The following is a 1,040,345-nucleotide window of genomic DNA, read 5'->3' on the forward strand; positions in this document are numbered from 1 at the left end:
TGGTCTAGTTTCTCCCTCTACATCCTTGCCAACATTTGGTGTTGCCACTATATTTCATTTTAGCCTCCTGATAAGGTGCGTAGGGATATCTCATTGTGGTTTTAATTTGTGTTTTCTTAATGGTTAATGATGCTGCATATCTTTTCATGTGCTTATCTGCTATCTGTATATCCCCTTTAGTGAAATATCTGTTCATGTCATTTGTACATTTTCTAATTGGATTTTTTAAATGTTGAGTTCTGAGAATTCTTTATTTATTATAAATACTAGTCCTTTGTTGGATATGTGGTTTGCAAGTAGTTTTGCCCAGTCTGTAGCCTGTCTTTTCATCCTCTTAACAGGGTCTTTCACAGACCAAAAGTACTTAATTTTGATAAGGTAATTTATCAATTTTTCCTCTTATGGATCATGCTTTTAGCAACATGTCTAAGAATTCTTTGCATAGCTGTAGATCCTAGAGGACTTTATCCTATTTTTTTCTAACTTTTATAGTTTTACATTTTATATTTAAGTCTGTAATCTTTTTGACTTGATTTTTGTATAAAGTGTGAGGTTTAGGTTGAGGTTCATTTTTTTTGGCCAATGGATGTCCAATTGTTCTAGCATCACTTGTTGAAAGAGCTATCTTTCCTCCATTGGATTGCTTTTACACCATTGTCAAAAATCACTTGGGCACATTTATTTGGGTCTATTTCTGGGTTCTTTATTCTGTTTCATTGACCTATATGTCTAACCCTCTGTCACCACACAGTTTTGATAACTATAGAGGGAAATCAGGTAGAGTGATTCTTGCCACTTTTTTCTTTTTCTATGGAACTTAGAACTTATGTTTTTTTACCATTTTACTTGGGAATAAATTTCAAACTTACAGAAAAGTTGCAAAAATAACAATAGTATGAAACATACCCATGTACTCTTTATCCAGATTCACCAATTATTTACATTTTGCTGCATTTGCTTTATCACTTGCCCCCCCAAATATATATGATACTTTTTTTTTCTAAATCATTTAAAGCTAAGTTGAATTCATCATGGCCCTTTATTCCTAAATACCTTAATGTGTATTTCCTAAAAATATGGATATTTTATTACATAACCACAACCTACTAAACAACTCCAATAAATTTATCATTGGTGAACACTTTTACCTAATCTACTATCCATATTTCAATTTTTTTTGAAAGTTGGCCTAGTAATGTCCTTTAGAGTTCTAAGAAAGCCTCCAACACTGGGTCCGGTCTAGGGTCAGGTATTAGATTTATAGATTTAGTTGCCATGTCTCTTTAGCCTCCTTTAGATTTTTTTTTTTTTTAATTTACAGAGAGAGAGCACACAAGCAGGGGGAGCAGCAAGCAGAGGGAGAGGGAGCCCAAAGATGGGGAGGGGGGGCTTGATCCCAGGACCCTGGAATCATGACCTAAGCCTAACTGACTGAGCCACCTAGGTGCCCTTCTTTAGCCTTCTTTAATCTAGAACATCTCCACAGCCTTTCTTCAACTTTTATTACATTGACACTTTCAAAGAATACTGAACCACCCCCACCCTCACTTTTAAAGTACAGTCCTCATTTCGGGTTTATCTTAAGATTTCCCTATGATTAGATTCAGGCTGTGCATTTGTGGCCAAAATATTACAAAGCTGATGTGTTTTTCTCTAGTGTAACACATCTGGAGGCACTCACATTTCATCTGCCTCCATTTTAATTTTGATCACCAGGTGAAGCAATTGTATGATATTTGTTTGGGCCTTAAAAAATGGCAATTTCATGATCCCACCCAACATACAAACTTTATTAAGGTTTATATGTGTAACCTGACCTTTCTGATGCTATTTTTTTTCACCTATTAAGTGTGGATTAATAATTTCTCTCCCATGAGTATCATTGGGAGGGTTAAATAAGGTAATGTATGTAAAATCTGACACATAAAAAGCACCCCATAAATATTGGCTACACTTATTGCAGCCAGCAAGTGTTAAGGGATCTTGGTTTGGATCTTCCTCTCAGACATTCCAAATTACAAGCTAAATCACGACAGAGACAAAGTGGTGGGGGCAGGGGCAGCCTCAGCTCTGTCATTTCGGGTTCTTCAAAGGGAAGATGGGAAAATGCCTCCCACCCCACGGGGTGCTGTGAGGTTTAATGGCATGTATGTAAAAGTGCCTGGACCTAGACTGGGTTCTCAAAAAATCATTAGTGATTCATAAGCTGTTGTATGAGGAGAGTAGGAATATCTGTCAGACTTAACAATTAAAAAAATATATATAATGTGGGATCATTCTGAGACAATAGCGAGGTATGAAAAAATATGGTTAGAGCCCAGAACTTGGGAACTGTCACCATTTAGCAGCTATGAGCAGATGACTTCACCTCTCGGAGCTTCAATTTTACCATTTGGAATTTGGGGATAAAAATCAGCGCACTTCCCCGGGGATTCCGGTGTTTATTAATGACGCCTAGCAGTACCTGGCACTCCATCGCCGTCTTCTGAATGAAGGACGGGGGACTAAAGTGTTCACCTGCACAGCTGCCTGGTGCTCCGGGGCTTCGTGAGGGGGCGCCTCGCGGCAGTGTCCACGCCTCGGCCCGCCGCACCCCGCGGGCTGGGCGCGAGCAGCCGGCCCCCCACCCCCATCCCCACCCCCACCCCACCCCTGGCCGCAAGCTCCTCCCCCGGCGGCCGCGTCCACCCCGGCGACCGCCCGGCACCTGCAGACGCGCGGCGGCGGGGGAAGCGCGAGGCCACCCTCGAGCGGCGGCGGCGGCGGCGGCGGCGGCGGCGGCGGGGGAGGGGCGCGGGCGCACAGATGGGAGCAACTGAGAAGGGCGGCAAGAAGAGCCGGAGGCTGTTTTCTTCTCTGCGGCCGTGGAAGGCGACCCGGCGTCTGTGGAGGACGCGCTCGGCTCCCAAGGCGGCGCAGGGTGAGTGTGGTCGCGGCCGGGGGACCTGTTACCGCGCGCGGCCGGCTAGCACTGGACAGCAGGGGGGGCCGCGGTGGCTCCCGCAGCCGGGGGCGGCCTCTCAGGCCCACCTCTCGGCCCCGGGGACCTGAGGTTGGGGGCGGCGCGGCCTGGATGTCCGGCCTGGCCCGGGCGACCCTCCACCCTGACGCTCGGCCAGTGTGACAAGCCCAATCCCCCAAGCTCTCGGGGGGCTGCTCACCGAAGTGCGGGGGCAGGTCTCGGCACTGTCTCCTTTCTCCTTCCACCCCTTGACCCCTTAAGCATCTCTCTTTGGGCCAGGTGGTTGCAGCTTATTTCCTGCAAAAGCCCCTTCTGTGCTTTTGACTCTGGACAGAAGGAATTCAGGCTGCCTCCGGGACCCAGTCTACTCAGGCTTGCGTCCCGCCCAACACCTGGCCGGTTGCCTGCAATGCAGTAGTCATTGGGGCGAATGAATCTGGACCCAAGGCTACCTTCAGGGTCTTCCCCTTCTGGACCCACCCCCTTTCCAACCTGTCTGCGGTGATTCCCTGCTATCTCCTAAGCTCTAGTCACAGTAAACTACTTACCAGACACAGTACACCCTGTCCCCACCATGGCCTTAACTCACATTTATTTAATCACTGATTCACTCCATTCATTCCTTCCACAGTTTGTATTGAGCTCTTCCAGTGTGCCAGGGCCTGGAGTGAACAAGGTAGGCAAGGCCCAGCTCATGGCACTTCTTCTAGAGGGGGAAACAGACACAAATAAGATAGGTAAACATCCCCATTACAGATTGCTATGTGTGCTGGGAAGGAATCACGTAGTGTCCTGGGAGAGGGGGGAAAAAGGCAGAGGCGCTCTGGCTTGCACAGCAGATGGACAGGGAAGACCTCTCTGAGGCAATGTGATTTAAACCAAGACTAGGAGACTGAGTAGGAGTTACTCCAGCATGGAGCCTGGGGAGAGCGTTCCTGCCAGAGACAGTAACAAGTGGAAAAGATTCCCCGTGTGCCTGAGCTTAGCAAGGGGAAAGTGAGGGAGGCAGGGCCTGGATCCAGGTCTAGGTAGGACATGACGAGGAGGAGTTTGGATTTTATTTCTAAAGTGAGCTGGAAAGCTACTGAAGTGTTCTCAGCAAGGACAACACATGATCTGCTAGCTCACTGCCTTGTGTGTATTTGCAGTGGCCATGCCCTTGTCTCTCAGCCTACCCATCCATCAGGGATGCACAAATGCCATTTCCTCTGTGAAGCCTTTCCTGGGGTTTCTGCCACCTGTAACCTCTTTTTGAGTAGGGTATCTGTCACTATTCATCTGGTATTATAGATTCCACGTGGGCGGGTTCTCATCTATTTCATCTTTGCATCCCCTACCAGACTATGTCCAGGCTTGGTACTTTCTAGATACCTGTTGGCTAGTTTGTGTGTGTGTCCTGTCTTGTCCTTTCCATCTGTTTCTGTCATCAGAGGATTCTTTTTCTGAGAGGCTGACATGCCTTGATTTCTAAAATGGCCGTCCTGATCCAGGGCAGAAGCTACACTGCACCAGGGCCCTGTCATTGATACAGTCCTCAGCCCCCCGCCCTCCACCTCCACCGCAGGATTGTTTTGAAGATTAAATGAATTGATGAGTTAAATGAGTTAATAATTGTAAAGTGCTGGCGCAGAGTAAACATTCTAAAACTAAATTTGACCCAATGCAAGAATTATCTTTTAAATATTTATTTATTGAGTTAGAAACAAGCTTTTCTATTGTTGATAGTTAGACTAAGGGCTTGGTATTGTCATCTCCCTGGCTTTCAAAGAATGTGTTATTACTTTTAGTCAATATACAATTAAATTCCTTCCCCACTGCCATTGAACTGTGGCTGAACCTTAGTAGGCCTGAAGGCTAACCACCCTTTTACTTTAGCTTGCCTGAGGAGTTGAATAGAAGGGTCACTGCAACAAGTATTCCTTGAGTGATAATTACATGCAGAATGTAATTCCTGGTGTTGTGTGAATGTTTACAAAAGAGGACTAACTAGATATTTCTACCGTAGTAAAATGGGTTAGAATAAGTCTCCTAGTTCAATAGTTTTTTTTTTTTAAGTTTTTTTTTTAAGATTTTATTTATTTATTTGAGAGAGAGAATGAGAGATAGAGAGCACGAGAGGGAAGAGGGTCAGAGGGAGAAGCAGACTCCCTGCTGAGCAGGGAGCCCGATGTGGGACTCGATCCCAGGACTCCAGGATCATGACCTGAGCCGAAGGCAGTCGCTTAACCAACTGAGCCACCCAGGCACCCCAGTTCAATAGTTTTTAAAGCCAGGTCTATACCGTGTATATGGTTGTCCTCTCCTCTCTTCTGTTTCTGTCCTAGAGGTCACCCATGGCTTCTTGGCCCCCATTGCCACACCACATCCCTTCCTTTCTTCTTTTCTTTCTTTCTTTTCTTTCTTTCTTTCTTTCTTTCTTTCTTTCTTTCTTTCTTTCTTTCTTTCTTTCTTTCTTTCTTTCTTTCTTTCTTTCTTTTTTTCTTTCTTTCTTTTTAAAGATTTTATTTATTTGTTAGAGAGAGAGAGACTGCACAAGCAGTGGGAACGGCAGGCAGAGGGAGAAGAAGGCTCTCTGCTGAGCAAGGAGCTGGATGTGGGGCTTGATCCCAGGACTCTGGGATCATGACCTGAGTCAAAGGCAGATGCTTAACTGACTGAGCCACCCAGGTGTCCCCATACCTCTTTTTTCTTACATAGAATCATGATTGATCACTATTTCTCTACTTCTCCTACTCCCATACAACCTGGGGTAAGGCCATTATAATGTTTTATGTTATATGGTACATTACAGTTTATAGAATAGGTCAACTACAAGGTCTTGTTTAAATCTTAACAGCACCCTTGAAGCAGGGAGGGCAGATGGTGTTTATTTCTCCCATTTTATAGACGAGGAAGGTGAAGCAAGAGACAGAGTGACTTGCAGGAGGTCATTATGACTGGTGAGTGGCAGACTCAGGCCTGATTGCCCATACAGCATTCTTTCTGCCACATCTCCCTGCACAAAATAAACATGTCCCAAAATCTATGCTTATGGAGAGAAGTAAAATTAATAAATATGATGCAATGAAAGAAATCCATATCCCCATTTTTTTTTTAAAGGTGGCCTGAATTTCTCATAATGGTGGGACAGCATCTCATAAGTGATAGACACCAATCTGGGCATCTAGAATTATGTGGTTTGGTGCCAGACTCTGATTTGAATCTGTCATTAGTAAGTGGCACAGTAATAAGCTGTGATCTTGGGCAAGGTGCTAAATCTTTCTAAAACTCAGTTATATGTCATATATAAAATAGAGATGATAATTCCTATGTCACAATGTTACTGTGATGATTAAATGAGTTAATGTATATAAAGTGCCTGGTACACAGTAGCATACAAGGTGGTAGTTATTATTTTTATTAATATTAGTCCAGATAGTGTACCATATGATCACATCCCAACAATGGTTAGTCACAGGGCTGGAAACCTCAGTAACCTATGGGAATAAAACATGGTTGGGAAGCTCTTTAGGGGCAGCTGTTCCTTCTGTACTAACCAGAAGGTCTTTCACACCATCCTTTTTGTTCCCACCTTTTTTTTTTTTTCCTAGCAGGAGGCTGCAAGTGAGAAGTAGTTTAGCTTTTGGGGACTCTTGGCATCTTTTCAGCCTAACACCCTGTCCTGAATATAGCAGACATTCAATAAATATGTTTGTAATGAAAAGATCCTTTAGGAGATCCTATCTATCTATCTATCTATCTATCTATCTATCTATCTATCTATCTATCTATCTAGACAAAGCCTATATATATAGCCAAAGAGAATGCATCTGAAATTTACTATATGATCACTTGTGACTGTAAGTAGGATAAATACTTAGAAGCACAATTACTGGGTTAAAAGGTATATGCTTTTTTAATTTGGAAAAATAGCTGACCTCCATTCATTTGTGGTAATCTAGTTCCTACCAGGAGTGTGTGCGATTCTTGATTCCTTACATCCTTGCCAATATTGAGTACTGTCAGACTTTTTAATGCTTGTCAATTTCATGGGTGTGAAATGGTACTGCATGGTTGTTTTATATTGAATTTCCTTAACGAATAATGAAGTGAAGATCTTTTCACATGAATATTGGCCATGTGTGAATAAGGCCTCTTCATGTCTTTCCCCATTTTTTGTTTTAACTTGGTGCTTTGTCTTTTTCTTATCCACTTACAGTTCTTTAAGTACTCTGGATACTAATAATTTGTTGACTTATATGTCTGAACAATTTTAAAAAATATACCTAAGCATGCAAGCTATTCCAAATGGGAATATGAACAAACTGTGCCCAATAGAAATTAACACCCCAAATGCTTCCAACCTTTCTAGAGAACTGTATTTTAGACAAATATCAAAGCTTTTAGGTTATAGAGAAGGGAGTGAACAGTTGGTGGAAGTATTTTGTAAGAAGTAGGTCTTGAAACAATGGTAGAAAACTGGCACCGAGTTTCTCCCACCAGAAATTACCTGCCCAAAATCCTGCTGGGGCAAAGAACCCTTTCCTGAGCAGCAATATTCCCTGGAAAGACAGAGACTGGAACTTGAGCCAGTCTCCATCAGCAGATGGTGCTTTCCAGGACAAGTTACTTGGAGAGGAGGACAGGTGATCTGCAGTTTAATCCTTCACTGCCATTTCTAACCATATACCCCTAAAAACAAATCACATTGAGTGGAAATAATGATTACTACTGAGGGATATTGGAAAGATCAAATGAGATCATAAATATGAAAGACCTCTGTAAATACAAGGATATTTGCTAGGCTTTGTGAAGTAACCAACCCTGTGTCAGAGTGGGAAAAGCTCATTGACCTATGATCTTTAGGCCCTATTCCCTACCATCTCTTCTGCATACAGGTGCATAATTGTCCAACAGTAGTTCTCCAGGTGTGGTCTCTAGACTAGCAGTATCAACCTCTCCTGGAACTTGTTAGAAATGCAGTGTTGGCCCCCACCTCACAGCTACCAAATCAGAAACTCTGGAGATAGGGTCCAGCAATCTGTCTTAACAAGCCTTGTTGTAATTCTGATGTATGCTAATGTTTGAGAATCACTGGCCTAGCTGGATGTGCAAAGGCTTTAAAGTCAGCAAATGTGTGTTCTAAAATGTTAACTCTCTCATTTGCCAGCTGACGGCATGAGCAAGTTACTAGGTCCCTCTTCTATAAAAGGAAGATGGTATCACCTCCCTCACAACGTTGTTTTGAGAACAAAGTATTCTAGCTATGCTACTTTTTAGCTGTGTATCCTTTGGCAAGTCACTTCTCCTGCTTTCTGCCTCATTTTTCTCATCTAAAAAAGATGGAACGGCAAGAGTTATCATGTATGCACTGTTTACTCTGTACCAGCCACTGGCCAAACCTGTGCATATTTTTATTTCATTTCATTCTAACAATAACCTTGTTTTGCCATCTGTTTTACCAATGAGAAAATTGAAGCACAGAGAGGTTAAGTAACATTTCCAAAGTTACACAACTGGTAAGCTGGGATTCAATCCCAGGCAGGGTGCTGTGAAAGCCTTTGCTTTCAACACAATGCTTAGCAAATAAGTTCTCAATAAACATCTGAAGATGATGAAAAGAAGAGTGCCTGGTACAGAGTAGATACTCCATATATCAGTTCCCTTCCCTTTGCCTTGTAGCATGGCTTCATGGGAGCCTCTGCAGCTTTTCTTATAGTCATGCTGTCCTCCTGTGTGGTGACCCTCTTCACTAACCTTCCTCCACCCCCAGGCAGCAATTTTTCTCTATTCACTTCGGTTATGGCCACTCAGATGCTCTGAGCAAACCATACAGAGGCTTGGTGGGATGGAGGAAGACCCAAATAAAGCCACCCTGCTGTCACCACCTCAGCATGTTTTGGGAATGAACGACTCAGCTAGAAGAGGGTTAGGGCTAGTCACTGAAATTGGGACATAGCCTTCAAGCCTCTTCTGCTCTCAAATTTCCAAAAGAATGTACAAGTTCTTTTTTGCTCAGTTTTTCTTCAGTGTAAAATTTACAGCTGGGAAGTTGAACCCACAACATTAACAACAGCATTTTTTCTTTCATTTTTGTTTTACAAGGACAATAAAAAGCCTTATTCTTTTTCAGTTCAGGGTTTCACTCATTGTTCTTGAAAATTCTATTTGGTTTTGGTCTCAAGATGGCCTCCCTTACTGGGCATGACTCACTGGTCTAGTGACTCAGAAGTGGCATCAAACAAGACAAGGACTGTGCAGAGCTATGAAAGGACTTGGTGGCCAGTGGAGCCTGTTTGAGCTTTCGCTAAACCCAGCTATTGACATAGGGCATCATTTCACTTAATGGGTATTTACAGAGGTTCTTGATACCAGTTCTTTGAAGTGTGGGTTTTGTCAGAGACACTGCTTTGTTTTGGAAAGCTCCAAGGCTTGAGCCCATTCTGGTCTCTCAACTGGATGGGGCCGTGAGGTTTACTGTGGGGCAAGACAAGACTTCTGAGAATTCACCTGACCCTGCTTGGAATAGCCCCAGAAGCAGAGATCTAAGGCTTTTATAAATATTGTAGCAGGAGGGAAAGTAAAGGCTCTTTTTATTTGAAGAGGACTTCAAACCTCTTTCCACTTAATTAAAAAACAGCAACCAGTCAATTAAGGATGGATAGAGATGAACAGATATGTGATAAGGCAAATAGCAAAATGTAGTCAAAGATGTTCGCCATGCAACACTTCCAACTTTCCATATGTGTGAAACTTTTCAAAGTACAATGTTGGGTAAAATGTAGGTTCCCCTAGAAATGACCACACTCTCGAAAACAACTGGCTTCCTTTTTAATATAAATGGCAGCCCATTTCCTACTTCCTCACTCCTCCCAGACTTAGTCTTTTTTTCCTGGGAAGCCTCCTTGATTAAAGCTCCCCTCCTGGAGCGAGGCTGGCAAGGGGGAGCTACTCCTTTATGCGAAGGCCCATATGTTCTTTCTGATGTGTAACTCTCAGAGCAGCCCTACCAGCTAGTTATTATTTTCTGTAGAAGGTGCAGAGGGGTAAACTTGACCCAGGTCACAAGGTAGTAATATTAGTCTTACAGCATTTATGGAACCCTCACTTTATGTGTCAGGCTTTGTGCCGTGTACTTTACATGTATTAACTCGTTTGAGCCTCACCCATCCCGAGGAGGTAGGTTCCATTATTGTCTTCATCTTATGGAGCAGGAAATACAGACAGAGAGAGGTGCAGGAGAGGGTCCCAGGTTACTTTAGGGGCCAGGACATAGCAGAGCCCATGTTCGAACCATCTCTCCTGCTTTATGGCCCCTGCCCTACTATTCAAACCCAGGCCTTGGCATTCCTCTACCTAATGAGTAAATCAGCATACCTCGTAGGAACCTCTTGCCCTGAAGCCACAGGCTTCTTGAGGACAGAATGCTTTCTTTAGCACTGTGTCATTCCCAGTGTTCAGAGCAGTGCCTGGCACAATGAATATTTATTGAATGAAAGAGTGCACAAACAGTGGCTTCTTACCACCTACTTCTTCTCTCCCCTCTCTGCCCCCAAAGGCGCTCCTAACTGGGCACATTTTGACTGTCCTGGACTTGGTCCTTGGAGATGGAGATGCCTGTTTCTTTGATGTGGTCTATGCACCAACATGGCTCATTTGGTGGCCAGCAAGGAGTTCCAGTGAAGGCAGATTTTCCTCACCGGTCTTAAGTTATCAAAGAAAAGCATAAAGGTATTACCCCCCTGCCAAGGAAAGATGGGAACAAAAACCAATACTTAATACTTCCCAAAACTTTCAGGGAGTCTTTCGATTGTGGCAGCTAGAAATCAACTCCAGGACCCCTAGTGGCCACGGCAAGCTTTCCCTCTACAGCTATATTTGACTCTTGGGCTACAGTAATGACCAGGTGAACACTAGCAATTAGTTCTCTTCAATGTGCCCAAGTATGTTGATAATTATACCTTGCATTTATATAGGGCTTACTTTGCCAAGTACCACATCTATTCTCCCTTTTGATCTTCTGAAAGGCCAGGCACATACACAAGGAAGATATGATTAGCCCCACTTTATGGATGAGGAAACTGGTGCCAGAGAGGTTGTCACCTACCCTGCACCACTCAGTTAATAGTGGTAGAGAGAAGTCTTCGACCCTTTTATCTCAACTCCTACTCCAGCAGATTTTCCATGTCAGTATTGCATTTAACCCCACAATTTCTGGGGATGAGAGCAACAGGTAGGTGTATTTCTTGTTGTTGCTCTTCTTACAACTTAGTGAGGTCCTGGATTGGGTCAGTTAATCTTTCTGGATATCAGTTTACCCATATATAATGGGGAATAAACACCCCTTATCACCTAGAGCGCACCTAGAGCAGAGGAGGTTGTGAGGAGTCAGCACTTAAAGAACAACGTCTGAGTGAAGATATTTGGAAGGGACTATGAGGCCCCAACCCATTTTTCATAAAATAAATTAAAGGTCACTTCCTCTGGCCATGCTGTCTAAGATGGCATGTCTGTTACTTCATTACCATGCTTCATTTTTCCTCATGGCATTTATTGCCATTTACTATATGTTTATGTTTTGTTTGTTTATTATCTGTCTGGATACACTCACTGAAATGTAATAGCCACAAGAGCAGGATTTGGTCTGTTTTCTGCACTCTTGAATCCCTAACAGATGGAATTCTACCTGGTACAAATAAACATTTGTTCAATGAAGGGATGAAGGAGTGAATCTGAGCTATGTAATGATTGAAAGTAAGCCGGAATTGGATGATTGAAAGATTTGCTTGAATTTTCCTTGACCTCTAAGAGAGGGCTGTCATGGTCTGGCTTCCTCATGCCCACTTCTGGCTCAGCCTTAAGAATCAACTTATGCCTGGATGAAATGGGTTCAGTAATCCATGTCCATGCAGCAGACACAGGTCACTGTATACCTCTGTACTGTAACAGCCTGGGAGCAGCTTGAGGACTGGGACTGGTCCCCTTCACTGTTGTATCCCCACTACTTAGCATGGAGCCTGGGCCACAGAGAGGTAAAAGAAATATTTGTTGAATGAATGAATATGAAAAAGAAAACAAAGCACGGGTCTCTTAATTCCCTCCAAAATTAAGGTATCCATTTGAGAATAAGCTTGGCACATGGCACAGACATTCCCCTTTCTACCTGAACCTAATCTCTACAGAACTGAGGAGGCACTAAACAGTTGGTTCCCTAATCCAAGAGAAGGAAAGGCAAGCCTAGACTCCAGATCCAGTTCCATGCCATGTTTTGGAATTTGTGTTTACGTCCGCCTTCATCCCCATCCTTTCTGCTCCAGCATAAGCAAAATTATCACCCTGCACACTGACTTGCACGCAATTATCAGAGCTTGGGTGCTCCTACGTTGAGGGACTTCGCCCCTGAGACTGCTGACTCTCTGTGAATGACAAACCAAAAGTAAGGTTTGCAGAATCAGCTGGACTTTCCTGCTCATTTGCAGCACAGGGAGGAAAGAGAGAATGAAAGATTCTGAAAATAAAGGTAAGGGGCCAGCTGCAGAGGGGAGGCTAAAAGATGCTAGGGATGAAATGTCACTCTACAGATATGGTTAGTTTGTATTAATGGCTGACTTTAGATAACTGTGTATATATATATATTTAAAATTCTAGTTACATAATAAACATGACTTTTTTTTTTAAATGACTGGCTTCTGGTTTCCAAATATTGTGTCATTCAATTTTCCATATCCGTGCTACCAAATAGAACAATATTTTTGCATTCTTCATTTAATCTTGGCTGAATAACACACATTTACATTTCACAGATATTCTTATAAGAGCTCCCAGGATTTTGATAATTTTATTTTAGGAGAGTTCACAGTAGTTAATTAATATGTAGGTTTTCGATGCATTATTGCAATTGGAATATCTGAAATACTTAGGACTTTTACAGTTTGGGTTCACAAGAAAAATGTTGAGGGAGAATTCTTTAATGAATGTTCACCCTTTCAGGAGGACCCAATGGAGAGCCCTCACTGACCTTCAGAACTGTTTATCTTGCCGAGATGTTCGCATGCAAACTACCCCCACCCCTCTAGCCTCCAGACCCTAGATCCCTGGTACATTATCACCACCCCCCACACCATTACTCGAATTCCGAATTCCGTTTGAGGCAAGGGGGAAGAGAAAAATGGATTTAAATGAAAACTCAGGAAAGGACAGCGCTCACTAAAATGAGCCAACCAAATTTTTAGTTCAACAACAGGGATTCTGAAGGATTCTGGTGTTTTAAATTCCGAGGCTCCTTAAATTTTCTGCCGCAGTTGGGGGAGGAGCGATAGACCTCCAGGTCTCCGGAGGCTACACGTGTTCCCCGACCCTGTTACCGGAAGGAGCCCTTCCTGCTGCGTCGGCTCCTGGTCCTTGTCCTAGTGGCAGTGGAAGACGCAGAGGGGCCTGGCTCCCGGGGAATCCCCCCGCCCCCCAGGAAAGCTCCAGGGCAGCCGCCGCAGCAGAAGACGCCATCTCCGCGCCATCATGCCCAGCCCCTGCTTCCCGGGCGCTGATTTTAGGGTTTGCCCGTCCCCCCTTTTCCCCTAGGGCTTTCGCTGTTCTCTCACCCGAGCCGCTGCTCAGCAATTTGCACCCCACCCTCTCCTTGCTGTGAGCTCTGCGTTAAGGAGGCCCCAGCACTTTGTCCTTGGATACCCGGGCTGGGGTGCGCGGGTGGAGGCTGGCACGCAGGAACCCCGGGCGTGTTACTTGCGCCCACCGAGCCTGTCCCACACCGAGTTAAGTTGTTTGGGTGACCAGGGAGACGACACAGGCCCCAAGCCTTTTCCTCCTCCCTTTACACCAGGGCCCCCAGGCTTGGCCTTCACCAGACCAGTACCCAGCCACTCTCTGGCTTGTAAGAGTCTCACCTTGTGATGGTCAGTGATGTTTATTCCACATTAAAAAAGAAAAACCACCCTCCCCTGACCAACCGCCCCCCCTGACAAAAAACCAAACCAAACCAAAAAAACAAAACACAAAAAACAAAACCCCAAAGCCACAAACAGCATGATGCCAGTGAGGAGACTGGTATTTTAATCTGCTAAACTGTAATGAAGTCTCCCAAGCAATGCCACTTTCTGTAAGTGAGGCTTTAAAAGGGGCAGGGGTAGGTAGTTGGTAGTATTAACATCTAATAGGCTCTGGATCATTCACATCCACGTATTGATCTGTGTGGTTTTGATGTTTAAATATTAATTAAGCAGCCTTAGGTGGGGGAAAAGAACTATGTAAGCATGGGCCTGGCAAGTGGAAACAGGGCCTCTCCACTGCTAAGCCAGCCTCTGGTGAACAAATAAAAGCTGTGCCGGTGTAATCCAAAGTATTTAAATGAACTCAGTAGTGTTGGCTTTCCCTGTGTTGTTTTCAGTGGCCAGAGAAAGGATTTTTGGAAAGAAAAAAAAATTGCTTATATGCCATGTCATGCTAGGCCATGCTCATGTTCTAGAAGAAGTTAAGACTGCCTCAACTGGAGGCTCAGGATGAGGGTAATATTCACTACTGTTTGGAATTTTAACACTCAGTTTCTCAGTGTGTCAGCATGTTTTAAGCTTCAAATCCCTAGCTGCTTTTTGAGGGGAGTTGGTATTTAGAATATTTGTTTCACTTTGTTTTGGAAGGAGCCTTTGGTTGGGAATCAGGATAGTTAGGTTCTGGCTTGTGGAACAATTTATTAGTGACTAAGGACAAGACCCCCTTATTCCTTTGGATCTTAGTTTACTTAAAATGGAGAAATGTTAGACTGGATCACTGCCCTTCAGATTGTGGGTAGTAAGATAGTAATGTAGTGAGTCTCGAGCAACATTTTAGAAAGATGACATAGAACAGAAAATGTCAGACACTATTACACCTGGTAAGGGTAAACATTGTTTACTGAAACTTCTGTTTTGGGTACTTATGCTTGTTTATGCATGTAGGTGTAGGCTGTCTTGATGTCAGATTTGTTTCTTACTGTGAATCCCAGTCAGGAGTTTGAGAAACACTGAAATACATTACAGTTTACTAATTTGGTTTTCAAGGAGTCTGTGAAATACAGTTTTATATGCATGTCCATTTTGTTTATGTATGAAGAGAACATCAATAGTTTTTCTCAGATTTTCAAAAAGGTCTAAGATCCCCAACAGGTTCCGAATGATTGTTTCCTAAGGTCTCCCAAGGCCCTCCCAAGCCGATTTTTAGGGATCAAAGAATCTTTTCAGGTCCAGGAGATGCATATGTGTTGACAGAGAGCAGCTGAGTATACAATGTGAGGGGTGTGTGTGTGTGTGTGTGTGTGTGTGTGTGTGTGTGTGTGTGGTGCCTGTGCCCAGTGGTGAGGAAAAGGTGTGAGGTGTGACCATGGTAACCAGACCATGAGAGCTATTTGCAGGTCCCACAGTACCAGTTGGTGACCTGAATATGAAACATAAATATCTAAAAATTTGATTCTTTATGCTGAAAACTATCAACAGAAAAACTTAAAATGTTGTGAATTGTTCGGAAGTCAACTCTCCTTGCAGAGACTGAAAATGAGAATCAGATAAAATCTGAGGAGGTTGACAGAGGCAAATAAATCATCAGGATATTGGTAGGCAGAAACTGAATTTTTATAAGCTACCATCACATGACTAATGTTCAGTAAATGTTGAGTTGTGGTTTAACAAATGCCTTTCTTTTTCCTTCTTTTGGTACCTCTTGTACCAAAGCCAGTTCAGTATAAAATAATTTTTTTTTTTTTTTGAGAGAGAGAGAGAGAGAGCATGAGCAGGGGGAGGGGCAGAGGGAGAACCAGACTCCCTGCTGAGCAGGAAGCCCCTGTGGGGCTCTACTCCGGGGCTCGATCCCAGGACCCTGAGATCATGACCTGAGCCCAAGGCAGTCGCTTAACTGACTGAGCCACCAGGCGCCCCTCAGTGAGGCTTTTAAATACAAAAGCTGTTGTATAACATTTACCCTGCATATCTCAAAATGCTTTGCAAGCCAGAAAAAAAAAATATGTATGAGACAACTAAGAAGAAAATTGTTGAATGCATTAATAAGTAGATATTGGCAAACATGACAGCTAATTATAATAATAACAACCGTAACTCCTATTTAATGAACAACTAGTATGTGAAAAGCTCTCTGTGAGGTGCTTTACATATTGTCACAACACTGTAAGGTGGGGGGTATTGTGCATGTAAAGAAATGGATTAAGAATTTCGTATAGGTACACATGGCTAGTAAGTAGCAGAGTCAGGATTCAAACCCAGGTCATTTTACCTCCCAAACCATTTACCTGGTACGCAAGGGCTTGAGAATAAGTAGCATGGTGAAATTGCAGTTATTAATAAAATTTTCAACATCATCTATTATTAGGAATAATAGATTATTATAAAAAGGGAAATGAGAACCATATTACTAATTTTCTGGATTGTGTTTATTTGGAAAATAGGCGTTCCAACTCAGCTTGAAATTTTTCTTTTATTTAGAAAGTTTCTGAGTATTTTGTGCAACAATGTTTTAAAAGCGGGGATCTGAAAGAATAGGAGTGGAGAATTTGAAAATTTGGTTGGAAAATTTTTTTCTGCGAGAGCGTAGGGCAAAAAGTTCTCTTTTAAACTTTGTTATTTTTCTATATTTTATCTCAGAAAAATAAGCATGGTATTTTTTTGAACACATGGGAGTTATGTATAATGTTTTAATATGGTAAAACTAGGTGTGGAGCATTGTCCATGCCAGCAGTTCTTGAAAGAATTTGATTTTTCACTGAAAATCATTACAAAATCTGATTGGGAGTTTGAATATGGACAGATCCAGGCTTTTAGGTGCTAAATATTAAAAAGACTATGGTGAACATCCCCCAATCTATAATCCAAATACAGGAAGTGGAAGGAAATTTAAAAAATACTGTGATTTTTCTTAACCACTATGACTGTGTTGATACTTTTAGAGAAAACTCAAATTCTTTCAAGGATTTTTGTCATTTGCTGCTTGTGACTGGGTAGGTTGGAGAAATGATATGTTGGCTGGGGTGATCTGTAAATAGCTGACTGATTTCTTAGTTTTCAGGGCTAGCATGGGATAAAACTAGGTTTTCAGCCTGGCCTATTCCAGTGGTTCTCAAATGGGCAAGGTACTGCTTCCGGGCGGGACACATTGGAAATATGTTAGGGGCTCTAGAAGCATTCACTGGGCAAGCACCAGAAATGCTGTAGATGTCCTACAATGTTCTGGACTGTTACATTCAGTGACAAATTATCTCGTGTCCGGTGCAGCTTTCAAATGTTTTGCTGAAGAGGTAAGTGAAAACCCTCTATAGTTTTCCGAGCCTAGAACATACATTGGTTTTACACTGAAATATATATATATATATATGCAGAGAAATTTCCAGGATTAAAAATGCTGTGTAAATTGAGGAGAGATCATACTTAATTTTGTTCAGAAAAACCACTTACCCAAAGCAACACTGCTTGTATTTGAGAAACCAATAAAACACACCTGTCTCATTCAATCTATATAGAGGTACATGTACTTGACTACTTTACTATGTTCTCTAATATAGTATTGCTTGAGCATTTGCATATTGAAATCCATATTTTTATTATAACTTTTTTTTACTTCTTACATTATAGTTGGTATAGTATATATATTTTTGTTTAATTTTTTGTGAAGTAGGCTATTTTACCTTTCAGTTTCATTTTGAGATACTAAACAGGGAAATACAAAATATTTTTATATTTATATATATTTGTGTTACTCAGAGTATACAAAATGAACTCCTTGATGATTTTAAAGAATTTGAGTCAACATTACAACTTTTGGAGATTATATACACAATTCTATATTTCAGGTTCATTTAAAAAATTAGAACAATCTACAACAATGAAATTAAGCTGAGCATAAACTGCACTCTTTGAGACAGAAATACTGGGATATAGGTGTTACAAATCTTCTAAAAAATGATGTCACTGTTAATTGATTTTTATTTATTCTACTGTAACTGGAATTTTAAAATTTCACTCTCTAATTGCTTGTTGTTAGAATATAGAAATATAACTGATTTTTATTTGTTGATCTTATTTCAGGGGCCTTGCCTAATTCACTTATTAATTTTAATAGTTTTAGATTTTTATAGGTGGTTAGATTTCTATGAATAATGACAGCTTTATTTCTTCCTTTCCAATCCTTAGACTTTTTATCCTTTGCATTATTGCACTAGCTAGGATCTCTCTCACAATGTTGACTAGAAGTCGTGATGGTGAGTATCCTTATTTTGTTCCTCATCTCAGAGGAAAAGCTATTAATCTTTGACCATTAAGTACAATATTGATGTAGGATTTACATAGGTGCTTTTTTAAAAATCAGATTAGGAAAATTATCTTCTTAGTGTGCTAAGTTTTTATCATGAATTTTATCAAAAGTTTTTTTGTATCATGATATCATGATTGTACTATTTTATTTTGTTAATATGAATTACATTGATTTTTTTTGAGTGTTAACTTTGCTCAACTTAGTTGTGATATGTTATTCTTTGTATATGTTGCTAGATTTGACTTGCTAATATTTTGTTGAGGAATATTTTTGTTCACAAGAGGATTAACCTATAATTTTCTATTGTTGTGGTCCCTTTGCCAGGTTTGGTAATCAAGGTTTTGCTGGCCTTATAAAACAAATTAGGAGATATTTCTCCTCTTTATTCTGTTCTTTGGAATGGTTTTGTAAGATTGGAATTGTTCTTTAAATGTCTGGAAGAATTTCCTGGTGAAACCATTTGGGCCTGGAAGTTTTGTTGTAGGAAGATTTTAAAAGGTGGATTCATTTATTTTAATAGGTATAGATTCACTCAGATTTTCTATTTCTTTTTGTGTTAGTTAAGTTGTGTTTTTCTAGGAATTTATCCATTTTATCTGAATTTTCAAATTTATTAGTAAAAGGTTTTCTTTTTATCCTTTTAAGATCTTTTTTTTAAAAAAACATTTTATTTTCTTATTTGACAGAGAGAGACACAGTGATAGAGGGAACACAAGCAGGGGGAGTGGGAGAGGGAGAAGCAGGCTTCCCATGGAGCAGGGAGCCCGATGAGGGGCTCGATCTCAGGACCCTGAGATCATGACCTGAGCCGAAGGCAAACGCTTAACGACTGAGCCACCCAGGCGCCCCCCTTTTAAGATCTTAATATTTGTAGGTTGTATGGTCTTGTCTCTATTTTTATTGTTAATATTGATATTTCTCTCTGTTTTTTATACTGATAATTCTCATTTTTTTTTAAGATTTTATTTATTTATTTGACAGAGAGAGACACAGCGAGAGAGGGAACACAAGCAGGGGGAGTGGGAGAGGGAGAAGCAGGCTTCTTGCTGAGCAGGGAGCCCGATGCGGGGCTCGATCCCAGGCTCCTGGGATCATGACCTGAGCCGAAGGCAGACGCTCAAAGATTGAGCCCCAAAGATTTTTATTTTTTATTTTTTTTTAAGATTTTATTTTTTGACAGAGAGAGACAGCGAGAGAGGGAACACAAGCAGGGGGAGTGGGAGAGGGAGAAGCAGGCTTCCTGCTGAACAGGGAGCCTGATGTGGGGCTCGATCCTACGTCCCTGGGATCATGACCTGAGTCAAAGGCAGACGCTTGAAGACTGAGCCACCCAGGTGCCCCTCTCATTTTTTTGATGCATATTGCCAAAGTTTTATGAATTTTATTAATCTTTGCAAAGAGCTATTATTTTTGATTTGTTTGTTTTTTATATTATAAATTTGTTTTCGATCTCATGAGTTCTTTTATCATTATTATTTACTTTAACACTCGATTCCAATTTTCTGAAATTTTTTCTAGTTTCTTAACATAGAAGCTTATATCTCTGATTGTCAGTGTTCTTCCAAAAAATATTTTCATTTAAGGGTATCAGTTTCCTCTAAGCATAGCTTTAGCTGCATCCTGTTAGTTTTATTATGTCATATTTTTGTTGTCATTTAGTTCAAAATATTTTATAATTTCCATTGTGATTTTTTTTTTTGGACTCACAGTGTCATGTAGAAATGTACTTCTTTTTTAAAAAATTGTATTTTTTAAAATTCCAGTTAGTTAACATACAGTGTTATATTAGTTTCAGGGGTGTAATATAGTGCTTCAGCAATTCCATACCTGGTTCTCATCACAAGTACACTCCTTAATCCCCATCACCTATTTCACCCATCCCCCCTAGAAATGTACTTCTTCATTACTAAGCAATTGGGGAGTTTCTAGGTTTTTGGGGTTTTTTTCCCTTGCTGTTTGTTTCTAGTTTACTTTTCCTGTGGTCAGAGAACATACTTTGGATGATTTTAGTTCTTTGAAATTTGTTGCAGTTGCTTTGGGCCCTGCATATTGTCAATTTTTATATATGTATGTTACATGTCTTTTTTTTTTTTTTTTGAGGCTGATTTGGCCTTTATTTTTATTTATTTATTTTTTTAAGTAGGCTCCACACCCAGTGTGGGGCTTGAACTCACAACCCTGAGATCAAGAGTTGCATGCTCTACCAACTGAGCCAGCCGGGTAACTGCCCCTTACATGTCTACTTTAAAAGAATGTGCATACTGAAGTTATTTGGTTCCATGTTCTATATATGTCAATTATATCACTTTTTAAAATCTTGTAGCACAGATGTTATATATCCTTACTTTCCCATTATGAATTTGGATTTGCCTGTTTCTCTTTTTATATTTGCTAACTTTTGCTTTATTTAACTTTGAGGCTATGATTTTAGGTGCATACCATATACACTTAAAATTGTTATATCTTTATTGTGAAATGTCTCTCATATCTAGTAATGCCTCCTATCTTAAAGTCTACCTTTCTAATATTAATGGAGCCATACCAGCTTTCTTTGGGCTAATACATACATGGTATATCTTTTTTCATCTTTATACTTCAATTTAATTTTGCTTTTATATTTAATCTGTATCCTCTGTAAATAGCATATACAAGAATTTAAAAAAATCCAGTCTGACAGTTTAGTCTTTAGTTCAAGTATTTAAAGTATTTAATGTAATTATTGATATATTAAGGTCTACAGCTACCATGTTACTATTTGTTTCCTGTTTGTGTTCCACCTGTTTTATGTACCATTTTTCTTCTTTGCTTTTTTTTGATTAATCAAGCATTACTTTTAACTTTCCCCTTTTCCTCTCTACTAGCATGTTACACATTTGTTTCCATTTTACTTTTTGTGTGTATATGATTGATCCAATGCTACTTTTACTTAATCACATTCCAGATGAAGTTAAGCTCTGAGAATACTTTAATTCTATTTTCCCTGCCTTCCCTTCACAGTTCCCCCTCCCCTTCTGCCTCTTTTGTCATTATTATAATTCATTTTATTTACATATTTAATTCCCCATGAGACACTGATATTACTGGTTTCACAGTCAACCTCTGCTTAGGTTTACTCACATGTTTACCCTAGCCGTGGCTTTTCATTATTTCCATCTGTTCCCTCTGGGATCTTTTCCTTCTGCATGAAAAACAAAACAAAACAAAACAACAACAACAATAAAAGAACTTCTTTTAGTATTTCTTGTAATGCGTATCTGGTATAAAAGAATATTCTTAGCTTTCAGTCTGGAAATGATTAGTTTTTGCCTTTGTTTTTGAAGGTAATTTCATTGGATTTATAGAATTCTGGGGAGGAAGATCCCCCCCTTCACCCCCAACACTTTAAGGCTTTCTTCCTTTCTTGGAAAGTTAGCTGTTAGTTTTATTGTTGCTGTTTGATGCTGCATCTTTTTCTTTGGCAATTTTTAAAGACTTTTCTTGGGGCACCTAGGTGGCTCAGTCAGTTAAGCATCTGCCATCCACTCAGGTTATGATCCCAGGGTGCTGGGATCAAGCCCCATGTCGGGTTCCCAGCTCAGTGGGGAGTCTGCCTACCCCCCACCATGCTCACTGGCTCACTCTCTCTCAAACAAATAAATAAAATCTTAAAAAAAAGACTTTATATATTTGGTTTCAGCAGTTTTTCCTAGGTGTGATTTTCCTTGTGTTTATCCTGCTTGGGGCTTTCAGATCTTCTTAAATCTGTGTAGCTTAATGTTTTTTGTAATTCTCATAATTCTCTGCCATTATCTTTTCAAATACTGTTTTTGCTTTGTTCTCTTCTCTCTTTTTGGGATTCTAATTACTTTTATGTTAGAACTTTTTACTCTGTTACATACATGTCTGATTTTATTATCTGTATTCTTAGTCTTCATTTCTCTTTTCCATTTTGATTATATTTTGTTATCTTAGAGCTCACTAGCTCTTTGCTATGTCTACTTTATTATTACACCATCTGTTAACTTAATATCATTTTGTATTTTTCAGCTTTCAAATTTTTATTAGATTATTTTAAATAATAGATTCTCCAAAAAGAAAAAAGAAAAAAAAAAAACCCCAAACCTATGGGTGCCTGGGTGGCTCAGTCAGTTGAGTGACCAACTCTTGGTTTTGGCTCAGGTTGTGATCTCAGGGTCATGGGATCGAGTCCTGTGTTTGGCTCCATGGAGTCTGGTTGGGACTCTCTCTTCCTCTCCCTCTGCCCCTCCCCCCTGCTCCTCTCTTTCTCAAATAAATCTTTAAAAAAATAGATTTTCCATTTTACCTATTTCTTCAAATATATTAATCACAGTCATTTATTTTATTTTATTTTTTAAGACTTTATTTATTTGTCAGAGAGAGAGAGCGCGCGCACAAAAGCAGGGGGAGCAGCAGAGGCAGAGGGAGAAGCAGACTCCTTGCCGAACAAGGAGCCTGATGTGGGACTCGATCCCAGGACCCTGGGATCATGACCTGAGCTGAAGGCAGATGCTTAACTGACTGAGCCACCCAGGTGTCCCAATCATAGTCATTTAAAAAAAACATACTTATTAACTCCTATGTGTGGGTCGTTTGTGAATCTTTATATTTTCTGTTTTTCTTCTTGGTTCTCTTCATATGCCTGGCAGTTTTTTTTTTTTTTATTAAATGTCCAGTATCGTGTATGAAGATGCTGTGGATGATGTCATCTCCTTTATGAGAGTATTTACCCTATTCCTTGCCCACAGTAGAAAGATCACCTCAATCTAATCAGGCTCTCAGTCTAATTAAGTGTGTTTTGCAGACTTTTAAGATTTGTCTATTTCTGGGTTTTCCCAATCCTAGGCCCCCAGAAGTACTGATTGAGAGCCTTAGATGTTTCTCTCAGCAGGTCCTAAACTCCAATTTTTGTCTTCCTAATACTGTGAGTCCACTGAATACTCGGAAAAAATGCTCGTTCTGCCTTTCATCTCCTTGACTTCTGAGCCTCTTACCCTGTGCAGCTCAGTTAACCATACTTCAAGGAGAACGCACATGTTAGGTTCACTTCTTTGAGCCTCTCGGGGACATGACTTTTCAGACCTGAACTTCATTTTTGTCACTGTAGCCCCAGAAGTTCTAAAGTTCTGCAGGCTTCTCTGCCTCTTAGTAGCTGCCCTTTGCCTGACTGCTCAACTTCTTGCCCCATGTCAAGAACTGGCAAATACCCTACTGAGAAAAATGGGCTTTCAGAAAGTTGGGCTTACCTCTGTGAGCCTCATATCTCCCCAAGATCTGGATCCTCAAATCTTGACTGATCAGTAGCTTTCCTGTTGCTTCAAACACAGGTGTTTTTGGATTTTACCTGGCTTTCTGATTGCCCTCAGCAGAACTGTTGGCCTGCTACATTCCACTCTGTTACAGCTGAAAGTTGAAGCAGATCATGTTTGTTTTGTTTCAATTTAATGTAGGTTCTGTTAAAAAAATGAAAACAACAGAGCAAAAACCTCCAAAATATCAATGACATTATAAACATCTTATATAAAAAATGAAGGGTGTGTGCAGTTGATTTCTAGTTACTGTTTCTTGCTTTTTTTTTTAAGATTTTATTTATTTTTTGAAAGAGAGACAGTGAGAGAGGGAACACAACAAGCAGGGGGAGTGGGAGAGGAAGAAGCAGGCTCCCCACTGAGCAGGGAGCCTGATGTGGGGCTCGATCCCAGGACCTTGGGATCATGACCTGAGCCGAAGGCAGACGCTTAACGACTGAGCTACCCAGGTGCCCCTGTTTCTTGCTTTTTAAAAGCATGTCAGTATGGGCGCCTGGGTGGCTCAGTTGGTTAAGCGACTGCCTTCGGCTCAGGTCATGATCCTGGAGTCCTGGGATCGAGTCCCACATCGGGCTTCCTGCTCAGCAGGGAGTCTGCTTCTCCCTCTGACCCTCTTCCCTCTCGTGCTTTCTATCTCTCATTCTCTCTCTCTCTCAAATAAATAAATAAAATCTTTAAAAAAAAAAGCATGTCAGTATCTTCTTTCCCCATATGTTCTCTGAAATATGTACACATTTGTGTTGCCTTGTTCCAGAGAATATGTATATTAAAAGACTTTTTCATTTTCCTGAGTCTGGTCTTCCATCCAGATGTTTAGTACTTTTTTATGATTTTATGATTTGGAATTTTCAACTCTCACCTCCCAAGTTCCCTGTGATTCTAAAATTCACAAAATAATTTGAGTGATTGCATTATAAGTTTTAGAAAACTTGATTCAAACGTTTTACTGTAGCTGAGTAGGTGTTTTTTTTCAGTGTCCTTGTCAGGTTGCAGGGTTATGTGTGGTGCTGGTCTCACCCATGAGCTTCATCTCACTATCTGTGCCCTTGGTTTCTCAAATTCAAGTTCAGTTCAAGTGTTCATCTCGTATTTTTTGCACAGTTGTGCAGTAGACTCTCCTTCCTTCTCAAATACACGTTTTTATAGTTGTAGGAATTAGGTCAGGGGAATAAATAGCTCTCCTCAAATGTGGCATAAAACTGAAGGGTCACCAAGTGATTGGTGCATTACCCATTTGTGGAAATGTTTTTCATGTTTCCCCAAATTTCCTATCAAAATCAAACTAGCTAGGGGCACCTGGGTGGCTCAGTTAGTTAAGCATCTGACTCTTGATTTTTGGCTCAGGTCATGATCTCAGGGTTGTGAGATCAAGCCGGGTTGGGCTCTGTCCTGGGTGTGGAGCCTGTTTGAGATTCTCTCTCTCCCTCTGCCCCTCCCTCCCCCCTTAAAAAAAATCAAACAAGCTAGCATTTATTTTTCAGTCTTCAGATGCATTTTCCTACTCCAGTGCTGGTAATGTTCTATTACTTGATTTGGCTGCTGTTTTTTTAGGTCCATTCAGTTTGTGAAAATTCATAAAGTTGAACACATGATTGGATCACTTTTAAGTATATCTGCTGCACTTACATAAAATTTTTCATAGAACTAACATTTTCATGTTAAATTTAAAAAAAGAAGTGTCAAGGACAAAAGAGCTTAAGAATCACTGATCAAAGGATGCCTGGGTGGCTCAGTTGGTTGAGCGTCTGCCTTCGACTCAGGTCATGATCCCAGGGTCCTGGGATGGAGCCCCGCATTGGGCTCCCTGCTCAGTGGGGGAGTCTGCTTCTCCCTCTGCCTGCCACTCCCCCTGCTTGTGTTCTCTCTCTCTAGCAAATAAATAAATAAAATCTTAAAAAAAAAATCACTGATCAAAGTCAGGCTCCAATCTCTAAAATGATGAGGAATGAGGAGGCTGAAGCTTGGAAAGGATAAATTGCTTGGGGGTGGGCACGGACTGGTAGCCAGGCTTCTCACTCCTGGTCTGTCTTGCTTTTCTAAACTGATTCATATATATATGAATATATATGCTTAAGTATATATATATTTAAAAAATATATTTTAAGTAACCTCTGCACCCAACGTGGGGCTTGAACTCACAATCCAGAGATCAAGAGTCGCATGCTCTATCAAGAGTTGCATGAGCCAGTCAGGCGCCCCTCTAACCGGTTGACTCAGACGGGATGGGGAAGATCCAGCATGCACTAACACTGGAGCTGGATGACATTCTCAGAACCCCAAATGTGTCTTACACGAGTCAGCACTTAACTCCCCACTCTGTTTCTGCCCTCTTCAACCTCTTCCCTGGTTATTAAAAAACGGACACTTTTATCTCTTGTGAACTTGGAGATGGCTATATTATTACCTAAGAATCATTTGACTACATCTGCTTAGAAAAAAGGGTAATTTGTGCTTGTGAAATTAACAAGAGCCCAGCAAAAGGTACTTTGTTCCCCTTTTAAGCCATTTTTAGTTTGGTGCTGTGTGGTTTAAATTTAGAATACTTCCTCCAAACTGGGGATGGGGGTGGGGGATGCAGAGATTGAACCCAGCTGTGACTTCTGCTGCTGTGAAATAAATGGGAAAATCTGGGAACCAGTGTTAGAAGGAGAGGATCCCAAGAGAGGGGCCTGCAGGAGAGGGGACTTGCCTTCACTGGGGTAGGGGAGCAGTAAGGAGAAAGAAACAGTGGTTGGTATCTCCTCTTTTTCTCCTGCTCTTGAAAGATTTGGCCTACTGAGAATGTGGTGAGGCGTTTTATTTATGCACACACGAGTACACAGACACATACACCCTGGAATTGGTAGTGAGTATTATGTCATCTTGGATTCATTTTACTTTCTCAAAGGCTAGATTTTGAGTTCCCAGCATGCTGCTCCTTCTACCTAGAATGTATTTACCCTCCTCTTTCCTGGCTTAGTTCGATTCCTCTTTCAGATAGTAGCTTCCTCTGGGAGGCTTTCTCTGACTCCAGGTCCCCTCCCCATGCCCTGCCTTATAACATATTCCCAGAGCATCCTGTGTTTTCCCTTTCATGTCACTTCTCATACTTTTAGTTACTAGATTAAATTCTGACACACCATAGGACCTCAATACATACTGTAAAATGGCGGGGGCGGGGGAGGAAAGAAGAGAAAGAGGGAGGGAGAGAGGAAAAAGAAAAGAAAAAAGAAAGCCATGTTTTGATCCCTACTCTTAGACTAACAAGATGGACAAGTTCCTTAACTTTCTAGCCTCAGTTTCTTCATTTTCAAAACTGGAATAGTAATACCCAACTTATAGGGTTGTCGTGAGATTAGAAAGAGTATGTAAAAATCACCTAGGACTGCACCTGGCATGTAGTCTTACACAGGCCTGACTCAATTTGGTGTCATTAAGAAGTACATATGGTGGGGCGCCTGGGTGGCTCAGTTGTTAAGCGTCTGCCTTCGGCTCAGGTTGTGGTCCCAGGGTTCTGGGATCGAGCCCCACATCGGGCTCCCTGCTTGGCGGGGGGCCTGCTTCTCCCTCTCCCACTCCCCCTGCTTGTGTTCTCTCTCTCGCTGTCTCTGTCAAATAAATAATAATAAAAAAAGAAGTACATATGGTTTCAAAGGAAAGTATGAAAATTCAGAAAAGCACAGAGAAAAGCTGTAAAACCATGTATTAATCCACACCTCTGGGATCACTGTTAAAATTTGAATGTGTCCCCTTTTGTGTATATCTTTATATTTTCATATAAAATAGGAAAATTATGAAAAATTTTCATATATTTTCATTTACAGCATGCCTGTGTGGCTTAGTTGGTTAAGTGTCCAACTTGGTTTCAGCTCAGGTCATGATCTCAGGGTGGGGAGATCGAGCCCCATGTCAGGCTCCACACTCAGTGTAGAGTCTGCTTGAGATTATCTCTCCCTCTGCCCCTCCCCTGCTCACATGTGTGCACTCGAGCATGGTGCTCTCTCTCAAATAAATAAATCTTTACAAAAAAATATATGTGCTTTACCTTGTTGAGATCATATTTTCTTTTTTTTCCACATGATGGCCCAAATACCTCATACTTTTTAGTATTGCAAAATACTGCTATATTCAAAATATTGCATAATAATACATAGGCCTTCAGCTGTTAAAAGAAGATTTAGAAACTGGCACTTTAACCGTTCAAACTGTCCTTTGAACAGAACCATGTTTTATGATTTAGGAGAATAATCCAAATTGCAGGGTAAACAAATAATATAGGGGATAAGGTACAAATTGACGTTTTGTTTTTGTGTTTTGTTTAGATAACCTTTCTTATTTATTTTGGTAAATTGGAGGATTATTTGAGATGTTTAAAGAAATGCGGAGGCCAGGGGGGAATGAAACTCCATTGGCCTGGAGGTTCAGAGGCCTGAAGTTTTCCTACTTACATTCTAGTCCCCAACGCAGCTTGACTCAGTGACTTCACATTTGGGTCTCATTTTCCCCACCCATGTAAATGAGAGAGTGGGTTTCATTATAGAGATTTTCAAACTGGGCTTTCCCGAGTGCTAGAGTTCTGTGGAGAGGTTTTCTTTTTTCATATTGGGTAGGATTTCCTCTGAGGAAAGAATTACATGGCTTAAAACAAACCAACAAACACCAAAAAAAAATTAAGTGGAACATTTCTAATAAAATTCCAATGTGCTTTTTCTTTTTTTTTCCTGAGACAGAATTCACATACCATAAAACTAGTCCTTTTAAAGTAGTATACAATAAAGAGATTTTTGATGTATTCACAAGATTGTGCAACCAATTGCTGCTCTCTAATTCCATAACATTTCCATTGCCCAGAAAGAAACCTGGTACCCATTAATGCTCTCTCCTCTTTCCCCCCTTTCCCCAGCCCCTGGCCACTACCAGTCCACCTTCTGTCTCAATGGATTTGCCTTTTTTTTGGCTTCTCATATAAATGGAATAATACAATATGTGGTCTTTTGTGTCTGGCTTCTTTCACTTAACAGTATTTTCAAGGTTTCTCCATATGGTAGCATGGGTAAGTGCTTCATTCCTTTCTGTTTAAGCTTTTCAGGAATTTTTTTTTTTTCAGGCTTGGAAAAAAAGTTGATCAGACTATATTAGAGGAAGTCCCATAGTAGTAGAATGCTTTATCAGCACTGTTCATTGAGAGGTAAAACAATTTCAGTACTTCAGGCTTTTAAATAAAAGGCTGTATTTAGTGCATGTGAAAAACCATTTAAACTCCTGCCCCCCCAACCCTCCTTAAAGCCAGGAGATGGGTGTACTGATTGGCCAGTTTTGTTTTTCTCCTTTGTGTCTGGAGGAGTCTTTCATTGCTTTCATTGCTGGGAGTATATGAAGTGTCTCTTCCCAATTCAGTTGGTCTATTAAGAATACTCTTTTTGAAAACCCTTTTCAAAGAATATATTCCCTGCAGCCTTTCCTGTGTTATCACCTGAATGAGAGGCTCCATTCTAACCATATGAAGTGCACACTATTCCAAGAACTGTTGTGAGTCACAGCGATAGGAGGTGATCAGGAGATAACCCTTGCCTCCCCCTGGTGTTCCCAACAATTTCCCTTCTATAAATCCCCATAGCTTCCCCACTCCCTCCTTTTTTGGTGTCTACCTTATTCTGTGCTGTGTTTTAGGTCTGGGGAGGTATCTAATCCAGGGCGCAGCACTATGCCTATCACAAAGTTGATGCTCATGATACATTTATGGAGTAATTTAATGTATCCCCTACCCCCAGCAACTTGGGAGATCAATGAACATGTGCTGAATGAAACTGACTCTTACTCTGTGTATATTCTTCTCTCATACAATCAGAGCCTAATTTTCATTTTGTTAATTAGTACTCTGCACTAGCCATTTGAATAGCAGAATTCCAAGTGGTCATCTGTTTTTGTTTTTTTTTTGATCACCTAGAGATCACTTCTTAAGATTGAAAGGTCATGGACAGTCTCTTTCATCTTGTTTGATAAATGTAGAAAATCATAACAGCAGTGATGAGAACAATGTGTTGGTCTTGATATAACTTAGATGAGGTAATGCATATAATTTAAAATCTTAGATATAGAAAGTAGGTTATACTTTATTTATAACTTATACTTATTTATTTATTACTCAAAAATAATAAAATTGCTGCTTACTTACCTTTTACTATGTGCTGGTATTATGCTAAATGCTGAGCATATATTATCTCATTTAAAAAACTAGCAATATTGGGCAACCCTCTTGAGTCCCCTCCCTCTTTGGGAGCTTTGTACTATCACTTTGCTATTGCTCAATAAAGCTTGTTTGCTGCCCCCCCAAAATAAAAAAAATAAAACTAGCAATATTAATGTTATTAATATGTCCATTTTATTGATGAAGTCATTGAGAATCAGAATCATGAAATAATCTAAGGGTTGAACAACTAGTAAACAGTAGATCTAGAATTCCAACATAGATTTCTTTGACCCCCAATTTATGTTCTCTATGCTGTTTTGTCTCTTTAGGTAAAAACAGAAACTGTCACATTGTGAGAGTTAATGCCCACCTGAAAATTATGTTCTGAAAGCTAAATTATTATTATTATATTATTATTATTAACATTGTTTCTGGCCCATATAAAAATGAATAAATCAGTGAGTGAATGACTGAGTCAAAGAAAGTGAATGAAAGGTTGAGGTGAGTAGGTTGGAGATACCATATGTATTACTTTGACAGATAAACTAGTGCACTTAAAATATTTATAAAAATATATTAAAATATTTATGATGGTAGATTTGCTGGAAAATAATCTTAAAAGAAATTAAAAGCCCATTCAAAAATGGCAGGCAAATGAGGGAATGCAATGTAAAAACATGGAGAGGGTGATGAGTTTATAAGTGAATATTAAAAAGTTTATATTAGAGGTCCATGAATCAGTGGAATAATGAGATTCTGTTGTAGATCATTTTGGCCTCCCTCTCCTGTCTCCTTCTTTAAAGGTACTTCCTTAATGACTCTTGAGTAGTAGTTATTTACTCCTGATTGCTGTGTATTTCCTTTCATTCATCTTCTCTTTTTTAGTCTTCGGGGAACAGACTCATTCTAAAGCTTCATAGATTGAATGAAGAAAAAGCACTTCCCCATTTACCTGCCTCCTTTTGCTGTGCCATTTAATTTAAGAGGTTGCCGGTATATCTGCTGAGATGCCGGGAAGAATGGTAGAGATTTTAGCATTCAGAATGTCAAAATGTATGCCCGGTGTTCCCCTGTCCAGTGAACCTCCTGATGCTCTCTCCAGAGAAAACCTCTTGTCTTCTGCTGGGGTTGGGGAATGGCACCTGCCCAGCTGCATTAGCCACGGGAAGGGGTCTACTGGGGATCTCACTGCCTCTACCCCTCACTACAATTGCTCAGAGGTACGTGTGCTATTACATCCTGAGTCCTTAGGGGATTCGATATTATAATTCAGATGAATATCTTAGTTTCAGCTTTCTTGATTCTGTTTTTTCTAAAATTTGTTGCTAGTTTCCTGTGAGTTCATAAGAAAGGGTTAAAAGGTTGAAGGAAAAGCAAGATCAAGAAGCTTAATCTAACATGAGAAATTTATAGCGAACAAAGGCACTGGGAAAGGCCAAGTTGGCGGTAAGCAAAAGTAAATAAGAGCATTACACAAATAGGCATATTCAGAATCTTCTCAGGAGATAAAATGGTAAACTTTGGGCTCAGAATGCTTCATATTGATTTGTGGGTGTGCTAATGCCCTGAAAATATTGAATTTTTAAGCAAACTTAAGTAGATGGAAAAGTGCACACAACTTCTAAGGGTTCCGGTTGATGGATTTTTATAAAGTTAATACACTTGTGAAACTAGCATCCACATCCAGTAACAAGAGATTACTAGCAACCCAGAGCCCTCTTCTGGTCACCACCCAGCCTCCTACCACTGCTGAGTAACTACGAATCTGAGGTCTACCAGTATAGGTTAGTTTTACTTGTTTTTTAATTTTATGTGAATGGAATAATTCAGTATATAATCTTTTGTTCTAGCTTCTTTTGCCCCAATGCTGTATTTGTGAGGTCCATCCATGCAGTGTGGTAACTGTAGTGCATTTTCATTGCTATAGAGTATTCCAGAGAGTAAATATACCACTTTTTCATTTTAATTTTGACAGGCAGAAATGTATGTAATTTCTGGTTTTGGTGTAGTACAAACAGTATTACTATGAACACTCTCAGTGTGTCTTTTGGTGCACTTATTTCTGTTGGCTGTACACTAAGAGGGAAATTACTAGGTCAAAGCTTTGGTAGATACTGCTCTCATGTGTGGGATAACTGGGCCAGTGTCTCCATGAAGTCTCTAACCTATGGCGGACTTGCTTGGGATCATTCTCCCAGGGAAGGAGAGGAGAATCCGGGAGAGCAAGCAGGAGTCCACCAGGCCTGTTGAGGCTAGGCTTGGAACTGGTATAATGCTACATCTCCTCTTAGTCCATTCCAATAGACTGGGTGGCCTAAACAACAGACATTTATTTCTCACAGGTCTAGAAGCTGTGAGAAGATAGGATTGGTGGTGAGAGCCCTCTTCCTGGCTTGCAGAAGGCTACCTTCTTGCTGGGTCCTCACATGATGGAGAGAGAAAGCTCTGGTCATCACTGGGGCCCTATTCTCATGACTCACCTATCCCTAATTACCTCTTAAAACCCTCACCTCCACATACCATCACATTAGGATTTGGGGCTACAACACATGAATTTGTGGGGATACAAACATTTAGTCCATAACACCCTCTGTTGTTCAGATTGAAGGAGTGAGGAAGTAAACTACTTCTTGGTGAAAGGAAATGTGAAGTACTGTTGTTGTAAAGTGGTGTGGATGGCAAGGAGTGGGGGAGGGGGGTGAGGGCTGATTGCAGCCATTTTTGCAAACAATTGTCCAGAACATACAAAAATAAGCATCCTTTAAATCATTCTTAATACTATTATCAAAAGATAATTATTGTTAATATATTGGTATATTTCCTTCCATTGTTTTGTCTATGCACATATAGATACAGACTTTCATTTTTAAAAAAGGCTGTGATTCATATCTAGAATCTGATTTGTGTTCTGGTAATTTCCCTTAATGTTATATTGTAGGTATTTCCCAGGCATTAAATATTTCTTGACAATGTGGTTTAATCTATGATGCATAGGAAACCAACAATAAATTGCTGTGTTCCAGGCACTATGCTAAATACTTTCACAGTTATCTTGATTAGAAAGCAAGTTTCTTGTTAATTTGCAGGATTTATAGTCTGCTGCTGCAAAGAAAAAACAATGCATTTTATGTGATGAAAATATCCAGAGAAAATTGTAGTGGTTAAGATATATCAGCAATGCCCATTTTTCTCTTGAAAGTTTGACCTGTCAACTATAACTGCTTAGGAAAGGGCAGTCTCTCTCTTGTAAATGGTGGGACACTGACAACAGATGAGACTATTTGCTCTCCATTTCTGCCTGTTGTTTCAAAGAAACCATTTTGCTGGACTAGTTCAGGTGTTAAAGTTGCATTGTTGGCAGTTGCAGACTGTTTCAAGGAACAGTTTTATTTGCAAAGATTTTGATTTTGATTCTGTGAACAGAGTAATAGCTAGTTAGAAAAGAAGGTCTAGTGGAGGGAACACTTTCATTTGTGATAGTAAGAGTCACTACGCTCGTGAATCAATAGATCTAGAGAAGTTGGGATTGTTCCCATTTGATCTCCTCTATCCCATTGGCAGGCTCTATGTCTTGAGTGATCAATCAATAAATACAGCACCTGTGCCTAAAAGCCACCTGTCCAACCTTTCATTATATGGGTGAAGCCACATCATTATTAATTTATTTGATCTGGCTATATTTCAGGATCATGCTGAACATCGGTTCTTACTGTACAGTTAGCATAATGTGATAATGAACATAAAATTTGGAGACCAGGGTTTAAGCCTGGGTTATTGTCTAGTTGTTGAGTAGGAACAAATTAATTTTTTTGAGTTTCAGTTTATCGTCTATAATTACGGAAGCTTCATTCAGTCTTCTTATTGTGGAGATTAATGAGACAATTTATATCTGTACTAATATGGTAGCCACTAGTGCTCAGTGGCCTTTGAGCACTTGAAATGTGACTCGTCTAAATTGAGATGTGTGGTAAGTGTAAAATACACACTGGATTTTGAAGACTTACTATGAAAAAAATAAAAGTAACTTGCTGATTACTTTTTTCTGTAGACTGTATGTTGAAATGGAAATATTTTGTGCTCATTGAAGTAAATAAAATACATTAAAATTAATTCACTTGTTTCTTGTTTTTTAAAAATGTGACTACTAGAGATTTAAAAGTTACATATATGACTCACATTTGTGGTTTGGATCATGTTTCTACTGGGCAATGCTACACTACATGGAAGTTCTCTGTAGAAGGTAGCGTACAGAATAAATGTTAGCTATCGGTGCAAAAGTGTAGAAGGTTTGAATGGGTAGGGGTTCTAAGTGACAGTATGAAGTTTATTATTTTACTAAATTTCTAATGTGAGCTTTATTTAGGCATCTTAACTTTTCCTCTTTAAGTGTAGCAGGGAAATAGAGGAGTGATGATCCAATCTGTGCAAACAGTAACTTCAACTCATTGAGCTAAAATGATGCAGGCACTGTGCTAAGTACTGTCTTAGGGGGGATTCCTTTGGTGCATTTGGACCTCCTGAATTCTTAGGCTATAACCACTGTGTTCTCTCTCTTGTCTGTCTGTTTCTCTCCTCCTCTCTCAAATTTACTTCTGTCTCCTTGACAACATTGTTCTCGCAGATCACTTATCTCCCTCCACATTCCAGAAAGTGTGGCTCCCACTGACTCCTGCCTGTCATCCTTGCTCTAAGGGAAGACTTGGACCTATTCCCTCTAGTTTTAAATTGAAAAGTCCCGTGGAAAGGCCATGTTGACTTTGCTTGGCTTCAGATAGCCACCTCGGGGCCATGGCTCTAATTCCAACGCCAGAGAAGGAAGATTTCCCAGAAAAAGGGAGTGTTACTCTTGTTCGTAAGAGAGTAAGTGTACACTGTACCTATCCTAGTTAATTTAATAAGTACAGCCATTCTTTGGGGTAATACCTCAATTTAGAAATGAGGAAACTAAGGCTCCAAGAAGGTACATATTTTATCTAAGTTTAAACATCCAGGCTGAGAGCCCAGATCTGTCTGTCACCAAAGCCCATGTTCTTAACCACTACACTGACAGAATTTGAGAAAATTAGGTTGTGTTGACTGAAGTTTTACTAAATTCACTGTTTGCTACTTTCTCCCCTACCAAATTGCTTTCCACTGAAATTTGTGAAGGAATAGGGTAAGGAAACTGGCCCCACAGTAACATGTAAATCTTTCTTGGATTGAAAACCCATACTACTATGCTGTCCAATCTTGTATCCAAAGCTTTAAAGGTCGTAAAAAAGCTCTACCATAATTATCATTGTGGTGATGAGTTTAAAACATATTTACCACCACTTGGGCATTTTGCTTTTGTAATTTCTTTTTTAAGATTTTATTTATTTATTTATTTATTTATTTGAGAGAGCGAGAGAGCGAGCATGAGAGAGCAACAGAGGGAGAAGGAGAAATAGACTTCCACTGAGCAGGGAGCCCAATGTGAGGCTCGATCCCAGGACTGTAGAATCATGACCTGAGCTGAAGACAGACGCTTAACCAACTGAGCCACCCAGGGACCCCATGGTTTTGTAATTTCTGATTATATACTTTATTTTTGGGTACCTAGCGCATAGTTGGTACTCAATAAATATTAGCTACTGTATTTACCATACCAACAAATGTTAGCTATTATATTTAATATATATTATATTTAATAGAGGGAAGTAGCTTCTCTTAGAATTCTCTTAGAATGGGAAGGGTTCGTTATGTTAAATACCTTAGACTGAGGGCAATGGAAAGCCCTCAAACGGCTTTGAGTAGCTGAGTCACATAACTGGATTTGCATTTTAGAAAGCTCAGAAGTGAATCAATTTGCTCACTTCCCTGTCTCAATATTCTTATCTTTAAATTGAAAGGGATAGCCTACCCTTTATAGCTCCTTCCAACTTTAATAGTCCGTAAATTTCTGCTATCCTGATAAACTTAATTCCATGCTGATTTCCAGATCTCTCAGGTAGCAAGGCCTAGCTAAGATTATGACCAGTACTTGAAGAGGTGGGTTTTGTGGGGCTGGGGGTGAGTGAGAGTGGGGACAGGAAGCTGAATGGATGATCTGTTATTTCCACTGTGAAATAAAGGAAACAGAAAGGTTATGCAGGTTCCTCTGACAGTCTCTTGAGAGGGAACTGGTGGATGACTTTAATTTCTCAGCATACAGTGGAATGGCACCTTGCCCCCCTCCAATATGAAATCTGATGTTATGTTCCAAAAATTAAAATGCTGCATTCTGAGATATTTGTTGATGAAATGATACAAAGTCTGGAATTTGCTAAAAAGGTAGGGATTTATACAGATAAAATATGGCTGGCCATGACTTGGTAATTGTTGATGCTGAGTGATGAGTACAAAGGGATCCATTATATAATTTTCATAATTTGTATATGTTTGAAATTTTCTGTAATAGAAAGTAGAAAGATAGAATAATAAAATAAAGATTCTCTGACTTATTACCCAAGTTCCTTATTACTTTTAGCACAAATGGAGAAAGAATCAGACTCTCTTACTTGGTCACACTGAAATAAATAGACTCAAACCTACTGTGTCATAAACACTGACACTTTGCTTTAAGTTCTTTTTAAAAAAATTATTTATTTTTATTTATTTTTTTTTAGAGAAAGAGAGTTATTAGAGAGAGAGTGTGTGAGCTGGGGAGGGGGGAGGGGGAAGAGTGAGAATCTCAAACAGGCTCCACACTCAACACAGAGCCCGACGCAGGGCTCGATCCCAATACCCTGAGATCATGAACTGAGCTGAAATCAAGAGTTGGATGCTCAACTGATTGCAGCCATCCAGGGGCCCCTGCTCTGAATTCTGTATCAACTTTAAGGGCTTAAAATGTTCCAGACTGCATTGAGATTATGTTGGCAGATCAAAGAAAGAGAATTACACTCCAAGGAAGGGGCAGTTCTTCTAGAGATTTCATTGATGACATAGGCAGAGCCCTGCAGCTCTGGCCTGGGTCAGCCCAAGAAGGCAGTCTCTGGATAGCAGAGTGAGGTGGAGAGATCACTGGCTTTGGAGTCATAATAGGCACAATAGACTGAGCTATGTGTCAGGTGAAAGATAGTGACAAGAAATAACAAAATAGGTAAAATTAATTGAATTCTCACTATATGCCAGGTACTGTGCTAAGCTCTTTATGAACTTCATGTCATTTGATTCTAATGACTGCTCTATTAGTTTGATGCTCGTATTTTATAGATGAGGAAACTGAGGCATAGAGAATTTATATAATTTGTCCATGATTGCATAGACTTTATATAATTGCCAGTAAATGTTGGGATAAATCCAGTGGTTAGGTTGCAGTTGGATTCTAGTGAAGATTAGGTTTGGATGCACATAACAGAAAAAAGTAAAATAACAGTAACTTAAAACAAAATAGTTTCTTCATGAAGTGTAGAGATAATCAGTCCAGGGTTGCCATGATTCTCTGGGAATCAGGTCCTTCTGTTGCTTCATTGTGAAAATCTTCCATCCTCAAGTTCACTTCATGGTCCAAGATACCCCCTGGAGCTTCATATTCCAACCAGAAGAAAGGGAAGAAGAAAAGAATACCACCCATCCTCCCTTTCAAGGATGCATACTAAAAATTGCACATATCATTTATACTTATATTACAAAATCACTGTTATTATACCACAACTTACTCTCATGCACATACCTAGCAGATTATAGAAAACTTGCTTGTGGCAGGTCCAAGACATGAAAAATGACTGAGAAATAGATTTGTTATGCTATATGGCCATGTGCCCAGCCAAAGATCAAGGATTTTGTTAGCAATAGCAGCTGGAAAGGAATATTAGGGATCACTGACAGTCAGCTGCATTCAGAGCTCTGGTCTCCATAGCTATGAAATGGGTATGGTAATCCTTCTCAGAAGGCCTTTCAGGTTTAAATGGGTAACTAGATAAAAAGACAAAAAAACAAAAACCAAAAAACCCAGGCACTTAATTTAGTGCTCAGGAAATGCTCGTTCTTTCCCTTCAGTGAGATGTGGGCAAGTGGGTGACAGTGGTTTCGTGCCCTGGAGACTCACACCCCAAGAATTGACTCTACCTGCATCTGAGGTGATCATTGTCTTCCTCATCACCATCATATAGGATCTGCCACATCTTCTAGGGCTCAACCTTTAGGCACAAGGGGGTTACAGAGAATAAGCACTTACATTTTGAGGATCTTTAACATAAAACCATATATAATGAGCTCAGGGCCAAACATGGGAATATCTAAGATTTAGGGAAACTCACTTCTGTGTAGATTTGTACCTGACTTTGGGGAACTGATTACCACGTGAATATTTTCAGTTCATTATTTCCAAGATTGAGAGCAATTGAGCACAGGGCCAGTTTATGGTAGTTTGTCAGAGTCTGTCCACTTGAGAAGCTGCTTTCCTTGCTTGTAAAGTGACAAATGAAAGGGACAGGTGATTCAATGAGTTACTCTTGAAATGGTAATGTAGGCGTAACATTGTTAAACCATGAGCATGACCTTGAAGAGTCAAGGGTAAGTTGAATGTTAGCAAATGACACAGCATTTTAAGTGAGCTTACTAAAGAAACCCATGGTGAATTTTTCTGTAAGCTAAAGATGGCCTCTGAAACATTTTTTTTTTTTGAATTTTCATTAATTAGCTGATAACCTTTTACTTGGCAGGCACTATGCTAGGCCTGGTAAAATATGAGGAATGTTGTCTTTACCTACCAGAGTTGCTCAAAATACCTGAATTATAAATAGACAAATAATATTCTCAGGTTAACAGATAGTCAAATAATAATAAAATTTGTTTCATCATTTCTAAAACAATTTTTAATATATTAACATTTATGCAGTCTTTAAGCATCTTAAAATTGAGAATATGTCATGTGTAGGTCATCAGTGGTATATTTTTCTTAATGCTGTGACTCAAAATGGGTGATTTCTTAGATTTGATGAAATGAAGCATTTGGGTAGGGCTTTAGTGTTTATTATATGCTTTCAAGGACCTTATTTCATTTGATTCTTTCTGTGAGAGAGAACAAGTACCTCTTCAACTTTATGGAAAGGGAATGTGACTCTGAGTGGAAAACAAATTATAGAAAACTTGCATCTGGCAGGTCCAAAACTCAAACATAGTTGTATTTTTTTCCCCAAAGCTAGTGGTTTTTCCACCACACCTAAAGTCTTTTTAATCCGCATACACACATATTTATACACATATACATGCACAAACTCAACAGGGGCCAAGCTTATTTGAAAGCTAGGGCTTGCTTTTAATGAATATAAAGATTATTTTTCCTTCTAGTGATTAAAACTAGGCCAAAGAGTAGCCAAGTATCCATTTTCAGGAGCACAACATAAAAAGTCCTCTAGGCCAGATAATTACAAAACAAGATTGCCTATTGGGAACCCACATAAATTGAAAACTTTCAGGTTCCACTGAGGAGAACCTGCCATGTGGGGAGTAAAGCAAGGGTAATTCCCATAAGATGCCCAAACTATTTTTCACTGGCCACACTTAGGTCAGATCCAAGAAATGACCCAAATGTCATCCAGTGTTCACTTTGACCACTGGAATTGCCCTTTCAGGCTGGTGCAGTGGCTAAAGCATAATCAGAAAGATGGGATTTTTTAAAAAAGAATTTTTATTTATTCATTAGAGAGAGATGCATGAGCCTGAGAGAGAGAGAGAGTGCGAGCGCAGGGGGCAGGAATGGGGGGAGGGGCAGAGGGAGAAGCAGACTCCCTGCAGAGCAGGGAGCCCACCGCTGCTCTCCATCCTGGGACCCTGAGATCCTGACCTGAGCCTAAGGCAGATGCTTAACCAACTGACCCACCTATGCGCCCCATAAAAACGGGATTTTGAATACTGAGAGCTAGCTGTATGAACTTGGACAAGTCTTAACCTCTCCAAGTGTGCCTCAAAAAAGGGTCACACCTTTGCAGGGTTGTTGGGAAGATGACAGTTAAGGTAGGTAAGGTACCAGGCAAATGGAAAGTAACTAATGGCAGTTGTTCTTATTACTGTTAGAAGTTCAAGGAGGCACAGGTTTTGGGGTATTGAGTTACCTTAAAAAATATACCCTGCCTGGAAAATTTGTCCTGTCTTGTAGGAGACCCAACACTCCATTAGGCACCAGGAACAGACAAGCTCATTTCTTAAGAAATATTGTAGGAATAGTTGAGGTTTTCTTCTGCTAAACATTATCAGTTCACTCAGTTTTTCCAGCACATTCCCTCATGTCTCTTATGTATTGCTCTACGTGCAACTCTTGATAGCTGCCACCATTTAAGCATCTGTTCTGTAGTAAAACCTTGATTAACTGGGACTTAGAACTAGAATACTTAAAAATGGTCATCGTTTTTCCCTCTGGGCTTCCTTTGGAGAAGGAGGGAAGTGACAACTAAAGTTTTGAGAAGGATAGGAAAATTTGAGAACTAGAGAGAATGCTGTAATTCAACACCTTCAATTTTACTGCTAAGAGGAGAATGATTATCAGGGCTACTCTGCTGATTAATAATAGAGCCAGGAGAGGATTTCAACCTTCTTCTGGACTGTGGCCTAAAGATGCAGCTTTTGGCATCTGTCTTGGTGGTGTTACTCCTCCAGTTTTGACCACTACACTAGAGGTCTCAAATTTAAATGCCTGCAAGGGCTGACTGACAAGGAACAAGTGGGGCAGCCTGGGTATTTCATATGGGGAAGTGGTGGTGAACTTGGCACTCAGGCTGGGGCCTGTGTACCTTCTGTGGAGGCATTTAAGCTGACAATTAAAAAAAAAGTACAGGACAGACAAAACATGTTTGGGGGCCAGATATGGCTTGTTGGTCCCCTGTTTGAGCACTTTGCATTGTCTATATCTACAGACTTTTATTCAATAAGGACATAATCTGAATTATGTACCTGAGGCATGTTGCCAAAGAAAGTTTCAGTGCTATTCATTGATTTATATTAAAGCATAAAATCGAAGAAGTGTATTTTAGAAACCTGATCATACATAATAATTTTTGCATTTTCCAACAGAGAGAACAGAGCAATTCTGTTCTCATTTACTGTCTGGTTAGCCAGAACTCTTTGTTGTCCAGTTATGTATCCAAGTGAGTTCAGATGTCACAGTGTATAGGACATTCACAATTGGGAACCTCTTAGTACTGGAGGTTCTGTTATATATAGACATTCAAACATTTATAACTGGTACCCAGTAGTGAGAAATACATTTATGTCATGATTGAGGAGAAACATACATACTTTCATACTTTCACAAACTCAAAATACTAGTTCAGGAAACAATATCTTACCATATGCCCTATTTCATTTTTATTAAAATAATGGTCATGAATTGCGAAGTTTATTTTATAGTCTAATAGTAGACCACAACATACAGTTTTTAAAAAATCACTAGACTAGGTGATACTAATACATTTTATTTATTTATTCAGTAGATATTTATTCAATCTCTGATGAGTGTAAGGTGCTCTTTTGGGTACCATGAGGGATACAGACATGAGCAAAACATGGAATTTTGTTCTCAAGGAGTCTAAAATGTAAGAGGTGCATGAAAATATCTAAAACCTCAAGGCAGAATAATTACTCTACATTATACATAATGCTTTTATATTATTATATATCATCATAATAAACAGGCAGGGCAGATTTTAACCTAATTTACAGATAGGAAATTACATTTTTAGAAAAAGTTACTTATCCACATAAAAATAGAACAACAGTGATAATGGATAATATTTGTTAAGCACTTACTATATGTTAGGTACTGATTTAATTCTCACTACAGCTTTATTCTAGTCGTACTATTTTTATGCTCATTTTACAAAGGAGAAAAGTGAGGCAGAGAAGTTAAGTAACTTGCCTAAGGTCATAGAGCTAGCAGAGTCTGTGGAAATAGGGTTCAATCCTAGGAAATATGGTTCCAGAACCTCAGTCTTAACCAGTATGTTTTAGTTCCTGGAAATTAAAAAGCACAGATCATAATACCAGATGGGTTGTGGCATATATTCATCTTCTCCAATCCCCCCACCACAAAATAGTGTGACATCTGTTGTGATGGTAGAGTATTTTGGGGGTGGAGGGAATGAGTAGGAATAGAGCCTGAACATTCCTCTGTGAATAACCTTCACCAAGTTAATAAAAGTGACTAAAGTTAGCAATAGAAAAGGCAAAGGGAAAGAATACTCTCTCCCAAAGAGAGCATCTAATCCTTTGGCTCTGCTGTTTGTGATTGTGGTATTCTTTTTTGTTTTGTTTTGTTTAGAAAAGCATTGTGTTTATTATGGAAAATTAGAACTATATATATATACACAAAGGAAAAGAATAAAAATCACTCTTAAGGCCATCATTGTTAACATCTTTATACTAACCTCTCAGAGTTTTCTATACATATTTTTTTATTTCTCAATAAAAAAAATGGGATCATACTGTATATTTTAGCTTGCTTTTTTACCTAGGGCATTGTAAACATATTTTCATGTCATTAAATGCTCTTCCATGCATGAGTATTAATGGTTGCATAATATCCCATTGTCTGCCTATTTTATACCAGAATTTATTTAACCAATCATTTATTGCTAGCATTTAGTTGACTCTAGTTTTTTTACTTTTCCCCCCCATTTATTTATTTATTTATTTGATGTAGTGTTCCCTGATTCATTGTGTATAACACCCAGTGCTCCATTCAATACGTGCCCTCTTTAATACCCATCAACAGACTAACCCATCCCCCCACCCCACTCCCCTCTAGAACCCTCAGTTTGTTTCTCAGAGTCCATAGTCTCTCATGGTTCGTCTCCCCCTCTGATTTCCCCCCCTTCATTTTTCCCTTCCTACTATCTTCTTCTTCTTTTTTTTAACATATAATGTATTATTTGTTTCAGAGGTACAGGTCCGTGATTCAGCAGTCTTACACAATTCACCGCGCTCACCATAGCACATAACCTCCCCAGTGTATATCACCCAGCCACCCCATCCCTCCCACCCTTCACCCCTCCAGCAACCCTCAGTTTGTTTCCTGAGATTAAGAATTCCTCTTATCAGTGAGATCATACGATACATGTCTTTCTCTGATTGACTTATTTCACTTAGCATAATACCCTCTAGTTCCATCCACGTCATTGCGGATAGCAAGATTTCATTTTTTTGATGGCTGCATAATATTCCATTTTGTGTATATATACCACATCTTCTTTATCCATTCATCTGTTGATGGACATCTTGGCTCTTTCCATAGTTTGGCTATTGTGGACATTGCTGCTATAAACATTGGGGTGCATGTACCCCTTCAGATGTGATGTAGTATTCTTGAGATAAAGTAAATTATTCCAGTCTTGCTCTTGGAAATGCAGGAGAGTTTAGCTCTAAATATTCGCCTTGGATTTTACCAGTGCCCTTCCTTAAGCACAGGTGTTCATTCAGAATCACACAGAAAAATTTCCATTAGTATAGTGTTGGAAAAAATAATACTTATCCTTTATTGAGCAACTCCCATGGGAAGAACTAGGACTGTTGGGCACTGAGGATAGAGCTGTGCCCAAGCCTGCCCAATAATAGTAATAATAGTGAATATTTGTTAAGTACTTACTCTATATGTGTTAGGTACTAATTTAATTCTTTACATAATGGTATTTTTATTATGCTCTATTTTATAGAATAGAAAAGATCTCATGGATAAGTGAACTTTTTATGAATTTGATCTTTAGGATAATAAAAACAATTTGAGTGTCAAAATTGGTGTATATTCCAATTTAAGCCCCAAACTAGTTTTTAGACTGTTGTATATTAATCTAGCTATTGCATTTTCCTGCCTTTTTGTATTCTTCATATCCTTAACTTTGTAGGGTCATTAATAGTTATTCTGAGTAACTTTATATTAAATTAAGTATAAATAAAAAAATTAAAGGGTCCCTGTAGCCCATTCATGTTTTTCTTTACATTTGCAAACTGGGGAGATAGATATCCAAAAATACAAAGGCACATGTTTCATCTTAATTTCTTCACGCAGTATGCCTGCAACTCCGAGAACAATTGAACAAAAATAAATGAAAGAGCTCTTTTTGAAAATAATTTTCACTTTTGAAAAATGGTCATCTCTAAATTATCTTAATCCAGTGATTAGAAATCCAGAATTTGTACGTGATGGACACTAAGTATTTACTCTCCCTGTGCCTCAGTAATGAATTAAAAGAGAAGGAAAAGTGAAAAGGATTATTTAAAATATTATTGGAAAATATTTATTTACTAGACTTTACAGAGTATTACTTCAGTCATGTATATAAAATCGCTCAGTCTGACAGATTTGAAAAATTGAAAGTATAAAATTTGTGTTTAAAATTTTATTACAATTTTAACTGCTATCAAGTTGTTTGATCTTGTTGTAAATGAGCATTAACTTCAATTTGTGATTTGCATCAGACAACACCTTCTTCAGTTAATGCAGTTGGGAAAGCAACTGGTCAGGGAATTGAGGTCTTCCCAGAGGGACTGGAGGGATCCACGGCATTCTTGGCCTCTACTGATTCATCCTTTTCCTATAAGAATTTGTGTTTGAGTGATCCTTGAAAGGCATATGTCTCTCAATACAATTAATTTATTTTACGTAGACGTATGCAGAGCTAGAGCTTCCTGAAAACTCTTTGGGTCTCAAATGATTGGGACCCAATGCTTGTAGATGCTGTTGTTTGATTTTTGTGTCCTTAAGTGATCAAAATAACATCAAGAGAAAGCCTTGAAAGGTGAGAAGAAGGCGAAGCTGGCTTTGTGTATGGGCTTAAGCAAATTTTACATATTTTCTTGCTGATGGGTGATAAAACTCTGCCAAATGACTTATGAAAAGCTCCTCACTTAATCATTCCAAATCCTAATAGGGAAAAGGATCCTTTCAAAACCAGAATTTCACTCGAAATGTAAATAGAAGGATACTTCTGTAGTCTTATTATTTCAAGTGAAAAAGAACATTTGGTAATTACATTTTGAGACTTAGAGTTATGTTCAGGTTTTGCAAGTCTTGAAATATATAATGTTGGGTTTCTCTTTAAGAATAAGAATGCAAATTCATGAATATGAAATTAGGTACACAGCCTTGAAAGGGGCATCTGCAAGAAAGGGGCTCTGACCCTTCAGCTTGATTAACTTCGTGATGAATTCTCTGATAATGAGTGACTGTTTTCTTTGTTTTCTCAAAATTGTCAAAGAAAAAAGGGGGAGGGGCTAGAGAATGGAAGGAAAATCCTTGTCTTCCTAACCATCCCCTCAAGCCAAGTGAGTGGTATAGTCCTTTCTCCAGGTCCCAAGGTAAATGATGTCAGAACTGAAATTGCACCTGATTCGACCTCTTCCCCGCTCCCCCCCGCCCCCTAGTTATTCGTTCAACAAATAGTTACTGGAACAGTCACATCTACTCGCTGGGTGGAATGGACCCTGTCTCCTACTTAGAATAGCCAGCTCTTTGATATCTCACTTAGGGATCATTCCTATTCTGGTTTGAAAGAAACTGCTGTTCTTTTCTGTCCTAGCGTACATATAGCCTGGCATTTAACATGCGTTCTTTTTCTGTTCAATTAAGTTACAAGTCAGTCCTCCAGGACGGTAACCGTCGGAGTGGCTTTGACTTGCCGAATCTTCCAGCAAATATAGGCTAAGTTATACAAAATGGGCGTGTCGATTTTACCAAGAGACCCCCTCGTCCCCAAAGCTTACCAAGCAGAGACACCCAGCCTCTTTCTTCTTTACCTCACGCGCGAAAACACCCTCTACCCGGGACGTAGTAGTCCCCTCCCCCTCCCACCACGCCCCGTTTACCGCCCTCAGCCCCCCTCCTTGAGAATCTCCCCTCCCTCACTCCTTCTCTTTTCTTCCCTCCCCGTGGGCCAGCCGCGCTTGGAGCTGCCCTGCTGCGCGGCGGGGCGACGCGGCGACACCTATAGGATTGCTTCCGGGCACTCCCCAGCCAGAGGGCGGCTGGCCCGGGGCCCGAAGCTCCGCAGGGCCGGCGGCTCAGCGGCGGCGGCACCGAGGACGCGCGCACCCGCTCGCCCTCCCTCCCGTGCCCTCTTTTTCTCCCTCGGTCGCGCGGGGCGCCCAGAGTCGCTCTCTGCCCAGGGCGGTGGCTTTGCCGCCCGCCCCGCAAAGCTCCTCTCTGGTGGCCGTTCCCTCTTTCCCTCCTCTTTGCGTCATGTCGGACACTTGATGGTCTTTTTCCTTTCTTTTCTTTTTTTTTAATTTCCTCCTTTAGCCCTTTCCACATTCCACCTCCCCCTTCGTTTCCCAGGTTGATATTTTCCCCCTCTTCTCTGGGCTTGCCCATGAGTCTCCTCGGGAGCTACCGGAAAAAGACCAGCAACGATGGTTATGAATCCTTGCAGCTGGTGGACAGTAACCGGGACTTAAGTGCGGGGAGCGGCGCGGGTGGCGGCAAGCAGAGAGTGAACGCCGGGGCGGCGGTAGCCGCGCTGAGTCCCGCCCAGCAGTCTCAGGACCGCGCCAGCACCATGGACAGCTCAGGTAGCGCTGGAGGCGGGGTGCGCCCAGCGGAACTCCGCCGTGTCCTCCAGTGGCTGCCCACTCCACTAGCCCGAGGCTCCCACCCAACCTTGGCCTGGGAGGGGCCGGGATGGAGCGAAGGCATCTAATACCACGAGGGTGTCGTGTCTCTAATTTCTCTAGTTCAAGGAGCTAGGAAACGTTAGATCAGTCCTGAGGCCCAGTGACTGTAGAGCGCCTCTTAATCTGGCTAGGCTGCTGAATACACCAGCTGGGGGCGGGGAGAGGAGGGGAAAGGGGAGGGAAGGGGTGGAAGCGAGAAGGGAGCGGGTGGCTCGTGGAGCCACTGGGAAGGAGGGCAGGGAGAGGCAGCTGCTTTCACTACCCAGCTGGATGAGGGGGAGACGTGAAGGAGCAAGTGCGTTGTTTTCGCAGCCTGCGGACGAACGGTATTTATTCCAATTATTATTCTCGTAATGCTGTTGTTATTTGCAATTCTGTAAAGCTGTGCCTCTTCTCAACTTGGCTGTTTGCTAGGGTCAATGCTGTTACCTTTCTTCAGCAATTTTACCTTGAGCAAATTTTTATCTAGAACCCTTTTACTCAGCTTTTATGATTTGTACAATGACGTTTATTTCATCAGCTATTGCCTTTGATCTTGTTTATCTTTATCTTTTTGCATTGAGTGTACCAATATTTCATAAACGTTACGTATAAGGAAAATGAAAATGCCTCTAAACTTTGTATCTGGGCTTGCAACCTTTTTTTTTTTTTTTTTATAAAGCATTTCAACAAGGTGGCTTTCTCTCTATTGGAAATGCTCTTTTAGCAATTTCTATAGCAAAACAGTCATTTAATATATGTTTGTTGGACCAGGGGTATTATTATAGCTGTTTCCTCACCTTTTCAAGGAACCAGGATCAGAGGATTATTTACATAAAGATAATTTGTAATCGAAGTGCTCCATGGTTTGTTCTACATTGGCAACTTTAATATACTGGATAACTGAGGACTCCAAAAGGAAGATTCACTTTGGGTTGTTTGGGAAGTAATGAAAACAAACTGAATTTAATTCTTGCACTTTGCAAATAAATGCTTGTTTCTTTTAGTTGTGTAATGGCTCTCCCTGGACTACCATTTTCTATTTTCCTTATCCCATAAGTGGGGTAAAATATCATCTACAGATGTTCAAGTGTCCTGACCTGAAAACATAATTTACCCATACAAGCTCTTATTGTAGTTAAATAAGGTCTTGGTAGAATGTTTTCTCAGGACCATTTTATTTTTATTTTATTTTTTAAAAAGATTTTATTTATTTATTTCACAGAGAGAGATAGCGAGGGCAGGAACACAAGCAGGGGGAGTGGGAGAGGGAAAATCAGGCTTCCCGCTGAGCAGGGAGCCTGATGTGGGGCTCAATCCCAGGACCCCAATGTGGGGCTTGATCCCAGGACCTTGGGATCATGACCTGAGCCAAAGGCAGACACTTAACAACTGAGCCACCCAGGTGCCCCTCTCAGGGCCATTTTAAATTAGAGCTAAAACTATCTGAAGGACTGATGGTTCTAACAGCTTTGGTATTGATGTTGTACATGGGTATATGATTTATTTTCTAAACCTGTGAGAAAGTCCAAAGCATCTTTTGACTGGATGTGATCTCCTTTAAGTCTTAAAGAAAAAGATTCATGCGTTCCAAATGATGCCACCATAATCCTTTCTGGAACATCGTGGACATGTACATATGGAATGAACAATTTCCAATGAGTGAGGAGGAGCCCCACTTTCAGGAAATGAAATTTTGTATATTTTCACTTCTCATAGGGATTCTTATTTTAAGAATCGGAATTTGTTTTTGAAGTATGTTACATCCTAGAATATTTTTAACACCTATTTCCTGAGTCCATTATATGCCAGGCACTGTGCTAAGCACTGTGGGAGAATATAATAGTGAATGAGACACTATTAGATGACAGGAGCAGTAACTCAAAAACACAGCAGCCTATAATGAGTCCTGGATTTTTGAGGATTGTCTTTTTCACCAAATCAGACTTTTTCAATAGGTTTAGAGAAGAAAAATGAAGTGAATTAATAAACCGTTGTAATGGGAAAACATTTTAATTAAGAATATGGTTATCTGTAAAGCACTATTGCTAGGAGTTGATTCTTCAACTTGATCAAACTAGCCCTGTATGAAGAGGTTCCAAGGATTCTTCCCGTCCCCATTCTTCTTTCTGTTTAGGGGAATGTCGTGGCTTTGTTATGGCAGTACTGTGTATCTTATGACTATTTTGATGCATATTTACAATTGAGAACAGTCTGGGAAGATGCTGTTTGTTTGGTCTGGATGAGCAATTGGGCCTTGAGAGTGGGATTTCTCTTAGTGGGTAGCAAGTTTCATTGACTAGTGCAACTATATCTATCTTGTCTAATTATAGTTCTTTCTTCTTAGATCCTCAAAGAGTGGCCTTGTGCAGTGTAAATGTATCCATTTGTTTAAGATATTTAATTAAGCTCATGGATCATTTCTAAAAACAACAGTGATCTGCCCATTTATTCAACTCATTATACTGTGACATGCTGGATAGGAGAGGTGGTTCATGGGGCTTTTGGTCTAACAGAAATGTTTATGAATGGAAAAAATATGTCTAGGGGATTTAAAAATAAATCTAGAGGATTTAAAGCTTAGTTCTAACAATACCTTACACTTGTATAGCTATTTATAATAGGTGGTACACTTGGGCACTTACCTTATTTCATTTCCCCAGAAGTCTATTAGGCAGAATAAGTGGCATGTCTGTGCCTAGAGACTTGATATCAAACATCTGCACTATTGTTACTAGCTGTAAAACGTAGAAAAATTTTAAGCCTGTTCCCCATTTATAAAAGGAGAATCATAATAGTGGTTCTTACAATAGAGCTTTTAGTTTGAGATTTAAAACAACTTGAGAATACATTTGAAGTTTTCCTTTATTTTGCTGTCTGTGTCCTTAGAATTAGATGAGGAAACTTACTCTTAGAGATGGTAGGAGACTTGTTCAAGGTAAAATATCTACTTAGTAGACTGATGAATCACAGACCTGTACCCCTGAAACAAATAATTACATTATATGTTAATAAAAAAAAATAGCTACTTAGTGACAGCCAGATTCAGGTTTTCTGACTCTAAGGTCTAAGTTTTTCTCCACTGAACTGAACTGTCTTTCTGTGTAGGTATAATATCAACTGATTATTGAGATGGAAACAATATTATCTCCTTGGATTTCCCCTCTGTTTTTAGATGAAAGAGTGACAGATGTTCAGAGAAGTTTAATGACTTTCTAAGTCAACAGACTCTCAAGTGGTACATTCCAGAGTAGCCTCCAAGCCAGATGTGTGTCTTCCAGAGCTCTCAGCCTGCCCTGGTTCACTTTCTCTTCTTGAATTATTCTCTAGAACAGATTGTCATTCAGAGGTCATTCTCTCATCTCCCAGATGGCACTGTAGCTGTCCCAATTCATTAGCTCTGGAACCCCATATTTACCTTGTGTTCATTTCACCTACCATGAAAGTAGAATCCACAAATGAACTCTTAGTCTTGAGTCACTAAAATCTTCCAACATAAGGCTTTACTTACCAAATTCATAATGATAAGCCATAAAACAGTAGTCCAATTAAAATGTTCCCAGATTTTAATGGGATTTGAAAGTGTAAGGATAATGAAGAATGCTAATATATATTCCTATTTAGTATAAATCTGATTGAAAGCAAAAATTACCCTTAACAAATGCTATTCTAGGTGGTGTTTACACAGCATCTACATTTTGAATCAGACTTTATTGTTATGAAGTACTTATTTGGATAACTTCATACCTCATTGAAATATTATAAGCATATATACGCTAATATGCCTTTCTTAGGAATACCTGCCCATTTAAGGGTTTTATAGGTTGAAGGCAAAGTTGATTTACTAACTTAATGTGTGCCTAAAGTTTGAATGTTTCTAGATAGCCACTTAAGGATACGTCTCTGTTAAAGTTCAAATGCTTGGAGACTGCCAGGTTTCATAGACTTAGAAGGGGAATCTTTTTTTTTAAGATTTATTATTTTAGACAGAGAAGAGAGAGTGTAAGAATACGGGATGGAGAGGGGCAGAGGCAGAAGGAGAGAAAGTCTCAAGCAGACTCCACGCTGAGCGCAACGTGGAGCCTGTTGTGGGGCTCCATCTACCGATCCTCAGATCAGGACCCTGAGATCAAGACTGGAGCTAAAACAGAGTCCGAGGCTTAACCAACTATGCCACCCAAGCACCCCAGAAGGGGAATCTTTTGAACCAAGTCTCAGAAAGATGACCATGTAGCCTATGACATACACCTTCTGTGTTGGAGCTGTCACTGCCTTCTGAGGCTGTACCCTTGGACTGTTCTCGTCAGCACCAAGTTCTTTCTTTTTATTTAGGCCTTTTGGCTCTCCAGGTACAAAATAAATCTAATCCTTTGTCCACATGGCCACCCTTTGAAAATTAGAGAACAGGTCCTATTTCTCCTCTGAGCTCAGTTGTCTTCTTTTCTAGGTTAATCATCTATCTATCTAAATATATATCATATATATAAATCATATATAAAAATCTATATAAATATATTTATTTAGATATATATCTAGATATGTTTAGATATATAGCTATATTAGATACATAGATTTATTATAATATAAATATATAGATATCTATAATAATATATATATTTAGATATATATTACTTTATTTAACAAGGTTTTTAAATTAATTTTTTCTTTTCTTTTTTATTATTATGTTAATCTTAAATTAATTTTTATTATAAAAGTTTTTATCATAAAAGTTTTCCATGCTCTTGTTAAAAAAGAATTAAATATTACAGAAAAGAATATAATGGAAAATATAATATACCCTCCCCCTTCCCTGATTCTTTGTCTTAGAGATAAACCCTATTGAAAGTGTGTGTAAGCATATATATATATAAAATATATGTGTATATGCATGATTAAAATTATAATAAAATATAAAGTTGTAACCATGTATCTTTATATACATTGTTCAGTAATGCTTAAACATAAAAACTGTTACAATTTTTTGATTGTAGCAATGATTACAATCCAGGCCATTTTGCTAAACACTGTACCTATGGTATCTTATTTAATCCTCATAAGAGTTCTTTAAGGTAGGTGAAAGTTAATTTTTTTAAAGATTTTATTTATTTATTTGACAGACAGAGAGAGAACACAGGCAGGGGGAGCAGCAGAGGGAGAGGGAGAAGCACACTGCCCCCTGAGCAGGGAGCCTGATGTGGGGCTCCAACCCCAGACCCTGGGATCATGACCTGAGCCGAAGGTAGATGCTTAACCGACTGAGCCACCCAGGTGCCCCAGTTAATTTTTCCTTATAGTTGAATAAACCAGGCACAGAGAGGTTAAGCAAACTGTCTGAGGTTACACATGCTCTACTTATTCTACATTGAGTAAAATGTTGTGGAGAAGTGTCCATAAAGTTTCAAGGAAAGAATTTCACGGTGAATGTTTCTATTTGCTGCTTTCCCTGTGGTAAGGAGAAATAGGAGTGTCTGAGGTAACTGAAAGGAATGTAGTTGTTTTTCATTTTGAATCTTGTAAATAAGATCTCTCTCTCTCTCTCTCTCTCTTTCTTTTTCTTTTTAAGATTTTATTTATTTATTTGACATAGAGAGAGAGAGAGAAAACCCAAGCAGGGAGAATGGCAGGCAGAGAGAGAGGGAGAAACAGGCTCCCCGCTAAGAAGGGAATCCAGTATGGGACTCCATCCTGGGACCCCGGGATCATGACCTGAGCTGAAGGAAGATGCTTAACTAACTGAGCCACCCCAAGATAGCTCTCTTGATTTAAATAGAACCTAAAGAATTTTAAAATGCTAGAAATGAAGAAGGCAGAGAAAAAGCAGTATTGAATAAGACTGATTAAATCCTTATTGACACTGAGAGAACAATATAATTGGTACCGCTTTATAACTTTATGGAGCAATATCTTGCCAATGAAAGTGAGTCCCCACTGTTCTCAGGATAAAGTCACTTTACCTTAACTGGACTTCAGAAGCCCATCATGCTACCTCTGTAAGCCAGCCCAGGAGACTTCTTATCCTGTCTCCACTGGTAGGTCCCCTGCCCCCCACCTCCATCTCTATGCTTTTGCACACATTGTTCTCTCAGGTTAGGCCAACTTCTCCCAGAGCCCTCTAGATGCCCACTTTTCCAGGTTATCTCCTGCTCATTCTTGAGCTCCTTAACCCCTGTAGACTGCATGAGATGGCCATTCTCCGTGCTCCTCCCCCAGCCTGTATATCCCTCCCTTAGCCCTTACCACATTAGGTTGTGATATGTTGCCTGGCCTATCTCTCCCTCTAGACTCTAAGTAAAGTTCAGAGCAGGGCTGTGTGTTCCTCACCTTGTATTCTTGTCACTGCTTGGCATTTATTAGGGGCCTGATAAATACTCGTTGAATGAATAAAAGCATGCACTGATTTTGAAGTTTTAAAAAGGGAATTTATAATGAAATGTACCCATCCAAACCATAAAATAAACATGCAACTGGATTTTAATAGAAATGAGACCAGACTTGATAGAAATGAAACTGTTGGCAGAAAGCTAGACCAACTCAAAAATGAGCATTTTTCATATGCAAGGGACACTAGAGGAGAGAGAAAGATAATTAATACATAGTCCCAGACCCCCAAGAGTTTTCTAATATGGAAATGTAAAGAAATAATAAGCTTACCAAGAGACTGCTTTCTTGACCAAAAAAAAAAAAAAATGCAACCTACTATACGATTCATCATCATGATAATTTTTTTTAGCAGAAAAAAAAAGAAGCACTGAATGTAGACTTTTTTTTTTAACAAACTAACAATAGATGACTTTTATCTGTAGATTTGTGTGTTTCTTCATCAGTATTGGGAGGTTGGAATCTTAGCTACTTTCAAGTTTAATATTAAAAATTATTTGTATCACCTTTGGCCATCTGCAATTTATGTAAGCATTATGGTGTCCTTTTATAACCTGTACTCACCATTTTGAACTCCTTTTGGAAAGAGTCTATAATTTCAAGGTGGATTAAAGCATCCTGGAGTTTAAATTGTACACTTCCTCATTGGCAAAACTTGTAACTCAGGAAAAAGCTATATTATAGTTATTGTCTACTTAAACAACATCTCTCGAAATTTACTTAGGAGCATTTGACAGAGCAGCTCAATGTCTGAGTTAATAAGCCCTTCACGGTCTAAGGAATTAGGAAATTTTCATGACAGGTGCCAAGAGATCTGGCAATTTCTAGTTCTTAAAATTGCTTTACCTGACATGTCACAGGTCATAGCCTGGATCCAAAATTTTTTTTCTTTCAGTAATGCATCAAAGCGTAATTTAAAAAGGCACTAGGGATGAAAATTAAAATTCACCTGTGTGTGATGTTAACAATGCAAATGACCGCACCAAGGAAGGATTCAGATGGTCCAGTGCTTGCTATGCACATTGGGTTTGCACATGCAGAAAATGATTGTTGGCATGTTGAAGTGTCATACTGTACCTGGTCGCTGGTGAATTTGGCATGTGTTATAAGCCACTTCCTGATTTTAGAAATGTTATGCTGTGAAAGAAGTGCACCTCAGAATTGGGTATATTTGGCACATGGCAGGGTGAATAAGTTGTATAACGATAGACACATGCAGTGCCATGGAGTGCAGAAGCAGGAGGGATACTTTCAACCAGGGGGATGAGGGAAGGCCACAGTGGAAAGTACTGTTTGAGCAGGAAGTCGGTAGGTGGAGAAGGAAAGGAAAATTGTTTTGGGCTGAGAGGTAAGGCCCAGTGGCATCGTCATACATGTATGGTGTGTTGAGAGATTTGCATTTAGGCCTGGAAGCCAGAGCCCATATGGGTTGAAAGTGCTATAGTGGGTGGCACTGGCAAGACAGATTGAACCCAGATCGGGGTAAGTCTGTTGAGAAGGTTGGACTTTATTCTGTATGCAGTGGGAGGGTCCTGAAGATTTGGGAGAGGGGCCGAGGCAGGGTGCCTAGGGATCACAACAATTTTAAGGCTGACAAAAGTGTTTTAATTTTAATTTCTTTTAAAAAACCAGAATAAAATAAATGAGTATAACAGTAAGGAATTAAGGAATTCGTCTTCATTACCAATGCAGTAAAAAATAATTTTTGTAAAGGGGGGGAATGAGCACACGAAGGCAAAACTACCTAGGGCCCCCAAACGTTCTACTGCAGTTCCAGAGAGAAGAATGTAATGTGCGAATACTGGAGATATTTGACAGCTGCATAAAAAGGTGGGTCCCGTCTGTGGTTCCCAACTGTGTCCTGGCTGTATCAGATTGACCTGAGACCCTGGTTGAAAACACAGGTTCCTGGGCTCCAGGGATTCATGAGTTAGTGAGGGAGGGGGCGTTCTGACAGGGAGAGAGCATGTGCCTGGTGGACAGGGAGGACAAGTAAGTGCCCATTAATCTGAGAATAATGACAGCCCAAACCAGAGTAGTGCCAGTGAATTGTGGAAGAAAGAGCAAAGCATTGCTCAAAAGAATGGACAGACTGACAGCAGCCTGGATGTGGGGTGGGAGGTATAGGGCAAGCTAGACAGCCTGGTGGCAGAAGAAGAGGTAGTATTTTCATTCTTGGCCAGAAGTGGAAAATGTGACCAGTTGGTTTTCGATGCTACAGGTACACTAGGAGCATACCAGCCCAAGGGCTGAATATGCTGTCAGGTTGGCCTGAGGTGTCACCAGGCTTTCAGCTTTTTGGTGGGCTGCTCATTAGGCTGTGCAGATCTCCAGAGGAGTGCTGTGGAGGAGGTGGGAGGCAGGAGCAGGGTCTGTGTTTGCCTAGGGGAGGAGTAAGGTAATCAGTGGAAAGGCTAGAACTGAAATTCTACGGCGCTGGGCTGAGTCCAGGGCTGTGGCCGGAGGCCAGGATGGTGTAAAGTAGCCAGCCTGCCCTTAGGCCTGTTCTCACAGGGCAAGCCCTAGGCTCTGGGTCCTTCCTTGCCTGCTGATGGGGAAACAGGAAGAAAGCTCACACACCAGAGAAACCTGGAAGGTGACTGTTGAAGCAGGAATTCTAGGTCTCTATGGAAACAGCCAAGGGCCTGAAGAAACACCCTGACCCCAGAAATTCTCAAGGGCTGCCTTGTGCCAGCATTTGGCCCCTTGAGCATCACAGCAGAAATCAGTAGGGTGACATTTCTCTTCGCTGTTTATTCTTCCTTCACTTTCTCCCTCTTCTGCAGTCCTTCTTTCCAATATTCTCCTCTTCTGCCTTCCTCTCTGTCTTCGGCTTCCTTGTCCCTGTCTCTCCTCTTTGCCTGTGCTGCTCTTCTTTCTCTTCTTCCCCTGTCCTACCTGCGTCTTCTCCCCTTTCCTCTAGTGAGTCGGCATATTTGGTAGACTTGGAACCCCATGCCATAGGAAGCTATGTGGATGATTGTAGTTTGGGGGTATGCATGTGGGGGTGTGTGTGTGTGACTTAGATCCCAGGCTGCTGTGTGTGGCCCAATGGCTGTGAACACTGGTGTCACTTTCCAGTTTGGGTAATTGCATCTGACCTACCTAAAATTTCACTTGCTGTTTCAATTAGCCAAGTGTTCCGCACTGTGACTTGGTGATGAGAGGTTTCATAAGCCTCCATCCCAGAGGTAGCTGCCTTTCATTCAGATGAAGGAAAGAATTTCACTTACTAATTTGCAGCTAGGGAGTGCAAGATAATAGCACACCATTTCCCCTTCCCTGTCTTTCCTACCCCCTCCCTGCAAGAAAACAGACCTTTCTCTTCCCTTCAGCTATTGCTAAAGCCTAGAAAAATGGCTCTATTTGCAATCCTTCCGAGTCCAAATTTGTGGATGCTGTTGAGCAGTGGGGATATCAGGGAGTCATGAGTCAGAAACCTCAGATATAAGCTTTGGCTTTGTCATTTACAAGCTTTGACCTTGGGCAGGTAATTCAAATGAGAAAAATCATACTGACCCTGCCTGTTTCCCAGGCAAGGAGAAATATGGGAATGTAGATGAAAGCACTTTGCAATGGGTAAATTCAGCATTCATTCATTTTATGAATGTCTCCTGACTGCCTATATTATGTGCCAGTACGGTTCTAGCCACGGTGATACAGTGGAGGATGAGACAGATAAGACTTGGGTGCTTATGGGTTTACATTGTAGTGCACAAGATATACCATAAACCACTAAACAAAGATAAAGGATTATATGGTATGCTAAATGCCATGGAGGGACTAGAGTGAAGGAGAGAATAGCTCAAGGTGGGGGTGGGGAGGAGGGAAGCCTACCTTATAGAGCGCAATCAGGAAGGGCCTTTCTGAGAAGGTAACATTTGAGTTGACACCTGAAGAAACAGAAGCAAACAGGAAGAAAAAAAAAAGAAAGAGAGAGAGCACTGTATGTAGTGCATTTCAAGGACTAGGTTCAGCAAATGCAAAGACCTGGAAGAGGGGCCAAGCTCTGTGAAAGGATAGGTCATTGTTACAACCAGCACTTAGTGAGTCAGAAGGGAAGGGGGACAAATGAAGTCTGAGTTGTGTTTTTAAGAGACCATTTTGGCTGTTTACATCAAATAAGAATCTGAGGTGGCTTCATAGCTTCATAGGTATTCGAGACTGTAGACAGGATTTATATACCAGAGATGACATCAGTAAATATACTGTTCAACATTAAGGGTCAGCCTTTTTAAGTTCAAATGATAATATTCTCATAGCATCTTAGTGTTGGCAACATGCTTTCTTTTTTTTTTAAGATTTTATTTATTTATTTGACAGAGATAGAGACAGCGAGAGCAGGAACACAAGCAGGGGGAGTGGGAGAGGGAGAAGCAGGCTTCCTGCTGAGCAGGGAGCCCGATGTGGGACTCGATCCCAGGACTCCGGGATCATGACCTGAGCCAAAGGCAGCCGCTTAACAACTGAGCCACCCAGGCGCCCCGGCAACATGCTTTCTATACCCTATCATACTCAATTTTTAGAATGTCCCAGTGAAATCGGTGACTCCAGGTCTTCTAACATACCGGAAAATGACACATTTGCAGAGGAGGAGAGTTGAGGTCTTGGGCACCCAGAGGCCATGATGTATCAACTACTCTAAAAGGAGACAAGCTGGAGGGATAGAACAGTAACAATTGGGTTTTAACTGCTAAGGAAATTGGCTTAGGTTGCCTTGAAATGTATAGCAGCATTTCACTTTAATTATTGGTCTTAAAATCCAGCCACTAAATCGCCTAACGTGGTAGGAGCCCGGCTTTGTCTTTCAGTGTACCAGGAGAGAACTGTCTCCATTATGCCTCACTGGCACAATGAAACCTGGGAGGCTTTCACACACTGTCTTGTTTTGTGAGCATTTGCAGTTATAACAGAAGACAGTTCTATTTCATATGTTGCTTTGTTTTCAAGCCATTGCATAAGAGCTCGGCTTCTTGTCTCTTAAAAAGCAAAACCAAACCAAAACAAGAACGCTGTTTTTGTTTATAGCAGGATGCATATTTATGAAGAGAAAATATAAAACAATTTAGTAAGTGGCATGAAAATGAAAATAAAAGTTCATTTCCTTCCTCCCCAACTTTTAGTTTTACCTTCCAGATATAATTAATATTAATTGTTTCTTGTATGTACTTATAGAATTTTCTATGCATTTACAAGCTTATACACAGCCACATAGACACATGCAGATTCCTGCCCGTCGACACATGTGTGCATACACAGTCATATATAATAAATGCCTGTATATCCTGGAATCCTTCTATATGTGCTATTATAGAACTTGATTTTTACTTAACACTATGTCTTGGATAACTTTATACATTTTTACCTAGCGAAGTACCTCATTTTCTCTAATGACTACTTTAAATTCCACTGTCCCAATTCTTCTATTGATAAGCAGCAAAATCTTTGAGTATATATTTATGTATTGTATATGTGGTACACCCATGGGATAAATTCTTAGAAGTGGAGTTACTAGGAGAAAGAGCGAAGAGCACACTCATATCACATTCTGATAGATCTTGCCAGATTGCTGTCTAAAGAGCCTTGTTCCAACTTAAATTTCTACTAACAGTAGAAATGGTTGTTTGCCCATGGAGGGAGGGAGGGTATAAAGTAGGGAACCTAGAACATAACACAACAACTAGATTGTTTCTCCCTCTCCCTCTACCCCTTCCCCCCACTCATGCTCTCTCCCTCTCTATCGCAAATAAATAAAATCTTAAAAAAAAAAAAAACAAGGAATGCACTAGGTACTTTTCTACTAACAGTATATGTGACTACTTGTTTTCCCAGACCCTTGTTAAAGCTGAGTGTTGTTATCAAACTTCTTAATTTTTGGCAGCCTCATAAGTGAGAAATAGTGGTAATGGTACTTGAAACGGGCATTACATTTTGATACTTCCATCAGTTATTTTTGTTGTTGGAAATGTTATTTATAGTGCATTCCCTGCCCTATATTAGATACTTGATAAGTGTTGGCTGTATCAAGAGGTTGACATGAAGTAAGACCATGTTGGCAATATTTTATTATCCAGAGGTTTCTTTAAGTTAGATCATGTTTCTCTCTTCATTTTACAAGGTTTTGAGCATTTTCTTCATTATATTCATACTGGGATTATTCGTAAGCTTTAAGGCAATTTGTGGTCACCCTATAGACCTCATAAATGTGTGGGATATCTATTACTACAACTCTTGGTTGAGGCAGTCAGCAGGCTTGATACCTGATGGGGTGCTCAGAACATCCCTGTTTAAAGAGAATTTTGAAGGTGGAGGATAAAATTGGGAGCTTCCTAAGGATGAAAGGAAATTACCATTTATATTTTAAGTATAACTAGAACCTAGAACAATCTTTTCTTTCTTTCTCTTTTCTTCCTTTTTCCTTCCTTCCTTCCTTCCTTCCTTCCTTCCTTCCTTCCTTCCTTCCTTCCTTCCTTCCTTCCTTCCTTCCTTCCTTCCTTCCTTCCTTCCTTCCTTCCTTCCTTCCTTCCTTCCTTTCTTTCTTTCTTTCTTTCTTTCTTTCTTTCTTTCTTTCTTTCTTTCTTTCTTTCTTTCTTTCTTTCTTTTTCTTTCTTTCTTTCTTCTTTTCTTTCTTTCTCTCTCTCTTTCTTTCTTTTCTTTCTTTTCTTCCTTTCCTTCCTTCTCTCATCCCCCAGTGTTTCCACAAAAGCTAATTCATGTGAAGCAGTGGTTCCCTACTTTATACCCTCCCTCCCTCCATGGGCAAACAACCATTTCACAACTTACACCATCTCTCTGAAAAGTAAAGGACCCTCCTGTAGTCAGGAAGAATTCCTTTTATTTATTTATTTTTAATATTTTATTTATTTATTTGAGAGAGAGCACGAGCGAGCGAGCACAAGCAGGGGGAGCAGCAGGAGAGAAAGAAGCAGACTCCCAGCCCGATATGGGACTCAATCCCAGGATCCTGAGATCATGACCTGAGCCGAAGGCAGTCATTTCACCGACTGAGCTACCCAGGTGCCCCAGGAAGAATTCCTTTTCACTATAGTTTAATTTGTAGTACTGACCAGGACCTCATTGGTCCATGACACATACTTCACCAAGTTCACCATCTTCAACTCATAATCAATATATTCATTCCTTTTGTATAAGGGTTTCTCAACCTTTGCACTATTGACATTTTGAGCCAGACAATTCTTTGTTGTGGGGAGCTGTCCTGTGCATTATAGGATGTTTAGTAGCACCCTGGCCTCTACCCACTCACCTCTCTGTCATAATTGCTAAACATGGGGCTGTGGGGAATCCACTTTGACAACCACCAGTCTCAAACAGTTCACTCATTTTAAAAGCAGGGAAACTGAAGCCTGGAGAGAGGGAATGACTTAAATGGGGCATGGGGCAAGTACGAATAACTCTAATGTATATGTGTCAAGCACAGAATGAATGTTCTAAGAGGCAATTAAGAGAGGGCAGAGACAGTCTCCTTGATTAAGTTGTATTTAGGATCAGTCTGAAGAATGGATAGGATTTTAAAGTTTTAGATAAAGTGGGAAAGAATATTTCAGAGGAAGAAATAGAATGCTAAAGGGATGGAAGAAAAAGCATTGGGGTTCTTACCCATATCTTAGTAAATTATCTTTGGTTGCAAGTAATAAAAACTTATTTCAGAACATTTTAATTGAAAACCAAAAGAAGGGAGTTGTAAAATCACAGGGTACCTTCTGGGTCCCAGGGCTCGGCTTCATTTGGGCCTGGAACTCCAGAGCTGAGCTCCTTTTGGCAGCCTCTCTCTTTCTTGTGCTTCATGGTTCTTGTTTTATGCTCTGCTGAGCATTTGCTGCATCCTTCATTTTCTCTCTGTAGACCAGCTTTTCTGTCTTCTTTGTGTGCATGGCTTCCCCAAATGTTACAAATTTACATGCCACTCATTCAAGCAACCAGTCTCCATGGATCATCTGTCTCTATATCACAAACTCTAAATTCAAGAGGAGAGAATCCAATTGGCTTAAGAGGTATTACTTGTGTACCTCTCATCCAATAGTTGTAGCCAAAGTGGAGGATGTGAGAAACTTGTTTTGTCATGTCAACATAGTTGGTGAAGCCTTACTCAAGGATGAAACAGGAACAGAACTGACCCTCAAGTTGTTCCTTTAATGTAAGTACAGACATCTATGTAGCTATACCTAAGGAGGAGGTAGTTAATATGGGCAAGAAGTGAGTGGATTGACAAAGGCTTCTCTATAGAAGGACAACAGTGCTGTAGGGAGGATGTCCTCAGGTGGAGAAGGATAAGGGAGGACATTCTAAGGAGGAGCTGACTAGGAGCAAGGAGGACCATTGGATGTTTGAGCAGCAGTGAGCAGCTGAGTACCTAATGTGCCAGTAACTTCAGTCACTCATTCAGACAACAAATATTTATTGAGGGCTTGCTAGGAGGAAGGTATGTTTGTGGATGAAGAAATAAAAATTAAAATAGTTAAACTGCTTCCCCAATGTCATAGAGAATGGGAATGTGAACCATATCTAGCATGTACCAAAGTCTTAAAAACATTTTTCCTCTATAATTTTTTCATTTATGCTGCTTCTACTTGATTCTACAAGGTCAGAAATGACTTAGAGCAAGGTTAGTGGCTCATGTTTTTTTTTGAACGGCTTTTGAAATTGTACCTTGTCCTTACTTCCTAAAGTGAGAATAGGCAAATAGTTTTCATAAGTATAGAATGATTTATGTGTGTTTGTTTTCGAGGGATTGGGCAGATGATTTCTAAAATGTTTGATAATTCTAACATTTTAGTATTTAGGGACTTGTTCTCTTTCATCTCAGTAAAGTCAGCAACCAGTTAGATTTAATTTATTCTAGAATTACTTATAATAGGAGAAATTTTGAAACAGCCTAGAATGTTCCAAATAAGGTGATTGGTTCAGATAATTATGATATGCCTATATGGTATTACTAAGTAGCCATCAAAAAATAATTGTTGTGGGCGCCTGGGTGGCTCAGTTGGTTAAGCGACTGCCTTCGGCTCAGGTCATGATCTGGAGTCCCGGGATCGAGTCCCACATAGGGCTTCCTGCTCAGCAGGGAGTCTGCTTCTCCCTCTGACCCTCTTCCTTCTCGTGCTCTCTGTCTCTCATTCTCTCTCTCTCTCAAATAAATAAATAAATAAAATCTTTAAAAAATTGTTGAAGGAAATTTTACTATAATGGGAAGATCTTTGAAATAGAAAATTTGTGGAATAAACAAAGAATAAACTATGCTAAATTAAACTATATAACATGTATATATTTATATATACATAGAGGAAAATCATTATAAGAGCATATACTAGTATAAAAATGAAGGAACTAGATCACAATATTACAAAAGGATATTTGGGTCATAGGGTACCAGTAATTCTGACATTTTATTTTTTAGGTGTTTTGCTAAAGTTTCAATAATAAATTCATATTTCATAACTACAATTTATATAACTATATTCTTTTTTGTTGCTACTTTTATAACTGCAATTTGTATGGAAATAATTATAAATTCATATGCAGTTGTAAGAAACAATACAAAGATATCCTTGCAAATGTTGCCCCTTTCTCCCAATGGCAATATTTTATAAAACTATAGTGTAATATCACAGCTGAGATACTGACATGGATACATCCCACCTCATATTTCTCATATGTGTGTGTGCACATTCTGTGCTATTTATCAACTGTGTGGATTCATGAATTCAACATCACAGGTCCTACAGTAGCACAGGGAGCCCTTGTGCTGCCCTTTTATAAACACGTCACGCCCACCCACCACTATTCTCTTAGATATGTAATGAAATCACATGTGTAGGACATTTATTTTATTTTGCTTTTTCATCTGGAGCCATAAATGTAGAACCTTAAAGTAGAACAATTAGCAGAATATGGGAATTTTAGAGGGGAACTGGGAAAGGTTTTATGATTCTCCACCCTCCTTCGAACATACCATCGGCTTGACTTCTCTTTCTACCTTTTGCCCCAAACACCTTTTTTTCGGTAACGTCTGTCTTGAGTTAGCTATCATTTTCTATGGAAACCCTTATCTGGCCCTCTAAATCTGGGTCAGATGGTTCTCCTCTGTGCCTTGGTTATAATTTGTGTTTAACTCCTTGTGACACTTTTACCATGTTGTAATTGCTTATAGATAACCAATAAATATTGGATAGGTAGATGAGGTCTGGATAAGAGTCCTTTCTCAGTTTCTGATGAGTCTCCAACCGCCAGCTTCCCTTCCACCCCTACTCTTTGAGTTGCTGTTGATCCTGCTTGCGTGTCACAGCATTTATGTAGCAAGCCCTGGTAAATTTTAGCTGTGCAACTGTGCACTCAGTCTACAACTTCCAGCCCTCTACCTACTGGTGCTTCCACCAGCAGGATGACTAACTCCCATCTTCTCAGCTCCTCCCATTTTTCTCTTTTCCTCCTCCATTTCTAAAGCTAATGCGATGTTGATGATGACTGCTATCAACAGCTAAGGGCCTAATACTGTGCCATGTGCTTGCCATGCATTATCTCTTTTAATACAATATACTTTAAGTTACATCTTGCATACCCATTTTTAAAATGAGGAAACTGAGACTCAAAAAAAAAGGTGAATAACTTGTCCAGGATCATGTATCCAAGCAAGTGGCTGAGGTGGATTGAAATCCAGGACTATCTATTATAAAGCCCGCTTTCCTGACCAGTCTGTAAGAAGGAGCTGAGTCTGTTTGAACTCCATGATCCTCCCCAAACTCAGCACTTCCTCTAGAAACCTGTTTAGTCTCTGATTGAACCCTTTTAGTCACGTGACTTTGGACTCTAGATGGCAGCCATTCTGTTGCTGGACAAGAAACATTGCTAGGAAGTTGTCTGTTGATGTTCAGTGGAAATCTGTCCTTCACTATCACAGTGCTATATCTAGGTGGGTTGTAGTTCTGTCCTGTGGTACAATATAAATTCCTCTGAATCTGTAGACCCCTTGTGGTATAGATAGAAGGGATTTTAATGATTTTCTGGGTCTTATCTGTTACAGATGAGGAAACTAGAGTGCAAAGAGAGGAGCCCTGTTCAACTTACTACACTTGAGTTACTTGAAACCTAATTCTGTTGCTCTGGCTTACCTTTCTCCTTCTCGATCTTACAGTCTTTCCTCCTGAGATGGGTTTTTCTGACCTTTCATTGCCCTAGTCATTGTCCTGTGGACACTCCAGCTGACCACTGTCTTCTTGTTTCTGGAGCTGACCTCGATATTCCAAATTTGGGTTGATTGCCTAGAACCCTGAAGATTAATTCTGCAAGTCATTATGAGAACCTACTATGTGGGCTACTTTTGCATTAAACATCTTTGCCACTGAGGTCTCTGTGGCAAACATTTTTGCCACATAACTAAGTGGCCATAAGGCAATTTTGCTGTAAAAGATAACAAAACTAACTGGTTGACACTTTGGTTTGACAATTTGGTTTTATCATCAAACTGGTTGACAGTTTGGATTCATTTCTCCATTGACACAGCACTCCCATTTTTATGTAAGTCTTAGCTCTGATGATGATCTATACAGTGGCATAGAATATTAATCCTACATTTCCCATAGAGCTTTGGAATGTCTATAAACAGACTTGTGACAGTATGCCAAGAATGAAGAACAGCATAGAAGACTTTCAGAATGCAATAGAAAGCTTGGTTACAAATATGCATCCTAATATTTGGAAACTGATACATCTCTTAGGGAAGGAAGAAATTTTAGCAAAAAAAGAAGAAAAGTGTGATGCCAAATGAGGAGATAAATGAATCAACAAGCAAAAAATGTATAATATGATAAATGAAAGACTTCAAAGACAAGTGTTTAGGTACAATCCACAAAATAAAATCAGTTATTTGGCAATATTGCCATGAACCTACATGCATCTTAAATGCATTCAAGTATTTTGTATTTTGTAATAAAATCTTTTTATTTGTTTTTCCCATTTCATTACATCTTTTTAAATGAATGTCTTTTTTATTTTTCATGATTTTATCTTTTACAGAAGAATTGCCTTATGACTAATCAGTTACACGATGAAAATGTTTGCAGCAAAAATGCTCAGGGCAAAGAAATCTATGGCAAAAATGCTTATGGTGAAAATATCATGCAGGTACTTTGTGCCAGGGACATGTTGTAACTGTCCACCACATTCTGCCTTTCTTGTAACTCTACAGTATTTGTGAAGCTACAGTTTGGCTGCATGTAATAAAGGCCATCATAACTATGGCTTAAACTGATGGAAGCTTATTTCTTGCTCTTATAAAAGCCTGATCTGGAATGGTAGCTCTACTCTATGAAATAATGAGGGTCCCAGGCTCTTCTCTCTTGTTGCTTTACGTTCCTTAGAATTACTCTCTTTCTGCTTATCCAAGATGACAACCAACATATTTGTTTTCCAGCATATTTCTTCCCTCTAAGAAACACCCTGGAAGTTGTATTCTCACTTCCACTCACTTCCTGTTGGTTGAAACTTAATCACATGGTCACACCTTGCTGAAGGGAAGCATGGGGATTGTAGTTTTATTTGGGAGGCCCCATGATCAGCTAAAACATATTACTAAGGAAGGAGAAGGGGGAAATGGATATTGGTTTAACAAATAGCAATCTCTGCCACAGCCTTCCTCATGTTTCAGTGCCAGGAAAACAAGCTCCAGGTTGATGCTCTATAGTTACTAGCCTCCCAGGCTTATGACGTTCCATTTCTAGGAAAGGTGGCAAAGCAGGATTCCCCTCCCCCACTCCCAGGGGAGTTAAGAGAAATTCTCAGGATTTCATGAAAGACTGAAATTCAGAATCTTTGGTGAGGAGGTCACAATGGTAGAAATAGCTGTCATTATTTGAGCTTAACATGCTTAACATGCATTATCTTACTTAGTTCTTAGAGGAATTTTGGGAGGCAGGTAATTTTATTAATCCCTAATTTACAGATCACATTATTAGAGAGATGAAGTAACTTCCCCAAGGTCACATGGCAAATATGCAGTAAAACTGCTACCTATCACGGTGTGCTGGTGGCCTGAGGTCATTGCCCTCTCCATTTTGATGCCAGGCAAAGCAGAGTTGCTCATTAACACTTCATAAAGCCCTCTCATGTTCTTCATAATCATCAGATACTTCTAATTATAAACTGAGCAGGAAGTGTTTTTTTAAGTAGGTTATGAGCCCCAAGTTAAAGGGATGGGTCTTACATCCTGTTTGCTGAGTCTGAACTCAGGAAAGAAAAAAAAAAAAAAAACTGGTGACCAAATTGGCAAAGACTGTTGTTCCTGTGCTCCATCTTGCTGTCAGCAGTGCTCCTTGGGATATTTTCTTTTGTGTGAGGTAACTGAGGTGCAGACATTATAGGATTTTTTACCTATGGTAGAGCTGGGATTTGACTCCACGTTGGTCTGAGAGGACTAAGGAGAAGGAATCAATTATGCAAAGAGCCAGGAAGAGGCTCCTAACAAAGGAAAAGCAAAGACGAATGCCCTGGGTGGGGAAAATGGAAAAGACGCAAGAAATAAACTAAGATCATGTTTGAGCCTTATGTATTTTAGAGCTTACTTGTTACAGAAGGGGAGATAGAAGCTCATTGTCAGTGGTACCCCCACCCCCAGTGGAGAATCAGTGGCTGTTTTGGGGCAAACCTCAGTGATGTCGGGGTAAATGCCATCATGCTTGTCAAATTCTACTTTGCTTAGTTATCTTCGGAAGAGTGATCAACAACTTGATGAAGTGTTGTTCTCTTTTGTGTCATTAAACTCACCTTTGGAAGTGGTTATATGGGCAGTGTTCCTTTCTGAATTCTTTAGAGATCTTCCAGGGGCTTTAAACATAGAAAACAGTGATGTTTTGATATTAGCAGTGGTGCCTAAAAATATTTAGATCTCCCTTTTCTCTTAAAATCCATTTAAACACATAAAAGGTTGAAAATCAGATGCTTACTCCAGTGTCTCAAACCTGGGATTTATAGAAAAGTGAAGGGTACTCAAAGGGTGTTCTGTTGGTAGAGGTGCTGAGCTGCTCTGAAAACAATGGCAGATTCTTTTTATTTACAGTGACTAGAGCCTCACAGATGTGCATCAACTGGCAACAGTCCATCCATTGCTAGCAGATTTGCACATGGTTCTAGTTTGGGCACTTAGTTTCTTAACCTAATGTTAATTCAGCTATTCATATTAAGGTTTGTAAAATACCAAAAGTTCTTTAAAAAAAAAAAAAGCACAAAGAATGCAAGCCCAGTAATTAATTGTGGGAATTTGATAGTACATACTAGACTTATTATTTGCCTAGGCTCAGCAGAAATCCTTTTGATGTACTTCCAATAACAATAAAAATAACAGCTTCATGAAATAAATGGACTCTTAGGTGGAGAGCTGAAGTTCTGGGGAGAGCTCTATCTTCTAATCACATTGCTCTTTGTCATTGGCCAAGAGTACAAACCATCCAATGCCTTATTTTTAGTTTATGAAGGGCTTCCTTGGACATCATTTTACTTTATTTTTACAACTGCCTTGTGAGCTGAGTATAATTATCTTCATTTTGTGGCTGAGGAGAATGAGGCTCAAAGGGGTGACTTGCCCAAAGTCACAACATAGCTAACAGGTGACAGAATCAGGACTACAACCCAAATGTTGTACTTAGAGGCACAACTTCTGAAAACATAGTAGCTTTAAAATCTTAAAAAAAAAAAATCAGTGCCATCTTTAGGACAGTGGCTCAGGGATTTTTTTTCCTCCATGAATATTGTTTCAAATGTTTTAAGGAAATAACTGCAAATTCTGTTCTGTACTAACCTTAATAACACTTTCTATAATGTCCCTGAGTCCATAATTCCTTAGGACTATCTGATTTTTCCCAAACTTCAATCTTTAATATTGCCTTGTGTTTGATGATATCACATTAAAGGCAAGAGCCTGGAGAATCACTTATTAAGGATTTGTCAGTTGTTTGCATGATCTTTTTTATTGTGTTATTTTATTTTTATTTTTTGGGTAGTTTTTTTTTTAAAGATTTTATTTATTTATTTGAGAGAGAGAGAATGAGAGAGAGAGAGCACATGAGAGGGGGGAGGGTCAGAGGGTGAAGCAGACTCCCTGCTGAGCAGGGAGCCCAATGAGGGACTCGATCCAGGGACTCCAGGATCATGACCTGAGCCGAAGGCAGTCACTTAACCAACTGAGCCACCCAGGCGCCCTATTTTTTTAGTAATTTTATGGTTTTATTAACACAAATACAATGTGCATATAAGCTGTCTATTCATTTTCTTCGCTGTGCAGCCTGGCATTAGGATTGGTGACTCTGATGGCCAGCTGGCTCCTCTTTCCACAACGGCTTTGTGGTTCTTGGAGGAGACATTGTGAGCAATCTCTGCACAGTGAGATTTGTTGCACATCAGCAGCATTTCAAGCTCCTCAGTGTTGTGGACTAGGAACTTCCAGAAGCCACTGGGCAGCACGTGCTTTGTTATCTTGTTGCTCCTGTAACCAATGTTGGGCATCAAGATCTGGTCCTTGAATCTTCTGAGCACCCTACTGTCAGTGTCTCTGGGTTTCCCCCAGTGGCGGTTAATATTGGTCTGAATGGTGTCTGGTGAACTTCTTGCTCCTTTTTTGAAAGATCTTGGGCTTCACCAGATGTCTGAGGGTGGCCATCATGCTGAGTAGGAGATGGCTGTGAGGAAGAGAAGGGAACTACGTGACCTTTTTTAGAAGAAGCATAAATATGAATGGAAATAAATAAAACTATTTCACAAAGTAACCAAGGCTTTAGCCATGTCCATATCTGATTCACTCATTATAAGAAATCCTTTTGAAGATATATTTTGAATTTCTTAAACTAGATCATTAAGAAAAAGATGGCAGTTTTGTTGTTAGGGTAATTTATCCCTGCTTTGAGAGAGGGCCATAATAAAACTGTATCAAAAGAAAAAGAAGACTCCCAGATATGATTATACTTGCAGAATTTTCTAGGCAGACATGAAGATTCCAAATGTGGGATGTAATTGTGTTTGACAAAGAACTAGGAGAACATAGCCTACAAACCCCCTTAAGCCTGACAGCCTCTGGCAAGGTGGTAAATCACTTGGGGTCTCGTAGAATGGCTTTTCTTGGGGTAAAACACAAAATGTAACATGTGCAGAATTGTTGCTGGAGAGAAGACAGCAAAAATACTCTTGAGCAGCGAAAATACTCTTAAGCAATACTCTTGAAGCCTACAAAAGCATGTACACAGTTCAGAGGAAAGCCAGAGCGTGGGTTCGGGAGAACCACCATGGTTTCCTGGGACTGGAGCAGGGAGCTGGAAAATTGGGGAGGAACACAGGAAGTGAGACTGTTGAGGTAAGCAGCTCCCAGGTCATTCGAGGCTTTGTAGACCCTGTTACCTAGAGCACCTAAAAGTTTCTACGAAGGGCTTGGTAAGATTAAATTTGTATTTTAATGACATCTTTCTGGAGAGGACTGGAAGGATTCCAGGCTGGCCGTTGGGAGACCACTTAGCAGGACACTTAGGCTGCAGATGGAAGTGGCCTGAACTAAGGCACTAGCTAGCTGTGGGTTTGTAGAAGGTGTGATGGATTTGGTGTTTGCCTGTAGGAACAGGTGGGAGGAGACAAGGTGCCTCTCATATCTCTTTGTATTCACACATTTTTGCCGTACAACCTTTGGGCTTTTGTGGTCAATCAACAAAAGAGATTTGTTGATTCTTGAACAGATCCTTTCCAAATAACCGCTCCCACCCCAAGCTTCTAATGCCTTTGGTTGGGGCGTTTTTTATCCAAAGAACCTTATGGGCAAATGATTGCCTTATTTGTGTATGTCCATATCTCTTTATGCAGGGACATTTTATTCTAATCCAGGAGGAAACATATGTCTTAAGTGGCTAACCAGAAGTATTGTGGTTCAGCTCTTAGAAGGTGATAGACCTAATGTATATATCATATAAACACCAAAACACATGTGTTTCCTTTAAGATAGTAACAAAGGTGGTAAGAATGACTATGACTAAAATTTGAAGGCCTGTTATATATAATTTGAGGCTCCCAATCACCTGCAAGACAAAATTCAAGTGTCTTAAAGGGGCATACAAGCATTCCATAATGTGTTTCCTGCCTACCCCACCACACTTTGCTCAACACTCCATGAAGTATTGCTGACTAATTTATAGTTCAAAATTTAAAAACAAAATTAACAATGTTTATGGAGCCAGACACTTTGGGAAATAACAGTGCCCAAAACAAACTATGCCTATCCTTTTATGCAGCTCCTTTTCTAGTAGGTGGAGACAGAAAAAAAAAAAGATAAAAATATACCATGAAGAAAAATAAACTAGAATAGAGAGCCTGGGGTGCTGCTTTATATAGGGTGATCTGGAAAGCCTCTCTGAAAAAGGAACATTTAAGTAGAGGCCTGTAGGAAGTGAGGAAGCAAGCCATGTGCATATCTGGAGGAAGAGTGGGAAAGTAAATGCCAAGGTCCTGAGACAGCTAGCTATATGTTGAATAGAGGCACAGTGTGGTTGCAGCAAAGAGACAGGGAAGGAGAGGTTGGAGAGAAAAAGCCAGAGAAGTATGCAGAGCTCAACTCCTACAGAGCCTTGAAGGCCATTGCAAGAGCTTTGATTTTTACTCTAAGTGGGGCGGGAAACCAATGGAAGATTTTAAGCAGAAGAGTAACATAATTTGCCCTATTTCTTAGAACACTTTTGTTGCTCTTAGTTTAACAGATGGCAGGGAGGCAAGGGTGGAGGCAGAGACACCAATTAAGAGTCCGCTACAATAATTCAGGTGAGAAATGATGGTGATTACATCTCAGGGTGGTGGCACCACAGGTAATTAGTGAGGAGAAGGGGATTATATCTATATGTATGTGCATATGTAAAATATTGCATTATAATTATGGCATATAATGTGTATAATATGTAAATACATAAACCTTCTTAATTTCAAATATATATGAAAGTAGGAAGGGGAAACAACACAAGTAGAAAGCAGAAACACGTGTCCCTATCACTTAGCCTCAACAATTTTCAACTGGTGACCCATCTCATTTCTTCTGTACCTCTACCTGCCCTTTGGATCATTGTGATGCAAATCCCAGCTGTAATATTATTTCATCTTTAAATATTTCAACATGTCTCCAAAATATAAGGTCTTCCTTTAAAAACATTATCACAATATCCTCCTTCCATCTAGAATATTAATAGTAATTCCTTAATATCATCAACTCTCCATTGTGTTCAAAATTTCCCAATTCTTTTAAGTTAGGAGTTTTATGTTTTCCTTTTTATATGTTGGAACAAGGATCCAAATAATGTTCATGCGTTGAAGTTGGTTGGTCTCTCAATTTTCTTTATCTTGTGAAACTTCCTCTTCATCTCTTTTTTGTCTCCTTGTAATACCTTTGTTGAAAAAAATCGGGTTATCTGCCCTGTAGATTTTTCCAATACCTGGATTTTGCTGGCTGACGGCATCCCTGTGGTACACACCCTATTCCTTTGTCTGCTGTGTTCCCTGGTAGTTAGATCTAAAGGCTTGATCAGATTGAGATTCAGATTAGATCCCTGCAAGACTGTCTCATATATTGTCTTTTGTATTTCCACTGGGGGTACGTAATGCATGGTTGTTTCTGTTTTTCTGATCACTGCCTAGTTCCATTATTTTATTAGGAGTTGTGAAGGGTAAATTTTATCATTTTTTCTCTGTTAGCTGGAATACTTCTATGAAATAGTTACTCCCCCTCATCAGATATTTGGTTACCCTGAAATACAGTTCATACAGCAAAAGCAGGAAAGGCTCATTTCTTTCCTTTTATTTATTTTTCAAAAATGAAGAACTGGTTCCCTAGCCTTCTCCAGGAGTGACTAATGAAGTTTCTCTCTCTCTTTGCCCTCTTTATCATATTGTTATGAACTCATGTCTGTAAACCTATATTTGTTTCAATCCAGTGCAGTTATTATTCTTACTCAAATGGACCCATCTTTGGCCAGAGCCAGCCTCTTCCACTGGTGTCTGAGTCTTTTTGACACATTGTAGTAGTCATTGACTCTTACCTTGCTTTCTGTTATCACCTGTCAGGCTCATTTTGTACATTTTCTGCTCCAGTCTTTAATCAGACATTTTTCAAAGGTTCCTAGTTCTTTTTAGAGGGAAATTATGTTTCAGGACTACACTCTTGGGATAGATGCTTACTGCTGCTGGGTTGGTCTTTATGTCTAGCTCTCCCTGTTCAGTGGGCAGATTTAGAAACACATTTTTTAAAAGATAAAACACATCATGGATTCATTATGATACTTCCAACTCAAATTCAGGAATATGGGATTTTTACTTAATTCCATCCATCTTTCACATTGGTATTTCTTACATCTCTCTTTTCTCCCATTCCAAAAATCCTGGTTCTCAGTTATACCAATATAATTACTTATTTGCCTTTTGCCATAATACACAGTCACAGAATAACAATACCAAAACTACCACAGAACCAGTTTAAGATTGTAATGATTCTTGGTTGCTTGGTTGTTTTATTTTGTTTTGTATTTTGGTCTGGATATATTTCACTTTAAGACAGTTACTTTGTGTCTTAAAGTCACTTGAGATAGTTTCTCTCTTTGTGGTTGTATCATCAATTTGAAACCTAGTTGGGTTCATTTACTTCCTTTTGCTCTCACTTTTTAGGGGTTGCTTTTAAAGGGATGTTTGTAATTATAGATTTACATAGTTCCACATTCAAATCTATCAAACAAGTTGTATGCAAAGAACTCCAGCTTCTATCCCTGCTCCCTAGACCATGTCCCCTGCTGCATAGGTAGTTTTGAGTTTATCTTTTCACTTTGCAAATATGAGTGTGTATGTGTATTCATTATATATAGATGTTTTTCCCCCCATGTCCCTCTACTCTGTCCTAGATAAGTAAGAGTTCTGCACACATTTGGGATTCTGGATAAAATCTGAAGGTAGTACAGACAGTATTTTCTGAAAGATGGAATGTGAAATATGAGAATAGGGTCAAGGCCGATACCCTGGAGGTATTGCCTAATCCATGGATAGAATGGAATAACCCAGACCCCTCCTACCATCTGTCCAGGTGGGTCTGGTTAACCTCACTCATCCTTGCAGACTCTGTTCAGCTTTCCTTGCCCCCAGGTACACTTCTCTGTGTTCTGCTGATATCCTGTGTGTAACACTGTCCTTCCCATGTGGTATATTCTCTTTTTGTTTATGTTTACCTGATCAGTAGACTGGGAGCAGCTTGAGGGCAGGGATCATACTTTCTTCTGTTTTCCTACCACCCAGTACAAAGCCTTTTACTAAGTAGAAACTCAATAAATATATGAGTAGATGAGTAGGCCAGGCACAACACTTTTACAGGTATTTCTCTCTGATTTTCAGAATAACTCCACAAGGTAGGTGTTATCCCATTTTACAGATGAAGGAACTGGGGCACAGAAAGGTTCGAGTGCTTATCTAAAGGAATAGGTAGTAAATTGCTGAACTGGAGTTTGGACCCAGGTCTGTCTGATGCCAAAGGCACAGTGCCTCACCTGTTGTTTCAGTCTGGATCTAGAAGTATTCACTCAAGAAATGGTTGTGAGAGATGCCAGCACTTTGCCTTTATTAACTGTGGGACCTCAGCAAGTAACACAGCCTCTCTATCTGTTTCCACATCTACAAAACACAAGATGATAATATTATATACCTTCTAGGGTTATAAAGCATTTAGAATAATCCCTGGCACACAGTAGGCACTCAAATGTTGGCTGATGTTGTTCCTGTTTATTTTTACTGGGAGAATGCTAGAATACTCTTACTACCACTGTGTCCATGGTTCCCTGCTCTGCGCTGTGTATGCGGTCTCGTCTGACCCGCTGGGCTGGACTTCTAGGAGTTCACAGTCTGTTAAAAAGGCAAGATGCAGATGTTTAAAGGTTACAAAAAAGGGCACCAAGGGAGTGGTCCGTCAGTCGGAGATCAGTGCCAAGTGCAGGAGAAGAGGACAGAAGGAGCTCGCAGCGGCCGACCTGTTATGTAACAGCCCACACCAGGGCCTCGCAGACAGAAATAGAAACAGGAGCCGGGATGGAGATCCGAATGTCGTTGTTTGACCGGTGCCGCCTGGGGTTGTGGTTAAACTTCAACTCCATGTCCAATTTGGTAGGGCCCTACCTGTCCCTCGCCCTGTGGCAAAGTACATACATTACAATAGCACACTCACATTCTGTAGCGTCTGTGAATTTCTGAGTCACCAGTGCTACAGCACTTTAGGGAGCACCTAGTTCCACCTCCTCATTTTGCAGAGGAAGAGACTTTGCCCAGAGAGAGTATGCTGTCTCCTTCAGGGCACACTGGTATTTGGAACTTGAACTCCTTGGGTTCTCTTCCAGAGCCAGATAATACAGATTCCCAAATGCCAGTGATAGAGTGGCCCCCAGGATGCAGGGCGTGAGGAGGAGAGTGCTGGCTTCACCCCTGGGTGCAGGGCATGGGGGTGCAGTGCTGGCTTCACCCCTGTGCTGCTCCCATGGTCCTTGGCCAGTCCAGGCTCCCAGCCCTGGGAAGGGTCCAGTGACAGTGGCTGCTATAGGAACAGCCGGGAGGCCCCCAGACATAGCCATCTCTGCTGCCTGATTTACGTTGGGCAAGGTCTTCTCGGGGGCCCTTTCAGATGTACCTCACCCAAGCACTGTTGGTGATTGCACTGAGACCTCTATTCTTCCGTCAAACATGGTAAATGAAGAATGTGGCTGGAAAGGACATGGGATTGAGAGCCAGGTGGACCTGATGCATGTTCTTACGCTGCTGTTGGTTAGATGTGTGACTTTTATCCAGTTATTTAACTTTATTTTTTAAAGATTTTTTTAAATATTTGAGAGAGAGAAAGTGAATGCGGCGGGGGGGAGAGAGAGAGCGCATGAGCATGAGTGGGGGGAGGGGCAGAGGGAGAAGCAGACTCCCCGCTGAGCAGGGAGCCCAATGTGGGGCTTGATCCCAGGACCCCGAGATCATGACCTGAGCCGAAGACAGACGCTTAACTGACTGAGCCACCCAGGCACCTCCCCTCCCATTATTTAACCTGAATGAGCCTCAGTTACCTCCTCTGTGAAATGGGTTTTATAATAATATCCCCTTCAGCAGGTTGTGTAAGGTTTCACATATAGTAGCATATGTGAAGTACCTGGCAGATAAAAAATGCTCGGTAAATGATAGCTCCATCATCTCTCCCCCTCTCCTTCTCCCTTTCTCCCTCCCTTCCTTCATCCTTCCCTCACCCTTTCTGTCCTTCTTCCCCCACTCTCTCCCCCTCCCTGCCTGTCTCCCTTCCTCCCTCCCTCTCCCCCCACCCCACCTTCATTTAAAGCTGCTTATCTTCAGTGAGGAAGTTTGGCATGGGGCTGAGGCTGTGTTCTTAGACTTGCTTGTTTATCAGAATCTCCTGGGGGGGGGGGTTGAAAGATGCAGACTTTGGGCCGCACCCTCAGAGATTCCGATTCAGAAAAAATATGGAGATCCGTATTTTCAACAGGCACCCCAGGCTGTTTTAGTGCAGTAGGCTGCACCTACGATTTCTCGAGTCAGACCTGACGTTTAATCCTGGGAGCCCTTTGTACACTGCTTTACTAGGCTTACAGTTATGCTATACACAGACGGGCTTTTTTGAGGGGTCAGGTGGGGACCGACATTAGATAACAAAAAGCTGTATCACCCTTTTCCAACATGTATAACGGTTCTGTGTAAGCTGGCTGTAATCCCCTTGCCTCCTTTTAGAGAAGGGCACCAAACCTTTAAAATGCATCCACTGACCCACACTTAGACTATTCTTTGGGTTTTGTAGAGGACACATTATTCATGTTGGGAGGCCACCTGCTTTCAGCCTCTCATGTTGTCCCTCCTTTACCAAGACTCTTTTTTGTGGTTGTCGGTGCGTATCTTTGAAATCTCAGAGCCTGTGAGCTCTGATCATGTTATCTGGGATCTAAAAGGCACTGAGGGAGACCAGGCACCGCTAATGATTTGTCATCTCTCTCAGCCATAGCCTTCTCAAAGAAGGCTGTGACCCTGGGTTTATTAGTGCTAATGTGCTTTTATACCTCAAAAGGCCTTGACAATGGGCAGGTCTGCATTCTGTAGAATGGTTCTCTGGGGAAGATGGAGAGCGTGTCTGCAGATTGGCTCTTTGAGCTCTTGCTCTTTCCCCCGTCTTGGGTGCTCTGGCTGCCATTCCTGGAATACTTGTACGTGTGGCTGGTAAACACGAGAATCAGAGTCTGAGCAGCTGCTGACCCTGAAGACGGTGTGTGCCTGTAGGGTGAGTGCCATTAGGCAGCAAGAAGAGGCTAATTTAGGAAAGTGCATCTTTTTTTAATTGAAATATATTTGACATATAACATTATGTAAATTTAAGGTATACAACGCATTGATTTGATACATTTATATATTGTAGCATGATTGCCATTATCGTGATGCACTTCCATCATGTCACATAATTATCGTTTCTTTTTTTGTGGTTAAAATAATTAAGTTCTAGGGGCACCTGGGTGGCTCAGGTGGTTAAGCGTCTGCCTTCGGCTCAAGTCATGATCCCAGGGTCCTGGGGTCGAGCCCCACATCAGGCTCCTGGCTCAGCGGGGAGCCTCCTTCTCCCTCTCCCTCTGCCTCTCTCCCTGTTCATGCTCTCTCTCTCTCTCTCTCTCTGTATCTCTGTGTCTCAAATGAATAATAAAAAAAAAACTTTAAAATAATTAAGTTCTAGTCTCTTAGCAAGTTGGATGATTATAATAAAATATTGTTGTCTGTATTTACTATACCATGCATTAGATCTCTAGGACTTATTTTACTACTTGTTGCAAGTTTGTACCCTGTAAACAACATCTCTTCTATCTCCCCACCTTCCAGCCCCTGGTAATACCATTTTATTTTCTGTTTTTTTTATGAGTATGGCTTTTTTCTTATTTATTTATTTTTAAAGGTTTATTTATTTGAGAGAGAGAGAGAGCAGGGGGGAGGGGCAAAGGGAGAGGGAGAGAGAGTCTTAAGCAGACTCTGCCTCTGACTCGGGGCTCAATCTCATGATCCTGGGATCACGACCTGAGCCAAAACCAAGAGTCAGATGCTTAACTAACTGCACCACCCAGGCACCCCTGGCTTTTTTAGATTCCACATATGAGAAAAGAACATCTTAAGTCACTTCCGACATCCCTTTATATAACCACCAAGGCCTTATGAGGGACCATAAGCACAACTAGGCTTTGGCCTCCCTCGCCTGTCAAAGTCTCAGAAGGCAGTTTTCCTTTATTTGTGCCTTCCCAGTGCCTGATCTTTCTCAGTTTTTCCCTTCTGAATGTCTGGTCTTAAAACATATCCTTAGGTCATACCAGAGCAGACATCAGGCCAGGATCTGGCTTTTCTATTCTCCAGCAGTGCTTTCTGGTTTGACCATTTTCCTTTGTGTCTTAAGCTTTGAACAAATACATAGGAGGCCCCACTTCTCCTATGTGCTGAGGACATGGGCTTTCAAGGAAGGCAGACCTAGGGAAGAGCCTTGGCTGTGTGACCGTATTTGTGTGTTGGGTCCTCAGTTTGCTCATGCATAAAAGGGGCTAGCAAAGCTTATCTGGAAACATAATTGTGAGGATTAAATGAGATAATGGGTATAATGCTTGGAGTACCAGTTCCCAGCAGTCAGAGGTGATTAATAAATGATAGCTGTAGCCATTACGTTGCAGCACTTCAAAGCAGGTGCAGTAAGTTTAAGAGTGAAGTGGGGCTCTTGATTTCTTGACAGATTTAATTCAGCTCAATTCAGTGTCCTGTTTTGCACTGTTTATCCTGGTAGGTGTCCCGCTGGGTGCGTGGTACAGATACAAATTCAGCACCGTCTGTTCTCACTAAGCTCTTCTTGCTGATTCTCAATTAATTTGTCTTGTTGCAGCTTCAACAAAAGCATTCCCCCACCCCTCCCAGTAATTCTAAATGAATGTCCACGCCTTTGAAGGCGTGGTTAGTTTGACCTTCAAGCCTTTGGGGACTTGTGAATCATTCACCTTCCTAGTCTCACCTCCCACTTTCTTAACACACCCTCTACATCCTCCCAATTCCCTGAGGAAACAGTATGTGTTGGTTCCAGCACATACCACAGTTGGTACCTTAGACACATTAGTCACTATCTCAGAGTCCCCTCCTTCTCTTCTATAGAGGAGACTACTCCCCATCTCTCAGGGTTGGTTGAGGATTCATGCCTGTCAGTCTTTGTCCCAAGGGCAGATGGACTGACACAGACCAGACTGCAGGAAATAGAAGAGACATACAAGAATCTGCATCTGCCAAATGCCAAGCAGAGACAGAAGCTACCTGGAACTCAGGAAGGCCCTGGGCGTACAGTGACTTGTCTGTGCTGTTTGTGGTGCCATTTCTGCAGCCTACAGAAGTGACATGGCTCTTTCCGGTCCCCTTTCCCCCTCCAGGCTCCTTATAGTAGTGGATGATAGTAAAGATGGCATGATGATAATGGTGCTTCTTATTGACCCTTCTTATATATATATGTTTGTGTGTGTGTGTGTGTGTGTGTGTGTGTGTGTAGCAGCTAAAATTTTTATCTCAAAATTGAGGTCCAAAGAGGTTGCATAGCACTCTTGAGCATATAGAAGATAAGGTGGTAGAAATGATGGTGATGGCTCTTCCAAAGCTGACTTCAGACTTCTGATGGTTGGATAACTAGCATGCCAGGGAAATAATCAATTATCTATCTGTCTTCTAAGCAACACCCAATGTTTGGTTTAGTTGTCACTGGTGTATTTCAGTTACCTTCCTGTGGGTGAAGAAACAGTTCTCAGAAAATTTAATCCAGCTGCCAGTGCTATGCTCAGAATTCAATTAAGTCCATAATTTCCAATTAATAGGCCTTCATGCCAAGATGGAGGTCATATCATTAATCTTGCATTTATTTTAGGATTTCCACTGTCATGATTTATAGCGAAGCTCAGCCAGTCTTGTCAGGATTATTGGAGCATAATTAAGCCAGGAAGACTGCCAGAACAGTTATTTAATGGTTAACATGGGAGCCAGGGAGGGACCCCCTTCCTTGGCTTGGTAAGCCTGCCTCAGGCAGCATGGGGCCACATGTAAGGATTTCCAACTGAGGACCATTTCCTGGATCTCTGATCTCTGTTTAGTTCAAATTCCTGTATGATAAAATCTCCAGACAAGGAGAAGATTTCACTGTCCTGGTTGGTGATCCATTGTGAGCAGTGTTACAGTTAATTCAGTGCTGCCCCATATACCTCCGCCTTAAGTTACCTTTCGCTAAGTTCTAAGTGTCCTGGACAGTAGGCTTTTGCAGATGGTGGATTTAATCTCTGTGATAATTCTATAAGGAAGGTATCAGAGGCTTTTCCTTTGCCTAAAGTTTATATAGATAGCAAGTAGCCTTTCCACTGAGTTGATGGAAGAACTTGGCGGTTCTAGATGCACACCATTCCTAAGTGCCTGTTTCTTTCTCTTTCTCAAGGTCATTTGCCCAATAGGTTCTCCTGCACTTTCCCCTAGGGGAGTAAGAAGATAGGCATGGCTGGGCAGATACTACCTATGATGACCTTCCAGGTGACAGATGCCTTTCTATCATCATCTCATTTAAACCTCATAACATATATTGAAGGAAGATATTATCTGCCCCCATTTTACAGTTCAGGAAACTGGGGCTTAGAGAGATTCATTAACCTGCCCATTGTTGCACAGGAAATAAGGAAGGTCAGTGTCATGAATCCAGATCTGCTTATTTGCAAAGCTTAGGTCCTTTCCATCGCATCATTTATACCAAATGCCTCTTCCCTTTTCCTGGCACTCCAGGAGTGCTTATTGTTGAGTTGATACTCTTTGCGATAAGTAGCACATAGAGGGACATTTATTTATTTATTTTTTTAAAGCAGGGGATCCACAGAGAGGTTAGGAACCAACCTACTATCCAACAGGTAGGGGTGTGCTTGGAGAGTTGGCCCATGTCTGCTTTGTGCCAAGCCCAGACCCACGTTGTCTCTTAAGTCTGGCCGAGCACAGAAGCCAACCCCTGTCACAGCCTTTGATTGAATTGGCACAGTGTTGGGTTTTCCCACATAAAAGGGTAGTGGTCAGACCTTTATGAGAATGTCTCCACAAGCCAACTCGATGCCAGAAGCTTTGTCCTTGAGACCAAGCAGAGGAGTTGCAGGTTTTCTTTGCACTTAGGTAGCAGATGTTCTTCCCAATGCTTGCTATGGTTTGGTTTGGTTGCCTTTTTTTTTTTTAAGATTTTATTTATTTATTTGACAGAGAGAGAGTGAGAGAGAGCACAAGCAGGGGGAGTGGCAGTGGGAGAGGGAGAAGCAGACTCCTCGCTGAGCAGGGAGCCTGATGTGGGGCTCGATCCCAGGACCCCGGGATCATGACCTGAGCTGAAAGCAGACGCTTTACCGACTGAGCCACCCAGGCGCCCCTCCCCGCCTTTTTTTTTTTTGCTTTGTTTTGTTTTGGTCTTTTGTTTGTCCCAGGTTCACCTTCAGAATGTGTCTGCATTCCCTGTTGAGTTAGCATTTAGATGTGTCCTCACTCAGAGGTCACTTAGCGTCGTTGAGCCTCTTTATGCTTGGCACGACCTAACTACAGAGGTTCCTGCTAACACATTTATTTAAGAATTAAGTGCCAAAGGTACCGCTTTGAAATTTTCCTCAGGTGCCCTCAGATGGAATACTGGCTTTTGAAATATGTCCTAAAGGATGTGCAATCCCTGGGGAATTCCATTTGTCTGAGGCAATATTAATCTGCTCTGGGAACAGCTTCTTGGCAATCTGCTGATAACCATTTTTTATCATTTGTTATGTAAGTGTGAGGACCAGTTTCCACAAGCAGTTGTACAGAGTGCAAGTGAAAGTTCTTGCTCTTTAGCTTGACCTTCAAGCCTTCTGGCATCTGAGGACCCACCACATTCCAGTCTCGCCTCCCTCCCCCGCTCTACACCTTCCACATGCTCCCAGTTTCCCTGCAGGTTCTTCTTGTTCCCAGACTTGCCTCACACACATTATTCACCATCTCACAGTGCCCCTTGCTTCCTCATCTGTTTAGTGGAGACTGGAACACCCGTGTCTCAGTGCTCTTAGCAAGGTCCCCAGGACTGTTATAACTGGTCCCCAGTTTTGATCCGTTTCTTTTTTTTCCCTTAAGATTTATTTATTTGAGAGAGAGAGAGCATGAGTTGGGGGGGGGGTGAGGGAAAGGAAGAGAGAATCCTCAAGCAGACTCCCACTGAGTGTGGAGCCTGATGCAGGGCTAGATTCCAGGACCCTGACCTGAGTCAAAATCCAGAGTCAGCTGCTTAACTGACTGAGCCGCCCAGGTGCCCGATCCTTTTCCTTTTTATCTATGCCCCTTCAGCCCATTTCCACCCAAACTGCAAATCAAATACCACCTCTTCCTTAAAGCCTTCCCCCTTCCTCCTTCCAGTGACCTGTATCCCTCTCTTCACACTCGACATAAACGCTTCTGAACTGTCCACTTTATATGTATGTATGTAAATAGTATTTGGTAAGTGTGAACAAGAGAAAAGTAGTTAACGATCATGGTGAGACTCTGTGAGAGATACTAGAGAAGAACACATTAATGACTTGGAAGACTACTTTTCAGTGTTAAGTGGGAGAAATGGCAGGTCCCAAACTGCATACGGTGTGATCTTACTTCTGTGTACATGTACACAGAACACACAATACGTACGTGTGTATGTACGTAAAAATGCAGAACTAAAAAGACAAGGATACACAGTTCTCCAAACCATTAACAGCGGTTCCTCCTGTTTATTTGTTTATTTTTTAAAGATTTTATTTATTTATTTATTTGAGAGAGAGAGAGAGCGAGAGAGCAAGCGAGCGCGAGCAGGGGAGGAGTGGAGGGAGGAGGGATAAGCAGACTCCAAGCTGAGCATGGAACCCGACATGGGGCTCAATCCCACGACCCTGAGATCATGACCTAAAACCAAGAGTCGAATGCTTAACCAACTGGGCCACCCAGGCATCCCTGTCACTTGTTTGTTTCCTTACTTTCTTCTCTGGTTTAATTCTGTTTTCTTTGGTTTTAGTGGACTTCAGGTGCAGAGAAGTAAATTAATCGCACTGCTTTGTGCTCTTTAAACTGCACAGACCCCTCTCTGGTTTGATTCTAGATTTCTTTTTTTTCCTCCCTTTCTCCCCAATCCCATCCTCATTTCTCAGCCATTTGTTCTCTTTCTAATGCTCTGGATCTTTATGTACCCAAATTTTCCATATTGAATATGACTGAATATGGACTTTCCATATTGAGTATGACCTCTGTGTTACATACATCTTATATTTTATGTAATTCTATGCATTTTATATGTTATACAACAAGGATATAATATAACAAAAAGTTATATATATAACATGTATGATATATATACGTAAATCTGAATGAAAACCTTAGAAACTGGAATTACATCTCTGTCTCATACTCTTCCCCCTTCCCTCCCTTCCTTTCAGCCCCACCATCACATATATACACGCAAATGAAAATTACTTGTGCAGTTGTCCTTCCAGCTCTAAAATCCCAGGATTCTTTATTGCACATATTAGTTGATCCCTCCCTTGAGCTCTGTGATTCATGGTTATGCGTAGAGTTCTCATTCTCACTTGTCCTGAGTGATTGAGCATGGTCCCTGCTTCTTAGCACAGCACTGCACTATAAGCAGAGAATGGCCGTGGCAAGGGAGACAGTCCCATGGGACCAAGGGTTGTATTTTATAGTGATTCCTATGTTTGTCTTATCTTTTCCCAAATAGTCTGGGCTCTATACAAGTGTATGACAATAAGGATATAAGCTTTGGAGTTAAAGGTGCATGCATGTACGTGTGTACGTGCGCACGCATGCGTACACATCCACACACATATACATCAAGATTTATCCAGTGTTTGCATTTTAAATATGTGAAGTTTATGGTGTTTCAATTTTATAAATGTCAATAAAGCGGGTTTTTTTGTTTTTTTAAAGTTACTTATAACCGTGTTTGGAGAAAATCATTTTATCTTTCTCGCGCATCTATCTGAGGCATGGGAGTATGTTAATAATACCCCCTTGAGTGTTGAAATGTTATGAGTCTGAGTTGCTTCCTCTCATGGCCCAAGCAGGACTTCCACCTCTGTGACTGTGTGTACCTATCTGTGCCTGATGAAATGAAAAAAGCATGGGTCCTCTCATCAGGTAGACATTTGTATGTCCTAGCTAAGTAACTCTGTGTGGATGAGTCTACCTCTTTGAGACACAATTTCCTTATCTGAAAAATAAGAGCAAAAATATCATTCCATACAGTGTGGGATAGTGTATGTTTGGAGTGTAGAGCTTAGCATGTAGGAAGGCTCCCTTGGCTCTGTGTGGCATCCATGTGTGTTTGTGTGGTATGTAGTATATACACATCGACCCTGATTTTATAAACAACACACAATATCCATCCACGATAGTTGCTGCTCCTGAGAGCAATGATTGGATCTTTCTCTAAAAAGTCTGCTTGCGGTAGCAGCTCCAGAATCTCTGTCTAGGAAGAGCTAAGAGGATACAGTCTCATGGGAAGGAAAGGGGTTGAGAAGCTCCTCTTAGGGCTGCATTTGAACAACAAACATCGTGCTTTTATAAGATTCTGCTTGTATCTGGGGTTTATTTGGGAGGACAGTTAGAGTTCTCTCGGCCACCTTTTGAGGCTTCTATTGTCTTCCCTCTCCAATGAAAAGAACTGAAATGTTGTAAAGAAGACTTTTGCTTGATTTTTTCTTTGCATTATTTTTAAGCAGGTCTTTTGCTATTTCTGTCCTCCATCACAGACAGGGTCAGATAACAGTGAGGATGTTTTCTCTGTTTCAGGCAAGAAGACTAGTCATTAAGAGAAATGTCATAGTCCGTTTAATGCAATTTAAGCCCTGACCTTTTGGTTAGAGAAGGGAGAAAAAAAATTGATAACCCCTTGCTTCCTGGAGTTGAGAGGCCATGTGGTGGGCAGAACCCTTTCTATTTCTTCAGAGTTCTCTTGGGTGTTCTGATCTGCTTGCTAAATAGATTCGATCATTGCTATTTCATAATGGTGAAGCTCTTTATTTGGCCCAAGTGTTGGGAGAGTAAAGATCTTTCACATAAAAAAAAAAAGATCTTTCACATAGATCTGTTTTTCTGGTACACTGTAATTACTTGAAATATTTGTTGAAACAAAGTAAGCCATATCCATGTATCCATTGTTTTATATGAGAGTTTACAGAATAGAAATGGGACTGACAACTGTAGCCTGATTCCAATGACCCATGAAGGAACAAAATGTGTTACATCCATTCAGCTGGAATTTCCCTAGCACCGACCCCACGCCTTGCTTTAATTCTGCACAGAGTCAGTTTTGATCTCACTGCAGTCTTCTCTTGGATTGCATTTCTCATTCTTTCTCCTCTCATCATCCTTTTCTATATATCTTGGATTTTTTTCAGGAAAGAGTAACTAGTGATGGTTACTTCTTTAACTCCTCTTATCTAACTGAATATAAAAATTTCTCCTTGGCCTTTTTGTCAAGTATTAGTCTTCCATACAATAACGCTCTTGTTGAGTTTCATGAAATCCCCATCTCTCAAACAAGCATGCTCAATGGGTGCAATTAGAAAATCAGAGAGGTGTGGGGAGATGGGAAAAGCATCTGGTTATATTTGCTGCCTACATTTAGGCAAAGACCAAGTCTCTGCCAAGGTGATCTGCTTGGTCTTCCCTGCCATCCCTTCCCTCTTCTCCCTAATTCCTGTATCCTATAGCAGCCCAGTTTCACATACATTTATTGAGTGCTTACTGTATAAAGGTATTTTGGTAAGATTTTAGGGCCTACGGAGAAGTGAAATGTTATCCCTGTTTTTGAAGACCCAGAATCACTGGGATTGAATGTGGTGGGTCAGACCCACTCATAAATAATTCTGATATAAGTCAGACTGCTCCAAATCCTAGGATGGGGGTGCAAAGTGAGATAGGAGAATGGGACCATGAGAGACAAAGTTCTTATAAAAGAAGGCAGGATAAGAGGTGGGTGAGGGCAGAGCCTTTGGATCCAGCGAAACTGGGATCCCATCTCATTCTGCTACGACTGTTATTAAACTTCACCAAAGCTTCCATTTCCTTAGTGGGACTCCCACCTGCTACTGTGCTTAATGTGAGGGTCTAACTCAGTAGCTTATGGAAACTGCTCAGTAGAGTGCCTAGAGTATGTGTTTAATAGATAGCCTTAAAAAATTCCATTATAGGTAACATACAGTGTTATATTAGTTTCAGGTGTACATTATAGTGATTTAGTAATTCTATACATTACTCAGTGCTCATCACGGTAAGTGTACTCTTAATCCCCTTCACCCAATTCACCCATCCCCCAACCCACCTCCCCTCTGGTAACCATCAGCTTGCTCTCTATAGTTAAGAGTCTGTTTTTTGGTTTGTCTCTTTTGTTCTTTGTTCATTTGTTTTATTTCTCAAATATGAGTGACATCATATGGTATTTGTCTTTCTCTGGCATGTTTCATTTAACATTATACTCTCTAGATCCATGCATGTCATTGCAAGTGACAAGATTTCATTCTTTTTTATGGCTGAGTAAGATTCCATTGTGTGTATACACCACATCTTCTTTATCTATTCATCTGTCGATGGACACTTGGGCTGCTTCTATAATTTGGCTGTTATAAATAATGCTGCAATAAACATAGGGGTACATATATATTTTTGAATTAATGTTTTCATATCCTTTGGGCAAACATTAGTAAATTACTGGATCATATGGTATTTCTGTTTTTAATTTTTTTGAGGAACCTCCATACTGTTTTCCATAGTGGCTGCACCAGTTTACATTCCCACCAACAGTGCACGAGGGTTCCTTTTTCCAATAGATGGCCTTTTAAAAATGATGATAGTGGGGTGCCTGGGTGGCTCAGTTAAAGCATCTGCCTTTGGCTCAGATCATGATCCCATGGTTCTGGGCTAGAGCCCCATGTTGGGCTCTCTGCTCAGTGGAGATCCTGCATCTCCCGCCATCTGCCCTTCCCCTCTGGCTTGTACTCTCTCTCTCTCTTGCTCTCTCTTTCTCTCAAATAAATAAATAAAATCTTAAAACAAAATAATAATAAAAATGATGATAGTGTCAAAGAGTTTTAGAACGGGGGGGGAACTTAGGGAATCATCTAATTCGTTCCCCAGGTTTTATATCCTCTGAGACCGTAAGTCTGTGATTCTCCCATGGCCACATGGCTCAAGAGGTTGAGGGGGCTGCTTGTTGCATTAAAATCCTGAAGAGTGGGTACAGAAATACTGAACATGGTGACTTTATGGTATCTGGAGGGATAATAAAATACTTAATAACTGGTATGATAATATAAATTAATATATAAGCATACATGTCAAATGTAAAGTATAGCCCCCTTTTATTCTCTAAACAAACAAATACACACATGCACATATAACTGCTTAGCAGGTGATAATATTCATAGCATAAATTATCATTCTAATGTTTATTTACTTTTCTGTTGTTGATTTTAGACATTCTCTAGAGTGTTCTTGTCACTAGCTAAATTGTCACCATTTCTGAGCCATCATTTGACATGGGGAATGGCACCAGATCCTTCCAGCAACTTCCCAGTTAAGTTGATTGTAATGCGCTCTAGCACCTTATTTCAGCCGAAGAAGGGCTGAACGTGATATTGATTTGTCATTGCTGTGTTGCCGGCAGATACCAGTGCTTCCTACATGGTTTGGGTCCTCAAGGCCTGAATCATTGGCATCACCTGCTCTGTGGCCTGTGCCTTCCAGTGCTGAACTCCTCTGGAACTGCTGGTGGGAGCTGCACACACCCAGGCCTCTACCCACGAGGTCTGTTGAGCGGCTAGCAGATCTGTCCGTGTCTAGGAAGGCTGCGGTGCGATGGCTTGTAGTTTTACAAGTGACTGGTAGTTTTAATAGCTCATACTATGTGCCAAGCAGTACAAAGGATTTCAATATTTCAAAAACCAGGACTACTGAATCTGTGTGAACCTGGTTATTAGTCATGCAAGTAACACATAATGGTTTCCCATACTTGGCACCAGATCACTTCAAGATGAGAAGAGGAAATCCCAGAACTAGGAAGAAGTTCACCTCTGTTCAACATTCAGGATTCTGAACTACTGAAGGGGAAGAGTTTATAGGGGCTGCAGCTGAAGCTCCGAAAAGAGGTTCTGTCCTTGTCCCATCTTCAACAACCCTGAAACAGAGCAGCATGGCCTGTTTTTGCTGAGGATGCATAACTTTGCTGGAGACAGCCTTTTTCCTAGCTTCATTCTTTCCATTCCCCAGAGCCACCTGGTAGCTGTCATTTATTAAGTCATGCAACACACCAGGTGTTATGCTAAGACAGAGTATTCTTGCATGATCCTCACCATTATCCCATGTGATATTCTATTAATGCTTCCATTTTACAGATAAGGAAGTCAAGACTTGGATTAGTTACTTAACTTCTGGCTGCTCATCCAGCTGTAGCAGAAGCTGGATCCAAACCAGTTCTAGCTGCTTAAGGCCTATATATGACTGTGGTGGCTATGTCCCATTCCTAGCCTCTTGTTGGCATAGGGAATGTTGTATTTGTTTGTTTGTTTTGTTTTTAATGTTATTTATTTATTTCTTCTGTGAAATTGTTATTTCTACTTGGATTCTTGGGTATATTGTGGCAGGCAATCCAATGACTCATTTACACAAGAGCTGAATTTCTAAGAAAATAAAAATTCCTGATTGTTTTAGAAGATCTCACTACTTAAGAATCACATTAGGGGTGCCTTGCTGGCTCATTTGATAGAACGCATATGGCTTTTGATCTCAAGGTCATGAGTTCGAGCCCCGTCGTGGGTGTACAGATTACTTAAATAAATAAATTTTTAAAAATCACATTAGGTGCCTGGGTGACTCAGTTGGTTAAGCATCTGCCTTCGGCTCAGGTCATGATCTCAGGGTCCTGGGATCGAGCCCTGCATCAGGCTCTCTGCTCAGCGAGGAGCCTGCTTCCTCCTCTCCCTTTGACCCCCCGCCCCCCATGTGTACGCTGGCACTCTCTCTCTTTCAAATAAATAAAATCTTAAAAAAAAAATCACATTGACAGGAATGGTCTCACTTGGTCCTTTTGACACCAAGAGGCATGTAGGAAAGTTTTTGTTCTCAATTTGTTCCCATTTACAGAGAGAGAAGAGGTCTGAGAAGAGTACAATATCATGCTTAAGGCCACAGAGTTTTTAGGTAGAAAAATGAAGTCTCCAGTCAAGACCTCTCTCCCCAGTGTCCTGCTTTTTTCTAAGCTGCCCTGAACTAGGGTGTATGAGGAATGAGGTGTAAGCAGCTTTTGATTCTGGAAGCCAAGGCAGTGGGCTTTTTCATGGTAGATCTAGTTATTATCCCCATGTGATCCATTTCTCTAATTGTGGGAAGCCAAGAGCTGAAAAGTCTGCTATAAACGAGGAGGAAGCTTTCTGTGGTGATGACACTGATTCTCTGCTTCTTGCTGAGTGTTGTGGAGAAGGAATAGCATTTTCCTAGGATAAGAGCTAATAGTGCATCTCTGCAAGGTCCCAACTTTGTAGAAGCCAGAAAAGGACATTTATAGCATTATGACACTTAAATAACTACAGAAAAATCTGCCCCATTGGTGAAAAGGAGCACGAATATGAACAGATCATCATGCCAGCGTTCAGGTTATCAGTCACTCTTCAAACAGGCTGATTCGGAACACTATGAAATAATACGTCACAGTGACTACTGTGAGACCTGGATGACAGAGATGTTCCAGAAATGGGAAAGGGGATGCTCCTAGAACAGTCTTTGTGGAGGCTTAGAGGACCCACTGAAGAAAGCTCATATCCCAAGAACTTCAATTTTGCCAAGAGTCCTTTGCCATCCTTTTCTTGTCCTAATGTACTGGATTAGCTTGAGTATTCACAGCAGAGCTGAGACAGTCACTACCATGATGAAGCAGGGTCTCAGGTCTTAGAAAAAGAGTCAGGTACTGAAGGACGGTCCCGGCAAGTTCCCATCCCACTTGGAGTTAAGACTCCACATAGGGCTTGTGGACAGCATTTGCCTCCATCTCACAGGCTGAGCCAAGAAACTGTTCTGAGGCAGTGAACTCCAATGAATTGTGCACAGAGGAAGGAGATCTCTCCAGCCTCTGAGAACCGACATATTGAACCTTACCAGCATAGCATTTGGCTGTTGTCTTTATTTTATATAACTTGTTTTTTGTTGTAAAACTTATTAATGTAAATTATAGAAAATTTAGAAATTATAGTTCAACAACAAAAAAATCACTTACCATTCCCTCACTTAGATATAATTGCTGTAGCTATTTTTGAAAATGTAGCAGTAAGAGCTTAGACTGTGGAGCAGCCTGCCTGGGTACAAATTCTGCCTCCCTAACTTTGGGACCTGGGGTGGGCACTGATGTGTCTTTGCTTCAATTTCCTTAGGTGGAAAACGGGGACAGCAATGGTGTCTCCTTCACAGGGTGGTTGTGAAGATTAAATACTACATATAAAGAATTTAGAATAGTGCCTGGTACCTAGTTGGCATTTAGTAAGTTTGACTTGTTATTTTAATTTTATTTTTATTTTATTAAACCATCTGAGTTTTTTCTCTAAACTCAAATAATTTTCTCTTGCAAAAATGGGATTGTAGTATGTGTGTGTTTTATATCCTGCTTATTTTCCACTTAGTTCTTTGTCATGAACATCTGTACTCTTCTACAAACTGTTTTTTTATTCTTTTTTTTTTAAAGATTTTATTTATTTATTTGAGAGAGAGAAAGACAGGGCATGAGCAGAGTGAAGGGCAGAGGGAGAAGCAGACTCCTCGCTGAGCAGGGAGCCCGATGTGGGACTCGATCCCAGGACTCCGGGGTCATGATCTGAGCTGAAGGCAGATGCTTAACTGACTGAGCCACCCAGGTGCCCCACAAACTGGTTTTAAATAGCTAATTATGTAGCATTGTTAGAGGTACTCAACCACTTCTCTTACTGTGGAGAAATACATTTATAGTCTCTTGCCATTATAAACAATACCTCAGTGAACATGTGGTTTGCTGAATCTTTACATACTGTTCTTTTCTTTTGATGACAGTACTTTATGGGGGAGCATCCTTTTTTAGGGGTCACCAAGTGAAATTATCTGCAGCCTAGGGTGTCATGGACACATATATTGTATGAGCAGTAGGGGCATACATGGAGAATGACTGCAGTGCATCATGGTCAGGCCTTTGTCCACATTTTCCTTCCTCTCTCATAGTACTTCTCATAACATTTTGCTTATGGCTGACAAATCAGTAAGATGTTAATGAAAAGTAGCCACACCTACTTTTCCTATTACATTAAGGCAGATAAGACCAGCCTTAACATTTGTGCTAATCTTCTTAAAAACATATTCTATTCCAAATAACTATCAAATCACGTCAAATCTTTTTTGGAATGAAGCATGATATAAATACAGAGCAAATAGCTAACTCGCAGTCCAGTGGGAAGCAGAGATTCTCTCCCCGGAGATACAAACTTTGTGTCGCTCTGTAAGTGAGAACTAGTCAGGTTCTATATGTGATGAGTTCCCATGACTTGGGAGGGATGGGAGGCTGTCTTGTCTCCTAAATTAGGAATCCCAGGGAAAAGTTGGATATTACATCCTTAGAAATGACATGGGGCAGGGTGCAGTTCTCTAGTGCTTGTCTTTGGTGGGCTTAGATTTTAAAATGACAAGACAGGGGCACCTGGGTGGCTCAGTTGGTTAAGCATCTGCCTTTGGCTCAGGCCATGATCCTGGGGTCCTGGGATCAAGCCCTGCAATGGGCTCCCTGCTCAGTGGGGAGTCTGCTTCTCTCCACAACTTGTGCTCTCTCTCCCTCAAGTAAATAAATAAAATCTTAAAAAAAAAATGACAAGACATCATAGAACAAGAATCTACCTCCTTGGAGCCTTCAAGGCACAGAGGTGGATCTTTCTGTTTGGATGGCACTCTCATGTTCCATCAAATCTGACCTCCCCATTGCCACCTTCTAAGACCCACAAATCCCTGAAAACCCTTTAGTAAACTCAGGGTGTGTTCCCACTAGTTGCCATGTAGTCAAAGCATTTAGAAATATGTCTGAGGTGGCAAGATTTGGATTCTTAAGAATGCTGGTCTTTTCAACCAGCTAGTACAGAGATTAGAAAGCTTCTTCTGTAAAGGGCCAGATACTAAATACTTTAGACTTTGTGGGTCATCAGGTCTTTGTCACAACTACTCAACTCTGCTGTCATAGCATGAAAACACCCATAGGCAATGTGTAAAGGAATGAGTGTAGTTGTATTCTAATAAAACTTTACTTATAGACGTTGAAATTTGACCTTCGAATCATATTCACCTTATTAAACATTTTCTTCTTTTGACTTTTTTCAATCATTTAAAAATGTAGAAGCCACCCTCATTTCACAAACTGTACAAAAATAGACATCAGACTGGATTTGGCCCATGAGCTGTCGTTTGTCAGCCCTTGACCTACAACAGCCATTATTTTTCTCCTACATATTACTTTCTGACTACACCATTTCCCCCTGTGCTGTGTCATGGTTTTGAAGCCTCTCTGCCCCTTCTCTCAGCTGAGACTCGCGTATCCTTTGGCGAATCTATGCTTCCTGCCCTCATGTAGCTCATCAGGGAAAACCAGAATACATTCTACCTAAAAGAACCGTTAGGGCAAATTCAGATAACGTCCCTCCTCTCCTTTTTGTGCCTGGCTAGTTTGACATATAATAGGGGCATATGAAGGGGACAAACAGACTCTGACAAAAGGTTCTGGTTTCTGCAGGGCTCCAAGTTTCTAATAAACAGTAAATGCAACCTTAGAGATGGCGAGAGTCTGATTTTTAGATAATCATGGATATTTATATCCTTTTAATAGGCTGGTACCATGGAGTTCTGTTCCAGCACAAAATTGAGAGTCACAGAGAGGCCTGAATAATCAGTTTGATGTTATCTCTTAGAAAAGTGGTATATAACAAGGGTATTCAGGCTGAAGTGGAAACTTGGGATAGAAATGGGAGAAGTATAACCATTTTATACCACCCTGTCCTCGATATATTGAAAATGAAAACACGATACAGATTTTTATATGAGGATGTGTTTAAAGGGAAATAATATGCCCTATGTCCTAGGGAAACAGAGCCCGAGAGGACGTTCTCAGATCTGTGGTTCTAGCCCTAATCTGTGGGGCTGCCCTTCAGACCAACTCCTGGCATTTTATTTAGGGCTGTGAAGCAGTGGGGGTGACCCAGGTTGTCTGCCTATATAATGAGATTGGTTTGGTTGGTCTGACAGATGCAGTGATTTATGGGAATGTTTTTGTGGGGACATCTGCTGCTGAGAGCAGCCAGATGAAAGGTGGGAGATGGAAGACAGCAAGGAATAGGAGAGGGGTGGTTGTGCATCAGGCAGGTAAAGACTGTCCCAAGGACAACTGTTAGAACAGAGCTGATACGGAGCCATAGAATAGTAGGAAATGGTACAAGTAGCCAAGGCTTCGGATTGTACAGATCTGGGCTTGAATCTCCAGCTCTGCCACTAGTTAGCCGAGATTTTAGGAGAGTTCTTCCCTTCCTTGAGCCTCCATTTCTTCGTGTATAAAATGGAGATAATAAACACCCTCCTTTCCAGCTGTGTGAAATTGTACTAACATAAAAGTCCAAATGGGGTTCCTGATACATAGGGGAACTCAGTCAGTGGTAGACATTGTTCATGTTTGTCCATGCGTCCATTCATTTGTTTATTCACCAGCATTGATTGTGCTTTGCAATTTCTAAGAGCTGTCTTTTTAAATAGATGCCTAATGGTGATTTAGGCAATGCATCTTCTGATCAGGATGAAAGTACATAGTAGTCAACATGTATTTGTAGGCATATGTGTGAACATCCAGATGCTACATAGGAATTTAGTGGGAACCTGAAGTGTGATTAAAAGAACAGCTGCCTGGCCAATAAACACAATAAAAGATACACAACTCACTAATCAGGGAAAGCACAAAACAAGACCAAAATGAGATATTGCTTCACACTCACCAGATTGGTAAAAATTTTAAAGTCTGACGATACCAAATGTTGTATTGCACTGCTAGTAGGGGTTTAGACTGATATGACTGCTTTGGGAAATGATTTGTCAGTATCTAGAGACCTGAAAATGTGCATATCCTTCTTACTAACAAATTTTACTCTTAAATATAACCTAGAGAGAATTTCCCACATATAATCAAGGCAATGTGTTCATAACCACATTGTTATAGTAAACGACCTTAGTGTCCATCAGTGGGGTAATGGATCATACTCTAAGTGAGCTAAAGTTACAGGTAGCACTGTAATAGATGAATTTTAAACCATGGTGAATGAAAAAAATAAAATTGCAGACAGAAAACCATTTATATACAGCTTTAAAACATGGAAAACAATATTAATGTATTGCTTATGGATACGTACATATGTAATAAATGTTTAAAAATTATTTAGAATGGTACATATGAAAATCAGAACAGTATTAGGGAAAGGTAGGGGGATGTGATTGGAAGGGTTGCCTAAGGTTCAAATCCCAACCCTGCCATTTACTTACTAGCTGTGTACCCTTAGACAAGTTCCTTAAGCTCTGTGCCTCAGTTTTCAGATCTATGAAAGAAAATAATAATAGTATCTGCTTCACAGGTATGCTTTGAGGATTAAATGAGTAAATATAGGCAAAATGCTTAGAATAATACCCAGCAGATAGTAAGTGCTATATAAGTGTTAGTAATTTTAGTTCCTATTACACAAATCTTTTATCTTTTGTTTTTAAAATCTTAAATATTGCAATTTTTCATTTATAAGTGTTTCAGTATTTATTCCGATAAGGTAAGGACTGTTGTTGAACGTAACTACAATATCGTTATTACTCCTAAAAAAGTAACAATAAATCCTTAATGTCAAATACTCAGTAAGTGCTCAAATTCCAGTTGTCCCATAAATGTGATTAATTTTTTATAGTTTGTTTGGATTAAGTTCCAAACAAGATCCACACATTCTGCTTGGTTGACTTGTCTTTTAAGACATTTTGATCTATAGATTCCTCCTCCAACTTTCCTTTTTCTTACAATTTATTTTTTTAGCTTTATTGAGGTATAATTGATATGCAAAAATTACACACATTTAATTATACATTCTGATGACTTCAAACATATGCATATACTTATGATGCTATTACCACAACCTCTAAAAATCTTCTTGTGCTCCTTTGTAGTTTCTTTTTTTGAGAAGAACACTTAACATGAGATCTATCTTAACATATTTTAAAGTGCATTATAAATATTGTAATTTTTAAAAAAGAAGAGATGTCATCATATAGTTGAAAAGTGAACAAAGATTGAAAATATCAACATAGGAATTTCAGGATGTGGCATAATAATAGTTAGCTACAATCTATTGACCCCTAGATATATTAGGTACTCTACTAATCGTTTTATATGCACTCATTTTATCTTTCCCTATGAAGAAGGCACTATTTTTATCCCAATTTTAGAGTTAGGAAGAGGCTTATGAAGACAGTTACTTCCCAAGGTCACACAGTTAGGAGTAGCAAGGCTGGCCAGAACCCAGGTGAGAATGACTCATGCTCTTGACTGCTAGGCTGAATAGACTACCCAGCCATTGTTCACACTAGCCTCCTCTACACAGGTTCCTACTTTCTTACTGTATCGACTTTTATAAGCAGAGTTGTGCTGTGGTAAGGAACATTCCCACAGTGGGAATGGGGGCATTTCTAATAATAAAGAGTTATTGGTCACTCGTGTTATATATTCATCTGAAGTCAGCTGGGAGCTGTGCTACACAGCTTCTTACTCCAGGGCCCCAGAGTACAGCCATGATCTCAAACCCTGCCAGTTGCTAGCGCAAAGAGAGAGAGAGAGAGACAGAGACACAGAGAGCGAATAAGAACTAAGGAGAGTTTCATACTCACAGTTAAATGCTCTATCCTGAAAGTGACACACAATACCTCCACACACATATCATCACATATCATAGACTAGAGCAGTGGTTTTCAACTGGGGGTAATTTTGCCCCTCCCCCCCCCCAGGGATACGTACCAATCTCTGGAGACAATTTGGATTGTCACAGCTGGTGGAAGTGGGGTGCTAGTGGCGCTATCTAGTAACTAGGGGCCAGGGATGCTGCTTTAATACCCTACAGTGCAGAGGGCAGCGCCCCCCCCAACCCCGCCACAGCAAAGAAGTAGTTGGCCTTAAATGTCAATAGTGCCAAGATGGAGAAACTTGGCTAGAGCTAACCACAAGGGGCCAGAAAGTACCATTTTGTGAATCTGTGAGGAAGGAAACCAGAATACTTGACAATTAACACTGATGATCACCATGCATCCTAAAAACCATTATAAAGGCCCTGGAGAAACTATTTTCTATGATGGAAGTGAAGAATGACTTGGAGGGATCGCCATGGGATGAGTCTTCTAACACAGTCAGCTCCATCTAAGGGCAGAGAAGGCCCCGGGACCCACTTCTAAGCTGCTCTTCCTCTGATGTGGCACTGTCCGAAAGAAGTATAATGCGGGCCACATGTACAATTTAAATTGTTCTAGTAGTCACATTAAAAAATAAAAAGGGGCAGGTGAAATTAATAGTATCGTCTATTCAATTCAGTATATCCAAAATACTGTCATTTCAACATGTAATCAATGTAAAAAGTATTAACGAGATCTTTTACATTTCTGTGTGTGTGTGTGTGTGTGTGCCATCTTTGGAATTTGTTGTGTATTTCATACTCACAACACATCTCTATTTGGACTAGCCACATTTTAAGGGCTCAGTGGGCGCCTGTGGGTCATGGCTATAGCCCTGCGAGCTTTCTGTGCCTGAGACAGTGAGGCACTTCCCTGGGTCTCTGAGGCCCTGCAGCACTGCCAGAACCCAGAGTCAGTAAGTTTTGAGAGTGGGCATCACTTCCAGGAGTGTCTGGTCTGGTCTGCATGTTTTAGGGATGAGGAGAGACTGTGTCGTCTGTAGATCACCTCCACTTCTGTTTTGCATTGGCAGGTGCCTCATCTCCAGACATGGAGCCCAGCTACGGGGGAGGTCTCTTTGACATGGTGAAAGGGGGTGCAGGGCGGCTCTTCAGTAACCTGAAGGACAACCTGAAAGATACCCTCAAAGACACATCTTCCAGGGTCATACAGTCTGTTACGAGGTATGCTCATTCTTCCCAGCTGAGTTAATGGACCTCCATGCCCCCCAAGGATCTGGTTACCTGCCAGCTGCTTTTCTGGCTCAAGGACTGACAATTGTGTGATATAATTGCCTGGAATCTGATCAACCAAGCAATGTCATTGAAGCCTTCAGAAGCGACCAGCACAGGCTCAGAGGCCTTATAGAGTGTTATGTTAAAATATAGTGGTTGCCATCCCTGCCTTGTGAATCCAGCATCCTGGGTTCTCATGCCTTGTCTGCCCTTGTTAACCATGTGACCTAGGCAACTTAGCCTCTCTGAGCTTGATTTTTATACTCTGATAGGATTCACATCCCTGGTTGGTTTGAGAATTAAATGAGATAGTAATGCACATGCAAGCTGAAAAAGTGATACTCATGGATTATAATTGAAACAATTGTTTTTTGTATCTTAATAATCCTTCAGACCTTGTTTAGTGGAGGAAATTTTCTACCCTTCTAATGTATGAAAATTCTTACAAGCAGGCCATGCCAATTCTTTTTTATTTGTAGGTATTAGAAAATTCTAGGGTCACTTTAAAAGTAGTTAGAGTATACAGTCTTGAATCATAAATTCACATGTCAAGTCCAAAATATTAATCAACATTTTAATCTTTGTCCAAAGATTTATCCCTTAACCTGCAATCCCCAGCTAGGACCTGGCAGGCAGAGAAAGGATGTTCCTTATTTCTCCATCACTTCCTTCCTTACCCCCTAGCTGCTCACACTTAACAGGAGATAATTCACACGTAGGCAAAGAGGCTGGAATAATCCATGTTAATGAATGAGCAGTGTTTCCTGTTCTGAGATTGATTCTGTTCATGAAGTGTCATCTACAAAAGGTATTGGGGTATATCAGAGTGGTAGAGTCATGCTCCTGAGGGTGTGGGTTGCTTTTCTCAATGATTGTTCTTTGTTAGAGAGAAGGCCTTGAGGGAAGTTTAAATGTCTACTGGATGGAAGTGTCCAAGTCATAATGGGCAAGTGATTGAGAGAGGGGAATCCTGGCATATTTGGATCATTTTAATGAGCACCCTTTTCTGTCTTGCTTTTAGCTACACGAAGGGAGATTTAGACTTCACTTATGTTACCTCCAGAATTATTGGTAAGTTTCTCATATTTAATAGCTGCTCAATAGCTCAGCTTGCAGTGTCTGCCCATGGCAATAGCAAGCCTGTTTAACCTATCTCTCTCTCTCTCTGTGATCCCTCCTAGTGATGTCCTTTCCTTTGGACAATGTTGACATAGGATTCAGGAATCAGGTTGATGACATCCGAAGCTTTTTGGATTCCAGACATCTTGACCACTACACGGTGTACAATCTGTCACCCAAGTCTTATCGAACTGCCAAGTTTCACAGCAGGGTAAGGAATTTTAACACTGGTATCACATGATTTGAAGACATAACAGGGTATTTTTCCCTTTAAGAGCTGTCCTCAAAGCCCTGGTCCTCAGACACACAAAGCTAATTAACTATATACTCTGGATGCTTCTAGCCACAGAGTATTTATTAAGCTGTTATGAAAATATCTTGAAGATTTTCCTTGGGTGAGGACATTTGCAGGAAAGTTTATTTGTCAATGAGATACCATATAATTTGTGGTCTCAAATCACTTATGGCTGGTTGCTCAGTTGTTAAGGCACGTTGCTTTGAGGCTCAGCTGGAGATTGAACTGCCATGTAGGGCGGTTGGTGACCCTTATCTGTAGCACTAATTATGCCTTTAACCCTTGCTTGTTGCTACTTGGGCATCATGATGAAACAGCGCCGCTAGACCAGTACAGACACCAGTGTTCTTGGAAATAGCTCTCTGACATTCAGTAAAGGTGCTTCTTTCATGGGTAGAGGACAGCACACAGACAGTCCATACTGTGGGTGTGGTAATACTGTTACTAATATTTGGAGCTTTTACACTGTCTTCTGAGGTAGCTGGAGACCTGGGACACAGAGAAGTAAGGTGACTTGCCCAAGACTGTACCACTAGTAGGTGGTCTCAGGCTTGTGTTCTTAACTATTACTCTGGGCTGACAATATTACTGGGAAAAGCTGGCTTATTCTCCTAAGGATCTTTTTGAACGAGACAGAGAAATATTCATAGTTTCTGGCTGGTGAAGCCACAAGTGATGGCTTAGGTTTGAATCTGATGTGGAGTTTGGTATTTTGGCCACAGAATTCTTGATTGACTCACTAAATGAAGCCTTTTTCTCTCTCAAGAACATCTTCAAATATTTTGATTTAGCCTTAGATATGATTGGTTTTCTAACTACATCTGAGTCTATTAATAAATAGAAAGGATTTTCTATACAATGGACACTTTATAAGTGAGAATTGACTTCAAATAAGCAAAATGATAGCTGGTTGTCCATGCTGTGTATCCAGGATCTCAGCTTTGATGCTGGTACACGTTTTGCTTCAAATTTCCATTGCCATTGATAATCTTTGGATTTTGGCTTCTGGATCTGTGAAAAACACAAAAAGTTTGGTTTCTGTGTTCTCTAAGACCTCTACCTGCCTTAATGTTCAATAAGATAAGGGAGAGTTTTGCTAAGGACTTTCTTTTCTCTGAGTGTTCCTGGAATAGGCCAGAGGAAACCCAGTGGTTCTCAAATTTCGTGAGCAACAAAACCACCTGGAGTGCTAGTCAAACACCCAGGCCCTGAATTTCTGATTCAGCAGGACAGGAGAGTGGGTGCTAACAGCTATCTGGATGCTATTCCTGCGGTTGCCCTGGGGACCACTCTTGAGAAGCATGATAAAACCATTCTGAAGCAGTGGGGTCTAAATTGCCATTCTGTAATGGAGATTTTAAATGCAGCTCTTTTAAATTCCCTATAATTAACTGCCTTTCCAACTCTTTTTCCATCTATTACCTAATTCAGAACAAGTGAATTAACATCAAACAAAAATGTGGGTAGATATTCTGTTTCTAACTTGGATGCCAGTCTTTTGATTTTTTTTCTTGTTTGAAGACTCAGCCATCATTTTCATACTAAAGGACTATGGAACATCCTCCACAGTATTTCATAGAAATTTTATTTGATCTTGAAATATCTGTAATAGTCTGGAAAAATTTCACTCTGAAAGTAAATAAAGATATATCATTATAGAAGTATTCATACAGATGAAGATGTCTCTTTGTGTAATATTTGTAAAAACAAAGATATTTAAAGAAAGGCACCTATTAGTATAACTACATGTTTTGTGACCAGTCTTAACAGTCTTACCACAAGACCAGGACTTACATACTGAACATCTGTCCTGGGCTGCTCTCGTTTGCCCTAGAAGAGCAGGAGGTATGTTTATTTTATTTGCCCCCTAGAACAGTGCCTGGCATGGCTAATACATGTTTCTCAGAAGAATGAATGTGCGAAGAATTGTTAAACACATAGATATAAAATAAATGTTTGGTTCTTTTTCTCAAGACACTTAAGCCTGCCTGGAAAGAGAAGCCAAAACATGCTAGAGACAAATGCAAATAATATTTTCAATCCCTACTGAGGGAGTTTAGGGAAAGGAGACAGCAGTGAGAGCTGGACCTTGAAGCATGAGTAAATCTTGATTACTTATGAATGTAAGTGAAAGGAATGGGGTTATTCGTCTCTGTGCAAATTGTAGAATGTATCTTACAGAACTCCTCATGATCTGGCCTCTTCCTGCCTCTCCAGCTTCATTTTTCACTGTTCTCCACTGCCTAAAAAACCCCATGCTCCAACCAGGAGAGACAGACACTGTCTCTTTGCATGAGCTGCTCCCTCTCCCTAAGAGTCCCTCATGCCACACCTCTGTAACCCTTCTAACAGCCTTAACTTTGCTAAAGGGGGGGATTTCAATATGCTACCCACAAGGCTTTTCCAGTTCTTTTCTCTAAAATACAGGCTTGCACTACATCTTCAGCCCCTCCCAGACAGTTCCAGACGTGGCAGAATTCAGCTGGACCCTCTGACCTAACTAGCTGTCTGTCCTCGGTTGCATTTCAGGAAGACAGTCCCCAAACCTTAGTATTTTCATCTTAAGCTCTGTTTTGGATTTGGCTACATCTCTTGTCAAGCCTCCAGTCCTTTCTTTCCCCAGCACTAATGCTGCAAATTGATTTGCATCTCATTGTTGCATTACTTAGGGAAGTTTTTTTGGTTCTCATCTTCCAGTGCACGAGGGCTAGAACTATTTCTTCCTCCTTCCAGGACCGTAGAGTGCTAGGTCTGCAATTAAATCTTATTTTAATAAATATAAATGGCATGGGGTGCCTGGCTGGCTCAGTCGGTAGAGCATGTGACTCTTGATCTCAGGGTTTTAAGTTCAAGCCCCACATTGGGTGTAGAGATTACTTAAAAATAAAATCTTTTTAAAAACTTTTTAAAAATTAATGTAGATGGCAGAGTCTTCCATAAATTCCAGGATTGGAAAAGACCAAACATGAGACTGGTTTTATTTATAGACTCCCAGTCACTTTACATTTTTATTATGTGTTGTGTTTGGGGATATGGGTGGTGGTGGCAGAGACAGGCTGTTTGCAGGAAGATTTCACTTTGCTGAGGGGAGTCCTTTTGTATCGTGAATAGCTTTTAATGCTTAGAAGCCACATGGTTTGATAGGAATCATATGAAATAATCAACTAGCAGTTTTCTTAGTATTTGCACGTATAACAGAATGTTAGAATAGGACTTATATTTGGTCTCCATTTTAACAGAGGCCCCAACTCAAAACAGTACTTGGCAGATTGCGCCGCTTTCAAGGTGAGGTGCTAGAATACCTACTCAGAACTGCCCAAGAGGTATTGAACAGCAGTTTTCTTACTCTTCGTAGCCAGTTTCCACCTTGAGGAAATAAAAATGACCAGTGTTGACAGTAAAGTCCTGGAGACCAATAAGATGCATTATCTAAACCAGGTGTTCCTAATCTGAGTTAAAGAAATGCAGGTCTACTGTGTATTTAGATCCATGGATGGGCTTCAGAGAGTTTAACCGTCTCTTCCATTCCTTTCTCCCTTCCCTTCCCTCCCTCCCTCCTTCCCTTCTTTCCTTCCTTCCTTTCTTTTTTGGCAGTAAGCTATACATGATGTAAACATATAGCATTTCAACCACTGGTAAGAATACAGTTTGGTGACATTGAACACATTCACAGTGCTGTGTAACCATCACCACTGTCTATCCCATACCTTTTCTGGCATCTCCCAAATAAACACCGTACCCATCCACTCTGTGGGGGCGTGTACACTGGTTCACCTTCTGCACACATTTACAGCTCTCCTCAGAATATCAGGGACCACCGCTTTACACATTACTGTTGGCAAGAAATGGAAAACTGGATGAATGTCCCCTAAGTTGAGCCTGGCCCTAAAGTTCTTACATGCTGATAGCTCTCCACTGCCACTCTGAGTGTCTTTCTTCCCCTGTTCAGCCAGGAAGAAAAGTATGCTGAAGGAGCCCTGAGAGGAGTATAGATGATAATAATAATAATAATAATAATAAACAATCCAGGTTCCTTTAGAAACTTTCTTCATTTTGACTGTTTCTAAACTACACGATCTTGTAGGATTTTTTCCCTTTTGAGAACAAATTGATTTGAGGGAAATATTCTATCAACTTGAACTTCTTAAGGGTCGATCTTTTTTTTTCCTTTATTCATTTTCCTTTTCCTTCCAGAGCTCACCAAAGAGATCACCATAGCTCCCAGGTATTTTGGCTTTGGTTCATTGGTTGGTGAGGAGGATTGGCCTTAGAGGAGTGACTTTGAAGCTTCTACTTCATCTTTCCCTCTGCCACCAGGCTTCAGTATAAGGATAGGAAATAATGGGGTAGGAAAAAAAACCAAAACAACCCTGTCCTAGAAACCAGAGGGCCAGGGATCCCCACACTAGAGTTCTATAGGCTTCAGTGAATTGAATATCTTCACCTTAGAAAATATAGCCATCACTTGAAGCCATAACCACCCCACAAATGTAAGATGGAATTGCAGTTAATAATCAACCATCAGACAGTGTGATAGAATAGAAAGTACACAACTCTTATTATTATTACTTTTTATTTTATTTATTTATTTATTTATCTGAAAGATTTTATTTATTTAATTGACACAGAGAGAGAGAGACAGAGAGAGAGGGAACACAAGCAGGGGGAGTGGGAGAGGGAGAAGCAGGCTTCCCGCTGAGCAGGGAGCCCGATGAGGGGCTCGATCCCAGGACCCTGGGATCATGACCTGAGCCGAAGGCAGTCGCTTAACCAACTGAGCCACCCAGGCGCCCCTATTATTTTTTTATTGAGATGAAATTTATAGCATATACACAAATTTTAAACTTTAAAAATTACTCTAGGTTCACATCTTAGCTGTTCCTCTTCCTGGTTAAATCACCATTTTTTCCTATATAAATTAGAGATAACAATACCAATATCTACCTTGCAAATACTTAGAAACTTTTTCTGTAGGTTTGCTCTAAGGAATAAACCTGATAGCAGTATCTGCCCTATAGTAAGCATTTGGGAAGGGGTAGTTACGATTAATGTTAGTAATAATAAAATGCCACAAGAAATGATTGACTGAAATTCCCCTGTTTTCCAAAAATGGTGTAGTAGATTCTTAAAACACTGGATATGGCTCTTGAGTCTGACTCTCTGTAGTACCTTTTGCTCTTATGCTTAGCAGGTGGGAGGCTTCAGCCATCTTATCTCATGCTTGGGGCGATGGAGAGATGAAAATGGAGTGGCATCCAGCCCTGGTGCTGTTTTGGCTTCTGTCCCCACTGGGTGGTATCATGGCAGCCTGTAATCCATATGGCGTTTTCTGATGCTTATGGCTCTGGGAGGTGTTTAGAGAGACTGGAGATCGCATCGCAAAGTGTCACATGCCCAAGGATTGTGCTTATTGCATGAACCTATGAACTCCAGGGAGCTACAAAAATAGCTTTCAGTAATTGAATTCCTTAAAACATTTTTGTTTTGTTTTGTTTATGCCTTAATGTTTTTTTTCCCTTTTAGACAGAGTACAGGCTTTAAAAAAATTCTAATTGTATGTTTGCTTAATGGTGTATAATTATATATCAAGTAAATATATAATTATGGAGTACTTTAAATTAATATTATTTACTTGATTGATTTAATGATTCTGGAGCTTGTAGCCTATTGTGCTAGGAACAATTTAGCCAACTTTTAGCTGAGACTCATTACAGATATTGACATTTAAAGTGTTTGTATGGTTGACAGACAGCTTCTAAGAGGTTTAAAAATACTGCCTGGAAAATCAGTTTTTTTTTCATAATTTTACATGATCGCAACCTAAAACAACAACAAAATTGATTCACCTGTTCCCTCCCTGTGAGATCGTACATGTAGACAAATCTTAGTACAAGAAGTGATTGCCAGGGGCGCCTGGGTGGCTCAGTTGGTTAAGCGACTGCCTTCGGCTCAGGTCATGATCCCGGAGTCCCGGGATCGAGTCCCACATCGGGCTCCCTGCTCAGTAAGGGAGCCTGCTTCTCCCTCTGACCCTCCCCCCTCTCATGTACTCTCTCTTTCTCATTCTCTCTCTCTCAAATAAATAAATACATCTTTAAAAAAAAAAAAAAAAAAAAAAAAAAAAAAAAAAAAAAAGAAGTGATTGCCAAATGGGGTTCACTCCTTTGATCTTCCACTCATTCATTCACTCAGCAAATACCTACAGAGCACCTGCCATTCAACTAACACAGGGACACGACTCTGGGGTTACCAAATGAATAAGTTATGGTGTCCCTTCTCATGGGGCTTAGTGTCTAGAGGGGGAGACAGATGTAAACAGTTAATTTGAGTACAATTGGACAATAAGCTGGCACTCACTGTGCTTATGCTGTGCTACTTAATTCTCCTAACAGTCTTGTAATGTCCATTTTCACTTTACACACGAGAGATTCTAGGGTCTGAGAGATCGGTAACTTGATAAATGTCCATCAGGTCGTAAGTGTAAAGCAAAGGTGAAAACCCAGCCCATGGGTTCAACCATGTTGCTCTACTGATAAAAGCTTTCATAGATGAAAATGGACAAGGGCATGGGTACGAAGACCTAAGTTAGCTAAGATTTCTGCCTGTGGGTGTTCGACAAACTGTCAGAGACAAAAGAGCACTTGAACTTGGGTTTTAAAGGATGAATACAGATTTGCCAAGGGAAGAAAAACGTTGCAGACAAGAACCGGCTTGTATAGATGTACACTTTGCAATTTCTCTGATGGCAAAATTTATCTTCCCAACTATTCTTTTTTTTTTTTTAATCAATATATCATTTCCACTCCTTGAGAACACATCAGTGGGGAATCCATTTGAGTGTAAAGAATGGGCCAGAAACAGCCCTGATTTATGTTGGGTAGGAAGGGGCAAGTTGATATGGATCTGACAGAAGCCCAGTAGTGGGTCGCCCTGGATTGTTTGGTAGCTATGTCAAGCATTTCAACTACCTTGTTTAATAAACCACATCTGTCATTGCCAAAAGGTATAGGGAAGTGAGTACCTGAAAGGTCCCCTGCCATTACCCTATAATCATCTTACAGAAAAATGTTACAAATTAAGCTAAAAGAATAGGCTTTCTTGGCAACCCCAGAATGAGAAACTCCAGGTGTTTGCTTTTGGATGTCACCTCTAAAGAGACCACACATCACTTCCCATTTATATTTTGACAGTGATTATCTGATTACCAGAAAAGGGCAACCAAATAGATTGTTCCTGCCTCCCTCTCCCCACTGTTAAATATTAGGAATTTGAGACATTTGGGTTTTCTTAGGCCAGTGGTGGTAGTGTTTCTGAGTATTTTCTGGTGACACCGTCCATATAAAACCTAGTTTTTCTCCAGAATTCCCTACCTCAGCCAATGGCACCTGTCATCCTTTTATCTAGCCATTCAGACTGGAAATCTGGGAGTCATCCTTGACTCTTTCTCCCTCATGGCTTAAGTATACCCCTTCACACTCGTTCACTGCCCCCATATGATCAATCTCCAAGTCGTATATGCACAGGTGTTCTACTTCATCTCTAATTCTTGAATCCCTCGAGTCTTTTTGTACTCCACTGCCACTCACCTGGCCTAAGCCACCATCATCCCTGACTTTGATTCCTCAGCGGCCTCCTGACTGCTCTCCCTAGCTACTCACATGGCATCCACATCCATTCTCCACACTGGATCTTAAGAGATCTTTGGAAAATGCAGATGAGAGTCATTCTCCTTCTTAAATATTCTCTCAGCTCCTAACAAGGCCTTGTATGATCTGGTGGCCCTTCAGTCTACCTTCTTGCCAAACAGGGTTTCATTCATTTTGTTCAAACATAGCTGGCTTTATCTGAACTCAGGGCTTTGCATTGGCAGTTATCTGATACAATAATGATCACAATAGCTAACATTTCTTAATCACTTTGTGTGTGTCAGATACTGAGCTGAGCCCTTAAAATACATCCTCATGTAGTAACCACACCCTGTGAGGTAGGTAGGTAGGTACCACTCACCACATTTTATGAAGGAAGAAAGGCTAAAAGAGGTCACAAAGTTTGCCCAAGTCTAAAATTCTTCTTATTTTGATTACCTAAATCAGTAAGTATCTAATCAGTTGGGGTTCATGCCTAATATTTTGAGCAAATGATAATCTCTATCAGTATACTATTGTTGCCCAGTGATTTATATTCAGAAGACCTGGGTTGTACTGCTGGTACTGACCGGCAGTATTACTTTATTTATTTATTTATTTTTATTTATTTATTTATTTATTTTTCAGATTTTGTTTATTTATTTGACAGAGAAACACAGTGAGAGAGGGAACACAGGCAGAGGAAGTGGGAGAGGGAGAAGCAGGCTTCCCACTGAGCAGGGAGCCCGATGTGGGGGCTTGATCCCAGGACCCTGGGATCATGACCTGAGCCGAAGGCAGACGCTTAACAACTGAGCCACCCAGGTGCCCCTGGCCGTATGACTTTAGACAAGGCAACCTCTGTGAGTCAGTTTTCTCATCTGTAGAATGGGGATCACATTAATACCTGACTTGTATGATTGTGGTACAGCTCAGAGCCAGATAGAATTCCAGGAACATAGTCAATGCTCTGTAATGGGTTAGATGAACACGTGTGTTAGATGAATGAAAATATCAAGGATTGCCCTCATGGAGTTGTGAGTTCTCTCATTAAGACAGAAAGAAATAAGAGCTCTGAACAAGGGTACCTTTGACTCACTCTGCAGCTCTTTTCATGTTCTCATGAGAACTGGGGTAAAATTAGGGATAATGCAGAATTTATAAGGTAATATTATAATTAAGTATCTAATAGGCAGGTCAAAACATTTTATACTTAGTAGAAATTAAATGCAACCTCACAGAATAAAAAAATCCAAATATATAGTTTAAATGGTCTATTTTATTTTTTTAGAGAGAGATTGTGCATGCATGTGCATGTACACATGGGGGTAAGAGACTGGGATGGGGGAGAGGGCAGAGGGAGAGGGAAAGAGAGACTCTCAAGCAGACTCCATACTGAGCGCAGAGCCCGGTGCAGGGCTTGATCTCATGACCCTGAGATCATGACCTGAGCTGAGATCAAGAATTGGTCGCTTGACTGACTGAGCCACCCAGGTACCCCTAAATGGTCCATTTTTATTTAAAACGTACTTCAAGGGGCACCTGGGTGGCTCAGTCGTTGAGCGTCTGCCTTTGGCTCAGGTCATGATCCCAGGGTCCTGGGATCGAGCCCCACATCAGGCACCCTGCTCCGCGGGAAGCCTGCTTCTCCCTCTCCCGCTCTGCCTGCTTGTGTTCCCTCTCTCGCTATGTCCCTCTCTCTCTGTCAAATAAATAAAAATAAAATCTTAAAAAAAAAAAAATAAATAAATAAAACGTACTTCAAAATGTGTGTTTTGATACCTTTACTGGAATGGAATTTTTTAATTAAGAAATTGTTATATTAAACAACTCTTCTGTGTTTGGACCCTGTTCCCATCTCTTCCTGTCTATATTAAAAGAGAATGTGGTATCATATTCCAGAAGTTGTTGGTGTGATAGCTCCTTATGGAGAGGGGTCGCTTGGGGAATTCATTTCCTTCATGCTCTGTTCCGTTAGGTCTCAGAGTGCAGTTGGCCCATCAGGCAGGCCCCCAGTCTGCACAACCTTTTTGCTGTGTGTCGGAATATGTATAATTGGCTACTACAGAATCCCAAAAACGTCTGTGTTGTCCACTGCTTGGTGAGTAACCTTTATTGTTGTTGTTGCTGTCATTTGTGGTAGGTGGGTTTGGTTTGGCCAAATACACCTGGCTCTATACAGACTGGTGGACAGGTAACATTTAAACAGATTAAGCATTTATTGAATCCCTACTTAGGAACTAGTTAATGTGAGGGATATAAAAACGAGGGAGGAATTTATTATTCTTGCCTTAAAGCTTGAGTACTCTTGAGAGAGGCAGATACATACACATAACACAGGACCTCTAGAATGTGCTGAGTATTATAAAAGAGGTAGAAACAAGGACTGTGGGTATGTAGGCAAAAATACCATTGATTTCTGTGTGAATAAAGTTGATAAACACATTGGAATACTTATCATTTCTTTTTGTGCTTGAATAAAAATGAAATAAGAAGACCCATCTGCCCTTGTAAGTATAGATTGATTGTATGTGACAGCAATTCCTTTGGGACTGATGACTCTTTTGATCCCTGACTCCTTAGAGTCCCTTTCCCCAGCTCTTCTCTGGTGGTTTCTTACCTATCATTTAAAACTCAGCTCTGGCAAAATCTTTCTGACTCGTGAGTATTTTCACAGTATGGACATTCCCATTGTATATCTAAATGTCCTCTGTGGCATCCTCATAATCTGGTGACCTGCCTGTTTTCCTACTAGACTGTAAGCATGTTGCAGGCAAGAACTGTGTCTTCTTTACCTTTGTACCCAGGTATGAAGGTTTGGAATCAGTGATTGCATACATGAACAAATGGACACACAAGTGGAATCTGAGCATAAATCTATACATAGCTTATTCCAAAAGCAGTATTTACCTAATCTGTCAACTCTACCTCTGGCCTGCAATCAAGAGACCTCAACTACTAGTTCTGATCCTACAAGTCCAAAGTTACTTTGAAGATTAGATTATTTTTCAGTAAATACATGCAAATCAAATTTATGTTGCTTGGTTTTTTAGGTTAGAAGAGAGTTAATTTTGCCCTAAGAATAAGTCTTCCTTGCTGCTTTGTGATTTGAAGAGCTGGGACAGAGTTTGGTTTTCAGGCGCACAGTTTTGAACTGAAAATCATTCTGTTAAGAGGAATTCTCCCTCTGTCTCCCCTCTTTTAACTGCAAGTATAGCCATTCTCGGTGGTGAGTGGCTGATTGGACCATGTTTGTGACAGGTTTATGTATCTTCCTTGGCAGGATGGACGGGCAGCGTCGTCAATTCTGGTTGGTGCTATGTTCATTTTCTGTAATCTCTACTCCACTCCTGGCCCGGCCGTGCGATTGTTATATGCAAAGCGACCCGGAATCGGACTGTCACCATCCCACAGGAGGTAAAGTAAGCTAGATGCAAGGTAGGCCCAGATGTTTTTAAAAAAAGGAAAACCCTTTTTAGGTAATTGACTTATTATATTCCCATTAGTCACAGTTTCTTCTTTTCTCTTATTTAAATTGCCTCTCCTTTTTTGATAAACCCTAAAATTTTTCTAGAGCCAGCCTTTAGCTGATAAATTGAATCTGATAGATCAAATAGGAATAGATGTGCAAATATCGAGCTAGTATAAGGTTCCCATAAGCTTTTTCACTTAATAAATACCCTTTTATCAGTTCTTTCGGGGAAATATAGTAATGTCACTAGATGAAAGCTTTCCTAAATGGCAACTTCCTTTTTTGGTAGTTAATGTTTAAGAAATTATCACATTAAATGGTTATTATAAATTAGTTATTTACAAGAACAGACTTCATAGCAAAGATTGATTGCTTCTTTCTTCTGGTGTGCTAGGCACCGACAGAATGTCAATCTTCTGTTTCAGATACCTGGGCTATATGTGTGACCTCCTAGCAGACAAACCCTACCGCCCTCACTTCAAGCCTCTCACCATTAAGTCCATCACTGTCAGTCCAGTTCCTTTTTTTAACAAACAGAGAAATGGATGTCGTCCTTACTGTGATGTATTGATTGGAGAAACCAAAATATATACAACCTGTGCAGATTTTGAACGAATGAAGTAAGTTATGATGCTTTTCTTTTTTTTTTGATACTTTTCTTTTTTTTTAAGATTTTATTTATTTGAGAGAGAGAGAGCACACAAGAGAGCGAGTACAAGTGGGGCGGGGAAGGGTAGAGGGAGAAGGAGAAGCAGGCTCCCCGCTGAGCAGGGAGCCTGATGTGGGACTCAATCCCAGGACCCTGAGATCGTGACCTGAGCCAAAGACAGACTCTTAACCGACTGAGCCACTCAGGCACCCCAGTCATGATACTTTTTTTCACTTCTTCTTGTGAATTGCTCAATTCTTGTATAAGCTGGATCATATTCTTCCTGTGAGGACTACATTATTGTGACATGACTGATACTAAAAAACAAAGTTCTATGTAGGTTAGAAAAGCACAAGTAAGTCAAGAGATGCTATAACTCCTTCTCAAATGGAGACACAAGTAAGGGACTAACGTGAGCTATAATGAGGGTTAAGACAGTGATGGGGACTGAGGACCTGCACATTTAAGAAAGAAATGACCTTGATGAGATTTGGTGAGGATGAGGGAAGAATCAGGGATGAACGAAGTTTCTGGGTGAGCAATGAGGTAGATGGTGATGTGATTAAAGAAGTTATAGAATCCACAATAAAGAGCAGGTGCCAGTGGGAGGTGTTAGGAAGTGTGGAGAGCAGGGAGTGGATGGTAACATAAAATGAAGTTAGTTTGGGACACCTGGGCGGCTCAGTCTGTTAAGCACCTGCCTTTGGCTCAGGTCATGATCTCAGGGTCCAGGAGTCGAGTCCCACATCGGGCTCCTTGCTCAGCAGGAGCTCCTTGCTCAGCCTGGCGCTCCCCCCTGCTCATGCGCTCACTCTCTCTCTCTCACTCTCTCTCGCTCTGACAAATAAATAAAATCTTTAAAAAAAGATGAAGTTAATTTGGAATAGGTTGAATTTGGGGATTGGTATCCAAGACCCTCATAGAGCATGGCATTATGATCTTGGTTGGATATTTTTGTTCCCTCTGTCCCTGCTTTAACTATTCATTTAAAGTTAGGAAATGACAAATACATCAGAGCTAGGTGTACTTGAGGTTTATGAGATCTGCAAAGTAGGGATGGGCAGTCAATTTATCTGGAAGTCCAGATGGGATGGAGGGAGAGAGAGGGCCTAGCATCAGACCAACAGCATCCCATGGTAGAACCAGTTTGCATCCACAGCTGTGCTCCTGACTCTGCTCAAGGTAGGAAATGGTTCTTGGGTCTAGGCTTGGGCAACAGGTCCCTTGGCCAGAGCCACAGAGGACTCTACCTTTGTGATTATACAAGATTGGACTCTTGCAGTGTATATTTTTGTTTCTGTTTAAAGAGAATACCGGGTCCAAGATGGAAAAATCTTCATTCCCTTGAGCATCACTGTACAAGGAGATGTGGTTGTTTCCATGTATCATTTGAGGTCAACCATTGGGAGCCGGCTACAGGCTAAGGTATGGTTTCATGAAGAATCATGGCATAAACTCTTCTGAGCTTTTACTAGGAGTATTTTATTGTATCTTATTCTTTAAAGTAAGCTCTATGCCCAGTGTGGAGCTTGAATTCATGACTCTGTGCTCTGCCGGCTGAGCCAGCCAGGCATCCCTTAATATAAGGAGTTTTTGGAGGCTTTTCTCTGCATCACTTTGGGTTTGAATGGCTTGTAGTTTTAGAATTAGAAAGAGCCTTTAAAGATTACTTATACCGATTTCCCTATTTTATAGGGAATGAGACTCAGAAAGGTGGTGATTTGCCCCGTCCTTGGCATGATGCCTTTGCCAGAAGCTGACAGCCCTAGAGCTTCTAGCAAACCTTGCTCTTTAGAAGCTTGTGCCCTTTTTTATAGTGTCCCATTTGAATCAATGTGAGAGGAGATATTTCTATGAAGGGTGTGGGATTAAGTAATTATATTTTTTCAATTTTTTTATTACCATGAAATTCACATATTAACATAAAATTCACTCTTTTAATGTGTACAGTACAATTATGTTTAGTATTTTCAAAAGGTTATGCAGCACCACTATATAATTCCAGAACATCTTTGTCATGCCCAGAAGAAACCCTATACTTGTTAGCGGCCACTGCCCATTCCCCTTTTCCATCTCCTGGGCAACCACTAATCTACTTTCTGTTTCTATAGACTTGCCTATTTGGGACATTTCATATAAACGGAATCATACAATATGTGGTCCTTTGAGACTGGCTTCTTTCACTTAGCGTGTTTCTGAAATTCACCCATGTTGTATCATGTATCAGTACTTCATTCCTTTGTATGACCAAATAATATTCCATTGTGGCTCTATCACTTTTCATTAATCTCTTCATCAGTTGATGGACATTTGGGTCTTGCCTCTTCTTGGATATTATGAATAATGTAATAAGTACTTGTATTTTAATTCATCAAATATTTGCTAAGTGCATACTCTGTGCCAGTCATCACCTTAGGGGTTTAGGACAGACAAGAATAAGACTGTGTCCCTGCCCTTCAGGAGCTTAGCCTAGCAGGAGAAAGTCACCACATATCTGAATATCCACTATCACAGTAGAGGTGGGATGGGATGCCATAATGGGAGTGGTTTGTTTTAGCCAGTGGTGGCTACAGAAAGGCTACAGAGAGGATATGACCTTGTAAGGTGGCCCTTGAAGGACGAGTTCCTCAGGTTGGAGCACGGGCATTCTGGGTAGAAGGAATGGAAAGAGCCAAGGTATGGTAGTGTGCAAGAACGTGAGATATTAGTGGAGGAAGAAATGGTTTGTCCAAGCAGAGTTCATGGGGGAAGAGAGGCTGGAAATAACACCGGGCCATTACCAAATGGCAAGGTCACTTAGTATTCATAGTAAACAAAGGCTCAGATGTTGAAACAGTTGAAGGTGTATGGCTCCCCAAAATATAATCTTTTGATCCGATTCCCTCTTCATGGGTTGATTGTAATGTGCTTCTCTCCTATATTTTTAGGTGACCAACACCCAGATATTCCAGCTTCAGTTTCATACTGGATTCATACCACTGGAAACCACAGTTTTAAAGTTCACCAAGTGAGTACTGCTTGCCGAACACCCCTTTCAATACAAGCAGCTGTGAAATGCTGGAAGCCAAGTGCCCAAAGCTCATTTGCTCCGTGCAGCAGCGTCCCCTGGCAGCTTCCCCTGGAATCCTGCGCTGCAGGACTGTTAGGGTGTAGCTTAGCAACACAGAGAGCCTGGTTGCCTTTTACAACTTGCAATTGGGTATAATTTGTCTTGAACACAATAGGATCAAAGACTTCAAACAGAAAGGTCTAAAATTCCCTGTGAGGGAACAAGACTGAACAAAGTGGAAACAAAGTATCAATACTGTGACCCTTTGCATCTGTGTATCCCTTCGTGTTTTTCAACAGGGAGCGCAGTTTAATCTGTGGTAAGATATGAGGGATGACCCTTCAGACAGGATGCCAGGCCATAGCCCTGAAGAAGGGTACCCCTCTGTACGAACCTTAGTTGCTTTAATATGGTGTGGTCTTGGGAACTCAGAAGGGTGGCTGAAGCCAGGGGGATAGGGTCAGGGTAGGGGTGGACATTCAAGAGCTCAGGGTGGCGGTTGGGGGCTGTTTCATTATGTTAACAACAGATTTGGCCTGACCCAGGCATACTGGCTGGATCTATCAGCCGTCCTTCTAGAATGCTTTCACAAGTGGTAGTATCCGAATTCTTTGAGTAGCCATTATTCTCCTCTTTCCTCTAGATGAGGAAAACAGGCTCAGAACAGTAAAGTAACTTAACTGGTTAATGACTGCTTTTTGTCGAGGAATGAGTCTCAGGGTTAATCTGAGTCAACCTACAATGGTTTCTGTGCTGAACATCATTCTGATCCCATTGTTTTTCACCGATCTTCTTCTTTTAAATTCCTATGTAGACCTGAGTTGGATGCATGTGATGTACCAGAAAAATATCCTCAGCTATTTCAGGTGACTCTGGATGTAGAACTACAGCCCCACGACAAAGTGATAGACTTAACCCCACCATGGGAACATTACTGCACAAAAGATGTCAATCCTAGCATCCTCTTCTCGTCTCACCAGGAGCATCAGGATACTCTGGTCTTAGGAGGTATGAGTCCCCTGGTTTTGTTTTCAGGGCAAAGCCTCTGTGTTATGTATCACTTTGACTTCTTTACTGTTTTTCACTGATGTTGCATGGCCTTCTGTCTTGCAGGACAGGCTCCAATAGACATCCCTCCAGACAACCCCAGGCATTTTGGGCAAGGTGGCTTCTTTTCCTCTCTCTGTTGGCAAGGTACTTCCAGGCATTTCTCTGAGTTACGTGGTTAGATACTTAAGTTACATGGTTCTTCTGTAAACATGGTTTGTCCTCGAAGCAGCCTCAAAGACAGCAACACTTGAAGTCATCCTTGTTCCTCCTTATTTCACACCCTCCCTGCTCATTCCTTTTTTCAAATCAGGCGATTTGAAATTACTTCCCTACTTTCAACTCCATGAGTAGGTACTCTTAGACTGATGTAGAAAACCATTTTCAGCCGGATTCTACCTTTTCTCTCTATGCTGTGTTTTGGATCACATCTTTCCTGGATTTACAAATAAGCGTGATATTTTCTAGGATTTCCCTTTATGCTGCCGACACACGAATGCCCTCGAGTACATGTTCTGAAAATATAAAGTCTGGCATTTCCCCCAGAGGGCTCTCACCACCAACAGGGTGGATCTAAGCTTCCTCCGGTGCAGAAAAGGCACACGCTTCGCCCATATGTCTCTGCTACGTGCTTTAACAGCCATGGCAGAAATTGGGCTCAGTCACAGTATCCTTTTCTGCCAAACCTGGAGATGTTTTTAGAATCTTTCCAACATAACACTTCAGACCGCTGCCATTGGTAGACTGGCATTGGCATTCTGTCCATACACATTTGCCTCCTTGCTGTAGCGTTTGCTGAGGTTAACTGCAAGATTCAATGCAGAATTGAATCGCAAGAACTTTCTCTAAGAAAGGGGTAGGAAAATAGCTTTGGAAATGCTCTGGATAAAATTCTCTTGATTGACCTTTCTTCACTAGGTGAACATAAGATGGTATTCCCATTGCCTATGGAGTTTTCCATGTTTGGTGACAAAAAAAGCTCACAGAATTCCTTTGAATTAAAAGCCTTACTTTCAGAATTTCCTACTGAGAAGTGGAACCAATAACATTAAAAAAAATTGGAAAAGCCCAGCGAAATCTAGCAGCAGGTAGACTTCCCAGTTCCCACAGTAACAAGTCCCCTACCATCTTACCTTCCTCACATAAGGGCTTTTAATGAAACTTCACTTTTCCTTCTCCATTGACATTATAGTAAGTAATTTAGAAATCATTCCTGTTAGGGTCTGAAATAGGTTTTAGCACAAATGCACATTTCTTATCTGAACCTTGCAGAACCAGAAGCATTTAGGAATTGCAAAAGTTTTTGACTTTCAGAAAGGTGATATGGTACATAAATTGTATATTACTTAGCATCCCCAATGGCATCTCAGACAACTTGTAATGGAACATATTCATGTTTCTGCATTGAAACATAAAAAGAATCACACTGGGTGATATAAATGAAGATTATAAATACTTTCACGTCAGTTCTGGTCAGATTTTTCCACCAGCTGAATTTGTTCCAAACTTAGGGAAACGTTTCCCATTTCATAGTTTTTTCCATTTCAGAATTGGGGATTAGGGATGTCAATCTGTACTTGATTTGGAATGTGGGTCTAGCTGACATTAAATAACGAAGTTTCCTTGGAGGATCTGTCTCAAGGAGGGCCTGGAAAGTCACTCACCAGCCTCTCCATCCCTTCTCCAGAACAGGCCTCTTCCTTGCTGCCCATCTGATGCTGAAAGGGTCTAAGGACCATCCTGAGTGGAGCCTCTCCGTCCATTCACTTGTTAGGTGTGTGTGGCTTGCTTCCACTCCAGACTGTGGGAGGAAGGACTTGCTTTTGGCCGCAGGCCTGGAAAAGAAAAGACAGTGAGAGGAATCAGCAAAGGATTAGGAAATAACAGGTTTTTTTCCCAAAGCACCTAGCAATAGCACCTGGAAGATAATAATCATAATCATACTCGTAAACGCTTAAGTACTACATAATATTGGTCTGAACACTTTCTCTCTGTCATCTTATGTAATCCTTACAGTAGCCAGCAGAGTTAGGTACTCTTTGTTACCCCCATTTTGCTGAGGAGGAAACCAAGGCACAGAGGAGAAGTAAAGTAACTTTCTCAATGTCACAGAACCAGTAAGTAGTAGAGGTGGGATTCAGACCCAGCCTGTCTGGTTCCGAAGTTTCTGCTCGTCCCCATGATGCTATCCTGCCTCTCAGATGCTCAACAAAGGGTGATTGAATGATTTGAGAAATACATCAGGTTTTCCATCGGTAAGGGTCTGAAAGCATTGTTTGCTCAGGGCTGCTCCTTTCTCTTTCTGGAGTAATGGACTGACTTCACTCACAAAAATCAGTAATGCTGTGGCCAGTAACTAACTAATTATGGGCACCTCTGCCTTCCTTAGATCAGAAATCAGAAAAATCATTCTGTGAGGAGGACCATGCTGCCCTAGTGAATCCAGAAAGTGAGCAGTCGGACGATGAACTTCTGACCCTTTCCAGTCCACACGGCAACGTGAGTGGTGACAAACATCATGGAGCTAAAAAGCCCAGCAAAAAGCAGCAGGGGTCCGCTGCTCCTCCACCCCCCGAGGATGTGGACCTTCTGGGCCTAGAAGGGTCTGCAGTGAGTAAGAACTTCTCTCCGCCAGTGGCACCTCCCACCAATTCTGAACTGCTGAGTGACCTGTTTGGGGGTGGAGGTGCAGCTGGGCCTGCCCAGCCTGGCCAGTCAGGGGTAGAAGACATGTTTCATCCGAGTGGACCTGCGTCCGCCCAGTCGACACCACGCCGATCTGCCACCTCCACGTCTGCGTCTCCAACCCTAAGAGTAGGAGAAGGTAATGTTTTCCATGTTGCACTGTACCTCTCAGTTTTGAATTGTAACCTTGGGGCCAAGCAGGCAAAATTGAGCTTTCCTTGTAAGCAGACTTTTCTGGTCTCCCTGAAAGGCTCTCAGAGGTCTCTATCTTCTGTTAAATGGAGAACACAAGAGGAAATGGAAATGTTGTCCATTTTGGTAGGACAGTGTAAGAGTGAATGCTTGAGCTCTTCATCCTTTCTTTGTTTTTGTGTTGTTTTTTTTTTTTTTTTCCCCCAAAGCTTCAGTCCCGGAGCTGCTTTAGTGACTTTTCCTTGGAGATGTAGACTGATGAATTATTACTAATAATAACAGCTAATAATCTTGGGGTACTCACTCTTTGCCTAACATGAAATTTCACACTAAACATGGATTCAATTATTATAAAAACCTGGTAATTAGGTGCTATTATTGTCCCTATTTTTAGAGTTAAGGAAATGGAGGCTTAGGGTCAAATTAGTAGTGTACATTTATACAGCTTGTTATTGGCGGGGCCAGGGTCCAAAACTGAGCCAGTGGACTTGAGAGCTCTCTCTTAGTTTTCCTGTAATGTCTTCCTGGAATTGTGATTTTTCTGAATGCACTTTGGTTATGCAGAGAAGTACTTCATTGGCTCAGGATGCATTTAAGGGACTTAGGCCAGCACCACCATGGACTGTAACTGAGCAGTTGTTGCCCATGTGGTCTGGCTTCCCTTTGCTCACTGCTACAGACCCGACCTATGACCGGTCATCCACAATGCTTTGAAATTTGCAAGATGCTGTAGCTGGGTCAGCGTTTTAGCTGCCCCTTCTTACCCTCACCATCAACCAAGATGACATCACGTTAGGAAGAGTAAAGAGAAATGTTTCAACTCTCCACTCCCATGGTAACCTATGGAAACTTGCTTTCCCATGCTAATCCTTCAGTTCTCAGAGGGCTCTGGGGGTGGTCTTGATTTAGAGTTGTTCAACTGGAGGCGTTTGGTGTAAGAGTGAGTCTTAAAATCATGGAATGGGGGTGTTGAGGCTTAAGCTCCTACATTAGTTATTGATGGAGCCATGGTGGTACCCAGGTGCCCTGAGTCCCAGGCTGTTTCCTATCTATTTGACTTCCTCTTATCTAGTTCTTACTCACCAAAGTGAATAAAAGATCTGTCAGGAAAAAAAATCTGCAGGGTCCAAAATACCATAGTACTCAGTCAGGTTTCAAGGCCACACACCTTGCATGACTTTCAGTGATTTAATTCATCACAGTCTAATGCAGATAGTTACATTCTAGGGTCAGAGCTACAAGGGATGTTTGAGACATGAGTTAAATCTGTGCCCCAGGTTATAGATAATGAAATTGAGCCTAAATATATTGATTGACTTGGCTCTCTGAAACCTCCATTTTGTTGTCTGTGGAGTGAAGGTAATACTACTATCTGGCAGGGAGAGACTGAGAAGCAGCTGACATACTTTTTATGAAAGGCAATGTAAGCCCTGAGAAACGATACAATATTGGTTTTACTGTATTGTTGCTGGAGGCCTCAGCTGCTTGCTTTGTTCTAGTCTTTTTAGTACATTCACAAACTTTTCCTCACTTATCTGCATCTGGTTTCTAGCAAGTTATTTGAGAAAGCATTTGAGTGACATAGCAACACTCATTTTCTCCTCTTTCTAACTTTCAAGTGAGCCAGAGACCATGAAAAACACGAAACTAAATTAAATAAAACCTGATCAGTGGGGTTTTCTACTGCTTACCTGGATAGCAGAGCTCCCCTACCTGGTATTTGTCCACTAGTATATTCAATATGAGCCCAGGTTGTTCATGGAGCATTTTCTTTGGTCCCAGCATGGTTTTGCGGGTCATTTCTAGAGGGCCCATGAGGCCCTCATTGATGGTGTTTATGTATCATCCAGCAGATAAATCTACAGTCCTCCTTTGTCCATAAAGATGGGATTGTTCCTGTGCAGTCAGGAATCCTCAGGTTCCATTGTTGGCCCTGGGGGAAGTTTTAAGGATAGGATGGGCGTGTGGAGCAGCCCGGGAGGCAGGCTTCATCCCAGTGTTTCAAATATTTGGCCTAAGACCTGGCCATAGTGACAACTCTTCAATATTAATTTAATGAATGAACTCACAGGACAAAGAAACACATTTTTCCTTCTGTTGTCTAGGTGCCGCCTTTGACCCGTTTGGAGCACCTTCTAAACCGTCAGGTCAGGATTTGCTGGGTTCTTTTCTGACCACGTCCAGTGCTTCCAGTGACCCCTTTCTTCAGCCTACAAGAAGTCCTTCACCTACAGTGCATGGTAAGAACGTATTTTAATTAATTAATTTATTTATAAAAGATTTTATGTATGTATGTATGTATGTATGTATGTATGTATTTTAGAGAGGGAGTATGTGTGTGTGAGTGGGGATTGGGGCAGGGAGGAGGGAGAGGGAGAGAGTCATCGAAATGGCCTACATGGCCCTATGTGCTCTCGTCCCCCAGTGCTGTGACCTCATGTCCTCCCCCTCCTGCTCTCTCCGTTCTAGCCATACTGACTTCTTACTGTTGTGCTGGCTGTCCCCTCTTCCCAAGGCATTGGCTTGACTAACTCCTTCAGCTCCTTTGATCTCTGCTCGACTGGTACCTTCTCAGTGGGGTCTACTCCAACTGCTCCATTTCATATCACAACTCATCTCCGTGCCCCTACTGTAGATTTTTGTTTCATCGTATTTATCAACTTCCAATATACTCAATAATTTATTCATGTGTTATGTTTCTTTTTCTTTGTCCATCTCTCCCCACAAGAATATGAGCTCACAAAAGCAGGGAGTTTTGTTTGTTTTGTTCATTAATGCTTCCCTAGTGTCTAGAAGAATTATGGGCACATAGTAGGTATTATCCATCTGTCTTCCCATACAGTATGTAAATATAAAATGAATTAAATCATTTTTTCCTAAGTCTCTTTGGTGAATAGTGATAGTGTTAATAAGGTTATATATTTTCCCCAACTTTAATACTTTGAACTTATAGTTTTCATAAGAGTACTATCTTTTGTGTCCCATGGGTATGTATGTTAATAGTTCAGCATGGCAATTCTGGACTCAGTTCTCTGGTGCTTGTGAATTAGTTAGAAGATGCTTATCACCCACTCTCAGCCAGTTAGCACCCCTTTGTTTTGTCGCTATTTTGACCTCTGTCATGCCAGTGACTGAAAAGAATTTTCCACTATCCTTGCTGGAAAAACAATAATTCCACTGTTAGTGGGTCAGTTACATCATCTTCATACAGGATAATATATAGGTCAGACTGACATGTCAGATTGGGAGCTCAGATTGCCCATCTCTGACTTCTACAAGGCATCACCAATCTCTTCTGGAAATCAAGAAATAGTGCCTTTGAGTTCTACAGATATTTATTGAACATCTACTCTGAAGACAACAATCACTTGGGGCATAGTGTTGGAAGAAAAACTAAATAACCATAATAAAAGGCAAAATAGAGATTGAAAATACTAGATGATTACCTTTTCATCTGTATATTCCTATATCTTCAACAGATTTTACCTTTCTTGAGGCTAGACAATGTCTTTTAGTTCTCTGTTCCGTAGTACGGTGCCTTACATACGGTGGGTGGTCATAAGGATTTGTGGGTTGATTAGTAATAAAATTGAAGTTCTAACACCTATTTCTACATCCTAGTTGGATATAAGACTAAGATCAGAGTTTAAAGGAAATCAAACAGCAAATGTTAGCAAAATTGTCTAATTTCCACCACAGTTTTCATGGGTTACTGTGGTAGAAGAGAAATAGGAAAGAACTATTATGACTGATAAGGGCATGTTCTTTTTAACTTAATGATGGGAAAGCACAAGATGTCTCGGTTGGTACTAAGCAAACAAAACAGGCAAACGCAAACCTTGGTAATGCTAATTTTGGTGCTTTGATGTTTCCTTTGGTGGTGGTGGTGTGTGTGTGTGTGTGTGTGTGTGTGTGTGTGTGTGTGCACATGTGTGTGTTTAATGCTATTTACCATGTAAGTTTAATGTTTGCATTTTACTCACAGATTTTAGGGACAGAACCTACAGGTGCCTTAAAAAGAAGTTCTTTCTTATGGTCTCTTGTTTCTTATTTAGATTTTATAGATTCAGAAAAAGCTTACTCTACCAAGGTATATTCCTCTAATATACCTGATTCTCTGTAGCTGAACATTTCTTTTAAATTCTACATTTGGAATTTTGAGAGGGGTCAGAATGGTCTCTCTTGAAACTGCAGTAAGTTAGTTTTGAGTGATAATGAACTGTGACATTGGCATGGTAGATGATATATATAGTTAGTGCTCAATACATGCTCTGATTGACTCATCATTCTCCATTCAGTCACAGCAGAAGAGAAAACAAAATTTCAGTTCTAAGCCAATCATGGTTCTCATACACTTATAATACCAACTTAAGGCAAATGGAGTTTAAGTTTCTTTTTACCTTTTCTTATTGGCCACTGACTTTGTGTTAAAGGTAGAGGTAGGACACACAAAGATGAATAAGATAGTTCTTGCCTTCAAGGAACTAACAATTTAATGGAGACAGACATATGCACAGTTATAACTCAAAGTGTGGATGGAAGTAAAATATAGGTAAGCCAAAGAAGGAAGAGAAACAAACATTATATGGGTTCTACCAACTCTCATGTAAGTAACCATAGATGAAGGCACAAAAATATCAGTGTGCAGAATATTGGGAGAGCTCAGAGGCAGAGATGAATCACTTGGGACCTTGGCAGGTCCTGCAGGCTTCATGGAAGGGACAGCATTTTTCTGTGTGAACTCAGGAAAGTAGGTTCTCAGCTATTTTGTTGTGATTCTTTTTCATCTTCCTATTTGCAGCTTCTAGTACACCTGCTGTGAACATTCAGCCAGATGTTTCAGGAGGTTGGGATTGGCATACCAAACCAGGTAAAAGTCAACAGGTTATTTTTGTGCACATTTAGCTAATTGCTAAAGCATAATCCTTCCCCTGAGCTGTCATGAGTACTTGCAGAGTATTATAGCTCACCTATGTAATTTCCTAAACACTCACCTTCTGGTGGAGCTTTTTACCTTTGATGACAAGATAGTAGTGTGTTTTATACACTATTTAACTATTCTCAGTTTCATTTGCTGAATGTCTGTCGTGACAATAGAATTAGACGAATCTGGGTATATAGCTAACTCAACCACTTAGAAGCACTTGGATTTTTTTATAAGCCTGAACCTCCATTTTATAATCTGTAAAATAGGGTTCATAATTCTTGTCCCACACAGTTGTACAAGTTCAAGTGAAATAGCTTATATGAAATTTTCTGGCATAGAGTAGGTACTGAATAATCTAAATAGTCTTCTTTCTTAACAAAGGATTTTAGTGTTGAATTTGTCTGTAATAAATAAATTCTCTTTCTCATGGCTAATATGGTATTTCTTGAGAGCCATCTTGTATGATTGCATTTCCAGTGCTGTGCAAGTTAACACACACACTCATACACACACACACACACACACACACACACTATATGCTTATCTCACAGCAACTTTTTGAAGCAGTTGCTATTTCCTTATTTAACCAATGAGAAAATTTTGAAGTTCAGAGAAGTTAAGCAATATGCCAAATTACTCAGCTAGGAAGTAGCAGAGCCAGAATTCAGATCCAGGCCTGACTACAAACCCCATAGGAAAGAATGAAGTCAGGTGATATGAGAGGTGAACACTGGACATAATAGTTTCCAGTGATGGCCAGAAATGACATATGCCTTCTCTGTTCCCTGTTCCTGCTCCAGGCCACTCTTCACTTAAGTCAGAGAAATAAGGTCTAACAACTTCTAACATATTTGCAAACCCTGTCCTAATTTGCCTTCAGAGCAAGATGAACGGTAGCTCTGGATTTCTGAATTTCAGAATTCAGCCTTGGACAACTAACTCATTTTCAATGATTTTATTTCCTTTTCAGGAAGTTTTGGAGTGGGAAGCAAGTCAGCTGCCACCAGCCCAACGGGATCCTCGCATGGCACACCCACCCATCAAAACAAACCACAGACTCTGGATCCTTTTGCTGACCTTGGGACACTAGGTATGAACTCAGCAGGTTAAGATATAAGTAGCATTTACTTTGGCTACAAAGCCTTACATCTAAATCTCTGGTGTTACCTGGGACCTAAAATAGTATGGGTTCTTAAGCAATACTCTAAAATCTGAGATGGGCTTTTAAAAAAAGAAAACAAGCTTCAAATACTGGGTTGGAATTAACCCCTAGTAAACCATTTCTCCAGTGCCTAATTTTGGATTAGTAATATGAGTACAGTCAGAACCTTCAGGAGCACCTGATAACAGAGTTTGGCTGCAGCAAAGGTAATGAACATGTAGGACAATGCTGAAAAATGAGGCTGGCTAGATAGATTTGTGCCATATGGGGCCCACCATGCACAGGGCTTCCTGTGATGGTACCCCTGAGATCCTCATGTTGGCATCCTGTGTCTTCTCTCCACTGACTACAGTGCTCTCTGGTCAGTTTGTAAGATTCCATACAGAAAATAGACTCTGTATAGTATTTTCAAAATGTTTTCCATCATATGTTAATCATTGTTGCAAGATAAGTGTTTCATGGGGAAGTAATTTTGGAAGCACTAAGTTTAGTGGACTTTGATTATTGTAAAAACTTCTGAGCATAACTGTTCATGGTGATGTTCCCCAAAAGGATACAGGTTGCAGGGTTCTCAAACAATTTCACCAAGGAAACGTTTTTTCAAGGAACAGTTCGTTCGACTAGTATGTCATGAAACCTTTTCTTTCTCCTTTTTCCTTCTTCCTCTGGGCAGTGCGGAGTTAAATAAGGATAGGGTATCCCTGACACAGAGCTTTGAATTGGCCATGCTGATAGTTTATGTTCTCTTCAGAGCCCTTCTGAAGCTTGAGAGCTAAATTGTCTGTAGGGAATGAGAGCATGACTCCATTTTTGCCAGTAATTGCATCAGAATCTACCTTCCATCATACACCTGTTAGAATTTTTTTTCTTTTAAGAACTCTCAAAGTCATTTTCCTTTCTTTCTTTTTTCCTTCTTAATATACATTTCAAATTTTAAAACAATAACATCAGATGAAATTCTACTTCAAATAAAATCTTATTCACTGGGCGCCTGGGTGGCTCAGGTGGTTAAGCATCTGCCTTTGGCTCAGGTCATGATCCCAGGGTCCTGGGATCGAGTCCTACATCGGGCTCCTTGCTCAGCAGGGAGTCTGCTTCTTCTTCTCCCTCTGCCTCTCCCCCTGCTGTTCTCTGTCTCTCTCGCAAATGAATAAATAAAAAAAAATCTTTAAAAAATTAAAAAAATGTTTAAAATCTTATTCACTGTTCATTTTTTATCCATTCCCCAACTATTTACTAAGTGCCCTCTGTGTGCTAACATTGTCTTAATAAAAACCAACTAAACAAACAAAACCAAAACAAAATTCCTGCCTTCCTAAAGCCTGTATTCTAGAAGGGGAAAGAAACAGTAAATGAATAAATATATAATATGGTGTCAAATAATAAAAAATAACAATGGTATTTTAAGAGTTTTACGTGTATCATTTCATTTAATCTCAATATTTTGAAGTATTGGGACTGGTATCCTCATTTTGCAGATGAGGAAACTGGGGCACAAACGATTAAGTAACACACCCAAGTCCCATGGTTTCAACACCCTGAAGCTCTGGAGCCCACACTCATAAGCCCCATCTTAAGCACTAAAAAAAAAAAAAAAAAAAAGCAGAGAGCGTGTGAGTGATGGATGGCCTGGGGTGTTATTTTAGGTATCAAGTGGTTAGGAAAGGCCTCTTTGAAGAGGTGATCTTTATAGAAAGTTCTTTTTAAAAACCCAGCATCACATTCTGCATTTAGTTGTCATGTCCTTTTAGAAACCTTTAATCTGGAATCATTCCTTTGTCTTTTTTTTTGCTTTTCATGACATTGATCCTTGAAGGATAGAGGCCCAGTTGAGAAAGTCTCAATTTGGGTTTGATGTTAACTTTGATCACTTGCTTTAGAGGGTGTCTGCCAGGTTTCTTCATTACAAAATTACCATTTTTTCCCTTTGTAATTGATGAGTAATCTGGAGATAATTTGAGACTACCCTATGTGAGAATATCCTGTTCTCCATCTGATTTAGCTACTGGCTTTAGCAGTCATTAATGATTCTTGCCTGAAGCAGTTATTACTATGATGGTTGCAAAATTGTGATTTTCTGATTCTGCCCTTCTTTTTGTGTATATTAATTGGCATTCAAGTGTAAAAAGAATCTCTTTTTCTTTCTCTCTCTCTCTCTGTCTCTCATCAGAATGGACTAATAGATTCCTTTTTGATTCATTACTGTCATTACTTTCTGTAATAGTCACATCTCAGATTTGGTTTGGTTTGTGAAAACCCCTTTTTTCTGGCTCCTATGTCCTTATCACTTGTGTCCATCAGTTTTTGAAAACCTTCTTTCTTTATGGCCCAACAAGATGCTCCAGGCTTGTCTTGAAATATTTGTTCCCCAGTCCTAAAATCAGTCATTCTCCAAGGAATCCTTATTCCTTTTTGTAGAAATGGCATTTGGAAACCAAGTTCTGTGTTCCAAGTGTGTTCATTGGTACTGGAGTGGGTGTCATTGCTGTCTTTCAGGAGCTAGAGAGAGGAGATGAGTGGGTATAACTATATATAAAATCCCATCCAGTACCACAGGGATCTTCCATGCCTTGCCCTATTCTACATATGTGTCTTCCATTGCCCTGGATCTCAACAACACTAACTGTCCTACAACAAAAATAATTTCAGAATAGCTACATCCATATCACTACAAACAACAAACCTGCTGGGAGGAGTTCAGGAGTTCTTTGTCAGTTTTGAAAGATAGTAATTCTTACAACTGCTGGGAAAACTGGTTTCCTAAATTTCTTCATTTTTCAAGTCACATAATTTAGGAAATTTAAATGACTTTCCTGAAGCCACACAGTGAACAGGTGTATAAGCAAGGGCTACAAGCTAGAATTTTTGACACCATGGCAAATGCTTTAAGGATTAAAATGAAACTTCTAAATTACATAGCTGCATTTCAGAAAAGACAAAAGACAGTGTCCTTCTCCAAAAAGTATTTTCACATTCAACAATTCTGATGTGAACACTAATGCCTTAGTTCCTCCCATAGACATTCTGATCTAATTGGTCTGGCTGTGGCCTGAGTATAGGGAGTTTTAAAAGCTCCCCAGGTGATTATAATGCACAACCAAGGCTGATAACCACTGCTTTAGCTTTTAATGAGGATAGCAGTGGCCTCTGGGTTTAGCTGCTGCTTTGCATTTTTGCCAGTTCCCAGCTTCAATAGCATTAAAAATTAAATTTCTGAACATGGGTAGGAATATTCTGGAAGAGTAAGCATCAGAAAATCCTGCAATGTTGATGAGCCTCTTGAGAGCAGTATCAGCATTCGCCTTTTCACCACTGTGTCAGCAGCCTAGCATGTGAAAGATGCTGGATGGTGTTTTATAAATGAATGAATAAATGGCAGTGTAATGGGACTATGGAAGCTTTTTTTTTTTAGTTTTTAGGCTTTTCCATGTTTATTGAATTTTAAAATTATATACATATGTGTGTATACATACACACACACTCACGCACACATATATATATTCAGAAGGAAGATAGTAAACATCCTTAAACTGTAAAATGAAATCCCAGTGCAGAATGAATACCCAGCCTAAGGTGTATGTTGATGTGCTGTTGGCAGGTGGGCCCAGGGGCTCATGAAAGAGGCTTCATGCTCTGAGTTACACACTGACAGGGGGCGATGCCATGAGTCCTTATGATGTACCAATGTATACTGGGCATATGAACCTGCATCATATTATAATATATAATGCCTCCTAATTTGCTTAATTCAGGGTTTGTGAAATATTTTCATAAAGTCTTTGTGTCTTTATGGTATACCTATGATATAGATGTAGTTCTGGTTTTACAAATGAGGAAACTGAGGCTCCATGAGGGGAAGGTTTTCACTGAGCTTCAGGAGAGCAAGGATTTTCTGTAGATCATATTCCCAATGCTGTGTTCCCAGTGCCCAGCACAGTAGATGGCACACAGATGCCCTATAAATACTGATGAATGAATGGATGGATGGATGGATGAATGAGTATATGCGTGTGTGAATGGGTGATAAAGCTGAGACTCAAACTCAGATTGACTCCAAGTCACAGTGTCCATAATGCAGCATTCCCAGTGGAGAAGGAAGGAGTCCTAGATGAGAATAAAGGGAAAGATCTATAGAGAGAAGAGACAGTAAGGGATAAATTGTAGTAACAGGTTCAGAGATTTGGGAAGGAATTAGGGATTATGGGTGCAGCAAATAAGCATGACATTTGGAGGTAGGATGCCTGTAGTCAAGTCCCAGCACCGTTAACTAGCTGTGTGATCATAAGCATGTCAGGAAACTTCTCTGATATTTGGATTTAAATCCAAATTTTTAAAGTGGGGTCAACATGAAAAAATGCTCAACATCACTTGGCATCAGGGAAATACAAATCAAAACCACAATGAGATACAGGTCAGAATGGCTAAAATTAACAATTCATGAAGCAACAGATGTTGGCAAGGATGTGGAGAAAGGGGAACCCTTTTACACTGTTGGTGGGAATACAAACTGGTGCAGCCACTCTAGAAGACAGTATGGAGGGGTGCCTGGGTGACTCAATCGTTAAGCGTCTCCCTTCGGCTCAGGTCATGATCCCAGGGTCCTGGGATCGAGCCCCACATCAGGCTCTCTGCTCTACCGGAAGCCTGCTTCTCCCTCTCTTACTCCCTTTGCCTATGTTCCCTCTCTCTGTGTGTCTGTCTCTGTCAAATAAATAAATAAAATCTTAAAAAAAAGACAGTATGGAGGTTCCTCAAAAAGTTAAAAATAGAACTACCCCATGATCCAGAAATTGCACTATTAGGTATTAATCCAAAGGATACAAACAGTGATTTGAAGGGGCACATGCATCCCAATGTTTATAGCAGCAAAATGTCCACAATAGCCAAACTATGGGAAGAGTCCAGATGTCCATCAACAGATGAATGGATAAAGAAGATGTGGTATATATATATATATATATGTATATATATATATATATATATATACACACACACACACACATACACAATGGAGTATTACTCAACCATCAAAAAGAATGAAATCTTGCCATTTGCAATGATGTGGATGGAACTAAAGGGTATTATGCTAAGCGAAATGAGTCAGTCAGAGAAAGACAAATATCATATGATTTCACTCATATATGCAATTTAAGAAACAAATCAGATGAACATAGGGGAAGGGAAGGAAAAATAAGACAAAATCAGAGCGGGCAACAAATCATAAGAGACTCTTAAATATAGGAAACAAACTGAAGGTTGCTGGAGAGGAGCTGGGTAGGGGATGGGGTACCTGGGGGATGGGCATTAGGAAGACACTTGATGGAATGAGCACTGGTTATATGCAACTGAAGAATCACTAAATTCTACCTATGAAATTAATAATACACTATATATTAATTAAATTTAAAATAAAAATAAATTTAAAAATAAATATTTATGGATTAAAAATATAAAAAAAATAAAGTGGGATCAATAGTACTGCCTACCTCCTTAAGAGTGTTGTATAGATTGAAAGCAGTAATATACACAAATGTATTTTGTGCATAAATTTTAGTTATTTTATTATCACTGTTACTTTGGGTTTGGTGCATGAAAGCGTTCCTAGAGATCACCACATTTCAGTTTCTCATTTTACCTCTTTAAACACAAGCCATGGCTGGTCTTTGTATTTTGGAAACAGCCCAACATGTATGCAGCAAGTTCTTAAAAGTTAGGAGATTGTGGAATCAGAATTCTACTTAAATTTCCGGCACAAACTAATAATCATTTTTGTAAAGCTTGAGTAAGATCCTTTGCCTGGTTCAAAGTTGTCATAGTGTTGGCTGTGTTTACTCTCCTGCAATGAAATGCAAGAAGTGTGAAATTGAAACCTACTTGTGAAATTTCAAAAACATCTTTGTTTACTCCTGGGCACTAACCACGTTTGTACTTATAATAAACAATTATTAACCTTAATCATTGACATGTAAGTAGTACCTTAGTGAGTGAACGTATTTTGCTTTATTCTCTGTTCTTGTCATTTGGTAGTTTTTCTTCCAGTGAAAAAACCGAATGTGCTTAGAAGGTGGGAAGGAGAGAAGAGATGGCACAGTGGGAAAAGCCAGGGCTCTTCAGGCTTGGAGTCAAAGACTTGGATTCATGTCCCAGTTCTGCCACTTGTTGGTTGTGTGACTTAAAAAAAAATCACTTAACTGCTCTGAACTGCCGTTTGTTTATCTGAAGAAAATGATGGGGCTATTAATACATACCTAAAAATGTCACTGTGGAGATTAAAGGAAATATATACCTGCAGTTTCTTTAACTATTAGGAAGGTTAATGGTGCTATCAGTCAAGGCCATTTCCACTAAAGTCACTGAAAACAGTAACTCGGGACACAGGAATTAGAGGCTACTCAAAATAGCATTCCTCTCTGTCTCTCTTTTTGTTTCCCTAGGTAGTTCTTCATTTGCCAGCAAACCCACCACGCCAACTGGATTGGGTGGAGGATTTCCACCTCTCAGCTCGCCGCAGAAATCATCTCCCCAGCCCATGGGGGGAGGGTGGCAGCAGGGAGGTGGCTATAGCTGGCAGCAGACACAGTCTAAGCCACAGACCGGCATCCCCCACTCGTCTCCCCAGAACCGACCCAACTACAACGTGAGCTTCTCAGCCATGCCTGGGGGGCAGAGCGATCGTGGGAAAGGATCAGCTAATTTGGGTAAGGATGATGGTGTGTAGCCTGACCAGAGGGTAGCCTGTATTGTCATACTACATGTATGTATGTATGTCCGAAGAAGGAGACAGAAAACGATTCCAGGGCTTTCTGAGTGAATCTTATAGTTGTAGAGGCACACCATGATCCCTACCTCCCATTCTGTGCCTGAAGCACCTGGGTTTACCATGCTCTTAACACTTCCGTTATTTTGTGACTGTTAGTTCACTTGTCTGTCTCCTTCCACATGGAGACCGAAGGGAGAGCAGGGACTGTGTCATGTTATCATTAGCACCTAGCTTAGTAGCACTAAATGAATACGGAGTGGATATGCATGGAGGGGTGGCTGGTTCTTGAAGCTGTTATTCCTTTGGAAGAGGGGGTAGAAGAGAAAGGTTGGGAACCTTGCAAGCACTGTTCATATTTGCCCTTGGATCCTGATTAGAGGAGTGTGTACATCTTGGACATTTGGTCTTGCTTATGCTCTGGTTGGTGGATGTTTCTGAGATCGTTCGGTTTTCTGTGATGGTTTTTTTTTCCCTCTCTTCTAAGAAGAAAGTTAAAAGAACACAAAATGGGCCAACAGCTAAGGATAGAGGATGCTTTGGATAGGACTCTTTCTCCCCCCGCCCCTTTTTTTTGAATGGGATTCTTGATAACAAGGAAAAAATAATGTATTTTGCCTAGCTGGGATGGTTAATTTTGAGTTTCTTTTTTTTTTTTTAAAGATTTAATTTATTTATTTGACAGAGACAGACACAGCGAGAGAAGGAACACAAGCAGGGGGAGTGGGAGAGGGAGAAGCAGGCTCCCCGCTGAGCAGGGAGCCCGATGTGGGGCTCGATCCCAGGATCCTGGGATCATGACCTGAACCAAAGACAGACGCTTAACGACTGAGCCACCCAGGCGCCCCTAATTTTGAGTTTTTTAAACAGCCTATTATAATGTATTTTACATCTCAATTGATCTGATCATACTCAAGAACTAAATGTATAGATGTTTAGGGACATGGTGAGGAAACGGGCCTTTCTCTCTATGGAATATGGAAAAGGAAATCCTACTTTCTCTAGTAACTGTAGCTAACATTGAGGGCTTACTATGTGTCAGGTACTATTCCAAACAGTTTCATGTATTATTTCATATAATCTTCAAAACCAACCCCATGTCGTAGATTTAAAAAATCTATGACAGAGATAAATTATTTCTTAAGTCTGTACAGCTTGTAAGTGACAAAGGCAAGATTGGAACCCAGGCAATGTTGCTCCAGAACCCCTTCTCTTAACTGTCACACTCTACTGGATATGACACAAGTGACTTCTCAAAATAATAACATGACAGGGATTTTTTTCTTGGGAATATGTAACATCATGTTTGTTCTTTGGTTAGCAGTGGATATTGCTTAGACAATTCCATAGAGTCTTGGGACTTCCCCTCCATTTTTATTTTGAGTAGATGTAGGGTGACTGGCTTCAGTCAGGAGATATTTATGGACCATCTTCAGTGTAGAAAACATTGGGGATTATGGCAGTGAACAAGACAGACAAATTCCATCATCTCAGACCACTTACGTTTTAGCATGTGCATGTGCGGGTATGTGTTCAGAATGTCTTACAGTATAGAGATGGCAAATGGGTTTCATTTCACATGCCAACTTTGGTTGATGGGCATTGACAGCATGGATTTCCGTGTTTTGGTTCTGTTGTAATATAATAAACATTTAAAAAGGCACTATTCTAAACCCTTTAAGATGTTAACTATCAATTCTCACAACAACCCTATGAGGTAAGTAGTATTGTTAACACCATCCCTGTTTTACAGATGAGGAAACTGAGGCATGTCGATAAGTGACTTGCTCCAAGGTTACATTGGCCAGTAAGTGGCAGAGGTATAATTCAAGCCTGGGGAGTCCAGCTCCAGAGACTTTGCTCTTTGCCACCATGCCTCTCCAAACATTAAGAAAGATTGTGAAGCCACAAGCAGACTTGGTGAAAAAGAGCACTGTTGGGAGGGACTCGAACTGTCAGCTGGGTGTGGGCAGGAAAGCAGTGGCATCTGTGGACTGCAAGTACCCAAACTCAGGTGTTCGTCCCATTGCTGATACTAACTAGTTGTATGACTAGAGCGGGTGGGGTCGGGGGGGCATCACGAGTATCCTCAGCTATGAAAAGATGATACAGTGGGAAAAGTGTTACGGAGTTGGATTTAGTCTAACAATCTAGCCTGGAGTCCTAGCTTTGCCACGGACGTGGTATATGATTCTGGGCAAATCTCTTAGGTTCTCCAGACCTCATTTTCCTCATCTGTCAAATGGGCATGACAGTCTCATACCCTACTCATTGGGTAAGTATAAGGAGTAAGAGGACTAATGCATGTGAAAGCACCTTGGAGACCCTAAGTGTTATGAGGTGATAGGATTTTATGTTTAAGAGTAAAAATTATAGGGGGAGGAGCAAGATCGCGGAGGAGTTTCATCTGGTCCCAGGAATTCAGCTAGATAGTTATCAAATCACTCTGAACACCTACAAACTCAACAGGGGATCAAAGAAAAGAATAGCAACAACTCTCTGAAAGAAAAGTGACCACTTTCTGGAAGGTAGGACGTGCGGAGAAGTGAATCCGAGGCGATATTCAGGAGGATAGACGGCAGGGGAGGGGGGCCTCTGCTGGCCGCTTCTGGCAAGTGATAGAGCCTCGGAGCACAAAATCGGGACTTTTAGAAGTCGGCTCCGCTGAGGGACGTTGCTCCAGTGGCTAAGGGTGGGGGGGGGAGCCCTCGCTGGGACAGTGTGGTCTCAGGACCCTTGGGGCCACAGGAAGCCCAGGGGTGCCTGAGTGCGGCAGAGCTCCCAGGTATCGGAGCGGGGAAGCCAGCTGCAGAGACGGAGCCGAGGCACAGGCTCTCAGCTCGGGGTTGCTATAAACCGTCATCCGTGGCCCAGTCAGGCCACTGCTCTTCCAGCAGGGACCCAACAAGCGGCAGATCCGGGGAGACTCCCCTTCCTCCCCCAGGAGGAGTGGCGCAGGAGCGCACCGCAGGAATCTGCTGGGTTTGGAGACTCCAAACAGGGTCGTGTGCCAGAGACAGAAATGCTCGGTCACAGGCCGGGTGAGCATGGAGTGCAGCCGGAGACTGGGGAGACGGGAGTGATTGACTGCTTTTCTCTGGGGCCTCACTGAGGAGTAGGGCCCCGAGTTCTCAGCTCCTCCAGGGCCATTTTCATTCTTGTCCTCCAAAGCTGCACGGAAAGCTTGCAGGAAACAAAAGCTCCCGAGAGCAAACCCAAGCAGATTACCTAGCTTGGCCCGGCAAGGGCAGGGCAATTCCACCTCCAGCAAAGACATTTGAGAACCATGGCAACAGGCCCCTCTCCCAGAAGATCAGAAAGAACATCCAGCCAAGAGCAAGTTTACCGATCAATGAGAACGGCACAACTCCAGCACGAGGGGAATACAGCACAGAGAATTCATGGCTTTTCCCCCATGATTCTTTATTCTTTCAAAGTTAATTTTTTTAATTTTCTTTATTTTTTTCTTTTTCTATTTTTTTTACATTTTTCTTCTTTCCTTTTTCAACTAACATATTTTATCAATTCCTTTTTTCAAAATCTTTTTTAATTTTCACTTTTACAGTCATATTCTATCCCTTCATTGTACTTAACCTTATTTTGTGTGTGTATATATATATATATATAAGTTTTTCTTTCTTTAAAATTTTGGGATACAGTTTCTTCTAACAGACCAAAATATACCCTAAATCTAGTGTATGGCTTGGTTCTAGTCTCCTGCCTGATCACATTCTCTACTTATTTTTTTAAACCAACTTCTTATCTTATCAATTCCTTTTTTAAAATCTTTTTTAATTTTCATCTTTATAGTCATATTCCATCCCTTCATCGTATTTACCCTTATTTTTGTATATATATAAGTTTTTCTTTCTTTAAAATTTTGGGAGGCAGTTTCTTCTAACAGACCAAAATATACCCAAAATCTAGTGTGTGGCTCTATTCTATTCACCAGCCTGATCATATTTTTTTCCTCTTTTCTTTCCCCCCTGGTTTTGGGTCTCTTCTGATTTGTTTAGTGTATATTTTTCTGGGGTCGTTGTTACCATTTTAGTATTTTGTTCTCTTATTCATCTATTCTTCTCTGGACAAAATGACAAAATGGAAAAACTCACCTCAAAAAAAAAAAAAAAGAACAAGAGGCAGTAACCACTGCCAGGGACCTAATCAATATGGACATTAGTAAGATGTCAGAACCAGAGTTCAAAATGACGATTATAAAGATACTAGCTGGGCTTGAAAAAAGCATAGAAGATACTAGAGAATCCCTTTCTGGAGATATAAAAGAATTAAAATCTAACCAAGTCAAAATCAAAAAGGCTATTAATGAGGTGCAATCACAAATGGAGGCTCTAACTGCTAGGATAAATGAGGCAGAAGAGAGAATTAGTGATACAGAAGACCAAATGATGGAGAATAAAGAAGCTGAGAAAAAGAGAGATAAACAACTACTGGATCACGAGGGGAGAATTCAAGAGATCAGTGATACCATAAGACAAAACAATATTAGAATAATTGGGATCCCAGAAGAAGAAGAAAGAGAGAGAGGGGCAGAAGGTATATTGGAGCAAATTAAAGTGGAGAATTTCCCTAATTTGGGGAAGGAAACAGGCATCAAAATCCAGAAGGCACAGAGAACACCCCTCAAAATCAGTAGAAATAAGTCACAGCCTGACATCTAATAATAAAATTTACAAGTCTCAGAGACAAAGAGAAAATCCTGAAAGCAGCTTGGGACGAGAGGCCTGTAACCTACAACAGTAGAAACATTAGATTGGCAGCAGACCTATCCACAGAGACCTGGCAGGCCAGAAAGGACTGGCATGATATATTCAGGGCACTAAATGAGAAAAATATGCAGCCAAGAATACTATATCCAGCTTGGCTGTCATTGAAAATAGAAGGAGAGATAAAAAAGCTTCCAAGACAAACAAAAACTAAAAGAATTTGTGAACACCAAACCAGCCCTGTAAGAAATATTGAAAGGGGTCCTCTAAGCAAAGAGAGAGCCTAAAAGTAACATAGAACAGAAAGGAACAGAGGCAATACAATGGCACTAAATTCATATCTTTCAATAGTTATCTTGAACGTAAATGGGCTAAATATCCCAATCAAAAGACACAGGGTATCAGATTGGATAAAAAAACAAGACCCATCGATATGCTTTCTGCGAGAGACTCATTTTAGACCGAAAGACACTTCCAGATTGAAAGCGAGAGGGTGGAAAAACCATTTACCATGCTAATGGACATCAAAAGAAAGCTGGGGTGACAATCCTTGTATCAGACAAATTAGATTTTAAACCAAAGACTATAATAAGAGATAAGGAAGGACACTATATCATACTTAAAGGGTCTATCCAACAAGAAGATCTAACAACTGTAAATATCTATGCCCCTAACATGGGAGCAGCCAATTATATAAGCCAATTAATAACAAAATCAAAGAAACACATCGACAATAATACAATAATAGTAGGGGACTTTAACACCCCCCTCACTGAAATGGACAGATCATCTAAGCAAAAGATCAACAAGGAAATAAAGACTTTAAATGACACAGTGGACCAGATGGACTTCACAGATATATTCAGAACATTCTATCCCAAAGCAACAGAATACACATTCTTCTCTAGTTCCCATGGAACATTCTCCAGAATAGATCACATCCTAGGTCACAAATCAGGTCTCAACTGGTACCAAAAGATTGGGATCATTCCCTGCATATTTTCGGACCACAATGCTTTGAAACTAGAACTCAATCACAAGAGGAATGTTGGAAAGAACTCAAATTCATGGAGGTTAAAGAGCATCCTACTAAAGAATGAATGGGTCAACCAAGAAATTAAAGAAGAATTTAAAAAATTTCATGGAAACCAATGAAAATGAAAACACAACTGTTCAAAATCTTTGGGATGCAGCAAAGGCGGTCCTAATAGGAAAGTATATAGCCATACAAGCCTTTCTCAAGAAACAAGAAAGGTCTCAAATACATAACCTAACCCTACACCTAAAGGAGCTGGAGAAAGAATAGCAAATAAAGCCTAAACCCAGCAGGAGAAGAGAAATAATAAAGATCGGAGCAGAAATCAATGAAATAGAAACCAAAAGGACAGTAGAACTGAACAACGAAACTAGGAGCTGGTTCCTTGAAAGAATTAAGAAGACTGATAAACTCCTGGCCAGACTTATCAAAAAGAAAAGAGTAAGGACCCAAATAAATAAAATCATAAATGAAAGAGCAGCGATTACAACCAACACCAAAGAAATACAAACAATTATAGGAACATATTATGAGCAACTATATGCCAGCAAATTAGACAATCTGGAAGAAATGGATACATTCCGAGAGATGTATAAACTACCCAAACTGAACCAGGATGAAATAGAAAACCTGAATAGAAGGGAAATTGAAGCAGTCCTCAAAAATCTCCCAACAAACAAGAGCCCAGGGCCAGATGGCTTCCCAGGAGAATTCTACCAAACATTTAAAGAAGAATTAATACCTATTCTTCTGAAACTGTTCCAAAAAATAGAAATGGAAGGAAAACTTCCAAACTCATTTTATGAGGCCAGCATTACCTTGAACCCAAAACCAGACAAAGACCCCATCAAAAAGGAGAATTACAAACCGATATCTCTGATGAACATGGATGCAAAAATTCTCACCAAAATACTAGCCAATAGGATCCAACAGTACATTAAAAGGATTATTAACCACGACCAGGTGGGATTTATTCCTGGGCTGCAAGGTTGGTTCAACATCTGCAAATCAATCAATGTGAAACAATACATTAATAAAAGAAAGAACAAGAACCATATGATCCTCTCAATAGATGCAGAAAAAGCATTTGACAAAGTACAGTGTCCTTTCTTGATTAAAACTCTTCACAGTGTAGGGATAGAGGGTACATACCTCAATATCATAAAAGCCATCTATGAAATACCCACAGCGAGTATCATTCTCAATGTGGAAAAACTGAGAGCTTTTCCCCTAAGGTCAGGAACATGGCAGGGATGTCCACTATCACCACTGCTCTTCAACATAGTACTAGAAGTCCTAGCCTCAGCAATCAGACAACAAAAAGAAATAAAAGACATCCAAATCAGTGAAGAAGAAGTCAAACTCTCTTTGCAGATGATATGATACTTTATGTGAAAAACCCAAAAGACTCCACCCCAAAACTGCTAGAACTCATACAGGAATTCAGTAAAGTGGTAGGATATAAAATCAATGCACAGAAATCAGTGGCATTTCTATACACCAACAACGAGACAGAAGAAAGAGAAATTAAGGAGTCTATCCCATTTACAATTGCACCCAAAACCATAAGATACCTAAGAATAAATGTAACCAAAGAGGCAAAGAATCTGTACTCAGAAAACTATAGAATACTCATGAAAGAAATTGAGGAAGACACAAAGAAATGGGAAAATGTTCCATGCTTATGGATTGGAAGAACAAATATTGTGGAAATGTCTATGCTACCTAGAGCAATCTACACATTTAATGCAATCCCTATCAAAATACCATCCACTTTTTTCAAAGAAATGGAAATGGAACAAATAATCCTAAAATTTGTATGGAACCAGAAAAGACCCCGAATAGCCAGAGGAATGTTGAAAAAGAAAAGCAAAGCTGGTGGCATCACAATTCTGGACTTCAAGCTCTATTTCAAAGCTGTCATCATCAAGACAGTATGGTACTGGCACAGAAACAGACACATAGATCAATGGAACAGAATAGAGAGCCCAGAAATGGACTCTCAACTCTATGGTCAACTAATCTTCGACAAAGCAGGAAAGAATGTCCAGTGGAATAAAAGACAGTCTCTCCAACAAATGGTGTTGGGAAAATTGGACAGCTACATGCAGAAGAATGAAACTGGACCATTTCCTTATACCACACACAAAAATAGAGCAAAATGGATGAAAGACCTCAATGTGAGACAGGAATCCATCAACATCCTTGAGGAGAACACAGGCAGCAACTTCTTTGACCTCAGCCTCAGCGACTTCTTCTAGAAACATCGCCAAAGGCAAGGGAAGCAAGGCAAAAATGAACTATCGGGACTTCATTAAGATAAAAAGCTTTTGCACAGCAGAGGAAACAGTCCACAAAACCAAAAGACAACGGACAGAATGGGAGAAGATATTTTCAAATGACATATCAGATAAAGGGCTAGTATCCAAAATCTATAAAGAACTTATGAAACTCAACACCCAAAGAACAAATAATCCAATCCAGAAATGGGCAGAAGACATGAACAGACATTTCTGCAAAGAAAACATCCAAATGGCCAACAGACACATGAAAAAGTGCTCAACATCACTCAGCATCAGGGAAATCCAAATCAAAACCTCAATGAGATAGCACCTCACACCCGTCAGAATGGCTAAAATTAACAAGGCAGGAAATGACAGATGTTGGCGAAGATGCGGAGAAAGGGGAACCCTCCTACACTGTTGGTGGGAATGCAAGCTGGTGCAGCCACTCTGGGAAACAGTATGGAGGTTCCTCAAAAAGTTGAAGATAGAGTTACCCTACGACCCAGCAATTGCACTACTGGGTATTTACCCCCAAGAGACAAATGTAGTGATCCGAAGGGGCACATGCACCCCAATGTTTATAGCAGCAATGTCCATAATAGCCAAGCTATGGGAAGAGCCTAGATGTCCATCAACAGATGAATGGATAAAGAAGATGTGGTACACACACACACACACACACACACACACACACACACACACACACACACAGGAATATTATGCAGTCATCAAAAAGACCCCAAAATCTTGCCTTTTGCAATGACATGGATGGAACTAGAGGGTATTATGCTAAGTGAAATAAGTCAGAGAAAGACAATTATCATATGATCTCACTGATATGAGGAATTTGAGAAACAAGACAGAGGATCGTCTTGGAAGGGAGGGAAAAATGAAACAAGACGAAACCAGAGAGGGAGACAAACCATAAGACACTCTTAATCTCAGGAAACAAACTGAGGGTTGCTGGAGTGGAGGGGGTGGGAGGGATGAGGTGGCTGGGTGATGGACATTGGGGAGGGTATGTACTATGGTTAGCTTTGTGAATTGTGTAAGACTGAGGAATCACAGACCTGTACCCCTGAAACAAATAATACATTCTTTGTTAATAAAAAAAAATCTTTGGTGGATTAAAAATAAAAAGAGTAAAAATTATAATGATTTTTCAAAAATTCTGTTACAGAAGGGAAACAAAAAGCAGCTGACTTTGAAGACCTACTTTCTGGTCAAGGTTTCAATGCACACAAAGACAAAAAGGGGCCTCGAACAATAGCTGAGATGAGAAAGGAGGAAATGGCTAAGGAAATGGATCCTGAGAAATTAAAGGTGAGTGAGACCCTGGCCCAGTGTGATTATTTGGTGTGACTGTCATGTGACAAGGTCACAGGTGTGGAGCCATCAATGTTCCTGGTTCCTGGCTTTCTCACTGCTTCCCCCCAACTTTCAACCAGACTAGTTCTTTTTTTTTTTTTTTAAGATTTTATTTATTTGACAGAGAGAGACAGTGAGAGCAGGAACACAAGCAGGGGGAGTGGGAGAGGGAGAAGCAGGCTTCCCGCTGAGCAGGGAGCCCGATGTGGGACTCGATCCCAGGACCCTGGGATCATGACCTGAGCTGAAGGCAGACGCTTAATGACTGAGCCACCCAGGCGCCCTCAACCAGACTAGTTCTACTTCTATCTGTTTTGATTCTAGGAGTCTAGGTAGCATTGGATTTGGGGAAAAAGAGTAGTTCCCCATTAAAAAAAATTGTAAACCAGGTACTCCTGGTTTATCCTGGAAACAAAAGGGTAGTTATGGGGATGAATTGTGTGAGGTAGTGGAGAATGGGTTTGTAAAAGATCAAGAGAACTGGAATGTTCTCACAGATGGAAAGATTGAATTCCTACCTGACGAAGTACTACATATGCTGACACTAGAACTAACTGGGAGATGGCGCTCTAATCTGTTAGTGCATTAAATGATCTCCAGAACCAAGATTAGCACAGCTAGTCCATCTTACACATTTTGAAAAAATGTAACATAATTCCAGATTTGTTAAAGATATATAGATTCTTGGATACTCTTTTGAGGGCAATATGGGATCCTTTGTTTGCATGTGCCTTTACTTCATGTAACACCAGAGAGATTTCATATTTCTTCCAAAATTCTATGCGCCATCTCAATAACATGTGTTCATTAGGCAAACTCTGACAGTTTTCTTTGAAAGAAAGTGGTTCATGTCTTTTAAACAATGCTTGGTTATTTAGCTGGTACAGGGTATTTAGTTGCTTGGGAGAGTAGCCATCATTCACCTTGGCTAAACCATCGTTCACCAAAAAATACCCACTGAGCTTCTATTATGTGCTAAATGCTGGTGCATTCTTACAAACCCTTCAACTTAATCACCTCATTTGCTCAAACTGAGAAGATTCAAATTATGAGCATTCATATAACTACTTGGATTCATTCATTTAAACAATTTTTGAGCTGTGTTTTGAACCAGACATGTTATTTGGCTCCTGAGTTATACTGATGTATAAGAAACAGTACCTTTTCTCAAACAACTCTGCCTAATGGCAAAGAAAGACAAACACATGGGTGATTTCGATAAAGTATCACACATATGATAGAAACATGTTCAAGGGATTAGCTCAAAGAAATTTGTTCTTTTTTTCAAGGGGTACTTACTTAGTGTCTGTCTGCCAGACACTCGACAGAGGCAGGTAACCCAGACCAAAGTAGACGTGGGTGTGCACCCATGGAGTTCATACTTTAAGAGTGAGATTAACTCTGGGGTGGGGCCGAGAGGGAATTCAAGCTGTCAAAGGTGAACAGTACAAAATTCCTGAGCAGGCTTTAAAAGGATAATGAAGGGTTAACCAGAAAGACAAGGAGATGGAGGTGGAAAAGGATCCCAGGTTGAGGAAACAACTTGGAGTATTCACAGAGCCCCAAGTAGTTGATGTTGCTGGGGCAGGAGGGGTTTCCAGAGTCTTGGTGGAGACCTTTGGGATTTGAAAACATTTGAATTTCCTAATTCCCTCTGCGTTGACAGATTCTGGAATGGATTGAAGGCAAAGAGAGGAATATCAGAGCACTTCTGTCCACGATGCACACTGTGCTGTGGGCTGGGGAGACCAAGTGGAAACCAGTTGGCATGGCAGACCTGGTAACACCTGAGCAGGTGAAAAAGGTGTACAGGAAGGCTGTGCTGGTGGTGCACCCAGATAAAGTGAGTATAACTTGCCCTTTACGATACAAGAGAAATTAAACTATGTAATACAATAATGGAGTGAGGGGGCTTTACTCAGGTGTATGATTTACCACTGACTAACTTTTAGGGATCAGACATAAATTGTGTCCTGGCCTATAACAAATAGTAAGGGCGGGCTAAGAGCTGGACAGAGGAAAATTTTTCTCTTGTGGAGATATAGCAGTATGTTTAGCCACAACTATAGGGAAGGAGCTTTAGAATGTAGTTGGCAAAATTGGTGGGAATCAACAAAATATTCAAAATGGACCTAAATTCATCATTCTATTGATGATGCCGGTTTATGTTTTCATGGAAGTATATCCACATATAGGTGCTCTACAATGTCAGAAACTACCACATGGCCCCAGTTGAAATCATCGTAATACATAGAAACCTCTTAGACAGAAGTGAGTCACCTTGCTGTCATATAGATGAAGTCAGTGTTATTTATACCAGTCCTGTTATGTGAGGCTATGGTTGAAATGCCACTTGGGAACACATGCTTGAATTTGATATATTTGATTTTCATTTCTCCGTGCTTTTGGTGATTAGTCTGAAGAGAAGAGTTAATGAGAAACAACGTGTTTCAGTGAGTCAAATGAGAATGAGAAACAAGAGCCTAGAAAAACACACAAACTCTATGCCCGTGTCACCGGTCGCCAAGAACTTAATTTTATTTAGAAATGGGAAAATAGGAATTTACACTTGATCTTAGCCAAAAGGCCGAGAAATGATGGGAAAATAGGAATATAGAAATACAATCAATTATAGATAGGCTGTCATGAGCCTTTGTCATTGGTAGGTACTTCTGGAGAATGGGTGCGTCTTTCATTACTCAGTAAGTGCTCTGTTTCTACTCATTCACGGACTACTGTTACCATATGTGAATTCCTAAGGGGAAGGAGTTCTGGGGAGGTCATAGTAATTAGGGTCACATAGATTGAGCTATAAAAAGAGAAATGGCCTATTAGAAAAACATTTCAATTACTTGGAGCCCCCATATTAGCAGTGAAAATTGTAATACAAGTAAAATTTTGGTCTGTAGTATCTAATGTGTTGTTTTGTTTTTGTTTTTTCTACAGGCTACCGGGCAACCTTATGAACAATATGCAAAGATGATTTTCATGGAGCTCAGTGATGCCTGGTCTGAATTTGAAAATCAAGGTCAAAAGCCCTTGTATTAATTTATGAGCTTTTCCATCTCTGCTGCAGACCTGTGCTAATGCTTAGTGTGCGTCACAATTCCGAAGTTTTCACAGGTGAACCAAAAACTCCAGTAACGTGTATCTAGTACTAAACTGTTAAATTACTCATTAATTAATTCCTCATTGATAAAGAATGTGGATGTTTGTTTCCTCAAGTCCCCACCATAAAAAGTCCAAAGCAGGGGAGGAACTTTTAGTCAGAGGACCTTGTGGAGTTAAAACATTCCAGCCTGCCCTCTGGGGAGCTGACTCAGCATTTTGTGGGGAGATGGAAACAGGTCACCGAAGGCGTAACACCCATCTCATTGTCTGAGAACAGGATTAATGAGCAAAAGCTATGATAATTGGATTACATGATGGATTTTGACTAATGGTTTTTAGATTTTCTGGGAAAGATGTAATTTGAGCCATGGCTTTACATAGATTCTAGGAACACAACCACGGAATACTTTATTTTTATGGAAATTTACAATGGTCTTTAGCATAATACTGTATACTTCTTTTGGTCAAGAGGACTGACTGATGTAAAAGAACTTGAACTGTGGGAAGTGATTGTATTACAATCCAGTGATTGCCAACTCTTCCTGGATAAGCTAAAACTTAGTGGAAATGCTGACTAAAGAAAACAGGGAACTCTGTGGAGATAGACATCTTTGTTCCTGGTCAGAAAGGTGGGCTGCTACCTTCCTCTCCCTGTAGAAAACTGTGGTTGCTTAAAGAAAATGTCTTCATGATGTAATTTCAACTCTAAACCTGATTTGAAAGAAACAATTTTGCCATAAGGCTTCATGCTCTTTCTTTTGCTTAGTCAAGAAAATGTTCTTAGCTGGAAACAGGTTGCAAGGCAGTTTGGCACAGTCACATTGTATCAGGACCGACATCTAGGAAGGAGTCCCTGTCCTCTAGGTTTGTGAGCGGTTGTGGTGAGAGAGTAGAAACCCCACACTGAACACGAGTAATGTGGTAGGCGCAGCTGTGGGGGGAGAGCTGTGCTCACCTTCCCACTGAGTCAGGTGGCTTGTCAGGATCCAGGCAAATGGTTCCCCTCCCACCTGTTGAAACTGGATCCCTTGGATTATTACAGTGGGGTTTATTGTTTTCAAAGTAGCTGGAGGTCCACAGGAACAGCATTCACACAAGGGCATCTGTGAAAGCCAAGCAAGAAGGAGACCTTTGCAGACTTCACACTGGTTGGATTTCAGTCCAGTGTTTTAGCTGCTTCTCATTTTGAGGGCTCAGCAGTTGCTATTCCATGACTTCAGGAAGTCTCTCTGGGTGTGCACATACACGATGTGCATAGTATATATATGCAAAGCAGATGGGCAAAAAGATTTACATGCTAATCTTAAAAGTTCATGCTCAATATTGTGAAAAGCTTTCAAAAATTGTTTTTAAAAGACAATCATTTTTTGTTTCTATTTTAATTTTCTTGTGGCAAACTGTACCAGAAAAGCAGCATGTCAAAAATACTTTATGTTCTATATAGAACTCTCTGTCTTTTTTTCTTGCTTGCTTACTTTCTTGCTTTCTTTCTCTTCCTTCCTTTTTTGGTTATGTTTGTTATTTATTTTACCCTTTACTGAAAATGTGAAACTCACAGAAGATGTTCTCTTTTTAATTATACAGCTGTAAACTGTTCAAGGTAACCATAACAAAATAGGTGTTATTTATTAACGTATTATGAAATAATGTTTGATCCAGTATGTGCTTGTCTTATTTAAAATTGGAATGTGAGACATGTTGCTGTGACCTGGTTTTTTTTTTTTTTTTCTCATTCACGTTTGTAGATATTGTGTGAACTACAGTATATAATGATAATAATTAAAAGAATATTATGTGAATGTCACATACATTTTGAAATGATAGAACTATATTAGCTTTGTATCATGTTTGGGTAATTCATCAATGTTCACAATATAAAACATCATTAAACATTATGTAATTAGCAATGAGAAAGAATCTTACCTAACTTATTGAATTTGGGATTTCCTTCATCTCTTTTCCAGATACATTATAATTCTGGACCCCTATTTATCTCAAAACTCTTAACATATGCAGACCAACAGGTTTTTGCATTCCTTTTAAATATCTGGTTGTGACAAACCTTGTTGTTGATCAGATTCACTATTTCATTCATGTTTATTGTAATATATTTTTTGTTTTGTAAATATGTTACACACAACAAAATGTGATTGGTCTAAAATATTTGTAATGTATATTAAAAGGCTCAAAAATATTTGTAGAAACAAGTTATTTTTGCACTTATAGGAATTTAATGACAAGTTTGAGTTATATCTTCTGACATGGTTCACTTTTAAGAAAAGTTATGGGAAAAGAATATGAAAAGCATTTAATACAATTGCATCATAATGTAATCTGAGAGGATTTCTGGATTTATACTTTAACCACCCCCATACCGCCCTTTCCCCTACACACACACACACACACACACACACACACACACTTACTTTGGATCATGCTACAAAAACACTATGTTTCAAAAAGAATCAGCATAGAAATTCTGGTTTACTAGATAGAATATTAATGGATATTCAAAGCTGTGTTTGTATGCTGAAGCAAAGGGATTGATCCTGGGAGTCTGGGACTTTGTCAAAACAGATACAGCTGACCCCTGAAAAGTGCGAGGATTAGGGTTTCTGACCCCCCCACACCCTCAAAAATCCACGTATAACTTTTGATTCCCCAAAAACTTAACTACTAATAGCCTTTGACCAGGAGCCTTACTGATAACAAAGTCGATTGACAGATATTTTGTATGTATATGTATATAATACAGTGTAATGTATAATGTTCTGTATTACAGAATACTGTCTTCGCACAATAAAATAAGCTAGAAAAAAGAAAATGTAAAGAAAATCACAAGGAAGAGAAAACACATTTACAGTACTGTGCTGTATTTATTGAAAAAAATCCACGTATAAATGGACCTGTACAGGTCAGACCTGTATTGTTCAAGGGTCAACTGTATTTTAGTTCTTTAAGGATAGAAGCAGCATGTTCATTTGGAAGCACATGCTGCAAATCAAAAGCATTTGAATCATCCCTGTACTGTCTCTGTCTGGAATAATGTTCAAGTTGGATCCTAATACCGCTGATGAAACACCATTGTGTAAGGAGTGAACACAAGTGTTGAATTCCAGAAACAGTTATCACAGCAACAGGACACTTTCCCTGCTGGAAACATCTATAAGGGAGTTTAAGTCAAGTAAATAGGTTTTGGTTGTTCTTTTTAAAGATAAATCATGGTGTTTGTCTTAATGGTACAGTATTGGTTTGAGATCAGAAGACTGCCTTTAAATCCTGGTTTTTCTACTTAAGGACTGTCATATTCGACAAGTTTCTTAAACTAAGGCTTAATTTTATCACCTGTACAATAGAGATAATTGGAGCAACCCTGCAATGCAGGAATTAGGAACCGTATATAAACTGCTATCAAGAGAGTACTCACGAAATAGGAGCTATTGTCATTGTTACTGATTGTAGGACAAAGTAGATCACTGCAGGTCAGTATTGGGGCTGGAATTACATTGAAACCTTGGGTTGTAGGGAGTGAACAACACAAATAGAAAAAAAAGCTTCAAAAGAAATTTGTGCCTTTGGCCCTTATTTCCATATCCTTGGAATGACAGAGATCTGCCTGCATAAAATGGCAGAGATTTGAATTGTAGGTTCTGTAAAGGGAATGGCTGTGTGAAAAGAAGGAGTGGTTGAGAGTTAGGGAGGGAAACTAACATTGACTGATTTCAATGGTTGCATCACCCTTGGATTTAACTTAAGAATTGATTCGAGAGCCTACCCCAGTGCAGATGGATGCCACTGCATCTATCTTGCATGCACGACCCTAGGTGCTATGATATACATTTGTTTTCTCATTTAATTCTCAAAAAGTTCTGAGAGGCAGTTTTTGTAAATCCTACCTCCTGGAGACATTTACCCAGAGCTGGGGTTTGAAGCTAGATCTTTTCTGTAGGATAGGGAGAGATGGTACTGTGGATGACAAACTTACTAACTTTTGTTAATTCAACCAATATTTTGTGTAAACTGTATGCCAGGTACTAATAGATATGTAAGGGAAAATCAAAATGAACAAATGGATTTGATTGCCCTGTAAAACACAGGAGGTTGCTGTTCTTCTAATTCCTACAACAGATTTAGAGGGAGTAGTACGAGTGCTGACTGTCTGACTGTAGAGTTGGACAGTTTTGGGTTGTATCTCAGCTTCTCTACTCCCTAGTTACTATTTGAGCCTCAGTTTTCCCATCTGCAAGATGGAGATAATATAACCTAGTTCATAGTGTGAGGGAATTCAATGCCAGGAGAGAATATGACAGTTTATCTAAAGTGGTTCACTGAAGTCCTAGGCAGCATGATGGAAGACATGGATCTTACACATCCAAGTTGGGGGTAGGTTCCAGCTTCTGAGGTTTTACTTTGTTTTTTGGTGACTCTTATTCTTGAGGAAACATGGAATGGGTAAGTGGAAGAACAATTTTTCAGTGCAGCATCTGGCAAAAGGAAAGCAGATTTTCTCAGGGGATGGTTAAGGCCTTTAGAAAGAGGCTTTCTCTTTTAGAGTATTTAGTAAACTGGAAAGGACAGATGGCGTGGGCAGGAACCTTGTTGGGAACTGTGATATTGTGATTTATAAGAAGTATATATCTAATCACTTAGATGACCAAAATATTTTTCTTACATATATTTGGTCTTCATCCACAGTTCCTGGCTCACTGCTCCCAAAACCCTTGGAATTCCCTTAAGTGTAGAGAGTGATAAAGATGTCTTTTTTAATGAGGTGACTTTTGGAAAGCGTCTAAGGATCCAGCTGGTTGCCAATGGAGCCAACCACGTTTTTAAGAGGGTTGGTACTTGCAGTCCTATCCCATGACCTCCGGGGAGGGGAGAGGGGCTGGAGGTTGAATCAGTTGCCAATGGCCAGTGATTTAATTGATTGTGTCTATGTAATGAAGCCTCCATAAAAACCCAGAAGAGGGGCACCTGGGTAGCTCAGTTGGTTAGGCGACTGCCTTCGGCTCGGGTCATGATCCTGGAGTCCCGCATCGGGCTCCCTGCTCAGTGGAGTCTGCTCCTCCCTCTGACCCTACCCCCTCTCATGCTCGCTCTCTGTCTCAAATAAATAAAATCTTAAAACAACAACAACAACCCAGAAGCATTGGGTTCAGAGGGCTTCCAGTTGGTGAATGCCTAGAGATGTGGACAGAGGGGTACACCTGGAGCGGGCAAATAAGCTCAGTGTCCTTTCCCCACACCTTGCCCTATCCATCTCTTCCATCTGGCTGTTCCTGAGTGGATAGCCTTTTAAAATAAACCAGTGATCTAGTAAGCAAAATGTTTCTTTGAATTCTGTAAGCTGCTCTAGCAAATTAATCAAACAGGAGGAGGTCCTGGGAACCTCTGATTTATAGCCAGTCCATCAGAAGTACAGGTAACAACCTCGACTCAAAACTGGTGTCTCAAGTCCAAGGTAGGTCAGAAGCATAGGTAACAACCAGGCTTGTGACTGGCGTTGGAGGGTGAGAGGTGCGGAGTCTTATAGGACTAAACCCTTAACCTGTGGAATTTGATGCTATCTTCAGGTAGATAGTGTCAAAATTGAACTGAATTGTAGGACACCCTGTTGGTGTCCAAGAATTGCTTGGTGTTGTGTGGGAAGCTTTCCTACCCCACTCCCAACCCCCTCCCACACACACTTAGAAATAAGGTCCAGGAACCTAATTTAGAGACGAATACTGACTCTGCATTTTTCTGATTCCAGACATTACCCCTGAGCAAACACCTCATCTTTTTGCTTCTCACCGTCTTTCAGTTTCTTACTGCTAAGCCTAAGGCACTCAAACCAAGCTGCACCTCTGAGGTAATGTCACTTTTCTCCAAAATCACTTCCCTTCTATGGGACTGGCCTCAGGCTGACTTGGAAGGCTCCAGCAAACCTTTATATATGGCTTTTCAAACACTTGCTGGATGTCTGGGAATAGAAAGGGAAATGGGGAGATCTGACCCCACAGAAAATCCTAATCAATTAAGGGGGAAAAAGTCTGCTTTCTCATGAGAGCAGCTTGGCACTATGGTAAAGGAGTTAAAAAGGACAGGCTTCCAGCCTATGGCTGGCTGATAGGCAGTTTCCCCTGAATGCTTTAACAGGTATTAGAAAGCATACGATACTCAGAAGAGGGAAAAAGACATTCTCAACAATTTTGAGTAGATTGCAGGCTACAAAGTAGAGCACAGTGTAATTCTGGACCTACAGGGGTCTACAGTGAGCCAGGTATTAGCAACACAATGTTTTTAATAAGTGTACCTTACATCTACGAGGAGAAATGGGACAGGCTAGAAAAACAAATTCAGTTTTCAAAAGGTAAACTGAATGGGAATCCTGAAAGGTGGTGGTGGTGAGAATTTGTACTTCTCAGGCAGCCAGGGGAACCCCTTTATCTTTCAGTCTCTGAAAATTAGAAAAAAGCAATAGAAAAGGGGCAGCAGCAGTTCTCAGCTATAATGAGGCATAAGTGGCCTGTAATTCAACCTCCAAAGAACTGGAAGTCCTACCTTTTCTGAGCCTCTTTTCATAAAGGTAAAATAAAGCACTGGATCAAATGGCTTTTAAGATCTCTTCCAGATTGGCCCCACCAAGACAAAACTCCCCATTCCTGCGAGGAAAAGTAAGTACAAAATGGCCCCAGGAAGTTTAAATTGGCCTTGGTTACCTGCAGACTTTGAGGTCCTAAGGTGTAAGAATAATATTTATTTAAAGGTTCATGAACGTGGGCGCCTGGGTGGCTCAGATGGTTAAGCGTCTGCCTTCGGCTCAGGTCATGATCCCAGCGTCCTGGGATCGAGTCCCGCATCAGGCTCCTTGCTCAGCAGGGAGTCTGCTTCTCTCTCTCCCTCTGCCTGCCACTCCCCCTGCTTGTTCTCTCTCTGTCTCTCTCACAAAGGAACAAATAAAATCTTTAAAAAAAAAAAAAGGTTCATGAACGTTTCAGACGGAAAAGAGGTTATTGGTCTTTGTCTCTCTAAATAAACCAGGGTGTAAGGGAGAAAACGAGCGCTTGAAAAGTGTTAAGTTAGTATTAAGCAAGGCAGGTCCATGCAAATGCCAAGATCTTCAGGAGGGATGTCTCCTCGGGGCCTTTTCTCTGGTGCTCCCATCTCCAGCTCGGAAGCAGTCACAGTCAGGTAAACGCAGACCCGCACACACACAGAAGCACAGAAGCACGTTGGGGCTCAGAGAATAATGCTGCTCAGTAAGTGGGTGTCCCTTCCTTCCCTACCGATTGTAATTTCCCTCCTTCCTTCTCCCCACTTTCTCGTTCTCCACCCTCAGGCAGAGATTCCTTGTAGCCAGGAACCGCAATTCTGGGTCTTGGTTGCGCTGGACCTGCACTGGGTTGGCTGCGCTGGAGTGTCTTGGCCCGGGGACCCAGCGGTGCGGGAGGAGCCGAGGCCCCAGCCGACGTCTTACTGTTGTCAGCGACAGTTGCCAGCCGACGGATTGAAGGAGTGAACGTGGGGCAGGTTCGGGGATTACCCGTAGGACTCAGGATCTAGGAGGAGGGCTCCAGCGGCAAGGTCGGGTTTACACGCTGAGACTTCGTTTCCAGGACAAGTTCAGGACCTGGATCACTGGGTGGGACGGAACTCTGCGGGCTAGAGGCGGGATTATGGACGAACTGGGCGGGGCTTTGCGCGGCGCGGGGGGGGCCCTGCGTGGCGGGAGTGAGCTTGGGACCCGCTGGGATCCGGCTCTGAGAGGAGGGGCAGAGGCGATAGGGAACGGCGGGCGCAGGGCTCTGAGTGGCGAGGCCGGGAGAGATCAAGACCCCAGCGGCCGGGCTGTATGCATCTGGAGTGAACTTGAAACCCACAAGGGACTGGCATGGGTGGGACTCCGCGTGGCGGATCCTGGACAAACAGGGCGGGGCTGTGCGTGTCCGGGAGGGGCGGATCGGGACCGGGAGGGGCGGATCGGGACCGGCAGGGGCGGATCGGGACCGGCAGGGGCGGGGCTCGGCGTAGCGGATCTTGGACGAGCAGGGGCGGGGCTGTGCGTGGCGGGGCGGGGAGGATCGGGATCGCCAGGGGCGGGGCTCTGCGAGGTGAGTCTTGGACCAACAGGGGCGGGGCTCCGGGTGGAGGGGCGGGGAAGATCGGGACCGGCAGGGGCGGGGCTCTGCGAGACGGGTTTCGGACCCCAGGGGCGGGGCTCTGGGGAGCGGGGCGGGGCGGATCTGGACCGGCAGGGGCGGGGCTCCGTGTGAAGGGGCGGGCCCGGGACCCGCGGTGCGGTGCGGGGCCGGGTCTGGGCTGCAGCCGGGCCGTGGCAGGAAGCCGGAAGCAGCCGCGGCCCCAGCTCGGGAGATATGGCGGGTGTTAAAGGTATATGCGTGGCCCCCCGCTCGCTCCCTGGTCCTGCGGTGGGGTGTCGCCTCCGTCCCGGGCTAAGCCTGGAACTGAGCCTTCACCGCGTGGGCGGGGAACGGCATCCCCTAGGCCCGCCGCCCTCCTTGCCTCTCGGGGCGGGGGGAGGCGTTCGCCCTCTCCCTTTGCCCCGCGGGGTGCGGGTGGAATCTCACTGGTCTTCACGCTCTTGCCAGGCTCTCCGGGGCCCTCCAGGCGGAGCCAGGAGCGGTGCCTTCCCGGGACACCCGGCCTGGCCCTTGGCATTACCTCCCGGCTCCTCAGTTCCTCGGAGCGCCCCCCCGCCCCCACCTCTGCCGAGTTTTAAACAGACTGGGTTTCCACTTCCTGACATGTCCACCCTAACGCCTCTCCTCCCTCTTCCTGCAGCTCCGCAGTTTCCCATTTCCTCCAGAGCAGCCATTGTCTCTAGTCTTCTCGGTACCGGGGCTCTTAATCTTCTCCGTACTGAATTTTTCCAGTTGAGCAGAGTTGACTGCAGGCAACGGAAAGCCCCCAGAAATTCTGTATTTCTCGTAGTTGTGGATTAGGTGGAATGTTATCGCTACTTTCTTTAGTGTTTATGGACGGACAAGAAAGTAGTGTTTGCACAGTACGTTTTTGAATGGGGTAGTTAAAAAAGGGGGTACCGAGAATACCCCTTCCCTTATCTGTATGCCTTTAGAGAAATGGGAGATGGCAGCGGTGGGAGAGGCTATTGGAAGGCTTCCTGTTATTTTCGTGGGAAACCATTCGATTTCTAATGTTTGATTGAGTAGTGTAACTTGTTTCTATGTTGGAATTACTGTCCTCTTTGGAATTTGTACCCAAGGATTTTCCTGGTTAATCAGTATCTGCTATAAACATGTATAGAGAGATTTGCGTGCATGTGTGTGCACTCTGAAATTTGAGTATGTGAGCTCTTAGCGGCAGACACATTTTATCATTATTTCTGGCTGACTTTTATATCAGTTTAGTAAATACGATATACTTGGACGGTGTCCAGTGTGTGACATGTCTGTTTGAAGCCAGTGCAGAACAGGTGATAATTAGTATCTCAGTACTGCACTGTGCTGTTTAGTCATGCCCCCAAACTATCAAATAATAAAAATGGTTATGTGTAAATGTGGTAGAAATTGTGTTGTAGTGAAAAAGAAGATAGACTCTGAAATGGAAAAGGACTAAAGGAAAAAAGCATTTTACAGATAGTTCACCTTTTATTGAGGGACTATACAGTATGCCTATGACTTGGGATAAAAAGATAAAAGTAATTTTGGGGTGACAGAACTGGAAATAATTATATTACTGTTGAAGTGGCCAAGGTGTGCTTAGATAACAGGAGGAGCACAGTGATGGTGTTGTGGATTGAATTGTATCCCTCAAAAGAAGTGGTCATGTTCTAACTCCCCAGTACCTGTGAATGTGACCTTATTTGGGAATAGGATCTTGGCAGATGTTTCAAGTTAAGATGATATTGGATTAGAGTGTGCCCTAATCCAATGAGTGGTGTCCTTGTAAAAAAGGAAATTTGCATGTAGAGACATAGGGAGAACACCACATGGAAACAGAGGCAAAAACTGGAACGATGCAGGTAGACACCAAGAAGCACCAAAGATTGCCAGTGACCACCAGGAGTTAGGAAAAAGCAAGGAAAGTTTCTTGCCTTAGAACCTTCAGAGGAAGCATGGCCCTGCCAACACCTTGATTAGAGACATCAAGGCTCCAGAACTGTGAGAAAATAAAATCCTCTGGTTCTAAAGGGTCCACTTTGTAGTACATTTATAGCAGCCCCAGGAAACTCACACAAATGGGATTATTTAACCCTGCTCCTGGGAGAAAGAGGACTGCTTTCACTAAAGAGGCAATTTTGCATTGAATCTAAAAAGGTCAGTAAGGTAAATGGAGCAAGGACGGAGTTTTTTCCAAGTGGAGAGAACATGTGCCAAACAACTCCGCAGGCTGTGAGAGCAGCTGTAAAGGGGCGATACCATCGCTGTTTATTTGAGAGATCAGTGCCTGCCACGTGGAGGATGGATTGCAAGAGTCACAGTTGGAGGCAGGTGTGAGATGGTGAGGGCGGGTTCAAGAGAAGAGGGTGGACATCTCATTCCTTTAGGGCTACTCTAACAAAAATGCCAGAAACTGGGTGGCATAAACAGCAAACGTTTATTTCTCAGTCCTGGGTCCCGAAAAGTCCAAGATCAAGGTGTCAACAGATTCAGGGTCTGGTGAATGTCTGCTTAGTGATTTATAGACTGCGGTATTCTCGCTGTGTCCTCCTCACGTGGTAGAGCAGGCAAGGGAGCTCCGGAGTCCCATCCATGAGGGCCCCTCCTTCATGACCTAATCGCCTCCCGGAAGCTTCAAATACCATGACATTGGCACTAGGATTTAACATGAGTCTGGGGAGGGGATACACTCATTCAGTCTATAGCAGTAGGTGTGAGTGACAACTGGGAGATTGAGTCACCTTGACTTGCTAATTTTCTCTAAGACAGAGTGTGATGATAGTGTTGGTTGTTCTTTCAAGATAGAACTTAAAGGGGCGCCTGGGTGGCTCAAGTCGGTTAAGCATCTGCCTTCGGCTCAGGTCATGATCCCAGGGTCCTGGGATGCAGCCTCACATCCGGCTCCCTGCTCAGTGGGGAGCCTGCTTCTCCCTCTCCCTCTGCCTGTCGCTCCCCCTGCTTGTGCTTGTTCTCTCTGTCAAATAAATAAATAAAACCTTAAAAAAAAAAAAAGATAGAACTTAAAGGGAAGAAGTGTGTTTGGAAGGAGAGGGTGGGATGTTTCAGTTTAACACATGTTGAATTTGAGGTCCTTGTTGGCTACCCAGGCAGAGAAGTCCCGAGTGGAGTAGGAGGTGCAGGCCTAGTTCTTAGGACCTGTTCTGGGCTGCAACATCAGATGTGGCTTGGCCCTTGTGGTACCAGGGAGCTTTGGGTTGAATGCAGTGTCTCAGTAGAAATGTACAGTGGAAAGAAATGAAATTGGATTCCTGGTTAGATCCAACTTTAAAAGATGGCAGAGGATGTGATTCCTGAAAAAAGAAAAAAAAGAATCAGCTGGAGGTACATTTGTGACCCTTGAGAGATCAGTGTCACAGAACAGAGAGAAGACATCTATGGTTCCTAGCTTTGAAAGGTCTGCAGGAGGGAGTGATGCAGATGGTCAGGCACAGTGCCAATCAGGAAAAGACCATCTGTCATGAAAAATGTGAAAAGTTAGTTTTGTAAGCTTTTCTTTAAAGAGTGACATGTACTACATGGAAAAATATAAAAATTAAAAAAATTGACAGCCCTTCCTTGTCCCCTAATGTCTGTATACTTGCAGATGTTTTTAAAAAGCACCTTGGCATCTTCCTATAAGACAGTCTTCCCAAATCTCTTAAAGTAAAAGGAAGCAATCAAAATGTTAATTAAGTTACTGAATAATTTTGAGCATTATGGATTTTTTTCAGAAGGAAATTTGGCTAAATTGTGTCCTGTGCTTTGGGTTTATACCTTTGGGAAAGAACGTTGCTAAAAAGAGCAGATCCTTCATCAGGCAACCTTTCTTTATGGAGCACCTCCTTTTGCCAGACACTTCCCATAGATTATCTCCTTTATTTCCCATCAGCTCCATGATAAGGTGGTACCGTTTATTCCCATTTCACAGGTGAGAAATCAGATGGAGAGAGGTTCAGTTTCTCTCTGAGGTCACACAACCAGTTGGTGGCAGTGTTAAGATTTGAACCCCTGTTGGTGGTGACTCAGAGCTCAAGATTCTTTAACGGCCCTAATGCTCTGTCTCCCACTCAGCAGAGTTACAAGGACAAATACGTTCCTGCCCCCTCAGAGATTAGTGTTGAACAAATGCAGGGAATAAATATTTTATTTGGTGGATACTAGTTGGGAATAACTTTCTATGAAGAAAGCAGTCTTCAAATATTGAAGTACTGTGGTTGGGGGAGGCAAAATGATCAAAGGGTATGTATATTACTGTGAGGTAGTTTGGGATATAATTTAAAGAGAGGATTTTCAGCATTTGGATACTGTCAGAAGAAGATGATCTGCCTCAGGTGGTCGTGAGTTCCCTTCACTGGAGTTGTGCAGACAGGCTGGCTGGCCTCTTATGATGAAAAGAGGGAATTTATGTATTAGATAGGGGTTGGGAAATGCTTGAGACCTTTCTCACCTAATGATTTTAAAGTGGTGGGCATAGGCAGTCATTTGCCAGTCAAATGTGACATCAGCTAATGAAATAGGTAAATCACTATCTTTGCTTAAATTGGGAACCTTTTAATTCTTTCTTTAATTGAATGTTTTTATTGAGGTATAAATCACATACCATAAAATTAACCCTTTTAAAGTGTAAAATTGGGGGTGCCTGGGTAGTTCAGTTGGTTAAGCGTCTGCCTTCTGCTCAGGTCATGACCCCGGGGTCCTGGGCTTGAGCCCCACGTTGGGCTCCCTGCTCAGCGGGGAGCCTGTTTCTCCCTCTCCCTCTGCTGCTCCCCCTGTTTGTGCTCTCTCTGTCAAATAAATAAATAAAATCTTAAAAAAAAAAGTGTAAAATTCTGGGGTTTTTAGTATATTCACAAGGTTGTGCAACCATCACTACTAGTTAATTCCAGAACATTTCATCACCCGCAGAAGAAACTCCATACCCATTAGTAAGCACTCCCCCACTCCTCCCCTCCTCCCCTAGCCCCTGGCAACCACTGATCTGGGATCTTTAACTCTTGGTTTTATTTTTCACAGCTCTCGTGGCATTATCCTTCAGTGGAGCTATTGGGCTGACTTTTCTCATGCTGGGATGTGCCTTAGAAGATTATGGGTAAGTTATCATCTCCAAAAGAACTATTCCTGTTTTTGTACCTTCATCACCATTAGTATGAGTGTTAGCAAGTTTGGTCAGTGTAGCACCAGGTGAAGTCCAGGTCCCTTCACGGGTCAGTTGTATCTGTACAGAGAGAAAAGTTCTTTTTAAACTTGATCTATTCATTTAGTAAGCACTGACTGAGCACCTACTCTGGACCAGCTGGGGATACAAGAATGAAGAGACACAGTCCTGTCCTTAAGGATCTCACAGTTGTTGTGCCTGAGAGGCAGGCAGGCAGCAATCCAGTTGATCTGTAGTGGAGTTGAGTGCAAAGGACACTGAGCGCTTTGAGAAGGCGTATTTGAGTCTCCCTGGGAGAGTCAGGGAGAGCTGCAGAGAAGCAGTGCTCCTTAAGCCGAGACGTGGTGCCTGCATAAGAGTTTGTGGGGCTGATGAGTTAGAGGAGGGCATTCCAGGCAGAGGGAACATTCAACAAAATTTCTTTATTCAGTTGGTCGAGTGCTTACCATGTAGCAGCCACCGTTACGGGAACGGAGGATTAAGGGCTGAGAGACCCAAGGCCCTGCTCTCTTAGAGGGTGTATTTCAGTGGGGGAGACAGACAATAAACGGATTCAAAAATGTCCATTCTATCAGTGGCAGAAATGTTATGAAGAATAAAGGATAAAGGGCACAGAGGCCTGGGAGAGAGTGGTCAGGGCAGGCCTCTTGGAGAGGGTACCATGTGAGCAGAAATGTAAAGGAAATAAGGAAGCAGGCCATGCGGATAACTGGGGAAGGAGGACTTTGGGCAGTAGGGAAGTCCTATGCTGAGGCTCACAGACATGAAAGCATATAGACTGTTGAGGAAACCACATGTGGTTCATTATGGTAGAGCATAGAGTGTAGCTGGGGTGGGCAGAAGAAGGGTTGGTCAAGGATGTGGAATCAGTCAGCCTTTAGGGCGCTGTATGCCATGTGAAGGAGGTGAGATTTTATACTTCAGGCAGTAGGAGCTGGAGAAGTATCTCGAGAATAGGTTTAGAGGGTGAGGGGGTTTACGTTTTAAGAAGGTCAATCTGACCCAAGTGTGAGTGTGGGTAGCAAGGTGCTGAGAGTGCAGCCAGGGTGAGTTAGCAGGGCACTGCTGTCATAAGTCAGGCAGAATGTAGGGCCATGGCAGTAGCAGTGGGAAGAAAGGAAGGAGAGAAATCCAGGTTGGCAGAACTAACAGGTTTTGTTAACTGACGTCAGGGTTCAGCAAGGGGAAAGGGTTTGGGGTTGCCTCCCAGGTGATTGGCGTGAGCAACTAACTGCACAGAAGATGATGGAACTAACTTAAACCAACTGGAGCAAGTCAGTAGGATATTGATGAGTTCAAATCTCTCACCCCAGGGGTGCCTGGGTGGCTCAGTCGGTTGAGAAATTAGTTTTGTATCTTAACGATGATAACCCGGGATTATCGTCTACATTAGGAGTCAGCAAACTGGCACACAGGCCAAACATGGCCTGATGCCTATTTTTGTAATTAACATTTTATCAGAACTCAGCGACGCTCATTTAGGTACTATTTTTGGCTACTTTTCTACTACAGGGACAGAGTAGTTGAGAGAGAGAGCTTGCAGCTTGTAAAGTCTAAAATATTTACTGTTTGATCTTTGCAGAAGAAGTTTGCCAATCTCTGGCCTACATGTTTTCTGAAGAGTTAACATTTAATATTTAAATTTTGTGTATAAACAAGGTTGCTTCTATATTAACAGTTCTTGTAGGTGAATATTGATGGCTTACTGTGAATGGGAATTTAGTCTCCTACGTTGTTCTACAGAAAACTCTCACTGTGTTCTAGGAAGAATTAAGAGCTCCTGGCTGTGGGCATGTCAGGTCCCAGCTGGCTCTATTCCAGACTTCTTCTCCTCTCTGTATCTCCATTTCCTCACTGGTAAAATAAGGACTTTGAACTAGAGAATCTCTAAAGGCCCTTCACCGATACTGTTTGGTGATTCTTGAAACACACAAAAATCCCTGTAATTTGAAGTCAGGAGTTAAAATTCAATGTTTACATCCTGAGTCCTCTTGATGAAGGTTCCTTTCCCTTCTTGCTTTCTGGTTACTATCCTGCACTCCTAATCTGTGGCTGAAAGAAGCTTTCATCACAGTGTAGCTTTACCACAACCTCCGCTTAGAGGTGCCGGCTCTCAGGGTGGGTCTCCATCGTGGTGCTATGTATTTCTGGGATGTGGCTATCTAAACGTGAGTAGAGACTGTGCTTTTTTTCACTTAAGGAATGAAGCACAATAAACATCTACCTGATGGAGAAACATATTTTTGAAGTAGTTATAGAGAAAATGTAATTGAAAAGCAGATGGCAATTTTTAAAATAATGCAAAACATTACAGTATTATAGTTGCCTCTTACAGTAAAAGCTATCTAAAATTTTTGCTAGTAAGCATATTTATTTTTATAACTTTCATATGTAAAAGTCATTTTGTTTATTCAGTAAGTATTAATGGAATACCTCATTCTAGGCCATGGAGATAAATGGTGATTGATTAAGACAAATTAGATTCTTGTTCACATAACAAGGAAATATCAAATAGGGATAAGTGTGTGCAAAAAGTTAAGAGAGCAGTGTACTTAGGGTAACTTGAAGTATTTAAAATGGATAGTCAGTTTTATTTCACATAACATGATATCCTCTGTGTTCATCCATGTCATCACAAATGCAAGATCTCATTCTTTTTTATGGCTGAGTAATATTCGTGTGTGTGTGTGTGTGTGTGTGTGTGTGTGTGTGTGTGTGTGTGTGTGTATGTATCTCCCATATCTTCTTTATCTCTTCGTCTATTGATGGACTTTTGGGTTACTTCTGTATCCTGGCTATTATAAATAATGCTGCAGTGAACATAGATATGCATATGTCTTTTTCAAATTAGTGTTTTTTTGTTTTCTTTGGGTAGATACCCAGTAGTGGAATTACTGGATCATATGGTAACTCTGATTTTTTTTTTTTTTTTTTTGAGGAACCTCCATACTGTTTTTCACAGTGGTCGCACCAATTTGCATTCCTATCAGCAGTGCACAAGGGTTCCCTTTTTTCCACATTCTTGCCAATACTTGTTTTATTTTGTCTTTTTGATACTAGCCATTCCGACTGGTGTAAGATAATATCTCATTGTGGTTTTGATTTGCATTTCCCTGTTGTTGAGTGATGGTTGAGCATCTTTTCATGTGTCTGTTGGCCATCTGTATTTCTTCTTTGGAAAAATATCTGTTCAGGTCCTCTGCCCTTCTTAAATTGGATTACTTGGGGTTTTTTTTGGTGTTGAATTGTATAAGTTCTTTATATATTTAGGATATTAACATCTTACTGGATATATCATTTGCAAATATCTTCTCCCATTCAGTAGGTTACCTTTTCGTTTTATTAATGGTTTCCTTCACTGTGCAAAAGTTTTTTATTTTAATGTAGTCCCAGTAGTTTAATTTTGCTTTTGTTTCCCTTGCCTGTGGAGACATATCTAGGAAAATGTTACTAAGGCTGATGTCAGAGATTATTGCCTGTGTTTTCTTCTAGGAGTTTTATGGTTTCAGATGTCACTTTTAGGTCTTTAGTCCATTTTGAGTCTGTTTTTATATATGTTGTGAGAAAGTGGTCCAGTTTCATTCATTTGCATGTAGCTATTCAGGTTTCCTACCACCACTTATTGAGGAGAACAAACTGATGGTTGGTTTGGGAGGTGGAGGGATGGGCAGAATGGGCGAAGGGCAGTGAGAGATGCAGGCTTCCAGTTATGGAATGAATAAGTCACGGGGTTAAAAGGCACATAAAAGGCACAGCATAGGAAATAGAGTCAGTGGCATCATAATAGTGATCTATGGAGACAGGTGGTAGCTACACTTGTGAACATAGCATAATGTATAGACTTGTTGAATCACTGTGTTGTACACCTGAAAACTATTGTAACATTGTGTGTCAACTATACTTCAATAAAAAATGATAATAATAATAAATAAATAAAATTAAATGGTTAGGGAGAGCCACTTGTAGAAGGAGACCTCTCAGTTTAGATTACATAAGAAGGAGCCAGACAATGCGAAGAGCAGGAGGGGAGCATTCCAAGCAGAGGGCATGGCTAGTGCAGAAGCCTTAAGACAGGGATGAGCTCAGATGTTCAAGGAACAGAAAAAAGGCTGGTGTGGCTATTGAGTGGATGAAGAGAAGATGGCACAAAATGAATGGATCATACAAAGCTTTCTAGGCCAGGGCAAGGAATCTGGGTTTTTCTAAGCCACTGAAGGGTTTCCAACATGCATATACTCAAAAGACCTCTACTGAATTAGCATGTTCAAAGCACTGTACTGTGTTCTGTAGGGAAAGCAAAGATAACTAGATGAAGTCATCTTCACTAAGTGAAGATTCTGTCTTTAAGAAATTACAGCTCAGGGGGCACCTGGGTGGCTCAGTCCTGGAATCCTGCTCAGCGGGGAGCCTGCTTCTCCCTCTGCCTGCAGCTCCTCCTGCTTGTGCTCTCTCTCTGTCAAATAAATAAATAAAATCTTAAAAAAAAAATTTACAGCTCACTAATAACGGAAAACAATAAAGATTCTAGATTACACATTGTGTAGTTGTTTTTTTTTTTTAAACACCATGTAAACTATATACGTATTAACGGACTAGTAATTTTTAATCATTACATCTTATCTGTTCCTGGTATAAATCATCTCATGTACGAGTATTGACAACTAAATGAATGATTGTTTGACCTAGACATTGAAGATGCTTCTGACTTTGAAATGGCAGCGTGTCTTTAAAATGTAACCATAACTTCTCTTTCTGCGTTTCTTCTGGGTCCACCCGACAGCGTTTACTGGCCCTTGTTTGTCCTGATATTTCATGTCATCTCTCCCATCCCCTATTTCATTGCCAAAAGAGCAACTTATGACTCCGACGCCACAAGTAGTGCCTGCCGGGAGCTGGCGTATTTTTTCACTACTGGAATTGTTGTCTCTGCCTTTGGATTTCCTGTTATTCTTGCCCGTGTGTCTGTGGTAAGTTTTGTCTTCTATTGTTTTGCCCAGTTGTTGCTGAGTTTACTTCAGAGGCCTGTGTCCAGAACATCGATTTCATTTCCAGTGCTTAGGCTTAATACTCAAATCCAGACGTGTTTTTAGTTTCTCTCTTCCATTGTAGATCTCCCTCTCAGTGTCTTGGCCATGTTTTCCGAATGCTCTCTTTGTTTCTCTCACAACTTTTAGCCAGACCATGTGATTTCTTGCTTTTTCGACTTTAAGCTATTTTCTGGAATTGTACTTAAGTCCTTGCCTCTTAGGGCAATCCACGGAGACTATGATAGCAGTGCTCTTCTGGTTCCAAAGTGAGCATCACATCACATTCTTCTGCAAATAGGATCATGGACACAATTTTCAACCCAATACATTTGGCATATTTTGAGGGACTACTACATGGCCTCTAGAAGATACAGTGAATAAGATGCCATCTTCACAGCTAATATAAAATTTTTCTTTTTGTCTCCAAAACACACATTGTGGGTATAATTTATTCACTTCTTTGACATTCACTGTCTTTCATCCTACTTGCTTTTATTTCCCCTCACTACATACTGTTTCAATTTCATGAAACTCTTATTTGGGGCATTGGGTGTCTTACTTGGGGCATTGAATCTTTGGAACATCTGCTATTTGTAAGATACCAGGAATAAGAGCTAGATACTGTCTCTGTTCCAGAGAACACAGAAACTAGCCTGATGGGTAAGTACACTATAAATGTATTATGTGTGGTAATTGAAACATGATCACAATAGGAGCACCAGGAAGAGAGAAATTCCAACTGGCATTTGATGTAGACCTCTAAGGATAAATAAGGTTTTGATTAAAGTAGGGAAGGCTGTTCTATGGAATGGCACCCAAGTGTGAAAAGGCAATATGTAGTATAAAGAACAGTTCAGTATGATGGAGCCAAAAGGATGTGGTTGAGATCGAGGCTAGAAAGGCTAGTGAAGCCCAGTTGGGCAGGCTCTTGAATGCCATGCCAGTCTGAACTCTATCTAGATAATGGAGAAGCACTGAAGGTATTTGAATGCAAAATCGTCACGACCTTGTTCTTCTTGTGCCTTAGAATAGTGCTTCTTATGTTTGGCTGTAAGGATTTCTGTTTTATGCATCATGTTTTTTGAAGAACCCCTTTCATTGAGGTTTTCTTTCTACTGGTTAAATTAAAACAAAAAATGCCCACTAGAGGGTACTCTCATCCCCTCCTGTGCCTCTGTGGAACCATCTGCCAAGCTGGAAAGCTGTTTTCATTGGTATGCAGATTATTATTTAAAGCTTAAAAAAGAAACAGACTAATCCATAACTCTCCAATTCCTATTTTTCTGAAAGAAGGCAATGGGTATAGAACTTTCAGTACCCAATATTATAATTGGACCCTTTATATTCTGGCTGCTTGTATTTTACTTAAGGCAATCATCGTCTACTAAAAACAAGTTGAGAAATATGTCTAATGGGGAAAATGATAAGGATGATACAGACTTAATTATCAAGCCTCACGAGGTAATTAGGCTAATTACTGAATAGTTCACTCTCTCCCGCCTATTACATCATTAAGCCTTTTTAGCAGTTTTATGTAATATTTCATTGGATGATTCTAATGCAGAAAATAACAGAGACTTTCAAAGAGTGCAATATGAAGAAAGTAAAGATTTAATCCTCTTTTCTTGTGTTTCAGATCAAATGGGGAGCCTGTGGCCTTGTGCTGGCAGGCAATGCAGTCATTTTCCTTACAATTCAAGGTTTTTTCCTTGTATTTGGAAGAGGAGATGATTTTAGCTGGGAGCAGTGGTAGCACATTATTCTGATAAAATGCATTTTATTTCTTAGAAGTCATACTATATGTATTTGTGTGCACATGTGGCTTTTTATTATAAAATTTCATATGCTATTTTTTTATACCTTTATATCCTATTCATTGTAAGAAGGACTACATGAGAAAAAGATTAGTTTTATTTCCAGCCAGCAGACCTCTCCATTTTCTCAAGTTGAATTATGTTACTTGTTTGGCTGTTCATATACTAATGGTGCTCTCAGAAAACACATGAACACAGTCTTGTAGATAGCTGCTCACTCGTGCAATGCACCTTTTGCCCGGGGATGTGCCTGGGTAGGCAGATAACACTGGAGCAAGTCTCCGTTCTGCCCAGGACTTCCAAGATGTACTTGTGGCCCAGAGAGACGGAGGTGGCTCCCTCTTTGTGTTGTAGATAGATCCTTGCTTCTCAGAGTGTGGTCCGAACAGCAATGGCCTCTCCCAGGAGCCAGTACGTCCGGAATCAGAGGCCCCACCAGGGACCCAGCGCATTTTGGATGAGATCCCAAATGAATTATATGTACATGCAAGTGTGATAAGTGCCGTCATAGAGGAATACTTAATCACATCTAGCATCCTTGTCTTCCCTTTGGCTGAACCACTTAACCTCTCTGGGCATTAAGTGGCTCATTTGTAAAAATTGTTTTCCGAGTCTCTTTGGTATTTGTGAAATGTCCAAACCGAAAATCTTGTTCCTCACGTTTGTGGAACTATTCTCACACTGTCTGAAAGGCAGTGGCTGTTTGCACGGTGCTGGGGGAACAGAATCACCCCAGAGCCCCACTTACATGCACCGAGGGAGGCCAGGCTGGAGCCAGTCCCTGCTTTAGCAGGGTGGGCAAGAGCAAACAGGTGATACTGTTTCATTTCCCTTTATAATCACACACTTCTCCCCAGCTGCTTCTCTGTGACGCTGTCCACCTCCACCCTCCCAAACACACATACCCCAAGGTTCCGACTTACCCTTACTTCCTCACGGCTCTGCCTCTTGCTCTCTATAGAGCCATGGAGCCAAGTAAGCAGGCAGAGGGTGAGCTGCTTAATTTTCTTCCCATGTTGATGTACTTACTGTCTTTCATGCCTTGTAGGTCTATAAAACATCTAATGCCACTTTTAAATGAATCATTGGGAATACCTGTCACGCTGGCTCCTCTAAGCAGTTTTTCTAGTTCAACTTTTTGTCTAAAGTCTGTTGAGAAAGGGAAATATGGGAACTAGAACCACTTGGTGAGAGTATAATGACTTCAAAGCATTGTCAATGTGTGATAACTGATATACATTGAAAACACTGAAATTTTGAAGTTCGGAATCTGAGGAATTAGTATACATTTTCACATTCTGGAGTGATCTGGGACCAGGAGAAGAGAATGGTGATACCTAAAAGGACAGTGTGCAGTTATATTTTGGCCTTGTGCATGATCTTATGTTTTCAAAATTCTATGTACGTACAGAATTGTTGATGTTACTTCCAAGTATTTATACTAGAAAAATTATATAGACACTTTATAATTTTAATCAGCATTTTTAATAACACTTGCACTTATTTTATTGTAATAAATTTCTCTTTTAACACAAAAGAAAGTTTAATTTCAAAAGTCTTTATTCTGATGTAGCCTTGCTTAAAAGATAAAGTGAGAATCTCTTGGTGTTCGGAAATGGGCAGTTTGAGCAATAGATTATTGTTCAGTTATAGCAATAAATTTTAAGATACCATTTTGAGTGTCTTGTTGGCTTGTGATAATATTTCTTTTCCTAAAATGGAAATAGTGTTTAATTTATATTCCCCTTTTGCAAAAGTGTCTTTGTTACTTATACATATTTCAAATAACCAAGGTAGCCTTAATATGTAGCCTTAAAGCATTGCCTCTTGATTGTATTTCCAGAATGATATAAAGTACTTGAATAGAGAATATTTGTAACTCTTCCCTAATAATGGAATGGGTTTATTGAAGTGATAGATTGTAGAATTTGCTCTGTGTTTAAAAACGAACATTATTCTTAGTGCTTAAGTGTCAATTAAGTAATAAATGTCGATAGGAAGTATTACCATGTATGAATGTACAATACAAAAGTTTCCTTTTGATGACACAAATGTTGGGCATTTTTTTTCCTTATAAAAGGTTCGTTTTTTTTCTGTATACCTTAGAAAATATTTTGGAGATTCAGAGCACATTGATTACATTCTAAAACTGAGACTACACATAGAGAATTGCTCACAAGTAAGTAATCTTGTAAAGGGATTCTCTGTCATGTGAAGGGATTCTCTGTCATGTTCCAGACAACTGGCTTACAGGTGGACTTTGAAACATTTTGCCACAGAAAGTGGGAGATTGGTGATTGAGTTCCCAGACCAAGCCTTCTGAGGCAGGCTAACCCCTCCTGTCTTTGACTTCTAATGCTCAGGGAACCTGCCTGAGTTTTGGGGCTCGGAAGCAGGGTAGCATGAACAGGGTGGAGAAAGCAAAGTGTAAATTTTCACCTCTTTTCCTAAGAACAAAGGTCTTTCTTTCATTTTTGCAGCACTTCCCATCCCCTAATGCCCTTGGGGTCCAGGTACTTTCCTCTGAGTTTTGCTGGCCTCCTCTTCTGGTGCGGGGCCTTCCTCCCAGCCTGCCCCACCTGCTGGCTTCCTCCTATGTCCAGATCACCCACCTCTCTGCTCCTACCAGTCAGTTGTCTTAATATGGCTGATACGGTGCGGTGCTGGTCAGACTCCTTCCCAGAAAGAAACTTGTGATCATCTCCTCCCTCCCCTGGAACTTACCAGTGCTGTGGGCACTTCCCAAGCCCTGCTGCAGCTGCATTTTACAAGGGAGTGCCTTGGAACCCAGTGGCTCACTCACAGCAAATGGCAGAGTTTCAAAGTAAAGTGGAAAAAGCATTCCAGCAGTTTATAGAAGGAAAATAATATTTGGGTTAGGGGCAACCCTCTCATCTCTCTCACCCCTTCCTCCGGGTGAGTTCTCAGCTGGTTGTACTTTTCATGGTTGTTTCTTTTCCTCCACTTAGAAACCCACAGATTTTTCTTACAGTCCTCAAGAAATCTTTGCCTCTGAGGTATTCCCTTGATGAAGACCCTTCTAGAAGCTGAAGCGTTTCATTAAGTTAATAACATTCCTTATGCTCTCAGGGAAATGCTTAGGAGACATCACAAAAATGTGCCCTTTTCCAAGTTGGCAAAAAATTCAGATTTTGCACCATAATTTAACAAGATTTTTATGAGGATGCTAGCATTTTCCAAGCATAGTAATTAGTTCACAACTGGGAACTGTTATTTCTGTAAATGGATGTAAGTTGTGTGTTTTAAATTTTTTTCCCCATGCTGCGTCATGAAATACCTTATTTGCAAAAATCCCAGTGTATAATAGCTCATGAATTACAACCTGCTTTGTGGTGGCCGTGCTTCTGGAACAGAGCCAGTGAAACGTGTGTAACTCCGAACGTGACGTGAAAGATCTCCACGACTGCTTTAGAAGGAATTGTATGTGTATGATGAGGATGATTACTTTTTAAATAAAACGTGTCATTTATACTTTAATAAAGACCTTTATGTACATTATTAAACTAAAATGTTTAATTTTAGCAGATTAATTTTCCCAGTATTTTGTTTGGACAATCTTAACGTGACTATGACCAGTTTTGAGCCTATACTTAACTGTGGTTGAAGAGAAGCAGTCCAGAGATATATGCAAACTGGACGGAATCCAGTTCCTAATTACAGCTTTGCTGTGGCTAACGCTCCCGTGGGTGGAGGTGGGTGTGGGGCCATGGATCATCAATAATGGCTGTATTGGAAAAGGGAGAAAACTCAACACTTTAAAAAAACTGCTGTACATACTCTAAAGAAAAGTCTTTTTGTGCACTACAGAAGAAAATGAACTGATGTAAAATACTACTTAACGAATAATGTGTCCTCCCTATGCGTGAAACATTTGGGGAAGATCTGATGTCTTACCAGTGGATTTAGGCAGCTAGATGACAAAGAAACTGAGCTAGTTATTTCTTTGTGTTGCCCAACTAAGTGTAAAGTCAAAGTTTTAGTAGAAATTTAATATCAACATAACCATAAAGAAAAAAACAGTTCCCAAGGAAACTTCTCTGGTCCAACGGTTTGTACATATGCATTTTCATGTAGAAAGCACACTGGATGCGTTGAGAATCCTCCTCTGGGGCTGAGAATGGATATGCCTGGAGAAGTCATACATCTGATACTTAAACAGCATCTCCTGTTTTGAGATTTAAAACATCATCCACAACAACAACAACAGCAGCAAACTTTCCTATTTTGTTTTTTGTTAGCTACATGTGAATAAAATGTCTTATCCAGTCATTATAATTGGGAAGTTATTTTCTCCTTTGTGCTTCCTAAAGTGGCTCTTACAAATTTCCACTGAAGTTATCTGTTTCTTGTTTTTGCAGAAGTAGAAAACAAATGTCTGCTTGTTTGTTTTTTTTTTTAAGAATTGGTGAAGAACTTAAATTTCAGGACTTTACCTACATTTTTAAAAAGTGTAAGTTTGGGGGCGTCTGGGTGGCTCAGTTGGTTGAGTGACTGCCTTCGGCTCAGGTCATGATCCTGAGTCCCGGGATTGAGTCCCACATCGGGCTTCCTGCTCAGCAGGGAGTCTGCTTCTCCCTCTGACCCTCTTCCCTCTCATGCTATCTCTCATTCTCTCTCTCTCTCAAATAAATAAATAAAATCTTAAAAAAAAAAAGTGCAACTTTGGGCGCCTGGGTGGCTCAGTTTGTTAAGCAACTGCCTTCGGCTCAGGTCATGATCCTGGAGTCCCGGGATCGGGTCCCGCATCGGGCTCCCTGCTCAGCAGGGAGTCTGCTTCTCCCTCTGACCCTCCTCCCTCTCATGCTCTCTGTCTCTCATTCTGTCTCTCACAAATAAATAAAATCTTAAAAAAAAATTTAAAAAGTTAACTTTGTCGAAAATGAATTCCAATTCTGTTTAATTTCCTGTAGTTACCAGGCATAGTGCAAAATTACTAGATGACCATTTTGAAACAATTACTCATGTTCAATATTGGGCATGTAGACAAAGTGGTCCTAATCTTGAGATTGCACATTTGGAGAAGAACATACTCGAAGTCTGCACAGTATCTATTGTTGATCTCATAATCACAACTGGAAAATATGGTAGGGAAGTGGGGTAAATAGTATGTGGGGCTTTGCGACGTTAGGTAGGGTAGCATGTCTTGTAGGCTTCCTCTTACAGAAGCCATTTGAGTTCAGGCCCAAAAGAGGTGAGAAAGAGAGCAATGTAGATTTCAGAGGACAAATCAATCTTTGTACACATCCTTAAATTAGTTCTTTCAGATGCTTTTCCAGAAGAGCAAAGGTGGGTTGAAGACTATACGCATTTTTTTGTGGTACCAAATCATCTTAATTAGCAATTCCTGAGAATACTGTCCCCCCACCAAAATACATGTTTTCATGTTTTAAAAATATTACTAATTTATTCAGGAAAAAAAAAAACCTTAATGTTACTTTAAATGGGACATATATTTAAAAACTAGTGATACTGAATTCTTTTTCATACTTTTTCCCCTCTCTCTTTTGTGAATTACTTACATTTCTTTTAGGACATTTCTCTTTTTTATTGATACGTAAGAATTGTATATATACTAAGAATTGTATTTTTCTTATATTCTGCAAAAATATTTTTAAAATCACTCAATTATCTAGCAAGAGGTAGTCCTGTGATTTTTAAACTTGTAGTTTTCCTACCTATAGAACTTTTTGAGTTTTGTGTAGCCAAATACATTAATTTTTTCCCTAAAAATCTGAATTTGTATCTCTTCCTAGAAAGTTCTCGGTTTCAAGAGAAGAGAAACATTCCCCTAAAGCATTTGTGGGTTCATTAAAAATGCATTTATCTTTAATTCATCTAGAATTTACTTTGGTGAATGATAGGATGCAATAATATCTCTCTGGATATCTTTACCAGGTATCTTAGCTGTTTAATAAGTTGGCTAAATAATTCGTTTAATTTCAAATATCACCTTTAACATATAGTAAAAATTTATATTCGCCTAGTTTATTTCTGATTTTCTCTTCTGTTCTTTTTTGACTTATATGTGTTCCCGAACTGAACTGGTACCACATTTTAAAAAAATGTATGGCTTTACAATATGCTTTTAAATTTGGTAGAATAAGTCTGCAGTGATTTTTCTTTTTCTCCTTAAAGCAAAATTCCAAGTACGTCGGCATTTGTAGCTTGAGAAATAAAAACTACAAGTAAGATAGCTCTTGATCTAGGAATTGAAGCTATGTGTTAGTTGACACTCTGACCAGGTCATGGTCATTGATAAAGAAGAGAGTAAGTCAAGTGTCCATTGTAGATGGCTGAGGAAGTAGCAGCTAGTGCCTAAATTGTAGTGATCATTAATTTTAAAGACTAATGAAGGCAACATCAGGAAGACTTTTCTGTGTTCTCTATTTTTCTGCTCTTAATACATTTTTTCATTATTGGAAATTATCCTGATACAGGTTGGAAACTGCTGAAAACAGTGAATTCTTATGGGCTTTTTTATTCTAAATCAAATCAGCCCGATGGCAAACCCCATTGTATCTGAGATAACCCAGATGAATCTTCTGGTTCTCAACAACTTTTAGGGACCTGCCAAATCTGTATTTCTGGGCAGCATTAGCAATTAGAGGAGCTGAAGTTCACGTGTTTTATCAGCTGAAGTTGATTTTGGTTTGGATTTATTTGGACTGTGAACTATTTTAATCAGGACAAATACAGCTAGCATATAGTAGGACTCTGAACATGAAATGGCAATTTAATTGATAGAGAGTTTCTTAGAGAAGGGGTAGTGTAGTAAGATTAAATAGCTTTAGCTAAAAATAGGTTTCTTTTAACAGATTAGATTATGACCTCTATTTCCGCTTTTCTGTGATTGGCAAGTTAGGACTACCTGGTGACATATTAAAGGTGTCTTTAGTTGATTTTCAAGTTTGCCTCTTTCAAACCGGGGGGGAAATTCTCAAGTTCTTCCTTTGCAGTTTGTTTGGGTTTGACATGACTCTTAAAAAACATGGGAATAGTGTCTGAGCTGGTAATGGAGTTAAATTAACTCACAGGTAGACCTAATTCACATACCACACAGTTCACCCATTTGTGGAGGGTAGCACAGTAGTTTTTAGTGTATACAAGTTGTGCGAAGGACAACACAGTTTTAGAATATTTTCATCGTTCCAAATGAAATCTGTATTCTACAGCAGTCACTCATTCCCCCCGCGCCCCGCCACATCCTAACTGTCTCAGCCCTAAAAAACCACTAATCTGCCACTTTCTGTCTCTATGGATTTGCCTCTTGGGGACTTCTCATATAAATGGAATCAATAATAGGGACGCCTGGGTGGCTCAGTCAGCTGGGCATCTGCCTTCAGCTCAGCTTATGGTCCCAGGGTCCTGGGATCGAGTCCCGCACTGGGCTCCTTGCTACGCGGGGAGTCTGCTGCTCCCTCTCCCTCTGCCGCTCCCCCTGCTTGTGCTTGCTCTCACTCCCTCTCTGTCTCTGATAGATAAATAAATAAACTCTTAAAAAAAATAAATGGAATCATATAGGGTCTTCTGTGACTGCTAACACTTAGCATGTTTTCTTTCTTTCATTCTAACAAAATATAGTTGGCATTTTCTTTTTAGAAATAGTTTCTATTCAGTTGTCAAATATTTAAGGTGAACAACATGATGTTTTCATAGACACATACATTGTGAAATGATTACTACATTTAAATTAATTAACACATCCACCACCTCCCATAGTTAACCATTTTTTTGTGTGTATGTGGTGAGAACACTTGGGATTTATTCCATTTGCGATTTCAAATATACAATACATTATTATTAACTATAGTCACCAAGCCATACATCAGGTCTCCTGAACTTATTCATCTTGTAACAGAAGTCTTGTACCCTTTGACCAGCCTCTCCCATTTCTTTCCCCCACTCTGCCACTCCTAGCCCCTGATAACCACCATTCTACACTGTTACCCTGAGTCTGACTTAAAAAAAAATTTTTTTTTAGATTCCACATATAAGTGATAACCATACGATATTTGTCTTTCTCTGTCTAGCTTATTTTACTTATATAACGTCCTCCAGGTCCAGCCATGTTGTTGCAAATGGCAGGATTTCTTTCTTTCTCATGGCTGAATATTCCATTGTAGATCTATATACTATATCTTCTTTACCAGTCATCCATAGATGGACGTTTAGGTAGTTTCCATATCTTAGCTATTCTGAATAATGCTGCAATGAACATGGGAGTCCAGATACCTCTTTGAGATACTGATTTTGTTTCCTTTGGGTATATACCCAAAAGTGGGATTGCTGGATCATACGGTAGTTTTATTTTTGGTTTTTTATTTTTTTCTTTAAATTTTTTATTGTTATGTTAATCACCATACATTACATCATTAGTTTTTGATGTAGTGTTCCATGATTCATTGTTTGTGCATAACACCCAGTGCTCCACGCAGAACGTATTTTTGGTTTTTTAAAAAATTGAGATATAACTGACATACAACATCATGTTAGTTTAAGGTGTGGAATGTATTTGATTCACTTATATATTGCAATATGATTACCACTGTAGTGTTAGCTAGCACCTCTATCACATCACATAATTATTTCTTTCTTGTGGTGAGAACAATTAAGATCTAGTCTTTTAGCAACTTTGAAGTTTAATCTACAGTATTGCTGACTGTAATCATTATGTTGTGCATTAGATCTCTAGAAATACTTATCCACTAGTTGCAAGGTTGTAACCTTAAACATTTCTCCAATTCTCCCACCCCCTAGCCCCTGGTAACCACCATCTACTCTGTTTTTATGAGCTCAGCTTTTTTAGATTCCACATATAAGTGATATCAAAACAGTACTTGTATTTCTGTATCTGACTTAGCATAATGCTTTCAAAGTCCATCCATGTTGTGGCAAATGGCAGAATTTCCTTCTTTCTCATAGCTGAATAATGTCCCATTGTTTGTATGTGTATACCACATCTTTATCCATTCATCCATTGATGAACACTTAGGTTGTTTCCATATCTTGGCTATTCTGAATAATGCTGCAATGAACATGGTGTGCAAATATCCCTTTGAGATACTGATTTCAATTCATTTGGCTATACACCCAGGAGTGGGATTGCTGGATCTTATGGCAGTTCAATTTTTAATTTTTTTGAGGAAATTCCATACTGTTTTCTGTAATGGCTGTACCATTTTACATACCCACCAACAGTGTTATAAACGTTCTCTTTTCTACATATTCTTGCCAACATTTGTTATCTCTTGTCTTTTTAATAGCCATCCTAATAGGTATGAGGTGATATACCCTTGTGGTTTTGATTTGTTTTTCCTTGATGACGAATGATGTTGAACATCTTTTGATGTATCTGTTGGCCATTTGTAGGTCTTCTTTGGCAAAATATCTATTCAGGTCCTTTGCCCATTTTTAAATTGGATTATTTACTTTTTGCTACTCTATTGTATGATTCTTGATATATTTTGGATATTAACCCCTTATTAGACATATGGTTTGCAGATGTTTTCTCCCATTTTATAGGTTGCTTTTTCAATTTATTGCTTCCTTTGCTGTGCAGAAGCTCTTTAGTTTAATGTAGTTTCACTTTTTTATCTTAGTGTTTGTTGCCTGGGCTTTTGGTGTCTGATCCAGGAAACCATTTCCAAGGCCCATGTCAAAGATCTTTTTCTGTATGTTTTCTTCGAGGAGTTTTGTAATTTTAGGCCTTACATTTAAGTTTTTGATCCATTTCAAGTTATATTTTGTGAGTGGTGTAAGATAGAGATCTGATTTCTTGTGCTATCTTGGTGATATTTAAAAATACACGCTCACGGGGCGCCTTCATGGCTCAGCCGTTAAGCGTCTGCCTTTGGCTCAGGTCATGATCCCGGGGTCCTGGGATCGAGCCCCACATCGGGCTCCCTGCTCGACGGGAAGCCTGCTTCTCCCTCTCCCACTCTCCTGCTTGTGTTCTGCTTTCGCTGTGTCTCTCTCTGTGAGAACAAATAAATAAAATCTTAAAAAAATAAAAATAAAAATACATGCTCCCTTACCTTCAGCACTGTTTTAAAAACAGAATGCTGGGTTTCATTCCTGATGAATTGTGAAAACTTTTCCTGCAATTTCTATTTTGTCCTCTCCACTTTTCTATTCACATTAGCCTGTGGATCTATGTCTTCCTGAACAATAAGTCAGAAAGTGATTCTAGTGTCACCGGTATGAATCTCAGTCCAGAAATTTGGGTGCAACAATTATCTCCTGTGATGGTTAATTTTATGTATCAACTTGACTGGCTATGGGGTTCTCAGGTATTTGGTTTTTCTGGGTGTGCCTGTGAGGGTGTTTCTGGATGAGATTAACATGAGAATCAGTATTGCCCTCCCCAGTGTGGGTGGGCCTTATCCAATCAGGCAGAGGCATGAATAGAACAAAAAAGGCTGAGTAAAAGAGAATTCACTCTCTGTCTACAAGTGAGGACACTGATTTTCTCCTGTCTTGAAACTTGGGCTTCGTTCTTGGAATTTCAATTCTCCTACATCTCCAGTTTGTTGACCACAAATTTTGGGACTTCTCAGCCTGCTTATTCACGTGAGCCAATTCCTTGTAATAAATCACCCCTCTCCCACCCCATTCTCAATATATGGATGGATGGATAGATAGATGGATGGATAGATAGATGGATAGATGGATGGATACATAGATCTGTTGGTTCTGTTCTCTGGAAAACCCAGATTAATTTTCTTTCTTTCTTTTTTTAAGGTTTTGTTTATTTTGTCAGAGAGAGAGAGAGAGAGAGAGCACACAAGCTGGGGGAGTGGCAGGCAGAGGGAGAAGCAGGCTCCCTGCTGAGCAAGGAGCCCCATGTGGGACTCATCCCAGGACTCTGGGATCATGACCTGAGCCGAAGGCAGACGCTTAATCAACTGAGCCACCCAGGCATCCCAATCTAATTTTCTTGCTTTTTTTTATATCAACTTCAATTCTGTGCCTCCCATCTCATTGGACTGATGGCAAGTTCAACTCCAGGTTTTTTAGAAATTGAAACTTAGGGCAGCATAGAGAACTCAGATCTTAAGGCACAGGGCAAGTTTCCACCTCTCCAGTCATTGATCCTTACCCATCATGAGTCACTGTGGAGATACTCATTGCCTCCAATTACATGATCTCTCTAGGACCAGGGCTTTCTGCACCTTTAGGGCCACCATTAGTGCAAGGGCATCTCTAATGAGGCTTTAAACCAGAAAGCTCCTTTCCCTTTCTGATCTTTCCACCATCACAGAGTACTGCCAGGGATTAGGGCATGAGTCCTGGTTGCTTAAGGGATTGACTTCAGTATTGTTAAGATGTCAGTTCTCCCCAAACTGATCAATAGATTCAGTACAGTCTTAATCAAAATCCCAGCAAGATTTTTAGGAGAAATTAATATACACCCTGATTGCCAGACTTATTATAAAGTTAGTTAGGACAATAGGACAGTGTGATATTGGAGAAAGGACATTCATGTGGATCAATGGAATAGCATCCAGGATTCAGAAATAGACCCACACATAGATGGTCATAATGATTTTTGATTTAAAAAAATTCTAAGCTGAGGCGACACAGCAGTGAACCCGACAAATTCTTTGCCCTCATTGAGCTTACCTTCAAATGGGTAAGACAACTTAATTTTTAAAGTTACCAAATATTTGAGTAATAACACTTAATCGTGAATGCTATGAAGAAGTAAGTTGGGATAAAGGCGTAGAGAATGACTTGCAGGACGGGCTACTTAAATAGGTTGGGTAGAGAGGATTATTGAGCAGAGCTATGAATAATGAGGAATAAACGTGATGTGATCTATTTTTAGGGTACAATTGTACAATTCTGGTTTGTTCACTCATCCTTTTAATAATTTTTGCTAAGCACTTACTATGTGCCAGATATTATTCTAGATGCTGGGGATATAGTAGTGAATAAAACAGGCAAAACCTCTCTCTCCATGCAGCTTACTTTTTTGTAGGGAAGCAAAAAATAAACTATACAAATAAGTAAAATGCTAAAGCAAAAATATAAAGGAAGGGATCAAGATGAAGTAAGTGAATGTGCTTGTGGGTGTGACCCAGTGATGCTCATTTAAGATACAGTGGCCAGGAAAGGCTTACTTAGAAAATAACATTTGAAGGAAGAGAAAAAGACCTATGGTTATGGGGGTGGCAGTGGAGGAAGATGACCCAAGAAGAGGAAGAAGCAAAGTGCAAAGGTCCTGGGGTGGAGCACACCAAGAGGTGTGCGACCAAGGAACATTCAGGGGAAGAATGGAGGATGCATAGGGGTTAGATCCTATGGGCCATTGTAAGGTCTTTGACTTGCTTAGAGATGAAAAGCCAATGGAAGGATTTGAACAGGAGTAGCATGTATAACTTAGCTCTTGATGGGATTCCTGTGTTTCAATTAAAACTATTTTATAAAGAAGCAGAGAAAAAAAGAAAATTTGCTTTTACAAATTAACTGTGTTTGTCTTTGAAAGAAGGGAAAAAGAGAACAACCAACCACAGAAAACATAAATAAATGCATTTTGTTCAGGGACAGACAGCTAAAGCAATGACGGTGAATCACAGAGTCATAGAATCAGTTATGTCCAAAGTACTCAGGAAATGGTTTCGTCCCTAATTAATCATTCCACATTGCTGAACTCTGGAGATAAATTTAGCCGGCAGTAGGTGGAGTGAGATGAGTTCTGGTGAAAACATGTTTCCAATGAGGTTAGCAAAGACTGCTGTGTAAAACCAAAATAACCCACACTATGTCCTAATAGTGTTGCATTTGGTGAGCCACAGCCCCAGCAGTGACCCCTTGGTTGTCTGTCCCTGAGTCATGAAGATTGAGATGTTAACATTTAATGTAGCCGAAGGGGCAGGTCTGGCGAGGTGGGACAGGGTTGAAAAGGCCTGAAAGATACCAACGCTTCGGTGCTACCGCCCTCTCGTGGCAATTCCAGGAGTTCACTTTGGTGTAGTTTAGTCATTTGCTCACATTTGTTTAAACTATCAAAAAAAGGAAAGTGATTTCTAAGTATTCGCCCTTGGATTGCTTTCACTTAATTAATTAAATGAACGGGGGGAAAGTTGCTATTTTATTGGCTAGCAGCACAATCCTGAGGAGAAGACCCGGTTTTTGTTTATTTAAACTTAAGAGGAGCCAGTTGAGGTCCAGAGCTGGGACCCAGGACCGGGAAAGGGCTTGAAATGCTTTGCATAATAAAGGAAGAGGAATTTGGGTTTTGCATCAGAATGAGGAAGTGCTCGTGACTGGGGGTGGGGGTGGGAGGAGGAAATACTCTGGAGGAGGAGTCCAAGGGGGGAAGGACTGAGAAATCCTGGCTGGAGGGGCTGGGACCTGAGGCCCAAACAGTGCCCAGGAGATGTTCCTTTGAGGATGACAGCCCAAGGACTTTAAAGAACAAAGTCTTAATAATAGCCTTTCAGTTTGTGGCGGGAGGGGGGCAGGGGGGCGGGGGTGATGCCCTCCCGCCTTCCCCTCTGTCACTCCCTCCCTTGCCCAGACCCTCCAGCCAGTGATGCACACTGTTGTTGGCCCTGGGGTTCTGGTCTATAGAGGAAAGGGACGATTTGAGAACAGTGGCTAAAGTGAGCTAAGACAGGAGGACAGCCGGTGGCTGTGTGAGTCACAGGGTAAAGATGAAGAATTCAGAATAAAACGACAGACGTGAGTGGGAGAAATGTAAGCCAACACTTCCCACACCAACCGATTCTGTGACACCAGCTGGGTGTCCTCCAATTTAAGTCAATTCAGACACTGAGATGCTGTCTCCCCGAGATAACATCAGATCCCACAGGTTCAGGGCTCAGTCCTATAAGGCTGCCCCGCCCCCTTTTGGCTGTCCATCTCAAGTCCAGGTTGTTACCTCTGCTTCTGACAGATTGCCTAAAAATCAGATGTTCCCATGACCCCTTCTTTGGGTTCAATCAATTTGCTAGAGCAGGTCACAGAACAAAGGAAAACGATTTACTATAAGCTTATTATAAAAGGATATGATAAAGGATACAGATGAACGTCCAGATGGAAGAGATGTGTAGGGTAAGGTGTGCAGAAAGGGGTATGGAGCTTCCCTGGCCTCTCTGAGGGTCACCCTCCCAGCACTTGCATGTGCTCACCAACAAAGAAACTCTCTAAACCACATACTTTTGGAATTTTTGTGGAGGCTTCATCACACAGGCGTGATGGATCATTAACTCCACTTCTAGCTCCTCCTCTGGAGAATAGGGGGGTGAGACTGGAAATGCCAAGCTTCTACTCATAGCTTGGTCTTTCTGGTGACCCGCCCCCACCTAGGAGCCATCTAGGAGCCCACCAGAAGTCACCTCATTAGAACAAAAGACACTGCTTTCACCCAGGAAATTCCAAGGGATTTAGGAGCTCCTGTCAGGAAGCGGGGTCAGAGACCAAATACCAGAACAAAAGATGCTTCTACTGCTCTCACCCGGGAAATTCCAAGGGATTTAGGAGCTCTGTGCCAGGAACCAGGGACAGAGACCAATACAGGTATTTTTTTCCTTTTATCTCACACAATGTTATACCTCAATAAAAAACAAAACAAATAACAAACAAACACCTTAGGAATGCAAAGAACAAGTCAGGGTGCCAGGGAAAGCTGAGAAAAACTTTATGGAAGGGACATTCCACTCAATTCAACACATATTATTGAGGGATTATCATGCACGGGAGACTGTGATACATGGATGTACACGGGCTCTCTGAATCACTGACTCACAGGGAGGAGGCATCAGCCCTGATCCTGAGGCCCTCAGACCATGAGAGAGAGAGAGACATGCTAACATAGATAGCAACAGTCCCATCCGGGCAACATGGCTTATTATGCTAACTTCTATCCCTTGTTCAACATTTACTACAGATATAAGTGCTAAGAAGACTGAAAAAGAAAAAAAAAACCAAGTCATTATTTGCAGGCTGTATTATTATTAGAAAATCTAAGAGAAATCTATAGATTATTCGAAAAATATTTATCAAGCTTAATAGATACAGATCAATATAAAAAGCAATTGCTTTCCTATATGCCAGTAACAATTAATTAGAAATACAGTTTTCTTTTTTAAAAAAGATTTATTTATTCATTTTAAAGAGAGAGAGAGGGAGAGAGAGAGAGAGAGAGAGAGAGGACATGCAGTCACGCGTGCGAGCACGTGAGCGGAGGAGGAACAGAGGGAGGAGGGAGAGAGAGAGACAGAATCTCCAGCAGACTCCCTGCTGAGCACAGAGCCTGATGTGGCCCCATCTTATGACCCTCAAATCATAACCTGCACTGAAATCAAGAGTGGGACACTTAACTGACTGAGCCACCCAGGTGCCCCAGAAATACACTTTTCTAATGTATAGTACCTAGGATAATAAATCTTACTAAGAAATGTGCAATGCCTCCTTAGGGAAAAATTTTGAAATTTTATTGCAGGACATATAAGCATTAAATGAGTAAAAAGATATACTATGTTTAACTATTAAGGGATTAAGTAGTAAGCACTTAATAAATATTGATATGTGACTGAGTTAAGTAGTCCTTTGTTTTGCTATCCTTTCTTCACATAGCAACAGATTAGCACCTGGCACACAGGAGGGGCTCAAACATTGAAAGGAAGAAAACGGAGGAAGGAGGGGAGAGGAGGAAAGGATGAATAGCTTTAAGTAAGAGTGCTGGCATTGGGTCAAAAAATTATTAAAGATTCTGAATTCTTTGTATCCCATTACAATTTGTCCTTTGCTAACATCCACTTGCTTCATTGTGATAATGTGTACTTGTACAGTCATCTCTAGTTTACAAAGCTGGTTCATTTCATGCTTTCATGTAGTCCACATAGCACTATGAAAAATACACCGTCGTCACTGGGAAATCTGGATGTTGTCCAAGCCTTAGATTAGAAATAACCTGGCTGTGGGCACCTGGGTGGCTCAGATGGTTAAGCGTCTCCTTTTGGCTCAGGTCATGATCCCAGGGTCCTGGGGTCGAGCCCCACATCGGGCTCCCTGCTCCTTGGGAGACTGCTTCTCCCTCTGCTTCTCTCTCTCTCTCTCTTTCTCTCTCCCTCTGTCTCTCATGAATAAATAAATAAAATCTTTAAAAGAAAAAAAAAAGAAATAACCTGGCTGTTACTCGGACCCAAGTTTTCTGACTTCAAGGGGAGTGACTTAGTACTCTACAAGTGCCAACATCAGTGGGCAGTGAGCTAGATGTGTGGGTTATGGATTGCCATCCTAAAGGGATGTTTTTGAGAGTGGAAGTAGGTACCATTCATTATGCTGGCGCAAGAGGTGTAAATTGGGCTGGGCTGGGCACATCTGAGAGACAGTCACCCTAACTGTGGATGAAAACCGAAGAGAAGTTAATCCTCCTCATGGGCAGCACATGTCAAAAGACCTTTACCAAGCCATGGAGATTGTACACGCTGCCCCTGGCTGTGTTTAATGAGTTTTTGATCAAAGTCAATAATCAATACCTTAATAAAGAGCAACTAAGAATTGAAGTTTGCCTTTTGTAAGAGGAAGGTCACCTGCTTGGAGAGGTTGATATGCTGCCTGCATGTGGGGCAAAGTGAAGTGTCATTCTTCCTTTTGTCCTTTTAACACCAAATGGCATTTCTTGTTCATGGGTCCAACACAGTGTGAGTAAGGTAACATTGGGTGCTGACTGTAATTTTATCTTCCTTCTTGAAGTCTTTTATAATGTGAAGATAATGAGTGGATCTGTGAGTAAACTCATTACTAAGAACAGTCAATACTTGTTTTCCTGTGAAGCTTCTGGTGATTACATTAACTGAATAGAGGGTTTTCTTTAACTACAAATCTTTCAATATACAGTATTAGCAATTTTAAGTTAGAGGTCACTGACTTGTAAAGACGTTGATCTTAGTTTTTTTTTTTACATGTTCCGTTTCTGCAAATAAACAAGGAAATTTCAACTTAAAATAGAAGGCTAAGTCAATTTCTCAATTATATGTTTTAAATTAACCTGCTAGCTCTCAAACAGGTGAAAACTTCTCTTAACACTCTTAAATGCATAAAGCATCAAATATGCAGATTTAATACAGAAATATTACTATTATGTGGCTGATTCTCTTCAACATTTCTGTACTTAATTTTAAATCTTTCTGAGGATAAAGTTGTTTTCTAACCAAGAAAAAAATTATGTCATATCAAGTCATTTGGGGAGATACTATTTAGCCAAATGAGACTACATAACGACCAGAGACATTAGCAGAGGTGCTGACTGTATTCTTGTCTGGGGTACCAATGAGTCTTTTTACTTGGTTAAATACTTAGAAGCAGATTTTCTGGGTTGAACGATAAATGTGCATTTAACTTTCTAATAAACTGCCATTTTGTATTCCTACCAGCAATATAGTGACAGCCCCTGTTCAGCATACTCAGTAGTATACGAAATTGTTAGTTTTTAAATTTAGCCTTTCTCATCGGTGTGTAGTGATATCTCATTGTTGTTTTAATATGCATTTACCCTAATGAATAATGATGTTGTGAATATTTTTGTGTACTTACTATAATTGTGTCTTTAGGTAAGTGTCCATACAAATGTTTGGTTCATTTCTTTCTCGGGTTGTTTGACTTATTAATATGGAATTTTGAAAATTATTTTGTCCTGGGCTGGGCTTGTCTTTTCATTTTCTGAAGAGCATCTTTGGAAGAACAGAAATTTTCGGATGCTTGGGTGGCTCAGTCAGTCAGGCGTCTGCCTTTGGCTCCAGTCATGATCCCAGGGTCCTGCATCAGGCTCCTTGCTCAACAGGGAGCCTGCTTTTCCCCTCTGCCTGCCACTCCCCCTGCTTGTGCACTCTCTCTGACAAATAAATAAATAAAATCTTTAAAAAAAAAAGGAACAGAAATTTTAAATTTTGATGAAGTTTAATTAATCAGTTTTTTTGATGGATCATGCTTTTGGTATCATCTTAGAAGTCTTTGCCTAACCTAACGCTATGAGATTTTTCTCCTATGTTTTCTTCTAGAAGTTTTATACTTTTAAGTTTTAGATTTGGGTCTGTGGTCCATGTGAGTTAATTTTTTGTGTAGGGAATGAGTTCTGAATCGAGATTTTTTTTTTTTTTGCATATGGATATCCAATTGTTCTAGCACCATCTGTTGAAAGGCTATCTTTCTCCTTGAATTGCCTTTGCATATTTATAAAAAAATAAATCAACATATGTGTGAATCTTTTTCTGGACTCTACAATCTGTTCCATTGATTTTTTATGACTACCATTTCTCCAGTACCATACTGTCTTGACTAATATAACTCTATTTATAATAAGCCTGAAAATCAGATAGTATGTTAGGTTTCACTTAAAAAAAAAAAAACATGCTGGAATTTTGATTGGAATTGTACTGAACCTGTAGATCAGTTTGGGTAGAACTGACATCTTAACAATATTAGTCTTCTGATCTATGAACATGGTTTGTCTCTCCATTTACTTAGGTCCTCTTTGATCTCTTTCACCAGTATTTTGTTTTCAGCCTATAAAACTAGCATGTATTAGATTTATCCCCAAGTATTTTATGGGTTTTTTTGTGTGTGTGTGTGCTTTTAATTTTTTTAAATTTCAGTTTCCAGTTGTTCATTGCTAGTATATGGAAATAGGATTTTTTATAAAAATCTGACTTTTATAACTTTGGGATGTCTCTAAGACCACACTCAGATTTCATAATTCACCAGAAGGACTCACAGAATTCAGCAGTGTTGTCACAGTTGTGGTTTTTTACAGCAAAAGGATATAGATTAATTTTAGCAGTGGAACAAGGTTCTTAAGGTAGGGATCAGGAGAGATGACATGCAGAGCTTCAAGTTGTCCTCTCCCAGTGGAGTGGAGTTGTATGGACAGCATTTATTTTTTCCAGCCACAGTATATTACAATATGCAGAGTACTGCCAGTCAGGGAAGCTCACCCAAGCCTGGGCATCTGGAGTTTTTACCGAGGATTGGCCAGGTAGAGACAGCTTACCACCTGTGGGGCTACCATCAGTCTCCAGCCCTTCCAAAGGGAGTGCTGACTCCATGTGGCTCAAGGCCCCCTTCATAAGTCGCATTGTTAAGCTAGACCACATGGTGTGGCAGAAGGCCCTCACCCTCAGAAGACACCCATCTTGAATAGACATATTGTCAGCTGTATGACATAAGCCACCAGCAAAACAACCAGACAAGGACATAGGCCCCCCATACCTCTTCCAGACTGCCCTGGCTCACCTAGATAATGCACTGTGTGAGTCTCCTGTCCAACATCCTAATTCCTGCTCTTATGCTTTAATTTAGCCAATGAACCCATGACACACTAGACATCCTGCCCTCAGACTCTAGAGGCAGAGCCATGCCAGAGCCTGTGTTACTCCTAATGAGGGCCAGTGCTGTGGCTGGACCAACCCTTGTGGTTCTTATGATCACAAGACACACATCAGCAGAAACCTTCAGGGAGCTCTGAGGAACAAGATTTAGTACCCACAAGTCCTGGAGGGTGCACAGCATACCTGAAGGCCAAATAGGAAGATGGCGGGTAAAGAAAGAGAGCACGGATCTGAGGCTCTGCTTTTAACTTTTGACTCCTCAAAAACTTAACAATTAATTAAGTAGTTAAGTAGCCTACTGTTGACCAGAAGCCTTACTGATAACAAAAAGAGTCAATGAACACATATTTTTTATGTTATATATAACATATACCATATTCTTATAGTGAGGTAACAAAAATTCAACTGAGTAAATTTTAAAGATCTAGTTGGCTTTATTAATCAATTCATGAATTGGGCATTATCCCATCTAGCAAGTAGAGGGGTGCTCCAAAGGGCTATAGAAAAGAAGTTTTTAAAAGTAGAAGAGTGGAAAAAAGGAAATTATTAGCAACAATCCACTGTTTTTTCGGCAAGGTTGCCCTCCTAAGAGGAATGGACTATCAGTAAATTTCCTAGTGCTAATCAGGAAATTCCTATGTTGACTAGTTAAAGGTTGAAACTGCAGTGAGGGTAGGGACCAAGTTAGTCTTGGTTTACTGACTTGAAGTCTTAACCTAAGTGGCATCAGTTTGGGCCTGTGGTTTGCTTTTTAGCAGTAAGCTAGAGAAAGGAAAATGTTATTAAGAAAATCCCCTAAGGAAGAGAAAATACATTTACAATACTGTACCATATTTATCAAAAATAATCCATGTATAAGTGGACCTGTGTAGTTCAAAACCATGTTGTTCAAGGGTCAGCTGTACCTTCATTTATTCCTTCTTGAATGTTCTTCCTTTCTATATGTAGATCCAAGTATCTGGCCTATATTATTGTTTTACTTCTTTCTGAAGAATGTAACATTTCTTTCAAAGCAGATCTTCTGCCGACAAAATCCCTCAGTTTTGTTGATCAGATAAAATCTTTATGTCTCCTTCACTTTTGAAGGATAAAAGTGTATCTGTTTTGCTTGACACAGAATTCTAGGTTTGTGATTTTTTTTTCTTTCAACACTTTAAATATGTCACTCCACTCTTTGTCTTGTTTATGTGGTTTTTGAAGAGAAGTCAATGTAATTCTTATCCTTAGTCTTCTAAAGGTAAAGTGTTTTTCCTCTTCTATCTTCTTCAAAGATTTTCTCTTTGTCTTTGATTTTCTGCCGTTTGGATATGATATGCCTATGTTTAGATTTTTTGGTATTTATCATGCTTGGTATTCTCCAAGCTCCCTGGATCTTTGATCTCATAGCCAAGAAGAGGTTAGGAGGACATGATGACTAAATTTAACATGGTATTCTGGATACAGTCTTGAGAACAGAAAAAGGGCCTTAAGAAATAAAGAAATATGAATGACATGGACTCTGGTTAATAATCATGTATTAATATTGGCTTACAGTTGTCACAAATGAGCTGTACTAATGTAAGATGTTAATAACAGAAAATTTGGTCTGGGGTGTATGGAAACAATCTATATTATCTTACCAACCTTTCTGTGAATTTTTTTTTTTATGTATAATACATCATTCGTTTTTGATGTAGTATTCGGTGATCCTTTCTGTGAATCTAAAACTTTTCTAAAATAAAAAAGCTCACCAAAATAGTGGATGGCATAGAGGAGTAATAGTTTTGTTTTGCAACCTATGAAAAAAGAGAGTTGGAGCAAACTCACAGAGGACTAGGACCTATATTCCTCTCTGGTGTGGGAGGAAGGAGATGACATTTGATTGGGGAAGGGCTGAGCCAAATTGGGGTGTCCAGCTTGTTTCTACTCTGCTGTCTCATGGCTCCTCCTGGGTGGGAAGAGCGATAGCTCCACAGAGCCATGTGTACTAGAGGGTGAGATTTGACAATTCCTTGGTGCAGAGGGTGGTGGTGTGCAAACTCGGATGCCCATAGCATCCAGTTAGGTGGTCCAGGTGACTAAAGCAAGTGGATTGTAAGAACTGTGGGAGGGCTGGGAACTGTAGCAAATAGGAGAGACAAGCCTTACACAAGAGAGCAACTACTACTCAGTGCTGGCTGATTTTTGCTATACAGGAAGGTAAGCTCAGATGCCTTCTTTCCTGATATTTCAAAAGAAGCTGGAAATCCAGATTTTAAAAAAATTACATGGAATAGGTTACTTTTTTGTTTTTGTTTTTTTAAAGATTTTATTTATTTATTTGAGAGAGAGAATGAGATAGAGAGAGAGAGAGCACGAGAGGGAAGAGGGTCAGGGGGAGAAGCAGACTCCCTGCTGAGCAGGGAGCCCGATGCGGGACTCGATCCCGGGACTCCAGGATCATGACCTGAGCCGAAGGCAGTTGCCCAACCAACTGAGCCACCCAGGCACCCGGGTTACTTTTTTTTTTGAATAGTCCACCTTTTTAAACATTGGTGACTCTTTTAGAAAGTTTTTGTTAAATATCATACATACCCAAACTGTGCTGAAGGAAATACTTCTGTGGACATGGTCCTCACACTGCCAGTTTGCAACTATTCTCTATAAACCTGAGCTCTGATGAGCCAGGTGGACCAATATCTAGGGGAGCCAGACTTTTGTCTGTAAAGTCTGTGACTCCCAAGGTCAGTCTAGGGGAGTAAATGTCTGATCTCCTTCTTGAAAGTTTTGGACGATGAAGAGAATAGCTGTATGGCATCTCTGGCAAGTGGCACGAGCAAAAGCCAGAGTTAGAACATCACAGGGTGTGTTTAGGGGACTGGATGATTAGAGTGAAGATTCATGAAGAGAGGAAGTTACTGGGCTAGAAAGTTGGGTTGGAGCTAGATTATGGCGGTCCTGGGCATTTGGACTTTATGCTGTTGGCAACACGTGACTGATCTCCAGCTTCTCTGGAAAGAGCACGAGGCAGAAATCAGGAGATATAATGAGAAATCGGACATTAACACCTGGATTTTCCAGCCAGAAAGAGCAAGGCCAAGTAAATAAATGTACTGAGTGTAGTTAGAAAAATTGGATTCAGGTGAAAGAGACCATTAATAACAACCAGCCAAAGAGTGTTTATGCATATGCCCTTGTGAGATTATTTGGTACATATATGACCCTTGTAACTGGGCTAGGCTGGCCTGTCTGGGCCTGTCAGAACAGCTCCCACAGGCACCCCAGCTTAATACCAGTAAGGACGGTCAGATGCATCTTCATTCTCTTTCCTCTCTTAGTGTCTCTTGACCAACCCCGCCCCCCCCCCCCCCCCCCCCCCCCCCCGCCCAGGGATGATTACACTGATCCAGAGCTGTTGAAACGGGGAGAGAAACCTATGCCTGACCTGTGCACACAGCACACAGCAGCGATATTTGATGTGAGATTAGGTCCGAGTCAGCTAGGAAGCCTTCTTAGGTATGGCACACAGCCAACAAAATGAAAAAGTTTATCGTGGCGGGGGGTGGGTAGTTTTTCCCTCTCTGCCTGGCTGTCCTTTCTCACCCTCCCTTAGGCATCCTTTCTCCCCATAAAATCTAGTCCATAATTTCTGTTCGAAACTCTTCAAATTCTACTAGACCCCTAGATGATGAGCACATTCTACTCTCAACAATAGCATTATATTTCAAACTCTCATTGTTCTAATCCTGGCATTTTAATAGCCCACAAGCGGCTGAAATAACTACCCTCACCTCACCACCATCACCAAGGAGATCAAATATCATTTCTAGGATTTATTATAAGCCCCTTGTGGTGAAAGTAGGACCCAGAGGCCAAGACATATTTTAAGTAGGATATTCCTAATGTTTGGCTGGTCCTTTTTTTTTTTTTTTTTTAAGAATTTTTTGTTTATTCATTTGAGACAGAGAGAGGAGAGGCAGAGGGAGAGGGAGAAGCAGGGAAGAAGCTCCCTGCTGAGCTGGGAGCCCGATGTGGGGCTCCATCCCAGGACCTGGACATCATGACCTGAGCCAAAGGCAGACAGATGCTTAACCATCTGAGCCACCCAGGAGCCCCTGGCCGGTCCTTTCTAACAATGCATTAAAGTTGGTGTTTTTGTTACTTCCATCCATTGGTTCTAGTTCTGTTCAGTGAGGTAAATCAGAACAGCTCTAATCTCATTTCCATTGTATGAAAGAGCATTTATTAATAACAGAAACTATGAGCAATGTTGAAAAAGTTGTTAAATAGTGTAAGTTGCTAGTGGGATCCTGTCCAATCCCTGCTCCCTTCCCAACAAAGCAAACAGAGGGAAATTTCTCTTCCCTCAGAGGGAAAGTTGCTTATGATTTATAATGAAAGATTTATAATGAAAACTTTTTTATGTGTATATGCTAAGAATGAAACTTTATGTGAAAACTTAAATAATGAACATTCTTGATATCCAAATGAGTGTTTTTTTTTTCTATCCAAGCAATAATATGGGGAATGTCTTACCCTTATTTCAAATTTGTCTGAAATTTTTTTGTAATAATTAAGTAATTTTCAACATTTATCAAGGACTATTTGAAGTCAAGCATGGTGAATAAAGTGAATGTTTGAGACACCTGGTAAACCTTTGGGGGGGTGATAAACAGGGCAGGAGTAATAGTAGGGACAGCCTTCATGAATGAGGTTCAAAAACAACTTGCGAAGTCAATTCACACAGGGGAACTCCACAGGTGTTCTTGTAAGTGGCAATAAAGAAAGACAACACTAATGATGACTGGTAATCAAGTAATGCCGGATTAAAGAGTTACTTATTTTATAATCAAACTTCCTTTGCTCATATAAAAGTTTCTATTTATTTATCGTTTCTTTGCCTCTGTGCAAAGAAAATCATACGAAAGGAAGGATCCATTCATTTGCTTAATGACTGCTAGTTGAGCACCTTTTTTATGCCAGGCACTAAGGGTAAGATGAACAACACTGTGGGTTGGTCCCTGCTCTCATGGATCTGTGGTAAGAGTGGGATTTAAGATCAGGGAATGGAAAAACAAAAAACAAATCTTTGAGGCAAACCAATTGGAAACCACTGCTATTGGTTAAATACGCCCACATTTTGAGTTAAATTTTTGCTTTTCCTCCAAACCATTATCCTGACAACATTATAGTCCTAGGAGGTATTAGGGAATGCAGTCATGAAACTGTGGCAGGTCTTGTGCCTTTATAATGTTTACATTGCTTGTGACCTTTGTGCATGAATGTTTTTGCCCACGTGGCCAGTTAGAAAATGATCTTGTTGACCTGTTTTTTCCAGAAGACCTTTGACCAAATCTTTGATGAACAGACAGAAAATCATGTTTTCAAAAAGGATCTACCTACAAACAAAACTCTATAGTGGCATAATTTTTAAGTAAGAAATTGTACCAAAGTTGAAAAAAAAAGCAGTAGTGAGGGACCGAGTTAAACTTTTAACTTTTAGAGACTTACCATAGTGAGAATTTGACACTGAGTTGTTTTTCTTTGATTTGATGCCATAAAAAATTAGAATATACTCATTCATTCAACAAATATCTATTGAGCACCTACCACATGCCAAACACTGTTCTAAATGTTGCGACACAATAGAAAACAAGATAGAACTGGTTATGTTACAGTTTAATATACAACTATAAATTTTGAGGAGATACAGAAGAAAAATGGAAGAGAATACAGGGACCTAATGCCGGGTAGACAGGGAAGGTTCTCTGAGGAAGAGATACCTTTAAGCAGAGACCTTGGATGAGTAGAAGATGATCTGGTCAAGAGTGAGGGGAAGAGATTTCCAAGCAGGAGAAGCTGCGTGTGGAACAGAGTAAATTGTGACTTTAATAAATTTCATATTGTGAAAATTTTCCAAAGTTCAGAATAGAAATTCAGTATCCCGTGATAGTAGAAAATCTCATCACTCTACTCTAGACTGGCCAGAAATGTGTCAGGAAGAAAAACTTCAAAGAGGCGGATTTCGTTTTTTCTGGCTTGTAAACAAAAGGCCCCAAAACACTTTCCCCATGCTTGAGGTCAGCTTATAATTACTCTTTTTTATCATCCCAGATAAATTTCCAGACTTTAGTAACATAGTAAAGCTTTTTGTTCTGCCTTTGTAAATAAATATGCTACAGTGAAATCTGGTTTAAAAGGTGACACAAAGAGCAACTCAGGTCTTCAAAACATTGTGTAAATTTAAGGTATTGCCAAACCTTCATTAAAAAGAAAAAGAATAAAATCAGTTCACCAATGGCATAGTAGTGTGGGGTAGTAAAAGGAAGCAACTCAGACCAGACGCTGTAATTCATTAACAGGGCTGTCATTTGGGAGAAGGCGTGAAGGCTGCAGTGGCCAAAGAGGTTAACATGCAGTCATACATTCTTTCCTTTTCTGTTGTCTCCTGTTCAACTAACTCTGTTATTGAGGATCATTTAGCTATGGCTGTAAGTAAAACATATATATGTGTGTGTATGTTTATAACATATATGTATATATGTTATATATATACTTAACAATATGAAGAGTGCCTGCCAATCTGGGGATTACCAATAGTCCTTTACTTTGATAGACTTTGGAAAGGGTGTGTCCTTGAGCCCACCGCAGAATGGGGAAGGTGCTGAGGTGTCTCCATTTACTCTCACACACTGCTGGAGGTCAGGGGTCCCACTGTGGATTGGTCAGCACATTTTGTAGATGGAAGAAAGCACATATGTTCTTATTCAGAATCTCAACTTTTAAAGGGACCTCGGAGAACATTTAGTCTAAAAACTCATCTAATGTAGTGCAGTATTTATAAATTGACTACGTGCCCTCAGTTCACCATTTCCCGAGGCAGCTAATTCTCTTTCTGACAGCGGCCATTTTTAAAGTTTCTTCCTAATGTCAAGGTAAAGTCCATTTTCCTTAACTTCCATGAGGAGCAATAATTATACCATCTCTTGGGCACGTCTCCGTACCAACGCTGTGCCAAGGGGTTTCCCATGTCTTGTTTCCACTGCTCCCAGCACCAGTAGCAGGAAGGATCATCCTGGGCCATTTTACGTATAGGAAACTGGTTCAAGTCACACAGGTGAGAGAGGTGGATCAGTCTGGCTGAATCCAGAGCCTAGGCCCGTTCCTCAACACCATGCATAATTCTTGTTTCAAGTTTTGTGTATTGAAGGCATCTCTTAAATTCTTCTCAGTTCCCTCATTCATTCTCCTGTGCTGCTTACTTACCATTGCTCTCAGGACACACAGTGACTATATCTTTATAAAAGGTATATGTAGGTGAATATAAAAGTTATGCATCCCCAGAAAACTGCACAGAGTACTGCAGTTGAGATGTGAGTATTGGCGGAGAGTTCCTTGAGTCTTTTATTAATGGCATTTATTTTTAAACAGTAACAGTACATATTATAAGACATGGTTTTAGGTAGGTTTAACCCCTGGGTTTTAACATTGACGAGCTGTTAGACTCTGGCATTTTACTTCTCAGATTATTAGTTTTTCATCTATAACAAAGGGAGTATGATGATGATGATGATGTACTTACCTTTTTAGAATTGTTATGAGAATTGACATAATACATGTAAAATCTTGGCATGATGCCTCAGCACTATGTTCAATAAACAGTAAAAATTATTATTTCTTGTTTGCAGTAAACCAACATCCCTATGACTGTTGTCAGCTAGGCTTCTCCTGTACCACATTTGTAAATTTGAATCTTAGATATAAATATGAAAAATTTAAAAAAATCTATATTGAATTTCATCATGGGTTAAAATTTCTGGCCAGTAGTTTCAGCTTGAATCTTGTTTCTGTCATTTGATAAATTAGTAATGCTTTCCAGTTTTGTGTTGCCTGAAAATTGGTAAACATATTTTCAGCATTTCATGCAAGTTGTTGCCAGAAGTGATTGCACAGTGAAGTTTGTTCCCATTTAGTTAACTTACACCGTTTTGTTTGCTCCCATTTACTTGCTTCCACTGTTCTTGGGATTTTGTACATGTTCAATAGTGATATGTAGGATTTTCCCCGTGCTTTTGTATCATACACTTGTTATATCCCCTAGTGATCCCTTGAGTTTTAAGCTGCCTCTGACCTATGGTTCTGTAGATCCCCTGATATTGACATAGCTGAATCTATTAACTAACTTCTAGAGTGGAAACCAGACACCTGGGGTTCGCCTCGCCTTTTCATCCATGCACTTTAAGCTCTCTGTGGCTCTGTTTTTATACTTGTAAACCTGAGCAAATATTTGTCCTTTCCTTCCTTTCAGTGCCATGGTGAAGATGAAATAAATAATTATAAAAGAACATTGCATTCTTCAAAAAATGGCAGCATACTATTTACAGATAAATTCCTTATCCAGTCACTATCAAAATAGCTAAACAACTAAGTGTTAGCAAGAGAAGTCCCTGAGCAGCAAGGTAGTGAAGATGATGCCAAGCCTATCTGTTTGTCATCCGCATTTTACTCAGAGACTCAGACTCATTTAAAGCTTCATTACATACTTATAGCTGACAGGCTTGGCTCCTTCATTTCCTAGTCCATAGGCAAGTAGAGGTAGGTACATTGAAAATAGCTAGGTGGGCAAATTGAAAGTACCAAAGTAGACAAATTGAAGGTAGCAAGAAACAGATAATCATTTTAAAAGAAAAAGAGGGGCGCCTGGGTGGCTCAGTCAGTTAAACATCTGCCTTCGGCTCAGGTCATGATCCCGGAGTCCTGGGATGGAGCCCCACATCCAGCTCCCTGCTCCCCAGGGAGCCTGCTTCTCCCTCTGCCCCTCCCCCTGCTTGTGCATTCTCTCTCTCTCTCAAATAAATAAATAAAATCTTTAAAAAAATAAAAGAAAAAGAGAGACAAAAGAACTATACAAATTAGAAACTTGAAAAGTAGAGAGATCTGAGACCATTAAGTACAGGGGAAGAGCAGCCTTGAACAGCTGAGTAGGTTCCAAGAACATCACTGGATTATAATCTAATACTGTCATTGATGTTTGAAATGATCACTAATTTTTGTGTGGGACCTCTGTTTTTTCATGTGTCCAGCCCTCCTTCTGCTCTCTTTTGGAAGCAGCACTGTGACTGTGCTTTGGAAAACTACTTTTCCCAGGTTGTACTTTGCTTCAGAGGAACCGTCACTCATGGTGCCCTCTCTTTTCCTGGGCAAGGTTGATCGAGCATCTGGTCTGAGCAGAACAGTTGCTTTCGGGCGGGGGTTTGGATGTCAAGCAGAGTGACTCACAGCTGTTGGGGCTGCTTCATCCTGGGATCTCAAATAGATACTTTATTCTTCCCTTCCACACAGACCCTTGGAATTGCATGGTCCCTGACCTTTTCAAGATTGGATATCCAATTTTCCTTTAATTTGGGGACTGCCCTGAAACATTCCAATAAAATACTTAGGGCATCTGGGTGACTCAGTTAGTTAAGTATCTGACTCTAGAGTTTGGCTCAGGTCATGATCTCAAGGTCATGAGATCAAACCCCACCCCTGCCATCCTCCTCAGCACATCAGTCTTAGCGCTGAGTGTGGGGCCTGCTTAAGATTCTCTTTCTCCCTCTCCCTCTGCCCCTCCTCAACCCCGCTCGAGTGAGTGCACACTCACGCTCTCTCTATCTCTCAAAAAAGAAAAAAAAAAAAACCCAAAAAACAAAACCGAACACTTAGCTTAAGTTAGCCAAAGTTACTTTTAGGCTGCTCAGTTTGTGATCTGGAACCAGCACAGATTCATTAAAGAAAAGGCTCAATTTTGTTTTATATGCAGTGTTTAAAAAGTCACGGGTATTTGTAATAAAAGCATTTAAAATGTTTCCATCAAACTTTGTTAAAATACATTTTAAAAACTAGCATTAAATGGCCATTTTCTTTCTAAAGAACTTTCTAATTTCCTAACTCCACCAGATAAATGAGTTGTGATTGTGTACAAATCCAAGAATGATAGCACTGTAGTTTTATGCTTGAATGTGTCTTGCTTAACTCTGTCTCAGCATGGCTCTGGTTAGCTCCTTGTTAAAATGATGACTGATGTCATAAAAATGGTGTGAGGTTCCATTTAAAAAGGAAAACTTTCAGTTGTGGTCCAAATACTTTGAACATTCAACAAATATCTACAGCTATATTCTGGGATAAAGCAGTGAGCAAGGCGGACGCAGACCCAGCGGTCATGGAGCTACGGAATGAAAGGAACAGTGGCCTTTGCTCGAGATAAGCTCATTGCCCATGACTCTGGCCAGGTATTTCTCCTGCCTACAAAATCCAGTATCTGACCTTTATCTACATCCTTTACCTATCTTTTCCCATATATCCCATTCCTTTTTCAAGGTCCGTATCAAATACCTTGTTCCCCGTTAAGCCTCTCACAATAATAACAGTGATGGCAGTTAAATATTTATTGTGCGAACCTCTTCATTTGGACTACATTACGTATTTTGCACAGTGCACTGTGAGGTATTTGTGCATGACTCCTTAGTAATCTAATTGATAGGATTTCAGGAAGATTTACATATATGTAAAACTTAAAATATTGAATTCAGCATGCTCAGATTATTGGTCTCTTTTGACCATAGAATCTAAAGTATAAGGTGGGAAGGAAACAATTTTATATCTGTTGTGCATCAGAATTGCCTGGGAGAGTTTTTTTTTAAATAGAGATGCCTAAGTACATCATTCACAAAAATTCCAATTAATTAAAAATACACAAGCACACACATATAGAACACAGCACAAACAATGACTCCAGATCCTACTTTCTTAAGGTGATCACAAATACTCATTTCAATTGAATAATCACAAATACGCAGTTTATGTGTTTCCATTTGGTCTATTTTGTAGCTCTAAAATTTTAAACATTATATGGAGTTAAACATGGCCTTATTGAGGTCTTCTCTGACCACCTTATTTAAGACTATAACCTACATTCATTCCCTTCCCTGTTATGCATAAGTTTTCTCTGTAGAATTTCTGACCTTCTACTTATTAATGACATTTTAATTCATTTATTTTTCTCCCCCAGAGTAACCTATCTTCCCGCATCTCCTACCCCTAGAATGCCAACTCCAAGAGGGCAGAAAGTTTTATCTGCTTTGTTCACTACAGTATCTATAGCCCTAGAAGAGTGCCTGGCACAGAGAGGATGTGGAAAATGAATGAATGAAATTGGCAAAGTGCCCTTCAGAAATGCTATACTGTTTCCACTCCTACAGAAGTAAGGCATTGTCTGTGTCAGAGAAATATTTATGATGGGTAGGACTTTGAGGCACTAGTTGAATGCTTCCTAGGATCTCTGCGGAGGGCACTGGGAGTCAAGAGCCTTGCAGGCACCTGGGTGGCTCAGTTGGTTAAGCAACTGCCTTCGGCTCAGGCCATGATCCCAGGGTCCTTGGATCGAGCCCCACAACGGGCTCCCGGCTCAGAGGGGAGTCTGCTTCTCCCTCACCCTCTGCCCCTCCCCGCCCCCCCGCTCATGCTCTCTCTCTCTCAAATAAATAAATAAAATCTCAAAAAAAAAAAAAAAGCCTTGTAACACTAAAACAAGGCATGGTGCCTGGGACCACTAGGCCAATAGCAGATGTCATACACAAGGGAGATGCCTGCTGAAGATACCACCTGCCCTCAAACAGGTTCAACAGGAATATTTTTAAAAACATGTGCAGCTATTGGTTTCAGGACTTGAGCACATAACTTGTTCACATTACAAACTTTGGGACTTGTTCAGGACTATGTCCCGGTTCCTTTGGTTCACATCTTTCTACCACCCAGATTTCCTAATTTTTGAACTTTTTATGAGCAGAGTACTGCTTTCAGTGTGATTTAGTCATTTCCCGCAGCTCCCTATCGTTCATTGTAGCTTTTAAAGTTACTTGGGCCATTTTGGGTAGAGGACACTGGATGACGATTTTTGTGCAATTAAATAAATGGAAGGCTTCTTGATATTATTAATGTTCACAATATGCAACCCAAACTCATATTATTCAACTGGAGATTGTTTTGAAGTCATTTTTTAATTACAGAATTTCCAAATCAGAAAGTATATCTGAAAATAGAAATTTGGAACTAAATACACATTAGAGTGTGAGGGCTTTTTTTTTTTTTAAGATTTTATTTCTTTATTTGAGAGAGAGACAGCATGGGGGGCGGGCGGGGAAGGAGCAGAGGGAGAGGGACAAGCAGACTCCCCACTGAGTGGGGAGCCCATTGCAGGGCTCGATCCCAGGACCCCGAAATCATGAACTGAACTGAAGTCAGATGCTTAACTGACTGAGCCGCCCAGGCACTCGAGCACGAAGGGCTTTTTATAGAAACTAAGAGGGGCAACAAAGTGTAGGGGGAAAGCACCAGGGCCAAGACTCTGGAGATCTGGGTCCCATGGACTTCTCTGTCCATCATTAGCCCCGCTAGTTCCCCTACTTAGTTGGGAAATGGGACTGCTCATCCTAACTCCCAGGCTTTGTTATGTGGAACTATGGATATGTGGATCACAATGAAAACTGTAATGTTTATTCAATTGAAAAGGCTGCACTAATTTTCTTAAATACTGGAGAATGATGGTAGGTTGGTAGAAAGAGGGATTTTGATGGTAGGTTGGTAGAAAGAGGGATTTTGAAAGACTCAAGCTTGTTTTCCCAAATCATTTTGCATGGAACTCTACTTCATTGACATGTTTAGTCTGCTTTTGGTGACGGCTAGCCTCAATATCTCAGTGGCTTATCCCCCATACACATTTATTTTCATGCTCACTGTCTGCAGTTCAACCACAGTTCAGCTGGTCTAGGCTGGGCTCCACTGCATACTTGGCATCAAGGTTGTAGTCACCATGGCTTGATTCCAAGCTATTAGTTGGGTTCAGATCTTCTCTATCAGTCTAGTACAAGTGGCTAACCAAGACAGGTTCTCACAAAAGTGTAAGAGAGAAATTGATCTTAGAACATCTAAGGCCTCTAATGTTCCATTGACCAGAGCAAGTCACATGTCCAACCCCATTGTCAATGGTGTTGGGTAGGATACTTCACCTAGAGTGGGGGCAGAGGGAGTGACTATTTGCTTAATATTAAATTTTAATTTTTAATAAACTTTCACAGATACTTTTCTAAAAAACATGGGAACATGCTTTAGAGAGCTTAGAAGTTTCTTAGACGTTCCCAATATATAATGACATATATTTTTTTAAGATTTTATTTATTTATTTGACAGAGAGAGAGAGCACAAGCAGGGAGAGCAGCAGGCAGAGGGAGAAGCAGGCTCCCCACTGAGCAGGGAGCCCGACGCGGGGCTCGATCCCAGGACCCTGGGATCAGGACCTGAGCCGAAGGCAGACGCTTAACAGACTGAGCCACCCAGGCACCCCTATAATGACATATTAAAGGTTGTGAGAACTCCTGTTCTAAATAAAATTGTTTGGTTTTGCTTAGCATAGTGATAACCAAATTTATGTGACCATAGTAATTTTTACCTATACTTCACAAACGGTTTATATATCATGGAACTGGATTTTTACCGAATACATTTTGGTAATGCTATTCTCAAGTATGCAATTGAACAATTGTACCAGCTCTGGATCACACACTTCCTTTGACTCTTGGTTCTGGAACTATTTTAAGTGTCTGGTAGAGTCATGATAGGTTCTGCACAAACCTGGTAAAAAAATACTTTGCCATCATGGTCCTAACTTAAGTAATGTAAAAGATAAAGCCTCATCCTGGTAGAAGAAATTATAAATGTGTGATTTGTAAGATTATTTTCACCTCTTTTCATTCCCAAATATCTTTTACACCTATTTAATGATGCCTAGAATTCTGGTTCCAGGGGAACAAAGGCTCTACATTATATAGTGAATGAGAAAACTTTGATTTAATAATGAAGCATCCTATTCTGCAGTGAAATATAATGAGTTAATGAATCACCTGATGGAGGGTCCAGCTCGATTTGGAGAAGGGGAATAGCATGTTGGTAAGGAAAAAGACCTAGTGACTTGAACGGAGGGTCTTAGGGACTGAATGTTTATGTTCCCCTCCCCAAATTTGTATGTTGAAAATCTGTGCCCCCAATATGACACTATTGGGAGATGGGGCCTTTCAGAAGTAATGAGGATTAGATGGGGTCACCAGGGTGGGATTCTCATGAATGGGATTGTTTCCTTACAAGAGTCACAAGAGAGCCTGCTTTCTCTGTCTGCTGTCGGCCATGTGAGGACACAAGTGGGCAGTTTGTAGCCCAGAAGAGGACCCTCGCCAGGACCTGTGCTGGCACCTGATCTCATGCCTCCAGCCTCCAGAACTGTGAGAAATAAATACCTGTTGTTCATAAGCTACCCTACGGAATACCAGGCTGTGGGATTCTGTTTTAGCACCCTGAGCTAAGACAGAGGGAAAGAAAACTCTGAGAGAGGAAGCAAGAAAGAGGAAAAACAAGGATGCACTGCAAAAACATACTTGGTCAGAGCCACCTGAGGACAAATAGAACTTTGTATTAAGGTCTTTGTCCCAGGCCCAGTTCTACTTTGTGTGACTTAAAGACCTATGTTTAATAGTAGCTTCCGATAAAGGACCTCTGTTCCCAGAGGATGCAGGAAGCAACATTGCTCTAGGTTCCCCAGAATCTCAGTCTGTCAGTGGAGGCAGGATTTGGAAGATTATGTATCCCAGCACTACAATTTGACAAATGAGAAAATTAAGGCACAGAGAGGAAAGAAAAGCTTAAAATTTGTCAGCCGGAAGAGATGGAAATGGACCTACATCTCATAGCTCTCAGAACAAGACACACTTCACAGCAACTGCATTATTAAATAATAATAGTGATAATGATAATGCCTACCATTGGTGAAGCATTTATTATAGCCAGGGCTAGTTCTAAGTACTTTATGTGGATCGTTTCTTTTATGGATCATAATGACCCAATGAGGCAGGTATCCCCTTCATATGGGAGGAGACTGAACCCCGGAGGAGCTAATAAACTTTGCCTCCAGGGTTACCTCCAAGGAAATGACAGAGACAGGACACAACAGAAAGTGATTTTCAAAGCAACACCTGGCACAGACCAAGTCTTGTTCCAGAAACATTCACTTGACAAAAGTGGGGCAATACTGCAGAGCTCTTCATTCACTCAGACAAACAGAAAATGGGTTTAAAGAACACGTTTCGGTGGAGCCTCCGCCCGAAGCCGGCGATTCGCGACCAGGGCAGTGCCGCCCGTGGCTTCTCCCTGCTTGGTGGCCGTCTGAGCCGCATGCCGGGGCTTCCGGAGCAGCGGCGTGAGGACCAGCAGAGAGGAGATTCCATCTGACAGAGGTCGTCACCATCTGCCTCCCCACTTGTCCCCATCCTCAGGCATCTTTTTAAATAATGTAGTTATGTCTAGTTCTTCATAGTGAATGTGGTTTAATCATCATTCCTAGTGACTTGAAATTTGAGCCTTAGTGTTATTTGTATTGAAAATTATCTTTGAGTTTGATAAACTCTGTTTTAAATTAACAGATTTATTGTCAGTTTCTGAGCTACACAGAGCCTTCAAAAGAAAATGAAAAAGCATTTTTGATTACTTTTCATATTTTTGACTAAGCACCTATACTAATGGAACATATAAGTACTTCTTTAATGAAGTATTTAATTGGAATTTCAAGAAATAATCTTTGGCAGAATTTGAAAATTACAAAATCTTGAAGTATCATTTAAGCTTTCTCTCATTTTTAAGATTTACAGTGAGATTTTTCTTACTTCCTCATGAGAAATTAGATCTTATTAATTGGAAGAAAATATATTTATGGTCAAAGAAATAAATAAGCCCTTATATTTGTTGCAACTTACTGTTTCTTGAAATGAATGATCTAAATAGCCAAAAAGTTAAAAATAAAAAAAATTATAGTGATTAAAAAAAAATAAAGGACACATTTCTCCATCTTCCCTGTATCCACCACCCAGTGCAACCATCATCTTCTTTATGCCAGACAGACACTAAACTACAAATCCCCTGAAATAACTGGGGAGAAAGTGGAAGAAAATTGGCAGCATTCACTGCATTCTAAACAGGTAATTCCCAGGAATACAGTCCTGAAGATTTGAGTTGAAAGGAAGAAACTTGGTCTTAGTGGGTACTTAATCAGTTCAGATGACTAAGAAACAAAAAAATAAAAAACAAAAAACAACTCAGGTGAGTGGAATTGTGTGAGTGGACTACAATAACCACGTAGAGTGGAGGCAGGCCAGGCAGAGGGAAGTTGATTAGGAGCTAGATTTTGGAATGAGAGTAGTGTCGGTGAATCTGCCTGTCAGTTGCAAATGTGAGAAAAGTAGTCAATGTCCATACCAAGGACAACAGGCAGGACCGAGGGGAAATCCACGCACCCTACCTACTGGAACCTGGAGTCTGAATGGGTCTTGCCCTGTTCTAGAAGTAGAGAAGAAAAAGTAAATTGAAGTGGTCCCTTGGGTGGAAAAAATACTGTGCAGCAAGAAAAGAAACAGTATCGAGAAGAATTGGGGGGAAGAGTACACATCTCAAAACAAGGGACTCTGGGATCCAGAAGAATATTTAAGAAATAGTTTGTCATCTTCAGAAAAGTACAAGAAGATACGGCATCTGTGCATGAGGAGCAGAAGGCCCTCAGTCTGGTGAGCTGGGTGGAGACAGAGGTGTTAAGGAGGGACTGCAATAAAGCGAAAATATAATGGAAGTTGGATAAAAGACTCCAAATTTCTGGAAACAAACTAAAAAATAATATTGGGTGCCAAGTTAGACTTGTAATAAATGGTACTTTAAAAAATGACAAAATACCTACAGGTGAATGATAAAGCATTTTGTATCACAATTTTCTGGAAGTAGCCAAAGCAGAGGAAATTTATAAGTTTGAGTTGATTTTCTGAACAGAAAATAACGATGCTGAAAAATAAATTAGCAAAGATTTTAACTTCACCTGGAAAAAGAAGAGTGAGTGAGCTAAAAGAAGGAAAAAAGCCACCAGCCAACAAAAAACAAGAAAGAGTATAATGTAAAGATAATACAAAACAGAAAAACAATAGAGAAAATCAATAATACCCAAATATGATACTTTGAACAATAACCATCATAATATCAACAAAAAGAGCTAATATTTAGCACTGACTGGCACTGTTTTAAGTGATTTATTTATGTTAGCTCATCTAATCCCCGTAACAGCCCTACGATGAGGTGTTACAATTTTTTAAATAAAATTAAAAAAAATTTTTTTTAAATTTTTTTAAAGATTTTATTTATTTGAGAGAGAATGAGAGAGAGAAAGAGAGAGCATGAGAGGGGGGAGGGTCAGAGGGAGAAGCAGGCTCCCTGCTGAGCAGGGGGCCCGATGTGGACTCGATCCCGGGACACCAGGATCATGACCTGAGCCGACGGCAGTCGCTTAACCAACTGAGCCACCCAGGTGCTCGAGGGTATTATAATTATCTCCATTTTACAAAAGAGGAAAATGAAACTATGAGAATTTAAGTCGCTTGTCGAAAGTTATCCAACTAGTTAATGGCAGAGCCAGGATCTGAACTAGGGGGCCTGGTTTACCTTTCAGAAGACAGAAGAACCTCCAGCAAGGCTGTTAAGAAGAAAAGTGAAGAGATGAGTAGGCAAAATACACAATAAAAAGGGAGAGAGAAAATATTTTGAACAACTAGCTTATATCTCAATAAATGTGTAAACCTTTGTATTCGTTTGCTAGGGCTGCTCTAATAAATTCCACAGACTGGGTGACTTAAAGGACAGAAATTAATTTCCTCACAATTGTGAACAATAGAAGTCTAAAATCAAGGTCTTTGCCAGTTTGGTTTCCCCTGGCCTCTGTCCTTGGCTTGCAGATGGCTGCCTTCTCTCTGTGTCCTCACATCGTGTTTTCTCTGTGTGAGAGCATGCTCTCTGTCACATTTCTCTGTGGGGCCAAACTTCTTTCTATAAGGACACCAGTCAGATTGGATTAAGGCCTACCCTAAGGTCTCTTTTTAACTTAATCACCCTTTGAAGGCCCTTTCTCCCAATAGAGTCACCTTCTGAGGTACTGGGTGTTAGAGACTCAACATACGAATTTTCTGGGAACACAATTCAGCCCATAATAGCCTAGAAAAGTGGATTTTGGTGGCGCAGGGCAGGGTGGTGGTGGGAGGGAACTACAGGCCTAAGGTAAAATAGAAAATTAAATACATCAATAACAGTATGGTTATCAACCTTCCTCTTTTGATAACAGTTGGTTATATATATGGTATATATATATAATACTTTGATAACAGTATGGTTATCAACCTTCCTCTTTTACTCCCCAACTTGTCAATGAATTGAAACCCTGTTGATTTACAGGTAAGCTCAACACATTTTCCAAAGAAACAGAAAATCCCTATATTATGTAGTTTTTCCAGAAAGAAAGAGATAAAACAGTTGACCAACTTCTTTCATTCAGAAAGTAGATACAGTAAGTATAAAAAAAAAATGATAGGCTTCATGTTAAAACACAGGTCCAAAAAAACCCAAACGGTATACTTAAAAAAAAAAAAAATCCAGCAATGTAAATAGGACATGATACATCTTGATCAAGTTCAATCTATTTCAGAATATAAACATGCTTTAGCTTTGGAAAAGTCTGTTAATAAAATTCACAGCAACAGATTAGAAAAAAGATTTTATCATCTCAATATATGTAGGAAAAGCATTTGATAAAATTCAGTATCTATTCATATGCTGCTTTTATTTTTTATTTTTTAAAGTAATCTCTGCCCAACGTGGGGCTCAAACTCATGATTCCAGGATCAAGAGTCACATGCTCTCCGGACTGAGCCAGCCAGGCACCCCCTCAATATCTGTTCATGATTGAGGAGAAAAACCTTACATAAACCTAGGAATAAAGGGAATTTCCATAACCTGAGAAAAGGTATCTCTGCAAACCTTACAGCAAACCATACTTAATGGTACAACTTTAACACATGATCTTTCAGGTATTTGTTATGCTACAAACAAAGCAAAACTAACAAGAAAAGAATGGTATAAAAATTACAGAGAGGAAGTCACAGTTTTGAGGAATTATATGACTATTTACATAGAATACCTACATAATCTAGAGATACATCACTAAAATTGATAAAAAAGTTTAGATATGTTGTTTATAAAATTTAATATACAAAAATCTATGGTATTTCTATGCAACAGCAACAAAAATGTAGCAAATAGTTGAAATAGGGGTGCCTGGGTGGCTTAGTCAGTTCAGCATCTGATTCTTGGTTTCGGCAGGGGTCATGATCTCAGGGTCCTGAGATCGAGCCCTGCCTCGGGATCGGCGTGGAGTCTGCTTGTCCCTCTCCCTCCCCCCTGCCCCTCCTCCCCCTGCTCCTGCTTTCTCTCTCTCTCTCTCTCTCTCTCTTTCTCAAATAAATAAATAAAATCTTTTAAATAAAAGAAAATAGTTGAAATAAAAACGTACAATTCTATTTATAGTAGAAATTTTATATACATACATGCACAAACAGCTGGAATAATCTAAAAAAATCTTTATGGAGAAAATTATAAAATTTATTAATGGTATTACAAATACCATGATTAACATTAGATAATAAGTAGACTCTCTTGAATGTCTAGTCAAATGGAACGACATATTCAGTGGTATTAAAATAAAAATCTAAAAATGATTTGTGCTGTCCTTGAAAGCTTGACACAACAAAGCTTGAAAGCTGGTTTTAAAATTTATGTGGATCATTGAAGGCCTGAGAATGGCCAAAATAGTCCTGAAAAAGAAGAAGCAAATCTTATTATAACATTATATTAAGTAAGAAGTAGGTAATTGGTGCAAGAACTAAGGGACCAAGAGACCAATGGAACATAATAAATTTGATATATACCAGAAACTTGTGGAAAATGGAGTGGTCAACAAATGGGTTGAAATTATTGGAAAAAATGGAATTGGATCTGTACTTCACAGTGACCATGAATATCGATTCCATATCTAGTAAAAATGTAAATGTGGAAGGCAAAGCTAAATAAAACTTTTAGAAGAAAGTATAAGAAAAAATCTGTGACCTGGAGAAGGAAAATATTATTTGAACAAGATCTAAAGAGCACAGACCACAAAGATTGATGAATGTAATTGCATTAAATAAGAACTTTCGTTCATGAGGAGACACCATAGAGACAGCAGGAAGGAAAAGACTTGGAGAAGGTAATATATATAAAAATTGTGTGTGTGTGTGTGTGTGTATCTGGCAAATAATTACATAATTAGTATTTAGAATATACAGTATTTGTACAGATCTGTAAGATAAAGACAAAACCATGAAAATACACTCAGACACATTAACAATCTTAGAAATGCAATTTTTTAATTAACATAGAATGTATTATTTGTTTCAGGGGTACAGGTCTGTGATTCCTCAGTCTTACACAATTCACAGCATTCACCATAGCACATACCCTCCCCAATGTCCATCACCCAACTACCCCATCCCTCTCACCCCCTCCACTCCAGCAACCCTCAGTTTGTTTCCCTAAGATTAAGAGTCTCTTATGGTTTGTCCCCTCTCTGGTTTCCTTAGAAATGCAAATTAAAAACGCAATGAGATGCCATTTCAGACAGAAGCCTGATATTAAAGATGCTGGCAGAGAGAACATAATGGAAGTAGAGCTATAGTCAATAGTTAGAAACTACTTGGGTTTACATTCTTGATTTAAAACTACTTGGGCTCAATTTCCTGCCTGTCACTCACTGTTTAACTTTGAAGGATTTGATTAACTCCTCTAAGTCTTCATTTTCTTATCTATTCAACACGGAAAGTAATGAGAAATCACGTGTAAAGCCAGCAGCTCATTGCCTGGCACATAAAAGGATACTCACCACAAGTTCGTTGTTCTGTAAATATTATAGCTAGTGTATGTTGAGTGCTCACCTTGGGCCAGGCACTGCACTGGGCTAAGTGAGTCGTTTGTGCAATGATCTCTTTTAACCATATGCATTGTGATTATATGCATTTTACAAATGAGAAAACAGGCATAAGTAGAGACGAGGGAGTCAGGGCTCAATCCTACATCTCATGGGCTCTGAAGTCTGCATGTAAAATTCAGCTTCATTGTCCCCCACTGTTACCACAGAAAGCATATCTTAGGTAGATACAGATAATCTTCAAGGTCACTCACATAAATCCTTTATTGCCATCACATGCAGAAACAGACAGAGGCTAGCCTATTTATTTCCCTTTCTGGTTAGAAGTTGTGTCATTTTTCAGTATTGTTCTAAAAACAGATTAGTAACAATAGATCCTATAGTGCTCTTATTACCAATTTGTACAGTCAGCCCACAACATTACTTATAAAAATGTTCTTTGGAGCCTCTGTGGGTCTCTGAACATTTCTGCAATGCTGTTTTACAGAGAGTGCATCTGAGAAGAATGAGGGTAGAGAATAACATAATGAAGCCTATTGGGAAGCCCTCTCTCTGAGCTAAACTGGAGGTTCAGATGTGGTATTATGTTTCTGAACTCTGTTCTCTGAAGCTCCATTTTGGAGTCTTAGACTTAGAAGGGACTTTAGCAAATACCTCTGTTCCACTTTTTCTCCTCTGCCAGAATCACTGACAATATTCCTGATAGTTCTCGCACTTGCCATAGTTCCAGCAGGGAGACGTAATTCCCTGGGAATTTTTTATTTCTAGACCCCACCAATGGTTAGATAGCACATTCTTCTATCTTTAGTTCTGTAACTTTCATTTTCTGATGAGTTTTGCCTTTTGGAGCAGAATAGAATAAGTGTATATTTTATACATGACAAATTGTTAAAGTTTGACGACAGCAGTCAGGTTTCCTTTGATATGAGCAAATTGGGTCCCATTTTGTGCCCCATGACAACCACAGCATCTAGAACAGTGTGGGAAATAAAGTAGGTACTCATGAAATATCCTGATGAATGACTGAATGAGTTTTCTCTTTCCTACACTAGCAACTTCAGAGTCTTGAACAATTCTTCATGAGACAGGGCTTCCAAATTTCTCAGAGACTTAGTGATCCATCCATGAACATGGTCTAGTTCCTTAATATCTTTCAGAAAGTGACTGTAACAAAATATTCTATTTCTTTGAATGTGAAACTTGAAATGTGACCATTAACTTCTCAAATTTGAGCTCCATGTGGTCGGGGACTACATATCCTATGTAAAGAGATAAATGAGTGGTTGAATGAATAAATACTTAAAGGCTGCTCTAGGTGGTTACGCTGTTACATTTGACCCTGCCACGCTTGGCCACAACTGGATGGAATAAAAGCAAATATCGGATTTTTTTTTTTTTTATTGGGCCAATTAGATACCTCTCCTGGGAATGTGGAAGCTCTGTTTCCCTGGAGAGGAGCTGGAAGGCCCAGCATTGAGGCTGAAGGTAGAGACGTGACTAGTCATAGCCTACGGAGTAGAAACAAGAAAAATAATGCAGGTCCACAGAGGGAAACACAGAGGAGAGACAAAGCCCATGGCTCCCAGCGAACCACATGGCTTCCCAGCGCCTGGCTCCAGTTTCCACGAGGGTCAGCTGCTTTCATTTTGTGAGATATCTAAATCCTTACAATCATCCCTGTCCCACTCTGAGAGACAGACAGACACATACAAATGCACACACACATTGCATGGAACAGTTTATTCAACCTAGTAGAACAGTCTTTTTTTTTTTTTTTAAGGATTTTATTTATTTATTTGGCAGAGAGAGACACAGTGAGAGAGAGAGAGCACAAGCAGGGGGAGAGAGAGAGGGAGAAGCAGGCTTCCTGCGGAGCAGGGAGCTCGATGTGGGGCTCGATCCCAGGATCCCTGGATCATGACCTGAGCCGAAGGCAGACGCTCAACAACTGAGCCACCCAGGCGCCCCTAGAACACTAATTCTTTCTTTTTCTTAAGGATTTTATTTATTTATTTGACAGAGAGAGACACAGGGAGAGAGAGCACAAACAGGGGGGAGTGGGAGAGGGAGAAGCAGGCTCCCCACTGAGCAGGGGCCTGATACGGGGCTCGATCCCGGGACCCTGGGACCATGACCTGAGCCGAAGGCAGACACAACGACTGAGCCACCCAGGCGCCCTAGAACATTAATTCTTGACTCACATTCTGTACTCAGATTACTAGAATGCCCAGGTCTTTTCCCATGAACTGCTGTCAAACTGTGTAATTTAGGTTCTTGGGAAGGTTCATTCATTTACTCATTCATTCTACGGCAGCACATTAAGCAACTATGTGTATGTGAATATACTTTCTATCGTTTAGTTATTTGCCTGTCAGTTCTCACTTTCTGCTGCCTCCAAGGACAGCCTCCTCTAATAATCCTCCCACTCGGGCGCTTGGGTGGCTCAGTCGTTAGGCGTCTGCCTTTGGCTCAGGTCATGATGGATTGAGCCCCGCATCGGGCTCCCTGCTCAGCGGAGAGCCTGCTTCTCCCTCTCCCTCTGCCTGCTTGTACACTCTCTGTCTGTCAAAATAAATAAAATCTTAAAAAAAAAAATCCTCCCTTTCTCTTTACTTCTTATCAGCAGTGGAATGAAAAACAGGTTACCAAATACTGAGCTGTGAGCAGTAACAGCAAAATAAAAGTTCTTAACGGTCCTAGCGTGGGCAAGTGCGGGGATGAAAGCACATGATGTTTACTGTGTGTATGCTGCCTGCAAAGAGAACATTTTGCCTACTTTCTGTTTTCCTCTTAGATTCTGCGTTGTCAAAGGTGTAGTAAATAAATATTGGGTAACTGGGGTTATGTGTGTACATACATATATACATACATATTTCACATAAGTTTCTGTCCAAATATATTTACATAGCTAGGGAAAAACTGAGTAAGGTTTCTACCAGAATCCAACAGTGAAGAAGATTTGATGACATTTAAATAAATGAAATTGGTTACATTTATAGACCAGCAGATGTACTCAGGACTTTTTCTCTCTAATTATGCATCTTGAATAAAACTAGAGATTAAAGTTGGCCATTTAGTGTGCTCTTAGTTCATCTCTTCCATTCCACTCTTACTTCAATCAAATTAACCAACCTTTAAACACCCATTTCTAAGCTGCTTTTCTGCAATTCCAATTTGTATGCCTTACACCAGCCTCCATCACTTGTGGGTTCAGTTTTAGGGGTAAGAAAGGGCATGAGAAAGAAGACACTTTTTTTTTTCTATAGTCCAAATGCCCATGCAGTAGCCAAGTTTATACTTGGTCCATCCTCTGCTTTCTTTCTTTCTTTTTTTTTTAATTTTTAAAGATTTTATTTATTTGAGAGAGAGAGAGCATGGAAGGGGGCGGGAAGGGACAAAGAGAGGGGGAAAAGCAGACTCCTTGATGAGCAGGGAGCCCGACGTGGGACTCGATCCCAGGACCCCAAGATCATGACCTGAGCCAAAGGCAGACATTTAATGGACTGAGCCACCCAGGGGCCCTGCTCTCCATTTTTAGCAATAAAATTATTAGCAATAAAAACAGTATGGCTCTAAACTAAGGGATTTGAATCCTGCCTCTGCTACCTCTCAGCCATCCAACTTTTCCGCAGTTCTCTTAATTTCATTGTACCTCAGTTTGTTTCTATCAAAAATGAGGTTAATACCACCAACTTGTAGGAATTGCTGTGAGGGTTAAAGCACTCCAGTGTCTATCAAATACTTAGCGTAGTGCCTGGCGTGTGTGGTTAAGTGTTCAATAGCTGGTGGCTTTTATTGCTGTGTGTATGGCTGTGAGACTCTGCTGTCCATGACCCCAGAGAGAGAGAGACAGAGAGAGAAAACAGCGTGCAAGGCAGAGGACTGAGAGAAACATTTCCAAGAGCATAACGCATTTTCTGGGAATTCAGATGTTAGTTTGAAAAATCTTAAAAATTTGTCCGTGGTAACACAACTTATTTACAGGCTGTCCTGGGGATAATATGAGTGTTCCTATGAGTACTATCCCAGATTTCTTTTTCTGTGAGAACAAACTCCCCTGTGCTTCTTAAATTTCTGTTTTCTTGGTTGAGAATTTCTGTTTTCCCTAATGCACCATGGGTTTTCTCAACTTTCCCCTGTTGAGTCCTAGGAATTTCAATCTGGGCTGTGGCAAGAATGGCATTTCAAGGAAGGAGACATGGAAAATGGCAGTTCTTCCCAGTGAACACTGTGTTTTAAGATCTCAGAATAATTTTTTATCCCTTTTGTGGAAAATGGCCTATCCGGTGTATGTTTAATGCTTGAATCTAAGCAAAAGTTCTTACTAGCCAACTGTCATGCCTTGAATGGCTGAAGCGCTTGTATTTTGCTCTCAGCCCTCTTGGATGACTTGTGGGAGTATCTTCCAACCTCCTTCCTGAGTGAGTTTCCTTGGGCTTAAACTAAAGAAATAGAAAGGACTGTGAGTGGAGAGTTGATTCCCAAAGTGTAAAGAATCGATCAAGTTTGTGGAATGCTAGACCAAGCTTGCAGGGGATCCTGAGGAATCAGATGCCCGTTGATTTTTAATAAGAGGTAGAACACAATTTGGAAAGCAGAGCGTTGGGTTAGATAGGCCAGGTGATCACAAAGTTATGACTCTAAGATGAAAACGGTTGGCTGAGCAACATACAGTTGTACACATGGTTGCATAATGTGTTTCCACATCCTTACCTAACATAAGTGCTTGTTGCTGGTAGGGAGGTCAGCCTGGCCTTGGAAATATGCTGCTGCTAGTCACATGTGAAGTGGTTGATGTTTGTGATATTCTTAAAACCTCTTTATGGTAAACAGTACAGGCAATTATTTTCCTCTATTTTCAGACTAAATCAAGTGGGTCGAAGAAGTCTTAAGAAGAGGCTCCATTTCCAGCTAACAGGTTTGTGTCTAATTGTTCTTGGATCGTAAGACTTCAGAAAAATCTCAAAAGCTCATGTTACTCTGAAGCAACAAATGAAATTTCTTAGTGAATATCCCACTAAGTAACTGACTGTTAAGTAACCAAACGTTATCTTTATCTACGCTTTAGTTTAAGATTTCAGAGAGAAATGTGGTCAGGTTTATCAATGTGATTCCATCTCTAACATTGTCTCTGCTAAGAAGAACCACTTTCTCCTGTGATTGACTGCCCAGGGGAACCTCAGGATATCTCTGGTGTAAAAAGCAAACATCCTTTTTAGCAAATAGCTGGATATTATGGTAGGAAGTATGTAGATCATCTTGCTTATTTTACCATCCATCCGGGCAGAGATGGAAACATTGTGAGCTGGGAACATTGAGTTTCGCTTAACCTGTATCCTTGCCTTTTAGAAGGTATCTGTTAGGAGTAGTTAAGGTAAATGGATTGCTTCTAAAATTGTGAGATGAGCTATAGGGCAGCATTTCTATTTAATTAGCTTTTTTTCTTTTTGTATTTTCTGTTGGGAAATATGGAGTAGGACCTAAGCTATTCATTCATTGAAGCATATAGTTTGTTTTTTAGCTTAGCTAAGAATACTGTTTATGGCTGTTTCAAAAAGTATAGCTAGATAATTTGTAAACTCAATGTTATGTCAGTTGTAATTACTTATTGTGCTCCTTTCTGTATTGTGTTTACCAAGGTCAACCATATATCATACTTCTAATGAGAAAGATTTGCATTAAAATATCTTTTCTATGCACAGGTGAGGGTAGAAGACTCATTATCTTCTCCCACTCCCAAAGCACCCAAGCTCCAAACTTCAAGATCATATATTCTTTTCCCACTTCTAATCTAATATTAAATCGTATTGATTTTATCTTAATATTTTTTCTACTTTTTCCCCATTTTCCATTACCATTGTCATTATCTTAGCTCAGGCCCTCTGATTTCATCCCTTAAATGTTTCTCTCTCTCTCTTTCTTTCTTTCAAGATTTTATTTATTTATTTATTTTAAAGGGAAAGAGAGAGTACAGGCATGATTGCCGGAGCTTCGGGAGGGGCAGAGGAAGAGGGTGAGGGAGAAGGAAAGGATCTCAAGCAGACTCCATGCTGAGTGTGGAGCCCGTCTAGGGGCTGGATCCTGGGACCCTGAGATCATGACCTGAGCCCAAAGCAAGAGTCAGACACTTAACCGACTTAGCCACCCAGGTGCCCCACTTAAATGTTTCTTTATTATGCATAATGTATTTATTCAGCAAATGTTTACTGTTCACCTGCTATGTGCTAGGGATTCGCTGCTGGGAATACCAGCCATAATCAAAATTAACCCTCATGTTGGGTACAGTCTTCTTAACTGAGTCACTGCCAAAGCCTTAAATAGGTCTTTTATATATTCTCTCTCCCTGCAATATAATAAAAACACTATTGCCAGTTTAATTTTGTTTACTGCTTTATTCTGATTTGCAAGACCCTAATAGTGTGGACTGTCTTTTTTCCAAGGTTATCTCACATTATTCTTTCTTTCTTTCTTTCTTTCTTTCTTTCTTTCTTTCTTTCTTTCTTTCTTTCTTTCTTTTCTTTCTTTCTTTCTTTCTTTCTTTCTTTCTTCTTTTCTTCTTTCTTCTTTCTTTCTTCTTTCTTTCTTTCTTTCTTCCTTTCTTTTCTTTCTTCTTTCCTTTCTTTCTTTCTTCTTCCTTTTCTTCTTTCTTCTTTCCTTCCTTCTTCCTTCCTTCCTTCCTTCCTTCCTTCCTTCCTTCCTTCCTTCCTTCCTTCCTTCTTTCTTTCTTTCTTCTTTCTTTCTTTCTCTCTCTCTCTCTCTTTCTTTCTTTCAGTAAACTCTACCTCTAATGTGGGGCTCAAACTCGCAACCCCAACATCCAGGGTCGTATGCGCTACTGACAGGCAGCCAAGTGCCCACCCTCTCTCTTAATTTTCTTAATTCTCTACATGTTAGATACATTTATCTACTAGATATGTAACCACAATCCCTGGCCTTTCCCAGGTTCAGGGGTTTTGTTGTTCTTTTCCTATGGAAATGCTTTTTTCCCCATCATCCCATATGACAAAATCAATCCATCTTGTAAAGCTCACTCTAATGGTCAATTTCTGCAGGAAGCTTTTCCTGATCTCCCTCCTCCTTCCTCTTTGGCAGATCCTTGGAACTTGTTTTGTTCTCCAGCATTCATTAGCCCTTACTATGTAGCCTTCCGGGCTCTGCCCCTACACATTCCGAATTGCTTGCCTAACAACTTAGAAAGGGAGCCAGTGCTGCCCATAGCAGCCACCAGCAATTGCGCTAGCCTTTTCTTTTTTTCTGGCACACTCTGGTACTCCGCCAGTTCTTGGACCCTGTGAGTTCTTTTTCTTTCTTTCTTTCTTTCTTTTCTTTCTTTCTTCTTTTTCTTTCTTTCTTTCTTTCTTTTTCTTTCTTTTCTTTCTTTCTTTCTTTCTTTCTTTTTCTTTCTTTCTTTCTTTCTTTTTTTTTCTTTCTTTTTTTTCTTTCTTCTTTCTTCTTTTCTTTCCTCTTCCTTTCTTTCTTTCTTTTTTAAAGATTATTTATTTATTGTCAGAAGAGAGGAGAGAGCACGCACAAGCAGGGGGAATGGCAGCAGAGGGAGAAGCAGGCTCCCACTGAGTAAGGTGCCTGATGCGGGGCTCGATGCTAGGACACTGGGATCATGATCTGAGTCGAAGGGAGATGCTTAACCAACTGAGCCACCCAGGCGACCCAAGGACCCTGCGAGTTCTTTGCCCATCTCTGTCCTCTCTTTTGTGCATCTCCACACCAATTCTGGCTCCTTGGTATTTCTACTTGTTCTCTTAGTGTGTGATGATTGATTGTCCATCATGGATTTTGAACTGAATTGTGTGCTTTTTTTTTCCCTAAAGTGGATTTTCTTGGGCAGAATCCAGTCTTGCCTGCTGCCAACCAGGGGGAGGTGGTCAATCAATTATCTTTATTTACACTTTTTTTCCTTTTTAAAATTAAAGCAAATTTCAATTGTGGGAAGACATACACATAACATAAAATTTACCATCTTAACCATTTTTAAGTATGTAGTTAAGTAGTGCTAAGTATATTCATATTGTTATGCAACCCATCTCTAGAACTCTGCGTCTTGCAATATTTCTTTATATTTTTAAACAGCCATTACTTTGCTTGCCTATTATTTACCTTGCCCATTAGACTGAAAGTTTCTTGAGGACAAGGCCGTGTTCCTGATTTTTGTGTCCCTTGTCAGACTGCCTGGTATAAATCAATTCATAATTACATCACAAAGTTGAATTGACACGTTTCCCCTTTGTGCTCATCTAACCTGCTTTCTGCAGGAATCCTTCTCTGCTCACAGACCTGTACCCCTCTATCAGTGAAACGGAGACCCTTTTGAAAACATTTCCACTTATATAAGCAAAGGAGGTGAGCGTCCACAGTCAGAAGTTGGCCTAAGGCATTGATCGGCTTTGGAGGTTTTGCTTTAACTGCTACGTGGTGCTGTTGTTTTTGTTCTGAGAGGTAGGATACAGCGGTTTTATTTATTTTAAGAAGGCAGGAAGCCAGGAACACATAATTGAAAGGAAGTTTCTGTGCTGGCATATTATTCTAACTAAGATGGTAACAAATAAATTGTGACTTCCTTTGGTTTGAAGTGGTGGATGTGAACTGAGTGGAACATTTTACACTCATGAAATTGCCAAGTGGCAAATACTTTCATGGCTCCTATTGTTAAAAAAAAAAAGGCCTATAAATTTGCACATTTCTAGGAACGTGTTTTGTTACATAATTGCCTCACAGAATTATCCTGTACGTGTTCCTTATGTCTCCACACTGAGGAAAGACCCAGTGTCTCCCTGCTGCCTTCATACCTTCGAAGACTCTCAGAAGGCTTATGTCTCTTAGAGTCGCCTCTCCTGGTTTTCTGCTTCTGGAATTCTTCTTTGTTGCCGGCATTTTGCTTCCTGTGGTTGTTCTCTCTCCTCTAGCCAACATGTGCCCCGAAGCATTCCGTTTGCCTTGATTTCTCAAAAATACCACGTGCACTGTCCAGAAGAAATATGTAAGTGCAAACAGAGGAGGTAGCATGAGGGTGGAGGTTACTTACATCATAATGGTGCAGAAAAATGTAAATGAGATATGAGGAACACTGTTCTTAAACTTCATTGGCCATTCCTACCCCTGGAAATATTTTGGGGACTGACTTCATTCTTTAGTATCCGTGGTCTCCAGCTAGGTCACTGATTTCGTTCCATTTCCTTTATTGCTCTGCTCTGGGACCCCAATCTCCTTCTGCTAGTCAGTTCTTGGAATATCACAGTTTGTCCAACTTTAGTCCACTGTTTATCTTGCCCAAATTTCTATCATGCTCTGGGACTATTGTTCCATAATTATAACGGCAAAAATTTTTTTGTTTTTATTAAAAAGATAATTATCTCCTTAGGAGTGACTTAGTTTTTTTTTTTTTAAACTTTAATTTTAGAACAGTTTTAGATCTAAAGAAAAATTGCAAAAATAATACAGAGAGTTTCCATGTACCTTGCACCCAGTTTTCCTTATCATGAGCATCTTATATCAGTAGTTCATTTGTCACAATCTATGAACCAATACTGATACATAATTATTAACTAAAGTCTATATTTTATTTAGATTTCCTTAATGTTTTCCTAATGTCTTTTTTTTTTTTAATGCCAGGATGCCATTCAGGATACCACATTACATTTAATTGTCATGTCTCCTTAGACTTCATAGCTTTGACCATTTCCAAGACTTTCTTTGTTTTTGATGACCTTGACAGTTTTAAGGAATACTAGTTAAGTACTTTGTAGAATGTCCCTCAGTTGAGATTTGTCTGATGTTTTTCTCATCATTAGATTAGGGTTATGTGTTTTGGAGAAAGACCACAGAGGTAAAGTGTGATTTTTATTATCAATGTTGAGGTTGACCTTGATCACTACTTATCACTAGTAAATATACAGGTGAAGTAAGCCATGGCCTGAGAAGAACAGCATGGTAATCAGGGGCTTATACATTTCAAGAATGTGAATCTGGGTCACCCACCAGTTAAGCTACCCAGACTAGCAGAGATGCTAGCTGAGTAAAGGGGATTAGAATAGGATGTAGAATTTTTCACAGAACTAGAACAAATAATCCTAAAATTTATATGGAACCACAAAAGACCCTAAAGAACCAAAGCAATCTTGAAAAAGAAAAAAAAGAAAAAGAATGTATCACAAAGTTATACCACAAAGCTGTAGTAATCTAAATAGTGTGACATTGGCACAAAAGTTGGAACAGAATAGAGAGCCCAGAAATAAACCCATGATTATATGGTCAATTAATCTTTGACAAAGGAGATGAGAATATGCAGTGGGAAAAAGACAGTCTCTTCACCAAATGGTGTTGGGAAAACTTAACAGCTACATACAAAAGAATGAAACTGGGCCACCTTCTAACACCATACAGAAAAATAAACTCAAAATGGATTAAGTGTGGGACTTAAAACCATAAAAATCCTAGAAGAGAGCACAGGCAGTAATTTCTCTGACATTGACCATAGCAACATTTTTCTAGCTATGTCTCCTGAAGCAAGGGAAACAAACGTAAAAATAAACTATTGGGACTACATCAAAATAAAAAGCTTCTGCACAGCAAAGGAAACAATCAACAGAATGGAAAGACAACCTACTGAATGGGGGAAGATATTTGCAAATGACATATTCGATAAAGTTTTGTATCCAAAATATATGAAGAACTTACACAACTCAACACTCAAAAAATAAATAATCTAATCAGAAAATGGGCAGAAGATATGAACAGACATTTCTCCAAAGAAGACATCCAGATGGCCAACAGGTGCATGAAAAGATGTTCATCATCACTCAGCATCAGGGAAATGCAAATCAAAAACACAATGAGATATCACCTCACGCCTGTCAGAATGGTTAAACAAAACAAAACAAAACAACCCCCCCCACACACACACAAGAAATAAGTGTTGGCAAGGATGTGGAGAAAAAAGAACCCTTGTGCACTGTTGGTGAGAATGCAAACTGGTGCAGCCACTGTGGAAAACAGTATAGAGGTTCCTCAAAAAGTAAAAAATAGGATTACCATAGGACCTATTAATTCCACTACTGGGTATTTACCCAAAGAATACAAAGAACACTAATTCAAAAGGATATATGCATCCCTATGTTTATAGCAGCATTATTTACAATAGCCAAGATATGGAAGCAGCCTAAGTGTCCATCACTAGATGAATGGATAACAAAGAGGTGGTGTATATATAATATTCCACTATATATATATATAGTGGAATATTACTCAGCCATAAAAAAGAATGAGATCTTGCCATTTGCAACAGCATGGAGCTAGAAAGTATCATGCTAAGCAAAATAAGTTGGTCAAAAAAGACAAACACCATATGATTTCACTCATATGTGGAATTTAAGAAACAAAACAAATGAACAAAGGAAAAAAAAAAAGAGACTAACCAAAGAACAGACTCTTAACAATAGGGAACAAGCAGGTGGTTATAAGAGGGGAGGTGGGTTGGGGATGAGTGAACTAGGTGAACGTATTAACAACACACTTATCTTTTTTTTAAAATTTTATTTATTTATTTGCCCGAGAGAGAGAGAGAGAGAGAGAGTGAACGAGCACAGGCAGGGGGAGCGGCAGGCAGGGGAGAAGCAGGCTCCCCACTGAGCAAGGAGCCCGATGCGGGACCCTGGGATCATGACCTGAGCCTGAGGCAGACGCTTTAACTGACTGCGCCACCCAGGCGCCCTAAGAACACACTTTTCTCGATGAGCACCAAGTAATGTATAGAATTGTTGAATCATTATATTGTACACCTGAAACTAATATCACACTATGTTAACTGCACTGGAATTAAAATATAAATAAATAAATACATATAAATAAATAAATAAATAGGAAGTAGAGGAAGGTGGTAAGAATCAACTATGTTTCAGGGACCAGCTGCAGTGTCCCTCCAACCTTCTTCATCTTGTAAGTTTTTCCCAGGGAAAAGACCAACTAGAATTCTGGAAGAGTTCTTCCCAGATGAACTGAATTTATTATATGAAGCAAATGGATTCAAGCAGCACGAGAGGTGGATTGTAGTGGATGCTGTGTTTTAATGTTCAGACTGTACCTTGAGAACCAGAAGCACCGACCTCTTCCATCTGAGTCCAACCCTAGGACCAGCTACTGGGGAAAGAAAACCAACTCACCTGACTGTGCCTCTACCACGGGAGCCACCCACATCCCATGACTAATCAACGGAGGTGATTCAAAGCCCTCTCCCCTTTCCTCGGTGAGGGATATCTCAGAAGGGTCAGCCCAGCCTCAGAGTTTCTTGGGAAATTGTCTTAGGCACCTGTGGCAGCTCTATTGCTTTTCTCCTTTCGCAGCTGTCCAGTCCTGCTTTATTCACTTCCTTGGAGATGGTGTTCTGTGGAGTGCTTCCCAATAAGCCACCTGCATGCAGATCTCTGTCTGGAAATCTGTTTCCCGGGAAGCCCAGCCTTTGACACACAATGAAGAGACCTGAAGATATGTAAAAATACTTTAGCCTATCTCAATCTTCTCTCTCATGTATGAGCTTAAATCTTAAATGGGAGGGATGGTAGGTTGAAGGAAAGAAACTAAATATGGCATAAGGAAAAGATAAGAGGATTGGAACCTTGTATAAGAGTGAAACAGAAGTCAGAGGACATAATCCATAATGGGCCGAGCAGTACTTTGAGCCTTAGAAAGAGAGAAAGTAGGATAGAGGTCATCCAGGAAATTATTGAGGGGATTGGAAGAGAGTAATAGTGAGGTGCTGTATGGACCAGCTTGTTGAAGAAAGAAATTCCTAGGTTAACTTTACGCTAAAACTGAATGCACAAGTGCTAATCAGCCCGCAAAGTCTTGGTGCGTTTTTATTTCCTGTGAGTCTGCCTATTTTTGCGGTGTGAAGGATTCTAGTGGTATTAATGGGAGGATTTCAGGTCCATCCTACAAAGGTGGGTGTGGGGAGGTAGGTCAGCTGATGGGAAAGTGAGTAGATGGGACTTTCAGTTTCTGTTTTGTTTGTAGAAGTTGGGATGACTTAACACTTGCTAATATCATACTTTCTTGAGGTTCATTGTATTCAGAGTGAATTTTGAGCGAATCACCTAATGTCTAGGATCTTTTGTTTCTACATCTATTGAAGTGGTAAGAAAAGTCTCACTTCACTTTCTTCATTATCTATGTGCAGGTGTTTTAATACTTAAAGGAAGCCATCACATGTAAAATTAATTCCTTTATAAATAAAGCCCTGAGTCAAACGATTCAGAATTGAAAGGAACATCTAGCCCACTCTCTCATGAAGTATAGATATCCTTTCTGTGGCATGCCTGACAAATGGTTATTCAGCCTCCGTTTAAATAGTTGTAGTGCTGGCAACCCAGTAAGTGCATCCTAGAGAGCCCTGTTGTCAGACGACTCTAGAGCAGTGACACGGGAGATTTAATCCTAGGACCGGTGGCATCAGCCCAAACTGGGCTCTTCTTAGAAATGAAAAATCCCAGGCCCTATGCCAGACCTGAATCAGAATCTACATTTAACAGGCTCTCCCAGTAATTCACATGCATATTACAATTTGAGAAGTATGACTCTAGAGCTTTTTATTATTATTATTATAGTATTGATCCGAAAGCTTACTTTTATAGTATCCACTCATTAGTCTCAATTTAGTTTCTTGCAATTTTATATGTCTAGAATCTTACTTATTGCACATGAAAACTGTTCAAATCTTTAAAAGCAGAATCCAGGTTGGTTGTTGGCTGGACTCTTTCTAAATTGTTCAGGGCTGGAACCTTTCCTGTCCTGAGCTTTCCCATGGTCCCTTTGTTCTGTAGGATTTTTTTTTTTTTTAAGATTTATTTATTTATTTATTTGAGAGAGAAAGAGAGAGCACGAGTGGGAGGGGCAGAGGGAGAGAGAGAAAGAATCTGAAGCTAAGCACGGAGCCAGACAGGGGGCCCAGTCTCACGACCCTGAGATCAAGACCCCGAGCCCAAACCAAGAGTTGGGCCCTTAACCTACTGTGCCACCCAGGTGTCTCTCCGTAGGATTGTTTCAACAAGAATATCAGAGTCTGCAACTGACGGATTTATCAAAGGCAAGGCAAGCTGCCTCATCTTTTTGCCTGCGGAATGGAAATGAACAAGAAAGAACATTTGAGCTGATTGTTTATACACTCCAGCCTTAGGGCATATAAACAGGATGCAACCACTTATCTCACTCTTATTGTTTCCTGCAGATTGTGGCATGTTCCTAAATTTGCTATCTTCTCAGGGATAGTTCCTCAAACTCAGTCTTCTTTTTTCTAAACTAAAAATATCCTCTTCATTCAACTGCTTCTTGCATGGTTGGATTGGAATGTAAACTTTTTGAGAGAAGGGGATGAAGTCTTACTCGAGTATTTTGTTTTTAATTTCAGGTTAGGTCAGTGCTTAGCACATAATATGCTTTTAATAAGTAATTTTTGAACACACAAATAAATTAATGAATGGGGGACGTGGTTGCAAGACCTTGGTTGTCATCTTTTGAAAATACATGAGTGTGTCACTGTCTCTGACAAAATCTGACATCATGGATTGGGCAGAATACTCCACATGTCGTATGACCGTTTTCTAGCGATGGTAGTATTAATTCCCCTAATTTAGACTTTATGCTTAGATGAGCTCAGCCTGATCATGACAAAAAGAGACTAATGACCCCCATCATGATGGTTGGTTTGGGAGTTTAGAAAGTCAAAATAGATGCCTACAAAGTCAATTCAGTGTATCGACAAGGAGGAATTTGCTTTAAATGACATTTTTAGAGTTTTTTCCTTTTGGATCTGAGGGGTTTTCCAAGGTTAGGAGGCCCTCCTGGCTAGAGAGCTGCTGTCTTTCCTCCCCCACCCCCCTCCCTCATTCTTTGCTTCCTGATGTCTCTAACTGCGTCTGAAGCCACTCCCCTCGCCTGAAATCACTTTCTGTCCAAGTATCACTATGAAAAAGACTGTGGCTAGAGTAGTAAATGCAGAGTAGATAAACGTAATGATTCAAGAAAGTTGATAGTGAAATATGACATTTTCTGGTGTTGGATATAATAATAATGGGTAGAAACAGAGGAATGAGAAAAACAGACTGGCTCCTTTGCCATGGCAACAATGAGTGCATTTATTATATAAACAGAAGAGAAAGGCAATTATTCGGTCCCTGTGCTTTTCTTTCCTAACCCTCCAGTTCTCCTGTTTCTAGTTCAGATTCTCAAAAGATGGCAGCCAGTTATCTTGCAATGACGTTGATCATTTCCTTAAATGCCTGAGATGTGCGGGAATACACTTGACTTCCCAATATTTTATTATTAAAAATAAGTAGATCAAAGATTTTTTTAAAAGCTCATCAAAGGATAGATTGTGTTCTATTTCATCAAGCCTAGAAGAATGCCCTCTTTAAAAGTTTGTATCTGTATTTTGATACAATAAACTTACAAACAGGAATCAAGGTACGTTTTCTTTCCAATTCAGTATCATTAAAAAATTGTCTGATTCATTCATGTGTGTCTCAAGGATAAGCGGTCGTCAGTGAGTGTCTGACAGAGAAACACTAAATGATTCTAGTTTAAAAGGAAAATCAATGTGCACTGAGTAGCAGCCCTTCAAAGATAGTTCAAAAGGTACTTTTCTTTCCTATGTCAAAATGCACCTGACGTCCTCAGGTACCAGAGGGAAAAGAAAAACTACTAAATGCTTATGATAGTGAAACAGTGTGTTTTAGGGGATAGGAAAGATGGAAAAATAGATGGCAAACGAACTGCAATCCACACAGTGGATTTCCCAAAGAGCATTGCTGTGTTTTCACAATATTCTTCCCTTTTTGGAGGAGGTCGTGCAAAATTGCAGTGTGCAGTCTCATTTTATACATTTTCCAAATAATGTCTGGAATTTGCAACATGAGCTGTAGGATAGGTAAGTTGATGAGACAAGAGCCTAAAAATAAACCAAATTTCTGTATACAAATATCAGCGCCACCATTTATTAGCTTTGTGTGACTTTGGGTGAGATACCTAACGTCTCTGAGTTAGAGTTTCCACAGGTATACAATTAGGACAGTAAATTCTACCAGGGAGAGGAATTGTCAGAGTTAGTGCAATTAACATACATAATGCAGCCCACAGAGGACCTGGTACATGATAGGGCTTCAAAAATAGGAACTGTATTTCCATTCTCATTGTCACTTTAGTTCAGATTCTCAGAATGTCTCCCCTGGGCATTCTAGTAGTTTCCAGTTTTCATTGTTTATAGTCTTCCCGTTTACCCATTTTGCTTACTTACTAATATTTATATAACGTTTTCCACACAACCTTCTTAACTTATACTTAATATTGTGCCATATCGCACTTTCTAGAGAAAAGTTCAAACTTCTTATCATGGCATTTAAGGACATCCATGATGGGACTCCAGATAACATCTCCTTCATAAAGACCTTGTGTTCTCTTGGCCTTGTCCTCTACGTGTCCTGAATCTTTTTCTTTTTCTTTCTTTCTTTCTTTTTTTTTTTTAAGATTTTTTATTTATTTATTTGGCAGAGAGAGACACAGCGAGAGAGGGAACACAAACAGGGGGAGTGGGAGAGGGAGAAGCAGGCTTCCCGCGGAGCAGGGAGCCCGACGTGGGGCTCGATTCAGGACACTGGGATCACGACCCAAGGCGAAGGCAGATGCCCAAGGACTGAGCCACCCAGGCGCCCCCCTGAATCTTTTTCTCTCCATAATTTCACCACTTCTCCCCCTCTCACTGCAACACCTTCCATTTCTGCCTATTGAAATCCTATTTAGGCTTTAAATTCCAGCTGCAATGCCATGTCCTCTATGAAATTTTCCTTAATCCTTTAGACAGAAGTGATCTCTCTACTGAAACGGCTAATAATTCTTTATAATATTAACAATAAATGCCTACGCACCTGTGTAACGCTAAACTCAGTGGATACTTACAATTTGGATATTATCTAACCTGTCTAGAGTAGTTGACAATACAAACGACTCTCCATCCATTGTCTTCCTTTGATGTCTAAAAGGTGAATTTCTTACTTCCTCTCTGGCTTCACCCTCTCAGTCTCCTTGGTGGATGTATTAGTTTCCTAGGGTTGCCTTGAAAATGTACCACAAACTGGATGGCTTAAAACAACTTAAATTTATTATTTCCCAGTTCTGGAAGCTAGAAGTCAGAATCAAGGTGTTGGCAGGTCCATGCTCCATCTGAAGCTTCTAGGGGAAGATCCTTTGCTGATTCTTCCAACTTCTGGTAGCCCCAGGCATTCCTTGGCTTGTGGCAACATGACTCCAATCTTGGCCTCAATCTTCACATGGCCATCTTCTCTGTCTGTAATATTCTCTTCCTGGTGTCTCTGCTTTCTCTTCTTATAAGGACCCCGATCACACTGGATTAAGCCCCATCCTAATTGAGAATGACCACATATTAATTTGATTAATTTGATTAATTTTATATGCAAAGACTATTTTCAAATTAAATAGAATTTAATTAATTTGATTAATTTTATCTGCAAAGACTCTATTTTCAAATAAGGTCACAGGTATCAGGTATTAGGAAACAGCTTTCTGGGGAAAACAATTTAACCCATAACCATGGAGCTCCTACCTTTTGCCTCTTTTTTAAATATCAGGGCTCTTCAGTGTGATTTCCCAGGCTTTCTTCTCTCAGCAGTCATTTAAATAATGACCAAAATTAAAGAAGTTAATAGTACCAAATATGGTGACTCACAAAACACAAGGATCCAAGTAAGATGCTCAAGATAGTCTTCTGATATGTTTACCTAAAATATAGCTTTACCTTTTGAATCACAGTTGAGATGTATTCTTTAAAAAAATTCAGTGAGGGGCGCCTGGGTGGCTCAGATGGTTAAGCATCTGCCTTCCGCTCGGGTCATGATCCCAGGGCCCTGGGATCAAGTCCCGCATCGGACTCTCTGCTCGGTGGGAAGTCTGCTTCTCCCTCTTCCTCTCCCACTCCCCCTCCTTGTGTTCCCTCTCTCACTCTCTCTCTCTGTCAAATTAAAAAAAAATCTTTAAAAAATATTCAATGAATTTTTTTTAATTTATTCATTTGAGACACAGAGATAGAGAGAGAGAGCGTGAGCAGGGGAGAGGCAGAGGGAGAGGGAGAAGCAGGCTCCCCGCTGAGCCAGGAGCCCAGTGCGGGGCTCGATCCCAGGGCCCTGGGATCATGACCTGAGTCAAAGGCAGACGCTTAACCATCTGCGCCACCCAGGTGCCCCAGTGAATGTTATTTTTAGAAAAGAGAATAAGATTTTAATAAGGCAACATTGAGAATGTGGAAGTTATATGAGATAGATATGCAGTAGTCCTTACCTTTTTCTCCTTCATGTACAAAACAAGAAATGATTGCCCACTGGATGCATAATTGTTGTGGACTGAATTTTGTCCCTTCCAACATTTGTAGGTTGAAGACCTAACTCCCAATACCTCAGAATGTGATTATGTTTGGCGATATCGCCTTCAAGGAGACGATTAAGTTAAAATGAGACCATTAGGGTAGATCCTAATCTAATCTAACTGGTGTCCTTATAAGAAGAAATCTGTACACATACAGAGACACAACCCAGCATGAAGTTAATACAGAAAAGATTGGAGAGATGGAGATGGGGTTGGATAAGGAGGAGAGAAAAAGAGAGGAGGAAAAGAAGATGGAGGAGCAGAGGGAGGAAAGACAATTTGTTGATATCGTTTGTGCCACGCTGAGACTCAACTACCCCTGCACATTTCAACTACATAAGCCAATAAAAACCACCCCTCCTGCTCCCACCCTTTTTCTCCTTAAGCTGATTGGGGATTCTGTTAATTTGCATGCAAAGCATCTGACTAACCCATCCTTCTTACCCACTTTGGGTTTTTTGTTTATATCTCCTATTCAGGTGGCATTTCAGAGGACATCTTTAGCAGTATGAACATTTATCTGACCTCTCTTACAAAGGTAAGTAGGTGGAATAGTGAAGTTCCAAGATTTGTCACCAGATTTCTCTGTGATTTATACATCCACAAAAATTCCTGACTGCTGTTTATATGATCAGTGTCTTGAATTATGAGTAGTCTTGGGGAGGAGAATGCACTGCAGCTCTCTTTTGGATAAGACATTCGTCTTACCCCTAACTGACTCTTTCCTCAAACTATTCAGAGTAGAACATCAGCCCCTAAACTTTATTGCACATTGGAATCATCTGGGAAGCTCTTAAAAATCCCTAAGTCATACATCCACATTGCAAACAGTTTGGCAGTTTCTTATAAAGCTAAATATAATCTATTGTATGATCCAGAAATTCCTAGTTGATTTGAAAACTTAAGTCCACCCAAAAACCTTCATGTGAAAATTTATGGCAGCTTAACTCATAATCAACAAAATCTGGAAACAGCCATATGTTCTGCAATAGGTGAATGGATAAACAAATCGTGGTGCATACACATATAAGTGAAATACTATTTAGCAGTAAAAAAGAATGAGCTATCAAGTCACACAAGATACAGATGAGTGATGATGGATTATTTCTAGGTAGAAGTAACCAGTCTGAAAAGGCTCCTTATGACTTTATAGGACATTCTTCAAAGGCAAAACTATAAAGACAATAAATAAATTAGTCATTGAAGTTTAGGGAGGGGAGAAAGTTGAATAGATGAAGTACCCATGAGCATAATGGTGGTGAAAACTTTCTGTATGATGCTGTAATGCTGGGTACCTGACACTATGCATTTGTCAAAACACATGGAACTCTACAGCACAAAGAGTGAGCCTTAATGTAGGCAAATTAAAAGAAATCATTTAGGAGGTCAAGGGATCCCAGGATGGAATACAGAATATGGCAAAACAATCTATGTTACAAATGTATGAAAAAAACCTCACTCCCAGGACTAGGGGAAAAGTTGGCTCACCTAAATAACTTTGGAAATGAGTGGTGACTAGAAGACCAAAGGAGAAAGGGATTGTACAGAAGCACTCTATTCTAGTTGATAAAGTTTCCTATGGGGGCATGGGTTATCAGTTCTGAAATCAGTATACATGTATACCAGAATTAAATAATTAAGTAAATGGATATTAGGAGCCTACAGGTAAGCAAGTGCAGAGGCAGGAATGATCCCTGTGGTTATGGATTAGAGTTAGAGACATTAGTATGAACTCTATGATATAGATGTTTACATGTAGAAATATTTATAGGTACATGTCTATATGGGGATTAGCTATATGCACACATATTTTTTTTTTGCTCTGTCAGCTGAAAGGGCCTAGAAACAAGGATACACACACATACCCATATATTTGTTTCTAATACCATAGTCCAATAAAAGGAATCAGAAATCCTTGGCGAAATGGCTGACCATACAGGAAATATACCAGATGAGCCTGGAGCATCTTAAAGTGCCAAAAAGTATGGAAGTGCCAAAAACAAACAAATAACACCTTACAATGATGGAACATATCAAAGGGAGACAAGAGCCAATGGAAGGAGCTCCTAATGACCAAAGATGGAACAATGTGAGCAACAAAATAAAGTAGCCTTAGATTATAGCCCAGAATATAAAATAAATCTCTATGAATCTATATTGATATAAATAAATGATTGAATCAATAAATAATTGTGGGAGAAATAGACAAATTTCCCATGCAGAACTCCAAATAATTTATGCAGATCCTCTGTCCTCAAGGAGGAGCACAACTCCCTACTTCTTAAGTGTGGGCTGCGCATGGGACTTCCTCCCAGAGCACAGGGTGGAAAGGAAAAAAAAAAAAGCAACTTTACAGTGAAGAAACCTAGTAAACATTGTGTCTCCCAGGTGATCAAGGTCAACATTAACAGTGATAAATCATATTGATAGAATGTACTCTTGACATGGTGTGATGAGAATAGCACTTTCCCTCTATAGTCTTCCTCCACGCAACACAGAACCAGAGTCTCATCATTAGAAAAACATTTGACAGATCCAAACTGAGAGATACTGTATAAAATACCTGACCAGTACCCCTCAGTACCATCAAGGCCATCCAAAAAAGAAAATTCTGAGAAATTATCACAGCCAAGAGGAGACTGAGGAGACATGCTGACTAAAATGTAATGTGGTCTCCTGGATGGGATCCAGGAACAGAGAAGGAACATAAGGTAAAGACTAATGAAACATGAATAAAGTATAGACTTTAGTTTAAAATTACATATCAGTATTTCAAGATTGGTTCATTGATGGTGACCAAAGCACCATACCAAAGTAAGATGTTAATAATAGGGGAGACCGAGGAGAAGATATATGGGAACTCTACTATCTTTATGGCTTTTCTTTAAATCGAAAACTCCTAAAATAAAAAGTTATTAAAAAATTCCTTTGCCAAGTTCCACCTCTACCAATGAAATCAGTACTTCTGGGGTATAAGCCAGGTATCACTGTTTTTTTTTTTTTTTTTTTTTCTAGAGATCCCTGATGATCTCAATATGCAGCGAAAGTCTGGGAACCTCTGGGGTAGGAGAAGTCTCTGAGGCCAGAGGCTGTTATATTTTGGCATTAGTTCACTCAGAATGTTCTGAACTAAATAAAAATGTTGAGTGTTGCTTCCATTTTATGCCTATGTGAAGTTGAATTTTTAATAATGAGTGTGATAAAAATAAAGTACTGGAACGAGTTGCCCATTTGAACACCACTTGATGTTACACTATTAGATACTGAGGCACGAAATGACCAATGTATCAAGCATATAATTACAAGCAATATCATATCCTAAAATAGAATTTCTCTTGTAATTTTCCTACAATTGAAATGAAAAATGCCATTCACATGTACACCCTTTCCTCTGTCTGACCCCTGGCCCCCTCACCAGAGTATGTCGATATGCTCTGGTGGACCCACAGCCCAATCCATCTTTTATTCTTTGACCTGTTCTGTGCCCTTGGAGGCTGTCTGTGGACTGCAAAACCCAGGACCCCTTGCCCTCTGATTTCCAGTTGAGTTCAGGCAGGACTGAGGAGATAGATGTGGTCCTTTTAGCTCCACTCTCTCCATTTCTCATCATGGCAGGCCGTGGCAGCCTTTGTCCCAGATCCAGCTCCTCTTGTCTCCTGTTCTGGCTTGGCTCTGGAAACACTGTTCCCTTTCCTCACCCCTTCAGGCTCCAGAGAAGTAATGGCTTCCTGCTGTGGCTATTTCTGGGTAACTCATATCCCCTGTTGGAGTTTTAAAAATTTTGCCCACACCTCTGTAAATAGTCACTTCACCGAAATACTTTTAATTTAACCCCTCTGAAGGGTTAAATCTGCTCCTTGTCAGAATTCTGACTGATAAAATCAGTGTCTAGTTGTCTACCCTCTCTTCTTGGGAATGATGACCCCCACCCTTTTTTTTTTTTTAATTTGACATAATGTACTGCATACTTCCTTGGCCTTAAAAACCTCCTTTGTTTTGTAAAATGATGCTGCTAGTAGAGAGCATTATTTTCCCTAAATCCTTTCTTGGCAAAAGAAAAAGTTGGCAAACTTATGCTGGTTCACCACACATTTTTGAAATTTCATTTTTGAAATCCAGAGTCTGGGAACCATTGCTCTCAATGAGTATTTGACTTTGAAACATTAAGTGAATTCAGCTGTAATTCTTCTTACCACAAGAATCTTACAAATCTGGGGAGAGCGGCCAATGTGGACGCTGTCAGGGCAAGCACTCAAGTTACTGGGCTTCCTTGTTTACAAAACAGGGTCTCACTCCTGGTAAAGAGGGAAATAGCAGCAGGGGAAAATAGAAGGAACTATAAAAACGAAAATGGTTGTTTTCTGCATTGTTCACTATTTCGTTTCCCTGCAGATCCTCTGGGGGGAGGGAGGGAGAGGAAAAGGTTAAGAGTGCATCTGGAAGTTCAAGCAAGAAGTTTACAGGACTCTTCCAGGAAGTTTGAGGGAGAGTGACTAAGAACCTGCATGTTCTCCGATCCAGGAATGTTTGTATTTGCACTAATCCAAGTCCTTTTTATTATAAATAATTGCAGAAGTTCATTTATAGATGAGCTCTATCACTAAGCAACATGCATTGGACGTTTGTGTTTGTTGGTGTTTTAAATTCAATGTGTTTCATAATGTCAAGTATAGTCAATTTATAATTGAAACAAAATTTTTGAAGTACCCTGTGCTTGGGCAGGGTAGAACACAGGGTACTGTTTATCATAGTTCAGTCTCCTTGACTTTAAAATTCTTCTGTGTTAGGAATGTAATATCCTCCTTTGTTGTGTGATATCACATTTAATTTTGACTGCAAAGACATTAACACATGATTGTTTTTTAGCTTTTATCTATTTAAAAATATATTCTTGTTTATATTCTCATTTTCTTTTCCTGTGTTTAGCTTGAGAAAAGACACATAGCAATCTTTTAAAATTCATTCTTTCCTTTATACACTTTAAAAAAGGGATTTAGAAGGGTCAAATAGCTTAGTCATAGGGAGGAATATTTTTTTACATGGTTATAATCCAACAGAAGCTATTGTCCATATTGCATGGAAGAAGAACTGGTGAACTCAATAATTTTCTTTCTCTTTACATTTCTACTACTGAAACACATTAATAGAAACATTAAACCCTGACTTATTTCTTCCTTTATCTGATGGTGGAACCTAGGGATGGAAAACCTGGGAATGGTCAGTTGCTATGTTTCCTACCATGTGGAGAGGCGTAGTAAGAAGGAAGGAGACCCACTCATAATGAGAAGCAGAGGTAAGAGATGGAGAAGGTTAATGGTGGTTTTAGGGTTCCTGAAGACCAGCTACATGTCTCCTCTTCCTGTTACTTAGTTGCTCAAATCTTCCTGATTCCATGAAATAAAAATTCCCATTTTTGGCTAAGCTGTTATATTGGGTCAGCCATATATAGCTTGAATCAGCTTAAGTAAAAGGAGGGAATTAAGGAAAGTTCCTGAAGCAGCTGACAGTACCAAAGGGAGAGTTGATCAACTAAGCTTCATGAAGGCAGGAGCAGACTCTCTAGGAGGGACTCAGAGCCGTGGGCCAGGAGGTGGGTACCATCAGGACTCAGTTTTTCCTCATGTGACCCCTGCCCCTTCTCTGCCTGGGTATCGTGCCCTCTGTGGAGGAATATTTTGATATATTACTTGCTGTGTTTTCCCCCTAAGTATATATTAGTAGGGGGTAGTATAGTAGTATATATTACTAAATATAGTAAATATTTATTTATAGTATAAATAAATGAAAGGTACTTTTCATTTATTTATACTATAACAGCTCTTCCATTCGTGGGCATTTTTGTGTCCATTGCCATAGGAGATGTGATAACAGACTGTGTTTTGAGTTTCAAATTCCAGCTCAATTCAGGCTCTGAAGACTAACAGAAGTATCCTAAATTAGGGGAAAAGAAGAAAGCGAAGAGGGAAACAGAGAGCTAAGTTGGTGCACCATTGAGAAAGAGGCCCCATCCCCTGTAGATGATTCCATCACTGAGCAACACACTGTGGGCGTCTATGTTAACTGGTGTTTTTAAACCAAATGTGTTTCATAATATCAATTACAGCCAACCTATAGTTGAAAAAATGTTTAGAAGTGCCTTATGAAGTTTATATCTGAGGACTGAACCTGATGGGGAAGCAGCAACAGACCCTCCCAATGAGTTTGGGGGAAATCTAAGAGCGTAGAGGATCACAGAGTAGAAAGAGCAGTTGCCCCTATCCTAGACAGAGGTAGGGATGGAGAGAAGACCCTTGGGGCTCAGCAACTTGGGAGAGCATGGGGCAGCATGTGGGAATGTCCGTGTGATCAAAGTAATCAAATCTGAAGTAGCTTTGAAGAGTTCCAGCTTGACTCACTGAGGTGTAGGAGAGCAGCATAATTCCCGAGAATAGCATAGACGTGGTTGTGGGTTGGAAAGCCTCATCAGCGTGGCCACAGCCCAGGGTAGTGTTTGGAGAATACTCGGTTCACTTCAGAGAGGCACCAGCGGCAAGCAGGGCGAGTCATCGATCCTGAAGTGACCTCTGGCATGGATCCACGTAGATCAACATCTGAAAAACAGACGAGATGAGGAGTCAGATGTGAAATTCAACAGATGACTAAGGATCAGAACCAAGGATCGGCCTACCTTTCTCTCCCACTGTCCACTGCTTAGAAGTTAGAAGAAAAGTTAGGGAAAAGAAAGAGGAACCTGAATTCATTGAGGTTTAGTTTCTATCTTTTGGTAAAGCAGGATATCATGGAAGAAATTGAGTTGCGTACAAAAAGATGGCCACACTTTCTGAACACCTGCTTGTGTGGCCTGGAATTAAAATTCTGGCTTCTCCTGCAGGCTCCTGTTCTTCCCTGTGTCAGAGAACCTGGCTGCTGGTGGTTGTAGTTCATGATCACACATATTCACCCTTGAGGGGAAAAAGCTCTTGACCCCTTTGATGCCCACCCTTTGGTCCTCCCATCTCAGCTTCTGTTGGAAAAGCCTCAGAGCTCCTTCTTTACTCTCCTTCTAGTCATGTTCCCACCCCACTGATCAATTACAGAGCCAGAACTGTGAGATACTATGACCAGTCCAGCTTGGGCCACGTGCTAGGTGGCCCCCGAAGCCAGGAAGCTGGAACACATCCATGTGCTTGGAGTCCTCCTCCCATCAGAGGAAATACTCCAACCAGAAGAAGAGGAAAGGGGGAGCTGGCTGGTAATATTGTAAGTGTCCTCCACGGTCTGTTTGTCTTGGGTAGCTGTCTAGTAGGACCGCACTAATAAAGGTTTCCTAATGTCATATAGGATGAATGTAAGAAAAATAATTAACAAGATACTGAATGTGTCTTTTATGACCCATCAGTTCAGAACTGGAAACTGGGCTCCGAAAACAAAACAAAACAAAACAAAACACCAATGACAACAAAAACACTTAGCCTTTTCATTGTAAATGTGTAAACTCTGAAGCAGCTCAAGTAGATTTGGCTAATAGGCCATGAATAGGCCTGGTGCTTTTTGCTCTCAAATCTCATTAGGTGCCTGCAGAGGACAAAGTGCTTTGTGCTATGTGAAAATTAGTTTATGGTAAGGTGTGTACCAATCCTCAGGATTACCAGAGATACTGGCCACTCTCCTTTAAGTTCCATAGAGACTTATATATGAAATGCATTTCTATGAAAACTTCATTTGGCTGCATAATTCTGAAATGATTCTAGCCCACTGTTTCTTCATAGCAGCCTTTTCAGGCAAGAGGCTCGGAGTAATTTCTCTACATTTATTTTCTTAACTTTACTTCTTATATTCTTTCAAATGCAAGGAAATAATAATTACTTTGGCTTAAGTGGAAAACCTGGAGAATTTTGTAATCTCTTTTATACCCCGGTACCCATTTCTGATAGAGAGGTAAATGGATGGATAATAAATATAAGAATAGAGCAAGAAGTACTGACAAAATGTAGAAAAGAAATTCCTTGAAGAAAACTCCTATTTTAGTCCAAGTCCTGGTACTAATTTTAACCTTGGAGTTAAATCATATTTATCCTTGGTACTAAATTGTAAGCAGACAATCCAATTAACTTGCCTTTCAACTCTACACGGTTTCTTCATCACAGCTGATTTAGCTACGGTGAATTTCATTGCTGTTATGTAGCTTTTGAGGCAGGCAGGATAATACATTTCATCCCCGTGCACACCAGTAGCATCCTAAGGGCAAGGGAAAGTGTTCTGACAGATCGGGAGCCTAAATGAGTTATAAATTGGGGTGGCTGGTGAGTGAGTAACAGCCAACAGTAACTGGGCTGCCCCAGGCCATAAGGTGTATTTTACTGGCTCTAGCTCCCAGGAATCATTTCCAAAGAACACATGATCTTACACAGATATTTTCAAATAGCTTTTTTTTTTTCCTGACTGTAAAGTAACATATGATTATTCTAGATAATTTGGAAAGGTAAAAATTAATGACTAGCAAACTCTTCTATTCCTCAATCCAAAGATTCCCTACTGTTAACATTTTGTTATATTTCTCCTCATTTTTTCCTGTGCCTGTGTACTTAAAAATTCATTGAAATTATATTACATATATAATTCCTATGGAAAAAAAATCTACAGAAATTTGGAATAAAAGTCTCTTTCTTGTATGCAAATTTCAAGCAGTACCGTAGGTAAATAATCATTGTAATTATTCATAAAATGAAACAGTTTTTGCTTTTGTTCTTTGCTTAATAATACAGATGGAAAACTGTACGATTTGCCTTTTCTATTTTAGTCCAATGCCTATTAACTGAGCAATCCAAGATACGGTGATATACTTTTAGGGGCTAGAAAACCAAACATTAATAACACAACATTTGCCCTCAGGGCATTTATGTAGATATATGCACAACTCACCATGTCATGATAAAATGGACACAACATAAATTTCTAAATGATCATAGTCCATAGACAGCATAACTCCAACTGGGGAGCTTACAAAGAAGAGTCAGTTTAGTTGGATCTTGGCATATTGGCTAAGATTTGGACGAGCAGATAGAGGATGGTGATGGGTGATGGTTGAGGGAGAGGTGTAGAATGGAGGAAGGACATTCAGGATGGAACAGCATGTACAAAGGCAAGAAGTGAAGAAAAAAAAGCAAAAGTGTGTTTAGGTAACTAGGAGTTGTCTTTCATGGTGGGAGAAAATATTGGTCAGTTACATTTCAGACAGTACACTGAGCATGAATTTGAATGCCAGAGTGAGTTTAAACTTTAATCCGTAGGCAATGGAGAACCACAGATATTTCTGAGCAGCACCTAAAATGTTGAAGTCTATACCTTAAGAATATTATGTAAGACCTGGAATTCCTACAAGGAATGATATATGGCCATTTGTGTGTGGGTAGGTGTTCATGTAATTGTTTTCGAAGCATCCTTTTTAAAAAAATGTAAATTGTAGATATGTTTTTGTTTTTCTCTCTGCACCCCAAGAATACCTTTTCAGAACTTTTGAGAAGCACATAAGAATTTCCTGAAGTATTTTAATGTCTAAACTTCCTTATTAGTTGTATTTTTTTTATTTATAACTTGACAACATAATGTTCATTTGTTCTGTATGTATTTGTTCCCTTTGTCTTTCATAAGATGCTTTATTCACTCAAAAAGCATTTATGGAGCAACTTTATGAGAATATTATATAATGAGCATCATAGAATCTGTGTCTTCTGGAAAATTTGGATTAAATTCTGGGCCTGGAGATAGCATTTAAGTAAGAGGAATTTTGAATATCATACACTTAAGGATAAAATTGCTAGCGTTTATGATAGCCAAACTTCATTAGTTGATACTAATTATCCCGTTTGTTAAATATTTGGAACCTCAGGTTTTCTTTATTTGTTCTTCAGTTTCCTTCCTACTTTTTTTTTTTTTAAGAGAGGGAGAGCAAGAGTGAGAGTGCATGAGAGAGGTGGGGGGAAGGGGCAGAGGGAGAGAATCTCAAGCAGACTCCTCCTTGAGCGTGGAGTGGACACAGGGCTCCATCTCACCACCCTGAGATCATGACCTGAGCCAAAAAACAAGAGTCAGATGCTTAACTGACTAAATCACTCAGGCGCCCCTCCTTTCTACATTTTTAAAGTGTTTTACTTTCATTGATTTTTACTATTTCATTTAACTTTGAACTGCTAAAACCTTTTAAAAAATGTATTTTAGGGATACTGTTTGTGTTTAATGTAGAAAATTCAGTTTAAGCTTTCATTAAATCAGCTTTTACATTATCTGCTCTAAACTTTCCATTGTTTAATGTATTTCTGGTTTAGGCAGAGGTGCTGGCTACCATAAACCCAAATAAGTTGGCCTACTAATTATCTGCAAATGGCATGTCGAGTGACTCCCAAATTTAAACACCCTTATGTAAAAGGTCTTTCTTCCAAAGTTTACTTCGGTCTCAGAAACCATTATTTAATTAAGCAGCTATATTGTTTATGTAACTATTGCAATTTATTACAATCAAATATTGATGATTATATTGATGAATTATTTTTTACTATAGCACCTTTTAAGTTTGCAAATACAGCTTTCTTATTGTTAGATCCAAATGCCTTTGTAGCCATTTCACAAAGCCTCGTCACATATTCTGAGATTCCATTTTTGTGACTTCATTATTCTTTTCCCTTCGGAAGGCATGAAAATCAGGGCAATTGTAGCAACACGGAAATCACAAAATAAAAGCCAAGCGAAGTGGTGCTTTTTAGGACAATGATAACCAAATCATCTCAAGTTACTCATGAAATTTTAAAGTTTGGGTAATCTCCCATAGTTCTTAGATGATCATAATAATGTCCTTTCACCTCTCAGCATATTTACTACCTCTTTGACATTATTAGTGGGGTGTGGAATATAAAGCTGGTCAACATCAAGACAACTTTGCTAAATACCCCTGTACCCATAGACACAAAGGTTCCTGCAGAGGACGGGGACCCCATACTGAAAGGATTCATATGCAATCAATCTGAAAGTCACAGCAGAGCCTATACGTTGCAAGCTGTCAAATTACTGAGGAGTTCTTTGGCTGATTAACTGAGCTAATTAAAATCAAACCTGTGTATGCATGTTTAAATAACAATCTGCATCAATTAATTTTCCCTCTTTCAGATTTACTGTTTCACCCCAACTGTCTTGAAAATAAGACCTACAGACACACACATTCTATGTACTTATTTATTTATTGCAATAGAAAACAGATGCAGGCAAAGTAAGTAAAGGCAATCCTCACTTTTGGAGGGAAAAGATCGTTCATGCTCTGTGAATGGTCAATTAACTCTCTGTGGATAGTAGGTAACGTTTTTACGACATAACTTGTCATTTATAGCCCAAACCTTCTTCATGGAAATACTCTGAAGTTGCAGCTCCAAACCATAGATTGTTTGATATGGCGCAGCCCTAATTACCATCATTCTGATCTAACCTCTTTCCCACCCAGTGTCATCCTGCAATATTCCTGATGACCAGTCCTTTAGTCTATTTAAAAATATCTACTGATGAAGGGCTCATTGTCTCACCTGGTAGCCCATTCCACTTCTAAAGACTTTGGCAGCTAGAAAGGAATTCCTTTGATTTGGCTTAAATCTGGCTACCTGTGCTTTCCATTCACTGATGTTAGTTTGGTTTACAGGGGCTACGTAGAAAAATCTACTCCATCTTCTTCATGATCATCTTCCCAGTGTTTGAAGCAAACTATCATTCTTGCCTTTCTCCAAAAGCTAATGATCTCCCATTTCACTTGGCATGCCTGTTAAAACGTAGAGTTCTGTTTCCACCTCCAGAGGCTTTTATTCAACAGGTCTATGATGGGCCCCAGGATTTTTGTCTTTTTTATAGTACAGGCTGTGTCGTTTTATCAGCCTATTTTCTGTGTGTAGAATTTGGGGGTCCAACAGCTTTCTTTGTTCCATACTCCAACCCTTTAAATCCAACATGGCAATATTTCCACTGATATAAAATTTTTGAGAACCCTATAGGTGTCCTGTGTATGTTAAAAGGAATTCACTTCAGAAGAAAAGAGGTTTATGCATAGATCTTCCCTAAATAATCCCATTTCTACTTGGGAGGTCTGAGGGAATTTATGAGTCACATACTTAATCTCTTCAAAGAGCCTTTGTGTGACTGAATACTCCAATTTTTTAAATCTTTCTGAGGTATTAGCAGAAGGGTGACCAGCCATATTCCTGACGTTTTCTCTACAGCATGCTTTCCTGGCAGTAAAGCTGTCCATTTCTGTACCCTTCAGAAACTGGATAAGCCAAGAATTTCCCAATCATCAAGTCCTGGTTCCTCTTTGTTTGAGAATTCTTTCTTCAATTCATTTTTTCTTCTTACATTTTACTGTAGGCAGTAGGAAGTAGCCAGAATATATCTTCAACACTATGCTTGGAAATCTCCTTCAGCTATATGTCAAATTTAATTGTATCCAAGTTATGCTTTCTACAGAACGGCAGGACACAATTCTCTTAACCTTTCCGCCACTACATAACGAGGATCTCCCTTCTTCAAATTCCTGAAAACATGCTTCCTCATTTCCTTCTGCATCCTCACTAGCAGAGTTGTTAACCACCATATTTCTAATAGTCTATTTAGGACAGCATAGGCTTTTTCCATTATGTGTCTCAAATTCTTCCAGTTTCTGCCCGTTGCCCAAGTCCAACACCATTACCACATTTTTTGGGTCTTTGTTACAGCAGCACCCTGGCTTTAGTTGCCAAAACCTTTTTTGGGTCCAACCAGAGAAGCAGAAGCAGTAGGAGATATTTCTTGTGATTTAGGGACTGGCTAGGCTTGTCTAAAATCCATAAAGCAGACTGTCAGGAGAGGTACACTGGAGCACTTGCCATGAGCTGAGGCTTCTGTCCACAGGTGGAATTTCTCCTTCTTCAGGGAAGACTCAGCTCTGCTTTTACAGCCTTTCAATGGACTGAACCAGGCCCTCCCTGGTTATTTAGGATAATCTCTCTTACTCAAAGTCAACTGATCATGGACTTCAGTCACATGTACAGAATATCTTCATAACAACGCTTAGATTAGTGTTTGCTCATGTAACTGGGGATGATAGCTGAGTCAAGTGGACAACATCAGAAAGACCATCATGGTATCCTATATTATACTTCCTCCACTCGCCACAACTCATAACCTCCTCACACATAACCTAGTAATTTTCATTTAGATATTTAGGCTTTAAAGGGGCTTGTTCTCAGAGATAGCTGAAGAATCAAGATAAAATATTTCTGTCATACTGGCTTGTTGTACACAAGAGTTCTTCAGTTAGTTGTGACATCTTTATGAGCTGCACATTATTTCTCCATGGGAACTTAAAAGTTTGATGTACACTAGACATAAATGTCTTTTTTTTTTTTTTTGGAAACAGCATCGGCAGTATTTAGATAGTCTGTTGCCTTCCTGGGGACCAGCAGTATTGACATCTCCTGGGAGCTTATTAGACATGCAGACTCCAGGGCTTACCCCAGCACTCTGGAATCAGAATTTATGTTTTAAATAACCCTCATTTGACTCAGTTGCACATTATAGTTTGCCTACTTTCTTTTTTTTTTTAAGATTTTATTTATTTGACAGAGAGAGACACCTGAGCCGAAGGCAGACGCTTAAAGACTGAGCCACCCAGGCGCCCCTGAAAACAATTCTTGAGTCTAAAAGTTTTCAACATATCTTCATGCATAGAGGTGAAAGTCCTAATGAACTTCAAAATCCACATGACCTTCAGAGTTCTTCCTATTAGACTGCTATGTACTTTTCCAGGTACACTTACCTGAACATACGCAGGGCCCCGCTATTGGCAGTCCCCAAAGCTACTATGCCTTCTCTCTGTGCCTTCCCTTCCATCCTCTGTTCCCCTGCATGGAGTGCCCTACACCAACCTGATTGTACTATGGGAATCCTCACATGACTCCTCCAGGGTATAAAGGACCCATGCTGTTTATCTTGGTAATTGTACCTGATACATAATCGATACTGATTATTTATTAAGAGAAAAGTAAATGATCAGAGTATAACTCCCCAAAATAGTTTCTAGGGATGCTGTGAAAGCTAATTGAGATGAATAATAAACATAATAGAGTTCTAGGTAACAAGCCCTATTATGAAGGCATAGTTATTATCTCATTACATTGCATGGCATTTCAGAGGGGCAGTTATCATCTACTCCATTTTGCAAAAAAGGAAACTGAGGCAGAAAGCGGGTAGAGAACCTGTTCTCATAATTAATGTGCGTTAAAAAAACAACTAAGGCAATCAGGTCCCAGAGTCCGTGTGCTTGCTTTAGATGGCTTTAGAGGCATATAAAAACATTTTTCACAGTCTTTTATAAAAGCAAATTTTAAAGATTTGTGTGGTAATTAGATATGTAATCAATAGTTACAATTATCAATTCATTTAAAAAACTTTATGGAAAACATTTAGACCACCATAGAAAGGGTGAAGTGATGTTTTAATTAAAACTACAGGCAGTTAACCACAAACCTTTTCGAGTGTCTATTGCAGTGGATATCTATGCTTTTTTGCCCACTTTCTCTTTATAAGAGCACCCTAATTTATTTTGGGATACCGCTCCCCCACTTACGTCATTTGCTTCCGGTTAGATCAACTCCCCTCCCAACCCTTGTTTTCCAGGAGCACATGGGTGACTCATCCCTGGACAGTCGTCACATTCCAACTCATTGGCCACCATGACTGGTTCGGGGATAGGCCTATGACTCAAGTAAACCCAAGAATGAGAATCAGTTTGGTAGTTATTAATATATTGGTTGATTGTCTAAAATCGTTAAGAGTGGAAAAGTAAGAAGGAAAGTCAAAGAGGGAAGAGATGAACCAGGAGAAAGTGCAGTCATTGAAATCGTTGCAAGAATTTCAAGAATTGATGCATCAGTATCATGTAATTACCAGTTGAATAATGTTTATGTTTTTGAAGGTATCAATCAAATACTTGGACAAAATATTTTATTCACTTCAAGTAACTAGAACTTCAATCATGATTGATTGTTCTCAGCAAGATCTGTATCTGTGTAAATAGGCATATTATTGATTAAAAAAAGGAGAAAAAGTTAGATATCTCATTATTTTCTTTGTCAAATCAAAATTTTCCTTTGTCATCAGATTTTTCCTTCACTCAAGAAAATACTGAATGAGTCAGCGTGTTCATCTGTTTTGCTCTGGTAAATCCTATCTTCTTATAGAGATGTTTTTCAATGTGGTAATAATTGCCTAGCTGATTGGTAGTGATTTACTTATACCCATCTATTCATTTAACAGCTCTTTATCAGGCTTCAGATATGCAGCAGGCATTGTGCAGAGAGAGTGAGATTCAAAGCTGTTCCCTAACCTAGAATGAAAGCTCCATAGGAGCCCCTGACTCCTATGTGTTGGATCCCATTATGTATGGGATGTATCCCCTACATACCCATGGATGTAGGCTGTATTTCTGTATTAATTTAACAATGGCAGCTGCTGAGGATCCATGGTTGGCCTTCAAGTATCACTTGTGACACAAACATGAACTTCAGGCTCGGGGCCCTGCACTTCTTTTCCTTATGGCAATTATTCCTCATAATGCTCAGGTTTAATGATACCTATTTTTAGTAGCTCACAATGAAATGATAACTTATACTTAGTATCAATATAGTTTTGTATAATGGTGCTGAAACGATACCCTTATACCACAGTAGATAATGATTTTGGTTCCTATTGGTTTACTAGCTTTAGTGGGTCAGATGGTGGCTTCCCCCTAAAAATATGTCCACACTCTAAATCCCAGAGCCCGTGAATGTGAGCTTATTTGGAAAAAGGGTCTTTGCAGATGTAACTAAGTAAGGATCTCGAGCTGAGATCATCCTAGATTATTTGGATGGTCCCTAAATCTGATGACAAGTGTCCTTGTAGGAGACAGAAGAGAGGAAGACCACATGGAGGAGAAGGCCACAGGAAGATGCAGGCAGAGACTGGAGTGATGCAGCCCACAAGCCAACGAATTCCTGGAGCCGCCAGAAGCTGGACCAGGTAAGGGAGGGTTCCCTCATAGACCTTCGGGAAGGAGTGCCGGCCTGATGACACTTGATTTTGGACTTCTAGCCTTCAGAACAGGGACAGAATAAATTTCTTTTGTTTTAAGCATTAAGTCTGGTCATTTGTTAAGGTAGTCCTAGGAAACAAATAAGTTAGTTCATACAGATTGTCTAATTAAGGATTCTGTCGTGCTGTTTTATAATAATTTGGGAAAGTCAGTATCTTTACTCCAATTCTTGTCTCTATCCAAAGGAGACATTTGTCTGTTTTTTTGAGCTTTGATTAAACCCAAAGTTTAGTGCTTCTAGCCACAGATGCCCCCGGAAGTCCATTCAATGCACAAATATGAAATTTCTGAATGAGTGGCCTCAACAAGTAGTCTGGAGATCTAAATGCTCTTTGTAAAAGTACCATTGGTTCTGAGAGGATATTCCTATGGGTGAAAAGGTCCATTTGCAAAGCTCCACAAGTGGACAAAGTGGTTGGGCCAGGGAGCCAAGACACATTGCTTCCGGCCCTACCCATCTCTGGGCTACTTTCTCTCTTTGCCTCTGATGCATCTTCCTACGAGGGCGTTAGGTAAGTTCACTTCTAGAGACCTTTGAAAAGTAACCATCCCCCCAATCTAGAGTATGTCCACTCCCCTTTATTCTTTCTTTTTCCTGTTGGATTCCTCCATATCACCCATCATAATTGGTTATTCTACGAATACATGCTTGTCCTAACTCCGAGTTCAAGGAACATAAGAATTGTACCTAGCATGCTGCCTGATGCACAGTAGGTCCTCAATAATAGTTTATTAATAAACAGATTAGTGAGGGAACATTTTGAGTGGAGAGTAAGAAAATGTCTATTAGGGGTTGGAATCTGTTCAAGGACAGATTTTGGTTTTTTGTTTGTTTGTTTGCTTTGTCAAACGCCGCTGAATTTCAGGACCGAAAGAGCAGTAAGTGGTCATTTAGTCCGACCCCGCACAGATGCCCTCTTCAGGCTTCCTGACAAACCCGACCAACATGCTTGGCTGAAACATCCTTGGTGACAGGAAACTCACTACCTCACTACCTCTAGTCTTTGCCAATTTGCTTTCCTTTTCCACTCCTCTCAATTATTGTGATCTTTAAAGTAGCATTTTGCGCGCGTGATGGAGCAGAGGCCCGGAAGTCTGGGAGTGGGAGGAACAGAGGGAACCCCAGTGCCTAGCTCAGAGTCTGAGAACCACTGGCGGGGTGGGCGCGCTGTAGCTGACAGCTGCATGAAGCAGCGGCGCCGCCTTCCTGCTGGGATCGCTTGGGCTCTCGGCCTCCCCGCAAGCCAGGGGTCCGTCCTCCTTCGCCAGCTCTTCGCTCCTCCCGCCAGGGCCGCAGCCACGCGCAGCGGCGTTCCCCGCGGCCGCCCCGGTCACCTGCGCTGCCGTCCTGGGCGCTGGGGTCCTCTGCTGCCGCCCGGGAGCAGTCGCCGAGGGCGCGGGGAGCGCGCGGGCGGCCACGGGCTCTTCCCTCCCTTCTCCCCACCCCACGCGCTCCCCCCCTCCCCGGCCCCTCCTCCCCACACTCCGCTGCCCTCGGCTCTCTGGGGAGTTGCCCGGCACCTTGGGCGAGGAGTTCGGAGCCGCCCCACCGCAGAGCCCACGGCCCGCCGAGCGCGAGCGACGCAGGTGTCCGAGTCCCGGCGCCGCGGCCGCCATCTCTGCCTTCCGCGTGGGTTGGACCCGGGCAACGAGGTGGGAGCCGCTTCTCTCTCCTCCACCCCCTACTGCCACCTTTCCCGCTCTCGGCAGCTGGAGGAGCGGGGCGCTGGGGCGCGCGCGGTCGGCGCGGAGCCCGCGGGCCACGGGGGGAGACGGGGAGTCCGGGGACGACTCGGCGGCGCCACCGGAGGGGCCAGCGCTCGGGGGTGGCGGGAGGGGCGGCGGGGACTCTTGGTTCCCCGGGCCGGGGATCGGGAGGCTCCCGGGGCGAGGAGGGTCGGGGCGCACGTCTGACGGCAGCCGGCCGCCCCCGGGCGCGCACCTGCCGAGTGCCCCCGAAACGACGTGCCCCCCAGCCAACTTCTTTTTCAGGTCTCCTTCCTACTTTGGAAACTGAAGGGACTGCGACGTAAACCAGTAAGCCCTGCGCCTCGGGGAAGCATTTGTTTGTTTGGCTGACGAGAGAACAAACTTGTGCTGCAGGGGTGGTTTAAATCCCAGCTTCTTCTTTTTAACCCTCTCCCTTTCTCCCCAAAGAAATGTGAAAAACAAAATAACGAACCCAAACCCAACCAAAGCCCTTATCTAAAGGGGTTCGTAGAGGTGAGAAAAATAGACCTAACTGAGCAATCAGTGGAAACCCCAGGTATGGTGAAACCGCCTAAGAGACTAGTTGTTGCCAGTGCTATTTCTAGGACTTGTGTTTGCGAACAGATGAGGGGGTTCGGTTAAGTCTGTAAGAATTCCTTCTATTGAGGGCCTGCCTGGAGTGTCCTCTGTTAACATGTATTTCCATAAGTATTAAAGTATATTGAAAGAAATCCTCTCTCAGAGCTCTGGATTTGGAGTCAGAATTTCTGGATTTTGGCATGATTGGCCATTTATTATCCGAGACCATTGTGGTTAGGTTAACCTCTCTGGGCCTCATTTTCCTCATTTGTCGACTTAGAGGGTTGGATTCTGGGGGCCTTTTAATAATATTTAAGATGTTTCCCAACTTAAAAATGTATAATTCTGTAACTCTTTAACATGTTGTGAACATTGCATGATTTCATGAAACTTTAAAAATCTATTTTGATCTTGGCATTTTGTTTGTATGCCTTTATGACTTGTGTCTTTAGGGTTTTCCAACCAGAAATTAAAGAGAAAAACTCTTATAAGAGAGTTCAGAAATGTATAGTTTATATGTGAATATTTAAATCATCTCTTACTCTGCCTTAAGGAATTATGTTCAACTTTCAGCCAATATTTGGCAACACTGCTGCAAAAACACGTGGCTTTAGCACAGCACTTACTCTCTTTCAGTATTGTATATTTGGAGGAAATAAAAATGGTTTTGGAGGAAAACAGAAATTGTACCTTTCCTATCAATTACTGATCTTGACCAACCTGTGTTACTTTTTAGCATAGTTGTGGCAGAATATTAAAAAAATGGCTTCAGACCATTTCAAAGCCTCTCTGAAATTAAGCTCAAAAGCAGAGATGCCAATTTTAGTAATGCATTTTAGTTGTCTTGGAACGAAGCCCAGAAAATAGCAGAGGTTAACTTAACAGATAAACCAGAAATCAGGAATTGGCCCACACAAAAAGTTGTACAAGAAGTGTGCGCCCCAAAGGGTCAGTGAACCTTTTACTTAGTTTTGATTAAAAACGAACAACAAACAACTGTTGGCTTGTTGGCAGACAGAGGATGTTAGAATGGCTTTTGTTGTTACTTAAAATTTAAAATTATTTGAGACATAGTCATCACTAGTGAGGATAGGTTTTAGAAGTGTTTCTGGCTCTTCTTGGTGGCTTTGATATAAAATAAAATAATGTGTTCCCACCCAGCATGTGCTGTGTGTGTAGTTTGGGAGAGTAGAGTGGATTTCAAGTACAGTACTCTTTTGTGAACACATTCCCTCATTTCCATGGCCTTTTCCGCTTTGGGCTGGAAGTGTCCTTACTCATTCAGGCATTTGTCTTGCCTCATATTCTCTGGTGAAGTAGGTAATCATCTCCTTTGAAACATGCTCAAGGAGTTAAGTAAATTGGTTGGTGAAAGCACAGAGAGTAGGAGAACTCAAATACCCTGACTTCTAGGTGCTTATTGGAAAACAGTAGATGAATCTGACTGCTCGAGGTCTATCCCTGATTCATTCATGGTTTGGGAGCATCACCATGGTTGGCTGAAGCTCTGCTCCTCTTTTGTAATGAATTTACCCAAGAAAAAACAGTCATGTCTTCACACTTAGATCACTATTATATAATCAAATGGTTTTTTGTTTGTGAAGTGCAATATCTGTGGGGCCGTAGAAATAAAAACTTAAAATATCCAGGAAAAAAAAATGTCTTGGCAGATACTGTACTGCATTTTTCATACTGAGAACCAAGCACACATACTAAAAAACATATCCTGTGGAGTTAAAAATGAAGAAAAGGGCTTATAGTCTCCTCTAATTCTTAAGATTTTATGTGATTTACAAATTCCGCTTTTAATTAAAACAGAAAGTCACAAATGTTCACCTACTGGCCAGACCTAGTACATGTAACCTTTTGGAGCATCAATTCAAATTTGGTCTGCTTATAATTTGGAATATTCCTTCTCACATACTTTTATTAAAACTTTTTGTGGTGCAATAGTGGTATTATCTTTTGTCTTTTTATGCACATGATCTTATTAATCTTTAATTTTTTAACCCTTTGAGCATATGTATGACATAAAAAGAGAGAAGAGGTACATAAAACAAATGCACTGGCTGAGAAATAATAATAGCAAATGATTATAATAGACAAGTATAAGGTGAATACCCTATTTTTCACCACACCAATAAGAGAACATGCCAATATCTAGAAACCTCTTGCTTTTAAGATTTTATTTATTTATTTGAGAGAAAGCGAGAGTGTGAACAGGGTGAGGGGGAGGGGCAGATGGAGAAGCAGGCTCCCAGCTGAGCAGGGAGCCCGACGTGGGGCTCCATCCCAGGGACCTTGGGATCAGGACCTGAGCTGAAGGCAGACACTTACCCAACTGAGCCACCCAGGCGCCCCCCAATTATCTCTTAAATCTATTCCTTTGAATCTTTTGTTTTTCAGTACTCTGCCAAAACTACCCCTGTCCTGGTCACCAATGTCATTACCTTTCCTAAGTCTGATAGTTGTCAGTGTTGATCTTCCTTTACCTATTGGTAGCATTGTCACGGGTATCACTGTCTGCTCAGTGTAATCTTTCCTTATTGACTTCCAGGACACCACGCACGCTTGGTTTCCCTCCTTCTTCACTGGCCACTCCTGTCTCCTTTGCCTATCAGGAGCTTCTCTGAGAGGTTTTACCCTTCAAATGCCTTAAGGTTTAGTCCTTGGGGCTCTCTTTTCTCTCTACACTCTGATGATTTCCTGCAATCTTCTTATTTTTTCTTTTTGATCTTTACAGTTGTATACTGATGCCTTGAAAATGATATATATAGCTCAAGCCTTGACTTCCCTCCCTGACCTCAGGGACACCTCTATATCAGCTGCCTACTCAACATTTCCATTTGGATATCCAGTAGACATCGCCAGTTTTACCTACTCCAAACAGAATCTTCGTCTTGCCCAAGTCTACTCTATCTGCAGTCTTCTTCACTTCCAGCCACCCTTTCACTTGCTCTGACCCCAAACCTTGGAGACATCTTAGTTTCTCCCATGCCCTCATACCTGAGATGTAATGTGTCAGGAAATCCTCTTTGCTCTCTCTTCAGAATCAATCCAGAATCTAATTACTTCTCATCACTTCCATGGCTGCCATCGTGGTCTGAGCTGCCATCATATCCCACATGAATTATTGCAAGGACCTCCTAACTGGTCTCCCTTTCTTTATCCTTTGCCCTCTATAATCTATTCTCAAAACTGCAATCAGAGCTCTGCTTTTACTGCCATTTGTCAAATCATGTCACCTTTCTGCTTCAAAAGCTCCAATGGCTTTCTAGTTCATATGGCCTAAGGTTTTAGGATCTCCTGCAAGACCCTACCGGATCTTTCTCCTCTCTCCTTTACTTGTCTGAGCTCATTGCCTACTGGTCTTCTCACCGGTCTTGCTATTCCTTGGCTATATATCGAGACCACTTTTGTGTTTCAGTTACGTCTCCCTGGAATACACTTGAAATGTTCAAATACTTCCTTTTCAATAAAGCCTACTCTGATTATCACATTTAAATTACACATCCTCTGTCCTTGCAAAACACTTTTTCCCCTTTCCTTTGCTTTTCCCCATAGTACTTATCACCTTTTAAAATACTATATATGACTTCTCATTTATTATGCTTTTCCCTCTATTTCTATTAGAATATAAACTCTATGAGAATGGATTTTTTTTTTCTATTTTGCTCACTGGTGTATCCCAAGTACCTGAAATAGGGCTTAGCACGTAAGAGATGCTCAATAATTTTTTTGTTGATTGAAGGTTGTTGCTAACGGTGGTTGTTGTTTATTTTCATTGCTGGATGTATTTCACTATATTCATATATAATATCTTATTGTTTACTGATTCTGATGATGAATAATCAGGTTGTTTCCATTCCTCCCTACCTTCCTGCTTCTCTTCTTCTTTCCTTCCTGCCTACTTTTGTCCCCCTCCCTCCCTTTCTCTCTCTCTTCCTTCCTTCATTCCTTCCTTCTACCCTTCCCTTCCCTTCCCTTCTTCCCTCCCTTTCCTTTCCTTCTTTTTTTTCTTTCTCTACCATAAATAAACCAACTATGATTCTTCTACAAGTGTCATGGTGCACAGATGCAGGAGTTTCTTAAGAGTGTAAAACTATTAGTCAAATTACTAGATCACAGGGCTTGCAGATAATAACCTTGTTAGATAATGCCACATTTTTCACTATGGGTATGTTACTACGCTGTAGTAACAAATGACCTCCAAATCTCATTGACTTAATATATAATAAAGTTTTATTTCTCATTCATGCAAAGTTTCCTATGGATTAAAGCAACTTTCCAGGGCAACTCTCCTTAGTAACTCAGAGGTCTAAATTCAGGGTATGTCCATCATTCTGTAGTTGTACAATCTGCAACACAGGCCTTTCCCAGTTGGTAGGGTCTGGCAAGAAAAGCATGGATAATCATGAGCTAACTTTTAATACCTTTATCTGGAAGTGACATGAATTGTTGCCACTCACATTTTAGGAGCAAAAGAAGTCATGTGGTATGCTTAACTTCAAGGAGGTGGGGAAGGTTAATCTTCTTTGGTGCTAAAAGGAAAATAAATCTGGGAATACTGGTGAGCAGCAATTTATTAGTTACCTATTACTGTATAACAAATTACCCCAAAATTTAATGGCTTAAAACAACAAATATTTATTATTTCAAATATCAAGAGTTAATATATTCATAGGTATGTTTGTGGGCCCTGTATTTGTGCTTTTGGTCTCTGTATTTTTGCCCATATCACATTGTTGTAATTACTGAAGATTTAAATTAAATTTTGCTATCTGGTAAGTGTGGTAGCAAGTCCTCTCACTTTGTGCAATTTTTTCAGGAGTGCAATAGCATTCCTTGGCCCTTTGCCTTTCCATATACATGTTTTTGAATCAGCGTGTCAAGTTCTATAAAATTTGTTAGGAATTTAATGGAGGTTGTGTTGAGGTTGTTTTGAGTCTATAAACAATTATTTTATGTTTTTTAAAGATTTTATTTATTTATCTGACAGAGAGAGAGACTGAGAGAGGGAACACCAGCAGGGGGAGTGGGAGAGGGAGAAGCAGGCTTCCCGCTGAACAGGGAGCCCAATGCGGGGCTCAATCCCAGGACCCTGGGATCATGACGTGAGCTGAAGGCAGACACTTAACCGACGGAGCCACCCAGGCGCCCCGACCCTATAAACAATTAAAAGGAAATTGATATCTTTTAAATATTTGGTCCTAGAATCCATGACTATCTCCCAGTATATTAGTTCTTCTCTGATATAAGAAATGTAAATGTTGTTTCAATATTTTCCTTAGGAGTTCTTGGATAACTTCTTGTTAGATTTATCACAGGAATTGAATGGTTTTTTTTTTATTCTTTAATTTTTTTTTTTTTAATTTATTTGACAGAGAGAGAGACAGCGAGAGCAGGAACACAAGCAGGGGGAGAGGAAGAGGGAGAAGCAGGCTTCCCGCCGAGCAGGGAGCCCAATTCGGGGCTCGATCCCAGGACCCTGGGATCATGATCTGAGCCGAATGAGTCACCCATGTTTTAAAACTTATTTTAAATAATATCTTTAGAAAAATTCATTGTCTGTTTGTTGATACCATATAGAAATATACTTGACATTTAAATGTATTTTCAAAATAATAGCTTTATTGGATTGTAATTCACATAACATTCACCTTTTTTTTTTTAAGATTTGATTTATTTATTTGACAGAGAGATAGAGAGAGAGCACAAGTAGGCAGAGGGGCAGGCAGGGGGAGAGGGAGAAGCAGGCTCCCCGTGGAGCAGGAAGCCTGATGTGGGGCTCAATCCCAGGACCCTGGGATCATGACCCGAGCCAGAGGCAGCTGCTTAACTGACTGAGCCACCCAGGCACTCCAACATTCAACTTTTTATGGTATACAACTCACTGGTTTTTAGTACATTAACAGATTTATGCAAATTTATGCTGCCATCACCACTATCTAATTTGAGAACATTTTTATCACTCCTCAAAGAAACTCTGTACCCATTAGCATTCATTCCCCAATCCTCCTCCTCCTGTGCCTCAAAACCACTGATCTACTTTCTGTGTTTATGGATTTGCCTGTTCTGGATATTTCACATAAATAAAACCATGGGGCCTTTAGTGACCAAATTCTTCCATTTAGCAGGTTTTCAGGGTTCATCTATGCTTTAGGATGGATCTGTACTTCATTCTTTTTGTATAGCCAAATAATATTTCATTATATGGGTATACTACTTTTTGTTTATTCATTCATCAGTTGATGGACATTTGGATAAGTTTCCACTTCTTGGCTATTATGAATAATGCTGCTACTAACATTTGTGTATAAGTTTTTATGTGAATGTATGTTTTTATCTTTTTTGGGTATATACCTACGAGCAGAATTGCTGAGTCACATGGCAACACTGTGTTTAGCATTTAAAGATCTGCTAAACTGCATCCCAAAGCAGCTTTCATCGCTTTACATTCCCCCCAGCAATGTGACCCTTAACTCTACATTGCCAACAGGCCAAGCTTAAAAAGATGTGGTTAATGGCAGTATAATGTTTTCAAGTAAATTTCAGTAAGTATTTATAAGAAATATTAGACACGGCAATGCTGGATATGTCGTGAAAATTACTGTCAAATTTAAGTGCCACGTACTTGGGAGTTTAAAATCTTTTTCAGGATTGTGAACACATATGTTTAAGGTAGACCATGAGAAACTTTTGTGGATATTGATTCTCACTGAATAAAAGTCTGCAAGTCACGTAGTCTATAAAATTAGTAGGCTAGGTTCTTCCCACTTACACAATTTTATGTTACCAAATAAAGTCTCCCCAAAAGTGAATACAGTCTACACTCAGTTAGTGCTGGAGAGTATTTGGCTGGCCAGTGCGGTCTTTCAGTGATCTGCTCAGCTGGGCGAGAGCTCCAGGTACAGCATGGAGACTTGCTGAGGAGAGCACAGAGCTGTGGGGAGCCGCTGCCTGGGGAACAGGTGGATGATCTCGAGGAAGAGAGTTGTGTATTTGAATCACATGGGAGTACTATGTACTAGCAAAAGAAAATGACCTAACTAGAAAATCTCTAAAGGGGCACTGTGATATTAATTTCAAAAGTCTTTGCCAATTAGTGGGAAAAAATCCGGAAACAATTTAGACTTACAAATGTGTATACATATGGGTAAAATAGTGAATGAGAAAGAGAAGAAGTTGAGGGCAGAGAGAGAGGATTTACTCCTGGGCCAATAGTTTCTGTAAGGTTTATGGGAACATATACGTGTTTTATCTGTTTGTACTGGAGAATAGCTAAAGATTTGAAACAAACAGAGATTCTCAGGAGCTTCTATAATGGTATTATAATGGACTTTAAAAGTGTGAACTCATGTTTAAGAACAGCTGCTACCAAATATTTGTTTTGTGAAGGCATAGGACAACTTAGTTTTTCTGAAAATCAGATTTTCCCATTTTACTTTATCCAGCAGCTGTTATTTGGGTGTCTAAACCTATGAAAATTGAGAAACTATGAACATGAGATAATCGAACAATTAGATTTCTGTATGTACCAACAAAATTTCTGAACCAAACTGGTCAGTGTTTAGGAGCTAAAAGAGAAAATAAATTATAAACAGACATAGATAAACACACACTATATCAACAGAGAGAGAAAACATACTAACACATACATAATAAGCACCCAATAATTGCAGTTGCTGTCATGTTATTAAATGTTATCTTTTAGAATTATGACATACTTATCATATTAGACCTACCCAGGAGGTAGCTGGGTATTTCTCTAGTGACCTGGGTGTCTTGCGGCAACACTGCTAGTCACAGGTTTGATTTGAGGGAGAGAAGGTTTTTGCACAGAATGAACAGGATGTAAAAAATGTTCTTTCTATAAAAAGCAGTCATCTGGGCAAATGGCTTCTTGGTCTTTTGATTCCCAATTTGCAAATCAATTCACACACAGGAGTTCTTATTGTCTTTTATTGATATTCTTTGGCCGATCTTTGTTTTTACTGACCATAGGTTCTGTGGGAATCTATGCTTCCTATGCCTTCCCATTCTTAAAGGGGGCAATTAACTCGTTACTCTTCTATGGTATCTGTTATGATTTCCCCAAACTAGAAGTTATCTCTCTGATTTCTCCTGATTATCCTCTTTCTAGGTAGTTGTAGTTCTGTAAATCTAGACATCATGGATTTTTTAAGATACACTATCATTTTTGTACCTCCAAGAAAGAAAAGGCTCTGCCTATTTAACTATTTTACAATGCTTTCTCATCCTTTAGAAATTTTATCTTATATCTACTGGAAGAGCTCTTTTAGAATTAGTTAAATAAAGATTTTTGTTTAAATCTTATTGCTCTCATAAGGAAAGTGTAAATCAAAGAAATTGGTTAAGGAATTCTTCTTCATATTCAGAATCGGTTTTTTTTTAATTGCTTTTCAACTCAGTGCTGTTGATGTCAATATTTTTCCAAACACTAGCATATTCTTGAATACTTGTGATATAGCACTTCATAAAAGAATGCTACACTGTTGTTTCTTAGATTTTCTACCAGTGTGGTCCATTTTGTAAATGTTATGCTCGCTCTTTATATGGTCTTCCCATAAAATGTCAACATAAGGTTTTCAGACAACACTCAGGATCCTATTCCTTCCTCAAATGGTGTTGCCCGAAATATTGATGGGTTAAAATTGTCCAGTCTGTCATGAGGAAAGCGCCCCACTTTGTCTGTATGCAATCAATGACAACTTGATCACAGCTGCTACTAGGCTATCAGTAATTGTGAGATGACATCGATTTTAACAAAGATCTTGATGTCAGAGGTGTTAACATATTGTGACCCTTAAAATAGAAGAAATACAACACTACTCTCTTCTTTGTATTCCTTGGAGTTCAACTAAAATTTCACTTCTGTGAACCTTTTGTTGGCCCCTAGGACTTTGTTCATAGCTCTTTTCTCTGAAATCTCATAGTCCTCTATTTGGTTAAAAGGACTCAGTCATACTTTTACATGAAAATAATCCACGCACATGGTTACAGAAACCTACTGCAATCAAACAATTCCCGTCCCCTGCCCCACTACCCTCACCGTGCCAGTGCTGACCTTGGGAACAACTGACTTGAACCATTTCTGGTTTTGGGTCTTAGGCCTGTGGCTTCCTCTGAAGGGCTGGATAATATGCTTATACTGACTTCTTTTCTTTTCTTTTCTTCTATCAACCATAAACAGATACTGTAGGAGAAGAGAATTTAGCTTACTAGTTTTGCCTTCTTTCTTTCTCTGTTCCTGCATATAATTATATTAACTTTCTGAGCTTTTTAATTGGTTACATTTATAATTCCTTGCACTATTTCTCTTCCATTCACTACAGACAGTTCCTCTTGCCTTCCTACGGCATCAGGTTGCTATATTTCACTCTTGGCCTTTCCACTCTCTCCCCTTATATAATCATACCATCCAAGTTTTGAGAGCTGTATGGTGAGAATATTATTAATATTTCATGTTTCGTATTGTAATTAATTGAATCTTTCATTTTTGTCTAAATACTTGAATGAAAAAGTTGAAAAATCTATAAATAGCGTTAATGTTATTATGACCATAAATATCATTCACTGGAGAATCAAGAAGTGTCCCGGGATTACATTTCATTCACTATGACTCCTTAGCCACCCAAAGGAGAATCTTCCCAGAATCAAGGTTAAGGGGATTCTTTCTTCTTTCAAATGGATTCTTTAATTCCAGCACTTGGTCAAAATTATGCCATATATGGGGCGCCTGGCTGGCTCAGTCCATAGAGCATGTGACCTTCGATCTTGGGGTCGTGACTTCAAGCCCCACATTGAGTATAGAGTTTACTTAAAAAAAAGTATGCCATATTTTATTTTGATTCATATTTAGATCAGCACTTTCTGTAAAACATTTTCTAATTATTCTTTCTTGTTCGAGAAGGTAGGTGGGCCTTCTTCATTATACTTTTAATTTTTAGTTTATTCATTCTCTTTATTTTTTTGGAATCCATTTCATTCTTCTTTTTGACGACCATGAACTCATATTCTTATTTGGCCTAGTGGCCTCAGTTTTGAAATATGACTTCCTTTTTTCCCTTGTGCTATTCTGTGGGTTCTGTTTTTGTTTTTGTCAAATTTTTGCAGCTTCAGAATCATATTACACATTGAGTTACCTCCATTCCTGCCTTCCTTCTGGCCATTTCCTTTCAGGGGTCATCTGCTATCTGGACTGGTCATTCTCAAGTCTTTGGAGCCATCAACTGGGTTGTAGTCATGCTTTCCTAAATCCTGAATCCCCGAATCTTTCTTTCTTGGTTTACTCCTCTTTTGCTGGAATACCTTATAAAATTCCTTCTGAGAAAGAGACTCATAGGATATAAATTTAGTCATCGTGTTACTGAAAATATATTTGCTTTGCTCTGATACATGCTTGACTGGCTAATAGAATTTTCTACTGTAGATAATTTTCTATCAGGCGTCACTGGATTATCTTCCAGTGTTTTGGTATAAAACATTTGTTTTATAGTATTCATTGTTTCACTGTGTTCATTGTTTTGGTATAAAACATTTGCTTCCATTCTGCTTCTCATTCTTTTAGAGATGTTTTTCTTCTCTGGAAACCTTTCCTGTCTTCTCTTCTTTGCTCTTTCGTAATTTCTTAGTGATATGTTTAGCAATGGATATTTTTTCCATTCTTATCCTTGTACTTGGTACACTTTTTTTTTTCTTCAGTTTGGAAACTTGTGTCTCTTATCAGCTCTGGAAACGTTTTTCATATTATTTCATTGATCATTTTCTCTTTATACTCTTTTTCTGGAAATACTACTGGTTGGATATGGATCATTTGACTTTTTTTTTTTTAAGCATTTTTTCCCTCTTTTTTCCTTTTGGGGAGGAATTAATTATGCACATGTGTTTTCTAACATTTCTACTGAAAAATGCTTTTGCAACTATGCATGTGATTTTCCAAAGCTCTTTCTTCTGAGGATGATGCCTTTATCAGAGCAATCTTTGAATTTATGAATGCAATGTCTTCTGAAAATGTCCTTGAAGATACTCATGAACATTTGTTAAAGCTATTTTTTCTACTCTGATTTATCTATATCCTCTGTGGTAGGTTTTCTTTCCTTTTTTTTACAAAATTTTTTCCTTATGCCGAAGCCTTCATGTCTTAGTTCATGTCTCCATTCAGCATGGCTGTTAAGGGGAAAAACAGAAAGAATGTGAATTCTGTGTGTATGGGCAGTGTTTGTCAACTGATAGGCTTTATTCTAGGCACTTGAGCGGGGAGCTGCCTTTTATGCAGAAGGTCTGTCCCCCTAAATATCAGAACATGTAAGTTCTTTACCATGTTCGTGTCAAGTCTATACCGAAAGCCCAAGTTTTCCTCAAATAACTTGTGCTTTTTAACTCCTTTAATATATAGGAGTATATGGAACAATTTTTTATTTTCCTTGGCTATTTGACATCTTTGGATATTTTGTCTCTGTGTGGGGATTTCCCTACCTTATAAATCCCTATTTTCCCAAGTTTCCTGGCTGCCTAGATGTAGACTGTGAACTAGGCTGAATCAGTGAGAGGCATTCATGCCAAATCTTAGATCGGAAGTGTGGGATATGGAAGAACAGATGAGCTCAGAGGAACTCAGAGGTAGTAGGCATTGAGGCTTCAGTCATAACACGCAATGTCTTGGCGTGGTAGCAGGGTTGTCTTTTCTAGAGCAATTTACATGGGATTTTGGGTGAGATTCTTAGCTATGTGCTTTATTAGTCAGTTCTCTGACTCTCACTGAGGTTCTGTGAGGTACCCAATAATTTTACTAATTTTTTTTCTTTCTATTAAACTAGCCAGAGTTGTTTCTCTTATTTGTAAATCACTCCTCTGACAGTTACAGGGAGTTAGATTTGGCTGCTGTGAATTGTTCATGAGGTGATGAAGAAAGTCAGATATTTCATATGCAGACCAAAACCGTCTCTTTTGGCCCCACATCACCCTGCCCTTTACCATTCAGAACATCTCCAGGGTTTTGCTAAATAAATTTGTTCCTTCGTTGATGACAGCCCCTTCCCCAAATATCCTACGTGGTCACTTCCTTCATTCTACTTCATTAACCTTTCTTCATCTTCCAGAAATTTGTTTAAATCTCTCTTTTGCTGCTGGTCCCCTCTCATTCTCTATTCTACTGGTTGATAATGATTTACTTCACCATAATACTAAAGACATCTCAGGAGTAAGAGATCAGTTTATTTCTTCAGTTTGTCATCTTGAATGTGAAGTCCCATGATACTTTACTCATATTGGTATTATAGAACTTTGATATATAAAAAATCATAAAACAATGTTACTTGTTAAAATAAATGATGATTTCCTATTAATTTTTATATTTCTAGTCCCTTGTGTGGTAACTTATATTGTACCTAATATTTAGCTAATAATTAAATGAGTTAATTTATGTACAGGTTTTTAAATTACTTTGTAGGTCAGATGCCTATTCCTACTCAACTTTGTTGACTTTATGGTACCTAAGTCTCTGAATTCTAGCTTATCCCTCTGTATTTTCAGGGAATTAATGTGCAACAAGATCACATAATTAGTCATATCAGGAATTAAAACACTTGAAATTAAGTTTTCAAAGTGACAAATGCTTATACCAAGATGATGGAAGGTTTTTTTTTTTAATTTTAAAATAATTTAAGTCTTTAACACTACTTGATGGGAAGGAATAGCATGACAAATTTCTGTCATGTGAAGAATGACAAGGTTAGTAGAGATAGACCAGGCTAAATTTATTTTGACACTTGAAGAAATAGGGTTTTTCATTTATATTTAAATAAAATACTTAAATGGTATTGTTTAAGTGAAAAATGGGCACCTCTCTAGCTGAAAGTAAAAGCAAGAATTAGTGGCAGATGGCACTCATTGAGTTTACTCATCAAGGCAACAGAATTGTCAGAATTGCTTTTCTTACTCATAAACTTTTCTACAAGCCTAGTCTTTGTGAGATCATTGGAGCAAGTTGTAAATAATTTCCTTTCTTCCACTCAAACACTAATTAAGACTATTCTGCTTTATATTTAAGTAGAATTTAATACATAAAGATACACAAAGAATTTTCTGTGATAGAAGTTAAAGTCTGATTTTCTTCTGAAAACCCATAATATGATAATTCAGGAGAATATAGATTTTAATTTTTCCTTTTGTTTGAAGTTTATAATAATAACTCAAGAATCAGTGATGTGTTTAGTATGCTTACTCTGGTGAATTGTGAAAATTGAATTACTGACTGCACATCTAGGTGTTATAGGTGGATCATTTAGATCAGTCTATGAATGAATCTTTGTATATTTTATGAAGATTTCAAATAAAACACATTATTCATCTTAACTGTCAACATAGAAGGACTGTATTTCAGGGGGAACATTAGGCAATATAATCTCAAACTCCTCATAGCTTGATGTTTATCAGTGGCTCAATTTATAGGAGCTATACTTACAGAGGATTGCCTGAGGAATGTGGACTCCCATTTATTTATCTACATCAGGAACTCTTAATCTGGGAGCTTTGGATACATTTCAGAGCGTTTGTTAACCCCCTGAAATTATAGCCCTAATTTTGGGTGTATGTGTCTCCTCCTGGCAGTTGGTGCCTTGCTCTTACCAAATTCTCAACAATATCCATATTTATCTATTGTTTTAAAAGATTTTATTTCTTTGATAGGGAGAGTGAGGGAAGGGAGGGGCAGAGGGAGAGGGAGAGAGAATCCGAAGCAGACTCTGCTGTGCAGCTCTACATGGGGCTTGATCTCACAACCCTGATATTGTGATCTGAGCCGAAATCAAGAGTCTGACACTTAGCTGACTGAGCCACTCAGGCAAGATCCATATATAAAAATGGTTAAGGGGGCGCCTAGCAACAATCATTTTGTTCTCTGTATTTATAAGTCTGATTCTGCTTTCTGTTTGTTTAATCGTTTGTTTTTTTTTTTTTTTAGGTTCCACATATGAGTGAAATCACATGGTATTTGTCTTTCTCAGTCTGACTTATTACACTTAGCACCTATGTTGTCCATCCATGTTTCACAAATGGCAAGATCTCTTCCTTTTTAATGGCTGCATAATATTCCTGTGTGTGTGTGTGTGTGTGTGTGTGTGTGTGTGTGTGTGTGTGTGACATCTTTGTCATCCACAGAACGCATCTTTTGAAGATTGTTATTTTCTTAGTATGATGCCACCAGCCTATTTTGAAGAATATTTCAAGAGTCATATCATGCCATTCATTCATTCACTCATTCATTCAGTTAATATACAGAAAGCACCTAGTAGGTGACAGGCAGGCTTCTATGTGTGAAGGATATAATGATGAAAAGGAAATAGTAAAAAGAATCCCTTGGTCTAGTGGAGTTTACATTCTAGTGGGGAGAGTTAGACAATAAGCAAGAAAAACAGAAGTCATATTCACATTAGGTAGTGTGATAAGTGTGTTAAGGAGAAAATTCAGCAGTAACAGCAGATATGCATGTGAGGGTGGGGAAGGTGTTGAAATTTTAGATGGGCTAGTCAGGAAAGGCTCCGAGAAGGTGACTTGAACAAAAGAAGAGCAGTAGTTGATGAGGTCAGAGGGGCACTCGAGATCCAGGACATTGTAGCTCCGTGCAGGACTCAGACTTGTACTCAGAGTGGAAAGGAGAGTACTGTAGAGTTTGGGGCAAGACAGACATGATGTAGACCACTCTGGATGCTGCACTGAGAATAGACTGAACTGGAGAGGAGGAAGGGTAGCAGCAGGGAGAGCAGTTAGGAGGCACAGCTGACTGTCCAGGGAAGAGATAATGGTGGCTTAGAATAGGGTACTAGCAGTGGAGGGGCTGAGGAACTGTTGAATCGTGTGAAGTTTCCATGAAAGTCTAGTACTGTTAGGATGTTCATGAGGATGTTAACCTGTTTTGAAGTTACTCAGGCAAAAATTTCTTTCTGTTCTTAGTGTTAGGATTATTTGAACATTTCCCCAAAGCTGTTGATTTTGTTTTAAAAGTACTCTGAAGGGGCACCTGGCTGACTCAGTCAGTAGAGCATGCAACTCTTGATCTCGGGGTTGTGGGTTCAAGCCCCATGTTGGGTGTAGAGATTACTTAAAAGTACTCTGAATTTATAGTTGAACAATTTGATCATAAGAAAGCATAAAAGAAATTAATAGTTCATCTTTAAAAAGTGAATTTAACTGAATGGTATTTTGTATATTACACTTATTTTGGTCGTCTTACCATTAGTTTTCCCTTTGCTTGGTTTTTTTTCCTCACAGTTTAAAGATTTCTGCATTTTTTTTTTGGTATTATTTGTGTTTTTGTAAACCTCTTTATATGTTCCTTTCTGATACAGTGTAGGGTCGTATAAATATTTGCCTCATTGAGTCTATATCAGGGACCATATTTCACACTCTCTTCAAGGTTGCATCTATGCCCTTTTCATTTTTGTGATTGTTTCTCTGTTATGTAAGAGTGAAACCTGCCTGCAAGAATTCAAACCATAAGAATAGTTTGTGTTTTGCATGGAACATTAAATAAAAGAACACTTGCCTTATAAGCAAAAACAACTGATCTATTTGGTCATTTGACTCAGCTGATAAGTTGAGTTAAAAGTGAGTCAAATCAATTGTTAGACTGAATTATTTGCCACCAGTTGGTTCATTCAAAACACTTAGTCTAATGATATGTTGTATCTATGACACATCCTGACTATGAAACTTGCATTTGGGTTTATTTTAGGAGATATTTAAAAAAAATTTTTGTTTAAATTCCAGTTAGGTAACATACAGTGTAAAATTAGTTTCAGGCATAGAATTTAGTGATTTAACACCTCCATACAACAGCTGGTGCTCATCACAACAGGTGCAGTCTTAATCCCCATCACTTATTTCACCCATTCCCCCCCAGGAACCTCCCCTTAGGAGAAAATTTTGCATCAGAAACAGGTATCAAAAAATTCATATGTTCCGATAATGAGGAGTCCAAAGACTGAACAGATGTTTAGAAATCCTAAAGACACATTGTGATATCAGTGTATAAAGAACCAAACTTCTGACGAAAAACTGAGAGGCTGAAAAACAAATTTATCAGACTGTAAAATGTTTATGCTCATCCCTTTTCTTCCCGAGAGTTATTAAGTCGGGAACTAAACAAACATGTTTTCCTATTTACTCATCACATGGTACCAATTCTCAGATATGACTTATGAGATATGTTTCTCACGTCATATTTTATAATATTCTTTGTGGTAAAGCTGTGACTTCTATTTTAAAATAAAATCTCTCAGAATCATGAGAAGCTCTGAAAGGGATTGTAGAGCTCATCCATCAGGGAGATTTGTACACGAGGAACCTGAGGTCTAGAGTGTTGAAGTCCCAAGTCCTACAGCTGATGAGTTGAAGATACTAGATTGGCACTCAAGACTCCTGACACCTAATTCAGAGCTTTTTTTTTTTCTTTTTACCTCAGATTAACTTTGTGTAGTGAACTGAATCCCCAATTTGAGATAACAAAAAACATTGGAACAACAAAAGCCTTTAGGCTTTCATTACAAATTGAAGCCCAATATATTAAAATTACGTTGCTGTTCTAATTCATGAGGTCCTAGTACGAATAATCTTATTTAAGATGTATTTCAAATTGAGTAGACTTCATGGGAAAGCTTGTCTCTTGAAGTCACCCTATCATTTGGATATATTAAGCCATCGACCTTTCCTTAGATTACTCTGATAACTCTCCAGTGTATTAATGCATCGGCAGATAAACACTTGGGGTTTCCAAAAGCATACAGGGAAATTTCCTCCTCTTTATTGGAAATAAATATACAGTCATTACCTGTGCTGTTAACTGTTTGGCTTTGTAGTATCACAGTAAATATAATGGCTTTAGAAAATAAGAAATTTAAGAACTGAGTATAAAAAAATTAATGTTAGATTGTGTACATATTGAATCAAACTTATGAACACTTTTGTTTAGTTAAAAATTTGATCTTATCCTGTGATGCCTGTCCTGGTTTGTCATGGCATAAATGAACATTAAAAATTTTTTGAATATGCCATATATGAAATTGTGGCTTATATTTTAACTGTGAGATAGCACGTGCATGGGAATGAATCCATAATGTCTAACCATACTTTCATGTGAGACACTTCTCTGATATTGACGCAGAGTATTATAGAGGATTAAAATGTAAAGACTTATTCATAATCCTTCTCCTTTTCTATTTCCCCAGACAGCTTGTATAGGTAGATGTCAGGTGTTTTGTGTGTTGTGTGTGTGTATTTGTTTTAGATGTACTGTTTTTCAGGTCTACTTCTCTGAAGTAAGATGACTTGTCAAAATTTCTGTGTGGCTTTGTTACATTGGGGTAAGTAATTAGCTTTTTAAATGTCCATATATAAGAGATTTTGCCCTTCGGGATCCTGTTTCTTTTACTGGCTAGCAGAATTTCCTCTGTCTGCAGTTAGAAATTCTCATGCTCATGATTAAAAATACAAACCAAACAAAAGTGTAAGTGTGAAAATGAAAACCCTTCTCAGGGACCAACCTGATGTGTAGCTTTCCAGAACTATAACACAAACAGACATACACAATTCGTGTCTATGGTTGCAAAAATAGAATTGGTCTATATCTATTGTTCTGTGTTTTTCTGCTTAATAGCTCTTCAATTTAGCATGACAACTTTTTTTTTACTGAGTACTTACTGATATGCTTATTCATTTAATGGTTGCATAACAAAGAACTTATGACTGTACCTTAAATTATTAATTTACTTGGCCAATTCCCCATTGATAGACATTTCTTTGTAACAAATAATGCTGCATTGAAATCCATACATATATCTTTGTATATTTGGGAGAATATTCCTGTTGATTAATTATTACAGAGGACTTTCTATGTTAAATAATATGCACATTTAAACATTTGATAGGTACTGTGAAATCTTCTCCACAAAATTTTGTACCATTTCAGTACCAACACAAAGTACATAAATGCTATATCCGTTGCATTTCTGTCAAAGATGTATATTATCATTCTTCCACGTTTCTGCCCTGTCAGATAAGGAAAACATGACATCTCATTTCAGTTTTATTTACTTGATTATTTGTGAGGTTCAGGACTGTTTACTGACCATTTATATTTCTTTTTTTTTAAAGATTTTATTTATTTATTTGACAGAGACACAGCGAGAGAGGGAACACAAGCAGGGGGAGCAGGAGAGGGAGAAGCAGGCTTCCCGCTGAGCAGGGAGCCCGATGCGGGGCTTGATCCCAGGACCCTGAGATCATGACCTGAGCTGAAGGCAGACGCTTAATGACTGAGCCACCCAGGCGCCCCGACCATTTATATTTCTTATGCAATTTTCTAAATCATGTGCTTTGACCATTTTGTTGCTGGATTTTATTTTCATGAGTTTTCAAAATTTCTAAAATGTCACTGATATTTAGTACTGTATTAGTCAGGGTTCCCCAGAGAAACAGAACCAGGAGAATTTATAGAGAGAGAGAAAGAGATCTATTATAAAGACTTGACTCACAAGATGGTGGAGGTTGGGAAGTCCCATGACTGCAGCTGCTGGCTGGAGAGCCAGGAGAGCTGATGGGATAAGTTCCAGTCTGGATACTGCAGGCTTAAGACCCAAGAAGAGCTGATGTTTCAGTTTGAGTCCAAAGGAAGGAAAAGACTGATGTCAGTCAGGCAGCTGGAGTTCCCTCTAACTTAGCCTTTTTGTTCTATCCAGGTCTCCAATTGATCGATAAGGCCCATCCATGTTAGGGAGGGCAATCTGCTTTTCTCATTTTACTGATTCAAATGTTAAGTTCATCCAGAGCATCCTCACAGACACACCCAAACTACTGTTTGACCAAATGACTGAGCACCCCATGGACCTGGACAAGTGACACATAACCTTAATCATCACAAGCCCCTAACAATTTATTATGTTTTGCAGATTTTTTCTTCCTGCCCGTTGCTTGCTACTTAACTTTGTTTTCTTTTACAGTACAGAAAGTTTATTTATGTACACTAACACCCTTATACATGCGTAGAAACAAGATATGGTGACACTTGAATGTTTTAATTTTAATTTAGTAAATGTAGCATTATTAAATTATAAATGTATATATATCAGATGATAGTCAAAACTAATTCTCTGTATCAAGGAGCAGTTTACGTGGTGGTGGTATGTAAAATATATCACTATGACACAAAATAATGGATTTATTCTCAAATGGGAGGGAGATGCCATTTTAAATGCTATTCCACATTTTAACTGCAGTAGACAATGACAAGTGTAATGTTATAAGAGGATATTATCAAGGGATGACGTTTACATTGAAAATTTCCATCTTGAATACCACCAGAAGAAGAATTGAATGTATACTAGTCTTCCTCCTACCCACTGCAGGAATATCCTCAAGAGAAAGCTTACAGATGATTTTCTAATTTCGTGATTTTAACTACTGTGCACCATAGCATGCTTCTGTTTGAAATTAGTCACCCATTGCCAATGACTTTTTTAAAAAGATTTTATGTATTTATTTGAGATAGAGAAAGAGCATGAGTGGGGGAGGGGGAGGGCCAGAGGGTGAGGGAGAAGCAGACTCCCCGCTGAGCAGAGAGACCGAGGCCTGGCTCCATCCCAGGGCCTGGATCATGACTTGAGTGGAAGGCAGACACTTAAGCAACTGAGCCACCCAGGTACCCCACCAATGACTATTGAGCATACTATTCTCACTTGTTTCTTACTGCATTGTAGAGATATTTTGATTTAAAAAAAAACACAAAAACCTCAAATCATCTAACTTAGGCTGTGTTCCAAGTATTTTAAAATTAAAGTCAGGCTAGGGGCGCCTGGGTGGCTTCAGTTGGTTAAGCGTCTGCCTTCAGCTCAGGTCATGATCCCAGGGTCCTGGGATCGAGCCCCGCATCAGACTCCTCGCTGAGCAAGGAGCCTGCTTCTCCTTCTCCCTCTGCCTGCATCTTGCCCAGCTTGTGCTCTCTCTCTCTATCAAGTGAATAAATACAATCTTAAAAAAAACCTAAAGTCAGGCTATTTTTAACAAAACCCATTTTATCTGGCAACCATATTGGGAGATTATCCAGCTGTCTACCTGTGTGTTCTAAGCATCTCCTTGGCTAATCCAATCTGAAGGTGCTCTTACGAGTTTCTCTACAAGTCTTCCTTGTGCATACTGTTCATTCTCCTTGTAGCCATCTATATATTTACAGAAAATACCCAGCATAACTCCACTATTAACAGAGTCAAAAACGATGCCACAAGGGACTATCAAAAAGTAACAACATACTCATTCTCTCTTATATTTTCTAATTTTTATTAGGCTCCACTCAATGTGTTTCACATTGACTTTCTGAAAGGTTTGTTGTTTGATGAAGTTTTGTGAATCAGAAGAGTTCTTGGGATGCTGTTACCATGATAACATATGCCTTCAGATAAAATTCTGGACTCCTGGCTGTTTAGGGTTCATCTGGAGGGAAAGAAATATTGTTTGCAAAAGCATGCAAAATAGAACTATCTTTTAATTAAACTGATTCAATAGTTGCTATGTCTATGACATTAATTATTACATTTTACATTTCAAATACTTCTTTGAGGATTTTAGGCTCATTTCAGTTCAGCCAAATGAATATTCCATGTGCAGCTAGAAAATGTGCTTTTAATTAACACCAACAAATATTCATAGTTTTGTAAAATCAAAGAAATGGCCTATTTTTATTGACATGTGCTAGTTTCAGAAATGTATGTTAGAAAGATGAAGTCCAAAGGAACACAATTGTAATGAGGAGTCACTTTTGGTGATATTATGATACCTAATTGTTATCAGTGTGGGCGGAGTATTAGTCATGTTAGTGATGTTTGCTTTAATTTTTGCATCTGATACATTTTTATGTTAGTTTGTTTTTATGGAGAAGTTTAGAAATCAAACTTTAACAGTCATTACCTATATATTGTTTAGATATTTTCATATATATTAGCTTTATGATTTAAAACATTTTTTGTGAATTGATTTTTTAACAATTGCTATTTTCTTACATTTTTACATTTACCCTAATTCTTCAGAATTCTCATTCCATGAAAATCCATGCAAAATTCTCCGAATTCTGCTTTGGTTTGTATGTGAGGCAACAGGACTGTTGAATTGTATGAGTAGCTTGTAAAAGAAAGAATTAATGAGAATTAATTATTATTTAATTCTCAAACAATTACTTATTAAAAAAACAAGTACCACTTTTGAGAATTTTTTGGGTATGAGATTATATAATTATTCTTAATTTTTATATGTAGAAAAAGTGAGAATTGTCTTTAATCAGCAATGGAATATTCCTGTCATTGTACATTGATTCTTGGAGAGTGCATTAAAGCCATGTCTTAGACGTGTCATATATCTGAGGATCATGGGTAGATTCAAGAGATTATCCAGCTGTCCTGATACCGAAGAAAAACCCTTTCTAAAAACACTTGTAGTGCTAACATTTTGGTATTATTTTCTTTGAGAAATATTAAAACAGCACTTTAATATTTGCTTATATAATTGCACATCCAGATATTTCCTGCTTATACTGGAAGTTCATTAGAATAATTTTTTTAGAAAAAGCAATTGAAATATTTAGCTATAATTTTTTCATTAAAATATAAATATAGAAGGCTAGATTAATCAGGAAAATGAAGCATGAATTTCCAAAAAGAGGTGCTAATGGATGAAGTTATCTCAGTAAATTAATGTACCTTCCATTGTATAATGGAAGCACAGAGCTCTGCATCAGGCACAGACTGAACAAGTAGAAATTTGAATAATTGAGCACTACCTGGTTTAATCTTAGATACTTCCTATTTATGTCTTAGTCAAAATGATTGTTTTTCTGTGTGTCTTTTTAATATCCTAACAGAATTTATTTATTTGACAACTGCATTTAACTTGGCATATCCAATCACTCCCTGGAGATTTAAGCTGTCTTGCATGCCAACAAATACAACCTATGACTTCCTCTTGCCAACCGGAATCTCAAAGAATACTTCCAATTTGAGTGAACATTATGAGGCAGTTGTTGAAGCTAAATTGAATTCGAGTACTACCTACTTTTCTAACTTATCTTCCAAAACAACTTTCCACTGTTGCTTTTGGAGCAAGGAAGATAAAAACTGTTCTGTACATGCAGACAACATTGAAGGGAAGGCATTTGTTTCAACAGTGAATTCTTTAGTTTTTCAACAAATAGGTAAGTATATTGATGTTCCAAGCATTACCTATTAACTGTTTTAAACAAAATGTTTTCATTCTCTGAAACCTGTATGAAATAGATGTAATATGGATGGGATTCTTAATACATTATCATCATTTTGTATTAGTAATAAAATTATGATTCATCATGTGACCAAACTAATGAGCCCCAAATTATTTTATATCTTATAAAAATGCAATGAGGGAACTCTTTTTACCTATAAATCCGTTTCTTGTAATCTTCTAAATTTGCTTTAAAATAGAAAAAGCACACCTCATTTTGTTGAGTAGATAAAATATTCAAAATATTCAACTGTTGGGTGTGCCTGGGTGGCTCAGTAGGTTAAGCGTTTGCCTTCGGCTCAAGTCATGATCTCAGGGTCCTGGGACTGAGCCCCTTGTTGGGCTCCCTGCTCAGTTGCGGAGTCTGCTTCTCCGTCTCCCTCTGCCTTTCCCCCACCCCGGCTCGTGTTCTCTGTCTGTCTGTCTGTCTGTCTCTAATAAATAAATAAAATCTTTAAAAAATATTCAACTGTTGAATTAAGTTTTAAAACACTTATGAATAATATTTGTCCAAGTGAGGAATCTCTCTGTAGTTGATTATATATTTTAAATCAAGGGGTATTTTGTTGTTTAAGTATAATGCATACTGAATGTGGCTAGGGTAGTTAGTAATTCTGCATTTGGAAATCAAAACCAAAAAATTGTTTCCAAGCCTTCTGGAAAAGCTGAAAATCAATTGATTCAGCAATACAAAGAGACCTACAATATGAAAACAGAGACACACATAAGTATAGCACTCCTATAAAGGGTTAATCAGAATTTCTCACTCTCAACATTATTAACATTTTGGGCCAGACAATTCTTGGTTATGGGGGGCCTTTCTGTGCATTGTAGGATATTTAGCAACATCCCTGGCTTCTGCCTCTTAGCTACCAGTAGCTCCTTCCCCAAAACATATCTCTGAACACTGTCAGATGCCCCTGAGGGCCAAGTTGCCCCTGGTTGAGTATCACTGATTAGATGGAAGAAACATTCCAGTTTATTGAAATCAGCTTAGGAATAAGAATAAAGCATAAATATACAATAAAATGAGAGTTTTAAAACAAGTTAGTAGTAATAACTCCTAGTGTCTCCAAATGATTCTATGGCCATTAATTAATACAATTCATTTAATATTAAATGAGGCATTTTTTTTTCATTTGTAGGGGAACTTAGCCATTTGGTGATTATTAAATATACCAAGGATGAATTTAATAAGTCAGGGCCTTTGTGATGAGCTTTGAAACGATCAAAAAATGTTAGTACTTTCTTCAGTTTTCAAGAGGAGTGATTATGATGCTGTAGATTTAAATTTTACACATAAATAAAGCTTGCATAACTAGTCACTTCTTAGTGAGTTTAACTAAAATTAGTAGGTTAAATGATGGTTACTGAGGATTTCAACTGATTATTCTACCAGGCATGCTGTTTACTTCATAAGGGCTCAACAGTGTTGTAAAATGCCTACCAGCTAGAAATCCTTCAGGTTTGGGGAAATATGTTAGCACTGTTTTAGGTTAGCCATTATTTCTAGTTTTTGCTATTCTTGCTTTTTAAATTACAAATCACCAATAATTTATTACCAGGTGAGTTTTTCAGTGCACGGTGAAGTATACTTGCATCAGTTGTATTTGGGGACTATAATATTACAATAACAAGAATTTAAGACATGAATCATAGTTCACATGTGAATCACTGTGCTTTTATTGCTAAAGCAGACACATAAATACTGCTCCACATTTGCTGGTACCTTGATATTGAATATTTTCTTTTCTCCTGGAAAGCAAGCATGAACTGAGCTAGGTGACTTTTGAGGTCTTTTTGTCCTACTTAAGTAGTTCAAGATTTAAAAAAAGAAAAAGTTTGAGAATTTAACTGTCTTATTTTACCTAAAAGGAAACGGGGGGCCTCAGGAGCTAGGTGACTTGGGCAGATACATACCACTGATTAGAGCTGGTTTTTTTCTCTTAGAATAGGTAATGGAAATTGTATCAGAATACTGGTAAATTTAATTTAGTTCTTCTCTTTCACTGAGTTGTTCAGAATGTTTTTCAGATTTAATGTAGTTTATTTTTAATTCAGGTGCAAACTGGAACATACAGTGCTGGATGAAAGAGGACTTGAAATTATTCATCTGTTATATGGAGACATTATTTAAGACTCCTTTCAATACTTATGACCTTAAGGTCCACCTTTTATATATTCTGTAAGTACCAAATAAATTAATTTGGAAATTTCTACAACACAATTTTTTTTTAATGCAAGAGCTTTCGTATACAGAAGTGGATTATGAAAGCTCTCCTCTCTTTATATTTCCTTTTGTATGTATGTACATTTCTAGAAGGCAGTTTTATATATACTTTTTTTTAAAGATTTTTATTTGTTTATTTGACAGAGACACAGCGAGAGAGGGAACACAAGCAGGGGGAGTGGGAGAGGGAGAAGCAGGCTTCCTGCCGAGCAGGGAGCCCGATGCGGGACTTGATCCCAGGACCCTGGGATCATGACCTGAGCCGAAGGCAGACGTTTAACGACTGAGCCACCCAGGCGCCCCAGTTTTATACATTTTTCATGCAATATTCATCTCTATTAGGTTTCCTCTTTGCTCCTCCTGTTGATTAAGGTAGCAAGCCACTGCAGTTATGGATGGGCATATATTCTGAAAGAAGGATGAACTCAGTTCAGGCGTCTTAGATATTTGAGTGAGGGGAAAAACTTATTATACATTTCTTTTTCAGGTAGATTTTTTTTCTCATCTTTGCTCATTTTATTAGCTTAAAAATATAAGTGCTCAATATTTATTTGTGCTGGCTAGAGAGCCAAGATGGTGGTTTTACATAGCCATACACTTATAATTCCAGCTAAGACATCATTCAAGTTTTCTAAAAACTCCAGTGATATTACATATCATTTCTATGTGAATTTTAGTTCTTTAAAATTTTTTTCTAATTCTTTTCTGTGATGCTTAAGGAGAAAGGGACTAATTTCTTTCAGTTCTATAGTTTTTGAGATCATACCATTGAGGGGTGATGTGCTAGAAACTGTCCATATAAACATGAGTCAAGATAGGAAGTAGAATGGTGGTTACCGGGGACTAAGGGTGGGGGTAATGTGCAGAGTTTCAGTTTGGGAAGGTGAGAAGAGTTCTGAAGCTGGATGGTGGTGATGATTACCCGACAGTGTGAATATACTACTGTCACTGGACTGTATGCTCAAAATGGTAAATTTTATGTTATGTAAATTTTAAGTAAAATAATTATATTAATTATATATTTAAAACAATCATATTTTAAATTAAAATAATTTATTTTTTAATTTAAATTCAATTAGCCAGCATGTAGTACATCCTTGTAAATTAAAATAATTTTAAAAAAGAAACTTAAAGATGTTAAAAAAAGAAGAGTTATGATCTCTGTCTTGGAGGCATCAGAGGCTAGTGGTTGGGGCAGATATGCACATGGCTTCAGTTTTAGTGGTTACTGTTGTATGTTGGGTAGGAACATGAAACCGTGGGAGCACAAGATTGCTGTGGAAGCCTTAGGTGGGGTCTAGTGCCGCTGAATTCTAGATGACTCTGGAAGCCCCTACTAGCCCCTGCTTCTTTGTGCAATTCTCTTTAGGGCCAAGGTCCAGAATGGGACTATCTGGTGAGAACGTGCTCCTAGCCGCCACTGTTTGAGCTGTACGAAATGTTAGATTTTCCAGACAAATGCTGGGCAGCCAGGAAACCTTGATACATGTTCACAACAGAAATGACTGAGCTATAGATCTCTAGAGGCCCACAACGTAACAGGTTGTAAAGTGGGAAGGTTGGAGTAATAATTGGTAAAGCACAGCCAAGGGTGGACATTTAAAGGACAGGAAAGAATGAGCTTATTTCTAGTCTGTAGTTCATGACCCAGCAAGGGGAGAAAGGTTGAAGATAGGGTGGGAGGGGACCCATTCAAGATCTATGACTGAGAGTGAATATGTAAATAAGCAAGTTCCAGGAAAAGAGCATAGATGGAAGGTTCATCTCAAGATGAAGGAGGCTCACTTCAACTGTAAGTAATGAGGAAAGAAAGGAAGCGCTCTTTTGGATGGAGATATATTTGAAGTTTGGAGTAGAAAATTTCCTGCTTTATTGAGCAAAATAGATTTTAGCTCAGACAAAAGAATTCCTTTGCAATGTAGCACATTCCTACGAAGACCTAAATATTTTGGATGGTGATCAGAAATTCTCTGGGTGCCTATTCAAGATAATTTCAAACATTATCAGGAAGCTAGGGCAGTGTGCTTGGGGTTAAAGCACTGTGGCTATGTGTAAGGATTTAAATTTTATTATGTATAGGTTATAGTTATGTCTTGAGGTATGCATTTTCAGAAAAAGACACACATGAATATGTCAGAACATTACAAAATTGCGTAGTAACTTACCTATAGCTGAGAATTTTCACTTCACTTTACTCGGCCAAGTAGCCACTGGTCTGTTCATCTAAATTGTCAGACCCAGAAAAATGAGAAAATAATGATACATTAACTAGATTTTTAACTTGCTCATATGATGAATTTAGCAGATTCTTTTGACCTGCTTTTATTTTATTATTATTATTATTATTATTATTATTATTTTTAGAGAGGGAGAGAGAGAAGGTGGGGGAGGTACAGAGGAAGAGGGAGAGAGAGAATCTTTTTTTTAAAAATATTTTATTTATTTATTTGACAGAGAGAGAAACAGGAGAGAGGGAACACAAGCAGGGGGAGCGGGAGAGGGAAAAGCAGGCTTCCCGCCAAGCAGGGAGCCCGATGCGGGGCTCGATCCCAGAACCCTGGGATCATGACCTGTGCCAAAGGCAGACGCTTAATGGCTGAGCCACCTAGGGGCCCCAGGGAGAGAGAATCTTAAGGAGGCTCCATGCCCAGCATGGAGCCCGACTCAGGGCACCATCTCACGACCCTGAGATCATGACCTGAGAGGAAATCTTAACTGACTGAGCCACCCAGGCTCCCTGACCTGCCTTTATTTTGAACTCAGGTTTTTAAAAATATCAGCACAGGAAAACTTATCATAATTGCATGCAATTTGAGAAACATTGTGGGGTTTTTTTCTCCCCCCCACCACATTAATTGTTCTCTCCTTTATACAATTTGGTTAATATGTCCATTTTACCCATTGTTACATGCTGTTTCTGTCCTGAATTCTGTTGTGTGCATCTTTGGGCACTATGTCTCCAAATAATTTAAATAAGAAATTTCATATTAGGAGGAAGAGATGGTCAATATAATGAACAAGACCTCCATGGGAGGGAAAATCCATAAAGGTGGTTACTGTAAGAAGAATTTTTAAATCAATATCCCCTTCTCCAGACATTAGAGAATTCTTGAGAAATCTTTCAAATGCTTCCATGTGTAAATAAGTATGTTTTTTAAAGGAACTAAAACCTAATGTTTATAAGGGATTTAAAGCCCTATAAATATGTCCTGTAAGGGAAAACATTGTTTGAGCTCAGATATTAATGTTTGTAGAGAATCCAAAAGGAGAGCTACCATAGAAATGTGCTATTTATAACTGCTTTATCTTTGACCTGGAAGAGAAATCCTTTTCTTCCATTATAAGATGTCTACTGTGCACACCAGCTACTGAGCTGAGGGTGGGCAACCATGTTGAACAGCTCAGACACAGCCCTTGCCCTCCTGGAGCTAACAGTGAAGACGAGGGGCATAACAAAGTTTGAAAACACTTTGGTGAAATAAACACAGGGACTTGTGAAAACATATACAGACAGGCAGCAGAAGTATCTGTCTGGATTACGAGGGGACACAGGAGGAACCAGGTAGAGTGAGGAGCATTTGCAAGGTCCCACAGTCACATCTGAACATTTGAGGACATGAAAAGGTAAGCCTGCTTGGGTTATAAAGCTGGGGAATGGTGAGAAGTGGAGATGGATGAGTAAGTAAGGGTCATCCAAGGGGTTTGGACTTCTGTAACTGTTAACCCCTGCTTTACTTTTTCTCTTTACTATTCCCCCATCAGCATTCTTGGTGATTTCCATGTCCATATAGATGATCTTCAATTTCTTGAAGGCTTTACTTTCCCTATTCTTGTTTCTTCACCCCATCTAGTTCTCCCATTCTCGTGGACCTACTCCAGACCTTGCCATTACTGGTAGGCATGCTCTGTCTGTAATTTCAGTTTCAAGGATCCCACTCTCTGACCATCTCCCCTTCCTCTTAACCTTAGGCTTATTCCCTCTATTACCTCAACCTCAGGAATAATTCTCTGTGTTTCTTGGCTCTGCCTTCTGAGTTTCTTTTTCCTGAAGGGCTGCACATCTCTGCAATGGGGGGTGGGGGGGAGTGTTCCTCAGCATGCCTCCTGTCAGCACAGTTTGGGAATCCAATGGCTTCGTTTCATTTTGTACCCTTTCAGTCTGAGCTAGTAGTGTTTCTGCTACCGTGTTCTCTCACAAGAACACACAGCCTTCTGTGAATCTCACTGGGGTTCACCCCATTAGATGAAAGCCTGAAGATCTCTTAGAGATAAGCCCTCCTCTACCTTCTCTTTGATCTTTGCTTGGAAGCCATTTTCTAGTGGTGACATCTTCGCCATCTCGAGCGGCTAGGCATCTCGCAGCTCTCAACTCTTGGTTTCTTTTGTTTAACAGCCCTTTGCTTAATGTGTATCTCTCCTCTTGTGGTAAGAAGAAACCAAGAGGCCACCTTCAAACACCTGCCTGGCAATTTCCTGCAGCAGATCGCCCAGTTCAGGAGGCACACACTATGTGCGACTTAGCTTTCTGCCTCTACATAAGATTCTCTTTCCTCCAGTTTCCAGTCCACGTTCCTCACTTCCTCTTGTGCCCTCACTGACGGTATCCTCAAACTCCACATTTCCACTCGAGTCTATTCAAGGCAATTTAGGCCTTCTTTAGCATGCTTCTCCAAATTGTTCCAGCCTCTGGTTCTAAAGCCACCTGGTTCTAAAGCCACTCCCACATTTTTAGGTGTATTTGTATGGCAGCATCCCATTTCCAGGTACCAATACCTGCCTTGGTTATCTGTGCTGTATAATAAGCTACCTCAAGTTTAGTGGCTTAAAACAACAATCATTTATCATCTCACAGGCCATGTGGGTCAGGAATCCAGGTGCAGCTTAGCTGGGGACATGTGCCTCGAGGTCTTTCACAAGGTTGCAGTGAAGATGTCAGCTAGAACTGCAGTTATTTCAAGGCTTAATTTCAGGAGAATCTGTTTCCGGGCTTCCAAGTTCCTCATGGGCCATTGGATGGAAGGCCTTAGTTCCTCCCTGGCTGGGACTGGAGGTCTCCTTCATTTGCTTATCATGTGGATTTCTCTATAGGGAACACTACAACCTGGCTGCTGGCTTCCCTGAGAGAGAGCCAGAGACACTCCCTGATGACCTTGATTTTGATTTTCAGCAGGAAAACAGGAGCAGGGGAGAGGTTCTCTTATAATTGCTTTCTCACCTAAACCTACTAGCCTGCTCATATCAGTGCCCACACGGTTTCCTTCTCTTCTTTAATCATGGTTGAGTTCTCTGTGCTCCAATCTAAAGCGAACACTTTCTCATGTGTTTTGAGTCCATCCCCTGTAGTTTACTCAAGGACTTGGCGCTTGCAATTATCCCCTCTCTTTCTTGCATTATCAAGTTTTCTTCTCAGTTGATAACATGCTGTGTAATAACTCCCATTTAAGACACAGATCACACATTCCATCAAGTCACCACCCCATTTCACTGCTTTCTTTAAAGAAAATAAAGTTTTGAATGATTTGAATATATTATATTTTCAGAAGTTAATTATAAAGTCAACAGAAATGGCTTCTGGCCATTTTTGGGAATAATACAGTCTGGGATTACTCTTCTGTCGTAAACAACTAGAGAATTTGATAAAATGTAAGAAACATCTACTTCCAGATATGGGACAAAAGCCGAACAGATCTGTGATTCCTAAGGAAAGGAAACAAAGTGAGTCCTGAATTAGTCTTTCTGGACTAGAGGCAATTTCCAGAACCTGGCACAGGGCTGGGAAACTCAAGTGGAGCCCAGTGACATTGCTGGATCAAGGAAACAGAGATAGGAGTTCAGAGAGTGTAAGGAGGCTTGAATTTGTGGGGCAGAGTATAGAAGCAGGGAGTTCACAGAATTAGTACTGGGGTCCCCTTGACTGATTACCAATCTGCCCATGATGTTGGGTAAGAAACACTAAGTTGGGCAAGAAACACTAGGAAGAGAACAATTCTCTAAAGTTACATAGGACCAGGAATAATTAAGTTTCTATCAGGCAGATTGGTGAATATCAATGACAGTAGAAACCCCATAATAGCCACATTCTAAAAGTGGGGCCAAATTAGCCCTAGAGTCAAGGCTACTCTCTCCGCAAAAAAACTTGAAAGAAAAAAGGTTCAAACTGGTGCCTAAGTAACTTAACTGCCTGTCAGAACAAAGTCCAACATTCTTTAAAGCAAAACAATACAATTCAACACCCAAAAATGTAATATTCACAATGTCTGGCATCTAGTAAAAAAATACTACACATGTGAAGGAACAGAAAATGTAACCCCTAGCCAGGAGGAAAAAAAAAATCCGTCAATAGAAACAGATCCAGAAATGACAGGAATAATAAAAGTAGCAGGCAAGGATGACATTACAATGCTCCACATGCTCAAGGATATAAAGGAAAACATGAACATGAGGAGAGAAATTACGTGGGTAGCATTGTTTCTGGACCCTCTCAGCTACAGAGCTAGTTACATGTATGTGTACATGCAATACACACATGATGTATATGTATATATAATATGCAAAAATCTATATTTCTATATCTCTGTATATACATATATTAAAAGCATGTATTCATACTAATATCTCCCATTTTTTAAGATTGACTTTTTTATTTGAGAGCGAGAAAGTGAGAGAGTTGGTGGGGAGCAGAGGGAGAGGGAGAGATAGAATCTCAAGCAGACTCCCCACTGACCATGGAGCCTAACCCAGGGCCTGATCTCACGACCCTGAGATCATAACCTGAGCCTAATCCAAGAGCCTGACACTCAACCAACTGAGCCAACTGGGTTCCCATAATATCTCTCATTTTAGCCCAAAATCATAGGATCCATTCTAGCCTTTTTTCTTTCTTCCTTTCTTCCTTCCATCCCCTTTCTCCCCTCCACTCCCCTCCCCCCTCCCCTTTCCTCTCCTCTTTCTCCCCCACCCTTTCCTTTCCCTTTTCCCTCCCCCTCCCTCTTTCTTTTCTCTCTCTCTCTCTCTCTCTTTTTTTTCCAGCAATAAGAAACCTGGCTTCCCTTTCCCACAATATCTAACCCATTTGCTTAGTCCTAGAACACATGTAAAGTAGTTTTGGAATTGCTAAGCTACACTTCTGTGAAAAACAACCATACCAACTAGAGTACAATATTTGTCTACACTCATTTTGCCTTTGCTAAGGCTAAAGGTTACATGATCAAAACACTATGTTCCAAATTTTTAATTAGGCTTTCCCTCCCCCGGGGCACCTGGGTGGCTCAGTCGTTAAGTGTCTGCCTTCAGTGTAGGGTCCTGGGTCCCAGGGTCCTGGGATCGAGCCCCACATCGGGCTCCAGCCCCACATCGGGCTCCTTGCTCAGCCGGGAGCCTGCTTCTCCCTCTCCCACTTGCCCTGCTTGTGTTCCCTCTCTAGCTGTCTGTCTATCTCTCTCTGTCAAATAAATAAAATTAAAAAAAAAAGATTCCCCTCCCCCTCTACCCATGTGGTTATACTATTAACTTGATATACTTTAAGGTTCATTTGTTTTGTTTTCTTCTTTTCTTTTTCTTTTTTCTTTCTCCCTTTCATACTTGTTGATTTTCCATTTGTTTGGTAATATCTTACATCTGAAGAGTACTTCGTATTTTACAAAATGCCTCTTAAACTTGTCTCCTTGATGAGATTTATCTAGGCCATTACTTCTCATTTGGGCCTGATTCATGAGATCTGGAGTAGAGCCAGTAATTTGCATTTTTATGAAGTTCCGGAGGATGCTGATACTAGTGGTTTGGGGATAACTCTTTGAGAACCAATGTATGGCTCTTATTGAAAACAGGTTCCTTAGTCCCAGACCTGCTGAATTCTCCATGAAGGGTCTAGGAGTCTATTTTTAACAAGCTTCCAGGTGATTCTGATCATGAGACTAGTCTGGGATACTAATTTGGTCTTTGAAATTTGGGGGATTGGCAAAGTAGATTTTTTGGGTAACATTTGTATAGATTACCAGTCTGAGATTTAAAATAAGTGACTTGATCAAATGATATACAAAACTAATACTGTTTTAAACAATTCCCATGTATTCATTTGTCCACCATGGTTTGCTCTCAGTTTATGTCACAGTTATGAACTTGCATGGAGCCCATTTGATGTTATTCCTGTAATAACTTAGCATAGATCTTTGCTTAGGTAAGTTTTAATATATTCGTAGAAAAATAATTCTGGGAACAAATAATATGACCAAAGGTCAGAGGATCGAATGTGCTCTCTGTATAAACTACTGTGTCTATCAAAAATGAAATTTTGGTACTAAATATTTATATATCTAACTTCTGAGTAGAAAAATTGCCCAAATGATAAAATTTGCAAAGAAGCTAAATTTAAAATTTGAGAAATGCTTTGTTTTGTTTTATTTTATATTTTCACTTTTAATAAAGTTTGCTCACATATAGAGAGATTAAATAGAGGCACTGAATTTGTGTGTGTGTGTGTGTGTGTGTGTGTGTGTGTGTGTGTGTTGGCAAGGTATAAGATACTTTGCTGCATAAAAATTTTTCAAGGATTTCAGAAGTTCTTAAGTTTTAATTATTTTAAGCCAATGTATCTCCTTTCTTATTTTTAAAATTTTTATTTTCATTTTAATCCTTATGCTTTAAAATTATCAAAATTTAGAGTGCTGTTTGATGTTCACAAATACTTAAGACTTCTTTTCAAAGGTAAAAGAAGATCTAATGTTGACTTTGACAAGTAACAAGGCTCCTGTATTCCAGGTTTCATACAAACTTTGCAGTTTATGCTCTCATAAATATGAGAAATATCTCATGTTTTCTTCAAGGAAAAGTAATTGAATTGATCCTCTAATTCTTTAAAGTTCTGATGTATGGAAGTGTTAAGATGATTCAGATTATAATTCTTTTTTAGTTGTGGCCACTAGTGTATTAATCCCCTAAATAAAATAATAAAGTGGCCACAGTAACAGGGAAATTTGTCTTATGATAATAAGACGTCTTGGGTGTAAGGAAGTGAGCAAGGAACATGGAAGCACAATACTTCAGACTAGTTTCAGGTCCACATTGTCTCTGAGCCTCACTTTCTCGCTTATAAAGTAGGTGATATTAGTTCCCTGATAAGGTATTTTGAAAATTAAATTAGTGATTCCCAAGGTGTATATGTAAATTGTAAATATGCTATACAAGGAAATGTGATGATATATTTAATGTGGATTTTCTATTTTTGTGTCCTTTGTCCATCAAGTTCCCACCAGTAGGGAGTACAAAATGTTTCCGGCCAATAGCTAGGATTGAAAATTTTTTCTTTAAGGGCCAGATAGCAAATATTTCAGACTTTGCAGGCCATATGGTCTTTCTTCCAACCTTGCAGTCATAGTTAATATGTAAATGAATAACCATTACTGTGTTCATGGACACGGAAATTTGGAATTTTATGCAATTACCATGTATCATGGGACATTCTTCCTCTTTTTTTTTTTTTAAACCACTTGAAAATGTGAGAAACCATTCTTAGCGCACAAGCTGTACAAAAAACAGGTGTATTTGGCCTGTGGGCTGTAGTTTCCTCACCCCTGTGTAGAACATTTGAAAATTAGTTTTAGATTGATTCTTAGAGTTTTATAATGAGAATATCTCTTGGGGTGGTTTGGGAAATTTCTGAATGGAGATGCCTTTAAGAAAGAATCACAATTAATGAATTACTAGAATAAACACGTATATTACATATAGTCATTATTATAAATATATAGTATGTATGTTTTCTTTGTGTATATTGAAATTATAAAGAAATTAACAATGAGATTAATTAAATAGAACACACAACAGTAAAGTGATAGAGAAACCAGATAGTTAATCTAATTGGTAATCAGCCCGATTCTACAAATACCCACTCTATTTAGAAAAAATGGCATTGACAAGACCATCTACAGTAAGACGGTGTAATTCTAACTTTTCTTTTTGTTTTAAAAAAGAAAAATATCACTAGAATTTTCTGTCCTTTAGAAAGCATTAGTGAAGAATGTATGCTTTATTTTCTGTTCTATTTTTGCTGTAAAATCTGGGAGTTCTTCAATCAAAGCATAATACTGTACAGGCATATTTCTGACATAAAATACCCCAATTTACTCAATTTGTTCCATACCCTTTTCATAAAAGCCTTTATTTTAATACTTAAAAAATACCTAAAAGGCATAGTGTGATGTTTTCAAAAAACGACATTTCATTGGCTTTGTAAGATTTAGATAAAATTGAAAATGCTAAGTCATCCCCACTCTAATTCAAAGTGTTATTTTATGGGTGTATGGCACTTTAAAGTTTTCAAAAATACTTTTATGTAATTGTCTTTTATATTTACAACAGCATTATAAAGGGAGATGGTGCAGGCATTTTTCTCTGTTTTATTGATTGTGGAAACCAAGGCTCATAAAGAAGAACTTACCTCTCTATGGTCTTATGGCTCAAAAGCAAATGGAAGGACTTGTTATTAAGTCTTGGTGTTAATTTAGTGTGCTTCTAACAATATTATTATCTCTGACACAGTGCCCAGTAGACTGCTTTGCACGTTGAAAGAACTGTAAATGTTGTTTCTTGATTGATTTCTTTTAGGACTAAAGTAATACTGAAGTCTATCTCAGGAAACTTGAAAATCTATCAGAATTCACATTTAATACTAGTGGTGTATGTATGAAAGATTCGGGTCGATTTCGTTTACGTTGTATTTATATGTGAATTCTCAGGTATATGCTAATTAGCAGAGTTTCTAAAGCAGTGCTTTCTCCACACTAATTTTTAATTAGTATATTTAGCACTTACAGTCTTTTCCCTCCAAAAGGACTGCAGGAATTCTGAAGGCAGTGATCATGTCTAAATATTAATACTCCCTTCCCATCCCCAAGTTCTTTAAAAAAGATAGAGTGGTTTAGATAGAAGGCACAGGTGTTTATGGACAGAATGGGGTGGCTCAAGGAAGACGGGGAAATATTAGTTACCCCTCCCCCCATGACTCCCCCCACCCCAAACAAGTCTTCTTATTTACAGCTAGGCTTAGACTCTCCAGGCAACCATGCAGATTAAAAAAAACAACACTAATAAATCAGAAATAACAACTCTGTGTCTTGGTTGCATTCTATTCACCTTTGTGCCTTGAGTTAGGTAATTCAACCCAGCTAGTTATAGGCAGTCACCCACTTAACGATGGTTTGACTTATGATTTAATGGTGTGAAAGCCATACTCATTCAGTAGAGTTTTGAATTTTGATTGTTTCCCAGACTAGTGATATGTGGTAGGATACTCCCTCTGATGCTGGGCAGCGGCAAGTCCTAGTCAGCCACGTGACCATGAGGGTAAACAACTGATACACTTCCACCATCCTCTCTCTCTCTGTTTTTTTTAACTCTTGGTAAGATATTCAGTAAATTACATGAGATGGTCAACATTTTATTATAAAATAGGCTTTGTATTAGATGATTTTGCCCACCTGTAGGCTAGTGTGAATGTTCTAAGCATGTTTAAGGTAGGCTAGGCTAAGCTATGACATTCGGTAGGTTAGGTGTATTAAATGCATTTCAACTTAGGATATCTCTAATTTGCGATGAGTTTATCAGGAGGTAGCCCATCGTAAGTCAAGGAAAAACTACAATTACTTTTTTTTAAGATTTTATTTATTTATTTGAGAGAGAAAGAGAGCACAAGCAGGGTGGGGCGTGGAAGGGGGGCTGTTGAGCAGAAAGGGAGAAGCAAGCTCCCCGCTGAGCTGGGAGTCCGATGCAGGGCTTGATCCCAGGGCCCTGAGATCATGACCTGAGTCAAAGGCAGACGCTTAACCGACTGAGCCACCCAGGCGCCCCTGCAATTACTTTGTAAGGTTAGCTCATTCATTTGTAGGTTTACAGTGTTAGGCAAAGTATTGCTTAAAAAGTTTTTCCTAAATTTTCTTTTTTTGGGTAAACAGCTTTATTGACATAAAATTAATAGACAATAAACTGTACACGTTTACACAGCTTATTATATATTTAAAGCATAAATTGATAAGTTTTTCTATATGAAATCACTCATAAAATCATCACCCTAATAAAGAAAATGAATATATTGCCAATCACAAAATTGCTTCCCGCTCCTTTGTAACCCCACCCACTGCCCCTACCTGTGGTCCCTACCACCCTCATCACCCTCCACTGTCCCCAGGCAATGAATGACCTGCTCTCTGTTACCGTAGGTTACTTTGTATTTTCTAGGATTTTATATAAATGCAATCATACAGTACTTTTGTCACGCTTTCATGCAGCATGATTATTTTGAGAGTTATTAATGTTGTATGCATCCACTAGTAGTTCATTCCTTTCCATTGTGAAGTAGCATTCCATTATATGGATATACCACAATTTGTTTATCCATTCACCTGTTAATGGACATTCGAGTTATTTACAGTTTTTGGCTATTACAAATAAAGCTGCTACAAGTCTCTGTGTTTGTTTGTATATGAGTCTCTGAGAGGACATATACTTTCATTTCTCTTGGATGACGACCTGGGATAGAATGTGTAAATCGTATGGTAGGTGTAATTTTAACAACTTAAAAATTACTAAACTATTTTCCAAAGTTGTATCATTTTACATTCCTACCAGCAGTGGATCAGAGTTCCAATTTCTTCACATCCTTATAATTAATTTTTAAAATTTTAGCCATTCTAACATGTGGATAGTGGTATCATTGTGGTTTTAATTTGCATTTCCTGAATAACAAATGACCTTGGGCTTCTTTTCACATCCTTATTTTCATTCATTTATCTTCTCTAAGTGCATGGTGAAATCTTTGCCTATTTTTAAATTGTATTGTTTGTTTTATTATTATTGAGTTTTGAGAGTTCTTTATATCTTCTGGAGACAAGTCCTTTATCAGATAGATAATTGAGAAATACATTCTCTCAGTCTATGGCTTGTCTTCTTGTTGTTCCATAGTGTCTTACTTTCAAAATCAGAGTTTTCAATCTTGATAAGAATCCAGTTTATCAGTTTGTTCTTTTATGGATCATGCTTTTGGTGTTGCATCTGTGGAAATGTTACCTTACTGAAGGTAACAAATTTTTGTCCCCATGTTCTCTTCTAGGAGTTTTATGGCTTTAGGTTTTACATTTTTTTTTAAAGATTTTACTTATTTATTTGACAGTGAGAGAGAGAGAGAGACAGTAAGAGAGGGAACACAGCAGGGGGAGTGGGAGAGGAAGAAGCAGGCTCTCCGCTGGGCAGGGAGCCTGATGTGGGGCTCGATCCCAGGACCCCGGGATCATGACCCGAGCTGAAGGTAGACGCTTAATGACTGAGCCACCCAGGCACAGGTTTTACATTTGAACTGATGATCCATGTTGAATTAATTTTTGAATCTGGTGTGAGTATGGATTGAAATTTGTTTTGTTTTGCATATAGATATCCCATTGTTCCACATGACTTAATGAAAAGATTACCCTTTCTCCTCAGAACTGCTTTTGCGCCTCTGTAGAAAGAAGCTGGCTGTGCATATAAGTGTTGGTCTCTATTCTGTTCCATTAATCTATTTTTCTGTCTTAATACTAATACTCTGTTGGCTTGATTATTGTGGTTCATTAGCTATAACTCCTTGTTTTATTATTTTAGTGGTTGCTTTAGGATTTATAATATAGGTTTTTAACTTATTACAATCTGACGGATGTACCTCTAAGTAATATCATCACACTTCATGTATAGTATGAGAACATTAAAACTGCACACTTACGTTACGTCTCTCTCCCCCAAGCTTAGAGCCAGTGTCACACATTATACTTCTACCTGTTTTATAAACCCTACACTCCATGGTATTATTTTTGCTTTAAGCAGTCAGTAGATATTTACCCTTTTAAAGTTATTTTCATTTCTTTTTATTTTTGAAGATTTTATTTATTTATTTGAGAGAGAGAAAGTAAGAGGTAGCGAGAGAGAGTATGAGAGGGGAAGAGAGGGAGAAGCAGACTCCCCACCGAGCAGGGAGCCGGATGTGGGGCTTGATCCCAGGGCCCTGAGATCATGACCTGAGCCGAAGGCAGATGCTTAACTGACTGAGCCACCCAGGAGCCCCAGTTATTTTCATTTTTTGTGTGGAATCAGATTTCCATCTGCTGTCATTTCCTTTTTGTCTGGTGGACTTTCTTTCGCACTTTTCATAATGCAGATCTGATCGTGATGAATTCTTTCAGTTTTGGTATGCCTGAGAAAAGCCTTTATTTCATGTTTATTTTGAAAGGTATTTTCTCTGGGTATAGAGTTTTAGGATCAAAATGCTACTTTCCTTTTGGTACTTGGCTATTGCTTCACTCTCTTCTTGCTGCTATTATTTCTAATGGCTAACCTGCTTGAACGCTTATCTTTGCATCTCTGATATAATGTATCCAGTTTTTTCTAGATGCCATTTAAGCTGGATGTCCAGAACAGTTCACCTCAGTTTGGATTTTTGTCATGTATTTTTGTCACCTATGCTAATATTTGGCTCTTTCTTTTGCACGTAGGCCTGAAGCGTTAGAAGAGTCACCTCTGGTCCCCCAGAAAGGCCGTTTTCAGATTGTTCAGTGCAACTGCAGTGCTCACGACAGCTGTGAATGCCATGTGCCTGTGCCAGCCGCCAAACTCAACCACACTCTCCTTCTGTATTTGAAAATCACGTCTGGTGGAATAAATTTTCAATCACCTCTAATGTCAGTTCAGCCCATAAATGTTGGTAAGTCATGCATAAAAAATGTATTATATCTAAACACCAGCCACACAAATAGGTTAAACATTGCTTACAAAAATTTTCAATAGGTTCTCTTGCTTTGACCAATGCGGTCAGGACAGCAAATATAGAATTGAGGAGTATTAAAAGCAGCTTCTAGAATGTTTTAAGAGTAGTATAGATGATCTCTGCAGTTGTAACTTGAATTCTTTCTTTTTTAAAGATTTACCCATTTATTTTAGAGAGAGAGCGAGAGAGCAGGCATGAGTAGGGGGAGGGGCAGAGAGAGACTCTTCAAGCGGACTCCCCACCGAGCACCGAGCCTGATGAGGGGCTTGATCCCATGACCCATGAGATCATGACCTGAGCCAAAACCAAGAGTCAGACACTTAACTGACTGAGTCACCTAGGCACCCCTTAAATTCTTTCTTAAAAATAGTTTTTCTTTTAATCCTGGATCTAATGGATATGTATCGTTTGGTTGTTACTTTTTCACTTCTCAGATAACAGTTTCTGAAAATAATTAGGGGCTTGTTTTTACCTTTATTTATTTATTTTATACCTTTACTTATTCCTTCAATAAATATTTCTTAGAAGCTCATGTGTGTCAGCCACTGACCTCAGAGCTGGGGAAACATTGGTGAATGAGACAAAGTTCCTGCCTCATAAGCCGGAGACAACCAATAGTGAGCAGAGAGAAACAATAAAAAAGTAAAACACCTACATAATTTGCTATACAAATCTGATTATAATAAAAACTCAAATAATAGGTAGTGTCCCATATTCTTAATGCATAGATTCCCAGTTTCTTTTGATCAACTTGAACATACGATTACAAATGTGAATAATATAGGCAATGTTCACTTAAAGTATTTAATTTATTAACTCTGTTTTGTGTGTGTATGTATTTTATATATAATATAAAATGAAACAGTGTTACTATTTTCCACTTATATTTCTTGAAACCATTATATACCAACTCTTTACATGCATCTTGGCATCGTTGTTTTTGACATCACTAGAGCCAGTTTTCCAGGGATCTCATACACAGTTTTCCACACAACTTGACCTTCACTTCTTTCTAAGTTACTGGGGATATGCCACTATTTGAATCTCCATATGACATTGTATTTTAACATTAGGACGTTCAAATAATTTGTCCTCTAGGGATATATTTGTAGTCTCTGCAACATAATTACAATGACGTCCAAGCAATTCTGTCATGAAGTTATAGCACAGGAAAAATATATATAAAATTTATAAAATATCATTATGTTCTCTTTTTAAAACTAATTCTGTCAGGTGATTTTTAGAAGGATTTAGAACCAGAATTAAATTAAATATTAAAAAAAATAAGATAGTTAAGAGCAGGTGCTATGATAGACTTTATAAGAAACCTAAAAAGAATTTTGTCTTTTTTTCAGGGATAATTTTTTGAGAAAAAAAAATCTTTCCTTATACTTGGGTGTATATGATAATGTCATAAAATGTTAAGTGCCACAAAAGAAATAAGACATGGAGAGGGTCAGGTAGGTGTAAGGACTATTATTTCAGCTACAGAGGTCAAAGAAGACCTGTTTTAGGAGATAGCATTTGGGCTGAATGAAAAAGAGATAGCCACGCAAAAATCCAGAACAAAAGGTGCTCCAACCAGGAAAAATAGCACCCGTAAAACCTCTGAGATGGAATGAGCTCGGAAGTTGGAGGAACCCAAGAGAAGGCCTTTGTGCTTGCAGTGAATAAGGGAGGGGAATATTCAGAGATGTGGTCAGAGGTATCGGATTCAGGTCATGTGGTAGGCCAGGGTTACAGAGTTTGGGTTTTATTCTAATTACAGTGGAAGCTTTTGAACCAGGAGAGTGATATGGTCGTGTGTGTGTGTGTGTGTGTGGTGTGTGTGTCTGTGTGCATGTTTAAAATTTACCCTGCGTGTGGAGAAGGAAATTGATGGGGAAAAGAGGAAGGATGGTTACAAGAGTAGAATCAGAAGGCTCAGAGAGGAGGCTATTGGAATGATCTGGTTGGTTTACGCATGTAGCAGTGGAGAAGTAAAGAAATGATCATAGTTGGGATTCATCTGGGAGATGATACTAACTGAAGTTTCTAGTGGATTGGGTATGGAGTACGGACAGAGACGAACCAAAGATAACACCGAGACTTGGCCCTGAGCATGTCAGTGAACAGTGGTGCCAGATACTAAGATGAGGAAATTTGGGGAGGATTGGGTGTGTGACATATTATTTTTGAGATGCTTATAGATACCCAAGAGATGCTGAGCAGGCAGTTGGACATACGATCAGTTCAGGGTAGATATATATGGGAGTATCTGGCATGTAGATGTTTATGGGATTGCCCAAGATCACCCACTTAGAGTTCAGTGAGAGAAAGACTGAGGCAGTCAGAGAGAAAAGAGGAGTAAAAGAGCGTGGTGGCCTGGCAGCCTGGTGGAAACCAAGTGAGCAGCTATGTGGAATGCTGCTGAGCGGTGGAGGAAAATGCATCAGACAACTGACGTTGGATTTGGCAAAGGATGATGACCTTGATAGAGCAGTTTCCGTGGATTGGTGAGGAGGAAGACCTACCTGGTCAGAGTAGGTTGGGCAGGAAAATGGGACACAGTGGGGAGAGTGAGTAGTGCCAACTCTTCCAAGGAATATTGCTCTGAAAGAAGCAGGTAGTTGGGGTTATATCTAAGACTGGGGACATGGGCGGTCCAGGGAAAGATTTATTTTTAGATTTCTAATATTAAGGCACATATGTATGCAGGCAGGAAATGTACAATAGTTTATAATTTCATGATTTCTGTTTGATGTTTTTGTTTTGTTTTCTTTTTATTCATGAGAACTCTGAATTTCATCTCTTGTTTCTAGCTCTGCTTTAAAGTAGCTAAAATTTGTAATATGTCACATAAAATAAACCTTTATTAATTTTGACTCAAGGAAAAGAGAAAAACTAGTCCAAATTCCTGAAAATTTAGTATGTTAATTATAGTAATATACCGTTTTAGTTCTTGAAAATAAAATTCAAATCAGTAAACATTTCAATGTAATGCTTATTTCTATGTATGTAACTCCTGCTAGTTAAAATCTTGAAAACACAGAGATGTCCCAAGAAAAATGCATTGCCTGCGTCCCCGCGTGTGTGCACCTAATCTCAGCCGGTCCGCCCGAGACCCCCTGAGCACCAACCCTATTCCCCCGCGCGGTCCCATTTCCGCTCCAACAAGATGAAAGAAACTATCATGAACCAGGAGAAACTCGCCAAGCTGCAAGCACAAGTGCGCATTGGTGGGAAAGGAACTGCTCGCCGAAAGAAGAAGGTGGTTCATAGAACGGCTACAGCAGATGATAAAAAACTTCAGTTCTCCTTAAAGAAGTTGGGGGTAAACAATATCTCTGGTATTGAAGAAGTGAATATGTTCACAAACCAAGGAACAGTGATCCATTTTAACAACCCCAAAGGTCAGGCATCACTGGCAGCGAACACTTTCACCATTACAGGCCATGCTGAGACAAAGCCGCTGACAGAAATGCTACCCAGTATCTTAAACCAACTTGGTGCAGACAGTCTGACTAGTTTAAGAAGACTGGCTGAAGCTCTGCCCAAACAATCTGTGGATGGAAAAGCACCACTTGCTACCGGAGAGGATGATGATGATGAAGTTCCGGATCTTGTGGAGAATTTTGATGAAGCTTCCAAGAATGAAGCAAACTGAATTGAGTCAACTTCTGAAGAACATAAAACTTGAAGAAGTTACTGGGAGCTGCTATTTTATATTATGACTTCTTTTTAAAATTTTGTTCATGGATCTGATAAAATCTAGATCTCTTATTTTTAAGCCCAAGCCCCTTGGACACTGCAGCTCTTTTCAGTTTTTGCTTATACACAGTTCATTCTTTGCAGCTAATTAAGCTGAAGAAGCCTGGGAATAAAGTTTGAAACAAGGTTAATAAAGTTCTTTGCCTAGGAAAAAAAATGCATCACCTATTTTCTATCATTTTGGCATTTTTTTCCATTTTAACATATTTATAAATATTCTTTTATTTGTTAATTTCAACAAATCAGGAACTCAAGTATAGATGATGTTTAATAAACTTTTAAAACTAACAATAGTAAACATTTTCAATATTCTTCTCTGATATGATTTCCCTTATAGGGAATGAACCATTATTTATTTAATCAATCCTTTATTGTAAGATGTTTATATTGTTTCTATGAATAATTTAAAGGTTACATGTATTTAAAACTACACACACACACAACCTATACACAAATGCATATTCATATATGAACACATGCATATACGCATGAACTCAAATCATTTACTAAGTTAAACACATTGTTAGGCTAAGAAACTCTATCCTCATTTCTGGTGACAAGCCAGGGCCTGTGAATGCTATGTTTATTGCATGTAACATATGCATGCTGTGGGTTATTTGAGTAGGTGTGTCTAGATTTTTATATTTCAAAGTTAATAGATTTGCTGAATTTTACATGCATATTTACGTGAATTTTTGCATGCAAACTCCATATGCATTTTTCAAGTAGTGTTCTGCAAAATGCCGTTTTTCCTTGTCACCTGCTAAACCAGTGGGTGAGGGTGGTGGAGGGGGGAGTCTTCAAAGAAGTTTGGGGAATGCTAGGTTAAATAAAGTTAGCCGACTTTTTTTACAGCAGGAGTTCACATTTATCAAAACAACCTCCTTACTGTTTACAGTTTTTGCCATGTAGGGAGAGGAAATGAATATATGTGGATTGCTATGGAAAGCTACAAGGAGTAGACCTAATATTTTGGTCTGGAATTAGCCTTTGAATAAGATCACCTTTTAAGTAGTTGAAAGAACAGGATATGCTAATAATTCATTTTGACTTTATTTTGTGATTATCATGAAAATTGCTTGACTTAAAAATGTTCTCTTTTTTCCTTAAGTGAAGCCTGATCCCCCATTAGGTTTACATATGGAAATCACAGATGCTGGCAATTTAAAGATTTCTTGGTCCAGCCCAACATTGGTACCATTTCAACTTCAATACCAAGTGAAATATTCAGAGAATTCTTCAACAAATATGAGAAAAGTAAGTATAATTTAATAAAATGAAAGGTTGAGAAACAACTAGAGACCCTTTCCAGGTCCAGTAGAAAATGCCCTTTGCATACCAAACATGCATGGTCCTCCTAGAGCTGAATCAGCTGTAATTTAATATTATATCACTGGCTTTCATTTATGATCAGCATAGGACATGACCACATGAACAACATGTCCGTATCTTCGGTAAACGCTTTTGGAGAAATTGATGTTGCACAATATCTCTTATGTATGGATCCATGTTATATATTGAGGAGTGTGATAAATTCCTCCCAGACTTTAGTGCCAGAGAAAGTTCCAAATTCCTCTTCCAAAAAAAAAAAAAATTATGTTAGATTAATAACTTTCTCTGTCTCTCCCTCTCCCTCCCTCTCTCTTCCTTAAACACACACACACACACACACACACACACACACACACACACACACACACACACACACAGCTAAATGGCTACGGGAAGTCCAGTTACAGAAACTTGAATTCATAATTACAATTTTCTCACCTACAGACCTCTGATTTCTGATTTTACGATTCCAGCTGTTGTTTTATTGCTCAACATACTTACTTGCAGCACATGCATTTGTAGTATAAGGTCTGCCAGATTCTTTTTGCATTTTTCAGTATTTATTGAGGACCTACTAGGTGCTAGGAACTGTTCTGTTTGCATCAGGATGCACTGAGTGGTAGAGCTAATGGGTGCTGGTAGAGCTGGTAGGTTGTAATATTAAGTGGAGGTGCGGAAGACCTCATGGAAAAACTGACATCTGAGCAAGTCTCTGAAGGAGGTTAGTGAAGTAGATATCTGGGGGAATTAGTTTCCAAAGAGAGAAGCTAGTTATTCAGAGGCCCTAAGCCGGTGAGAAGCTGGAGGCTGGGGTAGGCAGTGAGGGCGAGAGTTGCAGTGGATGAATCAAAGAGGAGCAGGAGAGGCGAAGGAGGACGTCAGAAAGAGCACGGGCCGAGCGTGGACTTCGGCATTTTCCTTTGTGAAATGAATTGTTATACAATTTAGAAGTAAAAACCTGTCTTTGTACCTCTGGGCCACTTTTGTAAAGACTTTATCTTCATTAAGAGCAGAAAATAAATCCTTGGTGTGTCCTGTGTGGGAAAAGCAGAGTTAAGGCTTCTTTGGGCTTCAACTTTCTCATCTGCAAAATGGAGATGATAGGATTTGAAATCTAGGTGACCTGCTATTGTAGAATACATTTGTGGTGCTTTTCACCCTTTTGGTCTCTGGAACCCCAGTTTAAGAGGCCAGGGATTTCAATAACTTTGGAGTACGTCATTGGAAAACAGAATGTATTTGCTAAGCGATTCTTTTTTTTTTTTTAAGATTTTATTTATTTATTTGACAGAGAGAGACAGCGAGAGAGGGAACACAAGCAGGGGAAGCAGGAGAGGAAGAAGCAGGCTCCCCTCTGAGCAGGGAGCCCGATGCGGGACTCGATCCCAGGACCCTGGGGTCATGACCTGAGCCGAAGGCAGCCGCTTAACAACTGAGCCACCCAGGCGCCCCCCTAAGCAATTCTTAATAGTTGTTGTTTCATGCAGAATTAGGTCTCTTAGATATTTGCCCGCTAGTTTATAAACTGTATTTTGATTTACTATAGCTTATCAGGTTCAGGTTCTTAAAATTATTCACGCCTCCTCTATGACACTTTCCTCTAGGAATGTTTCTAATTCTGTGTCCGCTCCTGCTCATCATTTTCTACCAGGTGTGTATTATAGATGTCATCAGGGCCTTGAAACTCCCTGCTGATTTTAGCTGTACCTCTTAAATTTCACAAGGTCAATATTCGTTATCATTCAGTTAAAAATATCTACTGATTATCATTGTGATTTTCTTCTTGGGCTTGTGGGCTATTTAAAATTTTATTGACAGTGGCATCTGGGTGGCTCAGTCGTTAAGTGTCTGCCTTCAGCTCAGGTCATGATCCCAGGGTCCTGGAATCGAGTCCCGCATCGGGCTCCCTGCTCAGCGGGAAGCCTGCTTCTTCCTCTCCCACTCCTCCTGCTTGTGTTCCCTCTCTCGCTGTGTCTCTCTCTGTCAAATAAATAAATAAAATCTTTAAAAATATTTATTGACAAAGATGCAAACATTTGTTATTTTGTTACTGATTTCCGTTTAATTCCACCATGGCCGGCCAACTATTTTGTAAGACTTTCATTCTTTGAAATTTGTTGGGACTGCTTGTTCTCAATTTTGATGAAGGTTCCATGTCAACTTGATGCTCTGATGTTTTCAAACAATATTTAACAGGCTGATGAAATTGTCTCAGCTACATCTCTGCTGATAGACAGTGTGCTTCCTGGGTCTTCATACGAGGTTCAAGTGAGGGGAAAGAGACTGGATGGCCCAGGAACCTGGGGTGACTGGAGCACCCCTCTTACCTTTACCACACAAGGTAGGTTTTGTAATAGTAGCTCCTATCGAGAGGAGAATATGCTTCCTGATTTTTCCCTTGGCCTATTATAAGCATCTTAAATTTTGTAGCAGTAAACCAAAAGGTGGGACACAATATTAACGTTTTATTTAAGTGTTGGCAGGTTACTTTGTGAATGAAAATGTGTAAAAAAAACTTATATAAGAGCTCCCAAGTTTATGTGTGTACATAGTAGTGTTTTGCTGAATTACTCTTACCTATTCAAAAGATAGACTTAATAGAAAGGTTCCAAATTCACAAATTCAGAACGCTACTGGTATCAGTGTTTCCTTAATTTACATTTAAAATCAGATATATTTATTTGACATAAATTCCAAATATTCAAATTTCATTCAATTATTATATTTTATATAATAAATAATAACATAATGAAATAATTCTTTTCACTCCAGATGCTGGCTTTTGAGAGTTTTCACTTTCAATTTTCATGTTTTTAATCTTTAACATCAGAAAAACTGTGGTTTATTCAAAACTTCCTCATGAAGTTGAGATGGTGGTTTACAAATAGTCCCAGGAGCCCTAGAATAGTCCAACCCTGTCATATGCTAACTTGTGATGCTAGGAAGAGACTTCAGGGTTCTTTGCCTAGTTGTCTGATCTGTCAAAAGAGCAAAATTATTCCTACTGAATCATGCAGGTTGATTATGAATATATAGAGACAGCAAGTCCCCTGAAAATCACTAAGCAGTCAACACATTTAATGAAATAAGTTAATTTATTGGTTACTTCCTATTTAAAAAGCATTGACTTGTCAAAAAGCCAGTAGCATTAGTGGTTTAAGAGCGCAGACTTTGGAGTCTGACAGAATCTTATGCAGGTACTGGCCTCACCACTTATTTGGAAAGTTTCTTCACCTTTCTGTGCCTCAATTGCCCCATCTGCAAAATAGAGACATTTTTATTATGGATAGAATGAAACAGTGCACCTACTGTGCTCACTGCAGTGCCCGACCTTTAGTAAGCACCCAGTAAACAGTAGATGCAATCATAGTTTGCAGATCCACAATCTCAATATTCAAAATCTCAGCATCTAATGAAGGTTTCAGGTTGACAAGATACATAACTAATTGCATGAGCAAGCTTGTCAGAAGAGCTAGCAAAGTACTAGGCAATGGGAAGGACTGGTTCTCACCAGGAAAGCCAGGAACCTTCTGTGAACAGATAAGAAATCCATAGAAGACATGGGTTTCTCCTCATGATTCCTCAGATAGTTATTGAGCATCACAATGTGTGTGCTGACGACTCAGCTTCTGGAATTTTTCAGAGGAAGGTCGGTCATCTTTTCTACCTTCAATTATTTATCATTGATTAATAGGTCTTAATGACCAGCGGTGAATTATGTATTATGTAATTATGAATAAATTACGACATCAACTTTTAAAGAATGTCCCGTGGAGGTTTTTAAGAGAACGGGATGGGGTAGGGTGGGTGGCAGAGGAGGCTAGTAACCCTGACTCCCACCCTGAGTGGGATGGCTTTCTTCTTTGTGATTTTACTTCTTAAATAGATCTGAAAACCTACCCTCCCTAAAGAAGAGGGAAATTCTAAAAGGATCATTATTATTTTTAAGGTTTGCTAATATTCAAGTTATATATTATAACTTTCTAGAATAATGATTCTTAGCAATTCTGTATTCAGTGGGGTTAAGATGAACATTTTGATCCAGTATAATATAATAGTTATTTGTGTTACATTTCATGTAAGTTTTTGTTTTGGATTGTTCAACTTAGGTTTTTAGACCTTTGGATGGACATAGTTTTAGTTCTGTTTTACTTAGTACAAAACCTTTAGACTACTATTACTTTCTTAGTTCACGTCAATATCTGTAGGATTACATTTGCTTGGTTTTAATATGTTGGACCGCATTTATATGTTTTTATACATAATATAAATCAGATTTATTAATATATATTATAAAGCACATACTATATATATATATATATATGCTTTTCCCTATGCAAATATTTAGGGTTTTGTGTACATGACAGTAATAAAGGTATGTTTTGTTGAAAAGAAACTTTGCCAGTTTACTTGCCAAAGTGTCTAACAATATTGCAGTTAACACTGGGCCTTTTACTTATTCGCCACAGGTGTGTTCCTCTAGTGACTTTAGACATCCCAAATAGAAATATCTGATAGTAAGTGAAAAATAAATCCAGACAGTAAGTAAATAGCTCCCCCAAGGGCAGAATTTGTTGATTTAGCAATGAGTGTAAAGGTAAGTTTACTAATTTAACAGGCTTGGATGGGTTAGATGCCAGTGAGTGGTACCAGGTGATTATTAAGGGAAAGACAGAAACTTGCCAAATATAAAGGAGACTAGGGACACCAAGTGCGGGGAGAAGAGCCTCCACACTTCAGTAGCTCCCAAGCACGTTTCTCTGTTATAGGATCGCCTACAGTAACGATGTAATGATGGGTACTGAATCACAAATCAAAGGTATAAGTAGGTTCGTACTTCCCTCCTGAATAATAATGATAATGATAATGACAGTTATGGAGTGCTTCCTGTGTTTCAAGCACTGTTCTAAGTGCTTTACATATATTATCATTTTGTCCTTTTGATCCCCTGTGAGATAGGTACTGATATTCCCCTTTCGCAAAGAAATCGGGACTTAGAGAGGTTAAGTACATTGTAAAAGTTGACACAATCTAGAGCTGGCAGTCTAATTCCGGAGTCATGTTTGTTCGCACTAATACAGTGATTAAGTGCCTGACATATGTTTATGTCACCAAAAATTGATCCTGGGCACTAATCAGCGGTAAGCTTAATTACATAGAGCACTTTAGCGGAACACCTCATTTCCTTCATGGTTCCTGATAAATGAGGTTTCAGCGTTGCTTGGGTTTTTCAGGTCTCAGGTGTGCTGAGTTGCCTTCGCAGCAGTTCCCTCATCCCCCAGTGCTTACAGCACTGGAGGCTTGTTCTTGAACCGTGTGCACCAGTGAAGTATGTTTCTCCAAACTTGGGAGCTTCCTCTTCTTGTGTAAAAGGATTTGGGTCCTTCTCCCTTAAACCTAGGTATTTAATATTATTAGATTATCCTCTGCTGTTCACTGTTGGCATCCACAAAACAGAAACGTTCTGTAAGACTGAGGCATTAACTTACTTAGAATGAATTAGCACATCTACTTTATCATTTCCAAACACTTTGGATTTTATTGATTTTTTTTTTTTTGGAACAGAGACTGTCTGATGTATTGTGCCAGAGCAAACAGATGCTAATTATCAGTTCCTTTATAGCTACTACCTATTGTTCAATTATTTTTTTTTGTTCATTGATTCATTAAAGCTGTACCTACCAAGTACACAGTTAATGAAGCATTGACCATTTTTAATCAAGGAATTCTTATGGATTTGGGAGATCTTGGACTCTTACAAGAATACCCGGGACCTTGCCAGAACTTAAGAAGTCCAAAAATGTTGCAATTAAGTTATGCTACATACTGAAAATAAGTTTAGAAGTGCTGACTTCTTGTAATACCTTTCTTTTTTTTTTGTGATACCTTTCTTAATTGCAATCTTGTGCTGCCAGAGAGGAGGAGAAACAGATAATTTCTGCATTTCATACTTGACAGTGCTTGTAATGTATTAGAGAAAATATTTTCCCCGTAAAGAAAAATAGGAAATCTGTTTTGAAAATTTAAAAATCTAATTTCTGGTGCTATAATAAACACATTTTAAAATAACTTTAACTAAGATGTTTTGATTTATGATTTATGTTCATTTGAGTAATTCACTAATATTTCTCAATAGAATTTCTTCTTTTAATGAAATTCGTTAGTGTAGATTCTGCAAAACTATTAGTACTTAGTCATGAGAAGAAAATTATTTTCTTATTTTACAAATTAAATATTGTGTATCTCACATGAGAATAAAGTATATATTTGTATTTTGAAAATTAAATATTTAACATTTACTTCATATCAATTTCTATATATTCAGTGTAAATTTTACAAAATCAGGTTTTTAATAACTTGCTTTTATTCTTTTTAAGCTAATATTTTAGTATTTAATCATGCCAGAATACTATGACTTTAACTGTATTTCTCAATTAAGCCTTACTTAGGCATTCAATTTTGAAGTGAGGTGCTTTGAGATTTTTATTATCTTTAAAAGATTCAGCTTAATTTTTGAAATCTTATTTGTACTCTTTAAAAAAATAAATTACTCCTAGACTTTTGAAGCAGTTCAGTAATGAGATGTGGAGCATATTGAAAGTAGGTTAATGATCTTTCAGGTCTGTGCTAGGTCCTTGTGTGTAGTAAGTAATGTGCCAATGAAGCTTGAGTGTCACCCTAGGCTAGGATTATAAATCTAATGGACTGGCTTCTGTCCAGTGATTTCATGCTACTAAAATTATTCCTGTTTATGCTTGACTGTAGAAATACCAAGTACAAAGGTTTTGTATGGATTGTAAATATAAGGACAGGGGAGTTTAGCTTGCTATTACAAAAAAGAAAAAACTTAAATAATAAAAATCAATGAAGTTTTTTGTTTTTGTTTTGGGGCTTATCCGGATGATATGTATGAAAACAGATACTCATATTCTTTCAGCAGAAAATGGCCTACCTTAAATTGCACAACTGAAATATACTGTTTTTGTAATGTATTGTGGCAGAAATAATTTCTTCCTATGTAAACATTTACTTTTATTCTGTTTCTAATTAAAAATATAGGCAAACTATGTTTCCAACAATAGGGGACCAAAAAAGTAGTATGGAAGAGTGTGGAGGCCTTAAAAATAATATTTTAGAAAAATATTGGTTCCCCTTGTCCTTAACCACAGCATACTGGCATTAAATAACTTAAAATATTACAGATCAGTATTTACAGTTTTTCCTGTTTTGGTACATTGGTGCATCATTGATTTTACATATCTTAACTAGTTTTCTTACTTAAAGCTTATTTTTCTACTTTACCTGTTTATTTGAAATTTTCATATATCCAAATGAAACAATAGCAACCACCATTTTTTCTTTAGGATTTTGCTTTAGAGTGATTTGATTCAATAACTCACCCTACATTTCACTCACTGATCCTTAAAGCGGAGTCTGATGGAAAACGTGTCATTGCGGAATTAGATTATATTTCATTTGAATTAATTTTCGGCCTATCCATTAGCAAGTGACAAGTACGCACTAAAACCTATTTTGTACTAAGTCTCTGTGTTTAGAAAACAGTGAAGACATTTGTGGAAGTTCAAGTCATTTGGGAATGGGAGTGCCTGGGATACTACATAACTGTCCATAAACAGGCGATTACAGTTACCCAGTCTCTTAGTACACTCTTTATTTTTGGCAGTATGATCCTGAATGCATTGTGAAGCCTTTCTACGTAGCGTAAATTCCTCACAGGATGTTTTTGGTCTTCATCCGACATCCTCCCCTTCTTCTCTTATTGCAGATGTCATATACTTTCCACCTAAAATTCTGACAAGTGTCGGGTCTAACGTTTCTTTTCACTGCATTTATAAAAACGAAAACGAGATTGTTTCCTCAAAAAAGATTGTTTGGTGGCTGAATTTAGCTGAGAAAATCCCTCCAAGCCAGTATACCGTGGTGGGTGACCGTGTTAGCAAAGTCACCTTTCCAAATTTGAATGCGACCAAGCCTCGCGGGAAGTTCACCTACGACGCAGTGTACTGCTGCAACCAGCAGGAATGCCACCATCGCTATGCGGAGTTATACGTGATTGGTAAGAATACTGACTGCACTTCTCTCCGTTTTCCTCCGCAGGGATTATGGACCCTATATTAGAGTCCCATTGATAATGTAAGGACATGTTATTGTCATTAAAAATTGCTTTGGTGTTTTTGCTTTGTATTAATATTTTAATGTGTTTTAAATAGATGTCAATATCAATATATCATGTGAAACTGATGGGTACTTAACTAAAATGACTTGCAGATGGTCGACCAATGCAATCCAATCACTCATGGGAAGTACTTTGCAGTTGAGGTATCATAGGTAAGTACTGTTTTGCTGTTTTATTGTTCTGGGGATGTGGTGAGATAAAACTTCCTGTAGAAATATCCTCATAACAGTCCTCTAGTTAGACGTTCTTCTTGAAAGAGGAAGGTAGAATCTACTTGATTAGAAAATTTTTAAGGGATCAAATAAATTGGTGGTTTTTAAAAAAACATTGAGGTAAAACATATAATTCGTTTTTACCTCAGATTAGTTTTTCTGATAATCGATTAATTTTCCATAATTGCATTTTAACTACTGAATGAAATCCAAGAAAAGCTGGTTTCTGTACATTTTAATTTGACCTAAGAGTTAATTTGAACTCTCTAAGAGTTGACTAGAGGAGAATATCAGCGATTATAAAAGTCCAATATCATTTGCTGAAGATTAATATTTTGGAAAAAAGTCAGAGGTAGTGGCACAAAGATTGTAAGACATAATATGAATACTTTTAGAAGCAGGAAAGACAAAGAAGGAAAACACTTAAGAAGGAGTGAAGGGTTGTAATAGTAATTTGTGCTTATTTTTACCCTTCCCTGTTTTGAAAAGAATTCAAGGCTTCATCTTCCCATAGTATCATCTGAAATAATAGACTCTTGATTAGGAGAAGGTAGATACATTTTTATTTTTATAATCTTAGTAGTTTTCAGTTATGTGTATGGCTCTCAGACACCCTGTCTCAATTTGTGTTTGTCCTGGGGTCTTCCAGTTTGTTTCACTTGTCCTCATTTATTCTTAAAACCTAAATTTTCTACTTGAAAAACAAATCCCCCTCCTCAAATACTGTGATCTGAATTCTATTCCCAAAGTGACCAGTCTGTTCTTATGTAGTATTAGAAAAAAATGGGGCAATTTTTACATTTCTTACATAGGAATAATAGCTGGCTTTATCTTACCTGATAGGAGTATTTTGAAATCAATAGAATATTCATGGATGCCATTTTACTTTTATAATCTATCTTTCCTTTTTTTCCATGGCATTTTTCACATTAAAAAAGGTGTTTGTGGATGACCATCACATAAGCTCTGTGTCCCATTTATCTTGCTAACATTTACGGAAGAACTGTGAAAGTCCCTGCATGTGCTCGGGCAGGTTTTTTTTAACCTCTCCAAGACTCGATTTCCTTCTCTGTAAGCTGGAAAGAATAATAGGACTTACAAGGTTTCTGTTAGAATTAATGATATATTCCATTTAATTATAATTATGCGATAGAATTTCTCCTGGTAAATATTCAATAAATGGCTATCATTGTCATTATGACGGAGACACTAACCTCTGCATTCCAAGTGGAGTATTACTGTGCTTTAGTACTTGGTCACAGTTCTTCCTACCCACAGAGGACGCCTCATGCCTTGTTCTCATCTCTGGCCCTCCCCTTCCCTGCCCATGCCCTCCCTCCCCGCCCCCCCCCCCCCCCCCCCGTCCCTCTGCCAGCACTCATTCATACACACACCCGAAAATGATTGTAATTTTGAAGGGGTAAGCAGGAAAAGTGTCACAAAAAAAAAAAAAAAAAGAAAACGAGAAACAGAAGAATATAGATTTTTCATTTTCTTGTAACCTCCTAACTCCCTTTTTATGGAAACAGTAACTGCTACTTTAACCACTTAAATTCCATATTGAGAGCAAATAGTGGCAGGAGCAGGGCTATTTCCAAAAAAAGGGAGAAGTGCTTTGTATATTCTGAGGTAGAGTGTAGATCAGGACACAGTTATAAAACTTACTTTCTTAATTTTCTTCTCTGAGATTATGTGTTATATGTGTTTTATATTTAACCATATGATTCAGGTATGAATCAAGAATTGGTATTATTTTCATTATATTGCTTTGAACCAGAAAATATTAGGACATTGTCAATTAAGCTATGATTTACTATCAGTTGTGTCTTCAAGTTGTGGTGGAATTTAATCCCTATTTAAAGCATAAGGGATTTATCTTCCTTCCCATCTCAGGAATGTCCCAATACTATGCTTGCGATCTATACTTCTAAAATGGTATCACTTATGTATAACATTAGCGTAACTTTCAAAGTGTTGTAGGTCCCACCTCTAATTGTATCCTTATCTCCTTCTTAGAGCAATGCCATTTATTTTACTTGCATTTCCACTTAGTACCTAATAAAATGTTTAATAAGGTTTTTTGTCTATTTTTATGGAAAGACATAAAATTGTGATAGAGCTGGGAATTCAAAAATGCCTTTCCAATAAGAACATTCATTTTAGATGGAGCAGAAACTATGGTATTCTCAAATATCTTACTGCTTTCAACCATGTTGTATATTAACTGACTGTTCTCATATCTTTTAAGGAGCAGCCTTTACTGTTCTGATGTTCCATCTATTCATCCCATATCTGAACCCAAAGATTGCCATTTGCAGAGAGATGGTTTTTATGAATGCATATTTCAGCCAATCTTTCTATTATCCGGCTATACAATGTGGATTAAAATCAATCACTCTTTGGGTTCACTTGACTCTCCACCAACGTGTGTTGTTCCTGATTCCGTGGGTATGTCAAACTGTGTTGTGTGTCTTCATTTTTACTAGCAGATTTGGATTCAGATTGATTCATGGAAACTGTTGTGTTTTACCATTTCCTGATCACACTATATTTAAACAAAAACTTTTTCATGTTTACAGTGGAATTGGGAAGACAATCAACCTTAGGAAGTTTTGCCGTTTTTATTTTATTTTAAGTTACTTATAGCACAGTATTTTTGCAATAGGAATATTTTCAGCATATAATCTGATGAGTTATATTGGGCATTGGGAATAAAATTTAGCAGTAATATTAATCTAAATAATGCACTGCTTTGTTTTTCTCCCAGTATACTTATGAAAACATTTGGTGTTTTTAATTTAAAAATTTAATTTGGGTATTGTGATGGATTTTGTAATCTAGTAGTCATAACCCATGGGTTTAATTTGTGAGGCTGTGTAGGATGCAGAAGGATTCAAAATAACTAAAGTGAAGGAGAAACAATAGATCAAGGATGATGATATCCATCATGAATTTTAAATACTCTTTAAAAAGATATATTGATTTCAAAGTTAAGAGAGCTCTTGAAATCTATATCTCTCCGATATTGCTGTGAAATCTTTGAGAAATGACCCATTTATGATTATACAATAGAGGTAAAAGAATATCTTTTGGTGCTGTATTCTGTTTTGTTGGGAAATTATGCCAAAAATCAATATTTGATTCATTATATTTTCAAATAATTAGTACACATCTGAATTAAAACTTATATCTTGTTAAATATAGCATAAAGTCATAATTTTTAGGGTTTTTTTAATCTATAGAGTCCCAAGTAATTGATTCCCCACCCCCAAAGCTAGCATGCCCGCCACCCCCCCACCTCCCCCCACTCCCACTATTTAGTTTGGTTCCACTTAAAGTGAATTTACTGTAAGCAGGACTTCTCTGATACTAAGTATCTTGGGACAGCAAAGAACCCTCCTACCACTCTCTACCCCACAAACATGCACAGATAGAACCTCACATGTAATATATGACAAATGCAACATGGATTCAGTTCTGTATGCTATCCAAACAACTTTCGATGTTATTCTTTTTAGTACTAAAATAAGGAATTTAAGTTGGGCTTCTATTAACTCCTTAGTACTAGGAAACAATGTGGAGATTCAACTTTAGAATCCAAATGCAGCACCACCTGTTACTAGCTTTGTAAACATGGGCTAGACATGTGAGTGCTCTGTGACTTTTGTCACCCATAAAATGTGGAAAGCTCTGCTTAACTCCCCAGGGTGTGTGCTGTGGGGATCATGCAAACTCTTATACTTTAAAGCATCCTTTCTGTAAACTAGATATTCATGGAATGGATCCATATGACATCCATATGATTCAGTCAAGTACAATCTTAGTGTCTCTCAAACATCCATACTTCCTTTTCTGAGGAGGAATGATTTTTTCAGGAGATGAACTGCGTGTCATCTTACTGGTTGGTATAGAGTGTCGCGTCATATATGAAGAATTGAACAAATATGAGAAACTAGTAATGAAAAAGTTTAGGGGTTTTGGTCATCAACAGTCTAAGGTATTGTTGATGAAGTCCGGAGCTTCAAAGTTCACACTCGTGTGCTGGGGCTTTGGGACATTTAGTTCCCAAATATGTTGAGTTTGCATATTGTCTTTTACTTTTTTTTTTTTTAAGCCTTTGCCGTTCTGGTCATCTTTGCCTCTACTTCTGCCCTTCAAAAGCCTGTTTTCCTCAGATGATAGAGAACTGGGGCTTTACTCTCTAAGACTATCTCTGACCTTGACCTAGAGATAATAAGAGTAGAAGAGTTTGAAACTCACACAGGTGGAAATGAATACAGTCCATGTTATAGTTTTCCTTTTATTAAAGCTCCACGTAGAACCGAGCATGCTGTCGATACTTAGTGTTCAGTACGGAATCTTTTGTATGCGGAACTAATGGCCCAATTTCTAGTCAGATCTTACTATTACTCGCAGATGACATGGTCAGTGTATTGATTTTTTTCCCAATCAACCTATTTGCAAAATAGAGATAATCCCTTTCTTACGTGTCACCTGAAATTGTAGGTGATCAAGTGAGATAATGAATGAGGAAGCTTTGAGAAGGAGAGGTTGCTTTATAAATATTGAGTATAAAAGTTATAACATCATAATAATGTTTTAAAAATATTATCACTGTTTAAGTTGATGTTATAGTATGCTGTTTTTAAAATTTCTAGTGAAACCACTGCCTCCATCCAGTGTGAAAGCAGAAATTACTGTAAAAATTGGATTATTGAAAATATCTTGGGAAAAGCCAGTCTTTCCAGAGAATAATCTTAAGTTCCAGATTCGCTATGGCTTAAATGGAAAAGAAGTACAGTGGAAGGTACCTTTAACTGAGAAATGTCTTTGGCTTGCCTCACTAAATGTTATTTCATACAACTGTTTTAATAACTGTATAGATTAGGATTTATTTTATTGGCATAAAAGTACCTCTTCCTGTATTCTGTAGCTATTTTTGTTAAGTAGATTGCAATAGGTCTAACCCTTTCAAGGAATGACATTTCCTGCAAGCCATCATTTCCCAAAATGAGTGTGACAGAACATTGATCCCATAAAATATTCCTTGAAAAAAGATTGCATGGCTGAATCAACTTAGGAAACCCTGCATCACTGTGTGTTCCTGTTACATACTAAATCATACTCTGTTGCATACTAAAGGTTCGGAGAAGTCCTGCATTAAAGAAACATTTGTGACTTTATTTGTGACTTTTATTTCATCCTATGTTTCTCAAACTCATTTTACTGAGGAACCCTTTTTCCTTTAACATCTAATAGTATTTCTTAGTACCTATATATTCATTGGGACATATTTTGGAAGAAGCTGCTTTTATCAAACAATCAAAATCGCACCTATAGTGGCGAGTGTGCATATGATGACTGGCCATATCAGTTTTCAGGTGGCAGCCTGCAAAGTCCCAGAAATGTCAGGAACCCTAAATATTATGTCATTAGATCATAAAGATTTTAGCTGAAAGGAATGTGACAGTTTACCAGCTTATTGAGGAGACTGAGTAACAGAGATATCACTATGTAATCACTAGGTTAAAATTGTTGAGAGTTTTTGTGGGTAGGGAATTAGTGGACAGAGATTAGTAACAGAGTGAAGAGTGACTGGGGAGCGAGGTTGCAAGTAGGCCAGTCCAAATCTTGTCCTGAAGAGTAAACAACAAGATGACTGAGACAATCCTTAACTTGAAGGAGCTCATGATCCAAGTCTAATAAAAGTATTTCTCAAGCCAGAAAACACAAAGTCAGTTCTCTCTTAATTTGGGAATGGTATTAAGGTTTTAAATAGAATGCAGTTTCGGGCCCATCAGCTACGTAGGTGTTAGTAATGATTAGTCTAACGCTTGACCTTATTTTACAGATGTATGAGGTATATGATGCAAAATCAAAGTCAGCCAGTGTCCTGGTGCCAGACCTGTGTGCAGTCTATGCTGTTCAGGTGCGCTGCCGGAGGCTGGATGGCCTGGGGTATTGGAGTAATTGGAGTAGTCCCGCCTACACAGTTGTCATGGATATAAAAGGTCTGTAGAGATTTTGTACATGTGTCTTAAAAATGCATGCATACGGGCGTGTTTCAAATGTGACTCAGATTCCTCCTGAGAACACGTGTACCACTTGGGCTCCTTGTCATTCTGCAGTTCCTACCAGAGGACCTGAATTTTGGAGAATAATTAAGGAAGACACCACTAAAAAGGAGAGAAATGTTACTTTACTTTGGAAGGTACTCATGCTTTTATGTTACTCAAATTTTATTTTTATGCTCACGAAAGATTGACTTGGTTGTTTCCATTCTGAGATGGGATTGCAGAGAGCTCTGCGGAGGGGCCCTGGCACGAGTGTGGGAATTCATTCTGTTCTCAGCCGAACATGTTAGAGCTCAGTCAGCATTATTTTGGCGGAGTCACTTAGAGGCTTCAGCCGTAGCTTCCTGATCTGTATAAATGCAGGACTGGACTGGATGATGCCTGCTCAGATTTTACCCCCCCCCCACATTGTTCCACACCCTGCAGGGACACACGTATATGCATTTGTATTTATTTTTGTCCGTTAGGTCTGACTTAGAGGAATCTTGATGACAAACAAATATATTGAGAAGCACTGTTCCAGTCTATCATAGAGAATCGTTTTCTATGGGTTTATAAGGGATTGGCTTATCTTATTTGAAGATTATTTATTTATTTATTTCAGACAGAGAGAGAGGGAGAGAGAGAGAGAGCGTGCGCGCACATGCGTGCACAAGCAGGGGGAGGGGGAGGGGCAAGAGGAGAAGCAGGCTCCCTACTGAGCAGAGAGCCCAGTGCAGGGCTCGATCCCAGGACTCTGGGATCATGACCTGAGCCGAAGGCAGACGCTTAACCGACTGAGCCACCCAGGCACCCCTGGCTTATCTTATTTGAAACAGGTGGTGGTAATGGGGCAGGTGGGGTATATTGTTAATACTCTATAAAATGAAAGAGCAGAGACATATATTCTATATTATATTGGAATCATCAGTGATCTGGTATGATTTTTTTTTAAACTATGGGGCAGAAATTCTGGGGTGCCATATACACGGTTCTGGTAGCCTCTGCTACTTGAATTAGCAACAGATCAGAAGAGGAGCAAACAAATGATAAATCTTACTGGGATTAACATAAATGATGATTAACATCTCTTCAGCTTTCTTGTTGTTGCTTTACAGAACTAGAAGGTTATTCCTTGTTTGCTTTTTCGATAAGGAAACTCTTGACTCCCTGCTGGTCTCTCTTTTCTCTAAAATTAGTGTGAAACTTCTTGGTAGAAAAGTGTCCTAATTGTATCCATATTTAATTATCTTTAAGTGATTTATTCTCTGAGTCTTAAGGAGAAAAACCCAAAAGGAAGAAAATAAATTTCCTATGCTCCATACTCACCCAGATGCCTTCACTGCATCCGTGGTCAGAGATGGGCTCTATCCCCCCTCACCTCCCCATATCTCAGCCTTGAACTAGACAGGGCTTGCCCTGGTCTGACCCTGCCTCCCGGTGGAGAACGTATAAGAAGAGTTCATGGGCTTGGTTGGTATAAAAAGCACTGGAGCCCTTAAACTAATCAATTTTTATGTTTACTACAGCCTCTGATGAAAAATGACTCATTGTGCAGTGTGAGAAAATATGTGGTAAAACATCATACTTCCCGCAATGGAACATGGTCAGAAGATGTGGGAAATCACACTAAATTCACTTTCCTGTGGACAGAACAAGCACATTCTGTTACAGTTCTGGCTGTCAATTCAATTGGTGCTTCTTTTATGAATTTTAATTTAACCTTCTCATGGCCTATGAGCAAAGGTAAGAAAGGGTGCAGGGTAGTAAACCTGTGCCCCTTTTAGCATTTAATTTTTACATACTCCTCCCATTCTAAATGATCTTCCAAAAAGCCTGCAATTCTCTGAATCTGAAGGACTCTCTTCTCTTATCTCTTCTTCTCTGAAAAATAGCAAAAGAGATTGCACCCTAATTTTGTAATATGGTCCTTGGGTTTTCATGTAATAGAACCATGTTGATATAGTATTATGATAAATGAGAATATTCTAGTAAATCTAATACTTAAACCCTTTGCATCAATGGAAGTTGTACATAAATCAGTCTCTTTCCTGGTCTGTGTGTGTGTGTGTGTGTGTGTGTGTGTGTATGTAAAAATAAGTGCATGTATATGTGTGTGTTATATTTATTACATATACACAATAGTATTACATACTATATGGATGCAAATAATTGCTCAGATTTGAAAATTAACCTGTACTTCATTTCATATGAGTGATGAATCTTCTTTCATTAATTTTGATATATTTGATTAATTAGAGAATTGAGAACTACTTTTAATAGGAGCTCCTAATCTGGATTACATATTCAAAGTATAACTTTTTAATGGAAAATTCAAATCTACTCTGCCTCTACTAATCTCTTCCATGAAGTCTTTGCTTGTTGCTTTAATTAGATATGTCCTAAATCAGGGTGCTTTCTACCTTTCTTAAGGTATTTTATATCTTGCCTTAAATTATGATTACTTTTGTATGTATGGCATAAGCTTATTATAAGTTCCATAGCATCTGCACAATGTTTTACACTAAAAATATTTTCAACCAGTATGTTCTAGAGATTTTTATTGAATGCTGTGCTGTGTTAGGTGGTGGGAATTCCGATGTGAGAAATACTCTAATGGTCTCAGCATTCAGACCATGAGAATGGTCTCAGCATCCAGAAGAGTCCAATAGATGTACGGACATTGATCAAATAATCATACAAGTTAATGCCTATTTACAAACTGAGATCAGTGTTCCCAGGAAAGGAATGTAATTTTATGAAGGAAAAGAAAATAGAACCTGACTTGGCATTGAGGGTTAGAGAAGCTTTCTTAAGAACCCGTATAGGTGGGGAGAGAGCATGGGCTCCTGAGAGAGGAGTAGTCTGACCGAAAGTCTTCGTGGCACAGGAGAGGACCCGACGGAAGACGACCAGGGTGGCTCTGGTGCAGAAAATCCTGAAAGGCTGGGAGGCCGGATGAGGCTTGGCCCTGGGCCTCACAGACGTGGTAGGCAGTTCATCCTCACATGTGGAAATCCAGCTGAGGCTTTGAAATGGGACTTTGTGCAGAGGGTGTTAAATAATCAGGTTTGTCCTTTGAAAGCCCAATTGCATCAGCAGGAGAGGAGTTTGTAGGGAAGTAGAGAGGATGATGAATAGGCTTGTGCAGTACTCCAGTGGAGAGCCACTTTTTTGACTCTATCCCAAAACCCCATTTTGGTTTCTCCTCAATGGCATATGTTCCCACATCTTTCTGCATATATGACTCTGTGGTGCAAAAATACTTGTATTATATTTATCTATATAAGTGTCAGCTTTCTCTTCCTTTTCCCTTCCTCCAGTAGGTTATATGTGCCTCAAATGTATTAGGAGATTTTTTAAAATTAATTTTGAATTAAAAAACAAATTTCCTTTTGTTCCCCTCAGTAAATACCGTGCAGTCACTCAGTGCTTATCCTTTAAACAACAGTTGTGTGCTTCTCTCCTGGACTCTATCACCCAGTGACTACTATCTGATGTATTTTGTTACTGAGTGGAAAATTCTTAATGAAGATAGTGAAATTAAATGGCTTAGGATCCCTCCATCTGTTAAGAAGTATTATATCCACGGTAAGTTTGCTGTACTTTAATAAGTTTCTCTTATGGATTAGCATTAGAGTGATTATTAATTTAAATAAGATAGCCAGTTAATGAAAACTTAAACGTGTAGATGATACTACCATCTTACCACATTTTATTCTGTCACTTTGTCATAAACATTCAATTCTGTTTCATTCGATCCTTTCTAAATATTTTACAGTCATAATCTTATCATCTATCACTTTTCTTCTGATTTGTTCCTTTGATATATCACAAACACATTTCTGTTTTCTCCTCAGTCCTTTTAACCATGATTTTTAATGATCATATAGCATTTTATTCCATAGTCTACTTAAACCGTTTATTTATTTGAGAAAATTTTTGTTGCTTCCAGCTTTACTTTTTTTTTCCTAGACTGTTTTTTAATGGCCTTTGATATCTACCACCAAATTGTCTTCCCAAATCTACGTACCAACTTATAATGCTACTAGCAGTGAGTGGGAATGCCAGGCTGAAGGTCTACAAATGTAGGACTAAGTGCTATAGGCAGCATAAACTCCCCAAAGTAGACCAGTTGCCCCAGGAGGTGATTAAAGTACAAAGTAATCCTGCACAATACAGTATCTCCAAGTCTGAGTAAGGTTTTAGTAGGGAAGCTAACGATCGCCATGACCCTATTATACAATATTACTCCAGAGACTTGTACTTCTATTTCATTCCAAAGGCCCTAGAATTTAGCATCAGGGCAAGTAGAAATGATTGATGGAGAACTAAATTCAATTCATTACTACTGTTGTCCAGATGATTATTCTCTGTGCTTTTCTTTAAGCCATGGAAATATATAATCTAGGCTTCAACAAGATTTATCCCTTGTGGAATATCTATATGTTTGTAAAAATGATACATCACTGATAGATTCGTTTTGAACTTTGCTATACAGATGGTTGTCCCCCTGACAGGGGGATCCCCCGATAAGCCAAGAGGACCCCCGGTCCCCACCCCCATTTCTTTGCATTTCATAAGACTTTAGTCTCACAGCTGCCTTGAATGGGGAAAATAAGCAAGCTAAATGCCCGTGAAAGGGGAATATTGCTGGCTTTTGGGATATGGGAGAGGAGGTAGGGTATATTGTCCTGGAAAGGGAAAGGGAAAGTGGAAGTTCATACACTGTGAGCTTGAACAAACTGGCTATCATTGGAACATGCCCTTGAAGATTGCAATCTCATGTCTCTGGGTAATATTTTCAAAAATTATTTGAAAATTATTGTCATTACTAGGAGAATTTGGAACGCTTAGGTGGTTTTTGAAACTCCCTTAATCATCAGTTTCGATCCATAAATAACAACTTATTTCTATGTTCAGAAAAATAAGAGTCACCTAAATTTTTTATATAGGTTTCACTTGTTAATATTAATTCAGTAAGAATGACCTTTAATATATTTTTCTCTTCAGATCACTTTATCCCCATTGAGAAGTATCAATTCAGTCTTTACCCAGTATTTATGGAAGGAGTGGGGAAACCAAAGATAATTAATAGTTTCACCCAAGGTAAGACTTTTCCTTCTGGTTTCTTTTTATACAGATGTGTGGTTTCCTACTTAGTTAGCAGTTATGTTGCCATCTGATTATTTTCTTTCTAATGGAGTCATGGAAGAGTCCAGAGTCTTACATAGTTGTGTCAGGGAGGCTACATGGTCCCTTGGTGTGGTAGTAAGGAGAATAATCAAGCATGATATTCTGGCATTGGAAATTAACATTTTCAGTCTCAAATTGGATAAAAAGTTAATGGAAACGAAATAAAGGAAAATATGCAGCAATACAATAAAATACATCATCAGAAAGACTAATTAGAAAAATACTAATTTCTGTACAATTCATATAAATGCATCTACCTCCAAATAATATGTTTTGGAGGTACATACTTATGAGCCTTAAATTTTTTTAAAGATTTTTATTTTATTTATTTGACAGAGAGAGAGGGTGACAGAACACAAGCAGGGGGGGCAGGCAGGTGGAGGGAGAGGGAGAAGCAGGCTCCCCGCTGAGCAGGGAGCCCAATGTGGGGTTCGATCCCAGGACCCTGGGATCACGACCTGAGCTGAAGGCAGACCCTTAACTGACTGAGCCACCCAGGCGCCCAAGCCTTTAAATTTTAATCAGTCTTTTAAAGGAAACGTTTTTCCTCTAAAAATAAAACTGGAGAAGTAGTTACAGAAATAAATTCATTATGCCTCTTAAATTTCTAATTCATCTTACCGTACTTGGAGTATCAACATTTTGATTTTGCTATTACGGCTCAAATTGTCTTCAAGTCCAAGCAACCTAATAATGAAGTTTCAAGAGAGAAATATTTTGCCTGGTTTTAGAATTAAAATAATGATAAAAATTCATTCATTTATTATTTGACACATACAGGCTGGGCACAAGAACTGGGGATTGAACAGTAAACATCAGTCTCTGTCCTTATGGAGCTTAATCCCTATGCTCCAATGGTAGTGAGAGTAAACAAATCATGTATAATATAATGTCAGATAGAAATAAGTGCCATGCTTGTTGTGATGAGCACTGGTATTGTATGTAAGTGATGAATCACTAAATTCTACTCCTGAAACCAATATTAAACTATATGTTAACTAACTAGAATTAAATAAAAACTTAAAAAAATTACCTGCACTCAAAAAAATCCCCCAAATCAATTAAAAATAGCATAAGAGTGGCAATTGGTAATAATTATAAAAGGACTAATTTAATAATAATAAAAAATAAGTGCCATGAAGCAAAATAAATGTAAGGGAAAAGGATAGAGTTGAAATGTGGTGCCTTAGTTAGGATGGTCAGAATTGGTCTTTTTAGTTCAAGCCATGCAAGTACAAAAGAGAAGAGCATTTTAGACAAAGGGATAGCAAGTGCAAGTGCAAAGGTTCTGAAGAACAAGCGTGCTTGGTGGCTCAAGAAAAGCGAGGTCAGTGTGTGTGGAGGGAACAAGGTAGAGACCAGCAGATGTTGAAGGTTGGCTTATCCAGAAGCGACACTGAGGCAGAGTCATTGGAACAACTTTAATTGGCACTTTCTCATATAACCTGAAGTGATCACATGGAATTGGCAAAAAATAATTTTGAAAAACTGTTTTGTCAACTTACAGTGAGCATAATTCTGCACAAAATAACAGTTCACTAAGGTGATCATAGCTTTACTTTTATCTTCTTTTTTATTTTTATATCTTTAAAGGTAATACAGATTTATGATGCAGCCAGAAAAAAGTCTGCTATAATTTTTGATACAGAAAGATATTGTTATTTCCTGAAGCTTCTGAATCATGTGAATTGTATTTTTTTTCAGATGACATTGAAAAACACCAGAATGATGCAGGGCTATATGTAATTGTGCCAATAATTATTTCCTCTTCGATCTTACTGCTTGGAACATTGTTAATATCACACCAAAGGTATTGTACTTGGTGTTACGAATCTTTATGGCCAAAGCTCTTGAGCGTGTTTAAACCTTGATTTAAAACCCAAATCAGAAACATTAAAGTCTCCTAAATATGTTTATGTATATTCGGTATACAATTGAGATGGCCTAAAAAGAAAAGGCCTGTTTTCAGGAAACCACATTCGGTTTTGCTAGTACAACACAAACATCATGGACGAAATTCATGTTTTATATGTAAATACATCCAGGAAATAACAAGCTTATAACGGAAATCCTAGGCAGTGTGTTCTCAGAGATGGCAAAAATGGCTTTTAGAGCTGTACAATTTGGGTTGAGGACTTTTTAGCGATGAAGATTCACCTGGAGTGGCTAGTTCATTTATGATAGTAAGCACTCCAATTTTTAAAAATCAGCACTGTGTGGCTCCCCAAGTCTGTCTGGTTTGGCAAATGGCCTTGAATTTCTTGTGGTTCTAGGGTGCCATATCACCGTGTGCTGAGAGGCCCAGACCTATGAAATTATTTCACACATGTCAAATCTCTACAGAAACTTTTGTCTTATAGCAAAAAAGAGGGATGGGAGATTTTAGACTCTGAATATATCTTTCAGTCAAGTGAGCTGATGGGGCCATATCAAGTGGAATTGTTTCTGAAACTCAATTGATGGCCACCTTTTTTTCTTTGTGTGTGAGGGAGAAAGAGAGGGAGGGAGGGGCAGAAGGAGAGGTCAATTTCATGACCCTGAGATCGTGAGCTGAGCTGAAATCAGGAACTGGATGCTTAACTAACTGAGCCACCCAGGTGCCCTGGTGGCCATTTTAACATATTGTTTCTTCAATAGTGGAAGAGTGGAAAAATCCACTCAAAGTGTTTAGCATAGTGGCTGGCACAGAGCATTCAGTAAGTGTTGGTTATTTTATTACTATAATGAGTATTAACTTTAGTCGAGATAGAACATTGGTGGAGATCTTCACGGAATAGCATGTGAAAATGAATCAGATTCTGCTGAGAAATAGCTGATCTGGTAGATTAATTTCTAGTTTGTGTATTCATTAACTGTGAACATTTTCAGTATGAATGTTTTTTGTTTCTCCTTTGTAGAATGAAAAAGCTGTTTTGGGAAGATGTTCCAAACCCCAAGAACTGTTCCTGGGCACAAGGACTTAATTTTCAGAAGGTCCCTTTTTCAATTTTTTTTAACCCAAAATATGTAAGATTGCACTTTAGATGCTGTATGCCTTATATAGCATCAGACATTTTTAAGGTTTAAAATATTTTAAGGATAAGGTTTAAATCTTATTTTATTCAATTCATTTAAATATGAATTCTGTTTAATCTATTACATGTTTTCAAGAATAGCAGGATGCAGGGATTTGAAATCAGGATGAAACAAAATTCTGTAGGTAGTTCATCATATGCAAATTAAATATATATGTATATATTTATACTAACATTAAATATATATGTATATATATTAAAATTAAATATATGTATGTATTTATATATCTTCTGTACCACAGTATATAATAAAATAAATATTAGAATATTAAGGATTACATCTTTTGGAGAACAGATATTTGGATATGCTTTTTTGGTATAAATTGATTTCTTTAGGTAAAGGCTGGAATCAATATTTTTAATCCCTGTAATTATTTCCATAATTATTTAAATCAATTAAAAACTATATAAATAATCCTGTCCTCAAACTCTGCAACCCAAAAAATGCAATTGTTCTAATAAAACTTACATTTAAGCACATAGTTTTTTTTCAAGCTAAAGTGCTTTATAAATTGATCAGCTATAATAAAATAATCTGTACATACATCTTATAATAGAATTTCTCAGAAAACTCTAGAGATTAACTAATGTTTTATTAATTCTTATAATTTCCCCTGAAGCAAGGTTGGTTTTCCACCCATAAAATTGAGAAGATAGAATTCAGTTTTCATGTCAAAATATCTACACGAAGTTTTAAACAGTAATCATATGGAGGTTATTAAGCAGTCTCAATGCTTGCATCTTTTTCATTAGTCACTGTTAAAAGTCTTCAGTGGTTTCCTTTTAGCTGTAAGATAAAGTACAGTCCCTTTAAGCTCGTACTCAATGACTTCTCTCTACAATCTGTTACCAACCTATGTACCCTCTTTCTTCTGTCCCTGGGCCTTGATCATACTTTCACTGTTCCCTTTACCTCTACAGACCCCACCACGTCAGTGAAGACCTCACTCTAGGCCCTTTTCCCCAAACCTTCCTTTTACAAAAGTAGTTCAGAAGAATTTCTACCCTTCTAAGTTCCCAGAGCATTTTACTTTTAATTTATTGTGAAGAGTGCTCTGAGTTCCTGAGGTATGTTTTACCCCTCACAAATATTTATTGAACACCTGCTACGTGGGAAGTATTAAATTAGGGATTCTTTAAAGTAATGCTGGTAATTCATAATAGTGTCCATTCATATATGTGCAAGTCACTGAGGGACATACTCTTATATGCATTAAGATTTCTGCTTCAATCCTCAGTATCTCAGCTTCCTTTCCTGTGAAATGAGGTTTACTGGCACTTACCTCATAAGGTTTGTTTTGGGGATTAAAGAAGATGGTACTTATAGCATAGTAAAGTCTCGATAACTATTTATTATCATTATTTCACATATTTAGGTGTTTTAAATTATTATTCTTTCAATGACACTGTGAGATAAGTATCATTATTTTTATTTTAAAGAAGAAAAAAACCAGGCTTATAGTGGTTAGGTATCTTGTTTTAGAACCAGGCTTGGCTTGCCAGTTTGTCTGACTGTGGAGCCTATTCCATTAGTCATTCTTCTCCATACAGTGGCTTTCCATTTTTTTTTATTTGACCATGACCCACAGTAAGAAATACATTTTACGTTGCAGCCTGGTATGTGCATAGATGTAGATATGCAAAACTGAAAGGATTTCAGTATATGTAGCACTCCCTATTTTCAAAATTCTATTTTCCTTTAAAAAATACTGGTTGCGACCCACTACATTGATTTCACTTACTACTGGCCTATGGTTTGCAGTGAGAAAAACACTGCTCTCTAGTTTATCAATGAACGAATAAGTAAATATATAAGGTAGATACAGCAGTGCAAACAATTAAATTGTAATCTTTCAGCAGAAATGACACGGTCTTATCTTCAGTCCAGGCAGCCCAAGATGGATCATTCTCTTTATAGAAACTTCACTTTGTTTTGAATCCAACCGGCCCCACACCATACACCTCTCAACTATGCCCTTAGGTGCTATAAGCCATGGAGTCTCCTTTCATTAAACAGAGCTCATGATTTTTTTCAATTAGTAAAATATTTATTCTTCCCCTCTCTCTTCCATTATGAATTCACACAGTAACATTTGTTGTAGCTACAGTGATATTTCAGCCATACATATTTATTTGCCTTTCATTCGTTCATTCTTTCATTCATTAAGCATGTAGTATTTACATGTAAGTCCAGGATGTTGCTAGGATCTTGGGAAACAAATTTTTAAGGGATTTTCCTTACTATCTAGGAAATAAGACAGTAAGGTTATAGAGGAGTGGCTGAGTGGAAAGCAAAATAGAAAGAACTTGTCTTCTTTACCATCTCCAAAATAGTCTATTCATTTTAAAATTCATTCATTCATTTCTTTCACTCATTCATTTACCGGCTATTTATTTTTTTTTAAGATTTTATTTATTTATTTGACCGAGAAATAGAGAGCACAAGTAGGCAGAGAGGCAGGCACAGGGAGAGGGAGAAGCAGGCTCTCCGCTGAGCAGGGAGCCCGACGCGGGACTCGATCCCAGGACCTGGGGATCATGACCTGAGCCGAAGGCGGCCGCTTAACCGACTGAGTCACTCAGGCGCCCCGGCTATTTATTAAATACCTCTCCTGGGCTAGTCACTGTGCTATACCTTCAGGTTGTATTGATCAGAAAAATAGAAACTCCTGGAGTGGACAGTTAAGTGGGGAAATAAGCATTAATCAACAATAATGGAAATAACAATATACATATGATATATATAATCTACTAATAATTATAAACTACACGTTGTGAAAGAAAAGGATCCAGCGTGCTGAGTTCAGTGCGTGGGATGGATGGGGCTGAGCGGTGAAGATAGGAAAGTGACAAGGAGCTAAGCTGTGGAAGAGGAGTAGTCATTAACTAGGTTTGCGGTGGAGGGTGGAGCGCAGGCAAAACCGCCTTCAGATACAGCGCCTTGACGTAGGAAGGACCATCGCACATTCACAAACTGAAAATAGGGCGGTTAAAGACAGTATAAAGAGGAGATTATTTTTCTTAAAAATGAGGAGCTCTTTCTTTTAATATGAGCCTTGTTTTTTTGGTCACAAAAACTAAATATCTATGTAAATAAAAAATTTAAAGCTTCACTATACAATTGTCCATGAATGCAGGGAATAACCGTCTTGCTGTCTCTCTGAGAGAAGCTAAAAGACTCTCTCTGCAACATGTGAAGCTCTGAAATCTCCCCTCTGCACCACCATGAAAATGGTTTCTGAATGTTTACCAGGGCAGGGAAATGATCAGGCCCACCTCAGCAAATGAAGTTTGAACCTGCACCAAATGATCTTTCCCCTTTCCAGAAGATGGCTAGCACAAAGGAACCACTTGATGGATAGAGGTTGAGTCAGTGTTGTAGACTCCGTGCTCCCCTCTCACATACGTGCTCTGAAGATGAGCACAATGTCGCAGCAGATCATCTGACAGACATTATACACAAGGAGACTGAAATCTCACTCAATTTTTCCATGTTCTGGTAAACCGAAGAAGTGTGAAGAATTTTTAAGATACTTACAGTGGGTGTGATTATCCTTATTTTAAGACTGATTTTTTTTCCCCCTGCAAATATTTGACTTTATAATCTTACAAGATAATTATTTGAGCATAACCAGTCCTCAAGATCCTTAGTTTATTTCTAGGGCTTAACAGGTACACGGATAACATAGTCTAGGAATAGATCAGTTTTTGGAATATAATAGGAATATTTGAAAAGTGAAGAAAAATATAATTTCAAAGATTTTTACTAATGATAAAAGTCAAACCTTCTAAAATGCAATAACTTAAAAAAATCTCATCTTCTACTTTAATCTCCTAAATAACTAAAAATATACTTTTTTAGGGATAAATAATATAGTGTAATTCATGCTGTATTTCTAAAGAGGCAAATTTACTATTGACTCTTTGCTTTCATATTCATTTATTTTCTTTGATTCTCTCATAGTCTTCTATTTTCTGATGACCAAACTGAGTCTCAGAGTGGTTCAGTGGCTTGTCTTGATCATCTCTCCTGTCCTTGTAAAAACCTTGGTTAAACCCGGGTCCATTGGACTCAAACTGCTACTCTTGCCATCAGTCCCATATTAACAATGTATTGCTTAATGTAACTAATGCCACTAAATTGTACACTTAAAAACAGTTGAAAGGCTAAATTTTATGTTATGTATATTTTAACAAAGTTTAACAAATGAGTAAAAAATCTGAATAGGCATTTCTGCAAGGAAGCTATATAAGTGGCGAATAAGCGCTAATGAATATATGCTCAACATCATCAGCTGTTAGGGAAATACAAGCCCAAAACAAAAGATACCACTTTGCTCTGGCAAGGATGGCTAATCAAAAGACAGATAATAAGTGTTGGTGAGAACGTGGAGAAATTAGAACTCCTGCCAGTGGGAATGTAAAATGATGCAGCCCTTTGGGAAAATGGTCTTTACAGTTTTTTAGTAGTTAAACATAGTATTACCATATGACCCAACAATTCCACTGCTGGGTATATATCCAGTAGAGATGAAATCATGTATTTATGCGGATATTTATACATGAATGTTCATAGCAGCATTGTTCATAATAGCCAAGATGTGGAAACAAGCCAAATATCCATCAGATGATGAATGGATAAGCCAAGGGTGATATATCCAGCTCTAGAACAAAAGGAAACAACAAACCAACCGACCCACAGTGTATTGCAAAGCAAATGGACTGTAACAGCCCATTGTTGTTAAAGACATTTACAGTATTTTTAAAGGAGATCATAAGTTTTTACATAAAGCATTTCCCTTAATTTCTTCTCCAAATTCAGATTATTTTTGAACATTGATTTGTGAAAGTAACCTATAGTTATAATTCCTTCGACATCTAACCTGATTTCTAAAATGGTCCCTAAAGTTAATCTCTTTTACTTTTTAAGCGGTCATTCCCATTCCCTTTGGTTTATAATGAATCTAAATGCATATTTGCCTTGTATTTTTTTATTTATTTATTTTTAAAAGATTTTATTTATTTATTTGACAGAGACAAAGCGAGAGCAAGAACACAAGCAGGGGGAGTGGGAGAGGGAGAGGGAGAAGCAGGCTTCCCGCCGAGCACGGAGCCTGATGTAGGGCTTGAGCCCAGGACCCTGGGATCATGACCTGAGCCAAAGACAGACACTTAACAACTGAGCCACCCAGGCGCCCCTGCCTCATATTTTTTAAATACAAATAACAGATCAAGTTGGTCCTGCTTGTTCCCCTCAGTAGTTTCAGTGCCTCCTTCCCTTCTGAGGGTTACCCAATTTCAAGAAGATAGTGTCTATTTGTCCAGTTTGTGCTTTTATACTTCCCTACACCTGCGTGTGTGCAGCTATGACCAATGAGCAAAACCACGTTGGGTTATCATGAATGTGAACCTGACTTCCATATCATTCAGGAGCTATTTTTGTTCTCAGCATTGTTTTTAGAGATCTCTCCATGTGGATACGGTTAACATAGTTTACTACCCATGTGGACCAGCCCATGGTATTCCATCCTATGAATATATCACAATTAATACGTCTCTTCCCCTATTGATGGGTATTTAAGCTGTTTAAAAGCTCTCCTTTATTACAAACAGTGCCGCAAGAAGCAGGATCATATATGTCTCTGTGTTCTCTGGGGCTATATCTGTCCCATTATTTTAAAAAGTCAGTTTTGCATTACCATATGACCAGTGTGCATGGTTTACTGGTGATATAGTATGGGAGAACATTTATTACAAAATAGAGTGTCTTCCTTTATGCCTAGCTACCCTTAGTCTTGCTCTCCAAATGCCATTACTTTAAACTGGTTTGCTTTTAATTTTTCTGGCAGGTCACCTTTATATTTCTAAAAATAATATGCTTCTACCACTATGAAGTGTAGTCATTATGTACTGATTTCTGGCAATAATGAAGATTTACTCATACAAATACTTTTCCTGCCCTTCTCCTTTCCCCACACTCCTACCACATACTGTTTTGTCACTTTTATCAATTTTTTCAGTAATTACTCTGCAGCCGCAGAAAAATCTTCTTAAATTCCATTTATTTCCATTGACTAGAGACTACTTCTTGGAGCTCCCTTCCCTCCCCTTTTTTAAAAATAAAATAAAGACATTAGCACTCTTACCTTTCCCTCCACTTCCCAATCTCTGTAAATACAACTCTTCGCTTTAAGTCAGGATTGATAGCATGTTTTGTGCTATAATCCTTTAAAAAATAGAAAGTCAATGAGCTGCATTTACACTGCTATGAGTATGTAAATACTGTTGTTTGCAGAACAAGTAATAGATGTGATGACACTTTGGGGAGTTCTAATGTCACAGGAGAATCTATTTTTTAAAGATACTAGAAATACTTCACCAGTTGGTCAAAACTGTGCCGAATTTTAGTTGGCTTCATATTTAGTTCTTCTGGGTTGTTGTTGTCGCTTTTTCTAGAGTTTCTAATTGCTTCTTTAAAAGTTTTTTTGAATTTCTGTGTGCTGCAATTATATAAGCTTCTTCACTGGATACCTTTTCCCAGTGTGCTCTGCCCAGGAAACCCTCTGCCCTCCAACTTCAATCTGGATGGGGCCTTTTCTAAAATTTCTACGAGCCATCACTCCAGATAACCGGTTTCTAGTGAGTGCTGCTTCCTAAATTCCTTTTCCTCCTCTTTCTTGAGAAACTCCATCCGTACATAATCTCCTAAGAAATGTTACCTGTCAAGTCAGAGTCTCTGCATGCCTGAAATTCTTCTTATTGTGCCTTCATTGATTGATCCTTTGGTGGAGTGTCAATTTCTAGGTTGGACAAGTCTTTCCAATTGAACTTTGAAACGATTCCTGCCTCATCATCTAGCACCCAGTATTGCTTCTAAGAAGTCAGATGCCATTCTGATTTTTATTCCTCCCTGGTTACTTGCAGTTTTCTTGCATTTAAAATATTCTCGCCATTATTTTTAAAGTTTTTATTTTTTTTATTTATTTGAGAGAGAGAGAGAGCAGGAGCAGGGGGGAGGGACAGAGGTAGAGGGAGAAGCAGACTCCCCGCTGAGCAGGGAGCCCAATGTAGGACTCAATCCCAGGACCCTGGGTCATCACCTGAGCCCAAGGCAGACACTTAACCAACTGAGCCACCCAGGCATCCATACAATATTCCTCCATTTTTGATGTTCTAAAATTTCACTAATGGGTCTAGGGACGTTCTTTTACATTTAACTTGGTCACCATTTGAAGACACTTTCAATTCCATGACTCTGGTCATATCAAGAAATTATGTTATTTCTTTGCTGATTTCCTCTCCTCCTGTTTCTTTTGTTCTCTCTTTCTAGAATCTGTATTTGTTAGATGTTGAACCCTCAGCATGGATCTTCTATATGTCTTATCTCTATGTTCTTTTTTGTTTTTTTTGTTTTACACTTGAGACCTTGCCATATCCCATTCTTTTAATGGTTCTTTTGAACTTTTATTTACTATTATATTTGTAAATTTGCAAGTTTTTTTAGAGTATTTTGTTCTGGTTTTAGGCATACAATATTTTCTTAAATCTTACTGGAAATACCAATTAAAGGATCATTGTTTGTCTAAAAAATTCTCCTTTTTTCCTATTCTCTGAATTCTCTTTCTGCTAAGATCATATTTTCTTTTTGTTTATCTTGGCTTTTCTTTTTTATCTCCGACTTTCCCCAAATATCTAAGAATTCTTTGTTTTCCTTGAATGTTTTAGAATGAAACAGTAGATGAGTTGACTGGGAGCTCAGTGCATATAGGCAGGAATTATTGCTTGGTTGGGTAGATTAGAGCTCTGGCTAGATGAGGAAAAATGTACTTACAGGCACTAATACTCCACAGCTGCTTGGTACCTCCCTGGATAGGTCCTTAGTTGATTTTGAAAACAAAACCTCAATTTGGGTGTGGAAGGTAGTTCTAATATGAAGGATTTTCTGTGTACAGCGGAGAAATGGAAGAGCCCCATTCCACAGGCATAGTTTCTGGTTTTCAGCCTCAGGTCTCCTAATCGTCCTGCGTTCTTACCTGCCATTTCTTCACTCGCCATGTCTGCTGTATTCAACTGGGCAAACAGGCTTTCTCTTCAACCACAGCCCACTCTGGAGGTACTTTGGTCTATCGCTTCTTTTGGTAATCCTCTTTGGTCTGCACTCTTCCAGTTGTTTTCCATGTCTTAGAAATGAATTCAAAATCTTATTCCCTCTTGCTTTCTCAGATTATCTTCTGTGTTGTGGGTATGTATTTGTTATTTATGTACTTTCATTCTGATAGAGTCTCTACAAAGATGAGAGAGCAACGGTTTCACCTGCCATCTTCAACCGGAATACCCCTCTACACCATTTCTCTTGATACTTAAAAATCACAATCTTAAAAAAATAAAAAATAAAATAAAAATCTTAAACAAAGGCTGAATTCTTGTAGGAAAATGTAGTGATGCAATAGACTTGCTTTTCTTCTAATTCAAATTTCACGGTGCTTAAGACACTGTCACCAATTTGGTTTTTTACTTTTTTCTTTAGCATTTTTGCCTAATCTATTATTTTCTTCCTCTAAATCTAAATCATCTGTAATTTTTTTGAATGGCGGGGGATCTAACCCGCTTCTTGGTTGTCTACATCGATGTCTGTTTTCACAAGCGCATACTCGTTACCCTACCGTAGGGGTGTGAAAGTTAAAACCAAATTGCCTTGTGATTCAAAGACTGTCCAAGATTCCTCAGTCTGCCAAAGCAGCCCAACAACCTTCAGGTTCCCAGAACACCAGTCTCACAGATCTGAGGCAGAGCACCCCTGAAATTTCTTGAATGGTCTTGCAGAAGTGGGTAAAACCGGTGCAGTTTTGAGTTGGAAGTTCTCTGTAGAAGTGCACCTTATTGGGCTTAGAGGTGTGTATCTCACTTCCCTAAAATAGGACTTCAGTTTTGTTTATTTTCATGTTCATAATATTTATGATATGTCTGTGGGTTATAAAGAACTGGAAGAGAGTATGTATTAGTCAGCTGAAATCTATCACAGCAAGTAGAAAAAGCAAAACAAAGAACATGTTTTCCTGCCAGTTTGCATTTAGGATATTTTTCATCCTTCTATTGTTTTATAGAAAGATCTCTGAACTAGAAAAAATTAAAGAACTAAGTCAGGGTCCTCACTCCGCTCTAATTAGTCCTGTAACTTTAAGCCCCAATTGCTTTGTTTTAAAAAAGGGAGGCACATGGAGCAGATGGTTTCTCAGATTTTTTTTCTAGATTAGAAACATCATGATAATGATCTGTCATTGTTTTCTTCACTATTTCAGTTCTTCTTTCTCTTAATTTTTAAATTTTTGTTTTACTGCTCTACTCTTCTACTCTTTCTTGTTCCAAGCTCTCCAATACTTCTGTTGCTTCCATTTCCTCCATTTTGTTTTTCCAGCTCTTTGTTTTTTTCTCCTTTATTCTGTTATTCTCCCATAGTTTTTCCTTGTCTGGGGTCACCAAGACTGTTCCTAGAGTGTGATGTTAAGGCATACTTTATGAAAATAGAAGAGGCAACCTCAGTTCAAAATTTTACACTTTCCTAAAAAGATGTATTACTCTAGTCTAACAGAAGAATTCATAGTCCGGAAGCCATGCCTGACAGAAAATGTTTTTGAAATCTTTTATCTTTTGCCTTCTGAGTGATTTTTTATTTTGCTTTCTTATTTTGTTTTATTTTATCTAAACAGAGAACGGACATTCTTTGAAGTCTAATCATGATCACTACAGATGAACCCAATGTACCACCTTCCCAACATTCTGTAGAGTATTAGAAGATTTTTACATTTTGAAGAAGGGGAGACAAATCTAAAAAATATTTGGTTGAACTATTGAGAACTAAAATATGGTGGATGATGTTGATTTAGAACTTAAAATAGAAGGGTAAATTTGGGGTCAAGAGATAGGTCTGAGTCAAATTCAGTTTGAATGTATGATTATGTTTTAGGTCACCTAAAGTTTAAAAAGTAATATTCATGGTATCTGGCTTTTGATTTATCATTTGTGTGGTCATAAAGCATTAAAAACTATGACTGTTCTTACCACATATCTATTCAGTATCATCAGGTATGTAGTAGGCAATGCCATAAGTAGATAAAAACCTGCAGCTTCTGACACATAACTTTGCAAACACAATGAATCTACTTACAAGATACAGTGAAACTATTTAGTTTATATTTTTATGTCCAAAGTTTTCCATTTTGTATTCTTTTGTAGACACCTGAGCTCATAAACGGACCCATGTGGGTGTTCTTTTGACTGTCTTGTAGTTTTCATATCTGTCCAACTTTGGTCAGTCTGGGAATTCCCATCCTCAGTAGTCTTGCACATGGCTTAGGCACTAACTTCCATTTCAGTTCAGGAAAAGCCAGAAGTTCGGGTGTGTGCTGGTCACAGGCCAGTGGCAGTTACAGTTCATATCAGGATGACCTGACTTTTCAGGTCAGATTGACCAGATCAGAAAACACATCCGCCTCCAATTCAGCCTCTTTGTGAAATTCTTCCCTAAATTTAATTTATTTACTCCGAACCACCCAAAGCTTCTGGCAGGCAGCAATGCAAAAAGGGAGCTTTTACAAATAGTTCGTGGCAAAGACAAGACACTTCTTCCTGAAAAAAGACCCTTGCTGTTTCTATGACATCAGCATATTAAGTGTGTTATGTTGTTCACATTCAAAATAAACCAAAGCTTCTGTTTGATGGACCTAAATAATATTTCAAATTTAGGATATATATTGATCACTTACATTTAGATTTCATTCATAGTTTATTTGGCTATGAAAACAACACTAAAAATGAGGAAGAATGTGTCCTTTTTTCCCCTTCATTGACTTTTAATAGATATCATTGGAATGTAAAATCTAAGTGTGAGATTATGAAAGGATATTCTTTATTTCCTACCAGCTGAATACATATTTAATATGGTCCCAGACCATTCTAAAATCCTGAAAAATTAGATGCATATAATGATTGAAATGATTTTTTAATGAAAATACTTTTAATAAAAGTTTATGACCCACTGATAAAATATACTTCAATAATATATGAGTATGTGATTTCTTATTAATTATTAGTGAAATCTTCCATCTGAATGCATTTGAAGACATGGACATTAATCAGTATCAACAATTAGTTACCGATTATAAAGTTTTAGAGGGCATGCAATATCTAAAGACATCATCTGAATAGCATATGTGAGTTTGACTGTGTGCTCTCGGCTATTTGTGTGTATTTTTTGTTTTCATATTGATAGCATGTAATGCCTTTATTTGGTGATCTTAACTTCTAGGTTCATTTAAATTCTAAGAAATTCAAGACACATATAGTAGTAAGTTTAAGAAAAAGCAAAATGAGCAAGTAAATATTTGAAGGAAATAATAAATCTAATGATAGATTTCTGTCAGAAAGAGAAAAGGCGTAGGAAGTTTTCATATATTATGTTCATAGAATAACAGAAAAGGTTGTGTTAACATGGTATTTGTCATGATGCAGTATTTTAATATCTATATAAGTCTATTCCATTTTTATTATATTTAGTGTTTGGTATATTTATTCTTTTATAGTTATAATAACCAATATGTTTCATTTAAGAGTTTAAAACTATGCTAATGACTTATGTTTTTATATGGAATATATTTGCCATTATGAAGAATAGTTGAGTAAATTGTTATTTCAGGCAATAAATTTGAATTCATTTTAGTGGTTTAAAACTGTAAAGTTCAAAAGTTCAACCATATGTATGTCTTATGAATTGAACACATTTTCAGTAGCACTTCATTTAGTTGCATTAAGTTTTCAGTGTGATGTGTCCACGGTATTCTTTATTTTGCATTTATTTTTTCAATATGTTTACATTGTATGGGTTGAGCTTTTTCCACACAGATTCTTGATTTGTAGCTGCATGGCAGGATTTTTTATTGTGATGTAACCAGAATTCTTATAAAAGATACGATGTGCATTTGTTTTGCGTCTTTGTCTTCATTCCGCATGTTCCATAGTATGTGTTTTTAGATGAAGTTATTTAAAAGGAATAGTAATTTAAGAGTCTGTGATCATGTCTTTCACCATCATTGTTTTCAACAAACTGGTATTAGTTCTTCCCTTCTGGTAGTCTTAAACAGATTTTCAGTATGATGTAAGGCAGATAAGTCTTAACAGTCACAAATAGCTTACCCTTATACCATATCTTATGTCATGGAGTAGTTATTTTAACTGTCTTTGGACTAGTTGGTTTGCTCATTTGATTTTATTTCAGTTCCTTTTTTTTATTTGAGGTTGAAATTTTCAGTTTGTGGAAATCTAATTTGCTGTAAAATATTAGGAATTCTTCGGAATACAGCCCTTTTTAATTACAATAACTAATCTTTATTGAGAGCTAAGTACTTTCAGACACTCTCTAATTTATTCCTCACCACAATGCCAGGAAGTAAATATTGAACTCATTTTTACAGATGAAGAGACTAAAAGGCAAAGAAGTTAATGTATTTGTCCATGGTCATAGAAGGGCTCAAACCAAAGTTTGTCTCATCCCACTTTTAAACACCATCTTCTTCTGCCTCTCCCTTATGATTTTTGACATATCCATTTTCAGTCCAAAGAAAACCCCCGTTAATTTGTGGTTGACTTATGTCCTTTAGTAGTAACCTTTCACACTTTCATTTCTGCAATGATGTCATAGTGAAGCAAAAAAAAATATATTAATACAATTGAGCATTAAAATGTGTCTTTTCTTTTAGCCAGAAACATTTGAGCATCTTTTTATCAAGCATACAGAATCAGTGATATTTGGTCCTCTTCTTTTGGAGCCTGAAACCATTTCAGAAGATATCAGTGTTGACACATCATGGAAGAATAAAGATGAGGTGGTACCAACAGCTATGGTCTCTCTGCTTTTGACAGCTCCGGATCTTGAAAAGGGTTCTCTTTGTATCTGTGACCAGCACACCAGTGCTAACTTCTCTGAGTTGGAAAGCACCGTGATAGCCCGTGAGGATGAAAGCAGGAGGCCGCCCTCTGTTAGATATGCCACCCTCCTCGGCAGCTCTAAATCAAGTGAAATTGTTGAAGAGCAAGGGCTTATAAACAGCTCAGTCAGCAAATGCTTCTCTAGCAAAAATTCTCTACCAAAGGGTTCTTTTTCTAACAGCTCATGGGAGATAGAAACCCAGGCATTTTTTATATTATCAGATCAGCATCCCGATAAAATTTCACCACACCTTCCATTCTCAGAAGGATTGGATGAACTTTTGAAACTTGAGGGAAATTTCCCTGAAGAAAATAATGGTGAAAGGTCTGTCTATTATTTAGGGGTCACCTCAATCAAAAAAAGAGAGAGTGGTGTGTTTTTGACTGACGAGTCCCAAGTGCTGTGTCCGTTCCCAGCCCACTGTTTATTCACTGACATCAGAATCCTCCAGAACAGTTGCTCACACCTTGTAGAAAATAACTTCAATTTAGGAACTTCTGGTCAGAAGACTTTTGTATCTTACATGCCTCAGTTTCAGATTTGTCCCACTCAGACTCAGAATATAATGGAAAACAAAATGTGTGACCTAACTGTCTAATTTCACTCAAGAATCTTCTCAGATTTATGTTAGAATGAATCATGTGAAGTGTAATATATGTCACTATGGTTGTGGATATGGGAGAGGAAAGAAAACCGTCAAAATTGGAAATGATTGTCCCCAAATCAGTGGTATCTGTCCTCACTCAGTAAGGTAGACAAAAAATGTGAGAAAGCCTTCAAGAGCCTGGCAATGTAGACTGACTCTTCTAATGATTCCATTAATAAGCTCCACTGGGGAGGTCTCCAATAGCTCGTTTCTAGCTGGAAACAAGCCCAACAAATATCATCTTTTGGGAACATTAGACCTGTGTAGAAAGAGCTAATCTTCTCAGTTACACCTAAGTTTTGAAAGAAGACTTCAAACTGATACTTGTGAGATGTAACTTGCTTCGAGGGTGTGGTTGTTTTACGTTGAGTTGTCTTTGTTTTCCACTCATTTGCACATACACCCGTTTATACCTAAGAGGCATCCTCGTACATTTTTAAAGTATGTGGTGTATTTGTATTTTGTGCTACTTGACTGTGTGATTTTAAGATTTTGCAATTTAACAAACTTGTCCCCAGCATTTACTCTGTGGTAGGCACTCCACTAAATGTTGCAGAGAAGTAAAAGATTTAGCTCTGGCCTAGGGGATATACTTCTGAAGACTGACAAGTAAGCCAATCTTTATGTATCAAATCTAAGATATGTACCATTGAATGAAACTATCTGTTAGAATGGCAATACCCACAACCAATACTTTGATGACAACAAAAGCACTTTTGAAGACAATATGTCTATCTTAACTCTTCTCTATAAGAGATGTCACAATGGTCACTTTCTGATACAGTTAGATTGCCAAACGTTACTGTATCTCACTCTGGAATCACTGTCTTCCCTGATTCCCATTTGCTTGTATGCTATTTTTTCTTTTCTCACTTACTGAGCATTCTCTCTCATATAACCAACCACTGTATTAAATCTTTCCATACTTTAACTCAATTAATTATTAAATTAATTATATGAGACATGTACTCCTGTAAAACCCGTTTTAGAGATTAGAAGATTAAGTAATTTTCCCAAGGTCACAGAGTTAGTGGGTGATGGAACCAGGATTCAGATTTAAACCCAGATCTTTTAATGCTAGTGATTATGTTTGAAACCTATACCTTAAATTGCTATTCATTAAAAAAAATGAGTTGTAATTAAATAAAATATTAAGTGGAAATATAATGCTGGATGAAAATTGAGAATTACACAGATGTTGTTTTTGCCCTTAAAGACTTTAATATTTATTGTTGGTTTCGGTTTCTGGTATGGCAACAAAACTGAAAGACAGCATATTGAGCAACAAACTAAATTAAGAAACCTGCAGAGATAGATGTTGAATGGCAATAATTAAGAATTTCAAGATGATTGGTATGATCGAAACAAATACTTCAGTCCTCAAAAATATGCCTATTGGGTTGCTAAACATCACCAGTTTCATACTTATACTGAGAGAGAATCCTGCTGATTTTACTGTTACCCTAAAGAAAATCCTGCTCTCCATCTCTGTGCTAGTTGAGGCCCTATGAAATGAGCATTTCTAGACAATGACAAAGATCTCAGACCCCAACCAACAGGTATTTTTTTACACTTCATGATCATTTGCCAATTAGAAAGCAATAAAGCTGTTTCCTACCATAAGCATCGTTGAGCTAGCTCAGGTTCTCACATGCTCAGCTGATGACTCTCACCAGAGAAAGGTAGAGGGCTCATATCAACTCACTGAATAATTAGTGTGGAATGAAAGCCTTAGTTCCATACAAAGATAAATCGAGAGAATATTTTTTCTTCACTGATGTTTTAAGTGGTTTACAGATTCAGAAACAGAAGGAAATTATTGCGTGTATGGAAGTTCTGGTAAAATTGACCATTATTTTGAACGCTGCTCATAGACTATAGACATTTATTTATTTATTTATTTATTTATTTATTAAAAGGAGGTTTTCTTTTTTTTTTTAAGATTTTATTTATTTTTCAACAGAGAGACAGCGAGAGAGGGAACACAAGCAGGAGGAGTGGGAGAGGGAGAAACAGGCTTCCCGCTGAGCAGGGAGCCCGATGTGGGACACGATCCCAGGACCCTGGGATCATGACCTGAGCTGAAGGCAGATGCTTAACGACTGAGCCACCCAGGCGCCCTAGAATATAGACATTTAATTGAGAGTACAGTATAGGAGAGACAGAAAAATTATATTTTGCTCCACTCTGCACATGGTTAGAGATTAAATACTGAGCATGTCCCCTGAGACACAAGTTTCTTGTGGTCTGAGACCCATAACTGTGGGGAAGAGAAACTGATAGATGTCCCAATCAGCCCAAGGTTTCAGGCTGTGCATACGCGGTAGTGAATTCAAAGTCCCAGGACCAACTGTTGTGCTGTAGGTCTGTGTGAAAGGAATTTAGTCACAGCACATTAACTTAAGATCATGACTATCATCCTGGTGCAGCTTCAGTTCCTAAAAACAAGTGAAAACATCTCAAATATTGCTATGCCAAGGGAGTTTCTTTCACAGAGAGGGCTAAAGTGGTACAGCCTGGCCTATTGGTATATATAGATTTAGTTCTTTTCTATGGTCTGTGTGTTAGGGCTCTGATTTTCACTTTTGAAAGTTTGTTTCACTATATGTATTACTATATATTATTGGGTCTTTATGAAAATTATCTGTCATTAAATAGTGTGTTTTCATAAAAAATTTAGGTAAAATTTAGAATTTTTATACTTTAGGAGGGTCAGGTATTCTCCATTTCTTCCCAAAGATTCTTTAAAAAAATGTTAAGGGATAGAAGAGCTGAAATATGGGTTTGGACTTTTAACTTAGGATAAATATGGAATTTTGAGTATTTCATTGAAGGCCTTGAATTGAGTTACAAGTTACTAATCAGTCTCTCTAAATCTGAACTTAATGAAAAGAAACTCAGAAGTTACTAATTTGAGCTAGGGCTGCAAGTTTCAACAGATTGTCTGAAGGTAAATCATTTGTCAGGGTTAATGAAATGATATGTTTCCTAGGTTAAACCCCCAAGAACAAAGATGAAGAAAACAAGTCAAGATGTGCTTATCAGTAACAGCAGAGGCCTCCTGTTGGAGCCCTGTATTTTCATTTGTGGATGAGCTACATATGGACAAGAAGAATGGGAGCAGATACTCTTCTATTTTTAAACCTAGTTTCAAGTAGTAAGAAGACTTGGATTAAATTTGCAAACCAGAGGGTGATCCTGGACCTAGAATAAGGTTTGATGACACCATGAGCTGCTACCTTCTCTCATTCCTTTCCAATAAAGCCAACTCCCTCTTTCCAAATATCAAACATATGGTCACATTCCCTTAGGAATATTCATCTTGACGACTCAAAAGCTAAGAGGAGATAAACTTCCTCCACAAACTGATACCAGATTCCGAAGTTACTTTGATTGGCTCAGGATCCAGGCTGGGCCATAAGAGCTGTACCTATGGGGCTCACCTGGAGTTGGACAACATGCTGAATGGATCAGGACATGCTGCAGCCCTATGTCACCTAGACGTGGATTTCGGAAAGAGACCTCTTTCCAAATTCTTTCCGTTACTTTTTAAAAGACATTTGTTCCACTTTTAAGGGTCATCTTGATAGTTACAGACTTTTCCAAACTATTTATTATTGAGAAAACACATTCTCAAATTTAAAACACAAAATTTTTAAAATGGTCCACTCCACTATGATGAAAAGAAGCTGCATTTGAGGGGGAAAAAATGTAAACACAGTTACCAGAAAAAAAAAAAAGAAGAAACATTTACAAAAGGGAACTAGAGAAGTCACTAGTTTTATTTTTTCGTGAACAACTAATTTAAAATGGTAAAGCACTCCCGCACTGAATCACAATGTGGGGGGAGCAGTTGAGAATTCAAAGGTCTGGATTAGAACTGAGATATTATTCCACGTATTTGTATAAGCATCAAGAAATTGTTTTCATGGGTTCTTATATTGAACAAATTATTTTTATACAAAGTTTATCACTCAATATTTATTTTGGAAAGCTGCTGAAGATATCTATTTTTCAAAATTATACTTAGGATGTTTCGCATTAAATTCAATTTTGTGAGGCTCTTTGACGGGATATTTTAAATAACGTTCATTCGAAAACCCTAGAACTGAGAAAGAATTTGGAAAATTATCTAATTTTGTAGTGAAATACCTAGATTGCAGATACTGTACTTTTAAAACTTGTCATTAAGTACTTGGCATGCGGTGAACACTTTCTCTTTAGCCACAATTGGTACATTAATAAATGTTATAAACACAAGTGCTGAGATGTGATCACCAATTGTTTTATAAAATGTAATTATTCTAATTCTCCTTTATGTCCCTAAAGTCATAAAGAAGGAAAGTAAATCATGACTGAATATTTTCATTTTTTTATCGTCAGCAATCATGAGCAAAGACAGAATTTTGAGAAATTGAATGTCCAAATAGTTACTATGAATTTAAGTTATTTTAGAATTATTTTATCTATTATATGATTACTTTCAGCAAAGATTTGAAAATACAAAGAAATAATCTTTGTAGTTTATATAGTTAATATAAAATTTTTATACATTGTTAGCCTTTACAGGGAGCCTGTTTCTCCTTCTCCTCCCTGCTTGTGCTCTCTCTCTCTCTCTGTCAAATAAGTAAATAAAAATAAAAAAAAAGAGATAGTATATCTTCAAAATACTTACATAAACCTTGCCTTTAAAAGAGGTTTGAAAACATTTTAGATGCAAGTATGTCGCTTTATTGTCACTGTCTAGGGTATCTACTCAGTGCATCACCCCACACCACATTTTTCTGGCATTATAGCCACTTGTGATGAAAAATTACTCATTTTAAACATCAGGAGCTCTTTAGTTTGATTCTTTACTTCCTTAAGAAATCTTGATTTAGTGATCTGTGATCATTTGTTTTGTCATTTAGGTTTCTAGCAATTTGAGTTTTTAACCACTATTTGTGCTAGTATTCAGACACATTCTCTTTCTTGCTTTCTAATTTTAAAATGTAAATAGAACAAATACGTACACGAAAAATTTCAAACAGTACAAAGAAATATCAGATAAAAAGTCTAAGTGTCTCTCCCCTCTGGGCCCTCAGTTCCTATTCCCCAGAATAACCTGTTATTACAATATCACATATCTCTTGAAAAATTTATATTGTTGGGATTGTATTCCACTTGCTGTCATAAAGTTACCCTTTTCCCTTAATACGTCTTGGTGATATTTCCATATAAACCCATATATACCTGTTTCGTTATCTGTAATGGTTTCATAGTGTTCCATTGTATCAAAGTACAATGATTTATGTTAACAGTTTACAGTTGGTGAACATTTAATTTGTTTCCAATCTTTTATTATTATGGGCAATACTCACGTGAGCATTCTTGTACATAATGGTCTTGGCATACTTTTACAAATCTACTCGTCAGGAATCTTGGTTACGAGTGTAAGAAATCAACTCAAATTGTCTGAAGTATCTTTTTGATATTATAATTTCATCTTGATGAATGAAGTTGAGCCTGTCTTCATGTTTATAAGCCATTTGTTTTTCTCTACTTTTATATTCTTTTCCTAATTCTCTTGGGTTTGTTATAATTTTATTAGTTTCTTATAATTCTTTTTTTTTACTTATGTGATCTTTTTCTTAATTGAAATATAGCTTATATGCTGTAAAATACACAAGCCTTCAGTGTATAGCTTAATGAATTTTTACACATTTCCCCCTGAGTATTTACCCAGGAGTAATATTGCTGAATGCAGGATAGGTTCTAATTTAGCTTTAATAGATGCTGCCAAATAATGGTTGGACTAATTTACACTGCCATCAGTAATGCAGAAGAGTTCTGCTGCTTCAACATTGATATTGTCAGCCTTCTGAATTTTAGCCATTCTGATGGTCGTGCAATGGTTTCTCACGGTTTCGGTTTGCACTTCTGTAACATGTAATGATTTTGAGTAACAATTAATCCCTTTCCTGCCTTTTTTGCTGTTTTGTCATTGATCTTATTCCTATGTATTTCATAAACATCTAAACTGTTGTTATATTGTTGCTTTAAGCAGTAAACAGTTTTTAAAATTTGCCCTTTGCAGTGTAGTCTGCTCCTTCTTTCATCTGTGTGTGCTTCCGTCTGGGGTAATTTCCCTTCATCCTAAAGAACTTTCTTGTCCTGTAGATCAACTGTAACTTCCTTAATAACTATTTTTTTTCTGGTATTTTGTGCTGTTATTTTGGGATTAATATTTTTAATTTATTTGGAATTAATTTTGCTCTAAGGAGTGGAATAATGATCTAGCTTTTATTTTTTTTTCCAAGGGTCTAATCTGTTGTCCCAACACAATTTGATTCTGGGAGAACAAATTCTTTTCTCACTCACATAAAATGTCACATTTATCATTTATTAATTCTCAAGTATATTTGTGTTTATTTCTAGGCTTTCTATTCTTTTGCATTGATTGTTCAGTCTGTTTTCATCTGGTACTAACTTTCTTAATTACCACCAGCTACTCAATATGTTTTAATATCTGGAGGGCTGGATTCCTCAGCCCTGCTCATTATACTTCATTGCTGTTCTTTCCAGAGCAATTTTAGTATCATTAAGTTTTTGTAAAAATAATTCTGTTGGTATTTCAATTGTAGTTAAGATAAAAGTATTGTAGCCAAGATAAAAGTACTGAAAAATGTTATCACAACAGTATTTAGTTGCCCAATGTTGCCTATAAATTTAAAAATTTGGGGAGGGAAATGTTACTTGTATCTTCCTAAATAATGAGACAAATAATTCATATCATAGCTGCAATATTAAATTCCTCCCAGAATCCACCTTTAATACTAGGGAATAGAAATGTGGTAGGTGCTCTAAACTTCATGCTTTAGATGTGGGGTTGTAAGTAGGGTGACTATCCATCCCACTGTGCCTGTCCAAGTCTTTCTTTAGGTATATATAATGATCCCTTTCATTCTTATGTGACCCAGTTTTGACAAACAAAATACATGGTTATCATATAAAGGACTAGACCTCTGACGATAATTGTTGCTTTTTCTCTTTAACGTACCAGTGGTTATCGAATTTGTTCAAGTATAGGGCATTTGGAAATCATGGTGCACTTTAAAGAACGTGAAGATACTGCTTTAATTCTCCCATTGTAACACCTGAAAACAACTATCTAGTAGCAAATAGCTATTATTTGTACATATGTGTCTGCTTCTCAAAAGTAACATAAAAGCTTTCTTTATCCAGCAATATGGTATACTAGATGTTCTGAGAAATCTCTCTCAGTATAGCTTATCTAAAAATTGGTAGGTTAAAAAATCATTTTAATGTATGGCTACATTGAAGGAAATTCCAAGTAACTTTGGAATCAACTGATCTCCATGACCTATAGCCTAGCTTTGAGAGGGAAACATGTCAGAAGAAAAAGAGTGGGGAGACCTTTCATAAGAAGAGAACCTCAGAAGTGAACAAGATAAAATCATGCCCAGCAGAGGAAGATGTTGGGGCTTATGTTCCAGTTCAGCCACTACTCTGGACTGAGTAGAAAAAATAAAAGGCGGGGGGGGGGGGGGGGGGGCGGAGCTACCTACCCTCAGGTTTGTATCCGCTCAGATTTCTATCCTCAGATTTTCATTCACATGGATTTTGGGCACGAATTTATACCACTTGTGTGGTCCAGAAACAAACAAACAGAATATTTACATTCAGGAGCCCCAGATTGGTTGAGCCTTTAAGGTCCATCCCAGAAGCAAATACAAATGGTCTCTGGGTAAATTGACTTTCAGCCTAGACCCAGAAGACCTCAAAGTCCCAAGGAACATATGGTTATTGACTGAGTCACTTACACAAGGACACAGATCCCATTAGTGAGAGCAGGAATGACAGATGACAGTGTCAGAACCACAGAGACTGGGAAACCAAGCCAAAATTCTGAGGAATGCAGAGGAGGAAAATGGAAAAGTTTGGTCCTTAAGACAGTATTGAGCGGCATATCAAAATTTGTGAAATGCCGTTAAGGTGCTTAGTCTAATATACATAATAACGTGGACGAATCTCTGCATAATTGTACTGAGTGAAACAAGCCAGACCAAAAAAGGAAAAGAGTACGTACCAAATGATTTTATTTATTTAAAATTCTGGGAAATTCAAAGTAATCTATGGTTATAGAAAGTAGAGAGGGTCCTAGCTTTGCCCGAAGCTCTCAGGTTTAGCTCTCACTGTTTGCAATGACAAAGCCTCATTTCCCAGGACTGAATAAACATTAACCATTTGACTCAGGGATGGGGTTGTCAGATAAAATACAGACCACCTAGTTGTATTCAACTCTCAAACAATGAATAATTTTTTTTTAGTACAAGTATGACCCATGAAATATATATTTTTTTCACTTGAAACTCAGGTGAATATTAACTGGGTGTTCTATAGTTTTATCTTCTGAATTTATTATCTGAATTTTTGTTTTCATATCTTTCTGGTTTCCATTCCTGTTCAATATTTTTGACCTTGAAGATTTCATTAACTTTTTATTGAGAGGTAGATGTTTTGCAGTGGGATGTCTGTCTTTTTGAGAATATCTAGTCTACCCACTTTCTGCTTCAGGTATATAGATATCTTTGGGTTGTACTTTATTCGGTCTTAGACCCCATCCTATACTTTAAGATGTTGCATATTTCTGAGTGAGTTAAACTCTTGATTTCAGAGGATATTTATGTCAATTTAAAGAAAGAAGTATTTATTTCCAGAAAATAACCTTAGCCAGCTAGATCTTCTGTGGTGTGTTTCCCTATAATCTGGGAATGATGAAGCTGCAGAAGAGTTACTTTATCAACCTGACTGTTTCAAAACTAATACACATCTCCAAAACTTAAGAAACTTTTATATGCTAAAATCTTCCCTACTTAGGACTTTTAGTTGGTTCCAGCTGAGTGTGAAATCTTTTGCCTTTGCAGAACCGAAGTTATTTCTTAGAATGAATGAGAATACTTTAGATTTACTTTCAAAAATTATCTTCTGAATTACCCTAAGACTAGAGGGCTGGGCTCCACGTCTGCCCCTCTTCATTTTCCAGTGATGATCCATGAGCACTTGCCTATCTGGCCAACTACTTCCGATCTAGCCAGGAGATGGGAACGGAATCGGCTATCTGTCTGAGCCTGAGGCAGTTCTAGGAGATGCTAAGTTCATGATTTCTGTCCCAACCCCCACTCAGCCTGGCTCTGGTGGCATCTTTAGTTCTGAATACATGTAGATTCAAGATCTGCTCTGTATTCCCCAGTCTAGATAACAGAAGAAGATAGTATAATTAGTTTCAGTAATTCCCAGCACTACTGATATGCATGCAGTCCTTTAAGCTTGGATGCCTGTCACCCTTGTCATGGTCTACGGCTGTGCAAAGAATCACCTGTTGCCTCTTCACTGGCCTGGGGTTGGGCAGGAACTTAAGGTGGAAGGTCATCTCTAGTGCCGTGTACTCTAAAGCCCCATACCACCGAAGTACCGCACTGGTACAGCTTGTAAATTTCACAGTCATCCAAACATTGGAGGAAGGGATGATTCATATCTAATAAGCGAGGCTTAGTTAAGTAGAAAAATGGCTGTAAGGAAATGAAATCTTGGTGAAGTGGATGAGAGGTACACAGAAGGTGACTATTCCTTCTGAGCTGGGATGTGTTTGATCTGCAGTAGAGGGCACTTGAAGTGAGAAATGTTAATTATTTTTTCCAGGGCAACTGACCCATTAGAGTGCTTGTAGCAAATTGACTGCTTCTATTCCCTAGATTTTCCTTGCAGCAACTTCAGCAGTATGTGCCCAGCATTGCCTGGTACAAGACTGTCTATGCTGCAGACTGTGGTCATAAGGACTGGGCATAGAAACTGCCCCCAGTTGAGATTTCCTGCTAGATTCAATAGCTCAGCCAGATGTGTAGGCCAAGAGTGCTGGAGAATAAGGAGATTAATAGAGGTGCAATGGCTGTGGGGAGTAGAGCATTGTAGAAGAGAGAAAATTTTTAGAGAGAAAAATCAGGCCTAGAAAGAAGAGATTCATGCCATAGAGTACCTGGGGGTATAAGAGATGCAGGTCAGCTGTATCATCCTTAACTTCATCAGAAATCTATACACCTAAAGGCAGAAAAATGTATGATTCTTAAACATTACACATGGGACAATTAGTTTTCTAAAATAAAAATCCCAGGGCACCTGGGTGGCTCAGTCGTTAAGTGTCTGCCTTCGGCTCAGGTCATGATCCCAGGGTCCTGGGATCGAGTCCCATATCGGGCTCCCTGCTCCGCGGGAAGCCTGCTTCTCCCTCTCCCACTTCCCCTGCTTGTGTTCTCTCTCTCACTCTCTCTCTCTGTCAAATAAATAAATAAAATCTTTAAAAATAAAATAAAATAAAAATCCCTTGCAGATATGTGATGTTAATCCTACTTAAAATAGCTAACAAATTATGGTCATTACTTTTGCAATGTTATGCACTTAAGGAGTAGCTGCTTTTGGAAGGCATATGCCAAGGAATGTACAAATTGAAAAATGTCGCCATTGGCTTTGTAGTAATGGCAAGATGTTAGCAGAAGCTGAAATTTAGCTTTGGATGACTTGACTTGAGTCAGGCCAAGATGGTGTTTTTGTAGGTTTGTGTTGTCTGTTTTATGATAGCTAGGTTATGTATCATCTCTCTAGGCAAGCTCACCTGTACCGCAGTGTGGCTTCCTAGGAGTTGGCTAAGGCAGGTGCTCCTGCATCATGCTGGGGAATGAAAAACATGAATTTTAAGATCCAGGAATCACAGGCCCACATTGTGAATTAAGCCATTAGAGAAAATAACAACGTACCTAGGGTTTGCCACTTGTAGACCGACACGGAGGAACCACCATCTGATACCAATAAGTAAGAAATGGAACCCAGGACAGAGTGAGATACAATTTGTATTCTTCAGCAAATCAATCAGTAAGCATGTGGGTAAACTGACTCTATCAAACAATAACAAAAATGTTGTCTTAACTCACAAGGAGAAATTTCTCCATTCAAGGATAACCTTGCACATTTTTTTATTGATATAGACACTACCATGTAAACCTTAATCTTTACCACAAATTCACCACCTCTCCCTTGAAATCAACAAACCCAAATGGTGGGGACCTCTAATAATCCTCAGGGATTTCTCATGTTCCAGCCTAAGACTGGGCTCATCCTCAGATCTTTAACCAAAAATATCCTTTCCTCCTCGTGCTATCATCCCTGCTAACTTGATAGGGAAGACGGAACTGCCAGGTTGCTCTAACTGCAGCATTCTGTAGTGGTGACTAATTGGTCACAGGGTCTCTAGAAATAGATGGAGCGCCTCGTGGGGTGTGGCTTGACATATATAGAAAGAAAAACTGGGGGTCTGCGGAGAAGATATGAGGACCTATTGTAGAGATTCATAGCTTCTTACCGAGTTCCTAGAACTAAGTCAGTTTGCAGAACCAAAGACCCTCAACTGAGAGCAACTGTGGCCATTTACCAAACTAATGGCACACTGGGGACAGGGAAATACTCAGTCCTTCCATGGCTCTGAATTTACACTGATTCCCAGAGATCAGAAACACCCCTGCATTCAACAGGTTAAAGTTTATGGAGATCAGTGAGAGATGGAGACTTGGCCCGAGCCTCAGATTTGTCTTGTGTTTCTTTCCCCAGTCCCAGATTACAGAGTGGGAATAGACTTTTTTTGTAACTGTCAGAATCACGTTTGTTTTCTGACCCAGGAGTGGGAGCCGTTATTGTGGGAAAGGCCAAGTGGAAGCCCTTGGAACTGCTCCACCCCTAGGGACAAATGCAGAAATAAATGCCACCTGGGAGCTGCCATGGGTGCTCCTACCGGATCTCAAGCCTAGGGTTCTTTTTTTTTTTTTTAAGATTTATTTATTTATTTTTTGAGAGAGTGAGAATGAGAGAAAGAGAGAGAGAGTACATGAGAAGGGGGAGGGTTAGAGGGAGAAGCAGGCTCCCCGCTGAGCAGGGAGCCCGATGCGGGACTCGATCCCGGGACTCCAGGATCATGACCTGAGCCGAAGGCAGTCGCTTAACCAACTGAGCCACCCAGGTGCCCAAGCCTAGGGTTCTTATCTTCTAGAAACTGATGGTCTCCCAGAAGGTGACAGCTCCCATCCAAGACCTTGCAACCCAGTAAAGGACTGCATGAAATGTAGACAGCTTCCCGCCCGAATTCAATGAGAAGAGACACAGATTGTCATGCGTTCATCTTCATTCTTTTGTTCTTTATTTTCCTAGCTCTCTGCTTTCTTTTGCAGTTTAAGGCTACTTTTAAGCACTCTGATTAACTTCCTATCTTCCTTCCTTCCTTCCTTAAGTATTTGTGCCACTTTATCACTGATTCTTAAGGGCCCACCCCTGGCCCCTGCCGTGCAGTACCCTCTTTTCCCCATCAAAGTCAGGAAGCCAGCTCCACTGCGTCATGCTGCACAGTCATTTCCAGCCTCAGAGGACAGTCACCACAGAGGTCTTCAAGGAGGCAGGGGCCTCTTCATGAGGACATTTTTTCACTGGTGAAGGGACAATTCTCTGGTCCTCTGAGGAGGCTATGACAAAGATGGTTGAGGAGTTTGCACGTAATAGATCCATTCCAACTTACATATTTCTCTAAGACTTTGGATTTTTTTTTTTCATAAGGATGTCAAGAAAATAACAGCCAAACTATTACCATCCCTAAGCCCAAAAAGATAAGTGGACTGAGTTCCCACCAGAGAACATAGAAAAGAAAGCCACTTTGAGAGGAGCACCGGCCTTCAGTTGAGGGACACAGATTTTGGCTCCAGGCAGGGAGAGAACCAAAGGATAACTACTTTAACATCGCTCTCCTCACCTCCCTCCAGTTTCCTTCTGGACGTTCAGCTACTCAAACCCAGCCGAGAAAGAAGGTGTTGATACGGTGCGTACAGGTTAGCTTTCCGAGGCCAAGAGAAGTGTGAGAAAGAGGGAAAGAGCAGACAGGGAAAGCCAGAGACAGTATTGTTTGCTCTCAGCAGAGAAGAAGTGGAGATTCCTAAGCGAGTTTGGTGTGTAGAAATAAAAGAGCTACATTTCTTCCAACGTGGCAGAAATGTATCGATGTAAAAATGAGCAGCACTAGAATTTCCTTGCTTCTCCTAAAAAGAGAAGGAGGCTAAAGAAGCCCCCGTACAAAGAAGGACACGCCAAAATCCTTGTCCTGAGGTCAAATACATTCAGCTGGATAAGGTCATAGAGTCAGACTATCAGAACCTGAGAGTCTGGTTCTCACTTCGTACCTGTTCCCCCCTCCACTCCCTCACCCCGTGTTTGCTGTTTGCGTGCCTCACTGACTCCTCCCCTCGAATTCATTTCCTCACCCAGAGAGACCATCTAAGACCAAACTACCTAACGTTGTGACTTTTCTTTTTTTTTAAACTATTCTCTATAAATAGAATCATATGAATATTTATTTTGCTTCCTTTTTTTGCTTGTATATTTCACTTCCATATTAGCTTATATGCTTCAGGAGGGCATGGCATTGTTTTTTCAACTCTATATCCTTAATGCCCAGGACGGTGCTTAAAACAAAGTAAACCCATTATTTTTTCCCCAAATAAATACATATTGAATTCCCAGAAGCCTAATCTCAGAATCATAGGGCTCCTGGCCACCTCTCAAGCTGGGTGCTTCTGAAACACAGCCTTTTCCTAGGTGTTATTTTCTGCCCCCTGTGCTCTGTGTTCAAGAGCTCACAGTGGCACAACACAATCAAAGTTTGGAGACTTGCGTTAGTCTGACCAATTCCTTGAAAGACACAAACAACTACTAAAGCTTAGTCAGAAAGAGTTAGCCTAACTAGTACTATACCTATTAAAGAAATTCAATTTGTTCTTAAAAATCTCCTCCCCACACACAAAACTCTAGGCCCAGATGTTTTCATTGGTGAGTTCTTGAAAACTTGAAAGGAAGACATAATACCATTTCTGTATCATCTCTTCCAGAATAAAAAAAAGAGGAGAAAATACTACCTAACTCATCTTAAGAGGCTAAAAATGTCCCAGTACCAAAACCAGACAGATATTACAAGGAAGAAAACCACAGACATAAATATAGACACAAAATCTTCAAGAAAATATTAACAAATCAAATGTTTTACTTATATTTGTACCCCTAGTATCTAAGATAGCACCTGGAGTTTAGTAGGTCTTTGGTAAATTTTTACCTGTGACATTGAACAAAATCAATTTTTGAGGGAAATGTTTAGGACAAAGAAGCGTTGACATTGCTTGCATTGCCCAGGAAAGTTAAAAATAAATTAACAAAGAAAATTCTGATTTGAGAATCATTTTCTCTATGTCTTTTAAACTTGAAATGACACCCCTCCCTATAATGGATGATCTCTTTATTCACTTCATCTTGTGTTGTCTTGCATTTGGCAAGATCACTAGCATTTACTGAGAACTTTCCATGTGGCCAGAGCGCTGGTGATTTAACTTCATCTTTCTATTTTAATCCTCATAATGGTTAATAACCCCAGCAAGAAAATGGGGGCTTAGTATATTTTCCAACAAGTCAGAACTAGTAAGTGGCTGAGTAAGGAAAGGAGTCGGGTCTAAAGGCATATAAATAAGGAAAGCAGCTTATCAAATACTATGCTTCTCATAGGAAAACTCTCCTAACTCGGGAGCGAGATCTGGAATGGCAGTGGGTGAGGACAGAAGATCCCTGGATTCCAAATCCCCCGAGGAGTTAGGAAACGGTCCCGGGCTGGTCCCCTCCGATTTGCGTTGTGCTCTGCTGCCACCTGCTGGTCCTCTAAGGGAAGGCAGACAGAAGCTTCACACAGTCGGTGCTCGGCCCTCTGCCGGCTCAGGCCCGAAGTGACTACACTTCTGTGTAGTCACTGTGTCCTGTGTCCTGTGTCCACCTGCAGTGCTTCTGAAGGAGATTGTTTTAGACCCTTGGTTCGTCTCTATTTCTTCAGGCGTCTCAGAAAAGTTCCGAGTGAAGGACATTTGCCTCAGTCTCAAGTTCCAGCCTACCAACCGGATGCAGGCAGAGGCCTCTCCCCTGGGTCCTCTGAACGTCTGATATAAAGGAGATGGTTGGTTCATATGGAGGGCCCAGCAGTGCCTCACTGGTGCCCAGTGGGCGTTTTTTCCAATGAGAGTTTTTTTCCTTCTTCTCCCTTCACCAAACCTCCCCAGCCCCCTCCCCCGTCCCCAGCCCCCTGCGAAATACTTGCCACCGCAGTCCACCCATTTGGAGCACACTTAGGGCCTGAAAGAGTCCCAAGGTCTTGGGGCCTTCCTGCTGGCATCTCGGACTCCACTGGCTGAAACTCTGCCCACGGACCTACTCAAGAGAAAGCTGCCTCCTTTGGGGTGCGTGCGGCACTAGAGAGTCTGCAAGCAGCTGACCTGGTCACGCCAGGGTCTCAGCTAGATGGGTTGTCAAAGTCAGCAGGCTTCTCAGACTCAGACTCCAAATTGTTCATGCAACAGTTATGGAGATGGTGAATGGAAACCATTCATTAACGACTTTAGAAGACAGCCCATTATTTTTTCCACCCCAAATCTGGGGAATACATATATTCACCCATATACAAAGAATATAACATTTCTGATAAAAGACCAAATACCAAACAGCATTTATCTGGGGGTGATGAGAATATTTTTCTACAGCGAACATTTATTACTGGTGTAATATTTTGTAACTTAAAAAATGCTTCTTAAGCAGAGACAGACCTATGTTCCTGGGACTTTTTTTGCTGTGGATAGGATGACATCAGCAGTCTGAAGACAGTGGCAGAGCTCTTTGCCTCTCTAATGCCGTCGCTAGCTGGGCTGGGATGGCAGGCTGCTGGCTCTGGAGTCTAGAGACCCGGCACTGTCCTCGAGTCCCTCCCGACCTGTTGTCATTCCTGCCTCACCTGTCATCTCCTGCCACTTCTGTCCTTAGCCCTTCTCACTCAGCGTAATGGTCCCACCCTCACCCCAACCTCTTTTTCCATCGCCATGAGAAATGATCACAAGCAAGTGGCTAGAAAGACATCACAGGTACCCCCCACTTTTTGAAAGTCTGCATTATGCCGCCTCACTTTTATGAAAGACCAGTGTTAGTACCTGTTTTTGAAAACCGAAGGAAATCCGAAGAGGATTTTCGTTTTTATCAAAAAAAAAAAGACAAAAAGTGAAAATCATGTTCAGAGTGTATTTGCCGCCAGCCTAAACAGAGGCAGTGAGCACCTTGAGCCCGGAGAGTGGCGCCACCAAGTGTCTTCCCTTGGAACTACACTCAAATCTCAACATCCAGCCACCATAGCTTTGAACTGCGTCTGTGAGCCTCTGTGCTTTATCTCCGTTTATTCTGGGCACCTGTTGGCAAGATATGTCCTTATGGATCAGAAAAGCCTAATAGAGGTTTTTCTGGGGGTCTGAGAAAGCTCAAAAATGCTTTCATAAAAATTCATGGTAATTGCTTCTTTGCTTTATGCTGTTTCCATTTAGAAAGGTTTTCATAGGAACTCTCTACTTTCAGATAGTGGGGAAAACCTGTGTCCATTCAATATAAAGTCAAGGGAGAGAGGGAGGGGGACTTTTTTTTTTTTGCCACTAGAGAGGCTTGTGGATGTCAACATTTAAGACTTATTAACCTGTACAGTTTAACTCGAGCTGAAAGGAGCACCACCCGAGTGAAATCAAACTCAACTTCTTCCCACTCCCAGTGAACTCTTCTTCGCCTCCCTTACTGAAAACAGGGTCATTATCCTTCTAGAAACCTAAGCATAAAATCTGGGCGTTACTTTTGACTCTTCTCCCATCTAAACAAGTGTCCAATCCTGAAGATTCTGGCTCTGGGACACTCAATCCTCTCTCCTTCCCCCTGTGGCTTCTCCGCTCAGCCCGAAGCCTCCTAAGCTGTTTTGAGCTCCCAGTCTTCTGTCGCCCCGTCCATCTGACTCAGAGATGCTGCTTTCATCCCTCTGAGGGCCACTTTTGACTGTTCCTGCCAAAAACATTCACAAGGCATCCAGCATTACCAAATAAAATCTGAATTCCGGAGATGGGCATGTAAGGCCCTCCACAATCTCATCCCAGGCTTATTGTCTACTACTCCCGGCCTGGTAACCGAGTCAGCAGCCAAATTTGCGTCTTGTTTCCCTGGGGCTATAGAGACGTGTGAGACACAGGGCTTGCTCTCCAGCCACTCCAAATCTGGTGAGTAGTAAGTGCTCAAGAGACCAATGCCCAACGTCTCTAGGAGCCTAGGCTGGAGAGCCTTGGCGGGGAATGGGAGTTAGCCAGCCCCCGCTTGGGGTGGGGATGGGGGACAGTTTAGGTAGAGGCAAGAGCCATGCAGAAGTACGGAACTGCGTGAGTCCGGGGCAGGTGCTACTACAAAGTAGTCTAGGTCGGCTGGAGCTTAGGTTGCCCGAGAGACAGCAGTTGAAGAAGATGCTGGGCGCCTAAGAACAACAGCACTAATGTTAACAGCGTCCTCAGGGTCCTGTATTCTGCTTGGCACTTTTCATAGGCTTTCCTATTTACTTTTCACAAAACCCTGGATATTGGAAGAGTCTGTTTTGCTATAATATGTGTTATATAACACCTAACTCACACATGATCGGAAAACGAGGGGAATGATTTCAGTACAATGAAATTGGATTGGTTGAAACGCAATCCCTCCCCCCACCCCCCAAAGGGGAATTAGAAGAGCAGGAGTAAAATTAGAACTTTCAGCAGGAAATGAGAAAGCCTTCAGCACAACTGTGGCTTCGGCTGGGGCCCCTTGTGCTCTATTTTAAGAAAATTAAAAATGAGAGCCTGCCCCGGGGCTCCCTCTTCAGAGAGCCCGGCTTGCACAGGCTCCTGGCTCCTGGCGGGTACGCGTCCCGCTGTTGGCCTTCACCGCTGCTCCCGCGGCTCAGAGCTCGGCTTCTGTTTCCATTCGCTGCCCTGCTACAGGATAGCAACTCCGCTCTATAATTTTGTTTTAAAAATATTCCCCGAAGCAGCCTTCACGTGTACTGCCTGCCTCAAGCGTCTGACTTACCTCCTGAGATTCCAACTATTGTTTTCCTTGTGCTCTGGTGCAAAGCTTCTCAGCTTGGGAGAGACCTGCCCAAATTTGTCTCCCTTCAGTCCTTTTATCTTTAGTGTGTGATTTTTGCAGAACAGGAGACTTTGCAGGATCATATATGGAGTGCAATCGGAGACACGAACTGTCGAATTCCCATTTTGTAGAAGAGAACGAGGAGCTTAGATGCATGTAGCTCGCTCTTGGTTTGCAGAGCTGGTCAATGGTAAAGCTGCCTTTTCCAGTTCAAGCTACATCATTTTGCGGATGCGGATTACCCAGGGTCTTACATGCCACGAGGGCTGGTTTTTAAAAAATCTGTTATCTCTCAGCAACGAATCGAGCCTTTTATCCATGCTCTGGGGTGCTGGGCCAGGGACTTTGCAAATTGCATTTCCCGGACTCCTTTGCCAGATGCTTTTCTGTGAGGTTCCGCGACTGGGAGGCGCTAGAAAGAGCCGGAGAGTTGAGAGCAGGAGAAAGCGATTTCCTCCCCGTTCGCTATGCGTGTCCATGTTTCTCGAGTTGGCCACACGTTTGCGTGCTTCTGGGTTGCCAGCAGCCGCTGGGTGGCTACTCCATTGGCAACGAGGGACCCAGCCGCCCCCTGATCCTTCACCAGATGGGCCTGAAAATCCCTTGATAATCCAAAGCGCTGCTGGTCTTCTCCCACAATGGCCTGAGTCCCAGTTTTCCAGAGCTTCGGCCAAGAAGTCTGAATTCCCAGCTCTTTAGTTCTGGAAACACTGTCTTTGTCCTTTAGGTTCCTCATTCCTAGGAGGGAGGTTTGCTCTCTGCAGTTCTTATTCTCTAGAGGTTTGCCGTGCTCCCTCTTTGCCCCTGCAGCCTTCCGGCACTTACATAACCAACCCGTAGCATGAAATGCCCTCTCTTTAAAACACTTAATGTGTCCTTTGTTTCCGACAGTTACATCATGCTTACGACTGTTTCTCTGTTGGTAAAGGTGAATCTTTGAAGGCGTCTAGGCGGGAAATGGACTCCTGGCTGCAGATCTGACTTTATTTCATTGTTTGGTGACATTTGACTCTGATGACAACTTCTCTTTCCTTTAAACATTATACCATCTTGTCCTCTGTAATATTATGATCTCATGGATACTTCCTACCTTTCCAGCCATTCTTTCTCAGTTTTTAATGAAGACTCTTTTTCCTTTATCTGGTGTTTCTTAGGGCCCTGATAGCGGCCATTTTATTTCTTCAATCTACCCGTTTTCCCTGGAACAGCTCATCCGTTTCCCATAGCCTCCGTTACTATCTGTCTTCTGATAACGTATAGATTCATGTTTTCAGCACAGACATTATTATTTGGTTCCAGACCCGTTTATTCAATTGCCCTTTGGAATGTCTACTTGGATGTTCCTTCACTTAGCGATAGCCTGTATTATGATGGTGGGGTCCTGGTTTCAATCCAGAGCATGGCTAGAACGCCCTCCTGCTTCACCCAAACCCAAGCATCCCAACTGAATTGATCATTATCTGTTTCTCCTACCAGCCACTTCCCCTCCCCCCTGCCCTGCTGTTTCTAGTGTGAGTAGCTAACTTGAGTTTGTCCAGTTATCCAAGTCAAAAACCTGGGTGTCTATTTCTATTCTGGTCCCTGCTTCTCCTTCATGTCCCATAGACAAATAAGTCCTGTAGATTAAATCTCTTCACTCAGTTCACTTATTTCTATTATCTTGGTCTCTCTACTCTCATGGGTCCTACCTACCATAATTTCCAACAACCTTCTTACAGATATCTCAGCTTCCAATTATGATATTTTAAAATCCAAATTTCCACACAGCAGTTAGAGTCATTTTTCCCCCAAATAAAAACGTAAGCAGAGTCTTTCTTCTAATTGAAATTCTCAAGTTCCAATTCTAACTGCCTAACATGGCTTATCATGCCCTTTAAAATCTTGTAAAGATGATAAAGTGGAATGCCTCCAGGTAAGGGCTCTTTTTTGTTTTTGTTTTTATTTGTTTGTTTAAAGCAAGAAAAGTTGCCATTGAAAGGCTTCAGTTCTAATACGTCTGGTGTGGAAATGGAAGGCATCATTAGGAGCAGATATTGCTTTGGGAGGAGTCACTTGGCGGGTTAGGTAGTCTCTAATGTAAATGTTAGGTAAGCTTATGCCCATTACCTTGAGGGAAGGTTATTATAATAGGAGTTTTGAAACTTGGCTGCCTCTCAGAAGGCACATGACTTGTCTTCAGGGAGGGGGTCAATAGGCGTCACTGAGTTTCCTGGAAACAAAGGGAAGGAACTTGACCTCTTCCCTGTTGAATTTCAAATTTATTAGAAGTTCTTTGATGACTTGATATGGTCTGAGCTGGTATCACCTGGCAGCAAAGATCACCATGGGAGGAAAGTGAGTTTGAGTGCTAGAGGGCTTTCTATGGAAGCATAACTGGTGCCTAGCCAGTATTGATACCTACCAGAGGAAGACCGGGACTAGCAGGAGGATGGAACGACTCATCTTGTGGTTGTCAGGCCAGCTTCTATCTTCAACCACATCAGTGCTTATGCAATGGGACCATGAACGTTTGGGCCATTTTTGCAGGAATGGATGATATTCTTGAAGCCAACGGCATGGACTTCTCTCCAAGACTAGTCATAGAAGTGCTACATGATTTGTGAGGCCCAGTGCAAAATGGAAATGTAGGACCCCATGTTCAGAAATTATTAAGAATTTCAAGACAGCAGAATATCAAACCAAGTGTGGTTTCTTCCGAGCATGAGGCTCTGTGTGGCTGCCCTGGCCTTTGCCAGGCATCTACCTGGTGAAGAGTTTACATTGGACACCTCCTAACATGGAGTATAGAGCAATTGGTCCTTACAAGAATTGATACCTGCTCCAAGTATGGATTTGACCATGTCACCTGTGGTATCTCTGTTGGCACCACCATCTTAGGACTTATGACCTATTGATATGATATCTGATATAATATTTGATGCAGTATTGCTTCTGACTAAGGGACCAAATTACTGAAAAGAAAATACAACAGTGGGCTCATGACCACATGATTCATACTGTTGTGCTAGCACTAAGAAGCAGGTGTCCTGATATTTTGAAGGCTTAGCAACAATGCCAGCCCTGGGATGGCACCATTCACCAGTGGTGCACTGTCACTCAGGATGTGCTAAACAAATCAACGTCTCATATGGTGCTGTGTCCTCAGTAGCTAGAATAGATGGATCCGGGAAGCAATATACAGAAGTAGTTTGACCTCATCACTTCCAGTGACTTAGGTAGGGTGTTTATACTTTCTGCTCTTCTAACCTGAAGCTCTGCTATATTAGGGGTCCTGATTCCCATTGGAGTGGGGATGCCTCTTCCAGGGCATGCCTCTGCATAGTGTTCTGAATTGGAAGCTGCCACCTGACCACTTGGGGCTCCTCATGTGTATAACCTATCCAGTAAGTAAAGGAATTACTTTATGGTTCGGTATGTTGGACCCTGATTCCTGTGAGGTGCTTCATGGCTACACAATGGGCAGCATGAAGGAGGATGTTTGGAACACAGAGAACTCATTGAATTTGTTCAAGCCTCTAGATCAGGAATTGATAAATTTTTTCTTGCAGGGCTAGATAGTAAATATTTTCAGCTTTACAGGCAGTCTGGTCTTTGTCTTAACTACCCAACTCTATTGTTGCAGCAGTCATAGATAATACATAAATGAATGAACATGGCTATATTCCAAAAAAAGGTTATTTATACAAACAGGCGGCTGGCCCAAAGGCTACGTTTTGCTGACTTCTGCTCTAGACTTAACCTCAAGTAACTGAGAATTACAGAGCGTAGAGGAAGATGTCAAATGATACCATGAAGATAAAATCAGCTGAATCCAGAATGTGGGCAATTATATAAAACAAATGACTTGTTTTCTTCAACAGATAAGTGGATATGAAAACAAAGAAAGAGGAAGAACAGCTGGCTATATGTAAAAGAGACTTAAGAAACATATTAATAAAATTTATGGGGCACCTGGGTGGCTCAGTTGGTTGAGCATCCAGCTCTTGGTTTCGGCTCAGGTCATGATCTTGGGGTTGTGGGATCCTGCCCTGCATTGAGCTCCACACTCAGTGAAAAGTCTGCTTGCAATTCTCCCTCTCCCTCTGCCTCTCTCCCTGCTCACTGTCTCTCTCTCTCTCTCTCAAATAAATAAATAAGTCTTTTAAAAAATTTATTTTAGATCATCTGGGAAAATTAAACATAGGTTGAGAATTACATGATGTTAAGGATTTGAAAAAAAATGTATTGGGTGTGATAATGGCATTGTGGTTGGAGTAAAGAATAATGCCTCATCTGTCAGCCATATATAGTGAAGTATTTAACATGAAAGGATGTGACATCTAGGATTTGCTTTCATGAGCAAAAGAAAAAAATATTGTGTGTGTTTTGTGGGGGTGGGTATTGATAAGACACTAACAACAGTATGTTGGCATTAGTTGAAACTGTTAGGTACATGAGGTTTCATTATACTGTTCTCTCTGCTTTTGTGAATGTTTGAAAAATTCCATAATAAAAACTTTAAACAATAGCAAAAACTAATTTTAATTGAATGAGAACCGTGACGGTATTGCCATGCCAACTCATTTATTATTTGGGTACCCACCAGATGAAAAAAACATGTTGGGTGCTCAGTTCTATAAGTACACAACTTTCTCAGCTTCCCCCGTGGTAGTTCTGTTTCTGATCTAAACTTTTGGATAAATAATTTATTCTGTCAAGTTGTATTTTTCACCAGGCATTCTTTAATCTTTTACTAAGCTAAAATATGTCTGCTGAATATGTACAAGAGTACATAAGAGACGACACCCTTCGCTTTCCCTGATTCAGTGAAAAATTTAGGGGGAAAAATGTTAATTCATTTTCTTTTTTCTGTTTAAGCATCAAACACAGAGACTCCATGTGCCACACAGGCCACACATTCAAGGGTCACTCCCAGCATTAACCTTAGGGGCCTGATCCTTTATAGCATCTGAGCTTAGAACTGCCTGGGACACTACCTTTAATACCTAGGAACTGTCACTGCCTAGCTTGCGTGCACTCTCAAGTTCTGTCTGTTTTTAAAATATGTCATTTTTAGGTGAGGGAGAATCTTCATCTTTAGCTCCCCTCTCCCATCTTTTTAGTGAATTTTATTGGCTCCAAACCTTCTGATACATATGATGAAGAGAATACATGACTTGTCTTTGACCCCAAGTCCATGGCTTTTTCAAGTACATAGACTGTGGAAAGTTTAGCCTTGGAAATTCTAACCTCAACATTTTTTGAAAGCCAGAAAAGACAATGATCAAGATGATTAATTAGGAAGTGGAGGTTGGGCTGAGGAGCTTAGCCCCCTGCATATCATTCTGAGGGACTGCCTCAGATGGGAGGGGCGGACCCTGCTGAGGAGAACCCCAGAGCTAGCCACCTTGACTCTCAACCTCAGCCCACACAGGACCTCAGACACAACCACAGCTTTTCTTGGCCTTAGGAAGGCAGCTCCCTAGCTCTGAAGTATCTCCACCTGTCTCCTACCACCTGCTTAGTCCTGGCTGGATGTACAAAGGCCCTGAACTTAACACAGGAAGGGTGAACATTTTTGAAATTTATTTGTCTAAAGGGGGTGGGGTGCCTTCATCCAATTTATAAAAAGACACCAAATGTCTTAGGACAGCCCTAAGTCAAAAGCTCTAGGACCAGCTTGCCCAGTGCTTATGAAAATGTCCAAGGCCTGAAGAACTGTACAGATCAAGATGGAGTCACTCATGCCAACCAGCGATGTAAGCAACCAATGGCATCGTCGCTAAGATTGGATATCCTGAAGCCAGCACAGATTGACGACACCCAAACTGATAACCAGCAGAGCCAGGGGAGGCTGGCAAAGGCCCCAGATTGATTAAACTCCTTTAAACAGGGAGGATTTTTGCAGCAAACTGTCAAGACTCTGCAGATGCTGACCCTTTCACGTCTGATGGCATCAAAAAGGCAAGGCTCTGCCCGATGGATCCCTGAACATAATGGAGATCCTCCACTGCTTGAACACAGTAACTGACTTTGAATTTGGTTTGTTAACCCCTTGTTGTAGGTTGTGTGACTTTGTCTTGTGCTTTCTTTGTGTGATGTGTATGAAGCCAAATGAAATGCATAATGAAATTGAGCCTGGGATCCTGAAGAACCTGCTTTACAATTGTGTGAAGCTTGCTTTCTGACTGAATAAAGCTGACAGTGTGAAAAGACACAACTTGTATGTGTGCCTTCACAGAGAGCACCTGTCGAGACTGGTGAGTTCAGAGTTCCCACGGACAACGGAGGCAGGCTGGAGCAGGAGGCTCCTCCCCCTCCCAGAAGTAGAGTTATGAAGCAAACACCTCCTCTTTTTGACATCCACCCCACTCCCCACCACCCCCTCACAGAAGTCCATTCAGCTCTGGATTCTAATGCAAGTGAGTTGTGTTGGCTAAAACTGATCCGAAGTTCTGCATAGGACTCTCGCCAGGAGCCTTGAAACCAGAACCTGAACTCCATCCCAGAGTGGTATCATTTGTCATCCCAATGAGTGCCTACCTCGTGGTGGTGTGGAGAAAGAAAGGAGTAAAGCAGCATCTGAAACAGCCTGTACCCATTTTTTTTTAAAAGATTTATTTATTTGAGAGAGAGAGAGAGAGCACGTGCGCACAAGTGGGAGGAGGGGCAAAGGGAGGGGGAGAGAGAGAATCTCAAGGGGACACCCCGCTGAGCAGAGAGCCAGACCCCAGGCTCTATCTCACCACGATGAGGTCATGACTTGAGCAGAGATCAAGAGTGGGATTGTTTAACAGCCTAAGCCACCCCGGCGCCCCCAGCCTTACCTGTTGCTGTGTCATTTAACAAATAAACAGTCACCAAACACCCAGTCTGTGCCTCGCTCCTCATAGCTATTGTCCCCTGGACTTCCCAAGTCACCAAACCACCCCTCGCTCAGCACTTTTGTTTGTTAATCCAAGCATTTAACACATCAATTCAGGCTGCCTAGTTATCCCAAGGAACAATGGAAAAAGGCTGAATTTCCCCAAAGAATGTTCTAGAAGAAGCTTGTGTGGAATTCACATTTGGGCTATCTCCATGTGTTGGAGTCTGGGGAAACAGGATGGGCCTTGGAATCCTGCCAAGTGTGGGTGGAACTCTGCTCTGTCAGTTATTTGCAGCAGGATCGTGTAAGTCACTTAATCTTTTTTTAAGTAGTGATAATTATAATGATAACAATCTAGATAGTAACTGGGGAATTATCTGATGTATGTAGGCAAATTGCAGGCCCATAGCAGATTCTTAGCAAAATTAGATCTTACCCCTCCTACCAACCTTCAGTATGGTCTTCACCAAATATTCACCTTGTGCTGCCAAAGGGCTCTTCATTGATAAGCTAAACTGAGGTAGTTCCAAGACCCACTTGACAGCAAAGGTGGAAACGCATTCTCATACATACAGCTCCAATGGGAGTGAGAAATGGAGAGGAATAAGGCAGACAGTATTGCACTTATGAATGGGAATGGGCTGGGGGGAGTTCATTTACTAAATAGAAGGAATATCTTTTTATAAAAAAAAATCTATGAGCAGAAATGCCACATGTGTGTCATTTTCTTTGCCTCCTGGCTTTTGTCTTATCTTCTCCTCTGGACGTGGGATTCATTGCTGTGTCCCCGGTTAGGTACACATTCAGACCTCACCCATAAATTTTCCTTACTCTTGGATAGATGCATATCCTCCAGCAAGTGCCCACGTTATCATAACCAAAGAGGACACTTGGTATGTTCCTATTTATAACTGAATCTTTCTCAGGGGTATTTTGGCCGTACATATATATCAAAGGCCTTCAAATGGGCATACTCCTTAATTTGCCAATTCCAATTCTGGGAAATTATTCAAAGGAAATAATTAAAATGTGCTAAAAATGGATGAACAAGCAAGCTATTTATAATTTGAGATGGAATGCTATGTAGCTATTAAAAATGTGTTATGGAAGAATAATGACATGGAGAAATGTTCATAATGAATTTCTAATCGGGAAAGCCGGTAAGGCATTTTGCTTTTTATGAACTGGGCTTTATAGAGTCTAGAATTAAACAAGCAACTTATGTAGTGATTATTTCTGGATAATGAAATTAAAGAAAAATTTTCGTTTTATTTCTTTGTACTTGTCTGTATTTATAAGTTTTAGGACGAGCTATTACTGTTACTACCAGCACAAAGTGAATGATGCTTTCTTTCTGTTTAGGGACTCAGAATGCTATTCCTACTTCTGAGAATATCGCTTTCCTCCTCTTTGTCTACTGAAGATATTTTCTGGTCATTATGTTGATCAAGAAGGAATTCACTGAAAATTCAAGCAAACAGGTGTTTATTTGGGCAACTAGAATGGCAATTGGGAGACACAGATTCAGGTGAATTGTCTTCCAAGGAAGACAAAGAGGGAGCAGAGTTAAGAAGGTGAAAGGTCATGGGAGCAGTTCTCACTTAGGTCCTCCAGGCAAAACAGGGATTGAGACTAGGTTAACTGGGATTTGCTGGGTTAAGAAGCAAATGAGGGACTGAAACTTGTCAAATAGAGTAGCCTCCATTAAAAAAAAATTAAACTATAGCTGACACACAATGTTACATTAGTTTCAGGTGTACAACATAGTGATTAGGAAGCCTACACATTATATGCTATACTCACTGCAAGTGTTGCTACCATTTGCATTTTGGCTCCTTTTAAAGTGAAGAATGGGGGTGATTCAGGTGTCATGCTGACAGAGCAGTTAAGTCTGGGCTGAGGGCTTGCAATTGGCACAAAGTTCATAAAGTGCTCCTGCCTTAATGGCTTCCCACGTCTATTTTAAAGGAGACTCTCTTAACTAGGCTTGCTTGCTCCGTTTTGAAATATTTTCTAATCATTTAGAACTCGGGCTAAATATCACTGATTCCCAAATTCTTTACTCTGCCCAGGCCCCTCTGCATTTAAAATATCTTGTACTTACAACACACTCATTTAGCACTTACCACAGGCTAATAAGCACTCTTTTAAGCTTTTTGTGTGTATTGACTCATTTTTCACCACAGCCAAATGAAGTAGAGGATAATATCTCCAAGTTGTGGATAACGTAACTGTGAAAAAACAAAATTCAGCTGAGTAAATCTTAAAGATCTCATTGGCTTTATTCAATGATCCCATGTAGCAAGTACAAAGGAGGTCGGAAGGGCTATATAAATAGGCAGAAAAGGGTGGGACAAAGAAGTTGCCAGCGAAGTGTTTCAGGCAGGTCACCGTCCCTAGGAGCACAGCAGGGGTCTATCAAGCAGATGACCTCACTCGTGCAGACCAGGTAATTCAAGATTGACTGGTGTAAGATCCCACTCCAGGGAGAGGCTGAAAGTGTAATTAAGGTCGGTATAAAGTCTCGGTTTGGGGATGTGGGCTTAGTACAAGTGACTCCATTTGAGGCCTGTTCCCTCGCTCTTTCTTTTTTTCTTAAACCTACCTGAAGCTCAGAGATCAAGCAACTTGCCAAGATCACGCAGCTAGCAGAGTTGAGTAAGAATGTGATGAACCCAAGCAGTCTGACTCTAGAACCCATGCTGTAAGCTTCTCCGCTAACCTGCCCCCTCTGCTTGCATCGGTCACTTACCACAGCCTATTGAATCCCTGGTTTGTTTCTGGCTTTCCATGCTCTCCTGCACCGTGAGCTTTGCGAGGACCCCAGCAACGGAATCCCCAGCACCAAGCATCTTCTGAGGTAAAGATTTATTGAATATATAAAATCACCAGTGAGGCTTACCAGTGCTATTAAGTACTGAACCAAATGTTTTATTATGATAGAGAAAAAGTGGGAGGAAGGGAAGGGAAAGAAGGAGAAAGGAAAAAGAAGGGGCAGAAACAAAGAGGAATAATAGGAAGAACAAGGAATGGTTGTAGAGAGGGGAAGGAAAAAAAACATGTCAAGGCTCTGGGGCCATACAAATGACAGCCCACTCTCCTCTGTTTGGCAGAAATCCTAGTTCAGGGATTTTCAAAATTTTAAAAATGCAGCAGGCTTTTTTTTTTTTTTTTAAACAAGTGAAATTTTGTACAGAAGGCTAACATATAAAAAAGATGCAGCTGGGGGTTCCCCGGGTGGCTTAGTGAGTTAGCGTCTGCCTTTGGCTCAGGTCATGACCGAGTCCCGCGTCAGGCTCCCTGCTCCAGGGGGAAGCTTGCTTCTCCCTCTGCCTGCCACTCCCCCTGCTTGTGCGCTCTCTCTGATAAATAGATAAAATCTTAAAAAAAAAAAAAAAAAGATGCAGCTGGGCATGGAAGTGGAGCTTGCTGTATTCATCCAGGGAATTCCTGGCCTCCTCCAGCCCTGATACAGCCCTGATATACCTCTGCAGAAATGTTAGGATCTGAGAACAGTTTGAAAGCCACTGACTTCATTTGTTTCTGGATGGTGGTCACAAGTATGCCTTTGTGAGTAGAGCCCTTATCTCCTATAGGATCAATGTTAACATTTGCAATCTGTTTTTGAGATACCATTTCATACCATACTAACTCCAAAATCAGTCATTACAATAAGGGAAAAGAAAATGAAACAGTTACATAATATGGAATTTACATAATAAATGTTCCCTTTTGGAAGACTTTTTTTCTACATGGGTTTTATTGGCTGAAGAGGTTTTTGTTTTGTTTTGTTTCAAATAATGATACAGTGACTCTGTACTTTACTCAGTGCTGTCATAAGTGCGCTCTTAATCCCCTTTATCAATTTCATCTATTCCCCGACCCACCTCCCCTCTGGCAACCACCAATTTGTTCTTTCTGTATTTAAGAGTCTGTTTTTTGGTTTGTCTCTTTTTTTCTTTCTTAAATTCAACACGAGTGAAATCATATGGCATTTGCCTTTCTCTGACTTATTTCACTTAGGATTATACCCTCTAGATCCATCCATGTTGTTGCAAATGGGAAAATCTCACTCATTTTTATGGGTGAGTAATATTCCATTGTATATATACCACATCTTCTTTACCCACTCACCTATGGATGGACACTTATGTGGCTTCCATATCTTGGCTATTGTAAATAATGCTGCAGTAAACATAAGCGTGCATGTATCTTTTCACATTAGTGTTTTTGTTTTCTTTGGGTAGATACCCAGTAGTGGAATTACTGGATCATATGGTAATCCTATTTTTTACTTTTTGAAGAACTCCATACTGTTTTCTACAGTGGCTGTACTAATTTGCATTCCCAACAGTAGTGCATGAGGGTTCATTTTTCTCCATATTTTCACCAACACTTGTTATTTCTTATGTGGTTTGATTTTAGCCATTTGACATGTGTAAGGTGGTATCTCACTGTGGTTTTGATGTGCAGTTCCCTGATGATGAGTGGTGTTGAGCATCTTTTCATGTGTCTGTTGGCCATCTGTATGTCGTCTTTGGAAAAATGTCTATTTGGGGCCTCTGCCCATTTTAAAATCAGATTATTATTATTATTGGTGTTGAGTCGTAGAAATTCTTTATGTATTTTGGATATTAATCCCTTATCAGATATATCATTTGCAAATATTTTTTCCCATCAGTAGGTTGCCTTTCTTGTTTTCTGGGTGGTTTTCTTCACTGTGCAAAACCTTTTTTATTTTGGTATAGTCCCAATAGTTTATTTTTGCTTTTGTTTCTGGGTAAAGGGTTTTTTTTAACTTTAGACTTCAAAGGCCTTCTTTGCCTGACAAATATTTCTTACAGCAAATGTAGGCAGTTGCACTGCTCCAAGGATTTTCAAACTGCTTTCAAAATTAGTATTATTTATCCTGAAATTTAATAATTTAATATTCATGAATGCCTCTGAAAACCTTTGAGTGGAAGAAAAGTTGGTGGTGGGTAATTTTCCAAGGTAGCTTTATCTTCTTCCATGATTCCTTCCTCCAAACACAGAGCAAATCTGACTTCAGCCAGCTGGTCATTAATGTTAATCTACTTACTGCTACATCAGGATCCATGATAGAGTTCCTCAAAGTCATTAGTAATCATACATAAAAATACTGATCATGACTATGAGGTTTTACTTATGATAAGGAAGATTATAAAAGCAAGGTTTTTCAGGTCAAATTAATATGCTGACTTGAGCCTATGTATTCGCCTATAACTAGGTATCTTTGAGTGAACAAGTCATAATATTAGTTTCAGTCATAACAGACATGGATGGGTCTTGAGATTGGAAGGAGATATTTATGTAATGTAGGTTATGTTATAAATGTCTCCTATACCAGTTTCCACATCCAGGACAGAATGTGTGAAGTAGAACACAACTTCTATGACAGACCACTTACCTTGTGGTGAATTCATGTCATTAGGTAGAAAGGACTCTCCACGTACCCACCGGATAACCATGTAATGTATCCTTTAAATAAGTGTTTCATTTGCAAATAACCAACTCTGATGTATCTTTGATATTTCAATTGTTTGATGAACCAGGAAAATAGCTGCCATTTATTAAAAACTTTCTAAATGCAATCATCTTGTTAGTTTGACAAGCATCAACTCATTGTCAAGATGACCCTACGAGGTAGGTGCCATTTATGCCCATCTATAAAAGTGGCTCAGAAAAAAAAAAAAAAGGCTCGAAGTCTTTGACTTGCCCAAGGTGACACAGCTGGTTAGAAGCATGGTGAGAATTCAAACCAGTCCATCTGACCCCAAAGCCCACCCTCTTGACTGCTCTGCTAAATCAACCCTTGCCATGTTTTCCAATTAGAACTGTATCTTTATTCATTATACTTCCACAGTCTAGCACATAGCAGGCATTTAAGACATGTTTGTTTAATGAATTAATGAGTAAAAAAATGACAATCTGATTTGAGTTGTGAATAACCAAAATAATACACCAATTACTTCTTAAATAGGTGTAAGCACTATTTGGTTTTCTCCACCTCCACAGTCAGCACTTTCTCAAGCCACCATCCATTTTGCCTGGCCTCCTTCAAAAACTTGGCCCTTTCTAGTCTGTTTTCATAGCAGCAACCAGAGAGAGCACTCTGAAATGCAAAACGTTTCCCCCTTCATCCTCATAAAACAATCTTCCATCTTTTTCTATTGCTTCTAGGATGGAGGCCCAAACCCTTAACATAGGATATAAGAGCGCTTCCAGCCTCATCTCCCACCATGTCTGCCATGGACCCCAGCAGTCTAGCCACTCTGACTGTGCTGGTTCCCTCCACAGGAGTCTGCTCATGCTCTTTCCTCGGTTGGAAATGCACTTTCTTCTTCCCTCCATCCTCCACCCCCAGTAATTCCTCTTTATCTTTAGATCTCAGGTCAATTGTCCTTACTTAGAAACCCCTCAGTCTAGATCAGATTCTTCCAAAGTTCCCTCTGATGGCACCTTGAACTTCTCCTTATTAGCACTGATCTCTGCTGCAAGATTACATTTCTTTGATTTATTTTCTGTCTCTCCCATTCCTATGTAAGCTCCATAGGGCAGAGGCTCTGACCATTTTCACTCACTTTTGTGAAGACCTTCAGTGTCTCTCCTATGATAATCACTCAATAGATATTTAATATTCAAATATAAATACAGCTGGGGTATTGTGAGCTTGAGTTTTCTCATGTTCTCATTCTCTATCCTTATGACCATCGTCTAACATTTCTGGAGCAACTATTTTGCTCAGGGCACTTGGTTGTTTAGAATGGATTTTTAAACTTTCAGCATGTCTGTTGCTAGGGCTCAACTCTAGGGAAGCTCATGGAGTTAGGATTAGAAAAAGCAAAGCACATGTGGATTGGACAGGTAATAAAGGGAAAAGTAGGTCCCAGAGTGGCTGGGTCACTGACCACCTGCAGGCTGCTCTCCTTCTCTTCTCATTACCACCCTCCATTTTCCTTCAAGTGGAAGAGAAGGCAAGTTCAGAACGCAGACTGCCTGCTGACCTGGGTGCTGCAGAGAGCCACTGATTAAAGCTGGAGATGAAACTCTTTTTCTCAGTTTCATCTTCTTGAATGTAATACCAGCTGTGTTTTAAGCTGAGCTACCACACACCTGCTGGGAAGCCATTTTCTACCCAATACTATGAAAATGATGACATTTACTCCTTCGAGTGAGAAAGATGATGAACTCATTGGGAGCCCAGAGGAGGAAAAATTTTTTCAATTATGTGTGAGTCTTTCACCCATTGACCAGTCAAGGGGTTAAAAGCAAACGTGTGTGTGTGTGTGTGTGTGTGTGTGTGTGTGTGTGTGTGTGTGTCTGTCTGTCTGTGTCTGTCTGTCTGTTGAGCAGTGTGGATCTGGGGTTTTCTATTTCCAAAACATCTATCACTGTGGGCAAATTCAATTTCATGAAATTGAAATGGTGGATGCAATGCTGGCTCTTGAAATTACTGCTGGCTTGAAGCTTTGGGGTCCTTCATCTGCTTTGTCTCTGAGCCCTCTGGCTCCATTTGTAAAACTAGAATCTAGAGAAGCAGACTGTGCTTCCTCCTCAACCACATTATTAAAAAGCATGATTTCTCACCAAAAAGGGCAGAGAAAAGCCAAAGAAAAGGACAAAGCTTTTCTCTCCAGGGGCATAGCATGTTGATTTTCCAAGCATTCACTCCAGAGAAAAGAAAGGATTCAGTATGCAGTTATCTTTCTAAGAGAAAAAAATGAAATGTGCTCAGATGGGTATTTCTATTCAAACTTTGCACATCACATCTGCCCTACATTACTAGCATTCTCAAGGAGCAAGAGTTTTTTTCATTTTTTTTTAAAGCTTCTCTTATGATTTGAATTTAGAAGTGTTAAGATATTAGGTATTGCCTTGGGTTGAGAGCTTTGGGGTCAGACTGTGGAGTTTATAATTGAAATGTTTCTCACCCTGATTTCTAGGATACCAGCCAAACAAATCTGTGGAAGCTAGAAGCTCCCTACGAAAGTAAAGAACATTTACCTTTCTAGGTTGTCAGTACAAGTTGTTAAGGTTGATAAATTTGGAATATAGCATAGAATTCATCTGGGAATTCATCTGCTAGACCATATTGGTCTTGTTTGCTATTGAATTCCTATTGTAAAGCACAGTGCCTCAGTTTTTGTAAGTCCTCAAAAAATGTTCCAATAGGATGAGTAACTAAATGATTTTTTCAACATCATTATTAACACTACCCTCTTGAGCACCCCAATTTTGGAGGGAATTCAGGAAGGTTCTTCTTTCCTTAGCTCTGCTTAACTATTAACACCAGTGACCCTTCAGTCTGTAGATCAGCACCCTACCCAGTCCCTGAGCTTGTGTTAGAAGGCTTTGCCATGTGTTGCATCTTCACTAGTGGGTGGATTCTGGAATAAATCTTGTTGCTGTAACCCCAGCATCTGTTGTATTTGGATGAAACCTCAGAATGAGATGCTTTTATGCTTAAACCTCCCAGCCTCATCCTTGTGCTTAGGAGTATGCCCCTCTTTACTGGCCAGTAGGGGTTTTGCTTCAACAATGGTCAACCAATGGATAGTGATGGACAGATGGTCTGACTGAAAGTTTCACCTCTGCCTGGTGCCTTCTACATAGACTACATGGGCCCTGTATCTCAGAGAAATTAGCAATATTAATCAATACTTACTGAGCTTTTATGTGCTTGGCATAGTTCTAAATGTATTGCCTATTCTAGCATATTTAATCTTCATAACAACCCTATGCTGAAAGTACTATTATACTCTTTTTTTAAAGCTAGGGAGATGGAGCACAAATAGACAAAGAAAATTTTTCTAAAATTAAACAGTATGATTCAATTCAGTTCATCTAATTTTGGAGCTCATATCCCTAAATACTGTGCCATAACTAGTATCCCTGTAGGCAAGGAGATTATTCAGTCATTATACACTGATAAGCTTTAACAACTGGTTACAATTCTGCTTGGTTGGGAGTCTATTCTGACTAGTAAATATTTTGAATATCAGCTCTTCCCTTTGGGCATTGTGAGGGAGAGTCCTGGCCATATCTTGGAACCTGCTGTGGAGCGGAGTTCCATGAGGCCACTCCACACAGTGCTAGATTCCATTCCTTCTGGACTAGTCCCACAACGAAGGGTACATGGCAACAGGAGATATAAAGAGGATACGGTTAAGGCAAGTCTCAAGTATAAAATGATAGATCTGATTCAAGGTAGCTTATACGCAAGACACTAGCTAAGAGGTATACACAAAGCCATGGAGAAGTTCAGAGAAGGAGAAATCGCTGAGACTGCTCACAAAGGAGGCAGGACTTGAACTGAGCCTTGAAGGAAAAGTTGGGCCAATAATACAATGAAGAGAGACCAAAACATGGTGTGTCCAACAACCAAGTCAGTCTAAAATGGCAATCAGCAGAAACAAGTGCTAATAAGCAGAAGGGGTCAAAGTTCAAGCTCTAAATGTCTGCTAGGCAGATGCTGATTAAAACTGGAGGTGAAATTTTGCTCTTTCATATCCTTTGCCAGAACACTAACAAGCTCTCTCTTGTATTTAAAACAAAGAACAGTTGAGATTTTTTATTAAGTTCTACTAGTTTTACTAAGTTCTAGTATCTGTGACTCATACATGTATAGGGAAAAAATAATCAGATGAATTCTTGCAATACCCAAGATATTGAAACAGAAGTCCCAAACAGGACACCTAGGGGTAAAGCCATAGGTTCCTTTGGGGGAGGGGAGGATGGGGTAACTCTTTTAGATCAGGAAGGGAGAGTGTGCAGGAAAGCATGAAAGTCCAAGAGCCTAGATTCTGAATCTAGTCTTTGTCCTTTATTGGGATGTTTAGATATGTCACTTTAACCCCCAGAGTCTTAGTCTGTTAGGGCTGCTATAACAAAATACTGTAAACTGGGTAGCTTATAAAGAACAGAAATTTATTTCTCACAGTGCTGAAGGCTAAGAAGTCCAAGATCAAGGTGCCGGCAGGTTTGGTGTCTGGTGGGAACCCGCTTCCTACATAGCTGTCTTTTTGCTGTGTCCTCACAGAAGGGGCTGAGGAGCTCTGCGGGGTCTGTTTTATAACAGCACTAATCCCATTCATGAGGGCTCCACTCTAAGCACCTCTCAGAGGCCCCTCCACCTAACACTATCACTTTGGACATTAGGTTTCCACAGATGAATGGGGGGGCGGATATGAACATTCAGTCCACAGCACCCAGACTCCCAGTTCACTTCACTCTGAGGAAGTATAGTGAACAGGTTCTGCTACAGACTGCCTGGGTTCAAATATTCACTCTGCCATGTCGTAGTGGCAACATTTGGGGGGAAGTTTTTTTTAACTGCTTAGTGTTCTAGTTTTCCCATCTGTAAAATTGGATAAATAATAATTCATAAGAAATCACTCAGGAATCACTGAGTTAATTAATTAATTAATTAATTTTATTATTTTTTAAAGATTTTATTTATTTGACAGAGAGAGACACAGCGAGAGAGGGAACACAGCAGGGGGAGTGGGAGAGGGAGAAGCAGGCTTCCCATGGAACAGGGAGCCCGATGTGGGGCTCGATCCCAGGACCATGGGATCATGACCTGAGCCGAAGGCAGACACTTAATGACCGAGCCACACAGGCGCCCCACACCAAGTTAATTTAAAAATTAAAATAGTGCCTAGCATAGGGGAGATACTCAACAAATGCTAGTTATTCTTAAAAGCTGCCAAATGGGGGTAATGACAGTTGCCTCTTAATTCTCTTTCTCATGAGAATTCCATAAGCTAACCTACAATGAAAGCATCTAGTATATAATAGATACTCCATCATTGTTGACTCCCTCTCATTACCCTAGCCCATATTAACTCACAGGTAGCAATAGAAAATATGGAGAAAGTAAGGCACCTTTCAGTCACATCAGATCTAGTTCATGTTCATACTTCATTGGAAACCTATCTTGAAATAAGCTTGAATCAGTGGCAGAAAAAGGACAACCTTTTTTATTTTTGTTTTTCTTAATTTTTAATTTTTATTATTTTAATTATTTTTAAAAGCTTTCTTGAGGTCTAATTTATATGCCAAAAACCTACACAAATTTAATGTATACAATTGGATAGTTTTGACATATGCATATACCTATGAAACCATCACCATAGTCAAAGTAATAAACATATCCATCTCTTCCAAAACATTCCCCTTGCAGCCCTCTTCCCCCCCTTTTTTTCCTGTGGTAAGTACACTTAACATGCAAGATCTACCCTCTTAATAAAATTTTTAAATGCACAATATGGTATTATTAACTATAGGCACTGTGTTGTATAGCAGATCTCTAGAACTTACTCATCTTGTGTAACTAAAACTTGATACCCATTGAACAACAACTCCCCATTTCTCCATGCTCCTGGCCCCTGACAACCACCATTCAACTCTTTGCTTCTATGAGTTTAACTATTAGAGATACCCCATATAAGTGGAATCATGCAGTATTTGCCTTTTTGTGATTGGCTTCTTTTACTTAGCATAATGTCCTTCAGGTTCATCCATATGAACAGGATATTGCATATGGTGGAATTCCCTTTTTTTTTTAAGGCTGAATAATATATATGTAAATATATATGTACATATACTTATTTATCATTATCCATATCTTTGGATGTATGGATAAGATACCCATACATCTATATCTATACAACATTTTCCTTATCCATTCAGCCATTGATGGATTTTTAGTTTTTTCCATATCTTGACTTTTGTGAGTAATGCAGTGACTGCAGGAGTGCAGATATCAAAGAAGACTTGCAGATGGCCAATAAGCATATGAAAAAGGTACTCACCATCACTAATCATCAGAGAAATGCAAATCAAAGCCACAAAGAGGTATCATCTCACACCTGTTAGGATGGCTATTTTTTTTTTTTTAAAGGTAACTGTTGGCAAGGATGTGAAGAATTAAAACCTTTGTACACTGTTGGTGGGAATGTAAAATAGCGCTGTTGCTGTGCAAAACAGTATGGAGTTTCCTCAGTAAATTAAAAACAGAACTACCATGTGATCCAGCAAATCCACTCCTGTTATATATCCAGAATTATTTAAATAAGCATTGTCTTTTTCCCTTAAATTCCCTTAAATTCATGTGTCATTATTCACAGATGCTTATTATGGTCCAACATACATAACATTTATGCAAAAAAAAAAAAAAAAAAAGAGATCACTACATTTTCTCTACCCTTAAAAAACTTCAGTTTTGTTTGGGAAAGATGATCTTTGCTACCCAAATCATCACTAGAAGGTAGGAGCCCCCAGGCAACTGGTAATATTGTTATGCTATGTGCTAGAGAGGAGGACAGATTGGTCATTATTCCTCCAGCCCCCCAGAGGTTTTTTTCCCTGCCACATCCATCCATGAAGAGTTTCAGATATTTGTGCTCTATGATTTTTGATGGATACATCCAATTTTGGAGCTAGGTGGACTCTGGAACCAGATTTTTAAATATCTAGTCCTGGCTCTGCTACTTACTAGCTGTATGACTTTATCAAATTAAACTCTTGGTGCTTCAGACCCCTCAAACGTAAAATAAGGAAGAAGATAATGACTGATTCCTGGGATCATGGTGAGGATCCCAAGAGTGAATAGAAGAGTGCCTGGCATTGTAGGAAGCCCCATATATCTGTTAGCTAGCTATCATTGTCTGCTGCTGTTCCCTTAAATATTTTCTTCAGGGAGGAAATATTGTTCTTATGCTGGATAAAGCTGTCTTTGTCAGGCCCCAATAGACAATTTGGTCTCTTTGTCTCAAATCAATCTGGATTCATAAGTTTGAAATGTCTAGTCCAAAATATCAATTTCTCCTTATATATTAATCAAAACCTTGGACTTCCTCTCTGTTCATTTCCTCCCCAGTGAGCTAGCTCCTATTTCTGACCTTGACTAGATGGTCTCAAGAGCTTGGCATTTCAAGTGGACTCATTTTTGTGGGGGCTTCTGTGGCCTCTCAGTGTAGCAACCCTGATGAAGGCCATGCTTTCCCTATCATGCCACCCCAGGCCCTAGCTTTCCAGCCATCTCTCCTGCAGATTCTCCTTATTGGATGGAGTTCTTCACCTTCCTAGATGCTCCTCTAGACAGGACTTAACATGGCTCCAGGCTGGCCTTCTTTCTTGATTGGCTCATATTGAGACCACAAGGAACAGGTAGGTACTCATCCCTTTTTCTGACAATCTCGGAAATGCTGGTACATTGCCATGCAGCAACTTTTAACCTTTATCTGCAGGCCACTTTATCTTTCTCTCATGAGGGTCCAGGCAATATTCCTTCATGCCCCCTCCATAAGCTAAAGTTACTGAGGTAAATCGTCTCCTTTTGGGAAAATAGATTGGGGTATCACAACAAGGCCATTTCCAAAGAAATTCCCTTACAAATCATTCCATCTCTATATCCCTTCTCTCAACCTTGTTATAGGCTGTACCTGCAGTTTGGTATCTGCTATATACCACATTAGTCAAAATAGATAAAAAGGATCCCATTTTAACATTTTGTTATTATTATTATTTTTAATCACAACTAGGAACTTTCAAAAGCCCAGAGAATTTTATTCCTCTCTTTCTTTTACCATATCAAGGAACTGGGGATTCAGCTGATGAAAAATGTCTGACAATCTTTTCATTTTGAAGAATCGCCTCATTATATAGAAGCAATTAGAAGTAAAAAAAAAAAAAAAAATAGCTGGGTCAAATCTCAGTCAGAAGATGGCAGAAGTCCCAAGTCTTAAACTGGCAGCTCAATTTAAGCCTGTTTTCTCTGTTGCATATTTTATTAAGCCACTGGGAAAAGATGCCAATATTCAGCCTTAGGGACTTGTTTAAAAGCTTTTTCGATTGATAGCTGCAAGATTTGAAATGAATAACATTCCGTGGTTTAATAGTGGCTTTGCTGAAAACAAGGAATTTGTAATACATTTAACTACAAGAATAATTTGGAACATGGATTTATATTAATAAGAGGTATAGATTTGAGGTGGGGCTCCATGATGGTTTAGTAAATGGGGAACAACCAATAATCCTTTCAGGATTCTCAAAAGTGATATTGATCTTTCCTTTGTCTTTTTTTTTTCTAACCCATATCAACCATTCAAATATAAAAAAGATGCCCTTTAAGAGGAAATGTGCAAAAGTATGTAAATACTTGGTATTGATGAGGTATGGTAAAGTAGGTGCTTTAACATAATTCAGGTGGAAATGTAATTGTTACAACCTTTTTGAAAAAAAATTTGACAAAATGCATTAACAGCCTTAAAAATGACATATTCTTAAATCCAGTAATTTTTTTCTAGACTCTCTCCTAGTGAAAGAAAAAACATGCAAGAATATTTTTTCAAAGACCTTTTTATAAGTGAAGCAATCTTAATGTTTAATGATAAAGCTTTTACTAAATTATCATGTATATACATGATTGAATTTTATGGAATCCTTTAAAATTAGGATACAAGTTCGTATTTACCAATACAGAAAATGTTCAAAGAAAAGTAGATAGAGAGCATATGTAGAATCAAATCTCATGTTTGTTTTATATTTCATATATTTATGTATAAGATATATAGGTCAGAAAGAACCACTGTTTTAACAGTGGTTATCCCTGAACAGGGGAATATTGAATGATTCGTCCCTTTTTCATAGATGTATTTTCTAATTTTTCCATAACAAATATGAACATTTAAAAAGAAGGTAGTCATTAGAAGAGGTTTTATATGATTCAGAAGCAAGAAATATATCAAAAGAAGAAGAAATATTCAATACAGATGGGTATAAGAGAAAAGTATAGCTTAGTGCTGATGGAAAAAGAAAACTGGAATCTCCTTTTCAATGAATATTGATCACCTATTAATTGTATGGTTCTGTGTGTGCAGCAGAGAATCCCTAAAATACCTAAGGCAAGAGCGTTAGGTCAAAGGACATAGTAGAGTATATATTTTGAGCAAAACAGTTCAATTAAATTTCCTGGATTGTGAATAAGTGTCTGTCCCCAATAATTCATCTACTAATATCAATAGATTTTGAAATCTGTCTTACTTTCTTTTAACTGAACTATGGAAAGTTGGTCTTTTATTTTTGCATGTTTCTCTCCCACAAGAGAAAATATCGATTATGTGTAATTAACATGGGGTGCATGGTAGTTTCATTTTATTTGAGTTCAGCCAAACCCTCCAGAATGACCCCTCTACCAAACTCTCATCTGCAGTGAAAATGTCTTCTTTCTGTAAGGCACATGTTTCCAAGGAAACTTTATGGAAATGGAAAAGCTCCAAACATACCATCTTATATATAAAGGAGAAAATGACACAACATTAATAACTAATGTGATTCTCTCAGGCTCAATGAAATGTGTTGGTCATTGATGTTCAGGATGGAGACCAGTAATAAAAAGGGATGCCCTAACTATGTTTGGCATGCCAAAGAGAGAAATGTGCTCACGTTATCTCTTAGCTATAAACCGTGAAAGGGAGGGGCGCCTGGGTGGCTCAGTTGTTAAGCCTCTGCCTTCGGCTCAGGTGATGATCCCGGCGTCTTGGTATTGAGCCCCATGTTGGGCTCCCTGCTCTGCGGGAAGCCTGCTTCTCCCTCTCCCACTCCCCCTGCTTGTGTTCCTGCTCTCACTATGTCTCTCTCTGTCAAATAAATAAAATCTTTAAAAACAAACAAACAAACAAAAACCATGAAAGGGAGAAAGTGTGTGTTGGGATAAATGGAAAATCATTAGCAAGTCTCTGTTAAGGGAGCAAGGAGAGAGCTAATGCATTAAGGCCAAACTGGCATCTCAAAATGTTTATCAAATCTGTCACTTTCCTCCCTCAATGTTCTCACTCTCTTTGCTTTTTCTATCCAGTTGATCTGAACCCTCAGCCTATAGAGAGAGCAGTTATTAGTAACTAAATTCTGTATGTAAAACATTTGAATAGCCAACATAATATTGAAGCAGAAGAACAAAATTGGAAAATTGGCAGTACCCTACTTCAAGACTTACTATAAAGCTAGAATAATCAAAACTATGCAGTATTGGCAAAAGAAGAGACAAATAGATCAATGGAACAGACTAGAGAGCCCAGAAATAGATGCCCATAAAAAATATACTCAAGTGATCTTTGACAAAGGAGTAAATGTAATACAATGGAGCAAAGATAGTCTCTTCAACAAACGGTGCTGGAAAAACTGGACATCCACATGCAAAAAAATGAATCTAGACACAGACTTTACATCTTTCACAAAAATTAACTCAAAATGGATCACAGACCTAAAGGTAAAACACAAAACTATAAAACTCCTAAAAGATAACATAGGAGAAAACCTATATGACCTTGGATATGGCGAGGCCTTTTAAATACAATACCAAAGACATGATTCATGAAGGAAATCACTGATGAGATGGACTTCATTAAAAAAAATTTCTGTTCTGAAAAAAACGATGTCAAGAGAATGAGAATGTCCCAAGGCACAGACTGGGAGAAAATATTGGCAAGCTACATATCTGATAAAGAACTTATCCAAAGTATACAAAGAACTCCTAAAACTCAACAATGAGAAAACAACTAGATTAAGAAATAGGCAAAAGACTTTAATATAAGGAAGGTACACAGATGGCAAATAAGTATCTGAAAAGATGCTCCATATCATATGTCATCAGGAAAATGCAAATTAAAACAATGTGATACCACTACATACCTATTAGACTGGTCAAAATCTGGAACACTGGGCCAGGGATGGGGTCAATAAATCTGACTGGTTTGGAGGTCAGATAACAAGCCAGTTTGACTGCAAATCTAAAGCATTTTCTTCAAATTCATTTTTTATCAGTAACAGAACTTATGTTTTCATCTTTATTTGTCTGAATCTTGCATCTCTCAAAAGTCCCAGGAGCAAGGGTAAAGGGAGAGGAGAACTCACATACACTACTAGGGACAGTATAAAGATAATCATCTTTCTGGAGAGCACTTTCACAATGTGCTATAAAGGCTTTGCCCTTTGCTAGCACACTTCTCTAAGCACTCATGCTAAGAAAGCAACCAGAGGAATAGATAAAATATGTATATATGAATGTTTAGCATAGCACCATTTATGATAGCAAAAATTGGAAAAGAACAAATATCTAGGAAAATTAAGAAAAATATATTTGTATATGATACAAAGATATTAAAAATCATGTGCAAGAGTATTAGTGGCATGATAATTGTTCACTATACATTGATAAAATTTTAAAAATGTGCTACAGAAAAATATCTGCAATATATCAACTCTAATGCATTTATGAATCTTATAAACTCGAATAAAAAAATATTGGTAGAATCGTGTCAAAGTAGTGACAGTAGTTACTTTTGGGTTACAAGAGCTATTGTTCCTTTTTTGCTTCTGATTTTCCAAGTTTTCTATATTATGTATTATTAAGATAATCAGAAAAATATTAAAGTAGACAGTAGATAGAGCAAATTAATAACTCAAATTTATAATTATATTTATACAAACCTTTTCATAGAATAATAGTTAATAATTATGTTCATGTTGAAAAGTTTTTAAATGTAAGAAAGAAAAGGGGTGCCTGGGTGGCTCAGTAGGTTAAGTGCCTTCGGCTGAGGTCATGATCCCTGCTCAGCAGGAGCCTGCTTCTCCCTCTCCCTCTGGTGCTCCCTCTGCTTGTGCTCTCTCTGTCAAATAAATAAATAAATAAAATCTTTAAAAAAGAATAAATGTAAGAAAGAAAAAATTCTAATTAAAGGGGTGCCTGGGTGGTTCAGTCTATTAAGTGACTAACTCTTTATTTTGGCTCCAGTCATGATCTCAGGGTCATGAGATCAGCCCCATGCTGAGTGTGGAGCCTGCTTGAGATTCTCTCTCTCCCTTTCCCTCTGCCCCTCTCCTGACTCTCTTCCCCTCTCTCTAAAAAAAAAAAAAAATTCTAATTAAAATTAATGAATGTACCATGGGCCAAAAAGAACTGGGTTAGTATTCTGGTTTTATTATTTGTATAAACTCATATCTTCCAAAATCCAAGTGATTATAATACATACTTTGCAGAACTGTGGAGGATGAAAGATCATTTATAAAAATCAGTGAGCCTGAGGCAAAATATGCTCTCAACAAATGGTAATTTTATTATAAGTAATATGTAAAGTATTTATTTTCAAATGGTTAAGTATGGTCATTCACCAAATCCCTACTTTTCTAAAGCATTTATTCAATGTTTCCATTAAGTGAGGAGGGTTTTGAAACATGAATTAAGAAAAAATTATCATTGAATGAGCCAAATCTAGAAAAATTGTCTAGCCAAAGCTAGACAATTTACATATGTCATCTCATCTTATAAACCTCTGGTGCCTTGATTAAGCATTAAAGAAATCCTCCCCTAAAGTGATACTTTCAAATATTCCTTTATTTAATTCCCTTAAGTTTTTATATTCTGATGCAGTCTATCATGGTAAGATTCTGGACAGATGAAGGACATTGACTTAATTTTTTTTTTTTTAAATAAGAGAAAGACTAGGGGCGCCTGGGTTAAGCATCTGCCTTCTGCTCAGGTCATGATCTCAGGGTCCTGGGATCGAGCCCTGCATCAGGCTCCCTGCTTGGTGGGGAGCCTGCTTCTCCCTCTCCCTCTACTGCTCCCCCCAGCTTGTGCTCTCTTGCTCTCTCTGTCAAATAAATAAATAAAATCTTTACAAAAAAATAAGAGAAAGGCTACTATGAAAAGGGAAGTAGAGGAAATAAGAACCTATATATTGCTAGGATAGGGTATGTATAGAAATAGAGGACCTGGAAATTGATTCCTTTGCAACTATCAATAACCATGCACCTTTGGAGTGTTCCTGTGCTCTCAGAGAAATGCCCATTCCAGTTTGAAGACCCATATAATGACTTGCAATCAAGAATGACACCACAACAATTTCAATAGCCATGAGTTTTTCTTTTTACATTAAATATTCAGTATTTTAGTTTGGAATCTGAAACACTAATGAAGAAGTATGGTTTATAACATTTAACTGAGTACTAGTACATTCAATTAGGAATTAAGGCTGGTATATTATTTTTCAAAATATTCTTTCTTTTTTTACTTTTTAAAGATTTTATTCATTAGATAGCGGAGAGAGAGCACGAGTGGGGGTGGGGGATGTGTGGGGGGGCAGGGCTATGGAGCAGCAGGCTCCCTGCTAAGCAGGGAGCCTGATGCAGGGCTTGATGCCAGGACCCTGGGATCATGACCTGAGCTGAAGACAGATGCCTAACTGAGCCACCCAGGGGCCCCCAAAATATTCTTTCTTAAGATATTTTTATTTTATGGATTTTTTCTCATTAAAAATAATGAGATTATTTGTCAATTGGTAATTAGGGATTTAAATTATTGTTTTTTAGGAGATAATCAGAAAATTTTGAGACTAAAAATGTGTGTGTTAAAAGTCTAAGCATTTCAGGGGTGCCTGGGTGGCTCAGTTGTTAAGCATCTGCCTTTGGCTCAGGTCATGATCCCAGAGTCCTGGGATCAAGCCCCGCATCAGGCTCCCTGCTCGGCAAGAAGCCTGCTTCTCCCTCTCCCACTCCCCCTGCTTGTGTTCCCTCTCTTGCTGTGTCTTTCTCTGTCAAATAAATAAAATCTTTAAAAAAGAAAAAAAAGTCTAAGCATTTTGCCCAACACACTTGCATTTTATAAAATAAAAGTTTTAAGAAATGTTTTCTGGTTTTTAATGACTTACAGATGTATGTATCTTCTACCCAAGAGAGGCCCAAGGTATATCCTACATCCAATAGGAGGCCCTTTTTGAACGCATGCATAATTGATTACATCCCATCATAGCTAACTGACAAAGGGACTAAAACTTGTTTCCAGGAAAGCCAGTGGTAAGGTCATGGAAGGCAAAATAGGGGACATTTACCATACCACCGCGTATACATTTGTGATGGTTAATTTTAGATGTCAACTTGACTGGACCTTGGGATGCCCAAGTAGCTGGTTAAACGTTATTTCTGGGTGTCCCCGTGAGGGCTTTTCCAAAAGAAATTAGCATTTAAATCAGTGGAATGAATAAAGCAGATTGCCCTCCCCAATGTGGGTAGGCATCCTCCCATCCATAGAAGAAAAAGGCAGAAGAAGGTTAAATTCCCTCTCTGCCTGTTGAGCTGGCACGTTGATCTTTTTCTGCCCCTGGTACTCCTGGTTCTCAGGCCTCACACTGGAATCTACTCCATTGGCTCTCTGACTCTCAGACCTTCAAACCATACCACTGGTTTTCCTGTTTCAAGCTTGCAGATGGCAGATAGTGGAACCCCTCTGCCTCCATATAATCATGCAAACACCTTATAATAAGTCTTAATATTTTATTGGCTCTGTTCCTTGGGAGAACACTGACTAATAAAACATTATGAGAAGATATAATGTGTAAGAAACCACAATCCCTTCCCAAAGACATGGTTGTCTAAATTAGAAACATTCATCCAATAATCCAGGAGGTATGGAATTCTTTCATTTTAAGGATCATTTCCTTAAGCTTGGAATTTAAGTGGGAGACAATTCTTTGATGAGTACATTGAAAAAATGGATTTAAAAGAAAAAATGAAGATATTTCAGAGTTCAAAATGGAAAAACAATTATAGGGGAAAATGAAATAAAAACATTAACAGAAGTATTTCTAAAACTCTGGCCCAAGGACTTGTCATTTACTGGTCTAAGAAATAAGAAAAAGGGGGCGCCTGGGTGGCTCAGTCGTTGGGTGTCTGCCTTTGGCTCAGGTCATGATCCCAGGGTCCTGGGATTGAGCCCCGCTTCGGGCTCCCTGCTCCGCGGGAAGACTGCTTCTCCCTCTCCCACTCCCCCTGCTTGTGTTCCCTCTCTCGCTGTGTCTCTCTCTGTCAAATAAATAATCTTAAAAAAAAAAAGAAAAAGGACAATCCAGTGAGTTTTTAAATCATACTCATTTAAAAAATCTGATAAGAAATTCTGACATGTTTTTCCTACTTTTTACTTCATTAGTATCAAAATGCTCTTTAAAAAAGATTTTATTTATTTTAGAGAGAGAGAGTGCACACGTGAGTGCCCCATGAGCAGAGGGAGGAGCAGAGGGGGAAGGAGAGGGAGATAATCTCCAGCAGATTACTGGTTGAGTGAAGAGCCTGAGGTGGACCCTGAGATCCTGACCAGAGCCAAAACCAAGAGTCAGATGCTTAACCGACTGAGCCACCCATGTGCCCCTAAAATGCTCTTTTTAAAAAATAAGATGATAATGGTAGTGAATGGTGGTAGTTCTTTTTTCTTAAAGTGTTTATTTGACCTAAAAAAAAATGTTCGCATTCTTAGGTGGGCCTTCTTCTACCACACCCTGACTATACATGTGATTTAATGCCATGGTATTCCAAAGTCTGGAAACCCATAGGATCTGAAGATGGAAAAGAATATGAAAGCAAGGTCCTTTTGATTTCTTATTTTGCCCTAAGAGTTCCCAGCTGGTCTTCCGATGTGATCTCATCTCCCACTCTCCCATTTGATCACTGAGCTCCAGCCACACTGCCTTCCTTTCTTTTTCTTCAAGAACCCAACATTCCTGCCTTGTGGTCTTTGCACTTGCTATTCTTTGCTTATAATGTTTTCTTCATAGCTCTTCAAATGACTGACTTTGATGAAGGAAATTGAAGAAGACTCCAATAAATGAAAAGGTACCCTGTGTTCATGGGTTGGAAGAATTAATATTGTTAAAATTTCAGTACTACCAAAAGCCGTGGATTCCCTATAAAGATTCCAATGACATGTTTTACAGAAATAGAAAAAGCACTCCTAAAGTTTAAATGGAACCACAAAAGACTGTAAATAGCCAAAGGAATTTTGAGAAAGAAAAAGGAAACAGGGGCATGCATCACACTTCCTGATTTCAAGCTACATTATAAACCTATAGTCATCTAAACACTATAGTACTGGCATAAAAACAGACAACTAGACAAATGGAACAGAATCAAGAACCCAGAAATAAACCTAAGCATATTTGGTCAAAATATATGACAAGGGAGCCAAGAATACTCAATGGAGAAAAGACAGTCTCTTCAAAAAATTGTGCTGGAATAACTGGATATTTAAATGTAAAAGAATGAAACTGGACCCATATTTTACACCATTCACAAAAATTAACTTGAAGTGGATTAAAGACTTATATTTAAGACCTAAACTATGAAAATCCTAGAAGTAAACATAGGAATAAGGCTCCTTGACATGGATCTTGGTAATGATTTTTTGGATATGACATTTAAAGCACAAACAATAAAATAAAACATAAACAAGTGGGATCACATCAAACCGAAAAGCTTTTGCACAGCAAAAGAAACCATCAACAGATTAAGAAGACAACCAATGGAACAGAAAAAAATATTTGCAAACCCTATATCTGATCATGGGTTAATATCCAAAAATATATTAAAAAAACCTCATAAACTTAATAGCCTAAAAAACAACCCAATTAAAAAATGGGCAAAGGACCCGAATAAAGAATAAAGGACTTTTCTCCAAAGAAAATATATGAAACATCAACAGGTACATGAAAATATGCTCAACATCACTAGTCATTTGGGAAATACAAATTAAAAACAAAATGAGATATCCCCTCATGATTATTAGAATGGCTATCATAAAAAAAACAAGAGATAGCAAATGCTGGTGTGATTGTGGAGAAAAGGAAACCCTTGTGCACTGTTGGTTGGATTGTAAATTGGTACAGCTACTATGGAAAACAGTGTGGAGTGTCCTCAAAAAATTAAAACTAGAACTACCATATGATCCAGCAATTCCACTTCTGGGAATATATCCAAAGGAAATGAAAGAACTAACTTGATAAATACCTGCACCCCCATATTCATAACAGCATTACTTACAAGACATGGAAACAATCTAAGTGTCTGTTGATGGATGAATGGATAAAACATTGTGGTACATTTATATACCATGGAATGTTATTAAGCTATAAGACACCATGGATGGAATTTGAAGTCATTTTGCTAAGTGAAATAAGTCAGACAGAAAGACAAATACCATATGATCTCACTTATATATAGAATCTTAAAAAAAAAAACCCAACTCCCCACTAAACTCACAGAAAGAGATCAGACTTGTGGGTACCAAAAGTAGAGGGTGGGGTGCGAGGGGAAATTGGAGGAAGATGATCAAAAGGTACAAATTCCAGTTATAAGATAATTAAGTGCTGGGATGTAATATACAACATGATTATAGCTAATACTGTTGTATGATATATAGGTACGTTGTTGAGAGAGTTAATCCTAAGAGTTCTCATCACAAGGAGAATTTTTTACTTTTTCTTTTATCTTTCTTTTCTTTTTATTGTATTTATAAGAGAAGATAGATGTTAGCTGAACTTTGGTTATCATATATACATATATATATATATATATATATATATATATATATATATAAATCAAACCACTGTGCTGTCCTTTAAAAATCTATAGAGTGATATATGTCAATTACTTCTCAATAAAACTGAAAAAACAACAACAAAGATACAAGGTTAAGAGAAAAGGTGGATTATTCCAAAAGATAGAACAAGAATGGAGTTCATTGTACAACAATCAGCGTAACAAAAGTACAAGAAGGTGTGAACCCTGATATAAATGGATATGAGAAGTCCCTCTGAAGAAGAATCAAGACACAGAGAATTCAAGATTTAGAGAGATAATGAGGGCCCAGCTGGAGGAGTATCTAAAGAGAGAGAAGAAATAAAGTGACAGATGAGAAGAAGGAAGGAAATAAAGGGATGAGAAGCCCTACTGGCCTGTAATTAGGCAGGGGGAGGGGCTGTTGCTGGGATACCTGTTCAGGTGCTGCTGGCAATTACAGTCCCTGGCAGCTGGGTTCTGAAGAGAAGGAGTGGCTCTTAAGTGGCTGACGTCCTTTGTGCCTCTGGTCATTAAAAATATAATTTAATAACAAGGGAATTCAGCAGAGCTGTGGTTCTGAGGCTGTTGCCTTGATTTTGGTGAGAGAAGTTGCCCATTCTTCTGTTTTGGTCCTTGCTGAGTTTGAAGCTGGAGTATTTGAGTGTGCTCTGCCCAAGGGACAGGGGCTCAACATTACAAGTAACAGCATTTTAGTTTCTTCCAAACTTCTCCCAGAATGTCTGTGTTACTAAACCATAAACCACTGCAGTTTTCCTTGTAGAAGAAGGATCAGATAGCTGGTATAAATGTCCCAGTTGGGAATATCTCTTTGCCTTTCAAGAACCAAGCACTGAATATGTCCAGCTGATGTGTTATGTGGATTGTATTTAGGATGTATTTAATTTAGAAATCCGCCACATATTTCATCCATGAGCTTGGGCAGAAAACAGGGGAGAGATTTTTTTTTTTCCTTTGGAAAATCAAGATTTATTACCAGGAGAAGAAAGCATAGATGCTGGGCAACAATAGATAATTACCATAATCATATACATAGAAGTTTTAGTAACTTAATGTGTCATCAGCCCAAAGTGTTTATATTTCCAGCCTGTAACTAAATTTTGAATCTTGAACTAAATTTCAGATTATAGAGTCTGAGAAACCCTAGATCCTTTATATAATATATCTTGGAAACCTCACCTTTCCTCTTGGTTATTTTAATTATGTATCTAAGAAAGGTATTATAGTTGACTGACTTACATTTAAAAAATAAAAAACCATGTCATGTTCTTTGAGATAAATTAATATTATTCCTAGGTTATAGCATCTAGGAGAGTCTCTGCTACAGCTCATTATAAGATATGTAAATACATCAATTTCCACACTTGCTTAGTTGGAATACTCCCATAAAATGTAAGACACAATCAAAAGTGTCAAAGCAAGAAGTTTACCGTATATTTAAACTGTAACACACATATGTAAAGCAATCTAAAGTTTAACCTCTAAAGCAATCTTTTGAAGTGGGATGTGGGGCTCATATCAACATGTGATTTAGGTGTCAGAGTATAACAGGCTAAACTTACTGCAAGGGAATACTTTACTAATAGTGGGGTATTATTGTGCAGAAATGTGTATTTCTGATAACATCCCCAAATCTGCTCAGTAAGAATTGAAGAAGTTGCCAGTCACACTCAGTCTTGACAATCCCCTTTGCAGAAGCAGGAAACAAAACAAATGGTTTTATTATCCCTCCCCCACTAAATACTCAGGGTAGACTAGGCTTTAGGGGATAGCAAGGTCCATGATCTCAGCCACTCCTGGTTTCTATCCCTGGATGCTTGCCAAAGCTGAAGGGATTGCTCTAAAGAGCCTGGGGATAACTACAATTCAGATACCTGTGTTAGGGAGGAAAAAATTTCCTCTACTTTGCAAGATTCTTTTGGCTGGTCTAAGAATTAAATTGACATGAGACAGATTAACAAAAGAAAATAAAATTTATGTATGTACAAGCACTGTATAAGAATATGAGACTCACAGGCTGATAGGCAACTGAAGCTTATATGCCATCCAGAACTAATAAGAAGGAGGTAGGGGTCTGGGACTTCAAAGGGAAGGAAGACAATTCACAGGAAGATGAAAAAAAGTACATGTTTGGTAAACAAATGTTTGCTGTGCCATAAGGAAACAATAGGACATAGAGAGGAATTTTAAAAAACAGACATTGCTAAGTTCCTCCCTGTCTACCATACCTAGTACATATTAAACTGCAGTTATCTTTGGTGATAGTTCCCTTTCCAGAGCAGGTCCTCTATCTACGTTCTTCTAGGCAGTTAGGGAAAAGGTCAAAAGTTCTTCCTGAGCCTTCTGTTTCTTAAAAATAATCAGCCTAAAATAATCCACATGTCAAAAAGACACATTTTGGGGTGGCAAGTTTTGCTCCCCTACACCTGCTAAGTTAGTAAAGTAGAATTTCTTTGTTTCTCTTATTTTCTTAGAACCCACACATGGGTATCAGTCTGTATCTCTGAGGCCCATACCAATTACTTTTATTGTTATTTATGGTCTCAGTCATATAATTCTTTGAGTAGTAATAGCCTTGCTTTCTGATACAGAGATCTTTCTGCTTTTGTTGGCACTTTTGGAGGAGATGAGAGAGAGAGAGTAGCATTCATGGCTGGTGGCATAGGCAGGGTTGGGAGTAGGTGTAATTAACTAGGGAGCTTCAAAAGTTCATGAGTTGCCAAAGTGATAAAATCGAAAGTACCAGCTAAAACAGTTTGGAGAAGTTGGAGAAAGAGATCAAGCAACTTTTGCATCATGGAAACCTTTCCTCTGGCTTGTGGGAAGATAGCTGCAATGCTCAGCACCAAGTAGCTGTTGCATAAATAGATACTGCATATTGAATGAATGAAATATGAAAACATCATGAGTATAGGATAGTTTTATTTTTCACTAATAACATCTGGGTAAAAATGATGGAGGGAGGATGAATCACATAACTTCCCTCTCTAGTACTCAAATGAATGAGAAAGAAAGTAGTAAAACAAAAACAAGCAAAAAATAATCATAAGAAATCTAACAGGGAAAAGGGGGCAATGTTTTTTGACAAAATTTTGAACTATATGTAGTCATGAAAAGAAAGAAGATGTGAGCCTTGTTTTGTTGGCTTCTAATCTGGGCCTAACTCCACAACATCAATTCTAGGGGGAAAAATGGGTCAATCCAATTCTGGGTTTTTTTTTTTTTAATTTTTTATGGAATAGAAGCAGCTCCAAGGAGAGGAGTAAATGGACAAAGTTAAGTCCATGCTATGTCTGATAGGTGCACCATGTTAAATGGTGGTAACAATGAAAGGCCTGAAGATATGCCCACTGAATAGAATATACCCCTTCCAGGTCAAGTAAATAATAAGAGAGAGTTAACAAAATGTCAAAAGAGAAAACATAGCTAAGGCCCTTTTACAAAAACTGCACTAAACCCAAGTTAGTGTCTCTCCAAACCCATTCCCCATTGTCAAACCACAGCCTGGATAAGGTGGGAAGGAAATGTTAGGGAATTTCTCAACAGAATATCAGAGGAAATAAAATAGATATTCAGAGCAGGCAACATTAACATTGGATATATATGAAAAAAACTGCATGACAGCTATGCAAACAATCTATAAAAGCATGAAAGTGAAACATACTGTGAAAAAGAAAAATAGACAATGGACAATGCAAAAAATATCACTCAAGGGTCAGAAGGCAAATGCTTGTGATCATTTCTTGCTATAGAAGGATTAATACACGCACAAATTTGGTAAAGTGAGAGTTCTGATAAGTCAATAGAATAAGATGACACAGGAAAATGCGGGGATGAGATAAAAATGTGCCACCAAAATAACATCATCATGTAATGAATAAATGGGAAACACCAAGAGCAGAATATCCATGACTCATATTCAAATCACTGACATGGAGGAGAGGGTTGAAATGATCACACTAAATGAAGAGAAAAATGATGAGTATAAAGCAATTTTAGAGATAATTATAGGTTAAAGAACAACATGATAAAGCAGAACTCTACTTGGTGTTTTTGAAGTAGAAATTCCAAGAAGCAGGAAAGAATTCTGAAGTAGAAGAACTACATCTGAAGATTGATCAATGAGGGGAATCACTCTAGAATGAATGACATTGACTGTTTTAAAAGACCCCTCAAGGATTGTTTACCTGCCAACCCTCAGAAGGAGTATCTGGCAGCATTTCCCTTCTTCTACAGAATATAGGAGCACTTACTATCTATTGTTTTCAGCTTTGGGCCTTTGGCAGAAATGCTGACAGAAAGAAACAAAAATTCTGCTCTTTCATCTGTTCCTATGCATATTCACCAGCGATGTTGGATATTATTTTCATCTCAGTGGGAAGGTCATTGTGGCCTGGATGTTTTATAATGCACTTTAAAAAATTGCCTGGATTGGGGTGCCTGGGTGGCTCAGTTGGTTAAGTGACTGACTCTTGGTTTGGGCTCAGGTCATGATCTCAGGGTTAGGAGATCGAGCCCCGTGTCTAGCTCCATGCTGAGCACAGAATCTTCTTGAGATTCCCTCCTTCGCCTCTGCCCCTCCCCCCGCTGTGTTCTCTCTCTCTCTCTCTCTCTCTCGCAAATAAAAAAAATAAAATCTTTTTAAAAAATTGCCTGTATTATATTGAGCTCATATCATGCATGACAAAATTAATTCATTATTCTTAAAAAAATTCTACAGAATATATAATTTCCCCAAATTGTTTTTATACCTATATATAGCAATAGCAATTTATTAAAAAGATTTTATCTATTTATTTGAGAGAGAGGGAGAGCATGAGTGGGGGAGAGGGGCAGAGGCCGAGGGAGAAGCAGGCTCCCCACTGAACAGGGAGCCCCATTAGGGGGCTAGATCCCAGGATCCTGAGATTTTGACCTGAGCCAAAGGCAGCCACTCAACCGACTGAGCCACCCAGGTGCCCCAGACAATAGCAATGTTTCACAATATCCTTCAAGGAATCCTAAAAAAAGACAAAAGAACTGAGTTCCAGCTTCTGCTTCTGCCAGTCATTTGGTATTACTTTGGGCAAGTCACTTACTCCCATTGTCCTTCATTTTCTTAACATGGCCAGTGGACAGGCATTACTCCCCTCCTTTTAGAGAAGAAAATGTGTGAAGTTGAGTGACTTGCCCACATGCACAGTTCACTTTCTGATGCAAGGCGTTATGGCTTTCCCGTCACTCTATTTGTTGAGATCAAATAAGTGAATAGGTAGGAGAGTGTTTCTCACAGGACACTGCTTAGGCACTTTTAGGTTTGTGGTGGCGTGATAGACAGGAGGACGCAGAAGTAACTTCACTGTTCTTTCCTCTGGTTTATTATTACTATTTTTAATATTAAAGCCAAGTGCAAGTTCCTATTGCAATGTAAAAAAGTATATTTTCCTATACGTTTTATGTCCTAATAGAATTTGGGGGGCTGAACACTAGTAAGAAATACAGGTGAAAGGCGACTCCTTCCTATTTAAAAGCAGTAAAGAAAATTTTATTTCTGCTTGCTCATTTCTGGCTCCACTTACTCCTTATATGCCTATTTTTAACCACGTAGTAGAGGACACAGTTATTTGTCTTCCTTCCCTTTTATGTGTATATGGCTATTCTTTGTTTATAATGATCACTGATCACAGAGAGCAACAAAGATACACTCCCAGGACTGGGGGAAATGTTGACTCTTCTTGTTCCTGTTTTTCACCCCCTCATGGAGCCCCTTCATAGCTGGCTCATCCAACAGGAAGAAGGGAAATGGAATTTACTAATATATCAATACATGGAATGGAAAAAAAAAAAGAGGAAGAGGCTTCCAGGAGAAACATTATGATAGGACATTTATTAAATAAATGTAAGTTCAAACATATCTCATCTCTGAAAATCAAATTAAAACACAGCTTTGATGCACTTGCTAGTTCTGAGCCAGTTCTTGTCTAGCTTTCCTGATGCTCTCCAGACACCAGTTTAGGATTTGTCAGTGTTGCAAAAACCAAACCAAGCCGAAACACAACATCAGCCATGAAACTCTGTGTTCAGTGTACTATTTTAACAATTTTGTTCCTTGAATCATTCATTCAACAAATAGTTATTAAGTTCCTACTATGTGTCAGGAACTAAAATAAGAAAATGCTATTAATATAGTCAACAAGACACTCTGCTGGTTGCTAATGGGCATTCAAATCTGCCTAAGATTGATTTGTCAGGACCCCCTAAACAACAAGAGGGCAGGCTGGCTGGACCTTTGGCCTGGCCTCAGGGGTAACTGCATGCAGGGACTTGACTCCCTTGTCTCTTCCTTGCTCTCACTCTTGCACCCCTCTCTCCATTTCCATGTTAATATCTTTTCTCTACTTCACCCTGCACATTAACTTTGTGCTCCCAAGCCACCTCTTCCTACAAGCATACAACTATAGCCACAGGGATCTCTGGCCAAAAATCTTTACAGATTTATTTCTCGAGTAGAAAGCAAACTTTTCCCAACCAGCTTCAGTTAATTGCAAGGATCCTACTTGGCCAGAGGATGTGCCTATCTTTGGACCAGGTGATTGGGTACAGTATTAGCCCAATCATGGTCATATGCCCACTCCTGGAGCCAGGGAAGGAGGGTCTATGACCGGAATATGAGATGGGGAGTCAAGGAAAAGGGTACAATGCTATGTAAAAATAACCATTGCAAAAATAACACTTCACTAATGTTCTAGGACATGCCATGAGATAAAAAAACATCTAAAATTAATACATATCTGTTTATGGGTGCCTAGGTGGCTCAGTCGGTTAAGTGTCTACCTTCAGCTCAGGTCATGATCCCAGAGTCCTGGGATGGAGCCCCAAGTCCTTGGGCTTCCCTGCTCAGTGGGGAGCCTGCTTCTCCCCCTCTCTGCCCCTCCCCCCATTGTGCTCTCTCTGGCTCTCTCAAATAAAGAAAATCTTTAAAAAAAAATAGAACGAATACATACCTGTTTAAAAGCAGATGCAATTTCTGTTAAAAGTGTGCAAAGAAAATGATTGGACAATCTAGAAATGAGGAAATAAAGTAGCCCAAATATTTTAAAAATGTTTAACCAACTTCCACTGATCCTTAAGACTCAGCTAATACCTTAAGTATTTACTTGACCCCCAAGACTAGTTCAGATCTACCCATTATACATATGTGCAGCACTGGCACTTCTCTTTGCTCACAGTTCACATAAGGGCGAGTCATTAATTATTTGTTTAAAGTTTTTCTCTGGCGAGATTGTAACCTCTCTGAGAGCTGGGATAAATCCAGAGTCTCACATAATGCCTGACACATGGTAAGGACTCAGGAGATGTTAATTTAATGAATGAAATGAGATGAGTACAACAGTTCGATATGGGACAATGGTCTTCTTTTACTTCTGTTTCTTTATATATGTCAGAATTTTAGAAATAATGAGTTCTATTCATTTTTTTCTTTTAAATCCCAGTATTTTGGAGTCAGCAAAATCCTACATCCTTATATCCTTCAAGACAAACCTTTATAAAATGTGTATATGTGTTAAATGAGTAAGGGAGTCTGTTCAATAGAACTTTAGAAAACAGACCAAAAAATAAAAAATAAGTTAATTTCCAGTTTGAGAATTACTAATCTGTAGCTGTGAATTCTCTTGCAATCAGATAACATGAGTAGTTGATGTGAAAGCCACTCCTAGATAATGATATAAAACCATTTTCTCGGTAATAAAGTGATATGATTCCTTTCTAGTAAAAGAACATGTGATCATTCTATCCAAATAGAATCAAGTTCACTTCAGAAAAGTTTAAAAGGCATAGAATTCCATATTAGAATATTTTCACTGCCAATGTTTAAACCTCTTTCGTTGAAAATGGGGAATAAAGTAAAGGCTTCACCAGTCTCATGTTCTAAATCTAAAGAAAACATATTTTCCCAGTATGCGGTTATGGCTTCATCAGTAACACAGGAATAAAGATATTTCACATCCAGGGCACCTGGGTGGCTCAGATGGTTAAGCGTCTGCCTTCGGCTCAGGTCATGATCCCGGAGTCCTGGGATCGAGTCCCGCATTGGGCTCCCTGTTCCTTGGGAGCCTGCTTCTCCCTCTACCTCTCTCTCTCTCTCTCTCTGTCTTTCATGAATAAATAAATAAAATCTTTAAAAAAAAGATATTTCACATCCATTAATTCATTTAAATTGTCAGAACCCTTTGAAATTGAAATTAGTATTGTCATATCACTTTTATGTATGATAACTGGGGGGGGGGGCTTGAAGAAGGAAGTCTCTGGGGGAGGATTCTACACCAAGAGCAGTACTCAGAAAACAGCAGTAGTATTTACAGAATGAGTCACTTCTCAATATCATACTGACAGTAAATCGAGGGTAGAGATGGGAAATATACAATGATCACTGATTATGTGTTATTAACATATTAAGCGTTTTACATGTGATAAACCATTTAATTTAATCATCACAATAATCCCCTGAGGTCAATACCATTATGCTGATTTGATGAATGGGGAAATAGAGTCTTAGCAAGGTTAAGTAAGTTGTTTATGTTCTCATGGCATTGAATGGGCAGCAATGGTAAGGCTGAGAGCCCCAGATCACTGCTCCTTGCCTCTTCTCCTCAACCTCATGTGCACAAATACTGAGCTGGCCATCCTTGACTTTGGTTCTGTGCAGAAGCCTAGAGCTGCCACAGCCCAAACCAGGCCCAGGTGTGCACTAGGCTCCTTTCTAGGCTTTCCAGCACCCTGCTCCAGAAGCATCCTCAATGGCACCTTACTTCTCTGCATGCCTGGCTATCGGCCTTTGATTGACTGTACTACTGGAGGTTTGGTCTCCATGGTTTTCTGCTGCAGATGTTATGTGCTTCAGGCCTCACATGCATAGTATGCACCTCTTTCCCTCTGTGATCTCATTCCCCCTGCGTATCTGCCTCCAGTCTCAGCTTGCCTACCTCCCTTCCTAGGTTGTTTTCCTGGAGACTGAGATGTGTAACCCAGTGAACTTCTCCATCATCCATCATTTTCTTCAACCACACTTCCAAGATTATCCTTCCTTGAGTATCTCCCTCAGATCTAATGTCTTTAGAGTTCTGGTTCTACCCTTATAATTACACTCATGTGATAGCATAATAATTCTTCATGTTAAGATTTCCCTGTTTAAATTACTGTGTAGCTTTTGTTTCTTGACCAAATCCTACTTATACAGTAAAAGGCTGGCCTAAAAGGACAGTTAGAGCCTGAAGAATGGAAATGGGAAGTCTTCCCACCCCACTCATTAACCTGGAATTCAACATTCACACCTGACTTGTTAATCCTTGGTCTTTAATAGGGTCTAGATCTTCCAATCAACTAAGGTAGAAACATTTTGATTATTGCAATTTATTTACTCCTCATGAGATAATAATATACATGAAAATGTTTGGGAAATACATAAGCAAGCCCTGTTTATCTTACTACATACAGATTATGGTTACTTTTCTTTTACAAACTTTAGGGCTATTTTGTGTTTATATTGCAGACTCAGACATAATTAACAGATATGATTCTCAATTGTAGTAAATTCCTTTCTGTGTAAATAGCCAAGAGCCTGCAGTGGCCTCCCAGTTGATAATTTCATTTTCTTTCTGTTTTCAAAGAACTAATGACCTTTTTCTCTAGCCCTGGTTGTTGAACTACAACTGCAGCCATATTTAAGGGATCTCTAACATGTTATCCTGGCTTTATTTACTTATGTAGTCCCAACAATAAACTCGAAAGTTTATGACAAATAGAGGCTCTGATGAGCTGTGTTTAAATACTTTAGATTAGGTACAGTTATGCTGAAAGTCATATTTGTTTGAAATCCTCAAAAAATTGTTCCTATTAATTTTCAGATGGTGCTTGTTATAGTTAACATTGTTACATGCATGCATTGAATTACTTGTTATCCAAGCATATATTAACTACCTTTTTTATACTACTTTTTATATTTTTTTCCTTCTTATTTGTTTATTTGTTTGTCTAATACCACCTTGTTATGCAAAAGGCTTGGGGTGGTCAAAAGTACAAAGACATTGATATTGAGATCAAGAGATGGAAAAAGGCAAGTGTTGCAAGCTCTTATACCAGGCAGGTGACAAAATAAGGTGAGCCAAGTGAGCCTACCTTGAGCAAACACCACCCAGGGTTGCCGAATCTGATTTCTCAAAGAATGGAGAAATATGTATTTCCTGACTTATGAATATCAGCAACTCAATTTAAAAAACAACAAACAAACAGGGTTGAATTTCTGAGGCTAGAAGTTAGGTGGTGGTTTTCCTTGGAGGCGTGGGATGACCAGAAGGTGTAAGGTAGAGCCTTGAGAACTATGGTAAGGGATTACAATTAATTCTGAATGAGGGAGGAAGCCATTGGAGTGTTTGAGCCGCCTGGAACAGCCATTAAAGATTACAAAGTCTTCAACGAATAATTGGTAGCAAGCCATTACCTGCTACAATCTTATCTGACGTCTTTTACTGTTCATCCAGATACTTGTATAAAGAAAAGAATACAGAGAAGGAAGCAGGGAGATCATGTAGGAGGCTATTGTAATAGTTCAAGTGAAAAGTGTTGGTGGCTTGGTGCAGAAGGCAGTGGCTGAAGTCTTGGTAGAAGTGATGTGTGTTACTCCTGAGCCCTGCCTATAGAACATATTGATCCTACCTGCTGTCTTTCCTCATTCAGGTCTTTTTCAGGTGACCTGACTATTACCCCCATTTTGTAGACAAAGGTAAACATGGTGACACAGTTGATGAGGCTGGGACTTGAACATAGGGCAGATCATAAAGCCTATGCATAATAAGATACGAGTGAATCACTGTGGCTATTTTATTTTATTTTATTTCCACTGTGGCCATTTTAAAAGGAACAGTTAAATCTTGGCAAGAAAATGACTATCTTGTTTCACAGTCCAATTGGGAACACTGCAAGAAGTGTAATATACCTGGAGCATGACCTTGCTGCTCTTCAGCGGCTGGATCTGTCCATGTAGGCTGGCCAGAGAGACCCTTGACTCTGATGTGATCCAGCCTCTTAAAGCAGAGACCGCCACAAAGGAAACAACACAAATCTTTAGTTGAGCATGGTTTCCAAATAGGCAACCAACAGATGTACTTAACAAGGCCCTGAAAGAACTACTGATAATCCGGGAAGCTAATAGGTTATGTTCCAAAGTTTCAAAGCAATTCAGGAAAGAAAATAACACTGAAAAGTTATAATTGGGCTCTTTGAGAGATGTGTTTTGATCAGGGAATCTTTTGATCCCTTCATACTTGTAATTCCTTATATCCCTTGTATTTATATGGCAAATTAAAACGTGATGCTTTACAGTTTACTTGTGTTATCACATGGGTTTTCTCTCTTGAGCCTTGAAAAATGATGTGAAATAGACAAGAAAGTATTTTATTCCTCAGATAGAAAAGGAAATTTAAGCTGCAGAGAAATTACATGTTTGGGCCAAAGAGACTCAGTGGAAACAGTACCTATGTCTTGGCATTTCTACCCCAGACTCTCTCCACGACACCACACTGCCTCTCAAATACTACCACCTGGGCATCAGCCTGGTTTTCTTCTTACTCTATGTGGGAAACCAACTCTGAATGCCAGAATCAAGTCATCTTACAGAAAAGGATTTATTATTATAGAGGAAAATATATGCTATACAACATCAAAAAATATGAAGAAAGCTCTATGGCTTAGAGAAGTGTTTCCCCTTTTGATTTGCTCCTTATTTATACTCAGAGGCTGTGATCTGCTGGTGTGCTATATATACATGGTAGGAGCCACATTCTATGTAGCTTTCTGTTTTATTCATTTTGCACTCAGCCACTTTTTTTTGCTTTTTCATTTCAGACAATAACATTCAGTACTGCACGCTCAAAATTATCTTGCCTTCCTGCTGTGAAAGCTCTCCCGTTTTTAAAAAATTGAGACATTAATATATTACTATTTAGAAACTCTGAAAAAGTTTGTGTAGCATACATATAAATCATCTAGGCATTCATCAGGAATTAATTGCTTTCAAATAAATAAGAAATGTTCAATAAACAGCTGATGAAAAATTAAAAGGTGTCTTAGTAGTTGTGCATTATCTGAAGATTGGGATCTTACTGTGTGAATTGGTCTGTTATAAAAGCATTAGTAAGCAGTGTACTTCTTTGTAAGACCCAAGTACAAGGAATCACAAACTTTGACTTCTTTTTAAAACGGGAATTCTTACAAAAAATTCTGAAAGCCACCATATAATTATCTTGCTTTTCCCACTGAAAAACCTGATATATCATAAAGAAAAAAAAAAAAACAGCCCTTATCAATATCTTTTCTTGAGAGCAGAGGAAGATTACGAGTCTTGATTTCTGAACCCACCAATCATCATTTTAACTCTCTTCTATTGGCCTGTTGGCTATCTGTGCTTCCAGAGTTGCTTCTTTTAAATTGGTTTTTGTAGATCTGCTCCTTAAATTCCACACCTAATTTATCTGTTCCAAAGCCATCATTTCAAACACTTCCCAGTGGCCATTCTCAACAGGAAACCATATAAGAATACTGGAATCACCTAGGAAATATTTCAAAACACACCTCTCTTTTTTTCTTCCCTATCATGTTCTGACCCTACCCTTAAAGACCATTTCTGAATCACTCCTTATAAAGGTCCTTGAAACAAATTCACAGAAACATGGGCAAGCTAAGCTTTTTTGACTGTGTAATCGCCAAGAGAGCAAAGGGTTTTACTGACTGAAGACAAATGTCACAAATCACCCAAGCTTAGCAAAACACAGAATATAAACTGGGCCAATAAAATAGGAGAAACAAATTATATTTTTAATATTCTTTCCATGTTAATAATCTCTAAACTGTTTCTGACAGTAGTTACAAGGAATTTGAAAATGTATTACCTCTGTACATTCATGCTCCCAATGGCTTATTATAATAAGATTTTAATCTTACAGAGTTGTTCCAGTTCATTCCTCCAAGACATCATTACTTTGCAGAATAACTGAAAGATGGGCAAATGCCTACGTGACATACTCTAGGGTGTTCATCATTAAGCTCTGAATACCTACACCTGGAGAATTGAGCTTAGTCAATCACCATACGTAAAAATTAACTGGGTAAAAAAAAAAAAAAAAAGCTTAAGTATGTTAGAGACAGCTTAGATGTTTCCCAGAAAAAAGGCTGTATGTTGGTGGGTGGGCCAGAGGAAAAGTTAAGGAGACAGGTTCTGGACGAGAATAGTGAGGAGGAGGCAGGAAGACCTTGTGCTTCTGTTAGATACCCCTGACTCTTCTCATGGGGTTTCCTAAGTCCTGAAATTGTAAATAGTTGAAAAGCCCTGCCCTCTCTGAGGTCTTCCTCCCACATGCAATTCATTCTCTTCTTGATGTATTACTAGTGTACATATTAGACACTAGACCTGCCTCACTTCTAGCTCCTTACTTGTTTCCACTCACGGCTCTTGCCATCCCCCAGCTAGAGCTAAGACCAGGAGGAAAGAAAAGGAACTAAAGGAGCTCATCCCCAGCCTGGCCCAAACCTCTGACCTCAAGTGAAGGGATGGGCCAGGGATGCAGGGATGGAAACCTGGTTCCTGGAGAGAGAGCCAAGGTGGAAAATCAGCAAACTCAAAGGCTGAGTCTAGATCAAGAGAAGACTTGGATACTTACTAATTTTATACAAAAGAAAAGGGGTAGCTATCATAATGGAAAATGGATGATAAATTATCTAAAACTTGGAAATAGGCAAAAGAAAGGACTGTGTGCTCCGTCAGGGTTAGTACTGGTTGAGTTTTTGTATTGACTAGGGTACTGGACACCTCAGTGGGAGCAGAAGTTAAGTTATAGATTTTTGTCTGGTAAAACAGATACCAAAAAGCTTACAACTTATTGCAAGACATTAAACACTTTTGTATATAAGCCAACTCTCTTCTCCTGACATTCTTTGATTAAATTCCCTATATACCTCTTGCTCCTAAAATGTTCTTGGGCCTGTTTTAATATCTTCAATATCCTTCTTATTATTTAGTGAGTTAAATAAAAATCTTTGACACCTGTTTGTTTTGTATTTGGATGATATCATGATTTTTAATCTTTTAAGAATTAGACTTTAACAACTTGGCAGTTCATCGACCAAGGTGTCCAATAAAACTCACCTGAGAGAAGTATATTATGTGGCCAGAGGTGTATACCTCATGGGCCACTAAGCCCGGATACATTTTCCCTTGGCTCCTTGAGTGAATTCCAAGTGATAAGACAACTTACATTTTCTTTTTTATTTTTTTAAGAAAAATTTTTTTTTAAGGTTATTTATTTTTTGACAGAGAGATAGTGAGAGAGGGAACGCAAGCAGGGGGAGTGGGAGAGGGAGAAGCAGGTTCCCCGCTGAGCAAGGAGCCCAATTTGGGGCTCAATCCCAGGACCCTGGGATCATGACCTGAGCCGAAGGCAGACGCTTAATGACAGCCACCCAGGCGCCCTACATTTTCTTATTGTCTAGTTTTTTTCTCTAGTTTCATTTCCCATTCTCTTCCCACCCCCACCCCAGTTCTGCCCTTGCTGGTAAATTACTCCCTGTGGGTATCACTTAAAACTGTGCATTTGGCTTTATGATTTTAAAACAGTGTGTTTGGCTTTATGATAGGATTTTTCTGTGTTTGGCTTTGGTGATTGCTGCAAGAGGCTGATGTAGATCTGTTCTCTGCTGGGTAAGAGAAACCAGAATCCAGTCTGTTCGTCTTTTTGGCTTGTGTCTTTTTGTGAGCTCAAATGGAGTAAGAATTTCATGGCCACTAGGGAGAAAAATAGTTGTGTGAGAGCTAGATCAGTGCATTTTGGTATTTTTTATGTTTACATCTGACCTGTGACTGAGTCATAAAATAAGCTAAACACTCCATGTTTCTGGGTGCCTGTGAACAGGAAAGTGGTTTCCTAACTGTGGAAAGTGTTAATAGAATATTTTCTCTTCAATTACTGGAACTGTGTTCTGATTCATTTGATGAGATAAATAAGTGCTTATAAAACAGAAGTTACCAAATTCACAAATATGAAGAATCTAGACCTATAATTATTGTAAATGTGCTAGACCCTTAAGGGGAAAAAAATCCTTTTACATAAGCAGCTGGCTTAGAATAATTTTTGGATAAGAATCTTAGTTCACATAGTTATGATGAATTTTTGGACAAATTAGACTGGTTTAGTGATTTTCATTTAAAAAAGCAAAAATAACTTTTTGTCTTTTCCTTGAATGAATCATTGCGGAGTATGAAGTAAGCATAGTTTTAAAAAGAGGTTTGGATTTGTTTTCTAATGAAAAGACTTGTTAAGCTAAAATTTCAAAACTTCACATATTGATTTTCTGATCAAATAAGTTAACATTATTGTTTGATATTGTGAATAATGCAAATTTTTGTTCAGCTGAATTGAATCATAACTCCAGCAAACATTTTTGTAACAATAATCATGTTTTGTAGGGTGTCAGCTTACTCATAGTTTCCAAGATCTTTAGGTAACTTAAATACTCGTATTAATGTCAAATTGAATTATTTTTGAATAATCTTTGAGTAGCTGGATAATTTATAATTCAGGTGGAATTCTGAAACATTGATTACTAAGAATAATTTTAAGTTTATAAACTTTTGCTTCTTATTTTTATATACTCCACAGAGTGGATATATCTTTGGGTTATATTAATAAACATGGTTATTTTAGCCTCTTTAAGAAGACATGAAAGGGATCAAAAGGGAGATGTGTGTGTCTGTAATTTGTTGAACTGTGTGTATTCATGAGATTTGCTTGTCAGCTAAGAGACTTGTGAATGATAGACTATTACCAATTCCTACATTTGGTTTTCTCTGTAAAACAAAAGTTGTCACTTTATTTTTTTTTAAGATTTTTATTTATTTATTTGAGAGACAGAATGAGAGACAGAGAGCACGAGAGGGAAGAGGGTCAGAGGGAGAAGCAGACCCCCCACTGAGCAGGGAGCCCGATGTTGGACTTGATCCCGGGACTCCAGGATCATGACCTGAGCCGAAGGCAGTCACTTAACCAACTGAGCCACCCAGGCGCCCAAAAGTTGCCACTTTAATTAAGTTATACTTAATATGGGTGGTAGAGGCTGTCTTAAGAGAAATACAACTGGGTACATGATTTGTCCTTTAAGGAATAATGAGAGTACATTTGTCCTAAAGTTAAAGCTCATCCTGTTTTAGAACACGAAAAAGCATAGTAAAGGACAAAATCTGAGGGAGTTATTTATTTTATAACTGGAAGATTTACCTTTTGGCCACTTTCACTCATTTCGGCCACCCATGATTCAATCTTAATCAACTACAGCTTTTTAGTTTTTTGGGTTTTTTTTGTTTTTTTTTGCTTTTCCCTTCTCAAGGCTGGGTTCTAAATTAAGAAAAAAACAAGAAAACTTTGGAGATTTTTTTTACACCTAAAATTGGTTTTGGGTTTTCTCATAAAGCCCTGGAAATTTTCAAAAGTTTCTTATCGTGCCTTATAAAAATAAGAGTGCTAAAAATAATTAGGCTTGTTTGATATACTCCCAATTTCTTAATTGGTTGAATGCTATTGTAAGAGTTGCCTGGGAAGAATTGTCAAATCAGAAAATATGCTCAGTCTTTCTTAGGTTAAGTTTGTATAGGAAACACGATATCCATAGAGATATTTCACACATTGTATACTTTTATGGAAGGCTCTAGAGATTTTTCAGTGCTTTTGTGATCCATAATATGTTCTTAACCTTAATGGAAGCATTGATCCGCCTCTTAGGAGATAGTAATATACTGCACATAATAGAATATTTTAGTCTCCTCCATTCCGATATTATTGGTCATTGGATTAAAATAACCACAATCACTCAGTCTCATTCTCAAATAGGTTTTTGCTTTCCTTTGATACTTGCTTAAAGATCCTACTATATAAGCTTCAGGCTCTTATATGTGTCTTCAACATATATGGACAGGGCACCTGGGTGGCTCAGATGGTTAAGCGTCTGCCTTCAGCTCAGGTCATGATCCAGGGGTTCTGGGATCGAGGCCCGCATCGGGCTCCCTGCTCCTTGGGAGCCTGCTTCTCCCTCTGCTTCTCTCTCTCTCTCCCTCTGTCTCTCATGAATAAATAAACAAAATCTTTTAAAAAAAAACATATATGGACAGACTCAGAGCCTTGCAGAAAGGACTGTATCAGTTACTCTGAATAATTGGTGTGTAAAAACATAAACTGTTGGGTACATGCCTCCAAGCTTATTTCAGTTAGATAATTTTCTGACTGAGTCAACATCTTTAGGACTTTTTCCAGTCTGGAAGTCGATGTATATCCGAAAGCTGACTGCTGACACAATATCCAAATTAACACCATAGGCCTGTGGAGGGAAATTGAATTGGTGTTTGTTTGGATTATTGCTGATAGTACCTTTAATATTCTCTTTTAAAATGTATATATGAGGAAGTCCTTTTTCTCTCCTTGTAAGCTATTTCTAACCCATCTGGGAGACTATGCTTTTATAAACTGAAATGAAACTTTTTAAAAAATAGTATTTGATGCTAACCCCTCAGAATCAGAAACAAATCTTTTACTGAGTCTTCTTACTTTTCTTTTTTTTCCCTCTTTTAAAAAAAATTTATTTATTTATTTATTTATTTATTTATTTTGAGGGGGGAGGGGAGAGGGAAAGAGAATCTTAAGCAGGCTCAGTGTGGAGCCTGACAAAGGGCTTGATCTCAAGACCTGAGCTCATGACCTGAGCTGAAACCAAGTGTTTGATGCTTAACCGACTGAGCCACCCAGGCACCCCCTTCTAACTTTTCAGTGACAATATTGTTTATATATTCAACAATAACCTTTGTTCTTTTCTATCAGCATATGTTGGAACAAATCAATTATGCAACCAAGGCCATGCCTGCAGCGCTGTACTTGACAAATTTCATTTTATCAGGTACAATAAGCTCACTAATAAGGAACAAGGATCAATCTTATGTGAGAATCCAATGTGTTCATAGGCCACCTAAGAAAATTGGGTTGTGGGGCTCTTGGGTGTCTCAGTTGTTGGGCGTCTGCCTTCGGCTCGCGTCGTCATCCCAGGGTCCTGGGATCGGACCCTGCATCGGGCTCCCTGCTTGGCGGGAAGCCTGCTTCTCCCTCTCCCACCCCTGATGCTGTGTTCCCTCTCTCGCTGTGTCTCTCTCTGTCAAATAAATAAATAAAATCTTAAAAAAAAAATGGGTTGGTACCAGACCAGTCTCATAGGTGATTAAAAAAAAAAAAAAAAAAAAAAGGATACTCTGTGGCAGGCCACTCCTTAGCAAATTTTGAAGACCTCCAAAAAAGATGTATTCTCCCAAAATTATAGGTACTGTAGATAAAATCTGGAGAGAGAGATTATCTCGATCTTGACTTCTAGTCTTAAGGTAGAAGGGCAAATGATAGAGACTTTTAAGAATTCAATCCAAGATTCCTTATGGAAATCCCCAGACAGAAGTCAATTATCTTGTATTAGCAGTTGTTCAGTACTGTGCAGCTTTGAATTGGCAGGGTAAACTCAAGGAGGCCATGTGGTTACTGACATTATTTTTGAAACTATATAAACAATCAGACCAAAGTTAATGAGTCCAGCTATTTTGTGATGATGAATGTTATTTGGAGATTATTTATAATCCCCAAAGGGGAGACTATTAGAAAAATTACCCCAAATTTGGAAATAGGCAAGAGAGATTTCTTGGTGTACTTTTAGTATAGTGTTGGGCTTGACCTTCTCTTGACCAGACTATTTTACAATTTGGTAGGAACAGAGATTAATTTATAGATTTTTGATTAATTCCCTTATTAATTGAATTAAAATAAAATGACACATGTTTACTTTATATTTGTATAAGAATATAAATTTTTCTAACCTTTTGAAAACTACACTTTAATACTGGTAATGATAATAGAAGTTATGGATAGATAATTTGGTATAGCAGTATGTCATTATGGATAGATATCTGGTATAGCAATAAGTTGTACTGCTAAGTGAAATGGGCCCTTATGATGATTCCTTAAGGCACTTGGCTAATTGTTTTAAGACACAACTATCAAGAATAGCAATAATAGTAACAACTGTTAAAAGAATAACGGTGTATGCTAGTTAATAGTCTAGAGACTTTGCTTATATTACCTATTATTCTCATCGCAGTCTACCTGGGAAGTATTTTCCTTCTTTTACAGATAAGGAAATTGAATCTCCGAATTCATACAGCTAGTAAGTGGCAAAACAGTTTTAATCCCAAATCTGTCTTACTTTAAAGCTAATATTTTCCTCTTCAGTAGTCTTCTACTATGCTCATCCACCTCCAGTAAACACAGTTCCTATCCTATCTTGCTCACCCAATGAAACGGAAAAATTTTTTAAATGTGCAAAAATGTTGGCATACTTTTTGAAAAAAAATCCACGTATAAGTGGACCTGCACAGTTCAAACCCACGTTGTTCAAGGGTCAACTGTATATCATGCCTAATTTTTATTTCAGGTTGATTTTGGCAAGTTATGTTTCCTTTCTAGGATTCAGTCTCTCCTTTTCTGAAAAGTTTCATCTCCAATACATTTTTTTTTTTTAATTTCACACCCATTTGCTATCCTTTTTATTCTTTATGTCATTCATTCCCTCTTTGCCAGCTTGGATACCATTGTTAATTGTTAAACTTACTCCTTGATTTACACTATCGACTTTTTCTCTTGACTTGGTAAGACTGAATTTTGATTTAATCCAATATCATTTCCTCTGTGCCTGTATCTGGGCAGCTGAATATGCCTGAAGAAAAATGTACAATGATGCTGACTGTTCTCATGTTACATTTATGACCATTAAGGTCAAGGTAGTCCTCGTGGAGACAAATCCATTATATTTTTATTCCTAGTTAATTCACTCTCCAGTCTTTTAGATAACTGTTTCTTTCCTTCTCTTGCCCCAAAACTCCAATACCTTAGGCCTTCTCTTCACCCTGTGCTGATGACCCTGCATCCCCTATTTTTATTAAGAAAACAGGCATATTTATAATACTTCCACATAATGCCACCACGACATCTTCTTAGCTACTTGTAACTCTATCCATAGACCACAACTTCACTCCTAGTTGAATGGATGAATTGTTTTTGCTCCTAGCTAAGGCTCCCTCCACTGATACAAAATATCTCATTCCTTCTTTTCTCCTCCATGATATTGTTCCTGCAGGTGCCCCCCAATTGCTTCATCCGTTTTTCCAGGCTGCTGGATTATAAACAGAGAGCACACTAAATGTTCTAATCAAATTGCCTCTCCAGCTACTGCCTCATTCCTGTGTACAGAGATGTCCTCAGAAGACCTACCTAAAATCATTGCTCCCTTCCAACCTTTTTTGAATCCACCCTCTTCACATTTCTCTCCCCAACTCTGACTGTTGTCAAGGCCATCAGTGATCTCCAAATGAACAAAAACTGTTCAGCTTTCAGTCCTTACATTATTTGAACAAAACCAGCATTTGACCTTACTGGTAGTTCTCACCTTCTTTAAACATTTTACTCACATGCTCTGGGACTATCACTTTCTCTCTTGGTTCTCTTTCTATCTCTCTGGACACTGATTTTCAGTCTCTATTGCTGGTTATCTCCATGAATTTTGAGTATTGGTGTACTCTAGGGCATAGTTCTTAAATCTCTTCTCTTTGCTATCTAAATTCATTGCACAGGTAAACTTATCTAGAATTATGGCTCTGTATACCAGCTATAAATTGATGAGTTACAAATTTATAAAGCAGCATTCAGTGTGTTGAGTATATGGGTTAATATTTTTCGGAGTATCATGGGCCTAATCTTTTGGCTTGGTCTACTGCTTCTTGTCCTAGGTCACTGCTATGGACTAAATTGTGACATCCTCCACCCCAAATTCATGTGTTGAAGCCATAGCCCCCCAGTGTGATGGTATTTGAGATGAGGGCTTTGAGAACTAATTAGGTTTAGATGAAGTAATGAGGGTGGGGCCCTCATGAGGGGTTAATGCCCTGATAAAAAGAGGCTAGAGAGCTTGCTTCTCTCTCTTTTTTGCCCCCCCCCCCAGTCCTGTCATGCACTGAGGAAAGGTCATGTGAGGACACACAGAGAGGGTGGCTACCTGCAACCCAAGGAGAGAGCTCTCACCAAACACCAACCCTGCTGGTACCTTGATCTTGGACTTCCAAGTCTTCAGAACTGTGAGAAATAAACACGTGTTATTTAAGTCACTGACTGTATACTATTTTGTTATGGCAACTCAAGCAAACTAAGACAGTCACTATGTAGCTCCAGAAAACCAGGGCCCAATAACCAGAATGATGGACTAGTTTTTGCCATGTCTTAATTCACAGTTGAACTTGAACATCTGTACCTTAACTCTAAGCCACTATAGCCAAATTATAGCTGTGCTTTCTGTAAAAAAGTCAGCAAAAGCCAGATGCTCAGCTCAAAGTCCGTTGGCAGATTCTGTTTTGGACTAGTCAGAAGCTGAGTGTGACACTTGATAGTCATTGGGAGTCTTAGTGCTCACCCTGTTCAACACTATATTCTAGGTACTCAGCACTGTTCATGGAACATGGAACTGTTCGATATGTGTTTTATGTTTGATGACTGTTGATTGAATGAATGAACATGGAGCAAAGTCTTCTTTTATAATATTGATCATTAGATAAGCTTTTCTTTTTTCTTTTTTTAAGGCTTACTTTGCAATGCTACCATTAAAAATGAGGCTGTTTTATGCCCTTCCCTGCCTACAGAGTTCATATGATGATGTGTAAATGAGCTCATTGGAGCTACATATGCTACATTCAAAATTGATATTTGTCATACACTACTGTTTGTCATTTGTAGAATTAATAGTGCTTGTGTCCAGACTAGAAGTTACTGCCCAAAATCATTTGGTAAACATTCATTACCATAAATTCTCATGGAAATGGTAAGAAAATACAAGTTTTAAGTCAATGTAGGACTGTGGTTTAAAATCATGTTAAGAATTCTCCAAATCCTTAAATAATGGCTTAATTGCTATATACAAGATAGGAGGATTGGGTTGGTTTCATTATGGCCAAGCAAATTGATTCTGTTCACTAGTCTGGAAGTAAGTGAATGACTCAAATTTATGCCAAGCGTTTTATGCGTATTTTCTCACTCAATCTTCCAACAGTTCTCTGGAGTACATATTATGAATAACCACATATTCAAGACTATATAAAATCCTGGCAACTTCTACTGCCAGGGGACTACTGTATATCCCAATATAGCAAAGACTGTCAACTTTAGTAACACCACTACTCTTCTGGGTCTCATAGATGAAATTAGTGGACTTTCCAACTTTATATGTCACAATCTATATTAGTGCTTAGAATACCAGGAAGAATTGAAGTTTATTTATGAGGTAGGTTGTAGAGGAAAACATGAAGATGTGGATTGCCTTCAAGCTGTGTTTTCACTTCAAAATAGGTCACTGTCTGTTTAGACTCACTCTCCCAAAGAACAGGTCACAGAGGTGAAACCAGGGCAGGTCTGCAATTTCCCAGACCACACATGACTCTGTTCTTCCAGTATTTTTTTTTTAAAGATTTTTATTTATTTATTTGACAGAGAGAGACACAGCAAGAGAGGGAACACAAGCAGGGGCAGTGGGAGAGGGAGAAGCAGGCTCCCCGTAGAGCAGGAAGCCCAATGTAGGGCTCGATCTCAGGACCCTGAGATCACGACCTGAGCCGAAGGCAGATGCCCAACGACTGAGCCACCCAGGCGCCCCCTGTTCTTCCAGTATTGACTATGACCTGACTTTAAATTTTTGCCAGGTGGTTCTCTGTGAAATGAGTTGGATGTCTTCCTGAGGCTGACATGACCAGTGGACGACTCTCGGTTTCCACCTACGGACTGTGGTTTGAGAACATCAGCATTGAACTTGTAGATGCTGCCCATTCATTCAGTGGCTAGGCTTAACTTCATGCTTTCAAAGTCAGCCCATCTTGGACTAGTCTAATAAAAAGAGCATTTAAACAGGGTTAGGGTAAATACATCATTTCCTTAGAAGTTGTCATTCCTTTTGACACTTGAATATATGATTAATTAATAAAAAAGGAAGGTTATGTACCTGAAATAACCACATGAATCATGCCTGCTAACATGATTATACCCTGCATGTGGGAATTAGTTTGACCTTTTCATAAAAAGAAAGTACGTATAGTACTCTCATTGTTCTGTGGCATGGTACATTTTTTCCCTGTAACGTTAAAGAGAGGATGGCAGATAAAAACACATAATTCACATTATGCCTATTGACTTTTAAATTTATTTTATTTAATACTTCAATAGCTAATAATTATCATGATTTTCAAATCAAATAGTATAAAAGTTCACTTAAAAGCTGGTTACCCATGTCCCATCCAACTCCCAGAGGTAACCACTTTTGTTTGTTGGATGTCCTTTCAGAGATTTTTATTTTTTTTAAAGATTTTATTTATTTATTTGAGAGAGAGAGAATGAGAGACAGAGAGCACGAGAGGGAAGAGGGTCAGAGGGAGAAGCAGACTCCCCGCTGAGCAGGGAGCCCGATGTGGGACTCGATCCCAGGACTCCAGGATCATGACCTGAGCCGAAGGCAGTCGCTTAACCGACTGAGCCACCCAGGCGCCCCCTTTCAGAGATTTTTAAAATGCATATTCAATTAAGACAAATATATATTCTTACTTTTATCCCTTTGTTACTTATATGTAACCTACTTTTTTTTTTAACTTAGTAACATGTCTTGGAAAACTTTCATAGCAGTATTTTTTTTTTATTTTTTATATCTGCATAGTAGTATCCCACTGTAAGACTGTATCCCTGTTAAAAACCATTTGAGTTGTTTCCAATCTTTCATTATTCCAGACAATGTTGCAACAAATAAATTTGTATAGTATTTCCAGATATACTCTCAGACTTTCCATAGTGACAATTTTACAGACTTAATTCCAATGTTTTTATCTTTATTTTTTTGCTGCATCCCAAGGTTTTTATTTTTTTATCTTTTTAAATCTTTTCTTAAAGTTTTTATTTAAATTCTGATGTTTTTATCTTTAATTTCTTTCTTATTGCACTGACTTATAACACCAGAATAATGTTTAAAAATAGTTGTAACGCATCATGATCCTTTCCCTTACTTTAGTAGAATTTCCTTTAATGTCTGATCTTTAAACATGGCTTTCAGGCTGAGACAGACATATTGTCTTGTTAAGAAAGTATTCATATATTCCTAGATAATTGAGAGTTTAATAAAAATCAAGAATGGCTGTTGAATTTTTCAAACACCTTTTCAATGTCTCTAGAAATAACATTATTTTTTTCTCTTTAGATCTTTCCACATGGTTATTTATCTGAATGAATTTACTACTGTTGAATTATTCTTACATTTTTGGATTCTGAATTTATAGTAAGACTGATCTATAAGTTTCCTTTATGTTCAAACTTTGTTAGATTTTAATTTCATTGTCACTTTCTTTATAACATTTAATTGAAAATATTCATTCTTTTTATGCTTTTTAATAACTTAAACATCATAACAATGATCTACTTTTTAAATTGACTGTATCCCTTATGCTGTACTTTTTATTCCTGTGACTTATTTTATAAGTGGAGGTTTGTAGCTCTCAATCTCCTTCCCTGTTTCGTCCATTCCCCAACCTACCTTCCCTCTGGCAATCACCAGTTTGTTCTCTGTATTTATGAAGTCCATTTCTGTTTTGTTTTTTAGATTCTACATATAAATGAAATCATACGGTGTCTGTCTTTTTCTGTCTGATTTATTTCACTTAGCGTAATATCCTCTAGGTCTATCCAAGTTGTAAATGGCAAGATTTTTTTCTTCTTGTAGTTGAGTAATATTTTATTGTGTACATATGTATATCACATCTTATTTATCCATTCACCTACCAATAGACACTTAGGTTACTTCCATATCTTGGCTATTGTAAATAATGTGGCCATAAATAGAGGGGTACAAATATCTTTTCGAATTAGTGTTTTTGTTTTCTTTGGGGAAATACCCAGAAGTGGAAGTACTGGGTTGTATGGTATTTCTGTTTTTAATTTTCTGAGGAACTTGTATACTGTTTTCCATAGTGGCTATACCAATTTACATTCCTACCAACAGTGCACAAGGGTTTGCTTTTTGCCACATCCTTGCCAATGCTTGTTATTTCTTGTCTTTTTTGATACTATCCATTCTGACTGGTACATGTGGTGATACCTCATTGTGGTTATCTGTTCTTTGAATAATTTGGTAAAATTCCCCTGTGAAGATCATATTGGCTTCGTGATTCAGTGGAGGAGGATGGGGATTGCAATTCTTATAATTTCTTCTCTTTGGACTTCTATGTCCTAGTCTAGGGACGGTTTTGGTTAATTATATTTTCCACTAAAAGTATTCATTGTACCCAGGTTTTCAAATGTATTTTTCTACATACAACATGCATTTATAATGGAGCAACATATTTTTCATATTTCAATGGTTTGTAGCCCTTTAAATCTCTACCCTCTCAACAAATCTTATTCCTTAAAATTTAATTTCTCTCACAGGGGAGAAACTTAATTTTTCTCTTAGGGGCAGCAAAAATGAAAAAATGTTGGAGACACATATAGTATGTTAAAATATTTTAGGATTATTTTAACATTTTCTGTTTCTGTGTTTTAACCCTTATCCTTCCTTATTTTTTATATTTATATCTTTTTTCTTGATTAATGATCATTTCAAATATCTTATTTTCATAATTAAAAAAAACCAGCTTTTAGAGTTATGTATTAATTCTAATCACTTTCCTTTCTTTTATATGCTCATTTATTTGTTCTTCTAAACTACTTAGTTTTTTCTACTGTTTTCCTTCTGTTTTTTAATAGTGTTTTTCATCTTTTTCAGCTGATGCTTATTTAATTAATCTAGCTAATGCTATGTCACAGAATTCTGATGAGTAGTGTTTTCATTTATCAGTATTTTCTAGAAACTCTACCATTTGTGTTCATAAGAGTACTTAAGACAGTTTTTTGTTTATTTCCAGGCATGGAGATTTTTGTTTTTCTGATTTTCCTCTTCATTTCTAGTTTTATTACATTGTGATTATAGAATGGTGTCCATGACTCCTTATTTTCAGATTTTATTAAAGTTTTCTTCGTGGCTTAATATATGGTCACATTTCATGAATGTGATATTAATCTTTAAAAAAGCATACAATCTCTACTCTTGAGGCATAACCCCTGATATATCTCAGATCAGGGGGGATGAGTAAAACTCTTCTATTTTTGATCTCCTTTCTATATGTCTTTCTATCTCCAGTAATGTAAAATTGTCAAATAAGTTGTTGCTATGATGCATTTATATCATAGATATTCATAACTTTCATATTTTCATTGTGAATTTTACTTCTTGTGTTATAAAGTGTCATTCTTGTCTTATATAATACTTATTTGTCCTGCATCCAACTTGTCTGAAATTAAGGTCAAACTTTTGCTTTTTTATTATTGTTTCTTTATGTTTGTGTGTGTGTGGGGGGCATTGTTTGGGTAAAACTTTGATTTCCTTTTTGTTATCAATCGTTCTGAATCTTTCTAACATCTGTCTACAGTATAAAGTTTGCTTTTAATGCAATTTGAAGAGCCTTTTAAAGAATAACTTGAAATATGTATTGATTTAGAAGTATTTGTGTCAATTCTTGGAGACATTTGTGTGTGTGTGTGTGTATGTGTGCATGTATGTTTATGGTTCCTTTATTTATGAAGGTGTGCATTAAAGTATATATTTGCTTACTAGTGGCTACCTTTATATTAAGTCTTCATATCATGTTCATAGTCCTTTATTATTTTAGATATTATTAGTTATGAGCAATGATAAACTGGTATGCACCTTCTTCTTTTCCTGACTCTGCGCTATCATATTTTGTTTAAAACATTAAATTCCTAGTGTTTATCTTTGCACTGTTATGCACATTTAGTGTACTACTTGTATGTCAGCTTTAAATAACATTTTTAACCTCAGCAGTTATAGATAAGTCAGTTAGTGAACTTGCTCCAATTACCACCATCTTTTTCCTTTTCCTTCTGAATATTTGTGACTTATGTCTTCCTTCACCTTCAAAGTCTGTAACATTCATACATTTTTAATAGTCTAAATTTTAGAATACAAATATATTCGTTGTTCACCATGAGTCTTTTTAAGAAAGCTTCCTTACATTTAAGATTCCTCAGAAAGAAAGAATAGTCTTTGATTTTTAATGTTTTAAACATATGGTCTTTATACTTGATGAACAACTTGGCTAGATATAAAATACTTAGATCATACTTCCTTGCCTTGAAAATCTCATGTTTTTTTCCATTGACTTTGCTTCAGAGAAGACTGAAGAAAGGTTGACTTATTTTTTCCTTATACAAGACTTGATCTTTTTGCTTTTCTGCTTCAAAGATTCTTTCTTTAGAGAGGAAAAATAAAACAAGACAAAATCAGAGAGGGAGACAAACCATAAGAGACTCTTAATCATAGAAAACAAACTGAGGGTTGTAGAAGGTGGGTGGGGGGTTAGGGTAACTGGGTGATGGACATTAAGGAGGGCAGATGATGTAATGAGCATTGGGTATTATATAAGACTGATGAATCAGTGACCTCTACCTCTGAAACTAATAATACATTATATACTAATTAATTGAATTTACAATAAAACAAAATAAATAAATCTCAATAATTTGTTAGCATATGTCTTTGCTTAACCATTATGAATCAACTTTCTTTAGTACATGGTGTTTCTTTTCAATATGGAGATTCAAGACTTTTGTTTTAATTTCAGGAAAGTTCTTTTATAATTTTGTTAGAAAGTATTTGCTCTGTCCCGCTGCTAAGGTTTTCTTCTGCAGAGACTCCAATTATAGGTATGTTGGCTCTGCGTCGTATTTCATCTATTGTTACCATTTTCACACAATGCTTAAAAATATACTTCTCTTTATTTTCACTTAATTTTGACTGTTATTCTTATATATGTCTTTGTTTTCTCTTACTCATCCACAGTGCTTATTCCCTTCTGTGTTTCTTCCAATATTGTCCTCATTTCTGTTTCTGGTTTGGTCCTTTTTTCTTCTTTATATCTGATTTATATCAGCTTACTTCATCCTCATCTCTTTCTTGAGTTTTTTCGTTTGTGCTTTGTCACATTGCATAATAGATTATATTGTTTCATTAACACAATGGGGAATATATTTCATTAGGGAGTCAGTATAGCTTAATGAATAAGAGCACAGACGCTGGAGAAACACTATGTATAGTCACAATTTTCACTGGCTCTGTGGCAACTGCTTTCCCCCACATCTTTTGGTAATGTTGATGCTCCTTTCCAGAATCTTTCTTATAGTATCTTCAGATCCTTTCTCTGCCAGTTTCTTCTTTATCACTACTCACTCCTGAATGAATTGTATATTTCTGGCTGGTCTTTGTAGAAAGCTCCTGAAATGGAGGATTCAAGGTAGTTTTCCTATTCTCTCAATCAAAAAGCTTACTTTCTGTGGCAGATTGTTATATTAATGACCAACATTTGACACTTCCCCATACCCATGCCCTTATGTAGTCCCCCCTTTACATTGACTCTAGTCTCAGTTATATGACTTATTCTAACCAATGGGACATTAGCAAACATGATATGGGCAGAAGCTTCAAAGGAGTGTGAATATTGGAGCCTGCCCTCTCTCTTGCTGCTTGGAACTATTCCAACTCCACATGAAAAGCCTGAGCTAGCTGCCTGGAAATACACCCCAAACCTCCCTTCTGAGGCCCAAATACATGAATGAGACCTGCTGAGTGAGATACCACATGAAGCAGAAGTCAGCCAACCCGGTTGAGCCCATCCCAATTTGTGACTTCATTCAATTGTAGGCAAATAATTGGTAGCTCTTAAGCCATTGCTTTGGGTGGTTTGTCATGTGGTAATAAAGATTACAGATTCACTTTTATTGCTGCCTCAAAAACAGTCTGCTTCCAATAATTATGGCTTTTCTATAGACTCATTCCCTCTAAGTGTCTAAAGTAAATTTGGTTCAGGGGATCATCTGCCAACAGCCCTGTGCTGCCCAGTTCTTAAAGACAAGGAATAGGTCTTCTACATCTCATAGTGATCACCTCAAGGATCATAGTTTTGCTGCCCCTTTGATCTGATGCTAGTGGGTTCCCTGGAAACTCTCTGTGCCTCTTCTCCCCATCCCTCTGACTCTTCTGCCTTACCTGTTCTGCTCTTGCTCTGTTTCTTTGAGAGATGTAGCTACTTTTGCAGTTTAAGATAAGCCCCTTACTTTCAGGAAACATATTTTTTCTGGTACTTTCTGAAGTTGTTACTGCTGGTTCTCTTTGACTCTTCCTGGGCCTTTTCCATATGACTTCTGCCCAAATGCAGCTGCTTTAACAATCTTTACAAGTACTTTGGAGTTTGTCAGTAAAATCTGTATAAGTTTGCTGAAAGTGGCATTTAACATTTTTTTTCCATTCTCTTTGTTAGTTTATATATTTTCTAGGGAGAATTGGGAAGCATGTTTAAAACAGATGACATCATCTTTATACAGGAGTCCATTTAATTCTTATTTGCAACCAGAACCCTTTGACATGTTTTTCTGAAGATGATGTAGTAACCTTGGGTACTTTAGTAATCACTAATACCTTTCAAAGTTCTAATATTCACAGGGGGAGCATGCCACTCAAACTGATTCTTTTTTTTCCTAGGTTGAATCACAATTTAGGTTCCCATCCCACACTCTATTCGGGCAATGGTCTCTTTCTGTTTAATAAGTCTGACTAATTAATCCTCACTGTAGTTCAGGAAAAAGAGATTATATTGTCACCATTTTTGAGACAAAGACTGTGACAGAACCATGACTGCATTGCAGGATTTATGGGCTTCCTTCCAGATGCTCATTGCCTCACTATTATTAATTTTGGCTTTGGGCTGTTTCAAGCTAACAGATAAGTAGATATAGAACATAAAGTAACAGGTCCAAGAAGGCAACATTTCAGCTTTGGAGAACTGGTGTTCTACACTCCAAGCACTAGTATTTGAAAATGTTTCCTCCAAAACCACCAAGGGGAAACAGTGCAGGGCAGGAGTCCATTAAGTTCCTACATTGATAAGCTTTCAGTTATGATGTTCATTGTGTGGGTATGTGAAGCTGGTTGGGTTAATGGGTGAATAACAGGTTACTGTCACTTCTTTGGCAAGTTCCTATTTGCCTTTTCTCATACAGTTCAGAAGGGATCAAATTCCCTGACCCATTTCCATTTCAACTAGAGAAAATTGCTTCCCCTAGTGTGATTGGTATGTGCTTCCGTGTGTAATACTTGTGTTGTCCGTTTTGGGCTTTCATAGTAACTTCTCCCACTAGGCGGTGAGCTTCCTGGGTGCAGAGACTGTGGCTCTGATCATGTCTGTATGCCAGCACCTGGCACAGTGTATTGTGCTCAGTGCAAAATGGGTGTGCCTTAATGTTTATTGGAATAAATTGAGAAATAGGCCCATTTTATCCATTAAAGTCTTCCTGATTTCTAGCTAGTTGTAATAGTTCCATACGCAAAGTTACTGCATCTCTCTTTTCCTCGCCAAAGTTCTTTTTTTCTCTGACTGACTGAAAGAGCTGGACAACTGGGGAAAAGGAAACCCGTGTTTTCCCACATCTGGCTTCCCCTACCCTCATCCCTCCCCCTGAGTGGCAGGCCCCCACCCCGCTGGGCTCTGTCAAGCTGGGGTAGTCAAGCTCCCGGGTGCCTCTTGCTAGGTCATTACAAGTGCCCAAGTTGTGGGGCGCACTCCTGGGGTGCCTTGGCAGAGCGCCTCCTTGGAGGTGAGCTGACCCACTGGTTCAGTAGCACCGTGTTTATCCACTCTGGAGCTCCTTTGTGCAACAGGAGAGCAGCGGATTCTCACTCTCACACCGGCTCCTTCCATGTAATTTGCCCTTCTTCTCTCTTGCCTCCCCCGACCCCGACTTCCCCCCACCCCCCACCGCCGCAAGCTCCGAATGCTCCGCTCCCCATCCCCTTTTGTGCAACCCGTGGCTGCGGAGCTTCTAGTACTGTGTTCATGGCAGATGAAGAGAGAGTGACTGACACGTTCCAGGGATGGCGAATCGCAGCGAGCGCGGGCGGCAGGGGGAGGGTGTGTAGTGGCAGACGGCCGCTGGGATTATGAATGGGGGCGGGGGGGCCGGCGAGTGTGGGGTTCAAACCGGGATCTTCGGCATCCGGCTTTGGATAGGCACGCAGGGCTGTGCGTAATCCTTCAGCTCTGGTGGGAAGGGAGATGCCGTGAGCTCCTGGCTGGGAGTGAGCGTTATTTTGCAAAACTCCCTTAGTATCGTGCAGCAGAGTACTGCGGGAGGTCGGCGAGGTAGGTGGGGGAGGAAAAGAAGCGGGTAGGGAATCGGGGAAAGGCCAGACCGCTGGTGACCGTGCGCCTTGCTCCTAGAATTGACAGGTGGTGGCCTCAGCAGTTACAACCTACTACTAGCATCTAGTCCGTGCAATGCGATCACATTGTTATTCCCCGCACCGGGCGGAAGAGCGCAGCGCGGCAGAACAAGTGCCAACGGCGAGCTGTCTCCTGGCTGGGGGGAGGGGGGTTAGTGGGGGTACAGAGAGGGGGCTTGGTGGGGCAGAGGAGGAGACGGAAGCTTGGGCGCTTCGCGGCCGTCTGCACCGCCCCGGCCGGGGTCTTCCACGCCGGGTGGCTGGCTGGTCCGCGCGCGCGCTCTGCAGCCGCCCCCGGCTCGTGCGCCCCTTTCCGGGGCTCCCGGCCCCGCCTCGGCGGCTGCGGGCTCCTAGTCGCCGGCGGGGCTGCACGCGAGCGGCGCGCGAACGTCCCCCGCCGGCTCTCGTGCCCGGGGGAGCGCACTGCACAGACGAGCCGAGCCGGGCGGGGCCGCGGCGGTGCACCAGCGGCGGCTTGGGTAGGAGGAGGGCGGCTTCCGCGAGGGCAGCCTGAGGTAAGGGCTGCCCAGGAGGCTGCGGATTTATTTTCCTCCTTGCCTTACTTCAATCAAACAGCGAAGCCGAAATGGAGAGTGTGGGGTGCTGTGGGCCGATGGGGGGCGAAGAGGGTATGGGGCAGCGCCAGAGTGGTCGCCTTGACGGCGTCGTTGGTGCTCCTTGTAGGAAATCCGCCAACCGGCCCTTCCTCTTCTCTCTCTCCTTCTCTGCCTCTGCCTCCGCCTTTGAACCTCTAGGCAAACCCCTGGGCAGGGGAAGAGAGCTAAGGGAGGATGGAGAGAGGCAGAAGGATTCGCCTAGGAGTGGGTGGGTTGGCTCGCGGTGCCCAGTGATTGCGGGCGACGGGCGCGGGAGGGAACCTGAAGTACCAAGAGTTTGCTGGGGCTGTGTCCCCAGGAAGGTCCTGTGCGTCCCGGTGTCTGGGGCACCAAGTGGGACGCACCTAAGCCACAGCATAAGGAAGGCTCTGCCAGGAACTTTTGGGAAGCCCTGTCTCATGTTTGGGGAGGGGTTGGAGAGGGGTGCTGGGATGTATTCAAGGCCTGGCCCTTTGTGAGCTCTGTGTGTGTGTGTGTGTGTGTGTGTGTGTGTGTGTGTGTCGGGTTCTCCTCCCTTTCCTTCCTGCTATCCCTCCTTTCCATGTACCTCTTTTGCTTCCTTCCTGCCCTTTTTCACAGACCACCCCCCCTTCCATGTGCCGTACTTCAAACAAAATACAAACCCACTGTAGTCAATAGATTTAAAGCAAGTATAAAGAAGAGAGCACAGAGGAATAGCTCTTAATTACATTGTGGTTCATTTTAAAGATGAAAATATTTGTATATAAACATATAATGTATTATTTATGGTGTAATATACATATATAATATACACACAGACCTGGGGTAATTTTTAAGAAATACTTTGAGACTCTCACCTAAAATTATATTACATTTACATTACGTTTACATCACATGTACATGGTGCTATTAAACAGCAATGGTAAATCTACGCATTCTGTTTCTTAGATCTGTATGAGCTATAACTGTTCTTTGAATCACATCCATCTTTTAAATTCAGATTCCCAGCTATTTGAAAGCCTTGGGCTACAGTGTAAGAATAAAAGTCACATTAAATTAAAAGAAAAAGTATTGATGCTGGGTTTTTTTAGTGGATCATCAATGTACCCCTCTTTCCTTTTACTAAAAGCTGGTTGTTATGCCAATAATTTTCATAAAAACAAAAACAATTTGGGGACTTCAAAGTGTCTTTACCTAGGCCTGAGGTGTAGGCAGGAGTCTGGAATATATCTGTACGTGAATTGACAAGAAGATAGATAAGGCAGATGATTTCACTTCAGGTAGAAGAAAATTCAGCTGCACTTCCTTCTGAGGGCACCTCATTTACCTTCTGGTATCCCAACAGAGAAACCTTTACTATCAACACGTGTCTTAGGCATCAAAGTGGTTTGATCAACTCTTCCAATCAATTTGGCTAGTAACATATTTGCTGGCTGTTTCTGTTCTTTTTCTTTTTAAACAACAGCATGCCAACTACGAAAAATAAGTAAAATTGTTAAATAGACTGGAATTGTTGTACTGGCATGATTGACACATTGAAGCTATCTATATATGTATCATCTCTGTATATTCCTTATTATGATTGTGAGCTAAACAATTCTGCATTTTGTCTACTTATATAGTTTTTTTCCACTCAGCCAGTCTGCTTTAATTTCTAATTTGACATATTTTGCAAAGATGAATTATCTTAAATTTCCCTAGAGGGTACTTGGGCCTGCTAATTTCTTTTGAATAGCATTGGTTTTGGTTTGAGGAATAAGAAATCAATCATATATGGTTTTCTGATCTTGGTGTCCTTTACCTGTCTGGAGTTAGGTATTTAATAATGATGGTATGCACAAGTAAGGATTCATGTTTCATAAAAATATTAGACAGAAATGACATTTTCATTTTGGTTTATAAACTGAAGATTTAAAATTATGAAGGAATAAAGAGTCCCATGTTGCTCTTAATATCTTATTTGGCTGACTTTGGTTAGGGAGCAAGAGGTACATGATGTAGTCTTCAGTTAGAAAGATTTAGGGGTTAGTAATTTGAATTTACCTTTCATTATTATGGCATAAAAATTCATTGCTCTTTCCAGAAAAATCTGAGGAGCAGAGTTTGTAGAAGGTGTGAGGGTGTTGTTGGTTACATGACATATGGGTTTCTTTGAGCACTGGTTGTTGGGGTCACCTTATGGTGAATATGGCAGACATTGATGTGCCAAATCCCTCTTGAAGGAAGAGCTTGTTGCCCCATCTTCTGAGAGTGCTGTCAACAGATAGTCTGCAAGCGTCCTTGAAGGGGATTGCTTGAGTTGTAGAAAGCATCTTTGTCCAAGGTCATGTCTTTTTCCTGGGCAGCTCACACCCAGTGGCTGATCCATGTGGGAGTATAAAGGCCTGGTCGTCTCAGCCCAACTCCAGACAACTCTGAAGGACCATTCTAGCTCTGGAACTCCCTACGGGATTTACATTGCATCTTGACATTTCCCATTTCTGCTTCTTTCCCCATTCTTAGATGTTGATAGCAAGGCGGTCCTTAATAAAATTGTATACCCAACTTTGTCTCCGAGTGGGCTTCCTTGGGGAAGCCAGCCTGTAACAACATCTCCATGCACATTCATTTTGCCAGTTTTAATCTTTTATCTTTTAAAATGTAGTGCCACTTCTCATTGGAAGATATTTCTGTAGATCTGTGCCCTTCTGTACCTCCTTTTGTCATTCTTTTATTGGATCTGCAGTGTCTTTAGTCTCTTTTCCATCTAATGATTTCAACATTATATATCCCATTTCTGTTCCTTTAGTAGGCATGTTTTGTTTTTAACATTCAGATTTTGAGATGAAATGTATCAAAATATCTACTCTCTTCTTGCATAATATAAGGGCCTTATTAAGTTATAATTCTGATCATACTCTGTATTTCATAATATTTTGTGGCATAATAGTTCCACCACATTTTTCACATGCACTGTGTCATTTTATGTAATTAAGATTTTTTGTTGTTGTTGGATTGTTTTCATAGTCAATGTTTATTTAAACGTATCCATATTTTCTGTGCTCACTAGAGTTTCTTGCATCCCTTTCCTTCCTTCTGGATTAAAATTCCTTCTTATGGAGGTAGTTCTTTGTCAAGCATATGCAAATGATAAATATCTCTTCATCTATTTTGTTTGTTTGTTTGAAACTGTATTTTATCCTAACACTTGAATAATAGATTATTTGGGAGCAGAATTCTAAGTTGACAATTCTTTTTCTTTTTTTCTTTTAAAGATTTTTTAAAATTTATTTATTTGACAGAGAGAGACACAGCGAGAGTGAGAACACAAGCAGGGGGAGTGGGAGAGGGAGAAGCAGGCTTCCTGCTGAGCAGGGAGCCCAGTGTGGGACTCGATGCAGGGCTTGATCCCAGGACCCTGGGTCACCTGAGCCAAAGGCAGGCACTTGACTGAGCCACCCAGGCGCCCCGACAATTATTTTTCTTTCCACTTTGAAGATATTGTCTTCCAGCCTCTGTTGTTAATAATCAGAGATTGTTTCTTGGCTGCTTTTAAGATTCCTCTTTGTCTTTGGTGTTCTGCAGTTTTGTTATGGTATGCCCAGATGTGGGTTTGTTTTTACTTTTTCTCCTTGGGTCTTCCTATGATCTAATCAGGTGATTCTTAAATTTCTTGAATTATTACACATTTGTGGCATGTCTCATCGTATGTTATCTTGCCTCAATTCTCTCTATTCTTTCCTCTGTAATTCTTGTTAGATATATGTTAGACCTTCTTGTTTTATTCCTCACGTCTAAAATATTTTTAAGAGTCATTGGGGTAATTCTTCAGGACTGTTTTCCGGCTAACCAATTCCTCATATTTATGCCTTATCTTTTATTTAAGTTGTAGCTCCATTGAGCTATGATTTATTTATTTATTTTTTAAGATTTTATTTATTCATTCGAGACACAGAGATACAGAGAGAGAGAGAGAGAGCACGAGCAGGGGGAGAGGCAGAGGGAGAAGCAGGCTCCCCGCCGAGCCAGGAGCCCGATGTGGGGCTCGATCCCAGGACCCTGGGACCATGACCTGAGTCGAAGGCAGATGCCTAACGACTGAGCCACCCAGGCACACCTATGATTTATTGTTTCTTTTCTAGAAGTGCTAATTGATACCTTTTCATATCTACCTGTTTTTCCCCTAGGTTTTCTATCATTTTATTATGAATTTTGTCCTTATTTTATCTCCTTAATAGTTACACCTGTACTATTTTATAGTCTCAGATTGTTCTCTTACTTGAAATTCTTCTGCTGGTTCTTCCAAAACCACATATCCACCATAAACGGATCTTTTCCTCATGTGGTTTGTTACTGGGATTATGAGCTCATCTTCAGCCAGGTTTTTACTTTTGTTTTTTTTTTCCGTAGTAGTTTTATTTTTCCCAGTTTTTGAAAGTTTCTCTATAGACAGATATTGTGTTTATCTTCGTAGAATAGCTCAGGGGTTTTGCTGGTCCAGGGTCAGCTTTAAAAAAACATTTGTTGAAGTTTAATTGACATATAACATTGTATATTCAGGTGTACAACATAATGATTCAATACTTGTATATATTGCAAAATAATCACCACATTAAGTCTAGTGAACATCCAGAGGATCAGCTTTTACATTAATTTCCTGGCATGAGATTCCTGCACCCTGCAGGTGATCTAGATTCATGCTGTGTGCGTGTATGGGTTTAGGGATTTAATCCAAAGAATACTGTCTTCCTTCTATCCAGAGCTCCAGGGAGAGACAAATTTTCTTGCTACTTCCTCAGCCAGTCTTCTAGTCCTTAAACTAGTCAACTTCTTCAGAGTTCTTCTTTATGCAAAGGTCTTGGCTCTAGTTACCTTCCTTTCATGGGCCCCAAACCAAGTTGCTTGTCCCTAGACACACATGACATCTTCAGCCTCTTGGTATTAATGCCTGTATCTAAGCTCTGTATCACTTAGGATTGCTGTATGTGCTTGCTTTTCTGATATTTGTTTCCTTTCTGTTCTGTTATCTGCAGATTACCTTTCTTCTTTTTTCCTCTCTTCAAGCTTAACTATTTAACCTATTCAATTATCCTGGTCTTTTAAAAACCTAAGTATCTATGTGTTTGTAGCAGAAGGGAGTTTGATCCACACTCACTCAGTCGGCCATAATAGTAGAATAAGACATCCATCTGTGACTGTATGCACGTTGAGAATTGACTCTTTCAATCATTTTCGTTTTTCCCCCACAATCTTTTCACACTATTTTTACTTTTTATTCATTTTTCACCTTATTTTTAAAAACTTAATTATACTAGCTTTTCTTTCTCTCTCTCCCTCCCTCCTCCCTCCCTTTCTTCCTCTCTTCCTCTCTTTCTTTCCTGTAACATTAACATTTGTGTCGAGTCCAAGAAAGATGTCTTGCAGAGTGTCTCACAGTCTGGATTTATCTAGTGGTTTCCTCCCTTGGTGAGGAAAAGAACACTCCTACTTGGGTGATGTGTACTTCCTGTTGCATCACAGCAGGAATGTCTGTCCCATTACTGAGTGAGACTGCTTGGAAGGTGATACCTACCAACTTTCTCCTGTTTTGTCTTCCTTACTTTGAGACTACGAGAAAAACCTGCTTCCTCACAACTTCCACTCCATTTTAAAAATTAATTTTAAAAATTTGAGCTTGTTATAGATTGACATGCAGTTGTAGGAAATATACAGAGAGATCCTGTGTACCTGTCACTCCATTTTTCTCAAGAGTAACATTTTGAAAAACCATGATACAATCACACAACCGGGAAACTGACATTAATAGAATCTATAGATCTTACTCAGATTTTACCAGTGTTATACTCATTTCAGTGTGTGTGTTAGTTCTGTGTAATTTTATCATATGTGTAGGTTCCCGTACCAAAGTCAAGATACAAAACTTTCCCATCACCACAAAGATACCTTATGCTGCCCCTTTTAGAGCTACCTCTGCCTCCCTCTCACTCCCTGGCCCCATTTCTAACCCCTAACAACCACTAATCTGTTCTCCATCTCTATAATTTTGTCACTTCAAAAAAATAATAAGAAAAATACATGGAATCATACGTAATATGGCCTTAAAGATAGTTTCTTTTCTCAATCACTGTAATTCCCCAAAGATTCATCCAAGTTGTGTGTTATCAATCATTGTTCCTTTTTATTGCTGCGCAATATTCTACTCATCCATGGAAGGACATTTGTGCCGTTTCCAGTTTGGGGCTATTCTGACTTAAGGCTGCTATGCACATTTGTGTATGGTTTTTGTGTGAATGTAAGTTTTCATTTCTCTGGGATAAATGCCCAAGGGTGTGATTGTTGAGTCCTATGTAGTTGGATAAGTAAATGCCAAATTATCTTCCAGAGTGGGTGTACCATTTTACATTCCTACCAGCAATGTATGAGTGATTCAGTTTTCTGTATTATGTTAGAGTTTGTCTGCCATTTTACTGTATTTTCTATTTGTTTCTTCTTCCTTTATTTCTCTTTTCTTGCCATCCTGGGAGTTACTTGAACTTTTTACAGGATTCTATTTTGATTTATTTATAGTGTTTTTGAGTGTATCTCTTTGTAGAGTTTTCTTAGTGGTCATGTTGGCTCTTACTAAATATATTTATGTCTTTTTACACTCACTTCATTTTAAATGCTGTTGTTTTGAATATAAGACACTGTTATATTTTTTTGTTTCAATCACTGAATATGAAATGATTTAGGCAACTGATACTGGGAAGGAATTTGTGGTTGACAGTTTTTTTCTTTCAGCACTTGAAAAATGTGCCCCTCCTTCAGGCTTCTGTGGTTTCTGATGAGAAAATCATTGTCATTTGAGTTGATGCCCCGGTAAAGGCAATGAGCTCTTTCTCTCGGGCTGGTTTTAGTATTTTTTTCTTTATCTTTAGTTTTTAGAAGTTTAGTAATGATGTGTCTTGGCATGGATTTCTTTGGGTTTGTTCTCTTTGGGGTTTGATTAGCTTCTTAAATCGATATGCTCTTGTCTTTCACCAAATTTGGGAAGTTTACTGGCATTTTTTAAAAATATTCTTTCAGCTCCACTGTCTTTCTCATTTCCTTCTGGTTCTCTAATGATATGAATGTTGGATCTTTTCTTATTGTCCCACAGGACTCTGAGGTTCTCTTCATCTTTTTTTTCTGTTTGTTTACTTTCTTTCTGTTCTTCAGATTTGATAAATTCTATTAAGCTGTTCTCAAGGTCACTGATTCTATCCTCTGTCACCTCTACTATAGAGTCATTGAGTGTTTTTATTTTGGTTGTTTTATTTTTTGTTCTATAATTGCCATTGCCATTTTGTTTTTTAAGAACTTATACATCTTTGTTGAGATTTTCTGTATTTTTTTCATATATTTCCAGAGAATCTGACTTTGCTTGTTGAAGTATTTTTATAATGGATGGTTTAAAATTCTTACCAGATACCTATAATATCTGATTCACTTTAGTGTTGGTGTCAGTTGATTGACTTTTCTCATTCACGTTGTGATATATCCTGGACATGTTGGCTAGCATGTTAGGAGATTCAGGTCTTGTTTACATCTTCATTTTAGCAGTCACCCTGTTTAGGTTTAGCACACAGGTCCCGGATTACATTTGTGGGCTGTGGTTTCAATGACAATTTGATTTCCAGGGGCTTTGCTGGCTGTTTTAGTCTGTTTGGTTTGTCAGGTGATTCTGGGCTCCCACTGAACCCTGCTGATACCACTGGAGGGGGGTGGAAGGAGCCTCCTCAGGCCAGGCCTGCTGGTGCCTCTAGGTAAGGGAAGGGAATTTTTGGCCTGCAGGGATAAAAAGCACTCCCCAGCCTGGAGCTTGTTGTGGCGGGATTCCCCCTGCCAGTGCTGTGAGGCCATCTGGTGGTGTTGGCTGGACCCCAGTTAGATGCAGGGGAGGAATGAGCCCACCTCTATCAACCACTGCCAAGTTGGAGTTGGGAGACTCCGGGCCCAGGTAACCTGCAGTGGGATTGGGAGTCCTAAGGCATCTTACTGCTCTGTTGTTTCTGTGGTCTGGGGTGACTAACCAGCCCACCTCCTCTTTTCAGTGTTTGGAGTCCTCCTTTGATTGCTTCTTGTGTTAATTCCAGTGTTTATAGTTGTGCTAAGTAAGGAGAGGCCGGGAGAGGTGAGTGCCTGTTATCTTGTGTGGACCAGAAGTATATGCCTTTTAAAAAATACCAGGTTGACTCATTAGCCACGTTATCCACTAATATAGTTGAAAGTACTCATTTGACTGTGTTTTCCTGTAATATGTGTTTGTGAGAGAGACATAGACTAAGCCTCCCCTTAAATTTACTTAAATTCAAATTAGGTTAATTAGTATTAATTAACCTAATTAATTAATATTAATATTACTGTAATTGGATAATTAAATGTTAAGTCATTGCTGTCAGTGGGATCTAAGACAAAAGTCTATGTATGTGATATTTTCTCTATCGAACATTTTTCTCCAAGTTGTTTTATCACATATGAAAAATGTTAGTACCTTTTTTCTTTTGCCACCTCTGGGAAATACTAAAAAAAATCCTTTATCAGATGGATACTTTAAACTGTAGAGAAAACAAATGACATTATTTGCACAAGCAACTTGGTGATATTTAAAGTGGATTAAGGAAAAGATACCAAGATTCTGTCTTTGGCTGTCCTGGTTTATACCATAGTGCTGACTCATAGAATACTGGCATTTTCAGAACGGAAAGTGAACTTAGAGATAACCTATTTCAGCTGTATTGTTTTATATTTAAGGACACCGATACCTTGAAAATAAGGGAACCTAAGTTCCTTCAGTTCCATAATGGCAGCTTATTTATTTTCAATTCTTAGTATTTCCTAATTTTGTTTTCTTTAAGAAATCAAAATCACTTTCTTTTTTAGAAGACTTAGAAGACTTTAGAAAGAAAGTAAAATTATATATTGAAACATGATTTCTCATTCCCTTTTCTAATGAAGAGACAAAACACTGAATAAGTTGGGATGGCGTAATGGTACTCTTTAAAAAAATAGGCATGTTTGAAAATCTGATGGACATATGGACTGACCATCCAGAAAAATGAACACACTCAAACATTTGCATGTTGTGGTATTGAGAGTTTGTGAACTTCTGGGGAAGACCACTAGATACTGTGGGTTTTTTTGTTTTTTTTTTTGTCTTTAACCATGTGATATCTGTGGATGATCTTTGCTGGGGAAAAGACATAGGGATAATGCCTCATTTTATAGTCAGACTTACCCTTCAGAGCTTGTGGATCCTGGCAGTTGTCCTGGGCACAGCACATTGGTGTGGTGAGGAATTTGTTTTCCTGCAGGTTCTAGAGAGCCAGTAGGTGAGAAGGATATAACAGGACCAGCAGGTGTTAAAACAGACTGTGGGAAATACAAACAGGCAACTCAGCCCACAATACTTGCTTTCTCCTCCTACACACAAATGCACACACCTCAGTGTTCCTTGGAAAGATCCTTCATCTGCTCCCATCTGCTGTCACCCTCTTACTGTATGGAGAAACGTTGCCCTTCGGAGATAATTCTCCTTTGCTCTAGTAGGGCTGTTCTGGTAGTCATTTAAAACAAATTTCACCCACATGAAATGTTAGGGGTTAAAAGAAGAAAGCGTTTAGTGCCATTTGATGTATTTACTGGGTACTTTTCAAGGGGGGAGAAGAAAACCACACCCATGTTTTTCTTACAGAATGGATCAAAATAAGAGCATAGAATGATAGCATTCTATGCTATCAATAGCATTCAGCGAGTGACTGAGGCCAGCATTTGTGAAATTGTTAAGCTTAAATTACTTTTAAGGAAACTGTTTATTTATATACTTAAAGGAAGCTCCTATATATTTCTCTGTAACTAGTACAGGGCCCTGGATGAGAAATAAGAGTCTGAATTGATTTGAAGTGCCATGCTGTCTACTAGAGTGAAAAACCTCAGTCCAGAAAAACAGGAAGTTTGTACACAAAGAAATAATACAATGATAGTTTTTATTTTTTAGTGCTTTTATATATTTTATTTTATTTATTTTTTTAAAGATTTTTTTTATTTATTCATTTGACAGAGACAGAGACAGCAAGAGAGGGAACACAAGCAGGGGGAGTGGGAGAGGGAGAGGCAGGCTTCCTGCCGAGCAGGGAGCCCAATATGGGACTCGATCCCGGGACCCTGGGATCACGACCTGAGCCGAAGGCAGACACCCAACGACTGAGCCACCCAGGCGCCCCAGTGCTTTTATATATTTTAAAATATTGAAAAGACTTTTGTTTTCAGGGTTACTCTTTAGTAATTGAATAATTGAGGGCTGGGAATCACAAGTCGTAAGTGCCATTTTTTTTGTGCCACTACGTGGGTAAGTGACATCCTCTGTGTAAGCCTTAAGGTAAAAATTAGGACATTGTATTATGGTCATCTCTAAGAGTCTTTCCAGCATTGTGATTTAGTGAAATTTTAGTAGTTGTTATTTGACACATTAGGGGAATTTTTTGATAGGCCTCTGTAATTAAGTATTAGTCATAATCTATAAGAAAGCTCTTTAGGGAACTAATTTTTTTTTTTAGGGAACTAATTTTTAAGTTTGAAATTATTATAAAACCTTGATATGGTCAGAAATTTGCATTAGTGAGGGAGATCGTGATTGGGTTAGGACTACCTAACTATACGGGTACAAGACAGTGCAATTTGGGGAATAAACACTTTAATGCCGATGGCGACCATGGCAGCAGTGATGATCCCAATGTGGATGGCACTAGATTTAATTGAACTGGAGATGCAATGATACTGTACGGTGCTCATTCAGCATCATTTTCCCCTTTTATCTTCCTGTGCTATACACGTTGGAAGGCAAATCATTCAACTTTTCAGCCTCCCTTGAAACTGAGAGTGGCCCATATTACAAAGATTAGATGGCGATTCCTGGGGAATGCTTTCCTTCTTTAACAAAAGGGAAAGCTTCTTAAGGAGAACGTTCTTGCCCTGGACCCTTATCCCTTCTTTCTCGGTAGAGCATGGATGCCTTGCTTTGAGGTGAGCACCATCTTGCAAGCATGAGAAATAAAACCAGACACTCAGGACGATGAAGCAGAAAAACAGATGTAGCTTCCTTGATGATATCTTAGAGTAAATCTATCAGCTCTGCACTGCCTAACCTCCAGTCTTACTATTCCATAAGAAAAAATAAAACCTCTCTTTCTTCCAGTATTTATTAGGTTTTCTGTTACTCCAAGCCAAACACATTCCCAACTGAATATGTAATTATTGTGATTTTGCATTTTTGAAGGATAAAATTAGTGTTTATAGACCTTTGTAATTACTGATGTTGGGCTGCAAAATTTGGGCTAGTTTGTACAAATATTTTCATTCTGAGGAAGCTTGGGTGTGAAAATTTTGGATAATTTGTAAATTTTTATTTTATTGTTCATAGCATGAAGAATAGCATAAGACAGTCTCTGTTTTATATTGCTTAAAGAATATTTCAAATTTTATTCAATGGGTGAAATTTATATGAAGAAAACTATTTCTGTGAGTCATACCTCCCACTTTGCTGTAATCTTTGGTAAGATGGGGATACAGCTGAAGAATACCAATGAGCCTTGAAAAAAATGTTTTCCTCATTTGGTTTATAGACAAATATGTATAGTGGAGTAGGTTGCCTGCTTTACTGTTTTAAGTTTGTTTCCAGCAGATTCCTTCTGACCTCACACTTTCATATGACTGAAATAATTTAAAAGGACTTTAAAGATCAAAGAAGGATGGCCATTAGCAGTATGTGGCTATAGAAGATGGGAAATAATTTTTTTTTTGAGATAGCATTTGCACCTTCCCCATTTGGTTAAAGTGCAGGGAATTAATTTTTTGCATATAAATCATATAATGAGAGAAAAAAAAGAATTCAATTAGGATATATTTGTGTTGTTTTTTTCAGTTAGAATTGCATTCATTTGAGAGTAACTGAAAATTTGACATGCAGTACTATAAGTAAGGAGGTTTTTTGTGTGTTTGTTTGTTTGTTTATATGCAATAAGATGTCTGGAAGGAGATGGTACAAGACTGGGGCCACTGCACAAGTAGGTTATCAAGGATTTAGGCTCCTTGCTTTTGGCTCTACTGGCATTGGTGCATGGCTTTCATTTTCTTGGTGGAAAGACAGTTAGTGAACATCCAGGAATGGCATCTGGACCACAGGCAGGAAGGGGCTAGACAAAAGGCAAGGCACACACCAACCATCAGTTCTTGTTTATAAGGAAAGTGATAGCTCCCAGGAATATGCATCTGGTGACTTCTACTAATATGTTATTGACCAGAACTATGTCAATGGCCCTCCCTAACTATAGGGAAATCTAAGAAATAGAGGTGGGATTTTTTTTTCCATAAAAAAAGAAAAAGTACAAAAAATAAAAACAGAAGACAAACAAACAAAAAAAGAGGGTGATGTGCACGTTTCTGTATGTATAAAGTCATGCTCTATTTTGGGAGGTCACAGTTTGCTTCATGAATCAAAGTATGGAAATGTCTGTATATGGACTGATTTAGGAAATAATTACCAGTACAGACAAAAAAGAAAGAAATACAGCTAAAAGGAGGAAACACAAGTTCAAAGATTTTTCAGTGTCGAAAATTCACATTTATATTTCAAGATAATGTAGTTAAAAAAAAGGAAAAAAACTTGATATAAATTCCTCCTTTTCCTCTGGCTAAATGAATATCATTTATTCAGTATAAAATCTTTATATGTTCCACATGTTAAGAATAAATGTACATTTAATCTTGGTTAAAAAAAATAAGGGAAAATTGGTACTTCTCCAAACATCAGGATTCTGTTATATTAAGAAAGGAGGGGAGAATGGGTATTGGGTAGCCAACCATCACTGTCATTGTATGAAGACTATTTCCCAGCTTTAAAAATCCTGTTTGTAGTATTATCTCATAAATCATACTCTGGAGATCCCTTAAATTTTAACAGTTTAAAAACAGTTATTAATTATTATTGCCTTAAATAACTTATTAAGTTACAGTCATTTAAAATTTTTGTATCAGTTGCCACGTTATGTCAAGATAACTGACATATAAAACTCAAAGTATATCTTGATGGTCATTGGTATTAAAATAATCGTGGGCAAAAAGTCAATTTTTTTCTATAACGAATAATGACATATGGAAGTGTGAAATTCTAAGAAATCAGACACTGACAATATTACATACTAGTGCAGTCATTCATGACATACTATGGTTTATTTTTTGTTTTAATTTGCATTTATATGTTTTGGGCTATTTTTTGTCCTAAAAATTTTAATGACATATATGAATAATACACAAGAGCAGATATTTATTTTAAAAAGAAAGAGTTGGCTGAATTCCAACATTTCTGCTTTGCTGTTCTCATTCAGGATATTGACAGAAATATCCTGTAATTGAAGGTTTATTCTCCAATTGATGTAGGCACTCTACTTAGAAGCTGTTTATCCACATCAAGAAGGATAATGGATCTTCTCTGTTAAATTTTTCCCATTAAAATAGGGTGAGGCAACTGTTCTCACCACACTTCAGAGGGATAGTACAAAGGTAAATGAAATAATGGATGTGAAGTGCATTTTTTTTGCTCTGAAAGGAGGTGTTATATAAATTCTGTAAATAATGTTATTAATGTGTAAATAAGATGATGGGTGAGCATTTCCCAAAGTGAGTATCCTAACTAGGCATTTTTAGTATGATCCTCAATGTCGGTTTTTTCCAAAGGAGAGCAATGTAACAAAACATTCTTACATTCTTGCATCAAAATATCAAAGGTAAACCTCAATGTGAGGGGAAGAGAATGTACAGAAGGAGTTTCAAAAAGAGGTGATTGAGTATTGCAATATAGTAATAGATTTTACACAAATATAAAAAGTCCTTTGGGTCTCTTAAGTGGTTAGGGAAAGGGGAAAGCTCTGATTAAAATGTGAACTCTGATTAAAACTTAGAATTCAACTTCCACTGGCTATATCTTGAAAATAATGAGGTTCTGCTCTACTCATAAAAATCTTCAAAAGGGATTTTTATAATATCTTCAGTAAAGGTTTTTGTTATTTTCTTAGCCACAGGAGGATATTCCTTGAAAGGTAATTTGGGACAGGAAGCTGTTCCTTATTTCTAATGTCACTGCCATGCTTTCTATATGCTGGTCACCAGGAAAAGTGAATCACATTCTATGGTGATAAGAACCTTTGACTTTGAACCAGGGGGCAAGGTTCATGTCTCAGGTTTGCCACTAATTTATCTGTGTAACCGGGAAAGTTATTCAGTGGCTTTGTGCAGAGCAACATCCTTGAAGCCATCTCTCTCCCCTTCATGCATTCTAGACTTAAGGTGCTTAGGTTGATCAGTTGAGGTCATAGGGGAAAGTCACATCTCTGTGGAAGAGTACTGCCTCTCCTTGGAGTCAGTCTTATGGTGATGGGTAATCAGCCATGAAACTGGCCCATGAAAGCTGGAAGTGAGCCCAAGGAGGGAAGCTTTGCTTCTCTCTGTGCCTTATTCTCTTGGGTGATTTGTTGAAGATAATGCTTAGGTGGTTTATGAGGTGATTAGCTCATTGGTGGTTTATGCTAAGGAGACGGTAGCTAAAATGGAACAAAGGGGCCAGTTAAGGACAGTGTGTCATACTTTGTAAATTCGATTATCCAGATTTCTCTCTCTTTCCTCAAGTCTTTGGAAAGTCTTGTTTAATTGTTTTAACTGTCTTTTGAAAACAAAGAGGAAGGTCAAATTCAGCAGGAGCTGTAGGGGAAGACTTCCCTCCCTCTAGCCCCAACCAGTGTGGTAGTAGCAGTAGGAGCAATCCCTGGAGAGTAGGAAATTCCTGAGAGACATTTTGGAGATTATGGTGGGGACTGAGGAGCTGTGGCTGCCAAATACTGCTAGAGGTCCAGCTGCCATTTTTGAAATGGAGACTCTTCTTCCACTGCACACCTTAAAAGCTTGGAGTTTACTTTGGTTGAAGAAGGTGGCAGGTTCCAAGAAGGCTTGCAGTTTCCTCTTCTGGAAAATGAGGGGATTGGACCAAGTCATAGTTTCACAGCCATTTATATTTTCTTCCTTCTGGCTCCTTTATTTTGAAAGATTTTGTCCACCAAACTATTTCTATAATTATGTCTTTTTTAAAGTAACCAGAAGCATATAAGGCAGCCAATTAGAGCTTCCAACTAAATGTGAGATAACTAGTGTTATCATTCTGAGAAGTTACAATTCAGCCGAAAGTGAACAAATTTGATATTCATGTTCATTCAAGAAAGCAATAAATGTTTGCAAATTTATCAGACTGCACATTTACAGTTTGATATGTCATCTAAGAGCAGCAGTCTTCTGTTGCATCCTTCCTCATCTCTGATTCCTACTTTCTAGAAGCATTACTTTCAAAGAGTTTATTGCTTCTTCATGTGCCTCCATTTTGTGCAAACAAGATGCTTATGCTGCTATTTCTTGCTTTTTAGTTTTATTCTTTCCATAACTGTTTGCCGCTATGGATTCTGACACACACACACACACACACACACACACACACACACACACACACACTCACCTACTTTGCTTCCTTAATTTAATTTTCAAATTGCTGAGACTGTAACTATTACTCACAGCTGAATCCTTTGGTGTACTATGATTACATTTCCTTATAAGTATTTTTATTTCCTTCCTATTTCATAGCTGTTTTAATTATTTTATTTTTCAGAGTTTTTAAAGTGCCTCTCACTATTTCATCCACAAATGCTGCATATAAATTGTAAATAGTTTCTTAATATATTTAGTTTAATCAGACAGTCTATACATTTCATCCTTTTACTAGCCACATGCATCCTAAAGCTGTGCATACATTTGCTCACTGCTGTAATTTGGGTATCTTCCTTTCCCATGTAAATTAGGGTCACTGTGGGCTGAGGTAACAAGTAGCCCTCAAATCTATGATCTTTCAAACACAACAGAAATATATTTCTCCTTCATGTCACACTACTGAACTGTTTCAGGTGAGCTGGGAGAGGTGACCTGCTATTCCAGGTGAGTGGGGCAGCATGCTGCTCTGCTTCCTAAAGTCAGATGATGTGCTGTGGTGTAGGTTATTTCTAATTAATTGGGTGTGGGAACTCAGTGGGTCTTTTCTTTCTGGACACTTGTCCTTCAGTTCTAGGAATTATTCTTGTATTATTAATTTTATCAGTTTTAAAGTCAATTTCCAATTAAACTATTAGAACTGTGCCAAAATAAAAAGCTTTTGGACAGCAAAGAAACTATCAACAAAAAGAACAGGCAACGTACTGAATGGGAGAAGATATTTGCAAATGAAATATCTGATAAGGGGTACTGTCCAAAGTATATAAAAAACTTATACAACTCAACATCAAAAAAAAAAAAAAACCCAAATAATCCAATTAAAAATGGGTGGAGGACTGAATAGACATTTTTCCAAAGAACACACACAGATGGCCAACAGACACATGAAAAGATGCTCAACACCACTAATCATCAGGAAAATACAAATTAAAATCACAATGAGGTATCACGTTATATTTGTCAGATTGGCTAAAATCAAAACCACAAGAAATAATAAGTGTTGGTGAGGATGTGGAGAAAAATGAACCCTTGTGCCCTATTGGTGGGAATGCAAATTGGCACAGCCACTATGGAAAACAGTATGGAGGTTCCTCAAAAAATTAAAAACAGAATTACCATATGATCCAGTAATTCTACTAATGGTAGAATGGTAAGAATCCCTGGGGAGGCTTTACCTCTAATATTAGCACATGTGCCAGGAGACTCACCTGAACTTGGAGGTAATCAAAACATAAAAAGTATCAACGTTTATGTTCAGGCTGTCTTTTGCAAGAGTATCAGGGAGCCATGCCTAAAAGCAGTGGAAAATGTTTTTCTATCTGTCCCTCTGTATAGATTCACATTCTTAGTGTAAATGCTATTCTATAACTGGATATATTTGGCCAAAATTGAGTGAAAAATATAGATTTCTAGTCTTTTTATGAATGGCTGCATAGTATTCTGTTAATAAATCCTTCCTCCAATGATGAACATTAAATTGCTTCCATTTTAGTTTTTGCGTTTAAACAGTGCTTTAGTAAACATCTTCATATAAATGTCTGTAATTTGTTGAGTTAGGGAATATATACATTTTGAAGGCTTTCTCCCACCAAATTGCCTTTCAGAAAGGTTATACCAAATTTACAGTTCTACCAACTATGCATCAGAGTGATCATTTCCTCACATCCCTCTGATTCTGGGTTTTGTTGGTCTTTTGTGGATGTGAGGAGGAAAATGACTTCTTTGTTGTTTTCGATTTGTTCTCTTTGATTACTAGGGAGCCTGAAGAACTTTTTAATGTGCTATGGTTTCCTGTGAGAGAGGAGGAGGCTTCCCAAGTAGGGTGGGTGTGAGCAGGGCAGCTGGAGCAGCTTTTTGATGGATGTTAGTAGAAGGTATTTGGCAGGGAATGAATAGTTACTCCTCTGGAGTCTTGGAAGGTCTAGGGAACTCTGTTGTAAACCCTTTTACCTTCAGAGAAATCCTATTCATTGCCTTCCCTAAGTGGCTGGATGCTCTTCAGGTAGCACAGTTTGGGTACTTTGATCATGGTGTCTGTGGGAACACAGCCCTCCAAACTGTATGATCCTCATCTAGTCCTATAGACCAGGTGGCCTTGGGGCCATAAATAGGGGAGGTTTAAATTCGGGCTTTGGACTCTCAGTGGAGAGCAAAGGGAGTGTTCATCGAGCAGGTGGAAGAACACAAACGTTTGAAGGCAAACAGCATAAGGTAGAGTTAGGCAATGGTTGAAACAATTGTCCACATAGTAGAGAGAGAGGGGAGGACGTGTTTGCAAGGTGGGTGGAGGACCCACTGTGAACTTTGAGTGTGTCTTGAAGGGGAGTTTAAGGAGCACGTTCTTTATCTTAAAGGCAGTGGAAGACCTCTGACATTTTTTGGAGTACTGGTATGGTGAGACTTGACAAATGTCGTATTTTAGGAAAGTGAATAGCATTGAATGACATTGGAAATGGATGCAGGCAAAATTCAAAAGGTTGCATTTCTGATTTCTATATGTGTCCTGTAGTTGATACAAGCTAGAACCTTTTTAGCTGTGGCTGATTTATGTTTAGAGGGATACAGAACCAGGTGAATGCTTCTAGTATTCTGTTGTTATTCTCTTTTTCCCAGAAAGGGAAGGAGGAAGTAGCTCATTTTTTGATAGGTCAGGCCTTTAGACTATGTATGGGTTATAACAGAAAGTAAAATTGTTTTTGAACATGTTGTGTGGTATGTGGGTAGCTATTTGGTTTATAAAAATGGAAAATGAATTCAGAAACTGCATCAAAGACACCCTATAGACTTGCCATAAGATAATCAACTTTGCCAAATGGCAGCAAATGTGTCATTTCAAATGGAAAATGCAGTCATTAAGCCATTTAGATTAGCAAAGTTATATGTGTTATATTAGTGTTTCCTTTATATATGGACACATCATTCATACTTGAAATATTAGAGTATATGATACCTAAACACTGCCTTCATTTGGTTGCAAAATTATCTTAAGCATATAGCACAGGATATTTTAAAAAGGCCTTAACATTAATACCTTGGAGTTGGATGGTTTATGATATTTTCTTATTTTCATTGAAATTTAAGCTATATTTTCTGAAATAGTGTTTATTATACTTTTAGATAATCTGCCTCGGCTTGGTGGTCAATAACTGAATAAGTAAATTCATCTTAGGTGTTACTGCCTGACAGTTATTTTCAGAGACAGTCATAAACCTCATCAATGATCATTTTTTAGAGGCAGAATAGCAAATATCTTCTAATACATCATGCCTTGCCCTTAGCTCATTTATGAATAGTTACTGCTGTGGATCTTTTTGGTGCTCATAAAATGCAGTTAAATTTGTAGTTGAAGAATTCAATTTTTATTCTTCCAGCAAATGCAGCCAAGAGCTGTACTCTTCTTTCAGCCTCGATAAGTCATAGTGACATTCCTAGGCCCAAAGAAGGATGCTTGTCGAAAGCAGGTGGGTGGTGAGAGAGATGCATATATAACTTTCCTTTCAGATACAATTAGAGGGCTCCTCCAAGGTGGAGCATTTATAAATGACGGAGTATTCCCATTCTCCTCAGTCTAGATTTTCTGCTCTAGCAAAGGCAATTTTTACTATTTATTTCAACTTCAGTACCTTTATAAAAACCTTGTTTTTTCTTTTCTTTTCTTTTTTTTTTTTTAAAGATTTTATGTATTTATTTGAGAGAGAGAGCACAAGTGGAAGAGGGGGAGAAGGTCAGAGGGAGAGGGACAAGTAGACTCCCCGCTGAACAGGGAGCCCACCACACGGGGTTGGATCCTAGGACCCTGGGATTGTGACCTGAACTGAAGGCAGACACTTAATGGACTGAGCCACCCAGGTGCCCCAAAACCTTGTTTTTTGTCTTTGTGAGAGAAGGTAACTAGTATTTACTGAGTACTCCCCATGTGTTAAGCACCTTATTCAGTGCTTTAAAGTGCTCTTTCATTTAATTCTTACTATACCCTTGTGATAGAGGCATTATTATACTCATTTTGAAGATGAAAACAGTAAGTCTCAGCCAGATTAAGTAATTTACTTAAGTTTGTATAACAAGAGGTGATTTTTCTTTTCTTTTTACCAGTCCCAAGTCTATATTTTTCTAGGTCCTGCATAAGATTCGATATGCTAAAATTTTAAAAATACTTACTGAGAGTTTTATTATATTCTAAGTGCATAAATGATCTCATTTCATCTTCATGAAAAATAAAAAAGAAAAGTAGGTACATTTTATTTTAAAGATGAGGAAACTGAGAGATTCATAGTCTGAGTAATTTGCTCAACATCACACAGGGCTGGGATTCAAACTAGATCCACCTGACTCCAAAAGCCTATTCTCTTACCTAATATATGGCCTTGTAAGTCTTTGTCTTTAAGGGTTATGTTTCCAAATTCTTCTTATTTTTTTTACAATTTTTTTAATTAATTTTTTTTGCAACTTAAGTACATACAGTACCACCTTTTCATGTAAATGTAATAAGAGCTAATATTGAGGGCCTATTACATGTTGTTACTACATTAGGGTTTCTCAACCTCAATACTATGGACATTTTGGACCAGACAATTCCTTGTTGTTGGGGAGGGGGGCTTGTCCTGTACGTTATAGGATGTTGAGCAGCATCCTGGCCTCCTCCAATGGCATTCTTCCCCCCCTCTCGCCAGTTGGGACAATCAAAAATGCCTCTAGACATTGCCAAATATCCTTTGGCGGGGGGAGGGGGGAGGAAATCACCTACGGTTGAGAAACGCTGGTCTGTGTTATATCACCTTATCTTCAGAGCCCCGTGTAAGGCTCATACCCTCATGATCTCCACTTCACACAGGAGAAGTAACTTGCTCAGAGTGCCGTTGCTGGGCAGTGGTATCTCCAGGACTCAAACTCAAGGCCTACATACAGCTGTGGACGAATATTAGTTTTAGTTCATCACTGTGTCCTCAGCCCTAACTTCAGATTTCTGGAAGGCTTGGGCTCTGTCATACTGTTTTTTTTTTTCTTTTGTTCCAGGGGCACCCAGAAGAATACATTAAGTATCACAGTGCTTTGACAGATGTTCATTAAACAAATGACCCATTTTACGTGAGTCCTATTTAAATAAGGATCTTTTAAATAAAATTTAGCTTAGTGCAGTAATTAAGAGCACAGAGTTTGGAATCAGATACATCGCAGGTTTAAATCTCATCCTTGCCGTTTATTAGTTCTAGGATCCTGGGACAATTTTTGACCTCTTTTAGCTTTGGTTTCCTCATTGTTTGGAATTAATAATTCCTCCTGTGGATATTGTGAGGAATAACTGTCATCCACCAGAGGACATGACGTAATGTTAAAAAAAATTCAGTAAATGGTAGCTACTAGTAATACAAAGAATCATAATATTTACGATAATAAAATGGTTTTGATTCTCCCTTTGTAATATGAGATCATTACGTGTACTTACATCTCAATTAAGTTAGAAAAAAATGTTTTGACCTGGAACACCTTGAAAGCTGCTGTTGCATTAACATTAAATAAAAAAATGACATAAAAAGACAGTCGGGAGAGAAATGAGGAAAGTAGGGGGGGAAGTGTAAGGCTAAGCAAGCAAAAAAACAGGACTATTGCACAGACTAAAATAATATACTGAATCATTTAGGTTTCAGTGTAGAATTAAGTGTCGCCCATTTCATTCAGTAAAGAATTATTAACCCTCTTGGTTGCTCAAAGGAGGGCCTTCTTTTGGCCTCAACAACAGCTGAATTGACTCATCCCTGATCTCAGCCCTCAGCCGTCTGCTGGCTTGGCATCTTCTGCTTCCTTCCCTAAGGTCTGACCTTTTGCCGCATTTCCTCTGACTCATTTTTGGGTTCTGCTCCTGGCTTTCGGCTTCTGCATGGAGGTTTCCTTTCCTAGGTGCCCGGGATCTTCTTTCAGCTTCGTTACTGACTTGATTTTGTTTTTCCCCATTGAACTCCTTCCTGAGGTGACGACAGTCCGTGCCCTTCAACTGCTCAGAGGTAGCATTTCTCACCTTCTGCTGCTTCCTCTGGCCCTAAGCCAACTTTCTCTTCCAAAAGTAATTGGCCATAATCATTTAGGTTTTAACCATAGGTTGGTGGCATTGAATTCCCCAGACGGTAAAATGTCATGATGCAAATTCATTGTTTTTAGACTCTTGAGGGCCTTTTTGTGTTTGCAGTGCCTTTCAAATGTTTTCTTCATCTTTTGGCACAGTTTGGGAATGTTAACATTTGTAGGGAACACTGAGATGCATAGATAATGCTGTGCTTGGTTCCAGCACCTGCATGGCTATGGTGCGGGGACAGAGGGGATGAGTTACTCAGCCTCCTTACAAAATTACACATAGTGGCATACAGGTTGAGAAAGGAATGATAACAGCACTGGGGGTGGGTGGGAGAGTGTAAAATCTTTAACAGTATTCTTCAACCTTTTCATTTTCTATTTGGTTATCACAGGCTTTCTAAAGGTCCCGCTGACCCAGGAAAAGCTGCCCCAGGAGTAGAAAGACTTAAGAATGTGGATAAGGCCACCGGAGTTTCTGTAGGGGGCTGGTGAGGGAAGAGTTAAATCCATTTTAAGACATGGGTGGTGGGAGATGTTAGAACTGGAAAGGGACTGGGAATGAGGCAAGAGATTTGAGGTAACTGAGGGAAACCAACAATGCGGTATTGATAATTTGGAGCATTGGCTACCAGAAACTGAAAAGGAATGAGTCACTTTGTTTTATATTCATACAGAAATGACCTGAGTGTATATGGTGTTAGAAATACATTTACCACCCTGGCAAATGAAACTATGTTTAAAACCCTTAACCAATGATTTCAGGCCACTGTAATTACCATGTAGATGTGTGGGGTTTGAAGAGAAAGAAATCAATAATATTCAAATTAGTGTTTTAATTGATTAGAGGATGGTGTTACCAGTCATTAATAAAAGGAGTGAGAAAAAGTTGCCATTTGGGGTGGGGAGATGGCACATTGTGTTTTGAACATCCAGAGTTTGAAATAACAGCTATCTGGAAAGTACTTGGAAAGTGGTTCTGAAACTCTCAAGAAAGAGCCTCATCGGAGAAACCAGATTTTAGAAGTGAACAGTGTAGAGATCCATACCTTTTTGGTTGGCGGGGTGGGGGTGGTCCCTGGAAATCATATGTGAAACTGTATGAAGAATGTTGTGTACCAGTGTGGTCTTTTTGAGGAAAGGGTCCTCCATAGTTACAAGGAATCACTGACACAGATAGTAAATTAAGACTTAAAAGGTAAATTGGCAGGAATGGTTATTTTAAAGTAAAAGAGGAAAGTGAATTAAAGATAACTTTACAGTATTTTTCTTTTTTTAACTTGGCAGTACAAGACCATGAATGGGAATCAGTTTGGGAAAATATGTGATTAGAAATAATGAATTTGAGTTGGGATAAAACTTTGGAAAATAGCATGTCCAATAGGTGGCAGGGGTTGTGGCAAAGGGAAACAGATGAGAGATCGGAGTATAGATTTGTTGGTCTTCAGCATCCCAATGATATTAGAAGCCTGTATTTGAGCTCTAAGGAAAGGTTTAGAATAAAGACAGAATAATGCAGAAGGCCAAGTTTTGAGCTCTGGGCAATACCCAGAGTAGAGAGCCAGGTGAACAGAAGGACTAGGGCACTCTGGGCACTTAACAGAAAATTCTGTTGTGAATTGGCTAAAGCATATTGCTTGCCAAAGCCTTGCTTGAGACAGCTGCTGGTTGACACAAACAGCTCAAGAGAGACAAATCACTCTTCTTCCCTAGTTTGCTAGATTGGTAGTCTTTAAATCTCCCTTATCCCTACAACTAAATTTATTTAAAGCACATTATTATATCTTATGTATGTATGGTTGTATGTGTGTAAATATATATGTATGTGTGTATATGATACAGAGAATACATGGAAACAGAAATTTATAGAGATGCAATAAATTGATAAAAGATGAGTTGTAATATATATTCCTATAACTTGTGGATTATTTTGTGCACCTTTTGCATTTTTAAGACAACTTTATTGAGATGCTATTCATGTAAAATAAGTGACATTCATTTCAAGTCTGCAACTTGGTGATTTTGACAAATATATTCACTTGTGAAACTACCACAACAATCAAGATATTTTGATTATCCTCTAAAGTTTCCTCATGTGACTTTGCTGGTTGTTTTTCTCTCCACCCCAGCCCATGGCAACCACCCAACTCCTTTCTTTCACTCTAGCTTAGTTTGTATGTTTAGCATTTTATATAAATGGAATCATACAATATTTACTCTTTTGTCTCATTTTTTTTTTTTTTACACCCACTCAACTTAATGCCTTTTCTTTTTACTGCTGTATGGACATACCACAATTTATTTATCCATGTAGGTTGTTCCTAGTCATGGGCTATTACAAATACACCAGGTACAAACATTTTTAAAGAAGTCTTTCTGTGAACATATGTTTTCATTTGTCATGGGTAAATACCTAATTATGGAATAGGTTGGCTGTTCTACATTATCAGAAAGTATATGGCTATCCTAAAATTGTTGCATTTCCTAGAGTATATGTATTCATTCACTCTTCATTCAACACACATTCTTGAGCAAACACATTTTATGCTTGGAAAGCCAAAATTAAATGTTGCATCTCTGCTTTTGTAGGAATTTAATTTAAGAAGTATTAATTTGGAAGTCATTTATAAGATCAAGTTGGTATTTCAAGTCACTGGAGAACACAATGATTATTTATCAAATGATTGGTCAGTTTGGGAGCAGAAATTGAACAGTCTTGTCTCCATAAATTAAATAAAAAAAAAAGTACAACCAAAATTAAGAGTCAAACTGAGATTAAATGCAATATAGTGTCCTGGACTGGATCCTGGAACAGTAAAAGGACATTAGTGGGAAAATGAGTGGAGTGTATATGGGAACTCCATATAATCTTCGCAGATTTTCTATGAATCTAAACCTATGTGAAAATAAAAAGTTTTATGTTTTTAAAAAGTTCGTTGAGATATCAAATGTATAATTAAGAGTTTCTGTTTAATAACATTATAAGCTAAAATTACATTAAAGTGAGAAAAACATTTGATGTGTATATGACAAAGACAGGTCCTTATTTAATAAAATGTATTTTTAAGTCAATAATAAAAATACAAATCCCCCCAAAGAGAAATGAGTCAAGAACATAAAGGCAATCAATAAAATAATTTGTATATCTGGCTTATGTAAGGAACAGACTCTATTCTTCTGCCTCATGTTTCCACCTAGGCGGACTTCAGCTAGGGAACCAGCTTGACTAATTTCCCCATTTCTCACTCTGTCCTAAGTGAGGGAGGATTGACTTATCTGATTATAAGAATTTGGGAAAAAAATATTGCACATGCATGGCTCAGCTTTTTCTCAGCCTTTTCTTTTCCACAGATGCACCTCTGCTCCTTATGTTTCAATTTTAGAAGAATTTTGGGACACCTAATTGTTAGCAAAAATTAAGTATCTTATCAGCCTAAACATTGAGAAAATTATTTTTTGGTTAGTGTGATTCTTGCTTCAATTTTTAGTGACTATATAATTATATTAATTATAATTAACATATAATTATAGTTAATATAATTAATTATATTAATATATTATTAATATACTCTGTATGTATGAAGGAGAGACACAAAGAGGGTGTGTATGGTGTGTGTGTGCATATGGGGGGGTGGAGAGTGTGATTAGTTATCCAAAATCTTGACAGTTAATAAACACTTTATTATTCTCCATATAATATATTAATTATCCATAGTAATCAAACCAGTGCAACTTAAAACAAGAGGGTACCATTTTTTCTGTTACTAAATTGATAATTCAGAAAAGGCTTCAGAATGAAAGATAGCTAGTATTGAAAAATTTGTAGCATAAGAATCTTTTAATCTGGGGGCAGCAGTATAAATTGGTACAATTTTCCAATATCATCAAGTTGTGTCAATAGCCATAAAGGTCCACACTCAATTTCATAGTTAGGATAAAATCTAAAGTAGTAGTAAAGATTTTCACAATGATTTATAAGCAAGAATGTTAATCATAGCATTACTTATAAGGGGCAAAAATGAGAAGCAACATAATTGTCTAATATGAGAACATTTTACTACTATGAGTAAAGCTATAAAAAGCATTTTTTTGAAGAATGGTGAATTGAAAAATGCATTATGATGTAGTGTAAATTAGATTAAAGCAAGATATAACACTAGATGTATGATCCTGGTGTTGTAAGCAGCCTTTCTTTATGACATAAGCTTTGGATAAGATCTTTATAAATTATAATTTGAAAGATAATTTTGTAACAGCAAAGACAAACATGTTCACAAACATACCATTAAACAGGGTATCAACTGAGATCATTCTTGTTTTCTGGACTTGCAGCTGAGGTCCAAGGCTGAGAACAAAAGTTACTACATACCCCACAGAGACAGTTGGTTGTCTTTTGGGGGAGTGCAGTGTTGGGGAAGAGAGGTCCAATGAAAGGGGTGTTGTGGAGATTCCTGCCACATGGAAGGCATCCATAGCCCTGTGTCATTATTTATCAGAGAAACAATAACCAGGAGAACAGTCGGGGGGAGGATGCCAATCTCTCCCAGTTACATTAGGAGAGATTTACCCCTGGTCTCTTCCCCTTCTTCAGAGGAGTTAGCCTTGAGAGGAAGGGCATGGTAGTCAGGATGCCTCACCGTATTATCACAATTTTCAAGAGTCAACAGCAGAAGTCTAGCTTTCACTGGTGGCAGGGGAGTAGAAGAGCTTTGAATTCAGTTTCAGGTTGAAATTTCAAAATGAAAGGACTGAGACTTAGATATCAAAGTGAGACTGTTCTAATAATTGAAAGTTTATGTGTGTATTTCAGTGGGTGTTTGGTTTATTGAGATCTATTAACTCACTGGAGTGTACACATGAGTTGGTTTTGTTGTTTTCCAGTTGTGCTATGTTAAACTCGAGCCCCCCCTTCCCACTTCATTATTGTGACTCTTACTGACATGATAGCCAGATTCTATATAAACTTTTGCTTTTTTTTTAAAAAATAGAATTGTGTTTGTATTTTGTACATATATGAATGCGCAAAAAGGGCTAGAAGAATATACACTACAAATTGATGATAGTTATTTTTTGGTAGTGAGATTGTTGATGCATGGTAGTGACATATTTAGTCTTCCCTGTATTTTCAACAGTTGTAATTTATAATCTCACATCATATAGATTATAAAACTATGGCTTTTGCAAAATCATAATTGAAAATGATGTTCATTGTGTTACTTGATTTACATTTTATAAGGATCCACATACCACTGTCGTTCTTAAAGATGAACACCTTAGGAAAATGTTTCTCCAGATAAACTTGTAAGATTTCTTTTGTCAAATAAAAATATAGGGCTTCTTCTGCTTTATTTAGCAGAAGTCAAAGCTAAATTCACTGCTTAACTGTCCCTGCCATTGATTTTGCTCTCATCGTATCTCATTTAGAATCCTTTGGCAGCTTTCTAACTATTCTCTGTTCTAGCCTCTTCCACCCTCAACACTGCTTTGAGGGATGTTTCTGGAATGCAGATCTGGCTGTAATTATTTCCCTGCTTAAAATTCTTCAGTAGCTTCCTGTGTCAGAAAACCGAGCTCCAGGCCTGGCACACTGGGCCCTTCCCCCCTCAGGACTCTGCCTAAATGCCTTCCCTGCCTGGGGTCTTGCTTCTTTCCTTATTTGCATCCTATCCTTTAGCTTTATTAAATTACTTGTAATTTTCCCGGGGTGCTGTGATCATTTTTTTTCACGCTTTTGCTTTGTTTCTCATGCTTTTTCCCTCTTCCCTCCTTCGTTCTTGCAACTGTCCCTTTCTTTGGAGAGGATGTCTATTTTTCCTTTAATGAGCTAGCTCAGTTTTACCTGGCAGAGGAATCTTGTTTTTTTCTGTGTTCCAAGCACCACATGTACAGAACTGTAATTTTTTGGCTATTTGAGTGTCTTCCCTATAAATATTGGGAAATACACAAAGGTCAGAACAGTGTTTTCCTCAGCTAGCTAAGGGCTTATTATATAATACATGTTTAATATTTTACATGTATAAAGCTAGGAACTTTACACACATTGTCTTTTTAAATTCCCTGTAGCGCACGTATGAGGTGGATGTTATTACACAGGTACAGAATTTGAAGCTTAGGGAGGAATATTTATTGTATTATTATTTGCTGACAGAACAGCCTTTATCTGGAACATTGTCAATTGTCATACCTGGAGGAACAGGGACAGGGGACCACGTGATGGCTTTTGAATTTTTGCCCATGTTTCATTGGCCAAAGCAAGTCACATGACCACTCCTAAGTACAACAGGTTGCATATACATAATCCTCCTAGGAGGATGGCTCCTCAAAGAGGAAAAATGAAACATTTGGCAAATTTTAACATAATCTACCACAGGGAACCTAGATGTTTTGTTTACCACTGCCTACTCGGCACCGCTTACTGTGCCTGGGACATTATAGAGCTCAGTATGTGGTGATTGAATGATTGATTGTCACAAGCTAGTAGGTATGCCAGAGCTGTGATCTGATTGGTCTAACTTCAGAGACCACTCTGAATGACTTCCCTATTTGTATTACTAGTCTCAGGTGCTTACTAATATCCCTTTCTCTAATATCTTTCTGCTCACTCTGTCTTGTATTGGCTTTGTTTTTCATGATTTTGTAAATAGCATATTTGCAGTGACAGAAAGAAGTTAGAGAATGACCCCAGACATAGAATGAGGCCAGGAATGTATAGTTTCTGAGAAATCAGGTCAAGGGAAAAAACTCAGAAGGAAAAGAGTAAGAGCAGCATCAAACACAGCAAGAGACTGATTAGGGAAAAAGACTAAGATTTGGTTAGAAAAGGTTTTTGCCATCAGATACTTCAGTGGAGCCAAAGGAGCAAATAAATGAATATTTTCAGATTTGGTTAGACTTTCAAAGGCAGAAGTGACAGTGACAGTATTTATCTTTCAGGGCATTCTGAGACTGAGATCAGGGTGGAGTTCTGTCAAGATCCCATATTTGAGGTACAGAGAGTTTTTCTCTCTGCAGTACATTCAGGTGGTCTGGTTCTCCATTTATCAGATACACAAATCTTTAAGAATGAAGAATGGATTCTAGTCCTGAACAACCATGTTGATCTCCTTGAATGATTAAAACCAATCTCAATAATCCAATACAAAAAAAGTGGAACTTCAAATGTAAGTTAGATAGGCACTTTTTTTTTGAAATTTTAGTAATATTATTTGATGATTGCATGTAAAATATGAAATCATAAAATTTCATTGAATCATTACTTTCTCACTTATGAGATTAGATTGTGTGTGATCCCAGAAATGTGGATTAGTACAAGACATTCAGTGTGGGCCATGAGAGTTCCCTCAAGAGGGGATCATGATGCAGAGGAAGAGCATAGGTTTTAAGTAAGATAAATCTAGGTTGTTTAAAAAACTTTTTAATTCCTTGGATTTAGATTTTAATTCAATCTCTACTTGATAGCAGTGAGACCATGGGAAAATTAGTTTCTTTGATTTCTACTTCATTCATCTATAAAGTGGGGCTAAAAATATTTACTTTGACATTTTATTATAATAGATAATAGTACATGTGCAACATTGGCAATCAGTGGTAACTCCAATGATGTACTAATTGAAATAATTACAGTGATAATTACTCAGTTACCCACTTTTAGCTCTTAGGAAAGAACAAGATAAGTGAGGTGAGAAAGTTAATTTGATCAGCACTGATTTACTTTTGGAAATTTCCTGATATCCCTGCAAGATAAGTCAGTGTTAACAGTGATGCATGGAGGTCCCCAGTAGGAGAAATTTCTTGCCCCACAGCCTCACAATCCATTTAGCTACTTGGAAGCTGGACAGAGAATTTCAGATACCCTAACCATAACTGGCAAATCCTACATCTTGTGTGACTCTGTTGAGGAGAGATGAGTGTAGAGTAGGAGATAGGGCTCTCTGTCGCTAATGATGACTCCAACTTGACCACAGGTTGGTCAGACACAGGGAACAGAGCTCATTCTGCCCCTGGAAAGGGTAAAGTGCTGTGTCATTTATAAACAGCAGCTTTTTTATTCTTAAGGAAGCAGGAGAGTAATTGCCATAGCAACAGCTACCTCTTCCCAAGCAGATAAGCACAAGGATACCCCTTGGTAGAAAGACTCGAGGTGTGGGAGGTCCTAATCCTGTTATAATTTATTAACAAATTCTTTAATTTTAAAGCAGTTTAACAAGTTCTTTTACCACATTTTCCTGGAAAGTAGCATGGATTCTGTATACTAGTTCTTGGGGCTGGAAGCTACCTCCTCAAGAAATCTACTTTCTCCGGTCCTGCTCTTCAAACAGATAAAAGTTCTCCATTTAATGAAAATTAACTGAAAAATTAACTGCTCTATCCAGTTACCTTCAACAAGAGGTCTTAGTCCTACTTGCACCTTAAATTTATCTCGTCCACATTTCTTCTCCCTAATCTAGCTCTCCAGTAGAGACTGTTGTAACTGAATTCTCTGTTTTAGTTAATGGTACCTGTTTCTCTTTCTAGGAACAGAAGCTCAAAATTGAGTGTCATTTTATAGTCCTACGGCACAACCTGAAATTGTTGATCTCCTTGCCAATTTTGTCATCCAAATACAGTGGTTCTCATTCCTGGCATGCATAAGAGTCACCTGTGGACCTTTTAAAATACCACTCCTGAAAACCATTCTTGGATATGTTGGGCTATTGGTATCCATATTCTGTACTGTGGAAGTTTCATAGATTTTGAAGAATAAATACAATATAAAATATAAAAACAAGATATAGATATAATAAAATGACTCTTTTTAGCTACCACCCAGTTTTAAAAAAACATTACCAAAGGAGCCGAGGTCTCTTATGTTCTCCTGATCTTTCATTTCCTTCTCCCTCCCTTCAAGGGTAGTTTCTATTCTGAATATTATATTTATCTTTCATTATAGTTTTATTATAGATATTTGCCTTTCTAAAATCATTCTTGATAAATGGTCAAATTTTGTTTGAACTTTATGTAAATATTGTTATACTGTCTATACTTTGTGATTTGCCTTTTTGATTCTCCACTATGGTTGTGAGATTCCTCCATGCTGGTGCCTACTGGCCTACTGCTGTGGCTTATTTACCTATTGTAGTACTCCACTTATGAACATGGCCCAATTTATTCATCCACTCTCCTGTGAATGAATATTTACATTGTTTTTCTTTTCTTTTCCTTCTTTTTTCTTTTCTTTTCTTTCTTTCTTTCTTTCTTTCTTTCTTTCTTTCTTTCTTTCTTTCTTTCTTTCTTTCTTTCTTTCTTTCTTTCTTTCTTTTTCTTCTTCTTCTTCTTCTTCTCCTTCTCCTTCTCCTTCTCCTTCTCCTTCCTTCCTTCCTTCCTTCCTTTCTCTGTCTCTTTCTTTCTTTCTTTTTTCTTTCTTTGTTTCTTTCTTTGTTTCTTTCTTTGTTTCTTTCTTTCTTTCTTTCTTTCTTTCTTTCTTTCTTTCTTTGTTTCTTTCTTTGTTTCTTTGTTTCTTTCTTCTTCTTCTTCTTCTTCTTCTTCTTCTTCTTCTTCTTCTTCTTCTTCCTTCCTTCCTTCATTTCTTTCTTCTTTCTTTCTTTCTTTCTTTCTTTCTTTCTTTCTTTCTTTCTTTCTTTCTTTCTTTCTTTCTTTCTTTCTTTCTAGGTGTCCACATTAAACATCTTTAGGGCATTTACTTAGAAGTAGAATTGTGGGATTGTACATTCACATTTACATTTTCAACTTTTCAAAATAATGCCATATTTTTTCCCATAGTGGTTGTATGGTTGTATCTGTTTACTCCCAGTTGTGCTTGAGAATTTGTGTTGTTCCGTATCTCTGTCTTCACTTATTAATGTCCAAGTTTTTGTTTTTGTGTTTTGTTTTTATACTGGGGGATGTAAAATGGTATCTCATAGTGATTTCAATTTGCAATTTCCTGATAACTAATGAGGTTAAGCATCTTATGTGTACTTACCATTCTTGCTTTCTCTTCTGCAGAATTCATTTCTCTCTTTTGCAGGAATTTTTAAAATTCCATAGGTAATTCTGGAAGCATCCAGGGGTGAAAGTAACTGCCTTTATGTCTCACCCTTCTGACTCTTCCTTATTTTTCCCACTGTGTCTGAACTTGGTCAGGCTCCCAACACTTCAGCATATCTCGACTATTTGCAGTACTCTTTTTACTAGTCTTAGCCTCCAGCCTCCTCACCATCCATTCATTTGACCAGGTTTTGTTCCTGGAACCCAGTTCTGACTGATAATCTAACTGCCTTGGAAAAAATGTGGCTGACTTACCATTGCCTTCAAATAAAGTCTGAACTTCTTATACCGTTTTGATTAATACCTTCCTACATCTCTAAATTTGAGTCCCTCTAATTTTATCACATACTTTTTACTTCTGTCTACCCTAATATCTTGTTAATCTCAATATGAGCACCGCCATTTCTTCTGTCCATGCCTGATGACCCATGCACTCTACTGTTGTAACCTCTGGTAGCTGTTTGTATTTCCCTTATTCTACTTACCCCTTTTTCCCTGGTGTTACAGTTGTCTGACAGGCAGTGAAACCATGAAGGAACTATCCTTCATTTTTCTACCTTCTGGAGGTAGAAAATAAAGTTCCTCTTTTATATATGAGGTGACAATAATATTTTGTGAATGAATGAAATCATGGAGGGGAGTAGAACCCAAGTCTCAGAATTTAGACTTCTTTTCTCTTTCTGTTAAACCAGTCAACTCCTCATGGCCATGAACTGCCTCCTGATTCATGTGTGCAAGTCTTCGTAACTAGAATATCTTTCACATGCTTGGCGTGAAGATAAAAGAAGACCATGGGCTTAATTTTGGTACTGTCTAAGCAGACATATTTAATGTCGCACAACAAACTGTACCTATAAGACCAAAGATACTTTGAAAAAAATTCTTAGTGATGAGACATAGTAAATGCTGTAATGTGAGTTTACTTAAAGAAAGCAGTTAAATTTTATTAGGAATTAAATCTGGTGATTAAACTTTTTAAGTAATGGGCTGTATTACTTATAAAAGACATTGATAGGGCTCTGTATGCAAAAATCATTGAAGGGTTAATTATGTAGAAATATAAAGAAATAAGACTGATGTGAAAGACTGAATTTCTTATGTGAAAGACTGAATTTCTTATGTGACTTATAAATTGTTCCTAAAGTCATTTCCACATGAATGTTCCAAAAATATTTTTAGAGATAACATCATCACTGAAATATATATATCTCCAACAAGAATATTGCATATATATTCATTTCACACACATTTAAAATCTCTTGTTTAAAACCATTCTTGTCATGTAAAATTTTTTTTAATTAAAAATTTCTTTTTAAAGGTTTTATTTGAGAGAGAGAGAGAGTGAGAGGGAGATCACGAGCAGGGAGGAGGGGTAGAGGGAGAAGCAGACTCCCTGCTGAGCAGGGAGCCTGATAAGGGACTCCATCCCAGGACCCTGGGATCATGACCTGAGCTGAAGGCAGATGCTTAACTGAATGAGCCACCCAGGTGCCTCTTTACATTTTTTTTTAAAGTAATCTCTATACCTACCATGGGGCTTGAACTTACAACTCCAAAATTAAGAGTCACTTGCTCCAACAACTGAAGCATCCAGGGGCCCCAATTTTTGTTATTTTACAGTCTAATCTTACAGTAAATTTTCTTGGTGGATTTTCATGCTGTTGATCCTGAATGTTGACTTTGTTGCTGCTTCCTCAGGTCTCTGGTTTGGGCTGGTATGCAGGCCATCAGGAAGATCAGCTTTTAGAAGCCCAGATGAATCAGACTCCTTAGTTATACCCCATATCATTAGAATAGTTACTTTGATACCAAGGGTCCATTAAACCTAGCCTGTCTCTCATAGTGACTGTAGAAGAATGTGGCTATTTTCTTTAATGAAATAGCCCCAAATTATTTAAATCAGTAGCAGATCTGATCGGCTGGTTATTGCAAAGGATTTCTTAACCCTTTCTCCTTTTATCTCTTGTCTGCTTATGTTAGAAGTTGCAAAGCCAAATACTTGGATGTGACCCTGTTCTGGCCAAAGAGACTTAAGAGAAAGACTGTTGAGGACCTTCTGAGAAAAATAATTTGCTTCCCAGTGAAAAGGATGTGCATATGAAGAGAGGTCACTGGCATTGTCCCTCCCTTTCCTTCTTTCTTGGGACATTGTTGAGATGATACCATATATATGAAACTATAGTAATCATCAGTGACTATAAGGACAAAAAGCTAACACATTGAGGTAGGGGAGCATAAGGATGGAAAGAGGCTCTGGTTCATGATCTTGTTGAGCAATGGAATGAACTCTGGAAATGCTACCTCCACACATAGATATAAGTAAACAATTTATTGGATTTATTTATTGGATTTTCTATAATTTGAAGCTGAATATATCCTACAGAGACTCATGTTGAAAGAGTCATCCATGTGTAATTCTCTCCATAATCTTCTTGAAAGCACCCCCCCCACCCCACCTTTCTCTCTCTCTTTCTGTCTATAATTTCAACAACCTATTGGTGAGTTTTTGGTGTCTGTCCTGAAATGAGCTTCGAGAGACTCTCCCTTAGTTTCCTTTTCCTTTCCAACTTCTTACTCATTCTCTTTATATATTACATCTTTCTGGCACTGATTGTGAATACTTTTATGGTGATGATATTATTATCTTCATGGAAATCTGACTCATACTAAAATTTCATCATATTTTACATCTGGACTGCCATAAAATACTCTGTTCTCATCTGTGTGGAGGAATGCCTGTTTTACAGAGGAATTGCCAATTTTGCCCCTTTAGGGGGTTTTAACAAATTCTTCACTTTCAGGACAACTTTTCTTCCCAAAGTCCACACATCCTAGAAATTCATGAGAATTCTTTGGAAAAATTCCCTTGTTGGAGCTATGTTTACCCATAAATTGTTGTGATGGTTCCTTGCAAAATAACCTTAGTAGAAGTTGTTTTTTTGTTCATGCTTCCTAACTTTGTGATGCAGTTTAATGGAATAATTGAACTTGAATCATAGATATCCAATGAGTATGGGTCTTTTAATCATAGAGCAGGCAAGAGTAGGCTTTTTCTGTAAAGGTCCAGATAGTAAATAATTTAGGTTTCACAGGCAGGCCACACGTGGTCACTGTTGCATATTTTTCTTTGTTTTTGTTTTTATAACCCCTTTAAAGTGTAAAAGCCATTCTTAGCTCATGGGTCATATAAAAACAAATTGTAGGTTGGATTCTGTCCATGGGCTGCAGTTTACCAACCTTTGTTCTAGAGGGTTATTCTGGAACATAAGGTTAAGAAGCTTCCACCACCCCAAAAATAGAGGTAAACAGCTGAGAGTACTTAGCATAAATGTCAAGGGTAAGAGAGAAAGAAGAAGAAAATATTCTAGCATTCTAGCATTTGTCTGTATGTAGTGTAAAGGTAACTTTTGCTTTGACTTGGAAATGTAGAGACCTGGAAGGAGCATCGCTCTCACCCTTACAACAAGAATAAAGCTGAGGGGCACTGGGTGGCTCAGTCGTTAAGCATCTGCCTTCAGCTCAGGTCATGATCCCAGGGACCTGGGATCAAGCCCTGCATCGGGCTCCTGCTCCCCCCTGCTTGTGTTCCCTCTCTTGCTGTGTCTCTCTCTGTCAAATAAATACATAAAATCTTTTTTTTTTTTAAAAAAGAATAAAGCTGAAAAGGCACACATCAGTGTTTTTTTCTTTCTTTTGTATTCAGGCATATTTTCCTGGCTTTGCACACTAGTTATTTTGCTTGGACTTGGAAGTCCCCAAATAGACTCAGGTATATATATTTTGGACTGGGTTATTTCCCCTGAGGACTAAGTTTGCCATTTGTGGTTTTCTTTCTGAAAGTTTCATTCTTAGATGGCAACATTAACTTCTGCTCATTGTAGTTGTTGATAACCTCTTTGGAAGTGTTAAAAGTCAAAATTAGAAGTGGTGGAAAGGTACATCTTCTTCTTCAATTAGTGGTTTTCAGTAAGGAATAAAAGGTGAAGGTAGTGGTAAGTATCAGAATTTCATATGGCCCTTTTAAAGATCTAGTTGTTGGTTGAAATTATTAGGTGGTTATAACTAGTACATAGCCAAATGAGTAGAAAATTGTAGTAGACATTAGTGCTACTCAATAAGATTTTCAGTTCTGCTCCTTCTGAGTGCAGGAGGTATACTCTTTTTTGATTTTTCCTTGAAGCTACATGTAACCTCGTGACTTTCCACGATGAATAAAAGTAAGCAAAATTGAGCAATGTCACGTAAACTTGGAGTACATTTGCATAAGTGAGAAATAAATGTTTGTCATATCAAACCACTTAGACTTTGGGGATTAGTTGTTACTGTTGCATGAGCTAGCCCGTCCTTACTGATACCAAGATATGCATTATTGTGAAAATTCATAAATTGGTAGAAGTATATAATATATAAGTATATGTAATAAGTAATATGTAAATAATACATGTATATACATATATAAGTGGGTTTCAACCAGATTTTAACTATAAAAAATATTTTCTCAAATATGAGCATACAGAGATTCCCAGTATACAGAGAGATAAATTACACAACTGCCTTGTTAGAAGCAGAAGCTGGAATGGCCCCTGCTAGCCAGTTTCCCCTCCTGCTTTTCATCAGACTGTGAGGCTTTTTGGGATTCTTGGGGCCCATTTGTAGAACTCCTAAATCTTAATAAAACTCAATTTAAAAACCACAACTACAGGAAGGTAGAGTTTAGCTCCATAAAAGGAAGTACTTGCTCTCAGTCAGACGTATCTAAAGGTGGAATGGGGTGCTAAAGTAGAGAGCTCCCTTCATAGGAAGTGTTAAAGCATTGATTGATTATACTAGGCAGGTATGTGGTAGAAGGCATTCTGTCACTGGCTGGCCATTTCTAGCCTCCTTTTTGATTCTTAGGTTTTTTTTCCATTGGATAACCTCCTCTGTTATTCTTTGTCTCTTTCTCTCCCTTATTGTTCTTTAGTTTATCACCTGTTTATATTAAAAATTTATCTATTAATCTATCTATATCCAGTAGTGTGCTGGAATCAGCTTGTACTAGATGAAGAAAACGAAATTTTAAATTTTTAGGAATTTTTGGAAACAGTTGTTAAACAGTATTAAAAATTAAATTATGTAAACTTACAATGAAATAAATTATATTAAAAGACAAGGACATAATATTAAAAATTCAACTTTTCCTATTACTTCTCTACATTTTGCTATTATTTATGCTCTTGAGGTTATTTATATCTATTGTATGGATATGGTGGAAACATACAGTGATGTGCTAATGACCGTCTCTGTCAGCTTTATGTTCAGTGATGTCGTGTTGGAAGTTTGAAATTATCCATGGTGGGAGTATTTATACCACAGAAATCATTAAACACTGTAAATCAGACTCCTTTCTCTGAAGAGCCACTTGTTAAACTTTTACCAGCACACCACTGTGTGCACCTATATCTCTCTCTGCCTCTAGAATTTAAACTCCATGAGGATACATACATTGTTATGCTCACTGTTGTCAGTCAGTGCTCAATTAATATTTATTTATTGAATTAATTACTGATGGACTAATATCAGGCCCAGCAGGAATTTTAAAAGAAGCAACATCAGAGAAACTGGGGACCATGGGTGAGAAGGTTTAAATGAGGTTGAAATTGCTTTCTATGTATGTGTGTGTTGTGTGTGTGTGTGTGCGTGTGTGCGTATGTGTGTGTGTGTTTCCTGTACCTGCCTCGGCTATGTTACATAGGAGATAGGATTTAACAACATTCAGTTTGCAAACAGGAATTATTTCTCCCTGTTCTCCAACCCTGTGCCATTCACAAGTTCCTGAAGAAAATTTGACACCTCTTCTTCCCTTAATAAGTTTAACGCAAGTGCATTTGCAGGCAGGAGTGCTGAGTTACTGGGCAAAGAGATAAAATCATAACTCAGAAAAACCTTAATCCCCAAAACTCAATCTCAGCAAACCCAAAGAAGACAAGACTGTGAAGTGGATTGTCTGTCAGTCCAGAGAAGGCTGCCCAATTAGGTAGCCCTCAGGGAAGGCTGAGCAAGAGAAAATGAAGGCAAATCACACCATCCATCTTAAAGAGGTGTCCATGAAGAGTTCTGTAGGCCAAAATCCATTGGTGATCTAATTGAAGTCACTAAAGGCACCACTTTTTGACCAGTTTGACCACGTTAAAAAATGTTTTTTTGAGGACATTTGGACTGCTATAGACCAGGGTTCATAGGCTAACAGTTGTAGGCAGTGTCTGGGCTACAGATATGTTAGGTCTGTGTGGGAGTTAAAAATCTTGAAATAGGTTCCAACAATACCAAGGGATTGCCACTAAAAATCTGGATTTCTGACTTCTTTTGAAAATTCAGTATTTCCAGTAACACCAGACCTATATAACCATAAGGCAAAAATCCCCTTGAGTTAAGTAGTCCTAACCTCTTCTAGGGGGGTCATACACTCTCTAGCTCACTATCATTCCCACCGTGTCTTGATGTCTTGTACTCAGCCCTACTCTGTTGGGTTATTTGCCTCATTCTGGAATTCCTTTGATACTGCTGAAAGGTCATTTTCCCCATATAATTAATATTGGTAACATTTGGCATCTGGGTAGCTAACAGGGGCTACATTCTGTTGTTTAGTGGCCAGCAATCCTTCCACTAGACAGTTAACCTTCTGGGGTCTCATTTTCCTTAGGTATAAGAGAAGTGGTTCTTACTGCTCTAGCATTCTGTGCTTCCACTGAATAATCTAAGCACTCTTCCACTGCTCTCTTCCAGTTTTTGTTTCCACCTCTTTTATATTTCTATCTCTATTGTTCTATGTCTCTTTCTCCATCTCCATCATTATCCTGAAGTTTATTGTTCTCTTACTGTGTGTCTTAGACCATGATGCCTAAAGGGTTGTCTGTAGTAGAGAGAAAGACTGTGGGCCTTGGTGGAAGTGAAAGAGCGTGCTCGACCATCCATTCTCTATTCTCTCTTGTAAGAGAGAGCGTTTACTTGGTTTAGAATCTTCGTGGGGCTCGAAGCAATAAAAAAAAATGCTGATTCTAAAAGAGAATTCTGGGGACACCTGGGTGGCTCAGTGAGTTAAGCATCTGCCTTTGGCTCAGGTCATGATCATAGGGTCCTGGGATTGAGTCCCACATCAGGCTCCTTGCTTAGTGGGGAGCCTGCTTCTCCCTCTGCCTGCCACTCCCCCTGTTTGTGCTCTCTCTTTCTCTGATAAATAAAATCTTTGAAAAAAATAAAAGAGGATTCTGGAACTCAGAGGATATACTTCCTTTTCTTTTTCCACCGTATTTTCTTGGTAAAATTTGATTGTAGTACTCAAGAGGTCAATTGCTGTGAAAGTGTTCACTATATACTTTTCTACGGTGAACATATCAGCCAGTACCAGATCTTTGTCATTAAGCCACCATGGTGGTAGATATCCTAGACATACATGTATAAAGAACAAAACAGTTAGCATCTTTCTTTGTAGACTACATGAAATACTTATTTACATAAAGGACAAAGTGCTTATCACATTCAAATGGGCAGCCTCTGAAATAGTACTTCTCAAAGGTGGTTCACAAGGATAAAGACATTGTTTGTCTCTGATGTGCCAATTGCTGCAGTAGCCTGAGGACCAGAGCGTAAGGTAAAAGCTGATGGGCAGTCTTGTTGGGATATGCCTTTGTTTTAAGCACATCTAATGTAGTGTATTTTTGTGCTTTTTCCCCCTTTGGATGTAAAATATTATCATAAAAATAAAATACCTTTTTTTCATAGCTACATGAGATATGTCTAGTTAGTTGAGTTTTTCTCCTCTTTTCTCCTTTCTGTTCAAAATGGAAATGTATCTAGCCAGTGAAGCCTCTGTATGTAATTTGTATTTAAAGTGCCTAAAAACTGACATTGTTTTTTTTGAAACAGGTAAGGTATTTCACGGATATTTTTGCATTTTGTGTTCTAGATCATAAAAAATGTGCATAATGACAAGAAATTGTATTGCCTCCTGGTTGTGGAGGATCACATTAGAGATGATGTAGAAATAAAAGCTATAGCAGAAACACACACTTCCAAGATATAATAAGGTATCTAATTTAGAAATAATTTTGCTTGTACAATTTACATTTTGGTACCACTGATTCTTTCTTCTTCCTCTTGATGATTGCAAATTTTTTTCTTTTCTATTTCTTTGTTGCAGGAACATAGTGTGCTAGTGATTGATCTAGCCCTGGGAGATGACTTGAAAATACTTGACAATACAAAGAAGTTACTCTAATTGTTTTTCTTTTCCTTCCTTTTCCTTTAATAAGAAAGGCAGAAAAAAAAATTCCTATTTTTCTTGCATGTTTGAAAAAGCTCCTCTGATGTTAATCATTCTAACTGATTTACAAGCTCTTGGTTTCTGTTGCTTAAAAATGACAAGTGCAAGCAAAGGTTTTTGTGGAACCCAAAAAGACCTTGAAGCTAATAAATGCTTTGTATAATTTCATTGTGTTGGTTGAAGAACTTAAAAAGGTTGTACTGGGGACAATGATTTATTTCTGAATATTGGTTCTAACTAGTGGCTTGTGCAGTAGGCATATATGTAAGATAAAGAATTTTACTCTATCCTCTAGGATTTGGAAATAACTATAACAGCTATAGTTAAAATCTCTACACTAAAATCCCTATACTTTTTACCTTCACTGTTCCATGATTAGGTCTGAGTTCCTTTGTCAGATGCATTTTTTTCTGTGATTTTACATATAAAAAATAAATAAGCAAAATGCAGGTAGTGTACATTACAATCCATGAGAGATGATTATTGAAGTTAATAGAAAGCTAAACTGTGCAGTCTATCCATGTTCTTAAAATCCAGTTCATAAGTAGGCTAAGAATTAGGAAAGAAAAAGAAATAAAAGGCATGAGAATTGAAAAGACAGAAGTAAAATTGTCTCTATTTGTAGATGACATGATTTCATGTATAAAAAGTCCTAAAGACTCTATAAAAAAACTGGTTGGATCTAATCAACAAATTTAGTGAAGTTTCAGGATATGAAATTAACAGTAGAGTTTCTATATACTAACAATGAATTATCTGGAAAAGAAAACAACCCCTTTTATAGTAAAAAAGAATTCTGTTGGTTATATTGTTCCCCAGCAAATATGGTAAGGATTCTGGTTTAAATACACACACACACACACACACACACACACACACACACACACACACACACACATATATAAAACTGTGGGAAGGATGGAAAGGTTGTAATACAAGTAAATAAATGTAAATTCCTTAAAATAAATGTAGATGAGACCAAGAAGCTATATTCAATGTAGCACACTTTAAAATATTTGATTTAAAAGAATGGAAGTTTAAAGGAAAAAAACATGTAGTTATGCTTTTTAAACTTCATGCAAAAAAATCACAATTAATTGGATTTAAAAACAATGATTTTCTTAGGACATTAAAACATTATCCTGATTTTTAATGAATAATTACACTTTTACTATAACCTATTAAAAGTTTAGTTGTTTTGTGTTTAGCATATTTCAATATTATGATAAACATTAACATTGTTAAAAAAAAACTAAACAAAGCAACAGATTGTTGATTCAGTCTGGGAAAATAGAAATAGGAAAAAATCATTTCCAGGAAATATGAGCGATTTAAGGGTATGCACTACCTCTTATATTGTTTTTACAAATACCTTAGAAGTACTCATTAGTTAACCATTCCAGTGCTGGGCACTGGATGACTTAGATAAACTTCTGTCTCCAAGGACAGATGAAGTGGCTGGTTTTGTTCCTTGTATGTGTATTATTCATTTGCGTACTTTTAGCACCTAGCACAGAGCTCCACACATAAAAAGCAGTCAATATCTGCTTGTTGCATTGAATTGAATATTTGTGGCAAGAGTGAAACACTAAATATCTTGGAATCACTAAGTTGACTTATGTTTGCACTTCTCAAAATTTTGTTAATGGAAGAGAACAGAAGACTACAGGTAGCTGTGTGATCTTGGGCAGGTGGCCTACCATCTTGAACCTGAGATTTTTCATCTTTAACATGAAGACCAAAGAAAGGTGTTTTTGTTCCGTTTTGTTTTGGTTTTATTTATTTGTCAGAGAGAGAGAGCACACAAGCAGGGGGAGTGGTGGGCAGAGGGAGAAGCAGGCTCCCCACTGAGCAAGGAACCTGATGTGGAACCTGGGTTCATGACCTGAGCCACCCAGGAGCCCCAAGGAAAGGTTTTTAACCTGAAGTCACAAATGACCTTAAGGGAAGTCTTAAATGACTATGAATGGTATGCAAAACGATATGTAGATGTTTGAGAATATATATATTTACTTCGAGAGGATCCAAACCTCAATGGATTCTCAGGAATCTATATTCCCTTTACCCCCTGAGTTTAATTTCTGGTCTAAATTATCTCTAGAGATTGCTTTACTTTTAAAAATAGTGCCTAGTGTAACATGTAAAAATTTTATTCAGTAGATTGAAGTTAGAAAATAAACCTTTCAGCTTGTTATTATACAAAAGAAATCCCATTTGGGGTTGTTCTCTAGTTCCTACCCTCACCAAATCATTAACCTATCAAGCAGCTAATGAACATTTATAGATAACCATTATATATTGTGAACTGTTGTAACAAAGGGAATAGTAAAGGGTATACCAATATCTTTCTTCAAAGAACCCATTATCTAATTAGGAAGACTAAATCAATGTAACATTTCATTTCAGTGTAGTAATGGAGATGAATCTTACACCATGGAAAATTAGAGGGAAGCGATATTTAAGACTACCCTGGGTATAAGTAAAATAGATTATTAATTCTAACTGATATAGTAAGAAGATATTTTCAAGGTGTTGTGTTAATCCATTTATGCAAGACGCATTTACTGAGCACGGACTATATGCCCACAAAAAAATACACTAATAAATAACATATGGTTTTTCAACATTAAGGACTGTTGCAGGGTAGGAAATAGACACAGAAACCGATAGTTATAGGGTTGTGATCCAGTATTTTAATTCAGATATGAAAAAGGTGCATGGGAAAACAGAAGAATCATGCTAAGCTGACCCATCAGGTCACTGTCAGTGGTCTCAAGTCTAATTGAGTGGTACAATAAATATACAAATAGCTAAAACATAAGATGAAATATATTGCATCATAATTTGCTATGAAGGAAGCTTCTGAGAAAGGAGAGTTCTCTTGTCTATAAGGAGGAGAGTATGGGGAACAATAGAAATAAGGCTTTGTGGAAACCTGCTTGTGGTCAGGCTAACATAGAGGAGATGAGCAGAGAGGGAGTGGCAAGAGCAAACACAATGGCTAAGCACATATTTGTTAACACAGTGCATCTTTGAGTTTACCGGGAGCACAGAGTATATATAAAGCAGCAGCAGGAACAAAAGTTGGAAATGTAAACTGGAGTCAAGGGGGGAATCTGAACCTTCTCCTTGAGGGAGAGAGGAAGTATTATGGACTGGTGAACAAGGGGAAAATATATAGAACTATACTCTCTGAAGTTTAACCGGGAATGAATTGAAATGTGGAGAGGGCCAAAGAAAGACACCTGCTGTAGCAATAAACTGGCGAGAAGTAATGGGAGGCTAGACAGGGGTAAGTGCATTGGGAACAAAAGGGATGGAACAGATTTCTGTGGCATTGCAGAGGCAGAATAGGCAGCATCTGACAGCTGATGAGGTGTGGGAGTGAGTGAAGGCAGAAATGAGTCAGCGTTTTTGCACCTGGGTCACTGGGGGGAGGCTGTTGCTGTTGGCAGGGATAAGAAACTCAGAAGGATGAATTGTTGAGGAAGGAAAGATGGTAGAATGAGTTTAATTCTTATTGAGGTCAGTATGGATGGGACCAGTCATGTAAAGATCAGGAGTGTGGACTATGGGCTGGATTTTGAAGGACAGATTCAATTTGGGTAAATGTGGAGGAGGGGGCTGGACATTCAGGCACAAGGACCACCATGCATAGTGGCTTATGAGTGGGACTATTTAAGCAAACCATAATGAAAAATATGATTTAATTCAGCAAATATTGAGTTTTACTGGATTATAAATTCCTTAAAGTCAGGGGTCAAGTTTATCTGATTTGTCATTCTAAATTTAGCATGGTCCCTAGCCCTTGCCATGTGCTCAATAAATATTTGCTGAATAAATAAGTGAATACTCACTCCATGCCAAGCACTGTGAAAAATACTGAGAACAGAAGCAGAGAAGAATAAATATGTGCCCCCAAAGAGTTCACGGTCAAAAGGTATATATATTCCTGGCAGCTTGTGCCAGACAGATAAAGAAATGGAGGAGGGGTTCCAGACAGGGCATTTTATGTGCATAGGCATGGATATTTGAAAGTGCATGATTGTTGGGGAAAATATTAGATCCCTAGGATATATGTGGATAAGGGTGAAGGGAAAATGAGACTGAAGTTTTAGGTGGAGGCCATTTCTTAAAGGACCTTATCTGTCATGCTATGGGGCTGTGAATTTATTTTGGAGTCCCTGGGATACGCTGAGAGATTATGAAGAAAAGAGGTGATGATTAACATAACAATAAAAAATTAAAAAAATAAAAGGAAGAAAAAAAAAAGAAAAGAGGTGACATCAGAGTTAGATTTGAGGCATAGTTACCAGCTAGCTACTCTAATTCCTATATGAGAAACTTTGCCCTTTCCTTCCCCAAGGCACAGCTATTAAGAGCCCGTGAAAATTTCTCATTATTAAAGCCACCTATGGCCAAGAGAGCTACCCAGTGTTAACTCTTCCCCCCCGCCATGGTAACTCTTAAGAAACATGAGATATATTTTGGACTTTCAGCTTTTCCATTACCTAACTATCTGACTTGGGGCATGTTCATTAGTATGTCTAAACCTGAGTTTCTTCATTTGAAAGTAAAGGTAAAAATTTCATAAGAAAATCCATGCATTTAATCACTTTGTTGGATTATTTTTAAATCCATAGTGTTGAAAGACAGGATATGTTTTTTCAAAGTCTGCTTTCTTTCTTACATTTGCAAATAAGAACTTTTGTACCCAAACATATCATTCCTGCAATTTTTTTGAGGATAAAGATATGTATTTTTGAAGATGTAACTTAAAATTTTCTTTCAGTTAAATATAATTATTCTAAAAATGGCATATCTCTACATATGCTTGCTTGGTGAAATTGAATATGACTTGCCTGTTTCTAGGATGTGACATAAGTGGGAATAGGACAATTATAGATAATTCTGGTAACAGAGTTGCCATATAAGCTTATGAGTAGATGGCTTAGATTCTCTTTTTAAGTTTCAGGTAGTTGACTTTATTTTTTCCTGCTTTGTATCTTCTGTCTTATCTTGAGGGAAATAAAGTACCATCTAACTGCATTTATTCTTATCCTCATGTCTTCAATGTATAATCATAATGCTTGGTTCATCTGCAGCGCCTGACATCTGGCATACATATATTGCTTTGTATGTGTGGACTTAGGCCTGTGGGCAAAACAGCAGACAGTCAAGAGGATGAGAGCCTTTGCTGCATACTAATGATGGTGCTGGTGCTGTAGGGGATACCAAAATTGAGAAAGAAAATATTTTCTCTGCTTTCAGGTAGCCTACAATTTAGCCAAGTGGCCCAAATATAAATACCTTTTTGAAGAGGAATAAAGGTAGGACACATGGGAGTGTTTGGCATTGCCTTGACAATAGGTGTGACATTACAGAAGAAATATGTCCTCAGAGCTGGAATCTTAAGAGACCATGGTGTCTTCTTAGACAAATGGAAGGCTTCCAGTTACACTAGTTTACTTACTCCTATTAACTTGGCGGCCTAAAATGGTTTATGAGCTTATTTTGTGTTGGGTTTGAAATTCAAAACAAAACTTGAAACAAAGCAAAACAAAAAGTAATTTGGGTCTCTTGCAGTCTCTTTTTTGACAAGAGTCTTGTCTAACGACTGTTTAGTGACCAAAATCAAAAGGCTGCTTTCTTTAATATGTAGTTTATCTTCCCCTCCAACCACATTAGTTGAAAGAACTGCACCTAGAAGAGGGAGGTATAAAGAAGCAGGGGGAAGACAGGAAATCTATCCTGCTTTTTGGCTCAAGAGTAAGACGGTGTGACCAGTTTGGCAGCTTTCCAGGAATCGGAAGCAGATGAGTGGACCAGTTGTTTTTATTACAGAATTATTAAGGAATTCTGAGGTGAAAGTGATTTGTAAAGCAGCTCTGTTTAGAAGTAATGTTTTTGAAGGTTGTATCACTTCAGTGGGCTGCAGTTTGACACATGAAGTGGTAATGATAAGCTTAGACAGTCCCCAGCTGTTGCGTTAGGAGCTGCAGTGGAGATTTGGCCCACCCCCATCTGTCTAAGGCGCCTCTCTACCTAGCATTTCTGTGCTCTGGGTTTCTGTGACACGACAAATTGTTTTTAATTGGTATTTCAGACAATTTCTCCTTCTCTGGCTAATATTCCAGCATCCAACGTAACATCCAACAAAACATCTTCGGCAGTTTCTGGAAGTAAGCTAATATGACATACTTATTTCCACATTGTAAAGACAGCTTGCTAGAATGATTTATTGAGGACTATACATACATACATTGCAGTATAAATATGAAGTACTTTTATTTTCTTAAGTCCAAATTTTTAACCCTGCCACGTGAATCCTCTGTTAGTATCCCTTAGCAACACCTTAGATAGATTCTATAGCTTTCTAGTCATTTTCAATTATTAAAACTAGGTTTAGTCTAGTTTAAAACTTCACTCTCATGTGAATCAAAGCTTCCTCCCCCTATAGTATGGGCTAGAGCTGTAGTCCTGACTTTATTTTAGGGGTAAGTCATGGGCTGCCTCAGAGACACCATTTCCATTTTATTCTTTGAAGTTAAGCTCTTTGGGTTTCGGAAGGGTGGGCAGAATGAAGGCATAAGGAAACAGAGATCTTGTAGTAGTGTAACTGATTTCATATTGGAAAGTGCCCCTGCTGTCTTTGTAGTCCATCTTGGCTCTGGCTGATCTTGGCGGCCTCTGTTAGTCACTGTGAAGGGTTATCCACGTAAGTGCGGTGTGTGTTTTTTGGGGGGTTTGTGGTCAGGTTTACTTCTGCTCCCTTTATCCCCAGGGACCCTGTCAGATTAGGGAAGTCAAATCTTTTCTGAGTTCTGTATTTCCCTTCTTTGGATGGGTGCTCCATCATAGGACCCACAAAGACTGGGCCTGTTCAGTCCCTTCCCAGGGGCTTAGAGAATAAGGAAGAGGGTTCCCATCTTGTTCTTCAAAGTGCACTGTACCATAGTCTCTTTAAACCTTGCTGGTCTGGCCACTTTGGTAGGATTTCCATCTTTAGGAATCTCTTTTCCACAAAAGGGCTCAGGATCTCTGGTCACATATGCCTATAACTTTAGGGGTTTTAGTCTCCCTCATCTTGCTCAATTCCATGACAGCACTAGGGTAGGCCTGAAGCTTCTTTCTCCCTAGGAGTATCCAGACAGGATGGATGTCAGGACTTCCCAATCTCTGTGAATGAGTCTCTTGGAGCCTCTCTCATGTAGTTCTAGCAAGAGAAAAGCACACGGAGAGGTGGGACTGGATTCTTTCCGTGAACTCTGCATTCCCCAAAGCTTGTAGGAACAGGTGGCAGGCTTTAATTGACTTGGTTGGACACTTAAATATTTGACAGCTTATATTACAGCAGACAGAGAGAAAGATTGTGGGATTTTGGAGGGCTGAAATGTTTGACACAGAGAAATAGTCCAGTTTGGTTGTGGCATGGGGAGGTAATGACCAAGCTACAGAAAGGAGGAAAAAATTGGGACATTTGTGGAGGGCCTTGAATGCTAGGTTGAAGAGATCGAGGTTAATGAATTTAGGAAGGGTTATCATGCCATTGAGTGTTTTTAACCAGGAGGGGACTAAACTTACGATTTTGTTTAAAAACTTGTATTTGGTAAGAAAAGAACCATGGGCTCTTTTCTTACCCTCCCTCCTTCCTGAATGTCTCTCAGTCACTGTCGGCCTATAGCAGAATGGGCTTCTTAAGAAAGTGTGGGATGTGGTGAGTTGCCATGTTTTCTGCAGTTCTCAGTAGCCTGTGTGTGAGTGATGCAGCGGCATTCACTGTCCCTTCTTGATTGTCATTCCTGTCTTCATGTGATTGTAGCACACTGAGAAAGAGGTAGTATCAAGGGAAAGTGTAAAGGTGGAACCTCTTCGGTATGGTATCATCATTCAGTATCAAGTCCTTGGCTTTGAACACCTGGAAACTTAGTTTTGTTGGTATAATGAGAGTTGAATAAGTTCAGGGGGACAACTTCACCAGAATTTAATGAACAGGGACTAATGTATTAATCAATTTTGTGAATTCATAAATTTTTGAATCAACTATGAGAGCTAGCTTTTAAACAGTAAAATGGACTCATTTAAAATTGACAATGTGATGAATTTTGAAAAATGTATACAACTGTCAAACATCAGCCACAATTAACATGTAGAGCTTTTCATGCTCCCTAAAAGTCCCTTGTGCCAAGTTGTAGTCACTTCTCATGCCTTACTGTTAGCCTCAGGCAACCACTGGTATGCTCTCTCACTATAGATTACACTTTCTTTCAAAGCTTCATATAAATGGAATCATAATATATATTCTTTTGTAGGTGGCTTCTCTTGTTCAACAGAATGTTTCTGAGATTCGTTTATGTTGTTCCACATATCAGTAGTTCATTTTTATTGTTGACAAGATTTTATTTTATTGATATACTACAAATCATTCAACCACTTACCTGTTGATGAATATTTGAGTTGTTTTCAGCTTTTAGCTATTATGAATGGAGTTACTCTGAGTATTTATGTACCAGTCTTTTTGTGGATGTAAATTTTCATTTCTCTTGGTATATGAGGCCTCAATCAAGAGAGAGAAACCACACACAGTAATTTGAACAGAGTAAGTTTAACTGAAAAAAATTAATAAAATAATTAAAAAGCAGGTAATTGTTAATAGGAGACTATTATTAGAGGATTAATGGAGTAATGGGGAATACGCTATTAAGAGGTAGAGAGAATTCTAAAGGATACAGGATTGGCAGAATATGGCACAACCATGCCCCTAGAACTGAGATAGAATACCCAAGGAGGAGGCCACTCCCTTTCCTGACTGACCCGAGGTTCAGGGCTGAGTTAAAAGGGTATGGCTGTGGCTCAAAGGATGGTGGAAAATTTCCATGAGGTGCCTAACCAGCGGGACTCACTGGGTATCTGCCTTCAGGAGTACTGGAGAGGGAGAGAAGGACACACAGGGAGGTGCTATACTCTGGAGCTCCCTGCAAAGATACCTGGAGTGGGGCCAGGAAGTTGTCCAAGAGCTGGTGCCTCACTGGCCACATGCACTGGGAAGTTACTGTCTGGTGTACCAAGGGAAGAAATTGTTTACCCAGAAGGGGCACAGAGTAGCAGTCAATACGGAAGCATCTTAAGGGAGTGCTGAGAGAAGCCAGTCCAGTGGAGTTGCTTTGCCAGTGATACCTCTCTGTGGGTGCCAGGGAGAGTATTCAAGGGAAGGTGCTTAGCAGGTGGCACTGGTGGGGAGGTTGCTCTATGGGTCCTGGGGGAAGCTATTCACAGTGAGGTGCCCTGACAGTGGCTTTCTATTACAAAGCCTCCAGATGGAACGCCAAGTGAAGCCATCCAGGGGACGGTGCCATACATATGCTTTGGCCACTGGGCAATGCAAAACAAAACAAAACAAAACAAAACAAAACAAAAAACCCAAAAACTGTGCACTGGAAGAGCCTGTTATGAGAAGTACGCGAGAACCGGAAAGAAAAAAACCCTTTCTTTCTTATTTCCAGAATGCTCTACCATAAAGTTTACCATTATGCCATCTGGCAAAGGAGAAATATTTATAGTATTCATCTCCATTATCACACAGCAGGCAATGAAAGGTAGATAGGGAACTGGAGTTAATAACCTGATAACTGGCACACTTGGAGAGTTAGTTTTTACATTTAATTTTATGATCCATTTCACATTAATTTTTCTGTATGGGATAAGATAAGGATTGAGGTTTATATGTATATGAATATGAATCTATATGAACACTCAATTGTTCTAACACCATTAGTTGAAAAGACTTTTTCTATTGAATTACCTTAGGCACTTTGTCAAAAATCAATAGATCACATATACCTGGTCTATTTTTTCTAGATTGTCTGACTTCTTCCATTTACTATGTGTTTTTTCTTTGGGTCTTGATTAGAGTAGCTTTATGTTAAAATTTGTAATCCAACAGTATAAGCCCTCCACATGTACTTTTTTCAAAATTGTTTTTGCTATTCTAGCTTTTTTCCCCTTTATTTCTGTATTCCTGTACATGGTTTTAGAATTATATTGTCAGAGTCTACAAAGGAATTTGCCGAGATTTCAATTGGGATTGGGTTGAATCTGTAGTCCAATTTGGGAAAAATTTATATCTGAACAATTTTGGTCTTATGACACATTAAAATAGTATTTTTCTCCATATTTTTAGGTCTTTAATTTATACTCACAATGCTTTCTAGTTTTCATTGTACAACTCTACACATAAATTGTTAAATTTATTCATATACAATTCATAGTTTTAGATGTTATTTTAAGTGGTATTTAAAAATGTATTTTCCAGGAACTATTTTTTGTTTTTTTTTTGTATTGGCATTAAATCTCAAAACCTTGCTAAAGTAACTTATTTGTTCTAGAAGCTCTTTTTCTAAATTACTTAGGAATTTAGTTCTTTCCTTCTTGTCTGCTTGCCTTTAATTTCCTTTTCTTGCCTTGCTGCAATGGCCACTATAGTGTTGAATATAATTGATGAGATTGGAATCCTCACCTTTTTTACCCAATATTAGGAGGAAAACATTCATTCTTTCATCATTATGATGTTAGAAGAAATTTTTGATAGGTATGTCTTCTATTGCTAGTTTTCTGAGAGTTTTGGAACTTTTTAAATTAGGAAATCTTTTTTGGCATCTATTAAGAAGATAATATGTATTTTATTAAGTTAATGTGGTGAATTACACTGGTGGATTTTTGAATGTGAAACCAACCTTACATTCCTGAGATAAATCTTTTTTTTAATTTTATATTTATATTTACTTTTATTTTTTTAATTTTATTTTATTATGTTATGTTAATCACCATACATTACATCATTAGTTTTTGATGTAGTGTTCCATGATTCATTGTTTGTGTATAACACCCAGTGCTCCATTCAATACGTGCCCTCTTTAATACCCATCATCAGGCTAACACATCCCCCCACCCCACTCCCCTCTAGAACCCTCAGTTTGTTTCTCAGAGTCCATAGTCTCTCATGATTCATCTCCCCCTCCGATTTCCCCCCTTCATTTTTCCCTTCCTACTATCTTTTTTTTTTTAACATATAATGTATTATTTGTTTCAGAGGTAAAGGTCTGTGATTCATCAGTCTTACACAATTTACAGCGCTCACCGAATAGCACATACCCTCCCCAATGTCTATCACCCAGCCACCCCATCCTTCCCACCCCCCACCACTCCAGCAACCCTCAGTTTGTTTCCTGATATTAAGAATTCCTCATATCAGTGAGATCATATGATATGTCTTTCTCTGATTGACTTATTTCGCTTAGCATAATACCCTCTAGTTCCATCCACGTTGTTGCAAAAGGCAAGATTTTGTGTTTTTTTTATGGCTGCATAATATTCCATTGTATATATATATATATATACACCACATCTTCTTTACCCATTCATCTGTTGATGGACATTTGGCTCTTTCCATAGTTTGGCTATTGTGGACATTGTTGCTATAAACATAGGGGTGCATGTACCCCTTCGGATCACTACATTTGTATCTTTGGGTTAAATACCCAGTAGTGCAATTGCTGGGTCATACGGTAGCTCTATTTTCAACTTTTTGAGGAACCTCCATACTGTTTTCCAGAGTGACTGCACCAACTTGCATTCCCACCAACAGTGTAGGAGGGTTCCACTTTCTCCGCATCCTCGCCAACATCTGTTGTTTACTGACTTGTTCATTTTAGCCATTCTGACTGGTGTGAGGTGATATCTCATTGAGGTTTTGATTTGGATTTCCCTGATGCCGAGCAATGTTGAGCACTTTTTCATGTGTCTGTTGGCCATTTGGATGTCTTCTTTGGAAAAATATCTGTTCATGTCTTCTGCCCATTTCTTGATTGGATTATTTGTTCTTTGGGTGTTGAGTCTGATAAGTTCTTTATAGAATTTGGATAGTAGCCCTTTATCTGATATGTCATTTGCAAATAGCTTCTCCCATTCTAGCAGTTATCTTTTCATTTTGTTGACTGTTTCCTTTGCTGTGCGAAAACTTTTTATCTTGATGAAGTCCCAATAGTTCATTTTTTCCCTTGCTTTCCTAGCCTTTGGCGATGGTTCTAGGAAGAAGTTGCTGCGGCTGAGGTCGAAGAGGTTGCTGCCTGTGTTCTCCTCTAGGATTTTGATGGACTCCTGTCTCACATTTAGGTCTTTCATCCATTTTGAGTCTATTTCTGTGTGTGGTGTAAGGAAATGGTCCAGTTTCATTCTTCTGCATGTGGGTGTCCAGTTTTCCCAACACCATTTGTTGAAGAAAATGTCTTTTTTCCTGCTTTGTCGAAGATTAGTTGACCGTAGAGTTGAGGTTCCATTTCTGGGCTCTCTGTTCTGTTCCATTGATCTATGTGTCTGTTTTTGTGCCAGTACCATACTGTCTTGATGATTACAGCTTTGTAATAGAGCTGGAAGTCTGGAATTATGATGCCACCAGCTTTGCTTTTCTTTTTCAACCTTCCTCTGGCTATTTAGGGTCTTTTCTGGTTCCATACAAATTTTAGGATTATTTGTTCCATTTCTTTGAAGAAAGTGGATGGTATTTTGATAGGGATTGCATTAAATGTGTAGATTGCTCTAGGTAGCATTGACATCTTGACAATATTTGTTCTTCCAATCCATGAGCATGGAATGTTTTTCCATTTCTTTGTGTCTTCCTCAATTTCTTTCATGAGTGTTCTATAGTTTTCTGAGTACAGATTCTTTGCCTCTTTGGTTAGATTTATTCCTAAGTATCTTATGGTTTTGGGTACAATTGTAAATGGGATCAAATCCTTAATTTCTCTTTCTTCTGTCTTGTTGTTTGTGTATATGAATGCCACTGATTCCTGTGCATTGATTTTATATCCTACCACTTTACTGAATTCCTGTATGAGTTCTAGCAGTTTTGGGGTAGAGTTTTTTGGGTTTTCCACATAAAGTATCATATCATCTGCAAAGAGTGAGAGTTTGACTTCTTCTTTACGCGGATTTGGATGCCTTTTATTTCTTTTTGTTGTCTGTCTGATTGCTGTGGCTAGGACTTCTAATACTATGTTGAATAGCAGTATTCAACACAATAGTGGACGTCCCTGCCATGTTCCTGACCTTAGGGGGAAAGCTCTCAGCTTTTCCCCATTGAGAATGATATTCGCTGTGGGTTTTTCATAGATGGCTTTTATGATATTGAGGTATGTACCCTCTAACCCTATACTCTGAGGAGTTTTGATCAAGAAAGGATGCTGTACTTTGTCAAATGCTTTTTCTGCATCTATTGAGAGGATCATATGTTCTTGTTCTTTTATTAATGTATTGTATCACATTGATTGACTTGTGGATATTGAACCAACCTTGCAGCCCAGGGATAAATCCCACTTGGTCATGGTGAATAATCCTTTTAATGTACTGTTGGATCCTATTGGCTAGTATTTTGGTGAGGATTTTTGCATCCATGTTCATCAGGGGTATTGGTCTGTAATTCTCCTTTTTGGTGGAGTCTTTGTCTGGTTTTGGGTTCAAGGTAATGCTGGCTTCATAAAATGAGTTTGGAAGTTTTCCTTCCATTTCTATTTTTTGGAACAGTTTCAGAAGAATGGGTATTAATTCTTCTTTAAATGTTTGGTAGAATTCCCCTGGGAAGCCATCTGGCCCTGGGCTCTAGTTTGTTGGGAGATTTTTGATGACTGCTTCAATTTCCTTAGTCGTTGTAAGTCTGTTCAGGTTTTCTATTTCTTCCTGGTTCAGTTTTGGTAGTTTATACATCTCTGGGAATGCATCCATTTCTTCCAGATTGTCTAATTTGCTGGCATATAGTTGCTCATAATATGTTCTTATAATTGTTTGTATTTCCTTGGTGTTGGTTGTGATCTCTCCTCTTTCATTTATGATTTTATTTATTTGGATCCTTTCTCTTTTCTTTTTGATAAGTCTGGCCAGGGGTTTATCAATCTTGTTAATTCTTTCAAAGAACCAGCTCCTAATTTCATTGATCTGTTCTACTGTTCTTTTGGTTTCTATTTCATTGATTTCTGCTCCAATCTTTATTATTTCTCTTCTCTTGCTGGGTTTGGGCTTTATTTGCTGTTCTTTCTCCAGCTCCTTTAGGTGTAGGGTTAGGTTGTGTATTTGAGACCTTTCTTGTTTCTTGAGAAAGGCTTGTATTGCTATATACTTTCCTCTTAGGACTGCCTTTGCTGTATCCCAAAGATTTTGAACAGTTGTGTTTTCATTTTCATTTGTTTCCATGAATTTTTAAAATTCTTCTTTAATTTCCTGGTTGACCCATTCATTCTTTAGTAGGATGCTCTTTAGCCTCCATGTATTTAAGTCCTTTCTGACTTTACTCTTGTGATTGAGTTCTAGTTTCAAAGCATTGTGGTCTGAAAATATGCAGGGAATGATCCCAATCTTTTGGTACCGGTTGAGACCTGATTTGTGACCTAGGATGTGATCTATTCTGGAGAATGTTCCATGGGCACTCGAGAAGAATGTGTATTCTGTTGCTTTGGGATGGAATGTTCTGAATATATCTGTGAAGTCCATTTGGTTCAGTGTGTCATTTAAAGTCTTTATTTCCTTGTTGATCTTTTGTTTAGATGATCTGTCCATTTCAGTAAGGGGGGTGTTAAAGTCCTCTACTATTATTGTATTGTTGTCGGTGTGTTTCTTTTCTTTTGTTATTAATTGGCTTATACAATTGACTGCTCCCAAGTTAGGGGCATAGATATTTAAAATTTTTAGATATTCTTGTTGGATAGACCCTTTAAATATGATATAGTGTCCTTCCTCATCTCTTATTATAGTCTTTGGTTTAAAATCTAATTTGTCTGACATAAGGATTGCCACCTCAGCTTTCTTTTGGTGTCCATTAGCATGGTAAATCATTTTCCACCCCTGCACTTTTAATCTGGAGGTGTCTTTGGGTCTAAAATGAGTCTCTTGCAGACAGCATATCGATGGGTCTTGTTTTTTTATCCAATCTGATAGCCTGTGTCTTTTGATTGGGGCATTTAGCCATTTACATTCAGGGTAACTATTGAAAAGTATGAATTTAGTGCAATTGTATTGCCTGTAAGGTGACTTTTACTTATATTGTCTGTGTTCCTTTCTGGTCTATGTTACTTTTAGGCTCTGTCTTTGCTTAGAGGACCCCTTTTAATATTTCTTGTAGGGCTGGTTTCATGTTTGCAAATCCTTTTAGTTTTTGTTTGTCCTGGAAGCTTTTTACCTTTCCTTCTATTTTCAATGACATAGTATTCTTGGCTGCATATTTTTCTCATTTAGTGCTCTGAAGATATCATGCCCGTCCTTTCTGGCCTGCCAGGCCTCTGTGGATAGGTCTGCTGCCAATCTTAAGTGTCTACCATTGTAGGTTACAGACCTCTTGTCCCAAGCTGCTTTCAGGATTTTCTCTTTGTCTCTGAGACTTGTAAGTTTTACTATTAGATGTTGGGGTGTTTACCTATTTTTATTGATTTTGAGGGGGGTTCTCTGTGCCTCCTGGATTTTGATGCCTGCTTATTTCCCCAAATTAGGGAAGTTGTCTGCCATAATTTGCTCCAATATACCTTCTGCCTCTCTCTCTCTTTCTTCTTCTTCTGGGATCCCAATTATTCTAATATTGTTTCATCTTATTGTATCCCTTATCTCTCGAATTCTGCCCTCGTGATCCAGTAGTTGTTTGTCTCTCTTTTTCTCAACTTCTTTATTCTCCATCATTTGGTCTTCTATATCACTAATTCTCTCTTCTGCCTCATTTATCCTAACAGTTTTTTGATTGCACCTCATTAATAGCCTTTTTGATTTCAGCTTGGTTAAAGTTTAGTTCTTTTATTTCTCCAGAAAGGGTTTCTCTAGTTTCTTCCATGCTTTTTTCAAGCCTAGCTAGTATCTTTATAATCGTCATTCTGAACTCTAGTTCCGATATCTTACTAATGTCCCTATTGATTAGGTCCCTGGCAGTCGGTACTGCCTCTTGTTCTTTTTTCTGAGGTGAGTTTTTCCGTCTTGTCATTTTGTCCAGAGGAGAACAGATGAATGAGAGAACAAAATGCTGACAGGGTAACAGTGACCCCAGAAAAATATACAGTAAACAAATCAGAAGAGACCTTCCAGAAAGTGGTTGCTTTTCTGTTCAGAGAGTTGCTGCTATTCTTTTCTTCCATCTCCTGTTGAGTTTGTAGGTGTTCAGAATGGTTTGATACCTATCTAGGTGAATTCCTGGAACCAGAAGAAATTTAGGTCTCCTACCCCTCCGCCATCTTGCTCCTCCTCCTGAAATAAATCTTGGTTATGTTATATACCCCTTTTTGTATAATGCTGGATTCTACTTCCAAGAATTTGTTGAGTTTTTTTTTTGTTTTTTGTTTTTTTGCATCTATAGTCATGAAGGATACTGATCTGTAGTTTTCTTGTTTATAATTTGGTTAAGGTATGAGCTTTATGCTGACCTCATAAAATGTATTGGGAAGAGTTCCTTCATTTCCAAATGTCTAAAGGAGTTTATGTAGCATTGGTATAGTTTTTTACTTAAGTATTTGATAGAATTCCTCAATGAAGCCATCTGGGTTTGGAATTTTTGTTGTTAAAATTTTAATAATGAATTCAGTTCAGTCAAAGGATATACACAAGGACAAACACAGGAATAATCACACCCAGTCCTTCAGGAAATTCTTTTAGTCCTCCCATCAAAATAGTCCAATGTGTTGGCACCATTTTCACTACTGCCATACTTGTCACCAAAGGATGCTTGTCACCATTACTTTGTGCCTGGAATATTGTAGCTCCCTACTTGTTTATTTTGTCCTGTCCATTACAACCTGCACACACCCCTCCCCCCAGTTTAATGTTGACATAGTACCTAAAGGAATGATTTCCCATCTCATCCAGAGTGAAAGCCAATTTCCTTAGAATAGTCTGCAAGGCCCTATATGGACTAGCTTCACTTGCTTATCTTTTCCCATCCTGTGACGTATTCCAGATGTAGCAGTGCCTTTGCTGTTTCTCAAACACACCAGGCATGTTTCCACCTCAGGGCCTTAGCATTTCTCTTGTCTTTGGTTTTTGATTTTTTTTTTAAGATTTTATTTATGTATTCATGAGAGACAGAGAGAGAGAGAGAGAGGGAGAGAGGGAGAAGCAGGCTTCCCGCAGAGCAGGGAGCCTGATGCGGGGCTTGATCCCAGGACCCTGAGATCATGACCTGAGCCAAAGGCCTAACCGACTGAGCCACCCAGGCACCCTTGTTTTTTTATTTTTTGCATCAACTATTTATGTTGCTTCTCTCACCACCAGCAGCTACCTTCTCTGTGAGGTCTTCTCTGACCAATCTATTTAAAATTACACCCCGTTCCCTCCTCATAATTCTCTTTGTTTTTATTTTATTTTATTTTTCAGTATGATTGGTTATCATACAATATAGTTAAATATGTTATCAGTTTATTTTGTTTATTTTCTTCCTGTCTTACCTAGAATGTAGTTTCTGTCTGTTTTAATCATCAGAATATCTCTGTTGCTTAAATATCATTGAGAACACTGTTCAAACTCAAGAGATATTGGTGGAATAAACGAGTATTTGAGGTCAGTTATCTTGGTGACCAGATACTTGTGCCTTCCAGACTCAGTATTTCTTTGCCCTTGACAGGCTGTACAAAAACTTGGAGGTTCTTGATCTATGACCCCCCACCCCCCCTTCTTTTAGACTTCACACAGACCACCCTGTTGCCACATTCTGTTTTTGCAGGCAGGTTCCATAATAACCCATGACTAGCATAGAGCTTTCTTCTGTATTCAGACATATTTTCCTGGTTTTGCACACCAGTTATTTTGCTTGGACTTAGAGGTCCCCATATAGACTCAGTTGTATATCTTTTACCCTGGGTTGCTTTTATTGAGAACAAATTTTGTTGTTTGTGATTTCTTTCTGAAGGTTTCATTCTCATCTGGCAACATTAATTTAAATTCCAGGGCGACTCATTGTAGTCACGGATAACCTCTTTGAAAGTGTCAAGAATGAGTTCAGTTCAGCTGTGAGCATTTGCATTCACATAATCAGTGTTTATTCCTTGCCACCTCCTTGTAATAAATGTTGGTTAGGTGTACAGGCCAACCCACAAAAGCCTATTTTGTTCACATGAAGCTGAACAGTAATTCTAATAATATCGTTGTACCTACATGATTTACAACCTTTTTTTTTTTTTTTTTTTTTAATGAGAAAGTGTATCCAAGTTCAAAGCAGCTGTGAGGCTATCTGTCTGCAAGTTCCAAGTAATTGATTTGCAAACATTTTTGAAAATAGCTTGATGACATGCTGGGGATTACGTTTACTTAGAAACATTTCATTATACTGGATAAAATGTGACAATGTTGAGTTAATGTTATATACAGAAATTAGAAGTTTAAAAGCATTAAGTTATGATGTTTGCGCTTCATTTAATAGTTTTTTCATCCTTCTTTTTTTCCCCCAGCCTGTATACAGCATTCTCTTCTTTTGTGCCTATATCGCCTGGTTAGCAAATCAGATACTAGGGTTGGCCGTTTTAACATTTAAAAGCTTAGCAGTTTTGTTAACAGAAGGACAGAGAATTTATCACAGAATGGCAAAGGGCTATTCTTGTGCCCCTGATTTTGTTTGCCAAGCAACTTCTTAGCAGGGTAAATGAAAGACAGGAGATGCAGTTAAGCTCTGAATTCTAGTCTGGAACATTTACAAAGATAACCTGTGTTCTTATTATCATGATGTTGTAACTGTGGTCCTTTAGAGTCACAGAGTGACCTCTAGGAAAAAGAAACCACTTCATTCTCTAGAAAAGTGAACAAACTTCTGGATCTCATGATGGCCATGAACAATATGTGATTACACTATGTGATGTCCCTGGGGAGATTCAGCAACTTTACAAAGGATTTTGTACTTGTCTCTGTCTTTGTTCTCTTTAGCCTCCCTCCCATAATTTAACAATCCACATTCTGGTAGTCCACCATTATCAAGAGAGACAGGAAGAGGGAGGCTTTGCTCCTATTTTAGAGGTATTTGCCTTTGGTACTTTATGAATTCTTAGTTTTCTCTGATGCTGTTTGAATTTTATTATTTACTATACTGCCACATTTTGGCATCCTTGTATTCTACTTCAGATATTTGTGTATTTCCCTTCTATGTCCAGTGTTTCTCAGACTGGCATCTATAGATACCTAAATCTTTGAGAACTTATTTTTGGCTATCCCTGACTTACAAGGAGAATGTTTAGATGTTCCATTTGATGAGATAAGGTAATTGACATAAAAAGTTCTAGATTACCTGGATGCCCATTTTCATTCTTTCTTAAAAATTTTATTTATTTGAGAGAGAGAAAGGGAGAGAGCGAGCACACACAGGAGCAGGGGGAAGAGCAGAGGGGATGGGAATGGGACAACCAGATGTGGCACTGAGTGCAGAGCCCAGTGCGAGGCTTGATCCCAGGACCCTGAGATCATGACCTGAACCAAGGGTCTGACACTTAACCAACTGAGCCACCCAGGTACCCTGATGCCCATTTCCTGTTGAGTTTACATTTACATTGGAACAAAGTGAGTCATTTGACATCACAATAATTAATGCTAAAGTTTTGCCTTAGTTTGAATTGAGAAAAGAGTTGGGAGGATTTAATCATCAGAGGTTGCTGGTATAGGGATCTCAAATATAAAGAATACGTACCATACTATGTTTATTTTGCATATGAATGTACTGGGTGATTGGGTAGATTCTATCTTTGTACAAATTGCAGTATTTATTTTTTTTGTTTTGCATTTCAGTGAAGTTCATAAGCAATAAGTTCATAAGTTCATAAGCAATATTTTAACAACATTGGTATTGCATTTTAGTGTACTAATATGTTTGTCATATAAAATGACCAATTGGTTGTCAAAGATGAGTTTGCTGTCAAAAAGGGAAAATAATAAAAATTAATCAGTAGTCAAAATATGCTCAAAATAATAATAATCAAACCAGTAGTAACTGACATAAAACATATAAGTACTCTATAGCTTTCCACTAGTTTGCTCAAGTTTTAGAAAAACATTTTATATCACATTAAATTAATGTAGTTAAATTGATTGGTAATTGTTTTGTAATTTTGGTTAGAGGAAATTTTTCCACTCTTCTTATTTCTGTGTAGATAGATACTCATTAGAGAAACACTCCTGACATCTTGTTGCAACCTCAATCTTTGCCATGGAGGAGAAGAATAACCTGGTCGGAGGATGATAACCATTGATCCATTATAGACTGTGGCTGTTCTGTAGAGCCAGACTTTCTATGAATCAGTTGGAAAGGCTGGACAAGCATTGGACCTGATGGGTTAGGGCAGGGAATGCTGATCCTAATACTAAGCCAAGTTCTTTAACAGCCTTAACAGTATGAAAGATGATATTCTGATCTCCATCTTTTCTTTTTTCTTGATTAGTTCCCATCTTTGGAGGGAGAGAAATTAATCATGATTGAGCCTGTCAAACCCCAACAGTTTTTTTCATTCATTTATTTTGTAAATTTGCTTTATTTTTATGGTTATATGGGAGCAATATGTAAAAGATTTCATTCCTTTTTAATGTTATGCAAATATAAGCAAAATTACAATGAAAATAAGTTAAGTCAACATCAAGAATCCCTGAGCATGCTCTTGCTATAATATGCATTCATATATCACGTAATTTACAGAAAATCTGAGATAAGAGAATCATCCTAGCATACTCAAACTCAAAATTAAAAAAAGAACTAACACAATTTTGAAATTTTAACTAAAAAATAAAGTCAATTTGAAGAAGTATTTTTAGAATATGATAGTGATGATAGATAGTTTAAAAATTTTCCTGAATTCACCATAAAAAAAAAAGGCCACCAGGATTGCAGGCCTCAAACCTATAGACATTATCTGTAACCAAAAAGTAGCTGACAAGGTATGAATCCCCAAGTACAGTCAATAGCAGTAAGGCCTGCATCATTACAACCTCTAGATGTGACTACCTATTTCCTGTCAATACAGCATAGGGACAATCTTAAACCCCACTACGGGAATACGATCAGCATATTCTGGGCTGTGGGAAGAAATTCTACTGAAGAAATGATACCTTTAACAAGTAATGGAATCAAAAAGAATAAAGAGACATCAGGGACATATTAACAAATTAGCTGATTGTGATATATAGATTATATTAGGATCTTCATTCAAACAAACTATAAAAAATAAAAAAATTTACAATATGAACATAACTGGTTATATTGGGAATTATTATTAATTACAAATTTTTAGATGTGATAAGTATATTGTGGCCATTTTAAAAAGAATCCCTAAGTTTTGGAGTTGCATAATGGAATATTTACAGATAAAATAATATGATGTCTGGGGTGAGGAAATAAAATGAGGTATAGATGGAACAAGATTGGTCATGAATTAATTTTTGAAGCTGGATGATTGAGGTGCATTATAATATTCTCTCTATTGTGGAATACTGAAATTTCCTGTAATAAACATTTTTTAAAAATCCGTTGAGAGAACAAAAAGATGTTTAAATGAGACTATAAGGACCAGAGGATGGGCTATACACTCTAGAGAAAGTGAAGAAAGGCCAAAACAGATTTTAAAATCTTAGATATCTGGTAAAAATCATTCTAGCTCTGTTCAAATATTATGGCTCCCTAGCAATCTACAATAGCAGGTAATTTCAAAGTCCTTTCTTTTTGACTTTGTAATATATTTGTGTCTTGCACTTAAAAGAGTCTGTCTGACAGATTGGCAACTCTCTTGACATTTTACCAAACCAGAGCTTCCCAGCGTGGGAGATGAGAATGGATTACGGGTTTGCTTTAGCCTTTGGAGTGGCTGGGCCATCTAATCTCCTGGACTAGGACTTTCAGCTTTATTTTTTAATTATTTATTTACTTATTTGACAGGGAGAGCACAGGCGGGCTGAGCGGCAGACAGAGGGAGAGGGAGGCAGGGGGGGAAAGGAGGCAGAGGGAGAGGGAGAGGCAGACTCCCCGCGGAGCAGGGAGCCCGAGGCGGGGCTCGATCCCAGGACCCCGGGATCATGACCCGAGCCGAAGGCAGACTCTTAACGACTGAGCCACCCAGGCGCCCCATAGCCCCAAATCTTTCTGCAAAGAAAAGGTTCAGATAGTTTTACTGACATATGATTATATCATTTAAAAAATATTTATTTATTTGAGAGAAAGAGACACAAGAGAGCAGAGAGAGAGGCAGAAGCAGAGGTAGAGAGAGAGGCAGAGGCAAACTGCCCGCGGAGCAGGGAGCCTGAGGTGGGGCTCGATCCCAGGACCCCGGGATCATGACCTGAGCCAAAGGCAGATGCTCAACCGACTGAGCCACCCAGGCGCCCTTAGGACTTTCAGCTTTTGTTATAAGCAGCCTCGTCTTTTTGCCTTAATATATTATACAGATCTTATAATTTCTTACATGTGTCACACCCTAAAGATTCTTGGAAAGCACTAAACTAAACTGTAAACTGACTTATTTTTCTCTCTACTTAGGAACTATTCAGAGTGGTCAGTGTTTTTTTTTTTTTTTTCAAACAGGGGTACACACTTCAGGAAGGAGCGGATGCCAGTCTGTCAACCAACACATACTTACTGATTTCCAAGACATGGGGTGTAGGAGAATATGTACTTTGCCTCACCATCTGTTCTTTATAAAAAAAAAAAATCCCTTTATTTCTCCACTAACTCTTATGCTGCAAATTCCACTGACACTGATATTATAGAAGTCACTTGTGAACTCACTCAGTGGTCATTTAATAAACATTTAATGAGTGGCTAACAAATATCTGGCTCAGGGCTGGGTCCTGGAGGTACAGAGGTGAATCCGTGAACCATGGTTCTTACTGCCCTGTTCTTTTCTTAGGACTCAGTCTGTTTGCCTCAGTGCTAAATTTGACATCTATGACCTCTGCTTTATGGAAACTTCATCATTATTGGAGTTCCAGATGGCTCCTTAGACTCCCTCAGGCCCCAGCTTATTCCATCTCTCATATAATTCACCAATTGCTGCTGCCTGTGAGGAAATACAGGCATTTTTAACGTTATCATCTCCTATTAATTTACCAGTAGTTGACCATCCTACTATGTTCCAGGTTCTGGGAATCTTGCTGTCCAGTGGGAGACTGTTCAATACTGTACAAGTATACACAAGGAACAGAGGGTGTTTTGGACAGCACTGCAAGAGAGGGCTTCACAGAATGTGAAAATTAGGCTGAGTTTTGAAGGATGACATAGAGTTGCGTTAACATTTTCCTTCCACTGACCCTCCCTTCTGTAGGTAGGTGGGGTTAGCAACTGAACCCTCATTTATTTATTCAGTCATTGAGCAAATATTTATTAAGCACATACTGTGTGACAGGGATTTAGCAGGTGAACAGGCACCAGTGCAAGAGAGACAACATGGTGAATACAGATGATCTGGGTCAGGGATGGGGAGTGGAATAGGATCAGACATTCACAGATCAAGTCCAAATGCGTGAATGGGAAGCCCGGTCCGATTCTGGGTTATAATGAGATAACTTTGGAAGTATAGGTAGATAATGCAGTTAAATCACTTTACATTTTAGGTACATTATGCCCCATTTACATGGGTTTGCATCCCCCATGTGTTATTTGTGCAAAGCTTTCCTTTCTGAGCCTTTGTTTTCATATTTGTAAAATGAAGATAAAGGTAGCTACCCTTCAGATTTTGGGGAGTATCAAATATAATTTATGTAACTCAAGAACTTTTGTCACCGGGAGGTTGCTCAATAAATGTAACTATTTAAAGTTTGGGATTTTGAACTAATGTTAGTTGCGGGATTTCTGAAAGGATGAAACAGCAAGGTGTGTGTGTGCGCACACGCGTGTGCACGCGCATTGTAAGTACAAAGAGTTCAGGAGCTTACAGAATGTCATAGAATTAATTTATGAACCACTGATAGTAACAAATGTTATTATGAAGTATCATTTGTCAGTTTCCAACAGCAGGAAGTACATCCAAGAATGTTGGAACTCCACCCTTTTTTTCTGAGAGGGAGGCTGCATGGTTTCTGCACATTTGTCAGTAGCTGACTGAAATTTACTCCTGATAATTTCTGAGGTGATATTTGTATTAATCTATTGTTTTAAGTTTTAGTCACTAGAGTGCCCCACCAAATACCTGCCTTTATTACATTTTTAAAAATGTGAATTTCCGAGTCTCTTATTATGAAAGGCAAGAATTCCAGTTTACTTTAAACTTGCTTATAACTAGTGACTTTTTTCATCATCTCAGGGAAATGCTCCCATAAAGGCAAGTAGAGCCTTTAGGCCTTATCTCTATAACTTTGACTGCTTTCATTAGAGATGGTAAAAATGTGAGTATGGTTGTGGGAAGGATTTGAGAACTACGACAGCTCACATATGTCATAAGATTAATTTTAGACTAGATATTTTTTTCATTCAGTGCTCACTTTCTCCATTTATACAGTATTATGCTAAGATTTAAAATATCCATTAAACTTTTGAACACAGAGATAGAATTATTTCCCAAGAGGATTGATACATTGTGCATTAATATTCTCCCAGCTGAATAAATTTCAGAGGTAGGCCCAGAGATACGGTTTACATACTGTAGCCATCTCTCCAGAACCAAAATATTCATGCTCTTGGATGTTATTTTGTCCTCAGATCATGTCCCGGAATGCCCATAATAGCATATTCTACTCTTTATTGAGCACACAGTTATTTTATCAAAGGATATAATTTCTTAAAAGTCCTCTACTAAGCCCTTTACCTCTCTTACTGTTAGTCAAAAAAAAAAAAGGCAAAAAGCTAAAGAATAGAAAGGCGAAAAAATTACTTTCTAGTTAGAACACAGCAAACTCATCCAGAGGATATTTGGACTTAATCTGGAAAAAATCAAAAAATTTCCATCTGGGTGTGTTGATGGTATCCCTCTGAAAAAATCTTTGGGACTAAAAAAGAAAATCAGTAAAAAAGTTACAATACACTAATTCATCTATCAAAGCATGAATAACTAATTTATTGATTAGTCTTTAGTGGGGAGAGGGACTTCATTTTCATTTTTCCCATGTATATCAGACTATTTAAGCAAACTAGCAGCAGTAAGATATATCTTATTGTCACCTTGCTTAATTTAGAGCCATGAAAGATTATCAGAGAGCATAGTGATAGGTAGCAATATGTTGTGACCTGGGTGGGCCCAGGTGTAGGCAATTTTAATGGTCTAAAAGCCAGGTAGGTAAGAAGGAGAATATGTGGGTCAGGAGATCCCAAATTAGAGGAAGGACCATGCTATGAGCATGAAGTGCAAAGGCAGCCTGCAGCCTTGGGATGTGCTCAACATTGAAATCCTGGACAGAATATTTAGACCCAGGAACAGGAGGCAATAGCAGGGAACCTAGCTATCAGAATTGGGGCTCAAGGTCAAGATTTACTGTGAAGGAGAAGATAGAAGCTTGGCAATTAGGGTAGACCTAGAGTCAGTACGTTTCACGTGGCACACTAATTTGATCTCTTTTGAGTATGCTTTCAATCTCCCTATAACTAGGGTCAGACTTGGTTTCAGTCTGGGGGTGGGGGGTGGGGGGTGGGGGCTGGACCACAGCCTGCAGGTGAGAGTTAAGATATAAAGCTTTCTCACTGACGATTCATCTCCTGGTGAAACACAGTTCCTCTTCGCTCTCATATGAACTGGTCTGTTCATTTAATTGCTAACTAACGTACAGCGTAGTGGTTAAACATAGCAGTTCTAGTATTAGATCCCTTTACTAGCTTTGGGATCCAGGTCAGGTTATTTAACCTAAACAATGAAAATAAGAAAATTATTTCACAGCCTCATTAGGATTGATGTAAAGTAGTAGGCATAATCCCTGGCACATAGCTCATTAGAATTTGTACTTTATTTTTAATTCTAATTACCAGGTATAAAAAGAGGTCTTTAAGTTTGCCTGAAGGATTGATACTCAGGCACCAGTTGGCAAACAATCTTCTTTCATCTGACCAGACACTCTGTAGGCTACCCTTTGCCTCTTTCATTGTGCCTGTCAGCCTGGCTGAACTGTGTGACAGTTCCGTAAGAGGTATCAATAAAAATCCTGTGATAATGCTTACCAAGAAGTAAGACATCTGAAATCTGATCTCTAGAGATCTGTTTAATATATTAATCAATTTTGCCTAAGCTCTGAATATGACATTCCATTCTTGAATATAATTTAATACGGAGATTGTGTGTGTGTGTGTGTGTGTGTGTGTGTGTGTGTGTGTGTGCGCGTGCGCGCATAATTCTTTTTCTTTTTAGAAAGGGAAAGAGTGTGAGCTCAGCGCAGAGCCAGACCCGAGACTTGATCTCAACCCTGAGATAATGACCTGAGCCGGAATCAAGAATCAGTTGCTTAATGGACTGAGCCACCCAGGCACCCCTGTGGATATAATTCTTTTGTGCAAAACTGAGAATTGTAGTAAGAATAAGATGCAAATATGCTTTTAAAAAAAGAATAGATGAAGTTAAAAATTGTTCTCTTAATAGTTACTGTTTTGGTTTCATGGTTAATTTTATGGGAAAAACCTACATATGTAATTTGTAAGTTTTTATCCAGTTCCTTCCTCATTGCTTATCAAACTTGTTTTTTTCAAATTTATAAATGCCAAATTTAGCCACATTTCAGAAAATGTAAATTAAAAAAATTGCTGACTACACACCAAATTATTTAGGACTTTGTCTGAAATTACTTTCAGAAAAATGGTTATGTTTCTGAGTAATGAAATAATGGTTACATTTATGAGTAATGAAATTGCATGTGCAATTTATTGAATAACATAATAATTAATGACAAATAATGAAACACAGTAAAGAGATTCTGGCCTCAAATAATGTGCAGTCCTTAAAATGCAGTTGTGAGCAGATACCTCTCCGTAAGTTCGGTGTTTCAGGTGATGCTGGTTTCACTGCAAGAATGGGAACGAAACAGAGAACAGTGGTGGTTTAACCATACCTTAGTACTTAGATCAAAGAGTTATTAACAATTCCGAACCATAGCAGCTTTGTAATCCTCTGCACTCAGTGAATAGATTGCTGGAGTAAATCTCGGTTCGCTTAGTGTCTGGAGAAGAGAAAAAAACAGCTATTTAGCCATCATAGTTTTCAAAGGAAGACAGAATGGCAGTGTTAATTGATGTGGAATTTTTCTCCACCTTCAATCAATCAGCATGCTTCACTGAATACTTACTGTATGCAAATAACTGTGGGCAAAGTACTCTATATTAAGCATTGTGGAGGGATATAAGAAAATACCATATAGGGCGCCTGGGTGGCTCAGTTGGTTGGGCGACTGCCTTCGGCTCAGGTCATGATCCTGGAGTCCCGGGATCGAGTCCCGCATCGGGCTCCCTGCTCAGCAGGGAGTCTGCTTCTCCCTCTGACCCTCTTCCCTCTCGTGCTCTCTCTCTCTCTCATTCTCTCTCTCTCAAATAAATAAATAAAATCTTTAAAAAAAAAAAAAAAAAGAAAATACCATATAAGCATTTTTATCACATTTCAAGCAAAGAAAATCTTTCACATGTAGCATCTCATGTGATCTTGCACCATCCCTGTGAGGAAGGAATACAGATGTTACTATTTTTTCCACTTAAGACATCTTGAGGTTTTTTGAAATTAAATGATTTGCTCAATCATCTGCAGACCTGGCATCTGGATTCGCATCTTCATATACACATATGCATCCATTCAAAAATATTTATTGAGGGCCTACTATGTGCCAAGTACTGGTGCTATGATAAAAAGCCCCTCCTTTCCTGGAGCTCACATTTCAGAAGGGGGGATGGGAAAATAACACTTCCAAGTAGAAAATACTTGGCTCCGGGCACCTGGGTGGCTCAGTTGGTTAAGCGTCTGCCTTTAGCTCAGGTCATAATCCCAGCGTCCTGGGATTGAGCCCCATGAGCCTCATGGCAGGTTCCCTGCTCAGTGGGGAGCCTGCTTCTTCATCTCCATCTGCCATTCCACCCTCCCCCCGACCCCGCCTTATGCTCTCTGGCTCTCTATATCTCTCTGTCAAATAAATAAATAAAATCTTTGAAAAAAAAAGAAAAAGAAAAGAAAATACTGGGCTCTGGATAGATGGTGCAGATGCAAGTGAAAATGCACTGAAAATTCAGAGAGGGAAGTCCTTTTCACACTGGCAGGGAAGACAGGGTGTTTCTGCTGGGTTCTGAAGTTGTGGAGAGGGGCAGGGGGGTGCAGGGTACTCCCCTTCAAAGGGAGGGGAGATGGCAGGGGCATCAAGATAGAGCCCAGGACTATAGGATAGGCAGATCAGCTGGCTAGAGGCAGCAAAGATGCTTAGAGAGAAAAATTGGGAATTACGTCCCAGAAAGCCAGGCACAAAGTTTGAGCTTTATGAGGTAAGGGATCACTGAGGGTTTTTAAGCATTAGGGTGATCTCAAAAAAAAAAAAAAGGAGATTAATATGGTAGAGTGTGATGTGTGTAATGTAAGGTGTGAGATGAGAGATGAGAAACCGGTTCCTTAAATGATCAGTGTAAAACATTTCTCTTCTAAAATTAACTATGTTATATGAAACCATTAGTAGAAATTAGTAGAAGGGTGATCACAAAACTTTCCTAAATCGTTCTTTGGGAAAATATAAAAGACATTAAAAATATTTTGGGAATTAATTAGGAATAATATAAAAGACCTCTTTTAATTGAATATGTGAAAATAAGTAATTCTCTTTTTTTTTTAACATTCTTAGTTTATTGATCCTCTCATGAAAAATCTGCACAACCACCACAGATAAAGCCACTGCAGCATCTTTACTCCTTCTGTTGTCCAATCTCCAGCTCACTTTTTGCCAGCACCAACGTTGGCTTTTGCAGTCCCCCTGACTTTCTTCATTCTGTTCTTACGTTCCTTTCGCTGTTTTCTTGATGTCTTTTTCTTCTCATACAGGCCATGTCTTGCAAGTCTGTGTTTGGGTTCATTTTTCTTTGCATAATCCAAAGAATCATAAATCATGCCAAAGCCGGTTGTCTTGCCACCACCAAAATGGGTCCTGAATCCAAACACAAATATGACATCTGGTGTGGTCTTGTACATTTTGGCTAGTTTTTCCCGAATTTCTGTCTTAGGTACCGTTCCCTTTCCAGGGTGAAGAACATCAATGACCATCTGTTTCCGCTGAAGTAGTCAGTTAGTCATGAACTTCCTGGTCCGGATAGTTACTGTGTCGTTCATGATGGCGGCAGTAATTCTCTTTTGTTATCAGGATTTTTTCTCAGATTAATGTTCAAGACCTGTATTTTATAGAAGTATTGTGTTCTATAAATATGTGCTGGGGCTTGACATGATACTTCATAAATAGAGCTAGAGATTTTGTCAAATTCTGATTATTTTCTCCTCCATATTTTAGTCAAGGATATTCTATGTAAATTGATTTTTCTTTATATTATATTTTTGATCTTCATCCTGTTGCAGTGGATTTATTTTCATATATAGTCAAAGTAGTCCAAAAATTGATATAAAGTGGATTGGCAGGATGAATGTCTTAGAATTTAAAGAACAACATAGATGAAAAATTTTGTTATATATCCTAAACCTTCACCTTTAACTTAAATCACTTAATAATTACTTCATTATTGTTTTTTTCTAGATTTCCCCACCATTAACCAGTATATACACAGTACAAGTTTTTTTTTAACCATAAACATTTCTTTATATAATTAATGCCATCAACCCTTACAAAAACATAGTTAACTAAAATATAGTCTCTAAGAAGTTGTTAGTATCTGTTGCTTAGGATTATAAAGTTTCTTAGAAATATCACAGCACACAATAGAAAAATACTTAGTATTTTGTCAAATGATTGAAACAAATATTAATGGTTACATATATATTACATATACACACACATATATATATACACAAAACTTTATTGTTAGGTTGAAAAATAAAATCAATATTTTATTTAAATCTTTTTATATTAGTGTCAGTGCATAGGCCAAATTCTTCAGGGTTCTTTTCAGTAAATTATTTCAATTATTGGTGACCAGAATTCCCAAAATATATGATCTTAAAGCTGTTCATTAATAAATTTTTATAACAGAGTTTACATATATAGTTATTAATCACTGTTATCTGTATTCGTACAATTTGCTATGTTTTCATGGTTGGAAATGATAGTCTGTAAGTATATTTCTGTGTGACATTTTCAAATTAATGCAAGCGGAGTTTTAAAAAATTATAAAGTCAATATGAAAAAATTTAGAAAATACTTAAATAACGAGAATAACTAATTAATGAGGAGTTATAATGTGCCAGGTATTATCTGAACTCTTCATACACTTATCTTCATGTATACTCTGTAAGATAAGTATTATAATTGTCATTTTAGAAATGAAGAAACTGAGACTCACAAAAGGGATACTATGATTTCCTCCTTCCCCTTGCCCACCAGTCTCCCACCAGTGTTTCCATCAGCTGACCCAAGCCAGAAGTTATTGGTCAGAAGTTCCCCAGAAATGCAGTATTCAAAGTTCAATACCTCTGAAACAAGACCAAACCAGGAGAAGGGAAAGGAGTAGATCCCAGGACAAACAGGCCCAGAACTAACATGTGCCTACTGTGTAACAGGCTCAGTTGTATGCTGCTTTTCCCCCTCCTGCTAGTTCCAAAGTATCATATGAAATTTACTTGATCATTCATTTGTTTAACAAATCTTAAGTACTTGCTAGATGAATGCGATTCAAAGATACATAAAATCAACAGCTTAGTAGAGGAAGAGACAAATTCATAAATAAATAACATATGCAAAACATAAATAATATAAAGTAAGTATGTATAAAGAGTGTTACAGAAGAACAGATGAGAAAAGATTTAATTGGGACCAGAGGAAGCAGAAGTGTGAAAAGCTATAAAGAATGTGATTTGAGCTGGGTTTCAAAAGAAGGAGATTGTCTGGAATCCAGTTAGTTAGGCATTCAGGCACAGGGAAAGCATGAATACAGTGAAAGATTTAAAGGGAGTTGTTTATCAGGTACAGTGACTTGGCCCTTACAGCTGGTGTACAAGGGATATGAAAGAAAATGCAAAGAGAATGGTCACTTGTCCTTTAGCCCAAGGTCACTTATGTATTTGAAGAGTATCGATTCCTAACCAGAATTAAGGACCGTTTACTCCCTGGGTTATTGAAGATGAGTTGTATCCATCTTCTTTCCGTTCTCATTGCTTGCACACACCAGCACACCTTCCTCCCTGACCATAGTTTTGGCAGAGGTTGTGTTCCTTTGATTCAATCTTGCCTCCAGCTCTTTTCAGGTTCCAGTAGCACTGTACCCCTCCCATGCCTCACTGGTCCTAGAGGTATAACAATGGCCACTGTTGCTAGTCCTTTGGTGCTTCACCATTCCTTACCAGTTTTCTTAACCCTGCCTGTAGCTCTGTAAAATGCATCCCTTCATTAAATGCTCTTAAATTAAACCTTGTGAGTGTGTTCTCCATTTGTGTTTTGGATACTGGGCTAGGCGCTGCAGTCCCTCCTTCAGGACTGATGAATGGCTTTCTGCTTTCTTAGGAATTGCCCTTAGTCAGCAGCCCTCACGAAGGTCCTGTCTCTTTCCTGGAGCAGCCTGCATCCAGTGACTGATTGATGTGTGGGAAATGAAGGGTTTGGTCCTTTGGACCCAGCAGGGGACAGTCATAGGATTGTTTGAGACCTCTTTTGGGACTGCACTGAGCTCATCTTCTCCCCCTGCCAGACCTGTTTCTTTGTCCACACTTGCACAAATATGGATGCTAAGAGTGCTCCCTGATAATTACCTGGAATGCTGATCTCAGCCTCAGCATCCACTCCACAGAGAGCCCAGTTTACAACACTCATTCTTAAAAAGCATGTGTGCTGCCAATTCTTGTTAAAGATTAATTGACTTCTCTTGCCTGTAGTTACCAACAAGACCCACAATGGACATAGCTTTGTTTTTGTACCTTCCCAGTTCATTTTCTTGGGGTCCCTTATGGTCTTCTCATACTTTTAGGTCCGTGTGCACTCTTGAAGAAAAATGAGCTAAAAATACTAATTAAAGGTACCCAGACTGCCAATTTATGCCTACCTAACTCAAGTCAGCAAACATTTAAAAATATATCATCTAGCATTGTTGAAGTTGTCGTGGCACAGATATATTTATACTCTGCTGACGGCATTGTTAATAAAAATAACTCTTGAGAAAAATAGCATATTATACAGCATTATGCTACTTGGCCTAACAATCATTTTCCTGAGAATGTATTCTTACACAATTAAAAGGAAGAACAAAGCTATATGCACAAATTATCATCTTTGTTGACAGAAGAGGCTATCGCTCAATATCTGAATCAAAATATTGAATTTCTTACTTTTTTAAGGAAGGGAGAGTCTTGCTTTTTAGGCACAGGCCTTTCTGAGTGAAGCATGAATCTGATTTTGTAAGATTTGGGGAAGCATGAAGTTTAAATATTTGGGTGCCTAAAACAACATGGAACTGTTTAATGATTGGTTGACCCGTGGTTGTAGAAGCATGGTTACCAGTCAGTCAGCTGATGGGCTGACTTTCAAAAGTGGGATCACTGAAGCAAAGCTGCTTTTATTTGGCTGACTTTCAGAATCCTGAGGTGTCTTTAATTGGCTGACTTTCAGAAACTTGGTTATTGAGGTGAATTGTCATTGACCAGTTAAATTAAGTATAAACTTGGCTGGGTTACTACTTATTACCATGGCTACTGAATAATCAGTCTTTCCCTAGAAATGTAGGAATTTTTTATTCTCAGTAGCATAGTGTGTAACAGAAATCTGGATATAATCTCAATGTCTAATAATGAAGATATAATGAAATGTTATGCTGTCAGTAACTGCTATTAATATTGAAAAGCCACATAGTGAAGTGTTTAAAACATAAGGGTAGGTTAAACAAGGGATTTTAAATTGTATTTTCTTGTTGACTGGTAACTACTTTAAAAAAAAATGATGTATATGTGAAAAGAATGACATTTTTGTTTATGTAGGTTTGTATGGTATATACACACATGCATGCAATATTTTTCAAAAAGGCTGTGCAAGAAAAGTAATCTAATAATGCAACAGATTATAGGAGTGTTTGAATTTTAAAAGAGAACATTGAAGATCAAAATGCCTCTAAGATGCAAATGAACCAATTTAGACCATAAGAATGGAAAGAACATTGAACTTGGAATTAAGGTCCTAATTGGAGTCCTTAATTTGTATTACATTGTTAGTTTTCTGACCTTGGACAAACCATTTGCCCTTTCTGAGCCTCATTTGCTCATCTGTAAAGTGGGACTAGAAATTATCTACTTTATGGAGTTAAGAGAATTAGCTGAGCTCCTTTGTAAAAATGCTTTGTAAACTGTAAAATGTTATGCAAACTCTATTATTAACTCCCTTCTTTTCACACTTAAGTATCTACACCATGGATAACTCAAAGCCAAGTGCTAAAAATATGAAGTACAATAAAATCATAAATTTTTTTGAAAAATAAATGTTCTATGATATCAAGTATGTTTAGAATTGAAGCCAAGGAAGGCACATGCTGCTGCTGGAAAATATTTGTCCTTTTAATGATGTGCCAGATAACTCAGCATCTGACTGAGAATTGGCTGGGGGAGAGACAGGGACAGTCTTCCTAGAACATTCCGGCAGCCTCCTATTGGGTGGCTGCTGATATGGTGGGGGTATTTGAGAACAGACACATTGCATTAGCATATGGGCTACAATGTGCCTTTACTCAGAAGTTCCATTTCATTTGGAGTCATTGTGTTTAGTGGACATCTTCATGAAAAAGTTACAATTCTGTGCTACAGAGTACATAACTATTGCTATGAACCACAAAGGTAGTACATATTCTTTCCTATTGCAGAACCTCCACTGGATTTATAATCCTACAAAAATTCAAACTTATCCCCAAACTGAATCATGCCAAAGTTGAATAGTTATTAATTTGGCAAACTCAAGAGTTTTAAAGTTCAGCTTTCTCCAACTCTAACAGCTAATCCATAAATTTAGAAAAAATCCTATTTGTACCATGAAGAATATGAAGAGTTTAGAATTGCTGGAACTGTAAATCTTATAATGACTTGGGGAAATTCTGTAATTTAAATCTTCATGAATTTGTTTTTCTCCTGACTGGGCAAAATCCAAAATCACTTTTGCTTATTTTTCAAATTTAGGTTCAATTTCCCTACTTAAACTAAAAACTTTAAAGATAATTCATTTGCCTTATGTTGCTTTGCATATGCTTGGAAACACCATTTCTATGTCTGCTCGTATATGATTGTATGTGTGAATAAATGTGTTTGAGTACATGAAGTTGTATTTTTATTTTAATACAGTTAAGACCTAAACTTTTCTTACCCTGGAAACTTGAGAATTCTGAAATTAAATCAGTTGGTAAATTAGACACTATAGCAGATGCAAATATACTTAGTCTCAGTATTGCTTTTCTTCCTGTGGTCACTTGAGCATCCAAGCCGACTTAATCAGTTAACAAACTAGACACTGTGACACGTTGAAATAAAATATTTTCAGTCTCGGTGTACTTTTGTGGAGACAAAAGTAATATTGACCAATTAAGGGATAATTGAAATCTGCTATAATCAGAGTTGAGAGAGGCATAGAGTCCCATGAGAGAGATACAGTTTAAGCTGATTTTAAAGAATTTGGATATATGGAGGAGAATGGACAAGCAAAAGAAAACTGTATGCAAACATCTTGAGGGGATATAGCATGGAATATTTGCATCTGTTTTGCAAGTAAATTGAAGGAGGTCAAGTACTTAGAATAGAATCTAGCATGTAATAAGACTTCAGTAAATGCTCTTTGTGGAAGATGTTCATAAGTTTTTTACTTTTGTTGTATTGCTAAAGGTTCCCTGAGACCAGAACCTACCTTCCTTCCTTCCTTCCTTCCTTCCTTCCTTCCTTCCTTCCTTCCTTCCTTCCTTCCTTCCTTCCTTTCTTTCTTTCTTTCTTTCTTTTTCTTTCTTTCTTTCTTTCTTTCTTTCTCTCTCTCTCTTTCTTTCTCTCTCTCTCTTTCTTCCTTCCTTCCTTCCTTCCTTCCTTCCTTCCTTCCTTCCTTCCTTCCTTCCTTTCTTTTCTTTCTTTCTCTTTCTTTCTTTCTTTCTTTCTTTCTTTCTTTCTTTCTTTCTTTCTTTCTTTCTTTCTTTCTTTTTCTTTTTTCTTTAAATAATTATCAGCTGATGAAAATATATATATATATATTTTATGTTAATCACCATACATTACATCATTAGTTTTTGATGTAGTGTTCCATGATTCATTGTTTGCATATAACACCCAGTGCTCCACGCAGAACATGCCCTCTTTAATACCCATCACCAGGCTAACCCATTCCCTCACCCCCCTCCCCTCTAGAACCCCCAGTTTGTTTTTCAGAGTCCATAGTCTCTCATGGTTCGTCTCCTCCTCTGATTTTCCCCCCTTCATTCTTCAGGAGGGGAAGAAATATATATTCTTTTAAGGATTAGTCACTTCTCCTTCCTTGGTAGTTATACTCACTACAGCTCTTATAAGGATATAGTATAATTATACTTCTTTGGTGTATCATCTTCTGTGTGTCTCAGTAAAGGAACTGGCCAATACTATCTGGTTGAGCTCATTGTTACAAAACACACCTTTCTTGTTTCAGCAACAAAAGTCTGAATTACATAAGAAATGTTGAATAGTTTATATCCCTGCAATTAATCTTAGTTATTTCATTTGTTTAATATTTCAGTGTTTTAATGGATTTAAGACTGAAATGCTTTTTCATTTAGTGAAGGTCATGACAGAATTTCCAGGGTCGAGTGTACTAATAGCTGGCATCTATGCAAATAGTTTTGAGGGATTGCATGATAAATATTAAGAAGAACATACTATTTTTACTTCTCACTGTGGAAAATGAAATAAGTGTATTTTAGAGGTAAAACAGTTGTTCTAGGAGTCATTAACAGATTGGATACAGCCTCAGATGGCCTGTGATGTCATCCATGATCTGATTATCTTCTTTATAACTGTCCTTTTCAGAAGTAAAGGTGCATTGTTAAATCTTGTCTGCAGGTGTTTTATGTTTAATATTCATTCATCTAGTTGTGCTTTGATGTAAAGGAAACTGTTATAACAGTAATTTCCTTTTAAAACCTAGCAAAGCCATAGAATCATAGAATTCTGGAGCTGCAAGTTCAGCGATTGTCTTTCAGAATCCCTTTATTTTGTTTTGAGGAAACCAAGTCCTGTGAAAATATCTTACTTGTTTGAGTCCATAGTAATTTAAACAGACTGGAACTCAGGTCTTCTCTATCAACCTTCTACAAATCAGAGATGTTTGCAATATTGATAGTAGGCATGTAATTTAAGAGCACATGCCTTATACATCTTGACAGGTGCCACCACAAATAGGTAATTATTTTAGGTTGAGTGACCTTATTTAGATAGGTCAAGATCTTGTTTTACTATGAAAGGGAATCACCAAACAAAACAAGCCTCAAAGCCTCTTTATGCCTTTCACTCAGCTATTAAGTCTGGCAAGTCATGATGCCTCCAGCTTCCTAATATCGGACAGTAATTTTTAAAAGAAAATGGTCAATATGAGATATAAACCCTCTTCACTTAACCTATGTCACCCATTAGGGAAGTGTCTTCATCGGCACCCATCCTAATCCTGGCCCCTGCTTCTGTCTATGGCTAATTGTCTACATGCTGTAGATCTCAATCCCCTTCTACTTCATTATCCTGTTGCCTTCAACCTCTCCCTTTGTATCAGCTCTTCCCTCTTCACAAACAGACTTATTCAAGTCCACTCCTACCCAAAGCAACAACAGAAATCTTTTATTTGTCATCTGCTGCTTTTTCTTCTCTATATATTATTCTCTTGGCTCTTTTTTTTTATATAACTAAATTTCATGAAGACATTGCCTACAGATGCTACCTCCATTTCAGTAATTCAAATGCACCCCTCAGTAGTGAGGAGTGAAATTGTAGTTAGTGGAATAAATAATATAGTGTTGCAAAGTTAATTATTTCTTGTAATAAATAACAATGAATAAAAACAACTCCCCCTAATAAATATATAAAATTAGTAACATAGATTAGGAGTTAAGTATCACACATAATTAAAGTATTGTATTTAAAATAGACTCTTACAAGGGAGCCATCTTATAAATAAGCTACTTAATATCATTATGACAAGGTACGGAATATACCAGTCCCTTGCTTAATTAATTTGTTCTTTAAAACCCTGCTGATTAGTGAAAAGGCCTTAATGAAAAAATATTTTCATTAATTTTCATGGAGAAAATATGATTGGTTTCATCCTATCCCATGATACTCAACAGTTTTCATAAATTAAGAAAGTATCCATTGAAAACAAGCTTATGAGTAATAATAACATGGTAAAAATAGTTTGTACTTTGAATGCAATGTAATGAAGATTTATTGTACTTCCTGAAAGACAAAGAGATGAATTAATGGTGGACAATGTTTGTGGAAGGAGGGTGTGTGGGAATCATTCTTTGGAAGGAGTATTCTTTCTGTACCATTTTTCTTTTTCATCAGTCTTTGGGCCTTTTTGGAATTCATGGCTACCTTTCACTGAAACTGCATTTAAAAATAAAGCTATAGTACCTTTTAAATATTTCCTGATTTACATTGAAATTTATATTGACAATATAGTGAATATATTGAATAGCTAAACAATTTTGATAGAGAAAAATAGAGAACTTGTACTGTTTTCAAGACAGCATGGTGTAGGGATAAACACTAAAGACCAATGGAACACCATAGTCCAGAAATAGTCCATGCAATATATGATCAAGTAATTTTTAAACTACAGTGCTATATTAACTCAATGAGGGAAAATACAGTATTTGTAAGCATTAGTGCTGGATATTTTCACATACATTTGAGAAAAAATAATCTGGACCATAACTTATGCCATTTATTTAAAAAAAAAAAACCTCGAATTGGAACTTAAACATATATGTAAAATTTAAGTATATACAATTATTTTTGTTTTTGAATTCAATTTTTTATTTAAATTCTAGCTGGTTTTAACATATATGGTAAAATATATACAATTTTTAGGAGAAAACTGAAGAGAATAATCTGTGTGACCATGGGCTAAGCAAAAAAAATTTTTTTTTTAAAAGAGTTTATTTATTTATTTGACAGAGAGAGACACAGCAAGAGAGGGAACACAAGCACGGGGAGTGGGAGAGGGAGAAGCAGGCTTCCCACCAAGCAGGGAGCCCGATGCGGGGCTCGATCCCAGGACCCTGGGACCATGACCTGAGCCGAAAGCAGACGCCCAATGACTTAGCCACCCAGGCGTCCCTAAGCAAAGATTTCTTAGAACGTAAAAAAAACCCATAACATAAAATAAATAAATAAATTGGAAATAATCAAACTTTTTAGCTTTGTTCTTTAAAAGACACTATTCAGAAAATAAAACTACATGCCTCAGCTTTGGAGGAAATATTTGCAAAGCATATATCTTGTATAGAATTTGTGTTTAGAATATATAAATAATGGGCACCTGCGTGGCTCAGATGGTTAAGCATCTGCCTTCAGCTCAGGTCATGATCCCAGGGTCCTGGGATCGAGTCCCACATTGGGCTCCCTGCTCCTTGGGAGACTGCTTCTCCCTCTGCTTCTCTCTATCTCTCTCTCTCTCCCTCTGTCTCTCATGAATAAATAAATAAAATCTTAAAAAAATATTAAAAAAAAGAATATATAAATAACTCCTACAAATCAGTAAGGAGAAAAACAACCAGATAAAGTTACAGATAAAAGATTTGGACAAATCACAAAAGAAGTTATATGAATGGAAAATAGATGCTCAACATGTTAGTTATTAGGGAAATGTAAATCAAAACCATAATAAGATACCACTACTCTCCCACTAGAATAGCTAAAATAAGAAAACAAAAAACAAAATCCTGACAGTAGCAAGTTTTGGCAAGGATGCAGAGCATCTGGAACTATACACTGCTATGGAGAATGCAAAATAATTTAGCCATTTTGGTAAACAACTTGGTAATTTCTTATGAAGTTATACACTTACCAAATGACTCAGCTATCCCAGTCATAGGGATTGGAAAACATGTGTTCTTACAAATATTGTATTATACTTGGATGTTCACTTCAGTTTTGATCACAATCACTAAACCCCTGAACAACCCAAATGTTTATCAACTGGTTAATGAATAAATTGTGGTATATTCATTCCATGGAACACCACTCGGGACTAACAATAAAACTGTTCATACATATGGTAACATGGGTTAATTTCAAAAGCATTATGCTGAATGAAAGATTCCATATGTGAAAGTCTGCATGCTATATTCTTTTATTCATATTAAGTTTTAGAAAAGGCAAAATTATAGTGACAAGAAGCAGATCAGTAGTGGTCAGGAACTAGTTGTGGGAGAACAGATTTATTGCAAATAGGCAAGAGAGAACTCTTTGGGGTGATGGAAATATTCTATATCTTGATTGTGGTGATGTTATAGAACTGTACACTACCAGTCAACTTAAAGTTTGTGACTTTTTTTTTTTAAAGATTTTATTTATTTATTTGACAGAGACAGCGAGAGAGGGAACACAAGCAGGGGGAGCAGGAGAGGGAGAAGCAGGCTTCCCACCAAGCAGGGAGCCCGATGCAGGGCTCTATCCCAAGACCCCGGGATCATGACCTGAGCCTAAGGCAGACGCCTAATGACTGAGCCACTCAAGCACCCCAAGTTTGTGACTTTTAATATACTATTTTTACTTCACGTATGCTGATTTTTACAATGGCACTTGAACCCAAGCATTAATTTCATATAGACATTATATTTAACATAAAGGATAAGATTATAAAACTTTTAGAAGAACATGAAAATAGGACAATAGAATAGGAGAAGCTCTTTGTGTTTTTTAGGTAGGCAAAGATCTCAGAATATAAAATAAATGTAAATGAAAAAAATTGATAATTTGACGTCACCAATATTAAAAAACTTCTCACAAAAAAACAGTTTTAATAAACTAAAAAGGCAAGTCACAAACTGGAGGAACTATATCTAACTAAGAACTTGAATCAATATTCAGGAATGCTGACAAAAATTAATAATGAAAATACAAATAATTTGATTTAAAATGTCTAATATACTTGATAAGACACTTCATAAAAGATATGCCAAAGGCAAAATAACACATGACAAAATTCTCAGCAGTACTATTATCAGGGAAATGTAAATTGAAACCACAATTTGATACCATTTCATACCTTGTAAAATATCAAAAGTTAAAAAACGAAACAAAACAAAACCTGACAATACCAAATGCTGTTAAGAATTTGTAACTACTGGAATTCTCATATACCTCTGGTTGGCATATAGCATAGTAAAATCACTGGAAAACAGCTTGGCGGTTTCTTTTAAATTTAAATATACTCTGATTATATTCAGAAATTTCATTCTGAAGTCATTTCTAAGAGAAATAAACATATATGAACACACAAAAACTTGTGCAAAATACTTCTAGCAATGATATTTATAATGCCCCCAAATGTTAACAACTCAGTTATCTTTCAGTAGGAGAAAGGATAAACAAATTTTGATATATTTTTAAATGGAATACTTCTCTGCAATAAAAAGAAAAAATGAACTCCTGATAAATGTGACACAACAGATACAACTCAGTGACATTAAGCTGAACAAAAGAAACTAGACACAAGAGAACATATTATATAATTGCACGTATGTGAAGTTTATAACTACATATCCTGGTAGAAATTCTTTTCTTATTTTTTTAAAAGATTTTTTTTTAAAAAATTATTTATTTGACAGAGAGACACAGCGAGAGAGGGAACACAAGCAGGGGGAGTGGGAGAGGGAGAAGCAGACTTCCCGCTGAGCAGGGAGCCCGATGCAGGGCTCGAACCCAGGGCTCTGGGATCATGACCTGAGCTGAAGCAGACGCTTAATGACTGAGCCACCCAGGCGCCCCTAAAATTATTTTTTTTTAAAGATTTTATTTATTTATTTATTTATTTATTTATTTGAGAGAGAGAGAGAGAGAAGCAGGCTTCCCGCCGAGCAGGGAGCCCAACGTGGGGCTTGATCCCAGGACCTTGGGATCATGACCTGAGCAGAAGGCAGAACACTTAACCAGCTGAGACACCCAGGCGCCCCAGTGTGGTAGAAATTCTTTAAAAATTTTAGTAGTGGCTTAATTTCTTTATTGGAATCTGAATAGATTCTTTTTTCATTTTTGAATCTATTGACTTCACTAAGATATGATCATTATGGGTCACTTTTTCCTGGACCACAGTATGTCTTTTCACTCTTCCTCAATGTTCTTTTATTTCTGGAAAATTATCTTAAATTATACCTTTAGATATTTGCCTCTTATAGTATTGCTTTTTCGTTTTTCATTCCTTTTTCAAAGATACTAATTATGTGTTGCGTGTTTTCCTTATTTTTCTAATCCCTTTAACTCTGTTCACTTCCAAATGCTTGCTTTTAGGTAGATCCGTACCCTAATATGTTTCTAGCATCATCAATTCTCCCTTTTGCTGCTTGCAATTTGGCTTTTATTTCTATGTTAATTTTACTATGTGCTTCCATTTCTTTACTAAGCTCTGCCAATTCACACATTCATGCTTTATCTTCTTTTGTTGTTTTACAATAGTCATTGCTTTGACAGGTATTTCTTGAGTCTCTACTACCAGATGTTAAGTACTGTTCTCTCAACTTGTCTCTCTTCTATGCGATCTTATTTAATAGAAGTCCTCTTTCTCTCTCTTTCACTTTCTCTCTCTCTACACACACACACACACACACACACACACACACACACACACACACGAACAATTTAATAGCAATGTGCTTGATTAAAATTTTTATAATAGTATTTTTCTGGTGGTGTTCTTTGAACTAACTTCTTTCCCTCCCTCCCTCCCTTCCTCCCTCCCTCCCTCCCTTCCTCCCTCCCTTCCTCCCTTCCTCTCTCCCTCCCTTCCTTCCTTCCTTTGCATAGATCTTGTGTTCTTTCTCTTTTGATTCACATTCATCCTTGAGTGAAGTGAGTTCTTCTTGGTCAATTATTTATTGGAGGTTTGTATGAGGATGGAGTCAGGACTTTGTTTTAGGAATAAAAGAAATTCTCTGTTATAGGGTTAGGTATATGAGTGATTTATTTTAGACTTTATTTCTTCGCAGCCAACCTAGACTGATTCTGCAATGTTGTCTTTATTTTGAACGTACATAGGAATATACTCTAATCTTTTCAGTACTTAGGACTCTACAGATACTAATTTCATCCTGCAGCCTCCTCAGACAAGCTCTATAACTTTTTGGAGACTCTTCTTTTCAAAGCTGGCCAATGACCACTTAACTTCTGTGTTCAATAATCACTGCTCAGTCCTTATCTTGCCTGATCTTTCTGTGTCATAAGACCATGTCTATTGTGCCTCATCTTTAAAGCTTCTTACACCCTTAGTTTCTGTCCCTATTATCTCCTTATTTTCTTCCTAATATTTTTGAGAAGTCCTTTTGGTCTTGTTACTGTCCTTCTTTCAAGATCCTACTCCTTGCCTTGAAATTACTTTCTTACTGCCACAAGAATACATTTTCTAGAATGCAGAGTTGAACATTTTGATCCCCTGCTTACAATTCTTCAAAAATATTTCCTACTTCCATTCTATTTAGAATAAAGTCCATACCATTTAGCTTTATATTAAAATGTCAACATGTTCTGTCTCTTACACATCTTCCCAGTTGTGTTTTCCGCTGCCCTTCATCCTACAGATCCTATTCTTTGGAGCCATACAGACTAGCTGTAATTTACCAAACATACCATAATGCCAAATGTCTGTGATGGTTCTTGTAGCTGGATTAACTTTCCAATTATTTTTCTTTGGTGAAATCTCTTCATTCTTCAAAACCATGCTCTGGTACGAATCTAAGGCCCTCTTATTTGTGCTAATCAATCCCTTTGAGGCATTTCTTCTGTCCATAATGCATAATGCTCCTTACTGCCCATTCAACACTACCGTGTCCTAGAATGTGACCTCTTCAGGCAGCCAAACTGGTGTCCTCTGTTAGCGCCCGTCAAATGCTAGATCTATACCTCTCTTTTCTTTAACAATTTTTCTTTTCTTTTTTTAAATAAATGAATGATTTCTCATAAGATTTAGGCTTGAGACCATCACCTAATTTCCTATCAGGCACTTAAAAACATGACCAGATGATAAGGAACAGGAGAACTCACAGATACAAATTATGAATCAAGAGGTAGTTTTGTCTCTATTCAGTCTTAGTATAGTTTTAGATTTAATACATGCATAACAAATGATAATGGTGGTTGTTTTATTGTCATCCAGGCAAAGATAAAAAAATAACAACACTGCCTCAAATCATCAATAATATTTCCCTAAGAAGTGAATAGGAAGACCTGTGTAAACTTTGCATTCTGTGTTTGGAGTCTGTTCACATTTTTACAAAAATTTGATCTACATTCTCATTATGTGTGTGTGTGCATATTTTATATATGTATAATTTCTACAACTCAGCCTGTAGAACAACTATTAAACTTTTTAATCTGGATTGGCTGTTGTTAGGACAATGACCCATTTATAGTGACAATCTATAAGGTATAGATAAGGCCAAAAGACTTTTTGTGACCCAGATGTTGTTACTTAGCTTTATGATGAAAGAAGAGAAATAGATATTACTTGTTTTTCATTAATTACTTAGGGGAAGTATTCTATATTATATTCATGGTTAGATAATAACTTACCAGTATTTGTTATTTCTTATAATCATACATAAATGGACTATAGAGGATTTGGGATTAATGTCATTTCAGACATTATACTATTTTCTCATATGATGATTGTCCTTTTGTGGTGATTGTAATGTTTATCTTCTCAGATTCATCTTGACCCCATGTTCAGATCCCTGGAGACTCTTTCCCCAATGAAGCAGTTGTTGTGTTCTCTTGGTGATAAGAAAATTCAGACATAAATAGCTCTAAAGCAGAGTTATATAAGGTCTTGTTATTTCAGTTATGTTTTCTAAAAGGAAGGAGGTTAAAAGTGGGCATCTTTGTGGTAAGGTGAAAAGATAAGACTTAACGGAAATATTTTGATGAGATTGTGGTTCAGCAAAATATTTAATGAGGACCCACCATATACAAGACCCTTCCAGGCACCACTCACTATTTCATTTAGTCCTCACAATAGCCCTGTAAAATGGGAGGCATTATGCCTGTTTTTATAAATAAGAACTCAGAGAGGTCAAGTAAATTGCTAAATGTGCCACAGAATTGGAATCTCAACCTAGAGTTTTTTAAATTCACTTTCAGAGAGCTTTCCTTTATACAACAACTGGGTTGCACTGGATACAGCTGGTACTAGAGAACCTACGGATGCCTATCACTAATACCAGAAATATACTGCTTCCATCATTCAAAAGCATGCAACATTTTAACATTTTAGAATACTGATCATAGGGGCGCCTGGGTGGCTCAGTCGTTAAGCGTCTGCCTTCAGCTCAGGTCATGATCCCAGGGTCCTGGGATCGAGCCCCACATCGGGCTCCCTGCTCAGTGGGGAGCCTGCTTCTCCCTCTCCCACTCCCCCTGCTGTGTTCCCTCTCTCACTGCCTCTGTGTCAAATAAATAAATAAAATCTTAAAAAAAATAGATATGGCAAATAATCATTTTTCATTAATAGAAGCACAAGATTAGAAGGATCAAATGACTTATTAAAGATCCCACAGTCACTAATTGGGCTTTTATTGGTGGCTAGAGATCAGAGAGAGGACGTCTTGTTTTGTTTGGAATTATACTTTCCTTCCCCTTTCTGATAAAATCTTATTTGTCTTACTAGAGCATGGTTTAGATTTACCTTCCCTGTGAAGTCTTTTCTGGTCTTCCTAGGCCGACTTCTGTAACCTTCCTGTATGTGACTGCTGTACCTTGTAAATATCTCTGTAATATAATTAGTTGTATGAATTGGTCCATTCCCACACTACCCTACTTAGGCTCTACAGTCCCTGAGGACAGAAGTCATGCTTTTTCATCTGTGTATTCTCAGTGCCTAGAAAGTACATGGCTCTCAGTAGTGCTCAGTGAATGGTTGTTGTATAAATGAATGCACACATGAGTGCCTGAGTACATGAATATATGAATTCATAAATAGCTTGGCAATGAAGCCTTGTGTGTATGTGTGTGTGTGTGTGTGTGTGTGTGAGCGTGTGTGTGTGTGTGTGAGCATGCTCTCTAATGCAAAAAAAAGCCTTTGCCAAAAACAATACAAACACAAAACAAAACAAAAGCCTTTAATTTAGAGGCAACACATGAAGGCACTGTAGTGGAGCAAACTGAGGACCAAACCCAGATTACTGGAATTTTTTAGTGCCAGTTATGGCACTCACTGGGTGAATGCCAAATCAGCTTTTAAGGGTTTTGTATTTCATCTGTAAGATGAGGAAATTGTAGATGGCAAAAGTTACAAAGATGGTACTTGAAAAATTTTGAAAAATACTGTTCTAAGGCATTTTATGGGGGTGTTATAGGGATCTTATAATGTGATAGGGTATTTTGGGGGGTATTATAGGGAGTACTGTAGTGGTTTTCAAGCTTTTCTTTTTGAGGGGTAGAACCTCTTGTCAAATAAAATCTTACAAAGAGACTTAGAATGTGAAATACATAAACATTGAGATTTTGTGGCTGCCAAGCCTCGTTGTTCTAATACCTTCTCCTGTTCTCTCACCTCTTATATATCAGTTGTATCAAGTGTTTGCTAAATTCATGAGTGAGTCCATTCTCAGGGTGAGGCCTAATTTTACGTTTTTAAAAAATAAGCAAGAGACTTGTAGTTTCTGAATATAAAGATACTTAAAGGCCAGTAACAAATGTTTCCTTCTGTTCTTTTATGCCATATCAAAACAATATTACACAGCATTCTGGTATCACCAAATTAGTTTCAGCCTCCTGCTTATGAGGTTTGTTTCTTTCATACGTCCACTTAGATCTGGATCCTTGACCTTTTAGGAGGCCTGGGACAGACTGGCCCTAAACTGGGTGTCTGCTTCTAAATGGGCAATAATCATTGGCAGAGTTAATATCCAGTTAATTCAGTTAAATCAGCAAGTGCCATACCATTAATTCACTTGAGGTCCTGGGAAGATTCCTCACATTTCTTGGATTTTCCTCATAAGAAGTCTGTAATGATGTAGTATTTATATTTCTGAGAAAGGAGCACCCAGGAGTTTTGTATGCTCACTTGCTCAAAACAGTAGTGAGCTGCTACGCTTTGTGATTTTAGTCTTCTCAGGAAAAGAAAAAAAAATTATGATGAGTGTCTGGGGTCTTTGAGCCTAAAAAGAAGACTTTGATAAAAGTTCTACCTATCTCCCACATGTCCCATGAAACATGCTTGAAGAGCATTATACTGGTGGACAGTTTTTAAAAGCCTGGGGATGTAGCACTTGTGAATGAGTATCAAGAGTCTTCTGTATTAACTTAAAATACTTTTAGATATTGAAGCAAAGACAGAAAAAGAAAATACTTGTGAATTCTTGCTCAAGTATAAGAGAAAACAGAGGCAAATTAGTATGCCTTTTTAGTTATGTTTTATACACATAGTCTTAAGTTTTCCAGCTTAATGTAAATCTGTGTGAGATTACATAAAAGAGTAGCTTTTCATAGGCTCCATATGTTCTGAAAACAATAGAATCTCTCTTTTTCTTTTGTTTCGTTATTTTAAAAATTATCTGGGTCTTATCTTGTCCTGAACTTCCACTTTTATTCCCAGTTATCCTCTGTATCATGGCCCTAACCCATCTTCATTTGCTCTTGTTCTCTGATAATAATGCTTGTTTGCCTCTTCCAAGAGGCAGTGTAGGATAATGGTTAATGGCATGAACTCTGGAGGCACAGTTCCTGGGTGTGAATCCTGTCTCTGTCCTTTGCTAGATGAGTTAGCTTGGACAAGTCATTTACCCTTTTAATGCTTCAGAATTCTTACCTGTACTGTGGAGACAACGGTAGTTGTGAGAATTATATGAGATAATATGTTTAGGGACTATAAAATAGTGCTTACCACAAAGCTATTACTATTCCTATCACAGGAGTAAGAACATATATTCTATCAATATTGGTTATTTGTAAGATGATATTTGTAGTTTATAAGGCATTTTGGTTCAATCTCCTGCCCCCTCCTATCTGCTGCTTTTGGATTATCACACTTTCAGTGTTTCAGGGAGAGGCATAGAGCATATATATTTTATTCATTCAAACATTTTTTTAGTAAATGTGTATTGCTTGGCACAGGGTATATAGTGACTAGCAAGATTCACTATGAGCTTCTGAGAGGTACAAAACTATGCATTTTTACAAATAAATATATAATTATGATAAATACTCTGACTAAGAAAAAAGTAATTATGTGGTAAGACCTTGTGACAAAAGCAGGGTAATTCAATAAAGGTTTTTCTGAAGGAAAGATACTTAAGCTGAAGGCTGAGGAATGAGTGAGCCAGGCAAAATTTCGGAAGTATTACAGTGCAGGAAAAGTCCTGAGGCAAGGAAGGCATGTTGGATAAACCCCAAATGCAATTTGGCTAGAGATAAATTAGATAAAGGGAACAGTGATGTGGGATTAGGTGGGGAAGCAGGTGGAAGCCAACAGAAGAAGATGAGGCTGCAAAGGCAAGGAGAGCTCAGATCTATAGGGACTTGTATGACATATTAGGATTTTGGATTATCCTAAATGTAACAGGAAGCCATGAAGAATGTAATGCAGGGAAGTAATATAAGGAATTCTGCATTTTTAAAAGATCACTTTGGAGAATAGATAGAAGGTGGGTAGAAGGGCTCCTTTCTTTGTTCCCTAGCTACAGTACCTGTAAAAGAACTGTAACCTCCTCTTTGAAGCTTACCTTATAATTTTTGCCTGTAGAGATGACCTTCACTCATTTGTTCACCTAATGAACCTATTGTCTCTTCCTCTCATAACACTTACGACTGTGCTGTGATCCTGACACATGCCAAGGACACGTTAGGTATTGTAGAATGAATAACCATTTATTCATTCCTCTGAAGATGAGACTGTGGGCACTTTGAAGTCAAGGAGACAAACCATAAGAGACTCTTAACTCTAGGAAACAAACTGAGGGTTGCTGGAGAGGAAGGGGGTGGGGGGATGGAATAACTGGGTGATGGGCATTAAGGAGAGCGCATGATGTAATGACGCTGGGTGTTATATACAACTGATGAATCACTGACCTCTACCTCTGAAACTAATAATACACTATATGTTAATTAATTGAATTTAAATATAATAAAATTAAAAAAAAAAGTCAAGGAGGTCATTTAGCACCTAGTTTCAGGCTGCTTGGAAACTAGACCTTTAGGCAGTGGGGATAGTCTTTTTATCTTTTGTTGTGGATAAACAGTTCATCTCGTTTTTAGATATTTTTCAGAAGCAAATGATCCATATGTAGCTGTTGATTTGATGTGTCTATGGGAGGAGGAGTTCAGGATCTTCCTATGCCGCCATCTTGTGGAAGACCATTAAGGCATTATTTATATAAGTAGAAACATGGGAATAGTTTGTCACTTTCTGTCTGTTCTGTTATTGTTAAAAATTAACATTTATCCAAACAAATTGTATACTAAATTTTTATTTTTCTGTCAACATGTGTACTGATCTCAAGTTTCTATCCTATTAGTAATTTACAGAGAACACATTTTATAGTAGAAATTGATTTTGAATGGTTGTTCAGGAGACATGTTTTACTCAGAGCAGCATTTAGGCTAGCTATTTTGCAGTCTGATAACTATTAAAAGAATTCCATTATCTCTTTGTTACTTATTATTCTCTCAGGCTAAGCTAATGGTTTAAGTTCATATTAATTCTTAATACTTTTCAATTTTTATCTCAAACGTCCTTGATGCTTATTGCCTAATTAAACAAACTGATTTTCTGTCTCAGAAATGCTTATATCTAAGTGTTGGGTACTTACAGTCTTAAGGAGTTTTACACAGAAAATGCCTTATTACATACACATTTGTTCTCAAATTTGTTTGCTCTCCATTATTTGCATCCCACTACAACAGTTTTTAGGAGGAAGCACATTTGTCTCCTCTGTTTATCTTCCCTCTAGTCAAACCCAATATCAGTTGTAATTGAGTGCAGTAGTCCTAAGTTTCTGAAAGTGTGATAAGACCAGTAGATGCAAACTCAAGAGAGGAGTTTTATACTTTATGTATTGAATTCTGGACATTTTTATCTATTTGTTGACTCTAGAGAGTTGATTTTAATAGTTTTTGTTTTCTTCCACTAGTTTACTAGAATTTCATTAGATTCGTAAAGCTTATGCATACTTACAATGCAACCCCTGAACAAACCCCTTGACAATTGAGATGTCAAAGGTCCAGAGCTAGGCAGTGTTAACCTTAAAATTAAAAGTTACTTTATCAGCAAAAATTTGGGTATAGCAGAGAATTGCAATTCAGGACATGCAAGCTATAGCAAAACCAGAGGCAAGTCAAACAGAGGAAAGGAATGTTATTTTATGGAGAAGAAGGAGGAAGCTGGAAGGGGTTGTTTTGAATAGAAGTCCATTGGAGAAAATTAAAAGAGTTCAGGCTGATGACAGTTTCTCATTGACTAAATTGCAGGGGTAGTCAATTTCTTATAGGAGATGCAATGCACATCTTTCCCTATTGGTACCTGTAATTAATGATTCTTTCCTGGTGATAATTCTTCTGCTGGAGTCTGTAATTGATAATCTTCTTATTTGACATTTGAGTCATATGGTTCTCCTTTCTGTGCTCCCCTTTCTGGCCTCCCAACTCCATTTTAGTGAGGTTTCCCTTTATCAGTTTTCATAGTGGATAACTACAGTGTTCTGGTTATGGGCCTCTGAAAAGAGATACCAATTCAGACTCCTCTTTGTCCAGCATTTCTTCCCCAAATGCATACTACATTAGATGTTAGCCCAAAGCAGAAAACCCTCCCTTTCTTGAACTACACTTTATGCTAGTTATTTTAAAAAGGTAAGACATTAACTGGTCTGGTGCAAAGGATCTTAGATATTTGTACTTTGTGAGTCAGTAAAATTTTCAAAGCATCAGAGGACCGACAGAGTTGCCAATGTTTAATTTTCTCAGTTGAGGCCACTGAGAAACAAAAGAAAGAAATGCTCAATGCTCATGCCCCATTAACTCCTTGTGAGAGTAGCAGATGGGTTCTGATACCGACCATTACTCCAGCAACCTTCCAATGCCCATATAATCACTCTGGGTGGGGAGAGGATGGATGTGGAGAGGTTTGGGAGAAGGGAGTTATTGGTCTACTGGAGATGGAAAACTACTTGTAGAGATCAGGGGTGTCTTTCACAAAAAGAAGGTTAGCTTCTATATCCCTTAGCTTCTAGTTAGGAAAGCAAAAGGAATTTAATCAAGAAATTGATTATGCAAGTGTTGAATGATGAAAGTGAAAAGAGGTCAGCCAGGTAACCCAAAGAATAGTGAAAGTGGCTTCCATTCCTAGGGAAGAGGGGGAGATGGTGTTATGAGATCTAGACATGTATAAGAGGGTTTACTACCATAGGAGCTGGAACCACCAAGGGGTCGCTCTGAAGCTAGTGAACAGACATTTGATGGGGGTATTGTGTGGGTGGTTCTGAATCTGCCAGAAGGGAGTGCCAATGCTGTCTCTACTCTTGGATGGAGGAAGAGAGTCCCTTTTCTCCAATTTTCTTCCAGCTTCCTACTAGTGATTCCCATTGTCAGCACCTAAAAGACGCCAGCTAGGAAGAGAACCTATAAATGTAGTTTGCAAAGGCTCTGCCCCAGCATCACAGAACAGGTTTAGAATGATTAGCTTGGGGCTGAAAGATATTAATAAGTAACTGACATAGTATCTCATTTCTCCATTGATCACTTATACAGAGTACTTTTTGATCTGCTCTTTGTGACTTCTTGAGCAAGGGAGAAAGAGAAATGGAGAGAGCTAGCAGGGCAGAGGGAAGAGATAGTGGCAAACACCCTATACTCTCACCACTTGGTGTGACAAGGATTTTGGAGCTTATTCTGGATCAAGTGCATTGTGGTGGTCTGAGCCATCTTATCAGTACTTCAATCAAGAGAGCAGACTATTGCACAAAGGGGTCTTACCAGCAAGAGTTTCAATGGGAATCAGTGGGGATGGGAGCTGAGGAGACTAGAACGTTTATTTTCCCAATGGGAAAACTCCTTCTTACCCCTGAGAATGAACATTTGGACACCCCTTAGAGAGGGCATCAATATGTAGTGCCTTTTGTTGGAAAAGCAGTGGCACTCAATAGAGCCGCAATTAAATTCCCAGTTAAGTAAACAGACTTTTTCTCCTCTTCGTTAATTCTTCCTCTCTGCTGCAATGTGGAAAGAACTAGAACCTGAAGAGAACGGAGGAAAGAGGAATAAATGAGTAGACTATTCCTTCTTTCCACTCCAAGTCCTAAACACTGGCCACTGAGTGGTCCCACAGAGCCTGGTCTTTGAGCTAGAAAAAGAGGAGATGTGATGTAAAGCAGTTATAAGCTGCAGTAATGGACTCAGCCTGAACTGTTGTTAAGGAAGAGAAAATGCATTTGACATTGCAGATGGAAATCAGTTACTGGAGAAAAATTAAAACTATTACATACTGAGTTCAGATTGTTCAGTAAATCAATTACACAGAAGTCAAAATCAAATTTTTTGGACATCATCTCAGAATAAAAGATAATCTTTAAATTGGAAAAAAAAGCTATCTTAAAAACTCAAAAATATTACCCTTATTTTTCTCATTTTGTCATGGTTTGATCTAGTATGTATCCATGATGTAGGATTTTAGAGTGTTTATTATTAGTCATTGAAATTTTTATCAGTCAGGGATTACTAGTATTGATAGCTATAACCTGTCAAAAGAGAAATTCATACAGTGCTACTGCAGCCAGAGTCCTCTCCCTCATTTTAGCTTTTAAATCTCTGTGGAGAAAGAAGGGAAGGTGGAATTAATGAAGAACTGTAGTCTTTGAACATAAGAGAATGTTACAAAAGAGTAACATAAGCTTAAAAGCATCTTGTAGGTGGTGAAATATAAAACTATAGGAAAACTATTAAAATATACCAGAAATGGAATTTTTGTCATCATCCTTACTCATCACCTTAGAAATTCTTAGAAATATTTTGTTTTAATGAAACATATGGTGTTCTGTGTATTGAGAAGCAAATTTTGCTAATGGAAGGATAATCTCAAATTAAGAGAACTTGATCTCTTCTCGTCTCCATTTGCCTTAAATTTGAGGCACTTAAAAACTTCAGTATCTTTTAAAAAGTATTTCTTTTTGTCCTTACATGATTAGGGAGCACGGTTCCAGAAAACTGATTAATTTAACTTGTATTTCCAACATCAGAAAATGAAGTAAAAATCACTTCATTCACTACTACCTTGAAAAGATGTGAATAAGACCCAATCAGCTGCACAGTGATAGGTTAAGAGGCTTGGCTTTAGAACCAGAATGTTCTGGTCTGAACCAGCAGAGAGTGTGACTTTGGGCATATTTCATTACTGTTCTAAGACTTGATTTCCTCACCTGTCATTAGTATTGTGCCCACCTCCTTTGGTTGGCTGCTCTTATGAGATACATTTGAAATCACATATGTATAGTGCTTAAACTGGCATAACTTCTCAATCTATGTTAGCCTAAATGAAAGGCAACTGGCACTAATAATCAGCAATAGAATGGTTTGTAAAACCCCTATTCTCCAATATATATATGACATGATACTATATATACCATAATATATTATAATATGTAATGTGTTATATTATATATTATTATATAATAGTATAATACTGTAAATTAATATAATATTAACATATTATAAACTTTCTCAGAATTCCCAGATAAAATCACTATTGCCATCATAGAGTGATGACATAAAACTTTTTCTGCCTTACAAAAGCAATTTGAGATAATGATGGCTGACTTTCTTTTCTAAAAACCATAAAACCATTTTAGAACTCCAACTACATTTACTCATTCATTCCTTGAGCAATTATTTATTGAGAGCTTGCTCTGTGTCTGTCACTGTACACTGTACTAGGCACTGAGGGGGGATACGTTGAAATTGCCATCGGCTTTGTAAAGTTTTCGGGTCATATCTGTTGTCAGTCAGGGTCCCAGAAGGAAATAGTTTGCACTCTCAAAGGGGTGAAAGAGAGGTACTATTTAACGGAGGTACTATTTACAAAAGTTGTGGGCAGGGTTGAGGTTAAGCAGAAAGGCGTGATGAAGCACCACAAGACTAGCCACAGTCCTATGTCTGAAAGGTCAAGTGGAGACACTAGTTAATGGAACCTAGGGACCTTCGAAGATAGGTGCCTACAGAGCTGTGGACCTAGAGTAGAAGACTTTAGCCATTGCTACACCATGGCCAACAGAGAGGGACCTCTCTTTCCTCTAGCCTTCCAGTCTACAGCCTCTCTTTCCCATTGACTGAACACACCCAGGAACCAGAGGGCTAGAGAGCCCATGGACTATGCCCAGGATAGAAAAGGTATAGGGGTGGATCTCGATTGGAAAATGAGGAATATCCAGAAAATATCTATCCTCTTTTTTTTCCCTTGTTTTATATAACAGATGTTGTGTTTTATTTCTGAATATAAAGTAAAAATATTTTTAATATATAACATTTGGAAAACTGCCTTGTAAGTTGAGATCCTGCTTTTTCCTAGCCAGGACATGCTCTCAGTTAAAGGCATATAAATTTATCCAGTCAGCTCTCACACTCAAAGTGTCATAAAATAGAAGTTTATTTCCATGGCTTAGACCTCTTAAAAGTACTCTTGCTTGCCAGAAGACCTACTGATGTTACCCTGGAACATTTTGTCTTTCTGCTAGTCATAAATTTCCTTAGCATAGCATCTTTCTGCATGTATCACACCCTTCGTGTATTAAGTTCCATTCCATATTTTTGCATACCACATTGTTCGTCATTATCTCCACTAAACAAATCCTACTTATTATTTAAGGCTACAAAGAAACCTCATTTCCTTCTCAACCTCATTTCCTTCTGAAACACTGCACGACTACTTTATTTCAAAGAAGAGTTTACACATAGGATTTTAGCATTTAATTATATTCTTTGATTTACTAAATTTACAAATATTTTTGAGCAGCTACTATCTACCAAGTACATATTTAGTATGTGTGAGTTTTTCCTTCCACATTAGACCTAAAATTCTCAAGGGCCAGATTTGCTTTGAGCTTCATTTTTTAAAATAAATTTTTTGTATTTGAGTATAGTTGACACACAATATGATATTATTTTCAGGCGTACAACACAGTGATTCAACTTCTGCATATGTTATGTTCTCTCATTTCAAGTAGCTACTGTCTGTCACCATATAATGTTATTATAATATCATTGACTATATTCTCAATGCTGTGCCTTTTAGTCCCATAACTTATTAATTCCATAACTGAAATCCTGTATCTCCCACTCCCCTTCACCCATTTTGCCCACCACTCCTGCACCCTCCTTCCCTCTGGCAACCATTGGTTTGTTCTCTGTGTTTATAGATCTGATTCTGCTTTTTGTTTGTTTGTTCATTCATTTGTCTTGTTTCTTAGATTCCACATATGAGTGAAATCATATGGCATTTGTCTTTCTCAGTCTGACTTATTTCACTTAGCATCATACCCTCTTTAGGTCTACCCATGTTGTCATAAATGGAAAGATCTCACCCCCTTTTTAATGATAATAATGCATAATATTCTGTTGTCTGTGTGTACCACATCTTCCTTATCCATTTGTCTATGGGTGGACTCAGTGTTTATTGCAGCATTATTTACAATAGCCAAGATATGAAAGCAACCTAAGTCTGCATTGAGCTTCATTTGGAGCCCATCATACTTTGTGTTAGTCTGAGAAGGTATAGTTAAGGTCTTTATTTCTACGGAGGAAACTTGATCATTGTCCTTCCCTGCTGAAGATAGCTTAGAGATTTCTATTCCAGTTGCAGTGTTTTATCCTATTTTTAAGTGCAATCCTACCAAGCAAAATCGATGTAAGATAAAAAGTAAATTTTGCCTCATAGATTTTTCCTACTAATTTAGTATGTGAAGCCATTTATTAGAGATCACCTTGATGTTCTTATTTTTTTCCCAGACCCACACTCTATTAATCATGATTTTTTGAAATTGACTGCAAATAACATTTGCATTGTGATAGTCCTTTTTCCTTCCTTCCTTCCTTCCTTCCTTCCTTCCTTCCTTCCTTCCTTCCTTCCTTCCTTCCTTCCTTCCTTCTTGAGAGAGAAAGAGCGAGAGTGTGAGCAGCCGCAGAGGGAGAGTGAGAGAATCTCAAGCAGGCTTCACGCTCAGCGCAGAGCCTGATGTGGGGCTTGATCTCATGACCCTGAGACCATGACCTGAGTCAAAATTAACAATTGGACGCTTAACTAACTGAGCCATCCAGGTGCCGCACATCTTGATAGTACCAGTGCTAAATTTACCAATTACCATGTTTGTGTTTGTACCATGATGTGACATAATGCTGCATGTATTTTATTAACTGTGCAAATTCATTTGGCACTCTCCAAGTAGATATTTAAGAGACCACATAATTTATCATCTAGCCATGGCCTAACACTTAAGTCCTAGCCTGTCATTGTTCTTAGTTTCTTCACCCAAATAAGTAGATATCATTTACCTCACACAAAAAGATGGCCCATCAAATATATGGCACACTAAGTTTTGTAGAAATAAAAAAACTTAAAAAATAAGTTAATATTCTTATGTATTTTATGGGTCCTTATTTTATGTGTATATATAAAATACACATGTAAATATATATAATATATATTATAACATAATATATAACAATATATAATAAAATATATAAAATATATATGAAATCAGTTTTTGGCTTATAAAATAATACATCACAAAAAATTTGGAAAATATGGAAAAGAAAGAAAAACCTCCTATAGAACCCTTACATGATGTCCACTGTTACCATTTACACAGCTTCTTTAGTATTTTTCCATGCTTTCATTTTACAGAATTATAATCATTGGGTATATCTAATTCTGTATCCTGAATGTAAAACTTAAATTTTGAATCTTGCTTTATTTAAAAAAAAACTTAGGAGCATAAACTTTGTTTTTTTCAGATTCTACCTTATCGAAGCCCTCAAGATAGAAGATCCCTATGTGATAAAATACTATTTGTCTATTTTTGTTAGGTGTCAAGGAACCTTTGAGTAAAAGCTCTAAAATTCTGGCTACTCCTGTTTGGTCAGCATTAGAAAAGTTCAATCATTCCTTGGTGTATGCTGAGGAAATGCTTTTCCTGGGCATATTGAATCAAACTCTTGAAAAACCTATGGGATTCTCTCCCCAGAACACTTACAAAGGCGAAGTTTCTCCCTCCCCCACTCTCTTACGCACTCTGTCAGTTCTGCTGCCAACTCCTGCATAATATAGTCAAATTATGTGTTAGAAATTCAACCCTGGTTTCCTGGGTGATGGTACAATGCCACTACTTAGTATTCCTAGTCACATAGCTACAATTCCATCATGCTCTTAATCTATATATATCTTCATGTTCAGAGAAGCAGACTTTTCAAATCAGGCATGTATTAAGAGTTTAAATGCACAGAATGAGAAAACATAGGAGCTTCTTAAGCTCAGCCATGATGCAGGACATTTTTTTACCAAGATTTTGAGAAACCACCATATGGACTAATGCGTTTTGGATTCAGGGATTTCTATAGGATATCTTTTCCAGTTCAATTCTGCAAACAGAATTCTTTATATTCTCTTGTAGACTATTGGATGCCTAAACTTGAAATTTGGACCATTTTTTAAAAGCCTGTGTTTTCAAAATGAGATTAGTTTTTCTCTGGAGTTGCACAACCAGGGTGCACCCTTAAATTTTGGTAACGTTATTGAGGTTCTTTATCTCTGAAGTGGCTTCCAATGATCTACACAAAACAAATGTCATGAATTGCAGCATTTCTTCTTCAAAATGGCCAGGTTTGTGTGATTTAGACCAGGGAATTCTAGCTCTTTCTAATTAAAATTTTCTGTGATAAATATTTGCCTATGTTCTTATACATATAAGAGATTTAAACTGATGGTAAAATTGAAATTAGGTTTTTCTGGTGATGTCTATTTCCTGTATTGGTTTGTTTTTCTTTTTCTTTTTTTGACCGTAATATCAGACTTGTGTTCCTTAAATTCTAAATCCGCCATGTTTTAACTGTTACCTTGGTCCAGTTATTTTTCTGAGCATTTGTTCCCTCATTAGGAAAAAAAAAATGAAAATAATCTCAGAGACTGTTATGGGGATTAAATGAAATATTGTAGGAGAAAGTATAAAGCCTTTCACAAATATGTATTATTTTTATATCCTTAATGATAATGGATTATTTGGGAGCCTAAGTGTTACCCTCTATTCTTTTCTCTCCTCCTGAGTAGTTTTGCACTGATTTCTTGGATTTTTGAATTTTGTGAACCTCTTTTCTCACATATCAGATTGAATTGACTTGGGAAATTGTGATATTTACTTATACATGTACATTGCATACATTCAAATGTTAGTTTGGAGAATACAAAGAAGCCATGTATTTGTATTCAACTAAGGATACTGAACTCTTTTTTGTGTTTGTGTCTCTTTTTTTTTCCTCCCGTAGGTCTTAAAAATTGTCAGCAAAACTGTGCTGAACAACAGACATCCTAAGAGGGGGTATTTTTCACCTCTACAATGAAGAAAAGCAGGAGTGTTATGGCAGTGGCGGCTGATGATGTAAGTTCCAAAAATCAGAGTTGCTCGATTCTACCCGCTTTTTGTCTGCTCAATGAAGAAGTTGCTCCATAATTTTATCCAAAGAGTGGGCAAGGTTGTTTAACATCATCACTTTATCATCACTAGTTGTTTCTGTGACCCAGGCATTGCCAGCATCTGGACCCAGAATTCTGCAAGGTAGACAGCAGGAACACAGCTCTCTCTGCAGCTTAGAGATGGGCTCAGGTTGAGGTTTAAGGTCTCATTCACAAAACCCCCATTTCTGATGGATGCCCACCTTCTAGCTCTTAGAAACTCCTCTTTCTACATTGCCTGCCTTATCAGTTCCATGATGACTTTCTTCCCTGTCTTTACCCAGGTACAGCTAATCCTTGAGAGTCACCTCGTATGGTGGGGTTTTTGACAACTGCTTGTATGAAGCTTGTGATGTACACATCCTATAGGTCTTGGCTACTCAAGTGTGCTCCTCAGAGTAGCAGCATTAGCATTGCCTAGGAAATGCAAAATCTTAGGCTACATCTTAGACCAAAAAACCAGACTGTATTTTAACAAGATCCCATGGTGGCTAGATATATGCATTCTTTTAGAAGCCCTGTGCCAGGCCATCTGAAGAAGTCTGTAAACTCACCATCTCATAACTCTGCATCTTGGGCAGCCGAGATTAATTATCTCCTTTGCTTTCAATTGACCAGTCCCCTATTAGTGTGTCTTTAATTGTCCAGTTTTTACTCAGTTTCTGTTTGTAATTGAGCTAGAAATCATATGCCATCAATCTGATGTGCAGAAGGAAGGGAGGGAGGAAGGAAAAAGTAGTAATTTTCCTTGCTTTCTGTAATAACTCATCGTATTGTTAAGCTCCTGGTTCAACAGATGGGGAGGGGCTGGGAGGAACTTGAACTTGCCAGTTTACGTAAAATTCTGTCTTTTGGGTAAATGCTCTATCTTTCAGGATTTCTCCCAGTTCTTACTCCTTCCCTTTAATCACATGGCATTGGGCAAAGGGACTTAACATTAATTAACATTATAGTAATAGATGTGTGGTATTGTCCTTATCTTGTATTGTCCCCTTTCCACTAGCATCTACTGTTGTTCAGTGGAGGAACCTTTCTTTCTTTCTTTCTTTCTTTCTTTCTTTCTTTCTTTCTTTCTTTCTTTCTTTCTTTCTTTCTTTCTTTCTTTCTTTCTTCCTTCCTTCCTTCCTTCCTTCCTTCCTTCCTTCCTTCCTTCCTTTCTTCCTTTCTTCCTTTCTTCCTTTCTTCCTTTCTTCCTTCTTCCTTTCTTCCTTCCTTCCTTCCTTCCTTCCTTCCTTCCTTCCTTCCTTCCTTCCTTCCTTCCTTCCTTCCTTCCTTCCTTCCTTCATTTCTTTCTTTGAGAGAGCATTTCTGGTAAAAGGAATGACATATGCAAAGGCTTTTACCACATGTAAGACACTATGTTTAGCTTTGTCGGAATAAGCAAATGAATAACTGTGACGACTGTGTTTGCATACAGTTATTTGCATTACACAAATACCTTTAATAGGAGACTTAATATGATGAGTGACATAGGAACAGTATACATTAAGTACTCTGCATTTGGGAACTAAGTCCCAGAAGTGAGGGGCAAATTCAGTGCTATTCAGGTACTGAACACAAGCAATTAATTATGACTCTAGGGATTACAGAATAACTTACAGAGGTGGGAATTGCTGGTTTGGGGAGGAGTTGAAAGGGGAAAATGGCTAAAGAGAATAGGAAAGAAGAACCAGGGAATATGTGTGTGGGTGACACACACACACACACACACACACACACACACACACACACACAGAAAGAGGGAGGGGTTGATTTTATACATAAAATATATTATTTACCCGTGGGCAACTTCTCATAATTGATGGTGATTGCCTATGATAAAACTGTGTTTTTCAAAGACAACATTACTTTTGTTATTGTCTCATGGAGCATCGTGACATTTAGTCTTCACGGAGTCCCTAAGTGTCACTTGATGCTTCCCATAATTTCAATTTCCAGTTTTATAAGGTTTGAAAAGCTCTGGCCTATGGTCCAGATTGAATTGTACCCAAGCACACTAGAAGTCCTTGGAAATATCCAATCTCATTTCCTCACCAGGAGTTTAATCAGAATTCAAAAATTGGAGCAAGCTCCAAAAATGGCTGGGACAGACTTAACAAAGGGAAAATAAAGCAAAGGCAACACCAACAAAGTCGTAACTACTCAGCCCCTGATATGCCTCAACTGTGCATTTCAGTGGTCCTAACTGAGTCAGTTTTGATATGGGGCTAGGACTGAGTCCCTTTGGCATCCCCTTCCCTTCTTCCCTTCAGACTTTTCCCATTTAGATGCAGGGTTTCACACCAGCTTCTCCTTTGTGATAACCTTTTGGAATTATACTGGCAAAAATATCAATTTTTAAACAAACAGTTATCCAGGAGCATGAGGATAATCCCAAATTGGGTTATATCCCTTGGGATTATAGAGATACAGGGTGAATTTGAGGCAGTATGATACATTTTAAAATTCGTGAATTCCAGAAGTAACATTCAAATTAATGTTCCTTTCCCCCAAATCTTTGATCTGGTGAGTGGTGTAGTCAGCCAGAATCATGCTAGTTAAAATAGGAATATAAGTCTAAGACCTCAAATTCGGTAATTGAGAATTGACTGAATTAGGTTGTTCCCTTGAGGATGTTAGCAATTTTGGGGGTGGGGAGTGCTGTATAGATTATGAGTATGAATGAGAGAGTTTGAGGTAATTATGACTAACTCTAGATGGGCTAATGAGTGTTTGTAAAACAATATTAATGTTCCCAGTGTTTAACTTAATTTCTAAAAAGCCACTCCATTTTGTTCTTTTGTGGCAATACATTTTCATGGAGTCTTTTAAAATGAATTCCTTTAATTCAAAGAATGACTTCAAATTTGTAAATTCAAACCTCTTGGCAAGTCAGTGTGGGAGATATTTTTTGGCAGATGTGACTTTGTTACTTTTCAAATAGCAAATACCAAATAAGCACCCATTTAGTTCATTTACTACAATTAAACCTAGTTGATAATACTTCCTTTTTCTAAAAGAGAAAAATATCCAAAAACCTTATTAAGGAGACTATAGTGGTTGGTGGTTTAACTAAATGATATCCTTATTTCTGTTCTTTGGTACAAAGTCTCTTGCATAGCTCAGGTGAAATATATACTCATGACTTGCTTTCCAGATAACCAGTACTTTCTTTACATGAATATTTGGAAGTAGTCTGACTTACAGTCATGAGTTCTGGCTCTTAGTTTGTTTTTGAATCTCTTCAAGAATACTTTGTGTATTCTGTTTCATTAACTTGTCTTTATGTCTTTTGACAAAAAACTTATATATACAAGCTTTCCCCTCAGCTTCTTATTTGTAACACACACACACACACACACACACACACACACACACACACACACACACTGACTACACTAAGTGCTAGACTTATAATGGATTTAAAATATGGAAAACTACAGATGGTTTTGTCTTCTTGTTATTGAATTGTGGTCTTACTAAATTTCAAATAAATGGTATTCTTGTCAAGGACAAGAAAATGTGATGATATCCCATTTCAGGTAGGAAGAGTGGGGCCCCTGAAAATTGTCAGGCCTATTCATGCCCAAATTTCCTTCATCAAAATGTGGTCTTGTGTCAGATAAGCATAAATCACTAGAATATAGGTTTCTGTGAGCATAGATACTGTGCTTCCTTTTGCTGTTGTATCCTTCTTGAGTAGCACAGTGCAAAACTGTAATAGGTGTGCAAAAATATTTGTTGCATGAACCCAGCTAACACCCTGAAACTTGAGTTAATTCTTCTTGTATGAACTAAGATAGGGATGGGTGGAGTGGGAGATAGAGAACTTTTGTTTGTTTAAACCTTTGGAGGTCTATTCCTAGGTTCTCCTAAGTCTTTTCTGAAAGACTTGCAGGAAGGACCTGTCTTTTTAGGGCCACAGAATGAATTTCAGGTGAGACTCCTTGGCCTGCTGATAGGACTTCCATTATTCTGTGTTAAGATAAGAGGAGAGGGGCACCTGGGTGGCTCAGTCATTAAACGTCTGCCTTCGGCTCAGGTCATGATCCCAGGCTCCTGGGATCCAGCCCCGCATCGGGCTCCCTGCTCAGTGGGAAGCCTGCTTCTCCCTCTCCCACTTCCCCTGCTTGTGTTCCCTCTCTCGCTGTGTCTCTCTCTGTCAAATAAATAAATAAAATCTTTAAAAAAAAAGATAAGAGGAGAGAGTGGTAGTTCTATCTTTTGAACTCCGCATTGCTCTCCATGGGTATTTGCTGTGTTATGACATTTTCTGTCTTTGAGCCTGTATGAATGGTACATAAGCAGTGGCTCATTTGGGGCTCTCACTCGCAACAGTACCAGGAACCACAGTCACTAAGAGATCTAGGAAAAATGAATAACTCTTATCAGTGGTTATAGTACAATGTCTTTATCTTCTCACAACTATTTCATTCATGTTAGCATTAGGGGATGCACTGAACACATAAAGTTCTGTTCAGGGCTGGATAAAGTATGCTCTTCTTTTTCTGAACTCTTACATAATTTTACCAAAAAAAAAAAAAAGAGAGAGAGAGAGAGAGAAAGAAAGAAAGAAAAAGAAACTTAAACTCTGAGAAGATCTTTTATGGGAACAGAGATAGTCAGTTATCCATAATTATCAACATCTTTCTGTCCTAAGAAAGTATTTTTACTTTAAAACACTAAACAAGAAAGTATATGCCTTAGCTAATGTAGTTTTCCCCCATGTTGCAGAATGATAACATTGATTTCCAAAATATATGTTCAATTGTAAGCTTTCATTTTAGCAAGTTAAAAAAAAAAACAGAAAAAGAAGGGGAATAAAAGAAAGAAAAATTTACGAAAGAGAAAGAAGATAGGAAGCCCTCTAACCCACATGCTATAACTGGTAACCTGTAACGGGGACCCTAAAAATCACCAAGAATTCCAAACGTTGAGAATTAGCCACCGCGCCCACTTATTTGTTTTCTCTCAAGGTTTTGCCGTCAATATTAGATTCTGATTGTGAGATCATGAGTCAGGACTTTATGACGGATGACTTGATCATTTGGATTCTTATTTCACTCTACTGTACATCATTTTAAACATTTGAATCTCATTCTCCTTTTCTTCTCTTTTTTTTCCTTGTGGTTCCTCCAGAATGTTAAAGATTATTTGGAATGTAGCTTAAGTAAATCCTACAGTTCTTCTAGTAACACACTTGGGATTGACCTCTGGAGAGGGAGAAGGTGTTGCTCAGGAAACTTACAGTTACCACCACTGTCCCAAAGACAGAATGAGAGAGCAAGGACTCCTGAGGGAGATGGCATTTCCAGACCAACCACACTGCCTTTGAGGACACTTCCCAGCATCGCTATCACAACTGTAAGCCAGGAGTGGTGAGTAGTTTTACAATTAAATGTCAGTTCTAAGTTTTACTTTCTGATTATTCCAACATAATTTCATGTTTCTAAAATGTCTGTTATTTGTGGAATAACTAAGGCTATTGACATTTTGAGAATTTGTTTTCCTTTGGGTAGCAAGTGGAGGCCTTTTACACAGTAGAGATATTTTCAGCCTGTTAAGATTGGAAGGAGCCTATTGAGGGAGGAATGAGATACATTTTTATTAATGTCAAGGGAAAACAAAATTACTGCCTATGATCTTTTTTTTTTTTAAGTTAACTATTCAGTGTGCCTCAATATGTTTCCATTTAGAAAAGCACAATCCTATGAGAGTACCTAAAGGAATTATACATGTATATATGACAGGAGATATTCTTATTGCTCTGCTCTACATATAATTATTCCTAGCTTCTTCTTATTACAATACCACTTTACTAATCTCAGTTTATGATTATGTATGAAATAAAACACTTCATTATAAGTCAGAAAAGGAATGAAAATTATACTGTGAGGGATGGTTGGACTGTTTTGCAGGGTCTATACTTGTAAAAAGAGGCTATTTTAATCTAGGGTTGAGAAGTTAATCAAGTACCTATAATTTTATAACTGTGGTTAAAATTGTGCCGTGATGCTGCTTCAAATGTGTGTTTTATCATATATTTAATAATCAGCATTTTCTCTTTTTTTCTCTACGTAATTTTCAAATATTTTCCACGAATGGCCTGCTTACATAACATGGAGTTTTATCATTAAAATGAAAAATATTTTCTCTGTATTTATATAATTTTAAATTATAAAAATGTGGTATACTTTTTGTTTAAATCATTTATTAAGGAGAAGGACTAAACATAGTCAGTCATTAAAATCTGGTTTTTATGGTATGCCATATCCACTTGGTACATGCTGAGCTCTGCAGTGCTAATGAGTAGCCCAATATATACCCATTGAATAATGCAGGGCACTTCTTAGTTGGCGGTTATCAAATCCACTCAGAATTAGATCACTGAGACTCTGGCTATTCTAGTTATTGACATGAAATGGTTCATCAGACAGTCTGAGTGTGATACAGAAGCATGGTAACACATTGTAGGGAGAATGGGTTAAAAACTTGAGAAGCACTGACTTACCATCTTCGGTTGAGCTGAATTAACATCAGAATAGTCATAGCCAATCACGGAGAACTAAAATGGGCACATCACTCCCAGATCACTTACTCAATTGCATAGCTTCTGTAATTAGTCTTGGTTATGCTTCTGCAGAATTGCAGATTTGGAATTGTAAAGAATTCCACAGATTTATTTTTCAGCAAGTTGGCACTGGTACAGTTGTACCAGTTGTTACAATATTGAAATGCTTTCATACCAGTTGGTGAATGTATGTTTTCCTGAGTTCTCTGATTGCCCCTTGTACCATCCCAGACGTAAATTGCTCACAATCCAGCAACTAAAGAGGTGATGACTGGCACAGTGGGGGTCTGGTTTTGGCAGGTGTTGATGATATACTTTTTAGAATAACAATCTGGATAAAATGTACCTTGCAAATTTTGAGTTTATTTAACTCAAGGATACCTTGAGAGTTGTGGAATTGTCCTTCCCAGAGAAGTATCAAATCCCGACGGACATTTGGGACATGCTTGTCTATCTCTCTCAGTTGAGGGTATTAATCTGTACAGAGACAGTAATAACACTCACCTCATAGGCTATTGTGAGGGTTAAATATGGTAATCACTATAAGGTACCTATCTTAGTAAAAAGCACATGTTAGGTTATCAACAAATGTTAGTTTCTCTCCTCTTGAACATTATCCAGTAAAGCCTTTTGAAAACTAGAAACCATGTCTCAAGTATCAGTGCCCTCATGCTGGGTGTTCATAGTTCAGATTGAAATGGAGGATTTAGCCATTATCCAGAGAGTTTATGTTGTGCCATCGGTAATACTACACGTTAGTAATTCATTCATAGCATGTCTTTTATTTCAATTACCTGCATACTTTTTTAATATAGGAGAGAGCTAAATTTATTTTTAAATATAAGTAACTAAAAGCATTTCTATATATTCCTTAAAAACGTTGTCACCGGAGTATTGATAGTTGCCGACTGATAGAATCTCTGGCTGAGGAATCTGACTGAAAGACATTTGATTAGAAGTGAGGAAGTAGAGCTTCAACTATCATTATTGCCATCAACTTGATGCAAGTTCACAGATGTAAAGGATACAGCCTATGACCATATGTGAGAAAGAATTATACTGACCACTTAGCATACTGAGAATATGGAATCAACCTCCACGTCTAAACCGGGGGTGAGCAAACTTACTGTGAAAGGCCAGATAGTGAATATGTTTAGTTTTGTGGGCTTTGCAGTCTCTGTCCTGACTATTCAACCCTGCTGTGGTAGTGTGAAAGTCACTGTAGCTAATGCATAATAAATAAATGTAGCTGTGTCCTAGTAACCCTTTATTTACCCATACAGGTAGTGGGCTAGATTTGGCCTGCCAGTCAGTTTGGTGACTCCTGATCTAGACTGAAAAAGATCTCCTCTGAGACATGACTCTTGCTCTGATAATTGCTTTGACAGTTACAACTGAGTGAAACTGATCTTGAGTTCCTGGTTAGTATGGTAAATGAGCCATAGGTATAGGGCTGTGTGCTAGAGATAAAATTTTTTAAAGCTAATGAAGGACTTTGAGTGAGTGCAAATGAAAGGTGGTACCCAGTGTATATAAGGTTAAATAGAAAACCGCTAATATAAACTTAGTCCTTTTTTGGGGAGAGCACATGGATGACAGTTTCATCATCCCACAGAAACCCAAATGAACAAACAATGGAGAGATAGTACCTACTTTTCAGAGTTGTGATGAAAATTAAAGGTAATGTGTGTGATACATAGAACATAGTAACCAGCACTTAGTGGTTGTTTTGATGTTGTTGCCGTTTTTATTGTTGATGTTATTGTTATATATAGACCGAGTAGCCAGAATTATGCATTATCTATTGTTGGGGATTCTGGGGGAACTTCACCCCCTGAGTTATTGGAACCAACTTGGAAATATGATGAAAAAAGAAGTCAGATATGAAAACAAGGTGTTACATCAATTACTGATAAAATTGATGTTGGAATATATAATCTATGTCTGTGGGCAAGAAGGCTTCTTACACTGAACACCAGAATTATACAGACTTACCACCCAGTAGCAGGAGATGCTGGGCCTGGGCAGCCTCCCCTTCAGAGGGAGAACCTAGGCCTGTAAAATGTGTAGCAGGGAAGAGCTGTAGAAAGTCTGCTCATCTGAGCAAGTACGGGGGAAGGACTGAGTTGTGCATACCCACCTTTTCCTTCTGGAAACACCAACACAGATTATATTATGCCTTCTCCCTGAGGAAGCCTGAGTAAGGATCTAGAAGGAGGCTGGGACTATTAAACTGGTGGCATTCCTAACACTTGGAAGGCACATCAAAGAATGGGAAAAACATATTCTTTACCATTCCCCCGATTGTTTTCTTCTTCCTCTTAAGTCTGGGGTCCCCCCAGGGATGTGGCTGTTCTTTAGAGGGACAGAGCAGGAGAATATCATTAGGACAGTGTGACTGCCATCTTTGTGAGCTTGTTTCTCCAATATCAGTCACTGCTTGAGTATGTAAAGATAATAAATCTGAAACCGAAGTTTCTTGCCCTTGTAAATTAAAGCTCAAGGAAGTTAAGGCCTCAAATTTATTCACCTCACCTTCTTAATTTTCTCGTTTTATTAGAGGGTCCTTCAGCCTTTTGTAGGGTGAGGGCTTCCTAACCAGCATGAGCCTAAGTCATCTTCCACTGTAAGGCTCCAGTTTTCTTTGGTCCCATATAAGTTGAATTAGTCCAGTACCACATCTATGGTATCTTCGCATTTTAAATAGTTAAAGGAGTTTATTGATTACCACATTTATCAAAGCAGTGTCACTACAGCCAGATTTAGGAAATAAGCCAATACTCAGCCTTGAAAGTCGACAGTTAACTTTATAATTTTATATCTTATAATTTTAATCTTCCTCCGTGGGGATCTTAGAATACTTTACTTCCTTCTAGCCAGCCTTCCCTGTTTACAGTTTGTTTTTATCTATTTTAATTAATCTCTTTTTTTTTTTACTGCACAGTACACTAGCATTATTTTTGCATTTAGTCTTTGATTTATATTTAGATGTTTACCAATATCTTTGCTTTTAGTTCCTTCTTGTATCTCAGACCCCCTGGGATCACTTGCTTTTTTGTTTGGGTCAGTCCTATGGAATTTATGCTTATTTTTTTATTTGGCTGAAAATGTCATTTGCTTTCATTCTTGAAAGCATTTTTTCCCATTGTGTAACAGTTACTTTATTTCAACACTTTGTAACTATTTTCCCTCGTCTTTTGGCTTCCATTGCTATTGGGAAATTGGCTGTAAATCTAATTGCTTTTCACTGTAAGTAATCTGCCCTTTTTTGTTTATTTGTTTCTGAATTTCTGAAGTCTAACTTTGATGTGTCTATGGGTGGGTTTCCTTTTATTTATCCTGTATGGAATTTACTGGACTTCTTGAATATATAAATTGGTGTCTTTCTTATGATATCTGAAATATACTTTTTCATTTTCTCTTCACATATTTCCTGTGCCAACCTCTCTCTCCTCTGCTTTTGACTTCTGATTAAATCTACTTTGGACCTACTTCTTTATTTTCCATTTTTGACAATCTCTTCCATTTTTAAAAAAAATCATTTTGTCTTTCTGTGCTGTATTTTTGTTAATTGCTTTGATTTGCCTTCCAGTTTGCTAATTCTCTTTTCAACTATGTCTAATTTTCTGTTAAACCTGTTATATTTTTTCAATTTTTGTTATTGTATTTTTTATTTTTAGAGTTTGTATTTATTCACTTTTTAAATATGTTAGATAATTTTATGTAGTTTTCTATTCTGTGTATGTGTTAATTATCTATTGCTGCATAATCAATAACCTCCAAAACTTAGTGGCTTAAAGTAACAAACATTTATTATCTCACATTTTCTGTGGATAAGGAATCCACTTGTGGCTTAGTTGGGTGCCTCTGACTTAGCCTCTCACAAGGCTGGAATCAAGTTACTGGCCAATGTTGCAGTCATTTCAAGGCTTGACTGGGTGGGTGGGATCTGCTTCCATGTTCATTTGGTTGTTGATGGGTTCAGGTCCTTATTGCCTGTTGACTGGAAAGAAAGAGTCTGGCTTCTCCTGTGTTATTCCCTCAAAGAAGATTATAAATATCAGTTTGCTTGTCTTCCATCTCCATTTGCCTGAAGGCTGTGCTTTGCTTCTCTAAATGTTTCAGCTGTGAACAGGATGATTCTATTTGGGCATCTTTAAATGAGGTGTGATGTCCTCCATGTTAACAGTCCCAGCTTTTACCTCCATTGGGGAGAATGGTGCCATTTTCTCCATTGCTGGATGGAGGGCTAGAAGCAATTTCAACTGTTCTTATTATCACAGAGGAGGAAAGTGGTCAGTCGGCTGGGGTGATGACTCAGAAACACGGGATGTGCTTTATTGCTCCTACAATGTGTCACAAGTTTACAGTCTGATGAGGTTTTCGATAAAAATATTTAACACTTCTGAGCTGTCTCTCCACTACAGATCCTAAAGCCCTGTTTTAGAGATCAAAATACCCACAGATGCTGTGTGTAAATGCCACAGATTCAACAAAAGCTGGCACGAGGTTGGGAAATTGATGACGCACACATCTGTTTAGCTCCCACCAGGGTTTACCACCCACTGACATTTTTTGGCTACAGAAACTGTATTTGTGATTTGTGCCTTGAGCACTGCTATCTACAAGTCAGCAATTCACAAAGCACCCCCTGCCCCAGGTCCCCATCTCAGGTATGTGAGATAATGGACGATGATATTTAAAATCAGCTGTCATCCATGCCACTCATCATTGCTTATATATCCTGTTATCAAATCAAAATTCTCTTGGAATATGGGAAGTGCGGGTTTTATGCAGAAAGTACTTAGGATAGGATCTAGCCTGTATGATTATGACAATTGGTGTAATACTTTACAGTATAGATAATATTCTCACTATCATACGTTAGAGTATATAATGTCCTTTCCATCTCCTATTTTATTTAAATTTAATTCCACAACAACCCTGTGAGGTGGGCATTATTTCTGAAGGTAAAACAGAAACAAATAAAAAATGACTTCAAATAAAAGTATAATCATTGGAAAAAATCATTTCATACTACAGAAAGAATTTATTTTTGATGTTTGATGGCTGACAGCTTTCATTTCCCCACCTCTCCCCTTGGCCTCACATCTAGGAAAGGTTAAAAAAATCTGCACCCACTCCCTTACCCATAATAAATCCCTAAGCCACTTTCCACCCCCCTCTCAACTTTGTTTCACTTTAGATAGAACCTGAGCTCTTCTCCCTGCGGAATCCTTTTGCTTTTTGCTCTGTGAATAGTAAACTTTATTTCATAGTTGTTATTCCTACATGTCATTCATCCTGACATCCATAAATATTCCTGGTCGGGAGCAGCCCAGCATCCAGCAGGGGATGCTAGGTGCCCAAATAAAACAGGTTTCTTAATTCTAGATAAAGTAATGGTGCTTTGTTCCTTGAAACATGTGGTCATTGCAGAGAGCAACAAAAAAAATATTGTGCTTAACTCGTGGCTAAGAACTGAAAGATGAACAAGACATGATCTCTGTTCTTCCCTTCAGTAGTAATAGGCCATAGAAGAGGAAGATGTTAAATTAAAAATCACAAAATAATATCATTGGTAGTATGTACAAGATACTGTGGGAATGCAGAAGAGTGAATGGCTATTCTTCCTGGTTTGGACAGTATGCATGTAGACACATAAAAGCATGAAAGAGAATGGAATGTTGAAAGAACTATATTCAGCTTTATTTGGCTGGAGAACGGGGTGAGTGAGGTGAGATGTGGTTGGCAAGGCCCTTGAAGTCTCTGCTGGTAAATTATCCTGAGGATATTGGTGAGCTATTGAAGGGCTTTAAGAAAAGAAATAAAAGAAGACTGTTCCTATTTTAAACAGTTAGCTTTGATGGCAGTGTGGAAGATAGATTGGCGTCAAGACAGAAAAGTAATTTAGAAGGACACGACTTATGTCCAGTGAGCGGTGATTGATGAGGGAGCAGAAGGCAAGCTGAGGACAAAGCACAAACTGACACCCCACAACCCCCAGGTGCAATCTGTGTGACATTCCCTAGGCACTCCTGGGTGCCCTAAAGCTAAGGAAAAGAAAAACAAATGGTTAACTATATTATAGATACCACAGTCCTTCAAGACTTGAGCCTCCCTCAGTTTACAAATGTCTTAATGATTTACAAGAAAAAAGGAATCTTATCAATAACCTAACTTCCAGAAGGAAACGCAAATAAAATTAGATGTCCTCACAACCTGCAGCCCATTGACAAATCCTTGAGGCAGGCGGAGTCTAGTGGTCCTCCAGGAAGCTCCCCGGCTGTCTTAATGTTAATGCTTTGCTAGAGGGAAAAACAACTTTAGCTTGACAATAGGAAGGCCTCTGGTATCCTGTGAGTTTTCTTTAGCACATGAAAATCCTTTTGGAACCTCCCTATCTTTACCTCCCCCAGTCCCAAAGTATGTAGTAAGTCACTCCTCACAACGCCCTGCAGCCGGCGCAGCCCTTTCTTGCCCAGGGGTTCTGTCCCTGTGCTTTAAGAAAACCACCGTCTTGCACCAAAGATGGCTCAAGAATTCTTTGTTGGTCGTTGAGTCCCGACCTCACCCCACCAAACCTCACCTATGTTCAAAAACTACATCAGCGATGATGGGTGAGTCAGGACAAAGGCAAGGAAAATGGTCAGAGGAGGATGAATGTACCAGGTACTGTTCTAGGAGTTGGGGTATAATGGTGAAAAAGGACAACGTCTTTTTATGAAGTTTGCATTCTAATGGGTGTGTGAGAGAGAACTCCCTAATATCTAGTCTTCTTTCCAACCGTAAGAAGACTCCGGAGTTGTAACTGAGCACTTGGCTACCCAGGAAGTAGACTACCTTTCAGCCTTTCTTGCAGGTTCCTCTTAGTCTAGGTGGAACCTACGTTCTGGCCAGAACATGCCCTCGAAATAAAGAGGCATCCTTCTCCTTCATTCTCCCCTTTTCTACCAGCTGGAATGGCCATGCGGTGGTGGGATTTCTAGCACCTTGTGGCCCAGGTGAAACCACAGAGTTGATGATGCGGCAAAACCAAAGGGGCCCTGAGCATGTGACATCTTCATGGAAATGACCACACCAGACTGGATTTGAATGTGAAGTAAATACAATTCTATTGTTTTGAGTTTCTGTCTGCTACAGCAGCTGAACCTGTATCATACGTAATACGGGGACACAGAGACGATTATAGTGGAGGTTTACATAAAGGGGATGCCCAGATCATGGATCCCACAAAGCAGTCATCTAAAAGTATAAATAAATTGTATGTAAGTACCTTGTATACAGCTGAATCTGTTAAGCTTAACATATTATTCAAAATAAGTACTAGCTGTACTTAACATGCAAGGAAGAGCTTTACTAAATGCCCAAGCTCATCAGTCACTTGCTCCTCAGACAAGAGAGACGTACTTGTGCAAGGAATTTACACTTGGGTGTGCCAGCCAGGGCGATGAAAGGGAGACTGGGAGCTGAATATCCCTTCGTTACGTCTTCTCATCTGATGTACTTCATTATGTCATCTTATTATCTGTTGTAGTTATAAATCCTATCTCAAGTAAACTGGTTAGTTAATAAATAAAGATATGAGTCTGTTTACTGAAGTCCAAGCCGATTACAGTAGTGATTATAATAATTAACAGAAAATATAAGCTGAAACAACGTGAGGAAGGAAGCAAACAGGGCGATGTGATAGAGTAACGGTGAGCTGAGCAAAGGAATGATATTTTAGATAAGGTAGCTATAGAAATCTTCCAAGAAGAGATAATATTTGATTGATAACCCAAATGATAAAAAGCACTTAATCGGCAAAAAGTGTGTGTGGGGGTACTTCATAGGCAGAGGGAACAGAAATGTAAATGTCCTGAGGTGGGAAAGAGCCCAGGATGTTTGAATAGGAGAGAGGAGTCCAGGGTGGCTACAGCACAAAAGGCAAGGGAGAGGAAGACTGGCTGGAATTAGAGAGACAGGGAGCCACTAGATTACCTGGACATTTATGGGCTAGAGTAAGGAGTTTTGTTCTATTTTAAGAGCAATGAGAAGCCCTTACAATGTTTTAGACAAAAATGTGACATGATCTGACTTTCAAAAAGTAGTGTTTTGTATATGGGTACAATGAATTGTAGGGGCAGAGTGGAAGCAGAGACTATTGCAGGAAGGTGATTTGGAACAGGGTGATGCCAGAGGAGATGGAGAGAAGTGAAAGAGTTTGTGTTGTTTAGAAGGAGACTGATAGGGCTTGCTGCAGAATACATGTAGAGGTCTGGGAAAGGGAGAAATCAAGACCCAATGCTATGCTTTTTGCCTGAGCAGCTGGGTTAATAGTGGTGACATTTGTTGAGATTGAAAACGCCTGGGGAAAGATTTGGCTGGGTGTGGGGGTAGGGTAAACCAAAAAACCTATTTTGTTTCAGGAGAACTTTGGCAAAAGTTTCCAAGGGATCTCTTATGCTCCGTTGGTTCCATAGCCAAGCCAGGCTCTTAAATTGGTTAGAGCAGTTGTGAGCCTTTGAAAGAGGCTGGCCCTGGGTGGCATCAGGGGAGTGTTAAACTCTAACAGCACATTATACATCATTAGTCTACTCGTTGTTATCTTGACCAAGAATCAGTACCTGACTTCCGGTTGTCCCTGAAGATGAGCAATGGACTCTCCCAGTTCAGCTATAACTCTATATGTTATACATTTCACCCACCTGACTCTTGGTCAAGGCTTCTTAATTATATATTGCTCATTATCATTCGTTTTCCTGAATCTTTTGCACCATCTATGGAACAACAATAACAAAAAAGCAAAAATACAAATGCTAAAATATGAATTATTTGTTTCATCCAGTAGAGCATAGGTATTGCTTTAAAGAAATACTTCAGTTTTCCAAATATCCAGCACAGATATGTTTGTACTCATGCACATGTTCACCAACCCTTTTACTTCCTTTCATCACCAAATTGTGAATTTCAGCTGTGTCAATAGATTGACTTAATATAAAGATTAATTGATTGTCAAGTAAATCTAGTTCCTCCTCTGGCCACCGAGCCGAAGGCAGACGCTTAACCATCTGAGCCACCCAGGCACCCTATATCAGTGTTATGATAGTTTTTTAAAAAAATCAAATTATTTTTACTAATTACTTCATTATTATACCAAATAGTAGTTACATTATGAATTAGGCTAAGATCATTACAGAATGTCAGTTAGAATTAACTTTCTGGCAAGAGTAGCCCTTGCCTACGTAACAAATTGTCATGGACTGGAGTAGAAATTTAAGGGCCAGATCTCAGTAAGTTCTGATTTCAAGTCTCTTATCAGCATAACCATATGCCATTTCATACTACAAGATTGTGTTGATACAGGTTCCCAAAGGACCTTATGTTTTAAGTGATACCTATATTCCCCTAATCTGTAAAATTCTAGTTAATTGTTCTACATTTCCAATTCTGACTAACTGTACTATTCGGTTATGTTTGATTTTTGTTATGCATAGGGACTCGGCAGTTAGAGAGCACCTAAACAAACTATGTTCTCCATTTAAGAATTTTACTCCTTGTACTTTTGCTACCAACACCCTGGATGATAGTCCTTTGGATACTTCTGCTTCCATCTGAAGGAACATACTTAACAGTCCCTCTTTGGTTAGTATGAATGCTGCTTCCCATATTTGTACTCTAGTAGGTTAAGTATCCGTTAAATTTTTATCCATTTTTATAAAGCTGTGTTATCTGCCCAGGCCATTTGCCGTTCTTTTCCCTAGTCCTGAAACAGCATAGTACATAGTACAAAGTATAAACAGCAAGTACAGACCAATACATCTTTTTCCTTAGTATGATTCTTTGTATTAGGGTCAAATTTGGCTTGTCTTATAACTTCTGGATCTGTGCCAACTTTCCCAGTATTCATTTAGAGCATTTTGGCCAGGGCTGGTTCTTGAACAAACATTTTATTATCATAGAATGTGTATTGCTTAACTACAGGTTGAATATATATTTTGGAACCAAAAATGTTGAATTCCACATATAGGTACTAGTAGTCTCCAAATATATTTTGTTTGAGTATGTGCATTTTTAGGTGGAGGTCCAATACACTGTCAGATTTTTGAAATGTTAAAAATTACTGTTCTCGGATAATTCCTTTACTAGATGAGCTTTCAAGAGGAAGAGTCCATTATGTTGTTAGATCCATTCATATTCTCCATCTCTACCACTCTGGCCACTCTATTCATAAGACCACTGATGATTCTACAAGGTGCCCAAGTACAGAAACTGGCTGACATTTACTGGCCAAGTCGTCTTTGAGGTTTTTAAGGTTTCTTCTGCAGTGGATTCTCTCTGGTCGGCATGAACATGCCATAGGACAATCTCCACACTTGGTGCCCACTCCCGTAGGCCCATCCACATGCCTCTTACCCAGACCTTCTTACACCTAGTCTTCAAATCTTGCTGGTTCCAGGGTCCTGATCAGTCAGTCAGCCCAGTCATTAAACCATATATCCCGATGCCAGGCCACTTTTCTTTTTCTTTCCCTAATTGGTATTTTTCAGGGCTACTCTGTAGTGTAACAGCAATTTATTGTCAGCTTATACCCCCATACTGGACCCCATTCTTGTACCAATCTTGAACTTTTCCCTTCTTCATCAGCAGATCACAGAAAAGCCTCCATGTGTGCATAGGTGTGAAATAGGGGAGAAGCATGGCTACAGCAGTGACAGATGACGTGGTGATTAGGGACATATTTGTGCCATTCTCTTATACTCTCTGGACCTGCCCAAATTTGATCCTAGGTGTGTTGCATCCCTATTATGGTGGATTGCTGCTGGAGTCACCTGACCTTATGATTTGTTGGGTCTGTTAGTATCACTGGTGTGCTGGTAAATGTTTAGTAATCATCTCTGAAAAATACCATCCTAACTTGTAGCATTTGCTGAGTTTTGTGGTATAAATATTCCCACCATGGCTGATTTCAAGCTGCCAAAATCTTTCTGGGTTTCGTTTCTTTCTGGAACATGCATGTCTTCCTAAGGTGTCCAGAACACTTGCTACTTCCTGCTCTTCAGGTATGACTAACATGACATCATCAATATAGTGGGCCAGTGTGATTATCTGTAGAATGTCCAACTGGACCGAAGGCTCTTACAATATTATGACAGAGAGCAAGAGAATTGACATAGCTCTGGGGCAAGACTGTGAGTGTGCACTGTTGTCTGTACATGTGAATGTGAGCTTCTTCTGATTCGTCTTCCTTGATAAGAATGAAAAAGAAAGCATTTGTCAGTTCAGTGGTGACATACCAAGTAGTCAAGACTATTAATCTGCTCTGGTAAATATACCTGGTATATTTGGTAAAACAGCTGTAATTGAGGTGAAGGTGCTTGGTTAACTTGTGGTAGTCGATTATAGCCTTCTGTAGATTATTTAGTTTCCACAGGGATAAGACTAGTATATTAATAGGGTCCTACTTGGGGCCGCCACTGCTCTATCCTTTAAGATTTTGAGAATGGCACTGCTTTTTGCTATCCCTTTGAGATGCTATTGTGGGTTGAACTGTATCCCCCAAAAGATGTTTTCAAGTCCTAACCCCTTGTACCTGTGAATATGACTTTATTTTGAAAGAGGGTCATTGCAGATGTAATTAGTTAGGATGAGGTCATACTGGAGGAGGTGGGCCCTGAATTCAATATGACAGGTGTCCTTATACAAGATGGAAATTTGGACACAGATACAGATATTCAGGGAAGATAGAGGGAAGACAGATGAGGCAGAGACTGGAGTTAGGCTGCCATAAGCGGAGGTATGCGGTGGGGGCTGCCAGAGCTGGAAGAGGCAAGGAAGGATCCTCCCTTAGAGGCTTTGGGCAGAGCATGGCCCAGCTGACATCTTGGTTTCAGACTTCTAGCCTTCAGAATGGTGAGAGAATAAATTTCTCTTTTTTAAAGCCACCCAGTTTGTGGTACTTTCTATAGCAGACCTAGGGAACTAATACAGAGGTGATATAACTATTTTGTAAAAATTATTATCCTCCTGGAGGGATGGTAAGAGTACTCTCAGGATCGTCCTTATGGCTTTCCTATAATAACGGCTCTGACTTTATAATTCAGAGAACAAAGTGAGAATTCTGCCAATTGCCAAGTATATTCATTCCAATTATATGTTTGGAAACCAGGGAAATGACCATCACCATCAGTACTCACTGTAAGACAAACATAGTTGGAACTCAGTTTCTTAGCAGACTTCCGTATACCTCTACTCTTTTTTTTTTTAAAGATTTTATTTCTTTATTTGACAGAGAGAGAGAATGAGAGAGAGGGAACACAAGCAGGGGGAGTGGGAGAGGGAGAAGCAGGCTTCCCACCAAGCAGGAAGCCCGATGTGGGGCTTGATCCCAGGACCCCGGGATCATGACCCGAGCCTAAGGCAGACGCTTAATGACTGAGCCACCCAGCCTCCCCCCCGCCCCATACCTCTACTATTAATGAAAGGTCATGATGGTGTTTGGGATCTTTGGCTAACAGTTCAATCTGTATGCAATAGTTTTGAAAGATCTGAGTAATCCACAGAGCTAGCTGTGGTATTGCGGGATCTTTCCTTTTCTTTAGTTGATGTGTTCTGGGTCAGAGAACTGGGCATGTGAACATAGCTCTTCATTGGGGCTGGCTGACCTCAAACTTTTGCTCATGTGTTCTTGATCCCCATTGCAACATACACACATACTTGTACCTTTTTTTGGCTGCATATCTATCTTGCTCCTAGGGATGAAATGTTTTATAAGTCAATTCCATAAATTTCAGGCCTTGCTGACTCATTCTGGACTTGTTGCAGTTTCTAGTAATTCTGTTTACCTTCCTTCTAATGGGTATATGCTGCCACTGATGTCCGCTATTCTTGGATTCTAGCATCCCAATTGCTATTAGGGAATGCAGTACTAAATAATATCTCCTGTCATTATTCCTAGCCTATTGAATGATGTGATGTGTTTCTAACCTCTCTGCCTTGGTAGAGGGAGTGTTCCTGTGACTTCCTAAGGAACATGGTCAGCCACAAGGTTTTTTTACCTTAAAGAGTAGACATGCTTCTCTGAGGTTTTAAACCCTTCCCCCATACTTTGATATAGCAACTGTGGCATCTCTGTGTTGTTTAATATAGGCCTTTGCCTTTTTCAGGTGTTCAGGGGCCATTCATTCCAACAGCCTATTACAACTGCCATCAGGATCTTTTCTGGGGTATTAAACCCTGTATCACTGGAAAGTACCACTGTATTGACAACTCTCCCTAATTCGGCTTTATTTCCTGTTTCCTCTTGACCTAGCCCCACCAGAAACCACTCCTATTTCCTCAAGGTGGCATCTCTTTAGGCATATACTTTCTCTTTTGCTTTAGCTGGCTAAGCACTTCCTGGATCAGTTTATACTGCTATTTGACTTTAATTATGAGTCAAGAGAGGAGGTGAGGCTAATCATGAAAAGGGTAAGAAATATCTTCTAAGGCACTTGCCTCATTTGAGAACTTTGTAGAATTTCAAGCATGTGTGGTGTGACTGGCTCCATCTTCTGATAAGGGGGAACTGGCCATTTCTTTAGGCCCATAGGATCAGAATTTGAGGACTAAGAAGTTGAGGGTTTTGTTTTGTTTTTTTTTGTTGTTGTTTTTTTTGAAAGAGAGGGAGAAAGCAGGGTGGGGCAGAGGAAGAGGGAGAGAGAATCTCAAGCAGGCTCCACACCTCAGCATGGACCCCGATGCTGGGCTCAATCTCAAAACTGTGAGATCATGACCTAAGCCTAAATCAAGAGTTGGATGCTTAAACAACCGAGTTACCCGGGCGCCTCAGGATTTGAGATTTCTAACTGTGACTACACAGATAACCCCTTCCAAGTGTCAGGTTCCCAATTCTTCCCTTTTAGGGCCCTGAGTTTGTGTAAGAGAGTAGCCTAGGCCGGGATTCAGCCTTTCCTGAGGCTCTGCTAACAATTCAGTCCTGTCCCTGTTCTGCTATGACTGTTGTCCAGCTGCAGGAGCATAAATGCACTTTAAATGCTGCCATGGAGTCCCTCTTACGGTCACACTTTGATTTAAATTGTTCATTAATAGACCCGAGCCTACCATTTTCTCTTTTCAATCTGTGGTACCTAGCAACAAATAACCAATTCCACAGTCTTACCGTTATCATGTTTTCATACCTCTAAAACACCCAGGATGTTGTTCCAGCTGTTGCAGCCCCTTGCACCTGTACCCATCACAGGCTGTCATAGGTGGAAGCCAGAAGAATGCTCTAGCATTCCAAGAACGACCCATGTTTTCCTTATTTCCTGTGATGGGATTCTCATTGACATCCAGCCAGAAAATGGTCCAATTCTGAGATTCCCATATTTAGAGTCTGCTTCCTTGGGAACACTTCTGGTGTCAACTGTCTTAGATTGGGTTCCTTAGAATAAACCTGAGATAAGGATTCTTGTTTAAGTGCTTTTTGGGAATATACTCTCAGGAAAAGGGAGGTGAGGGAAACAGAACAGGGCAGGAAAAATGGCAAGCACGAATGTGGTCTCAGTAGGGGTTAGCTTCAGTCTGATTCCCACAAGATATTCCAGAGCACAAATGACATGACCAAGCCAGTCTCCTATTGGGGCAAGTGGGCTGACCTTTTGAATTCCATGCCAGCAGGTCACTGGCCGGCCGAGTAAACCCTGGTTGGGGGTGGGGAGAAGTATAGCTTCTCAAGCAAGATGCTCCCATTCTGTCCAGGGCAGTCCTCTGTATTTTTATCTCCAAAAATCACAGCAAATGGGACAGGGGTGTACCATCCAGAGTAGGGGATGTGGGCAGTCACCAACAGCATCCACCACAACAATGTAGAGCTGTTATTAACTGCAATAATCAGCAAATTTTTTGAGTTATTCTGTATCTAAGGAAAAGAAATGTATTTCTTTAAACTGTTAAAACCTTCTCTAGGCTTCAGTGGGAAGGTTGTATTTATCTTTCCTTCTTTTTAGTGGGATTACACTCAATTCCACTGATTATAGAACCCAAATTTCCAATTCACCATCTTTGACTAAGGACCCTCACACCAATGAGATCTCCCCTTCCCTCCCCAAATTGGGAGTGTTATTTCCCACTGTGACCTTGGTTTATTTCATCAATTTTTCTCTCCCCCTTTTACCTTTATTTTTACTATATAATGATTGGAGTGAGAGATTATAAGAACAAGTTCCTTCAGATACATTGTCCCATTTGGAATGGCCTTTTTACTTTCCATGCACAAGTGAAAATGTCTCTAAACTAGTATATATTGTTTCTGAAAAGGGGACAAAAAGTAAAACAGGAAAGATGAAAAGGATGATCCAAAAGGAAGGTACTGGTTGAGAATGAGACTTCTATTTCCTATTTTTTTTTAGTGTGAGTTTGGGAATTTGTGTTTTTTGCCAGGAAAAAAAAAAGTATAACTTCAGCTCAGGGCTTCAGTATTCCTGAAGGGTTTGTAAATAAGTCATTGTCTCCCCAGTTGACAAAAAGCAGTATATGATTAGAACCATCCTGTTCTTTATTCCCCAAGCTCTGAGAACACTGTGGAATAAGTAGCCTATGCTCCATAAACACCAGAAAAAGGGTGGTGCATGCAGAAGTGCTTTGAAAACTGAAACTTCACATAAAAATAAGGCATTATGGCTGCTTTAAATTAACCTCTCCGAAGTCTGTACTAAAGTTGTATTCACATTATATCCCTTTTCACCCCAGACATAAATCCCTTGTTCCAGCCTGAGATTCTTCCTCCCTCTTGCTGCGGTCCCCTTTTTATTTTCTCTTCCGGAGGTCTCAAAATTCCACCCATAATTCTGGTTTGAATCCCCGCCGTAGGAAACAAATTCTGATACTCCAGGATTTGACAACAGAGGGTGCATCTCGCTGTGGGGAAAACCATACTGGAAACCTGTGGGTCTCACTCTTGTCTACTGAGATTCTCCTGCCTGAGGCGAATTGCTTTTCTTAGGATGGCGTCCTCAAAGTGTGGTTGCCAAGTGAGAGTATTAGCAACACTAAGGAACTTGTTAAAATGAAAGTTATTGGCTCCAACCCAGTCCTATTAAACTAGAGACTCTGGGTATGGGGCCCACCATCTGTGTGTGTTTTTGTTTTTTGTTTTTTGTTTTTTTTTTTTTAACATTCCAGCTAATTCTGAGACGTTGCTCAAGTTGGAGAATCACTCTCTGAGGGACTCTCTTACTGATCACCTTTGATACAGTTTTTCTGGCCTCAGGGAGTGCTCCCTCATTTAGCACTCAAGCCAAATGAACCCTTAATTGCCAGAGCACAGTTGAAACATTTAAACTAACTTTCCTAATGGTTTGTCCATAATAAAAGGAAAATGAATTTCTAGAGTAAAATATAATTAGACACAATGATTCATAAAATATGGAAATGTGTTATAGTGGTTAAAAGCACCAGTATAAACTTTGAATCCAACTTGTTACTTAATCATGTTGGTATTAAGGCTCCGCATCTGTTACATGATGATAATAGTAATACTTGCTTCTTAGAGCTGTTGTAAAAATTAAGTGAGGTGAAGAAGGTAAAGCAATTAGCAAAGCTCCTGACTCATACAAGGTGTTCAGTAAATGGTAACAAATTGTATTTTGCTTAGTCATCATCACTACCTAGCCCCTCTTTGCAGTGGATCTCAGCCATGAGTTCTCAGGCCACCTCCACAGGGCATGGAACGTTTTCATCCTTGGAATTCAGAAGCACCCCTAAGCATGTCTAGGGTCCTTGGTGTCTAGGCCAAAAGAAAAGCAGGGATTTTCTCTCCCATGTCTGATTCCCATAGTCCAAATTCCAGTTCACGGTCTCAACACCCTCCTCTTATCCAGGCTATTGTTTTTGGGAAACATCAGGCCCATCCCCACCATTTACAGGCCTTGGAGCAAGAGTACAAATTAAAGGCCCACACAACATATATTTATAGTCATAATTTACAGAGCAAGCCTAAAAATGTTTTATCCTCTGTATAGGCAGGATAACAGCCCCCACAGTCCCTGGAACCTATGACTATGTTACCTTACATGGTAAAGGGACTTTGCAGATGTGATTAAGTTAAAGACCTTGAGATAGGGAGATTATCCTGGATAATCTGGTCAAACGTAATCACCAGGGTCCTAGGATCCTTGTTAAGGGGGAGGCAGTAGAGTCCGAGGAAATGTGACAACAAGCAAAAGTTGGAGTGGTACGGTGCCATGAGTGAGGAATGCAGACAGCCAGTAGAAGACAGAAAAAAGCATGGAAATAGATTCTCTTCTGGAACCTTCAGGTAGAATGCAGCCCTGCTGACCCATTTTGGACTTCTGAGCTTCCGAATTGTTTGGGTAATACATCTGTGTTGTTTTAAGCCACTCAGTTTGTAATAATTTTTATAGCAGCATGAAGGAATCCATAACCCTCCTGCTTTCATAACAGTGAAATAAAAAAATGTGGATGTATGCTTTTATAAGACTGCATAGTGGCAGAATATCAGTGATGATCGAATTTAATAATTGTTTTGTGTAGTGAATGGTCTGTGAATGACCCAATGATATTTAAATGAATAATAAAATGAATTCCTTAATTATTTTTATTTCATTTATTTTTCTTGCCTTTATTTAAGCATAATTATGCATTATATTGTTCAAAGAACTTGTTTTTAATAGACAGGATTGCTAAATTAGACCACCTTGAATTATTGTAAGTTACCTTACAATTTGGAGAAATTTGGCTCTACTAGGGCAGGAGCAACTGAATTATCATTAAAACTCTTAAAGAATACTTAGATTTAGAAATAAACTATTAATTTATATATCATGTTTACATATTTTAAGGGGATGACATATGATAAACTATTATGATCTCAGGAAAAAAATCCCCAAATATTTAACTTAAGCAATAGATTACTGTCCAATATAGATGTGTTTTCTGACATTTATAAAGTAATTTCTAGATGCATAGAGTTCTACTTAAATTCTTTTTTTTTTCTAATTTTTTCCAATCCGGGGATGTTAAAAGAAAATGCAAAAAATAGAAGTATGATGCTTGATTTGTTTAAAACTTTCACTTCAGTTGAAGTTATAGGATGACCCGGAGTGGCCAGAATATAGTCTCAGGTTTATTTGTACACAAATCTTCTTCATTGTTACACAAATGTTTATCTCCTTTTTCTAATTTTTTTAGTATTTTGTTGGCATGTCACTTTGTTGCATATTTCACACGCAGTTTATTTTAATTTGGAAAAATTTTTTTCAATAAATTTAAAAATGCTTTTTATTCTTTTAAAAATGAAAGTAGCCAAACCCATAGCTGTGTTTGTGTTCTTGTGAAGCTTTTGCTAAATCATCGATGGCAAACAACAATTCATATTAAATAATGATGAATTATTCCAAATTTAAAATTAATTACATCTTCACCAAGCATCTCAATTTGTTCCTACTTGAGGATATTCTGTCATTTTGCTTATTTCTTTTTAGGCATCCTTTATCATGTTTAAATAAAATCTTAAACAGCATTTTGTTGGCATTCCCATCATGTGCCATGAGTGGTTTTAAGGATAAATTTGATAAGTATCTTATTAAGATGTTTTATTTTAGGTAGACCTGTACAGTATTGTATGCACTATTTGAATTGTTCACAAACAGCCCAGTTGTGACTGTATTTTCTAGTAATAGATTCAAACTGTGCACTAGCTGTACCAGGTACAAGGAATGCTTCTGGAATTTTGGCCAAAATTCTGTCTTGAGAAAACTTTTCTCTTGCCAACTATTTAGCACCAGTCACATAGACCTATCCTCAGTAATATTTCAAATTATTTGGGGCACCCGGGTGGCTCAGTCGTTAAGCGTCTGCCTTCAGCTCAGGTCATGATCCCGGGGTCCTGGGATTGAGCCCCGGGTCAGGCTCCCTGTTCAGCAGGAAGCCTGCTTCTCCATCTCCCACTCCCCATGCTTGTGTTCCCTCTCTCGCTGTCTCTCTCTCTGTCAAATGAATAAATAAATAAAATCTTTAAAAAAATATTTCAAATTATTTAAATAAAATGGAAATATATTTGATATTTTTGATAATTTTATTAATCTTATTATTTTATGAAAATAAAACTATTAAAAATTCTAGGGTTCCATGTCTATCTGGTTGCCAGTGTAAAAAAAATCTGTATCACGCGTCGAGCATTTTACATCTAGGTTTCCATATATACCAATTTATTGTTAATACAGATAGTTTAATATTGCAGAATGTTCCACAGTTTCCGTGTGCAGCTGTTGAAAATACTGCTCCAGTTTGTGAGTACCTTGAGCACCATGAGCAGGAGCAGAGAGAAGTGAGAAAATAGATGCGTGGCATGGCTGGAAAATGATATAGTATAAGAGACTCTAGGCATTATTCTGTATGAGAGGGTATATTTAAGTAATATATCTTTTCTTTTACTGAAATCCTTCCCCATACTCTGAAGCTATGTCTGTCTCAATGGCAATGCACAGACTGTAAACCTTGAAGTATTAAGACATAATGAGCTTTTATTTTGAGCACTAGGACGAGAACTCTAGAGAAGTGCTTCTCTGGGGCAGGGAGTTTATGAACTACCCTCTAGGGTTAAGCATGGTACTCAGTGGGGGAACATCCACCCTTTTAGGGGCTATTCTTTTCTCTCCCCTCAGAAATGTGTCTTCCCCTTTTTGCCTGCGGAAATTGATGGTGGCAACAAAGGCATAATCCATTATTGCAGAACATCATCATGAACCATGTGGTACTTCTCTGCAGGCTACACACACACACACACACACACACACACACACACACACACACACACACACAGTGAAGAATTGTTGCGCAAGCTTGTATTAATAACAGAGAGACTCAGGATTCAAGCCCAGGTTGGCTTCACACAAAGCTTGTTCTGGCATTCCAGCCTGTTTCCTTAAGAGGAATATTTCTACTTCTTTCTCTCATTTAATTGTCTAGCATCTTAGTCATACCTTTTGTCACCCAAAACCACTTCATATTTTGCTTCTTTGGGGAAGGCCTCTTAATCCCCTTTGAACTTTGTAAACATAATTCTGATGTTACAAGTAGCACATGATTTAAGGATGATATGCTAGTCTCCTACTGATCTTTGAGGACGAGGAGGATCTTTTTCATTTCTGCATTTCTGAGACCTAACAGAGTGCCTGGAATCTATTAGGAGCTGAACAAATAATTTTTAACTAAGTTAAGTAGAACAATAAGAAAGTTATTGATTTTAAAAAAGAAATCTACCACCATTGGAATTCAGCAAATATAGAATCATAAGTTACGGGCATGACATTCAGAAGTCACTCAAATGTCTTTGGGTTCCAGACTGATTAGCTGCTGGGATGTTTTAAGAGGAATCCTGAGACAATTCCAGTTTTCTTTAGTAGTTTATTCAAATATGGGTTGTTCCATACTGTCAGCAATTTCTTCCTGGTATTTCACCTGAAGCAGTACTTCTAAATGACGTGCAGCAGCTAGCTCTGAGAGCGCGGACTTAATTGCCAAAGTTTCATTCTGATCCTGGGGTATATTTTAAGGTTTGAGAATATTAAACTCAGCACATTTTAAAGAGCAGTATTTTTAGTTTCTTGGGCAAATGGTCCTGTTTTAATTCAGGAAACAAAAGGTGTAGGTTTAACTAGCAGTGAGAGAACTTTACTGTTTCCTCTCTGAAGAATTTCCACCAACCGTTCTCCTTTTCAAGCAGAAACATTCACTCCTTCCTTCCTCCATGTTCTCAAAGCCATTTCATTGAAAACACACACATGTAGGTCCTCAGGCACACACATAGACACACAGAGTATCATATCACATAGGAATGCTATTTTAGATGCAGATGTAGAAAGAGATACAGATTGTAGTTCTTTGAGTTTCTGAAGATTTCCTCCTGTGTGAGTGAGTCTATGGTGACTGTCCAGTGAAATAGAGACTTCCAGTAAATGTTTGTGAAATATCTGAATAATCAATGAGATAAAATGAGATGGAGCTTGACATAAACTTGCTACTTTTGTTTCTGTTGTGAATGTTATGATACATGCCTCCCTGGTACACTTGTGCAAGATTTTCTCTGAGAGGTATGCCTGGTGACGGTGCTGGCTTCGAGGGTATGCATACATCAAACTTTACTAGGAAACACCAAATAATTTTTCAAAGTGCAGAAAAGCTCCTACCAGCAGCTCCTATTTATTGATATACTATCTGACCCTTGATAGTGTCAGACTTCTTAATCTTTGCCAATCTAGTTGGTATGTAACTGTATCATATTGTAGGTTTAATTTGTTGAGCAGTTTTCAAAATTTTTGAAATTTGCCATTTAAGACTATTTTTAGAGCAGTATTAGGTTAAAACAGAACTGAGATAGAGGTATAGAGATTTCTCATGTTTCCTCTGCCCCCCACATGCAGAACCTGCCCCATTATCAACATCACTCATCAGAATGGTACCTTTTGTTTTTTTAACCAAGGATGAACCTACATTGACACATCATAATTATTCAAAGTCCATAGTTTCCCTTAGGGTTTACTTTTGATGTTGTACATCCATGGGTTTGGACAAATGTATAACAACATATATCCATCATCATGATATAATATAGAGTATTTGCCCCACAAATTCTCTGTGCTCTGCCTATTTATCCCCCAACCCTGCAGCCAAAGCCATTGATCTCTTTATTGTTGCCATAGTTTTACATTTTCTAGAAGGTTCTATAGTTGGAATCATATAGTATATAGCCTTTTCATATTATCTTCTTTCACTTATTTATATGCATTTAAAGTTCCTTCATTTTTTTTCATGGCTTGATAGCTCATTTCTTTTTTGCATTGATTAATATTCCATTGTCTGGATATCCTCAGTTTATTTTTTCATTTATCTGTTTAAGGGCATTTTGGTTGCTTCCAAGTTTTGACAATTATGAATAAAGCTGCTGTAAACATTGTGTGCAGGTTTTTGAGTGAACATAAGTTTGAATATCCTTTGGGTAGATACCAAGGAACATGATTGCTGGATCATATGATAAGAACATGTTCAATTTTGTAAGAGACTGCCAAAATGTCTTCCAAAGTGACTGTACCATTCTGCATTCCTGGCAGCAATGAATGAAAGTTCCTGTTACTCCATATCCTTACTAGCATTTGATGTTTTCAGTGTTCTGGATTTTGGCCATTATAATGGTCTTTTATTGTTGTTTTAATTTGCATTTTCCTAATGATCTTTTCATATGCTTATTTTCCATCTGCATTATCTTCTTTGGCGAGGTGGCTGTTAAGGTTTTTTGGCCCATTTTTATTTTTTTAAAGATTTTATTTAAGAGAGAGAGTGCGTGTGTGTTTGCGTGCAAGCATGAGTGAGGAGGGGCAGAGGGGAAAGGAGAAAGAATCTGAAGCAGACTCTGCACTGAGAGCAGAGCCTGAGTTGGGGTTTGATCCCAGGAACTTGAGATCATGACCTGAGCAGAAATCAAGAGTCAGATGCCTAACAGACTGAGCCACCCAGGCACCCCTTTGGCCCATTTTTAGGGGCACCTGGGTGGCTCAGTTGTTAAGCATCTGCCTTTGGCTCAGGTCATGGTCTCAGGGTCCTGGGATTGAACTCCACATCGGGCTCCCTGCTCTGTGGGAAGCTTGCTTCTCCCTCTCCCACTCCCCCTGCTTGTGTTCCTTCTCTCGCCATATCTCTGTCAAATAAATAAATAAAATCTTTAAAAAACCCCCGAGATCCTAGAGTTGAAATAACTCACTAGAGGTCACCAACTCACTTTGTAGTCTCTTCTCACCTCCAACTGAAGGGAATTGAATCTCTTTTCTGTTACTCAAGTGATCTATGGTTCCTCTACCCTTGAGACCAAGGCACTTACCAGCCTTTAGTGCTTTGTTCCCTCTTTGCCTCTTTGCTGTGTTTGTTGTTGTTCTTTCTTTGAATACATCCAGAAGTTTCTTCAGATAGTTCGGAGCTATGACCCTAAAATGAAAATTATAGAGAAAATAGCCAAAGGCATTATAACAAAGAAATTTTAATATATTCTGCTTGTTTGTTTTCAGTAACATCCTTCCAACTAGTGGACATGGAGGTAGATGCAGGGCCAGCTTCACGAGCATGTGATTGGTACAGAGTTCCACATTTGGAAGGGCCCAACTCTTGCTTTAATGCTTTGTTCATGCCTTGAGATTCATAATCATTTTTTTAAAGATTTTATTTATTTATTTGACAGAGAGAGAGACAGCGAGAGAGGGAACACAAGCAAGGGGAGTGGGAGAGGGGAAGCAGGCTTCCCACTGAGCAGGGAGCCCAATGCGGGGCTTGATCCCAGGACTCTGGGATCATGACCTGAGCCGAAGGCAGATGCTTAACGACTGAGCCACCCAGGTGCCCCAAAATTCGTAATCATTTTTGAACTAGGAGCCCCACATTTTCATTTTTCATTTGGCCTCATAAATAACATAGCTGGTCCTGGGTACACAGTTTGGTCTAGAAAGAGGAACATGGCCCTTAGAAATCTGTAAGATGTGGATGGAATCCAGCCTTGGTTCCCTATGTTGTATGGCCTTAGGCAGGATTCTTAAACCTCTGGACTTCTTTCTTTATTGAGAATATATTGATGACAGGGCTTATGTATATTGGATATTTGCTTTAAAAAGTAATTAATAAATACCACTACAGTAGCTACCATGTGAAAAAATAGATTTAGTGAGGTTAAGCTAGTGGGTTCTGGAATCAGATTTACTAGGTTCTTATCTGAGCTCTGTAATTTACCAGTGGTGATGCCTTGGGTAAGTTCCTTAAACATCCTTTGTGTCCCATCTGAAAATCCTAGGAGTGCTGTCAGTGTCCAATGAGTGAATTGTAACTTCTCAGCATACTTCGTATAGAGTATTCATTCAAATGTTAACTATTACTGTTTTTAAGAAAGATACCCAAACTCTTTTAAAACATGTGTGCTACTGAAGAAAGGAATCAAAAGGATCTTTTGTAGAGAAAAGGTTGGGAACACATGTGAACAACATCCCAGTGAAGGACATGAAAGCTATAAGCTACAGACTAAAATGTGTGGCCTTGTCAGTGTAAATTCCGCTTAGCATTCACCTTGGGGCCCGTCAGTGTGTCCTTGAGGAGAAGGGATGATCTCTTGTCAATATGTTCTGCATAGTTAATTCTGGTGTACTATTTTACATAGTTTTACCTTAGTAATAGAAAACCTGTGAGCACAGCTTCTCCCTGATGTGTGTAGGCTCATTGTCTTCGGTTTTATATTCTCGGCACCTCATTAGAGGAACAAGACTCCTTCAGTTATAATTTACCTCATTAGTCATCCCGAAGTGAGTAAGGGGCCAGGATAAGCTCTGAGAGGGAAGTCCAGATTCTTGCAAAATTTTTTGGGATGGTCCCAAGGTATAGTGCCGTGATAACCAAACTGAAGGAAAATAAGACCCTCTTATTTTGTTTTGTTTTAAAGCAAACTTGTCCTTCCTCTAGTTTACTGTATCCCTGCTGTGGACTGAGCTGTATTCCCCTAAAATCCATATGTTGAAGCCCTAATCCCCACTGTTGTGGTATTTGAAGAGAGGGCCTTGGGGAGGTAATTAAGGGTTAGATTAGATCATTAGGATGTGGCCCTCCTGATGGGGTTAGTGGCCTTATAAGAAGAGGAAGAGAGAGATTTTTCTCTGTACACGCCCACACTGAGGTAAGGCCATGTGAGGACATAGCAAGAAGGTGACCTTCTGTAAGCTTAGGAAAAAACCCTCACCAGAACCCAGCCATGCTGGCACTCTCACCTCGGGCTTCCAGACTCTAGTACTGTGAGGAAAAAAAATTGTTTAAGCTACATAGTCTGTGGTATTTTGTTATAGCAGCCTGAGCTAACTAAGATGATCCCTTCTGACAATTTTCTTCCATCATGTGTTTTTATTTCCCTGTCCTAATTTGGACTGCTGCTCTCTGAGCACTAACTGATTAATTACTAGAAAGATTCAGGGAAAAATTGAGTGGCTCCTTCCCCGTAAGAGTACCAAGAGACTATTTTCCTTGCTCTTGTGGGTTGAATTGTGTGTCCTGAGAGATATGTGGAAACCCTAACTCCCTGTATCCATCAATGTGACCCTATTTGGAAATAGGATGTAATCAAGATGCTGCCATCCTGGCGAAGGGTGGGGCACCTAATCCAATGTGACTTGTGTCCTTATAAAAGAAGAGGAAAGTGCCAAGTGAAGACACAGACAAGTGGGGGAATGCCTTGTGACGACAGGCAGATATTGGAATGACGTAGCTGCAAGCCAAGGAATGTCAGGGACCTGTGGCTACCCACCATCAGAAGCTAGGAAGAGGCAAAGAAGTAGTTCACCCAGAATCTCAGAGGGAGCAGGGCCCTGATGACATCTTAATTTCAGACTGCTAGCTTCCAGAACTGTGGAGAATACATTCCTGTTTTAAGTTACCTGGTTTGTGGTACTTTGCTGTGGCAGCCCTCGGAAACCAGGACACTTGCCTTCTCTCCTTCAAGCAGCTTTTTATTCCTGTTTTTAGCCTCTTCTCTGTGACTGTCAGCAGAATTGCCTTCAAAGCAAATGAATAAGATACACAGGCCTGAGGACCCACGAAGTCCTAGACATTTGGTTTTGTGGAATACAAGATCACCTGGAGGAAAGAGCTGCAGTGGGGATGTAATCCATGCCACGATGCCACGTGATCCCCCAGGCCCCACACATTCTTTCCCTTGTTAAGTCAACCCAACAGACCACAACCAACAAAATGCACATGTATATTTGATAGTGTATGGGGGGTGATTTCAGCCTATTTCTTGCCCAGAGTGTGACTGATCAAAGGCCACAGTATGTTTGTCCCAGGTGTGGAGGGAGATGTATAAACTAGAAGGGACACTAGACCTAAGTAGCAATTTATATTCCAGATGCCTTTGATTTATGGATCTCACCCTCAATTGCAAGCATGCTATTCTAAAAATTTTATTGAAGTACTTAATTTTATAATTAGGTATGAGAAAAGGATTATGGAGTATATTTAAATAATCATTTAAAATGTTGAGTCCGGGGGGGCGCCTGGGTGGCTCAGTCGTTAAGCGTCTGCCTTCCACTCAGGTCATGATCCCGGGGTCCTGGGATCGAGCCCCACATCAGGCTCCCTGCTCCGCGGGAAGCCTGCCTCTCCCTCTCCCACTCGCCCTGCTTGTGTTCCCTCTCTCGTTGTGTCTCTCTCTGTCAAATAAATAAATAAAATCTTAAAAAAAAAAAAATGTTGAATTCGTTCTGTCCTTCCCAGACAAGAAGTAAATATTCATGTTTTATTTTGCAACACAAGGGGGCAGCATTGCTGCACCATTCATTTCCCATAGGCTTCGCTCCGCTGTACTTTCTGTAGGTTTAAACACACAGGGCACTTCTTTCAAACAGAGAATCATTTGAGCATTGCACAGAGGCTGACCCAGGCTGTTTATCAGTCACATGAAATTCATTTTAATGCTAGTTTTGAAACCAGTACCCTTTGATGAGCATTCACACAAATTTTATACATTTTATATTTGCTTCATTGTTTCCGATTCTGTAACACTCACTTCTGAAAAGAAGACTAGGTCGTATCGTCTTTGGTAGCGTTGACGTGTGGGTAATTTTCTAGAAATCTGAATCCACTTAAATGGAATTTTCAATGATATTTCTGGAAAGTAGATAGAGTACCAGGTGATAGGCCTGTGTGACCCACAGAGCGGGTGAACTTCCTGTAAGCTATGACACAACATGTCTGCAGGAAAAGGATAGGTGCCAAGGTTTCTCACAAGTCGGTACACATGAGTGCCCTTGGGGACAGGGAATAGGAGGGCAATCATAATAGCAGTGGTAGCAGTAGCAGTCATAATAAGAAGAAAAAGTACTATGTTTTGGTTGTTTGCTGTATCCTTAGATCCTTTATTCGGATTAGCTTAGCTAATGATTCTTAATACTCTTGTAGAGTAGGTATTTTGACTTTCATTTTCATAACAAGGAAGTAGAGGTTTCACTGGGGTAAGTGCTTCACCCCTCCAATCACGAAGCTCGTAAGTGGCAGTACTGACTACCTCACATTGTCTCCCCATCAACTGTGAAAGAGATTGAATTCAGTAATTTGGCAAAAAAAAAAAAAAATCTGATTTGATATTAAGACTTCTTCATTCCCTACTCCATCCAGTTCATCTGTAGGATTTCGTCGAGTCTACTGTGATGGTTGATTTTATGTGTCCATTTGACTGGGCCAAGGGATGTTCAGATAGCTGGTAAAACATTAATGTTTGGTGAGTCTGTAAGGGTGTTTCTAGGAGAGATTAGCATTTGAATCAGTGACTGAGTCACGAAGATCACTCACACCGGGGGAGGTGGGCATTATTCGATCTTTTGAAGGCCTGAAGTGAACAAGGGACTGAAGAAGGGTGAATTGCCTCTCTCAGTTGTGACATCTCCCGCTGCCCTCGGATATCCCCGTTCCTGGTTTTGGGGCCTTTGGACGTGGACTGCAAGTTTCATTAGCAACCCCCTGGTAATCAGGCCTTTGGGCTCAGACTGAGATTACACAATTGGAAATCTGTATTTCTTCCTCCTTCCTCTTTTTCCCTTTCTCCTCCTCCTTCTTTTGCACACACACACACACACACACACACACCCATTCAACAAATAACAGCCATGTTTTTAAAATTTGCACTACTTTTTTTTTTTTAAAGATTTTATTCATCTGACAGAGAGAGACACAGCGAGAGAGGGAACACAAGCAGGGGGAATGGGAGAGGGAGAAGCAGGCCTCCCGCTGAGTAGGGAGCCCGATGCGGGGCTCGATGTGGGGCTCGATGTGGGGCTCGATGTGGGGCTCGATGTGGGGCTCGATTCCAGGACCCTGGGATCATGACCTGAGCCGAAGGCAGACGCCCAACGCCTGAGCCACCCAGGCGCCCTTAAAATTTGCACTACTTTGGGGCAAGGGGACAAGCCTCTGACTCAGAGCCCTCTAGTATTCTAAGCAGTGCCCACTGAGGCCACTGGGTGTCTCTAGAAAGCTTGAGGTTTAAGAAAGAAGATGCTTGAGAACAACATGCTGTGTCTAAACCATGAAGCCTTGTAAAAATATACGATCATAATGGCTCCCTTTTCTGAATTCAGCTTCTGCTTGATTCATGCCCTTACTTTTGTACTTAGCTAATTAGTTCAAATCAATAAACTTTTCTTGAGCACCAAACACATACGAGGGAAATATTCATTTTGAAATGTGCATTGGTCTAGGCACTGGATATTCAGCAGTGAACAAAGCGAACTAATCCTTTGCCCACCCCCCACCCCCCACCGAATTTGTATTTGTAAGGTTGACAGTAAAGAGATACACACGTGGAATGTTTGCTAATAACAGGAAAGAAGAGAAGAAGAAAAAGAAAGCTTGGTAAAAGGTTGCAGAAAGACGGTGGCTGCTATTTTAGATGGGATTGGCTTGAAGACTTCTTAGAGAAGGTAAAAACTGAGCAAAAATCTGAATTATATAAAGGACCGAGCCACACATCCATCTGGGAAAATGAGTTCTCCGCAGAGGGAACAGAAAGTGAAATGCCTTGAAAGATGAAAGTGTGCTTATTATGTTTGAGAAACAGGCCAGGAGACCTGGTGAACCATGCAAAACCAGTAGGTTTCCTGCATAATTCCTTGTCTCTCTAGGAGGTAATATCTATTATAACATTATGACTTTATAGCTCCTCTCTTAAAGGTGTCCATAATAAGAATAATAGCCATAATTAATTCTTACTATTTGCTGTGTACTGGGATAGTCCTTACAACCCTACCAAAGAAATATAATTATCTCCTGTTATTCAGAGAATCTAAATAGCTTTCCTAAGGTAACACATCTAGGAAGTTGGTGAGACAGCACTTGGTCTTGTTTGAAAGTGCAGGCTGCAGGGTGATTCAATGGGAAGACAAATGAGCGAAACATACGTAATGACATGATGGGGTTATGGAAAGCTACCAAGGGGATGACATATGACTCGTGTCATGGGGGATGAGGAGGAGTTCCTTAAGAGAGCAGAAGGTGGGGGTGGGAGTGGAGAATCTCCTGGCAGAAAGCAAGGCATGGAGGCTTGGAAGAGCATGGTTTCTGCAGGAAATAGCAAACAGTTATGTGTGGCTGAAGAATCTGTAACACTAAGTGTAATGGATATGTTCTTGTGCCTGGCAAGTGCCAAGGAGGATCTGCTCCTGTGACATGGGACACCTCCCAGCCATGGCTGGTTGGGGAGAGATGGAGCCCTAACTCAAATGCAGCAGAACCTGTCTTACTAGGGACATACGGGTTGTGTGGCTTGGCCCAAACAGATGAGTTGGTTGAATCTGATTCTCTCTTTTAAGACCTTGAAGCAAGGATGCCAAGATTATTGCTACTCCATAGATGGCCCTGGAATAGGGAGCTTCTCCAAACGGGGCACTCGGGAAGTTATTTGAGGCCATGTCCTAAATGCTTAGGAAGCTGTCTTTAGAAGGAGAACAATAAAGCAAGTGCAGAGATGAACAAAGATGGAGCATCCTTAGGTCTCTGAGAAGAACCAGAGACCGTGGCCCCTCCGTTTCTGCTGCACCTGCCATTCCCAGCTCCTTCGGCCTCCTGAGGCAGGTCTGTTTCCTGTCCTGGGTGCCAGAGATCTCTGTATCCTAAAATTAGGGGGTTCATATAATTTATGATCCCAAATGACAGAGTTTTGAGAGTAAAAGTGGGTGCTATAAATAATTGCAGGCATAAGATGGAAAATTGCAGGTATAAACTAGGATGTATGCGGTTGAGGTGGGACGTGTTTAACCACTTGCTCTCCAGGAAATAATGACAGCAACACCAACAACAGCAGACCAAAATTTGATTTGTAAGGCTTTCTGGTCTCTGTGGCGTAAATACGCCTACCATGGTCGATTCTAAACTCCCAATGCTGGATCAACTGGTTTGAAAAAAATCTTGAAAATTCCACAGTCAACTTTCTCAAGCTGTGACGAGCCAGCTGCTGCACACCCTGGATGCCTACCGCCCTACCTAAAACACTCTCTCTCCCAGGTCCCCTCCCTTGTATTTGTACGTAGGGTTTTGAGCATATTGGATCCTTGCAACTCCAAATGCGCTGATTAGAACAGGAGTGCATTTGGACTTGGCAAGTGTAGGCAGTGGGAAGTCTGCCCACGACCCGCCATTCCAGCTCCTTGTCGGAAGCGTCCTTTTTCCTTGCCCATGTGCCCAGTGCAGTGAGGAATACACAGGAGTCAGTAAACAACCGTTGCGTTCCTGCTGCAGGTGTCACTCACTGACTCCCTGGCAGGAAGGTTCCCCAGCTATGGTTTACAGTTTGCCTGCCAGCAGAGGGAAAGCACCTTTGTGACAGCAAACACAGCTTCTCGGGGGATCTGGAGCCTGGGGCTCTGACATTCTCACAGAGATCTGATTGTTGTGAGCACACTAACCCCCTGTCAAATGATAGCCTACCCCAAGCAGAAAATGAAGTTTATTAATTCAGTTATAGGATGGTCTTACCCTCTAGCCACATGGGTACCCTCTGATCAATGCTTCTCCTTAGCTTGTTCACAATGCCCTGAGGCAAGTGTTGCCAAACTGGTTCTTCGTTCTTCAAAGAACACCATCTTTACCTTCCCCAAACTGGAATCTTCCAACCTGTTGTAGAAATAAACTGATCACCTGAACTTACTGGTTAAGCCTAGGTGGTGCAAAATGCGTTCTTGCCGGCAATCTAGATTTTTCGTTTCTTTTCTCCCCCTTTTTTGTCCTATTTTGTGTGTACGTAAAGATCTTTATACATTGTTGGAGATTGGTGAAATATCAGAAGAATTCAGTTTCTAACAGTTTTCTAAAAGCAAATTTCCTTGTTTTTGAGAAGACATATGACTGGAAGACATTTCTTCTGAAAATGCTAGATGTATTACTGTTAAGCGATTGATATTGCACCTTTACTGGGACAGGATTTATTTCAAGTCAGATACCTTTGTGCTCATGAACACACACACAGTCTTTCCCAGCAGCTCCCAGCTGAAATGGATTAAGCAAAATGCCTTGTACTACCTTGTACAACCACTGTCCTTTTTAAGTGAATTACTTAAATAGTTGTTTATTTACAACAGTCTTCCCAGTTTATGTGCTGACCAATAAAATGGTTAAATAGCAAACATTTTTCCAAGGGAAATTATTCCAGAGTACTCTAAAAATAAATGTACAAAATCACACTTGTAACTAAAGATACTAAGTGTCAGCTTTCAGTAGACATGCCTTAGAATCAAAGATCAAGATTTACCACTCTTGGTACTTTGGGTTGTGACAAGAGAAATTAACTTTTATAAACCATAGTGTGACAATCAATTCACCACAAAATTCTGTGTGCTTACAATGTGTCCATTAATGTCCTTGCTAATGTAAAATGACACAAGTCTAAACAGATGTTCATAGACTACTGTATATAAAGATGTTGGTGAAAGCATTGCTTAAAATTCTGGAAAAAGAGTGGAAATTCTACATATCTAATAAATGAATTTGATTTAATTTCAGACAGATAATGGATTGCTATCAGACCCCTTAAAGCCATGTTGTAGAAAATATTTGCTGCTGTAAAGATACTCAGAATATATTGCTAAGTAGTGAAAACTAGCTACAAAACTTTATAACATTTTTTACATATATGTGTGTCTTGTGTGTGTGTGACTAGAAAAATATACATACCAATATGATCTGTTGGCAGTGGTTGTACCTGGGTTGAATGATTCAAATCATATTGCTTCATTTCCTATTTACATTGTTCATTGTGTTCTATTTTTACTGCCTTGAGCATATTTGACTATTTTAGTTAAAGGAAAAGTTATTCTCAGTGAGTTTTCTGGATTTTGATGGGGATAGTCGTAGATAATTAACTATAAAATGAGGCATACATATGTGCTAAATTTATGAAGCAGGAACATCTGAATAATTCATTAAATTCCTGCCCTTTTATTTAGGGATGGGTTTTAGAAAGGTGAGCAAAAGTAACCTAGAAGAATGAGAACACCTTGGATAACAGGAATTGACGCCTGCTTAAAGAGTTAAGGCATCTCATTCCCCCACGGAGCAAGGAGAACAAAGCTTTTACTGTACTATTAATTAGAATTCAGCTTTGCATAGTCTGTGGTTACAAACTTCAGTGAAATTGGTGCAGGATCCTATTCTCAAAGTGTTACAAAGCACATATTGTTGTCAAAGTAAATCCAGTACGGAAAGATGGCATCCTTGAAATAAAAATTAAATATATTTTAAAGGGGGGCAAACCACATTAGATACTTTTATAGGTTTAAATGTTAAACAGTGATGATCATTACCAGGAATCTTGTTGGCTTTTTTTTCTTTTGTTACTTAAAAATAAATGTCTTTATTTCCCATAAATCTAAGACAACATTTTTTTAACAGTTTACCTGATGGGGGAAAAAAATTGAACTGGAATATAAACACTGTCAACCATGATGGTTCCCAATTAATGGATCAAGGTAACTGTGCACAAATTTCTATAAAGCAAACATCATATCTTATTCGAGTTCTTGGCATACTGCCTGACACATAATAGGTGCTCACCAAAAGTGTGCATACTTGAGAGAGCTTGAAAATGCACTTACCTGAAGTTTTCAATGTGTGCTTGCTGTTGAATAGAATGGGGTGAAAGAAAGCATAAAGGTCCAAGACCAGTGACTTGGGTTCTAATCCCAGCTCTTTTATGATCTCAATGTGACTTCTCTTTGTGGTTCCATTTACCTGTTTGTTAAAAAGGGGATTGGACTAGATTAACTTGAAAGGGAGTTTCTTTCATATATAAGTACCTACTATTCAACGAGATCCCTCAGGGTTTTTTTTTTTTTCCCTTCCTCTCCCCATTGCCAAAGCTATGTATTTATTAATGTTTTCCACAGATGCTCATTGAATGTCTTCTCTGTGTGTCAGGCATTGTGCTGTGTCGTACAGAATAGGCCTGCAGGGGCGCCTGGGTGGCTCAGGCGCTTAAGCATCTGCCTTTGGCTCAGGTCATGATCCCAGGGTCCTAGCCCCACATCGGGCTCCCTGCTCAGCAGGGAGTCTGCTTCTTTCTTTCCCTCTGCCTGCCGCTCCTCCTGCTTGTGCTCTCTCTCTGTCAAATCAATCAATCAATCAATCAATCAATCTTAAAACAACAAAAAAAAGAATAGGCCTGCAAACAAAGCACAGGCAGTCCCTGGCCTTGGGGCCCCTTCTTCCAGTGAGGGAGTGGGCCCTCTGACTTGACTGACTACATTTAAAAAACTTTTACTCATTGTTTAAAATCTGATCTTGTAGTCAGTCATGGGAATCTCTTCTTATTGGGAAATTGTTTGCCATCAGAGGGCTCTCTTTGATGAGACAAATGAATTCAGAAAGATTAAACTCACAAATTGTATTTCCTTGTTACTTGTGCGAATAGGGGCGCCTGGGTGGCTCAGTCGTTAAGCGTCTGCCTTCGGCTCAGGTCATGATCCCGGGGTCCTGGGATCGAGACCCGCATCGGGCTCCCTGCTCCGCGGGAAGCCTGCTTCTCCCTCACCCTCTCCCCCTGCTTGTGTTCCCTCTCTCGCTGTGTCTCTCTCTGTCAAATAAATAAATAAATAAATAAATAAATAAATAAATAAATAAATAAATCTTTACCAAAAAAAAAAAAAATTGTGCGAACAGACCAGAGCAATGACGTATTTCATGTCTCTAGCTTTTTAGTGACGTAGTAAGTAAACTTCACATTACATTGTAGACATATGTTCAAAATGCAGGATATAAATTATATTTCATAAAAAATCATATTTTCAGTGTACCAGAGTAAATGGATGATGAGATTAATGTTTTAGTGGCTTACGGTGAAGGCATATTGTCAAGTAATTATGACCCAACATACATTTTTCTTTTACTATAAAATTTTTCTTAATGCAGATCATCTCTGTACTTGAATAAAATGTGAGCAATTAGACTAAGATAATCATAGTCACATTTTGGCACAGCAGAGATCTTTTTATTACTTTGACCTAATTGTGGATGTACTAAAATATTCCAACTAGTTTTACTTAGGAAACACCTTGCTTTCTCAGGGTAAGTCAGGATAGGCTGGTTATGCTTTTCTAACAAAAAACTCCAAACATGCAGAGGCTAAAACACTATAGATTTTTTTTTTTTTGCTCATACTATGCATTCATCTTGGATATCGATGAGCTAGACGTACTTAGATTATAATCCTTCTGGGACTCAAGCTGATAGCAGCCACCATCTCCAACATCTTCATGAGAAGTGCAAGAGGACAAAGAGCTCAGGAAGATTTCACTCTGGCAATGAATTATTTAGTTACATTGTGACCAATCCATTGGTCAGAATTAGGCACATGCTACATATTCTCACAAGGGGGCCAGGAACTGCTAACCTACCATCTGCCTAAGAGGAAGACACCTGGGATCATCGATGAATAATACTAATTGCTGTCATACACAGCATGAAAGGCTTGTTTTCAGGCATTAGCTCTCTTAATTTGCTAGGGAATCAATTAACTGTTGCTTATCCTAGCCACTTGTTTAGTTGAGAAACCATTTGTGAAAAATATCAAAGCACCATCTTTCTTGAAAAGATCTACAGCATTATGTTATTTGTTGCTGAAATTTTATCAATATCTTCAAAATTTAGATTTAAGACAACATTCTACACTCTTGCCCGTGGATTTAAATCACTCTATTACTGTGATTCTCAAAAGCATTTAAAAAAAGAAGTAAGTTTAGGTTATAGTAGAGGGTTTTTTTTCTTTAATTCTTCTTTTCCCCTTTCTTTTCTTTTTTTTTATTATGTTATGTTAATCACCATACACTACATCATTAGTTTTTGATCCCCTTTGTTTTCATTAGACCCTTTCATAGTTTTGCTTTAATTGCTATTTCAGTATTGTTCTATTACAGTACTCTACTCATGTGCACACAAATTTTTCATTCTAATGCACTTCTGAGCCAGAGCAGATAGGACTTGGTCAGAAAACCGTTTTAGACTCACAAGACTTTTAAATGTCAATTTCCAAGGTTCATTTCATTATTCAACGTTCTTAGGTAAAGTAGTTAACAATGTATGAATGCCTTTTACTTTACATTTTCAAACTGAAGCATCATTTTTATTTTTATTTATTTTTAATTTATTTTTAAAGATTTATTCATTTATTTTAGAGAGAGAGTGTGTGCGTGCGCACACACACATGAGTGGGAGAGGGGCAGGGGGGGAGAGGGAGAGAAGCCGACTCCCTGCTGAGTGGGGAGCTTGGACCCCAGGCTTGATCTCAGGAACCTGAGATCATGACCTGAGCCAAAACCAAGAGTCAGATGTTTAACCAACTGAGCCACCCAGGTGCCCCTAAAGGATCATTTTTATTTGCATTAATAATTTTATTCATTTATTCATTTGCTTATTCAACAAATCTTTATTGTACTCTTAACTGTAACAGGCACTCAAACTGATCTAACTATATTGATATTACTAAAAATGTAATGAGGAGTTACAAATGGCTTTCTAAGGAAGTTAGCCACGCTTTAAGGGTCATAAATGAACCTTCTTTCATATGAAGCTGGCAATACAAATCTAACAATAGAACATGCACTTTGGAATATGTCCAGTGGCAGGGGCTAGACTGCATTTTATCCCGTGAGGCTTTGCATAAGAGTGATATATACATTTGGAGGATTATTAACTAGTGGTAATTGTATGATATGTTGCTGTTAAATATTCTGGGATCCATTCTTTATTCACTCAACCAGCCAAAAGTGACTATCTGTCAAATATGGGCCTTACACTTTGGTAGAAATTTAGAATATAAAGATCATTAAGACACAAACCATATTCTCATGGAATTCACAGCCAACTGGGAAAAATAGATATGTTAATGTATAATTAACAAGTTTATAATGTAATAAGTTTTATGGTAAAGTTACCTACCGAGGACAATGGAAATACCAAGAGGTTGTGGAAAATCAACCTGGAGGTGTCTGTGAAATCTTCCAAGAGTTGGGTAATCAAGTGACATTCACTGGGGTTCTGAGTGGAATTTTCTTGTGGGAGAGTATGGAGAAGAACATTGCAAGCATAACAAGCAGCATGAGTGATTAAATGCATGGAAGTGTGAAAACGTGCAGCTGGAGGGCTGAGTACATGGGTACGAGGAGTATTTGGGGAGCGTTGGCAGGAGATGAGGCTGAAAGAAAGCCCGGGGCCAGGCAGAACAGGGTCTTGGCTTGGGTTTGCCACAGAAGAATATATTACTTTTTCAGGATCAGAAAGGGAGAGGCATTAGCTAAAGGGATTGGAATTTATCTAGCGTGTGCCTGGGATCTTGAAACTGATAAAGCAAGAGAGTGACATAGCCAGGTTGATATATTCAGGAAGGTAAGGTATTGTAGAGGGAAACAGAGGGGGAGAAACTAGACATTGTGAGACCTGGAGCACACAGAACTTAAATCTTGGCTTCATCTGCTTTATTCTGCAGTGACTAGATTCTTGGCAATTGAGATAGGTGACTAATTCTTGTATTTAAATTTATAATATTATGACTGTGTGCATAGGAAATGGCAGCTGGTCCTTTAATAATTTGATTGCTTTTTCTACTTAAAACATCTCCATTAAATTTTCTTTCAAGTACCATTGCATTTGTTAGAAAGCAGCATACATGTTAATAGCACATTGCCTTCCTCAGCTATGAAAATCTATGTGGTACTGGGTACTTATTTAGGCATTTCTATTAATAGATAACAGTAGGTTCCCTGGGGAGATTTCTAAGGGAATCATTTCATGTGAGCCTTATGTGACTTACATGCAAGAACCCATCAGTGAATAAAGCCAAGAGTTGATGGCACACATGTAGCCACCGGCAGAGTTGGGAGAATGATATGTAGGTGAAGTGATATGAAAGTGCTGACAATGACATTTATTCCAATTATTTTAAAAGTAGAGTGTGATAGGCCCTGATAGTGTTCAGAGAAGATGCTGTTAGCAGCTGTTTTTGACAAACCAAGAGAAAAATGAGGGGGAATGATAAACGCCCAAATTGACTTAACTCTAAATAATCATCTCCAGAAATGTCTGAGCAGGTGTTTTGCTAAATTCCTGCATTTATAACAATACATAATTTGAGAGATTTTGGAAATGAGCATCACAATCAATAACAAAATGAAGGAGGTGATAATCCCTCTTCCTTTGGACTTTTAAATGCCTTGTCTTATATCTTGTGAATATAAAAGCCATTATCTGTGGTACCAAGAAATATACACTATTGTTGCTTCTCTCTCTTATGAAATCACACTATTCTTTCTAGCCAGGCTAGGTAGAGACTCTGGTACAAAAAACACAATGAGACAAAACAAAAAACAAAAGGCAACTTTGTTAAAATGTTATTAGTACACATTCGTTGGATTTTCTGTGGATTTTCTACAGAAAATGCACAGGGTTTTTTTGGTCTTTGTGATTATGCATTTATTACGGATCCTGAGTTCTCAGGAAATCCATGTATCTTCGCCTTTTGAGCCTTAGGGTTATTTTTTTTAACCTTTTAATTATTTATATTATTTATATAAAAAAAAATAATAAAAATTATTTATTTTTATCAATTTAGAATTATTTGAGAAGAGGTGTGATAAACCTAAATATTCCCCTGAAGAACGGACAATTTGTCATTTTTCTGGATCAGTCTATCTGGGATTGAAACTAGCATTGGCCAAAGAATGATGATATTCTTTGACTGGTGTCTGGAATTGGATGAGGCAGAGTCACCTGAGGGTCTTTTATTTACCAAAAGTAGTGGAAGTGAAGGAAAAGGTATAGGGATCACACCCCATCTAATATACTCTGATTTACTGATTGTGTCTACATGGGTCTTTCTGGACAGTATTTTCAGTTTTTCCCCTTATTTATATGAATTTGTACTCTAACGTACTAGTCTTCTTACCTTTTCAATAAAGAGAGGAGAAAATAATACATTCTATTGTTTTTAACGTTTTTAGGACCAAACATTTATTGAATGCCCAGGTTGCATCACGCATAAAGTTGAATGTGACAAACTGTTGCCTTAGAGAGTTTCTAGCCTAGCGAATATTTTTGTCTTGTACATTCTCTTGATTGCCTTTAGGTAAAGTTCTAGGAGCAAAGTGTTCCTTTGGCTGAAAAATCTGCCTCTCCTGTTTCTATCAGGAAAACCCAGGGCTAGCTAGCTTTGAGCATTAGCTAATGACAGTATTGGGAAAAAAAATGTCATCTCCAGAACAAAGCCCCTTTTCTCATTAATCGGAAAGCCACACAGAATTATTCTTTAATGTAGCCATTTCCATAGAACTAAAGTGTAAGTGGATGGGTACCAGAGAAATTCTTTAATTCATAGATTATTATGAATGAATATATGTTTCCTAAAGTAGGTATTCAAATGCAGTAACTATTTTTATATTTATATATGTATTTATAATAAACATATACTCTATTTTGTAAAGTAATTGAGTTTTAGCAAAGACATTCTAGTGGGAGAAAGAACTTTGAAGAGAGACAGAGCTCGGTCTGAATAAAGCCTTCTGGAATGACTAGTTTTCAGCTTTGAGTATCTTACCTCTCAGAACACGAGTTTCTTTTGCTGTACAACGGGAGATAAAAATACATATTGTAAAAGTACTGTAATATCTGTGAAGCTACTAGAACACAGCAGACACTTAGGAATTAGCAGCTATTTTCTTTTTCTTTTTTTGTTGGCTTATTTTGTAATGAATATTGAAGTTCTATTATGAGCAAAAGATGGCAGGAAGATATTGTGGGAGGGACACAAAGAAACAAAATAAGATCTCTGTCTGAAGCTTGCCATAGTTTCGATGGGGAGACAGACACATTCACACATCAGACAACTCTGAGACAATCCATAAAACACACGAAACAATGGAAACCCTGTATGGGGCAGAAATGTAGTGCTGGAATAATTTTTATGTCACAAAGGTGGAAATTCTGTATCATCATTGCCCTCCCTCCCAATCTCTACTTAGAGGTCTCAATGTAAGAGAATACTTTCTTGTTGTTTAAAGGCTTAATTTTTAAGAGTAATTTTAGGTTTACCACAAAATTGAGAGGGAAGCAGAGAGATTTCCCATATACCCCCTGCCCCCACACATGCATAGCCTTCCCCATCATTAACATCACTTACCAGAGGGGTACATTTTTACCAAGGATGAACCTGCATTGACGTATCATAATCACCCTACAGAAGTCTACAGTTTACTTCAAGGTTTACTTTTCATACATTCTATGGGTTTGGACAAATGTATTATGACATCTATCCATCATTATAATATTGGAGTATTTTCATTGCCCTAAATATCTTCTCTCCTCTGCCTATTCATCTCTCGCCCCACTGATCTTTTTATTTTCTCCATAGTTTTTTTTTTTTTTTTAAAGATTTTATTTATTTATTTGACAGAGAGAGACACAGCGAGAGAGGGAACACAAGCAGGGGGAGCGGGAGAGGGAGAAGCAGGCTTCCCGCAGAGCAGGGAGCCTGATGCGGGGCTCGATCCCAGGACCCTGGGATCATGACCTGAGCCGAAGGCAGATGCTTAACGACTGAGCCACCCAGGCGCCCGATTTTCTCCATAGTTTTGCCTTTTCTAGAATATTATATAGTTAAAATCATACAGTATGTAGCCTTTTCAGGTTGACTTCTTTCATTCAGTAATAATCATTTAAGGTTCCAATAGGATACTTTTCATCAGCTCAAAGGTGTTCTTGAGAACCATTATTGGTGACTGATGTGTCCAACTACAGTAAATAAGACTGTGCTTGTAATTATCATGAGTTGTTTCAATTCAACTCTAGATTAAATTCTCATTATTATTTCCAGGAGGCCCTCAATCTCTAAAATTATATCTTTAAGTTGGCTCCCTCTACATAAAGTATTATATTCAATCATTAGCATAGTTAGAGGTCCTCACAGTTGATCAGTCTATACTTCCTGAGTGTTGCCACTCCCTTTTCCCTAACCCATGGCAGACATTACTAATTGATCATGCCATTCTTTCCCACTGAATGTAGCCTCACAAATCTTATCTCACCTTCGTGTTTTAAGCAGTCACAACCAAATTGATTTGACTTGACACCTGAGATAACACCCTTTTGTCATTCTGACCTAAGCATTTCTGAATTTGAAAATTCCATGCTCGCTATCTTAATTGAAGGCAGATTTATCTATCCCAGGAAACCTATATTTAGGAAACTTGACCCACTAACTGTATAATTCTGCTTTTTTTTTTTCTTTTGGTTTCATTATATGCTAGAATTCCATGGTGTCAACTCTGAAAACATGGTGGAATGCCATAGTTTACAAACTTTGGTGTGCATCACAATCAACTGAAAATGTGTTAAAGCACCTTGCTGGTTACCGCAAGTAGGTAGCAAGTCTTTAAAAACAGGTTCAGAATATGCTTTGGGAAATATAATCTAATGTGATGCTGGTGGTGCCAGTTATGGAAACACACACTTGGAAAAGCACTGAATAATGAAAAGAACAAAGAATAATAGAAAAGCCTCTGGTGCATCATTATTAGTACTTTGACTTTGAGTAAATTTCTTAAAGTATCTGGGACTGAAAGTTTTCTCTATAAATTTTCTCTATAAGAAAACCTGCATCATGGAATTATTTTAAGCATTATGTGAGATAATACTTCAAGCATTTAGTACAAATAATTCCTCAACAAATGTTTATTCCCTTTTGAATTTTTTTGCACTCTGCAATGGAAAAAAACAACCAACCAACCAGATCTAGCATTATTCTGGTTACTATAGGGAAATGAAGACAGTGATGTATTGTTCTTGCTCTTTCTTCCAAGATATGTTACATGTACTAATTATCAGAAATGAACTCCATGGTATTCTTACTATATATGCTCTTTGCTTTGAAAATCTTGCCTTAGATCTTGAGGAGAAAGTTTTACTTTATTTAAATTTGGGAAAGTGGACAAAAGGTAACCTAGCAGGGAACTGTGCACAGAAGCTGAGGAGCCACGCTGAGGCTGGAATTTCCCTCTTTACAGGGAATACTTAAAAATGAATGTGATAATGTCTAACTTTTTAGGTCCTACAAGGAAATATACTATCTGAATGTATGTACCTACCAGATTGCATTGCAAATGCAATGCTGTTTAAATTTTAAATTGGAGTTTGTTAATTTACATGAATTACCCTGCAAAATGCAAGGTATGAACATTTGCATCTTACAGGCAAGGAACTGAGAAATGGAAAGCTTGAACGAATTACCCTATGATGATGAAGAAGCTGGCTTACGTTAGATCTCAAGGCACAGACTCCTGATAAATAATTCATTCTCTTAGGTCATTCTCCTACTTGATTGCTCTTCAATTTACCAGCAGTTTAATTTGTTTCCACATAAGTATTTTCACATACAGATTTTTATAGATTGCTATATTTTTGTGTCTAGTAATCTTAATAAGAAACACCAAGAGTACTGTTTAGGAAATGTAATGTTATCTATGGCAAAATAGTTCTTAATTATAATGCAGTGTTTCTGGACAATATAAATAATAGCTTAGAATTGAAAGGAGAATTACTATGCTTGCCACAAATCTCCTTAAAAAAAACTCAATGTTTTGAATACTGAATCATTTAGGATTTTTGTACAGATTTAAGGGTCTCTCATCTTGGCACCTCATTCCTTTATTTATATCTGGGATTCTTAAGAGGTATTTTTCAAAATCCCATTAACCATTATCACTTTAATAAATATTTTTGGCCATCTAACTCAGTTATATTTGAAACATTTTGCTACTTTTTATCATCATCATCATCATCATCATCTTCATTGCCTTCCTCCAATATTTATTGAGCTATGAAAAGCTTAGAATATCAAGTTCAAAAAACATTTTGATTACTTCACCGAAATGAAACTCCTTATTGGAACCATGCTCCAGAAAAGGAGAGATGATTCACACATCCTGGGTCTTCCCACCTAAGGGACATATAATGCTACTTGGACAGTTACCATCCCCCAAAGTACTTGCTTCTCATTTTGAAATGAAAAGAAAGCCCTCTCAGCATATAGTATTCTGTACAGATTGCCTTTCTGCCTTTGGCGGAGCTCCTGTGTCTCCTGTGAATCATGCCTCTGTACACAGTGTTACCATTGTGCTATCTGAAAGAGCGAATCCTGCTGGGTGGTGGTGCAGTAACTCCATCGGGAAGGTCACAAGTTCATGTCTGCTTTGCCTTCTGTCTAGCAAGAAGTGTTCTGGCTATGCAATAGATAACTGGGATATTTCTTAGCGTATGGAAGGTTAGACTTTCGATGGTACCCCAGCAGTGGTGGCTAAGGGCCATTAGTAGTGGAGAGAATTCAAGACAAGTCTTATCCTTGCCTTCGCACGTGTCTTTCAGCATCTCTCTTCAGGACTGTAAGAATGAATTTGCTTAAGGACTTGGTTGAGGTGACTGACAAGGGGACAGATGGTACTTAATGAGAGCACTGATAAGTGCTCTTACAGTTTAACTAAGTGACCTTTATGTGTTAAGCAGACACTTATTAAACACCTCCTAAATACTGGATGCTGTTGTAGGTGTTGGAGTCAGTGTGGTAAAGAAAACTGAAGGTCTCTGTCCTCATGGGACTTCTGTTCTGGTGGGAGTGACACATAGCAACCAATGTCAGAGAGTGATAGATCCTGTCAGAACAAAGCTGAGTAAGGTGAGAGGGAGGCTTGGGGCACTGTGGTACATAGAATAAGTAGGTAGACCCTCTCTGAGGAGAAGATGTATGAACAGATAATCTGAGGAAATGAGGGAACCACAGAAAGATCTAGAGAAGGAGGTTTCCAGGCAGAGGTAAAGCTAATAGCCCCTGAAGTGAGTGTGCTTAGCCGTGTGATGGGCCACATGTAAATTCAATATTTATTTAAAACAGGAATGTTTTGTTCATAATGCTTATACACACCTATATAAAATACATTTGATGGGGCGCCTGGGTGGCTCAGTCGTTAAGCGTCTGCCTTTGGCTCAGGTCATGATCCCAGGGTCCTGGTATCGAGCCCCGCATTGGGCTCCCTGCTCAGCAGGAAGCCTGCTTCTCCCTCACCTACTCCCCCTGCTTGTGTTCCCTCTCTCGCTGTGTCTCTCTCTGTCAAATGGATAAATAAAATCTTTAAAAATAAAAAATAAAAATAAATAAAATACATTTGAAAATATTCTATTAAGAAAGGAGCCATCACCATTTTAAAGATGTGTATATAATGAAAGCAGGAAATAATATTTTCTGCCATAAGTCTTTCCCCTGGTAGAGCCATCACAGGATTAAAACAATATACTTCATACATAATGTACTGTAACTGCTTTTTTAACAACTGAAAATGTACAGAAAATGCTATTTTGACTGTCTATCTTTAGTCTTCAGCTGTTGCTGTCACGATTCAGAAATTTGGATCTCTGCCTTAAGAGGCACATTTCCTTAGCGGTAAAAAATAATCTGATGGAATCTACAGGCATAATCATAGGCTGATTTTGGGGAGTATAAGTCACCTGCTACACAGGGGGGAAGGGTGTTCCTTTTCTTTTTTATTTGAGTCTCATTTATGTTTTCAATATGCTTTATTTTGCATGTATATTTTTCTGAAGATGAAACTCTCTTTGGCTTCTGTGTATGACAAGCGGTGCACATGAATTTTAGTGGGTACTGTAACCCAAATTGAATCCCAAAATGTGTCTGGAAAAATCCAGAAAAACTGAACCAAGAATTGGTGCTAGCACAGATTGGCAAGTGGAATTAAAGAGCCCCTACATTTTCCTTTGGGTGTTGGTGTGAAGTGGCACCTTAGAGTATCTGCTAAACGTGGACTTGCATTCCAAAGAAGAGAAAAATTTAGAGATGACACAAAAGTGGTGTCATTAAAAATTTGGTCTTTCACTTTTAAGGTTTGTAAATTATCAAAAATAAAATAAAAATATTGGTTATAGCTAAGGTAGCACAAATGAAACAGTTTAAAATCTGAGCCCAGAACTTGAGAATCAGTATGGCTTTCATAGGAAAACACCGTTCATAGTAATGATAACCAAGAGAATGAAGTTTTTAACCTGGGAGTCCCAAAATGTTGTTCAGGAGTCTCTGTTTAGAAGCTGAAACAGACTAGAAATAGAATCATAGGAGGATATGTCTATCTTTAATATTTAAGATCAGAAACAAAAGGAGATTTACAAGAAAAATTCCTAGTTGTTTTTTTTTTTTTTGAAGATTTTTATTTATTTATTTGACGGGGAGAGAGAGAGAGAGAGAGACAGTGAGAGAGGGAATACAAGCAGGGGGAGTGAGAGAGGGAGAAGCAGGCTTCCTGCGGAGCAGGGAACCCGATGTGGGGCTCGATCCCAGGACACTGGGATCAGGACCTGAGCCGAAGGCAGATGCTTAATGACTGAGCCACCCAGGCACCCCCAAAATTCCTAGTTTTTAACAACATTAGAAGGTCAAATAAATTCTGTGTTGAGTTGCAAATGAATGAATATGCTAAGACCCATTGAGTCAATGTTTTCCCTTCCAAAATTGACTTAAAACTAATAGCACATTCAGACAAATTATTATTATTATTTTAAATATGTTGTTTATTTATTTGAGAAGGTTAGAGAGAGAGAGCTCAAGCAGGGTTAAGGGCAGAGGGAGAAGCAGACTCCCAGCTGAGCAGGGAGCCCGATGCGGGGCTCGATGCAGGGACTCCGGGATCATGACGGGAGCAGAAGGCAGACACTTAACTGACTGAGCCACCCAGGTTCCCCCAGACAAAATTGTTCTAAAAATAACTCAGTAGTGAAGTTAGTTGCTGCCTTAGTGAAACTAATAATTTTTATTGCATCTTCAGATTATTTTCTATTGTCCTGAAATATGGCATTTATAGAGAAGCAATTCTAGTTTCAGGATATAACATAATTAAAGTTAATAGGTTTTTATAGAGTGGAATTTTCTTTATATTTAGGGCATATTCATGTGTTTCCTTCTTGTTTTTCCTTTGCAAAGCAGTATAGCAGATGAGAGCATGAGTTTTGAAGTTCAGTGACTTTGTATTCAAATCCTTACTAACTGGATGATGTTGGGTAATTCATCTCACCTTCCTCTAATTCAGTTTGTTCATCTGTAAAGGGTAGATTATACTTCAAAGGGCTATGATGGGGTATGTGACGATAATGTGTGCAAAAGCAACTAGTACATAGTAAGCTCTCAAAAATGCAAGTTATTATATCTTATCCCCCAACTTGCTCTCTCTTTTTCCTTCTGCCTTTCACTCCCTCAAGAGAAGCCTAGAACATATCCTTTCTTCACAACCCTCAGAAGGAACCAAGTCTGCCAACACCTTGATTTCAAAACTGTGAGGCAGTAAATTTATGTTGTTTAACTATCCAGTCCATGGTACTTCCTTACAGCAGCCATATCAGATTAATACTGATTTTGGGATTTTGGTACCAGGAAGTGGGATACTGCTGTAACAAACACTTAAAAATGTGGAAGTGGCTTTGGAATTGAGTTGTGGGTAAGGACAGAAGAGTTGTGGGTAGGGACTAGATTGCCTTGAGGAGACTTGGTAGAAATATGAATATTAAAGGTGCTTCTGTTGAGGTCTCAGGTGGAAGTGAAGAACACATTATTGAACACTGGAGAAAAGGTGATCCTTGTTATAAAGTGGCAAAGAACTTGGATGAATTATGTTTTAGTTTTTTGTGGATGGAAAATAGAAATTGTAAGTAACAAACTTGGATTGTCAGCCAAGATTTCTAGGCAGAGTGTTGATGGCATGACTTGGTTTCTCCTTTCTGCTTATAGTAAAATGCAACAGGAGAGAGATAAATTGAAGAAGAAATTGTTAAGTAAAAAGAAACCAGGGCTTGAATACTTGGAAAATTCTTGGTCTTTTCCTATTGCAAAAAAAGAAAAAAAGAGAAAATGTGTTCTAGAGAGAACATCAAGGGTGTAGCAACCATGCAACTCATGGATCCAGTCATCTCAGCAGAAATCAGGAATAGAGATATGGTTATCCAGGAAAGATCTGTGGTGGACTCTCTTGTCTGATGGCTTGGACCCCTGTGAATTGCATGGAAGAACCGCAGGTTTTTGAAAAAATTTGTATCAACAGAAACACTGCCAGTTTGGATTGAAGGGAGATAGAGCCAGAATGAAAGGAAGGAAGGCTCTCAGACTTCTGAGATTCCATGGGTAGGAAACAGGCTGATAGATTTATCCAGTTGCAAACATGTGTAATCCTTCAAGAAAAGTGAAGAATAACCTTGAAGGGGATTCAGAGGCCAGTGGCTACTACTGACACTATAAGCCCAGGAAGGTTGGGGGCATTTCCTACTCGATTTTAGAAGGGAGCCTCTTCCTTAGTTTCAGAGGGTGAACTACTTCCTCAGTTCTGGAGGGCAGGGCCCCCCCTGCTTAGAGCTGGGGGCCCAGAGGACCAAGCTCTGAGCCAAAAATATTATTTTCAAGTATCAAATTCTAATGGAATTTGTTCTAATAGATTTCAGACTTGCTTGGGACCCATGACCCTTTCTTCCTTTCAGTGTTTCCCTTTTGGAATGGAAATATCCATCCTGGGCCTGTCCTCCCTCTGTTGTCTGTCTGGTTATCATAGGTTCATGGGTGGAGAGGAATTTTGTCCCACAATGAGTCTTGCCCCAAATTTTACCCATAACTAATTTAGATGATTTAAATGAGCTTTTGGACTCAGAGTTGATGCTAGAATGGTAAGAATTTGGAGAATATTAAAATGGGATCAATATATTTTGCCTGTGAGAAGGACATGAAATTTGAGGAGTCAGAAGGTAGGAAGTTAGGGGTTGACTTGTGTCCCTCCCGTATTAATATGTTGAAGTCCTAACCCCCATTATCTTAGAATGTGACCTTATTTGGAGATAAGATCTTTATAGAAGTAATCAAGTTAAAATGGGATCATTAAAGTGGACCCTAATCCAATAGGACTGGTGTTCTTATAAAAGGGGAAATGTGGACACAGAGTCATGCATAGAGGGAAGAAAGCCCTCAGAAGGAGCCAATCCTTCCAACAGCTTGCTTTTGGACTTCTGACCTCCAGTACTGTGAGATATAATAAATATCTGTTGTTTAATCCGCCTGATCTGTGGTATTTGTAATGGCAGACCCAGCAAATCAACACACCCTCTCCCATTACTATTATGTATGTCAAAGGTTCAGCCTAAGTGTTACAAAAAACAATCTAATCTGTGTTTGATAAGGAATAGTTGAAAGAGCTATAGTTATTTAGGGTATAAAGTAAAATATTAGAGGATGGATCTTTGAAAATCTTTCATGTGACTTACTCATTGTAATTCCAAGTCACAGAACTAGAACCAATGGGAGGACATCACTGGGAGTCAGGCTTTAGTTTAATAGGAAGAAAAATGACTTGCTATTTACTTTAAAAACTGGGCAGAAATCACCTATGTCCTAGTTAGAATTCAGAGAGAGATGAAACAAGAGGTTATGTTGGTTGGTTGGTTTGCATTGGTTGGTGTGTGTCACTAGGTGGGCATGAACATTCCTTCAGCATTTAAAAAAAAATCATAAGCTGAGCCAGGAGCAAGGAGTAGGGACTGGCAGGGTATACTAAGAGGGGAAAAAAAAAACCTCGAGAAACTCTGGACAAAGAATACTTCCCTATTTATCTTGGAGGACAGTCTGAATGAGGATAATCTGTGAAATAGAGAGGAACCCAAGTACTGAGGAAAATAGAAGAGAACCTGGTTTTGACCTCCTTTAAAAGGACAGCAGGTGAATAATGAGGCAAATAAGTTCAGAATTATGATTAGAATTGAGCTGTGATATTGCGCCTTTAGACTCTTAAGTACCATGAGGTTGGACATGGGTCTTTACTCACTGCAGTTTTCCTTGGACTAGCTCTGTACCTGACTCATAGTTAACATTTAACTATGAGTTAACTTATGAGTTATGAGTTAACATTTAACTATGAGTTAATACCGGTAATTATGTACATACTATTGATTCATATTCCTGGGTTTTTAAACATTCATTTATTATGCACAAAGCATTTTGTATATGTGTGCAAGAATTTTGGATAGAGAGGTTAACACATAAAGAATTTGAATATTGTTGAGTATTATAGTTGTGACTTCACACAAAATTTAGTGTCAAATGAATATGCTTTAATCTTCAAAAAAACCCATAGAGTTCATTTAAATACAGTGTCTTAGTTATTTTTCAGAAAGTGTTATAAACAATATCCTGATTTTTGAAATAAAAATGTTAACCGCTCAAAAAAAAAGAATATATTATGGTTTTTGCTCTCTAAGAGCATAGAGTTTTTTTGTAAAGCATGTACATATAAGGAAGCAGTTATAAGACTGATGCTGAAGCTTTCTCAGATAGTACACATCATGCCAATGGAGACTTACTATGTATGTAGAGAATAAAGATAAACAAAGCTTTTTAGAATTATGATTTTATGTTGAGTATGAAATATGAAAACTTCAAGCAATAATGGCAGGCTTACCAAAGATAATAGGAAATCCTATTCTTGGCACATAGTACCTACCCAGTAAGTATATCTTTGAAGCATGTGTGAATTAGGAGAAACATAGAAAGAAGTAAGGAGAAAGATTGAAAAGATCAGGTTTCTTTCAGAAGTATTTATGATGCCACAGTGGAAAAAGGAAACTGTTGCTTGGGAAAGTGGTCAGGATAAGAGAGATTGGGAGTCACCTAGAATCCATTTCTAGAAGGGCCTCTTTCTAACTAGCCACAAAATGCATCAAACATTCTGTTGTTCCTCAATGTAGTGCCCCAGCCCTCAGTAGTGGCACTGAGAACTAATTACAGCAAGAGTGAGTATGAGAGATCACTCTGATAGTCCAAATGCAAGCCCCATGGATGTAAAGGAATGGCCAAGTCAAGAAGGTAGACATTAAAGTCTTCAGGAAGAATGTTGATAACATAAAAGTGTTATAAACTATAAAACCAATTTGAAACTTTCAGATTTTGTAGCTGATATTATTCTATTAATGGTTCTGTTTCCAGGTATCATGCGAGTAATCATGCTCCATTCTGTTTCTACCCCAAAATACAGCTCTAGGTCCTGGACAGAATGAATGGATAGCTATTTGAGAACTCTGAAAAGTAAATGTTAGTGGGAAGGTTGGGGAAGAAGTCTCCATTGTTAGAAAAGAAACGATCTAAATTGAAAATGGGCAAGAATCTTGAACACTTTACCAAAGAGGCTGTACTAATGGCAAATAAGCACATGGAGACATGGTCAACATTAGCCATTAGGGAACTGTAAACTACAATCAGTATGAGATACACACTACCCATTTATTAAAATGGCTAAAATACTAAAAGACAAAGTGCTGGCAGGTCTTTGGAGCCACTGGGAACTCTCATGTAGTGCTGATGGAAATGCAAAATGATTCAACCGTCCTGGAAAACAATTTGACTTTTTGTTATGAAGATTAATATACACTTAGCATATGACCCAGAAATCCCACTACTTGGTATTTACCATAGAGGAATGACAACATATATTTACACAAAAATGTGTGCATGATATTTATTGCAGCCCTATTCAGAATTGCCCCATACTAGAAATGGCCCAAATGTGCCTTCAGTGGTGAATGGATTAAACAAAAACAAAAACAAAAAAAACCAAACTGTGGTACATCCATACAAAAGAAAACTATCTGGCAGTAAAAGGGAATGAGCTATTAATAAATGTAATATTGTCTAAATGTCAAAGATACTGCACTGAGTGAAAGAAGCTCGTCTCAAAAGGTTAAGTACTGTGTGTGTGTGATCCCATATATATGACATTACTGAAAACATAAAATTACAGTGATGGAGAATAGATTAGCGATTCCCAGGAATCAGGAGTGGAAAGAAGGTATGACTATAAAGGTACAGCTCAAGAGAGTTTTGGGGTTAACAGAACTGTTCTATATCCTGATTATGGTAGAGGTTACATGAATCCAGACATATGTTAAGTTTCATGGAACACTGCACCAAAAAAGGTCAGTCTTATTGTATGATAAATTTAAAAATAAAATGAGAGATGAAAAGTAACCAAGGGAGCTTTATAAAAATATACATTCTATTTAAAAGTCTTTGCTACAAAGTTTAGCATGCTTACATATAAAATGTCCCCACTCTTGGATTTTACATATGCTAATATTGTACTGTTTCAATCGTATGAAATATTTATATGAAATGAAATTTGAGTTACTTCTTAATACTAGAATTTCATACACAGTCTTAATAGGTAAAATTCTGCTTTCTTCATTATAAATCAAAAAGCCATCACCATTAATGTTATTGAATTTTTAAAAATTTTTAATGTGAACAGACTTTAACAGAATATGTTGTAAGTAAACAAATTAAACAAGTTAAGTGAGCCAATCATGATCCAATCCACCATTTTGGAAGCATTTTCCATATTCATATGTGTTCTGTACCCTTTGTAGACTCATACTGTTATACCACTAATTTAAGAAAATATTGTTTCTGGGGCGCCTGGGTGGCCCAGTCATTAAGCGTCTGCCTTCGGCTCAGGTCATGATCCCAGGATCCTGGGATCGAGCCCCGCATCGGGCTCCCTGCTCCGCGGGAAGCCTGCTTCTCCTTCTCCCACTCCCCCTGCTTGTGTTCCCTCTCTCGCTGTGTCTTTCTCTGTCAAATAAATAAATAAAATCTTAAAAAAAAAAGAAAATATTGTTTCTGTAAAATACTTGCAAATATCTACTCAAACATGAATGGATCCCTGAATATTAGTCTCTTTTTTAAGAGCAGTGGAGTGAATTTGACTTAGTTTTCCTGTGTGCTGTACTCTTTCTATGATCTTTACAGTGTCATAGTTAATTGGTCTTACACAGATAATTATTTACATTTAAAAATTTTAACTGTACATTAATGCCATACCATTTTTTTACGTATTTCACAGAAGACTGCTGACAGAGTAGAAATAATAAAGAGATACGAGCTCATTTAGAGAAAGAGGTTTTCCCAATGTGTCTTTGTTTTTAACATGTATGTTCCTAATATCCTATTCATTTGAAATCACCCTTTTAAGTAATTTGCTGACAGGTTAGTATTATCTTTGGGAACTGGAATACCATCTTTTAATGTAGATTTTAAAACACCTACCATGGGAACAGTTTCTCTCCTTGCATTTAGGTATCTGACTCATCTTTGCTAATATATCTTGATGTTAACAATGACCTAGGAAACAAAGAGAGGAGCTTCCTTAGTATTTCTGTCTATGCAGTCTGCCTTCACAGGATGTACTTTGTGAGAGAAGCACCTAATTACTCTGCCAAAACCAGAAAGCACCATGAGCAGAGGGCCTAGCAAGTCTGTCCTATTTGTACACCCCCTAATGAACAGAGATTGTGACACATGGGCATTCTGCTTTTGCCCTGCAGTAAGAATGTGAATGATAATAATAGTCATAATAGTAATTTAAAAAAAAAAATGAAGACATGCTAGTTAAAATGGCAAACATAGCCAAACTGCTAGGTTTTAAGAGGCTCATTTTGGAAACATTTGTAAGCTGAAGTACAAGAAGTTAGGATATTGGCTGGACTAGCTGTCAAGACAGTAAGAACAATCTGTGGCTAACAGGAAGGCATGATTTGGGGCACTATATTCATTTTCTATTCATATTTTCAATCAACAAATATTAATAGATCAGAGCAATGTCAGGCTGTGGAGATAAAGAGATGAGTAAAATTGTTCATGTCCTTGGAGAGCTCGTAGGTTACTCCGGGAGACAAACAAAAATATGTAGTACAATGTTCTCTGAAACATTCTGCTGATGAATCAGGTGCTGGTGGCACGTGGCTGGGGTGAAATAGCTGGCTCTGCCTATGGTAGCTGAGAAAGATGGCAGTGAAGAGTTTTCACTTGAGTTTAGCCTTAATGGATGAGACGGTGTTCTTGGCAAAGAAAGTAGAGAAGTAACACGTTTAGGCAGTGAAAACTACATAAAATAATATGCAGAATTGTGGAAGGATTATGGCTTAATGCCACCATAGCTCTTGCTCTCCTTTGAGAGAGGTCATTTACCCATTTTTGCCGACTACTCCCCCCCATCTTATTCTGCACTGAGGAGATCATTCACTCATTCATCCAACAAATATTTATTTGAATACCTACTATGTGGTCAGTACTGTTCTGGGTATTGGGGTTATACCAGTGAACCAAAGTTCTTGCTCTCGTGAAATGTAAATTCTTGGAGGAGTATAAGCAATATAGCTTCCCTTCCTGGGATTGAAGGAACAGTGGAGGTAGTACAGGTTAAAACTGATCCTTCTGGAGCCCTAGTTTCATAATGGTGAGTAATTAATAGTGTCATATGGATATCATCTTATAAAGATAACATGCTAGATGACTTCAGCCTCAAGGACATTTAGTACTTGTGAAAATGCACTTTTGGTAACATGACTAGACCACCCTGGGAGCATGCATTCCCTCTTCTGTCCCATTAGGTTCCTCTGCTATAAAAAGTGTGGTGTAGGGTCAACTCCTTAAAAAGTGTGCAGTTTTGATCTCAAAATGATCTCATCTGAAAATGAGCAAAATAATGTGCAGTCTACAAATATTTATTGAGTATTGACTCTGTGCCAGACTCTGTTCCATATTCTAGAAATGAACAAGACTCAGCCCAGCCCTCAAGGACCTCAGAGGTTAATACTATCGGGAAGTCCAACAAAGACTTCAGTACTACTTGTTGGATAGTCTATAATGAGAAAAAACTGAAATAAGTTGTTGAAATGCTTACCACAAAGTCTGGCACCCAGTAGGTATGTGATCAATGTAAGCTACTTTTCTGTAATCACTTAATTCTAAAAAGAGTGGTCAGTTAATTGTTATGCTCCAAGATGGCTAGACAACTATCTCCATTCAGCTGAATGTTATCTTTTCAGAAGTGATGTTAGAATAACTCTAGCTCTATTTCTTCAAATAGAGAAGTTTCTGAAATAGAGAAATTGGGAGAAGTTGCCATCTGTGGTGAGTGGGGCATTCTGTTAAAAGAAGTTACCAGTGTTTTGGTGTTCTGTATTCACTTCTTACCTTGTCTGACTGAAAGAAGAGCTTGTCTGTATTTAATTGAATAGAGCCTACTGGCTGTGCTCAGATGGTATGTTGTTTTAGAAAAAGAGCACGGGATAGTGATATAAAGATATAATCCATGATGAAAAAAAAAAGATATAATCCATGATGATTTAACTCTGTTAATATTGATAGTCTTAAATCTATTCCTCTTCAAAAAGAAGCTTCCGAGTAAATTCTGTCTTTTCAAATATTCAGTTTTGTATTTATACTAAATATGAGCCATGTTATTTCATGTTCAGCATTGTTATGCATAATATTATTGCATAGAATCTGTGGTTTTATGTCTTTAAAATACTTTAGTTTTATAACAGCAGTTAGTTAAAAACTGGTCACTCAGTTCAGAGAAAATTTATTCCAGGTAAACTTGTAAAATCTGAAAGGTAATGAATATGGAAAGAATGTAATTGTTTTCATTTAAAATAATTTGATTACAAAGCCATAACCCTTAAAATACATTTAAACAATATTATAATACTTGCACTATATGTTTATCATTTTTTTCATTGTAATTAATTTGCTTTCCTTTTCAATTTAATGAAAAGTCAAAATGTATTTAAGTTTTCTGTCATATTTATAAATAATACATTATTGATTGTTTTTGACCATATAACTCTATTCAGATCCTTTAATGATAGTTTGTTATGATAAATTCTTGATTCTTATTGCTTTCACAGGATGTGGATACCAGGAATTTCATTATTTAAAATTGAGACATAGCTATAATTGGAATTCTCAAGTAATTCCCAAGGGCAACTATCTGCGCACTAATAAATTGACTCAGAATTACTCATCTCTCCTTTTGAGGTGCCAAGGGCTAAGCATGTATGTAGATAGGAAGGTTTTTACTCTGGCTCCTTCCTAGGCTCTCTAAGGGCATATAAACTCTGTTTACTTTCTTCTGGGCTTTTTCTCCAGTTCTTCTGCCTGTCTCTCTCAGAACAGTATATTCTTTGCTGAAACATAACAGGGTATTATCTGCTTTTACTATGCTTTTGTGTACTTTTTCTTAGATACCATCTCCTGTTTCCTACTTTCTAGATTCCTTTTTGACTTCAATATTTAACATGGTGTCGAGTTTCTCTTGGGCATTTTGGCTCTAGAAACAAACTTTCATGCATTTACCTGTGGACAGGCATTTCCTTTCTTTAGAGGTAACTAATTCAAACTTCAAAATAGTATGATTATCGGGGCACCTGAGTGGCTCAGTCATTAAGCGTCTGCCTTTGGCTCCGGTTATGATTCCAGGGCCCTGGGATGGAGCCCGCATTGGGCTCCCTGCTCTGCGGGAAGCCTGCTTCTTCCTCTCCCACTCCCCCTGCTTGTGTTCCCTGTCTTGCTGTGTCTTTCTCTGTCAAATGACTAAATGAAGTCTTTAAAAAAAAAAAGCTTTAAAAAAAATAGTCAATCTTTTAAGTTTTACATCTCAATTAACTGTCTTTGGTATTCCTTAATGTTATCGAGACTAGGTAGAGTTAACAGACTTTGTTTTGAGAATTTTATTTCTTAGGATGACTCTCAAAATTTCTTTAACTGGGACATTGGCTTGTCACGATGGGCAAAGTGAAAAGAGTAATGTGAAATGTCACATAATGTCACATAAATTGCCAGTAAGAATCGAGAAGTAATTACAATTGCATCATTACGCTGCTTCAGGTAAGTGTCTGGCAACATTTCCTTATCTGAACCCCAGTTTACATACAGCTACATCTAGGTTATGAAATTTGCCATCATTTGGGAGAAAAACAATCCCTGAAATGCTTACTATATTTTGGCAGCCTCAAAAAGTGAATCTGAGAAAGACCTTGGTAACTTCAAATTGCTTTTTTTTTTTTCCCGCAAATGAGTCATTCTGAATATTGGTAGGATCATATATTCACATGTCTCAGCTTTTTTTTTTTTTAAGATTTTATTTATTTGACAGAGAGAGACACAGTGAGAGAGGGAACACAAGCAGGCAGAGTGGGAGAGGGAGAAGCAGGCCTTCCACGGAGCAGGGAGCCCGATGTGGGGCTTGATTCCAGGACCCTGGGACCATGACCTGAGCTGAAGGCAGACGCTTAACGACTGAGCCACCCAGGTGCCCCCATATGTCTCAGCTTTAAATCACATTATCATTGGAGGACAGTCCTAGCTTTGTTTTCATCATGCAGTAAATAATAGGTACCAGCCATATTTTCTCCCATGATATTACTAACAATCCATTCTCAAATAGGGCAGTTAAAATATATTCAAATATATAAGGAAGATGTGCTAGGGCCTAGCTAGACAAACTGTTTTGACTCCTCAGTATCATATAATGAAAGAGTGCTCTCTTGGGAATCAGAAAGCCTGGACTTTATCTTTAGCTCTAATGTCAACTACAAATATGACGTGGGACAAGTTACTGAAGTTCTCTGGGACTGTTTCTTTGTCTTTTGAAATAAGGAGCTGAACAAGGTGAATCCTGGGATTTATTCCAACTCTGAAATTCCCTAACTGCTTTTGTTCATGAAATACTTCTAGTGTGTTATTGCAGCATCACTATCTTCCCAAGATAGTACCTGTACACTAGGAGTTTCAATCCTTTCTGTTAGAGTTGACTGACTTCCCCCAAAGGCTGGTGTGGGGTTTATCTTTTCCTAGGTCATCTTCTGCTCTTATTCGGTCCTTCGGATATTCAGCCAGAGTATATGACATATGTGAATGACTTTATAAAGGTGGAAGCCCTTACACCTTAGAGGAAAATTAATGTCTCCCTTATTCCCTGAAGTCTTCCCGTGAATCATTCCTTAACTGCCTCTCTTGCTGACTAGCCCAAGTTCTGCTTTGTCAAATTTTTGTTAAAACTGGCGGGCCCTGGTGGCAATCAATGCTGGTGCAGACAATATCCATACACTTCGAGCAGCACCATATTCTTTTCACTTCCACTTGCCTTTTGTAGTCTAGGAGCTGCATTCCAGTCTATTTCTAAATGAAATTTCAGGTTACAATGATCTACTTTGGAACTTGAGAAATTATTTGGATTCCCCTGCCTATACATCCCATTTGCATGCCCTTGTGAACAAAGTACACACACACACACTCACAGACATAAACTGTCTTGTACACCTGCCTGTGTGCATGCGCGCACGTCTGCGTGTGTGTGCGCGCACGCACACATACCTGCAAATGAGCACACACAGTTCTTGACTTTGGACTCTGCACTTGGCCGGGCCCCATCTTTCCCGGTTGTTACCTCCATTTCTGTTCTGCAAAGCTTTGGCTTTCAGAACTGACTTTGCATCTAACAGAGTGGCTGCTGTGGGCAACCCTTGAACAATGAGCTTAAACAGAAGAATGAGGGTAATGTTTATTGGAATAAAGATTAGCCTTTAAATTCCTCAGGGGAATGAACCAAATCCAGTGTTTTCCTGTTAGCTGACGTTTTTTTTTTATATTGATGCTGTTTTGGATCTTCTGGAGAAGGGATAAAAAAAAGAAACTTCAGCAGATCAGCTTTTTCATTCAGAAAATGGAATTTGGGGGGCTGTTTTAGTGAGGCTTTTTTGATAGTCCCCGATTTAATGTTTTCACTGTGATAAGAACAGTAGCTTTACAAATCTTGTGAAAATCTGAGCGATGGAGGGTGTCGTTGAGGGGGAAACAGAGTGCAATTATTTAAATAATCCTAGGCCAATAAGCATTTGGTAGGTGGAGTTACTGTTGTGTGCATTACAGGGCAAGATAATTCTGAATGAAGACTTTAAACATCACACATGCTGGACGGGCTGTAGTTCTGCTTTTTGTGCAAACAAAACAAGTGACTAGGTGCCTAGGTTTTGCTGACTACCCATTAGCGAGTGCAGCTTGTGTGATAAGATTTTAAAAAATAGCATGTAAAGGATTTATCAGAAGCCCTTATGAATATTTCATGAGTTGATATATTCAGCTGAATGAATTCAGTGAGTGTCAGTGTGTAGCTTGCAGACAAACCTCATCCACAAGGAGGCTACTGACATAGGAAGCACTTTGGCGCATTTTCAGAGGCAAAGCCAGGCTGATAAAGCTCCTTGTGACAGTCTGACTTGCCATTCTTCGAGTATGCTGCTTTTGCTCTAAGCAGCTCATACACGGGAGCCGCAGCTTCTGAAATTAAACTGGAAAACAGTTTGCAGACTCCTCAGCCTCCTAACCTGCAGCTGTGTCTCTGCTATGTTTGAGGTTTTTGTTTTGGGTGGTGAAAGCCAGTGCTGCATATAAGACATGACAGCCAAAGAGTCTTCCAAAGAACTTACTGCTTCTGAATCTGAGGTTTGCATAAAGACTTTCAAGGAGCAAATGCACTTAGAACTCGAGCTTCCGAGACTGCCGGGAAACAGACCTACATCTCCTAAAATTTCTCCACGCAGTTCACCAAGGAACTCACCATGCTTTTTCAGAAAGTTGCTGGTGAATAAAAGCATCCGGCAACGTCGGCGCTTCACTGTGGCTCATACATGGTAAGACGGGACTTGGAGGTGTCTGTGGTGCTTTTCATTAACGGCTGTGATTCAGAAATGTAGAAAACAGAACATTTGAATTTTGTTCAGAATGCATACCATGAGTGTGAAATGACTGGAGAGTGGGTCCTCTGAAGAAGACACAGTGCACTGTGTATTAAATTATCATTGTGCTGCCAAGCTGTTTCCAGATAAAATAAGCCTTTAACTGTGGGGAGTCTTTAAAATTACTGCTTATAAAAAATACCTAGGCGATTCTAGCTAAATTAAATACTGAAGGAATTGTAAACCTTCAGTTTTCTGTTTAATCTCTGTTGAGGTGAGAGCTGACTTTTTTGGGGGGGTGTCTTGTGGCTGTTGTTGGTGATATTTTTTAGTAGTTTATTTTTGATATGAGAATTAATGTTTTAATCTTAGTTCTAATTTATTTCTTATGATCATGTATAAAGTCAAACTTCGTTATTGCATTGCCATGTTTGTAGTGTAGAAACTAGTGGGTTTTTGATCTATTGACTTTACTTAGGGAAAAGGAGAATCAAGTTCCCACTTCTGAAATGGCATGGTTAATTAGTCTTATTTGGATTCAAACTGCTATTATCTTTTAGAGCCTCTTGTAAAAAAAAAGTAACTTCAAATTCATTGGCAATAATAAATAAATTCCCCATTTACTTAGGAATGGCAAGTAAATAAATTCAAGAACTTTCTATAAAAATTGCACTGAGTCTGCCAACTTTAACATGTATGTTACATACAAGGGGTAGCTTCCTTAAATCAGTATGATAATGAAATGTAAGAAAAAGCAGAATAGAAAATAAATAAACTTTCATCATCAATGCTAGGACATTTCAGATTTCTCTGAAAGATATATTTTCTTTCAGATTAAGATACCCTTCAAAACTGGGTATCTGTATAGTTTTTATTTAATAAGGACCATAGCAATAAAGGGAGCTAGTACTTCTTACAGACAGTTCTAACAGTGATTTTTTCGACTGCATGTTAGGTTGCCAACCAACATCATAAACCGAAGATATCTGGATTTGCAGATTAATATTTACTTAAATTCTGCTTTCTACTCATCTGAAGTGTTTGTCTCATCCACTGCACAGTGCACTGGCAAATTCAACTTACTCCTAGAAATACGTAGCTTGCCTTTGATGGGTACCACATGTTTAGCTTAAAACATACTTTACCAGCTAAAAATGATATGGTTATTTTTGTTTTCTGAAAATGGACTGTTGTTCATACAACTGATTTATTGGATAATTTTTTTTGGTCATCTTTTTGATGAATTGAATCTAATTATAGTCTCATACATAGAATGCACGTGATTATTTTTTAAAAACCTACCAGTGGCAGCATATGTATATAGAGATTTATATATAAGTATGTACTGAAGAACTCCTTTCTCTCGTGGTTTTCTCCACCCCTAATGTGAGTATTTTCATATAGTTTTCTGAGTAGTATTACTGAATAGGAGAAGGGATGTGAGTATAATTAATTCTCATAAAAAGAACAAAGATGGAAAATGTACAATTAACTAATAAACTTGTATATTTTACTACTTGTATGTTTAACTACTTGTGTTAATATCAAACCATTATTTTGACCAAAAGGACATTTAATTTTAGTAAGCTAATTTTCAGATAATGGTAAATCTTCCTGAAACTTTGGTAATATTTTCCTTACTGTAGAGTTTCTGAATGTAATAATGTGACCTTTCTTTTACTGAGAATAGATTTTTGATGTGCTAGGAACATGAGCTATAAATACTGGATTTTTTTCTTTTTCAAAAGAACCCAAATCTTAAAGTGATTAAAGAGCCAGTTTCACTCACACATTATACAAATTTTCTTGCAGCAAGTTACAAAAAGAAAAATTAAATGATAGGTAATTTATGTTCTTGGAGTGATCTTCTAGCTGAGTTAAAACAAAAATTTCTACAAATTGTCAACCCTCCCCCCCCAAAATGCATGACTTGGTTATAATGTACCATAATATAGGTTTAAAGAATCCATTAGTCACCAAACTTACAAAATTAGTTATGACTATGATTCATTTTCACTTTTTCTCCCTTTCAACTCACACACTCCCCTTCTCATCATTCTTAGTAAAGCTGTATCAGTTTGTTTCCAAGTCCTGATTAAGTCCATATTTACATTTATTTCTATTGTTTTATTTCATTGTATGTTTAGTATTTTTCAAATTTATTTTCATGAAACATTTCTTTTTAGAAAATATACACATATCTTATGTATTTGAATGACTTTTTTGCTTATCTTAAAAATTGTTTTTTTAGCATCATATGTAATAGTTACATGAGTAAATAAGAGCATAAGTACGTTATTTTTGCCTCTTTGTCATGATGAAATGTAACCATCCTTTCACGATCAACGATTGGTATTTTCCAAACCATGCATTTAAGTTAGAAATTCCAAGATATGCACTTAGAAGTCTCTAAAAACATGTTATTACTTTACAGTAGACAGTAGGCTTCTTTTAAGAAGACTGGATTGTTTTGATTCCAGCATTGAAATTAAAGTAATTTTCATGATGATGCTAAACAATGTGGAAGATGCAGTTTATGTCCAAACTCACTGAACAATTTTTTTTTTATCTTTAGTTATTTGTAGATTTCATATTTTGGTCAGATGAACATGTAATTCTAGTTTTGAAAACCCAAGTTATGAAGTGTGGGCTAATGGCAGGAGATTGAAGAAGCACTTGTGAAATATTGACTCTGGGATTATTTTTAAAATATCTGAAAACAAAAGTAGATATTCAGTGGGTTGTCACTAATCAGAATATTTAAACAATCCTAAATCTGGAAGGAATTTGGGTGATTATCTCATTGCTTCCTTCTATCCTTGGGCAGACTACAATTACTCCATCTTTGACATATGGAAATCTGCCTTATTTTTTATGGCTCTGGAGAAAATAGTTCTATAACCTCATTTGGTACACAATCTCATTACTTCATGGTCCATGTATTAGAAAATTCTTCTGGATGATCAATCTGTATATAACATATAATATTTATAATCTGATTTTTGGTACTCAATGAATACTAAGAAAAGACTTATAAGGACCTGCATGAGGGGTAACTGGGTGGCTCAGTTGGTTAAGTGCCTGCCTTCGGCTCAGGTCATGATCCCAGTGTCCTGGAATGGAGCCCCATGTCTGCTCAGCGGGGAGCCTGCTTCTCCCTCTCCCTCTGCCTGCTGCTCCCCCTGCTTATGCTCTCTCTCTCTCTGTGTCAAATAAATAAATGAAATCTTTAAAAAAAAAAAAGAACCTGCATGAATCCAAAGATCATTATTAACTGGTTCCATAAAAACTATTTTTTTTTTAATACCCTCAACATACAGAATTGAGCATTGCTGTGAGCAAGAAGAAATTCTGGTTCAACCTATAGGGATTCCAACACCTACTATATTTTAAATTCTTTACTAGAATGCTCATATATATTATCTCATCTAAGTTTCGTTTGCAATATAAAAGTACTCTAAATTCATGTTCTTTGCAAGATTACATGTTGTAGATATAAAAAAATGTTTTGAATTGCTTTAGCTTCTTCCATGCATTTCTACTTTGTTAACCATTAATTTGACTTTGAATCACCATCCCAAATTTCCAAATCTCCTTGGAGTTCTGGAACCCAGTAGTAGATGCCACACTCATTGTTAGATGATATAAGAAAATATAAAAAACACATCTTACATTGCAAAGTGCCAGTGAAATGTTTAGGGAGTTGGAAAATTAATGCCAGAGTCCTTAGGTCAACATATTATTTATCCCTAACCCTGACGGGTTACAACTTCTGAGGCATAATCTTATTTTACCTGGCTCCTGTGGCCTGCTTTCTCCTGACTGGCACCTGCCACAGTGTCCAGCTTATTCAGCTTTCTTTCCTTTGCTGTTGTTCTCACTGCAGCCAGTGGTTCTCCTCCACCATCAGCAGAGTGATGCTCTGTGAGGAAAGTTACTGGTGATGGCCTTCGCTACATCCTGGGCTCACCACACACTTCTCCCTACACTGTCCTCTTTTTTTTTTTAAGATTTTATTTCTTTATTTGATAGAGAGAGAGAGAGAGAGCCAGCGCACAAGTAGGCAGAGTGGCAGGCAGAGGGAGAGGGAGAAGCAGACTCCCCCCTGAGAAGAGAGCCCGATGTGGGGCTTGATCCCAGGACTCCAGGATCATGACCTGAGCCGAAGACAGACGCTTAATGACTGAGCCACCCAGGCGCCCCTTCTCCCTACACTCTCCTTTTGAAGAGCAAATGTATTGGTGAGCACCACATTCTGTCCATCTATTCATGCTTGCCCGTGGGAATGTGCCTGCCCAGGGAGCAATATTCCTTCACGTGGAGTTAGTATTAGAAAAAAAGACTTGTGTTTTTCTCCCTTTCTCTCATTTAGTTCTACCTATATCTTGGGAACCTTCCCTCATTTTAACAAAGGTTCATGAAATGTGTACTCTTGTGTCTAATAATTGAATGCAAGTGTATGAAAAGCTGTCGTTCATACTCTACAGGAGCTTATACCTGACAAGACAAAACTGAAATGACTAGGGGAAGAGTAAAAATAGACCAATGAATATAGTACATACCTGACTTTTCTCTAAATTTTAGGCACAATGTAGGCATAAACGTATACAATTTAAGCCTGGTTTCTTAGCTAAACCTACTAAATCTGTGTCTTGTATTCTTCTTCAATTTACTTGAAATATTTCCTAGCAACATTGGAAAATTTTTGAGAAATACCTGTGTATTTACTGATTGAACAGTTGATTGAACAAAACATTTGTTGATAGACTGCTGTGCTCTAGGCCCTACTCTGGGTTTAGGAGATACAAAATGAGAAAGATAGAGCCCTTGCTTCAAAGAACTCATGTACCGCCTGGCAAGCAAACTTATGAATTAATAATTAATCAATGTTGTGTAAATAATGCTATTGAGGAATCATGCCTCATTTGTCATGAGAGCACAGAAGAATTAAAGACCACTAGAAAGTGAATCAATGTGTTAGGAAAGGTTTAGAGAAGAGGACATTTGTGTGGGGTCTTGAAAAATGAGTAGGAGTTTTCTGGGAGAAGAGTGGGCAGGAAGACCGTTTTTTGGTCAGAGAAATAATAGAAATAAGGAAATTCCATTAATCCATAACAATAATAAGAGCTTACATTTATTTAGCACTTGCAATGTATGTGACATTATTCTAAATATACTTATTTAGTCCCATGAAAAGCCCATGAGTTATGAGCTATACGGTATGATTACTTCCATTTTATAGGAAAAGAAGTGATGCACAGGGAGGACCCAGGGTTACACAGCAAATGAGGGGCTGAGCTGGGATTTGACTCAGAGCATGGGGGAAAGTGAGCAAAGTTCACTGGAGTCACAGCATGAGATGCAAGGTGGCAAAGATAAGAAGTGCCTGTAGATCAGAGCCGTACTTTAGAGATTCCACTATCATGAACAAGACTTGGGGCTTTATTCCATCACATCAATGAGAGCCACTGCAAGGTAGTGAGAAGGGGATTGCCATAAATAGCTTTTACTTTGGTAAGAGACTTGGCAGGCATTGTGGAGAATGGATTGGTGGATGAGGAGATTAGAAGCCAAGGGAAAAAGGAGAATGTGCATTTGAGAGTAATGACTTCTAATTATTGTGTATATCCCATAACATTGAAAGCAGTGCTGATGACATTCTTTACGACTTAACAAATTACTGTTTATGGAAAATGGGAGGAAAGTATGTAAATTTGGTATCTCCTTACATTTATCATCTACATCCTGCATAGTACTAGCTGATGCACACTATCCTCAAATGCATCAAACAATCGGAGCAGAGGTGCTTGGGAGGATGGTGCTTCTGGAAAGACCCTAGTGCTCAGTCCTAATTTACTAGAGGTGCTTGTGTTATATTTTGTGTATATCCTGGAGGGTTTTTCTTTGTGTGTGTGTGTGTGTGTGTGTGTGTGTGTGTGTGTGTGTGTGTGTGTGTGTGTGGTTTTTTTGTTTTGTTTTGTTTTTTGTTTTTTACAGAAATTATCTTTGTTTATGGACTGAACTGAATGCCAGTAGAAATCTATGCCTCATAGCCTGAGTCTATTGCTTTAATTAAAGCAAGCATTTTCTCAGTAATGCAAGTCTATAAGTGGTGTTTTCCTGGTCTTTTAGTGTACACAAGTCTTCAGTATATTGAATTTTTTTTAAAATACTGTAAAAATACTTTGTAAAGTAATGATGACAACTCCCAAGACACATGCTGGAAGGTGGTCTGGCAAGCATGCCCACTGTCCAGCTGCTAAAGTTTATCCCCCGTTTGGGAAATACCATTTGCTTTCCTTTCCCGTTCTTCCCTCTTTTGTGGTCTCCCAGTTTTTCTCCTTGAATGTTTATAGATGCTCTCTTCTCTAACATCACTGTAAAGACACCAGCAACATTATGCTTGAAGCATTTAAATGACTCTCAGGAAAGAATCCCTAATGCTTACCAGGGTTTACCAGGCCCAACATTATCCAGCTGCAGGCCACCTGTGACCTCATCTCTACTCTCCTGCTATGGTAGCCTTCTTCCTGTTCTTCAACAAACCGAACCTGTTTTCAGTCCTGGGCCTTTGCACTTGGTTTTCCTTCTGCCTGGAAAGCTAGTCCCTTAGATGTTGACATGGCCCACTCTCTTAACTTCTATTCAGGCTTCTCTTAAAATGTCACTTGCTAGAGAAGGCTTCTCTGACCCCCTCCATCTAAAAAAAAAAAAAAAAAGAACCCTTTACTTCCCAGTCCTTTACTCTGCTTTATTTTTCTTCTTGGCACTTATCATTACCTGAAAAGACATGCTCATTTGTTATATTGGCTTTTTATATTATTATATTGTTTTTTTCCCTCTGTTACTGTCAACCCTTCTAAATTAGACGAGGGCAGGGATTTTGTCTTCTTTACTACATCTTAAATACCTACAAGCAAGGCTGGCACTTCATAAATACTTGTTGAAAAGATAAAAAAAGGAATGGCTCTGATTCCTGTTCTTTGCTCTTTATTCTTAGAGGGTCTTTCCTTTGGCCTGATATGAGGGAAGAGAAAAGGAAGCTTAGTTAATACTCATTCTACAAGTACTCCATCCATCTCTTAATGGTTGTGTTCCCTTTCTGCCAGGAGGGCTACTCCAACTTGCTAACTATTTTGTGCTCTATGATATTGCAGATGCAGGCTTAATTACAATATCTCACTAGAGGCTATGTGTTTTACATGGTAGCCTGTTTAATTAAGCCACTTGGTACAAATCATACCACCTAGCCTGTAGTGTTATAAAGTAAATATTTGTCCGGAGCACTGTACAATTATTTATTTGGTTATTCTTCATGCATCAAATAGCACAGTTGGTGCTTCAGCTCAGGAAAGCTCTACATATCTCTTATTAACTGTCTAGATGGAAGTGTTGTACAGAGGAATCTATTTGCTATTTGGAGTTTAAAACGCTTGCATATTATATGTAAAAATGTTTAATTATCTATGTTTTCCCACTGATGCAACACCTAAAATATTAACAGTAGCAAGAGCTATGGCCATTTGAGTTTTTTGTGGGATTTCCCCAGAGGGAATTCGGAAGCAAGAGTCCATGACTTGCAGAGTGAGGAAATTGTGAATTAATAACCCTTGTTCTTTAGAAAAGACATCAGCAGGAGTGAAAATTTTCACTTGGTGCTGTCTCATTTTTTCTGTACTTTGAGGGTGAGACCTCTGTTGCTCCTAGTAATTTGTCTGACACAGATATGTTTCAATCTCATTGTGTACTTTAAGTTAAAAAATAAAGTAATTTGTTGACTGTCTCAGATTACTTCTTGCTAGGACTGAGGCATTTTCTCTCTGAGGGAGAATGAGAATGACTGCTTTAGACCTTTGGGGGACAAGAACACCCGCCACACGGCATGCTCCCCTGACAAGAACACCCGCCACACGGCATGCTCCCCTGACAAGAACACCCGCCACACGGCATGCTCCCCTGACAAGAACACCCGCCACATGGCATGCTCCCCTGACAGACCCACTGGTCCTCCTCCCTACACCCCTCATGACTCAGGCTTACTGCGAATTACACAGATTGGAAATAAAGGGGGAGGGGCAGTATGGCTTCAAGAAAATGGCTTTCAAACGGCATTTTCTGGAATATCAGTGTGTTAGGAACCATTTTAGGTATTCCTTGAAAAATAGGGTGCTGACGATCTTTTTCCTGGTCCCAGGTGAGTAAAACAACATGGATGACTGGAGCCTTGGAGAACTTTGGAGGTGTCGCACATAGATTCCATAATATCCAAGTACTTGAAAACCCAGTTTAAGAGATTAAGGAATGGAGAGAGAAAAAATTTCTGTGTGTCTTTGCTTGGTAAAGTCATAGAGATTTGCAGACAATTTATAACATTACAATTATATGCATCTAAAATGTCCAGGAAAGGACAAATGAGGAAGGTGGAAGTGTCTGGGTCAAGGAGAGGTCATTAGGAGTGAAGATTTTTTTTTTTTTTTTTTTAAGATTTATGTGAGGGGCTCCTGGGTGGCTCAGTTGTTAAGCATCTGCCTTCGGCTCAGGTCATGATTGGGATCGAGCCCCGAATCAGGCTCCCTGCTCAACGGGGAGCCTGCTTCTCCCTCTCCCACTCCCCCTGCTTGTGTTCCCCCTCTCGCTGTATCTCTCTCTGTCAAATAAAAAAAAAAGATTTATTTGAGAGAAAGAGAGAGAACGAGTGAGAGAGCGAGAGTGGGAGGGAGAGGAAGAGGGAAAGAATTTCAAACAGACTACCCACTGAGCATGGAGCCTGACAGGGCTTGATGTCAGGGCTTGATCCCAGCATCCTGAGATCATGACCTCAGCTGAAATCAAGAGCCAGGTGCTTAACTGACTGAGCCACCCAAGCGCCCCTGAGAGTGAAGATTTAAAATTTAAAAAATTTGAAAGAGTAGCAGAATGAACACCCTTTACCTAGATTTACTAATTAGTAATGTTTTTCTACATTTACTCTATCTCTGTTTCTCTCTCCATATATAAAACAATGTGTATGTTTTCTTTAGTTTGAAGAGAGCACATTTAGATGGAGAGCAGTAGTTTTGGGATCAGAAAGAGTCTCATATTTATTTATTTATTTTTAAAGCATTTACTTATTTATTTGAGAGAGAGAGAGAGCACGAGAGGGGGGAGGGTCAGAGGGAGAAGCACCTGCTGAGCAGGGAGCCCGATGTCGGACTCGATCCTGGACTCCAGTATCATGACCTGAGCTGAAGGCAGTCACTTAACCAACTGAGCCACCCAGGCACCCATCATATTTATTTTTAAAATATGGAATTTTTTTCCATTCCATCAGCATGTTCTCATATCATGATTTTAGTTTAATTCTTAAGAGTATACTAGCATACTGACAAGTTATAAATAAGTTGTGTCCCCATTTTTAAAGTCAACTATTGGAACAGTTAGTGGAGGGTTAGAGGCATCTATAATAGTTTATGGCTTTTCCTAGTGATAAATTGTGGTTTTAGGTGCTTTAAACTGTTTCTAAGATGATGGATATCTATAGCATTTAAATTTTCTTTCCCCAAGAAGAGATGTTATTTCTTTTTCTAAAACTATAAAACTGGTATCATTAGAATGGAAGGTTATATAATGTCTTTATATACTATACATGAGGTTCTATGATTGTCTAATTTTGATGTTATCTTGAATTTTATTTTTTACTATTAATCTTCATTTTATGTTACATTGTCTGGAGTCAAGAAAGCTAGTTGGTATTAGTATTTTTGTACTTATAATGTACATTACAATGTACAGTGTAATGTAAAGTACAATTTTAGTACTTGCTATTGAAATTTTAGATCACTTAATTGTATTGGACCTCAGTTCCTTCATTTGCAAAATGGAGAAAATAGCCTTATGTTTAAATATTTTCAAATGTAATTTATTTTAAAAAACATACCTATCTGGTCTACTAGCTGTCTTCTAAGAAGTATATTAAAGTACTTAACACAGTACTTCATGCATTATAAATCACAATAGATGCTACTGTTTAATTAAATAACTTTCTAAATCTCTAAACATACACAGACATTCACATTATTGTCAGCCGTGGTTGGTAAAGCAGAAATTATTTTTCGTTATTTGAAAAGCATCACTGGGTATGGACTGTGCCAATTTGAGAGTGAAAATTCATGTGAATTGGCAAAGAAATAATTTTATAATATCCACAGTGTGACCATTCCATATACTGAAGAAACAAAATATCATTTATTTATTATCATGTGATAATCACATTCTAATGAACCGTACGTAATTATACGGATATGCATATCAGAAGACCCAGTGTGAATAGCTTATGTCCTCTAAGAAACTTTATGGCCTTGTTTGGCTGCTATCACCAAGATAGTTTGAAAAGTCATTTGTTATTGTCCACTGTGTGAAAGAGATAGGAAGAGAACCACAGTGAAGTAATTCCATCCATTTGCACCAATCAACTTGAAAGCAAAGACAGAAAAAAAAAAAGCATAAGAGGATGACTTGTTTATTTCAAGATACCACATATAAAAAGCCAATATAGGATTCAGTGAACAAATGCTTTGGAAGAATTCCAGTGTCATCAAAAACTCACTTATCTCAGAATGTCTCCTTGCTACCCTTTCAATTCCTCCACAAATTAATAAGCTCAGTCTGTTTGTTACAGTATGGAAGGTCTGAGAGTGCTTCTGTGGCTTATCTGGGCCACAATTACCTCAGCAGTTTATACAGGAGACCTCTCTCTCACCATCGGGACTATTTGTTTCCCGATGAAAGGTCACCAAATTCAGGGATCCAACTCTCTCTTGCTGGTATCTTAGCTGCCCATGCCTTCCTCCTGAGATTTTACCATTGAAATCCAAATGCAAATTTTAACTTCATGGGGATAACTATGCCCTTTCTCTTCACCTATCAGCTTTCTCTAACAGGTCTGTGCTCAGTCAGGAACCAGAATTGTGTCTCTAACATGTCCATGTTTACCGAAACAACACAGGGACTGTAGGAAGCTGGGTGGTCTGGTGCAGAGCATAGCATTTGAATCCCAACTCCACCTTTTACCAGACACTAGGTTTTAGACAAACCATTTAACTTAGCTTGGTTCCTCTTTCTGCATCTGAAAAATTAGAAAAATACTACTTGTATTTCAAATGGTCAACAGAACACATGAAAAAATTCTCAACATCACTTGGCATCAGGGAAATACAGATCAAAACCATAATGAGTTACCACCTCACACCAGTCAGAATGGCTAAAATTAACAAGTCGGGAAACAACAAATGTTGGTGAGGATGTGGAGAATGGGGAACCCTCCTACACTGTTGGTGGGAATGCAAGCTGGTACAGCCATTCTGAAAAACAATATGGAGGTTCCTCAAAAGTTAAAAATAGAGCTACCCTATGACCCAGCAATTGCACTACTAGGTATTTATCCAAAGGATACAAACATAATGATCTGAAGGGGCACCTGCACCCCAATATTCATAGCAGCAATGTCCACAATAGCCAAAGTATGGAAAGAGCCCAGATGTCCATCAACAGATGAATTGATAAAGATGTGGTATATATATACAATGGAGTATTACTCAGCCATTAAAAAATTGAAATCTTACCATTTGCAATGATGTGGATGGAACTAGAAGGTATTATGCTAAGTGAAATAAGTCAATCAGAGACAGACAAATATCATCATAGGATTTCACTCATGAGAAATTTAAGAAACAAAACAGGGTTGTAGGGGAAGGGAGGGAAAAATAAAAGATGAAATCAGAGAGGGAGACAAACCATGAGACTCCTAACTATGGGAAAGAAACAGGGTTGTTGGAGGGAAAGTGGGTGGAGGGATCGGGTAACTGGGTGATGGGCATTAAGGAGGGTACGTGATGTAATGAGCACTGGGTGTTGAATGCAACTGATGAATCACTGAACTCTACCTCTGAAACTAATAATACACTATGTGTTAATTGAATTTAAATAAAATTAAATTTTAAAAAATACTACTTGTATCTCATTAGGTCACTATAGAGATTAAATGAATGTGTGTACAGTGCTTAGCACAATCCCTGGCCAATGACAGGTAATCAGCAGACATTAATTCACTAATGTATCCATAGCTTGGGATTCCATATAAAATTTATAATATATGTATCATAATATAAATTAAATATTTCATATGACATGGTTTAATTAAGTTTTTATTAAGCAACTGTTGTGCATATTCATCCTTTTTAGACTATTTTGTTTCATAGGATACTTAGTTTCCTAGGATCATACTTTATCTTAAAGCCCATATGAACTCTTCTTTCCACAGTAAGATAAAATTTAAAATGAAAGAGAAATCACCATGTGTAATGGGGTTTAATGACTTTCATTCTTTACAAAGACAACTGCAAACGATTTTATCCATAAAATGATTTGTATTCTTTAAGATTTCAGTAACCTTCTTGAATTCGATATTTGTCTCCATTAGTGAAACTGGATGCCAGTGAAACACTATTTCTTTAAGTTAATTTAAATATCTTTCTACTAAATTAAAGAAAGTTTTTTTTCCAAGGACCAGAATGTCAGTGAAGTTGTTTTCCCTAGTCAGTAGAATCTAACCTCCTAGTTATTTGTTTATATAAGAGAGTTTATTCATGAGAAGCAATGGGAAAAGAGCTTAGGATCTAGAGTCAAAGAATCTAGACATGCATCCTGGCGCCACTACTTACAAACTGTGTTTTTGTTTTGTTTTGTTTTGTCTCTGAGTGGGGCAGAGGTAGTCCTTTAACCTTCTGGAACCTTAAGTTCCTCATCAGTAGAGTAGAAATAAAACAGTCTTTTCCCTAGTCATACATGACACTTACAAAATTAATTAGAATTGTTGAAAAACACAAAGAATTGGAACCTCTTTGCTGGAAGAACAAAGATAAGATTATAGGACAGAAAGTAATGATAAATTATTGCTAAGGATTACAAAACAAAGTGACTGGCTTAAATGCTGCAGGTGTTTTTGGATTGTATGTAAAGAGCATCCTGTTAGTAAACATTATTAAATAACACACACATTGTTCCCTGAACGTTTTATTTCATACAAAAGAGGAGTTTCTGCTCAGTAGGACCACTTATGTGAGAGACTGTAAAGGAGACAGGGGCTAGACTAAATGGTAACTTTGGATCTTATCTGCCTCCATGGGTCTTGACATCACTTTCATGCTTCCTGCAGAAATATAATAGAAAGCTCATATAACCAATATTCAGTGCACTGAAAGTTGTGTTTAATATTTATCCAGATGACTTTACAGCATTTAAATCAAATTGCTCTTTATTTCTTGGTCATTTCCAAGAATATTTATGGATGAAAACAGAAATAAAGGTTATTGCTTTTCTTTTGACACAGACTTCCTTCTCACATTATCATTGATCAGGTTGATTCTGTCTCCTAGCAATTGAAAGGCAGTAAAATGTTACATCGTTAAGACAGGTGTTTCTATTCAAGCAAATTTGTACATCATTGAACAATCTGCTATCCAAATAAACTCAAAGCTTTGCATCAATGCAAAATAAAGTAAAATGATTTGGGGCTTCACAGGGATCATGCCCAGTTTCTGGTTCTGTCTAAATTAATAAAATAAGATTTTTAGGACCCTATCTTGCAGTTGTAGATTAAATTATGCAACTGTTTCATCTGCATAAAGATTTGCAGAGTCTAACATGAAAGAGCTATCTTTATAAACACAGTACTTGCTTGGGATTCAGAGGATTTGAGTTTTAATGCCAGTTGCATCCCAAATGCCCTGTGAGCACATACACTGTATATTTGCGGCTGTAGCTTTTTTTGTCGAGTGGAATTAATAATTACCTGCTCTACCACCCTTACCTCATGCATTATGGTATGCATATTGAATACAAGTGGCTATAGAGTGCTTTGGTTTTCTGCAAAGTAACTTGGCAGAGACATTCAGAAGAAAAAAAAGACTGCTAAGAAGTTCTAGACATAAAATATTTTTAAAAATGTGACTCAGCTTAAAATGCATTAATGAATTTTATATTTTATGTGAACCCTAAAAAGGCATTTGCCAAGTACTTGGTACTCTGATAGTTTAGATATTTATGTTTAGAGTTTCTTAAAGCCCTGTCGTATTTGTGTATGTCAGTACGTTTTCAATGGCTAAAAACCAGATAGACATCACTTACTGAATTAATTCTGATGTGTGCCTTGCGTTTTCATTTTTGTATCGATTCCAGTCAACAAATGTTTATTGTTGGATAAGGCAAATATGAGAACACTTTGCCATCAAGGAGCTTTAATCTAGCCAAGGAGAGTATATAATCATTTGGCATGTGCAATAACTTTTTTTTGTTAGATATGTGTTAAAAGGATACAAGTATAAAGTGGAGAGATCTCTCACTGCTACCAAGTGGTGCCAGTCTGATTATGAAACTAAAGGTTTACAGAGCAATGGTGCTGTTCCTCTTTCCAAATGTCTGTGAGCTTTGAATCTGCCCTGTTATGATGACTTCTTTTCTTGAGCAGTTAATCACTAGTGAGGAATTGGAAACTGGTGTACCAGCAAGTAATCTGCTGGTGTGAACAAGCAGGAAGGATGCTCTGAGAGAGAAAGACACAAGATAGCAGTATTGAAAATTTTCTCCACAAAAAATTATACTACCTACATATTATATCATCTAACCCTTATCTCCATTTACTGATGAGGAAACTGAGATTCAGACACACATCCACTGCCTGATGCTGGCTAACTCAGCTACAAAGGAGTAAGCCAACAAGTAGCTCACGGGTCCTGATTCAGGTTTATACAAGGTTTATATGGACATGTTCCATAGATTCAGTGGCACTCCTCCGCTCCACCTCCTTCTCAGCCTCCAACTCCAAACACCTATGGGAAAACACCCAGGGTTCTCAGACTCTCATGTCTCCTTATTAAAAGCTTTCTCACACGGACGACCTGACAAATTCATTCGCACTTAAGCATAATTGACTCCCGGGGTTTCATGTGTTATTCCATTTTATGGAAATAAACACTAAGCCAGAATTAATTTCTGCTTGTAGAATTTTGCACATTGGGGAGCAGAGGCAAAGGGGAAGTATTTTGGGGGATGAAACGGCATTTTCAATCCCCTCAAGGCATGAGACTCAGATGATGGGCTGAATGTCCCAGGCCTGGAGTTGTATTTGCAAACCTTTCATTCATTTACCACATTTACTGCCCACCTGTTCATGCCCATGTTTCCTGCCTTCCTATTTCTATGGCTCCATTCTCTGTGTACCTGGTTGAAGCCAGCCCTTACACCGTGCCCTGCATTTTATCTCCCTCACCCTCAAAGGCTTTGTTCTTGCATGGCCTCTGCTCTGAACATGCATCATCAGTTTTCCATCCTATTAGACTATATCTATCAGTCTGCCAACAAGCCATAGCTCTATTCACAATATCTGTATGCTGATGATTTCCAAATTTGTATCTCTAGTCAGACTTGTGTGAAGTCCAGACCTATATCCTTATCCAACAGTCATCTTGACAGCTAAATCTTCGACACCTAAAACTGACATCATCATCTTCTCTTGCCGCTTTGTTGCCATCTGTTCCCTATCTCACTAAAATGCAGTTCCATTTTTCTCATTGCTCAGGCCAGAAACCTTGAAGTCTTCCGTGACTCCTGCTTTTCTCAGTCATGTCATATTCCACTGCTTCAGCAAATCCCATCAGCTCTGCTTTCACAATGTATCCAGAATCTGACCTCTTCTCTTTACCACCTCTGCCTCCATTCTGATTATCTCATAGTTGGGTCGTTAAATTAACCTCTTACCTGGTCTTCACCATTTTACCCCTGCAAAGTGGACTCTCACACAGTTGCCATGGTGATTCTTTATAACATGTGAGCAGTTGTGCCAGTTATCTATTCAGAATCTTTCAGAGATGGGTTACTTTGTTACCCAGAGTATGAGTTAACTTGTTTGTAGCATACCTGTAAGGTCCTATTGTTTTTGACCTATTGCTTCTCAAACTGTTCCTTCCCCTCACACCATTCCAGCCATGCTTGTCTCTTTGTTGGGCCTCAAACAAACAGTATAAGCGGCATCCCCATCAAGAGCAGTGCCTTTTTTTGTTGTCAAAAAAGAATTTCTCCCAGATAACTGCATGGCCCACTTTCTTCTTTCAGGTCATTGCTTGAATTCATCTAATTGGAGAGGACTTCACTGACCCTTTATATAAAATAACACTCCCTATTCTGGCCTTTCTACTATTCTTAACCCTGCTTGGATTTCTGTATAGTTTTTATACACACCTGATGTATACATATACATCTATATCCACATCTATATTCATGCCCATATCATCGCTATCTCTCTCCCTATCTATCTTGCTAAATGTCCTAAACCTATAAAACAAATGAGCACATGGTAAGCAGTTAATGCATATTTGTTGAATGAATGAATGAATTGAGCAGACTTTAAGTGTCCGAGTTTTAAGCACTGAGACTCCAAGTTGAATGGGAAAGAGAAATGTGAACAGATAATTTAAAATACAATGTGATAGATAAAATAGTAAAAGTAAATATCTCTCACCAAAGAAGCAATTTTATATGCAAAAATAAATTTTAAAAATATTATTAATATTTAACAATAGATTAATATAAAAACTTTAATTCACATTCTGATTGCATTAGTTGTATGATCTTAAGAAAAGAACTAATAATCTATTCTGTTCCTCTCATTGTATTCACTATGCCATCAAGTTTATTTTATTTTTGTGAAGGTTAAGTCAGGTAATATGATACATAGTAGACATTCGGTAGATATTATTTTTCTTTCCTTTCATGTCCAATACTTCACTTTACATTCCCAGGTTAGTCTTCTCTAATGTGTCTTAACCCTCCATCATTTCTCAATGATTTCCTAAATTTCTACCTCGTTGACTTTCTTCCATTTTCTTCCTATAAGAATTTTTGGCATCATGTAATTCTATAATCAGCCTCACCATCCTATCAAAGATTTCATATATATATAAACTGGTGAGTGCTTTAGCTATATTTCTAAAGGCAGAAATGTGGATCAGTCTTCAGCATTATAGGATAGTAATAAGTGAATATTTTTTAATTGGAAGTAAGTTTCTTTGACTCACACTAGAATAGTAGTTCTTATTATGTCACTAATGTCATAAATGGGTGTGGAAATGATGTTCATAGAGTAAGGGCACTGGGAATTGCACATGAGTATGAACCATGACTGTATTTTCCCCCTCCCCTTACTATAACCAGACTATTAAAACAGCAACAGGAACATGAGTATTTTCAGGAGAGAGTATCACAATTGTAAATGTAACTAGTAGGGCATTATGTGGAAGAAAAAGTATTTGGAGTCATCATATTAGACTAATCTCTTTGTGCCAGGTGCTATTTCTTTTCTTTTTTGGCAAATTGTTTTATTATATTTTATTTCCAGTTTTGTTATATAATTGACATGTAACATTGTATAAGTTTAAGGTATACAACATAATGATTTGATATATGTGTTTACTGCAAAATGATCACCGCAATAATTTAATCTTACATTGTAGGGTAACTGGTAAGTGCTGTTGAACTGAATTTCTTAATTTTTTTTCCCTAAAGTGTCTGAATTTTTATTGCACATGAGACAAACTTATTTTTGTCCCTATTTACCATTGGGTTATAGACAGAGGGTGATATAATAGTGCAATTATATTGCGTTACAGTGAATGAGCAAACCTGCTCACATTCCATTTGTCAAAACAATTAAGATATTTCTAAAATGTGAACAGATGTGTGATAGAAATTAGCAAAATGAAAGACAATCCACATTTTTGGTTTTTGATATAAACACAGAACTTACATCTGGTTTTCTAGGTTATAATAATTGCAACCTCTTCCTTCTAGGGATTCAGTTAAGAAACTCATGTTAGTTGAGATCTAGGTTTTATGATTGTTTTCTTTTTCATATTGTAATAATGACAAAAATCAGCAGTTATATCATCACTTTGCTCTGCTCCAAGTGCTGTTTTTTGAACTTGCATGCAAGATTTTTTATCCAAGTTTTCACCAGTTGGGATCTCTTAAGGGTTGTTTAGCTTTCAATGAAAGACAATCTTTTTAAGGAGTTTATGTCCTAAATATTTTCTGGTTTTGCAGTAGCACACATCAGACACAGTTACTGTGTTTGGATTGAGATTTTCATTTTTAACATGTTCTCAAATTCTTTAGACATTTAATGTTTCCATCTGGTCCTCATAAAAGATTTCACATTTGTAATGCAGCTCAGGTTCCTGCTCAGAGATCATCATTATAATTCCATCCATGACTCTAGTTTGATAGAGCAGATACTTTTTTAACTTTGGATTTTGTTGTTTACTTTTGTTTTCTTCTTTTAAACCTAAGAATAACACTTGATTTTAATGGTGCGTTTCTCTCTGAAAACAGTCACAGCATGCATCCCCTCACAACAAGCTCGCTCCTCACTCCCTTCTGTGCAGTTTGAAACTCTAGGGTAGGAGAAGTGACCACACTGAGTCTGGTACAAGGAAACTTAGCAGTCATCATTCTTCCTCTTCATTAAACAATCTGTTCTCAGTCATCACAGATGGAGGGGATATTTTCAAGGACTTGAATATTTTCTTGAAATAGCCAAACAAACCATGTTAAATAGTAGGTTCTAGGGCACAGTTCAAACAAATGTTCATCATAACTTCCAGCAGGGTCTTTTCCATTTACTTAGGTGCTCATACATGTCTATGAATTTCTTTAGTGGACACTTATGTAACCCTTACTATATGCCAGATAATGCTCTAACAGCTTCATAAATATTAAATCATTTAATCCTCATAGCAACTTTATGCATAAAGTACTGTTAGTATCCTCATTTTAAGGATGAGGAATGCTAGGCAAAAAGGCAAAAAGATCACAACTAGCAAGTGGCAGAACCAGAATTCAAACTGTGGTGGTCAGGCCCCAGTCTGTGTTCTTAACTACTAAACTATGCTATGATTGAGTATGTTTAGCTGCCAATTTCCAAAAATCTATTCTTACTTTCCCAAAATTGAACTGCACACTCTGCATAACTTCCCCAGCACCATGCTTGACTTACAGTTGACACTCAATGGATGTTTGTTTACCTAAGTGTTTAAGTAATAATGTCTGAGTTTGATGTACTTAAAATAGGTAAAAGCAAAGGTAAATCACCATTGTAGCCAGTGGAGAGGCTGTTCTTCATTCAGAAATGCCAGTGGGTCCTCGTATTTAAAGATAATCCATATGGGGCACCTGGGTGGCTCAGTTGTTAAGCATCTGCCTTTGGCTCAGGTCATGATCCCAGGGTCCTGAGATCAAGCCCCACATTGGACTCCCTGCTTGGCAGGAAGCCTGCTTCTCCCTCTCCCACTCCCCCTGCTTGTGTTCCCTCTCTCGCTGTGTCTCTCTCTGTCAAATAAATGAATAAAAAATCTTAAAAAAAAAAGATAACCCATATGTAAGGCCCTGCTATTCCTAAGATGATACTTTGGATTTTGAATTTTCAAATCTGAGAGAATTGTCTTCATTTCACTCATTGCTCTTTACTGACACAGTTTTTTTTTTTTAATTTAATTGTGGTAAAATACCCATAACGTAAAATTTACCATCTTACGTATTTCTAAGTGTACAGTTCAGTAGTGTTAAATACATTCACATTGTAATGCCTCTCCAATGTAACTGCCTCTAGTGGAAGGAAGAGTACAGATATTAGAGAGATAAATTGCACAGATAATTTTTTAGGCACAATTGTGAATGACAATGTCAAGTGCAATCCAGTCAGTGAGAGGAAAAAGGCAAAGAACATCTAAAAATAAACAGGATGAAATGTCTTAGCCAAGAGGTACCATACAAAAGAAATAAGAAATACAGGATATCGTAAGAAGTAATGAAATAATCAATAACTTTGTAGATTCCCTAAGCTTCCTATATTTGCAGTTTTCTAGTGGTAAAACACTTAAAACCACAAGGACTTCACCATTTAATTTTGGGTCAGAAATAAATGAATAAGGAGCACAATAATGCAGCTTACTTTCAACCCCAAGTCAGACTTGAGGGGAAGGAGGTGTTGAGATTCCAAGAGGCAGAATACATAGGACAGCTATTGAAGGAGAGTGTAGGCTCTGTTGGGTGTTCTTGCAGAGAAAAAAATGCAAATGGGGTGGGAGTGGGATGGGGAGCAGGACTAGCTGGCGTAGGGAGCATTGGCTTCAAGCAAGAAGGCTGGAGGATGGTTCTCAAGAATTTAGACTGTGCCCATACAAACACTTCTTTGCTGTTTTGGGGTTTCCAGACTTGGCATCTTCTGTCAGACTGTTGAATATGAGAGCAAAGATTTGAGAGCAGGAAATTTATTGTCCTTGGATAACCAACTTCTTTTATTGCTTTGAGCATTTAAAAGCTTTTTTATATGTATACTGAATTAATTTATCAATTTCTATATCAATTAATGAAGTATTAAAGTAAGTCTGGAAAAGGGGATCATATCCACTAGACTTAGCCTACAATTTGTTCAATACTGATGTGTTAAAAATAAAAACTGCCTAATAAAAGGTCAATATGTAATATGTGGTTACCATAGTCAGGATAGTAATTTAGCATTTCTATAAACTAATAGTGTTTGAATTTATTCTACATATATTTAGTGTTGGTAGTAAACAACTGATTTTCTGTGGCCAAAAATTGCATATGGAATCATACTGTCTTGCTAACTCAATTTACTCTGTTCAAGCATAGTCAGTAATGTGGAAATAGCAAAATGTCTCCAGTGCTTCTATAGATTTTCTTGTTTTTAAAACTTCATTTATGATGGAACCAGAGAACTCCTTAGGAAATTATAAAATAAAATGAGTCATTCTTTCCTAGTAAAAATCTCTATACAATCCATTTTTGGGGTTGAGAAGCTCAGGTGAGAGCAACTACTGAAGTGCAGAAAAGCTTAATGGAGATAACCCACTTATTAGTAAGATTTAAGAAAATTTCTGTCCAAGAGTGCTAGGAGCCATTTACATTTCACCAAGGATATAAAAACTTGCATGTGGAAATCAGAGTTAACTGATTTATTCCAGTTGTATTTTAAAACCACTTACATATTGGCACCTGGGGATCTGGCTATTTTTTATATAGCTCGCCATAGATCATAGACTCTTTGAGGTGAAATTTGCTTCTTATTTTACTGTTACTCTTGTAATGCAACCTATTTAGCTGTTTTAATGAAAGTAAGACAAAGACTTTTGTCTAAAGAGTATGTGGTTTTGACTTTTATAATACAGTAGATTCTGACCAAATAGGTTTCACGATTCAGTATTTCAGTTTTGTGCTTTACTTTGCTTGTGCAGACACAAACAGAAATCTTACAAGACATTTCCAATATGAGGTCTATATTCTAATATCCCTTTTCAAAAATATTTGAACACCTATAAACTGTTCTACAGTGACAATCAACATCCTAGATGGTCTTCCAAATAATTCACCTTAAGGGTATGTTTTGGAAATAAGTAGCATTATCAGATTCAAATGATACTGTATTATGAATGGAACATGATTTTAAATTAGTGGAGAATGCCATCTCTCTCTCTCTGTCCAGTATCAGTTGAGGGCCAACTGTGTGCTAAGGAAGATACAAATGTGTATAATAATAATTAAAAGGTTTTGTGATATAGACTGTGATCTATAAGTAAAAAAATAAATTATAAAAATAAAATGCTATAGGATGTCACAATTAGATAATTTTATATTTTTTAATGAAAATATCTATAAGATCGAAAACACCATTTTTAAGTTTTTGCAGCTTTTTAGTGTTATTACATTCTTAAATTAATGGTAAAAGTACTTACTATTTTCACATTCAAATGCTTCCTGATATGATGACATATAGTTTTGATGACCTGTTTAAAACTGATGAAAACTTTCAGTGGCATTGCCTGGGGCTAGTAGTCTGCTACATATTTTATTTTGATATTATTGCAATGGCAACTAAGTGTATTAGTGCTTTTCCTAACCTAGAAATCATTAATTAAGGAACTGATACCTAATTTATTTAAAAATAAATCTTTAGAGTAAGTTTACAGTTTGCATAGAGTTATTTAAATGTCTCGCAAATTTATGTGATGGTTCAGCAAATGCTTTTTAGAGAATTATTTTCTTTTTTCTTTTTTTAAAAGATTTTATTTATTTATTTGAGACACAGATATATATATATATATATATATATATATAGAGAGAGAGAGAGAGAGAGAGAGAGAGAGAGAGCATGAAGCAGGGGGAGAGGCAGAGGGAGAAGCAGGCTTCCTGCTGAGCCAGGAGCCGGATGTGGGGCTCGATCCCAGGACCCTGGGATCATGACCTGAGCCGAAGGCAGATGCTTAACCATCTGAGCCACCCAGACTCCCCTAGAAAATTATTTTCAATATATCACGTCCTTTGTGCAGTCCTTTGCAAACCAGTTTTCTATGGGAATTCTTTTGCATATGGAAACACGGACAATTAGATATTTACACATGTAACCATACTCTTTTTTTATTTTATTCTACTGTATAGCACTAACCTAAATCTAAGCTGGAAGTCTGTCCAGATCTGGTTTGGAAGGCTAGTTATATAGACAATATACTCAGAGAGATACAGGCACTAAATGTGCTTTTTTGGGTTCATTTGCAGGCATCATTCAAGCCCCAAGTTTGTATTCTTCAATTTAGTTCAGTCAGCTAACAAGGCTTCACTGAGTGGTCACTCATGACAAGACCTGCACTAGACTGTATACATAGAAGTCAAAGAAAAACTTATTAGTCACCATCAATAAACATTTATTGATACTCAGTGGCACAATTTCTCTTTCAAGAGTGTTCATTAATGTTGGGGAGATTCAACTTTTTTTTCAGTACCTATTTAAAATTTGGCCTGTAAATTTTGTTGCTTGTCCACAGTGTAGCTAGCTAGGCTAGTTTCAAGAACATGTCATAATTAGGTCAGGAAAATAGGTGCACTGTAGCGGTTTGCCAGGTATAGTAGGATTCAGATTAAAGCAGATGTCTAACATCATAATTGTGGAAGTCATGAATAAACAAGTAAATAAATTGTATCTCTTGAAGAACACCGAGAAACAGGATTCTTGTCATTGGGTGGGTAGACCAAGTTGTTATAATCCTTTGGTACCTTGGAGAGCTCTCAATAACCTCTACCTTTGATTTTGTGTAAGGTTTTTTCTTCCTAGCCTAAGGCTTACCTGATTAGTTCTATCACTGTGGTAGAACTAAAAGGATAGCTAATGCAGCTTTATTCTAATGTGATATGATTAGACTGAGTGGTAGTGTCAGGATATCATCTTCATCCTACTAAAACCTTTTGTCCCTCACTCTAGATTCTGGACAATACATTTTGGTTCCTCAAAGTTACTTATATACTGAGGAAGACAAATAAGCTTATCAGGGGTTCACAGTGTTTTCCTGCTTTCTCTCCAGCAGAAGGATCATCTTTTTGGCTCAGACAGGGGAGGTGTTGCCAAGAACAAGGTGGTGTGTGTTTAGCTCCAAGTAGTGGTAGAGAAAATAAACACCGTAAGAGTTCAGAGAAGCTGTTAATAAGGGCTATAGAACCCATGAAAGACTCCACACAGTAGCTGGCCCTGTATAATGAAAGGGTTCAGACAATCTGGGAGAAGGGAGAGGGAATTTCAGGTGGAGAAAATGTTAACCATTTTCAACATTCCATTGATTTGGGGGGAAGTTAATTACCAGACAAAGTCTTTCTCATTAAATAGCCTATAATCCACCTGAGGGAGAAAAGAAACATGGCAAGCATGAACCAACATTAGAATAACTACCAGTTATGTAGTAAAAGAACAAAGAAGTAAAATATAAACTTAATAATGATGCTTTGGAGATAAAGTCTTAGGAATGAAAGATCAGTGTTGGTAGGGCTAATTAAGGCAATATTGCAGAGATTTGTCTCCTGATCTGAGTTACTATTTTCTGTTTCTTATGTTAGTGCTTCCTAAATGTATTTTGTGTTTGCTTAACTGGAGAATGGACCTCAGGAAGAAATACCTATAAAGTAAAGGAAAAAACTCTTATGCAGAAAAATCTCAGCTATACTTTACTTCTGTAGGTTATTTCAGCCTGATTTTATTTTTTATTTTTTTTGCTTTTGTGCTGCCTACTCAGTACTGTTCATACTTCTGTCAGCCCCTTGACTTTTGGATTCTCTACTCTGAGAGACACTCCATACAAGTATTCTCCATTAATGTGGAGTAGAGTTGCTTGTATTTGCAGTTTTAGACCATCAAAAAATAATCAATACTGGGTACAAATAATAGTGTCATTAGTAATAGTATTTAATCAGGTTTTTTACTAGGGCATTTTCAGAATGTCTCTAAAAAATATAAATCTAGCATCACAATATCTTGGAGTTGGAAGTACTTCAGAGGCTGCCTCATTTACTCCTTACCCAACCAGGTAGCCACTCCCCCTGCATCACATCTCTGACAGTGGGTTGTCAGGCTCTATGTGAACAGTTTAAAAGATGGAAGCTCCCTACCCAAGGTGGTTTTTGATTCCACTGTTGACTAACTTTAACACTTAAAAAAGGTCTTGCATTAAGCCAGCATCTGAGTACATGGCTTCAAATTTATTGTTCCAATTTCTTTCTAAGGAAGCTATACCAATGAGGTCAATTCATATTATTTATTCAACAAAACTAAGCAGGCATATCATATGTGCAAGGAATTTTTTTGACCTACAAATGATAAAGTTATGAATAAGGATATTATGTTTTCCCTTAGTAAGAAGATAGATTTAAAAAAAAAAGAAGATAGATTTTTTTTTTTTAGATTTTATTTATTTATTTAGAAAGGGAGAGAGAGAGTAAACAAATGGGGGGGCAGAGGAAAGGGAAAGAATCTTAAGCAGACTCCCCGCTGATCATGGAGCCTGATGCAGGGCTTGATCTCATGACCCTGAGATCATGACATGAGCTGAAATCGAGAGTTGGACGCTTAACCAACTGAGCAACTGTATCAGTAGGTGGATGGGCAGATGAATAAATTCTAGTGTTTTCTCTTTTTCTCTATTAAATAATGCATAAACTCTTGATATATAGTTGATCCTTGAACAATACGGGGTTTAGGGGTGCCAACACTTCATGCAGTTGAAAATCCACATGTAACTTTTGACTCCCCCAACTCAATTACTAATAGTCTACTGTTGAACTGTCACCTTACCGATAACATAAACAGTGGATTAATACATATTCTGCATGTTATATGCATTATACACTGTATTCTTACAATAGAGTAATATAGAAAAAAAGAAAATATTAATTAAGAAAATTATAAGGAAAAGAAGATACATCGAAAGTACTGTACTGATAAGTGGACCAGCACAATTCAAACCTGTGTTTTTCAAGTGTTAATTGTATAAGTAAATTTGGTGTATTCCTTTATAAGAGAAGAATGTCAGATGGTGCATATTGATATCCTAATATCCTCTAGAGTGGTAATGTAATTTTTTTATTGCATACCTTATCAGTATAAAAAAATTCAGGCAAATCTAACATGTATATATAAAAATAACATGTATGTATTTATGCTAAATACATATTAAAATTATAAACATGAAATATTGAACTAAAATATTAGGTATGTATACTAAATAGGCATATTTTAAAATATTTTATGTGAACATACATGTTTTATCTTTGTATCTCAAAAAAGTACCTTATACACCCCGCTTTGAAGACTATGTGATAGAGGGTAAAGGATTTATAGGTTTTTGCCTATTCAAATATATAGTCTCTTGAGAAAACCAGCGTTTTGATTGTCTATTACATCCTATTCTTTCTAATTGGACTCAAGTGATTGCAATATGGTAACATTTAGGATTTGGTTCAAGAACATATTAGAACTCACTAAGTTAAAAAAATAGGCTTTGAGATAATATTAAGAGAGTTGGGGTACTTTAAGGAGGATTATGATAGAAGTAATGTCTGAAAAACAAATAACTTATTAGAAGGCTGTACTTTCATACAAAAGTACCACAGGGGGAAGAACACTATAGCAGTGCATAAAAAGGAATAGATGTTTGACACTACCAAATAAGCTAAAATCTGGATCTCTTTAGAGGGCTACTAACCCTCTAAAATTTGGTATTTCTACTACCAAATAGTAGAAATCTGGGATTTTATAAAAAAAATAGATATTTTCAAAGAACACAGTAGTACAGAGACAGATTTAAGAAGTAGAATGGAGAAAAAAGAGAAAAATACCTTTCTGTTCTTTTTTCTACTATCTGCTATGCCAATTTAGATTACCACACTACAAATTTAAGAGGCTTGAAACTGTACTTGTTTGTTCCCAGATCAACACTTCCACAAGATTCCTAATTCTGTTCATTGTATCTGTATCTTCTATGTCTCCCAGGATGCAAACTTGAAACTTGACCCCTCTTCCCCGTTTCACAAATAATTGGCTACCACACTCTTGATTCTCTGCAGTATCTACTAAGCAAATTGTCCTATCTACTTAGGCACAGTAAACACTTAGGTCTTACACCAACCATAGAGGTTTTATGCAATCAGTTTCACTGTGAGCTCTGGAAATTTTTATAGTGTTAAGTGTCAAGCTTAGGATGGTAAATGGATTTTAGTAATTTCATTTTTAGCTTCAACTTCGAAGAAATTTGTTGAATATATGTTTCAGAATATAAACATTTAATGATACATTTTTTTTCTGGTCAATGAGATGTTTTGTTTTCACCATCCTTAGTCAGGGTTACAACTCTGAAAAAGAATTTTATTTATTTTTATTTTTTAAGATTTTATTTTTTATTTGACAGAGAGAGACACAGTGAGAGAGGGAACACAAGCAGGGGGAGTGGGAGAGGGAGAAGCAGGCTTCCTGCGGAGCAGGGAGCCCGATGCGGGGTTCAATCCCAGGCCCCTGGGATCATGACCTGAGCAGAAGGCAGACGCCCAAAGACTGAGCCACCCAGGTGCCCCTGAAAAAGAATTTTAAATATCAATGACATTTGGTCAGTACTGCTTTAGAGATGAAAGTGTAAATACAAGTTTGGTTTTTTAATAAACTTAGGAAATGTGCTTGAAATATCAATGATAATTTTTTCTCAAGAGTTTAACATATACAGTAGAAGGGGCCATGTTTCTGATTAGGACTCATGGCTCTACCTTCTGCCTTGACCCAATCTGACTTTGGAACTTGGGTAAATATCAGTCTCACTCAGAATAGAGCTTGGACTTGATCCTGTTGATGGTTCCTTTCTAGGTTTAGCTAACATTGTGTCTCACATCCTCTGTTATCCCCATGTAACCCTACTTAGGAGGGGTCCATAGGATGGCAACATAGCCTTTGAGATTAAGTTCTCAGGCTTTGGAGCTGGGCAATTTAAGTACACATCCTGATTCCGCTAGCTATGATACCAGGGAAAAGGTGATTTTTTGATCTGTAAAATGGGGTTAACAATAGCACTTAATTCAAAAGGTTGTTGTGAGAATTTCACAAGTTAACATATAAAAAGTGCTTAGATCTCTGACCAGCACTTAATAACTATTATTTGTTTGCTATTATTGATATCCACATATAAAGCACTCAGCATAGTGCCTGGCATATAGTGTGTACTCCGTAAAGTATTAGCTGTTATTCTTATTGCCAGAAACTCCATTCCAATTTCTATAAGCAGTATTTCAGACTTTGACCACAAAGAAAAACAGGTGAGAATATATCCTCGTCACACAAATCCATGTTCTTCACTTCAACAAAGAAAACCACAGTGTGGGCTGGGCAAATGACCTCCTGAAGACGGGTGCACACTTCATCTTGCAATATCATAACATATGCACGTAAAGGACGATTTGTTCAATATATGGCTGAGTAAACTTGCTTTTTCCTTTTCACAGATGTGAACCAAGATTTGCTTTGAGTTATACTATCAGTTCTGTGCCCCTGTGGTCCTGTGAAGATTTACACTCAAATTTGTGGCCCTTATTTTACCTCTTAGCTTTACGCACTTTCCTATTTAGTATTATAGTCCAGTAAAATTCAAATATATGATTAGATAGGAAGATTGCTCTAGGCTTGTAGATGTAATTTAATACAAGCAAGTTTGAATAGAAACATTTTGAGATAAATGTTATATATATTACAAATATCTTAGAGCAAACGTTTTTCCAATTTATCGTTAAAACCGTTTGAGTAGAAGATAAAAAATGAATCTATTAACTCTTTGTTCTTAAGCTAAGACAATCCCAGCATTGATTCATATACAATATTTATGAATGATACTTTTACTTTTTATATGATTAATTATAAGTCATATGTTACTATAGTCATCACTATAGACAAAATTTCTTACTTGTAATCATCGTAACATAATGAGATCAGTTCCCTAACACCTGGACATAAAATCATGAAATATCTTAAGTGTTAAATTTAGGATATTTTGATTTTATAACTCTGTGAAATAACTAGTTTCTAATTTCTTATCTGTGATCACAATGATAAATGATATTTGTTTAATATACAAAAGTACTTTCAACCGATATCTCTTTTGTTGCTCACTAGAAATTTATTAACCCTAATTTCAGAAAACTCAGAGGGATTAAATGACGTAGTCAAGTGTAGTGACAAAACTAGTATTAAAATCTGGGCTCCTGATGTCAAATACTGCATCTCCAGGTATTTAGAATGAATAGACTAACATAGTTGATTAGAGAATTGTAGGTGAAGGTATAACATTTTTTCACCAGGGATTAAAGAAATAGGAATCCATATCCCTTCCTCTTTACTCTTCTTTGGCATTCTTTACAGAAAAGGGCAATGAAAGCAGGAGGGGCAAGGAGACATGGTCAAGGATGGAAATCAATTCATAGTCAATAAAAATGGTTTAGCCAGTAGGAAAGCAATTTTCCATTGGTGAAAATTTGGTGGCATTCACCCAAAATATAAAATCAAATTTGTATTTTTTAAATTGACAAATTTTTGGAATTGGTAATGTAGAATAAGAACAAAATATTTCAGTGACCCATGTGTTTATTTTTGTGTGTGCATGTGTGTATTGTTTCACAACTGGGCTGTAGCCTACAAGTAAGTTGGAGAGCACTTGTTTTCATTTTTAATTATTGATCAGCTGCCTGTAAGGTTCATTTTCTATTAATGTGGAGGTGGAATGGTGTTTTTCCTTCCTCTTTAGTTCTTGATGAACCCCATATGGTCCTGGTGCTCACAGCTCTTCAATAATTCAAGTGTATCATGGAAAAAAGTCAAGTTTTGAAAATCTAGATCAGTGGTTCTCAAAGTTGTTTTTTTTTCCCTTCCTATTTGCAGTAGAACTATTTCTTCAAGTTACATTATAATCTGGAGTTAAACTTCCAAAATACATTTAAGCAGAGCTCCTTGGTTTGCATTTAAGAAAGACTATTATGCCACTGTCCCCTTCAACTTTTTATCCCTGTGTGTTGGCGCTAGAGGTAGCTCCTTAAAAACCTGGGGCTTCCATTGAACAGAATTGGAAATATATTGATGTAGATGATAAAGTGCTCGGTTAGAATGTAGCTCTGGCCCAGAGCTTAGACAAACCAGATCTGAGTTTAAACCATGACCATATCACCAACTAGCCTTGTTACCTTGAGCAAGTAAGTAGTACAATTTCTCTAAATGACATTTCCTCTTCAGTAAGAGCGGAGATAAAATGGTGCCTACCTTGTAAAACTGTTTTGAACATTGAAGTAATACCTACAAAGTGTTAGGTGCATATTACTGATGTCAATATTTAATAATCTCTCCTAAGACAGTGATATTGTGTTGGCAGTATAATGAAGCGGTAGAGAAAATGCTACTCACAGTAATTACGGCTTTCTTGATGAGAGGCCTGAATGCTTCAAATTATAATCATGAGACACTATAGTTTATGCTTTTTTTTTTTCAACTGTAAGATTTGTGTAAAGATGTATATCCCACCTGGAATAATAAATTCTAAAGTATCCTTTAAGATACTGAACTGGTGAAAATTCTTAGGATACTGCCTAATTTTCTTTGGTGGTATATACAAAGTTAATATAATTTCACGAGGGCAAGATGACATACTTAATCTTTCCATGTGCAAACAGACTATCCCATTTGGGGTAGAGTCTCTAAAGTAGAGGTTTATATGCCATGATATCATTTATTCAGTTCTGAATAAGCAATGCTTTTTCCTGCCTTCCCTACCTCCCTTCCTTCTCTCTTGCTTCTGCTCTGTGCCAAACACTGTTTTCCCTATGAAATTAAAAAATAAATAAATAAAATGGGTGTCACAAACTAAGAGGTGGTGGCCGTCCTCAAGGTACCATGCCTTCTATCCCCAGCTGTCACTTTAATCTCACTACATGCAACTAAGCTTTTCAGCAGAAGCAACAGGTGAGAACTGTCCAGGAGAAAACAACCTATAAGGCAATACGGACAGTGTGGAGCAGCGAACACCTTACTCCCACTCTTTCTGCATTCACCAAAACATCTTGCTTCCCATGGTTCCTCACACCTGGTACCTGACCCAGGCTCTCCTTGTTCATCCTGCCACGCTACTCGCTGGCTTCTTGAAAGCTACCCTGAGCTTCAAAGGGTAGTCCCTGTTTACCACTAACTCCCAGGCCTCCTGCATCCTATTCTTCAATTTACTGGATGTATTAGAGGTCTCTTCTTAAAAATAGACATACCTCTGGAAAGTAGTATATTTGAGAGTATACTTTGATTTTTAGTTAGAACCTTAGCTGGAATATGTTAGTAGCTAGTTGAAATCAAGACTATCTCAGGAAAGATGCCAGAGAGCAGGTAGATGTGCCAAACAAGAGAAGGCAAAAATGCGAAAGCTGAAAAAATAAAGAGGAACAAGAAAGGAGGCTGAGAGTATTTTTTTTTTTTTTGTAATTTTGCCTTAAGCTATCCATTCAAATCATCTTGTGCTTTTTGGACTAGCTATTCATTTTAGACTTTTGGCTCATTAACATTTCAAAGAAATAGAGACAATGGGTGATGATTCTGTGAATCACCCACTCCAATGAATGTCAGCTTGACTAACCCAGTGACACAGGTCCCAGCACCACCCCCACCCATCCCTCAGTTTCTCAGAATTCTCTCCCCTAATCTTTTATTTTATTTTATTTTATTTATTTATTTGACAGAGAGACACAGTGAGAGAGGGAACACAAGCAGGGGGACTGGGAGAGGGAGAAGCAGGCTTCCTGCTGAGCAGGGAGCCCGATGTGGGGCTCTATCCCAGGCCCCTGGGATCATGACCTGAGCGGAATGCAGACGCCCAAAGACTGAGCCGCCCAGGTGCCCCTCTCTCCCCTAATCTTGATCTTTCTGTGCTTCTCTGTCATCCCATTTTATGAGTTTCTTTTGCCTGTTCCACTGAATTGTCTGTTTTCCTAATCTTTCTCTCTCTGTTTCTGTATTTCTTTCTCTCCCTTCATGAGTTAACTTTTTCTCTCCTTTTTTTCCCTCAAAGTATTTTGTATACTTTTAATTCTGATCTGTATATTTAAATGTTTAAAATATGAACTGTCGGGGCACCTGGGTGGCTCAGTTGGTTAAGCAACTGCCTTCGGCTGAGGTCATGATCCTGGAGTCCCGGGATCGAGTCCCGCATCGGGGTCCCTGCTCGGCAGGGAGTCTGCTTCTCCCTCTGACCCTCTCCCCCTCTCATGTGCGTGCTCTCTCTCTCTCTCATTCTCTCTCTCAAATAAATAACTAAAATCTTTTAAAAAAATTAAAAAATAAAAAACGAACTGTCATTACTTCATAAAGATTTACAACATCTAATTTTCCCTTAAATAGCAAGTAGAGTTGAAAACTTTAAATTTCATGTGTCACATGAGAGAAAAAGAGGTTTTTTTTTGCTATGTAATCAACTCCCCCTTTGGATTCTTGGTCAAAATTTTTCAGTATTAAAAGAATCATCAGGGTGCCTGGGTGGCTCAATCATTAAGCGTCTGCCTTCGGCTTGGGTCATGATCTCAGGGTCCTGGGATGGAGCCCTGCATCGGACTCCCTGCTCCATGGGAAGCCTGCTTCTCCCTCTCCCACTCCTGCTGCTTGTGTTCCCTCTCTCGCTGTGTCTCTCTCTGTCAAATAAATAAATTCTTAAAAATAAATAAATAAAATAAAAGAATCATCACCTCTAATTTAAGCTATTCTTTTAATGTTACTAGGCAATAATTTAATTTATACATGGTGTCATGGGATTATTGTTGGGTTGCCTGTTCCTCTAGCTTTATGCCACAAAATTTTATGAATTGGCTTAACTACAGAAAAGATTCTCTGAAACATATACCAAACACGAAATGGGTAGCAAACACACAATTTTGTGTCTGGACAATTGGACAACTGAACAATTCTGTACAAACCTCAACCTGTAAATGCATTGAACTCAAAACATTTGTTCTTTCTCCTTCTATGCTTTGGAAGACACTTGCTTTTCTGTCTAGACCCTTAGCCTTTCTAGGAATTCATGCTGCAAGTTCTGAATCTTGGAAGTGACCATATTTCCTTTTTATTTCTACATTTCTACCTCTGTTCAGCATCATCTGCTCTAGCTTTTCCTCTCTGGTCGTAAAGTTTTGATGTTACCATTCACTGTCTCCCAGGAAGCCACTCAACTGGACCAGCATTGTCATTTCCATCTGCTACAGCATCCTTTCTCCCTCCACTTGATAGAATTGAGGAGGAGAGATTACTTAAACCTTTCTACTTCCAGGTCACCATTCTGTCTCCTTCTTCCTCTCTGCTCTGGTATCTTATCTCTGCTAGAGAGGAGCTTATCAGCCTATCAGAGTCCTTTAGGGCCCTCTTAGTCTTCTAGTACTTCTTGCATTATACTCTTATTATATGTAGTTTGGATCATTTCCTGGTGTCAGTTGCAAAAATGTGCTAAATCAAAATTGAAATTCTAGTTTAATTAAAGATTGTTTGGGGGCCTGGGTAGGCTCAGTTGGTTAAGCATCTGCCTTTGGCTCAGGTCATGATCTTGGGGTCGTGGGATCGAGTCCCTCATCAGGCTCCCTGCTCAGCGGGGAGACTGCTTCTCCCTCTGCCCCTCCCCTCCTCAAGCTCTCTCTCTCTCTCTCTCTCAAATAAATAAATAAAATCTTTGAAAAAAAGATTGTTCAATAAAAATATTTTTAAATTTTGGGTGCTGTAAAAATTGTTTATGGAGGATATTATCATCACTGGGTAAAAGATTATGAATCAGAAAAATGTTACTGAAAATAAAATAAAACATACAGAAGCTCCTCTTTTATCATTATTCAACTTTAGTGCAAATTGTATGGCAAATCGGAAAGAAGAGATTAATGAAATAAGAGGCTTTATACAACTTTCCCAGAACTTTGAAGGATTTACACAATTTGGTTAGAGAAAAATTAGGGAGAGTCTTCCAGGAGCTCAGGACTGCAGCAGTGAGGAGACATTAGGTGGTGGCGCAAAATGGGTACACGTTGGCCTGGGCAGGATTCACTTAGTGGTATTTTCAAAAAGTTATCTAGTTGCTCTCACCTGTGCCAGTTGTTGTACAAATTTTCAGAGTTTCAGGGAGAAATAAAATATAACATAAGGCGTATTCTTCTATAGGTATTAATTGAACAATTACACAAGAATTTAGTCATAAGCCATATCAAATATATTTATAGGGAAAGAACTTGAAGTCGTTTTTTTTTTTAAGATTTTATTTATTTATTTGAGAGAGAGAGAGAATGAGAGATAGAAAACTCGAGAGGGAACAGGGTCAGAGGGAGAAGCAGACTCCCTGCTGAGCAGGAAGCCCGATGTGGGTCTCGATCCCGGGACTCCAGGATCATGACCCAAGCCGAAGGCAGTCGCTTAACCAACTGAGCCACCCAGGCGCCCAGAACTTGAAGTCGTAAAAGGATATAGCTGGGGGTATTGATATAAAGAGTGTAGGGTCAGAGATTTCCATGATGAGGTGACATTGACCCTAAAATCTAAAGCAGAGGTGAAAAGAAAATTCTTTTTATTTTGCTTAAAGATTTTCAACTCAGTACATAGAGAGTGGTTGAAAATATGGAAGAAAGGAAGATGTCTGCATGACATCCGTGGTAATCATAGGAAGGGAAGTTATAGAATTTCAGGTGGGGTCTCATATTTTGGTGGTGTTTCTAAGACAGAAAATAGCTGAGATTGTTTAGCAACTTTTGAGCAGGAGGTAAACTGGTGAAGGCATTGCTTTAACAATCTGGTGGTGATGGATTGTTGAGTGATCAGGTTAGGGGAAAAGACTACAAATAAGGTCAGATGGAAGATAGCTGCGTATAAGTAGGCATGGAGTAATAAGGTCATAAGTCAAGATAGCTTAATGTCCATCTGAAAAGTATCCTGTGTGTGTTTTCAGTTTTGTGACATCTTTTCACTCCTATTTTTTTTATATTTTATTTATTTTTTTTGCTCCTATTTTTTTTAAAAATGAAGTTGAGTGTGTGTATCTCCAAAATCATATGTTCAGTGAAATCTCTCCCCCTTCCCTTAGAAAGAGTTAAAGCTACTCCCCCCAGATTCCCACAGAATTCTATTTCTACCTCTGTTAGCATACACTCTAAGAAACAATTAATTATTTATGTTCTTGTTCCCAGAATAAAATTGTTAACTTCCCATGGCTGGGGAGTTGTTACTTATTTTACGTGGGCATCTATGGCAGAGTTTGGAACACAGTGGACATACAGTGGATATTGTTATTGATTAACTGAGTGACTAAATGAATAAAGTCAAAAGGTGCATTTTCTATATTTTCCCCATGTAGCCTTATTGCCTAGCTTCTTAGTGTGTCTTTAAATAAAGGACTTTGCAATTTGGAAAGAACCAGTACTTTCCTTATTGAAATCAGTTTCATGTCCAAAGCAGAAAGATTTGTTACTTTTCAACTCACAGAGGATGAATAGTAATTGATTTATCTAACACCATCTTTATTTGGTTTTTAGTGTGACATGTATCAAAACATTGTTCACTCTTTTCTCTCTGTCTCTGTCTCTCTCTGTCCCCTCTCTACAAGTCCTCCCCCTTCCCCCTTTCCCTCTATCTATCTATCTATCTATCATCTATCTATCTATCTATCTATCTATCTATCTATCTATCTATCATCTATCTATGTATCTATCTATATATCAATCTATCATCTCTATCAATCATCACAAAATGTACTCTGGAACCAGATAAACAAGTTTTTAAAAAAAAATTCTTTATTTAAATTAAATCTAGTTAACATTTAGTGGATTATTAGTTTCAGGGGTAAAATTTTAGTGATTCATCAGTATATGAACATGGGTTTTAATCTTGGCTTCACTTAGCTGTCACCTAAAGAAGTCATTTAGTTACTGAGCCTCAGTCTCTGAATCTGAAAATGGTGAATAATTTCTCCTGTCTTGTAGAGTTTATGGTAAAATTAGAACTAATATCTATGAAGCATTTCATAATTGGCACGTAATACATACATGGTGGTTATTTTTTGATACGTTTTAATGGTATTATTGTTCTGCAGTTTTAAATAGGCATAAATAGCTATTGCTTTCTCTAAGTGACTTAATTCATGTTTTCTAGTCAATTCTGGTGAGCATTTGAGAGGAAAGACTGATTTTAGATGCTGCCCCTTTAAGAATGGGGGTTGGGAGGATGAAGCTGGGATTCTGTATGTCCCTCCCTCTGTCAGTATCCAAAGGAGGCTTCAGCGTGTAGGATGCAATTGGTCCTCCTGTTAAGAGAGACAGTTGCACCATCTGAACACTGACTGTTCCTGGGACTCTATGTCCATCTTTCAGCCTTTTAAATGAAGATGACTTTTGTATTGGCAGGAAGAGTGCTTCTTGGCATTGGTTTTGTCTATGCCCAACTCCTAACACATAAACCTTTTAGCAGAGATCACTCAAAACACCCAGGCCCTCACTGTCATTGAATGGAGAAACAAGAAGCCTGTTCTCTGTAGAGAAACTTCAGAGTGTTGCAGTGATGCCTAATTCTCTCCCCTTCCTTAGCCAGCAGGATGAAGGGGGCTGGAACTACAAAGGCATGTTTCTTCCCACTTTGAAAGAGAAAGACTATGTAGAGAGAGTAGGCTGGATGTTACAATTCTTTGCTGCATTAGGAGATTAAAATGACAAGTGACGCTTCTCTTGATAAGCTAGGAACCTAGAGGGAAAAAGTTTTTTTGTTTTGGGTTGTCTTTTTAGTAAGAAGAATATGCTCAGGTACAGAGTGTTGGAAGATAAAGAATACGCAAGGGGTTTGATGAACAGCTGTGAATAAGAGCAGGTGCGTTTTCTAGTAGAGCACAAAAATGTAATACTGTAATGCCTGAGACTTCTTTGGATGCGGTTTTAAAGAAGTATTTTACTCAGAAAATAAAATTTTTGATGAGAGAGAATAAAGGTAAAGAAGGGATTGGCAGTTTGAGCCCGTTTTTAGAGAGGATCTCAGGTGTTATCATATAGGAACCATTTGGGAGTCAACCCTTAGCTGAGAGCATTGGGAAAGAGGCAGTAGAAGACTGGAAGGAAGTAGGAAAGACAAAAGCATCTTCATTTACTGGATAATTTTGTTTAAAATCTATTGTGCCTGATCTTCTTGATGTAATAGCTCCATCTGCTTTGAAACCTTTCAGCCCATCTTTTCTGGAATTGGTTTAAGATTGGAATGGGTGAGAACTGAGAGTATCCTCAAATGATTTCTTGTTGAATAGAATAATTCCTCTCTAAAACTGACCCATATTAACAATTGTGTTGTAAACATAAGGACTGAGAGTGGTAGCAGCTCCTTATTTCTTGGGCAAACATGATAATAAGCAAAGTAACTTAGAGAGCATGGTGTCCCAAAGATAATCTGCTTGTTTACCTCTGATTTAGAGAATATTGTTTAAAATGCTTCAATTTTAGTAGTTGGCTTCTCAAATTTTGTACCATCCAGTACTTACAGATGTCCAAAAATGTTCCAGCATGTCCTTAGTAACCAAATGGGCACTCTCTTTGCACTGACAGTGCCCCCTTGATATTGCTTTGTTCCACATTATCATGCAAAACCAATAATTGTTAGTGTAGCCCCTGAAGCTTTTTGTCTTTCTTTCTTTTTCTTTTTTTCTTTTTATTTGAGTGTAGTTGACATGCAATGTTACATTAGTTTCAGGTGTACAACTTGGTGATTTGACAAGTTTATACATTATGCTATGTTCACCGCAAGCATTGCTACCATCTGTCCTATTACATCCCTATTACAATATCATTGACTGTTCCTAGTGCTCTGCTTTTTATTCCTGTGACTTACTCATTCCATAACTGGAGGCCTGTATCTCTCTCTCCTGTTCACTAATTTTGCTCAAATTCTACTCCCCTCCCTCTGGCAACCATCAGTTTGTTCTCTGTATTTATAGTTCTGATTCTGGTTTTTGTTTGTGTATTCATTTTTTTAGTTTCTATTTGAGTGTAGTCATATGGTATTTATCTTTCTCAATCTGACTCATTTCACTCAGTGTTATAACCTCTAGGTCCATCCATTTTGCTTCAAATGGCACGATCTCATCCTTTTTTATGGCTGTGTAATATTCCATTGTGTATATATACATTTTTCCTTATCCATTCATCTATTGATGGACACTTAGATTGCTTCTATGTCTTGGCTATTGTAAATAATGCTGCAGTAAACACAGGGGTATATTTTTGTTTTTAGACCTTACCAACCTCTCTTTTTTTTTTTCCTTTCTTTCTTTTTCTACAAACTTAAAACCCAGCTATATACAGCTATTTACAGCTTCTACAATATGTTGTCTTTGCCTATGCTGTACCCAGTGTTTTGAACATTTTCACTTACTTCTCCACTTGCCCCATCCTACTAAATCCTCAAGACAGGGCTCTGAATATCTTATAGGAAGCATGGCTGGTTGAAAGGTGACATCAATTAGCTATCTCTCTTATGTGCTTCACCTGGATTTCTGTACTTTATAATAACACTTATCACAACATAGAACATGTCTTTTTCCTGCCTCCCTCTTCCTGGGTCATGAGTAACTTGAGAGAGATCATGTTTTTGCTTATATATAGCACCTAACATATGATTCAACATAGTGTCTGACTCAGTAGGTAACCAGTAGGTTGAAAGAATAAATGAATATATGAATTTCAAGTGCTTTATATAATGGATATACGATATGTAAATGTTAAATAAATGTTTTTAAAGGAGTTACTTTCCTTGAAAAAAAAACCAAACTCATCAATTTTATTTTTAGTACAAAAGTGTAGAAAGATGTACGGGGTTTGATTAGCCATTGTCATACATGGAGGTCATTAAATCATGTACTAATTCCTTTTCAACCAACTTCTGGTGATTTTTCCCTGAACACCTTCAACTCAAGTAAATATTAAAATTATTTGTATAGATATTGGAGTGATTTATATAACTATAAATTGAAATAGCTAAAAAGAAAGGTGTTTTGAATGTTAACATTTTCCATAAGGTGAGTTTTCTTCATGTTTTCCAAAGAACTACTGCCACTTAATTTATAATATATTTTAACATTAGTGGATAAAAAATAATGTTTGTTTATCTGAAGAAAGTATATGTTGAGTATATCTTAATATGCTTGTTCATTACTGCCTACATAATGGCAACAATTCTTCTCATGTGTCTGAAATACATTTTTGAATGAAAGATTTACTTACTGAATTTGAGGATGAGAATAAGTTAGAATGAAGTACAAGGCACGACCAGAGCTGAAATAAATAAAATTATACAATACAACAAACTTGAATTCAAATTCTAAGTCCTTCACTTAATAGCTCTAAAAGCTTGATAATTTACTTAATCTTCTTGAGCCCCCTTTTCCTCATTTGGAACAGGTTGGTAATATTACGTAGTCCAAATTGTTGTTAATAGATTTGAAAGAGGTAATGTAAGGAAAGCAATCAGCACGGTTCCCAGCACACAGCAAGTGCCCAGTAAGGTACCATTTCTCTTTTCTTTATTTCCTCAGTACTGTTCAGGCAGTGTGTTGCAGTGGTTTTTGGGTCAGTGCGTATTTAATAAGATACTTCACTGGCATTGAAAAGTTTTTGATCTGTTAAAGGAAAAAATTTTTTGTTGAAAAGGGTGATTATTTTGTATTATTAAAAATAGATAAAATTGTTAATATAAAAGTAGATTGGATGATGATTATAGTCAGTAATAGTGTCTTACAAACAAATAATCCAATTAGAAAATGGGCAGAAGATATGGACAGACATTTCTCCAAAGAAGACATCCAGATGGCCAACAGACACATGAAAAGATGCTCAACATTACTCGGCATCAGGGAAGTGCAAATCAAAACCACAATGAGATGTCACCTCACACCTGTCAGAATGGCTGAAACCCAAAACTCAAGAAATAAGTGTTGGCAAGGCAGTGAGAAAAATGAACCCTGGTGTACTGTTGGTGGAAGTGCAAACTGGTGCAGCCACTGTGAAAGACAATATGGAGGCTCTGCAAAAGATTAAAAACAGAACTACCCTATGGTCCAGTACTACTGGGTATTTCTCCAAAGGATACAAAAACACTAATTTGAAAGGATATGTGCACTCCTATGTTTATTGCAGCATTATTTACAATAGACAAACTATGGATGCAGTCTTAGTGTCCATCAATAGGTGAATGGATAAAGAAGATGTAGAGTATACACACACACACACACACACACACACACACACACACACACACACACAGTAGAATATTATTTAACCATAAAGAAGAATGAAATCTTGCCATTTGCAACAACATGGATAGATCTAGAGAGTATGTGAAATAAGCCAGTCAGAGAAAGACAAATACCATATGATTTCACTCATATGTGGAATTTAAGAAACCAAACAAATGAGCAAAGAAAAAAAAAGAGACAAACCAAAAAACAGACTCTTAACTATGTAGAACAAACAGATGGTTACCAGAGGGGAGGTGGGTAAGGGGATGGGTGAAATAGGTGGTGGGGATTAAGAGCACACTTATCTTGATGAGAACTGAGTAATATATGGAACTGTTCAATCACTATATTGTACACCTGAATCTAATATAATGCTATAGGTTAACTACACTGGAATTAAAATTAAAAAAATAATAGTGTCTTATATACTTGGAAGTTGCTGTAAGAGTAGATCTTAAATGTTCTCACCACACAAAAAATGGTAATTATGTGAGGTGATGGAGGTGTTAACTAGCAGTATGGTGACAATCATTCTGTGATACATAAGTGTATCAAATCAACACATTGCACACTTTAAACTTACACGTTGCTATATGTCAATTATATCTCAATAAAACTGGAAAAAATAATTGGATATATTACTTAAGAATATTTGACTATCCAGTGCCTATGAAATTTCCAAACAGCATCAGTAGTATGAGCCCAGTAAACACTGGATCAAATTGAAACTGTACTCTACCAATGGTGTGGTTCTTTACAGTGTAATCCCTTATTTCAACTATTTTCTTACTGTGTGAAATTCATGTGTTCTTCTCATGAACACGGGTCTATAAAAAGTCTGATGTACTTTTGAGTTTAGGGCTATGCATTGAGCTTTAAGAGGCCTCATAAGGGAAGAAGGGGGCAGATGGATCAGTGTGCCTACTGTGTGTTTCAGTGCCTACTGAGTATCTATATGTGTTAGTGCTTTTAGAATAAAAATAATTCTGAGCCCATGGCCTTTAACAATAGCTCTTTAGAACTTACAGAATAAGGAAGGAAACTAAAGAAAATTCCTTTGAATTCTGACCATAGAAAGCAGTTATAAAATCAAGTGAAAAGGAGAAGTCAACTAATTGGATCTGTTCCACTATTTCAGTCAGTCTGTGTTGATCTTTGAGCAAAACTGGTTGAACGGCTTACATGACAGGCCTCCAAGTAAATGGAAAATTTCCCAAGCTCATGCTGGTTAGGAAACAGAAGGCCTCTTTTAAAGCAGTGCAAAACTCAGCAGTTTGGGTTTCATTGAACTGGTTTAGTGGTTTCAACTTATATAACTTCCATATGGAAACTTAAGGGAAACATAGAAACTAAACCGTCTTCTTGTACCACCTGAGAGCAGCTCCTACTTCAGAGGTCTCTGTTCAAGTGGCCTAGGACCCTGAAGATTATCCACCCACCCTGAGTAACTGTATTTCTTTCCTGAAGACCAACAGGACCAATCAAACTTATGAAAACTGATTTCTAATGGCAGTTGAAGGAGGAAATCCAATTTAATCTCCTTTCAAAGTTTAGGAGCACTTGGAACTGGTTCACCAAAAAATCAGCAAAGAGGCCAAACAGGACCAAAACCAAACAGGCAACAAAATCATATTCTGTAGTGAAACATGGATCATGCAATAATTTTGGTGTTTTTTTTTTTTTTTGCAATAGTCTAGAGGCAAATGAGAAAATTTGGTTGAGCTTTGTAAATTACAGGCAGTTAGGGATTATGATTGGCAAGAACTAAGTATGTAGTCTTGAAATTGAAAAAAAAGTCTTTCACTTGACTCTAGGAAGGCATTGAGAATCACTGAGGGTCAGCTAAGCATTATGCTAAGCTTCTTACATGTGGTTTCTCATCTAATTTTGTCACCAGCTCTGTGGGGGTAGGAATTGTTTTAACCTCATTTTAGCTTCTGAAGAAACTGACTGAGAGATGTGTCTTCTGAAAGGTCACACAGCTGAGAAGGGAGGGATCCAGGGTTGATTCTCAGGTGTGTTTCAACTCTTTCCAACACACCATACTACTTTTTGAGAAATTTATAATTTATGTCTTATTTGTATGGATTTAAAAATGGTTAAAGTAGGTTGATCCTTCCTGAAAATATCGACAATAAATTTTTAAAAAATTATTTTAAAAGCCTTTGCATGACTAAAAATTGTCCTTTGAGTAATAAATAAACTAACAAATACAATCTTTGAAAAAAACAATATGATAATGATTATAATTGTTAATAGTGAGGAGTGAGTGGAGGATATACATTTAGAAAATATTTTGTAACATTGCTTCACAAAGGAATACAATCCCTCTCCAGTATTTATTGTTTTTGTACCTTGCTGAATGAAGTGACCTACAGTATTCACATATAGTGGACTCTGGTGTGGTCTTTAAGAACCAAAAAGCTTGAAACCTATAATGCAGATAAACGTATCTGAACTTTAGGTTTTTTTTAGCCAATTTGAGATCTCTAAGCAGAAACAAGATAGCAAAAGTAAGAATAAAGAGGATTTCATCATTTGCTTTATTTGGAGAATAGCAGCTTTTTAGCCTTACAGTATTAACTCCTATGGTTTTGTTTATACTTCTGAGACAATTGGTCATTCCAGTGAGAAATGTGACAAGATTTGGTGCAATACAGAATTTATGAAGTTTTCTGTCTCTACTTTAAGAGACAGTACAGCATTGGGATTAAATGTAAGGACCCTGGAGCTGAACTGAATGAGTTGGACTCCCAGCTTCACTGCTTACTGGGTGTACTCAACCTCTTTGTGTCTTGGTTTCATCATCTGTTAAAAGGGGATAACAGTATCTGCCTTACTGTTGAGTGGATTATAGGTGTCAATAGATGGAAAGATCTTAGAAGCAATGTCTGGTACACAATGAAGAGGTATTATATAGGTATTTGTTATTTTTGTTTTCCAAAGAGAAGGAACCATGATTTTCCATAGAATGGCCTAGAAGTCCCTGTACAGCGGAGTAGTGTGATTTCCAAACTTTATTTCTGGTTACTGTGCCAGGTAAGCTGAAATCCAGCCCAGCATTTTTCCAAACTGTTCCATGTGGGTGTTTTGAGATAATTTGTGGTGCCTAATAAATGTTGAGCTGAATTAAATGAAATATTTTAGAGGTGGCAGAAATTTATGAGTAGCTTTTCATGCCATAAACCCATAATTCCAAATGGTCCAGGGATGGGTTCTGAAGATGATTGAACAATAACTTTTCTTTAAAAAAATTTTTTTTTAAAGATTTTATTTTTTTTAAGAGAGAGAGACAGAGAGAACAAGTGAGAGCATGAGTGGGGGGAGAGGGAGGAGCAGACTCCCTGCTGAGCAGAACCCTGGGATCATGACCTGAGCTGAAGGCAGACGCTTAACTGAGCCACCCAGGTGCCCTGAACAATAACTTTTCTGTTTGAGATCAGGGAAATGATGTTGTTACTGTGGGCTTTCATTGAATAGGACTGTAATCTCTTATGCTAAGACTGGCCTCACCTACTTTGGGTGGTAAAAGTTCAGGTCCTTTGAAGAGATAGGTTGTAAATGCCAGTTAAATAAATTCCACTCCCAACATTAGTTGTGCTGCCCTGCCAAGGGAAGTGTTGCTTGTTTATTTAGCATTTGTGATCTTGTTGATACTGGTGATGGCCACCTGTGGGTGTGAACAGAGCTAAGGGGCTAAGGGGCTAAGCCACAGATGAATCATTTCCATAAGGTCTGCACATCAATTCTGTTCTTTGGATTGTGACTGGAGATGTCCCCGGCAGACCATTTTCAGACTTGCTTCCAATTTCTTCTTTTACTCATTGCATCCCAGCAACTTGTCCCTTAATCCAGGCAGAAAAGTCATGGTTCCCTCATTGCGGTTCCTCTGGCACCATTTTCTGGACAGGAAGTTTAGGTGACTACCATTATCACTCTCCTTGGCTTTTGATCACTAAAATTCCTTATCCAGGCATCACTTGTATTTATGAGTAAACTTTTCCTTTTGAGCCACCTCTATATCCAAGGCTTCTTTCTAGATGAGCTGTTTCCTGACAGCTTAGGAGCAATCAGCTCTGCCATCCTCCCACGTAACAGTGAACAGTCTTTCCTGTAATCAATAATATGGGCTCCCATGAGTGTACCCTCTTAATGACTTGGGCATGGTGGGGAAGAATCTTGACCAGATATTACCCAATTTGGGAAAGTAGAACAATATGAATATGGTATCCAATATGTTTTTCAATCATTATCTGGAAAGTGTAACTGTCATATTCAATATGACTTGTGCTACAAAGAATATAGTCAAGGAGAAATAAATTGTGGAATCCATGGATGATAGAAGAAACATTTGGATTGTCTGGTCTGGCTCTTTTATTCTGTAGTTGTGGAAGGTGAAACCAAGTAGAGTTAACTTGCTCAAGGGCACAGTCTAGGAGCTGCAGTGACACTGAGGTAGTTTTCTGATTCACAGCCCAGTGCTCTTCATTCTCAAACATTTCATACTTGATAACATATTTGAAAATGTCTGAACATTTTTGGCTGGAAGGCTTGAAGTAGCTTCCTTTTCACTTGATATGTGAGAAGACACACAGGAAGTCCACTTTTCACATATCAGTAAGTCAGTGATGGAATGAGTGTAGACTCCTTCATGTTTTTGTTTTTTTTTTAAAGATTTTATTTATTTGACAGAGAGAGACACAGCGAGAGAGGGAACACAAGCAGGGGGAGTGGGAGAGGGAGAAGCAGGCTCCCCGCCGAGCAGGGAGTCCAATGTGGGACTCGATCCCAGGACCCTGGGACCATGACCTGAGCCGAAGGCAGAAGCTTAACAACTGAGCCACGCAGGCGCCCTAGACTCCTTCATGTTTAAGTTACTGTGTTTGGAAGGAGTCCCAACTAATTAGCTCTAGGTCTTTCTTGAATCTGTCTACCACAGTTGCCACATTAATTGATTTGCCTCCTGAACTTTGGAGCTTTTACTAGATTCTTTATCTCCTGTTAGAATTAATTTTTTAAAAATCAGTTACTTGTTATTTTGAGAGAGGAAAGATCATAAACTTAGGGTAAGGAGATTAGGTTCTATTCCAAGTTTTGCTGTGAACCTGAAACCTGATCATGAGCAAGTCATTTAACCACTCTTTGCCTCAGTTTCCTTACACGTGAAATTGGGGCATTGCTCTAAAGGACATCTGAAATCCCTTTCAGTTAGTATGAATGGGAAAAGCTTCAAGTCCCTGAATTTACGCCTGTCATGTTAGTTACCCTTATGCATTTCATACATTTCCAGTGCCTGGTTGTTGGAAAAGGGACAAGGGTGGGAGTTTAGCATCTGTGTTTGTATTGTCAGCTGACAGGCTTTAAAATAGGAGTAGTATGTTTGAGTAGCAAAAAGACCATCTCGAGGTTTCTCACTAAGTAATGAGAAGATGCTGAAGAGAATTTCTGAGTAAGAACATGGAGATATTTTTGGAGGTTTTTCCAAGGAGGTCTCCATTTCATATTTTAAAAAATGCATATAATTAAAATGTAGCTGATTTGTATTAACATTAGTGTGTTAGCATGTGTTTTAAAACTGGATCACATAAAAAACAACAACAAAAAAACAAACAAACAAACAAAAAAGCTGGATCACATAAGGGGCGCCTGGGTGGCTCAGTCATTAAGCCTCTGCCTTCAGCTCAGGTCATGGTCCCAGGGTCCTGGGATTAAGTCCTGCCTGGGGCTCCCTGCTCCGTGGGAAGCCTGCTTCCCTCTCCCTCCCACCCCTGCTGCTTGTGTTCCCTCTATCACCGTCTCTCTCTCTGCCAAATAAATAAATAAATAAATCTTTAAGAAAAAAAAAAAAAAACTGGATCACATAAGCATGAATTTTCTAAACAATCCTCCAAGAGAATAGAGGAGGAAATTAGAGTTATAGGACTTGACTTATGCTCATTTGCAATGTAGTATGGGTCCTCCTGCAAGTATAAACAAGGAAAGCATTGGGGATGGGTCTGGATACCAGATTCCAAAGAACTTGATTTTAGCATTTTTTGACCCTTTGTATTTCACTGGTGGTGTATCTCTTCAAAATTCCTTTCACTTTTCTTTTGCAGAAATACAAATTGAACCCTGAGTTACTTTCTGCCTTAGGGATGGAAAAACATATTTAAGGTTCCCATTCTGATGCTGAGAATTAAAGAAAAGCAATGTGAAAAATACGTATAAATAAATAACAATATATTTTAAAATACTCCTAGAAGTAGAACTTAAAAAGGAAGTAGTTTTGAAGAATAGACAACAAAAGATGTTTACCTATTTTTTTTTTCCCTTCATTGCCTCATCATACAACCTTGTGGAGATAGATGTGTCCTCAACAACTTAAAGAACAGAGGATACTCATTGTCACTTAATAGAACACTGAGCAACTTTAAGATTTGTTTCCATAAATCGTATGCTTAATTGAAAATATACATTAAATTCAAGATCAGCGGAAAATTTATTGTTTGTTACTAATGACTCAGCTGCTCAAATAATCTATTGTATCATTGGCCAGTGGCAGGAATGAGGCTCTTTGCAATATTGTTGTTAACCATGACATTAGTGACATCATTTGGTGAAAGTAGATTTTGGAACATTTAGGAAACAAAGCAGTGGCTTCTTTCCTTGACTCTGTGAGAACCTAATGAAAACTAAGAGAATGTAATGGTCAGTGTTGATTTCTGTACATATATGTAGCAATTTTATGTAGATGCACGCATATATACATAATAAAATATTTTGTTTAAATTGTTCTACTAATGCATGAGATTCACGACATTCTATAGACCCTCAGAATAGTATTATTCATATATTGCAAAGCCTTACTACTTTAAAAACCATACCCTTAAATGATGCAGCATATGGACTTGACAGGGCCAAGAAAACATACAACATTGGTTGTATTCTGAGGTATACCTTTGTTAGAAATGATCCCTTCAGTTTTCCCTGTCTGGACCTCAGTAACTAAAAATAATGAAAGGGAGGGTATCCCGCAAGGCTATGTTAGTCTGTGGTGTTGGGAGATCTGTGAGGGGAGCATCACTGTTACTATTGAAACAAATGCTCTTCCTGTCATGGGCACACAAAGGACAGATTGAACATTGAGAAGTAGAAAAGCAATGGGTGGAAGAGGTGCCCTCCAGTGAGAATGGAATCAACTATGCATGGAGTACTTTATTGAGAAGTATAGGAATTTGGGACAAGTCACTTGATCTTACCTTTTAAAAGGGTATAAAATAATACCAATCTCACAATCACTGGGTTAGTACAATGAAGAACCAAATTCAAACCCCAGTCCATGGACAGAACATCTCTAATTAGGGAAAAGATTAGGAAATTCAACTTGGGATATAAATCATTCATTTGAGCATTTGAGAATGAAGAGAAAAAGATCTTTTGTTTTCCTCATGCCTCTTTTTACGAAAGACAATGACTTGTTCATGTCTGAAGTCTGTGGATAGAGGTAGGAAACATTTATTATACACATGGAAAATATGTAACTGGATGATAATTTGCAGAGAAAATGAATAAACTGCTAATAAAAAGTTATTTTTGACCTTCAAAAAGATCTTATTAGGCTTAATAGTTTCATTCATTTGCTAACTTGGATAGATTGTCAAAGTACAATTTTATTTTAATCATCTCTTCATACCATGAATAGAATACAAAGTTGTTATTTTTATAAAATTTGCTATGTTTTCTAGAAATGTTTATCTATGGGTTAATATCATTCATGTACTGGGGTGGACATGATGATATGCCATCCAGATACCCTCCCAAAGCAACACTTGTCTCAGCTCCTGCCTCCTCATCCAAGATCATGCCATTCCCAGAGCAGCCCACTTTCATGGCTGATGGAAGATGGAGGTATAACAGTCCAGCTCTTTGGGCCCAATGTGGATTAACTCTGATGTCCCGTGCGGTTGACCAAAGTAGTAGGATGCTCTGCACTGTAGCTCAGATTCTCCTTCTGCCAGTCCTCCTCCACAGGTGTTGAGTCCCAAAGCACTCCTTAATTAAACACTGTACATGCTGAACTCCATTTCAGAGCCTGATTTCTGGAGAACTGAACCGGCATCGTGAACTTCTTTCTCTTGCATGCGAATGCTCTCATGGATAAATTTATGTGCATAAAACTAAAAATGTATATGACATAAAATTATTTTATATTCTTTAAGAATTTACAAAGAAGAAATGCTTGCAAAATTTCAGTTTGCTCCCAGTTTATATGCAGAATCTAAGAATTTTAAGGAAATGCCTAATTATGGGGTTTAAGGAGATCTACAGATCCCATTAAATCCACTCATACAGACGAGAAGCTGGAGCACAGGGGTAAAAGGACTGACTTAAGGTCATGTTGTCATACTAGAGGTAAGAACCCAAGATAGGCTTACTAATTCCTTAGTTTCTTGTGTTCAGAGACAATTTTTTCATCTCTTCTGTTCCTTCAACCCAGTTTCTTTCTTCATATCCCTAAGCTGCAGCTGTTTCCCAGAGCAGTAAAATCCATTTAGAGAAATGAATAGGAGTGTGGTGTGTGTAGGGAGGTATACAAAGGGCACATATAGCTCTTGTAATTCTGCCAACTTGTGAAAATGCTTAAAATTGATCAAATTAGTGGGTGCTTTCTGAACCCCATGGCACTAAGTAATTCTCCAAGATGAAATGAATATTAGCCAGTCCTTCTTCCTGAGAATGCAGGAGGCAGGCTGAGAGACAGCTTCTTCATTTCCCTTCCAGGACTACACATTTGTACCTTCCTCCCATGAACATGAGAATTGCATTCAGTATTTCTTAGGAATTAGATTCAACAAAATACCATCGGGGTATTGTAATCTAGAGAAAATGTGTTATTTCAGAGACCATTTTAGCCTTTGCAATGTGGAAAGACAATGCACTTACTTCTAAATATGTTCCAGAGGGTATGACCTGGATTTATTCTGTATTTATATCTGTTTATCTCTAACTAGTTGAGATCAGTTTATCTTTTCTCTAATGTTTTAATAGTGTTTTCATAACTATTTAGCATTGTATAGAATGCTTTCACTTAAATAGTTAGATGTTTGTCGAATAAATAATACTATGCATATTATTATATTCAGACACTAGAGAAGGGAATTCTCTATAATAATCTCACTATATAATAATCTTACTTAATTTAAACCTTACAGTAACACCATGAAGTAGATATTATCATCTTTATTTTTGAATGAGAAATCTAAGGTTCATCAAGTTTTGCCGGAGTCCAGCTCCAGCAGGGGAGGGGTCCTTGAAGGAAAGGACGGCGTTGGCGTGTGAGGAGACGCGGACACAGGATCAGGTTGCAAGCATCTCCTCCTGATAGCCTCGGAGGGATCTTATTTATTCATTAGAATATCTCCTTGTTTTTCCGTTTTTTCATAACATGTGAATTTGTTTTTATATTTTATTACAACCATTCCGGATTTAAAAACAAAGATGCTAAAAGCGTGACCTATCTGCTATTGTGTACTAAAGCGAAGAAGTTATATTTTTACTCTTGCTTAAAGGTTTACTTAAAGTTTACTCTTTTTCCAAAGGCAGTTTACAATGTGTGCATCCTATCTTATCAAAGTATTTATTCCATTTTATATGTCTCTTGTCCTTGCTCCAGAGACACCACGGAGGATTACTTCTCTTAATCTATAACCAGAGGCAGACAGATGATGCTTGCACACTTTTTTCCTTTAATCTTATACTATTTGTTCATGTCTTCATTAACAACTCCATTGTAAGGAATGGGGTGGAGTAGGGGTAAGGAAGTCAATCCTACACCAGGGGCTTGCTTCAAGGGGCATACCAAAGGTGGCCTCCTATTGTGTATACAACATAGGGAGGTCCTTGTACTGTGGGAATGACGTGAGATTTGCCTTTCCTAGAATTCTGATGTTTCAGAGGTGCCTGAGGAATCTTATCAATAGGAATTTTTACTGGGCCTGGATCCAACAGCTCCCTTACAGATTGGAGGACACTGGGTATTTTTACTTCTTGGCCCATTGTCAGCCTTTTTGGAATCAGTTTCATTATGATTGCTTGCATAGGCATAACTAAATTTATAAATCATTTTATCATGAAATCCCAGAAAAAATCCCATGATTATAAAGATTGCCGCAAATAAAATGAAAGGAAGTAGCAGGAGCCAGCTGTGGAGTCTCCCGATTTTTCAGGATTGTCCCTTATACTTGGACTTTGTCAAACAGCATGAGTAGCTTGGCTCGTGCCAAAGTTTAAGTTAGATAACTACTTGCACTTGCAAATTATGTCCCAGACTTGCACTAAGAGCTTTACTTATATTAATTACTTATTTGTCAGAATGACTCCATTAAAGTAGGCCCCATTGTTGTCACTGGCATTTTATATGTGAGAAAGGTAAAACACGGAGAGATGAGGCAACCTGACCAGTGTCCCCTGGTGGGTAAATGGTGAGAGTGGGATTCAGCCTAGCTAGGGTGAGTAACCACCCTGGTTTGCCCAGGACTGATGGACGACAACAGTTCCAGGCAAATTGGGACAATTGGTCCCACTAGATCCAAGTTGCCTACTCAATTGCCTACACTATTAAGTATTTAGCTCTTCTGTCCTTCAGGTAGAATATGGTGGATTCAGCTTGTGAACCCTCCTTTGTGTGATTCTAAAGCCTGCCTTTTATGTTTCCATCATATGGCCATGGTTTGTGTTTTGGTACAAAGTATATCACAAAAGTGATTGTGTTTTGCTAAGTTGCAATGTGTTTGGATAAGTAATCATATGCCAAGGCCTCATACTTGTTATGATTCTTTTATTTGAACAGCTTGATTGAGGTATAATTGATATACAAAACCCCCCAGCACATATTTAATGTATATATTTTGATGAGTTTGGACAAATGCATATACTTGTGATACCATCAATATAATTAAGTAGTAAACATATCCATCACCTCTGAAAGTTTCTTTGTGTCTTTATTTTTTTTTTAAGATTTTATTTATTTATTTGAGAGAGAGAATGAGAGATAGAGAGAGAGCATGAGAGGGGGGAGGGTCAGAGGGAGAAGCAGTCTCCCTACTGAGCAGGGAGCCTGATGCGGGACTCGATCCTGGGACTCCAGGATCATGACCTGAGCTGAAGGCAGTCACTTAACCAACTGAGCCACCCAGGCGCCCTTGTGTCTTTATTTTTTAATAAATATTAGAGATCTGCTGTACAACATAGTACCTGTAGTTAACAATGCTATATTATACAGTTTAAAAAGTTGTTAATAGGGTAGATCTTATGTTCTGATTCTTAGTTGGCTTCATGTCATTTGCCAGCAGGCCATTTATTTTTCTTTTCTTTTTTTTTTTAATTTTTATTTATTTATTTGACAGAGAGAGACAGAGCACAAGCAGAGGGAAGTGGGAGAGGGAGAAGCAGGCTTTTTGCCAAGCGGGGAGCCTGATGTGGGACTCGATCCCAGGATCCTGGGATTATGACCTGAGCTGAAGGCAGACGCTTAACTGACTGAGCCACCCAGGCACCCCGCCATTTACTTTTCTTATACTTTGGTTTCTCCCAAGCCTATTCCTTATTTCACGTAAGTCACTAGGACTCATAATATAAAGTTATGCCTTATTTGCCCCTCATGGGTACCTCCTGAATGACACCTTTCTCATAGGTACCCTACTTCTACTCCACTTTCCCACATGGTTCTGGAATGTATAATGTATACATTTGACATCCACAGGTTCCTCTCAGCTTTCTCTTCTGTCATGCTTCTCCCTTAGGTTCCTCCTTCCCTAAGTGTTATTATTTCCCCATTCCCCCCTCTTCCAGGCTTCTACCTCCTCAGTCAGTTTCATAGCATCTCTCTATAGCATAATACCAATAGAACTGCCTTAGGATTTGAGAGAAGAGAGAAATCAGTTTAAACTAGTGTTGTCATGGACACCTTTGTAGAAAAGATATTAACTGAGCTGAGTTTTGAGGAGTGCAGGCCATTTAGATGGATGTGATTTTTTACTTTGATTAGAATGATTTTGATTTTGAGGGGGGTTACTGTCTAGAAACTAAGGAATATTAAATGAGTTTTTTTCAATTGCATGACCTTAACCACCGACTGTCTGAATTAACCAATTTTTATAGTCTCTGTGTTTGAAGGTAGTGTTTCATAAATGCCTGGAGGCTCACAGTGATTAATTATATTGGAGGTTGATGTAGTGTTGTAAAGAGCACACGTGTAAACACTTACCAAAGAGTAACTCTGGGCTGGCGCTTACCTTCTCTGGGCCTCAGTTGTCTCTGGGCTAGCAATATCTATCCCATAGAGCTGTTGTGAGGATAAAAATAGACGAAGTATTTATTAATAACATAGCCAGTTTGGTACCTGGCATGTAACAGCTGTTGTTAGTTTCAGTTAAAGACTTATCATTCTGTTTATGGATAAAAGCACATTAAAAACAACTGATTTTATGCCGCTTCTACTACTCTGATGAGAAAACAAGTAGACGGAATGGATGGCTGTGGTTAGGTCAGTAATAAGAAACTATTTTTAAACACATCACATTCTTTCCCTCTATAGATATGCCTTTTTTTTTTTTTTTTTGTCAGATTTGGGTTTATGTAGTGCTCTCCCCCCTGCTTCAGTAATAAATGTGTAAGAAAACCAGATATTTTTACTTTTAAAGCATATGTTTTTTACATAAAATGATATGTTAGAAATCCGGCCATGGACAGTTGATGAAATTTTGAGTTATAATGAAAGTGTTACAGCAAACTCTAAAAAAAGTTTCCATTTAAATAGGTTAGATTATTGACGAGGAGGTCCACAGGGAATTTGTGGTTGAATATTTTGTTCACAAAAAAGTAAATATCGGAAATGTTTCATTGTTCAACATAATTTCATTTATATTGCAACAGAGCTAGCTACTGCTTTTTGTAAACAAATATATGTATCTTTTTCTGGCTGTACTTCCTCTAGGATACAATAATAAGGGCAAAAGTGGTTTTTGCCCAGGATGGATGCAAGTTTATGATTTGGATATATAAGATATATATATATCTTATAATCTGGTATGTAGATGATACTTTATCTCTGAGCTGCTATTAAGTTGTTGTTTTTTTTTTTTTCTGGATCTTCTGTAATATATGTGTTTACGGCTGATGGAACTTTTGAAGGAAGTAAAAAACAGATCGCTAGGGGGAATTATGTGGAATTTTCCATTTTAATTTAAATTGCTACTGGGTGCAATTTTTTTTTTTTAGACCCAAGGTCTATTAGAGAATGAATGAAGGAGAGGTGTAAATATAGCCTTTACAGGCTCTGATCAGAAAGGCATGTGATGATAGATCAAAGGTCTGAGAGATGCCACATTGATGGCTTTGAAGATGGAGGAAGGTGGCTGCAAGCCCAAGAATGCATGAAGCGTCTAGACATAAGAAAAGCAAGGGAATTGACAATATGTATAGTTTTACAATTCATCTTTATCATTGTGGTAGGCAGAATAATGACCTCCACAAAGATGTCCACGGATTTCTATGCCCTAATCTGTGAATATGTAACTTCACATGGTAAGAGGGACTTTGTAAATGTGATTAAGGATATGGGTGTTGAGATGGAGAGCTTATCCTGGATTATCCAAGTGGGCCCCATCTAATCACATGAATCTTAAAAATCAGAGACCCTTTCCTGCCTTTCCTGGTTGTGGTCAGAGATGAGACTACAAATGAATAGTCAGAAAGAAGCAATGTTGTTGGCTTTGAAGATGGGGGAAAGGGATCATGAGTCAAGGAATGCAGGCAGCATCTAGAAGATGGAAAAAATTAGGAGCTGGGTTCTACCTTAGAGCCTCCAGAAAGGAACACGGCCTTGCCAATACCTTTGATTTTAACTATTACCCAGTGAGACCTGTGTCAGACTTCTGACCTCCAGAATTCTAAGATAATAAATTTGAGTGGTTTTAAGCCAGTAAATTTTTGATTTTTTTTAAAAGGTTTTTTTATTTATTTGAGAGAGACAGAGTGAGGGAGAGAGCACAAGCAGGGAGGGGGAGAAGCAGACTCCCCACTGAGCAGGGAGCCCGACATGGGGCTCAGTCCCAGAACCCTGAGATCATGACCTGAACCAAAGACAGATGCTTAACTGACTGAGTCATCCAGGCACCCCCTAAATTTGTGTTAATTTGTTATGGCAGCAATAAAAAATGAGTACAAACATGTATGCATTTCATATTACATTAAAGGAAATAAACATATTTTTATGGTTTTGAATTTATGTATATTTACCTCTACCATGATCTTTGAGTATACATGCTTAAATTACCACCCCCTACCCAAGGCAAATTTGATCATACTTGCCTTCAGTTTGCTGCACCATGAATGTACATAGAAGGGCTATTTCTCTCATTCAACAAATATTTACAGAGCACTTAGTATATGCCAGGAACTTTGCTAAGTGCTGGAGATGCTGTAAAGAATAGCCTTATTCCTTATTCACAGCATTATCACAACATTAGTCATGACAAGTTCTGCCAGATAGTTTCCCCTTTTAGACTGCACATTTCTTGAGGATAAGGACTCTTTTCTCCTTTGTTTCCACTTAGCATTGTTCTGCCACTATGATGACATAAACAGTTTTTAAAGGACAGAAGTCTTTTGGAAGCTAATACATATATACTTACGTATTTTAAGATTTTTCCATATAATGGGGAATTAGGAGAGAGCTCATTTTCTTTGGTTTTTTCACATTGTTTTCAAGATACATTTTACGGCGGAACCCCTCAGAATCTGAAACAATTTTTTTGCCAGACCGGCAACGAGCAAGGAAAAAGCCCAAATAGAATTCCAAGTCTAGACACAGATTTGGAATCCAATTCTGACTTCAGAAACAGTTTTTAAGTAAGTTGTTCTGTGAAAACTAAATTATGAGTGACAGATCTGCCAAAATTAATTCTTTAACTACTATGGCATAACATGCTTCATGAATGCCAACAGTTCTCATTCGATTCAGGAGACACTAAGCCAATAAATTATATCTTGTGGTTCTCAATATGACTTCATTTATCACTGTGTTCTGAAGCTTCAGGACTACATTTTGTAGGGCTACTGGGCCTAAGACTTTCTCCAATGTTCTTGACTACTACTTCCAACTTTTTAGGTGTTATGAAAAAAAGTTAGAAGAAAAATCCATAGGGCCTAAAAAAATTCTAAAAATTTTCACATTATGCAAATTCTCCTTATATTTAAAATATATAATACAGTAACTTACTTTTCCATGAAAGAATATTGAAAGAGAAGTAGCCCTGCCTCTGTGCTTTCCAATATGGTTGTCACTAGCCACATATGTGACTACTGAGTAACTAGAATATGGTTCATCTAAACTGAGATGTGATACAAGTATAAAATACACACTGGAATTTGAAGACTTAGAACAAAAGAAAAAAAGAATGTAAAAAAACTCATAATAAATTTTATATTGTTATGTTGAAATGATAATATTTTGAATATATTTGACCAGGTAAAATATATTATTAAAATTAATTTTACCTTTTTTTTTACTTGTTTAACTGTGGCTGCTAGAAAATTTACAAGTACATATATACTTTGGTTTTGTGCCTTTATATCATATTGGACAATGCTGCTTTAGATGATTAAATCCATTATTTCAGTTGTAAGAAAATATAGGAAGCCACATTTGGATTCTTAAATATTAAGTGTGAGGTTAGTGTCTTTTGCTTGGTGGGACTGCTCCTGCTCAATCCTTCCCCTCTTCCTGGGCTTATTAAGGGAAAGATTAATATGTATAATAGACATCAGAGAAAAGAACATCATTGATATGCCATCAAAATGGTGAACAAAATGAGAGAGAGAGAGAAGTGGGCAGCGTATTGTAATAGCTGTACTAGATTTTTATTTTTTTCAGGATACTCTGGAACCCATACCTTGAAAATGAGAATAAACAAGCTTATTCACCAGATAAAGATTAGATGGGGTTTATAGCCAGAAATGTGAACACAGGAGAATGTGAGAGTGACAGATTTTCACCTAATTTGAGTTGAAGAACTGGGTGGGCTGGAGTAAATACTCTGATTTTATACTCTCTTTAGACATGATAATGACTGAAATTGATTTGCAATATAACATTCATCATTTTATTGCAATTCTGTTATTAGAGCTTTAGAAAGTGGTTATCCAAGGGCTCAGGCTTTCTTTCTTTTTTTAAGGTAGTTTATTTTTTTTAATTTTATTTTTTTATGTTATGGTAATCACCATACATTACATCATTAGTTTCTGATGTAGTGTTCCATGATTCATTGTTTGTCTATAACACCCAGTGCTCCATTCAACACGTGTCCTCTTTAATATCCATCACCAGGCTAACCCATCCCTCCAACCCCCTCCCCTCTAGAACCCTCAGTATGTTTCTCAGAGTCCATAGTCTCTCATAGTTCGTCTCCCCCTCCAATTTCCCCCCTTCATTTTTTCCCTTCCTACTATCTTCTATTTTTTTAACATATAATGTATTATTTGTTTCAGAGGTATAGGTCTGTGATTCATCAGTCTTACACAATTCACAATGCTTACCATAGCACATACCCTCCCCAATGTCTATCACCCAGCCACTCCATCCCTCCCATCCCCCACCACTCCAGCAACCCTCAGTTTGTTTCCTGAGATTAAGAATTCCTCATATCAGTGAGATCATATGCTACATGTCTTTCTCTGATTGACTTATTTTGCTTAGCGTAATACCCTCTAGTTCCATCCATGTCGTTGCAAATAGCAAGATTTTGTGTGGTTTTTTTGATGGCTACATAATATTCCATTGTGTATATATATACCACATCTTCTTTATCCATTCATCTGTTGATGGACATCTAGGCTCTTTTCATGGTTTGGCTATTGTGGACATTGCTGCTATAAACATTGGGGTGCATGTACCCCTTTGGATCACTACATTTGTATCTTTGGGGTAAATACCCAGTAGTGCAATTGCTGGGTCATACGGTAGCTCTATTTTCAACTCTTTGAGGAACCTCCATACTGTTTTCCAGAGTGACTGCACCAGCTTGCATTCCCACCAACAGCGTAGGAGGGTTCCCCTTTCTCCGCATCCTTGCCAACATCTGTCATTTCCTGACTTGTTAATTTTGGCCATTCTGACTGGTGTGAGGTGGTATCTCATTGAGGTTTTGATTTGGATTTCCCTGATGCCGAGCGATGTTGAGCACTTTTTCATGTATCTGTTGGCCATTTGGATGTATTCTTTGGAAAAATGTCTGTTCATGTCTTCTGCCCATTTCTTGATTGGATTGTTTGTTCTTTTGGGTGTTGAGTTTGATAAGTTCTTTATAGATTTTGGATACTAGCCCTTTATCTGATATGTCATTTGCAAGTATCTTCTCCCATTCTGTCAGTTTTCTTTTGGTTTTGTGGCCTGTTTCCTTTGCTGTGCAAAAGCTTTTATCTTGATGAAGTCCCAATAGTTCATTTTTGTCCTTGCTTCCCTTGCCTTTGGCGATGTTTCTAGGAAGAAGTTACTGCTGCTGAGGTGGAAGAGGTTGCTGCCAGTGTTCTTCTCTAGGATTTTGATGAACTCCTGTCTCACATTGAGGTCTTTCAACAATTTTGAGTCTATTTTTGTGTGTGGTGTAAGGAATTGGTCCAGTTTCATTTTCTGGGGGCTCAGGCTTTCTAAAGAAGAAACTAAATACCTGATGTCTCCTGGACATGAGTTCAGACTATTCTCTCTCTCCCACTAAGTGTAAAGACTTCTTAGTTTCACAAAGAAGAGGATGGAGATAGCAGAATCATCTATAAAGTGGGTGCAGAGAGAGGAGATTGAATCATAAAGTCTCTAAGCCTTTATCCAACTCTTAAGATTTTTCTTTTTTCTTTTTTCAAGGCTTTGTTGCTGTGAACTATACTCATTTTATGGAATTGATAAAGGATAACTTTATTACCATGTAATCTGCTGAATTTTATTATTTTATTTAAGCTATTACAGTGGAGGAAACCATGAGTTCTGTGTTAGCAAAAGGGGGAGAGATTTTCAATATCCTTTTACTGCTTATGAACATCTGTTTTAGAAGGTCTTAATTATCTCCAGGGAAAGGGACATAATAGTGATGTTTATACAGAAGCAATTTAAAAGTGATCATGCTTGGTTCTCCAATGGGTCTTTGCTTTTTTTTTTTTTTTAGAAGCGTTGGTGGGGGGGGAGGGTTTGCTTATTCATATAGTTTGCAAAATGTTGAAAACTCTAGCCATTTTAGCATTTAAAAATTGCTAATGTTCTATTTTCTGAGCCATGCAAAGGTGATAATTTTGTCCAAGCAAGCAAACCCAAACACTATAATATCTTGGTAAAAATAAAAAGCAGGAGATGCTCTGGGTTTCTTTACAAAATGCAATTTTCTACTCTATGGATAAACTGCTGGGTGCTAATCATGGGAACTGTTGTAACTATAGCACCTAAATAATGATGGCATTCCATGTATCAGTATCATGGGGAGTTTACAGAAGGTGGTTTTGAAAGACATATTGGGGGAGACAACTTAGACATTCTGTAAGGCTCTCTTGCAAGAATTTAAAATGTTGTCAGGCACTATAGGAAATTAGACTTGTTCTGTGTGACTTCAGGTGAATTAGGAAGAACAGATGATGTTAAAGATGAGGGAGATTTCTTTTAAGTTTACCCAGGAGCCTCCTGACAAACAGAGATAACAGTCAAATTGGTGGCACTTGCAGGTCAGGTTCACCCATGAGGATGCCTTTAAGCAGAGGATAGAAGACTGTCTTTGAGGTATGCTACAATGGGATTTCAACCTTAACTAGAAATTAGGTAGGATATTAAACAAGCTAACCTTCAAAGACCTTTCGATGTTAAGATTCTATGAAAAGCAGTTATTGGCTTGGGTTAACAGATTTCTATAAAGAAAGCGTTCAGTACCTGGACTGAATTAGTCATTGCAAAGCCAAATGAAATTCAGTTATGTACTTAAAGTTTTTGCCTATTTGTATTACCCACTTCAGTGCAATGAAGAATATGTTTATTAGTATGGATTTTCATATTCCAGGCAAGAGCTCTTTTGCTGAGAGGTGATGGAAGAGCGCAGGACATCTTCCCACATATAGCGTAGCCTGGTGGATGGTAGTTTTGTATGCGCAGCTAGTCTATACTCTGACCTTATTAAAACATTGATCAGCGAAGACCTCCTGAAGCGTATTTGCACACAGCTGCCTCGTTGTAGATAGCATTCATTTTGCACCTTGGTAGTTTTGCACAGTGAGGATCTGAAAGACAACAAACTTAAAACCTTCACAAAACTCAGAAGATAAGAATGTATCTTTTGTCTCGTTTTGTATTAAGTTGGAATAACAAAATGTTAGAGCAGTAGGAGAAGGTGAAAATTATATATTTCAGCCATTCTCAACCCTGGTGATCCTTTGGAATTGCTGGAGATTTAAAAAGAATCTGAATCTGAATTTTTTAAAATCAGGGATTTTTAAAATTAGACTAACATGGTTCCTGGACTCTGATTATTTTTTGACAATTTCCTAGGTAATTCCAATGTGTAGCCAAGATTGGGAAGCACTAATCTTTTCTAACTTCTTCATTTTTCTTAGTGGGGATATTAGGATTTAGAGAACTAGTTCTCAAGTCCTTTTAAAAATGTATGTAGCATACTCTCAAAAGCTGTAAGTTTGGGCAACAAGGTTGGGACACCAGAAGATTGAAAACCACTCTCAAGCACTGAGTGTCACTGTAGGATAATGGCTTGCATTTTCTACAAAACCATCCCCAGTTACGGTGTCCTGATCAACTTTGTAAACAACCCTCAGCTATCCTGAGCATGCTCTCTTACATACGCACAGTCAGAATTGGCAGGTTCTCCAAATTTGTGATTTTTCTTTGTTGGCAGCTTCTTACTAACTCCTAGTTGCAAAAAACCTGTGTCCTCCTTGAGACCCAAGTCCATGACCTGCCCTGCTCAACGTTTCATCTAGCAGACATTTCACTTATTCATTCTATCACTGGAGATGCGGTGAGCAAAAACAGTCTTTGTCTTCCTGGAGCTTACAGACATGAATCAAACAATAATTTCAACTAATGTAACAATGTGTCAATGACAAATACCAAGATGATGTACCGCTCCATGAGAACAGGTAAACTGGGGAACTGACCAAATCAGTCTGGGCAAGGCTTCTCTGGTCATGAGGAGGATGAGCAAAACTTACCCAAGCAAAGAGTGAAAGGGAAGATCATTCCTGACGGAATTTATTAAACATTTTACTAAAAAGTTTGCTACGCAGTTGTGGGGCACTTGGGTGGCTCAGTCAGTTAAGCATCTGCCTTTGGCTCAGGTCACGATCTCAAGGCCACGTGTCGGGCTCCTTGCTCAGTGGGAAACCCACTTCTTCCTCTCCTTCTGCTGCTCTGCCTGCTTGTGCGCTCTCTGTCAAATAAAGGATCTTAAAAAAATTGCTATGCAGTTGTAACAAAATATAATTTTATATATGGATCAAAATTCAGTGGAATACCTACAAAAAGTCTGTGTGCAAAGGATTTTAATTTGTAATCTAACAAATATAATGAGTTGAAGTAACCCTTTGCAAAACTTGGAAATGATTAGGTCAGTGAGATCTGGTTACTCATATTGTTAAACCCTTGAAGCTGCACAAAAGGTTAAGGATGGTATTTTTATAAATGGTCTTGGAATCAGGGGTGATATAAAATTCATTAAAAGCTGCATTTACATAAATGGCTTCTAACATTTTTGATAGGGACAGTTGAAAAAACAAAGCCAACCTGACCTCCTATTGAGTTATAAAGTATGGTGTTTATGATGATTTTAAAATACACATTTTATTTTCCCTAGACCAAGTCCCTTGCATGTTCTATTATTCCTTTCTAATTTCTCGATAGAAGAAATCGGTTTCTCCCAATGTGCTTAGAATTATTTATAAGAATATAGACCTGCTAAAATGTCCTTAGACAATATGCCGAAGTTCTCCAATAACTTTAAGGAAGGGCAGAGAATAATAGATCAATCAGCAGTTTTAGGCTTTTCTGCTGAGACCACATAATGGATGACATAGTTCCCTGGGTATGTGTTCTCGATCCAATAGTTTTATGTCCACTTCAGTTTCTTCCAGTCATGAAAGAATTTAAGAATGCATATAAGTGAGGAGAGTATTATAGAGGTATCCTTGAAGCTTGAATTAAAGCAGGTACCTATGTCTCAACCTTCTGTACCTTCCTCTATTTGATTCATCTCATCGCTGATCCTAGCTCACCACTTATCCATTTCAACTCTCTGTTTTAGAAGTTAATGAACCATTTTATTTTATTTTGTAAAATTAAATTCAATCCATCTTAGAAATAATGAGGAGAGATTCTTTATTCTAACAATTGGTCCATTGAGCGGGTATTCCTTTGTATGGAGAAATCTTTAGTTGTATCTTTTTAGTAGAAAAAGGGAGACTGTCTTCCCTAGAGAATGCTGCCACCCATCTCTCTGAACAAACATGATTCTCAGAGGTGATAAGTGTTGTCTTGAAATAAAGAGTTAGAGACTGAAGGCACAAGAAAAAGATGTTCTTTTCTGCCTTCAAGCCTTTGCACCTGCTGTGCCAACAGACTGACATGCTCTTCTCTACTTTACGCCAGAGAAGGCCTATTCATGTTTTAAATCTAACTGAACTTCCTGAAGTCTTCCTTAATATCTTCTAGGCAGTATTTGCTACTCCCATCATCTGCATACCCAGTTCATATCTCTCATAGGACATATTCTCAGCTGTACAATTTATGTACCTTGACAAAAAACCCCAAATTCCTTAAAGCTAGGCACCTGACCTGGGCCTAATCTACTGGTGTACCTTCTAGTATAGTTTTGGCGTGTATTATGCACTTGAGAAATTTTTATTAAAATAAAAGAAACAATTGCATCGTTGCCTGAATAAGTGTGAATGAAGATGAAAAGACTCTTGTTCTCACACAGAAGTTGCAACAAATTAAACACATGTTAAGACCATGGGTTTCTGTCTTCGATGTGTAAATGATAAGTATGGGAAGAATGTCACAAGAATCTTGTTTCGATGTGGAATACAAATATCTAATATCTTGGGCCCTGGTAACGATGACCACAAGAAAGCAAAGTGGTAGACCTTCAGGAACTGATGATGATGCCAGCCTGTTTTCTAGCAGTTTTGCAGAGGATGGTGTTTTGATGACTAGGAGAAAAAGACCTTATTTTGCTAGGTGTCCTGGTGATGGATGCTGAGTTATAAAAATCTGGGAGCCAGGAGCGTCTGAATTACAACCATCTGGCTGGTTTCCTAGTGTATGAGTCTAGGAGTATCTGGAGCCTGTTTCCTATACATTGGCTATGATCTTGCACTCCCTGAGGAACCAGGCTGTCTTCATGCTACTTATTCTTGTGGTTGCTTTCCCAACTCTGTAAACCTTGAATCCTGAGAAAAATTCACTACCTCGGTAATAGATCCAATCAACTTGTTAGTCTACAACATAAGGAGGATGAGGGATCATCATCCAGGTGCTCATTAGTATGTCTGGTCACTTCTCAGGTAGTTTTCGTGTGATATCTATCATTTCTTTGCTTTTCTGGCCCAACCTCCTTTCCCTTCAAATATCACCAGTCTGTCAGATATGCTGCCCCAGAGGTCTCAGAAGATCTCAGGTACAGCTGCACCTCTCTAATATACTATAATGGATACATGAGTTAATTGGTTTTTAATTGGTATTCTTCCAATACTATAAAAGCTGACTGACATCCAAAATAAGGCAATTATTAAAAAATAATAATAATTCTGAGTAGAAGAGTGCTTCCCCCTTTGATATATTTTTTCTTAAATTTCAAAGTAGAAAGTCTCTGAATGTTTTAAAATAAATGAAGTATCAAAGCCAAAATCAGAAGCAGTTTTATAGATGTTCTTGCAGAAAGTAATACATAAAAAATATTTTGTATGTTTACTACTCTAGATCCTCTGAAATGTGCAGGTGCTTCCCTATTTAGTTAGAACTCTGAATATCAACCATTATAGCGAGGTTTGGGAAAGGTCAGGATTAACAGTAGTTACCATAGAGTTACACAAAGTTGTCAGTGCTTTTCTCCTGAGGGTGATGAGGTAATTGTGAAAAACACTGAGGTATAATTAAACAGGATTAGATTTTCATACTCCTCAAGGTTATTCATATTTCAGATTTTACTTAGGTTTCTTTTGGCCTTTGTCAGTCGGAGATCCAGCCAAAACAGGCTTTGTCGCAGTTGTTGTAATGAGATGTTAGTGAAGAAGCTACTTACAGAGTTGTGATCAAAGTAGGGGACAAAGGAAGGGGTGATGAGACCCCAAGAGATTAACAGTAGTGGGAAGCCTAGGTCTGAAAGGGCAAGGAATAAAATAGTGTTAATGTGGTCATGAGCTGAAGCTGAAGAGAATGGCTACTCAGTGGAGCTGTGGGAATGGAAGGTCATGAAAAAGAGGGAGAGAGGGGGAGAGAGAGAGAGAAAGAGAATAAAAGACAGGAGAAAAAAAAAAGAAGAAAAGAGATCAGCCTAGAGCTAGAAGGCTACCCAGAAGAAATATCAATGACCTGTCTCTCTTTTGACCTCCAGTTTTCTATGGGTGTTTACCATTGGTTAAATCCAAATGGAAGTCAAGTAGAGCCTCCTCCCTAGACCGCTTACCAATAGTGATCTCACTGGTTCTTGTTCTCATGGTCTTTTGGGTTTTTTTTTTTTTTTTTGGACTCTGAAGTCTATTTTTTTTCCTGCTACCTGTATGGAAATCTATAGTTGCCTTATGTCTTCATGATTTCTTGAAATTAAAGACGAAAATCAACTTGTTCTTAGTTTACATGAATCTTTTAGTATTTCTTTCATTCATTCACTCATTCATGGAGCAAAATATTTATTGTCTATTATCATATGTCATTGAATATAAGCTGTCCTCAATTTTAAGTAACATCTGATTTTGTAAGTATGAAAAAAATGTGTGCTTTAGAATTGATGAATAATCTACGTGATGAGTATATTTTAATTTAGAATAACTTGGGTTGGGAAATAACATGATAATCAAAGGAAGGCAAAACAAAATAGAACAAAAAAAATCTGGGGTACTGGGTGTCATTTTTGTATGTGGCTCTTCTTTTTTCAGAAGTCTATTTTGTGCTTTGAATGTAGGAGCTGTGTTATGTGTCTTTGACCTTTTCTGTGGTGTGACTACATACACAGAGAATGTTACTGATGGAGGAGATTTTGGGGGTTATTGAGTGATCTAGTCCAACCTCCTCCTGTACAGAAGAGGGAATCAGAAGTGTGAACTTTCCCTGGTCACTCAGCTAGTCAGTAGCAGGGTGGAGACTAAAATCGAACACTCAGATTCCTGGTCCAGGGTTTTATCTGTTATACAATGTAGTTTTTAAGGGGTAAATACTCAGTAATTGATAACACATGTGCCTAATATGTGTTTGTCAGGTTCATAATTAATTAGTTTTGAGGGTTAATGAGAACTAACCCCAATATTAATACCCTAATTTGGTGTTAGAGTTTTACTGTCGTTTAGCCTTAGTACAAAAAGGGTTAGTGATACCTTTGTGTCACTGTAAGGTGTGTGTGTATATATGTTAATAATAGCTTTTACTTAGGAAAATTTCATCTCATTATTGTTATACTGAATGGCTCATCCTGTCTTCTTTTGGGTGCCCTTGTTCTTCCTTCTAGCAACAAAAATGAGAAGGAAAGAAATAAATGTGTAAGTAACTTGTATGTATAAAAATAAAATATGCATAAGTAATTTGATCATTTATTAATTTAATCCTTATCAAACACTTAATTTTCAATTTCTGTGATGGGTGTTCCCATATTCTTTTTTTATTGTATTTAATTTAATTTTTTATTTTTTAAATTTAATTTTATTATATTAGTCACCATACAATACATCATTAGTTTTTGATGTAGTGATTCATGATTCATTGTTTTCGTATAACACCCAGTCAGTGCTCCATGCAGTATGTGCCCTCCTTAATACCCAACACTGGGCTAACCTATTCCCCCACCCCCTTCCCTTCTAAAACCCTCAGTTTGTTTCTCAGAGTCCATAGTCTCTCATGGTTCGTCTCCCCCTCTGATTTCCCCCTGTTCCCATATTATTAATAAATTTTGTTGCACTTAGTAATGAGATTACCCTTCCCTAATTTCCTAAGTTAACTATCCCTTTTGGAATCATGTAGATATAGTAGAAATTAGAAAGACATATGTACTGAACACATTGAATTAACTTTTATTTTGTCATAAGAACTATTCTGCTGTAACATGCTTTTAATCTATTGTTTTCAAGTATATATCATCTACCTTTACTTTTGTATGATTGATGACATGCAAAGAAAAAAGTTTGCCTTGAAGCCTTGCAGATTGGTGAGTAGTATTTTTTATACAAAGTTCCTAAGTGTTCAAAGATAAATTATTTCCAGATTAAGTAGGAAATGATTGGTAGGTAGTATTTCTGTTGAGTAAACAAAACTGATTTTGCCTTTGAATTTAACTACCACACTTTGGCCCTAACTTTGATGAAATGTTAATGTAGGTGTGATGTGTCAGCATTCAGAAAATTTATATAAAATTTAAAAGCTCCAGGTGGATACATATATATTCCTTAAAAGCTGCAGAATATAATTACGTACATAAATACCATTTGCCTTTCTTCATTCTGACTACAAAGTTATAACTTCATGTCCATTTCTGCTTTTCAATGCCTTATATCTTACATCTCTTGTTCACCCCCCTAGCCAACTAATTTTCTGAAGGCACAGCATTTGAAGCCCAGTATTTAAGAGTGTTGGTTTGGAGTTCCAAAGGCTTAAATATGAATATTCAACATATGGAAGGAGAGATATAAATCACTGATAGGTATATAAAAATAGTCAACTTTGCCTATAACCAGAGATATTTTATTCATGAAAATTGGGAGCATACACTAAATGCTATGTTACAATATTTTTTCCTAGGTCACTAAATAATGTATCACAAAAATGGTAAACTTGTTATTTATCAATTAACAGCACCATATTTGTTGTTGCTTTATTGTTCATGTTCACTAAAATATTTGATGCAAAAAAATAAGAATTTTGGCTCAGACTGTTAACTAGATGTGTGATTTTAGGCATGCTACTTGATGTAAGACTCAGTTCTCTTACAGAATATAATAGAACTTTACAAGATTATTGTAAAAATTTAGCAAGAAAATGAATATATATATATTTGGTTCCATGTATAATGTTTGATACATTTTAGGTGCCGTTTTTATTTTGTAATATTTATACAAAAACTTAAATTGCTAAAGCTAGGGAACCTGTAAGATTCAACAATCAAAAGTTAGAGCCTTGGGGGAGCTATAATTGTTCTTGTCCTCTAGAAAGCCAGGAGTACAACATAGCTTGGAGAACTCTCATTGAAAGAATAGCATAGAGCAGAAATACAACTCCAAACCAGGGAAGCTATTCCCAGGGAGACAGGGTAAGAGTCAGCAAGCATTTTGCCAAGCAAGCATTTAGAGAAGAGACCTCTTTGAAGATTTGTGTAGCCGCTATTGGAATTAGCTAAGAGCTAGAATTATAAAAGCAGAGTTGGTGAAGGTAAGATTTTGAAAATAATGACTTATCCTATTCTTAAAATTCAAAGCACACTCAACTCACCCTTTCAAAAATTATATTCTAACATTTCTGAATTTGGAATTGATCTTACAATTGAGGTTAATGTCCTATTCCCCCCCACCCCCACCCCCACCCCCCCGGGCATGGGAGGCTATTAAATTAATTCTGTGTCTTATAATAGCTCTGGATTGAAGTAATAAGATAATATATGCTTTGCTATTTAATTACTACACTGAAAAATTGCAGAGAGAAATATGGAAAAATTCTTCTTATTTAAACATAATCCCCAATACAACCTGTACTTTCATATAAAATGATTATATAGAGACTGAAATGGGATGTAGATTATAAGGAGACAGACTCTCAAGACCAATACAGAATCACAGAAAAGGAAAACTCAGGGGGTGCCTGGGTGGCTCAGTCGTTGAGTGTCTGCCTTCAGCTCAGGTCATGATCCCAGGGTCCTGGGATCAAGTCCCCCATCGGGCTCCCTGCTCTGTGGGAAGCCTGCTTCTCCCTCTCCCACTCCCCCTGCTTGTGTTCCCTCTCTCGCTGTGTCTCTCTCTGTCAAATAAAATCTTTAAAAAAAAAAATTAAAAAAAAAAAAGGAAAACTCAGAATGGCATTGGGACATAGATATTTCCCATTGTTTGATCATTTTTTTCCTTTTTTTTTTAGAGAGAGAGAATGGGGGAGGGGTAGAGGGGAAGGAAGAGAGAGAGAGAATCCTAAGCAGGCTCCATGCTCAGCACAGAGCCTGATGCAGGACTTGTGATCTCATGACCCTGAGATCATGACCTGGGCCAAAAATCGAGTCGGATGCTTAATCAACTGAGCCACCCAGGCGCCCCTGACCAATTTTTTAATACCAGGATTACAAGTACGTTATTTATTGTTTGTAGTAGATAGGTATATGTCCAATGCACTGTTTGGTTCACTGCAGATAGATTTCATCTCACAGTGTGACTAAATCCCTCTGAATTAAATTTTATGTTACCTTCATAACGTCCTGAATTAAAAGAATTCCATTCTTTTCTGAGACATATGTAGTGAATAAAACTTTTAGTTATATCAATAGGTGCGAGGACTAGATGGATACCTAACTGACAAATGAAGTAATTGACAAAGAGTGGGTGGAGCATATAGGAGGCCTTCTAAGAATGACTTCTGGATAAGGGCTCTTTCTGTTTGGTGGCCATGTTAACTCCCTGCTCTGTCCTTACATGGTTGCCTTTTGTCTATTTTAATTTGGGCATTGAAGTTCATCCACAGTCAAGCTCTGACCCATAGTTCCAATTGACTTTTCCAGCCTTATTCCTAATTTTGGGTCTTTGACATCTAGTCAGAGCAGATCTTTTTCTGAGTATGCTCTATTTCTTTCCTGCTTCCATGCTGCCATTCATTATGTTCCCTCCATCCTGAAATACCATCCTTGCTTATCTCTGTATGATGAAATCCTAACCAAACTTCAAAATTTTCATCATCTACTAAGACAATTTTCTTATCGTAGGATTAATTCCTACTCTCAGCTCTCCCATAGCACATTTTCAAATTTCTGATTTTAGCATTTGCTACAATTAGCTTTGTGTTATACTAATACCTATACATTATATTCCTAATAATTTGTGACTATCTCTTCAGTAGAGGACACACATTTATTGTGTGTGTCCTTTGGATACATACTACCTTTGGATACTAGTGGTGTGGAGATGAACTGGCCATACTCCCTGCTCTCCCACATCACAAATCTAGTAAGGACAGAGAAGAAAACCCTCTAATATTGAATATGATAAATGCCATCATAGATATATTACAGAGTTTCATGGGTCATAAAGAATGACACCTAGGTCAATATTCATTTTTCATTCATTTTCATTCAATATTTCATTCAATTTCATTCAATATTCATTCATTTTAGGGGACAGTGCAGGTCTAGACCAGAAAAAACTTCCAGGAGAAAGCTAAATATTACTTTGTAAATAGCCTCTTCATTATATTCTCTCACTTAAACCATTTTGGGTAGAATTCTGCTTGTATATTTGTAATTTTTAAAAATTAGATTTACTTTCTTTAAATCTTTGTTCAAATCTTTGTTATAATATTTATTCCATCTCTTTTTGTGCTTGTATTTGTGTGTGTGTATGTGTGTTATGTTTTTGTGAGTCTAGACTGTGAAATCTTGATTAGGGTGTACAGTGTTTTTGTGCACTTGCTACTCTGAAGGTATCTTTTTCATGTCCACACATTTTTTGGGACAGGTGTGCATTGAATTGTTCAATGCCTATAAAATAACAGGACAAGCACTCAATAAGTGTGTTAAACTAGGCTGATTAATGTGTCTATATATACTTTTTTTTTAAGAGGAAGAGGTTTTTTGCAGTTTGTAGTTGGAATATATGAGTGTTCTTGTTACTATAAATAGTCTGTAACTTCAGGGAAGAAAGGCGTTGAGGGTGGAAAGGACAGATTTGCAAGCTGGAAAAAAAGAATGTGTCAGTATATGGGAAGGTGGCAGAGAGAGAAGTAGATGGAGTGGGAAGCCGGGGGCAGTGAAAGGCAGTAAAGAGAAACACAAAATGACAATAAACCATTTAAAAATAATTTGTCCCCATAGTGCTGGCTATTCTAAATTGATCTTTACTGAAAAATTACATATTTTTGGCTAATGTTTTGGGAAGGTGGCAATTTAGGCTAGGGTAAAACTAGGCAAGTTCAAATATCCATGGAAACAATTATCAGAAAATATTGATTGATGAGGCTATTAGGAAGCAGGGAAGGAAAGAGATAGTTGCCATGGAAACATGGCCATTCAGAGAAATGCAGTTGAAGAGATTCCTTATTTCTTTCAGTTAAATATCTGATTAGTCTAAAATTGCTACATCTTGGTTTATAATTTATTTTTAATATTCCTTAAGATTGAAGACCATACTTTTCTGTCTTAGGAAGTTACATTTACAGAAATTTAGGGAATATTCTTTCATTTCAATTCTATAAGATAATTTCTTTTCTTTCCTTTTTTTAAGATTTTTTTATTTATTTATTTGACAGAGAGATAGAGAGCTCAAGTAGGCAGAGTGGCAGGCAGAGGGAGAGGGAGAAGCAGACTCCCCGCTGAGCAGGGAGTCTGATGCAGGACTCAATCCCAGGACCCTGAGATCATGACCTGAGCCGAAGGCAGATGCTTAACCGACTGAGCCACCCAGGCGCCCCTAAGATAATTTCTTTAATGGGTATGAAATCATTTTTAAAATATGACATATTTACTGTTTTAGCTATAGAAGCATTTTATGAACATGAATCTTTTTAGTTTACTATTTTCTTTAGAGTATAAAATGATGTTAATAATGACAGTTTACTTAAGGAAATGTAAATTATCACTTTTAATTTGCATTGAATAGTAGCATAAAATACTCTGCAAATATTAAGAGAAAACTACTTCAAGTATTGTGATACAATTAAAACAGGCTTACTTTTTCTCTGAACAAGTTTTTACAGCTTGAATTTTGAGATCCTTTTTAGGTTTAGAAGTTTGTGTTGGTTATTTTGACTGTCAACTTACTATAGAAACGTGGAAGTTTCTATTATAGACAATATATTTGTGGTGGAAGAATGTACAGAAATCAGATGATTGAAAAATGTGCATGTTTATAGAAATGCAACAGGTAGAGATTTGGACTGATAAAGCAGGATATTAAACTTTACTGTTACCTGTACAGTTGTAGGATTCAATTTTTAGGGTTCCTTTTGCTGAGTACTTTAGATAATATATTCTGGAGTGATTCCTTGCTTTTTCAGCCCTGTAAAACTGGAAGAACTTACAGAAAATACATGATTTCCTAACAGATACTGATATACCTTAAATGTCACACTTGGATTGAATTGGCTTTCTGAGAATTGCTGTTTCCTGACTGCCACCTCTTGTCATCTTCTTTGCAATTCAGAGGTTAATATTCCAAAAGGAGAAGAGGCAGTCCTCTTATGGATGGCCCCTTATTATTACTGATCTTTTGTATCTCAAAAAATAGAAGAAAAACATCCTTAGAGGCCATAAAACTATGTGTTATCTATAACTTTAGGAGAAGATGGCATGTTGATTTTTCAGACACCGTGGGTAGCTAAAAAGCCCTCTCCTTTTCTTAAGATCATACAGCTTTAGAGGTAGGAGAGACCTAGAGGTTAACGTAGCCATCTCTTCCATTTTAAAGGGGAAAAGAAATAAGGTGATGTATTTAAGGCTATATTTTCTATTTGTTAGCCAGTGTTCCCTCCACAGCACCTGTACATCTCCAAGGCATGGCTTGGGTATACCTTAGCCTATACCCCTCGCCTCTGTAAACCTACCCCAAAGCCACCACAAATAAATATACACGAATAGACTGCTCATGTAAATGAAGCTTCAAGACAAATCCTTCACTGGGTGCTTCCCCTATAATAAAAATTCTGGAAATTGATGAATATTGTGGGGAATGCTTCAGAAAGCAGTGCAGTGAAGTGTAAGAGTGATGTATATCTATTATCTATCTATCTATCTATCTATCTAATGTATATATATCTAAATAGGACTGACCCTCCTTCAAAAAGTTATATATCTAAACCACTACCAAGTGAAGGAGACAGACCTGGCTTCTTCTATAGTTACTTTATTAAGACTTTTCTGATCTCTTCTCGGTGCTAACACTTTTTAACCTCATCGCATGGACATTTTGGGGGTATTTCTTTAAGAAAAAATTTACTACTAAAATGGTTTTACTAATTTTAGTTTGTCGATTTAACATTTCTTTGGAGAGAACAGCCAGGTAGCTCTCCAGTCTATTTAGTGGTTAGATAGTGAAGCTTTCCCTCTTAGAGAGTGAACATGGAAGTTTTGAGGATGTTATGCCTATGTAATGTCGCCTTGCAAAACGGCTCCCAAATTGGCCACCTCACTAGAATGTTTTGTTCTTCCACTCAAAGAAAAGAATGAGCTGAAGTTCAGTTGATGAACTACACAGAATATATATCTCCTGAATATCTGTTCTATTTTAGGTACCCTAGTAGGTTCTAGGAAAACCAAGACAAATCATATATGGTCCCTGCACTTGAAGTTCTGCAATTTAGTGGAAGAGAAAGACAAACAAATGGAATATAGTAAATTGATATGATAGAAGTGGAAGCACAGAGTAAGGACATCTGATGTAATTTGTAGAATTTGTAGGGGTGATGGAGGTGAAGGTGAATAAAATGAATTGTCAAACAAAGAAACAAAATCCTACTTCCCTGACATAAATTATTCCTACTGCTTGGTCTTTTTCAGACAACATAGTCATTTCCTTACAAAACAATATTTGCTACTAACAATTTGAGCATAGCCTTGCTGTGGTTTGAGGGGTGGGTGCTCCAGATCTTGTGACTCTCTGGCACACCATTGTACCCTGCTTGTCGGGTGTGGCAGGACTAATTCTGGCAGGAAGATTTTGTGCCTAGTGCATTGAACTCATCTATGGCATCTCTATGTATTTTTCTTTACAACATCACCTAATAGAGCAAAACCTGTGGTGTCAGGAAGACCTGTGTGTGAACCACGACTTTGCTGTAAACTGTGCACTGTCTTGGGCGGTGACTTCATTTCTCCCAATCGATTTCATGGCATTATGGTGAGAGTTCAATGAGGCAGTGTTGGCTAATGTTTTAGAATCGTGCCTGGACAGTAAAGCCTCAATACTATATCCAGTGCTTTATGATGACATGCAGACTATTGAAGCGATGGAAAGCCCAGTGGTAGAAGTCTTAGGAACCCTGCTCCATCTAACCAGCTCATAACACTCTCCTTTTCCACCCTCTCCAGACCCACTCTCCCCATTCTTACCTCCTGTCCTTTCTTTGGTATATAATGATGTGACTGTGTCTCCCTCTTACACTGTTTGAAAAAAAATTAAAGCCACCCTCAAGTTTTAGTTGAAAACAAACCCAATAAGAGACCAAATAACATGTATCTTCCCAAATTAAATATTAGTCAATTAATTTTAAAGATTTTATTTATTTGAGAGAGAGAGCACAAGCAGGGGGGCAGCAGAGAGAGAGGGAGAAGCAGGCTCCCCGCTGAGCAGGGAGCCTGACGCAGGGCTCGATCTTAGGACCCCAAGAGCTGAATGCAGATGCCAACCGACTGAGCCACCCAGACGTTCCTAAATATTAATTTAAACTGCATCAGTAGACATATAGGTTCTAGAACTCTGGAAATCCTCTGGCACTTGTGGATCATATTTGGAACATTGAACCTTGTTACTGATGCTGTCCTTAAGGACATTAACAAACTAGAGAGCATTCCAGGAAGAGAGTGTTTTGGTTGCTTAATAATATGGAAACCATAGTATAGAAGGAAAGAATTGAAAGGCATAGAGATATTTCGTATGGGGAAAAAGTAGAAATAGGGTATAGGAGAGCTACCTTTAAATATAGGGAGGGCTTTATGAGTGGAGTGGTCTTTGGGAATGTCAAGGCTGGGAACAGAGTCCCTCAGACATTACATTTATTTGGTGGGCCCTATAAGTAGAGCATAGATCAATATTACCTGCTTTTTAGGCAGACATAACTGCCCATTTTGGATTTGTTGCCTATGTCAGAAAAGGTTCTGGAGGCGTGATTGTTCATTTTTATGTTCTTTGAAGAGGAGTTGGAAGTCCTTTGTTTAATGAATTAATTTGTACATTTATAATGGCAAACATATCCACATGTTTTCTTGGTCAGAAAATATTGTTAGTACCAATGACACCTGCCTTTAGTGAGGAGCAATTAGGGCATGCTTTCTTTCACTTGATAATTATTTGGTATTTATTCATATGGTGCTAATTAAGCCAGCTACTTATTTAAGAGAAACTTACTGAACAAAGATACGTTGACAAAAGAGAACATATTCCCTGGACTTTGAGAACCTAAGTCCTGTGAACAGTGCCTTTTTAAAAACTGTGGTAAAATCCATGTAATATTTACCATTTTAACCACTTTAAAGTATAAAATGCATTGGCATTTAGTACATTTACAGTGTTTCCCAACTATCAGGTTATCTAGTTCCAGAACCTTTTCATCACCCTAAAAGGAAACTTTGTATCCAGTAAAATAGTCATTCCTCATGTCCCCCTGCCCTAGCTCCTGGCTACCCCTAACCTGCTTTCTGTTTCTGTCTCTATGAATTTGCCTATTCAGGGTTTTTCATATAAATGGAATCACAATAAGTGGCCTTTTTTGTCTGGCTTCTTTAACTCAGCATAATTTTTTGAAGGCTCATCTATGTTGTAGCAGGTATTCAATACTTTATTTTTTTTATGGCTGAATATTACATTATATGGATATACCACATTTTTGTCTATCCATCAGTTGATGGACATTTGGGTTGTGTCCACCCTTTGGCTATTGTGAATGGTTATGCTATGAACAGTTTTGTAAAAGTTTTTGTTTAAAAAGCTGTGTTCAGTTGTTTGTATCTATCTAGAAGTGGAATTTCTGGGTCATATGATCATTCTTTAATTTATTTGGGAATTCTTGTTTTCTTTTTAAGTGAGACCTCAGGTTTTATATTCTCTGGTTTGCCTAGAGTTTATGAAATTAGGAAAGTTGTCAGTGCCTTTATTCCCATATTTTTTTAGAAATTTAGCAATATCCACTTAGATATAAAAATGAGAAAAAAAAAAACCCATTCTAATGGTGACCAAAATTCTGTAAACAAATTATGAGGAAAGGTATAGATCTAGAGGGGAATTTCTGCATGTTCTTGGGCCAGCAGCCCCATATTATTCCCTTTTCATAAGATGCTGTACAACTGGGACCCTGAGCCTTCTGCTTCCACGTTGGTGTCTACACCATACAATAGGGTGAGGACATCCAGGCCTTTTGAGCTGGTTATACCCTGGCTTTTGCTCATGTTTGCCAGGCAGAAATGTGCTTCCAGATTTTGATTTTTTAAGAGATACTGGAAATCTGAATTTTTTATATGATTTTCTAATTTGTAAATGTTGCCAATTCATTCCCATTAAAGAAAAAGCAACAAAAAACAACAAAAATACACGCTGTGTGGGTCAAGCAAGACAAGACTGGGAGTTGGATTTGGCTCACAGGCTATCAATTTACTACTACTGCTCTTTTTTTCTTTATGTGTATACCATCACTCAGAACACTGTAATAACAATAAAGCCAACAACAGCTAGTGCATTTATACTATGTTCCAGATACTAATTGAAGCATTTGACATATGTCAGCTCAATTCTCCTGACAATTAGGTATTCCTTATCTTCATTCCCATAGAGCACTTCACAGAGCACTTCAGGTAATTTTTCATGAATTTGACTTCCTTTATATATTCTAAGCAACTTGTGGGCAGGCACCATGTTTTGTTTACATATATGACCCCTGGACTGAGTCCAATGCCACATGTATGTAGATATACTCTAAATTTCAGTTAAGTGAATGAATGAATTGTATCTATCTCAGACTATAATTCTTATCTACTCTGCAATAGTAAGAATAATCGCTAACACTTAAGGCTTTCCGTGTGCTTGGGACAGTATCAGGCACACGCCATAGCTATTGTTTTATTAATAAAGGCCACACTTCTTCATGCTATGAAGAAGTTAGTTGCTTGCTCTCTAGAAATAGACTTTCTGATTCAAAACCTGCCTTTGCCAGGTACGATTTGTGTGATGGCGGTCAAATAACACACCTCCGTGTGCCTAATTTTAATTATCTTCAAAATGGTGGTCGTGATGTAATGCTAGTCCTAACTGACCGGTTCTAATGTTCACCACATGCTCTGTACTGTTCTAAGCAACTTACATGAATTATCTCTCGTAGTGATCTCTAGCTCCTGGATTTTGTGAGGATTAAATGAGTTAATTCATGTAAAGTATTGATATTCTGCTTGGCACACAGTGGGCATCCAGCACAGTTGATTATTATTCTTATGCCTGTTTTTACAAAGATGAAGTTGAGTAGTAGATTAGTGAACTGTCCAACGTTACCTGGCTAGCAAACTGCAGAATTAGGATTCAGACTACTGCCTGTTTGTCCTAAAACCTCTTTCCTTAGCCACCACGCTATACTGCCCATGCCCCTGTATGTCCCCCTCCTTCTCCTTCCCCCTCTTTCCACTGAAGCAACATCTACTTTAGTCCCTAGAATACAGTCAAAATCAGTTCTTTCTTCCTTCTCGAACCTACTTTGTTGTTTATTGGCCAATTCATTGTGTACAAAATTGTGACATTTCCCCCCTCCCCATCATTATGTTAAGGTGTACTTTAGATTTTGTCATAGATTTTAGCTCTTATTTTCTGCACCACAGCCTAGCACAGGAGCTCTTATGAAAACCATATAATGCATGGCGGGGGGGGTTCTATCAGGTATTGAACTATTTTGTAACTTTGTATATATATTTTTTAAGATTTTATTTATTTATCAGAGAGAGAGAGAGAGAGAGAGAGAGAGAGACAGAGGCAGGCAGAGGGAAAAGCAGGCTCCTTGCTGAGCAAGGACCCCGATGTGGGACTCCGTTCCAGGACCCTGGGATCATGACCTGAGCCGAAGGCAGACGCTTAACTGACTGAGCCACCCAGGCGTCCCCATTTTGTAACTTTGATCAAAAACCATTTCTGTTCTCGCAAAGTGTGGGTCTTTGGGGAGGGGAGTGGGCAGTAAGGGAAGGAAAAAGAATCAACCTAACCACCCACCCATGAATTCACCTGTTTCGTTCCAGAAATGTTTTGGTGTTCGAGCCTCTACCAGGTACTCACCATTCCTGTCTCCTAGGAGCTTGACCTCAGATACACATAGATCAGGTGGACCTGGTGATAAAAAAATATGATGAATTTTGCAAATAGATAGCCTACACATTTTTCTCATATAGTGCACGTTGATTTGCTTGGAAGAGAATTTAAAAATTAAAGTGTGTTCCTGGAACTTTCTCTTTTACTGTCTCAGAGTTGTCTGTATCTCCCTGCCTGTGTCCTTCCTTCTCCTTTGGTCTCTCTCAATCCCATTTAAAGCTTTCTTAGAGAACTCTGGGGCATGGTTAAAATATAACTGTTTTTGGTTAAAGACTCCTGCTGATTGAGTCACAGTTGCATAGGGGCCCTTGCTGGTGATTTGAGGGAGCTTGGGGATTCTGACCTTTTATCTCTGTTGCTTTATATACCTGGTAGCCTGCAGGTTACATGTGACATGTCTTGTAGACCTGCGGTGCCCTCACTTCCCTGTGGATTCTGCAGGGTGGGCAATCAGGTGTATTGCATATAGTTTTTGTGGTATACCTGTAAAGCCAAAGGTAATGCAGCTCATCAAATGCAGCAAATTCAAGAAACTTCCGAGAATGCGCCACAAACTGTTCAAGAGAACGGAGAGAGTTATTAGAGAAAAGATTAAAGGAGCTAATTACACACAGCTTGACTGAGCAGAAACTAAAGGGAGAGTTAATGGTTCTTTGATATTATTTGAAGATGCTAAATGGTGAGGAGGAAACAATATTTTGTATAATGTAATGAAGAGCTCTTAAGAGCAATGAGACAGAATATAGAATGAGAATATTACGTGATGCATGTGTGAAAAACTATTAAAAATAAAATTTGTTCTATTATAAAGTAGTCTTTCCAATTATAAGGTAGAAGCCCTTTATTTGAAGAAAGAAGAATAAGCATAAAAATGGACTAACAAGATTTTAAAGGAAACAATTTTAATACCTATTGAACAGTTTAAATGATCTGCTATTTCTTTGTGTTTATTAATTTCTAATTTGAGCAATCCCTTTTATTCCAACAAAGGCCCATTCTGTCCCCAGATGTTCTTACAACGTGTAGTCCTGCAAAATCCTAGGTCTGTAACTGTAAAGAGAGGTCTGGGGTGGCAGTGTGACACAAATTGCTCTTTAGAATTTTTTTCATTGGCCCCTCTCTGAGCGGAATGGGAGCTGTTGCCCAGCCTGTGATATTTGCATGTTCCTGTGCCGCTGTGTTTTCCTTTCCCAAGTGAGAAAGTTATTCCAGCTCACGCAGGAAAATCGTGTCAAAGTGCTACTAACCAAGCCCCCCAGACCGCAGCATTCAGTGCGTGTGTGTTTTGTTTTGTTTTTTACATTTAGCTTTTTAAAATTATGTTTTTCTTCTATTATTTCATTTTTATATTTAAATTCTAGTTAGTTAACATCTGTGGTAAAATTGGTTTCAGGAGTAGGATTCAGTGATTCATCACTTACATACAACACCCGGTGCTCATCCTAACAAGTGCCCTCCTTAATGCCCATCACCCATCTAACCCATCCCCCTGCCCACCTCCCTCCAGCAACACTCAGTTTGTTCTCTACAGTTAAGAGTCTGTTATGGTTTGCTTCCCTCCCCCCTTTTTGTTTCTTAAATGCAGTGTATGTTCTGCAGCGAGCTGTTTTGGAGGCCATGTGCACCTAGAGCAGCCAGAGGGGCCCCACCAAGCTCCTTCCCCAGGAACTACCCTCCGCACCTCAGCCTCAAGCCACCACAGCTTTGCATCTGTGCTTTATCTCAATTTATTTGCGTGCGTCTATTAGCAAAATGTGTCCTAAGGTATCAGAAAAGCCTAGGAGAACTTATTTTATGGGAATGCTAAAAACAACTTTCCATATAAATCAATGGTAATTGCTTCTTCAGTTCGTGCCATTTCAGCTTATGAAAGGTTTCAGATAGTGGGGGAACCTGTATCATCATTGAAAACATTGACAGAGGTTTTGGTGTATGGATGTCATTGTGGAGATAACCTGAATTCATAATAAAAATGGTAGGAAATCTAATCTGTGATGGGAGATATGTAAAACAAAGTGTGTGTGTGTTGGGCGGGGGGGAACATGTCTTCATCAAAGTGCCCCAGGTGCTCACAGAGAAGCCTCATCTTACAGGTAGCACCGAGGTAGTCACTGTGTGTGTTACAGGCACGTTTTCTTTGGCTTTCTTACTCCTTGACAGAATGTTGTAGATGTTTAATAAGTGGTCTCCCATATTCCCTTTGGTTCTTAGTGCAGACCTTCTGAATTTTCCTTCTCTTTTTCATCATGGCCTTCCTGACTCATTGCTTTTGAATGTCCTACAGAGCTTTCTCCATGGTCTTTCCCTTTCATGAGAGGAAATGCAATTTTAATCTATTATTTCTTTGTTTTTCTTCATGACAATTGCTGTGTAGTCTTTAAGGGGTAAAATTTCTAATACTGGTATAGATTGAGATTTGTTTGTATTCGGTACATGTCTTTTTTATTATCAACATTCTCAATTTCATTAAAAAACTTCAGTACTAGGGGCACCTGGGTGGCGCAATTGGTTGGGTGTCCAACTCTTGATTTCAGCTGGGGTTATGATCTCAGGGTCAAGAAATCCAGCCTTGTGTCGCGCTCTGCACTCAGCATGGAATCTGTCCCTCTCCCTCTGTTCCTCCTCCCAATCTCTCTCAAATAAATAAATAAATAAATAAGATCTTTAAAAAAAATAAATAAACTTAAGTACAAGATATCCTTCACTTGGATGTTAAAGCCCACCAGCCTTGGTCTGAGAATCATACAAAGCTAATATTCTATATCCCAACTATATCCTATGGGCTACACTTTCCTCTTAAAATTTCAACAAAGTTTATTTTGGGAAACATTAGACTAAATCTCATTAAAGTCATGCTTTATTTTTTTAATTTTTTAAAGATTTATCAGAGAGAGAGAGAGTGAGCAATGGGAAGGGACAGATGGAGAGGGAGAGAGAGAATCTCAAGCAGACTCCTCACTGAATGTGGAGCCCAACATGGGGCTTGATCTTACAATCCTGAGATGATGACCTGAGCTGAAATCAAGGATCAGTCGCTCGATGGAGAGCCTGCTTCTTCCTCTCCCTCTGCCCCCTCCCCATGCCTCCCACCCACTCGTGCTCTCCCCCCAACTCAAATAAATAAATAAAATCTTTAAAAACACAAAAACAGTTGTAGGAATAATAAATGAGATGATTATATTAAATGAGATATTATATTAAAAATACTGATGGGACGCCTGGGTGGCTCAGTCAGTTAAGCGGCTGCCTTTGGCTCTGCCAGTGCAAGACACTGGTGGGAGATGGAAAGGTGGGAGGTGAAAAGAAAAGACCACCTTCCTATTTTCGGATCTTGTCAGCATCTTTTCAACAGCACATCCCAGGGGAGTCTCCAGATTTCTGCTACTTTTATACTCCTCGTACTAGTCATGCCCTTTCAGCTCTCTGAGCAACAACTGGGTGAGCACTCTTCTTCTGAATTTATAAGTTCTGTCAACCCCCACATCTTTCCTTTTCTTCCAGCCTGAGGACTGGTAGCTACTTCTTGCAGTTACTAAGACCTGGATTATCTCAGCATTCTTATTTCTCTTTTAATCATCTAATATCTGTGTAACAACTTCCCTGTAAGTAAATGTCCGTGGTTTGAAATATCTAACCTGGTTTTGGTTTTAATGACAGGACCCTGAACAAAATACTCACTCCCGGGGTTCCTGTGAGTATCAAATGAGATAATGTTGTCAAAAAGCACTTAATCTAGTGCCTAGCAGTTGGCAAATATTTAAGAAATGATGGTCTCTAGCATTATCCAGAGATGAGCTTCTGGAGCTTTCCTATTTCAAGATTGGCTCAGGCCCTGTAAACAGTGTGGGCCATAACCTTCCATACTTTAATGATGAGGAGCCAGCTCCTGAGTAACCAGAATGAACACAGAGATGGTGAACAGAAGACATGAGTGTTGGATATACTGCCACTGGTCAGTTGGTGTTGCAAAAGTTTACCCTGGGTGCTTGGTGATAGATAAAAAGCCCGTTCTTTCAGCAGAAACCAAGTATGGAGAAGTATACACTGGGGAAATGTACCTGTCACTTAGTCAGGACTCAGTAATACTGGGATGAAGACCTATGCCCTCTCAGAGAACAAGAGTTCCGCAAGCTAAATCATCAGCCTAGAATGCCATCATTTCTTCTTCTCCATCAGTTCCTACAACTATGGGTAGTGAATGCAGAAATAACTGATATTCATAAAGATGTCGCTGAGTCATAATCTAAAGTAGTGGTTCTCAATCCAGGTTTTACATTATAATCATCTGAGTCATTTAACAGAGTCTAATGTTCTGGCCCAACCCTCAGAAATTCTAATTTAATTCATGTGGGGTGGGGCTCAGGGAATTGATATTTTTAAAAGCTCTCCTGTTGATTCTAAGGTGAAACTAAATCTGTAATCTAAAGATAAATTACATATTTAGCGTACTCTCATTAAGGTGACAGAAGACCATTTAGTACATATTTTTAAGTATTCCCATTGTAAATGTCTTTATTTGGGGGATTTTTAGCTTTCCGAGAAACTGGATAACGTTCATTGCCTTAGATTCATCTCTATAAATGTTTCCTCTGTGTACATTTGGTCTATGATGGCTCTTCTTATAGTGTAGAGATACCTAAAATACTTCATAGAACTAGTTCTAATGTAGTAACTGAGAAATTCTTAATTCAGTTGAAACTGTTTACTACAGAATCCGTGTACATGGGAGCGAAACAGGCAGTGTGTGTGTAGGTGCAAATACTCTGGATTTGCCTGCTAAAATGCCATGTGCTCCCTTCCTAAGTCACTTATTCAAAGGTGTCATCAGATGCCTGGAAAGGGGGACTTTTGTAAAAAAAACTCTTGAAATGGGTTAATGTATTTTGTGCAGCCTTATAACAGAGAAGGAGGCGTGAAAGTGTGTATGTGGAAAGGAGTGAGAAAATAAAACTAGAGAAGCATGGGAGCAAAGGAACATGATAGCGTTATGCTCCCCAAGTCCTAACATCTCTTCATCTGCATCCCCCTTGCACATTTATTTATTTATTTTTTATTTTATTTTATTTTACTATGTTATGTTAGTCACCCCTTGTGCATTCAAAGGCAGCGTTGCAGTGTGTCTTACTATTATCTTTTGACTTATTTTACTTGTCACGTCTACTCAATGGATTTTTCTGTCCACAATATTCCTGTCCTTGAGAACCAAGAGCCTCTTCTTTCCTTTTTAGGGACCTTGCTTATTCACAGTAGGTGGTCAATTTAAACCTAAGGAAATATCTACCTATAGAATTGATTTGAAAAGTAGATGTTTATGGAGTGCAAAGTATATAAAAGTTAACCAGCTCCCATGACTACTGGGAGTTTTTCTTTTGACGGGACTTTCTCTTTTTCCAAGGCCCATTCCCACTTTCTTGAGAAAGTGCACAGGCTTTGGCATCAGAAGGCATAAATTTGGATCCTGCCTCTGTCATTTTCTCATTGAATGACCTTGGGTAAATTGACTAAACTTGCTGTGCTTCATTTTAAACGAAGATAACTGCAGTATCTACTCTATGGGTATTTTGTTAGGACTGAAATAAGATAATTCACGTAAAGCCTTACAAAATGTTCAATAGAAAGTGCTCAGTGAATCTTCACTCTATTTTTATTGGTGGCAGTCATTAGTGTTATTTATTTATTTATTCATTCCATTTATTTTCCATGAATAAAATTCACTCATGAATTCATTATTCAATAATGTAAAACATTTTAAAATACTATGACTATATTCTATGCTTGAAATACTATGCTAGGCACTGGTGAGTGAGATAGAAATGTTCTTTTCCCTTCTGGAGTTCAAAATCTAGTGGGAGATAAAGATAAACAACTGGCAATTAGTAGAATTACTGTGATTAGACTTGACCTTTGACTCATTCATCTCCCCTGTATAGTCAATCACAAAATCCTCTCCAAAGAAAGGAACGAAACATTTTCTTTAAAGTGTCTCCAAGCCTCCCTTTTGCAGTCCTCAGCATCCTGTGCTTTGTCACTTTGTGCCCATCACCACAACAGCCTTCTAGTTAGTGTCCATGCCTGTAGGATTTTCTCGTTCATTCTCTTCCTCCATGACCACATTAATCTTCCTTAAACACTGCTTTCATTGTGTCACTCTCCTGTTCAGTAACTCTAAATAGCTCATTTGATCCTCCTCTATCAAGTCCAAAGTTATCTGCTAACTTACAGGACCACCCACCCTTTGTCCCCAACTCTGTAATCACGTCTGCATGTCTCAGGGTGTAGCAGCTGCTGTAGGACGATGGAATCCACATGCTGGAGACACTAAACCTCGCCTCCAGACTTGTCACCCTTCTCATAAGGATGGCTAACTTTTGGGTGCTGGAGATGTGCTTGGTATATTGCATTGCTCTTTTTCACAGTTTATCGCTAATATTTATACAAGTGAGACTCCATAGACATCATTATCCTGATTTACAGAGGAGGGAAAGGATTCTGAGAGGTTAAGGAATCTGCTTATGTCAAGCCAGGATTTGAATTCATGCCTGTCTCACCTCAACTTTCTTCTCTTTTCACTGCGCCTCTATGCCATGCTGTACTTTGTACTACACTACACTATACATGCCACACTCTATATATGATTTGGTCCAGGGTATCTTTCTTCTCATCTGTCAATCTAAAACTTTAAATTTTCTCCATGATCTACATGCTAGTTCAAGTCCTAACTTGGAAAACAAGTCCTATATTTTAGAAAACATCTAATTCTTCTTGCCTTCATTGATTCCCTTCATCTTTGAACTCCTGCATTATTATCCATCTCTACCACCTTGTTTTTAACCTTCACCCTTGTGTGTGTTTTTTTTTTTTTCCCTATCTGTGCAGTCTTCTTTCCCCAGCTACACTCAGGAGCAAGCACTCTGTATTACTTCACACTCCCTCAGATGAGCTGCAGTTTTTCTGAGCATCAGTGGGTGTATAATACATGCTTGTTGATAGGATCACTTGCCATCCTTAGCCTTTGAGTTATCATGTTATCTTAGGTTCAGATGGGCAAGAGAGGATGCAGTCAAGAATAAGCCTTAATTCAGTTCTTTAAAAAATTAGAATAATCTATGAGAGATATGAGAAATATTACAAGAGAATATTGGGATGAAAAAAATAGAAAAATAAACATTGGGGACATTGTGGCTGGGAATGTGACTTAAAACATGTAACATAATACTAGAGGTAGGCTCTGCTTACTAGCAGTCAAAAGCAAGAACAGAAGTCTTCTCTCTTATAAAATTCAGGGTCCATGAGTTAAGAAACAAATCAATTGCTCATGAGCAGTAAATCTATTTTTGGTATCGAGACCAGACAGGAATTTCTCCCCAAGGGTTCTTATTAAGAGGAAATTGGGTAAATTAGTGCATAACATCCTTGCCGACATCATTATGATAGTTACGATAGTTACAGTAGAGTTTCATCGGAATCTTTCTTATAATGACCCTGAGTCTAGCCAATGATATCATAACAAAGTGAGATACAATAAGAACAATCTCTCAGGTGGGGAGCAGAGCAAGTGTTGTGGTTTTGACCTCACAAACTCATCTAGTAGAAGGGCTGAGGGCCTTGATCCCTCAGATGGAGTACTGGTCCCCTAGATGAGTACTCAGAGAAGGTGCTGGTCCAGATGAGTACTTCATGTGGAGGATGTCTGGAGGCTCAGATATAGAAGTGGGGGATAACATGTATCCAGGGGGATCCGAGATAGTAGATTTCATCTGTTTTTAAGTCTTCTTTTTTAGATAGATCTCTTTGTTCTTCTGGGGGCTCTGTTTGTGTTTTGGTAGAAATTCAAGCTGTGAATGGGACTTGAGTGGAGGGGATTCTCCCTGGTGGGAACTAGTTGGAGTGTCAAGGAACTAGGAAATTAGCCCGAGATTCTAGGGACAGTTTTTGTTTTGGCTGGAAACAGATGTCCAAATCAAGAAACCAATGCTAACACCACCGTGTGCATGGAGTTAAGGCAGGAATGGTGGAGGATGTGGGATTATCTTTTATTTTTTTATTTTTTATTGTTACATTAATCACCATACATTACATCATTAGTTTTTGATGTAGTGTTCCATGGTTCATTGTCTGTGCATAACACCCAGTGCTCCACACAGAATGTGCCCTCTTTAATACCCATCACCAGGCTAACCCATCCCTCCACCCCCCTCCCTGATGTGGGATTATCTTGATAGATTTAAGGGTGCTGATTTCTTTAGGTAGGACACACCAAACATGAGGATAAGGGTGACAGTATACCTATGCCAGGGCTTTGTTCTTATGGCCTCATCAGTGGTTCTCTGTGTGTGGGACAGGATCACCTAGAGGTGCTTGTCAGTATTCACGCTCATGTGAACCATCCAGATCCATCCAGGACCTACCAAGTCATTTCTTTGGCATAGGTCTTGCGCAGATGGTTTATAATATCTCAGGTGTTGGTCATGTAGACTAAAATTTGGGGACCACTGAATTGGGGGCAAAGTGGGGCAGAACCTGTGAGTTTCAGGTATAAGTAGGCTCTTAGGCTGATTGGGGCTGACATTAGACAGAACAATTTTAGTAGGACTTAGAGGATTAGATACCATTACATTTTTTATGAAACAGAATGATTAAATGGTTTGGAGCAAGTCACTGAATTTAAAAAGGGACTTTTATGAGCGTACAGACAGGGAAATTTAGAAGCCCTCTTAATAATGGGAGAAGGTACAAATTTAATGAATGGGGAAATTTTAATATGAGCTAGCAGCACATTCTGCCATTTACCTTCATATGAAGCAGCTCTAAGAGCATCTAAGAAGTTTTATTTTGGGAGAAGGGAAATCTAGAGTGGCTCTACGTGCATCTAGGGAAATAATAACTTGGCAGCAGATGAAAACAGAACGATAGGTTGCCATAATTAGCAGAATGGCTGGGCACTCTGATTCTGGAAACTTCTGCTGGATTCTGTATGTCATGAACACAAAGATCCAGGGCAGGCAGTGCACTTTCCCCTTGGCCTTGACAGGTTATGGGGAATCATGACAAGCTTTGTTTGTGTGAGCATAAAAAATAGGTGTTTTGACTACAAGTTTGTGTAGCTGTCGTTGGTAATGAGGAGCTCAACCCACACTGCTGCTTGTTGTGTTATTGTTTCATTTGTTGTAGTGATTTTAAATAGAGAAAGAAAAGAATTGGGGTAAAGCCTTGAACCAAAGCAATCAGGCAACTTCAATAATGAAATGCTACCCAGGCTTTGGTGATAGGAAATCTATGCAATCCCACAGCTAATGCTGTTCTCACTATAAGGATTCATTGAGCCTATTTTATCAGCTCAGTGGGGTTCAATGCCTCTTTTCTCTGATGGGGGGGTGGTGGTGGTGGGGGGAAGCAGAATTATCACCAGAGTAATGAAACACACCCCTTCCGCATTTATGGAGTGTTTTATTAAAAGCATGTTGCTTTGGCCTCATATACAATGAGTAGGTAAAAAATGCCAAAATAGCTCTCAGGGGAAACACTTGCCTTTGTGCTAATTTTAAATTCTTCAAAGAGCATGCAGTCAGGTGTGATGTTAGTATTTTGTCTCTTTGCTACATGAGCTTTTCATAAAGGAGTTGGTAGGTGCAACATAGTAAAGCAACCCACAGAATTTTAGAATGACCTAAGGCCAGCAGTTCACTCTGATCTGTTTTCAGAACCCTTCTTATCCTTCCTGGCATCCCGCACTCTCAAGTTTATTTTCTTATGTCATTAATCATGAGGGAATTCTAATGAGTGAGCAGGCCAATAATATTTTACTTATTAATACTGCTACTAATCACGCTTTGTTTTTTGTGTCTTAACTTTTTATTTTGTCGGTGAATTTTCCCAATTTACTTAGTTTCTGAACATTTTAACCCCGGTTCGCTTTTTGCAAACTTTACCATTAGTTCCATCCAATTAGCATTTTATTCTCCATCCTAATTCTTCCAAAACTTTAGGGCCTATGATAAGTTCTAGGACAATTAATTCCTACCACACTATGTAGTCTATAGAGGAGATAGACTTGTAAAAAAAGTAAATTCAACACACTGTGATCAGGATAATAATAGAGGTGTTTGAAGAGAGAGGTGTAATTGAGAAAAGTGATGTTTGAATTGGGTAATAAAAATTGAATGGAAATTCACCAGACTGTGAAGAGAAAGGTGCTCATGCCAGGGAGAGAGACACGCACATCCAAGGGCACAGAGTCGTGGAGGAGCAGAATGTTTGGTATGTTCAGAGAGTAGCTGGTCATTCCATGCCCATGAAGTGGGAGTTAGAGGGCAAAAGATAAAGCCAGACATGCAGAATCCGATTTGCAAAGGGCCTTAAATTCCACACAGTTGGGCTTGAGCTTTTCCCTACAAGTACTGGAAGGGCAGTCAATGGCTTTTCCGTAGGGAGAGTATATTTAAAGCAGCATCTTAGAAAGATTACTCTGACCAAAGGAGGCAGAAGGGTTTGGAGTGGACTAGACTGGAAGCAGGGATATCAGTTAAGAGGCTGTGGCAACAGTTCTGAATATATCTGAAGGGAACTCCAGCTTGGGCTGGGGCCCTTGGGATGGAGAGACTTTGCTGAGCAAAGATCAAATGAACTTGGTAGACAGCTGTTTGAAGCAGAGAAGAGGAGAGGGAGAGAACACAAGTCTGAGGTTTCTAATTTGAGGTGTTGACTTGTGCTGTGTCAGTTAATGCAGATGCGTGAAGAGAAGGTTCTTTAGCTATATTTTAAGGACAATAAGTTCAGTTTCAGAATGAGAGGTCCCGAGTACCTCTGGATATCCAAGTGGAGATGTCTAGTATTTAGTTAGATGAAGAGGCTGGAGCCCAGGAAGGAAGTTTTGACAGGAGACATGGATCTGAACATGTGGGGACTTATAATTGGTGAGCCTGAATCATGACTTTCAATGCTGTTAATAAACCTATGTATGCAGCTTCATGACATAGATGGCTCCTTTAGAGGTTACTCTGAGTACTTTTATATCTTCTGCTGCTGTGTGAGATCTGTACTTCTGGTACTCTTTCAGTCCAAATGGAGTAGAGGCCCATCCATTTCTCTTTCTTCAATGTCATCCTATTGAATATTCAACAAGGTGAAGGGAGAAATTGGACTGAGGGGGCCTGGTAATCACTTGAGGCTTTTCACAGATGCTCCAGGTCCCCTCTTCTGCCTGGAGCAGTAAGATTTTTGTCCCTTGGGCCCCTGGAGATTTAGCTATGTCACTAGTTTTTAGCTCTGAAAATGTGAGTAGACAGACCATGTCATTCCTATGCAGAAGCTTTAAGGCGAGTTTGCAAATCACCACACCCCCCTTTTCTGCCTCTGCAGACAGGAGACAGGAGCCCTCATCAGCCAAGGTTCCTGAGTGAGTGTAATAAGCAGAGTCCCCCATATGACCCACTTAGGGAGTGTGAGTGAGTAATAAAATGTCCTGCAGTAAACCACTGAGCTTGTTATTCTCAGAGCATAAACCAGCCAGTCTGACTGGCAAAGCGCTAACCAGACGTGGGCTCAGCTCAGGCTCTGTCACGAATTAACTAATTCTGAGCAAGTTGCACAACTTCTCTGAGCCCCAGTTTCTTCATTTTTGGAATGGGAATAATGATACTGAGTTTGCCAGCACTCTGTGAGGATTACAGACAAAGGATACAGAGTACCTTATAATAGTAATAGCCATTCACGAATTTGTAGCTATTATTATATTTATGGACAGTTACTCATTTTTAGTATATTGATTTTGTAATATCCTTTCAGGTTTGTGTTGTACTCAGGTTTCTTGAACATATTATCTATATGTTTATCTGAGCAGTTGCTACTAAAGGGAAACAGGATATGCCACAAGCACATAGCTGGGTGGTCATGCCAACATAGATCTTCTCATAGATACGCCGTTTATTCATGGACTGTCTTTAGATAGTGTTGCACCACCAGTTCTCCTTGGAATAGCCCCAAATTTTTCATCTTGTCCATGAGGATACAGAGCTCTTCCCAAAAGTGCTCTTCTCATATAAAAGGGGTTGCTCTAAGCCAGTCACCTTGCTAAGACTGCATCTGAGATAATCTCTTGGGTTTCTTAAATATTTGTAAACTATCTGTTTAGTAATATTCTGGATTCCACCACCACCCCAGGACAAGCCTATTGTTGTGTGTGTTCTGAAATACACAGATAGTTTCTTAACTATTTTATTTACTTTCAGTGTAATCCTATACCAAAACTTATGTCATTCTGCCATCATAGAGCAATCTATCATAGTCCAGTTATCAGCTTATGCCATACCCTTTATTTAAAACTCTCCATTGGTCCCACAAGACTATTGCTCACATGATAAAGTTTATGGAAGATTTTATCCATTTGAGTTATCAATTAAAAAAACCTAAATCTGTGTGTGGAGAAGCATATAATACACCCTTGATTTATGTGGCCGATAAATTTAACTATTAGAAAATGGAAGAAAGGATGATAGGAATTACATCTCATAACTTAATTTTGAACAACAAAAATAGGCATTGTGGAAGAGATGGGAACTTTGGGACAAAGTGACCTTGACAAACAGACGTAGCAGAACTAGGGAAAGACAAGAAGTAAATAAGGTAAATGTAGTTCTAGAATAATAGAAGAATTGCCTTGAGAATTAAGTTTGAGACCTATAAAAGGGAATATCACTTCCTGTGATGGTGTGGTCAGACTGTGAATCCTCATTCTTCCAAGAATGGTATAGGCTGGAAATATACTTAGAGTCTAAACAGGTTTAGATAGATTTATAAATACATAATGTACCATAGAGGACAGGACGGGTCAAAAGAAAATAAGTATGGTATTTGAAGGGAACTCTGGATTACCCTATTTTATAGGAGGGAACTTATAGTGGATGATTCAGAAGCCAGACCAAGTTTAGCCATTTCTTTGTTCTTATGTTAGGTATTGTAACAGTTCAGTTACTCAAAGGAACAAATTGCCACAAGTTCACCAGTGCCTTTGATTGATGGAAAAATCATTTCCATATGTATTTGTGTGTGTATATATGTGTGTGTGTGTGTGTGTATGTGTGTGTGTGTATACTGATATTATAAAATTAATAATTAAAAAAAATTTAAAATTCAGGAAGGAGGCACAGACTTCTACTCTGCATAAAGCATACTAGAGAATGTTGGAAGTCACAGGCCTGAAAATACTTAATTACAAGTGTGTGTTTTTAAAAATAATCTATCCCTCAGGAGCTGTCATCATACCCCTTCCCTCGGTAGCCAAGTTAATTGGGAAAAAGAAGAATGTGTGTATTGGAGCTCAGACTTACACACTCTGCAGTGGCCCTTTCCCGTGGCCCTAGGCAGCACCCTGTTGTCCCACACTGCCCCCCACCCCGTTCTACCCCTGTAATGGCCTTTCAGAAATGACAAATAGTTTCTCTTAGGTGGAAAGATTTAACTGTCAATTAAAGAGGCATCCTAAGCTTAAAAAAAAGTAACTGTAACTTCCTAATTTTATTTTCCTAGCATCTGTTCTATTCAAGCCAAGCCTACTGTGGTGATCTTCATGGAGACAATTCAGTGGTTTCCTAGCAACCAAGTTTCCTGTGGTTTCCTTGGTTATAAGCAACGACATAACTTTTGTGGGCAACTTCAAAGCACAGAAGAAAACCCTCCTAAAGAATGAGGTTCCAAAAAATTCAGGTTACTGCTTGCTGAGTGTCTCTGTTTATAACGAAGAACTCTCTCTCCATGGACATTAATAACTCTAATAAATAATTCTGTGGAGATTGCAAAGTAAAATCATGTTAGGTTTATGCATTCTTTCTTGTTGTTTTTGTAATATGCCTGATTCTAATTTTTTCCCTGAAATTGGGATACTTTTCCTATCTCTTTTGATTGACTATCATCCATAGACATACCTACCAGATGAAATTTAGTCACCTTTTTATAATTGCATGAAAGGTCATTTAAGAAGACAGCAGAGTTGTGGTTGCTCAACAGTAGGACCCAATAATATCATCTTGTTTTTACTGATTAAGTGCACATTAGAGGCTTAGATGGATGGTTGGTGGGAATTCATTAAATGACTGTAAACTTACACTGATCAGTACGTTTCTAGTGCCGTATGACTAACATTAATGACTTCTACCTACTGAATTGTTTTTTCCTTTTATATTCATTTCCATGGAAGAACTATATTGAGTAGCTGTATTCTCTGGTGATATATCTAAAATCCCTTATATGTCAACAGAAGAAGGAAATAGAAGCGGACATGATTAGAAGTAGAATTTGTGCCACATAGACTATTCATCTTTGCATCTTTGATGCCTATACTAGAACACAGCTTGTGGTAAATATGAAAGCCTGAATTAATGAATGACCAGGCTCAACAACTCCTTTAGTTTTTCCAGTAGAAATCAAGATATTGTGTGTGGATTAACAGGCTAAAATAATGAACTTTGGAGAAGGAGAAAAATATAATGAATTCTGTGCATAAGAATTTTAAATTGTGAGTCAGTATATTTCTTTTCATGCTATTCATTTATACCTTCAAATAGTTATTATGGACATACTATATCCCAGACTGTGTGCTAAATGTTTGGAATAAAATGGTGGATAAAATTAAAATGACTCCTGGGGTGACTGGGTGGCTCAGTCAGTTGAGAGTCTGCCTTTGGCTCAGGTCATGATCTCAGGTCCTGGGATCAAGCCCTGCATCGGGCTCCCTTCTCAGCGGGGAGTTTGCTTCTCCCTCTCCCTCTGCTTCTCCCTCCTCCCCCGTCTCCTACTCTCTTGCTCTCTCTCCTCTCAAATAAATAGATAAAATTTAAAAAAAATTAAAATGATTCCTGCTTCAAAGAACTAGGAAAATAAAATTATTGGGCATTATAAATTAATTAAATAATAGTCCAAACAAAAGTAAAATTACAACTTTAATAAATAATGTAAAGAAAAGCTGCATAATGCCATGAGTTTAACAAGGAAACCTGTTCTGATTTGGGATTGGGGTGGTCAGGGACAGTTTTTCAGAGGAAGTAACATTTATGCTGAGAGACAAAGGATGAAGTAGGTGTGACAAAAGAAAATATAAGTGTGGGTGGGGAAAAGCATAGACAGAAGAGCATGTGCAAAGGACCTGTGACACTTAAGAGGAGCCAAAGGAGTTCAGTGAAACTGAATTTCAGAAAGAGGAAGTGAGCACAGAATGAGAGGAGGTTTCAGAGGGATCAGAAGGGTCCCTCAACTGGCCTTATAGGCCACATTCAGCATTTAGGAACAACAATCTAGAGGTTTGGAAACTTTGCACATAGTTGCATTTTACCATTTTATAGTAATGTATCTTAAAAATCACTTAAGACCTAGATTTGAAGGTGAAAACTGAATTGTGAGGTTATGAAGGAATTGAGTAGCTATAGGATATGGCTGGTGGTGTGAAGGTGGCATTGGAACAGACTGCGCTAGTGGATGAGGGGTCTAATTTGGAAAAAATTGAAAGCCAGACAGCAGCTTTAATAATCCAGGCAGGAAGGCTAGAGGCCAGAGGCTCAGAAGCAGTCAAAGAACATAGCAATACAGGAGGGGGTAGACAATAGAATTTATTGAAAATGATTTTTATGGCAGATGCTTTATATACATCATTTCATTTAGTTCTAACAACTGCATGGCAAAGTGGGTATTATTTTCCCTCTTTTTTATATTTTTAAGAAATCAAGGAATAGAGACTGCAAATAATATGCCCTGGATAACATGATAGCAGTGAGGCTGGGATTAGAATCTAGAACTTTGTTGGGTTCTAAAAGCTGTGCTTTTTTCCAGCATAAAAATTCATTTTTCCACTTTTTTGTGCTGTAGTTTGGGTCATAGAGTCTTGATATCAAGATTCCCTTTATGTATAGTGTCTGACAGCAATGAGGGAAGCAAAGACATATCCTAATCTTGCTTAACTGAGGCTTCTAGAATATAGGTAACACTAAGCCCAATTTAGCAGAACTAATTTTCTTCTTTATTATTTTTTAATAAAACCATTTATTTTTATATTTATTTTTCAAGCAGCTTTATTGGATTATCTTTAAAACTGCATGCCTAGCAATCATTTTGAAATTGATGTATCCATATTTGTTGTATTTAGTTTGGTATCAAGAAGAAGACTAACAAAGCAGTTTACCTTTATGGTCCTCATATCATAGAGTCAAACATTTAGAATTAGAAGGGACAAATACGTCATTTGAGCCCCTGAAGTTCATTCATACATTCATTGATTTTTTAAATTGAATTTCTGCTATATGCTAGGTACAGTTTTCTAGGTATTGTGAACACTCCATTGAACAAAGTCCTTGACATCATAGGAAGCACATAATCTAATGAATTGTATTCATAGTCAGAGAGTAGGAAATGATATGAAGTAAAGCAAATGATGGAAGCAGTAAAAGGTGGTCAAGGAAGGACTATCTGAAGGCGGTGACCTCTGATAAAGACATTTCTCCAAAGAAGAGATACAGATGGCCCACAGACACATGAAAAAGTGTTCAACATCACTGGGCATCAGGGAAATACCAATCAAAACTGCAATGAGATACCACCTCACACCAGTCAGAGTGGCTAAAATTAACAAGACAGGAAACAACAAATGTTGACAAGGATGTGGAGAAAGGGGAACCCTCTTACACTGTTGGTGGGAATGCAACTGGTACAGCTACTCTGAAAAACAGGATGGAGGTTCTTCAAGACATTAAAAATAGAGCCACCCTAATGGGCCAGCAATTGTACTACTAGGTATTTACCCCAAAGATACAAATATATCTGAAGGGGCACCTGCATTCCAATATTCATTAGCAGCAATGTCCACAATAGCCAAACTGTGAAAAGAGCCGAGAAGTCCATTGACAGATAAATGGATAAAGAAGACATGAGATATATATATATACACACACACACACACACACACACACACACATATACACAATGGGATATTACTCAGCCATGAGAAAGGATGAATACTTACCATTTACATCGACATGGATGGAACTGCAGGGTATTATGCTGTGCAAAATAAGTCAATTAGAGAAAGACAAATCATATGGTTTCACTCACATGTGGAATATAAAAAACAGCACAGAGGATCATAAGGGAAGGGAGGGAAAACTGAATGAGAAGTCATCAGAGAGGGAGACAAACCATGAGAGCCTCTTAACTATAGGAAACAAACAGGGTTGCTGGAGGGGAGGTAGATGGGGAGATGGGGTAATGGAGTGACAGGCATTAAGAAAGGCATGTGATGTGATGAGCACTGGGTGTTATATTCAACTGATGAATTATTGAACACTACATCTGAAACTAATGATGTAGTATATGTTGGCTAATTGAATTTAAATTAAAAATAAAGAAACCCAAGGGAAGCTAAGGAGTGCCATATGGAAGAAGAGAATTCAAGGCAAAGGGAAGAGAGAGCACAAAGACACTGAAAGAAATAGCATTCTTGGCAGGTTGGAAGAAGGGCTGCACTTAAGATTTTATAAAAACTAAATGGTTAATGATGGTTAATGATTATTTAAGCTAATAAACTGAGTTTATAGTTCTTTTGTAATAGAAAAGACTTTCAAAGATCTATCACTTACCTAATGACTACTGAGTCTCTGCCCAGAAACCATCTAAACCATCTAAATCCAAATCTGGCTTCTTTTAGTTTTGAGAATTGTACTGAAAGCAATTTCTTTTCATTATTAGGATTTAATCGCCTAAAAACTAAAAATCACTCTCAGCTTACAAACTTTGAGAATCATTTTAGAATTATTAAGGGAAATACACAAATGGACTCAGAGGGAAAACAGCTCTCTATTGGTGCACAGTATTTTATAAATTATGAAAACTCTAGAATTTTAGGATTGAAAGTGATCTCCAATGTCATATGGAAGCACAATGATAATACCTAACAACATTTATAAAACCAGTCACACTACTGAATGCTTAAATCATGTGAACATATTTTGTCCTCACAACCTTTGCCAAAGTTATTATTATCATCTCTGTTTTAAGATGGGGGAAATGGAGGAACACAGGGGTTCAGGAATTTCACCAAGATTATACAACTAATATGCATTCAACCTGGGCAGTCTGACTCCAGAATCTGCATTTAACCATTGCCTACAGACAGTATGAAGAAAGAGACTGATGGTTTAGTGAGTTTTCCAAGGTCACACCCACACAAGTAGAATTTCAGCCTTATCGTATATGACCCCAGAATATGGTCTTAATCATTATTCCACTACAGAGCATCATCCATACTTGAAGAATATCTCATGACTATCTCCATTTAAACTCCACACTGGGAGAGAACTCTGTCTAGGAGAATGCACATGGGCATTTTTAGCTAGAAGAACCTTTACTTAAATCCAGTTTTGTACTTGCTAGCTTGCAATCCCGAGCAAGTTAATTAACTTCTCTAAGTCTTAGTTTGCTTATCTCTAAAATGTGGATAATCATACTTGCTAAATTACGTTGTACAGAGAAAGGAATGATGTAAAGTGCCTCACACAGTACTAAGTGTATATGAAGTAATTAAAAATGGAGCAATTATTATTATTCCAAAGAGACAACTAAGATCAGAGAAATTACATCACAGAGCTAGTAGCGGAATATCCAGGGTACAAATTAGGTTTCTTGATGACTATATTTCTAGCACTGAACTACACAAAGGACACAGTAGTGACAAGATTCATAAAAAGTAAGCTGCCAATTTATCTGTATGTCTCTTGTTATTCCAGTTCAGAATCTGGTTTTACTTCCCCAAACTAATTTACTGGACTTCAAGTTTGAACCATGCTACTTCTACATGACATATAATGTCAAAGAATTCTGTGTAATATAATATATATTACTCTTCCTCTCCCAATTAGATTATAAAATTCTCATGGAGGGATCTGTTTCTTGGTCGTGTGTTTTTGTATTTCTCTATTTTTGAACTTCACCTTCCAGTGTGGAAGAAAGGTCTTTGATATGAGCAAACCCACATATGATTCAGTGAGTTCTGACAAGTGTATAGAATTGTGTAGTCACCACCACAATCTGATACGGAACTGCTCTGTCCAAAATGGTAACCACTAGCCACATCCACCATGATCAAGTGGATTGATCACTTGAAATGTGACTAGTCCTAACTAAGATGAGACTTAAGTATAAAATACACACTGGATTTCAAAGGTTTAGTATGAAAAAATTTGAATATCTCATTAATAATTTATATTAATTATATATTGAGAAATATTTAGATATATCATATTAAATAGGATATGTTATTAAAATTAACTTTACTCATTTCCTTTTAGTTTTTGAATTTGGCTAGTAAAATATTTAAATCGCACATGTACCTGGCACTATACTTCTTTTGGATAATGCTTTATAGAACATTGCCATCACCCTTAAAATCTTCCCTCTTGCCACTTAGCAGTTAATCCTCTTCCCCCATCTCAGCCCTTGGCAATCACTGATATTCTTTTTGTCACTGTAGTTTTGCCTTTTCTAGAACATCAAATAAGTGAAATCACACAGTGTATAGTCTTCTGTATATGGTTTCTTTTATTTAACATAATGCTTTTGAGATTTATCCATGTTGTTATGAATCAGTGGATTGTTCCTTAATTGTTGAGTGGTATTTATGAATGGCTATTTCACAGTTTTTTTTTATCTACTTCTCATCTGAATGACATTTGGGTTGTTTCCATGTTTTTACTATTTGCTCTGAATATATGAGTACAAGTCTTTACGTATACACATGTTTTGTTTTTCTTTTCTTTGAAGATTTTATTTATTTATTAGAGAAAGACACAGCAAGAGAGGGAACACAAGCACGGGAAGTGGGAGAGGAAGAAGCAGGCTTCCTGCTGAGCAGGGAGCCCGATGTGGGGCTCAATCCCAGGATCCTGGGATCATGACCTGAGCCGAAGGCAGACGCTTAACGACTGAGCCACCCAGGCACCCTGCACATGTTTTGTTTCTATTGGGTAAAAATATTAGGATGGGATTATTGTGTAGTGTATGATAAGTATTCCTTGGGCTTATTCTTCTTTGCGGGAGAAACTACTAAGCTGTTTTGCAAAGTGGTTGTAACATTTTACATTCCTGCTATCAGTGTGATAGTTCTAGATGTTCATATTTTCATCAACTTGATATTGTCACTCTTCAAATTTTAGCCATTCAAGGGAATGTCTATGATATCTCATTGTGGTTTTAATTTACATTTTCCTTAGGACTAATGATGTTGAGGATATTTTCTCAAGTGCTTATTGACTATTCATATTTCTTCTTTGATGGGACCATTCATATTTCTTCTTTGATGGAAATCATTTGAGTGTTTTGCCCAGTTTTTGAAAGTTTTTTGTGTTCTAGTTGGGTTGAAAGGGTAAAGAGTCCTTTAAATATATTGGATATGATAGTGCCTATTTATATGTATGTCTTCAAGTTGTTATATTTTTCTTTTTCAGTGTTTAATCTGCTGAAAATATAATGCATTATATGTCTTTCATTTCAGATACTATAGTTTTCATCTTTATATTTCTAATTGGCTCTTTGTTATCTTTGTTATAACTTACATATTTTCTTCCTTATATTCATGTTTTCCTTATGTTCTTAAACAAAGGGAGTGTTTTCATAGTATTTTTTTTAAAAGATTCTTCTCTATGAATGCCATTATCCCTATTATTTTTGGGTCTGTTTTTATTGATTGATTTTTTTCCCCATTTATTGATTTTATTTTCTTGTTCTTTTAATTGATGCTGGACATTTTGGACTTTATATTGGTTATTGCTGGGTTTTTATATACACTTAAATAGTGATACGCTTTGTTCTGGCACAGGCTACGTGGAATCAGCTTTACTCTTTTGAAGTTTGCTTTTAACTTTTGTTAGAGCGGATTTAGAGTAGCCTTTAGCCTCAGGTTAATTCACCTTCACTGCTGTGGTGATAACTGTATGTTGCTTCTTATTGTTATTCCATGTAATCACACTGGCTGGTGGAAACATGCACTGTGTGTGGTTAGCTCTTCATGAGCTCTGAGAATTGTTCAGATTGAGGTGTTTGTTTTTTTGTTTTTTTTTGTTTTCCAAGCTTGGGTAGTTTCTTCTCATACAATTGCATATTGGTGTTCAGCCAGAGTCAAGGGGACCCCTTTGTAGAGCCTGGGAGCACTATCTCCATGGAGCTCTCTCATCTCTGGTACTCTATCTTGCAGTTTCTACCCCCTTTGCTGTCCCTAAACTCTGCTCTCTTTCTTCTCAACTCATTGGGAATCCTGGTCTCCATCTGGATTCCCCTCTGCACTGCAGCCTGACAGCTACCCCCCCAGCTGTACCCTGCACATTCATTGGATTTACTCCATTCATTTTACCTTCTGTAAGGAATCACAGTTCATTGTTTCATATTTTGTCCAGTTTTCTAGTTGTTTGAGGTGGAAGTGTTCGTTCATTATTCTGCCATGACTAGAAGCAGAAGTACAAATACTTTAGGTTTGAAATAAAATATATCTTTTAAAACTGCATATGTTGCATATGCAGACTGAGTTCTTCCTCACATCACCAGTTCAAAATGTCAGCCCTCCTGGTGATTCTTCAAAAGGCTAGTTCAATTTTTGCTCTCTAGGTTCCAAGAAAACACAGTTAAGAATATTAACGTATTAACATTCAAGAAAAGGCAGTCTATAGATTATAATAAACATGCTTGTTTCTAAATTTTAAGGCTCCATTTTTACATCAAGTTAGAGCGTTAAATACATTTTAACTGGAGTACTTTCCTTGAACTCTCCCATAAATGGCTTCACTCAGCTATATTTTGATGTTGTTCTTATAGCTTTCATTGAGGTGATATAAAAGCATATTGTACCTTCAGGTGAAACATACACACACACACACACACACACGCACACACAAAGTGAAACTTAAATTACTGTACTGCACTTTCCATTACTTATTTACCCCCTTGATTGCCAAAAAGCTCTGAGTTAAATCTAATTTTCAGATTTTTAGTTTTTGGCTTGGTGAAAATCTTGGATAATATGAAAGAATAAATTAATAGATCTCATTTAATATACTTTTGTAGTTTTAACTCATTTCAACTTTGTTGTTCCTTTATGTTATTATGATTTTTAATAGCAGAATATACATTTTTAAGTAATGAAAAAATAAAATATTTTTCTATTTTGCAGTGCTGGGCACAGCATTCAGTAAATCCTGATAAAACAGAAGTCCATTTGCTTGTAGACTAAAGATAGTTAATGTATTTTTTCTTCCTTTCTTGAACAGGTAAATGAGGAGGCAGGGATTTATTAAAGTCAATTTATCTCAGTGCCAAGCACATATTGGTACCTACAATGCACAAAATGTGGTGGATGCTATGAAATAAATTGAGGGATGTAGTCTTTATTTTTATGGAACAATCACTCCAGAATTCTGTTCTTTATTGATGTTATCAGAACAGAGTGCTTTCTCTGCTTGGAATGTTCCTTCTCCTTGCAACACACCTCACCCAGATAATCTCCTGTTTTGCTCTTTGCTTCATTTAAGTTCTTACTTAAATGTCACTTTATCAGAGACGTCTTTGCTGGTCATATTTTGTAAAATGGAACTCCCTCTTTACCCTTTATTTTCTTACTCTGCTTTGTGATTCTTCATCGCTCTTGTTACCACCTGATGTTATGTATTTATATATTTATTTCCCTCTCTTCCTCACTTCAAAGTAAGCTGTATGAGAGGAAGAACTTTGGTGTGTTTATCATAGTATTTATAGGTCCTAAAATGCGCTTAGTATAAGTAAATCTTTAATAAATATTTGCTTAATTAACCAATAAATGAAAAAAATGAATTCTTTATTAATCTGATGATAGCTGAACTATTTGTAGCTAGAATTTCCCACTGCTAGTTAGCTGTATTAGAACTGGTTGAGAATACAGTTTCTAAATTTCCTGTTGTTTGTATAAAGGGTATTGTAGATATAGAGTTTAATTTACATCCCCAAAAGGCATTATTGCTAAAACAAGATGCTGAAAACCTTTGCTATCACCTATCTGTAGCTAAAATCTAAGCTTTTGAGATTTTATATTTTATTATTTATTTATTTATTTATAAAGATTTTATTTGAGAGAAAGAGAGCTCAAGAGAGCTCGAGCCAGGGGCGGGATGGGGGAGTGGTGAGGGGCAGAGGGAGTGGGAGAAGCAGACTCCCTGCTGAGCAGGGAGCCCGATGATGTGGGACTCGATCCCAGGACCTGGACATCACGCCCTGAGCCGAAGGCAGACACTTAACAAACTGAGCCACCCAGGAGCCCTGCTTTTGAAATTTTAATACTTTGATTCTAAAAGTTAATTCAAATAGACCCCAGTAGTGTTACATACTAAGATCTTTAAAGATTTTTGGTTTACTTTTGAGAAATTTTCTGCATTGTGCTATTACTCTGTTTTGAATATGGAATTGCATCATACTTTCAGGATGAATAAATGGTCTAGTACTTATTTTGAATTTTTATGAAAATGTAACTAGTCCCAGAGAGACTAAATTCTGTATATTAGAAATTATCATTCTAACAGCACATGGGAAATTATGGGATTAATTTTGCTGTGAGTATTGCTGGCGAAGTGAGCAGTATTGTTGTACTAATAAGAGTCTTTGATGTTTTAGGAGCTTACCGTTATGGACTTTTAATCATACATTTTCAACTTATGAGAAAAATATCTGGGTTTATTGTTATATCCTTATAGAGGACTTCTGTTAAAATTCCTGCAAAGTAGATCTCTTTTCTATGTTTTGATTTGTCTTACGTATTTGTTTAATATAGTTCAGTAAAATAAAGCAAGTAAATATCTTTTATAATCAGAAACCAAAACAAAAACAGAAGGGATCTGTAAGTATATTTAGATCCACTTCTTCAGTTTACTCTCCTGAGTCAGAACATGACTTTCTGTAAGACACAGAGTTAGTGGTAGCCAGGACTGCAAATCAGAAACCTCCTGTCCAGTTTACTAACACACCAAACTTCTTTGATTCCAAATTCTTTAGACAAAATATTGTTTAGACAGAATATTGCCTTAAATATTGTTTCAGGAGTAAAATTTTGCTCATAGAGGTATATTTGCCAGAGAATAAACCATAGTCTACTTTTATAGGAAATTAATTATATAAAAGGAAGGATCTTAATGGCTTTTTATGAAAATAGTATTTTCTAAAACTGATACATGAAGGCTTGTTATTAGCAATGGAGTAAAATCACTTTGCCTTCCTCAGATTGTTTAGTTTAGTTGTAAGAGTGCATTGTAAACATTCATAAATTGTTGATTTTGTTTAAAATTGGCATCTGCTGCTGAAGAATCACCATGACTCTTCATGGAAAGGTTGAAATGAGTTGTTGATATACTGAGCATTATGGAGTAAGAGAAATCCTGCCTTTTGTAAGCTCCATGGTGTCACTTCCTTCTTCTTGAGACCTTCAGGAAGCTCAAGGACCTGAGACCGAGCTGATGCTGAGTGTATTTCTCCAAAAGGCTGGAACTTTAAAAGATTTTTTTTTCTTTTGTCAGATTTCCTGGTCTTGCCCTGCTTCCTATTTTGTGTCTTAAATTTCTGAAATGAGGCCAGCATGTCTCTGTTGGAAAATGTCCTTAGAGTTCCTCTTTTGGTGAAGTATTTTTCCATACATGTTGATAGTGATAGAGTATAGGCCAAGTAAGCTCTAGAAGGAGCCTTGGCTTTTCTAGTGAAGATCATGATAAAATCTAGTTAAGATTTTACTTTATATTTGTAGTTTTCAGTATGGTATTAAAACCACAGAGAAAAACAAGCCTATAAATACACATAAATAAACAATATAATATAATTCCATAACAGTAAGTTGGTGTGATAGCCATTAAACACAATGAATCAGCTTTATAGATATTTTTTCCCCTGTGCAATCTATGAGAACATTTTAGGCTTCCATGTGGCCTCTGAGTGAAATTCACTTTTCATTACAAAATCTACTTATACTAAAGCATATGCTCCTTTACTTTCCAGGAAATGGGGAGTCATATTCCACTGTGAATGCATAGATACTTACCAATACACCACATACAAATTAAATTAAGATCGACAGCCATCATTCAATATTTTCAATGTACAGTTGAAATGAGAACATCACAGTAATGAACTTGGGTTATTAATGCCCCTTTCCCTTTATTTTTTTTGAGATTATGGTTTATAGTGATCTTAAAAACTATTTTTGTTTTTACACTTAAAAAAAGTTTTCAGCTCAAAGAAAAAGAAGAAGATAGCAGGAGGGGAAGAATGAAGGGGAGTAAGTCGGAGGGGGAGACGAACCATGAGAGATGATGGACTCTGAAAAACAAACTGAGGGTTCTAGAGGGGAGGAGGGTGGGGGGGTGGGTTAGCCTGGTGATGGGTATTGAAGAGGGCACAGTCCGTGTGGAGCACTGGGTGTTATGCACAAACAATGAATCATGGAACACTACATCAAGAACTAATGATGTAATGTATGGTGATTAACATAACAATAAAAAATTAAAAAAAAAGAAAAAAGTTTTCAGCTCTTTGGCTTATTTAGAAAATGGCAAAAAAATAGCTGCCTTTCCATGAGGCTTTTCATGGTAAGTCCAGCATGACATAAGAAAGACTTATTTGTTAGAGTTTTGTCTCAGAAGATGGTATACTATCATGCAGATGTATTCATTTCCAGGCAGCACACCAAGTTATTTGCTAGTGTTGTTCCCTTTAGGAGCTTTCATATGTAAAGCAAGTCTTTCTGAAGACAAAGTGGATACTGTAGAATACAAAAACCATTCTAAAGCTTCCAGGTGAGTATGATCAATCTCAGTTGTAAAAGCGTCAACCCAAGACAATAAAAGCTATTTGCAGCTCTTATTGCTATGAAATAAATGTCAATAAAACACCAACAGCAGCAACAAATCTCGGCACTTACGGTGAAACTAGAGTTCAGACATTTCATTTGAAATTTTTTTTAAAAAAGCTACACATTCACTTTAGTGTCTTTTATTAATGATACTATGGTGTTAATATATATTTGTATTTATTGAGCAGAGTATCCAAAATATTCAGTTCTACTCACAGAGTTGTTTTAAATTATTTGATTCAACTGACAAATCAAGTCAAACAAATGATTTTGTATCATCTTCCAATGAATGTAGCTTGTCTGAATTTGACTGAATTTGAGTCAAACCATTGGTCATATAGAAAGTCTCTATTCCCACACCATTGATTCCATCCATTAATCTTCTCATCAACTATTTTCCTGCCCAGTGTTTTGTCTGTGGTGCAGATGGTGGATGGAGAAATGAAGTCTGTACTGACTAAAATAATCAAGTTATTTTAGTATCTCTTGCTAGTCATTGTACCTGATCATTAAGGGGTAAAGTATAATGTATTGTAATTAGAACATCGAGTTAGTGAAATTCTGTTTTGGATGATCCTGGTGGAGATATTTCTAAAATAGACTAAGAGATGTCTTGGGAAACTTCTTGAAATCCTTTTTGTTTCATGGTATCTTTGCCAATTATATGTGAGAATACACAGGTAATCGGTGATGATGATTTGATTCTTTAGGCATAACAATAGTTCTGTAGGTGAGGTTAGGTGGCCATATTAATACTGCTAAGATTTTTGCAGTAGGTATTTTTATTAGTATATCAAGGATCAAATCTGTGGGACTCTTTCCAAAAGGATGCACAGGTGACTCAGTTAATTTCTATGGAGTACTCCTAGACAAGAGATTTTCTGATTTGTCTGATTGCAGAAAGATCAAGTCATTCATTGTCAAAAGTTTTCAGTTGAAAAATTAGCCTTAGTATAAATTTCCAGCACTACTGCTGGGTCTAGGTCACATAAAAACCTGACTGTTCTAGGAAAAAGTTTGAAAGTGTTCATAAATGCAGATCAGTGCTGGTGAAGAGTATCCTGATTTTCAAATCATTACTTAAATGTAGATTTTCAATAAACAGCAGAAATTGATGTGATTTTGAGATAATAGTAACCAATGGACACACTTCGGTCACATTTCTGAGTATGGAAGAGTGAATGAAGGTGTTTGGAGAAGCTTGGGGTGCCTCACTGTCTTTAACTTAAGCAGCTTTCACTAGACTAGGAGAGTTCCAATGTGTATACCTGGCTGCGACATCCATCCTGAGAGAAAGTGAATGAGGGCAGTGCATGAACACATTCCACAAATTGTGTCTCCACCTCTTCAGCATGATTTTCTGAGATAAAGTATGATTAAGCACACAGCATGCTTCCTGGGGGGTAGTAATGCTTAATGGCTAAAAGCATAGACTCTGAAATCAAACCATCTGTATTTTCATCTTGCTTTCACGATAACCAGCTGGGTAAACTTGAGAACATTATTTAACCTCTTGGAGGCTTACAAGGTAATAATAGTATCTACCTCATATAGTTGTCGGAAAAATAAATGCCAATACATACAAAGCAATCAAAACAATAGTCTAGTGTGTAGGAAATGCTCAGTTTAAATATCAGCCACTTTTACTACAACTACAATTGTGGTGATAATTACCACTACCACCACCACTACTGCCGCAACTGTTGTCATCCTATCTTATTAGGAATTAGCTGGGAAATGTAGAGGTTTGGGATAAGCAGAGTTAGATAAGTCCTGAGCTAGTAGTATGACCACTTGGGGCAGGGGTGAAGCTTAATTTGTTAACATCTGTGGAGAAAAGAGGGAAAAACAGGTTATCAAGAGGATTAACCTATCTGATATAGCACTTTTATCAACTTTAGTAAAGTACTTATAAATAAATGATGAAATAATACTCTCTTGCTCAAGATTTAAGGCATGCCAATTTCTTACCAACATGAAAAGACCTGAGCACCAAAATTCACTAAGAAAAGCCTTATATGGTATAAACTTTGAAACAGTTTTCCAGCAGTTATTTTGTGTGTTTTAGAAGAATTGGCTTGTTTCTTTTTTTTATTGTGACAAAATATACATAACATAAAAGCTACCATTTTAACCATTTTTTAAAATTTTATTTTATTATGTTATGTTAGTCACCATACATTAAATCATTAGGTTTTGATGTAGTGTTCCATGATTCATTGTTTGCATATAACACCCAGTGCTCCATTCAATACCTGCCCTCCTTAATACCCATCACCGGGCTAACACTTCCCCCACCCCCCACCTACCCCCCGCCCCTCTAAAACCCTCAGTTTGATTCTCGGAGTCCATAATCTCTCATGGGATTTTAACCATTTTTAAGTGAACAGTTCAGTGGCGTTCAGGACATTTACACTGTTGTTCAAGCATCACCATCATTCTCTAGAACATTTTCATCTTCACAGACTGGAACTCTGTACCCATTCACCCCTCCCTCTGTCTCCTAGCAACCCCCATTCTACTTTCTGTCTCTCTGAATTTGACTACTCTAGGTATGTTTTATAAATGGAACCATGCAATATTTATCCTTTTGTGTCTGGTTTCATTCACTTAGCATCATGTCTTCAAGTTTCATCTACATTGTAGTATGTGTCAGAATTTTATTCTTTTTCAAGGCATAATACTATTTTGTTGTATATATATATCACATATTGTTTATCCATCCATTTATTGATGGACATTCGAGTTGTTTCTACCTTTTGGATATTGTAAATAATGCTGCTATTATGTACACTGACGTATCTGTTTCTTTTTAAAAACTACTGTCTAGAGGTTTAGGCTTTGCTTTAAAATGAAATTTCTCCTATAGCAGTCTTAATTAGTGAGCTTTCCCTTCTCATATGTTGGATATTGGAATGGTACCTTAAAACAGTGATTATCAAACTTTAATATGCATCAGCATCAGCTACCTAGAGAGATTATTAAATACAAATTGCTGGGTCCGACCCCCAGAGTTTCGGATTCAGTAGGTCTAGAGTTGGGCCTGAGAGTTTGCCTTTCTAATACATTGCCTGCTGTTGCAGCTGGTGTGGGGAACACACTCCAAGAACCATTGCCTTACAGCATTGTCTTAGTTGATAAAATCCCTCAGGTACTGGTTTTGGCACTAGTTTTTTCACTCTGAGCAAGCAACTTTCCCTCCGCCCCTAAAAACTGAAGTGGTATACTAATATGTGTGAATTATTCTCTAATTTAAAATTCCGTGGATATATATATCTATTCATAGGAAAACAGGAATGTAGGAAAGAAATGGCACTCTCAAATTAAGGTAATTTGAGAGGATTTATAAAAAGATTTATTTACAAAGGTATATAAAGGAAGGCACCAAGGATAGTTCAGTTGCCCAGATTAGAAACAGTGGTGATTTTACTATCCCTAAAGCCTCAGGAGAGTGGAGAGGGAACCTGTTACATGTGAGGCATCTAAGGAGATGAGCCTGCCTGTCAGTTGGTCCATGATGACCTCTCAGGATGGAGTCCTGGAGAATCAATTCCTCTCCCAATCTGCTTCTACTCTCCATTTGCTGAACACAAAGAGAAGTTGGGGCAAGAGAGCCAAGTGACTTCCTTCATAAAAGCAGTCTTTTGTAGCACAAAGGAGAGCAGGGAAAGGTGGGGAGTGCACGCAGAGGGAACAAGTAGAGGCTATCCAGCTTACTGAAACTGGCAAACATAAGAGGCTGCTGGAACATCTATCATAGTGAGTTGCTTTTTTTTTTTTTAATTATAGCTGATTTTTTCTTTTTTTTAAAGATTATTTATTTATTTATTTGACAGAGACACAGTGAGAGAGGGAACACAAGCAGGGGGAGTGGGAGAGGGAGAAGCAGACTTCCTGCTGAGCAGGGAGCCCCAGTGCAGGGCTCTATCCCAGGACCCTGCGATCATGACCTGAGCTGAAGGCAGATGCTTAACAACTGAGCCACCCAGGCACCCCAGCTGCTTTTTTTCTATTGTCACTAAGGTGTTTCAAAACATGATCTTAAATCATGTTTCTTTGCCTTTTCAGTCCCAAGTGAGTATAATTGTCGCTGTCTGACAGATGTTGATTAGTCACACTCATTATGGCCTGGGGCCTTGTTTATGTCACAGAAATGTTTGCCGGTATGATTGCATGTAGAATGAGGCTTAGGGATGAAGGGCACTGTCGTTTACTTGATTTCAACTTTCTTACCAGTAGTGGATTAACAAGTCATGTGTTCATTAAGAGCCATACTTAGGGTGTGTGTACTCATATATATATATGACTCATATATACATATACATACTTAGGAGCTTAAGTTTATTTGAGAGAAAAGGGAGACATACCTGGAAAATCAAAGGAGCAATAAAGAGGTAGAAAACATCCCAAACTTTCAAGTTGGATGTTCTTGTGTTGCTTCCTTTTAGTACTTTTTATTCAGAGTATTTATTACAATTAATAATGATCTATTCGGAGAAATTATTTATTGAGTCTCTGTCTGTCTCACTCCAAACCTTAATGAGGGCAGAATTATACCTTTTTTCCCAAAAATGGGGCATTGGTGAATGTATATTGAACTAATTAAATCACCACATAAACAGAGATTGCAAAAATAAGTAATGGGTTAGTACTTTCATGTGGATAAGCCAAGACTTACTGGATGTCTACCATGAGCCATATGGTTTACATATGATCTCATACATGTCTCATAATCACCTTACCCAAGACGACAGTCATGAACAAGGAGGAGAGGACAACACCGAAGTGTGCCCTGCCTCTGCTATGTATGCTGCCTGATTATTATACAGATTCAGTTTCCCCTAGTCTCTGCTGTTATGTGTGTTTTCCTCCCATGCTTCTAACACCAATGCATCCACACTTTATCATATTTAATCATTTTGAAGTGTTTTTAAGTTTACCAAGAGCTTCATGCCCACGAATCAGCCAATCTCCACAGTACGTCTATGAGGGAGGTAGTGTCCTCCCCACTTTACAAAGGATTCAGAAACAGAGACTCAGAGAAATGTGGTGACCTTCTCAACATAACACAGCAAGTGCATAGCAGAACAGAACTGAAAACTGGGTCTTCCAAATCCAGTGCTGCCCTAAGCGTTGAGATAGTATTGTGGTTTGTCTCAAGCGATTGGTGACAGCGTCTGAAGTGGCCAAGTTTCTTTTTTGTTCCTCTTCTCCCTTGGTGTTAAGTTTTTGAAACAAAATTGGGATTCTCATTTAGAATTCTCAAGCCCTGAAAGGTGCTTTCCCCCATGGATTTGAATCAGATGTGCGAATAGCATGCAAAAAGGTTAATCTGTTTACCCAACTAGAACATTTTGCACTGGAGAAAAAACCTTGGAGTTGCACTGCTGTGTTGCTCCAGATGTCCTATGCTTTGAGCTGCTTTATTTGCATTTGATATTTCAAAGCTTGTGATCAATTTACAATTATAATTGCCATCAAAATTTTACTTTAACTAGGATTTTGTGGGGGAAAACATCAAATTTACATTATTTTGCAGAGTTGGGAAATAGCTAATGATTTATAAAACAAAAATGGGTTTCATCAGGACAAGTTGAGTACAAAATTGCTATTACTCCTCTATATTGTAATCATTTCCTAATAAAAGATCCTGTTATTTTCATATATGTGTTTTACATTCACTGTGCTAGTTCATAATAAGATAATTCTAATTATTGAATTATAGAGCTGCTGTAAGAGAATGAAGAGCCCAAACATGAAGAAGAAAATGAAACAGCTGATTATAAAATGTACATTGGATGTCTGTCTAAGCAGCACTTGTAACTAAATTAACAATGAGCCTAATCCCATTTGTTAAGTGTTTCTTCCCCTTATCTCTTTAAAAAATACAAAAAATATATTCAGTACATGCACTATCAATAGAATTCTTGTCAGTGCTTTAGAGGAATTCTTAAAAATATCTCAGTTTCTTTAAACTCTAATAATAGTGGGAAGAAAAGAAAAGAGTAAATTATGCATTAAATATATTGTTTTGAGAGTTGGTAGATCATAATAAACATTTATTAAGCACTTTGTGTTAGGTAGTGTGCTAAGTACATTATATGCCAAATATAGAATCTTTTGAGGGTAATCACTTCCACTTGTAGGAACTCTTTCTCAGAGATGAGGAAACTAAGGTTTATAGTATTTAAGTTGGCTAAGATTTTAAAGCCATTAAATGTAGATACATCATAAGATAATAAAATAGATTTTTAAAAAGAAGAGTGAAAACCAGGAAAAGGCAGAACTACTAATACCTGGTTTTGAGTTTTATTTTTAGTCTGATAAAAATAAAAGAATTGATATGTAAAATTATACAAGCTTGGAATGAGAAAGAACCTTAGATTAAAAACTCCCTGCAAACAGAGACTATGTCTAATTCAATTTTTAATGTCCTTACATAGAATAGCCCACAGAAAATATTGAATTTTGTTTAATCTCAAAGCCTTCCAAGGTTAGGGAGTATGCGGTTTAATTCATTCTTGAGAAATTTCAGGCATCAAAGTATTTTATCTGTTAAGTAACAATCTTTCTCCCATAATTTCCCCCTGTTGAAATTGTCTGATCATGGAGCAAAAATGGGTATAGAAAACAATAAGGTAGGATTGATACTCAAAATGGATGATGCAATTCATACTGAGTTGTTTGAACTCCTGACCTACAATGATTTACCTCAGAGCAATGGTTCTCTTCTCTTGCCTACTTTGGTTTACCTGCAGAATGCTTAAAACATGTGAATCCCCAGGTCCCACCACAGATAAAATGAATCTGAACGTTTGGAGTTGGGCCAGACATCACAATTTTTTTAATAGCTCCCCAGATAATCCTAATGTGAAGTCAAAATTGAAAAACACTGGTTTACATAAGATACCTAAGAATAAACCTAACCAAAGAGGTAAAGGATCTGCACTCTAAGAACTACAGAACACTTATGAAAGAAATTGAGGAAGACAGAAAGAAATGGAAAAACATTGCATGCTCATGGATTAGAAGAATTGTCTATGCTACCCAGAGCAACCTACACATTCAATGCAAACCCTACCAAAATATCACTGACATTTTTCACAGAGCTGGAACAAATAATCCTAAAGTTTATATTGAAACAGAAAAGACCCTGAATAGGGCGCCTGGGTAGCTCAGTTGGTTAAGCAACTGCCTTCGGCTCAGGTCATGATCCTGGAGTCCCTGGATCGAGTCCCGCATCGGGCTCCCTGCTCGGCGGGGAGTCCGCTTCTCCCTCTGACCCTCCCCCCGCCTCATGTGCTTTCTCTCTCTCTCATTCTCTCTCTCTCAGATAAATAAATAAAATCTTTAAAAAAAAAAAAAAAAGAAAAGACCCTGAATAGCCGGAGGAATGTTGAAAAAGAAAACCAAAGCTGGTGGCATCACAATGCCAGACTTCAAGCTATATTATAAAGCTGTAATCATCAAGACAGTATGGTATTGGCACAAAAACAGACACATAGATTATGGAACAGAATAGAGAACGCAGAAGTGGACCCTCAACTCTATGGTCAACTAATCTTTGACAAAGCAGGAAAGAATATCCAATGGAAAAAGGAGTGTGTCTTCAATAAATGTGCTGGGAAAATTGGACAGCCACTTGTAGAAGAATGAAATTGAACCATTTTCTTATACCATACATAGAGATAAACTCAAAATGGATGAAAGACCTCAATGCAAGACAGGAATCTATCAAAATCCTAGAGGAGAACCTAGGCAGCAACCTCTTCAGCCTTGGCCACAGCAACTTCTTACTAGATATGTCTCTAAAAGCAAGGGAACAAGGAAAAATGAACTATTGGGACTTCATCAAGCTAAAAAGCTTCTGCACAGCAGAGGAAACAGTCAACAGAACTAAAAGGCAACCTACAGGATGGTAGAAGATATTTGCAAATGACATGTCAGATAAAGGGCTAGTATCCAAGATCTATAAAGAATTTCTCAAACTCAACACCCAAAAAACAAATAATCCAGTCAAGAAATGGGCAGAAGACATGAACAGACATTTCTCCAAAGAAGACATCCAAATGGCCAACAGACACATGAAAAAATGCTCCACATCCCTTGGCATTAGGGAAATACAAATCAAAACCACAGTGAGATACTGCCTCATACCGGTCAGAATGGCTAAAATTAACAAAGGAGGAAACAACAAATGTTGGTGAGGATGTGGAGAAAGGGGAGCTCCCATACACTGTTGGTGGGAATGCAAGCTGTTGCAGCCACTCTGGAAAACAGTATGGAGCTTCCTCAAGCAGTTAAAAATAGAGCTACGCTACAACCCAGCAATTGCACTATTAGGTATTTACCCCAAAGATACAGAAGTGATCCGAAGGGGCACCTGCACCCCAATGTTCATAACAGCAATGTCCACAATAGCCATACTGTGGAAAGAGCTGAGATGTCCATCGACAGATGAATGGATAAAGAAGATGTAATATATAGGAATATTACCTCAGCCATCAGAAAGGATGAATACTTACCATTTACATTGTCGTGGATGGAACTGGAAGGTATTATGCTGAGCAAAATAAGTCTATCAGAGAAAGGTAATTATCATATGATTTCACTCTTATGTGGAATATAAGAAACAGTGCAGAGGATCATAGGGGAAGGGAGGGAAAACTGAATGGGAAATCATCAGAGAGGAGAAAAACCATGAAAGACCCTTAAGTACAGGAAACAAACTGAGGGTTGCTGTAGGGGAGGTGGGTGGGGGGGTGGGGTAACGGGGTGATGGGCATTAAGCAGGGCACGTGATGTGATGATCACTGGGCGTTATATGCAACTGATGAATTATTGAACACTACATCTGAATCTGATGATGTACTATATGTTGGCTAATTGAATTTAAATTTGAAATAATAAAAAAAAGAAGAAGAAAAGCACGGGTTTAGAGAAAATGCATACTAAATACAGAGAGTTATTGCCAGGCGAGGGGCAACCTAGCTACCCAACCAGAATAATCCAGAATGGCATTGTTTTTATGAATTCATCAATAGTTGATGAATTCATCAAGGTCGAAAATTTGATTCTAATCAGGAGTTAATCAGACCCTAGGAAACTGATAACATGTTAGTCAAAGATAAAATTTTCTGATATAGAACGTAGAATGCTGGAACTATGGGGATTCTCCACTGGGCACATCCACTATCTGAAAATTTCTTCCTCCCTTTTGATTAGCTGGGCAGACATAGTTATCAAACCATTGCTCTGGAAGGCTGATCTGAGCAGAGTTGAGTGTTGGCATACTTTGCTTAAGCTGTAGGGAATCTTGATAAAATGTCTCAGCCTTGACAACTAATGACAACACTCTTGTTCAAATTATGGTGTCTTCCAAATTCAGGGTTGTATTTTTGCACTTTTTGAAAATTAAAAGTGGATATCCTAAATTAAGTTTGCCAAATCTATTTCTCTGACTCCTGTGTTTCTATGATTTTTTGCTCAACTCTCCTTTCTTCAGATATAATACTTTATCTTATAATTTTTAGCATTGGCAACATTCTATTTCTGTTATATTTCCTTGATTGCATTAGTCTAGGGTTCTAGGGCCCTTGAAGCATAACCTGTAGAATGCTCATCAGTGTGTAGAAGATAGGAAATTTGGAGAGATAGAACCAACAATAGAAGAGCAGTTGCTTTTTATCTACTTTTCCACTGAGACATTCATGAAGGTTGATGCTCAATTGCATGGGCATATCCAGATATTGAAAACTTTGTCAAATTTTCTCTATTTTCTGTTCCTTTATTTGGGCCTTTTTTTTCATATTATAGGCTTTCCTCAAATGTCTGATGATTCCTGATTGTCCATTCAGATTCAGGGATGAATCAATAAAAAAGTTGGTTTGGAGCTCTGTTTGCAAGGGTAGGTCCAGCTTTAGGGTACTCAGGCATAGTAAGTGAATAGGACACTGAACTGGGCATTTTGTGCTGGACTACTTCTGAGCCCTCCCACCCCCCACCACCGTGCACACATCTTGGAAGTTTCACCATATGGTTTAGTAAATTCTTTAGGAGCTCTTCCAATTTTTTGCCTGAGAACTGGGATGGGGGCATAAATATCTGGAAGTCTATATAAAGACTTTAGACTGTTTTTCCAGTTTTTCAGCTGAGGGCTCATTCTGACTTCCTTTTCAGCTGAAGCCTCCAGGGTGTTACTAGCCTGAGTCTGTCTCTGCCTTGCCTTATCATTTACCCCTCTTTAGTCCAGCTTTGGTCTTCTGAAATGCCAATGATACACCCCTTCCCCCTTCTCTCCATCTTTGTGTACTTAATCAGAATTTTAAAAATTCCATTATTATTTTAAATACATATAAGGAGGAAAATAAGATAAACATTTATGGATAAAGTAAAGTAGACATTCAGAAAAATTGAATGTGGGCTGCAGCATAGATAAGTAGATGTAGGTTATACACATAACTGCATTCCATCTCTTTGCTCAAGAAAGCTGTTACAAATTAAAAACAAACAAAAAACTGATGATAGTATAAAGATTACCTTAACTTCCTGAATCAAATTCATGGATCTCGATACTTAAGTGTTAGTGAGAAATTCCTTCTGACCCTCTTTATAACTGTTTATGAATAACTACTCTGTTGGAACACTGATTTAAAACAATTTCAGTAGAAAACTCAAGAGTGCAGAAGATTTCTACAAGTTATAATTATGAAATATCTGACAAGGTAACATTTAATACTTGTAGATATAAAATTGTACTTCAATGCAGAAAAATTAGCAGATTAAGTATACATATTGGAAGAGATGTGATAATAACACCTGTGGAATTTACTAAGCTTTTTTTTTTAAGGTTTCCAAGGCAGCAACTATTTCTAAATCATTTCTGTATTTCCCCATAGCACTCAGCATAGAGCTTTATCCATTGGGAGTATGTGCTCAATTACAACTAATAAACTGAGTTAGTTTTTGGGACTCTGGCAGCCCACCAGCTTATAAAATATGAGAGCTGGAAGGAATTTTCAGATCATCTAGTTTTTCCTTGATTCTGGGACATTTTTCTTCTCCATAGACAATAATTGCTGAAAAGAGGATGTGTATGAAAATTGATATGTAGAGATAATGTGTTAGTGCCTTTCTAACAAAAATACAAAACTATTGTTACATCTAGTACATTGAATTGTCAGAGTTGGTGGTATCTAAGAGTTGAGTAGATACATTCCTCACTTGTTTCTAGTGTGCTGTACTTTTTCTTTTCTCTTTTGCATGAGCTTTTTTCTTTGCTTGGGATGTCCATTCCCTCTGTTTCTTGGTGAATTCCTCACCAATTTTTTTTCAAAACCTGTTCAAATGTCACCTTTTTGTAAAGCCTTCCTGAATTCTCACGGTTACAGCAAATGTTATTTCCTCTATGTGATACACATTACCTTCTTCATCTTTATATATGCCACCTTCTTCAACTTCTTTTTATAAGTAGCAAAGTTTGTCCAGAGAGATGAATTGGGGTTTTCAAGGTTTCACATCATTACGGGCCTCAGAGAAACAGAGGTGTCTCATTCAAGACACATGTCATCTCCGTGTGTTCAGCTGGGTAGCCTAGGAGAGTTCTGAAAAATTACTATTGTGGTTGAATTCCAAAGGTGTTTGAGAAGAAAATAGGGGAGTAGAGAGATCAGGAGTTCATTGTAGGAGATGCTTTTAGAAGACCTCTTTACCATGTCGTTCATGTATTGCAGAAGCTCAGTAGTATGTTTTCCACTGTGATTTTGGCTAGTGTGTCACTCTATGCAGAGAGAATTAGTACATTTAGTCCTGTAAAATCAAGTAGGACCTGACCCTTTAAGGCCATTAGTCTAGAGGTGGACACACAGAACAGTTGCTTGTGCATTTAGCAACATGTAAAGTTAGCTAACTATATCCTCATATTATGGAGAGGAAGGAAATATATTTACTTATTTCTCAGGAGAAATAATACTGCCTCTGGCATTCTCCATCAACCAACGTTGAAAGGCAGTTCTATGTTGCAGGTTGCTGCCCTTTAACTGATGTTACTGCCACAATTCCTACTTCTGTCTTCCTGACATAATTTTCTGCTGGGACTTCCAAGGATCAGAGAGAGCTCTGCAAGAAGCACTGGGTTGTGGACAGCCCAGTTATGGGTTGAACTGTGTTCTGCCAGAAGATGTTGAAGTTTTAATCCCCAGTACCTTTTGAATTTGGAAATCGGATCTTTGCAGAAGATTAAGCTAAGATGAGGTCATTAGAGTGGCTCCTAATCCCCAGTGACTATATCCCTACAAAAAGGGGAAATTTGGGCACAGATGCACAGAAGGAGGACAACATGAACACCTAGTAAGAATGCTATCTATAAGCCAAGGAACATCTGAGGCTACCAGAAGCTAGGAGGGAGACATAGAACAGATTCTCCTACACAGCCCTCCGAAGCTAACACCTAGATTTTGGATTTCTAGTCTCCAGAACTGAAACAATAAATTTCTGTGTTTAAAGCACCCCAAATGCCCTGGCTGGGGACGTCTCACCCTTCTTCACTCTCCTGGGGAACTTAACTAAATACTTCTTCCCCTAACCCTAGCAGTGATGGCAAGAATTACAGAAAAGTATGCCTCATATAAAAGTCACAGATCTGCGGCCTTCATTCTTTCCATCACACTTGCCTGAAAATTTCAGGTCTGATATCCTAAGCTGGTGATCACAGCCTGGATTCAGCACACAAATGCTTTTTATTGCCCGTACAATGGTTTATTAAAATTAAAAACACAAAGGGCGCTTGGGTGGCTCAGTCAGTTAAGCATCCGACTCTTGATTTCTGTTCAGGTCATGATCTCAGGGTTGTGAGATTGAGTCCAGCATCAGACTCTGTGCTCAGCACATACCTTCAGATTCTCTCTCTCCTCCCTCAGCCCTTCCCTGCTCTCACACATGCTCTCTCTCCCTCTCTCTAAAGTAAATAAATAAATAAAATCTTAAAAAAAAAACAACCGCAAAATAATCATAATGATTTGTTATAAGGGTATAAAAATTTTAAGATTTCACATCAAAATCTGAATTTCTGGCACAGTAGGTTGGCATTCCAACATAGTAATGAGCTATTTCCATCTCACTTCCAATGAAAGGGAAGGGGTATGAATTTTCCACATCTCACTTTCTCCATCCTCCCTATTATTCCTACACTAGGCCCCGTTCTGTCTTCTCTCATAAATGCTACCTCCATGATCCCTACAAGCATTTGAGTTTGGGGCCTCCATGGGTATTATTACGAGAACTCTTTATTTTCTTGCTATTTTTTTCTAGAAGTATGGAATTTAGTTTAAGTCATTGTAGATGCCTCATATGTTATATGTTATATATCTTCATGTATATCTGTCCTGTAATGATTTTGTATATGCTCCAGTAGTGCTATGTATATTGCAGAAATTAAACAAATACTCGTTTAAAAATTTCTTTGCCCAGGGGTGCCTGGATGGCTCAGTTGGTTGAGCGTCTGACTCTTGGTCATGGTCTTGGGGTTGTGAGATTGAGCCCTGCCTTGGACTCCATGCTCAGTGTAGTCTGCTTGAGACTCCTTCTCCCTCTGCTCCTCCCCCCACTTGTGCTCTCTCAAATAAACAAACAAATAAATAAAATCTTTAAAAAAAATCTTTGTCCATTATCTAAAAATTAATCTTTTTTTTGAGATTATATTTATTTATTTGACAGAGAGAGACACAGCAAGAGAGGGAACACAAGCAGGGGGAGTGGGAGAGGGAGAAGCAGGCTTCCCGCTGAGCAGAGAGCCTGATGTGGGGCTCGATCCCAGGACCCCGAGATCATGACCTGAGCTGAAGGCAGACACTTAACGACTCAGCCACCCAGGTGCCCCTAAAAATCAGTCTTTCGAGTACCATGAGGTCATAAAGATAGACCAGATACTGGTGCTGCCTCAGGGGAGTTACATTCTACCCTGAGGAAGCAAGATACTGAGTCATGCATGTAAGAGATTCAAGAATAAAATGAGAAGTGTAGAGACAAATGCAAAGTTACACAAGAATTCAGAGGAAGGAAAGAGCACTTCTGACTGGGACCACCAGGGGAAGTTTTGTACTGGGGGGAGACATTTTAGTGGGGACTTAGAAAAACTTAGGATTTGGTCAAACATGAAGAAAACTGGGCATTTGGGTGGCAAACATCTGGTCATTTGAGAAATAACAAGTAGTTCAGTTTGATAGAACTAAGGAAGGTTATGGGGAATAAGCCAGAGAGGGTAATTTGGAACCATCTAATGTAACATGAACATGAACGTCAGGCTTAAAGAGATTAGGCAGCAGGGAGTTATGAATCTCTTAAAGGAGCTATCTTTATTCTTTGGCTATAACTAAGAATTAGACAAGAAAGCTGTTCCTTAACCTCTGTTGCTCAAAAGGGAAAAAAATGGCTTAATGTTTGCATCTAGTTAAGTTTCATGGTGGAAAATTTCCATTTATGTTCCCTAATTAGTAGCAGTTTTTAGGGAAAGTGGTACAAGCTAGTTCTTGGTAGGCAGTTCTAAAGAAGAAATATAGCATTCTTACTTCTGCTACAACTTCCCTTCCCCTGTCTAACGTGAGCGAGTTAGCCTTCTTTACTTTCACAAAAGTATTCTCAAGTCGAATGAGCTGAGTTTCACAACTGGCCACTGAGAGAGGTAATCTGCCATTTTGAAATGTGAGTTCAATAATTATTTCCTTTCACATCCTTTTCTATCTCCCTTTCCTGCTCCCAACCCCCTTTTTTCCGTCCCTTCCTCTTTTCATCCTCTCTTTCTCCTTTCTCCCTCACTGCTCCCTTCCTGCCTGTGTAAGGTAATGTAGAGGTGAAGAGCAATGGCTTTGGAGTCACATGACCTGCATTATAATCTTGGTGCTACTACTGACTAGTTGTGAAACCCTGAGATAGCTATCTAGTTTCTTTGATCCTCAGTGTTCTCATCTACAAAATGGGATAATAATATTATACTCAATTGATAAGGTTCTTTAGAATATTCATGCATTAATACATACAGAACACTTAGAACGGTGCCCACATTAAGTACTCTGGAAATATTAGCTATTATTGTTACTATTATTGTCCTCATTGAAAATGGGCTCTTTTAAAAATATGGAGAGAAATAAATCATAGTGTTTCATGTTTCATTTTGGAACTAAGAGATTTATTTTGATATTGAAAACAAATGTTATCATGAAAAAACATGTAGTACTTACAACCTAGCTCTATATAATGAATTATATGGAGGCTGACTGATAAGTGGGTTAATTTTACAAATATAACCCTTAAATCACTTTTAGAAAATCTAGCCACATTAAAGACACCTTATATTCTTTTACTGAAATAGAGAAACTTATCTGGGATATGACATATTTTATATGTAAGAGCTGAGAGGGTCTTGGTTTTTAAGGATTTTTCAAAATCGAGGATTTTTTCCATGTTTTGACCATGTATCTGTTTTTCTTTTTTCCTTTATTGGGAACATCCAGTGTACCATACCTTGACATTTGAAAAGGTCAATATGTTTCCACATATTGGAAGTAAGCATATTCTCCTTGAAATAGCTCTAACAAAGAATTCCTGGTACTTTTTTGTTAGGATAGTGACTTTAACAAGAGAAGATAGCAGAATTTAAATCTGTTCTGATAACCATGATTCCAACAGGTATGATAACTGAGATCCTAATAGGTTTGACAAGAAAGTGTACAAATGTAACATTCTCGACACCATTTTGAAGGCTCTTCCTCCATAGTACCTTTCTATATCTGTGTAATTTGCTTCCTTAAACATTTATGTTGGGGCGCCTGGGTGACTCAGTCGTTAAGCGTCTGCCTTCGGCTCAGGTCATGATCCCAGGGTCCTGGGATCAAGCCCCACATCGGGCTCTCTGCTCCGCAGGAAGCCTGCTTCTCCCTCTCCCACTCCCCCTGCTTGTGTTCCCTCTCTCGCTGTGTCTCTCTCTGTCAGATAAATAAATAAAATCTTTAAAAAAATTTATGTTCATCAGCATTTTCAGATATTTGAATTATAATGTCTCAGCTTGAGTTTTCAAGTGAAGAGGTGGGATATGAATGGGAGGGGACCCTCCCTCCCTCCCTCTCTCCTTCCCTCCCACTCCTTCCTTCCCTCCCATATCCTTTCTTTTTCTTTTTTTCAAAGGCTTTAATGTCGTCCTGATTCTTTTAAACTGATAAATGTTGCAATAATTATAAATAATCATCACAGACACTTGTGCCCTCCTCTCACTGTTAATTTATCAAATAAAAACAAATTAGTTGTCTTTATATACAGTCTATTAGATTGTGAATGCCTTTAGGCCAAGAGCAAAATACCCTTTTAAAGTACCTAGAAGTCACAGTGCTTGTGATCATGGGACATCCTTTGTCCTGTCTGTAGCTTTGTTGCTTAACTTGTACACTTGGATAATGATTCTTGCCCTTCCTGTCTACCTCATCTGATAGGGTTCTTGAGCATATGTGTGCATTAATACATGCAAATGATGATAATGATATCACAATAATAATAATATATAACTTCTATTCAGTGCATGAAAGTTTAAAAAATGTTTCCTTATACAAGGTGAGGTATGTGAAAGCACTTTGAAATATAAAATGTAAAGCAAATACAAGGTACTGTGTTTAGTAGCAAGTTTAAAGAAAACTGTTCTACACGGAATGAAGTCTGTATGGTGCCATTAAGCATTTAATTTTATTTTTCAAATTATGGATTCATCCCATGAGAGGTGATGTACTTAACAACTCAGCATGTGTGAAGCAGGACTAGCATAATGCATAAATGTAGTTCCAGGGGACCTGGGAAGGCATCAAAAAATGTGCTTGCTTTGCCATAGCTTGAAATGAAATGATCATTCTCTTTGGTTTGTTCTGAAGAGCTATCAGATTGACAGTAATATGAAAAAGGATCTAATTTTACACTGATGAAATTTAGACAAAACATAAAAGTTCTGGTGTTAGAATACATGTACTTGCTTATAAATTTTATTCAATTGGACACTTTGAAAGAGGTGCTCATATTTCAGCAATATCCAAGTAGATGTTGAATGATGGACTATATTATTATTGAAAGTGACTTCAGGAATCATCTAATCTGTTAATTTGGTGGGGAAATTGAAACCCAGAAAATCAAAATGATTTTGCTATGGCCACATGACTTTTTAATAGCTGAGCCAGACTCTTTCTATATATTGCCCCCCATATTTTGATAATAATAATTTAAATCCTCACTAGATTGTGTTCCCTAAAGGCAGGTACTTTGACTTACCCATCCAACCATCCATCCATCCATCTGTCAAGAATTTATTAAACATTAATTTAAAGACTCATATGTATTAACACTGTGTTAAGTGATGGAGATACATGGGTGAATGGAGTGAGATGGCTGATCTCATGGAGCTTACAGTGTTAGAGGGGAGGGCAAAGAGGAGAAGGAGAAGATGTCTGTAATTTAAATAAAAAATGTAGCAAATATCAGAGGTACCCACTAACAGACAATAAAAAGGGGTGAATAATTACTTTGCAGAGTAAGTCAGAAAGTGTTTTCACAAGAGATGTTTGAGTTGGATCATGAATAAAGGTCATTTCCTCACCTAGCAAAATGTCAGCAACTCATTGAATACTTAATTGAATAATCAAGACTTGGTAACTTTCTAATATGACTCTGTTGTTACTAATATCAAATACAAATAAATTGTTTCAGTGGTAGAAGTTTTTTCTACAGTATTTGCTTTATGGAACCTCTTCCTTTCTTTCTTCCTTTCTTCCTTCCTTCCTTCCTTCCTTCCTTCCTTCCTTCCTTCCTTCCTTCCTTCCTTCCTTCCTTTCTTTCTTTCTTTTTCTTTCTTTCTTTCTTTCTTTCTTTCTTTCTTTCTTTCTTTCTTTCTTTCTTTCTTTCTTTCTTCTTTCTTTCTTTCTTTTTTCTTTCTTTATTCTTTCTTTCTTCTTTCCCTCCCTCCCTTCCTTCCTTCCTTCCTTCCTTCCTTCCTTCCTTCCTTCCTTCCTTCCTTCCTTCCTTCCTTAACTTTTTCTTGGCACATGAGGATATTTCTTTATCCCTGCCCTACCAAATTAATATAACAGCTTTGATCTTCTAAAACTTATAAATGTTTTAGAAGACATAGGACAAAGCAGTAAAATGATCATTATTTTCAAACTGAAGAAACAAAAACAAAAAAACTGTCCTTACAACTCCTCCTTACAGAAGAATTCCAGTTAATAGATGCAGAAGGAGAGGCACTTGGGTGGGCTCAGTCAGTTAAGCATCTGACTCTTGATTTTGGCTCAGGTCATGATCTCAGGGTCATGAGAGGTAGGCTCATCTCCCTCTGCCCCTCCCACCATTCACACTCTCTCTCTCTCTCTCTCAAATAAATAAATAAATCTTTAAAAAAATAAATGTAGAAGGAATGAGAGAAACAGAAAGTCACCTTTAGAACATAGCAGTAAGAGTTGCAGGCAAGATCCACCAATGGACACTAAAACTCCTGGGTTTGAGAAAGAACATGTACTTCTATAGTCTCAAAGTATCTACCCTCAAGATCCTTCTTACAGAGACAGACAGTAATTTTATAGTGGCGAAACCCAGCAAATTCAACATCAACCAATGATCAAGTTTAATATGATTGGTAATAAGATATATCAAAATCATGTACCCTCTTATAGGATACACTCAAAGAGTGCATCACTTCTGAGGGATATTTTACAGCATAACTGATTGATACTCTTTCAATGTATCAAGGTCATGGAAGATGCTAATGAAAGAGGGGAGGAACCATTATAGGTTGAAGGTGCATAGAGAAATTTTAAAACTAAATGGATACTGGTTTGGATCATGGAATAGAAAAGTGAGCAGAAGTGGAAAAACTAGTAAAATATGAATAAAGACTACAGTTTAGTTAATAATTAATAATGCCATGTTAATAATGTCTTAGTTTTGATAAGTACACTATGGTTATACAATACGTTAACTTTAGGGAAACTGAGTGAAGACTGAAGGGTACACAGCAATACTCTACTATTTCTGCCACTTTCCTGTAAGTTTAAAATTATTTCAAAGTAAAAAAACATTAAAAAGATAATTCTCTTGACACATTAGGGACACTTAGAAGTGATTTGAACTTCAAAGACAGGGTAAAATGTTCAAAGCTTACCCAAATTATTCATTAAAGAAAATCTGGATACAGGAAAAATTGGATGCATTTCTGTAACATTTTTGTTCTAGTGTTTAAATGAAGTATAGAAGTTAAAGTATGGAATTTAATTGAAGTATATGATTGCTTTTACCAAAGTAATTTTGATCCTGTAAAGTGTCAGCATTAGTCTTAACCTGTCTTAACCTGCCCCAATGATGTTTTGATCTTTATGCTGCAGAGTACAGTAGCCCCTGTCTTATCCACAGGAGATAGTGCCAAGTCCCCCAGTGGATGCCTGAACCCACAGATAATACCAAACTCTCTATATGCTGTTTTTCCCTCTACAATACACATTTATGATAAAGTTTAATTTATAAATTAGACACAATAAGAGATTAGCAAGAATAAGTAATAATAAAATAGGACAATTATAACAATTATATTGTAATAAAAGCTCTGTATTCACAGTCTCTCCTCGCAAACTATCTTGTACTGTACTGACCCTTTTACTTGTGATGATGTGAGATGGTAAGATGCCTACATAATGAGATGAGGTGATAATGTAGGCATGGTGACATAGTGATTCAAGACTACTGTTGACCTTCTGACATCACTTCTGGAGAACAGTTGACCTTGGGTAATTCAAGCTGTGTGTGGAAAGAAACCAGGGGTAAGGGGGGCTACCGTGCATAATACCAAAGAAGAAAGCATGTGACTTCTCAAGTCTATCCAAGAGGTTGATTCTGGGATGTGAAAAAGCATAGGGTTGTAAGACGCCTTTGTAGGAAAGAAAGCAGAATCTCTTTCCCTGTAGAAAATATTTTCTATTCCAGAAGATGTTATTGGCTTGAAACTCCTTGCCAATAGTCACAGGATTAACTTTCACATTATGAAACTTTCTAATAACTAATATTTTTATTATTCAACTTAGGCTTTTCTTTGCTTTTTTTGAGACTGAGATTATTTTAGTCAGCTGATGAGTTTAATTGAGGGATTTTCTAAGCTATTCGAGTGTAAGAGTTCATAGGTAATTCTGTTTCCATGTTTAGAATGCCAGATTTCTATACTTCTAAGTCATGTAAAGGTTTATTTGTTTGACCATAACTGAGTGAAGTGGGTTTTATTGCACATTATTTCTAATAACATCATGTGTTTGAAAATTCCACTAGTTTAAAATAGGTAGATTCTAGGTCTAATTACTAAATTTTCTTTGCTCAAAATTCTGTGCAATAAAGGTGAAAGGGTTTGTTTCCAAGGAAACAAATGCACTCCATTTTCATCACATAAAATGTTTTCTGCGAGAAAATTCCATAACCAGTCTCCAGGGAGATACCGTGTCATAAGATAGCTCTCATTGGAGATTTTTCCAAAGGAACACTTTATTTTATTTTTGTTCCCTCTAAAATCATCCTGCATTAGTGTAATTGTGATTGTATTGTATTTCAAAAAAATTAACAACAGAACCATTATCATCACCTTATTAGGATCATAAAATGTACAATTCCAGGGGAACGTGATTTTCCTCTGACCATTAAGATATGTTTATATTGGAGTCTAAATAGCATGTATTCAAGATGTTCACTTGAGAGGAAACAGCTTGTTCCAAGGACGATATTTGTCACCCTGAGGGCTGAAAAAGAACTTCACTCTTTATTGGCATTTATTTGAAGTTGGAAGTGACTGCTTCTTTTTAAGAAATTTGAAAACCATATAAATAGCCTGGCTTTACATATTCTAGTGATTGAGACTGAATAACAAATAAGGAAGCTGCAGGAAGTAGATTCAGCTCACAAAAGTCTGAGGCTTTGTTCGTTCTGATATATCTCTTGTTGTAATATACCTCTTATAATAGTTGATCTTACCCATGTGTGTGCTTGCATTTAGGGACACTGTGTTATTCATCTTGCAGCCTGGACCTGAGGATATAATAAGTACAAAATCTTTGATAATGGAATGAAATAATTATATAGTAAGAAGACAAATTTTTGAAGTGGAAAACAAAATAGTTGTGGTATTATGGAGTAGAGATGGTATACTAGTCAAAATTAGGGATGCCTGGGTGGTTCAGTAGGTTAAGTGTCTGCCTTCAGTTCAAGTCATGTTCCCAGGGTCCTGGGATCCAGTCCTGCATTGGGCTCCTTGCTTAGCTGGGAGCCTGCTTCTCCCTCTGCCTTCCACTCCCTCTGCTTGTGCTCGCTCGCTCTCTTGCTCTCTCTCTCTCTCTCAATCTGATAAATAAACAAAATCTTTAAAAAAAAAAGTCAGAATTAGAAGCTATGTCTTTGTCCCTTAAAACTCTGCAACTCAGGAGGTCACTTAAACCTCTCTATAAATAGGGAAAGAAACCTTTACCTCATAAGGTTGTTAATTAATACATGTAAAAAGTATATTTATTGAAAGAATTTCTTTAAAATATGGAACTATTCCATAAACAGGAGTATGAATTGTTCCTAAAAATCACTTCTATTTTTTAATTCTGTGAAAGATCAGACTCCAGTCAGCCTAACCTAAATACCCCAAATTTTGTCTTCAAAGGTCCAATATATGGCTTTCTAAGGCAACCCACTTAGTCTGGTCTTTTCTATAATTCAAAAGTATAGTCAGCCAACCAAAGAAGATGGGAAAATGGATCTGTTTGTAAAATGGAGACCCAGTGGACCCAGTAGAGTCTCTCTAAAAGGTTTAGTCTGTATAGTCACATACTTTATGAAAGAGAGACTCACAGGACAGACAGTGGCAGACAGGAAATAGCAGATACTGATAACAAGATGTGGCATCAGTAAAACATTTACTCATTTTCCTTTCATTCATTCATGTGAGGAAAATTTTTATGGAATGCCATCTAAATGCCAGGGAGTAGGCTAAATGCTTTCAACACACATGATCTCATTTGATAACATGTGACATTTGGCAAAGAAATATGATTAACTCCATGTAATGGATGCTAAGGTTACTACCCAGACCCCTCTTAATGACCCCTCCTCAGCTGCCCCTAAATGTTGGCAGTGGAAAGCTCTTGCATGACTCACTATCAAGAATTGCTCTCAACCAAAGACAGCTGCCTTGTTCAGTGTCCTACACCTTCTTGCATCCAGCGACTGATAGACATGGGTTATAAAGGCTCAACAGCTCATCTCCATTGGGGACATCAATGAAGGGCCACCATAGCTCCAGAGCATCAGTAGGTTTGACTGAGACCTCTGCTCCAACAGCATCACAGTTCACCTGCTCTGTCCAATCCTATTTCCTTTACCCCTCAGAGATGTGATGTTTGTAAAAGCACTGGCTGACAAACCTCCTGCACACAAATCCTGAAGACTCAGAGTCTATTTCTTGAAGATCTATTTTATGAATGAGGAATCTGAGGTTAAGGGAGCTTTTTTTTTTTTTAATGTCACACAAACCAACATAGCCCATATGTGGTGGAGTCAGGATCCCGTGTCCAAATGTCATGATATTATAAAAGCCACCAGGGGCGCCTGGGTGTCTCAGTCATTAAGCGTCTGCCTTCGGCTCAGGTCATGGTCCCAGGGTCCTGGGATCGAGCCCCGAATCGGGCTCCGTGCTCAGTGGGGAGTCTGCTTCTCCCTCTCCCGCTCCGCCTGCTTGTGTTCCCTCTCTCGCTGTGTCTCTCTCTGTCAAATAAATAAATAAATAATCTTAAAAAAAAATAAAATAAAAGCCACCAATTAGAAATGGGGTTTAAGGTTGGAAATAAGCCTCTGACCCAGGTCATTTTAATTTCTCAGTCCCAGACTGGTGGTCTGATGCTCTCAGAATTGGGCAAAAGGGTTGCACAGAACTAATTCTAAGGACAGGGTAGCTAGGTCAAAATGTCACCATTAACAAGAAGCGAGTAGGAGCTAGTGAACGGATGAAACTTAAAGTGTCACCAAGAGGAAACATACGTTTACATCATTTGTTTTATTGGGATCTTGTTAAGAAGTCAATTCCACTTAGCAGATACTTGTTTAACCTTATTATTTTCAGTATGTAACAAAAAATCGGACAATCAAAATAAAGAACTATAAGCAACCTAAAATATTTATGGGAAATGGTGTTAAAAGAAAAATACCTATTAGTAACAGAAAACAGATTCTGAGTCTAGAAGAGCTGGGGATATGAGAGAAAGTTAGGTTCATATTAAACACTATTTTTATGTTGCCTATGAAAATGACAAAATCAGACTTAATGCCAATGTTAACCGTCAATATTTTGTGAATGCCAAATATATATTAGTAACCAGTGAAAGGATGGTGATTTAACATTGCTATTTTTCCTAGTAATAACAAATTTAAATCCGCTAATAAATATCTACTGAGCAGCTACTGTGTATACCAGACATCGTTCTAAGCAATGGGGCTAGAACAATGAGAGAATTGGTCCCTCTCGCATTCCCTTGCCTTATACTGGGGCTACGCAGACAGTCAACAAGTAAATAAATAAATATGTAAGCAGCACCACTCTGAGCTGACAGCTGAACAGTGAGGCATCAGCCAATTCAGAATCTGTGGAAAGAACCTTTAGGCAACAGACCAACACAGAGCCCTGCGGGGGGAAGGGAACTTTGAAAAACAAGAAAAAAGGACAGAATGACTGGAATGGAAGAAGTGATGGGATGAGTATAGAAGTGGCTTTCAAGTTAGTCGAAGGCCAGATCATTATAGGTCATAAAAGAAAATTTCCATTTTTTCTGAGTATGATGAGAATTCATTGGCGTGTCTTAAGCAATGGAATGACATGACCTTATTTGTATTTTTTATAAGATTGTTCTGACTTGGAGTGGCCCTGAAAAATGTGGGTATATTCAAGAGCCACTCCAGCATTAGTTAGTGTTAGGTGGTAAAGGGACCATGTTTCAGACAGGTCTCAGTTCAAATTCCAGCTGTTTCTTTCTATCCAGAAGTTATCCTTTGAGTCCCAGTCACCCTATTTGTAAAAGGGAATAATAAGACTTAGTTTGCAGGAGTGTCTTTAGGATTGGATGGCTCACATGCGGTGCCTGACATGGGGTGGGACTCCGGATTTGTGACACAGACAAATGTAGAGTATAAGGCTGAATGAATAGTGATGCAAGTATGCTGGCTTTTCTTTGTTCTTCCTTTTGTTGGTGCTAGAAAGGTCTAGAAATAAACTCTGACCTTTCTTAAGGAGAGAAAGAATTGTTTTATTGGCCATTTAGCTTCAAAGGGAGATAGAAGTGAAAAGCTGCTGAGTCTAAGACTGGAATGTTTGTTTCTTATTTCTCCCCCTATTTTTCTCATTGCCTTGAAATCCCATACCAAAGGCAGACTGTTTGTGTTGTCTCCAGATCACATAGGGCAACCTTAGATAGCAGCCTGGGATGATACAGTACATTGATGGAGTGTGTGCATTTGAATTTTATGTTCTTCTTTGCTCTAGCAGTGATTCAAGCACAGGAGAAGACTAAGGTTATCCAACTCATTTAACAGGTTTTTTAGGACTAGGGAGATTCAGATACAGCTCAGAGGCAACAGTAGCATATGGTGGAAAATATTATGCTTGGAAAATCTATTCCTCAGGGGCAGCAGCTGGATACAAGTGGATACAACTAGCCTCTAAGTTACTTGCTTAGAGCGTAGGCATTAAAGGCAAGGGGTCCCAGCAATCTCTTCTGATATTGCAGTCTTGTGATTTTGTTTAAAGTGAACAGGAAGAACTTGGCAGGAGCAGGAGGAAACTTGGGGATAAAGACTGAGATACAGAGGTGGAGAGGTTCCTTCCATTCTCCTGTGGTGCTATTTACATTTTCTTCACAATATAATGCCCCACAACATTATAAGGCCCAGGTGATCCTACCAATCTCCTCTACGATAGACGCAGCTTTGGTATCACTATCAGGGATCTGGAGAAATCCACCGTGTATTATTATTATTGCTTATTTATGAATCTCAGTTTGTAAGCTTGGAAATGCAATAAATACTACTTTCTTCTCTTTTACGAACATATCTTAACTTCTGTCTCTGAGATCTACTCTACTTACTGGGTGCAAACTCAAGCTCAGGTCTTCCTGGGGTTCTCACCCTCAATGGTGACTCACAACTCCTGGTCTTACTGCCAAGTGTGACTGTAGGAGCCTTGTCTCTGGTCATTGGACCTACAGGCTAACTTGACTATGAAAAGTAGTGTGCTGTCCCTATTCTTATAGCTTACTTAGGTCTGGCAACCTTCTGTTGCCTCCTTGCCATGCTTGGGGTTCAGGAATCTTAACCAAGGTTTCCTCTCATGCTATCTGCCTAGAAGCCCTAAAAAAAGCCTAAAAAAAAAGCCTTCTCCCTTCTGGGGGGCCTTGCCACCTTCCTGATGGTATTATTGGTGAGCAGAGAGGACCTCTCTGTTCTCGGGAACCTAACTCAGGGGGAGGGAGTGTTGAAGAGAGTTGGTGGATGATCTTGAGGCCTCTCTATGTTCCCATTATCTACCATACTAAAGGCTTTCTGCTTTTCCCCATTCCTCAACTGGGGCAATGAGCTCAATGCCTACCCCTTAACTTTAATGAGAGATAAGGGAACAGGGAAAAGGCAGGGAGAGAAAAATGTAGGTCATCTTAAATATCATATAGACAAAACCTGGGCATGGGGCAGGGGGGAAGACTCCTAAATCTACCACTAAAGAGTGGAAATCTTTTCAAAATTGAGATAGAGATCCAAATGTTGAAACCAAAAGAACAGTTTTCTTGTCATGCCAGAGCTCTGCTGGCTTCCTGAGAAAATATAATCTGATTCAGCCTGAGAAACATTGTGTCTTAGGCAGAAAGTTATAGAGTTGGCACTGTGGAGTTAGTTTGGATAAGCAGTGCAATTATGTGGTATTTTAGAAAACTTCTCTATTTAATAATAGGATGCACTAAGATTCAAGTGGTATATAAAGCAACATAGCTCTCAAAGGTACACGGTCCTTTACCTCTTCTCTCCACACTCAGCTCTGGCCCTTTGTTTTATTTTTCCTGTAGTTTGATTCTTCTCTTTTCGGTGTTTCAGGGCTAGAGGAAGCTCCTGTTAATGTTATCAGACATGTCATACCTTATTTCACATATACATTTAGGGTCAGCATTCGAAGTTACCAGTATGCTTCAGTGGGCTAAACATGGATCCTGGTCCTAGAGGACGTAGATGTATATCCCTGGCTACATTTAATTCACTCGGTGGTTGATAGCATGTTGCTTAAGCTATCTAAGGCTCAGTTTCCCTATTTGTAAAATAGAAATAAAAATATCCACTTCATAATTTTCTTCTGAGGTTAAAATGAAATACTATGCTGGAAGGAGGTTTGTAAAATACTAGCTTTTATACAATCCCATCCTTTTTTCCAAAAATGTTTGTTACATGTTTGATGTGTACCAAAAACTTTGCTTTGGAGCTATATTGATAAATAAAATATAACCACTTCCCTCCAGCAATATAGTCTAGTCAAGAAGGTAGATAAATAGACAGAAAAGCACAGTACAAAGCGCTGTCTGTAGAGATAGAACTATGTCATATCATGCATAAGAGAGGTAACCACGTAGTCTGTCTATTGGAGGGTAGTGCTAGAATTGGCTTCCTGAATGAGTTGATACCTCAATTGAGTCATTAGGATGAAGAAGAATTTGGTGGTATGAGGAGGATAGGTGAGAAAGACATTCCAAGGTATCAATAATAGAGTTATAAAAGACAATGAAGTAGCGAACACCCAGGCATTGGTGTGTGTTGGTGGAACCAGAGGATCCATACATATTAATACTGCCACAGCAGTATTAATACAATTACAATTATTAACACAATTTATTTCTTTACTTTGTAAGACTTATTTATTTATTTATTTATTTATTTATTTATTTATTTATTTTTAAGAGAGAGAGCACAAGCAGGGGGAGGGGCAGAGGGAGAGGGAGAAGCAGGCTTCCCATTGAGCAGGGAGCCTGATGCGGGTCTCGATCCCAGGACCATGAGATAATGACCTGAGTGCAAGGCAGATGCTTAACTGACTGAGCCACCCAGGCACCCCTTATTAATACATCTTAAAACAACATGTAGCTAGTGATGAAAGTGAGGAGGTAGTTAAAAACCAGATTACTCTACTAAGGAGTTCAGACTTAATTCTTTGGGTGGTGAGACATCACTGAAGGATCTCTTGCCATCAGATTTTAATTTTAAATAACCCCATTGAAGGGTTTCCACTGGGTCAGTAGTCGATTTGAGAGCTCAAGACCACAGTCAGAGTGACAGGTTAGACCAGGAGTCCAGGGTGAGCAATGACAAAGGCAAAGACCTGAATCAGCACAATGACATGAAGAGTAGAGTGTAAAGTAAAGAGCAATACTTGGAGATTGATTTGGCTTTTGGGGATATTGACTTAAATATGGGAATCAATGATGGTTGATGCCAATGATTAAGAAAAAATATAGAGGTAGAAACAAGTTTAGGCAAGGATGAGTTTTGTTTGGAACAGATATAATTTAAGGCATCCAGATGAAGATGTATGGTTGGATGTTAGGATCATGAACATGAGCTCAGGGAAGAATCTGTCCCAGTAATATAGATGTATTCATTATGCTTAATAAATGCAACTTGAGAGACAGTGATTATAGAGCCTTTTGGTCACTTTTAATTTCCCAAATAGTCTTATTTTAGTAATTATAATATTCGATTGCATGTAGTAGCTGAAATTTCAAATGGCCATCTTAAGTTAAAGTTTCTGCCCTCCCACCCTGTGGGCATACAAGGATCAGGAAAGTTCTCTCTTGACTGGTACCAATATAATATGGTTTTGAGTTGTTCTGGTTCTTTCAGATGTTTCAAGGCAGTTTTTTTTCTCCCATGGGCACTTTTGTGGGCTCATTGAAGAATTATATACTGAGCTATACTGACTACAGATCCCTCCATGCCAGTGGTGTGTCTCCTTTGGCTGATTGCTTCTAGCCTCTCCCCACTCTCACCTCTACAGTACCTCTTTGTGAAAATGCATTAGTAATCTAACATATGCTCCACACTTCCAGTTCTGCTCAGGTGCTATAGCACTTTATTCTGGAGCACGGACTACTTGACATCCGTTATCTTGGAGCCTGAACCAAAACCAAGGTAGAATGAACTGCATTTTTAGGTCCTATTTCAAAGATGTATGAATCATTTCATTAGAAGTTTTAATGGAAATGATGAGACCCCTCCCCCAAGCAAGAATGCTCATAAGGGAAAATAAGTGGAAGAGGGACAGATTTCTGGGGGAAAATAGCATTCAGAAAGTGAAGAGAGGCAGAGAAGGAGAGAGACAGAAGCAATGGAATCGAAGTCGAGGGAGAACTGCAAGAGAAAGGAGTCACGGAAATTACGGAGTAGGTTCTACTCCATAGATTTATGCCCTCCTTCTTATAAGGAGAGGGGCATAAATAAGAAGGAGGGCATATATATAAGAAGGAGGGCATAAATACCATATTAAATATATGTTATTAGATAAGGACCAGCATAAGAAAATATCAGATTTAGCAATTAGGAGATCAATCATTACCTCAAGCAGATCCAGTTAAAGAAAGGGAAACAATGAAGGCTTTTGAGAAATCTGGATGAAAGAGGAGAGAACAGATGTTAGATGCAGGGTCAAGGTAGAGATTTTGGAATGGGAAAAACACATGTTCACAGGCTGAGAGAAAGCAGGCATTAGTGAGGGATGATTTGAAGATACAGGAAAGAGAGAGGATGACTGATGGCAGATGTTTAAAGCTGATTATTCCTCCTGTAGGCATCTTCATGACCTCATGGGGTATAGGAGAGAAGGAGCTCAAGAGCATAGCTAAGAGGTTAGGGCTAATTAGAAGGAGGGATGATATCTCATTCTCTGAAAAAGGAGGGGAGTTACATCAGCATGCATTTGGATGTTGTTTGTTCATGGCAGCAGAAAGTTGAAGGGGGTCACATATGATGACTTTAGTTTTCTCAGTGATGGTAGGGGGTAAGGCTATTTTGCTGAATGTGATGAATCAGGATCTGAGTCACTCATTCTAATCCACTCATTTAGAAATTAGAGAGATTCAGCTGAGTGGAGGGTATTATTATGCCCAACATAGAGATGTGGAAACAGTGATTCAGAATACTTCAGTGACTTGTCTTGAGGTCACCCAGGTGGCTAATGTCAGAGTCTGGACTATATCAGGAGTCTCCAGATTGTTAGGCTATTGACACTTGAGAGTCTTAAGAGATTTGTATGTTTTATGTTTACCAAAGTATAAGGCATAAAAGTAGAAAATTTAAAACAAATCTCTTATCACCCTTCCTCTCTCCTTTTCATAGCTAAACTTTAACAATTATTTACTGAGTATCTTCTATCGTCTGTCATATCCTGTGATAGGTGCTATGCTGGGAAACCAAATATGCAGGTAATATTTAACAGTACTTACTATGTTCCAATAACTATTCTAAGTATTTTACACATATAAATGACTATAGTCCTCACAACAACCTAATGAAAATGGAGAACTATTACTATTTCCATGTTATGGCCAATGAAACCAAAGTCTAGTGGGGTTACCTAACTTACACTGGATCACACAGATATCAAATGACAAAGGCAGGCTAGTCTAGCTCCAGCACCCAGTTTTATCCATTACAATGTACATAGTTCCTGCTCTTGAGGGGCTTATTTTTGGGGGGAAAGGAGAAGGAAAACAAGGTTGGCTTTAACAAATAAAGTGATCAATGGGAGGAAGATGTAACAATATAAGAAAAGCAATAATACAGGGCATGACGACTTGCAGAATGACTAGTCCAGGCAATTAGAAATCTAAGAGCTCGGCATGGACTCAGTTGCCTGGCAGGTAGGATTAGAATGGTTTGACTCACAAATCTGAGAGAGGTAAAAATAGACAGCACTTGAGAATAGGCGGCAACAGTCTGAGGTTCCATCAAAATTACATCCATACTACATTTCATTAAAAAAATGAAGAAAGCAAGAGCTAGGTTTTAGACAAAGCAGAGGATTCATATCCATCCATCCACCCATCCTTCCATGTACCAAATATTCATTGCATCTTCAATCAATATATTCCATGCTGGAGTTTTCAGAATTCTTGGATTACAGACCATACCTTACTCACCTCTATATGTACATTGGCACACATTTTACTAATATTTTGGACTAACAGGTGTTTGTTTAATTTAATTGATCAAAGCGGAATAGTCGTTTAGTCCAAGTAGACCTTTTTTTAACGTGCATATATAACCCAGATTACCAGGTCAACTCCCTTCTTTCAGCTGAATTCCCCCTTGGGACCTTTTCATTGCTAATGAATTTAAGTTAGAACCTTCTCAACAAATTGTGGTAAATAATAGTATCATTGAACTGCAAAATAGTAAGTGGGTAAGGGCCTTGACTCTTTTTACTTCTAAGGAAGCTCTTCAGCACCCCTTAAAAATTTACTGGTTTTATCCCTGGGAAAAATGACAGGTATTTAGATAAATATATTAAACAGCTGGAATGGTAAACACCTTGAAAAGAGGTACTTCTTCATTTTGATGGCTGTTCTTAATGCTCATTTTAAATTCTCCTCAATCAGATAAAATGATGTGAAAGGTGAAAAGCAGCTTGTTAACATGTAATGTGCCCCAACTGACACACCCCCTATGCAATGCCAGTCTTGCAAACTCAGAAAGGCCAGCCACTTGATGAAATTGCCTCAGAGAGGGCAAAGGAATGGGGAAAAGGTCAGCAAAGATTCTCAGATTTAAAAATAGAGAACCAAGAAACAAAGGACTCAATGCAACTTTTACAACTACAAATTAAATGCAAAGAATGACACATCATTACATAAGCAGCATAAAATATAATTTAAATGTCAAAAGAGCTGAAGATTCTTTAATCGTGTAAGAAAAAATTGCAAATTTTTTCAACATTTCAATTTGTACTATACAAAAAAAGTAAAATAGCGTTGTTTTATAATGCAAAAATGCAGAAATCAGTCATGTTTTTGTAGTGTTTATAGGGATCCTCATGTTTGTTTTGTCCAACTTTAAAAATATCCATCTTTAAAAGTTCTCATGACTTTCAGGGACTGGATATATTTGAGTACGAGAGGGTATTTAACTTATGACAGTGCTTTTTAAACGTGATATGTGTGCTTATTAAAGTTGTAGTTAAGTCTTATATATACGAAAGATGCATTTTCATTGGGAGGAGTAGGTGTATTGCAGATTGCTCTTGCTCTACTACTTCAAATATAATTTCACATACATTTTGCTCTCTTGAAAATTAGTCTTGTGGCAGTTGGTTTCCCCACTTCTGCCACCCACTTACATTTTAGAGCTCTGTTTTGAAGCTTGTGAGATATATTTAAAAACATCATATTAACGTTTTAGGTCTCTGTGTGGATACAGTGGTTTCACATATGCCGTGCTTTGGCAGACGCAGAATTTTACTAGTGTTTGGTTGTCTAATATATCAATCTAATCAGAGCTAAATATAGATATGTATGTATGTGTGTATGTAAGTTTGTATATACATATGCTTTTATATGTGTATATAAATGTACCTTCACTTACTTATTAAATGTTTATGGAGCTCCTACTCTGTTTCCTGTAGTGCCCTGAACACTGAGAATGCTAAGGTTATTGAGACATAGGATCTGTTCTCAAGAGCTCTCAGAATTCTGGTTGAGAGAAACTTGGAGCAATATATTGTGGTAAATGCTGAGCTAGCAGCCAGCAGCGCATGTGAAGAGCTCTGGGAATACATAGGAAAGAAACTTACTCTAAACTAGGGCAGAAAGAATTGAGCAAGGATTCCTGGAGAGGAGTTTATTTTAGTGAACAAGTCTTTAGAAGTAATTTGTTTATTCAGATTTGTAGTATTTTTGGTATCTTTTCAGATTGGATGGATTCCCCAGTTTGGTGGAGCATGGGATATAAAGGAAAGGCAAGTGAGTTAGAAAACAAAAGAAGAGAGATTGAGGGAGCATCTCAGAATGTGTCTGTGATTTGCCCTGGGATATAACTTTCATTACTGGTTTCTGTTTTCAGACCCAGCTCTGGGTCTCTTAGAAGCAGGGAGTGGGGATCATCTCCCTGCGTCTGGGGGAAGTCACAATAGGCTGTGTAATCCTTTCTGGCCTGTGAGAGGCAGGGCTTGAAGGGCTCTTTGAGCAGTTGTGTTTAGGGTGACATTTCCCCAGCCCATCTTGGGTGGTGCTACATGTGGCCAATGGACTTCTCTCTCAGCTCAGTTGTTGCTTGAACTAGGAAGGCAGCACAATGTCTTATGTACCTGAGGCATCATGAAAACAGCAGGGGAGTGGGAAAAAACTCTAAGTAACCTCTAAGAATGTCACCAAAGGATGGTGCCTCTGCCAGTTTACATGTTGCTTCACTGGGCTCTCTCCAAAATTAGAAAAGCTGCAATCCTTTGCCAGGAGTTCAGTATGCAAATATTTTCTAATAAAGAAAACCATAGGAGAAACTTGAATTTTGTTGCAGTATGCCAACACAGTGACTCTGTGTGTTTGTGTGTGTGTGTGTGTGTGTGTGTGTGTGTGTACAGACTTTTTTTTTTTTAAACAGGAAACAGCATTAGGAAGCAAGCACAATAGAGTTCATTTACAAGAACTCTTGCTTTAAAAATAATCTTACTGTTAGAAAGAAACAATTTCTGGACTAATTTTTGTATGTGTGTGTGGAGAACTCCACAAAAAATAAGAAATATACTGAAGTTACTGTTAGTTTTATACACACAGCATTTGCATTGTGGGCCAACCTTTATATTCCGTATGAAATTCCAGGATCATAGTCTGATTTAATGATATTGTAATGTCTTTATTTCACTCTTTTGTTGACATCTGTCCACATTTGGTCATTTTTGTGTGTACATAGCCTTCAGTCCAGAGAGGAGCTAGAAGGAAAGAACATTTGAAGGTTGCCTTCAGTACTCACACTGGCCACCAGGAAAGATCTCTAAAGAAAACTCTACTCCCAGCATGGGTGGATTAGATGGAGAATAAGCTTGGGCAGAGAGAACAGTTCAGCTCATGTCCGTATTTTGAGTCGGTGTTATAATAGGCACTGATAAAAGGCAGTATATGCAGTGTGAGAATATCAATACAAGAACCAGAAAGTGGATTAGTATAAGAAGCACAGAAAATGCTTGAAGAATCAAGAGGAGCGTGTCATCAGTATAAAAGATACTTATTGAGGACCTATCTTTTTTGCCAGACATTGAGGTACAATAAGAGACATAGCCCTTATCCTCAAGAGTTTTCCTTCCAATAAGGGCAACAAATCCACCCATAATTAACTATATCCTTATATATCTTAAGCCATTAGTACACCAAAATGCTGATTGATTTTGATCAAGAGAATTAGGGAGGTTTCACCAAGTAGATATCTTTTGAGTGGAGCCTCAACAAATAAGGAGGATATCAGTGAGCAGAGATGGGGGAAATAGGAATAGTAGATCAACATCAGGTGTTAGACTGGAATCCAGGGCAACAATCTGACTATGATCAAAGCATTGAGGAGTAATTGAGGGAGGTGAGACTAACAGGACGAGTAGAGTGGAGTGGGGCAGTGCAATCAGAAGACTGCTAGCCAGGGTGCTTCTAGAATGGGTGGTAGAGTAGCAGACACTGCTAGGTGTCCAACTGGTATCCATGCTTCCTTTTCTCCTTTTGAGTAGGGCCCTCATTCTAATTTGGAAGGCAAAATACCTACATAAAATCACAACCTTCTCATAACGCCTTTGTCGCCAGGAAAAGCTATGTAACTTAGTTTGGGCCATTGAGATATAAGCAGAAGTAGCTCAGTTGGTATTGTAGAAGGCTCTTTAAAAGGGGATAGACACAACTGAAGTTTGTCTTTTTCATATTGCTGTGTGCCCTTCTTTCTACTCAACTCACATTGATGCAAAATCATCTCATCACCAGGATGACAAAAGTCTTGCACTGAAGATGATAGAGCAGGAAGAAGAGCCTGGTTCTCAAGCAATAGCTCTGGGCTGCCTACGCCAGGCTCTTTGTTATAGGAGAAAAAAGAAACTTATTTGCTTATGCCACTATGGCCAGACTTCTACTAATGCACTTAAATTCAATCCTAATTGGTAAAGATGGCTTTTGGTTAAAAGCAAAAATAGTTGACCAAATAAGCAAGAGTGATTCTGACTGGGAGCTTTAAGTCCTACGAATTGTGATGATGGAGAAAAGGAAACTTTCCTGATCATTTCAAGTCAGTACTTTGCAAAGCGTTCTGGTTCTCCCTCCCTCTCCCTCCCTCTCTCTCCCTCCCTCTCTCTTTTTTTCTGTTGAACCATTGTGCTTTCTTAGAACATCCATCCGTACATCAATCAAATAAATATTTGTTGTGCATCTGCGATGTGTCAGGCATTGTTTTGTTTCCAGGGATACAAAAACGTATATGATGTGGCCTCTTAGGAAGCACATGATAGAATGAAATGAGGATGTCAAAGTTTATCATAAATAGGCTGAATTTGAAAAATATGATTTTTAAAAATTTCTGAAATTCAAATATAGAATAAATTATTGTTTTTTAGCTGCACCAACAATTTGGAGTTTGAATTAGCTATTGATATATTAGTGACACAGAAGAAAAGGGGCCATGGTACTTTGTCACTGGTGATTTTGAGTTAAGGTAATGCACAGTCTTTCTAAAGGAAAATAAATTAGGTAGCTGAAGATAGACCGTCTTGGGAAACATATAAATGACACCAGTTATGCCAGTATAGTTACAGATGGCTACTCTGCTTTGGTGAATTTCCAGAGCCTCCCATCTCTACTTTTCAAAACCACTGCATCCCAACAAATAACAACTTTTTTTTTAAAGATTTTATTTATTTTTTGACAGAGAGAGACACAGTGAGAGAGGGAACACAAACCAAGGGAGTGAGAGAGGGAGAAACAGGCTTCCCGCCAAGCAGGGAGCCCGATGTGGGGCTCCATCCCAGGACCCCGGGATCATGACCTAACCCGAAGGCAGACACTTAATGACTGAGCCACCCAGGCACCCCAAATATCTAACTTTTAAGGTAGTAGAATGGACTGGTACCTGAAATACAACCTCTTTATACCCTGATAATGTTCTGGTGACCACAGAAAGCAATCTACAAACTTGACTGCTAGATCCTAAAATAAACATTTAATTTGAGCATTGATGCATTCCTTTCCAGATATTCAGCAAACATTTCTGATTACCTACTCTGTGCCAGATACCATAGGTGATGAGAAAACAAAGTAGAGTAGCATATTACTTGCCCTCAAGCTCCTGGGATCCCGTATATATAAAAAAGAAAACAGGCAGGTGACAGTTTCCAGGGCAAATACATGCAAGAGCTGCAGAAAGTGCATGGAGGGTTAATTAGTAGGAAGCCAAATAGTTTTAATGGTATCAGAGTCCAAGAGAATCTTGTAGATAGTATAACTCAGACAGTAGTACAATGAGCAAGGCTGTTATTTCTCTGCCCTGGTATTTGGACCTTACTACAAATAGGATAAGAGAGCCTGGTGTATAACCATACCCTGAGGTGCTGTTAGTTCTCATATATGAAAAAAGTTGGGCCTTTCCTGGGAAGAAAGGCACCTCATCATCATCTTTGTATGATGAATGCAGTGTCTTTTGAGGTCTTTAGTTTCAGATGCCTTTGGAAGTTGTTTCCATGTCTTTTATTTAAGTAGTAGTCCTGTGGTCTTCAGATGATGGCAATTGATCTCCACAAAAGCTTTTATGCCTTATTATTGCTTGCCGTTTAAGAAATGTGGGATGAGATAAGATGTAAATGGTGCCTTTCCAGCCATTTCATTGCTACTTTGCTCCCCACAGTGGATTGTTGTGCTTTTCTAGACAGATACAGAAAAGTGTTTTTCTCCTAATTATTTCCGCAGAGTGATAGTATGAGTTCTGTGATGTTGAGTAATGATCCCTGCTTTTATTAAGATTTTGTGTGTGTGGGTTTTGAAAATCATGGGAAAGCTGGATGACTGCAATATTTGTTTTGTTTCACAAAAGTACCAAGGATAGAAAAACATTTGACAGGTCAACCAGTCCACCCCCCATTTCTGGAAGTAACTTCTAATACCTGCCATCAGATATTCTTATCCTTCTTTTTTGCTCACAGCAAAATAACACGAAGGTATTAAAACTACTCATTCTGAGTGAGATGGTGCCACTTGCAACAACATGGGTGGACCTAGAGGGTATTATGCTAAGTAAAATAAGTCAGACAGAGAAAGACAAGTACCATATGCTTTCATTCAAATGTGAAATCTAAAAAACAACAACAACAAAAAGAAACAAACAAAAAAATAAACAAAAAGCAGAATCAGACCTATAAATACAGAGAACAAATTGATGATTGCCAGAAGGAAGGTGGGGGATGGGCAAAACGGGTGAGGGGAATAGGAGATGTAGGCTTACACTTCTAGAATGAATACATCATGGGAGTAAAAAGTACAGGATAAGGAATGTAGTTAATGAAACTTGAGGGGGGAGGAACTAAGATGATGGGGAAGTAGGGAGACCCTAAGCTTTCCTTGTCCCTCAAACAGAGCTAGATAATTATCAAATTCTGAACACCCAAGAAATCAATCTGAGGACTGAGAGAACTGAACTGCAAGTCTACAAGTAGAAAAGTGACCACCTTCTGGTGGTAGGTGTGGAGGGAGATTTGGGGGAGATAAGAACTATGGGTGCTGCAGAGGGGAGGGCCCCCAGCTTATGGAGATTACAACAAGGTATTATAAGCAGCAGAGCACAAGATCAGAAGTTTTAGAAGTCCACCACTGCCAGAGTTGTGCCTGGCTTAAAGGTGCTCAGGTGGGGAAGGGGGGCAGAGACCTGGGAGTGGACAATGTGGTCTGAGGATCCCCTAGGTCACAAGAGGAATGGATGGCACCAACGTGTTTGCACTGTTCCAAGGCATAGGATTTGGGACTCCGGCTGAGGACAGTGAGCCTGGGTGCCAGCTCTCTGCTCTGCCTTGCCGTAAACTCTGAACTGCTGCATGGTCATGCCACTGCTTTCCTTGCACTGGCCAGCAAAAGGGAACAGTGTGGCAAGACCCTCCTCCAGAGGATCAGTGCGGATCTGCACCATGGGAGTCCCTAAAATTTGGAGTTTTAAAACCCAGTTGGGCGCATGATATAAAACAGCTCAGACACAGGCAGGGTGAAGGCAGGTATCTGATGGAAGCCAAGGACACAGAGGAATGATTGTTTGCTCTTCTGTGAGGATTTCCTGAAGAGTGGCAGGCACTAACTCTCAGCTCCGAGGCTAGAGAATAGGGTGACGCCATTGTCACCCTATCCATCAGCGCTAAAAGTCTTCAGAGAGAAAAAAAACCAGCACCTCCTAGTGGAGGCCAGAGCTGCTTACACCAAGCCCAGCCCCCCTGTGCCCTCCAGGTGCATCTCCACTAGGGTAAGTCCACCTGAGAATCAACCCAGCAGGCCCATCCCCCAGAAGACCAGTACAAACACCTCACTTACACCAAGTCTACTAATCGTAGAGTGCTGCAAAGCTTCAGCTCTAGGGGAAATTAGACCTATATTCCTTTTTATTTTTATTTTTAATTTTTAAAATTCATTTTAAATTTTTTATTTTTAAAAATTTTTATTTATGTATATATTTTGTATTTTTATTTTATTTTATTTTTTAAATTTTTGGATCTAGCTTCTTTTAACAAGGACAGCAAAACACACCCAGGACCTAGTTTTGTTTTTGTTTTTGTTTTTCCTGGACAAATGACAAGATAGGAATTGACCCCAAAAGAAAGAATAGGAAGGAAAAGTAATGGCTAGGGCTTTAATCAATACAGATATAGTAAGATATCTGAACTAGAATTTAAAAACAATTATAAGGATACTAGCTGGGCTTGAAAAAAGCATAGAAGACACTAGAGGATCCCTATCTGCAGAGATAAAAGAACTAAAATCTTGTCAGGCCAAAATTAAAAATGCTATAATGAAGCGGGGGGAAATCGGAGGGGGAGACAAACCATGAGAGACTATGGACTCTGAAAAACAAACTGAAGGTTCTAGAGGAGGGGGGGTGGGGGGATGCGTTAACCTGGTGATGAGTATTAAGGAGGGCACGTTCTGCATGGAGCACTGGGTGTTATACGCAAACAATGAATCATGGAACACTACATCAAAAACTAATGACGTAATGTATGGTGATTAACATAACATAATAATAAAAAATTAAAAATGCTATAACTGAGACACAAACCCGAATGGATGCCATAACAACAAGGATGGATGAACCAGAAGAACGAATCAGTAATATAGAAGAGAAAAGTATGAAAAATAATGAAGCTGAAAAGAAGAGGGAAAGGTAACAAATCACAAAGGTAGACTTAGTGAACTCAGCGACTCATTAAAATGTAATAACATTTGTATGATAGGAATCCCAGATCAAGAGAGAGAAAAAGGGGAAGAAGGGTTATTTGAGCAAATTATAGCTGAAAACTTCCTAATCTTGGGAAGGATACAGATGTCAAATCCAAGAAGCACAGAGAACTCCCATTAAATTCAGCAAAAGCTTGCCATTGCCAAGAATATCATAGTCAAATTCACATATACACAGACAAGTAAAGAATCCTGAAAGCAGCAAGGGAAAAGAAGTTCTTAACCTACAAGGAAAGACAGATCAGGTTCACAGCAAATCTGCCCACAGAAGATTTGTCAGGATATAAACAATGTGCTGAATGGGAAAAATATGCAGCCAAGAATACTTTATCCAGCAAGGCTGTCATTCAGAATACAAGGAGAAATAAAAGAGTTTCCCAGACAAAAAGTAAATGAGTTCATGATTACAAAACTAGCCCTGCAAGAAATATTAAGGGGGACTTTTTGAGTGAGGGGTAAAACCCGAAACCAACAAGGGTAGAAGGAAACAGAATACATCACCAGAAACACCAACTCTACAGGTAACGTAATGGCACTGAATTCATATCTTTCAGTAATCATTCTGAATGTAAATGGACTAAATGCTCCGATCAAAAGACATGGGGTATCAGAGTGTATAAAAAAAACAAGACCCATCTATATACTGCTTATAAGAGACTCATTTTAGACCTAAAGACACCTGCAGATTGAAAGTGAGGTGATGGAGAACCATCTATCATGCTAATGGATGTTAAAAGAAAGGCAGAGTAGCCATACTTATATCAGAGAAACTAGATTTAAAAAAAAAAGACTGTAACGAGATGAAGAAGGGCATTGTATCATAATTAAGTGTTCTATCCATCAAGAAGATCTAACAATTGTAAATATTTATGCCCTCAACTTGGGAGCACTCAAATATACAGTAATAGTAGGGGACTTTAACACCCCACTTACAGCAATGGACAGATCATCTAAGCAGAAAATCAACAAAGAAATAATGACTTTGAATGACACACTGGACCAAATGGACTTAATAGACATATTCAGAACTTTTCATCCCAAAGCAGCAGAATACACATTCTTTTAAAGTGCACATGGAATGTTCTCCAGAATAGATCACATACTGGGTCACAAAAATATCCCCCAACAAGTACAAAATGATCAATATCATACCATGCATATTTCCAGACCTCAGTGCTATGAAACTTGAAGTCAACCACAAGAGAAAATTTGAGAAGACCACAAATACATGGAGGTTAAAGAACATAATGAATGGGTTAACCAGGAAATTAAAGATGAAATTAAAAAGGTATGTGGAAGCAAATGAAAATGAAAACATGACAGTCCAAAAACTTTGTGATGCAGCAAAAGCAGTCCTAAGGGGGGAGTACATTGCAATACAGGCCTACCCTAAAGGAGCTAGAAAAGGAACAGCAAATAAAGCCTATACCCAGCAGACGAAGGGAAATAATAAAGATTAGAGCAGAAATAAGTGATATAGAAACAAACACTAATAGCCAGACTTATCAAAAAGAAAAAGGGTCCAAATAAATCAAATCATGAATGAAAGAGGAGAGATTACAACCAACACTACAAAATTACAAATAATCATAACAGAATATTGTGAAAAATTATATGCCAACAAACTGGGCAATCTGGAAGAAATGGACAAATTCCTAGAAACCTACAAACTACCAAAACTGAAACAGAAAGAAATAGAAAATATGAACAGACCCATAACCAGCAAAGAAATTGAATCAGTAATCAAAAATCTCCCAACAAACAAAAGTCCAGGGCCAGAAGGCTTTCCTGGAGAATTCTACCAGACACTTAAAAAAGAATTAATATGTGTCTTTCTGGAGCTGTTCCAAAAAATAGAAATGGAAGGAAAACTTACAAAATCCTTCTATGAGACCAGCATTACCTTGATTCCAAAACCAGACAAAGACCCCATTAAAAAGGAGAATTACAAGTAAATAGCCCTGATGAATATGGATGCAAAAATTCTCCACAAGATACTAGCAAATCGAATTTAACAGTACATTAAAAGAATTATTCACCACAATCAAGTGAGATTTATTCTTGGACTGCAGGGGTGGTTCAGTATTCACAAATCAATCATGTTATACACCACATTAATAAAAGAAAGGATAAAAACCATATAATCCTCTCAATAGATGCAGAAAAAGCATTTGACAAAATAACAGCATCCTTTCTTGATAAAAAACTTCAAGAAGTAAGGATAGATGGAAACACCTCAACACCATAAAGACCATATATGAAAGACCCACAGCTAATATCATCCTCAATGGGGAAAAACTGAGTGCCTTTTCCCCATAGTCAGGAACAAGACAAGGATGTCCATTCTCACGATTACTATTTAACATAGTACCAGATGTCTTAGCCTCAGCAATCAGACAACAGAAAGAAATAAAAGGCATCCAAATTGGCAAAGAAGAAGTCAGTCTTCCACTCTTTGCAGATGACAATGATACTCTATGTAGAAAACCCAAAAGACTCCACCAAAAAAATCGCTAGAACTGATACATGAATTCAGCAAAGTCACAGGATGTAAATCAATGTATGAAAATCTGTTGACATTTCTATACAATAATAACGAAGCAGCAGAAAGAGAAATCAAGGAATAAATCCCCTTTACAATTGCACCCAAAACCATAATAAGATACCTAGGAATAAACCTAACCAAAGAGGTAAAAGATTTGTATTCTGTAAACTATAGAACACTTGTGAAGGAAATTGAAGAGGACACAAAGAAATGGAAAAACATTCCATACTCATGGAATGGAAGAAGAAACATTGTTAAAATATACTACCCAAAGCAATCTATACATTTAAACCGATTCCTATCAAAATACTACCATCATGTTTCACAGAGCTGGAATAAACAATCCTAAAATTTGTATGGAACCACAAAAGACCCCAAATAGCCAAAGCAATCCTGAAAAGGAAAAGCAAGGCTGAAAGCGTCACAATTCCACACTTCAAGTTATATTACAAAGCTGTAGTCATCAAGACAGTATAGTACTGGTACAAAAACAGACACATAGATCAATGGAACAGAATAGAAAATCCAGAAATGGGCCTACAACTATATGGTCAACTAATCTTTAATAAGGCAGGAAAGAATACCCAGTAGAAAAAAGGCAGTCTCTTCAACAAATGGTATTGGGAAAACTGGATAGCAATATGCAGAATGAAACTGGACCACTTTATTATGCCATACATAAAAATAAATTCAAAATGGATGAAAGACCTAAACCATCAAAATCCTAGAGGAGAACACAGGCAGCAACCTCTTTGACATCAGCCATAACAACTTCTTACTAGACACATCACTAGAGGCGAGGGAAACAAAAGCAAAAATGAACAATAGGGACTTCATCAAGATAAAAACTTCTGCATAGTGAAGGAAACAATCAACAAAAAAGGCAGCCTGTGGAATGGGAGCAGATATTTGCAGATGACATATCTGATAAAGGGTTAGTATCCAAAGTGTATAAAGAACTTATCAAAACATCGTAAAAACAAATAATCCTATTAAGAAATGCACAGAAGACATGAATAGACACTTTTCCAAAGAAGACATCCAGATTGCTACAGACACGTGAAAAGATGCTCAACATCACTCATCATCAGGGAAATACAAATCAAAACCACAGTGAGATACCACCCCACACCTGTCAGAATGGTTAAAATTAACAAAAGAAACAACAGGTGTTGGCAATGATGTGGAGAAGGGGGAACCCTCTTGCACTGTTGGTGGGAATGCAAACTGGTGCAGCCACTCTGGAGAATAGTATGGACATTCCTCAAAAAATTTAGAAATAGAACTACCCTACAATCCAGCAATTGCACTACTAGGTATTTACTCAAAGGATACAAAAATACTGATTTAAAGGTGTACATGCACACTGATGTTCATGGCAGCATTATGAACAATAGCCAAACTGTAGAAAGAGCCCAAATGTCCATTGAGTGATGAATGGATAAAGAAGAGGTGGTATATATACACAATGGAATATTACTCAGCCATCAAAAAGAATGGAATCTTGCCATTCACAATCACGTGGATGGAGCTAGAGAGTATTATGCTAAGCAAGATAAATCAGAGAAAGACAAATACTGTATTTCACTCATATGTGGAATTTAGGAAACAATACAGATGAACATATGAGAGAGGAAAGAGAGAGAGAGGAAAACAAATCATAAGAGACTCTTAAAGATAGAGAACAAACTGAGGGTTGATGGAGGGAGGTGGGTGGTAGATGGGCTAGATGAGTGATGGGTATTAAGGAGGGCACTTGTGATGAGCACTGGATGTTGTATGTAAATGATGAATCACTGAATTCTATTCCTGAAACCAATGTTGCACTATATGTTTAACTAGAATTTAAATAAAAACTTGAAGAAAAAAAAGGAATATAGTCAATGATATTGTAATAGCATTGTATGGTTACAGATGTAGCTTTGCTTGTAGTGAGGACAGCATAATGTATAAACTGTTGAATCACTATGTTGTACACCTGAAACTGACATAACAGTGTGTGTCAACTATACCTAAATAAAAAAATTAAAAATTAAAAAAATGCAAATAGACCAACTGCTCAAATCAAAAGACATGGGGTGACTAAATTGCTAAAAAAATAAATAAGACTCACTTCAAACCTAAGGACACATGCAAACTGAAAGTGAAAGAATGGAAAAAGATATTCCTTGCAAATGGAAGCAAAACAAAACAAAACAAAAAAACCACCTAGAGTAACCATACTTATATTAGACAAAATAGATGTTAAGACAGAGACCATGATAAAAGACTCCGTCCAACAAGAGATTATAACCGTTGTAAATATCAATGTACCTAACACAGACACACTTAAATACACAAAGCAAATATTAGCAGACATAAAGGAAGTAATTGACAGTAATACAAAAGTAGTAGGGGAAGTTAAGACTCCACTTAAATTAATGGAAAGATCATCCAGACAGAAAATCAACAATGTCTTTGAATGACATATTAGACCAGATGGACCTAAGAGATATATACAGAACATTCCATCTAAAGCCAGCAGAATACACATTATTCCAAAGGATCTGGGACAGTCTTTAGGATAGATCACGTTAGGCCACACACACATAAAATAAAAACAAAAACATGCGCCCCTGGGCAGTGTGATTTTTATGGACTTAGTATACCAAGACTTTTACCCTGGATGAGTAGCTAAGCAGAATTACCACTGTGTACAACTTCCAGGACACTGTTCAATTCAAAATCTATGTGAATGGTGGCCCTGACATTGTGCAATAACAGCACACACACAAAGGATCTACACAAATGTCACAGCTCTGAGCTAAGATACTTGAAATGTGCCCATCTTAGTATTACACATTTTGGTAGTCTGCTTGGTTCTCCTAGGGACTCAAGGTTATATATTAAAATTTCATGTAAATTTTGTCTCTATTCTAAGTTTAGGATGGAAATCATGTTTTTTTTATTATGTCGTTTTAAATTGCTTACAACAGCCATGTTGATTCAGCTTATTTATTGGATCAGCAGTTTTAAAATGATTTTAAACCAAAAAAATAAGTTAAATAAATTGCTTGCAACAGCAGAAAATTAATACTCCCGAAAAATTCACCATGTTTAAAATCCTGTACTTTCTTGCATCTACTGTACACTCAAATAGATGGGTAAACACAAAAGGCGACTTCTCTGGTGAGGAGCTCTTGGCAACTTCAGGACCTGGAAATTCAACCTGTTTTGATTTGAGTCCATATTGTTTCATGGTCTATGTATGGCTATACTAATGAGCTGGCCATCGGCCACAGAATAGGTGGACAGCCTACGAAGCACAAGTTAGCCAATTTGTGTGGGAAGGAACAATGGAAGAATGGAAATAAAATAATATCTATATTTGATCAATATATCATATTTTAGAAAGTGCACTCAGATTAGGCTGTGAGCCTTTTTGAATTAAAGACCATCTTTAAATTCTTCACATTCCTGGGGCCCCCGGGTGGCTCAGTAGTTAAGTGTCTGCCTTCAGCTCAGGTCATGATTCCAGGGTCCTGGGATCGAGCCCCGCATCAGGCTCCCTGCTCGGCGGGAAGGCTGCTTCTCCCTCTCGCACTCCCCCTGCTTGTGTTCCCTCTCTCGCTGTCTCTCTCTCTCCGTCAAATAAATAAGTAAAATCTTTAAAAATAAATAAAAAATATAAATTCTTCATGTTCCCATTGTCATAGCCCAAAGTAGATCCTCAAAAAATATTTCTTGTTAATCAACCGTATCTATCATATTTGGCCCTCCCAACAGCCCTCTAAGTTGGGAAATACTGCCATTTTGCAGAGGGTGGTACTGAGGTTGAGTGTTAACTTGCCTAAGACAACATTGTTAGCTCATGACAGAATTTGGAGAGAGAACTTATGCACCATCCATGACACAATTTACTAATGCCCACATTGACACTTTCCTCTCAATAACCAAACAGTTTCAAGGAAGAGGTAAAAGAGTCCATACATATCACATTGCCTTTTCTGGTTCAAATGCCTTGGTCAGAGTAAATGCTATTTTCTAAATCTAGTAAATCTTCTTGTCAGCTTGGATTCACTCAGGCATTAGGATGAATGAGCAAATTATAGATGGCAGTAATAGAGTGCTTCCAGGAGGGCATTTCTTACCTACTTTATTCTGTTTCTTGGAGTTATATGTGGAAATGCTTTACATCACTCAGGAAGAGAAACTAGAATGAGAAAGCCTGACTTGTAGTAGGAGCTCTATCCTAACAAGTGTCTAATGATTTGGTATTACTCTGTCATTTGAGGCTATAATTATTGGCCTTTTACCAAAATAACCCTGCCGAGTCTTGCAGAAAGACAATAGAAATGAGAATAAACATGTTTTCTTATCTTTTGGGGGATGGGTATCATAGCTGTATCATTAAATGGATATATTCACACACATGTAAGAATTTGCACCACCTTCCCCATGGAATCCTTTGTAATCCTGTATCAATTTTAGGATCAGCTTTTCTTTTTCTGTTCAAAGCAGGGGGAGGAAGGTAATTGGTGTTTTGATAGGGATTGCATTGAATCTGTAGAACATTTTGGGAAGTATCATCATCTTAACAATATTAACTCTTCAAGTCAATAAACGTGGGATATCTCTCCATTTATTTAATTCTTTATTTTTCATTTCAGCGATGTTTTATAGTTTTTAGTGTAGAAGTCTTATGCTTCCTTGGTGACTTAGTCCATTTGGGCTGATATAACAAAATTCCACCAAGTGGGTAGTTTATAAACAACAGGAATTTCTTGCTCACAGTTCTGGCGGCTTGGAAGTCCAAATTCAAGGCACCAGCATGGTCACCTTCTGGTGAAGGCCCACTTTCTGGTTCATAGCATGTACCATCTCACTGTGTCCTCACATGGTGGAAAATCTAGAGGTTTCTCTGCAGCTTCTTTCATAAGGCACTAATTTCATTCATGAGGGCTCTACTCTCATAACTTAAGCATCTCCCAAAAGGCTTATTTGCTAAAAGGCATTGTCTTTGGGGGTTAGAATTTCAACATAGGAATTTTGGGAATATACAAACATTCAGACCATAGCATTTGGTCAAATTTATTCCTAAATATTTTATTCTTTTTGATGTCATTGTAAATGAAATTGTTTTCTTAATTTCATTTTCAGGTTGTTCATTGTGAAGGTGTAGAAATACAATTGATTTTTGTATATTGGTCTTGTATCATGCAGCATTGCTGAACTCAGTTTTCTAGTTTTTCTTATAGTTTTGTAGTAGATTCCTTAAGATCTTCTGCTTACAAGATCATGTAATCACTAGATAGAAATAGTTCTTCCTTTCCAATCATGATGCCTTTTATTTCTTTCTCTTTTATATGTTCTGACTAGAACCTCCAGTATAATGTTGAACAGAATTGGTAAGAGCAGACATCCTTGTGTTTTCCTGATAATAAGGGGGAAAGCATTTGGTCTTTAACTGTTAAATATGATGATAGATGTGGGTTTTTCAAAGATTGAGGAAGTTTCCTTCTATTCCTAGTTTGTTGAGTATTTATATCATGAAATGGTGTTGGAATTTGTCATATGCTTTTACTGTCTCAATTGAGGTGATCACTTGGGTTTTAGCCTTCATTTTATGAGTATCATGTATTATATTAGTTGATTTTTGTATGTTAAACCTACCTTGGATTCGTGGGTTAAATTCCACTTGGTCATGATGTCTAGTACTTTTTATATGTTGCTGGATTCAATTTTCTAGTATTTTGTTGAGGATTTTTGCATCTATGTCCGTAAGGGATATTAGCCTTTGTTTTTCTTTTCTTGTGTTGTGTTTGGTTGGTTTTAGATTCAGGGTATTACTGGCTTCACAAAATGAGTTGGAAGCTGTTTTTCCTTCATTTTCTTCCTCCTCCTCCTTCTGCTTCTTCCTCTGGAAGGGTTTTATAATGATTTGTGTTAATTTTTTAAATGGTAGAATTTACTAATGAAGCCAACAGGTCCTGGACTTTTCTTTGTTGGATATTTTGTGGGTCAAGGGATTTATAGACAGAGAAAACTGTAAGATGTAATGGGCTTTGACTGGTTTTTCAAAAACAGAAAGCCAAGCTAGCTGGAGCTGAAGTGACTCCCCATTGCCTGCATGTTAAAATTTAATCTCAAATAAATAGTGCTAGAAAAACTAGATTGCTACATGTATAAGAACAAAACTGGACCACTTTTTAACACCACACATAAAAATAAACTCAAAATGGAATAAAGACTTAAATGTGAAACCTGAAACCATAAAAATCCTAGAAGAAAACACAGGCAGTACATTCTCTGACATTGGCCATAGCAACATTTTTTTACAAAAGTCTTCTAAGGCAAGGGAAAAAAAGCAAAATAAACTTTTGGGACTACATCAAAATAAAAAGCTTTTGCAAAGCAAACGAAAACATTGACCAAAAAAAAAAAAAAAAGGCAACCTACTGAATGGAAGAAGATATTCACAAAAGATATACCTGATAAAGGGTGAATATCCAAAAAATATAAAGAACTTAACACCAAAAAAACCCCTACAAATAATTCAATTTAAAAATGGGCAAAGGACCTAAATAGACATTTTTCCAAAGGAGACATACACAACAGACACATGAAAAATGCTCAACATCACTCATCAGGGAAATGTAAGTCAAAACTACAATGAAACCTTACACCTGTTAGAATGGGTAAAATCAAAATGATAAGAAATAACAAGTGTTGGTGAGGATGTGGATAAAAAGAACCCTAATACACTATTGGTTGGAATGTGATTGGTACAGCCACTATGGAAAACAGTATGAAGTTTCCTAAAAAAAATTAAAAGTAGAAATATCATATGATCCAATTCCACAATTGGATTTTTACTTAAAGAAAACAATAACACTAATTTGAGAAGATATATGCATGCCTGTGTTTATTGCAGCATTATTTGCAATAGTCAGGATATGGAAGCAACCTAAGTATCCATGAATAGATGAATGGATAAGGAAGATACCGCCCACACATGCACGTGCATGCATAATGGAATATTGCATAGCCATAAAATGGATGAGATTGTGCCGTTTGAGATAACATGGATGGACCTAGAGGGTATTTTGCTAAGTTAAATAAGTCAGACTGAGAAAGACAAATACCATATACTTTCACTCATATGTAGAATCTAAAAAGAAAAAAAAAACCCAAAGCAAATAAACAAAGAGCAGAATCAGATCTATAAATACAGGGTACAAACTATGGTTGCCAGAGTGGAGGTGGGCAGGGGAATGGGCAAAAATAGGTGAATGGGAGTGGGAGATTTAGGCTTCCAGTTATGGAATGAATAGAATAAATCAATGGAATAAAAGGTAGCATAGGGAATATAGTCAATGATACTGTAATAGCAACGCATGGGAACAGATGGTAGCTACACTTGGGGTGAACATGGATAGCATAATGTATAAACTTGTCTAATCACTATGTTGTACACCTGAAGCTCATGTAACATTGTATGTCAACTATACTTGAATATAAATAGATGATAGATAGATAGATAGATAGATAGATAGATAGATAGATAGATGATAAATCTTAGTTTAGTTCATGATGCCTCCTAGTGTGGAACTTGATTAACCTCTTCAGCTTCATACATCTCTTGCCATAACTTCTGTCACACTATCAGCATCATATATGATGAAGTAATAATAATAATAGTTATTCTCTTCCAGGCCGCATGTTAAGTGTATACCATAATCGCAATTAACCATTATGTTCAGTTTCCCAGAAATAAAGCCTCTCTCATTTTATAACTTTGTTCATGAAGCTCCCACTCCCCAGAATAAATTATGCCTTTATTCATCCCTGCTCTCTCACTGCCTCAGTTTTGTGTAGCTGACAAACATCTACTCATTATTAAAAACGCACATTAAGTGTCACCTTCACAATAAAGACTTTTTTATGTCCTGAAATAAAACATCAGTGGAGAACATCTAACAAATATGGGCATTTTTTCTTAATTTGCTTCTTTTGTGTACTATAAATCCCTTGATGGCAGAAACCACTTTTGATTTCTTTATGCCAAATCTAGCAAAGTGCCTGTCACATAGTAGATACTCAGTAAATATTTGTTGAATTAATAGAGAAGCCCAGCTATCCTGAATGAGTTTCCCCTAGCATTTTGTATTGCTGAGATGTTATTATACTTCTCTGTGTTTGTCACAGCACCTGGTGTGACACTGATGAATGTTCATTGAAGTTAACTCAGCTGAGTGACAAATTAATATTATAATATCAACAGCACATTTTGAACCCTTCAGTAAAAAGGTACCATAAAAGCCTCAACGTAGCTGTAAAAAATAGAAATGATAAAAATCTATTTGGATGATATTTCTTTTTGAAGATACAAAACAATTCTGTTGTGTTTTGAAACATAATTACACTTGAAAATTTCTGGTGTAACAGAGCTGTTTGGGGATTCTGGTGATCATAACAACACTGCTTGATACAAGGGAGGGGAAATACATTTTAGAAGCTTTTCAGTGACAAGCTTTGTTTTCTGTATCTGGAAGCAGTCCCCAGACCCGTTTACTTAAATGCCTTGGAATATGGGCAAGTCAGTAGCACTGTGGGGTCCTCAAAGGGAGGAGCACATTTGGTGAACAGGTGGAGTGACAGCATTTTCTGTAACAGCAGTACATCACCACCCAGGCAAGGTCTGTGCTTTTTAGTGTTAACGTTCAAGGTCTCTGTGAGTCAGGGTTCTCCAGAGAAACAACACACACACACACACACACACACACACACACACACACACACACACACACACGAGATTTATTTTAAGGAATTGCTCACATGATTGTGGGGGCCAGCAAGTCTAAAATTTGTAGGGCAGGCTGACACGCTAGAAACTCAGGTTGGAGTTGCTGTTGCAGCCTTGAGTCTAAAATAGCAAGCTGGAAACTCAGGCAGGTGTTAGTCTTGAGGCAGAATTTCATCTTCTCTGGGAAACCTTTTTCTTAAGGCCTTCAACTGAATTGATGAGGCCCCACCCACATTATTTGAGGTAATCTTTACTTAAAGTCAACTTATCATTGACTTCAGTCAACAGAATGCCTTCCCAGAGGCACAGAGATTAGCATTTGATTAAATATCAAATACTGTAGCCTAATCAACTTGATACATAAAACTAATAATCACAGGGTCCTTTGTCACATAGTGCCTGCCCCTCTCTACAACCTCTCAACTTGCCTACCTACTCATGCTCCACGCCAGACTGCTAATCATGCTCTGGAAGAACTCTGTACATCCCTGCCACATGGTGCCTCTGCTAGTTCCCCTATTCTCCATCTAGAGTCTCTCTCCTTCCTTTTCTCAGCCATCAGATTCCTTGTCTTCTTCCTTAGACCCTATGCAAATGTCATTTGCCTTCCCAAATCTTGACTGCTTTCCTATTTAGATATCATTTCTCCCTCTCTTGAACCCCCAACAGATTTCCTGGTAGCAGAATCACCTTGCTGTGCTTTGCATTATTCTAAAATGTATTCATGGTGACCATCTCCCCTTCTCTGTGGCTTGAGGGAGTTAAGAACTTCATGATCTTTTGGGTTTTGTTTTGTTTCTAATTTCTAGGTTCCCTACAGAGTATAGAGCTTTCATTCATGCACCAATATTTGTATTTACTCCATGCCAGGTCCTAGACTAGCTGCTGAGGAATATAAAGATTAATTAGACAAGTTTCAGTGCTCTGAGAGTTCATAGTCTAGTGAGGGAAGCAAATAAGTAAAATTTTGATGTCCCTAAGTATTTGTTGAACTGAATTAATTTCTGCCTTTGAAGTAGAAGTTTCCCCTCTGTACCTCCTCACCTTAATACTTCTACATGTAAACATTGGACAGCCAGCTTGTAGTGGGGGCTGGAAAGCTCTGTCTTCGTAAAACCTGTAAAAGAATAGTGTATGTGGTGTGTTCTGAAGGGCATCAGAGAGTTCAGCTGATCCAAAAATATCTGTTACAAAGATGCCATAATGTTTGATATGCCACTATTGGGAATCCACTCATTTGGTTCAGAATTATTTTATCTGCAAATGTACCTGGGAGGAATTACTAAAAACATATGCTGGTATCTTTTTTAAATTCCATTCCCTTTTTTCTTTGCTTCTGTACCATTTCCTCCTCAAGACAGCTAAATTGCCCTCCTTCTAAGACTCCCACTATACAGAGGAGTTAGGGTTATTTCCTTTGGTCTTCTGCACTCTCTTCCTGTTACAACATAATTTTTTTTTAAAGATTTTATTTATGTGACAGAGACACAGCGAGAGAGGGAACACAAGCAGGGGGAGTGGGAGAGGGAGAAGCGGACTTCCCGCGGAGCAGGGAGCCCTATGCGGGGCTCGATCCCAGGACCCTGGGATCATGACCTGAGCCGAAGGCAGATGCTTAACGACTGAGCCACCCAGGTGCCCCACAACACAATTTTTTTGTTTTCTATTATTTACTTATCTATTTTATTTACCCAAGTTCTTACTCGACTGAGCTTTTAAGGGAATGAAGTTTTTTTTATCTCTGTGACCCCAACATCTAGCTCAGTACCAAAGTCATAGTGGGATACCCTCTAAGGGTTCCTGGAATGACTAGGTGGTCCTTTGATAGAATGAGCCCTGCACACATTTGGGGGCAGGCTTAATGAAAGGGAATTGAAAGGTAGAGGGTAGGAAGTGGCAGAAAAGGGGCCTTAGGGAAACCAATTTGTTCCTGGAGCCATCCTTGATCCTGCTCTTTGCTTTTTTTCCACTTTCTGGTTTCACTCATGGATAAAACACCTTGTGAATTAAACACTCTTTTCTTTTGTTCTACAATACATAACCTAAAGCACTGTCAGCTGGCAGGAGTTTTTCTGGAAGCATTTGTGGTATAAAGGTGGCTACACATGCTTCATTTATGAAAGCACAAATGCTTTCACACTACCTTTTATTTCTGCAAGAACTGAGAACACAAACCTCTTCTCATGTCTCTCTCATCCACTATCCTTGGCCTTGGCTCAAAGAATAAGCTAGTAGAGACTGCCAACAAAGTGTTTTTCCCAAGTCCTTGTGACTGTAGGAATACAGACCTAGACAAGTTTTCTCAAGTAATAGGGTTAGAGTTTTTAAGATGCATCTAGATGGAGCTAAAATCAACTCTGAAACCAAGATGCCCTCTGAGTCCACTCTTACCTGTTTCTTTCTCCTTCCCTCTCTCTTTCTGATGATGTCTCCTCTTTCTGTAGGGTTGCTCCATTTTCCTCTTGCTTCTCCTGCCCTATAGGTCTCTTCTCTTTTCTCATGTCTTCTGCTTACCTATAGTTTCTACTCTCTCACAATTTCACATGACCTATCATCACTGCTCCAGATGCCCACTACCTCATAACTGTTCAGATTTGAAAATATATGCCTCTAAATATATACCCTCTGGTTCATACTAATTATAATTTTTCCACAAATACACTTTTCAAATTAATTTTTAGCAGGGTTGATCCACAGATTGGCTAATTTTTCCTAGTATAATCAAGAGTTGGTCATATATTGTAAGTACCTATCAGTTATTAACAGTAGGTTATTTATTTATATTATAGTATACATTTATATCATATTATATTTATACACATTGTCATATAGTTATTATATAATATAATGTAGTTATTACCACCAGGGCAGTGTTATTTATGTCTTCCCTGGATGGTATCCCCAGAATCTAGCACAATTCCTGGCATCCTATAGGTGCTCAAAATACTGAATGAATGGCTAAATAAAGCTCCTGATATCTACTTCTTACTCACCCTCTTCTAATCCATCTTAAAAAAAAATAATCTTTCTGAAATACAACTCAAGCCACGATATTTCCTGCTTAAAATTATTAATAGCATTTATTATCCAAATTAGTATGAGGATATTTATAGCCTACTTTAGCTTTATTTCTTACCCCTGCTCAATCTCTTGTACTTCATGCTTCTACAAAGCCATGTATTTCATTCATGAAATACATTATGCTATTCCATGTCCTTGCCTTTTCACATGGCAGAATCAGTAGGAATGCAAAGTATGGGATGAAGTGAAGATGAATTTAAGAGACAGGTTGATAAGATTTAATATCTAAATGATATAAATCTACTAATGTGTAAATCTCACAAAACCTATGATTATCTCTATGTAGTAAGCATTTGATATGTTCTTGTTAGAGTGGATTAAAACATGACATTTGTGTTTTTATCTGGTTTCAGATCCAGTAGGAATGAGTGAGTGGAAGGAAACTAAAAGGGTGAGTTCATTGGTAAATGAACAATTTCATCCTTTTTCAAATTCAATAGCTATTATTGTGCCTAACAAAGCATCTCTTATGAGTTGAACACAAACAAGAAATAGGAGAGTGTTTATGATGTCATCATAAATATTTATAAAAGGGACACGGTAAAATGTTCTGTGAGATGTGGGTTATGAAAGGTTAGATTGTGAATGTTCATTAATATCAAATTATTAAACACCTGAAACTTGTATAGGATTTTCTAATTTATAAAACAAATTCACACTCATTATCCTATTTAAACTTTAATTCTCAATCTTCACTGGACCATTATCTTCAATGTGCAAACATTCTCCATCTTAAGATTCACTCTGTGGACATCAGTTCCACATCAGGAACAAACCCTATATGTCTTCTCTTTTACAACAAAGCCCAAAAGCTGTGTTCAGTATCTCTACTTTTTCATCTGACATTCTTTCCTCACTTAATTCAGATCTGATTTTCATCCCCACAACTCCACTGAAAATGCTTTTATCAAGGTAATTAGGAACCTCCCCCTTCAACCATTTTTCTTCTTTGGCTTCAGACATGATATATTCCACTAATTTTTCAACTACCTAAGTTTCCCACTGCTCAGTTCTTGTCTCTCATCTTGTCTTTGTCTACTCACTCCCAAGGTGCCAGACTCTGCTTTTCCATATTTTCTGCAAATTGATGATTCCCACATTTGTATCTTCAACCCAGTTCTCTCCCTAAAGCTCCAAACTTGTATATCCAAGAGTCTTCTTCACTCTCTCCAGATAGGCATCTCAGGCTTACATTCCTAAAGCAGATACCTGGAAAATCCTGCTCTAATCCTTTCTGGGAAGTTGTGCTAGACTCAACCAGATGCCCTCACCAAAAACCTAGATGTCATCCTTAATGCCTCTCTTTCTTCAGGCTCAGCATGTCCTCAATCAGTAAATCCTGTTGACTCTACCTTCCAAAATATACCCGGAATCTGACTACTTATTACTGTCTTTACCTCTACTAATCTAGGCAAAGCCACCATTATCACCAACCTCAGCTTCTGGAATACAATTCTTTCTGGGCTCTGCTTCCTTTCTTTCCCCTTTCATACTTGTCTTCCTTAGAGCAACCAAAGTATTTCTTTTATATGTAAAACTATCCTGTGGGATTCTTTTCTTATTCTAATTAAAACTTAAAGCCTTTTCTAGAACGTATAAGGTCTACTTGATCTAGATCTCACCTTTCTCTCCAAATTTATTTCTACCTTAGAGTATTTGCATTTACTGGCCCTGTCTCCAATATTCTTCTATCACATTTTCCCATGATTCACTCCCTCAGTTCCCTTTGATTCTACTCAAAGGGAAAACCTCTCCTACCATTCTATATCTTTTTGTACCTTGACCCACTTTATTTTTCTTTATTTACTTACCTGTCAATATATTATATATTTGCTTCATTCTTTATGGTCCCTCTTTTCCTCACTGGAATATAAGTTCAAGAGTGTTGTATTATTATTGCCCAAAAGATATTTGTTGAATGAGAGTATGAGCTGTGAATATAAGTTTTTTGACTAGAGGCTGAATGGTCTTTTCCATTATCCAAAGGCAAAGTAAAACATGATCATCTTTCCATATTTTTGATATCTCCAGAATATTCTGAAGAAACATTTTGAGAATCTTAATTTCAGATTCTTCTTGATAAATGGGTATGTATCATATTAGAACAATTAGGTAATTGCAGTCTGGGTTGGGTAATTGCAGTGTGGACTTATGATAGGGACATGGACACCATTCCATTGGCTCAGAGTCCTCTCGTACTAATGCTCCATTGTGTCAATTTAGGTACAGAGCCAAGAGTAGTAAAGGAACAGCACCCTAAAAAATAGGAACTAATAGATTTTTAAATTTTGACCCAGTGAAACCAAAAGAGCAAAAGAAAAGCAAGTTTATTAAAGCCACTTCAGATAATCTCCATATAAAGTATCATGGGTAATAGGATCTTGGACACAGACTTAAGTAATCTTGAAGGTTCTGCCTGGTTGTCCCAGGGCCTGGCACACTAGGGTTGTGTTCTCTTTTCTTCTGTAGAATTACTTTAAAAACGTTCACTTTTCCTGTCTTTGTTGCCCAGGAGTTCATTGTTTCCCCTACCCTCGCCTGGAAGACATGCAAAATTAGTTCAAGAAGGTTTATAGTCGGGTAGGGCAACTGCCACTTGTTGTGCCCTCACTATGTGTCCAACATTTTAAGTCTGTTATCTTATGTGATATTTACATTCCTGAGGTAGGCATTTTTAGCAGACATTTATAATTCTGTCCTGAATAGCCTCCTTCTTCTGGAAAATACCTCTTCTCATTAAACACTGGATGTTTTAATAAGATCTTTGCATATAGCTCCCCACCTGCTGGCCAGAGATGTTATCACATGGCCAAAGAAGACCCAATTAAAGTTCTTACACAGGAGTTTTACAGTGAGTGCTAAAGAGGAAAAGTGTTTTTCCTTCTAATTATAAGGCTATATATGTCATGGCCTATGACCATGTCCCACTAGGAGGAGCGAGACTTAGAGAATTACTTGATGTGTAAAGAATAGAGTCACACCAGAGATAGAGGCATTTGAGTCTTTCTCTTTAGCCTTCCTTGAAATTGGTACTATTTCTACTCTTTCAGTTGTTACAGTGGCTTCATTATATGAGCCAATACTTTACTCTTTTTTACTTATGTCTCTTTTAATTGGATATTTGGGACTTGCAATTACAGGAGCCTTAAATAGTGCAGTCTATTATCTCCATTTTATAGATATAAACTCCAAGGTACAGGGAAGTTAAATTACTTGTTACCTGTTAAGTGGCAATGAAACTTGAATTTTCAGGTCTGTGGGCTTCTAACCACCACCACTGTTCTATCACTCCTTTCTACCCCTCTAAAAGAGTTAGCACTCAGCTCACAGTTAAACATGACACAACCTGCTTAGGCTTTTTGTTGTTCTTGTTGTATTTGTTTGTGTTTTAATGGAGACAAGTATCTAATATAGTTATAGAAAAAAATTCTAGCTGGCCAAGTGACCCCACAGAAGCATCTGCTTCACTTTCTTATTTGTAAAATGACCAAGTTGTACTCAATGACCTCCAAGATCCTTTTTTTTTTCATGGAAAGTTTTCTAAAGTCAAATTGATTCTTAGTGCCTCTGAAGATCTAATTATATGACTGTGCCTCTAAGATTTATTCACATACAAAAACAAAGAGCCATCAAGAGGAGGCACCTCTGTCAGATTTCATGATCAGGAGCCAAGTTGGCTTCCAGCCCTGCAACAATAACTCCAGAGTGGCACTGTCAGAACATCAATATGTTATTATTTACAGATCAGAGTTCTATCCTGAAGGATGTGTGTGCACTGTCAGGAAGGAATTAAAAAACATCCAGAAACAACCATCTTCTGAAAGATGAAAAGACAGTTTTATTTTTTTTTCCTTGAAAATTATAGTATATACTCCCAAATCCCGGAAACACATTATTTTGGAAATATGCTATAAGCACCTTTCTTTTGGCATTCAAATTAGGTGCTCAGCAACTCCTACAGAACATCTGGAGCTCTATAGCTGATCACATTGAGAGATAAAATCGGTACAGTGAAGCACATTTCAGCACCGACATGCACAAACAGGCACAGGCATGCAAACCTGAACAGAAACACACACACATACACACAGACTGGCCTTTGTTTTCTTTGGAATGTGTTCTTAGACTGGGTGCAGGGAAATTGCTCCCTGTGGTTGTCTTTTGACACTTGCCCAAATCTAAAGGATAATCTTACTCTGAATGCATTTAACACTCAATTCTTTGAATAAGATAATCAATTCATCTTTTTATTTTTTTTCAATTTATCTTTTTAGAATCTCCTTTCTACAGAAGTTTCAATTATTTTTAAATTCATATTTAGTAGTATTTTATTGTTTACCAGGTGCTTTTATGCAAATGACCTATTTAAATTATCTACCTAACCAACCTGTGAGGTTAGTAGTATTATTGTTTATATTTTACCTCTTTATGTTTTATCATTATAGCAGCTCTATTATAGTTTGTATTTAAACAGGAAGATACTGAGGCTTGCTGGTATAAATGATTTATCCTGGGACACACAACTAATTAGTGGTGGGACTGACATTCTATTCAGGCTTTGGAGAGTGCAAGGAGCAAGGGCTTCAGAGCCAAGTATATCTGGGCTGGAATCCAAGTTCACCCACTAGTTTTGTGACCTTGAGCAGGTAACTTAATCTCTTGGATCTTTAGTTCCATTATCTTTACAATGGAGTTAAGGGTTTCAAAATTACAAGCTTCTTAGGAGTATTAAATAAGAAGCCATATAAAGCCCTTGACAATCATCACTTCCAGTGTGGGTAAAATTTATCAGTGTCAGGTAGGTATTCATCAAATAGCTCTAGTTTTAATTTTCTCTTGTGTGTGTGGTGTCTTTGTCTGGTTTTGGTATCGGGGTAATGCTGGCCTTTTAAAATGAGTTTGAAAGCATTCCCTCCTCTTCAGTTTTTTGGAAGAGTTTGAAAAGGATAGGTATCAAATATTTGAATGTTTGATAGAATTCACCAGTGAATCTGTCTGGTCCTGGAATTTTGTTTGTTGGGAAGTATTTGATTACTGACTTAATCTTCTTAGTAGTAATTGATCTATTCAGGTTTTCTGTTTCCTCATAATTCTGTCCTGGAAGATTGTATGTTTTTTGGAATTTATCCACTTACTTTAGGTTGTCTTCTAATTTTTTCATGTATGTTGTTCTTATGATCCTTTGTATTTCCATGGTATCAGTTGTAGCTTCTCTTTTGTTTCTGATTTTATTTACTTGAGCCCTCTCTTTTTCTTGGTAAGTCTAGGTAAAAGTTTGTAAATTTTGTTTATCTTTTTAAGGAACCCGCTTTTAGTTTCATTAACCTTTTTTTATTGTCTTTTTAGTCTCTATTTCATTTATTTCTGCTCTGATCGTTTTTTATTTTCTTCCTTCTACTAACTTTGGCTTTCGCTTGTTCTTTTTTCTAGTTCCTCTAGGTATAATGTTAGGTTGTTTGAGATTTTTCTTTCTTGGGGTAGGCCTGTATTGCTATAAACTTCACTCGTAAAACTGCTTTTGCTGCATCCCATAGATTTTGGTATGTCGTGTTTCTGTTTTCATTTGTCTCTAGGTATGTTTTGATTTCTCATTTGATTTCTCGTTTAATTTATTTGATGACCATTGGTTGTTCAGTAGCATGTTGTTTAATCTCCATATTTTTGTAGTTTTTCCAGTTTTCTTATAACTGATTTCTAGTTTCATACCATTGTGGTTGCAAAAGATACTTAATATTATTTCAGTCTTCTTGAATTTATTGAGACTTATTTTATGCCCTAAATTATAATTTGTCCTGGAGAATATCCTATTGCACTTGAGAAGAATGAATATTATGCTGCTTTTGGATGGAAGGTTCTGTATATATCTATTAAATCCATCTGATGTAATGTGTCATTTAAGGCTAAGTTTCCCTTATTGATTTTCTGTCTGGATGATCTGTCCATTGAAGTAAGTGGGAGTATTAAAATCTCCTACTAGTGTTGTATTGCTGTCAATTTCTCTCTTTAGGTCTCTTAATATTTGCTTTATATACTCTGGTACTTCTGTGTTAGGTGCATATATATTTATAAATGTTATATCTTTTTGCTGCCTTGATCATTTTATCATTGTATAATGCCCTCTGTCTTTTTTATTGCAGTCAATGTTTTAAGGTCTGTTTTTTCTGATATGAGTATGGCAGGTTTCTTTTTGTTTCCATTTGCATGAAATGTTTTTTCTATTCCTTCACTTTCAGCCATTGTGCCCTTACTTCTGAAGTGAGTCTCTTGTAGGCAGCGTATAGATGAGTCTTGTTATTGTTGTTTTTAAATCCTTTCAGCCATTCTATGTTTTTTGATTGGAGATTTAGTTCATTTATATTTAAAGTAATTATTGATAGTTATATATGTAATTGCCATTTTTCTTATTGTTTTATGTTTTGTGGTTATTCTGTTTGTTCTTCTTTTTCCCTCTTTCCTTCTGGTGTAATAACTTTCTTTAGTGTTATGTTTAGATTTCTTTCTCATTTTCTTCCGTGCATTTGCTATAAGCTTCTGCTTTGTGATTACTGTGATGTTCATATATATTGTCCTATGTATATAGTAGTCTATTTTAAGTTGGTAACAACTTTAGTTTGAACCCATTCCCAAAGTCTAAATTTTTATCCCCCTCCTATGTTTTAAGTTTTGGCGACACATTTTACATTTTTTATTTTATGTATCCCTTAAATAATTATTGTACTTTAGTTAAGTTTATTACCTTTGTCTTTCAGTATTTTTTAGCTTCACAAACCAATTAATCCACTACTTTTACTGTATATTATCTTTTCCAGTATGTTTTGTTTGTTTTTAATTACTGCCATTTCTTTTCAGCTTAAAGAATTCCCTTTAATATTTGTTATAAGAGTGGGTTAGTAGTGATGAACTCCTTTCGCTGTCAGTTATCTGGAAAAACTCTTTTTCTCTCCTTCCAACCTAAATGATAACATGGCTAGGTACAGCATTCTTTACTAGAAATTTTTGCCTTTCACCATGACTTTGAGCACGTCATGCTACTTTCTTCTGGCTTGCAAAGTTTCTGCTTTAAAATTTGATGGCCTTATGGCATTTCCCCTGTAAACAGCACATTGCTTTTTTCTTGTTGCTTTAAGATTCTCTCTTTATCTTTAACTTTTGACATTTTAATTATAATATTTCTTAGTGTGGATCTATTTGGATTCATCTACTTTAGAACTTTCTGGGTTTCTTGGACCTGGATGTCCAATTTCTTTACCAGGTTGGGGAAAATATCAGCCGTCATTTCTTTGAACAAATCTCTCTCTCTCTCTCTTCCTTCTGGGACTTCTGTGATGCAGATGTTGTTCTGCTTGATGTTGTCCTATACGTCCCTTAAGGTATATTTACTTTCTAAAATAGTTTTTTTCTTTTTATTGCTCTATCTAGGTGAGTTCCATTGTTTTATCTTCCAGCTTACTTATCCATTCTTCTGCTTCATCCATTCCACTGTTGAAGCCCTCCAGTGTATTTTTTGGTTTACTTATTGTATTCTTTAGCTCTGTGACTTTTGTTTGGTAGTTTCTTATAATTTCTGTCTCTTTGTTGAAGTTTTCACTGTGTTTATCCATTCTTCTCCCAAGTTTGGTATGTATCTCTATGACCCTTACTTTGAACTCCTTATCAGGTAGACTGTCTGTTTCATTGAGGGTTTTGTCTGAGGTTTTTGTCTTGTTCTTTTGTTCAGAACATATTTCTCTTCTCCTCATTTTTCCTGATATTCTGTTTGTTTTTATGTAGTCAGTGAAACTACTACCTCTTTCAGTCTTGAAGGCATGGGCTTGTGTAGGAGATGGCCCATGGGGCCAAAAGTGTCAGACCTTAGATAAACTGAAAAATGAGTTAAGGATTAGGAGTCATTAGGATAATAGATTGATGGGTTATCTACTGTGTTTCTCTCTGTAAAAAACAAAAGACCCAATTCAATGTGATTTGAACTCAATCAGCCATAGTATGGTCATGGATAGTTTATGGAACTTTTCTTAGTTTTAGTTTTCAATATCCTAAGTTGAGATAATAATATGGGGTTGTTTATAGGATTAAATGACAGTAAGCTCAAAGTGCTTACTTAACTCAATGTTTGAGATATAGTAAGTGTTCAATGAATGTGAACTATTTCTGTTGTTGTTGTTTTTCTTATTGAGTCTTAGAAACAAAATACAACTCCCATCCACATAACTACCATGAAAACTTTTTGTCAAACACAGTTTCATTTATAAACATTATCTCAGGAACTATGGTTTCTTACTAGAAGAGCACTATCTTAGACTACAAAGAACTAAGCTCAAATTCCTTCACTGCCTCCTACTAGCTATAGGATTGGGCAGTTTGTATTTCTCCCAGAGACCGATCTGAAGCATGGAATTAACAATACTTTTCTCAAAAAGTGTTGTGAGTGGTAGCTAATACTGCATGGGTAACAATATCTGGCATAGTATCTGATATACTGATGATTGTTGAGACGGAATCTGGACTTCGATTCCTTTATCTATAAAATGGAGATAAGGATACTCTCCCCAGAAGATTGTGATAGGGATCAAATGCAATGATATATGTGATAGCACTTTGGAAATCCCACAGTACTATATAAAAGTAATTATTAGTGCTATTATTAATCTCCTATCACTGTTATTTTAATACTACTACTACTATTACTATTATTAATAATAGTAATAAGTAAGAGTAATGTCTTTTTACTACTGTTAATTATTAGTACTGTTTTTATTATTTCTAAGTCAGAAAGTATAGATTTTAATTTTTTATATCTAAGAAATACTTATGTAAGGAGATGGCTTGGAAATAACTTTTCAAATTCTTCATCCCATAAGATTTTATTCACATTTATTAATAAATTCACATTTATTATAGAGTACTTTAATGACTTATTTCATATTTAGCATGTAAAGTTGTTCCTGAGCAAAATAATTTTTACTTTCTTTTGTTTGTACTGTTTTTTTAATTCCAGTATAGTTAACACACAGTGTTATATTAGTTTCAAGTGTACCATACAGTGTTTCAACAATTCTATACATTACTCAGTGTTCATCATAAGTGCACTCTTTAATCCTCATTACCTATTTCACCCATCCACCCATCCCCCTTTTCTCTGGTAATCAGTTTGTTCTCTATAGTTAAGAACCTATTTCTTGGTTTGTCTTTTTCTTTTTCTTCCTGTGCTCATTTGTTTCATTTCTTAAATTCCACATATGAGTGAAATCATATAGTATTTGTCTTTCTCTGACTGACTTACTTTTCTTAGCATTATATGCTCTAGCTCCATCCATGTTGTTGCAAATGGCCAGATATCATTCTTTTTTATGCCTTAATAATAATCTATTAGACAGAGTGAACATATATATATATATATATATATATATGAATGGATAAAGAATATTCTTTATCCATTCATCTGTCCATGGACACTTGGGCTGCTTCCATAATTTGGCAATTGTAAATATGCTACAGTTAACATAGGGGTGCATTTATCTTTTTGAAATAGTGTTTTGAGCAAAATAACTTTTTAAATATCATTTAAAACTAATGAGGTTAAAATTAGTGAAATTAAATAAGGGCTGTCCTGTTTAAATACTTAAAGGCTATCTAGCTGCCCATCACACTTCAGATAATCAGCGCCAGCCTGTGGAAGCTCTCTTCTCAGCACTGGTGCGTGACTTATTACTAAATGAAACAGACTGCTCAGGCGAAGTTGTTTGGTGTCTTTCATGCTGTTAGCTGTTGATAGACAGCCTATGTGTCTTTGTGCTCTCAGATAACAATTATTCCCTGTTGCTTTTCCACTTCATGAGCTTTAGGCACAAATCCTGAGATGTGTTTGTCTATAAGTATGTAAGTCTCTGTCATTGTTTTCCTTCTATTTATTTCCTGATGTTGCCCAGCCTTCTCAGTTGAAAGCCAGGATTCACTCCATCAGTCACACATGCTTTAATAGAAATCCAAAAGAGAACCATTTTGTAGACATTATCGTAGAGTAATGTATGCCATATGTATAATCTTTTTTCTCTATCTGGAGGAATTTCTGCTATTAGTAGTTCAGCTCTTATGAAAAGACTAACAATATCTGTTACAGGCAGCAGGACACACTACACATGAAATAATAGAGTCAGAGGACTTAGGTTTGGGCTTTGATTCTGGGATCTTTAGATGAGTGACCTTGAGCAAGCTGTGTTTCTCAGGCTGTTTCTTTAACTTATATTTGAATCCATGCACTACCACTATATCTTATTGACTGTGTTCTTGGGTTTTATTAAGATCAGAAACTTTTGTGCTTCCATGGACACCAGGAAAAAGTGAAAAGACAACCATTAGAATGAGAGAAAATATTTGTAAGGGACTTCACTTTCAGAATATATAGCGAACTCTTACAACTCAACAATAAAAAGCCAAATAATCCAATTAAAAATGGGCAAAGAATTTGAATAGACATTTCTCCAAAGAAAACATACAAATGGCCAATAACCACATGAAAATATGCTCAACATCATTAGCCATTTGGGGAATGCAAATCAGAACCACAATGAGATACCACTTCATACCCACTAAGATGACTGTAATGTAAAAGGCAGACAATAACAAATGTTGGATAGGATGTAGAGAAATTGGAACCCTCACACATTGTTGATGATGTTGTAAAATGGTGCAGCCACTTTGGAAACAGTTTGGCAATTCCTCAAAACGTAAAACATGGGTCTACCATATAATCCAGCAATTCCACTCCTAGGTATATATCCGGGAAAAATGAAAACCCATCCTCACAAAAACTTGTATAGAAACATTGTTCATATAATAGCCAAAAGGTGGAAACTACTCAAATGACAATCAACATAAACAAAATGTGATAGATCCATAAAATGGAATGTTATTTGGTGATAGAAAGGAATGAAATACTGATCCGTGCTGCAACATGGGTGAACCTTGAAAATGTGGTGAAAGAAGCCACGTATTATATGGTTATGTGTCTATGAAATGATCAGAATGGGCAAATCCATAGAAACAGATTGTAGGTCAGTGGTTTCCATGGGCTAAGGGAGGGGTAAATGAAGATGGGTTTTCTTTTGGGGATGATGAAAATGTTTAAAAATTGGGTAGCAGTGATGGTTGCACAAGTGCGAGTATAGTAAAAAGTATTGAATTGGATACCTTATAAAGTTGAATATTACAGCATATGGATTATAGCTCAATGAATTAAAGCTGTTATTTAAAAAAGAAGAAACAAACTTTTTGATACTCCTATGGAATTGAAAAATAACATAATGTGCCTCCTTTTCTGTTTCTAAGAGTAAAAGCATAGTTTCTTGCTGTGGTTGTTGTGGTAAGTTAGCCACATGCTGTCTTTAAAAATTCTCCTTATCGAGTCTTCCCAGATAGCCTTTGCTAATTTTATATCTTTGCTTCATAATCTAAAAGCAGTCCTTTATTAGCTTTCCCAAAAAGTATCACATTGCCTGCTTGGATTAAATGAACCACATTCACTAATGGCCCCCTCTTTTCTGTTTAATGCTTCTCAACAATTATATTGCTCTCTAAACCACAAGGGAAAATAAAGACTTTTCCTATGGGAGAGGTACTTACACATTCATCCTGACCCAAAATATTCTTATGAAAAGTACTCTCACTGAATTATAAACTAGGCCAACTATCTTCTTTCTTGTTAGCCATAAGCATATGGACAGGACTTTGTTTTTATTAATTAATGAATTAATTTTTCAATAAATATTTATTGAGTACCTACTTTATGCTTGGCATGAAAATAGGCACTGACAGTAAGGCAGTGGAAAAAATATAGGAATCTTTTTTCTCATGGAGTCATATGCTAGTGGGAAGATACAGTTCATACACACAATACATAAATGATATATGTTAAAAGGTGATAAGGGCTGTGTGCAAAAATAACAAAGCCAGGAATAAGGAATAACAAAACACTCTTTTGAGAGTGCTGGAGTAGAGTAGGGGTGATCTGGGCAGCCCTCAATAACAAGGTGACATTTAAAGCAGTGACTTAAGTGTGGGAAAAAGCCATGGAACAAACTGGGGAAGAGCATCTTTAAGTTGAGAGAATATCCACTGAAAAATTCCAGAGGCAGAAACATGCCTGGCATGTTCTAGAAACAGTAAAGGGCCACTGCAGCTTAAATAGAGCGAGGAAGGGGTACCTAATGAGCAGTGGGGTCAGGGAGATGATGAAGATTATATCTAGGGCTTCATAGATTATTGTAAGGACTTTGGCTCTCATGGTGAATGCAATGGGGACCAATTAAGTGTTCAGCCAACGAATGATGTGACCTGAGTTAGGTTTTTAAAGAATTACCCTGGCTGCTATTTTGAAAATAGACCGTAGAGGGGAAAGGACACAAGAGGAAGTCCAATTAAAAAAATCTGGTGTTCATAGTTAAGTTTTGATGGTCTGTGTATGTATGTTTTTGTTTTTGTTTTTTAATACCTGTCGCTACCATTGCATAAAATGAGTCGGCTTCTCTGAGACATTGTGAGGTGCTGACGGTTGAAATGTGAAGGCAGATCTGAAATAGAGAAACCAGGTATCCCTTCTAGGAGCACAGATCCAATTAAAGTACATGATGATAAGGATCCAGAAGGGTGATAAATAAGACTAAGTCTAAAACAAGCAACAAAGGGGAAGCCATTCAGACATGTGTTCTCATTTGATGTAAACCGGTGTTTGTCAGTGAAAGCCAGAGCAATGATCACATTCTACTCAGAGATTCAGAAGGCTGAGACCGCTGTCCTCTCTGTTGAATGTCTTTGGGGTATAATTTGTCACACTGGGAGATGCCTTTAGTTCTTCAGGGATCTGAGGATCTTTGAACCTGCTACTGCTGTGCTGTGTTAATGATGATCTCAATGGCCTTCAGGGGCTATTGTATCTGCTTAGAGGCCACTCTTCCTGGGCCAGCGGTGGAAGTTTAAACACACACCAGCATGTTCAGAGCAGTCAGGGGTATTGGTCCCAAACCTGGGCATAGTTGAATTCATTATTCCAGTCACACTGTTATTTCTTTGTGTAACATAGACATTTTCTGTACTCTGTAATCTCCTGTGATGAAAAGGACTTATAATCTCTCCGGGGTTTTCTCCTTTGTTGTGGTCTAACATATGTCATTCAAGAAATCTGACCCCGTGTGTTAGGTGTTCTTTCATCGTGCTCCGAATGGACTAAACAAGGCTGAACGAGTCAGACAAGAGGTTTGATAGCTTCAAACACGATACAAAAGGTAGAAGCAGAGAGAATTTTATTTGGTTAATCTGATCACTCTTTCAGTTAACAGAAAACCCGAAAACATGTTGTCATATCACCGGGCATGGAGGAGAAAATGCAAAATGAGACAGAAAACAGAATACTTTTAAAGGGAGATTTTTCAACAATTTTGGAAACTCAAATTCTTTCCTTTTCTGAGGTAAATTGGAAGAAATGCTACACACACCATGGGAGCTATCGTTCAGATTTGACTACAAATCGATTTTCTCATTTGATAACTAAAGGAAACTACTGATGATGTTCCAGTTGAATGCTTACATGTTGATTGCTAAGTCATTTGTATTCGTACTGAAAATGATATCTACTCTGCAGTGGGAAGTGGCATGCCTTCGGAAAGAAAAATCAAAGGACAAGGAGCTAAGCAATAACTATGTGGCAGCAAGAACGCAGGGAAATTAATGAAAATAAACTAAGTTCCCGAGTGGTGGGATATTGATAGAGCACCAGTTCCTCAGGATGTTACATGTTAGTGATTTGCTTCTTCCCCGGCGACATTCATGGATATGGTAGGTGTTGTAAATGCTATGAAAAACAAACTTCATCTGACAGTTCAGGGACAGGGCTGGGATATGGTTTCATATTTTAATCATAAGAAATTAAAGATATGTAAAAAGACCATGTTATGCTTCATAAAATTCGATGATTTTTTATGAACAGTACTGGAATGTATTCATATATTAAAAGTTCTTTAGATTATCTTTTTTTAAATTCTAGAAGTAGATCATATATTGAGTGGAGTTTTTCTTTAAGAATAAACTGATTCCTCAGGCCAGGGTAAAATTTGTGAATAATATTTATTTTTCTTGACTTGAAGTTTTCCTCAACTTGGATTAAGACTATTTTTAAAAAGCTTTTCTATATTAGACTCTTACAAAAAAGAAATATAAGACTATTTTTAAAAAGCATTTCTATATTAGACTCTTACAAAAAAGAAATATATTTGTAAATATAAGCTAATGAGCAGTTACTGTAAATTGTAAAGATTTTTTTAACCACTCTCAAGTATCTGTTTTTATGTGCTTAGTGAATAGTTGAGTATTTTTTATTCTTGTGTTTTTAGAGCTATGTGAAAGATGTAAATACTTTGCATTGTTTAAATATTTCTATTGTCTGTGAACTGTGTCTTCATTTTGAGAATTAAGACAGTGAGGAACTCGGCATTATGGGTAGGTGGGAGACAATGGGTGACATAAACTAGAACCAAACAATGATTTGTGTGGATTTACCCTTGTGTCACCTCATAGTCCCAGATTTACATATGCATCAAAACCGGAATGTGAGCATACATTTTAAACATAGGCATTGCTTGTTTGAGGATTATTGAACTTTCTAACTGCTCTGAATGCCAGTGCTTCAAACGGGCAGAAATTATGGCTGGCATAATTTTTTTTGCACAGTGCATAGCACAGGCTTCTGACAGTTCATTCAACAAATACTTTGGGTGTTGATGAGTAAATCAGAAAATCGAAGTACTCTTACTCTTAATTTTGAGTATAATTGCTTCTCAAGAATCAGACCACAATTTTTCCTGATTACACTTTTTTCTAGGATCAGTTGAAAATATGGGGGACATGAAAGGAAAAGGAACTTAGACTTTTTACTCTTCCCATCAAAAATGGAATTCAAGGGATGCCTGGGTGGTTCAGTCAGTTAAGTGGCTGCCTTCGACTCAGGTCATGATCCCAGGGTCCTGGGATCGAGCCCCACATCAGGCGCCCTGCTCATCCGGGAGCCTGCTTCTCCCTCATCCTCTCCCTCTGCCTGCTGCTTCCCCTGCTTGTGCTCTCTCTCTCTCTGTCAAATAAATAAATTAAAAAAAATAGAATTCAAGAGAGAATTGGGTCAAAAAAGAACACCTTTTATTGCATTTTGATATAACTGTAATTGAAGGCAGTCCTGGGGTAGATTAGTGGTTTGTAAAAGAATAAAAAGGAGATGGTTTCTTAAAACTGGAAAACACTTGGTTAGACAGTTAAGCAGTTCTCCTGATGGTTTCAGAGCTGTGATGTACAACTAAAAAGAGGATATGTTTTAAAAAGGAAAAAGTAATTTAAACTTATGTAACCATAAAAACTTTGGGGGAGTGAACTACCTATTAATATCTTCATGGATCTCGGAAAACAGTTTGGGTGATGTGATGTTTCCATGAAGCAAACACTGCCTAGAGAACCAGATCAGTGTGAGTGAAAATCCCAGCTTCATTGTTTACCAACTGTCTGACCTTGTCAAGTCTGAGTGCTAATTTTCTTGTTTGTAAATGAAATTATAATGCTTCTCTTGAAATATTGTGAAAATTAAATGATGTGATGTGAATCACCCAAAGTTCCTGGCACATATGAATAACACAATAAATACTTAGTTCATTTTAAACATGAAATATGAAAAGTAATATAGATGTTATGTGTCTGATGGTGATATTTAAATGAAATGTGCTAACACATTGTGCTAACACAATGCCTGGTTCAAAGAATTAACTCGATAAAATTAGCCTCTTTAACTCCTCATCTCATCACCTTAAGGTTATTTATAAGTTGGTTAGCATTTCATTAAAAATCCAGGTTTTTTAAAGTAATGATATGCTGTTCAAATCAACTTTTTGAAAAATTCCACTTACCTACTGAAATTGAACATACATTTATTCAGCACTTACTATAATGCTAGATTCTGTGCTAGGCTTCTGGGATCCAAAGTTGTGTAACCATCAGAGTAAAGCCACAAATAAATCAAGGATTATAAATCAGTGTGTTAATAACAATAATATGTGTGTGCACAGCCTGCTTTGGCTATATCTATATCAGATTGGGGCATAAAGAAGGAGACCCATAACTACAATTCAGATGGATTAGTAGGCCATAACTAGACGGAGAATAAGAAGAAAGATCTTCCAGGCAGAACATAGCTTAGCATGACTCATTTTGGGAAAAACTGTGGGTGTTTCAAATCTTAAGAAGAGAAATGATTGCTTGAGACAAACACTCAAGACAAACAGGGTTGGCTGCATAAGCCCTCATAGTAGCTATAACTTTATCCTGAAAGCTGTGAGAAACCAACCATTAAAAGTCTTAAAGCCAGAAAGATGGAAGCCATTGTGTGGGGCCAGCCTGGAGGCAGAGACTGGGGACTTCCACAGAGGTGGAGTTATACTCTATTTTTGGAGGAAAAAATTTCAGGCAAGTTCTACTAAGCCCAGAAGAGTCTACTTGGTGTTTATCTGTAATCTTTGAGGTAACCCAATGGCTAAGTCAACTCTTAGGTGGGAATTTGCAATGATTAAAATGGGACTTCACAATTAGACTGTTGAATTTTAAGTGGTAAAATGTTTTCAAGGGTCAACAGCTAAAAGCTTAGAAACCTGTGTAGAGTATCCTTGTAAGCCCTCTATGTGATAAAGATTTATTTATTTTTATATAACTCCTTCAGAGTTAAGTCCAAATTTATCTTTTTTCCAATTGACCTCACTTACCTTACATATTTTTTAATTTACTTTATCTACACCTATTCTTCTTATTGAACTACAGCTAACAGTAAATTCAGGTGAGAAGATAAAATTGCACTCTACATTTTCAATTACACTGATGTCAATTAATTATATTTAAACAATCACTTAAATGCACTAGAGAAACTAGTTTTAAGGAATCCTGTGGGAAATCTTCTTAGCCATGAGAATTATTATTCTTATAGTAAATTTACTTCTCAACTTTTCTGTGTTATATATGTATGTATGCTACATGATTCCCTAAAGCAGGGCATACCTACATTTAGTATGTTTAGCAGGTAGGATTATGGGCTTAACCTAAAACCATGCTGGCTTCCATGGCAATCGTATTAGATGCTAAGTTATAGACTTATAAACATTTCCAGAAATTCAGCAAATACTTGTTTGTTTTTTGAAATAATAGTTAAAAAATGTATAAAGCCTGATAGAGTGTATTTGTCACTGTTAAAGACTTTATAGAAGCTAATGTTCTATTGAAGAGCTAATGTTGACAACCATTAAGTTCCAATCCTATCTGTAATTCTGTTGTAAAGGATACTTTTTTTTAAGCTCAGGGAAGGCCCTTTGCATTAATTACCAAAGCAACAGTGTTCGCTTCGGCAGCACGCATACTAAAATTACCAAAGCCAACATGAGAAAAAAGTGTGCCTGAGATCAGGTCCCTGATGAAGATAAGAAACGAGTAAAATTTGAATATCACAAAAATTCAAATACATTATCTTTTACTGATTGTCACTGAGGTACAGACAGCAAAACAAACAAAAAAACTCTCTTCAATCAACGACTTTTATTTAGCTGAAATATAAACTCTCAAACTTTCAAAAGTGCTTTCATGTTTTTTCTGTGCTGTAGACATTATCCTTCCCTTTAGGGGGTTATAATATAATATAAGACTTTAGCCATAGAACAAACAGTATGAGTGAATGCCTGTGAGCCTACTTTGATGAAGAAAAGTATATGTAATATTTGAAGAATTACATGACTTCTTCCTTCCTATGCTCTTTGAAGGAACTGCATACAGCCTGCTCAAGCATAGCACACATTTCTAAGTCAGAGGACTCTATCAGTCATCACATATTTGCTGTGCTCAGCATGAAGCTAGGTGTCAGAGGTGTGCAAAAGAAGTGTGAATGTACTTGCCCCAAATTTAGAGAAGAATAAAACTTTTCTCATGAAATTATTTCCTTGAAAAGTCAAGCAAAGTTTGTTTGTTTGTTTGTTTGTTTGTTTATTTGTTTCCAGGAAAGAAACGACCAAGAAGGAACACATACTCTTATTCAGTATTAGAAGCTATGTAGTTCATAGTAATAAAAACTTGTTAAACAAAGATGGTACAGGCTATCAGATCAGTAGAAGACCTAAAATTACCCTGCAAGTTGATTGCAAGAAGGGATGTTAACTTACTCCTAAGACTTTCCTCTCTGTAAAAAGGCAGCTTCTTTCACTGCGTAGTTGAATGAAACAAAGGCAAGGTTTTCCAGTCTGAAGAGAGACCAAAGAAAAATTTGAAGATTGGAGGTCACTGACAGAGAAGCAGACAGCTAATCTGATGGATAATGACCTGACAGGGTCCCACACACAGAACCACAGGCCTCATCCTGCTGTGGGGTGTGGGCACTATCTAAAAGCTGCAGGAACTTCCATTCTCAGAATATTACCTCCCTTAAATCGCAGCTCCCTATAGTAAGCTCTCTTGTGCCAATCACAGTAAGTTAGTCTGATGTCTAAGACTTCCTTCTTACAGCAATACAGTAATTTAATTTTCTTCTGTTAATTGGAAGATTGAAGAAAAATAACTATACTATTCAAATTATCTAAATGATTCTAGCACAGATGAAATTAAGCATTTTAAAAGATAATCAAGTCATAAAATTAATATTTCTATCAAGACTATTTATATCAACTAATTAAAAGCTAGCTTTTGAGTTACCAGGCCTACTGAATTAGCTCTTAGTAAAACAAGGCCATTGTATTTCACATAAAATAGTTCTATGTCTAGCAAAATTTTTCTTGAATTTATGTATTATCCAAACGTGTGTGGATGGTATGCAAAGAAACATACTAATTATAGCTAACCTCACAATTAATCATTTTTTTCTTTGCAATAAAATAAAACTGCATTCATTATTATTTTTTTTTTGAGTATAGTTGACACCCCAGTAGACATTTTTCCAAAGAAGACATACAGATGGCCAACAGACACTTGAAAAGATGCTCAACATCACTCATCAGCAAGGAAATGCAAATCAAAACCACAACGAGAGGGGCGCCTGAGTGGCTCAGTCAGTTAAGCATCCAACTCTTGATTTTGGCTCAGGTCGTGATCTCAGAATTATGAGACGGAGCCCTGTGTCAGGCTTCGCACTTAGCAGGGAATCTGCTGGAGATTCTTTCTCCCTCTCCCTTTGCCCCTCCCCCACCTCTCTCTCTAAAATAAATAAATAAATCTTAAAAAAAACACACACACAATGAGGTATCACCTTACACCTGTTAGAATGCCTAAAATCAAAAGGACAAGAAATTGCAAGTGTTGGTGGGAATATGGAGAAAAAGGAAGCCTCATGCACTGTTGGTGGGAATATAAATTGGTGCAGCCACTGTGAAAAACAGTATAGAAGTTCCTTAAAAAATTAAAAGTAAAAATGCCATATGATCCAATAATTCCACTATTGGGTATTTACCCAAAGAAAACAAAAACAGTAATATGAAAAGATACATACACTCCTATGCTTATTGCAGCATTATTTACAATAACCAAGATATAAAAGCAACTTAAGTGTCTTTCAGTGGATGAATGGATAAAGAAGATGTGGCATATATAATATACAATAGAATATTAATACAGACATAAAAACGCTACGATTGTGCCATTTGAGACTACATGGATGGATGTAGAGGCTAAGTGAAATAAGTCAGACCAAGAAAGGCAAAAACTGTATTCATTTTTAGTTGAATATTCATTGAGGGTACTACTCTAGTATGCTCTGTATTGGATGGCCCTGGTGATACAATACTTACTAAGTATTAGTCCTTGCTATGTTCCTGCCTAGGAGGAACTTGTCCTCTGTTGAGAGAGACAGACATATGTCAATTGGAAGACAATTTGAGAAATAGAAAATCTCCTTAACTCCCCAAGAAGAGCTAACACAGGCTTCACAGAGGAAGGTGATACTTGCCTTGGTCTATCAAGATAATAAGGAGGCATTCCAGATAGAGACGAAAGTAAATGCAAAGGAATGGAGACAGAAGTGGCCGTGGCTGGTCCAGGGAAAGATAAATTCTATACTGTGGCTTATGTGTATTGTTTATTTTCTGAACCCACTCCTGCCACATCATTCCCTGCCCCAAGCTGGAATGTGAACCACATGAGGGCAGGAAATTTTGTCTGTTTCATTAATGACTGTATTCTAAAGGCTTAGAAGAGTGTCTGGCACATAGTAAGTCCAATAAATACTTGTTAAAAGAATGCATCGTGTGTGTGTGTGCACGCGCGTGCTTGCCTGTGTGCTTGTGTTGTGTGACTTGGCACTTAAGTGTCTCCACAAATGAAAGTGATTTTGGAGAAATGATATTGGACAAGCTTTGGTCTTTGGTCCTCTTACCTCTTTGAGAATACCTGACCTAAAGGAGAATTTTATTTTAAAACTAAGGATCACTGTGTAGCTTTTATTCTGACAGCAGCAAAGTTTCAAAACCTTGAAAGATCTTTTGCCATCAAGAATTGGCATAAGTGGGCGCCTGGGTGGCTCAGTTGGTTAAGCGACTGCCTTCGGCTCAGGTCATGGTCCTGGAGTCCCGGCATCGAGTCCCGCATCGGGCTCCCTGCTGAGCAGGGAGTCTGCTTCTCCCTCTGACCCTCTTCCCTCTCGTGCTCTCTATCTCTCATTCTCTCTCTCTCAAATAAATAAATAAAATCTTTAAAAAAATAGAATTGGCATAAGTGTCATAAGATGCAGGCAGGAATAAGTCAAAGTTAGGCTTGTGTCCATTGCATGTTGAAACCAGATAGTATATATTTTGGCTGTGACGTTTTAGGAAACCCCATTTAAAGATATTTAGTATAGACCCTCAGTGTTGATTTCAAGTAAGCAACAAGAATACCCTGTGGGCATTCTTAAAGATAGAGTGCCATGATGGCTCAGGAAACAGAGATTTGGAAGATTTATCACAGGCTTGGGTAAATATTATGTTGCTGTGAAACACAAAAATTTCAGTCACGTAGTCAAAAATCACTTTCTAAGATACAAAGGACAAGTCCTAGAATCGGAATTATAGTTCACACTTAAAAATACTGTAAAGTCTCATCACAGGGCCTACCATTGCTTAAAGAAGAAAAAGACAGTAAAAGGAAGAGATTATATATGTACCTTTTATTCCCTTACATATTACTTGAAAGAGCTCATGATTGGTGACATATTCTGAAATTACCATGTAAAATTTTCCTCTTCCCTCCATAAAAACCTCAAAATAGATGAAAATATATCATTTAAAAATATTAAATACCTACTCTATGCCAGTTTAAGGCACTTTATACACAATCATTTATTCTTCATAACAACCTATTAGTTAAGTATTATAATCCCTGTATAATGGATTATAAACTGGGTTTAGGTGTAATCATTTTACTCATTTTTGTGGAACAAATATTGAACAGATTCTGAATACAAACTTGGGCCTGTATGATTCTAAAAGTCTTGCTCTTCATACCACATGATAAAGCCAATTGTGTAAGTACTGATTTTTTGACTGCTAATGACAGGGTTCTAAATGTTTGTTATTATTTACAAAGTTTTTAAATATTTAAATTTTATTTAATGACTACATTTAATTTTTTGTGGCCTTATAAACAGAAAAATCATATTTATTTTCTAGTTTACTTAGAAATATCTGGTCCTCTTGACAAAAAAATATTTTGATTGCTTATGAAAACAACAATCCACAAATTTTTATGGCACCCATACCGTGGGCAAGAAGGCACTATATAAGTTATAGTGTGTGCTGAAACTGATGTAAAAAAGGCAAAGACCCCCAAGGACCTTAAAATTAAATTTGGATAATGAAGCATATATGCTTAATGTTTGGTCTCTGCAGGTCAATCATCTGTCAGAAAAAAAATCCACCTTCACATTTCACTGCTTTGATTAATTCAGAGCCACTGATTCATTAGTGTTTGCCAACCTTACCAGGGCAACTCACTCAGATATTTCTTTGTTAACATCAAAGCGCCATCAAATTGTAGGTGGCCAATGCTAGACTATCTAGGTGCCTGTACATGCTTACAGAGCAGTGATTCTTTCCCCTTCTGTCTTGCAATGGATAGTGGGACTGCACGAGGTGGGTTGGAACACAGAATACAATTGATGATAGAGACCGCACACAGAGACAGGAATTACATGAAGAAGACCCAGTAGTATGGCATGGAGAATGAGATTCTACCTTTTGACAAAAGGGGCCCTTCTTCATGGGCTGCTCACATACCAAAAATGTATGGAAGAGAAAAAAAAAAGCTAAGTACAAGCTAACCTGTTTGCTCACCATTAAATTTGCAATGTCTAGGATGACACAGTTGTCAATCAATATTTGTTGAATGAATGAGTAAACAATCCAGGATGCTCAGGTCGTTTGGACAAGTGTAGTTGTCAATAAATGATTAATTGACTTCCTGCATGGGTTGATGTAGGCTCTTATCTCTGGCTTCACTATAGTTTTTGGATTGAAATGGTCAGCTATGCACTGCTTAGAAGAACTGGGAACCCTCACAATGTGTGGATTTTAAATGCCTCTCTCTAACCCTGATTCTGGAACTTCTAGTATCCTCTCTCATGGCTCGAGGTTGCAGGGCTGATTCCCAATTGAAACAAGTCTGGAGGTGGGGGAGAGGAAATGGGGCCTCACTGCCCAAGAGACCCTCTGAAGATCCATCTCTGTCCCACAGAAAGGATTCTAAAATCTCTTTCGTAAGGTAGATCAACTGAAATAATAGATACTAATGTTCATTGATTCCTTTGTCATTTCTCAAAAACACAATGCCCTTCTGGGCCTGGCTGAGGGAAACAGAAGTGAACCATAGGTAGTCATTACTCTTCAGGAGCTCACACTCAAGTAGGGAGGAAGGAGCTCTGTGTGCGATACATGTGCTACAATTATGTGTCTATCATAATAAAAGCATGTGTTAGTGGGAATTGTGAAGTGCAGGTGGAGCTAAAGGGCAGAAAATATATGAAAATGTGGAACAGTACAGTGAATTTGGGAAACTGAGCAACGTGAGTAGGTACTTACGGACCCATCAAGAAGATAGGGTTAGAGAGGTAGTCAAGCCACCTATCATACAGGATCTGTTGTGACATGCTGAGGAAGAGATTTTTTTTCATAAAAGCTTTGAGAAGTCATGAAGGCTTTTAAGTAGGGAATAGCATGGCCGGATTTATCATTTAAAAGTATGATCGGGGTGCCTGGGTGGCTCAGTTGGTTAAGCATCTGACTGTTGGTTTTGGCTCAGGTCATGATCTCAGGTCCTGAGATCAAGCCCCTTGTAGGGCTCCCTGTTCAGCGGGGAGTCTGCTTCCCTACACTCTCTCCCACTGCCCCTCCCCTCGCTTGTGCACTCTCTTTCTCTAAAATAAATAAAATCTCTGGAAAAAAATAAAAGTGTGATATTATCAGTAAAGCTCAAAGCAAGGGAACTGGTTAGGAGGCTGTTGGAGTAACCTAGGAAAGAGACAAAGATGACATAAACTAGGTCATCTCTGGCCAGATGAAGAGGAAACTAATTCAAGAAAGGTAAAAGGTCTGGGCTGGGTACCTACCTGAGCTGTTACTTGCTTGTTTATGACCCATATGGCAAGGTTTGGCAGACCACTGACCAGTGGCTGATAAGACAGATTTCACACAGCTGTGAAAGGGCCTTACTTTGCTTTTATGGGTACTGGTAGTGATGATTAGATGTGGGAGGGAAGAATGATTCTCAAGTTGCTGGCTTGGTTTACTCTGTGGATTTCATATGATTTACTTGTGTGTGTGTTCCCACTGTGTAGCATAGTACTTGGCACCAAAGCACAATGATACACATTTTTAAGCAAACATCTAAAATAATATCTATCACATTTAGAGCATCTACAAGGTGGTTGTTCATGTGTCATTTCATTTCATTATCATTTTGCAGATTCAGAGTAATGCAAAGATATATACCTCTTTTCTCTGGGAGCTGGGATACAACATATTATTACCATTATATGGACAAAAGGGAATGGATAAAGGAAAGATGAATCCAGTGGTTGGAGAAGCTTTAGGGTTGGATCAGTTAGGAATTTCAGCTTTGTAAATAATGTACAAGATATTTGGTAGCTTTAGCGATGATTTATTGTCTGTGTCACAGCTAAATGAATGAAAGAGGGTAGAAAAAAGAACCTTACTGTTTAAATCCAAATAATAAAGAGCATGTTCAATACCCTACCTTGGGTAAACATGGCTGATTGGCAAAACGTTTGTTACTCTAGCTAACCTAAACTTTTAGTTCTTTCGTTTATTCTTCATTGAAAAAGTAAGTCTCCTGCATCATAGCTCTTCCTATTTTTGGAATCTGTTATTAAGTTACAACAATATACATCATATATAATATATATTTTTACAGATTTTATTTATTTATTTGACAGAGAGAGCAAGAGAGCACAAGCAGGGGGAGCAGTAGAAGGAGAGGGAGAAGCAGGCTTCCCGCTGAGCAAGGAGCCCGATGCGGGGCTCGATCCCAGGACCATGGGATCATGACCTGAGCCGAAGGCAGATGCTTAACCGTCTGAGCCACCCAGGCGCCCCTACATCATATATAATATTGCCTGATGTAATAACATAGAGTGGATGCTGATGCTTTGTGGATAATAGACAATTGCTGAAGAGTATTGTTTTCTTTATTTCTTGTTCTTGGCCAGTTTGATTTTCTAGACTAAATGGCTTTGGATCCTATTCAGTTTGGCCACATAGCCTTGAGATTGATGTTGGTATTTTCTCCTTTATTTTTACCTCCAGATTTCTCTCTCCTCTGCTTTATGTTTATTTTATCACCAGCATTGTTTGCCAACAAACACTGTAGAAGGCAGGGAGAGGCAAGAAAGTATTCTTCATATTCTTTACTCTGGTGAGAGTAGTCTATGCCTGGGTCTCCAAGGTAACTTCGAAAACAAAAACCCATTTTAAGGATGCTTATTAGTTAGATTTGTTATGATTAGTTGTGGGAATTTTTAGAAGTTTAAAGTCTCCCCCTTTAAAAAAAGAAAGAGAGAAGAGAAGAGACAGAGCAGAGACCTTTCTTTAAAACTGTATAATTAGATTAAGTGCTGTATTTTTTTATTTCAGATTTCAATATGCTATTATATACTCAGGCAAGTAAGACTATTCCTCAGAAGAGTTGCTTAAAAAGTCAGTAAATAATACGTTGTGCTTAACAAACAAAAAAGCAGTAGGCTCTGCTTTCCTCTTTTTGGCTTTGAGTGTTGTTAAGAAGAAATGTTAATTCACGGAGCACTAGTTCCCTGCCTTCTGTTGTTGTTGTTTTTTGTTGTTTTCTAAATGATAATAAAGCTTTGCTATATGTATATTTTTTTCCTGGATATTTGGACATTTCTTGGAAACTGGTTAAAGTTATCATTTCCTTTATATTAGTATTTCAAAAGAGGCAGTAATTTGATTGTTTTGAATTTTTTATACAAAATATATGTAGAGTGATCTTTAATAATTTGACAATTAAACAGTGAAGGAAATAATGTCGATATTTAAATATTTTAGTAAGCATTCTTTTCTCTAAGTTTTAATTGCATTATTAATTGTAATGAACAAGATATTCCTAGGGAAAAAGCTGAGCAGATCATCTAATTGCTGCTTTTACTGCTTTGAATGATAAAGTGCCTTTGATTTGATGCTGAGCCAGGAGGGCTTGATTGATAATATCTGTCTCAGATGTCACCCTGGGAGAAAAGAATAAAACCTCAGTAGAGTTGGTGCATTGCAGCTGTCTCTGCTGCTCCAATTTCTCTGCCCCATTGACGTCATTGGGAGGTTTCAAACCAGTCCAGAGTGTCTAGTAAACCTGCACATAAATGAAATGAAGAAACAGAACAACACTGATTCATAACCCAGCCCTCACTCCAAAGAGGTAGCTGTTATATTTTCTCAGATAATGGGCTGATGTTTACTCCTTCCCTGGGCTTAAAAAAAAATTATTAAAATGGAATCAGCTATCCAGAAATGTGGGAAAGCCTCTGACAAGGAATGCGAATTGCGTAAGCCCTTCTAAAATCAGATTACATCACAATGAACCACATTTGTCCAGGGTTCTCAGATAACATAACCTGCATCCAGCTCATCTCTCAGATCGGGGCTGTCTGAAGCAGAAAGTGGCCTGGGGGACAGCCTTCCCCGGAGGCAGGACTACTCCAACCACGCAGGCCAGTTCCTGGTGCTGTTTCCTCCTCTTCTTTCTTCACACACAGCCGTTTGTGTGGAGTTTCAGATTAGGGATATCCATACACAAGGATATGATCACAGAGTAGAATTACAGTCTTTTCCAAGGAAGTATTTCCTCGTGGTTTTTTTTTTTTTTTTTTTTTTTTAATGAATTTAGCAAAGAGAAAATACACAGGAGGAAGCAGAGGAGGAAAACAAAACCTTGGTGATGTTTTTAAAGCTGCTTTGTCAGCTTACTACACTAAATGTATGATAAACTGTAAACCTCAAAATCATTTATCATAGGGAATTTTTTTTTCTAAATGCTGTCACATAGCAATTTAGTGACTTGGCTGTTTATTAATGTTAAAAGATATCCTCATGCTCGGTGATCAGACTGCTGGCAGAAGGAGAAGAATGCTCTCCTTCTCCCTTCTTCTTAGTCCTACCTCTTCCTCACTCTCCACCAGGTATGGCAGGAAAAGACTCACAGTCACCAAATAGCTTTCATTTCTTATTCAGCCAACAAGGTCCATGGTATGCGATTTGGAAAAAAAGAAAGAAAACTGAATCTTTATAACACTTTAAAATTTACAAAGCATTATCACTTCCATTTTTTCTATTTCAGTCTGAACGACAACCCTTACAGTAGATAATACAAGTATCATCATTTTATAAATGAGGAAACTGAGCTTCAGGCAGGCTAAAGGGAAAAATTAAAATCTTGCCCGAGTTACTCATCTTGTAAAAGGCAGAGCTCAAACCCCAAATTTTGGATCTCTGTATCCATCCTCTGCTTTCTTCACTGTATGTTCAAGGAGGTGGATATTTCTTGATCCTATAACCTACCTCTTAGAATCACTTCAATTTAGCTCATTTGTATTGACCATTTACTTTGACTCTAAAGTCAAAGCTACATAAGACATAGTTGTTGACCTTCTGGAGCTTAGAATACTGAAGAAAAGACATGGCTCTATAAGTAACTATTACAAGACAGAATAAGAGATTTACATGAGACAAAGTGATGGCATCTGATTAGTACATCTTGAATGAAGTAGCATTTCACATAATACTGAAGGACTGGTGGTATTTCAATAGGTAAATATGGTGGCTACAGCTGTTGTGGGCCAAGGGACCTGCATGAACAGAGACAAATAGGCAAGATGGTCCTAGGGGGTGACAGGAATGATATAAAGGATGTTATGTTGAAACTGAAGGCTGGGATCTGGTGAAAGGTCAGTTAGGGCCATCGTGGAAGACTTTAAATGCCAGGATGAGGAGTTTGTAATAATAAAAAGAAATATGAATGCTTTAATCTAAGGAATAAAACCATTGCTGTGTAATCAGTTAAGCAGCCATGTATAAGGTACATGTGAAAATAGAAAATCTTGTTCATAATACCAATTAGGAGTTTCCATAGATATCGAGGGTGGGGGAGTTTTGAGAAAATAGGATAATGTGGGGCTATGGGAATTCATTCATTTGTTTAAAAGTATTTGTTGAGCACTTCTACCTGTCAGGCACTATTCTGGGTATGAGAATATGCTGGTAGCAGATTGATAAACTCCCTGCCTCATTGTTCTTTCATTCTCTAAAGGAGGAAATGGAAAAGGGGGAGACAAATTCACCAAGTACTATGGGGCTAGAACTAACAGCATTTAGTAATAGGTCATGCTGAATAGAAGAAGAGCTGGTGCTGACTTGGAAATTTCTCTGCTTGACAGAACATGCCCCAAAGCCTGTTAGCTAAAAGTGCACTTCTCTACAAAGTTATCCTTCTTATGGCACTATGAAAACACTTCACATGGATACCATCTATATATTTTTTTAAAGATTTTATTTATTTATTTGAGAGAGAGAGAGAGAGAGAAACAGCATGAGAGGGGAGAAGGTCAGAGGGAGAAGCAGGCTCCCCGCTGAGCCGGGAGCCCGATGTGGGACTCGATCCCAGGACTCTGGGATCATGACCTGAGCCGAAGGCAGTTGCTTAACCAACTGAGCCACCCAGGCACCCACATGGATACCATCTAGTTCAGATATGATGAGGTACGGAAACATGCTTGGCGAAGCATCAAGTGCTACATAGATAGTGTCATTTGTGGTGGTGAGTGGCTTTTTTGTGTGTGTATTTTTATTCTAACAAAATATGAATATTTCAGAGTGTTTAATCTGGTAAATTGTTTCCCATTTTACTTCTCATTTTAAAGCAGAGTCAAATATGCTCATATTGATTATGTTTTCAAATAATCTCAGGAAAGTTATTTCAAAGGTATGTTGTTTGCAATTTACCTTGCCACGTAATCTTTTATCTTGCTGTTTCTGTGATTTCTGCTTATATTCTAATGTAGGATACATTATGAAAAATGATATTAGCTATTGTGTAGGGATCTACTAAAACTAATATCTAGGGTGCCGGTTCCTCACGGGGAAGGGTTCGCTTCAGGGTTGTGTACTGATATGTTTGGGGAGCTATGTCGTCTTAAGCATTTAACAGTTTAAACATCTAATTATCTTCCCTGAGGTTATTTATATGTGATTTATTACATAGAGTATGGGTTTTCCTATGTATTCACAAGTCTCAGCATTTCCTATATCCCTTAAACAGCATTGTAAATAAGTTACCATGTGTATTTAAAAATGATCAGACATTAAGAATCTTATGACACATCCAAACAAATGTTAGCCACATAATTAGGTTATGACCAAGTCAATAGAAGCCCTGAGGATATTGATAATGACCCCTTTAATGTGTCTGCCTTTTGTTAAGAATGAGAATCCGTGTGATAGCTGAAGTGGGGAACTGAGAACATCACCTGGATAATTAGCTTTGAGGAGTGTGTTGATGAAAATAAGATGATAATAAAATTACCTTCATACATTGATAATTACCCCCAATAGAATGCAGATTTACTGAAAAAGGCTTATTCAGCAAATAGTTACTGATCTGTATATGCATGTGCCCTGGGTAGTGGCTAAAATCGTTCTCTCTTTCTCTCTATTGAAGTCTCTTTTATTTCGTGATCCTTTCTGCCCAAATGAATAAGGATGAGATAGATAAGTGACTGTTTTGACCAGGGACCTCTTTTTGTGAAGAAAATTTCAGTTTGAAAAAAAAAACTGTTTAGTGATCATGAACCTCCATCTAGTTGCTTAGAATTTAGACTCAGCTGAAGTAATCAAATTTTCTTTTTGTTAATTTAGTTTATGAATTATTTTATGTTTTTAATTTTTTATTATTTTTATTGAATTATAATTGACATACAGTATTATATATGTTTCAGGTATATAACACAGTGTTTGATATTTTTATACATTATAAAAAATGATCACCACAATAGGTTTAATTACTGTCTGTCATCATACAGAGTTATTTCAATATTATTGACTATATTCCCTATGCTGTACATTACATTCCTGTGACTTATTTATTTTATAACTGAATGTTTATACCTCTTAATCCCCTTCACCTGTTTCACCCATCCCCCTAACCTCCTCCCTTCTCAAAACAACCAGTTTATTCTCGGAAACTATGAATCTGTTTCTGTTTTGTTTTGTTTGATCATTTGTTTGATTTTTTAGATTCTACATATAAATGAAATCATACACTATTTGTCTTTCTCTCTGACTTATTTCACTTAATCTAATAGCTTCTAGGTCCATCTATGTTGTCACAAATGGCAAAATTTCATTCTTTTTTATGGCTGAATAATATTCCATTTTAAACACTCATACACATGCACACTTCACATCTTTATCCATTCATCTATTGATAGACACTTAGATTGTTTCTGTATCTTGGTTACTGTAAATAATGCTGCAGTGAACATAGTGGTACATGTATCTTTTTAACTTAGTGTTTTTGTTTTCTTTGAATAAATATTCAGAAGCGGAATTGCTGAATTATATGGTAGTTCTATTTTGAATTTTTTGAGGGACTTCCATACTGTTTTTCATAGTGGATACACCAATTTACATTCTCACCAATGTTACATTGAGGGTTCCCTTTTCTCCACATCCTCACCAACACTTGTTATTTCTTATCTTTTTGAATAAGTCACTCTGACAGGTATGAAGTGGTATCTCATTGTAGTTTTGATGTGCATTTCCCTAATGATGAGTGACATTGAGCATCTTTTCATGTGTCTGTTGGCCATCTGTATGTCTTCTTTGGAAAAATGTCTATTCAGGTTTTCTGCCTATTTTTTACTCAAGTTGTTTATTTGTTTAAAGTTTTTTTTTTGTTTGTTATTGAGTTGTATGGGTTTTTTGTTTATTTTTGATATTGACCCCTTTTCGGGTATGTCATTTGCAAGTATCTTTTTCCATTCAGTGGGTTGCCTTTTTGTTTTGTTGATAGTTTCATTCATGGTACTAATTTTTTTAGTTCTATGTAGTTTCCTTTGTACAGTTTGCCTTTGTTGCCCTTGCCTGAGGAGACATATCTAGAACAATATGCTCAGACTGATGTTAAAGAGCTTACTGCCTATTTTTTTCTAGGAATTTTATGGTTTCAGGTCTCAAATTTAAGTCCTTTTTTGAGCTTATTTTTGTGTATAAAATGGTCCAGTAAGTGTAAGAAAGTGGTCCAGTTTCATTCTTCTGCATGTAGCCATTGAGTTTTCCCTGTGCCATTTTATTGAAGAGACTGTCTTTTCTCCATTTTATGTTCTTGCTTTCCTTGTCATAGATTAATTGACCATATAAATGTGAATTTATTTGTGGGTTCTCCTTCTGTTCCATTGATCTACATGTCCATTTTTGTGCCAGTACCATACTCTTTTAATTACTAGCTTTGCAGTATAGTTTGAAATCAGGGAGCTTTAGCTTTGTTCTTCTTTCTCAAAATTGCTTTGGCTGTACAGGGTCTTTTGTCTTCCATACAAATTTTAGGATTATTTGTTTTATTTATGTGAAAAATGCCATTGGTATTTTGATTGGTGTTGCATTCAATCCGTAGATTGCTTTGGGTGGTATGAGCATTTTAATAATATTAATTCTTCTAATCCATGAGCACTTTATATCTTTTCATTTATTTGTGTCTTCAATTTCTTTCATAAATGTTGTATCATTTTCAGAGTACAGGTCTTTCACCTCCTCAGTTAAATTTATTCCTAGGTATATTATACTTTTTCATGTGATTGTCAATGAGATTGTTTTCTTAATTTCTTTTTCTAATATTTCACTATTGGTGTACAGAAATGCAATAGATTTCTGTATATTAATTTTGTATCCTGCAACTTTACTGAATTTATTTGTTAGTCTAATAGTTTTTTGTGGAGTTTTTAGGGTTTTCTATATATAGTATTATGTCATCTGCAAATAGTGACAATTTTACTTCTTCCTTTCCAATTTGGGTGCCTTTTATTTCTTTCTTGCCTAATTGCTGTGGCTAGTACTTCCAATACTATGTTGAATAAAGGTAGTGAGAGTGGGCATTCTTGTCTTGTTCCTGATCTTAGAGGAAAAGTTTTCAGCTTTTTACCATTGAGTATTATGTTAGTTGTGGGTTTGTCATATATGGCTTTTATTATATTGATCTATGTTTCCTCCATACCCTTTTTGTTGAGAGTTTTTATCATTAGTGGATGTTGAATTTTGTCAAATGCTTTTTCTGCATCTGAATTTTTGTCAAATGCTTTTTCTGCATCTGCATATTGAGGTCATCATATGATTTTTATCATTTATTTTGTTAATGTGGCATATCACATTGATTGATTTGTAGATGTTAAAGCATCCTTGAATCCCTGGAATGAATCAGACTTGGTTATGTTGTATGCTACTTTTAATGTATTGTTAAATTTATTTTGTTGAGGATTTTTGCATCTATGTTCATCAGGGATATTGGCATATGATTTTCTTTTTTTTTTGCATTGTCTTTATCTGGTCAGGGTAATTCTGGCCTCACAAAATGAGTTTGAAAATAGTCCTTCCTCCTCCTTTTGAAATAAGTTGAGAAGGATAAACATTAACTGTTTTTTTTTTTTTTTTACTTTTTTTAAAGATTTTATTTATTTATTTGACACAGAGAGAGAGACAGCAAGAGAGGGCCCACAAGCAGGGGGAGTGGGAGAGGGAGAAGCAGGCTTCCCGTGGAGCAGGGAGCCCAATGTGGGGCTCGATGTGGGCCTCGATCCCAGGACCCTGGGATCATGACCTGAGCCGAAAGCAGATGCTTAACTACTGAGCCACACAGGTGCCCCAAACATTAACTGTTTTTTAAATGTTTGGTAGAATTCACCTGTGAAGCCATCTGGACCTGGACTTCTGTTTGTTGAGAAATTGTTTGTTTGTTTGTTTTTTATTTTTATTGATTCAATTTCATTATTACTAATCAGTCTATTCTGATTTTCTATGTCTCCCTTATTCAATCCTGGAAGATCATGTTTCTAGGAATTTTTGCTTTTTTTTCTAGGTTGTCTAATTTTGTAGCATATAATTGTTCATAGTATTTTCCTACAATCCTTTTGTATTTCTGTGGTATCAGTTGTAATTTCTCCTCTTTCATTTCTAATTTTATTTACTTGCTCTCTCTCTCTCTTTTTCTTAGTCTAGTTTAAGACTTTGTCAATTTTGTTTATATCTTCAATGAACCAGCTTTTAGTTTCATTGATTGATTTATTTATTTTTATTTATTTTTTTTGTTAGTTTTTCTTTCATTTATTTCCTCTCCATTTTTTCCTTCCTTTTACTAACTTTGGGCTTTGTTCTTCTTTTCCACTTCCTCTAAATGTAAAGTTAGAATGTGTATTTAAAATTTTTCTTATTTCTTGAGGTAGACCTGTATAGCTATGAACTTCCCTCTTAGAATTGCTTTTGCTGCATTGCAAAGGTTTTGGTTCATTGTCTTTGCATTTTCATTTGTCTCAAGTTATTTTTTGATTTCCTCTTTGATTTCTTTATTGACTCATTAGTTGTTTAGTAAAATGTTGTTTAGTCTTCACATGTTTGTGTTTTTTATTTTTTCTTTATGTTTGATTTCAAGTTTCATACCATGTGGTCAGAAAGATGCTTGAAACCATTTTCAGTTTTCTTAAATTTATTGAGACTTGTGTTGTGGCCTAACACATGATCTATCCTGGAGAATGTTCCATGCATATTTGAAAAGAATGTTTATTCTGCTGTCCTGGAATTGAATGTTTTGTGTATCTATTAAGTCCTTCTGATCTGATGTGTCACTTAAGGCCAATATTTCCTTATTGGTTTCCTGTCTGGATGATTGACCCATTCATGTAAGGGTAAAATATATTAAAGTTCCCTGCTATTATTGTATCACTGTCTATTTTTGCCTTTATTTCTGTTAATATTTGCTTTATATACTTAGGTGCTCCTATGCTGGATGCATAGATGTTTACAAATGTTATTTCTGACATTTGTTGGAATGACCCCTTTATTATTATATAATGTTTTTCTTTGTCTTTTGTTATTATCTTTGTTTTAACGTCTATTTTGTCTGATATAAGTATTGCCACTCCAGCTTTCTTTTCATTTCCACTTGTATGGTATATCTTTTTTCTATCCTTTCACTTTCAGTCTGTAAGTATATTTAGGTTTGAGGTGAGTCTCTTGTAGGCAGCATATAGGAAGGTCTTGTTATTTTTCTTAATCCATTCAGCCACCCTATGTCCTTTGATTGGAGCATTTAGTCTGTTTACATTTAAAGTAATTTTTGATAGGAATGTACTTGTTACCATCTTGTTTGTTCTTTTCCGGCCGTTTTCATAGTTTCTCTCTGCTCCTTTCTTCTTTTCTTTTGCTTTTCCCCTGTGGTTGGATTGTTTCCTTCATTTTTGTATTTAGATTCCTTTCTCTTTTTCTTTTGTGTATTTATTATAAGTTTTTATTTTGTGATTACTGTGAGGTTCACATATAACATCTTATGTATATAATAGCTTCCATAACTTGATAGCAGCTTAATTTTGAACACATTCCAAAGCTTTATATTTAATCTCCCACACATATTTTGTATTTCTGATGACACATTTTCCATCTTTTTATTTTATGTATCCCTTAACTAATTATAGTATTTTAAATTAAGTTTACTCCTTTTGTCTTTTACTCTTTATGCTTACTTTGTAAGTGGTTGATCTACTACCTTTATTTATTTATTTTTTTTACCTTTTCTGGTGAGATTTTTACATATGTATGTTTTCTTATTATTAATTAATGCCTTTTCTTTATAACTTAGAGATGTCCCTTTAACATTTCTTTTAATGCTGGTTTAGTGATGATAAATTCCTTTAGCTTTTGCTTATCTGTAAAATTCTTAATCTCTCCTTCAATTCTGTATGATAGCCTTGCTGGGTAGAGAATTCTTGGTTGGCAGTTTTTCCCCTTCAGCATATTGTATATGTCATTACACTCCCTTCTGGTCTGTCTGCTAAAAAATCTGATAGCCTCATGGGGTTTCCCTTATACATAATATGCTGCTCTTCTCATGCTACTTTTAGGATTATTTCTATATCCTTAACATTTTACCCTTTTAATTATAATGTGTCTAGGTATGTTTCTCTTTGGGTTTACCTTATTGGAACTCTCTCTGCTTCCTGGGCCTGGATACCTGTTTCCTTTTCCAGATTAAGGAAGTTTTCAACTATTGTTTTTTCAAATAATTTTTCTGGCCCTTTTTCTCTCTCTCCACTTTCTGGGACTCTTATAATGAAAAGGTTGTTCCACTTGATGTTGTCTCAGAGATCAGTTAAGTTGTCTTCACTTCTTTTAATTCTTTTTTCATTTTGCTTTTATGTCTGGGTGTTTTCCATTGCTTTGTCTTCCAGCTCACTTATTTGTACTTCTATTTCATCCATTCTGTGGTTGAACTCCTCTAGTGTATTTTTCACTTGTTATAACTTCTATTTGGTAGTTTCTTATATTTTCTATCTCTTTGTTGAAGTTCTTGCTGTGTTCATCCATTCTTTTCCCAAGATTGTGGAGCATCTTTATGACCATTACTTGTAACTCTTTATCAGGTAGGTTGCTTAGCTCCATTTCATTAAGGTTTTTGTTTTTTTTTTTTCTGGGAATTTGCCTTGGTTTAGAACATATTCCTCTATCTTCTCATTTTGCCAGTCTTTCTGTGTTTGTCTGTTGTAATAGGCAAAACAGCTACCTCCCTCAGTCTTGAAAGAGTGGTCTTGTGTAGGAACTGTTTTGTGTGGCCCAGAAGCACAATCTCCCCTGGCCACCAGAGCCAGGCACTCTATGTGTGGGTCGCATGTGCCTGCAGGGTATGATAGGGCTGAGCCTGCTGCTGGAGAGGTGGAGCTTGGGGCGCTCCCCTGGCTGGTTGCAGTTTGGCCACTGCACAGGCAGCGCGGGGTTCAAGCTGCTTGTCCCTCCCAGTTGCAACTTTGTCTCTGAGTGGTGTGAGTTGGGTTCAAGGCACTTGTCTGGCCCATTGCAGTTCAATCTTTGCACAGGTTGGGCAAGCCTCAGGACACTCATCTGGCCCCATTGTAGCTTGGGTGTTATGTGGGGTGGTCAGGGTGTGGGGCACTTACCTAACCCAGTCTGGGCAGGGGCAGGGTGGTCAGTAGGGAGAGTAGGCAGGGCAACCTTCGGTGTTAGCAGGATAGAGGGAGGGCACGAAAAATAACCTCCATCAGTTTCATCACCAGTAAGTTAGAATGAGATAGCAAAGGTGGTGTCTACCAGTCCTGTTTTTAGATAAAGTCCCTGTAGGTTCCTGTCTCTCTGGTAGCTGCTTTAAAATTAGTATGTCTCCCTCACTTAAGGTCTAGATGCTTTCAATCTCTTCCTTCTGTATTGGATCTCAGGGTGAGTGGGTTTGCACATGAGATTTTTAAAAGTATGCTCTTCTTTCTTTATAGTTCAGTGATTATTCTTCTCTTAATCCCCATTGATTTTCAAAACAAGACATTTGGTTGGCTCATCTTTCCAGTGCTAGCCCTCAGGGTTGGGGTGCCTGATGTGGGGCACAATGCCTTCACTCCTTGAGGGAGAGTTCCATATTTAGGGGATTTCTCCCAATTGTGGAGTCACTGCATATGAGGTGAGGTTTGGGGCAAGGCTACATCTCTGCCTCTTCTGTCTCTTCTCAACTCATCTCTTTTGTCTTTTGTTGTACTATTCATATAGTTCTTAGCTCCTTTTTAGAGGAAAATCGTTCCATATGTAGCTGTAAATTGTTGTGTTCATGGAAGAAGGTGAGCTCATGGTCTTCCTACAATGCTCTCTTGAACCCCCATCCATTTACCTGATCGGATTTTCTGACAAGCATTTCTAAATTCCACTCACCACCCCTCCCCATTCTCCTCCATCCTCTCAGTATACTGTCTTTACTGCTTTCTCTGTCATGTCACATTATATTTATTTGTTCATATATTTCTTCCAACCCTGGACCGTGAAACCCTTGAAGCCAAGATTCTTTTGTGTTTGTACCCACAACACTTAGTAGAGCCTCTGGCATATATTAGGTCCTCAGGAAATGCAGGAAGTGTCACTTCAACTGAACTTTCATTTGACAATGGAAATATGGCTTTGGAGGGAAAGTGTTATTTTCCTAAGAAAGAGCTTTTTTATTCTTTATGCCTGATAGAAAGGCTTTATCCCTCATCATTGATTAGAAAACATTATGGGAATAATAATAATAATAAATAATAATAATAGAAGCAGCATTTATAGTTTACTGAGCACTTGTGTTTGCCAGGCCTATGCTAAGTATTTAACATATAGTAATATCTCAGTCAATCTAGGTAAATAATACTACCTTCATTTTGCAGATGGGGAAATAAAAAGGTTAAGTAACTTTCCCAAAGTCAGATAGATATTAAGAGTTGGTAAAATCAAGTTAACTCATTTTTCTGCCTCCAAGGCCTATTTTTTTACAGTTATGGAAAATTGACAATTAGTATATAACAAACCCATTAGAGAAAATATGCATTTTATTTGTGTACAGTACTAGAATATGGTAGCCACATATTAATGGAATGACTCTTATAAATGCCTGTCAGTGGAGGAAGATATTTGATTTCATTATAGTGTGGAGAGAAGAGTGAGATGTTTCCACAGAAAAGGAATTTCAGGTTCTTTATCCAGTCTTTTAAGCATCTGGATATATTTTGAAACATAATTTTTTTAATTTACCTTTAGTTTGGATTTTTGACATGAAAAATGTGTTTTATAAAACTGTCACTACTGTATAGGGAGCCAAAAGACTTGAATTTCGTTCTCAACTTTGTATTTTACTAATCTGTATGATCCTGCATAATTCCTTAAATATCATAAATGTATTTCTTGGTTGTTAAGTAAATGAGCTAGGTGGAATATCTTGGTTTTACCATACTTCCTATCCCTCTGCTATGTTTGATTTGTTTCAGAGCAACTCTGAAGTCCTAAATCAATCTGAAGTCCTAAGTCCTAAATCAACTTAATTTGGTGAGAGAAAGCTTTTGGGGGTACTTGTGGGGGATATTATCATCTCAGAGCTTTATAATGATAATCTTTATGGGTTTTTACATGGTTTGGGATTAAAATGAAAGTTAATAAGTGAGAGGGGTAACAGATTTTGAAATATTAGCAATGTCCTACATTTGGCCTTTTAACCTTTAGGAACATTAATTAAGTCACTTTTAAATTGATTCTAGCTGACATTTGGAGAGAAACCATAAATTGAGCTTATTATTTCTAAATGATTATATGGAACTATTAGCAAAGTAAAAAGGAGACTTTAGGTACTATGAATTTTAGCATCAAGCTGGCTTTCACTGTGGCAAGATAATTTGGGTGGCTGAGATCATCAGAGTGATAGACTCGTTGAACTGAAAGGAACCTTGGGAAGTTATCTAGTCCACCTTTCTGCCTGGAGCCATGTCACATTTGAACTATAGAGATTAGAACTATTTTTTTGTTTTTTAAGGGAGATTCCACAATTTCGCCTGGTATCTTATTCCATTAACTGACAATCTCACCTGTCAGCAAATCATTTTTCATAACTACCCTAAATCTCAAGGGCTGCAGTTTGAATTCATTTTCTTCTGTCCTCAGAGGTAAAAAACAGCTGGTATGATAACTCCTCGTGTACATGAAGATTGTTATCAAGATGTTATTCAGCTCATATCCTAAAGCCAAATTCTTTGAATCTTTCTTCATAATTTCTTTTTGCCCAACCTTTTAATCACCTTCCTTTTGCACATCTGAACTCTCCTCAAGTCTTCCATCTTCTCAGCTGTGACTCCCAGGATAATAAATATAGCATACATAGTTAGTTAGTTATTGTACCCAGTGAATTGCATGAACATGACAACTTGGACTCTGTTTCTCTTTAAGCAAACATATGGTGAAAACTTTTCTTTTTAACAATATAAATAGGAAGCATTGTATTAACAGCATGAGTGATTATAAGAGCGCACATTGCCTTAAAAATCTCGAATTTTCAAAAGTCATAAACTAAAAACTAATAAATCAAGGGAGATGATTAAAAAGAAAAACTGTGGTCATTTTCCTCTAAATTTCTACTCTTATGCTGAGTGGAAGCTTGGTGTAGTAAGACTAGAATAAGTTTTGGTATCAAAACAATTCCCGCTTCAGTCCTGGATGTAACTGAGTCCAGACTCAGTGGACAACTATCTTCTTCTTTATGAGCTTTACTTACCTACTATGTTATATAAGATGATAATAATAAAAATGACAAATTCCTTGAGGATAAGAAAGGACCATTCTTATTTATTTTGGTACCTCCAGAGTACCCAATTCATTACATATATTAACACTCACTGAATGTTTGAATTTTACTGAAGGGTTCCTTGTAAGAATTGAACGAGAGTATACATCTGAAAATATTTGGTCAACTACTGAATTCTATGTAACTGTGAGTCATTGCTATTAATTTTTAAAGAGTCAGTATTAATATTAGATTTTTAAAAATTAAAACAAATTTTGATTTTCACTCATCTTCCCAGAGACATTTCTGTTATCCATTTGTTGCCTATCTTGTAAAAAAATTTTTTCTGAAAGTTTTAGACTCCTAAAATGAATAGTCAGTGGTGCAAAACTTAACTGCTTGGAGCTTAATGACTAGTTTTCCCTGGTGAGCAATCTGAGAATGACAAATTAAATGTGACTAAGGTGACCTTCCAGAGCCCATCAAAAGTCACCCTGGCACAAGGAGAGCAGAGCTACTCTGAAAAATTTATATTTTTCCAAGACTTCCATGACCTTGTGTACATTTCCCTATGTGGGAGAGAAAATCAGTGATATCTTTGACTGACAAAAGCACCCAGAGGTTTAAATAACATTGCTTTATTTATTAACAACATGACTAATAGGAGTCTTTTTAAGTACTTGACCTTCTTCCATGGGGAACATTGCCAAAGGGCCAGAGGAGTAATATAGGGAAAATTTGTATGTCAGGGGATATAAAAATGAGTGTCTGTAAGTAATATGCTGATCTTTCTAAAGAGCACCTTTCCCTGTCTTTGTACTTGATTTACAGATATTTGACTCAAGGAACATGAACTTTGGAATCAAAGTGATTCAGAGATCTGAGGTCTGTCATACAAGTAGATCCTTCGGAAAGTTACTCAGCCCCTCTAACCTTAGTTTTCTTTTCTTTAAATTGGAAATATGTTACCTAGCTCCTAAGGCTCCTGGCACTGTTGGGTTCTTGGTGACTTTATTACCTCCTCCACCTTCAGTTCTCCTTCTCCTTTGCCCATCTCTTTAGTAAGAAATGGCTATTAATATGATTGACAAAACTAGTACGGGCAATGGTCTTAAGAGACCCCTGCAAGAAGTGGCTGAGACTCTTTGATAAAACATTTTGTTGAATTTCTTTTCAAGAGTGATATTGATCACTTGATAATGGCACAAAGCTATAAACCTCTGAGAATGTGTTTCTTTTTAAAGAACTAAGTTTAAAAAAATTATATCTTTAAAAATTGAAAATTGATGACAGTCTGCCAAGGCCAAATAGCATGGTGAAAAAATCTGGACTAAGAATCAGTCCTAGGTTTGGAGCCAGCTCTTTTACAAATTAGATAACCTCAGGCAAGCTACTTTTCTGTACCTTTACTGCTTCATCTTTAAAATGAGAGAAGGATATCCAAAGCCTTCTTGCATCAACAGTCTATAGCACTGAGATTCAGACATTGCTACTCTCTCAAAGAGATACTACCTGGAATTCTGAAGGGTTGAGGCCCTTGTCTTGTTTTGGCATCAAAATATCAGACCTGAAGGACTTCTGCACGGTGATATAGACCTTAGGCCAGCATCACTGTGTAGGGAAAATATCAACTGCCTCATTATGAACACAAGAAAATTCTAGAGGCACTTTGCCCCCTCACATTCCTTTTTTAGATGAAGATCATGCTGTCTTGATTGGTGAGAAAGTTTGTCACTAAATGGAAAAGTAGAACAACAACAACAACAAAACACTAAGCAGGAGTTCAAGGTAAAGAAAACAACAAAAAGGGAATAAAGACCATAGAAATCTGAAATCATATAAGTAATCTATTTTGCTAAAGCAGATTTCAGAGATTGGCATCTGGATCTGTTTGTGGCACTGCAGTGTCTGTTGAATTTATCAAATAGGAATATCACTCTTAGTAATCTAATTATCATGGAGCTGGAAAGTTTAGATATTTGTGGTTCTCCCATTTATGGCCTAAATTAGATCTCTTTATTTGGAATAAAAAATATATTTGAAGAACTTGTATTTTTATTTTTTCTCCATGTTTTCTGCACTTAGAAAGGGACTGTATCTAATTGTATGCTTGGCCTAGAGCCATAATCTTGGCTCTAATAGATGATAAATCAACTCACTTCTCCCAAATAAAAAAACAAAATAACTTATAGATGTTAATATCTCATAGCTAGCAGCAGTCTTTCCAATTATTAGAGAGAGGAAAAAAATCACCCAGAGACACACATCATATGTATTGTTTTATTAAGTAGAATATTCAGGAATGGCATTTCTCACAGTTAAAGCTGAATTAAGATAGTCTATAGATAGGCCAGTGAAATGACAATAAAGGGCCTCCTTTACTGTTTTCCTGTGTGCTGATGAGGGAGATACAAAACCGAAAGAGCATTGGTTTCTTCAAAATCCACTATCTGGGACTTGGAATCCATGTTTTGTATAAGTTCATTTTTTCTTTCAAAAGATCAAAATAAAAAATAAACGAATTTATAATGTAAGGCTAAGGCAAATAAGAAATATATGATAAAATTTAGAGTCCCTAACAACTTGGGATTTATTTTCAGAGCATTTGAAGTGCATTAGTATATAATTTGAGAAAGAAAAGGAAGACCCTACTGCTGTATATTTCTGTTCAAAATTTACCTCTGTTTCACTGCAATAGGAAGGAACAGATTTCAGTTGAGTTGGCAAGTTAGTGTGCTTGAATGGAATAAAGAGAGCAGGCCAAAGAAATCACACTGCTTTTAGTACTTTCTCCACAAAGAGCTTTTTTGGACCAAGTTCATAACTGCTACAAGTAAGCACTCAGTTGCAAGAAGAATCTAAGTGGAGATCAAGTAGGCTGAGGCTTTGTATTAATACACTATTAATGTTACTAATGTTAATTTGGATCTGGAGACTTAGGAGCAAACCAAGTGCCTAACACTCTCCAGTGAGCCCCAGGTCCCCTTCCTATTGAGTCCTGGATGTGGAGGTCATTTATTAAGCCTGATTTACAAATCCACTCTCCTGAACAATTGCAAAATAGCTGGCATTAAAGTTCTACATCTTATCTTTACATGCACTCATCATGTACACAGCTATTTTTTAAATATGGTTTTTCTGGTTATAAAAGGAGTTTATGCCCAATATGGAAATTTATGAAAATAAAAAAAGTATTTAAAAAAATCTCTTTGTATTTGGGAAAATACTCAGAAACCCTAGTCAAGCTAGGTAAAGCCAAAAGGGATATGTATTGTACAGATAATGAGGTAGCTTGGAGAAACTGTGACAAGAATGCAGGTGTTTTTGAAGTTTCAAAGACCATTAGGACTTAATGTGGCCTCTCTCTGCTCCTCTGCATTCCTTCTGTGTCTTACCAGTCTTTTTCCAGCCCACATGACAGAAAGCATGGGCAAAAAGCTCCCAAGTTTTAGAACTTATGCCTTAGTTATATAGAGAGCTTACTTATCACACTCTCTCTCCATTCCATACCTATACTCTTTAGAAAGAGACTCACGGGCCCAACTTACATAGCCCATCCTTAGTCCAATCATGTACGGCCCAAGCTGGGATGAGGTAGTATGAGGACAGAACGTAGTTACTTCCACTGCACCTAAATAGGCCAGGGGTAGGGGCAGATTTCCTCAAAAAAAAAAAAAGGGATACTGAGCAAACATTGCAGTAAATCTCCCTTTTAAACCTATAATTCCTTCACCTAGAGATAATTACTGATAACATTTTGATAGATTTTCTTCTGGCTTCCCTTTAAGTTTATGTACTGTTTTAATGTTGTTAAGATCGTTCTGTTTATTAGATTTTTAATCTTGGTTTTTCCAATTAATATCTCAGCATTAATATTCTCATTCATGGCTTGTTTTTATCAATAATAACCGCAAAATAACAATCACAGTAGGTAGCATGTATCTACTGCTCTATTATTGTTGAGATCTTTGTATAATCTTACTCTCACTGTGAAATAATATTTATTAACATGTTTACAATGTGCCACTGGTTGTAATATACTTTCATAGATATTTCCTTTGATCACCACAGCTGTTGGGAAACATGGTATTATTATTAATTTCCCTATTTTGCATATAAAAAAAGGAAACAGAAAAATCATACAACTAGTAAATGGTTCTTTCTCATCAGATCGCAAATCATATTCCCTTGAGTCCATTCCCTACTGCCTTTGCTGGTATTTCTCTGCACTCAGACCAATTCTGTTCAGTTGTTCTTCAAGGTGGTCCTTTACACAATAGTATCTGTCCTCCTGCTGGGGCCCCTGTAGACACTTACAGTGATTATAGGGGTAAAGGGAAAAGGAGTGGAAGCAACATGCCAGGAGTCAGGAGTTTGTAAACTCATCCAGGACACTGGTGAGGTTGCGGGGAAGTTGAATGGCTTCCAAATGGTTAGGCACAACTGTTTTTTCCCCAGAACCTCTGCTGCTCCTCATCATGGCCGACACTGCCAGGCATCCTCACACATGGGTATTTTCTGTCAGGAGCCTCTTTTCGTTTCTCCTTCCAACCCAGTTTCCTTCAGGGAAACTTGTAATCTACACTATAGGAGTGAAATCCAAGTATGGGGTGGGTTCCACTGATCTCTCAGAGGACTTCTATTTCTGTGTCCCTGAATGGTCAACATCAGGAGGCGGCTTGGCCTGGAGCACAAACAGAACCTCTAGGGGATGATGCAGCCCAGCTCCACCCTCCAGCCTCTCATCCCAGGTGTAGCCTGGTAACAAAAGAATGCAGGTGTTCTGGTAACCCTGAAAAGGAAGATGGAGGAAGCAGCAAGAAGTAGAAGATGGGCATTCTAGGTATACCAAGCATTCTGTAATCCTTTCCTCTTAACAAAAAATCCTTTAGGTGGGATAATAATAAATGATACTATGAGATGTAGATCACCTATTATAATGACCTTCATTCATGTTGCCAGGAGCTGGCTTGGTTCAGGAATATGCTTGTTAGGGGTCTGTCACAAGCAAAGAGCATAACTGGGATCTGGCCAGACAGTCCAAGTATAGCTGGAGTCCACCAGGGTCACCATTGTCCCATATGGCAGAGTCCAGACCTCATATAATCATATGTGAAATTTCAGAGACTACGTGGTCCTCCAACCCAGGGCCTGGTTCCATTTGTCTTTGAATTCCTAGCATGTGAATTTAGAACAAGTAAGTGAAACTGAAGGGGGGTTGTACGGTAAACATGAGCAAGATTCTGCATGCAGAATGGCTTAATAAGATTGTCTGATTATATCACCACTCACTCCTTTACTGCTGCCCTTTACTGTTTTCTTGTTTGTCTTCCTTAAGCAAAACATTGAAGGCTGAGATGGCCCTTTGGTGAAAGATTACCAAGGCTTGTCCTGAAAGGAAACCCTACTTTATTTTTTTCTCCAGCCACAGCTTTGCTGGAAATACTAATGCAACTGAGTAAATAAACATAACTTATCATGCAAAAATTTACAAATTCTCAATCCATATGGTGATAGATTGAGGGTTAAAAGATTAAGGGTTTTTATTTTTGTTTTTAGAATAACTTTTTTATAATCATGTTGCTTCTTTGTTATCTGTTAAATTTGTAGCCTCTCAGTGCCATCATTTATTAATAATTTGCAGATTATAATGAGGTTGTTATAATATTCATTGATTAAAACTCAGCAGGATTGGAGCAAGTGAAATGTTTCTTAATGCGATTTATAGTGTTAGTCTCAAGAATTTAGAAACTAAACCCCAATTATTTACACAAATGGCATTTTGCTACTATAAATATTTATGAAACTACAGGTCACTGAAGATATAAATTAACTTCCCACCAGTAAAGACGAACAATTTAAGGCAGACAAAAAACATTTTAAAGCAGAAAATTCTTTTATTTTTAATAATAGCTTCACTCTATTGCTGATCTTGTTTTACTGGCAAAAATCTCCAAAACTGAATTAGGTTTGGGGGTTTCTAAAAATTTATTAAGTAACTGGAAATATAGTCTGCTTAATTTCTTACATGATACACAAAGGGACAAAAAACTATTCTAGGATGTGGTCCCACTTGTAATGGTGAGTCACTGCCTACAGCAGTCATAATGATAGAGGAATCTATTTATTCCCGTTCTCTAGGCCTCGCACAATGAAGCCATGCAGAAATTATATAATTATTCCTCCTGGATGGATTTTCTTATTGGTTTGTAATTACAAAATACTCTTTGAGTACTTTTGTATCCTGAAATTAAGTCTTCAGAGTTGCATAAAGAATGATAAGGTTTGGTCTCAGCTTATTTATCCTCTTCATATTTGATTTTACCAATTAATAGTGTAGATTCATAGGTGTTAAAATGTGACTTCTTTACCTTTCACATGGTTCAATTACCTACACCGATTTTAAATAGCTCCTGGGGGAAGACTCTTATTTTCATAATCACACAGTATATTTTTCCACTAATTATAACTGCTTCCTGTATAAATTAAGTAGCCTATGTTGCTAATGTTCCATGCTCTCTAGGTGTGCTCTTTTCAATATTTCCTCTCATTTTGGTTCCTAACCATTTTGTATATGGTTACTAAGCATTCCCATAATTTTCTCTGAAAGGGGCCTTGAGGACAAGCACAAGTTCTCTTATATAAGCTCTTATTGGTACTATTTGCTTTTCCTCTCCCCACCCCATCCCACCCAGCTAACAACTGTTGAGTATATACTATGTGTCAGGCACTAGGGATAGAAAGATGAATTAAACCTGAAAGAATTTATGGTCTAGGTAGCATCTACTTCAGGCAAGCTGTTCTAGCCAGCACCTGCCAGTTCCAGAGATAGAGGTACCATACAAGTTGTTAATAGTGCTTAACTGCTTGAAGATTCTTCTGGGATGATTCCTAAGACAATTGTCAAGAGAAGCTCTGATAATCTTCCTCTTCAGAAGATTCCCATTTCTTTGTAGTCGTAGGTATGGTGAGCCTAAAATATGCTAACATAGTAAGTTTATTGTTATAACTGGAACCATACAATAAAAAGCTATTGAGTTCCTACAACATACTTTCTTGCTCCTCCAAAGTCATTAAAATACTAGAAAGCAAGACTTACTCTATATGTTATTTAGAGGAAAGCTATTACAAATAATAAGTGTACCATAATGGATAAGTCAGTTAAATAAATGGAGAAAAGATATGGATTTAGCAATTACAAAATAATACTGTGTAAATGCTTTGTATTATTTCATTTAATTCTCATAGCAACTCTTTGAGGTATTTTATACACTTCGTTTACAGATGAAAATCTGAAGCTTAGGAAAGGAACTTGCATGCCCAAAGTCCTTCCCTAATAAATAGCAGCAAACCAGGACTGTCTTGATTCCAAAGGAAATGCTCCAACCATGCACAGTTTTGGAATCTTTCATCAGATTTATGTTCTGCTTAATAGATGTGTCAGATATGAATCCTTAGTCTCATGTCAGACCACCTCATAAGCTTTAGACTTCTTTTCATGTGTATTTTATATAGTGGAAATTCAGTCTAATGATGATTTCTTGTCCCATAGACAATTTCTTGTCTCCAAGAAAGGAGTTGCTAACATCTGTTCTGCTCAAAAGTGTGTGTGTGGGGTTACTAAAAGCACCATGAATCCAATTCAGTTGCTTATTGTGACCATTATTTCTTGAGTTTCTACTATATGTTAGGCAGTTTCTCCTATAATTCTCACTGTAAAAATACAGAAGGATACCAATTTTCTAAAATCTGTAGTAATTTATTCAAGGTTACATAGGTAATAGATGAATGGAATGTCTTGGATTCAGACTCAGCTGTTTGATTTCAAAGTGTACACCAAATTATGCTGATTGTTAAGTCAGAGCTCATGTTACCATACATTTGTACCTAGCCACACGTAATTTTTTAAAACCAACTTTGTTGAAGTATAATTTACATACAATGAAATGTACATTTTTAAGTGTGATGTTTTTTCTTTTCTTTTCTTTTCTTTTTTTTAGAGAGAGAGAGAGAGCCTGTGGTGGGGGGAGTGGCAGCAGGAGAGAGAGAGAGAAAATCTCAAGCATTTTCCATGCCCATTGCAGAGCCCAACAAAGGGCTCATCGATCTCCCTGAGATGACCCTGAGATCATGACCTGAGCTGAAACCAAGAGTCAGACACTTAACCCAGTGAGCCACCCAGGCGCCCCTTATGTGTAATGGTTTTATGGTAATTGAAGTGACCATCACTAGTCTCAAGCTATACAACATTTCCATCTAGTAAATTGCTTTGTGATATTTTGCAGTCTTTCCCCACCACCTTTGCCTCAAGCTACCATGGATGTGATTGCTTTCAGTACCGATTAGTTTTGCCAATTCTAGAACGTCATATAAAAGGAATTATACAGTACACACTCTTTTGAGTCTGCTCTTTTTCAGTTGATATAATGTTTTTTGAGATTCACACATGTGGTTGCCAATATCCGTAGTTCATTCTTTTGTATTACCGAATAGTATTCTATTATATTGTTATACTGTGTTTGTTTTTCCATTTGTCTGCTGATGGATATATGGTTGTTTCTAGTTTGAGTCTATGATGAATCACGCTGCTAAGAACACTCGCATCCCAGTTTTATTGGCTCATGGGCATCATTATCACAAAACATTTCTTGAACTCTGCATTTGTCTTGAAGGGTGCTCTAATTGTTCTTCATACAAGCCTGATCTCATGGAACATAACATGTAGTCCAGCCAATTTCTGAAACCCATGCTTAGTGTAAACATTTTTCTCTGAGGTATTTGATGATGCATTTACACTAACTCCCATTTGCATTGCAATGTCTTTCTGATTGATTATGTTGCTTTTAAGGTCAGTGATCTTTTCACTTCATGCAAGTAGTATTCCGTCACTATATCTATTAATCAGGACTCTTTGTTCCAAGCTCCCATAAAAAGTAGATGATTTTATGGAAAGGATATGAGGTAGTTCATGCAACCACCAGGAACCTACAGAACAAGTTTCGGCAAACAAAAAGCTACGCAGTTGCCAGGACCACAGCCAAGGTCACGTACAAAACCAGTTTGTTGGTGACACCACTGTCACAGCTGCTGACACTAGACTCTCCATTTCCACTCCTGATATAAAGCCATAATTAGTTATTCTATTTCCTGGTTGCTTTCAGAAAGCTGCTCCTAAGAAACTTTCAATGGGGCCCTTGATTCGGGTTGCAGAGAAGAAGTAGAAAGCAGGAGCCTGCACCCTAGAGGTGTGGGCCCAAAGCCCCTGCCTTCTAATTGAGACCTCAAGACTTGCTTGAGTACTTCTCATAACAGAGCACAGCAGGGCAGGGCATGCCTGATTTTAAACTAGGAAGATCAGATATACCATTCACGATAGACATCCCGGGCCACATAGTGACCTGAATCCCATGTGGTGTAAATATGATATTACATGCTCTATAGATTTAGTTTCCTTTCAGATTCAGACACTAGTCAGATGCAACTTTTTACTTGTATAAAAGGCATGACTTTTCTCCAGGCAATCACACTATACATTTCAAGTCCGTTCACTCTCTTAAAATTGAAGTTGAGTATTTCACACATTCACCTCTCCTCAAACCCTCCCCACTCTCAGCTTCACCCATTCCCACTCTCAGCTGATGATCCTTTCAATTCATTGAGTGAATTGAAACAATAAGAAAAGCCTTCTGCTGACTCCCTGTTACTAGAATCCGCACTCAAACACTCTACCTTTCTGCCTATAGATGAATTATCCATGCTTCTGTCTGAGGCCAATGAAATAGTAATGCTGTACCTTGGAGTACATGATATTGGTTTATTAATGATAAAATAAGACTCCACTAAGTCTTATGCCAGGCATCATCTCATTTAATACTCTCAGCAACCTTTTCAAGTAGGTCCTTTAATTAGCCCTGATTTATAAAGAAAGAAATCGCAGCTTAGGGGAGCTCCGTAACTTGTCCAAGTTTCCACCACTAGTACATAGGAGCAGACCAGGTTTGCTTAACTTTAAGACAGCTTCAGAAGATGTCATCACAATTTCATGATGTTCCTTAGTGCATGGCAGAAGATAGTATTGTTATTAAACAGGTTGTACCAAATTACCTGATAAGCCTTTAGCCTGTATCTCACCTAGTTGATATCTTTACCCAAAATGGGAACTCAAATCTTTATTCTTGATGGATCTAATCCTTGAGGTCCTGAACAGGACAGAAACTTTTCTTGCCATCTACCACTGGACATGGGCATCAGAAAGTACTCCAGAAAATTCCTTGGATTCCCTCAATATTCATGTCACAGGATCTGCTTGAAGTTGGTCCTAGGGAGCCACCACTGAATCCTTTCTCTCATAATCCAAGTAAAAGCCTTATTTGATCTGGCTCTGAACTCTACTTCTCTAATTTCTACTTTCCTTCTCACTCTTTTCTCCCAGCCAGATAGGTTTTTATGCCATTCTTCAAACATCATATATATACACTCCTGCCTCAAAACCTCTTCTGGCTGCTGCCTTTGTCTGAAATCTCCTCGTCTCCATATCCACATGGCTAACTGCCTCACCTCCCTCAAGCCTTTGTTTCAATCTCACATTCTCAGCTCCCCCCGCCCCACCTCCTAATCCTCATCACCTTGCTCTACTATATTTACTCTTTTCTACAGCACTTACCACTTTCTAATATACTATAAAATTTACTTATTTATTTATTGTTTTTATTTTTTATTATCTTCTCTCCCCACTGGAATGTAAACTCTTTGATGTCATCTCTTTTATATTCACTGACATATTGCAAGCACCTAGAACAGTTTCTGGCCCATATTAGGTTCCCAGTATTTGTTGAGTTGACCTAAATCCTGGAGACCTCCATCATGATATGCTTTCTGAGACATGATGTAGATTCCATATAGCTTCCTAACCTATACCAACACTTAAGGCATCACTGGATAAGCTCAATAAGGAGCAACTGGTGGAGCTGTCTGTACTGTGGCAAAGCACAGCAGAAAGGCCTTCTCTTCCTCTGGGCCCTACTTAAAGCTAGAAGCTTTCAAGTCACTGGTCAGTAAGTCTAGACCAAACACAATAATATGGTTTATATTGCTTCCAAAGTCAGTGGAGGGTCCTGAAGATAAATCAATCAAGCTTTGGTTTCCAGACAAGATTTTTTTTAAATTCAATCGGGAAGGTTCTTAATTTGTTCTGCCTATTTATTTTAGCCCTAGAGACTCTATAATTAATTAGCCTCTATTCCATGGACACTCTTTCAGTATACATCACTAACTCTCTAAAGGAAATCTTTCTGAGAAAGCTGTAGAAAGCTCCTTGAGACTAGACTAGATGACATTCAATGGCACAATCTTGTCCACCAAACATAAATAAGTGACTCAAGAAAGGTCAAGATACCCTGACTTTGTTCTTATTTGGAGTGATTCAGAGATTCCCTCCCAGGGAATACCTTCCCAGGCCTTTTCTTCCAGCTAGAAGTCATTAGTCCTAAAACTGCTTTCGATATTTCCCCTAAGATGCCTATTAAGTTTGCAAATAAGACTTGGTACGTGGGCCTGATATCCAGGTGTTCCATGGGCTATCTTAATCCCTAGATCCTTGCTACGTGTACCTGTGGAGTTTCTGTTTTTATAGGAACTTTAAGCACTGTAAACATTACTATCGCAAAATCATACCTTTCACTGAGTATCTCAACCTAACATAGTGCTTTTTGTCCTTTTAGGGTCTTTTCTTTGAAACCTGAATTTTAAAGCAATAAACAACTGTATATAACAAAGTCAAGTTTTTTTTTTCTTCTTCCTGCTTTATGGGGAATGCATGTGTGCTGGAATTCCCTGTGTTAGTTTGCTTTTGCTCCATTGCTCCTCCACCATGCACTTACCGTGACTTCGAAATCCAAGACCCTTTGTGGTTTGGGCTCCAATGTAGATTTAGAGTACCTCTATTTTCATTCATTCAGTTCTTCCTCACATTGCCCTGAATGATTTCTTTGGAAATGCAAGTATGATTATCTCATTCATCTCTACATAAAATCGTTCCATGCCCCCACCGTCACTTTTAAGAGAAAAGTCTGAACTAATTATCATGATCAAAATTTTCCCTGTAATCTAGTCTTGATTATCTTTAGGCCTTTCTGCTATACATACAGATGCCTACTATGCAAAAACATTATTTCTGTATTTAAAAAATGAAATGTCACCCTAAACATACCTGTGGCAAGAGACATACTCTGATCTTGGGCATAATATGATGATGAAAGTTAAGCAACATCCCTGTTTTCTTAAGTGAAAAACTTTATTTTATTCTTGGCCCATGAAATGTTCCCTAGTTCTAAAAGCAGAACAATCATTTTCTCCAGAAAACAGTATTTTTGGGATCACTACTATGTTTAGAATTTAAGTGACAAAAAGCCTCTGTTTAAGCAAAAATAAATCTTTTTATTCATCCCCTACTTTCCTTTCTGGTGTTGTTTTGTAACTTTCATTGATTTTTGAAGAGGAAAGAGACACTAGAGTGAAGGGAGGTCACAAAGACAAAGGTGGAGAAGTGAATACCTATCCACTGGGCACTTATTCCTGTGCAGGTATTGAGCTGAGGTGGTGAACATATGTTACTGCATCAATTCTAATTTGTGCATTTCTCTTAAATTTTAATATTCCAAAAATATGCCTTAAAATCAACAGTGTCTTAGAGCCAATGAAATATGCCTTGCTTAATCTGAGCAGCATCTTCATTAAGTTTTGAAGATCCAGAATCTATAATTAGAGAGGTTATTCACTCCAAGTCACAAGTAGAACCAGGATTCTAGCTCAGGTCTGGAACAGTTCCAAAACCTACTAACAAATTAGAAGATACTACTTTAAATTATGATGAGTACCTATGATTCATTATGACAAATTCAGGATCCTAGTCAACTGGCTAGGGCAGTTCAGTGCAAACTAAATGAAACTGAAAATTATCCTCTTTCATAATGTGGCCAGACTTGAAGGAGTAAATGGGAAGGTCAGGAGGAGGAAATAGGCACACCTCCTAGAATGGAACAGATACTGTCATGGGGTAGAGGCTAAAAAGTAAAAGCAGCAGTAGATAAGGATGAAAGCAGAAAGTCTAGACTGTAGTGATAGGCAACAGAAACCTGCTGCGGCAGGTGAGGGAAGTTTAGTAAGAGACAATGGGGTATTTTGACAGGTAGACAGAGCCCAGGAGGTAGAAAGCTCAGCACAGGCATTATATAAAGATGCAGACAAAAGTCCTCACAGATCTCTCTCAACAGATTTCAGGTCATAGGAACCATGTCCATGGAAAGGGTAGAGTCTGAACAAGTACTAACAAGTATGTTCACTGTAGAGGCAGTAGTTTTGACAATCATTGGAGAACATGATTTTTCTAGGATGGTACATGGGACAAAATCCTGGGGCTGGAATGCCAAGGAAATGAGAGAGCTAGCAATGACACACTGCAAAAAACCCTGGGCTGAGTGTTAGAACTCCTAGTTTCTAGCCCAGCTCTACTAGAAAAAGGAAGAACAGCTCCCCAGGAGCTCTATGAAGAAAGAGCTAAAAGAGTGGTAGGAGCAGTAACCTGGCCAGGTTGCTATTAGTCAAGTGACAGAATATTCTACCTGAAGCCGCATGACGGCATAGGTTTCTTTTGGGGCCAGAGAGTAATATAATGGCTTTTCTCCGCAGGAGTATTCAGAGACAGGAAATTGGATTGAAGCTGAACATACCCCAGGAAAAACATACAGCCCATCCACATGTGGACCAGCTCAGCAGCATGAGCCAGAAAGAGACCAGGGAGAGCTTCCCTGAACTAATAAGTGACCAGTTACTTAAGAGTATCTCTGCCTCTCCTACTCTTTCTAGCATTGCCCCTGAACCCAGAGGAACTAGGTCTTGAAAAGAGAGGTGAAGAGTTGACATAGAACCAGATTCTACACCCCAGCTTGTAAGGTGTGGGCTGGGAAGAGGGGTGAAAGAGCAGAGGGCAAATGCCTAAGCCAGGGATGAGCAAGTAGAAAACATGACATTTGTTATGAGAGTGGAGTTTTAAACTGGCATGGATGGTACTTCTAAAACTGCAAAGCTATAGGGTTTATCTAGAATGTTATTAAAGTATCACAGCAAAGGGAAATTCAAAAAAGTATATTTGAAGAAACTAATTAGAAAAAAAAAAAAACCCTTAGTTTATCCCCAATAGAGTTGACATTTTGCAATAAACTGGTTACACTAGTGCTATAAATGGTACCATGGTATTCATCTGCGAATATTCAACTTAAATGGCTGAATCTTGAGCATTATTTCATGGACTTAGTTATAGTATGTCTAGCAGATTTGTCTTTGAATGCAATATGTTACTTTTAACAAGAGCGTGTATTAGATTATTAAAGAAGGCAATGCAATTTGACTATGAGTCTGCTTTCTTAAGACATCTGTGAAAATGTCCCAAAGCATAGTCAGCTATTAACTAGGGACAGAATGTGACATGTTCATTTCCCAACTAGTTAGTTTATGATGTTCAGGAGAAGAAAGGAAAAGGGATACTGAAACAACTCATTTCAGCCAAAGGCTGTGTGGAGAGGAAGCTAGTCTTGGAGGTAGCATGGTCATTAACTTGCCCAGTTCTTTCTGGATTTGACTATGACTCTGAACAACATGTTCTTAACGTCAGCCCCATTACCTCTGCACAGCAAGATGAGTTGAGGCCAAGTCATGTCCCCAGATCCAGCCGCAGTGACAAATTCCTTTGCATTTGAGATTGAATAAAGCTTTGAACTCAAATTACTTTTTTTTAAATACCATCCCACCTGCTTCATTTGCTTCAAGTTTATTCTTTCAACATGAAAAATAAAGCAGGTAGGGGTGCCTGGGTGGCTCAGTTGATTAAGTGGCTGCCTTCGGCTCAGGTCATGATCCCAGGGTCCTGGGATTGAGCCCCACATCGGTCTCCCTGCTCAATGGGGCGCCTGCTTCTCCCTCTCCCACTCCCCCTGCTTGTGTTCCCTCTCTCACCATCTCTCTCTCTCTGTTAAAAAATAAATAAAATCTTTTTTAAAAGATAAGGCAGGTCATTGAGTAGAAGAGGAGGAATGCAGTGGTTTGCAAAGGCCTCCTTTTACCCTCTCCAGACTCTCGCCCATGTGTGTCATTGGTACCTATATTTAATCCACTGGATCAGTTCAACTTATTCATTTTTGAAGGCCTTGTGAGGCTATTTAATTTCATCATTAAATGTTTACCCCAACAGTGTAGCAGTCAGGGTCTTACCAGGGACTATAAGGCCTATCGACCTGGGACTCTGAATGAAATTTTTTTTTGAATGAAATTTGATAAAGGTTTATTTACAGAAGTATAGGCAAAGTTAAGGGAACCAACATAAGGGATGAAGAACCTGCAACAGAGGGAAGTGTTTGCCAGCGCTAGTAACCTAAGACCCCTGAAGGAGTGAGAGGAGGAAGCAGGGTTGGTAAAGTGTAATATGCAGCCACCACCAGAACTGCGGTACCAAGCAGGAAGGAGCAAAAAAAGAAATGCACAGACATCTTTGTCCTCCCGCCTGACTGTCCTCTTTCAGTGTCTCCTATTGGCCGAATTCAAACAAAGTTGGAAGGCAAAGGATCCTAGCCCCATAGATCACAGAATGGAGATGGAGAAATAATAAGGAATTGTAAGGAATAATAAGGACTTGGAGAATAATCTATTTTCTATTTGGGGTGTTTATCTGGTTTGATTTATTGTTTTGTTTTGTTTTGCACTTCTTATTAAAATCCTATTTAGTTAAAAATTTTGTTTCTCTGTCAAGGCACTGGGTTTTGTCATGCAGTTATTATTTATTATCTACTAACATTTCTGGTACTGAAGCTGTACCTGGGATCTTCTGAACAATATATAATTGACTTCTTACTATAACCGTAATGGAAATATATTTTAACTCCATTTTGTAAAATTTCCCAAGTTCTCATAACTAATAAATGGCAGAGCTGAGATTTGCAGCTAAGACCTCTGATGACCAATCTGTTTCCTTACCATGCATTGTAAATGTACTACAGCATGGATGCATCTGGATCAAGTAGTCATAACATGCACACATTTATACATTCACTCAATCATTTATCCATCCTTCCCTATATCCATGCATCCAACCACCTATCCATCCATTAATTGTTTCTGTGGACTTCTTTGGGGAGTATTTTGAAATGAGGGAATAGACATTAAGTTGTTGAGTACTTTTCTGACTCACCCTTTGTGTGACCTTGAGCAAGACCCATTAGATATCTGAGCTTCGGTTTTTTCATTGGACAATAAAAGAAATGGGCTAGTTTAGTGGTTTCAAACTTATTGTTTTAACCATAGTAACCTTAAAAAAATAAAGTTCTACTTAGAAACTTAAATAAAATTAGTGAAGCCTGGAGAGAAGACCCTTGGGGTCCTATTAAGTATATTCCTGGATCCCAAACCCACCTAGGTTCACCCTCAGAAGTCCCCAAGGAGTGCAGGTAGACAACCACTGGGTCACCTCTGATTTCTAAGATCCAACTCTCTAAAATTGTGTGGGTCTGTAATTACTCTCCCTACACGATGTAAACACAAGAGCAAGGTAAGAAGTTCTGGCCATGTTTTCGGTAGTAATTAATGGCAACACACTTGGTATAATTTCTAGAAGATAAGGAAAAATACGATGTTTGTAACTTCTCAGGTTACCAGATTATTAGCTAATTTGTGAAATCACTAGACTTTCTTAAACTAAATTTATGAGTCTATCCTGTATGATTCTATTTTATTTCTCTTCTATTTACAAATTATACCCTCATCCTCAAACTTTAGTGGTACTTTTTTTTTTCCAAAAGATAACCAATGATGAGGATATAAAATTGACACTGTGTTTCCAACTCCAGAGAGAAAATGGATTATATTGCTTCTAATGTGATCCTGATAAGAAAAAAAAAATTAAGGGGGAAATTGCATTTGAACTTCTGAAAAATACAGCTTTGTGTGTGCCTGAAATCAATTAGGAACAGCATTCATATTTGCTGAGTAAAATTAGATTGTTAACTCTTTATATTCCCTCTTCCAGTTATACAGAGAATTTCTTAATGATAACTGTCTAAATCTTAAGTGTTATGAATAGTATGGTGTACATTAGTAGTTGTTTATTGAATATCCTTAAACTAATTCAGAGGCTACTATGCATATAAATCATAGAATATATTTGAGGTATTATGAGAAAACTTTCTGGAGGCAGCATTTGAAAAAAGCGTTGCATAATGGCTGGGATTGAAGAGTGAGAGAGAAAAAGTTCTTTCCAAGCAATGGAATCACAGGCTCCAGAGGCAGGAAACTGAATTGTACACATGGGTTTGGAGAAGTTCTGTGTCATTGCTGGTTGAGGTTCAAGAAGAAAAACACGAAGAAAGTACACCTGGAAAGTACAGTTTGAGGCTAGATCATAGAGAACTTTTATTGGCTGGTGAGGATTTTGATAGGCAATGGGAAGACAATGAAGGATGTTGAGGAAGGAAGCAACTTAGTTAGAAATGGATTATAGAACGATTAAGCTGACAACATTTTATCAGATGGATTGATGGGGGTGAAATTAAGGGCAGGGAGAACACTGAGGGAAGCACAATAGCTTGGTAACAACCTGCCAAACACTCTGTAAGGCTATTGGGTGCAATTAGATAGTGATATACTATTCAGTGCATGGGAAATGTATGTGTGCATCCAAAATAGTAGCTCCTAACCACCAAATGGTGGACAAGGAGGAAACTAGGATACTCCCAGTCAGGGTCAGCTAAGATCTCAAATGCCATGAGAAAGAAAGTATCCTCACAAAGTCCGATAACATAGGCATCAAGAGAGGAATTTACTGGCTTCCTGGCGTGGGCTTTGGGAGTGGTCCTGAGGCTTCCATTGTGGAACAAGCCCAAAAGTCTCTCTCTATCTCTTTCTTAACTGTCTGGAAAGTGTGAAGGGTGGAGGCACAGAGATAAACTCATTAGCCGTATTTTTTGCTTCGTGATTACTGCTGTTTCTTCTCCTTAACGGTCATATTTCCCTTTGCCAAAAAGTATGATCCTCCCAGACAATCAGTCCTTTATAATGTCAGTGCTTACCACCCTACCTCCAGCGCACCAAATTTTAATATTTCCATGACTACTATGGGACCCCTTCCCTATGCTCCACAAATGTTGTGATCTTGGAGGAAATCTTCTGTCAGATCCTTGTGTAAATGTTATTCCACCACTAGACTACAATGCTCTTGCAAACAGGGTTGCTATTTATTCATGTTAGCATTCTTAACACCTAGCATAAGTTCTGGCATTTGACAGAATTGGAGGAATTTTGGTTGATTGATGACCTGGAATTATAAGACTATTAATGGGCATCTTTTAAAAAATCTGTTTTGGGGGGTGTTTAACTATGGGGTTCAATTATGTTTTCTTATAGAGAAGTCATGTTCTCATTGCATTTACTAATGCTCATCATTTCTGACAATGACATTTAATAGCATCAGTATTTCTGTCTCCTCAGATTGAGTAAATAAAGTCAAATTACCTCCAGGGAATGTCAATATGTAGGACCCCCATTCTCACAAGCACAGAAGTTAGTCATGTCTGACCTCTCTTAAATATAGGCACAGGAAAGATAAGTCATTAGAAGATTCTTCCTCTAATATTGTTTCTCTTGGAATATGGCCCAGGGGCAATGGCAGCATAACGGCAGCTGTTGGTAGCTGGTACCAGAAGACACATAATATATCATAATGTAAGTGACATGTTTCTCAGCCAGATCTCTTGGCTGCTACTAAGAATCCATTGCTTTGACCTGGTGCCAGAGAAGTTTCACAGAAGTCAAAACTGATTAGTAAACCAACCATCATAGAGATTTTATAGTTGACACAAATCATTTCACATGTAATAGTGTTTTCCTAAGTTGTGGTTTCAGTTGTGGGCACAAAATGTTCTGTTTCTATTCTTCCTGTGATGGTGAAGACCACGTCATGGGGAAAATTGAAATCCAGAGAAACTCACAAAGCACAGTATTTAAACCTTCCTTTGTCTCTGGTTTACTTTTGGATTCTGTACCGCATTTTTATGCTGAAAGGTGTTTTAATGATTTCTGGGCTGGGCAATGACATTTGAAGAGGTGTTACTTCATCTGACATTGCAATATAGAGACCAAATTATCCAATCAAACTCCTCAATGATCTCATTTCCATGAGCTAAAAGTTACACTCTCCAAAATTACGGTTGGCATCTGTAGGTCAAGCACTGATAAGAAGACTGTAGCTGCAGAAGGACTTTACATAACCTTGCAGAGAGGCGGGGTCAGGCAAAGGATGGGGATGGAGATGAGCCTCATCCTTAATAACAAAATCAAAGAACAGGAACACAGTAGGACTTCCAGTTACCTCATCTGCAAGGGAATTAGAAATGAAAGACCAGAGAATACAGATTTCGTACAATTTTGAAAACGTTATCATTTCTCTTGTTTGTTACTTCTGTGATTCTTGGACATTTTTTCTATAGTGATTAGCATCAAAACTCTTAAAACTAGAAAGGCCTGCCTACTTACCTTCCAAAGCAACATGGGACTGTGGAGCTGGGACTGAGGAAGCTATATACTCCAAGCCAGATTCGAGAGGAAAAATTCCAAGGGATGGCAAAAGTTACTTAATGACCACCGGACAAACTAAGTAAAAGGAAGGAAGTAGGTGATCAGGAAATGTCTGGAGTCTTGGAGGTGGTCTGAGGCTAAGCAGCTAAAAAGCTCACAAGATTGGATGTTTTACTTACCATAGTAAGAAAAGAGCTGAGTAGCTGTTAACAAGAATGTTCTTTGATCCCCTTCTACTTCAAAGCATTATAGCTCTAGATTTATATTCAGTACTTCTTTGTTCAGGTACTTTTCTCTTAGCCTCATCTCCCTTCCATTAGGGAGAAAAAACATTTAAAGTTTCCAAATTGTCTTTTCATGAGTTCCAGAGGATAAAGTGGGAGACATTCAGGAGCCTGACACATTAGCATCCTCTTAATGCAATATGAAGTTGAGGGGCTTTTAATGTGGATATTAGTTATCAAAACTGATTATTGAAATTGCAAAGTAGCCTTGTATGCTGCGTGCAGGCTAAGATGGATGATGACAGTGGAGCCTTTTGCATTATAAATTCGAATGCATGCTCCTTTCTTGAGTCATTGCTCTTTCACGTAGCTAATTTATCTTTTTATCTGTGATTTATCCTTCCCCACTCACATTCTTAAACTGCCTTTCCCAATGCTACAATTATTTAATGGCATAGACTTGGATTTATTGTGACTGGTTTGGCAAATTTAGAGGCTTAGAAAGGTGTCTTAAAATTGTTGCCATGAGCTTTCTGGAGATGGGTAATAACATCGATTGGAATCGATAGTCCCTTGAAGAAGAGTAGGTTGAAAATGTTGCCAGGGCTCCAGGGAATGACATGAAGTTGGTATCTTCATTTATTTTTCCAGTTAAGCCTTGGCTATTTCTGTCTAAAGTGGTAAACAGGTATATCGTTTTCACTGCTATAAGTATTAGCAGTAGCAATGACAATATTTATATAATATGCATTAATACATCACTTAGGGGTCTTTGGTTTCTTACAAAAGATATTGATTGTGACTAACTTCAACAAATAGGAATTTATTGAAAAGATATCAGGAGCTCCTAAACTTGTTGGAAGCCTAGAGAGCCAGCTCCAGGAATAGGCAAAAATAAAGGCTGCTCTGGAGAAAGGAGCAGGATCCTCCAGAAAGCCTCCCCCCCACCAAAAAAAAGGCCTTCCAACCAGAACCATCTGATAAAGACTATCCCACTAGGAAGGAAAGGAACTCTGGCCATTTTTAACTTCTTTGTCCTTGTGGGGGTAGTTTAAGTTCTAAGGATGTGGCATCTTGTTTAACTCAGCCAGGATTATACTCTGGATCCTTGTTTGGTTTAGGTAGGGTCTCTGATTGCTTTTTATGTCAGCTGACTTTTTCTAATGGGGAAGGCAAAATTGCTTAACGGCGAACTGAAATATTGTTAAAAATGGGAAATGCATATTTGGCAAACAAATAAATCCATTGTATTCTATTGTTTTATAAAAAAATGTAAAACATATTATCCAATTAATCTTTGTCTCAACACCCTGAGATATGCAGTATGATAACTATTTTATAGAGTAAATAATTTAGGATTAAATGTATTACATAAATTCTCTCAAGGCATGTAGCAATTAAGTGACAGAATCATGTGTAGTACTAAGTCTCCTGATTATATCTGTTATGTTCTTTCCTCCTTATCTCTCCTATTCTACGATTTGATAGTCAAACAGATAGGATACTTGAGGAACTTAAGGTCCAAAATCTTGTCTCCTTTCCTCCCTATGATCCTCCTACCCTCTGTCACCATTTCTCTCCTTTCTTACATTCCTGTTTCCCTCAGTTACCATTAGTGGTCCAAACCTCCCATAGTCACCCTGACATTTAGGTCCAAATGGCCCGACACATCCCTTAATATAAACTAATCTCCTCTAACCTTTCCACGATGCTGCTGGAACTCCTGGTCTAGGAATCATCAAGATTTCCTGCATTCTCCGTCTCTCAGGTGATTGTTCCCTTTCTTTGCTGTAACTGACACTTGGCTCTCCCTTGGCCACTGAGCTACCCTTGCATTGTTCTCAAGAGATAGCTACCCTTTTTTTCTCCCATATTCTATGCCCTGTAGGACCTACGGTAGAGGAGGGGTTGTCCTTACTTTTCATTGCTGCTTAGGGACCATTTTATTGCCCTTCTTTTGCAAAAGCCTGGCTCCTTTGAAGTACATGCCATCAGACTATACCACCCACTATCCCTCCTGGGTGTGGTCATCCATCCCCCTCTGGGTCACTTTTTCTAATTCACTGAATACTACAGCATCTGACTCACTCTTTCTCTCCTCTAGGAAACTGTGTCATCATTTGGTATCATTTCCATATCCATGTAGACGATCTATTCAATACTCTTGTCTTATTTATTTTGCTGTCACTTTGAATAATCTTTTGTTCCACGCCAGCTAAGCATCTTTTCTCCCATGTTTATTCTAGATCTTTTAGTTAGCAATGGCTGAACCATCTCTGAAATCTTGATGTTAAGTGTCCTACTGTAAGACTCTTACTGTCCATCCTTCCAGTTCTTCTTTCTGTTTCTCACTGCTTAGATTTGTACCCCATGATGTCTTCCAATTCACTGACCCTATCACCTTTTCGCTGTCCCTTACTTCCCTCAACTCTTCTCCCACATAGCCCCCATCTCTTTCCTTACCCAGCTTAGATTTCAGGGCTTACATTAAAACGCCTCCCTTATAAATACCCTTAGGTGCCTGCCCTACTCACCAGCCACATTTTAGAACTGGTTAAACCAACTCTTAACCTACTCAGTCTCAGCACAGAGCAGCTGGACATGACTAGAGAAAAATACTCAGCCATGCTCCTTGAGTTCATTCTAAATTAATGACTGCAAATCTCAGATGAGTTGTTGGTATTCCTCAGCAATTTTACTGTGTGTTTCATGTCAGTTCACTCTCCTATTCTCTTAAAACAACTATTTCACGCCAGGTCCTCTCTCCTAAAACCTACCAAACCAAGGTCATCTATCTCACTCTTACTGAGACAATAGAAGAAATCACAGGAGAGCTAATTCATGTAACGTCCCAAACTCCAGCCTCTCCCTTGCACCCTGGAACCCACCCTGTTTTGCCTCCTCCAGGACTTTGCACCTGTATTTCTCCTCCCTCACCTTGATCATCATTTCTTCCATCTCTCAGACACTTGAGTATGATAGTAAAGAAGCCAAATTGACTCCACAATTGACTCCCCATTGATGACTGTTTCACATCTGCCCTCCCTTTCCCAGCAAAACTCTTTAAAAGGTTGTCTTTATTTTCTCACTTCCCATTCTCGCCTCAACCCACTTCAATCAGGCTTTAGCAAACTATCCTCAAATAGAAACCACATCATCTGTATTCTCCCTTTTTCCAAACCTATAGTGCATTATCAATCCTCATCTTACTCTACTCAGTACGTAATATTTCTAAGAACTATTGCCTTCTTAATGTTAGCTTAAATATTTTTCTACCCTGACATTTTGTAATGGGACACCCTGAGTGAAATGAGTTCCTTTACATTCATCAAGTGGATTTGAACTGAGTTAAGTGAAGAAGGCCTGTCCCTCCTTGGGTACAGATACACCAGCTCCCATGGCATCCCTTCTGATGGGCTTTGAAGCAAGACATGTACAGTTCCAGCCAGGATTAATCTAGATTTGGGTTTTAAAAACTATAACCTGAGTATTTGGGCCTGGCAACCAGAAGAGGTCTATTTGATGCTTAACTCAGCTATGAAATCTCTTAAAAATCACCCTCTGTTTAACTTAGGTAAATTCATACTGGTCTTGAGTCTCATTTTCCCGGTGATTGGAGGTTTTAGTCTCTTATTTGCATTTGAAAACAAATTTTTTTTCATAGATTTGTAACATTTCCCATCAATAAACTTCCCACTAAGGGGAAGTAATTCATTTACTGTATGTGTCATGTTTAAAGAAAAACTAGGTGGCTGAATGATTTCTTCTGTTGGGAAAATCACTACAGATCTAGGGGGAAAATACTTTGCTGGGAAGAAGTTGCTCATTTGCATACTGAAATTCAGTATCATTCTGTTTGTGAGTTTTCAGGTCTTCAACCTTATGGAATTAGTGAGGGTGGGTCAGGAGGTGAAGTGGTGAGGTGCAGGGATTATAAATTCTAACAGACCTTTTTATTTGGCCAACAAAGTATTTTAAAGAAATTTAGGTTTAAGTTTCTTTAAGCTGAGGATTCATCCAATTCACTAAGACCTCAACAATTACTCCCCATTATCTTAAAATCAACCAGTTTTATTTAACAAATCTTCGTTGGTGGTCTTCTGTGTATCAGGCACCATACTGGGCCCTGGAGATATAGCAGGGAACAAGAGATGGCAAGATCCCAGATCCCATGAGGCCTGCATTCTAGGGGAGAGAGACTGATGAGCACTGGGTATGTTATATGCAACTGATGAATCATTGAACACTACATCTGAAACTAATGATGTACTAAATGTTGGCTAATTGAATTTAAAGTAAGAAAAAGTCTTTCTTAAAAAAATGAACAAAGAAATAAATTAATAAAAAAATTTCAAATAATGACAAGTAAATAATGAAGCAAATAGAATAAGATGATGTGATGTGTAGTGTTTGTGGGAGGAGATAATATAGATTGAGTGGACCAGGAAGGCCTTCCTGAGGTGATATTTGCTCTGAGGCCTCAATGATATGAAGAACCAGGGACAGAGGAAGGTAAGCAGAGTCAACAGCAAATGCAAACCCCTGTGGCAGGAAGAGTTTGCTTTGTTCAAGGAAAAGGAAGGTCAATGCAACCAAAATATAAGGATGGGTGGCTGAGCCACTGGGTGGCTCAGTCAGTTAAGCGTGCAACTCTTGATTTCACCTCAGGTCATGATCTCAGGGTTGTGAGATCAAGCCCCATGTCGGGCTCTGCACTCAGTGCAGAGTCTGCTTGAGATTCTCTCCCTCAGTTCTTCCCCCTGCTCTCTCTCTCTCTCTTTCTCTCTCTCTCTCTCTCAAATAAATAGAGTCCTTAAAAAATATGAATAAGAGGGAGACTAGTTTAAAATGAGGTAGCAGAGAACAGATTAGTGAGCATCTTATAGGCTCTAGTAAGGATGCTGGATTTTATCTAAATGTGATGAACAGCTGTAGAGGATTTTAAAGCATGGTCGGGTTTATTTTTTTTTTTTAAGTTTATTCTGATTTCTGTAGGTAAAATAAGTTCTAGGAGCCAAGATTGGAAATAAGAAAACCAGTGACTACTGAAAAAAATCCAGATAACAGATAATGGTAGTTTGAAATGACAGTTGAAACTGTGAACAGACTATACAAATATGGGATAAATATTGGAAATAGAGCCATGAGGCCTTGCTGATGACTTGGATGCTGATGAGTTGGATGCACCAGATGAGGGAAAGAGAGAAATCAAGGCCAGTTCCTGGGTTTTTGGCTTAAGCAACTAGGCAGATAAACAATGTCATTAATTGATGTGGGAAACTGAAGGACTGAAGAAGCAACACATTTAGTTGGAAAAATAAAGGATTCTGTTTGGGCCATGTGGAGTCTAAGGTACTTATTAGACACTCATGTGTAAATTATGAGTAGGCATTGGATATAGGAGTCACTGCATAAATTTACATTACCCTGGAGGGCTTCTGAGTTTGTAACTCTGCTAGAGTGGATATAGGTTAAGAACATTGGGTCAGGAGTAAAAAGATCTTTGTATGAATCCAGGTTGTTCTGCTTACCAGCTCTGTGACCTTGAGCAAGGTTCTTAAAGTTGTCTGAACCGTGGTATCATCATTTATAGAATGAGTTTAAAATATTATATACTTTATCAGTTGATTATAAAAATTAAATAAGTGGATTTATGCATAGTGCTTAACAAAATCTCTGGAAAAATATAAGTACACAATATATATTAGATATTATTTATTGAATATCTATACTGAGATATGCCCTTTGTATACGTTATTTCACCTAATCTTCCCCAAACACCTCACATCAACCATATTGGCTAAATATCAATATACAGGAAGGAGACTGAGAACAGATGGATGAAAACACAAATTTATTTTTCACTTTTTGAAAAATGTGCGCATCTGCACAGACTACCCCTGACTTATCAATCTAGGAAACATTCATATGAGCCTGAATATGTCTCTCTCCAGATTCTTATATCCAGATTCTTATATCCAACTGCTATGTGACATCTCTTCTTTGATGTCTGTCATCTCAAACTCAAATTATTTAATCTTTACCCCCAGGCCCAGAATCTGATCTTTCTATTGACTTCCTCATCTCACATGATGGCGTCCCGGGCATCCTAATTGCTCAAGTATAAAGCCTCCCAGTTCTCATTGGTTCCTGTCTTTCTCACACATGCTTTATGGAAGCCTTCTAAGAAATGGCCCCCTGACCTCATCCCCTGCTCCTTTCTCCCTCGCTCACTTTGCTCCAGCCATACTAGCCTATTTGCTAATATTCAAATACACAAGCATGTTTTTGCCTTTAGGACCTTTTCACTTCCTGTTTCCTTAGCTTGACACTCAAATATCCCAGAAATTACATCAGATATCTTTGCTAACCTACCATCTGTCTAAAATTGCAGCTTCCCTAGTACTATGTTCCTTCTCTCCTTTAACTTTCCCTCCCTTCCCTATCTTCCCCTTCCTTTTCCCTTCTTGTCTTTTCCAGGAAAGGCTTTGCACAATGTTGCCTCTAAGGCAGCATAAGGTTTGTTTCTACTCCAGATGTGCTGGTCATCCCCAGAGAAGCTATACCCCCTGAAACCAGTTTCTCTGGAGTCCGTTCTTCCACTCAGGAAAGGTCCAGCCGTCCTCTGCTTGCTAACTCAGCACCATGGCATCAATTAGCATTGTTTCCAGCTGCAAGTGAGATATATCTACCACAGTGGCTAAACAGTTAGGACTGTGTTTGTCTTATACAACAAGAATTTCAGGGCTAGGTAGTCCAGGGCCTCGTGTCACTCACTGCTGTCTTGAGATTTGGAATCCTTTTATCTTCTTTTCTGCCACCATGGTACTTATCCTCAAAGCCGTTAGATTGATACTCGTTGTGTATTGAGTCCCCCGCTCCAAACAGAAAAATAAAGAGGAAAGGTAAAGGAGCAAAGGATAGAGTTCTCTTAGGGAGTAAGGTTTGTCTTCTCTGGGTTGAAATATCTGACTTCCAACTATTTTTAACCTACAAAAATGTAAATTTCATGTGTCTGATCCAAGATTTGGGAAGGAACACCTTCCCCAGAGATTTCCGCCTACATATCATTGACCCAAACTGTCAGTTGGACACTCTTACCTTCAAAACAGAGTACGAGACAAAGATTGTGTGAGCCTCTGGGGCAGCCAGTTCAGTGCCTGTCATCCACAATTTGGCTCTTTCTGAGTTGCTGATCTTCCAAGACTCAATTCAGCCTCCTGGCTTTGGGCCATCCTCCCCAGAGCTTCTGTTAAAGGGGGCCCAGCACTCCCACACAGAACCTAGGGGAATTCCTACTCCACACCTCAACATCTTCCCAGGGCCACACAAGAACTTTTGGGTCTGCCTTGTGATATCTACAGATCTTGGGGAATTCCATTTCAGGAATGCGGGCAGGTAAAAATCTCTGGCCCTCTGTCTAACTAAACCGTACTGCCATTTCTGTTCTATTGCATTTGTCCTGTGCTGGTAGGACTAGTGAATTGTAGAGCCAAACGTCTAAATCTTTATACATATTATTTAATTTCATCCTCAAGGCAAGCCTTTAGCTCTCTCTTCTATCACTGTTTTACACATGTGGAAACTAAGGCTTAAGGGAGTTAAATCCAGGGCCCTTTAGTTGGCAAATGGCGGAGCTTCTATTCAGACCCAGATCTGCCTCATTCCAAAGCCTCTGCCTGACCTGATGCATTACATTAAACTGCTTCTAAGCAGATCTTTCCCAGGGCAATCATTTTCCTCTCTATATAGGAACCTTTGAATCACTCTAAGTATTTCTTAATGGGGCTGACCCCACAGGGCAGCTTAACAGTGTCTAGGCAGTTGCTTCCCTATTAGGGCCCCTGAGTTCTCCCTAATTCTAGTGCTTTTTATCCCCCACCTTGTCCCTTGCTCACACATGGGTTTCCACACATTTGTGGAAATGTCAGAAAGGATATTCTAGAGGAAATAGAATGAGTGTAACAAAAGTGAGTTTAACTCAAAAGTAAGTATAACTCTGGGAAAGTGTATATTTTAGCTTGGTTAAAGTATATATCAGAGATCCTAGCACATATGCTTAGAAGGTCAAGTTCAAATCACACCCTTAGGATCTTGACTATCGGACAGAGGAATATGAACTTTTTTTCTGTCTGTAATAGTGATGCATTAGAGGTTTTGCCATAGGAGAGTTAGATTACACTTTGTGTTTTGTGCTGAAAATTTAAAAAAAAGAGAGAGAGAAGTTTGAAAAGTGCCTTGAGTACCAAGCAGGCATGGTAATCCTACTGCAGGAATTGTTAAGGGAGATTTGAGAGTTTTGCATCCTTTTCTGTCAATTTTTTTCAAAATAGCAATGAGATTTGTAAGTTGATACATCAGAAATGTTCGCCTGTAAATAGACAAGAGAAAAAATCAACTATTCCCAAACTCAATTTTCCCAGTAGAATAAAAGTTGCTGCTATTTATATTCAAGAAGGAATGACCTTAAGCATCTCTTAATTCTACATTAAATTAGTTAAACCTAAATGGAAATTGTAAATTTGAAAAATTATAAAATTGTAAAACCTGCATGGAAAATAGAATGAGCTTTATGGCTTCCTTGTTTAGAGTAGAATGATCACATTTCCGAATAGAATAAAAAAAAATCATTTGAAGAATATTGAAGAAGTGACTCACTTATAAAATTGTGAAGAACACATGCAAGAAACAGCTAGGCTGCATAAGGTGGTGTTTTTTATTTGTCCAAGTAATGCCACATTATTGAGGTAGCACAGAACATAGAACATCCATCCATGAGTCAGAAATATTTGAGTCAAAAACACCTTGTGAAGAGCCCTCTGTCCTTTTGATTACTGAAACTGATGTTTTGGTGGATGTTTGAGTAATTTACCAGTAAGTTAACATAATTGAGTATTAAAGAGGAAATCTATGTTGAGAGAATTGGTTGTGAAAAGATAAAATGAGGAAATGGGATTATTGACAGAGCTGAGACGAAATTCAGGGGACATTTCTAGCAAATAAATCAGCCCTTCAAGTGACTGGTTTAAATGTGAGTGAGTCAGTCCAAAGACAGGATTGTAGGAAAAGCAATTGAAAGGAAGAGAATACCTTGCAAATGGGTTTCCTTAACTACTTATATTTGGAGGCAATCATTGTTTCTGTTATTGAAAAGGTGGATTTGTAAAGGCACAATGCTCTTTCCAAAATAACAAGTCATGAATAGGAATTGATATCTGAAGAAGAAAATGAATTCATATTAGTTATAAAGGACTTCTCTGTTCACTTCAAAACACTGATGCTATATATATACCTCTTCTGAAAAGGTTGCTGTGGAAAGAAAAGCTAAAGCTGGTCCTAGTGATTTAGGGTTTTCATTCTCCATGAAGGTCAAGTGTGAGGTAAAGAATCCTCATAGTTCCCAAAAGATACTGTAATGTGGAGGTCATCCCCTAAGATTGACTGGTCCCACCTTTAGGGAATGAAAAGGAGAGCTGCCTACCCTGATGAAGGGCAAGCTGTGACCTGCTCAGAGGCATCGACTTAGATTACAGGAAGATTTAATTTCTAAAAATAATGGCAAAGAACAGTGAAGCCTGGAGACTTTGCTTGAGCTCTAATAGAATCATGATACCATTTATTTTTGGAATGTTGACGTTTCTAAAACTCTTCAGATGCAAAATCAATGCTAAGTAGTTTTATAGAAATTGGATGCATTTTACATAAAATTACCACCAGAGCTGAGGACAGTGATGCACAAAGGCAGGGCAGACAGTGTTTTGAATGCCCTGGAAAGCACAGTCTGGGAGCCTCTGTGACAACACCTGGCATTCATCCCACATTTTCAAGCCTTTACTCTTTAAATTGCCTTGGCTGTTCTTGATGTTTTCAGCTCTATCTAGTCAGATTATGAACCTGTTGACCATTCATCATATTCTTCCTGTAGTTGTCATCGTTTTAAACACATTAGGGAGTCATTGGTGAACAGAGAGTATTTTATACCATAATATATGCAATGATAAGATCACCTAGGAAATGAGTATAGATAAAGAAAACAGGGCTGAGAGCTGAGTCCCAAGATTCTCCAACATGTAGAATCTGGGGGGAGATGAAAGCCCTAGGATAAGGCCAATGAAATAGGGAGAAAACCAGGAGAAGGTAATATCTTGAAAATTAAAATAAGAGAAGGATAAATGTGTCAAATGCTCCTGACACTTTGAGAAAGATGGTGATTGAGAACTGACTGTTCGTTTGGGCAAGATGTAGGACCCTGATGATCTAGACAAGGTGGATTTCCTATGAAGTGCTGTGGACCAAATCCTGAGTATAGTGTGCTGAGAAGAACAGAGATGTTGGGGGAGTGAAGACAGCAAGCAAAAACTTCTTGAAGAATTCTGCTTTTAAAAGAGTGCAAAAAGAAAAGAAGGAAGGAAGGAAGGAAGGAAGGAAAAGAAAGAAAGAAAGAGAAAGAAAGAAAAAGAAAAAAAAGAAAGAAAGAAAGAGAGAGAGAGAGAGAAAGAAAGAAAGAAAGAAAGAAAGAAAGAAAGAAAGAAAGAAAGAAAGAAAGAAGGAAAGAAAAAGAAAAAGAAAGAAAAAAAGAAAGAAAGAAAGAAAGGAAAAGAATGAAAGTTCAGGCAATCGTTTGAGGATAGCATGAAGTAATCACATCTTTTTTAAAAAAATATTTTTTAAAAGATTTAAAAGGTATAAATGACATGCAATAAGATTTTTTTTAAAAATCTTTTTTAAAAGATTTAAAAGGTATAAATGACATGCAATAAGGTTGCTTTTTAAAATGTACAATTTGGGCACATACTCTCAACACATACTCTCACATTGCTACATCCAAGATAATTCATATCCATCAAACCCAAAAGTTTCCCTTTGCAATTCCTTCCAACCCTCCTTGTTACCACCCCTCTACCCCCCAAAAATCACTAATGTGCTGTCACTGTAGTTTTATTTTCTGGTATTTTAGATAAATGGAAAGATATAATATGTACTCTTTTGATCTACCTTCTTTTACCCAAGAATAGTTTGAAGTTAGTCCATATTGTTGCAGGTATTGATAGTTTGTTCCTTTTTATTGCTAAGCAGTATTCCATTGTATGAATGCACTACAATTTGTTTATCTATTCACCTGTTAACATTTGGATTATTTTCAGCTTTTTACTATAACAAAGCTGCAGTGAATATTCTACATATACAAGGATATCATCTATGAATAGAGACAATTTTACTTTTTCCTTTCCAGTGTAGATGCTTTTAGATCTTTTTTCCCCCTCACTATACTGATTACAACTTCTAGTAAAATGTTCAGTAGAAGTGGTGAGAACAGACATTCTTACTCTTCCTAATTTCAAGGGGCAATAACTCAGTGTTTCACTCTTAAGTATGATGTTAGATGTAGCTTCTTCATAGATGCTCTTTACCTGGCTGAGAAATTTCCCTTCTATTTTTAGTTTTCTAGAAGTTTTTACCAGAAATGGATATTGAATTTTGTCAAATGTTTTTCTCTGCATCTACTAAGATGATCATAGTTTTTTAATATTAATATGGTGAATTACCTTGATTGTTTTTTGAGTGTTATACAACCTTATATTCCTTGGATAAACCCCACTTGACCATAATGTGTCAACCTTTTTATATATTATTGGATTAGATTTACTATAATTTTAAGAATTTTTTCATGTGTGTTTGCGGGAAAAATGATCTGTAGGTTTTCTTTTCAGAGAAATGCTGACTTTAAACAATTAGTTGAAAAGTATTCCCTCCTTTTCAACTCTCTGAAGGTGTGTGTAGAATTAGTATTATTTCTTCTTTAAATTTTTGGCAGTATTCACCAGAAAAGCCATCTGGGCTTGCAGTTTTCTTTGTGGGAATGATTTAAACTTTAAAAAATTCAATTTCTGCAATAGGTTTATAGGCCTATTCATGTTATCTCTCATTATAGGCATTCATGTTACCTCTTTCTTCTTCAGAGAGCATTGGTAGTTTGTGTTTTTCAAGGAATTTAGCCATTTCATCTAAGTTGTAGAATTTATTGGCATAAAGTTGCTCATAATGGTTCCTTATTGTCTTTATTATATCTTTAGAATGTGTACTGATGTCTACTCTTTCATTCCTAATATTCTTATTTTGCATCTTCTCTTTTTTTCCTGGTAAATCTCACTAGAAGTTTGTCAGTTGCAGTGTTTACACGAAGAACCTGTTTTGTCTTCACTGATCCTCTCTCTCTCTTTCTTTCTCTGTCTCTCTCTCCCTCCCTCTATTTTATTTCCACTCTTATCTTTTTTCCCCCCATGCTTACTTTGGTAAGTATATTTGTTATTATTTCTCTAATTTAAGCTAGAAACTGAGGTCATTTATTTTATTCTTTTCTAATAAAGGCATTTAGTGCCATAGATTTACCTATAAGTACTGCTTTAGCTGCATCCCACAGGTTTTTTTAAATTTTTTTATTGTTATGTTAATCACCATATATTACATCATTAGTTTTTGATGTAGTGTTCCATGATTCATTGTTTGTTCATAACACCCAGTGCTCCATGCAGAATGTGCCCTCTTTAATATGTTTTCACTTTCAGTCAGTCAAAATGCTTTCTAATTTCTCTTTTGATTTTGTCTTTACCCATGAGTTATTTAGAATGTTTAGTTTCAAACACTTGGAGCTTTACTAGAGATATTTCTGTTATTGACTCCTAATTTAATCCCACTCTGATCAGAGAACATACTTTGTATGGCTTGGATTTTTTGAAACTTATTGAGACTTATTTTATGGCCTAGAGTATTGTCTGTTTTGGTGAGTGTTCCATGTACGCTTAAAAAGAATGTGTCATCAGCTGCTGTTAGGTGTAGTGTTCTATCAATGTCAGTTAGGTTAAATTGATAGCATTGTTCAAGTTTTCTGTATCCTTATTGGTTTCTATTAGTTTTATCAATTATTGAAACTATACGTCTTGATTTTTCTATTTGTCCTTTTTTGCTTTTCTTTTTGTTTCTTTTTTCGTGTATTTTGAAACTGTTTCATATATTGGTGCATAAATTGTCAGAATTGTTATATCCTCTTTACCAATTGTCTCCTTTATCATTATGAAATGACCTTCTATTCCTGATAAAATTCTTTGTTTTAAAATCTTCTTGTTCTTATAGTAATATAGTCATTCTGGATTTCCTTTCATTTGTGTTATTATGGTATATATATTTCCACTCCTTTTCCTTTGACTTGTGTTCTTATATTTAAAGTGGCTTGTTATAGGCAGCCTGATGTTGAGTCATACATTTTTATCCATCTTGAAAATGTCTGCCTTTTAATTGTGGTGTTTAGGCTGTTTACATTTAAAGGGATTATTAACATGGTCAGGTTTATATTTACCATGTTGCTATTTGTCTTCTATTTGCCCTATTTGTCCATTATATGCTTTTTCCTCTTTTTCTGCTGTTTTGGATAATTAAGTGTTTTATGCTTCCTTTTTTATTTCCTTAGGTAAAGCTCTTCATTTTTTTTTATTTTAATGGTTATTTTAGTGTTTCTCATGTAACTCTTTAGCTTATCCCAGTCTACCTTCAAGCAATATTATACCACTTCAAATATAGGTGTAACGACCTTCCCACAATATGCTTCCATTTCTCCCTTCTTTGCCGTGTGCTCTTATTGCCTGTCATATGATTTACTTCTATGTACATGATAAACCTCACAGTACATGGTTATTATTTCTTATTTCTTCTTGTCAGTTGTATTTTGAAGAGATTTTTAAAAGAAATCAAAAACTTTATTCCTTTGTATAGATACTGATTTCTATCTGGTATCATTTTCCTTCTGCCTGAAGGATTTCCTTTAACGTTTTGAGACTTCAGGTATGCTGGTGATGAATTCTTTCAACTTTCATATGTCTGGTGGAAGTCTTTTTGGTGGTTATTTTTTGTTTGTGGGTTGGTTTGTTTTAGATAGAAATTTTTACAGTTTGATTGTTTGCTGATGTGCAAAATGGAAAATGATGATGCAGTAGTGCAGTCTAGGAGTAGGGGAGAAAGGGCAGGATTCAGAACAGAAGGCTTGGTTTCAGATACAATCATGAAAATTTATCTACGCTCACAAGAGGAAAGACTGAGCAGATGTTTACTGATGTGGGTGAGTTGATTGATCTGTTAATGGATACAATCAAACCGGGTTTCCAGATTTGAATAGAAGATCTGCCATTTAATAGCTGAGTGATCTTCAGCAAATTATTTAAACCCTTTGAACTTGGGTTTTCACATCCATAGAATAAAGTGAACAGCTGCCCCACAGAGGGACTATAGCAATGAAACAAGTTAATATATACCAAACACTGAATACATGGCCTGGCACATTGTAAGTCCTCCATACCTGTGAGGAAAAAATGTGTAACTTTTCTTAGCTTTACTGCCTGAGTCAAGGAGAAAAGATTCTAGGATCTCATTTTTCCGCCTGTATTTTCTCTTATCCACCCTTCTCTCACCCCTCCTTCCTTCCCAAAAGAACACATTTAAAACTCAAATGCCGGGCTGTCTGCAGATTCAGTGTTTAAGACTGATAACATTTGGAGGCCAGATGTTAACTGATGTAAAACCCTATTAAGTGCTCAGTAGACCGGAGGCTGAGGCAATGATTTCCAATTTTATGATTATTATTTGAATTTATAACAAACCAGTCTGCCATTCCTCCTAGCCCCCTGCCACCACCAAAAAGATGCGTAGCCTATTCATTCTCAAGAGAGTATAAATTATTTTTAAAAATATGAAGTTCTTGAAATAGTAAGTAATGGCATTTCACACCCCTAGAACTGGGGATGCAGCCTCCACGTAGACCTCAACACCTCCTTGCAGCTCTCTCTGAAAGGCCAATGGCTTGTGAAACTTGATCTGAAAACTAGTCTCATTTTCTGAAATAAGCCCAAGTCATAATCACACACACACACACAAAAATGCTATAGCAAGTTTTTAAATCAACTGATATTTTAAATTTGAGCTTCCTTAGGATTAGTATGGGAGCTGTCCCAATGACAGGAAGTCAGTAAATGAACTCTTCTCCTAATAAAGAAATATCTGTTTTCAAATAGCAATAAGATGGATCTGCTAGGAATCACTGAGGTGATTGTTAGTGTTTAATACACTTATACACTCAGTTATTATTCATTAATCTATTGAACAGACATTAGTTCAGAACTAACTGTCCCAGGCCCAGTGCTAAGCACTAGTTAATGCATTGGTGAATACAACAGATGACCCTCATGGAGCTTAGAGTTTTATGAGACAGAAAGACAATTAAAAAATAATGAGCTTACAAATAGATGTACCAAAAAGTTGAAATAGGTGCTATGAAGATAAGGGGCCCTCCACAAATAATGAGTTGGGAAAGGAATTTTTTTTTTTTTTTTTTTTTTTTTTTTTTAGTAGCTAACTTAATCCAAAGCTTAAAGAATGAGAAGGAGGCACCCATGCAAAGACTAGAGGAGAGAACAAGCAGGGAAACCAGCATTTATTTATTAATTTAACAAATATTTCTTTAGTACTTTCTGTGAGCCAGGGAGTGTTCAAAGCAAATAAAATATACTAGTGAACAAAACACACACATGCAAAACTGCTAAGATTGGAAAGGATTTGGCAAGTCCCTAGAATAGAAAGGAAGCCCCTGAGGCTGAATCACACTGAGCAGAGGGGAGTGTGGTATAAAATGAGGTTGGAGGGGTGGTGGCAGGGACTGGATTATATAGGGACTTGTAATCCATGGTAAGGAGGTTGGATTTTATTTGAAATGCAATGACATGATTTGATTTTTATGTTAAGAGATTGCTCTTGTTATATGGAGAAGAGTTCGGAGGATGGGGTGGGGGAGTGGAAGCAGGGAAACTCATAGGATGGCTATTCTAGTACAAATGAGATTTTAATGTACTGAAATCATGGTGGCAGCAAAAATGAAGTGTATAGTTTTGATGTAGGATGAATAGAACTTCTTGGCCAACTGAAGAAGAGGAAAGGAATTTGAGGAAGGAGATCAATCATGGTTGATTCAACTGAGTAGATGGCAGGTCCATTTACCACAATGAGGGAGACTGGTTGAGTAAGTGGATGAGGGTGGAGAAGGTTTGGACGAAAGACTAAAATTAATTCAAGTTTGCTGGCCTAAGTCATAAACAATGAAATCAATCCGAAAGTGAAATTCATATCTCATGGGCTTAACGTGTCCCCCATCACTGGAGCATATACCAACAAGCAAAGTGACCATCTATTAATAATATTTTAACTATGTATCAAGCAGAATTCTGGAACTCATTTCCAGATGGCAACAATTCCTGGAAGCCATCACTGGTTGAATAACCATCATCTGGTTTTCCCAGATCAGGATCATTTCTCTTGAAGGGAATTTCACTTGCCTTGGAGCTACTGGAAGATGACACAATATTTGTAAATAAATATTTTATTTAATTAACAGGTTTTCTTTTTGGCAGGGCTACAAACATATAAATGGGACTACTTATACCTGTTAAGAGACCATTTGAATATCTTCTATGACAATCTTTTAGAAAAGATGGAAAATGTAGGCTGGAAAATCCTGAGCTGGGGGAAATTGGTATACCCAAAGTGCAACTTAGAGCAGCAGTGCCACAGAGTAGTACGTTCTCAATCTTGGGGCCCTGCCCTCCCCCATGCTTTATAAAGTCCACGTACAAAACACATTTCCACCCCAAATTATTATCATTTGGGGGGACCCCTACCTTTCCTGAGAATCACTGTCCTACAGAAAGTGACTATTACTGTTAAGAGTCATCCTAACCCTTAGGAGGTTTCAGTGGATGAAAGTCTGAGAGTAGGTTTGATAATTAGAACATGTAAAGAAATGTACACTTATCTTATAACATTCATACTTCTGAAAATCATTTTTTACCTGGAAACAGATTGACAGAGCACTTTGTAAGCTTGTTAGAAATAACGTTCTTGTAATTATGAGATAGGATTGTTTAGATTTGGTCCTGTTTTCCTTGTGCATCAAATCATATAACACAGGAACAATACAATGTGAAGTTATTAAAGGAGCACATTAAAATAATCTCCTTAGCATTTGAAAAGAAAAGCTTTTAAAAATATGACACTCACATAAAAGCATTAGAAAAATGAAGTATTGGTATTACATTTTTGTTTATGCATTTCTTTTGTGAAATGTTTACAACCCAAGAAAGGATCTGAAACAACAAGTAAAAGAAAGAGGTTGCAACATAAATTCCTCAGCAAAATTAAAGCTTTCTACCAAAGGAACATTAAAAGGAATATTCATTCTTGGCATTTCTATCTCTGATACCATCAACACCAACAGATGAGAATGACTGCTGCCAAAGAGGACCATTTGCCTTCTCTTGGGCTCAGTACCCCAGGGAAGGTATTCCAGCCCTCCAGCTATCAAATATCACCTCCAGCAGGTGATATTTGATAGCAAACCCCAGGTTCTTCTTTGTGGAACTAGCTTTTAGAGCTCAGTTAGAGAAGATAGCTTGGTGTCCCCACACCACTCACATCCCTTCTTGTTGGAGAAGTAGATCAAGGGGAGCTGGTAAAAGTTCCTTGGTCCCAAATCATTCATTTCCTTCGTTGGTATATCCGTCAGACATTTATTAAGTACCCATACTCTGACAGACATGGCCTTTAGCAATGAGGTAAAAACAATATGAAAAAGATGTTCTGTGTTCTTGAGGAACACAGCAGTCTGGGGCAGACTAGGACAATAACAATTATGCTGGACAAGTGCTATGGTAGAGATACATAGATATTGATATATGTCCAGCTATATGAGACAATGGAGCAACTAACTCAGCTCGGAAAGCGAGCAGGCAGGAGGAAAATTAAATCACTAGCTTAATAAATGACACCAAATTAAAACACAAGTATCATCTGACCAAAGTCTTTGGTTACAAAGGGAGCAGAAGTGGAAATTGGAAAGAATCCAAGGACAGCCTTCCCACTACCTCTATCAGATCTCAACCCAAGTGCACCATCTGGGAAAGACGGTGGGGTGGGGGGAGAGGGATGCACTGGTATACAGCAGGAGACCACCTTTGGGGTTTATAGAGTGGGTCTGCCGACCACCCAAACTGAAGAAACACTCTTCTCCATACCAGTCTCTCCCACACTGGTAGGTTTTATTTTCCTCAAAGCAGTTATCACTATCTGGTATTACCTTATTTGATTGATTTATTGTCCGTCCCTCCCCACAACGACCTTGTCTGTCCTGCACATTGCGGTATTCTCAGACCTGGAACAGTGCCTTATTTTATAGTGGGCACTTAACGAATGAGTTGAATGAATGTTCATTAACAATATAAAATCACATCAGGCCACACTTGAGAACCAATCCTTCTTCTATCTCCAAAATGTCTAATCTCAGAGGGGCCTCAGAGACCTTCCACTCATTCTTTTCTTCATTCATTTCAGGGGGGAAAGACTAAGGTGTGGGAGTCAGAGTATCGGGCGTCTTTGTTTCTTTCCAGTTATTTCCTCACAGAGCAGGAACTAGAAGCCAGATCTTCAGAATCCCAGAGCTCTTCAGCATTACTTAGCTACCTCTGGTTAAACCTCTCTGTGGGGAAAGCAATTTTGGATCATTGCCATGAATGTCATTTTCAAAGCCCCTAGGAAGAAAAGAAAACAGTGGGAAGCCGCTTCTAGAATTCAGATGAGCCCAACATCATCACTCTCCTTCCTCTTCTATGGGAGGGAAGTCGCAGACTTTAAAACTGAATTCTTAAGGCAGAACCTCAGTATTATGCTGTAACCGTGGCCAGAGGCGATCTGCCCACCTGCAGAGAGGCCGTGGGCTCTACGTCACGCTGGCTGTGATTTTGCACAGTTAAGTCCTTCATTAAAAATTAGGCCTGGCCGCAGCCTGCCGCCATTAATTATATAAAGGTGGGTCACTGCCACTGGGGGTAAAAATGCATGCCCCTGTGCAGCTTCCCCACCTGCAGGGACCAGAGAGCACACTGAGCTGATGGCCAACGTAAGTATGTTTATCAAAACTATAAGCAAGCATTTGAAGATGTCCAATTGTGGGAAATATTTTCCCACAGAACTTTAAAGAAACCTGGCATTTTTCTCACAGATGTTACCACCACCATCCACACACATGCTTTCTATACACAAATATAGACACAAAAGTTCTCAAAAGCCAAAACTCCCAGGATGCCATTCCTGGGACACTGCAGGGAGGTGGGAAAGAATGGGGAAAGAGGAACCTATCAACTCCACCGAGGGACTTCTCAGAAGTCTTCACCTGCCAGAGGTTTTATTCCAAGTAGAAGAAGCTTTTTGTCAGATGAGAAATATAAACTGTGTGAGGTCCTCACATTCGTTTAACAAATGCTGGTTATATGCCTTCTGGCATGAGACTCGGTTCTGGGCCCCAGGAATACAAAACGGAGGAGGCTCAGCCCCTGCTGCAAGGTCACAGTCTAGTGTTGGAGTGAAAGAGATGAGTGAACAGAGGAATACAATCCAGCGTGGCAGATTCTGGGATCAAGAGGGTGGTGGGGACATGGAGGAGCGCTCCCTGGGCACAGACTGCTCGGTGTCATTAAAGGAGATCACACTTCAGAATGTTTCCAATGAAGTTTCACATTTTGGAGGCTCCGTTTTACTCGTCTTTGAAATGGGAGGAAGAGAATTAGCCTTCCTGAGTTGTAAAAATTGAGGGATGTACGCGATACTCAATGAATACATTTTTAAGAAAGAAAAGCAAAACTGAGACAGCAGGGCCCTCTCCCCAAATGGTGGTGAGCCACTATGCTGCTCTGTGAGCTTAAACCTCTTTTGGAGAGCTTACGATCTTTACAGTGGAGCTATTTATCAGAATAAGCCAGAGACTCCCCTTGAGAAGGGCTGAGTTGAAAAAGTTTCCTCTGATTCAGAAATGAATTATTCCTAGGAGGTCGCTTCGTGAGTTTTCGCTACAGAAATTGGGGTGTGCGCAGGTAACTGGGGGTCAGGAAGCAACAGCCCTGGAAATAATTGCAGGCAATTCTTGCAATCACCTGGCTTAGCTTGAATTCTTTGAAATAGAGCTTCTCTTAGTTTAATAAAAGGTTTCATGTATACCTTGTGGTTCTGTTCTTTATCCCTGATTTTTCCTCCTAGGCTTATGAATAAGGCCTCAGTCACATTTCTCCCTCCGAGACTGGCACGCAGCCCCACCTGCTCCGGCTGGAGGCTGGGAGGTGCCTCCTCGGGAGGAAGCTGAAGCCGTCTTCTGCCATCTGCTGGCTCCCTCTTTGCACCACTTTGGCGCTGGCTTTGCATGCATTCTTCGGGAATGGAAACCTCCAGCAGAGAAAGTGTGGAGCAGAGAAGTTTCTCGCTTTTATTAAAAAAGAAGGAGATTTGAAGAGGGCAAACAAAGTGGCATAGAAGGGCTTTTCCCATGATGGGGTTTGTGTAAAGAGGTCACCATCTCAAATATCTAAGGCAGTGTGTTTTCCATGCAAGATTGGTTCGTTCAGGGAGAACACAGCCGTGTGTCTAAGTTCGTTTTCTTTTGCTTTGTTTTATTTCCTTTCATTTTCCTTGTATTCTTAGATCATCGCCTTATAAGGCTGATCAAATAAGGCGCTGCCACATCTCTATAGACTCATTTGAAAGAAACAACAGCCCATGCCGGTGGGAACTGAGAGGAGAGTAAGCAGGCAGGAAGAGGGAAGGGAGAGGAGAAACATTTCACAGTAAATTGCAGTATTCTTTTAATCAGCGCGGCCAACATTTTTTTGAGGATCTGTTATTTACAAGGCTCTGACCCAGATGCCTGGGATGCAAAAGTGAGTGGTATATCGGGTCCCTTCTCACTGGGACATAAGAATCTAGTGGGAATCAGCTAAACAGAGAATTAAGCAGAGAGGTGCACGTGCTGTGATCAAGTATTGCAGTCAAGGAGCTGAGGGGAGCACAGAGGAGGAACATGTGTTTACACCAAACTCTGAGCTGCCACTGTCAGAGAAGACTTCCTGGTAGAGGTGCCCTGGGCTGAAGTTTGAAGGTAGTGGCTTAATGGAGATGACGGGAAGGGCTTTCCCTTTTCCGGGAGCACCGCTTCTTACCCCCAGGGTCACCTGCTACCACCACGGCCTCAAGAAGCCGAGACTCTAGATACAAAGCAGGAGAACGTTGCTGAAATATTCAGTCTTAGGCAAGGAGCCATTGATTCAGCCCAGAGCGATTGGTCCAGGCAGGGAGAAGCAGGCAGAATCATGAGGGAGGGCAGCATGCAGAATCCTGGACAGGAGAGAGCCATTTCTGGGACTTTCTCCGAACCTAGAGAAAAGGCAATACTGTTTGTGTCCACATGCTGGATATGGACAATCCCTTCCAGGGAAGTACAGTGAAATATTCAGAAACTCACGAGTGACATCCTCTCTTAATCTATCTGAAACATCTGAGTGACCCCATCTAAATATTACAGTAGCTGCAGGTTCAAAGATATCAACTATAATGTTCTTTAAGATCATAAGTGCAATGCCAACAGTAAAGAAAATGTTTAAGAAAGTATGGTACTGTGTCTGGGTGAACCATTAAGTGCCAGGACCTGGAAAATGATAATTTCAGAAACAGCAGTACAGGAAAATACTTGTACAAAAAAATCATGATCCGAGCCTACAGGAAAAAATTTGCAGAAGGAAACATACTAAACTAATAAAAGTGGTATTTTTTCCTCTATTGTCTATGTTTTATATAATATATAAAACTATTATAATGATTTTTTTTAATACAAAGAAGCCTAAAGGTGAAATGTGTGTCCTGATTAAGGCAGGCGCAAAAAATTTATCCCACATAATTCATCCTAAATGAATTATCCCCATTTATGTGTTTGTTTCTGATATTTCAGATTCCATTTTCTCCCTAATTGTGTTTCAGTTTGTGTGGTCTATTCATTTTGCTTGTTAAGTCTGTCCTCAATCTTCCCCTTGCCCACACCCCTCCTCCCACCCTGGATCTGCGGGATGTATTGTGATGTCTGCCCGCTAATTTTGCTGTGACTGGGGCTGGTGTCTGGTTGGTGATTCATGTTTGTTCCTAAGTTGTACATCTGTGTTGGTTGCTTTGAAACAGTGCCCCAGGGAATATGAAAGGCCGTTTGTCTCACTGAGACTGCTTCTTTGCACCAGAATTCTTCCCTGGCTTCTTCTGAATTCCAGCAAGCTCTTCTAGGAGTTTAGGCATGGTAAAGAATAAAGAAAAACAAAACAAAACAAAAACAAAAGGGAACAGCACGGAGAGAGTTTTGGTGTCTGGATCTAGTCCCTGCTTACCCGGTAGGACCAAGCTTCTTATATTCAAACCCTGGGGACAGAATGCCTTGTGACATCCACTTTTAGGGTAATGCCTTGTGGACTTAAACTTTCTGCCCACGAGGAATGCCGCTAGCAGAACATAGGGCAGAGTGAGGCCTGGTGGAAACTCTCAGTGGAAAAAGTTCTAAGACTTTGGTCGGCATACCCACTTGGTGCCTGTCTAATATTTTAGCACAGGAACACGCATTCATAATGTCTAATGACTGCTACTGCATGGGCGCTGACCAATTAAATGGACTCAGGCCACAGGGCTAAAACTAGAGACCCCTGCTGTTCCAGACACCAACCCTTTAGTTACTGCATCACGGGGGAGACCAGCAAATTCTGGAGGGCCTGGGGCAACGGCTGGCTGCCAACCGTTACAAAAGTATTTCAGTGTTTTAATATCCATCAAGGCTGAACAGATATATCCCAAATGAATAACATGAGTGCACATGAAACTTCAAAGCTCATGCCCACTCTTAAGCTTTATGTAGGGCCACGTTCACCTTTTAAGAACTTCCCTCTTTGTCCTTAAGAAGAGTTCAGAGCCAACGTCAGGACCTACCGGTTGTACAGGATCTCGGTGGCACAAAGGAGCCCTTCTCCACAAAGGAGCTCTTTATTTCGCCCAACAACTAGTATAGATCTCCCCCGAGGAAAGTTTGCCATTCAGCTTTCGTTATAGTTTCACTCACTGCAATGTAGTTGGCTTACAGCATAGATCTATCTCTAGGCAGGCGGAGAAACAAGCGGGTGTGAGTGATTTGCCCACCTGCCTGCCTGCCTGCAGTCTTTGAACGGCAGCCCCATCCCAGACCATTAGCCTGCTGTGAAAATCCATGCACTGGTGCCTTGAAAGTCCAAATACATACTGGATTGTTATGGCTCTTCCTTGTCCTTTTAACCAGAGATTCTTACCCGCTGCTTCTTATCAGACACCTGGTGTTTGTAGGTGAGCTAAAAGCAGCTTCTCAGAATGGCCTCCAGGGAAGCATTATAACCCTGCATTCTGTTATTTCTTGTTTCCTGTCTCAAAGAAACCTACAGCTTCAGGGTAATTTGCTGCTTCTCCTGTCCTCATTCAAGATAACAGTCAAGGCTGTTCATAATCTTACTGACTCTCTACATACCAAACACAAATTTTGTTTGAATTCAGAAGAAAAACTGTCCTCAGCTAGCCAGCAAGCCATTCTGATACGCTGGGATTAGAGAAGTCTGGGGTGGTAGAGAAAGGAGTTGGAAGACTTGGGTCTTCCAGTACTCATCCTACGCATGTAACCTTGAACAAGTATTTAAAATCTCTCTAAGCCTCATTTTCCTCAACTGTAGAGTGTGGTCATACTATATACTTCACAGGGTTGTAATGAGGGGTAAGTGGAATCATATAGATCAGAAAGCAATTTGTAAACTAGAGAAATATAAGCAAAACTCACCCCAAGACAGCAGGTTGTAAGCACTAGTGAAAGAAGAGATCATGAGTATAGAAATAAATGATGGCAGCTGGATGAGTGTGAAGGAAGCCCTCTCTTGTGGTCTAACTCGGAGGAGAGAACATTCCCAGCTTACCTTCTTCAGTACCTCTCTGCAGAGCTGTAGCTGGAGACCGGTGAGTGGTCTAGAGAAATGGTAGGCAAGAGGGTTCCTGGCAGTTTAAAGCAAAGGGAGGTAGTGCCCACGAGGAAAATGCATAGGGGATGATGGAGAGCATGGGAAGGACACAGTGCCTCACTGATACCAGGATAGGAAGAGAGAGGACCAGAGACCAGATCTCCACTGCTCCCATCAGTGTGTTCATTGATCAGAGCTTGTTCGACTAATCTGGGCTTGAGGGTACCTTCCTAGGGTGAGCCCACTGCCTGGAAACCCTAATGGCTCTCCTATGCTGGAGCCAGTGGCTAGACCCTCCTCCAGGGATAAAGCCTCTGCATACCTGGAGGGTAATTTGACATTATCAGGTTAATTAAATCATTTTCTGTGGTTAAACTTGCATATGAATATTAAGTCTCAGACTGGGCCTCCCATCTAAACAGCCAGTGAATGTTTTCAGGATAGCACTTTGTTCCTGAAACATTGAGAAATATGCATATTGTATCTTTAATGAGATCGTGATGTTTATTTATGGCAGGAAGAAGCCTCCCAGCTACGGAGACTGATTTAAGTGATGGTTTAGCGTCTGACACCTAGAGCTGTGTTGGATGCTATCTCTGGAGTTGCTTATTATCACCAAATGACTTTATGGTTGGCTCTTATTCTGAATTTGTCCAAGTTGCTCTTGCCCCTGAAAGGCCATGGGGCTTTGTTCCAGGGTTCACATCCTGCCTCCACTATTCACTGAAGACTGGACTTCTGTGGGACTGTTTCCTTCGTACACCATGAGAATAATAATGACTACAACTCAGAGCTGTCTGGAAAATGAAAATATTCGTACAGTGTAAAGTTTTATGTAAGATGCCTGGCACACATTGGTTCTCCATGTATGTGTGTCCGATGTCCTCCCCATGCTTATGTGACCAGCGTTTTTTGCTTTCTCTTAAGCTTTGATGTGGAAAATGGCCCTTGCCCAGGTCGGAGCCCCCTGGACCCCCAGGCCAGCTCTTCCTCTGGGTTGGTGCTCCACGCCACCTTTCCTGGGCACAGCCAGCGCAGAGAGTCCTTTCTCTACAGATCAGACAGCGACTATGACTTGTCACCAAAGGCGATGTCACGAAACTCTTCACTTCCAAGCGAGCAGTAAGTATGAGCCCCGGGTGGCCCCCGTCTCACACTTACCTCACCTTTAACCTGTCACAGCAGCAACAACAACTGTTCCCCCTTTAACCCGTGGGAAGGAGGGAGGAGAAAAGTGAACATGAGCAGAGGTGATGATGATGATCCTTAAAAGACATTAGTGCTCTACAGCATGAGAAATATGTCGCTGGGCTTTCCAAGGGTACAAAAATCTCAGGCACGGTGTGCAGTTTTCGTCTGTTATTGATCCTTTTTATAAAAAAAAAAATTGTCGTTCAGCTTCATTTCCCGAACTGTTGAATCATTTATGGGTTGAGAACATCAACACTTTTTGCAAATCATACTTGAATTTTCCACAGCATGTACAGTGTGCATGAGGCTACGGTGAAAAAGAAAACAGTAGTTGGGGACATGCCTCCTTTCTCAGTGGTCTTTGCTTGGTGACATTTAATAAGTTGTCATCCAGCCACATGTCTGTGTCCCTTCTCTGGAATCTTAACTCAGTGCCCACTTGTTGCCTGGCTCCTTGGTGAGACACAACACTCTCCACCACAGCTGATGTTTTTGTTTTGCTGCTATTAATTGTAGATCTCTAATTTTTAAAGAACAATGACGGGGTTGTATTACTCGTTTATTAAATTTCTAAAACCAAATAAAGTTGGATGCCGGAATTCATGCCTTAAAAGATTTCTGGGCACACGTACAATTGTTTTTAACATTGTATGTTATAAAAATATTGGTAGCTCCCTAAAGTCTCTGGCCTGGAAATTTCCACTGGGCTCTCTTGTGCTGTTGGGAAAGAAGCTAAAGAGGGTCACTCTCTTATGAAAGGGGGCAGGGGACATTTTAAAAGCTACCAGTGAGAAAAGATTCCCCAGGGCATTTCTGCCAACAAATTCTAACAGATGCACCCCTGGCCTAAAATGTCTCGTCATTGGATGGGCCAAAATTCATGTATTCATTGATCTGGCAAATACTTCCTGAATCTCTCCTATGTGCCATGCAGTGTGCTAGGTTCTGGGGATAAAAGATGAACAAAACAGTGGAAAAATCACAAATGAGTTAAAAACAGATATTCTCAGAAAGGTTGCATGCTCTCAGGGAGGCTATAGCTAATAAGAAAGGTAGGAGGGACACCCACATCACTCTACTATGGAGTGGAAGGAAACATTTAATGAGTGCTTACCACAGGGCCGGCGGCCCTGAGACACATGTTATTTCTTTTAATCTTCACAGCAGTCCTGTCAGGTAGGTACCACTATTATCTCCACTGTATAGATAATGAAAGTGACCCTCTGAGAGACTGAGAAAACTGCCCCATCCCATGACTGTATGCCATGCTATATCCCATGATGTAGCTAAGACTGACCATATTCGAACCTTTTCGATTCTACTTGCCTTTGTTCTTCAAACTGCAAAGTAAAATCTCTACCACCTGGTAGAAAACAGATGAGTGCAGAGTCAAGGTGCCTGAGGCTGGAGGAGAGGTAACCACTTTGCTGCAGATCATGTAGAACCAAGGATGTTTTTGACCAAGGTTGGCATGGGGGCTTGGCTGAGTCTACCTGGAATTTCCTCTTCTACCAAGAGAAACACCTCTCTAGATGTCGTAGGTGGAGAGCATAGGAAACGGGGTGAGCCGAAAGTAATTAGAGCTTCATTCACATAGCGTTTGACGGGTAAAAGACTAGCTTTGGAAGGCAGCTCACAGTTCCCCAAACTCTAGCCAAACAGCATGATGAGTCTCAGGGTCATTCTGAGGCTTCCCAGAAGGTTCCAACTGAATTTCAGATTAAACTCTGATGATTTTTTTTAAGAACCAAAGGTTATGAAAATTTTGAACTTGAGGAGACCTTAGAGATTACAGTCCAACTCATTCTACAGCTCTAAAAAGAGACATCTAATTCTGAATGACTCTGCATGTAGGGTCCCTAATAGTCACCGTTTATCCTCTTTTCAATTTTACCAACCGGCAAAATTTTCCCCCTAACTTAGAACCTACATAGTGTTGCCAACTTTAGATTTAGGCAAATAAGAATTGTATATGTAAGCTGTCTAGTATCATTCTCACTGTTTTTTTTAAAAGATTTTATTTATTTATTTGAGAGAGAGAATGAGATAGAGAGCATGAGATGGGGGAGGGTCAAAGGGAGAAGCAGACTCCCCGCTGAGCAGGGAGCCCAATGCAGGACTCTATCCTGGGACTCCAGGATCATGACCTGAGCCGAAGGCAGTCGCTGAACCAACTGAGCCACCCAGGCGCCCTCACTGTTTGTTTGTTTTTTTTAATACTTCTTAGAATTAAAAGGAAAAAAAATTTAGAAAGGACACTCTTCCATAATAAAGAATAGCCCTTCCCAAGAAAACACAGTGGGCAACATAAGATCACCTTATCAAAGATACTGATAATAGAATCTATTAAAATCTTTGAGTGAATAAAAATGGCACAATTTTTTATTTTGCAAATGTTTCAACATTACAGTAAAACTTTTATATATCTCTCAGTTTAGGAAGAGGAGCTTGAATAATATCCATATTTTTCCAGTATTTCATTTTATCCGGACTGTGTTAGAAAGTCCAGTTTCACACAAGTAGCTTTGAACTACACTGAAGTAATGCTCTCAAAAGTATTTCACCTGGGGGAGCCTGGGTGGCTCAGTCGTTCGGCGTCTGCCTTAGGCTCGGGTTGTGATCCCGGGGTCTTGGGATCGGGCCCCACATCAGGCTCCTTGCTCAGCGGGAAGCCTGCTTCTCCCTCTCCCACTCCCCCTGCTTGTGTTCCCTCTCTCGCTGTGTCTCTCTCTCTCTGTCAAATAAATAAATAAAATCTTTAAAAAAAAGTATTTCACCTGATTATTACTCTTCAGAGTGAATTGAAATGAATAGAGGAACAGCAACCCCCAAGCCTCTTACTGCTTTTCTTACCTTCTACCTATGGAGCCAAGAAAAAGAAGGACAATCATAGGTCTAGAGTCTTGATGTGAAGATCATTGGGTGGGGGGCTATGGGATGCTCCCTGCTCAGGAGCTCCTCATATTCAGCACAGCGCCATCATGGATTTATGTAGGAAAACTTGTGCAATTCCTCTGTCTGTATTAAACCCCAGGGTAGAGACAACGCTAGCTTTTCCACATTTCTCATCTGAACACTTTCAGAAGAGTAAGAGGAAACATAGGCAGGGAGAATGAGTGAGAAGATACTAGGAGTAAAAATGTGAATGGAAAATGGGCTTTAACTTTTAGCAACAAAAGAGAGACTGAAATAAGGCTTTCTAGTAAAGAAAACAAGATCATCATTGGGTCCCCTGAGGAAATTTCTGATGCTTTCCTAGATGTGGCAATACTCTGCTGATTTCTCTTTTGTTCCTGTGTTGTAGTCATCTCTAATGTAATGCCTTTGTACACCGAGGTACAGATTTCCCAATGGGAACATAAAGTACTGGAAACTGGTAAGACCAGTTACGTTGTTCAAAACTGTGGCAGGAACCACCCTGAACAGGATGGAGTTCTGACAATCCACCTGCAAATCCACAGGGAAGGAAGATCCATATTTCCTTCATTTGGTCACCGCATTTGCAAAGCCTTATATAGGCAAAGAGCTCTTTAAAGCTACCATTTGTGTGAGAACTAAATGGTCTCTAGAGAGGGCACTCAAGGGAACTAAGACCTAAGAATGAAGAGGGAAAGCATTAATAACTGCTCACTTAAATTTAAGACCAGTTTATTAATGGGCTACCAAAAAAGCACAATGTGGTATTTAAGACTTGAGTTAGACCTACAGCCATCACACTTACTAGCATCATGACTTTGGCGTTGAATCTCCTTTACAGTGTCTAAATTATCTGTAAATAAAAGTGCACATAAAATAAAAGTACATTTTCTATGTGCTAGGGTCTATTTAAAGTACACCTGTTAACTCATTTAATTCCCATAATCTTACTTGAGTTGGTACTATAATTTTCTTGTCTTAAAGACAAAGACATTGATGCTTACAGAAGAGAAGTAATGTGCCTAATAAATGGGGAACCAAGGCTTAAGTCTAGGGAGTGTGGATGATTAAATCATATGGATATTTAGTATAAATACAGACTCAAAATAAAGATGAAAAATAAAAATAATGATATTAATCTCTGCTCTGCCTACCTTCCTATTCATTCGTTCTTCTAACAAAAGCTTAAATTTAGGCACTTGCTAACAAATAAGACATTTCTGTGTCTTCAAGGGAGCTAAAAGATGAGTTAAGTCTATAGGCAATTTTGATATCTTTGAATAAGGACAGTCACAGAAAGGTATGCAGAGGACTTTGAAAGGCCTGGCCAGGCAGGCGAGTAGCCCACTTTCAGCAGTCAGAGCTAAGCCAGAAGAGTTAGCCAGGCAGAGGGTTATGCAGGAAGAAGGGCCACGTGCTAACTACTCTCTAGTTGTCAGAAGCATTATGGAGAAGCGCAGCTCAGTGGAGCTGAGGCAGAGAATGTGAGCGGTTGAGGAAGTGGTGAGAGGCAAGGCTAGAGAAGTAAGCAGGAACCTCATCATGAAGCGCCTATCTGAAGGAGTTGGCCTTTATGCTGAATGAAATCAGTGGGGAGCTACTAAAGGTTTTTAAGCAGGAAAATACATAACCTAGCTTTTGAAAGATAGTTCTGATTACAGTGAAGAGTGGTTTATACAGTGGACAAGCCTAAAGACTAGTGTCCAAGAGCCCAATGGAAGACTGCTTTGGTAATCCACATAATAGAGGGTAGGGAACTACATTAGAGAAGATCGAGTGAGCAATTAGTAAATATTTGCAAGTTAGCATAAGCAGGGTCTGGTGGCTGATTGTGGGGGAGGTTTCAGGCTTGACCAACAAGAAAGCTGGTTGAGCCATTTTTTTCGGGTCAAGAACATTCTCTTATCCCATGAAATAATGTATGTGAAAATGCTTTGTAAACTGTAAAGTACAATATTAGTTCTCTTGACTGCAATAGGGGCAGATATGACTCTCCCAAAAAAGTTCTCACCAGCGGGGAAGATAAGACATGCAATTCTTTAGTTATAATAATAATGATACCTATTACTAATAAGAATAACTGTAACTACATGAGCAAATGCTTTTATGTGCCAAAGCTTATAAGAGTTGTACATGTGCAATAACTCATTTCATTCTTACAACACCTCACTTTATAGATAAAGAAATTGAGGCCTAGGGAGGTTATCTAATGTCTCATAGCTAGTAATTGCACAACTCAGAAACAAACCAGTGCTGTCTGGCTCCAAAATCTGTGCTCTTGACTGCAATAGTATATATCTCTCTGTAAGGCAGACTGAAATCAGTGTTACAAGTAAAATCCTATGTGTAGGTATGACACAGAGAAAGACAAAATTAATGGAATCCAGAGGATATAGCAGAAGGAAGGAGCCTTTTTGCTTTCTGGAAATGCATTTCACTGTTCAGTGCAGACCTACACTCAATTGAAGACCTACCAAGTTCTCATCACTGATCAGTCTACAAAATTGTAATGTTCTGGGTTTGTCACTAGATGTCGCTCGTGCCATGGTTCTGAACATCTGGCATTGCCCTCTCTAGAGGTTTGGGAAACGAAGAAGGCCATCAGTTTTCATAATTAATCATAATCAATTTTGTTATTTCCATGCCATCTTATTCTAATCATTAATATATGAAATTATGGTTAAAAATTTTAGAATAGTTTCATAAATATTCTGGCTGTACTCAGATAGGAATTTTGTTTTGTTTCTTTCCTATACTTGCCATAAATTACCTGTAAGTTGTCTGATCCTTTCCTCTAGCAGCTACTACCTGAAGTACAACATGAGCTTTTGCCATTCAAATCCTTTAAGGGTACCAACGCTGCGGACCTGCAAGTCCATCTCTTGCTTCTGAATTTTCTGCTTTCCTAAACTCCAGAAGTTCCATGATGATAAAGTCATGCTGACAGGGTGCCCCCTTAGTGTTTACCTCCCTTTAATCATTACTTTGTACCATTTTAGTAACTCCCCATTCATGCAACAATTCATCAGCTTTAGGTACTACATATGTATGAGATTTATTTATATGTTTAGCTTTTACTGAGTATTTAGACCTGAAATCCAGGAGCCTTAGATGACCTATTTAACTTGTAACTCCATCACCTTACAGCCCCAACTCACCCTGATGCCTTATGAACAATGTGAACTTCATAGCAGATATCTGAACAAATAGCAAGCTATTTCACCATGTAAAGTTCATCTCAAGAAAATGGCTTGGGAAGGGGCAACTCTCGGTACAGTTCACTACCCTGCATTTATCACAACTGCTCCTCTCAGTGCCTTCTTCTGTCTCTCCTTTGACTTTTTTCCAAGAACCCTGAGGCTCTACCTTGGGCTCCCTTTCTCTCTCTATTCCCCCACCTCCAGAAGCCACTCCCTGCCATTGTTTTAGTTTCACCACTGTGGTAGGTAACTCTGAAATGTATAGCTCCAGTTCCATATTTCAGTCTTCCTGCTTGATGTCTCCACTGGGATATCAGTGAGGATCTTAAAATTCAGCTTGTGGGAAAGTGACACATCTCCTCCCCCATGTTATCCTTACTTTCTTATTTTTGCTCATGACTTCACTATTTTCCCACACACCCATTTTTTAAACTGACATAGTATTTCGTTATGACCCCTTAGCCGGTTAGATGCTGAGTCCTTGGCAAGACACTTAGGGTCTCCTCAAATTGTCTTTTCCTGTTTCTTCCTCTGCCTCACTGATGTCTTCTCATCTGAATGACTGCATTATCCCCGTAACCATTCTTCCTGGCTCTGTCCTCTCTCCAGTCTGTCTCTTGGTGTCCATAGCATTTTACTTTCTAAAGCACTTTTCTGCTTGCCTGTCTCGCTCAAAACATTCACTAGCTCCTTTCTTCCTTGTGAGATAAGCACTACCTCCACAACCGTGGTCCATACCACCCATGAGTGTGGGGGACCTTCAAATCTTGTCCTCTAAAAACATGTCTAGTTAATGTGTTCAACTCCGCCCAGACAGCCACCAAGCATCTCAGTGAGCATGTTCGGTACTTTCCCACTTCAGTGCCTTTGTTCCTGCCATTTCTCTCATTGGTGGCATCTACCGTCCATGCTCTTTAGAGCCTGCCCTTCACCGTTCATCTCAAAACCATTCATTCAATCAAGCCTGCCCTACTTCCTCTAACTTGTAATTATTACCTCTCCTTTATACCCCATTAAGCTTCCCCATTAAGGGTTTGTGTTTCTCATTCTGTATCCATTGCGGTGTCTTGAATATTTTTTCTGTTTCCCCTAGAGTGTTGTAATTGGAGGGGGGGTGGGGGGAGGTCATGGATTCTGTCTAATTCAATATGCCAACTGTGCAGGGTCACCATAAAATAGGTAATATAATGGTTAAAAGCGCAGATTTTTGGAATCAAACAATCTTAGCTCTTCTGCTTACAATGTGTTCGTTAAGCAGTAGCTTACCTTCTCCAAGCCTTTAAAGATATCATCTTTAAAATGGGAATAGTAAGGGTACCTGCCTTTAGCCTTGTTACAAGAATTAAATGAGATAATGGACATAAAGTGCTTAGTGCAGGACCTGACATAGGGTGATCATGCAAAGAATGCTCTTGTCAGTATTCTTTTTATAGTCACTGTACAAAGTAGATGCACAGGAACTTGACTAGGGTGTCTTGAAGGGGGACTTCCAGCTAAAGACAAAGGTAGAAAGCAAAGTATTATATTAAATAAGACCTGAAAGTAAAAGCCCGTGTTAGAGAAGAGGCCCACATGGACGTATGTGTTGTTCAGCTCTGCATCTCTACATCCCTATAATGCCTGATACAGGGCAGGTGCTTAATAATCATTGGTTGCGCTCACATAATAAACAAATAAGGTGCCATATATGTTTGGCGATCATGAGGACAGAGAAAATCAGACAGTGAAGGAAATTCGTTGTCAACCAACTTCTGTGCAGATGTCTCGATTCACAAATAATAAATTGGCCTGATTTTGTGTCTGCAGCCTACGACAATGTGTCTTCTAATGACTTGATGGAGAGCTTGCTGAATGTGGGCTTAGGTAGATTTATTGAAGTATGTGCCAGAGAGTGCTTTTCTGAAAACATACTTTTGATTGTTCCTAAGTATAGATTTACATAACACTAGGTACAGCTTATTCAGATCTTTGGGACAAAATGAGCAAGAGTGATATGGTAATAGTAGGCTCAGTCTGTACACTCCTATTAAAAGCTTTTCCTTGGGTACTTCAAGAAAAAAAAGTTATATTAAAAACAAAAAGTAATGGGATTCCCAGACAGAAATCTGTATTTAAATGGCATTAAGGCTGTGGTTCAAATCAACAAAAGCCAGGAAATCCAAAGTTAACCTTTATCCAGACTGTTATGCCATTTTTTCCAACTCTGTGTGTGCTTGTGAGCAGCCTTCCCTTTGAATTTCCTGGCTCTGGCAACTAAGTCGCTTTGAATTACAGTACTCTGGGTCTGCTATTTAATGGGAATGTACCCTGAGGATATATGCTTACTTTCAAGTGCTTTTCGGTGTCACCATAAGCCCAGGAGCCATGAACCTGGTATTTTGTTCTTTCAAATTCCTAAGGTTCCCGTTTATGCCTAGATCAGTCATGCCTTATGTCCAGGTAGAAGGACTTGTGTAACATTTGTGTTGCTAACACTGATATGGTTTAATATTACAGCTTATATGTCCTAGTTATAATTCAAATTCATTTTTCTCTCTTTCACCAGACATGGCGATGACTTGATTGTAACACCTTTTGCCCAGGTATGTATCATGCTGGCCCTGGCTCACTCTCCCTCTGCCCCTGGGTGCAGTTTCTAAGTGTGGCCTCTGGAACCTGCCCATTCGTCTCCCTTCGTTCCTAACCATCCTGATCATTGGCCTTCCAGGTCCTCGCCAGCTTGCGGAGTGTGAGAAACAACTTTACTCTACTGACAAACCTTCATGGAGCATCCAACAAGTAAGCATGGACTTTGTGGAGTTATGAATCCCTTCCATAAAGGCAAAAACATTGAGCCACATTAAAAGGAAGAAAAAAAAAATACCATTGCATGGAACTTTGCCCTGCAAACTAAGTTAGGACACACGATGAAATTTGAAAATAGGATGGAGCACCAGAGTATTTTAGAACTGGTAAGATGTTAGAAATTAGTCTGGATCTTGTGAATCTTTGTACCCTTAACACTTAGTAGACGGTAGGAGCTCAACAAGTGGAATAGCGAAATGAGGATTTTTGTTGACATTTACATTTACTACTTTGGAAAGTATGAATACTTATCAGTAACAGCCATAAATTCTACTAAAATTCTTTTGGAATAGCTATTAATGAACTCAGAGATTCAAATGCAAGATTAAAGGTAGCAAAAAGTTCAAGTCCACGTTGCCTTTTTTTTTTATACGATATAAACAGGTTCATGCAATTTGATGAGTAAGAGTGGGGTTATCTTCTCCTCTTGCCCCGCCCCCCCCCCCCAGTAACTATATAACCTTGGTCATTTCAATGAACATTGCTGAACCTTTGTCTCCTCATCTTTATAGTGAAAGGTTTGAACTCGATATTCCCACATAACTTTCTCCTCCAAAATCATTTCAATCTGTGAGTCTAAGTGCTATGCAGTTCACTATCCAGCATTTTAAAAGATCACCACAGGTATCAGCAGGTCCTAGAATCAATGACCATAGAATGGCATCCAAGGCACCTCATGATCCAGTTCAAGTTAGTGTTGATTGATAGTTGATTGGGTTTATATTTGATGCAGCATACATGAACCTAGAGACTTGCCCAGCCTCTTTTGTAGTGATCCTCCCTGTTTGTTCATTTATTAAATGATTCACCCAAGAAGTATTTATTTAGTATATACTATTCATCCATGCATACATGTATGTGTTTGACAAATATTTGTTGAGCACCACTTTTACTGGGAACTGGTAATATAATAGTGACCAAAACAGACAAGTTTTCTGCCCTTTCAAAGCTTGTGTTCAATTAGGAAGTGCCAGAGCATATGGTGGTGAATAATCAGATCAGGTCTCTGGCCACATGGGATCACATCCTAACAACTGTGGTCTGATTGTTCCCTGCATGTTCTATTTTCCATCCTAATTATGGACTCACTGTTCTGCCTTCCTAAAACATATCTCTCCACCTGCCAGTGATTGCCTGGCTAAATCCTACTTGTCTTTTATAGCTCATCTGTAGTATCACGTTCACCAGCATGCTTCCCCTGACCCCACCAAGCCTGGCTGAGTGCCCCTCTGTGGCCCCAGAGCACTCTCCCAACCTTATCACACCGTTTGTGGGTCTCTGCTCACCACCAGACTGCATGTCCTCTGAGGCCCCTTTAGAATTAAATTTACTTTTCCTCGAATTTCTAATATGTAGCGAAATGCCTGACACATAGTGTATGCTCCAAAAATATTTATCACACATATAAATTTTTGAATAAATAATTGCTGGAGAAAGACCACCAATTATTTGGAAAATTATTTTTTCAGAAGAGATTCCTTCCCTTTACCCACCTTTTTTTCTGTATAGACTAGGGCCTCTGGGGCCATACCTATTGACTTCAGAACCCAATCTTACCACTTTACAACTATGTGACTTGGGTACAACTTCTCTACATCTCAGTTTCCCAATCTATAAAATAGAGTTGCTCTGAGGATGAAATGAGTTGATATTTGTAGAGCATTTATAACAGCATCTAGCACATCGTAGGTGCTCTGTAAATGTGAGCTATTATAATTGATAGTTACATTTCTCTTGCTGAATCCAGACAGTGTAACACTTTGGAGTTTTCACATCCATTATCTCAGTTAGAATCACCATAAATGCTATGTATGACAGGTGTTGTTGCCCCCACTCTGTGGACAAGGAGACAAAGCCTAGGGAGATTAAATGACTTGCACAAGAACACACCACTGCTGGTGAAGAGCAGAGTCAGACCTGAAGCCTGATACCCTGACTCTCGTTGCAGTGTACTTTGCAAGGAAAAACAGTTGTTTTCTTCCTGTGTAGGGGAAAACCCAGTTCTTCCTGTGTTTTTCTTCCCTGTGAGTCTCCCTAACAGAAAACACTCCGTTTCTGACACTCTGGTCACCAAATGTGTGGAGGTCCCCTGCTCTGGCAACAACAAGCAAGTCTCGGATACCAGCTGGGTGTCCTACAATTTAACTCGGTTCTGACACTATCTACCTGGAGATATCGTCAGATCCTAGATTAAAGGCTCCATCCCACAGGACCACCCCCCACTGAGATGTCAGTCACCGTGCTTCTCACCTATGGCCTACAGATCACAGCTTCCAAAGGGCCCCTCCTCAGGTTCAATTAATTTGCCAGAGTGGCTCACGGAACTCAGAGAAACACTTACTTACCTTTACCAGTCGACTAAAGGACATGATAAAAGCACACGTGCACAGCCAGATGAAGAGATACCTAGGGTGAGGTCTGGGAGGGTTCTGAACATAGGAGCTTCTGTCCCCATGGGATTGGAGGGCATCACCCTCCCGGGGTAGGTATGTTTGTTCACCAGCCTCAGGAGCTCTCTGAACCCTATGCTATTGGGATTTTATGGAGGCTTTATCACATAGACATGATCAATTATTACCTCTGCTTTTAGCCTCTCTCCCCTCTCTGGAGGATGGGAGGTAGGGCTGAAAATTCCAAGCCCTTAATCATGGCTTGGTCCTTCTGTTGACCAGCCCCTCCCAGGAGCCCACCCAGAGTTGCCTCATTAGAACAAAAGATGCTCCTAGTGCTCTTATCACTTAGGAAGTTACAAGAGTTTTAGGAGCTCTGTGTCAGAAATTGGGAGCAGAGACCAATATATTCTATCTTTATTACCTCACATCTTTGCATTCACTACACCCATTAAGTCTTTTTGGTTATGGGAAGAAATCTCTAAAGGTTTTTGAACAGAGGGTCATTTAGGAAGAGTTTATGGAATGGATGAAGGTCAGAGAGCCCAAAGGCAGAGACATGAGCTAGAAGAGTGTTTTCAGGAATTAAAATATTAGGAGTGAATTGGGCACCCGGGTGGCTCAGTCAGTTAAGCATCTGACTCTTGATTTGGACTCAGGTCATGTTCTCAGGGTCCTGAGATAGAGCCCTGCATTGGGATCCTCGCTGAGTGTGGAGCCAGCTTGAGACTCTCTCTCTCTCTCTCTCTCTCTCTCTCTCTCTCTCTGCCTCTGCCCATCCCCCCACTCTCTCTCTCTCAAAATAAATAAATAAGTGATTTAAAAAAAAATATTTGGAGTGAAGTCATGGACCAAGAGATGATGGAGGTAGGAACTGGGGAGGAAAGATTAACAAGGATACATTTCAAAGGCTTCTTTAGTTTAGCATAACTCAAGGTCATTGTACTGCATGGCTCCAGGGCAAGGGGGTAGGGGATGTTTTCAGTTACTGTGTGTTAGCAAGCAACTTGAATATTATTTTTCTGTAACTATGGGGGCATTCAGCCTAACCGTGTTGAATAATAGGCTATGTCAGCTCAAACTACTTTCTTGAAAATCAGGTCTTTCCACAGCCTTGAGGAGACACATAAACCTTCAGGAACTAGAGTACCCTAAGACCACAATTGTCACATACAGAGCTGACCCAGAGTCCATTCTCACACTATGGCTGAAGACCACTCTCCAAGTCATGGCCCTTTGCATCGCCTTTGGTCCACACCAAACCACACTCACCAAACCGAATAGATCGCCAGGGGTAGGATCGTTGTATCTGATGATCTTTCTCAGAATCATCCCCATATTTGTACAGAATTGATCCTCTTATTGATTTCAAGTATTTTCTTGAAACCAACATCACCTAACCAAAGTTCAAGGCAGGGCACATGCACCACTAGAGTTTCACTAGAAATTGAGATTGCCTGTCCAGCTCAGGCTGAGAACTGAATGGGCTTTAGCTACAAGTGAAGCAGCTTAGCAGGGGAAGATTGGAAAACTGAGTGTTCATTTAATGCATTCCAACCTATTCCTAGTCAATACCCTCAAAGAAAGAAAGAAAACTGAGGACAAGAAAAATGGGTCCACCATCTGAGAGCATTTCCCCCACATATTCATTTGTCTTAAGAACTGAAACTGTAAGATTCATGGAGCTCACAAGTTGCTTTCTGGGACATTGACTTGGGTTTCAGAGTAACACTCCTTGCCTTAAATGTAACATTTAAGCAATAATTCTGTCCTTGGAATGGTTTTCTTGAGACATCTGGATAGTGTGGTTTATTATATGAAAAGGAACTCCCACATAGAACTATACTTCTCATAAGTCAAGATTTCCTTTATCTTTTGGCTCTTTGCTCTGCACAAAAATAGCTCATTGTCTGCCTGAGCTTTACCACCCAAAGGGTGAAAAATCTCAGTTTCTGTTGAGGTGATTTCCTTGCACTTCCATGAAATGTTCCATTGAGAGATGCTTGATTGGGCCTGTATTTCTTGGCTTCAAATTAAAACCTATTATTTCTTTAGTCCAAGGAGTTAATTTTGAAAATATGGCTTTCGTTTAGAGCTGTTAATTCAGATAAGCATCCCTAAAGCATTTATTGGCTTCAGCTGATGGAGAAATCACTTACAAGTGAGAATGCCCACCATTCTGCAGTCTAATAACCAGGGAATAGAGCAGCTCGGAGCAAAAAGGTGTCCCCCATCATTCAACTGTGCCTCTAACATCGCAGAAATTACCAATGGCTATCAGAAAATCATGTAACATCTCTGTATCAACATTCTTCCAAGCGTAATTTAATCAACATGCATGTAATCTTTGAGAAAGAATTAACAACCATTTAATTTTGTTTTCAATGTATATCTTTCATTGCTTTATGTCCTTTGGCACGGGATTTAAATTAGCTGAGAATAATAAAATTGTGAGCATTCAGAGGGGAAAGAACCCAGCCAAATTTCCTCAGAGTAAGTGAGGAAATATATGGAAAAGTGCTCACACAGGAGCTGGCACATTGTAAATTAGCAGTAAATGTTAGTTGCCGCCTGCTTTCCCCAAGTGAGGAAGAAACTGAGAGGTTCAGTGAGTTGCCGAGGGCTATACAGTTGGAAGGTGCCAAAGCCGGGATTAGGATTCCTGTCTTCTTATTCATAGTCCAGTTCTTTCTCCACTGTGCTATTTACAGGGCTATAAAATATTAACTGCTGTGGCCAAATTATCCTCCCTTTTAATATCACTGACTTTAATCCAGGCGTATAACTTCTTATGATTCTTGTATAAGTTAGAGACCACTGGAAACTGGGCAGCCAATGACATTTTCTTCTGGCACTCATGACAGGTTCTAACTGGCAGTCTCATGCCCTGTAAGCAATGATGCAGCTTCTAGAAGTCATTCATTCATTTAATGTGTGTTGAGCCTCTTCTTTGCACCAGGTCTTGGGAGTAAGTGGTAAGTCAAATAAATATGGTTCTTGCCTGTGCAAAGCTTACACACACAAATGCTTATCTGAATGAACAACTCTAAATAAGAGCTAGGTTTTCAAAATTAACTCCTGGGACAAAGGAATTTATGTAATTTGTGTCATTTTCAAGAAGTCATTGGGATAATTGGGTGCTGTGAGTAGCCAAACTGTGAAGAAAGCAGGGATTCCCAAACATTTAGGGTCCCCTAGTTCCATGTCTCCTTGCACAAAAGCCTTCTTTGGAACTCAGGAAGACAGGTAAAATAAAATTATTAACAGCATGTTATTAATCCAGTGAATACATCTTGAATACCTCTATCATATCAAATATTTTGCCAATTCCAAGGTTACAGAAATAAACAAGATCCAGTCTTTGCTTACATTTCTCACAGGTGAGTTGAGGAGACAGATAAGAAAATAGAACTGTAGGAACTGCAAGACAGTCTGAGCAGTGCTAGAAGGGGGCAAGGGCAGCAAGCCACAAGTAATGCAGAGGGTGACTACTCACAGTGGGGAAGACGCCTTTGAGGAAGTGATGGCTGAGGGGATTCCTTGTACAGGGGAAGGAGTCTGCCACTTACAAAGGAGGAAAATAGTGAGCAGAGCAAAACATATGCAAAGGCCCAGTAATGTGAGCACATGCTGGGTTTGTGGGAATAGTGAGTGGTATGTAGAACCAAGACTGCAGAGGAAAAGGAAACCAGATAAAACATTCATGTGGTATTTGGCTTCTCAAATGATTGTCACATCAAGGTTTCATTCAATCAACAGTTCACCAACGTCTATGGAGTGCCCACTACTTGTGAGGCAGGTTGGTGGGGCCTATAGAGGATATACGGAAAGAAGTGAGCACTGGATCCCCCCTTCAATGGGGTCACAGACTAGTGGTGGGGGTAATATGTGCACATATGAGTTGTAACAGGAGGAAATAACCCTAAAGGTACAAACAAAGCACCATGGGATATTAGAAGAGGGGTCCATTTTAGCTAACATGATGGCATCCTTTGCAGAAGATGGCATTTCACCCTTGAAGGTACAATTCTGACACCAATTCCAATGTGTGGATTTTTTCCCTACACATTTTCCCTTAACGCCAGCTGAGTGCCCTAAAATTCAACTCAGTCTGACACTGCCTGCCTGGAGATAGCATCAGATCCCACAGGTTAAGGGCTCAGTCCTGCAAGACTCCCCCAATTCAGCCACCAGTTGCAAGTTCAGTTTGTTTCCAGTGCTTTTAACCCACTGACTGTAGATCAGAAGTTCCCATGACCTCCCTTCTTGGGTTTTATTAATTTGCTAGAGTCGCTCACAGAACTCAGAAATAGTTTACTTACTAGAATACTGGTTTATTATAAAAGGATATAATTCAGTAACAGCCAAATGGAAGAGATTCAGTCTCCTCGCATTCACCTTCCTGGAGACACTCCAAGCCCAGTCCTTTTCGGGTTTTGTGGAGGCTTTGTTACATAGTCGGGATTGATCAAATCATTGGCCACTGATGACTGAACTCAGTCTCCAGCTCCTCTCCTCTCCCCAGAGTCTGAGGTGGGGCTGAAAGTGCCAACCCTCTAATCAGGTGGTTCCCCTGGCAATCAGCCCCGATCCTTAGGTTACCTAGAGGCTTTCCATAAGTCTCATTAACCTAACAAAGGACACTTTTTATAACTCTCTTCAGATTCCAAGAGTTTTAGGAGCTCTGTGGTAGGAATGAAGACAAAGATCAAATATACAATTCTTATTCTAAATCACAATATCACAGAAGGGTAGGTGATATTTACATGTGTGGATTTGGGCGGAGAGAGGTTCCCTTTCAGAGGAATAGCCTGAGCAAGGTCAGGAAAGGAATAGCGCATGTCCAAGGAAAAATAAGTGATCAAGTTTGGCTCGGGCAAAGTATGAGTTCCTTCCTTCCTTCCTTCTTCCTCCCTTCCTTCTTTCCTTCCTCCCTTCCTTCCTTCTTCCATTCATTAAGCATTCACTGAGTGCTTGGCATATGAAGGACCATCCTGGGTCTCAGGGATCCAGTAGTAAACAAGCTGTTCCCTGCCTGCATAAATTTTGTATTTAAACTACAGAGTTCTGTACTGAACACTACTTAGTGTCTATTTTAATTACAATTTTAAAGTGCTATTAAGGAGAAGCACAAGATACATGAGATCAAACAGCCAGTCAATTGTTTGAGATGAAATGTCAGGAATTCCAACCGATAAGCTGGGAAAAGTATGTTGAGGCCAAAGAGCAGAGAGGACTTTGAATGCTAAGCTAAGGAGTTTGGAATTTAATCTCTTACTTTTCCTGAAAAACAGCCCTCAGTATGACTGCAGGTGTTATCAGCAGATAGAATAGTGGAAAGAGAATGCACTTTGGATTCAGAAAGACTTAGCTTTGAATCTCAACCACACCAATTATAAACCATGTGTGCTTCAGCATGTTTCTTAACCTCTTCACCTCTGCTTCAGTTTCCTTCTCCTTAAAATGAGATGATTATATTCCCAGTGGAAGCTAAGAAGTACCTAGCATGATGTTTAGTAGGGAAAAAAGTAATCATTGGAGGTCGATCGTTCTTACTTTGTTACACAAGAAAATGTCAGGCCACAGAGGGTTTAAAGGTACCTTGCCTAGGATGACCTAGCTAGTAAATGTTCAGTAAGTGTGATCCCTGTCCATCAGAGCCTGGAGCTATCAGGTGTGCTACCTAGAAGCTAGATTGCCCCTCACAGATCATAGATGGATTTGGTGTACTTACAGATCTGGGACGAGAACTTGTGGCCATCCCGGTACAGAGACCCTTTCTTTACAATATCCTTGCAGGCCATTCTCTGTCATTTAGAACGTGGCTTCCTTCCCAAACTTGGTTGTGCATCAGAATTCACAGATTTATGTGAAAAATACAGATTCCCAGCCTCTCCAGGGATGGGGAAGGGAATCATGGTTTTAATAGCTCCCCAAGTGAGTAGGACACTCATCCATGCTTGAGAACCACTGACTGGCCTAGCGTCTCCCTCTCTTGCTTGTTGCTAATATCCTATTGCTCTGTCATGGGGCAGACAGCCCTCTATTCCAGTGGTTCCGGAAATGGGCTCCCCAGACCAGCAGTATCCGTACCACCGGGCACTTTTAGAAATGGACACTCTCAAGCTCACCCCAGGCCAGTTCAGTCAAACACCCTGGGAATTGGGTCTAGCAGTGGGTCTTAGTAAAGCCTTCTAGATGATTCTGATGACCCTACAGTGTGGGGGCCACTGCTCTAGACTATTTGGGGGAAGCTCTCCTGTAATGTGCTAGGCAGAAGTTCTACAAAGCATGAAAAGGTTGGTGAGACCAGCAAAACGGGGGTGGGGGGGTGGGATTGGGAGATAAAGAAGAAAAAAAGGAAAACAAAAAACAAAAGGTGGGGCCCAGTATTCATGGAGCCTGCATTTGTTTGCTTGTTTCGTTGGACTCTTGACATCAGCAGGCTTATTACAATGTAGAATAATGCCCAGTTCCTCTGCAAAAAGACCACTCCAGAGGTTAAGGAAACTGGATTCCTGTTCCTGCGTGACTTTTGGCAACTGACTTCATCTCTCTGGGCCTCAGTTTCCTGAGGTGCAAAAGGAACGCCTGGACTGATTGGTCTCTAAGGGCTCCTCTGGCATGACTTGCTGCAGCGCTGCCAAAGGAATCGGGATCCACTCTGACATTTGGTGTTATTCCTGAGCAAGCATATTGTCTGAGGGCCCCCTGGAACAGTGAAACCTGAAACAGAGGGGCTGGTTAGGGACCTGGAGTAAACGACTTCCTTCCTGGAGAGTCCGAGCCTCCAGGAGGCTGTGCATAGGGAAAATTCCAGGCCATCTGGCTGTGAGAGGGCTGCAGTCATCTACTAGCGTTCTGGGACATCACCTTCCGGAGATAGCGTTATGTCATTTGATAGCTCATTATGACCTGGAAAACTCCTCAGTGATCCCAGGGGTTGGGGGGAGGGAGACATGGAGGTGATATTCGTACAGACTCAGGCCTTCTTTCCTCTTGGTCTCCACAGGAGGTCCCCAGCTGCTGCTACTCAGCCATCTGTCTCCAGAGTCAACCTGCAAGGTAAGCTGCCTTGTGAGGCCTGGCTCCATGTTTCAAAATAATCAAGGTGCCATTTGTGCGGAAACTTCTTTAGGATAATAGCACTGGTTTGCTTATGGTGGCCCTCTAAAGTCTCCTGGTGACTTTTTTCAAAAGCATAGTGGAGTTTCCTTCATTCCATGTAAAACCAAATGAAAAGCAGTATTGACTATTTGTCCCATCATGTGCACGCCTGGGCTTTCAGGGTGTGATGGATGTGTGGTAATAGGGCTTCCCAGAAGAGAGGCAGGAGGAGCTCTATTGATACTGCAACTTCACCTCGGCTTGCTGGCCCCCGTAAACTCCAGGACAGCTGACTTCAAAGGCCCTGAGGGGCCCCCAGGTTGTCCTGAGCATCCCACAGGGTATGTTAGTGGTTTTCCTCCTAGCATCAGCTATAGGTCCCGCTTGCATCTACATCCTTTCCAGGTGTGAAACCAGAGACTTTTCCAGGTCACAAATCATTTCCCTTGGAGGTCATCCAACTTTGTTCCTCAAACGTGTGTGTGTGTGTGTGTGTGTGTGTGTGTGTGTGTGTGTGTGTTTTAAGAAACCCAACATCTCATCTTTCAGTGCCGTGCATACGCTTTCCATGGGGAGTTGAGAGGTGTGGAGGGGCAGGGCTACCCTGAAGGAACCCCCTGGAGATATATCGAACAGTAACTGTGCTTGACATAAGATGCAACCAGTTACAAGTCCAAAATGGAGTTTTCCACCTTGAATCTGTCCCCACTAGTGTGGCAGTAGACCTGAGTAAAACCACAGGAGAAACAAGTCAGATGAGCTCTGTTGAGATTGCCTAACACCAAACAGCACTGCCTCGAACACTTCTGTCTTTCCAGCTTCGCTATTCCCATTGCTTGATACATAGCGATATTCCTTCCTCGTCTTGTTGTGTTCTCTTGCTGGTATCAGAGCCACGAGGACAACGGAAATAATATAAAAGCCCAACTTCTACAAACAAAGGAACAAAAACATAGATTCCATTGGCTCACTGGCTTCGGAAGTATTTATGGTACACACTTTTAAAAATATTTTTATTAGAAAGAAGATTGAGAACAAGAATCAAGGTGAAAGGAAGATATTAAGTAAAAGTAAGTTTGCCTCTAGAGCCTTGTGATAGGAAACAGAAGAAAATAGTACTCTGTCCAGGGGCTTCAAAAACATGGTGTGCTGATGTACTATTTCCTTTAGATAAAAGGAAACTAAATAGAGTGTTTTAACATATAACTGGTATTACATAGCTGGAGATCAAAGGAGGTGGTTTTGAAAGTCCTATCATTTCATCATATTAGCTTACCAGTGAGACACCATTGCTCACATTTCTGTTCGCCAAATGCGCTAAGAAGCTTTTGACATCAATTTGAATATTTAAACTGTTTTCTTTTTCTTGTAATAAATACTGACAAACATTAGGAGAATATGTGATATTTATGGCTCTATAAATTAGCTCATTAGCCAGAGATGTTGGAAAGATCATTTTGTGATTTTTGGCACAGTAACTACAGCTTGGCATAGGGATTCGTTTGCTAAATTCTTTTAAAACAATGAAGCAAAGAAATGACAATACCACTTAGGCAATTTGTTTTTGTCTGTCTTTGTGGCAAACTACAAAAATTCTGGCTTTTCATCGGGAAGAGAATGTAGTGATACCAATTATTACGTAATTATGGGTTTCAAAATCTCCTTAACGCTTAACCACAGCCAGAAAAGGAAGGAGGACACACACATCCTGTGTTTTGTTCTTATTATCAGCTTAAATAAGTCAGGCAGATTTTTCCTGGTATTTTAATATTTATCAGCATGTGACAAAGAGATATGTTTAAATAGAAACTTTAAAAGGGAATGAAAAATAAGTAGCTCAGAGCAAACAGAATTGAAAGCTGGAGTGCTGCTTTAAAGGTGATTTTTCATGATAATAAGATCAGGTTTTCATTTATTATCACTAAAGTTGAACTCATGTATTTCCATTGAAATCTATGATAAAAGATACAAGAATCCCATGATCATTTAAACACATTTAGCAACAAGCCAGTTTGTTAGAAAAGCCTGACTGACTTGGGTAACTATTCTTGGATAAAAAGCAAGTGTAAGAGAGAGACAGAGACAGAGAAGGAGAAAGAAAAAAGCCAAATATTTTTTAAAAGGCTTTTTTTGTTTGTTTGTTTCATGCATCTAAATGAAGGGGCTGCAATTCATTTTAAAAGCTACTTGTCAGAACCCATGGTTAAATTGGTACATTTGCTCTTACAAATTAATCAGTAACAAATAATTCATGGGGGAAATTAAAGCAAATCGCTTAGTCTTCTCGCCGTTTAACGGTTACTCTTTTCAGCTCTCATGGTACAACGCGAATTTCCCTCCTCTGCAAAGACATCCCAATATTTTTTTAAAAAGTCAGTGTAATTGCTCCTTTTTGTGTGCTATGGCAACAATCCCATTCTAGGTTATATTGTAATTCATGTCTAATATGTCTCTTGCATTGGAGCACCTTGAGGGCAGGAGCTGTACCTTATTCATCTCTTTATCATTCAAAATCATTTGCATAGCTATTTTCACATAGTAGGAAGACAGTAAATCTTGATTCGGCCAGAACTGCCTAAAGTTTGAGTTTATCTGAAGAAAAATGTTCATAAATTAAATTTTAATAATGAGTTAATATTTTTATCTCTATGGCTATGAAAAATATTCAACTGTGGCTTTTTTACTATGAAAAAAACATCAGCTATTGCATTTAAATGAAAAGAGGTTTGAAACACACTCTATAACAGCATATATATGTATTTGTGTGGTCATGTGGGTTTTGGATAAAAAGAGTTAAATACAAAAAGTTGGCATTTTTGCACTTTGAGTGCAAAGCCAGAGTAAAGTAATTAAGAATTTAAAATGCAGAAAGTATAGCAGCATGGTAATTGATATGCTCCTGCTTTAAGGAGAAAGATGCACTAAATCCTCCCGGGGGTGTTGAAAATGCTAATGCTGTGGAGTGTAGTGAACATCTCGATTTTTTATCACATTTTGCCTTTTCACAAGCAGGAATTCCAGGCCTTTTCTACATGCTGCATCAGGATTGGAACAGAAAGAGGAAAAAAATAGAAGAAAGAGTGCTCCAAAACAAGGCAGGCTTCTATCATCTGTACACATTCTACATGGAAAGCAGAAGTCATTTTTAGAATCTCAGGCCTCAAACTGTTTTCAACAGAAAAAAAAACAGATTATTGGGGAAAATCAATGTGTGTGTGTATGTGTATGCATGTGCACGAGTGGGCAGGTGACTGTGTGTGTCTATGTGTGTGTGTAGGATAATTGTCTCACTTTCCCACCCATTCTGTCCCTTGCCTTTGCATGCCTTTCAATAATGAGTACAGATATGTCATGGGAAGCAAGAATTTCCTGGAAGGATAAATCATCAAGTGTTTACTGCCTTTACAAAATGACTCTTTGCTTTACAAAAGGATTAGAGAAGTAGTCCTTTTAATGGCCAGCACCTCTGATTCATATAAATGTGACTTGATTGATAATATATATTGTATATACAATGTTTCAGCAGGTGAATTGATGTGTATGGTGGGAGATTCTATATTAATCTTCTTGTTCTAAAATTTAACAATAAACATACTGAGCGAGAGCATCACCGATATAACATGTCGGATGACATGAAGAACAACCCCCCACGTCCGTGGGTCATTGGAAATGACAGCAAACCATGACACAAAGATGATTAGAAAATTGCCTGAGGACTTCAGGCCAGACTGTGGCAGACCCAGAGTCTCTCCCAGCCTGAGTCTCCAAAGCCTTGGTTTATGGTGGTGTTAAGGTGGTTTTTAACACCAGTCAATTAGATGTTTTTCAAGAAAAGCCTGTATATGGAGAAATAAGATGTGATAACAGAGGACTTTCCAGTATGTCTGAAATAGGTTGGCCTAAGTGAGAAACAGACTTAATCCATTTTTTTCAGTGCTCATGGGAATCCCTTCCTTCTCTTATGTGTCCAGGCCATTCTAGGGGGAGGAAATGATGCTTTACTAGTTGATAAAACAGAAGAAGGGGCTTTCTGCTAAGAAGCCTATTTCTCAGTATGAGTTCCTCCTATATCTTTACTTGATTATGAATATCCCCTTGAAAGTTCATGGGGGTGTGCCAGATACAGGGTCTGTTCGAGGAATGGACAAGGGGCTCAGAGAGTTATCTTGGATTCTAAGAATTTCCGAAAGTCATGACATTGAGTTCTCATTCTTTGCCAGAGCCGCCAGGGCCTGGGATGAGAGATGGACTGTGTGTGCACTAGTAAAGGGCTCTCTGAGAACCACAGCAGTGGCCTGTGTCAGATGGCTGGAAATGAAGCCTGGCATAAGCACAACGTTTGCTTGATTTCTACATTAAGCAAGAACTCTGAGGCAGGATTACAACACTGTGGACAAATACGAATAAAACCAATCGTGTTACCAAAGGCCACAGCCACACAAGACAAAGGAGAGCCTAGGGGATGGGGGGCAATAACCAAAAAAAAGAGAGAGGGAAAAGAAGAAGGAGAAGAAGAAGAGAGAAAGAAAGGAAAGGAACAAGAGAAAAAACTAGAAATATCAGAGAAGTTTTTCATTAGTGTTCTGATTGTCCTGTGGCCTGAATTATTGGGGTAATTGCCTTAATGACTCACCTCGAGTGTTTAAGCAGCCTGCATACAAAACAATAGGGCAAATGCACTAGAAAAGCCCCAGTAATTCTGGGAATAATTCCCCAAACGGTTGTTTTATAAGAACTGCTTTTGTCTAAAATAGCCCTCTTCTGAACATTTACCCCAGAGCATCAACATCGAGCTATTTATATTGATCTGCGATTATTTCATATACGTCTAAAATTAAGTGTGGGTAGTTGCAAAAACATTGACAAGTCAACTAAAGTGTGAATAGTTAAAATGTTACCCTTGAGCAAACATTGCCAAAAATAGAGCCCTGCTCATTAATGGCTATTTCACCGGTTCAAAATTAATTTCTAAATTTAGTGTGACTGCTTCTTCCTATTCAATGGAACCAATGAAACCTGCAGCATCTAATCTCCCACTTGCTGCCTAAAGCCTTGAATCCGTTCCGGGTTGACTCCACTTCATGTTTTTGTGCTGCTGAGAAACACCATCCACCCACCGCCCCCCCCCAAAGTTGGAATCATGCATGTTAGTAAGTATTTCAGTTATGCTATTGACGTCAATGGAGTCATTAAATAGATTGCTGGCCCTCCCAGAGGCAAATCACTGCCAGGGACCTAGATACAGACACGTTTTTTTTTTTTTTTTTACAAAGACAACCATCAGGTTTTGCTATAGCAGTAAGCCAGAGAAAGGGAAAAGTTTACACTGTAGCAGACCTATCTCCAAACACAGTTTATTTTTTTCTTTTGCATTTTAGTTCCGGCCTTTCTTTCTCTTTGGTTACAGTAGGCTCAGGCGATGCCCAGATATTGTTGCCTCAGTGTTTTGTGTGCAAAAGCATCTCCTGTCATTGAGACCGTGAGGGGTGGCACCCCACTTCTGAAAACGTGTCTCACCTTTAGCTCTACACAGCCCATCTTGATGTTTATTTGGTGGCATAAATCGTCTGGGCAAACCACTATTGTCTGCCAGTAAGGCTGTGTTTGACATATAGTTCCCTGAATAAACAGTTTCTTCTGAACACGCGCGCACACGCACAACTTCGTCCTCTCTGCCACTTCTGTCCGCTGGTGGCCACAGCCCTTCATCTATGAATCAACCTTTATGCAGCCTGCACGGTGCTGCGGCAGCGGGGCTCTGAAGCAAAGGGTGGAGGAGGAGGCTAGAAAGAAAGATTCACTTCTCTCCGCTGCCTCATCTGCAGAGCTGCCGCAGGAAACAGGAGGCTGCCCACGTGCCTGTGTCCTCCCAAACCCCAGCTGCTGCCTCCCTCAAGCCTGGTCATGCAGCATCCAGGCATGTGGGAGAGAGCCTTCAGGAAATGTCTGTCTGCTTCTGGGTATTTCTGACAGCTCTATTTACCTGGACAGCCCCAGGAGTCAGAGCCAAAGATTCACCTCACACCTGGACGCCTCTCCCTCGCAGGCTGAGTTAGAGAGCCATCTTGAGCAGACAGCTTTCTTCAGATCGGGTCATCGGAACCCACCATGTTGGTTTCAGCTCTCATCTCCCTTTCTAACGGGCGCTCCACTACTCCAGCACTGCCCCATTTGCTTATCAGTTCGTGTGTGTGTATACACATACTTATATATATGTTTGTTTTTCTTTTTTTATTTAGTATGGACATAAATGCCAGACATCTGACCACCGTTGGTAACCCCTTTTGGTTCATCTGGAGGCCTGGATCCATCCGCCCTCCACTATTGTTCCTTCTCCTATATTACTGGCTCTGAGTAGTGTCTTCAGAGTCCATCCTTTATCTCTCTCTTCACCTCCAACAGCCAATTCTTGTAGCTGTTTCTCTAATCATCCCCTACCCCCTCCTCCTTAGTTCAGGGCTTCATCCTCCCCTACCTAAGCCATTATGTTGGTCCTCCCACTTGATCTGTTGTCCTCAGGCCTTCCCCATTGCAATCCACCCTCTATCCTGGTACTAGAATTACTCTTCTAAAACCATAGTTTTAGTTATAGTTATTTCCTTAGTTGGCTATCGTTTGCCTTCAACACAGGATCCCCACTTTTTACGAGTTCCTTCAGAATTTTGCTCCTAATTCCTTCTTTGTTCTCATCTTTCACTTTAAGCCCCATGCACAGCTGATGGCAGAGATGCCCTGAACATACTGTCCCTTAAATACACCAGGCTCTTCTTGCCTTTCTGCCTTTGTACATGCGGTTCCCTCTGTCTGGGCTGCTTTTCCCAAAAATATCACTCACATATTCAGCTCAGGGATATTCTTACATCGTCAAGTGAACCAGTTCTTTCCACTCACTGATTCTTGGATTCTGAGTCAGGATTCAACGAAATACATAGTCTCAATCCAGATCCTGATCTATAGCACATGCTTAGTAAATACTAATTCCTTTACTCATTCCCATCTTAAATATCCATTCCTTATTCCTTTAAGACTCAGCATAGATGCCATCTTCAGTATGTGCTCCCTGCAACTCATCCAAAATTACTCTCAATTATTAATTATTATCTCAAAATCTCAATTATTGCACTTGCCATATTATGCTGTATTTATTTATTTAATTTTATTCCCTTTTAAACTAAGATTGTCTCAAGTTTAAGTACTAATGTTTTGTCTTTTTTTTATATCCCCAATTTATAGAACATGACCTGGAATACAGTAGATGCTCAGTAAATCTTTATGGACTGAACAAGTACAAATGAGCATATGCCCATGCCTGAATCAGAAAGGATTAGAGAGCTCATATTTGGCTTGTCTAAATATCTTCTAGCTCTCAGGCATGTATACAATGCTGACATTCCTGGCTAATCTTGACTACATGTAACTTTTTTTCACTTGAAGTAAGCTCTTTATCATCCATTACTTTGGGCAGTGTTAAAATAAGTATGATGAAAGTGGCAGTGTTAAAATAAATACAATAAAAAATGACTAAATGTGACTAGCTTATTACTTTCTATTATCTCTTAGTGCCTAGTACAGTGCCTCGCACAAGGTAGGTCCTCAATTAGTATATTGAATTGAATTGGGCTGGGAATCCCTGGGCCAATACCTTAGACAAATTACTTCTCTGAGACTCAGTTTTTTTTGTCTAGAAAGTGGACATTTTAATATTCTATCATGTAAGATTGCTGTGTGGGTTAAATGAGAAAAGGTATGCATGTAGTGGTTAAAAGTAAAGACTCTCGAGCCAGACTGCCCCTTTCAAATCCCAACTCCATTAGTATGTGGCCTTGGGACAAATGACTTAAACGTCTCCATGTCCCAGTCTCCTCATCTCCAAAACTTGGATAGAAATTTCACAAACCTCATATGTTGGTTATAAGGATTGAATGTGTGAACATACAAAAAGCGCTTAGAATAGCTCCTGACACGTAGAAAGGTGTCAATATTAGTATCATCTTATTAATCATGTTATGCAACATGTTTCCCATAGCTCCCCGCACATAGCAGGTAGTCAGTGTGTGAAAGCCCAGGCCTGCTGGCATAAGTAGGGAACCAAAACAGAAAGTCCTGTTACAGATCCGTCTAAAAGATTCTGATCTACTTCCCTTCTATAGGAATACAATCTAGAAGGCAAGCTGTCTTTGAAGTTTAAGATTCGTTTTCCCTGAAACCATAAAAATCTGATTATATGGAAATACATTTGGAGCTGAAGGTAGGACACCATACGAGGATGGCTCTTTCTCTTAAAGACAGATTGCAGAGAATGCTCAATTAGGACTCTGATAAACTGGATCATAGTTAACTGAGAGCTTTCTCTTGCATAAGCGTGAGAGGACTTCACTTTATAGGATAGAACAATTGCAGCTCTACAACTCATTACAGTTGTATTTAAACACAGTGTTCAGGTCTTGGTACATACCTGCACAGATACAGGCTTTTCAACTCGGGGAGCTCAGCAGAGATGAGCAATGGAAGCTGGTCCAGAGCTTCCCTTTGGAGAGAAGACAAAACCTACTAGCAGAGGCCAGCCTAGGGGAGGGCTTTGACTTCTCTTTTTTTTTTTTTAATTTTTTTATTGTTATGTTAATCACCATATATTACATCATTAGTTTTTGGTGCAGTGTTCCATGATTCATTGTTTGTTCATAACACCCAGTGCTCCATGCAGAACGTGCCCTCCTCAATACCCATCACCAGGCTAACCCATCCCCCTACCCTCCTCCCCTCTAGAAACCTCAGTTTGTTTTTCAGAGTCCATCATCTCTCATGGTTCGTCTATGGGGGCTTTGACTTCTTTTGGAAAGGCTCTTCTGCCCTCTCTCAGTTACTTCTCAGAATGGGAAGGCCCCCTCTTACCCACCTGCTTCTTTCTCTTCCCTTTATTGGGAGGGAGGAAGAAAAGAAGGAGGTCAGCGTTGGCCTAGAGAAGGATGAACGTGGATGTTGGGAAATGAAGGAGGAAGGAAGAGAACTTTCTAAGTTCCCTGTTTTCTCCCGCCCTGCATCCCCAAAACCACATGATCCTTGGGGGCAGGGTGAATTCTGCTTGCTTGCTTGCTTGCTTCTGATCAACCCCTGGCCAGCACTTTATGGAGTTGCCTTTAGAACTGTTCTCGGAAGCCAGAAGCATTTCAGAGAACAGTCTTTCACCCAAGAGAAGAGAAACAAAGCAGGGACTGTCCCCTTGAAATAGAGACCAGGCAACAGAACTCACTGGATCTTTTTCTTAGTTTATTGTCTTGACTTACTCCCAGCCAGAGCTGTTGACAAGTACCAAACGTCACGCCTCAGAGTTTTGTATACTTTCCTACCTCCCCTTTGGCTGTGTGCATGGCGTGAGGTGGGGCCATGGCAGTTATCCAGTCCGTTTGATCCATGGAGGCAGCCTGGTCAGTAACGCAGTCTTTGCCCCTACCCCCTCACTTGTGCATTGACTTCACATTTCTAGGGTCTAGTCTGGCTAGTACTGCTTGCCTAGCAAAGCATAGAATTTCAGAAGCCCACCTGCCTGCCTCTGAGTGCAGGAGAGGAAAGGAACTAGAAGTTATTCAAGTTCTGATATGTGCCAGGCACTGGGCTAGGCACTCTGCATGCATTATCTCACTTAATTCTCAACACTGAACTGTCCTGCAGATTGTTGTCCTGATTTCACAGATTTAGAAAAGGAGGCCCAGGGAATACATGCGGTCTTCTCAAGACCACATCATTAGTCAGTGACAAAGTCAAAACTGAAACCTAGGTCTGTATTTCTTGAAAAACAAATGCTCTTTCCTCTAGTCTAGACCATGCTGTCCCTGCCCCACCCCCATTGTAAGCCTCGGAAGTTATAACTGACGGAACGGGGGATGGTAAGCATTTCACAACAGGAGAGCAAACAAACATACTGAATTACCTACAGCCTTCATAATTACTATATAATAATTCCCTTTAATTCCTTTGTTATCTATCCATTTTATTGTAAGTAATAAAAAATGTGTAAATCTTAAAAAAGGTGTCTCATACATGTCCATTATCCGTTTATTAATTTATTCCATAAATGTTTATTAGATGCTTACTGTATATGTGACACTGGAGATATAATAGTGAAGAGAAAGAATTTAGAGCCTGACCTCATGGGCCGTATAGCCCAGGAAATATTAAGAAAATAAATACAAGATTACACATTTGATCATTATAATGAAGAAACGTACAGAATACTATAATATTGCCTCACCTGTAAAAATGGGAATAATACTAGTATTTACCATTAGGATTGTTGTAATATTTAAGTAAGCTCTTATACATAAAGCATTTAGAATACTGCCTACCAACTAGTATTATTTAGCATTTGCTCTAATTATTATTATCATTAGTTATTATTGGAATTAATGTAGATTAAGGGACAGGGAAGGCCTTTGTAAATGACCTGGAATTTGCGACCTAAACACTGAGTGGGAGCTGGGTGGGTAGAGACAGTAAGTAACACTTTCCAGGTGCTCCAGCCTGAGATCTGGATCAATAGGGTGGTAGTGAAGAGCAAGGCCAAAGAAGCTGAGAAAGACGAGGTTGAACAGAGCATTTGTAGGCCATGGGTGAAACGTGTAGATTTTATTCTTAATTATGTGGGAAGCCATTAAGGAATTTTGAGAAGAAGATTGATGTGATCTGATTTGAATTTCAAATACAGCACTTCTCCCTGGGCCACAAGTCTGGGCTGCTGGCCCCTCCTGTGGGCTCCCAGGGACGTGTGCTTTCTCTGGCGCAATACTCGGCACCTGCCCCTTCCATCCACCTCGTGGCTATGCAGGCGAGCTCTGGATCCAGACTGGCTGAGTTTAGTCCTGGTTCTATTCCTTTCTTTCTGTAGGACTATAAACAAGTAATTCCACATCTTTGGGCCTTCATTTCCTCATATGTACAATGAGGATGATAATGAGACCTTCAGCAGAGAATCGTCGTGAGAGCTAGTTTAATATACGTAAAGGGTTTAGCACAATGCCGCACACAGAAGGCACTAAATAAGTGTTAATACTTTTTAGTGTATTATAACTGCCTATTTTCTTGATTACTTACACCTCTACACTGTGTACTCAATGCCTGGCACAGGGCAGGTGCTCAAAAAATATTTATTGAAAAACATCATTGAGGGGCGCCTGAGTGGCTCAGTCAGTTAAGCCTCTGCCTTCGGCTCAGGTCATGGTCCCAGGGTCCCAGGATCGAGCCCGTATGGGGCTCCCTGCTCAGCGGGGAGTCTGCTTCTCGCTTTCCCTCTGCCCCTCCCCCCACTTGTGTTCTGTCTCTCTCTCTCTTTCAAATAAATAAATTAAGTCTTTTTTTAAAAAAAATGAAAAACATCATTGAAAAGAATGAACAGTGAAAGAGAGGTAATGCAATGAATTGTAAGTAAAAGAAGAGAAGGAAAAATGGACTTCTTTGAGTTGAGGGTAGATTCCGATGAGGGGAAATTTGCTTATGGGGACAGAGAAACTGAATGACTTTGCAACTGCCCCGCTGCTCTAGCTTTGGGGAACTTGAAACAACCTCCGTGAGACAAAAATATGTTTCAAGATCTGTGCTGCCAATCTGGATTGCCATCTGCACAAAAAGAAAATTGGGCTCCTGCAAGAGCTGCTGCATTCCCTCAGGCTACATGACTATCTGCCTGGAAGGCGAAGGTGAAACCTCCAGAGTTCTCCATTTGCTGGCTTTGGAGGACAGTCCCGCGGAATAAGAGCATGACACTGTGGCTTCCTTTCCAACCCTACATTGCTAACAGAGGCTCAGCTCTGTGAAGTAAACTCACACCTTCAGTGTGATGCATAAGCATTGAGAGAGGCTTTCCATGGCTTTGCATCGCTGGGGGGTCTTAGGCTTTCAGTGGCAACCACTGCTCTACATCTCCATGCAGGACAGTGCCTGTCCTGACAAACAGTGAGACCTTCAGATAGCCCCTGTGCCGTTGTCTGCCGTGTGTGTGTGTGTGTGTGTCGGCGGGGGGGGCATGCATGCTGGTTATTTCTTCTTCTCTCATTGCAAATTTAACTAGTCTGTCTCTCTTCACCTGGAGATCATTTCTAGGCTTCCCTCTGACTGGCTGTTTTCTCCATGCCCCTCACGCTTCCAAACCACCTTCCGTCCAGGCCTCTTAATCTGACTCAGAAACTTACCTATGGAAAGCCTTCTACAGTTAGTCTTGCTTATTGTAATAATGGCCCACTCTTTATATATGGTATTGGGGCATACATGTCCCGCATTGATTTTTAAAAACATAATTGTTCGTTATGCCATTGGCATATGTACATCCATTTGTTTGGGGTTTTGTGTGTTCCATAGCTAAACATTTTTATTATGGCCTGCTACCACGGAGGGGAGTAGGGAAGTGCTAACTTGAATAAGACTCAGAATCTGATCTTGAGTTTGCACCATCTGGAAATAAAAATGTAGAGTGAAAGCTACCTGGAGATACAGACTGTATCAGTCAGGATTGTCCAAAGAAACAGAACCAGTGTGAGAATATATATACATATATTTATGATTTATTTTAAGAATTTGGCTCATGCAATTGTGGGGACTGGCAAGTTTGAATTTCTGGAAACTCAGGCAGGAGTTAATGCTGCAGTCTTGAGGCAGAATCTGTTCCTTTCCAAGAAACTTGTTTTTGCTCTTAGACCTTCAACTGATGGGGTGAGGCCCACCAACAATATTGAAGGTAATCTCTTTCATTTAAGGTTCACTGATTGTAAATGTTAACCACATCTACAAAATATCTTCACAACACCTAGATGTGTTTAATCAATATTGATTAAAAAGCCAGGTACTATTGCCTAGCCAAGTTGACACATAAAACAAATCATTAAAAGGACCAACCAACAAATAAATAAGCCTGTCCTGGGTATCAGACCAGAATTATGCCCAGCCCTACACAAATAAAAAAAATATAAGATCCAGGAGAATAAAAATCTTTATATTCTTTCTGACTAATGGAGACTTTACTTCAAAACACGGTAAAATAGCCATTCTTCCCAGCTCACAGAATTGTTTTGAAAACCATGTGATGGTTTGAAAGACCACAAGGGCAACTTGTTTGTATTTTGAACACCCCGACAGTCCCCAGCAGTGGTGACACACCTACTAAATGTTGGTGACACCACAGAGGCCCCACATTCTCACCTTTCTCTCTGCTGAGCAGCTGCAAGAGAAAAGAAAATCTTGGGCTTCAGCTCTACAAGAATGCCAGTCATTCTGTGCCCTGGGTCTGGAGACCATGACCTATTACTGCAAACTCAATGGGGAGAAATATCTCAAAAAGTGGTTGATTTAGCCAGAAATATCTTAGAGTGAGGTGAGCCTCCCCTTTATGTATATAGTACTTGTTTCCACAGAAGGGGGTCTAAAACATTCATATCCTCTTGAGGAAATTTGATGTCAACCCCATTCTCTAGGTCATCCGTGAGACACTCTCTTTCACAAACATGGACCCTAAAACCTCCTCACGCCCGTGTTTTCTCTGCATCTTGTGTTCCTGCCACTGAGAACGCACACATCAGAGATGACACCTCCGGCCCCTTTGCTGAGCCCAGAGCCTCGTGTCCACCACAGCGCCCAGCTTCTGGTCTCACCTCCGCAGTCCACATCTCAGGGGGATCCCTGGGTACTTTACCTGTGAGCCAGGTGGCTCCCATAACCACCTCTGTCTGGAACATCTCAGACCTATGATCCTGCCTTCAAGGTGCAATTTCCTCCTCACCTCATTTACCTTTTGATAAAGAAGTGCTCTCAGCAAATTACTAAACTGAACCAACTATGGATGCTTTCTGGCGTTCAAGGAATTGACATCTCAACTGGTTCTTTCTCCCCAAATCCTGCCTTTTCTCCTGATCTTGAGTCAGTGGTTTTACTCAAGTTGTAGAAACACTTACCTTTACCTCCTCTTTTACTGCAACAATGGAATGTGCTCCTTCTATTTCATTTTCTGATTTTGTTGGTGGGATTACTTACTACCCCCTACTCCTCAGGTTTCTGTGGAGGGGAGTCACTCTGATTTTTAGCAGGGAAACATGTTGGGGAAACATGCCCTTTTCACCATTCTGTGTTGTCAGGGAAAAGAGGAGAGTTACACTGGGTAGAATTTGTAGCGGAGACCATTTTTGCCTCAGTGAACCATTTAGCCCTCTAGAGATTTGGCAGAAAATGGAATGTGTTTCCCTGGGAGGTGGTTCATTCTGCGTGCCCTGCTGGAAGAGCACGTCTAGATAGATGTAGAAAGTTTAACAGGAGATTCTCTTATGCAGAAGAAGGGCAGATTCAGCCAATTCTGAGATTTTCCCTGCATTCTGAGCCTATATGATAGAACAGTGGTTGGACAAAGCAGTTTCAGTGCTATACTAGCCCCAAAGTGTTTTCTTTCTTTCCAAAGAATGCACTCTAAAACGTTTGTTTCAACCATAAAACATGGAGGAGAAGTGTTAACATAATATTAAACCCCTGCTAAGTATGAGATTTGCTATTAGGAATTACAATGAGATCTTTTCCTCATCAACAACCCTTTAAGAAGTCATTATTATCTCGCTTTTCTTAACCAATGAAACCATGCCCCGGTGAGGGCAGCTACTAATATAAAGACACTCAGCTAGTAAGTGAAAATGCTAAGATTTGAACCCCCGCTTGTTTGGCGCCAAAGATACTTGGCACTAGTCCTCTGTGCTGTTAAATACATAAAGTGCTGTAGGTGGTGCCCACACGGGTACCTGTCTTCAAGGTACATACACACCCTTGAGGTAATGTTTACATCTGCTGCTCCAATCATACTCGGCGTTCTCTGGACCGTGCCCTCCTTTTCCTGTGCTACATTTAATCTACTCTTTTCTCCAGATTCTAGAACTATAGAGAATTTAAAAGAAAATGTGCTTCAAGCCCTTCAGGGAAAGAACTGAGCCAACAAGGAGATGATAGTGACTTTCTCTCTTCCGGGAATAAGTCCCCTTCACTGCAAGGTATTTTTGGTATTGAGTAGGACATCCCAACAGGGAAAGAAGGCAAGAGAGAATTTTTAGAACGTAGCAGAGCAGTGGGAAACTTATCTCCAGAGCATTACTCACTGCTTAGAAGATGTCCCCAGCCTCTGACATCACAAGGAAAGAGAGATTTCAGATCTGTAGTGAAACTGGGGTGTGCCTCTCTTGAACACAAGGAGGCAGCTGTCCAATTCCAGGCTGGCTCTGGAAAGTCCCGTTTTGAATAATTTCCTTCTGATGGTGTTTTGTTCAACTTCTTTACCTCAAGTGAAACTCTGTGACTTAAATGAAAGAGCACTGAGCTGGAACTCAGGAAACTAAATTTTAGTACCAGTACCAACCAGGTGTGTGACCTGAGGTAAATCTTTTAGCCTCAGACTTAGTCATCTTTATTTTGAATTAGTTTTGAGTCTTTGAGGGTAGAATCCAATCTTATAGAGCCTTCAAATTTCCAAAATGGCTCTTGGCCCAGAAATGGTTAGTGTGTAGGTGTTGGGGTGGATAATTTTTTTGTCAGAGAAAAAATAACCCCGAAGCTAGTTACTGGTGAATCTGGAGTTCAAGCCCAGGTCTCTGGTCTGGCTCCTAAACCTGGGCTTCTTCCACCCTTTCCTACCCTGACATTAGGCCATATTATTGTTGCATAACACAGTGTATCTGTATTCTTTTCCTACTCCCTGTCAGCCTTGCGGCTGGCACAGTTTAATGGCAAATGGTCATTGAGTGGTTATGAGTGCTGGGGAAACAGAAATGGAGGGGACATGGCCCCTCACTGAAGCTTAGAAGAATTCTCATGGGGAGTTTCTGGAGCCAGACTGCCTGGGTCCCAGTTCTACTACTTATTACACTAATTACTTCTGAAACCTTCTGTAAACCTCAGATTCTTCATCCTCATCTTCTCATCTTTAATACTTTCCTCTTAGGCTTATTATGAAAATTAAATGAGTTATTTCATATAAAAACACTTGAAATAGTGCCAGTCATATAGAGCAATGAATGAACGAATACGTAGTTGTCATTATTGTTACCAGTATATATGTTGGGTAACTCCCTTACACCAGGAATCTTAGAAGGTTGTAACAGGGTCTTGTTCATTGGCACTTAATAAATGTTTGTTGGATCCAGTTATTTAACAACTATTTACAATGCCTGTACTATATGCAAGGCCTCTGCTGGATCCTTGTTAGAATCTGACCACCTACTTAAGAAAAGTCACCATGTTTTAGAGCTTATAGAATTTGCAAAATTTTTCTCTTTAGCTATTTCTCTCTTTTTTGTGTGTGGCTCTTGTTAAAGGAAGAGTTAAAGGAAGGAACTGGGAAGAAAATATTCTACATATATACTTACTTATGACTTATTCAGATAGCCATTTGGAGGAAGTGGAATTCACAGTAGGCCAATGGGAAGATTAGAATCTTTTTTTTCTTTTTTTTCTTCTTTTTCTTTTTTTTTTTTTTTTGATTGAGAGAGCACAAACAGGCAGAGCGGAAGGCAGAGAGTGAAGGAGAAGCAGGCTCCCTGCTGAGCAGGGAGCCCGATGAGGGACTCAATCTCAGGACCCTGGGATCATGATGTGAGCTGAAGGCAGACGCTTAACCCGACTGAGCCACCCAGGTGCCCCTAGAATCTTTTTTAAAGGAAAAAACCTCTTTTAGAACTCTGATGTCAGGCAAGAGAGTACTACCTACTTTTAATGGGTTCTCTGTGTCAGACAGAGCAGCTCATTCTGTCATTCACCAACCCTCTCATTCATTCATTCAGCATCAACTCACCATTACACGCATCAGGCGTTGTGCTGGGCAATGGGTATACAGAAATGAATAAGACACAGTTTCTTCTCTGGAGGAGCTCACAGTCTTGTGGTTGCAATGGATAGACAAAAGAAACTATATTCATACAATGAAATACTATTCAGCAGTGAAAAGGAACAAACTAAGAAGACATCCTGCATATGATAAGGATGAACCTCAAACTACTCTTCTCAGTGAAAGAAGCCAGACATGAGATACCATATATGGTATGATATCATCAATTGTGCTTTATTTACATGAACTATCCAGGAAAAGCAAAGAGATAAAGACAAAGTTGGGGAAGGAGCAGGAGACAGGATTAATCATAAAGGTGCATGAGGAGTGATAAAACGTTTTAAAGCTGATTTATGGTGATGGTTGCACAACTTAGTAAATCTACTAAAAATTATTGAATTCTACACTTGAAAAAGTAAGGTGTATTTTTGTAAAATAAGCCTCAATAAAGTTATTTTAAAAACAAAACAATCCTGTGAAGTAGGTTCTGTTCTTATTCACACTTTACAGATGAAGATATTGACTTTTCCAAAGCCTCCATTAAAAAGTAGTGGAGGGGCACCTACCTGGGTGGCTCAGTCGGTTAAGCATCTGACTCTTGATTTCGGCTCAGATCATGATCTCAGGGTTGTGAGATTGAGCCACCTGTTGGCTCTGTGCTAGGTGTGGAGCCTGCTTGGGATTCTCTCTCTCTCCCTCTACTTCTGCCCCTCTCCCCGCTATGTGTGCTCTCCCTCCCTCTCTCTCTCTCTCTCAAAAAAAAAAAAAAGTGGAGTGATGGATGTGTTAACTAACCTCACTGCGGTAATCATTGCATAATATATCCGTGTATCAAATCATCACATTGTATACCTTAAACTTACACAATGTTATATGTCAATTATAGCTCAATAAAGCTGAGTGGAGGGAAATAGTAGAGATAGGATTGAAAACTCTTTCTGCCTGATTTTGAGCCCATGCCCTTGGCTACAGTCCATACTGTCCCCTTCCTTATGTTACAAAGTGGTTGTGACAAATAAATTAAGCAAAAGATACATATTTGATCACAGTATGTACAGCAGGCATGTGATTGACTCTCAGTAAATCTTAGCTGATGCTGATTTTGGCAGCTGTTGGCCAGATGGTTTGAGTTGGAGTAAAAGCTATACAGCAGTCCAGGCAGGAGGCACCAGGATCATGCCCAGGTAGCATACTCTCAGGAGGAAAGAACAGAAGACGCAGAAAAGGAAGCCCAGCTAGGGTTATGCTCTTACTCTTCACATATTTTAACTTCTCCAAACAACCAGGTGGGACACTTGGCTCTATTATGAGAGAAGACAAAGAACAGAAGTCTTTCTTTCCTTCAGTAAACAGCTGACACACGTTTCCATCATAAATTTTGTAATTCAGGATGTAAAACCAAATCTAACAACCCAACCCAGCCAGAAGGTTAAATCAATAAGTGTTAAATAAATAACTGTAAGGTTTTTTTTCTCCTCTGCCCATGAGTCTCCACTGAAGAGACCACGACGTGCTTCTGTGAATTGAAGTCTGCTCCTCAGTGTTCTGTGTCAGTTTGGGGCAACAGCCTACTCGGGGCTATGAGTTGAAACTGAGGAGTTGAGATTTTTTGTTTGTTTTCTTGTCCATTTTCCCATCGTGAGCACCATTGTTAATGGTAATTTGGAACCACAGGTGAGAAATCACTCTTAACATCTCATCTTTTATTCTGAAATGCTGGTAAAGCTGAAAAGGCAGAAACATAGCCTACAGCCTTGGCAAATGCAGGACTAGGTGACTTAATGGGGTTTTTCCTGAGTTACTTTCTATGACTGATACTTTGTAACCCAGATGTGCCTGCCACATGGCGAAACTTTATTATTAATAAATCTACTTTTCTCCAAAACAAACAAGACAGCATGGCAAACAGTGCTGTTTGCTCTGTATACATCTGGGTTGGGTTTTCATCATTTCCTGGGACCAAGGCCCTGGTGCTTCCCATTGCACTAGTGAAAAAAATGTGGGAATTCAGTTTGCCTATTTTGGCAACATAAACACAAAACAATTTGTGGTCACAAAGGCAGGACGCCCCGTTCCAGCAGGCTTGGTGGCAGCGGATAGGGCTGTGAGGTTCCCTAGGGAGGACAATATTGAATCTGGAAGTGCAAAGGACCTAGGCCTTGTGGGGAGGAGAAAATTCAGAACACCTCCTGGTTTTATGGCATTCACTCTTTGAGTCACAGTCCCCAGAGAGCCAGGAAAAGCTAGTGTACGTCTGCCATGGTAATTAAGTGTTCGAGTTTGAATAAGCTTGAAGAAATCTTACACATTGCAAAACTTAAGACTGCCAGCTTTGTTCCCAACCAGTCACAACTCATTCAAGATGCCTTCATTGGACGCTATGTGTGTAGCACCGTCCCAAACACTGTAAGCAATATTAAATTAGAGTCCTAGTCCTCAAGGAGATTGCAGTGAGCGAGGATGGAGATGATACTTAAATGTGAAACATTTAAGCATTTAAATAACACTAAGTGATGAGTCGGTGCCCTCCTCCTCAGGGAAGCCTTTCAGAGCTGTCCCAACTGCACCACCTGTTCTTTGAGGGGTCATCTTGGAACCCAACAATGGGATCGAATTCAATGAGAATAGGATCATGGAAAGGTCATAAGTCTTGGATTTAAGGATAAGATTTAAGAAACCCTTAAATCTAAATCCCACACTGTCCACATATCAGCTGAATTGTAAACTCCCTGAGGACAAGTCTTTTCAGACATTGTCTATCTCAGAACTTTGCATAAATGCTCCTAAATGCTCCCATAAAACGGCACAGGGTTGCAGATTGGATAAAAAGTCAGGACCCATCCATATGCTGTCTACAAGAGACTCATTTTGAACCTAAAGATACATCCAGACTGGGGATGAAGGGATGGAGATCCATCTTCCATGCCAACGGGCCTCAAAAGAAAGCTGCAGGAGCAATTCTCATATCAGACAAATTAGATTTTAAGCTGAAGACTGTAGTCAGAGACACAGAAGGACACTATATCATTCTTAAAGGGTCTATCCAACAAGAAGATCTAACAATTATAAATATCTATGTCCCCAACACGGGAGCAGCCAACTGTTAACCAAATTAAAGAGTCATATTGATAACAATACGTTAATTGTAGGAGACCTCAATACTCCATTCTCAGCAATAGACAGATCATCTAAGCAGAAAATAACAAAGAAACAAGAGCTTTGAATGACACACTGGACCAGATGGACCTCATAGATATTTACAGAACATTCCACCCTAAAACAACAGAATACTCATTCTTCTTGAGGGCACATGGAACTATCTCCAGAATAGACTACATACTGGGTCACAAATCAGGTCTCAACCGATACCAAAAGACTGAGATTATTCCTTGCATTTTCTCAGACCATAATGCTTTAAAACTGGAACTCAATCACAAGAAAAAATTTGGAAGAAATTCAAACGCTTGGAAGCTAAAGACCACTCTGCTCAAGAATGTTTGGGTCAACCAGGAAATCAAAGAAGAACTTAAACAATTCATGGAAACCAATGAGAATGAAAACACATTGGTCCAAAACCTATGGGATACTGCAAAGGCGGTCCTAAGGGGGAAATACATAGTCATCCAAGCCTCACTTAAAAAAATAGAAAAATCCTGAATTCACCAGCTATCTTTAAACCTTAAAGAGCTGGAGAAAAAAACAACAAATGATGCCTAAGCCACGCATTAGAAGAGAAATAATTAAAATTAGAACAGAGACCAATGAATTAGAAACCAGAAATACAGTAGAGCAAATCAACGAAACTAGAAGCTGGTTCTTTGAAAGAATTAATAAGATCAGTAAACCACTGGCCAGACTTATCCAAAAGAAAAGAGAAAGGACCCAAAGTAATAAAATTATGAATGAAAGGGGAGAGCACCACTAACACCAAGGAAATAGAAACAATTATTAGAAATTATTATCAACAACGATATGCCAATAAATTAAGCAACCTGGAAGAAATGGATGCCTTCCTAGAAACATATAAACTCCTAAGACTGAAACAGGAAGAAATAGACAACCTGAATAGACCAATAACCAGTAACAAGATCAAAGCAGTGATCAAAAAACTCCCAAAAAACAAGAGTTGAGCCCGATGGAGTCCTTGGGGAATTCTACCAAACATTAAAAGAAGAAATAATACCTATTCTCTTGAAGCTGTTTCAAAAAATAGAAACAGAAGGAAAGCTTCCAGACTCATTCTACGAGGCCAGCATTACCTTGATCCCCAAACCAGGCAAAGAACCCATCAAAAAGGAGAATTTCAGACCGATATCCCTGAAGAATATGGACACCAAAATTCTCAACAAAATCCTAGCTAATAGGATCCAACAGTACATTAAAAGGATCATCTACCACGACCAAGTGGAATTTATCCCCGGGATGCAAGGGTGGTTCAACATTCGCAAATCAATCAGTGTGATAGAACACACTAATAAGAGGAGAGAGAAGAACCATATGGTCCTCTCAGTTGATGTAGAAAAAGCATTTGACAAAATACAGCATCCTTTCCTGATTAAAACTCTTCAGAGTATAGGGATAGAGAGAGCACATACATTTTATGTAAACCTATGAGCATGAGTGGGAATGTAGAGGGAGAATACAAGTCTAGCCCTATGTCCATGGAAAGTGACAGCATTTAGGTACTCAGTAGAGAAGGACAGGATTGGGGAAAAGATTGAGATGGAATGATTAGAGAGTTAAGAGGAAACCCTGAAGTGTGAAACCTGAGAGAGGGCACCGGGTTGAGAAGAATGGCCATCAGCTGTGTTGGAGTAAGTTGAGGATAGGCAGTGACTACCAGTTTTGACAACAGAATTCACTGATGATCTTGAGGAGAGCAGATTTAAAGGACTTATAAGGATAGAAGCCAGATTCAGAGGAGTGGGTTGAACACTTGAGGATAGTAAAGCATATTTTTATGTTGATGAAAAAAATCCATAGAGAAGGAGGAGTTACTGATGAAGAGAGAGGGAAAATAATCAAAGGAACAATCCTAGAGGAAGTAAAGGACAGTGGGATTCAGAAAGCAGGTTGAGGCCTTGGCATTTGTCAGGGGCAGGGACACCTTTTCGGGTGAAAGAGGGAAGAAGAAGGAAATGGATTTAGGCATAAGTAATCATCATCATCATCATAGGCAATATTTACTGAGAGCTTACTATGTGGCAAGTAATGCTGTAAGTAATTTTCATTTATTAACTCATTTAATCCTTATAACAATCTGATGAGATGGGTTTGTACACATAATCAAAACTGAGAGAGTTCTTTCTCATCTGATGATTTAAATTGTGGAGGGGGATGCAGATGGGATATTTGAAAAGGGAGAAGATAGAACGTAGTAGCACAGAAAGTTCTCAGTGGGACTTCCAGGCAGTATTGAGACTTTATTTGGGATTTGAAATCATGAATAAAAAGTGAATCTAACACAAAATCCAAATGGCGTTTCCACAGCATTAAGCAATCGTACTTTAGTAGCCTGCCTTGATGCTTAACTTGGAAGCAGGAGTAATTTCCAATGCCAGGAGTAATAAAATATACTAGTATCCCCTACTAGCATCCTAGCCCTTGATAAATATTTCTGCAGCTTCTTTGGAGGCGTGGCCACAAGGAGTCCTCCTGCCACCCTGCTATCCCCTATGCCCCAGCTCGGAGGGAGAAACCATGGCCTCCACAAAAGAATGATATATAGAATGAACTACAGTAGCCCATCAGGATAATGATAGAAATTGACTGGCCAAGTTTGAGCTTTATACATATGAGAGGTCCAGACTCGATTCTCTGTCCTGCTGTACTTCACGGCTTGCCAGATTTCTGTCAAAGACATCTCCTCTTTCCAAGAAATCACCATTAGCTTTTCCCATTGCCAAGATCTCATGAATTGGCAAGGGGCTCAAAACTTTTACTTGACACACAAAGCTTTAGATTGACAACAAGTAGCAATAGGTAACATTTTATTAAGCTCTTAGTCTTTGATCAGGCTCTGGGCTAAGTGCCTTTTTATGCAATATCTCCCTTAATCCTTAAAACAACACAGTGAGGTAGATATTCTTATAAAGTTTATGTTACATGTAAGAAAACTGAACTTTAAGGAGATTAAATAATTTTTCTAAGACTGGGAAGTTAAAAAGTGGAGAAGCCAAGAGTTGATTCCAGAAGTCTAACTCCAGAATCCAGGCTCTTTTAACAAGTACATTACAGTAACAAATCAGTGAGCATCCATGCCAGATCAAACAATTTTGCATATCAGTATGTTATCGTATGTTGCTATAAATTTTACTTAGAAAGCACACAAGCTTTGTTTTCAACTAGATTGAGACTGGTTTCTACTCCCCCATGTTCTCAAAATAAAGGACTAATGCACTGGGAGTGACTACAGAACTTATGGATTTTATTCAGATTTCCTCTTTTCAGAGCAACCAGCCTGTTAAAGAGTTTATGGTTGTTGGTTTTTGCAAGCCCGCTGACCTACGTTAAGACAATTTTCCCTGAAGTCAAACGTGTTGACACATGTGACACAGCATAAGCTGAGCTCCTTGGACCCTAAGCACTGGCGATGACCTGACCTTTTCCCACCATGTAATTATGATTTGAGATTTGATCTTTACCACAAATTCCCAGATAATTGAGGTCAGTAAGAAAAGTTTAGTCTCAGTATCTGGGCATCTCAACTGTCCAGGTTATTTGTGGATCTGCTGATAGTAAGCTATCATTACAATAATGACAAAAGCCCGAAGCTAGTTAAATGCTTCATCTGTGCCAACTAAGTGCTTCATGTGCCTATTTCACATATAACGAATTCTTAGGCAGACACTATCATTAACCCTATTTTGAAGATAAAGAAAATGAGATGGAAAGAAATTAAGTAAACAGCGCAACGTCACATAGCTACTAAAAGGCCAACTGAGGATTTGGAGGGATACTAGAGTCTTTGAAAGCCAAGTCATCATCTGGAGGCAGATAACCGTGGATACAAATCATAGCTTTACTACTTACCAGTCTGAAAGATGAAGTGAATGGTCTTGCGTGGTTATTGCAGGAATGACAGAAAATGCACAGAAAGCACCAAGTGCCTGCCAGGATTCGGATACTCATTAAACAGTAGCTATGGTTAGTAAATGGAATGAGCTGGAAACTTAACAAGTATCCCATAATTTTGATCCCTGTAATCAGTGAACATTTACAATTCAAATATCTGCCCTATATAAAATAGACGCTTCTCTCTTTATTAAGGGCCTAAATTACTCAGCTTATCAACTCTACATCCCCCTTCCTTCTGCCTTCTTAGAGGTGATCTCTGCCTGAGACTGTCTCAGATACTTTAATTCTATGTAATTTAAAAAGTGAAATAAGTATTTCTTTTGTCCTTTTGTCCTTTCTAATGAATTCAAGATATTTTTCCAATGGCTTTAGCTATGATGTTAGCAATGGTCCAGAGCTCCCCGGGAGTAAGATGAAAAACAAGGCCAGCCAGAGTATCCTGGTGACCCAGCAGCCTGCCATAATAACCTATTTGGGGAGGACATGGTAATCTGGTTCATGGCATTTGGCTTCGTGGTTCTGATTATGACATATGATGATTCAAGTTTACTCATATACACACCAGAACTTCATAAAATGACCTTTTCCAAGGTCCTTGAGGTTCAGCAGGGAGGAAGGGAAGACGCTGAGTTGCTCTAAACAAAGCAACATTTGTTTTCACACCACTTGCTTAGACAGCAGCTATTTGCTGTGGGGCTCTCGGCGGAGTGACTAAAATGTAACCAAAATTCAGGACAAATTCTGCAGTCCCCTGGAAAATCACACTCCCCAGGACACGTCAGCCACGAGATTGTAGCGCAGTGAATTATTTCTTGTCATTCACTTCTTGGCTCACTCTTTTCCTGTATGGCCATTTTAAAAATGGTTGAATAGAATATTTATCAGGCCTTGCTATGTGGTTTGTACATACTGTACCAGGTCTATAGAGAACAGAGCCTGGGGTAAAATTATTTACCATCTTTGGGATTCCTTCTCCTGGTCTCTAAAATGGAGAGTTGGGCTGCATCAGTAAGTCCCGAGTTTTATACATAGTTTAATAAAGCAAATTCGACATTACATTTTCATTTAAAAAATATAGGAAAAATATTTTCAGGAACCACAGGAAATAAGAGACTGACAAACACTTCTTAGCCTGTAGAGATATAAAAAGCATGGACTCCCAACCAAAGGGCCATTTGAATCTGCATGAGGACCAAGCATGTGATAATTTTTTATGTTCTCAACCTCATCAAATTGATGGAGAAACTCTGGACCAGATAATCTCTAAGGTTGTTTTCAAGTTCAAGAAGTCTATGATTCTACAGAAGCTCCTCCCAATAAGAACTGGTGCTTTTATAGCTCAGAGAAGAGAGATACAGTTTTCGAGAAGTGTAAATAATTGGGGCTTGAGAGGTGATCTGTCATTTCCAGCGTTGACTTCTGATTGTTGATTCGTAGACAAATGTGTAATTAATTCTACTGATATTGACCAAGTCTAATTAATTTAGGCCCAAGGTCAATTTTTGACTTGTTTTTATCAACTCCAGTATCTTAATGGCCTAAATTAGCCAGATAATTTAGTTAAGAAGTATTTATTAAACTACTTCTGTTAACTTTCTCTTTGACTCTTGTGCTTTGCAATCAGTTAAGTAATAAATTTAAAGGAAACAGCAATATTTTAAGTTCTTTCCTTTTAAAGCCATGTTTTATATGGATTTTCTTTGTATATGAACTTTTTTATGAATTCAGAATGATCAGACAAAAGAGAAGAGAAACAAGATTAAACACCATCAAGGAAAACATCAAAAAGCAGAGAAACTGGCAAGAAATTGACTAGGAGAAATTGACTGGACTTAGGAAAAAAGAAAAAAAAAAGTGGGGAATAAAATCCAAAAAGAATTTTTAGGGAAAATCCCTGTGTAAAGGAAAAGAAGAGAGAGATACGACATAGGGTGTGTTTCATGACTCATACGCATTGACTCTGTACCTGGATGATTCATTTGGTGGAAAGCGTAGCTGGGACAGAGAACTTTTTACTGGTCCCAGACTTTCTTAGAGTCATTTGAAGCTTCATTTTGTGTGCCTATTTTGTCTCACTTCTGCAAAATGGAAATATTAATTGCTTTTCAGAAATAGCCCTGGTCATTGGAGTTTATCTGTATAGCCACTTGAGATTTAGAATTAGATCATGGACTTTGGAATATGGAAAGTCTTTAAGAAACTGGGATGACAGGTTTGTTCCAAGCAACCTCTCTTTTCTCCTGACAGGAAGAGATAGATAGGAGGTCCCCCAAGGGAGCCCTGTTGAGTAAGTCCAAAGGGGACAATCTGCCTGTTGGAAGGTACAGATAGATCAGTGCTTTCCAAACTTTTTGGATCATGAGTCATAGTAAGACATACATTAAACATCAAGACTCAGTCCCAACATACGTGTGTGTTTTATGAAACAATACCTTACTACATATGGTATACTTGATATTTTTTATTCTATTTTATTCTTTTGTTGTTTTAACTAAATACTGGCCAAGATCCATGAAATAGAGTCTATAACTCACTATTAGATTTCTAGGTGTGGCCCCCAATTTCTTTTTTTTTTTTTTAAGATTTTACTTATTTATTTGACTGAGAGAGACACAGCGAGAGAGGAAACACAAGCAGGGGGAATGGGAGAGGGAGAAGCAGGCTTCCTGCGGAGCAGGGAGCCCAATGCGGGGCTTGATCCCAGGACCCTGGGATCATGACCTGAGCCGAAGGCAGACGCCCAACGACTGAGCCACCCAGGCACCCCGTGCCCCCCAATTTCTATCCTGTCTGCAACCTTCTCTAAACACACATATTGCTAAAATACACTACAGCCAGTTTTCAGGAGCATCTTTCTCACAATTCACCCTCATGCTGAAATGCTTGTATTTTCTCAAGCACCATGCTGTCTTTCACATCCCTGCACATGTCATTCTCCCTCTCTACTCAAAGCACTTTACCATTTTCTCACTCCACCTCCCCTTTCTTCATCAAGCTCACTCCTGCTGGCTAAAACTCAATGCAGAGGTCAACATTCCTTCCTTTCAGTCTATATTGATCTGTTTTCTGTACTCTCCTGAGCATCCTCGGCTTATCTTTATTTCAACCTTATCATGCTGTGTTATGATGATCCATTTATATGTTCTTCTTCCCCACTAGACTTGTCTAATTTATATCCCTAAGAAGTGGTCTAAGGTTTGACACTGTACCCGATTATTACATTTTGGTTGAATGAGATCCTGCCTACTGGTAGGCACTTGGTACTGAGTATCCGCCTCCTTGTAAGTTGTAGTTTGTTTACTGCAAATAAACTGCAAATACTGATAGATGTTTTGATGCTCGTTAGAACCCATTTTCTGTTGCTTATAGAAGATAGCGTAGCAAAGTCGGTAAAAATTTAGGCTTTGAAGCTGCACAGAGCTGGATTTGAATTCTGGCACATGAGTTACTAGCTCTGTCACTGTAGGCAAGTTACTCAATTTTTTAAAATCTCAGTTTCCTCATCTGCAAAATAAGAATAATAACATCTATGGCTGTTGTTAGGATTGTGCAGATGTTAAATAATGGGATGTAAGCTCCATGAAGGTAGGAATATTTGTCACTTTGGTTCATTGTCATGGATTTAGAAGAGTGCCTGGCACATACTTGTATCAATGACTATTTTGCTCATAATAGGCTCTCAATACTTTATAGCAGCTCTGAGTCATGTGAATTTCTTATCAAGTTTTATACATGATTCCTTAGAATACACATGATGTGCATAATAATTTCTTATAAATCCTTTAATCAGAAGTTAGGCTCCTACCCATGAGGTGATACTTCCAAGACCCTGACGTTCAGTGACTCAAGATGCATGTAGAAACATTGGTCTTCCAGAGAGAATGTTGTATTTCATGCTGTTAGGCTAGAATTAAGTTTAGCCATTTCAGAGTTGATCTTGTGGAGTTTTCTCAGTTCTTTTTTTGAGTTTCCACGTACGGGTGTTTGATTCTTGCTTCTTTCCTTGTCTCTCTCTTCTAGTTATATATCCGTGAGCCATATTACATTCACTACATGTTAGATAGACTCATGCAGATTCTGATTCAGGGTCTTGGGGAAAATGACTGTATTTCTCAGTGTTCCTAGACTTGTTTCCCTCTCGTCCTCTACAGAGATTTTGTGTGAGATCCATAAGGATGGAAAATCCATTATTACCTAATGTCCTTCACTGTTTCCCATTTCATGAATGGGTTTGTATTCCAAGGTCTCAACTTAGGCCTTTCCCATTTTCAGTACTTTTATAAGTCACTTCTTGTGCCACATAATAAAGGTATTGTTTTAAGGTTTTCTGAATGTCATCAGCTTACTGACATCTCTCATTTCTACTAGGAAACAAAACAAAGAAACAAATTTTAAAAAGCAATTTTCAAACTCTTCCACAAACCAAGACAAATAAATCGATGGCATTGCTTCATTTTTATAATCCATCCACATGAAAAGAATTCTCATAAGCACATAGTCACCTAGCCTTCACTTCTTCGTGCATCTGTTCAAAATCCACTTGATTATAATATTTGCCACAGAATCTCTTAGTTAGTAGTGTTAAATGATCCAGATTGTTAGCCACTGTGGTTGCTTGCCATATATTTCACATGGTAAGAACAGGGTTGTCCTATTATTTGCTACTCTATTGTATGTAAAAGTCTGCCAAAATCTGTTTTACTCATTTGTGAATGAATTTTAGGTATCATTTCAAAGTGTATGCCTTATCATAAATTCCTCAGATATACTAAGAGGGCATGTATTAAAAAGAATAGCACATCCTGTGATACTATGCTAATTTAATATCTAAATTCATCAACAGAATGATATATTAAAACACTTTCATTCTCACATTGACTTTTGTTCTCAAACTTATGATTACCCCTAAGTCACTATAATCATATCAGGCTGGTGGGGCTTCATTAAAATTTTAGAAATAGGAGGACGAATATATTTGGGGGGAAAGAGAATACATTTTGGTAAGTGGAATTGAAAGACGGAGAAGCTTGCCTGACTAGCCATTAGGTCTCACTCAGTGGATTCAGTGATGAGGAACAGAGGAGACCACAGAAAGGCAGAGCTTTCGGGAGAAACAAAGAGGGTTAACATTTATAGAACACCTACTATGTGCTAGGTGCTGATCCTAGCTGATCCACATCCACACTGAAACTATGGGGAAGATTATTGCATACGTTTTAAAGATAAGTAAACTACTGCCCATAAAAAAATTTTTTTTTAGTCACCTGTCCAAAGTCACTCAACTCTAGGAGTCAGAGTTCAGATTTGAACCCATGCCTTTAAAACTCATGCTCTCTCCACTGACCACACAGTCTCAGAATACTCCAGTTCAACCTCTATGTGGCCGTTCAGGTGAATGTTGCACATGACGTCATCTAGATTTCCACCTTACAAGCATTCTCAGACAAACTGAGGAAAGGTTCCACACAGTAGAATTGAGACATCATCTTCTCCATCTTCTACCCTGAATGGTTCCTCAGAGGGCATTGCTATGGCCTGAAATGTCTTTTATATGGATCTGAAAACATTTAGTGAAGTAGAAAGCACTGTGTTCCTGGTAGCCATTCCTATAGTACTTTTTAATAATAATAAATTTGATTGCAGAATGAAAATATTACAAGGAAAATAATATACTATGATATAAACTCATAAAGGCATGAATATTAAAATCCAACTAAATGCATCTTGGGGCCATTTGCTCTATTGCACAAACTCAGGCATCCGGAGGGTCGTTTCTCTATAGGGTTCTTGGTTCTGTCTCCACATGAGAAGACTTTCAAGGGTCCTGTTTCATTCTCAGAGTTGACAGGCTTATCCTGCAATTAGCAGAGTGGCTGGTCGAAGCCAATATTTTTCTTGAATAATTTTATTTTCTGGTGATTTTAGTTCCCCTCATCGTGAGACTTCCTGAGATACTGACTATAGAAGGGAATATTATCAGCGTAGTTCTGGGAGCCTGGTCAGCACTCAGATTGCATTGCTGGCTGCAACCTGGGACATCACTTTTCCTTGCCCCCCAGGCAGCCTGAAAACTACAGTACGGTGGAGAGGAGACTGTAGCACCATCTCCCAGCTAAGAGATCAGCTAATTTCACTGTACTTTATTGATTGTGAGCTGCTTATTTATTCCACCCTCATTTCACAGGTGAGGGGCAGATTTGGAATGACTTCCTTATGCTCACAGTGCTGATGATAGAGTGTGGGCTGGAATCCACATCCCCTGATTTGAGTCCAGAACTCCTTCCATTGCCCAGTCACTCACTTATTAATACATTCATCAAGCATTTATTGGATGCCTACAGCTTGTGAGTAGCTGTGACTTCAAAGGTGAATTATGACCCGGACCCTGCACTCAAGGCCTTTACCCTGCTTTGTGTTTTTGATTTCCCAGAAGGTCTGAGTTGTATTCGGAAAGCAACTCAGTGCCAGGACAATCTCTGTACCTTGGATGGATTGGACAATCACAGTTGGTCATGTACAGCTCCATTTCTAGTATCCAAATATATTCTTCATAAATGGCCTATTCTTTAGTCTTCTAACTTTCTGACAGGGGTGCCTCAACCAAACATGGCATTACTGATAAATAGTATTTAAATGGGTGAACTCCAAAGGTCAAACTAGTAATACTACCAATAGTCTCCATTTTCTCCCTAGTAAAAGAGAGTCAGTAGGGACACATGCTTGAGTGTATACGTGTGCATATGTGTGCACTGACTGTGGTTCTCTAAAACAGAAGAAAAGTGTTTGTTTGCTCATGAGTGGACCACAGTAGAAACTTTGAGTATATTCTTGATCTCACACAGCTGCAACACTCATCAGTCTACCAATGTTGATTGAATAAGCAGAATTTTTGTCAATTGGTAATTTTTAAGAATTTCAGAACACTCTCTTCCCTTTATTTTAAGAACCCATCGTAGAACTTCTCCGTTTGACTGGCAAGTATTTCCTGAGGGCTTGCTGTGTTCCCAGCCCCATAAGACCTTTGGGCTATGGGAGACTGAGTCAGAAATCATGATCCTCAAGCCACTTTCACATTCTTCTTGGGGCTGTCATTCTTTGCTCCATTTGATCCTGAGGTAGAAGAACTCATAATGTTATCTCTATGTCACAGAGAAGGAAGCTGAGTCCCAGAGAGGTTTAGTGATGTGCCAAGACCCTCAACACTAGCGACTAATAAAACTGGGACTGGATCCCCATTCTTCTTGCAAAAGGACAGTGCTCTTTTTGGTTTTTGTCTTGCTTGTTTTGTTTTGTGTTGTTTTTTATCTATACCAGATTGCCTGCCCTTATTTTTTAAAAACAAAGCAGAATTTGGAGAAATTTTTGCAAACTCGTGTGACGTCATGATACAAGTATGAAATAAAAATGTTAAAGTTCATTTTAAATACTACCTGAAACTAGGTCACGAATCTCTTCTGTAATTCTTCCTTCCCCTGGGCATAATTGAGTTCCTTTCCCAAATAACAGGTTTGGTTTTTCCATCCATGTGAGTTACAAGCACCTTTTCCTTGCAGGGATTGCTGCTGAACTTCTCCTAAGGAATGACTTTGTGATGGGAGAAATACAAGTAACATGTTCACTAGACTTTTACAACTGTAGAGAAAGCTCCTGCTGAAGCTTGATCCAGCTGATCAACTTTTCTGAAGGTGGCCACTAGCCTCCTAAACCATCGAGGCTTGCGCTAGTCAGTTACAGTAAGCCTAGAAGCAGAGAGGGATTAGAACACAGCTTCACCGGGTGAAAATGGGGAAAACGACCCTGCTTGCAGATCGTACTGCATTGTATCTATACTGGTTTCTAGAGGATTTGAGAAGGACCAGAAAAGAAAGGACCCAGGGGCTTTGGAGAGAGGAGGTGATAGAAACGAAACCAGACCCTGTTTAGCACCACTCCCTAGCTGGGTGCCATTCATGAGACCTTCCCCTGCACCAGTTTCCATGTTTGTCAAATGAGCAAGAAGAACAAAAAACTCAGTCTGCTAAGTTTCCCTGATGGTCATCCTACTGTTATCTGTGACCGCAGCATGAGCTCTCATGTTGTGTAGTGTGGGAGAATCTAAAAACTGTTTTTTGGCTCTTGATCACCTTATTTGATTTATTGTCAGCAGATGACATTGAAATGAGCTTGCATTTGCTGAGCAAATCTGGATGGGCAGTGAAAGGTGGAAACAGGGAGTGGCCTGGGTGGCGGCAGGAGTTAGAATAATAATCCCTTGCATTTTAGAGATTGCAGAGCACTTTCCCACACATTGTGCCATTGGATCCCTGCAAAGTCCTGAGAGGGCAGGTGGTATTTTTAGCCCCATTTGACAAATCAGAAAATGGATATGCTAAAGGGTGAAATAATGGCCAGAATTCACAAAAAAAAAAAAAAAAAAAATCTAGTGGTAATATAAAAAGTAGAATAAAAGCCAAGCCCTTGCTTCCTTTTGTAATACACCAGAGAGTGATTAGAATCGACCATAAAGCATTTTAGCTATACTCAGATAATTGGCAACTGATTATAGCATACTGTTAACACAGGACTCCGATATCATTCTCCTTCTGGGCCTTTAGAACTTTGCCTTCGCCTCCCCTCCCCCAACCTCCTCTTCATCTAGTAATTCCTTCATTTTATCACTCAGACGCAACATCCTTCAAGAAGTCCCCAAGACTTTGTGAGGTGACCGTCCTATAGGTTCTCTTGACTCCCAGTGATTATCACCGTTCTATCCTTACCATTGTAATTAAATTGCCTATATTGAAACATAAACTCTACCTAGGCACTAAGATTAATTATTCATAAGTCATTCACTAGTGGTTATTTCTTCATCACTGTAACCCCAACCCCTAGCATGATGAACTGGGTAAATATTTCTTGAATAGATGCTGCATGATCTACTGTAGCCCAAAGGGAATTTTGCTTCCACATTACCGTCAGCACTAGTCAGAGGAGATTGAAAGCTTTTTTAAAACCATCTAGGACAGTACTGTTTCCAGGGGGAGGCTCTTAGGAAATGAAATGAACCTCTAGCCATTTGCCTAAAATGTTAGGTCATTCCCGGAAGATAGAGTTGAAAAGAGCACAAGAAGTGTGATAAGGATGGAGGTTAGTGTTTGTGTAGCTCTATGGGGAAAGAGGTAAGAGCAGATATTTTTGGATTTACTGGAAAACTTAGCCATGACACCCAGACTGCTCATGTGTCTCGTGCTATTGCTAGGAACCAAGCTTCATGCCAATCCTCTGTCAGATACCAGTTTCCAGAAAGAGACTTGAACTTGCTATGTGGTTATTTATAACTATATCTTCCTAGTCTGTGCCAGGTTCAAGGACCCTACATTTCCACTGATGTATGTTATAGGGACCACATATAGATAGAATATGATAAATATGGTAGACGAAGAGCAAGGCTTTAGAACTCACAAATCGTCTAACTCTGAAACCCAGCACTTAACCTAGTACTTACATATACAAAACCCTTTGAAGTATTTAGGAATTGATGAATGTATTAATGTAATCATCATAAAACATGAATTAGTCAAACCTTGGCAGTGAGGCCATTTCTGCAGTGGCAGAATCTTAAAGAGCATGAAGAGCTTGACAAGGGATGAGCATTACAGGCACTGTACTGGACTCACAGGTGATAGTGAACAGATGGGCATGGCTGCATTCCGATAAAACATTATTTACAAAAATAGGCAGTGGGTTGAGTTTGGTACACCATAGTTTCCTGACCCAGGTGGAAATTCTAGCTACTCAGTCTCATTTTTACAATTTCATTTCCTTCTGAAAAATCCCAACTTTGTTCTCTGTTGCCTACAGACTGAAGCACAAACTCCTCAATTCTGCTCTGATCTGGGCAGTGCTTTCATACCCCCCCACCCCCGATACTTTTTCTTCGCTGTGCTCAACTCACATTGTTCTGTACCAATGACACCATTCCTAATGCTTTCTGCTTAACCAAACTCCACCCATTCTTTATGGTAGATATTCCCAACTGGGGATAGAGGGGTCATATCAGAGTCATCTGGGGGAAGCCTTTGACATTAACAGTGCTCATCTCCCACCCTAAATTCTGATAATGGGGGGGTGGGAGGTGGGTGGGGACAGGTATAGCTTGAAAATGTTGCTAAGCTTACTTGGGCCCTCCCAACTCCCCCCCCCAAACCACTGCTTTATAGCACTACTAAAATCCTACTTTCTCCAAGAAGCCTTCCCATACTTCACTCTCTTTCTTTAGACTCCCTTAACCCCTCATTGGTCAAAAAACTCATTTTTAGCAGCTACGATATTTTTTGGCTATTTAAGTGTTTCATGTGCCCCGGCATTGCTCTGGGTGCTGGGGATACGGCAATGAACAGGACAGTAAAGGGCCTTCCCTCTGCAGGTTACCTTCTAGTGACAAGAGGGACAGACAATAAACATGTGCCCACAAGAGTGAAGAAGATCATTTCAGATAATGAAAACAAAACAAGCTAATGGGATAAGGAGTGACTGGAGAGGGCAGATGGGAGGATAAAAAGGTGCTACTTTATTTAGGAGGGTCAGGAGGGGCTTAGGGACTCTATCATTAAGCTAAAATCTGAGTGCAGAGATCCAGGGGAAAATAATTATGAGCCAAGGGAATAGCACATTTATCTTTTTTTTTTTTTTCTCAGAAAATGCTATTGAACATAGCATGTTGTAGTAGAAAGCCTAGGAGATGATTAAGAACAGTTCTCTCTTTTAGGATTGCCAGGTAAAATATGGGATGCTCCTTTAAATATGAATTTCAGATAAACAACAACTTTTTCTAGTACAAGGACTAATTATAGTATAAGGACTAAAAATATATATATTATTTATCTGAAATTTAAATTTAACTGGATTCTTTGTTTGTTTCTTGCCAAATCTGACAAGGCTACCTTTTACTCATAGGAAAAAGTGACCCAGGGCGATTTGTGTCTAGTATCATCCAGTTACTTGGAGCTGAGCTAGAATCAAATCTGAATCTAAAGCAGAAGCAATTCAATTTGATGTTGATATTTTCGAGGTCTCAAATGTTCTTTGCAGCTCACGTATACACTGTCAACTCAGTAAAGAGAGTGAGGTTTGATGAATGTACCAGTATTTTGAAAGAAGGAAATTGTATCATTATGAGGGTTTGAAACTTTAGGACTCACTGAACTCTTCTTAGTTATTTGGAGATGATATACACTTAGTCCTGGAAGAAGATTTAAGGAAATACTAACTGCCATTTGGTAATATCTCTCCGGGAAGGCCCTCTGTTAACCACTCTGTAATGCAAATATAAATAACTGGATACACTTTAAGACACAAGACATAATGTTCTGAAAAATGATGTAGCAGAGTGGTCAGAAATGTAGACAAGTATGTGATTTGTATGGCAAGTGGGTTTAAGACACCTCCAAAATTACTCAACCTCCCTTGAGAGTCAGTTTCTTCTTCTATAAAATAGAGATAATGCTCCTTCTAGCTCTCCAGCATCTATGAGAATCAGATGATGGGACACAGGAGAAAGCACTTTGCAAATTTTAAGTATGATATGATGCTTAGTGGGTGTATGTCCTCATTGCTCATTGCAGGTGAAAGTGAAGGAAGACTGACTACCCAGATTGGAAGCCTCACAGGTGTACAAAGTGTAGCAGGAGGATGAAGAGCTGTGTCTTTGAAGTCAGACAGTGAAGGTAGAACATACTAGGACTCCATGGCTTCAGGCAAGGTATTTAACCTTCTTGAGCCACAGATTCATCTGTAGAGTAGAGATAAGAACACTCGGTACATTTGCCAAGAGAAATAGATAATTGTAAGAAAGCGCTCTTCGTGGCACCTTGTGCATAGAAGACTCCCTGTGAATGGTGTTTGTTACTGGAATTCTCTAATAACAACAACAATCATAATAGTATCAAAGCCTCCAGCAGCCACTTAGTGCTGCTGACGTGCAAGGCATCTGACAAACCGGGACCTCTTGGGTACCTGTTTTATGGTTTCATTGTTTAGGGGAACCCTTGCCAGGCTGAACAGAGTGAGCAGGCCTGGGACCCTGGCAGCTCAAGTCAGGTGGCTGCTGGGCACGTGCGAGATTCAGGTGCCAAAGGCATATCAGGAAAGAGGGCTTCTGAAGAGGTGAACTATTCTTTCCCTTCCCACCCGTCTCTCCCAGGTAAGCCCTTTCCCTGTACTTCCTTGATGAGTCTTAGAGTAATAGAACATCAGAGCTAAAAGAGACCCCAAGACATTATCTCTTCCAACACTTGCTTTTCACAGCTGAAGAAATGGAGCTCAGAGAGGCTGAGGGGCTTGTCTAGGGTGAACTGATGATAAACCTGGAACGAGAACCCAAATCTTCCACTCTCAGTTCAGAACACTTGCCCTTGGGAGGTGGTTTCACCTTCACTGTCTCAGTGCAAATGCAGGATTATCTCCTTAAGAGTTGGGCTTGAATCTGCATGGAATCCCCTGGGCAATGCTTTGCACCTAATAGTTACCCTGAAAAATATCTTTAAATGGAATCAAATTTCTAGGATACTTAATTCTCTTATTCAGTTTTTGGAATTGAGGATCCGCTTAGACTAGATCATCTTTAAATGACCTGGTTCATTTCTCTATGCTTCGGTATATGCGAATGCACACTTCCGACAGAAAGCCTCCTTCTCTAATTCTGCCAGGCAGCCAATCCTTCTTTCCCCGGCTCTCTCACTGCCCCAGTGCAGAGTTCTGTGCCAGTGCTTCTGTTGACATAGCACAGAAGAGTGGCTGAGAGTGAGATCTGGAATCAGCAGAGAATGAAGATCCTGGCTGCAACTTACAAGATACTCAGTGTCTCTAAACCTACGTTTCCTTATCTGTAAAACAGGGAAGGTGATACGTACCTCCTAAGGTGTTCAACAATAGTAGCGTGTGAAGTCCTTAGAACGGTGCCTGGCACCTAGAGCACTCAGTCAGGGCCTTAGATTGCATCTCCTTTTGCACATTGGTGTGTCTGCCTCCCCCACTAAACTACGATCTTCTTCAGGTGTAGAACCTTGTCTTGGTTAGTTTTGTTTCTGTGGGGCCTTGGACGGTGTCGTCTGGTACGTGATACTCAGTGTTTCCAGAAGGGAGGAAGAAAGAGAAGGGAAGGAAGGAGGGAGGGAGGAACGCTTGTGGGGTGCGGCTGAGCTCCAACCCAAGAAACCAAAGACCTGGCTTCAGGCCCCACTTCCCAGTTGCTAGCCGGGGAGTGTTAAACTAGTCACTCAGTGTGTGTGAAACTCATTCTCTTTATCAGTAAAACGGGACTCCTAATACTCACTTCACAGCATCCTTCGGAGGATAATTTGAGACCATGTTTGTGAGAGTATTTGTAAATTAAAATGGCCTTTCTGAATTTGTTATGAGTATCATCATCGTTATGACAAGATCCGCCTTCTCTGTCTTGCTGATTTTGCTTAATAATTAGTTAGCCACTGTGCAGTGATGCCTGTCTGTGGAGTAGAAGGCACTGGGTCAGCTGCTGTGAGGAGGTCTCTGCCTTCAAGATGTTTACAGCATGGAAGGGAGGTCAGGACCCATGGCTTCCGCCCCCCACCATGACAGGTAGTCGGAGAGATCTTTTGGGCAGGGGCCCTTGACCTCGATCGACCTACCTCAGTGAGTGCCCAGCGGCTGTGGCTTCTGAAGTGGCCCCTAACAGCACATGCATGCCAGGCTTGCCCGAGCTCGTCTTTGGAATGCTGCCTCCTTTGTGAAATGTCACCAGCGTCGTGTTCTCATTTCCCTCATAACACACATTTTAAAGCAGCAAGCTGTATTCCCCATGACGTAAGTGGTACAGTGGCAGAGCCGTCGGGCAGAGGGTGGCCTGATGCCAACGGAATAGAAAGTCAGGGGCTGATTCCTGGCAGCCCACTTCCCCACTCTGAGCGCCGCATACGGGGACCTGTTCTGGGACTTTCATCTTCACCCCCACACCCAGACCATCTCTCTCCTTAGGTATAAATCCCCAAGTGTGTAGGTCTGAAAGACCCTGGAGAAACACAAATAAAGAGAAATTTTGTTTCTATGCCTCTTATACCCCATCAGGGAGCCATAAAGACTTTTCAGTGTGAAAGCAGCTCCTTATTATAGACGCTCCCTGAAAGCATTGCCTAATTTCCCCACATCCAAATGCAGAATTTTTTAACCTACCCTTTTCATCTAAATGAAGCATTTAAATGGACGTTAAACCTGCATTCTTAACTCTGGAGGCTCAGCTTTCTCCACAATGTTTAGAAGTTTCAGCTCACGTGGGTATTGTATTAGTTTTCTTATTGCTGTTGTAACAAATTGCACAAACTTTGTGGCTCAAAACAACACAAATCAAGGTTTTGGCAAGGCCATTCCTTTCTGGAGATTCTAGAGGAAAATCCATTTTCTTGCCTTTTCCAGCTTCTAGAGGCTGCCTGCGTTCCTTGGCTCTTGGCCCTATTCCATATTCAAAGCCAGCAATGGCTGGTTGAATCTTTCTCACATTCCATCACTCTGACACGGACACATCTGCTTCCCTCTTCCACAAAGACCTTCTTTATACACTGGGTCTATGGAGATAATCCCAAGCAGTCTCCTTATTTTAATATTAAATATTCTCACCTGCTACCTTAATTCTCCTTTGCCATGTGAGATAATATATTTACAGGTTGTGAGGATTAGCACCGAGACATCTTTGAGAGGCCATTGTTCTGTCTACCACAAGTACTGAGAGTGACATCAAGATCTCAGGATGTCTCTATAGCAGTGTTTGGCAAATATGGCCCATGGCCAGCCACTTGTTTTTGCAAATAAAGTTTTATTGAAACCCAGCCACATGCATTTATGTATTGTCCACGGCTGCTTTCGTCCTTAAAAGGCAGAGTTGAATATTCACTACAGAGACCATATGGCCCACAAACCTAAAAGGATTGCTGTCTGGCCTTTTTAAAAAGTTTACTGACTTTTCTCTGTAGAAGCACATCTGTCTCTGATTGTGATGATACCTCTATAGAACATCACTCAGGGAACTTCTGGATGTCTGGTTTTCCACTCCCCTACCCGCCCCCCAACTCATACTTTTTAAATTCCTAGCAGTGCTTTGCCTGCCTCTCCTCTACCCTCAATACCATAGAACTACTGAACCCTTACAGTAACTCCAAGCACTATACTGTGTTGTCTCTTTACTTTGATATACACTGGTCCCTTTGCTGAGAATGCAAAGGGACCAGCGTATTCTTTTTCTATCTTCTGCCAGGCAAGCTCCTATTCATCCTTTAAAACCCTCCCAAGCCATAATTTCCTTCAATAAGCCTTCCCCAAAACCCCTACCCAAGGAGAAGTAACTACTCCTATTCTCCAAACAGTTTTTCGGGACTATAAGTGCTTCAGTGGCAATGACTGCTATATTTACCCTTCTTGGTATCCCCTGTGCCTAGCATAGGGGCTGATGTATTATGTGTCCAATAAATATTAGTCTAATTGAATAGTACTTTAAATATTGCCAGTCAGAGATGAGGCACGATATAATGGCAATAACAAAAGGTTCTATAAAAATTCAGAATTTGTCTCTGCTGTTACATGGAGGATGTATGATCTTGGAGATGTCAAGTCTCATCTCCTGGCCTTGGTCTCATTGCCTATGAACCAAGGAGTCGGGTCTCTAAGACCCCTCCAGCTCTAATGGTTTTCTCCACTATGGAAAATTTGGCCTGGTTCCTTGCCGATGCTGAGGATAGAGAAATCTCCTGCATTAGGTTTGTGTCCTGCAGAGCTGGAAATCGTCCAAGACATATATCACTCATGGCATTTCTTTGACTGTGTAGCAACTGGGGACTGAGGAAAATGGGGGAGGAGGGAGTGGAGGAAAATAAGGAGTTGGTGAGATAATCGAGGGGAATAATGAACTTGTTATTGACCTTTCTCCAGGAGCCAATTAGAGGACAGACACATGCCCTCAACAGCCATGTCCAAGGAGTATGTGCTCACAATCCCTAGCCTATAGTCCTTGTGGCAATCCATGCCTGGAGTTCTGACTATTTATAAGAGACCTACCCCAGATTCTTGTAACAATATGGGAATCACACCAAACTCCATGTTTCTCCCTCCCTCACATCTGTCTCTGGTTCTATTCTTACGTCCCACTATAGGGCTAGAAACCTTGGTGACGGTTTTGGATGCCTTTCTCTCCCTAATCTTGTATATACCATCTCTTATGAAGATACATCTTTTTTTCTTCCAGGCATTACTTAGATTATAACTCTTTTCTTCCCTCCTATTGTCACCATCTATTCTAGCCTGCATTGTTTTCAACTGAAATCCCTGCCCTAGGGTCTTCCTGGGGTCCCTAACTCTTGCTACGTCCCATTGAGAACCATCTGATAGAGTCCCGCCAGCCTAATTGTCCTAAATCCCAGCTGTCCTCATGCCTCTCTGTTCAAGAGTCTCCAGTAGTCCAGACTCTTCTGCTTCGCTTCATAATTATACCCACTCTGACTCTCTAACCATTTTTCTTCAACACCCCATGCTCAGTAAGACTTGTCTTCCCACTGCTTTGCATTTCAGTATGGATTGCATGTCTTTCCTAAGATTACCTTTATCTGGCTCTTAATTAAGTTCAGTGCACTTCCACAAACATGTATTAAGCACCTGTTCTGCTCATAGCCTAGCACACCTTTGCGGTTCTCGGTTCTTTTCCAGTGGTCCGATGCACAGCCCATGGTGTGTCCTTGCTGCTTTCATTTTATGTCTGTGCATCCCTGCTCCCCTTCCGGACTACACATTCCTTGAGGATGGCAATGCCTGTGTCTTGTGCTTCTGGGTATTCCCCACTGGGGCCCGCCATTAAGTCCAGATGCCCAGGCCACCTTTCCCATCTCTGTTCCCACCTGTTCTGCCTTCTATACATTAATGATAATGTAGTCTACCTCACAAGGTTATTTTGAAGATTAGAGATATTTTCTTCAGGTTGACTCTCAATTAATTACTGCTATAATTAACAATAACTGTCTTATCCGTCCTTCTCATGGTCCTTCAGTTTTTGGTGCGCGGGCTCTTGGGCATTAGGAGTTAGAGACAGCAACAAAAGGGATTTTATCACTACTAGACATAGAATTGCTCTTTTGCCCCTACGCCCTGACTGGAACATTCGACGCTCGACCCCCATATATGACGGCATTTAGTGCGTTTTATTTTGCCTGTGTATAAGGCAAGTATTAAGTACCTGCTGTTTGCCAGGTACCGTTCAGGTCTTGCCATTAGCAAATTTCGGTGGCCTTTTTTTGTAGATGAGTCATTCCGCCTTCCTCATCTCAGAACCAGCCCTCCCTCCCTAAGAGGAAGTGTGGTATGGGAACTGCAATTCAGTTTTCACTGAGGGCTTGGTCCTGAGCCTCGGCCATGTAAAAACTCCCTTGCTCTCCACCCTCTCCACCCTCTCCAGTTCTCCTGAGGCTGCCAGGTGCCCGCTGGGGCCTTCTGTCTGCTGGCTGCCTGGGTTATTCAGTTTCAGAAAAATAATTTCTAATCCAAACTACAACTATTTGAAATCCATTCAAAGTGTAGCAGTAATTCATTCATTCAGTAAATTCAGTCAGTGAATAAATTCAGTTCAGTGAATGTTTGCTAAATTAAAGCAATCGCTCGCCTACACGGACTTAATCTCAAAATGCCGATTGTATGGTTCCACATTAAGCTTGGTAGTTAACGCTGTGTTTTAAACGATCACAATTCCCTTGTTTACTCCTATTTCGAGTAATTACAAAGTCTCATAATTGAAGGAAACCTTTTAAACGAGATGCCACGGCAATGTGTGGTAGTGCCAGAAGAACCACCATACAAAAACAAAACAAAACCAATTTAAACAACAACAAACCTTGGCTAGAGAAACAACTTTATAAAAAAAAAAAAAATCACTGTCAGAACCTATTATCTAGATTCCACCGGAGTCTGTGTTACACTGATATATGTGTGAAGCTGAAGAGGCCAGGACGTCAGAAGTGACACATGAAACATTTACAGTCCTTCTCTGTATGTGTGTGTTCAGGGGGAGATTGATTTAAGCCAATATTTTTTACCTCGCCTGCACATTTATGTTGGCGGGATTTCACTGGTAAATATTGGTTTAAACCAAACACTGAATCTTTAATCACAGTTACACAGAAGCTGCATTATACTGAGTTCGACACCGCATTAGAAAGGGAGAAGCAGAGAAAGAGTAAGCAGAGCGTATAGCGACCGTCTTTCAAAGATAGAAAGGGAAAGTTAGAATTACGTGAAATTCTTCAGAGGTAGAGATGCCAAGAAAACCACTGCTGAAATACAAAATTTTGTTTTTCTACAGTCTGGAGTTGAGTTCAGTGAAGTGACGTAGTTTACAAACCAGGGGAAATGAGGGCAAGAGCGGAAGTAGTGCTAAATCAGGAGAAATTGGCCAAAGGAAGCCAAGCTGGCTGTGCCATACAGGGTGGACTTCTTCTATGTTCTCCCATTTTTGTTGCTGCTGTGTCAGGTTGGGTTGCCATGAAACCTGGGACCTGATTTTATATTTCAATGCATGGTAGTTAGAAGTTCTGAATCTGTCACAGAGAACAACAGCTTGTCTACCTGCGAACAAGGCTGCAAAAATCATACTATTAACCTTTCTTACCACACACACACGCACATACACACATGCACAAACCCCACCCCCAAAGGAGTTGCTTGACTTTATTCATTCTGTGTCTTCATTCACATCCAGAACTCTGTTAATCACCTGGAAAGCCTGTAAGTCTCGGTCTATGTTCCTTCTTCCCACCCCCCACCACACCTGCACTCCCCACATCCCCACCCATCTCATTTCGGACACAGCCCTGGGCTACTTAGATGTTTCTAAGAATGTCTTCAGGAGGACCAGCTGTTTTATCTCTGAAATCTATGGTTATCTCTGTTTAATTAAATCATTGCAGCCTGCATTTGGGGGTAGATGATGATCAGATTTGAAAGAAGCAGGACCCTGCTGAAATGAATGGTCAGCCCTACTGAAGACTGCCTGAGGGGAATACTGTTTTTATGTGTTTCATTTGGTTTCATTTGGTTTTGTTTGGTCTCCCTTTCTTTCTTTCTCTCTCTTTCTTTCTTTCTTTCTTTCTTTCTTTCTTTCTTTCTTTCTTTCTTTCTTTCTTCCCCCTCTCTTCCTTCCTCCCTCCCTTTTTTAAAAAAATGTTTTTCATCAGATCCCAGGAGAGTTTGAGGTGGCAGAACTTGTAGGAAAAAAATACATATTGAAAGTGAAAGACTCAGATAGGGTGGTTATCACCAAACCTGGCTGAGGATGGAGGTCAACTGGACCAATTCTAAAGAGGATAATCTGCCAAAGGCTACCCTGGAGCGAGACTGTGTCAGTACTTCAAGGTTTAGCCTGGAGATCACTCCTAGGAGACCAGCATAATGATCAACTTTAGATTCAGGCTGGATTAGAAACTGAGTTCCAGCATGGATCCAGTGTAATTTTGGGCAGACTGTGTAACCTCTTGAGCCTCAGTTTGCTCACCTATAAAAGAGGCATAATAACTACTTAATGGGGTTGTTGCAAAAATTAAATGAGATCATATACAAAGTGTCTCAGATTAAAATAAAATGAAGCCCATCCAAATGTCTCCTCAGGATTTAGCAAACCGAGGCAGCAACGAAGGCATTCCTAATGGCACTGGAGGTAGACTTGCCTAAGTTTGAATTCTGACTCTACTAAATCTGTGACCCTGGGAAGGTTACTGAATCTCTGTGTTTCTCATCTGTAAAATAAAATGATCTATTATATATAAAATAATACTCAGGTCATGAAATTTTGATGAAGATAAAATTAGTTCATGAATGTAAAGTGCCTAGAAAGTGCAACTGGTACTCAAAGAATGTTAACTATGATCATTATTACTACCTCTTTTAAGACAAGCATCTGTGGGGTTATAAATGTTGGGCTGTTCAAGTCCTGGCTATAGGCTATGTTCTATAACAGTGCTGTCCAATAGAAATATAATGCAAGCCCCATAGTTTTAAATTTTCTACTAAACACATAAAAAGAAACAGATGCAATTAGCTTTAATAATGTACTTTACTTAATAATACCTAAAATATTGTAATTTCAACATGTAACCAGATATGAAAATTTATTGAGCTATTTTGCATCATTTTTTTCACCCAAAGTCTGTGAAATCCAGTGTGTATATTACCTATGCACACTGACTAGACATATCATATCACATCAGACTAGCCAAGTCTTAGTGCTCAGTAGCCACACATGACTAGTAAGTCCCATGTTGGACAAGGCAGTCATTCCAGATTCTAAAGCAAGTCCCTTTGCCTTGATGAGCTTCAATGATTTCATTTGTAAATATGGAGATGACTTTCATGGCTTTGTTTGCAGAAGAAAATGAGCAAACTTCAAAGTGCTTTGTCAACTAGAAAAGGCTATATGGAGTAGGCTTTCTGCTCTCTGCAACACTTGACTGTCAAATGCAATGCCATTCTCACACGGTGAAGTTCCCAAAGTTCTATGTGATCTGAAAAATCACCCAGGAGAGCACCAGGTGAATGGGGCTTTCCTACAGGGAGTTGAAAGAGATTTGGCTAATAATGTCTTGAGAGGCAGGAAAATTTCTAGCCTTCTTTTGTTCTCCAACTACCATATTTACTCCTAATGGCAAAAACCTTTGCTTCTACTCTTCTACTCTCTATTCTTGAAATTCCTTTGACAACTTTCATTCTACAGGCAAAAATAAAGTTAAGGTATAAATAAACCTTTGACTCCCTCTGATAGCACCCCAGTTTGGGACCCCATTTCTTCTTAAGTCCTAACTTTTCCTGCAAGTAAGAATCCCTGATATTAATAATTTATCGAGTACTTATTCTTTACTCCATCCTATAGTCCTTAAAATTTACTGCTATCAGATCAATAATTCATTTTCATATAGGCATCATTGTAATAGCAAGAACACTGAACTTGGAGTCAGAAAGCCTAGATTCAAGTCTCTAGGTTCGGCATTTACCACTTATGGGATTTGGAGTGAGACACTAAAACTCCCTGGACATCAGTCTCTTCCTCTATAAAACAGAGACAATAATACCTCTCTCATAAGATATGGTGAAGATTGAAAGAGAGGGTACATATGAAAGAAATCTATAACTGCAAAGCAGTGCACAACTGTAAAACAGTATTAAGATATTTATAAGCCACTTTGTGTGTGCCATTCTTCTGTTGTACAATTTTCAATAACTCTTCATTGCCTGACAAGTAAAGTCAGATACCTTAGTCCAGCGTAAAAAGTTCTTCAAGATTGCCCTGACCACCCTACTTTTGCAAATTTATTCTACTCTACTCTCTTACTAAAACCCAGTGTTCTAACCAAATAGGTCTGTTGTATTTGATCTCCCCAAACAGAACAAAATGGTGTGGCGTGTTTCTAATTTTATACCTTTATTCATGCTGTTCATTGCCTTACCTCATTTTTTTCATCTCTCAGAATTCCATCCATTCTTCTTTACCTGGCCTCCAAATCTGTCTTGATCTCCCTTTCCCCCATGTCTTTAAGATCTATCTGTGCTGCCTCTGAACTTACTTGTATCTTTCTTATGACAGTTGTCAAAATATCTGGAATTCTAGTCTTGCTTGATGCAGAGACCTTCAGTAAGGTGCCTGAATACCGCTCTTCAGTGAGAGTCAAATAACAAGTTCTGCATGTGATTTTGCAGAAGTCTTCTTAAATGTCCCCCATATTAAAACTAGCCAGCCTAGGGGCACCTAGCTGGTTCAGTTGGTAGAGCATGTGACTCTTGATCTCAGAGTCATGAGGTCAAGCACCATGTTGGGCTTGGAGCCTACTTTAAAACAACAACAACAACAACAAACTTAACCAGCCTAGAAATCTAATCAAGATATGAATGCAAAAGAAATGTAGAGCCCATTAATTGTGGTAACTTTGAATAAATCAGCAAAAAGGAAGATGATTTGTTTGATGACTAATAAAAAGAGTGCCAAGAACAAGAATTCCTGACATTGTTTCCCTAATATTCAGTAACAGAGACCCCGTTCCTTTTGGTTAATTGATATCCCATCTATTGATATGTTGGGCAAGTCAGCAGTGCAAACAATATTTTTTGTGCTTCTACTAGACAATAGATGCTGTGCTGCATAAAAGATCAGGCAAAAATATATGTTCCCTTCTCTCAAGAAGGTTATCTAATGGGTGTGATAAACCAGGAGAAATAATTTAAATGAAATATGGTCAGTTGGAAATAAAGGAAAGGGAGCTTAATCCAACCTTTAAATATTTTGAAAACTTTGTAGAGATAACTCTAGACTGACTCCTAAAAGAGAAGTAAAAATTAGCCAGGTGAATAAAGCTGGGAAGGATACTTGAGATAGAGCAGAAACAACTACAGTCTACCTCAGTAGTGAAGTTGAGTATATCAGGCTTGAGGAAAGCAGTGTAATCATCCAACTAACCCCCTGCTCTGATTTCATGCTTACCAAGCAATCTCATGAATAGAAATTGATCTCCCATGTCAAGGAATGTGGAATGACTAGATGACATGAAAAACTCCCCATAAATTATTACTCTCTGTAAATTGATTGTTTGGTCTCTTCTCAACGTGTTCTTGTGGATTGGACTAATATAAACAGAATGAAGTCAAATCACACTGACAAAAATCACATTCTGGACCTGAAAAGCCAAAGTGACTGGGAGTTTTGGTCACCAGCAAATACCACCCTCCTAGAGGCCATCTGATTGCGACTTGTGAGCATCTCAAGCCCATTTACCTGATTCCATCTCCACTGCTCTGTAATTCTAGCCACACCAGCCCCTGCATAGGTTACTGCAATAAAATAAATAATAAGGCTACTAGCAACTGGCATGAATACCCTACTAGGTACTGGGTACTCTGCTGCGTGTTTTGTTGTGGATACTTCATTTACTCCGCATACAACCTGGTGGGAAAGATATACAACGCTGTGGGAAAGATGAGGAAATTAAGACTTAAAGAAATGAAGTAACTTGTCCAGGTTCACACTGTTAATAAATCAAATGGCAGAGCCAGAAATCAAACTCCTATTTGTCTTTCTACAGACCCTGGGCTTTTAAATACAATTTAGCTGGCCTCCTTTCCTGCCTTCAAGTTTATTCTCCAAATTGCAGGTAGAGTGATCTTTTTAAAATGCAAATTTGGTTAGGCTGCTCCTTTGATAAAGTTCCCAAAAGGTTTCCCATTGATTCCAGAATGAAGTCCAAAGTCCTCTCCATGGCCTTCCTTGGCTCTGTGTGACCTGATCTAAACTTCTAATACTAGTTTTTCTCTCTGTGTTCTTGCCACAGGTACTGTTCTCAGTTTAGTGGGCATACCCTGCTATTATCCCTGCCTAGAATGCTCTTTCCTGTTTGTACCCAAGTCTTTCTTTTTTTTTAAGATTTTATTTATTTATTTATTTATTTATTTATGAGCGAGAGACCGAGCTGGGGAGGGGCAGAGGGAGAGAATCTCAAGCAGACTCCTCGCCTACACAGGGCTCAATCCCAAGACCCCGAGATCACAACCTGAGCCAAAAACAAGAGCCAGACGTGCAACCAACTGAGCCACCCAGGCGGCCCTGTACTCAATTCTTATTCCTTTGAATCTCATAACCTTTCAAAGTGTAACTTCCCCTGAACTCCCTGTGTCGTATCCCTGTTCCTCAGACTTTTGGGTCCCCTGTTATCCCTGTAGCAAATTCTTAGGACCATATAAACTTCTTACGAGCTCCTTTCCCAATTTTAATTAAATAAGTTCTTGTGTAATATTCTATTTCTGCCAGAATGTAGGCTTAGAATAAGCAAAACCAATGTCTATAAAATTTACCACTATATCCTTAGAGTTTCCTGCTGAGCCTACAACATAATAGGCACTCAAAGAATCTATTCATTAGTATGGTGTGTATATATGCTGGTGTGTGTGTATATGTATGTGTACATGTATATTTGTATGTATATAGGCATACCTATATAATAGTGTATATAGTGTGTGTATATATATATAGTGTGTGTGTGTATGTGTGTGTGTATTACACAGCCATAAAAAAGGATGTAATGCCATTTGCAATGGTATTGAGGGGCCTAGAAGGTATCAGGCTAAGTGAAATAAGTCAGACTGAGAAAGACAAATACCATATGATTTCACTCATATGTGGGATCTAAAAGAACAAATGAATAAACAAACAAAAACCAGAATCAAACCTGTAAATATAGGGAATAAAATGATGGTTGCAGGAGGTGGTGAGGAGGATGGGCAAAATGGGTGAAGGGGAATAGGAGATAAAGGCTTCCAGTGATGGAATGAATAAATCACAGGGACAAAAGGCATGGCATCGGGGATGTGACTGACGATATCGTAACCATGCTGTATGCTGAGAGATGACAGCTGCATTTGTGGTGAGCATAGCATAACCTTTAGAGAAGCTGAACCACCCCGTCGTGCACCTGAAACTAATTGTGTGTCAAATCTACTCAAAACATTTTTTTAAAAATCGACTCATTATGTATTGTGTCATATCCAACAAACAACAAGTGGCCAATATTTTATCTGGTACTTATAATACAGCAGGTACTGTCCTAAGCATTTTACATTTATTTACTAATTAAATACTACAATCTATTATATAGTTACTGTTTTTATTCTCATTACATGGGGGAGGAAACTGAGGCATAGAGAAGTTAAGTAACTTCTTTAATGTTAGGTAACAGTAAGTGGTGGTATTGGAATATGAGCCCTGGCAGTCTGGTTCCAAAGACTAAGCTCTTAACCACTGTTGTATATTCTTCCTAAATATTTCTTGCATATATTTAATGTATTAGAAAAATATTTGGATAGCAACTTACCTCCATCTTTGATCACTTTCTTGGGTCACTGCTCTTTAACACTAACACAGGTGGACATTGAAGTTCCTTGAGCAATCTTTCCCATTGATGGTGCGTGTTATTGCCCAGATGAGTACAGATCCCCATTAGTAAGTAAATGCCAAAATCAGAGTCCTTCTGAAGAGCAGGTTTCTGTAAGGGGAAGGACATTGGAAGAAGAGGAGGTGGGGCAGAAGGGAATAGAGCTTGAGGCTGGCGCATCAGAACCAGTTTTGCCCTGTCCGAGTCCACCTGGGTGAAAGAAAAAGTTGGGCCATTTGTTTATAACAGGCCCCGTGGCTTAGTAAAAATTACCGTGGAATTTAGAATCAGAGAAGTTAGGTCTCTCCCTCCCTGCTGGCTGTCCCCCTTCCTCCTCCCTCCCTCCTTCCTCTCAATCTCTCATCTCATCTCTCTCTTTCTCATTGGATGACTTTGAGCAAGTCATTAAACACCAACAAGCCTCAACTTCCTAACATGCATAACGGAAAATGTTTAATAATACTGCATAATAATAATTTCTATCTCCTGGGATTTATTTTTCAAGGAAAAACTAAGATTTGCAAGTGAAAGTACTTGGTAAACTGTCAAGTAATATGTACAAAAGCTAGTTGTGATTGGAGGTTTTTTTTAACTTGTAGTCTTAGAGGAGTTTGCTAAAGAAATCGGCATCAAAATGACCTACTTTTCACTGTTATTTCCCTTGAGGGCAGTGAACCTCTTCTTCCATGAATCCACCCACAGTGAAATCCCTGTCATATGCAATTGCAAAGTTCTGTATTTATAAAGACACATTGACAAAGTCCTGCCAAGAGAAAGGCCACATAGGGCTTACAAAATGCCTTTGGAGGAACTGTGTTACAGAATGTATAAATGTCCTCCAATTTCTGTGATTTGTTCTAAGAATGTTTTACTCAAGGTTAAAGCAACATGCCTTCTTGAAATGTTGCTCTCTAACACAGGTACATTTCATTTACCAGCTCTTCGTCAGAAGAAAAGAAATACCTTTGGACATAAGAACCTACAATGAAAAGAAAGGTATTGCTAATATAAGGGAAAGAAATCATAACCAAGATCACTAAATAAATTAGGCCAATAGCTGCAACTTAACACCTTGAAATAGAGAGAGGCTGATTTCCATATGTATGAAACTGTTTTGCATTTTAACAAATACTTATTGCACTGTGAGGGGCAACAGAGGAATGAAATAAGCCTGCTAACTTCAAGGCACAAAGAGCAAAGAGAGGACATCTACAGGGTTAGAAGCTTGTGGCTAAAGCTAGAGTCATAAGCTGAATACAGAGCATGCAATTAATACACCCTTCTCACTTCCAAGGATCAGAAGAGTGGTTTCTTAGTTTTCCTGATGAAGGACTTCTTTAATATTTCTTTCCTCCTGTGGAGCCCTTGCTTTAGAAGTTTTATCTACAAAAACAAAAACTGTATTTGAGGGTAATAATTAGTCTATCAAATTAAATTTTTAAGCTCTTTTATAGAGGCCTATTTAATGCTATTTCAGTTATTATAGTATTCACAAATTAAGAGCTAGGGAAGGTCTTGGGATACTTTCCTTTCAATGTTAATGGTTTGCTTTATTTTGAGGTTAAAAGTGTCAGTTTTGCTGTGACTCTGTGTTCTGTGCTCTGCTTTCACAGAGCACTGCCGGTCATGTGGGGGAAAGCTCCATGCTGGTTTGCCCCCATATCCGTGTGCCACTGGGCCATTGCGTAAGGTCATGGTGTAGTTTGGATACTGATCAAAGGTACTCAGCCAAGTGATGGAGAGAGCTGAAATTCATCCCATGCGTCACTTCCCAAGCTTTCTGCTCAAGGGTTATGTCTGCCAAGAGAGGGCACATTTTTCTAATTTTCACCAAGGCAATGTATACATTTGGGACAGGGGGCGGGGGGCGGGGGGAGGAAGCTGCTAAGGCACCCAGTTCCACAGAGGGACCATTTTGGAGAATGGGAAAGGCGTTTCTTATGTAATCATTCAATGCAATGGACCATGTCTTGTTCGTTGCTGTAACACCCAGCCCCTAGCATCAGTCTTGGCGTATACCAAATACTCAATGTATTTTTGTGGAATGAATAAATGAACAAACTACATCTGAAGGTCCACTGATCTGGTGTATCAGTCAGGATTTGGTGAAAGCAGAATGATATATCAGGCCAGGTCTATATTTTAGAAGTGAACACCAACAAACTCTGACCTAACCAAGAGGCAGGTCTTTCTGAGGTCAGACAGTGGGAGGGACACTTTAGGATTTCATGGCCATTTACACATACTTCTCTCCCTAGGGCCAGACCAAAACTCCACCCAACTCGGTTATCAAATATGGGGCAATCTACCTCCAGGAAAGTGACCAGGAACAGGGAGAGGGTTGGGGATGGGGGGGATGGGGGCAACAAAAATTTCCTAACACGTGCCAGCACTGTATCAAACACTTGACATGGGTTGCTTCCCTTAATTCTCACAGCTGTTTATGCCATCTTCCTGTTTTATAGGTAAAGAAACAGGCATAGTCAGGATACTCATCTTGTCTAAGGTTACACTGCTAGTAAATGAATGGTACCATCAGGATTTATAAACGTCTGGGTCAGACTCCCATGTGTTTCACTGAATTTTGAGTTAGTAGGAGCATCCTGGCCGATGCAATATAAACTAACATATTTGGGGGAGCTGTTTTTCAGCTGTGTTAGATTTATTCAAATTCTGTTGATACCCATTGCTATAGTTCAACAAAAGGAAAGGAAATATGTGCTTTTTAGAAATCCTGTTCTTTGTTTTTTAAAGTGGGCTTCCCTGGATGGGACTATCTGTTGAAAGCATACATGGAAAATCAGAAAGATGGAGAACAGTGCACAAATCACAAGTGTTAAGAGTCAGTGAATTTTCATAAAATGAACACACTCATGTAATTAGTAGTCAGAGCAAGAAAGGGACCATTACCAGTCCCCGTAGAAGCCCTCCCCCACAAGTCCCTTCCAGTCACTAGCCCTCCACAGTAACTAATATCTTGACTTCTGATATCATAGATTCATTTTTGCCTCTTTTGAACTTTATATAAATTGAATCCCATTTTTATGTACTTTGCAATATCTGGTTTCTTTTGCTTGACATTTATATTTATTAGATTCATCCTTGTTGTTGCATGTGGAGTGGTTCTGATTGATTTAACTACTACACAACCTTGCAAATAACTACCACCTTTGCTCCCGGGAAGAGTTTGATTATGTGAGGCAGCTAAATAAGAGGTTACCTACATTTCTTTTCTATGTGCTATCTTTGGGTAGAAAATGGAATGGCTTGATGGATATGATTCTGATACATATGGAGCTATCTTCAAATTGCATTTAGAATGATTCCTTATATCAGGAATCTAAAATAGTAAAACACATTAAAACTGAGAGTGGACTGGTAGTTACCAAGGGCTGGGGGAAAGGGGATTGGGAAGGTGCTGGTCAAAAAGTACATAGTTTCAGATATGAAAGTGAGTAAGTCTTTAGGACTGTATAGCATGGTGCATATAGTTAACAATAATGTGTCATATACTTAAAAATTAGTTAAGAGGGTAGATCTTATGTTAAATATTCTCATAACACACATATGCACACACACACACACACACACACACACACACACACACTGAGGGAGGGAGAAAACTTTTAGAAATGATGGGTAAGTTTATGACATTGTTTATGGTGACGGCTTCACAGGTGTATGCTTATCTTCAAACTCATCAAGATGTACACATTAAATATGCACAGCTCTTTTGTATGTCAATCATACCTCAATAAAAAATTGCATTGAGATATTGTTTGTAGAAAATTTATATTTAGGCTATAATGTGTTGCTCTCACTTGCTGAATTCTCATCTGTATTAAGAGTTATGATACAGAGGGTTTCAAAGTTTAAATGATATAGGTGTGTAAATGGCCTCTGTCTCCACTTTTCCCAGAGATCAGTGGGATAATAACACTTCCTTACACTGAGTTTGGGGCCAACTCTTAGGGCACCTGAGGTCTGTTACTAGCTGGGCCGCTAACTTCATTACTGCTAAAATCGAGTATTTCCATGTTTTCCAGCTATGAGGAGCTAGCCCTTTTGTGGCCAGGCTGAGATTTCTCATTACCCTTTCCCATCCCATCTCTGGTCTGTCCTTTCCCACACCTCTCTTTCTCTCTCTCTCTACACACACACACACACACACACACACACACATTTCTGCTGGATTTGTGTGGGGGGAAAAAAACCCTGGGGAAATTGGAATGTAGGCTAACTATTAGCTGAATTGGAAAACTATTAAAACAGAAAAGGGGACATCATTGTCTGAAAAAAGAGTGTAACTCAATAGTTTGTAAAATACGATCTCGATGCACGTACATAGACATACATGAACAGATATGCACATTAATAATGGTGATCTTAGTAAAAATGTGACATTCTTGTCATTTCAAATTTCTGCTTCTCTGTAATTTTCTCTAACATACCTATATCCCATCTGTAATAATACATGTCATATTTACAAAATGTGCACAATACTTCAAGGTCGACAGTGTGGTTTTGTGTGCATTCTCCTATTCTACCTTCCCTGTGAGAATAGAGTAAGTCTTCTTCTTAACCCTCATTTTCCAGATAAAGAAATTTAGTCTCAGCACACTTAGGTAACTTGCCTTAGGTCAGCCACTGAAGCAAGAGGAAGGACCAGAACCACTCCAGGTCTTCTGAGTAAATACTGCACAGCCTCCCTGTGCTACTCCCTGCGTTAGATACAGCAGAAAAGGGAAGAGAAGACTTAAGGTGACAACATTTAAGAAAGCAGTTACACAATTTTAAATAGAAAATACCCAAGGGTAAGATGCCACTTTTAATCAGCATTTTCAGGGATTCATGCATTTTTTGTGCGAAGCCGAATCCTTTAGTTCATAGACCAAGATATGGTCTTGCCAGGAATCTTGCTCTAGTAATTTAACCTCTGACTTCTTGGCTTGTGCCTTAAGGTAAATTGGAGATAATCATAACTCTTCAGTGGCTATATGTCGCAAGGATAAATGAGTAGTGTGCTTGGAGCTCCTTTGAGAAGAGGACTTTATGAATGCCACATATTATTACCAGATGAATATTAACAATAATTATTTATCCATTCTCTCTTCCTGTTTCTCAGGGTCAAATGCAATACCTACCAGACTTACAAGAGGAAGTTAATCTCCCTTTGCCACTCTTGTTAGAGGAAAGGACACATAGGAGGTTGGTTCTCCTTGTCCCTCTGGAAATCTGTGACAGTAGGGTCAACCCCATGACCATACATGGTCCCATCACCTGCTCTTAGCCCCTTGAGACTTGCTTCTGTAGTATTAAGCATTGTTCCTTCTCAGAGCCATTTTTTCAAGACAGGAAATGACCATCTTCATGGACATGCAACCTGTGCAAGATGTGGAGTGGTTTCCACATCCAGCAGGGCCCCATTGCTGCTGTCTTGAAACTTGTAATAATTTTATCTTTGATCCTGTGTTTGGAAGTGAAGCCTGAGGGGAAAATAGAGTATACTCCAGTGGCTTGGAGCCTTGGCTCATATGCTGCCCCACTTTTTTTTGGCCACTTGCCTGCCTCCCCTGGACGTGTTCTCAGCCACCTCTTTCCCTGATCCCTGGCACCCCAGAACTCATCCAGAGTCCCTTACCCTTGCCATCCATTCCCAGAGGAGCCCTTGGTGCAGGTGCAGAGAGGGTCTGAGTCGGGCATGTGTGCCTTGCAAAGTCTCAGATGGGGTATGATTGCAGCCATCCCTGGACTGGGCTGGCATGGCTGTACCATGGTAGACAAGGCTATGTCTTGGTGGGAGTGAGCTTCTTGTCCTACCCTGATCTAGGTAACTAGTATGCCCCAATGCAGAGCTTGTGACATCCTTAGGAGCCAACTATCTGCTGTGGAGTGAGGCATCAGTACTGTGGGGAAGGGAAATGTCCGACTTCCCCAGAGCCTGTCCCTGGATGGGGCACAGCACATCAGTCTGGCAGCTGGTGGGTAGGGGTACCCCAGTAACTTGTGACCTGTGTATTGCCCTAAGTCACCAGATACAGGGCTTGGGGGCCTGTGAGGGTCTGCACTCTCCTCATGGTATCCTTATGCCTGAGGGAACACAAGATCCCTACTCCCAAATGCCAAGCCTCTATTGGTAATCAAATGGTTTTGATTACCTTTAATAGTTATGCTCCTGTGTATTGATCATCTACTGAGAACTGACTACCATACCAGAAGCTTTATATACTCTATCTCTAATCCCTTTATAACTTTATGAGATAAGTATTCTTATCCTTATTTTAAGATGTAGGAAATTGAGACCCAGCATCACACAGTAAAGGGTAGAAGAGAAACTCAAAATGTGTGAGTCTCACTCCAAAGATTTCTTACTCTTTCCACAGTACTATAGATGGACCATCCAGCTTCTAGATAGTCAAGTATTTGCAGGCTGCTTAGGCAGGCACTTTGGTCTCCATTCCTCTGCAAATTTACTGAGTATCCAGTAGGTACCCGATCTGGCTCTGGTGCTGGAGCCAGGAAGTTAGAGTGTGGAGGCCAGTCCTGAGCAGCACCGGTCCTTTCCTTTGGCTGTACCTAGAAGGAGCAGGAGTTCGATGCCCATACACTCAGCCCACTGACATCTGTGCCTCCTGACTTAGTTACTGGGATAAGAAGGCTCTAAAATGGGACACAAAGCCTTGACTATAGATTAAGAATCTGAAAAGGAAAAATTCCTCATTAATTTCAACACTCACTTAAAAAACTTTCACTTAAAAAATACTGTAGCTGACCACAGTAAGAAAGGGCAGTAGAGTAAGGGCCTGTCACATCCACTGGCCAGTCACGGGCATGTGACTACTATACCAGTTCTAGGAGCTCACCTGTGCTTGCTCTGGGTCATAGACCGTGAATGAGCTGTGCAGGTAACCCTTCACTGGTGGATCTTTGAAAAGTCTTCCTTCCTAGTGCTTCTGCTGCTCTAATTATTATATTTCCGTTGTCAACCCTGAGTGGAAATTGGATCCCTTTTTTTCCCTCTCCATGAAGGAGAAATGGGATAGATCATCTTATAGTCATTTTGCATATCGACCCATTCAAAAAGCTCGGAGCATCCTAGGTACCGAGAACCACAGGTTGTGATGCGGAAGACACCAAGGTAGTAAAGCCCAAGTAATCGGGAAGTGGTTGGACTTTTCCTTTGATACGAGGCTGGGAATGCGATGGGAGAGTTTTGGCATTTCAGGAAAAGCTTCCTGGGAAGAAGTGGAAGGTGTTTTGGACACACTAGAGAGTAAGTGACAAGATTCGGCATGTTGAAGCAGCCCAGCAAGACTGAGGAGGAAAGGAGAGAAGGTATGTGTAAGTCTGGCTTGAAATGAGTTTTACTGAAAACACCTCAATTCTTGTTGGCATATTTTTGAGGAGTGTGAAAAAAATGGAGGAAGTCACCTCCCGTGGTTTTGTGGCTTTTTAAATATGACATACAGGATATTGAATGTTAACCCCACATTATCCTGAGGTGTATGCATATTTGAGGGATTCTTTGAAATGTGCATCTGTGGACAAGGATCCCAGTCCCTTGGGGTCTCTCTTGTGCTAATTCTCTTTTCTGCTTCAAGTGTGAGGGTCACACGCACAAAATGTCAAATAATAATAAAAGGATATGTGGTCTCCCTCGGATTTCTGTATGAACATGGGAAAAATGCATTCTAAACTTGACAGGAATGTATGAAGTCTTCTCTATAATAGAATTCCATACAAGATTTTTAATTTTATTAGTGCCTATTGTGTGCTTGCATTCCAGAAAGCTTGATGGAATTAATGAATGTTGTTCCTCTCAAAATCAGGCATGGATGCAGGAGAGTCTGACTGACTTTTATCACTGTCTATAGCATCATTCATTCATTCATTCAGCATTTATAAAGTTAATTCAGTGTTTATTAGCATAGAGTTCTTAAGTCAATACTCTGGAGTATTAGTTTAGACTCACAAACATTTGGGTACAGAATGACATGTTGTGACCATTCAGAAGAGCTTTATTATCCAGCAAAAAATATGATCTTAAATATTTTTAAGATCTTAATATTTTATATTTAAATAAAAAATATAAAAAATATTTTTTTAATGGACCACTAAGAAATACTTCCAGAAAGTCTTGAGTCCCATATCCACAAGTCAAAGCCCCCGGGCTTTAATCAAAGTGAAAATCTGCAGTGTTCACATCTGGCTCCACCTGAAAGTCCGGTTCAGAATTTCCCTGTGATCCTGGCAGTTGCAGAAGAGAAGTTTTAGCTTTGTTTAGTATAACAAGAGCTGCCTACTCCAGCCAATAAACGTGTTCATGTAAAACTCCAGTTTCTCTTAGACCCACGTCTTACCAGGGAAACCTCATTTTGCCTTTACTTAAAGGAGGGATTCAGAAGAGGGTAGGAGTAGCCTACACCTCCTGCTTGTGTGGATCAGTGTTTGCTGAGTTAAAAGTTATTCCAACATGCACACATTCCCCGGAATGAATGACTGCCTAGCCTTCCAGCGTAACTGTCTGTCCCCCGCCCCTCCAAGTTTTCGACTGTGCGTTCCATTTAGAAGAAAAGCAAGATGAGAAAACGCTTTCCTCATTTCTCCTCCAGACTGCAAACACTCAGAAATGACATCACGCACCCTAAAGAGCCCCAGGATGACTAAGGCAAGAGAGCCTGAGAAAACTCAACTGCTTCTGCCTTTAGTTTTAGGACACACGTATGCAGATGAGCTTCTAAGAGATGGTTCCCCGCCTCCTTCCTCAGAGGAAGTTTCTTGGTAGATCGCGGACACCTCATCCCCGCCGGGGGGTGGGGGGTGGGGTGGGGTGGCGGCGGTGAAAACTTGGCACCAGCCGTCCCAGGCAGAGCACCGCGGTGATTTGTTCTCCTGGTGGAGAGAGCTGGAAGGAAGGAGTCGGCGCGCAAATAATGAAGGAGCACGGGGCCACCTTCAGTAGCTCCGGGATCAGCGGCGGCAGCGGGGACTCGGATATGCACAGCCTGCAGCCGCTCCAGCCTAACTACATGCCTGTGTGTTTGTTTGCAGAAGAATCTTATCAAAAATTAGCAATGGAGACGCTGGAGGAATTGGACTGGTGCTTAGACCAGCTAGAGACCATCCAGACCTACCGCTCTGTCAGCGAGATGGCTTCGAACAAGGTAAGAGATGACCGGTTTACTCTTGAAAGCTCCCCCGCGCCCCTGGGCTCCCCTGGCCTCTGCCTGTGGCAGAGGTGCATCCGAGGACGCCGGCGGTCAGAATGAGTTTGCTGAGCTGCCTCTGAAGATTCTGTCCCCAAGTGCCACACTTGGCTTGTGTCCGGATGCTAGGGCAAAAGTTAAAAATCCTCCGTGTGCTTTAATTCCCAGCAACCAAAGTTCTTTGTTAATTGATGTAGTTGGGAGCACGTTTAAGGTGAGAGGTGCTTATAAAGCTTATTTGTCTACAAATGAAAATCCTTTAAAAAAAACAATTATCAGTAAGATAACATCTGAATGAATTCATAGAGTAAAGTGGATAACACGTTCGTTGCATTGCAATCAGGTGTTGGACACCTTTTTTTTTTTTTGAACAAGAAATTAACGTGACCTCCATAGATCAGTGAAGAGACTGGTTCGCCCTGAAGTTTTATAAATTCTGAAATTCTTCTCAGAAGGACATTCTGGGATTTTCTAACATTCCTTTTGTGATGCTGGCATGACCTGAGATAAAAAAAAAAAAAAGAAAGAAACAATATAGTTTATCTCCAAAAAAGAAAGTATTTTCTTAAAGTTTGCTGCTTTTCAAAGTAGAATTATTTGAAATTAAATTCTACCCATACTGCAAAGAAATAGTTTTGTTTACAATCCCCAGACAAAACTTAGTGTGGAAGAGTTTTAATTATCTATCATTATATCATTTGTTTAATTATCGCCTGGATTTAGAGTGCTAATTTATGTAGTGAGAGTTGTTGCTTTTTGTTTGTTTGTTTCCCCCCCTTGGAGAATGTTAACTTTATAAACATATATGATGTGTGTGCATATATGTATATACTTACTGCTCCATTTTTAATGGAAAACTTTAACATTGTACCCTTATAAGTACACACTTTAAGAATCCCCAATCATCCTAGCCTGAGGTATTGTCTTACTGTCTTATGGTTCTGGGGCCGGAAAAAGATTTTGCTCCACACCTGCCAACATTCCCTTTCCAGCCCCAAGGTTCATTAGGGAATGTGTGTCCCTCCTCCCTCTTTCCTGGGGTTAAAAGTATCACCTTCCTATCAAGGCTTACTGGCTCTTGCTCAAAGGATCTGAGCAGGGGGAGCATTGTGTCCTTAGGAGGTCTTGAAGGGGGCTAGGGGTGGGGAGACAGGCTCTTCTTATTCTTGTTTATTGGTTAACGAAAGGGCAAAAAATGAAATAAGTCTCTTTCTCAAATTTTAGTTTAGATTCAAGTTGGAAAAAAGAAGAAAAGTTTTGAGATTAACTATTTACTGACTTTTTTTCTGAAGTTCTCAATTGAAATGGGATTTTCCAGGCTGTTGTAAATCTCAACCAACTGCTTCCCCATGAGGAGGACTTAACTGCGTAACTTCTCCAAACCACACTGGATTCCAAGTAAAAAGATTTTCACACATGCTTTAACCTACTTTGGAGCATTAACGGATCCTCTATTTACTGCATGTTGTGAGCATCGATACCCATAGGAGATGTAGATCCAATATTTAAGGGTAGTTTTTCAGCAGGTTTCACCATAAAAGACATGCTGAACTTTCTTCTTAAGTTGCTAAGATAAAGTAGCCAACTAACTCCAGGGGAGAAAAAGAATTCTCATTGAGAAACTGCAAATTGTCATTATTTTTCATTTTGAATGTTGATACCTTGTAGATTCTAACCAGTTTCGTGTCTGGAGTGCTGAAATTAAACATCGTCTGTTTTGCAAATTTATTTTAAAAACTTTTCATATTCAGTGTAATGGTCAATAAGGCTCTGAGACCAAGGACTATGTAGGTCCTGGTGAGAATTCCAATCACTTCAGGCTTCCGCTCCTCCTTTATGGTGTCCTGTGCAGGAAGCAATGAAAGTTGAATAGAGCTAACCCTAAAGAGAGGGCTAAACCTTAATGCTGACACAGTTAGCTTAAGTAGAAGGCATGCACCTATTTTCTACATCTACAGTGGAAAGGTTGTAGGGCAAAGCAATTATCCAGTGGATGAATAGTGCTCAACTGACAACTAAAGTCAGTTTCATTTGTAAAAGATCTCATTCTCTTTTTATTTAGCAACCATGTTTCCCCCCAGAATCTTGATTATCTAGATAATTGTTTCATAAATAAAGCTTAATCCATGGCGCATGTAACAAAATATAATAAGAATATTTTTGTGGCCACCAAAAAGAAATTGATCTATATCAGTTTTGGGGGGGAACTTAATTATTTGTGGTAAAAATACAGTCCCGCATTTAATTTCAGATGTGATTGAAATTATTTGAACATTCCATCCAAGTCACCGTTTAAAAATATAATTGACGTGGGGTTTGGGCTAGGATTGCCTTTTGCCCTTAGCAAAGTGTTAACATTGAGGCAGTTGAGTCCCTAGAAGAATGTCACTCTGCCTGTTTCAAGGACTTGTCAGTGGGCTCTAGGTGGTAAGGAAATTTAATAATTTTTCTTCTGCCTTTGTTTCCCACATCATCATCATCATCATCATCATCACCATTACTATGTAGTTGTATCTGCTCATCTTCTATTTCCCCTCACTGAACAAAGGAGCCATGGCAAATCTCTGAGTTACAAACTTGGAAGCGAGTCTGAAGATGTTCCATACAGGAAGTATGTGAAAAGGCATGGGCTTTGGAGTCAAAAGATCATGGTTCAAATCCTATCTCTATCATTTACTAGCTACTTGACCTCGGCTAACTTAGTTAAGTTAGAACAGTTAACTGTTCTAAGACTTAATTTTCTCATCTGGAAAACAGGGATAAAAGTGGTACCTACCTTACTGGGTCACTGTGAAGATTAAATGAGATAATGCATCTGATAAAACACTCCACAAGGCACCTGCTGGGTAGTAAAGATTCAATAAATGATGACTTCTTAATAACATCTGCTACATCTCTGCAAACATATGCCCTTAGTTTTGATCAGCACGGTGATTTACTGAATTTTTACCTACTCAACAGTGGTGATGGGAAAGCCAATGCTTTGTGTGGGGGGTGTTTGGGAACTTGTGAATGGTAGAGAGTTGACTATGCCCAGTGGAGGAAAAGCAAGCAGTCTTTCATATTTACCCCATCTGGGTAGGGTTGTGTGTTTATTGTTTTTCCTCAACCCTTTTATATTTTGAAGAAAACTGTGACTCAAAGATTATAACTGGTTTTCCCAAGTATGTTTCAGAGCCTGAGAGATAAGGAACTGTTCTGTGACCTATAGAAACGTAGTCTCCTGGGCCCCAGTTTCTTAATGCTGGCCACAGGCCAAATGGAATTCCAGGATCACAGAGAAAGATGCAGCCAGGTGGATTAATACTGTAGGTTATTTTTCCCCGAGAATTACAAGATGAAATAAATTCAGCAGTTTTACGAGGTAATGACATTGTTTTGCAAGATGAAAAGGATGTCGAGTGAACCTTCCGCCAGCAGCCCAAGTTCAGTTAGACGTGTTAGAACTGTTTTCTGTAACAACAGATTGCCTTCTTAGACTTGCTCATTAATTTTTGTTTCAACTTTCATCGCCTCCTGAATTAGAAGAATTGTCTTACACTTCAGTGAAATGCATCAGAGCATGAGTTCCTCGGTGACCAAACAGTTAGATGTTTTCAAAACAGGATGCTTTGGCTCTGCATTATAAAAAGAGGAACGGAAAGAGAAACAGTATAGCAAGGAAGAAAGCAAATAGCCTCAGCAGGATCCCCAGCCCAACAACGGCATAAACACTGACCTATCTTCCTGACCTTCACTGTGGCTCAGTTCCTGACCTCGTGTCACCAAAGCCAACCGACGTCATTGGAGGAGGATAGGAGGAATGGCGCAGCTGCTGTGCGGGTGACTAGAATTTCCTGTCTCCTTCCTGACAGACTCAGTCAGAAAGTACAGAGTTGCGACAACAGTGGCTGAGGAAGGACCGGCACAAAACAATCCCAGGGAGGCGTAGTGGTGACTGACAAGGACAGGGAGCTTTTACTGAGAAACAGAGTCTCTTGCCTAAACTTTTCAGGTGAAAGTGTCAAAGGGGTCATTTGTACCCAGCATGTTGAAGGTTTTTTCAAAAGATGAACATGCTGTGGTATTCAGCAAGGAGCTATGTTCAAGCAACTTGTCACTGTCCCGACTTCGCCACGAACACTCTCCATTCTCCTGTTCTTTCTTGACTAGCTTTGCCCTGGGGCTGTTTTATGTGTAGGACAAAGGTTTGGGGCCCTCTCCGTGAAAATGGATGTTTCATTGTTGAAGAGAGCAGTCCTGCATAATATCAGTAGTCTCTTTAGAATGAAGCCTCGGGACCTAGCACTTCAGTCCATGTTTGCTAAGGAAATCTGTAAGATAAGAACGGGAGATAGAAGGTCTTTTTCTTTGAAGGTATCGTGAAGTCAGCTGCAGATACCATCACAGGGGAAGTGAGTCCTTCTGGCTACACAGGTTTATTTTTCCGGTTCTTCAGGTGTGTCTGTACCGGAGTATTGAAAGTAAAGGCAAATAATTGCCTGCGCTCTTGGGTGGGAAGGAATAAACTCATATAATTCTACCAGCCTGGAGCCACTTGGGACTCAAGCTGCATGATACTGGAGTGTGATCGTGATGGGCAGTTTGCCCTGCACTTGCGAGTCATTTTCTATCTAACTGAATAATCAGTAAGTAAGGGAAATGTCGGGTCCAGCAGAACCAAAAAGGAAATAGATCTTCTTGGTCAACAGATTCATCTCAGAGCTATGTCAGAAAGATGATAGGCAGGTGACCAATCATTGGAGGGGATTACTTCTACTTTTGCCCAAGGTTAAATGATATGACTAGAGCATTCCCACCCTTAGGGCAAGAGGGGTCCTTTTCCTGGACCCTTTGCTTTAAGAGAGCCTTAGCCTGGGCTGTTCCTCCAGCTGCACTCTGCTTCAGGAGGTGAGGAGCCGGGACGGGGGCAGCTGTGGTGCCTGCTCCAGACCATACTGCATGCACTGGACCCCCTACATTCTCTGCCCAATGGTTCTGGACCCTGTTCCAGGGCCTGTGCACGCCTCTTTCCTGGATGTGCTGCAGGGACTCACACCCTTAGGCCCAAAGAGTAGCCAAGAAGCAGCAGTTGGGCTTGGAAGAAGTGTGTGTGGGGGAGGGGCTTGGACAGGCAGGTGGTAGCAGAAGGGTATACAAAGGCCTGCGCATGAGTTCCTTGGGGGAAGAAATGCGACAGGACGCAGTCCTGGAGCTAGGTCCCCCTGCACTGCCATAACCGAGGAACTCAAGAATTCATACTTCACGCTGGCCTTCCGAGTTGCTAGGAAGGGATGTCTGTTGAGGTAGGAGTGTTGGAGCTAGCTCGATTTATATCTTTATTCAGACATATGTATGTGGCCCTACACGTGTTAGAGGTGAGCTGGATTCGAGGGAAGAATAGAAGGAAAATCGGTTCTGACAGCCAGGTGGGGCACTTGAACATTTTTGATCCAACTCTTCTCTCTTCACTCTCAGATTTCTATAGAACTGAAGGCAGCAGGGGCGCCTGGGTGGCTCAGTCGTTAAGCATATGCCTTCGGCTCAGGTCATGGTCCCAGGGTCCTGGGATCGAGCCCCGCATCGGGCTCCCTGCTCGGTGGGAGGCCTGCTTCTCCCTCTCCTGCTCCCCCTGCTTGTGTTCCCTCTCTCGCTGTGTCTCTCTGTCAAATAAAAAAATATATATATTGAAAAAAAAAAAAGAACTGGAGGCAGCAAAGGGAAAAGAGCCTAGGTAAAAGCCATGAGTTTGAAGTCTAGCTCTGCCTCCATTTAGGAATATGAATAATAGGAACAGTTAATTCATCTGGAATTTTTGCCTTTCTTTATCTACAAAACAAAAGAATTGGAGAAGACTGTTCCATGGTCTCCTGCAGCTCTCGCATTTACTGTTGGGACAGTAAGCGTCGACGGCCAAACTACTTTTACAAACTACTTGTTACTGTCTGTGCAGACATGGTACTAAGCCCTTTACCTACATTCTGTCATTAATACGCTCAGCAACCCTTGGAAATACATACTATTATTATCTCCATTCTATAGTAAAGTGAGGTTTAAGGAGTTGTATTACATTGCCTAAGGTAAAGAAGAGAGCAGGATTCACACCCAGGGCCATCTGACTCACCATCAGTGATCCCAATGGCACAGATAAATATAGAAACAGAGAGGTATTTAATAACTTTTACAAGGGAATTTTGTCATCTCTGGGAAGTCTTACTCTTCTGACTCTGGCCATCATTGCTTGTTTAGGTCTGGTTCAGAATCCTAATCTGCAATTACCATATTCAGGGCCTCCAGACCAGCCATTAATAACCTTAAACTCAGTTTTCCCAGCTGGGAAGCAGTGTCTGTTAACAGGTAAGAGGGAGGAGAATAACCACAGTTATAGAAGATGGTTGTAAAGCACTCATCAAAATGTAAATAACAGTATTAAACTAATCTGCTGCCTCTAATGGGCCTGTTTGCTAAATTCAAGATCTATTTGTGCTCCCAAATTCTCTAACATGGCCTAAGAGAAGACAGTGAAGTTTTGTTTAAAAGACAACCAACCCCCAAATTCCCTTTTTACCCCCCTCCCCAACATAAAAAGAAAACAGAGAGAGGCTGTTCTTTTTTTGAAAATTATCATCCAAAAAACTGGGGCAATTTCATCATATATTATGTCCTTTCTAATACATGCCCCAAGACCATGAAACGGAGGAGGAATGCTTCAATAGCAATAATTAATACAGGGAAATTTCCTAGCGGTAAGATATAGACTGTCTGCATTAGCCTTTGTCTTCCAGCAAAGAAGAAAGAGAAGATTAAGCTGTTTGTTTACCTGGCGTTATTTCGGTTACTCTTTCTGTGACAAAATAAGTTGTATTATTGAGAGTGTAACTGAGTGTTCTAAGTTCTACTCTTTGAAAACTTTAGTGCTTTGTAATAAGTTTGATTTTTAATCTATTTTGCTTAATTTAAATATTTTTTCATTGATATTTACAGAACCATTTCCTTCATTGAGTTCTAATCCATTCACCCCAGTCTTTCTACTACTTCACCTGAAAGGCCCCAAGTGACCAAATCTCTAAAAATAAAAGAGGAGTGAGGTCAGGGCACATTACCTTTGATTGTTGCACCCTGGCTAGCTGGTAAGACAAGATTATATTATCAAAATCTGATAAATAAGTCATTTTAAGGGGACCCTTTCTCTCCATATGAAAAAAAAAAAATCAGACAACTATGTTTGGAGTATCAAATATAAATCCAGAACACTAGTGGTAAAAAATAGAATAACTATTTTAATGGAATAGACGTCTGTTTCACATTTTTTTATACTTCTTTCTTATCTTATATTTTTCTTTTCAAATGTGTCCTAATCCAAAAGTCTTCCAAAATCGGTGCCATTGCTATCTATGGAAGAAAAGCCAAGGGTGGAGCTTAGTCTTGTGCTATTCTTCCCAAAATTTGCCTTCTGAGCAAAAGTGTGCTCAGCAAGTGGAGATACATCAGCTTTCTGAAAGCCAGGACTTACCAAACCAAAGCTACTAGGGCAGACTTGTGCTGCAGTCAATAGATTTCACACTCTGGAAGGCACTATGCCAACAGTGGATGTGCGTCCTAGCACATCCCTCCACTTTAGCATTTTTCAGGGACCTGCCAACCCTCTGTGTCTTGCCCATTTGTACGTGATGTTTCCCTCAACTGGTGCCAAACTGTTTAGTCTCCTGGATATTTTACTGTAATTTCCTTTGTTTGATTTACTTTAAAGTAGCCAAGTGTTTCCACAAAGAAAGGACAGTTAAGTTATTTAGAAATGAAGAAGACAGTAAAACTTCTGTTTCTTTTGTTTCTGTTTTGGGAAGTGCCTGATAATCTTCTTCTCTTTAAGAAGTACCTGATAGTCTTTTTCTTTTTATGGAGTAGCATTTAAAGGCTATAAATCATGCATTTCTGCTCATCAGTCCTGTGTTTCTGTCTGCTAATTACTTGTAGTTTAAAAATGTACCACTTTTGAAACCTATAGAAATTGAAGTTTAGTGAATTTATTAAAAATAAATTTCATCTTCACGGCTTAATTTCACTTCTTTATATTTTTTAGCTGCTCAAAATTTGGTGATCTTGAAAATGTTCCTTAAACACTTTAAATGGCCAAGTTCCTTTCACTCTTTGTTAACAGCATAGTGTATAATGTTATAACCTTCAGCAACTGTAAAAAGGAAATTTGAGTACAGATACTGGTCATAAAAGTGATTAAACCATTTAAAAAATGTAGATTTAGGACAAGAGTTTTGTCCTTTGCCATCTGAAAGGTAAATTTTAATTACTTGTTTTTGAAAGGAGAACAGTAAAAAGAGAAGTTGTCATTAAATAAAAATACCTTTCCAACTCAGCCATATAGGCTGTGCACTAAAGCTGATCAGACAGGGTGAAGTGAAGTGGTAATTTGGTGACTATGTAATGTCTTTGGTCAGTACGGATGGTGAAAGTTGATAAATCAAGCCAGAAGAAAGATCGAAATATATTCTTTCCAGTTATACTGTCACATTGGCTGTATTAAACAAAATCCTAGAACTTTAAACCCAGTAGGGAGCGTAGATATCACTGATTTGAAGACCTTGTTTTATAGATGAGGATGATAAAAATTGAGGATTAAATATCTAATGTACTCCAAAGATCTTTGTAAAACATAAAACACAATCTAAATGAAATATAATTTCATTATGACATGACTTTTCCAGAGTCACAAGGTTAATTAGTGGAAGATTAAGGTAGTAAGATACAGGTTTGATTACAAATCCAATTTGCTGTTCATCTTCAGCAAAAGGCTGATTACACTTAAAAAAGACATGGCACGGTCCCTCTATTAGTTGCATTGATTTTTAACCTTCTCATTGTCCTTCTCATTACCTTTCTTGAGTAAAAGCTATACATGTCTTAATCACTTCAAGTAAAGAGAACTAATGTAGTATTCCTGAAAATTGTGTGCTCAAAATCCAGAAGGATATAGTTGGAATGAGTTACTTTAAATGCTTTTGGCATTGCTGTTTTTGTTTTGGTTTTTTTTTCACTTTTTGCTGTTTTAACTTCTGAATCAAAATATATGCATATATCATCAAAATATATGTATACTATCAGGAAAGAAAATCTAGTTTTACAAAGACAGCCAGGATTAACATTTTTATCCTCACATAAACGAAATGATACTCAAGTTTTAGTAGCTCCAGTTGATCAAACAGTGGACTTCCAACTTCCTCTCTTCCCTTGACGTCAGAAGATCTATTGAAAACCTGGTTTAAGAATAGAAGTAAGAGTTTTATGGTAACTTGAGAATGAAGAAATGCAGACCTTTACCGCCTTTCTTGGCATTCCATGGCCTTAAAGACTTCCCTTTGGCTCAAATACATCATCGGGCCTATACTATGAACCTACTCCTGGTATACTACACTTCTTGGCTTTCTTTTTTTGAAACCTTGACTTAGGTACTCTGACTTTGATCGGATTTTCATAAATCATCCTCTTACCTAGCTTATTGGTTAATATCATAACTAATATTTTAGTTCTCTGAGGTTTTATTTATGTCTACTCCAGATTGCAAGCTCTTGAGGCCTGTAGTCGTGTCTCGAATATTTTGAGAACACATGTATGCTCAGAGTGGTAAGACTAAAAAGTATCAAAGAGTCATAGCTCTATTTCAGTCTAATGGTCAGGAGCAAAGCGAAAAACAAATGAAGGCTTTTGTCAGTTGGTGGTAGTTGACTTGGGGTTTGTCTTATTCTAAAAATCTCTCTGAAATTCTTCTTGATTTGGTCGTTTAAGAAATGTGTGGACATGAGGACTTTTGATGGCTACTAGGACAGGTAATGACCTTGCTACTAGGCACAGCATGATATTAAAGATGGAAATATTTTTTAGTATTTTCAAAAAATTTAAATTTAAATTCATGGAACATGCTGAGACTATCCAGTGGTAATATGAATTTCCCGTATACTCTTGCATGCCCATTTGATTGTGAGAAGCCAGGGACTCTGATAGATCACTAATGAATGGTCTCCAGCTCCTGCTCTAGATGTCCCACTCATAGCCCAGACAGGTCAGTTTAGCCAGCCAGATGCTACCCATCTACCCAGCCGAGAGGGCACAGTGCCCTCCCTGCCTCAGCCCTTTACCCTTTGGATTGTTATTGCTGGTTCCATTCTGTAACTGAGTCAGAATGATTTAAATATATCTGCATTTACTTGGCCAAGTCCAGTACATCATTTATGTTTGTGACAGGGTGAGCTGTCACTGAATTTTTCCCTCCTGTATTTTAACACACTCAGGATCTAGTTGCACAAAATTTATTTGCATCTTTCTTACCCATTGCATGGAAGATTACCTGATAACATCTCCTCAGGATTTACCAGTATGATTTTTAAAATATTTTTAAATCAGTATAATTTAATTTCAAATCATTTATCTAATTTTGATTACAATAATTAAAAATATTCTTTTGTTAATACTCTCCTTCTATATATATGTTCATGGTATTAAGATAAATTCATTGTCTAATGCTGCATTGTAGATGGGGAATAGAATAATTTTCAAACTAAGAAAGGCCATACATTGCTTTTCAAGAAACACCTTTCAGAGCCCTTAGTAAATCCTAAGTAGGAGCCTTGCCAAAAATAAATAAAAACATGAACCCCTGGACAGGAATGGGTTCTTTTTCTTTAAAGCAAGAGAATATATTGGGTTAAAATGAGTAAAATATGAGCCTTTTTTCATAAAGGTGTTAAAAGAGGAGGTGATATTAATGAGGAAGAACTCAGGAAAGATTTTTCTGTTTTGATCACTGTTTTTCAAATCTAGCCCTGCGATCCACGACTGCATTTCCCAGAGAACTCTGATTCTGCCTGAGGGAACATTAGTTATGGAGGGATGTGGGGATTTTTAAGGCCCCTTTCTTCACTTTAAAGCTTATTTGCTCTCAAAGTTCCCTATGGTCCTGTGATAGAGCGTTAAATAAAGGGCCACTTTCTCTAAGTGTATAGCTGTTTGTTATTTTTGTGTTGCCAGATCCAAGGTAGCAAGGTAAGGAAACAGACCTGAAGAGGGCTTTCCTGCTTACCCAGAGCTCTCCCTATGTGATCTCATTCTGATGCTCATCAGGAGGAAAGTATTACTATATCCCCCTTTTCAGTGTGAAACAGGATGCAAGAGACATCACTGATTTGTCCAAGCCCTTCAGCTACTCACTGCTGATGCCCTAGAATCAAATCTTTTTCTTTTTGCTCCAAAGTCAAATGGTATAAAAATAAAAATTAAAGGGAAATCCACAGGCCAATTTGTCATATTCTTATATGACTTGGTAACAAAATATGTAATCATAGAATTTGAAAGCTAGAGCTCAATCCAGTTCCCTTCTTATTTTTCAGGCCTCACTTTAGATGTTACTTCTTTGAAGAGAACTTCTCTAATTATCCTAACCCAGTACCTTGTGGGTTTTACAGTCGGCTCTCACAAATTTATGATTTTGATTTTCTGTTGTGGAACTTAGTTTTTACTCATCTCCCTTAGACTGTAAGGTTATTGGGGACATGAATTGTGTCTACCTTGTTCGCTATAGTGGTCCCAGCATTTAAAATACCTCTAGACATTCAAATAAATATCCCTTGCATGAGGCTAAGAAATGTAATCTAATTGGTTGTGGACACAACCAATGATGTTGTTTGTGGCAAATCCATTAGAACCCAGGAATCCTGTCTCCTGTTGCACTACACCGTGCTCCGTGCAGGTGCTCCCAATTCATTTTTCTAATTGTTCAGTTGAATGAAAAACTCCCATCTGGTTTACAGTGACTCTTCAAACTACCCTCAGAAGCTGCAAAAGCTTGCTCCTGAGCCTTCTCCCAAATTCAGAGTCAGACAATAGAGAGCAAAGCCATCAGGGTCAAATGCTCTTCTTATGAACAGAAACGTGAAGCACACCGTTGTTGTTTGGTTCAGCATGGGGGCATTTGGTTTACCTTTTTCTTGGAAAGTCTGCATCCTGTGGCCAAGGATCTAAGCCCTTCAGAGACTGGCGATGCACACTCAACTGGGAACATGTTTATGAGCACGTGTTGTGTCTGAAACTCAGCCACTCTACATATTTGTTGTGTCTGGAGTGTAGCCGTTTAGTCATTCTGTCATTGTCTGGTTATGTTTTTTGTTCCTGACATATTGCTGATGCTCCTCTCACTGCTCTCCTAGCCACATATTCAATTAATTCAGATGTGTTACTGGACGGACCTCAACCGTGGCAACCTGAGCAAAATGAATATTTGGTGCAGTTGTCCTTGTGTCAGGCAACTTGTGGCCATTCGTGGCTTTTGTTCATACACGAAGAGTTCCAAAGTCTCTTAATTTGAGGAAATTGGCTAAGTCATGGAATCATGAATGGATAGAGTTAGCAACAGCGAGATATCTCCGAATAGGCTTTTTTTTTTAATGATATAGTTTTAATACCAGGCTGTTTTGAGTTATGGTTTCATTTGATGGGTTTCATCTATCTTTCTGGCAATTCTGGTTTACACTCCTTAGACTGGTGAATAATCTAAATGTCAACCAGAGAGCCAGAACTTCTATGAGTAACTTATGTGTCATGTAATCAAAATGACATAGCACTGCATCACATCAGCAGTAGCATATTGTGGGAATTCTGTAGTTAATTATACCAGCTACTTTCAACAAGAAGAAGAGTTTAGATGCCAGAGAGCCAGCTGAAAGCTCCACCCAAATGCAAACCCACGTGAAGACTGGACCATAAGCTCAGATTCTTTTAAAAATCAGAGACAAAGCCAGGTGCCTGGGTGGCTCAGTCGGTTGAGCATCTGACCCTTGATTTCGGCTCAGGTCATGATCTCAGGGTCATGAGATCGAGCTCTGCGATGGCTCCACACTGGGAGTGGAACCTGCTTGAGATTCCCTCTTTTCCTCTGCCCTACTTCCCCACTCTCCTAAATTAAATTAAATTCAGAGACAAAACTGAGAAATAAAACATCAGCTTCAAGTATAAATCTTGTGGAATAAAGGACAAGTACTACAGACACTTTGCCAATCCTTTTACATATATTATTTCTAACTTTCCCGTTTTAAAGTTGGAAAAACTTAGTCTCTGAGAGGTTCAGTGACTTGCCAAGTTTCTCAGACAAGTATTTTATTTCCAGACTCAGCTGGTTGCTCACCTGATCTGATGGCATGCTAGTATGATGTTGAGTTTGCTGTTAAGAGTCCTCTCTATGCTGTTAGATCTCCCTGGGAAGGCCAACTATAACCAGAACCCTCTCTACGTCATGTATGACCTACACCTCCAACTCTGAAACTATTATAAGCCTTCCGTGAACCGACAAACTATACATCCTGGGGTGCATTGTTGTGCAGAGCACTCATCCATCTATTTTAAATTGTGGGAGCTAATAATAAGAAAATGAAATGCACAATGTAATTTTTTTATAGAATAAAATTAGATAAGACCACTGTTTTCATCCTTTATAGTTTAAAAATACGTTCTAGCCTCCACCATGTGGTAAATTCTTCTCAATTCTAGTGTAGGGAGTACCAAAATGCCAAAACAGATAACGTATATGTTTTCAGGGAATAAAATGATATGTCTCTGTAGCCTGTGCGTTTCCTTTATTTATTAGATGGTCCCTAGAGTTGATCTTATAAATTTCCAGCCCTGGGAAACTGTTAATCTGGAAGTAGTGATTTCCACAGCAGGCTTTGAAGCATCACATTGTCTTTTATCTCAAAGGGTATGTGAACATAGTTAGCAATAATCAATATAATTAATATTAAACACAATACATGTCACATGATGTATTTAAAGGGGTAGAGTAGTAATCTCAGAAAGAAGCTGTGGTAGATTTTTGTGGCTGCAAAAATATCAAGAATTCTAATAAGGTAATATTTATTTTAAACAAAATTTTAAACACCCGAGGAGATGTTATAGAATAAAATTGGAAATCAGTTCTTAAGGAGAATCATAACCAATGCTTTTGGGGTTATGAAAAGAAAGCACATGCTTGGGGGGTGATTTTTCTGTTCTGTGTCAATGGCTTTCAAGTCAGATATGAAGGTCTTGAGGCATAGGTCTTGTTTTTAGCTAGTCAGTGGAGGACACTAGACTGGTTGGGCTATGGGTCTGATCCATGGTTAAGATTTCTAATTTTAAAAACATAATAAGTTGTAGAACTTCTGGCCATGAAATGGTTCAACAGAAACCTTAATCATCTGCTTTGGAATCACCTTAACACCCCATGGCCTTAGAACTGGCTTTAGAAGCTTGAGGTTAAATATTAGCCATTATGCACAGAAAAAAATGATAGATTGCTTAAATGCAAAAACAAAAGGGTAACTAAATAGTGTACCTTGATTCCTTGCTTTTTCTCAGTTGCTGCAATGATTATGTTATCTGCTGAAGAAAGGCCTTTGCTATCTTTGTCAGGCCAGCACCCCAGATTTGCCAACGTACCTCTTTTTTTTTTCGGTCTATTTCTCTTAACAGCCAGATTAAAAGAAAAAGCTCAAATACATAAAATGAAATTGTGAAGCCCCAGTAACAGATGCAGTGTTGCTGGGTTTCTCAGCAGAAGGGAAGACCTCTGTCAAAAAGAACAAGTGTGAACATTTTCAATTACCTAAAAATATACGATACCTCTAAACCTGACACAATGTGAGTATATGATTTTGAAATCCAATCTCTTTATGGGATATTTGGGACATGAAATTTCTAGAACACACTTATTCTAAAAAATGTTGTTTATCTAAAATTTCCAATACATCTTTGAATATAAATATAGTATCTATTTAATTGTGTCACTGCAGCAACTTTTGGAATTAAGGGAATGTTAAGTCATGAGAAGTTTCTCTAAACATTCTTAAGGGAATTAGTTTGGGTGTAGGAGAGGTCAATTTTTTAGTGTCCCAGTAATGTGTGCCATATCTCCTCTTGAAAAGTTTCAGAAATTCTAAGAAAAATGGACAGCAGCAAAGAGGATAGATAGACAGGCAGGAAGAAACACCTAATAATTTTGAGGGCTGTTCAGGACCTACTGTCAGGTTGTAGAGTGTTGAATTTAAATTCGTTTGAGGTTTTCTTGTTTTGTTTTGTTTTCTTGTTTTTCAGTTCTGTGTATGAACGCACTAATGGTCTGTCCCTCTTTGACTTTTAAAATGTCACCGGAGCAGATAACTTGTCCTTTAAGCAGCAAGTGGAGTTTATTCGATTTTAGCTTCATCATAAATTCCAGTGTTTTGTTGCAGAATATGCCGGAGAAGTTCTTGCTTGTTTTTCAATCTATATTTGTGGTGGATTACTACATCACTGGGCAGTTAAGAAGAGAATCACTCAATTCTGGTGTGTTCAGATGAATTTTGTTCTGATGTATCACATGGGCAGTTAGAATGACCTAACTTTATTCCCTGGTGTACCAACGATGTGCTGCAGATAGTCACACAGCAGAGCTTGTTCTCTGGGATGGCCCATCATGGAATTATGGTGTCTAGTGTAGTAGATGTTAGTGGACACCGAATGGCATGGTCTCCCATCCTGATTCCTGTTACTGACTCACTCAATTCCATTTCATTTCCCTCTCAAATACGATAAGCAGGTCATTAACGCAACTGTGACATCAAGTTTCAAGCAGATGATAGACAGGGAAAGATCAAAAGGAGACGAGCGATGGGACCCTCACTGTCAGATGATCCGAAATGTTAAGAATTGTGGAAATCGTGAGTTTGATAAAGGGTCTAGAGAAAGTCCAGTATATCCCTGTTTTTTTTGTTTTTTTTTTTTTGTCGTTAACATCAGATTTTGCAAAGGAAAGTGTAGGTGCTTAGCAATTAGAGTTCTCCACTTCTTTGAGTCTTCTTTCCATGTGAAAATAAGGGTATGAAGGAAGCAATGTTTTGGAATCAGAAAGAACCTTCAAAATTAACCATTTTATGACTAAAGAAACTGTGCCCATCGCTAAAACAACCTGAGTCCCCAAAAGTCAATTTATCTTACCCGAGATCATGCACAGAGTTCGTGCCAGAACTGAGACAGAGACAGGGCCTCCGGACGTGCATGTTGCCCTGAGCTGCGCACCTTCCCTGAGCCGTTGTAACTCCCTCTACCTCTGCTCGCATTCTGAGGAAGAATTTTCAGCCCCTTTGCTTTCCTGATGCCCAGGAATTCTGATTAAGTTGTGACTAACAAAGTGTAAAATATGAGTCAAAATGCAGTCCCTAATAAAGTCATTGTGACTTTAATGACTTGGGCAGTTGTTTCATACTGCGAAAACAGGAAGGTCCCACACAATAAGGCGCCTGTCTCACAGATGGGCTCCTGCGTAGACGGCCACCCACAAGGGTAACTGCTGGAGCTGTCTTCCTCTCTTTGGCTCCTTTTTTTTTTTTTTTCCCTTTCTTTCTTTCCTTTCTTTTTTTTTTAAATCCACACAGTTTTCACCTACTGACTTCAGCATGAGGTTAAATGAGAGGAAAGTGCCTGTTTATCTAGTTTTTGATGGGCTGAAGATATAGTGGGTCACTAAAGATTCACTCCTCGGTGACATCCATGTCACCCCTCACAAGCCCAGATGAGTCTTAAAAGTAGCTATTCTATGGGCTTGATACTAGCCCCTCATATGACTACTCTTCTGAATTGTTTTATTCTTAGAAATATAAAACCACCAGGTTTTAGAACTGGGAGCAGTCTCTGAGATCCTTCTACTCCACGCCTCCTGTGCGGTTAGTGTAGCTAAGACCTCTTTACTGAGAGAGCCCCTAAGTTGCTTGCGGATCTTTGCACAAAGCTCAAACCAGTCCTCTCGTGAGAAAGCTAGAAGAATGAGGAAGTGTTCCATCGTTTCACAAAAAAACTGGCTCAGAAGAAAATAATCTCTATATGTAGCACTGAAGGTAAAGAAAAATTGAAGCCATAAAACACAATGTTCATATCAAGTGTAATTGAATTTCAGATTTGCTACTATATATTTTAAATAACTTCCCACTATTAAAGATAGCCTATCCAAAAACATTCACGTGTGATTTTACAGAGAAGATAATTTGAGGCAACAAGATTAAAGCATTTATAGAGAATGGTATCCTTTTCCATTTTCAGAAAAGAACTGCAGTTTCTAGCAGTGTTCACAAATCTGGTGGCGGGCATAAGCTTAAGGAAGCATTGGAGGAATTTGTGTTACTAAGGGTCCATTCACAAATTTTGCTCGTCTGTACTCAAAAGGGGCTTTGGCCATTTCCTCTGGGGACATTATTTCTAGGTAGGCTCTAACAGGGTTTTCTTGTGAAGGCAGATTCTTAACAGAAAAATAGGATCTGTGTACGTTAGGTAGTAAAGACACATTTATCTTTGAAATAGTGTGCTCCTGTTTGTGCATTTCTCTACTGCATTTGACAAAATAAATAATATCCATTCCCTTTCAATCCTGTAACTGCTTGAGACACGGTTTCACTTAGGAGCTATTTTACCTTCGTATCTAGACTGAGCACCCAACCTTGCAAGAGATGGCAAGAGTCTTAGAATATCAAACTCTGGAGACATTATAAATGCTTCTTTTCCATTGTTGGTGACTTATTCTTACAGACTGAAGCATTTCCCATTCGGGGTGTTTCAGTAGTATTGAGAGTGTTTTGTTTTCTGGGAAATAGCAGTTGCTGGTAAGTATTGTGTCCAGTCTATCGGAGACGGCCAGGGAACTTGTCATAGAATCATGACAGGTGCAGGTTAGAAGGCTGAGAGCCAAAAACCATGCATCATTTTCATTTAAATATGAGAGGTGAGGTGACTTCAAAGGGCTGTTGGTGAGAGCTGTGACAGTCAGGATTTGTCCACCACATTGTGGCTATCTCTGGCTCCACAGAAACAATTCTCATACGGGGGCCTGACCCTGAAAACCGAACTAAGCCAAATAGTCCAACTGTCTCCTCAGGCTTAACCTCAAACACAGTTCCTATCTCTTCTACCCCTTGGTGTGTTTCATCACATAGGCCAGCACTAATCATACTGATTGTCCTCTACATTTGCTAGAATGGAAAAGATGCTCCCGTCTGCTGCCCAGCATAAGTGGGCCCTTCATAAATGCTTTTGGATGAGAGCAGTGATGGCCTCGGTCAGTGTGGTTGGGCCCTCCCTTATAGAGGAGGAAAACCAATGGTTGTCACTAAGCAGCGTTTTAGGATTGGGTCAGTTTCTGACCCTGAGTGACCTCCATATGCATACTTCATCATGATATGTGCTTTATGGTTACCTTAGGATGACTTGGCTTTTTGGTGGCATTGCCATGCCCATAGCAAAAGACTCACAGGAGAGCAATTTAGGCATGAGAAGGAGGGAGGTGGTATTCGTCTGTCACTATTTATATAGCTTACTCCTGTAATCAGTGCAGGAAAGGTGAGGAGTTTGGCTTCTTCTCAGCCTTGTAGCTGAGAGCCACTTTCCCTGCTCCCATGTTGGGACTGAATGACAGTGTATCCCAACAGGATTTTTGTGGCCATGGGAGGTCTTAGAACGAAAGGAAGGAGAAAAGTCTTTCCCTTCCTAGCCTTTTATTACTGAATTTCTACCTGCTTCTATATTCAGGAAGCCAATATGACTAATAAAGAACTGGCCCCACTCTCTCCAGACTATTAAAACTGTTGTGGTCAACTTACATGCCCTAATATATCTGACTATTCCTACTAAGATTAGAGCTGATTAAAAAGGGTGTTTTTTTGGTTTTGTTTTGTTTTGTTTTTTTGTTTTTGTTGGTTTTCTTGGTGTTTTTTGTTTTTCTTTTACTTCTCTATCTTTAATGCTTTGCCTGGCATAGTTTAGATGTTCAAAAAATATTTATCAAATACCTGATAAAATGGTTTTATTTGAACTAGTGCAAACCTGATTGACTCCAAAATCTTCCTAAATATTTTACCAACCAAAGGAACCAAAATGAGGATGGAGCGTTGAATGTTACGTTTGGCTAAGTCTTATGCAGAGACATAATTAAAGAAATCATCGGTCTCTGCTTTTTTCCCAAGATATTTTTGCAGTGCTCCAAGTACGGTTTCCCTCTTTGCCAAAATTTAGCTGATCAATCAGAGCATACACACCTCTCTTTTCCGGCTTCTAAGTCTTTAGCGTAAGTGCCAGACTTTTGAGAAGTAAAAATGAGAGGCCCCTATGACCAAGCAGGTTTGTCTTGAAAAATAAATAATTTGGAACTTAATGCGGTTCACCTGGAGTTCAAAACCACATGGAGGTTCCATCAGTAAAACACACTAGCCAAGACAATTGATCCGGACATCCCTGGTTACTGTTACTGACACAGTGTATCATGGGAAAACACACAGACGCAAGCAGGGTTCCCCCAGAACCTCTCTGAGGACAATGCGTCGTGCAGTGAGCCAGCAGGCAGCAATGCTAAGCTGCGTTGCCTTCAGCTAGAAAGGCTGGTCTCCTGGGCTCAGGCAGTGGCACGACGGGGGCTTGGATGCTTGAAGTGAAGCCATTGTTGGTGCAGGATGCTCATTTGAAAGGAGAAAGCCTCACAGGAAAGAGAGCCAATTGCGTGTGGGGGCTGTTGCCATGGTGCTTTGCTCTGGCTTTAACATGCTGTACTTGAACTTCTGAGAGTCCAAGGGTGGGGTAACGGAGAGAAGGGAGAAGGAGGGGAGTGGGATGGGCCTGGGAAGCTCTGCGGTCAGACTCTCCTCTTGGCCTTTCCTCTTGCCTGTGCCCTCTGAGGCTGACAAGGAAAAGGGTGCGGGGGCGCGGGGGGGGGGGGGAGCGGTAGGGAGGGAGAGAGAGATTGAGTCTACAGGAAGGGAATGACTTTCTCAACATGCCCTAGATTGCTAAAATGAAATAAAATTTAGTTTAACTCCTAAATATTACTAACATGAATTAGATGTTTAACACTCAAATACCAAAACAGCGTAGTCCTTCATAACCCAAATAATTCACCTTTCATGCAGCAAATGATAGCTTACATTTCCTAACACATTCTAGATCCTAGATTGAAAGGTCGAACGTGTTTAATTCATTTGTCAAATGCAATCTAATATGCATATTAATGAACGGATGGAGTGGAGAGAACTGCATTCTGCAAATGAAATACTTTTTAAATGAAAGAAGTTCATTCTATTCCCACTTGTTTCATTGTGAAGGATGGCTGAACGCATTGTCACACACCGCCAGTGTGCAAAAAATCCTCCCAAAAGCTAGCTTAAAAAAAAAAAAAAATCTTTGTAGTCTGAAAGCCTAGTCTGAAGACAGGCACAGTTCTAACCTGTTCTCAGTTTTTTAAAAATATTGAGAAAGTAAATGACTCAAATGCACCATCCCTCTGAAACCATTAGCGTGACTGAGCCTGTGTGGAGGATGTTTTGTGCAGTGGAGAGAGGGTTAAGAACACCTAGTCGAAATGGGGGAGGGTACTGACTTCAGATTTACTTAAATATTCATGGGGCTTCCTCCATTTTAATCTTCTCCTTTTTAAAAGATGGCTGTGTTTCCCAGTCTGGCAACCCCACAGGAAAGAAGAATCTCTCCTTCCTTGCAGAGTTCAGCTGAGCAGGACTAATCTAGAGTGGAAACCCCTTCGGCCACCAGGACTATTCATAATTCATAAGTGCTGCAAACCAGCCAGCTGAATACATTTAGACAGGCTCTTGTTCCTTCGTGCAATTCCTGATTGCATTACTCTCTCTGCCAGGAAAGAAGCAGGGAGCATAGGCTTCTTGTAAGAATGGAGTGCGAAGATGGGCTTTGTGTGGATTAGGAAATGCCCTAAATTTTGGAGACTTTGTCTTTTATAAGTTTTGATTATTTTACCACTGAATCTGCTCGGCTTTCCCGGTCCTTTCGGGGTGTTCTCTCAGCACAGTGAATTCTTTCAAAGGGATTTGTGGATTGTGGCAAGGAGAGCATTCCAAAATGCCTGAGGCAAACTATTTGTTATCTGTATCTTGGGGTTACATCAAGGTGGGTTAATTTGATTCTGTTATATGTCTTTGATAGAATGTGAAACATTTACATCTGTGTGCTTTCTGTGAAGTAGAAAAACATCTGTAATGATTTAGTTTGTGTTGTCCCTTAGCCCACGGAGGCTGCTTATTGTATAAGGGCATGCTATATTACATCATATTTAAATAGACTGTGCTGTATTTTAATCCAATTCTTTTTATGCGGCTCGAGGATTTTTAAAGGATGCTTCTTTTTCCCCTTAGTTCTGTTCAACTTTTCACATATAATCTCCTCTCAAGTAATATTTTCGAGTTAATTTCCAACAAATGTGTTTTAAAAGTTGTTACATTTTTCAAGTGCAATTATCTTGACCTCTATTGAAATTCTTTTCCCATGTTTGCATCTTCAGAAGAAATCAGATGTTAATTCTAAGAAATCTCAAGAAAACCTCTTTTTTCCCTAAGGTGACATGGGAATGGTTTCGCATTAAAGGGGTGTTTTGTAGAAGCAGAATCATTTATTTAATAGTATCTGCTCTGATCTCTTGGTTTGTAGTAAAGTTGAAAACATCTACAGTGATCATTTGCTAGTTTTTAGGTGATTAATACATTTTTCTTCTTCATACACAGTTCAAAAGAATGCTGAACCGGGAGCTGACACACCTCTCAGAGATGAGCCGATCAGGGAACCAGGTTTCTGAATACATTTCAAATACTTTCTTAGGTAAGATATTAACTGGGAAATCTGTTCTGTAATTGAGATTTTTCCATATTAATCTCTGCAACCCATCAGCAACATCCCTATGTGAGTTTGGAATGGGGTCAAGTCACAGAAAAAGCCATTTCAAATAAGAACTAAGGACAGCATTTAAGGTAAAAAAAAAAAATAAGCAGAAAGATGTTAAAAAAAAAAAGAATGACATCAAAGACAGAGGTTATTATAGGCTGATTGTATTTCTACATACCCCAGGTCTCCCCTTATCTATCCACCCTCTTCCATCTTGGCCAAGACCTTCTGACTGGGGTCGGGGTGGGGGGTCCAGTCATCTAAACCTGAGGGACCAGTCTATTGGCTCCTCTGACGTGGTATTCTTTACATTCTTCCAATAACTGGACTTGGAGCAAAGGATTTCCTCTTAGGTGGTTTGTAAGAGATATGGTTGGAGAATAACGGTGTGTTGATTTGGGCCATGGGAATTAGCTTTGGAAGTAATTTGACTATTGCTTTGCTAAGTTATTTCTTAAAGCTCAATGGGAAGAGAAGAATCTTGACATCTCTGAGAGATGTGGCTTTCTGCAAGCTGCATCATTATCTTCCCAATCTGATGCTTTTTTATCTGTTGTGCTCTGTTATCACATTGCTGGTATTTAACACATGACACTGTCAGAACATGTTTGCATCAGAGATCCTTAGCTACTGTCAGGCGTTCTGTTTGATTACTTGGGATTTCTGATCTCATGTTTAAAGCCATTCTACTGTATAGTGAACCTATTTGGATTATATTGTTCTTTAATAAGGCTTGCAGAATATGCAAATCTGTACTTTAAAATAAATAGCATTTAGATTCTGAGTCTGTTGACTTTCAAATACTGCTGAATTATGCCCATTTACAGAACTCCACCATGCAGAGAACCAACACATTTTTACAGCTGAACATCACACCTCCCTTCTTTTTTGGCATTGCGACACATCATTAAATCCATGACCATGTGCCTCAGGCTTTATGGCAACACACACCTCTTCTGGTTTTATTTTAAAAAATCAATCTTGTTTCTCTTAATTCCAAAGCAGTTTCTGCTGTCAGCCGATCAATCTTTGATCAGCCTGGTGCAGAGCTCACGGCATTTCCCGGCTGCAGATGGGCAGGGGCACGATGAACAGTGTCTTTCTGTTTCCTCTGTGGGTGCCTTCTGCACCTGGTTTTCTCCAGCGGCAGTTACAACACCCTGGTCAGGGAACAAAGGAGAAGAATTTTCATAGAGCCTAGCTCCGAGAGGCAGCCAGAATCTAATTGAACTGCAAGTGTTATATACCAATCCTTTTCTTCTCCATCATCCCCCCTTGGTTCCTTTGAAGACAGACATCTTCCACTGTCCCTCTCAGATGTACCCTGCTCTGTGCAACACCCAGCTCTTTTTCATAAACCAGGAGTCTTACGTTTTCCAGGTTAACGACTGTGGGAGAGAAGAAGACAGTCGAGTGGTGCGAGAACTCATTTTTGTTCTCACAAACATTGCGTTTTAAAATGCCAGGGCTTGTCTGTGTCTTGGGAGAGACTCACGACTGGGGTAAAGCTACAGGAGCCCTTTGTCATCCAAGACCTCGCGGAGGCAGCTCTGTGCACTTGCAGGAGCTTTCACCAGCGGCTTGCAGCTTGCCAAGGACGGCACGACTAGCTTAGCATACTGATCTCTTTTTTATCATCATAAGCTATTAAGTGAGAAAGCTGATAAGATAATAAAGATGAGCTCTCAGGGTCAACACTGTGTATCTCAAGAACAGGCGAACATCAACGCTCTCTTGAATATTTCATTTGCTGTTTGGCACATGTCTTGAGGAAAACCAATCTTTTGGCTTCTCGTTATTCCAAAAGTTAAATTATCAAGAACAGGTTGTTGGGGAACGTGTTAGAATCTCAATTCTTAGAGACTCAGCCTTAGGAGGGTGTGTGTGTGTGTGTGTGTGTGTGTGTGTGTGTGTGTGTGCACAAGGCAGTCCTGATCAAACAGATTAGATTAAAATTTTAAATATTCTTGGAAAAATAGAGGGAGAAAAAAAATCCCTCATATCAACAAAAGATACTTCAGTTACTTCATCTGTACAAGGAGAGCACTATGACTCTGATACGGACTGAGTTGATCAGTTTTGCTAAGACATCCCCAGCAATCTGGATTCTCTAGAATAGGCTGTAGGTTTGCAATTGGATAATCCTAAAAAGCAAACAAACAAACAAGACCTTGCCTCCAAACTGCAAATGTAAGACATGGAACTCTTAATCCTATTTTGTGGGGTGAATATTCTGGAGGAATATTCCTAGGGAAGCATGAATGAAGCCTTCTTTATAAACTGTCAGATCCACGAAGGACTTTAATGGCCTTGTCATCCAATTCCCTCATTTTATGGGAGAGGAAACAGGCCCAGAAGGGCAAAGTAACCTAATCAAAATTACTTGGCTACTATGTCCTTGAGCCAGAACTAAGGTTTTGCTCTCTTGATTCCCAGACCTAAATACCCTGTTACTTCTTTAACTAGGAAAGAAGGTTGTTAGAAACTCAGACCATATAGAAGAAAATCACATTAAAGGACATTCAAGTAACAGCTATATTCTTTTGGAGAAAAGTCTTTAGGAATCATGATTGTTGGACCTAGAAATAAAATATGTTTTTAACCTTTCCCAGTAATATAAAAGAATTTTGCCAGAGCACGGCAACCATCTCAGTGAGCAAAAAATGGGAAGACCTTAGTGCTTTAAGTTAAAATTAAAGAGCATTTTTGCAATAAGAGTCATTGAACGTTAAAATGTGTCATCCAGAAAGGAGGGAATCCCTTACTCCAAGGAGCTGGGAAACTTGTGCTGTTTCCATCTAAGAGGATGGTGTCTAGATGGACAAGTTGAAAGGCAGGCAAGAGTCCATTTACCAAAGCAACCACTTATTGATGCTCTTACATGAAAATGAGCTCCAGGTTGCTGGCCCAGGAAGAAGTGAAGCAGGATCTGCAGGAAGGGAGCATAGGCAGAGCAAGACATTTAGATATGATATTATAATTTGGTAAGTATTTTTACAAACAGAGAAGACTCATTCTTGTAAATCCCCGACTACGTCTCAAAAGCTAAAACATAGAATTTCAAAGATGCAAGGAGAAAGAATTTAGAAAGTCTGCATGATTAAACGCTGTGCTCTAGTAAGAAAAGCACTTCAAATTAGGCCATTAACAGAGTTTTGACGTGACCATATTTTGCATTTGGTTTCTTTTGTTTGTTTCTTTGATTTATGCTGGCCTACTATTTCCCCACTGTATTATAACCATTCTGGGAATGTAAATTCACTAAGTGTTTATGGCGATTCTTTGAGTCTGTTTCAGGTTATTTCCGCAACGCCCTGGCTACGCTTTTAACAGAGGAAATTCAGAATAGGGAAGCCCATCAGTTGTTTCAGTGCCTGCCTGTATAGGGAAACACCCATTAATGTCAAATTGGTGCTGTCTGTGAATAATGGCTTTCTTCTTTACTGTAATGTTCCAGACACAGTAGTGGTTCAGCTCAATTACTGGCTGATGCAAGGAATCTTTAGTTAACATGGGGCAAAGCTGCTAGGCCCACTAGAGGTTTCTCTATCTGCAGTGGCCTAGGGGAATCTGATAGCCTCTTAGATAACCAGACTTTGGGATGGTGAAGAACGGAGTCAGGAAAGACAGGGGCTCTGTGACCTTTCGTTTTAGCAGAAAGTTACAATTATTACGAGTGAAGTGACAGAGAGAAAAGTAGTGTCAGAAACAATATAATATATAGTGTTTTTTGCCAGAGATTGTGAGACCAGAAAGAAATTTTTAACAGGAACCTCGAGGCCTGGGTTCTCTGCTATTAAGTCACTGTGTCTGGAACTGAGTAATTGCAAAATAAATATCTGTTGAGTAAGTTGCCCTTTGAGCTTGGACAAATTGCTGACTTCATCTGAAAAGTGAGAGTGTGGGATTATTATTGGTTCCCGAACCTGGCGCTGATCATCAGCGTCATTTAGGAAGCTTTTTGAAACATACTGATTCAGTAGGACTGGGTGGGGCTCATAAATCTGTGTTTTTCTAAAGTTCCCTGGGTGCTTCTGATGCTGAGGCAGGTTGGAAACCCCTAAACTAATTGAAATGACCACTAAAATTCCTCACCAGGCAAAAGTTATAGACTGATGCGGCTCAGAGCTTGCGGGCACCTAAAGAGAACACAGGGATGCTAGGGATAGAGAATAGCCTTGCTCCAGGTACTGAGGTGTCCAGCCAGGGAGCTGCTTCTGTCTCCCTGTGCTTGCTTTGCTTTGACGCGTTGTCCGCAGGGCCCTAAGAGCAGGTGGAGGTCTCTGGGGAAAACATGTGACCTATGCCATCATCTTGCAAGAGTTGAAAGCAACTAGTCTAGGTCCCAGCATGGCATCTGGAAACATGTCATTTTCTAATGGAGAAGTCGTCTTTGTCCTAATTTTTACTGTAATAAGCAGAGATACGCGTAGGAACTTCTGAGAGCTGCCTTAACTCTTTCAGCCACAGGGTTCAGTGAAGTAGCTGTTAAAGCAGTTTAATAAATGATTGCCTCCGGGCACTCACAGTCATCCCTGGGGCCTGAAAGAGTTAATGCATGTTTCAGAAGTACTCAAGATAAAGCCTCCCGTGAAGTGAAATGGGATATTTGGTTGCTGATATTTTTAATAGCCTGATACAGAGGGGAGAACCTCCATGAGAAGGTAGATGTTTTCGTCGCTAATCACAGCTCTGCCATTACCTTGTCGTAGCAGAATGTTTTAAATGATTAAATGAGATCAGCATACATATTTAATAAGCATAAATGTTTTAATCAATTTAATGCCTGTGACAAGTGAGAGTTATTGTTTATTATTAATTAGAATGAATAAAATAAAGCATGAAGTAAAACTGATATACTTTTCCTCTGAACCTCAAATGGTGGTAATAAGCCAAGGCTTAAAGTCATTGTTTGTGGAAAACCCAAAAGACTCCACCCCAAAACTGCTAGAACTCATACAGGAATTCAGTAAAGTAGCAGGCTATAAAATCAATGCACAGAAATCAGTGGCATTCCTATACACCAACAACAAGACAGAAGAGAGACAAATCAAGGAGTCTATCCCATTTACAATTGCACCCAAAACGATTAGATACCTAGGAATAAATCTAACCAAAGAGGCAAAGGATCTGTACTCAGAAAACTATAAAATACTCAGGAAAGAAATTGAAGAAGACACAAAGAAATGGAAAAACGTTCCATGCTCATGGATTGGGAGAATCAACATTGTGAAGATGTCAATGCTACCTAGAGCAATCTACACATTCAATGCAATCCCCATCAAAATACCATCCACTTTTTTCAAAGAAATGGAACAAATAATCCTAAAATTTGTATGGAACCAGAAGAGACCCAGAATAGCCAGAGGAATACTGAAAAAGAAAAGCAAAGCTGGCGGCATCACAATTCCGGACTTCCAGCTCTATTACAAAGCTGTCATCATCAAGACAGTATGGTACTGGCACAAAAACAGACACATAGATCAATGGAACAGAATTGAGAGCCCAGAAATGGACCCTCAACTTTATGGTCAACTTATTTTTGACAAAGCAGGAAAGAATGTCCAATGGCAAAAAGACAGTCTCTTCAACAAATGGTGTTGGGAAAATTGGACAGCCACATGCAGAAGAATGAAACTGGACCATTTCCTTACACCACACACAAAAATAGACTCCAAATGGTTGAAAGACCTAAACGTGAGACAGGAGTCCATCCAAATCCTAAAGGAGAACACAGGTAGCAACCTTTTCGACCTTAGCCGCAGCAACTTCTTCCTAGAAACATCGCCAAAGGCACGGGAAGCCAGGGCAAAAATGAACTATTGGGATTTCATCAAGATAAAAAGCTTTTGCACAGCAAAAGAAACAGTCCACAAAACCAAAAGACAACCGACAGAATGGGAGAAAATATTTGCAAATGACATATCAGATAAAGGGCTAGTATCCAAAATCTATAAAGAACTTATCAAACTCAACACCCAAAGAACAAATAATCCAATCAAGAAATGGGCAGAAGACATGAACAGACATTTCTCCAAAGAAGACATCCAAATGGCCAACAGACACATGAAAAAGTGCTCAACATCGCTTGGCATCAGGGAAATCCAAATCAAAACCTCAATGAGATACCACCTCACACCCGTCAGAATGGCTAAAATTAACAAGTCAGGGAACGACAGATGTTGGCGGGGATGTGGAGAAAGGGGAACCCTCCTACACTGTTGGTGGGAATGCAAGCTGGTGCAACCCCTCTGGAAAACAGTATGGAGGTTCCTCAAACAGTTGAAATTAGAGCTACCGTTCGATCCAGCAATTGCACTACTGGGTATTTACCACAAAGATACAAATGTAGGGACCCGAAGGGGTACGTGTACCCCAATGTTTATAGCAGCAATGTCCACCATAGCCAAACTGTGGAAAGAGCCAAGATGCCCATCGACAGATGAATGGATAAAGAAGATGTGGTATATATACACAATGGAATATTATGCAGCCATCAAAAGGAATGAGATCTTGCCATTTGCAACGACGTGGATGGAACTGGAGGGTGTTATGCTGAGTGAAATAAGTCAATCAGAGAAAGACATGTATCACATGACCTCACTGATATGAGGAATTCTTAATCTCAGGAAAGAAACTGAGTGTTACTGGAGTGGTTGGGGGTGGGAGGGATGGGGTGGCTGGGTGATAGACATTGGGGAGGGTATGTGCTACGGTGAGCGCTGTGAATTGTGCAAGACTGTTGAATCACAGATCTGTACTTCTGAAACAAATAATGCAACATATTTTAAGAAAAAAGAAAAAGAAGATAACAGGAGAGGAAGAAAAGGGGAGTATGTCAGAGGGGGAGACGAACCATGAGAGATGATGGACTCTGAAAAACAAACTGAGGGTTCTAGAGGGGAGGGGGGTGGGGGGATGGGTTAGCCTGGTGATGGGTATTGAGGAGGGCACGTTCTGCATGGAGCACTGGGTGTTATGAACAAACAATGAATCATGGAACACTGCACCAAAAACTAATGATGTAATATATGGTGATTAACATAACAATAAAAAATTAAAAAAAAAAAGTCATTGTTTGAAGGTTACAAACCATTTATTTCTCTAACTTACAGATGGCTCATCTAAACTGAAATGATAAGTTATATCCAGTTAAAGTTGTTTGGATTTTTTTTTTAATTAAAAAAAATACAAATATGACAAAAAGAGTAGAACATAAAGCCTATTTTTATTAACCTGGGCCTGGCTGCATGAATGTTTTCTATTATACAGACATATAAGTTATTTAATTAAAAACATCTACATATACATATTGATGCCCTACCTTGAAAATATAGAAGCGTAATTCTAAACTACGCTGCAGATAGAAGGTGGAGTATTGAGTCCTACCTGTCCTGCTCGGACAACTTATTTCACTCCTTTAGGCCTCAGTTTATTTAGCAATAAAAAGAAGCAAAAAAATTCTCCTATTTCTCCCATCAACCTCACGGGATGGTCCTGGAGATCAAGTGAGATAATGTAGGACAGTCCTTTATAAGATGTAAAACCCATCACAGGACTTTGGAAGTTGTTCTGGATACTGGATTGCAGTGGGTTCTCACTGGCACACAGGGGCTGAAAAATGTTTTCCCTTGTTGCAGACAAGCAGAATGATGTGGAGATTCCATCTCCTACCCAGAAAGACCGAGAGAAGAAGAAAAAGCAACAGCTCATGACACAGATAAGCGGTGTGAAAAAACTAATGCATAGTTCAAGCTTGAACAATACAAGCATCTCACGCTTTGGAGTCAACACGGAAAACGAAGACCATCTGGCCAAGGTTTGTCTGAGCCGGCGGGTGGGGGGCGTTCACGTGTGCGTGCAGCTCTTTGCTCTATGGCACGTCAGGTGGCTGCTCAAAATTATCTACTAGAAAAAAGCAGTGATCATTGTTGCTTTTCGATTAAATTATATGATAAGAAACCTGGTGTGGCCGCTTTGTCCATTGCTGAGCACCAAATTCAAGACCCTTTCCACAACAAAGGAGCTGTATTTTTTTATTCAGAGTTGGATTTGTAAATGGAAGTTCCCCATGAATGAGAATCCTACCAAAGGCACCCTGCGAGAAGCCACAGGGCAGCCAGGAGACAGGAATGAATTGTCCCAGAGGACAGATCCGGGACTCTATGCCAAGGACTAGTTGGAAAATCTGCACTGATTGGCAGAGCTAGAGAAGAAATGAGAGAGGTCGACAGCACTGACTCAGAGCCCAAACCCTACCAGTGGAGGAAGGCACAGAAAGAATTCACACGTTCCCCTAGGGGGCCGCCTTAGGTAACCAGAGGGTCCTTGCACGCTTGTGACAATAGAAGATGAGCAAACAGACATTCAGTGAGGCTTTCTGAGAGATGCAATTAGAGCAAGGGGCAGGTCTCTGGGGAGAGCCTAGATCCCTTATTCTGGGCAAGAATTCAGAATGGAATAAATGACTCCTTTAACCAGATAATCGTGGAATAATCCCACAATGCAGGGCTGAATAATGTTTCTCCCAGGTCTATCTGTGGCCCAAGAGCTCTAAGATAGAATAATCCATGGTTGGCATTCTTCATGACCTTTTACATTAAATTAGGGTTGACTTCCGCACATTCTAGCAACTGAGTCTCCCCGACCTGGCCCTTTGTGATAATAACCAAAGGGCAAAGGAGTTCCCCTAGGATGGTTTTCTAGCTGTTAGCTACTGGGCCAGTGATCCATGAAGAAGAGAGACAGGGAAATGGAGCTAGAGGGACCCCTAGCCACTTGCAGCTACCTCTGAATGCCACTTGGTTGAGGACTGATATGCGGCAAATACAGGTCAGCAACTAAATCTATATGTTAGACACACACTCTCTCTTTTCTGGAAAAAAAAAAAATACAGAACTTGTAACTAAAATGAAGAGGACACCCAACCTCCTAAGCCATTCCATTTTCAAATCTTGATGCAACTAGAACACTCTAAATACATACTCTAAAGTCTTAGACAGCCATTGTCCAAAAACAAAATAAAAATAATGAGGCATGCTAACAAAACTGGCCTTATTCCTAAATTCCTCTAATTTTGATTACAGGAGCTGGAAGACCTGAACAAATGGGGCCTTAACATCTTCAATGTGGCTGGATATTCACACAACAGGCCCCTCACATGTATCATGTATGCCATATTCCAGGTGAGTGAACAGAAGAGAGTATTGCTTATTGAATTCGATGGCTCTTGATGATTTTTTTCCATCCCAGTCTACTTTCCTGATAGGACTTTTTCCTCATTTTTGGACATCGACTTATTTATTTTCTAATCCATTTTACTACATAGGAGAGAGACCTCCTAAAGACATTCAAAATCTCATCTGATACATTTGTAACCTACATGATGACTTTAGAAGACCATTACCATTCTGATGTGGCGTACCATAACAGCCTACACGCTGCTGATGTAGCCCAGTCAACCCATGTTCTTCTTTCTACGCCAGCATTAGATGTGAGTAGTTATGATGTGTTTTGCATACCTGCCCATCCTCTTTTACAAAGCGCTATACAACATGTAACATATTTACAGAAATAATTGCACATGTTTGAACTGGTTCTTTATTACTTGTAGCATCCATAAATTGCGTTGCTAATAAAAATGAACGGCATTTCTACTTACACTGCTTTCGAATATCAGAGTAACCCTCTCTTTATGTCTCTTACGATTGAGATTGTTGAATCATCAAGTAATTAACAGGGTGCTTTATTTTTTTAAGATTTATTTATTTGAGAGAGAGAGAGTGGGCACAAGTGGGGGTAGGGGCAGAGGGGGAGAGAGAATCTCAAGCAGACTCCCCACTGAGCGCAGAGCCTGACACGGGGCTCAGTTTCATGATCCTGAGATCATGACATGAGCGGAAATCAAGAGGCAGACGCTTAACCAGATAAGCCACCTAGGTGCTCCCAGGGTGCTTTATTTTTCTTTGCCTCTCCATTATCTAATAAGTGTCCAGTTCAGCATCTAGTATGTAGTTTATCCTCAGTATGCATATACTGATCTTAACTGCCTACACCATCCCAAACACTGTGAAGGATAGCACAGAAATATAATATAAAATGTCCTATATAATTCCTGTTGGGAATAAGCATCCATAGGCTTAGTCTCCTAAGAATTCATAAAACTGATTCTATGGGTTGAAGAAAAAGTAACTGAATATCTAGAATTAATAATGCTGAAGCAAAGGGGAACGGTGTTCCATTTTGCTAGACATCTTGCTAGAAGGTGGCTGTGACTCCTTCCTTAGTAGATTAATGCATTTCCATGCGCCAATGTTAGCAGCAATGTGCCCAGCAGCCCATATTCTTCTTTGACATACAGCAACGGTAGTCAGGTTCTTCCAAAATGTGTAGGCTCACTACAGAAGGGGACTTGCCAACCCCTACCCAGCCCCACCGTATTCACAGGTTCAGTTTGGAAGGTGAAGAAAGATTAAACTGGCCACAACTCTATTGTTTGGGTTTCGTATTTCTTGAGAAAAGAAATCCAAGAGGACAGGAAAGTGAGATGGAGCTGAGGCTGTTTTATCCCCTGAAGGAGAGAAACAGTATTATTTGTATGTTCTGTCTAAGGATCATAGAGTGGGTCAACGCTCTTCATCAGCTACCCTCTGTTACTGATAGGATACCTATTGTGTAGCCAGAAATTGACCCCTGGGGGCCACACGTGTTTAGAAAAGGGCGAGCTCGACGTGTCCTTGAGCAGTTAGCCTTCATGGGAGAGGTGGACACTGAGCTGGCATTTGAAGGATTAGAAGACGGAAGCAATCACAGAGGATTAGGACAGACACTACAGCCAGAGAAAGACCTTCTAGTCAGAAAGAATGTTTATCTACACAAGTGCTAGGTTTAAGTGATTGTGTACAGATGGGGGCAAAAGAGGCTTCGCAACATGGCCTGAAGGAGTGGAGCAGTGAGGCGTTAGGTTTCACTTCTCAGGAAAGTTCTCAGATCTTGCCCATAGTAAACATTTAGCGTATAGGAATTGAAGGAGTGGATGAATGAATGAATATATGAAAGCTTCTGACCACACTACAAATTTAGCTTTGGGAAATAATTTATTGCCAGTCTTAGGAGTTTGGAATTTAGCCTTTCTTCTTTAAGTTACTCAGCCTGAAAACGTGAATGTTGTTATATCTCAGCACAGAGCCAGTCTGACTTGCTTTTTTGACTTGTACGTGCTTGTGTTACATAAGCACCATTCTGCCGTACAACTTATCCAAGAAACAAACATCAGGCCGCACCTGATCACTCATCATGAGCATGGTGCTGATGCCTTCCGATAAGCTCGATGTGGGCATGGGCTTCCGCCATCACCCCTTTCACATTAGACCTTATGCTGATGGATAGAATCTACATTTAATTAGTGCATTGAGACATTATACCACATCAGCAAACAGCCCTTCTCCCAACAAGAATGAAATGGGATACTTTAATATGAAATTGAACAAGCAGGGTAGGCCAATGGGACATGGAGTTAAATGTGCTTGTTTTGTTCTGCAGGCCGTCTTCACCGATTTGGAAATTCTGGCCGCCATTTTTGCAGCTGCTATCCATGACGTTGATCACCCTGGAGTCTCCAACCAGTTTCTCATCAACACAAGTGAGTTCACTACTAGAACAGTCATTTGAGATAATTGTATGATTCGTTGCTTCATTTTTTCCCCCCTAATGTCTTCATTATGGATGATAATAAGGGTAATAATGAGGTAATCCTTCCATTCCACTCAAGCTGGTCAGACCTTTCCTGGATACTGTGTCCAGTCTGGCAACATAATTCTTGAGCTGCATGGAGAACTTGGAAAGGGTCAGAGGGGAGCCATAAAAAGTACTCAACATTTGGAAAATACAATACATGAGGAAAGACTAGCAGATGTGGGATTATTCAGTAAGGACAAGGAAAGGCCTGGGGATAACGTGATAATGCTTTTCAGTGTTATGCAGGATTCTCACATAGAACATGGTGACCAACTGGTGTCCCTCTCTACTGAGGAGACAGGCCTAAATGAGCATGGGAACCTCCAAAAAGAAATAAGACTCCAAAGAAAGCACTGGAATGCTTGGTCTATAGTAAGGAAGATGACCTCAGTGGCATTTAGTGCTGGTCCAGCCTTAGGATCCCAAGCTATACTCAGTGATTTTGTCATGCTGAAAATGTTCAGTATCCATGCTAATGAAAATCCATGATTTTTCTGTTAGTGCACTATTTCTAAATGCTAAAAATCTCAGTGCTTTTGTCATGCTGAAAATGTTTAGTATCCACACTACTGAAAATCCATGACTTTTCTCAGTGCACTCTTTCTAAATGCTAAAATTCTCAGTACTTTTTCTTCTGAGTATATTGACTATACACTTGTGGTCATCATTAACATCAAGTGCTGATGGTTTTATAGAAATGTTTGAGCTCCTTGCTATAAAAGAGTCCCTGTCCTACTTTATCATCAGAATATCTGAATGATCTAGATGTGGTGTAGATTCATTTTTAACCTTGTTCTTCTACTGAAAGAATATAAACTTCAGGCAACTACTTAGCTATTGGATTATATCAGCGGGCATGGTGTGTGTCACATATCAACCTATATACTGGCCAGGTAGCTTCACACAGAAAAAAAGTGGTCTTTCTGTTACAGCCACCGACAACACTAGAACATAGAAAGCCAGTTTGCAGATCTGGGATCGATTACAGGGTGAACAGGGCAGGAGTGCTGAAATGACTTCATATATCCCACCACGTATTCTGAGGATGTAACACGAAGAACACAGTTAAAACAATGGTATATGAGTGACAACATCTGCAAGGAGTAACCTATCACCATCACTTGGCTATTATTCTTTATTAAGAGGAAATGTTCCTTCTGGAATTTGTTGACCACATTCTCCAGTGCAGACCAGGGCTCTGCCTAACAAAAGATGTCTGTGATTCTTCTGTATGAACGGCAGGCTGGAAGCTGTCATTTAGGTACAGATGTTACTATTTCTGACATATAGGGCCAGAGGACAGAAACTCTGACATCAAGATTGTTGTAAAACATTATTGATGTTTTGTTGCCATATTTGTAGAAAGCTCCAAAGAGCTAAGTTATTTGGATAAAACAAAACTTCACACTCAACACTATTATCATCTTTGAAAAATTAAACGGTCACAAGTGACAGGACTGGGGAATCTATAAAAAAGTGAAATAGTTTGAAAATGCTAATACATATGATAAAGTTTAGTGGCATTGTCCGTTTATTCCTTCCCAAAGCACAAAATGTGTGAAGACATAAAGGAAATTACAAACTGAGATAAAAATAGGGCTTAGTTTCTTGGAAATGCACTTACCTAATGTTAAATTCTTCATGTGAAATGAAGAAGAAAAAGGATTTTAAAATACCATGAATTTTAGTCAAAGAGAAAGCTTATGCACCAATATCTACGACAAGCATGTTTTGCTTGGAAACTGACTACTCCCCCTTGAAGAGGGAAACTGTTTCTCTGATGAGAAATGACATGTGGATCTTGGTTCCTGACATCATTTGGAGAGAATTGGATCTGATTTCACACTGAAGTCATGCCAATGTTGGAATTATTAGCCCTTCCTTATTAAGTCATCATTTTTCCTTGTTTATCAGATTCAGAACTCGCTTTGATGTATAATGATGAATCTGTGCTGGAAAACCATCACCTTGCTGTGGGTTTCAAACTGCTGCAGGAAGAACACTGTGACATCTTCCAGAATCTCAGCAAGAAGCAACGCCAGACGCTCAGGAAAATGGTTATCGACATGGTAAGACTTCCTTTCGACATCCCTCACTTACCTTTCCCTTCTCAGGAGGAGAAACACCATTCTCTCTGATAAAGTGAGTTTCCTGAGAGTTTCATTTTCCTTTTACCCTAGGTGTTAGCAACGGATATGTCCAAACATATGAGCCTGCTGGCAGATCTGAAGACAATGGTAGAAACAAAGAAAGTTACAAGTTCAGGTGTTCTTCTCCTGGACAACTACACGGATCGTATACAGGTATTTGATGAAAGCCTTTGATTTACCACAAAGCCAAACCAAACTAAACCAAACAACAGTTTAAAAAATGAAAACAAACATTGGTTCAGTTAGTCTTATATCTGGTTATTATTACAACTTGGGCTTATTTTCAGAACAAGCTGAGGAAAATGGACATTCAAGTTTATCCTTGAATTTATGAAGAAAAACATAACCCTATTTATTGAATTGCTGAGTTCTAAAAATAAATGGCAAAATTCATTTGTAATAGGGGATACGTGACTGCTGGTCCCCAAAGCTCGTGTTTGGATATAAATCCCATTGACTTGAAGACTGTTAGGTCTGTTTTGATTATACAAACTGCCATCAGCTGGTCTCTTTCCACAAGTGGAAAATATGAAGACATCTACTTTGAGTAATTCTTCGCATTTTTTCCAAACTGGGAAAGGGAAACGATGGTAGCATTTGACCTCTAATGTCCCTTCCAATTTTTACATTCAATGACTGTCAATCTGAGAAGACACCCATTTTCCCTTGCAGGACTCCTGTAATGGTAAATAAGCAAGTCTGGCCAGCGTCACTGTAATACCATTTTTTGGTGCACACACCACAATTATAATGCAACTAAAATGTTCCTGGGTTTGGTACCAAATGTACTAGTACAAGAGGCCTGAGATGTTCTGGTAGTATTTACACTGTCTTTTATGGGATTCTCAAAACTTGATGATTCCAGGTCCTCCGCAACATGGTACACTGTGCAGACCTCAGCAACCCCACCAAGTCCTTGGAATTGTATCGGCAGTGGACAGACCGCATCATGGAGGAATTTTTCCAGCAGGGAGACAAAGAGCGGGAGAGGGGAATGGAGATTAGCCCAATGTGCGACAAGCACACGGCTTCTGTGGAAAAATCCCAGGTATCTAATATGAAATTTTCAAAGTTTCTGTGAGCTCTGCTGGTTGTGGAACTGGAGGGTTCTAGCTAATTCCTGAGGTTATAAGGAAGCAACGACCCATTTAGTTCCATTCTACTTCTGACTCATTTGCCTTCTCCATTACACTCAATTTCACAGGGTGGAGGCAAAACCATACTCAGAAACTCATCGAAGTCTGGTCTCTGTATTCTCAAGCAGTTTAGAGAGTTGCCTATGACCTTAGCAAATCCCGCTGACTGAAATCAGAGCTGCTGCCTCCTGCCCGTCCCTCCAGATCTCTCTTACCCCTGTCCTTATCCAGGAGCTCAACTCTTCATCCTGGCTTCCTCCACCCTCTGTCTGTTGTCTCTCCATAATCAAGTGCACGGCCGAGGGTGAATCTCATTCTGCATACCTCTTCTACCTCACGGTCGACGCCCTTTCCTGTGTCCCCTTCCAAGGTTGCTTCTCTACCTCTGAGGACACGCTGACATCTTTGGGTTGTGTCCAAAGCTACAAATACCCTATGTGCTGAGGACTGGGGACAATATGCGAGGCGGGGGTATGCAGAAATGCCTCAGATACTTCTAGCTAATACTGGAAAGTATCGATAGCCGTACAAAGGCTTCAGGGCCTGCTGAAATGTTATTTTTTTTCAGGGCAACATATAGTCCTGATTGAGAGGGTCTATAGGCTATTCCAGGTCTTTATCACAAAAGCGTGAGGAGGGCTTTTAGTTAGTGTTTATCTTCTTTCCCCGCTACCTGCTACCCCCAAACTTACATATACTTATAATATCAATGGAAAGTACCCTTGCAGTTATTATTTTAAAGATTTATTTATTTGACAGAGAGAGAGAGACAGCTAGAGAGGAAACACAAGCGGGGGTTGTGGGAGAGGGAGAGGCAGGCTTCCCGCTGAGCAGGGAGCCCGATGCGGGGCTCGATCCCAGGACCCTGGGATCATGACCTGAGCCCAAGGCAGATGCTTAGCTGACTGAGCCACCCAAGTGCCCTTGCAGTTATTATTTTATTGTTTTTTTTTAAAAACTCAGTCAAATGAGTTTAAAATCTGTGAAAGTGCTCTGAAAGTCTAATATGCTATAAAAATGCATGCTAACATTGAGTTGTCAGGGCCAATTCAAATCCCCTAAAGCCTTAATTTGAACAATTAGTTAATTAATTAATTAAAATAATGCCCAATTATTATCAACAGTGATGTATATTTATATGGTGTTCTATGCGGTTTTCCACACATTTTTCCAGAACTTGTCCTATTTGAACCCCCACACAGCTTTGTGAGATAGACACAACAGCTATTTTCCCCATGCATCAGGTGGAGAAGCTGTCCCCTTGGCTCATTTCACCAGCTCCCAAGTGACCCAGCTGCCCTCCGCCCAGAGCTCTTCCCTCTCCATCACTGTAGCAGGTCTCCCTGTTGCCATGACATCATGGTCCATTCTGGTGTTTCCCGCAGATGGGCTCTGGCAAGCATTGTCTGAGTCATCTGGCAATAAAGCCCTTGACTAGGTGCTCTTAGGATTTGTGGAGCTCTCTCGTCCCGGGGCCCAGTAAATAAGCAACTAGAGGCTACTGTTCAAAAAAGTTCTGAGCATTTAGTAGAAGCAAAGCAAATGAAGAAAAGAAATGATTGCACGGTGTTCATCTCATTCCATTTTCTCCATTGCCTTGAGCTTGTTTTTTCAGGTCCCTGGAAAACACCTTGAAAATAGTCTCTCAAATCCATTAAATACACATAAAGAAGGAAAAGGGAGTGGGTGGAAGCAAGAGAAATATCTGAATCATCTGCAGTCAAGTTCCAGTGCAGCTCAGAGATGTCCCTCACTTCGGTGTGAGTTATGTTAAGACTAGGGAAGCATCAGGGAGGAGAAGATAGACGATAGATAGGTCAATAGATAGGTGACAGATGGATCGATCGATCGATCGATGAGAGATATAAATATATAGGTACAGGTAGATATAGATATAAAAGAGTCACATATGAACTTTGATGTATTAAATGATTTGCCAAAAACCAGAATGTTGTTAAAGGAAAGGTTTCCAGGGGCGCCTGGGTGGCTCAGTTGGTTAAGCGACTGCCTTCAGCTCAGGTCATGATCCCAGGGTCCTGGGATCGAGCCCCGCATCGGGCTCCCTGCTCGGCGGGAAGCCTGCTTCTCTCTCTCCCTCTCCCCCTGCTTGTGTTCCCTCTCTCGCTGTCTCTCTCTCTCTCTCTGTCAAATAAATAAATAAAATCTTTAAAAAAAAAAAAAAAAAGGAAAGGTTTCCAGCAGTGTGGAAAGAGAGCCGTATCATGTCCCATGGACGTGTATATGTTGCTCTTGCTCATTTACCTCTGAATCCGGACCCAGCATCTCTCCAGTCCCCCAGACCAGGACAGGGGAATTCCATTCCCTCATTCAACTAGTGCCTATTCTTTTTCACAACCTGCTCCCACCCCCAGTGTTTCCTGTTTGTCCGACAATGGAGAGGTCAGCATAAGGCCACAGAGCCAGCTCATGCAGGATGCATAGCCCCTGTGTAAACCATAACAGAGCCATAAGCCTCGTATTTATTCACAGGAACACTAGCAAAGGAACTGCTTAATTGTTTTTATTTTCCCTCCTTTCTCCTGATGGAAGTGACTGTACCCTGTGGATCTAAGACAATTGCAGACATGTCCACAGAGGGGAGATTTGTTTGTTTAGGCGCTGGGTGTATATTCAGATGTTTTACCAAAGTCATCTACAAACAAAAGCATTCCACGGAACTTGAGAAATTTCAGGGTCATCAGGGGCTGTCTCCTCTTCATTTTGGAATGGCAGCATATTTTAAATTTATCAGGGAAAGAATCTTGAGTCAGAACTCATTAGACCTGGAGCTTCCTTCTTCAGAGAATGACTCACAGAATCCAAGTAGTGACAAAGTCATTCCCAACCAGAGTTACATCCAGACTTCTTATCTGGCACACAGAAGAGGAAAAGTTGTCAGTTATAGTGAGAAAAACACAGGCTTTGGAATCAGATGGAGCTGGGTCAAAGTCCCAACTCTACCACTTACCGGCTCTGTGATCTCTGACAAGATATTTCATCTCAATGAGTCTTAGCTTCCTCCTTTGTAAAGGGTGGGTAACAATACTTACTTTGCGGATGTAAGAGCAATAATGTATATATTACATCCAGGGCATGGTGTACCGTATAGTATGTGCTGAAATAGGGGAATCCATCACTATTGATCTCTCTTAGCTTGTTTTGCCTCTTTCTTTGCCTAGAAACCAGAACAACTTGTTTGGTTTTCAAGAGCCCATCATAATAATTGACATGTAACCTTATTTTTTTCCAGGTCGGTTTCATTGACTACATCGTGCATCCACTGTGGGAGACCTGGGCAGATCTGGTGCAGCCTGATGCCCAGGACATTCTGGATACGTTAGAAGATAACAGGAACTGGTACCAGAGCATGATACCCCAGAGTCCCTCCCCACCGCTGGACGAGCAGAACAGAGACTGTCAGGGTCTGATGGAGAAGTTTCAGTTTGAACTGACCCTTGAGGAGGAGGATTCCGAAGGCCCTGACAAAGAGGGAGAGGGTCACAATTATTTCAGCAGCACAAAGACACTTTGCGTGATCGACCCTGACCATAGGGATTCGCTAGGAGAGACTGATGGAGATGCTGGGGCAGAAGACAAGTCCCCGATTGACACATAATTGCCTTCTCCGTGTGGAGATGAACATTCCACCTTTGACAAGCATGCCAGCTGGATGGTAGGGCCAGCCCATCATGGGGGCGTAGGCCTGCACGGGACAAGGGCCATGTGGCCTTTCCAGTTACTTGAGTTGGGAGCCAGAATGCGAGACCATGAAGCAAACAGCAGTTCAGAAAATTCCACGGTTGACTTGCCTTGTTTGCAAGCTTAGTGGAGAGCTGAAACTTTACCTGGTACTGGAGGCCAAGGTCAGATCCTGAGTAAATGGCTTGAAAATGGAAGACACAAAACTGAGAGATTTTTTTCTGCACTAAGTTTTGGGAATCTGTCCCCTCTAGTGACTGAACTGACTGATTAATAACTTCATTTATGAATCTGCTCACCTGTCCCCTTGTCTGCCAACCTGTGTGCCTTTTTTGTAAAACATTTTCACGTCTTTAAAATGCCTGTTGAATACCTAGAGTTTAGTATCAACTTCTACACAGATAAGCATTCAAAGTTGACATAAACTTTTTTGACTCTTTCTGGGAAAAAAAAAAAGGAAAGAAAATGGTCTTCCTTCATTCTTGGGCAATATCTTTCACTTTACTACAGTTACTTTTGCAAATAGAAAGGATACGCTTCTAACCACATTCTACTTCCTTCCCCTATGGTCCCATCCAGCTTCACAGTTGCCCGTATAACTTATCTCTGTCTGCCTGCTTACAGCAGTATGTTTTTCTCCTCTTAGAACTTCACTTTTTTTGCTGCAAACAGAATAAAAGTGAACAGACTAAGAGGTAGGAAGGAGTAGTCGTGTCATTCCCAGTAACGGTCTGTGTAAAATTCAGCTCGATGTGGCAGTGCGCCATGTTGTGTCCCGTAGCCCTGAGCCGCTGGGCGCTGCACACGCCCCCATCCTGTCCCCTCCCACCTCGCTCTCTACCCAGTGACACACCGTTTTCAATTTGATGCTGCCGTCTTTCTCTCGCACTGCCTTCTGCGCTAACACCTCCATTTCTGTTTATAACAGTATATTTATTACTTCATGTATATAATGTAATGTTTTGTAAGTTATTAATTTATATATCTAACATTGCCTGCCAATGGTGGTGTTACATTTGTGTAGAAAACTCTGCCTAAGAGTTGCGACTTTTCTTGTAACGTTTTGTATGGTGTATTATATAACCTGGACGTCGCTTAAGAGAGACATACGACCCCCTCCCCGGTGAGGACATCTGTGGGCTTTTATTCAGAAGGTCTGCCCTCTTCCCTGAGTTGCTCATACTGCACAACCCCTTTGTGAACCAGTTTTGGAAATAGGATTCTCACATTCAATACTAAATGGTTTATACTGAGCTTTTACTTTTGTATAGTTTGATAGGGGTAGGGGGCAAGGGGATGTAGTTTTCACCCATGTTCTATCCAAATCTGTGTCCGCATGAGTTGGGTTATAACTGGGTTCTACTCTCATTGTGGCTTTGGTTTAAACAGCAACACTACATTTGCTCACAGATGTTCTTCTAAGTGTTCCCAAACTACTGATTTTGAAGCAAAAGCCTCCTGCCCGCCATTAAGCAGGAATGTCATGTTCCAATTAATTACAAAAAAAACCCCAATAAAACAATGTGAATTTTATAATAAAATGTGAACTGATGTAGTAAATTATGCAAATGTGAAGCTTCTGATAACACTTGTTAGGCCTTTTATTGGCTTCAGTCTCCCATTTGTAAAATATATTCCAAGCTTTCAGTTCAGCATTGTAACTCACTAGTTAAAGAAATGGCACAAATGTGCATGACCAATGGGTTTGTATGTCTATGAACACTGCATTATTTCAGGTGGACATTTTATTGTTTTCAAAAGTTTCTCACAATGTATGTTATAGTATTATTATTATTATATATTGTGCTCTGATGCATTCGTAAGAGACTTTTATATGAAATGAATAAACAAAAGCATGATTAGATTAGACCATAGGCCCAATTATTTTGTGGTTAGTTCTGACCTATTAAAAGCAGATATTTCTTTCTCTTCTCTTCTACCCTACCCCACAAAGAAAACCAACCACTTTGCCTGGCCATCCTCTCAACTGAAGTTTCAGAATCTGTGTCCAAAAAGTCCCCTAGCTTGGAACGTTTCACATGTTCTTAGCAAATATCCACACATCTCAGTGATGCGGGAGGTGGTTAAAGAAAAGCAAACAAAACTACTGTAAGAATCTGAAACGTTTAATCCACTAGATAAACCAAGGGAATCTCCGACTTGGCTGGGTCCTCCAGAAAAATGAATCACAGCATCACAGAACATTAGCTTCATGTAGTCAAATGGTTCCACAGATTCATTTGACACATGAAGAATCTGAGGTCCAAAGAGTCATCTTCAAGCACCATTGACAGAGCACTGGTTCCTGGTCTTTTCGATGATTCATGGAGTCTCCTATTAATCATACGGTTATGCTTTTCTTTCTGGAAAGAGCTTTATAAATTTCATAGGTAGAATACTTAAATGCTCTGTTGAAGTTTTAAAATCAGCTTCAAAAACTGTTATTCTGGGGCGCCTGGGTGGCTCAATCTTTAAGCGTCTGCCTTTGGCTCAGGTCATGATCCCAGGGTCCTGGGATCGAGTCCCGCATTGGGCTCCCTGTTCCACGGGAAGCCTGCCTCTCCCTCTCCTACCCCCCTGCTTGTGTTCCCTCTCTCGCTGTGTCTTTCTCTGTCAAATAAATAAATAAAATCTTAAAAAAACTAAAATTAAATAAAAAATGTTATCCTAAGAAATGTGTGTGTGTGTGTGTGTGTGTGTGTGTGTGTGGTGAAAGGCCACAAACAAGAATCAGCGGATAACATGTAACATTTTAACCACAGGGAAATGTTTGTGAACTAGTAAGTGGGTCTCCTCTAGAAGAATTCCACTCAAGAAACTAAAATTACTGAATTTCTTTACAAAGACAAGATGAGCCAACATTGCAGAACTAGTCTGCCTGCCCGTTGCAGAGCTAATGTTTACGGCACTTAGCTACCATCCCTGATTTCTGATTCCACCTCCATCCCTGAGCTCTTACAGATTAAGTGACAAAAGTGAATTGGTTAGCATAGTCACAGGTGTGACTTTTATAAAGTCTACAGCTATAAATATTTATAAATATGTGCAGGTATGTTTTCTACAGGGAAATGGTTTTTAATCCTTGCTGCAAATAAGAATCACCTGGAGAATAAATTTTTTTTAAATATTAATGTTTGGGTCCCACCCACACTCCTAGATTCTGTTTGAATTCCCAAGAGCCCCAGGAACCAGATTTTTAAAATTTTCCCCAGGTGCAATTTGAGTGGAGAGCTATTGCTCCTGAAGAGAGAGTCATGCTTGGAGCTAAGGCTTTTATCAGTCCGTTCAGACTTCTCTAATAAAGCACCACAGACTGGGCAGCTTAAAAACAACAAGAATTTATTTCTCACAATTCCCGAGGCTGGCAAGTCTAAGATTAAGGTACCAGCATAGTCACATTCTGGTGAGGGCCCACTTCCTGGATCATAACTGATAGACTCCTCACTTGGTGGAAAGGGCTAGAGATCTCTCTGGACCCTTTTATTATAAGGCAGTAATCCCATTCATGAAGCCCCCACCCTCATGACTTAAACACCTCCCAAAGGCCTCTCTTCCTATTACCATCATCTTTGGGAGTTAGAATTTCAACAGATGAATTTGGGAAGGGACACAAACATTCAGGCCACAACAACTTTCTTTCGCTATGACTGTCTTCAGATATTGTCCACCCACCATGGCCAGGTGCTGGTTCAGGTACAGAGATGAGACCGGGCATCAGAGATGAGTAAGACAGAGCTCTATAGTCCAGGAGCTTGCAGTCTGCTGTATTGCTCACCGTCTGCCTTGCAAACCACAAAATCATAATTATGTTCTCAGGAAAACCACGATGAAGATAAATCTAAAAGAAAGTTAATCATCTGGTTCTATAACATAGGCCATAAGTGTAACCATTCTCTTATCTATGATGGCATATCAGTGTTCCTAGTGGCAGGGAACTACTGCAGAAGCAGAAATTACTATGGCATCTTAACCAAGGCTGAGTATGATAGTTTAGTACTTAACAAAATGTGTAGGAGCCTAAGACTGACTTACAGAGTCAGGAAATGTCAAGAGTTCCACAAGATGGCCTTCCCTTCACCTTTTCCCACAGGCTTATTTTGACAAGAGTTGGAAGTCTGGGAAGTTCTTGTCCACTGAACAAAGCCTAATGGAGTTCAAGTGAAGGAGGGTGGTTTATTGCATGGATTCTGGAGCCAAGTGGCCTGGGTTTAAATCCTATCTCCTCCATTTACTAACCATGCGACTTTAGACAATTCACCTACTCTTTGGGCTTCAGCAAAATGGGTATTATTAATTTGTCAGGTGGAGGTAATAATTCCAGGCCTTTTCCACCATTCCATTGCTACTTCTCCGAGCCCGAGCTCGTGTCTTAGTGATTGATTAAATCAATGATCATGAGCTTTAAAACCTGTAAAACCCAGGTGGGGCAGGAAAGCTAGCAAATTCCCTTTATAAACCCACATTTTATGCATCCTGTACCCCTTGTGAAGAATTCTCCAAGCTGGTTCTCTCCCACATTCCTCAAGATTTGGATCAGGTGTCCTCCTACAGGAAGTTTCCCTGATCCCCAAGGTTGGGATAAAGCCTCTTACTTGAGCCCCTAGAACATCCTGTGCTTTACCTGTGTAATTAGCTGTGTAACCTTGGGCAAGTCACTTAACTCTCCTGTGCCTCAGCTTTATCATCTGTAGAATAAAGATAATTATAGTAATACCGAGATTATAGCAGATTATGCAAGAATTACATGAGTTGATATACGTAAAGTTCTGAGAAATATTATAATTATTAACACCTGCTATATGTTGAAGTTGGGTTTATGTCTTTTCCAAAAGACTATAACTCATTGAATTCAGAAGCTGGATCTTATTTCCTGTTGAATCTCCAATGCCCAATCCAATATCTAGAACAAATATACATTTGTCAAACTGAACTGAATCAAGTGGTTTTATGCAAGGGTAAAATGCAACCCCATGCTTAAAGCCTTTTAAACCAAAAAAAAAAAAAAAAAAAAGGTGTTGGAAGGGGCACCTGGGTGGCTCAGTTAAGTGTCTGACTCTTGATTTTGGCTCAGGTCATGATCTCAGGATCATGAGATTGAGCCCTGCATCAGGCTCTGTGTCCAGCTGGGAGTCTGAGATTCTCTCTCTCTTAAATTAATTAATTAATTAATTAATTTTTAAAAAGGTGTTGGTTTCTGAGTCCTGGAATAAGGAAGCCATGTAATTTTAGAACCAAAGATTCCTCAGAGATCATCTGGTCTACCCCTTTACTTTTTTTTTTTTTAATTTGTTGATCCTCTTCTTTGATTTCTTTTTTTTTAAAGATTTATTTATTTATATTTATTTATTTGAGAGAGAGAATGATATATAGAGAGAGAACATGAGAGGGGGGAGGGTCAGAGGGAGAAGCAGATTCCCTGCTGAGCAGGGAGCCCGACGCAGGACTCGATCCCGGGACTCCAGGATCATGACCCGAGCCGAAGGCAGTTGCTTAACCAACTGAGCCACCCAGGCGCCCTACCCCTTTACTTTTATAAATAAAGGAACTGAGGCTCAGACATGGCCAGTGACCTGCCTGAGATCACACAGTGTATTAGTGTTGTAGAGCCGTCATAAACTAGTATTACAAACCGGAGTGGGGAGATTGAGGGAGTTGGGGGTGTTAAACAGTGGAAATTTACTATCTCACAGTCCTGGGCAAGGTTATGGTGGGGTCAGGGACAGTTCCTTCTGAGGGCTATGAGAATCTGTTCATGCCTCTCCCCTAACTTCTGACAATTTGGGGGCAACCTTTGACATTCTTGGCTTGTAGATGCAGCACCCTAATCTCTTCCTTCATGTTTATGTGGCGTTCTCTGTGTTTGTATGTCTGCATCCAAATTTCCCCTTTCTCTAAGGACACCAGTCATATTGGGTTAAGGACCCACCCTACTCCAGTATGACCTCATTTTAACTAATTACATCTAATAAACTAATTGCATCTATTTCCAAATAAAGTCACATTCTGAGGTACTGGGGGTTAGGACTTCAACATAAAAATCTGAGGGAGGATATAATTCAACCCATAATACACAGTTACTCACCAGAAGAGTTCCCAATTCCTTACTCAGGTGTCTTTTGTCAACATCATGGAGTTTGGGGGCCTTAGACACCCATTCAACTTCTGTGCACCTCAAATTTATCTCTAAAATAGAGGAAGAGACCACATGTCTTAACAGGTACTACCCAGTTATAAAAAGTTTAATGCTTTATACCATGGCATTTTTGTTTTCTTAAGGTCTTTCTGAGTTCTTCAAACATATTAATTATTTAATTATTAATTATTTCCTTGGTGTAACTTGTGACACATGGAGAAGAGAAAGAAGAAGTTTAGGGTAGTAGGAAAAACATAGCCCAAGGGTTAAGAGCTTAGGCTCTGAGGGTGAACAGATCCTAGTTCAAATCCCTGCTCTTCCACTTCCTAGCTGTGTAACGTGGGGCAAACAGTTAACCTCTTCAAGCCACAGTTCCCTCTTCATTAAAATGAAGAACATAATACTGACCTTTTGATGAGGTTGCTATGAAGACTAGCGGACGATGCATAAAAAGCGCCTCACTGTCAGCCATTATATATGGATATCAGCTAAGGCTTCATTCCTTCCACAAATATTTATAGAGCACCAATTATGTGCCAGGCACAGTATGATGAGCAAAACACACAAAGTCCTTGCCCTTATGAAATTTGTATTTTTTAGTGGGGGCAAAAGACCCCAAGGAAACAAGAAGATAAATACTACATTATTGGGTAGTGTGATATGGGCTGTGGGGTTGGCAAGTGGCAGTGGTTTAAGAGCAATGGCTCTGGAGTTCCACGGCCCAGGTTAGAGTCCCAGCCTCACTCTTTGCTAATGGTGCAGACCCGGGTACAGCAAACACAAAGTGTCCCTGTCAACTTCAAAGAGCAGCAGGAACGCCAGGTAAGGGAGAGGAGTGGACAATGAAGTTGGTGGCCAGGTCACAGAGAATTGTACGGCTTTTGTAAGGACTTCGCCAAGTCATCGGATGACTTGGAGCACAAGATTGCATTTCTTAAAGATTACTCTGTGAGGAGAATAAACTATACTTAGGCAAACACAGAATCGGAGAAACCAGTTAGGAGGTTGCTGCTGTCATCCTCTGAAGTGACAGGAACTCAACAAGATTAGCAGGGGTAGAGGTGGTTGAGAGTTGGAAGATTTGAGATATATTTTCAAGGCGGGGCCGACAGGACTTGCTGATGGATTTGAAAATGGAAGCACAGGAAAAGGAGTGAGAAAGATCCCAAGAGTGTGGCCTGGGCAGCCCATTGAACGGTAGAAACGTCTCCTCTGACGGGGAAGAGATTTTGGTGGGTTGAAGGTGATTTTTGGTCATCCAAGTGAAGATATTGTGGAGGCAATTAGGTATATGAGTCTGAAGTTCAGGGCAGAGGTCATGAAAGTCCTAAGCTTATCAGTGAGTAGGCTCCCTATCTAATTGTCCATGTGGACTAAATCTGTTTTACCCCAAATCATCCCTGACCCAAAATGTGGCCTCCTCAGGAGGTTCTTCAAGAGATCTGCCCACACCAAGCATTTTGTGATTTTATGGAATTTTACGGAAGCAGCAGTCGGGTCTGGGGAGGTCGCTGTCAGCAACACGGGGCTCCCTGGACTGCACAGCTGCCTCTTTCCCTCTTCTCCCTTCCCTCTGTCCTCAGACCCACTGAACCGCCCTCTCAGGAGCAAAACCAGTTATTCTTCCTGGCATTTGCGCCACACTTAGCATTCATCTTTTGTTGATGGGGTATGATTCGGGGAACTCTCCCTTCAAAACCACAGAGCTTCTTGATATGTTCTTCATGCAATTATATACATTGCTCTCCCAAGAGAAATTCAGATATAAGAACCTTTCTCCATCTTACTCTCTCTTCCCCCAATAAAAATGGGAGGTCTCACTCACAAACTTTCGGAGAGGTAAGTGAGGAGAAAGCAAAGCTCAAGGGTTTCCTTATGGCTCCCATGCCTTCCCTACCTCATGGTTCAACCCTGCCCATGTCCTTTGCCAGATTGGCACTGATGCTTAGCTCTGCTCAGTGGTTAGGACTTGGGCTCTCGGTTAATGATCTTATCTCCTGTTCTTTTTGCCTTCCCTTCAAAGTTCACCCCATCACTTCAAGGGCATGAACTCCTCTCCATTCTACCAGGCCCTTTTGGTGCTTGAGAATGCTCTTCTCATCTCCTGCTTTACCCAACGCAGCTCTCACATCTCTCTGTAGCTTGGGGTCCCGAGGGCAGGCTCTGGAGTGAGCATGGCTGGAGACACACAAATAAAAACAAATAAAAAGTGGTTTGTTACAACACCGGGGGAAAGAACAAAAGTGGCCATTCTGGATGCTTTGAGATACAGTATGTCATGTCCAGTATAGCTATTTTCAATACTAATTTTGTTTGTATTCTATTTTTGTCTTTTTCATCAACTTCTAGCCTAACTTTCAAGTAAGATGTGTCTCCATGTTCTCTAGCTCCCTACATGGAAATCTCAAGAAGAGCCTGGCCAGAGTGCCCGAAACCAAGTGACTGTAACCTCTGTGAGGGCAGGGAGCAGGTCTGGTGTTTTGTTCTCTGTTTCCAGAATGCCTAGCACCATGTCTGGCACAGAGTCGATGCTCAAACATTTGTTGACTAAACATGGATGTTGATTACAGGAAGACCCAGTTAATAGGAAGATGAAAAGAATGTACATTCCAGGCAAGTTGACTCTTCGTTTCTCTCACTGGATTGCAATGATCTGTTTCCAAATCTGTCTCCCTACTCAACACTGAGCCCCTCCAAGCTAGGACAATGTTTTTCATTTTGTTTCTTTTTTAATCTTTGTGTTCCTCACCACCAACGACACTATGCTGGCCCTAAGTGAAACGAGTGGCCAGTGATGTTTGTTGAGGGAATGACTGAAGAAACAAGGACGAAAACCATGTTATTGAAATTATTTGTGAACTATATCCAACCACTTGATTTTCCTGGGGAAGGAATAGAGTATGCTGGGGGAAGCAAGGTTTGATAAATCCATGTTACAGGCCTTGTTCTGCCCCTTCCCAGTTGTGGAAATTTGGTCATCGCTTAAATTTTCTGAGCCTAAATTTTCTCATAATTAAATGGAATGAGCAATAGACAACTAAAGATGGGATCAGATAAAGCGTTACATATGGTAAGTACTCTATAGTCTGGATGTATGTTCTTATGGATGAAAGGATTCATTTATCCTTTATATTAAAATACTTTTTAAAAATATCACCTCTGTCGGGGTGCTTGGGTGGCTGAGTTGGTTAAGTGTCTGCCTTCAGCTCAGGTCATGATCCCAGTGTCCTGGGATCCAGCCCCACATTGGGCTCTCTGCTCAGTGAGGAGTCTGCTTCTCCCTCTGTCTCTGTCTGCCACTCCCCCTGCTTGTGCTCTCTCTCTCTGTTAAATAAATAAATAAAATCTTTACAAAAAATCACCTCTATCTTTGAAAAGCGTAATGTAGCAATATCTTTTGATTAATTTAGTGTTCTGTAAATTTTGCTCTAGTTAATCTAGATTTTTCTACACATACCTCAAGATTCCAGGGAGATAAATGCTCACATTCCACCCCATCAATATGGGACCATGCTGACACCGATGAGCTCAAGGAAACAGAAGGAAACATGTAGATCATATTAGCCTACACTGCTCCAATGCAGCAAATCCCTCAAAAATATGCCTGACTGAAAGCTTCTACTAATAGAGAACTCAGCAAAATTCTTTTGAGATATTGTAAAACAATATTCTTTTTTGAGATGGAATCCAATTGTGCTCTTCTGGAACATTCTCTCTGGTTTACTTTTTTTCTTCTGTAGCCAAATAATGTATATAATTCCTCTTCTAATTTCTTGTTCCAATTTAAAATAGGAGCCAAACTTTCAGAGTTTGTGACTATGTGACCCCGGGAAGCATGATATAACCACTCCGTGTCTCAGTTTCTTTATCTGTAAAACAGAAGTGATAATAACAAAAGCTATGTCAAAATTATTTTGAGGGTTCAATGAATTATGGCTGAAAACTTCTAGATTAGTGTCCGGGCTCCAGTACACATTAGCAGATGTTAACTATATATAGCTAGAGGTAACATGCTTGCTACATTGTAGTTCCTTCAACTGTATTTCATTTGACTTAAATTTGTCATTCTGGTCGAATTATCCTGGACTTGCTCACATTAACAGTGTTTTCTTAGGATGAGTGTCCCAGAAGCAAGCACCATATTTCAGTCATGGTAGAGCACAGTATGACTCTTGCCCTTCTTTGTTCTGAGCACTGTTCCATAGCCCAAGATTTTATTCATTTGGGGAGAAGTCAGTGACTCACCCTGATGATTCATAAGGTGCTTGCAGGCAAACAAACCCTTCACACCTTTTCACACGAACCACTGCGAAACCACATCTCCTCCATTCCGCGCTCACAGCATTGGGTTTCTTCAACTAAGTGTAGCATTTACACTTCACTGATACATTTCATCTGAAAAACGAGTGGAGTATAGGGAAGAGCATTTTCAGTTGGGGTGTCAGACTGACTTGTGTGTAAATACCAGCTGCAGCACCACTTTTAAGACCTTTACAGAAAGCACTTTGTTTGATTTTCAGTTTTCTTTTCTCTAAAATGGAGGAATGATATCCATATCAAATGATTATTTAGAAAGACTAAGTGACATAATTTATGCAAAGTGTCTAGCACATGCAGGCATGCAATAAAAGGCTAGTAAATCAATGCATATGTATGGGAAAAATCTTTATATTTTTCATTTTAATTCTAAAATATACATTGTTTTTAGCCTAAAAATAATTTTAAATTATGATTCTAATAATTCATTAGCTTTGACCTACCCCCTAGGATCTGTTACCAAAATCTTTGATTATCATGTATTCTATATTTTCATTTACATTGTTAGTAAAATGTTAACCAGGACAAGACAAGGAATGGAAATGTATTAAGTCACCAGCAGCCTTCCAGATCAGCATCAGTCCCTTAGTCAGTGTTCCATGGGCAATGGCAGTGAGTCCACTATAAATTCACTTGTGTGCCCCAACTATAAATTCACCTATGTGCACCAACATATCGGGAAAAACATGATCAAAAGCTTTTGTGAAATTGAGACATATCATGTCTAAAGCACTTGCCTCCTGGGTACAATCTATTAACCCTAACTGAGAAAAGAGACCATTATAGCATGACTCGATCTTAGAAAACTCCTCTGCCAAATGACCTACAAACCATATCTTAATAATCTGTTTTAGAATTTCTCAGACAATTGATGTCCTTCTTGACAATCTGTACTAGATTCTATCTTTCTTTCTAATGATTGGGATAATATTTGTGTATCACACACACCCAGATTTATGACATATTTTTGTTCTCTCTGATTTCTCAAAGATCAGCAATTATGAATAAAAAACACATTGGTAAGTCCTTTCAATACACTGGCAAATAACAGGCCTAGAAACACGAAACCACTTAAAGAATAGAGATGCTCTCCTAACACCTCTTTGCTTTATTTGGCAAGTCTAGCAGAAGAGCATGGTACTTGTGTATTCTTGGTTAAGGGCCTATCTCCTTCTAGCTGAAGAAAACAGCCCTTTTCCACCAAATATACAATTTCAGATAGGATGTCAACAGAGCAGTGAAGGAGGACAGGGGACCCTATCCACTGTTTCAAATAATGGTTCTTTAGCACCTACCATTGTTTAATTCAGTAAACATGTATTGAGTCCCTAATGTTTTGCAGACACTCTTCTAAGACATAGTTCTTGCTCCTTATGTACTGGAGGATATATGAAAACAGATAGGCAAATAAAATATTCAAGCATTGTAAGAAATGCTGAAGTAAAGATATGCATAAAGAACACAAAGGCCAGAGCACATCACTCTCTTTTTGGAGGGGAATAACAGACGCACTTCTCTTAGAAAGACAAGGTTGAGTATTCAAGTTTGAGTCTTCGTGGATATAAGAGCAGTCAACAGACCAAAAGGATCAGCAGAAGAAGGGCAGGAAGGGCTGTATTCCAGGAGGAAGGAAGAACACATGAAAAGAACACATAGAGCTATGAAAGGGTATTGTTGAGGCCCATCCGTATATTCATGTATTCCACAAGCATTGATTGAGTACATACTGTGGGCCAGGTACTCTCCTAGACCTTGGGGATACAGAGATATGCAAACAGAGAAAAGCTCTACTCTCATTGAATTAAGTTGCAGGTAGAGACAGATATGAATTAAAGTTTTAAAAAGTGAATGTGTTATTCGGTACTGACAGAATTTCTCCAAAGGATGGAAATATAGTTACATGAGAATAATTAGAAGAAATCACCTCAGACAATTTATAAGGAAAGAGAGAAGGAAGCATATGACTATAACAATGTTTGCCAAAGCCCTATAGCAGGAAGGAGCAAAGTGCCTTGGAGGGACTGAGAGAGGGCCAGTTTGACCAGAGATTATGGGATAATAAGAAATGAGCCTGGTGAGGCAGGCACAGGCTATATCTCACAGGGAATTTTAAGAATTTTGCTCTTACTTACACAATGAGAACCCCCCAAACATTTTAAGCAGGGAAGTGATAAGATCAGACTTGAATTTTAGAGAGATCATTCTAATTATGGTGTGGAGGGCAGATCCTGAGATGATGAAACCTGTGGAAGACAAGTTAGTAGGTGACTGCAATAGTCCAGCCAAAATGATATGAACTAAGGTGGGGCTGTGAAGATGGAGAGAAATGCATGGATGTGGAATTATTTAGGTGTTACCTTTACAGATCTTGGTGATGGATGATTTAGAGAAGAAAAAAGGAAAAAAAATACTAAAGAATAAATCCCAAGTTTTTGGCTCGCACAGGTGGAAGGTGGTGAAGTCAGTTTCTGGGGGGAAAAAAAAGGAATACCAGGGAGCTACTAGTTGGGGAAGGGGGAGGGAGCATGATTCCAGTTTTGGATATGTTGATTTTTAGATGTCTTTGTGACATCCAAGCAGATGTGAAAGAGACAACTGAATATGATAGTCCAGAATGCAAAGAAGCCTGGGCTGGGAGGTATCCATAGATCATACACATGGTACTTAACGCCATGGGATGTCTAGCTATCTAGTGAGAAAAGAGGGTTGGGGGTAGGATTAACCCTTGAGGACCTCTGTTATTTAATGAGAGAATATAAAAAGGTTGGGCCTATAAAGGAGATTAAGAAAGCCAAAGTGAAGGAACTAGCAGTATGCCAAGAGAATCTGGTGTCTAAGAAGGCTAAAGGAAGAAAATATTTTAAGAAGGAAGTATTCTATAATATTGAATCCTGTTGAGAGATGAAGTAAAATTAAAAAGAAAAAAACACTTACTTTAGTTAGAAATATGGATATTACTGGTGAACTTAGATCATTTCCAGTAAAATGATGGCCCAATAGCCAGTTTTCAGTGAACAAAGGGGAAGGGGAGGTGAAAAACGGAGGCAGTAAGAACAGACGAGAAACTCAGTTATGAAGAGGAAGGTTGAGAGAGACTGAAGGAAGAAAGACTGTGGGATCGCTGATAATGTCTGTCTGGGAAGGCAGAGGTGGTGTGAGGCAAAGCCCTGGTAGAATTCTTCTTAGAAGAAAGGTCGCTTTCTCCAATATACCAGAAAAGGAGGGGAATGGGTTTAAGTGGATCCGGTAGAGGGAAGTTCAAAGAATTCCTTCTGATATCTTTGATTTTCTTTTAACAAAAGAACATTGGCCCTTTCTCACTCACCATTTCTTTTAACTAGGAAGAACATTTGGTTAAAATCAAGTGAAAACACTTTCAGAGGATGCTAAAGAAATTCAACTATCCAACTGTTATAGGAAAATAAGAGTGCTGAGCCTGAAGAAGTGATAGCTCTACTCGGAGAAGGGAAATGGTAGCAATCTTTGAATATGGAAGTAATTTTTACATAAAAAGAAAATTTGTTTGTTCCTAATTACACTAAGGGTGAGACCCAGGCCGATGGAAGGTATGGGAAGATTTGTTTGGACTCAGCATTTACACAAACTAGGTTTTCTAACTGTTCTTATCGTGCCAAGACGAAACGATCTGATTAAAGACGTGGTGAATCCTCAGATACTAGAGTTTGTTTAAAACTTCTACTTGCTGGACCAATGTAATGGGGGAAATTCAAGCATGAGATGGGAGGCTGAATGTTGGGAGTTCTATTTGACTGTTTTTTCTCCCCTTTACAGCTTGAAGGCCATTTGTTCTCCCTCTCTTCATCTTGAACCTTATTCTCCCTGAAAAGATAGAAAGATGGAAAGATAGGAAAGAAAGAGATGATAGGAAGTGAGCATTATGGGTAGAGTTTTCCTGTGAATTTTTACTTCTACACTAATGGCTGTAAGATTTTCCTGTCCTTCCTTGATATTTTCTTTTTTTTTGCTTGTGTGTGTGTGTGTGTGTGTGTGTGTGTGTGTGTGTGTGTGTGTCTGTTTTGACTTGATTTCCATCAGAACTGTGAATACTGCCTCTATTGTCCTCAGCAGTTTTTCACCTACCTTATTTTTATTGTTTTCTTACTAAGTATACACTCACATTCATCAAGTGGCCTTCCTGCCTCTTTTGTTAATGGTCCTAAACTTTTGTGTTCCCTCTGCGAAGTCGTTCCTCTGCCTACCATTTTTATACCTATTATTTTACTACCTGAGCTTTTCAGAGCACATCTTTGTGCAGTCACATGAGTTTTTCTCATTTCCTTCCTAGGATCCAGGAGTAATGGTCATTTGTGTAGCACTTTATAGATGTTACAGCAACCATTTGTAGTCATCACTGCAATTGATTATCAAAGGACTCCTCGAGATGCAAGTTCTGTGCCACCAGCCCCGACAGCAAGCCTACTGCTCATCATCACCATCATAATCATCTCCAACTCTATTTTAAAGATAGGGGTCCAGAGAAGACTAAGAAAGCGCTTCAAGTCATTGCATTGCACAGTCTAAAAGCAGAGACTCAAACTGAGATCTGCACAATCCTAACATTCAGGCTCTTTTTATATATAAAGCTGCTTCCCCAGGGCTTGTTTCCTCAGCTACTGTAAATTTGGAGTCGGCATAATCACGTTCTCCAAAATCACCTGTTATCTCCTCAACATGCTCTTCCTCTTTGGTTGTAATTATGTGGAATTGCAGTTCCTTTAGTCACTTCCTCAATTATAAAGACTGCTTATGAATTATTGACTAAACTTTATGAGACCCTCCTTTTCCAAATTCTCATGAATTCTAATGTTCCTTAGGTAGTCTGAGCCATCTCATCTGAGTCAAGTTATTCTTCCCCTTTTGAGCTCTCTGTCTAAATTGTCCTCCGAGGCATATAAATACCCACTCTGACGGTGCATCTCAACTTTCAGTCTGTTGGTCAGTCAGTCAAAAACTACGGAGTGCTTGACGTATGCCAAGCACTGTCTAGGCTCTTAATACAGATTAGTAGAAAAGAAATATATAATCCATATAGAGAGAAATTAATCAAATACTTGCAAAAATAAATGTAGGTTAAGTATTGTTCTTTTTTGCCCTCTGTTAGGACTTTCAGTTTTCCCTTTGTTGGATTTCTTGCAGTTCATATGACAAACCTACTCTATAAACTTATACCTTTAACATACTACAACTTTTCCACAATGTACCTTGCTCTCTTAGAAGCCACGTAATGCATTTCAGAGGCACATAGGACTCAGAGCAGGAAGGGAACTTTGAAATTAGCCAGTCTAGCACTTCTCAAACTTTAACGTACATACAAATCAACTGGGGATCTTATTAAAATGTAGCTTCTGGGGTGCCTAGGTGGCTCAGATGGTTAAGCGTCTGCCTTCGGCTCAGGTCATGATCCCAGAGTCCTGGGATCGAGTCCCGCATCGGGCTCCCTGCTCCTTGGGAGCCTGTTTCTCCCTCTGCCTCTCTCTCTATCTCTCTCTCTGTCTCTCATGAATAAATAAATAAAAAAATCATTAAAAAAATGTAGCTTCTGAATTAGTATGTCTTGAATGAGATCTGAAATTCTGCAATTTTGGCAAGCTCCCAGATAGTGTTGATGCTGCTAATACATGGACTACACTTTGAATAGCAAAGATCTGTTCTCTGGTTTATAACTAGGAGTATACATCAAAACATCTTGCTTTTCCAAAATACAGATTCTGAATCGGATTTTAGCAGGGGCTGGGACATATGAAAGTTGAAAAATCAGTCTCAGGCTCCCAGCTAATATGGAAAAAATAGGAACTGGGTTTACTATCCTGCCTGACACAACCAAAAGAAAAAAAAAATAAAACCTGACAAAATAGGATACAATGTTTTTCAAGATGCTAGACATTAGTCAACAAAAGAAAGTGATCTCTGAGAAACAGGAAACAAGCGAGATGAGCCCAACAAACTTTCCTGAGAGAATTTCCAAGTTACGGCATAGAGAACAGTAATCCAAGCAGAGCCCAGCTGACTCTCTGAGCTGAGAGTCAGGGGGGAACAAGGCAACTAGAGTTCTCAGGGTGGAGCACCAGAAAGGATGGAGCAGCACAGAGAGAAAACTCCAGAGGTCCACAGAAAGCCTCCCATAAGTATATGGCAGAGTACTGATCAGCACACACCTATAGAGAAAACAACCCAAGAAAAGGGTAATAAGTACTAGAATGGATGAGATGACAGTGTCTTGTGCTCACGTAGAGCTAGAAAGAACGCCTGTACCTACCATCCAGACTAGAAAATCTTATGACTCATGGGGTATTAGAGTACTTAGGAAGCAATGCCTTAGGGAAGAAATAATTAGCCCAGAATGAGCACTGCTATGGTCTCATCTAATAAATCTTCAAAGCAAGACCAAAAGGGTCAAACTGTTTCCAAGTAACTTAACTGCATCACAGAATAAAGCTTGGGTATATTTCCAGGAACACAAATTATCTAGCACCTAACAAGGTAAAATTCAAAATGTATGGCATCTAATTTATCAGACATGGAAATAAGTAAGAGAATATGACCCATAATTAGGAGAAAAATCAGTCAAGTAAAATTGACTCTGACCTGACAGAAATGTTAGAATTAGGAGGTAGGAATACTGTTGGAGCTATATTCTGTATTCCAAATGTTTGAACTGTAAGGAAAAATAGAAAAAATATAAAAATACAGTAAGTAGGATTAATAACAGATTAGACATTATAAAATAAAGATTAGTGAACTTAAAGATACAGTGATAGAAAGTATTCAAAATGAAACACAAAGAAAGGAGAATAAAAAAAAAAAGAAGAAATGAATCAGTCAGATTGTCCTTTGAGACAAACTCGAGGGAGCTAATAATGTGTAGTGAGAGTCTCTGAAGGAGGGGGAGGGGTTTATTAAAATCTTTTTAAAAATAAATGCTGGAAAATTTCCAAATTTGATGAAAATGATAAACCACAAAAAACCCTTCTAAAATTTAAGAAACTCAATGAAGCCCAAGAACAAGAAACTTGAAGAAAACTATATCAAAGCACATCACAATCAAATTGCTTAAAGCCAGTGATTCAAAAAAATCTTAAAAGCAGCCAAGGGAGTGATGGACAGGGCAGGGAATCATGTTATGTACAAAGGAACAAAGATTAAACATAGCAACACATTTATTGTCAGAAATAATGGAAGCAAGAAGGCAATAGAGCAACATCATTAAAGTACTGAAAGAAAAACTCTTAACCAAGATTCCTGTACCGAGTGAAAATATCTTTCAAAAATGAAAGAGAAACCAAAGCTTTTTCAGACATACAAAAGGTGACAGAAAGTATGGCCAATGGACTCCCACTACAAGAAATGTTAAAGGAAGCCCTCCAGCAAAAGAGAAAGGAAAACAGATGGAAACTTGGATCTCCAGCAAGAAATGAAGAACACAAGAAATGGTAACTATACCATTAAATACATACTTCTTTCTTACTAAAAAAACCTTTTTAAAAGATAACGGACTCTTTAGGCAAAACTGAAAATAATATAGTATGGAGCTTATAAGATATGTAAAAGTAAAATGAATGACAACTATAGTACAAATTGAAAGTGAAGAAATGGAAGTGTGTTATTATATGGCTTTTTGTTATATGTGTGTATAAAAAAAATCTTCAGATCAATTCATATAGAACCAATGTCATCATTTTGGGCGGCAAACCTTTAACATTCATCCAGCTTAAAGCTAACAACTTTTTGTATCATTTCAACACCTTTCTCCAGAAGTACATTTTGTTACCAATGCATTTTGGAGAATGCATGAGGATACTACATTGCTCAAAGTTTTATATTCAGTGAATAATAATAATATCTAAAATGTATTGAAGCTTTACGTATAGTAACCCATCTAATAACCCATCTAAGCCCATTGAGGCAGGTCTTCTGTGAGGCTGATTTTTATAGAAGAATGAGCTAGGGGACAAGCTAATACAGAATAGAGACAAGACACAAACCCAGGAGTTCAGTCCTTTCAACAAAAAAACATGGAGTGTCTGCGAGCTTAGCCACTATATACACTGCCCTCTCTTTTTGTTTACCTGGTTTTATTGTTGTTTTCTGAGAATTTCCGCTTTTAAAGTCTTCTAAGTTAAAATTTTTGTGGCCTCACTGGGCATATCCAAGAATGGGTGCCTTGATTGTTTTCCTCAAAAAATCATCTGGGGTCTGTTCTAAAAAACAGCTATATATAGATATATAGAGATATAGAGAGGGAGAGGGAGGGAGAGAGAGACTAAGAGAGAGACTGAAAGAGAAGGTCCTGGAGAAGTAGAGCTTTGTAAAGACAATATTTGACTTTACGGAGCCCACAGTTAATGCGGGAAGGAGGCAGGTAAGAATGTAATGACCAGGGCACTGGGTGGCTCAGTCGGTTAAGCTTTGGATTCTTGGTTTTGGCGTGGGTCCTGATCTCAGGGCCATGAGACCAAGCCCTGTGTTGGGCTCTGCATTGAGCCCAGAGTCTGCTTCAGACTCTCTTTCCCTTTCCCTCTGCCCCTCTCCCCCATTACCCTGCCCCATGCTCTCCCTCTCTAAAGTAAATAAATAAATCTTAAAAAAAAATAAAAAGAATGTGTCATTACCACCCAGTAGGGACAGTACTATGCTGGCAGAAAACAGGGTATTATGAAATCCCAGAGAGCTTTTGCTAGGTTTCTTTGAGAGATGGGAGAAATATGGTGAGAATTCTGGAAAAAGCTGATTAGAATTTTGCAGTTGCTTCACAATTTAGTTCTGTCTCTTAAAACTTGATTTAAATCATCATGTCTGTGCTTGGCAAGCATGGGCTCACGTGTGCACAAGCCCCACACTGCCTAACACAAGGGGTTGATAAATAGAGAGTACTGAAATATTTGATAAATCAACAAAAATTTACACACACACACACACACACACACACATTTAACCCACCAGAAACTGTCTTTAACTTTTTATTTTGTGCCTGTATTTCTCTCTTCACACTTTGGAACACCTGCAGCTTCTCCAGCTGGGGCCCGAGGGTGGAGGTTTCTCCTCAGTCTGGCTTACAAACCTTTCCACCAACACATATGCCTTTGGGGCTATAACAGTTTCCAAGAGCTGCTGGAACCAGGGATCGCAAACGTGGTGGCTTATAACAACAGAAACTTACTCTCTCACAATCTGGACGCCTGTCTGCTAAAGTCAAGTGGTTGGCAGGGTGGTGCTCCTTCCAAAGGCTCTGAGGAAGGATCCTCCTTGCTTCTTCCAGCTTCTGGTCATTACTCGGCTGGTGGTTGCGTAACTTCATCTCTACTTCCGTCTTCATGAGGCTGCCTCTTCTGAGTGTCTGTGCCAACTCCTCTTCTGCCTAAGGATGTCTGTCAGTAGATTTAGGGCCCACCCTGATAGACCCTCATCTTGAGATCCTTAATGATATCTGTAAAGACTCTTTTTCCAAGTAGGGGCACACCCACCGATTCTGAGTGCGAGAAGGTGGGCATATCTTTTGGGGGCCACGATTCAATTCGTGACAGAGGCATCTCCAGCAGGGCCAGGACTAGGGCGAGGAGAGTGAGACACTCGACTCAGGTGCAAAGTTTAAGGGAGTGCCAAAAAATCCCCAGTAATATAAGTAAATAACAAATTAATAATATGAAATAAATAATAAAAATAAATATTTCAACCAAGTATTTCAAAAAGTCAAAATTAAGGCAGAAAGTAAATGCCGCAAAAATAAGAAATTTCAAATAAAAACAGGATCGGGATTATCGATTTTTTTTTCCTTTCAGGTCTCCACTCTGGCTTAGCATTTCACTCCATTCCAGCAATAGCCCACGCCTCTGATCCGTAGTAAGGATGAGCTGAGCCAAATCCACCATTTCCCCACTCACAATTTCAATCACCCTTCCCAGAAACATTGCTCCCGGGAGCTTTACTCGGGAGACGAGGCTCACTATGCACTGGGCTTCCCGCTTCCAAAGCAGGCTTATTTGTCTTAGGAGTTGTGCAAACACCTCCTGAGAAGCTAATTAAAATGGAAACCCACGCTGCCAATTCTGGGAAGCCTCCAAATAAGCATCATGAGGCTGCCAGAAAGTGTTATTAATATACACACCCAACCTCTCACTGTGGTGGAAGAGGGGCAGAGGACTCTGAAGGACAAACTCTGAAAAGGTGAGTGTGAGGTGAAAGTTTCTGAGCCCCACTGCCAAGCACAGCGCGGAGCAAACGGAAGGTACTCAGTATGTGTAGGAATGAATAGTGTTGCATGCTGAGTGGATGTGGTTGAGGAACAAGAATAAAGTGTATTTCTTGCTTCCCAGCACCACTAAGAAAGAAATGCTATATATACTTGATTTGTCTGCTATCACCAAACGCTAAATCAATACCATTGACTGATTATTTAATGCTAAGTAATCAGTATGAAATTATAACCAGTGAAAAAGTGTAATAAAAAATATCACATTGCAAAATATTTAAAAATACATAGCAAAAAAATTTAAAAACATAGAAACAGACAAGAGAATACAGGCGGGAACTACAAGAAAAACAGAGACTTAAGGGCATAAAGATAGACTTTCCCAAGTGGCAATACAGACTCTACTCCTGGGTGGAAAGACTCAGTATCCCAGTGATATAAATTAACCTCACATTCGCAAATGAACTTAATGTAATTTCCAAAAAGAATCAATGGTAGTTTTGTGGGGGAATTTAACAAACTGCTTTCAAAATTCATCTAAAAGATCAAAGTAGGGGCACCTGGGTGGCTTAGTCAGTTGAGTGACCGACTCTTGGTTTCAGTTCAGGTCATGATCTCGGGGTCCTGGGATCGAGCCCCACATCAGGCTCGACACTCAGCGCAGGGTCTGCTTGTCCCTCTCCCTCTGCGCCTCACCCTGGCTCTCTCTCTCTCAAATAAATATCACCTTTAAAAGATAAATAAATAAATAATCAAAACGAGAACAGCTGAAGATCTTTTGAAAGAACAAATTATGGATAACGTGAACTTCCATGTAATTAAAATTAATTGTAAAACTATAAGTGTGGCACAGGACAGCGTTACAGGATAAGAAGATGGACAGATGTAATAGGCAGAAAGCCTAGAAACTGAACTTCCTATATACGGGTCTTCAATGTGTGGTGTCATATATATCATATCAAATCATTTTTTAAAAAGAAGACTTGATTAATATTGTTCAAACCTAGAGGTATTTAGTATTAGAGAAAAATAGATTCTCATTTGATATTGTATACAAATTAAATTTAAGTTGGTTATAGAGTTAAAGGTAGAAATGAATTATATGCAATTATGGGAGACTACCTTATCTCTAGGTAGAGATAGATTTTCTAAGCATAAAAACAAAGAAAGAAACTTCAAAGAAAAGATTGATCAGTTTGTCTCCATTAATATTAAAATACGTGTGCTAAAAGTCACCATAAACCAAGGTAAAGGAAGCAATAAATGTAGAAAATATAGGCCACATATATGAAAAGAGAGGAATATAATACCTTCTATGATTGGCTTCCCCCAAATCAATAAAGGTTCTCAAAAATCAATAAGAAAGAGAAAAGATGGGTATTCAAAAAAGTGAGTGAGGCTCATAAATAGAGAGTTCATTTAAAAAGAAATTAAGTGGTCAATTATTATGTAAAAATATTAGCCTAACAAAAGAAATGCAAATTAAAGTAACAGTGAGAAACCATTTCTCAAGTGGACAAAATTATCTTAAAAAATCAAACCTAATACTCCAGTGAAATTCACATTCACATTCTCACATACTCACTTCTGGGAGAAGTATCAACTAATAAAACTCTTCTGAAAGTGATTTGGGTACTATACCGCAAAAGCCTAAAAATGATTCTAATTCTTTAATTTAGCAATTCTATTTTTAAGTGAAATTGAGGAAGGAAATGATTTAAGTATACACGTAGGTTTATAGATAAGATAGTCACTATAGTATAATTATATTGGCAAAAAAAGCTTAAAAGAGTCTCAATGTCCAACAACATAAAGACAAACGATGGGATTTTATGATGCCATTAAAATAATTTTTTGAATAATATTTAATTATATAGGCTAGTATACTTTGGGTTCTATTTATTGAAAACTATGTAATAAATATGTAAAACAAGCAAGCGCATAAACCCACAAATGCATACTACAAGGAAAAGAATAATTAACACCAACTCTCTATTTTTAGGCTTTTCTGAGGCCTAAGTTTTTGACTGGCTTGTGTTTTGCACTTTCCCACATACTCCACCATTAGAACACATTACTTTATAATCAGAAAAGAAAAAAGACTAAAAAATAAGAGACTTCATCCCCAGCTCCTAGGATGTCAACACTTGAAAGAGCACTAGTGAGAACCTGACCCATTTCCTTTGGTTTTCAGATAAAGAAAACAGAGCCCCAGAAGGCTAGCCCATTGGAAAGGCCAAGTGTTATTTGTAAGGCCGGTAGCTGTGTGTCCAAACCCCAGACTATCTCAGAGGATCCCTTTGCAGTCATGCAAAAGGAGGACCCACCTGCCTATGGTGCTCTTGGGAACTTGGAAGGCCAATGGCAATTCTTCCCCTCATCTTCAGCTCTGGCCATTTCTGCTTTAGAGAGTGGAGGCTATGCTGCCCAAGACAGCAACCCTCACCTGCCAAGATCCTTAAGCAGAGTCTGAATTCCTCTACCCAGAACCTGGAAGGCTCCCTACATATTTGAGAATTGAAGGAACTGAGGGAACCTGGGAAGTCTACCCATCTCACATCCAAATAGACCATGGCTCTCCACTCCTGCCCTGATACCAAAAGTATGTGTTGTGGGTGGAGGTGGCGGTGTCATTTCCATAGACTATAATGGGGACGGCAGAGTCGAGCCGTGTGGTGGCCGTGGTCTGGATGGACGTGGAGTGTGCCATTTAGAAAGGGCAGCAGTGGGAAAGCTTGACAAACAGAGAAGTGCGTGTGGGAAGGCCCAGAGTTTTGACCTGCACGATGAGAAGTCTAGCAACATGGGATGCCTGAGGGTGGGAGGTGATGGCATCCAGCGTGCCTGGACTGCAGAATGCCCTGAAGACTGTGCAGGGGCGGGGGGGCGGGGGGGGGGGGCGCTGTGGGAACTCAAGAGCAGAGTAGGCAATGGGAAGGAAGGAGTAGGAACTGAGCAAAGCAGGGCCTAGCCCCTGCCGGGATGAGCAATGACCAAGAGTAGGGCAAGCTGGCCCAGCAGAGAATTAGAAGCTCACCCTGGAGGGGACCAGAGCCAAATTGCTTCGCTGCCCCCCAGGCCCAGGCCCAGGCCAGCCTGGACCTCCTCCGTGGGAGCGTCTGGATTGCCGGGACCATATTCCTGCCCTCGCTGTACATTTCCTCTCGTGTGACCGACAGTGGACAGCTAACAGGAGATCTGTGCTTTCAAACGAAAAGGGTGAGGCTGAGGCTGAGCTGAAGCTAACCCTAGAGAAGAAGTAGCAGTACTTTGCTGAGAAGAGACTTCAGCTATGAGAAAAATGTTCCAGAAATGCTAAAAGGAGGCCTGGTCCACAGCCACCGGGCTGAGGGCTGCCAGCTCAGTTCATGGATGACGGACCCGCCTGGGTGGTGGAGACCTTAGGAGACCAGGCCTGCACTGACATCCCACTCCACCACCTCCTAGAGGTCATGGGCAAGTTCCTTAGCCTCGCCAAGACTCGGTGTTCTCACATATAAAATGGGGATGAGCAGTGCCTACCTCACAGGGTTATGGAGAAGATAATAGGATATACTGCGTAGAGCATGAATATCACTGGATTATTATTAACTCTTCCTTCTCTTTTCATCTACCTGGGACCCAGATCCATTATTTGCATTTATATTAAAAGAGTGAGGAAAAGGGTAAGGAAACAGCTGCTTAGTGAGTCTCTGCTTCATGCTTTGCACTAATTACCCTCTTAGTCTTCCCCAAGGTCCCCCAGGAGGGCATTAAGATCTCTCACTGGCAGATAAGTTGTAACTCAGGGAAGTGAAGTCACTTGTGTGAGAGGCTAAACTAACTTGAGGCAGAAAAAGAATTCTGTTCGCCTCCAAAATTCCTGTCTGTCCCACCAGCCCGTGTTGCAGTCCCCAGCCCCAATCTCCACAAGCTCAGAGCCTCCCTCCCCCCAACACATGCTGCCATGGGAACAGCAGTCCTCGCCCCTCCATCGATGCAGACCTGGAACATGGCCCTTGTTTTACTGGCCATGGTGACCCAGGCCAGGACACAGCCAGATGTACCACTCCTGGGCTCAGGACTGTTGTGGGTCACGGGCACCCATTAGATGCCACGCCCAGGGTCCACTGCCCAGCAAAACATGGCAACTTGGGGGAAAACACTGACCAGAAAAATCTGTATGTGAGTCTCTCCCGTAGGGATTTTTTGGGGTTGGAGGAAGCCTGTCAGGGTGTAAAGAATCCAGAGGGATGAGGGCCTGGGAATGAGTTTAATGAGGTCAGATCACATGGGGTAATCTGACCTCATTAAAATGAGTGAATCGGGGGAGCCCTCTTCACACGGCGCTTCCTACCACACTCTGACGTGGAGGAGGAAACTGAGGCTCACACATGCCAGATATGACAGGATAGAGCTGGGCTTGCCATGCTCGGAGATTTTAGTTCCAATCCCAGTTTATTTACTTACGTTGCTGAGTGATGAGGGCCAATGGCTTCACTCCTGGCAGAGCACAGTTACTGCTCCCACCGACTGAGTGCTGACAAAGGACCGGGCCCTGTCCGGAGCTCCAAACACTCACCATCCCACCGCATCCTCAGAACCACCACAGGACGTGGGAGCCGTTCTTTCTTTTCTCTCGGGGATGAGATGGAGGCACTCTGCAGACTCAGACCCCTTCTGGTAGGGCTCAGAGTGCTCCGTCTATGTCCTGAGGCCACCTTGGGCAGATCCTTCTCCTTCAGGGAGCAAGGCGACTCTTGGCAATCAAAGGACCAATGTCGGAGATTTCTTTTTTTCTTTTGAAAACCACCACTCGGGATGATGCTGTATGAGGAGGTTCCCAGAGAGACATTCATGATGCTTCTGAAGGGCAGGGTCAGCACAGCTGGAGCTCTGTTCTCTAAACTCAATCACCAAGACCCTCTCCCATTCAAAGGAACAGAGCCCCCCTCCCCTGTGCTGGGCTCTGCATTTCCGGAACCTTGAGCTTTGCTCTCCAAGAGCCTCAGCTGTGTTGAAACTCTGTAGAATTCAGGGGAAATCTGTGCCAGGTCAGAGCCTGTGCAGTTATCCCTCTGGGAGTTTCCAGCTTTGTGTGGGCTCAGTGTCAACAAGTTTTGTCTGATAAACTCAAGAGCTCAAGTGCCAAAGTTCTCTTCACTGTGCCCAGGTTACTGGTGAGGAAACTCAAAGGTTTCACTTTTATAAAAGAAAGAGAAATTGCCCAGCCTCGTTGTTATGAGAGGAAAGAGCCAACACTGGTCTTAAGCTCAGTGTGTGCAGGGGTTTTTACATTCCTTATCTGTCTTGGCTCTCACCCCGGAGGCAGGGGGGGAGTATCCCTGTTTCAGACAAGAAACAATTGAGTTGGCCAAGGTCACCCAGCGAATAGTGAAACCGGGAGATTTTTTTTTTCTTTTCAAAGTCCAAGATCTTCTCACTGCCTATGATTTCTCGCTAATTCCCTGGCCAAGAGATGCTATCATGTATGGTCTAAGAGCTTAAAGCAACTGTTTGGGTCTAAGTCCTGGCCCAGGAAGGATGAGCTGTGTGACTTCGGGGAAGTTAACTTGATCTCTCTGAAACTCCGTTTCCTCGTATGTAAAATGAGGCTGACAGTCCTAGAACTTGCTTTCTAGGGCTCTTGTGAGTTTAAATGGGTTCATATGGGAGGAATGTTTAGAACCATGTGCCATGACATAATATCAGCTATTTTAATCATATAACTTGAATGAAGAAATGCACTGTTGTTTTACCAAGTATGTACTGTACTTTGGGGGAAGGAAGAATTCCCATACAAGGCAGTGTCCTTGCTAGGCAGGTGCCTCAGATTCATTTATCCTCCTGTATCTCCACAGCAATCTTACGAGTGAGGGATTTTACAGACAAGGACACCGAAGAACAGAGAAGTTAAGTCACAGGACAAATGTTGCATAGCGACAGAGTATTGGGGCTGGGATTCAAACCCCAGCCTGACTCCAGCACTTTACCTTCTCCTTTATCTCTCTGCCCACCACTTTTCGGGAAATGGAGCAGTCCAGCAAGAGAGCACATGTGTGCATGCATGTGACACGTGGCAAGTCAGGGAAGGGGGAGGTGCCATCTGACCAGTGTTGCCTCATTTCACAAATGCATTATTTCCTAACAGGTCCTCTGCACATTTATTATGGTTAATATTTTAAATTTTATATTTTAAATATAAAGGAAGTTGGAAATTCAGGGGACTACTGTACTGATTTGAAACTTCAAGACATTGGTCTGTACTTAATTTGGTTATTTGTTTGCCCATGTTGTGCCACATACTGGGGCTATGGAAGTAAATGGAGACGTGATAGAATTGATTACATATTGACACAATGAATGCACATTCCCAAACCATGATAAGCTCCGTGAAAGAAAGTTCTATAATGCCAAAGGGATAGATGAGGGTCTGGCTTGATCTAACTGGGGCTCAAGAGACAGCATGCAGAGGTCTAAAGGAAGAAGAGAAGTTAACCAGGTAAGGAAAGAGGGGATAAATATTACAGAGAAGGAACAGCATGTGCAAAGGCCCTGAGGGAGAAGGGAGAATCGACGATTTAAGGAACTAAAAGTTTCCCACTGTGTGTAGAGGACAGAAAAAGAGGGAGATAGAGATTCACATTGAAGTTGTAAAGAAAGGAAGGAACCAGAGTATATAAAACACTGGTGAGCACATGGCATCTGTCTTTGTTCTAAGAAAATGGAAAGGGATTTAGTTTTACAAATTAAGAGTTTTGATAGATGCTGTAAAAATTCTGTTTAGGATATGGTTATGACAACAGTATCCATCATATCATGAAAGGATGACACATAGTCTTCAACTTGCCTGCCAAATCTGAAGGGTAATTAGTGGCCATGGGACTAAGGTGCTGAGGACTTTGTGGGTGTATCTGGATCCAGTGGGAATTAGTATCATTGTCCATTAATGACGTAGGCCTAGGATGGGCTGGAGCTAGCTGTTCCGACTGAGGCCACAGAAAGCACGGTAGCTCAGGCACCAGACTCACCCGGGTTTGGATCACAACTTGCTTTCTGTCAGAACTTGGGCAGTTTATTTAATAACTCAGAATCTCAGCTTCCCAAGCTGTAAAATAGACATAACAGTATCTTCCTCAAGAGGTTTGTGAGGATTCTAGGAATTAAAATGGTAAACAATCCAGCACATTACAGACTCCATAATAATAAACTTCCTTAGCATGTAAAGGAAACTTGGAAGCATACTTGTGGAATGACAAAAATTGAAATTTACCTTAAAGTGAATAGAAAGGAAACTATAGAAAGGCCAGTTTACTTCACCTTTTCACAACAGATTTGTGACCCGTTTTCTGTGTCCTGTTCAAATGCAGCACGGGGAGCTGACAGCCCACCCGTAGGCTCCACTGAATCACACTTCCAGGGCACAGAGCAATGTTTCGGAGAAGACAACTTGGCTTCAGGAATGAATGCTGTGCAGTAGCCTTTTATGGAAGCGACCAAGTGGACTGGTGTGTGTTCCTCATTCATTTACCATGTTTGATAAATGGGCTAGCGGCCCATTCACCTCAGCAGTAAGAGGACATAAACTGAAGCAAGATTGACCCGACAGACATTAGACCCTGCAGTGTCCACCCAGGGGGCTGGCAAAAAGGCAGGGATCAGGAACCGATGGGACGAAGCAAACACACCAAGAGGGTAAGAGCGTTGGGATGTTGGAGAGGAACAGAGGCTTCGTGAGGAGGATTTCTTCAGAGAGAGCTGGGTGGGCTTTCAGCGCCAGGTCCTCTCGAGGTTAGTGTAGGTTTTGGCACTCTGGCACGGTGCCAGGCCCAGAATTCATACTCAACAAGCATTTGTGGAACGGATAACTTATGACACATGAATATAACCTGGAATAGACGAGAAATAGGAAAGGAGCAGAAAGATTTTTTGATGAGTCTTGAGCCCCCAAATACATATTAATTATAACCCCCAGGACTGAGAAAGCTCACAGGTATGATTTTTTTTTTTTTTAATAATCTCTGACAAGTAGGGAGTAAGGTTCTAGAAAAACTGAAAAAGAGGCAACATTTCTCATTTTCAAAAAGCTGAATTTCAGAAATGATAAACCAGTGCCATTAATATGGGCGAAGCCCTAGAGCATATTTCTAAACATTCTGGCATGAAAACAGTCCTCACTAGCAACCAGAACTTGTCTGATAGGGTTATTGGAGCAGCCTGATCAGGAACATGCCAAAAATAATGTTTACCTAATTTAGGGGGAGATTTGACATCTAGGTTAATTGCAGGAGGGTGGGTACAATGATAAGACAGGGTCATAGCTGATAACCACCTTACTCACTGTCATTCAGGGCTTATTAGTCTAGACCAGTATCGCTAGACTCATGGTGTAGGGTTGTGGTTCTCAGTCCTGGCCAACTGTTAGAATAAACAGGGGAACTTTTAGAACACATCAGTATCTGGTCCTACCCTCAGAGAGTCAGGTTTCATTTGTCTGGAGTGGACATCAGTCATTTGTATATTTCAAAGACTCCCTCATGTTCTAATGTATGAAGGTTTAGCACCATTAGTATTCTATTTTTGGCCATAGCCTTTACAGTATATTTTTAAGGAATATATTGAATGAGGGTGGAGAAGCCACCTGTGTCGCCGCTGTCGAGAAGTCAAAAATAGGAAGCGATAGAATTTAGTTTAAAATAAGCAAATAGGGCGCCTGGGTGGCTCAGTCATTGGGCGTCTGCCTTCGGCTCAGGTCGTGATCTCACGGTCCTGGGATCGCGCCCCGCATCGGGCTCCCTGCTCGGCGGGAGGACTGCATCTCCCTCTCCTGCTCCCCCTGCTTGTGTTCCTGCTCTCGCTGTCTCTCTCTGTCAAATAAATAAATAAATAAAATCTTTTAAAAAAAATAAGCAAATAAGAACCTTCAGTAAGTTAGAAAAATCAGTAAAGACACTAAGAAAATAAAATGTCTTGTTACAGAGCTACTGTGTGAATTCAATGAGTGAACACATGTACAGAGCTTACAGCAGAATTGGGCACATGGTTGGTGTGCTCAGGGCAGCTCTCCCATCCAATGGTCTTACCCTATGAGGTCAATACTATCTCCATGTTGGAAAGACTGAGGCCCAAAGAAAGTGCATCTTTCCAGCCCAACTAACTTTTGTTAGTGTTAAATTTGATTTTAGGGCTCAAAGGGGTGCTGGAAATTACTCCATACATTTTAGAAAGGGAAACTGAGGTTCAGAGAGGTTAACCTGCACAGGGCCACATAGAAAGTGGTAAAGCCAGGACTTGGAGGTAAGTGTGTTTGAAGAAGAAGAAAGAGAAGGAGGAGGAGGAGCAGAAGAAAAAAAGAAGAAGAAAAGAGGAAGAAAAAGAAAAAGAAGGAGGAGGGAGAAAGGAAAGAAGGAAAGGAAGAAAGGAAGAGAGGCAGTCAGGTAATTAGGGCCCTCTCCAGAGCAAGAGAAATCTGAGAAGGTCCTGGCTTATCCCACAGAAATGGAATGCATTAGTAGGGAGTTCAGGCTCTGGAAACCCCCAAGGAATTGCCTGAGAAATGCTTACAAAGAGGTCCTTCTGGGTTCTCACAGGCAATGCTGCAGTTTTCACTGCCATCCTGAGACCACCCTAAAGGGCTCTCTTCACAGCCCTGTACCTGTACTTAAAGAGGTGAGCTCCCACATCAAGGAGACGTCAATGGCAGGAGTTGAAGTTTGTTTTCATTGGCATGGGAGACTCCTGGCCCGGAGATATGGAGAAGGACATAGAAGGGGTTTTATAACAAAACACAAAACGTTTGACAAGAAGAGAGTTCAGAAGGACTCTCTAATATACATCATGGCTAGCTCTTGCCCGCACTTGCTCATGAGGACCTCTGGGTCCCGGAGCGTGTGTTCCAGTGACTGGGAGTCCCCAGGTAGGTTCCTGCATGTACTCATGAACAAGTTTTATTTGCCACCATATTGTTTCTACCCCAGTTTTCTTCTTCTGTTCCAGCATCTCCATTCCATGGGATTTCAGTCCATGTGAGGAAGTGAGCACGGGGATTAAAGGAGATGATACAACACCAGGCACACAGTTATGGCTTAAGAGTTGGTATTGCTGCTTCTTTTTTCCTCCTTCACTTCTTACCCATAAAATAAGTGTACTGTGATAAATAAATATCTGTTATAACATTTTAGGACTGCATCAAGATTATATTTTAAAAATGAGATGGGGACACCTGGCTGACTCAGTTGGTAGAGCATGAGACTCTTGATCTCAGGGTCCTGAGTTCAAGCCCTACTTTGAGCACAGAGCTTACTTAAAAAAAAAAAAAAGACACAAAACAATGAAATGATACATAGCAAGCACCCAACAAATAAAAGTGTTGTAATATTAGCATCAACATTGGAGAAAAGCAACTCTGCTGGTTTCTTCTGCCAACTTAACCTAGATGCCCACAGGAATCAAGAGGGACCAGTAGAAGCTAGTTTGGAATACTGAAAAGGAAAGATAGTCCTTTTCTGTCAGTGATGCTGATTCAGACTTTAAATGTAGGAGGATGACCCAGTCGGGAAGCCAGAGCATTCCCAGGCATGAGTCGCTGCATGTTACAGGGGCTCCTCAGCTGACTCCTGGTGGACACTTGACCTGAAAGCCCCGAGAGCCCAGGCTCCTCCTCCACCTGCACCTCTCAGCTCCAGCCAGCTCGGAGAACGGGGATAAAGATCACAGCTGCTTAAGGAGTACAGGATGAGGGTTAGGGCCTGAGCTCAATCCTCTAGATACGTGACCTCACTTAGGCCGCACAGCAACCTGTGAAGCCAAAACTCTTACTATCATCCCAATTTTACAGAAAGGGAAAGAAACATTCAAAGGAGTTAAATAAAGAGCATGCGAGAGTCAGAGTCAGCTTTCCGATTCCAAGACATGTCCTTAACTCCTTTGGACACCTCAGAAATCTCTGGCAGATACTCTCTATGCAGTCCTGCAGGAAGGGCCTCCTTCTCCTCCACTCATTTGCTCTGACTCGAAAACCATCCCCATCCCCTGGCCTCCCAGGACTTAAGTCAGGGTGTTTTCCCTCTCCTGTGAGTCTTTGTGAAGGACGGATTTAGCTTTCTGGCTCCACACCTTGGCTTCTGCAGCACACAGAGGACTCATGACTCTGAGCACTGGGTCCCTAGCGACAGTATGTGTAAATACCAGGCGCAGGTGTGGCTCCTTTTGCACACACTGTTCTTGGAGGGGCTGAGCACACTTTCCCCTTTTGGGTACTGAAATGACATCTGGGGATCATCCTGCATGGGTCAAGATGCCTATTCCTCTGCAGAAAAAAACAGGCTCCCCCCACCATTCCTGGTTGTAGAAATGCCTGGTGTTAGGGAGAGAACAGACAGCAAGTGTTAGTGCTGCTGGACTGGGCTGGCTCTCCCATCCCAGATGATTCTCATAGTCTCCTCGCTCTGGATTGGAGGCAGCACTCACCAAAGCCTGTATCTCCTGCTGGCAAGGCGGTACAGTCTTAGCAGAACCTACACATAGCATTTTGGGGAAGAAAACTTGATCAATCCTCTAGGCTTGAGGCAGGAATTTTCTTCCATGTTTCTATGTAGACCTTAGAGAGGCATATCTGATAGAGACATGTCTGCACTATGTGTGCCTCAAGCTCCAATATATCTCACATCAGCTGCACAAGATGAGGTTTGCCAATTACTTGAATCCTCATGTCCTTCTAGAAAATATTTGCCTTACTCCCACATTATTTTTGAAATTTTCATAGAGAATTCTCTGGAGTCTATATTAAAGATTTCCTGATAACCTTGATCTTCATCTGTGATATATCCCAGTTTCTTGTCATCTAACCCAAATACAGCAAGCCAAAAAATGTTGAGCTCAGAGAAACTGACTGAGATCACCCAAATTGCCATTGGTCAGGTCACCTGGAAACAGCCTCCGTGAGGTGGATTTGTACCCAGATGTTTCTTGGAGAGTGCTCGTGGAGCAACATCTATAAGGGAATGAGGGAAATGGAACTGAGCAGCGGGAGAGGTAGAATTACAGTGAAACAGAGGATCCAGCTGATCCCACATGAGAGTCTGAAGCTGGGCTGGTCTTTCAGAGGGGTCCTAAATTAGCCTCTCTGTACTTCATACCTCTACATGGCCTGGGGTGGGGGGTGTAAGTTCGGATGAGGCAGTTACCTTTGGCTGAGAGTAATTCTCCAGGAGGAAGTCAGTTATCAGCAGTCCATGTGCAGCCAACACTCCCAGCCACTGGAGGGTACTGAGAGCCTTTCTTCTGAAGGGGGCTTTGGGTGGTACTCCACAGCAGCCACTACACAAGCTAACTCTCTCACATTGCAGGATACAGAGTCCTAGGGAAGGAAGGTAAATGGCTCTGGGTCACACAGTAAGGCTATGGACAAATACAGTACTCGGGGCTATAAGCCTCAAAGTGTTTTCCCTTTCATACCAATAAATATATCATTTGCTAAAGATCTCCTGTGTGCTAGCCAAAGTGTTATGCATGTTATATGGAGTCTTACACCAACTAATCACCTGGTACATATGACACACCTGTTGGTCTCCAAAGCCTATAGTCACAACCCCCACCTCCATCCCTATAATTCACCCGGCGGCCTTCCCAGCAGCTTCCTCCGTATGGCTGCAAATCACACTGCTGCTCCAATCATCAACAATGAAATTGAGGAACGAGTTATCTTTCCTGCACAGCAACCCCTCATCCCATGGGAACTGCTATTTTGGTCATCATTTGAGATTCTTGCCTATCGCAATTCCCATGCATGCCTAATGAAATGAATTTCTACTTTATCCAACAAAGGAGGCCCATGGGTCAAACCTTGTGACTAAACATTGTTTCAGCCATTTAGCAAATATTTAGTGGGTGCTTACTCTGTGCTGGCATCACGTTAAGCGTTTCACATTTTCTCTCGGACTGCCCAATGAGGTCAGTGTTTTTATCCCTAATTTATAAATGAGGAAAACAGACGCTCAGAAAGTTCAATCACTCACCCAAAACCACACAGCCTGGATTAAAATACAGATCTGCGGGGCTCCTGGGTGGCTCAGTTGGTTGGGTGTCTGCCTTCGGCTCAGGTCATGATCCCAGGGTCCCGGGATTGAGTCCCGCATCGGGCTCCTCGCTTGGTGAGGAGACTGTTTTTTCTCTGCCCCTTTCCCTGCTCGTGTTCTCTCTCAAATAAATAAATCTTTAAAAATAAATAAATGCAGATCTGCTTTGCTTCCACAGGGCTGTATTCATTCACTGTTAGTAAATAAATATGTATCAAATTCCTGTGCACTGCCCAGCACTGTGCAGACATGGGCTGGGGACAGAGCTCCAACAGGGACAAATGCTCCCATTCCTCGCCTTCACTGATGTTGCATGTTAGAGCAGGAGTCACAAATACGAATGTCTACAGGGCTTGGAGTGAAGTGAAAGCGTGGAGACTATGTGGGAGGGGAGGGTGACTCCCTGGCTTCTGTGGCCAGTGGCTACACAACTCCAGCCAAATATAGCTATGTGAAAACGTGGGCCCAGGGCTGCCAGATTTCCCATTCTCTGAGAGCAGCCAGAAATCTGCATCTTATATGAAATATCTTGATATTTAAGAGTTGGGAACTAATCCAACCATCCTGTAATCATTACTGTGGGTCAAACAAAAGGCATATGCAGGCCAGATTGAAACCTGGCTTACCACGAATGCCATCTTACACTCAGGTTCCCAGACGATCAGGCCCCCTGAGTCCAGATCAGTCTCTCACTGCAAGGTGAAGGGCACCCTACACTCTCCCCAGGTCTGGAGACCTGGCCCATGTTACAGGAAGCTTCGAGTAGTGTCTCTTAAGTCTTCTTGCTAGAGGAATCCTACAGCCTCTGCAGAGCCGCTCTCTTATTCCTTGAAGCTCCATTCTTTCCTGAGCCAAGGCTATTAGCTGACCCACTTCTGTCAGGAAATAGCTTGATCGTGGGCGTCTGTAAGCAGTAAGACATGGCTACGTGACGACTGCTCAGAGCCTTCTCCCCCCTTCTCGTTCCTGCTGCCACCAGATGGCTCTGAGATAATGTAGTGTCTTTCCTGCAAGAAATAACATTCCCAAGCCATCCGGCTAATCCCCTCTGATCATCCTGGGAATGCAATTTCTCAGCCTCTCCCCTCTTGTCATCACTTCCCCTGTCTTATCTTCAGAGGGCTAGGGGACCTGAACTGGTCACTTTCCAAGGAGAGTCCATCATCCCATGCTGGGAGGTCAGGGGCTCACGTAGATGGTATAAATGGGCAGACTCAAAATTCCGGCTCACCCATGGATGCTTAACCATGTGATTGTGACCACCCTGTCATTCCCCCAATTTATTTGTGATCCCAATCTCACTCATTCTCTCTACTGGTAAGATTCATGTTCTCTGATCAAGAGAAGTTCTTACCTCCCACAAAATCCCCTGGAGAAAAAAAACAAGACGATCTTTGTTCACAAACCTGGCATCCAGCCAAGCTTTGATCTCTTACCCCAGCTCTTCCCTTGGTCCTCAACACCATTGCAGCTACAGTCAGACATCCCTTTTTAGCTCTGCCGTTGACAACAAATGCAAGGAGTGGGGATGTAATCATGGTTACCACCTGCTCCTGAATAGTAATTAGTAGGAGGGGGAATTTGGCTCCAGAGATGAGATCGTTATTAGCTGGAAGAAAAAGCTGGCAGGAAAAAAATGGCACCATTATTCGGGATCATTCAACTTTTTAAGTGTGAAACTGATAGCTGACATGCCAAGACCTGAGGGTTTAAAAACCCAGGGAATATGGAAGATACCTGGAATAAGTTGCCTGACACAGGTGAATCTTGGCACTAGAAATGTTCATATGTGACATTTCAGTTATTTTCAAGCTACCCTCCAAAGACCATGTTATGCCACCATTTTTAAATTTCGCTGAGGCACGAATTTGGATAACACTATGAAAAGCAAGTTATCAGATTCTCTATGGAGTTTTAATATGTGATTTCACATAATCCTCCCAAAGAGCCCTGTTGAGGACATATTATTATGCTCACTTTACAGATCATGAGCTATGGTAATATTCATGAAGATGAGGACTTGAGAAGTATCTCCTTTGCATGTCGGGAGTCTACTGAACTAATTTGCCTCTTCTCTACTTGAAACAATCCAGCTGAAAGAAAAATCATGAGTGCAGTGATCTGGAGAAGTCTTCTAACTGTGACACGAGCATCAGCTGAGGCCTCCCTGGATTTTGAGATCTAGCTAGAGCTCGCACACCCTCCCATTTGACCATCTAGGACAGCCTTACTCCCAGAGTCATTTGCCAGTTCTGTGGGCATTACACTCATATGGGCAGCTCCCCTGAGTATAAAAACTGTCTCTACTCCTTTGGGAGTCCCCCAAGCCAACCTCTTCAAAGGTTTCCATAAAAATCCAAACACATGTTTTAGGGTTTTATAAACTTTGCAGAATTTCTTTTTTTGGGGGGGGAAGGTGTGAATAAAGAGGGAATATATAAAGAAGCACACAGCAGGCCACCATTTTACTCACCCTCCCTCCCTCCTTTCCCCCCTTTTGATACTCTCATTCTCCTGGCAGAGAGTAACAACTCATCCCCTCTTATGCAATCCCCTGGTCCTTTTCACTAAAGCGGCACCGGCCAACTTCCAGAACTTGAGAGGCTTAGATTGGCCTCAAGTGAGGCTATCGACGTGTTTTCGTGTGAAAATGTTCTTGTATCTGTTGCTGAAAGAATAAAGATCTCTCCCTTTGGTGATATAACCATGAGAACTGCCCTAAAATGGAGCAGGCTGCCCATGGAAATAGGGTGATTGATTTCTTTTTGTAAGCAAAACACACAGAGAGCCATTTAGGGGCACGTGGGAGAAAGACTAAATGGATGGTTATGCCAAACTACTTTTAAGATCCTTCCAACCCAGAGAGTCTTTAGTGTAAGAGTTCCGAGGACACCCAGACTGACTGCAGATGGATCAGGCCTGGAGTCCATGCTCCATCTCTGCAGGAGTATGGGCGCATTATTTACCCCCTTCACCTACACCACCCCTTTCCCACATCTGTAGAATACAAGTGATAATAAGGGACAAAATGTTTCTGTTATTTAGCACAATGCCACAGTGTTATTCAATAACAATGCTCTTACAGCACAGTGAGAGCATCATACAAGAAGACTGCCAGCATGATGTTTATTTCATTGTCATTGTGTTGTTTGGCAGGTTGTCCAAGTCTGAGAGGCAGCAGAATCTAATAAATAGAGTACCCAATGAGGAGTCAAAGGAAATTAACTCTGGCACCACTCATGGTACATGAGATCTGAGTAATGGTCAAGAGACCAGTTGAGGGGTGCCTGGGTGGCTCAGTTGGTTGGGCGACTGCCTTCAGCTCAGGTCATGATCCTGGAGTCCCAGGATCGAGGCCCGCATCAGGCTCCCTGCTCGGTGGGGAGTCTGCTTCTCCCTCTGACCTTCCCCCCTCTCATGTATTCTCTCTCTCAAATAAATAAATAAAATCTTTAAAAAAAAAGAGAGAGAGAGAGAGAGAGAGACCAGTTGACTGCTCTGGGTCTCATTTTCTTCACTTGAAACTTTGACATGATGTCCATGATCCTCTTTGACTACTTCAGTTGTCATGAAAGTTACATGAGAAAATTAAGGTAACCATGCTTTGAAATTTTTAATTACCTTAAAGATCAGTTGAAATGGCAATATTTGCCATATGTGCCTTAGATGCCCATCACACACATTCGTTGGTTCTCTTTTTTAAATTGAAGTATAATTATTATACAATATGATATTAACTTCAGGTTTGCAGCATATTTATTCAACAATTCTATATATTATTCAGTGCTCACCATGGTAAGTGTAGTCAACATCTGCTACCATACAACTTCATTATAATATTATTGACTATATTTCCTATGCTCTACTTTTTGTCTCCATGACTTTCATTCTATACCAAACTCCCTCTCCTACCTGGTCAGAGGCAGAGGCATGGACCAGATGACCTCAAGCCTTCCCTTCCAATTCTTGGAATCAACTATCAAAGAGATTCCAGGCAAAGCAATTGCAACCTTTTCTCATTTTTTCAACAACAAACATTTACTAAATCCCTACAGTAAGCCAGGCTCTATGCCAGAATCTGAGCACACAAAGCTCTAAAAATGCAACATAGCCCCGAACTGGATACTAACCTCTTTCCATGAAACTAAATGAAGGCACCATTAATTCCTAATATTCAAAAGAAGAAAAAAAAACCAAAAACTTTTCACATGCAGTTTCTTATTTGTTCTTCAAATAACTCTGTGATCTAATAACTGATATCCCCATTTAACATAGGAGGCATCTGAGGCTCTGAAGGCTTGAGGATTTGCCTCATGTCAAAGAACCACTAAGTAGTGGCGCTGGAATTTGAGATGGCAGGAACTTTAGGGAAAGGCACGCTCATTTTCCTTAGTCTGTGCCATCCATCTTTGAGATTCTGGATCTGGTTAGATGACTGGTGCAAACCAAACAGAGAAGTATTACACGATCAACTCATCCTAGACCATCTGATGTATCAGATGCCTCTACCCTTATACCCTTGCTCTCTCTGTTGTAGACGCTGGGCTAAGGCACATGCAAAGACAAGAGTGGATTTGCATGCTCCGAAAAGGCAGCACAGACCTTGAAGGCTGTGCCACCTGCTTGAGTCATGATCTTCCTCTTTATCAGAGGGGCCCGATTTTACAGCACATTTCAGAACTAGAGTGGGACAGTTATACACAAAACCAGAAGTCTAGTATTAGAATAGTCTTGAAGCCTCTAGGCTTTTTGGCTAGGGACAATAATTTGGTCAGAGGGCTTTAACTCTTCATTCGGGTCCAAAGGGGATTGTAGCTATCTGCAGTTTCCATGACAACCACCCTTTTCTCAGTAAGTAGATCTGCCCCAAGCACAGTGGAAGCTTGTAATCAATTCTAAATAAATGTTCGCAAATGACTGATCAATGACTGGAAATAGCATCTCCCTTCTCCTGTATACACTTAAGCATTCCCAACAGTGAGTTCATAAGGCTTCTTTTGCATTATAAGGAAATTTACTCTAGTATTCATGGAAGCTAACAGAAGTAGATTTAGATAAACATTCTTTAAGCCATTAATAGTTCAACGCTTTCTAAAAATAGCCTTTAACTAGAATTTCTCCAGGCTAAATCAACTTGGGTCTCAACAACTCCGTATCAAAACAGCATTCCTTGGGCTCTTCTCCCACCTGCTACTGCAATAATTCTGGCCATCTCCAATTCCTCCCTTGCTCATTCTGGGAGTCCCTAGGAAGTGGCCACCTTCAGTAGCACTCTTGGCTACCATGGTCCTCTTTTCTCATGAAGCCTTGTAGCAGTGATGTCTTCTGTCTTGGCCAATGCCAGAGTCCATGACATAACTTTGCTTCTGGAGCATGGTGACCTCTCCATTCCAGATGTGAGCTGACTTCGGCTCAGGAGGTGTTCCTTCATGTAGACATACCATTTTCAGGCCAAACCACCTGCTCTCCATATGTGTTTGGAACTGTATCCTAGGACAAGCACAACTTAAACTATCAAGCTGGGATCCCTGCTACAAAGCTAAAGCAAGCAACTGCCTTGGCCTCCCCCCGCCCCCACCCAGATAAAGTGGAGTTTGCCTAGATTTGACAATCTGGTGATGATAAGTGTGCTGGCAACATTTGGTTTTCTTTTATTTATGGTATAAATAGTTAAGCTAATCCTACTCCTCATTCATCAGATGCCTGGAGGGAGGAGAACTGAGCTCATTTTCTCCCTCCTCTGGGAAAAGGAAGAAAAAGCAGAAACTTGGGGCACAGTCCCTTGGTGGATCTGAGTGACATAATTTCTCTACCAGAAGTTGAGACTCATGTCTGACAAGTGAGTTTATAAGGGCAATGGAACAGATGATTTGAAATGAAGTTTCTTTAAGATGCTGAATTTGTTCATTATTTCCTGCCTTGCTCCATATAGCAGTTAATATAGCTGTCAGGGATATTTAAAGACAGCAAAGAAACTTAAACAAGAAGCACATATAAATAAAAAAGACAAACATGACTGAGGCATAAAATAGAGTTGGAATGAGGGTCATACAAAAATACCACTCACGAGGCTCTAAGCTTCCCAGTACTGACACATAAAAAGAAGCCTGATCAGTTATGGGATTCCTAGATTTCTCAGGATTTGTTTTAAATTTCTCAAGAAAAGATAGCTATTTTTGATACCAAATAAAAATAAATGGCTCCCACGAGGATGTATTGTGTGAGTTCCATGAGTAATTTTAGAAAATGCAGTCCACAAAACCAAAGAAAGTATTCAATGGGCAGAGGGTGATTCTAAGTACAGAAATGGAGGGTGAAAGGAGTCCCAGCCAGAACTGTAGGCTCTTTCCCTCTTTTCCCCACTCCCCTGCTGGCCTCTCCCTTTCCTGTGTGTTGCTCTATCTGGCACTCCTCTTTTCTCAGTGGCTCTATCCCTCTATCAATCGCTCTCTCCTTTCAGTGAAGTTGTTTCCTCTTCCTGTCCTAAAGCTCAGAAAAAGCATTGTCCAAGGGCTTTGAATCAGACCTGTGTTTCAGCCTGATCTCTGTTACTAAACATCCATTCAATACACTTCAAGTGTTTCTTGAACTCTAACTTAGGTGATCCAATCTAGTCTCTAGACTTGAAACATTACCTGAATACTCACGTCTCCCAAGTTCACATTTCTGGTCCTGACCTCACCCCTGGCATCCCAACTCATATACCCAGTGCCTCCAAACATCCATCCCCACTCAGATGTCTGATAAGCCTCTCAAAGTGTTCAAGTCCAAAGTAACATGAAGTCTAGGTTTTTCTTCCAAAGCTTCTTCTGTCCCAATCTCCTGCATCACAGGAAATGGATCTCTATTTACCCAGCTACTCAAGTCAGTTTTCTTTTCCTGCCCCAATTGAAGACATTAGGAAACCTTTCTGCTCTGGCTTGGAAACAGACCCCCCAAACCCAGCCACTTCTTTCCTATACCTTCAGCCCACTGCAAGTTCTCTCTCCCCTGTTCTACTGCTAAAATAACCTACACAATTTCCCTGTTTTGCATCTAGCCCTCCTCCCAGGCTGATCTCCACACAGCCTCTGCAGTAATCTAGTTGAAACTAGATCATGGCACTTTCTTGCTCAAAACCCTCCAATGCTGTCCTTGTCTTGAATAAAACCTAAATTTCCTATCAGGGAGTGGCTTCAAGGTTTTACGTGACCTGGCCCTGACTCTCTCTGAACTCATCATTAAGCACTTTCCCCTTTATTCATTGTGCTCTAGCTTTACTGACCTTATTGTTCCCAGAACAGGCCAAGTTGATTCCCACCTAGGGACTTTGCACTTGCTACTCCCACCACCTGTGCGTGGCCCCCCAGATCTTCATAAGGGTCATCCTCTCCTCCATGCCATCTCTTCAAAGAGGCCTTCCTCGTCACCCCACCCCGTTACTCTCTATTCCTTCTTTTACTTTCTTTTTCTGCATAGCACTTATTGTGTTGAGTTATTTTATACGCTTGTTTATTTGTGGATTGTCTGTCTCCCTCAGGCAGACTGTGAACTCCCCGAGGCAGTCTTGCTTGCCTTGTTCCCACGGGAACTTTGACACCTAGTGACAGTGCTTGGCACCTTAGACAAATTCAAAGCTTTGTTGTTGGGTGAATGCTTGAATGTGTCAGACACATGGTGGACCTTGAGTGTCTGTTACCTGAATGAATAATATAACAGGTGCTGGGGAGAGAACAGTGCACAAGACAGGCAGGTCTGTACGCTCACGGCACTTAGCCAAAACGGCAGTCATCAGATTTTTAAAAACAATAAAATAAGAAGAGTGTTATGATAGAGAAAGTTCAGGGAAGTAGCAGAGACCCCTAATGTAATTTGGTATAGAATTTAACACCTTCGATGTAGGGTCTTAAAAGCTAACCTCTCCAGGGCCTAGAATCTGCCTGTGTGCAAAGGTGTTCTCGGTTTTAGTATTATCATTTGTGTGATTTTTGCAAGGAAGGATGTATGGAAAATGCCTGGCACATAATAAATGCTCTGTAAGTTTCAGCTACTACTGCTGTTATAATATACTAACACCTGTTCTACCTCATGGAACCCCTCAACGTCTTTTGAACTACCTTCCCACATTTGGGAGAATGGTTTACATTTTTAATTCTGCTGCGCCTGAGTTAAAAGCCCAAAGTTTCTTTCCTAGCCTTTCATGAAGTCCAGAGGTCAATACTAAAATCTGTGCTTCCCCCGGCAACTTCATGCTCTTTGATTAGGGAGAGAGAAAGGTGGTGAGGCAGGCACCCCATTAACACCATCTTTTAATGAAGAGGGTGGCTGGAGTGTCCAGCTTTGAGGGACAGTATTGGCTGAGATTCAGACATTCTCAGTCTGGTATCATCAATGTGAGCCAAGGTATTTGTTTCCAGTAGTGGCAGTGGTGTGACTACCCTGTCCACGGAGGGTCTGGGGTGTTGTTTCTAGTTGAATAGCCCCTAACCTGGATTCTCTGGCTCTCCTTGGAGATTCTGAGTTCCCTTAAGATCCTTAATAAATTCCTTTTCTGCTTAAATTAGTTAGGGCGAGCAACTAAAAACCCAGGTGACTACAGATCTTCTGAATTAAGTGGTTTAGGACCCTGTGCTGTGCATACCATATTGATTATTGATCAAGGGCTTGTTCAGGTCAAAAGTATCAAGGAAGGGACCCTAGGGTAAGGGATCTTACTATCTCAAAGGTCACCTCTCCACACAGCCTTTCCTGATGGCAGCTGGAGGGGCTCCCTCCCTCCTTGGCCTCCCACATGGTTGATGCTGCTTATTAACACTTGTCATGATCGCCTGGCCTGGGACATATTGTAGGCTCTGTCTCATTCTTATCTTCCCTTCCAGTCTGCATTCATTCAGCTTTCACCGAGCGCCTATGATGTGTCAGACATTGAAGACACAGCTCATTTCCAAAGAATTTACAGTCTACCCAGATGACTAGCCTGCAAGCAACAACTGAAAGGCTCTGTGATGTCAGGTCAGCAGGATGTTAAGTTAGCAGGATAATGCAATGACTGCATGCCTAAGCTTTGGGATCAGACTGACCTAGGTGCAAGTTCCAGTTCTGACACTCGCTGGTGATTTTTGCTAAATTATTTTGTCTTTTATGCTTCAATTTCCTCACCTATAAAATAAAGTTAATCATTACTAATAGGGTGGTTGTGAAAATTACATAAAATCACACATATGAAGTACTAAAGACTGTCTGATTCTTTGAAACGTTCAATACTTGCCATTATTATAAACAATAACAAGCATGTCTGAGGATGTCAGGAAATCCTTCACAGAGGGAAAAAGGCTTATTACTTAAAGGAAGCATTCTTAATCTGAGCAGGCAGGTGCACCCATTCATTCTGTTTCTTAGTCAACAATTTTTCATTTTTAAAAATGGTTTCTTATAACATCCTGGGATGAGGAGTATCCTGTTTTGGCTCTTCTATTTTGCAAACAGAGGAAAATGTCAGAAGTTAATTAACTCCTTCAAGTGTGTATTCATTTTGTTGCTTAACTAGTTAAGGCTTTCTGTGAGAGAAGACTGTGCAGTAAAACTGATTGGATACCTACCCTGTGCAAAGGCTTTCAGAAAACACAGAAATGCATAATCACTAACGGACACCACGGTGCTTGAGGTGAAGCTACTGAGATAAACAAACACACATTGTAGGCAGAAAAGTTAAAGTAGTCATTTTGTGGTATTGGGCTAGATTTACAGGAATAAAGAAGAGCTCACAGTTCAGAGGGCTGGTCTGAGAAGACATCATAAAGGAGGTAAACTTTAAAGCTCGGCTTCAAAAAATGAGTAGAATTTAGACAGTGGGTATAGAAGGGTCAAGGGAAAAGCATCAGGAGGCAGACAAGCTATCAACAAAGGGCACGGTGGTGAAGACACATGCTCATTCAGGAGACCTCCAGCAGCCAAACTCTTTGCGCAGTAAGTTCTTATGAGGGATGCAGAGAAGATAAGGATTTGGAGACAACTGTTAGATCAAGGAGTTCGGATTTCATCCTCCAGAAAACTAACAGCCACCACATGGTTTCGATGAGAAGATTTTTAGGAATATAAGCAGACTAATGGGAGAGCATGGAGGGTAGAATAACAGAGGCAGGAATTCAAATCAGAAGTCATTGCCAGCATCCTGACCTAAAATTGGCATTGCTGTGGGATTGAAAGGAAGGGGCGAATGAAGCAGACTTTTGTCCTGAATAATCACCAGCACTTAGTGATTAGCTAGCTACGATGGGAGATGGATAATCCACACAGCACGAGCTAGAGGGACCCTCAGCCCTGCAGTATTTCTGTAAGTGTTGTCGACAGACCAACTCTAGCAGAATCTCTTAGGGTGCTTGTTAAAAATTCAGATTCCTGTGTCCTATTTCAACCGACTAAATAAGAATCATGGAGACCAGGAGCCCTACAAGCATGCATTTTACTAAGCTCCCCCAAGTGACTCTTAGTGCCTGTTACAAGTTTGAGAATACCTGCCTTAGAGATTATTTGACCAACCATATTTGTTTTCAAGATGGGAAACCAGGGTTCAAAGAGGTCACATCACTTTCCCAAGGTCACACAGCTATCTGGAACTCAGATGAGGGCTTCTAACTCACAGGCTTGACTTGTTCTGCCATGCCCTGCAAGATTGATATCTGGCAGTTGGGTGTTGCAAGGAAGGCACTGTTTGCTCATTTTAAAGGTAGTGAGGCAGAAAAACTGGAACTAAAACCTAGTGGATGCAGATGTGGTTGGTTTAAAATTCCAGCAAGCTCATGTCGACCTGCTATGGCCCAGAGGACCATCCCCCAGGGAGGCTGTTGCTGTGGCTTGACTCTCAAACTCTAAGCATGTGGGCTCAAGGGAATATCCAGGGCCAGATGACCTCCTCAGAGTGGCCTTAACACATGATCATATGGGTAGATTGGTCCACACAGCCAACACTGGCTCTCAGAGGGACAGCAGTGTAGGAGTATTTCTTGACTTATTACCCCACACAGAGCAAGATTTATAAGAGTTTGGTTACCTGCTCTGAGTGTCATCCTCTTTGATAAGCCATGTTATTTAGAAGACTTATGCTGAATTTAGAGAAAGAAGATGTGGGTTAAAATCCTTTTCTAGCTGTGTAATTTGGGCCAATTATGATATATTGTTACCACGAGATGGACCATGCCAATCCCCCTATTTTATTTTATTTTTTATTTTTTTAAAGATTTTATTTATTTATTTGACAGAGAGAGACACAGCGAGAGGGGGAACACAAGCAGGGGGAGTGGGAGAGGGAGAAGCAGGCTTCCTGCCGAGCAGGGAGCCCGATGTGGGGCTCGATCCAGGACCCTGGGATCATGACCTGAGCCGAAGGCAGACACTTAACGACTGAGCCACCCAGGCATCCCCAATCCTCCTATTTTATAGGTTAAAAAGAAACCAACCCAGAAGCTCAGAAGAGAAAAATAATTTGTTCAAAGTTACACAACATATTCACTCTCTGAATCTGCATGTCCTTAAAATGTCTATCAATAGATGAATGGATAAGAAAGATGTGGTATATGTGTAGACACACACACGCACATATACATATAATGGAATATTATAGAGTCATCAAATGATGAACTCCTGCCATTTGAAACAACATGGATGGACCTACCTAAAGGATATTATGCTAAGTGAAATAAGCAAGATTGAGAAAGACAAATACCATATGATTCCATTTATAAGCAGAACCCTAAAAAACGAATAAATAAACAAAAAGCAGAATTAGACCTATGAATACAGAGAACAAACTAATGGTTTCCAGCGGGGAGGTGGGGGGGATGGGCAAAATAGGTGAAGGGCAGTGGAAGATACACACTTCCAGTTATGGAATGAATAAGTCATGGGAATAAAAGGCACAGCACAGGGAATGTAGTCAGTATTATAATAGTGATGTATCAGGATAGCTGGTAGCTACGCTTGTGATGAAAATAGCTTAGTGTATGAACTTGTTAAATCACTAAGTTGCACACCTGAAACTAATGCAATGTTGTGTCTCAACTATATGCAAATAAAAACAAACAAACAAACAAATATTTAAAAAAATATCAGGGCGCCTGGGTGGCTCAGTTGATTAAGCGGCTGCCTTCGGCTCAGGTCATGATCCCAGAGTCCTGGGATCAAGCCCTGCATCGGGCTCCCTGCTCCGCGGGAAGCCTGCTTCTCCCTCTCCCACTCCCCCTGCTTGTGTTCCCTCTCCCACTGTGTCTCTCTCTGTCAAATAAATAAGTAAAATCTTTAAAATAAATAAATAAATAAATAATATCAACTCTACCTTCCTCATTAAGCTTTTATGAGGATCAAATAAAAAATATATATAAATACATCACAATATTCAATGTGAATGCCAGGAACTCTTAATCTTTGCTTTTCACATTGGTAGAATGGTAGCAATCATTCATACACACACACTCACGTAACACATGTATAGTTATATAATATGACACACACACACACACACACACGCACACACATTAAGACTCATGTAAAAGAGTTTTGAGAAGAAAAGGATAAAGGGTTAACTCAGGGTAAAAATGTGTTTATGAGCCCATTTCTGGGCTGACAATTATGGACTCTATCATGTGGTTTCCTAGGGCAACACTTCTGTTGTCACTGGTGAGAGGTGCTCCAAGCCCTCCACACCCTATGTGCAGAAAGGTGACAACTAGCACATTATGTCTACCCACCTCACCTTTTCTGAGTAGAGAGAGTAGGGGGCTAGCACAAGTAAGTCTTACCAGGTTGTCCAAAACAAGGGAAGCCTTAGCAGGAATTTGGACTTTCATCAAATAAGCTAATCTGTTATTTTTAACTCTTACATATTTGTAGCCTTTAGGTCACTATCTCTCCTTAGAGGTCACCGAGATCTAGGGTTTAGCATAAGACTCAACCGAAGAACTTAGATGGAATATAATGGAAATACTGCCTCATGCTTCCTACTGTGCATCTTCACCCTTCTCCTTCCTTCAACTTTCTTCACAAAGATACAGCAGTAAAATACACCCATTCTTGAAGTTTTATTCTTATGCACACTAAAGCTTAAGAAACACTGCCCTCTCTGTGGTACCAGCCAATGTTTATGACTAGTAGACTAGGCACATGAGGAATTTGTGGTGAGTGAGTCAGTGGGAAGAAGGAAGAGAAGGGGAGAAAAAATAAGGACAAGAAATGAAGGATCTGCCTGGTTGTGGTGGCAGGAACCAGTAGAGTAAAGTTCCAGTCCCTGCTCTGTCATTAACTTAGTGGGGGACCTGGAATGAGTCACACTTCTTCTCTGGGCCACGGGACACTCAACCAGGACCAGGCAGAATTCTCCAAGGCACAGCTTCCCAACCTATGTGCCGTATCACAACCGTGTGCCACAAATGGATTCTAAGCATGCTCTGAATTAGTGAGTCTCTCAACACTCAGAACGCCCGGTGTGTGGAGAGGCTGAGGCTCTGGGGTTGGGTGTCTCTAACCAAGAGAAGTCTCATCACAGGTTTCTTGGGGGAGTGATCTGAGCAGTGCAGGAGTCTAAGGGCCACCCTCATATTTCCCAGGGAAGACACAATGAACCATATTTACCATGCATCGTTCTATCCGATGCCCTGAGTGCAGCCAATAAGGTGCTTGATGGCCTGGGCATCTCGGCCACCAGCTTCAGGGTATACCATTAACCATCCTAGACAAAATCTGAGGACCAGTATGGAGTTTGTTGCCAAGTGCCCAGGGATTGGAGCTCAGCCTAAGATGCAGCCACTGGGGGAATGGATCAGGGGGAGAAATGGTGGGGTTTTCTGGTCTGCCCGGCAATAAACGGTAGCCCAGAATCTCTTGTCTTTACATGCATCAGATTCTCCTGTCCATGTGCAGCTGATGGACAAGAAACCCATTTTGGGATTTCCATGCTAGCAGCAGGACAACTGTTTTTATAACGCATTTGCAATGTATTTAATTAGCCTTTGATTATTATTTTGAAATACAAGATATGTAGAAGTTTGAATTTGAAATATTTTGCTTTATCATAAGAAATTTAAACACTGTTTGTCAGTATAAGAGAAGAATAAACTAGTAGGTTTTTTTTAATTTCAAAAGTTATACATCTTCAAGTGACTGTAGACAATGGTTTTAAAATTTTTATCATCTACTCGTACAAATGAAGTTTCTTATTGATAGAGATCACTAAGGACTTGAAGTGATCATCATCAAAAAGTTTTGATCAGAGTTGCATGTAACCTTTTGAACATAATCTGTTGATAAAAATGTATGTCAGTGAAAGTAAGTTCAAATTTCTCACATTTTCGAAATAATTTTATTTAGAATTCTTATATAAATTTAATATGTATTATTTTCCTAAAAATTTTGTATTTTATTTTTCCTATAAATAAATAAAGTGCAATACATTTTTTTTCACCAAGCTTTACATAGCTATTTCCAGATCCTGTCTCATTTAGTCTTTGTCCTATTCAAATATCTTCATTTTCTATGGGTGTGAGAGGTGAGAGAGTTGGGTACAGTTGTGTAGGGTAGTAGTTTTCAACTGGGGGTGATTTTTCCACCCGGGGGGACATCTGACAATGTCTGGAGACATTTTTGCTTGTCACCGCTGTGGAGCTGCCCACTGGCATCTGGTGAAATGCCAGGGATGCTGCTAAACATCCTACAGTGCACAGGGTGGTCCCCCAGAAACACAGTTATTGGACCCCATTGTCAATAGTGCCAAGGATAGAAACCCTCTTCTAGGGTCCCTCTCACTCTAAAGTTCTAGGATTCTGAATTATGATTGCTCTTGTTGTTCAACGGATAGTCTGACTGGTAAGAATGGGTGTGGCTAAGACTGGCCAGCTCTACCCTCCTAAGTGCGTTTATAATAGTAGGCCCAGTAGCCAGGTAAAACATGGGGCAGGGCATCCTGTGTGCTTGCTGGAAATCGAGCTGTGGATATTTGCTTGAGATGGTAGACATTTCCAAGTGGCAGTTTGTGACTTCTGTGGACACAACCTCAGCAACCCGAGGTGAGCATCTTCCCTTCCTCCCCCTTCACTTGTTTTCAAGTTCCATATTCTTAAATTAGCTTTTTTATTCCATTGGACTATGGCCTATTTTATTTGTCAGCAATTCTTCCCTCCGTACTCCAGGCGTCACTGGGACTAGCACGGCTGAGATGGATCTCTGATAGGCAGAGATTTGCACTGAACAGTTTTTCAAGCCACCCCAATCCCTTCTGCTCCCACCTGCAATTTCTTTGGAAGTTGAAGCCATCCTGTGTTTTGGCATGAATGCCCTACCTCCAGGACTACACAAAACTTTCACATCTTCCCTCTTTGATGCACCCTCCCTGTGCAGTTTTTACTACTTTAGGATCATTCAAGTGATGAAGGATTAAACCTAGTGGGATAGCCATACTCCTTGATCAGTATGGCTCCTACCACCCCTCCAGTCAATTTTTACAACCTATTCACATCTGCCACCTAATACCAAGAGCAGGTTTATTGGAGCATTAGATTCTTTTATTTATCCTGGGTTTTAACTGAAGGTGGGCAATTCTATCAATACTTGCTCTTGGATGGAGGAAAGATCAATAGGCCCAGGGTCTATGCTAGGTAAATGCAAACAAGCCATTCGGTTCCTGGGGGCTTCACTTGGCTCCTATGTAAAAGAGCTGTAGTAGCTAGAAGCTGCTCAGATTCCTTCCAGCTTCAAACAAAAGAAAAAGCACTGAAATTTTGACAAATATATCAGTATTAGGGCACACACGCTTTATGGTATTGACTCACTGCTCATGGTGTCATTTCTACTGAAATGAGGAAGTTGGTTTTTACAGTTGGAGTCAGGAAATAGTTTACATCCTTTGTAAGGGTTAGAGTCCCTGGAAGATTATGGTCACTGATGTTACCCGTGATAGCACTTAAGTGTTGGAGAAATCAATCCTTTAATTCTCTTAAGGGATATATATTAGGCCCGTATTATGCTCTCTCTTTGAGTACAATAATATTTATCTCTATTTTGCAGATGAGAAAATTAAGGACCCGATGGCTAAAGAGACTGTTCGGGACAACCCCCACAGTTTTGAGCAAGGAAGAAGAGGAAGGGCAGCAGGGCACGAGGGGCTACGTCCAAAATGCTCAAGAAGTCCCCATTCTCAGTTACATAATTTGAATCCTGAGGGTTTGCTTCTCTGACCTACAATGCAACAGCTTAAGCTGAATACACATTATTTACTGCCTTCATGTGTGGTGTCATGTTATTGATCAGAAGCAAGAGCATAAGTTAATGTTATTTTTTGGTAAGACTTCACTTACTGTCCTGCTTGTTTAGAAAAACTACTAGAGTTTTTTCCTCACACTGCTAGGTCATGCTCACCAGATGGATGACATATTTTGCCACAATGTGCTAACCACCACCCCTGCTTTAATTTCCCTCCGATTCTAGCAGATAGCTGAGTTGCAACATCAAACTTCAGTTCATGATGGGTATTAGAACTGAGAAGACTGACAGTCCAGCAATGAAAATATGTCCTGCTGATGCACGTTCCAGTTTAGAAGCCTCCCTTCTTACCTTCTTTCATGAGGCGGCCTCAGGGTGGTTGAATTAGTAAACTCCTAATTCCTGGTCCATGTTTGGAGTCCATTGGGCCTCAGTGTGTATGACAACTCCCAAGGCTCTCAAATCTTTTAGGGTCTCTAAGTGTTCAATGTCTCCAACTTGGAAGGCAGATGACCACGTTCTCAGGCCTCATTTTACTGCATTTACCCCAGACTTTGTTTCCCTAATTAAGTATGTGGATGTGTAGCCAAAATGCTCAGTTAGTGCTGGCAAAGAAAAGCAATTGGAAATGTGTTTAGAGAACTGCCTCCAGGTTCCACACTAGTTAAAGCTCTATATCCTTGCCAACATTTGGTGGTGTCCAGACTTTCCGTTTTTAGCCAGTATAATAGATTAGACGTGGTATCACACTGTGGTTTTAATTTACATTTCCCTAATGGTTCTTATTTTCCATATAAATATATATACACACACACACACATACATAAAATCAAGTGCTTGAATATATAGGTATATTCATATAAAATCAATCAATCATATATATAAAAAAATCATGTCCTTTATCAGATATATGATCTACAAGCATCTTCTATTAGGCTGTAGCTTGTATTTTCACTCTCTTGACAGATTTTTTTAAAAGAATACATGTTTTAAAATTTGATGAAGTCCAAATTATCAATTTTTAATTTTGTGGATTTTGCTTTTCATGTCATATCTAGAGACTTTTGCCTAATTCAAGGTCATTAAAAGTTCCCTCTATTTTAGAGGTTCAGAGATAGTGAGGTTTTAGATTTTAAATTTAGATCTATGATCCATTTTTCAGTTATTTTTTATATATTGTACAAGTTATGTATCAAACTTCATTTTTTTATATAGATATTTAATTGTTCTTGTGCTTTTTGTTGAAAAGATTGTCCTCTCTCTACTGATTTCATTTGTACCTTTGTCAAAAATCAGTGGTCATATATAGAGAGAGATAGTCTCTTTCTAGACCCTCTATTCTGATCTAATGATCTATTTGCTTATCTTGATGCCAATGATACTGTTTGCATTACTGTAACTTTGTCATAAGTATTAAAATCACATGGTAATACTCCTTCCTCCTAGTTCTTCTCTTTCAAAGTTGTTTTGGCTGTTCTAAATCATTTGCATTTCCATTTGAACTTCACAGTCAAATTATCACTTCTACATAAAGCCTGCTCAGGTTGTCCATCTGGCTTCTCTGTGTTCCTCCTCCCTGTGCTGCCCTGAACCTTCCCAAGGCAATAAGCTAGGGGAGGGGGCAACTCAGCTGATTTTCCCATCTCAGGTGTCATTGTCCTTCACTGCCTGATGTCCAGTGTCTTGAAAAACATCGTTTCACACATTTTGTTTTTTTCTTCTTCCCTCCCTCCCTCCTTTCCTTTTTTTTTTTTTTTAAGATTTTATTTATTTATTTGACAGAGAGAGACACAGCGAGAGATGGAACACAAGCAGGGGGAGTGGGAGAGGGAGAAGCAGGCTTCCCGCCGAGCAGGGAGCCCGATGCGGGGCTCGATCCCAGGACCCTGGGATCATGACCTGAGCCGAAGGCAGACGCTTAACCGACTGAACCAGCCAGGCGCCCCCCTTCCTTCCTTCCATCCTTCCTTCCTTCCTTCCTTCCATCCTTCCTTCCTTCCTTCCTTCCATCCTTCCTTCCTTCCTTCCTTCTTTCCTTCCTCCCTCCTTCTCTCCTCTTTTCTTTCTTTCTTTTTCTTTCTTTCTTTCTTTCTTTCTTTCTTTCTTTCTTTCTTTCTTTCTTTCTTTCTTTCTTTCTTCTTTCTTTCTCTTTCTTCTTTCTTTCTTTTTCTTCTTTCTTTTCCTCTCTTTCTGTTAAGTCAGGCAGGAGGGTAAATCTAGTCTCTGTTACTTCATCTTAGCTAGAAGCAAACTTGTGGTTACAGTTTTTTGAAGTGTCCTTATCTTTTAGATTCACATACTGAGCTAAGTTCAGAAATGACATGGTATCTGAAATTTGCTTCAGCGTACTCCTGACGTCAGAAAATGTGTGTGGGGTGTAGATGAAACACTGCTGGCCACAAGTTGATAACTGTTCATACTGGACGATGGGTACAGTGGAGCTAATTGTACTTAAAACCAAAACAAAACTTTTCTATGGGCTTGAAATTTTCCACAAAAAGTTTTCAACATAAGGGTCTTAAAGCCTGACTATCTCACAGGATCGTTGTGAGGATTGAATGTGGAATTATATGTAAAGTGCTCAGCACTATGCTTTGAACTTAATGAAGAGTAGCTATTAATACTATATAATTGTATGAAGGCAACCATCAAAGATGTATGGAAGTCTGATTAAAAAAAACTTCCAATAAAAACCTTTTAATCAAGAATAATTTTAAGGGTGGCGCCCTGGGCAATGGAGAGTCAGTTTGGGCATCACTTCCTCTGGTTTGTTGCCTTTCTCTGAATTGCCTTAGCACCCTGTTCCTTCCACTCTCAAAGCACTTAAATACGGCCTGATAGCTTTACATTTATGTATCTGCCTCCAATCTCCCGACACCTCCTTCCATTCATTTCTGTACCCTTAGAGCCTGGCCCAGTGTAGGAGCACACTTGTTGAACTGGTTTATATTGTCGTCTCACCTGCCCATCCCTGTGGTGTTCCCACCTCTTGTACAGTCTGCCTTGGGTTGATGCATTCTTGTTTGAGGGCCTTGGCATTCAGTTTCTACCTAGGTACTTTCTCAAGCTCACTATAAGAAGTTGGTAAAAGCTCTGCGTCTCTCCAGACCTTTTCCAAATACATCCTCCTGAGTGGTGACTTGTTTGAAACAGGCAGCCAGAGCTCAGGGTGACAGTAAGGAGACAGCAGTGACAGGAGACCCCTGGGGGAGAGTTCAGACCAGCATGGCACTGTTCCAGGCTACTCCAGAGCCCCACATCCTCTTAGTCTTCATGCCAGTAGACCAAGGTGAAATATTCAACCAAGAAAACTGAAGAACGTAGAACATAGCATGTTAGGACTAGAAGGGCCATTGAGATAAGTAAGCCTTGTAATTTGTTCAAATTTTCTTTCAGTAGAGGGTAATATTCTGAAAAACAAAACCAACAAAAAATAAAACAAAAGCCTGCATTTCCTACCCCCAACATGGAACTATGCTGGTTGATAAAGTTGGAAGAGACAGTCCTGCTCTCATGCCTCTTTTGCATACACTGCAACTATCAAGTGTGTGTACACACACACACACACACACACACACACACACACACACACACCCTTCGCAACGGGAAGCATCTCTGAAGAATCTTTAGGTTGTTGAGGAGCAAGAGCACCAGGGGTGCTCAGATTCCTGGTTTCCTTTCTCTCTGTTACCTAAGGGACACTGTCACTCCTGACAAAATCAACAAAACGCTCCACAGATCTGTCTTCTGCACGTCTGAGCCGTAGGATCCAATTTAAGTAGAAGTGTTACTGGAACAATCCCTGTTTTCAAGAATGAATCAGAGGGAGAGATGAATAGGCAGAACTCAGAAGGTTTTCCAGGCAGTGAAAATACTCTGTATGATACTCGAAGAATGAGTATGTATCATTGTACATTTAACCAAATCCGGAGAAGTACAACACCAAGAATAAATCCTAGTGTAACCTATGGACTTTGGGTAATAATGACCTGCAGATCCATCCATTATAACTAATGTACCACTCTGGTGGGTGATATTGACAATGGAGTAAGGGGGTATGCGTGTGTGGGAGCCAAGAGTATATGGGAAATCTGTATCTTCCTCCTAATTTTGCTCTAAAGCGAAAAGTGCTCTAAAAAAATAAAGTCTTTTAAAAAAAGAATGAATCGGAAATGTTTCCAGCTTTTTTCGGGGAAAAAAAGAAAAGGCTGCATGATGTCCAGATTGAGAGGCTTTGGAAAGCTGAGAAGTGAGAGCGATACCTTCTGCTTGAAAGGCTGGAAAGCATCAAAAGTCTGTTTTGCGTGTGTGCATGGGAGAGTGGTTTAATAGCACCATCCAGTGGCACAAAGCGATACTGTCACTAAAATTCAAAAACGGTTCACAGTCTTTTTTTTTAATCAATCCACAAGTTTTAATTTGAAAGCCTGTGATATGTCAAGCTTTACACTAGACACTGGGAACATAGCAAGTGTTGTTTACAAAAATCTATACACTGATTTCAGAAAGATCTGTACATTTTGCTCTCTTAGGCATTGCTAATTTGCAATTTTCACTACTAAAAATGTGAGCCAGGCCTCTAAGACCAGAGTCTAAGACAGATCTTCCTCACTCTTTAATCTATGGTCCAAAGTGCCATCAGTCTGCTCAGAGCCTAGAAAATACAGACCTTTTAAACCCCAAGCTCCTGATGTGGGCATTTCTGGGGAAGTAAGACTTTTGCAAAATCTCCCCTGGAATACTACTACCCAGTTGTTGTTAGTCTGGGAATGCAGATGTATACGCTTTCTTGAGTCTTAGAGGGAAAGGCATTTAGATTTGAGTCAGTCCCACGGAATCTTGAAAAGAGGCTATAATGTGTCCAGGACTCAAAAAATGTCTGATCAATTGGCAAATTTTCTTCCTTCCTGTTTCTCAGGACTTCACCTTGTGAGTGCTGATCAGACTCAGGTTGGAAAGAACTATGGTTTGTACGCCCAGTGAGCGGAAGTGCCTTTGCTGGGCATCCGGTATGACTTGTATAGGCCAAGCAGTCTGTGGCTAACTGAGCTCTTACTTTGCCATTTTCTTTCTTTTTTTTTTTTTTTCCTGAGTCTAATCCACAGACTGTTGGATAAACCTGAAATGTTTTTTGGTTCCCAGTGATCAGTATTCATCCTTTCTTTTGGTTTGTTTTTCAGTTGCAGAAGTAACTTGGACAAGTCATTTGCTCCCTCTGAACTTCATTTCTTTCGTTAGAAAAATAAAGTCTGGAATGATGGGACACGGATAATTGGAAGGTGTGTTATCTTCCTGGAGAATGTATGAAAAATATTTTAGAGCTTCAGACAACCCAAACTCTTAGCCTGACCTGAAAATTTAATTTACCAAAGAAAGACTTGGATTTTAATTTCTGCCAGTTTGGCCAGCTAGTTACACTAAAGGGCCTATCATATAAAATATAATTAGATGGTGGATCAGACAAACATAGTAAACACAATTTTAATGCATTGCTGCACTTACTAGAGTGAAGGGAATTTTCCGAGGGTATAAGAATTAAACAAACAGTAACAGTAACCGTGAACTAAAGCCTGAGCAGGGAGTAGGAAGTAAGTGAGCAGAGGAAGGAGTTATAGGATGAGGTTGCCTGGCAGTAAATGTTCACATTGTTGCAGTCAACATGTCCGTCTTAGGCTCTTGGGGTTCTCCCAGATTTCATTCAGTGAAATATAGTTCACAATTTTAAAAAGCCCACAAAAGGTACAAGGAATAAGTGAGACACAGCAGAAACAATAAATAAAGGACTTAGACTTCCTCCCCGAAGACCTCAGATATTGGTGTGAGCTGATGTGAAAAGGTGAGATAATCCCCGTAAAATGTTAAAGGAAATAAAAGGAGAAAGAAAATCAGGAAAGAAAAACTAGGTTATAAAAAAATGATAAGGCAGGTTTTAGAAAGAACTAAATAAAACTTGTAGATTTCAAGTACACACAGATCCCAGTGGCTGAGTGGAACAGACCTGACGAGACAACGTGTTGGGAAATGTAATTTGAAGGAATTACTTATAATGAGGTCCAGAGAGAGAAAGAGACGCTAACATGACTAGAAGATCAAGAAACATAGATCAGGGAAAGCAAATTCTAACACCACTAACTGGAGTACAGAAGTAAGAATTGGTGCGTGAGTGGGAGGAGGCCTTGAAGGGTACCAATTAAGAGGGTGGGCCCTGGACCTCACGGCCTGAACCCACAGTCCAGCGCTCCCCTTTCCTAGCTTCGTGATGTGGGGTGAGTAAGGTAAGCTCGTCATGGCTAGTAAGTAGGGATAAGAAAAGCCCCTATGGTGTTGTAAGCTTTGAATTAATTATTACAGGTATAATACAAAATGTTTTTAAAAATCCTGCCCAATGATTCAATTTTTTTTTTCAGCTAAGGCCATGAAGATGTGGTAACTCTATTTGTTCTTCAGATCCTCATTATAAGCTTTCCTCTGGAAGAGTTAGTTACAACTACTGGAGGCCTCTCTTTTGAACTCCTGACCAAGATCGAGCTAATCCTTTGCTGCTGAATCTATAACAAATAAAAGAAAATATAAAAATTTAAAAATAAACTGGACATCTAGCAATGGAAGTTATAGCATTATAGCTGTGCATAAAAAAAATGGCAGCATCTGGTATAAAGAACAGAAGAGCATAAGAGACAAGCTCTAGCTCCATGAGTAGGAGCTCACCGTGTCTTTTACTTTTATCAAAATAAAAAGAAGAAAATATAGCCTACAATGTGTTATGTTTTTATTTGGAAGACAAATTATATGGGTAAGAGCTCTTTGGGGAGAAATGTTTAGTCAAGTAACAGTTTTTATCCAAGAAGTTGTTTTGCTTCAATCTGTTAGCAAATAGAGGCTTCCCTCAAAGATTGTGTAGTAAGTTTTTAGGGCTGTTGTAAGAACTACCACAGAGTGGCTTAAACACCAGAAATTTATTTTCTCATAATTCTGGAAGCTAAAAGTACAGGAACAAGGTGTCAGTGGGGTTGGTTTCTTCTGAGACCTCTCTCCGTGGCCTCAGACACCTGTAGATGGCTCTTCTCTGTCTGCACAGTCTGCACACGGCCATCCCTCTGTGTAGCAAGTGTCTCAACCTCCTCTTATAGGGACACCGGACGTACTGGATTAGGACCCACCCTAATGATCTCATTTTACCTTAATTAGCTTTTTAAACACCCTGTCTCCAAATACAGCCACATTCAGATGCCAGAAGTTAGGACTTCAGTGTATGAATGTTGGTTGGATACCATTCAGCTCGCAGTCGATTGTGCTGTGCATCTAAAATGAGTAACTTGGTTGGGTCTGACCACAAGATGAAGCTTATCCAAACATCTACTTTGTTTTCACTGGGAGACTGGACATATGGGCCACTCAAAAGAGAATGACAGGTCCTTAGATTTAAGGAGAGGATCAGCCATTAGGGAGAAGGAGGTATGAATGCATTTGTGTGTGTGGGCGGGGAGGGGTATACATGTATGTTCTTTGTTTTTTCTAATTGGGATAAAATATGTATAACATAAAATTTACCATTTTAATCACTTTTAAATGTGGAATTCAGCGGCATTAAGTACGTTAATATTGTTGTACACCATCACCACCATCCTTCTCCAGAAATTCTTCATCACCCCAAACTGAAACTTTATATTCATTAAACAATACTTCTCCATTCCTCCCTCCCCACTCCCAGCCCCTGTTCTACTATTTGTCTCTATAAATTTAGTCAAATTCTGGATACCTCAAGTAAGTGGAATCATATCATATTTGTCCTTTGGTGCCTGGCTTACCTAACATAAATGTTCAAGGTTCATCCATTTTGTAGCATATATCAGAATTTCATTCCTTTATAAGGCTGAGTAATATTCTATTGCATGTGTGTTTCAAATTTTACTTATCCATTCATCCATCAGTGGACATTTGGGTTTGTGGTATTCCTGGCACAGGGTCCTAAGACCCTTGGGATTTCCTGAGTGATAGGGCTGTCTTTTGTTATTAAAGAGCCCCTTTTGAGTGCACCTAGGTTTATGCTAATAAGATGATTTCAGGTGGGGACTCTAGATAGCATCTGGATGGGCCTGGTGACCAGAAAAACAGATGATTAGGAGTCTGAAACTATCAGCCCCACCCACCCATCACCGATAAAGTAGCACGGAGGTTAAAACTCTATAAAAACTCTTGAACATTGAGATTTGAAGAGCTGCTAGGTTAGTGAACACATCAAGGTGCTGGGAGGTGGGGGGGAAGCTCAGAGAGGGCACAGAAGCTCTGCACCCCTCCTTCTGTACTTGTCCTGTGCCTCTCTTCCATCAGGCTGTTCCTGAGTTGTATGCCTTTATAAAAGTCAGTAAATATAAATAAATGTGAGTCATTCTACCAAATTATTGAACCCAAGGAGGGGGTTGTGGGAACCCCAGTTTAGAGCTGGTAAGTCAGACATACAGGTGACAACTTCAGCTTGTGATTAATGTCTGAAGTAAGGGGAGTCTTATGGGACTGAGCCCTTAAACTGTGGGATCTGATGTTGTCTTCAGGTAGATAGTGTCAGAACTAATTTACATTTGTAGGACACCCAGTCAGTGTCTTCTGAGTATTAGAGAAATTCTTGATGTGGGAAAATCTGTACTCCCACCCCCAACACCACTACCACCATCTGGTGTCAGAAGTTTTGAAAGTAAAGAAAAATAGGAGTTTTCTTTGAAAGGTTGTTTCTACCTTTTGGGTATTGTGAATAATGCTGCTCTGAACATTGCTGTACAACTATTTACTTGAGGCTCTGCTTTCAGTCCTTTTGAACATATACCTAGAAAGGGAATTGCTGGATCATACCATGATTCTAGGTTTAACTTTTTGAGGAACCACTGTATTGTCTTCTTTAGCAGCTGTACCATTTTACATTCCCACCGGCAATGCATGAGGGTTCCAATTCAATTTCTACACATTCTTTCCAACCTTGGTTGTTTTCCATTTTTATTTGTTTTGTTTTCATAATAGCCATCTTAATGGGTATGAAGTGATATCTCATTGCAGTTATGATTTGCCTTTCCCCCGTGATTAATGATGTTGAACTTTTTTTTATGTGTCCATTGACTTTTTGCATATCTTCTCTGGAGAAATGTCTGTTCAAGTCTTTTACCCGTTTTTGAATTGGGCTGTTTTTGTTGTTGTTGAGTTGTAGGAGTTCCTTATATACTCTGGATGTTAACCCTTTATCAAATATTTGACTTACAAGTGTTTTCTCACATTCTGTATGTTGCTTTCACTATTAATAGTATCTTTTGACACACAATAATTTTTCATTTTGACGAAGTGCTATTTATCTATTTTTTTCTATTTTTGCCTGTGCTTTTGGGGTCACCCGCAAGAAATCTTTCCCAAATTCATTGTATGATTAAGTGCATTTTGAATGGCCTGATTCCCTAGAATGGTTTTGTTATTGTTTTTCTTTTTGTTTTGCAAACTGAATCAGTAGCATAATGATCACAACAAATAACAGTAAATCCCTGTGCATGTCACTTGAGTCCACATATGCCCTGGGTGCTGTTACCAGTCTTGCCCTTCCTCTAAGATCTGTAGAAATAGACAAAGGAGTACTCTGGCTCTTAGGGGTCACATCACTCACAAAATAAATATGTTAATAAATAATTACCAACATTAAAATATTTTAAAAGAACTTCAAAAACCTAGTCTAGTTTTCTCTTATAAAAGCACAGTGGGCCCAAGAAAGTGGTGATAGTAATAATAGGTGACATCTATATCACATTTAAACATGCTAGATACTGTTGAAAGCGTTTTGTTTTTTAATTTTTAAAATTTTTTTGTTAAAAGCATTTCAAATCTGTTAACTCATTTAATCCTTATACAACCCTATGAGGTAAATACTATTATTATTGACAATTTAAAGGCTATGAAATTGAAGTATAGAGACATTCAGTAACTTGCCCAGGATCACATTGCTAGTAAGTACTAGAGCCAGGATTCAAGTCCGGGCAGACTGTTTCAGTCCGTGGTCTTCACCACTACATTATACTACCTCTATGTGATCAGTAATCAGAGGGGACACCACTGAACACCACACCTATTCCTGTTTACCATGACATGTATTCCAACATTAAAAAACCCACTGTATCTTGTAGAAAAGAAAGATGTGAGGTTCAGATCTCTTTTACATTTAAAAATAATTTTTTTCCATTTACTCAACACATAATTACTGAATGTCTACTCTGTGCTAGGCACTGTTATAAATAGTTGAGATACAACAATGAGGTTTCCTGCTTGGATGGAATTTACAATCTAGAGAGGAAGAATTTACAATCTGGACAGTAAACAAACTGGTGACCACCTACTATAATATCTGGTCATGGTATGTGCTATGGACGAAGTAGAGTGAGAGGACACAGGGTGATGAGGAAGGCTACTTTAGTTCAGGTGGTTAGGAAAGAACTCTCTGGGGAGGACACCCTTAAGTACAGACATGAGTAAGTGAGGGAAGGAACCATATGGTGAGGGGCTCTAGAGCCCGACTGCTTGATTCTTTGTGACTTTGGGAAAGTTTCTGGAATTTTCTGTATCTTGGGTTTTCTTATAGACTGAATGTTTGTGTCCATTCCAAATTCACATGTTGGAATCCTTACTCCCAGTGTGCTGGTATTAGCACATTTGAGAGGCAATTAGGCCATAAGAGTGAAGGCCTTGTACATGGGATTAGTGTTCATATAAAGGAGACCACAGGCTCTTCTAGCTCTTTCCACCATGTGACGACACAAGAACATGTTGGCAGGCTGCAACGTGGAGAAAGGCTCTCGCCAGCACCTGACCATGCTGGCCCCCAATCTCAGATTTCCAGCTTCCAGAACTGTGAGAAATCAATTTCTTCTTCAGAAGCTAGCCAGTCTTTGGTAATTTGTCATAGCATTCTGAACTGACTGAGACAGGTTCCTTTATCTGTGAAACAGAGATACTGACAATAGTTGCCTCGGAGTGTTGTGAGGACTAAATGGTTTACCTCTATGTCGTTGATTCTAAGATCTTGTTTGTTTTTCCTGTTTTAACTTCTCAGAATCAAGATGTTCTTACAAGGAATGGGGCTTACCCCTGCTGATGTCCAGGGGCAGCAGTCCTGATAAGGTCATTGATTGGTCATCTGTTAAGACTGTTGCTGTTCTAGCTGGTGCGATAGGATACTTTCAATTGCTCCATGTTTCAGGCCACAAGCCATTAAGGACCATTTTAGGATGCAACCTGAACCCTGATTGTTGGAAAACCTTCTATGACACCTTACAGTAAGGTTCCAAGAAACTCCAGTATCAAAACAGAGAATGGGTGCCAGTGGCTTGGAACTGGGATCCTCAAACGAAGCACTTTCAAAACTTATTGAGAAAAGACAGTCTCCAAATGTAAATGTGTTTTAAAAATGCATTAAATAACTTATTTTACTTATATTTTCCTTTTTATGTGTGAACATTTGTGATCTCTGATTTTTTAAAAAATGCATTAAAATAAGTGCCATTTTTGATAAGCAGAAAATGAAAATTCAAAGTGCAAAAAAGCATTATTCATATTTACTTAGCATATTTTTTCATAGTGGCTCATAAAATAATAACTTATTTTATAAACAAAGCATCTTAGCACCAGTGAAATGTAGGTGAATCTTTTAGAATAGTGCCTATTACTAAGTAAAAGAAGCAAGTCATAGAAGGCTATATATTGTATGATTCCAACTGCATGGCATTCTAGAAGAAGCAAGACAATGGAGATGGTAAGAAGATCAGTGTTTGCCAGGGGTTGGGAAAAAGTGGTGAATAGGTGAAGCACAGAAGACTTTTAGGGCAGTGAAACTACTCTGTATGGTACTACAATGTTGGATATAAACCCACAGAAAGTACACCAAGAGTGAACCTGATGTCAGGTATGGACTTTGGTTCAATTTATTTGAATAGTTATAGTCAAAGTAGGAGTAGGTTCATCAATCATGATAAATGCGTCTTCTGGTGGGGGATGCTGATAATGAGGGAGGCATCCCCATGTGGTATTTGTTGTTGTTGTTGTTGTTGTTTTAAGATTTTATTTAATTATTTGACCGACAGAGAGAGCGAGAGAGGGGACACAAGCAGGGGGAGTGGGAGAGGGAGAAGCAGGCTCCCCATTGAGCAGGGAGCCCGGTGTGGGGCTCGATCCCAGGACCCCGGGATCATGACCTGAGCTGAAGGCAGACGCTTAACTGACTGAGCCACCCAGGCGTCCCCCCACCCCCCACAATGTGGTATTTGAGTAATCTGTGTACCTTTTCCTTAATTCTGTTGTGAACCTAAAACTGTTAGAAAAATTTTGTCTGGTCATTTTTCTCTGCCCTATTGTGTTATCCATCTCCCATCACACACACAAAATAAGTAAGCAAGCACAGGCCCTGAGGAGATCGGAAAATACCTTCAAGTTGAGAAGAGGGTGTTCTAAGAATTCCAGAGAGAAACTGGTGAGGAGATTTGAAAAGTAGCATTAATACCCCCCCTCCTTTCAACTTCAAGGTGGTGGATATAGGAGATGATAGTGCACACAAAGAAACTGGAAGGTTTTGGACTAGTGGAGATCTGTGCTCTGCTTCTCATCTGCCCTGGGAGGTGGAGAGAGCCTGTGGAGCTCTTACAGCATAACACTCATGGGAGTAAAATGGAGATGTTGTATGAGGTACACAGGCTGATGGGCCAGAGGTGAACTCAGTTCCTTCACTCACCAACGGAGCACTGAAATCAGCGGAACGTTTCTGGGATAGCCGAGAGGACTGTGGATGTGACGCTGAGGGACAGAGGAGCTCAGGATGGCTGGAGATGAGGACAACGGTCAGCAGCCTCCGAGGACCCCCAGAAACCTAGATGCCATGTCAGAGAGAAAAAGATTGAGGAGAAGCTGTAAAGGGATAAAATAACCTAAAATGTCAAAGTTTACTCTGATTTGGCAACACTGTGTCTTGTTCTTGATGGAGTAGGGGCTTAAGGAGAAACCAAATTTAGTTCTAAGCAGAAGGGTAGTTCTAAAGATAAGGCTTAAAAATTCTTACCTGCATATGCATATATCCTTAGAAAAGCCATTAATTTGGAGGAATTATGAGTGGGGAAATAGTGTCCTTTAACACCATAATATGAAGAAAAATTTGTTCAATTACCAAGGAATTTCCCTTACTTTGTAGTCACTTTCTTAGAGGAATATAGACAAAAGGTTTATCAAAATCATAAAAGAACAATATTAGGTTCTTTTAAATGTTGACCTTACTTCCAAAGGAAGACTCTAGATTAAACTTTTGCAATTCAGTGATGCACATACTTTTTATTGTGTTTATTGGGAGGCTGGGGGATGCCAGCCACTTTTTTTCTACCATGGATTTATTGACATACTAAAGAAATACTCAGGGAAAGTTTGTTTCCTTTAAAAAAAAGTGTGAACTCCTCCCAACTATATAGAAATTCCAGCAGAAGATTGAGGGGCACCAAGGACACAGAGATAAATAGATTAAGAGAAAATTTTGTGGGATAATCTGCAGAAAGAAAAGGCTCAAATGTTGTATGTAAAAAGGGAGGTGAATGCCAAATTGTGTGATGAACACAAGAGAATTGCAAATGGCGTGTGGGAGTTAATCCTTGAAATTCATGAGCAAGTCTGGACCTGCCCAGGAGATCATGGATGGTTACGTCACGAAAAAATGCTTCATTCACAATAAAGAGTTGTCTTAAGCAGAACTTAAAAGAAAAATGTTATAAATTGTGGATTTTCTTAATTTCGGATTCTTTGTGATTGGCACACACAAGGCTTCATTAAGAAGTCTGTGACAAGGTTTAGATGAGGCATGGACCTCTCATCTTCTCTCACTGTCTGGAGTAGTTCTGAGCTTCCCCTCTTATTTGAATGGTAAATTTTACATATCCCAGAATCAAGAGCTGGGAAAGACAAAGGCAGCTGCAAACATTCATGAGCAGCACGTCGTTCCTGTCTTAGGGCTTTTGCTTCAGTAAACAAGTCGACTTGGGAGATGGCCAATGGTGGCTGTTGCTGGGACTTTCTTCAGCTGCACCAACACAAAGAAATCTTCTATTTATTTTTTAACTTTTAATCTTGTACTCATTTGGATTACATACATTTGTTAGTTTAAGAAATATATTTAAGGGGCGCCTGGGTGGCTCAGTTGGTTGGGCGACTGCCTTCGGCTCAGGTCATGATCCTGGAGTGGAGTCCCGGGATCAAGTCCCGCATTGGGCTCCCTGCTCAGCAGGGAATCTGCTTCTCATGCTCTCTGTCTCTCATTCTCTCTCTCTCAAATAAATAAATAAATAAAATCTTAAAAAAAGATATATATTTAAATTAAAAATCCTATGTTTGAGACTATTTTTCTATTTTGTAGTTTTCACCAGTTTTCCCAATAACGCCCTTTTCTGTTCAAGATCGTACATTGCATGTAGTCGCCATGTGCGCATGGTCCTCTCCAATCTCCATGACAAGAATTTTTAATAACTGAAAAATTTTCTAAAGATTTTATTTATTTATTTGAGAGAGAGAGAACAAGAGAGAAAGAGAGAGCACGAGAAGAGGGAGAGGCAGAGGGAGAGGGAGAGGCAGACTCCCCACTGAGCAGGGAACCTGACATGGGGCTCAATCCCAGGACCCAGGGATCATAACCTGAGCTGAAGGCAGATGCTTAACTGAATGAGCCACCCAGGCGCCCCTGAAATTTTTGATATGTCTCCTAATCTACATAAATTAAAAACAAGAGGATAAAAAGCCCATAGGTTAGATACGGCTATTACATATGTCAAGAATAATTGAGGAAAAGTGATGAAGTATCTTAAACTGAAGACATCAATAACTTTACACTGAATAAAATTTAACTCTTATCATGCACAGTCCTGTGAGTTTTGAGAAACACATCCAGTTGTGCAACCATAGCAATGAAGGTATAGAACAGCTCCATCAGGCACACGAATTTCTTTATTCTGCCACTTCAGAGTCAGGTCCTTAAAACACCCAGCCACACTCTCCCCTAAAACACTCAGTCCATGGCAACTACTTTACATAGGCATAAAGTTATTTGCATAGTCCCTTAATATCTCTTAATATCTGTAGAATGTGTAGTGATGGCACTGTTCCCATTCCCAATACCGGTAACTTGTGACTTCCCTTTCTGATCTGTTGTACTGGAGATGCATCAGTTTTACAGATTTCAAAAAATCAGCTTGTGATTTTGTTGATTTTCTCTGCTGTTACTCTAAATTTTATATTTCATTGATTTTTGTACAGATCTTAATTATTTCCTTCTTTCCTTGTTGGTTTAACGTGTTCTTTTTCTGATTTCTTAAGATGGAAGTTTAGCTTGTTGATTAGAGATTCTTCTTCTTGTCTACTAAACATTTATTTCTAGCAATACCAAGTACTGCTTTGGCTATGTTATATACATTTTATACACTGTGTTTTATTTTCATTCATTTAAAAATATTTTCTATTTTCCACTGAGTCTTGCCCTTTGAGGCATGGGTTACTTAGAACTGTGTTGTTTAATTTCCAAATTTTTCAAGCTCTTCTAGGTATTTTTCTGTTCATTACTAGCTCAATTTCTGAATGATAACATGTTTTGTGTGATTTCAAGTATTTTTAAATGCATTAAAAATTCAAGTTTGTGGGGCGCCTGGGTGGCTCAGTTGGTTAAGAGTCTGCCTTCGGCTCAGGTCATGATCCTCGACTCCCAGGATGGAGCCCCAAGCCCCATGTCAGGCTTCCTGCTCAGTGGAGAGTCTTTTTCTCCCTCTCGATCTGCCCCTCCCCCTACTCATGCTCTTTCTCTCTTAAATAAATAAATAAATAAAATCTTAAAAAAAATAAAATTCAAGTTTGTTTTATGGATACACAATTTTATAGAAAATAGTCTTATCGTGGTGTACTTCTTCCTGAACTTAAAAATAATGCGTATTCTACTCTTGTTGGAAGGAGTGTTCTGTTAATATCGATTAGGTCAGGTTTGTTGATAGTGTTGTGCTGTTTGTATCTTCTCTATCCTTACTGGTATTTAAAATCTATTTGTTTTATCAATTACTGAGAAAGAAGTATTGAAGTTACCAACTATGATTGTGGATTCATCAATTTCCTCTTTATTTTGCCAATTTTTGCTCCAGGTATTTAGAAAAGTCCCATTGTTAGGTTCATATACATTGAGAATTGTTATGTCTTCTTGATAAATTGACCTCTTCAACATTATGTAATACTGTCTGTCATTATCCCTGGTAATATTTCTTGTTCTCAAGTCTACTTTGTCTGATATTTGTCTTCTCCAGCTTTCTTTGGATTAGTGTTATCTATTTTTCATTTTCTTACTTTTAACCTGTGTTTAAAATTAGTTTTTTTACAGATAGCATAAAGTTGAGTTGCTGCTTATCCACTCTGATAAACTCTTTTAGTTGGTATGTTTAGACTACATATGTCTAACATAACGATTGTTATGTGTTTAAGTAAAACCTACCATTTTGTTTGTTCTTTTCTACTTGTTCCGTGCATTCTTTGCTCCTCTTCTTCCCACTCGTTTTGGATTGAGTATATTTTCACTTGCAATATTATCTCCACTTTGGGTCTATTATTCATAAATCTTTTTAAACAATTTTATTTTTAGTGCTTGTTCCAAAGTTTATGATATTTATCATTAATAAAGCATGTTTCCCTGGGGCGCCTGGGTGGCTCAGATGGTTAAGCATCTGCCTTCGGCTCAGGTCATGATCCCAGGGTCCTGGGATCGAGCCCCCATATCGGGCTCCTGGCTCAGCGGGGAACCTGCTTCTCCCTCTCCTTCTGCCTCTCCCCCTGCTCATGATCTCTCTCTCTGTATCTCTGTGTCTCAGATGAATAAATAAAATCTTTGACAAAAAAATAAAGCATGTTTCCCTAAAATAATATTCTACTACTTCAAGTATTATTAGAGGACCTCATAGCACATGATCCTAATTCCCTCCCATATTTGATCCTGCTGCTGTCATTCATTTTTCCTTTATGTGTGCCATGATGCATCACTGTTAATTTTAGTTTGGACAGCCAATTACTTTTTTAGAGTGATTAGAAATAAAAAGAAAACTTTTATATTTATTTTTATTTTCACCATTCCCAAAGACTTCATTCTTGTGTACATCAAAGTTTCTCTCTGATGGTATCTTCCTTTTGCCTGAAGAGTTGTCTTCAGCATTTCTTATAGTATAAGTCTGCTAAAAAGAATTCTCTTGGCTTTTGTTCACTAATTCTTTCCTCAGTTGTATTTATTCTCTCGATGGTTCCATTAAAATTGTTTTTCATCTCTGTTATCCATTTTTTTTTCAAGCATTTTTATTTGGCATCCTCTTTCAGTTTCAATTCTCTGGGTTGATGACATTCCGCATCTGTTCATGTATGTTGTCCATCTTTTCGCCTACAGTCTTTAATATACTAATCATTGTTAATTTAAATTGATGCCTGATGATTTCAATATTGGGGAATCTCTGGGTCTGGTTCTATTAATTGCCTTCTCTCTTGTCAGTGGTGGTTGTATCTTTTTGCATGCAGGATGTGGTATGTAGAACAGTGGAGAGTGGGGCCAATATTATTTATGTCTGCAAATAGGAATACCTCATCCTCTGCTGGTGTTTGAGTCAATATAGTCAGAAATTCAGCTGGTTTCAATTTTGTTCTTGCTTCTGCGCCTCACCAGTTTAATTCTTCTGGTATTACCTTGTGCTGAAGGTGGAAGCTGGTTTGCCAGATGGTTTTATCAATGTTCCTGCTCTACCCTCAGCTTTAGGCCTTCCTTATGTACCTACACACCAGAGAAGTTGTCTCTCCAACACTCTTGCCTTTCCCTCAGCAATAAACTGCTATTCCTAGTTACCTGATGGTTGCTCGCATGGTATTGTTAGTGGGATGTGGGGGATACTCTTTGTTGCCCTGTTTCTGCCCCATTCTTAGGCAGGCCCTACATTCAAGGGTCTTAGAGTTGGAGCTTTCTTGGCAATCTTGCCCTTCCCCTAAAGTAGGTAACCTCAAATAGTCTGGGCCTAGTACAGTTTTCTAACCCTCCTCTAGTCATGGAGTTTTTTTCTTTTCCCTTCCCCCAGCTGAAATAGATCTTCACTTACACCCTGGGGGCAAGAGGGTTTGCTACCCTTCCATTGACAGCTTAATGTTTGTTCCTTAGAAGACAAGGGTCTGGACAGGATTTTGTGCTTTTTCCATAGCAGTGCCTTCTCCACTGTCCAGGCTCTCAAGAAAAGTTAGGATTTTGTTGGACTTTTTTGAATCTTCTGTTGTAAGATAAGAGCAACATTCTTTTCAGCTTATCTGCGTCCCAGATGGAAACTAGTAAGCCTCCAGATATGGAATTTTTTATTGTTCTTTTGTTTCTTTGTTTATAAATTTAGCCAATAATCACTATTAAAAGTTGCAGCCACTTAAAAAAATTAAGTTAATTAGAAATAATTTCACACAAGTACAACTCCTTCAGGATTGATTTTTCCTGGCTCAATTATTAGCTTTGGAGAAAATGGTTATAAATTTGAACTAAGGTATAATAACTCTGGACCTCAGGGTAAGGTGTTAATGCAATATTGGGTAAGAATCTGGACATGAAAACATACCACCTCATGATGGACAGGTTTCAATCTAATGGTATGGAATGAGAGTTCAGTAGTGAACCATATGGAAATGATCAAAGCATCAGTGCTCATGAGCATAAATTTCCTAGTTCTCTCTATCCAAATGTATCTGAAAGTAGAACTCCTCCCCTGTTGTATCTCTAGCACCTGGAACAGTGCCTGGCACATAATGGTCACTCCATAATTTTTTCTATGAATAAATTAATGACTGAGAAAGTCCTGTGTTTCTTACACAATCGATTCTGAAGCTTCAAGGAGACACTGGACTTTCTGCTGTTTATAAGAGTGTATGAGAGTTTCAGTCATTAATTGAAGTGATAAAATTAAAATTAAAATTACAAATTATATCTCAGGCTGGTAAACAGATAGTGTAGTTGTTTTTCTTTAATTGAGATTCTTGCTGCTTTGTAAACTTCATTTTCAACCCATTATTTGTTTTGGACAAATTCCAACCAAAAAGAAGCAAATAAGGGAAATTAACTTAGAAAACAGGTGGTGGAATAAAAATTTTAAACAAAGCATGATGAAGGAGTAATTCACCAAAAAGTATAATTAAATACCTTCTATTTGTTTAGCTTTATGCTAGGCACTGTGGAGTGCAGGTGCAAAAAAGTACTAGAAAGAGTTTCATCAAAGAGCTACAACGGAATTGGACAGAAGTTGATAGAGAAATAAATTAAGAGGAAAAAAAGCCAGATCTGCACAGACATGTGCCTTATTGATAAAAATTTTAAAAATTCAAAAAGAATTAGACAAATAAGGAGTTAAACAAAGCAACTGAGACCCATCATCTATGAACCTTCTAAGACTCCAAACATAGGGATTTATTGATCATTTTAAGTCATCAAAGAATTTCCAAAAATATTGATCTACAGTAATTATTACCTTTTCTCTGGCTAACCTACCTCTGAGAATCTAAAATATTCTCTAACAATAAGTTGTGTTCTCATCTAATTTGTTTCTCACAATAAAAAATAAAAATATCAGTTTCTGTGCTGCCACCTTAACCTACTGTCACAGTCAGACTATGCTGCCTTAGCAACTTTGCAAAATAAAATGTGCTCCTGTATCTGCCTGTGATGTCATAGCAGAAGGCCTTGTCTTGGCAGCAGAATGAAATGGTTGCTCTCTCCTTAGCTATGTTAGCTATTTTTTCTGGACTGTCTCAGCAAAATTATTCATAGGAAGGATCACACAATGTCTATTTTGAATGTGGTATTCTTTTAAGTACTAGATTGTTCTAGAGTCCTTCATCTTTATTCCTTCATGTCAGTCAATCAAAGCAGGACTGGAATATAGCGGGTCCCTGGGTTTCTGCTTTGACCCTGTTTGTTGCTTACACAGCATCCATTCCTTCCTTCCTCCTTCCTAATTTTGTTTAGGTAATCACTCCTTGCCACTCCCTGAAAGTTGTATTTGTGACTTTAGAATAGCTTAACTTATCTTCATTCCAGAAAGGGATCTTAATAACTAAACCAAGTATAGTAATTCTACCCCATAGCGAGTGATTTATTCAGGGACCCAGGTTTAAGCAAATCAGTACACAGGCATTTTCCTCTGACTGTACTGATACAGGATTGAGCATATGACCAATTTGGCTCAGTCAGATTACAAAGAAGAATTTCCATTCCAGGTTTGGAGGAAAGAATCTTTCACTGGTTAGACAAGAACCAAGAATTCTTTTTGCCACAATTACAGTGAACAAACAGGTTGAGAGCATGTGGGATGCAAGCCCAACCCAAAACTGACACCTGGGGAAGAACAGAGCAGAGACGAGCATAGTAATAGAGTCAGAGTCCTTGACTGTGCCTCGCTTGCAGACTGTCCCTTTTTATTATACAATATAATGTGTACTATCATTGTTTAACACAGTTTAGAATTTAGAGTCAGAGTTTCTTATAACCAGGAGAGGAAGGGAGTGGGGCAGAGGGAGAGGGAAAGAGAATCTTAAGCAGTCTCCATCCCAGCACGTAAGACTGATGCAGGCCTCGATCTCACAATCCTAAAATCATGACCTGAGCCTAAATTAAGAGTTGGACAGGTGTTTAATCGACTGAGCCACTCAGGCACGCCTAACCAGGAGCATCTTAATTCATTTAAGTGATCTTAATTCATTTAAGCATCTTAATTCATTCAGTTTTAGTGTCTAGTAACAAATATGTGATCTTGGATATACCCTTTCCTGTCTTTGGAACTTAGCTCTTCCATTGAACAATTAAGGGTTTGGACTGGAGTCCTCTAAATTGTCCTAATTTTCTAAACTTTAATGTCTAAAAGGTAAACCACAGTTCTGGGCACCATGTCATTTTTAAAACAATATAAGAAGTCAAGTGGGCAGTTAAGGCCCAAAGTTTAGGACAAAAGACACTAAAAGTATGACACGTTTTAAGAACAACGAGCCTTCAGAAGTTTACCTGAAGGACTCAGGGGGAGGCACCAAAACTGCCCAAACTCTAGTTGTTACAAGAAGAACCAAGAAGAGGAAAAGGTAGTGAATGAACCTTTTGGAAAGTACACAGTTTGCAAAGAGTGGCTGTTTTCTTCCTCACTATCACCTGTGGAGGAGGGCTGGCCAGTTGCTTCAGAGCTCGGGGGCCTCTGGTAGACTAGCTCAAAAAGATTGGGGGTGCCTGCAAATGAGGGTAGACCTGAATTTATTCCCCAGTTAGAAATATGCATAGCTGGCGGTTTATTAAGCAGTCCCTTTATCACCATGAACAGAGGAATAGTGAACGAGAACACCGCGGGGCTGGAAAGGGGACCAGAGTGAAGCAGCCTGCCCTGCAGATACCCGAGATCCCTGTGTGTGGCACCAAGAAAGGTTTTTGGGCTTAACCTGGGCTGCCTGTTGAATCAGGGAGGCCAAGCAGGATGGAGTACATTTTGGGAGGCCTGGGGGAATGGGTAAGTGGAACAAAGTCTGGGTTTCCCAAATCATGGAACTGTGTAGACAAAAGACGTCCTGCTGTCTAGAGTGAGGACTTGAACTTCTGCTGCATATCGCACAAGGGCTGCCCTAATGCACGTGAAACAGTAAATGTTTATGGAAGGAAGGTAGGAAAAGAAGTGAGTTGATGAGTTCTCTTTGTGCAGTACTATGCCTCCTTGCATAATTACACACCCACACACAAGTTTTTGAGGAAAAGGAGGTATGTGCAAGCTCCTATTACTCTTCTTCACAACATTATAGCTCGGAAACACTCATTTTCAGGCTCTGACCCCTTTCCTACTTCTTTCACTTCAAGTCTTGCTACTCCTTTATACACACCTGGAACTCTTGGTATACTGGACCCACTTGCTTCTCCTGACGTACTCCGTGTCCTCTCACATTCCCTTGGGCCTGAGCCCTAGTGCCTTCTCTCCTGGTCTGTCTGGCAAATTCCTTCTCTGCTATTAAAAAGAGATTTTGAAGGCTTTCTTGACTGTCTCTTACAAGATTTGGGTCTTCCAGGATGTCTTGTGTATCACTTTTCATTAATCTTTACTTACTTCCTGACTCATGCATACTTGAGGTCTCTTATGTAATCTAAATTTGTTATATTTCTTACCTTGAATTAGTACCATTTACTTCCTTCTGTATTTGTTTGCAATGAACATTTTCCCACTGCTTACTTCCTACTGCTCTGCCATAATAAAGTTATTTGGAATTCAAATTGCATTCTCCAAGGTGTTATCCACACTTTCCACTCTAGAAAAATATTGACAGAGCTGCCTATATAGTGAAATCCTGTTACTTTTATAGATAGGAAGGCTCTTTAAAGATTATCTAATCAACATCCTTGTTTCAATGATTAGGAATCTGAGGTCATTAGATATGAAATTATTTCTCCACATTTATAGAGCTGCTTTATAGTAAAACCAAAACACAAACCCTGATACCCCAATAGACAGTAAGGTGTCATAGGTTTTTTCTTTCCCCCAGTACTAAAGGCAAAGCCAAACACATCATCTTAAATTGAACTCACTCATGATTCTACGACAAAATTACTAAGCATCAGCTGAGTAATCTCACACTGATTTCAGAACCTCTGGTCGCAGCTTTGAGCACAGGATACTCCAAGCCAATAAATGACATGTTTAGGTGGGATCACAACATGTGTCAGAAAAGATAGGGTTAGCACAGGACAAGGTAACTAGCCAAAAATGTTATATACTCCCTGCATCATTCTTAGAATTTGGGATTCTTAAAACTGGAAGGGACCCTACAAGTCACTCAGAGAAGTGCCTTCTATGTGTCAAGCATTTCAATAGACCATCGACATGCAGCGTCTTATTTATTCATTACAAAACAAATAATGTTGAGGAAAGTGTTAACTTCTGTTGTTAAGATGGCAGAACTTGGGTTCAGATAAGGTAAATTCTTTACTCAAATTTAAAGCCAAGAAGTTATAGAGCTGATCTACAAACAGAGGTGTGCCCAGCTCCAAGACCTTAACCTTTGTACCTAAATCAGATTTACTTCCTCCAATTACAGGATTCTCTTTTACAGATTACAGGGAGTCGGGTCCCCATCTTCACCTGGAACAACTATAGCCTGGAGTGGATTCTGTTTTGAGAGGCAGCTCTTTCTATATTTGACTAGCTCTCAGTTTTCTTCCTATTTCTTGATCCCCAAATTTGCCTACTAGAAACTTCCATTGAGTTTTTATGCAGCTTGTTGGAGCAAACCTAAACAAGCTAATTCTTTGTAACTCCACTTTTCCCCAACTCCTGTTATTCTCCCCAACCCTGAGCCTTCATTTCTTCAGAGAAAACATCCAGTATTCTCTTAACTCTTCTGTATAAAACTTTCCTCTTGGGCTACTTCCCAGGTGGCACTTCTTGCACCTTATATTTTATAATTGCCAGTGTCACTGTTGAAGCACAGCACCCAGAACAGGACACAATACCCCACTTGTAGTCTGTTTTCAACTTGTTACAGGGACTATTAAGTTTCAATGAATGCAGTCAGAGTTTATTAGCTTTTCCTCAGGATCTCAGCACACTAAGGACAGATTTTCTGAGCACCCTCTACAAGACTTGAGAACACTCAAAAAACTCTCAAAAACGAAGCCAACAACACTTAAGATTCATCCCATTAAAAGGAAACACTATTAACATGCAGTCAAATGCAGCTGAACTGGATCTCAAGTCCTAGCATTAAAGACTTTTACATGAAATTACAAGCTACTCAGTGCTGTGTTACTTTTATTCAATTAGTCATAGAGCTGAGTTATACTTGGTAGAACTTTTGCCAGCATCTGTGCTGAGATGTGCATTGGCCTTCATCTGATGCCATTTCTGTGAACACCCCAGTTACTGAAACCAGGCCATAAGAATAATAGAACCACAAATTCCGGACTGGGTCACCATATACTAAGAAATTCAGTTTCTTCTTCTGACTGCACATTTTAAGAATGCTTTTTACTTTAATGGGTTCCCAGGTCACCTGTTGGAGCCTTCTCTCCAACCCAGAGAGAGTCAGCAACAACCTAGAAAATCATTTTTCTCTGTCCTCAATAATCAAGAAAGAAAAGGGGTAGTCAAAGAAATTTTCAATCAACACTGAATAACACACATCTTTTGCACTGTTAGTGCAGAAGCAATGTGTTATAAGGAGAAAAATATATCTTTTGGATGTCACAGCTAATCAATACTGTTTGTATGCTTGCAGTAGATACAAGGCTCAACTAGATTGTAAACAGCATAAGAGCATTTCTGTCTTTAGCATCATGTTGCACACATGGCAGATAATGCTGTATATATTTGCATGAATAACTGAATGAACCAATAGAATCAAACCTACAAATGGCTGACATTGGCTTGAATCATCAGGTTTGAGTTTTTCTTTGGTGGGGTCTTTAGAGCCTCTTTCAGTGAGATGGCCTTTAGATTTTTGATGTCATTGCTTACTAGTAAATGCCTATAGCCAGTGCCCCAAGACAAAGTCAGATTCCTCAGTTTTATGTTCTTTCATAATTTAGTTGGGTGAATGAGTGAACTGAGTTTCTCCACACATATGATTTTATTCTTCTATCTTGGGAGAGGTGATATGATCAAAAAGAATATTTTCCATCTGGTCCAGACACAGACTTTCCAAGCTAATAAACTAGTCCTTATCTTATGAATAGGTTTAGGAAGAGGTCAGATGTTTTTAACAGTATCCTGACAGGATTATTATTTTGTAAGGAATAAAAGTAAAAAGTTACAATAATAGGACAAATGCATTATCCTCCTAACTCATAAGAGATATAAATTATCTTAGAAGAAAATAATATTTATTTTGGGAAGAGCGCTTGCTCTTAGGTAATTTGTGATGTGATCAGATCTTGTTGATATAGAGAATAATCTGAAAGCAGAAAATGCACGGTCTTTCTCACTCACAGAATGAGACCTCGTACCTTTCCATTTGTAAGATATCAAAACCTGGGCTAAGAAAATCCTTTCATGTCCAGGCAAAGATATGAGCTAAGTAAAGAACCGGGGCCTTGTTCTCAAGTGTAGATCTTCACACACATACACACCTCTACCACATAGCCGAGTAAGGAGAATCACAGGGGAGATAGTAGGGTGGGTGAGGGAACTTTTTACACCAGAGCTATGATAGCACTTACATTGTGCAATTTTATTCATTTATTATTTATTTATTTATTATTATTATTTGACTATTTAGCTAATGCTTATTTCTACACACTGAGCTCCTCTGCACTGCTCCCTCGTGCATGTCTGGTTCCTAGCCTGATGACTAGCATGTAGTAATTTCATTATTTAAATGAATGAAGGTGAAATACACAAATGAAAGGCTCCCTTTCTCAGTAAAAATAAAACCCATAGTCTTCCAGGTTGGAACCAGGAGGAGAATCCTTCAGGGGTGAGGGGTGGCTGGTGAATTAGCCTATATCTGTCCCGGGGACTCAGCTTTCCCTTCAGGGCCTATCACTCACTGTCCCCAACATCTCCATGCTGGCCTACACCCACCCTCTTCACACTCTTGTCCAAGCAGGGACACTGGACCTCTCTCTTAATATCTCTTATTCCGGATGAGACAGAACTAGAACATCCAAATAAAATTTAATTAAAGACTCATGGATAATAAAGGGGAAATAAACACAGAGTTCCAGGAGTTTCAAAAGTCCAGTTTAAAGAGCTTTTTTTGAAATTTTGAGTGGTCTACAAATAAATTATCTGGTAGATTACAGTGAGATAAAAGAAACCTAAATAAGTTAACATCTGTTTCTTAAAAAATACTAAATTGGGCTTGTAAATGCTATAACCATGAAATAGTCCAGAACCTAGAATACCATACGGTCCAATTTTCTGTATTTTCAAGGGAATGCAAAAATATGAAAAGAATTGTCCACCATAGTACAGGACTAGTGAAAGAGATAGAACTGAAATTCAGTCCTCTTGATATCCGGTCCTATTCTTTGGTCACCCAACTTAAAGTTAATTATCAACTGCCAGACTCTTAAGGTCCCCACGGGCCCTACTCACTGAAATCTAAAACTGATTATAAATCGAATTAATTCTACTTGTGATATTTTTATTAAAATATGCTTTATCTTCTTAACTTCCTATTGTTTTATAACTGGAGATGTAACCCAGTGCATTGAAGAAATCTTGGTAGTTGCTGTTCACTGATGAGTTGTTTGTAAAGTAGTAAGAAAGGAGGAGAAAGTGTAGTTGCTTGTTTAGGAAAAGAGTTCAGAGATCACTGCAACTTCTCTTTCAATTTTTAGATGTAGTTTTGTGTATAATTCAGGAGATAATCACATTCAGGAGATGATCACGTAGGAGATGAATGGACTAAATTGTTCTGGGCCAACGGAGTGATGGAAGAGGTATTCAAGGATGGATTAAGATGATGACACAAAGGGAATGTTGAGTAAATTTGCCTGGGAGGAGCAAGGAGAATGGGCAGAAGAGATGGAGATAAAGAAAGTGAGGTAGTCGATTTCCCTAGAACGTCTGCCTAGAAGCCTTCCAATTCTTTCAGGTAGCCGATTGACCTCCATTAGATGGTTCACCTGGAACTGGAATTTGCACCATCAGTCTGTATCTCCAGGTGTCCTGCAATCAGCAATGACTGCTTTGCTAAGTTCTTGGATGAACAATTGCTAAGGAGTAAGTTCAATCACAATACTAGAAGAGAGAAATGAAAATAATGATGTACATGTGCAGGAAACGTCTGCCAAGGCAGCGTTTGGACTAAACTATAGGAAGATGTTATCATTTCTCAACGGGATTAGACCACACCAATTGATAAAACCTTCCCAGAAAAGAGGGCAGCCATGGCCATTAGGACAGGACGATGGAAAACAAAGCCATCTGCAGAGCCTGGAGAAGGCTATAAAGTGCAATGTTAAAGGACTGAGCAAGTTTGGATGTGATTTTGACAAGCATGAGAATCAAAGAGTTCTTATCAGTGGGGTGAAGTATGTCATCCCTGGGAGTTATCATAGGAGAGGGAAAGATGCCAAATCTGAGTTATATATTGGACTCAGCCTGTAAGCTGTTACTAGACATAACTAGAAGGCTAGGCAGAGAACGAGGGCGGAGCATCGTGGAGTTCTACGGCCTGGGACAGCCACAGGAGTGTTGAAGGGAAATACTCGGGAGGTACCAGGGCATTCAGAGTTTATTCAGTGTACCAAGGCTGAGTCTATGGCACCAAAGGTCATCTACCTTTGGTGCACTAGATAAGAAGAGTGATTTGGAGATGAGAAGCATTGATTTTAAATCCTGGCTTTGCAGCTTACCAGCTATGGGGCCTTGGGGCATAAATTAATTAAGCGATTTCAATCTCACTTTCCCCATTTGTGTAATGAGATAATGCCTAACTCATGGGCCTTATCAAGAAGGTTAAAGGAAATACTATTTCAGTTCATAGTTCAGTATGTTCATGTCAGTGTTCAGCAAATGGTCAATATATTATTTTTATTTTTTACCGATGAGAGCAAAAGTTGCTAATATGCCTGTGGCCCTAGCCAGGACTGACAGGAACTAGGTGAGCTTGCCTGACAGAGCTGGCATGAGCTCTGGATGAGCAAGACAAGGAAACTGAGGAATTTAGAGGTGCAAGCTGGGTCTCAACCATCAAGGGGGCCACCTTTGATGGAGTCTATTTAGTTAATTCCTTCTTAAAGTTTGTTGCCAAAAATAGAGTACAGAAATTTCGTGTCCCAGTCTCTGCACAGTTTTATTGTTTTAAGAATCAAACAAGGTCCAAAGTTAACATTTCACTTCAAGGCGCTACTGGATATGGCTTACTCCATATAGATGAGCCGTTTAAACCACTGGAACATATGAGTATATTCTAACTGCAGAATACTCTAAAAAATACTTGGATAAGAATTTGTTTTGTTGGGGTGCCTGGGTGGCTCAGGTGTTAAGCATCTGCCTTCGGCTCAGGTCATGGTCCCAGGGTCCTGGGATCGAGCCCCACATCGGGCTCCCTGCTCAGCGGGAAGCCTGCTTCTCCCTCTCCCACTCCCCCTGCTTGTGTTCCCTCTCGCTGTCAAATAAATAAATAAAAATCTTTAAAAGAATTTGTTTTGTTAAGTAGTTAAGCAGTTCCCCTGTAATCCTGTTCAAACTATCAACTGACATGGCAAAACCTGACTCCAGATAATGGAGAAAATATAGCTCAGTCCAATTTCTGCCTATATCCTCACAAATCTGTGGGATCTGAATAAATGAGACTTTACTGTGTCTGAGAATATCAGGGGGTTTCCTAAGAGATTTACAAATATAAGTCAAAGTTAACTTCACAGTTACCAAGGATTCTTATCTCCCTGTCTGTTGTGAACATGGGAGTACAGTGTAAATGTAATAATCCTGATAAGAAAAGTCATTTTTAGCTTAATTTAGTAGAGAAAGAGAAAAACCCAGAGGCCAGGGGTCTGTTCCAAACCCTTTCTGAAATGCATAGAGTTGTAGACCTTTACCTCTGCCCAAGAGAAATCCAAGACATGGAATTTATTTATCCATCCATTCAACAAAAAATTGAATTGAGCGTCTACGGCACTGGGGAGACTGAAGTGAGTACAAAAGATAAAGTGCGTGCCCTTGTGGAGCTTACACTCTAGTGCAGGGAGACAGAAAATAAATACATAAATGAACACACACATGTACTATAATTCAGGTAGAGATAAAAGGAATTAGGGGAAAAAATGTAGCAGAATAAGGGCTGGGAGATGAATGGGAGAAGATGCTTTTGCAGACAGCATGTCAGGGGCGGGCTCTCTATGGAGGGGACTGGGGAACAGAGACCAGAATGAAATGAGGAAGTGAATCTAGCAGAAGCCAGGCCTGGCAGGGTCCTCTGTGACATTCCATCAACCCTTTTGCCCCCCCAGTCACGAAGGCTTCTTCCTTGACAGCAACGCCACTTTGAGACTTGGGGACGTGACTTCTGTTTCCTCCAAAGATGCAGCAAGAACACAAACTCCTATCTGCCCTGTACTCTACCACCTTTGCCACCACCAATTTTCATCACTTTCTACTGCCAACACTATTTTAATACTAGTGGCCTGTCCCTATGGATTGAGCAGCTCAGCTTTTTAAGTAGCCTAGATAGTTAAGTGTCTGTTTCTTATGAGTCTGGGTAAAAGGAAATAAAAACATACGCCACAACCAATTTAGGTAGCTTGAAAAGTCTTTTATATCAGGAATTTTTCAAGGTTGTTTTGATAGCAGAAACCCTTTTCTCAGACAAGATCTTATGTAAATAGATTTTACAGTATAAAACAGAAAAAAGAAGAACTGTTCTTTTCTCCAGGTGGGCTGGAGGTCTCAAAGATGGGACTGCCCACAAATTCTTAGACCTTCCTCAAAGCCCTAGGAGCAAATCTCCTTGGAACAAATGGAGAGAAGATGAAGTTCACAGATGGTGGGGGGTTTTGTTTGTTTGTTTGTGTTTTTTTTTAAAGGATATTCAACATTCATTCTTTGAGTTTCTGGTCAGTGCAAGGCACTGCCCAATAAATGGAGGGCAAGAGTGAAGAGTCAAAAAGAGATAAAAAGAAATAATGTATTGGTCATATTCTGAAGGAGATAAGATAGTGAGCTATAATGGTTAAAAGTATGGGGTTTGAGTCAAATAATTTCAAAGCTCAGTTCTTAGCTGTGTGGTCTTGAAGTTAACCAGCCTTACTATGCTTCAGTTTCTTCACATGTGCAATGAAACCTATCGATCTGGTTCTTCATCACACATATTGGTCCCTGCCAGGAGATTATCTCAAAACATTATGGTTAAATCACACTCCTCCTCCAACTAAGCTTCACTGGATTGAACAATAAGGAAATAACAGTGAGCTCGCTTTATGAGAATGAGGAATCAAGGCAGAGTATTCTGGCGCCCAGTGGATGACCCCATACTGGACCTATTCTGTTGTCATTCCTGGACTCTAGTTACCTCCTGTCTTAAGAAGTTATCCAGATGGAAGTGTTGGGCCTTTCACATGTTAGATGAGATCAAGGCCACTGTCCCTGACTTGAGTTCCTTTGCAAGGCTTGGTTTTAAAAATAAGTTTCTGGAAAGCAAAGATCTCAATCTACTCAAAGCCCAATGCCCCCTGTGCCAAGTCTGCCTTCCACAGTCCCAGGCTGGTGGAGGGACCACAGAGAGTACTTGCATGGTTGGTTGGTCCTGCATTTTCAGCAACATCACTCACGTATCAGACGTATTTCATTCTGGCGGCATGTAGAGGCCCTTTTCCCTTTGATATCAGGAATAAACTAATTCCTTGATAACCAGCATGAAGTCTGCCCACCTGGTGCTGATAGAGGAAGGGAAAAGGCTTTCAGGCCCGTGGGAGCCTGTGGGAACACAGTGTGTGGGCATGTATGCCTGTGTACAGGGAGTAGCTAGGGATAAGAGATGAATGCTGAAACGGGCCTTTTTTGTCAATATGCTTATTTTATAATGATGAGCGTATTAAATAAAAGTATGCATATAAAATACCAACACGGTGCCTTGCATATAGTAAACATTCAGTACACGGTGGCTGCTCTTCTAATCGGCAACCACGAAGCAAGCCTGCATTGGTCAGGAGTCATCTGATAGCAAGAAGCAGAACCCCACTTCAAACCACCTTAAACAAAAGGGGAGTTTTTGTATGTATCAGGAAAAACAGAAGTCAAAAAAATCAGACAGGAACACATAATACAAAATAGTTTCATGGATGTTGGAGGCTGAGAGGACAAAAAGGGAACCCTGAGCTAACACAGAGATGGTAGCTGCAGAAAGGGGCTCCTTTCTCCAGCCTCCCCAAGCTGGGGCACAAAGGGTAAGCTTCCAGAACCATGGATCTCTGAGAAGTGGCTCTGTGGACCTACTGCTCAGACCTTTGAGGAAGGGGCAGCTTCCCCCCCAGCTATTGTTGGTTCCTCTGAGAGGCTGTGATGAGTTAGCAACTGAGAGCAGTCAACTGTCACCACTGGGAAGACACTGATGATATTAGCCAGAAAACGGAAAGGAGGTCCCTGCTCTTCTCTTTGGGCCTCTTCTCCCTCCAGTGCCTCCTGTAAGCCAACAAGAAGCCAGCTGACAGAGGGTTCTGGGAAATGCAGTTTGCAGAATGTAGAAAAGCAGGAGGGAGCTGAGAGACAACAGGTCAATAACTGGCAAATTGGCTCATGGAACGCAAGGAAAGTTCAACTCAGAAACCAGAGGAAACAGGACCTGGGTGCTGCCTGGACTTCCTCCCTCTCCTCTAACTTGTGCTTGGCACTGCTCATCGACTTAGGCAGTCAGTCCTGTTCTTCAGGAACATATGTCCTGGGCCACCAACACTGACGCCTTATAACTTTGGCCACTTAAGGAGGGAGCTTCGTTCTCCTTTTTCTCAAGTCTAGTTTTAAAAATCTTAAGGAAGACTCTAGCTAAACTTCCAGCGAGAAACAGGAGTTCCATCTAGACCAGCCGACTAAGACCAGGAACATAGTAATTGCCACCGAGAAAAATAGAGTCAGCGCTGGAGAAGGAACCAAAAGGTGGGTGCAGACAGGTCTCAGGATAGGGATCCTGGACAGACAAAACAAAAGATAGCCCCCACCATGGTAGCAAGGGACCTAAAACAGGGGGAAAAAATTGCTATTGGGTGGGAAAAGCAGAAATTGGGGAAAGCTTCTCAAATGGCTGGTCATTGAGGTGAGTTGTGAAGCAAAGGGCCTGTGGAAAGTGGAGGGGCCTGGAAAGGACTTCAAGGGGGAAGGAACATCCTTTGGAAAGATGTGGAGACCCAAAACTGCACATGGTGTACAGGGCTCAGAAAGTAATCAATTGGACTGGAGCAGAGCGGAATAAAAGTGAGTATTTAGTAAGAGTTGAAAAGCTAAATTAGGGTCAAAACATGGAATGCCTGGCTAAACTGCATGTTATTTATTCTCAGACAGGTTTCCAGAGTTTTATGCTGCAGGCAGTTAGGAAAGATGTGTGGGAGGAGGAAGTAGAACACGGGAAGGCTATGTCCTTAAGTGTTTGCCCAGGTGAACCGAAATTTAACTAAATTATGTCTGCCTCCACCTTAGTCTTGCTCTAATATGAACTTGACACAAATTTGCAGCCTTTTTGAGTTTCTGATTTTTTTTTTCCTCTTCAAAGTGGAGTGAATAAAATTGTGCTGTCTGAGATTATGCTTATGAAATACTTGACTTTGGGCAAGTAGAGATGAGTGCATTCTCAAACTTGGTAGTCACAAGGGGTATTTCGGTTCTCTTTCGTAGCATTTCAGTGATGGATCAGTAATATTTTTGGAGACATCAAAATTCTCGAGGGTTTTCGATGTACCCTCTCTTCGGCTCTCAAAATACTGTAGTTAATGCTTAGGCATGGATTCCATTGTGACTACTTCCTTTCCTCCCACTTCCTTTTGGCCTGAACCCCCTTAACCACTGCACCATAATGAGAAGAGGAGAGGAAGAGAAAGATCAAATCTGTGAAACGTAATTCGGATTATGTTTGTCCTTCGAGGTTCTCAGGAATTTGGAGCAGGCACAACAAGAAAACTAACAGAGCCTAGTTTGCTGCGTGTGAGCTGGTGACCAGGGGCTTTCTCTGAATCTCGTTTTTTTTCATTTTTATTGTGAGAGTGATAACAATTATATTTCACAGATAATAATGATGAGGGAGCAGAAGGCAAGGTGAGGACAAAGCACAAGCTGACACCCCGCAACCCCTCCCCTCCAACACTCCACCCACCCTGTGGGATCTGTGTGACAGCCTCAGGCACTCCTGGCTGCCCTAAAACTAAGGAAAGGAAAAACAAATGGTTACCTAACAGAGATCAGAGTCCTGCAGGACAGGAGTCTCCATCAGTTCACAAATGTCTTAGTGATTTACAAGGAAAAAGCATTCTTATCAATGGCCTAACTTCCAGAGACCCATTCCTCAATTTCCTGGAGCCCTAATATCCCCCTCCCCTCCATGAGTGATGTGGGAAACAGAGGCAGAAGGGAGTGTAAGCAAAACTAAGTTTCTTTATGACCTGCAGCCTATTGACAAGGATTTGTAATAGGAGCGGTATAACATTCCTCCAGCAAACTCCCAACTGTCTTAATGTTAATGTTTTACTGGAGGGAAAAACAACCTTAGCTTGACAATAGCAATGGCCTTCAGTATCCTGAGAGTCTTCTTTCACATATCAAAGTCCTTTTGGACACCTCCTTTTTCCCTTACCCCGTCCAACCCCATAGTATATAATCTGCCGCCCCTCACAACCCCAGTGCGGCAGCTTTCTCTGCCCACGGGTCCTGGCCCTGCGCTTTAACAAAATCACCTTTTTGCACCAAAGACGTCTCAAGAATTCTTTCTTGGCCATCGGTTCTGGACCTAACCAACATTCCAAAAAATTACATCAATATGAAGACTAAATGAAGTAACATTTGCAATAAAAAGAAAAAATCACTTCTCATGTCCTTTCTGATTTCCAAACATGGACACCCAGACCACCACATGAATGGAACCCAGGCCAGGATTCACCCACTGGCCTACTTTGGTTCAGGTGACATTTGTGGACCTTGCTGCTCAGCTTCTCTCTCCAATTCCCCTGCCACGTTTAGAAGCCAGCAGCCTCAGAAGGGCCCAAGGTCAGAGATAAGGATGCCCAAATTTCTAAGTGGCCAAAATCTGAGAAGGACGCAGAACTCAGAAAAGTTAGAGCTACTCTGGGGGCAAATGCCGCTGTAAGATGGATGCATCAACTTGAAAGCACCTGCCAGGATTGATAACTATATGAACAAGTTGGCTAACCCAAAGGGAATAATCCAGAAACGTGTGTGAGTAGAGATACAACAATTATATCTGTTTCTTAACGAAGTGTGTCCATTCCAGTCCAGCTGTGTCTTTCCTAGATACCTGAGCAGGAGCTCAGGTAGTCACTCGAAGGCCGCAGCTTTAGAACTTCCAAGGACTTCTTACTGTCTCCAGGGTAAAACCCACTAATTGTCTCCAGGGTAAAACCCAAACTCCCTGCCCCTTCTATCCAGGACTCTTCATAAACTGGCTCTGATTCATTGCCTTCCCGAGCCCAGTTTCTCTCCTTGGATGGTTCTTCCTCTATTGGATCCAGGCTTCCCAGGACTCTGTGCCTCTAGGGCTGGGGGCTCCCTCTCCCCAACTGCCCTATTACCACGTCTACTCATTTTTCATGACAGAGATCAGATATCACTTCCTCTGAGAAGACGGGCATTCTTACTTTCTCCCTCCTCATAAAACACAACTATTAAAATAGATGGTCTTTCAACTAGACTATGGGTGGTCCCTTGAAGGCAGAAGCTAGGGCTGATTCATGATTACATTCCACCTCCCTGTCTCTCTCCACTCCAAGTTTGGCATTTATAAAATTTTTAGAAAGAATGAGAAAAAGATATCTTTCTTGCATGAATATCTTTCCCTGAACCCTGTCTCTTCTGGGATCCCCCTTTCAATGAGAGCAGTGGTAGAATGGAAAGCAGGTTCCGGAGTCCTGCAGACCTTGTCATAGCCCTAGTCTGCCACCTGTTCACTATGTGACCATGATCAAGTTACTCAACTTCTCCGAGCCTCAGTCTTTTCATTTTTGTGATGAGAATAGTAATAACGATTACATCTGGTAGAAAATATGAGGACCAAGTAAGAAAATATTTACAATTTTTAAAAATATAAGTAAGAGAAATTAAGAATTACATAAAAATTACATATTTTAAAGTGGAAACAACTATTTTTTTAAAGTTATTTACTCAGAGGGTAGAGTAGGAAGACAGACGGAAAACAATGAACAAACTTAAGGAGGCAAAGATAACGAGAGCATTTCATAAGTGGCTTCTGACAAGAGGTAAATAGAAGTGGCTAATATTAATGTCTGAAATGAAAGTTTGAAGATGTTTTCCAAACATTAATCAATCATTTCTTATGACAGGATGTAAAATTGGTGTTACTGTTTTAATAATGACATTCAAACCCAAATGGTAATAAAATAATTTCTAGTAAAAGACAATAAAATGCAAGTCTATATTTCAAGGGCAGAATATATTTTTAAACCCCTTTCCTTCTGCCATGCCTCTCTATTGCTTTACTCGTACATCGACCCTTCAAAACCAGTTTCTCAGTTTGACTCTGTCCCCTTCTAGCCTACCCCTCTGGATTCTGACTGTACCATTCTGCCTTTCCTCTCACGTAAGATCCATTTTTCAAAACTGTTTCTCAAAGCGGCTTGGAAGATCTGAGTTATACAATCAAGTCACTTATAATCTCCACTTAGATCAAATAGAGGTTGAAAAGGAAAAAACCTCAGTTCTCCTCCTTCTGTATGGGGAAAAAACCCAGTTCTTTCCTCCTATGGGTCTGTATCCCTGTGTGTCCACTTTTCACCCAGGACACTTCCCTTCTGACCATGAAATGCATAGAGGCTTTCCCCCCACACCAAGCAATTCTCTTTGACACCAGCTGGGTGTCCTACAATTTAACTTAATTCCAACACTATCTTCTGGAGAAAATGTCAGATCACACAAGTTAAGGATTCAGTCCCATAAGCCTAAGATTACCCCTCTCCCCACATACATACTTCGGATGCCAGTTCCAAGCCCACATTATCACCCATTGGCTATGAATCAGAGATGCCTTCAACCCCCTCCTCAATTTTGATTAATTTGCTAGAGTGGCTCACAGAACTCCAGGAAACACTTACTAACCTTTAACCCATTTATTGAAGGACATGATAAAGGACACACATGAACTGCCAGATGAAGACATACATAGCATGAGGCCTGGGAATGTCCTGAGCACAGGAGCTTCTGTCCCTGTGGAATTGGGGGGCATCGCCCTCCCAGTGTGAATATGTTCACCAGCCTAGAAGCTCCCCGAACCCCATACAATGGGGATTTTATGGAGGCTTCATTACAAAGGCATGATCAATTATTAATTCTATTTGTAGCCCCTCCCCCCTCGCTGGAGGATGAGAGGTGAGGCTGAAAATTCTAAGCTTCTAATCCAGGCTTGGTCTTTCTGGTGATCAGTGCCCACCCAGGAGCCATCCAGGAGCCCACCCAGAGCTGCCTTATTAGAACAAAAGATGCTCCCACTGTTCTTACCACTTACGAATTTATAAGGGTTTTGGAGCCCTGTGCAGGAACTGGGGGTAGAGACCAATAAATATATTTTCCATGATCTCACAGCGTCTATTCCAGTCACAAGAAAACAAGGTAGTTTGGGAGTCATTTTAAGGACAGAAATAAAATACATCAAGGAAAGCTGCTTCTCTTACCATATATGTGAAATGATAGCTCAGATTTTAGGGGGAAAACAAATCCAAAACTAATTGAAAGGTAAACTGGGACTCAAGGAGTAATAAACCAAAGGCCAGCTATAATGAGAGTTATCAATTATAATTCTTTGGGGAATATGAAATAATACCCCATCAAGTTCTCTATCACAAAAAGCATTCATTTAAGGCCTGTAGTTTTGAATTATTATTCCAATCAAGGATTTCCATGGAGTCACAATGGTGGTGTATAAACTATACAAACAATCAGTTAATGAAATGAGCCATAAAGAATGAGATAAACACCTCTAATATTAACTTCTCTCTTGCTTTTCCTTTGCATAGAGCAATGAGAAATGGAGGCTGGGTGATAGGTATAAATAAAATTGAAATGTGTGCACAGTAAAGCAGCATCACTTAGCTGGAGAGCATGTGGTCAATTGGTCACCTGAGCTGTTGATGGTAGAGTCTGATTGTCTAGAGATAATGGATATGACAAAATCTACAAATCAAAGTCACATTCCTATGTCATACATCAACCTCACAGGTCCTAGCTTACGATGTATTTATTTTTAATTTTTAAAGTAAACTTAATTGTTATTTGGGTTTTTTTTTTTTAGATTATTCAAGGGAAAATTGTGGGATTTTTTCCTTTCTTTTTTTTTTTTTTTTTGGTTTAAAAGAAGAATACAGAAAAGTTTAAAGAAAAAAATTAAACAGCCACGGTAATGCCAGTGCACAAAAATAACCACTTTTGCTATTTTGTGTATTTCATTCTAATCTTATTTTTCTTTGCATACAAATATAAAGACTGAAAAATAAAATCATTCTCCCTATAGAATTCATAACCTGTCTTTTTCAAACTGATCGTTATTTTAAGCCCAGAGCTAACAAGTTTGGTTGTCTAAAATATTCATAGCATTTTAGAAGCAGAAAATTAGAAGAGAGATTTAGGGACCGTTAAAGGAAAATGTGTTCTCAACTCACAAACGAATGTCTGAGAATGTAGTAAGTTAGAAAAATCTTTGAGTGAATAAAATAATGAAAATTCAGGATTAGAGAGGAACTCAGAGAACATGCAATCCAATCATTGCGCAAAGGTTTAATTCATTCTAAGGCATCTTTGTAGAATGAATACCTTAGTGACAAAGAATGTAGTACTTCCCAATGGAGCCCTTTCCATTTCCAGAATGGTTTTTATGCTAGTTAGGGCAGGGCTCCTATCTCTAATAGATAATCTAGTCAAATAAATCTAGTCAAGTCAAGTCCAAAATAGGTTACCTAATGGGTAGCAGGCTCCCCTCCAGGCACTGGTTCAGGGCATGGTCTCCTTTCATCTCTGGCATGTAGCCTCCAAGGCTTCCAGTATCATCCACTTGAGGCCAGTGGAAGGGGAAAGAACATGGAGGATTGTGCAAAGGAGTTATTTCTGGAGCAAGCCTGCATGCAGCAAATGTCACATTCCATTGGTCAGAACTCGATCACATGGACATACCTAACTGCAAACAAGGCTGGGAAATGTGTCCAATTTTGTGCCCAGGAAAAAGAGAAACAGGTTCTTGTAAATGACTAGCCACTCGAAGACACAGTTTTATTCATCAGAAAGTTCGTTCTCATGTTGAGCCAAAACTCCACGTAGATTGGTTCTAATTCTGCCCCCAAGACAATAGAAAATAATTCTAATCCCTCTTCCACAAGATAACCTTTCGAATGTCTGAAGAATGATTTTAGGTCTCTCATATGTCTTTTTTCTTCAATCTAAATACCCCCAATTTCTTTAATTTCTTCATGTGACATCACTATTAAAGTATAGTCATTTGGGGCCATTTGATATAGAAATAAGCACATTTATATGTGTCAGTATTCCCCAAAGGCATTATTTTTTTAGGCATGAAAATAATAACTAATATGCATAATAAAACTCTTCAATTATCTAGAAATAATTTAAGCTTACGGGCAAAGTAACACAGTTAAAATATATGTCACTGAAAAATTAGCAAAATAAAAAGGAACATACTGTTTTAAAAAGTTAAGTTTCATGTATCAAGATGTTACGATGGGACTCGTTTGCCCTATCTTAGTATCAGTTAAGGTATTCATCCTATATATATCAGGATACCAAAATAAGCCCGAGACACAATTCCTCCCCTTGCCCAGATTCTCCCAAATGCTGATTTATAAAGACAATGATCCTGAGAAAAATAGTCCAGGTCTCTTAAACTCCTCAGTCAGATCAAAAATAAAAGTGGAAACTGTTTTTTGTTTGTTTGTTTGTTTGTTTGTTTTAAAGTGAGGGGGAAGGAGATGTCTTTGAGGAGTGCATTTACCTTGCTGTGAGTCTCTACTTGGTCCGCTTTGGAGAAGTGGAGTTACGATCTTGTCAACTCCAGTCCTTGTGAACTGCTCTTCAAGAGGACCACTTGGAGAGATCCCATGTGTCGTCTGCAGTTGGAGAAGACTGGCGCCTAAGAAAGCAGAAGTAGACTGTGGCGACAGAGAGTGAGGAAGAGGTTGATTGATTAGTGTAGGGCGCTGGAGAAAGGGTTGCTGTCATGGTGAGATCAGCCTTTATTCCAGAGTCTGATAGGGCAAACAGTACTGACATGTTTCCCGTGGACTGTGTGTGGGCCACACAGACCATATCAGTACGGAGTCTTTTTGGGTCTTATTCAGTAGTGTGACCCAGAGGAGCAAGAAGATACCTGGGAGTTGAGAAAGTAATCACAGGTCTTACCATTGGGAATAGAGATGCATCTGCCTAGGTCAAGAGAAATGGAAGAGAGTAGAATTAGCACAGCACCTTCCTAGAGCTCACAAAAGCACTTCAAGAGGAAGTCAGCCTCAATTATCTGTCAGGCCCATCCAGAGCTGCCAATTTAATCATCTTCCAGGGCCATAGGACATAAAACTACACAGCCAAGTAAGAACTTTCCTGTCCCCTTATCTTGCTTTCCCACATTTGGCCATATGCAAAGGTAGCATGTGAAGACCAGATGAGCAGGGACAGGAGAAGGAGAAATCCAAATGTCCCCTTCCTGCTATGACCTCCAGTCCAAAGCAGACCCAACTTGGGGAGGGAACAAAATGTGGGTTCAGAGTTTTGATTAAAATCTCACATAAAGCATTCCAAATACTGAATTGAAACTGTGCTTACAACTTAAAGTAACTGTAAGACTGTGTATTTTCTAAGATTGAACAGAAAATTTATGAGACCGGCCCAATTTTCATTCGGGCATGGGGGGAAGATGATCACAAGTAGTGTTTGTTCAACATGCTGGTTCCACTTGGGTATTTGGAAAATTCACTAATGTGGAACACCTCCTTCCTAGATGATTCCAGATAAAAGAGATTTTTATCTGGAATAAAAAAATGACTTAGTATAGCCACAGGATATGTGACATGACAATTAGGAATACCCCTTATTTAAATACGATTGGCCATGTTTTGGTAACAAGCCCAGAAACGTTAGTGGGCTTAAACATACCAGTTTATTTCTCACTCACAAAGTCTCCTTAGGTCAGACAGCTCTCCAAGGCTGTTCCCTTCCAAGCAGGGATCCAGACTCCTTCTGTTTTGTGGCTACACCATCTGGAAAAAGTCGCTTCCAAAGTTACAAAAGAGACAATCCGCAGAGCTCACGCCCACTCTCAAATATTGCTGTGTGGGAATAACCCACATCACTTTTGCTCAGACTACTGTCCATAATTGGTCGCATGGCTCCATCTGATTGACTGTAAGGGCCCAGGACATGTTCCTTTGTGCCCAGGAAGGAAAGGAAAGTTGGGTGAGGTGAGCATCAGTTAGCTTGTGTAGAGACCACAAACCTCCTGACTGGCTACTGCAGTGTAGATAAGGACATTTAACGTTGCTTCACTGGGAGGGTCATAGCACTCATGTTCCTTCCTGACTGGAGATCCAGCACTAATCTCATGCCTCTCTTAGGAAGTAACTTTTTGCATCAAAGGGAGAGGAGTGAAATAATACACCCTTTCACTATAAGGAAGATAAGCCATTTGAAGAGAGGTGAGACAGGGAGAGAGGTGAGAACAGTGAGGTCACCAAGAATGCTATAGGTTTAAATATATGGACATAATAGTGACTGGCAAGTTGCAAAGTATGCTTAAAGGAACATTCTCCAAGGAAATCTCCAATAAAAATTAGCATCTGAAGCACATATTAAGGATCAGCATATAACAGAAACATATACAAATGATGGTGAATGTCTTAAAAGGCCAGTAATAGGCATTATCATAATACTGGTTATTTGATTACACTCAATACACTCAACATGCCCAACAATAGGCAAGATGTTCTACAGACATTTTATCCTTATTACAAAACAAAGAATAGATTATGATACTCATTTTATAGATGATAAACAAGAAGAGATGAAGTTAGGTCATATGAGCTAGGATTCGTTTAGCAGCAAGCAACAGAAACTCTTGCTTAAATGATATGGAAATGCACTGTCTTACTTAACAGCAAATCTAGAGGGCCAGAGGTAGGGCCAACTCCAGGGATTAAGTCTCCACTATGTTACCAGGGTGCCAAGTTATTTCCATCTCTCCATTCTGCCACCTATAGCATCTTTTTGGTCATAAGATGGCTGCCATCAGGAGATGCTTCCCAATTAACATCCAGTAGGAGAAAGAAAACAAAAACAAGAAACTGCTTTCCCTTGTCTTGGAAGCCACCTGTTTTCCATCAGACCAGTGGTTCTCAATTGAGGATAATTATACCTCCCCAGGGAAATTTGGCAATGTCTGGAGACATTTTTGGTTGCCATGACAGGGAGTAAAGGCATTACTAGCATCTAGTGGGTAAAGATGCTGCTGCAGGATATGTGCAGGATAGCCTCCCACAACAAAGCATTAATCAATACAAAAGATTAATAGTGTTGAGGCCGGAGAAACTTGTGTTAGATTAAAGCTACATAAGGCCAAGAAACACATCTGTGCTCACCAGTTTATCCCCAGCATGTAGCAGAGTGCCTGACACATAGGAAGTATGTAGCAAATATTTGCTTAAAATTGATGGAATAAATTTGATCCTCATGATGGTTCTGTGGTATAGGCAAGGTGGGTATCATAATTCCTTTTTTTGCATAAAAGGATGTTTAGGTTCAGAGGGCTTAAGTGGCTAACTTAAAGTCAATGTCAGAAAATCAAGATTCGAATTCGACCTTTCTAAAAATGTTTAGTAGTATTCTTACCCAATCCCCATGTTCCCCATGCTTCTCTACCAGTAAAGATCTTGGTCTAAGAGTACCCTCAGCTAGATTTCAAGAAGCCAAGACTCAAGTTGGCACACAGAGATCATCAGTTCTCAAAACTAGGTTGCCTCAACCTTATACAACCTTTCTCTAGATACAGGCCCACACTTACTTTGCAACTCATTATTGGAGTCTACGGATATGGGAAGTCATTTTCCCTGGCCCCAGAGACTGGGAAGATACTACAGTTTTGTTCTATGAAACAGGCTTGAGATCTCAACTACACCAAAGATATCAGCTGGATGTTTTCAGAGCTCCTGTTCTTGTTTCTTTCTCTCTGCTACTGGAAAGAAATTTGGTAGTTTGAGTGATCTATGGGGAAGTGAGACAAGTTGTTTACTACCTTGATCCGATTCTGGAGGATTTTATGAAACATCTCCATATGAAAGCATAGATGAGTGTCCGTGGCCTGGGTTTCTTGATGATATCTGGAATTTGAAAGTTCCTGAGGATTACGAAGAACCTTCAAGGATTGCTGAGAGCGGGTACTTAATCCTTAGCATTTTGTCACTCCAACCTTCCTCAAGGGATTACTAATGTGATATGACAGTACACATAAGTCATCTCTTGCATTATAGGAGTTCAGTACATGTTCTCTTCCTGTATCTCTTGTCATCCCTGGACATTTAAGTTCCAAATCAGTCTTACAACCAGAGAGTAAAGTTTGGGGTGGTACAGAAACTCTGTTTTTAATGGCATGGAAGGGAAGTGCCTAAAAAATGAGCCTTATTGTAAAGAAGACCTGGCTGTCACCTTCATTTCTCTTCTTGTTTACTTGATCACTCAACTATTTTATTGAAACATGGAAATTAATGATCTTCTTTAAAACTTGGAGAAAGAGGATAGTCTCTAAATAGTCACAAAGATAAGGATGCTATCCAAGAGGTGTAATTTCATCAGTTGACAAATCTTTATTGAATCTGCTCTGTGTGACACTACACTGGACACTCTGCAAGGCTTGGAGAAGCTTTAGACTCAGATCCCATCTCCGGAAACTCATGATACTTCTAACTTAAAATCTCATGGGTTGTACAAGATACACACTTAGTAAAACTGAATACCAAGTGTCTATAACTAATAGCAATCTATTACAAACCCATAAGAGAAGTCTCAAGACAATATGGAAAAAATGGACAAATACAGGGTAATGGAAATTAATTGTAACCAATTTAGTACAAAATGGAGATTGCTAAGGCCATCTTTGACTTTTGCCAATCCTTGGCTCCATTTGAGAAGTTTTCAGAAATCAGATCAGATATGAGATCATCTTTAAAGGATGCATAGCATTTAGGTAGAATGAGTTCACAGCATAGTGCCCAAGCCAGTTTACTTAAAATAATTTCTTTATGGCAGTAGAAGTTGATTTAGTTTATTAGTTTCAAAAACATACACAACTCCAGGAAATGATTCATCATTTCTTGGCATTTTGTTTTTGAATTGAGATTACTGAAAACTCTACTTAAGATCAACCTCTCAAGGTAATTTCATATATACATGAAGTTTGTTCCATTGTTCCCTGGGGTTCTTCCTAAATAGTTCCCAGGGTGTGGGTAAATATAACACATCAAGGAAATCATGAGTCAATAGTACCAGTCAGTAGTTCTCAGCCACTACTTGCAGAATTTTAGAGCCCCTTCCCTAACCCCCATTTCTTCCTGTGGTCTACTGGTCTGAGTGGCCTCAGTTTTACTCCTTTGGCCACTGATGCCAATCTCTGCATGTCACTCTCTATTTATCTCTCTGCTCTGAAGCCAGAGTGATCGTTCTAAAACTCAAATCTGAACATAACACTACGTTGATTAGTGTAATCAGTGGTTCCTCACTGCTTGTAGCAATATTCTGCAGGGTTTATGTCCTCCTGTGTATAATCACAACAAGCCAAGTGTAGTTTTTACAGAACCAAGTTCCAGATACCTAACTTCCATTCATATTCTTTCCTAAAGTTGATGTGCCTGAAGAGGCACCTGTGGCTAGAGAATCCCTTTCTCTACTTTCCAAAAAAACAGGCAAAGTTCACACTTACTGTAAATTGCTATGGGAAATTCCTTAGGTTGTAAACAACTTCCAGGTACCACAAAAGGGAACAATTTGAAACATTAATGTTGCTATGGAGAATGTAACTATCTCTCATGAGTGGATAGAAAAACTGTATTGTAAGTTTGGTGGGTTCCATATTCCTTGTTTGCAAAGATAGAAGAAGAACTTGAAAGAGAACTTAAATTGTAAGCTGACAATGAAACATAGTTTGATAATAAATCATTATATAACTTTAAGGCACATACAAATTCCAAGAACTTGGTAACAATTCTATAACAAAACTTCTTCTACTTCCATCTACTTATTTATACGAAAGACTTCTCAGAACCTACATGTTTAAAAACAACAACAAAAGCAATAGAGTTGATGCTTCCCTTGACTCATTCTAGCAAAAATTAATCTATATTCACGGATTTTTAAATTAACTTATTAAAACAGCACCATCCTTTTTGCTAAGAAATTCAGTGCCAGGGAAGTCCTAATGTTTTCTTAATATTTATCAAAATGTATAATATATTTTTGATGTTTGACAGACTATACATGTACTAAATCAGTTTTGGTCAGTTTTACTAGCCAAATACATTTGTTGCTAATTTAGAAAAAATGTTTTCACTTTGTAAAGTTTCAAATTAATTTTTGAATTTCAGGATTTGGGGTAAGGGATTAAGATATTGTTCTTATGCTAATAATTATAATGATAACTCAATCAAGAAAAAATGTAATAAAGATTTATGGTTCCAGAAAATTTTTCCAGTATTAAAATATTTTTATTTTAAGGAAATATGATCAGTGAAATGTTTTCATGAGTAAAAGTCATTGAGATAAAATTCTGAACAGAACCCTATAAGAATAAGTATAGAGTTTAAGTTTATTCTGTTTAAGAATAGAGTTTCACGTAAATGGAATAATTATTCCCTGGGTTAGCCTTCTTAGAAAGATATCAGTTCCAGGAGGGTTCAAATGGTGGCTTTTTGAATTGTTTGAAAAACATCTTTCTCTTACTGATGGAGAATAGAGATCTTATGGAGATCTTATCCCTGTTTGGCTGGTAACTGTGTGAACTCTGAGCCATGTAAATGTTGAGGATAATTAGGGTATTCCCATTAGCAATGAAGTTTGCCAAGAAAAGTACCTCCTGCCAAAAGGAAGCAGGCCTGGAGCTGAGCAAGGATGAAACCTGAAAAGAGAGCCTGAATTCGGGTTTGTGCCTATGAGCTCTGCCAGGAGCAAACATACATTGCTCTCTGTGTGGTACATCATTATCAGCATTCATAAGCCCCTCCCTCTTTCAGAGTTTATAACATGTTAAGATCCTAGATTGACTTAAAATAAGCAAAAGACTTATCTGGTTGATCACCAAAGAACCAACAAGAGACTGGCAATGCAGCAGCCCAATCCTACTTAAGAATATTCTTTTAATCAGGTCTTATAGAACATCCTATTCACAGCACACAATAACACAATCTTCAAATTTCAGCTCCTTCTTATAAAACCACATCCATTACATATGGGGTAAAGTGAGAGTAGAGGAAATATTAGGCATGTCAGGGCAAATTAACTTATTAATGCAACCTTCACTCTTTTTCCTGAGATATTTATATAAAATCTTTGGAGGCCTCAGTTTCTTCATCTGCAAAATGGGGATAATAGTAATTGTATCTCTTGCACAGGACTGTTTGTGGGGATTAGAAATACTGTGTGCAGGGGCGCCTGGGTGGTGAAGTTGGTTCAGCCTCCGACTTTTGGTTTTGGCTCAGATCGTGATCTCAGGGTCATGAGATTGAGCCCCGTGCCAGCTCCACATTCAGCGCAGAGTCTGCTTAGGATTCTCTCCCTCCCCCTCATGTCGTGTCTCTCTCTCTCTCTAAAATAAATAAATAAATCTTTACAAAAAATGTGTTCAAATACATAAAACAATATCTAGAATATATTAAACATTCATCAAATGTCAGCATTTACTATCAAAATGATGTCTTAGCGCTCACAGATTATTCATGATTCAGATCATTTGTGAGCAGCCTCAAGGCCTCTTAATGGCGAACTGAGGAATTATTCCAGAGCATTCCTTTGAATGAAGGCCTGACTTGCTAAGCTTAGAAAGCCGTTGACTGAGTGAGGCTACCTGACCACACATCATGGGCCTCATAATCTGATGTTGTTTTTACTTCAGGTATTTTTGAAGTACAAACAGGAAATGTTTTATTCAGGGATCTGTTGTTAGATAGCTTGTGCTTAGAAAGGGCTGCCCAGCACATCGAGTCCAGAAAGTCATGCTTTTGGTCCACAAACCGGCAGAGACACTTTACATTTAAACCACAGCAGAGGGGAGATAACCAGCTGAGCTGCTCTCCCAAATACCAGAAATCACTGTGAGATTTGTATAATTTCACAGAAGAAGGTAGTTTAGATCTAGGTGGGGAAAGAATTTAAAAACACACACACACAAAATTTTAAGACCAGAAAACACAGGAAATATATGTTTCTGAAAGGTATAGTTAGTAATAGCCACTAAAAACATGAGAACACAAGTGAATCTAACAAAAATGTGTAAGATTTTCCTGGGGAGAATTATAAAATTTTATTGAAAGACTCTAAAGACCGAAATAAACGCTCATGAATTGGAAAACTTATAAGAGTCGAATTCTCCCCCAAATTGTTCTATAAATTTAAAGAAATAAAATATAAAATCCTAAAAGGTTTTCCATGTAATTTGATGACATGGGCTCATGTCTCTCCAAACTTCATATATTGAAGTCCTAAACCTGAGTACCTCAGATTGTGACAGTGTTTGGAGACAGAACTTTTAAAGAAGTAATTAAGTTAAAATTGAGGTTATTAGGGTAAAATTGAAAATAAGCATACCCTATAATCCAGTATTCCAACTCTTTGACATGTATACCTTGAACACATTTTTTTTAAAGATCTTATTTATTTATTTGAGAGAGAGAGAGAAAGCTGGAGCAGGGGGAGGGGCAGAGGGAGAAGCAAGCTCCCCTCCCTGCTGAGCAGGGAGCCATTTCAGGGCTGGATGCTGGGCTGGACGTGGGGCTCCATACAGGGGTGGGGGGCTGCTTGATGAGGGGCCCAATGCAGAGGGGCTTGATGCAGGGGGTCAATGTAGGGGGCTTGATTCCAGGATCCTGGGATCATGATCTGAGCTGAAGGCAGACACTTAACTGACCAAGCCACCCAGGTGTCTCAAACCATTCTGGCAGCTGTGGGATCCTTGAACATATTTTAATGGGCACACAGACACATACAGAAGAATGCTCAGAGAAGTGCTTTTTGTAATAATAGATAATTGAATAAAGCCTAAATATCCACCTCCAGAAAAAATGATTGCATAACCACAGTGGATTGAAAACTATTGGTAATGGGAACATACATGTAAAGTAAAAATATATTTTTAAAAAAGAAATCAGAATTATCAAGATGAAATTTGGAACAGTATTTCTGAGTGGGTAGTGGTATGGCTTGGGAGAGAGAGAACACAGAAGTACCATCACTTTGGGTAATAATAAATAATAAAGAAATAAAATTAAACTTTTCATACTAGATTTATACCTTCTGTATATCTTAAATTTATACTTTCGATATATCTTAAATACTTTATAACACATTAAAATACTTTATATCACATACTTTATATAAAAACAGTAATTTCATTCAAAATTCTATTACAAATTATTAATAACTTTTTAGCAATAATTATCTCCTCTAGCTATAATTTATCATTTCCTATAATTACTTTTATTCTGTCTCAGAAGGATGACTTCCATAAAAATATAGATGTTTACATTTCAAATGGGTAAAGGTTGACTGTGTTGTAGAAAAATTTGACCTAAGGAGTGTCCTTATCTCTTTACACTGAATGACAAGAAAATGCTACAGATAAATCTTTCACACGAGAGACCAAAGAAACTTTTCCTTAGTAAGGATGACTAGAATTCATCATCCAAACGGGAACACTTTTGACAGTGACATGGAGAAATATTAAATTAAAATAAATGGAGAAATAATAAACCTAAAACATGAAGAATAAAGAGGGACTATCCTGGACAATCTATCCTCAGTTGAGCATTTCACTGACCAATGCTCTTTGTTTCCTTCACCAGTTCTTAAACTGAGGTTTCTTTCCTTTTCTTTTTTTTTTTTTTTAAGATTTTTAAAAAATTTATCTGAGAGAGAGAGAGAGAGAAAGATAGAGAGAGTGCAAGAGCAGGGGGAGGGAGAAGCAGACTCACAGCTGAGCAGGGAGCCTGATGCAGGGGCTCGATCCCAGGACCCCTGGATCATGACCTGAGCCAAAGGCAGATGCTTAACTGACTGAGCCACCCAGGCACCCCAACAAATAGATATTTTAAAAGCATGTTTAATATGCCTAAAGAACCAATAAGAGTATCAAAGTATGGCCAGGAAGATGTGGAAAAGAAAACAAAACTTTCAGAAGTGAAAAATATAGTAATTGAAGTGAGAACTCAATGGATAGGCTGAATAGAAGATTAAGACAGAGCTAAAGATAGAAATTTAGAAGCTAATGAAATTTCATAGATTGCATATAGAAGATTATTTCATTTTTAGTCATCTTTTTGTTATTGATTTTGAACATTCACTTGTAAATAACTCATGGATCAAAGGAAACCATCATGGAAAATGCGAAATATTTACAACTGAATGTAAAAATTAAAACATATAGAAACTTGCGACATTCAACTAAAGCAGTATTTGAAGGAATTTTACACCATAAATGGTAATATTAGAAAATAAGGGGGCGCCTGGGTGGCTCAGTCAGTTAAGCATTGGACTCTAGATTTCGGCTCAGGTCATGATCTCAGGGTCATGAGATCAAGCCCTGCGTTGGGCTCAGACACTGGGTGTGGAGCCTGCTTAGGATTCTCTCTGTCTCTCTCTTCCTCTGCCTGCCCCCAACCACTCTCATGCTCTCACGTGAGCTCTGTCTCTCAGAAAAAAAAAGAAAAGAAAAGAAGGAAGCCTTAAAATATGCCCACCAAGAACTGAACCTAAGAAATTAGAACGTAATTGAAGAGAATAAGCCCAGGGAAAGTAGAATGAAAGAGCTTATAAAATAAGAGCAGAAACGGATTAAATAAACAACAGGAATACAATAGAGAGATTCAACAAACCACATCCAGTAATAAATAACCAAATGAATATGTAATATCTATGCTGAGTTTATCTCAGCTATTCAGAGTTTGAAATGTTAGAAAACCAATTAATATAATTGGACACATTACGTTCTTTATAAAGAAAGAAAAAAGGTGTGAAAATCATAGACATGGGAAGTACTTTCAATAAAATTGAACACCCATTCATAATAATAGTTCTTTGTAAACTAGGAAACAAAGGAAATTTCCTTCATCTCATGTACATTATCTCTTTAAACTTTATGAGAAAGTATCATTTTAATGTGGCACCTATAATTGCTTCATTTTATGGCAAGGACCAGCTTATACTATAAAAATATAAACCCCTACTAGGAAATGTGTATGTGTCTTCTGTACAGGTGTTAGGTTTATTGAGGTGCATTTTTTAATTACCATAAATAGTTAACTTTCCCACCCTACAGTCAGGTATTTATAGGTAGCCTAGAGGAATATATGGCTTGAAGTACTCCAAAGTTCTGTGTATAATGTGAGTTGGTAATGGTTTTGGTTAAAAGGTACCAGTTTATAGTTGTGTCTCATTTTCATGACTATATTTTCAGAGCCCCAAATCAAAACTCACTGCCTGGGAAACATAAGAAAACTTCAGAAGAAAATGGAACAGCATATTTGAAATCCAGACTCTTCTGCATCTTAGGCTGTTCAGGCAGCTCTAACAAATACCTGGAACTGGATGCCTTATAGACAGCAAACTTATTTCTCACAGTTCTGGAGGCTGGGACCACCGAGATCAAAGCACTGGTTGATTCCATGTCTTGTGAGCCTGCTTCCTCATTGAAGCCAACTTCTCACGGTGTCGTCCCATAACAGAAGATGCAAGAGAGCTTCCCCAACCCCCCCCCCACAGCTTTATAAAGGCACTCACTAACCTCATTCATGAGGGTGGAGCCTCCCAAAGTTCCCACCTCCTAATATCATCATTTTGGGGATATTTTAACATATGAATGGGGAGGCACAAACGTTCAGAGATAGCATTCTGTAAAATTTGAAATGCGTAATTATTGGAACTGGACAGAGCTTTGCATCTGATTATAGGATGAGCTCAGAGAGTACATGATGCTCTCTGGCAAATCCTTCTTGTCTTACTAGAATGGCATGATCTAAAAGCATAGACAGCCCTTTAAAAAATCCTTTAAAAACAACTGTCTTTTTTTTTTAATTTTTTATTAAGATTTTATTTATTTGACAGAGAGAGATAGCGAGAGCAGGAACACAAGCAGGGGGAGTGGGAGAGGGAGAAGCAGGCTTCCAGCGGAGCAGGGAGCCCGATGTGGGACTCGATCCCAGGAACCTGGGATCATGACCTGAGCCGAAGGCAGACGCTTAACGACTGAGCCACCCAGGCGCCCAAAAACAACTGTCTTACTAGGGGTTTTTTTCCTGGAATTTGGCACAAGGTAATCTCAACAAATGGCTGTAATTCTTCTCTTTGTATTTCCATGTCCATATCCCTTTTGAAGTAACTCATCATTTAAAATCCTATTTGAACATTCTTGGTTTTATATTTAGCTGTGCATTGGGGAATGAAGGCACGAAGTCCACATCGAAGACCCGGACTGGGTATTAGAGGGGGAACAGCGCCCCCCTGAGGTCAAAGTGAATTTGGCAGTCCTGTCAGCTCCAGTCCCTTGAAGACAACTGCATTCTTAGGCAGAGAGCTGAGGATGGAAGGTTCAGTTCAGCTGCCACTTGCCTTGGGACTAGAACCAGATACTTAATTGGCAGGGCTTAGTGCAGAATGAAAAGGTGTGGCCTCTTCTTTAAAATTAACTAGAATTTCAAGACAGCAATAGTACAGCATTAAACCAAGCCTGGGACCCTTTGACCTGTGGGGTCTCTGTGTGATTGCACAGGTTGCCTGTCCATGAAGCTGGCCCTGCCTAGAAGCATCTCTCTGCGTTTTTACTCTTGGAGAAACAGGATTTGTTTCTTATTATTGAAACCAATGAATTTCTTGTGTATGACCTTGAGTTTCAACTTGGGAATTCCCTGGGAGGTGTACTTGGAACAGCTCTGTTTCCCTTCATAGGGTGATTTTGATGTATAAATTAACTCTCCTTTTAGCAGTGTAGGTGCACACATCTTAATAGGAATAAAAATTCTCCATAAATGTAATTACATTTGAAGGTGGTCCTAAATGAAAAATACCAAGTTTGCCATAATGGTTATCTCTGAGGAAGAAGGGAAGTGATGAGAATTTTGGAGAAAGTGGGGAAAGAGCTTCAACTCTATATTTCATTGCCAAGTATAAAGACACTTAAATTTCAATAAAGTTGGGTAGTAAGTACACATATACTAATATATTAAACTCTGTAAGCTTCTGTGTTTGCCACATTTTACAATAAAAGTATTTCCAAAGAACCCAAACCAAAGAAATTATAATCTTTAAATTTAATTTTGGGGAGTTAAGACAATAATTTAAATTCCAGTTATGTCAGGTGGTATGGTTGCATAACCTTGAACGTGTTACTCCCTGTGTTTCCATTCTCTTCTTATGAATTAAGAAGGTTGAATGTATAATTTTTAAGGTAACTTTTGGGCTATTAATTTTTGCTTCTATGAAACAAAAAATATATGTAGAATATAATTTGAAATGAATTATAATTTAGGAATGTGGATTCAATTACTATAATTGATTTTGAACTGATGGGGCAATGTGATAAAAAATCTTAACATCCAACTGAAAAGATCTCTCAGATACATAGATATTTTTCCTTCTCTGATCTTCACTTTTAAAAATAGTTTTAGCAATTTGCACAGTCATTTGGTCAAAATATTGCCTATTAACTTAACACAGAATTGAAAACTCAGATGCCTTTAGGTGAGACATATAGACAACTGGATAAAAGATGTCAGTGTGACACAAGGGAGTGGTGGGGACTGTGGCAAATTGGAGAGAGTGGGTTGTGTCTAATTGGCCAGTCACCAGCCCCCTCCAGTTTATTATTCCTGTGTGCCAGTGAGCCCAATATTGACAAATCTTTCCATTTATCAGGAGAAGATGGAAATCTGGACTTTTATGAGATTAATTCTGGTTTTTATTTGTTGGCAACTAATCCAAATCTTTTTTTTAAGTGTATTGTTTGTCAGGTAAAAATATCAAAGGGCTTGATTTAACTCAAGGTTCTAGGCTTTGCTGGCCTAAGACTTCTGGGCTAAATTGTGTTTATTGGTCTTTATGCTCAGTTTTGAGGTTTTTAGTAATACTACTTTTGTGCCAGGAGAATTGTGGCCATAATCCCCTGCCTCCCAGGTTATCACCGCACCTTTACATTTTTTTTGTGATGTCAGCTCCTGACTCATGTGCTCTCCACACACTTAAATCTTAACTCTTAGTGATTTTCGTATATTCATATACAATGCTTTCACAGCCTGGCTACTCATCTGCTTAATGTCCCTCTCCCAATGATCTTGCATCCATTCTACCTCAGCCTCCTCACTCCCCAAGTCAAACTGTAGACCTTGTCAAGATTGTTATCTGCAACCAAGCCATAATCCACTCTGATCAGCACCTTTCATCTTTCCACGTTATTATCTCTACCTGACTGCTGGTTCCAATGATCTTTTGATTCTTCAAGTCACCGCTAATCAATTGATCATTCTACCTTTTCACAATTCCTCATATTTCAATGTCTTCTCTTATTTTCTATCTGGCTTAAAATTCCAAAGTCAGTATTTATAGTCACTTGCTCGCACATATTGAATCCCTTACCCATTGCTCACTTCATCTTACCTGCGGGCAAAACCACAATCCTGGTAATCCAACATTTCTCCACTCTTTCACATCTGCATCTCAGCTGGAGGTGCCTAGGGGAAAACATTCAATCCTGCTGACAGAAGTCACCTTAAATTGCTGAACAAGAACCTCCAGTAGGTCCTTAACACACATAAACACAGACCATTGTCCTATCTTTCTCTACTTGTCGCGGGCAATGTAGAAAGATATGAAGAAAGGTTATGAGCAAAATGGAAAATCTTCTAAGTGCACGGCTAGGGAATTGGCATCCATGCTGGAAGCGCACTAGTCTAATATTCGTTCAGGAAGATGTTCAAGATTTGTTAAAGGACTAAAGACAACAAGGTGAAAATGCTGTTGAAAGTTCTAGTGCAGCTCTTGAACATGCCATGGTTCAATGCTTATTGGACTCTGTGAACATCAAAGCAGTTATTATGACACGCAGAAGCACTGGGCTGTTCCATGGCAGCCCTGGAGATCATCAATGTGTGTGTGTGTGTGTATGTGTGTCCCTGCATGTGTGTGCTGGGGGGCCGGCTGGTGTTCAACTCCCTGTGCTAATTTTTAATGTTAATGAAACTGATCTTTTTTGGAAAAAGTTCTCTGAGACAACATTCACCACTTCAAACCTGGGAAAATTCGAACTTGGCTTTAAAGCTGTGAAGGAACAAATCACACTTCAATTTGGTTAGAACTGCATCAAGGAAATACACGTGAAAAGCCCTTCCAACACTTTAAAGTTATAAACAAATGGATTCAGAAATAGCCTTTGAAGCCTAACCTGCTATATATATATATTTTTAAATTTTATTTTGTTATGTTAGTCACCATACAATACATCACTAGTTTTTGATGTGGTGATCCATGATCCATTGTTTTCGTATAACACCCAGTGCTCCATGCAGTACATGCCCTCCTTAATACCCATCACCAGGCTAACCCATCCCCCCACCCCCCTCCCCTCTAGAACCCTCAGTTTGTTTTTCAGAGTCCATCGTCTCTCATGGTTCATCTCTCCCTCCGATTTCCCCCCCTTCATTTTTCCCTTCCTTCTCCTAATGTCCTCCATTCTATTCCTTATGTTCCACAAGTAAGTGAAACCATGTGATAATTGACCTTCTCTGCTTGACTTATTTCACTTAGCATAATCTCCTCCAGTCCCATCCATGTTGATGTAAAAGTTGGGTATTCATCCTTTCTGATGGCTGAGTAATATTCCATTGTATATATGGACCACATCTTCTTTATCCATTCATCTGTTGAAGGGCATCTCAACTCTTTCCACAGTTTGGCTATTGTGGACATTGCTGCTATGAGCATTGGGGTGCATGTGGCCCTTCTTTTCACTACATCTGTGTCTTTGGGGTAAATAACCAGTAGCGCAATTGCTGGGTCATAGGGTAGCTCTATTTTTAAATTTTTGAGGAAACTCCACACTGTTTTCCAAAGTCGCTGTACCAATTTGCATTCCCACCAACGGTGTAAGAGGGTTCCCCTTTCTCCACAACCTCTCCAACATTTGTTGCTTCTTTCCCTGTCCATTTTTGCCATTCTAACTGGTGTAAGGTGGTATCTCAATGTGGTTTTGATTTGAATTTCCCTGATGGCTAATGATGATGAATATTTTTTCATGTGTCTGTTAGCCATTTGTATGTCTTCTTCAGAGAAGTGTCTTTTCATATCTTCTGCCCACTTTTTGACTTGATTATTTGTTTTTTGGGTGTTGAGTTTGAGAAGTTCTTTATAGATCTTGGATACCAGCCCTTTATCTGTAGTGTCATTTGCAAATACCTTCTCCCATTCTGTGGGTTGCCTCTTTGTTTTGTTGACTGTTTCCTTTGCTGTGCAGAAGCTTTTTATCTTGATGAAGTCCCAAAAGTTCATTTTTGCTTTTGTTTCCTAGCTTTTGGAGATGTATCTTGAAAGAAGTTGCTGTGGGTGATGTCAAAGAGGTTGCTGCCTATGTTCTCTAGGATTTTGATGGATTCCTGTCTCACATTGAGGTCTTTCATCCACTTTGAGTTTATCTTTGTGAATGGTGTTAGAGAATGGTCGAGTTTCATTCTTCTGCATGTGGCTGTCCAATTTTCCCAACACCATTTATTGAAGAGACTGTCTTTTTTCCATTGCATGTTTTTTCCCACTTTGTCAAAGATTATTTGACCATAGAGTTGAGGGTCCATATCTGGGTTCTCTATTCTGTTCCATTGGTCTATATGTCTGTTTTTGTGCCAGTACCATGCTGTCTTGGTGATCACAGCTTTGTAATATAGCTTGAAATCGGGCAACGTGATGCCCCCACCTTTGTTTTTCTTTTTCAACATTTCCTTGGCGATTCGGGGTCTTTTCTGATTCCATACAAATTTTAGGATTGTTTGTTCCAGCACTTTGAAAAATGTCATTGGAATTTTGATCGGGATGGCATTGAAGGTATAGATTGCTCTGGGTAGCATAGACATTTTAACAATGTTTATTCTTCTGATCCATGAGCATGGAATATTTTTCCATCTTTTTATGCCTTCTTCAATTTCTTTCATGAGTGTTTTGAAGTTCCTAGAGTATAGACCCTTTACCCCTTTGGTTAGGTTTATTCCGAAGTATCTCACGGTTTTTGGTGCTCTTGTAAATGGAATCGTTTCTCTAATTTCTCTTTTTACAGTTGCATTGTTAGTGTATAAGAAAGCAACTGATTTCTGTGCATTGATTTTGTATCCTGCCACATTACTGAATTGCTGTATGAGTTCTAGTAATTTGGGGGTGGAGTCTTTTGGGTTTTCCACATAAAGTATCATGTCGTCTGCAAAAGAGAGTTTGACTTCTTCTTTGCCAATTTGAATACATTTTAATTCTTTTTGTTGTCTGATTGCTGGTGCTAGGACTTCTAGTACTATGTTGAACAATAGTGATGAGAGTGGGCATCCTTTACGTGTTCCTGATCTTAAGGGAAAGGCTCTCAGCTTTTCCCCATTGAGGATGATATTCGCTGTGGGTTTTTCATAGATGGATTTTATGAACATGAGGAATATTCCCTCTATCCCTATACTCTGAAAAGTTTTAATCAGGAAAGGATGATGTATTTTGTCAAATGTTTTTTCTGCATGAATTGAGAGGACCATATTGGTTCTTCTCCCTCCTCTTATTAATGTGTTCTATCACACTGATTGATTTGCGAATGTTGAACCACCCTTGCATGCCGGGGATAAATCCCACTTGGTCGTGGTGGATGATCCTTTTAATGTATTATTGGATCCTATTAGCTAGGATTTTGTTGAGGATTTTAGAATCCATACTCATCAGGGATATCAGTCTGAAATTCTCCTTTTTGATGGGGTCTTTGCCTGGTTTGGGGATTAAGGTAATGCTGGCCTCACAGAATGAGTTTGGAAGCTTTCCTTCTGTTTCTATCTTTTGAAACAGCTTCAGTAGAATAGGTATTATTTCTTCTTTGAATGTTTGGTTGAATTCCCCAGGGAATCCATCAGGCCCTGGTCTCTTGTTTTTTGGGAGGTTTTTGATCACTGCTTCAACCTTGTTACTGGTTATTAGTCTATTCAGCTTGTCATTTTCTTCCTGTTTCAGTTTTGGCAGCTTATAGGTTTCCAGAAAGGCCTCCATTTCATCCAAATTGCTCAGTTTATTAGCATATAGTTGTTGATAATAATTTCTAATAATTGTTTCTATTTCCTTGGTGTTAGTCGTGATCTCTCCCTTTTCATTCATAATTTTATTAATTTGGGTCCTTTCTTTTTTCTTTTGGATAAGTCTGGCCAGTGGTTTATTGATCTTATTAATTCTTTTTTTTATTAAAGATTTATTTATTTGAGAGAGCGAGAATGAGAGAGAGAGAGTACATGAGAGAGGGGAGGGTCAGAGGGAGAAGCAGGCCCCTCGCTGAGCAGCGTCCCTGATGCAGGACTCGATCCCAGGACTCCTGGATCATGACCTGAGCCAAAGGCAGTCGCTTAACCAACTGAGCCACCCAGACGCCCATGATCTTATTAATTCTTTCAAAGAACCAACTTTTAGTATCGTTGATCTGATCTACTGTGTTTCTGGTTTTTAATTCATTGATCTCTGCTTTAATTTTAATGATTTCTCTTCTAATGAGTGGCTTAGGCATCGTTTGTTGCTTTTTCTCTAGTTCTTTAAGATGTAGAGTTAGTTGGTGAATTCGGGATTTTTCTATTTTTTTTTTTTTAGTGAGGCTTGGATGGCTATGTATTTCCCCCTTAGGACCGCCTTTGCAGTATCCCATAGGTTTTGGACCGATGTGTTTTCATTGTCATTGGTTTCCATGAATTGTTTAAGTTCTTCTTTGATTTCCTGGTTGACCCAAACATTCTTGAGCAGAGTGGTCTTTAGCTTCCAAGTGTTTGAATTTCTGCCAAATTTTTTCCTGTGATTGAGTTCCAGTTTTAAAGCATTGTGGTCTGAGAATATGCAGGGAATAATCTCGATCTTTTGGTATCAGTTGAGACCTGATTTGTGACCCAGTATGTGGTCTATTCTGAAGAAAGTTCCATGTGCCCTCAAGAAGAATGAGTATTCTGTTGTTTTAGGGTGGAATGTTCTGTAAATATCTATGAGGTCCATCTGGTCCAATGTATCATTCAAAGCTCTTGTTTCCTTGTTGATTTTCTGCTTAGATGATCTCTCCATTGCTGAGAGTGGAGTATTGAGGTCTCCCACAATTAACATATTGTTATCAACACGACTCTTTATTTTGGTTAACAGCTGGCTTATGTAGATGGCTGCTCCCATGTTGGGGGCATAGATATTTATAATTGTTAGATCTTCTTGTTGGATAGACCCTTTAAGAATGATATAGTGTCCGGGGCGCCTGGATGGCTCAGTCGTTAAGCATCTGCCTTCGGCTCAGGTCATGATCCCAGGGTCCTGGGATCGAGCCCCACATCGGGCTCCCTGCTCAGCGGGAAGCCTGCTTCTCCCTCTCCCACTCCCCCTGCTTGTGTTCCCTTTCTCGCTGTCTCTCTCTCTGTCAAATAAATAAAAATCTTTAAAAAAAAAAAGAATGATATAGTGTCCTTCTCTGTCTCTAATTATAGACTTTAGTTTAAAATCTAATTGTCTGAGATAAGAATTGCTACCCCAGCTTTCTTTTGAGGTCCGCTGGCATATAAGATGTATCTCCATCACTTCACTTTCAGTCTGGATGTATCTTTAGGTCCAAAATGAGTCTCTTGTAGGCAGCATATGGATGGGTCCTGTCTTTTTATCCCATCTGCAACCCTGTGCCATTTTATGGGAGCAGGCCATTCATGTTGAGAGTGATTATTAAAAGATATGAATTAATTGTCATCATGTTGCCTGTAAGATGTTGTTTTTATAGATTGTCCCTGTAAATTTTTGTTGTATATCACTCTTGAGGTCTTTCCCTTTTATAGAACCCCCCTTAATATTTCTTGCAGGGCCGGCTTATTCTTTCAGTTTCTGCCGATCATGGAAGCTCTGCATCTCTCCATCCAATCTAAATGAAAGCCTTGCCGAATAAAGTATTCTTGGCTGCATGTTCTTCTCATTTAGCACCCTGAATATGTCTTGCCAGGCCTTTCTGGCTTGCCAGGTCCCTGTGGATAGGTCTGACATTATTCTGATGTTCCTCCCTCTGTACGTAAGGAACCTCTTCCCCCTAACTGCCCTTAAGATGGTTTCCTTGGTTCTAAGATTTGCAAGTTTTACTATTACATGCCGGGGTGTTGGCCTGTTTTCCTTGATCTTGGGAGGGGTCCTCTCTGCCTCTAGGACATGAATGTTTGTTTCATTCCCCAGATTAGGGAAGTTCTCAGCTACAATTTGCTCAAATACATCTTCTAGTCCTCTCTCTCTCTCCACTCCCTCTGGGATTCCAATTATTCTGACATTGGAACACTTCATGGTGTCACTTATTTCTCTGATTCTATTTTCATGGATTCTGAGTTGTTTTTCCCTGGCCTCCTCTTTTCCCTTTTTATCTATTATATTGTCTTCCAGGTCGCTTATTTGTTCCTCTGCCTCAGTTATCCTAGCTGTTAGAGTATCTAGATTGGATTGGATCTCATTGATAGCATTTTTAAGTTCTGCCAATTCAGCTTTCATTTCTGCCCTTAGAGACTCTATGTTGCCATGAATTGATTTCTCCATTCTAGCCATTGTCTTCACAATTGCTAGCCTGAATTCCATCTCCGACATCTTGGTTATATCTGCAACCATTTGTAAATCTGTAGCATAAGTCATAATCTCTGAGTCTTTTCTATTTTGGGGGTTCCTCCTCCTAGTCATTCTGTTGATGGGTGTTTGAGGGAATGGATTGAGTCCAAATTATTGACCAGAACCCAAGCAAGATGCACCTATTTTCTCGGGACCTTAGAGTTGCTGGCCTCTTGTTTTCCCAGCGTGTCTTCTGGGGGAGGGGCCTGCCGTGCTGTTACTCAGGCAACCCTGTTTGGGCAGAGTTGCCCTGCCCCTCTGTGGCAGGGGATGGGCTCAGCGGGAATCAGTTTTGGGGGCTTTTGTTCTCTCGTGGCTTTCCCTGGCGGGTTTCTGCGTCTCTTCCACGAGTCAGAGCAGAAGAGACCATTTCCAACCCTCTGCCTCAGAGCAAAGAGACTGCAGTCTGTTCTTCAGTGAGCTCTCCAGGCCACACCATCTCCATTTCTGTCTGTGCTGCTATAAACTGCAGCGGCTTGGGTTGTGCGCCCCTCCGCAGCACCCACAGTCCTGCCTCCTGGTTGGGGGACGTCTCTGCCCTTTGTGCTTCTAAAACCGCCAGCCGCTCCCAGTTTGCAGGCGTGACCCCGCCGCTCCGGGTTTCTGCCCTGGGGGCTGCCCTAAAGTCCTTTCCCTTCCCCACCGCTACCGGTTTGCGAGTCTATGCCCTGTCCCCAGCGTGCGAGGCTGTCGCTCACTGGCAGTGTAGGATCCTCACGGCCAGGCTCCCTCCCGCTGCCGTTTATCCTCCGATATCTGCCCGCGGAATCACGGCTCCCCACTTCGTACCTGGAAACCAACCGCCTGTGATTTTCTGTTTGTAGAGATCCAGATCTTCTTACATCTCAGGCTGGTTTCGTGGGTGCTCAGAGTGGTCTGGTAGATATCCAGATCAATTCCGGGGACCGGTTGAAATAGGGTGCCCTACTCCTCTGCCATCTTTCCTTCCACCCCCCTGTTTTATATTTTTAAAAGGAAAGTTTTTAAAATTAAATAACTTCAACGATGACAAAAACATTCACTTTTGAGTTATGTTTTGTTATTTCTTACAAGTCTTTTCATAACATTAGACTAAGAATCTTGAGGAAAGAAATGATATCTTTTGTCTTTGTATTCCTAGTATTTGTTAAAGTGAGCACTTAGAAAAACATATGTTGATTAAATGAATCATTGATAATCGATGATTGCACAGGTATCGTTAGATTCTGACACAACAAAAAACTCCCAAGAATTTACATATTTTATAGACTATGGCTAGAAACTTTTAATTTTTTTAAAGATTTATTTATTTATTTTGAGAGAATGAGAATGAGAGAGAGAGAGAGAGAGTACATGAGAGGGGGGAGGGTTAGAGGGAGAAGCAGGCTCCTCGCCGAGCAGGGAGCCCGATGCAGGACTCGATCCGGGGACTCCAGGATCATGACCTGAACCGAAGGCAGTCACTTAACCAGCTGAGCCACCCAGGCGCCCAAAACTTTTAAAACCTTGTCCTTGGAAGGTGTTCAAACACAAGGGTGGAAAAATCATGTTTTGGCCTTCTTTTGCAGTTAACTAAAATTCTGCTCTTAGCATTTTGTATTGTATTTTGTATTGTATTGTATTGTTTGAATTAACTTTTGGGAGTCTAATTGTGGAAACATGCTGTTCATCTTGCTCAGTACAGTTCCAAAATTAACATTAAAGATTAAAGGGATAAAAACCAAAGTGCTCAGTGTCCTTTTAGACACTGAGAACTGTTTATGCCAAGCATGTGCCTCCTCTTTTTACTCTCAAGGCTTCATTTCTGAATTAACCTCTTTCATCCTTTATTAGCTTAGTTTTTCACAGGATTGTGACATATCCGAGGTCCAGGCAGATTTTAGAAATAGGTTATCCAGTTGCATCAGCTTAGACAACATAACATGCACACAAATTTCCCTGTTGCCTCAATTTCTTCATTTGTAACTTCAGTTCAATTTTTGAGTGCCTCCTGTATTCCAGTAACTGGGCTTGGATATTCACAAAGATTGTCGGATTTCATCCTCATGAGAATTATATAGGGTAGTTCTTCTTATGTTAATTTTATAGAAAAGAAATCTGGGGCTCATGGAGGTGAAGTTATTTCATCAAAATCAGGTGACCAGCAAGTGAATGAGGATTAAAAACTAGATCTATATGATTCCCAAGCCCATGCATTTGCCACTAAAACATACTGCTACCTTCCTGTAAAAATGGTAGTGTGAGCGCAGTCCAGTAAGAATGACCAAAATTAATGAAAATAAGTAAAAATAAGGAAGATATTGTTAATCCTGAATGCAAAGAAAGATCTCTGCCTCATGCTATGGACTTTGATTGCTATTGTTTATATAAATAATACCCATCACCCAAGCTAAAAATTTGGGAGTCATGTCAGTATCCCCCCATCTTCGACATCCCTATTCAATGGAGGTGTTTAATAGTACATCCTATCTTAAGAAAAGTCTGTGTACAAGGTTCAGTCATACAAATAAGTTGTAGACTCAGAAGTGAAGTGGACCTCCCCTCCAGTTCAACTGCTTTACTCCTCAGATGAATAAACTGAAACTCTGGAAGTTTAAGTCACCTGCTCAAGGTCATCTGACAAGGTAGCAAGTGAGGAAGAAGTAGAACAGAGCTCTCTTGATGGTCTATTAGCATTCCCTTCTTTACATCATGTTGTCACCTTTGCAAGGGATGGCATGATGCTATCGAATGATACATTCATCAAATATTTACTGAGCACCTATTATGTATCAGGCACTGTGATATGGTAAACAAAAGGGTGTAGTGGTAAAAAAAACAGTCATAGTCTCTGTCCTCCTGGGACATACCGTGTAGGGGGAGTTAGAATTATTTATTAAATAATTGCATGAATGTGAAAGATGAGGGCCATAAAAAAGTACAAAGTGCTGCTCTGAGAATGTAGTCAATCTGATCTGATGGGGGAGGTTAGATATGGGAGTCAGGCTAAGTTTCTCTAAGCATGTGATGTTTGAACTAAAATTAGACTGATGGGGTCACAGACCTTAGGAAACTCCGAAGAGCTACTACCTACAGCTATGGAGAATTGGTTTCCAAAAGCCCAAAGGATTAACGAAGCCAAAATCAAGTTCAAACACATAAACCATCTGGTTCAGTCCAGAAACATGGTTTCCTCCAAGCCAGTGTAATGTCCTAAAAAGCAAAGTTAAAATGGATCTTTGAATGAAACGCTGAGCAGTTACTTTTGGAAGCTGATTCATTAATGCTAGGGAGGGTATTCAAAAGCAGACTGAGGTCAAACAAACAAGAATTGAAACACCAGGGTTATAGATGTGAGGAATTCTTAATCTCAGGAAACAAACTGAGGGTTGCTGGAGTGGTGGGGGGTGGGAGGGATGGGGTGACTGGGTGATGGACATTGGGGAGGGTATGTGCTATGGTGAGCGCTGTGAATTGTGTAAGACTGATGAATCACAGACCTGTACCTCTGAAACAAATAATACATTATATGTTAAAAAAAGAAGAAGAAGAAGAAGATAGCAGGAGGGGAAGAATGAAGGGGGAGAGATCGGAGGGGGAGACGAACCATGAGAGACGATGGACTCTGAAAAACAAACTGAGGGTTCTAGAGGGGAGGGGGGTGGTGGGATGGGTTAGCCTGGTGATGGGTATTAAAGAGGGCATGTTCTGCGTGGAGCACTGGGTGTTATATGCAAACAATCAATCATGGAACACTACATCAAAAACTAATGATGTAATGTATGGTGAATAACATAACATAATAAAAAATTAAAAAAAAAAGAAACACCAGGGTTATTACAGGTGGCAAAGTTGGAAATGGAAATTCATGAGTAGTTGTAAAATTGGCAAGAATGCCGCTTTTGTGGTCAACTTGATAGTATTACCACCAGTCCCTTTTGAGGCGAAGAACTACATTACCCAGAATTCCTCATCTGTAAGATTCTGGGTTTGAATTTGCCAATGGAAGAACTTGCATGAGATTTGAAAAGCAGAAGTGAAGCAGAAGCTATTATGTTTGCAATACCATGGCAGTCATACGTGGCAGGCTTCCAAATTTCTTCCAAAGTTCCTACTTTTAAGTTGCAGTAGTTAAAGATTTCTCCAAAAGTGGCAGTTTTTGTTCTCTGTTCTATGGTTTTTGTTGATGCCACAGTGAAACTTTCTCCCATCATCCAGCCTCAGAATAGCAGATATCCCAAATTAGATCCTTCTAATTTGTAAGCTCTAATTTCTATATTAATCATTTTCATTACACTTGTCATAGCTCTGTTTTTCTGACCAAACCAAAACTAATGCAAATTTTGGGTTAAAAGTAGTCTCAGTGGCACAGAAACTTGTGGATGGGAGTGTTGCACTGGTTTTCTGATCTGATTAGATTTAAAAGGATTAATAACTTTCATTTTTAGTGGTAGTGAGTCAATGGTAGTTTATGGCAGGTGGTAGGAAAAGAAGTTACTTAAATTATCACTGTAATTAACCTGGAGCCAAGTACCTATAGAAATCAAGACTGGAAGCTTCTGCAATAGAGCATTATAATAATAGAACATTATAATTTCCATTACAATGGAAATAAATGTATAGTAACTCTTGGGTGGGTTGGTTGCTTCTAAATATAATGGAGAATTTAGGATGGGGGAGATATAATTAAGGCTCTAAAATTCCTGCTTAAGGCTAGATAATCAGAAAACTTCTATGATTGCCCTGAAAGAAACCCTATCTTCTATAGTCTCAGAGTTGAAGTTTCTGACAACCAAATCCAAAGTTTTTTTCCCTCATGTTAAATTCAGGACACTGATTGGGAAAAAGCAGGACCCTAAAAATGGGGCTAAGAATATCTGGCAGATTTTAATTAAGCTGAGGACCTGGAAGTTCCAAATTCTCCTAAGCCTGTGTTGCCATTAGAAACAGGCTTTCATTCTCTGTGTAAACAGGTTAGGCTCTTCTTGCCCACAGAACCTGTAATGACCACTCCAGAGAGAGTTTCCTTTTAGGTAAATGTTGATCTTTAAGAGCAACCTCCATCACCTTTATTGATGCTAGACCTGTAAGATAACTCAATACCCAATATAATCCAGATGAACAGGCACTGAGTGTAAGGTCTTACCAATTATATTAGCAGAAACTTGAGAAATACGGATGAGAAGAGAGCTTAAGAAAGGCAACAAAAGCAAAAATAAATAAATGGGGCCACATCAAACTAAAAAATTTCTACATAGCAAAGGAAATTATCAACAAAATGAAAATATAACCTATGAAATGGGAGAGAATATTTTCTAATCATATATCTGATAAAGGGTTAATATCCAGAAATATAAAGAACTCATATAACTCAAGGACAAAAGACAAAAACAAAAATAAAAGCAAATCCAATTTAAAAATGAGCAGATGAAATCAATAGACACTTTTTCAAAAAAGACATACAAATGATGGCCAACAGGTATGTAAAAAGGTGTTCAATATCACTAATCATCAGGGAAATGCAAAGTCACAATGAAATATCACCTCACACCTGTTAGAATAGCTATTATCAAAAAGATAAGAAATAGCAAGCGTTGTTGAGGATGTGGAAAAAAGAAAATCCTTGTGCACTGTTGGTGAGAATGTAAATTGGTGCAGCAACTATGGAAAACAGTATGGAATTTCCTCAAAAAATTAAAAACAGAACTACCAATTGATCCAGGATTCCCACTTCTGGGTATATATCCAAAGGAAATGAAAATCGGAGATCAGAAAGGTATCTGTGCACCCATGTCATTGCAACATTGTTCACAACAGCCAAGACATGAGTACAACGTAAGTGTCCACCAACAGGTGAATGGATAAGGAAGGTGTGGTGTATATGTACAATGGAATATTATTAAGCCATGAGAAAATAAAAAATCCTGCCTTTTGCTACAACATGGATGGATCTTGAGAGCATTATGCTAAGTGAAATAAGACAGACAGAAAAAGACAAATAACCAAATTGTATCACTTACATGTGGAATCTTTTTTTTAAAGTCAAACCCATAGAAACACAGAATAGAAAAGTGGTTTTCAGGGACTAGGATGTGGGGGAAATAGGGAGAAGTTGGTAAAAGGATACAAATAATTATTTTTTAAAGAAGGGATTTGAAGGGCATTAGACCAGGTGAGGAAAATACAATATTGAATCAGACTGAATTTATGGATGCATCAACTGGAGATTCTGAATTCAGTGTACTAGCTCAACCAGCTGAGAATGACTCTAAGAGTTTCTAGATGGGTTGACCGAAATCTAGGCCCAGTTGTGGTCCATAAGTAATGAAATTAAAATATCAAAAATTCCTCGCTATACTATAGAGCAAGGTTTTTCAATTTTGGCACTATTGACATTTGGAGTTAAATAATTCTTTGTTGGGGGTTGGGGGCAGATTGTAGAATGCTTAGCTGTATCTCTAGCCATTACCAACTAGATGCCAGTGCATCTCCCCCAGTTTAAGTCAACGAAAAATGTCTCTAGATATTGTCAAATGTACCCTGAGGGATCGAAATTGGCTCCAGTTGAGAACCATTGCTATAGAGGAAGGTATCCAAAGGCTTATGGAGCTGTGAATGCTGGAGTGTATTTATTATGAATGACCTGCTTAACAACCTGTTAGTTATGCCATCTGGGAGGGTGGGGCCCTTCAACAAGGCTTTGAGAAATAAATTGGTTAAGGCAGTATCAGTATCCTCAAAAGACTGTAGTGGCAGTTGTCTGCAAATAAAGTAAGAGATGCTGCCATGGACATAGGCTCCGAATTCAATGGGTGATGAAATCCCTGAGTTATAAGATCCAAGAAGTAATCAGAATGATTTGGCCTATAGAAATCTTTGGTAGTGACTAATTTATCATGGGGACCCTAGGACCACAATGAAGCACCTACTTCATTCATATAAGCAAAAGAAACATAAACAAAACTTGATTGGATGACAGAGATCTGACACGAATCAATACTATAGTTGGACATGTTTCTTCAACAAGTTCAGACTTGAGTCAAATCACAGACATAGAGCCCCTTTTAAAAGGGAGAGATTAGGTATGGTAAGGAGAGTAAGATCTCCTCAAAGATGGCCACATCGTAATCTCCAGAACCTGTGGATATGTCATACTACCTAGCAAAAGAGAAACCAAGGTTGCAGATAGAATTAAGGTTTCTAATCAGCTGACCTTAAAATAAAGAGATTATCCTGGATTATCTGGGTGAACTCAGTGTAATCACAAGGTCCTTAAAAGATGGCAGATGGAAGCAAAAGAGTCAAAACTGAAGAGATGGCATTGGGGAAAGTCTACTGATCACTGCTGGTTTTGAAGATACAAGGGGGTAATGAGCCAATACAAGTAGCCTCTGCAAAAGACAAGTAGTATCAGGAAAAGGCAAGAAAGTGGATTGTTCCCTATAGTCCCTAGAAAGGAATAGAACCCTCTAAAAAACTTAATTTTAGGACAACGAGACCCACTTTTGGACTTCTAACCTCCAAAACTGCAAGTTAATAAATTTATATTTGTATTGTTTTAGGCTGCCACGTTTGTGGCAATTTATTATAGCAGCCATAGGAAACTAATAATACACTAGGTCACTTTAAGTAAAGGATCTGCTATTCTTCTAAAAATTGTAAGTCTGCCTCCCAACCTTTCCCAAAGGGACTTGGATCCATTTATCAGGGTGATTGCATACTGAAGAAATGGAAATAGACACACTTTCCAGGGATTAGTAGACACTAACTCTGAACTGATGCTCATTCTTTTAGACCCATACACCACTGTGGTCCAATAGTCAACGTAGGGACTTAAGGATGTCAAGTGGTTGGTTAATGAAGTTTCGGCTCATGCCTGCCTCTAAGGCCATTAAGTCTCCAGGCTTCTCACCGTTTACCTAGTTCTGAATGCATAGCTCACATAGGCATATTCAGACTTCTCATGTTAGTTCCTTGATCTGTGGAGTGACAGATTACAGTAAGAAAGGCCTCTCTCTTCTAAAATAGTAAACCAAAAATCATGCTGTTTCAAAAAATTGAAATATGGAGGGACATTGGTTCCATACCACTTTATCCATTTGAACTTCCTCCTTGACCAGTGCATAGAAAAGATAAATCTTGGAAATGACAGTGGATTACCATAAACTTAATCAGATGGTGACTTTAGTTGAAGCTATTGACCACATGTGGATTTTTACTGGAGCAAATCAACACAGTTCTTGATAATCTGGTATACAGCTATTGATCTAAGGGAAGTATTTTTTTCCCCCTATACTTGTTAGTAAACACAACCAGAAAAAGTTTTCTTTCATGTAGAGGGAGTAGCAATACACCTCACACCTCTATAATACTTCAGTCCTCAAGGACCTTGATTGTCCAGCTACCCCACAGAGTGCTATTCTGGTCTACTGCCTTGATGATATCAGGCTCACTGGAACCACTGAACAGGAAGTAGCTAATATCCTTGAATATCTTAATAAAACCTATACATGCCAGGAGGTAGGTCCATAAAATTCAGAGATTGCAAACTCAGTGAAATTTCTAGGAATTCTGTTTTCTGGGATATATTGAGATCATACCTACAAAATGAAGAACAAGGGGCTCCAACCACTAAGAAAAAGGTGTAACACCTAGGGTGGCTCTTTGGATTTTGAGGCAATCTACATGTCATTTAGGAATTCTGCTTTGATCCATCCATTTACTGAGTATTAACCTCTTAATACCAACAGTCTTCAGTAGGAAACAGAGCAAGAGAAAGCTATGGGACAGGTCCAGGGTGCTTCCTGTTCAAACTGCTCTGCCGCTTAAGCCATATAACGCTGCATATTCAATGGTGGCTGAATGTCTGTAACAGATATGAACGCGATACAGAGTCTTTGGTAGGTCCTTGTAGATAAATAAGAGTGCAGACCTTCTGAATTTTGGAGTTAATTTATGCTGTCTTCTGAAGATCACTATTTTCCTTTTGAGAAACAGCTTTTGACTGGCTTCTAGGTCCTGGAAGAAAATTTTTCCCCCCTAGGAAACTAGACTTGACCCACTGGCTCTGGATTCAGAGTTTGCAGATTCTCAGCCCTGTGGAGCCCCACCTTTCAGAAGTAGCTGTCTGAGAAGTCTGATGGTAGGACCAGGCCCTGGGGATATTGCTGAATGAAGGAGGTATATCTGGCCCTCATACCTGCCTCCTCCTGATGGACCTGTGCCAGGCCAGCAGGGGCAGGCCAGGTGGGGAACTCACACAAAACAATGATCAACAGCACCTATGTATTGGACAATTGCAGGTCCTTTCTTAATAAGATACATCCTGTTGCTTTATTCGGATATTTGTACATTTCATCCAGTTAGGGGAGATGGGGGCAGAGATGGCCACCAAACAAAATACACCTTCTCATAAAGGGAGAAGCTTTTCTCACAAAATGTGTGTTGTCTGGCTCACCAAGTTATAAATTTGGGTAAATTCAACATCACTTCATCATCAGGTAGAAACTGTATATATAAGATAAGGCTCGAACCATGACAGCCTATGGACTCTGAAAAACAAACTGAGGGTTCTAGAGGGGAGGGGGGTGGGGGATGGGTTAGCCTGGTGATGGGTATTAAAGAGGGCACGTTCTGCGTGGAGCACTGGGTGTTATGCACAAACAATGAATCATGGAACACTACATCAAAAACTGATGATGTAATGTATGGTGATTACCATAACACTACAAAATTTAAAGAGAAAAAAAAAGATAAGGCTGAAGCAGCTCTTAAAAGCACAAGCCATTTGCATAGGTAATTCCTAAGACTCCTACAGTTCTTCCTCCTATTGCCAGATATTTTCTTGTCAGCCAGCACCTTTAGCTTCAGGGTGAGGCCCCTATTAGCAGTTCATTGACAAAACCAAAACTTGTCCACAGATGATCTACATTATATCCTAGTGGATATAAGCGGGCAGCTGCAACACAGCAGCCTCACTCAGGAGTGACACTAAAGAATGCTAGTGAAGGGAAATCTTCCCAGTACAAAGAATGTTGAGCAATGTACTTTATTATTCCTTTCTCTTGGACAGAACTATGGGCAGAGATATGCATCTTTACTGTTTTATGGGCCGTGGCTAATAGTTTAGTTAGATGGTCATAGAATTGAAAGACACGAAATTGCAAAATTGTTTACAAGGAGGTCTGGAGAAGAGATAAGTGGATGGAATTCTCCAAACTGGTGCAGTATATAAGGATACGTGCACCCCATATAAATGCTCACCAGAGGGCTACCACAGTAGAGGGGACTTTCAATAGCCAGAGGGGCAATATAATTCCACGTGTGGATGTCAGTCTCTCTCCCGCCACATCTTTTCTTGCCCAATGTGCTTATGATCAAAATGGGATGAAGACTGCGCACTCATCCAGGCTGTTGGCTGTAGCTTCTACGGAGTGACCAAGCTGCCAAAGCAAAGATCAATACCGATTCCCTCCATATGGAGCCATTCCCTGGGAGGGCCAGCCAGCTGCCTAGTGGCAGTGATTTGTTCTTACTGATACAAACATTTATTCTGGATATAGATTTGCCTTCCCTGCCTGCAATGCTTCTGTTAACCCCACTACCTGTAGACTTATAGAATGGCTTATTCACTGTTGGGGTTATTCCATACAGGCATTGCTCTTAGCCAAGGAAGTGATTTTATAGTGAATGCAATGTAGCTATAGGTTCATGCCCTCAGAATTCAGAATTCACTGTCTTGTCATGTCCCCCATCACCCTGAAGCAGCTGGCCTAATATAACAATGGCATTGCCATTTTAAGATGTAGGCCTGTAAGTGCTTGACAAGCTTTGCAAAGCTGGGGAAATGTCTTCAGGATACTTATATGCTCTGAATCACCAACCAGTGTATAATGTTATTTCACTCATAGCCAGAATGTGTGCATTTAGGAACCACACAGAGGAACTAGCTCCTCTCGTTATTACCTCTAATCCACCAGCAAAATTTTCCATTTCCATTATTACCACTTGGGCTTGCTGTTTTTAAGATCTGAATTCCTAGAATCAGGAGACACACAATAATTATTATGAACTAGAAACTGTAACCGCCATCTGGCCGTTATGGACACCTCATGCCACGGAACCAACAATAAAGTAGGCTGTTGCTATAATGGTTGGGGTAATTCATTCCAATTATAAAGAGGAAAGTAGGTTGCCACTACAAAATGGGAGTAAATCGGGTATGACTAGAATCCAGAAAATTCTACAGAGGGTTTCTTAGTACTTCTGTGTTCTGTGGCAAAAGATAATGGGAATCTACAGAAACCCAATACAGATAGGACTGCTAATGACAGACATCTACCAAGATGATTTTGCTAACTCCAGTAGGCAGAGAACCACAACCAACTGAGCTACTTCCTGAAGACAAAGAGACTAAGGGAAGCTTAGTAGAATAAGAAACATATAAATACCAATTGTGGCCAAATTATTACTTGTAGAAACAATAATTGTAGTAATTATACTCATTTTCTTTATTACCTTGATTTATTTATATTTATATAAATTAATGAATTGTTTCTTTATCCTTTCTTCATTGTCATATTATCTAATATTAGTTATTTTAATAATGGTTACCTGTCTATTTCAATATTAAATTACAGGATTTCAAAGAGGTAAATGTAACTCAGCTTAAGAGGGTTAGACATAATCTAGGGATAGTCAACATGACATATGGGACTTAAGTCTATTCTTCGGGAAGATTGCTTGTTGGTCTTTGGTTGTTAAAAGACGGTTGCATTGTGCTAATTAAAAGCATGATGTTGTTTTATTCCATATTGGGGGGTTAAATGTGGTAAAAAGAAATGGGCAGAGATGTCAAATTTCCAAAGGAGTTGATGCTGCTAGATCGTTGTCTGTCCATCTGGAAAATGTTTCCCCAAATCTCCTTCCCTATATGGTTCTGGATTAGAATTTTCCAACGAGAACAACTTTCTTGAGGTTTAGAAGGTAGACATGAGGCAAATGAATTTTTGGAAGTCACTGCAATCCCACATGGCAGGCTTCCAGGCGTCCCCCTCAGCTAGCAATCACAGAGATTTGAAAACTTCCCTTCCCCGCTCCTTTGCTTCCGTCTGACATTTGTGACTGTTTCTTGATTCTCCAGCCTTGGTCATCAAGACTGATATTCTCCCAGCTCTTTCGACATTTGTGTAATAAGCCCTGTCTTCATTATTTAACCCAATTATCTCAACTATCTTGAACAAACTCAGACTGAGGCAGGGAGTGATCATCTGTTGCTGTTTTATATTCAGCTCGTGGCCTCTGTGACAGTGATGTTCAGTGATGTAAGACTGCAAGTGGAAAATGGATACCAGTTCTGTTTGGTAAAACTAGAAAAAGTGCCAGAATCCCCAACGAGCCAGTCCTATGAAAAACAAGCGGGAAAACTAAGGGACGATCACATATATGGACCGGGTAAAATGGTAGAGAGCATTCAGGCAGGCATTCAGAGTTCACCCGAAGCACACCGATACCACACTGAAAACATAAATAATTGTGAGCTTCACCTGCTGGTAGGAATGAGTGCAATTACTAACATTCTTTCCAGGGTTTGTCAGAGAAGATTCACAAGAAGTGCAGTTGAAGCCACAGATGAAAGACATCAAAAGTGCTGTTTCAATGGGACTGAAAAAGGCATGGTCTGAAAATGGGGATACAAATACACCCAGGGTTATTGTAGATCAGAACTAAAACTAGGGCAAAGCTTATCATCCACGATATTAACATGCTGAATTATTATCAGCTAATACCTTAATGAAATTAACAACCACTACATTACTTGTTTTTCACAAAGCAAATATAGATCTCATCTCAAATCCATTTCTCAAGTCCACCCATGTATCTAATTTAGTAGAATTTATAGTCTCATTTGGTAGAATTTATGTTCCTATTGCTATTTATCAAGCAACCCTGAAACTGGAATGATTTACTTGGCAAGACCCTTTTCTTATTCCATTTTATGGGTATAATAATTTGGTTCAATTGTCACCTGTAAAAGTGATAAGATTTAGAGAATTGGTTAATTTGTTCTTTTTATGGTAGAAACATTGCACCATGGTCTATTTCCAGTGAAGTGACTAAAGAGAGGAAAAACTGTTTTCTCAAAGAAAAAAAAAGCAATTGCATAAGCAATGCTGATTTTTTGTGTGTAAATCCTAAGCCACTCCCAAACTTAAAACCTTCAGAGAAAAATGAATGGTTAATATTACAACTTGGGCACACACTGATCCATGTAAATGAGCAGCCTTCAAATATATTTGGTCATACTCCTTGACTGTACTGATGGTAGGTTCTGACATGAGTTGAACTGGCCCATAATCACAGAACCCACAAGAAGCAACTGGAAATGCAACACTTTATTGGACTATGGACTGTGTGGAAACACTGCCCGATTTCAATTGATAACACACTTGCATGTGTGCATGCCCATGTACCACACATACCACACACCCAAACATGCACATCACAAAACAGAACACGAGTCATACACGTGTTATTTACTTTCAGCTGGAAAATCAGAGAAATTTTCAATTTACAGCCAGTGACAAGTCTAATTGCAGCAGGAGCTCCCAAGGCTCCTCCCACTTCCATCAGCTCCCAGCCATGCTCCCCTCGTCTGGGGTCTGTTGAGAAGGCACCTTCTGGACACTTGCTGACAGAGACAAGGAGCTTATGGGTTTTGAGTGAAAAGGATTTGCTAAATAAAGCTTCGGTTCAAGCCTTCACCCCTCTCTCCCAGAGGTCAGG

The 1,040,345-nt window shown here is 39.0% G+C and overlaps 5 protein-coding genes and 1 long non-coding RNA gene across 58 annotated transcripts; 5 read left to right on the plus strand and 1 right to left on the minus strand.

The window, feature by feature from the left end:
* The first annotated feature begins 2,789 nt into the window (after nucleotides 1-2,789).
* DNAJC6 (DnaJ heat shock protein family (Hsp40) member C6) lies at nucleotides 2,790-143,712 on the plus strand. 5 transcript variants are annotated; one of them, XM_027577737.2, is made up of 20 exons: nucleotides 12,272-12,461; nucleotides 18,124-18,191; nucleotides 95,814-95,964; nucleotides 97,037-97,086; nucleotides 97,197-97,345; nucleotides 107,033-107,155; nucleotides 108,338-108,471; nucleotides 108,952-109,146; nucleotides 110,483-110,600; nucleotides 112,103-112,182; nucleotides 113,039-113,232; nucleotides 113,338-113,418; nucleotides 115,661-116,095; nucleotides 118,254-118,388; nucleotides 120,950-121,018; nucleotides 122,046-122,165; nucleotides 128,672-128,935; nucleotides 138,220-138,362; nucleotides 140,074-140,250; nucleotides 141,354-143,712. In XM_027577737.2, exons 2-20 carry the CDS (start codon nucleotides 18,170-18,172, stop codon nucleotides 141,453-141,455), a joined length of 2,742 nt encoding a protein of 913 aa, XP_027433538.2. In that variant the 5' UTR covers nucleotides 12,272-12,461; nucleotides 18,124-18,169; the 3' UTR covers nucleotides 141,456-143,712. The 5 variants fall into 5 exon arrangements, with proteins under 5 accessions (XP_027433523.2, XP_027433529.2, XP_027433538.2 ...); XM_027577722.2 differs by lacking the exons at nucleotides 12,272-12,461; nucleotides 18,124-18,191 and adding an exon at nucleotides 2,790-2,920; XM_027577728.2 differs by lacking the exon at nucleotides 18,124-18,191 and having other exon boundaries at nucleotides 12,264-12,461.
* Nucleotides 143,713-149,329: 5,617 nt separating this feature from the next.
* LEPROT lies at nucleotides 149,330-165,135 on the plus strand. Of its 4 annotated transcripts, none has more exons than XM_027579418.2 (4): nucleotides 149,330-149,350; nucleotides 154,655-154,730; nucleotides 159,577-159,763; nucleotides 161,460-165,135. In XM_027579418.2, the coding sequence occupies exons 2-4, from the start codon at nucleotides 154,702-154,704 to the stop codon at nucleotides 161,574-161,576; spliced, it is 333 nt and encodes a 110-aa protein (XP_027435219.1). In that variant the 5' UTR covers nucleotides 149,330-149,350; nucleotides 154,655-154,701; the 3' UTR covers nucleotides 161,577-165,135. The 4 variants fall into 4 exon arrangements, with proteins under 4 accessions (XP_027435219.1, XP_027435211.1, XP_027435203.1 ...); XM_027579410.2 differs by having other exon boundaries at nucleotides 149,339-149,395; XM_027579402.2 differs by lacking the exon at nucleotides 149,330-149,350 and adding an exon at nucleotides 149,766-149,891.
* Nucleotides 165,136-237,920: 72,785 nt separating this feature from the next.
* Nucleotides 237,921-324,089, plus strand: LEPR (leptin receptor). Of its 6 annotated transcripts, XM_027579386.2 has the most exons (22): nucleotides 237,921-238,063; nucleotides 238,403-238,447; nucleotides 252,684-252,709; nucleotides 256,021-256,080; nucleotides 260,622-260,951; nucleotides 263,078-263,201; nucleotides 277,757-277,965; nucleotides 282,890-283,035; nucleotides 285,307-285,451; nucleotides 290,897-291,187; nucleotides 291,342-291,459; nucleotides 293,768-293,967; nucleotides 296,178-296,326; nucleotides 297,371-297,530; nucleotides 297,648-297,730; nucleotides 299,102-299,318; nucleotides 300,981-301,163; nucleotides 302,586-302,681; nucleotides 304,473-304,578; nucleotides 305,666-305,741; nucleotides 318,595-320,079; nucleotides 322,463-324,089. In XM_027579386.2, exons 4-21 carry the CDS (start codon nucleotides 256,041-256,043, stop codon nucleotides 319,420-319,422), a joined length of 3,501 nt encoding a protein of 1,166 aa, XP_027435187.1. In that variant the 5' UTR covers nucleotides 237,921-238,063; nucleotides 238,403-238,447; nucleotides 252,684-252,709; nucleotides 256,021-256,040; the 3' UTR covers nucleotides 319,423-320,079; nucleotides 322,463-324,089. The 6 variants fall into 6 exon arrangements, with proteins under 6 accessions (XP_027435187.1, XP_027435152.1, XP_027435177.1 ...); XM_027579351.2 differs by lacking the exons at nucleotides 318,595-320,079; nucleotides 322,463-324,089 and adding an exon at nucleotides 315,550-317,810 and having other exon boundaries at nucleotides 237,922-238,063; XM_027579376.2 differs by lacking the exons at nucleotides 290,897-291,187; nucleotides 318,595-320,079; nucleotides 322,463-324,089 and adding an exon at nucleotides 315,550-317,810 and having other exon boundaries at nucleotides 237,922-238,063.
* A 75,148-nt stretch (nucleotides 324,090-399,237) lies between these two features.
* On the plus strand, nucleotides 399,238-919,718 carry PDE4B (phosphodiesterase 4B). 8 transcript variants are annotated; one of them, XM_027619904.2, is made up of 17 exons: nucleotides 399,238-399,254; nucleotides 497,644-497,756; nucleotides 502,949-503,187; nucleotides 800,630-800,824; nucleotides 809,555-809,591; nucleotides 809,717-809,787; nucleotides 819,256-819,308; nucleotides 877,260-877,372; nucleotides 898,972-899,065; nucleotides 906,769-906,947; nucleotides 908,215-908,313; nucleotides 908,457-908,621; nucleotides 910,670-910,769; nucleotides 912,779-912,933; nucleotides 913,045-913,167; nucleotides 913,880-914,062; nucleotides 917,401-919,718. In XM_027619904.2, the coding sequence occupies exons 2-17, from the start codon at nucleotides 497,715-497,717 to the stop codon at nucleotides 917,764-917,766; spliced, it is 2,214 nt and encodes a 737-aa protein (XP_027475705.1). In that variant the 5' UTR covers nucleotides 399,238-399,254; nucleotides 497,644-497,714; the 3' UTR covers nucleotides 917,767-919,718. The 8 variants fall into 8 exon arrangements, with proteins under 8 accessions (XP_027475705.1, XP_027475714.1, XP_027475766.1 ...); XM_027619913.2 differs by lacking the exons at nucleotides 399,238-399,254; nucleotides 497,644-497,756; nucleotides 502,949-503,187 and adding an exon at nucleotides 561,609-562,016; XM_027619965.2 differs by lacking the exons at nucleotides 399,238-399,254; nucleotides 497,644-497,756; nucleotides 502,949-503,187; nucleotides 819,256-819,308 and adding exons at nucleotides 561,609-562,016; nucleotides 825,279-825,294 and having other exon boundaries at nucleotides 877,220-877,372.
* On the minus strand, nucleotides 916,280-944,352 carry LOC113936584. 34 transcript variants are annotated; one of them, XR_003524314.2, is made up of 7 exons: nucleotides 942,956-944,344; nucleotides 928,228-928,377; nucleotides 927,440-927,851; nucleotides 923,932-926,160; nucleotides 922,471-922,749; nucleotides 921,522-921,627; nucleotides 916,280-917,020 (listed from the first exon to the last, which is right to left on the minus strand). XR_003524314.2 is itself a non-coding variant. In XM_027619987.2 (4 exons), exons 1-4 carry the CDS (start codon nucleotides 943,342-943,344, stop codon nucleotides 916,986-916,988), a joined length of 519 nt encoding a protein of 172 aa, XP_027475788.1. In that variant the 5' UTR covers nucleotides 943,345-944,346; the 3' UTR covers nucleotides 916,280-916,985. The 34 variants fall into 34 exon arrangements, 6 of the variants coding, with proteins under 6 accessions (XP_027475788.1, XP_027475803.1, XP_027475798.1 ...); XR_003524313.2 differs by having other exon boundaries at nucleotides 921,522-921,631; XR_003524317.2 differs by lacking the exon at nucleotides 916,280-917,020 and adding an exon at nucleotides 919,871-920,183.
* Nucleotides 935,251-948,581, plus strand: LOC113936665. Its single transcript, XR_003524332.2, has 3 exons — nucleotides 935,251-935,750; nucleotides 945,856-945,993; nucleotides 948,482-948,581. It is a non-coding gene; the product is annotated as an uncharacterized LOC113936665 (long non-coding RNA).
* Nucleotides 948,582-1,040,345: the final 91,764 nt, after the last annotated feature.

The sequence above is a fragment of the Zalophus californianus genome, chromosome 4, assembly GCF_009762305.2.
Source record: "Zalophus californianus isolate mZalCal1 chromosome 4, mZalCal1.pri.v2, whole genome shotgun sequence".
NCBI lineage: Eukaryota > Metazoa > Chordata > Mammalia > Carnivora > Otariidae > Zalophus > Zalophus californianus.

Bases quoted from the DNA above. Each gene is read 5' to 3' on its own strand.
- DNAJC6 (XM_027577712.2), top strand. From the start codon at position 46,021: ATGAGTCTCCTCGGGAGCTACCGGAAAAAGACCAGCAACGATGGTTAT. The intron at 46,220-95,813 runs GTAGCGCTGGAG...TTGCATTGGCAG, and splicing joins CAGCACCATGGACAGCTCAG to GTGCCTCATCTCCAGACATG. The intron at 140,251-141,353 runs GTGAGTATAACT...TTTTTTCTACAG, and splicing joins TGGTGGTGCACCCAGATAAA to GCTACCGGGCAACCTTATGA.
- LEPROT (XM_027579402.2), top strand. The intron at 154,731-159,576 runs GTAAGTTATCAT...TCCACCCGACAG, and splicing joins TGTGCCTTAGAAGATTATGG to CGTTTACTGGCCCTTGTTTG. The intron at 159,764-161,459 runs GTAAGTTTTGTC...CTTGTGTTTCAG, and splicing joins TTCTTGCCCGTGTGTCTGTG to ATCAAATGGGGAGCCTGTGG.
- LEPR (XM_027579386.2), top strand. From the start codon at position 256,041: ATGACTTGTCAAAATTTCTGTGTGGCTTTGTTACATTGGG. The intron at 285,452-290,896 runs GTAGGTTTTGTA...CTCTTATTGCAG, and splicing joins TCTTACCTTTACCACACAAG to ATGTCATATACTTTCCACCT. The intron at 302,682-304,472 runs GTAAGACTTTTC...ATTTTTTTTCAG, and splicing joins AATTAATAGTTTCACCCAAG to ATGACATTGAAAAACACCAG.
- PDE4B (XM_027619904.2), top strand. From the start codon at position 497,715: ATGAAGAAAAGCAGGAGTGTTATGGCAGTGGCGGCTGATGAT. The intron at 800,825-809,554 runs GTAAGTATGAGC...CTCTTTCACCAG, and splicing joins TCTTCACTTCCAAGCGAGCA to ACATGGCGATGACTTGATTG. The intron at 877,373-898,971 runs GTAAGAGATGAC...CTTCATACACAG, and splicing joins GCGAGATGGCTTCGAACAAG to TTCAAAAGAATGCTGAACCG.
- LOC113936584 (XM_027619980.1), bottom strand. From the start codon at position 943,344: ATGAATGTCTCTCTGGGAACCTCCTCATACAGCATCATCCCGAGTGGT. The intron at 924,033-943,067 runs GTGAGTGTTTGG...CCTCTATTTTAG, and splicing joins TCTGAGGATGCGGTGGGATG to AGATAAATTTGAGGTGCACA. The intron at 921,628-923,931 runs GTGAGTAACTGT...TTTGCAAGGCAG, and splicing joins AGGAATTGGGAACTCTTCTG to ACGGTGAGCAATACAGCAGA.